The sequence below is a fragment of the Lepidochelys kempii genome, chromosome 1 (assembly GCF_965140285.1).
Source record: "Lepidochelys kempii isolate rLepKem1 chromosome 1, rLepKem1.hap1, whole genome shotgun sequence".
In the NCBI taxonomy this organism is placed as follows: domain Eukaryota; kingdom Metazoa; phylum Chordata; order Testudines; family Cheloniidae; genus Lepidochelys; species Lepidochelys kempii.
In genome coordinates this window covers 337,351,489-338,496,286 of record NC_136380.1, presented here as the reverse complement: position 1 = coordinate 338,496,286, position 1,144,798 = coordinate 337,351,489, and the positions used below count along the sequence as shown (strand labels likewise).

The following is a 1,144,798-nucleotide window of genomic DNA, read 5'->3' as shown; positions in this document are numbered from 1 at the left end:
TCAGCCCATCTTTTCTTACCAGTCACATGTTACCCCAGGCTACTTCTCTCCTCCACCTCCTGCTTCCCCACTTTGCTTACCTATATTAATTTGTTTCAGTCACACATATTTAAAAGCGCCTATCCCTAGCTCTAGGCATTTTTTAAATCACACACAAGAAGAAAGATAAAAATAGAAAGGCAGGTCCAAGCACATCAACCCTTTCCTACCATCTCATCCTATCACATCACAACCTAGAGGTGTCTAGCGGTACATTTTGGTCTCTTCTGGTTAGCAGGACTACTAGGCCCTGGAGAATGTCTCCAAGGCTCTGACTACCACTTCAGCAACAGGATACATCTACCAGGGAGCATTTGGATCTCACACCTCTTACAAGTATTTCCTGAGGCCAATGGCACTGAAGACCACCCAACTCTGTTATAATAATAATTACATTTACTATTACTGCCCTTTATCTGAGGATCTCAAAGGGCCCAAACCTGATCAACTAAAGTTGATAGGAGCCAGGAATTAGGGTTTCCATATTTGAACATTCAAAAATGAGGACACTCCACAGGGCGGGGGCTATTTCCTTGCGCAACCCCCGCCCCTGGCCTGCCCCAACTCCGCCCCTTCCCCGCCCCCATTTCAACCCCTCCCTGCCCCATTGGACTCCTTCCCTAAATCCCCGCCCTGACCCCTCCTTCTCCCCTGAGTGCGCTGCGTTCCCCCTTCTCCCACCTCCCTCCCAGCAGCGCAAAACAGCTGGTTCGTGGCGCAAGCACTGGGAGCTAGGGGGAAAAAGCAGGCACTCTCTCAAATGATCAACATTCACTTTCTTTCTCGAATGATCAACATTCACTCTCTTTCTTGAATGATCAACTTTTCTTTGCGGAAAAATAATAATGGCAAAATCCTGGACGTTTTTAGATATTTAAAAATTCCTCCCAGACGGTGATTTAAGAACCAAAAAGCCAGACATGTCCTGGAGGTATGGTAACCCTACAAGAATAGGCCCAAGGCACCTATAAAAGTCTTGTTAGCAGCTATACATCATGCAAAGTTAGTTAAATAACAGTGGCTCAACTTCTGCTCTCAGTGACACTGGTGTAAATCTGGAGTAACTTCACTAAGATCAGTGGAGTTACTCCAGATTTACACTGACAAAGCTGACAGCGGAATGTGGTCCAGAATGTTAAATAAATGCAATATTCACTTTTCATTAGTAGACAGTTCTCCTATACCTTAGTTCTTCTTCATAAATTTTATGGAAAAACAGCAAAGATCTGCCTAGAAATAGATTTTTTAAAATTTATCCCCCCTCCCCCCTCATTCTAGAGTAAATTTGACTGACAGACTCAAACCTTTTTCAACAGTCTTCAGAATCTGTTTCTTGGAGAGCAACATGTTGATTCATAACTGTCAAGAAAAGCTTGATGGGGAAGCCACAATAATAAGAAATAATAATAAGAAAAATTACACAACAAAGGTCAAGGAATCAACAAACTACATGTGATTTTGAAAATGTAATCTCCCAGGGCAAAGTTCTCTTGTTTTGCAAACTGTGCCAGAGCTGTGATTATTAGGGGATAGTTCACAGGTTTGTTCTACAGATTTTGGGTGCAAATCAGAACTAATGTTCTTATTCAACTCCCACTGAAGTTGAAGATTCGATGTCATTGAGTTCAAAAGGAGCTGAATTGGACCCTACTGTATTGCTGTGCAATGCTGTATGTAACAATTATGAAGGCATCGGTGGTAACCCCTTAGTTAAGTTTGTATTGAAATTTGCACTTAAACAGTACTCAACCCTCTGTCAGACTTCGGTCGTTGGATTTAGGCTCCACTTTTAGCACAGTAACTCTTCCAGGGACCTTTGAATAGTCCATGTAGTTTTTAAAGAGAAATCTTGACTAACATTTGCCAAGGAAACATTTAAAAATACTCCCTCTTTGAAATGTTGCCCTGCTTTTCTCACATTTACTTGGGTTTGGGGATTTCCCTATACCCCCCAATGGAGGTGCTTACCCCCCCTGAATTTCCCCAACGCCCACCCTCCCACACACACACACACACACACGAGTTCTGTGAACTAGTTACATACTGTGTTGCCAATTTAGTGATTGTTTGGAAATGTGAATTGAAATTGAAACATTAATACACACTTTAAAAGCATATACAGTGTATGATAAAATACGTGTATCTGAAAAAGTATAATAGATTTGAAAAGTATGAACATAGACTAGCTTCCTTATACAGCTGTTGTTTTTATGACCATGTCAGTGCATTCATTTAGGTGATGTTGGCCAACCTAATAATTTCAAATTATGATTTGTAAGCAAAGCCTAAATGAGCTCTCCCTGACAGCTAGTGATGAGCTGGGGGCTGGGGGGAAAGGCTTCAGGACCAGATTGTATTTACATTCACACCTAATCTACCTAGGTATCCAGCAAACAGAGCTGTGTTGCCCAAGTGATAGATTTTGGCTGGGGTTGGGTTACAAATCACTTGAAAGCGGGGGGGGGGTAAAGAAATGTTGTTATTCTTACTGTATGAGTAAAGGGCAGTAGAACTGTACTTAGCCTCTGCTGATTAAGGGCATAAAGAGAGAGGGTGGGGACAGGTGTTTTGCTTGATGGTCTGCCTGAGTCAGAAGTACTATTTGACCTGCCCCTCTCCACTGTTTAAAGACAGAGCTGATTAGGCTCCATAGATAGTCTTTTGTTCTTTTAAGTGACCACAACAGCTGAAATCACTGATGATCAGGTCTAAGTGCTTAGACCTGCTGTGGGACAGTGTTTCTGTGGAAGAGACGGCCCAGTCTGCACTAGCAGCAAGGTTCCCCCACTGAGAGCTCAGCTGAAATCACTGAGAGCTGGGTGGAACCTCATGAGACCAACTCACAGAGGTCACAGTGGCAGGTAGCAGCAGAAGGTGACAGCACAGGGCCATTGGCAACAGAGCGATGGAGTGAATGGTGGCACAGCGAACAACAGTGGCCAGAGCGAACAATGAGCAGCTGGAGGAACGAGCAAGGCGCCTTCTTGCCCCCCAGCTGGGAGGTGAACTCATGTGAAAGCAGCTCTGAACTCTGAGTCTCCACTGACCAAGGACAACACCGGTGTGTGTTAATGAGGCTGTTAAGAATGCTGGAGACTCAACACAGTTCATGCGAACAAACATGGCTGTGGCATCCTACTTTCTATTTAACCAAGAGATACCACACTCTACAAACTGGGAGGCCAATGTTAAGTGCATTGTCACTTGTTCATCCTGAAGTTGAACATTGCTTCCAAACAAGACCACCAAATGCTCACTATCTTTCTGCAAGAAACTCAGCTGACTGGCTAGACGCATGCGGTGCAGCAGTGAAGGACTCAACAGTTCAAAAAGTGAAGAACTCTCTCACCACATTCAAAAAATTTGCATTCATGGCTGATGAATGCACCAATGCAAATGGTCATCAAGTATTAAGTCATTGTGTTCGTTATCTTGATGTCAATGGTAGGCCAGTAGATGCATTTCTAGATATTCAAGTTATAAAAGACAGATTGGCTGCATCTGTGACAACCCACATCTTAGAAGAGTTAAATACTTGTCAATGGGACCCCAAACCAATGGCTGCTTGTGCATTTGATGGAGCTGCAAACTTCTCTGGAAGACATGGTGGAGCACAAGCTTTGCTCAGAGAAAAGCGTAACCCTAATCTCTCCTATACACACTGCAGAGGCCATCTACTCCAACTAGTGCTAGTACAAGCTGCAGACTCTTCAAAAAATTTTAAAAATCTATAAATGTAATGTCTTCATTATATTCTTGTTTTCAGCAAGAATCCAAAAAGACTGAATATCTTGGAAAATATAGACGATACACTGGGACTGAAGTTCAAATTAGTTCAACCTGGGAAAGCCCTCTGGCTTTCTCATGAGCGATCCTTGGCTGTTGTCTTAAAATTACTCCAGCCTTTATTACTGGCTTTGGAAAGTGTCTACCAAGATGGGATGGATCTAAGTAGTGAGGCTGGTGGATTACTTTTGCTGCTGCATTCAGAGAAGACTATTGCTATTCTCTCTCTTGTAAGTCTACTGTTGAAGCCACTTGGGTCATTAAACAATGGCATCCAGGCATCTGCTACAACAGTAGTAGATCTTTGTCCAGCAATAGAAGCTACATTTGGATCAATCAGAGAGCTATCTGTTGAAAAAGTACTGGAAGAAGCAAAGACTTCAGTCCAGAAGTTGACTAATGAAGGCATTTATCTTGAATCCTTAAGTGAAGAGGACAAGAAGTGTTTATTAAGACAACTGAAAAAGTACACAGACTTGATTCTTAAAAATCTACAACAGTGACTTCTAGATTCTACTCAATCTCTACGTAGCTTTTACAGATCCCTGTCTTATAAAACACTGACAGTTGAGTGGAGTGAGGCACTACCAGCAATGGGGCTGCCATGTGCTCAGGACAGAATAGAGAATTTCAACACAGAGTGGAATATCCTATGACGAATGAACGAAGATTTGACTTCAACTTCTTTTTTATCATCACTAGTGGCTCGACCTGATCTTTGTGCCATGTTTCCTGGGCTGAAAGAAGTAGGAATTCATCTCTTGCTACTCCCAGTCACAACAGCTACAGTTGAGCATTCTTTTTCGTCATTGAATAGAATTTTGTGTTTTGAAAGAAGTCGCCTTCTGCCTGATCGTGTGAATGAACTAATGAACATATCAATTGAAGGAATGGAAGTACCGGACACACGAGAAGCCACCAAAGATGAATGCATTGCATTCAAGAAGTTCATTAACAGAGTTTGCAAAATTATAACAAGAAACCAAGAAGGATGTAGATGTAATGCTTCATAGAAGGCTTGAGTACCCAACTTTAATTTGTGTGATGATTTTAAAATCTAATAAAATGGTCATGAAACATTTTTCAGTTTTTACTATGGTGCCATACAGCCCACTTTCACCCTCATGGTCTCACCCCTCATCGGCCCTGACCCCCTCCCATAAATTTGAACACCCCCCCTAATTTCAATTCTTGGGGAAAACACAGCTTGGGTTCCTCTAGCTAAACAACCATAATCTCCAAACCTCACCACCCGGGGGCCAAGGCAGCTGTGCTATGGGAAAAAAACCCTCTCCCCCAAATCCTATTTCTCCCATTCAGGGAATCCTATGTCATCCCGTTCCCCCACCCCCCCCCCAGATTGTCCCCGTGGTCTTCCACAGCTCTGTCAACATGCTCTTCCTACCCCACCATGCACCCCTGCTTTCCAATGACATTTAGCTTTGAAATGTTTGGCTGTATTAGCAGTTACATCTGGCAACAGTGGTACTTACAAATGGGGCTACATTATAAATATGGATGTTTGCTAATCTTTAAAAATCTTTAAAACTGCGAAGAGCAAGGAAATAAGCCATTGAGCCTCTCTCCCACTGCCTACAGCCCATATATTTTCATCCAACCAAGGTGCAGCCTTAACTCAAACACAGGTATAATGCACCAGTACACACATGCACATTTATGTTCTGTAATTCCTACATAAAAACTACTAACAAGTTCACAACCAGTAAAAGCATAGATGACCTATTCACATAACTCTTCCTAACCATTATAGAAAATCATATATCACAGCAACCTTTAGCAATCTGACATCATACCATACTTATGCACACCAATGCAAACCCGTGAACAGAACTATGTAGCGTGTTTTTCATCAATGCCACACCCATTCTATTAATAATCTAAACACATAAACTTAAACTCGGCTGGAGTCAAGTCTGTTGTGTTAGTTGTCCTGGACAAGGGTGGAGGTATGTGGTCTGTGAGTGATAGAAGGGAGGCATTTGAGGTTGAGAAAGAGAATGGATGAGTGGATTGTTGTTGCCTCCTTGCTTTGTCTGGTTTGTATTCCTGGGAAATGGAGTCTACCAACTTTAACTCCAAGTTAACTCAGTTTTTTTGTGGAGGAATATATATACAGGTACTTGGTGCAGCATTATTATCCACATGTTCATATATGGGTATTTGGTGCACCATTGGCATAGGACAAAAGTAGCTGATGGAAAGTGTTTATACCTAGATAGATACATGTGTATTTAGAGCAGTTTTATTATACTTGAATAGATATGTAGATACTATTTATTAATCATCTAAATAAGAAATTGGTAGCTTTCTAGATAGAGAACAGTTTCAGTGGAAGGTTCATTGTTCTTTGTTTTGTTTCGTATGTGTTGCAAATACCTAATTGGCGAAGGCTTAACAATGATCAAACCAGTTTTGGGAATATCTCATGTGAGCTGTGACTGATTCCATCACTGCTATTCCTTTCGTTTCATTTAGCCACAATGTTACCGTTGGGTTGTTTGGGGTTTTTTTTTTTCTTTTCTTTTTTGGAGCCCTACTGTAGTGCTGTGTTTTCTTAATGCCACTGTTAATAAAGTGAATAAATATGCTGTGTGACCAGAATATCCGAAACACTGCAGTCCCAAAATGCATGTGTGTGCTGACATATTTGCCTGCATCCTTTGGCTCAGACTGGAGCTGTCTGATTTCCTTTTCTGTGGTGATTACTGCAGTGTAGAAGCAAATAATTACTCTCCTTTGGAATTCTCTCCATGGTCCAGCAGTGGCGATGATGCATACATTGTGGAGACACATCTGGTGAAATCCTGGCCCCACTGAAGTCAATGGCAAAACATCCACGGATGTGAATGGACCCAGGATTTCACTCATTGAGTGCAAATGTTGTCATATCCTTAGTTTTATACAGAACCATGTATATATAAAAATAACAATACCTTTAATTTAAAGACTCATATTTCCTGTATCTATTCCATTTATCCAGTCTAGTTCTAAATGTCCAACACAATGAGGCTTCCTTTTGGAAGGCGTTCCACATTTTGCTAGCTTAATTATTAGAAAGTTTTCCTGATAATCAGCAGTAGGTGACCTTTCATCCCAGAGCCATCACAACCAAACTGGCTCCCCTAGACTGTTTTCTGTTTCAGTTAGGGATTTTATAAACCACTTTTAGATCAGTATTTTAGTAGATATGTTTAGCTCTCTGGACTCAGGACATGACAATTAATGCGATGTTCCTTCTAATTTTTTCACTGCAGCTCTTTTTTTTTTTGTAAGCGGCAGATGTATTGAAATGTAGCGAGACCTTCTAAATTCTTACCAGGGTTCCTCTTCTTCTAGCTCCGGATAACAAGGTTTTAGTGACATAAAGCAAAGATTAAGAAATCCAGCCAGGAGTCTGCATCTTTAAGATCGTGTTTGCTGTTTCTCCTCAGGGACCCTAAGGCTGATCTGAGACATTCTTCAGTGCAGTGTGATTTTTTTTCTGTGAACTCAGAATGGATCTGACAAGCACTGTAGCCAAAACTAACTAATCAAAGTAGCATCAATAGAGCCAATTATAGCTGTGTCCATGCTTTTAACCACTCATGCATGTGCCATGGGTTATTCATTCACTTCCTCCTCTTAGATAGTCTTGTAGACTTTGAAACAGACTTGTGGTTTTCCCAGGCAGGAACTCTCCTTCCTTTTCACACATTTTAATGAACATTAAAGCCAAGGATTTCTCCCTCAGGGCTTTGTCATTTTACTTCCTGTTTCTATGGCAATACAGGTGATTTAGGAATTCTAGTATAAACATAGCTCTGATCTTGCTCTCTTTGTCTCTAAAGCATTGACTGAGTTGAGCGTTAGTCCAGGTACCAAACAAAAGAGCAAAGTATCAGACTCTGGCTGTCTTATGGATGAGTGTAGGTGACCTGAAACCTCAACTCAGCTGTCTTTTATTTATATATCCTCAGCGATTCCTTTGTAGTCTATGGTACAAAATATCAGACCCAGATTTTTTCCCCCCCTTTAAACCGGGTGACCTAGAAAGATGAATATTTGGCTTTCTTAGTTCCCAAAAGGAAGTGGTGTTTTTCCTTACCTTCTTATGACTATGTTTCCGTAATTTGGTTCATTCTTCTTGTGCATTTTAAAATTTGTTCCATTACATTTCACGATTTTTCTACCAACATCTGTTATTTTTTCCCCCATCAAACAAAACATTCTGCTGCCCCAAATTTTCTGTTAGCTTTTTTGTTTCTTTTGGACAATATTTATGACCTGGTGAAATAAGATCTGCCTTTTGGGGATCAGCTGTAATACACTGTTACAATGAACAGCAATGCAAAAAGCCGAGCATGATTTTATAAATGACAATAAACAGACTTTCTCCTAAAACAATTTAGAATTTAATGTAAAAGTGCTCAGGATGGATTAGGGAACTGGCAGTGAATTCCGGACTCTTCAGTTCTACCTATACTTTCCCAGATTGAATCCAGCCTAAGTCAGCAGAGACAGGAGGTTGTTGCAATCAGGTGTCTACTCATTAAGCAAAGTGAGCCAAGTTTGTGTTTCAGCCTAGATGCCAGTGGACAGACATCGACATAACAAAAACCACTTCCACAACTGGCAGCCTTAGCAAGGGGAAACCTATCTGAACATATCATTCCTACAGCTGTGGAGGAATGGAGCCAGATGAAGATCCTTGACTGTCTAAGTCACGCTCCCCCGTAATCCAAGTGAGTTGAGAGAGAAAATACCATTTGCACTGGACTCTTATGATTCATAAATGTTAAGGCCAGAAGAACCATTGTGAACATCTAGTCTGATCTGCATAGCCCAGGCAATAGAATTTTACCCAGTAATTGCTGTATCAAGCGGGTAACTTCTGGTTGATCTAAAACATCTCTCTTAGATTTCAGAGCAGCAGCCGTGTTAGTCGGTATCCGCAAAAAGAAAAGGAGGACTTGTGGCACCTTAGAGACTAACAAATTTATTTGAGCACAAGCTTTCGTGAGCTACAGCCCACTTCCATGTAATGCATTCAGTGGAAAATACAGTGAGGAGATTTATATACACAGAGAACATGAAACAATGGGTGTTACCATACAGACTGCAATGAGAGTGATCAGGTAAGGTAAGCTATTACCAGCAGGAGAGCGGGGGGCAGGGGGTGAACCTTTTGTAGTGATAATCAAGTTGGGCCATTTCCAGCAGTTGACAAGAACTTTCTGAGGAACAACACGGGGCGGGGGGGGGGAATAGTTTTACTTTCTGTAATGACCCATCCACTCCCAGTTTTTATTCAAGCCTAAGTTAATTGTATCCAGTTTGCAAATTAATTCCAATTCAGCAGTCTCTTGTTGGAGTCTGTTTTTGAAGTCTTTTTGTTGTAATATTGTGACTTTTAGGTCACAGATTGAGTGACCAGAGAGATTGAAGTGTTCTGCGACTGGTTTTTGAATGTTATAATTCTTGATGTCTGATTTGTGTCCATTTATTCTTTTATGTAGAGACTGTCCAGTTTGGCCAATGTAAATGGCAGAGGGGCATTGCTGGCATATAATCATATATCACATTGGTAGATGTGCAGGTGAACGAGCCTCTGATAGTGTGGCTGATGTGATTAGGCCCTATGATGGTGTCCCCTGAATAGATATGTGGACACAGTTGGCAACGGGCTTTGTTGCAAGGATAGGTTCCTGGGTTAGTGGTTCTGTTGTGTGGTGTGTGGTTGCTGGTGAGTGTTTGCTTCAGGTTGGGGGGCTGTCTGTACGCAAGGACTGGCCTGTCTCCCAAGATCTGTGAGAGTGATGGGTCGTCCTTCAGGATAGGTTGTAGATCCTTTATGGTGGGTTGGAGAAGATAGCTCACCTTACCTGATCACTCTCGTTACAGTGTGTATGGTAACACCCATTGTTTCATGTTCTCTGTGTATATAAATCTCTGCACTGTATTTTCCACTGAATGCATCCAATGAAGTGAGCTGTAGCTCAAGAAAGCTTATGCTCAAATAAATTTGTTAGTCTCTAAGGTGCCACAAGTCCTCCATATCTCTTAGAAAGACTTTCATTCTTGAGTTAAAGATTTCACAAAGAGGGCAAAGGTGGAGTGAACAACAATGGAGCAGGCAGAGGCATGAGTGATTACAGAACACATTTTGAAAGAGAAAGTAGTTAAGGACATAGAGGTCAACGGTAATTGGGATAAAATACAACATGGGTTTACAAATGGTAGATTATGCCAGACCAACCTGATCACCTTCTTTGAGAAGATAACTGATTTTTTTAGACAAAGGAAATGCAGTAGAGCTAATCTACCTGGATTTCAGTAAGGCATTTGATACCGTTCCACATGGGAAATTATTAGTTAAATTGAAGAAGATAGGGATTAATATGAGAATTGAAAGGTAGATGAGGAATTGGTTAAAGGGGCGACTACAACAGGTCATACTGAAAGGTGACCTGTCAGGCTGGAGGAAGGTTACCAGTGGAGTTCCTCAGGGATTGGTCTTCGGACCAATCTTATTTAACATTTCTATTACTAACCTCGGCACAAAAAATGGTTGTGCGCTAATAAAATTTGTGGATGACACAACGTTGGGAGGTATTGCCAATATGGAGGAGGATCGAAATAACATACAAGAAGATCTGGATGATCTTGTAAACTGGAGTAATAGAAATGGGATGAAATATAATAGTGCAAAGTGCAAGGTCATGCATTTAGGGACTAGCAACAAGAATTTTTGCTATATGCTGAGGACTTATCAGTTGGGAGTGACAGAGGAGGAGAAAGACTTGCGTGTATTGGTTGATCACAGGATGACTATGAGCCATCAATGTGATGTGGCCATGAAAAAGGATAATGCAGACCTAGTACACACCACGCAAGCTACTTCCAATAGAGACAAAGAAGTGTTAATACAATTATACAAGGCACTGGTGACACCTCATCTGCAATACTGTGTGCAATTCTGGCCTCCCATGTTTATGAAAGATAAATTCCAACAGGAACACTTGCTGAAAAAGGTTACTCGGATGATCTGAGAAATGGAAAACCTACCTTATGAAAGGAGGCGCAAAGAGTTTCTTCGCTTGTTTAGCCTAACCAGAAGAAGGCTGAAGGGAGTTATGAGGGATAAATACCAGGGAGGGAGAGGAGTTATTTGAGTTAAATGCCAACGTGAACACAAGAACAAATGGATGTAAACTGACCATCCACAAGTTTAGGCTTGACATTTTCTAACCATCACTATTTTCTATAATAGTGAAGTTCTGGAACAGCCTTTCAAGGGGAACTGTGGGAGTAAAAAACCTAACTAGCTTCAAGACTGAGCTTGGTAAGTTTATGGAGTGGATGGTATGATGAGATTGGCTACAGTGGCATGTGGCCCATTGGCAACTACCAGTAGCAAAAATCCCCAACTGCTGCGGATGGGATGCTAAATGGGATAGTTACTAGAGAGAATTCTTTCCCAGGCGTCTGGCTGGTGGGTCTTGCCCACATGCTCAGGGTCTAACTGATCACTGTATTTGGGGTTGGGAAGGAATTTTCCCCCAAGTCAGATTGGCAGAGACCCTGGGGGGTTTTCACCTTCCTCTGCAGCACGGTCACGGGTCACTTGCAGGTTTAAACTAGTGTAAATGGTGAATTCTCTGTACCTTGAAGTCATTAAACCATGATCTGAGGACTTCAGTAACTCAACCAGAGGCTAGGGGTCTATTACAGGAGTCCGTGGGCGAGGTTCTGTGGCCTGCAATGTGCAGGAGGTCAGACTAGATGATCACAATGGTCCCTTCTGACCTTAAGGTCTATGAGTCTATGCGGTGACGGAGCAGCTGACAGCAGAGCGACTGATGCCTGGGTGAGCGATGCAGAGTGAACGGCAGGGCAGCAGAGATGATGCATTGCTCGACGCCTTCCCCCCTACCCTCCAGTGTGGGAAGTGAGCTCATGCGAATGAACCTCTGAACTCTGGGTTGCTTCTGACCAAGGACAACAACCATGAGTAGGGTGAGGTGGAGGCAGAGGGGAGTGGTGTGTTAAAGAGACCTTTGTTTGTTGGACTTTCACACCACAAGGTAAGAGACTGAGGAAAAGGACATTGCCCAACATATGCTGGGGTGAGTGTTTGGCTCGTGGTCATATGTCTTCTAATCATGTTTGTGATGATTTCCCAAATTAATGCCAGGTTCCTTTCCCCTTTTATTAAAAGTTTTCTTTTTCCTACACAGACTCAGCGGTTGCAAGAGGGGAAGTATTGCCTTCTGGAGGCACCCAGGGTTTTTCCCAGATTACTGAGTTTTATTGAAAAGGTGCCTTTTGCATTTGGACCTGAATCCACTCAAGCTAGGGCAATTCTAACCCCTTCTGGCAAAGAGTTCCAGAGCTGTAGCCCCAGGATCGGATAGTTCTTACTGGTTCTCTTTAGCCACCCCAATTGTCTTGGAGGACAAAGCAGTATCTGAAGTACTTAAGTTGCAATCCATCTATAGTATTGTTGATTGAGTCCACAACCCTGAATTCTGTTCTGAAATGAATGGAGTTCATAAAGCATAGCTGGGTAGTGTTTTGCATTTGTCTTTATTGCTCAAGCTTTTAGTATTTATATCCTGCCATTATCCTATTTTCAAAGAGCTGAAACTGTTATAGTTTTTAGATACCTGCTTGACACGGCTTGTTTTTAAAGTGAATTGAGTGCTTATAAATGGCACCGGATTGACAGTTCTCATTTCTGTATCTTTCCACAGAACAGGAATAGCAAGAACAGCAGCAGAACAAATTGCCCCCCAAATTTCAGTTGGAGGGAGGGACCACCTCTGAAAGGGGACAAGAGAGTAAAGTCTCTGTGCCCATTCCATCTTTGCCTTTGTGCCGAGGCTGTTCGTAGAATGCTGTGCTAGCAAGGATGAAAGATATTTTGCTGTCATTCTGTAGGGAGGGGAATAGGCTATGTATGGTAGGTCTGATAGGCCGGCCTTCCAGTTTACAGGCTAACTAATGGTGTTTCTACAAGAAACCACTCACTTGCCTCCTCCTCCCTCACCAAGAGCCAAATTCTGCTCTCGGGGATCCTTGTGTGGGCCCCTGCACTGAGATTAATTTCCTCCTCAGATATTCATAGAGTTCAACGCAAGAAGGGACCATTGTGATCATCTTGTCTGACATCCTGTATAGCACAGTCCAGAGAACTTTCCCAAATAATTCCTTTTGAACTAGAGCATATCTTTGAAAAAAATCCAAACTTGATTTAAAAATTGCCAGTGATGGAGAATCCACCACAACCTTTGGTAGATTGGAATATGTATGTACAGGCCTCCCATTGAGCTCAGGATAGGTGTCTGTGCACTAACATGAAGTCAGAAAATCAGAGCCTATACCAGGTGAGGCCAAACTACGGCCTGTGGGCTGGATCCAGCCCGTCAGGGCTTTCAATCCGGCCCATGGGATTGCCAGCCCCATGGCACAGCGAGGCTAAAGCAGGCTCCCTGCCTGCCCTGGCCCTGCACTGCTCCTGTAAGCGGATGGCACCACGTCCCTGCGGCCCCCTGAGTGGGGGGCAGAGGGCTCCGTGTGCTGCCCTTGCCTGCAGGCACCACCCACCGCAGCTCCCATTGGCTGGGAACAGGGAACCGCAGCCAATAGGACCTTTGGGGGTGGTACCCACAGGTGAGGGCAGCACATGGTGGAGCCGCCTGCCCCACCCCACCCCCAGGAGACACTGCTGGACATGCTGGCTACTTCCAGGAGCAGCACAGGGCCAGGGCAGGCAGGGTGCCTGCCTTAGCCCCACTGTGCGCCGCTGCCACCCTGGAGCCGCTCGAGGTAAGTGGTGCCGGGCCAGAGTCCACACCCTAAACCCCTTCTGCACCCCACACCCCAACCCCCTGCCTTGAGCCCCCTGACACATCCCTCCTGCACCCCAGCCCCCTGCCCTGATCCCCTAACCCCCTGCCCTGAGCCCCCTCCTGCACACCACACCCCCTCCCACACCCCGCACCCCAACGTCCTGCCCTAGCCCTACATCCATGGCCCTGCATACAGTTTCCCCACCCAGATGTGGCCCTCAGGCCAAAAAGTTTGCCCACCCCTGGCCTATACAAACAAGTATTTTCACTTACTCTCAGACTGGAAAAGATTAAAAATGAGAAGAGGCATCGCTAGAGTGATTTTGGCACAACATATAGTTAATGCAATTGAATTCAAACTGTGCTCAGTTTTCAAAACTAGGGTCTTATGTTGGTGAGCTAATTTCCTTCAATGTCCCTTATATTGTTGCCCGCCTCTGTGCTGAGATTCAAATAACCTAAGTGTCCATCTTGCTTATGGAATTACTGAACTTTTTAAGTGAGCAGCAAATACGCTTGCATCAGGATTAAATCTCTTTTTGTTTATGTTAAATTTTAAAAGTTTTAATTTGTCCACTGCTAGAGTGCAAGTTAATCCCCTTAACTCCACGGAAATGTGCTTTCAAGCACTGCAGAAATGGTTAGCCACAATTATTTCTCATTACAGTTGTTCTTTCCAATAAAGTTGTCCCATAGCATATTATAGTCTACTTATAAAGCTGTGCTTTGAATTTGAAAACACCTTGGAATTTGAAAGCATTTTAATAAAAACATTATGCTTAAAGGTTTTATTAAAATGTTTTCAGATTCCAAGACAGCCTGTGTTTCATACCCAGCAGCAGAGGCTCTTCTATTCTACACAGGTTCTTATGACCGTCTCATTACTATACTATCTGAGCACCTTCCAGCAGTGCATTGAGCAATGTGACTAACATGTGTCATGTGTGTGTATCAGTCAACACACAAAGGGCACTATCCATTGCCTGTGAAGTTAATGGAAGTGCCCTTGACTGGAGTTGGTTCCAGCACAAAGGCCTGTGTGTCCGTGTGTCTGGTCTGTGGATGGCTGAGGAGGGTCAAAAGCCACACAGAATGCAGGGCGAGAAGCATCTCTGTCGGAGAGAGGGGAGTGGTTGTAGTAAAGAGACATAGGCAGGCAGAATTGAAGGAGAGGGAGCACCATGGTGAGTGGGGCAGATGTGCAGTCCACCTCTCACTGTCTATTTCCCCCATAAATCCTGAACATGGCCCTACCATGGCCCTGCTCTCCCCACATTCTGTGGCCTCATAGGCCTCTCTCTATCGTTAGATTTACTCCCATCTCCAGTGTTTGGACCCAGTCTGTTTTTAATAAAAATCCCAAAGGATGGGGGGTTTCCACCAGTTCTCTGGGCTGACTGTTCCACAACCCAATAGATCTCAATGTCAGGAAGCTCCTCTATACTGGTTTTGACAGCATTTGAATATTTTTGGCACTCATTATATTCCGCCTACTCACCCAGCCATCACCACCACTTCCACCTCTGCCACCTGGACTGGGCTGTTATTCAGCCAAGTTACACACATTTAGTTCTTGTAATCATTCCTCATAATCTATCCCTCCAGCCTCCTATCATTCCCACTTCTCTAGACTCCTTCCAATCTGTGAATATCTCTTGCGTGAAGAGATGCACAAAACTAAACCCTGCAAGGCTTAGGACGTTAATATCTCTAAAGGGACTTGAAACTACTGGGTGAAAGATGCTATATGTGAGAGCGGTGTATTATTGTTACTTTGTGTGCCAGGAATACATACCGCTCTTGTGTAGAGCACCTTTAAACAAGGTTCACTGGGTGCTTTACAAAGAAAACATGTTTAAAAAACAGATTGTGGCACAGTGTCCTTGCACTCACTTTATCAATACACTCACCCCGGTTATATTATTATATGTGGTGGGGTTAGTTGTACTTCCATAGTAGCTGCATTGGTCTGTGTAATGGACAATAAATGATGGTTAGCGCGCTGTGCTGACAATCAGGGCTCCAAATGGGGCACTCTTGTAATGCTGCAGCACAAATCTGAGCAGAGGAAACTGAATGCGGTAGGCACTACGTGCGATGTAGCAGAAACAAACATTGCGGAACCGGTCCAGTACTGTTCCGCATATGAATTCTTCATTCTTCCTTTTGAAATCTCCTGGCTAATGCACTGAGCACCACTGCCCTCTGCTGGATGGAATGTCAGAGCTGCTCTAAGTGTGTGATAATTTCTGATATTAGTAGCTGGCCGGCAAGGCTATGAGCCCTAACGCTACTGCTTCCTAACAAAGATTCTCCTTTGGCTCACGCAATGGAGGGCTGTGTGGCTGAAGCAGACAGTCCAGCATTCTGTCTCTGTTGCTGCACATGTGTCTTCACTGGCCGTCACATATGGATTTGTTACTTTTTCCAGAGCCTGGATTGGAACCCAAGATTCCTGAATCTCACCTTTCCTCTACTGTCAGCAAATACCGTTGAAGCCCACGGGCAAAGTGTATCTCATCCCTCTCTCGTGCTGGTCCACATAAAGGACGGCAGCCTACTATTGCTCTCAGTTACTTCGTTAGCACAAGTGGAAGAGGTCTGTGTGGTGGATCTAAAAGTTCCAATCCTGCTGATAATCCATGTGGATGACAATATGAAGCTACATGATGGAATTTCAGGGGGTTTTTCAGTTTGTTTTTACAAATCTAGGAAGTGACACACAGAAAAGCTAGATAAAAGAACGTTATTATGGTTGCAAAATCAAACACGCAAAAATTAGGTAAAAGGGCAAGAACAGCACTGTGGGTCTCTAAAAGTCTTGCATCTTTCCAGGAAATGGTTTCCCCAGCACCGTAACTGCAGAAGATGGCCATAAGCCTGTCTTCGAAGGACCCCTTTGTAAGACCTGGCATGAGGGGCATGTCAGGGGCATGGCTGGGGCAGGAGAAGTGCGGGGTCTTAGCATGTAGCATTGTGGGGGCTTTGAACAGCACTGCCAGCCAGGCAAGGCTTCCATAATTTAGACAGCCCTGAGACACCGTCCAAACTACACCAGAGCAGCCTGGGATCAGGATGGTGCAAAGGTGACTTAACGCCACCTTAAACAACCCCACCGCTGGGACTGCAATTTCTGTGCAATTGCTGCACAGAATCTCACCCCACTGTATATGTGATAACATTATATAGAGAAAAAAAGAGAAGACTCTCTCCTTGGCTGTGATGTGTTTTAATTTCCAATTCTCATTAGATTTATCCCAGCTGCTAGGAACAGCTGTGAAAGATGTTTTTTTTTCTTTGCCTTTCTCAGATCTGATGTATTTCTCGTCAGCGTCTTCTTAAAAGAGTTACTAAGGGTGGGGAAAGAAACACTGGATAAAAGTGTTGCTCGAGGGAGATGCAAACTGAAGCTCTGCATAAATCTGTCACTTTGATACCCCGGAGAACAACTGCAAACTTGAAAAACGGCATGTTGAGCCAGGCACAGGTGTTAACTTTTCTTTTTTTTAAAGGTTGCTGTGAATGGCCATGGATACCCAATTTCCTTCACTCTGCTTTAAGCTTAATTAGCTTCTCTAGGTCTATCACTGTGCTGATAAAAGTCTTATTAATACTCGAGAGAGGAAAGTGTAACAGACAAATTGTACAGTCCTGCTACCTGCTGTGGGAACCATAGTAACTGCTCTTTGATGCGGCAGATGGTTCATTCCCTCGTTAGAGCGATTCGCAAGAGTGTCTTAAAAAAGGCATCGAAAGTTTGGTGTGGGTTTTTAATACAATGGGATTTAGGTGGATCCTTTAGCCTTAGGGTCAGCTTTGTATCCTCTTTTACTATTTGTCCCATTGAAACAAAGAAACATTTGATTGAAGAATATTCCTCATGAACGTAGAAACTTTCATCCCAAAGTGCTTTGGAAACAACTGGCCAGATTTTCAAACGTGCCCAGCTCCCAGCAGCTGAAGCCTCTGGGAGCTGAGCACATTTGAAAATCTTGCCGACTGTCCTCCATTCACTCTGGTTGACACAGCCTTGCCAATGGCTATTCTCACCCCTTTGAGACACCAGGGACTGCTGCACCCCAGGGCAGGAGCTACTCCTGGGAGGAAGTCAGGTGGCTTTGCTACTCCTGCCCTTCACAGGGTAGGTTAACTTTAGGCTGCAGTGAAGCCCTGCAGGCAGGGGCTGCCTGCACGTTCACTGAACTGGCCCACCCTTACCAAGCCCCCTCAACAGCTAGCCACACCCACCTTAGGGGTTGTACTAGCTGCTGCGGTTGTCCAACTACAGCAAGGGCCAGCACAGTCCTCCCATGCAGAATTTACGCTGCTGAGGGCACTGCATCCTGGGTCATAGATATTAAGGTCAGAAGGGACCATTATGATCGTCTAGTCTGACCTCCTGCACAATGCAGGCCACAGAATCTCACCCACCCACTCCTGCAATAAACCTCTCACCTATGTCTGAGCTATTGAAGTCCTCAAATCGTGCTTTAAAGACGTCAAGGTGCAGAGAATCCTCCAGCAAGTGACCCGTGCCCCATGTACAGAGGAAGGTGAAAACCCATCAGGGCCTCTTCCAATCTGCCCTGGAGGAAAATTCCTTCCCAACCCCAAATATGGCAATCAGCTGAACCCTGACCATGTGGGCAAAATTCACCAGCCAGATACCCAGGAAAGAATTCTCTGTCGTAACTCAGATGCCACCCCATCTAACATCCCATCACAGGCCATTGGGCCTATTTACCATGAGTAGTTAAAGATTAATTAATTGCCAAAATCATGTCATGCCAGTAGAAGGCAGAAAAACCTAGGGATGGATCAAGGTCATTTACACACAACTCTAATGAACAGCAGCCACTTCTTGGGTGGAGGGCACCAATGAAGCAGCACAGTCAGCCAGCTACACAGCAGGGGACGGGACCGGCCTGAGTAAACCTCTGTTCTTAGGCAATGGGGTGCTTAACGGCCACATTAAGCAGATGGCGCCTTTGTTTTTAAGTCTCCATCATAAAGGCAGATGTTATTTTTTGTTGCTACAATATCTAATATCCTGCATCTTTTAATGTCATTACACCTCTGTTAGTCTTTATGCTGCTGAAATAACTGTGTGCTAATGGAGAGACATGCTGACTCACACCTGCGGATAAGAACATAAGAATGGCCATACTGGGTCAGACCAAAGGTCCAGCAAGCCCTGTATCCTGTCCTCCGACAGTGGCCAATGGCAGGTGCCCCAGAGGGAATGAACAGACAGGTTATCATCAAGTGAAATAAGGTAAACTAATTTTTAGAAAGTTCAGGCTCAGATCATACATGGGCCAATATTTGTTTTGTTACAAATGAAACTAAAATATTTTGAAAGACAAGGTGGATGAAGTGTAATATCTTTTATCATTGTTTGCAGTGGTGTTGTAGCCATAGAGATTCAAAGATTTTTGAGGGACAAGGTGGTGAGGTAATATTATTTAATGGACCAACTTCTGTTGGTGAAAAAGACAAGCTTTCCAGCTTCTTCTGTGTAAACTCAAGTCAATGGGAGTTGACCATGTGACTCAATAGTATAATCTGACTCGCAGAGTGTATAGGTAATGCTTTGTTCACCTTGTAAAATTTGTATTCAAAAAGTGCAGGTCTGCTTGTGTTAAATCAAAATTAATAACAGGATTTTGGCCAAGTTTTATATAGGTTGAAACTGGCTATATAGGACCAAGGGCCAGTTTTAAAAATTGAGATTTCTCTCCTCTTTTCAGTTGTGTTTTTCTGGTCCCATTCCAGTTAACAATCAGTATTTTGCTTTCAACCACATTTAATTTTGCCTCCTGATAGGCTTCCCTCTGGCTTTGATTAGTTGTGATATTATAGGTAGGATGGAGTGGGGTTCACTTTATTCAGAACTTGGCGAGTTGTACTGTCTCTTGTGTGGAGTTTTTAATCTTAATAATCTGCAAGAGCCTGATTCAACCCCAACTGAAGTCAATGGAAAGACACCCATTGACTTCAAAGTGAGTTGGATCAGCTCTCTGGGCCATACATCCACAACTGAGGTCAGAAGAGGCATTTTGTGTGAAAGACCCTTTGTGTATAATGGAGGGAGCTGCTGACAGACCATTCTCTCTGACGGGTCCTTGATTTTCAAATTTGCTTCCCTTTAGCTCCTCTTTCTTTGCCGGTGCTTGGTGTAGTTTGGAAATTCATAGGCAAAGGGACTGGAGACCATGACTAGGGTGCTAGCCCTAGACTTAGGAGACATGGGTACAATTTCCAGATCTGCCACAGGCTTCCTGTATGACCTTGGACAAGTCACTTAGTCTCTCTGTGCCTTCAGTTCCCCATCTGTAAAATGGGAATATCAGCACTTCCCTACCTCACAGAGATGTTGTGAGGCTAAATATGTTAAAGAATGTGATTTGCTCAGTTACTACTGTAAAGGAGGGCCATAGAAATAACTCAAGGTATGTCTACACTGCAGTAAAACACCTGTGGCTGGTCTGAGTCAGTTGGCTCAGGCTGTGGGGCTATAAAATTGCAGTGTAGTCATTCGGGCTCAGGCTGGAGCCCAGGTTCTGGAACCCTCCCACTTTGTGGGGTCCCGGAGCCTGGGCTCGAGCCTGAGCTCAAACGATTGCAGCACATTGCAATTTTATAGCCCCGGAGCCCAAGCCCCACCAGCCTGAGTCAGAGGACATGGGCCAGCAAGGGTGTTTTATTACAGTGTAGATATACCAATGGGTTACAGAGAGTTTTCCTGGGCTTGTACACACTGCCATCTGGCCATGGGAAGAAAGCTGGAAGAAAATACATTGTGACAGGAGGGGCAGATGGGTTGTGTCTAACAAGACTTTTGTTTTGTGTTTGTTTAAAATCACAGTATCTTCATCTATTCTTGTCTCTATGCAGACAGTAAATAAAGACCACAAAAAGAAAATTAAAGAATCCGATCTGGCTGTTGTTTGAGAGGGGGATGCAAACTTCAACCAGCAGAAGGGCTACACTGATAGTTTACTGAGGTCCCATGAAACTCACCCTAATTGTGTATATCAACTCCACGTATTGTCAACTGAGTTTACAACTTCATTCAATTTTTCCCCTTTCAAGGTGGAATTTAGAGACTCAGGAAGTGGAACTCTTGCATACTCAAATGCAAAAGGTTTTCCAATTCTTATTCCTTCTTGAAATAACACATGATTCTCTATAGACCACACTGACTGTGTACCAGTTGAATTTATGGAAGAATTGCACCAGTACACCACATACCTTACCCCAAAATGCTTGCCTAACTGAAGTCACTAACATCTCTCACAACCAAGCCCTTAGTTTTTCTCTAGAGTGTCTGATGATTCTGCTCATTCATCCCATCTCTCATCAGTGCTTGGACACATTTACTTCCTTGATCACTACAGGTGCAGATCAGGTGCAGGCTAACCACCATCTGTGGCGCTCAGTAACCTCCAATTTGCTGTTCAGTTGTTCTGTTGTCCCTCTCGACTGGTGCCATAAGAAGCTTCTGGCTCTCTCAGCCATTTCTTCCATTGGTCCTGTGGCCCCTTCACCAAAGCTACTTAGAATTCTAAGCACTTTCCACCTAGGCTGTGCAGAAACCCTCCTGGGATTCCCATGAAAGAAAGGTTTCAGAGTGGTAGCCGTGTTAGTCTGTATCAGCAAAAACAACGAGGAGTCCTTGTGCCCCTTGTTGTTTTTCCATGAAAGAAAGAAAATCTTTACTTGGTACTTTTTGTCCTTTAGTTCTGCATCACACATGTCATAGCCATCTTGGCATTAATAGAGAATAATCCATACATGAATCCATACATTCAATAATACATACAATCATCAATAGAGAATAATCCATACATTCCAAATAAATCCTTCATTAAAAATCCAGGCTATTCATTGAATCTCCTGTTTACAACATTTTTATTTAAACGTAGTGTAGTAAATGTCGGTCTCTGTAACCTGATCAACCACAAAACCTTCAGGTTTAGCACCTCCACACTCTCAAGCCATGAGTGAAATATCTACACAAATTGCAAAGGGTATCATGATTAAAATGACCTAACACTCCTTCTGCACTGTGCATCTGTCCCATAGTTTGTTTTGGAGAGGACAGCCTGTTCTCAGACTGTTTTGCATCTTTACAGTGGGATATTAAAGGATTGCTGCATTCCACTCTACAGGTGGCTGCATTTCAGTGTGTGAAGTGACCTCCACCCCATATGCACTGTAAAATTCTACTACCCTGATCAGGGTCATATCTGAGAACCTCCAGAAGTGCATTAAGCAATGTGACTAGATTCTTTTTCCCTTTTTTCCCAATTTCTCTCCAAGTCAAAAATTATGTGAGTGTTGGTTTTGGTTTTCTAATTTACGTTACGCGAACTGTGCTATGCGTGTTTGTTACCGAAGACGAGATCCAAGGAGAGTGCCTGGCACTTGGAACAGAATGTGGTGACATTTGAGATGGTTCTTAAATCCTGTGGGAGATCGTTTCCCCAGCCTAAAATTCTATGGGATCATTTTAAAGAAAAGGAGCTATATAAATAAATATGAGACTGCATTACTATTCACTTCTGCAGCTCTTTTTGTGAGCGCTATGACATCACAGCATGCTCTGACTGCTTTGCAGGGTTTTATGGGGGGGTTAGTGTTGTTTATTGCACCTTAAATCTAGACCTCTTACTGCACTTATTTTTCAGATATGTTAGCTCAAACTATGAGAGTCATGGATCTGATTCTGAATTAGGGAAGTTTTGTATTCAGTTGGCTGGCTGCTACTATCAATAATTAATGCAAGAGTACTATTGATTTCTGCTCTCTGTGCCTGGTAATGAAAAACTGAACAGATATGCAAAGGAGCAAAGAAGTAAGGTCTAGTATCAAAGCGATTCATTTCTACATAGTCCAAGTTGACACTGAATTATTTTACCGTATTAATCTATAAAGTTGTATTCAGTCTTCACACATCTGTTCAACTTCCTCTGTTGCTTTAACTAAATACTGTACATTATTCTTCTTTGCTTCCTGCCCCTAAAATGTGTTGGGTTGCTGGGCCCTTTTATAATGCAGCCCCATTCCCAGCACTCAGAGATGGGGATACATACCTCCAACTCCTGGGTGCCGGCCAAAAATCGGGACTGTCCCTATAAAATTGGGACATCTGGTCACCCTAATGACAGATTAAGAAGAGATATCTGAGAGGGACGCTTCACTTTTAAGTGCAGCCACAGCCTATCCAGGAAACTAGTCAACTATGCCTTGAGAATCCTAATCTGAACTGCTCCAGACTATAAACAAGCAGGAAGGAGAACAGTCATTTGCATTGGCACTTTTGTAGCCGGCACTGCAAGGTATTTATGTGCCAGATATGCTAAACATCCATATGCCTCTTCATGCTTCAGCCACCATTTCAAAAGACATGCTTCCATGTTGATGAAGCTTGTTAAAAAATAATGCATTAATTAAATTTGTTACTGAATTCCTTGGAGGAGAACTGTTTGTCCCCTGCTCTGTTTTACCCACCTTCTGCCATATATTTCATGTTATAACATTCTCGGATGATGACCCAGCACATGTTCATTTTAAGAACACTTCCAGTGCAGATTTCACAAAATGCAAAGAAGGTACCAACATGAAATTTCTAAAGATAGCTACAGCACTTACCAAGGTTTAAGAATCTGAAGTGCCTTCCAAAATCTGAGCGGGACGAGGTATGGAGCATGCTTTCAGAAGTCTTAAAAGAGCAACACTCTGCTGCAGAAACTACAGAACCTGAACCACCAAAAAAGAAAATCAACTTTCTCCTGGTGGCATCTGACTCAGATAATGAAAATGAACATGCGTCAGTCCACACTGCTTTGGATGGTTATTGAGCAGAACCCGTCACCAGCATGGACGCATTTCCCCTGGAATAGTGGCTGAAGCATGAAGGGACATACGAATTTTTAGTGCATCTGGCATGTAAATATCTTGCAACGTGGGCTGCAATAGTGCCATGAGAATGCCTGTTCTCACTTTCAGGTGACACTGTAAACAAGAAGGGGGAGCATTATCTCCTGCAAATGTAAACAAACTTGTTTGTCTGAGCGATTGGCTGAACAAGAAGTAGGACTGAGTGGACTTGCAGGCTCTAAAATTTTATATTTTGAATGCAGTTTTTTTGTACATAATTTTACATTTGTAAGTTCAACTTTCATGATAAAGAAATTGCTCTACAGTACTCGTATTAGGTGAATTGAAAAATACTATTTTTTTACAGTGCAAATACTTGTAATCAAAAATAAGTATAAAGTGAGCACTGTACACTTTGTATTCTGTGTTGTAATTGAAATAAATTATATTTGAAAATGTGGAAATATCCAAAAATATTTAAATAAATGGTATTCTATTGTTGTTTAACAGTGTGATTAATCGCACAATTAATCACAATTATTTTTTTAATTGCACAATTCATTGCAATTAATTTTTTAATCACTTGACAGCCCTAATATATATGTATTTTTCATATATATTATTTTTATAGTTGCCTTCACTTCATTAAAAAATCAGTTTTTTTAAAACCAATACCGCCTCCTTTCCTGATTGTGAAATTGTGGCTTTTTGGGCAACTAGTAAAGTGTTCTTAAACAATTTACAAGTATTATTCACTTTTTTAAATTAAATTCATCCTCCCGGCTGATTTGTCTCATAATTGTTTTCGGCTTCATGAAGCTGGCCCCTTTAAAGCACCAAGTTTATATATTACTCGTTTGGACTTTAGTCTGTTTGCTCATTATAAATGTGACTGAGTCATGATCACTTGTACCTAAGTGACCATTCATTTTAATTATGTGCCCTGTGTAAAGAGGACAAAAGATCCCATAATGAATAAAATGTTTGTCATGATCCCTAACATACCCTCTGGAACCCCAAGTCATTAAAAACATTTACACAGTTTTTCTCTTAAATTAATGCATTGTAATGCTTAAGATTAAGAGCCCCGAAGGCTAAAGTTCTCTATGCACAGAATAGCCCAGGAGTGCTCCATTCCGTGTATATGTAAATAGTTAGGTAATGTGCCAGTAGATTTTGCTTAAGAATATATAGCGTAGTTCCTGGGTTTTGTTGGGCCAATAAAACTTTTTGTTATTGTGCACTATAAAATGGCTACATATGTGCTACTCTTTACATGGAGCTCTTAACTCCCAGACAGAAGTGATTTTCAGAGCCCAGTTTTTATACTTGAACCCCTCGACTGGTTCTGCATTAGGGTACTCAAATTGGTACACAAGTACCTGAAAGAGATAAATGAGTGCCTATTTGATCATTTCTATTCCAGATATGAAACTGGACAGCATTTGAAAATTAAGCCCACAGTCACAATTGACCCAGACTATATTAGAAATGGGGACATTCATTACTTCATTTCCTAAAATAAGTTGTCCCTTGGTGCTGAAACAAGAATAGAAATAATTGCCATTATAATTAGATTAATCCTTCTTCCTGAGGACTCAGAAAGAAATGCCCAGCTAGGCAGATCTTTTAATATTTTAAAATTAATTATTTTACCTCTTTTTTTAAAAAAAAGAAACAAGTATAATTTTAACTTTGTTGTTTATACAGGAAACTGGTGGCAATTGTACAAAGAGAAATAAGATTGATAATAATTTGCACCTCTGTAGCACTGAGGATCCCAAAGTGCCTTACAAGGATTAGTTAACTGAGCATTTTCCAAAGAATATCGATGAATGAAGAAAGATCACAGAGGATTTTTAGCGGTCATAGTAACTTATATAAATGTATGGAAGATAAATTAGGAGCATTGCATTTGCAATGCAAAAAAACCCTTATCTGTGGCCAATGCAAAATTAATTTGGGAGGTATCAGTCTGGATTCCTAATGGTAAGTGTCCATGTCACAAAATCCACCACCATAGCTGGTATTCCAACTTTCTTGGAGACTGGTTTGGCATCTCCAGGACTGATGTACATAGAATCATAGTAATGTAGGGCTGGAGGGGACCTCAAGCGGTCATCAAGTCCACCCCCCTGCACTAAAGCAGAACGAAATAAACCTAGCCCATCTCTGACAGGTGTTTGTCCAACCTATTCTTAAAAAAATGCAATGATGAGGATTGCACGACCTCCCTTGGAAGTCTATTCCAGGTCTTACCTATCCTTATAGTTAGAAAGTGTTTCCTAATATCTAACCTGAATCTTCCTTGCTGCAGTTAAAACCCATTACTTTTTCTCCAAATTACTTGACTTCTTCAGTGGACAAGAACAATGAATCACCACCCTCTTTACAACAGCCCTTAACATATTGGAAGACCGTTATCAGGTCTCCCCTGGGTCTTCTTTTCTCAAGACTAAACATGCCCAGCTTTTTTAACTTTCCTCGTAGGTCACTTTAGATAAGCTATTACCAGCAGGAGAGTGGGGTGGGGGGAGAGAAAACCTGGATTTGTGCTGGAAATGGCCCACCTTGATTATCATACACATTGTAAGGAGAGGTTTCAGAGTAACAGCCGTGTTAGTCTGTATTCGCAAAAAGAAAAGGAGTACTTGTGGCACCTTAGAGACTAACCAATTTATTTGAGCATAAGCTTTCGTGAGCTACAGCTCACTTCATCGGTGATCACTTCACCGATGAAGTGAGCTGTAGCTCACGAAAGCTTATGCTCAAATAAATTGGTTAGTCTCTAAGGTGCCACAAGTACTCCTTTTCTTATTGTAAGGAGAGTGATCACTTTAGATAAGCTATTACCAGCAGGAGAGTGGGGTGGGGGGAGAGAAAACCTTGTGAAGTGATAAACACGCATTTTTTCATGGTCTGTGTGTATAAAAATATCCTCACTGCATTTTCCACTTTTATGCATCCGATGAAGTGAGCTGTAGCTCACGAAAGCTTATGCTCAAATAAATTGGTTAGTCTCTAAGGTGCCACAAGTCCTCCTTTTCTTTTTGCGAATACAGACTAACACAGCTGCTACTCTGAAACCCTCATAAGTCAGGTTTTCTAAACCTTTTCTCATTTTTGCTGCTTCTCCTCGTGGTGATTCCTATTCCAAGAGTGGGTCCCTACACACTTATGCCTAGAGGTGATCCCTAAAGAAGAGAGTTGAAGCACATTGATAGGACATTACAAAGAGACTTACCCTGCCACAGCGCCGGCTACACTTCTTCAGAGTATAAATATCCAGGGGTGTCAATCCGGCAATTTTCTTCAGTGCTAACTTCACACAGAGAGACTCAAAACTGTAAAATTGAAAAAAAGAAAAGAAAAAGAAAGCACTTCTGCTGCTTAAGGGAAGTAAGTGATCAAAGAGTTCTTTTAAAATGGTGTTAAAAATTAAAGTGTTAAATTCACACTGATCCAAGAATGAGATAATAAGCTAAGGCCTTTTACTTCTTAGCTGCATTTGTTGATAGTGTTAGATTCTAATCTCTGGTAGAGGTTTGTGAACCAAGCAGTGTTATCTTTAATTCAAGTCTCAATGTTTTTTTGGTGGTATGTCTCAGGGTCCATGCTTTAATGTGCTGAGAACTGCCCAGAAGTGCTGAGCCCCCTCAACTCCCAGAGAAAGATTTCACAGAAAAATTCTAACTTCTGTATGTTTTGCTACCTTGAAGAAATAGTCTCTGGAAAATCTCCATTTTTCTTTCTTGTAAAGCCTATCATTTCTGATGTGTGCCATTCTCCACATGGGAGGGTAAAGGTAGTTTTTGTCCTTGTACTTGTACCTTGGATTTTTGCTCCAGAGGTGGTAGATGTTATACATTATGAATAGTCCTTTTATTATTATATATTATTTGTACCTAGGGGTACCTAGGAGCCCCAGTCATGGACCAGGACCCCCACTGAGCTAGGTGCTGTACAAACACAGAAGAAAAAGATGGTCTCTGCCCCAAAGATCTTACAGTCTAAGAATACGACACGAGACAATACATGGATACGGACAGACAGATCACTGCAAGGAAAAAATTGGTCAGTATGATGAGCTGTATAGGATAACATTTTCAAAAGTGCCTAAGTGATCTAGAAGTTTTAATCCTATTTGCCAAGTCCAATTTGATCATAATGGTCTCTCCTGGCTTTAAAATCTATGAACTTCAATGGCTCTTAAGTGCTCACTAGGGCACTTTTGAAAACTTTATCCATAATCTGGATCACTAGCTGAGATCAGAAAGTTTTCTTAGTGATTTGCAGGATCTCACACAGTATTTATTATAAAAAGAAAAGGAGTACTAGTGGCACCTTAGAGACTAACCAATTTGGTTAGTCTCTAAGGTGCCACTAGTACTCCTTTTCTTTCTGCGAATACAGACTAACACGGCTGCTACTCTGAAACCAGTATTTATTATGTATACTGGGGATTGGGGCCCCAGTGTTCTAGGGATTGTACATGCATATTAGTGAAAAGATGGTTCCCGCCCCAAAGAGCCGACATTCTAAGTAAAAGCTTACAATCTTTTGCTTGTATTGTAATATAGTTTTCCTGGTGGTTTGCAATCTCTTCTGATATGTGCTTTGCTCTTTTGGTTTCCACTCATTCTATCTAAAATGTTCATACTGCACTCTTCACCATGGTATCATTATTGTCCATTCCCTCTTTTTGTGTGTCTCCCCTCACCATGTAAATAAGGAGTCACCCATGGAAAGTCATGATGACTGCATTTACAACAAATCAGAGGTGACATTTATTCACCCAGCATGTAGTCAGCCTGTGGAATTCACTGACACAGCAGGTTGTTGACCAAATATTGTAGCTGGATTTGTGAAAAGATTGGATACGTTTATGACCAATAACACAGGCTGGAATTTTTCAAAGGGATTTAACTCCAACAAAATTCATTGGGTGCCTAACTCTCTTAGGTTCCTTTTAAACTCCTAGCCATAATGTATAATGTAATGCCTTCTAAGATAAGGTTAATTGCATATTATGCTTCTGGACATAACTTAATCCCCACGCTGGCCAGGAAGGAATTTCTCCACCATCTGCATGTCAACATGGGCTATGGGAGAAGGGGTTCATCTTCCTATGTGCCATGTGATGGTGGTAAAGAATCCCAGAGTTGTTTTCTTCTAACGCTGAACAAGGAACATTAATAGCATAAAGGAAAAACTGCATTAGCCCTAAAGCCATACTTGTTCTCTCTCTCTCTCCCTCTCTCTCTCACTATCTCTGCTTCATTGCAGTTTCTGCCTGTATCTTTTCCCAACCCCACTCTTGCCTGGCTTCCTATTCCTGTTTTAAAGAAACAGTGCATGTATCCTCACACTCTGAAGCATCAACCAGTGGCCACTACCAAAGGCAAAATGCTAGACTTGATGGACAAATGTTCTGATGCAATATGGCAATTTCTTTGTTCCTGCCCTTCCCACATTTCTCTGTCTGGCCTGGAACACTGTTTCCTCATGCTCCTGTACAGATGCCTCTTCACTTCTTCTTAATACATCCCTAAAATATCCCAGCTTTTACCCGGTGATCTTCCCTAGCAAAAAGCCAACTACCCTCCTTCCCCCTGTAATATTAATTAATATTCATTGATTGATCTGTCTTTATTTTCATTACACTGCAGTATTTGGCAATAGTGCTGCATTCCAAAAACTTCATTTTCTCCGTCTGTTGCCTTCTGGGTCCAAATTTCACACTCAGACAGAGCAAAGGGAAAGGACAGATATGTCCTGATTTGTTTTTAAATATTTCCAGTATTTCCAAACTGCTCTATTTGACCGACACTGTTGCAACTGACCTGAAAAGATCACTGGCACCATCTGCTGGAGACCTGCAAACATGAACATATTTTTAGTTTATGTTTAAATGTTATGCCCAACATGAGGAAGTTACTCACCGTGTGCAGTACCGATGGCTCTTCGAGATGTGTGTCCCTATGGGTGCTCCGCTGTAGGTGTGCTTGTGTCCCTGCACTGCTGATTGGAGAACATCAGTAGCAGCGTCTGCTAGCACTGCATATGTGCTGTCTCTCCTTGTGCTGGGCCACGAGCGGGGCCTGTCCTTACCCATAGGCAAAGTCCGCGGCTGCGTAGGGCATCAGGAAACTTGGGGCACCAAATTTCCCGGTTCCCTGTGCAGTGCGTGCTGCTCCAGCTCCTGCCCCACCTCTTCCCCACGGCCCCCGCCCCACCTCTTCCCACCCCTGAGGATTGCAGCGGGGCTGGGCCTGCACTCCCCGCCACCGGTGAGTGCAGGGACCTGGCCCCAGCTGCGCCGCCAGTGAGTGCTGGGGGGTGGTTCCCCCCTGCCCCACAAGCCAGCCCCTCCCCCCCTGTGGAGACCTGGGGCCAGCCCCCTCCAGCCCCATGGAGGCCTGGGCCCCCACACCCTCCCCCGCAGGGGGGCTGCATAGGGTCCCAGAATAGTTAGGGATGGCCCTGGCCACGAGGCTAGCCAGCACACATGGGCTAACTCCCTTCGGTTCCTGCTCTACTGCAGAGTCACTGACAAGAATGCTGAAATAAAGGTTTCAGAGTAACAGCCGTGTTAGTCTGTATTCGCAAAAAAGAAAAGGAGTACTTGTGGCACCTTAGAGACTAACCAATTTATTTGAGCATGAGCTTTCGTGAGCTACAGCTCAAGGTGAGGAGGGTGGGTTGTGGAGAACCCACAGGGACAAACGTCTCAAAGAACCATCGTTACTGCACAAGGTAACTTCTTCTTTGAGTGATGTCCCTATGGGTGCTTCACTGTAGGTGACTCCTGAGCAGTATCCCTTCTGGAGGGCTGGGACTTTGGAATCGTGTAAGTTACAGATGACAGCGCTGTGGAAGCGAGGATGGCATCGGAGGTGGAGTCCCCAGTGATCGCATAATGATCTGCAAAAGTGTGGACTGACACCCATGTCGCTACTCTACAGATCTCTGAGATAGGAACATTCTTGAAGAAGGCAACAGATGAGGAGATTGACCTTGTGGAGTGTGTATGAATAGTATCTGCAAATTTGGTAACAGTGTCAGACACGGTTCGAGACACACTTGGAGGGTCTTTGGGCTGATATTGCTGAATTCTTGGGTCTTTCCACAATGGAGAGGAAAAGCCTGGGGGACTTCCTGAAAACCTTTGTCCTGTCCAGGTAGAAGGCTAGGGCTCTCCTGACATCAATGTATAATTCAGTCCCCCTGTTGTCTTTGTGAGGCTTGGGGTAGAAGGTTGGAAGATGTATCAATTGGTTCATGTGACATGGGCAGGTTACTTTAGGAAGGTATTTTGGATGTGGCCTGAGCATAACCTTGTCCTGAAAGAATACTGTGTTGTGGGGGATGTGCCATCAGAGCCACTATTTATCCTATTCTCCTAGCTGAGGTCACTGCTATCAGGAAGGCTGTTTTCATTGAGAGGTATGTGAGCGAACAGGTGGCTATGGGTTAGAAGGGAGGCCTAGTCAGTCCTTTCGGTATCAGGTTGAGGTCCCATGTGGGAGTAGGAAGTCAAATTTGAGAGAAGAGGTTTACTATACCCTTGGGGAGCCTTTTGGTGGTCAGGTGTGACAGCACTGAGTATCCCTCTACTGGTTGGTGGAAGGCTGTTATATCTGCTAGGTGGATTATGAGAGAGCTTTAGAGACAGCCCTGATCTTTTTAGGGCCAGTGCACAGTCTGAGATATGTGGAAGAGTTGCAGATGTAGGGGAGATTTGTTGTGAAGTACACCAAATCTGAAACCTGAACCATTTTTGCAGGTAAATATGTCATGTCAAGGACTTTCTACTGTGTAATAGTACCTCTTGCACCTCCTTCGAAAAGGAGCTTTCTAGGTGTTTGAACCAAGAAGGAGCCATGCCTTGAGGTGGAGAAACCCCAAGTTGGGTTGTGGGTATGTCCTCTCTCCTGGGAGAGGAGGTACAGAGTGAGTGGGAGAGGGATCAGCGGGAACGTCATGAGCTGTGACAGATAAGGGTACCAGGTCTGTCTCGGCCAAGTAGGAGTGATCAGAATGATGTGCGCTTCATCTCTTTTTATTTTCAGCAGGACCTTCAATAGTAGGGGAAAAGGAGGAAAGGCGTAAAGAAGGTCCGCTCCTCAGGGGAGGAGGAGAGCATTGTCCAGAGAGTGTTGTCCTATCCCTGCTCTGGAGCAGTAGCATGGACATGTCTTGTTCAGGTAGTTGGCAAACGAGTCTGTGGTCGCAAAAAGAAAAGGAGTACTAGTGGCACCTTAGAGACTAACCAATTTATTTGAGCATAAGCTTTCATGAGCTCACTTCATCGGATGCATTCAGTAGAAAATACAGTGAGGAGATTTATATACACACAGAACATGAAAAAATGGGTGTTATCCTACACACTGTAAGGAGAGTGATCACTGAAGATGAGCTATTACCAGCAGGAGAGCGGGGAAGGGGGAGAAAACCTTTTGTAGTGATAATCAAGGTGGGCCATTTCCAGCAGTTAACAGGAACGTCCGAGGAGCAGTGGGGGGTGGGGGAAATAAACATGGGGAAATAGTTTTACTTTGTGTAATGACACATCCATTCCCAGTCTCTATTCAAGCCTAAGTTAATTGTATCCAGTTTGCAAATTAATTCCAAGACTCTCGTTGGAGTCTGTTTTTGAAGTCTTTTTATTCTAATATTGCGACCTTTAGGTCTGAAATCGAGTGACCAGAGAGATTGAAGTGTTCTCCGACTGGTTTATGAATGTTATAATTCTTGACATCTGATTTGTGTCCATTCATTCTTTTACGTAGAGACTGTCCAGTTTGACCAATGTACATGGCAGAGGAGCATTGCTGGCACATGATGGCATATATCACATTGGTAGATGTGCAGGTGAATGAGCCTCTGATAGTGCGGCTGATGTGATTAGGCCCTATGATGGTGTCCCCTGAATAGATATGTGGACACAGTTGGCAACAGGCTTTGTTGCAAGGATAGGTTCCTGGGTTAGTGGTGCTGTTGTGTGGCGTGTGGTTGCTGGTGAGTATTTGCTTCAGGTTGAGGGGCTGTCTGTAGGCAAGGACTGCCATGTCTCCCAAGATTTGTGAGAGTGATGGGTCATCCTTCAGGATAGGTTGTAGATCCTTGATGATGCGTTGAAGAGGTTTTAGTTGGGGGCTGAAGGTGATGTCTAGTGGCATTCTCATATTATCTTTGTTGGGCCTGTCCTGTAGTAGGTGATTTCTGGGTACTCTTCTGGCTCTGTCAATTTGTTTCTTCACTTCAGCAGGTGGGTATTGTAGTTGTAAGAATGCTTGATAGAGATCTTGTAGGTGTTTGTCTCTGTCTGAGGGGTTGGAGCAAATGCAGTTGTATCGTAGAGCTTGGCTGTAGATGATGGATCGTGTGGTGTGGTCTGGGTGAAAGCTGGAGGCATGTAGGTAGGAATAGCGGTCAGTAGGTTTCCGGTATAGGGTGGTGTTTATGTGACCACTGCTTATTAGCACCGTAGTGTCCAGGAAGTGGATCTCTTGTGTGCATTGGTCCAGGCTGAGGTTGATGTTGGGATGGAAAGTGTTGAAATCATGGTGGAATTCCTCAAGGGCTTCTTTTCCATGGGTCCAGATGAGGAAGATGTCATCAATGTAGCACAAGTAGAGTAGGGGCATTAGGGGACGAGAGCTGAGGAAGCATTGTTCTAAGTCAGCCATAAAAATGTTGGCATACTGTGGGGCCATGTGGGTACCCATAGCAGTGCCGCTGATTTGAAGGTATACATTGTCCCCAAATGTGAAATAGTTATGGGTGAGGACAAAGTCACAAAGTTCAGCCACCAGGTTAGCCCTGACATTATCGGGGATACTGTTCCTGATGGCTTGTAGTCCATCTTTGTGTGGAATGTTGGTGTAGAGGGCTTCTACATCCATAGTGGCCAGGATGGTGTTTTCAGGAAGATCACTGATGGATTGTAGTTTCCTCAGAAGTCAGTGGTGTCTCGAAGATAGCTGGGAGTGCTGGTAGCATAGGGCCTGAGGAGGGAGTCTACATAGCAAGACAATCCTGCTGTCAGGGTGCCAATGCCTGAGATGATGGGGCGCCCAGGATTTCCAGGATTATGGATCTTGGGTAGTGGATAGAATGCCCCAGGTCGGGGTTCCAAGGGTGTGTCTGTGCGGATTTGTTCTTGTCCTTTTTCAGGGAGTTTCTTGAGCAAATGCTGTAGTTTCTTTTGGTAACCCTCAGTGGGATCAGAGGGTAATGGCTTGTAGAAAGTGGTGTTGGAGAGCTGCCTAGATTCTGACCTATTCATGATGATGGCAGAACCTCCTTTGTCAGCCTTTTTGACAGTCTGTGGTTGGTGTGCCCCACTGCCTGAATAGATCATGAAGTACTGCTGCATCTATCTCCCATTTGTAGTCATGTGGGAATTTGCAACTGAGACTGTTCACTATGGAATTTTGTGCGCTGAGAGGTAGGCTGCTGACAGTGTGATGTCATGGGAGATACACCAGTTCCATAGTCTCATCACCTCCATGCAGAGGGAGGGTGACCTGGCTCCCCCTTATCCATTTATATAGTACATGCAGGCTATGTTGTCTGTTAGGACTCTTGTGTGAGATCCTTTGAGCAGCGGAAGGAAGCAGGTGCAAGCATTCCTGACCGCCTTTAGCTCTAGGAAGTTGATGTGAAGGAATATCTTCATGGGTGACCATTTGCCTTGTGTTGTAAGGCTGTTTAGATGTGCACCCCACCTTATTGTTATCCGCACACTCTAGTGCACCCACCTTTACCTCATTCCTTGGGCTCAGGGCGTAACCTACTGTGCGTTTGCGGGGTCTTTTACCAGTGAAAGAACCCTACACAGTAATATCCTTAATCTCTATTAACAATCACCAAAACAGAATGCATACGCTAAGCATACAATGCTCACCACTCCCAAAAAAGCAGATGAATTTTCCTGGTGGCTAGTCAGGATCGGGTCATCCAGGGACTCCAGCTTCTGCACGATATAGTAGGCAGAGTGTTGAGATCTGGCAGCTCTGATCTTGGGCTGTGTCTTGGAGTTGGTTCCAAAGAACTTCCTTTTGGACTCCAGTTTATATAGTGAAATTTGAGTCCTGCTTAGCTATACTTTAACCAAGCATTTTACTAAAATATTACAAAATAATTATTTGACCAATCCTAACATATTCTGAAACAATTCTTTACCCAATCATACCCCACCACCTTAATTGATTTAAATCAGGGTTTTCTCAAACTGAGAGTCCTGACCCCTCAGGGGGTCACGAGGTTATTACATGGGGAGTCGCGAGCTGTCAGCCTCCACCCCAAATCCTGCTTTGCCGCCAGCATTTATAATAGTGTTAAATATATTTAAAAGTGTTTTTAATTTATAGGGAGGGGTCACACTCAGAAGCTTGCTATGTGAAAGGGGTCACCAGTACAAAAGTTTGAGAACGACTGATTTAAATCTTGCAAAATTAGTTATGCAACATCAGAAACAATCAAAGAACCAGACAGAGACCATGCAGATAAACAATAGAGAAGTGGGGTCCATAAAGACAAAACAATAAAGAAGTATAGATTTCACAACCACAACTGTTGATAACTGATTCCTTGACAGCAATGCTATTAAACAAAGTTTTCTTTAAACATCTTAAGATCTCTTTCTTTATCTGGCGATGGTGGGTACTGTTAGGACAGGATCGCTTCCTGAACAACCCGATATTACATTGTTTTAATGGAATTTAGATGGAATGTGAGGAAGTGACTTTCTGCTTCTTGGCTCATGGCTGCTGCTCTCCGAATATGGCTGCAGGAAAAGGCCTCAGACCTTACACTATGAGCGATGAGTCGGTGGTGAGAAGCAACGACAGGGGGTTTTGCGAGAAGGGGTATCCCTTTGCAAATGTTGGCTAGGTTTTTCCACCCATCTAAGGAGATTTTGACTTGGTGGGTAGGGAGAGGGGTTTGTCGAGTCTGTCCCTCTTTGGTCTGTAAACCAAGCTGAACCACATCTGTAGACATTGCATATGAAGCCCGGCGTGTGGCATTATCGCTGTGCCCGCTGCCATATGCCTCAAGAGTTGTAGGCAGTGTCTGGCTGATATTTGTGGGCTGTTTTAAACTGTCTATGAGTGTGATCAAAGAGAGGGATCTGTGTTGAGGTATGAGGGTTCTGGCCTGTAAAAAGTCAAGGTCAGAGCGTCTGAATTCCAGGCACTGCATTGAAGTGAGGGTTGATTTCTGGGCGTTGATCTGTAAGCCCAGCTCTGTGAACAAGTACATTGCAGCTTTGGTGACTCAGTGAGCCTCTTGCAGAAACCAGGCTCTGAGGAGGCAATCGTCCAGATAAGGGTAAATCATGATTCCTTGGGAACATAAGTGAAGAGCCACTACTGAGAGAACCTTGGAAAATACGCTTGGAGCCGATGATAGTCCGAAGGGGAGCACTCTGTATTGGTAGTGGTCTTGTCCTAGAGAGAATCTGAGAAATAGTCTGAGAGTCAATAGGATTGAGATATGAAAATATGTGTCTTGAAGGTTGAGGCCAAAAAACAGTCTCCGTGTTCCAACGCTGGAATAAGCGTTGCTAGAGTGACCATCTTGAATTTTTGAGCCTTGACAAACTTGTTGAGAGCTCTGATGTCTAGTATGGGTCTCCCTTCCTCTTGGGCATTAGGAAATAATGAGAGTAGAACCCTTTGCCTCATAGATGTTGAGGTATTGATTCTATGACTTCTAACTGGAGGAGATGATTTACCTCTTGTAGTAACTCTCATAAGAAGGAACCCTGAAGAGGACAGGGAAGGGTGTTGTGGATGGAGTAGGGAGATAAAATGGATAGAGTACCTATTGTTAACGATCTCTAGGATGCATCAGTCTGATGTTATGCATTCCCAGGTACCGCGGAATGGCTGCCAACTGGCGGCCAAATGGGTAAGTAGCAGTGGTCAGTTGTAGCAATTCGGGGGAGTGGTCTATTAGCACTTCTAACAACACGTCAAAATTGGTGCTTGGATGTAGATGGCTGGGACAAGGAAGATTGCCCACAATCCTCTCCAGGGGCCAACATTGCTGACCCTCCTAGGGGCCTGGGTTGGAGCCCAGTAGAGTGGGTGGGCCCAGGCTTCCCTACCACTACCCCCCGGCTGGGGAGGATGCTAGCCCCTGGGCCACCTAGCCCACGAAGGACCCTACTACAGGGGTTTGGTTATTTGACAAAAAATTGAAAGTTTCTATGGACAGCAGACACTTTTGCTAAATTTCATTTAGTCAAAAATCCAATTTTCCAACATAAAACAGATTTGACAGAAAATATTTGATCATCCCTAGGAGGGTTAGCGATTCTTACTCTAAACTGAGCCTGTCCTGTAAGGGGATTGATTAGTTCCTGCTCTCAGTGGAAAGACCCTTATTGACTCTAACGAGCTTTGGATCACACCTTAAGTTCAATAAGTTTTCAATGTTCCTCTTCAACACAATATGTCATCTTGGGGCATTGGTATTCATTGGGGCATTCACCAACAGTTTTCTAGTCCTTATCTATCTTGGGTTTGGTATACGTAAACTTATCATCTGTTGGCTGTTCGGTGGCCTGCGGGAAATGACCTCTGTGAAAATGTTCATTGGCTGTTCTGAGGTTAAGTGAAATGGGGATCTCAATCCAGTTTATAGTGGACCAGGGCCTCCATCACAAAAATCACCCCCACATCTGACATTCCTATTGACCATCTCAATGGACAACATAAGGACTGGAAAAGTACAGAGACTCAACTACATCATCCTTAATGGATTTGAATGAAGAAAGAGAGTAGTGTCTTGGAGAACAAGGGCTGGGAAGGAGTTCCATGCTTCGGGGTGGCATGAGAGAAAGCAATAGGAGTCGTAGGAGAACACAGAAGTCTCTCAGAGGAGCACTCATTTAATAGATGATAATGGCCAAGGCTGTTGTTTTCTATCTGCATCTGGCCAGGATGGCCTTTCTCTTGGATGACACCTTTGCAATCATTATCTATGTGTTTGTCACTTAGAGATGAGTCTGTTGGTATGTACTCAACATGAGACAACATCTTATATTAATTCCAAACAAATGCTAGTGCAGAAAGTGGTGATTTGTGTGAGCACAGGACACAGTTCCCAGAATCTGCACTGGCTACGTGATAGTTTCTTTGGATGGAACTTAAAGTGCTGGTTCTGATCAGAGAGAGAGAGAGCATGAGTGTGTGAGACCCTATCATGATTGGGATATGCAGAGGTGTTTGAGGTGGAGTTCCCTTGGCTTAGATATAAGTTTTGTAGATTTTAAGGCAAGTAGGGACCATTATGATCATATAATTTGACTTCCGGAATAATACTTGCCGTAGGACTTCTAGGAATTAATTCCTACTTCAGGTCCAATAGCTGTGGCTGAATTAGAGCATATCTTTTACAAAAACATCCAATTGTGATTTAAAGATTTCCAGTGAGACCCTTGGCAAATTGATCCAATGGTCAATTATCCTCACTGTTAAACATTTGCACTTTATTTGAATTTGCCTAGCTTCAACTCCCAGCTATTGGATCTTGTTACACCCTTGTCTGCTAGTTTGAAGAGCCCTCTGTTATCAGATTTTTGTTCCCCATGTAGACAGACTCATAGACTTTAAGGTCAGAAGGGACCATTGTGATCATCTAATCTGACCTCCTGCATGTCACAGAACCTCACCCACTCCTGAAATAGACCCCTAACTTCTGGCTGAGTTACGGAACTTCCCAAATCATAGTTTAAAGACTTCAGATTACTGAGAATTCACCATTTATTACACTAGTTGAAATCTGCAAGTGACCCGTGCCCCATGCTGCAGAGGAAGGCAACGTGTCCCGTCCCCCCCCTCAGCAATTTTTACTTATAGCTGGTGATCACATCCCTTAACCTTTGATAAGCTAAATAGATTGAGTGTCTTGAATCTTTCACTATAAGTCATGTGTGCCACTCCTTTAAGAGAATACGAGAGGGGGCTGTTGCAAGACTTTCCCCATGATGGTCTCTTTGCAATTCACTTCCTAACTCAGTCTAAATGACCAAATTTGTTGACCTGTTGCAAAGCCAATCTGTTTGGGGAGGGATGAAATTTGGATGTGGGGGGGGGAGAGAGTTTTGCGGCGGCTGAGGTGAGGAAATTCCACTTTTGTGGACCAATTCCTCTTGTGTGGAGAAAAACTGTTGTTCTAGATTGGATTTTGAATGATCTGCCAAAGGTGCTGTCACAGTGGTCACTGGCCCCTTGAAGAGATAATGGATCCAGCTCCACCTGTGTCTCACTCAGATCTTCTCCACAGGTGGGGAAAGTTATTGCAGTCACATGACAGATCACGTAGCTAAATCAGTCCAAGCCTAGGGATAAACAAGAACCATCCAGAGAGCCAAAGGAAGAAAACAGGCAGACAACTCAGAGAAGAGAATGCCTACCTGGCCTTAGAAGGAGAGCTATGGACCCCTGAACCAAGATGGGGAAGAGGTGCTCTGTGAAGCAGGACTGGAAACTGGCTACTGGGGAAGATGGCTTGAATCACAACACAGGCCCTGAGCAGGAGAGCTGTGGGAGCACTGGGAGTCCTGAAGAAACAGGATGAAGGATTTGAGATTGAGAGGCCAAAGAGTCTGGATTTTGAAAACATTTAATAAAAAAGACCCCATAAGTATTCTGGTCTGGAGAAAATTATTGAAAGAACCCTGAGGGAACTGAGCGCTGGGTGATGGCAGGGCCACACTGTACCACACGGGATTTGCTCTAGCACAGGCCCCTCTTACAGTTGCCTAGTGCCTGTGTTCCTCTTATATGTTGAAATTAAAATAACTAAGGTGGAGCTAAATTGCGCATTTTGCCTTTGAAAATCTCCCCCTCAGTAAAGAGTGTTAGCACAATGGGCTTTTACTGGAGTGTTGTTTATTAAATATATAGCCATTTCCTAGCTGCCCCTCTAACTTTTTAATTAGTTAGCAACTTCCTGTGAGTATTATGGCCCAAAGAGGTCTCAAGGATGGAGTTGCATGAGGAGAGCTTGGCCACCTCAGGACTGGTATTCCAGGCACAGGGGCAGCACAAAAGAAATGAAGTAGAAAGGCTGGTATCGTTAATAGGGTTTGTAAGGCATCCTAGTAGAAAAGGGACCCTGGCGGCTCCAGTCAGCACTGCTGACCAGGCCATTAAAAGTCCGGTTGGCAGTGCAGCAGGGCTAAAGCAGGCTCCCTGCCTGCCCTACCTCTCTGTGGCTCCTGGAAGCGGCCAGTATGTCCCTGTGGCCCCTAGGCGCAGGTGCGGCCTGGGGGCTCCGCGCGCTGCCCCCTGCCCCGAGCACCGTCTCTGCAGCTTCCATTGGCTGGGAACTGCAGCCAATGGGAGCTATGGGGGGTGGCGCCTTTGGGCGAGGGCAGCGCTTGGAGCCTCCTGGCCACCCCTGCACCTAGGGGCTACAGGGACACAGCAGCTTCTTCCAGGAACCGCCTGAGGTAAGCACTGCCCAGCCGGAGCCCACACCCCAACCCCCTGCCTCAGCCCTGAGCCCCCTCCCCCTCCTGGGCCCCAACCCCCTGCCCCAGGTCGAAACCCCCTCTTGTACTCCAAACCCCTCATCCCTGACCCCTCATCCCTGACCGCACCCCCAGGCAGAGCCCTCACCCCCCCCTGCACCCGAACACTCTGCCCCAGCCCAAAGCCCCATCCTGCACCCTGAACTCCTCATTTCTGGCCCCACCCCAGAACTCGCACCCCCTGCTCAAGCCTGGAGCTCTCTCCCACACTCCGAACCCCTCAGCACTCCCCCAGCCCAGAGCTGCTTCCTGCATCCCAAACCCCTCATCCCCAGAGCCCACACCCCCAGCTGGAGCCATCACCCCCCACCCCAACCCCCACCCCAGACCAGTCAAAATGAGCAAGAGACCAAGGGAGGGGGAAAGCGAGCAACAGTAGGAGGGGGGATGGAGTGAGGAGGGGTGGGGCCTCGGGGAAGGGGCAGAGCATGGGTGTTCGATTTTCTGCAATCAGGAAGTTGGAAACCCTAGTCATTAACACAGTGGATTATGGGTGCATAATTCTTTAGTAAAGGAGCGAGGGGTATGGTCTAGTTATCCGAGTTGCAGCAGCCTGGATGCTAGGATCTCCTGACGTCTAGTCCTAGTTCTGCTGCAATGTACTTTGGAGGGGCACAATTGCTCTGTTTCCCCAGCCTCAAGATGGGGCTAAATAAACTATGTACCCTAGCTAACCCTTACTTAGTGCTTCGCACCAGGTTTGTGAGGGTTAGTAGTTGCAACGGGCTTCCCCTCATTTTTCATGCCCTTGCTGAAACAAAACAGAGAACAGAGTTCTGTAACATTGATGCACTGAGGCCTCAGATGTCCTACAGATTCTGGATTTCAGCTAATGAGAATGGGACTGTGAATACCCCAAGTGAGAAGACTGATCTCCCCATGAAGATAAGCTCTTTGATATATTTGCATATTCTCCCCTCTAACACATGTTGTAGCTGTTCCATTTTGTATGAATATTTAACTAATCATTAGGTCAGAGAGAGAGAATGCGAGAATGACTCTGGGTATGTCTACACAGCAACTAGACACCCGTGGCTGGCCCATGGCAGCTGACTTGGGCTCAAGCTGTGGGGCTGTTTCATTGCTGTGTCACTCCTAGGGGAATTCTGTGCCAAAAAATTAAATATTCTCTGCACAATATTTTAAAATTCTGCATATTTTATTTCTCAAAATAACATTATATAATCATGCCAGTTTCAATTATTTTGGTAATTTATTTCAAAATACTTGCCAGCAATTATGTCTATAACAACAGACTCACAAAATAATTCCACCAGAAGTAGAGTTAAAGAAACTGCAATGACAACCCAGTTTCTGTTTCTCTGCCCCCCCCCACCCAGCCCAGACATCTGCACCCCTCCTCCACGGAGTCCAGCCACGGGGCACCCCCCAGCCCAGACATCTGACTCTCTACCCCCCAGAGCCCAGCTGTGGACCCCTCCCCAGCCCAAACACCCCTCCCCGCCAGAGCCCAGCTGCAGGGTGTCCCGTCCCCCCGCCCAGACACCTGCATCCCCTACCCCTGAGAGCCCAGGGATCCAGAGGGAGAAACAGCCTGGTGCTGGGTCCAGTGCTTGCATGGAGATTCCTGCACACTGCCTCCTTCCTTCAAGGCATGCTGAGAACTGCAGCTGCCGGGGTACCTCCAGCTTCCTCCCCCCACCCCCCCGCAGCATATTCTGTTTGTGAGCCGGTCTCTGCTGGGTCCAACGGCCCCTAGTGGCGGCCAGCAGCTCTGCAGCCCATTTCCAGGCGGCGGGAGAAGGAAATTCTGCGCACACAACATTAATTTCTGCGCAAATTCTGCACGCACAGCAGGGCAGAATTCCCTCTGGCTGGGGTACGGTGTAGACTTGACCCGTGGGATCCTGGGCTCCAGTACGAGCCAGGAAGTCCGCGCAGCAATGAAACATCCCTGGAGCCCGAGTTGGCTGGCACAGGCCAGCGGTGGGCATCCAGGTGCTGTGTAGACACAGGCGCTGTAGCCTGGTGGCAGGGGTGCTGGAACAATGTGTGTAGTGGGGGTGCTGAGAGCCATTGAACCAAACTGTGTCTGTAATCCCGGTATATGATGGAAACCACTTCAAGCCAGCGAGTGCAGCAGCACCCCCAGCACCCCTAGTTCCAGCTCCTATGCCTGGTGGTTAAGAAACCCACCTGACAGATGAGAGACCCAGGGTCCCCTTCCTCTGTGCCAACGATTGGATCAATAATTAAAGGGGGACCGCTTCAAGAGGAGTCCGGTGGCACCTTAAAGACTAACAGATTTATTTGGGCATAAGCTTTGGTGGGTAAAAATCCCACTTCCTCAGATGCATGGTGTGAAAATGACAAACGCAGGCATCGTACAAGGACACATGAAGGAGCGTCAAGAGGGGACCCAGCGCCTGACCCGCAGCAGGAGATTGGGGGATGGGAAGGCGGTAAAAGGGGGCTCGCATGGGAGAAACCATTTCAAGGCAGGTTTCAGAGTAACAGCCGTGTTAGTCTGTATTCGCAAAAAGAAAAGGAGGACTTGTGGCACCTTAGAGACTAACCAATTTATTTGAGCATAAGCTTTCGTGAGCTACAGCTCACTTCATCGGATGCATACTGTGGAAAGCACAGAAGATCTTTTTATACACATAAACCATGAAAAAATGGGTGTTTACCACTACAACAGGTTTTCTCTCCCCCCACCCCACTCTCCTGTTGGTAATAGCTTATCTAAAGTGATCACTCTCCTTACAATGTGTATGATAATCAAGGTGGGCCATTTCCAGCACAAATCCAGGGTTTAACAAGAACGTCTGGGGGGGGGCGGGGTAGGAAAAAACAAGGGGAAATAGGTTACCTTGCATAATGACTTAGCCACTCCCAGTCTCTATTAAAGCCTAAGTTAAATGTATCCAATTTGCAAATGAATTCCAATTCAACAGTCTCTCGCTGGAGTCTGGATTTGAAGCTTTTCTGTTGTAATATCACAACTTTCATGTCTGTAATCGCGTGACCAGAGAGATTGAAGTGTTCTCCGACTGGTTTATGAATGTTATAATTCTTGACATCTGATTTGTGTCCATTTATTTTTTTACATAGAGACTGTCCAGTTTGACCAATGTACATGGCAGAGGGGCATTGCTGGCACATGATGGCATATATCAAATTGGTGGATGTGCAGGTGAATGAGCCTCTGATAGTGCGGCTGATGTGATTAGGCCCTATGATGGTGTCCCCTGAATAGATATGTGGACACAGTTGGCAACAGGCTTTGTTGCAAGGATAGGTTCCTGGGCTAGTGGTTCTGTTGTGTGGTATGTGGTTGCTGGTGAGTATTTGTTTCAGGTTGGGGGGCTGTCTGTAGGCAAGGACTGGCCTGTCTCCCAAGATTTGTGAGAGTGTTGGGTCATCCTTCAGGATAGGTTGTAGATCCTTAATAATGCGTTGGAGGGGTTTTAGTTGGGGGCTGAAGGTGACAGCTAGTGGCGTTCTGTTATTTTCTTTGTTAGGCCTGTCCTGTAGTAGGTGACTTCTGGGAACTCTTCTGGCTCTATCAATCTGTTTCTTCACTTCCGCAGGTGGGTACTGTAGTTGTAAGAATGCTTGATAGAGATCTTATAGGTGTTTGTCTCTGTCTGAGGGGTTGGAGTAAATGCGGTTGTATCGCAGAGCTTGGCTGTAGACGATGGATCATGTGGTGTGGTCAGGGTGAAAGCTGGAGGCATGTAGGTAGGAATAGCGGTCAGTAGGTTTCTGGTATAGGGTGGTGTTTATGTGACCATCATTTATTAGCACTGTCGTGTCAAGGAAGTGGATCTCTTGTGTGGACTGGACCAGCCTGAGGTTGATGGTGGGATGGAAACTGTTGAAATCATGTTGGAATTCCTCAAGTGCTTTTCTCCCATGGGTCCAGATGATGTAGATGTCATCAATATAGCACAAGTAGAGTAGGGGCATTAGGGGACGAGAGCTGAGGAAGCGTTGTTCTAAGTCAGCCATAAAAATGTTGGCATACTGTGGGGCCATTGGGAGACAGCCCCCCAACCTGAAGCAAATACTCACCAGCAACCACATACCACACAACAAAGTCATTATGCAAGGTAACCTATTTCCCCTTGTTTTTTCCTACCTCCCCCCCCCCCCCCAGATGTTCTTGTTAAACCCTGGATTTGTGCTGGAAATGGCCCACCTTGATTATCATACACATTGTAAGGAGAGTGATCACTTTAGATAAGCTATTACCAGCAGGAGAGTTGGGTGGGGGGAGTATTTTTTCATGCTTTGTGTGTATAAAAAGATCTTCTGTGCTTTCCACAGTATGCATCTGATGAAGTGAGCTGTAGCTCACCAAAGCTTATGCTCATTTCAAGGCGAATCCCAGACTGAAGCCTGCCCTTCAGCGGCCCCGGTGCAGGCCGCGGGGCAGCGATTTCTCTCTCCCCGGCCCCGGGGGAGGGCAGCGGGGTTGTGAGGGGCAGAGGAGGAGCGGGCTGGGGGAAGCTCACGCCGCTCTTTGGCAGCCCACAGCCGCCCTCCCCCGGGGCGTGAGCTCCAGGCGGGGCGCCTCAGGCTCCGCGCCAAGGCAGGCCCCGCTCCCCGCGGGCGGGGCCCGGGAAAGTCCCGCGGCGGCGGCGGCCGGCGTCACGGGAGTCAGCTGAGCTGGGCAGGGCGGGGAGCTAGGCCCCATAACAAACCCGCCCCCGGCCGTGGGAGCCTGCGGCGGAGCGAGGAGGCGGCGGCGGCGGCGGCCGGGCGCGGCCGAGGCCGAGGGACGGAGCCGTTGGGCGCAGCCAGACGCGCGGGGTCTGGAGCTCAGGTGAGCTTCGCCCTCCAGCGCGCCGCGCCGGGGGCCAGGGAAAGTGAAACTCACCCCCGCAGCGCGGCGGCGGGGAACGGGCTGCCGCAGGTGCCGCTTCCAAAGAGCGACCGCGCCCCGTCCCGCGGCACTGCGCCAGTGCGGGGAGCCGGCCCTGATCCCCAGGGGGCCCCCCCCCGCTCCCTGGGGGAGCCCGGCGCTGCCCTCCTGCCGCCTGGGCATCCCCGCGGAGGGGGAAGTGCGGGGAGCCCGGGGACGTTTGGAGACCCTGCGAGCTGGGAGCATGCTCAGCCTCCTCCTTGCTCACAGGATCCCCGGCCGTTGTGGCCATCTCGTCTGACCCCTGGTAGACCACAGGCCAGATAACTCACCCCCCCCCCCCCCGATAATTCCTATTTGAACTGGAGTATAGTGGGGTGTCTGTCTGTTTTTTACACCACAGCCACTGCGCAGTTGCCACCTTTCACACCCCGACTTTCACAATGAGCCAAAAATCAAGCTAATCCCATTTCAAAACAAGGCAATCCGTAGGAACCCCCACGCTGTATGTGACTAGAGCCCCTGGCATGCAATCTGGGACTGCGGTTGGCCCCCTGTTTCTCCCCTCCCCCACTCTCTCCCCTGCTTGCTCCCCCCCTTACCCCTGTTTGCTGGAAGCTGATTTAAAAAAAGAAGAAGAAGAAGCTACAAGCCAAAAACCACCCAACAAGCAATCACAAGCCAATTAAGCCAAAAACAAGCCCAATTTCTGTGGTGGTGTTTTTTTGGTGGGTTTGGCATGTCTGATTCACTGTTGTATGTCACCGGTCCCCATCGTGCTTCAAAATAGCCATTACTTTAAAAAATGACCGTACTGCACAGTCACAGCTCAGAGCCCTGCAGGCTTAGAGATAAAAAAAGGCACTGAGTGTTGTGGCCTTTGGGTGGAGGCACCAGGAGAATCAGCGGCGTGTTTTGTGGGTTGCTCTGTACCTCTGTAAAGAGAACCTGGTAGCAGGTGGCTGGAGCTGGGAGAGGAGACACAAAAATTACATAGTTCAAAAGTGAGGCTGAAAGACTAAATCAAGAAACAAGATCTCTCCCTGCTGTCATAAAGCTGTGACACACAGGAATGCTGCTAAGAGACTGCGCTCTCCTAGCCTTGACCCATGTCAGGTAACTGGGGCTGTGGAATAAAAGTTAAAAGTCCCATGATAAGAGTCAGTGTCCAGAGATGATTTACATCCACCTCCATGTATTTAAAGAATAAATGATTTTTACCAAACCGAAGGGGCATGAACTACTGCATTGCTAATGACTAAGGCCTACATTTTAGTCACAGGTATTTTTAGTAAAAGTCATGGACAGGTCACGGGCAGTAAACAAAAATTCACAGCCCGTGGTCTGTCCATGACTTGTATTATATACCCCTAACTAAAACTTGGGCCGGGGGCTGTGGGTGCTGGGGGGAGGGAGGGGGCAGCGGCATGCCGTCTGGGACTCCCACTGGTGTTGGGGCGTGGGCGTGAGCAGCAGTGCGTGGCCCAGGACCCCTACTGGGGGGGAGGGTTGGTGGGGCTGGCAGGCTCCCTACCCAGCTTCGCGCATCTCCTTGGAAGAAGCCGGCACATCCCTGCAGCTCCTAGGGGGATTGAAAGCCAGGGGGGCCCCCCGCATGCTGCCTCTGCCATGAGCTCTAGTGCCGCAGCTCCCCTTGGCCGGGAACTGCAGCCAGTGAGAGCTGTGGGGGCAGCACGCAGAGCCCCCTGGACCCTCTGCCTGGGAGCTGAAGAGATGTGCCAGATGCTTCCGGGGGGGTCCTCCCACCCCGAGGTAAGCGACACCCCTGCCCCAGCCCCCACCCAAACTGCTACTGGGGGGAGGGGCACGGTGGCCTGAGACTGCCCCAGCAGCGGCCGGTGTGGCTGGCCCAGGGGTTGCCTGATCTGTTCGGGCAGCCCTGGAGCCAGCTGCACTAGCCGCTGCAGAAGTAATGGAGGTCACAGAAAGTCACAAAATCTGTGACCTCTGTGACAGACACAAAGCCTTACTAATGACACATCTCTTTAGGATTGATCAAGCCCTCCCCTTTACATGACCTCAGGGTTTTGTTTCATGGCCGCCCTTCCCTTGGATGAGAAGGAAGAATTGAGATTCTCACTGGAACCTATTGATAGAACTGTTCATGTTACCTGTTGAACCCAGCACTTACAGCTCCCTACAGACCAGGGACAAGAAACTGGAGGCCTGAATTTTCTTCCCCTTTTTGCTTTTGACACTTGTGTTGCTCCACTGGAGTGACACCAGTGTGGTGAAGCGGAGATTCAGGCCATGTGACTCAAACCTGCACCATGACTGTGGAGAGCAGAAACACATAGGTATCTTTTGCTGAGCAGCTTGCAGCTATTTCTGTTCTGGATGTTTCCATATGAACAATTTCTTATAAATGGGTTGCTATTTGCTTATCTCTATTTATTTATTATTAATAATACATATTAAATATGTATAGTGCAAAAACTTTGTATGGGGCTTTACAGAGTTGAAGGCCAGGTCCCTGCACTGAGAACTTAAAATTTGTATTGGACAAAGCAAATAAAGGTAATCAAAAAAGAAAAGAATTTTAGGAAAGGGAAGGATAAAAGAGAAGGTACTATTTACTGTAAACAAATCCTAAACTCTCATTTTTTAAAATTGAGAATTTTTTGGGGCATCATCATAAGTTTCATTAATTTTGTTGTGATTATGGAGTTAGCTCTAAAATCCCTCCCTCCTTTACAATTAACTTATGTAGGTGAGAGTGAGTCATGCACCGAGCTAGGACTTAGACCCAGTTTGGCAGCCCTAGATTCAATTCCTTACTCTGATGCTGGTTTGCTGAGTGACCCTGAGCAAGTCCCTTTCCTTCCCTTCCCTGTGTCTCCCCACATCTAAAATGGGGATAACACTGGCCTCCTTTGTAAAGAGCTTTGAGATCTACAGGTGAAAAGTGCTATATAAGAAAAGGGCGGTATCTGTCCCTGACAATAGAATTACAGCCACAGGGCCACATTCCTGAGTATTTGGTTTTCTGGATTCAATAATTACATATTGCAAGCCAGCACCACTCTGACAGGGCTGTCTGTCTGTCTCTTGAGCTTGACCTCTGTGGCAACCATCAAATGCTTGGCGGTGCTCCTAATGGAATAGAAATAAATACACTATGAATTATACCATACCAGCCCTTTAACATCCAAATGCTCAGAAACTTATGAGAGGGCCTGATTGAAAAAGGGGTGGAAAGGGACAGGTAGATTAGATAATATAAGGCCAGCTGTGGTGGTTCTATAAATACCTTTTTGGTGTAGGGAGGGAAAGAAAACTTTAAAGTGCTTTTTTTTTTTTTTTAATTTAAAATAAGGTGAAAGAGGACGATATGGAGTTCAGGTGAGTGGAGATATAGATGTGTTCCATGCTATAAGGCCAACCATAGCTGTGAATGAATGAACTTTTAATGTGACATGCCTACACTATTCTATTCTAAATAGTTTTTTGTACCACACTTATCACCATAGTGTCTGAGCACCTTCCAGCAGTGGATTGAGCAATGTAACTAACAGCCGTCATGTTTGGTTCTCTCATGCTGTCCTCAGGGGAAGAAGTGTGGACAGTGGAGTGTGGTGTTTTGGTTTTTTTAAATATATATGTGTGTGTGTGTGTTTGTTGGAGAAGTCAAGTCAAGGAAATGCTCCTTGTTTTTGGAGTGGAAGTTGGTGAGGTTTATGATGGTCGTTAGTTCCTGAGGTAGTTCATTCCAAAGTCTTGGTCTGGCCTCCAAGAAAGCTGTTTCCTGCACAGAGGAGCTTTATCCTTATTGTAGAAAGTTCCATTGCACCGGAGGAGAGAAGCTGTCGACCATGGTTTTCATCCTAGAGCTTTAGCCGCTCTTTTAGATACCCTGGGCCTAGGCCATGGAGCGCCTTCTGGGGAAGGACCAAGACCATGAACTTGATTCAGTATTATATGGGGATTTGGTGTAGGGAGCCAAGAACAGGTTTGATGTGTTCCAGGGTGGATTTGATTTAAATCACTAGTCAGGAAGTCTCGATTTAATCATGGATTTCTACATAAAAGTGTATTCTTATTGGTTGTTATAACCTTAATACGTATTCTTCACAACTCAGAGATAGATATAGGTTTCATTTTTAGAAGGTACACACTATACATTTTTAAAGTGATTTATTTTGAAAACTTTTCAGATTAGTTTTACAGCTATATCAGAAAATGAATGATTGTTTGGTTATTTCATTTACCAAAGGTAATTGAAGCAGATATTTATGAAGTCATTGGGAGGTGAACTATCTACAAATCAACAGTTTAAGCATTAATATTTGGAGAATTTTCCTGCCATGCTGTATTAGGAGGAGAACATCACGAGACAGACATTTAAATTGTTTTGTTTAACTAAAACAACAACATTATGTATTCTAGATTTTTTTTCTTCAACAGCAAACCTATAATAGTTTAACAAAACAAGCATATGAATTTTTGAATTTAGTTAAACATTCAAGTTTTTTAATATCAAGTTAGTTTTTGTTAAAATTGTTTTTAACTAAAATAGTTAAATATATATTTTTTAAAACAAAAATTAAATCGACTATGTCAGCCAGATCAACATGAGAAGCTTAAAATATTGGCTTCTGCAGTTAACTCAGTCGTCTTCACCTTCATTTTCCTCTTTGTTCATAATCTGGAAAAGAAAAACAAGCGTTCCTGGTTTTTCAGGTCCCAAACGATTTCTCAATTTGGAATGAATTAGTCCAAAGGAAGAAAATATTCTTTCTACACCAGAAGAAGAAGCTACTGTTGTTAAAAGTGAGATCATCACTTCAACAGTCTCTGAATCCAAGTGCTTAAGTGACTTCCACCAGTTCACTGGTGTGCCTTTCTTTAAAACATCATCAGCAAACATATATTTCTTGAATGGTTCTTATTCCCAAACTGGGTCTCTTTTATGGCCTGCTGCCATTATAGGCTTTCCCTTCTAGTGAGAGAATGGCATGAAGGCTACACTCAGAAAGACCTCAAAACTTCTTGAATATGCTGCTCAAACAGTTTCACTTTTGTTTCTACTGCCTGTCCCTCCCTGCTCACATTTATCTCCAGACATCTTCTCCTTGTCTAGATCTATCCCGCTTGCAACAATCTTCTATTCACTGAACTTTTTGAAACTTTGCACTTTTAGAGAGAGGTAAGGTATTGACTCTGTATACACAAATTTGCAAAGGGACAATAGGGTTGAGGTCTGTGATTTCTCACCTCTATATATTATTTGTTTGTTTAAAAACATTTTTGCTGTTAACAAGCATGTTATCTCTGGAGACACAAATCCACAGTTTGAGAACTGCAAAATTAAGCATCTCTGATCGTAACTTCTAGATTGAGCACTGAGTCCCATTGGGTAGATAGAAAGATTAACCTAAATAATCTATACAGAAGCCCTTAGAACCCCATAAAATTGGGTCCCTAATCCATGAACTATTGGAACTCATTTACAAAACTTTTCTTAAACATTACATGAATATATTGTCTCATACTACAGAATTAGAATTTATAATCCTATTCCATGATGAGATATCTTTGAGCTATAATGTATCTTAATTAAAACCATCTTTAGATTGCTTTTTTTCCTCAAAAAGCATTTTATCAAAAAAATCCTATTTAAATTTAAAAAATCAGATTTTTAAAAAACATTTAAAAAAAAAAATCATTGATTTTTATCCACCCTGATGTGTTCACAGTAGTTTGTATATTGCTGAGGAGATGTGCTGCAGAGTTCTGTATCAAGGCCCAGAATTGTAGATGAATCTCTTGAACAAAATGTGGATGAAACACCCAAGTGCTGCCTGGTTTCAAGTCAAAGCCATGTGCAACTTGTAGGGGTTTGCCCCAAAATGATGATACAAGCCCACGTTTCCTGAAGGTTAATGAGTCTGGGCTGAGTGTTATGTGAGTAAACTAAATAGCTCAAGGCTCACACAGATCTTTTGCAAAAAGAAAAGGAGTACTTGTGGCACTTTAGAGACTAACAAATTTATTTGAGCATAAGCTTTCGTGAGCTACAACTCACTTCATTGGATGCAACAGCTGTAGCTCACGAAAGCTTATGCTCAAATAAATTAGTCTCTAAGGTGCCACAAGTACTCCTTTTCTTTTTGCAAATACAGTCTAACATGGCTGCTACTCTGAAACAGATCTTTTGGGGATTTATGGGGAATACTCTGTTGTGGTAAGCTCAGTAGCAACACTCCTTTGTCATGGCAGTGCAGAACGATCTAGTGGTGTATCCATGGTATGTCTCGGTTGTTGGCTAGCTGCTGGATTTTTTGGTATGCAACTCTTCATCAAGAAATTAAATTTCTCTTTGTTAATCTTATTATAGTCACTGCAGTGATGTCCAGCAAGCCGCTAAGGCGTCCTGCTGAAAATGGTGAATGTCACAAGAGTGAAACGGGAAATGGACCCCACAATCTGGCTTCTCCTACACTTGGCACGTACACCCCAGAAGAGATGGTGCAGCAGATGAAAGAGCTGATTACAGAGAACAATGAATTAAAAGGTGAATGAGAACCTGCCTTGAAATGTAGAGGCTAGATTCTCCATGGTCTTGTACCTTGTGTTGTCCTTTATACCTGTGCCAAGTGGGTTTAAAAACAGTATCAAATACGAATTCCCCACCCAACCACAGTGGTGTGGTAACATTGCACTGTGCGTAGGTGTAAATGACTACACAAGGTGTAAGGCAATACAGAATCTGCCCCATGCTATATGGTAATATTTAGGGTGATCTTATGAAATTGAATCTGTATGGAAGAATAAGGGGAAACAACCAGACTGAAGTATAACTTGGTTTCTTGAGAATTATAGAAATAGTTAGTACAGGTTTGCAAAATTAGTATGAAAATTTACCAGACCAGGCACAAAATCTGTTTGGCTATGATGATTGATAGAAAAAAAATGACATTTCCTCGTCAAGGAAACAAATGTATTTGCCCTGGTCAAGTAAAGTGTTTTTTCCCTCCTGAAGGCTGGGTTAGTGTGACCCATGGCCAGAGAGTTCCATGAGCCATTAGGCTTTTAAAGTTTATATTTCAAAACAACATTCTGTATTTAAAACTTAGATTATTAATAATTCTTATTGCACTAATCTTGCATTACTAATTACATGGGGTACATGAAGGGATACATTTCAGAGCCTTAAATCAATACTATACATAGGAATTATGTTGAGATAAAATAAGAGAGCTCTCTTGGACAGATCTTAGGGCAAATGGAAAGCTAGAGCAACATATATAATTCATCAGAGGTTAAAAAATGAAGACCAAATATCTGTACACACCTACCATTTGTCTTGCATCTTGTAAGATGTCATCTCTGTAGATGCAACATCACTAATGCTGCTCATTAATTGAGTACCACCTTTTTAGCTGTAAGAGCTCTCGTTTTTACAGCTGTCAGATTTCCAGAGTCATTAGGTCCTCTAGGATGTAAAACCAAGGGTATCTTTCGTGGTCTGGGAAGCAATGTATAGAATAACTTTATTAGTATCTTTTCAATACCAGCTGGGCAGTCCAATACCATATGAAGTAAAGTTTCAGGACCAAACTTTCGGCTCATGTAAACTGGCATAGCTCCATTGTCTTCAGTGGATTTATATCAGAAGAAGAAATAGTCCTCCGTGTATATTACAGCTCCAGCACACTTTACTATTGGAAGCTAAAGAAAAGTACATTGTGTTTGAAATCCAGTAACCCTGAAAGAAGTGAGCCTTTAAAGTGGCTCTGACTTGAAATATTTTAATTGATTTGTCAGAGCCCTTCATAATTGTATATTCTCACAAATTCATGATGTTTATAAAAGTCTTCTCACCAAGGGAAAAAATCACTATGTACAGGACAGCAATGAGGCTGTTTACTTTGTGTGTTTAACAGCACTTCGTATCTAATCAAACAGGGAAATAATATAGCAAACCACTTTCAGCCATAGTAAGCATCGGTATAACTTGTAACACTTTCAGACAGAGATGTGGCTTTCAGATTGACAGCGTGTCTTTTAAATTCAGTGACTTTTTTTTTTTTTTGTGGATGTTAGAATGTATGATCCCTGACTGAGTCTGACATTTTGTGTAGTGGCCCCAAAGCTCTTTAATTTCCTTTAGCTAGATCGCTCTTTATTTAAATAAGGATCAGCACTGGCCTCTACATGTTGTTGTCACTCAAGTCAATGGAAATTGTATGGGTATCTGGGCGCTTAATTGGATCCTAAAATATCTTAGGTTTTGAATATTCAGACTGTATTTATGTAAACGTGTAGCCAGGATTTTCCAGTGAGGCTCAAGAGTATGGTCTGATTCTCCCCTGTCTTGTATCTTGTAAAGTCATTTACACCTGCACAGTATAAAAGGCAGTGGAGAAACAAGTCATGCCTCACTGGTAAGTGGTGATCTAGTGGTAACCCAAGAGATTCAGAGACCATGGACAGGTAATTTAGTGTTATGGCAATACTATTTTTTTAGAGGGCCCCAAACAAGATCAGCACCCCATTGTGCTAGATACAACAAACCTATAGTGAGAAAGTCCTTATCCCAGATAGCTGACCATCTAAATAGAAATACCCTGCTCTTCTGTGCAGAACATTGTCACTGGCCTGGCTCACTTTCCTATTTCTCTGGCAAGGGATTAGTATCTGTTCATATGTTGTTTCTGAACACTCTCTAGAAGCCATGAAGATACATAACCAAGCTATGAAGGATCGGTATGAGGAGCTTTCTGTATGGCGAGAGAAACAGAAGGAGGAGCGGGAGTTTTACGAGTCCAAGTTCAAAGAAGCTAAACATTACTTGCAAGTCAAGTGCCTTGAAAATGAAGAGCTGCAGAAACAACTTCAAAGCTTAAAAGAGAAAGAGGTGGGGTCTGAAATGGTAAATAAAAAGTGGCCCACCAGCTTTTTATTCGTATCTCTTTATTACACTGTATTTTTTAATGTTTTTTTTCCATTTTTTTGTTTTGTTTTTACTTTAGAGGGATTGTATCATAATGGAAATCATTGGACTGATTTTTTTCCAAAGGTAACTGACTTCCAGGAGATTTGAGAAATCAGGCCACAGCTGAGAGAATTAAAACTGAACTTCGGACATCTCATTCACTTTTCATTCTCTGTTCTGTTAGTCGTGTTAGTTCTTTTTCCTAGTTAGTTTTTTCCTTCTTTTTTCCTAGTTTAGTTTAGTGCTCTTGCGTTTGGGCTTCCATTGTTACAGGGGGAAGTTTAAATGCAAAAAACAAAACCCCACCAGAAACCCTTCCCGCTATTTCCATCTAACTTTTTTTTTAAGTCATAAAAATACTCTTGTTCATATTGGGCCAAATGCATCTCTGGTCTGCAGTACCTATATTTTGAGTCCATCTAAACTGCCTGTCTGCATCCCTCTAAGTAATGGGAAAAGTTGCTTTGTAACTGAGTGGTTTGAACCAGGGTAGGAGGTGGTGCTAGCTCATTGGGGTGCCTTAAGCAGGAATATTGTTGCCCCCTCCCCACATACAGGCGGCCCTCTTGAGCTGCTCAGGGTCCTAAGCAATTGCTAGGTCTGCTTATGCCAAGTGCCAGCTCTGCCCCCTGAGGTAGCTATCTAGTAGCTTGGCAACATTGACTTGCATGTATTGTCATGCAGAAGGCCTATATTGAAAAAACCTATTTAAGGTTTGTACTGGGATATGCATGTGGAGATATATTTGCACCTTCAGGTGTAGAACGTTTATTTAAAATTGATACTTCAGGGTTTAAACCAACTGTTAGGGATTAAGATGAGAGCTTCATGGGGGCAGTTTATCGCCCATCTGCCTACTAAGGGGCTTCTTGCACCTTCCTTTGAAGCATCTAGTGCTAGCCAATGTTGCAGGATACTAGTTGTTTATTATTATTAGTTTGTATTAGATGAGCTACAGATCTGATCCAATCTGGCAGTTCTTATGTTCATTCAAATTCAAAGCTGACATCTCACTGGCATTCAAAGATTGATGTCCACAAATTCACTCTGTGACCTGTTTGCCCTCTGAAATATGCTTTTCTGCATTTGACTGGTGGGCAGGACTCTTTCTTTGTCTTCCAACCCCAAAGGAGTGGGGTGTATGGGGAAATGGAGGGAAGAGAGAAATCACTATAGGGTAGAATAGAGGAGGATGATCAAATCAGAAAAGAACAAACCTCTTGTAAAAAGAATGAGAGCATCTTTTAGACAGAAAACACGAAGCGGGAGTTAGGACTCTGGTCTAACATGGGGTCTAAGATTCTGATCCTGCAATGAATTCTACATAGGCAGAAGTTATTGGGGCCCTTGGCAGGCCCAGGTGTTTGTCTGTCTAGACCTTGATGAGCTCTAAGGGAGGAAAAACTGTTCATTTTTTAATTCACAGTATGTTAAACTAGTTTCTCAAAACTCCTCTTTAAAGTGATGCTGTCAGGTCAAACTTTGCGCCAAATTAATTTTTTTTGCAAAGCCTGCCACAGAGAGAGATGTTTTTCTTTTAATATCTTATTTTGTTTCCTGTAAAAACTCTGTTCAAAAAAGCAAACCAACAACCAACTGCAGGATTTGCAAAATAAATCTTGCAGCTTTTGCCAGGGCATGAAAACATCAAAGTGACAAAGAAATTCAAGAAGTAAGACTAGATATTTTTTTTTTTCCAGGGTTAAGAATCTCTTGTGGTGGTGACCTAGGCAAGGACACTTATTACTGTTTGTGATTTCTAGCCTGACAATATCACTTAAACCAAGACTATTTTCCCTTTTCAGGAATTGTCCTGATTGTAACCTAAATTCTCTTCAGAGAGAGAATATGAAACAGTCCCTTATTTAAGATGAACTTTATTTAACTTTAACTTTGAATCCTATCTTTTTACTTTAGCATTTTCTAAAATAAAATACATCATAGCCACTTGCTGCTCATTAGGTGACCTCATGTGCCCACACAGTTTCAACTACTGATGAATCACAGATCCATCCTCTGGCCTTCACAGGCTATAAATACTAGCACTCAGAATGGCTTTGAGAGGAAAAACCCCTACACTTCTGCCTTCTTGCCAGCAAGGGCTGTGATAAGGCTACTTCCCCTCCTGGTCTGAACACAAAATCCGAGGCAACAAGAGGTGGAGGAGATGCTATATGAGGAGTGGCAGCACCAGAGCAGATGCCAGCATGGCAAAACTTTAGGAGCTGGGGAAGGTGTGGGGGGGGGGGGAGGAACTGGGGCAAAGGATGCAGCATAGAAGGGAATGGAGGAGACTGGGGTGGGGGGTTGCCCGGAACTCATAGTGGCAGTGCGGAGGGCAGGAGGGAAAAAGCTGGGGCAGAGGGAGACAAACTCAAGGGGAAGGATTGGGAGTTGAGCAAGTCGCCATAGGGAGGGGTGGAAACTGGAGCTTAATGGTTAAGTAGAAGCCAAAAAAAGGGGTTCTCAAATCCCCCCTCCCCACCCCCAAGGAGGGAGAAGAGACTCTGGGCAAGATGTGGGGAGACTGGGGGGATTTGGAGAGGCTTTCCGAGGAAGAGATAGGAGGGAGAGATTTGGAAGAAGGGATGGGGGAAATTGCAGATGTGAAGAGAGAGCCTTCAGCAAAGGGAAGGGGAACAGGGGGAGAGATTGTAGGGAAAGGGGCAGACAGAGGGGCATTTGGAGAGATTCCAGGAAGAGAGGAGGTAGGATCCCAGATGAGTTGGAGAAAGAGAAGTGAGGAAGAAGGGGGTACACAGGAGAGGGAATAGTTTTAAGTCCAAGGAGAGACTGGTGGGGATTGGGGAATGGGGCTTAGAGTGTTGGAGTCAATGGTGGGGAATGAGGAATAAAGAGAGATTGGATTTAGAGTCTACCTATTTACATGGCCCCCACACTGTATTGTCCACTTATTTAAAATAGTCCTGTCGGCACTCTGGAATTTACCGTATTGAAGGACCTGGTGAAAACACATTTGTCTCCCTGGCATGGTTAACTTAAAATGCAGTTTGTTCTTGCAGTGCAGATAGGGGAGAACTGGGCTTAATGAGCTTGAGTCTCCTCTTGCTTACACCAGTGTAGCTCTGCTGACTTGAGTGGAGTTGCTCCTGGTTTACGGCAGTGTTGAGGAGAATCAGGTGCATGTTTCAAAACTGGGCTCCAGCCTTGCAGGAGATGGTTGCGTTATTTGATAACTTAGTTTAATGCAGTTTGATCAGAGCAAATTTTAATAGTTTATTCACTGACTTTTTCTGTGTATACCTAATGGTGTTGAGGCTGTTTGGGATGCTGTTGTGTTGTTTTTGCCTCAGCACTTCTGCTTGGGTAGCTTTGGATATCTGTTTGGTTGGCTAATATGGTGTGTATTTTACATCTTTCCCAGGGGAACTGCACAGTCGTTAGGGAGGAAATGACCCAGGAAACTAAGCAGCTGAAGACCCAGGTGGTGCGGCTCCAGGCTGAGAAGGCAGATCTGCTTGCCATTGTTTCAGAACTACAGCTCAAACTCAATGTCCCATCGACAGAGGACTCTTTTGTTGAGATCAGAATGAGTGTAAGTTATTGGGAACAAACCATTAACAGCACCATATTTTTGCTTCAAGAAGTATCAGTTGGCCTATTGCAGGAAGAGTATGGAGAGCACAATCTGAAAAGTTTTTGTGGTTCAGACAGGATATTTTTGAGGGCAAATTTCTGTGAGATCCATGAGGGATTTAGCAGTGCAGTTTCCTGTAATGGTAAATGCACAGCTCAGTCCCTGTGCAATGTGTTGAAAAGACTGTATGCCACTTTGAGAGGGGGGCTAACAACCCCAGCCCTAATAGCTGCAACACAGGTTGCACAGAAGTGCATGAGTGAATAACATACTGGTTTGTGGTTTGTTTGGTTTTTTTTTTGAATAACTGACTTTCCTCTGGGGATGATTCTTTAAAGGGATTTTTGTCTACTTTCTCCTATAGTAATGAGGGCCCTTATGCATGTGTGCGTGAGGGCTGGAGAACTAGATGGCGTTTCTGTTCTCCATTCTCTCCTGTTCAGTCTGTGTCTTCCACACTGTGCTGACGCCACTCCAGGCAGATGCCTGGAGCAGGCATTGCATACCACAGGTTCACTTTTGTGCTGTGTTTAGTTCAGGGGAAACTTGTATGTGTGGGTTTTGGGTTTTCTCCCCCCTTCCCCCTTCCTGGTGGCAGGGAAAGGGTTCCATTTTCTGTTGACAGAAATTAGAGATGCTGTCAAACTCAATTTAGCTCAAATTTTAGATTAGCACAGTTACAGCACAGAACTTTTGAATGAGATAGAGAAAGCTACTTCTGCTATCACCATTGAATCTACGGAGGCTTCTTCCTGGACAAAATCAATAGTTTCTTGATCATTTTTATGGTAGTGGATCCATGTCTGGAAGGGCAATCGCTGCGTTAGGCTGAAAGGGTTTAATTCACCCTCACTCACTGGGGAATTCTAGAGTTGCTGGGGAAGCTTCAAGCCGTGAGCTCAAATTATGCCCCATTATGGCTACAAAATTCAATCAGGAAGGCATTGGGCTATATATTGGCAGGGAGAAATTATTCCCTATGGGAGGGCAAGTTGTTGGCTTCCCACAAATGAGTGGTTGTTAGACCTATACTGGAAGTCATCTCTGATATTGATGAGCATGTCAACTGCCTGATCTCTGATTTTTTTGCTAGGGAAAAAATTAGTGGCAAAAGGTTGTAGGGGGAAGGGATGGCTCCTCTGTTGTCCTTCTCATTTGATCTGTACTAATGGGATGGCCAGAGTACACATTAAATATTAACTTTTAAAATTTCCAAATGTGAGATTTATTCCCTGGAATCTTGTGTAGTTGTGTTGTCATGGTGTGATTCTTCCTCAGCTTTCTCTTATTCAAAAAGTAAATGAAATAAAAGCAGATACGCTAGCTAGTGACAACTTGGAAATATCAAAGCTAATATTCTTTTTATCCCCAACAGGAAGGAGAACCAAATGCAGCTTTAAAAGAAAATCAGGATGTTGTTAATGACCAAAGAACCAACAACGCAACTGCCTACATGTATGTGGATTCTGGTGCTGTTTCAAGCTTGAGATATATAATTTTTTTTAAACCAAAATCACAGAATGTATTGCTTAAGACTCCTCCCACAATTCTATCTTCACATGAACTTTATGCCTGAGGCTTGTTTCCTTGCTGAACTTATACTACTTTATAGGTTTAGGCAGCTGATACTATTAAAGTTTCCATTTTGGATGCTGCCCAATTTAGTAGCAAGAACTGTCTTAGATAATCCCATGTGACATGCTAGCTACGTTTCAGTAGCACATAATGTGATTCCTATACATCCTATCACAAAATTTGGGGAGTATGAATGTAATGAATACCCAGACACACACTCCCAAGCCACAAGAAGAGGAAGGTTGTGTCCTATCCCAGGAAAGTCAATTTCCCTATTACTTATAGTGAGGTCTCACATTTGATGTCATGAACTAATATGTTTTCCACTAGCATAATCTGACTTAAAGCACTTTATGGGGGTGAAATACTACAGGATTTATTGGCTCAAAAATAAGGCAATTTTAATGAAAATGTAATTTTATTGGGATTTTGGGGTAGGGGAGGAATTGTTTTGTAGAGAGATGTGAAATTTTGCATGTTTAATTGGAAAAACAGCCATTTTGTGAAGACATCCATCATGAAAAGCAACACTTTTGGTTCCACAAAATGACCCATAATATACTTGTGAATATTTTAAATGTCAGATTTCTGTTTTTACATGGACCTACTCAGTTAAGTGGTTGAATACATCCTCCCTCTTGTTGTGAGCTGTTTTTGAAGTGGTGCTTGAAGCAAGAACTGCACTCATGGTCATGGAGCCAGATCTTGAGGATCATGGGCTGCCACTATTTTAGCCTTTTGGCAAGACTCATTTTTTGGGTGTCCAACTTGAGACACTCTAATGGGGCCTGACTTTCAGAGAGCTGGTTCTCAACAATTTCTGAAAATGTGGTCCCTATAAAGTGTCAAGCTGAGCATCCAGAATCACTAGTCACTTCTGAAAATCTTGGCATTCAGCTGGGCGAATGGTGGACTGTAAAAATTAATTTGTAATCACCTGTACTAATAGCATGTTTGATCAAAGCAGGAGCAGATCTGTGGATGAACCAAAGAATTTGGAATCTGAAGAGCTTACTGTTAGCCAACTTCTTTGTTGCCTTAGAAATGAGACTCAGATGAGAGAGAGCCTTGAAAAGGAACTTCAAGAACACAAGGAGAGGTATAAAATAGATGGTAACAAGTATTTTGAATTGCAACCATTATCCATCAGAGCCATTTCAGCCAAAGCTACCAAACCCGTGGGTAGACAGGGACAAGCTCAAACGTCAATATGATGTTGACAGTAGTATACAGGCTGTAGTACATGCTGCTGTGCATTGACCGATATTTATCTCATAATGACTCCTTTATTGTAGCCATGGGAGTGGTAAATCACAGGTTCTCTTCTTCTATTTTCTACTCCTGTTCTCTTAATTCTCAACACAAAGCAGTTCAGGATCCTTTTCCCGTTGCCCCCTCTGGGCTTGCAGTTTCCCAAAATTGAAGTGAAATGGTGTAATGGATATTTGAGGACATTTTAGCTCATGAATTGCTCATGCACTGTCTCTGCAGTTTTCCAATGAAATATTCTCATGGTGTGATGTCCTTTCTATGGGACCTTGGGCAAGTCAAATTTTATATAGTGTGAATAATAGTTACTTCACAGGGCTTTAATTCTTTAAAGTTTGAGACTCTCAGATACATTATTTTTGAAAGCTCCTTAGAAATGCCTAAAATAAATTTAATTCCAGATACCTAAAGCGAATGTCCCAGATGAGACCTGCATAAGCTCAGTCACATTGGTGTAAATTGGAAGTAACTGTTCAAGTTACTGGAATTTCACTGGTGTGAGCCGAAGCTGCTCCACAATTGCCATTTTGCAAGGACAGCGTGAGATCTGTTTGGAGTAGACACTATACCAGTGCAAATCAGTCACATAATGATTCTAAACGGCCTTCCTAGAAGTGATAACAAGCTTTGCCAATAGCCAAATTACTTTCTAGATATGTCTACACTACAGTTAAACACCATGCAATTAATCACCTCCAGCTTGAGCCCAAATATCCACACCGCAATTAAACAGCTCCATGGCCAAAGCCCCTCAGGCTGACATGGCGAGCCGAGGGTGTTTAATAGCAGTGTCGACATATCCTCAGGATATGTCTACTCAGTAGTTTAAGTTGGTTTTTTTTAGTGTTGGCAGGTGTACCCATGCTGGCTTTAACCTGGCCAGCACAGGTAACAATAGCAGTGAAGACGCAGTTGTCACAGGTTGCCGCATAGGCTAACTGCCCCAGTAAAAGCCTGCCTGGGGCACTATGTACTCAGGTTGTTAGCCCACACTGGAGTCCATGCTGCTATATTAAAGCTAGTATGGGTGTACCTACCCACAGTATAATTTGCACCTTAATTTGCAGTGTAGATGTATCCTCAGAAAAGTGTGAAATTTTCCTTACCATTTGAAAACCTCAAAGGAAAAAATAGATTCAGAATTAATATTTCTGATCGTGTTCCCAACTTCCAAGAGACACAAGGGACAGATGCATCCATACCCATAGAAAAAGATTTTTGGAAAGTAGCTTTCATTTGTACTGTGACATGATCACTATGAACAATGATCACTACAGCTGAATCCCACTTTATTCCTGTACCATGAAAATAAACTTGTATGTCTTTATATATAAAATGAAGTAAGGGCAAGGTATGTAGGAGAATCCAAAAAAATAAATCAGCTTCTGGACATATCTTCATATTTCACTGTGTGCTTATATATTTTTAATTCTGACTTATGCGGGAAATGTTAATGTTAGAGTAATATATACAGCAATAGCATATGGTCTCTGAATGCTCCCACTTTTTAAAATGCTCATTATCTCATACTGAATGTGTGTTGAAACTATCATCATTGACTCCTTATGTTTCTCAGGCTATCGAAGTTGGAGAAGGAAGTGGCTGATTATCTGGAGACTGGAACTCAAACGGAATGGGCAAAAGAAGAGGATGAAAGTGCAAAGAGAGTACGTAGCAGTCATCTGGGGATACGATTTTGAGCAACTACAAAGAACTTGTTGGGGGCAGGCAAGATTAGTGTTAATGATACAAGGGTCCAGCCCTTTGGCTGCACCTGAGAAGAACTGGGCAAAGTTCAAGAGGAAGATACAAAGGTGAACTCCATGCTCCTCTGATCCTGGACTGGTTCTCCTGAAGGGTGTTCTAAATTACACAAACTACCAATAGCCCCAAGAAGCAGTTAGCTGCAGCCAGGAATCAGTAGGACATAGTGGAGTCACACTCATGCCCAACTACCTTGACCATGCCCTCTAAACAGGACACAAAGGAGTGACATAGGATCTTTTATGCCCACAGAGGATCTCTAATTTGGAGTAATCCTCCCATGTCTTGGGCCACAATCCACTGGCAATGTGGTGTAAAACACCGACCCTAGCTGCAGAGTTCAGGCCTGAATCCATGTTTGGATGGGGGTTATTTCTCTCCTAGCATTAATGTATTTTTCCCCCTGATTTTGGTGAGTTCATTGCCATGGAGGAGCACAACTGTCTTGGACATAGATGAAGTTGCAGATATAGCTGGGTCTTAATCCTTTGAATTAAGGCCTTGAACTGACGGTGGGAGCCAATGGAGAACAAAGTAGTAAGCTCACAGTGACTGGCAGTTGTATCTGCATAAGTTGGTTTTTCTGTTGCTCAAATGTTTAGCCACAAGTACAGTGAATTATAGTAATCAAGTCTGAAGGTGACAAACATGGATTATTGGGGCTAGATCTTCAAGGAAGAAGGGGTGGAGAATTGTAGGTGCTGAAGGTGGAAGAAGGTGGTGGTGTGTGTGGTTGGTTTTTCATTTTTTGGGGGGGGCGGGGGGGAGGAGTTTGCTGCCACAAACCACTTGAAGGGGAGTCCCAGCCACTGATACTGCCTGGTCATTTAGGGGATGGTGGGTGTCCCAGGCAAACTACCTCTCCATACCAGTCTGATGAACAGAGTGGGAGATGTCCCAGCAAATTTCTTCAAGTATTTTCCTCTTCTGACTACTTCAGTCTTGTCTGGGTTCAGGTTGAGTCAGATACCCTTGATCCAGATGTAGGCATTGTGACATACTTATGACTGTGCTGGCTGCATCTGTGAAAACATGAAGTGTACAGCTGGGTTTTCTTAATATATTGTTGGCAGCAGAGTTTCTGTTGTTTCACCAACTCTCCAAGCAGCTTCTCGCCAATGCAGATGTTGTAGGGGGCCAGGAGAGCAGGGTGGATCTTTTGGAGACTATGCAGGTGAGAGCCCTTGGGGACCAGGAGCAGTTGCCCATCACCACTGAGTCTGGTGTGAGAGGGAAGACTGCAGCGGTTGCAGTGCTGTACCACCTTCTCCAGCTGTGTCATGTAGATGGGTCAGCAGCAGCTTGGAGATGGCCTTCGTCAACTGTTAGGAGGAGAGTTGTCTTAAAGTGCCACTAAGGTTGTGGCTATGCTGTTCCCTGGTCTTGAAGTTTTCACGAAGTTGAGAGGTCACATGATGCTGGAGTTTGCCTGTCGTTACTTTCCTGTTCGGAGGCAGGTGTTGGAGAGGTAGTCTGCGCTAAGTGTTGGGGTTTTGTTGAGGATTGGGCTATTGCATTTTGCAATGAGGATGGCAGAGTTGCTTCTCAGAAGACTGTGTTGACTGTGCCCAGTGCTAATGGGAGTACTTGATCTTCAATGGTGTTCACCAGTGACAAAGCACCGCATTCAAATGTTTCCAAGGGCTTCCAGCACTTTATTGTGCATGAGTTAGGGCCTAACTGTTTTCTGTAAGGAGTGGTTAATACTGTCTGGGCTGCTTCTCAGTTTGCTGCCATGGGAAGTGCCTCTAGTATTTGATTTTCTGCAAATTAAAAAGAGAGCTCCTTTGGTGGCTGGTGCTTTGGTCTTGGAGTCAGCTGCTGGTAGCTGTTTTGTAGCGGTGATGGCAGAGGAGTAAAATGTTCTTCGCTTTTGTTTTGGAAGTGGGATTGTGCTGCTCATGGATGGATTTGGAGTGGGTCTTACACCGCCTGTGGTCCGGCCTTGTGCTTCATCTGATGTAGCTTGTGAACCATCGTGGTTTCAGTAGGTCCTAGTCAGTGGCAGTCATCAGTAAATGATTAGGGTTCTACTAGCTTGTCAGCACCTTGGATGAAATGAGAGAGCCTTTTAAGACGGCTAAAAACTTAAAGGTGTCTACTCCAAGAATGAAGATCCAATCCAGTATGTGCCAGGCTGATTGCATGGGGCTGGAGTGAGTTAATTTGAATCTCATGGTTCCATGCACCTGAGGATCTGTGATATTATGATGTGTTGGTGTTTGTGGAAGTCACAGTAACTAGAGACAATTAAATTGGGCATTTTTAACTGCTATACTAGGTAGCAGGTCCAGCTCCTCCAGGAAATCTGCAGGGTCTGTGTTTAGAAGTCTGCAGACCAGCAAGAGTCCTAGATTTCTCTTGTCCTTAGCTTCAGAGACCATGTGGAACAATTCTAAGGATTTGGGTCTGGAGTATCTTCTGCTTCTAAAGTTGGAGGGGAACACAACTGCTGCAGCTCTTTCCTTTGTCTTCTAGGATTTTGCTCAGTTTGTGTTATGTTGAGTAGTGTGTGAGGATGAGCTGTATTATGGGGGGGCTGAATCTGGATTTAAATCAGGTATTGGTGCAGCATACACATCTTGTCCAAATGCAGATCCTGAATGGTGCTGGTTTTGTTGGTGACTGACCCATGGATTCATCACCATGAGTTTTTGAAGAAGTTATCTTCTGATACCAGGCACTGAACGTGGCTTGCAATAATGTGGACAGCTGACTAATTCAAATCAGTGTTTTGTTTTAATTATGTGGGATTGCTTCATTTTTGCATATGCGTTTTCATTACAACAAATTTTGGGGGTGGAGGGGAAACAAATTATTTCTCATTAACTTCAGAAATATTTTGTCTAAATAATTTACAAGTGGTTTGAAGCCATAATGAGAGAGTCTGGAGGCAGAGATTCTCATGGTGGGGATAATCTGTTGCAGATGTATGCAGTTTTGCTAGAAATCCTTTTCCTTCTCTTCTGGGTAAAGAACATAACATACGAACGTAAAAGTGGCCATATTGGTTCAGCCCAATAGTCCATCTAGCCGAGTATTCTCTGTTCCAGAAGTGGCCAATGCTAGGTGCTAGAGCTCTGCATAGGACAATTTTTTTAATCCTGCTCCCGTCCTGCCCTGCAATACCTACTCCCACCCACTCCTGCATTGTTTGTTCCATTTTTATCCCACTCCCACCCACAAAAACCTTGGATCCTGCAAGACAGACAGATTTCCCCCATGCTTCTAAAAATAGTCTGTTAATATATTTTATTATACAGAATTCAGATAAAATTTTTACCACTAAAAGAATAAAACAAATCTTGCTTAAACCATGTTAAAAAAAATACTTTAACTCCTGTTATAATAGAAATAAAATCTTTCTATCCCTTGCTTAAATTTAAGTATTAAAACCTTTATTTAAAAAAACAAAACTTGCTTTACATTGCTGAAACTCTTTGACAAACTGACGAGAGATTTAGTGTTTGCCCGCAAATTACTACAATCTGCTTTTTTAGCCCACCCAATCCCACTCACAACAAAATACATTTTACCTGCTCTTGCTATTATGGCAGCAGGTCCTGTGGGATCCCAATCCCACTGTAGGGCTCTACCACATGCTTCAGAGAGAATGAACAGAACAGGCAATCAAGTGATCCATCCCCTGTCCCCTCCCAGCTTCTGGAAATCAGAGGCTATGGACATCCAGATCATGGGGTTGCATCTCTGACCGTCTTGGCTAATAGCCATTGATGGACCTATCCTTCAGGAACTTGTCTAATTCTTTTTTGAACCCTGTTATACTTTTGGCCTTTATGATAACCCTGGCAAGGAGTTCCACAGGTTGACTGTGCGTCATCTGAAGACGCAATTCCTTTTGTTTGTTTTAAACCTGCTGCTTATTAATTTCACTGGGTGACCCCTTGGTTCCTGTGTTATGTGAAGGAGTAAATAACCCATTTCTTCAGATGAATAAAGAAGGGTTATTTACCCATGAAAGCTTATGCCCAAATAAATCTGTTAGTCTTTAAGGTGCCACCGGACTCCTCATTGTTTTTGAGGATACAGACTAACACGGCTACCCCCGGTACCTTTTTTATTCACTTTCTCTACTTGTGCTGCTGCTCCCACGAGAATCCAGAAATAAATATTCATTCCATTCATCCTTTTAAAATGTCAGAACTGAAGGCTTCCTATCGTGGTACAAAGATGTGCCGTATAAGACTGGCTTAGATTGGGGGTTGTTTAGGGTTTTTTAATATAGGTATCTAATAAAATATAAACACTCCCTATATCCTCAGTTTCTGCCCCTACTATGGAAGGAGACATGCTATTTAGTGATTCAGAACTGGTAATTGGGAGGATTGTTGGCACCTAACCTCTCTACATTGAAGTCCCTCCTGATGTTCTGTTTCTGCTGTGATGCCTACATGAAGACATCTGACTGAGGATAGCAAGTTTGAGGTGTACTTGGGAATAACTTTGTTTCAAAGAGATATCTAAACTAACTATCTAATCGCCTTCTATGATGAGATTACTGGTTCTGTGGATGAAGGGAAAGCAGTGGATGTATTGTTTCTTGACTTTAGCAAAGCTTTTGACACGGTCTCCCACAGTATTCTTGTCAGCAAGTTAAAGAAGTATGGGCTGGATGAATGCACTATAAGGTGGGTAGAAAGTTGGCTAGATTGTCGGGCTCAATGGGTAGTGATCAATGGCTCCATGTCTAGTTGGCAGCCGGTGTCAAGTGGAGTGCCCCAGGGGTTGGTCCTGGGGCTGGTTTTGTTCAATATCTTCATAAATGATCTGGAGGATGGTGTGGATTGCACTCAGCAAATTTGCAGATGATACTGAACTGGGAGGAGTGGTAGATACGCTGGAGGGCAGGGATAGGATACAGAGGGACCTAGACAAATTGGAGGATTGGGCCAAAAGAAATCTGATGAGGTTCAATAAGGATAAGTGCAGGGTCCTGCACTTAGGACGGAAGAACCCAATGCACAGCTACAGACTAGGGACCGAATGGCTAGGCAGCAGTTCTGCAGAAAAGGACCTAGGGGTGACAGTGGACGAGAAGTTGGATATGAGTCAGCAGTGTGCCCTTGTTGCCAAGAAGGCCAATGGCATTTTGGGATGTATAAGTAGGGGCATAGCCAGCAGATCGAGGGACGTGATCGTCCCCCTCTATTCGACATTGGTAAGGCCTCATCTGGAGTACTGTGTCCAGTTTTGGGCCCCACACTACAAGAAGGATGTGGATAAATTGGAGAGAGTCCAGCGAAGGGCAACAAAAATGGTTAGGGGTCTGGAACACATGACTTATGAGGAGAGGCTGAGGGAACTGGGATTGTTTAGTCTGCAGAAGAGAAGAATGAGGGGGGATTTGATAGCTGCTTTCAACTACCTGAGAGGTGGTTCCAGAGAGGATGGTTCTAGACTATTCTCAGTGGTAGAAGAGGACAGGACAAGGAGTAATGGTCTCAAGTTGCAATGGGGGAGGTTTAGGTTGGATATTAGGAAAAACTTTTTCACTAGGAGGGTGGTGAAACACTGGAATGCGTTACCTAGGGAGGTGGTAGAATCTCCTTCCTTAGAAGTTTTTAAGGTCAGGCTTGACAAAGCCCTGGCTGGGATGATTTAATTGGCGATTGGTCCTGCTTTGCGCAGGGGGTTGGACTAGATGACCTCCTGAGGTCCCTTCCAACCCTAATATTCTACGATTCTATGAACATTGCATTGTATTTATAAGAGGTGGTCAGTCACTAACTCAAGTCACTTTGCTCTACAAATTGGGGAGAGCCCAGAGGAGAGGCATAAAATGATAAAAAGTTTAGAAAACCTGACTTACGAGGACATGCTTAAAAAAAGGGGTGTGTGCGCTTAGTCTTGAGAAAAGAGGACATGGGTAGGGAGCTGATAAGTCTTCAGATATGTTCAGAGATGTTAAAACGAGGACCGTGATCAGTTGCTCTCTATGTCCCCTGAAGGTTGGCCAGAAGTAGTCTGCAGCAAAAGGTGACTTAGGTTAGATGTTAGGAAAAACCTTATAAGGATAGTTAAGCAGTGGAATAGGCTTTCGAATAAGATTGTGGAATCCCGGTCATTGAAGGATTTTAAGAACAGGTTGGACATCAGGGATGGTGTAGGTTTACTTGGCCTATTTTACATCACAGGGGGCTGGACTAGATGACCCCTTAAGGTCCCTTCCATCCCTACATTTCTATGAGTCTCAATCTTTATTTTTTGATAGTCTTTAAATTGTGAACTCTTCGATATGGTGCCTTTTCTGTCTGAACAGGGCCTAGCATGTTATGGGCACTACTGGAAATTAATAATACTCTTATCTGAGTTATTGCCCATTTCCCCACAATTTTAAAGAAGTTTGGGGTGCCCAAAATTGCAGCTCTGCTTTCTTTAGGAATGCTCAGTAACTGCAAGATCTTTATATTAATCTCACAGTGGAGCAGAGTTTACTGGTGCTGAATGATTTGTGCTATTCTCTTTAGAAAGAGAATGGTTCTTGCCTGATATAGCTGTCTAGTGTTTGCAATTTTCAAATCTTGAATTGTCTGAGTATACTTTCTTTCTCTGTAACAGGTTGGTAGTGAAATAGAAACCCTGAACCTGCAGGTGTCATCCCTCTTCAAAGAGCTTCAGGAGGCACATGCTAAATTGAAAGAAGCGGAGCTGATCCAGAAGAGGCTTCAAGAAAAGTAAGGCTCAGAAAAGGAAATGTTCTGCTGAGATGCTTGATTGTGCTGATGATAATCTTAATGTTCATAACCCCTTCTATCGGGGGAGTTTAACAAGCTTTAAAACATTAACTAGTGCTTTGAGACCTACTTATGAAAAGCACTATATTAAAGCTAGGTATTATTATTGATTAAACCTTAGGATACTTCTGAGAAGTGGATATGTATTAATTTCATTTTACAGGTGGGGAAAGAGGCCCAGCATCCAAAGGTATTTAGGCACCTGACTACTACTAATTTCAGTGGGAGTTAAGTGCCTAAAATACCTTTGAGGATCTAGTCCTCAGTGGCTTTCACAAGATCTGAGATGCCACCACAAGTCAAGCAGAGTTAGAAATAGACCACAGGAATCCTGATTTACTGACTGAGGATTTAATCCTTCCTGGTGTGAAAGGGCATTTTAAAATAAATGAAATCCCTTGAAGGAAGGGTTTTGCAATCTTAAAAAAAGCAATTAAGGGCCCAATTTGAACCATTATTCACAGGAGTTCTCAGCACACTTGAAAATCAGGCCACTTAATTAGGTGCATAAAAAAAGAAGGTAAGAGCCGCACTTTCGGCACCCATTTTAAAAAACTTTTAGCCACTATTCCCATCTTTTTGAGAGCGTATAACCGAAGGAAAACCTATGGTTCAATTTTTTTTATTTATTTATTTAATTTATTTATTTTACAGTTGTGCATGGGTTTTTCCTTCAGTCTCATGAAATAAGCTTTGGGGGTAAATTAATCACAAATGTAGGTTCTTTGTCTGATACCCATCATGATGATTTTCATCAGGAAAGGGAGATAGGAAAGATAACAACTCTTTCCTTTTGGTCAGGTGTCAGATACTTGAAAGAAAAAACTCTGCTACTTCTGCAGATTTGGATGAGAGGCAGCAGCTCCTATATACCATTAAAAAGCTGGAGCTTCAGGTGGAGAGCATGCAGTCAGAGCTCAAACTGGAACAAGCCAAAACAGAGGAAGAAAAGTGAGTGCGACAAGATTTTGAACCTTACAAAGAGATGGGTCAAGTGGGTGAGAATCTATGGTAATGTGTCCAAGGAGTGACTGAATCTCAGATGTGACTGTGTACACACACACACTCCCCCCCCTCCACATTAAATTGAGCTTGTAGAGATTAATCTGAACTGGAACCCTGGATCCAGATAGCCTCAGTTTATCAAAGTTTTGACAGTTCAAACCTCTGTACAATAGGCCCAAAGTGGATCTTCATATTCAAAGAGCCCCAACCTTTGGGGAAATCCCAGCTCTAACCTCTGACTTGTGCCCTTCTCTAGCTGTATACAAGTTGTACTTTGCTGTCTCAGGGACATGTTGCAGATCTAAACTGATCCCTGCCTTCAAATATTGGGTACATTAACTTACTGTGTCTAGCCTGAGGACAAATGTAAACTGGCTTCCCATCTTGGCTTTTTCCCTACAAAAGGGGAAGAAATGGGTAGGCTAGGCAAAGTGTTACTGTATTTTACTAAATTCTTCCTATGGAGCTGCACAAACATTCAAAACTATTGTGGGTAAGACTGTACTTGGCTAGTTACCCATATGCTGTCCCCAGCGTGTAGCATGGAGCCCATCTCCCAATCAGCAGGAATTTCTGCAGGTTGGTAGTTTTGTCCAGCAGCCAGTTAGTAATTTCACTTGCCTGGACTAAGTTTAATTTCCCCAGGTTGTTACACAGTAGGCATTTTCTTCATTTGGCTTACAAAAGAAAGTGGAGAAACAGCTGAATTCTTTTTTAAGGATAAATCTGAGGAACGTTCCCTCTGATGGTTACATCCAAATGATGGCTACATGTGACCAGCCATAAAACTGAACTACTCCAGTCTGACATACATAGATGCAAATTTTAGAATAGGCTGTGAAGGGCCTTGAAAGTCAAGACAAGCAGTTTATGCTTGCAGATACTGACCAAGGTCTACCAGGCATTTCAGTACCAAGGCAGATCAGTTGGATTATAACTGGCTCTCCTGAGCATTTCCTAATTTGTCACTTCCTTGGACCCAAAAGCTGCAATCAGTTATATGTAGGGCTTGAACATAATTACATTAAGGAAAGGCTTGGGAACTGAGCATTACTCTGGTGGGAACAAGACAGTACCCTGGATACTCTCAAATGTTTGTAGACATGTTCACATTGTTACTGGATGCTCTCTGGTCATGAGCACAGTGCTCTAGAGCAGTGGTTCTCAAACTGTGGGTCAGAACCCCCAAGTGGGTCACAGCCCCATTTTAATGGGGTCACCAGGGCTGGCATTAGACTTGCTGGAGCTTGGGGCCAAAGCCCAAGCCCCACTATCCGGGGCCAAAGCTGACAACTGAGGGCTTCAGTCCTGGATGGCAGGGCCCAGGTTACAGGCCTCCTACCTGGGCTGAAGACCCAGGCTTTGCCCCCCTCCCTCAGCCCAGGGCAGCAGGGCTCAGGCTTCCTCCTCCCAGGGTAGCAGGGGCTTGGGCAGGCTTAGGCCCCTTCCTGGGGGTCACAAAGCAATTTTTGTTGTTTGAAGGGGGTCACAGTCCAATAAAGTTTAAGAATCCCTGCTTTAGAGGAAGCAACCCAAATGGCCCAGAGGGCACCAGGAGAATGGATGAAGTCTCCTATACTCTAAGGTCAGAAGGGACCATCACGATCATCTAGTCTGACCTCCTGCACATTGCAGGCCACAGAACCTCACCCACCCATTCCTGTAGTAGACCCCTAAACTCTGGCTGAGTTACTGAAGTCCTCAAATCATGGCTTAAAGACTTCAAGTTATAGAGAATCCACCATTTACACTAGCTTAAACCTACAAATGACCCATGCTGCAGAGGAAGGCGAAAAACCAAGCTGCTCAGAAAGAGAGAGAAAAGGGCATGGGAAACACCAGTGCCTCCAAACTCTACTGGGATCAGTGTTTTGGTGAGACACTCCACAAATAAGAGTCATAAAAGAATTAAAAGCTGTTGAGACACTGATTCAAAAGCTTAGCTCATTCTGTTTTATTTAATGAAGAAATGTTAAAGAAGTGACTGTTCCATGGTCTGTAAGCACCTACCTGGATAGTATATGGCAATTTAATCTAGCAGAAAAAAGCATAATGAGATCCAATGGCCAGAAGCTGAAGCTAGACAAAGTCTGACTGGAAATAAGGGGCACATTTTTAACCATGAGGGTAAGTAGCCACTCTTTACCTAGGGACATGGCAAATTCTCCTTCACTTGAAGCCTTCTAGTCCAGACTAGCTCTCTTTTTTTGAAAAGATATGCTCTCTCTCTCTCTCTGAAGCTGTGGGCTTGATGCTGAAATTATTGGGTGAGAGTCTTTGGCCTGTAATGCAGGAGGCCTGATTTAAGTGATTGGAATGGTCCCTTCTGGACTTGAAATCTGTGAGAAGACTAGCTCCAGAGACCTTGAGAGAGAGAGGGTATGGTGAGGGGTAGAAGGCTACTTTTTATCAGACTGAAATATCATTTGTAAGTTGTTGACTGTTTTTTGCCCCTCCTTTTTTTTCCCCCTCCTGTAAAAGTAAAAAGTCAGACTGAAGAAAATTCTGATAGTTGATATAGTTAGTCCTTCAGCTTTCTGGATTCTGGATCAGTGTGTCTTAAACTCTGGAGATTTGAAAGTTTGATGGGAAGGAGTGATGAAAGAAATCCTAAAGCGGGAGCCAGTGGAACAATTTAACAAAATGGAAGATGATAGAAGGATCATTTCCATGTAATTTTTTTTGTCTTAAACAGGGCAAAGTTTTCTGACTTGCAGCATACCTACAGTAAGCTTCTCCCTGAACTCACTAATGCAATGAAAACCATTGAAGAACTAAAAAACAACGAGGTAAACTGGTTATGAAGAGAAATTGCAATGAATTTTAGGGGAGAGAAATGAATGTGGATTGTAACAATATTTTGGCCGAGGACTTCATGATTTTTCAGCTTTACCATACTAATGACCATTAAATCTATGCAGCTATGGTGTAAGGACAGACCTAGACATCTCCTGCTCCAAGAACACTAATGCCACCTCCCACCTCTTCAACTAAAGAACCACCACATCTCTGCTGTGTTACTACTGATATCCTCTGTAGGCTGCAAGCTACTGCAATGCGACACAGTTGCATACATTTGAGCAATTCTAAGTCTGTCCCAACTCAAGAGCCAGAAGTTAAGCATCTAAATATTAGTGTACTCTTAAGAAAGTAAGGTCTTTGGAGCAAGGATCATCTTTTTAGTTATGTTTTTTACAGTGCCTCACACGATCAGGTCCCAATCTATCACTGGGGTTCCTGGAATACATATAATAAAATACTATACAATGTATGTTGCAAAAGGGTTAATTAAACCTTAACTTTGAACTTGGTTGCTTTTCTCAGTACTTTTAACAGAGACCTTCCCCCCCCACCCCCCCTTTTTTTTTTAATACTGAATAGTAAGATCTCCTTCATAGACTGCATAAAGAGATTCCTTTTGGGCTTGACACAGTGGGGACTGGTGGGAACTGTATATCTGAGAGCTGGAAGTAGCCCTGAGCTGATAGATTTGGGGGTGGGGGGGGGGAGAGGAGAGAAGAAGTCAGGCCATTTAAATGAATTCTTCCTTGCAGTTGGAGAGAGTGGATAAGGCGGTGGTAGAGGACCTGAATAAAAAGCTAGAGCTGGCAGAGAGAGCGTTGGCTACAAAACAGCTACAGATGGATGAAATGAAGCAGACTATTGCTAAGCAGGAGGAAGACCTTGAAACCATGGCTGTCCTCAGAGCTCAGGTATGGGGTGCCCTTCAGAAAAGTCAGGGAGGCTTGGATAGTTCTCCTTCCTACTGTTCAGAAATTGGAAGGAAAACCCTAATGGCTTGAGCAATTGCTCTGATTAGTTTAAAACAGACTTACAAGAATCCAGATATATAATTCCCTTTTTGAGTTTCCCCTACAGATCTTTATAGAATCTGTACTTCTGTGAATTCCCAGCTTCCATTGGCCTTAGTGGATGGGATTTCTGGGAACTAAACGAGTCTGGAATGTGACAGTTTCACACCACCAATAAAAAGTTTGGTAGTTGATTTAGAACAAAAATCTATTTTCAGTGGGCTCCCTTAATGTTAGAGGGGTAGTTTTAGTCAAATTAAGTGAGGTCATGGATGTAAAGTGTGACTAGGAAGAAGGCTGGTCTTGAACTGGAACTCTGGAGTTCTGGGACCAGTTTCTAGCTCTGCTAGAGATTTTCTGTGTGACCTTGAACAAGTCACCTGCTCACTGTCTTTGCATCAGTCCTGCCTGTAAAATGGAGATGATGCCTGATTTCTTCCAGCCTCTCTTTGCTATTAGCTCTTTGGGTCTTGGACTAGGTCTTTCCCTGTGTATGTGCAGCTTCTAGCACAACTCAGGCACTGATTTTGGTTGGGGCTTAGAGGGGCTGTTTCAATACAAACACCACACTGGTTGGCTGTGTTGGCAAATGAGATTAATTTATACACGGATAGTGTTAGATCTGGTCTAAATAGTAATGCTGAACATGATTTTATTTTTTCTGACCAGATGGAGGTTTATTGTTCTGACTTCCACGCGGAGAGAGAAGCAAGAGAGAAGATACATGAGGAAAAAGAACAGCTGGCTGTACAGCTGACTTACCTGCTACAAGAGAAACATACGCTGGACAATCTTGGCAGGTGAGAAACTGATTAAGGGAAATTCCAAACAGGTTTCTGACTGAGCTGTCTGGATTGTCTTGTTGTCACTTGTGTTGGGGAGCTGGCTAGGGACTCGTTAAAATCAACATTGGCTTTAACGAGTGTTTAAAGCCACAACATATCTGTGCTCATCAATAAAGTTAAAAAACCACTCTGCTCTATAGTGAGCTAGCTGATTTAAACAAGAAGTTAGCCAGATGACAGAATAGTGAGCGTGTGTGCGAGATTGATCATCCAAAGAACTCAAAGCACCAAAATTAATTAAGCCATATGACACCCCCCCCAACCCTGTGAATTATGAAAGTATACTTATTTGAGAGATACATTTAAACTCAGTGGGTGAAAACCTGGCCCCACTGATTTCAGTGGGGCCAGGTTTTCACCTAAGGACTCTATAAATTGGCTTCATCTGAAACCCCATTTATTCAATTTTTCAAGTCTCTTCTAAAAATTAAGTCAATAGATACAGTTTATCTTAAAAGAAAACAAACCAACCATTCTGTTCACCACCAAGATGTCTAATATTTAGCTAGAATTAAGAGCAGAAAGGGCTTCACCGAGTTATTTCTGTACATAAAAAAGGCCATACTGGGTCAGACCAAAGATCCATCTAGCCTAGTATCCTGTCTTCTGATGTTGGCCAATGCCCCAGAGGGAGTGACCAGGTAATCATCAAGTGATCCATTCCCTGTAGACTTCTGTTCTTCCTCTTAGGTTAACGTCTCTTAAAAGGAAAAAGCCAAATTGATATCTAAGCTTTTATTTTATGATGATAATAATAATTTGTACTTAAATCATAAGATTGAAATTTGGCCCAGACACAGGAATAAACAATTTGGATAAGTAGACCCAATATTAATTAATTCCCCCTGTGCTTTCATTTGAATAGTTTTTCCTTCCATTTTTGTCCTAAACTATAATGCTGGTTATTCTGTGATTACTGTTATTGTGCTGCTCCTAAGAGACAAGTGCAGATCAGTCAGGGGTGGAGTAATATCTGGGTATATATAATCAATGAAGTATATTTTTTAATAACACCATAATAGAGGCTCAACCTAAATGTATACCCCAAATTAAAAAGAGGACCAAAAAATGCCACTATGGCTAAAAATCATAGTGAAAGAGGCGGTTAGAGGCAAAACGGCATCCTTTAAAAATCAGAAGTCAGATCCTGCTGAAGAAAATAGGGAGGAGCATAAACTTTGGCAAGTAAAGTGTAAAAGTATAATTAGGCATGCCAAAAAGAAGTTTGAAGAGCAACTGGCAAAAGACAAAAAGAGTTTGCTGTTAGTTTTTAATAAGTACATCAGAAGTAGAAAGCCTGCCAAACAATCAGTGGTGCCACTGGACAGTAGAGGTGCTAAAGGAAGATAGGGCCATTGCAGAAAAGCTAAATACGTTCTTTGCATCTTTCTTCACTGCAGGGAATGTGAGGGAGATTCCCACACCTGAACTATTCTTTTTAGGCTACAAATCTGAGGAACTGTCCCAGATTGAGGTGTTGTTAGAGGAAGCTTTGGAACAAATTGATAAATTAAAATAATAAGTCACCAGGAACAGATGGTATTCAGCCAGGAGTTCTGAAGGAACTCAAATGTGAAATTCCAGAACTATTAACTGCAGTATGTAATTTATCACTTAAATCAGCTTCCGTACTAGATGACTGAAGGATAGCTAATGTAATGCCGATTAGTAAAAGGGCTCCAAAGGGGATCCTGGCAATTACAGGCCAGTAAGCCAAACTTCAATGCCAGGCAAACTGAAACTACAGTAAAGAACAATCAGAATGAGGACACATAAATGAACACTATTTGTTTGTGGGGGGGGGGGAATAATCAACATGGCTTTTGTAAAGGGAAGTCATGCTTCATCAATCTACTAGAACTCTTTGAGGGGGTCAACAAACATGTGGACAAGGGTGATCCAGTGGCTATAGGGTACTGGGACTTTCAGAAAGCCATTGACAAGGTGCCTTATCAAAGGCTCATAAGCAAAAAAGCAGTCAGGGGATAAACGAGAAACAAAGGCTAGGAGTAAATGGCCAGTTCTCAGAATGGAGAGAGGTAAACGGTGGTGTCCCCCAAGGATCTGTACTAGGGCCATGTAACGGGCTTGCACTCACTTCTTACGAGCACCCCCTGGTTGAGTGCGTGTGCCTGGACACACTCTCTACCTGTCTCAGCCCTCCGGCCAAGTTATACACAGTGTCTGTGAGATAAAAGCAAACCCCTTTCAGGGTACAAGTCCAGCTCTGTAATGTCTGTTTTGAAATCAAGCAGAGCCTCAGGGCTTCTTCTCTGGAGGCAATGTCTTCACCCTCTTAGGGCCTTTCCAGCCACAACTCTCCAGCTGGGCCACTGCAGTTCAGTCCCCCATGCCCCTCTGCCCCAGGGATGCCTTAATGTCCAGGCCACTCCCCCCTGTGGCTTATGGGGCTTGGAGGGGACCCAGGCCCACCCACTACTCCAGGTCCCAGCCCAGGGACCCTGTAGTTAGCAGCTGTCTGCTGCATCCCTTTATCTAAGTTATGCAACTGCTCTAATTCCCTGGGCCACTTCCCCACTGCCCTGTGCCATCTACACCCTTACCTCAGGGCTTTGTCCTGATAGAGTCCCCGCAACCAGCTCAGGGCTCCTTCTTGCTGTCCCAGTACTACCTTGTCCAAGGTCCTGCAGCTTCCTCAGCCAGCCACACGCCATCCACACTTCTCCAGCTTGGACAAGGAACTGAACTCACTCTTGCTCTGCAGCTCTTCTTGTACTGACCTACTGGGTCCTGATTGGCTGCCTCCCACACAGTCACTCTAGGCAGCTTGGAGGACCTCTGTACTGCCCTTTGCTGGGGCGAGGTGTAGCAGGGGGCCTCAGGGCCTACACCACCCCCTCACACAAGATTGAAGTGGTGCTCTTGCAGGTAATGTCTTTGCTTACCCAGCCTTTTGCCCTAGTTTCACAGGGTATTTACTTTCTCCAACCTTTCTGTCTGAAGAATTCCTTTGCCTGTACCCCCGTTTGTCATGGTTCTCCCTCCCTGGCCTCTCTTATCCAGGGAGCATTAATAGTCCTTGCCCTGGTCTCTCTGGGTTTCCCTGCCAGGCCTCTCTGCCTGGAGAGATTTGGCAGTCTCTCACCCCAGTGAATCAGGGTCTTCTCCCTCAGGCCTTTCTCCCTGTAGAGCTATTTACTTTCTGCCTTGGTTGCTCAAGGTCTTCCCTCCCAGGCCTATCTCTGCCCCTTTTTTGGTCAGGGTTCCCTCCCAGGCCTCTCTGCCTGAAGAGATTTTTCAGATCAGGGTCCTTCCTTAACTAGCTCTGTGGCACACCCGTCAGTTATGCCCTGCTTCTTCAGGGTACTTCACTCCCAGACCTTTCTACCTGGAGAGCTAGTCATGATAATCTCTGCCCTGGTGCCTCAGGGTTTCTCTCCTAGGCCTCTCTACTGGGAGAGCTTTTAACAATTCCTTGCCCCAGTTAGCCTGGGTTCCTCTCAAACCTCTGTCTGGAGAGCTATTCACTGCAGTCTCTGCCATTGTCTATCAGTTTCTCTTCCAGGCCTCTTTACCTGGAGAGCTTTTAATGGTTGCATTGCCCCAGTTAGTCAGGGTTCCTCTGACCCCTTTGTCTGGAGAGGTTTTCGTTGCTCAGTCTCCCTGGGAGCTCCTTTTATTTGGAGCCAACCTATCTCAAAGGTGGGCTCGACCAAAGTTACTCGTTAACCATGTTCTTTAGCCAAGGGGGAACTTCTTGTTTGGCTGACACTAGAAAGTTAACCAGGTCCTTGGCAATACCCCTGTCTTCCTCAGATAAATATGAAGTGACCACAGCCTGGGGTCCCTGTTTTTGTAGGTTACCCATACAGTGAACACAACCCGTCATTCAGTGGCATGTCATAATCTACCACATGCAGGGCATTCAAATCGTCAAAGCCTTTTATCGCCTTTAGGGTGATTAACAGAGCTGGGTTTTCCCCTGAAATAAACTCTTACTGTGGCCTCCTGATCTGGAGAGGAGTCCTTCTGGATGCAACTGCTTGCACACACTTCAGAGTTAAGGATCTCTCTGTTCAGGTTCAGATCCCTTCTAGGGTTTCCAAAGACCAGGGACTGTACTGTTTTGCCCACTGCTTTCAATACTTGGCTTAGCAACACCCACTTTGTTGTTTCCATACCCACACTATTGTATGAATGACATCCAGCATGTTAGGACCACTTTTACCTTCCTTTTTCCTCTGAGAAGTGCTTCTCTTTTTAGCAGAGATCTGCTTGTGGCCTTGCTCTGCCACCACTTCAAGATTCTGCGGTTTTATAGCCACAGTCTGGCAGCTCTCCGCTTCAGTGGGAAGCTGTATATCCCTGTCCAAGCTATCTTCCTTCTGTAGTGACCTCAGACCACATAATTCCAGCTCTTTCTCCTTAGCCAAATTGCACTTTGATCCTGGCTGGACCTTGAGCAGGTTCTGGAGCCTAGTCAGCTCCTTTTGCAGCAGAAAGCACTGCTGTTCCCCCTTCTCCACTCTGAGGTGGGTCTGCTCTTGCTCCCATTTTACTGATTGAAACCACCTCCATTCTATTCTCTGAATCTGGGTCTCATAAGCCTTCAACCTGTTACTTAGTTCATGCCGGAGAGCATTCATCCGGTTTGGCAGGTTGTAGGGGTGCCTGGTGCCCAACCAAGAGTCCTGGCTATCAGTCATTCTTTGAGCTCCCAGGCCCTGTGAAACAGGTTTCCCTCTGTCTGACACCTCCCGTCAGGGAACCCCGCTGTCCTCTCATTGGGCTCTTCTCCACCGGAGTAATTTCAGAGCCCTGGTCCTGTCTCAGTTCCTGCAACACATTAGATACATTCCCCATGCTCTCTTCCCTCATAACAGAGACTAGGTCTTTCCTTCAGCGAAAGCGTTCTTCAAACCCCACAACTGCTTTCTCATTTCTGTCCTGTGGGCCTCAATCCTGCTTCTTTTTCTAGCCCAGGTTTGCCAATTATGGGGAGGCCTGGGTCTATGATAGGACTAGTACTGCCTTCCTGAGTTAGAATTTTTCCTCAGGGCAATACCTACTTGTGTGACTCATTTCCCCCTAATAGAAACCAGTTGTCCCTGGGGTAGCCTTCCAAGCCCTAAACTGAGTCCTGATAGTCCTCTGCTCCACCTTCACTACAGCCTGAGCCTCAGTCATTTGTGGCCAGGTGTCTTGGTCAGCCTGGCCTTCACTGGTCTCAGTGGCTTTCACAGCAACTGGCCTGGCCTTACAAGCCATGGTTGTATCAGGGTAAACCCATCTCACCTGCCCCACTTGCCCATAGTACCTGCAGCTCCACGGTGGGGTCTTCCGACTCTTTCCCTCACAGCATCTGCAGTGGCTGGGCCTGGCTGTCAAGCTCCCTGCCACGCCTGAGACTGGTGATCCTGGAGTTGCTGCTGTTAAAGCCCCTCCAGGGTTTTGCCATGTGGCTGCTGGGCAGCTTGCTGGGACTTTACAGCTGCTGGCCAAGAGCTCTTATTTGCTCTTCCATGATCCCGTTGTTTGCAGGGGCTGGTCTGAATAAATCCAACTTCTGGTTCCAGTGTAACAGGGTTGTACTCACCTCTCACGTGCACCCCCTGACTGAGTGTGGGCCTGCACACTCTCTCTCCCTGTTTTTGGTGGGCCTTTGCTGACTCAGCCCTCCATCCAAGTCATATACAGTCTGTCTGTGAGATAAAAGCAAAGCAAATCCCTTTTGGGGTACAAATCCAACAGGGGTCTCTCTGAGTGCCCTCTATAATATCTCAGTTTGTCCCTGCTCCAGAATAGAACAGTGCCCCAGGGCTCCTTCTCTGGAGGCAATGTCTTCACCCTCTTAGGGCCTTTCCAGCCACAACTCTCCAGCTGGGCCACTGCAGTTCAGTTCCCCCCTTTGGGGGTGCCTCAGTGTCCAGTCTATTCCCACCTTGGGGCTTATGGGGAGTTGGGGGGGGGGGGACCCAGGCCTGCCCACTACTCCGTGTCCCAGCCCAGGGACCCTGTAGATAGCAGCTGTCTGCTGTGTCCCTTTATCTAAGTCGCGCTGCTGCTCTGATTCCCTGGGCCACTTTCCCATGGCCCTGCACCATCTTCACCCTGACCTCAGAGCCTTGTCCTGATGGAGTCCCTACAACCAGCTCAGGGCTCCTTCTCACTCTCCCTTGCTTCTGACAGCTTTACCTCATCTGAGATTCTGCAGCTCCCTCAGCCAGCTACACACCATCGATGCTTCTCCAGTTCTAGCAAGGAACTGAACTCCCTCGTCCCCTACAGCTCTTCTTATTCTGACCTGCTGGGCCCTGATTGGCTGCTCCCCACACAGCCACTCTAGGCAGCTTGGAGGACCTCTCTATTGCCCTTTGCTGGGGTGGAGTGTGGCTGGGCCACAAGGACTCCAGCAGAGGGCCTCAGGGCCTAGTCCACCCCGTCACAGACCAGCACTGTCAACATTCATAAATGATCTGGGAAAAGGTATGAGCAGTGAGGTGGCAAAGTTTGCAGACTATACAAAATTACTCAGGATAGTTAAGTCCAAAGCAGACTACAAAGAGTTACAAAGGTATCTCACAAAACTTGGGTGACTAGGCAACAAAATGGCAAATGAAATTCAATGTTGATCAATGCAAAGTAATGTAGACTGGCAAACATAATCCCAACTATACATAAAAAACGATGGGATCTAAATTAGCTGTTACCACTCAAGAAAGAGATCTTGGAGTCATTGTGGCTAGCTCTCTGAAAATATCCACTCAATGTGCAGCATCAGTCAAAAAAGCTAACAACGTTAGTAACCATTAGGAAAGGTATAGATGATAAGACAGTAAATATGATTATGCCACTAAATAAATCCATGCTACGCCCACATCTTGAAGACTCTGTGCAGTTCTGGTTGCTCCATCTCAAAAAAGATATATTAGAATTGGAAAAAGTATAGAGAAGGGTCATAAAAATGATTAGGGGTATGGAACAGCTTCCTTATAATGACAGATTTAAAAGACTGGGACTGTTCAGCTTGGAAAAGAGACAGGTAAGAGGGGGTTATGATAGAAATCTATAAAACCATGAATGGTGGAGAAAATTAATAGAGAAGTGTTATTTGCCCTTTCACAAAACACAAGAATCAGGGGTCACGTGATGAAATTAATAGGCAGGTTTAAAACAAACAAAAGGAAGTACTTCTTCATACAACACACAATCAACCTGTGGAATTCGTTGCCAGGGGATGTTGTGAAGGCCACAACTATAACTGGATTCAAAAAAGAATTAGATAAATTCATGGAGGATGGGTCATCAATGGTTATTAGCCAAGATGGCCACAGACACAACCCCATGCTCTGGATGTCCCTAAGCCTCTGACTGCCAGAATCTGGGAGTGGACAATGGGATGGATCACTCGATAAATTCCCCCATTCTGTTCATTTCCTTCTGAGGTATCTGGCATCGGCCACTGTCAGAAGACAGAATATGGGGCTAGATGAACCATTCATCTGACCCACTGTGGCCATTCGTATGTTCTTATGCAGTGAGATCTTTGGGATTCCAGTTTTTATTCAAATTAACAATAAAAAATGTAAAACGTTGTTGATAAGTAGGACTGTCGCTTAATCGCAGCGATTAACTCAAAAAAATTATTCGCGATTTTTAAAAATCACAATTAATTGCCGTTTTAATCGCACTGTTAAGCAAAAGAATACCAATTGAAATGTATTAAATATTTTTGGATGTTATTTTACATTTTTATACATATTGTATTCTGTGTTGTAATTGAAATCAAAGTGTATATTTTTTATTACAAATATTTGTACTGTAAAAATTATAAGAAATAGTATTGTTCAGTTCACCTCATACAAGTACTGTAGTGCAAGCTCTTTGTCATGAAATTGCAACTAAAAATTTAGATTTTTATTTTTATTTTTTTACTGTATAACTGCACTCAAAAACAAAACAATGTGAAACTTCAGAGCCTACAAGTCCACTCAGTCCTACTTTTTCTTCAGCCAATCACTAAGCCAAACAAGTTTACATTTACAGGAGATAATGCTGCCCTCTTCTTAATTGACAATGTCACCAGAAAGTGAGAACAGGCTTTTGCATGGCACTTTTGTAGCCGGCATTGCAAGGTATTTATGTGCCAGATATGCTAAGCATTCGTATGCTTCTTCATGCTTCGGACACCATTCCAGAGGACATGCTTCCATGTTGATGACGCTCATTTAAAAAAAAAAAAAGCCTTAATTACGTTTATGACGGAATTGTATGTCCCCGGCTCTGTTTTACCCACCTTCTGCCATATATCTCATGTTATAACATTCTCAGATGATGACCGAGCACATGTTGTTCATTTTAAGAACACTTCCAGTGCAGATTTCACAAAATGCAAAGAAGGTACCAATGTGAGATTTCTAAAGATAGCTACAGCACTTGACCCAAGGTTTAAGAATCTGAAGTGCATTCCAAAATCTGAGCGGGACGAGTTGTGGAACATGCTTTCAGAAGTCTTAAAAGAGCAACACTCTGCTGCAGAAACTACAGAACCTGAACCACCAAAAAAGAAAATCAACCTTCTCCTGGTGGCATCTGACTCAGATAATGAAAATTGAACATGTGTCAGTCCACTCTGCTTTGGATGGTTATTGAGCAGAACCCATCACCAGCATGGAAGCATGTCCCCTGGAATGGTGGTTGAAGCATGAAGGGACATATGAATCTTTAATGCATCTGGCACGTAAATATCTTGCGATGCCGGCTGCAACAGTGCTATGAGAACACCTGTTCTCACTTTCAGGTGATGTTGTAAACAAGAAACAGGCAGCATTATCTCCTGCAAATGTAAACAAACTTGTTTGTCTTGGTAATTGGCTGAACAAGAAGTAGGACTGAATGGACTTGCAGGCTCTAAAATTTTACGTTTTATTTTTGAATGCAGGTTTTTTTGTACATAATTCTACATTTGTAAGTTCAACTTTCATGGTAGAGATTGCACTACGGTACTTGTATGAGGTGAATTGAAAAATACTATTTCTTTTGTTTTTTACAGTGCAAATACTTGTAATCAAAAAAATATAAAGTGAGCACTGTACACTTTGTATTCTGTGTTGTAATTGGAATCAATATATTTGAAAATGTAGAAAATATCTAAAAATATTTAAATAAATGGTATTATTATTGTTTAACAGTGCAGTTAATCACGATTAATTTTTTAGTCGCTTGACAGCCCTACTGATAAATTATACATGCATTTGACAGTATCCATGTGTTGGCAGTACAATCGAAGGGAGTTGAGAATTTGAAACCAAATTGGAACCTTGGAATGCTGTTCCAGAACTTCACTCCTCTGAGAGATAGAAAGTTTTATGTAATTTCAAGCCTAAACTTATTGCTGGCCAATTTATATCCATTTGTTCTTGTGCCAACATTGGACCTTAATTTAAACAACTCCTCTCCCTCTCTGGTGTTTATGCCTCATATGTATTTAGAGAGCAATCGTATCTCCTCTCATCCTTTGGTTAGGCTAAACAAGCCAACGTCCATAAGTCTTCTCTCGTAAGATTCCTCTGATCATACTAGTAGCCCTTCTTCTGCACCTGTTCCAGTTTGAATTCATCTTTCTTCAACATGGGAGACCAGAACTTTACATAGTATTTCAGATGAGGTATCACCAGTGCCAGGTCCAATGTTACTAATGCTTCCCTATCACTCCTGGAAATACCTCACCTTAGGCATCCTAGGATTTCATGAGCCTTTTTCATGGCCACGTTGGTGGTTCATAGTCAGCCTGTGGTAGGCCTTGGTGCATTGGTTGTTCTCCTCCTCTGTTGTTTACAACTTATAAGTCCCCAACTTATAGCAGAAATTCTTGTTAGTCCCTAAGTGAATGATCTTGCACTTTTCACTATTACATTTCGTCCTATTTCTATTACTCCAGTTTTCAAGGTCATCCAAATCTCCTTATATGATATTCTGGTCCTCTCCATATTTACACTATCTCCTAGCGTTGTTCCCCTGCAGACTTTACTGGTACACTTCCACTTTTTGTGCCAGGGTGTAGCAAAGCGATGGCTCACTGCTGCGGCGCCTCCTGCTGGTCATCTCGGGAATTAGCTCTTTCTAGCACACGGAGCACCCTCTGCAGGTTGGTGGCTCGCCTGCTGCTGGCCCCGTGTCCCTCCCAGACCCCGGTGACCTTTACCTCAAAGTTCTGACCCAGCAGTACCCCTTCGCTCTAGGTCTCCTCTAACCCCCAACCCTCTAAACCCACCTTGCCTCAGTGGCTACTGCCAGTCATCATCTAGCCCCCGCTCATTGGGGCAGACTGCAGTGTCATGGCCACTCATCATTGGCAAGGGGTTGGACCAGCTGCCTCTACCTAACCCCAGGCTACACCTCTGTAGCCTCAGTACCTGCTTTGGGCCTTATCCAAGGCCTCATCCTGGGGAGTTGCCAGGCTGGAGCTCCCCAGCTCCTCTTGTCTTTCCCCAGTGCTGCTCTACCTCAGTTACTCTGCACAGCTCCCAGGCAGCCAGCTCCAGGGCTAGAGTCAGACTCTTCTTCAGGTTCTGGCCCACAGCCCTCTTATTAGGGCCAGCTGGGACCTAATTATGCTGGCCACAGCTGTGGCTGCTTCCCCAATCAGCCTAACTTGGCTGCTTTTAACCCCTGTTCTCCAGGAGTGGGGCAGCCACCCCAGTACACAGAGTCATTAATTAAAATATAAAATAAGATTTGTCCCAAGACAGATCCTTCACTGGTAACCTCCCTCCAGCCTGACAGTTCACCTTTCAGCATGACCCATTGTAGTCTTCACATTTTCTTACCCACCTTTCAATTCTCATATTAATCCCCATCATCTCCAAGACATGTAGCCCAAAATATTTTCCTGTATAACTTTGTCTTTTAACACTTACAATTGTGCATTAAATTATTTGCGTCCTGAGAATGTTCCAAAGGACAGAGTTCTAAGCACTTGTCCTAGGGCAGAAGCCTCTGTGTTGATGCCATACTACCTTCATAGAATCATATTTAAGGTCAGAAGGGACCATTACGATCATCTAGTCTGACCTCCTGCACAAAGCAGGCCACAGAATCTCCCACTTTAAAATTCTTCCCTTCAGCAGTTCGTATCAGACAATCCTTCTGCTTTCCCTATTGTTCGAGGTTCGTTTCTCTTCCTAATAGGCTTTGTGTGTGTGCTTGACAACGAACAGCCTCTTAAATTCTTTAATCTCTGCAGAAGCTCTTTGGTGGAAATGCAGAGTCGTCATGGAGCCAGAGCATCAGTGGATCAAGATCATTCACCTCATCTTGTACAACGAGGTAAATTAACAGAAGATAATTGTTATGGCATCAAATCCTGGGCCTGGCCCTGCTGTGCCCAGTATAAGCCAGCTTCGCATTGCTGCCTGGGCCAGTCAAGTGGCACAATACTGAGCACTCTCAGGACTGCCTTGTCTTAGCCCAGCAGCCCGCAGGGCCTTTTTGTAACTGAAGATAGGCCAGCAAATGCAGCTCCCTAGCTACAGTCCACGGGGCTATCAATATGGCATCTTTTGCCAGCACTTAATTCACATTTTCACAAAAGAGTGAAAATCCAGTTTAACATAGTTTTAATTCTCTTTCTCTGCAGGCACTGATCCTCAGGACTGGCGGCAGCACCAGAGGAACATTCCAGTACATTCCTGTCCCAAGTGTGGAGAAATTCTACCTGACATGGACACGCTTCAGATCCACGTTATGGACTGTATCATCTGAATGCTGATCTCCAACTCTTCATAAATGGAAATTTTCACATGCCAAGCAAATGCATTCTTTCCCTCTAGAATAGGGCCTGATCCTACTCCCCATGAAGTTTTACAGGGTTTTTCCACTGATTTCATTGACAACAGGGCAACACCACTTTTTTTTTTTTTTTTTTAAAGCATTTCCATTTGCTTTAGGGAAGAGAGAATTTTCATATTGTAAAATGAGTTGCTAATTTATGGAATTCCACATATATCTGCTGTGGTGGAATCTTTAACCATCCTCTAACAGCAAGCTCGACTTCTCATAGTTTATGATCACTCAGAGCAGAGAATGATTCACAGTATCTGGCTGAATTAATGCAGTCAAAGGAGAAACAAGATAGATATAGCTGTTCAATTTATATATGAGAGATGAAGTGGTTACAGGCTTAATCAGGAAGCTAACTCATGTTTGAGAAGCTTTTAATAAAATGGAATAGTTTTGTATTCATTACACATTTGAAATGAATCCTGCTCTTGCGCTGAATAGCAATTTTATTGAATTCCCTGTAACCAGGCTAATCTGATGTTAGATTCTTGATACTGTAGTTTGTGTACTCTTTGCTTTTACCAGATATGGGCAAAGTGTAAGATTAAACCGGTTGGGTCTGATATATGTAGCTGCTGCTATATTAAAGTCATTTGGTTTTAGAGAACAGTTCACAATTTAAAGAAGTTGTCTTTACTCCTCTCAATTGTAATAAATTCACCTGAACTTGTATAGTAGATCTCAAAATATTTTGCTGGAAACAGGTATGGTGGATGTAACTTAATCATTGAGGAGAGTTAATTGAGTTTCATGTTCACGAGACAAAAATAAATCTGTTGTAAAACACAAGAACCAACTTTGCAATTTGTGCATATTTTAGATCTTTATTATATTCTGGATTGGCTTTTTGTCCATATGTATTTCCAATAGGAAACTGTGTTGGGCTAGGTCTTTTGATGCTCTCAGAGGTGTGTGCATGTATTCTTTGCTTATATAATATCAAGTCTAAAAACTATCACCCTCTTCCTCGGGATTGTGGTGGGATTCCAGCTCAGCCCCTCAATCTGCTGCTTCTGTTGAATTACCATTGAAATCTAGAATGCAAAATCTACTGTGACAGCAACAACAACAAAAAAAAGAAGTGGGCACTGTGCTATTTTTCCAAAGTTGAGGGGAAGGGTAATTGTACACATCAGATGTAGATGGTCAGTGTTTTTCATATGTCACTTTATTAATTATTTCTTGGTTTGCCCTTATATTTTTGAGGTTGACCATTATGTAATAACCATAAATGTTTCAGTCCATTAGTATTGTGCAGCAGTATTAAAGCTTATGTCCTTGTTAGCTGCTGTCATTAGAAAGACTGATTTCACAAGTGCTGAACTTCTATTGCCGTCAGTGGAAGCTGTGAGTACTTGGACCTATGAAAAATCAAGCACACAGGAACATGTACTGCAGTAGGATGACATGCCATCCAGTAGAGAAGGCAGTACTCCTACACAAATGTGAAGAACAATGTGCAAGCAAAGCGTTTTTTTTTTATAGCTGATACTTTGCACTTGGTGTACGTTTTCATCAAAGGATCCTCGGGATACTTTACCAACACTAAGGCCAAGTCTAAACTACAAAGTTTTTCTGACACAAGTTACATCAGCATACAGGTGCCACAGTTAGAATATTGCTTGTCATATGTATATTTGGCTCCTTCTGTCGGCGCAGCACTTACTCACCAGAAGTGCCTGTGTCAATTCACAGTGCGGTGCACCATGGGTTAGTATCCCATTGTGCAACCCACCATCGTTCAGCGTGCTGTCTTTTGGGTGGTTTTGGCAATGCATGGTGGGGCAGAAATGACTTGTGCAGTGGTGACAGGGAGCAAGGGGTCTCATAATGTTCTCCATCTCATAATATTATCTCTATCCCATAATTTTCATGCCTATTTTCAATTTCCCACAAAACCCACGTGGGACTTGTCGCTGTCTACCGTCTCGGATAGGAGTATGGAGACTGCATAGCTCAGCATTATTGTCATAAGTGTTGCAAGCATAGGACGCATTGTCCTCTGGCATTCGCAGAGCCTCAACAAGAATCATGGGGAACATGATGATTTCCTAGTGGTCAGTTTGCTGTGGGACCTAGAACCAATTCAAGGCTGTAGGTGACCTGCACAGAGCAGCTGCAAATGGTGAAGTGCCACTTCTGGGTCCAAGAAATGAGCGCTGACTGATGGGATCACATTGTAATGTAATGCAGATTTGGGATGATGAACGGTGGCCGCAGAACTGTCGTATGCACGAGGCCATATTCCCAGATCTGTGTGCTGAGCTTGCCTCAGCCATTCAATGCAGGGACGCCAAATTGAGAGCTGCGCTGACAGTGGAAAAGCGAGTGATGATCATACTGTGGAAATTTGAAAGCCAGATTGCTACTGGTTAGTGGGAAGTCATTTTGGAGTGGAAAAATCTACTGTGTGGACAGTTGTCATGCAAGTGTGCAACCAGCTCCAGCTACTCAGGACTGAGAATCTTAGCAATGTGCAGGACATAGTGGATGGTTTTGCAGCTGTGGGGTTCCTGAACTGCAGTGGAGTGATAGACAGCATGTACATCTCCATTTGGCCCCAGACCAATGGAAAGGGCTCCTTTTCCATGGTTATGCAAGCGCTGATGGATCACTGGGGTGTTGACTGGTTGGGGAAGGTGATGACACTCACCTCTTTAACAACACAGTGCTCTTTAGAAAGCTGCAAGCAGGGACCTTCTTTTGCAACGGTCAGATTATCATTGGCAATTCTGAAATGCCAATAATGATCTTGGGGGATCCAGCCTACCCCTTACTCGCCTGGTTCGTGAAGCCATACACCAGCCACCTCAACAGCACCAGTGAGAGATGCGACTACAGACTCAGCAGGTGCAGAATGGCAGTTGAATGTGCTTGTGGTAGATTGAAAAGGCGCTGGCGCTGTTTACGCACCTGAATCTCAGTGAGAAAAATATCCCAATGAATATAGCTGCCTGTTGTGTCCTGTATAATGTTTGTGAAGCGAAGAGGGGAAATTTCCTGCAGGGATGCAGGTGGAGCGACTGGGGTTTGAACAGCCAGGCACAAGAACTAGCGGATGTGCTCAATGAGGGGCTACATGGGTTAGGGAGGCTTTGAAAGTACACTTTTAACAGTGAACCACAGTAATGTGGTGTACTGTGCTCAAACTGGGGCAGCAGTTTGGGGGCTTGTTAGGAATTGTGTGGTGCTTTTTACACACTCTGTCACTGATATATGCACAAGTACCTATTAATGTTGTGGGGGTTGTTATACATTTATGACAACTGCCATGTTTAGCACTAATCCGATGGGCTCTGGGGGTACAAGACTGATTTTCACTGCCAGCAGGCATTATATACAATGTGTATACTAATAAACTAATAAAAGATGAATAACTAGCAAAACAAGAGTTTTACTCTGTAACAAAAACAGCATCTAACAAAAAAATCGGAAGGACATAATAGCAAAATTTGGGAACCTTAATAAATAAGGGAAAGAAACACGGATGTCTGTTATAGCTACACATACATCAACTGTAGCTCTCAAAGGTCAGTGTAGGTGACACAGTGGTTGTCCATGCTTTCCCCCGGTGTGGAGTGGTAGAGGTACGTGTGCTAGTCCTGAGGCCATGGGGAATGCTGAGGGGGTGAGTTAGGGAGGCAATGGGAGTTGGGACCAGGATGGTTGACCCTGGAGGTCCACAAAAGTCTGCAGTATCTGAGTGCTGATGGAGAAGCCCCATTACGTCCTGGTGCATCTCCGTCTCCTTTTGCTGTGCCTTTTCACTGCCTGCTCTTTCCTTCTCCATAGTCTTCAATATTCACCCTCCAGGCCCTCTGTTCAAGGTCTGATGCTGCACTGGCTTGAAGGATGTCCCCGAACATGGCCTCCTGCATCCTCTTTTTTCCCCTCCTGCTTATCTAGTCAGTCATTCTGCTGGTGTGGAGAGTGCCCCTTCAGCCACAATGGCTGCAGCTACAGATAAAACACACAAAGGTACCAATGTCAGGATAGTAGGAACAGAAACGAAAACTGATGCTTCAGAACTCTTCCCCGCCACCTTCCCTTGCTCCCCTAAAGTGTTAAACAAGGCAAGCTTATTGACGCTTCTGCTTTGGAGTTCCTGATCCTCATTGCCATTCTCAGCTCAGGCCACGGTGAATATGACCCATCAGGGAAACAGGGAATTGCTCAGTTGCACGTACAGGGCAATGGCACTGAATACTGGCACCGTTGTCCACAGGTGGTAGAGTTAGCTGATATCTCGCTCCTGAGAATAACAAAGGCAGAGAGAGCACAGCAGCTGCTGCTGTCCCAAAGTTGCCTGGGCCGACATGCCACTAGCCTGTTTACTGCAATTGTGTCTACCAAGTTATTGCAGACACAGGCATGCAGGGGTGTAATGAGGAAAGCCAAAGCACAATTGGAGTTGCAGCTAGCAAGAGATGTGAAGGGTAACAAGAAGGGTTTCTACAGGTATGTTAGCAACAAGAAGGTCAGGGAAAGTGTGGGCCCCTTACTGAATGGGGGAGGCAACCTCGTGACAGATGATGTGGAAAAGCTGAAGTACTCAATGCTTTTTTTTTTTTTTTTTTTTTGCCTCGGTCTTCACAGACAAGGTCAGCTCCCAGACTGCTGCACTGGGCAGCACAGTATGGGGAGAAGGTGAGCAGCCCTCAGTGGTGAAAGAACAGGTTAAGAACTATTTAGAAAAGCTGGACATGCACAAGTCCCTGGGGCTGGATCTAATGCAGCTGAGGGAGTTGGCTGATGTGATTGTGGAACCATTAGCCATTATCTTTGAAAACTCGTGGCGATCAGGGGAGGACCCGGATAATTGGAAAAAGGCAAATATAGTGCCCATTTTTTAAAAAGGGAAGAAGGTGAATCTGAGGAACTACACACCGGTCAGCCTCACCTCAGTCCCTGGAAAAATCATGGAGCAGGTCCTCAAGGAATCCATTTTGAAGTGCTTGGAGGAGAGGAAATGTGATCAGGAACAGTCAACATGGATTTACCACGGGCAAGTCATTCCTGACCAACCTGATTGCCTTCTATGATGAGATAACTGGTTTTGCGGATATGGGTAAAGCGGTGGATGTGACATATCTTGACTTTAGCAAAGCTTTTGATATGGTCTCCCACAGTATTCTTGCCAGCAAGTTAAAAAAGTCTGGATTGGATGAATGGACTAGAAGGTGGATAGAAAGCTGGCTAGATCGTCGGGCTCAATGGGTAGTGATCAACGGCTCGATATCTAGTTGGTAGTCAGTATCAAGCGGAGTGCCCCAGGGATCAGTCTTGGGGCTGGTTTTGTTCAACATCTTCATTAATGATCTGGATGGTGGGATGGATTGCACCCTCAGCAAGTTCGCGGATGACACTAAGCTGTGGGGAGAGGTAGTTACACTGGAGAGTACGGATAGGGTCCAGAGTAACCTAGACAAATTGGAGGATTCGGCTAAAAGAAATCTGATGAGGTTCAACAAGGACAAGTGCAGAGTCCTGCACTTAGGACGGAAGAATCCCATGCACTGCTACAGACTAGGGCCCGACTGGATAAGCTGCAGTTCTGCAGAAAAGGACCTAGGGATTGCAGTGGAGGAGAAGCTGGATATGAGTCAACAGTGTGCCCTTGTTGCCAAGAAGGCTAATGGCATATTGGGCTACATTAGTAGAAGCATTGCCAGGGGATCGAGAGAAGTGATTATTTCCCCTCTATTCGGCACTGGTGAGACCACATCTGGAGTATTGCGTCCAGTTTTGGGGCCCCTAGTACAGAAAGGATGTGGACAAATTGGAGAGAGTCCAGCGGAGGGCAATGAAAATTATTAGGGGGCTGAGGCACATGACCTACGAGGAGAGGCGGAGGGAACTGGGCTTATTTAGTCTGCAGAAGAGTGAGGGGGGATTTGATAGCAGCCTTCAACTATCTGAAGGGGAGTTCCAAAGAGGATGGAGCTATGCTGTTCTTAGTGGTGGCAGATGACAGAATAAGGAGCAATGGTCTCAAGTTGCAGTGGGGGAGGTCTAGGTTGGATATTAGGAAAAACTATTTCACTAGGAGGGTGGTGAAGAAATCTCCATCTTTAGAGGTTTTCAAGGCCCTGCTTGACAAAGCCCTGGCTGGGATAATTTAGTTGGGGTAGGTCCTGCTTTGAGCAGAGGGTTGGACTAGATGACCTCCTGAGGTCTCTTCCAACCCTAATCTTCTATGATTCTATGATCACTGCCTGTCGCGGGGGAATGTCTTACCAGAGGAGGAGAAATAAGGCTGCCATCACTAGAAACTTTTGGGAGAGGATTGCAGTGTACCTCTATGGAAGTTCCATTGAGATCTCTCAGGAGGATTCAAGGGATGTCCCTGTGTACATGGATAAACTGCTTTGTGTGCCCTCCCTCCGCCTAACTCTAGATAGAGGGAAATGAAAAGAAGATAACAACTCTACCTCTCTTTGGTGTACCACTCCCGCCACTACAAGTGAAATAATGAAAAGTCAAAAAATACATCCTGCTAATTTGTGGTGCCATCCCTGTAATGGAAAATTGATTTACACATTTACATGAAGTTCCTTCCAATGCATCGGGCTCACCCGTGTTGACTAGCAGGACTGGCTGCATTGCAGTGGAGTTAAAAACAGATCCTGGCTTATGGAACAGCTGGATCTCCAGGCCCCTGTCTTTCATACCCCTCGTCCTCGCTGTTCATGACTCAGGCACCTCAGAAATATCCATGGTGGTGTATGTGGTGGGGGGAGTGGGATCTGCGCCAGGCATGGTACGCAGTTCATTGTAAAAGTGACACATCTGTAGCTTGGCACCAGATTGACTGTTGATGTCCCTGGCCTTCTAGTATGCCTGCCACAGTTCCTTGGCTTTCACGCAGCACTGCTGCTGGTCCTTGTATCCTTTCACATGCATCCCTTGAGCAAACTGCTCGTAGATGTTGATGTTTCTACAGCTGGTTTGGAACTCTGCCTGCGTAGCCTCTTCTCCATGCATGCCCAAGAGATGTAATAACCTCTGTCTACACTAGGCAGAAGTGCAGCTGGAGCGTGTAGCTGGCATGATCAGTTGGGCAGCTACGCATAACAATGGAGAGCCGATAGAGGTGTGCTCACCAATCTGGACAACCAGAAAAAGGAATTTCAAAAATGTGCAGAAGTTTTAAAGGGAGGGTGGTATCTGGTTTACGTGATCCCTGGGCAATGAAGCTCTCAGTTGTGACCAGAGCGGTCAGTGTCAAGCATTGTGGGACAGCTGCTGTTAGGATCGACATGAGTAATGCCGTCTGTGTTTGCGCAGTATCGACCTCTGTACAATGACTGTTGCTCAATGCTGCTTGAGGAGGTAATGTTACTATGTTAGCGTAATGGGGCACTTAAATTTGTCTCCCATCATTGTAAGTGTAGACACATGCACAACTAGGTCGATGCAAAGCAGCTTATGTTGACCTAGCTTTGTAGACCAGGTCTAATTGTCACAAATTTTTTAACTATGAATTACTTTGTGTCTGTTTTGCAAATGAAGAAACCCAGTTGTTAGAGATTCTGCATGTGATAGTAATTTGATAGAAGTACTGTAATTCAGCATTCTTCTGATAGAAGGTTAATGGAGCTGATTTAATAAAAGGAGCATTAGTCCTACTTGGAACATGGAAAATCCGTGCAAAAGGCCATAGTGAGAATTACCTATTCAACAATCAAGCCAATAATAATCATTTGTAAGTGGTTTGAGTTAAGTGGGGAGCTGGGTGTGAAGTGCGTCTGCAACGGCCAATCTACACATGGGGGAGGGATAGCTCAGTGGTTTGAGCATTGGCCCGCTAAACCCAGGGTTGTGAGTTCAATCCTTGAGGGGGCCATTTAGGGATCTGGGGCAAAAATTGGGGATGGTCCTGCTTTGAGCAGAGGGTTGGACCAGATGACCTCTGAGGTCCCTTCCAACCCTGATAGTCTATGATTCTATGATACACTGCAGCAGCATAACTACAGGGCTCTAGCAGTGCTGCTGTAGCACTATAGCATAGCTCAGGGGCCTCAAACCCCATTTACCTCAGGGCCAGCGCCAGTCCTCAAATACTCCCAGCGGGCCAATCATGTCACTGGAGATGGTGTTCGGAAAATAAAATGGTTATACTGTATTTTTTATTTCAAATTTCTTAGAAATAATAAAACTGTCAGACAACTTTATATAATTCTTTGCCTGCCAGAGAGTTTTTAGTGTTTGCCAGACACCTGGCAACGCTTCAGTTCTGTCAGTTTGTTGATGTTTGGCCTCAGTGACTGAGCAGTTGAAACCTCAGGATTGCAGCAAGGTGGGCGTCAGATAGTTGTGTTCGGTATTTTGACTTGTTTATGTTCATTGTGGGGAAAAATGTGGTGCTGCCTCCATGGCTGACTCTGCCCGGCAACTAACAATGGTATCTCTGTCCCTCTCCCCCAGCCAATGGTGGGGGGGCGGCGCCTGCAGCAGACATTGCCGGCAGCATGTCTGCCTGCGTGTCTCCTCCGCAGGCCGCAGCGGGGAGGTTCTAGGGCCACAGATGTTGGATCACCCCTGCATTTATATATAAGAAGTAGTGGTAGGCCGTTTGATATATATATGTTATAAGGATTCTTTCTTTCTTTTCTTTTCTTTTCTTTTCTTTCTTTCTCATTCTGTCCCTGCACAAACTGTATTCCCGTTTTGAGCTTACCTCTGTAAGAATTGCAAGGCCAAAGTGCTAATTATCTCAGGCTGCTACGGGGGACTGAGTTAAAGTTTGTGTTAGAAAGTGATAGGAATGGCCGTTACAAGACAGAGAGTCTGTACCAAGGAGTGATAAGAACTTCGAGAAAACAATGCTGCTCTTTGAAGCAACACACTCTCACCCCTGAGGTGCTTTATCATGTCTATGTAGATTTTTGTATAACAAGAGATGGAAAGGGAATTGGATTGAATTTGTTACACCCTAAAAGTCATGAAATTACATTTGAAATAGAAGAATGATGAGTGTATCAGAGTGAGTGTTTGAAACAGGTAATTGATTGGTTAGTTGATGGTGCCAACCTAAACCTAAGAATTATAACTCCAATATCGATGGGCTGAAGAGAATGCAGAGTGGAGATAACGGGATGACCCCCTGAGGGCAAACCGGAATCCACCCGAGCGCATCAAGGAAGGACAGAAGAACTGAAGATAACACCCAGCCATCATGGAGCCGTCATGAATGTACCATCTGATGATTGAACTGATTAATGGTCATCTCGAGTGTAACATCAGCATGATGAAGCAACCTCCATAGACTTGTACTGGGCCAAAGACCTATAAAGACAGAACCAAGGGATTGGGTTCTTTGAGTCTGGTTCTGCGACCACCCTCCAGGAGCATCAGATGCGTATCTGACCACGACTTGGCTCCACCCTCGTGTCCGGGCCACCTGGCCAGTGACATGGCATGAGCAACCCTTAGGCTGGAAACTATAACAACTCTGCAGAACCTGTGTGAATGTTTGTATGAGTGAATAGTTATAGTGATTGCATTTGCTGATTTTCTGTTGTATTTACAATAAACGCGGCATTTTGCCTTATCCCTCTTATAGGATCCTATTGGTATTATTTTATTAGTGTAACACAGATGGCCTGCGGGCTGGGACTTTGAGACCCTGATGTAGATGCTTCCTACATTGATGGAAAGGGTTTTTCCATCAAGATAGTTGATCTATCTTTCAAAGAGGTAGTGGCTAGGCTGGTAGGTACCTAGCTATGTGTTCACTGGCGATTAGCTCAGCTTAACTATGTTGCAAACAAATAGTTCAACAACCAACTCAGAGATGGACAAATTGCACCAGTCACCAAGTCCCATTATCTTCAAGCAGAGTCTGCAGCTACACTCTCTGTTAGCTGTGTTTTGCTCTTCTCTGAAACAATGACAGGTTTCAGAGTAACAGCCGTGTTAGTCTGTATTCGCAAAAAGAAAAGGAGTACTTGTGGCACCTTAGAGACTAACCAATTTATTTGAGCATAAGCTTTCGTGAGCTACAGCTCACTTCATCAGATGCATACTGTGGAAAGTGTAGAAGATCTTTTTATACACACAAAGCATGAAAAAATACCTCCCCCCACCCCACTCTCCTGCTGGTAATAGCTTATCTAAAGTGATCACTCTCCTTACAATGTGTATGATAACCAAGTTGGGCCATTTCCAGCACAAATCCAGGTTTTCTCTTCTTCCCCCCCCCCCCCCAAACACACACAAACCCACTCTCCTGTTGGTAAAAACCCTGTATTTGTGCTGGAAATGGCCCAACTTGATTATCATACACATTGTAAGGAGAGTGGTCACTTTAGATAAGCTATTACCAATAGGAGAGTGGATTTGTGTGTGTTTTTGGGGGGGGAGACGAGAGAACCTGGATTTGTGCTGGAAATGGCCCAACTTGATTATCATACATGTTGTAAGGAGAAAAGAAAAGGAGTACTTGTGGCACCTTAGAGACTAACCAATTTATTAGAGCATAAGCTTTCGTGAGCTACAGCTCACTTCATCAGATGCATATCGTGGAAACTGCAGCAGACTTTATATATACACAGAGAATATGAACCAATACCTCCTCCCACCCCACTGTCCTGCTGGTAATAGCTTATCTAAAGTGATCATGAGGTGGGCCATTTCCAGCACAAATCCAGGTTTATAGATTTCCACTCCATACGGCTAAATGCAGTGCCTTGCATAATGACAGGTTTCAGAGTAACAGCCGTGTTAATGGCCCACCTGATGATCACTTTAGATAAGCTATTACCAGCAGGACAGTGGGGTGGGAGGAGGTATTGGTTCATATTCTCTGTGTATATATAAAGTCTGCTGCAGTTTCCACGATATGCATCTGATGAAGTGAGCTGTAGCTCACGAAAGCTTATGCTCTAATAAATTGGTTAGTCTCTAAGGTGCCACAAGTACTCCTTTTCTTTTTGCGAATACAGACTAACACGGCTGTTACTCTGAAACCTGTCATTGTAAGGAGAGTGATCACTTTAGATAAGCTATTACCAGCAGGAGAGTGGGGTGGGGGGAGGTATTTTTTCATGCTTTGTGTGTATAAAAAGATCTTCTACACTTTCCACAGTATGCATCCGATGAAGTGAGCTGTAGCTTACGAAAGCTTATGCTCAAATAAATTGGTTAGTCGCTAAGGTGCCACAAGTACTCCTTTTCTTTTTTCTCTGAAACAGTTACCCCAAGTTTCTATATTTGAGTTACTCCCTGCTTGAGCTAGTTTAGCTAAAGTGACAGGCTAAACTGCACTGCAACACTTGAATTACACAGAGTGATTGGATTAGCAGCTAACTCAAAGTCATGATAAAGGGAGATGTTGGGGTGCATTCTCGAGACTCCTGTACCTAGAACATAAGAATGGCCATACTGGGTCAGACCAAAGGTCCATCCAGCCCAGTATCTTGTCTTCCGACAGTGGCCAATGCAGGTGCTCCAGAGGGAATGAACAGAACAGGTAATCATCAAGTGATCCATCCGCTGTTGCCCATTCCCAGCTTCTGGCAAACAGAGGCCAGGAATGTCATCCCTGCCCATCCTGGATAATAGCCATTGATGGACCTATCCTCCATGAATTTATCTAGTTCTTTTTTGATCCCTGTTATAGTCTTGGCCTTCACAACATCCTCTGGCAAAGAGTTCCACAGGTTGACTGTGCATTGTGTGAAGAAATGCTTCCTTTTGTTTGTTTTAAACTTGCTGGCTATTAATTTCATTTGGTGACCCTTAGTTCTTGTGTTATGAGAAGGAATAAATAATACTTCCTTATTTACTTTCTCCACACCAGTCATGATTTTATAGACCTCTATCATATCCCCCATTAGTCATCTCTTTTTCCAAGATAAAAGTCCCAATCTTATTAATCTCTACTCATACAGAAGCTGTTCCATATTGTAAGTAGAGTCAGAATGGCTCTACCCTGACATCTGGTGGTGAGATGTGGAAAGGACTTCAGGGGCTGATCTCGTTTGCCTGGGCACACCCACCCTGTCTAGCATGATGGACTGCTTGCCCAAATGGTCACTTTGGCTGCTGTGGGATCCCCAGTCTCTCTGTTATTGGGGCAGGAGTAATAAAGTGTTGTTATCCTGGTTATGTGAATCAAGGACAGTAGAACTGTACTTGGCATTTTATGACGGAGGGACTCGCCCTCAACTATGTAGCACTCGCTGGGCAAGGGACATGGGTTCCAAAACCCAGTGAATGGAGAGAGGCTGGGGACAGGTATGTGTACCTGGTAGTGTGGGCCTATTCTTATTCTGAGGGCTTTAAATGCTATTTTGACCCCTCCACTGTGTAATAACAGAGCTAATTTTGGCTCCATTAGGAGTCTTGTTACATGCTGCAGAGCTGAAATCACTGTTACCTTGGTCTAAGCATTAGACCTATTTTGGACTAGCACTGAGGTTCCCCTACTACCAGTTAAGAGTCACTGAGAGCTGAAATCACTAAAGAGCTGAAGTTACTAAGAGTTGAGATCACTGAGAGCTGTGTTAAGTCGGGAGTGGGGGGGCCTGAAGACAAGTTGGTGAGCAGACAGCAGGACCCCATGGAGAGGCGTGGCACTTGGCCATCGACCCAGCAGTGGAGCATGTAAGATGACCCCACATACCTCCCTCCACTTCCACACAGGCTGGGAGGTAAATTCTGCAGATGAACTTCTGGACTCTGGGGGGCTGCACTGACCTAGGACAGAAACTGGGGGGGGAGGGGTGACTATTGGGTTGCTGGACTTAAGACCCTGAGGGGAAAAGGACACTGCCAAACTTACTTGGGGGTGGGTCTTTTGCTCATGGTTGGTGTTATGAATCCTGTTTGTGGTATTTCTCCAACATAATGCCACATTGTTTCCCTCCTTTATTAAAAGGCTTTTGCTACACTCAGACTCTGTGCTTGCGAGCAGGGAAGTATTGCCTCTTAAAGATGCCCAGGGGGGTGGTATGTAATTGTCCCAGGTCACTGGGTTGGGGCTTGAGCCGGTTTTGCATTGCGTTATTGAAACGGAACCCCTAGATACTGAACCCAGCCCTTGTTGCTGCCAACTCTGACGGGCAGAAGAGTTACAATATGTTTAATCATTTTTGTTGCCCTTTTCTGAACCTTTTTCAGTTCCAATATATCTTTTTTGAGATGGGGTTACCACATCTGCATGCAGTATTCAAGATGTGGGTGTGGATTTATATAGAGGCAATATGATATTTTCTGTCTTCTTATCTATACCTTTCTTAATGATTTCCAACATTCTGTTTGCTTTTTTGACTGCCGCTGTACATTGAGTGGATGTTTTCAGAGAACTATCCACAATGACTCCAAGATCTCTTTCTTGAGTGGCAACAGCTAATTTAGACCCCATCATTTTGTATGTATAGTTGGGATTATGTTTTGGTATGTGCATTACTTTGCATTCATCAACACTGAATTTAATCTGCCATTTTGTTGCCCAGTCATCCAGTTCTGTGAGATCCCTTTGTAGCAATTTGCAATCTGCTTTGGACTTAACTATCCTGAGTAGTTTTGTATCATCTGCAAATTTTGCCACTTCACTGTTTACCCCCTTTTCCAGATCATTTATGAATATATTGAATAGTACTGGTCTCAGTACAGAGCCCTGGGTCTATTTACCTCTCTCCATTCTGAAAACTCATATTTTTTTCCAACCCTTTGTTTTCTATATTTTAACCAATTACTGATCCATGAGAGGACCTTCCCTCTTATCCCATGACAGCTTACTATGCTTAAGAACTTTTGGTGAGGGTCCTTGTCAAAGGCTTTCTAAATATCTAAGTACACTATATCCACTGGGTCCTGCTTGTCCACATGCATGCTGACCCCCTCAAAGAATTCTAGTAGATTGGTGAGGCATGATTTCCCTTTACAAAAACCATGTGGACTCTTCCCCAACAAATTATGTTCATCTATGTGTCTGACAATTCTGTTTTGTGTGCGTGTGTAATCCGTTGGTTCAACGATGACGTTTTCATGCTATCTCTTTTTGTGGATTCTGGAGTGACTCTGAAGTCCAAAGCGTGACACGCATGCTCGTGAGCAGATTGGGCAGACAAAGTTATTGGTGAGCATCTTGGTAGAAATAGCCATAGTATGACACTTTTCCCTTGCAGCTAACGATTGATTATTTCTGTCCTCTTCAAAGGCTTACACACATTCAGTGGCACTATTCATATGTGTGTTTGCAGGATCATACCTGACTATACATGGGAAATGTTGAAACAGACTGCACACATTTTTTTTTTTTTTTGGCAAATTCACAATGCAAGCAAATTATAAATGAGATTTCTTTTCAATTACAATAATCCCTAGGTGCTACTTTAAATAGGCAGACTGTAATTCTCTCCCTTGGAATTACAATCTGAAGCAGAGCAAACTGCTCCTGGCTGGCTGGCAGCTGAGCTGGTCTGGGTTCCAAAAATTGTACGGAGTTGGGGAATGGTGGCCTGTGTGGATGCAGGGGAGTGGTTTAGGCTAGGTGCCAGCCAGCTCCCCAGGAGCAGGGGGCATCATACTGGGGTGTCCAGCAGTTTTCTCTTGGGACACAGAGATTGGTGTGCTAGAGGGCCATGCAGCTGCCCCTTGGGGCATGGTGATGTCTTGGGATGCTGAGGCATTCCACTGGGAATGGGTTTGACATACATGCGGGATGTCCCATTGCAGTGGGGTAAGAGTGTGGCAATATGGCAGCCCTTTCGTGTAGCACCACCGCTGCACTTGGTGACGTGCAGCAGTCTGTAGGGTGACCTATTGGTCTGATGTCATCACCCTGCTTTCTGTGACATCGGCAGGCAGTTTCCCATGACATCATCATTATGGTGCTTGGTCAGCGGCCAGTGCTTTAGTGGTTTTTGCCCAGCGAGGTTGCGCCAAGGCTTCCAGGCGGAAGAACGAGGAGCTCAAGGCAGGCATTTAACAAACATTAGTCCCAAAGAGGCAGCCCTCGAGCAGGATACATGCCTGCCCCTAAGCAAGATGGCACCACTGGCTTCACAACACTACTCTACCATACGCAGGACTGCGCCGCCCTTAATAAAGATGGCGCAGTTCCCACCGTTCGCCGTTCTGCGGGCCAGAGATGCTGTACGCATGCGCAGCACTCCAGCGTCTGTCCCCTGGCCGGGGAGGCAGTTGCGCCTGCGTGTGACCCGAGAGGCGAGGGGGCGGGGCCTAGTTAGAATTTTGGCGGGTGACCCGGCTGAGGGGAGCGGAGCTGGGCGCGGTAAGTGCGGGGCCTGCCCGGAGCAGGAGATCGGGGGCCGTTAGAGGAGGAGGAAGAGGGGTCGGGGATCTGCGGGAGTCCCGGCGACCGGGGTTGTGGATTCCTGGGCAGGGGTCTCCGAGGGGCGAGAGGGGGACACGGGGTCTGTGCTCGGGGAGGGGGATTCGGGGGCAGGGGTCCCAGGCGGGGAAGGATCGGGGGTCTCAGGGGGGGAGGGATCCCCTTGTCATCTCAGGAGGGTCGCTGAGGGAGGAGCCCCGCGGGGGCAAGGATCGGGTCGGGGGGGACTCCAGGAGGAGAGGAGATCCGGGCTGTGGATTGCCTGGGTGGGAGAAGGGGGCTGGGGATCCCTGGGGGCGGGAGGGGGAGTCCCGTGGGGGGCAGGTTCGGTGCTGGGGGATGTGGAGTCGGGGTGCGGGGATGGCTCTGGCGGCGCCCAGGGAAGGGAAGGGGCGGGGGGAAGAGTCATGGATAGTTCTGGGAGGTGTCTCTGTCTGGATGCTCATGAGGCCGGTCACGGCTGTGAAGCATCTCGCAGGTGATTCAAAGAGATGGGGAATGGGTCAGAAATGAAACCAGCTCCTCCCTGACTGCTCCCCACGCACCCTGCAGGGTAACCGGGGAGCCCCACGCTGCACCCGATCTCCTGATGTACTCCCTTTTCCATGGGGTGATGATTAAAATGTTATGGCTCCAGCTCCCTTTGCCTTGCTGCGTGTGGCTGTGTGCCAGGATGGACCTCAGCATTGTTTGGATGTGGGAGGGGGCAGGAGGTTGAGGCACTAGATGGGGTGAGGCGGGCTCTGGGCGGTGCTTACCTGGTGGGCTTCCCAGAAGTGGTGACATCCCCCTCGCTCAGCTGCTAGGCAGAGGCGTGGCCAGGCAGCTCTGCGGGCTGCCTTTGCCTGCAGACACCTCCCCCGCAGCTCCCGTTGGCGGTGGTTCCTGGCCAATGGGAGCTGTGAAGCCAGTGCTCTGGGTGGGGGCAGCCCGCAGAGCCGAGCGGGGGGGATGTCGCCACTTCCGAAGAGCCCCCTGGGTAAGCACCGCCTAGAGCCTGCCTCACCCTGTCCGGTGCCCCAACCCCCTGCTCCCTGCCACACGGGGATGGGGTGCAGCACGGTGACCCGAGACTGCCCCAGCAGGGGCCAGTGCATCTGGTGTAGGCAGGGGCTGCCTGAGCTGCCCCTGAGCAAGGTGCACCGGCCGCTGCAGAAGTCATGGAAAGTCACGGAATCCGTGACTTCCTTGACAAACTTGCAGCCTTAAACATTATCACTTTGGCTGAAACTTCTCAAGCAGCTTTAGAGTTTACAGCAAACATTTCTTAGGGGTGGTTTACACTAGGAGCTTACATGGGTTTAGCTATGTCTTTCAGGGGTGTGAAAATTCCACCCCCCTGAGAGATGTACATATACCAACCTAACCCCTGGTGTAGACAACACTAGGTCAACAGAAGAATTTTTCCGTCGACCCCTCTCAGGGAGGTGGATGGAGTACCTACACCGGCGAACATAGGTAGTGTCTACACTGAAGCGCTACATAACCATAGATCTCTGTGTGTGTATAAGAAACTGTGCTACTTGATATTAGTAGTTCTTGTTCTGCCATCACCCACTCTATTTTTGCTGTCCCTTGTATCTTATTTTCTGACTTCAGGAGTTAAACTCTTTGGGGTATGGGGCCATATCTGTTTTTCTCAGTAATGCTCCTGGCACACTTTTGGGTGCTGCACCCAATTTCATTTATCCACTTGACTCTTCAGTGCTGACCAAATGATGTTTTCCCCATTAAATAAACTTTCCAGATTATTGTTTGATGATCTCTAAAGCAGTGTTCAATGTCTTTGAAGAAATCTGCTTGTCCAGTAACCTATAATAAGCAATAGGAGAAACTGAGTTCTTCCCACGCACCACCACTTGTTTCCTGTCTAATTAATAATATCAAAGTTTGGTGCTCCAGATTTCTAGGGAAGTGTCCATATGTTTGGATCATCATCCTGAAATATACTGAAATACTCATATACTGAAATAATCATATACTGAAATAAAAACGGGTCCATCTATTTTAATGACTGTGTGTTGAAAGAAGCACAAGAAACCTAGAAATAAAACACAGATTTATAAGAGTGAGAGTGATTAACCATTAGAACAAACTATCAAAGGAAGTGGTGGATTCTCCATCTCTTGAAGCTTTCAAATCAAAACTGGATGCCTTTCTGGAAGATACTCTATAATAAAACACAAGTTATTTGGTTCAATACAGGAGTAAGTGGATGAAACTCTATGGGTTGTGTTACACAGGAGGTCCAAATAGGAGAGCCATTGGTCCCTTCAGGCTTTAAAAATCTATGAATCTATTAACATGTTTGGGTGGTTTGTTTTTTAAATAAGGAACCTAATGTTCTGATGCTGCAAAGAGCTCAGCATGGAGCCCAATTGACTTCAGTTGTTGACCTTGGGCCTGCATGTAGCTCACTGCAGGATCAGAATCTAAATGCAGAAAAATGAAATGCAACATTATAGAGATCTTAAACCAAAAATTAGAGTTCACATAAGATGAGACACAAAAAGTAAGCATAGTAAATAGAGGAACTGGGGAAGAAACACTTGCTAAAGGGAGGTGGGCATGGTTTGTAAGTTACTTCTGAGTTACTTTGGTATAAATGTGAGCCTGTAATTCAGTGTCCCTACAATAAGAAACCAATGATAGTTTATGGACTAAGAAATCATATGTACATGCAAAGTAGAGGAGATAAGCTCACCATGTTGAGGGAGCCTGTGTTGTCTAATGGTTAAATCATGGGACTGGATTCTCATCCCTGCTCTGCCATTAATTTGCTATGTAGTGGTATAGAAGTGTAAACTATTTCAGTTGGAAGTTTTGAGAGGATTATTATCATCTGTGCATAGGGGGTTGGTGAAATAAGGAAGTGGCCAAGACAGCAACAATTGCAGTTCTAAATAGTTAAACACATTAAGAAATCTTTGGATTTGTGTCCCCAGTTTATGCATTGAATCCTTGTTTTATTTGTCATTCAAGTTAACAAGATTGCTGCTTTTCTCTCCCTAACAGCTGAGATTCTTCCTTTGGGGACTCTGCTGAAGAAGTCCTGTTGAAATCATGGATGGTGAGAAATGCAGTTTTCCTTCCCCCCGCTTTCCTTTTACATCTAGGGCCAATAAATGAGTGTAGTTAATGAGTTCAGAGTTAATGAGTTCATGGTTGTAAACTGCATTTAACTAGTGTAAAATTAAATGACAGTAATTGTTTATTAGCAGATGCCTTTGAGGTCCAGAGACTAAGGCTATGTCTACCCTAGCACTTTTATTGTTAAAACTTTTGTCGGTCGGGTGTAGAAAAAACACACCCCTGAATGACAAAAGTTTCACCAACAAAAGTGCCAGTGTGGACAGCACTATGTTGGCGGGAGACACTCTCCCGCCAACATAGCAACTGCCGCTCGTTGGGGGTGGTTTAATTATGCCGGCCGGAGAGCTCTCTCCCGCCAGCATAGAGCAGCTACACAGGAGACCTTATAGTGGCACAGCTCCAACAGTACAGCTGTGCCGCTATAAGGTCTGTAGTGTAGAAGTATCCGAAATCCCCTACCAATCTATACAAAATGCCTCCTTCAATTGGGCTGCTTTGGCACATCTTGTTATATCGATAAAATAAAAACCAGCAGGATCTTACTAAAGGGGAAAAGGCAAAATGCCACATTTATTGTGAATACAGAAAGAATCATAGTAAGCAGTTAGTTATAGCTATAACATTCCATTCAATCTCATATTTATTCACACATTCATTCATACACACACACACACAGAGGTTCTGCGAGGTTGTTATCATAGTTACCAGCCTTGGAGTTGCTCATGCCAAGCCACTTGCCAGGTGGCCTGGACATGAGGAGGGAGCAGGGCCTTGTCAGATGCTCATCTGATGCTCCTGGAAGTTGGTTTGCAGAATCAGACCCCAAAGTTCTCACTTTCTAGAGTCCATTTTTATAGGAATTTCTTCCTATGCCAGTCTATGGGAATTGCTTCATCATGCTGTTGCTGAATCAATCAGCAGATAGCACATTCCTGATGACTCCATGCTGCCGGGTGTTATCTTGTTCTTTGGTTCTCCCATTCTTGAGGCTGTTGGGTGGATTCCAGTCTGCCCTCCGGGGGTCCTCTGGTTATTTCCACTTGACGCCATCTTCAGCCAATGGACGCTGGATTCTTAGGCTGGCACCTCCCTGATCATTCAGTTATTATCCACACCAAACATCCATTCACATACATCCTCTATCTCTATTTTAATCACAATTGTTAACAAAGTGAGATGAATACAACAAAAGGGTGGGGAGTCTCTGGGTGCTGTTTCTGTTGTTACAGAGTATTGCTTTGAGTCTCTCTCTCTGTGAACTGCTTTGAGAACAGACTCTGTCTCAGGATGTACTAACACAATTAGCAGCTTGCAAGTTTCACACAGAGAGGGAGAGAAACAGTACCAAAACCCAAGAGACCTCTTAATTAGTAATACCCTGGAATTTAAACTATGGGGAATCAAACTCATTTGTGATTTTAACACAGAACTTCTTTAATATGATCCAACAATCTTCAGCATCAAAGGCTAAATCACGCGATTGTTCTTTCCTTTGAATTTCATCTCCCCTCAGTCTGTTTCGTTCCTCTCTCTCTACTCATGTTTCTTTACTGCCTGGTCCCTTCTGGCCCTGCACATATTTCCTTGGTGCTTGATCCCCTTCTTCCCCAGACATGCTGCCCAGCTGCTTGGTCCCCAGGCTCTCCTGGATATGCTCCCCTTCTTCTTTGATCCCATTGATATTTCCTGCTGATGACTGGCAGTTCCACCCCCGCTAGTGGCTCTGATCCTTTTGGACAGCTCCTGTTTCTACTTTTTCAGACCTCCAGGCTCTTCTTTGTAATGAGGCTGCCAACAAGGAAATGCTAGCAAATTGGGGCCTGCCAGCTTTCTGCGGGCCATTGATGGACCACAGTTTGGAAGCCTGGGCAATAAACCAAAAATTAATCTAGAACTAAAATAATATAGAGCATACCTAACAAGCTGTAGAAATCTCCTGTCATTCACTGTGTTTCTGCCTGCAGCTCCAATGTACCTTTCTTGATCAACATAGCTGACAATTTCCGCTCCTTGCTTTGTTGTTTCCCATGTAATTTTTTTTATACATAACGAATTTTAAAGAAATAGTGTCTCAGATACATTGTTTTACATTAGACGAAGAGATTGGAAGCTATTCTGTATTGCATTGTTGTCTTCCTTTTTCCAACAGCAGATTTGCTTGGGGCTAACTTATGGTTTTATAAAAAAACCAGTGCTCTAATTACATCTAATTAGCGATCGACTTTTCTTTGTAATTAGATGTGATTGCAATATCTTGGGCACATATTACATTGCAGTTTTCCTTTAATTGGGCTGTGGTGACTCTTGGTTTGATTGGTTTGTTGCAGGTGATGAAGACTTGGAGCTGTTGGCTTCCCTGTTAGAAGAGAATGAGGTAGCTGAGGATGAGAATACTCCTGAAGAGACCACAGCTCACTCAGATGAGGCTGGAGAACCAGATGAGTATGATGAGCTGTTTGACGCAGAGGATGATGCATCCTACACCGAGGAGGTTGATGCTGAGGAGAGTGAAGCCAGTGAGCAGAAGGAAAATGCATCTGCGTTGTTTGGAGATGTGGATGACCTGACAGAAGAAGAGGAAGAAACTGTACAGGAAATACCCTGTTCTCCAGCTCTCAATCAGGAGAAGGAGAAAAACAATCAAGATTTGCAAGGTTTGCTAAACAGCAATTTTTGTCTGATTTGTCATACCCTTCAAGCTCATGACCTTCAAATATATATAGTCTCTTTACAAGCTGCGGGGATCACTAGAGAGCTGATTGGGGTGTACCAGAGGGCTCACGGGATTGGTTAGGGATATAGAGCTCTTCCTCTCAAGTCTCCAGTTCAACTCCAGCCCTGTGGGGAAGTGGTTGAAAGCGCTCATGAAGACTCTTGAGTGGCCTGGGTTAAGTAAGTATATTGGGGTTAGTCCAGTTTTAAATGTCCACATGGCAAAATTTACCATCCCAAATGCCACCTTTGTCAATAGAGAGACCAAGGACTGAATGAGCCCGTTCTATGGACAAAGAGTTCTTCACCCTCTAGGGCTGTCACTCTGGCACCTTTCACCAGTACAAAAAAAATAATCACACACTTAAACTTCAACAACAGGCAGTTCATCAGAACTGCTTCTTGTGTGTTTATTGATCTTTGGGGCTGAATCTGATTGCATTGGTTAAAGTCTTAATATAAAAATGAGCATCAGAGTAACTTAAAGGGGTAGTATCAATGCTATTGTTACTATGCTAAGTTGAGCCATGGAGACACACACCTGTTGCCAATCGCAGCTGTACGGTCCAGTCCTGGTACTTTTGAAGCTGGTACTGAGTACTCTCACTTCATTGCTTGTATTGAGAGGAAATATTAATGCACATGGCATAGCATCACCTAAGTAGTGTTGATTGTATGAAGAAATACCTTTGTTAAAGAAAAATTCAGCTCCAGTGGGGCTGCTGGGAAAGTCTGTGCTCCCTGTGAGCCTTACAGAACTTGAGCTTTCTTTTTATCATGGCGTCAGTCCTTTTTCTCTCTCCCCTTAGAATCACTTCTAAATTCCCATGATTTAGTAAAGCCACTAAGCTTCCAGTAATCTTGTAAATCTTAATCCATGCTGGTTTCCTGCTAGCTTCATTATTTCTTTTCTCTCCTAGACGAGCTGAGGAAATTGCAAGAGCAGATGAAGAAGTTACAGGAGCAGTTACAAATGACTGCAATTGGGCAGCCATCCAGCTCAGGCCCTCAGAAAAAAACCCTTGGTAACTAGGTTAATTAAACACATTTCTCATGTCTCCACATCCAAACTTGTATTTATAGTCAAGTCTTGCAGAAAACTAGGTGTCTAGGCAACTAGGCAAAAGCTGTCAACTAGTAGAAGGGGGCAGCCTGGTTGAGAGAACACAGGCCTGGGTTCTGTTCTTTGCTGCTACAAATTTCTTGTGTCACCTTGGGCAAGTCACTAAATCACTGACCCTCAGTTTCCCCATCTGTAAAATGGGGATGATGCTCTGGAGGGTGTTGTACTGACTCACGTGCATAAAGCTCTTTGAGGTCCTCTGATGGAAGCCGCTACATTGGAGCCCATTGTTGGTAGGTGGTACATTTCACACAATATACAGATCACATTGCTTTGTGGTGTTACTGTGAGTGACACACCTGTGTGGTGAATGTGGTAGGGATAAAAGGGAAGAGGGTCATATTTAGGGCTAGCAAAGTGTGTGTTGCCAGTGCTCCAGCTTAATACAGCCTAATGGTTCATTTGTACCTGCTGTCTTGAGTCACTGGAGGATGAATGGCTGGTTTCTACCCAGCTGTTACATTTCAAATGCAGGCTTCAGGAGCTGGCAGCTATATGGAAAGGTTTCCACGTTGAGACCTGTATTTAATTTATACAAGGATGTGTTTAGTTGGAGCAAGTATTAGAGTTTGTGTCCAGCCAATGAGGTCTCATTAATATTCTTTGTTTTTGTTGACCAGGTAAATCGCCCTGTATTCCCTTCAAAGAAAGGAAAACTCCGAAACTCCAGGAGTCACCATGTTTCTCTGCTCAGCTCAACGGCCCTTTATCAATAACCAAACAGGGAGCCCAGAAACCAAAACATTCACCATCAGGTATAGGTCTTAGTAACTAGGTTCTGGTGCAGTTAAGCTGCCTTAGCGCTATGCTGCTGTCTGGTAAATATTAGCTCTCGTCTGAGAATATGAAAGTTACACTGTAGATCTGAGGCACTGGCTTCGTCTCTTAAAGGAAACTGCGTCACTTGAGTCATTTACAAGTGAGCAGGAGTTAGTCCTTGAGATTCCACTACAGGGAACAATCTTGTACTTAGGAGGCACAGCTGACTAGCAGAATAAGTTTTTCTCCATCGCTACTGTGGGTAATATGGTCTAGGTTGGTGTCTCTTGTTAAGTTTTTAAATTGCTGAATTTTATAACTGAGAATATTGTTTTTCATTCGTTATGCAGATTTTCCTTCTTATTTACAGAGAATAAGAGTCCTCCTCCAAGGCCAATATCAAGTTCATCATTTCAACCACTCAGATCTACTCCTGGGAACAGGCCCAAAATGGCCACCAGAGACCGGACTCCTCAAGTGCAAGGGAGTTCCAGTGTGACTGATCAGCCAGTCTCTGTGGAAACCTTCTCTGGACTCAGATTAAGGTCAGTGACCCAAAGCTGTTCTGGATGTCAAGGGAACATTTTTAAATAACAGGAGAGATGTGATCCTTCTAATGGACTGTCCCAAAGGTTCTTCCTTTGTCAAATGTATTGTGAATGGGGATCTCGGGCTGTCAGACCAGGGTGAAATTTCTGGTTGGCAGTATTTTATAAATAGCTTTCCCATCCCAGAATGAATATTCTCTGATCAGGGTGGAATGTTAATAATCTAGCAGCAGCACTGGTAGGTAGTTCAGTAATTAGACAGCAACATCTCTGCTGGCTTATTTACCATTTTTTGTCCTCTTCTACAGATGCTAACCATGCTGTTTTCACCTAGAGTCCATTTCTAACAATGCAGTAATTTTATTAGACAGTGTGCTTAGAACTGCTTCTGTCACAATATGTTCAGAGATGGTGTGGAGGCAAGGGAGACATGATGGAGCCTGCTCCTGCTTCAATCAAAATGAATGGGTGTCTTGCTATGGACTTCAATGTGAGCAGGAGGGGGCCCTCAGGAGTTGACCCATATTCCCAATGCTTGTTGTGACCACAAAAGGTCTCTTGTTACTTGAAATGGCTTTCCTCATTGGAAAGAGCGGTGAATTTCAAACCCGCACTCATGCTTGGGCAGCAATATTGTTCAGTCCTTGCTGAAATGAATAGAATTAACCACAGATACAAGTTTAACTTGTTGTGTTGGTACTTGGACACAACTAATTACATCAGCAGCCTTCAAATATTTGTATGTTTAACACCAGTAACTGACAGGAATTGTTTCAGGTTTTCTAAGATTGTACAGCTAGGAGGAATGGGATGAAATCGGGTGCAGAACATACTTTTCATTGACTCCTATTAGACTGTGGAGTGATCTACCGGGGGGATGCTGGGCTCTTTAAGAACAGAGCACTACATACTGTACTCCCAAGAACAGTCCTGCAATGATGGTGGTTGGGGATGGGCTAGACAGTCTAATAGGTCTCTTGCTGTAATTTCATGAATGTAAAAGCTATTGATCATCTCCATGTATTGGTGCTAATGTTAGTGGTCTCTATATGCTCTGTTTCTTCATGTAGAAAACCCCGTGTGTCATCAGTGGAAATAGACAGGAAAATGGCTGGACGGAAACTGATCAGACTGTCTCAACTGCAAGGCAAGCTGGCTGGGGGGAATCTGGAGGAAACAGACTGGGTAACATTTGGAGTCATAATAAAGAAAATCACCCCTCAGAGCTCAAATAACGTAAGCAGTTTTGTTCTATTCTCAATTAAATGAGGGTATTTTCACTGACAGGCTAATTAGATTTTGCACATTTTGTCAGCCAACTCCACATTCTTGTTTTAATTAAAACAAGCTACTATATTACGTTTGAATATTCTCGGTAGTCTAGGTTAATTCAATGCTGCTAGTGTCAGCTCTCATATGAGAACCTGGATGCATGGCATAAGATTGTCACCTACAGAATGATGTATAAATCTGCTCATTCTGTTGTGGTACATGCATTCTGTAGGATTATTTCATCTTTATTATGACTTATATTGTTATGAATTGCTAAATTCACTAGTTTTGGCCCCCAGAAGAGCAGCTACCTCTATGAAAGCAGAATATTAAATAGATCACAATATTAAATAGCACCAAAAAAAATAAAACCTCCAAACTTCATTTTTATTCTTTATCCTCCAAATTTCAATCACGTGGTCCTGCAGTCCCAAAAGGTGAGCTGATGTCTAGCTCATGAAATCACAAGATAGAAAAGATCTGTTAGGTCACTCAGTCGTTTTCCCTTCCAATGAAGGCTTGGCAGAATTCAATTGTTATTATTTATAATTTTGAGAGATATCAATATTTATTTTTAAGCATTTTTTTCCCTATATTTATCCATTTAAATTTTCACAGTTGCAGGAAATTATGGAGGGGACAAACAATAACTAATGACAATAGATGTTGAGATTCAAAAAGTTAAAGGGTTATAAGTGTTAAAAAACAAATTGTCAACATCCCATGTCAAAATATACAAATATATACAAATATATACAAAGTACGTAGCTGAAAATCAAACTCTAATAAGTTCCCAAGCAGAATTTTTCTTTCTTTGCGTATTTGTAAATTTCGGTTATCATTATTGGAAATATTTTTTGTTGGTTTGTGTGTAAGGTGAAATAGATGTTTGTTGACATTTACCAATTAAAATTCAATCCTTCCAAGCCTACTTATCATAGACTTACTAGGGCTTTGTTCAATCTTGTTCTAAAAATGCCAAATCATGGGGCTTCTACCAGTTCACTTGTGATCATTCTACAAGCTAGTATTTTGTCATCAGACGACACGGAGCTGAACACAAGGTCTGTGTTCTAGATCCAGCTAGGTAGTCTTAGGCAAAACTCTGCCTCAATTTCATCATCTGTAAAATGGGGTCAACTCATACTGTACGGGATATTGCGGATTAATAAGAGTCTGTGTGAAGTGCTCTATAGCTATTAAGTATTGGTAACAGGAGCAAGAACAGCGGTCACAATTACATGTTTAACAATTACCTTTGTAAGTAAATAATGTTGTCATAGTATTCCCTAGCCTATACTAAATATAGAGAACAAAGGCAAAATAGTAACAAGTTTCGTGCAGATTGCGGTAAGCCTGGGCAATATCAGTGGTTTTCTTATTAAGATCTTAAAGGGAAAACCAATGTCTGTTCCAGGGCAAAACTTTCAGTATCTGGCGGCTGAACGACCTGCGTGATCTGAACAGCTGTGTCTCGTTGTTTTTGTTCGGTGATGTCCACAAAGAACACTGGAAGACAGACCAAGGCATGGTCATTGGGCTGCTCAATGCTAATCCCATGAAACCTAAAGAGGGCTCGGATGAGGTAAGAGTGTTTTTATTCTCTTGGACTCATAATTTTATTGGGCTGTCACTGGGAAATGTTTCAAAACACTTTGCCCAACTGATGTTGTAATTCAGAGTGCCCTCAGAAGGAAAAGTGCTAGGAAATTCATATCCCACCCTGCAATGCATTCTATAAAATACCTCCAGCCCTACCACAGCTCCTTGTCTTGTTTCCCTGGAACCCTGAGCATATAAAGCTGGGATTTCCTTTTCCTCACTTGACAATAAACAGATTATATGTCGAGAGGGTCTCTTAGAATCATAGAATATCAGGGTTGGAAGGGACCCCAGAAGGTCATCTAGTCCAACCCCCTGCTCGAAGCAGGACCAATTCCCAGTTAAATCATCCCAGCCAGGGCTTTGTCAAGCCTGACCTTAAAAACCTCTAAGGAAGGAGATTCTACCACCTCCCTAGGTAACGCATTCCAGTGTTTCACCACCCTCTTAGTGAAAAAGTTTTTCCTAATATCCAATCTAAACCTTCCCCACTGCAACTTGAGACCATTACTCCTCGTTCTGTCATCTGCTACCATTGAGAACAGTCTAGAGCCATCCTCTTTGGAACCCCCTTTCAGGTAGTTGAAAGCAGCTATCAAATCCCCCCTCATTCTTCTCTTCTGCAGGCTAAACAATCCCAGCTCCCTCAGCCTCTCCTCATAAGTCATGTGTTCTAGACCCCTAATCATTTTTGTTGCCCTTCGCTGGACTCTCTCCAATTTATCCACATCCTTCTTGAAGTGTGGGGCCCAAAACTGGACACAGTACTCCAGATGAGGCCTCACCAATGTCGAATAGAGGGGAACGATCACGTTCCTCGATCTGCTCTCTTGTTTTTCCCTTTTCTTTCCTTTTCCAGAAGGCTAGGAGTTTTTACCTCCTCTTTTCCGTTAGAGCCACTGTTTTTCAGTAATTCTCCCTGTACCTGATTTATGGGCATATAGCAGTATTTGACCCCTTGTCACAATGACCGCCAATCCGCTTCTGAGGAAGGCCAATACCCCTTCTGGTACAGGCGGTGCCTTGAACTGCGGTGGACAGTGAGCTAGCCTGAGCCCTTGTGTACAGTGGGCTAGCCTGCTATAAATCTTTCAATTAAAGTGAACTGTAAAAGGTGCTAACTTCCAGTAATGACATATGAAGCCGTCTGTCTATCCACAGAATGCATACAGCATGGTCCATAGCAATGCAGCCTAGTCATACCAATATAGCTAAGCTCTGTTCCAAGGATGACCGTGTTCAGGGCTGAGCAGGTATTTGGTCTCCATGCCTGTTCAGTCTTTGGCTTCTCTGTGGAGACTTCCAGCAGCCGGGCCACTTGATGGTGGCTTTTGTCCTGCGAACACATGTTCACTAGAAATTTGGACTGAGACCATCTACTGGCTCATAATCCATCAATTTGCTGTCCTGTGGTAAATTACATTTGGTCACTACCAACCTAGACAGGAACTGAACCAATGACCTGGAGATCAAGGGCTCTGTTTCATTACCATCCTGTGACCTATCCAGCCCCTCTCCAGAAGTCTGTTTATTGAGCCTTGGGTTTACTCTTTGTGCTGTTTCTTTTTAGATGTGTTTGTCTGTTGATCACCCCCAAAAGATATTACTTTTGGGTGAAGCTCTGGACTTGGGAACCTGCAAAGCTAGGAAGAAGAATGGTGACCCATGTACACAGATTGTTAACCTGGTATGTATCTGTTGTTGCTTTTATGGGTCACTGATGAAGGAAAATCTGGCTGGTGCCTTTGAGCCAGTGCTCTGATTCTGTGCATTACTATTGGGTCGTAATTTATAACTAATGTGTGTGTCATTAGTTGTGTCAATGGGCAGGCCTTCACCTGCATGCCCCCTTGTGGGCTGTTGGTGCTCTACAGGTGGCCTGCCTCGGTTTCCCCATTTTTTTAAGGCTCTCTCAGTCAAATTGCTAAAACTCTTCTCAAGTCCAGAAACGCATCTCCCTGGGGCAGGATTTATTAACAGAATATTCAAAATAAAATTTCTCAAATCCCCATCAAATCTTGACTCCTTGTCTCCCTACTTGGGGTCTCCCAGGCCTTCCCCGCCTCTAGCCTTTTACTCAAAAACTCAGGGTTTCCTGCTGGAGTCTACTTACTCCCTGCAGCCACTCCCTGCTGTCTCAGGCCTCTGCTGAAGCATCTTATGTCCAAAGACTCTGCAGTCTCTCTCTCCCTGAGCATCCCCCCTTGCTGGCAGCTTCCTGCTGCTCTTTATAGGAGAATTATAGAATGGTAAGACTGGAAGAGAGCTCAAGAGATCATCTAGTCCAGTCCCGTGCACTCATGGCAGGACTAAGTATTATCTAGACCATCCCTGACAGGTGTTTGTCTAACCTGCTCTTAACCCAGCTGGTTCTACTAACTAAACCCCACACCCCATCGTCGGTGTGGCAGTCAGGGCTAATGGTATGATACTTGCCTGCTCCAGGCCTGCGGCCTTTAGGGGCAGGCCACTCCATTAAAGGTGGGAAGGTCAAGAAGGAGGAAATGAAATCTTAATCTAATCTAAATATCCTTTGGTCACCATATGCTATGTTAAGATGTGAGCTTTGCCATCTCTGCAAGGGACCCTATGAGAGTGGAGCCCCTCTGATAATCTTTGGGTTCAGTTCTACCCAGATATATACACAAGCAAATGCATCTTGAAAACTGTTCCTTTGTGACTAAGACTCAGTACATGCTCACAGCTCTGATGTCAAGACCATGTATCGAGAGTATAGAGTTGTGAAGAAGGGAGGGTTTGGGTGTGGGGAATATTCTAGTTTCCACTGGCGTCTGAGTTGGTGGTAGTTCATCCAGGCTGAGAGTTCAGACAGATGTGGGGATGAGCAGAGAGGGGAATCATCCCAATAAGAGCAGAGCCGAGCACCCACAGGTAGGTGTAGAAGGAAAAGAATACAGGCTTAGTACAGAACCTTGAAGGATACCAGCAAAATGGGGGAGGATTGGAAGTGGGGTAGAAGCATTTGGAGATGGAGGAGGACGGTAATTGTATAAGACATTTGCAACAACATTGGAACGTGCTTATATGTCAGCACATGGTGACATGGATGTGCAGTATCCTAAACCTCAACTGCATCAATAAACATCTAGAGCCGGCAGTAATGAGCCTTGGGGAGGACATTTTCTGGCGGCTAACCTGGCTGGAGGAGGTGACTGGTTCTTGGCTAACAAGCACAACATGCCTGATCTGGAAGGTATTGCTACTAGAAACCCTGTACATAGAACTACATAGAGAATGACGTTATTTCAACTGTGATGGAAAGTTAATGAACACCATGAGTGGAGGGTGCTGTTCACAGTATTGATCCCTCCCAACAGACAAACTAGGACAATCACTGATTTTAATCTCTATTCTCTCTTGGGTTTATATTGAAACGTGTCTGTAAACTTTTTTAACTGGCTGTAGGAAACTTCTCATTTTTAGTGTTGCTTTTCTTCCATGTCTATGCTTGTAAAGAGGCCGTGTAACTGAAGGTCATGAGCCATGGCCACATACATACTGATGACCCAGATGTCGGTGAGGTGAAACCTTGGACCTGCAGACTTTGAGAATAAGCTATTCTAAGAGGGAATATGTAAGACATTAGTGTGTGGAATCTTGTCTCCCTCTAGTGACTGGTCCCTGCATTATAACAGCCTTCAACCCACAGTGGTAGAGGCCTGTGTGTGTGTTGGTCAAGCTCAATACTTGCTGGTGACTCATCATGTTTGTATGAGCACAGCTTAGTTACAAAAAGATATTGTTGTTTTTCTCAGGGGAAATGTTATCTATCAATCTCCAGTTAGTCTTCAATTACAGAGCTCCCTTATTTCTTTCCTTCAGAATGACTGTGAATATTGCCAGTACCACGTACAATCCCAGTACAAGAGGCTCAGCTCGAAGCGGGCAGATTTGCAGTCTAGCTTCTCCAGTGGCCGTGCTCCAAAAAGGATAGCTTGCAAAAATCCCAGCTTGAAGGAGCGGCTCTGTCAGGATGGGTTTTACTATGGAGGTGTTTCTTCGGCAGCCTACGCAGCCTCAGTGTAAGAGAAACTGCTTAATTTCCTTGCAGCCCTTGGCTCTTTGGCAGAATTCACTTCCTGACTACTTATAAGTGTGCCTGAAGTTACCTTTAAAGAGGCCAGCATTCCTTTGGGTTCACTAAATTAACCAAACAGGAATAAACTGCTCTGAGCCACACCGCATTTGGCAGGGAGCCTGCCTGGCCATCCAAGGTAAGCAGTCAGTGCTTGGATGGAAAACACCTTCCTATCCTTGAGGTGGTGTTGGTGAGTTGGTATGTGATGTTCTTACCTCAGAATCTGTACCACAACAATACCGCATTGTGAGGCTGGGGATGCTGTGCTGCCCTCTTTCAAAGGAGGGGTAAATTTAAGTCCTGAGCACTTAAGGTCATTAAAGATCCCTGGGCACTTTTAACCACTGTGTCCTGGCCAAATGCTATCGTGGGTAATTACATTCTGATGACATATCCCTGGATCTTGTGTTTTTTCACTTCCTAACTTAAATGATATGATGTTGCTGTGTGTTATTAAATACCTACTGCCTCCCACCTGGGAGTGATGGGTGAAGTGAGCTGTATGTATCTGGTCTCTACTTCACATGGGTTCTGAGACTTAATTGGACCCTTTCCAAATCCCAGTGAAGTCAGCAGTGGAAAGACTCCCATTGACTTGAGTGGAAGCTGGATCATGCCCAATACTTGCAAATCACTTTTAGGATTCTCCTAACAATGCTACCTGATTACCTCATTAAATGACATGTGTGGCTGCATGTAGCAATCTCTCCTATCTTTTTCTTGAGCTAAAATTAGCCAGATTTCGTCAAAGTCTCTGTGTCTCCTTAATACTCAGAAATGTGTATCTAAATCTTGGCAGAAATGGGAAGCCCAAGTCTTTGAGATACAAAAGATTACAGCACAATGTCCCTACTTGTGAAGGAAGCACCTGCTCAGAGTGAATGACGGGTAATTGGAGCATTTGGGGAGTTGCTGAGCTGGTACTCAAACTCCAGTACTGCTCCTCACCCTTTACTGCTACATGTCTTGGAGCAGCACTCACTTTTTGTGGGGTTTTGTCTCTGTAGTGCAGCAGCTGCAGCCCCGAAGAAGAAGATACAAACCACTCTCACGAATCTGGTCGTAAAAGGAACTGACGCAATTGTACAGGAAACTAGAGAGAAAATAGGTAACTTTCTTTCTTCCCGTCACATGCTTTCTGCTTGCTGTGTGACATGTCTGTGGAGCCCATGATGTGTGAGCTAGTTTAGAGCCTCTGGGAAATTCTGTAGTTACAAAGATGGCCAGTTTGAATTCACTTCCCCAAATGATGTAAACTACCTCCATCTGGTATCACAGCTGCACAGAGAATGTCCAGCTCTCTTCAGAGTATGTTTTGTACCTCTCTTTTATTATACAACCTCCTGCACGCACATATCTCTGGGATAGAACATTACTGGCCAAAGTGTGGAACTTGCTCCATCCAGTCCTTGGCCAGCATGAAAAAGTTACTGCTAGACTGAGGGAGCACTGGTAATTCTAAGATCTCCAATTGTGAATCACTGGGCTGAAAACAAATGACTTGAACCATTGGAAACAGGGTTTTCACGATTTCTGGGGACATTGAGTATGCCCCGAAGAGAGAGGCATGCTGGGGCGGTCCCAGCACAGTCCTGGGAGGTGGGGATCTCAAGAGTGCTAATCCTGGCTCTGACACATTCCTTCCATGGCATTGAGCAAGTCACTTAACCTCTCTGCCTCCATTTCCCTTTCTGTAAATAGGATAGCCCTTGTTGGGCCTCCCAGGGGAGAGAGGAAGGCTGGTCTAGTGGTTAGGACACTAGTGTGGGACTTGGGAGATTTGGTTCAATTGGTATATTTCTGTGTGATGCTGTACAAGTCACTTAGTATCTCTCTGCTTCAATTCCCCCTTTGTAAAACATGTCCCTACCTCCCAGGGGTGTTGTGAGGATAAATACATTAAAGATAGTGAAGTGCTCAGATACTAGAGTAATGGGGCCATCTAAGTACCAAAATAAAGAGGTGGGATGTTGTGAAGCTAATTTGTGACCTCTGTTAAGATGAGAGTACTATGTGAGCACTGAATATTATGTTTCATAGCCATTCTCATGTTAGAAATGTTTGATGCATTAAGTGTGAGTGCTGAAGCCAGACCTACATTTCCCTTCCTGGTTCTGAGTCTGTTGGGTTTTTTGTACACTGCTCCAGGTATGGTGAAGAGACCCATGCTATGTACTGATGAATTCAAAGAATTGTTGGCAATGCCAACCTTTGGAGCACGAAACCTCTGCAAACACTTGGCCAAAGCAGATGCAGCAGGTATGTCCAGGTACTCCCGTGACACTCCCCTTTGCTGAGCCTTGGCTCATTCCTTGCAAGTCTCAGTGTCTGTATATTTATTTCAGATGCTCGAGGGAAGCAAGGATCTGCGTTCCAGTCTATCTCCGCTTCAGCACTGCTCAAACAACAGAAACAGCAAATGCTGGAGGCCAGAAAAAAGCGATCAGAAGATATACAGAGGCGGTAAAACACGCTCCATCATCTGATGTTTTACAGGCAGACTGTCCTGTTGGGTGGGAGGGTTTAAAGTTTTATGAAACCTATCTAACTAGCAATATCATAAGACTTATTTCAGTGAACAGTCAAATGCTGCATCATTGTGCCTGAGAACCAGAAAGGATAATGTAGGGAGAGTGTTAGAGCAGGAGGCTGGGAACCATGATTCCTGGGATCTGCCTACTCTGTGACTGACTTACCTACCTCACAGGGTTGCGGTGAGCCTTAATGTTTGCAGAGTGGTTTGAGCTCTGATTAAAAGGAAACTGACCGGCCTAACTGCACTATCCAACTGGGTGACATGCAGAATGCTTTAATAGCAATACAGGCAAGGCCTCTCCCATTGAACAATGGCTTACAATATGGCTTCTAAAGTCAATTGTACTATTTTCGAGCTTTTCGATTTGCCAAGATGAATCATGACTGTACTTCAGTGTTTTTGTCCTCTTTTAGGTTTCTTCAGAAGACAACAAAAACCAATAGCCCAGCTTTACCATCCTCCTCAGGGCTCCGCTCTCCAACCCCAGGGGCTGAATTTCCCAAAGCTGCAAAAATGTCAACCCCTCAAGCACCTAGGCTGGGGATAGGCTTCTCTGAGGGCGATGACGTCCTCTTCTTTGATGATTCTCCACCTCCAGTACCAAAACTGAATGGTTTAGTAGAAGCTAAAAAGGTAACAATCCCTTTGAACAGTTGGACTTTGAGCTCCTGACATGGGTCATGTTGCAACATGCAGCCTTTACTTCCGAGATCAACGTGTTAAGCTCTGTTGTACCCCATTGTAAGCTTCTAATTCCGATTAGCTGTTTGTGTCCAAGACACCATGCTACTAGTTTGTCTTTCAGTAAGTATTCAAAGTGGTAGGATATCTGCTAAAGAAAATCTGTGCTATGCAAACTTCTGGCACTGGGATTTGGAGTCTCACCTCTTGCTGGTTGAAATCCTGCCTGAGTCAGTCATGAGTGAGTTATTACTGACTGGCCTATGAGAAATGATTTGCTGTCAGTCTAAATCCTAAGGCACAAGTGTCAGCATCACAGAAGCCATCGTTCTAACTGGCACCCTTGCTGTCAGTCTTAGCCAAGGACATGCTGCACTTTAGTTTCCTTTGATCTGAAGGTGGGATTGACTCCCCCTTCAGCAAGTGGCCATTCTTTGGAGATTGCTTTGAAGGAGACGTATTTGTGTGTTTCTAGGACAGTACACAGCAGGGATTTAAAATGTCAGCACCAGAAAACAAGCTCAGTACATGTACCAGGATGGGGTGCATAAGCACATTCACTCCCAGAGGCCAAAGGCTTTCCCTGAAAGCTCATATTATGCACTGTGCAAACATAAATTCTTGTTTGCCCTGGTTTCTGAGACAAACCTGGGAGATCTGCAGTAGCTGCACAGAAAGCAAGATTGTTATCCGCACTCTGTTTGCTAAAGCCTGTTTTGTTTTCCATTTTGAGAGATGCTTTGAGTTTTAAGCTCCTCAGAGATGTTATAAAAATATCAGTGTTCCCTCTAATTTTTTACGTCCATGTACAGAATGAATTTTGTTATGTGCACCAATATGGAGGTGATGTGTGACACATCACCTTCATATTGGTGCATGTAACAAAATTAATGTGGTGGGGGTGGGGCTGAGGCATTCGGAGTGTGGGAGGGGACAGACGGTTGGGGTGCGGGAGGGAAGTGAGGGCTCTGGGGTGGGGTTGGGGATGAGCGGTTTGGGGTGTGGGAGGGGGCTCAGGGCTGGGGCAGAGGGTTGGGGTTTGGGAGTATGAGGGCTCTGACTGGGGGTGCAGGCTCTGGGGTGGGGCTGGGGATGAGGGCTTCAGGGTGCAGGAGGGGGCTCAGGGCTGGGGGAGAGGGTTGGGGTGCAGGGGGTGTGGGCTCTGGGGTGGGGCCAGGGATGAGGGGTTTGGGCTGTAGGCCTGCGGTGGGGAGAGAGAACTCTCCCCAGCCCTCTCTCGCCGCAGCAGCTCGGGGCCGGGAGAGAGGTGCCTCTCCCCAGCTGCGGCAGCTCTGGCGGGGTTGGGCTGGGCCAAGGGAGGGGCTCCTCTCCCCTGGCCACAGCAGATCTGGGGCAGGTCCATATTGTTGCCGAGGGAAGGGTGCCTCTCCCCCGGCCACTGCAGGTCTGCACTGGGGAGGGGTGCCTCTCCCCTGGCTGCGGCAGGTCCGCCCTGGGGGAGAGGCATCTCTCCCTGGCGCAGCCCTGAGCCCCGGCTCAGGGTTTAATAGGCAGCTGCGTGGCTGTGCAGCTTAGAGGGAACTTAGCTCTTGATCATTTTATTAAATGTAACCCCTTCGTGGCTGGGTCCTTTGCCTCAGTCAGTTAACATCCAAGTGAAATCTTTGGAGTGCTAGGATGTACCTTGTACATTCAGCAGCACAGCGGATTCATTGTAATCTGTATTTTTCCATCCTCACTGCCATGAGCTTTAGTAGTCTGGTTCCCAGCCAGCAGAGAATAGGTACGTCTTTCCTTTGCAGGGGTTTAATTTCTTGTCTGTAAGAGAAAATCGACTCCTCGCTAGTGAGATAGAAGAGAGGAATCTAACATTTTTGGATAGATCTGGAGGATTATCTGCAAGTTTCTTTTAGTGCCCAGTTATTAGAGTGATTTATATAGAAATCTCCAGTGATGTTTCCTTTCTGCCTTGAAAATGCAATTTTCTTTGTTCTAGCTCCTCTCTATCTTGTCCAGCACCTTCGTCTGGATCTCAGACACGTAGCCCCGTAACACACCAGTGAGAATTATCAGCCTCGTTTTACAGATTGGGAAACTGAGTCAGTGGTTGGGTGATTTGGCAAAGGCTACACTACTAGGAAATGCAGAGTTGGGATTAGAATTTGGTTGGGATGCCCATGCTAAGTCTAGAACACCTTATTGCTTCTTCCAGTTGACATTTTCCCATCTGCCTTGGAATTAGGAATGTGTGACCTTGGATACTTGTGTTCAATATTAACATTTAGTTCCCATCTTCTAGTTGGCTGCTATAAAGAAACTGCGAGCAAAAGGCCAAATCCTCAATAAAACCAACCCAAACAGTGTTAAACGGAAACGATCTGATCTTGCCGAAGTTCTGGAGATCATGGAGAGAGTTGAGAAAAACATCCCCTCATCACAAGGTATGAAAACACAGACCTGACTTTAAAAAGTGAGTGCGTTGTACAATACAGTACCCTCCACGTATCACCAGGTGCCTTACGACCAACCATGTTCAGCTCAGCAGCTGCTGATGAATTACAAAAGTACTTTTGTAACTAAAATCACAGGCTGTGTCAAAGAGATTTGGAACTAAAACAGGTTTTCAACCTGATTTTAAAAGGCCTAATTCCATGATGGATCTGGTGACAAAGGTGGGGTATCCTGCTGCTATGGAGACAGACAGACCCTGAAAGCTCTGTCAGAGATCATGCCCAGATTTTTTTTAAAATTGAAAAATAGGATGAGTGCTATTGGATTTTCTGCTGTTGGAAGGAATAGAAACACAAAATCTGTAATTCTGGCTTTAAATCTTTAACCTAGTCATGATCTCTAATCGTGATTTTTTTTTAAAATGTGTATTGTTACTAAGTCCTCCTGGATCATATATGATGCAAGAGCTGAAAGCATGGTAGAAACATCAACGTGTTTATTCATGAACATATCAAGCATGTTGCAACTGTTGGCTGGAAGATGTTCAAGCAGAGCAAAGCATTGTATAATGCCTCACAGTCATCCTGTGAGATAAATATTCTCCCCGTTTCCCTGAAGTGCACACTGCTCCATTTGTCACAATGGATTGTTAACTCTGAAACTAAGAGATGACAATTTTAGGGTGGGAATTCCAATTGTGCCCAACTGATGTAGGAGCAGGAGTCCCACGGACCCTGAGAGGCTTCTTTTCCTAAATCTCCTAATCTTATCCTGAAATGTCATCCTTAATTTTCAGAGTTAACACTTTTATGAATGTGGTATGCACAAATCTCTTTGAAAGGCAATGGGACTTGTGCTCCTAAGTCAGTTAGGCATTGTTGAAAATCTCACCTGTAAATGTCACTATTGCTGACTACTTTGCTGTTGATCATTTTAGCAGAAACATTTTCTGCTGCTTTACTTACCCTACAGCACTTCCCCTGGCTTCTGCAGTATCGTGTGTGTGTGTAAGGCTGCCGAAATCTTCAGCTTGCCCCCAGCTCTCCCCAAACAACTTACCCAATGCTGCTGGTTGTCAGTAGTGCAGCATATTGCAAACCTGGGCTTACCATAAACTAACTGACTATCCCAATAGGTAACGCGGGCTCTGCTATCCTCATTGACCTTCATAGTTAATTGGTTCCAAGCTTCTTCATTTTAATGAGGCTGCTGCAGAATTTCTAGTCTCCAGAATCCAGGGATAATGCTGCAGAATGTAGGTCCAGCTTGCTACAGGATCCACTGGGCTTTGATCCTGCTCTGGCAAGGAACCTCACTCGGTGTGTACGATACCTGCTATTCTAAGCCTGTTTTCCTCCCTTGGCTCAAGGTATTATAGTATTTGTAATTGTACACAAATTACATACTTGGCTAAATCTCATCAAGGAAAGTGATTTAGTGGCTACAGTGCGAGAGTGACTCATAGCTTCTCCTTCCAGCTCTGCTACTGACTTGCCATGTGTATTCTGGTAAGTCACTTAACCTCTGGTTGAGTTTTCCCCTCTGCATGACGGGAATAATACCAATCTCATAAGTGTTGGGAAGCTTAATTGTTTGTAAAGTGCTTTGAGATCTGCAGAAGAGGAAGCTAACATTGTTAGTAGCATTTTATTTTCTCTTGTGATGACTGGATTGGAATTTGACCTAAGGCCTGTAGCTACTGCACTAATTACACACCCTATTCTCACTCACTCCTCCTTTACAAAATATTATTTCATACGACTTGAGACATCGCTTCGAGTGCTTGTTGTTTGTAAAGTACAAAATGATGGTTATGCTTAGAAAGCAGAGCATGATTTTAAACTTACCCAGCGGCATAAACAGCAACCCTGTCTTGTTTCTCTAGGTGCAGATGAACTAGAACCTGCCCAAAAGAAACGTCGAGAACAGCTGGCATATCTGGAGTCTGAAGAGTTCCAGAAAATCCTGAATGCCAAGTCCAAGCACGTGGGCGTCCTTAAGGAGGTAATTGCTTTGTACATATACTTGCACTGAGAGTGAAAGTTCAGGATCATTACAAATAATTAGACACTCTAACATCCAAACCTAGGTGTTGTGTACATGAGCTTTTACAAAATATGCATTCACTAGAAATGTTTCCACAATTTAAAAAAATTCCAGTGAAATTCATTTGTTTGAATTTCCACATTCCCTTGTAGACACTGCAGCATTGTACTAATATTACTTCTGGGGGAATTCTGCGCCACTGCACAATGCAGAATATGTGCAGAAATTAATGTTCTGCACAGAATTTTGTCCGTCCCCCTCCCCCCTTACAGAAACGGGCTGCAGAGCTGATGGCTGCCATTAGGGGGCCGCTTGACCTGGCGGAGCCCAGCTTACATACAGAAGACAATGCCAGGGGGAGGGAGCTGGAGGGATCCCGGCAGCTACAGTTCCTGGCTGAAGGAAGGAGGCTAGCAACGTGTAGGAAACAACCCAGCATCAGGTTGTTTCTCTCTCTGGATCCCTGGGCTCTTGGGGGCGGTGCAAGTGTCTGGCCTGGAGGGCTGGGGCTGGGCCCTGGAGAGTAGTGGGTGAGGGTGTCTGGGCTGGGGGTGGGCCTTGTGGCTGGGCTGTGGGGGAGAAGAGGTGCAGGTGTCTGGGCTGGAGGGTGCCCCGTGGCTGAGCTCTGGGGAGTAGGGGGTGCGAGTTTCTGGGCTGGGGGGTGCCCTGTGTCTGGGCTCTGGGGAAGGGTAGAGTGCAGGTGTCTGGGATGTGACTGGGTTCTTGGGGGGTGGAGCGGGGAAGCTGGGGGCGAACTGCGGCTGGGTTCTGGGGAAGAGCAGGTGTCTGGGGTGGGGGGGAGCACGGCTGGGTTCTGGGGGCAAAGGGATGTGAGTGTCTGGGCTGGCGATGTGCCCTGTGACTGGGCTCTGGGGGGTAGGGGATGAGGGTGTCTGGGCTGGTGGGGGGGTGCAGCTGAGTTCTGGGAGGAGGGGGTGTGAGTGTCTGGGCTTGGGGGGAGGGGGGTGTCACTGCTGGGTTCTGGGAGGAGGGTGTGCAGGTGTCTGGGCTGGGGGGTTGCCCGCGGCTGGGCTATGGAGGGAAGGGAGCTGAGAAACAGGAACTAGGTTGCCCTAGGAGTTTCTTTAACTCTCTACTCCTGGGAGAATGATTTTTTGTGTCTGACATAGTTGCTGACAGGTATTTTGAAATAAATTACCAAAGTAATTGAAACTGATGTGATGATATTGTGTTATTTTGACAAAATATGCAGAATTTTAAAATATTGTGTGCAGAATTTTTAATATTTTGGTGCAGAATTCCCCCAGGAGTATAATATATGAAAACTAGGAGGTGAAACTGACTAGTCTAGCATCATTGTTCAAGGTGCATGAGGTGCAAAGAGCCAGTGAAAACACAGCTATTAAATATCTAAATTATACTGTCAGGTTTAATGTTAGATGGGGTGATAACACCAAGACTTTAGATTTTTAACTTGACAGTGTCCCTTTTAAGACACAGTTGCAACGGTGTGTGGGTGTGCGTAATAAGGGAGATGCTCACATTGGTTATAATTCTTAGCGTATTTATAGCACTTTTCACGGGAGGAGCTCGGAATGCTTTACTTTCTATTTATTTTGTAAAATTAGAACAGATGTCAGAGACCCGTTTAGTCTCAAGGTGAACCTACAAGTCCTGATTTTTTAATTTACTGTTAAAGGCTAGTAACTGCTATGGCACCTAATAAAAGCTTTTTGAATAAGAATTCTCATTTCCCTTTGTTGGCCCGAGCACAATCCTGCAGGTGTTTCTGAGATGCTGAATGTACAGTGCCCCCCTGTAGCATACACACTTAGACACACCCTGAAATGCAGCTTTGCTATGAGGAGTGACTAAAACCAGCGCATTATTATGAAAGACAGAGCAATTGAGGCACCCACTGGAACAAACCATCATGAATCTCTTCCAGGGTGCTGGCCTAGGTGTCGTGGGACAGGTACAATGCCCCTGTGCCCTAAAGCTCCGGCAGGGAGCGTTATAAGTGGCAGTGTGCGTGACACAGAATGGCTAGTATGACCACCGTGCAGTATTGCAGTTTGCACTGGTTCAGTCCCAGCAGTGCTGGTTGCTATTATGTGATTCTCTGGTGTGGCTGACAAGGCTTTTGAGAGCCCAGGTTGACTTTGCATAGTTCCAAATTCTGCTCTGCTACGGGTGTAAATCTGGAATATCTCCGCTGAACTTTGGGTCTACGCTGCTTTTACTGTGGGTGTGTCTCCACTGCAGCTGGAGCTGTAACTTCCAGCTCAGGTAGACATTCCCTCGCTAGCTTTGATCGAGTTAGCATGCTAAAAATAGCAACCCCGCATACAGTCCTGTCTGAGACCCTAGGTATGTACTTGATCAGCTGGCCTATGCTGTGATGGCTGCAGTGCTAGGTTTATTTATATATATATAGATATAGATAGTGCTGGCTTGATCAAAGCTAGTGCAGGAGTGTCTGCCTGAGCTGGAAATCACACCTCTAGCAGCAGTGTAGATTTACCCAGAGAGGAGGATTTGACCCACTCCCTGTCATTTTACTGCTAAACTGATCAAATTTGATCTGAAGTCAGAGCCACAGACTTGAAACACCAAAGCTGGACTAGTTCCTGGTATGAGGGCATTTACACCTTGTCAGTCTCGGTCACTGTTTCCCTCTTCTGCAGTTAGCTGCCGTCTAGCACCCTGTCTGTCCCCTCCTGCCTGACATGCACTCTGTCCTAACAACATCAGCTTGTGGCCCTCCTCCTCTTCCTCCAGGCTGGCTCGCTCCCCACACACGCTGCATCCATGTGGCCTCCATGCTCTCCCTTTCTAGAAACCATAAGGGGATTGAGGTTTCTCTGGAATCTAGTTCTCCCCTGTGCACAACTGAGAGTGCCAGTTATCAGCACCAGGAGTCCCAGTCATGGGCCAGGACCCCATTGTGCTAGATGTTGTTCAAACAGAACAGGACAGTCCCTGTCCCAAAGAGCTTATAATCTAAGCAGTTGTTTTATAGCAGGCCAGCTATTGCAAATATTCATATCTATGGAGTCACTTTGCTCTCCAGAAAATGGACACATGCCTATTTCGTTCCACTTCTGTGTTGTAACCATGGCTGTGGGCAGAGGGGTTGCAGAGTCCAAGCTTTTGACTAAAATGTGGGCAGTGGTACAGGCGATCCAGTAGATGGCGCTCTTCCCCTGGAGTCAGTATCATAGAATCATAGAAGAGTAGGGTTGGAAAAGAACTCAGGAGGTCATTTAGTCCAACCCCCTGCTCAAAGCAGGACCAACACCAACTAAATCATCCCAGCCGGGCCTTAAAAACCTCTAAGGATGGAGATTCTACCACCTCCCTAGGTAACAGTACTGTAACAACTCCCCAGGATGGTGTGGGGCACTGTGCGACTGGAGATGAGATGCGTAAACCTAAGATACTAATCAGTAAAGATCTCACGGCACTTTTCGTAAGAGTCTGAAAGCTGACTATGGGAGCCTGGGCAAATCCCAGTTCAGGTCATCCTGCATGCCTCCCTGCACTTTACACTTCAGTACAGAAGTGAGTGTAACTAAGTCGTGTGTTAGCTGTTAATCAGCATCTGAGATCTGCCTGGGCGAGCGCTACATTTCAGCAGTGGGTGAAGTGCAGCGTGTGCGTTACATACTGTACTCTTTCAAACAAGGAACGCACACGAAATGGATTATTCGGAGCTTCTGAACATTTATCTGTCGTTCAGAGGTTTCAGTCTCTCCGGGGTGGTATGTAGCAGTCCTGGCCAACCCACTAGATGCGGAGCTGCTTGCACTGTTTCTAGGTGTGCTGTTTGCATATCAGACGACAGTGCCTCTCTTGTGCTCTGGCAGGCTGAGGCTGAGCTGCAGGAACGGTACTTTGAACCTCTGGTGAAAAAAGAACAACTGGAAGAGACGATGAGGAACATTAAAGAAGTGAAGTGTCGGATTGTGACGTGTAAAACGGTGAGTGACAATGGAGCAGGCAGGTGTGTGGAGCATGCAGAGTGGTTTGAACTGGATTTGAGTGAGGCCTTCAGCCGCTATCTCTGCTGAAGCCTGGATTGGTGATTAGAAAGAAAACCACTTGATCCTTATGAAGGTTCTTGATTATACCAGCTGGAGCAGTGAGTGATATTGAAGGAGTTAGAGCTTTGGTGAAATAGCACAGATTTTAGTATTGCATTTGAGATTTCCGGAAGCAAAGTTAAGTGCCCCTTTGTGGGTTCCCAGCGCCTAAGTCACTCTGGGGAAGATCTGCTTCCCAGCAACTGATTACCAGGTTGTTTCACTTAGATCAGACTCGATAGTCTCTCATAATTCTTGTCAGTCTGAAACTTTGTACTGGAATCTGGAGTATTCTAGGACTGGGTGAAGAATGAGCTCAGGTACCTTGGAACATAGCAAAAGGCATCCAAACGACTAAATTTTTTTAATCTGCATTTCAGTGGCTCCATTTGGAATGGCAGAGGTGGTGCTTTACCATAATTTAAAATGCCATGGGACAGAAGGAAGTTTCTTCCTGCCTGAATAGTTTGAACCACTGACATACTTTCCCTCCTATCTGTCTATCACTGCACAGAAGACTATCTGTACTCTGCACTTCGCTGGGAATTGGGCCAAACATGACAAAAGGTGGTAGTGAAGAAGAGGGAGGGGCAGAATGGGAAGGGTTTGGAGGCAGTGATCTTATCAAGTGGGCCATTCTCTGGGCATGCAAGAATGGGGGGGAGGGGTGGCATTCTGCTAATCCCGAATGAACACTCAGTTCTCCTTGGACAGCAGAATAACAGTTCTTTCACTTATAGTGTCTCTACTCTCTTAGTGTCCTCTCTCTCTCTCTCCTTGCAGTGTAAATACACGTATTTCAAGCTCCGAGAGACATGTGTGAAGGAGAATCATGAATACCACTGGCATGATGGTGTCAAGCGATTCTTCAAGTGTCCCTGTGGAAACAGAGCCCTATCTTTTGACAGGCTACCAAAAAAGCCCTGCAGGTAGGAGGGGCTCTCAGGAACATGTTGGCAGGTTCAGTTGCACCAACCAAAAATCTGAGGACACTTTATCCCAGTAACATTAGCATGTGCTAATGCCCAAAACTGTCACTCCCTGCTGATAAGCATTATGGAAGGGATTTGGGTTCGCTAGAGATCCTCTGTACAGGGCACCAAGCGAACCCCAAATCTAAGGCCAAGTCTACACTACAAACATATATCAGTATAACTACATCGATCAGGGGTGTGAAAAATCTACAACTCTGAGCAATGCAGTTATCCCCCCACCCAAACCCCTGGTGTAGACAGAGCTGTGTCCACAGGAAGGCTTCTCCCACCGACATAGCTACCGCCTCTCGTGGAGGTGGATTAACTATGCTGACGGGAGACTCTCTCCTGTCGGTGTAGTAGCATTTTCATTAAACAGCAGCACAGCTGCACCGCTGTATGTGAAGACAAACCCTAACGCTCCATCTTCCTCTTTCAGTGCCTGTGGCCTCTTCAAATGGGAACGTGATGGAATGCTCAAGGTAAGCCTGGGCCAAAGCCAACAGTGGGAACTGGGCTGCTTCTGTTAGTGGGTTTCCCCAAACTTTGTTTTGGCACTAATATGAGCTGTCTGAGAAGGGGACAGCTTCTCTATTTAAAAAATAGCCATGGTTAATCAGGGCCCAAACCACCACACGCTACGGTAAGATGTAAAGTCTTCCACTCCTACTGAAGTATCTGTGGTGGAATGATGTGGCGACTGAATTGTCCATATGTTGAATAGTAAAAGGCCTGTGCTGTCACTGTACACCCCCTTATGTCCGGGCGTAGTGCTGCGGATGTGCCTAGCCTTCCTTTCTCCGATTGGCGTCAGTAAATTCATGGGCAAGGGGAAGCCAAACACAAGCTAATAAAATGGATGGAGCACTTGTAACAGCAGATCATACGGCCTACCTCGGGATGCTGGCTCAGAGCTCCCAAACTGCAAGTCCACAAAGCAGTCTCTGAGCCTGGTCAGGCTGGTCTCCTGGACCCTGAGAGAGAGCACGACTACCACCCATTGCAGCCTACAATGCGTCTAGTCCCCTCACCCCTGTTCTGCTTCCTTATCGTGTTTAAAGAGGCCAGCCCAAGGGCAAGCCCCCCTGATTACACCCAGGTTGCTTTGGTTGTGAGCTCCTGCCTGTTTCTACATTCCGTGTAGACATTAATGCAAACTTACAATGACGACTTTGTTTTTCCAGGATGTACCTTAAACCAGTAGTTTTCAACCTTTTGTCATTTGCGGACCCCTAAAACATTTCGAACACTGGTACAGGCCCCTTTGGAAATTCAACCTGTGGTCTACAGGCTCCTACCTTAGAAGTCTTGGACTGAAAACTGACTGAACAGAATTCAGCTACAAATGTTGCATGCACTCAGCACAGCATTTGACGTGTCAGAAAGGGCACTAAACTGTGGGCTTCTATGGTAACAACAACACTTCCAGGTTTTGACCTGTAGGTGGGCTGTTCACATACTTTTGATTGATCAGAAAAATGGAATGCCTTTTCTGGGATCTGAAATTCTTTTTTCGTAGTCACCTTTTATGGATCCCTTAGACATAGTCTGCGGATCCCCAGGGGTCCATGGATCATAGGTTGAAAACCACTGACTTAAACCAACAAGAGCCAGGGAATTCAGACTGCTGTCCTGTTCTGGAAGGGTCACTGACAGTTTAAAAATGATACTGTTGTAAATAAAAAATACATTGCTACCTTACTTACATATAACACATTAGAGTTTTAGATACTTAAGTTTTTTCTGTGGTAACATTTCACTATGCATGCTGTTTGGGAGAAATGTAAGAAGGGAACAGTTCTGATAGTGAAAACAGACTGATCAGTTTCACTTCTGTGTTTCACAGCCAGTTTCTAGTCAATTTCATTTTCCAAATGCATTTTTTCATGAATTAACATGGTGATGTGTTTGGGTTGTAAAAGCAGGGAGAATGTTAACTAGACAGTTTCCCTTTAACTCACCCAGTTTTCGTTAGGCATTGTAGTGTGCATGTGTAAAATTGTGGTATGGGACTGCCTAACCTCCACTTTAACGCCTCAGTATTGTACGTTTCTGTATTTTTTGGCATCCTTAGTTTATTCTTTTCTTTTTGTTGTGTAGGTTCCTTATTTTAACTGGCATGGTGGGAGGTTGCATTTGCAGGATTGCCTGTAGGAACTCTTGAAACATTGTCATGATTTTTATGATTTATGTAGATACGTATTCAGATAATTTAGCCCACCCATGACTCCTTTGATGATGATATATTGCAGCTGCCTTAGCTTGGATTTAAATCTTCCTTTGTATGTTAATATTTCTAGGAGAAGAAAGGCCCGAAGATTGGTGGAGAAACGCTTTTACCAAGAGGGGAAGAGCAACCCAAATTTCTTACTAGCCTTAAGTAATCCACCAGTGATTTTCACAACATACTCCTCATTTTTTGTCTCCGAATGAATCACTTGTTTATCATAAAGCAACTGGGTGCTGGGTTTTGCAACAAACAAGCAGGGCAATCGATTTCTTGGGACAAGGTCGTCCCATAATCTTTCCTCCAGTATGTGGATTGGAATGTCCAGCTTCGAACTTTTTAAACTGATTGAAGGAACCTCATGTGGATTTCTTGTTCATGCCCTTCATTCTTAGGAACGTGGTGTTCACAGTATTTAATTTAGGGAAGAGATATCTAGTATCATGGAATCTGAACCAAGAAGTGGTTTCCTCTGGATCCTGAAGTGTGTATAGAACAGTTCATTAGAACTACCCCACCGGACGCGTAAGACGTAAACAATTATAATCTTGGAGGGACCTTTGAAACAGTCTGCAAGAACTCGTAGCATTTCTGTGGTTCATATAGTGGTCCATCATGGGGAACACATCCATCAAGGTGTCTTAATTCAGCTATTCCAGCCTTAGGATGTATTCCCTCACATTGTTACAGGGTACATAAGCAGCAGCATATAGCAAGTTGAACTTATAGAGGTACATGATGTGGCATGACACTTTCCATTGGTTCCAGAAATCCACAGGGGAAATTTCAAGCTGTTTGTGGAAGTTCTTCATGTGTAAAGTTTTCAAAAGTGCCTGAGTGGCACAGGCATTTGACTTTTATCTAAGCCACTCAGGTGCTTTTGAAAGTGGCACCCCACCTTCCAACTGCCCGGTGCATCTAGGCTGCCCGGGGCCGACTGATGACGTGTTATCTTTACAACCACACACCTAGAACGTGCCACTTATAAAATGGTATTTAAATTCTTTTAATGAATCGGCCAATATTTTGTCAATGGCTTTAATAAGCAGACAAATAACAGATTATTTTAGATAGCTTTTAACCCTTTCTCTAGCGTTTTAATTTTTTTTTAATGATTACAAATACCACAGTCTTTAGGACCCCCTAGGGCCTGAATGTGTGAAGTAGCCATTTTTGGGATATTATCTGCTTCACATTGAGCTGAGTGAGCTGCCAAATGCCAGGTCTCCCACAGAGTTTCCCTAGAAATACTGGCTGTGTTTGGCAAACGTTACCCTATTTGACAATCTCCTTGGAAGCAGCCCTGGTTTGTGGCATCTGGGTCCATCAGGTTCCTAAAACCATGAATATATTTGTAGGCGCTCAGACCAAACTCCCAGAGACCAACATACGGTTTGGTTTACACTTAAAAGTTATGTCAGTGTAACTACGTTGATCAGGGGTCTGAAAAATCCATTCCCAGACAAACACCTGTGTTGCCAAACCCCTGATGCTGATACAGCTACGTTAAAGGAAGAGCGCTTCTGTCTGTGTAGCTGCTGCTGTTCAGGGCGGTGGTGGTCCTTCATCAACAGAAAATCTGTTGATGTAAAAGCTGCATCTATGCTAGGGAGCTGTACTGACATACCTATGCCAACATAGGCTCTGTCATGTAGACGTATCCTAACATGTCCAGTGGACTTCTAGCTCAAAAGCTCTCATGTTACCCTTTTTTGCACAAGCTATGCAGATGAGGAGTAAGTAATTTGAATTGTAAAGACGTATCTGTACACTACGCAACAATTAGTGTCCCCAGTTGGTGCTGTTGCCTTCAGTCTTGCCCATCCTAAGAGATTCAGAATCATTGGCTTTAATCCACTGTGTGGACAGTTGACAAATGGGTACTGCCATTTATTGACTATTGTAAATATTTGGGGTCACTCGGAATTTTGTAAATACTTTGCACAATAAAGAGCTCCAGGGGTTTAAATGTTAATTTGTATTACAATAAATGATAACTCCTGAAGAGCTTTTTTTTCTTTTGATCAGTTCTTTTAGGCAGGTTGACAGAAACAAGGAGCTAAAGTAGGTTGGTTTGCCCAAGTACACACGTGACTGGTGACCGAGAGGAATTGTCTCGCAGCCTCTGGCTAGACAACATTCTCTCTTCTAGACCTGGGCTTAAAATTTAGGTCTACATAGCTATGAGCTCAGGTGTGTGACAAATCCACACCTCTGAGTGCTGTAACTGTGCCAACCTCGCCCCCGCTGTAGACATAGCTATGTCAACAGAAGAATGCTTCCATCAACCTAGCCACAGTTGCTCTGGGATGTGGAGTTCCTACAGCAGTGATGAGCCCTATGTATAGACATGGCCACAGACTGGTAGGAGTTCACTGCCAGTGCACAAAATCTATCACTACAAAAATTAACACTAGGCCGTGGTCTACAAATGTAGATCTGCCTAGCTGTGTTGCTCGGGAGTATGAAAAATTCATATTCCTGAGCCCTGTAGTTAATCCAACCTATCCCCAGGTGTAGATGTGACTAGTCTTTGCAAGAATTCTTCTGTTGACATAACTACTGTCCGTCGGGGAGGTGGATTACCTACAGTGATGGCAAAACCCTGTCCATTGTAGCACCCAATAGTGTAGACATGACCAGATTCATTAATAGCTTCCCTCAGTGTACAGCTAGGGAACTGGAAAGAGCTCTGGGCTTTCATTCGTCAGCCAAGGTAAAGCACTGAAGGAAGAAGAGTTGTCCTTGCAAAAAATGTTTCTAATGAAATTCCAAAACCAGAAAGCTTGTGCACTGGGTTTCTGATGTTAAAGAGCTCTCTGGCTTGTCTGTAAATTCCATCAATAAGGTAGTGATGTGTCATTCCATATTCTTTATGAAAATATGCTTATGATATGAATATGACATAACTGAGATATACTTTATACAAGATGGCTCATGTGAGATGTCATGGGAAAGGTTGTGATTTACTGAATGCGATTATCGTGTTTGTATACCTGTATCATTTCTGTATCTGAAATTAGGAATATTGACTATGTATCTGTATTTCAGCTGTGTTACTTTGGGTGATGCCCACTACTAACATTTCAGGTACAACAATGGAAAAGCCAGACAGGGCGGATGGCCCATCAGCGAGGACAATAGACGGTGAAAAGCTTGGCCTTCCTGTGGACTCTCCATATTGCCACTGACTCATGGACTCTGTGATACTACAGAGTCAGGTGGTCTTGTCACCTGATACTAAACATTACCTGGGACATCTTGTAACTTTCCACTGTAAGGGAAGGGGGGGTAAAGTTTGGGAAACAAAGGATTCCCGTCTTATGTAAATCCTATTTAAGGGTGGGGAGGAAGGCAATAGGACTCCTCCTCTTCATGGCCTGTCTGCCCAAGAAGAAAAACTGAAGGCAAGGGGGGAGTCCAGACTGAGACGGGGTCTAGTTTGAAAAGAAATATAACTGGAACTCTGAACCACAGACCTTTGCAAACTGCCTGCAACAATATCTAGGGTGAGAAATACTATTTGTAACCAATTTCTTTAGTGAAACTAGCTTAGTTTACATGTTTGATTTCATTTGCTTAGTCATCTGCTTTGTTCTGTTTGTTACCCCTTTTACCACTTAAAATCTGCCTTTTATAGCTAATAACATTTGTTTTGTTTATTACTAAATCCAGTTTCTGTAATTTCTAACTAGGGTGGCAAGAACTATGCACTCCTCTCTCCACATTGAGGGAGGGGGTGAATTTCATCTAATTTTGGGTTTGTACTCCAAGGCAGAGGGTGGACATCAGGGTGCTGTGGTACGCCCCATAAGCTGAGCCTTCTCAGAGCGGATCTCAGTCTCTCTGTGCAGCTGGGTATGGCCCTGCCTGTGTGCTTGGCTGGAAAGGCTGGGGAGCTGAGCACAGTAAGACCAGATAAAAGGGGGTCCAGGCTGGCAGAATAGTTTGCCTCAGCAGCGTCCCAGCACACCAGGTGTCATCCCAGGGGGCCCAGCCCATCACAAAGGTGCGTACACTTTTATACGCTTGGGGAAACAGAATTCCCTCTCCAAACTTCTAGTGTTGCTGTCACCATGGTAGGCACATACCTAGGAAGCATTGTTGCAGGAGAGCCAAAAATGAAATATCCCAGACAGGAGCATTTATCCTCAGTGGGGCTCGGAGCACTAATGTTAATTCCCTTTGTGCAAATGTGATAGGTACGTGGCACAGTGCCACGCTTAGGCTGCGGAAGCAATGGACGAGGTGGGGGGCATGAAGGATCAGGTCTTAGGCACTGGTTTCAGGGTTTGGGTGATAACATCCCATGTCTCAAGGAAGGGCATCAGACAAGAGGTGGCCTCGAGTCCCAGAGCTAGAACCAGTTGCCTAGATCCAGTTGGCTTGGAAGCATGTGGGACCCAGCAACTGGGTCCACTCACAACAGGCCATCCACTGGGTTAGTGGATCAGTTCGTAACAACCCAGATCCTGCAATCCTTTGTGGCTGCAAAGGATTGTGGGTCACAGCAAGAAATGACAACTGGCAATTTGGTCTGGGTGAGAAAGGGGTTAGAAAACCTTGCTCTAGTGGAGTGAGTGGGGCCTGGCAGGCATGAACGCCTTGGTTCTAATTCACCTTGCTGTGTGGCTGAGTCCAAGCTGCTTAACCTCTGTCTTCCCCTCTCTATGGAGGATAACATACCTCAGTCCTAGGCGTGTGGCAGGGATTAATTAATATCTGCAAGCACAGAGATTTCTTTGTTCGAACCATGTTATCAGATATTCAACTGATAAGCCCTGTTAAATCTGCTTGGTAATAATTATAAACATTCATCTAGTGGTATCCTTCACGGTAAAAGGACTAAGACTCCCATTGACTTCAACGGCCTTTGGATCAGGCCCTAAACGATCTGCACCAAAAGGGGTAAGAAATGCAATAACTGAGCACTCCGTAGGAAATACTTCTAGGAGATCCTGGTAATTACAGGCTGGTAAGCCCAACTTCAGTACTGGGCAAATTGGGTGAAACTATAGTAAAGAACAGAATTATCAGGCACATAGATGAATGCAGTATGTTGGGGAAGAGTCAACATGGCTTTTGTAAAGGGAAATCAGGCCTCACTAATCCACTAGAATTCTCTGAGGGTGTCAATAAGCATGTGGAGAAGGGTGATCTAGTAGCTGACATAGTGTAGACAAGCCTTTGACAATGCCCATCACTAAAGGCTCTTAAAGAAACTAAGTAGTCATGGGATAAGAGGGAAGGTCCTCTCGTGGATCAATAACTGATTAAAAGATAAGAAACAAAGGGTAGGCACAAAGGATCAGTTTTTATAATGGAGAGAGGTAAACAGCAGTGTTCAAGGATCTTTATTGGGGTCTGTGCTGTTCAACATACTCATTAATGATCTAGAAAAGTGAGTTAACAGTGTAGTGGCAAAGTTTGCACCTGATAAAAAATTACTCAAGATAGTTACGTCCAAAGCTGACTGCGAAGAGTTACAAAGAGGTCTCACAAAACTGGCTGATTGGGCAACAAAATGGCAGATGAACTATGACATTGATAAGTGGAAAATAAAACACATTGGAAAAAATCCCAAGTATACATATACAATGATAGGTTTCAGAGTAGCAGCCGTGTTAGTCTGTATTCGCAAAAAGAAAAGGAGGACTTGTGGCACCTTAGAGACTAACCAATTTATTTGAGCATAAGCTTTTGTGAGCTACAGCTCACTTCATCGGATGCATAAAGTGGAAAATACAGTGAGGATATTTATATACACACAGACCATGAAAAAACACACATTGTAAGGAGAGTGATCACTTAAGATGAGCTATTACCAGCAGGAGAGTGGGGTGGGGGGAAAGAAAACCTTTTGAAGTGATAATCAAGGTGGGCCATTTCCAGCACATTTCCAGGAGTTAACAAGAACATTAGATGACATTAATAGGCAGAGGTTTTAATACAAACAAGAGGAAGTACTTTTTTATACCACACAATTAACCTGTGGAACTCATTGCCAGGGCTGTTGTGAAGGCCAAAAGTATAATTAAGTCAAAAAAAGAACTAGACAAGTTACTGGAGGAGGGGCCTCGTGAGGTCATCTAGTCCAGTCCTCTGAACTCATGGCAGGACTCAGAATTACCTGAACCAGTGGTTCTCAAACTTCATTGCACTATGACCCCCCTTCTGACAACAAAAATTACTACAAGACCTCAGGATGAGGGACCAAAGCCTGAGCCTGCCCAAGCCCCACCACCCCGGGCAGGTGGGCCAAAGCCGAAGCCCAAGGGCTTCAGCTCCAGGCAGGGGGAGGCCTGTAAGTTGGGCCCTGCCACCGAGGACTGAAACAGAAGCCTGAGCCCTGACATCGAATCGTCGAAGTCAACGAATGGCTACGCAGGTGGTGTCGGAGAGAAGGCTTTGGATTCTTTGACCATGGGATGGTGTTCCATGAAGGAGGAGTGCTGGGCAGAGATGGGCTCCATCTTACGAAGAGAGGGAAGAGCATCTTTGCCAGCAGGCTGGCTAACCTAGTGAGGAGGGCTTTAAACTAGGTTCACCGGGGGAAGGAGACCAAAGCCCTGAGGTAAGTGGGAAAGCGGGATACCGGGAGGAAGCACAGGCAGGAATGTCTGTGAGGGGAGGGCTCCTGCCTCATACTGGGAATGAGGGGCGATCAACAGGTTATCTCAAGTGCTTATATACGAATGCACAAAGCCTTGGAAACAAGCAGGGAGAACTGGAGGTCCTGGTGATGTCAAGGAACTATGACGTGATTGGAATAACAGACACTTGGTGGGATAACTCACATGACTGGAGTACTGTCATGGATGGTTATAAACTGTTCAGGAAGGACAGGCAGGGCAGAAAAGGTGGGGGAGTAGCACTGTATGTAAGGGAGCAGTATGACTGCTCAGAGCTCCGGTACGAAACTGTAGAAAAACCTGAGTGTCTCTGGATTAAGTTTAGAAGTGTGTACAACAAGAGTGATGTAGTGGTGGGAGTCTGCTATCGACCACCGGACCAGGGGGATGAGGTAGATGAGGCTTTCTTCCGGCAGCTCACGGAAGCTACTAGATCGCATGTCCTGATTCTCATGGGTGACTTTAATTTTCCTGATATCTGCTGGGAGAGCAATACAGCAGTGCATAGACAATCCAGGAAGTTTTTGGAAAGCGTAGGGGACAATTTCCTGGCGCAAGTGCTAGAGGAGCCAACTAGGGGGGGCGCTTTTCTTGACCTGCTGCTCACAAACCGGGTAGAATTAGTGGGGGAAGCAAAAGTGGATGGGAATCTGGGAGGCAGTGACCATGAGTTGGTTAAGTTTTGTTCAATATCTTCATAAATGATCTGGAGGATGGTGTGGATTGCACTCTCAGCAAATTTGCGGATGATACTAAACTGGGAGGAGTGGTAGAGACGCTGGAGGGGAGGGATAGGATACAGAAGGACCTAGACAAATTGGAGGATTGGGCCAAAAGAAATCTGATGAGGTTCAATAAGGATAAGTGCAGGGTCCTGCACTTAGGACGGAAGAACCCAATGCACAGCTACAGACGAGGAACCGAATGGCTAGGCAGCAGTTCTGCGGAAAAGGACCTAGGGGTGACAGTGGACGAGAAGCTGGATATGAGTCAGCAGTGTGCCCTTGTTGCCAAGAAGGCCAATGGCATTTTGGGATGTATAAGTAGGGGCATAGCCAGCAGATCAAGGGACGTGATCGTTCCCCTCTATTCGACATTGGTGAGGCCTCATCTGGAGTACTGTGTCCAGTTTTGGGCCCCACACTTCAAGAAGGATGTGGATAAATTGGAGAGAGTCCAGCGAAGGGCAACAAAAATGATTAGGGGACTGGAACACATGAGTTATGAGGAGAGGCTGAGGGAGCTGGGATTGTTTAGCCTGCAGAAGAGAAGAATGAGGGGGGATTTGATAGCTGCTTTCAACTACCTGAAAGGGGGTTCCAAAGAGGATGGCTCTAGACAGTTCTCAATGGTAGCAGATGACAGAACGAGGAGTAATGGTCTCAAGTTGCAGTGGGGGAGGTTTAGATTGGATATTAGGAAAAACTTTTTCACTAAGAGGGTGATGAAACACTGGAATGCGTTACCTAGGGAGGTGGTAGAATCTCCTTCCTTAGAGGTTTTTAAGGTCAGGCTTGACAAAGCCCTGGCTGGGATGATTTAACTGGGAATTGGTCCTGCTTCGAGCAGGGGGTTGGACTAGATGACCTTCTGGGGTCCCTTCCAACCCTGATATTCTATGATTCTATGATTCTAAGTTCAGGATCCTGACGCAGGGAAGAAAGGTAAGCAGCAGGATACGGACCCTGGACTTCAGGAAAGCAGACTTCGACTCCCTCAGGGAACGGATGGCCAGGATCCCCTGGGGGACTAACATGAAGGGGAAAGGAGTCCAGGAGAGCTGGCTGTATTTCAAGGAATCCCTGTTGAGGTTACAGGGACAAACCATCCCGATGAGTTGAAAGAATAGTAAATATGGCAGGCAACCAGCTTGGCTTAATGGTGAAATCCTAGCGGATCTTAAACATAAAAAAGAAGCTTACAAGAAGTGGAAGGTTGGACATATGACCAGGGAAGAGTATAAAAATATTGCTTGGGCATGTAGGAATGATATCAGGAGGGCCAAATCGCACCTGGAGCTGCAGCTAGCAAGAGATGTCAAGAGTAACAAGAAGGGTTTCTTCAGGTATGTTGGCAACAAGAAGAAAGCTAAGGAAAGTGTGGGCCCCTTACTGATTGAGGGAGGCAACCTAGTGACAGAGGATGTGGAAAAAGCTAATGTACTCAATGCTTTTTTTGCCTCTGTTTTCACTAACAAGGTCAGCTCCCAGACTGCTGCGTTGGGCATCACAAAATGGGGAAGAGATGGCCAGCCCTCTGTGGAGATAGAGGTGGTTAGGGACTATTTAGAAAAGCTGGACGTGCACAAGTCCATGGGGCCGGACGAGTTGCATCTGAGAGTGCTGAAGGAATTGGCGGCTGTGATTGCAGAGCCATTGGCCATTATCTTTGAAAACTCGTGGCGAATGGGGGAAGTCCCAGATGACTGGAAAAAGGCTAATGTAGTGCCAATCTTTAAAAAAGGGAAGAAGGAGGATCCTGGGAACTACAGGCCAGTCAGCCTCACCTCAATCCCTGGAAAAATCATGGAGCAGGTCCTCAAAGAATCAATCCTGAAGCACTTGCATGAGAGGAAAGTGATCAGGAACAGCCAGCATGGATTCACCAAGGGAAGGTCATGCCTGACTAATCTAATCGCCTTTTATAATGAGATTACTGGTTCTGTGGATGAAGGGAAAGCAGTGGATGTATTGTTTCTTGACTTTAGCAAAGCTTTTGACACGGTCTCCCACAGTATTCTTGTCAGCAAGTTAAGGAAGTATGGGCTGGATGAATGCACTATAAGGTGGGTAGAAAGCTGGCTAGATTGTCGGGCTCAACGGGTAGTGATCAATGGCTCCATTTCTAGTTGGCAGCCGGTGTCAAGTGGAGTGCCCCAGGGGTCGGTCCTGGGGCCGGTTTTGTTCAATATCTTCATAAATGATCTGGAGGATGGTGTAGATTGCACTCTCAGCAAATTTGCGGATGATACTGAACTGGGAGGAGTGGTAGAGACGCTGGAGGGGAGGGATAGGATACAGAAGGACCTAGACAAATTGGAGGATTGGGCCAAAAAAAATCTGACGAGGTTCAATAAGGATAAGTGCAGGGTCCTGCACTTAGGACGGAAGAATCCAATGCACCGCTTCAGACTAGGGGCCCAATGGCTAGGCGGCAGTTCTGCGGAAAAGGACCTAGGGGTGACAGTGGACGAGAAGCTGGATATGAGTCAGCAGTGTGCCCTTGTTGCCAAGAAGGCCAATGGCATTTTGGGATGTATAAGTAGGGGCATAGCGAGCAGATCGAGGGACGTGATCGTTCCCCTCTATTCGACATTGGTGAGGCCTCATCTGGAGTACTGTGTCCAGTTTTGGGCCCCACACTTCAAGAAGGATGTGGATAAATTGGAGAGAGTCCAGCGAAGGGCAACAAAAATGATTAGGGGTCTAGAACACATGACTTATGAGGAGAGGCTGAGGGAGTTGGGATTGTTTAGTCTGCAGAAGAGAAGAATGAGGGGGGATTTGATAGCTGCTTTCAACTACCTGAAAGGGGGTTCCAAAGAGGATGGCTCTAGACTGTTCTCAATGGTAGCAGATGACAGAACGAGGAGTAATGGTCTCAAGTTGCAGTGGGGGAGGTTTAGATTGGATATTAGGAAAAACTTTTTCACTAAGAGGGTGGTGAAACACTGGAATGCGTTACCTAGGGAGGTGGTAGAATCTCCTTCCTTAGAGGTTTTTAAGATCAGGCTTGACAAAGCCCTGGCTGGGATGATTTAACTGGGAATTGGTCCTGCTTTGAGCAGGGGGTTGGACTAGATGACCTTCTGGGGTCCCTTCCAACCCTGATATTCTATGATTCTATGACATTCAGGGTTGAAACCCTTGGGCTTCAGCTTTGGCCCCCGGGCGGTGGGGCTCAGGCTTCGGCTTCAGCCCTGGGCCTTAGCAAGTCTAACTCCAGCCATGGCAACCCCATTAAAATGGGGTTGGGACCCATTTTTGGGTCCCAACCCCTAGTTTGAGAACCCCTGATCTAGACCATCCCTGACAGGTGTTTGTCTAACCTGCTCTTCAAATGCTCCAGTGACGGAGAATCCACAACCTCTCTAGGCAATTTATTCCAGTGCTTACTGCCCTGACAGGAAGTTTTTTCTAATGTCCAACCTAAACCGTCCTTGCTGCAGTTTAAGCCCTTTGCTTCTTGTCCTATGCTCATATGCTAATGAGAACAATTTACCTTCCTCCTCCTTGTAACAACCTTTTATGTACTTGAAAACTGTTATCATGTTCCCTCTCAGTCTTCTCTTCTCCGGACTAAACAAATTCAATCTTCTCTCATAGGTCATGTTTTCTAGACCTTTAATCATTTTTGTTGATCTCCTCGGGACTTTCTCCAATTTGTCCACATCTTTCCTGAAATGTGGTGCCCAGAACTGGACACAATACTTCAGTTGAGGCCTAATCAGTGCCAAGTAGAGTGGAAGAATTACTTCTTGTATCCTGCTTACAACATTGCTGCTAATACATCCCAGAATGATGTTCACTTTTTTTGCAAGTGTTACACTCTTGACTCATATTTAGCTTGTGATCCATTATGACCCCCAGATCCCTTTGCGCAGTACTCCTTCCTAGGCAGTCATTTCCCATTTTGTATGTGTGCAACTGATTACTCCATCCTAAATGAAGTACTTTGCATTTGTCATTATTTAATTTCATCCTATTTATTTCAGACCCATTTCTCCAGTTTGTCCAGATCATTTTGAATTTTAATCCTATCCTCCAAAGCACTTGCAACCCCTCCCAGCTTGGTATCATCCACAAACTTTATAAGTGTACTCTCTATGCCATTATCTAAATCATCGACAATGATATTGAACAGAACTGGACCCAGAACTGATCCCTGCAGGACCTCACCTAATATGCCCTTCCAGCTTGAGTGTGAGCTACTGATAACTACTCTCTGGGAATGGTTTTCCAACAAGTTATGCACCCACCTTTAATAGCTTCATCTCGGTTGTATTTCCCTCGTTTGTTTATGAGAAGGTCGTGCAAGACAGTATCAAAAGCCTTACTAAAGTCAAGATATACCACATCTACCTCTTCCCCCATCCACAAGTCTTGTTACCCTGTCAAATAAAGCTATTAGGTTAGTTTGTCATGATTTATTCCTCACAAATCCATGCTGACTGTTACTTATCACCTTATTGTCTTCTAGGTGTCTGCAAATTGATTGCTTAATTATTTGCTCTATTATCTTTCCAGGTACTGAAGGATTATCATTAGTCCCCTTTTTATAGATTGGCACTATATTTGCCCTTTTCCAGTCCTCTAGAATCTCTCCCATCTTCTGTGACGTTTTGAAGATAATTGCTAAATGCCTCAGATATCTTCTCAGTCACTCCTTGAGTATTCTAGGATGCATTTCATCAGGACCTGGTGACTTGAAGACATTTAACTTGTCTAAGTAATTTTTAACTTGTTCTTTCCCTATTTTAGCCTCTGATCTTACCTCATTTTCACTGGCATTCATTATGTTAGACGGACAATTGCTACTAACCTTTCTGATGAAAACCGAAACAAAAAGAGTCATGTAGCACTTCTGCCATTTCCACATTTTTTGTTATTGTTTTTCCACCTCATTAAGAAACTGGCCTACCCTGTCCTTGGTCTTCCTCTTGCTTGTAATGTATTTGTAGAATGTTTTCTTGTTACCTTTTATGTCTCTAGATAGTTTAATCTCCTTGTGTGTCTTGGCCTTTCTAATTTTGTTCCTACATACTTGCGTTATTTATTTATATTCATCCTTTGTAATTTGATGTGGTTTCCACTTTTTGTAGGACTCTTTTTGAGTTTCAGATAATTGAAGATCTCTTGATTAAGCCAGGGTGGTCTCTTGCCAGACTTCCTATCTTTCCTATGCAGTGTGATAGTTTGCTCTTGTGCCCTTAATAATGTCTCTGAAAAACTGCCAACTCTCTTGAACTGTTTAGACTTGCTTCCCATGGGATCTTATCTACCAACTCCCTGAGTTTGCAAAAGTCTGTCCTCTTGAAATCTACGATCTTCATTCTGCTGTTTTCCCTCCTAGTAGTACTATGGATGACTTTGTCATAAGTCAAGACCAGGAAAAAAGTTTAGAGGAGAACATGGACCTGTATGCAGTTTTTATGTACTTGACCAAAGTTTTTGATATGATCAACAGAGAGTGTCTATGGGCTATTCTACTTAAACTGGGCTGCCCAAGAAGGTTCATACGAATGATCCATCTGTTCCATGACCACATGATGGTGCAAGTAGTCTCCAGTGGTGACTCTTCTGATGCATTTGAAATCTCAAATGGAGCGAAGCAAGGCTGTGTACTTGCTCCAGTGCTGTTCAATTTGTTCTTTGCCTGTGTCCTCAGCCATGCCACAAGGGACTTGGATCAGGGGATACACATCCACTACTGACTCAATGGCTCCCTCTGATCTTCAAAGACTCAATGCTAAGACCAAGATGCTAAGACCAAGACTTCTTATCAAGGCACTTTTTGCAGATGACTGTGCCTTGATGGCCCATATACGTGACGACCTTCAGGTCTTTGTTGATAGGTTTTTTGAAGCATCCCAGCTCTTTGGCCTCACCATCAGTCTCAGGAAGACAGAGGTCTTGTTCCAACCTCATTCCAGTGCCCCAGCATCAGCCATCTCCATCCAAGGCACACAGCTGAAAAATGTGGATCAGTTCAAGTATTTGGTATTTCTAGTGCCAGTTCCCTTGATAAGGAAATCGCCTCCAGAATTAGTAGACAGCTAAGCCCTTGGCCAACTCTGAACAAAAGTCCTTAACCAACACAACATTCATTTCTCCACCAAATTGAAGATCTACAGTGCAGCGGTTCTAACATCTCTCCTGTATGGTTCTGAGATGTGGACTCTATAGCCGGCACATTAAATAGCTTGAGCAATTTCACATGTGCTCCCTTTGCTCAGTAATGAGCATTCGCTGTCAGGCCAGAGTGACCAATATTAAGGTCTTTGAGAGAGCAAACACAACCAGCACTGAGGAAATGTTCCTGAGAGCACAACTTAGGTGGACTGAACATGTCATCAGAATGGAAGACCACTGTCTCCCAAAACAGATCTGGTATGGGGAGCTGAGTCAGGCCAAAGAAAGAAGGGTTGTCCGCATAAGCAGTTCAAAGATAACCTGAAGAGCAGTCTCCAGTGGGCTGACATCAATCTCAAAGAACTCGAGCAAATAGCTCAGAACAGGACTCACTGGCAGTATCTGACCAGATCAGCATCTAACAGGTTTGAGAGGGATTGACAAAATCATCTCCAGGCTGCACATGAAAGGCGCCACAGAGCTGCATCATCAAACATCATAGACCTGGACTTCCCATGCCCTCAGTGCCCTCTGCATCAGGGATCGAACACTGGAACCATATGCATAGCCAGAGATGAGAATTGCAACAATATCGTCATCATCAGTGATGGACTACTAACAGCTGTTTTCCCTCCTACTATTCCTTAGAATCATGAACTCTATCATTTCATAGAATCATAGGACTGGAAGGGATCTCGAGAGGTCATCTAGTCCAGTCCCCTGCACTCATGGCACGACTATGTATTACATGGACCATCCGTGACAGGTGTTTGTCTAACCTGCTCTTAAAAATCTCCAATGATGGAGATTCCACAACCCCCCTAGGCAATTTATTCCAGTGCTTAACCATCCTGACAGTTAGGACGTTTTTCCTAATGTTCAGCCTAAACCTCCCTTGCTGCAATTTAAGCACATTGCTTCTTGTCCTGTCCTCAGAGGTTAAGAAGAACAATTCTTCTCCCTCCTACTTGAAAGCTGTTATCCTGTCCCCCTCAGACTTCTCTTTTCCAGATTTCATGATCCCTTTCACCCAAGCTGCCTTCTACTTTCAAATTCTCAACCAATTCCTCCCTCTTTGTCAAAATCAAATAAAGAACAGCCTCCCCCTAGTGGCTTTCTCCACCTTCTGAAATAAAAAATGGTCTTCAAGACATTCCAAGAACTTACTGATTCATAGATACTAAGGTCAGAAGGGACCATTATGATCATCTAGTCTGACCTCCTGCACAACGCAGGCCACAGAATCTCACCCACCCACTCCTGCGAAAAACCTCACCTATGTCTGAGCTATTGAAGTCCTCAAATTGTGGTTTAAAGACTTCAAGGTGCAGAGAATCCTCCAGCAAGTGACCCATGCCCCATGCTACAGAGGAAGGTGAAAAACCTCCAGGGCCTCTTCCAATCTGCCCTGGAGGAAAATTCCTTCCCGACCCCAAATATAGCAATCAGCTGAACCCTGAGCATATGGAACTTGTTGTATAATCTGTGCCCTGCTGTGTTGTTTTCCCAACCAATGTCTGGGTAGTTGAAGTCCCCCATCACCACCAAGTCCTGCGCTTTGGATGATTTTGTTAGTTGTTTAAAAAAGCCTCATCCACCTCTTCTTCCTGCTTAGGTGGTCTGTAGTAGACCCCTACCCTGACATCACCCTTGTTTTTTACCCCTTTTAGCCTTACCCAGAGACTTTCAACAAGGCTGTCTCTTATTTCCATCTCAACTCCAGTCTAAGTGTATACATTTTTGATATATAAGGCAACACCTCCGCCCTTTTTTCCCTGCATTTTCTTCCTGAGCAAGTTGTACCCTTCTGTATCAATATTCCAGTCATGTGTATTATCCCACAAAGTCTTTGTGCTGCCAACTATGTCATAGTTGTGTTTATTTACTAGCATGTCAAGTTCTTCCTGCTTATTCCCCATACTTCTCACAGTAGTATACAGACATCAAAGATGCTGGTTTGATTTCCCTGCTATGTTCTCTCTTGTCTCTCCCTTATCCCTGCTATAGTGGCCAATGCTCTGCCTAGATTCTGGCCCTTCTCCCAGGTCACGTTTTTGACTTACCTGTGGGCTTTTGTCACCTGCCCCCATTGAACCTAGTCTAAAGTCCTCCTCACTAGGTTAGCCAGTCTGTATCCAAATGCGCTCTTCCCCTTCCTTGATAGGTGGATCCCATCTCTGCTTAGCAGTCCTTCTTCCTGGAACAGCATCCCATGCTCAAGGAAGCTGAAGCCCACCATCCTCACAGCAGCCTCTGACTGCCAGAAGACCGGCAGGGAAGACGGGATGGATCACTGGAACTGCCCCATTTTGTACCCTCCCACTAAAGCTCTGGTACTGGCCACTGTCAGAAACTGGCTAGATGGACCTAGTATGGCAGTTCTTATGTGCTTCTACTCTGATGTATTAATTTTGGCAGTCAAATTCATAATGTCAGTCAAATCATTGGACTAAATAAACTGTACTGGAATTCAATTCTGAATATGAAAAATGTAGTCTATGATGAGGGCATTATTAGGATTTGGAGCACCAGCTAATAGATCAGCTGGTACTGGAATTCCTAGGGAGGAAATGTTTACCTGGCCATAGGATTATTTCTTTTTTCCAGATGCAAACTTCCAAGTATGCATATCCAAAGGGAGGGGAGCGGTTCAAGCCCTTTTATAATACCTCATATCTAATCAAACTTGCTTCAATAGATGGGCTAAACGTGTCTTCCTGTCAAACTTCATCTCCCCTTTGGAGCATTAGTGGAAAAGAAGACCCTGGGCTGCTGAAACAAAGCTTCTTCCCTTGCCCTTCACAAACGCTTTGGAAAAAATGAAACCGTTCCCATTTTAACTTTCTGCTGCAATCAGTTCAGTCTCATTAACTATTCAGTAAAAACAGGTTAATGACAATTGACTACACTTTTGAAAACAGTAGCCATAGCACCTTCATTTTTCTTTGTTTTTAAATTCAAGATGATATGAAACTGACGCAATTATAGCGCAGATTTGTAAGTGCAGCGCCAACTTGGCATTACAGGCACCGAAGCATTCAACCCGCAGCATGTTTCTATAACAGGCTTTCTAGCCGAATGAACAGTATCTCATTTGAGTGCTTGGCTGAGGTTGTTTTAGTGATTCATTTCAATGCAAGGGCTGGAAGGCAGCTCTTTTAACCTTTTTACAGCTTGGTACCCACACAAAACTTTCCTGAAATCATGCTGCTGGAGTAATTTTCTTTATTTTAAAAGCGAGTGCGAGTTTCCACACAAAGGTGTGTGTGCTGGAGGAATGCCCTGGAAAACGCAGACATACTTGTGGAGCAGCAAGTGGCAGTCACGCTGTAGAAACGTGCAATGCCAGATTGCTACCCATCAGTGGGAAGTCATTTTGGAGTGGGAAATTCCACTCTGGGGGCAGTTTTCATGCAAGTGTGCAGGGCCATTTATCATCTCCTGCTATGCAGGACTGTGACTCTTGGCAATGGGTAGGATCTTGTGGATGGCTTTGCAGCTATGGGGTTCCCGAACTGTGGTGGAGTAATAGACATCATGCACATCCCTGTTTTGGTCCCAGAACACCTTGCCATGGAGTACATCAACAAAAAGGGCTAATTTCCCAAGGTTTCTTGTCTCTTCCCCAGAGGCAATGAGAATGCTGGAGCTGAGGAGACTGGTCCCCAGGCTAACAGGGAAATCCTGCTTATGAAATACTATAACCAATTTGCAGTATCCAGTGGGGTGAGTAAAACTGCTTAGTCTAGATATTGCATACCGGTTGAGAATTTAAATTGCATGCTTATCTCTTATTTTCTTTTGGTAACTACTCTGATTTTTGCCTATCACTTATAATCACTTAAAATCTATCTTTTGTAATCAATAAACTTATTCTCATGTTTATTGTTACCCATGAGTTTGACTGAAGTGCTTGGTAAATCTTCTCAGGTTTCAAAGCCTGGTGTCTGTCCACTTTCCACTGATGAAGTGGTGAACCAATTAATAAACGTGCATTGCTCAAGAAAGGGTCTTGAGCAGGGCAAGATGGTATATTCTGGTGGTATGAGGTTAGGAGCTGGGGGGATTTGGCTCGTGTCTTTCTGTGTGTGATTTGTGAGTAGCTGTGGGAGCACTCATGCAATCTAGCTGAGTGTGGGGCTCCACATGTGGTTGTAATAAGTGGTAACAGCACCTGGAGGGATTTGCTGCTTGTCACCAGTAAGACATTGAGTGACAACCCTGATTAGTGAGTTAAAGGGGCAGAGTGGTCCCACAGTCCAGGTTGCACCCCGGGGATCCTGTCACACCTCTGTTTGCCCAGATTGAATGTAATTAGATCATGATCACTGGTCCTTAGGCAGCCGCCAACTTCCAGTCCAGTGATTAATTCATCTTTATCCATCATAATGAAGTGTAAAATGCAATCACTTTGTGATAGAAAATCATCTAGAATTTTTAGAAACTCTAATGATGCTTTACTAATGGCTGTATGAAACCTCCAGCAGTTGTCTCTCAAAATGAAGTCCCTGTAAGAACAGTTTTCTCTCCAGAGTATAGGTTCAAAGAGTAACTCATCCTGTTCTCTCGTTTGATTCGGTCATCTGTAACAGACCCACCACAGTATCCCCTCCAGGGCTTTGTTAGCACATTGATCCATATGCATTTGAGTTCCTGTGGCTCTGAGTTATCAGTTTTAAAACAGGTAATGGTCTGTTTAATGTAGAGTGTCAAACCATCCCCCCCTTTTACCCACACTGTCCTTCCTGACTAGGGTAGGGGGATTTTTAACATTCCCATTGTGACAGGTTGTATCCCCGGGGTGCAGTCTGGGAGCCGTTGGAGCAGCTATGCCCCCTAACAATTCAGTTGGGTTGGCCACTCTCACACTGCTCTGCTGATGACACCCAGCCAGCCTCCCAGGCCCTGTTATCACCCAACAAGACAGCAGATGGCATCACACACCCAACAGATTTCAGAGTAACAGCCGTGTTAGTCTGTATTCGCAAAAAGAAAAGGAGTACTTGTGGCACCTTAGAGACTAACCAATTTATTTGAGCATGAGCTTTCGTGACCTACACCTCACTTCATCGGATGCATACCGTGGAAACTGCAGCAGACTTTATATACACACAGAGAATATGAAACAATACCTCCTCCCACCCCACTGTCCTGCTGGTAAACAATGGTCACATAAACACCACCCTATACCGGAAACCTACTGACCGCTATTCCTACCTGCATGCCTCCAGCTTTCACCCTGACCACACCACACGATCCATCGTCTACAGCCAAGCTCTGCGATACAACCGCATTTGCTCCAACCCCTCAGACAGAGACAAACACCTACAAGATCTCTGTCAAGCTTTCTTACAACTACAATACCCACCTGCGGAAGTGAAGAAACAGATTGACAGAGCCAGAAGAGTTCCCAGAAGTCACCTACTACAGGACAGGCCTAACAAAGAAAATAACAGAACGCCACTAGCCGTCACCTTCAGCCCCCAACTAAAACCCCTCCAACGCATTATTAAGGATCTACAACCTATCCTAAAGGATGACCCAACACTCTCACAAATCTTGGGAGACAGGCCAGTCCTTGCCTACAGACAGCCCCGCAACCTGAAGCAAATACTCACCAACAACCACATACCACACAACAGAACCACTAACCCAGGAACTTATCCTTGCAACAAAGCCCGTTGCCAATTGTGCCCACATATCTATTCAGGGGACACCATCACAGGGCCTAATAACATCAGCCACACTATCAGAGGCTCGTTCACCTGCACATCCACCAATGTGATATATGCCATCATGTGCCAGCAATGCCCCTCTGCCATGTACATTGGTCAAACTGGACAGTCTCTACGTAAAAGAATAAATGGACACAAATCAGATGTCAAGAATTATAACATTCATAAACCAGTCGGAGAACACTTCAATCTCTCTGGTCACGCAATCACAGACATGAAGGTCGCTATCTTAAAACAAAAAAACTTCAAATCCAGACTCCAGCGAGAAACTGCTGAATTGGAATTCATTTGCAAATTGGATACTATTAATTTAGGCTTAAATAGAGACTGGGAGTGGCTAAGTCATTATGCAAGGTAGCCTATTTCCCCTTGTTTTTTCCTACCCCCCCCCCCAGATGTTCTGGTTTAACTTGGATTTAAACTTGGAGAGTGGTCAGTTTGGATGAGCTATTACCAGCAGGAGAGTGAGTTTGTGTGTGTATGGGGGTGGGGGTGTGTGAGAAAACCTGGATTTGTGCTGGAAATGGCCCACCTTGATTATCATGCACATTGTAGGGAGAGTGGTCACTTTGGATGAGCTATTACCAGCAGGATAGTGAGTTTGTGTGTGTGGTTTTTGGGAGGAGGGTGAGGGGGTGAGAGAACCTGGATTTGTGCAGGAAATGGCCCAACTTGATTATCATGCACATTGTGTAAAGAGTTGTCACTTTGGATGGGCTATCACCAGCAGGAGAGTGAATTTGTGTGGGGGGGTGGAGGGTGAGAAAACCTGGATTTGTGCTGGAAATGGCCCAACCTGATGATCACTTTAGATAAGCTATTACCAGCAGGACAGTGGGGTGGGAGGAGGTATTGTTTCATATTCTCTGTGTGTATATAAAGTCTGCTGCAGTTTCCATGGTATGCATCCGATGAAGTGAGCTGTAGCTCACGAAAGCTCATGCTCAAATAAATTGGTTAGTCTCTAAGGTGCCACAAGTACACCCAACAGAGTCACCTTCGTGCTTTCTCTAAGCCACTCATGGACTGGCAATGGAGGCCTCAGCTAATTTCCCAGCTCCCCAGCCTTACACCTTTACTGGAGTATAAACCCAGACTTATGCCATCTTGCAGTGCACAGGGATCTGTATGGTGCAAGCTCATTAATTAATCCACTTTCCCCTCGATGTGGGGAAGATGGGCACCAAGCCTTTGTTAACTGAGCTGATATTTTCCAAACACATCACTCAAAACCACACTGGTTAAGATAAAACATAACACATAAAACAAGTTTATTAACTACAGAAAGATGCATTTTAAGGGATTATAAATTATAACAAACAGAGCAAAGCGGGTTACCTAGGAAATTAAACAAAATCGCAAACTAAGACTTATACAAACTAGACAGGATTTGAATCAGCCATATCTCACCCTGACTGGTGCTAGAATCAGGCTTACAGATTAATGAGGCACAGGCTGCATTTGCTGTGCAGCCCAGGTTCCCCTTTCCCCAGTCCAAGTCCTTTGTCTTCCCGAGGTTCTTTCAGGTGTTGAGTTGTGGGGAAGTGAAGACAAGTCATGATGTCACTCCCCATCTTTTATAGATTCTTCCAGCTTGCTGGAAAGTCCATGCATGTGACATGGGGGATCCAGCCCCCATTGGCCAAACATTCTCCATTGCCTACATGCTCCCTCTGAGGAAACTTGCTTATACAGAGTTCCTGTGTTAGTGGATTCTTCCCTCTATGGGTGTTGATGACAGCAATTCACACTGTCTGGCTACTCCCCTGTCATACCTGGAAGGCTGCTTTTGGGTGTTTCCAGCCTCACATCATACCTTAGGGTATGTCTACACAATGAAATTAGGTCGATTTTATAGAAGTCGATTTTTGGAAACCAATTTTATACAGTTGATTGCGTATGTCCACACTAAGCGCATTAAGTCAGCAGAGTGCATCCTCACTCTCATGGCTACCATCGACTTACAGAGCGGTGCACTGTGGGTAGCTATTCCACAGTTCCCGCAGACTCCACTGCCCATTGGAATTCTGGGTTAAGCTCCCAGTGCCTGATGGGGCAAAAACATTGTCGCAGGTGGTTTTGGGTACATGTCGTCAGCTACCCCCCCCCACCTCCCTCCGTGAAAGCAACGGCAGACAATTGTTTCCCGCCTTTCTTCCTGGGTTACCCGTGGAGACACCATACCACAGCAAGCATGGAGCCCGCTCAGCTCACCGTCACCATATGGCTCCTGGGTGCTGCTGGTAGATGTGGTTCTGCATTGCTACACAGCAGCAGCTCTTTGCCTTTGCGGCAGACTGTGCAGCAGGACTGATAGCCGTCAGTGCTATCAGTGCTACCTGGGTGCTCCTGGCAGACCTTGGTGAAGTCGATCGGGGCGCCTGGACAAACATGGCTATTCTTCTCTGAGAGCACTGAATGGGAGCCAGAGACTCCAGGTCATTCTCTTCTTTAAGTTTCGTCTCATGGAGATTCAGTCCTGCCTGGAATATCATGCGAGCTGGAGGCTTCTGCCTCAGGCTGCTCTCCCAGCTGGCAGCACTGCATGGTCACACCTACCCCAGCGTACCCCTTGCTCCCATGGCTCATGAAGCCTGGAGAGTAGTAAGGAGCTGTTCAACTATAGGCTTAGCAAGTGCAGAATGGTGGTAGAATGTGCCTTTGGACATTTAAAAGCTTGCTGGCGCGGTTTGCTGACTAGGTCAGACCTCAGCACAACCAACATTCCCATTGTTATTGCTGCTTGCTGTATGCTCCATAATATCTGTGCGAGTAAGGGGGAGACGTTTATGGTGGGGTGGGAGGTTGAGGCAAATCACCTGGCATCCGATTTTGAGCAGCCAGACACCAGGGCAATTAGAAGAGCACAGCAAGGTGCGTTGCACATCAGAGAGGCTTTGAAAACCAGTTTAATGACTGGCCAGTCTTCGGTGTGAGAGTTGTGTGTGTTTCTCCTTGATGCAAACCCACCCCACTTTGTTGATTTTAATTCCCTGTAAGCCAACCACCCTCCCCCCTTCGAAATAAAGTAACTATTGTTTTGAAACCACACATTCTTTCTTTACTAATTAAAAAAAATGAGATCACGGACAAGGTAGCCCACGTGTGGTGGGGGAGGAGGGAAGGACAAGGCCACATTGCTTGTTGTAGTCACACTAAAAGTCAAACTGTTTGAAGGACAGCCTTCTGTTGCTTGGGCCATCCTCTGGACTGGAGTGGCTGGGTGCCTGGAGCCTCCCACCCCGTGTTTTTGGGCGTCTGGGTGAGGAGGCTATGGAACATGGGGAGGAGGAGAGGCGGTTTTTCAGTGGATGCAGTGGGGGTCTGTGCTCTTGTTGGCTTTCCTGCAGCTCCAACAGACACTTCATCATGTCCGTTTGCTCCCCCAACAGACACTTTAATCATGTCTGTTTGCTCCCGCATTAGCCTCAGCATTGCGCCCTGCCTCCGCTCTTCACGCTCACTTAATTCTTTCCTGGCCTCTGCCACTGAATGCCTCCATGCATTAAGCTGTGCCCTATCAGTGCAGGAGGACTGCATGAGCTTGGCAAACATGTCATCGCAAGTGTGGTTTTTTTTGTCTTCTAATCTGCGATAACCTAAGGGACGGAGATGATAGGGGGAGCGTAGAAACATTCTACGCTATATGATTCTGGGGGGACTGCATGGTCACCTGTGCTGCTGAGTTCGCCACGCTGACCAAACTGGAAATGAAATTCAAAAGTTCCCGGGGCTTTTCCTGTGTACCTAGCTAGTGCATCGGAGTTCAAAGTGCTGTCCAGAGCGGTCACAATGGAGCACTCTGGGATAGCTCCTAGAGGCCAATACCATTGATTTGCGTCCACACTACCCCAAATTGGACCCAGCAAGGTCGATTTTAGCGCTACTCCCCTCGTCGGGCAGGAGTACAGAAGTCGATTTTAAGAGCCCTTTAAGTTGACGCAATGGGGTTGATTGTGTGGATGCAGTCATTTTTAAATTGACCTAACGCAGCTAAATTCGACCTAACCCCATAGTGTAGACCAGGCCATAACTTACATAGCAAGGTTTCATAACTTCACATGCAATGATAACACATACAATTCAATGAGATATTGATGTTTAGTAGATCAAGACTTTCACAAGGCATGCTTTGTACAAAACATATCATAATTATATAACAGTGGTGAATATGGGGGTGCCAGGGTGTCATACCCATCATGCAGATTGTCCCACTAGGTTTCAGTAATGCCAATTATATCAAATTTCTTCCCATTACTGAGAGTTTCTAATTCCTCTTGCTTGCTACCTAGGCTCCTAGCATTGGTTTATAATCAACTGAAGAATTTCTTCTCTGCGTATTCTGTCTCATACCAGTTTAATTTGTTCGTGACATACTGAGTTGTACTGCATTTGCTTTCTTAGCATCCTCCTCTACTATTCTAGAATGAACAGAAATAGCCGAATAGACTTAACTAACAAGACATCTGCTGGAAAAGTAAGACCGCAAAACCAAAGTTTCCAATAAGTTATTGGAATGTATTGGGGACACCTTTTTGTTCCAGAAAGTGGAGGAAGTAACAAGGGGAACAGCCATTTTAGACTTGATCCTGACTAAAAGGGAAGAATTGGTGGCAAATCTGAAAGTGGAAGGCTGTTATGATGAAAGGGATCATAAAACCATAGATTTCATGATTCTTCTTCGAGTGCTGTTGCTGTGGGTGTTCCACTCCAGGTGATGGTGCGTCCCGGCGCTGTTGATCAGAGATCTTTGGTAGCAGTACCTGGTCGGGACGCACGCGCCCAGCTGCTGTCTCACGGCGTTGTTAGGGTCTGTCTGAGCGTGCGCATCCCGCACCCTCCCTCAGTTCCTTCTCAACCATTGTTGGCTGAAGATGGGACTCAGGGCAGTGCTGAACTTCTTCCCTGGTCACTGAAGGAAATAAGTTAAAATAAATAGAAACAGTTAGACAGAAATATCCCAGTTCTCTCCCTTCCTTTAGAATAGTTTGTTAATTTAAAAAACAAACAAACAAAAACTTTTCTCTCACGTTCGTCTCCCGTTGAGACTCTCCCTCCCAGGCAATCGTAGTTCCACAATATGGGGGTACCCGGGCATCAAGAAATGTGGCTCCTGCAAGGAGCCTATGCCATGGTATGACAGACACTCACTGTGTGTGAAGTGTCTCGGCGAGACACACGGCCCTGCTAAGTGTCTCCACTGTACCATCCTGAAAACCAGGGCTCGTTGTGACAGAGACTTGCGGCTAAAAATGCTCCTGATGTAGAAAGCTCTGCAGCCATCTATGGAGACGGGCACAAGTAGACCCTCTCCCTCATGCTCTCCTGCTAGGTCGGAACCGACTGGGAGCGTGGCTTCAGCCTCTCAAGCGAAGAGGCAGGAAGCTCCAACGTCTCCGCACAGAGACCTTCAAAAGGGTAAAGGGTCTCCTGTGTAATCTCTACCCTTGGTGCTGACAGCGCCAAAAGCCGGCGCCTCCGACCGTCCCAGCACTGCAGCCGCAGCTCACACGGAACACAAAAGCAGGGAACCGACTTCCCACAGTGGGTCCCGTTGGCACCGAAGATGGACCCGGTACCGGCAGCGCGTTCCACCCTGGCGCCGACAAGAATGTCGGCACCGCACCTGACTATCACCCCTGTAGCGGACACGGAACCCCCGCAGGGTGCCTATAAACGGCCCATGGCGCCCACTAAAGCTAAACAAAAATCGCTGCGGACATCAGCTCACACTCTGCGCCCCACAGGACTGCAGCCCACGGAGCACCAACAATTTTTGAATCAAGCTGATAGTTCTGTGGTCCCAGAGCCTGACTCTCTGCTCCTTGACACAGAGCGCTCACTATTTGAACTGCCGCTCAAACTGCCGCTCACCACCCAACCTGGCTACCCTCACTGACAGTGAGAATGACATGCAGCAGCAGGCAGAGTTCTCCCTGCCTGATTCTCCTCCCCCACCGGAGCCATATCTATCTCAAGGCACAGCACCTCACAAGAACCAGCCTCAGTTTCTCTACTTTGTCCCTCCAGAGGCGGGGCCCCACTTTTCCTACCCCATGCCTTGGCCTCAGTAGTACCCTTGGTTGGCCCCTGCTGCCACTCCTCCTTGCGGCCCTTCCACCAGACTACAAGTCTGTTCTGTACCTCTATCTCCAGCTCCTTCTACATCTAGAGCTCCTGAACCCCCTCCTGAAGAGGTGGTTTATGAACCCTTCCCAGATTCACCGGCTCCTAACTCGCCATCAGCTGCGGATGAAGCCCTCATGCCTTGACCTCCACAAAATGTAGACAACTTTAAGCAATTCCAGGAACTTTTCAAGAGGGTGGCACTCAGCCAGGACATTCCTTTGGAGGAAGTCCAGGAGACACAACACAGACTCCTCAAAATCCTCCAACCCTCTTTGCCCTCAAAGAGCACGCTACCCATAAACAAAGCCCTCCTAGAACCAGCTGACACTCTCTGGCAGACCCCTGCCTCCATCCCATCAACATGCAAAAAGGCAGAACATAAGTATTATGTTCCCGCTAAGGACGTAGATTTCTTATTTTCCCATTTCTTATTTACAACCCAACTCTTGTGGATGCAGCAAAGCACAGAACAAAACGGCCACAATACTGACCTGCTTCGCAAGACAAGGACCTCAAACAGCTTGACCTCCTGGGTGCAAGGTTTATACTTCCTCCACTCTGCAATTCAGAATTGCAAATTACTCCACCCTCCTCGCAAGCTATGACTATGACAACTACAACAAGCTATTTGATTTTACCTCCCATATCCCAGAGGGCAGGAGAGCGGACTTTAAATCAGTCCTTGTTGAAGGTCAACTAGTGTCCAGGAGGGTGCTACAAGCATCCCTGGACATGGCGGAAACAGCAGCCCACACTACCTCCACCGTGGTGGTGATGCGCAGGTCTTCCTGGCTGTCTGCATCCGGTATCCCCAAAGATCTGCAGACCAAAGTGGACCTTCCCTTTGATAAAGATAAACTTTTTTCCAAAAAAAACCCGATGAAGTCCTTCACATTATGAAAGACTCTAGGGCCCCTCTGTATACACTGGGGATATACCTGTCCCTCCCCAGGAGAAAATGGTATCAACCTTATCAGAGGCCCCACGCACAACAATATCACTGGGCCCAGTCCAGACCGTATGATAATGGGAGGAACCGCAACAGACCTCCCAGGTGCAGGCAAACTCATGCGCAACCAGCTACCTCCCACCCATCGGGAAATAAACAGCAATTTTGAAGCACTGGTTGGGGGTCTGCACGACCACCCCTTGACTCCACCACCTATTAGCCCATTTGGCCACCGCCTCCAGTTTTTCCACCATGTCTGACAATAGGTCACACAGGACTGCTGGGTCCTGGAAATAGTTCAGTCAGGCTCTCCGTTCACCCCAGAATACAGGCACGCACATGCCTGCAGCTTCTTGGCCACATGGCAGCCACCACATTTGTGGTCAAATATGCCAGACTACACATGAGATGCCTTCAGGGTTGGCTCAGTTCCAACTACAAACCCAGCAGACACAGCTTCTGCATGATGTGAACTCCTCCAGCAAAGGTATTGGCCTCCCTACAAAGGCATTGGCCTCTGGAACTTTGTAGGGCATTTCACAGGAACAGTTGGTGTTGAAGTAGGAAGTGTGATCTAGTGTATAAATTAAGGCAAATAAAGCAAGACAGATAACTAGTCAACTAAATCTTAAGACATCTGAAAACAGTTTTGTAACCCTAGAGTCTGATGCTCTCCCCCTGTCTAGTGAAATCGATAAGTGCCACATCATGCCATTGTTTTTAAGTGGAACCCTCTCCTTGGAAACCACTGGGGATCTGTTGAAAATAATCAGTAACATAGTCTAGCTGTAGCCATTGTCTTTGCTGGGAGTTTAATTAAGATCTTGCCCATTTCTATCCTACTCTTTGCTCCACCTACCCACTTGCTTTGTAATTCCTCTAAAAAAAGCTTTGTTGGTTTAGGGTTAAGATTGTCAAAATCATTAAAAATTAAGAATGTCACCAACCAAACCCTGTAGGGATCCATGTGTGACTAGAACCCAGGTCCACTGAGCTGGGGTCAGCTGACATTCCCATATTGCATGCAAATCCATATCCAGGGAGCGCTGTGGAGATTAGGCACTGAAGGAAGTACCGCCCAAAGTGTCCAGAGTGTCTGCATCCTAGAGCCCTCTGATTGGTCATGCACAGTATTTAACCCTGGAGGGTGCCTCAGGAACTGTTGTCTGAGCAACCACACAGACTTCTGGCCTGCTGTGACTCCAGACCTCACCTTGTTTTCTGATCTCCGGTCTCCGACCCCGGCCCGACTCTGTTGAGACTCTTTCCTCCTGATTCCAGCCCGGTACTACAACTGCTCTCAGCTCTCCAACCCCAGCCTGACTCTGTCCTGGTTCTTGCATATCGCTCCTGGTTCTTCCCCTGTAGGGAAGAAAGCTGCCAGGTTGTCACCTACCCCTTATGTACTGATTATTGCTGTGATGAGTGCAAAGCCTGGCAGCTCGTTTCTGTCAAACCCACAATAAGGGCTAGATTTTCACAAGAACTCAGCTCCTGTTTAGGCACTGGCATAGGTGACCAGATTTAAGACCATTCATCACAGTGGGTGCTGAATGCTTTCGAAAACCTGGCCCCAGTTGTGGGTGCTGAGCACTTGTAATGCACCCCTAAGTGAGCGGCGACTTTTCACTAGTTTAAACATGATCTGTTTTACTTATTTAAAAAGATCCCACTGCCGCCGAGATGTGTACCTCTCTTCAGTGGAGACTGTGAGATTGTATTATTATACCATCTTTCCCTCCACCATTCCTCCCTGCTGCTTGTTACCCCCATGCAGCGTGTGTTACAATTACATTGAGGTTCATAGAATCATAGACTATCAGGGTTGGAAGGGACCTCAGGAGGTCATCTAGTCCAACCCCCTGCTCAAAGCAGGTTGGAAGCTCTCTGGAGCAGGGACCACATCTTCCTAGGACTTCAGCGAAGTGCCTCGTATGGTTTGGAACCCTACAAAATAACTGTGATAACGGCTGGAGACTGGAGCATTTTGCAGTTCCAGGAAGCAAGATTGAGCGCAGAGGGTACAGAAAATGCACAGAGACAAATAACATCTCCAAAACAACTCGCCTGAAGGGGCAAACTGTGTGGACACAGTTTGTGGGAAAGGTGCCAGTCCTGGGGGATGGTAGAGGAGAGTAAGTATTTCTTGGGCACCCACATCACATTCAGCATGGTACAGATTTATAGGAAGACACAAGCCCTGCCCCAAGGGCCCTATTTTAGGTACAGAAAAGTTCTGTAGAATTTAATCAGCATGAAATGTATAGGTTTCTATAGATACTGAATAGAGTTCAGTAAAAAAATTACTCCAAAAATAGCAGTCCTTGTTTAAACATTCTCTAGAAAGGTTTTGAGTCCAAGACTTTCCCATAAGGGAGGCAGTGCCGTCCAGTGGCTAGGACACTGGCTGGGAGTCAGCAGGTCTGAGCGCTAACAAGCCTAACCTTGCTTTATAAAGAGCTTTGAGATCTACAGATGAAAAGCACCAGAGAGAAGCTAAGTATTATGATTAGTAAAAAAACCAACAACAACAACAACAAAACCCACAGAGACACAGCATTTGTGAAGCCAATGCGGTCAGTGTGTCCTTCCCATGCACCTGACAAGACAGACAGGGAGAAAATCTTCAACCCAACCTGCAGATTTAAAACACACTTTCACCCATTCAGCACTGGACACAGGCCCATGTAGGGTGACCAGATGTCCCGATTTTATAGGGACAGTCCTGATATTTGGGGCTTTGTCTTATATAGGCATCTATTACCCTCCCATCCCAGTCCCAATTTTTAACACTTGCTATCTGGTCACCCTAGGCCCACAGCAGGGACTTACAAAGGGACAACATCTCTCCGTGGGAGGGATACACAAGTACCAGAAGGGGGAGAGATTGCTGCTGAGTCCAGAGCTGCCAAGACCTGCCCAGACCTGCCCCGTCTCCCCTAGCCCCTACCCTTGCTCCGCCCCTTCTCCCTGAGCGCCTGCCCTTGCTCCGCCCATTCCCCAAAAGGCCCAGCCCCCTCACCACCCCTTCTCCCCAGCCCCCATGCTGTCACAGCCTCTTTCCCTTAGGCCCCACTCCTGCGCTACCCCTTCCCCCCAAGACCCTGACCCCTCTCACTCCTCTCCGCCCCCTTCTTGTTGCTTGGTCTCATGGCCAGTGAAAAGCCTTCCTACTTATTCGTTGCTATGCATAAAATGTGTGGAGTAAGATGGGGGTTTTTTCTTTGACTAAAGCTTCTCACACACACCCCAGAATATATTCTGCACCCGTTCCCCCCAGGAGGGCCTGCCCCTTCCTCCACCCCCCAGTTTGAGAACCTCTGATTAATCTCTTGGGATAAAATCCTGGCTTAACTGAAGACAATATTAAAACGCCCACTGGATTTCAGTATGACCATCCCCGCATGTTTATTTTTAACTTTGGGAGACACTCAGATACCTGGTGACAAGTACGTTATAAGAACCCAAAGAGATTGGCATGGGAATGAGGCGTGTGTAACCTTTATTTAACTGAATTGATAGTTTTGTATTAAATCACAGTGAATCGAGCTCCTGTATTGCTACAGGTTTAAGATCAACAAGGTTACAATTATCCTTAGCTGTGGAGGCTGCAGGAACGCACGAAGAGACCACACGCATAGTCACAAGTAAGAAGTCTTGTCTGCATTATACATTTTACTAAGCAGATGATTAAGGTTGCAATAACACATAAGTATACAAACCCTGAGAGGCCATCCCAGAACTGCTGCTGTAGTCAAACTCACTCATCCAAAGATGTTATAGAGTCTCTCAACAGGTGGTCGTTGATAGAGGAGTGGTTCCTGCTGGGATCTTTCCAGTGAGGTCTTCCTTCAGGAGCTTCGAACTCGAGCCATACCAAGGAACCCTTTTATCCTGTTATTATGCCCACTCCTAACACCTTGTGTATATGCATGTGGGTTCTAACCTACTTTTCCTTTTCCGTGCTTCCACACCCCATACATTTTGGGGTGTCTTGCTATTCACAGGTTGTTCTTTTCATTCCCTTTATTTTTATTAGCATGTCATTAACATTTATGTAAACATGTTCCCATGGTAACCTGTGGTCAGAGCAGAACTTTCCATAATGTTACAATCAGGTGCCGTGCTGACTGAACAGATACGTTGCTGTCTAGATGAGTCCATGATGACACATTTTCTTCTGAAACACCCCTATTGGCACTTTTTTACCATAATCTTGTAACCTTACTGGTATAGGGTCACTCCTGGGTTATACCTAAGTCAAGCCTCTGTAAACCTGAGGCCTAGTTTGGCTAAGCTGAAATCTTACAGGCCTTAGCCTATAGGCCTTGCATTACTGCCTTGCCTTACTCATATACCTAATACACGCTAATCACTCCTAAATACTTGTCAATTTTATATGCCTGTAATGCTATGCTACTTACATCTCTCCCTATATCTACAACTTAAATCTATGCATCACACAGGAGATAACAAATGAGTTTGCCATGACAATAGATAACTTAATTGAATGATACAATGAACTAGTTGGCTACAATTGTCACCACATCTCAGTCGATAAGATAGATGGGGTCAGCGTCTCTCTATAGCTTATCAGCATCTGCATCACAGGGAAGAGTTCATCAACTCATTTGGAGAGGAAAACTGGTGGTGTTGTTCCCTCAGGCTTCCAGTTGTTACTCCCCTTTCCCTTCAGAATCCAGGCTTGATCCATTAGGAATCCTGGATCGGTGAAGCAGTGTGTAATGCCCTACCCTTACTATGGTGGCCTGTTAACAGACACTGTGGAATAATGTCAGAATCACTTGTCTATACTGACTATGCCCTGTGATGCTTATGATGTCTTACGTCCCTACCTCAGTGCCAACTGTTAGGAGGTCCACGTGAAGAACTGCACACAAGATTTTACTGGCAATGCACAACAAAAACAACTTTTATGGAAATTCCAGGAAGCATCCTACACATTCTTGACCACTGTCTGCTTCCACCTTGTCTACTAATTTACAGTTCACATAAGTACAGCCATCTCTAGTAACACCAACTGCCCAGCTCCTGCCTGTATCTGACACTGTATCCTTCAATCTCTCATTAATGCAAATAGGAATGGGACTAGACAAGCAAAAACGTTGTTCATTCCATCCAGAATGTTATTTCATGCTAATGGCTGAAATAAATTAAAAAAAAAACCCCACAATTTGTTTTAAATGAATAATAATTTCAGTATGGTCGTGTCATAAACTAGAGATGACTGCACCATAGCTGAAATTGCTTTATTTCTCATGTGGGCATTACATGACTTTAAGGGGTAGAGAGGAAGGTTTCCTCCAGCTAATTTTCATATCTAGGTATTAATATTATTATCCAGACAATGGATGCTTATGAATTTTTCTACATATACAACACCCTCCCCCCGTGTGGTAGAAGGAGAAAGCCTGGAGCACAGGGCCTGGTGCAAGGCCTGAGGCCGGAACCAAAGGCCTGGTGAGCGTTGCTAAAACACAGGCATGCCTAGGTACAGGATAGTCATGTCAACTCATTCCTGGGAGATGGTACAGGATCACACCAACCCTGAGAAAGACAAAGATGGGAGGATAGAATGATGGATGGGGATGTTTTGTTAGAACGAGCAGGTACAAGGGTTGGTAACTAACCACGTCAGCAGTGTAATACGTAACTGGTTTGTATCAATGTCTAAAAGAGAAATCATCGGAGGGGCACCTTTGTCCAGCAGAAAGGCCCGCTGCTGATTGAGCTGAGTCCATTGTGATGGGCACACGCGTGTTAGTGTACCTGTCACCATGGAGCCAGGGTGCTAGTAACGTGTTTCGTTGATAGTAAACCTGCAGCCGCAGTAGAACAGCAGCAGCCATGAGCCGAGAAACAGAAAGTCCCATCCTCACATGCCATCTAAATTCCATTAAAACAGTGTAATATCGGGCTGTTCAGGAAGCGATCCTGTCCTAACAGTACCCACCATCGCCAGATAAAGAAAGAGATCTTAAGATGTTTAAAGAAAACTTTGCTAGCATTCTGTCTGGCAAGGAATCACTTATCGACAGTTGTGGTTGTGAAATCTCTACGTCTTTATTGTTTTGCCTTTATGATCCCTACTTCTCTATTATATGCATGGTTTGGGGGGGCCAAAAGGAAGTTCTTTGGAACCAATTCCAGGACACAGCCCGAGATCAGAGCTGCCAGATCTCAACACCCTGCCAACTATATCATGCAGAAGCTGGAGTCCCCAGATGACCTGATTCTGACTGGCCACCAAGAAAAGTTTGTCTGTCTTATTGGGAGTGGTGACCGTTGTATGCTTAGCGTGTGCATTCTGTTTTGGTAACTGTCAATACATAGATGTTCAGGATATTACTGTGTCAGGCTCTTTCACTGCTAAAATGTCCCGTAAGCCCACAGAGGGTTGTGCCCTGAGCCCTAGGTATGGGGTAAGGAGGTGCCTAAATTAACTGCATTATATCTTGAGCCCAGGGAACTGGGTAAAGGCAGGTGCCCTAGCGTGCGTGGGTAACACCAACAGCTTCTCACAGAACCCTTCCAGTCCTCAGATGAGTGAGCGGAGGGGTTAGGCAAGCGCTGATGGGTCACTGGGGATGCTTCACTGACGTCCGTGTTGGCTGGTCAGGGAAGGTGCATGACACGTAGCTCTTCAAGAACACGGGACTGTTCCAGAAAGCTACAAGCAGGGACCGTCTTTCCCAACCGGTGGATTACCACTGGCGATGTTGAAATGCCAGTAGAGATGCTGGGGGATCCTGCCCCCTTAGTCTCCTCATGAAGCCGTACACTGGCCACCTCAACAGCGCCAAGGAGCGGTTCGACTACAGGCTCAGCACGCAGGGGGTGCGTAACAGCAGCAGATACAAGTCTGCCTCCTGCCTTCAGAGGATGGACAGGCCATTCGATCCTGGGAAATTCTGCATTGTGAAAGCTGCACCTGAGGTTTGTCAACCTTTGTTCATTTCATGCTCATGTTGTAATCACGTGATAATTGATCTAACATGGATTAACGGTCCCATTCCAGCTCCCAGTGGATGAATCCACACTCCGTAGCCTACCCTGCTGATAGGCCCCACTGCTCGGTCTCAACGGAAGGAAACTGAATTACTTTCTGATCCCTGCAAGTGATCCTGACTCATCACATTTGCCCTACCTTGGCAGGCGGTACAGCCAAGGTTTTTACAGATCTCCGAGTAGAGAGCTCCAGGTGCCTTTCCCGGTTAAGTGCATGTGAAAAAGAAGCTAATTAGCTCTTAGCACTAGCATTTCTGCAGGGATTCCCCTCCTTTAGTTCATAGCAGGACAATTAGCCAAAGCGTCCAGTGGGGCTGTGCTTTGATGAGCAAGCTAGTAACATAGGCAAGTGTTTGATCCTCCCCATTGTGACATATTACATTTTAAAAATGTGTCCCCTCCCCCCGCCCTTGGTTCTCCACAGAGATATTATTGTGCTGAGGCATCTTTCCATGTGTTCCCTGTGTTCTCTTTCCTTCATTCCTATAAGAGTTGCTGGTGTGAGAAGATTTCCCCATGAGAGAAGTTATTTCTCCACACCTCCTCCCCAGGAACAACCGCCACAGGCTCTGATTAATTTTGCCCCAGTTATCAGAGCTGCTAGTATACAGATAAGAACAGAAGAACGGCCATACTGGGTCAGACTAATGGTCCATCTCACCAGTATCCTGTCTTCTGACAGTGCCCAATGCCAGGTGCTTCAGAGGGAATTACCAGAACAGGTAATCATCAAGCGATCCATCCCCTGTTGAGTGTTCCCAGCCAGGGGTGCTGGAACAATTTTTGTAGTGGGGATGCTGGGAGCTTTAACCAAACTGTAAACCCTGATGAAAACCACTTCAAGCCAGGGGGTGTGCCAGCACCACGAGTTCCAGGACCTATGTCCCCAGCTTCTGGCAAACAGAGGCTAGGGACACCATCCCTGCCCATCCTGGCTAGTAGCATTGCTGGACCTAGGCTCCAGATGGAAGATCCCTAGAGTGATCCTACCTCGTGCTAGAATGATGGTGGAGCACTATTTCACTAGGAGGGTGGTGAAGCACTGGAATGGGCTACCTAGGGAGGAGGTGGAATCTCCTTCCTTAGAGGTTTTTAAGGCCTGGCTTGACAAAGCCTTGGCTGGGATGATTTAGTTGTTGCTGGTCCTGCTTTGAGCAGGGGATTGGACTAGGTGACCTCCTGAGGTCTCTTCCAACCCTAATAGTCTATGATTCTATGGCGCTATGTTTATTGATAAACAGCCATTATAGAAAGTGAAGATAGTTATTTAATGTCTGGCTAGAAAAAGAATAATGTAGAGGAATAATTTCTACTGTATCAGAAGGGTAACCATGTTAGTCTGGATCTGTTAAAGCAGCAAAGAGTCCTGTGGCACCTTATAGACTAACAGACATATTGGAGCATAAGCTTTCGTGGGTGAATACCCACTTCGTCAGATGCATGGAGTGGAAATTTCCAGAGGCAGGTATAAATATGCAAGCAAGAATCAAGCTAGGGATAACGAGGTTAGTTCAGTCAGGGAGGATGAGGCCCTCTTCTAGCACTTGAGGTGTGAACACCAAGGGAGGAGAAACTACTTTTGTAGTTGGCGAGCCATTCACAGTCTGTGTTTAATCCTGAGCTGATGGTATCAAATTTGGAAATGAACTGAAGCTCAGCAGTTTCTCTTTGAAGTCTGGTCCTGAAGATTTTTTTGTTGCAGGATGGCTACCTTTACATCTGCTATTGTGTGACCAGCGAGACTGAAGTGTTCTCCTACAGGTTTTTGTATATTGCCGTTCCTAATATCTGATTTGTGTCCATTTATCCTTTTAGGGACTGTCCAGTTTGGCCCATGTACATAGCAGAGGGGCACTGCTGGCACATGATGGCGTATATTACATTGGTGGACGTGCAGGTGAATGAACCTGTGATGGTGTGGCTGATCTGGTTAGGTCCTGTGCTGGTGTAGATATGTGGGCAGAGTTGGCAGTGAGGTTTGTTGCATGATTTCTACTGTGTAAATGCAAGTATAAGAGTAGTTTCAAACTTTCTTGTTATTATTTTTCCTTCATATAAAACTTACATCACTAGCTGCTTATGCATCTTGAAGGGACTGATGATAGTTAAAAAGGAAGTTATATTCTTTGAAACGTATAGAATTTCCATTATTTATAAGATTAGTAAGGAGGAGTAATATTGAGTGATATTGCAGAAGCTAATACTACTGTTTAATTAAACAACTATTAGAATGTTAATACAGTTCCTTTTTTTTAACTTAAAGTAAAATATTACAGAGACTCTGGGATTACAGCAAACATAGATTTGCTTTTCAGTGATTCCCAAGATACAGTGATTTAAAAAAAAAATTCTTATCTGTTTACATAAGACAAATTCTAAACAGCCTAAACTATCCTGATTTATACATGTCTCAGGGACCTAATTCTGTCTGCATTGTTCCACTTTTGTGTTTTAAATCCAGATTTTGTCACACATCCAGGCACCTCAAAATACAAAGCAAAGCAGCACCCTATGAGAAGCTCTATCCATTAAAACAGAGTCAATGCAATTACTATAGGAGGAGGGCTTGGTGGAGTAGATTCCACAGTGGGATCCATGACATGGCCAAGACTTTGGAAATGTGGTGGCTTCTTTGGTGTCCTGTGAACGGCTTAGTCAGCAAATATTTAACTTTTTTTTTAGTTCACTCTTCTTACATCTAGATGTGGTGACGGTTGTACATGTAAGATGGGTAGAGACCATCGTAGTGATATTGACGCCATTGCTCGATCTGTTCCCGGCTTCTCTCCTGTTGCTCTGTAGATGGGGGTGGGGAGTAGAAATAACAAGAGACAATGTGAACTGTGATTCATTTTCGGACAGCCAACTAATCTAATGCCAAATGTACTAGCAACATTGAAACGGTGGCAAGGACTGTTGGCTCTCAAATCTCCAACTGCGCATCCCTGTCTGTCAAGTTGTGTGTAACATATAAAGGGAGGTTGTGGGGGAGGTTAGGCCGAGCATACTTCCCCAAAGGCTGAGGGTTTGAATGTAGGCGTTTGGCCCATTATAAGGACAGCTGTCACTTGCACTGTTCAGATCTGAATCCTCATTTCGTGACTCAGGTCCACCTCTGATTTGTGAGCTTTCCTCATCCCCAACTTTCAGTTGGAGTTAAAAAAAAGAAAAGAAAAAAACCCCCACAAAATGTCAATGCAAATCTTGGTCAAAAGCACCAACTTGCACCTATTTTCATGCTATGTCCGTGAGATGTGGCACTCACATAGTTTGGTGGTGGGTGCCAATATAAGAACCTAGAGAGAGATTTTTGCAGGATTTCCTTGCAAACCCCAAGCCTGCTCAGTTTTCCTGAAACAGGGTCCGGGTTTGCTCAAAAGTTTAGTGTTCATGAACATTAGCAAACCTTTCAACATGCTGAGTTTCTAGACTGTAACAGGGGGTTGGACTAGATGACCTCCTGAGGTCCCTTCCAACCCTGATATTCTATGATTCTTTGATTCTAAAAAAAGAGGTACATTACATGGGCCTCTGTGTTTTGTTGTGAATATTTTGCACAGCATGACCCTCTTCCTACCTCCAACATATACTGGATCCAGGTTTACTATTTCAGGTTGATCTATCTAGGTACCTACCTGCCCCATCACGACTGTATCTTTGTGATATCCTTGCAAACACACAATTAATGGGAGGATTTTAATGTTCACTATTAGTGATCTTGGGGAAGTGGCGAAAGGTTGTCTTACAATTTATTTATTTCGATGTATGGTTCTTCAAATCATTATCGAATTATTCATTAACCCATCAGCTGCTGGTCTGCCATAGGCCATGGTGCCATCCATTTATATGCTACTGAAGTCACTGGAATGGGTCCTAGCTGACACATTTGGTAGTACAACAGGATGCATCACCTTGGTGATGCTTTGAGTGTTGGGCTTTAGATGAAGTAAGTTACTCTGAATGTCATACAATGGTGTCCCTCACATCTGTCTACTGGCTTTGAGTGTTCTAGGTACGTCCCCCGCATGTCTGGATCACACGGCTGCATGAAGTCCAGATTAACTGTCTGATGAGTAAAGCATGCTCAAGCTATTGTCAAATTAGCCAGCACCTGCTGTGCTGCTGAATGCCACAGGTGTGTCCTGATCACCCATTAACAAGTGTAAACTCTGGACCTTACATAAACCTTGGATAGTGTAATATCCACACTCTCCTAAGCACTTATTTGGTTGGACAATGCCAGCGTTCTAAGGTTAATTTCAATAGTATGGCACAGGCCCACAGCAGCACAGTGTATCCAGTGCCAGGGCTAGCAAGTAAAAGATAAAAATAATCAGGTGTTTAGGCCTCTTAAGCCTACATTTAATTTCCTAAGGGCAGGTCTACACTATGGACCTCCAGTTATGCAACTCCAGCTACGTGAATAATATAGCTGGAGTCGACGTACCTTAGGTCAACTTATTGCAGTGTCTACGCTGGGCTGGATCGACAGGAGAAACTCTCCCATTGACTTACCTTATGCTTCTCATTCTGGTGGAGTATCGGAGTCGACGGGAGAGCGATCGGTGATCAATTTAGCAAGTCTTAACTAGACCCGCTAAGTCGACCCCCAGTGGATCAGTTGCCATAGCATCAATCCACGGTAAGTGGAGACAAGCCCCGAGTCTCTTCTTTTCTCAAAGGCACAAATATAGACATTCTCCAAAGCACCATTTTCAAACAGTGTGGATACAATACTGGACTGGGACTCGGGAGACCTGGGGTCTATTCCTAGCTGTGCTACTGGCCTGCTGGGTGGCCTTGGGCAAGTAATTTCACCATTCTCTGCCTCAGTTTCCCCATCTGTAAAATGGGGATAACGATAGCGACTGTCTCTGTAAAGTCCTTTGAGATCTACTGATGAAAAGTGCTATATAGGAGGTGGGTATTATTTATTTTATCTGGAAAGTCAGACTATTTTGACAATCTTCTCAAAACAATAGACTCTCATATTCTGTACATGTGTCTCCATGACAGTTCTGGCATAAAACCAAAAATGTAATAAAGATGGGGCAATAAAAATAACTAATGCTTTTGGGTGAGTTTTTACCATTAGAATCATTTTCCTCATTTAAAAGGATGTACTGCAGAGCTGCTGAGAATTTGGCTTGGTTAGCCACCTCGATGTGAGGTTTCAGAAATACCTCCATGGATGTCTTTATTATGCCAAGTGAAAACCAGTCCCTTCCGTTGCTGTCTTTACCTTTAACCACTTCACTGAACAGTCATCCCACAAATGGTTTTCACTGCTCATTCTCTGGAGGGAACTAGCTGAAATGTCTGTACGGCCACTTGGTCATTTTTTTTGGGAAGGTCTGTTATGGAATGCTTTCTTACTGCAAGTATAGTCTCCACCATACAGAAAAAGTATGGAGGAGCATCTGAAAGACCGTTGTCATAGGGCCATCCCCACCTCATAGTAATGGGAAGGCATCACACAAGAGCAATGGGTTTACTAACTGAATAACTGCGCTGTTAATGTCCCCCATTCATGTCCTGTCAATGAGGCCTTGCGTCTAAAGTTTGTTATGGGCAAAGTGAGAGAAGTATCAAGTGCAGGAAAAAAATACATGTAGAAAGAAATGCTGCCATTGCTGGAAGAAAGACAACCAAGGAGAAAGAAAACTGTTCATGTTTTATTTAGATGTCTATTTCCAGAAATTTGGAGGAACGATTTAGTTGCATACAACTAGTCTAAAAAGTCTATTTAAAATTTTGCCCTCTTTGTTCTCTTCAAGAACTCCTTCTAGACTCTCTTATTTTTGTTGGATACATGTACAAAGAAATAGGACATCTTTCCACTTATATCAATTCAATGGCTGAGAAGCAAAAATATTTTCATTAGTGACTTGAATAATGGAGTGGAGAGTATGCTTATAATATATGCAGATGACACCAAGCTAGGAGGCGTTGCAAGCACTTTGGAAGAGAAGATTAGAATTCAAAATGATATGGATACATTGGAGAATTGGTCTGAAATCAATAAGATGAAATTCAATAAAGATAAGTGCGAAGTACTACATTTGGGAAGAAAAATGAAATGCACAAAATGGGAACTAACTGGCTAGGCAGCAGCACTGCTGAAGAGGATCTGGACGTAACAATGGATCCCAAATTGAATGTGAATCAACGATATGTTGCTGTTGCGAAAAAGGCTAATATCATACTGGAGTGTATTAACAGAAGTGTTGTATGTAAGACATGGGAGGTAATGCTCCATTTGGCACTAGTGCGGCTTCAGCTGGAGTTTGTGTCCTGTTCTAGGAGCCACACTCTCGGAAAGATGTGGACAAATTGGAGAAAGTCCAGAGGAACGCAACAAAAATGATCAAAGGTTTAGAAAACCTGACTAAGAGGAAAGATGGGAAAAAATTGGCTTGTGTTGGCTTTAGGAAAGAAGTCTGAGGGGGGACCTGATAACAGTCACCAAATATGTGAAGGGGTGTTATAAAGGAGACAGTGATCAATTGTTCTCAATGTCCACTGAAGGTAGAACAGAAGTAATGGGCTTAATCTGCAGCCAGGGCGATGTACGTTAGATATTAGGAAAAACTTTCTAACTCTAAGGGTAATTAAACTCTGGAATAGGCTTCCAAGGGAGGTTGTGGAATCCCCATCACCAGAGGGTTTGAAGGACAGATTGGACAAACACCTGTCAGGGATGGTCTAGGTTTACTTGGCAAGCATGAGGGGCTGGACTTGATGACCTATTGAGGTCCTTTCCAGACCTACATTTCTATGATGTGCTACTTTGCCTTTCTCTTACATTGTTCATTCAGGGATCCAAAAGTGTTTTATTAGCATTAATTAATCAGGCCCCACCATTCCTCTCTGACGTAGCCTAACTTTACAGATGGGTAAACTAGGCAAGTCACTCCTCAGTGTCACACAGCAAGTCATTGGCTCATGTTCTGGGCTTCTGCTCCAATTTTTAGAACATCAGACTGGGAGTCCGATGACCTGGGTTCTATTCCCAGTTCTGCTGTTTGACCTTCATCAAAACACTTACCCCACTGTGTATTGGTTTATCCATGTGCTAATCTTTAAGTGATAAATGCAGGGAAACTGCTAGTTAAAGCTGCTTCTCACCTTGTTACATGACACTGCATACAGCCAGCATTTAAAACTACCCACTCTTCAACCTCCTGGGGTTTTGTATAGTGATTCTATTGCTAAACACAGGGTGCTACCATCATGCACATTCCTCGACGGAAATGTTACCATGCAGGATGCCAGGTTTCAGAGTAACAGCCGTGTTAGTCTGTATTTGCAAAAAGAAAAGGAGTACTTGTGGCACCTTAGAGACTAACCAATTTATTTGAGCATGAGCTTTCGTGAGCTACAGCTCACTTCATTGGATGCATACCGTGGAAACTGCAGCAGACTTTATATATACACAGAGAATATGAAACAATACCTCCTCCCACCCCACTGTCCTGCTGGTAATAGCTTATCTAAAGTGATCATCAGGTGGGCCATTTCCAGCACAAATCCAGGTTTTCTCACCCTCCACTCCCCCACACAAATTCACTCTCCTGCTGGTGATAGCCCATCCAAAGTGACAACTCTTTACACAATGTGCATGACAATCAAGTTGGGCTATTTCCTGCACAAATCCAGGTTTTCTCACATCCCCCCCACCCCCATACACACACAAACTCACTCTCCTGCTGGTAATAGGATGCAAAGCCCAGTTGAAACCAGTGGGGTTTCATATATGTGGGATGTGGAATGATGGCCTCCAGGTACAGTGTGTGGCATGGAGGAGTTGCTGCTTACAGTGGTTAGCAGTGACTTTCTAAGAGCTCTCTGCCGGCTAGATTGTGTGGAAGCAGTAAGGAAATGCAACCCAAGAGACATTCTACATTCCTAAAATCCCATCCCAAAAAACAGAAGCCTCATTCCAGCATCCCCTTTTCACCTTAAGGCAATAAATAAAACCTCATGGAATAGGCTTTCACAGTGGCAGTGTCCTCCAGGCAGGGACAGGGAAGAGACTCCATAGAATCACCCCTAGGAAATGCAAACCTGGAATCCCATTATATAGTCCTATCTAGAATTAGAGCATCACCGGTAGGTGGGGATATAAATCATACGGTATATGACAGAATATTGAGCCTGTGGGAATGAACGATGTGAAACCCCTGTAGAATTTGGCAAGAGTTGCTCTCTTGAGCAAAGAGTTTGATTGTAAGTTCGTTGGAGCAGGGGCTGTCATTTATTATATTTTTGTACAGGACCTAGCCAACAGGGCCCAACCACATTGTGGCCTTTAGGTGCTGCTACCATATCAATGTTAAATAACACTAATAATAATAAATAATAATATCCTACCAGCCTGCAGCTAAAGTTTCAATTTTTGTTGTTTTGCTGTTCTTACCTTTATGTTCTTCCTTGACAAAATTCTCAAACTTGTTCCTTTGCTCTTCAAAGTACTCCCTCCTTTGCTCATCAGCAATCAGCATCTGCCCGGTCTCCGCTGCGTAAGAGATGTTTATTGTATTAGCAGCAAAAAAAATCTTAAGAAGCCAGAGCATAACTTTTGTCCTCAAAACCCAATGAATCTGATTAGCCTTGTATAGCAGCACCTGTATCCTGGGCTTTCACTGGAGGCTTAGCTGCTAAAGTCCTTGTTTACAGTAGGCTTTCTAGACAATCTGTATGTATTTCATCATCCCATTGTGCAGCACAATGAAACAATACATGCAATGATGCTGGTAGAGAAATTGCTAGCTCCCGTGTTTTGCCTTTTAAATTCCATAGGAAAAACACAGGTTGTTCTAATTTAGTTTGGTGGATTACAGTTATCATATTTGTCCAATGATTTAAAACCCTGTGATAAATGCCTACTAGCTAAAACTTCCTAATGAAAAGTTCCCAATGAAAATGAAACCTTATGACATTGGCTGGCTTTGGGGTGTTACTACAATGTCAGAATGCATACCATGTTTGTTGAAAAGTTCGCTATGTATTCAAATAGAGAGGAGCCCAAATTGATACAGTCAACCTTTAATTTCAGGATGTGGATTGGAATCAAATCCTTGGTTCTGAACCTGGCCTCATGGCTTTGGGATTGTGTTCCCAATCTTTGACCCTGCTCTGTGCCCTTTCAGCTGTTCCACAGTGGGACAGAGCAGGGTCAAACAGCTGGCTGGAGAATTGCCCTTGCACAGGGGAATTTCAGGGTGGCAAAGATGGCATAGCAGGCTCTCATGGCATAGTCATCTCCTCTTCTCTGGGGCATGCTGAGGCAGGAAGTGGTATGGGAAGAGTCCCCTGTGCTCTAGCAATCCTGGTTGAAAGAATAGCTCCTTGGGGGCTATAAACAGCCAGCATAATTTAGGGTAGCTGTCAAGTCTCTCTAAATTGCAGTGGGGGCCAAACCAGACCCTGGCTGTCCCCAAGACTGGAGTGGCAACAAGATGACCTAATACTCCTCTGTCTTTACCTTTTGGATCTTGAACCAAGGATCTGGCCCTGGTTTGGATACAGCTCCAGATGGTGGAAATCTTCTGTGACTTTCTTCAGTCACGCTATTTCTGCCCAAGATGGCAGAAAGTGAACAGGAAAAACTAATTTTGTGAGATTTTTGCTATTTTGGGTTGAAATCTCATTAAAACAGCTACGAAGATGACATCATCTAGCCCTGGTTTGGTCATTTACACCTTGCCTGGTGATAATTTAGGGTCCAATCTTAGAAGGTGTAATACCCTTCTAAGATATTGATAATAGGTATTACATCAATTCCCATGTGTATTTTTAAAAGTGGCTGAACACCTGAAAGTTGAGAAACCTGCTTTGTGACATTGGAAAAGAGATGAATGTAAGAACAGCTTTAAGAAAGTGGAATATAAATATATTGGCTTAAAGAAGAAGGTAACATGACCACTGATTAAAGAACTGTAGGAAGGAGATGAGAATGGCTGAGGAAAATGGATGGAAACAAGTATTGAGTTAATCTTCTGTTCCAAGATCTATCATAGCTCTGGATGCGGTATTACTGAATGAGGGAGGCAACCTAGTGACAGAGGATGTGGAAAAAGCTAATGTACTCAATGCTTTTTTTGCCTCTGTTTTCACTAACAAGGTCAGCTCCCAGACTGCTGCGCTGGGCATCACAACATGGGGAAGAGATGGCCAGCCCTCTGTGGAGATAGAGGTGGTTAGGGACTATTTAGAAAAGCTGGACGTGCACAAGTCCATGGGGCCGGACGAGTTGCATCTGAGAGTGCTGAAGGAATTGGCGGCTGTGATTGCAGAGCCATTGGCCATTATCTTTGAAAACTCGTGGCGAACCGGGGAAGTCCCGGATGACTGAAAAAAGGCTAATGTAGTGCCAATCTTTAAAAAAGGGAAGAAGGAGGATCCTGGGAACTACAGGCCAGTCAGCCTCACCTCAGTCCCTGGAAAAATCATGGAGCAGGTCCTCAAAGAATCAATCCTGAAGCACTTGCATGAGAGGAAAGTGATCAGGAACAGCCAGCATGGATTCACCAAGGGAAGGTCATGCCTGACTAATCTAATCGCCTTTTATGATGAGATTACTGGTTCTGTGGATGAAGGGAAAGCAGTGGATGTATTGTTTCTTGACTTTAGCAAAGCTTTTGACACGGTCTCCCACAGTATTCTTGTCAGCAAGTTAAGGAAGTATGGGCTGGATGAATGCACTATAAGGTGGATAGAAAGCTGGCTAGATTGTCGGGCTCAACGGGTAGTGATCAATGGCTCCATGTCTAGTTGGCAGCCGGTAGCAAGTGGAGTGCCCCAAGGGTCAGTCCTGGGGCCGGTTTTGTTCAATATCTTCATAAATGATCTGGAGGATGGTGTGGATTGCACTCTCAGCAAATTTGCGGATGATACTAAACTGGGAGGAGTGGTAGATACGCTGGAGGGGAGGGATAGGATACAGAAGGACCTAGACAAATTGGAGGATTGGGCCAAAAGAAATCTGATGAGGTTCAATAAGGATAAGTGCAGGGTCCTGCACTTAGGACGGAAGAACCCAATGCACAGCTACAGACTAGGGACCGAATGGCTAGGCAGCAGTTCTGCGGAAAAGGACCTAGGGGTGACAGTGGACGAGAAGCTGGATATGAGTCAGCAGTGTGCCCTTGTTGCCAAGAAGGCCAATGGCATTTTGGGATGTATAAGTAGGGGCATAGCGAGCAGATCGAGGCACGTGATCGTTCCCCTCTATTCGACATTGGTGAGGCCTCATCTGGAGTACTGTGTCCAGTTTTGGGCCCCACACTTCAAGAAGGATGTGGATAAATTGGAGAGAGTCCAGTGAAGGGCAACAAAAATGATTAGGGGACTGGAACACATGAGTTATGAGGAGAGGCTGAGGGAGCTGGGATTGTTTAGCCTGCAGAAGAGAAGAATGAGGGGGGATTTGATAGCTGCTTTCAACTACCTGAAAGGGGGTTCCAAAGAGGATGGCTCTAGACTGTTCTCAATGGTAGCAGATGACAGAACGAGGAGTAATGGTCTCAAGTTGCAGTGGGGGAGGTTTAGATTGGATATTAGGAAAAACTTTTTCACTAAGAGGGTGGTGAAACACTGGAATGCGTTACCTAGGGAGGTGGTAGAATCTCCTTCCTTAGAGGTTTTTAAGGTCAGGCTTGACAAAGCCCTGGCTGGGATGATTTAACTGGGAATTGGTCCTGCTTCGAGCAAGGGGTTGGACTAGATGACCTTCTGGGGTCCCTTCCAACCCTGATATTCTATGATTCTATGATTGACCCCAAGGTAGAGCATTGCACAATTAGTTATATTCGGGAGGTGTTGCATGTTCCTCTGAAACATCCAGTAATATCAGCCATTGCTGGGGATAGATGGGCCTGTGGTCTGCTCCAGTCTGCCAACTACTTAAGGTCTCGTGTTTTTGAGCACAGCCTAGAATAAACAATATTTTATGTTCTCCTTCTCATTGGCATCACTTTGAATCTGTACCAATGCTGAGGTACAGGTCTTTGCTGGTTTGGGGAAGGGGAGAACTGCCCTTACATTTAGCATATGATCATCTATGTTGGTACTCAGACTCAGTTCAGATGTGATCTGATTAGACTGGAAGTTTAGCAGAGTCTTCATTTAGGTTTCAGGTTGGGTTTGGGCAACTGAAAATGTCCTTATTTCAGGACAGTGCTGGAGAGGTACAGGCTCCTTGCATCTTTTTTTTTTTTTATGATGAGTGATAGGAAAAAAACTTGATGGGTCAAATTTCTCTTTCACCTACAGCAGCATAAATCCAGTGTAACACCACTCAGAGTAACTGAAAGAAAAATATAGACCAGTGCCTCTTTCTAAAACATCAGGCTACAGAAGAGAGAAGCTTCCCGAATGTGCCTCAATTCTGATCTGCCATGCAAATTGCCAGTCAGATCCAGGACATCTGGACATCTCCAAGGTATAATTTTCTGTTCATGCTAAATATTCCCAGGGGAATAGGACAAAAAGCACCAGGCTCCTCCTAACCCATAACATAAGGATGTGATCGGAATTGTGCATTGATAAAAGGCTGGTAATGTAACCAACTGTGCCATCTGATGCTAGTATTTGACAAGAATGGATACATTCAACCTATCTTGAGTGGGAGGAAATTGTTCTGGTTCCCATCAGCCAAAGCCAGCTGAATCTCTATCTGGATGCAACCCTTTATAGAATAAACCAGTACTTGTTTGATGGAGGGTGACTAACCTATTTTTCTGCCATGGTTCAGAGACACTTCTACATCGCTCACTAGTAAAGGAAGTGACAGAGTTAGCCCTTTGTGTTACAGGATACAAATATCATGAAGCTGTTTAATTTAGTAAGCACTTATTGCCAAGCACATGTGTTCTGCACATGGTGAGAGGGGAGGCCATCAATAGTAAAATCATAACCTGGGCCCAGTGTCCCAGCCAAAGCTCCCCATCACCAGATCACTAATGCATGGAAGGATGCATGGAAATGGGGGTTCTTGGTTAAACTGGATTAAACAGAAAGGATGTACAATGATTCTGTGGACTCTGGCTAGACTTTGTTAGAGAGGGAGTTCTAGAGATCAGACCCGACCACTACGAAGCTCTTGTATCTCAGCCTGATCCCAGTTTGAACATCAGGGGGATGATCATGGACAATCCCGCTGCTCAGTTATTTGGTGGAACATCATCCACAAGTAATGACCATATAATCTGTAGGCCTGTGCATATTTAATAAAACCACTGGGCCAGATTTTGCTCTGAGTCACACCAGTGCAAACCTGTTCACTTCAGTGGAATTGTGTATTGGAATAGTGACTTCAGTGGGTTTACCCTGATGCAAATGAGAATACATTCTGACCCAAAGGCTTTATTAAATGACTGGGAAAATAGGTTATATGGTATATTGCTTCTGGACGATAGCCCATCAAGTAACTGAGATCAGCAATCGAATGGCAGAAGGTTGATCGTGCTCACTTTATATAACCCATTAAAATATTACATTATTGGTTACCTCACTGCAAGCATTGTTTTTATAGACCCTGTTGTAACTTACCTGTAATGGTAATCATCCTCCTCCTATATGTTTATTACCCAATTACATGGACACTACCTGGTAATTACAATGTAATTAAATAGTCAACAGTTAACATACTATTATATAGTAATTACATGATATTTGTGCCCTGTATTTTAAAGTGTTACCAGTTAAATCAGCCCTCCCTTGCACTTTAACTGAGTTAATTTTCAGATTATTACTGAAAGGTTAACATCTCTCCCAATAACCTAGCTGAAGTTTTGTTGAACCAGAGGACAGATCATTTTACTGTTATCCTCTTCAGTGCTTCAGCAAACAAGCCATGTGAATTAAGTTATGTTTTCCATCCCATGTGGAAATAAAACGGTGTTGTGGAAGCCAGGTGCATATTTCTTAATGCTACATTTGCAAATGTTTTCCAAGAAGAGCTGAAAACATTCATTCAGCACCGGGCCTGAAACCTGCTTGTTATTTACCAGCTTTCATCAGATGACGGTGTGAAAGGAGCTGAGGAGAGGAACTAAATAAGCCCCTATATTCACTTCACCGTGCTGTCCTGCACCTCCTACAGCAGCCTGCTGAGCTCTGTCTGCCCTGCTAGATGTCTCAGCCCTTTTGAAAACCAAGGAATTGGCATCCACTTCAGTTCTATTAGCCAACTTCAAGAGATTTTGCAGATGAAAAAATATTTCATTTTCCAAAGTTACCTCTTGTCTCATTTAAAAAGATGCCAATGAACAAACCTCATTTTGGAGAGCTCAGTAATGACTGATCCCTTACACCCACTCAGAAATGATTCGGTATGCCCTAAATCTTCCAAAGTGGAAGCCTGTAAAGTTCAATTTTTTGTCCTTCTCCCATATTATTTTTTATTCAATTCATAAAAATTACATTTCCTCCCTGTCCCCCTCACACACTAATCCCTCTGGCGGCCCCCCCAAATTGCTATTTGTAGGTACATTCCGTAATTTAAAATGTAGATAATTGAGAAGAAACCTGTTCTAATCCAAAAGAAACAACAACTTTGATCGGTGAATAAACCCTTGTAGAGAGTGGCAGGCAACTTAAGACTGTCTCAAGGGAAGCGGGAGATGAAAGAGGAGCAAAGAAAATACAGCTTTCCATAAACACTCCTGAACAGCCTCACCATTGAGCTCATCTCTGGATTTGGTGGCTCGCTTGCCACGCTTTTTGAAGAAGTTAGAGGCATCTGATTCTTGTATAAAAATCTTCTTTTTCACACCTGAAAGCAAAGAGAGAGGACTTGATCAGCCATGGATAGTAAATAGGGGCATCAATGTACATTTAAAAGCCGTAGGAGCAACTTTTCTCCTCTCCCCCCTAAAATTTTCAGCTCCACTTACTTTCCTTGTCCTCTTCCCCAGCTGCCTTCCTGGTGCCCACAGCAGCACTGTTGCTCTTCTCAAGAACTGGATGACAACAGCACAAACATAGTATTGGGTTCAGTGAAGAAATGCAGCATCCCACAGGAAAAACCTCAAGCAGATGTTGAAAGCTGCTACCTGCTAAAACCCTAAAAATCCTGCAGTCCAATAACAACCTGCCTGGGAAATTCACTTTTACACAGCAAGAGCAACAGTACAATCAGCAGCTATGTAGACATATATTTTTGTGCTCCCGGTTTTTATTTTTGTAGAAAGTCTTAAAAATAGCAATTAACAAGACCTATGAGGACATTTAGTCCAGTTTATCCCACTATATTTAAAAAATTGTCTGTATATTCCTAGTATAACTTGATGCCTAAATCCTTTAGAGATTGTGATAGATTACAGTGGATTAGATTAGTTTCTCACATACTCCCTCATGCTCATTTGACTAGCAATGTGGTAAATGACAGTGTTCTTATGTTACCCCAATGACACGAGTTCAGATTTCTATCATTCCTTGCTGAAATTCTATGCTTCCTGCTGGCACTATTATTACTCTGGATCATACATACCAACCAAGAGCACAAAAGTTGCAAGGCAAGAGAGAAAAAGGATTTCTTTCCAGTTCATCTTTGTTGCGCTCCAGTTGACTCCTCAGAAAAATAGTGAATATCACAAGAAGTTTCTTTATATCTGCTTGCAAATTCCTCCTGTTAGCTGGAAAAGGAAGCAGGGAGCTGGGATGTCACTGTGGGAAAGAGGAGGGGCACGGGGTAGCACTTCAGTTGGCTGCTCATTGCCAGATCAAAGGAGGTTTCAGGCAACTTGAAAACATCTATATGAGACATATCCTGTGGTCATCAGCATTTTGATGGAAGTCAGCGTTACAAACTGCCAGGCAGGTGATGGGTGATGATTATTACAAGCAAAAGATTATACAGCATATTATTTTTGGTCGTCTATTGTATATAGTTTAAAATGCAATTAAACTCTGAAAAAAAAAACCACCCCTTTGTACTCAGCAGATCTGCTCTCTGCTGTATCAGAGTCAAATCTAGTGAGTTTAGTGACTATAAGCTTTCAGTGCTTTTTTAACTTCCGTTAGCCCTCCAGAGTCAGCCCAGCTAAGAAAGGAGCCTGATTCTATTGTTTCTAGTGCATTACGAGCAGAATGGTTTACTAGGTTCATTCATTTACACCTGTGCAAGTGCCAATGAAGGCAATGCGGCTGCACGGGTGTCACTGAGGACGTAAACATTAGGGCCTGAATTCTCAGCTGCACTAAGGCCCCTTCACACAGTGCTGGCAGCATAAAGGGGCCTTAAAACTGGGGTATGTTACATAAGTATCTGGAATTATATCCCTCTGATCTTCTGGAAAGCCATTAAGTATGTGCCCAGAGCTGGGGATATGTAACAGCAGCACAATCAAACCGTGTTTATCTTATATCTTTATTTTATGGAATATAAAAATAATTTGGATACGGTTGGGAGGAGTTTGGCTACCTAATGGGTGTGATGCAGGTCAAGAGACATGACCTCATTTTAAATAAGAGGAATTTTTGGACAACTGTGGCTCAGTGAGCTGTAGCTCACGAAAGCTTATGCTCAAATAAATTGGTTAGTCTCTAAGGTGCCACAAGTACTCCTTTTCTTTTTGCAAAGTTTTAGTGTAACAGATAGGTTGATGTTTGGATGGAATTGCCAGACTTCTTGAAGAACTCCAAAAGAATCTGAATATTGCTTAGGGCTACTTTTAAGCTTCTTATATTATCATATTGCAGGACACTCATCTGTGGAAATGGCTTTCAGAAAATGACATTCTGGAAATAAGACTAACAGATTTTAAGGCCAGTAGGAACCATTACAATCACCTCTTGCATAGCACAAGCCATAGAATGTCATCCAGTGATTTCTGCATCAAGTCCAACAACTTTAGGCTGAGCTTCAGCATAGCTCTTAAGAAGACATCCAGTCTTGACTTACAGACTTCAAGCGGTGAAGAATCTATCACATCGCTTGTCGGCTTATTCCACCGGCTAAGTACCCTCACTTTTACATATGTACACCTTATTTCCAGGTTGAATTTGTCTAGCTTCGGCTTCCAGACATTGGATCTTGTCATACTTTGTCTGCTAGATGAAAGAGCTCTCTAGTAACAAATATCTATACTTTCAGCCATATCAGTATATAAATGTGTGTGTATTCGAGGGAAATTGTAAATTCAAGAAAATTAATTCTAGGAAGGTAGAGGGGAAAACTGCAACATGATTTAAAGTCAAGAAAGATAGAAATTTAGTTGGTTGCATCAGTTCACGTTGCCCGCTATATCAGAAGGGAGCACAGAAACAACCCGAGTGAAGGGAAAGAGGTGTTTTACATAGAAAAGGGGGTGATCTCTCTCTTTCAGTGATGATTCACATGCTGGACTGGACATTCCAAGGATCAGAAAAATTGTGTTGGCAGTAGTCAGGTAAAGGAATATACATGAGGGTTTAAAAATAAATAATGGGAATGCTAGAGCTCTGCACTTGGCTTTGTAGCCTGAGAATTCAGTGAATGCGTGGTTTGTATTCTGAATTCCCTGCAGGCCTTGACATTTTGGCACAAATTGGGTGTCACACTTCTTAAGTACAGTATGTGAAATGGGCAAGTCACCAGACCTGTCTGGATCCTGGATCCCGTCTGCTTTTATTAATGATGAATTACCCACCATAAAAAAATAAAAGACAAATATCAGCTTTGTGTTTCCTCCGTTAAAATGATGTGCTTATTAGCCACCTAAACAATTAATCATATAGAATTATTCCATCGGGACATGCTGGCGGAAACACAATAGCACACAGCAGGATTTACCACATTGGATCACACAGAGCCCAGCATCCTGATTCCAGTAGTGGCCAATACCTGAAAAAGATGAAAAGAGCCGACAGTGGAGGCGTGCAAAGTTTGGAAATTCTATCCTCCCACTCCAAAGCATGAGATTTGGTTAAACTTATTATTTCATAAAAGGAGAAGTGATACTAATGAACATAAAGTTAGCCAGACAAGGCTGGTTCCCAGGCAGATGTGCCTGGGAAAAGAACCCTGTGCCATTGTGTAAAGGTGTGTGTGGGCTGTCCCCATGAACCCCCTTGGGAACCCAGTGTGGAGTTGCAGATAGGCTCTGCCTTAATTTCCCCTGAGTGGGGCAGCAATATGTTTGCTATAACAGCCAAGGCAAGGAGAGGCCAACATATACTAACAAAATAGTACATCCCTGTTTCATAAAGCTTCAGAGCAGGGGAAATTACAATAAACCTTTCATCAGGAGCCTGATTTAGTGCTCCCGAATTTAAAGGCTACAACACCAAGGCTGAGTCAGTTTAGGCTAGTCTCTTGTTGGGGGATCCATGAAGGGATTTAGGCATTGCAATGCGCTAAGTGTGACACCACCTAACTTTCAGGCACCTAGAAAATCCAGGAACAGCCCTGCAATCCACCAGGCCAAGTTACACACCTTGGCTCCTTATACAGTGAATGGGGAGAGAATGGCACCGGAGAATGGGCTCCACAACAGCCAGCTTGCAAAGCGGGGAGCAATGGGAGGTGCTGACCGGAGGGTTCTGTGGTAAACCCCACCCCTTTCTCGACGATGGACCCTTATCTCTGCTGCTCATTCACCAACAGACAACGCTTTGGCGCCAAAGGGGTTCCTTGTGGAAACGAGTTAGGCACCTGTCTCACTCCACACAGAGAAGGGGGAGGTGATGGTGGGGCCATTCTCCTTACATTTTCAGCCCAGTGGTTAGAGCAGGCCAGCCAACAGCAATTCTGGGGCCCAGGGCAGAACTGTCAATCGGCCCCCGAGCTGCTGGCTGCACTCTTCCGGCACGGTCAGGGCTTCCACATGCCCACCCGGCTGCCTTCGCCGTCATCGGTGCCACCCCACACGTCCCTAGGAGCATAGGCACCAGCTTCCAGCATAGGCGCTTGACCTGCCACTCCATTCTAGGCCCCTTCCCCCAATGCCCCACCCCCCCGTACCTCTTCCCACCCCTGTTCCACCCTCTCCCCGAGGGCACCCCATATACAACTGGTGCCTCCCCATAGTGGGGGAACCACCCCCAGCACATTCTGCTGCTCTCCCTGGCGGGCAAGAGCCCAGGTGGGGAGCAGGAGGGAGACGCTTTTAATGCTGGCCCCTCCTGGTTGCTGCTCTGAAGCCCTGCCTGGCAGCTGCCTGAAAGAGCCTGGCTGGGGAGGAGGTGGCTTCTGCTCTCCACCCATCTCGGCTGCTGGGGACCCTGGCACCCGAGCAGAGAGTGGGGATGAGCTGATCAGCAGGGGTTCAGTGGGAGTCTTGTGGATCACAGTAGAACCAGAAGTGGGACTTCGGCACTTAAACCCTAAGTCTGGGGTTAAGGCCCCTAAATACTTCTGTAGATCTCACCTTTAAAGCCTGAGAGAGAAAATAGCTCCCACAGGCTTCTTCCTTACTCAGCTTCCTGGTCCTGTTTAAATAGCCCATCCATCCTAAGGCTTCCTTGATTACGCCCAAGTCTGTTCCAGCTGCATGCTCTAGCCTGTCCCTTAAAGGGGTAGTTCACTCCCTTCACATATGGTCTGGCTTGATTAACTTTTACTGACCTTCATGGGCCGCTCCCACCCCAACCCTGCAGGAGGGAGGACTAGCAAATCCACGTAACCCCTGCCTCACCATGTGAATACTGCATGGGAGGTCTCATGGGGGAGTGAAGGGGCGTTCTTGTTGTGACTCCCGAAAAAACCTCCTGCACTTTCACAGCAGAGCCACACCATTTCCTCTGCCTGGGCACTCTCTGCTGCCGTGGGGCAGGGGGCAAGATGAGCCCCTGAAACAACCACGCACGGTTAGTGATGTGTTACTAATATTTTAACAGGACCCTCCCACAAAGGTTTCCTCTTCACCTGTGACAAACCCATGGAGTGGGGGGGCCCATGTACTCAAAGAGAGAGGAGAGGGAATGGGAAACCTATTCATGCACTTCCCTATTTAAACAGGAACCCTTTCCCCTAACCACGACCACAATCAAGGAAGAGGGCAAGAACACTTGGCAAACAAACTGAAGTACTGAGGGAAGGTGTTTTGACAAACATTCCGACTAACCATGTGCCTCTGATTCCCAGCTGTGTCCCAGGGCTACGTTTACCTTTCCAGGAGATCATCTCCTCTCCGCACGCTCGCGGGGTCAGCTTCCACTACATGGGCATTTGCAGCAGCTCCGGCCTCTGCAGGCTTCAGGGAGAGAGTCAGGCCAAGGAACTCTAGAGGCACCAGGAAGGGCTTGTGTCTCCTGCTTCAACAGTTAGTGAGTGTCTCTTGTTGGGAAGCGTAGCTGGCTCTAAGTGCAGAGAGCTGTTTCCCTCCTGGCCCACTCTGGGGGGGGTCACTTCTGTCCCCCTTTCCCAGGCAGGAAAGGGACAGGCAGGATTGAAAATGCTGGCTCTGCTGGGTAAGATGCAGCCCAGGCTGGGGGGGGTCACCTCTGTCCTCTTTTGCCCGGCAGGAAAGAAGCTAAGCAGGAGTGGAAAAGACATGGCTCTGGGGCAAGCACCTCCCACTCCCCCATTTCTGGGAGGGGAGTTATCGCAGAAGGGCAGAGCACCAGATGGAAGATAGTTCCCGAATCCCTACAGTCCGCACAAGCAATTATGCCTCGACTGCGGCGCTTGGGCGCCTCGTCCCCTTTCACTTCCCCGCAAGGTACTAATGGAGGGCACCAGACACAGCATGGACACTGCTGAGGCTGGACAGTGGATAAGGGGCCTTCAGGGCCAGCTCTGTCCTCATGCTGCCTCCTCTATAACAACCCCCTACCCCCAGCGGATCCCTACTCATATCCCAAGCTGACATCTGGCTCATGTGGATCCCTTGCACTAGAGGGGGTAGAGCAGGGGGTGGGAAAACTATGGCCCGCGAGCCAGATCCGGCCCCTCAGGGCTTTGGATCCAGCCCGTGGGATTGCCACCCTGGTGGCACCGTGCGCCCCGTGCCAGTCCGGGAACCGGCCGGCACCACTTCCCTGCGGCCCCTGGGGAAGAGGGGGCAGAGGGCTCTGCGTGCTGCCCTTGCCTGTGGGTACCTCCCCCGAAGCTCCCATTGGCTGGGAAGGGGAACCGCGGCCAATGGGAGCTTCGGGGGAGGTAGCCACAGGCAAGGGCAGCGTGCGGAGCCCTCTGCTCCCTCTCCCCCAGGGGCTGCAGGGACGTGGTGCTGGCCACTTCCTGGACGGGCACAGTGCCGGGGCCAGGGTAGGCAGGCAGGGAGCCTGCCCTGGCCCCGGTGTGCGCCGCTGCCCCCCTGGAGCCACTCCAGGTAAGCAACTCCGGGCCAGAGCCCGAACCCCTCCTGCACCCCGCCCCCCAACTCCCTGCCCTGAGCCCCCTGCCTGCACCCCAACCCCCTTCTCTGAGCTTCCTCCTACACCCCGCACTCCTCCTCTGCCCCAACCACTTGCTCTGAGCCCCTTTCTGCACACCGCACCCCCTCCCATACCCTGCACTCCCTCCCTTCCACACCCCAACCCCCTGCCCCAGCCCTACATTCATGGCCCTGAGAGCAATTTCCCCACCCAGATGTGGCCCTCGGGCCAAAAAGTTTGACCACCCCTTGGGTAGAGTGTCTGGAGATCCCATCCTTGAGGGCCAAGCCAGTACCTTCCTTGAGAGACCCAGAAGGGGCTCATTTGGGGGATGGGAGACATAAGCCCAGCACACCCTCACTCAAGAGGGAATTCTTTCTTCTGAGGGGAGGAAGGCTGCAGTGGATTAAAATTGTAAAATATATTAAGGAAGAAGAAGGAGGTGGAGGGGGAAACTCACCAGAGGAGTGACACTTTCTGGCACAGTCTGGACCAGCACTACAGAAGGATGAGTGGGCTTCACAGACATTTTCTGACAGCAGAGGAATGGTCAGACTCAGGAATCTTGGGTTCCAGTTGAGGTTCAGAAATATTCCCTCGTGGACTGTCATAAATATAAAGGGAAGGGTAAACCCCTTTGAAATCCCTCCTGGCCAGGGGAAAGCTCCTCTCACCTGTAAAGGGTTAAGAAGCTAAAGGTAACCTCGCTGGCACCTGACCAAAATGACCAATGAGGAGACAAGATACTTTCTAAAGCTGGGAGGAGGGAGAGAAACAAAGGGTCTGTGTCTGTCTGTAGTCGTCTTGGCCGGGGATAGACCAGGAATGTAGTCTTAGAACTTTTAGTAAGTAATCTAGCTAGGTATGTGTTAGATTATGATTTCTTTAAATGGCTGAGAAAAGAATAACTATTTCTGTCTGTGTATCTTTTTTGTAATTTAAGGTTTTGCCTAGAGGGGTTCTCTATGTTTTTGAATCTAATTACCCTGTAAGATATCTACCATCCTGATTTTACAGGGGGGATTCCTTTATTTCTATTTACTTCTATTTTTTATTAAAAGTCTTCTTGTAAAACACGGAATGCTTTTTCATTGTTCTCAGATCCAAGGGTTTGGGTCTGTGGTCACCTATGCAAATTGGTGAGGCTTTTTATCCAACATTTCCCAGGAAAGGGGGGGTGCAAGTGTTGGGAGGATTGCTCATTGTTCTTAAGATCCAAGGGTCTGGGTCTGTAGTCACCTAGGCAAATTGGTGAGGCTTTTTACCAAACCTTGTCCAGGAAGTGGAGTGCAAGGTTTTGGGAAGTATTTTGGGGGGAAGGACGCGTCCAAACAGCTCTTCCCCAGTAACCAGTATTAGTTTGGTGATGGTAGCGGCCAGTCCAAGGATAACGGGTGTAATATTTTGTACCTTGGGGAAGTTTTGACCTAAGCTGGTAAAGATAAGCTTAGGAGGTTTTTCATGCAGGTCCCCACATCTGTACCCTAGAGGTCAGAGTGGGGGAGGAACCGTGATATGGTGGCATAGTGGTGGGATTAACCTGAAATCATTTTGAGATCCAGTTGAGATTTTTTGAACTAGAAATACAGATTTTAAAAAGAAATTTTTTTTCCTTTGGAAAGGAAGTCCAGAAAGCAGTTGAAACTGAAAGCAGATTGTTTTTTCTCTGCTTTGTGGCCAAGCAGAGACAAAAGGGGATTATCTTGTGAATTGCAGGTTTTCTTTGCCTGGAGGCAGGGTACTTAACTCCTGCAGGGAAATTCACAGTCTTCCAACCCAGAGGTTTTTTTTTCTTTTCTTCCTAAAAGTAAATAGGGGGTGTGTGTTCTACCCATTTGCTTTTTCTTTGGGCTGGGTAAGCAGGTTTCCAAGTAGTTGGAGGTTTTTTGCTTTAATTTGGGCCCAGAGCAGAGACAAGGGAATTGTCTTTTTCTGTAGGCTGACAGTCACTATCAGAGAATAGGTATTCTATTCCAGCACAGCAAAATTTTACAGCCACGTTTTGTTTGTTTATTTCTAAACCTCGGGTGTAAAGTTAGTTAAAAACAGAGAGGTTAGAATGACCAAATCCTCAGCTCGACTACAGCTGGAATTAGCCAAATTTCAGGCTGAGGAAAAACAAAGGGAACATGAAAGACAGATAGAACTCATGCGGCTGGAGAAGGAGGTACAGGAGGCTGCCCACAAGAGGGAAATGGAGGCAAGGAAGCATGTGGAGGAGGAGAAGGAAAAAGAGAGGAAGCATGTGGAGGAGATGGAGAGGATAAAGGCCCAGCAGAATATACCAACAAACCCTAGCAATCCTTCTCTAGGTACCACTTCCCATCCCAGAAAGTTCCCCACCTACAAGGCAGGTGATGATACTGAGGCCTTCTTAGAAAACTTCGAAAGGGCCTGCCTTGGGTACAACATCTCTACTGACCAATACATGGTAGAGCTGAGGCCGCAGCTCAGTGGACCCTTAGCTGAGGTGGCAGCTGAAATACCTAAAGAACACATGAACAAGTATGAACTGTTTAAATCCAAGGCGAGAGTCAGAATGGGGATAACACCCGAGCAGTCTCGTCGGAGGTTCCGAGCCCTAAGGTGGAAACCAGACATGTCATTTACCCGACATGCCTACCACATTGTGAGACATTGGGATGCCTGGATATCAGGAGCAAGTGTTGAATCTCCAGTAAATTTGCCCTTCCTAATGCAAATGGAACAATTCTTAGAGGGTGTTCCTGAGGAAATAGAAAGATACATCCTAGACGGGAAGCCCAAAACTGTAATCGAGGCAGGAGAGATTGGAGCCAGATGGGTGGAGGTGGCAGAGAAGAAGAAAACTGGTCGCAGTTGGAGCGGAGACCAGAAGGGACCACCCCAGACCACACCCTATTACCGGGGGCCGCCCAAAGCCCCACCTACCTCCCAAAGAACCCTCCAGACCCCTTATCGTCCCACCACCCCGTTCTCCAGCAACCCTCCTCGCCCCAGTGACCCGTCAGCTGGACGATGTTTTAAATGTAACGAGCTGGGGCATGTAAAGGCCAACTGCCCCAAGAACCCCAACAGATTACAGTTCATTGCACCGGAATCACACCAGAGGTCCACAGGCCCAGATACCTCCCAGATACCCTTGGAGCGGAGGGAAACTGTGAGTGTGAGCGGGAAGAAGGTCACCGCGTGGAGGGACACCGGAGCACAAGTGTCAGCTATCCATGCTTCCTTAGTGGACCCCAATTTAATCAACCCAGAGATCCAAGTGACGATTCAACCCTTCAAGTCCAACTCTTTCAATTTGCCTACAGCCAAGTTGCCTGTCCAGTACAAGGGCTGGTCAGGAATGTGGACTTTTGCAGTCTATGATGATTATCCCATCCCCATGCTGTTGGGGGAAGACTTGGCCAAGCATGTGAAGCAGGCCAAGAGGGCGGGAACGGTCACCCGCAGCCAGGCTAAACAAGCCGTGAGGCCTAGCTCTGTTCCGGAAACTTCTATCAGGACCCAGTCAGAGATGATGGACCCGGACCCCAGGCCAATGTCTGCAACAGCAGTAGTGGATCCAGTCCCAGAGACCCAGACGGAACCAGTCCCAGAACCGGAACCAGCTGAACAACCAACACCAGACCCCGTGCCAGCACTGAATCCAGTACTTGCAACCTCAACACCAGAGGGCCCCACTGAACCTGAACTGGCAGCAGCCGATAACCCTACACAAGAGGCTCAGCCGGAGCCTGAAACCCAACATAGTGCACCAGCGGAGAGCGGTTCACAGTCAACAGAAACAGCTCCATCCCCTATATCGCTTCCAGAGGGACCAAGCCTATGTCCCCAATCCAATGAGGAACTGATGTCTCCAGCATCAAGGGAACAGTTCCAGACTGAACAGGAAGCAGATGAAAGCCTCCAGAGAGCTTGGACGGCGGCACGGAGCAACCCACCGCCTCTCAGCTCTTCTAATCGATCCAGGTTTGTTGTAGAAAGAGGACTTTTATACAAGGAAACTCTTTCTGGTGGACACTAGGAAGACTGGCATCCTCAGAGACAGTTGGTAGTTCCAACTAAATACCGGGCCAAGCTCTTGAGCTTAGCCCACGATCACCCTAGTGGCCATGCTGGGGTGAACAGGACCAAAGACTGTTTGGGGGGGTCATTCCACTGGGAGGGAATGGGCAAGGATGTTTCTACCTATGTCCAGTCTTGTGAGGTGTGCCAAAGAGTGGGAAAACCCCAAGACCAGGTCAAAGCCCCTCTCCAGCCACTCCCCATCATTGAAGTTCCATTTCAGCGAGTAGCTGTGGATATTCTGGGTCCTTTTCCGAAAAAGACACCCAGAGGAAAGCAGTACATACTGACTTTCATGGATTTTGCCACCTGATGGCCGGAAGCAGTAGCTCTAAGCAACACCAGGGCTAAAAGTGTGTGCCAGGCACTAGCAGACATTTTTGCCAGGGTAGGTTGGCCCTCCGACATCCTCACAGATGCAGGGACTAATTTCCTGGCAGGAACTATGAAAAACCTTTGGGAAGCTCATGGGGTAAATCACTTGGTTGCCACTCCTTACCACCATCAAACAAATGGCATGGTGGAGAAGTTTAATGGAACTTTAGGGACCATGATACGTAAATTTGTAAATGAGCACTCCAATGATTGGGACCTAGTGTTGCAGCAGTTGCTCTTTGCCTACAGAGCTGTGCCACATCCCAGTTTAGGGTTTTCCCCATTTGAACTTGTATATGGCCGTGAGGTTAAGGGGCCATTGCAGTTGGTGAAGCAGCAATGGGAGGGATTTACACCTTCTCCAGGAACTAATATTCTGGACTTTGTAACCAACCTACAAAACACCCTCCGAACCTCTTTAGCCCTTGCTAAAGAAAACTTACAGGATGCTCAAAAAGAGCAAAAAGCCTGGTATGATAAACATGCCAGAGAGCGTTCCTTCAAAGTAGGGGACCAGGTCATGGTCTTAAAGGCGCTCCAGGCCCATAAAATGGAAGCATCGTGGGAAGGGCCATTCATGGTCCAGGAGCGCCTGGGAGCTGTTAATTATCTCATAGCATTCCCCACCTCCAACCGAAAGCCTAAGGTGTACCATATTAATTCTCTAAAGCTCTTTTATTCCAGAGAATTAAAGGTTTGTCAGTTTACAGCCCAGGGAGGAGACACGCTGAGTGGCCCAAAGGTGTCTACTATGAAGGGAAATGTGCTGGTGGTGTGGAAGAGGTGAACCTCTCCATGACCCTTGGGCGTATGCAGCGACAGCAGATCCAGGAGCTGTGCACTAGCTACGCGCCAACGTTCTCAGCCACCCCAGGACTGACCGGGCATACCACTCCATTGACACAGGTAATGCTCACCCAATTAGGGTTCAACCTTACCGGGTGTCTCCTCAAGCTAAAACTGCTATAGAACGGGAGATCCAGGATATGTTACAGATGGGTGTAATCCGCCCCTCTGAAAGTGCATGGGCATCTCCAGTGGTTCTAGTTCCCAAACCAGATGGGGAAATACGTTTTTGCGTGGACTACCATAAGCTAAATGCTGTAACTCACCCAGACAACTATCCAATGCCACGCACAGATGAACTATTAGAGAAACTGGGACGGGCCCAGTTCATCTCTACCTTGGACTTAACCAAGGGGTACTGGCAGGTACCGCTAGATGAATCTGCCAAGGAAAGTTCAGCCTTCATCACACATCTCGGGCTGTATGAATTTAATGTACTCCCTTTCGGGCTGCGAAATGCACCCGCCACTTTCCAAAGACTTGTAGATGGTCTCCTAGCGGGATTAGGAGAATATGCAGTCGCCTACCTTGACGATGTGGCCATATTTTCGGATTCCTGGGTAGACCACCTGGAACATCTACAAAAAGTCCTTGAGCGCATAAGGGAGGCAGGACTAACTGTTAAGGCTAAGAAGTGTCAAATAGGCCTAAACAGAGTGACTTACCTTGGACACCAGGTGGGTCAAGGAACTATCAGCCCCCTACAGGCCAAAGTGGATGCTATCCAAAAGTGGCCTGTCCCAAAGTCAAAGAAACAGGTTCAATCCTTCTTAGGCTTGGCTGGTTATTACAGACGATTTGTACCGCACTACAGCCAAATCGCTGCCCCACTGACAGACCTAACCAAAAAGAAACAGCCAAATGCTGTTCAGTGGACCGGAAAGTGTCAGAAGGCCTTTAACAAGCTTAAAGCGACACTCATGTCTGACCCTGTACTAAGGGCCCCAGACTTTGACAAACCATTCCTAGTAACCACAGATGCGTCCGAGCGTGGTGTGGGAGCAATTTTAATGCAGAAAGGACCTGATCAAGAATTCCACCCTGTAGTGTTTCTCAGGAAAAAACTGTCTGAGAGGGAAAGCAACTGGTCAGTCACTGAAAAAGAATGTTACGCCATTGTCTACGCTCTGGAAAAGCTACGCCCATATGTTTGGGGACGGCGTTTCCACCTGCAAACCGACCATGCTGCACTGAAGTGGCTTCACACCGTCAAGGAAACTAACAAAAAACTTCTTTGGTGGAGTTTAGCTCTCCAAGATTTTGATTTCGACATCCAACACATCTCAGGAGCTTCTAACAAAGTGGCTGATGCACTCTCCCGTGAAAGTTTCCCAGAATCAACTGGTTAAAATCGTCCTTGAGATGTGGAAAATATTGTTAGTCTTTATGTACTTGGTAGTATATTTAGAGATGCATGTGTCTTATTAACTCTGTTTTTCCTAGAGCTCCAGGAAGAAATCCCAGCCAGTGTTTCACCCTAGCTGAGATTTGGGGGGCGTGTCATAAATATAAAGGGAAGGGTAAACCCCTTTGAAATCCCTCCTGGCCAGGGGAAAGCTCCTCTCACCTGTAAAGGGTTAAGAAGCTAAAGGTAACCTCGCTGGCACCTGACCAAAATGACCAATGAGGAGACAAGATACTTTCAAAAGCTGGGAGGAGGGAGAGAAACAAAGGGTCTGTGTCTGTCTGTATGCTGCTCTTGCCAGGGACAGAACAGGAATGGAGTCTTAGAACTTTTAGTAAGTAATCTAGCTAGGTATGTGTTAGATTATGATTTCTTTAAATGGCTGAGAAAAGAATTGTGCTGAATAGAATAACTATTTCTGTCTGTGTATCTTTTTTGTAACTTAAGGTTTTGCCTAGAGGGGTTCTCTATGTTTTTGAATCTAATTACCCTGTAAGATATCTACCATCCTGATTTTACAGGGGGGATTCCTTTATTTCTATTTACTTCTATTTTTTATTAAAAGTCTTCTTGTAAAACACTGAATGCTTTTTCATTGTTCTCAGATCCAAGGGTTTGGGTCTGTGGTCACCTATGCAAATTGGTGAGGCTTTTTATCCAACATTTCCCAGGAAAGGGGGGTGCAAGTGTTGGGAGGATTGTTCATGGTTCTTAAGATCCAAGGGTCTGGGTCTGTAGTCACCTAGGCAAATTGGTGAGGCTTTTTACCAAACCTTGTCCAGGAACTGGGGTGCAAGGTTTTGGGAAGTATTTTGGGGGGAAGGACGCGTCCAAACAGCTCTTCCCCAGTAACCAGTATTAGTTTGGTGATGGTAGCGGCCAGTCCAAGGATAACGGGTGTAATATTTTGTACCTTGGGGAAGTTTTGACCTAAGCTGGTAAAGATAAGCTTAGGAGGTTTTTCATGCAGGTCCCCACATCTGTACCCTCGAGTTCAGAGTGGGGGAGGAACCTTGACATGGACACAGACTTCTGCCCATTCTCCCCCCACCCCTGCTTGACCCCACTCCTGCCCTTCCAACCTGTCCCTGTCAAATCCTGTCTCTTTCCCACCCCTGGTTCTTATCACTGTCCCATTCTCCTTTCTGATCTAGTCTCAGTCTCTATTTCTCAGGCTTCTCATTGCAATCCCAGTCTCCTTGCCCAGCCAGTCCTATTCTTTCCCTCTGGACTCACTCTCTAACCTCTAATGTCCCCCCCGCTCCCCCATTCTGTCTTTCCTTCTCCTCACCCCCTATCCCAGTCTCCTTGTGCAGCTTGTCGCTCCTTCCTCTATTACTTGGCCGCAATCTCCTTGCCCAGACAGTGCCACTTTCCCTCTCCAGGCTTCTTGTCCAATCTCTCTCCCCTCCCTTCCCCCCCAAACTCATAATCCTAGTCTTACTCCCTAAAACGCTCATCCAGTCTCAATGTCATCCCCCACCTCTTCTCCAGCTCCTTGTCCCAGTCTTTTTGCCCAGCCAGTCCCACCCGAGCTCTCTGCACCCCAGTTCCTTGTCAGATCTGTCTCCCTTCCATCCCACTCCCATTCTGACCCCCAAGCTGGTTTCAATCCCCATTTCTTTGTCCAGCCAGGGTTAGTCTCTTCCCCTGCTTCCAGCTCCTTGTCTGATTTCAGTGTCTCCCGGCATCCCAGTTGCCTGGGTCCCAGTTGCCTCACATTTCCCTCACTGGCTCTGAGGTCTAGTCTCCCCCTTCTGGATCCCAGTCACCTTGTCCAACCAGTCCCAGTCTCCCCTACCCTCCTGCTCCCAGTCAGTCATTCCTCCCTTTCCTTATCTAGTCAATCCCAGTTTCCTTGCCGAGCCAGTCACAGTTTTTCTCCCACCCTCCAGTCCCAGAGTGACTGGAGTCCCAGGGAGCCACACTGGAGTTACTCAATTAGGATGAACTGCAAGAATGGGGCAGACAATCCCCAAAGCTGGTGGATATTCCAATACTTAGATTTACCAAACCAGCACAAACAGCTTCTATAATACCTCACTGGTTACCCAGAAGCCAACAACACAGTTCCATTAAAGCAACCCAACCTTAGGCCTCCACCCAGACAGCCAAGTCAAATACGATGAGGATTACTGAAAATCTTAATCATCATATAAGAAAGTTCTACCAATCCCAAAGGATTGGACACATTACCTCCCAGGTTAATGAATATTCTAGCTCTTACCCAAATACACGCTTACAGCCAATTCTTATTAACTAAACTAAAATTTATTAAAAAAGAAAAGAGAGATTATTGGTTAAAAGATCACTATACATATAGACATGAGTACAGTTTTGAGATTAGATTCATAGTAGAGATGGTGAGCTTTGTAGTTGCAAAGAGTTCTTTTAGAATTAATCCATAGGTTATAGTCCAATGTTCATATTCAGGGTGATCCAGATTAGGTCTGGAGATCTCGGCCTTATGGTTTAAGATTCCCCTGCATGAAGCATTAAGCAGATCTGAGATGAAAAGGATCAGGACTCAAGGTGTTTTTATACAGTTCCAGGCTTTCTTTTGACAGGTCAGAATCCTTAGGTGAACAATAGGCAATTATTGAGACTTTGAAGTAGATCTATTTCCTAAGCATTACCAGTAATTAGCTTCATGGATTAACATAAGACAATTTATCCATTAGGCAGTTTATCACAAACTTTAAAGAGACATATAGACAATGACATTATTTCACCCAGGATTCATTAAACTGTTAATATTCCTTTTTGATCCTTGAATCAATCTTTGAATAGAATCAATCAATAGACAGACAGGAACTAACATCTAACAAGATATAAGTAAATACATACAATTAGTATCACCTCTAATTCTCTAACAATACAGGTATGCACTTCAAAGTTCTAGTCTATCTAACATGGAATGGCCCTAATTACCATTTACATACTTTTCTGACATGTCTCTAAAAGTTGAATCTGGGTCATTTATCCTGCAGAATGCTAAACCCTTTCTAGTCATGTGTCGCACTTTATGTAAGATTTGTTGCAATTATATAGCAGTGGTAGCAACAATGATTTGCATGGTCATACTCTAATCAGATAACGTCACACCCAGTCTCACCACATTCCTTGTCCCAACCTACTCCTTTCACTCCCCTGGTCTGGCTTTTGTTCCATCTGCATTCAAATTGGGTAGTTTCCTCCTCCATGCTGAATGAATTGCAACAGGGGGATCATTGAGGGCACAGAAGAGACAAGCTCCCTGCTCTCATTTCCAGAGCTTGGCCCTACCCCAGTCTGGAGCAGCCATTATGGGGAAAGTCCAGCTTTGCTCCTGTAGCTCTGGGCTGAAGCCTGATTTCTCGCTCTGTGTGGATGGTACATGCACAGTCTAGTCAGCAATCTGACCTATGATAGGTTTCAGAGTAACAGCCGTGTTAGTCTGTATTCGCAAAAAGAAAAGGAGTACTTGTGGCACCTTAGAGACTAACCAATTTATTTGAGCATAAGCTTTCGTGAGCGACAGCTACACCTTCATCTGATGAAGTGAGCTGTAGCTCACGAAAGCTTATGCTCAAATAAATTGGTTAGTCTCTAAGGTGCCACAAGTACTCCTTTTCTTTGAACTATGATAGTTTCAAGCATGCTCTGTGAGGATGTAATCTTCAGAGATCTTAGCTGCTAAAATTGAAGAAATTTCTAATGAGCAAGCACAAATTGCAATTTTTTTTCAAAAGGTTATAACTTGGCTAAATTTGAGCTGATTTTCACAGGGATGGTAAAAGGGCTATCCCTTACACAGGCCACCCCCTGCCAAGTTTCACATCTCTCTGCTTCAAAGCAGAGCTTTTCAAAGACAAGGTCACTAGAATATCTTACCATGGGTAAAACAATGTATTTTACCCTATCCTCATTTTGGCAGAAATTTAATATATGTATTTCAGCCTGAGGTATATAAATATCAGCCCAAATAGTTAGTTTGGCAAAGTTATAAGCAACTGAAAATAGGGCTTTACAGTGAGAAGTGTCAAGTAAACTTATTAATAGGCAGTTCTGTTTGTCCCATGGATGTAAGCAGGGTCTGAACGAATTCTCCCCTGACAGCTAGCTGGGATGGGGAGAGACTTCAGGAGCAAACTGTGTTTACAAGAACACACCTACTCTGCTTAGCTATCCAGCAGATGGAGTGGTGTTGCTCAAAGTAATCAACTTTGGCTGGTGTTGGATGACAAATCACTTTCGTACTGAATGCAGGAGTAGTAAAATGCTGTTACCAATGTTGTTGTCATTATTGTATGAATAAAGGGAAGCAGAACTGCATTTAACCTGTCCCAAATAAGGGGATCACCCTGATCTGAAAGGACCTAGTTAAGCCAGGGGCTTGAATGCCAGAGGCCTAGGAAAGTAAGATGGGGTGAGAACAGATGTCCCAGGCAGGAGGTGTGGATTTTCCCTAAGGATTCCTGGACTGGTTTAACCTATTCCCCCCCACTTTTCAAAGAAAGAGCTAAACAGGCTTTATTAGGAGCCTCTTTGTTATTTTAAATGCTCAATGAGAGCTGAGATCAGTTGAGGTGGGACTGTGTTTCTGCCCAGCCTGCTAAGAGCTAAAAAAATCACTGAGAGCTAAAATCACTTGAGATGGGGCAGTGTTTCTGCCTAGCCTGCAAAGAACTGAAAATTACCAAGAGACTGATGTGCAGCGGTCACAGCAGAGAGGCAGGTGGCAGCAGAAGCTGACTGACAGATGGCTAACAAGTAGCTGGCAAGGCAACAAGCAGCTGGTGAGGCAGGTCTGCGAGGAACCACAGCCAGCAGAGAGGAATTGTGGCTGGCAGGGCAGCCAGGCGCCGAGGAGCAGCGGCTGGCGGGGCAGCCAGCCAGAGCAAGTGCTCAGATGGCAGAGCAAGCAAGGTGCCTTCTTCCCTGGGTGGCAGGTGAACTCACACAGATGCACCTCTGAACCCTGGGTCCTCACTTACAAAGGACAACCACTGTGAGTGGGGTATGGTGAGGGAGCAGAGGGGAGGGCAAAACAAAAAGGGAACTTTTGGTTGTAGAACTCAAGAACATGAGGCAGAAGACGCTGCCCCATGCACTCCGGGGTGGGTGTCCTGCTCACAGTTTTATGATTATGAATCCTGCTTGTGGCATTTTCCCTAATTAATGTTGGGTGATTTCCCTCCTTTCATTAAAAGTTTCTTTTCTACAGTCAGACTCTGTGCTTGTGAGAGGGGAAGTATTCCCCTTCAGAGGCACCCAGGGGTGGTGTGTAATTTTCCCAGGTTACTGGATGGGGGCACGAGCCGGTTCTGTGTTGTATTGTTGAAAAGGAACCCCTAAATATTGAACCCACCCTGCTTGCTGCTGGCTCCACCTGGCAGAAGGGTTACACATACAGTAATAAAACATACCTCGTTTGGAATGTCCACATTTAAAGGATGATCCTGCTTCCCACACTGGAGGCACAATGCTATGAAAATCCTATTGTGCTGGAGCTGTGTGAAGAATAGGAATATTTATCCATGTTTATCTGAAAATTTCCTTTGCGTAATAATGTCCACAGATCTGGGCCACCCTGCAGATCAGTGGTTCTCAACCAGGGGTACACAGAGGTCTTCCAGGGGCTACATCAACTCATCTAGATATTTGCCTAGTTTTACAACAAGCTACACAAAAAGCACTGGCAAAGTCAGTACAAACTAAAATTTCATACAAAGACATGTTTATACTGTTCTATATACTATATTAGGAGTTCTTAAACTGTGGGCGAGTGTTAGACTCACTGGGACCCAGAGCAGAAAGCCGAAGCTCGAGTTTTTAAGTGAGGTGAATCTTACGGTACTCAGACAAATCAGACTCCTGAAAGGGGTATGGTAGTCTAGAAAGATTGAGAATCACTGCTGCAGAAAAATAGATCGCTCAGAATAGAGATGAAAACTGACAATGAAGAATTTGGGTTTGTTGTCACTAGTGGGAATTTCCTATACTCTGCAGTAAGAAAAGTCTGCTGTACTTTTTCCTCAAAGTATAGCTAACACAACCTTTAAGTTAGGAAAATAGATTTGAATTATCTTGGCTGTGGTAGTTATTTCAACTGGAGAGACCTTCAAAAGGTAGGGCATTCCCCTGTTCCCTGTGACTGGCAGGTCTGGCTTTGCCCCTAAACTTCAAGCAAGCTGAAGAACCCTTGTAAGAGTTCTTTGGACCTTATGACTTGAAGAGAGGACATTTTCAAGTAATCACCAACAAATTTCCTATTCCAAAGGTGGAAAATTGCTCATCAGATGCATTGTCATGAGCACCAAGAATGAGACATTTCCGGTAGGATGAGTCAGCAGTACCCCAAGAAGGATTTTTTTAACCCTGGTTTCAAAGTAGTACCCAGCGGCTGCCTCATAATCTACAATCTAGTGCAGGGGTTTTCAAACTTCATTGCACCGTGATCCACTTCTGACAACAAAAATTACTTCATGACTCCAGGAAGGAGGACTGACGCCTGAGCCTGCCCATGCCCCATTTCCCTGAGTTGGGGGTCAAAGCCCAAGCCCCACCGCTCTGGGAAGGGGGGCCAAAGCTGAAGCTCAAGAGCTTCAGCCCCAGGCAGGGGGCCTGCAACCTGAGCCCCACCACCCAGGGCTGAAGCCCTCAGGCTTTGGCCCCGGGCAGTGGGTCTCTGGCTTCAGCCCCACTGCCCCACCAAGTCTAAGCCAGGCCTGGCAACCCCATTCAAAGGGGGTCGTGACCCACTTTGGGGTCCCGGCCCACAGTTTGAGAACCGCTGCTCTAGTGTCTGCGTCAGTCCTCCAGGCCCTTAATTCACACTCCTAAATCCGGAGGCTTTAAGGGAGCTTTTAGCACCTATGCATTTAAAGGATTTAAAATACTTAAAAGCTTGTACTACTTTAAAAATTTAATGGACTTAAAAGTTTAGGATGCCTCAAGGGTTTTCAAACTTTTTCCTCAATTTTAAAGTCTTTTTCTCACTTTTTTTAAATTTAAAAAAAAGAAAATAAATGTGAAAATCTCTGTTAAGGCAATGTTAGGGTTACACTTTTGTGACCAAAAACTGCCTCCCCAAATTTGTGGCTTGGCTTGTACTAAGCATGCTCACATGGATGAAGCTGTCTGCAGGCTTGGGTCATCTCTGCAGGAAATGATAAATTTCAGCTTTCTGCAACAATGAACTCATCCATATTGTACATCGATAATGTTCTCTACTCTTCTCTTATTAATTATGTAGTTTAATATAATACCCTTATTATATTCAATTACATATTTAATACTGTATTGATTAGATAGGAAGGCTGGTCCAGTGGTTGGGGGGTTTAGCCTGGGACTTAGAAGATCTGAGTTCTATTCCCTATTCTGCCACAGACTTCCTGTGTGAGCTTGGGCAAGCCACTTGGTCTGTCTGTGCCTCAGTTTCCCCATCAGTGAAATGGAGATAATAGCAGTTCCCTCCCCCACAGGGCTGTTGTCAGGATAAGTATGTTAAGGATCATGAAGTGTTCAGATACTTATATGGCCCATGTTACAGTACCTTTGAGAGAGAGTAATATTTTGCACTTCTATAGCTGCTTTCTAATTGGAGAACAGAATGCATTTCAGAAATGTTAATTTAGCCATACACACCCTTATTTCCATTGACTCCACCTTGAATTTATGGGTGCTCAGCACTTCTGAAAACCAAGCCCAAGGTGTTCCAGGTTGACGCCCCAAATCAGTCAGCACTCTTGGCTTTCATGGCTGCCCATGGTCACACAGGAAGCCTAGGGCAGATATAGGATTAGAAGTTAGAACCCATGTCTCCATACTTCCAATTCTGTGCCCTAGGCACAGGTGTATTCCTTCTGCCCTACCAATATATAACTGTGTATATTGCTCAACGTATGCCATGACTTAACACAGGATGTGCAATGTGGGCAAGTTAATGTTTCTGTGGGAGCTTCAACTTCTGCATTTCTTGAGAGTTTGGGTTCTAAACCCCACGCTCAGTACTGCAATAATGCAGTAGATAGTTTTATTCAGTCATTTAATAAAGCTTGTAAAGACTTCAGGAACTATCTGATCTAACATCTTTCATCCAATATAGGTTTGTTATTACTATCACTAAATCTAGCCACAGAATTTTTCTCCATGACCTTTGATTAAAGCCAATGGTTAAATACACTCACAATTAAAGATCCACGCCTTATTTCTAGTCAGAATTTGTTTAGCTTCAACTTCCAGCCATTGGATTGTGTTATATCTTTCTCTGCTAGATTGAAGAACTCAAATTAAATATTTGTTCCCTCTCTAGGTACTTATAGCCTGTAATCAAGCCACCCTTTAACCTTCTTTTTGTTAAGCCAAATAGATTGAGCTCCTTGAGTCTGTCATTATAAGTTTTCTAATCCTTGAATCATTCTCATGGCTCTTCTCTGAATCCTCTCCAATTAATCAACATTTGTCTGGACTTGTGGGCACCAGGACTGTACACAGTATTTCAGTAACAGTTGCATCAGTGCCAGTAGAGAAGTAAAATAACCTCTCAACTCCTACTTGGCATTTCCCTGTTCACACATCCCAGGATTGCATAAGCTCCCAGTGTGACACTGGCCAAAAGAACTACTGTTCTGCTGATTATCCACCATAGCCCCCAGATCTCATTCAGGGTCACTGCTTCCCAGGATAGAGTCTCCCATTCTGTAGGTATGGCCTACATTCTTTGTTCCTAGATGTATACATTACATTTAGCTGTATTAAAATGCATATTGTTTGCTTGTGCCCAGTAAACATAATGTCCCAGCACACACACATATATCATATTAAAACCATGCACATAATACCTATTTTCAACTTTTCAAAACATCTCCAATTCCAGCAAAATCACTGAACGGGAAAACGAAAGCGTGGCTCTGGCTACACTACAGAACCGTTACCAACATAGTCTCCGAGTGTACACACAGCGTACACCGACGGAAGCAGTTGTTCTCCCTGTGGAGGAAACCATGTCCCCTAACAATGTTAGCTACACCGACAGAAACACTCTTCCCCCCGCTATATCTGAAGCTACGCTGAGGGGGTTATCTGCACAGGTGGTCGCTAAGGGCCCAGTGATTTCAGTGGGAGTTAGGTGCCTAAATACCTTGGAGGGTCTGGGCCCAACTCTCATTTTCCCTTTGGCCCCTGGGTAACTATTCCAAACATGGAGCCATTCTGAAAAGTTACAGAGCAGAAGTGGGGGGGCAGGGGGGGACCCAGAAAAAGCAGAGGAGAAAAGCAAAAATCCTACCCTGGCCATGGTTTATATTATCACACTCTATGGCAAAAAGGGGGAGGGGGGGAAGAAGAGAAAAAGTTTGAAATTAGAAAAATGGGGGGAGGGAATGGGGAAAATGCAAAACCAAAAATGGGGGAAATAGAAAAAGGGGGGGAAATGCAAAATCAAGCATTCAGCATTTATTTATTTATGATTTAGTTGAGGATTGGTCCTGCTTTGAGCAGGGGGTTGGACTAGATGACCTCCTGAGGTCCCTTCCAACCCTGATATTCTATGATTCAATGATTCTATTAACGAGGTGTATACTGTGCCTAACATATGTAGTGGCTAACATACCATACCTCTAATAAAATCCTGCTCACTTTACTCATGCCAGTAGTGCCAATGAATTCATGGAAGTTCTGTCTACTAAAGTTTTGCAGGACTGGGAGTAAAATGGGTTAAAAGTTGCCGAGAGCCCACAGATGATTGGTGAATGGGCAGCTTGACACTTTGAAAGAAAGAGAGAGAGGGCAGTTCAAAGCTGCCCCTTTGGGCTAGATCTGCAAAGGGGACTTAAACCCATGTTGCAATGCCTAACTCCTGCCGCCTTGTGCCATCCACAGCCCTGAGTAAATACCCAGACTCCCTATACAATGCACAGGGAGAGTTAGTCACCTAAGAGTGAGATTCACAGAAGCCAGCAAGCTGAGTTGGCAGTCACCTAAACTAGCCAACAGGAAATGCTGAGGCAAGGGGTGTGGTCTACGCCCCATCCCTCAAAGGGAATTAGGCACCTAACTCAGGGCTGCTGGGGGTGCTTCTCTCTGTTCAGGACTCACAGCTGTGAGCCCTCTTCTGGAGGTAGGTATCTAAGCCCTTTCTCAAAACATATGAGACGGTGCCTGCTGTTGGCCCACTGATTAGAGTACTTACCCAGGAAGTGCTAGACCTGGGATAATACCTCTTCTGCCTCATGTGGAGTAGGGATTTGACCCCAGGTCTCAGGTGAGTGCCCTAAGCATGGGGCTATGAGATATTTGGGTGCAGGGTCTCTCTGTCTCGCCTGTTGAATCTGTTCCACTTTGCATAAATATAAATCATTAGGCCACAGAAAACATGAGCTGGACTCCATAGTCCTCTGGTAAGGGCATTCGACTGGGCTGTGGGAGATCCAAGTACAAGTTCCCCTTCCACTGACTAATTTTTTATACAAAATTGGGACAAGGGAGTTGGTGCATGGGTGTGGCATTGTAAAAGGCCAGCCATTCTCAATATTCTAATAGTAACCATTCTCATTGCCCTTCTTTGAACCTTTCCCATATCATCCCTCTGGCTCTTGTTAACTCAGGTCACAGTAACCAAAAACACAACTGCATGGCAGATGACGGAGTTTAATATTAGTTATATACCATATCACTAAGATTTTCCATATGACTTTCTTCCCCCTTTATGCATGCACCTATGCACCCTGTTTGCTTTCTTTACTGCTACAGCACACTTGGCAGGTTAGTTAAATTATACGTGTCAGCTCCTTAGGAGTCTGTTTTACCTGCCCCACTTCCAAACCCAATCCATTACAGCAGTGTTGCACCTGCAGCCCTACATTTCAGATTGTTGTAAGACGTTCCTTTATGTAGCTGGGTAGCATTCTCCATCCCAAACAGAGGCACACTGTCACCACCTAAAGCGAAAGGACATGTGAGCAGTGGGGTTTCACTGATTATTGTTTGGTGAGAGAAACAGTAGAAGGGACAGAGAAGGAAGTACCAGATGTAGCAACAGAAACATTAGTAGCATGAGCTTCAGAAAACGCTAAATGACAGAGCTTTTGGGCAGAGTGCTGCCTGGAAGAGGATTGGAGCTGTGAGCAAGAAGGCTTGATGCTCTAAGCAAAGTAACTATTTTCTGTTTAATCCCTCCTGTGTTCAGGGAAAGAGGACTTTGTACACTCTAAAAATCAACAGGGTTGTATCAAAGACAGATGACTTCATCATCAATTTATCCTCCTAATGGAATCAATCTGCATGGCCCCAAACTTTAGTTAACTGCTCCGGGTCAAAAATGAGTAACTATCAGTAATATTTTTGGAGAAGAAAAACAAATTTCCTTTTCAATTGCCTGTTGCATAGTTTTTTACCCCACTATCATTTTCTGTTGTATTGAAATAATCTATCCAGTCACAGCAGGTTTTGCATCTGTTACTCGCCCTCAAAAACCTGCTGTTAGAATGCAAGTTACTTTGTATCCCTAAGCTTAGAACTGGTTCTTAATCTGCTGTTTGTGGAAGTAAACTGATTGCAGGAACCTTTTGTTTTGTTGCTTGGCAAAGCTTCTCATTAAAAAAGCATCAATGGGGGAAAAGTGTGCATAGCCTCTTTCATTACAAGTGAGTTGTCTTTAGCAGTTCAGATTCTATCAAGTGAAATATACAACTGTCTATTGGGGACAGTCTGTTTTCAACGCCGTATTTATTTACATGTATTTAATATGTAATCAGTAAATAAATGGTATGGCCTAACCTCTTAACACTGGTGCAATTGCACTGAAGCCAATGGACTGGTTATGGCATAACTTGAGAGAATTTGGCCTTGTAATTTTACTGACAACCAGAAATGGGACTGTATCCAAACTCCCTATCTGAACATCTCTAGCCCTTGGATAGTTTGATCTGGAAGCCAGCGGGCCTATAATGGCCTGAACCAAAGCCTGTGATCTGAACAGTTCAAGCTATTCGGAAATTCAGCTCCAAACTTTGTGGTTTGGGCTCATTATCTACTGAGAACTGATAAACAATCGTATTCCGTTGTAACCCTTCTGCCCATCAGAGTTGGCAGAAACAAGGGCGGGGTTCAGTAGCTAGGGGCTCCTTTTCAACAATACAACACAAAACCAGCTCGACCTTCAGTGACATGGGACAATTACACACCACCCCCTGGGCACCTTTAAGAGGCAATACCTCCCCTCTCGCAAGCACAGAGTCTGAGTGTAAAAAAAAAAAACTTTTACTAAAAGGAGGGAAGTAACTTGGCATTAATTTGGGAAAACACCACAACTAGGGTTCATAAACATAAACCATGAGCAAAAGACCCACCTCCAAGTAAGTTGGGCAGTGGTCCTTTTCCCCTCAGGTTCTGAAGTCCAGGAACCCAAAAATCCCTTTAATATGCCTGTCCCTTCTCTGTACCCCAGTCACAGTTGCTGTCCTGGGTCAGTGCAGACCCAGAATTCAGAGGTGCATCTGCAGAGTTTACCTCCCACCCTGGGGTGGAGGGTAAGGAGGCACCTTACTCATTCCACTGCTCAGGCGCTCAGGCACTCACTCTCTACGGGGCTCTGCTCTGACCCTCTCCACCAACCACCCTGCTGGCCACTTGCCAAGTCCCTCCTTCAGCCACGCTGCTCACCAAGATGTCTTCAGGGGCTACCGCTTACACAGCTCTCATTGATTTCAGCTGTTAGTTGGGCAGCCTGACTGCTGGTGCACACTGGGCAGCCTCTTGCATCAGAGACACTGTCCCAAAGCAGGTCTAATACTTAGACCTAGATATCAGTGATTTCAGCTCTGTAATGTGTAACAAGACTCTCAGTTGAGTCTAAATTAGCTCTGTTATTACTATTTGACCTTTTTCTCTCCACTGTGTATCTACAACCCTTAAACAGGGCCCTCACCACAAAAAAATATAAGTGCCTGCCAACCCCTATCCCCCAGATTTGGGGCCCATGTCCCCTCCCTGCCTAGCGAGTGCCATTTTAGTTGAGGGTGAGTCCTTCCATCAGGCTATGCCAGGTATAGTTCTGCTACCCTCGATTCACACAACAAGGATAACAACCCCTTATTAATCCTGCCCCAATAACAAGGAGACTGGGGATCCAAAACTGGCCAAAATAGATCATTTGGGCAAGCAATCTGTCATAAATATAAAGGGAAGGGTAAACCCCTTTGAAATCCCTCCTGGCCAGGGGAAAGCTCCTCTCACCTGTAAAGGGTTAAGAAGCTAAAGGTAACCTCACTGGCACCTGACCAAAATGACCAATGAGGAGACAAGATACTTTCAAAAGCTGGGAGGAGGGAGAGAAACAAAGGGTCTGTGTGTCTGTCTATATGCTGGTCTTTACCAGGGATAGACCAGGAATGGAGTCTTAGAACTTTTAGTAAGTAATCTAGCTAGGCATGTGTTAGATTATGATTTCTTTAAATGGCTGAGAAAAGAATTGTGCTGAATAGAATAACTATTTCTGTCTGTGTATCTTTTTTGTAACTTAAGGTTTTGCCTAGAGGGGTTCTCTATGTTTTTGAATCTAATTACCCTGTAAGATATCTACCATCCTGACTTTACAGGGGGGATTTCTTTATTTCTATTTACTTCTATTTTTATTAAAAGTCTTCTTGTAAGAAAACTGAATGCTTTTTCATTGTTCTCAGATCCAAGGGTTTGGGTCTGTAGTCACCTATGCAAATTGGTGAGGCTTTTTATCCAACATTTCCCAGGAAAGGGGGGGTGCAAGTGTTCGGGGGATTGTTCATTGTTCTTAAGATCCAAGGGTCTGGGTCTGTAGTCACCTAGGCAAATTGGTGAGGCTTTTTACCAAACCTTGTCCAGGAACTGGGGTGCAAGGTTTTGGGAAGTATTTTGGGGGGAAAGACGCGTCCAAACAGCTCTTCCCCAGTAACCAGTATTAGTTTGGTGGTGGTAGCAGCCAGTCCAAGGACAACGGGTGGAATATTTTGTACCTTGGGGAAGTTTTGACCTAAGCTGGTAAAGATAAGCTTAGGAGGTTTTTCATGCAGGTCCCCACATCTGTACCCTAGAGTTCAGAGTGGGGGAGGAACCTTGACACAATCCCATCGTGCTGAGCACCTACGCAGGGTGGGTGTGCCCATGCAAACAAGATCAGCTTCTGAAGTCCTCTTCCACAGCTCATCACTAGATGTCAGCAGAGAATTCATTCAGACTCTGCTCCCACTGTCATCATGGCAAAGGTAACCCCGCAAGGCCTTTGATGGCATTTTGCCAGGGCTCTGAAAGTTAGTGATAATGATAATGACTGACATTGACATAACATTTTTTGACTAAAAGCTCCTGAAGAACCCAACAAAGTTTACCAACCAATTAAAAACTCTGTGGAACTACATCTAATTATATTGCCCTGCTGGCCTTGGTTGAGGTGAGGTGACTGTACCCCTGAGCCTGTAGGGGCAGCTGTGCCACATGGCAGATTCACTCCCAAGGATTTCACCAAGCAGAAGCAACTTTAAGTTCCTGGCTGGATTGCTCCAATTTCTGGGCTGCTCTGGCCAGTTCCAGGCCCCCTAGGCAGAGTGAGGGGTTCCAAGTCAACCTTAGCCATTCTACCTTGCCCTCTTCGGCAGAGTTTTTTCACCACCAGGCCTGCATTCACCTGTCTATACACTAATGCTGGGAGCCTGGATAATAAGCAAGAGAAATTGGAATTGTTTGTTTACGAGCATAAACTGGACTTAGTTGGTATTACTGAGCTGTGGTGGGAAGACTGGCATGACTGGAATGTTAACATCACTTGTTATAAGCTATTTAGGAAGGATTGAATAGGCAAAAGGGATGAAGGAGTGGGTACTCTGTCAAAAAAGGGCATTACCTGTTTCTGAGTCACTGACACCTCCTGAATGCTTATGGATCAATGTAAGCGTTGCTTCCAATCCTTGAGGGGGCCATTTAGGGATCTGGGGCAAAAATTGGGGATTGGTCCTGCTTTGAGCAGGGGGTTGGACTAGATGACCTCCTGAGATCCCTTCCAACCCTGATATTCTATGATCTGACTCCACCTCTTCATCAATAACTTCATCCTCTGGGTTCACTCCTCTTTCTGTGGCCTCCAAAAGTATCCATGTGGTTCTTGGCAATGGAGGTGGGGTTGCCACCAAGGATAGTATCCAGCTCCTTATAAAACCGGCAGGTCTTAGGTGAAGCACCTGAGTGGTGGTTTGCCTCCCTTGCCTTTTGGTTCACTTGCCTCAGCTCCTTTATCTTCACTCTGCACTGCTGCGTATCTCAATCATAGCCCTTTTCGCACAAGCCTCGAGATACCTGCCCACAGATATCCCAATTCCTGCGGCTCAAATGCAGCAGGGACTGCACAGCCTCCTCTTCCCATGTACTGAGCAGATCCAACAGCTCTGCAATGGTCCATGCGGGAGAGCGTTTGGTGCAATAAACTACTATGCTCACCTGGGAAGATGTGTTGAGACCTCTCCATGCCAAGCAAACAGGAAATGGAATTTTAAAAATTCCTGGGGCTTCTAACGGGGAGTTGTTTACTTGGCTGCAGGGCAGTGGAGTTCAAACTGCTGACCAGAGTGGACAGGGTGGGCATGGTGGGACATCTCCTGGAGATCAATTAAAGCGATGAAATGAAGCATGGTGTCTACACTTGCACTTTGTCGACAACAATGTGGGGGGGAAAGACGTAAATCCCTCTTGAGGGTGGATGTATTTTGTCGCCAAAACCGGGCATTCTCCCCAACAAAAGTCACCTTGCAGTGTGTATGCACTCACTGTTTGGGTTGACAAACGGCATTTTTGGCGACAAAACTTGGTAGTGTAGACACGGCCATAGTCTTTCAATCTTGCCGAAAACACTGCCTCCCTCCCTGCTCCCAAGTGAGTCCAAATGAAATTCTAGCAAGTCTTGACAATAAGCAATGGTTTATCTAAACTTGCATGCAGTCAGCTCTCTCATTTCTACATACACAGACCCCCTTTTGTTTCCAGCCTCATTTAAAAAGTAAATCCTTTTCCACAATAAGCCAAGAAGACGCCCTTTGTGAAGCAGTTTAGCAAAGCTGTGAGCTCTTAGTCATTAACAACAGATTTAGAGCCATAAAGGGGGGGTGGAGTTGGAGAGGAGAGGGTGTGTGTGAGGGTGAAATAGGCAAGAGGTAAATACATAACAGGAGATGACAAACAGTGGACATGCTGGGAGAACAGAAAATACAGAAACTAATGGATTCAAAGAGGCAGGAAATCTAATCTAGGACAGAAAGATCTAGTGAACAGAAAATCCCATTTGCTAATGAGAGCAAACAATGTGAATGGGAAGAAATCGGTTCTTATTAAATAAGAGCTGGGGAAGTAAATATCCGACAAATCCTATCGAATTTAGTAACAGTCATCCAAGGCCTCCCTTAAGACACCGCTCCCTCCATACACACACACACGCCAGCCTGCTCTGATTTGTACACTAACAACCGTGACATGCACTTGCCCCTGCTCCACATACACACAGCAACTGTCTCCTCCTGCAGCTGGCTCTGCCTATCCAGCCACAGACAAGTGAGAGGACAGGAGCCGTGTGAGCTCGCTGGCACAATCTCACCCCCCTCAGCTTCCAACCTACCCTTCTCCAGGTCCAGCACCATTGTCCTGGGGATCGAGGGGAGCGGCTGTGTTTGCCACTCAGTCTCTGCTGCTCTCTCCCCCTCCAGCAGCCACCTCTGCTTCTTTGCTCCAGGGATGGGAAGGGAAGGAGGACAGGAGTGTTTGCAATGCGATGCCGAGCGAAAAATGCACCCAGACCATCCTCCCTAAGTCCCGCACCTCAGCCAGCTAGCTACAGTTGCTCGACTTTAGTAAGGGGAAGGATTATGAGTCCCTTACTAGTGTGGACCATTGGTGCCATTGTAAACCCGGTCCTGAACCTTTCTAATGTTGTTCCTACATACTTGTGCTATTCTTTTGCACACCTCCTTAGCAATCTGTCCATGTTTTCACTCTCTGTGGGATTCCTTTTTGATTTTCTGGTCATTAAAGAGCTCCTGATGGAGCCATATTGGTCTGTTCCTTTCCTTTGCATTGGGATTGTTTGCAGTTGTGCCTTTAACAGTGTCTCTTGGAGAAACTGACAGCTCTCCTGAACTCCTTTTTCCCTTACATTTTCTTCCCATGGGACCTTACCTAACCAGTTCTCCGAGTTTGTGAAAGTCTGCTTTTGTTTTGAAGTCCATTGTTTTTATTATGCTGCTCTTGCTGCTTCCTTTCCTTAGAATCATGAAATCAATCGTTTCATGATCCCGTTAATCATAACAAGGGCCTCAGACCCCTGGTGGAGAACTGCTGGACTAGGGCAGTAGAACCAGGCTTTTTTGGATCAGTGGAGTAGAGGGAAGCATGTTCCAGAGTGAAGAGCCCCTCACAGAGAATGCTCCATGACCTGCCCCCCTCTCTTTTTAATTAAGGGGAATCTAGTCTGAGTTGGTTAGTCTCTAAGGTGCCACAAGTACTCCTTTTCTTTTTGCGAATACAGACTAACACGGCTGTTACTCTGAAATCTTCCAATTGTAACTCTGGCAGTATTGCCCAGGGGTTGGGGCAGGGGGAGAGGTAGTCCCCGAGGCAATAGCAGTGTTCTGTGAACTCACCTGAGGGAGGTCGCCTACAGCTTGGAGATGGTGGACTGGAAATTTTGAATCAATGCAGTTCAAGAACATGTTCATACAGAATCTTATTTTTTTCCACTTGTGAGCTCTCAATACCTTGTGGACAAAGTCTCCTTCACATAACTTTATCCTCATCCCTGGAGGTATTCCAAGCAATACATAGGATCTGCCACTTAGCTGTGAGCCTCAGACACAGCTAGTTAGTAAACATCAACTCCGAGGTCTACCAAACAAGGACCTCAAGAAAGGCATTTTTACCGAAACTGCTATTTATCTATTTATGATTTTATTGTTACAGATGAGTTCCTGTACGTGATCCACTCACAGGCCAATGATACCAGTCCCAAGTTGTTTCCCCAATGGCTTTCTCTATATTTCTTCAGTGATGGGAGAGGGAACTTGCGCATTAAACCACTTTTCTCTTTCGTCTCAAGTCAAATGATAAAATCATTTTAGAGAAAAATTGTTAGTCCCTGGTACAGTCTGACTTTCAGTGGTTGAGTCAGATTGAGGCTATCTAACAGGCCAATAGGCAGATGGTTAGGATTGCTATTCAGTACTGGGGATCCTGACCCAAAAGAAAACAGAATAGTGCACAACTTTCACACACTCAGACATCGCAGCAGTTCTACTGATTCTAGATTAGTCATTTTTGGAAAGATTAGCCAATTCTGCAGCAATAAGATATTTAGTTAATTATAGAGTTTGTGAACCAATATAAAACAAGAGCAACTCTCATGAAGTCAATCTGATTTATACCATTGTAGGACTGACAGTAAGTGAGAGGTGACTAAGGTCGTGAATGTCTGGTTTTCTCTCTAATGCCCTGAGAAATGGTTTGTTACATTTAGGATTGGGGTGAAATTGTTAAGAAATTGTCACCGTCAGCAAAGAAGCTTTGAACACATATAACTAGAGATGGGCAAACAGTACAAACTATTTCCATGCCCATTCATTTCAAATGGACGTTTAAACACATTTGCGTTGAGTATGGTTCCATCCCTGTTGTGTTCATGTAAGTTTTAGGTGGGCTACAGCAGGGGTTCTCTAACGTTTTCTTTCTGAGGTCCCCCCCTAACATACTATAAAAACTCCAGGGCCCAGTGGGAGGTGGTGGGGGGGATGCTCAGGGTTCCTGGCTTCTGCCACCAGGGGTGGGGAGACTCGAGGCTTTAGCCCCTGTAGGGCTCAGGATTTCAGCTGCAGGGGAGGAGGTTGAGGCTGTGGACTTCACCCACCAGGTGTGGGAGAGCTGGGGCTTCAGCTGCGGGGTCAGGGGGGACTTTGGGCTTCTGCCCTACAGAGGCACCAGGCTCAGGGCTTCAGACCCATGGCTCCGCTCACAGCTTCAGCCCCGCAGGGGTGCCTGGGCTCGGGGCTTCAGCCTGGTGGGGGGCACCAGGACTCAGGGCACAGGGGGCATCCAGGCTCAGAGCTCCCCGCAGCTATGCTCCGGTTTCAGATCCATGGGGGTGCTAGGGCTTGAGGCCCTGCACTTCTGCCACAAGACAGCTCACGGCCCCCCAGGGGGTCTCAGACCCCTGGTTAAGAACTGCTGGGCTAGAGTTTGCTTTACCTCTCCTCTCCTAGCACTTCAACACAATTCCTAGAGAAAAGTCTATGGAGAGCCAGAATTCAGACACTGAGGATTTCCAGCAAGGATTTCACAGGGTCAGCCGCCCCCACAATCAAGCCTGAAAAGAACAAAAGAAACAAATTGAATTCTTAAGCACCAACTTTATAACATTTTATAATAATAACTAATAATTAATAGCAGTTTAATCTCTACTGAATAACAAGGCTACTTCATAATCTACATACCTTATCTTCATTTATACATAAACATAATCAAACAAAACAAATTAAATCTATACCGGTCAGTCCCCACAAAGAGTAGTGCAGGGGTACAAAGGAATGAGGAAGAGGGTAGCTGAGTGGGGTGCAGGAACACATGGGAATGAGGTAGTGCAGGGATGGATGAGGACAGGGGTAGGGGGTGCAGGGACACATGGGGAGGGGGCAGATGTGCCTGACTGAATGGGAGAGGTTAGGGGCCAGCCAGGGTCTGCATAGGGGAGGTTCCTCCACCTCCCTAATAATCCCCCTCCCAAAAAAAAACCCCTTGTTCTGTACTTCCCCTACCCACGTCCAACAGTCCTCCAGGTTCACTCCCAGGCTCTTTCCCAGCAATTACTTCCCTTTCCCTCAGCTCCTCCTGACACCTCCAAGCCTTTGCACTGCTTCTGGGGAGTCCAGGAAACACATTTCTGCAAACGTTGTAGGTTAAGTAAATTATTACTCAAATATCTGCATTAATATGCCTAGTAAGGAATCTCTTTGTCAAAAAACATTTCCTGAATCTTTTTTTTGTCTGTATTGTACATATTTGTTGACAGGTATTTTGAAATAAGTTACCAAAATAATTGAAACGGGCAGGATTATATTGTTATTTTGACAAACAAAATTTGCAGAATTTTAAAATGTTGTGCGCAGAATTCCCCCAGGAGTAATACAATGCACATGGAGAGTTAGGCGCTTGAGGGTACGTCTACACTGCAGTTAAATACTTGTGGTAGGCCCATGTCAGCTGGCTCAGGTTTGCAGGGCTCAGGCTGCAGGACTGCAAAATTGCAGCATAGATGTTTGGAACCTGGACTCTGGGACCTTCCCCCTTTGTGGGTTGCTGGAGCTCAGGCTCCAGCCAAAGCCTGAATGTCTACACTGCAGTTTTACAACCCAGTAGTCCGAGCCCCATAAGCCCAAGTCAGTTGACACAGGTCAGCTACAGATGCTTAATTGCAGTGTAGACATACCCTGGGAAAGGGGCCCCTCAGAAGCCAGCCAGATGAGCAGGGAACCACCTAAGCGAGCCGAGGGCCTGTGATTTTTTTCCCCACACACTCCTAGATGACACAGCTATACTGGCAAAACTTGGTAATGTAGACCAGGCCCTAGTCAACCTGCACTGGACTTGGATGTCATTTACAAGCACGACACTCCCAGGTAAGAGCAGTGGAAACAGCAGCAGCTGTTTCTGAATGGCGACGACCCCCCATGCGGCTGTGCTCTCACACCTTTACTACCTATGCCTATCTGAGGTACTTATATGAGCACCTCACGATCTTTAAAAGACCTATCCCCACATCACCCCTGGGGGAGATGTGCTATTATCCCCATTTTACATAAAGGAACTGAGGCACGAAGGGCTGGATCCTCAAAGATATTTAGGCACCTGACACCACCACGTGGACACTGACAGCTTCAAGGCTGCTGCCTAACCCTATAGGTACCTAAAAATCCCCCGGCCTCTAAGTTTCCACCAGTAAGGTCCTCCAGATGCCTAAATTTCTGCCAGTGGGGATGCACTCAGCCTCTTAAATCCTGTAGTTCAGTGCCTAACTCCTGGGGGGGGGAGTCACATAGTAGGCATTCCCCCAGCTGTCTCATCAGTGGGGCCCCATCCAGTGGATGTGCTCTTAGGTGGCCTCAAAACATGTCTAATGGATCAGGTCCTGCACAAAACACAGCTGGAGGAGGTGGTTCTCCCACTTACGTCCAATAGCCTGCGGGTTATAGCACTCCCCGCAGTGGGCAGTTATGTTACACATTCCTCCTCTGATGTGGAGCAGGGATTTGAACTGAAGTTTCTCTTCTCCCACAAGAGTGCCCTAACCCCTGAGCTATGGGGTATCTCAGTCTTGCCTATCGAAGCTTCTTCACTTTGTATACAATGCTTAATCAGTCATTGGGGATGGGGGTTAGAAAGAGAGAGAGAGAAAAAATATGACCTTATAGCCCAGCCCAGGGGGCACTCACCTGGGAGTGAGTCATTGCTTCAGTGACTAAGTGTGCTTCATCCCCCCACCGCCGAGATGTGCAGACTGGATTGTGCATACACCATCTCCACAGCATGACTGGGCATGCTCCAGTCCACAGCTGCAGAAGCTGAGCAGGACCAACCCTGCAATTGCTGCTCCCGGCTACTGTAGGTCCAAGAACTGGGGCTGAAAGGAGGGAGGCTGTCTATGCTAGGGGTTCTCAAACTGGGGGTTGGGAGCCCTCAGGGGGTCACAAGGCTATTACAGGGGCAGGGTCACAAGCTGTCAACCTCCACCCCAACCCCGCTTTGCCTCCAGCATTTATAATGGTATTAAATATGTAAAAAACTGTTAATTTATAAGGGGGGGTGGTCACCCTCAGAGGCTTGCTTTGTGAAAGGGGTCACCAGTATAAAAGTTTGAGAACCACTGCTCTATGCTGTATTCTCAGTGCTTCCCCCTGCTGGTGCTGAGGCAATGAGGAGGGGAGAATACAGAGGTGCAGGGAGCTGGGTCTTCAGGCACTGAAGGGAACAGAAATTGGGACAAATTGCTAGGGTGTGAAGGGAACTGTACCAGAGCAATGAAGGAGAGGCCTTTTTCCAGGGGATGATTCTGGTTGGCTCCCATAAGACCAACTAACAGCTCAACAACTTGCTTTGCATAATCCATGGCAGCCCTCCAACACTATTTGCCAAAAAGCATTTTCCCACTGGCTTCATTCTGGTATTGTGTACACAGGGAATGACTGTCTCATTTGCTATTTGGATGACCTATGATCTACATCAGATGGGAGTCACAAGGAAACATGGCACCATCTAACTTTTGGGCAACTAGAAAAATCACTGGGATTCACAAAGTCTGAGTTAGGTGCCTTAGCTCCCTGCACAATGAATGGGGAGAAATAAGCACCTGAGGGTGGGATTCACAGAATGGATACTTGCATGGCACAGGTATGGTTTAGATGATATAACTGCATGTTATCCCTGATGAAGGCTAAATTAGCTTAATGAAATGTGTTTATTGTTGCATCCTATAATACCATGTGCGCGCGCACACACAATTCAAGGCTCTGGCTGGGCCCAATCCAGCTCCCACTGAAGTCAATGAACATTTTGTCATTGTTTCTAACTCTGGTGGTTCACAGGTAGTAGAAAGGCTGAGTTTAGGTTATACAGGTGATCTTAACTGTGTCTTTCCATACTCTTTAAGGAACGTGAAAATGTAATTTTGAATTTGCAGCCAAAACGATTTTTACAGAATCCTGTAACATTCGCTTAAGGGGTTTTTCCTGAAGTGATAAATTTAACTCAAACTTAACTCCATCTTTAAAAAAGGTTTGCTGGCTGGGAATTTGAGAAAATCTGCAGCTCTTCCATGGCCACAGCTCCCTCTGCTGTCAGCTAAGTTACATGCACAAAGCCCTAAAGAATCAAGTATGCTAGTGAATCTTGTCTTTAAGGTGTTCCTGTCAGATGTCATCACAAAGATCCCATGAAGGTAGTTAGAAAAGGCCTGATCCAAAGCCTACTGAAGTCACCAGAAAGACTTCAATTAATTGAAGAGGGCTCCGCGAGAGAAATTCAGTGGGCTTTCCATCAGGCACAAAGATGCCACAGAAAAATGATCTCCAGGTTTTCAGGTTAAGCATATTTTAACTATTTATGGAATAGTTTTAAGGCTACCTGTTAAAAGGATCATGAAATTGACAGGATCATCAATCACCACAACCCACAATCTTTCTGTCATAAGGGTTTTCTATAACATCTGTCACCAGACTAATATGTAAAAATACAATGCGCCCATACTTGGTTTTTGCTCTAGTTTAATCTGTATTTCAAAAACATTTTTATTTTTGAAACAAAACAATGATTTAAAAAACTGCATTTCAAAACACCAGATATTATGCCCCATGATAATTATAATGAGTATCCCCATTCTTCCCATTTTTATTTAATATATTTATTTTCTTTCATTCTGTATAATTTTCTTGCACTGGAGTCAACTACCGAGTCTACCCCTACAGATGCCAGAGTCAAAAGAGGAAACCCCTCCTCTGTTTAAAAATGGGAAAGGATGCAAGTAAGGTTAAAGATAAATTACTCAATCCCACACAACTAGTTTCAAATGAATTCACTGTCCACAGAGATAACCACTGTCACAGTGACTACCACACCACAGTTAAAAATACTTTGCTTCTGATCAGAATATTATATGTCTTTAAGGAGTAGAGGACATTTTTCTCCAAATTGTGTTCATTTCAATACAGTACATGATAGTTACTGTGAATTTTACACACACACACACACACACACACTTATTATTTGAAGCATAAGTAAAAAGGAGAGAAGAATTATTTAGGAAGACAGGGAGTAATGGTAGAAAATTAAAGAAGGGGAATATAGGTTAAATATTAGGAAAGACTTCTTGGCAGTGAGATCTATTAGATTCCACAATAGCCTCCCAAAGGAATTGGTAAAAGCACAATCGCTTCAGACATTTAATAAACTGGACAAAGGACTAGAAAATATACAGTCATGCTCCAGCTAAGGTAAAGGGCTAGATGATGCAACTGGTCTTTTCCACCCAGGGTTAGACTCACTATAGCCATGAGTTAGCATAAAAGAGTTACTTTAATAGCAGCCAAAAATTACATCAGGATAGACCTATCTGAATCCAAATTGGTTCTTAAGTAACAGTGTTGAGTATTTAAAGAGCTGATTTGATGGGATTTCTCATCCATTTCATAAGCAGTGGATTTTAAAACAAATGATTTTTAAAATTACAAAAATAGAAGTCTTTACTGTAGTTAACAGGTTAAAAATATGCCAAGTATATATTAGCTAAATTTTGTTAAACTTCAGTACATTCATATTACAATATTTTGTATGACTAATTTGTTGTAAATGAACATTCGGTGCAATATTTGGATAAATTCTAACAAATGCAATGCAAATTTGTGAGGACCATGGTTTCTGATCAGGGAACACAATACTCAGGTACACATTTTTCTAACTCTGCCATTCAAAAACTGTTCTAAAGATTAGTTCTTTCTCCTTTTACAAGCCGCCCTCGTACCATCCAAGTATCCTAAAAAAAAAAGAGCAAAGAAAGAAGAGCTTATTAAATAAACCAAGGCACAATGTTTACTTCTGAATAAAGCAGAAGTTATTTTCTCTTACTTACATATTTTAAAAAACACCAAAGTACAGTATCAACAGAATTATTGATCTTCCCTTCAAATCCATAGGCTCTGAACATGTTAATACATTATAATGCAACAAATGGTAAAGTCAAAGAAAAATATTGAAGATCACCAAAAAGATGAATTCATTTGTAAGATTTATATGAATTGCATGATGCATAAAAGGCAATCAAGAAAGGCAGCAACAGGAAAAGATACATAAACAGCACTACACTGAAATTACTGAACCAAAACCAAAAAGCTGTCATTTAAAAATAATGTGCCTGGCTAGCATCATCCTTATATTGCAAACAGAGCAAGCCAGATGACAGGGAAAAATAAACATTCCTTCTCATTGTCTTGTACACATTATATTATGTCTCCTTAATGCATTTTCAATTGCTCCTATCTTCTCTACAATTCAAGAAGCACACTGGATTTCTCAGAGTCCATCTACAGCTGGCAACGAATATTATGTAGGCATGCAATGCTACTATTTATGCACCACACAGAAAGCAGGGAGGGAACAGATTTAAAACAGAATTCAGTGGACCAATATCAACCACAAATAGGAACTTGCACACTTTTCATTGTTTATCGTGATCGCTTTGTGATAGCAAAGAGTCACAGTGGTGCCAACTGACAAGATAGCATGGGGGATGAGCGATGGGATGAGGCTGAGCACAGAACTGAGCTATTAAGTCAGCTTCAACTGCAGTTCTGATAGCAACTCGCTCTTGCCCTGGGCGAGTCACGCAACCTCTCTACCTCAGCTTCTGTATGGGAATGGAGGGTGCTGCGTGGATTAGTTAGTTCATGCCTGTAAATGCTTTGAAGATTAAAAATAAGTGCTAAGCATTCTTCAGAGAAAGTTTAAAATCTGATTAAAACAGAAAGTATGATGTACTCCTGGGGGAATTCTGTGCCAAAAAATTGCAGAATTTTTATATTTAATTTGTCAAAATAATGCAGTATAATCACCAGTTTCAATTATTTTGGTAATTTATTTAAAACTACAATACAGGAAATAGTCACAATAACTATCCAGTATTTCCTAAACACATGAAAGTTAATTTACGAATACTTGGTAACCCATACCCTGCATTCCAGTTATAATCCTGACTGGCTACTTTGGGAAGCGCTGATTGTCCTGACATGTTACTGACTGCCTGATAAATGTTATTTGCCCTCAGTCTTCTCTTTTTTTTTAAATGGGTAAGTAAAATTGATCCTGAGTTGCAACCAGGGTGACACTGGCACAGGAAAAAAAGCAAGAAAGCACAGAGTCATAGAATATCAGGGGTGGAAGGGACCTCAGGAGGTCATCTAGTCCAACCCCCTGCTCAAAGCAGGACCGATCCCCAACTAAATCATCCCAGCCAGGGCTCTGTGAAGCCTGACCTTAAAAACCTCTAAGGAAGGAGATTCTACCACCTCCCTAGGTAATGCATTCCAGTGTTTCACCACCCTCCTAGTGAAAAAGTTTTTCCTAATATCCAACCTAAACATAGATCTTCCTAGCTGAGGATTCCCTGACGATGTTTACAATAAGGCTCCTTTACACCACTCTGGCAATGTAAAGGAGCCTTAAAACGTTTACATGTGTTTTATGCTCCTGGGGGAATTGAGTAAGAATGGGAACAACTAACTAACAATAGGATCATTAACACCTACGTAGGCAGGCTGCTACATTTCTGCTCTCTCTCAGGGGACAGAGCCTGCCTCAAGCCCAAAAGCCCTATTCCTCCATGCCGGATGCGTGAGAGGGACAGAGTCCGTCTCACTTGCACACACAACCCCACCCCCTGGCACTGATTAATGTTTTCCCACACACGCCCAGTGCACACACATCCCCACGCCCTGCCATTACACCTCTGCCGGCCGCTCCAGGCGCTCAAACAGATGCGCCTGGTTTGCCAGGGAAGGGGCACATGTCACCTGCAGATTTTGTTGCTTCCCCATTTTTCTGTGGGGAAGCAAAGAAATCTGCGGATCATATGAATTCTGTGCCTGCGCAGTGGTGCAGAATTCCCCCAGGAGTAACGGTGAAATGCACAGAGCTAATTTAGATGTAAAGTGTTATCAATGTAAGCAAGCAAACTGTAGAAAATGCTCATTTAAACAAGCAACAGTGCTTACATTAACACTCAAAATATCAGTGTATAACTAGCAATGCAGGAGTCATAGGCAAAGCAGACTTATGTTTTGCTGATAAATATATTTAAAAATCTGTCCTTAGATACTTAGGGGCCTAAAGATGCAGAAAGGCACCTAGTGAGATTTTTAAAAGCACCTTTCTGCCTAAGTCCCATTGATTTCTAATAGGAGTTAGCAGCTTTTGAAAAGTCCACTAGGTGCCTAAATATATTTATTTTAAATCTAACCTCCAGATACTATATTGATTGGTGGTTGAAAAATGCAGTAGATCTGAGTTTGGAAGATTAGGTGGCACCAAAACCCAAGTGACAGTTGGATTTAACCCCCTCCAGTTGTCACCCCACTGTAGAAACCAGATTTTTATGCTGCGGATTTGAGAAGAATTTGCTGCATTCATTATTTTTGGAATGGATCAGAGCACAAAAGGAACACCTCCCATGCATCCACTCCCTCAAAACGCCACAAGTTTAAATGATTACTACTGGATTATATTAAAATGAGTCAATGTTTACTGTTAGGATATAGATATTCAGGCCTGTCTGTAAAGGCCTATACTCTAAGAATTTAGGTGTATTCTTATCACTTGGCTAGTGATACAGGTATAAAAGAAAGAATCAAAATCACTGTCTGCTGGTGTAAGAGCCTTCTCTTACTGTGACAGTCTGAGGCCCTGTTCTTAGGCTAAGGCCTTTGGCTAAGCAGCAGAGGCAGCCATAAGCTGGGAAGCGAACAGTCACATCCTCACATTCCAAACTAGTCACACTGAAATAAGGTGCTATTCGGCTGTTAGGAATACAATCCTGTCCTGATAGTTCCTATCACCTCCAGAGAAAGGGAAGTGCCTAGAAAATGTAAAAGGAAACTTAGTTTGATAGCATCCTGTCTGGCAAGAACTCACTTATCAATAGCTGGGATGTGAAATCCTCACTTCTGTATTGTTTTGTCATTATAGTTCCCACTTTACTGTTGTTTGTCTGTATAATCTCTGTCTGGTTTTGTGATTGTTCCTGTCTGCTGTATAATTAATTTTGCTGGGTGTAAACTAATTAAGGTGGTGGGATATAATTGGTTACATAATCATGTTACAATATGTTAGGATTGGTTAGTTAAATTTCAGGAAAATGATTGGTTAAGGTATAGCTAAGCAGAACTCAAGTTTTACTATATAATCTGTAGTCAATCAGGAAGTGACTGGGTGTGGGTGGGCATGGGCATGTGGGTGAGGGAAATGGGAGCAGGGAATGGGGGTAAGAAAATTGGAATCATGTTTTGCTAAAGGGGGAAATGGGAACAGGGAATGGGAGTAAGGAAGTTGGAATCATGTTTGGCTAAGGGTAGGAATGGGAACAGGGACACAGGTCTAAGGCTCTGTGGTGTCAGAGCTGGGAAGGAGGACACTAAGGAAACTGGAATCATGTTTGCTGGAAGTTCACCCCAATAAACATCGAATTGTTTGCACCTTTGGACTTCGGGTATTGTTGCTCTCTGTTCATGCGAGAAGGACCAAGGAAGTAAGTGGGTGAAGGAACTAAGCTCCCTAACATTTACCATCAGATATATGGGTATAGGTACTGATTTCAAACAGGAGTCGCACCCATTATCTAAAGACAGAATTTTGCCCTAATCCTATAATCATGCCCTAATCTTCTTATTGTTCTGAACATAGTAGCATTCAGCCTATTGCTAACGAGTACAAAAAAATTGCATCTGCAAATTAGGAGGGCAAGTACCTTCCAGCTGCTAATGTCCACTCTGTGCAGTCCACATGTAACTGAGAAAAACTTTTAAGTTTATTTTTAGATATTCACCCACACCATTAATCTTAGAAGGAAGAGTGTGGCTAGCAATATGAAACCTGTATCCACACTGCCATATACTGGGTCATCTCATCAGCACTATCCCTATCATCTCCCAAGGTAGCTCTGCCATTCCACACAAAACAGTTAAACCAGTTAAAGAGAGGTGCTTTAATGAAAGGCGTGATGAAGAACAACTAAATCTGCCAGCCACCATAACAACTGTCTTGCAAAGAAAATCAAGATTTTTTTTCCCCTCAGATAAGTATCTGCTTAGACCCAGGATCAGTCCTACATAAACCCACAGTGTTATATATGATCGGATGGGTTGATGCAATTAAAATTGCTTATGAATTTAATTATAAAAAGCACAAACTCTCACAAGCAGCAGTAAATAGATACTTATAAAAGTAAAATGTAACTAACCTTTTGCTGTGTAAATAGGGTTAGTGTGAAATATACTGTTGCAGGACACTTAAGCTTACCTTCAGCGTGATAGGCGTGCTCACACCATATTTTCTTTGTGCAATTCCTACAACTTCTTTCTCAATGTTTTCTTGACTAGTGCCCTTGACATCAATATAGTGGCAACCTGCACTAGCATAGTGACAAGATATCGCCTGCATGAAGAAAGTCAGGAATAAATCACAATATAGCTGTTGAGTCAAGAATTGTTGATCAGTGACATGTATTAACACGCCACTATCTTAAATGCAAATATCACCATTGTAACCAAATTTGAATATTTTCTGTTTCTCATGCTTTTGGAAATGTTCACTTGGAAAAAATTTTGCCACTGATTCACACAGAAAACTTGCACAATAACGTAAGCTTAATGAATCACTTTCTCCATCTTCTCCTCGCTCATATGGTGAGATCAAAGCACCCATTTTATGATATCGCACATGATAAAGACAGGACTATGATTTCTCTGAAAGTTTAAGTAGAAGGAAAGCTGGACTGGGGGGGAGGGGGAGAGAAAAGACAAACAAGGAAAACACAAAGCACACTGGCAAAGTGAACTGCTTTTTTCCATATAGTTACGCAATCTTGTGTGTTGATCTCATCAGATCTCATAAACTTAAACAGAATTGTGTTGGATGGGTACTTGGATAAGAGACCTCCAAGGAAAACCCAAGTTTCTATGCTGCTGATGGAATTGGAGTAGTGATAGTTTTATGCTCTATGTAAGTTCAAACTTTTCTCTCTCACCCCAACAGAAGTTGGTTCAATAAAAGATACTGCTTCACTCACCATCTCTATTATTATGGGATCAACACAGCTATAACATTGCATATTACTCTTCCTTCTTATTTAGCCCTGTAGGAGGCTACTGGAAGGTGTTAAACAAGAATCCTCATAACACTCTAGGTTTTTATAAAAAACAAATAATTTATAACTATTGCTCCATTTTACTAAAATGGAAGTCAATGGGCCTGATTCTCAGCTAGTGTACATCAGCACAATCCCACTGTCTTTAGTATAGCTATGCTGATGTACACAAGACGAGAATCTAGTACAAGGAGACTACTACCACCAAGTCCAGCAGTGAGAGATGCACGATCAGGCCCCTCTTTGTAAGTTCTTTGTCTGATTCTACTCTCAGTTAGGCCTTGTCTACACTACAGGGGTAAGTCGACCTCAGCTTAAGGTAGCTGGGAGTTGACGTAGGTCAGGTCGACTTACTGCAGCGTCTACACCGCACTGGATCTACAGGAGACGCTCTCCCATCGACTTTGGTACTCCACTGGAATGAGGAGAGAGCGCTCTGTTGTTGATTTAGCGGGTCTTCACTAGACCCACTAAATCAACCCCCGGTGCATTGATCCCTGGTAAGCATCGACATGCCCTTAGAGTGGAGTGCAGTGTAACTCCATTTACTTTTTCTGTAAAGTGCTATGCCATGTATACAGGTAATTCATAATTAAATTATGTTGTTAATAATCAGATTACAGTGGCCTCTGGTGCTCAGAAAAGACAATGACAAATTTCATTCACAGCTAGTCAGAACAGAGGAAGAGACCTTGTGCAGAAGCAAAAAACAAGAATCCAAAACTGTCCAACATGTTTAAGGTCCGATTAAGGAATGCACATGCTTAAACACTTCCCTGAGTCAGAGCTGCAACATACACCTACCAAGAAATCTAACTCAGGGTTATATAATTTTTCCAAAACTAATTATCCAAGATCAAGTATCATTACATCAAAATTACATCAGAAATCTATAAAACCAAAACAAAAAATAAGATTACAAAAATCTATTTCATATGCAAGAGACTATAAAGTCTCCATAAATTTGGAGGGAGTCTTAAGTGTTATGCAATCTGTTTTAAAACATGTTCAATGGCTGTAACTTGAAATGGTTTCCTACCTTCCGGAAGCCTTGAGTTCTGTTCATTCCAGAGCCATGAATCAACAAGGGATGGAAGAATACTGTGTCTCCCTTCTCCATAACAAGGTGAACCCTGGGAAGGTTTTTGTTGTAATCACGCACCCCATGGTACATCTTGTTAACACCACCCTAAAAACACAGAATTTACATCATGGGATAATTATTAAAACTACTGTCTTAATGTAGACAAAAATCTGCACTGTTCAGCTTTCTTTCAGCTAACAATCCAAAGTATGCAATATGCCTGCCTAAGAGTCTGCCTATTTGCCTTTGAGTCTTCTCACCCCTAAAAGCCCAAATCTAGCTCAGCTGCTAAGGGTATGTCTGCACTGCATTTAAAAACCCATGGCTGGCCCATGCCAGCTGACTTGGGCCCCAGAGGCTCGGCCTAACGGGCTGCTTCACTGTGGTGTAGACATCTGAGCTTGGGCTGGAGGCCAGGCTCTAAGACCCTGCAAGGTAGGAGAGTCCCAGCCCAAGTCAGAACATCTACACCACAATTAAACAGCCATGGCTTTTTAATTGCAATGTAGACATAGCCGATGAGTCAGAATGTACCTGCTGCTTTTCAGATTCCAATATCCTAATCTGAATTCCTTGAAAAAAAAACAAACAAGATTCTAGTCTTACATGACATTCACTTTGCACTTTCTTAATTTGCTTTCTTTTGAGCTATAAGCAACATACTAGTCCCTCTGAAATGTTCACTTCATACAACTATATTTGGTTCCATATTGTTTTGTTTTCTGCTTTAAAAGAACAGACTGGAATGAGCGGTCAGTGTGATGGAAAAGGCTCGTACATGCGCACAGTGTGTGTCTGAAATGTAATAATGCACCATGTAATTCAGAGTTCCTGACCCACCACAGAGAACTCTGGTGGATTTGTGTTCAAGTTTCCAAAAAGGGCATTGATCCAGAAATGAATGATGTCCAGTACTAGAGTCTTATACTAAGGTAAGGACACTGTTGTTAAGGGAGCACTCTCCCAGATTTCAAAGGCTATGACTTTGGTTTGAATAGAAGCCATGAAAAATTCCAGCCAAAGGATAGCGTGTGCGCACAACAGGAAAAGTCTGCTAAAGTTCATTTGGTCTCTTTTTATTTATACTAAATGAGAAAACAACTTTTTGCTTTGAGAAAATGTTCTATTCAAGAACATTACTCAGATAAGAAAAAAAGCTTAATTTTCAAACTTCAGCTTGTACATCACCCTAATGAGAGATGCACACTGCTAAGATATAAAAATATTACATGCATATGAAATAGATGTGTGGTCCTGTCATAAATATAAAGGGAAGGGTAAACCCCTTTGAAATCCCTCCTGGCCAGGGGAAAGCTCCTCTCACCTGTAAAGGGTTAAGAAGCTAAAGGTAACCTCGCTGGCACCTGACCAAAATGACCAATGAGGAGACAAGATACTTTCAAAAGCTGGGAGGAGGGAGAGAAACAAAGTGTCCGTGTGTCTGTCTATATGCTGTTTTCTGCCGGGGATAGACCAGGAATGGAGTCTTAGAACTTTTAGTAAGTAATCTAGCTAGGTATGTGTTAGATTATGATTTCTTTAAATGGCTGAGAAAAGAATTGTGCTGAATAGAATAACTATTTCTGTCTGTGTATCTTTTTTGTAACTTAAGGTTTTGCCTAGAGGGGTTCTCTATGTTTTTGAATCTAATTACCCTGTAAGATATCTACCATCCTGATTTTACAGGGGGGATTTCTTTATTTCTATTTACTTCTATTTTTATTAGAAGTCTTCTTGTAAGAAAACTGAATGCTTTTTCATTGTTCTCAGATCCAAGGGTTTGGGACTGTGGTCACCTATGCAAATTGGTGAGGCTTTTTATCCAACATTTCCCAGGAAAGGGGGGGGTGCAAGTGTTGGGAGGATTGTTCATTGTTCTTAAGATCCAAGGGTCTGGGTCTGTAGTCACCTAGGCAAATTGGTGAGGCTTTTTACCAAACCTTGTCCAGGAACTGGGGTGCAAGGTTTTGGGAAGTATTTTGGGGGGGAAAGACGTGTCCAAACAGCTCTTCCCCAGTAACCAGTATTAGTTTGGTGGTAGTAGTGGCAAGGACAAAGGGTGGAATATTTTGTACCTTGGGGAAGTTTTGACCTAAGCTGGTAAAGATAAGCTTAGGAGGTTTTTCATGCAGGTCCCCGCATCTGTACCCTAGAGTTCAGAGTGGGGGAGGAACCTTGACAGGTCCCAATTGCCTGAGGAAGATAAACATGTACTTACAGAGCCTTTTAGGCCCTAGATTCTTTTGTATATGCTAGACAAGGTGGGTGAGGTAATATACTTTATTGGATCAACTTCTGTTGGTGAGAGAAACAAGCTTTTGAGCTTACACTGCTCTGTGTAAGCTCGAAAGCTTGTCTCTTCCACCAGCAGAAGTTGGTCCAATAAAGTATATTACCTCACCCACCTTCTCTCTCTAATATCCTGGGAGCAAACACTGCATCCGTATCTGCTAAACAGCGTGTCATAAATATAAAGGGAAGGGTAACCACTTGTCTGTATACAGTGCTATAAAATCCCTCCTGGCCAGAGGCAAAACCCTTTCACCTGTAAAGGGTTATGCTAAGATAACCTCACTGGCACCTGACCCAAAATGACCAATAAGGGGACAAGATACTTTCATATCTGGAGGGGGGGGGGGAACAAAGGGGTGTGTGTCTGTTTGATGCTTTTGACGGGAACAGATCAGGAATGCAGCCTTACAACTCCTGTAAAGTTAGTAAGTAATCTAGCTAGAACATGCATTAAATTTTCTTTTGTTTAATGGTTAGTAAAATAAACTGTGTCTTTTTGTAGCATAAGGTTTTGCCTAGAGGGATTCTCTGTTTTTAATCTGATTACCCTGTAAGGTATTTACCATCCTGATTTTACAGAGGTGATTCTTTTACTTTTTCTTTAATTAAAATTCTTCTTTTAACAACCTGATTGATTTTTCATTGTTCTTAAGATCCAAGGGTTCAGGTCTGTGTTCACCTGTACCAACTGGTGAGGATTCTTATCGAGCCTTCCCCAGGAAAGGGGGTGTAGGGGCTTGGGGGAAGACATCTCCAAGTGGGCTCTTTCCCTGTTCTTTGTTTAAAACGCTTGGCAGCATATGGTTCAAGGCCAAGGCAAAGTTTGTACCTTGGGGAAGAAGTTTTTAACCTAAGCTGGTACAAATAAGCTCAGGGGGTCTTTCATGCAGGTCCCCACATCTGTACCCTAGAGTTCAGAGTGGGGAAGGAACCTTGACACAGCTTGACAGAGGTTAATGGTCTGTCCAGACGTTGTGACAATGGAGTGCTGGGGAGAATATCCTCAACCCTCCAGATGTAGCTGCATAGCTCATATGTGGCCAAACTCCTCTCTATCCCCAGGGACAGAATCTCTGACACTAACACACCTAAATACCATGAAACATCATCAGGGAGTCACTAAGCAATCACAATGCCTTCTCAATACTTGCATATGGGTAGGCTCCTTCCATTGCTCTACTGTTTGCTGAACTGACCTTGGATAGGTCAGCCTAGTGAACAGCTGGCTTGTGCAGCTGCATACGGTTCATGTGAAGCACACATATTACAATCATTACTACTTTGATTGCAGAAGCACCCACAACAAGCTAGCACTTTCCAGATACAGAGGAAGTCAGTCCCTGCCCGAGTAAGCATACACTGTCATGAGGTTAGACGTGGAAAAACTTCAAAACCTTTTCATGTCTCTGACCAAGAAAAAGAATATTCATAATTGCCTTGTAAAACTTGACTAACTTTCACCAACTCTGTTGTGAGCCAAAAAACAAATCCCCTCGCCTCCCCCAACTCCAAAATGCATACTGCATTAATCCCACATGCAGATCTACCTCCCAATCAGGGTAATCGTGTTGCTTCAGGGAACCCTTGTGTGTTCCTGGCAAAACAACCAAGCAGCCATTGCTGCGATCTATCCGCTCCATGGCAGTCCAGGCACACACAATGTGATCTGCAGGCCGGAATGGAAAGTAGTGCAAATCCTGATGCATGGGATGGCGAGAGCTCTTCTTGCCTGGAATAAAAAGAGAAGAGTCTGAATCAGAAAAAAAAAATTAAATGGTTTTAAACTAAACAGAGATTCAGATTTTAAACTGAACACTGTTCAATTTCACTGAGGGGACAGGGCATGCTGCAAGAATTAGTCTTGCTCTGCATTTGAACATGTATTTAGGGGGCATCAGAACACTGAAATCCATTGCATTTCCAACAGGGTATTCTGCCTTTGCTGCTTATTAATTCTATTAACTTCTTTTAAATTGTAGTTTGTGCTGTTTAAATAATATTCCACATGGACCAAGGCTATCTCCTACTATGTTTCTAAACTCATTTTGTAGCTCTTCTGTATTTTTTAACTGGGGTGCGAGGGTTGATGGTATGCATGAACTAAGTATTTTAATCTTTTGACATAAATCAATGTCTGCTGAAAATACAAAGCAAGATCATTGTGAATAATAAAAGTAGCATATAGCTGAATATGAAACCATCAATGTATCCAGAATAAGAGTATCTTTAGAAACCATTACTTCATCTAAAGTATTACAAACCTCACTATCTCATACGTTTTAATGCCAAGATTTTCAAAAACAGGAGCCAAAAGTTGGACTTCTAAATCCATATTTTGGCACTTAAATAAATGTCCAGATTAAAAAGTTCGAGCACCCAACAGCTTCCACTGAGACGAGTATCTACATGTCCAAACTAAATTTGACATATCTAAACTCTCAGTCCAAAGAGAGTATGTCGTATAGATGAAGGACACACTTCCTCTATTCTGTTCTATTGAGGTCAATGAGAGCTGCTGAGTACTCAGTGCTGTTGAAAGCCAGGCTTCTAAGGGCTCGATCCTACAAATAGCCATGCATTCACCACATGAGACTACTGACATGCTTAAAGTTAGGCATGTGTACATTGCTGAATTGGAGCCTAACAGCCAGAAAACGAAACAGCCTACTTTATTTTCTTTGTCAAAATGAATTTTATTCAATTTTCAAAATAGGGCAACATTTTTAATGTCTTAGAAATTGTTTGTTCTGTGAGGTTTCTTTGTTTTTTAAACTAGACCATGTCCCCTTTATACAAAATCATATTCCTTATTCTTCCTCACACAAGTGCCCCTTACCAGAATCTGGAGGTTTATTTATCAACATCGTGTGCATGGCCATGATGTTTGGCCCTGTGAAGCACTCAACGTATTTTAGGATCTAAGGTGAAGAATATATATTAGAAAAAAAGTTAGATGTTTATGCTGCAATATATATATATTACAATCAAACCAAAACTGATCACCATATCATGCAGGCCAAGTATACACTACAAACTTTTTCCCGCATAACTATGTTGGTCAGGAATATGATGAGGTGTGCTTTATGATCGACATAGCTGAGAAAGAGAGAAGAGTGTTGGAATAATATGTAAAAGAGTTTTGCCACTATAAAATTGCATCTACACTAGGAACACTTTGCTGAGTCTGGCATACCAGTATAGCTATACCAGCAAAGCATTCCTAGTGTAGACCTAGCTGCAGTGTCTGCTGCTATGGGAGTGGCTAAGAAAAAGCGAACTCACATATACCTGACTAGAGCAATGACAGAAGAACTATAACATTCTGCGCATTTATCTGTTCTTTTCCAAATTAGTCAGCAAGATAAATGTCCTTCAGAAGCAACATTTTCTGGTTTTAGGTTGCTATGTGCAATACAATCTGATTACAAAGAGAGGATTTATTTATATAGCAACTGTACTTCAAGCAGACTAATTTATTTTCCAAAAATTACTTCCATACTCCATCATCCATTGCCACGGACATACATGTGAGAGGAATGTGAGGAACAGCAAAAAACCTTCACAAGAATTCCTTCAAGCTATTTGAACATCAACATAAGCTTTCTAAACTGTACAATGCCTTAAATTAAGCTGCATCTAAATATCTAAACATGAAAATTCATTTGGTTATTCCGAGAACTCACACAGATTCCTCTTGTTGTTTTAAGAAAAATTATAGGAAGTGATTTCATTTAGTTTTCATGGGCAATTACTTAAAACATACACCAGGGTTTTCCCTTTTTACCTGAGGCATGGTACAATATCTGAAGAGCTCTTCATCTTCCTGAAAATCCTGTACTTTAGTAACTGCTTTTTGATCCAGAACAAACTCCGATTTAGCAATGGCCACATCCCTCATTATGATTAAACCAGGCACCTGTACCTCCTTTTTACAGATCTTTGCAAACTGATTTCTAGAAAACACAGTTAAAAACCATTTCAAAACACATTCTACCATTTTACTATACCAAAACATTTTGTTTAAATGAAGCAATAAGTTATTTGTTAATAAAATGCTTCCATTTTAGGAGAACCCAAGTTCATACTGTTTCAAAAAGCCTCACAGCATTACTAAATATCAATATGATTGAGTCTAGCCAAACAGCTGTTCTGTACCTGAAACACTCAATGTCTTCACCAGAAACCAGGTTTTTAATGAGCAGGTAACCATTTTCATCATAAAAGTGCCTCTGCTCTGGAGTTAAAAGGTTATTGTCCAGGGTGTAACTACAAAGATAAACAAGAGAAATTATACAAGTACACATTGAGTGGCAGGGGAGAAACAGAAGACTAAACAAAAAGCAATCTGATGAGAATTTTCTCAGCAGTGACCTGAAAGGAAGAGTACGAAGTTAACAGAATTTATTTAATTTTCTTCTGTCAACAATTATCTGCAGACTCTCAGTAGTTAATGTAGATTAGAACAAGCCTCAAAAAAAACAAACAAAAAAAAAACAAACACCCCACACACATTGGTCTTACAATCTGCTCTGTGAACATCAAATAGTCAGAAAAAATAATTTAAAATGGAGAGAATTATTCTCTCAACATGAAGTTTTTATCTCCAGTAGAAAAAATAATTCCTACTGTAATTTTTACTATGAGTTAATATTTGTATACAACTCCAGAGATGTCCATGACAATTTATATTGAATACATAGAAATGGCCCAGCCCTCAGAAATTTGCAGTTTTGGGTGGAACAACATGATGAGCTGTAGGGTAAGATGCACACAATATGCCAGAAGGAGATGTGTAGAGGAAATAAGCTCTTTCACAAGATACACCTGTACTGTAATCCTGTTGAGTACATCCAATGCATTATATGATTCTTCAGCACAATTGTTTTTCCTATTTGTAAATGTAACATATTTTGAGGCAAAAATTATACCTTGTCAAAAGGAGGGAGTGAAAAGGTAGTGTCTGATCTTCAATATTCTTACTCATAGAACCAGTACTTATGTAAACAGACCCTTGAAGTCAAACTATTCACATTTTCAAGATCAAGCTCTAAGTTACTTTATTAAGCCAAATGAAACAGCTCAGAAAGTGTCCTTGCAAGATTTGAAACTATATGAGGACTTCTAATCAACATGTGAATTTTAGAAAACATGGAAATAAGAATGAAGATTATATACAGATGAAAATATCTTCAAATTTAATAGAAGATAGTAAAATGTCACTTACTGAAACTCCACTGGGTGTTTAACAGAAGCAATTTGTGCTGAAGTAGGAAATGCTGTCTACAGTATAAATTAAGGCAAATAATAAAGTACAGTAACTTGAGTATCAGATCTAAAGTTTCAGAGTAGCAGCCGTGTTAGTCTGTATTCGCAAAAAGAAAAGGAGTACTTGTGGCACCTTAGAGGCTAACCAATTTATTTGAGCATAAGCTTTCGTGAGCTACAGCTCACTTCATCGGATGCATTCAGTGGAAAAAAGTTGGTTTGGAATTCCAGACTCTCATACTTTGTTGTAATCCAGGTTCAATCATTAAAAATGTATTTTGCTTTGGATTGTTGTCCATTTTTTCCCTAGAATCCACTCCCCCTTCTGTACTTTGCTGCAAGACTGTCTACTCAAAATAGAGATTACCAAGGGCCTGATCCTGCATATGCTAAAGTAAATGCAAAACTCCCAACAGGAGCCAGATCAGCATCTTAGAGCCCCATCCTGAGGTGCTCAACATCCTCAGCTCCCAATGACTTAAATGAGATGAGGGGGTCTTAGCACTCCACACGATAGGGCCCTCTATGAGCATCCAATGAAGATTAATTAAGGTGAAGTAAATTTGTGATATTTTAACAAGTTTAGCTTTAATTAGTTAAGATAATACTTTGTGATGTATAGTTTAACCTGTAAAACAAGCCTCACATACTACCGAATGAGATACTACAGCTTCATTTCTGCTTATCGGACCACTGCTGAGAGACAGATCATTATATTTTTGTGCATACAGTGAAGTATGGATTTGGGAAGGTCTGCTGTACCTTGGTTAGGTATTTTAATGCCTCAGGGAGCCATTTATGTGCTCAAAATTATTTATCATGATGGTGCAACTATCTATGAACTGAAATACCAAGAGAAGAACAAATCTTAGGTAATTTCAACCTTATGTGTGGCTTTGACAATCCCGTAAAAGACTAATGCAAATAAACCCCAAACCATACCAATTCTAGACCCTGCACATAAACTTCTCAAATACAAAATCAAATGGAACAGAACAAAGAAGCTACAAACGGTATGTTCATCTTTAATTTGAACAGGACCAGGTACATAATACCTTTTTCTCCCCACTTCCCTTCAGGAATATTTTATTCATGGAAAATGCATATGTTAAACTGAATAAACAAATATCTAACACTATAGACTTCAATATTTTTTGTTTGAATCTCTGATAATTGATACCTTCATAAAACCTTCTCATTCCTAGTTTCCCCAAGTGCTCTTCACTGAGAGCAACTTCCTTTAGGTTGCCTAACACTTCCCATTGTTATAAAAAAATCCTTGGAGCTTTGTTTTGGAAGCTTTAACACCTCCATTGTGTGAAGCGGGATTTAGAAATCTGCCAGGGGAAAAGCAAGAGAAGCACCTCTTCTGAAATTCCATTCAGATTAAGCAAAATTATGAACGGTTAAAAATCATCATTTCCCCTTTTCTTGTGGAAGGGATTCAGGAAAATGCTGGCAGCATGTCAAAATAATAACTGAACACAAACAGTCTACAGCCCTGGGCCCACACCACACTATCACCAAAAGAGCAGCACATGCCTTACCTGGAGTAGCTGTTGCAGCAGGGGATGACACAGGCCAGGCTGTCCCTCCCCCACAATCACACTCTCCAGACCAAGCACAAGGCATAAGCATCTGATCCTTCTCTTCACGATCACCTCATGGGGCAGTTCAACCTAGCAAGTGGGTACAGGGCTGGGCTACCCCTAGTAACCATCTCAAATGCTGGATATGGCCCCAGCAGCCCATCCCTACCTCTGAAGGCACCACATGAGGCAGGAGCCCCCCACCTCCTGGGATGGGAAGTCAGATGAGGAGAAAGAGTCAGAACAAGTACGTCTACCTTAAAGGGAAGATGGACTGCAATGGTCTTGTCCTGTTTCTAGAGCTACAGGACTAACAAGTGGTAGATTTCTATGCCACAGCGACAGGTTTCAGAGTAACAGCCGTGTTAGTCTGTATTTGCAAAAAGAAAAGGAATACTTGTGGCACCTTAGAGACTAACCAATTTATTTGAGCATAAGCTTTTGGATGCATCCGATGAAGTGAGCTGTAGCTCACGAAAGCTTATGCTCAAATAAATTGGTTATGCCACAGCGCTGACAGTTCAGGCCTCAAACCCTGCTAATAATGCATGATGGGTTTGGGGGGAGGCGCGGGGCACAGTGGCACAAGAGTTCCAGTTGGACACACGAATTTCTTTTTACTTTTTTCCTTTAATAAAAAAACACCAATGAAATTAGACAAAAAAAGCCTGCATTTGAAGAATGTTATCTGGGTTGCAGAGATGAGCACTCATAAGTTAGAAAAGGCAAATTTAGGCTTCCCCATGCAACCTTACTTCTGCTCCCTTATGTAGTATCATTATGATGCAGTGAATTATATGATTCACATTTTTCCATAGAACCCCTGCCTCAGTCAGTGCAAAGGTTGGACACACAAGCGGACAGAATTAAAGTTGCATGGGCAGTAGTAAGTGGGCATTTCCTAAATAAAATTTTTTGTATACAATATTGTACTCCAGCTTCTTAATTCAGGTGCCCATGAGAACTCTTCTCATGGATCGTCTCTATCCTTGAAAACCTCACTCTGGACACCACCAGGGAAAGTTCAAGGATCACAGTTTGAGAACCACTGTGCTATATAAAACCATTTAGGCACATAGAATGCAACATTCAGTGGGAATTTATCCAGGAGTTTGCCTCTCTATGATGAGAAAAAAATGAAGTGGGATTAATTTTAAACAAACACACCTGGACAGGACCTGAGTTTCACACCCTTTTTTGGGGGGGGTGGGAGGAGGAGTGGGGGAAGAGACAGCACCTCCTGCAGCATTTACTCAGAAAAAGCTCAGACGGAAAAGTGTCACCTTCTAAATCACTAACACCACTTTATGCAGCACCTGCATTTTTCATAGTTGTCTCTGATCCAAGTGCTGACAAAGACCAGCCTTGCTTAGCTTATAAAATTTGGCAAGACCAGAGCCTGAAGTGCTTTGGCACCAGGAGTACAAACTAAAGGATTATTACACAAAAAAAGACACATGTATACATTTGCATGTCCACCAATACCAGCTCAGAATTAGGTTAGATGGTCTCAGGGCTATCTGAATCTTTCATAACCCTGGAGATGTATGATGTCACTATAGAGAGGCTTTGCCATCTTGAAGGGAATAAAAAAAGAATAATGAAGAGTCCTTGTGGCACCTTAGAGACTAACCAATTTATTTGGGCATAAGCTTTCGTGGGTTAGAACCCACTTCATCAGATGCATGGAATGAAAACACAGGAGCAGGTATAAATAAATGAAAGGATGGGGGTTGCTTTACCAAGTGTAATTTGCAAACTGGATACCATCACATTAGGCCTGAATAGAGACTGGGAGTGGTTGGGTCATTACAAAACCTAAACTTAATTTCCCCCTACTGTTACTCACACCTTCAGGTCAACTGTCTGTAATGGCCCTCTCTCTTACCACTTCAAAAGAGATTTTTCCTCCTTTGGTATCCTGCTGTTAATTGATTTCTCTCATTAGACTGACCTCACACTTGGTAAAGCAACCCCCATCCTTTCATGTATTTATACCTGCTCCTGTGTTTTCATTCCATGCATCTGATGAAATGGGTTCTAACCTACAAGAAAGCTTATGCCCAAATAAATTTGTTAGTTTCTAACACAAGGACTCCTCCTTATTTTTGCTGATACAGACTAACACTGCTATCACTCTGAAAAAAGAGAATGCCATTTTCTACAATGAGAAGCAACCTTTTAACCATGTTCAAATCCTCCACAGAAGTTTAAGATGGAAAAGAATTGCACACACAGCCACTCCCATCCTATTTATTTTCATTAGCCTCAACTTCCCCCACCTGTTCATCTATCTAATTCACCTGCTGGGTCATATCTTTTAGATTTTAAACTCTCTGGGGCAGACTGCCATTTGTTATATTTCTGTACAATGCCCAGCACAATAGTACTCAAACCTGATTGAGTCCTCTAGGTGACGCTAAAATATGTAAAATATAATAAAAATAATAATGGAAAATACCTACAGCATTAGGTCACCCCATCTATACTCAGCAGATGCAAAACTGTTCCCTACAGTATGTTTGCATGTCTAGTTTTAGACCTTTCATCAGGAATTTGTTCCTTTCTCACTCTCAGAAAGTTTCTTCTGATATGCAGCTTAAATTTCCCATTCTTAATTTAATCAAATTTTTCATATGCCATCCTAAGTAATTACTATCTACCCTTGGTATTTAGAACCTTCAGATATTTGTAGACTTCTGACCTTCTCTATCACTATCTTTTCACCAGATTATTACTCAAAAGTATGCTTCTGACCTCCCAACTTTTGCTGTGAATTTAACTGCACATTATAGCCAAACTACAGCAAAAACAAAGTATTTGACAATCGCTGAGTTACATGACTCTTCTGTACCTCAATTTCCATACTTGTAAAATAGAGACTACTTAATAGCCTTCATGCAGTCCTTTGAGACAGTAAGTTGAAAGGTAGTACATACAAAAAAAAAAAACACTATAAAAAAGCTCTCTCTTATCCCATTTCTGCTCTATACCTTCTGTTTTTCAACCTTCTAAGTGTCCCATTCACCTCCTGTGAACTTTTAAAATGTTTTTAAAGGAAGTTTTCAGTAGTATAGAACATACATAACCTATAAGCTTTTGTGTTTGTTTCCACATGCTGAGCTCATATATCTCAGCATGGTCTAAGATTCACCATGAAATTTGAATACCACAGAATTTAGCCCCCCACAAACTCTTGGAAATATAGGAGAAAGCTTAACATGTACAAGCCTCTTTCTTCCCCAGACTTGTGTGCATAAACTAGCATATATGTGAGCAAATCAGGTAGCTGTACACAAAAACAGGAACTCCTTTACATGGCTATCCAATTTTTGTGCACAGATAGGTGCAAAGCACCTTTGAAAATCTGACCTTTCATGTCTAGCATTTAAAAAACAATTCCAATTCAATTTCAAACCCATTTCAAACGGGGGAACACACCAAGGAACAGTAAGGCTGCAGTGTGCCCCTTAGGAAAGCATAACAGGAACAAAGGCCAACAGCAGCTACAGGACTGGAGTTTCAGGAAGAAAGCACAGGGAAGGGAGTGTAGGAGGAAGGTAACGAGCACCCCGCTCCCTGTAAAATACTCTCTGAAGCAACAAGCAACTGCTGAGAGATGATTGCAAGGGGTAAGGGCAAAGGTACCAGCCTGCAGTGGGTGGCAGAATCACTGCTATTTACCCAGCCCCTCAGCATGCTCAGCACTGTACATAGAAAGAGACATGATCCGCACCCAGCAGTCTAATACAATCACAGGGCAAAACAGTGACAATGTCTGTAGGGACACACACACAAGGGGAGGCAGCCCGGGCTGAAGAGGGGGTGGGGGGGCAGGGAAGGGAAGGGGGGAGGCAGCCCGCGCTGAAGAGGGGTTGGGGGGGGAAGGGAAGGGGGAAGGCAGCCCGGATGGGGGGGACGGGAAGAGGGGGTAGGGGGAAGGGAAGGAGGAGGCAGCCCGCGCTGAAGAGGGGTTGGGGGGGAAGGGAAGGGGGGAGGCAGCCCGGATGGGGGGGGGACGGAACAGGGGGTAGGGGGAAGGGAAGGGGGGAGGCAGCCCGCGCTGAAGAGGGGTTGGGGGGGGAAGGGAAGGGGGGAGGCAGCCCGCGCTGAAGAGGGGTTGGGGGGGAAGGGAAGGGGAGAGGCAGCCCGGATGGGGGGGGACGGGAAGAGGGGGTAGGGGGAAGGGAAGGAGGAGGCAGCCCGCGCTGAAGAGGGGTTGGGGGGGGAAGGGAAGGGGGGAGGCAGCCCGCGCTGAAGAGGGGTTGGGGGGGGAAGGGAAGGGGGGAGGCAGCCCGCGCTGAAGAGGGGTTGGGGGGGGAAGGGAAGGGGGGAGGCAGCCCGCGCTGAAGAGGGGTTGGGGGGGAAGGGAAGGGGGGAGGCAGCCCGGATGGGGGGGACGGGAAGAGGGGGTAGGGGGAAGGGAGGGAGGAGGCAGCCCGCGCTGAAGAGGGGTTGGGGGGGAAGGGAAGGGGGGAGGCAGCCCGCGCTGAAGAGGGGTTGGGGGGGGAAGGGAAGGGGGGAGGCAGCCCGCGCTGAAGAGGGGTTGGGGGGGGAAGGGAAGGGGGGAGGCAGCCCGCGCTGAAGAGGGGTTGGGGGGGAAGGGAAGGGGGGAGGCAGCCCGGATGGGGGGGACGGGAAGAGGGGGTAGGGGGAAGGGAAGGAGGAGGCAGCCCGCGCTGAAGAGGGGTTGGGGGGGAAGGGAAGGGGGGAGGCAGCCCGGATGGGGGGGGACGGGAAGAGGGGGTAGGGGGAAGGGAAGGAGGAGGCAGCCCGCGCTGAAGAGGGGTTGGGGGGGAAGGGAAGGGGGGAGGCAGCCCGCGCTGAAGAGGGGTTGGGGGGGAAGGGAAGGGGGGAGGCAGCCCGGATGGGGGGGACGGGAAGAGGGGGTAGGGGGAAGGGAAGGAGGAGGCAGCCCGCGCTGAAGAGGGGTTGGGGGGGAAGGGAAGGGGCAGGCAGCCCGATGGAGGGGGGGACGGAAGAGGGGAGGCAGCCCAGAGTCCCCCCCCCCCGAGACACCCCTCCTCCGGGGGCGCGGAGTCCATGAGGGGCGAAGGGAGTAACGGGGCAGCCGAGGCTGCCTGGGCCAGGGCCCGCTCTGCCGCTGCCCCCCGCGGCTCCCCACCCCGCAGCCCGGCTCGGGAAGGATACGAGGGCGGCTGCGCCGGTCCGGGGGCAGAGGTGCCGTAGGATGGTGCCCAGCCGGACTGCGGACGCGGCCTCCTGCATGACGCCGGCGGCCGGAGCGGGGACGAGGACAGGAGCCGACCGGGACACAAGCCAACCCTCGGAGCGCTCCTCCGCGCGGGGCGGGGCGGGGCGGATCCGGGCCCCGCCCACAGAGGGGCGTGGCCCAGCCCGAGCCTCACGCACCAGCTCTTCCCTCAAGGGTAGCGTTACTTACTGTCCGAGCCCGGCGGGGCCGATGGCTGTTCCTGCGCATGCGTGCGCGATCAGCCCATGCTCACTAAGGTCTACTGAAGCCGCTGCCCTCAGTCTGCCTGCCCGCCCTTACTTGTCTCCTTGCTCTGGGGGAGGAAGGGTGGGCGGAGCTTATGCAGAGGCCAGGTTGTGTGTGGGGGAGGAGTCCAGACAGGTGAGGGGAGGGGCAGATGGGCAGAATCAGGGTGAGGATGGAGGAGGCTGGGGTTAGGGACGGGGGAGATGAGCTGCCAGACAGCGGCAGCAGGATCAAAATTATCACCCTTGGGTGAGCCAGCTGCAGGGGTGGCCATATAGGGTGCGGAGACAGCGGGGTGGTTGAAACAGCTCAGCACCCCTTCCACGAGGCTGTTCTTAAAGCAGGCTGTAGCCCACGAATGCCCATCGACAGCTGCTTCGCTGGGTCGGAAATGATGTTTCACACCCACCACCCTGGAACGGTTCATAAATATCACACATGGTTTTGGTGTTAAAGTAATTCCTTGTCAGTTTACATAGGCGTAACATGTAGGGTGACCAGACAGCAAATGTGAAATGTATTACCCTCCACCGCCTGGGACAGGGGGTGGGAGGTAATAGGAGCATATATAAGAAAAAGGCCCAAAAATCAGGAATGTCCCTATAAAATCGGGACATCTGGTCACCCTAGTAAGAGGTCTGCCTATAGCCTCACAGCAGCTTGCAAATTTGTCTTATCTGCCGTTCTGATTGCCTGAATGGTACTCCATTTCCTGTAAGCCATGGCAAATGTAGTTTCACTCCATTTATTTAAAAATGGTATTTTTATGACTCATTGTCCTTAGAATACTATCATTTATCTTTGCAGTGTTGTTGTAGCCGTGTTGGTCCCAGGATATTAGAAGGACAAGATGGGTGAGGCAATAACTTTTATTGGACCAACTTCTGTTGGTGAGAGAGAGACAAGCTTTCAAGCTTACACAGAGTTTCTTCCAGTCAGGGAAAAGGTACTCAGAGTGTCAGCTAACTAGGAGGTGGAACAGGTAGTTTAGCAAAAGTAATTAACACATATTCTAAGGGACCATTCAAACTGAAGTGGCCCGTTCATCCCTTCAGTCATAGATCAAAATAGGGGGGTTCATGGATTACAGATTGTAGTAATAAACTATAAATTCAGAATCTTTATTTAGACCATGATTTTTAGTGCCTAGCAAAGTTATGAATTTCAGCTCCCAGGCTCATCTTTTGAAGGTGTTGTGCAGGTTTCCTTTGAGGATAAGGACTGAGAGATAAGATATGCCGTGCTTGTTTTGTAACAAGCGTTCTTCGACAGGTGTTATGTGTTTGTCTATCATTTTTCTGTGTGAGTTCATTCAAGAGTGTAGTGATTGTTTGGTTTCACCCACCCATAACTGTTATTGGGGCATTTAGTGAACTGGATGAGGTACACCACAGGTGACAGACATGTGAAGGACCATGGATTTTGAAAGGTGTGTTTTGGGGGGTATTGATCATTGCAGCAGTGGGGATAAATCTGGAGGTTTTGTGTCAGTTATTCTGGCAGGGTCTGGTGCCACTTTGAGTTGGTGGATCCTGGTCTACGGGAAGTTTGCTTCTGATGATGAGCTCTGTAAGACTGGGAGGTTGTTTTAAGGCCAGAACAGGGGTTTCACGAAAGATTTCTTTCATGACGTGGTCCCCATCAAATATGGGTTGTAATTGTTTAATGATACCCTGTATAGGTTTCAGTGTGGGGTGGTAGTTGACAACTAGGGGTGTGTGATCAGAGGGTTGTTTTTTTTATGTATTGAAGCAGGTTCTCTCAGAGTACTCAGGTAGCCTGTTCCATGAGCCGATCTGCTTCTCTGCAGAGTGTCCTTGTTTGGTGAAGGCAGTTTTAAGATGTATATCCCAGATTTTCTCCTCGCAGCATATTCTGTGGTGTCTGAGGACCTGGCTGTAGATAACAAATTTCTTGGTATATTTGGGATGTGTAATGGGGTTCACTCACCACTGGGGCACCTCCTAATGGCTGTGTCTAGGGAATCAGCTCTCATCCAGTTTGGCGCCCCCTTCTATCATTCGCTCACTATGACAAAAAGCACCCCTGTATTCACACCCTACATATTATTGTAATAATCTTTGTGCAAAATATCCTATAAAACTAATAAAACTGAGATATCCTTTAAAACTAATAACACACTGATCATTAATATTCTTTTGTAATGTATGTATGAAATGCATATTAAGATGAATATAAACTGAAATTATGACTACAGTGGGTTTACCAGACAAATCTGGAGTGGGTAAACTGGTTTATCAAAGACAAAGGACAAGTTGGTGCCTCTAGCCAGGTGTCATCAAAGTTGATTGGCAATCACCTGTCAAGTAGCCATTCTTTGGCAACAAAGGGGCGCAGAAACAGTTTGATCTGCATTTTAGCAAACAACAGCCTAGAACCTCTTTCACCATGAGATTCCATATCTCCTTCCTCACAACTGGAATGAACTTTATTTAGGGATAACCTTCAGGAAAATGCATTTCAAAGGGTGACTGGGTTATAAAAGTGAGGGGCAAAAACACCCTGATTCATCTCTCTTTCGCCCAAGAAGACAAAGGAACCAGCCCTGAATTTGGTCAGTCATGTTGCTGGGAACATGTAGTAAGGATTTTATCTTGAACCAAGTCTAGCTTGTTAAATTTTATCTTCTAGAAAGCATTTTACCTTTATTTCTCTTATAACCATTCTGACTTTAAATACTTGATACTTGTACTCACTTAAAATCTCTCTCTTTGTAGTTAAATAAGCTTATTTTATTTTTAATCTAAACTAATTCAGTGCTGTGTTTAAACTGAACTGTTTAGTAACTCTAGTTAACGTAGCAGACTGCTGAATATTGATCCTTTACAGGGGCAACAGGACCTTTAAAATCTCAGCTGCCCGGAGAGGGCTGGACAGTGCAGAACCCAGGTTTTTGGGGAAAATTGAGTCTGGGGAGAGTGTGGAGTTATTTTACCAGGGGTTAACCAAGGCTGGTGAAGACCATTGGAAGTCCATGGTGAGGCAGGCAGGCTCCTGAAATCTAGAGCATTTAACTAGGGCTGTATAATACATAGAGACTAAGTTCATACTTGTTGCTGTCTGTGGGTGTTCCAGGCAGAAAACCCTACAGTAGCAAGGCATAATAAGGCATTAAGGGGTACAGGGTAAAAGGTGACAACTCTTCATTAGTCTAAATTGCACCCTAGAACTTCACATTCACCCTGTGGCCTCTCTCTCTCTCTCCATGGCTCAGCTCTCCAGCTAGGTCACTATATAATCCCCTTTTTGGGGGCTGTCAAAGTGCCTCTGGACAAGTCCAGTTGATGTCCCCCGCAATCCTGTGCCACTTCCCCGTGGTTGGTAGTAGAACCCCGCCTGCCTGCTACTCTGGGTTTCAGCTGAGCGACCCTACAATCAGCAGCCAAGGTCTGCACAACCTCTAGTCTTGTTGCTTTTTCACTGAGCTCCTTCCTGCTTCATCTTCCACAGGGTTTCTTCTCCACAACTTCTGAGTAAATCCTTCCCTCAGGGCCAGGATCCCAGGACATCTCTCTGTCCCTAGGGTTTCCTCCTTTTGCCTCTCTAAACCTAGAGCGTGACTACCAGCTTTCACACTTCAACCCCTTTCTGCCCCCAACTTCCTGGCTTTATACCTTAGCCAGTTTCTCCTCCAGCTGGGTTTGATCAGCCATTAGTCATTTTCAGTCAAGCCAGATTCTTGACCAGGTGTGGCCTGTAAGGTTAATTGGCCCTGACTATGCCAGCTTAGTCCCTTCAGGACTGGTGTGGGGTGAACACATTATCACAGGGTGGCTACTGGATCTGTGAAGGTAGGTATGGTGATCCCACAGGTTTCTTGTATATAGTTATCTGTAGGGTTCCATTGTTCAAGCTGATTGTCTCACTGAGCCAGAAAGGGTTAAGCACCTAGCAGGCTTCATCACCCAAATTCAACCTTTAGAGACATATTAAAAAGTATGTAAATGGGTAATTAGGGCCATTCCATGTTAGATAAATTAGAGCTTTGAAATGTAGACTTGCATTGTTAGAGAATTAGAAGAAGATAGTGATTGTTTTTGTGTCTGTTTAACTATATCTTGTTAGAGGTTAACAATGTAACCAGAGAATTCCTGTCTGTCGCTATGTTCTATTACAGTGGTTCTCAAACTTTTGTACAGGTGACCCTTTTCACATAGCAAGCCTCTGAGTGCAACCCCCCTTATAAATTAAAAACACCTTTTTATATACTTAACACCATTATAAATGCTGGAGGCTGACAGCTCACGACCCTCCATGTAATAACCTCGCAATCCCCTGAGGGGTCCCGACCCCCAGTTTGAGAACCCCATTCTATTGATTCAAATATCAAAAGGATATGCCCAAGCTCGCAAGTAGAGAAATATTCCCCTCTGGCCGAAACCTTGAGAACTAAGGGTTACCAGGTCCAGACACACATACTGATCATCGGAGCCTTAGGCACATGGGACCCCAGTACTGAGAGAATGCGGAATCGGTCAATGCTACGCTTGGCTGATGTGTTTCAGAGTAGCAGCCGTGTTAGTCTGTATTCGCAGATAGAAAAGGAGTACTAGTGGCACCTTAGAGACTAACCAATTTATTTGAGCATAAGCTTTTGTGAGCTATAGCTCACTTCATCGGATGCATTCAGTGGAAAATACAGTGAGGAGATTTATATACACCCAGAACATGAAAAAATGGGTGTTATCATACACACTGTAAGGAGAGTGATCACTTAAGATGAGCTATTTCCCCATGTTTATTCCCCCCCCCCCCGCCCCGCCACTGCTCCTCGGAAGTTCCTGTTAACTGCTGGAAATGGCGCACCTTGATTATCACTACAAAAGGTTTTCTCCCCTCCCCCCACTCTCCTGCTGGTAATAGCTCATCTTAAGTCATCACTCTCCTTACAGTGCGTATGATAACACCCATTTTTTCATGTTCTGTGTGTATATAAATCTCCTCACTGTATTTTCCACTGAATGCATCCGATGAAGTGAGCTGTAGCTCACGAAAGCTTACGCTCAAATAAATTGGTTAGTCTCTAAGGTGCCACAAGTCCTCCTTTTCTTTTGGCTGATGTGGCAACTCATGGTGTCGGACACCATCAGGTGGTCGAGAGATATCTACATAGAACACATCACTGGACATCTGCAATATCAGGAGGGATGAGCTGAAGTGCCGATGAGAAGCTGAGTTAGGAAAGTATTTTCTAGATGGGCAACCAACCTAATTCTCAATTACTGAGGGACAATCGCCATTCATTGATATATTTTGCTTTCCACAACCAAATCTCTGTACAACTTTTCATGAGTGATGTACCCGAGTATTTGGATTCTAATTGCTAAACTCTATTGTTAAATCTATTCACCTAAATTGGTTTATTGCCGATTATGTACTCTATGTATTCAATGACTTTTAAAAAACAAATTTTGTATTTGTGGATAATCTAAGCACTATAACCAGATGTACAGACACTCTTTTCCCAACCTATGTACTATATAATTTTTTTTAACATTAGCTTTAATAATATTTTTATACCATTGTCTTTATTTCTCTTTGAAGTTTGTAGTAAACTACCTGTAAAAGGCAGGAGATGGGCAGTTGCCTTATGCTAATCCATGCAGCTAATTACTGGTGGTACTTAGGAAATAGGAGGTCTTCAAAGCCATGATGATCACCTATTATTCACTTACTGTCAAGAGGCTGTCAATAGCCTTCCAGAGATCTATAAAAGAACTTTAGGGCCCTGATCCTGTTATCTCAGATCTGCCTAAGCTTCCTCAGGGCAAGTTTGAGTAGCAAGACTGAGGTCTCCAGCTCCAGTCCGGATCACCCTGATATTGGACATTGGAATTTAACCTATGGAACTAATTCTCAAAGAACTCTTTGCAGCTCTAAAGCTCATCACCTCTACTATGAAGCGGACCTAAGAATTTTATTCATATCTATATTTAAAATATTTTAACCAATATTCTCTCTCTTTTCTTTCTAATAAATCTCAGTTTAGTTAATAAGAATTGGCTGTATTTGAGTAAGATCTGAAATATTCATTGACCTAGTGGGTAAGCAGAACTTTATATATGATTAACAAGATTTTCAGTAATCCTCCTCATATTTGACCTGGCTGTCTGGGTTGGAGCCTAAAACTGGATTGCTTTAAGGGAACTGTGTTTTTGGCTTCTGGGTAACCAGTAAGGTATTGTAAAAGCTGTTTTGTTGCTGGCTTGGTGAATCTAATTATTAGAATAACCACCAGTTTTGGGGATTGTCTGCCCCATTTGTTGCCGTTTGCCCTGATTGAGCAATCTCAGTCTGGCCCTTCCTGAGACCCCGGTCACACTGATCATAGTGGCCAGGAAACTGATGCTGTTGCGGAGGTGTTCTAGAGGGAGTTTGATGGATGAGTGGGGTTGTTGAAAGTGTGGTGGAAATCTAGGAGGGAGTTTAGGTCATCTGTGCAGAGAATGACAATGTCATCCATGTATCTCATGTGTTTCATGGTGCAGTTGTCCAGAAATTCATCCTCAAGGTGGCCTGTGAAGAGGCTGGTGTATTGGGGAGCCATCCTAATAAACATGGCTGTTCCCGTGACTTGAACCAAGTGTTTGTTGTTGAATGTAAAATTGTTATGGCTGAGGATGAAATAGATGGATCTGGGGTGGGTATCTGAGTGTTGTCCATTACCTTGTAGATATTTGAGGCAGACAGCGATGCCGTCATTGTGAGGGATGTTGCTGTACAGGGAGGGGACATCCATGGTGGCAAAGATGGTGTTCTGAGGGAGGTTGTTAATGTTGCAGGACTTCTGGAGGAAGGCGGTTGTGTCCTGGAGGAAGCTTGCCCTTTGTGTGGGGAGTGGTTGGAGGATGGTTTCTATGAATCCCGGTATTCCTTCAGTAAAAGTACTGTCACCAGCTATGATGGGTCTACTACCTTTGGGGGAATTCTGTGCCACTGCGCATGTGCAGAAATTGTCCCCAGCAGATTTCTTTGTTTCCTCGCAGAAAAATGACATCCTGATGGGGAAGCAAAGGGAAGCCACAAGAGCAGCATGCAACCCGCCCTAGCAGTATGTTTTGGGTGCCCAGGTCAGCCAGCAGAGAGGTAAATCTCTGTGGGGCAGGGGATGGGACTGGGGAAGACCTGGCTGGTGGCTCCTACCCTGCACTGGGCTCATCTGTTAGTCCCAGCTACGCTGGGGAGGACGGGACTTCCTTTTCCCCTGCATGGCATCTGGGGCTATGTCAGACTCACCCCCAGATTTCTCCCCTGGCTGTAGGAAGCTGTGCAGACTCTTCCCCCCCAGTACACACACTTCCTGCACACCTTCGCTCCTCAGCTTCAGGGGAAGGGATTGCTGTACAGGGAGCTGCTCCCCCATCCACCCAACCCCTTTGCATCCAGACCCCCTCATACTCAGACCCTCCCTCTGAGCCTCACCCCTTTGCACTCAGAACCCCCCCTTGATGAGCCCCAATCCCCCTGCATCTGGAGCACCCCAATGAGCCACCTGCACCTGGATTCCCACCTTACTGAGCCTCACTCCCACAGTATCTGACCCCCCATACCAAGACCCCCCACCGAGCTCTATTCCCCCTCACACCCAGACACCCCCCACTGAGCCCCGACCACCTTCACCTGGACCCCCCTGCAGAGTCACATTACTATTGCACTCAGAACCCCCCAACAAGCCCCTGTGCATCAAGATCCCCCCCCTGCACCCAGATCTCTCACTTAGCTGTCTGCACCCCGATTGCCCCACACAGAACCCTCTCAACCCGCACCTGTATCCCCCCACACTAAGCCCCTCCACACTTGGATCCTGCCTTGCTGAGCCTGCCTGCCCACACCTGGTGCACCTGGCATGGAGGGCAAGGCCCTTGAGTGTTTCTGGGGCAGGCCCTGTCCTTGTGCTGTGTCAGGGTTGGGTGCAGCCTCATCGCTGAGTCTGTGTCCCAGTGCGGGGAGCTGCACAGTGATCTCCCACCTCTGGGCAGCCAGTAGCATGTGCTCCCCAATGCCATGTTGGAGCCTCCACATGTATTTGACAAATAAAATTTGCAGAATTTTAAAATATTGTGCACAGAATTTTAATTTTTGTTACAGAATTTTTATTTTATTTGCACACAATTCCCTCAGGAGTAGACTACCTGGGTTCCCTTGTTTGTGTATCTTAGGAAGCATGTAGAAGATCCCAGCAGTGGGTTTATGGGTGGTGAGGTTGTAGAGTTTCTCTTGGAGTTGTTTGGGGAAGTATTTGATTATATCCTTAAATTCCTGGGTGACTTGCGGTGAGGAGTCTTCTTTGAGTTCTTTATAGTAGGTGGTGTCAGAGGGTTGGCGGTTGGCTCACCGATGTAGTCATCATGGTTGAGAATTATGATGGTACCTCCTTTGTCCGCTAGTTTGGTCACTATCTGGTGGTTGGATTTCATGGATTGTACAGCTGTCCTCTCAGAGGTGGAGAGGTTGTGGTGGATGGCAGAGATGACTCGTACCTACCGATTGGGCGGGGGGGCAGAGTGAGGGCAGTAGCTTTAGCAGATGTTACTGAGCATACTCCGTGCATATGAGCATACTCAGTACAAGCCAAGCAGCAACTCAGGGGTGGGGGGACGTGACTCCACGTGCCTTCCCACCCATGCATTGTCTCTGGTGGATGGGATGTTTCTTAAGGATTTCATAGTTCATTTTTTTTTTCCTGAAGCAATCGACATAATGATCACATGTGTGGTTTCATCCACTGTGGGGTGTCCAAACAGAAGATTCTTTTTTACTTATGACTGCCAGTGGGACACGGTAGTTTTGAGTGGTGTCGTTGTTGTAAAATTATTTGAGGCAGAGTCGGCAAAAGAATTCTTCTAATTCTCCATATGTTAGTATGGTATCATCAGGTTCTGTGGTGGTGCAGAAGTTTACTTCCTTGGAGAGTACAGATTGTTCTGTGCCGGTTAGAGGTACTTTTGATAAATGGATGATGCTGAGATCCTGTATAGTGCCCGTGTGGTGGGCCCTGGTTTATCCTGGAGGTGAAGTTCTGTGTATTGTGGAGGAGTTGTTGTGCTGTGGAGGAGTTGTTCCACTCGTTTTTGTGTGGGATGTGTCTCATCGGGTTTTTCTGATATTTATTTTGCATTTCTTGCATGATGTCCAGGAAGGTTTCCTGATTTTTTTTTTTTTCTTTCCAGTGCGTGGGAGTGTGTGATGATTTCTTGTTTGAGGTGGTCCCTTCTGGACCATGTGAGGTGCAGGAGATGGTGCCTGAGTTTTTCTGAAGTCCTTTTGTTCCGCTTATTTGAATCTGTATATTGTGGTTAGAGAGTTATAGATGGTGAGACCTCTGGGGATTATACTTTGTTTCTTGCATTTGCTCAGCAAGTAGATGTCACGGTTAAGTTTTGCTTCTTTTTCCTTCATGTTGTGGAGTTTTTGTTTCAGACAGCATAAAATCATAAATTCTAACAAACAGTGATAGCTGCACAGTGTCACTTAAATTGTTTGATTCACCACTGCAAGAGACACATATTTGGCGGGTTGTTTTTTTTTTTTTTTTTTTAAATCGGAAAGCAGTGAAACAATCCTTGTAAATTACCTCCACTCTTCACAGTGCCGTGGAATCAGACAGGGGAACTTGCCTTCACACAGTTCACAATGTCATATTTGTTTTCATCTCCAGCAAAAAGCTCTTCTAGCATTTCCAACAGGCACTCCTTCACAAGCGTGGCAACCAGGAAAGGCCTTTTCTTTTTAGCTAGTACCAACATTATCCAAAGAGAAGTGGCTGTTGCTTTTCCCTGTACAGTCGCTGATGTTGTAAGAATGACATTTGAAATGTGATATGAAGACTTCAGATTTTCAATTTTGTCACGTCTTGCAACACTGCCAGGAGGATAGGCCCCGTTGAAGTTACTGCGCTTTGATTCAAAGTGGCACCTCATGTTGATGACCTTACAGACAGAGAGAGTGATTTTGCATATTAAACACAAAGGATTTGCATTTAAATGAGGTGGCATAATAAAAAGAAAATCCACTGTCCAGTTTGGGTTAAAAGCTGTTTTCACTCTTGACTTCGCAACATTTACTCCTGCTCATTCATTTTTGGCTCCATTTTCATCACTAATGAAAAAATGGGTGATGTCCTAGTGCATTTCGTAGCCAATGAACTTTATACACATTCATCTGTCAGTACCAAAAATATGGTATTGATTCCAAACACTGCAGTAACTTGTAGTGCTCTACACCATTTCTGTAGGATAACTAGCACTTTTGATAGATTCTTGCAGCCAGTGATCTAGTCAGATTCTTTAACTATATGGGAATTTTATAGATTTTTTTCATTTTATAGCAGCTATATTTATATGATAGAAGGTTGGGTGATTAATCATTTCTGACTTTTGAATCGTGGCCTAATAAACAAGACAGGCTGGAGAGAGTTATTTTTATAGCCACGTGACAAGAGATACTGATATACAGTTTGAACATTCTGAACATAGAAAAAGGAATGTAGGAGAGAGGGGGGGGAAAAAATGAAGGCCACCAGAAGCATTCGATCAAAGTTAATGGCATTTACCAGGGACAATGGCTTTGGTAAGTATTTTCCACAGCTATGTCTGTCATTTTTCTGGATTTCTGAACATTTTTATATAGCTGTTTTGCATTTAGCTTTAATGTTTTCTGTTCATTAAATCAAAAAAGTAATAAAAACCAAATGATCAAGATTTCTACAGCAGTGCAGGAATAGACCTAATGTACAGTACTATAATTTAGCAAGCAGCTTGATTGACTATTAAAATCTACATTAAGATCAGAACTGGAATACAGAAGATGTGGTCTCCTGAAAGCTTCATTTACTATAGTGGAGAGGAAGCTGCTGCAACTTGGCAAAATTAATTTTAAAAAATAATAATACAAAACACCCTTGCTCTAAGGTGATAGATCCACACTAAACTAAGCATATGAAGGTTTGTCCTCAACACCAGCGGTTTCAATTTATTTGCCTATTTTATCAGTAACTTGGACAGAGTGAAAATGGCTGGCCTTTTTTGCTTTTTTATGATGTAGCTGCTCAGATAATGGTGATGGGGCCATAGGTAGAGAACTCTAGATGAATAGAGAAGGCCTGATAGAAGGATAAAGACTGGAAGTGGTATGGGTTTTTTATTACTTTAGAAATATTAAATACATTCTTCGTTTCCCTGTTTTGGTCTCTTTGAAGGACCAAAGAACTAGGATGGAAGCATTTTCCCCACACGCACTTGGTGGAAATTTAACAAAGAGGTCATTTTTCCCAGCTGTTTGCTAGATAAGAGTTAAAAAGCAACAAAACAAAATAAAGTATGCAACGATCTGCCTAAACATCCCTTCTCTTTGCAGTTACCCAGGTTTCACTTCCTTGGGGCTCATGACATGATCCTGATAGTTTTCAATTCTTCCAGGAAGAATAGGGTAACAAGACCTGAATCTCTAGGAAACAGCAGCAACAAAGCAGAAAAATTATATTGACAAAACCTTTCAACTTCTTTATACATCATAAAGAAAGAAAAAACTCCCCTCCCATTTGGGGTTCTCTCTACAGCAAAACGCTCTGGAGACATTGAAAATAAGTTTAAAATGCTAGGTTTTTTTAAAAAAATGTAATATACTTTGCCTTCCAACTTAATTGCTTTGGCTTGTGAATTCCCTTTTTATTGCCTAGAAGTTTCCCCCCTTGATTATATTTGTTTGAAGTTTGAACATTTAAACTGAATGCATTTCTCTCTGCTTATGTACATCATGTACAAATAGCATTGTGTACTTGGCTGATGGAATCTGGCTTTCAAAATAATGCATGATCATTCATTATCTTTGGCACCCACATCTGAAAAATTTGGCCTGAAGCAACTTGATAAACGCATAGGAAGTTAGTGCCAGAGCAATGATTAGAACTCAGGAGTTGCCGGCTCTTTGTCCTAGGCACAACACTAGAGCATGCTCTCAGTTTTTTTGTTTTTGTAAATGTCTACAGCCTTCTTGCTTTGTTTGAGTTACAATCTGCATTTACCAAGACAAAACAAAAAAACCTGTGACATACAAATTACATGTTTCTAGCGAGATTAGTTGTAAAGTGCTCTATTATTGTCACCTAAATAATCACCCATTTGGGGTTTAGAATGGTTCAATTAGAAATAATATCCATATCAATTCTGACTACGGATAACACTGCACTTGCACTTCAGAATGTAAATTCAGACAGTTAAAACAACTTGATTGCTTTGTCAGGCACTGCAAAATGAGAGAAGGTTTAGAAGACAAGGCACTAGTAAGAGAAAGTTGCTTCTCTGAAAGGTCAGTAAAAAAAGGTTCTCAATGAGAAAAGTTAATGTGACTGCTTGATTGTTGCAGATTTTCATTCACACGTGGTCTTTTGTTTTTAAATATTCTAACCTTACACGACCTTATCTAAGATGTTGATCTCTTATACCATTCAAGCTATCTTCAGTAAATGTGAAATGTTCCCTTCAGATGACTGGTCAACTAACCAGTGTAACAAGATAGATCCACAAAACAGTGCATTCTTCTGCTCAAGGCCAGTCTCACGTCAATCATTGGTCTGAAATGTGACAGCTCTTTATAACAAGTTTTACACTTCTAGCATCTGAGGAATGCAAAGTGATTTATAAATATTTATTTAGCCTAAATGAGATTCCTGAGACAATTAATTTACAATTGGTTAAAACTGATACAAAAGTAAAATATGAAGGTGTAGTTGTAGCTGTATCATTCCCAGGATATTAGAGAGACAAGGTGGGTGAGGTAACATCTTTTATTGGACCAACTTCTGCTGGCTTGAGAGCTTGCCTCTCTCACCAACAGAAGTTGGTGCAATAAAAGATATTACCTCACCCCCATTGGCTCACAAAAGTGAAGTGTCCAAAATCAAAAAGCAAGTTAATGAAAGCCAGACCCTGAGTTCTGAGTCTCAGTCCCCTAGTGTAGACCACAGGACATACAGAATGGCCAAAGAGATTTAGATCCAATTTTTTTTTTTTTTGCAATGACAACTGGTTTGGGTGCCCCACTTCAGACCCTTAGCCTCAGAACAAATGAGCACCTGCAGTTACCTTTGATTTCAGCTGAAGTTGTGGGTGCTCTGCACTGGAATCTGATTTTGGGTGCCTCGGGTCTGATTCCACAAATGCTGAGCTCCCACAGCTCCCATTTACCTCAACGGAAGTTATGCTAATCTTCAGAGGTTGGGGCAGTGGGGGGAACAAGACCAACATTTTCTAGAGTAGCCACTAAAGGCCTGATCCTGCTACCATTGAAATCAATGGGATTTTTGCTAAAGATTTCAATGGAAACAAGACCAGACCTTTAAGCATCTGCTGGATGAACAAGCCAGGTTCATTTCTAATGATTATGGTAACTCTTATTTAAAATTCTTAATTTACAAGCCTTGTTATTCTTGAGGGTGGCTCCTGGACACATTTCTTGCAGTAACAAAGATTTTCTTCCTTCCCAGTCTGAATTTCAATCCGTTAATGAGACCCAGTGGGTGAGGCAGTACCTTTTGGTCCAATAAAAAAAAAAATTACCTCACCCACCTTGTACTTAGATTCATAGATACTAAGGTCAGAAGGGACCATTATGATCATCTAGTCCGACCTCCTGCACAACGCAGGCCACAGAATTTCACCCACCCACTCCTGCGAAAAACCTCTCACCTATGTCTGAGCTATGTCTCTAATATCCTGGGACCAACATGGCTACAACAACACTCCATACAACAATCTGGCAAACACATTTAAAGCAACTGGTTCAGCAAAATACACTGAATTCTATTCAGTAAGCGAGCTGCATAGGGTGCAAGTCTCACTCTTTAGTCTCCAAGGTGTCACAAGTACTCCTTTTCTTTTTGGAAAGTGATCGAGCACAGCTAAACTAAGCATATGCAGGGCTCTTCCTCCTGGTATGGTTGTTAGTAGCGTTCCTTCCTTACCCTAGGGTACAATTACACAGCTTAACCCATTGTTGGGGAAGGCAGGTAAGCTTTTAGGTAAAGAGCATGATGCATTCCTTCCACTCTTAAATGGAATCTCATTTGGGTGTTTTACAGCACTAGTTAATTGATGATTTATGGATAAAAGGATTAAAAATCATCCCAGAGTTTATGCTTAATAAAAAGCATTAGACACTTTTAGATAATCAACTCATCCCACTACTTTGATATCACAAGAGATGTCAAGCTGGATGGAACAACTTTCACAACCTACCTATTAGGGCAAGAACAAGTTTTAATAATTCCACTTTTAAAAAAAATGCAGGTAGGATTTTTCCATTCCTGTAATTTAAGTACAAATCAAAAAACGTCATGCACTTGTACAAGAGCAATAAAAAAAATTAAATATTTATTTGAATAACAAGCTTAAGTTCAAGCTGCAAAGTTGGCAATGTAGATTTTAAACACAGATCACAGAAGCGTTCACAAAAGGTATTTGAGCAAAGAACAAAAATACTAAAAATATACTAAACAGCTGCTGATTTTAAACAAAAAAAAGGCTTGTAATCACTATACAAAATGTAAAATGTATTAAACACTACCATCCACAGAACAGAGGTTTGTTTTTAAAGTGATTATATTTAAAAATTATTTGTGTAGTTAATTATATAGTGAATTGTAAATGAATATTATACAGAAAAGTCCTTTTGGTTTGCAATTCCTTTGTTGCACTATAGCATATCCAATCACGTTGCAAAACTGAGCAATTATTGTTTTTTCCTTACTATCAATAAAGAAAACAATTATTGATAATACAGTAAATATTGTCAGGTCTACAAATAATGAAATTAAAATTTCTCCTTCAACTGTGAAGTGCTTTCCATGCAAAGTTAGCACTTGATTGTTTAACAGTGTGCGCTACCAAGCAACGTCCAGGGTTGTAGATGCTGTCGAGTAAAACTAAACTTTACAAATCAAAGACTGAATGGAATCATGCAACCCTCTTACTACTTGAGTATACCCACTGTGTCACCTATCAATTTACTGCCTTTCCAGAATATCATTCAAGGCATCCAAAATTAGACAATGATAAATATACATATAATGAAAGGACACACACTGCTATTTGACACTACTACTGGTAATGTCTGTGCTACGTGAAAGCACCTTTAAAAAGAGCCTATGCGGCAAGAGATAAGTGTCTAAAGATTCAAAATGAATCAACAGTATTGGATAACAATATAATTCTCAACTCAGAAGCTGCCTCAAGATTAGGTGCATCTTCAGTTAATGTAACAGGAAAAAAAGGCAATGGATTTTATTTTATTAATTGTATCCACTCAAACTGACCTAAGGCCATCAGATGTGCAGACACATTGAAGTTTTTTTTTTTCTTTTTACAGTTCTTTAAATTGTAGGATGATAAAGGAATAGATCTATTTAAAAACAAAACAAATAGCTATTTTATCTAGATTAAGAAGTGGCACCAGGTGTCGGGTTCACGTTTTGAGTGGCCACTTGTGGTGCAACTTCAATGATTCGTGGTTTATCTATTATTCTGGCAGTACGATTGCCCTTCTCTACAATCCCAATAATCCATGCTTGGTGACCCTCGCCGTATTTCGGAGATTTGATCTCGGCGCAGAAACGTGCTGCCTGTTCACGTGGTAGACAGATAAGGAGACCTCCTGCAAAGAAAAAGGATCAGCATATTAACTTTTGGTTGCATTTCAACATCAAAACATTTAGAACCTGACCCTGCAGCCCCTATTCAGGCAAACTCTTATTGACTTTATAGGTTCTCTGGCAGAATAAGGACAGCAGAAGATGATTTGGTGGAGGTCTTTCTGCTGTCACTGTAAAACATGAAATTTACTGTTAAATTTATGGTTATAAATAATGTAAGTGTAACCAAATACGCACTGCAAAAGTTAGCAACATGCTAAGGACAACAAAAGATATATTGAAACACAAAGGCATTACAAAACAACAACAAATATTGCAACTCACCCCTACTAAAAATTCACATATAATCATTATGATGAATAATGGGCCCTATTCTGATACCCTGACTCCCATGTGCATAGCACCTTAATCCTCAAATAATTCCACTGAGTTCACTGGAACCTCTCACGGAGTAAGGTGCCGTTCAAGGTGAGTAAAGGTGTCAGAATGTGACCCAAAGTACTTTGTGGTCCAGGTATGTGGTCCAGGTATGACCCTACAAGTCTTGCTCAGTCTCTCTGATTTTCGTAGGGTTGCTTATGTGAATAGCGTTTTCAAATATACAGTCTTCTCCACAAAACCCTCTCCCACACGCTCATTATTGATTGAAAATAATATTGTTTGCTAATGAAAGCAGCATATTTAACATTCACTTAGTAAAAATAGGAAAACCGTGGTACTTCAACACCTTTCTTCCAACTATTACTTGCAAGACCATCCTTTTTCAGTGCATTGAAAGGTACTGGAATGGATTTTTGGAGATCTGGGTTCTTCCTGTGAGACCTTGGGCATGGTAATTAATCTCTCTGCACCTCAGTTTCTTATGTGTAAAAAGCTGAAAATACTTCCCACCTCATCGTGCTGTTGTGAAGACAAATCTAATAGTGTATGTGAAGTGATCAGATTTTATGGCAATAAGTGCCATAAAAAGATCTGTAAATAAGTTGATTTTACTAATCAAACCTCACAGCACCTGATGATAGGAAAGAGACATATAGGAATTGATATGTTATTAAAACAACTACCGCATTCAGTACATAGCAATCTCACACAACCCTCTGGTACAGAAAATGGATAGTCCCTGAAGACTTTAGCCAGGGCACTCCTACTCTTATGAAAAGTGCCACAGTATCTTAAAAAGAAAAGGAGGACTTGTGGCACCTTAGAGACCAACAAATTTATTTGAGCATAAGCTTCTGTGAGCTACAGCTCACTTCATCGGATGCATCCAATGTTCAATGCATCCGATGAAGTGAGCTGTAGCTCACGGAAGCTTATGCTCAAATAAATTGGTTAGTCTCTAAGGTGCCACAAGTCCTCCTTTTCTTTTTGCGAATACAGACTAACACGGCTGCTACTCTGAAACAGTATCTTAAGTGACCAGAAATAGTAAAGACTTTGGGTCTCATGTCTAATCTAGGATGGCACATCCAGCAGCACAATGCCCACTATCATCATAGCAGGTCACTGATTTAGAAGAGACCCTGGGAGAAGAGCACCATCTACTGAATCACCCACAAACATTCCAGCAGTACACAGGAGTTTCTTTGAGCTCTTTTAAAAGTGTGCCAATCCTACTTATCTTGTGTGATCTTATGGATCACAGCTTGTAGGGGTATAGCTGCAGGCTAATAGCATGCCATGGACTTTAGATTTTTTTTTTTGTGCATACTGAATATCTTCATGTACAAGATGCTCTTCCGATATATGCACAAAGGGAAAGAAATTACATGAAACAGAAACCATCTTTAATTTAAGGCTGCAGAAGAAGCAGCTTTTCAATAGTAGTGGTAATTAAAAAATAATATATGTAAACATTATTTCTAGGTGCAATGTGGACTCACTATGTCTGCTACACATGAAAACACCTACATCTCCCAGGCATTTGAAGATATTCACTCTTCTGTGCCTATCTTTTAAACAAAAGCAGAAAGGCAAAAAACACCATGATGTTTAAACTACTCCAAACATAATGGGCCAAATTAACCCCTACGGGAAGCAAGTGCTATTCCCATAGAAGTCTCTGGTTCAAATTCAGTTACTTCATTGGTCATGCAAATGGGTCAAAGAATAAGTTTAAATAATAAAACAACATAACTTGCATTTGGCATTCAGTGAACAACTTGCGTACCAATTGAACAAAAGGGAGGAGTGGTGGGAAGTACAGCAGGACAAATGATCAATAAAGGTATAAGGAAGTAACCTGCACTCATCAATTTTCCCCCTCAGCCCCTCCTGTTAGTTGCCTATCCTGCTATCGTATGCCAATGATAAATCTACCTTATGATCTTTAGAAATAGAAATGTCATAAGTTGAGGCTATTTGCAAGTTTCCACTGAAAACAGTTCTCATCTGAACACCCCCCATAATGTGCTGGCCAAGTATACGTCACCAACGCCTATGTGTTATTAAAGTCATGCCACCCTAACACCGGTGTTGGTGGATACTCAAGAAACATCAGTTATGAGTGCTTTCCATCATTTGCTGTACTCTGCTACAAAAATCTGTTTACAAAATATGAAGCTACAGAGGTAATATTTCAGGAAATTTAAGAAAACAACGGGTAACTGCTCCAATTATCCTGCTAGTAAATACAGGAAATGCTACAAATATCCATGAAGTTCAATTCACATGTTCTGTAACACCTGTCAAATCCAAGTCCATAAATACGTGGAAAACTGGCAAGAGGTATTCAAGCAACATCCATCCACATCTACACTGAATGTAAATAATTGTGGAGAAGCCATTTGAAAGGAATTCATGACAGAGTTTAAGAGACAGCTTATGCTCAAATAAATTGGTTAGTCTCTAAGGTGCTACTAGTACTCCTACCTTCCTTATGAATCATCTAATTTGTTTTCCAGGGTTTCATCTTTTCTAGAAAAAGACAGTGCTGGCCCAAGGTGTGGGATGGACGGCGCTGAGACAGAAGTGCTCTATTCACAGAGCAGGGATAGCGCAGGGGCCAGTATTCCACAGCCTCTCACTCATGAGGGAAGCGCATCAAAGAGTAAGGTAGTTCAATTCAGTCTCCATTCCGTGTTTGGTCTCTCTGTAACTGCTAACTAAGGTGGCAATTAGTCCCATTTGAGGTGGTGTTTGTTATGCAGATATCTGTCCACCAAGAAAGGGACTCAGACTAGCAAACACATTCATGTAGATCCCCAGACAGCCACCACATGATATTTTTCATCTGTACTGACTGGGTCTGGTTTTGAACTCTTGAAAGGGATCATATTCCATATCCTAAACATCTGAACCACAAAGTCTCCCCAGGACAGAGCTTCTCTTTAAACACTTATGGCTAAAAAACAATTGAACATATTACAGTAAGTTGCATATTCACTAGGCAGTTTATAGCTCTCATTGGGATACCTCTTTCCAGATCTTCAGACTAAGTTTTTCTTTCAGGGGCCCTCTTTCTGCAGAGAACTTGAATAATACTTTTGGGGGGAGGGAGGGAGGGCGAGAGCGTGTGTAAAGAAACAGAACGGGAGACCAAGAGGAAAAATGACGTAGAGAAACTTCAAGGAGAAGAAAAGAGCTCTTATTCTGAGAGGCTATATGGCCAGGGAATTAACAAGATACAGAGTTGTTTACCTCCTGGTCTCCAGTTCAAATGCACCTCTAGGAGGTAGTGACCAAAAGTTGGTGCCACCTGATGGCTGTTTAGAGGTTTATGTGAAATGAATTTGGTTTTATCAGCCTAATTTCTAATAGATGAATGCAAATAGGACAAAATCATCACTACAATCTGCATCTTACTTGACAGACTCTAGAGAGACCAAGTATTGAATGGCTCTTAGAGATTGAATTCCTTTCTCACTACTAATGATAGTATCTCCAGGTCAGGTTTGTGACACATTCACAGGGCAGTGGGAGAATAAACCTGCACTGTTGATGCTTGTGCTATGTATGGATAGAGTGACAGCTTTAGTCTCTGGGGTTGGCAATCCAGCACTAAAATTCATATACAGATTTATAAAAGAAAAATACAGAATACTTATTTGATTGGCAGTAGCACTGTAGGCAGTATTACTTTTGAGAAAATGCAGTGCTGGCTATGAACAAATTCAAATATTCACTGATCTGTAATTTTAAAAGAAATAAAATTTTAAAGAAATTCAGAACCATCACTAACTGTAAATGCTAAATGTTTCAGATATTCCCCACAAGAGGTTTTTAAAATACAGTATTTCATAAGGGAGAAGAGAGGCACATTCAAAATAGTTTGGTGGTTTGTTCACAGGCTGAAAAAGTTAATTGTGAGCAGCTGTATGGCTAACACTCTTATCAGCCTGGTAACACCATTCAGAACTCAACACATGGTGTTTGTAGCTACACATCTGGAATAATGTGAAATTCTGAAGGGAAAAAATAAGTCACTCACCTGACGTCTCAGGACAAGTCCCATGCATGAGGCCAAACATATTGCCACATGCTTTGCTAACTGCAGCCATCTTGGCTAGGACAGGAAGGTTATGGATAACGAAGGACACCTCATTTCGTTGTTGTTTGGCTAGATTCTGTGCATGCCCCAGGATTCCAAATCCTGTGATATCTGTAGCTGCATGTGCATTGAAAGTGTGCATGAGTCCAGCAGCTTGACAAGAAAAAACAAACAGGGAAAGTAACATTTATACAGTATGACAGAGAATTAAAATGGTGTTACAGACCTTTAAAAATAAATATCTAGCCTCCCTGCTCGAATAAAAACCATCCAGCTTCAAATCTTTCAGTAGAAGAGGCAGTTAAAACATAGGGACAACAGAAATTCACAGGTACTGAGCAGATTCTCTTTAAACATTTGATTTGACTGTTGGTTTTTCAGTGTAATTAAATACAGCAAAAGATCATTTTAAATTGAATTATATTTATGAGCATGTTATATAAAAAGTGCTAATGGTGCCAGATCCAAGTTTCCCCCAGCATTTGGGGATGAGGTGTTGAGTGCCCCGGGTTTTGGCTTGGCCCATTAGCTGTAAAGTTCAGGATTCAGACTGAATTGGTTTGTTGGTTTCAAAATTTACTTCAGAACTTTTAACATGAGACCTGCGTGTTGCATTTCGAGGGCTTAGAGAAGAGAACATGTACAGGTCAGGCAGTACAGACAGACAAGCAGAGCCAACTCCATAATGTTCCAGCCTCCCAATCTAGGCATTCACGGAATCCTTGAGCATTTGTAATTGCCAAGCTCCTGGCCAGTAGAAAGAAACTTCCATGTGCAGGACAATAGCTTTAGTTAAGAGCGGTTTAAATGCTGTTGAAGGTGACCTACAAAGGGGAGCGAGAAAAATGTTTTGCCCTCTAAGAACTTTCTGATGTATGAACAAGATTTGAGAGGGGTTTTTTAACATTAGAAATCCAGGTCATATAGTCTATTTTTTCCTGGAACAGGAGGGCAAGTACCAGGGAAGTAAAATCTGAGAAAATGAGAGGAGAAAAGATTTTTAAGCATCCCAACACCCTCCATTAAAGCTTAAAAAACTCCCATATTCAGTTTTATCCCCCTCCAGAAAGATGTCCAACAAAAAATAGGGCCACACTGCTTGCTATTTCTATGGTAACAATTTTTTTTAAAAAGCCCCAAACACTAAAGGAAAGAATTGACATACCACTTTTCCCAGCAGGAAAAAAGGAGCGGGCGGGGGCGGGGAAGCAAGAAAATGAGATGGGGGGAAGGGGAAGAAGTGGCGCAAGGGGAAAAGATCCTGAAACAAAATTTTGAATTCAAAACAAATGAAAAACATCATTTATTTGAAAAGTTTTTGTGAAAATTAAAATTTAAAGTTTTGACCACCCCTACTGTCAGGGCATCAGAGAAACGCAAAATAAAAAAAAAAGCAAAGCAGCAGCACAGACCCCAATTTCCCTTAAGAGAATATTTTAACTCAGGGGTTCTCAACCTTTTTTCCCCTGAGGCCACCCCAATATTCTATAAAAATTCCAGGGCCCAGCCGATGTGGAGGGGGGTGGAGGGTGCCTTGGGTAGAAGTGTAGTTTGACTTCCATATTGTGGGGGCAGGGCCTGGCGGGGCTTGGGCCAGCTGTGTCTGGCAGGGCCTGGGGAAGAGTGTGCCACCTCCACCCCCTGACTCACCTCAGCAGGCCACCTAGCCTGTCTGGGCTGGGGGGACGGGAATGGGACACAATCAAAAATTATAAACTCAGAGGGGGGAATGCTAGCTCAAAAAGTTTGCAAACTGCTCAGGGTGCAGGCAAGGGGTAGCTAGGGGCCATGTGCAACGAGGGCTGTTGGTAGCTAGGGGCTGTATATAGGCAAGTGGGTAGCTGAGGGTGGAGGGAGAGGGGTAGTTAGGGTCTGTGTGTCAGGAGGGGCCCCCCCTGCATTTGCTGCTCCCCGAGGGCTCTGCCAGCCCCGGAGCCAGGTACCCTCACCTGGGTGGCTCTTACTGTCTGCATGAGCAGTCAAACAGGGCTGGGAGCTGAGGAGCAGCTGCAACCCTGGACCCCAGCAGCAGGAGATGGGAGAACGCCGCAGCTGCCCACTCCATGGCACCAGACAGAGCAGCACCTGCCCTGCCCTGCTCGGCTCCAGCCTCCACTCTGGCCGGGGGACGGGGCCTTGGGGGTGCTGGGGGACAGGGAGGAGGAGGGGGAGCTGACCCCAGGATTGCCCCACTCTGCTTAAGGCACTGCAATTTGTGGGAGCAATCCCCTCCCCCACCATGCTCCCCGCATCTTCGCCCATGGGCTTGGGGCTTCAGCCCTGGCGGGGGCACCAGGACTCCAGGATTCAGCCCTGCACCTCTGGGCTTTAGCCCTGCAGGAAGTGCTGACGCTTGGGGCTCCAGGCTTCAGCCATGGGCCCCATGGACCCCCTGAAACAGCTCACAGCTCCCATGGGACCACAGAACCCCAATTGAGAAACGCTGCTCTAACTCATGTTATTTACTTCACTCACCAGGAAAATGTTCATCTCAAGCACCATTTGTGCCTTTGCTATATAATTAACCAGGGTCTTTTTAATCTTGCTTCATGAACATTGAATAGATTAAAGATGAGAGGCTGAGCTGATGTAGCTTATTTCCCCACAGCAGACAGCTGAAATTAAATGTGGAAAGCAAACCCAAACCCAAACCAAAACAACCTAGACCTCTAGGGCATTCTCATTCTTCATACCTGTTCTGTTGAGCCTTGCCATGTTCATCATTGCCTCCTGGTATGCTAGCTCCACATCTTCTTGAGTTACCACTAGCTTTATTTTATTCCATTTTTCTGGCTATTGGTGGAAGGAGAGGCATGATTTAGTTTATTTTCTTAGTTTTGTGGATGTGTGTTTTAAAATGCATTCAAATTTATGCAACTTTAATCCAGGATGTACTTCCACTTCTTGAATGTTTAAAACGTTAGCCCTTTAAAAATTAAACTAAACTAAAGTCAATGATATTTTACTAATGTCTTTACGTTTGCAGAAATATAAAACAAGTTTCTCCATTTATATTTGGTTACCCTGTTGTGCCTAGATATTGCAGTTCATAGGGCATTGTATTTAAAGATTTATTAGACACAACATTTAAGTGCTGTACACATTTTACACTGCCCTCTGTGGGCAGATGCAGTCGGGTAATCTATCCTCTAAATACCTCCCTCTGAGAGAACTAATGCAGGATTAAAAGAGATGCACCTTACAACATGCCCCAACATCTAGCAAACCAAGGCACTTTTGGACAAAAAGGGAATAATTCCACAGCTGGCAACTCTCCACCAAGAAGGCTGGGCCACCAGTACCCAAGAGGTCAACCCTCAGGACTGACAGCAAGAGTTTCAAATGATCTTTCATTGTTTCCTCAGTTCTGAGCACTGTAGGGGAGAGCATGCTCTCATTGTAGCAAGCTGGGATCATATCATCCTGTAAGGTTCACCTCCATTTTAAAGTTACCTTCCTTTTTCCAAACATTTTCATAGATTTATTCCACATTCCATCCTTTTCTAACATCATGTGTTAACAACAACTTGTATTTATATAGTGCCTTTCATCCCAAACAATCCCAAAACACTTCACGAACGGATACTCAATAAACAGAGAACTTAATTCATTACTGGAAATAATGCCACATCTACATTAACAGTTGATTTAGATCAGAAGGGACCATTATGATCATCTAGTCTGACCTCCTGCACAACGCAGGCCACAGAATTTCACCCACCACTCCTACAAAAAAAAACCTCACACCTATATCTGTGCTATTGAAGTCCTCAAATAGTAGTTTAAAGACTTCAAGGAGCAGAGAATCCTCCAGCAAGTGACCTGTGCCCCATGCTACAGAGGAAGGCGAAAAACCTCCAGGGCCTCTTCCAATCTGCCCTGGAGGAAAATTCCTTCCCAACCCCAAATATGGCGATCAGCTAAACCCTGAGCATATGGGCAAGATTCATCAGCCAGATACTACAGAAAATTCTTTCCTCGGTAACTCAGATCTCACCCCATCTAATAGCCCATCACAGGCCATTGGGCCTATTTCCCATGAATATTTAGTTATCAAAACCATGTTATCCCATCATACCATCTCCTCCATAAACTTATCGAGTTTAATCTTAAAGCCAGATAGATCTTTTGCCCTCACTGCTTCCCTTGGAAGGCTATTCCAAAACTTCACTCCTCTGATGGTTTAAAACCTTCGTCCAATTTCTAGTCTAAATTTCCTAGTGGCCAGTTTATATCCATTTGTTCTTGTGTCCACATTGGTACTGAGCTTAAATAATTCCTCTCCCTCTCTAGTATTTATCCCTTTGTAGTGTTGCTCTGAACTGTTTGAAACAAAACAGGATTAAGACTGGAAGTGAAAAGCATATGTAATGAAAAACCAGGGGAGAGAATTGGAATAGATGAAAATATAATTTTCCAAGCTGGAATCTGGTCAGGACATTGCGATTAACACTCTTATAAGAAGATCTACACAATCATTAATAACCACTAGTGGACACTGGTAGTAACCAATATCTGAAGGAGAGTACTTTTCAGAGCACTGGTTTGGTAATGACTCAAGAGAATTCCACCTACCAATATCATTACCACCACCACTTCCTGTAGCACACAGTTTCATTTGAAAGTTCTCCCAATCAAGGACTGACCTATCTTAGATATCTGCAAGTCAGAGCAATCCCACTCCATGCTCTTCAATCTTTGCTCCACTCCCTGCGACTACACAACTGAGGGAAGAAGATGTGGGCTGCAATCTTCCCTGCATCATTTCCTATCTTCAACTCTCACTCTAAAAATCTTCCTTTTCATTTTTGCCTATGAATGACACAAAGCCCACTCATATTTCCTAATACAGCATCCTTCCATTTCATTATCCCTGTAGCGATACTCTGCAAGAACCTTTCACTACTTCTTTACCACATTTAATGTTTTCGCTCACTTTTTACTCTGTAATCAATCTCCATATTCAAGCTTTCCTTTCTTTCCTGTACAAAAGTTGCTGTACCATACAGTCTCTCTTCAAAGCATTTTCTGGTACTAAAGAATCTATTTATATAAGTAATAATCCTTTAGAAGCTTTATATATAGATAAATATGATGGGTAATCTCTGTTTTCTCTTCTTTTTAAAAAAAGAACAAAAAAGCTGGTGCAATCTCAACAGAATTTTTCTTTTGCTTAAAGATATACACGGATTTCCTTTCTGCCTCTGTTTTTCACAGCAGAAAGTGCTTTGGTTGACAGTCAAGGAAAATTAAAAGTACTTGAAGTATGTGGCACTTCAGAATAGCCTTCATTTGTGAGTCTGTACCTCAGTGAAACAGGTCAATAAGTGAGATTATGGTCAGAAAAGAGACCATAAAAAGGTCATCTTGCTGTTTCATGTTTATTTCCCACCAATGACTTTTACATTAGGTATTTTCTCTGAGGCTCCCCATCCTGAGATTGGATTGGCATGGGTGGGACGCTGCAGCTACGCAGATTGTAAGATCAGACCTTAGATCTTCTTTTACAAATTTAAGAGAGAAAATAAGTGTTTTCTAGCTGCCCATTCTTCAGACTCAATCTAGGCTCTATGGGGGGGGAGGGGGAGGAATCAAGCTAGTTTCCCGCCCCACACTCCCTTTGCTGAAAAGAGATTCTGGAATTAGAATACATCTGGCAATTTAGTGGCTGACACCCCAGGCAAATTAGATATCGGCTCACTTTTCTGCCAGTCTATTGGCTCTGCAGTCCCCATAATAGTAAAAATGCATCTTTTTAAAATGCAAACTAAGCAGTGGTAATTCTGAAGACATACAATGAGAGCCAAATCACAAACAGATGCTCATTTTACAATCACTTTTCAGTTCAGTAGCTACGTTTGCCTTAAGTACATATGGAAATATTTCCACGTACATAGTGCAACTATCGATATTTTCTTAAACTCAAAGTGTAATATATGGACTGTAGAGATATTTCCATGTACCCACATACAGAAAATCCATGAACATTGGGTGAAATCCTGGCCCTACTGAAGTCAACGTGGCCAGTAATTCACCCAGGATGTCAAGTCATTGCTTTGTTCATTGACAGGCATCCAGATCCAGTTTTTTTTTTTGTTATTAATCATGTTATTAATCATGTACAGTAGTGCCTAAGGACCAACCAAAAATGGACCCCATTGTGCTAGGCACTGTACAAACAGAGTAGCAGACAATCCCTGCCTGGAAGAACTTGTAATCTAAACCCAAAAGGCAGACACAGGGTGTGGGGAAAGCGATAAGACAGCAATCCCCTTAAATACTACTTAAACTAGAGAGTGTTCCAATTTAAAAATGTTGTGGCCCTTCATGCAATATCACTGACACTTCATCCCATTCTAAGCAGTTTACTCACAATATCTAGCCATTGGTGGACAGCTACAGCCACTTGCGTTCCCAAGGGTTTAGTCAACACAAGCACATCTCCTGGCACTGCATTGTCTGGCCTGCAAACAAAGTGTTCACATATTAATTACAAAGTGAAGTTTACACTTGAATAGGAGTATTAGGTTGGAAATTATATTTTCACAGTACCATACATTCCATTGCACTTAAAATTGATATTTTTAGAAGACATATACAACTTAAAAAACCCCCATCTAATTACCCTGTGGGTTTTGCTGTCACAGAATATTATCGAGGCAGAGAGCTTATGAATATATTTAAAAGGAGATTATATCTTCATATAAAGGATAGTGCCTGCAGTTGCATAAGATCATGCATTTTTTCCTATTAAGTTGTTGGGTACATTAGGACAGAAGAAACAAAGGACATGTTATCAGTCCTCATAATTCAAGGCATACGTGAATCACCAGCTGGGGGCAGGGGGAAATTCCTTCTTATGGTATAATACTCCACACAGGGAAGGAGTATTATACCTTCCTCCATAGCATTCAACATTGGCCAATGTTGGACACAAGGTAATAGATAGCCTGAAAACTGTAAGCACAGCACTGGTGTGACATTTGTGTTCTTTACTTCAGATACCATTTAAAAAAAAACAAAACACATCAGCATCCTGACCAGTTTTTAAAAGCCAGGCTATCCATCTCCAACTATCATTCAGATATAAAGATTCCAAAGTTTAAATTTTCCTCTTGAAGGAGCATATATGAGCACAACATATCAGAAATGAAACACTCTTTTTGAAAAAGCAAACCAGTGCAAGAAAGATGTTGGCAGCAATCTTAGATATCTCTAAGGTATCCATCACAAGAGTACCCAAGTACTGAGAAAATACATCTTTATTCATCAGGAAAAATTAAAATAAAGAACATGATATGGTATTAAAAAGGAAGATACACTTTTATTTAACCCTTTGATATGGCACCATGCAATTTTGTTCAGTGATTTAACTTACATTATAAATTCATTAGGCTGACAGACTGTAGTGGCCACTCCTCCTAAAACAATCCAAGGATTTAACACTGTTTGGCCACCAGTCACAGATGTTCCTGCCTCTTCCGCTGCATCTTTGAAACCCTGGATAATTAGAGGCATCACTTTGTCCCTTTCCTATAGATCAAAGTACAGAGGTCAGAGTTTCATTTTAGCAGTGTCTACTCATTTCACAACAGGATCAGGGCGTTAGGAACTCAATCCAGCTCCCACTGAAGTCCACAGCAAGATTCTCATTCAGCAGAAGCTGGATCAAGCCCTAAAAAAAAACATTAGTCTCCAGCAACTGACATTCCACACAGTACTGTCATGGATTCACAGTTCCTTGTAAAATGTTGAAGGAACATCCCCAAAAGGTCACACAGGAGCTAAAAAAGCTGGGACATGAACCAAGGATCACATAGATCCAAGTCTCTGCTCCTTATGGACTGAAAAAAGTTCTGCAAATTCAGATCATCCTTCTGTTTAATCTGGTGCAGCCCACAGCATGCTAGTGCCATAGGGGAAAGAGGAATTTGGCCGCTGGTCCCTGAAAAAGATTGCTCTCTATTCTTTGCTTCCCACTATCCCACCCAGCTGAGCAACCACAGGGTCCCAGGTCATTTCTTCCTCCAAGAGGGCAGCTCTTGTTCTGCCCTGCCATCTGCCACAGGTGCTGGTAGTTTCCAAAAATCCACCTCACTTTCTTTGGCACCAGATCAGTAGTGCTTCAAAGGAAGCATCACAACAGCTGGCCCAAAAGACCCCAGAGAGTACCTATACAAGTTCTTATACCACACCTATCAACATGGTATTCAAGAGTTGTCTCAGGCCCCTACCGTACAGGGCTGAGCAGGAACAGGGACACTGTTTGGGAGAAGACAACTAAAGTACTGGCAGAAAATGTGCAGCCAGAGAAGAGCTGTTCAGGACCAGCCTGTTGGCAAGCAGACACAGAAGTCCTATCAATATGCAAGTAACTGATTCTTAGGAGTAGCATTCTATGAAACCACGCACCGAGCCCCTTTTTAAAAAGGCCCAAAACTTTGAGGAAAAAAGCATTAACATGTATACTACAAAGCTAAATGATCATTTAGGGTAACACACTGTGGGAGGTGTAGTTATTTGGGTTCATTTGTTTCACAGTAATCATCATGGACCTTACCCTATCTGTCATTTTATTACTGATTCCAAGGAGCATCAACATGTTGTCACATTCTGTGACCCCCATAGCATAAAGGTCACTTAGGACATTGGCACAGGCTATACGTCCCTGCAAAGAAACAAAGACAAAAAAATCCAGATCAGTATTTCCATATGTTTAGATAACGCTTCACATGAACAGGACAGTTCTAGTCTTTAACACATGGTTATACTCTGAGATTGTAAAACTGGCATGTTCTCACTCCACAGACCTGCTCCCTGCCTCCACTCTAAATCAGAGCTTCTCTCTTTAATAACAATGTGCCCAGTTCCTCCATACCTCCACTGAAGTCAATGGAGCAATAATATGCCAATTTACATCAGCTGAGGATCTAGCCCCATAAGTTTATATTGCTTTCTGATTCTGTTAGCCCTCCAGAACCAGCATAGCTATGAGGCAGTGAGTTGGATTCTAATCCTTATTTTGCATTATCTCAGAATTGTTTACTAAGTTCCCATCAGTTATACCTGTGCAAAACTACAGATGGAAATGCAGAGATATCACTCAGAACATAATGCAGTTATGCAGACGTAACCGAAGGCCTATTTAGCCTACAAAACAGTTTTTGTAAGAATGTAGAGAGCAGAGAGGAGATAGCAAAAACTCCTTGATGAGGAAACAGAGCTGAAGACACTGAGCTCTCTGATGAAGAACATGCCCAGTTGGAAGGGATGTCAAAACAAAACAAGCCTACATCATCAGCCAAATTCTGTTCTCAATTACATTGGTGTAGGTCTGGGATAACTCCACAGGCTTTAATAAAGTACTCCTGGGGGGATTCTGCGCGACTGCGCACCCGCAAAAACAGCTCCCTCCCCGCAGAATTCCTGCAGAAAATGGCAGGCAAACAAAGAGAAATATTGTGCATATAATTTTTAATTTTTGGCACAGAATTTTAAATTTTTTGGCGCAGAATTTCCTCAGGAGTAATAAAATTAATCTGGATTTACAACTATAGAGATGGAACAGAATCTGACCCTATATTTTTAATATCCATTTTTCTGCAATTTCCCCAAAACCTTAATATGATAAAAATAACTGCTCCACATATTTAAACACAACAGTTTGGGCCAAAGGAAAAAAAATCCTAGATAGAAAGCAGAGAAAAAAAATATTTAAACTAAAGTGCAAATCTTCATTGTAAGAGTTATATTAGAATGCAAGCTCTTTAGAGCAAAGACCATGACACTCACTTTGCTAGAAGGTGCCCAGCTCATCTTTTGAGCATACTGTTTTACACCATACAATCTGACCACAATGGACCATCATCCCACTTCAGCTACACACACAGAGCTCCCCACTGAGGTTAGCGGGGCTCTCTGCATATATCTGAAACTGGAATATAATTGAGTATTTTAAATTATTTAAAAGGCTTGCTCACTATGCACACTAAATGGCTCCAAGGAGACCCACTGCTAGTTTTGTAAGAACTAGAACTTGTAAGAGTCCTTGTGGCACCTTAGAGACTAACAAATATATTTGGGCATAAGCTTTTGTAAGGAGGCTCGAACATGTCATTTTCCTTTCTGTACTGGGATTATCAAACTATTAAGCATTATCTTCAGTGTTTACCAAGCAAGCTGCTAGTTTATGCTCTCTTAAGAACAAGAGATAAGGTTTTCAAAACCACAATGACAACAGTTCTCTGGTCTAATGGTAGGAGGTCAATGCAATACCCTGCCAATAGGTAAAACCCCCAGGGAGACACACTCAGGAATTGCAGATCTCAAGTCTGAGAAAACTGAGGTGGAGAAAAACTTGGCAACACACGTACTTTGCCTCCAGTATTGGCAAACACCAGAAGGTTCATAATTGTGGTTAGCCTGGGTACAAGTGTCCAAGCTCTTGGATGTTTATCTGGGGCTTCACCCTGCAAACCTTTAGCCATATGATTAGTCCCACTGAAACAAATGATCTACTTTTAGGAGTAAGGACAACTCATGAAAACAAAGCTCTCTTCTGCTCCTGTACTTAAAACATGCCTCTCTCATATTGCATGAGGGGCTTGTAAAAGACTCCGCCTATTATTTAGGCTCCTCCCAACACTTCCCATTAGAAGAGCTGTTTTCAATTGCTTATAATAGGGGTGGGAAAAATTTTTGGGCTGAGGGCCACTTTAGGCTTGCAAAACTGTACGGAGGGCCGGGTAGGGAAGGCTGTGCCTCCCCAAACAGCCTGGCCCCCTCCCACTTCCCGCCCCCCTCCGAACCTCCGACCCATCCAACCCCCCCTGCTCATTGTCCCCTGACCACCCCTTCCCGGGACCCCGCCCCTAACCGCCCCCCCTCCTAACCGAACCCCCCTATCCAACCCCCGGCTCCAACCCCTATCCACACCCCTGCCCCGACAGGCCCCCCGGGACCCCTGACCCAGTCAACCCCGACCCCTTGTCCCCTGACCGCTCCCTCCCAAGACCCCCATCCCTAACTGCCCGCCCAAGACCCCACCCCCATCCAACCCGCCCTGCTCCCTGCCCCCCCCCGGACCCTGCCCCTCCCGCTCCCTGTCTCCTGACCGCATCCCCTCCCAAACTTTCACCCAATCCAACTGTCCCCTGACTGCCCCCCAGGACCTCCTGCCCCTTATCCAACTCCCCCCACCCCCTTACCATGCCACGTAGAGCAGCAGGACAGGCCTGGGAGGTGGGCAGGCGCAAGCAGCTCTGCTCGCGCAGTGGCATGGCTGCGGGGAGGGGGAAGTGAGGGAGGGGCCGGGGGCTAGCCTCCCCGGCTGGGAGCTCAGGAGCCAGGCAGGACGGTCCCGCGGGCCGGATATGGCCCACGGGCTGTAGTTTGCCCACCTCTGGCTTATAACTTTGTCAAACTATAACCATTTGGACTGAAACTCTGCATGCCTTGTATCTGCCTCAGGCTGAATGTTGGAAAATTTCAGCCAAAATGGTTCAGCCATTTCCAAAAATAAGGCTACAAAAAATGTTGTTTTGTCCACGTTAAAAAATTATTGCAACTCTTACTTCGAAATGATCTAGCATCCCCATGCTTTGAAGCAAGGACTTGAAATTTGGCAGCAGGGGGTGGCCTTTGTGTCAGAGATGAGCCTTTTGCTAACCATATGCTAACCAAAAATCCACCCGAATTTGTCCCCGTTATAAGCCCTTGGAAGAAAAATATATATATAACTGCTTGCACATGCTGAGTAGAGTATTCCTGAAGCTTATCAATTAAAATGTCCAAAGATTCTGTCCTCTATCCCCTCACAGTTCCTAATATTACTCAGACTGCACATCATGTGTTATCCTCACAGAGCAACTGCCCGTGATTCAACTCAGGGCTACGTGGACTCATGAGGCTTTTCCCTGTAATGGTTGCTCCAGGCTGGGGTGAGGCCAATCACCGGAGCTAACACTACGGCACCTATTTCTCCTTTCAGTGCCCCCAAGGAGTCATGGAGGAGTAAGCCATCTGATTCAAATACAGATAGGAGGGAAAGGAGCAAATTCAGACAAGGAATATGGTAAGACTGGAACTGTAGGGTAGGGAGAGGAGGGAGGTGAGACTTTGAGCCAGGTGGCTTGGAGGCAGAGAGAACTTTGAGATTGGAGGGGGAGCTGGGTGGAGGGAGACTGGGGCTACCTGGACAAGAAGACAGACTCGAAACCAGTGTGTGTGGTGGGAGAGGAGATACACATCTTACAAGGAGCTGGGGTTCAGATGGAAAACTGGGAATAGCCAGGCAAAGAGACTGGCACAAGGAGACATGGAGGGGATGGGAGGAGAAACAGACGGATGAGGAGCCAGCAGTGGGAAAACTGGGACTTGCTGGACAAGGATACTGGGACTGGGTGTGGGAAAGGGGAAAGACCGGGAGTCAGGGGGAAACTGGAACTCTGAGGGTGCCCATAGGGGGAGGCTAGGATGGGCTGAACAAGGAGACTGGGGTGAGATGTCTGAGGAGCAGAGACTTAGACTGGAACAAGGAATTAGGAGTTGAGAAGAGATAGAACTGGGACAGGTTGGAAAGGATGAGACAGAAAGGGGTCAAACTTGGGGGAAATGGTCGGAAGAGTCAGCGCCCACACAAGACCCCCCTCTCCAGGGCCTGGAATGGAACCCAAGATTCCGTAGTCTCACTGTTCTTCTGCTGTCAGCAAATACCTAGGAAATCCACTGACAAAGTGTGTCTCATGCCCCTCTAGTGCTGGTCCACACAGAGCTTTGACAACCTACTATTATATCAGTTACTCCATTAGTTCAAGCGGCAGAGATCTGCATGGTGGATCCAAAGGTTCCAACTCTGCTGATAAACCGCAAGGGTGTCATTATGAAGCCACATGATGGAATTTGCTTTTTCATTATATATTTTTTAAAAACCTAGAAAATCACACACAAACTTTGTTTAAAGAACACTAGTAAAGGGGCAATGCGTGTCTTTAAGTACGCTGACCCCACTCTAAGTACATTGCCTTTTTAAGTAGATCAACAAGTTGAGACAGCAGCTGCTGCCAGCAAGCTCCCTCGGTCCTGAGCCCTGTTGTGTCCCCACCCTGCTCTGTGGAGATGGGGTACAGGAGCAGGGGGACAGGGACACCCTGACATCAGCACCCCTCTTCCCTCCCTCTCCCGGACAGCAAGCAGGAGGCTACCAGGAGCAGCTCCAAGGCAACAGGCAGGAGCAGCACAGGGCAGTGAGGGGAGGAACACCTGAACTGACTGAAATTGATAGCCTGCTGGGCAGCTGCCACACAGGGAACTTAGGGGAGCTGTTGGGGGGGCTGCTGGCCCACCCTGGTTCCAATCCCTCCCAGCTAGATCCAACAGGCTGCTCTTCCTGCAAGCAGTGGACAAAGCAGGCGGCTGCCAAACCATGTTATAAAGGAGCATTGTGCAACTTTAAATGAGCATGTTCTCTAATTGATCAGTGATTTAACAATGAAACAACCATAACCGGGCCAACGTTAAGTGAGGAGTTACTGTATGCGATCGTGTTATTAAAGACTGTAGCATAATGCATATGCTCAAGAGAGATGTATTAAGATTGCACAGGCAACCTTAATTCAGGCATTTCCTAACTTTTGAGTGCTTGACTTTCCAACCTTAATAATGGTCTTTAAAAAAATTTTTTGGTGTATAATACGGATCACCACCAGTGCAAATAGCACTGTAAAAACACATGCATCTCTTTTGTCAGAGAAGCAGTAATATAATCTGAGTACAGAACTGGAAACCAGCCGCGAATCCTAATCCAGTTACCGTTCCTGGACTTTAATCCTCACTCTGCCACTGACTTGCTACATAACCTTGGACAAGTCATGTAGGCCCAAATCCTCAAAGCTATTTAGGCACCTAATGTGCCTAAGTACCTGTGAGGATCTGGGCCATAATCTCTCTCAACCTCAATTTCTCCATCTGCAAGGTGGAGACAATAAAAAGAAGTGTTGGGGAGACTAGTGATTTTGCAAAGAGCTCTGAAGTTGAAGAGTGCAATATAATTGCCAAGTATGATTATTTAGGCTCTTCCAGTCCTGCAATTTTATCTAATCATTTCAGAAGCCCAGAAAACATCCTAATTGGAATTTGGTTCCCTGAGTAGGTCAGAGGATAAGAGGGCTTTCTACTTAATCTGAACCAGTTTGCCCAGTGCCTCACAGAGAACCCCATTTCCCTTGACAGCACTTTTCCAACGAAAGTGACTCACTGAATAGCAGTAGGGGGCAGCTTTGTTTTTAATCTTAGCTATTCTCCAGACATTCCCACCTTTAGAAAGCATTGCTGCAACTGCATTGGCAAATATGGGAATGACACGGGAGCGGAAATATGAAAGAGTTTCTTTGTCTCATACATATCTCTGAGAGACACAGAGCATGACAAACCAACCAGTGCAATGGCTGATTGTACAAGACAGCAAGTTCTCACCAGCGTAGACAACTCAGATTAATGAAAGCAAAAACCAAAGCCAGCGATACATGTAATTGCAAATTCAGGCAACTTACCATCATATAAGGGTCATCCACAATGGGATAAATGTAATCTGTTGTCTGGACCAAAGACAAACCACCATGTCTTAAAGGAATGACACAAGTGTCCATCCCAATTCCTGCAAGGACAGGAAACCATCAATCAACTGAATAATTTATTTATCCCTTAGATGACTGAAATTCTCAATAAAAGGGAATTTGTAAAACAGGCCTATGAAACACAAGCCACGGCCAAAGGAGCAACCACCACGATTTTGTTCCTCAGGAGGTATATTGTAAACAAATGAAACAAACTAAGATGAAGAAAAACTTGAGAATGGGACAAGAAACTGAAGTGGGAAAGCTATATATGTAAGAGCTAAACATCCATGAGTTACAATCTAATGCAATTTAATAATGTATGGCAAGTTTAATTATGATGGGGGTTTCTTCTTTTTTGAAGATGTTTGCCCTGTATTATATCATTCTGGGGGGAAACCTGGCAGGTGTTCAAGTTTGCTAGGTGGCTGTTCTCGGACCACCTTGCCAAAACATTATAACAGTAGTTTTAATCTTCAGTAATAATTTACCACAATCATCACGGCAAACCACAAAGGCACGTAGCCTCCTTGCAGATCAAGCACAAAGCTTTTGGTACCCACGAGATCACTGACTGCATAGCAGCATTCCTTGGTAAACAAGCTTTGTAATCCATTGGTCTTCCATCCTAATAAACCCATACCAAGAAAAATGCTGAAACTGAACTACTCTGACGGAAGTGGTTGGCTATATAGCCTCAATATATACTTTCCCCACTTTGAAAAAAAATGCTAAATGTGCTACAGTCCACCTCTTAGGTCCTCATTCGGCAAGCTGATTCATGCACGTGGACCCTCTGTAATTGTGTGAAGCTCTACTGATCTCAGTGCGGTTTCACAGGGGCAAAACATTCTGCCATACATAACAGCTCAGAGGATTAGGGCCTGAGTGTCCAAATCTGCAATCTCCTACTCATGCAAGTATTCCTGACTGCATTTGGGACTACTCTGAGTGAGTCATAACTACTTGTGAGAGTAGGGCCCAATTCTGCAAATCCTATTCCTCCCTAACAGCATCTTAGAAGTACCATCCATACACACGGATAAGGAAGTCACTGGCCTTCTTTTAAAGCACAAAAGATCAAAAGAAATACTGCCAAATGCATTTCTTGATGCATTTGTTAAAGGGATATTCATCTTAAAGCACATTTTAAAAAGACTTAGCAAGTCTATTAATAACACAGGTGAGAAAACTAAGTTTTGAAAATTCCTTCCAGCTTTTAACTTATTTTCCCTCCCCCCATTTATTGTTGCCCATTCATAAGGTTGAACAATAAAAACTAAACTAGCAATTTCAGTGTTGTTTACAGCCAGTTTTGCTTTCTAGCCCTCATGAAACAACAGTCGGTTGAAAAACTGCAGAGGACTAATTAAATCCAATTAAACAAGCACCCTTTTTTTTTTTTTAAAAAAAACTCATGAAAACATTTCTATTATTTAAAAAAAGGTGCCACACAAAAATTAAATTTTGGGCCAAAATGAGATCAGAGCGTCTCTTATCATGGGTCCTCTTAAATTATATTGCCACTGAGCCTCAAACACAATTACTTCATAGATATATTTCATACAAAGATTGCCCTTGTTTAAGTGGGAACATTGGCTTTCTACTGATTTTCACAGATTCTGCCCTCTTTGGGAAAACCATGTTGTGACCTGTTAGTCTAATAAGGGTTATCTAGTTACATTAAAATTGTTTAAAGTGAGCTCACTGTATGCCAGATTAAATAATAGTAAAATATTTAAAAAAAAACACCAAACAACTAAGTTGATAAGCCTGAAGTGGAAGAATTTCTAAAATTTGCACTGTGGAGACGAGGTTAAATACACGGTGCTAAACAAACAGATGAACGGAATTAAAAACCTGTGATTAAACATTTTGTCTTAACTAATTTATCTGTATCAATATTAGGTACTGTAGCTGGTATCAAAATTCCCACACGCACCCTGTTCCCTGTGAAGGTTGCTTCTGCAGGTTACTTTTCTGTTCTCCTTGCATCACTATGCAAATACCAAAGAGAAAGCAAATCTGGCAAGAGCCATATAGGTCTTGTAGAGACAGCCTTTCCCATGAAACCTCTACAGGGAGAACAGAAAAGTTATAAAGAACATGACACAATGAGAGGACTGAAAGACTGATTTCCCCCCCCCCCCAACCGCCCTCCCCCTTTTGGCTCACAACAGTGGATTCAATTTAGAAATGAAGGCAGGCTAAATTTGGGAACTGGATAATTATTTACAATCAATTCTCAGTTTCACTTTGAGTCAGAAAATAAACTGTTCAATATTTTAGGGGGAAAATCCACAACTATAGTCATAGTACTGTTTCAGAATTATCTATTTTGCATTCACCAAGGAAATACTAAAATGGATACAGTTGTTTTTAGAAATCAATTGTTACTATTTTGGTTACTGAACTTCCACATAATTCATGTACAGAATCTATTAGTGAAAAAGACTATTGTTCTTCTCATATTATAAGCTCTCTCTACTTTTAGAGTCATTTCATTGCTCCTTTTTTCCCCTTCATAGTTAAGTGCTTTGCAGAAAGGATATGAATAATTGCAGTACAAAATTATTTTTCTTGTACAGCAAGATGACAACTGCAGGTTTATCCCTCGCATTTCTGGACACAATCCCTATCTTGTTAATGTATATGCATCGGACAACACCTTAATTTTAAATTAAAATAAACTAATAGGCTAACAGCTAACTTGATCTACTGTTTATGAAACAGGGAAATAGCAGTATCGCTTGTTACTAGAGAAACAAATACTCACCCAACCTGGGCATAACTGCTCCCAGAAACTGTTCATCTTCTTGAAAATGGTTTTCTTGTAGGGACTCAAGCAGTTTCTGTAAAACATCCTGAGGCACTTTACAGCCTGTGCCTTTAAGTTCAGTGAATCGAGTCAGACGGAAGCTCTTGTCCAGTTCATAAGTTTCTGGATTAAAGGACTCCCGAACAGACATGGTTCTGAATGCTACCTCCCCCCCCACCTTGAGCAAGCGTATTTGTTGGTTTCTCTGCTGATCAACCTAGTTAGAAAAATTGAGAACATTAGAAAATTCTTAGAACCTACAAGACAACAAGTTAGTGTATGTACTGTAAATAATATCAAAATATTAATGTAGAGGTTTTTGGGAGGGATCTTTTTGTTGTTTCCCCCCCTCCACTTTACTTATTTTAAAAAAAAAAAAAAAAAAGGCAAAACAAAACATCAAGCAGACATCATCTGTTACAATAGGAGGGTATATCCCACAGATAAGCTTCCTGAGGCTACAAGGGAATGGTTCCTCTTCCATCTTCTGACATTTAAACTGCAACATTGTCAGGCCAGTCAGAGGAATTATATGACTTTTCCCCTACAGTTATGCCACACCAGTGTTTAATTAAAAAAAAAAAAAGTCTACAGACCCCATTTAACAGAGAGAGAGAGAGAGAGAGAGAGAAATAAGCGTTACAGTTTTAGTTACTGGGAACAATCCCTAAGAGGAGCCTTAGGCCCTGATCCTGCAACATGCTCAGGCATAGGGGTCTTTGTACACTAAGGCTTTGTATACAATGGAACTTTGTCAGCAAAACTTTTGTCGTTTGGGGTGTTAAAAAAAAACAAAAAAACGAACAAAGCCCAAACGACAAAAGTTTTGCAGACGAAAAGCGCCAGTGTGAACACTGCTTTGTCGACAGGATAAAGCTACCGCCGCTTGTTGGGAGAAGAGCTCTCTCCTGCCGACAAACAGCAGCTACAAAAGGTGTGTAGTGTAGACAAAGCTTAAGCTCATTGCAAGATCAGAACCTTAGGCAATAGCCTCTTTATTTCAAACTCAGTTCTGGTATAAGAGGGCACAACTCATTTAGAGTCAGCAGAAATACACCTGTTCACACCAGCAGTATATTTTCCCTAGAAGACCTATGTGCTCGTAATATAAAGCATTACGAAGGGAAAACATTTAATCAGGATATTTCCTCTAAAAGCATATTTTATGATGTTCATACCCGAAAGCTGTTCAATAGAAACAGAGTTCATGCCTCTCAGGACTTTTTTTGGAACTGAACATACGTAATCAGAGTAAACCGCCCATTAGAAAGTTAATGTAAAAAGAGACTGATGAAATTCATTTAATAAAATTCTTAACAATGCACATCTAATTTTAGAACTCTTTTTCCACTCCGAGTCAGACATACAACACACTCCAAAACTAATAAGAGGCCAAACTGAAGCGTTTAACTTTTACATCAGAATGGTGGGGATATGATGCCATTTATCTTTCTTGGAGAAAAATCTTTCCTGGAATTATTTAAAGTGACCTACATACAGTAGTGTCTTAGAAAGCAAATGTCATGCCTATCAAAAGGGTTCAACAGGCAGTACTGACTGACTGCTGATCATGTTGTTACTGGGTTCAGCTGAAAAGTTCAACACCACTACTGGCCTCTACTCAGTTCGTTTGGTACCATTCAAAAAAAAAAAAAAATCATCTACAGCCTTATGCAACTGGGTCCCCCAGTATACAGCTTATCAGAAGGCTGCTTCCTAAAAAGTTCTACAAACTCTCAGGGATGTTATTTTATTGACTATGGTATAGAATGGCAATTCAAGTTTTAAAGTCCCTGAAAATTTCTGATTAGGAACTGAACTCCTCTTTACAGTGTTTTCCCTCCTTCCCTGGGAGGCGTGTCACTTATTTAAAACAAATCTTCAAAAACCCAAGCTTGGGCAATAATCCAAGCTCTCATTACAAGAACGTGTCTTGGATGAGCAATGCATTTGGGTTGTAACTTTTGTCTTCAATGCAAGACAATAAGGACTAGCAATCAGAGAGGATACTAACTAGAAAACAACCTGTCGAGAGAAGTAGGAGAAAAAACTGGCTTTTAATGGAAAAATATTTTTTGATATTTTCCAGAAAAATTGTAAAAAATAGCGTTTTCCAAGTGGGGAAACATTTCCCTTCACTTACCGGAACACTGGTGTATTCTTAGCACCCCCTATCCACTTCTATAGGAAAGGATTTAGAGGCCAAAGGCAACAAGCAGAACTTTTTGCATAGTCTTGAGCACGAATACACGCACTGATATATATTCCCTGATTTTAAAAATAAACGTTGGACTAGACAAGTGACAAAGTTATTTAGTTAAAAACCTCAATATGGAAAGGAGCACAAAAGACTTTGATGAAGATCTGAATGTGCTGCGTGCAATAATTTCGTACACTGCCATGGAAGCAACCTTACAAGATCCAATTTCATGTGACTTTTGGCACCCTGCACAAACATGCATTTCTAGCATTCAGTGTATTTGTAAAATAAACAACCCTCCCCATTAGAACAAATCCCCCCCATACTCCAGATGTTTGTTACTTTAAAACAATGACAAATATTAAAAGATAGAGTTTAACCCTTGCCACTCTACAACCCTGACCTTAAATAAAAATGTACGTTGGAGGGTGGCAAGGAAAAAAATGACGGCAGAACAGGACCAGATACCTACCCAAAATAAACCCAAGGACAGGGAATAGCAACACAAGTGAGGGGCATCTACAAGGCGAAGAACTGCAACAAGCATTTCTCCATGGAGTGTAGCGCAGAGGGCTGTGGAGAGACATGGCTCTGGGACACCTTAAATTTCAAGCTGCTGCCTTTAAAGGAAAGCAAGGGCCTCTACTGCTGCTCTTTGTGCAGCCGTGTGGGAGCCTTAGCTGGCTGTGCACAGGAAAGAACCGTGCACACAGAAATCCCCTTCTATCCCCCCAAAGGAGGCTCCTACTAACAGAGCTTTGCAAGGGGTGGGGGGAGAGAACGATCTCCCTTACACACGAAATTATTAGCAGCAAAAGTGCGGGGAGAAGGGGGGAGGCAGGTAAAATGTCAGCAGAAGCAGAGTTAACCCTTCGCTGGAAGCAGAACTGCAGGGGCAGCGTTTAAAGGCGAAGAGGCGCAGCCGCCCCCCATTGCCGCCGCAGCCCCGGGGAGGGCGCGGAGGGGATGGAACGTTCCCCGGGCGCGGCGCGCGCCAGGCTCCCCGGCCAGGGGACTCCACGGCGCGGGGCCCCAGCGGCAGCAAAAATGTCGGCGGGTGAAAAATTTAACCCATCGCCTGCCGGCCTCGGCGCCGAGACTTTTTTAAAGCGGCCCCGGCGGCGCCTCGCATCCCCTTCCCCCGCCCCCCCCGCGGCCGGGCTCAGGGGCTGGGGCCAGGCATGCCCCGTGCGCCCCGGCCGGCCGGCCAGCGCAGCGCGGGGAGCCCGCTCCCAGTGCGGGGCCGGGTGTTTAACGGCGGAGGCGGATTCCCCTTTAAATCTCCCCGCTTGCCCCCCCCCCTCCCCAGGTCTCCCTCTTACCGGCTCGCTCCTCGCCCTCCCTCCGCCTCCTCCCGCGAACGGGACTCCCAACCCAGTCCCACAATGCACCGGGCGCGCCGGGCTCCCTCAGCGCCGCCTGAATGAAAATGTCGCCGCCGCCGCCGCCGCCGGGCGCGGGGGATGACACCCGCCCCCCCCACCACGATCCCTCTCCTGGCTCCACGCCCCATGCACCGGGGGTTAAACCCCTCCGCGCCCGCGTGCGCACACACCGGGCCCGGCCCTGCCCCCCCACGGGCTCCGCGCCTCACGGGCGGGGGGGGGGTTAGCCCCTCCTCACACATGCAGTACCTCCCGCCGGCCCCCCCCACGGGCTCCGCGCCTCACGGGCGGGGGGGGGGTTAGCCCCTCCTCACACATGCAGTACCTCCCGCCGGGCCCTGCCCTGCCCCCCCCCACGGGCTCCGCGCCTCACGGGCGGGGGGGGGTTAGCCCCTCCTCACACATGCAGTACCTCCCGCCGGGCCCTGCCCTGCCCCCCCCACGGGCTCCGCGCCTCACGGGCGGGGGGGGTTAGCCCCTCCTCACACATGCAGTACCTCCCGCCGGGCCCTGCCCTGCCCCCCCCCCACGGGCTCCGCGCCTCACGGGCGGGGGGGGGGTTAGCCCCTCCTCACACATGCAGTACCTCCCGCCGGGCCCTGCTCCCCCCCCCACGGGCTCCGCGCGGCGTGAGTCGGGGGTAAATCCCCCCCACACACACACACACACTGCCCCCCCGCCAACGGACACCGCGCGGCACGAGTCGGGGGGTTAACCCCCTTTTCCCCCGCAACGGCCTCAGCGCAGCCCGGGCTGGGGGCTATCCCCCCTCTCTCCCACACCCCGGGCCCTGCCCCCCCACGGGCTCCGCGTGGCACGAGTCGGGGGGTTAACCCCCTCCCCCACGCACTGCTCCGCGCCGCACGCGGGTTAACCCCCTCCCCCACACCGCCCCCTATCGGGCCCTACATCGCCCCCTCCCCGGGCTCCGCGTCCCACTGGGGCCAGAGGCCTTTAACTGCAGCTACCTCCCTTTAAGGGGAGGGAAGAGCAGAGAGGAGCCGAGACTCAGGGCGCCAGAGCGGGAGAGTGAGGGAGAGAGCCCGGGACGAGGGAGGCCTCTAACCCCCGAGGGGAATGGGGGTGAACCCCCTGTGATCCTGGCCCTGCAATCCCTGGGCCTGCAACTCCCGAGGGGAATGGGGGTGAGCCCCCTGCGATCCCCGGCCCTGCAACTCCCGAGGGGAATGGGGGTGAGCCCCCTGCGATCCTGGCCCTGCAATCCCTGGGCCTGCAACTCCCGAGGGGAATGGGGGTGAACTCCCTGTGATCCCTGGCCCTGCTATCCCCGAGAGGAATCGGAGTGAACCCCCTGTGATCTCTGGCCCTGCAATTTCCTAGGGGAATGGGGGTGAACCCCCTGTGATCCCTGGCCTGCTACCCCCGAGAGGAATGGGAGTGAACCCCCTGTGATCCCTGGCCTGCTACCCCCGAGAGGAATGGGAGTGAACCCCCTGTGATCCCCGGCCTTGCTACTCCCTAAGGGAATGGGGGTGAACCCCCTGTGATCCCTGGCCCTGCTACCCCTGAGAGGAATGGGGGTGAACCCCCTGTGATCCCTGGCCCTGCTACCCCCGAGAGGAATGGGAGTGAACCCCCTGTGATCCCTGGCCTGCTACCCCCGAGAGGAATGGGAGTGAACCCCCTGTGATCCCCGGCCTTGCTACTCCCTAAGGGAATGGGGGTGAACCCCCTGTGATCCCTGGCCCTGCTACCCCTGAGAGGAATGGGGGTGAACCCCCTGTGATCCCTGGCCCTGCTACCCCCGAGAGGAATGGGAGTGAACCCCCTGTGACCCCTGGCCCTGCTACCCCCGAGGGGAATGGGGGTGAACCCCCGGGGATCCCCGGCCCTGCAACTCCCTAGAGGAATGGGGGTGAAACCCCCGGGGGATCCCCGGCCCTGCCACGCCGGCGGAGAACGGGTGAATGTAACGCCTGGGGTGGGGGAAATTGTAAACTCCACTGGTTTGCTCACGTATAGTTGTGGGGAGTGGAGTGTTCCACACTCGCTAACTCCAGCCATGCACGCGGCGGGGGATTGAAATGCAAACTTCTGTGGGCCTCCTGTGCGAAGCCGGGAGAGTGGGGAATCCTAAGCATGCAGCGCCGCTGAGTATGCAAACTGCACTATGCTCTTTAGTGAATCGTTTGAAAGAGTTGTAGCACAGACAGTTTTGAGATCAGTCTCTGTCTGGACTACTTCAGTTTCAAAGCATGCTCTTCTCTTTTGGGAGAGAAGTATCATTCACCTTTAGGGCATCAATCGCTTTGTAAAAAAAAATCTTTAGTTCATATTAAGACAGAGGTGTTGAAAAAAATCCAAGTAGGATTTTCCTTGGAAAATGCCATTAACGTCTACAGAATTTAAGCTTTCATTTGAAAAACAAACACCACACAACTAGCCCTTACTTTGCCCAAATAACCCTGTATGGAGAATCACTAATGTGGTGCTGTCTTCCTAAGGGCTTAACGTCTACACAGGGAAACCTACCCACATAATGACACCACTTTTACTCCCTGTGTGGGCATGCTTTTCCAGTACCTGTTCCAGTTTAGTTTATACCAATTATAGTGCAACAAATCTTCAGGGAAACAGCTCTAGTGGTACAGTTAGGAGCAGGGTGTCTTGGATGTGCTGTGCACCCATTTGAGCAGAGAGCCTTTGGGAGGTGTGTCACTAGCTGGAGCATGAACCCTACTACCCCAAAAGAGGTCTCTGCATGCTGAGGGGGAGGCAGTTGATGGTCGTATTCCATTAGTGGGGGTTGGCTCCTGCTGCCACCCAGCAGGGGATTTCAGCTAGAGTGGAGGCTGGTCCTAACACCACTTAGGGTTGCCAATTTTGGTTGGATGTATTTCTGGAGATTTCATCACATGACAATCTTTAATTAAAGATAAATCTTTAATTTCTGGAGCCTCCAGGACAATCCTGGAGGGTTGGCAACCCTAACACCACTCCAGCAGAGAGTTTTGCAAGATATGAGTGTGAACTCCCTATATGGAACCTTCTCTGCTGGCCTGGTAGGAGATCTGACCACCCAAGAGCCTGCTGTTTGGTGGGGTAATGTTGGCAGGGGACCTGTTACCGCTGGTCTTCAGGATGGATGTGGCTTCACTGCTCTTCAGCAGCTTCTTCCTGTTTTAGGACAGGATGGGGGTCAGTCCAGGAGAAGAGAAACATCAGCTCCTACTTCTCACCCCAGAAGAGGACTCTGTATTTGGGGGCTAACACAAATTGATTGGAGGACTCTCCAGGTGGTAACTTATTTGGTATGGGGGGTGGTGAGCAGCAGTAATTGGAAGCCCAGGGTCTTGTGACCCAAGCAGTGGACTGACCGTCAGTAGACAGAGGATAAGGGAGTGTAGCTTGGGAGGTGCATGGCTCTGAATGGTTGTATTTCAGCCTGATGATAAGGCTTAATTCTTGACCTAATAGGTATCAGGAACATTTTTTCAAGCCCTATATATAGGGAAAATATAGGGATATTTGGGTTAAAAATCTATGCTGAAAAATAAGTCATTACCTCTTCTACAAATTATACTTTACATTATTAACATCAAGAGAAAATTTAAAAATATGACTTTCAACCATTTACATTTGTTCACATTTTGCAGACTAGAGACTAGACTAGAGTCAGTTTCAGGTGTTTACAGTAACTTTTTTTGCTTTCATGTGGTTTGCGTGGGCTGCTCCTATGCGCAGTGTTTCGATTGCAAATACTGTAAGGGAGTGTTTAAGTCCAAATCTGAAAAATAAAAATGGTGTTTGGTGTCTCAATAGGTACTTGAGACACACGTTCAGTTCCCTCTCTGCTACACACTTCCTGGGAGACCATGGGTCAATCACTTAATCTCTGTGTCTCAATTTACCATCTGTACAATAGGGATAGTAGCACTTCCCTACCTCAGAGGGGTGCTGTGAGGATAAATGCATTAAAAATTGATAGGTGCTCAGATACTACAGTAATGATGGTCACATAAATGCCCGAATCAGAGAGAGATCTATGTGGAATGGAAGTACATCCAGCTGCGAAATTAGGACAGTTGCAAGATACGCACTTTGCCTTCCCATCATTGTGTGTGTAAGGGGAGAGGGGCGAAACGGGGTAGTAGCACATGTGGATAAGTAAGCACAACTTCCGTAAGGGAAAATTGCACTCTGTACACTGTTACAATAATCTGGGGAAAACGTAATAAAACTGTGTGGATAACAGTGAGCTGGGTGAACATAGGTTACTTGGATTTTCATAGGCCTTTGATAAAGTCCCTCATAAAGAAACTATTAAGTAATTTATCACGGAGTAAGGGCAAAGTCCTTAATGAGTGACAGAAAACAAAATCATAACAAACATCTGCTTGTCTGAGTAAAGAGAAGTAAATATTGAGGCGTATCAGAGGTCAGTACTGGAATCATGGTTATTTAATACTATGTATTAATGATTTGCAGGAGGAAGTGGAAAGTGAATTAGCAAAAGCGGACAATAACGTTTATTAGCAAGAACTAGGGAAGAGTGGGAGAAACCCCAGGGGCCATTTAAATTTAGCATGCAGTTCAAAAATGTCAATCAGATTCAAAAATCACATATTTTGAAAACTCTTTACTAACATAAGAGACTATTTAACATATAAGGCCCCAATCCTGCAAAGACTTGTGCTTAGAGTTTATGCATATGTATGTTCATTTAAGTTAGTGGAACTACTCTGATTGTAAAGCTAAGCACATGAAGGTGTCTTTGCAGGATTGGGGCCTAATATATACTTCTTTATCACTTATCACCATTTGCCACCCCGACACAACCATAATTGCTTTCACGGTTTACTGTTATGATTCCAATCAGTTCTATTTTCTAGTTCTCCCGTGTTAGCAGCCTGTTACAATGTATTAGTTACAAACCCTGCAAGAGGATGCTTATTTGTTTTGTTAAAGAAAAATAATGGAAATATTTCTATTGATAAACAGAGTTACATAACCTAAATTTGGCAGCTAAACTGACCAAGCAACATTGCTTTAATGTAACTTTGCTTTTGCCAAAGAGGATACATAGCCATCTAACTGCGAATAATACTGAATCATCAGAGAAAGAGACCCAAGAAACTCAGTTTTTGCGGATGTTTTAACATGTAGCAAGACTGAGGAGTGCTGCTGCATGCTTAATAAGATACACAGGAGACAGCCCTGATTTGATGAGACTTAGAAGCCATGGAGGTCTTAATGGTTGCAGTGAAGAGACATAGACCAGATCAGTGGCATCTGGCCAAGCAGTTCCAGATCATGGAATTTATACATGCTATGGCCAGGGTTTTTTTTTTTTTTTTTTTTGCAAGCTAGACAGTTCTGAAGTCCTCAAGAAGGAAATCCTCTAAAACACCATAGGCAATGCCACACAAAAATGTATGTATTTCTAAGATTATACTTAAGAACTCTATGATAATGCAGGAAGCAGTTAAATTACATATGCAACCTTAATGTTGGCATTTCCTGACTGCCGGGTGTTTAAACATGCAGTCTTAGTGTTCTCTTAACACATTTTGTGTGGATTATTAGTGCCATGGGGTTTACTCACCACTGGGTGCACCTCCTCATACAGTGGCACTGGAACACTTTTAATAGTGGGGGTGCTGAAAGCCAGCCCCCTTACCCCTGTCCATGCCCCCCTCAAGCAGGATCATGTCTGTGTGTGTGGGAGGGAACAGACCTGGACAGGTATAAGGGGGCCAAGGCTGGGGCCACAGCTGGGGGCTGGCACAGGGCCAGGAGTGGAGTTCTGGGTATAGGGCAAGCAGCAGAGCCCCGGTCGTGGTGCTGGCAGCCGGGACCCCGTGTGGAAGGGCCAGAAGTGCAGCCCCGGGTGAAAGGCTGGGACCCTGTGTGTGGAGCCAGGAGCAGAGCCCAGGTGTGGGGCCAGCAGCCCGGACCCCATGTTCAGGTCAGGAGCGGAGCCCCACGTAAAACCTGGGGGTGGTGCAGCATCCCCCAGGCCCCTAGTTCCGGTGCCTATGTCCTCATAGCTGCATCTGGGGATTAGTTCTGTCCAGACTGATGCCCCCTTCCTTGGACCACAGTCCATCTTGCTCTCTAGGAGACACAGTGGCTCCTCTTCATGGCTTGGCCCTCCATCCAGATCACCAGACAGTCTTCCCCTTCCAGGGGAACAAAGGCTTACTAGATCCACTGGCTGGGTGCCATTCCAGGTAGTCTTCCCAATGAGGTGGTGGGTATGGGAAACTAGGCCCACCCACTACTCCAGGTTCCAGTCCAGGGATCCTACAATCAGCAGCTACGTTCGGCACTATCTCAATCCTTGTTACCATACCCCTCAGCTTCTCCCTATTTCACCCTCTACAGCTAAGCTAATACAGAGAAGCCACACAAGTAAATATGGCAGGTGACCAGCTTAGCTTAACAGTGAAATCCTAGCGGATCTTAAGCATAAAAAAGAAGCTTACAAGAAGTGGAAGGTTGGACATATGACCAGGGAAGAGTATAAAAATATTGCTCGGGCATGTAGGAATGAAATCAGGAGGGCCAAATCGCACCTGGAGCTGCAGCTAGCGAGAGATGTTAAGAGTAACAAGAAGGGTTTCTTCAGGTATGTTGGCAACAAGAAGAAAGCCAAGGAAAGTGTGGGCCCCTTAATGAATGAGGGAGGCAACCTAGTGACAGAGGATGTGGAAAAAGCTAATGTACTCAATGCTTTTTTTGCTTCTGTCTTCACGAACAAGGTTAGTTCCCAAACTGCTGTGCTGGGCATCACAACATGGGGAATAGAAGGCCAGCCCTCTGTGGAGAAAGAGGTGGTTAGGGACTATTTAGAAAAGCTGGACGTGCACAAGTCCATGGGGCCGGACGAGTTGCATCCGAGAGTGCTAAAGGAATTGGCGACTGTGATTGCAGAGCCATTGGCCATTATCTTTGAAAACTCGTGGCAAACGGGGGAAGTCCCGGATGACTGGAAAAAGGCTAATGTAGTGCCAATCTTTAAAAAAAGGGAAGAAGGAGGATCCTGGGAACTACAGGCCAGTCAGCCTCACCTCAGTCCCCGGAAAAATCATGGAGCAGGTCCTCAAAGAATCAATCCTGAAGCACTTACATGAGAGGAAAGTGATCAGGAACAGCCAGCATGGATTCACCAAGGGAAAGTCATGCCTGACTAATCTAATTGCCTTCTATGATGAGATTACTGGTTCTGTGGATGAAGGGAAAGCAGTGGATGTATTGTATCTTGACTTTAGCAAAGCTTTTGACACGGTCTCCCACAGTATTCTTGTCAGCAAGTTAAAGAAGTATGGGCTGGATGAATGCACTATAAGGTGGGTAGAAAGTTGGCTAGATCGTCGGGCTCAACGGGTAGTGATCAATGGCTCCATGTCTAGTTGGCAGCCGGTGTCAAATGGAGTGCCCTAGGGGTCGGTCCTGGGGCCGGTTTTGTTCAATATCTTCATAAATTATCTGGAGGATGGTGTGGATTGCACTCTCAGCAAATTTGCGGATGATACTAAACTGGGAGGAGTGGTAGATACGCTGGAGGGCAGGGATAGGATACAGAGGGACCTAGACAAATTGGAGGATTGGGCCAAAAGAAATCTGATGAGGTTCAATAAGGGTAAGTGCAGGGTCCTGCACTTAGGACGGAAGAACCCAATGCACAGCTACAGACTAGGGACCGAATCGCTAGGCAGCAGTTCTGCGGAAAAGGACCTAGGGGTGACAGTGGACGAGAAGCTGGATATGAGTCAGCAGTGTGCCCTTGTTGCCAAGAAGGCCAATGGCATTTTGGGATGTATAAGTAGGGGCATAGCCAGCAGATCGAGGGACGTGATCGTCCCCCTCTATTCGACATTGGTGAGGCCTCATCTGGAGTACTGTGTCCAGTTTTGGGCCCCACACTACAAGAAGGATGTGGATAAATTGGAGAGTCTCCAGCGAAGGGGAACAAAAATGATTAGGGGTCTGGAACACATGACTTATGAGGAGAGGCTGAGGGAACTGGGATTGTTTAGTCTGCAGAAGAGAAGAATGAGGGGGGATTTGATAGTTGCTTTCAACTACCTGAGAGGTAGTTCCAGAGAGGATGGTTCTAGACTATTCTCGGTGGTGGAAGAGGACAGGACAAGGAGTAATTGTCTCAAGTTGCAGTGGGGGAGGTTTAGGTTGGATATTAGGAAAATCTTTTTCACTAGGAGGGTGGTGAAACACTGGAATGCGCTGCGTAGGGAGGTGGTGGAATCTCCTTCCTTAGAAGTTTTTAAGGTCAGGCTTGACAAAGCCCTGTCTGGGATGATTTAATTGGGGATGGGTCCTGCTTTTGAGCAGGGGGTTGACTAGATGACCTCCTGAGGTCCCTTCCAACCCTGATATTCTATGATTCTATGACTCTAAGAGGTTCTAGCAAACCAAACCTTTAACTTGGTCGGAAACCCCTCTGACTGCACCAACCAGTTGCATTTCCTGGTGTGTGCTCCTATAAGAGGCCAGTCCTCTACACTCAGTCCTTGCAAACCTGCTGAGAACGTAGTGGGAGAAAAACATTAGCCTGAACAACTATGTAGAGAATCTGAAAGAAATCCCATGCACTGATGTGCTTTTCAAGGTTGTAAATAAAGCCATAACACAATAGTTTCAGGCCTCACCAGCCACACTACAGACCCGGTTGTTAGAGGAAGCCTGAACTGACTGAATCACTGTGCTGACTAGCAGCCTAAGTGTACCGTATTGCTATGCTGTCATCCCCAGAAGAGGAAGGAGCCCAGGGAGCAGTATAGCAGCACTGGACCCCATGCAGCTGTTCCTGCCCTCTGCCGTTACCTCGAGATCTATGACTTTTAGGAGGGGGAGATTTTACAAATTCATCCCTGGTGGGAAAATTGGGGGAAATTGCAAGTGGAAACTCCTCCAAGAGAAAACCTGTATAGAGAGCATGCATCTCATCTAATTGTGATGGAGTGTTCACCCCATGCCACCCCTGAAGAGGTTCAGGTGGCTCAGAATGGGTTAATTCCCGAGGGGCAGTATACTGGGGTGAGACTTAGGCTTGATTGTCAAGCACTAATTGAAGATCAAGCCCATCTGGGCAGGAGTAGTTGGGGGGCTTGTATAAAGCCAGGAAGTGAAAGCAGAAGAAGGCTGTTGTGTGGTGGTCTGCCGTTGCTTTCTGGGGCAAGTGACGAGAGGAGGAAACCTGGTGGGGAGAAAGCAAAGTGGGAACCCTAGGATCCTGATCCTGTGGGAAGGGTAAACCCAGAGGAGAGGTGGAAAAGGAAGGAAGTTTATCACAACTCTTGCAATACTTGGTGTTTGGCTTAAAGCCCAGCTCCCAGAGTCGTGAGTAAAGGGTCTAGGACAGGGACAGGCAAACTTTTTGGCCTGAGGGCTGCATCGGGTTTCTGAAATTATATGGAAGGCCGGTTAGGAGAGGCTGTGCCTCCCCAAACAGCCAGGCATGGCCTTGCCCCCGCCCCCTATCTGACGCCCCCCCTGCTTCTTGCCCCCTGACGGCCCCCAGGACTCCTGCCTCATCCAACCCCTCCTGTTCCTTGACAGCCCCCTGGCGACCCCTGCCCCATCCACCACCCCTACTCTCGGTCCCCTGACCGCCCCCAGACCTCCTGCCCATAACTGCCCCCTGCCACCCCATCCAATGGCAATAGTGTGATGGCCAAAAGTTTGAGAACCGCTGGTTAAGAGAACTAGCTTGTCACCTAGGGAGACACTTATGATTTTTTTAGACTTAATTAAAATTGCTGTCAAAACCTTTCGGCACATGTACATATCTTATCAAAACAGATACAACCACACTGACTCAATTTGCACAAAACATCACCTGATCTCCAACTGCCCCTTGCCATAGACCAACCCACCTTCTAAAAATGTCGGTCAGAAGTGAGTATGAGGTTGCTCGTTCTAGTCCCCATTTGTCCACATCATAAAAACCTTCATGCGAATAGACAATCTCCATTCAGGAGAGGCTTAGGACTGGACTAGTTGAAGAACTTGAAGTACATTAACAGATCTATATAGGGAAGTTTGCAAAGCAGCTATATGTTATTAGTCCTGGCCTTTCATGGAGGCTCATCCTATAAGTTGTTGAGCACCTCCGACTCGCAACGACTCAGCATCTTGTAGGATTGGGCCCAGGAGCATTACATTCTCTCACAAATTAAAGATCAATTAAAAACAGAAAAGAAAAGCAACAATTTATTTTCCTCTGTTTCTATTTATTTTTAGACAGGACTTTTTCTAAGACAGTTCCACAAAAAGAGACTCTTTGAATTAGGAGGCAATTACTTAATTAGGTACTTAATTGCACATTACAATATACTAACAGCCTTTCCAATCTATTCTGTAATTACAAAATTGGGTCCTATGCTATCCATAAAATCAAAATATCCACATTTGTGAAGAAAATTTACCAGGCATGTGCAGCCAAACAAGTTTTAAGCTAAAGTGTCTTGGTTTTTTTTTGTTGTTGTTAATGTGGTTTTCTTTTCTTGGAAATGAAATCAATTTTAAAAAAATCCAAACCATTTCTGAGTTATACAATCAAATGAAAAAGACTGAAATCTGGGCCCTTGTTATTATTTTAGATTCCAAGAGGTCAGATTCATTTTTGAAAACATGTTAACAGCACATGCCCTGGAATGAGACTCTGCATTTGTAATGTTTCAGCTTGGTGCATGTTTTAATTTATTGAGTTTGAGCAGTTGCAATTCCCCCTACCCTCCATTCTCCTTAGCTATTACTATACTTGGTATGCTTCATTCCCTTCTCGCTTACATCAGCGTAACCCTACTGGAGTTACATCTGATTTTACACTCATATGAGAGGAGAATCAGGGCTATTATCTTAATAAAACACGATGTGTCTGAAACATATCAAGAGAACATACAACGTGGGCCAGATTCTGCTGTCTGTTACAACTGCACAACCCTACTGATTTCTTTGGGGCATCCAGCAACTTGAGGCTGCAATGACATTAGATTTAGACTCCCTGAACAGTTATTGGGTGAAATACATTTCAGTCCAGAGGGCCATAACAAGACTTACATCCCATGTAGGTGCTGTATTAAGTGGGACATAAGGGGCACAGAGAGGTTTGTGTAAGCTCCCTGAACTAGACTGAATGTCATCTATGTTCCTTATGGCTCTTTAGTTTTTTTAATAGATTTTATCCGAAATTTTCAAATTTAAACATAAGAGCTCTTTTAAAAAGAGAGATGGCAGCAACACTGCCTTAAAAGTAGCAGCAAGAACCCCTGGGTCTTGCACTGACTCACTTTTTGGCTTAGGGCAAGTACATTGGAGATGTTGTCAAGGAGTGGGAGCTTTCAAACTTTGATTTTGTTAATTAAAATAGCCGATGGTAGGTGATTGGTGGGAGGCGCTCTTATAAATGATGACAGAGTTTTATACTGCAACCGAGGGGGAAAAGCCAGTAACAGAAGAAATGTTTGATTTGTAATAACCCAGCAAAGAAATCTTTAAAAGTATGCACCATGATATTCTATTCGATCTAGGTTCTTATACCAGGGTGATCACCACAGTATCTGAGCACCTTATGGTCACATCATGCATTTGAAATGAAATTAAGAGCCCAATCCTACACTTGGGCTAAAACATACCCTGTAATCACACAACTATTGCTGAAGCAAGAAGTTCCACTGAATACTAGTTCAGGGGGCATGTCTACATCAGGTATAAAGAGTGTATTTTCAAAACACATTCAACAGGGCAAGTTATATTTTAACATGCGTTAGCTGGTCAAAGTGAACCATAGGGTCAGGGGAAGCGTAGGCTACAACATGTTAATGTGTTAAAATACTACCTATTATCAAAACATTTTGTTCTGACTAGATTGTTTAAACTTTTACATTGTATTATTGAATATAATATAAAAATCAAAATGATAAAGTTGGAACATTTTGACCAAATCAAAACAAACACTTTCCTAAAGCTGATATATTTCAGAATATTTTGTTTCATGACAAATTTCAAGATTTCTACTCTCTGTCTCAGTCTGGGATGAAACAAAATGTTGAAATATTGGACTTTCCCATGGGACAGAATTCCGTTTTCAACCAGCCCTACATGTTATCTAATACATTCTAAAACAGCACCTCTTATCATACTGTTGGCAAACCCAGTAAGATTTGTAGGTTCAGACCCTAAAGCATCATCTAAATTTCCTAGTGTAGACACAGCCAAAAAAGGCAAACACACACTTGGGGATTAACGTACTCAGAGGCTAGGTGGGCTGGTGCCAGAATTAGAATATGCGTCCCACCTATCGCCCCTCCGCAGTTAGGGAAACCCATTTGTGCAAAGCCAGCCACAATGTCATGCACATTACCCAGAGTCATGGTTCTTTTGAGCAGGATGCGATTTATGGCCCTGCAAACTTGCATCAATGATTCCAACAGTTGACTTTCATACTCCAGACTGGTTAGCAACCAATCGGCAGCTGTCTGGAGTTTCCAGCTTCCAGATTGCAATAGCCATCTGCTTCTCCACCGGCAGGGCAGCTCTCAATCTTGTGTCCTTGTGCTGCAAGGTGGGGGCAAGCTCATCACAGAGTCCCATGAAAGTGGCTTTTCTCATCCAAAAGTTCTGCAACCACTGCTCATCATCCCAGACTTGCATGACGATGTGATCCCACCACTCAGTGCTTGTTTCCCGAGCCCAAAAGTGGCATTCCACTGCGGTAAGCATGTCCGTGAATGCCACAAGCAATCTTGTGTCGTATGTATTATGCAACCGACATCATCATCGGACTCCTCACTGTCAGTTTGTAGCTTAAGGAGTAACTCGACTGCCATTCGTGATGTGCTGGCGAGTCCCATCAGCATATTCCTCAGCACTTTGGGATCCATTCCTGCAGACTGAAAGGGAAGACAGCGCGCGCAGTACAAAAAACATTGAAAGATGGTGCCAAATGTGGACGGAAGCACAGGGATTGCTGGGTGTCTCAAGTCCCAGGTTGGAACCCTAAATGCTGGACTATCTTTCCTTTCTCCCCCTCCTCTCACCAAAACTAACTGTACATGATTTTAACCCCTTTGTTACTGGTTACTGCTGTTATTCCTGTGCCTCAACATTCTCTGAAGTTCTTCAAATGAGATCCATCAACATGGCAGTGTTTAATCCCTTAATGGTATAAGGGCCAGTAGACAGGACAGGGATTTAGGTTCTATTCCTGGCTTGGGCACTGACTTGCTGGATAAGTCACTTCTCTCTGTCCCTTAGTTCCCCATCTGTAAATGGGAACAATAATATTCCATCTCACTTCTTGTGTGTTTAGATTGTGAAGTCCTCAGCACAAGGCTCGTCTCTTATTCTGTAAAAAGAAAGGGAGTACTTGTGGCACCTTAGAGATTAACAAATTTATTTGAGCATAAGTTTTCATGAGCTACAGCTCACTCCATCGGATGCATTCAGTGGAAAATACAGTGGGGAGATTTACATACATAGAGAACATGAAACAATGGGTGTTACCATACACACTGTAATGATAGTGATCACTTAAGGTGAGCTATTACCAGCAGGAGAGCGGGGGTGGGGGGGGAAACCTTTTGTAGAGATAATCAAGGTGGGCCATTTCCAGCAGTTGACAAGAATGTCTGAGGAACAGAGGAGGGTGCAGGGGGGAATAAACATGGGGAAATAATTTTACTTTGTGTAATGACCCATCCACTCCCAGTCTTTATTCAAGCCTAAGTTAACTGTAACCAGTTGCAAATTAATTCCAATTCAGCAGTCTCTCATTGGAGTCTGTTTCTGAAGTTTTTTTTGTTGAAGAATTGCAACTTTTAGGTCTGTAATCGAGTGACCAAAGAGATTGAAGTGTTCTCCGACTGGTTTTTGAATGTTATAATTCTTGACGTCTGATTTGTGTCCATTTTGGCCAATGTACGTGGCAGAGGGGCATTGCTGGCGCATGATGGCATATATCACATTGGTAGATGTGCAGGTGAACGAGCCTCTGATAGTGTGGCTGATGTGATTAGGCCCTGTGATGGTGTCCCCTGAATAGATACGTGGGCACAGTTGGCAACGGGCTTTGTTGCAAGGATAGGTTCCTGGGTTAGTGGTTCTGTTGTGTGGTGTGTGGTTGCTGGTGAGTATTTGCTTCAGGTTGGGGGGACTGTCTGTAAGCAAGGACTGGCCTATCTCCCAAGATCTGTGAGAGTGATGGGGCGTCCTTCAGGATAGGTTGTAGATCCTTGATGATGCGCTGGAGAAATTTTAGTTGGGGGCTGAAGGTGATGGCTAGTGGCATTCTGTTATTTTCTTTGTTGGGCCTGTCCTGTAGTAGGTGACTTCTGGGAACTCTTCTGGCTCTGTCAATCTGTTTCTTCACTTCAGCAGGGGGGTATTGTAGTTGTAAGAATGCTTGATAGAGATCTTGTAGGTGTTTGTCTCTGTCTGAGGGGTTGGAGCAAATGCCAATTGGATGATGCCTCCAGGTGCTAGTGCATTACTAGATAAATGCCAAACCAAGAAACTGAAATTATGCATTTCACCATTACATGTGAATGTATCCCACATAACTTCTGTCTTTCTGCTTTGCTAGTCCTGCTGCATGCCTCGCTTTAGGTCTTTTGTCCTGTGTTTGGGTAGCCTGAAAACAACTATAGACTATTCACTTCTTTGCTTTTATGTATTTATTTCCCCACTCATCCCATTGGTTTAATAATGGCTTGCGGCCACACAACTTTGCATGGATCCTGTTGGATCTCACAAGAAAGTTGGCCAGAGTCAGGGCTTGAATGAGGGAGTGCCAGAGAAAACCCAGCATGCCACAGGATCTGGTGTGGGTAATTCAGTAGGTGGGGCTCTTCCCACAATTCCTCCAGGATGGTGGAGTGAGCTTTGAAGTTCCAGCCCCTAGATGAGAGTTCCTTCACTTGTGATCATTCTCACATGTGCAATTGTTCTTGCATGGTCCTGTTTGCAAGAGGGTGCAGCTGTTAATCCTGGTGTTCTGGTTAAATTCTTGTTAGGGTAATTATAGTCTGCCCACATCACATCAAATTCTCTCTGAAATTTCTGTTTGGTCTGGTATTTCTCGCTCTCCTCCCAATTTCCTGCCCTAACCAGTTGGGTAATGCTGCTGTGCCCGTTCACTTCCCTACTTCCTCTCCTAGAGACACACACAATATTGGGAAAGTCTGTAGTAAACGCATATTTTGACCCCAATCCTGCAACTGCATCCAAATGGGCTGGCCTCTGAACCAGCACAGATCCCATTGACTCTAGTGGGGGCTCTTTGGAGGCTTGGACTGCAAAGATGCGATTGCAAGATTATAAAAAACAGTGGGTGAAATCCTGACCCTACTGATCCAATATCTTACAATTCCCAGGTGACATCCACCCCCAACACACACAACTTTGGTTATTCTGGGAGCTGGGTTAAGCTTTGTTGAAGCTGGTGGATGTAATTGTAACCCTTCATTCAGGATAACATAAGAAACAATCAAGCTTCTTTGTGGAACAGACAGCTGAAATGATCGGAGCCACGGCCTGGAACACAGGCCATATAGGGCCAGTCAGAAACTCAGCGAGGTTGGTAGAAAGGGTTTTCTGGGCATTGTTTGAGGGAGCTGTGTGTGTGAAGATGCAGCCAGAACCACTGCAAACCCACGCAAGAAAGCATTAGACGGACACAGCACCACTAGTAGAATGACCCTGAAAAACAGAGCACTTTTGGATTAAGTGCTGGCCAGAAGGGGGCTTGAAATTGCAGCGGTGTAACAAGGCCCAAGCAGACCCTGATGCAAGAAAAGGTAAGGGGTTCCCTTCCTGAGTTTGAAATCAGCTCCTCCACAGCCCCTATCCAGTCCCAGAGCCAGCTAAAGGCAATCTGCCAGCCTCGGCAACACTTCAGTGTGCCATCCCCCATGCTACTCAAATTTGGCCTGCGTACCCCTCCATCGTGACTGAAAGAGGGAGTGACTGGATCAATCTGAATGAGTGGCATTGCAACCTGGTGCATGGGGTCACAGTGCCAGGACAAAGGGGCAGTTGCCTAGAAATCTGCTGCCCTGAGCAGCTGCCTAGCTTGCTTATAGCTAGATAGAGCAGCACCTGCTGGCCCCTCCCCATTCCAGCTTCCCCCAACCAACCTCACTCCCTTCCAGTCCTCTTCACTCTCCTGCCACCCCCCTGCAGCCTCCTTCAGTCCAGCCCTAAGCTCCTTCAGCCCCAATCGAATCACCCCTCTAGGCACTTAGTTCCCTTCCTGTTACCTCCACTTTCTTCATCTGCCCCACAAGCCCTCCCCCAGCTCCTCTCCAACCTTTCCACCCCTCCATGCCCCCAGCTCTAATCCAGAGCCCCCTGAGCTCCACTCCAACACCCCCCAACTTAACAGCTCCAAGCCAGCCCTCCAGCTTCACCTAGTTCTCTCTACTCCCTGCCCCATGCAAAGAGGCTGCTGCTTTTACCTTGCACGCCATCTCTAGGTTGGTCACATCTCCTACCTTCAGGCACCCCCTTGAACCCCCAAACATCCCCATGAATCACGATTATCCCGCCTTCTCCACACATTCTTACTGGCTGCTTATACCCAAAGCCTTGGAGTGGCCCATCATTCCAGCTGCCCCCCTGCCATGGGGGACCAGCAGGTTCCACTGTCCCCGGCAATGGCAACCTCAGTGGTTGGGCTCCCATAGCTCGTGGACCCTGGTACAACTGTACCACTTGCACCGTTGTAGTTATGCCACCGTGGAATTGGGAACAAACTGTCTCGGTCTGTGTTCAGGGAAACAGGACTTTGCACATTCTTTGTAAATAAACAAGATGTCATCAAAAATACCTGACTAGATCACCAATTTCTCCCCCTAAGGACACAACTCACAAGACCCCAAATTTTGGCAAAGGGGTCATTTTTCATTAAAACGGAGTGACGTTTATTTTAAAAAAGTTTAACTTTTAAATAAAATTGGAAGTTGGAGTTTAAAAAGCAATTTACATGAGTATTTCTACAGCTTCCGGCGTTTAGATATCCTAGTTTCCAGATTTCAATCATAACCACAGCGTTCTAGTTATGTTTGAAACTTATGAATATCTTATTTACAAGACTGACTTCAAGGTTTTATCTAGAAGTTTCCTTAGTGGTTTTTTTAAAATAGAATAAAAAACCCAAACCTTAGAAAAAATATTTTCGATTTATTCCTTACGCAATTTCTAAAAAAAATTGCAAGTCACATTTTGGAGAAGATCGTGGAAAAATCGTATTACCCGTTTAAGTCCCAATTCATCAAAGTACTTAAACATGTGCTTAACATTTCAGTTCTAAGGACAGCAGTAAATCCAGTGCTCAGATTACTTTTTTGGTGTGACTAGGCTATTCTCACTTCAGGAGGTGAGTCCATGCCCCTCCCCGCTACCATTTTCATTGGTTTTCTACCTGTCTCTGAATTCAAGCTAAGATGTTCTTCCTGATTTTCAGAACATCCCATGGACTTTATTTGATATATGCAATGTTCTCATTACCACAGTCTCTGGGGCATGTAAAAAAAAAGACAATTCCTTTTTAAACCAAAAGTCAACTACAATGCTCCCAAAAGAACTACCATCACCATGAGTTTCAAGCCTTATACCTTGTCTAAAATAGCTAGTGCAGCTATACTGGCAAATCCTCCTAGTATAGACACACCTTATGCTGGAAAAGGTTATTTTGCCAGTATAGCTTATACCAGTTTTCAAAACTAGCATCCACACTAGGGCTTATACCAGCATAATTATGTCAGCTTTTTAAAAAAATCATACCCCTAACTGACATAGTTCTGCTGGTATAAGTTAAACAAGGATTTAGCTTCCATCTCAGATCTGGGGGACTGCTCTCACTTCTACTCTTTATCTACCAGGTATGCTGTCCCTTTCCCTTTACAGGGGACTCTAGAGCATTTTTGTGATACTGAATATTAACCATTGTTACTCTTTCATTGGCTCTCTTTTTGAAACGATATAGTACCCAGAAGATACATTCCAAGCCAAAAGACTTTGGCCAGGTCTACACTGGGACCACTAGCATGCTCTACCAACACCCCACTCCTAGTGTGAATGCAACTTATACTTGCGAAAGTGCCGTCTTGCCAGTATAACTGCAACTACGCTAGAGGCTTTTGCTGGCTCTGTCAGTCAGGGATCACACCGCCTCTCATCCCTGACCAACACAGGTATGCAGACAAGAGTTTGTACTGTAGATTTGACCTTTATTTCCTAAATGGCATTGATTGCTGCTTTGCAAACAGGTTCCAGCATAGGAAGGAAGCTTTGATTTGTATATTTTTAATTAGTTGCCCCACTGATGTCAGTCTCATTTTTCATTTAATGCAGCCAGCACACTCTCTATTTTTCTGTATCACCATTCTCTCTGCATCTGGAATCTGAACAGTCTAAAAGCCTCACCTACCAGCGTTACTGCACCACCACCATCCCCCTTTGTTTCAAAAAAGGGGTGCGTAATCATTGTAGCCAGATCTGGAGAGACCCGATACGTGGGCTTAACTCTCTTGGGATGCACACTAAACCCTAACTTCCTGAATTACCATCTCTGCAGTGGGACTGAGCTAGGTATCATATTCCAGCAGCTGGCAGTCACTAAAACATCTGCCCGGCCTGCATTGTGCACAGCTTCTAGTGAGTCATTTGAGACTATGAACTGAGTTCCTGCAAGTTGGAACCACCTGCTTCATTTAATTTTTTTGGCATGTAGTCTTTTTAATAACTCTCAACCCAGGATTTTTTATGTGTGTGCACCAAACCCACAGCAGTAGCTCCTGATTTTAGCAACCTCTGCCCTTAAGTTTAGCTATGCACATAGGGTGATTACTGTGCAGGGGCCCAGTACCAGGCCTATGCACCACTTAAATCCCTTTTAACCCTCAAATAGGACTTGTGTGACACGGAGAGGACTCATACTGGCTTGCTGCACAGGGGCAAACTTCACCTGTAGATCTTTTATCTTCAGAGCATAGGCTTACAAATCAGGAGAGCTGGGTTCTGCTCCCACCTCTGCCACTGCCTTGCTGTACGGGCTTGGGCAAGAAGTCACTTAAGCCTAAGTCGTCAGAAGTGGCCTCTAATTATGGATGCCTGACTTGAGACAGCTTAAAGAGGCTTGCTGTTCAGTGGTGCGGTGTTACTGAAGTCAGTGGGAGCTGAAGGTGCTTGGAACCTCTAAGAAACTCCGATTCTAGGTGTCAAGTTGGGCACCCAAAATTAGAGGCCACTTGGGAAAATTTGGCCCTTCACCTCTGTAGATCCACTACCTTATCTGGGAAATGGGCATAAGGATACAACTCCCCTCTGCACCATGCTTTGAGATCTGAAGATGAAGAGTGTAGTCAAATGGCTTTAGTTATTAAATGCAATTATTTCCATGTGTACTGCTATTAAGTACAGGCGCATTTTTCCTTTCATTGTAGGGACTAAGTCGCTGCCAAACTGTTGCCATAGTAATTTGCTGCAGCGTGGTCTCTATGAACACAAAAATTCCCATTTCCTATCTGTCAGTCCATCTAGTTCTAGGAGAGACAAACATTGCTAAACTGAGGACAACATTAGTAATTTTCCAGGAGCCCCTGATTTGCATAAAATGGAGTGGACTGCAAACATTGTTTAATGGAGACATGTGACCCATGGAGAGGATAGGTCCCAGCATGCAATACTCCATCTAGCTCAGTGGTCCCCAAACTTTCGAAGGTTGTGCCCCTCCTATCCCTGTGATCAGTAGTCCCCAAAATTTTGAGGGTTGTGCCCCCCCACTCCTGCCTGCCCCACAGCCAGAGCCGAGGTTGGGAGCGGGGCTACACCTTGAAAACTGCATCCAGTTCTGGTTGCCCCATCTCAAAAAGGATATAGTGAACTGGTAAAGGTTCAAAGGAGAAAAACGAAGATGATCAAGTGTATGAAACGCTTACTATGAGGTGAGACTAAAACGTTTAGGGCTGGTCAGCTTAGAAAAGAGATGGTTAAGGGGGGATATGATAGGTCTATAAAATCATGAATGGTATGGGGAAAAAATGAACAGAGAAGAGTTATTTACCCATTCCAATAATAAAAAAAGCAAGGGTCACCCAATGACATTAATAGGCAACAGGTTTAGTACAAAGAAGAGGCAGTACTTTTTCGCACAATGCATAATTAACCTGTGAAACTCATTGCCAAGGGATGTTGGGGTGGCCAAAAGGATAAGAGGGTCCAAAAAAAAAACAAAACACCTAGATAAGTTCGTGGAGGATAGGCCCATGAATGGCTATTAGACAAGATGGTCATGGATGCAACCCCATGCTCTGGGCAAACTTAAACTTCTGACTGCCAGAAGCAGGCAGGGAAGACAGGGATGGATTGTTCCAACTGACCTATACACTCACCTGAAGCTCTAGTACTGCACACTGTCAGAGACAGGATACTGAGCTAGATGCACCATTGGTCTGACTCAGTATGGCCATTCATGTGCACTTCATTGGATTCTCTCTGATACGCAGGCTGTAGTTAGTTCCAATTCCACCCAGATTGGTGGTGAGCAAAAGCTATTACTATTGGATAGTAGTGAACCAAATTCATGTCACACAAGCCATTGGTACTTAGCTACTTGGAACTGAACTCAGGCCAATATTATGGATACCATTGCCAGGTATGAACCACCCTCCATCCCTAAAGTTGGCCTTCATTCAGGAAAAGCTAGAAGGATACAGATAGGCCAACACAGAGAGGCTGCATTGGGCAACTTGTTCTGTGGATGTGGTGTGGACCTCAGTCTTCAAGGCCACCTTTCACCAGCACTAACAATCACATGAAAAACAGAAAAGCGCAGTGTACCCCCATTATCTCTTTTCTACTCTCTCCCATCGCTGGGCTCAGTTTCTTTCTTCCTGCACTTCACCCACATCTGGAACCCCTTCCGCTTTCATTATCAAGTTCTGAGTATTTCCTTATGCTGGAACCTAGGCCTGTGACTGCATAATTGCCTGCTATGGGGAATCTACACCTTCCTTTGCAGCACCTAGTGCTGGCCACTGACTAGACTGATCACTGGTCTGGCCCTGGTGTAGCATTTTTTGTGTCTCGAACTGGAGGCAGGGTCCCAGGCACAATGAGCACAGCCTGATCTTCTGGTCCCAGGTGAGCTCTCCGGGCTATTAGCTGGACCAGTGGTTCCCAAACTTGTTCCGCTGCTTGTGCCGGGAAAGCCCCTGGAGGGCCGCGTCCGCAGGTTTGACTGATCGTGGCTCCCGCTGGCCATGGTTCGCCGCTCCTGGCCAATGGGAGCTGCTGGAAGCGGCGGCCAGTACGTCCCTCGGCCCGTGCCGCTTCCTGTGCGGACGCGGCAGGTAAACAAACTGGCCTGGCCCACAAATTGGCCCAGCCCCTAGGGGCTTTCCCTGCACAAGCGGTGGAACGAGTTTGGGAACCACGGAGTTAGAAAAAGCATCTCTTGAGTTGACAGCTGGGTGCAGCTGGTCTAGACTCAGATTATAACTACGGGACTCCACAGTGTTATGCTGATGGAGTCATTTTCCAGAGTGGAGGCCACTGGGGTGGGAAAGGGGAGAAGGCTGCAGCTGCAGAAAATGGCTGCAGCCTCCCAGACATTGTGCAGACATTGCTGGCCAGGAAGGGGCCATGGCCAGCTCAACTAGAGGAAGTGCTGATTCAGCAGCCTCCACTGGCTTGGCTCCTGGGCTGCTACACACATCCTCTGGCTCTCTGCTCTGCAATGGGGGCATGCTGGGTTACTTCAGCATTAGTGATCTCATGGGATGGCTTGGCAGGCACTGGCTAAGGACACCTCCCTCTGGCTACCGAGGAGCCCAGCTACATAGGCTAAAAAACTTGGTCCCATGTGTGCAGCTAATAGCTTAATTTTCCTCTTGGAAGTCAAGTTTCTACTGGGCATGTTCATTCCCACATGTTCAAATCTTCATGACTCGTTTTTTGAGGGACAACATTCCCCCTTGCCCTGCCCCTGCACCCCCTGGGCACAGGCCCCATTGGTTCAGTGGCTAATCTGTCACTGCAACTGGGCCAATGCAGCGTTTTAAGTGTAGACTTGCCCTAGGGAATGACCATGGCGTGCCACCTGCAGGAGACACTGCATTCTCCTGATTTCAAGTTCACTGGGTGCCAGTCCAGTCCCTTGCATAAAATACAGTCTCAAGGCTGCTCTGTTTTATGTCCAGCTGCCCATAGGCCATGCTGGCAGGTAGGAGTTGTCTGAAGATAGCTGCTCCCTGGTCACAACTAAGGCTGGGCAAATAACTGATTTATTTTTTTTCAGTTTGGTGATCCAACCAAAAGCCTGAAAAAAATCACTTAGGATCAACCTGAAACAAAATCTTTCCTTTTCATTTTGGGGCTTTAAACATGTGTTTAATTTTCTTTTTAAATAAAATGTAGGTAAATTCTGAAAGAGAAAAATATCTTTCCAAAATGAAAAGTTGAAGCATCTTGTTTCTGCATTTCTGAAACAAATATTCTAAAATTTCTGAAATTCTTCCCCCCACCCCAAAATTATTTGCCAAATTTGACCTGAATTTGCAAATAGTTTTGGGTCCACTCGAATCTGCGTCTTTTGGCTAGCAACCTATTTGTACAACAAATTTCACCCACTTCTAGTCAGAATTCCATTCTCCTGGCCACACGCACAACCCTGCTCTATACTGAGGACTTCAAAATGGGCATCTAAGCTAGCTGCAAGGCTACTTTGCCCTGTTGCTAGAGCAGCCCTATTGGGTATAGAATTTAATCCCATGTTTGCAGCTCTGAAGCCATGAATGAGCTAACGCTACAGGAATATAAGATGGCCAGAATGCTGTTGATTTTTGAATGGAAAACATGGTGGAGGTTCATGCAAATGAAAGTATTTCCTCTAACTTAAGCTAACAAAAGACAGAAAGTCACCATCTAGCAGACCAGAGACCAAGGAGCAAAGGTGAATGTTGCAGGGAGCTGATAATGCATAAAGACAGGAGGTTTGAATAGAAACTTTTGTACAGCCTTCATTACTGCAGTCACTGCTAGTGGAGCAATGCCAAGTTTTTGGTCTGACACTCCCTCCCTCCCCCCCCCCGCAAAAATAATTTTTTTTCAGATTTGGATTGACCAGAACATTCCAAGAATTCATGTTGATTTCACCAAATTATTTTGGTAGAAAAAACCTAGAACAATTCTGGGGGAAACACCAAGCCTAAATGTTTTGTTTTGGCCTCTTTTAAATGAAACATTTTGATTTTTTTCAATTTACTTCAATTTAAAATGTTATTTCTTAAAAAACAACAACTCAGTGTTTCATTTGATACAAAACAATTTTTTTAACTTTTTGTCTTGCTGAAATTTTCAAAAAAGTTTTCAGGTTGACACCCCTCCCCAATTTTTCAAAATGTCCAGACAAACAAAAATTTCATTATTTGCATAGCACTCACCATGAGTCCGGCCACTCAGACACCCCCCTCCAACCCCTCCCAAAGAAAATATTGAGTGAAAATTCAACATTAAAACAACGCTAGTGTTCTGAGGACAGTAACATCATTTCAAACAAAAACTACTGGCCTAAGCCTGATTCTCTTCTCACTTGTAGTGGTGTGAAGCAAGAGTAAAGTCAATAGAATCATAGGGATGCAACACTGGTGCAACTGATGTCAGACTCTGGCCCTGTATCTTCAACCCACTCTGTTTGGTTTGTAACCCTTCTGCCAGGTGGAGCCAGCAGCAACGGGTTGAGTATGTAGGGGTTCCTTTTCAACAACACAACACAGAACCAGCTCGAGCCCCCACCCAGTGACCTGGGACAATTACACACACACACCCCAGGCACCTCTAAGAGGCAATGCTTCCCCTCTCGCCAGCACAGAGTCTGAGTGTAGCAAAAACGTTTAATAAAAGGAGGGAAAATTAACTCAGCATTGATTTGGGAAAACACCGCAGCTAGGGTTCATAAACACAAACCATGAGGAAAAGACCCACCCCCAAGTAGGTTGGGCAGTGTCCTTTTCCCCTCGGGTTCTTAAGTCCAGCAACCCAAAAGTCCCTTTAACGTGCCTGTCCCTTTTCTGTATTCTACTCACAGTTGCTGTCCTTGGTCAGTGCAGCCCCAGAGTTCACCTCCCACCCTGTGTGGAGGGAGGGGGATAAGAAGGCACTTTATACAGTCCACTGCTCAGGCACTTACTCCTCACCCCAAATGACCAATTAGCACACTTCTGCAGGGCTCTGCTCTGGCCCTCTCTGCCAACTACCTGCTTGCCACACCTCTCTACCAGCTGTCCACTCACCAAGATATCTTCAGGGCCCCCACACTTAACACAGCTCTCAGTGATTTCAGCTATTAGTAGGGGAGCCTCATTGCTGGTACACACTAGGCAGTCTTCTACAATAAAGACACTAAAGTAGGCCTAATACCTAGCCCTAGGTATCAGTGATTTCAAGTCTACAGCATATAACAAGACTTTCAATTAAATTTAAATTAGCTCTTTCATTATACCATAGAGAAAAAAAAGGGTCAGATAGTACCTAGGACACTTAAATAGGACTTGAATCACGCAGCACACATAACTAACCCTGCCCTCTCTCAACTCTTTGGAATCCACATCCCCTGCCTAGAGAGTGCCATTTAGTTGAGGGTGAGTCCCTCCATTGGGGTAGGCCAGGTACAGTTCTGCTGCCCTCGGTTCACACAACAAGGCTAACAACCCTTTATTACTCCTTCCCCAATAACAAGGAGACTGGGGATCTAATACCAGCCACAAGTGATCATTTGGGCAAGCAACCCCATCATGCTGAGCACCTAGGCAGGGTGGGTGTGTCCATGCAAACAAGATCAGCTTCTGAAGTCTTTTCCCACTGTTCACCACTAGGTGTCAGGGGAGAGCTCATTCAGACCCTGCTTACAGGTTTATATATTACAGCTGTTGGGGCCAAATCTTGTTTATCTCATTATCTAGATCTTTAGATATACTTGTATGGCTCCATTACCAAAGTATCTAAACACCTCCCAACCTTATTAATGGATTTATTCTCACATCACCACTGTGAGATTGGGCAGTGCTGTTGTCCCCATTTTACAGATGAGGAACTTGGGCACCGAGGCTTAGATATGGTTGACACACAGTTTTTGTACAGGTGTAACTATGTCAGCTAGGGGTGTGGGTTTTTTTTTAACTAATATAACTATACCAGTGTAAGTGTTCCTTGTGACTTAATCCCCTTCCCATATGGTACAGTTAAAGCAATACAGCTTTTGTGCTTAGACACGGTCTAAGTGACTTGCCTAAGTCACAGGAGTCTGTGGCTGAGCAAAGAACCTAGGTCTGCTGGGTCCCAGGCTAGCACCCTAACAACTGGACCATCTTTCCCTGCCAAGTAGCACTTACTTAGGAATTAATTCCATTAAAGACAATGGGCTAGATTCCCAGGTAGTGTAAATCAGCAGAGTTTATTGATGTCAATGGAACTACTCTAATTTACTCCAGCTAATGATGTGGAGCTGACAAGATTATTCCGATGAGTAAGGTAAGTAGGATTTGGTCCATGGTTTGCATGCTCACCCACTGCTTAGAATCCGCCTGCAATATCCAGGGTGTGTTACATTTTCCTGTGAAGTCTGAACTTCCAGGCTTTCATTGCTATGTGATTTGACTATTATTAGAAGTAATAATATTTTAGAGGCTGTTCCCTTGTGTATGCAATGGTGCGATAGTGTATTATAGGCCAAAGGCAGCAAAGATCAGGATAGAAAATTGCTGATAGGTTCTGTCATTTATGATATCAGAGGTAGTTTTGAGTCTCAGACTTACAGAATGTAAGCAAAACCACCTCATCCACCCACAGTCGCTAAATATTTAGTCATTTTTAACAAGCTAAACAAAGCAAGCCCTTTGATTGGATTTATGCTAATGGCTCTTCTGTTGGCATTTCTAATTCATTTACATTTCATTTTAAAATTGCCTGTGTACATTTCCGATCCTCACTAACACCATTAGCAGATAAAGGAATGAGTAACAGGTCACAGATGCCACAAGATGGCAATAGTTGAAGAGCAATTTGTTTCAGTAAGAAGTGATCTGGATTCCCCAGCAAACTTGTGCCTTATTTAGAAGGGCACCACGCTGTAAAGGTCTCATGCATTAACCTTAGCACTAACATCACATTTTGTCCTCTGAAAACCTGAAAGCAATTTCTACAAGGTGAGTCTCATTCTTTTTCCCACTGCTGATGGGGAAACAGAGGCACAGTGCAGGTAAGTGAGTTACCCAAGATCATTAGCAGAGCTAGGAATGGAAGTCACCTCTCCTCTCCTTGTGTTTTATCCAACAGACCATGCTGCCAAATCTGTGCGGAGGGCTGGTAATTTTGGGACAAGAGCGAGTAACATTCAGATGAGCACAGCCCACTACAGCTACCATCAATGCAGTTACCCAGGGGGTAAATTGTGGGTCCTAATTTTCCTAGTTTAGGCCTAATTTAAGAAACAATGTACGTTTTGGCTTTCCCTGCAGATTATCTGGCTGTAACCTCACGTGTGCTCCTAACAACACTCACTTGGTCTGGCTGTGAGGGTGTGTCACTCGGAAGAGCTGTATCTTGCTGTGCAGGGGCCTACATTGACATCGGAGGAAGGCAACAGAAGGACTCTGCATCTCTGTGCATGGCCTTTGAACCTGACACACCGTTACATCAGCATTCACATTTAAGCAGTGCTTAATCTGGCCAGGCAGGGCCATCCTTAGCATTTATGGGGCCCTATGCAGTATTATGAAACTGGTTTCAGAGTAACAGCCGTGTTAGTCTGTATTCACAAAAAGAAAAGGAGTACTTGTGGCACCTTAGAGACTAACCAATTTATTTGAGCATAAGCTTTCGTGAGCTACAGCTCACTTCATCGGATGCTTATGCTCAAATAAATTGGTTAGTCTCTAAGGTACCACAAGTACTCCTTTTATTATTAAACTGGTGCCCCATGCCCCATGGCAACCTGGGCTCGCATGTGTATTTTAGATAACAGTGGTCTTTTGAAGGATTTATTGATCCAAGCATTTAAGGCTAAAGATGAATACTCAGATTGTTCATCTAAAAATCTCTAAAAAAATCCTTGCATAGATGTGATTTTATAATCTTCAGCAACATATTAATGAAATACTTTTAAAGCAAATTTTCAACTAAGGTCCTGTAGACTAACATGTTCTGAGTAAATATTACAGTCATGCACAGCTGTTTTTGTCAGTAAATTCGGAAACTGACAGTGTATACTGGGGGTTGGCAAATACCTGTTAAATGACTTCATTACCACTTGAATGGCTCGTTAACAGTTTCAATGTTGTGCTAATAGGTCTGGCAGGTTGCAAGGCTTTTTCACTTTTAAGTACTAGATCTGCTGTAGCTCACGAAAGTTTATGCTCAAATAAATTGGTTAGTCTCTAAGGTGCCACAAGTACTCCTTTTCTTTTTAGATCTGCTCTGGAGGAAGACTCACCAGGTTGCAACAGCCAGCTGTGGTGGGAGCCTGCAGGAAGGGTCAGAACAGGGATAGGAAGAGGCGGCAGAGTGAACACTAAGACCCAGGGGTGCCCCAAATGTCTGGATGCCCTATGTAGCCTTGTATACCTAAGGATGGCCCTGGTGCCAGGGCTTGTCACTTCATAGCCCCGGCACCTCTGGGCTTGCTGCATCAGTTATGAATGTAAAAAAAATTGCTTGAGCCCCAACCATAGGTGCTGACTCCATGGATGCTCCAGGGCTGGAGCACCCACAGAAAAAAATTAGCAGGTGCTTAGCACCCACCCTCAGCCAAGGTCTCCCCTCACCTCTCCAGTGCCTCTTGCCTGCCGCGGGCCCTGTTGATCAACTCCTCCCCATCCCTGTTCCGCGGTGTGCAGGAGGCGCTGGGAGGGAGTGGGGACGGGCTGTGCTCTGGGTAGGGGGCAGAACTTGGGGGGGAAGAGGTGAGGTGGGGGTAGGGCCTTGGGCGAAGGGGTGGAACGGTGGCAGGGCTGGGGGCAGGAAGAGGCAGAGCGGGGATGGGAATTTGGGGGAAAGGGTGGTGTGGGGGTGGAGCGGGGGCAGGAAGAGGTGGGGCAGAGGCTTGGGGAAAGGGGTAGATAGGGGCAGGGGCAGGGCCTGGGGCAGAGGGGGGGGGTCGAACCTCCTGGGTAGAGAGGAAGTCGGTGCCTATGGGCCCAGCACCTCTTTCATTACAAATTAGGCATTGCATTTAAGTGACCCAGGTTTGGATCCTTCTGGCTTTTGAGGACCACATAATAGCGTGTGTTAAGCATGGAGATGAAAGGAGTTGGGGGAGGGGGAGCTATTTCTGGAGAGAGGGCATGGGAATCTAATATAACACTTACAATTTGTAGGGAGGTCAGTCCTGTACTGGATATGGGCTAAAGCCTGGTTATAGGACGTGGTAAATCAGTGTTAGGTCCTGAGCAGCCTAAAAGTTGCAATCATGTTGTAGCTGAGGGTCCCTGGACCTAGCTGTGTTTGTGGTGTAGATGGGCCCTTAGTATAAAAGCACTTTAAAGTGCCATGTGCACCAGATCACTAGCTATTTTACTTATTCATTTGTTGATTTTTTTACTGAAATATTACTGTTTCACATACAACCATGAAACTGATGAAGTGAGCTGTAGCTCACGAAAGCTCATGCTCTAATAAATTGGTTAGTCTCTAAGGTGCCACAAGTCCTCCTTTTCTTTTTATCCCAAGCATGCAACTCTTTGGCACAAAAGCTGGGCCTGGAACAAAACACATGGCTGAGGTATCTATTTCATATCTAAGGGAGGAGAATCCCGAATTCCTCCAGCTTGATTAAAGGCAATTTACTGTTTAGTAAACAAAATGGCAGAGTGGATTGAGCAGTGCTCTGGGCCTCGGGAGACCTGTGTGCCGTTCCTGGCTCTGACACTGCCCTGCTGTGTGCCCTTGGGCAGGTTGCTTCCTCCCCAGTGGCTCACGTTCCTGATATCTAAACTGGGGCTATTGACACGGACTCCCTTTGTAAAGTGCTCTGGGATCTATGGAAGGTAAGTGTCCTATAAAAGCTAGGTTTATACCAGTGGTTTTCAAACTTTTTTTCTGGTGACTCAGTTGAAGAAAATGGTTGATGCCCATGACCCAACAGAGCTGGAAAGGAGGGGTATGGCATGTGGGAGAGGCTCAGGACTGGGGCAGAGGGTTGGGGTGAGGGGGTAAGGACTGCGGGGATGAGGGGTTTGGGGTGCAGGAGGGGGCTCCAGGTTTGGGGGGCATCTCAGGGCTGGGGCAGGGAATTGGGGCACGGGGTTGGGGCGTGGGCTTACCTCTGGCAGCTCCCGGTCAGTGGTGATGCGGGGGTGCAGAGGCAGGCTTCCTGCCTGTCCTGGCACCGCAAACTGCACTGTGCCTCGGAAGTGGCCAGAAGCAGGTCCAGCTCCTAGCCGGAGGTGTGCAAGTGGCTCTTGCCCGCAGGTACCTTCCCCCCCAGCTTCCATTGGCCAGGAACCATCCAATGGGAGTGCAAAGCTGGTGCTCGGGGCAGGGGCAGCGCATGGGGCCCTGTGGCCCCCCCAGCCTAGGAGCCAGACCTGCTGCTGGACTCTTCTGGGGCACAGCGCGGTGTCAGAACAGGTAGGGGACTAGCCTGCCTTAGCCGGGCAGCACCACTGATGGGACTTTTAATGGCCCGGCCGGTGGTGGTGATCAGAGCCACTGTGACCCAATGCCTTCCATTCCGTGACCCAGTACTTGGTCGCGACCCACAGTTTGAAAACCACTGGTTTATACATTATAATAGCAAAATTATTTCCTAGCGAGTGCCCTGGAGTTGTCATTGCTGGGCTCTGGCCTTTTGTAGTCTGACTCATTGAATTACTGACACAGTGGCTTGACAGGAAACAGCGAGCTGGTAAATACTAGATTTTTTGCCTGAAAACTTACAGGCAAAAGTTATGGGAAGCCTCAGAAGAGTGCTGCCCAGCTAGGAACAATTCACTAGGGGCCTGACTGTGCAGCCCTTACTCACAATGGTGAGTCTTAGTCACATGGATAATCCCATTGATGGGCAGTCTGGTCTCCTTAGGGAGTACCAGACCAGTCCAGGAAAGGGGGAAGCTGAGAAAAGAAGAGAAGTGGGGACAGGGAAAGCTTCAGGACCCAATCCATCCTCTCTCAGCTGCAACCACGGAGCTCTGCTTCCACTGCTGTGAGTAGTTCCTTGCAAGCTACCCAGCTACCTGCTCCCGCCATAGCCTTTAATGCAGCCAGCCACAGGACTGGCTCAAATGTACCTTGCTGCAGCTTCTCTGCTTGCACAGTGCTCAACTCAGCCATATGTGGCACCAGCCCATGTCCCCCACTCTCATGCTCAGCTGCATGTAACCTGCCGAGCTGGAGGGACGGGAGGGGGGAGCAAAACATATAATGGGAAGAAAGAGATTAAGTGGCAGAAATAAAAAGCCAAAGGGGAGAGGAAAGAGGTGTTGGCAGACAAGCACATAGGAGAAACTGATTCATTCTTTGGCCCCCACTGCGTGGTTTGGGTCAGGGCTTCAAAGGTTAATGCCCCTGCCACCTATGGCCCAGCGACTCACTGAGTCCACCTGCTATTGTTACGGGTGGCGCAGCTGAGGCAGGGGTTGAGTCAGGAATCCTGAGCTGCTAGACAAGACAACTTCCCCGGGGGACTCTGGAGAAGTTAACTGAAAGGTACACTGCTATTGATCGCCTTCAGTAAAGGGCTGACAGTGAGCATAGTACTGCAATAAATGTTCGATGCAAAATCAGTTCGCGCACTAGGGTTAGGCAGAGTTGATGCTATTGAGGTTATGCTGTCAGGAAGGCAATGACTTTAAACACACACAAGCCAGGAAATGAAAATATTCTCATGGTTACATTATTGTATGTAGTTTAGGTAAGTTAATGTGCTGATTAGTTAGGCTGTTACTGCGTATCTTCAGAGAGATTTGCCTGTGCAGTGCAGGTGAGTTACTGTAACTGAGAGAATCATAGTGTTGCATTTTGAGAAACAAGTGTTCTGACATCATAATCAAAAAGGCTGACAAAGGAGGTGCTGTCGTCATCATGAATAGGTCAGAATATGAACAAGAGGCTGCTAGGCAGCTCTCTAACTCCACATTCTACAGGCCATTATCCTCTGATCCCATTGAGGGTTACCAAAAGAAAAGGAGTACTTGTGGCACCTTAGAGACGAACAAATTTATTAGAGCATAAGCTTTTGTGAGCTACAGCTCACTTCATCCATCTACTCAAGAAACTCCCTGAAAAACCACAGGAACAGATCTATGTAGACACATGCCTAGAGCCCTGATCAGGGGTATTCTGCTTCCCAAGATCCATAAACCTGGAAATCCTGGACGCCCCATCATCTCAGGCATTGGCACCCTGTCAGCAGGATTGTCTGGCTATGTGGACTCCCTCCTCAGGCCCTGTGCTACCAGCACTCCCAGCTACTTTCGGGACACCACTGACTTCCCGAGGAAACTACAATCCATCAGTGATCTTCCAGAAAACACCCTCCTGGCCACTATGGATGTAGAAGCCCTCTACACCAACATTCCACACAAAGATGGACTACAAGCTATCAGGAACAGTATCTCCGATAATGTCATGGCAAACCCGGTGGCTGACCTTTGTGACTTTGTCCTCACCCATAACTATTTCACATTTGGGGACAATGTATACCTTCAAGTCAGCGGCACTGCTATGGGTACCCGCATGGCCCCACAGTATGCCAAAATTTTTATGGCTGACTTAGAACAATGCCTCAGCTCTCATCCCCTAATGCCCCTATTCTACTTGTGCTACACTGATGACATCTTCATCATCTGGATCCATGGAAAAGAAGCCCTTGAGGAATTCCACCATGATTTCAACAATTTCCATCCCACCATCAACCTCAGCCTAGACCAATCCACACAAGCAGTCTATTTCCTGGACACTACTCTGCTAATAAGCGATGGTCACATAAACACCGCCCTATACGGGAAACCTACTGACCGCTATACTTACCTACATGCCTCCAGCTTCCATCCAGGACATACCACATGATCCATTGTCTACAGCCAAGCTCTAAAATACAACCGCATTTGCTCCAACCCCTCAGACAGAGACAAACACCTGCAAGATCTCTATCAAGCATTCTTACAACTACAATACCCACCTGCCGAAAGGAAGAAACAGATTGATAGAGCCAGAAGAGTACCCAGAAGTCGCCAACTACAGGACAGGCCCAACAAAGAAAATAACAGAACGCCACTATCTGTCACCTTCAGCCCCCAACTAAAACCTCTCCAGCGCATCATCGAAGATCTACAACCTATCCTGAAAAATGATCTCTCACTCTCACATATCTTGGGAGACAGACCAGTCCTCGCTTACAGACAGCCCCCCAACCTGAAGCAAATACTCTCCAGCAACCACACACCACACAACAAAAACACTAACCCAGGAACCTATCCTTGCAACAAAGCCCGATGCCAACTCTGTCCACATATTTATTCAAGTGACACCATCATAGGACCTAATCACATTAGCCATGCCATCAGGGGCTTGTTCACCTGCACATCCACCAATGTGATATATGCCATCATGTGCCAGCAATGCCCCTCTGCCATGTACTTTAGCCAAACCAGACCATCTCTACACAAAAGAATAAATGGACACAAATCTGACATCAGGAATCATAACATTCAAAAACCAGTAGGAGAACACTTCAACCTCTCTGGCCACGCAGTAAAAGATTTAAGGGTGGCAATTTTGCAACAGAAAAGCTTCAAAAACAGACTCCAATGAGAAACTGCTGAGCTTGAATTAATATGCAAACTAGATACCATTAACTTGGGTTTGAACAGAGACTAGGAGTGGCTAGGTCATTACACATATTGAATTTATTTCCTTAAGTATCCTCACAACTTCTTGTCAACTGTCTAAATGGGCCATCTTGATTATCACTACAAAAGTTTTTTTTCTCTCCTGCTGATAATCATCTTAATTAATTAGCCTCTCACAGTTTGTATGGTAACTTCCAACTTATCTGTATGTGTGTCTATATATATCTTCTTACTATATATTCCATTCTATGCATCTGATGAAGTGGGCTGTAGCCTACAAAAGCTCATGCTCTAATAAATTTGTTCGTCTCTAAGGTGCCACAGGTCCTCCTATTCTTTTTGCGGATACAGACTAACACGCCTGCTACTCTGAAACCTGTTCTTCCTCCATCATGTCTCAGGGATTTCCATTTCAAGCAACTTTTATTTTACATGCAAAAGACACTGAGCCAGATTCTCTGATGGGGTAAATCAGCATAGCTCAGTTGAGCTCAATGAAGCTACCCTAATTTACAATAGCTGAGGATCCAGCTCACTTTTTCTAACTGCCAACCCTGCAAACTGTACCTTGTCCAGGAAACTCGGCATCAAGCCTATCATATCTATCTGAGCATTAGCCTCTCTCTCACTTAGAAAGTCATCCCGTCTTGATTTAAAGATTTCAAAGTGATGGAGAATCCACCACATCCCTGGATAACTAGTTCCTATGGCTTATTACCCTCACTGTAAAAATGTACTCCTTATTTCTAGTCTGAATTTGTGCAACATAGTCAAGCTGATCTAAGCCCTGGTGTTCACACTGCTAGGGCAACAGAAGAATTCTTCAGTCAACCTCGCTACTGCCTTCTGAGTGGTGGATTAACTACAGTGGCTGAAGAACCCCTTTGGTAACGATAGTAAGTGATTTATGCTCCAGTGATGCAGTTGTAGCATTTCTAGTATAGACACTCTACACCGGTTTCAGAGTAGCAGCCGTGTTAGTCTGTATTCGCAAAAAGAAAAGGAGTACTTGTGGCACCTTAGAGACTAACCAATTTATTTGAGCATAAGCTTTCGTGAGCTACTGCTCACTTCATTGGATGCATAAAATGGAAAATACAGTGAGGAGATTTATATACACACAGACCATATTCTACACCTTGCATCATTACTGTCACTTTTTTCTGGACCCTTTCCAATTCGTCAACATCGTTTTTGAAGTGTGAACACCACAACTGGATACAGCATTCCAGCAATGGTCATACTAATGTTGTATATAACGGTAATACCACTCCCTATTCCTGCTTCATAGTCCTCTGTTTAAACATCCATGGATCTCATTCACCCACTTAGCTACACCAGGGGAGCTCCTGTTCATCTCATGATCTACCATGACCCCCAAGTCCTTTCCAGAGTCACTGCTTCTCAGGATATGGTCCCTCCCATCTTCTAAGTGTGGCCCATGTTCTTTGTTCTTGACCCTGCCTTTGGCTGTGTTAAAATGCATATTGCTTAAATGAGCTGACCTTACCAACTAATCTAGCTCAGCCTGCATAACTGACCTGTCCCCATTATTATTTACCATTCTACCTGGTTTTGTGCCAGCTACAGGTTTTACCCATAACTTTCTATTTTCTTAAAGATTATTGATAAAGACATTGAATAGCAGAGGGCCAAGAAGAAATCTGGGCAGTAACCCCCCCCCCCCCAAATGATGATTCCTTATGTACAATCACTTCTGTGATCTATTAGTTACAGTTTTAAACCCATTGAATAAAGGCTACATTTGTGTCATACTAAGCTGAGAGGCAGGCTAGGTTCTTTCTTTCTCATGCAGCCATGCCAGCACTAAATGTTCTGCAGGCCAAATTATGGCCACAATGTTACACATGTGCAACCCCAGCAGTTTTCAAATTGCATCCTCAACACCATTGCCTTGGGTGGGTGGAATATTATAAGCGCCTTTAGCCAATCCCGCTCCTTACATCAAACCTAGAGGTCTTGCATTAAATGTGAGCCCTTTTTTTGTCTTCTGTAAGCCAGGTGTGATCCTTGGCAGGGAGAATGTGCAGTGCTAGTGATGGGAGGTCCTAATGAAACACAGCGGGACACGCCCTTCAGAATGGCTGCATACCTAGAGTGGTGGTCCCTTCTTGCAGTAGTATTAGAATACACAGTGTGCTTCAAATGGGAGCTCTTGCAAATGCCATGAGAAATGTTAGTAAAGAGGCTGCTGAAGATCCAGTTTACTCTCTGACAAAACTCGAGTAGTACTTACTGTGACATCATACTGTCCGTGTGTATTAATTATATCACATACACACACTCTCCCAAAGCTAGAAGGGGCTATCAACTTCCATCAGGGAAACCGCCCTCTTCACAATTTCCCTATGGCCCTATGGTGCAGCTCTGGTGAGCACTTACTGACCCAGATAAACCCATTGACGTAAATGGGAGTAGTCGTATGAGTTAGTGCTCCCCAGCACAAACAAGGGGTGCACAACCTGGCCCTGAAAATAAAAGTTCAACCTCTTATTTAAAGAGAAATAAAGATTAACCAGAAAAAAATACATGCAAATCATCATTGCCTTGTCCACAGCCGGGATCGAACACAGGCAATGGCACTAAAGGTTTGCTTTGTTTTTTACTGACACATAATTTGACATTTGATTTGCCTTCTCTTTATTTAGGGCAAGAGAACATGGGCTATACTTGTATGCTTCTCTCTCAGCACATAGGATGATCCTGTCCATAAGTTCAATATGCTTGCTCAGTTCAGTAGGCCAAGTTCACCTCCAGTGTGACTCCAGGAAAGTCCATGGGGTGTCACCAAGGATAAATTTGGACCATCTTGTTTGCTTCTCTCAGCCAATGTTCTCTTGCTAATGATGGCTAAGGCCCAATTCTGCTTTCTAGAAGAAGACTGATCAAACCCTACTTTGATGTACTCTATTTCATGTATTTCAGAGTTGACCTCCCCTCATGATTGCTGCTGTTGTCTCATTGTACATAGGTGCTGGAACTAGAAGTGCTGTTACCTATCAGTTTTGTGTTCTTGGGGAACCAGGGTGCAGTACCCAGCCTGTCTGATTCACGAAAGACCTTCCCCCCTCAGCCTCTGCTTGAACCAAAGCCAATCAGTAGAAAGACAAAAAGCAATGAAAAGGCAGGGAGAGACACACCTAAACCCCTCCGGACAAGGGTGACAGAATTAAGGAAACTTCCCTAGCCTCATTTGCATCCATTGCCTCATTAACATACAGAATGGAGAACAGAGATTCCAAGGCAAGAACCGCATGGAACTCTGGGACCAGAAAAGCAGGAAAGCACTGCATGATGGGGAATCTCTGCTCCAGACGTAAACGAACCCATGCCTGCACAGTCGTTATCAGACCAATTCTAGTAATAAATCCTTTGTTGGTATCCAAAATACTGAAGTTCCCTAATTGCATTGTGAGCTCCCTCCAAGGAACATGGCCCATAGCCAGGAATGATCAGTTCCTATATGTCTAGCCTGAACAAAACAACTTTGGTATACTCCCTTGAGCCATCAGTTTACCCATAAACAAATCTAGTGTTCTCCCTTGAACCATTGTTGTTTCTCTACAAAAACCCCTACCCATGCTCAAGTAAGTGTTGTGATGCCTCGATCCAAAATCTGTATCAGTTCCATTAGGACTTCATCTTCTCCTGCCTGATCATGCTGGGGGCTCTGCCTGTCTCCAGCACTCCGGACCCACAGCCACCACGACCATCTGGGATCCCCAATCGATTCAAGCTTCAAGGAGTGGTGAGAACCCAGTTCTCTCTCTCTCTCTCACTCTCGGTATAGCCTTCTGACCCTGACTTGTGTGATCAGTTATAGTTTTCTAAACCTGACTTTTATAATCAAATTTAAGTTAGATTTAATATTATCACTGTTTTGTTTGTTTGGCTCCCCTTGTATGGTTATTACCTGGCAATAAATAACTTTCATGGTTAAGCTGGTTGCTTCTCTCTCTCTCCCGCCTCCTCCGGTGGGTGTTTTTTGGCTTCCCTATTCGCTCTGCAGCAATGCTCCTCGTATTTAAGCTAAAGATCCCTGCAGAACCAAAAAATCCTGTGGGGTTTGCTAACGAAGTGGGTTACTACCAGAACAACTGTAACGTGAAAGTGGGGTAGGGACATGCTGAGTCTAGGGGTATATGAGAGTGGCAGACTGAAAGTGCTGCTTGATCCAGCCTGCTCAGACATACTCTATTCCAGTGCGGTGCCCACGGCATACAAGGGTGACAGCTTGGAGGTGCTGTTCGACCCAGCCTGCTGAGCCCAGGGTCATATAAAGGGTCAGCTTGGGATTGCTGATTAACCTGGTCCTCTCCGATGCGATGCGGGGGGTGTGTGTGCGTGTGTTTGTTTGTTCGATCCTGGGGCTGGAAGAACACAGCCCTGGGGAACCTAGGTCCTGCAGGATCGCTCCACTGGGAGGGAACTTTCAGCAGGGAGAAGTAGAGCTCCGTATGAGAACACAAGTGACACAAGCAGCACATTGATAGAATTACAGAACCCCCCTCCCTAGAAGAGTAACCCTAATAAATGACAGGTTTCAGAGTAGCAGCCGTGTTAGTCTGTATTCGCAAAAAGAAAAGGAGGACTTGTGGCACCTTAGAGACTAACCAATTTATTTGAGCATGAGCTTTCGTGAGCTACAGCTCACTTCATCGGATGCATCGGTTCTTTTTCCTAATAAATGAGCATACCCCAAAGTAATGGGCAAACCTGGTAACAGTGCTGGGGGTGCTGCTGCGCATAGGTGCTGGAACTAGGGGTGCTGCTACACCCTGTAGCTTGAAGTGGTTTCCATCATGTTCAAGGTATACAGTGTGGTTCAATGGCTCTCAGCATCCCCACTATAAAGATTGTTCCAGTATTCCTGTCACTGTACGTTGTCAACTATGAAAATCTCAAGAAAGGCAGTTCTGAAAAAAAAGAAAAACTCTTTCCAGTGCTGGTGTTAAAGGCAGAATGTAAATCATAGGCCAGAGATGGTCGTCTCATGCTTGAAAGCTTGTTCATTTCCTTCTTTGCCTGAGGGTGTTCTTTTCCCATTCCTTTTCCTTACAGAAGAAAATTCATCCTGTCTTGCATCCCTTGCTGCATCCTATCTTGTTGTAGGGTAAATCAGTAAATCCCACCACAGACACAGGCGTCAGTACTGGTTCAGGCTCTGTGTCTGGTGATCTCAGCTCCTTGCTTTAGTAATAAGCCTCTTTGCTGTCTCTGGGCATCACTGCGGTCTGCCTGCCATTCAAACATGCTTGTTCTTACCAACTATGAAGCTAGAGGCTGCTCTAAACCCATTTTGGGATCTACACTACAAAGTGTGTTTGAACAAGGACAACAGATTAGAATATGGCAGGGAATAGCTGGGACAGCTGAGATCTTAGTGTGGTAAAGTGCTCGAGCTGACCGAAAAGTTTGAGAATCACACATCCTGCAAAAGCCCTTACTCATGTGAGTAAAGCTAAACATGTGCATAAGGAGCTGCAGGATCTGGGCCGAGGATGGCAAATATTGTGCAGGCCTGATAATAATCTAGTTGCTGGTCTTTGTGTGTACACACACACACACACAGCCCCAAACACCACCCCCGTTGTGTGTGTGTGTGAATAAACAGACAACACATATGCCAAATCATTTCTCATCCTATTAGGAACCTTTAATTGTGCCTCTGTACCATTTTGGTGACATTCTGCTACTGTTTTACTCTAGATTCTGTTTTCTCTTCAACATCCTTTATGCTGCTGTTTTTAACACGACTGTTTCGCATCTCCAGGTGAATGCAAAGTTTTCCCCTCAATTGCTTGGATTTAACATCCTTCCTAACTCCACTACTGATAACTCTGCTGTCTTTACACGTGGTCATCTCTGTTTTCTTTAATCTTGCAAAAAACGTTGATCTGGTCCTTTCCAGCTTTGGCTGTTGACACTCAGAGTGTGGCAGTCCATTGCCACTCATTGGATCTTTACAACGGAGCTGGGAAGCGCGGTGCACGGCGGTGTAAACTGCTTTCGCAGGACTGTGCTGGAAATTAAGAGTCAGATCCGAGGCAGTTGTAAATGGTAAATTGACATAGCTCCAGCAACATCAACGGAGCCACGCTCCAGGCACCAGCTGAAAATATGGCCTCATGTTAAATGCCTGATTCTCCACCACCTCGTGTTACAGGAGGTACCCTTCTGGATCAGAGCCAAGGTCTCTCTAGTCCAGCAGCCTGTCTGTAAATAAATCATAATTTATATTTGTGTAACATGGAAGAGAGAATGGAATGGAAATACAGGTAAAAACACGGGCAGTTTATGCTCACTCTGCACAGCTACACATGAAGACATGAGATAAATGAGAGTGGAGAATCAAGTCCTAAAACTCTCTTGGGCTCAGTTTCACAAGTATTAAATCAATCTCTTTTTCTATTCCTTTGCTATTAGAAATATCCATATATGGGATCAGTTGCACATTCTTCCAAGGTACTTTTATTACAAGCTGATGATTTTGTACTTGATTGAACAGCATTGATGTGTTCAGACAAACATAAAAATCATTATTTATGATCATTTTAACCAAATGCCTGACAAACAGGGGGGGAGAGCAGTCACATGCACCAGGGAAACACGGAACAATATCTCAGCATTAAAAGAGACACAACAATGCAAGTTCTTTGAAACAGGGGCTTCTTTTTGATGTGGGGATGTATATTGCCTAGCACAATAGGGCTGTGGTCCATGCTTGGGGCTCCTGTGTGGTATGGTAATACAAATGAATAATAATAAAAAATTTCTCTGTGTCGAGTCCACTGGAGAAGTTATTTCACTAAGGTCCATGGGATCGTTTGGACACTGTAGCCAATGCATGTGGTTTTTCATTTAAACATTGAGTACCTATTCCCCAGATTCCTGCTCCAACTAGCAGAACTTCTTTGTTACTACCAGGGAGCTGCACCCACATAAAATGGTGTCACCGCAGGTCCCCGGCCTTCTGATGCTCTCCCCGGGTCAGGCAGACTCAGCCCTTGCAAGGTCCTAGAGCCCGGGCTCCAGCTCGAGCCCGAACACTTACACCTCAGTTAACCAGCCCCTAGGCTTGAGCCCCAGCGTCAGCTGGCACGGGCCAGCCGTGGGTTTTTCATGGCAGTATAGACATACTCTCAGGAGCACAGGCAGAGGAACAGACCATTTAACATTGTTTCTAGCCGAGATTTCCAAGTCATGTTATTACTGCTATTTGAAAGTGGGGATTGTAAGAGTTGGCATAAGGAATCATTTGAGGGGGATGTGGGGTGAATTCTCTTCAATTGCTGCCCTTCTATTTTTTCAGTTAAGTCTTGGGGGCTGAGAACATGTATCTCTGCCCCCTTTTTAGTATGTCTAGGCAATTGAAGAAATGAAACATTATTTATTAGTATCAGAGGGGTAGCTGTGTTAGTCTGGATCTGGAAAAGCAGTGAAGAGTCCTGTGGCACCTTATAGACTAACAGACGTATTGGAGCATAAGCTTTCGTGGGTGAATACCCACTTCGTCGGATGCATGGATGCTCCAATATGTCTGTTAGTCTATAGGGTGCCACAGGACTCTTTGCCACTTTTATTTCTTAGTGTAACTCTTCTACCGGGTTCCCAGTAGCAAAAACGGTGGGGTTCAATATCTAGGGCAGAGGTGGGCAAACTATGGCCCGTGGCACTGCCCTGCCCCTGAGCTCCCGGCCAAAGAGGCTAGCCCCCTCCCTTCCCCTGCTGTTCCCCCTCCCCCACAGCCTCACCTCATGGCGGCACATGGGCAGCGCGGCTGACTCTGGATGGGCAGCGCAGCTGTGAGCTCCTGCCGCTCTGAACGGCATGGTAAGGGGGCGGGGGTTGGATAAGGTGCAGGGGGTCCCGGGCTGCAGGCAGGGGGCTGTTGGATGGGGGGTGGCAGTGAAGAGACGGGGAGCAGGGGCGGTTGGATTGGGGGTGGTGGTCAGGGGACAGAGGGGTTGGATAGGGGCTGGGGTTTCAAGGGGGCAGTTAGGGGCGGGGGGGGTCCCGGAAGGGGGCAGTTAGGGGACAAGGAACAGGGTGGGTTGGATGGGTTGAGGGTTCTGAGGGGGGGCAGTCAAGGGGCGGGAGCCAGGCTGTTTGGGGAGGCACAGCCTTCCCTACCCAGCCCTCCACATAGTTTCGCAACCCAGATGTGGCCCTCGGGCCAAAGAGTTTGCCCACCACTGATATAGGGATTCCTCTTAAAATTAACAATGTACCACTGGAAAATTGTATTAAGGGGACAGAGCATTAATTTGGGACAACCACAGCAACAATAAATCAACATGTTTATATGAATGAGTAAAACACCCACCTCAGTTTCCCCATATGATGCGGTAACCATCTGATGAATAGATGTGCTTTTAATGTACCATTTTCCCTTTTTCCCCTCAGCTGCATCCCACTGATGGGATGTTGTGAGTGGTTAGCAAAGTCCAAAAGTGCACTCAGGCAGGTCCGGCTCCAGCTCCTAGGAAGAAGTGCTACTTCGCTTCTGTGGGGTGCTTGGCTGCTACCTCTAGCTGCAATACTATCTCTGCAACAATTCAGCCCAATGGCTCCACCTCCTAACACAGGTAGAGAGGTTACAGCTCTAGTGGTACTGGGTTGGAAATGCCTTACCACTCTCTGCATCATCTCTTGCCATGCTGCTACCCCTCACTGCAATGTAGCCTCCACACCATCTCTCATCACACTACTATGTCTTATCACAACGCCAAGCCTGGGTCCTCAGGCTCTTTCACTTGATATAGCTATCGTGAATTCACTTCTCGGCTCCTCAGAGCTTAGATCAAGTGTAAGTAGTCTCTCGGCCTATCAAAGGCAGTGATCAAGTGTCTTGATGTTTTTGGTCTTTTGGCCCCAAGATGAAAACCTCGTCTGTGTCTCTTGGACTGTGAAGTACAAACATTATCTCTTAAGTTATACCTGTTCTTATCAGTTTAATATCATTACCAGAGTACAGCAACATATACAACCTCAAAGCAGAGTCCTTTCTACAAAACTGGAATATCTTCCTTGCCTAGCCAAACTCCAATAGCCAGCCATGCAAGACCAAGAATTTAGTTATGGTGACTCCCCACTCAGGACATATTAATTACAGCTCTATTCCCCTTGTGTCACATAATCAGAACAACAATATTTCATTACCCCATAGCCAAAACTTTAATCACTTTTAAACAAAATGACCAGGATGGTAAGTAACCAACATGCAAATAAGGCCTGCTCATTCTGTCTCTTACTCTGGTTCACCAATAGATGGGCAGAGAGTGCCTTCCCTCCAAAACTCTCGAATGAGGCAGGTGGTTGCCTAATTCCTATTGATTTTCACACTGATTGCCTTGCCCTTTGTGCTTTTGAAAACTTCCTGTGATATCAGTTCTTTGCCAGTGACTCATTATGAAACTGAGATGCCTGTCCCTCTCCTATCAGGCACCTTGCCTGAGCTCTATTCCCAAAAACTGTGCAAGGAATGGGAGTACGCTAAGCTTCTTATTTGCGAGAAGAAAAACAATCGTATCCATGGGATCTAGTGGCGAATGCATCCAATGCACTTTCACTTGTGTGGGAAGTTTTGTCTGCCTGCTGCCTTTGGCTCTAGTCCCTTAGACAGCCTATGGGGATTGGTGAAAATGTTAATTTCTACTCTTCGATGAAGTGGGACCAGGGGCAACATTTTTAGTCCCAGGCCAGAGCACCAAAAAAGATGAATGTATCAATCTATCCAACAGTCTGAAAAGGGCAGTCAGGACCAAGGGTTGGAGCAGGGTCAAACCTGAGACTGAGAGTAGCAGAGAAGTTTGTAGTCAAGTTCCAGGCTGGGGTGGATATCAAGGATCAGAGTCCAAGTCAAATTTTAAGGTCTGGGTCAGAAGGCGAGATTCAAATCAAGCCAAGGTTGAAGCCAGGGGGTGAAGTGCAGGATTGGTCAGAGTAGCTACAGGAGACACATGTTTTTGCCTGGACGCTTCCTGGAACAGCCCTTGGGATTATAGAGGGCAAGGAGCCAATCAACAGCCATGAGGCTGCTGCCTGTTAGACTCCTTGGGACAGGACTTCCCCTGGTCTGTGTCTACAGTGTGTCATGGGTAGCGGAGTGCAAGCGGGTTGCAGGTGCTGCTGAGTGGCAGCCTGGAGGTATTTGCTGCTTAGCAGCTCTACAAGCCTGGGTCTGAGACCCCCTGGGCCCTACAACCACTTGAGAGTCTTTCAGTGCATTTACCCTCACAACACCGCTGTGAGGTGGGCAAGTGCTGTTAAACTCGCTAGGGTATGAATTGTCTATTTAGCACAGTGTCAGTGATTAGATAACATCAATACATGACTCTGTTGTGACCGTTCCCCATGCCACAGGATGCTGGGGGCAGCTCCTGGCCAGGCCAAAGCTGCCCACACTGAATCGAGCCTGTGGAGAAATACAGGGCTGCAGCCTCCAGGGCTGTCAAGCTGGCTCCTCTCACTGGTATTACATTATCTTTAAACCCCAGACAGACTCGGGCACTCATCTTGGCCATGCACGGTCTGCGACGAGGAGCGCAGCCTGAGCTCTGGAGAGCATCAGTCTCCAGGCCTAGGAGCACTGGACACTTTTGCTGAATGACATGAGACGCTCCCTATCCTGAGGGGCTGAGGTAGCATGGTTCCTCTGAAGAATCCCAGCTCCCACTGGCTCAAAGCCCAGTGGTGGGACCTCATCCTAGGGCTCCTGCACAGCACTGTGGAGAACGAGACTGTTTAACAGTCTCCATTCAGGGCTGCAGAAAGAGTTAATCTGTCACGGACACAGGCTGGGGCACAGGACGCTGGGAAATGCCATCCCTTGGTGCAGTAAATGCATCTGCAAGTGCTGGGCCAAGGGCATGGAAGACAAATCTCACAGACTTATCCTGCATCTGTCATGAAAATGATGCAGGACGTTAGCTATACAAGGGGACTGCTAGTACGTAAACCCTTTAAGACAAAGTTACAATAGGACGAGGCAGAGGGAAGGGCAAAATGACCATTCAGTGATGCAACAAAGAGCAGGCTAACTTGATGTTCACTTTGTTGTTTTTCTATTTGATTATTTCGAGTTTGCATTTTCTTCTTTGCTTTGCCTTGGCACCTAGGGCTGTGATCATTACGCCATCCTGCCCCTTTGGATTGCCATGGCATCTCTACACGCATGCAGTTAAGTCTCTCAATGCCCCACTTTTGGCTTCACTGGATGCCGACAGCAGGCTCTGCCATGTACAGCGCCCTCATGGAGCTCACAATTTCAGTGCAAGGCTCTGCCCCCCCAGCTGAGGCGAGGAAGGGCCATGTTGCGAATGGAGCTTGTCCAGCGGAATGTCTCCTACAGGACCCCGGTAGGTTACAGTACAGTGATAACTCCCACATGTAGATGAGAGACCCTATTTGTTACACCAACTAGCTCCATGGGCTGAGGTAGTGGCCTTATCTGCAGCAGCCATCTCCCTCCCCAAACATTGATCATTGTACTTTCAAAAGCACTCAGCACTGGCTAACTCTGCTTCTACTGACATCAATGGAAAACTCCCAATGAACTCATGAAAACACTAGAAGTAAGCAGGGACCATCCCCCCAAAGAAGTTCCCGCTAGTTTCTTCTAACTAACCGTGCACCTCAGATCCAACAAGGCCAGATGCTGAGAGAAATAGGTAGAAGTCAGGCAATTACAAATCAAGCTGTTTCTACAGCTCTTGGAAACACACAAAGCACCTGTGCCGCCGTGTGGGTTTCAGACTGACAAAGCCGCTAAGGCCTCCACAAAGAAAGGAACTAGAATAGAAACACAACAGGTTTGTTGCCGAGGTTTCTCAGTCTTCCTTAGTGCTGACCATTTTTATAAACAGTCCCTGTTTGCACTGGCGCACAATAACACCTCCACAGAGAGAAAGGCAGTGAAATTATTTCATTTCTTAAAGCACAGAATCAATGTTTACACAGCTTAGCTAAATTATTTATACCTATAATGTTATAGGTTTCACATCAGTGGCATTTATTAACATTCAGTGTATGAGAAATCAGACCTGACCTATTTATGAAAAATGATCTAGTCTCTCTCTACAAAGATAGGATACACAGGGAAGGGGCTAGTGATGAACCTTCATTCTCTAGCCACGAGAGACAACCCATACCCAAGGCTAGATTTAGGGGCAGGCGACCCAGGCAATCACCTGGGGTGCCAGGCGTGGGGGGCTCTGGGCTTGAGGGGCTGTTTTTGTTGTTAGTGACAAAAGGGAAAATAGAATGTTTGAAGTAACAAGTTTCAGGTATTCTGTATGTGGATTCATTTTTCATTAACCTCCTAGAATGTTCTGGACCTTTGTAGAATCTCGTGGAACCTTCTAGACTTTCTGAAAACGACATTTTCCTCGAACCTCCTAGGATGTTGTCAGTCATGCCCTTGTGGGTATATAAGGGGTGGGGTGTCGACAGTTAGTCAGTGAGATATAAGAATGAACTGAAGTGAAGTGAGAGGACAGCCCAGCTGCAATGCTGTGAACCTTGTTTTATTGTGCCATTGTGAAAATGTACTTGTGTTTTAGACTTGAAGTGTGTAAGTAGTGACTAATAAAGGACATATATTAATGAAATGCCAGATATATCTATTGAACCCCTATCTACGCAACAATATAAAAGAAATACTGTCACATCTTCTGCCATGCTTAACATGTAATGTGTGACTTTCTAAGACTTAGGGAGAGCAAAAGTCTACGTTCCACATACTGTCTATTTTCCCCCGCAGAAAATAAAAGATACTCCTGAAGAAGCCTTCAGGAGCTCAGTATAGGACGCGAAAAGCTCAATTACAATCTACTTTGCAGCAAGAGGCAAATTTGATGGGAAAATATCTGAAACAGAACAACTTAGACCAGGCTTTAGGCAGTAGCGATTGTCCCAGTGCAGAAGAAATTGAGGAGAAAAGTGTAAATGATGGAAGTCCTATTACTAAGGAATTAGCAGATTTACCTGAAGATAAGGAATGGAAATGCAAGGAAAGTGATGGAGAATTGTCCAGTTTTCCTGGTGGTGTAAAGGGGAGTGATGATAAAGAAAAATCTGGCTTACATGAAAAGGAGAGAAATGATGAAGAAGAATGAGACTCGCATAATGACAGAAACAGCAGTGAGAAAAATTGCACACCACAAATCGATACACCAGATCCTGTTTTATGGCCAGTAATCCTAAAGTCTGCCGATATTGATTGTGTAATTTTGAATGGGTTGGGAAAAATCGAGGATATGACGTTTCCAGTAAATGAGCTGAAGAGACACTTCTCAAAGTCACACTGCAAAAGAGTCATTGAAAATAGTGAGAAACTGAATTGGCAAAGACTAGTTTATTGAAATCAACTGACAAAGTGTTCTGTTTTTGTAGCAAAATATTTGACAAGAATGCCAAATCGTTGCTTGCGCTGTCTGGGTACAATTACTGGCATAATTCTAGCTGATGCTCTGAAGCAATATGAAAAGTCACTTGGCCATTTTATGACCTACTCCAAATGGATGGAGGTTGAGTCCATGCTCAAGCTGAATAAATGCATAGATGCAGAAAACCAGTGCATTAGTAATGTAGAAACCTAGCACTGGAAGAACGTGCTCAAGTGTCTGATCTCAATCACCCTCTTCCTCGCAAAGAATAATTTGGTTTTCTGGGACGCGTTGCATAAATTGTTCACTGAGCAGAACGGTAATTTCCTCAGTTTGGTAGAGCTCCTTGGGAAATACGAGGATGCCATGCGTGAGCACCTACATTAAATTCATAAAGAAGCTATGGACCGTTACTGCACCAAAACAATTAAAAACAAATGTACTGTCCTTATGGTAAGGAACGTGCTTGATAACACATTGATGTGGCTCAGAAAAATGAAGTACTACTCCTTAATAATGGACTGCACTCCCGACATTGATCACAGTGAAAAAGATGTTGTTTTCAGTAAGATTTGTTGACGATGAGGATGGTTGTATACAAGTAATCTACTGGAAAAGGCCTAACAGATTGTTTATGAACATTTTGAATGAGAATAAAATAAAGCTTCACGACTGCAGCGGCCAAGGCTACGACAACGGCGTGAACACGAAGGGAAGAAAAAGTGGCATCCAGGCAAGGATTCTTGCACCGAATCCAAGAGCTTTCTCTGTGCCTTGTGGTTGCCATTGTGCCTAGTAAACAGGAGACCACAAACAGGGGAGTTTGAGAGGGAGATGCAATACAGTTGTTATGGTTAGGAAAGGCCACATCGCTAGTGCCAATGCTGCTCCTGTCTCCTCCACTTGTGCCTTTATCCAGACAGACAACCTGACCATGATGCCTCTACCCAGATCTTGGTGTGGATTTGCAGAGACTGTGGCCTGCATTTCCCACTCACAGAAAGCCAAGCTGGGGGGCGGGGTGGTGGTTGTGGTGGGGGGGACCATCCAGTGCGAAAGGTGCCTGCTGGTGGAATCTCTCAGGAAGCAGGTGGGGAGCTACAGGAGGAAGTGGCTAAGCTGAGGAGCATCCGTGCCCACGAGGAATTCCTCAAGAGTATGCATATGGAGACATCCAAGGCTGAGGAAGCTATCCAGCTACAGAGGATTGCTGTCACTTCACCAGGGGAATAGGACATGGCTCTGTCACAAGGAGGATACTGGCTGCTGGTGCTGCAGGCAGTGCTCCACCCCTACTCCCAATGTACCCATCATGGTGATAGAAAACCAATATGCTGCCCTGGCAACGAGCGATGAGGAATCACCCCCAAAGGAGGAGGAGGAGAAGCCATGTACCCCCAAGGCTAGGAGGATCACAGCCACCACTCCCAGGAGGAAACGTAGGGGAGTGGTGGTTGGTGACTCTCTTCTGAGGGGGACGGAGGCACCCATCTGTCACCAGGACATGGCATCCCAGGATGTATGCTGCCTCCCAAGGGCCCGTATCCGAGATGTTATGGAGGGATTGTTGAGGATCATTTGGCCCTCTGACTACTACCCCATGCTACTCATCCATGTGGACATTAATGATACATTAATGACCCTCAGCAGATCAGAAGTGACTACAGGGCTCTGGGAGTACGGGTGAATGAGTTCGGAGTGCAGGTAGTGTACTCTTCGATGCTTCCGGTCAAAGGTAGGAGCCCAGGCAGAGACAGATGCATCCTGGAGGTGAATGCCTGGCTGCGAAGATGGTGTCACCAGGAGGGCTTTGGCTTTCTTGACTACGGGATGCTGTTTTAGGAAGAAGGACTGCTAAGCAGAGATGGGGTCCATCTATCGAGGAAGGGGAAGAGCATATTTGCATACAGACTGGTTAAACTAGTGAGGAGGGTTTTAAACTAGGTTTGAAGGTGGCAGGTGACCAAAGCCCATGGGTAAGTCAAAAACATGGAGACCTGGGAGAAGGGTCGTAATGTGGGGGGAGCATGGGCTGTTATAGCAGGGATAAAGGAGAGACAAGACAGAACTGGGCGGAGAGGGTGGAGGAGAAATCAAATCAGTATCTTAGATGTCTGTATACTAATCTGAGAAGTATGGGGAATAAGCAGGAAGAACTCGAAATGCTAGTAAATAAACACAACTAAGACATAGTTGGTACCACAGAGACTTGGTGGGATAATACGTATGATTGGAATATTGGAATAGAAGGGTACAGCTTGCTCAGGAAGGACATGCAGGGAAAAAAAGGGAGGAGGTGTTGCCTTGTATATTAAAAGGTATACACTTAGACTGAGATTGAGATGGAAATAGGAGACAGACTTGTTGAAAGTCTCTGGGTAAGGATAAAAGGGGTAAAAAACAAGGGTGATGTCATTGTAGGGATCTACTACAGACCACCTAACCAGGAAGAAGAGGTGGATGAGACTTTCTTTAAACAACTAAAAAAATCATCCAAAGCACAGGACTTGGTGGTGATGGGGGACTTCAATTATTCAGACGTCTGTTAGGAAAATAACATAGCAGGGCACAGATTATCCAACAAGTTCTTGGAATGTATTGGAGACCATTTTTTATTTCAGAAGGTGGAGACAACTACTAGGGGAGAGGCTATTCTAGATTTGATTTTGACAAATAGGGAGGAACTGGTTGAGAATTTGAAAGTGGAAGGCAACTTGGGTGAAAATGATCATGAAATGGTAGAGTTCATGATTCTAAGGAATGGTAGGAAGGAGAACAGCAAAATAAAGACAATGGATTTCAAGAAGGCAGACTTTAGCAAACTCAGGTAGTTGGTAGGTAAGATCCCATGGGGGAAAACAATAGAAGATAGCTGGCAATTTTTCAAAGAGACACTATTAAGGGCACAAGAGTAAACTATCCCACTGTGTAGGAAAGACAGAAAGTCTGGCAAGAGACCACTATGGCTTAATCAGGAGATCTTCAATGATCTAAAAATAGGAAGAGTCCTACAAAAAGTAGAAACTAGGTCAAATCATGAAGGATGAATATAAACGAACAACACAAGTATGTAGGGATAAAAATTAGAAAGGCCAAGGCACAAAATGAAAATCAAACTAGCTAGAGATATAAACAAGAAAACATTCTACAAATACATTAGAAGCAATAGGAAGACCAAACACAGAGTAGGCCCGTTACTCAATGGAAGGGGGGGGGAGGAGAACAACAACAGAAAATGTGGAAATGGCAAAGGTGCTTGATATCTTTGTTTCAGTTTTCACCAAGAAGGTTGGTGGTGACTGTATGTCTAACATAGTGAACGCCAGTGAAAATGAGGCAGGATCAGAGGCTAAAATAGGAAAAAAACAAGTTAAAAATTATTTAGACAAATTAGATGTCTTCAAGTCACCAGGGCCTGATGAAATGCATCCTCGAATACTCAAGGAGCTGACTGAGGAGATATGAGTCCTTAGTGATTATCTTTGAAAAGTCATGGAAGATGGGGGAGATTCAGAAGACGAGAAAAAGTCAAATATAGTGCCAAACTATAAAAAGGGAAATAAGGAGACCCTGGGGAATTACAGACCAGTCAGCTTAACTTCTGTACCCGGAAAGATAATGGAGCAAATAATTAAGCAATTTGCAAACATCTAGAAGATAATAAAGTGATAAGTAACAGTCGGCATGGATTTGTCAAGAACAAATCATGTCAAACCAACCTGGTAACTTTCTTGAACAGGTTAACCATCCTTGTGGATAGGGGGGAAGCGGTAGACGTGGTATATCTTGACTTTAGTAAGGCTTTTGATACTGTCTCACATGACCTTCTCATAAAGAAACTAGGGAAATGCAACCTAGATGGAGCTACTATAAGGTGGGTGCAAAACTGGTTTGAAAACCATTCCCAGAGAGTAGTTATCAGTGGTTCACAGTCATGCTGGAAGGGCATAACGAGTGGGGTCCTGCAGGGATCAGTTCTGGGTCTGGTTCTGTTCAATATCTTCATCAATGATTTAGATATTGGCATAGAGAGTACACTTATAAAGTTTGCAGACGATACCAACCTGGGAGGGGTTGCAAGTGCTTTGGAGGATACGATTAAAATTCAAAATAAACTGGACAAAGTGGAGAAATGGTCTGAAGTAAATAGGATGAAAATCAATGAGGACAAATGCAAAGTAATTCATTTAGGAAGGAACAATTAGCTGTATACATACAAAATGGGAAATGACTGCCTAGGAAGGAGTACTGCAGAAAGGGATCTGGGGGTCATAGTGGACCACAAGCTTAATAAGAGTCAACAGTGTAACACCGTTGCAAAAAAAGCCAACATCATTCTGGGATGTATTAGCAGCAGTGTTGTAAGCAAGACATGAGAAGGAATTCTTCTACTCTACTCCATGCTGATTAGGCCTCAACTGGAGTATTGCGTCCAGTTCTGGGCACCACATTTCAGGAAAGATATAGACAAATCGAAGAAAGTCCAGAGAAGAGCAACAAAAATGATTAAAGGTCTAGAAAACATGACCTATGAGGGGAGACTGAAAAAACTGGGTTTATTTAGTCTGGAAAAGAGAAGACAGCGGGGACATGATAACAGTTTTTAAGTATATAAAAGGTTGTTACAAGGAGGAAAGAGAAGAATTGTTCTTAACCTCTGAGGATAGGACAAGCAGCAATGGGCTTAAATTGCAGCAAAGGAGGTTGGGGCTGGACATTAGGAAAAACTTCCTAACTGTCAGGGTGGTGAAGCCCTGGAATAAATTGCCTAGGGAGGTTATGGAATCTCCATTATTGGAGATTTTTAAGAGCAGGGTAGACAAACACCTGTCAGGAATGGTCTAGAACAGGGGTCGGCAACCTTTGGCACACGACCCGTCAGGGTAATCTGCTGGTGGGTCATGAGATGTTTTGTTAACGTTGACCATCCGCAGGCATGGCCCCCTTCAGCTCCAGGTGGCTGTGGTTTGCCATTCCCAGCCAACCTGATCTGTGGGAAGCGGCAGGCAGCACATCCCTGTGGCCCGTGGTTTCCCACAGCTCCCATTGGTCGGGAACGGCTAACCACAACCCCTGGGAGCTGCAGTTAGCTGTGCCTGTGGAGGGTCAATGTAAACAAAATGTCCCGCGGCCCGCCAGTGGATTATGCTGATGGGCCGGGTGCTGAGCATAAGCTTCCGTGAACTACAGCTCACTTCATCGGATGCATTTTATTATCCGATGAAGTGAGCTGTAGCTCACGAAAGCTTATGCTCAAATAAATTTGTTAGTCTCTAAAGTGCCACAAGTACTCCTTTTCTTTTTGCTCATACTCAGGCTCATTAAAACACATCTTCGATCTACGATGGCCAACAAGGGACTGACGTCACTCACTATTTTATCACATGAAAATGCCATTGGCCAGTCTTTGGATCTCTCGGATGCTGTGCTTCAGTTTGCCAAGGCAAAGGTGAGAAAAATGACCTTTTGAATTTAAGGACTAGGGTTAACATATTAACGCTGTCACCTACTGTAGCACTATTTAATATTGGTCCACCCAATGTCGGGACACAGTCCAATATCTTGATGTTAATACATTTCAGTTATTCTTAAAATTAAAAAGTTTCTATAAGCTTAGAGGAAACATTTTTTTTTATTTGCTTATACATGGCATGAATAAAATACAGATGTACAGATCCTAGCGTCCAAATTTATCCTCTTATACGACAGGGATAAATCACGCATGCGAATCGGGCATCAAAGTTGTGAAATGAGCTACAAATGCAGTTAAAAATAATCAATTCAAAAGTTTAATGAATTCGGGGGGGAGGGTGCCAAAGACGCTCCTCCCCTGGGCTGCCGTTTGGTCCTGGGCTGGCCCTGCCCGTACCTGCAGGTAGTTGGGGAGCAGAATGAGGGCAGCAGCTTCAGCATTTGTTACCGAGCATGCTCAGTTGGTGTGAGCATGCTCAGTACAAGCCAAGCAGCAACTGCGGGGGGTGGGGGTGGGGCACGTGACTTCGCATGCACCTCCCCCCCATGTATTGCCTCTGCTAGCCAGGCTGTGAAAGATTCCCTGGGTGGCATGTAAAAAGGAACACCAGGCCAAACGCAAGCCCCCATTCTTTGCAGACATGTCCCCAGAGTGTGAACCGCCATTTGTCTGGGTTTTGGTGAGCATCTGTGTGGCCAGACTTTGTTTGCGCACCCAGTCTCAGCTGCGACAAAACCATCCATTTCCTCGAATAGCTAAGGCTTTGCACAGGGTCGGGGCTGACAGAGCAGGAGTTCATCGTTGCTACAGCTTTGGAATTGGCTTGCTCTGGAGTGTTTCACGAAAGGGGGTCTCTCCAGTGGCCACCCTACTGACTGACAGCTCTGCCTTTGTTCCAGTGAGTGAAGGAATCTCCTCACCGTCAGGTCTGGTTCTATGGCAATAATCACTAGTTCTTATAACAACAGCAACATCACCACCACTTAATGTTCCTGTTTAGTGCTTTCCAACCGGAGATCTCACAGCAGTCTGCAAAAGGAAGATAATTATGATGATACCAGGCTGTTCTAGCTAGTGCACTTCTTCGGTAGATCTCAAAGCATTTTACAAAAGAAGTCAGTATCATTATCCCCCCCCCCTTTTTTTTTTTTTTAAACAAATGGGGAACTGAGGCACAGAGCAGAAAATAACTTGCCCAATGTTGCCAGCAAAGGAGTGGCAGAGCTGGAACTTGAACCCATTGTACCAGATGTGGCAATTTCCTGCAATATCCTTGAAAAACCCTTATTGAGTTAAGTTGAAACATTTTAGGGGTCCGTTGTATTTATTGATTATTGATTTATTGAACCTCAAAGGACTGTCCTGAACAATGGGCCAGACAAGAATGGAGTTTTGGGACACTGTCAAGTGATTTGCCTGGGGAACCTCTAGAGGGAGGTGAATGCAAATTCCCCACCTCCTGTTAAGCAAACCCAGCCCCTTTCGGAGCTAGGCCTGGAGAAGAGGACCATAGTCTGATGATTACTTGTTCCCAAAGGCTCAATATCAGAGGCCAACCTGTATAAAGGAAAAACTGAGCTATTCATTGAGGTGCTAGTTCTGAGCTAAAGCTGGCATGAACTGACCACAGAGAAACCCCTTTGTGGGGTTTGAAGGACTGACTCCTATCAGAGCCCTTGTTGGAGATGGGGTGATCTCATTAGCATACTTTTAGGTTCTTTTGTTTTGATATATTTTCTCTGTAATGCTTTCACCTTAGGAATAAATTGCTTGCTTAGAAAGAGCTGTGAGATAACCTGTGACTGTTGGCAATTACACTGTTCAGAGCCTTCCGAGAGAAAGCAAAGCACAGACGCTGGCCTCTCCAGCAGTCTGGCTTGGTGGGAATATCACACTGTAGGCAGAGAACTGCAGCCTGGAAAATACTCCAGTCAGGAGGGAGAGAGAAACAGGTTTCACCCAAGAGAGGTGATAGCTGGGGAGTCTGAAGCCTACAGTGGGTGCCCTTGCTGGACCATGGAGAGAAAATGCAGGTGCAGATGACCTAATCTATGACACCCAGATCTCCTGAATTCCAGTGCAGTGCTTTATCCCCTGGACCTCATCACCTCCTTTTCCCAGCTAAGAAGAAATTCCTTTTCCAATATGAAATCATCAGATTCTGGTAGAGCTGGTGGGAAGTTTTGAACCCTCCTGCCCCCCACACAAATTAATTCTATGAAATTTACGACTGATGTGTTTTCTTTGTCCAGCTCTTGAATTGTTCTCAGGTGCTGTGGAGTAGATCCGAAGAGTGTGAAAGTTTATCTTCATACAGTTTTTCTAATATCCCAAAGGCTCAGACAGCCTTTTCCTCTGAACCAACACGCCAAAGGCATTTACACTTCAGATGGTTTTCTTCTGGTCTTGCAATTAATACATTTTTTATAAAGCTCAGGCTCGAGTTTCCTTTTATGTTACAGAGAGGATATCCTTTTCCTGTTAAGCTGCACAAGGATTTCCCCCCAAAGTAATAATCTCTAGTGTCCTGTAAATAGCTTAGATGAACATATTAGTCAAATGACAAGGCATTGGTCGCTGACGTTTTAATTGAAGCACAGGTGGCTAGCTTGTTTGCTAGTACTTACATAGCTGTCTCAACTGTGTGAAATGGCAGCCCTACAATAACATTTGATATTTATTTGTATAGTAGATAGCAAGATTGACCATGCATTGGGTTTTGATGGTATAATGACAACACTGGTCATGTAGCTTAAGCTCCAATTTAGGTTTTGTAAAAATATTTTTAGAAGTTTACATTTCATATTTAGATACATTTAAAAACAAAAGATGACAAAATTAAAACAAACTCAAATCACACTGAGACAACCTAAGTAGTACAGCACAGGGCAGTTCAGCAAAGTTACTAATGTGTTTGTGATTTGTTCCATCAAGCTCGATGAGCATTCATGGTAGGAGTTATGAAATACATTTGGATCGGAAACCAATTTAATTACCTGGAAGACCGAAGTGAACACAGCTAAACAATTTTTAAAAAGATATTCTACAATTAAAAGTCATTTAACGGATTCAAGCTCTGTACAGACATGCAAGATTTCAGAAGCTCAATGCAACCTCTGAGATCTATAATGGAATGACCATGAGACGTTTTACTATACAATTCCTCACAGGTGCTACTATATAAAATAGACAAGGTGTGGCTGGCTGCACATTCATTTCAATAGGCCATTGTAATTGATTGATTATTACTAATGAACATGTTTTCACAGGAAATATTTTCTATGGCTAAACAATGTTTGATGAGGTGTGATACAGTAGAACCTCAGAGTTACGAACACCTCGGGAATGGAGGTTGTTCGTAACTCTGAACAAAATGTTAGGGTTGTTCTTTCAAAAGTTTACAACTGAACATTGACTTAATGCAGCTTTGAAACGTCTATGCAGAAGAAAAATGCTGCTTTTAACCATCTTAATTTAAATGAAACAAGACAGAAACAGTTTCCTTACCTTGTCACATTTTTTTTTAAACTTTCCCTTTATTTTTTTAGAAGTTGACATTTAACACAGTACTTGCTTTTTTTTTGGGTGGGGGTGGGGTCTTGGCTGCCTGATTGCATACTTTCAGTTCCAAATGAGGTGTGTGGTTGACCGGTCAGTTCATAACTCTGGTGTTCTACTGTAATAAGTTATGAAGACATATGTTGTAGCCGCTACTTTTGCATTACGAATACTGGTTTGTCTTTCCTATGTGTTGTTTCCATAGAAGCGGAGCTTAACCTTTTAAGTGAAGATTATAAAGGCGACTAATTCAATTAAAATTAGACTTCAAGCATATCAGCACTTAATACTTATGAGATTTCATATAGCCATTTTTCTGATTGGCAGGCGAAATAGTTCAAAATTCAGGTAGTTGGGAAAATCTTATTGCTATGGGTTTTTCCATAAGCTTCCCTGCAAATGCCATTTTTTTGTACAAGGCTGTTAACATATTAATAAAGATCTTTGAATTAACAGGTACCCCCTTCTGAAATACGGACATCTAGTACATAACACAGAAGACACATGTTCAATTAAAGTAATTTATTGTGGGTTTTTCTTTTCTGAACTGACAAAGAGGGTTTTCCCAGAGATTGGTAACACAACACAACATTATACACCATTTCACAACTAGCCCCTTGTTGTTTTATTAAGAACATAGTAATTTAAAAATATCTAAATATTTACATATTAATAAAACATATATACAGAAGATTGAGATGCTTTACCTAAACATGGAATGATTTTTCTAATAAACCCCATAAAAAGATTGCTGAAGAAAGTCTGAACAGTAGTCACAGTAAGTAAACACAAAATGCAATTTTTTAAAATTTACAAAATGTTGATTCCATCAGCTAAGGGTTGTGACATGTACCTGGCAGATTTGCTGCCCAGGCTGTAGATTGCCACAGCCCTGCTCAGAAATCCAGGCCAGGAGGGAAGCAGTCACATCAGCCTTTGAAGGAAATGCTCTTTAAGGTCTGCAGTGCACATTCGATATAGTCCACAGTTTTAAAGAGAACATCATCACCTTTAATCGTACATTTTTTTAAATGGGAGGGGAAAGATCAAAAGCCTGGTTTTCAATGGTGCTGAGAATCAGTAGCTCCTGTTGGCTTCAGTGTTATTTGCAGGCATTCAGCAGTTGTGACAATCAGGCCGCCTGTCTTTATGCTAGCTAATGATCATGACAAGTATTTCCTTGCGAAAAGCAGCAGAAAACTTTAAATATTTTGAAAACAGTCCCACTCTCTGTAATAGCACTTCTGTTAACACACTCGATAAAAAAGACCAAATAGTTTCAAGGAGCAAGCATCATGATGGGCTGAAAATATACAAAGGAAAACGAAACACGAAGGCAAAGGCTACTGCACTCTGTAGCGTTCCAGGAAAACGCACGCTATTAGTTAACTGGCTGGTGATCAATCTATCTGTGGGATAAGATAAGTTCTATATTTTTTCTATTTTTTTTTTAAAGTGAATTTAGTGCTGGTGAAGGTGCAGAGTTAAAGGTGCAGAGGGCAGCAGGAGATGTTGCATAAGAAGCAGCAGTGCAATTTTCCCCACCCTGCCACATCAGTAAGCCTCAGTCCTGACCTAAAGGGGCCGCTTATAGGGTGAGAGGGTAGTTCAATCACTTGGTCAATTCACTCATCCTAACTGCTGAGACTGACAATAGAGTGCCAGTAAATGGCGGTGGTTTGTACAGGTTTTCAAACCCTGGTCTGTGGATGAGTAGACTCCATGAACCCTTTTCCTGGTGGTCTACAAAATAAAATGTTTTGAGAACCAGGCAGTGGGGGATTCGGAGAGGCTGGAGAGGAGGTGGGGCAGGAAGATTTTATGAAGTGAAAATGCTGGAGAACCACTGCACCAGAAACTGGCTGGGAACTCCAACTCCTTTCACAAACACATTCTGTATACTATCCAATAGAACGGACATTATCAGCATGTACCCTGCTCTAGTCTCCCTGTGGTCAAATACAGTGTGAGCATTGTTATTTAGACAGTGTAGGACAGGCAGTTTGTACCATCTCTCTTCAAACATAGTCAAATGGTGAGCAAAAAGGAAAAGTGGGTCTTCCGAACAATAGAGGACTAACCAATCCCCCTAACCAAACATTCTTATTAGCTTCCTGGACCCATGAAGGGGGGAGATTCCATCACAGCTCCCTGAACTGTTTTATTTTACTTCTGTATAATTGAAGATGAAATACAGTTAGCATGCATACAATCATGTGGGAAAATACAATCATGAAGAAAAACAAAGGCAAGGGAATTTATTCAGTTGCAGTGGATACCACACTAATTAGACAATGTACTGGATATTGAAAAAAAATCATTTCTAATTATGATGGAAAATCTTGAAACAATTTGGTGGCTTTATTATCCCATGTTTCATTAAAAATAGGTGAAAACGCAAACTTGAAGGGAAAACTGCACGGAACATCTCACACCTTGAAGTATGCTGAAATGCCTACACGGATCTTGCAGGAATGCCATTCAAACTGAAGGATGTTTATATCTGCTAATGAAACATTGAGGCAGAAAGTAAAATTTAAGCAGAAAAATCTGGTTTTGAGTCGACCAGCTTATCTGTTGTGATCTCAAGAATGCTACCTGAAGAAAGAGAGGATTTAAATAAATTAGAAAAAATTATACCAATTCAGTTATTTCCTAAAATTGTGTTCCAAATTAACCTACATGAGTTAAGTAGTCAGAGACTCAAATATAGTACTTGTGAGGTTGCTGAATTATCTGTGTGTTTAGATGGCCATTGTTGGGTATCAGTTTAGTTGTCTAAAAAAAGATCCTATTATATATTGAATTTGTGAATAGAGGTTTTGCTAGCAAAATGCAGAACACATGAAGTGAGGTGTAAAGTGTTAGAATATCGTACAAATTGCACTACAGTGCTTAGATCTTTGAAGTTATATGGCTCTAAAGAGGTGAACAAAGCACCACATGAATTTTAAGCCTACAGTATGTACTCTGGGTTATTCTTTGGAAAACTTGAAAAATCATGATACTGTAAATGCATATGGTAGAATAAAAACCAGAGATAAGTTGCATGATTATATCACATCTTTTTTTAAACCACATTAAAGTATATTTTTAAACAGAACAATGGAAGATGGACAGAAGAATTACAACTATAGAAGTAAGAACACAGCGTATATACGAGACAGACATCAATCAGTGTAAGAGCCAAATACAACAAGATGAAAAGGGAGGACTTGTAGAATCATGCACTGAAAGGATAAAGAATTATATTACAATAAAGGGATTTATATTTAAGGGTTTGAAGAGGTTTCTAAGCATTTTCTTCACATTGTATTCCAAGAGAAAAGGAGGCAGACCATACAGGATTGGCTCATAGTTATTTTCTTATCTGTTTCTTTAGCAAGAGATTGTTCCCATCTTTTCACAAAGCTGTATCTCCCTGGGACCCAAAGACTGGGATTTGTACTCCTATTAGTGGTCTCAAATTCTTTCACAGCTTGAAATTCACTCCAGTGCAGAGTGCTGGGGCTTAAAGAGGACCTTGTAGCATCCCTGGACATACACATCCTTAGTGTGTAATGTTTTGGCTAAAGATATATAACCACCAGTGCTGAGGTTGGCTTAGATTTGTTCCCGTTTGATATTTTAGGAAAGTGAGTCAGACTGGCGTTAATCCTCACTAATTCCAAATATGCAGTGTAAATCATATGACAGGATCAAAACTCTTTTGTCATAGCCACTATTCCTTAAGTAGGAAAGTTAAAGATCCTAATGGGGTGCCCTATATTCACTCTGCTCAATGTTTATCCAACATCTGTCATGGTCTCCACACCACCAAGATACCAATCAGGGTCACTGGCTGCCTGGTCTCCCTCAATACAGGTCCCTACAGTTTGGATTTTGGCAGGTCCTAGGCAGTCTTTGCCTATGCTGAAGCGAATATGTAACTCTACCAATATTTTCTAGGGGACCCTAATCACAAAGTTTGAAACAAAACCCAAGTTTTTGATAAGTTAAAATTTAACAGCCATAATTCTTCTGGTTCACTTTCAAGGTCTCCCAATTAATTAAATCCTTTAAGCAGAAGGGAATAATTAGCATCAAAGATACTTTTTAACCACAACACGATTTGTGCTCCTAAACACAGAAATATGGCTAGGCAAAAAATCCTTCCTTGGTTTTAGGATTTAAAAATAATGAAAAATAATGAAACCTTTGGATGTCATATTATCTTAACACAGGAAATCATACGTCCAGGATTTCCCTAACTGTATGCACAAAGGCTAAGGGATCTAAACCCCTCTGTATACTGGGATTCCTCAGCCTGTATCCCCCATGTTCAGATTTTTTTTATTTTTTCCGCAGGGACAAAGAAAGGGGTGAATGGGCACCTCTGAGTCATCCCTCTATGCAGCTTAAAGACATCTGATTTGTCCATGTTTATCCAAACCTTATTCAATTCACTTGCTCTGGACTCTCTTGTGTCCCAATTTTGTCTAGTTCTTGGATACCCAGGTAATAAACGTTTTAAATATACACACCATAAATAGATTCAGCATCCCATTCTTGCTCCCAGTCCCACTTCCTGCAGCACTCCCTTCAAGTAATCCTATTCAAACTCTGTGTCAAAGGTTTTCTCTATATCATGGAAGACTAACATAATCAGTTTGCCCTTGACCATTATTGATTTATTATTTGTCTTATGGTACTGCCTTGAGGCCCCTCCAGAGATCAAGGCCCCATTGTGCAGGGCACTGAACAAACACACAGTACGAGAGCACCTCTTCCCCAGAGAGCTTGCAATTTAAACACACAAGCCAGCTGAAAAGATCACATCCGAGACTCTCCTTAAATGATCCGCCAGTGACATCCCTGCTGAAAACCAGCTATTGTACAAGGGAATCTAATCTACAGGTGAGGATCGCTATAAAGGTTATATCGACCTCCTTTACCAGCCTCCTCGATGGAAGGCATCTATTTTGGCTCCCTACTTCAGTAACCTTTATTATAACTACCATAATTATATTGGCTGTATATCACTTAAACTGATTTAGTCCCAAGAATGGTATAATATTAACTACTGATACATTATATAAAGAACAGGAGTACTTGTGGCACCTTAGAGACTAACGAATTTATTAGAGCATAAGCTTTCTTGGGCTACAGCCCACTTCATCAGATGCATAGAATGGAACATATAGTAAGATTATATATATATATACACACACACACAGAGATAAAAGAAAAGGAGTTCTTGTGGCACCTTAGAGACTAACCAATTTATCTGAGCATAAGCTTTCGTGAGCTACAGCTCACTTAATCGAAAACCTGGATTTGTGCTGGAAATGGCCTGCCTTGATTATCATACACATTGTAAGGAGAGTGATCACTTTAGATAAGCTATTACCAGCAGGAGAGTGGGGTGGGGGGGAGAGAAAACCTTTTGTAGTGATAAACACCCATTTTTTCATGGTTTGTGTGTATAAAAACATCTTCTGTATTTTCCACGGTATGCATCCGATGGAGTGAGCTGTAGCTCACGAAAGCTTATGCTCAAATAAATTGGTTAGTCTCTAAGGTGCCACAAGTCCTCCTTTTCTTTTTGCGAATACAGACTAACACGGCTGTTACTCTGAAACCTGACATAAAGATACGTTCAAAGTTATCATACAAACTGTGAGAGGCTAATTAGTTAAGATGAGCTATTATCAGCAGGAGAAAAAAAATCTATATCTTACTATATGTTCCATTCTATGCATCCGACGAACTAGGCTGTAGCTCATGAAAGCTTATGCTCTAATAAATTTGTTAGTCTCTAAGGTGCCACAAGTACTCCTGTTCTTTTTGCAGATACAGACTAACACGGCTGCTACTCTGAAACCTGTCATTCTATAAAAGTCACTTGTACATATATAATAATGTGTGAAATTCAAATGCTTGGCTGAAAGCCTTTGGAGTTCACCTTTTTTCCTTCCACACACACAATCTGAAAAAGAAAATGACTATTCCACTGTCAATTTAGGCATCCTCCCACAGATCCCAGGGATATATATATACTGCAAGACAAATATTAAGCCTTAGAATTGTGCACACATGCATATTCAAAGGTATATGGGCATGCAGTCTGCACACATTCAAAAATACACACTGGAAATCTTGCAGAAAAGAGAATATAAGATCCCCAGGATGGAAATCTTCTCTCTTTACTAATGTGGCTGTCTCAGTGCATCACATTCATTTTCACTAATAATGTAAGATGTGAAATACTGTAGAAACCACATTAGGCTCCAATAAAATAATTCTGGTACTGAATAAATTTACCAGAGCAATGAAAAGATAACACTGTATAATAACATAACATTTATTAGGGTTCTCCTTTACTAGAATTGCTTCCATCCCTGATAACAGAAACAAACAGGATGTCACTTGGAAGAGACCTTTAAAACCAGAGCTTCCTGCATCTGTTATCAAACTAGTACCATGAAATGCTCAGTGGGTAGCTAAGAAAGCAGCACTGCAGCTCCGATCAGGTAGCATGTGCTCCCAGCCCCCCATGAACAAGACTATAGCTGCTTGGTCCTGGTCCCCTTGGTCCTGGTCCTGCTCCTGAATAATTCCACATGGTCTGACAACAGGATTTCAACCACCAGTGCCTCACTGCTAGCAGTTCATGCTCCAACCCATAGCACCTCAGCACTGAGGATGTCTGAAGACCCATCACAAGCCTTATGTAGAGTTATTGGGAAGATAGTGGGCTGGGTCAAGTGTCGCAATACTGCTCTCATGACCACCACAGAGTGTTTGTAGGGTACATTACAGCACTGTGGGGAGCTGCTGTTAAAGTTCTGCCCTGGATATAGCAATTGCTAGCAGTAAACAGTCTACACTTACTCTTTACAGACATTGCGTGACTAATTTCCAAGGAGTCTTTTTCATTAGTATTCACTATATTGTATTAATCTGAGGGAGAAACTGTAAACCCAAGGTCTTGATCATTCAAGACTTTTACCACATTTTTCTCGGGTCTAGCGGTATTAAGCTGCATCTTGGTGAAATTTTAAAACACAGGTAATTACCATCTATATAGTCAAGATTTTCAAAAATGATTAGTTATTCTGAATGCCCAACTTGGAACACCTGATTTTCGGAGGATATGTGCTCAGCATTTTCTAACAGTCAGGTCCTGGTAGGGTATCTCAAGTGCAGCACTCAAAAAAAATCACCAAAAAAAATCTTGGCCTACCTACTTAAATTCCAACTAGAAGTTTCAATGGCACATGGAAATCTTCATCAGTTCCTGCCCTAGACTGTTGCATAGTACTGCTGTTTGCTGTTAAACAACTGTCATGTTTGACTCAAGGGGTGGGTGCATTTTGAGGGAATGGGGTGGGGTTAAAAGTGATCCTTCCATATCAGATAAAGAGCTTTGCAATCCCTTTGTAAACCCAAGATATTATTGCTAGTAGTACACCAATGCAGAACTGAAATACACTATGATACAAATTACTTTGCCAGTCCTTGGAAGTAATGTTGTGTCAAGAATTTTGAAAGTACCCAGAAATATCATGAATGAGCACAAGTTGCCATCTGGAGTCATGAAGATCACTTACTGGTTTGTGTCACTTAGCCGTTACTGTCAAACTGGAGGTTTTATGAATAGGAAATCAAGGGAAAAATAGTGAAATTCTGGTGCATGTTCTCTCTCTCTCTCTTTTTTTTTTTTCAACCACTAGGCATTCAAATCTTAGACATCTGGGCCTTGTATGCAGATTACCCAGACTGTATATGCCATACCTAGAATATTGAAAACTGCTTTATGCAAAATAAATAAATAAAGAAGTGGAACCTGATAAAAAACTTAATGCATTTTACCTGTTTGCAGTAGAGAAATGTCCAGTTTCTCATCGCAGTCAGTCGTCTCTGCTGATTACAAATATAAACAAGAAATCTCATTACTTTTACTGAATAAAGGAATATGATTAAAAAGCTACATAGAGTGCTTTTGCATTTTCTATCTACACTTCTCATGTGCAATTTGCTAGCATCCAGTTAAACAGTCACTGCTTGTGTGAAAATGTCATATAATAAAAATGCAAACTTAGGAAAGGTAGTCTGGGTATTAATTTGCAGTTGTGCTGGCCATTGGATGGGAGTAATACACTGCCCCCTTGAAGAACTCAAACTCCTGCTGATATAGGAAGCTTACAATAATTTTGTAAATTTAACGTAACAATTGCCATCCCAGATCAGACCAGTGGTAATACTGACCCTGGTATTCAGTCTCCAGTGGTGGCCAGTATCAGATGCTTCACAGGAAGGTGCAAGAATCCCCGAATGTGACCACTATGTAATAGCCTGCCCAAAGTGATTTTTTTCCTAACCCTAATCAGTTTGGGCCAGATTTACAAAAAGATTTAGGCACCTAAAGATGCAGACTGGAACCTACTTGGGTAGATTAGGCCCCTAATTCCCATTGAAAGTCAATGGGAGTTAGGTGTCAAATTCACTTGGGCACTTTTGTAAAACCCAGTAGGTTTTATCAGCATCTTTAGGCACCTAAATCCCTTTGTAAATCTGGCCCTTAGTTGCTGGCTTATGTCCTGAAGCATGAGAATTTACAAGACTGATCAAAAGCCCACTGAAGCCAAAGAGAGTCTTGTCAGTGACTGCAGTGGGCTTTGGATCAGGCTCTACACCCCATCTAATGTAACTTCAGATGTTCTCATTACACACACAAATTTCTACATCTTTTTTGAACACTGCTAAGATTTTAATCTCTAGTGGCAAGAAGAGTAAGCAGGAGCTCCAATACACCATCTCTGTACTATTATTTCATGTACCACTCCTTATATATTGATATTTATATTTTTTTTCCCCCACGAGGATCATGGTCATAAAGCAATGGGTACATTCCCACTGTAGTGTGCCCCCGACTTCGCAGATATCAAAAACTGGCCAAAGTAATACAGATATATTGAACAACCAAATTCAGTGCATGTCCTTAACTGGGTCGTTTGTGCTGATTACCCTTAACAGTAGGTTGATCAGATAGCAACTGTGAAAAAATGGGACGGGGTGGAGGGTAATAGGTGCCTATATAAGAAGAAGTCCCAAAAACCGGGACTGTCCCTATAAAAATGGGACATCTGGTCACCCTACTTAACAGTGTTGTCAAACAGCACCAAACTCACTGAAAACAAGAATTAGTTTACTTTTTAAATAGCTGAAGGTATTAAAGCACTATGACTTGCTCAGAGCCAACATTAAACAGCCTATTTCAGAGCCCTCATCCAGTGAGCTCCCTTGGCTCCCAACAGAAGATGTTTCAGATGACTATCGGGGAAGCATGTCAAGCTAAGTTCAAGTTCACAAATTAGTAATGAACACCTTGACCCTACAAATGCTGAGGCAGATCACCTTTCCACATTCCATTCTAAACAGGAAGATGTGGTTTGCCTTCAAACACCACATCCATTGGCCATGAGCCAAATCATACTTGTCTTGACTTCAATGAGCCTACCTGCATGACAAGGCAAGCAGGATTAGACCCTCTCATTGGAATTTTGAAACTCTCTTATATTCTTTGTTTAGAAATAGTTTGGTAACTGCTGTAAACACTCCTGTAGCCATGTCCTTCAGACCTTTTTCCAAAATCACTTTGCTAGCTGCGGAATGTACCTGTCTGGTAAATGTGCACCTGCTATTTTGCTGCTTGCACAGAAGCATGTATGTGCAGGAATGAAGAGGTTAATACAGAGGTTGCCCTTATTAGTTCTGCTGTCTTTATTTTACTTAATCTAGATAAAATACTGGCCGGGAATGCATAATGTTACTCCTGTGATTCCCATCCAACATACTATCTGCCCTTGTGTCTGCTGCTAAACATAAATCAGCACTAGCAAGAATCTGCTATCTCACAAGACACAGATGCCTTGTGTATTAATTATATCATGAAGAGAGGACCAGAGAAAGCAGAGGACTGAGAGGAGGGGCAAAGACACAAACAGAAGGGGAGAAGAATACCACACAAGACATAGGAAGATGCGGTAATGATGGAGTGGAGGTCTCAACACATGGGTGGGAGAGACAGCACAGTCCAGCATGGATTTAATATTGTTAAAAAAATTTCTCCTCTCGCCCCCAGCATTTTCCATTGTAATCAGGCAATGTTTAAAATAAACAATAGTACAATGATGCAACTACTACCATCATGTCAGGTGACTACTTCACACCAATCACACCTGAAAAGTTTGAGCAGATTTCATAGCGCCGCTTCATTTTCCTTTATTATGTACAGTATTTAAAGGTTTTTGAGTTAATCAGTAAAATCATATTGCATGAAGAGCTCTTACTCACGCTGTGCTTTAGGAGCATTTAGTCATACTGTACCAGCATTCCTGTCTATATGGAGGCTTTTAGCAACATACTGCCATTAAATAATGGCTCAGATCCTTTTCAAGGCATGAAAAGGGAGAGAGGACTTATCACAAGAGATGTGTGGCTCATGCCCCATTTTTTTTATTATTGGAGATAGAGTGGAATAGCCAGAAGGTTTCAATGCAGAGATGATGAGAACAGCAGGGCTGTTTCCTGCTGAGACTAGCCCATTCATGGCCCTCCTTAAATCTCTGCGCCAACAGCTGCGTCTCTGGCTGTGTTGTCGCTGGCTGGTCCACTAACCACCTAGCCATATTCCCCTTTTGTAGCATGGCAAGACTACACGATGGGAGCTACTGCTGGTCAGGGCAGCTGTAAATCACAATGCAATTTGCATTGTAATTTATCCTGTTCTAAAAAGGGAAATGTATACATCTGATTTTCCCTCAACTTCATGTCCCTCTTTCCCTGGCCAATAGCCCTTCTTCTCCAGCAGCTGCAGAGAGCTGAGCCTAGATGTTGTGGAGGGGATAAAACTGGCAATATGATCCAGTGCCCCAGAATGCATACAAACATGTGGATTTTTTTTGGCCATGCCAATTGTATGAAGTGGGACCAATAGTCAAAGGTGAAGAATATTATCATGCTATTTTATTTTAATTATAACTTCTATTTGTAACATTAACCTCAAAGTCTTTTTTCCTCCCTTGTGACAGCCAACTTGTGAAATTTGAAAAGACTGAACAAGGCCAATAAAAATTTAATGGCAATGACAGCTTTATTCTCAGATCTAGCAAATTAAAAGAAAAACCCCAAGTCTCAGATCTAAGGCAATAATCTAATGGGACTGAGAAAAATCCAAAGCAAAATAAGACTACTTCCAGTTATGAAAAAATGTTATAGCGGATGCTAACCTTAAATTAATTTCTATTTGTATTAGGATAACAACCTTTCAAAACCTATCCAGGAGAAGTTTTTTCTAGAGAGAGAACAGGGGTTTTTAAAAAACAGTTTGTTGATTAGCCTTCCCAGTCAGAGACTATTCTGTACCTAATTCTAGGAAATGAGCCAAATTTGATAAATAAGGTTGAAGCTGGACAACATCTATGATCCTGTGATCAGAATATCGTTTAATTTGAAAATACTCAAGAGGGTAAATACTAAAGAAAGCAGCACTAAAGCAGGTCCTCCCCATCCATTTGCTGGAGTTCTCAAGGTATTACTGCCACAGACAGCTAGGGGAATACACTGGTGTTTACATCATTATCTTATCAAATTATTAAACCACAGGATTGAGCATGGAAGATTACACATGAACATAATTTGTCATCATTTGGACATGCAAATAGCTACTTGGCCTAAATAGAAAACCCAGTCAGAGGGTGGACTGAATGCATCAGAGGATTGGTAATGGAATAGAGAGCCTTTCCCTTTCAAGTCAGCAGTTCAAATTCAGCCCAACTCAGAAGGGGCCAAACGGCTTTTGGTGGCATTTGTGAAAAAAAAACAGTGGTCTCAAGCCTGTCCACACACAGTTTGTGCACCAGCTTAGCTAGAAATTGAATTAGTTAAATTGGTGCAACCCACCAATGTGGACACTCTTATATCAGTTTAACAAAATCTTAAACCAGTTTAGCTTAACTCAATTGCAAATAAGATCTTTAGGCACCTTGGAACTTAGGGCTTGGCTACACTTGCAAGTTAGAGCACATTAAAGCAGCCCCAGGTGCCCTAACTCCCAACCCGTCCACACTGGCAAGGCATGTAGAGCACCTGGACTCTGCAGCTGGAGGGCTCCTGGTAATCCACCTCCATGAGAAGCATGTTTGCTGCACCTTGGCTGAAAGGCCTGGGAGTCAGTGTGAACGAGGTGTTGCATTACTGCACTCTGATCTGCCTCCGGAAACATCCCATAATCCCCTTAAGTCAAGTGGCCACTCTTGTCATTGTTTTGAATTCGGCTATAGGAATGAGGCTATCCTCTTTCAAAGCTCTGTTTCTGACAGCCGGCTGCTTATCTGCTCCAGGACAAAGCAACCATTACTGTGGAATGCTGCTTGCTGTGAGTGTGAGAGAGAGAGAGAGGCAAGGGGGACGGGGGTCTGCTGCTCTCTGAACTTACAAGACAGCATGCTGACACACTCTCAGCACCCCAAAAACCAACTCTCTCTCCCCCCACATACACACAACACACTCCCTGTCACACTCCACCACCTCCCCCCCATTTGAAAAGCACGTTGCAGCCATTTGAATGCTGGGATAACTACCACAATGCACTGCTCTCTGTGGCGTTGCAAGAGCTGCTGATGTGGCCATGCCAGTGTGCTTCCAGCTGACAGTGTAAATACAAGGCAGCACTTTTGCTGCTGTGGTCTCGGAAGGCTAGTTTAACTCCCAGCGCTCTACATCTGCAAGTGTAGCCATGCCCTTAGGATACGTCTGGGGAGTTATACATGGGGAGTTATTCCAGAATCAGAGCACCCACACACAGAGTTAATCAGGAATAGTCGTTCTTTAATTAATTACACACACTACCTCAATTTGAATAAATTTTTCTATGTAGACAACCCCTCTGATTTGGACTACACTGTTTATGGACTGATCCAACTATTTCAGTAGGGGGTGTGATTTTGTATGGAAACAGTTACATCGGTGGACACAGTTATACCAATAAAAAAGGTGTCTTACAGTTTATTCCTACACATGTATACAGCTATAACTATAGGGTTGTACTAGTGTAACTAAATCTGTTTCTATACCAGTATAGTTAAAGCACTACAAAAACTGTGTGGACCAGAGCTTAAACTGATTTAAGAGTGTCTGCACTAGAAGTTGCATAAATCAACTTAAAAATCAGGTGGGTGAGGTAATATCTTTTATTGGACCAATTTCTGTTGGTGAAAGAACACATGTTGCAAGAAACCAGGGTTTCCTGAACTCCCATTTCTGGCCTTCAAACAACACCCGCAGCCTCACTAAGCTTACCATCAGAAGTAAGCTACCCACAAGACCAGGACACACCAATTCAAAGTCAAGCCTGCCAGAGCAATAGATGCAAAACCTGCAGCCATATCTCCACTGCTGTGATGATCAATACTTCCCACAACATGCCTTTCACGATCCATAGTCCTACACATGACTATCACAAGGTGGTGTACTTCAGCCAGTGCATCAAATGCAAGAACAACAACTATGTGGGTGAATCTAGACAATCACTACACTCTTGAATGAACTCACAGAGAAAAATGATAAAAGACAAAAACACCCTATCCCGCCCCCGGGCGAACACTTTGTAGAAAATGATCACTCTACATCTGATCTCTCAGTCCTTGTCCTCAAAGGAAAGCTGCATAACACCTTCAAAACACAAGCCTGGGAGTTTAAATTCATAACTCTGCTAGACACCAAAAATCATGGACTCAATAGAGACACTGTCTCATGACAACAGTTTGTAACCCACTCTCTCTCCTTTGTCCTATGCCACAAAGATCTTAATTGCCAACTTCATTTTGAACAGTTTCTTGCAACTTGTGTAAACTCCTTATGCTTAACATCTGTTCCACCTTATATTGAACTGTGACACTCTGATTACCTTTCCCAGTACTGAAGAATAGCTCTGAGGAGCTCGAAAGCGTGTCTCTTTCACCAACTGAAGTTGGTCCAATAAAAGATGTTACCTTGTTCACTTTGTCATTCTACTATCCTGGGGCCAACATGGCTACAACAACACTGTACATTTAAAAATCACACATTTAAGTAAACTGGTGCAACTGAGGCACACTGAAGTCAATGGGAATGAATCACCTAAATACCTTTGTGGATATGGGCCTGAGAATTCAGACCAAACTCCAGTTTGTGTTCTAATGGCAAAGCATCCCCATCACAAAGCATTGCCTTTGGTACTAGGTTAGCAGCCTATACTCTCACTCCTGGAGAGTACAGACTGCTAACCTTGGTCTCTCCACGGCAGGTGGAGTGTGGGGGAAGCTTGCACGGCCAACACCAGCTGCATATCTGTGCTCCCTAATAATGAATGTCAGTCTCTGGGACCGCCAAATAGACCAGCACTTTTCCCAGGCACTACGTTCATTATGCAAAGTTTTAAAGCGAGAATAAAGGGATCTGGTTTTAAAACATGAAGCAGCATTTTGGAAGCAAGAAAGAAATTAGCCCCAAGGTGCTACAGCTCTGCTCTGAGAACTCTTTTGTTAGCATGTTGTGCTAGGAAGATTATTACATAGTTCTGTGATGATGTCAGAACTGAGGATGAAGTAAACAAGGAAGAAAAAAAAGCAACCACATATGGAAGATGAAATCCTGGCCTCACTGAAGTCAATGGAAGTTTTGTCATTAACTTGAAAAGGCCAGAATTTCACCTCCTGGCCTAGCTCTCCTCTCACTTACTCTACTTCTACTCCATTGACTTCAGTGGAATTACTCCCGATTTACAAGTTTAGAGATCTACAGACAGTTTTTAGTTTTAGTGCCAGTGTATGTCAATTAAGGGTGTAATTTTTTTTTTAAAAATTGTTTTACCAGCACACTTTCCATATGGGAATAGCAAAAAACTCGTATAAAGCATCGTTATACCAATATAACTGCATCCACTCTGGGGAGATAGTGCCACTTTAACTATACTGGTACAACCTGTGTATAGACAAGGCCTAAGCGAGAGGACAACCAGACCCAGAGAGATTGGGATGTAGGTGAAGGGCCAGTAGAAAAAAAATACAGTAGAATATAAGAAACAATGTAAAATAAAGAGCCTTTACAACAATTCAGCTTCCGTATAGTAACTGGAAAATGGGACTAATGGGTTACTGTATTTCTTTTCATTGTCCAGCCACACACTGGGTTGATTGGTTCTCATCTCTTGGCAGGCATAGTTAGTATCCCACTTAGTTTAGTATACTGGCCTCAGTTTCACTCATCTTTTCATAGGAAGCCTATTACCGCTAAGGCTGAGATGCAGCATTCTCCACTTAGGCTCCCCAATACTGGGGAAAGAGCATAGGTGGGGGCGGTTCCTGGTGGCCCCTCTTTAAAAGAAAACCTGTACAGTCACTGCTAACTCCCACGGTAGAGCTGCAGCCCTAGCTAACATCCTGGAGAGGCACACGAAAAAAAGCAAACAAGAATGTAGAAAATATATTCAAAACAAACTAAATCAAATTAGGTCAATGGAGTTATTCACAAAGTTCTGTATCTCTGCAGACACCCCAAGGGCCCCCAGTCTCTCTCCCTGCCTGCCTCCTTCACTGCACATATGAATCTATGAATCTTCATGTCACTGAAGAACTGCACCATAGTATATTTCTTCCAGTCGAGGAGGAATAGGTAGCCTTCTGAAGCCTCCATCAATGGTAGGAAAGGATGCTGCTGTGCAACAACAAGCAATCTGATGATTCTCACTAGCAAGCTCACCTCATAACCTCATGTTCAAGGGCAGAGAGTCGGCTTGATAGTCTAGGGGATTTGGTAAACTCACCTTTTTTGAAGAGGGGCATTATTTTATGCTAGCAAATGATCTGCACTTCTTTCCTCCTTTTTGTTTCTATTTCACCTCCTCCTTTCTTTTACACCCTTACACTTTTCTGTGTACTTCCCATGGTGTTGACAGAACTGTGTGATAAAAGAATGCCTCAGCTTTTGCACAGTTACCTCAGATACTTGCCTAACCGAATGCTACAGACAAAGCTCAGGACTGAAAATGTTGGCTCTTTGGTGCATGGATCCAGCAAACGGCAACAGTTCATTCATCTGCCATGATCTATCTCATTCTCTTTGGCCAGCTGAATATTCAACCTTTAGAATTCACTATGGAATTTTTTTAAAAAAAGGGTAATACATAAACACACACAATTTCAACAGGTTAGAATAACTCCAGTTGGCCCAGAAGCCTAGAGCTTTATATTGTCATATCGGACACTTGGGTTCAGTGTCTCATCTTGTTCCTTAAACCAGCAGAAACAACGCACTTATTTGCAGCGAGGAGCAGGAAGAGAGAAAAAAAGAAAGCAAACTAAGGGCTTGGCTACACTTACGTTTTATAGCGCTCTAACTTGCTGGCTCAGGGGTGTGAAAAATCACCCCCCTGAGCGCAGCAAGTCAGAGTGCTTTAAAGCGCTAGTGTAGACAGGCTCCGAGCGCAGGGAGCCGCGCTCCCAGCGCTCGGAGCTGATCCCCTTGTGGAGGTGGATTACCAGGAGCTCTGGGAGACCTCTCTCCCGGCGCTCGCACTTCAAAGCGCTGCCGCGGGAGTGCTCCCGCGACAGCACTTTGAAGTTTCCAGTGTAGCCATGTCCTAAGAAAGGTGGCTGTAAGGAAGGGTTATTGGTGTGATGCAAATGATGTGCCTCACACAATGGGGGTCAGGTGCTAAGACTTCTGGGGACATATCCTATGCAGTGACGGATTAGCCACTAAGCCAATGACGCCCATGCCCAGGCCAATTGGGCACCCCCGTGTCACAACCCCCTCCGCCAGGCGCTTCTGCCAGCGAGCGGGTATGTGGCATGGAGGCTTGCCCCGCTCTGCCCACCCGGACCTCCTGCCGGGGAGTGGGGGAAGCTTGCGCCCTCCGACCCTGCTCCCCGGCAGGAGCACCAGGCGGGCGGAGCGGGGCAAGCCCCCGTGCCCCAATCCCCGTGCTGGGTGGGGCAAACCCCACACCCATTTCCCCAGCAGGAGTGCCATTGGGAGGGGGGACTGCAAGTGGAAGGGGTCCCCACTTGCCCTGGCCCAGGGCCCCATAAAACAGTAATCCACCTCTGATCCTATGATTCTTTGGGCTGCAGTAAACTGAGCTCTATGATTCTCTCAGTGAATTGTGGGAGAACTTGTCTGTCCCTTTGGGCGCATGGGGGAGAATTGTGGAAAGGTACTGGAGGACTCTCAGCATTTGAGAAATTTAGCCTGTGTCCTCACTGAGAAATGGGCAGGTTATCAGCACGAGTGAAAGCAGCCCCTAACCTCTAGTAGTCTATAGCCCCAGCTGGGAAGCTAGCTTAAAGCACCACTAAACTCAGGTGAGATGGCTGTGTGTATGGTGGACAGGAAGGGCTTAGAGGCAACTCCTGAGAAAGAGTCTGACTTAACTCTAGAGTGAAGACATACTTTAAGACTATTACCATTCAAAACACCACATCTTGCATTCTAGCGGTAACATGCCAAAAGTGTACAGGCTTCATTTTCAGAGGTACTGAGCCCTCACAACGACAATTAAAGTCAAGGGGAGCAGTGGGTGCTCAGCTGACCTCTGAAAAACATCAGGCTCTATGACTTTAGTCTTATGCTAAGTTGCTATTTCGGACATTGTCATGCTCACCTGAGCCTCTTTTTAACCGTCTTCTTGCCAGTTTAATTTGATCCTGTAGAATCTGCACCCAGTCTCTGGGGCCAGGAAGTTTATCCACGTGGTTAGCAGTGCAATATTTTTCTGTGAAGACTAAAATAAAAGGTACCATTTTTTTAAAGTGTCTTATCAAAATTGAGAAGGAGGGGGGAAAGAGGAGGAGGAGAATGAAAACAACAACAACAAAAAACTGAAGTTAAAGTGGCCAAAACTGGGAAAGCAAGGCCAGAGGTCAATTCAATGTTCTGTGTGTTTATCTTTAAAAATATTATTTTGTGCCTAGATACTATATTGATTAACTGCCTAAAAAAACCTGAGAAAGAGAGAGAATGTCTACATCTCATTTATGTCACATACAGAAAATCTGTAGTACAATAAATGGTGAACTTTGAACTAAGCCTCATGAGTGGTAGATATTTATAACTGCCGGTTCACCATATTCATTTTGGCATTAGTGGAGAACTGCAGGTCTCCTCCTGGGCCTTCTGGTCTCATGATCTTGTCTGTCAGGCTGCTAGCAAACAGGAGATATGAAGAAGTCCTAAACCTTCAGTGGGCATTTATCATATTGGCAAAATAGAAGAGGACCCTGAACTTTTATAAACATATATAAAAACAAACTGCTTTAAAGGGGACAATGTCAATCAGGTCCAAAACTTCGATTTTGTAAAAAAACAAGCTTTTACAGAGCCTAAAATACTAGATATATTTTCAAAAATTGTAATTCCAATGACAAACAGATAAAACATTCCCCTGCTGTGTCTGCAAACCCTAACACATTGAACATTGAAAGCAAGAAATGAAACTGAGTATCAACAAAGGTGAAACTGACAAATTGTTTTCATTGTCCATCTGAGACAAAAGTAAATCAGAACATAAATAGTCAAAGTATTACTATGATTAACAATACTATTGCAGTAGTGGCCAGATCTCTCAAAATCTGGAGCATCAATATGTTAGGGCAATACACAGGAAGACATGGTCTCTGGCTCACAGTGCTTACAATCCAAGAGGATAAGTGATATATGAAGGATTTTATATATATATATATATATAAATAAAATACACACACACACACTCTTCAAAATATTAATAAATAAGTATAAAGGGTCAAAAATAATGTATTTTAAAAATTATTTCAGTTTTAATAATGTAAGGCACTATTCACAATATACAGCTGTTTGTTTACAATCTATGGCCCCAATCCTGCAGTCTGATCAATGTGGGCATGGGGTAGCCCAACTGGAATCCACAGATGTCAGCAGGGTCTCACATAGATGCGGTGGTCAGCTTTGCATGAATTGAAAGCTTTTTGGATCAGGGACTGTCTTTTTGTTCTGTGTTTGTACAGTGCCTAGAACAATGGGGTCGTGGTCCATGCCTGTGGATCCCTAGGTACTACCATAATACAAATAATACAAGTAATAATAATCAACTGATTACAATATCAGAGAGTCTATGAGGTGAAAGATTACACTGTCCTTTGAAACAGGCATCAACTTGAATTCTAGTAAATTTAAAAAAAGTTGATAGTAGTTTCAGCTTCTACTCCTCTGCCAATTTTTGTGATTTTACGATCACGTTTGCTTATTTTTAAACAAGATTTCTCTATGTTGTGTGAAAGACAAAGACACACACACACACACACAAACAACAGGAGGAAATGACTACACAGGGAAAACAGTGAAATTGTCGCTACACGAACTGTGGACAAAGTAGAAAGAGAGAATTTCTCCTCTAATCATTTTCAGGTATAGAAATCTTATATATAACTTGTAATGATGGTAGGTAAAATGTTTTCAGACAGAAGAATGATTTTCAAGTTGACAGTGTGCCCTTAAGTTCTCAGCTAATTTCTCCAATGAATGTAGCTTTTTCTCCATTTCTGTATCTATGTCATGGAAAAGGACAAAACTCATCACTAAACAATATCTGTGAGTTTGGTAGAGTAATGTCTCAATGATAATGCAAACAACGTGATGTTGTTCTTGTGGAGATTTCATACTGGCTCAGTCGTTACTTGGAATAAATGAAACCACAGTGTCTTAGAGCATAGCTCCTCCGGGGAAACCAGTGCTATTGGAGCCAGGCTGAGTAAAGTTCCATGCTGTGTCAACCCTTGGCAACTCGCTGCATTAGCCCCTAGGAAAGAACTCCCCTAATGAAACATGACAAAGGTCATGCACTATCATTTGGTTGATACTCTAAATGCAGTGAATGCAATCCTCTTATTATACCAGTACCTAGTAGTACCACCACAGACACATTTCTATTTCCATTACAAATTCTATTTTTGAGGGGTTTATAACACAGGCTTTTCAACTGAAATGTGGTCATTTTTGTTTAACTGCTTGTGACCGCTGCTTTCTACAGTGGGGCGAGTTTTGCTATTTCAATGGTGCTGCCCCACCTACTGGAAATATCTGTCCCCTGCTCCCTTTCCTCCATGTCAGCAGATTTTAAAATTCATATTCAAACCTTACTGTTCTCTCGAGTTTATGACCAACTTGCCCTGTAAAGCTTTTTGGGACTTGTATGAAGGATACCATGTAAAAAAATAAGTTTTCCTTGTATGCCAATGTTTATCAGCAATACAGTATTCTCTACGGGACCTTTCAAAGCTAATATATTGTCAATGCATTGGGACAAAAGAATCAATAAGATGTGAATGGAGGCACTGAGTCAATGAACATTATATAGAAACTGCCATTACAGATCAGATCAGTGGTCCATCTAGTCCAGTATTCTGTCTCTTGCAGAGGGGCCAGTACCAGATTCTTCAGAGGAGAGTGTGTAAGAAACCCCTCACTGGACAAATCATGAAATAACCAATTTTTTCCCCTGAGTTAGGCAATCTAAAATCAACCTTCTAATCGAAACCTAGTAAAACCACAACCAGGTTCAGAGTCAATACCAGAGATTCCATCAGAAATATAAGTCAGGACTTAGACATGGTCACAATCAGAATCAGAGAAGGGTAGGACTGGAAGAGACCTCAAGTGGTCCTCTAGTCCAGTCCCCTGCACTCAAGGCAGGACTATGTAATAACTAGACCATTCCTGACAGGTGTTTGTCTAATGTGTTATTAAAAACCTCCAATGACGGAGATTCCACAACCTCCGAAGGAAATTCGTTCCAGTGCTTCCAACTATCAATTCGTTCCAGCTACCCTGACAGTTAGGAAGTTTTTCCTAATGTCCAACCTAAACCACCCTTGCTGCAATTTAAGCGCATTGATTCTGGTCCTATCCTCAGAGAGCACAGAGGATACTTTGTCTGCCTCCTCCTTTTAACAACTTTTTATGTACTTGAAAACTGTTATGTCCCTCCTTAGTCTTCACTTCTCCAGACTAAACGAACCCAATTCTTTCAATCTTTCCTCATAGCTCATGTCTTTTTAGACCTTCAATTACTTTTGTTGCTTTCCTCTGGACTTTCTCCAGTATGTCCACGTCTTTCCTGAAATGTGGCACCCAGAACTGGACACAATACTCCAGTAGAGGCCTTATCAGCGCAGAGTAGAGTGGAAGAATGACTTCTCGTGTCTTGCTTACAACACTCCTGCTAATACATCCCAGAATGATATTTGCTTTTTTTGCAACAGTGTTACACTGTTGACTCATATTTAGCTTGCGATTCTCTATAACCTCCAGAGCCCTTTTGCAGTACTTCTTCTTAGGTGGTCATTTCCTATTTTGTATGTGCAATTGATTGTTCCTCTTAAGTAGAGTACTTTGCGTTTCTTCTTATTGAAGTTCATCCTATTTATTTCAGACCATTTCTCCAGTTTGTTCAGATCCTCCAAAGCACTTGCAACCCCTCCCAGCTTGCTACTGTTTGCAAATTTTATAAGTGTAGTCTCTATGCCATTATTTAAATCAATGATGAAGATATTGACCAGAACCGGACCAAGGACCGATCCCTGTAGGACCCCACTCGATATGCCCTTCAAGCTTTACTGTGAACCGCTGATTTACGTTCTGGAAATGGTTTGCCAACCATTTATGCACCCACCTTATAGTATCTCCACCTAGGCTGCATTTCCCTAGTTTATTTATGAGAAGGTCATGCGAGACAGTATCAAAAGCCTTACTAAAGTCAAGATATAACATCTACTTCTACTGCTTCCCCCATCCACAAAGCTTGTTACTCTGTCTAAGAAAGCTATTAGGTTGGTTTGACATGTTTTTTCTTCACAAATCTATGTTGACTGTTACTTAGCACTTTATTATCTTCTAGATGTTTGCAAATTGATTACTTAAATTATTTGCTCCATTATCTTTCTGGGTACTGAAGTTAAGATGACTGGTCTGTAATTCCCCCGGTTGTCCGTATTCCCCTTTTTATAGATTTGGCACTATATTTGCCCTCTTCCAGTCCTCTGGAGTCTCTCCTGTCTTCCATGAGTTTTCGAAGATAAATCGCTAATGGCTCAGATATCTCCTCAGTCAGCTCCTTGAGTATTCTAGGACGTATTTCATCAGGCCCTGGTGAAATGACAACATCTAACTTGTCTAAGTAATTTTTAACTTGTTCTTTCCTTATTTTAGCCCTCAGATCCTACCTCATTTTCCCTCGCATTCACTATGTTTGACTGCCAATCACTCCTATACTTTTTGGTGAAAACTGAAACAAAAAAAAGTAATTTAACACTTCTGCCCTATTTACATTTTCTGTTATTGTCCGTTCCCCCTCACTGAGTAATGGACCTACCCTGTCCTTGGTCTTCCTCTTGTTTCGAATGTATTTGTAGAATATTTTCTTGTTACCCATTAGGTCTACAGCTAGTTTAATCTAGTTTTGTGCCCTGACCTGTCTAATTTTGTCCCTACATACTTGTGTTATTTGTTTATATTCATCCTTTGTAATTTGACCTAGTTGCCACTTTTTGTAGGACTCTTTTTTGAGTTTCAGATCATTGAAGATCTCCTGGCTAAACCAGGGTGGTCTCTCTCCAGACTTCCTATCTTTCCTACACAGTAAGATAGTTTGCTCATGTGCCCTTAATAATATCTCTTTGAAAAACTGCCAGCTCTCTCAAACTATTTTTCCCCTTAGACTTGCTTCCCATGGAAACTTACCTACCAAATCTCTGAGTTTGCTCAAGTCTGCCTTTTTGAAATCCATTGTGTTTATTGTGCTGTTTTCCCTCCTACCATGCCTTGGAATCATGAACTCTATCATTTCATGATCACTTTCATCCAGGCTGCCTTCCACTTTCAAATTCTCAACCAGTTCCTCTTTATTTGTCAAAATCAAATCTGGAACAGGCTTTCCCATAGCTGCTTTCTCCACCTTCTGAAATAAAAAATTGTCTGCAATGCATTCCAAGAACTTGTTGAATAATCTGTGCCTTACTGTGTTATTTTCCCAACAGATGTCTGGGTAGCTGAAGTCCCCCATCACCACCAAGTCCTGTGCTTTGGATGATTTTGTTAATTGTTTAAAAAAAGCTTCATCCAGCTTCTTCTTCCTGGTTAGACGGTCTGTAGTAGATCTCTACCATGACATCACCCTTGGTTTTTACCCCTTTTATCCTTACCCAGAAACTTTCCACAAGTCTGTCTCCTACTTCCATCTCCGCCTCAGTTCAAATGCATACATCTTTGATATACAAGGCAACACCTTCTCCCCTGCCTGTCCTTCCTGAGCAAACTGTACCTTTCTATACCAATATTCCTGTCATGTGTATTATCCCACCAAGTCTCTGTGATGCAACTGTCATAGTCGTGTTTATTCACTAGCATTTCTAGTTCTTCTTGTTTATTCCCCATCCTTCTTGCATTAGTATATAGATATCTAAGACGCTGATTTGATTTCCCCTCTATGTTTCCTCTTGTCTCTCCCTTGTCCCTGCTATAATGGCCCAGATTCTGACCCTTCTCCCAGGTCTCCATAGTCCATATATTCTTAACTTCCAGATTAGCTAATAGCCACTCATAACTAGGAATGAATCACATGTACTTTAAAAGCTCCAGATGGTACAAAATGTAGCAGCCTGTCCACTTACCACAGATCACCCCTTTCTGCACTAGATCCCTGATTAAGTTGAATACAGAGTCTCTGTCCTAATACTCAAAGCCCTGGACCATAATTTCCTCTTGCAGCTATATTCTACTGATTGTCAATGGGGGAAGACAACTCAGAGGTGGACAGAACATTCACAGTAGCTTGACCTAGACTATGGAACTCACTCTCACAAGACAAGCAGGACCACAACCTCACTGACATCAGAATTAGATACAAAACTCATTTCCTTTACTAGATTTTCCTCAATAAGATCTTTCCCACCTCACTGCCAGCCACAAACTACTAATCCAGTTATTCATAGACCAGATATGACACTGTCAGGTGCACAGCAAGCTTTTCCATTCTACCCTGCCAATGTGCCTCTACCCTGATCTGGAAGGACCAAGGCAGAATTATGGCAATCCAGGACCCAAGGTAAAACTCAGGAGAGTTCTCCCATGACCCCACATCTCCATGTAGTGGCAGCAGGCTTCAATCTAATGAATGAGCAGTGCATTTCTCTAGTTGGAGCAATTGTTTCAGGCTGTCTTCTGACTCAAAATGGATATCAAGTGTTTTTCTTTACATCCATGAAGGCCAGAAAAAAAAATTTTAAATTGAGATTCTTATCTCATCACATGTCTTCAGGGGCTGGGGACCTAGGCATGAGCCTCTAGCTTAATCAGAAATAATGGAAAAATTATAAAAAGAAGAATGCACATTTTTCTGACCCAAATGTCAAGGATTCTAAGGTCCTGGCATTACTCAATGACTAGAGCATATTCTCAGCTAAGGATGGAGATATGTATATACAGGAAACAAAGCAGAAATATACCTTTTATTGCACCCACAATATTTTGGTCTAGTCCTTTTCGGTTGTCATTGAGTCCTCTTTTCCTCTTGCCATTGGGTAAAGAGTTAGCCAAGGTCTTGTCATCAAAAAATGCACACACCAGCTTTCTAAACAGCAGGCTTCCTGAGCGAGTATAGTTTGACAATATAGAGTCCAGCTGAGATTTGGGCATAAAGACATCAAAGCCTTCAGCAAGTTGCACTTCTGGCTACCAAAGGAAAACAAATATTTTAATTAAAATAGTGTTCACACATGTTGTGCTACGTGCACATCCAGCAAGCTTCATTGTCACTTAGTGATCACGTCCATGAAGCTTACCCAGGAGTCATGATAAAAAACGGTTACTCACCTTCTCGTAACTGTTGTTCTTCGAGATGTGTTGCTCATATCCATTCCAATCAGGTGTGTGTGTGCCGCGTGCACAGTCGTAGGGAAGTTTTCCCCCTAGCAGCACCCGTTGGGTTGGCTGTGGAACCCCCTAGAGTGGTGCCTTCATGGCACTCAATATATGACCCTGCTGACCCGGCACCTCCTCAGTTTCTTCTTGCTGGTTACTCTGACAGAGGGGAAGGCGGGTGGGTTTGGGATGGATATGAGCAGCACATCTTGAAGAACAACAGTTACGAGAAGGTGAGTAACCGTTTTTTCTTCTTCGAGTGATTGCTCATATCGATTCCAATTAGGTGACTCCCAAGCCTTACCTAGGCGGTGGGGTCAGAGTTATGGAATCGCAGATTGGAGCACCGCTCTGACAAAAGCGGCATCATCTCTGGCATGCTGGACAATAGCGTAATGAGAGGTACCGTATGAACGGAGGACCAAGTTGCTGCCCTGCAGATTTCTTGGATTGGGACCTGGGCCAGGAATGCCACCGATGAGGCCTGTGCCCTTGTGGAGTGTGCAGTAAGTGCCTGGGCTGGTGTCTTGGCCAGCTTGTAGCATGTGTGGATGCAGGACGTGATCCAGGAAGATATTCTTTGAGATGAGACTGGTAGGCCTTTCATGCGGTCAGCCACTGCTATGAACAACTGGTTCAATTTCCTGAATGGCTTGGTGCATTCAATATAGAAGGCTAATGCTTGTCAAACATCCAAGGAGTGCAGCCTCTGCTCATGGCTCCTGGTATGAGGCTTCGGACAAAAGAACAAGCAGGAATAGGTCTTGGCTAGTATGGAAATGTGATGCCATTTTAGGCAGAGAGGGCCGGGTGAGGGCTGAGCTGCACCATGTTCTTGTGGAAAACTGTGTAAGGTAGGTTGGAGGTAAGGGCCTTTAACTCAGACACACTTTTTGCTGATGTGATGGCAATTAGGAAGGCCACCTTCTACGATAGGTAGAGAAGGGACCAAGTCACCAACGGAGCAGACCAAATTAAGGTCCCACGCAGGAACAGGCTGTCTAATCTGGGGATGTAGCTGGTCCAGACCCTTGAGGAACCATCCAACCATGGGGTTGGCGAAGACGGAGCGTCCAGAGGCTCCGGGGTGGAAAGCCGAGAAAGCCACTAGGTATATCTTTATGGATGACACTCCGAGGCCTTGCTATTTCAGATGCAGAATGTACTCCAGAATAAGAGGTAATGGTGCCTGAAGTGGGGGCATATGACGCTGGTCACACCGGCAAGTGAACCTCTTCCACTTCGCCTGATATGTGGTCCTCGTGGAGGGCTTTCTGCTGCAGAGTAAGACCTCCCTTACCTGCTCCGAGCACAGGAGCTCCATAGGATTCAGCCATGAAGCTTCCAGGCCACAAGGAGGAGGGACCGGAGGTCTGGGTGACGAAGATGACCGTGGTCCTGAGTGATCAAGTCGGGGAGGAGCGGCAACGTGATCGGAGTGTCGACCGACAGATCCAGAAGCGTGGTGTGCCGGTGTTGTTGAGGCTATACTGGTGCCATGCTGGTGCCACCACACCCTGGTTCTCATGGGCGACTTCAATCACCCTGATATCTGCTGGGAGAGCACTACAGCGGTGCACAGACAATCCAGGAAGTTTTTGGAAAATGTAGGGGACAATTTCCTGGTGCAAGTGCTGGAGGAACCAACTAGGGGGAGAGCTTTTCTTCTTGACCTGCTGCTCACAAACGGGGAAGAATTAGTAGGGGAAGCAAAAGTGGATGGGAATCTGGGAGGCAGTGACCATGAGTTGGTCGAGTTCAGGATCCTGACACAGGGAAGAAAGGTAAGCAGCAGAATACGGACCCTGGACTTCAGGAAAGCAGACTTTGACTCCCTCAGGGAACTGATGCGTAGGATCCCCTGGGGGAATAACATGAGGGGGAAAGGAGTCCAGGAGAGCTGGCTGTATTTCAAAGAATCCCTATTGAGGTTACAGGGACAAACCATCCCGATGTGTCGAAAGAATAGTAAATATGGCAGGCGACCAGCTTGGCTTAACAGTGAAATCCTTGCGGATCTTAAACATAGAGAAGAAGCTTACAAGATGTGGAAGACTGGACAAATGACCAGCGAAGAGTATAAAAATGTTGCTCGGGCATGTAGGAATGAAATCAGGAGGGCCAAATCGCACCTGGAGCTGCAGCTAGCAAGAGATGTTAAGAGTAACAAGAAAGGTTTCTTCAGGTATGTTGGCAACAAGAAGAAAGCCAAGGAAAGTGTGGGCCCCTTACTGAATGAGGGAGGCAACCTAGTGACAGAGGATGTGGAAAAAGCTAATGTACTCAATGCTTTTTTTGCCTCTGTCTTCACGAACAAGGTCAGCTCCCAGACTACTGCGCTGGGCAACACAGCATGGGGAGTACATGGCCAGCCCTCTGTGGAGAAAGAAGTGGTTCGGGACTATTTAGAAAAGCTGGATGTGCACAAGTCCATGGGGCCGGATGCGTTGCATCCGAGAGTGCTAAAGGAGTTGGCAGCTGTGATTGCAGAGCCATTGGCCATTATCTTTGAAAACTCATGGCAATAGGGGGAAGTCCCGGACGACTGGAAAAAGCCTAATGTAGTGCCAATCTTTAAAAAAGGGAAGAAGGAGGATCCTGGGAACTACAGGCCAGTCACCCTCACCTCAGTCCCTGGAAAAATTATGGAGCAGGTCCTCAAGGAATCAATCCTGAAGCACTTACATGAGAGGAAAGTGATCAGGAACAGTCAGCATGGATTCATCAAAGGAAGGTCATGCCTGACTAATCTAATCGCCTTCTATGATGAGATTACTGGTTCTGTGGATGAAGGGAAAGCAGTGGATATATTGTTTTTTGACTTTAGCAAAGCTTTTGACACAGTATTTCTCCCACAGTATTCTTGTCAGCAAGTTAAAGAAGTATGGGCTGGATACTACTACCACTATAAGGTGGGTAGAAAGTTGGCTAGATTGTCGGGCTCAATGGGTAGTGATCAATGGCTCCATGTCTGGATGGCAGCCGGTATCAAGTGGAGTGCCCCAAGGGTCTGTCCTGGGGCCGGTTTTGTTCATATAGCTTCATAAATGATCTGGAGGATGGTGTGGATTGCACTCTCAGCAAATTTGCGGATGATACTAAACTAGGAGGAGTGGTAGATACGGTGGCAGGTAGGGACAGGATACAGAGGGACCTAGACAAATTGGAGGATTGGGCCAAAAGAAATCTGATGAGGTTCAACAAAGATAAGTGCAGGGTCCTGCACTTAGGACGGAAGAATCCAATGCACCGCTACAGACTAGGGACCGAATGGCTAGGCAGCAGTTCTGCGGAAAAGGACCTGGGGTGACAGTGGACGAGAAGCTGGATGAGTCAGCAGTGTGTCTTTGTTGCCAAGAAGGCCAATGGCATTTTGGGATGTATAAGTAGGGGCATAGCCAGCAGATCGAGGGACGTGATCGTCCCCCTCTATTCGACATTAGTGAGGCCTCATCTGGAGTACTGTGTCCAGTTTTGGGCCCCACACTACAAGAAGGATGTGGATAAATTGGAGAGAGTCCAGCGGAGTGCAACAAAAATGATTAGGGGTCTGGAACACATGACTTATGAGGAGAGGCTGAGGGAACTGGGATTGTTTAGTCTGCAGAAGAGAAGAATGAGGGGGGATTTGATAGTTGCTTTCAACTACCTGAGAGGTGGTTCCAAAGAGGATGGTTCTAGACTATTCTCAGTGGTAGAAGAGGACAGGACAAAGTGTAATGGTCTCAAGTTGCAGTGGGGGAGGTTTAGGTTGGATATTAGGAAAAACTTTTTCACCAGGAGGGTGGTGAAACACTGGAATGCGTTACCTAGGGAGGTGGTAAAATCTCCTTCCTTAGAAGTTTTTAAGGTCAGGCTTGACAAAGCCCTGGCTGGGATGATTTAATTGGGGATTGGTCCTGCTTTGAGCAGGGGCTTGGACTAGATGACCTCCTGAGGTCCCTTCCAACCCTGATATTCTATGATTCTATGATCTTTGCCCCGTTTCTGCGGACCTTGAGCAGGACCTTGTGCACAAGAGTGATCGGGGGAAAGGCGTAGCGCAGACGGCCTCCCCAGGGTAGCAGGAATGTGTCTGCGATTGAGCCCGGGCTGCTTTTCTGGAAGGAAAAAAAACTGGGCACTTCCTGTTGCTCTGAGTGGTGAAAAGGTCGACCTGGGGAAACCCGCACCTCTGGAAGATGGAGTAAAGTCTAGCCAGATAGACTGGCTGTGGAAGGACCTGCTGAGGTGGTCTGCCAGTAAGTTCTGGGCTCCTGGCAGATATGATGCTTCCAGGTGAATGGAGTGGGCTATACAGAATTCCCACAGACTGAGAGCCTCCTGACAGAGGGCGAGGACCAGGTTCCACCACGCTTGTTGATTTAAAACATTGCAGTGGTATTGTCGGTCATGACGGCCATGTGGCTGGACTTGCAGACAAGACTGAAAGGCCTGGCATGTGAATCACACTGCTCTGAGCTCCTTGATATTGATATGGATAAAAAGCTCATCCTGTGACCAGAGGCCCTGCATTCGCAGATATCCCAGATGTGCACCCCAACCTATTGCTGATGCATCCTTAACTAGAGACAAGGACAGCTGAGGGCTGCTGAAGGGGACTCCTTTACAGACTATTTGAGCATCAAGCCACCACTGGAGTGACTCTAGCACCTGCTATGTCACTGTGACCACTAGTCCCAGGCTGTCGCACCCCGGGCGATATGTCGAAGTGAGCCACGTCTGCAGAGATCTGAGTCTCAGCCTGGCATGTTGGACCACGTGTGTGCAGGCCGCCATGTGACCAAGGAGACTGAGGCAATTCCTTGCTGTAGCGGTCAGGTATTCTCTCATGCATGGAATGATGCTTGCCATGGCTTGGAATTGGGGCTCCGACAAACTCTATCCTCTGGGTCGGAGACAAGGTGGACTTGTTCATGTTGAGGAGGAAACCCAGTCTCTCGAACGTGGATATGGCCAGACAGACCTGTGACTCCACCTGTTCTCTGGTATGCTCCCTGAGCACCCAATCTTCAAAGTAAGGGTATACCTGCATCTGCCTCCTTCAGAAGAAGGTTGCTACCACTGACGTGCACTTGGTGAACACTTGTGGGGCTGTCAACGGGCCGAAGGGAAGGACTGTGAACTGATAATGTTTTTGGTCAATCAGAAACCTGAAAAAATGTCTGTGAGCAGGGAGAATCACTATGTGAAAGTATGCATCTTTCATGTTGAGGGTGGAGAATCAGTCTCCTGGATCCAGAGAAGGGATAATTATATTGAGGGAAACTATGCAGAATTTCAACTTTACCATGAACTTGAGTCCTTGCAGGCCTAGAATGAGTCTGAGACCCCCTTTGGCTTTGGGGATTAGGAAATAGCAGGAATAGAATTCCTTGCCAGTGAGGAACCTCCTCCACCACTCCTATGGCAAGGAGCGCCTGCATCTCCTGGATAAGGAGATGCTCATGAGACGGGTCCCTGAAGAGGGATGGGGGAGGGGGGAGGACTGGGTCCTGCCGTGCCGATGTGGGTTGTGGTCTAAGTGCTGCCTTCATAAGGAGCTGTTTCAAACTAAAGTCCCACTCCTCCTTGGTTCGGGGACAAAAGCCCTCACAAATCCTGCACTCTTCTGACTGATGTGCTTCCCCAGACACTTTAAACAAGCGTCATGAGGGTCGCCCGTTGGCATGGGCTTGTTACAGGACTTGCAGGGCTTGAACCCCTGGGACTTAGGCATGTAAGTCCCACAAAGAGAACACAGTCAGGGTGAAGGGTAAACCCTCCAGCCCAACAGCTAACTAACTACTAACTAGAACTACAATAGCTAAGAACAAACTAAGAACTGAACTACTACACAATACAGTCTGAAAGAGAAGCTAGGGAAACATGGAGAGCTTGCAAAGCAAGATGCCACAGTTCTAACGACCATCACTGGCGGTAAGAAGGAACTGAGGAGGCACCGGGTCGACAGGGTCATATATTGAGCGCCATGAAGACATCATGCCCGGGGGCTCCACAGCCAACCCGACGGGTGCTGCTACGGGAAAAAACATTCCGACGACTGTGCACGTGGCGTGGACACACCTAATTGGAATCTATACAAGCAATCACTCTAAGAACAGTTTATTTTACTGAAATAAAAGTAACCAGTGAATGAGCACATTAAAAGGCAAGTCAAATAATTATACAGATTGTCATCTTTATGTGCCATTGCAGCTACTCAACACTTACTATGCTACTTCTTTGTACACAGCAAAAAACTAAACCAAACAAAAACCCAAAGGGCAAGGATACCTTGCAATACGGTAGGGCCCAGAAGGTCACCACCAGAACAATGTCATTTGGAAAAGGCCAAATAGCCTTTTAAAATAGGGTTTATATGACCTTTTAGTGGATCTGATTCACTCCCCTGAGCACAGGGAGTACAATCTGCATCTTTCTGCACTAATGGAGCAGTTCACTCATTGGGCACCACAGAAGGGATATGTTCCCAGGGAGGACAGGTGGTTGTACGGCAACCATCTTCCAGTAGGGTACTGGCTTTAAGTTCTATTCAAAGCTCCACAGGAAGTCAAGTCAGTAGGACCTTGCAGTGCAAGGACAACTCGTGTGTGTGAAAGACGGCAGAAACTGAGTAAATGATTGCTCCCAAATCTTGTGTTGGCTTGCGAATCACTCTCCTTCTTGTTAGCATGTAGCCTGAGTGCATCCTTAGAATATGACGACATTAAATTAACATCTTATTATAGCAAAAAGAAATTGTGGTAAATCATACAGCTAAATGACACCGCCAGAAGAAAAGGAGGAAAATATCACTGCCTTGTATTTCCTACACAGCTAGACTCTTTTATTAAGCACTTTTAGGTCTAACATTTCCCAAAGGTCTCGGAGAGGATTCCCACCTCACAATACACATTGGGCATGAACAATGTGTATTTTTGTGCAATTACACATTTTGGGCAGGTTTGCTCAAGCAACATTTTATTAATGCAAACGTCCACCTGCAAATACTATGGATATGTTTTCAAAGATGCATGCATAGGCATAAGTGGTAGTATGTACGGCGCTATGCTGCAGAAGAGCTTCTCTCACCCACATAGCTACTGCTGCTTGTTGTGGGTGGTTTATGTTGACGAGAGAGCTCTCTCTCATCAGCGTAGAGGGCTACAGAAGAGATCTGACAGCAGCGCAAGTGCATCAGTACAGCTATGCCACTGTAAGCTTTCTAGTGTAGACATAGCCTTAGAAATCTAAGGCCATGTCTACACGTACAAGCTTACAGCGGCATATGTTATGCCGTGTTATGCCGATGGGTCAGAGCTCTCCTGTCGACATAATAAAAGCAGCTCATCAATCAGCAGTAGCTATAGCACTGTGCATACAATCGCTTAGGCCAGCAAAACTTATGTCGCTGAGGGGGGTGATTTTTTTCAAACCCATGAGCGACAAAAGTTTTGCCAACGTAAGTGCTCGTGTAGATATCGTCTAACAAGATCCCAGTGATGCAAGGAGGAAATGCCATAAACAAATCTAATTAATACTGCTGTGAATTACCTGTGAAAAACACCTGTGCATCGGAGGAGGGGGAAGGGAGAGAACAGAGTCAATGTAATGTTAATTTAGGCTTTTTAAAATAAATTAATCAATTTGTACCTCAGACACATAAATTGAAGGTAAAATGCTGATTTATCACTGCATTCCTTTAGTAGCAAATTATTCTTCAATCAAAGGCAATCAGTACTTAATTGAGATTTCATGGACAATTTTGAATGTGATTTATCAAATGGAATAGCTCTTGTTAGCAGATAATAATCAGGGTATAAAGAACTGGTGGGTAACTATTCATGTACAGTGTAATATAAATTATCTGCATTAACAGTAAAGCAAAGACAAGAAAGTTTAACTATAAGTAAGTGATCATTACATTTAAAAAGGGCTAATCTGGTTCATGGGCCAGATTCTGAGCTCTGATCCACTGATGTGACTCCAGGGTACCTCAACTGAAACCTTAACTTTGGTTTCAGTGAAGTTATCCTTGATTTACTGAAGTCGAATGGGGATCGCTTTCTAGGCAAAGATGTAGTGAAAATAATATTGGCATTGGTTAGTAATTGTATTAATCAGTACATACAAGGCGCAATTTGTACAATTTTCCAGTGAGAGTATTTATATACTGTACTTCAAAACTGCCTTTCGGTTTTCATAGGCGCTCAGACACGATGGCCATGAGTGCAATAGAAATGCCTATAAATAAATAGAAGGAAAAGATAAAACAATGTCCTTATTCATTCTTTTTAAAAAGTGATATTATTTAATCCATTCAAAATGTTTAGAGATTTCATTTTATTTCCACTGGTAAATATATCCACCCCCAAACCTCAGCTTTCTTCTTTTGAAAATAAAACCCATATGGTTTAAATAATAATAAAAAAATCTTGCTTATTTTCAGAACTGTCCGAAGCTGCTTTGGTGGTGGGGAAGGTTCAGATGCTGGAAACATACTGAACCAACAAGCGTGGCAGATAGCGTTTGGTCGTTCCAAACAACGGAAGCAAGATGAGGCCCAATTTTTAAGCCAAGCTTCCATTTTCAGGGTGCAAAACTGCCATCTACAAGGAACTGCGGCCAGATTGAATCACCACAGAACTAGTGTGAATGAAACGAACCCATGAAACTGTGGATAAAATTCCATTGCACACACAAAGCTTCCTGAAAAACTGGAGATCCAACCTAAAAATCAAGCCACAAGCACAGAAGTCTTATAAATGTAAATTGCATATTTGAGTCAGAAGTTACCCAATATCTACTGTTTCAGAGTCTACGATCTACTGTCGCTTCAAACATTTCAAACATTTCTAATCACAATACTGCAACAAAAGAACCTTTGAAAAGCATTAAACTACTGTAGTTGCTATATATCGTTACACAGACTCTCTTGCATGACACTGTAATCTAATTAGTGGTGTAGCTTGCATCTATATAACTGAATTATCATGACTGCTCTTTTTTATTATTAGTTTGCACTTCTAGAAAGGTACAACATTATCTACAGGATTCTTTTCATTTACGCTCATTGATACAAAATTTAATTATGTTCTTCTAGCTCACTGTACTTAGGAAATTGGAAACTGCCTTCTCAAAATTAAAAATATATTAAAGAAATTAATGATCAGCTTATTCATCAGTGAACTTTTCAGACATCACCCATCTGCTCATTAAACAAAGCCAATCAGACACCCCTATGGTCACCAGATAGACACTTCATTAATCAAAATATACATATTAACTGAAGTAAGGAGACAATGCCACCTGCAACCTTCCAATGACCAAGTCATATACTCTAATAGCTGCTAATTCTAATCCTGCAACTGGATCTGCCTGGGCAGCCTCTTGCACTCATACAGAGCCCCACTGACTTCAACAGCAGGATCAAGGTCTTTACTTGGATACAACATACCCCTCCATAGACTTATCAAGCTCAGTCTGGAAAGTTCAGTCAGGTTTTTTGCCCCCACTGCTTCCCTTGGAAGACTGTCCCAGAACTTCACTCCTCTGATGGTTAGAAACCATAGTCTAATTTCAAGCCTAAACATGTTGATGACCAGTTTATATCCATTTGTTCTTGGGCCAACATTGGCCCTTTAAGGAAACAACTCCTCACCCTCCCTGGTGTTTACCCCTCTGATGTCTTTAGGGGGGAGGGATAGCTCAGTGGTTTGAGCATTGGCCTGCTAAACCCAGGGTTGTGAGTTCAATCCTTGAGGGGGCCACTTAGAGATCTGGGGCAAAAATTGGAGATTAGGCCTGCTTTGAGCAGGGGGTTGGACTAGATGACCTCCTGAGGTCCCTTCCAACCCTGATACTCTATGATTCTCTACTCTATGACTCTAACACAGATAAAAGTTAAATACCCGAATCTTGCAAACACATACTTAAACTTTATTCATGTGAGCAGTCCCTCTGAAACCAATAGAATTACTCAAGTGTGTAAAATTAAGTAAATAAATATGTTTTTTCAGGAGCAAAGCTTAGGTGTGGAATAATTACATTAGTCAAGAAAGGCTAGGGTTGTGAATTCCTTACACTGCTCCTTGCAGGGGCTCCTGGACTTACTTTGGCCCAGGGTAGCATGGCAGATGGGGACAGCAAGTTTATCTTGCAGGGGCAAACAGAGCTCCTGATCCCTACAGAGCACCTACAGCGTGGTTTCTATGGGGTCAGGGAAAGAGAATACAAGGCTTTGGAAGCACACTCCCTTTTCATGACTCCAAATCCAAATCCTCACTTTTTTTGAGGTAGAGGGAACAATATAGCCTCAAGTAGACTTCATCATTGATCCCTAAGTAATAGTGCTGTAAAGTTCTCTGGCATTTTATGCAACTGAAATATCAACTTACATCTGAGGAAGATGATTCAAGAATGATACCAAATCCTGAAACATGGGTCTCTGGCTTTAGAGTATGTTCAGCTGCTTGCAAGCTGGATCTTTCAGAGTTTGCTGACAGCTTCTTTTCCTTCTCTACAGTGCTGGGCTTCTTATTCATAGTAATGGGCTCAAGAGTCTTTTGGGGCAATTTTTTCTTTTTATTTCTCTTTCTTGATATTGTTGACTTCTGTGCACAGATCAGGGGAATCGGAGGCTGCTGTCTGTTTTGGGTGCCAACTGAAGGGAAAACAGCTGTGAATATATTTATAGAAACACGTACACCACTGCAGGTTAAACCAAGTTATTGACTTGCTGTATTCATCCTGTGACTAAGCAGCACTGTTTACAATACAGTTTGTGCATATGAAGCATTTCTATTTTCTCAGGTTTGCATAATTAACCCTTAATATTGAAAAAAGTACTTGAACAATGATTACAGTTGTGTGAAATTGTATATCCTCTGGCATTATCAAAGATCTTATGGTCTTTCAACATTTTTTACTGACATAAATAAGAAAACTCTAGATGCATTAGTAATCACGCTCTTTTCTAAAGAAAATTGGCTCAAAAAGAACATTTAAAAAACTATTTTATCAAGAATTAGTAAAAAATATTTAACAGTTTAATTTCTACATTCTGGGAAACAGTTACCTGGACTTCATACCAGTTGGCTTTTTTTGAAGCCTAATGGTTCTTCTTTCTGACATGTATTAATATTTTATATTTATACAGCATTTTTCAAGGACACATACGTGCCTTACAAATTAAAGCCCTACTCCTGCAATCGGATCTGTCTGGATTGACTTTGTGCAGATGTAAAGGTCCAGCCATGTGGATCAGATTGCAGAATCAGGGCTAAATAATCAGTATCAAGCAACTCAGGGCTTGTCTACACTTGAAACACTATAGCAGCACAGCTGCAGCAGCACCTCAGTGTATACACTACCTATTCCAATGGGAGGGGTTCTCCCATCTCATAGACTTTAAGGCCAGAAGGGACCATTGTGATCATCTAGGCTGACTTCCTGCACATCACAGGGCACAGAACCTCACCCACTCTCTCCTATAATAAACCCAAATCTCTGGCTGACTTTCTGAAGACTTCAAATCATGATTTAAAGACTTCAAGTTACAGATAATTCACCATTTACTCTATGAACAAGTGACCCCTGCCGCACGCTGCAAAGGAAGGTGAAAACCCCCCAGAGTCTCTGCCAATCTGACCTGGGGGAAAAATCCTTCCCAACCCCAAATATAGTGATCAGTTAGACCCCAAGCACGTCGGTGAGACCCACCAGCTGGACACCTGGGAAAGAATTCTCTATAGTAATCCAGAGCCCTCCCCATCTAGTGTCCCATCTCCAATCACTGAAGATACTTACTACTAGCAGCTGCAGATGGGCCACATGCCATTGTAGGCAATCTCATATCACCATCCCCTCCATAGACTTATCAAGCTCAGTCTGGAAAGTTCAGTCAGGTTTTTTGCCCCCACTGCTTCCCTTGGAAGACTGTCCCAGAACTTCACTCCTCTGATGGTTAGAAACCATAGTCTAATTTCAAGCCTAAACACGTTGATGACCAGTTTATATCCATTTGTTCTTGGGCCAACATTGGCCCTTTAAGGAAACAACTCCTCACCCTCCCTGGTGTTTACCCCTCTGATATCTTTATAGAGATCAATCATATCTCCTGTCAGCATAGGTAATCCACCTCCCTGAGAGGTGGTAGCTAGGTTGACAGAAGAATTCTTCCATTGATCTAGCACTGTCTACACTGGGGGTTAGATTAGTTTAACTACCTAGGGAGGTGGTAGAATCTCCTTCCTTAGAGGTTTTTAAGGTCAGGCTTGACAAAGCCCTGGCTGGGATGATTTAACTGGGAATTGGTCCTGCTTCGAGCAGGGGGTTGGACTAGATGACCTTCTGGGGTCCCTTCCAACCCTGATATTCTATGATTCTATGAACTACATCACTCAAGGGTGTGGATTTTTCACACTCCAGAGCGACTGTAGCTGGGTCAATGTAACTTTTTAATGTAGAACAGGCCTTATTTTTATCCATGGGCAATTGAAAGCCCCATTGAAAATGCTACAGCTTCCAGTGAACAGCAAACTGCCATCCTCTGCAAAGGTTTCTTAATAGGAACCCCATTCACAGTGGTATTTACTTAATGGATTTTGGAGAGGTTTCTGGCAACTATTACAAGGGCTGCAATTTGTACTTCGTCATTTAAATAGGAAGGTGCTTAACTATCAGAATAAATCATTATACTTTCATGTACACGTTTGTATTTTAGGTGTTAATTCTTTTTTTTAATAACAAGAGTGCCAAACAAGTGTCTACATACCACAAACTATAAACTATTTCCCAAAGCTTTTCATCAAGAGGTCCATTAACTTACCAACTTATTTACATTACAGATACACAGCATGGAAAGAAAAACACTCCTATTATCCTGGATTCCAGTTTTTATTGAAGAAGGTCTAGTCCTGCATTTTTTATCCACAAGTCATCCTTACTGATGCACATAATCCCCCTGAAGTCAATGTAACTACTTGTGTAAAGGCTGAGGACCCTCACACTTCTTTGAAACCCGAACACCTTTACTCGCGATAGCTGACATTTCAATACTCATCTCATCTATCCTTAGTTCATAGTAACATTATTTCAAGTATGATACTGTATGCATACAATCACCTTCTTTGTCCTTTCAACTTCACCACATTTCAATTAAAAGAATTCCTCTCCCCTCCAAATTCTAACTGAGGGCTGTCATATTTCAGATGACTGCTCCTGTGTTTCCCCCTCATAGTTCACCAAGGGCACCCACTTTCAGACTTCTGGCTTCCCAGCTGTCACCTCTCTTGGACTGAGACCTGCATTTCTCCTCCTCCTGACTGGGGTATTTCCAGGCTGCACAGTTCCCTGCCTACATTGTGAATTCTCCAGCATGATAGATGGCCTAAACAGGCCTGTTTTGCCTTCTCCTCAGAGACTATGAACAGCATAACTCGTCAGAGGTGGGGAACCCATTTAAATCCCTTCTCCCCATGAGGCAGAGTGGGGAACTGAACCAGGGTCTCCCACATCCCAGGTGAATATCCCAACCACTGAGCTAAAAGTTACAAAGGAGCTGCGACTCCTCCTCCTTCTCCCCTTGCTCCCAGGCCATGTTATCTGGAGTTAGGTAGCTGCCTAATTTATTCCTATAAGAAATAACTCGGGGTGCCTAAGAGGGGTTCCCATTAGTGGACCACAAGCAGAGAGAGGCCTTTCTGCAGCCCAGATTTAGGAGCATCTCTCCATGAGAGAGGCAGGGTTTAAGACACAAGCAGCTGGTTGTCATCTCCCCACTTAGCATGCTGGCTTCTGTGAACTGCAGTCTAAGGTACCTATCTCTCCCCATTTGTTGTACAGAGAGCCTAGGTGCCTAACTCAGGCTTTGTGGATCACACTGTTGTTCAAGTGATTTTCCAGGCATCTAAAAGTTAGGCATTGTGATGCTTAGCATAGCAACACTTAAGTCTCTTTGTGGATCCAAACCTTGGGGTCATAAAGGCCTTAATGGGCTGAGTGGACTCCTATGGCACCTAGGCACTTTTGAAAAATTGATCCCCAAGAAGCAGGGACTTGAACCCTGGTCTACTAAGCTAGATTCTCTAACCCTGACTATTCTTCATAGTGAAAACACTTTAGAAATATCCTGACTAAAGATATCAGACACAGATTAAAGGAGAAAGAGAGAGAGAGAGAGAGAGATCATGGTACCTGCTTGAATCTGCATTAACTTTCTCATTGTCTTCAGCTCTTGGAGAATGGCCTGCAAAGTTGACTGGCAATTACAGGTACAACAGTTTGGTCCAACTGATGAACTGACCCCTGGAAGTTCTCCTGAAGAAGAAGTGAAATAAAATAAGGATACAATCAAAAGAGCTAGACAGGATTTTGAAGCTAACAATGTACACTATTGTGAAACTGGACCCAAGGAAAGCACAGCCAATAATTACCAAAACATTCATTTTTGGGAGAAGGGGGCCATTGGGTTTTATCCAGTTACCAGTATATGAGCTTACATATTCAGGGGGACATGGTATTACAGGGGTTGATGAGAACTGCACAAAACTGTGAACACAATGCACTCTCACAGCAGGGCTCTCTATTGTCAGGCTAGTTCATCTTAGATAACAATAGCTCCAAATCTCATTATAAACATACTCACTTTATCATGGACAAAAAAACCCCATCTCCTAGAACAGCCCTACAAAGAATGGGTAGCGTCTGTGTAATAAAGGTTTATATTAAGAATTAAATAGGGCCTACCAATTCTAAAATTTCTTGGATGCTACCTACACATGTTGCTTTATAACATGAAGAGCAGAGAATGAAAATCACATCCTCTGGTCACAGAATCACAGAAATTACTGATGGGAAAGAACCATCGGCAAGAAAACCTACATAATCTGCTCCATCCTTCTGCCAGTACTGGTTTGTTTCCTACAGCACGTTCTCTCATGCTGTGTCCCAGGAGATTGTGTTCTCACAACTCCCCTTGGGAGATTATTCAACAATCCAATAGATTGCTTTGTCCAGAATTTCTTACGGATATTTCAGCCTCATTTTCCTTTTCTTAATTTCATTCTTTCACTTCTAGTTCTACCCCGCCCTGTAAAACCCTTAACACTGCCTCAGTCTCCAGACTATTTTCACATACTTGCAGGTCTTGAAATGGGGTGGCTCCCAAAAGCTCAGAGAGCTGGTACTTTCCTCTGCTAGCTGTATCTTGTGCTGGAGAATCTAAAGTTTTTGTTAAAAAAGAATTAAGTTTCTAGCCTTTCAAGGTGCAAAGAAAACCTTCAAAATACAAATAGAATGTCAAGAGCTGCAAAGACATCTGTCTGAACCTGCAACCAGACATGAACTGCCCCTATTCATTTCAATGACCATTAATACTGAAGACTAACGATGATTATTTAAATTGGTAACTATTTTACTGTTTTGCAAAGCACAAAAGAAGAAGGATGATCATCTTATGAAGATCTGAACAACCTAATACAAGTCATTTCATTTTTGTATCACAGGTGTGCGGACACTGGGAGAGTACCATTGTTTATTTTTTCTCTAATCTGACTAGTAGAGTTATCATGTGCCCTTTAGTTCTCATTTAGCAAACTCTAAGGATGTCTACACTAGAGAGCTTACAGTGGCACAGCTGTACTGACGCACCTGTGGCACTGTAAGACCTCTCGTGTAGCTGCTCTACACCGACGGGAGAAACCTCTCCTGTTGACATAATTAAACCACCCGCAAGGAGCGGCAGTAGCTATGTCAGCGAGAGAAGCTCCCCTGCTGACATACCGCTGTCCACACTGGCAATTATGTCAGCGCAACTTATGTTGCTCAGGGGAATGTCTTTTCTTCACGCCCCTGAGCAACAAGTTTTGCCAAGTGGAAGTACAGACAAGTAATTAACTCATTTAATCTTCTCTCAGAAGTCCCTCCAGCCTCAATTACTTTTGTTGCTCTTCTCAGAACTCCCTCCTATTTGTTAATAACTTTCTAGTTTCAGCTCGTACCTTCTGGATCAGATCCTCAGCAAGTGTAAACTGGCACAGCTCCACTGGCTTCAATGGAGTCACCTTATTTATAGTGAATGAGCATCTTCCACAATTCACCAAACCCCTGGAAAATCATGCCTGATGTGGCTCACCACGTTTTACCCCTCTCTTCCTTCACATCTCTCCTAAGAGTGTCTTCTTCCAAAAGTCCTGTAAGCACTAGTCCTTCCAAAAGAGAAGTACTGGCAAAACTAAACAACTGAATCTCCCACCAAAAAAATCAAAACAAAGACTGGGAATCAAAGATTAATGGAAAATTTAATTCTTCAATCACACTGCTTTGTGTGACATCCCCATAGATCAGACTGGGGAGGGAAATAAGCAGTGGTAATTCTCCCAAGAGCCTCCCGATTGTGGTACCAAAGTGAAATGTCATTCACAGTAGCTTGCACAGAACTTCACAATATGACCCTTCCTCTCCTTTTTTACATATTTTGATTGCCTTCGGCAAAGTAATTAAGAATGCCACCATTTAAAATTCTCTCCCTGAGAATTTACTGTTAACACCACATTGCGATGAATGGGGAACCTCACACTTCCGAGAACTGCTGTTTCAGGCTCTCTGTGAATTTAGCAAACACAACTGCACCAGTTAACTTGAGTCACGTTTTATGGTTTTGTTTGCAATCTTAAAAGGTAGCAACTTGTTTTTGCTTTTTTCAAATAAAAAAATAACACCACCTTCCTGAGTGGCAGTGTCAAAATTGATGTAATTAGGTCAATGCAATGTCAGTGTAGACACTGTGTTGCTTATGTCGACTGTTACTGGCTTTCAGGAGCTGTCCACAATGCCCCACACTGACAATACAATTGACACAAGTGCTCCTAATGAGGAAGCATACCACCGACACAAGGAGCCAACTGTGCACTCACAAGCAATTTAATAACTGCGGTGGCTGTATACTGACATAAGTTAGGTCGATATAATTTTGTGATGTAGACATGGCCTTAAGGTTCTTTAAAGGGAGGAATGGGACTTTGTCTTCCCAATTGTTCACAAAATGCTCAGGACAGTGTTAGAGCTACACAAACACCACATGAGGAAGATTTTTATTTTTAGTCTTGTGGCAGATTGCTCCGGGTATGCCTACACTTAAATAGCTAGAGTGGCACACAGCAACCTTAGTGCTTCAGGGCTTGTCTACACCTGAAATGCTATAGCAGCACAGCTGAACCGCTGCAGCTGAGCTTCTGTGTAGACACTGCCTATACCAAAAGGAGGGGATCCCTGTCAGCGTAGGTAATCCACCTCCCTGAAAGGCAGTAGCTAGGCATATGGAAGAATTCTTCTGTCAACCTAGAATGGTTTACATGGGGGCTAGGTTGATGTAGCTACGTCTCTCAGGGGTGTCCATTTTTCTCATCCCTAAGACATACCTACGCCTATATAAATTCCCAGTGCAGACCAGCCCTCCAAGTCCCTGAAGAGACTTCCACCAACACCCAATCAAACGACAAAACTTTTGTCATTCACAGGTACTTAAAAAAGCTCCCCCCCCCCAAGACAAAAGTTTTGCCACGGCAAGAGGCAGTGTAAACAGCTCGTTGTCGGCAGGAGTGCTCTCCTGTTGAGAACACGAGCTCCACTCAGAGGGGGTGGAATTATTTTGTCTGCAAAAGTGCTGACAAACAGTGTTCACACTGCCTGAGATTTAGCGACACAGCCATGTCGCTAGAAGCTGTGTAGCGTGGACAAAGCCTTAAGGTCAGTAGAAAATTAGGTTCAAGGCAGCTTCCAAATGTGTACGTGCTTGGTATAAAAATTCAGCAACACCACCACCACTCCCTGTCACCTCTAGTAAGGTAAACAGCTATACTAGGTGTCCAAAAAAAGTGAGTCAGTTATATGATCAACAATAACAAAAAAAATCCCAGTCACCCCACATCTGGGCTTCTCGAGGTCATCCTATCTACTCTATCTTCTTTGAACAATAAGCTCCTTGGGACAGGCCCAGTCTTACTTTCTCGCTTGTATGGCATCCAGCATATTGCAGGGGCTTAGCAAATAAAATAAATAATATTTGAAAGTAGATATTTTCAGATTTTGCATATTTGTCTCTAGAACATAGATACTTTGACTAAACAAATACTGCCAGTAAATACCTGTTCTTCTTTCCTGGTACAAATGTAATACATTCCTAATGAAGGTACAGAGGCCTTGACTGAAAACCAAAAGGTCTGTTTTCCCATTGAGGCATGTGGGATTTACATTATAATTCCCATTAGCATTGATAGAAATTACCCATGTAAATCTACCATATGTATTGTAAATGGGAAGAGAGACCACCAGTATTTCAAATCAAAGCAGACTTTTGCCAACTTCATACATATTCATGAAGAGTTTTTATTTTTCTTCCATCATCTCTCTTCCAATCAGTTACAATAGTGGAGTAAGAAACATCTTGTAGAATGGTCTCAATCATTGTTCCAAGCACTACCTTTATCATTTTTAGAGGACAAAAGCAACTCTTTTTTACTGGTTATAAATCAATTTTTAATTTTAAAAAGAGAGCAGACTTTTTATTTTTATGGAGGAGTCTTTAAAGACCCATCTCCCTCCATTCTGCAGGCAAGCCAGCATGTGAATTTGATGACTTATTTGAATTTGATGACTGACTTATATGACAGAAGAGACACAAATACATTGCTTGGTGGTTCTCTCTGCATAATCAGCAAGTACCCCAGAATGGTTCTCTACAAATGGATCCGCTGAGAGTAAATCATGTTGGTGTAACAACATTACTACTTTAACATATTTATTCTTGAAAAGCACTTAGTACAATTCATCAAAAACAATCTGAGTGTAACCAAAAAGCAATTAAGATGGCATATTGCTGCCAGATCCTCTAAAGAATCAGAGAAATAAAATAAAAAAAAATCTAAAAAAATAATTTTGGCCCAGATTCTATAAATACTTCACTAACATGCATGAGCGTTTGCAGGATTGGGATGTTAACCCAGATCCCTGTGCCAGACAGACCTCCACTAAAATCGGTGGGCATTAAATGAGCAAAGGAATCTGCCCATCCTGGTCAGCTTGTAGGATTAGTGTCTTAAGGCCTGACCGAATCAAAGCACCCACTGCCTTCAGTGGTGCAGGATCAGGCCCTTGCTTTGTAATTATGCTTGTTATTTCTTTCCTTTGGTTACAATAATCCCTGCTCCCCCTTCATCTTCTTCCTCCACTCGTCTCTGTTGTCTTCTACACTTGGAACTCCCACCCTATCCCCTTGTGCAGGGCACTCATCCTCCATTCATTCAAATGTCTCCTTAATAAACAAAACCCTGTGAGGCCCATAAACCCTAAAAACAGACTAACACGGCTGATACATAAACCCTGCTGATACAGACTAACACAGCTGCTACTCTGAAACCTAAATTACTGTAGCTCTAAAATATACTGTCACACTAAAACAAAAATCCACAAAACATGAGTTACTGTCGCACCATCCTCTGGATTTCCCAATATATGTTTCAGAGTGGCAGCCGTGTTAGTCTGTATCCACAAAAAGAAAAGGAGTACTTGTGGCACCTTAGAGACTAACAAATTTATTTGAACATAAGCTTTCGTGAGCTACAGCTTCAATCTCTCTGGTCACTCGATTACAGACCTAAAAGTCGCAATTCTTCAACAAAAAAAACTTCAAAAACAGACTCCAACGAGAGACTGCTGAATTGGAATGAATTTGCAAACTGGACACCATTAAATTAGGCTTGAATAAAGACTGGAAGTGGATGTGTCATTACACAAAGTAAAACTATTTCCCCATGTTTATTTCCCCCCTCCCCCCCTCACTGTTCCTCACACGTTCTTGTCAACTGCTGGAAATGGCCCACCTTGATTATCACTACAAAAGGTGTGCAGTTTTTTTTCCCCCTCTCCTGCTGGTAATAGTTCACCTTACCTGATCACTCTCTTTACAGTGTGTACGGTAACACCCACTGTTTCATGTTCTCTGTGTATATAAAATCTCCCCACTGTATTTTCCACTGCATGCATCCGATGAAGTGAGCTGTAGCTCACGAAACCTTATGCTCAAATACATTTGTTAGTCTCTAAGGTGCCACAAGTCCTCCTTTTCTTTTTGCCAATACATGTGAGACCAATCATTGTCTATACAGGGATGCAGTCAATCCAGGAGGACTGAAACCTAAGCTTCTGAGTACATGGATAGTACTTTCTCTTGCACAGCATAGGGAATAACAACAGTCATCATTTTTGCATCCGCTACAAATGATGAATACATGTGTGTCCTTATAAGACACACAACAGATATCGTTCTATGCAATTATTAATATCTCTGGGGACAACTACAATTTAGTTGACAATGTTTTTGGATAGAAGCTCACAATTGCCATTTAAAATTTTGATAAACAAGATATCAGAATTGAGGCAGGTTTTATATTAGAAATTCGGAATTTAGGTTGAATGTCAGGGAAATTTCTTGGACAGAAAGAAAGATCTAGCAGATTACGGAAGAATCTCCCAAGGGAGTAGAGAAAGCTCATTTGTGACATTTACAGCACTAAGAAAAAATACATTTAAAAGCACTGGAACATCCACCTCAGAGAACAAGCCTACATTGGAAGCGGGATGGACAACATGCTCCGGATTCCAGCACAATTTATCCCTAACGGTCCCATAAGAACAAAAGCCTACATGTGCATGTGCCCTGTGTTGAAAAAACTGGCATTTTAGATCATGGCTACAATGGTATTTCATATCTGGAGGTAAAAAGTAATTTAAGACCGATTCTGCCACCCTTACTCACACAGAGTTGGATTTTATTCCACAAGCAGTCCTCTGATCTCATTGTGCTACTGACTTCATTGTGCTACTCAGTGTGAGTATGAGTGACAGAATCTGGCCCTTAGGGAGCTATGAATTCAGTAACAATGGTTTTAATAAGTACAGAAATAAAGTTTATAGAATAAAATATTAATATTATGCCCTACCACTAGGAATCCACTTTAAAACTTAAGACCTATGGGAGCAGCATGCACCAGGTCCACACCCACAGTCTTTCAAAGTGATAACTGTATTTAATGTTGTTAATTATGAAGTATCATTTATAATTTATTTATACATACTATAATTATCTGAACATAGGTAGATATTTAGTATAGTAAAAATGGTATTTGGAATATCTAATCTAGATCATACCATTGGATCCTACAGTTCTTGTTTCATTTTGGAAGCTTTTAGACCGAGTCCCATATTGCCCTGAAAAATGGCTAGTTTGAGGTGACACTTCATTCCATGCACCATTCTGAGAAGGATGGAGGCTCGCCTGGGAGTCTGCCAGGGCAGTCAGGCGCTGGGCCCATGCTATATCTAAATCCTGGGGTTCTTCCTTCAGTTTTTCTCCTTCTTTGCCAACTCGCTGATAGATTCTTCCAGTGCTGTCATTCAGTAATCTTCTCATCCCTGTAATTTGTTTTTTAATTTCCCGGCTTTCATCTCCTAATGAAAACAGAGCCACAGTTATCAGTGTAAATTAGCAAAAATGGTAATGGATAGAGATTAGTGATTTAGGTGCCAATAAGAGTTTCTAGCTGCTGGACTACAAAGCAACAAATAAATAAAAATAAAAGACATACTCGAGTGGTAGTTATGTATTGTGCCATGCTTTAATACACAGCAGTATTAAAACAGTAGTTGGGATATCCATGGTTAAAAAACCCTCTCATCTTGGCTTTCCTAATACTGTTTTTAAAGCTCTTACATATACCATACCATGGTTTTTAAAGCTCTTACGTATACCATACAATGGTATTTGGTTTGCTGTTTTCTGCTGAAGGAAACAACAATGGGTATAGCTGTTTCAAATACTTTTATGAGCCTAATCCTATTCAGACATTGACCTCAATGGGAGTTTCATCTGAGTTGAAGGGTGCAGGATCAGACTGTAAAGAGAGAAGCCAGATACCTATTAAGGGATAGACCCATCTCCCGTTGACATCAACAACATAGCTGCCATTGACTTTAATGGGAAAAGGATCAGTCCCCTGGTCCACAGAATTTCATAATAATGGGATACATAGAAATAAATGAAAAAACAGCTAATATCTATACAACCTTATATAGCCAAACTTCTGGACGCCTTAAAATGCAGATTATATGAGAAAAAAGAAAATATGTACAAGAAAAATGTAACTGTTTCAAATAAATTCAGCACATTTAAATAATAACAATTACATACTTTAATGCTCTCAGCACCGCTTAAGTATTAATTTTATGTATGAAACTACTGATTGCACAATGAATATATATGTTTGGGGCAGATAGTAGCTATTTTGCTCATTAAAGTAGGCATTACATTTCATTAGTAATAAGGAAATATTCATAACTACTGAAATATGAAGCTTCTATTTTTTACTGGTAATAGGGGAAAAAAAATCAAACAGCATAAGCAAGAGGAATAATGAAGATCAAGGAACTGATCAAATCAATCCTCCTCTTAGAATACATTTAAGACGGTGCTACTTGGCATCATCTGTTCTTTAGAAAAGATTTCAATTTCCATTCTTACATACCACCCCCAAACTAAAACATTTTCAGGAAAAATAGCTGTACAAAACAGATTTTGAGAAAAAAATGTGTAATGGCTCCACTTCAGCAAGGTCCTTAAACACATGCACAACTTCAGGAATGTAAATAGCCAGTCTCATCAACTTCAATGAGACTATCCATGAAAATTCGGCTGTTGTGATGCCTAAAATAACTTGATAACAGTTAGACAGTTGAGAACACAGCACATCATGTTGACCAACATGGTCTCATTGTTTCCTTGTACTCCCGCATCTGTATGTCTGTATCCATTTGCTGTCTCTTGTCTTATAGATTGAAAGATCTTTGGGGGTAGGGACTGTCTTTTTGTTGTTTCTACACAACATATTCTGGGGTGAATTCTACGCCACTGCACAATGCAGAATTTTGCAGAAATTAACATTGTGCATGCAGAATTTCCTTTCCCCCACAGAAATGGGATGCAGTGCTGCTAGCCACTACTAGAGGCTACTGGACTCGACAGAGCCCAGCTTGCACATAGAATACACTGCTGGGGGGAGGGAGAGGGAGCTAAAGGGTTCCTAGCAGCTGTAGTTTCCAGCGTATCCTGAGGGAAGGAGAGGGTGGCATGCAGGAAACTCTGTGCAAGCCTGGGACTGAGCATCAGGCTGTTTCTCCCTCTTGGATCCGGGGCTCTGTGGAGGGGAGGGGGACGGGTGTCTGGGTAAGGGGGGCGCCGGAGCTGGGCTCTGGGGAGGAGGGGGTTCGGGTGTATTGGCTGGCGGGGGGAGGAGGCAGCAACAGGTGGGCTCTGGAAGGGAGGGGTTGTGGGTGTCTGGCCCCCTGGGTGGGCTCGGAGGGACAGATGGGAATGTGGCAGAGAAACAGGAACTGGGTTGTCACATGGGGTTTCTTTGACTCTCTACTCCCGGGGGAATTTTTGTGTGTGTCTGTATTGTTGATAGGTATTCTGAAATAAATTACCAAAATAATTGACACTGGCACGATTATGTAGTGTTATTTTGACAAATAAAATGTGCAGAATTTTAAAATATTGTGTGCAGAACTTTTAAATTTTTGGTGCAGAAACTTAAATTTTTTGGCACAGATTGCCCCCAGGAGTAACAATACTCAGCGCAGTGGGGTCCTGCTCCATGACTGGGGCTCCTGGGTGATACAACAATACAAATAATAGCAGCTGTGCGCTTCGGTACCTTGCTGAACTGGAGCCTTTTTTTTTTTTTTTTAACTAATACACACTATAGGTCTGTAATTGTGCATCCTGCAACCCCAGTGTGCCCATGGGGCCAGCTATGTTGAAGGAGAGCTCTGGTCTTGAGTGGGGAATAAACATGGGAGGACAGCTGCAAAATCTATCTCCAGAGAATCAATGCATCTCCCATCTGACCTGGCTTCAACATTGCTATGGCTGGCTCTGCTCCACTGCAGAGCTGTGAGTAAAAGTGGCAAAATCTAGCTCTATTTTAATATATCACACGCATTTTTCAAGAGAAATGCTCATAACCAAGGTGTATGACAAAATATACTTATTATTTCTAGTTCAACTATAACTCTTTTATGCCAAAGTGTAACTAATTTGTAATTTTCAAGTGGCCTAACTTCAAGCTGTCTTAATAAAGTTCAGATACTACTTATTCTGAGGAACGGATGTGCTCTCTTTAAAATAATGTTGAACTGTGTCTTTAATGAGTGAGAATTTGTGTACAGAATTTACAATACTGCTTTGAGAATCATCAAAATACTTCAAATTAAAACAGGTACAAACTGAATTCTCCCACTGACAAATGCATGTGTGCTTCCAGGTGCTAAATATTTAACTGTATTAAGTAACAACAGTGTATTTATAGCAACTTGGATTAATGAAACACCACTGGTAATGTTGTAACGTAATGCCTAAACCCCTACTTCACCAGTATGTTGTCACTATTTTTCTTTATTGTTATACTTTACCTGTATGTACTATGTTATCTAAATGCAGGTCACTGTGTACTTTTCATATAGATTAATTTCATGGGCTGTCTTTATCACAGTGTTACATAGAACTATGTAATTTTGCTACCCCACATTGTGAAAAAAAATTATATGACTATACTGTAGTAGCTAAGAAATGGTATGTTATCATGAAATGAAAATCTCTACTGAGATTACACGTTCATCCTTTGCTTTGGCATTTCCTGACAAAGTGCATAAATTAAACAAATAAACTTAATGTTCTCTTAGCACAGCTTTTTAAATTTAACTTCCCATTTTTTATTTTAAATAAAAAGTAGGAAATATTTTAAAAATATAGTCAGTTTTACCTTTTACTTTACACAGCTTCAAAGTTTTGCTGAATTACAAATAATTGCAAAACAGCATTTAAGTTCTTCCATTCAGAACATCACCAGAATGCTGCCTTCCTGGACAAAGGCCAGCAAAACTCAGCTGCCGTATTTGAAGAATTTACACGGACCAATTCAAAGCACTTCAGGGGACCAGGGGGTTTAAAGCACACAACTACACACACGTGCATGCACAGTGCATCCTCTCTTACATTCATCGGTAATGAACCAGCCAAAACTCTCATACTCAGGCTATATGATTTACAAACACTTGGTCAAAAGAAAGTGAATTTCTCCTGGCACAAAAGCATGCAACCCTCCTCTGCAAGGACTATTTCCATACCAAAACATAACTTTCAAACTCCAGCTGTTTCTGCTGTAATCCTCTTCAGACATCACCAAATTAGGGTTTTGAAGTACAGGCAATTATGAAGGCCAGTAAGTAGAAAAAGTGGGAATAGGACTGCCAACCTCATGCCTCCCTGATCTGTGCACATTTCCCTAGATTAAGGAAGTATTTTGGCTGAGAAAGCAGAGGCAGGAGGGGGACCCTTTTCATCACATCATAGGTTTTCCAAAATAACTGAAAAGTTGTCCTGGCTGTTTTGTAGCTATCTCGAATTAGCCATTTCACTTTATAGCTAAATTATGCACATCTGGTATAACAACATTCCTTCCTTGTACTCTTTGGCCCCAGTCCTGCAAGGACATGGGCCAACCCCTCAGCCCAGGTGGAACCCCAGTGAAGTTAACAAAAGGTCCACATGGGTGCAGACATGCAGCTCAGCAGAGCAATTTACAGGATCAGGTTCTTAGGGTCAGATCCTCCATCAGTGGGAGTTTTGCTATTGACTTCAACAGGAGCAGGAGTTAGCCCTGGATGAGCTTAGCAAAGGGGGAAAAAAGCACCCTTTACTGTGTGTGCTTCGTGTAAGATTTCCAAAAGATTATAATCAGTCAGATCAAAAACATTTTCCTCTGGAGCAGGGCTACTGTACTTTCATGCTACATTACAATGAATTTTTTAAAATGAAAAAGTGTACTTCAAATCTACCCCCCACTAGGAATGCTAGGAACGATTAAGACAAGGATAGATAATAAGACAGCAAATATAATATTTCCTCTATATAAATCCATGGTACATCCACACCTTGAATACTGCGTGAAGATGTGGTCGCCTCATCTCAAAAAAAGATATATTGGAATTGGAAAAGGTTCAGAAAAGGGCAACAAAAATTATTAGGGGTATGGAACAGCTTCCGTATGAAGAGAGATTAATAAGACTGGGACTTTCATCTTAGAAAAGAGATGACTAAGGAGTAATATGATTGAGGTCTATAAAATCATGACTGGTGTGGAGAAAGTAAATAAGGACATGTTATTATAGCACAAGAACTAGGGGGTCACCAAATGAAATAAATAGGCAGCAGGTTTAAAACAAACAAAAGGAAGTATTTTTTCCCACACACCGCACATTCAGTCTATGGAACTCTTTGCCAGAGGATGTTGTGAAGGCCAAGACGATAACAGTTCAAAAAAAGAACTAGGTAAATTCATAGGGGATAGGTCTATCAATGGCTATTAGCCAGGATGGGCAGCGATGGTGTCCCTAGCCTCTGTTTGCCACAAGCTGGGAACTGGTGTCAGGGAATGGATGACTTGATGATTACCTGTTCTGTTCACTCCCTCTGGGGCACCTGGCATTGGCCACTGTCAGAAGACAGGATACTGGGCTAGGTGGACCTCTGGTCTGACCCAGTATGGTCATTCTTATGTTCTTATTTGAAAACACAGCTATATAAAAGAAACCCTTTTTCACGTTTAACTATACAGTAATAGCTGCTGACAAAAAAATCATACTTGGATATAATTCTATTAAAACTAACAAATAACTTCATAGACTTATGTAAAGTCAACTTTTTCTGTATGAATAAATTGTGGAAGATATTATTCCAGGAACAGAATATATTCTTGGAATTACTGAGTAATTTATGCACTGTTCCACCGTTCCAAGCACACATTATTTATTTTATCATGACAAAATAAAGTTATTAATCTGCTGACTTCCATTTTAACAATGTGAAATGCTGTAAAATGCACAGACACCTGCATTACAGTACATTTCAGTTCCACTTTATATCAGCCATAAACATCTCTGTTTTGGACACCTCTTCAAAACAAATGCACACAGCATACTGTATGTGGCATTCGATTTTATGAAACTATAAAAGTTCTTCACTGTTAATTACACAGACAAATGTCTCATCACACATTTGGCTACCAGGATAATAATTAGTTTTCCACATTAACCTTTCAAACTAGAGCATGAATTTCAAGTCAAAAGCACTGTAAAAAAACTCAGATAGGAGGTATCTTACATTATACTTTAACATTTTTGTGAAGATAATAAAATACAAAGACTGAAGAAAGGAAATTATGTATGCAATCAACTTTTAAAAAGCCATTGTGTCTATATGTAACAGTACTGTCTGCATGATACAGTAGTACAATCCTCTCAAGGACTTGCGTGCTCATCTCTGAGCTAACATTTTTGTGCTAAAACAGACATGCTGTCAGTATCTGCCAGACAGTTATGGGGCTTTACTGATTCAAACATCAGACCCAGAGCCTGAGCCTGACAACCTTCACTTATATGAATTTAATGGGACTATTCATGATCAGAGATATTGGATTTGCTTTCAAATCCACCTCTCATTGATGTCAACTGAAAGATTCATATTGACTTCACTGGGAGGTGGATCAGGCCTTTAATGAGGTGATGTCTTGAGTATCTTCAAGTCCTGCTGAAGTCCATTGGTTAAGACACTTAGCTCTTTGCTGCAGAGGCTCAGAACCTCTCAAGATCAGGCTCTAGATAAGACAGGAGTGGAAATGTAAAAGGAAGAGTACACAGCCACAAAAATGATGAGCAGTTCAGTGATAACCAGTTCTATCAAGCTGTAGTTAAGGAAGACTATATATTACATCTCTGTTTTCTTTACACATTTTTGACTGTTGATTTAATTCAATTTTGCGATGGCAGTGTTAGCAGCCAAGCTACAGAGGTGAAAGGACATTACATTAAGACATTACATTAATCCTCTGTCCCACCCACAGCAGAAGCAACACCAAACAAATAGCAGCTTCCTGGAAATTGAATTTCTGTTATCCAGATGTCAAAGATGTAATACCCCAATCACACAAACTATTGCCAGTGAAGCATGCCAGTGAATATGCAATGTAAATGGGGTGAACAGAGAGCTGCAAAACTGCCCAGTCAGCATCTGGCCCTGAGAGCGAATGATAATTAGCACTCTGTGTAGACTCTAATAAACATTTATGTCTGAAACTACAACTTTTAGCAATGTTAATAAAGGATATATTGGCAATCTGTAAAATAAAAACGTCTTGAAGAGAATGTCCATATTAAACAATGGCATACAACTCCTGTCTTTACACTGCCCCCTAATTGAAAATGGTTACGCTGTGTTGCTCATAAATTAATCGACACAAGAACATACCTAAAAAAACCGACTGTGTTTCTTTGGTCTCCCCATTAACATCATTGCTGTAGTCAGAGATCTTATATACCTCATGATGATAATCTGGAATGAAAAAGTATAAAAAAAATTAGAACTCAAGTGATCTGGAAAAAATGAACACTGAACACATTGCTACAGTTTTATTAATCATTTATCAATATATCTGCAGTTTATTCCATGTACATCAAATTAACCACAGAAAATGTGCTCTGTATCAGCACTCCCTAAAAAACTTTGCTCAAACTGAAGAGAACTGAAATATTTCACACATTTTAGGGACAAGCTACGCCTGGCTTATATTACTATGTTCATTTTCACAGTAAATTATTTCACCAGATGCCTATTATCTGGATTCTTGCCTTACAGATGGAAAGCAAATGTATAATGTAAATGAAAACTTTACCCTCTTATAGGCCAAGGGAAACTTTCACACTTTATCTCAAAACAAAATTAGTGATATATATTATGGGATAAATTTTTAGTTCTGTGGCCTGATCCTGTGCTGCTGCTGTCATTTGGCCATTGAATTCCTATGGGACCAGATTTGGGCACTATATATGGATATTGACTGATGGCAATTGATTTCCACAGCTATCATAAAAGCACTGATTTTCTATTTCAAATGAAATGCAACTTGGATAAACAGTCTGAGCTCTGACCACAAGAGTGCATTTAGTAAAAACAACTACACTCTTTACATGCACACAAGAAGAGAGTAGCATTTACAACAGGGAATACTGGAGACAGCAAGCCAGGATTCTATTTCTAACTCTGCTACTGACAAACCTGACAGTGACCGTGACCTCGTGACTGTATGACCTGCGAAAATCACTTTGGACTGAATAATAAGGTACTAAGTAGCTCTTGTGAGATGTTGTGCACACTCAGTTCCTACTGACTTTAATGAGACTTGAGCATACTCAGCACCTCACCAAGACTGGGTTCTTTAATTCCAGATGTCTCAGTTTCTCCCTTTGTAAAGTGGTGTTTATAACATTCACTTGCTTCAAAAAGGTGTTGTGAGGCTTCCTTAATCAATGTGTGGGAAAGTGCTTTGAGATATTCAGAAAAATGGCACAACAGAAGCTAGGAGTATTATGTTCACTCTTTTTATGAGAAAGGCACCTGCCTCTCTGACAAAATAATCAGGTCCAGAATTCAAAGATCCCCTAACATACGAACTCTATTGTTACTTATTATTTGTAAAGCACTACTAGTGTGACTACCTCAAAAAAAAATAATAAAAAAAGACTCTCTCCTGCAGCAAACCAAAATCACACATAATACAGCAACATGACAGACAGAAGGGCTATAAGGGAAGGATGAGGACTATGAATGTAAGGAAGGAAAGGTGAAGAAGTGAGTGATGATAGGTAAGTCAGAAGAAATGGGGTTTAGTTTTGGTTTTTTTGGATGGGGGCAGGCAGATGGATGAAGGAGAATTAAGTTGCACAGCACGTGGAACCACAGATAAAGTTCCAGGTACACAGGTGGGAAAAGCTAGAGTCTCTTTTGTGAGAATTATAAAAAAAAAGAGGACTTACCAGAATCTGATACATTATTCATTTTTTCCTATATTTTTATACCTCCTGATGAAGATTGTCAAAATCTGGCTGTAATAGCGCTTAAGAACTATAGTGAGGGGCAGATTCATAATGCTCAGAGAAACAGATTGCATGCTATCTCTCTAAAATGTTCCCTATGTCTTCAGTTAGATATGGTACCCTTCACTGTTCCTTAACTGTTGTATGACAGGTTTCAGAGTAGCAAATAAATTTGTTGAATGACAGTTTCTGCATTTCACCTAGAGGTGGCTGCATTGGAGGTATACACAATTTTATGTACACAGTAGTCTGAATTAGTTCGTTATGATGATAAAGTGCTTTGAGATTTCTTGGGATGAGAGAGGCTACAGTATACAGTAAACATGACAATAGTTTACATAATATAAGTCAATATAACAGTGGGTGTCTCCCTTAGTCCTTTCTTCTGCCTGCGATGTCGTAGACCAGGGCCTATGAAATCCCTATCAATTTCCTCACAGTAAACACTAAACTATGACATTACTGAATGACTTAAGCAGGAAGCACCAGCTGAGTAGCAGAGACACCTATTTATACAAAATTATCTTGGTAATCAACTTGCATAGGAAATGGGGAAGGGGGTGGAGGGGGGTACATGAAAGCTGAATCTTACTTTGTTAAAATACAATTTTTATCTTCTCCATTCTCCCAGAATCAAAATACAACTTTTTCAGAAATCGTGTTTAGTGTGGTTGTTCTCTTTAAATTTCTATAACCAGAGGGGTTCTCAGACAAACCAAAAATGGCTAAGAATTCACTAGTGAAAATTAGTTCTCTCTGAATTAAAGTTAAAAGTATTATTCAAAAAATTATTAATCTACATTACAAATGACATCTTAAGACTGAATGTTTATAAAATATTAATTTACTTTTGACTATTTGTGTTATTCTTCACATCTTACAGTTTTCTCAACTTGGAAATACGAACAACTAATCAGTTTCATTTTCAGATCCTCATACTAGCACAATTCAGCAAGGCTTATATTATAAGCAATGCAAGAGAATATATCATTGTAAAAAAAACCAAACCTGTTTCTTTTGGAACGTTAAACCCCAGATACATTTTTACTGGCAACATGTTTGGAACTGCTTGTTTTTACAAAACCTACAGTAATTTTTTGGCCAATTTTGACCTGACAGTATTCCTTTAGATTAAAAAATGTTATGTGCAATGCTCAAGATTCTACTGCAATGGTAAAATGAAAATATTTAATTGTTCAGTATTTCCTCAAAGTGAGGTTATTTTCATTGTTTAATTCCTTTGCTTCCCGTTTGTTTTCATCTAACGTTGACTGAAAAGGGATGCCTAAATACACTAAGTGCAGAACCGTCACATAAAAAAAAAAGTGTGACATTACACCAAAGAAGTCACTTGCCTTGAACTTAGCATGCAGGACACACACAGCATTCCATGGAGATATTTCAGCTCAATACTTTAAAACACGGAAGTCAAATCAATGAGAGTAAAAGATCTAATCAGCTGGAGTAGCAGTACATACCCCCACCAAAATAAAACGCTAAGGCTGGAAAGTCCACCTGTTAAAATGACCACCAGCGACTCTGTCTTATTTTTTAAAAGATCGAAATTGAGCTGTCTGGTTTTTTTCCGACAAAAATCCAAGCATTTTCTTCACCATCCCTTTTAAAACATCCTCTTCTTTTCGTAAAGCGAACACACACCGAGCGAACAAGTTACATGCCAGGAATTCTTCCTTACCCATGCACAATTAATTAGCTGCGTTTATTTTATTTGAAAGGCAACCTCTATTAGGCTTTTCTTTGACATACGTGTATGTACGCAATCAACAGGAGGGGGAAAAAAAACAACCCAGAGGACTTGAATACCGAAAGGGTTCTCTCTTCCCCAAGTACCCATTATTTTGATAATTTCCTGACTCGCTTTTTTGTTTGTTTGTTTGTTTGACTGGGCTTACAAGGAAATTGCGATTCAACTTTATTTTGGATCGCATCTGCTTTGAAAACCATGCCCTCACTGGGGAGAGGGTTTTTAAAACAGATCCAAGGAGTTAAATAATAAATAGCAGAAGGCAGAAAGACGCTGAAGGAGACAGAGGGAAGGGAGAAGCCCACATTTCATAACACCCTGCTCTTCTCCTTTGAGACACGTTGAGCCGAAAGTCCCTTCGAGGGACAAATAAACAAAAAGTCACGCACCCAGCCGCCCCCCACCAGCGCCACTTTACCTTGGTTGATCAGTTTAAAGCTTTGGGATTTCCTGCTCCTCTTCCTCTCAGTAAACTCCATGGTGTGGGCAGAAGGGAGGAGGAGGAAGAAAGGAAGGAGAAAGGGGATGGCACAGAGCGAGTTGGAGGCTGAACAGCCACCCAGCCGCAGGACCAAGGTCCGTCCCTTTAATCAGCAAAAATAAACCGGGGCTGGGAGATTTCAGTTCCAACTGCGGGTCGGCGGCGAGCCGGGACAAGTTGACTCTGGGCTCCCTCCTTGCCCCGCGGATCCAACCCCAAACTTTGCGGGGGGCTGCTCGCCCGGCGCGGGGGAAGCCCTCGCTGTGTGCGGGGAGCCGGCCGGGCCGCCTCCGGGAAGCCGCCGCCGCCGCCGAGGGAAGCGCTCCGCGGCTGGCGTGTGTCGCTACCTCAGCGGCGCCTGGGACCCCCGCTGCCACCTGCTGGGGGAAGCCTGCGCGCACCACAGCGCGCCCCGTGGTGGCTGAGGGAGCCTGGCCCGCAGGCCGCCACCCCGAGGCCGGCCCGCAGCCCCACGCCACGCCGAGGCGGCGGCGGCGGCGGCGGGCCCCAAGGGAGCGGGGGGGCAGTGGTTTCAGCCTCATGCTAGTGAAGGGAGAGGGCGGCGAGGTGATTCTGCGCCTCCCCCCTCCCCTGCCGGCCCGGGAATGGGGGGCGGTTGGTCTCGGGGGCGGGGGGGGGGGAGGAACGGATCGGGGTCTGGTTGTCGGAGGGGGAGGGGAACGCAGGGGCGGCGCCATTTTGTGCCCCGGTCCCCGGTGCAGTTCCCCTCACGCGCACGGGGCTGGCTCCCGCTACTGCCTCCTAGAGCCGCGGGCTGCGCCCCGAGGGAGGCAGGGGCGGGGGGGCCCCGCAGGGCGCTCGGGGGCGAGCCAGCGCCTCTGTTGATCCCGAATTGGGTGACATCAAGGCAGGCAGGTGGCATCGCCCCCCGGGGCTGCATTCCCCCCGCCGGGCCTGGAGCCCGCTTCTCTGCACGGCCTGGCGCGCTGCTTGCTGGGCACACCCGGGGCCAAATCCCACCCTCCTGCCCCGCAAACTTTGCTCGGGAGAGGGCGAGCAATGGCCTGCAGTGGAGCTTCCCTGGGGAGCAACGCAAAGGGGGTTGGGCCCAGAGAGGAAGAGGCAGACTCTGCCCTCAAGCAGCCTCCATGGGGGTCGGATCCTGCCTCTCTCCCCCCATGGCCACAGCTCTGCTCAAGGAAGGATTTGTCATACAAGCAAAGGTCAGGCCCTGGATCAGAAAAAGGCATCACCTTTAAGACTAGCGGCATACACCTTGACACCAGGCTTTAATTAAAAGCAAGGAAAAAAGGTGGATGATTCTGCCTGATTTTCATTTAGGCCTGGTCTGCATGCAGTGTTTGTACCAGGACAACTATTTCGGTTAGGGGTGGGATTTTTAACCAGAATAAAGAACGAGGAGTACTTGTGGCATCTTAAAGACCAAGAAATTTATTTTGGCATAAGCTTTCATGGGCATCTTTCTTTAACCAGAATAGTTATGCTGCTACCACTCCTAGTGTGGATACAACTATGCCAGTATAGAGGTGCCTTATGATGACATAGCTGGATCCACACTGGGGGTTAAACCACTTTTAAGTGCATGAGACCTGGTCTACACTACAGGGTTAGGTTGATGTAAGCTGCCTTGCATCAAACTAGCTGTGTAAGTGTTCTTCACTTGAATTTGGCTTCTGCTGATGTAAATGCCTCTCTAACAACGAGGAGTCTGGTGGCACCTTAAAGACTAAGAAATTTATTTGGGCATACGCTTTCATGAGTAAAGTAATGTGTCACTGAGTCACCGGGCTGATGCTCTGGAACTACTCCCTACAAAGCCAGTCAGGACTCTGGGGGAGCATGCCTCCTTTCTCTGAGCAGACTGTCTCCAGGGCAAGAAGCTTATACAGCTTCGACCTTCCTGGGTCTGACCTCGGAGCATTCAGCATCTCCTTCCACACCATGCGCTTCCCGCAGCGAGTCCACCTGGGCGGGGCTCCTGGGGAAGCTAGAGGGCCCTGCCCCCCAACTCCACAGTCAGCAGTGACTCTGAGCCGGCCGGTAAAACCGAAGGTTTATTAGTTGACAGGAACACAGCACAGGGAAGAACTTGTTAGCACAGAAGTCAGTGACTTTCAGCCAAGTCCATCCTGGGGGGAGGGGAGCCCAGAGCCAGGGCTCTGGCCCTCCTCCTGTGCCCTAAGCCAGCCAAGACTGCCTCGCTTCCAGCTGCCTGGCCCCTGCCCTACCCGTTGCTCCTTCTCTGATGTTTGTCTTGCTTCCCGGGCCAGAATCACCTGGTCGCATTTCACTCCTGGATCTCAGATTACGAAGGGGCAGCTAAAGCAGCCTATGCAAAAGTCACACACAGCATTCATGCAAAACAAGGGAAAATCCTCACTTTGTCACATGATGTAATTATGTCAACACGTTGCTTATGATAACTGTTACTGGCTTTCAGGAGCTGCCCCACAATGCCCCACACTGACTGTACAATCGATACATACATTCTTGGTGAGGACACGCATTGCTGACACAAGGAGCCAAGTATGCGCACACACAAGTGATTTAGTATCTGCAGTGGCTGTATGCCAACATAAGTTAGGTCAACATAATTTTGGAGTATAGACATGACCTTACAGAGACAAGGTTGGTGAGGTAGTATCTTTGATTGGACCAACCTCTGATGGAGAGAGACAAGTTTTTGAGCTTACACAGAGCTTTTCTTCAGAAGAGAAGCTCTGCCCTGGTCTACACTACAAATTTATGTTGGTATAATTATATCGTTCAGCAGTGTGGAAAATGCACATCCTTGAGCAACGTAGTTATAGCAACCTAACTCCAGGTGCAGACAGCATTATGTTGATGGGAGGGCTTCTCCCTTTGACATAGGTACTGCCTATCGAGGAGGTGGAGTACCTACACTGATGGGAGAAACTGTCCTATCGGCATAAGTAATGTCTTCACTAAGCGCTACAGCTCTCTTCCTACGTTCGAAACTTGCCTCTCGCCAACAGAAGTTGGTCCAATAAAAGATACTATCTCACCTACTTTGTCTCTCTAATATTCTAGGACCAACATGGCTACAACACTGCATTTAACTATGTAGGTATATGTTAAAGTAGTACAACTTCTGTGTGTAGACAAACTCCATTTCTGGGTTCGCTGAAACTTAAAACTAAAAGCTAAATGTTTATTTTATCATATTTTTACAATGTGCATATTTAAATTACCCATCAGAATAGTATCAAATTTTGGGGGGATGCAAACCAAGATCAAAAAAAGTTTTGCACAAGCCTTTGTGAATTAAGGCTGACAAATTTCATGCAGCTTAGTTTAACGTGAATACCCAAAGTAAGAGAAAGAGTCTCCTCCAGTGAAGGAACATGTCTTGGCATAGCTGGCAATTTGTGTAATGAATTACAGAAGGCCCAGTTTAATGTTTACATAACCGACAGTTGAAATTAATGCTTTAATTTATTCACCAATTGACACCTTCACACATTGGTATTTTACATCGCATGCTGTCTGCTAAAGTAGAAGGGCTAAACTGTTCCCTGGTGTAACTTCTTTGCAGTTGATATGTTAGGGATGCATTTAGCATAAGTGTATTGTCTGCAGAGAACAGCCTGGACATACAATCCTGGACCCAAAAACTCCCAAATTTTGGGGAAGGGCAGATCAGAATTTTGTGGGTCAGACCCACTCTCAGTCACTTGGTGAAATAACAACAAAAGGGCACACAACTTGCCTACAAATAGGGTTGCCACCTTTCTAATTGCTGGTAACCAGACCCTCAAGGCCCTGCCCCGTCTCTTTCCCCAAGGCCCTGGCCCTGTTGCTTGCTCCTCTCCCCCATTACTTGCCTCCACCTCCACCTCCCCTGCTCTGCGGCTGGGACGGGAGCTGCTGCAGCCTGACAAGGAGGCTTCCTGCAGGTAGGAGGTGGCCTCGGCTGAGCTGGGGCTGGCATGGGTTAATGACTCAGCACCTCCCACTGCCCTGCAGTAACTGGGCTTTTGGTATCTGGTCAGTACATGTGACCAGACACTGCCATGTCCCATTTCCAACTGGACTTTCCGGTTGAAAACTGGGCACCTGGCAAACCTAAATGGTACCCAGACACAGAAGCCAAAAAATGGACTGTCTGGGTAAAAGCCGGACGAGTGGCAACCCTATCTACATGTATTTGAAGAAATACGTTCTTTGCTCCCATCAAAGTCCATAGGAAAATTCCTGTTGATTTCAGTGGTACAGATCAAACCCATATTTAAGAGTTATGATGTGAAATGAAAAAAAGAAAAACAGCCTGAATATTACCATTATTATTTTTTATTACAGTTGTGCCCAGAGACTCCAATCAGGTTCCTGTTGTGCTAGGCGATGTACAAACACAAAGTAAAAGACAGTGCCAGGCTCAAATCACAATATCAGGAAATATGCCTAATGGTGAGCTTTAAATCTAGAATATTAGACTCCTAAGGGAAGTGATGGAAACCTCATAGCTGGGCAGGGTTGTCATTTCATATTACATTGCTATGGGGACAATTCCAAAAGGCAATCAGTATGCTACTTTGGGGAATTTTCTAAACTTCAGTGCTAGACTTTGTCAGAGAAAGTTGAACTTACATACCATCTTAAGTCCTACATCATATTTCAGATGTGGATGCTGAAGCAATGGTGGTAGGTTGATGTTGTAAACTGCGAGCTAAATTAAATGGGCCAAAGTAATACCCACTGTAACTTCACTGAAGTCAGGTCTCAAACTCTGCAGTGCTGTACCTTAATTTTGTTTGCAAAAATCAGGTTAACTGTTTAATAACTACTGCTGATTCTATTCTGCTAACCTGACAAAAGATTTAAAACATTTGGGACTGCTATGATTAGCACTCATCATTAATGAGGACAACAGAGGAATTTTATGAAGCATAAGTCCCTCATTCACTGCTATTCTAATCACATGGTAGGATCCTGCAGTGGCCCAGGGGATGTGGCACAGACCAAAGAGATCTTTTCTAGTATTTCTGTGGTTCTATGTCTTGTGTTTTTCATTTCTGTGAAGCATTTGGGGATACAATTTGTGAAAGAGATACGCAAGATAAAGTTGTATTGGCTGTTGTCTTCCTTTTTTGTTCTTTCCCTTTGTTATATTTTTTCCTTGAAAGGAAACTGTCAATTTGAAATTTTCTGTCTGAAAATTGTGTACACACTAGTTACAAGTAACACCTAAGGCTGTTGTCACAGAAAGTTATTATAAACTGATTTCATTTTTCAGTTTGTTGTAGGGTTGCCAACTCTGACTGAAACTATTCTGGGAGATTTTTTTCCCCCAACGTGACGTAATGTCACTTTCTTAAAATATCCTATTAAAATCTTCTGGATTGCTTTCAATAGTCACCAGGAGATTGATGCTGATTCCGGGAGACTCTAGGCCAGGGGTGGCCAACCTGCGCCAGAGAAGGAGCCAGAATTTACCAATGTACATTGCCAAAGAGCCACAGTAATATGTTAAAAGAAAAGGAGTACTTGTGGCACCTTACAGACTAACAAATTTATTTGAGCATAAGCTTTTGTGAGCTACAGCTCACTTCATCGGATGCATGCAGTGGAAAATACCACATTAGCAGCCCGCATCAGCTCCCCGCAGCCCCTGCCGGCAGCCCCACTGATCAGCACCTCCCCCTCACTCCCCGTGCCTCCCACAGTGTGCAGGAGGCTCTGAGTGGGAGTGGGAGGAGGAAGGGCATGAAAGGCTCAGGGGAGGGGGCGGGAAGGGACAGGGCCTTGGAGGAAGGGGTGGAGTGGGGGCAGGGCCTGTGGCAGAGCCAGGCGTTGAGCAGTGAGCGCCCCCCAGCACATTGGAAAGTTGGCACCTATAGCTCCAGCCCCGGAGCTGGCGCCTATACAAGGAGCCGCATACTAACTTCTGAAGAGCCGCATGCGGCTCCAGAGCCACAGGTTGGCTACCCCTGCTCTAGGCCAATCCTAGAGGGTTGGCAGTCGTAGTTTGTTGCCTTTGTGCATATGACAGAACTTAGGGTACAGTCAGTTTCACTCTTTCCCCTGTATAGTCAGAGCCTGATTGTGCAAACATAAACACCACACACATGAATTTACTCATGTACTCATACACTTAGGCCCTGATTCTGCAATCTGTGCTGCATGGAAATGAATTAAATCTAGAAAATTGGACAGCCCTTTAGATCAGAGTCCTTTAGTTATTCATAGAACAGATATGACATGGGTAGCTGCTGAGCACTTGTCCTTACTACACTGACAATAAGAAAAGGAGGACTTGTGGCACCTTAGAGACTAACCAATTTATTTGAGCATGAGCTTTCGTGAGCTACAGCTCACTTCATCGGATGCATTCAGTGGAAACTGCAGCAGACTTTATATACACACAGAGAATATGAAACAATACCTCCTCCCACCCCACTGTCCTGCTGGTAATAGCTTATCTAAAGTGATCATCAAGTTGGGCCATTTCCAGCACAAATCCAGGTTTTCTCACCCTCCACCCCCCTCACACAAATTCACTCTCCTGTTGGTGATAGCCCATCCAAAGTGACAACTCTCTACACAATGTGCATGATAATCAAGTTGGGCCATTTCCTGCACAAATCCAGGTTCTCTCACCCCCCTCCCAAAAACCACACACACAAACTCACTATCCTGCTGGTAATAGCTCATCCAAAGTGACCATTCTCCCTACAATGTGCATGATAATCAAGGTGGGCCATTTCCAGCACAAATTCAGGTTTTCTTACCCCCCCACCCCATACACACACAAACTCACTCTCCTGCTGGTAATAGCTCATCCAAAGTGACCAAAGTGAATTTGTGTGGGGGGGTGGAGGGTGAGAAAACCTGGATTTGTGCTGGAAATGGCCCAACTTGATGATCACTTTAGATAAGCTATTACCAGCAGGACAGTGGGGTGGGAGGAGGTATTGTTTCATATTCTCTGTGTGTATATAAAGTCTGCTGCAGTTTCCACGGTATGCATCCGATGAAGTGAGCTGTAGCTCACGAAAGCTTATGCTCAAATAAATTGGTTAGTCTCTAAGGTGCCACAAGTACTCCTTTTCTTTTTGCGAATACAGACTAACACGGCTGTTTCTCTGGTACACTGACAATGTGCCTCAACCATGACCTGATGGGACCTCCTTGAGAGATCACAGGGTGGTTTGGTCTCCATGTACCTTCATTCCTGGGTCTATGGGTTGGGACTGGGTTGGTATTTTTATGCTCTGGACAACTAGGCCTCATCTACACTTAGAATTTATGTGGAAATAGCTATGGCGCACAGGGTTGAGAAAAATCCACACCCCAGAGCGCTGTAGCTATGCCATCCTAACCCCAGTGTAGACAGAGCTAGCTCGACGGAAGAATGCTTCTGTTGACCTAGCTACTATCATTCAGGGAGGCGGTTTTACCTACGGTGATGGAAAAACCCTTTCTGTTGCTGGCCTAGTTATGGCACATAGCTAGAACTGGACTCAGACAATCAGCTCATTTGTCACAGGCCGCTATCAGATTATTCTAACTAGAGACCCACAGATAAAAGTCTTCTTTATTCTGTTACCATGGCTGCCATGTTCTACCCTACATACCCTTGCTCTTCCATGGTGGGCAAGTGACTGTAATAAAGGGAACTGGATCGAAGGGGTAGAAAGCTTTTAATTTCACCTTTTAATTCAATTTAAATCTTAGGGCTGCATGAATATTACATTTTAAGAAAATATCGTTCCTCTTTGGTGGAAACATGGGAGTATTATTTATCCAGTTCTAGTCAAGGTTTATTTGGGAATGTTTTATTTCAAAATAACACTTGAAATTTGTATATATTCACAAACAGTCAAAATTATTTGCTCAGTTAAAATATTCATTAAATAATTTGTTTTTTTTAAAAAGTCATTACATTAAAATAAAGCCAAGGCCATATCTCACAATAAGCTCCATATGGAGGCAGGATCAGTGCTGACATTGATCAGTTCTATCCCTGACCCAGTCTCTCTCCTTCCTACTTACTATGTTCTGAGTTACTCTGACTTCAAAACCAACTTCCCGAATCAATACTCGTCCTTCCGGGTCTGATACACTCACACACTCTCTCTCTCTCACTCACTCCTGTAAATAGGGATAATGATACGGGTCTCTTTTGTAAGGGACTTTGAGGTCAACTGATCAAAAATGCTGTATAAAAGCTAGGTATTATTACTCCAGTACTAAATAATAATGCTTTCTACATCAGGATGTTCTAGACACTCAGTGCTTCTTTGCTCTAAGGCTTATCCTAAAAACGGGAACGTTCAGCTATTTAAAATATGTCGCTGTGTGCAAACAATTATTATGAAGGCAGGATAGCTCAGGGCAGACAGGAGGAAAGGAGAGTGATGGTACAGGAGCACTAGGTTCCCTCGGCCATTTAGTTTGAAAATTGTATGTTAAAAAAAGCCTTGACTTACAAATCTCCAGACTCAGTTCAAAGTATTACAATCACATGTATAAAGGAATCTGCCAGGTTTGTGCAAGCAGAAGTGGCTGTCAGTTGCAATATTAATATTACTTTTCTTGGAGATGGGAAAAGTTCACTGTGAAATGAAAGACCAAGAGACAGTTGAAGAGGCCAGTGAGAGCATCCGGAGTTGCATAGGTGACTAGTTAGTGGGTTAGCAATTCAATTTCAGCTATTTGTTTTTAGTTAAATGTATTCGATTATTTATAAGCTGTGGAGTACTGATTCAATAGGGACTCAGATGACAAGAGTTCCACTAATTGAATCACCAATACCATTTCCTAAAGCAAGCAGGTTTTACTTAGCCCTGGTCTACACTAGGACTTTAGGTCGAATTTAGCAGCGTTAAATCGATTTAAACCTGCACCCGTCCACACAATGAAGCCCTTTATTTCGACTTAAAGGGCTCTTAAAATCGATTTCCTTACTCCACCCCTGACAAGTGGATTAGCGCTTAAATCGACGTTGCCGGCTCGAATTTGGGGTACTGTGGACACAATTCGATGGTATTAGCCTCCGGGAGCTATCCCAGAGTGCTCCATTCTGACCGCTCTGGACAGCACTCTCAACTCAGATGCACTGGCCAGGTAGACAGGAAAAGAACCGCGAACTTTTGAATCTCATTTCCTGTTTGGCCAGCGTGGCAAGCTGCAGGTGACCATGCAGAGCTCATCAGCACAGGTGACCATGATGGAGTCCCAGAATCGCAAAAGAGCTCCAGCATGGACCGAACGGGAGGTACGGGATCTGATCGCTGTATGGGGAGAGGAATCCGTGCTATCAGAACTCCGTTCCAGTTTTCGAAATGCCAAAACCTTTGTGAAAATCTCCCAGGGCATGAAGGACAGAGGCCATAACAGGGACCCGAAGCAGTGCCGCGTGAAACTGAAGGAGCTGAGGCAAGCCTACCAGAAAACCAGAGAGGCGAACAGCCGCTCTGGGTCAGAGCCCCAAACATGCCGCTTCTATGATGAGCTGCATGCCATTTTAGGGGGTTCAGCCACCACTACCCCAGCCGTGTTGTTTGACTCCTTCAATGGAGATGGAGGCAATACGGAAGTAGGTTTTGGGGACGAAGAAGATGATGAGGAGGAGGAGGTTGTAGATAGCTCACAGCAAGCAAGCGGAGAAACCGGTTTTCCCGACAGCCAGGAACTGTTTCTCACCCTAGACCTGGAGCCAGTACCCCCCGAACCCACCCAAGGCTGCCTCCTGGACCCAGCAGGCGGAGAAGGGACCTCTGGTGAGTGTACCTTTTAAAATGCTATACATGGTTTAAAAGCAAGCATGTGAAAGGATTACTTTGCCCTGGCATTTGCGGTTCTCCTAGATGTAGTCCTAAAGCCTTTGCAAAAGGTTTCTGGGGAGGGCAGCCTTATTTCGTCCTTCATGGTAGGACACTTTACCACTCCAGGCCAGTAACACGTACTCGGGAATCACTGTAGAACAAAACATTGCGGTGTATGTTTGCTGGCATTCAACCAAAATCCGTTCTTTATCTCTCTGTGTTATCCTCAGGAGAGTGAGATATAATTCATGGTCACCTGGTTGAAATAGAGTGGTTTTCTTCAGGGGACACTCAGAGGAGCCCATTCCTGCTGGGCTGTTTGCCTGTGGCTAAACAGAAATGTTCCCCGTTGTTAGCCACAGGGAGGGGGGAAGGTTGAGGGGGTAGTCACGCGGTGGGAGGAGGCAAAATGCGACCTTGTAACGAAAGCACATGTGCTATGTATGTAATGTTAACAGCAAGGTTTACCCTGAAAGAGTGTAGCGACTGTTTTATAAAATGTGTCTTTTTAAATACCGCTGTCCCTTTTTTTTTCTCCACCAGCTGCATGTGTTTCAATGATCACAGGATCTTCTCCTTCCCAGAGGCTAGTGAAGCTTAGAAAGAAAAAAAAACGCACTCGCGATGAAATGTTCTCCGAGCTCATGCTGTCCTCCCACACTGACAGAGCACAGACGAATGCGTGGAGGCAAATAATGTCAGAGTGCAGGAAAGCACAAAATGACCGGGAGGAGAGGTGGAGGGCTGAAGAGAGTAAGTGGCGGGCTGAAGAGAGTAAGTGGTGGGCTGAAGACAGGGCTGAAGCTCAAATGTGGCGGCAGCGTGATGAGAGGAGGCAGGATTCAATGCTGAGGCTGCTGCAGGACCAAACCAGTATGCTCCAGTGTATGGTTGAGCTGCAGCAAAGGCAGCTGGAGCACAGACTGCCACTGCTGCCCCTCTGTAACCAACCGCCCTCCTCCCCAAGTTCCATAGCCTCCACACCCAGACGCCCAAGAATGCGGTGGGGGGGCCTCCGGCCAACCAGCCACTCCACCACAGAGGATTGCCCAAAAAAAAGAAGGCTGTCATTCAATAAATTTTAAAGTTGTAAACTTTTAAAGTGCTGTGCTTAAAGTGCTGTGTGGCATTTTCCTTCCCTCCTCCACCACCCCTCCTGGGCTACCTTGGTAGTCATCTCCCTATTTGTGTGATGAATGAATAACGAATGCATGACTGTGAAGCAGCAATGACTTTATTGCCTCTGCAAGCAATGATTAAAGGGAGGTGGGGAGGGTGGTTAGCTTACAGGGAAGTAGAGTGAACCAAGGGGCGGGGGGTTTCATCAAGGAGAAACAAACAGAACTTTCACACCGTAGCCTGGCCAGTCATGAAACTGGTTTTCAAAGCTTCTCTGATGCGTACCGCGCCCTCCTGTGCTCTTCTAACCGCCCTGGTGTCTGGCTGCGCGTAACCAGCAGCTAGGCGATTTGCCTCAACCTCCCACCCCGCCATAAACGTCTCCCCCTTACTCTCACAGATATTGTGGAGCACACAGCAAGCAGTAATAACAGTGGGAATATTGGTTTCACTGAGGTCTAAGCGAGTCAGTAAACTGCGCCAGCGCGCCTTTAAACGTCCAAATGCACATTCTACCACCATTCTGCACTTGCTCAGCCTGTAGTTGAACAGCTCCTGACTACTGTCCAGGCTGCCTGTGTACGGCTTCATGAGCCATGGCATTAAGGGGTAGGCTGGGTCCCCAAGGATACATATAGGCATTTCAACATCCCCAACAGTTATTTTCTGGTCTGGGAATAAAGTCCCTTCCTGCAGCTTTTGAAACAGACCAGAGTTCCTGAAGATGCGAGCATCATGCACCTTTCCCGGCCATCCCACGTTGATGTTGGTGAAACGTCCCTTGTGATCCACCAGAGCTTGCAGCACTATCGAAAAGTACCCCTTGCAGTTTATGTACTCGGCGGCTTGGTGCTCCGGTGCCAAGATAGGGATATGGGTTCCGTCTATAGCCCCACCACAGTTAGGGAATCCCATTGCAGCAAAGCCATCCACTATGACCTGCACATTTCCCAGGGTCACTACCCTTGATATCAGCAGATCTTTGATTGCGTGAGCTACTTGCATCACAGCAGCCCCCACAGTAGATTTGCCCACTCCAAATTGATTCCCAACTGACCGGTAGCTGTCTGGCGTTGCAAGCTTCCACAGGGCTATCGCCACTCGCTTCTCAACTGTGAGGGCTGCTCTCATCTTGGTATTCATGCGCTTCAGGGCAGGGGAAAGCAAGTCACAAAGTTCCATGAAAGTGCCCCTACGCATGCGAAAGTTTCGCAGCCACTGGGAATCGTCCCAGACCTGCAACACTATGCGGTCCCACCAGTCTGTGCTTGTTTCCCGAGCCCAGAATCGGCGTTCCACAGCATGAACCTGCCCCATTAGCACCATGATGCATGCATTGTCAGGGCCCATGCTTTCAGAGAAATCTGTGTCCATGTCCTGATCACTCACGGGACCGCGCTGACGTCGCCTCCTCGCCCGGTATCGCGTTGCCATGTTCTGGTGCTGCATATACTGCTGGATAATGCGTGTGGTGGTTAATGTGCTCCTAATTGCCAAAGTGAGCTGAGCGGCCTCCATGCTTGCCTTGGTATGGCGTCCGCACAGAAAAAAGGCGCGGAACGATTGTCTGCCGTTGCTCTGACGGAGGGAGGGGCGACTGACGACACGGCTTACAGGGTTGGCTTCAGGGAGCTAAAATCAACAAAGGGTGTGCCTGTACATCAAGGAGTATTTCAGGCAGGACTGCACGGAGGGTTCCAATAAGAAATGGTGCACCTAAGTTATCGTTGTTATTGGAACAAGGAGGTTAGCCTGGCCTCTGATTGATACATGGCTAGATTTACCTCGCTGCACCTTCTCTGTGAGTGACTGCAGTGTGATCTAGACAGGGGAGGAGGCAAATGAGTACAAAACAAATCTGGTCTATTTCTTGTTCTGACCCACTCCATCTATCTTTTACATCTTTGGCTGGCAGCAGACGGTGCAGAAGGACTGCATGCCATCCACATCTCATGGCTGCTCGGCAGAAGATGGTGCAGTACGACTGCTAGCCATCTTCATCTCTTGCCTGCCTGGCATAAGATGGTACAATACGACTGCTAGCAATCCTCATCTCTTGCCTGCCTGGCAGAAGATGGTACAGTACGACTGCTAGCAGTCCGTATCGCCTGCCTGCTCACCATAAGACGGTTCAATAGGACTGCAGGACTAAAGAGAATGACCTGGTCAAGTCGCTCCAAATTTAGTCCCTGCGCCCATGTCTGCCCAGGCGCTCCCAGCCGACGTGGCCAGGAGCACCTCGGACACGACGAGGACGACTACCAGTCGTATTGCACCGTCTGCTGCCAGAAGGCAATGGGTTGCTGCTACTGTGCAGCAAAGCCATACCGCGTCTGCCAGCACCCAGGAGACATAGGGTGATGGTTACCTGAGCGGGCTCCATGCTTGCCGTGGTATGGCGTCTGCACAGGTAACTCATGAAAAAAGGCGCGAAATGATTGTCTGCCCTTGCTTTCACGGAGGGAGGGAGGGAACGGGGGCCTGACGACACGTACCCAGAACCACCCGCGACAATGTTTTAGCCCCATCAGAGTGCTCCATTGTGACTGCTCTGGACAGCACTCTCAGATGCCCGATTGTTTGCCATTGCTCTGACGCTGGGAGGGGCGCTTACAGGGTTGGCTTCAGGGAGCTAAAATCAACAAAGGGGGTGGCTATACATCAAGGAGTATTTCAGGCAGGACTTCACGGAGGGTTCCAATAAGAAATGGTGCACCTAAGTTATTGTCCTTATTGGAACAAGAAGGTTAGCCTGGCCTCTGATTGATACATGGCTAGATTTACCTCGCTGCACCTTCTCTGTAAGTGACTGCAGTGTGATCTAGAAGAATGAGTCCCCTAGACAGGGGAGGGGGGGAAGCAAATGAGTACAAAACAAATCTGGTCTATTTCTTGTTTTGATCCACTCCATCTATCTTTTACATCTTTGGCTGGCAGCAGACGGTGCAGAAGGACTGCATGCCATCCACATCTCATGGCTGCTCGGCAGAAGATGGTACAGTACGACTGCTAGCAGTCCGTATCGCCTGCCCGCTCACCATAAGACGGTTCAATAGGACTGACTGCAGGACTAAAGAGAATGACCTGCTCAAGTCACTCCAAATTTAGTCCCTGCGCCCATGTCTGCCCAGGCGCTCCTGATCGACCTCACATAGGCGACCAGGAGCACCTCAGACATGACGATGACGGCTACCAGTCGTACTGTACCGTCTGCTGCCACAAGGCAAGGGGTTGCTGCTACTGTGTAGCAATGCCGTACCGCGTCTGCCAGCACCCAGGAGACATAGGGTGACGGTTACCTGAGCGGGCTCCATGCTTGCCGTGGTATGGCGTCTGCACAGGTAACTCAGGAAAAAAGGCGCGAAATGATTGTCTGCCCTTGCTTTCACGGGGGGAGGGAGGGAACGGGGGCCTGACGATATGTACCCAGAACCACCCGCGACAATGTTTTAGCCCCATCAGGCATTGGGATCTCAACCCAGAATTCCAATGGGCAGCGGAGACTGCGGGAACTGTGGGATAGCTACCCACAGTGCAACACTCCGGAAGTCGACTCTAGCCTCGGTACTGTGGAAGCGCTCCGCCGAGTTAATGCACTTAGAGCATTTTCTGTGGGGACACACACACTCGAATATATAAAACCGATTTCTAAAAAAACGACTTCTATAAATTCGACCTAATTTCGTAGTGTAGACATAGCCTTAGAGATCTTCTGTCCCTCCTAAGTAACATTCATCTGAAGAAGTAGGGTTTTTTACTCATGAAAGCTTATGCCCAAATAAATCTCTAAGTCTTTAAGGTGCCACCGGACTCCTGATTGTTTCTAAGTAACAGTAATACTTAGCACTTCATATATTTAGAGCACTTTATAGACATTAATGAGTCCTCACAACACTCCTGTAAGTTTGGTAGGTGTTACAGCTCTGTGACGTTACCCAGCATATGGTTTTTCTGGACCAATGAACATCTGTGTCCCCTCAGTTGTCCCACCTGGGGTGCCTTTTACACTGCTTTATTGTTGGAGTTACCACTCCTGGTCTCCTCACACAGCTTCCAGTTCCTCCCAATTATAGCATATGAGTGCTATGGCTAGTCACTCTTCGATCGAACTGCAGAGCAACACCAGCAAATACCCAGTCCCAAACTTTCCCCCAGAAATTTACGTCTTGTACTGCCCAGCTCTGTCCTGTACAATACAAGCTCATATAAAGTCTGTCATTTTGTTAATAGAAAATGATATGCACAAATCCTCTTATCCCAAATGGAGTTTCAAACACACTGCAGTCCAAACAGATTGGTTTAGATAAATCAGTAAAACCAGTTTATTAACTACAGATTTTAAGTCAGAATTGGTTACTAGAAAATAAAAGTTACATGCAACTAATGCCTAATTTAACAAGCTAAGTGAATTCAAGGCAAAGTCTCTCTCACGACATGTTTTAGCAGTCTTACTGGCTGAATCACCTTCAGTCAGGATCCCTCCTTCAGTCCAATGCTGCTTCACTCACCGTACACCTTCCAAGTTCTGTAACAAGTGAGGGGTCTTACAGACAACAGCTTTAACTACTTTGGCAAGATAGATGTATTCAAGTCAGCAAAGCCTGATGAAATGCATCCTAGTCATGGATGGTGGGTATAATAGACCAGGGAAGGCTTAGTCTGGCCTGGCACTGCCACCCATCCGCCGCCGGACACCTGGACCATGGTGGCCCTGCCCCGTCCCTTCCTCGAGGCCCCCCACCACCTGCTGCTGCTGCCTGCCTGCCATGTCTCCTCCACTCCATCCACCCTCTGGAGGTCCCCACTGCTCACAGCATCCCTCCTCCTTGGGGACGGGGGTGTGAGGAGGGACGCAGAGAGTCAGCGATGAGTGGGGGAGTGAGGAGGCTTGGCCAGGCACTGGGGCCGGCGGTTGTGCCCAAGGGGGCCGGCATTTGGGGGGCCGGACCGACACTGGGGATGGGGACTGCGGGAAGCAGCGCGGGCCAAGGGACATGCTGGCCACCCTTTCTGCAGCCCCCATTGGCCTGGAGTGGCAAACCGCGGCCAGTGGGAGCCACAATCGGCCAAACCTGTGAATGCGGCAGGTAAACAAACTGGTCCAGCCCGCCAGGGGCTTTCCCTGAACAAGCGGCGGACCGGCTTTGAGAACCACTGCTTTAGAGGACGGGATTAGAATTCAAAATGATCTTGACAAACTGGAGAAATGGTCTGAAATAAATAGGATGAACTTCAATAAGGACAAATACAAAGTTCTGCACTTAGGAAGGAATAATGAATTGCACAAATACAAAATGGGAAATGACTGGCTAGGAAGGAATACTGCAGAAAAGGATCTGTGGGATCCCAAACTAAATGTCAGCAATGTTACACTGTTGCAAAAAATGCAAATATCATTCTGGGATGTATTAGCAAGAGAGTTGGAAGCAAGACACGAGAAGTAATTCTTCTACTCTACTCAGCATTGATAAGGTCTCAGCTGGAGTACTGTGTCCAGTTATGGGCACCACACTTTAGTAAAGATGTGGACAAACTGGAGAAAGTCCAGAGGAGAGCAACATAAATGATTAAAGGTCTAGAAAACAGGTCTTATGAGGAAAGATTGAAAAAATTGGGTTTGTTTAGTCTGGAAAAGAGAAGACTGATGGAGGACATGATAACAGTCTTTGAGTACATAGTGACCCCAGACTTGGGTTGCCAGCAGGGCTTTAGATACACAGCACAGATGTCTACTCTGGGAACTAGTAGAGTAAATAAGTCACAGTTTTTTAAACAGTGAGGGTGACTGGCTAAGCATTAGAACAAACTACCAAGGGAAGTGGATCCCTTTCTAGAGAATAGGCTTTAGTCAAACAAATTATTGGGATCAATCCATGCGTAACTGGGTGAAATTTTGTGGTCTGGTTATACGGGAGGTCAGACTAGATGATTCATTCTAATGGTCCCATCTGGCCTTAACATTTATGAATAAATAGTAGCAGTAGTAGGCTGTTATCCTCTAGGGGGACCAGAGAGTGGAGGGGGGATGAGACACACAGTGGGTTTCTCAGCTGAGTGCCAGTGGGTTTCTCAGCTATTTGCTGATAATAGAGGAATGTAGAGGACTCCTGGTTCAATTCCAGGTTCTGCATAGAATTGTGCTCTAGTGGTTATTGTCCCCTGCACCTTTATTTTTGTGCCCCTTCTGCTCTATCAACACTCTCCCACCCAGGCTTCTGCCCCCTATCACTCTGCTCCCATGCAACTCCTCATCTACCCAGCTCCTTCCCCTCTCTCCTACTGGACCCTGGGCTTCTGTCCTCCTACTTCAGCATCCTCCCACTCTCTGGCTTCTACAATTCCTCTTCCTGTATCCCCATCATCATTTCTCACCCTCTGCATTCCAGGCACGTTGCTTCTTCTTTCTCCTCCTCACTGCCTGGCTCCCAGCAGGGGAACCTTGAGGGCACAAGAGAGACAGCCCCCTTGTTCTCATTTATGGTGCCCTCCTGGCAGCCAGGTGGAGCGATTCCAGGGAAAGTCCCACTCAGCCTCTGCAGCCCTGGGATGGAGCATGCTCATTCACTCTGTGCAGATCAGACATGTTCAGTCCAGTCACATAAAGGTGCTATGAGGGGATGGAGCATGCTCAGTGCAGATGGAATATTAGATAATTTAGCTATCAAACTGTAACAAGTCTCTAATGAGCATATGAAACAGATTTTTCATGGGGACAGTAAAAAGCACATCCCTGACACCAGAGTGTCTCCTCCATCTCCCCCCACCCCACCAAATTTAAACTCATTGCTCCCAAGCATGCAAAAAATTTTTAACGTGGGCAGAACAATGTATTTTCCCCTAATCTTATTTTCAGAAACAACTGAACTGTTTTAGCTGAAATTTTAAAAAATTCAGCCCAAAGCAGACACAGCATAGGAAATTTCAGCCTAAATTGTTAATCTGGCAAAGTTATATGCAAGTGAAAATAGGGTCTTGTAACAGGAAGTGCTGGGGCACCCTAACTACAGGCACCACTAACAGCACCACCTCTAATAAATGAAGACACACCTGCCATCTCCCTGATTAGTTTCAAACAGATACCATTTAAAAAAATTAAAAGGAAAGAAATTGTGACAGGTTGTCACTCCTGCGGTGCAGTCTGGGAGCTGTGGGAACTGCTGGGGTCCTCTAACCACTCAGTTGTGTTGGCCCTGCTCACAATGCTCGGGAGCACAGCCAGTCTTACCCAGGCCCTGTTATCACCCAACATGACAGAAGGGGGCGCAACACACCCAAACTGAGCTATCTGAGAGAGTAGCTTCACCCAAGCCACTCAAATACATGCAGCAGACAGCTTTCCAGACTCACTGGACTATGAACCCAAAATTATACTGTCTTGTGCTGCACAGCGAACTGTACAGTGTAAGCTCATAAAATTCACCCCCCCCCCAATGTGGAGAGAAATATGCAACAGTCTTTGCCCCTGAGTTATTATTCCCACACACTTCACTCCAACTCACTGGTTTAGATAAAGCAAAAACAAGTTTATTAACTACAAAAGATAGATTTTAAGTGATAGCAAACAGATCAAAGCAGATTACCTAGCAAATAAACTAAAAACGCAAACTAAGCTTAATATACTGCATAGATTGGATATGAATAGCAGACTCTCATCCTAAGAGATGATACAAGCAGGCTGCAGATTCTTAAGGGGAAAGCTGCACTTGCTTTACAGCTTGGAATCCCCAGCTGTTTCATTCACTGGCTAGAAATGCTTTTAGCCTGGGTCCAGAACTTCCCCCAGTTCAGTCTTTTTTCCACAGGTGTTTCCAGGAGTCTTCTTGGGTGGGGAGTGAAGAACACCAGATGATATATAGCTTTTGTATATGGCAGGAACCCTTTGTTTCAAAGCTTGGTTCCCAGACCAGTCTGTGGAAAAATACTGGCATCCCAAGATGGAGTCCAGCATCATATGGTCTGATCACATGTCCTTGTAGAGTCATAGCAGCCATTACTCAGAGTTCTAGTGTTCTCAGGAAGGCTTCCCAGGTAGGAAATAAGCTTCTCCTAAGGCCTATTTTTTTTCCTAATGACCCATTGCCCTAAATACCGTTCCCCACTCACTATCTCTACTGAAAGCATCTTGTCTAGTCAGCGTTACCCAGGTGTAACTACATTTGAAATACAGACACATAGTCAATATTCATAACTTTAGATACACAAATGATACATGCAGAGAAATAGGATAATCCTATTAAGCAAATCATAACTTTTCCGATGACACCTCACATGACTTTTCTTGCATAAAATATGTTATAATTATGTCATCATCATATCATCAGATCACTGCGAAGAACATGGGGTGCAGTGTCACAGAAACCTGCTATAGAAATGTTTCTTCCTTCTCCCAAAGATGCGAAATCTCATCCAATTCATTATCATAGGGTAGACAAAATTCAGTCATTAACCAATTATAGTGTTTCTGTACATAAAAATGTTATGCCTTCATCATGGCCCCGCTGAACTTGAATGAGAGGTTTATCCCATTGGAAATAGGAGATTCCAGGCTTTTCATTGGAACCCAGCGCTCACTTCTACTCCGCTGAACTTCAAATTATAGATATCTTTGATGGATGAGATTATTATGGAGAAAGAGAGTTCTTCTAAGCCCTGATAGAAGAGCTAATTATTATGATTATATCTATCAGCATCTGATTGAATCTTGCAGCTAGGGTCAGCTCTAACCAACTGCTCTTCATCTGGGTGCAGCTTTCTGACAGATATTGAGAAAGCTGGGAAAAGGAGCGATTACATAGGATGTATGCTGTTACATGTGATGAGGCTGTGAATGTCATCTGTGCATTGCTGTCATTTTCTGTTCTCTTTATAGGCATGAATATTACTGTGGGGGGGAAATGAGTTTGAGGGATCATCAAGTGAGGGCTTTGGAGGTAAAGGAACAACCTTCTGGGTTCAGTCTGAGCAGAAGGACCTGAGCCAGTTTAGGGCAAAGAGGTTCAACAGGCTGAGTATGGATGTACGCCAATGTTTGTGGGCTATCCATCAGAGCAATGAGTGCTTTTTAATGTGCCCTAGCCTGAAGCCTGACTGAGAGGGATCCAGGTTACTGGCAGCTAACAGACGGGGTTGGAAACTGAAGGATTGGGACCATAGTTTGCAAAGCACTTTGGGATTTTAGGGGTTGAGATTTTTGAGACAAAGTCAGGCATCATGACATTTTGGTGGCATAACACAGCATTGCCATGTGTTAACGTTTCTTGACATCACAAAAGTGAAATCAGAATTGCGGATGCGAGACTGTCCTGGGGAAACTGGTATTGTCCTGAAAGTGCTGGGAGGAGTGGAGTATGAGTGCCTAATCTCATCAATTGCAGGAAGAGTTCCTCATCTTAGATGGATTTTCAAAACAAGAATATTCTTAAAAAGGGACACCATTAGCTTCAAATCTAGTCAAAACTGTTTTACTAAGGCATAGTCACCTCGCCCACTTTCCATGTTTGTTATACCTTTTTCCCCTAGCCTTGTCTATTTGTTTGCCCTTTTTTTTTTACATTGGGAGATCTTTGGGGAAGGTACCATCCACATTTTCTTTTTTGTTTGTCCAGCAGTCAGTATGTTGTGGGTGTGACATTTTACAATTTCAGTTTCCTATGTTTTCTCCCCCTGCTGCTGTGTGAAAGACCCATACAGTTAGGAGAAACTGACTAGCTCAGGCCCTGCTCCCAGAACCTGCCCACAGGATGGGAGCCCTGTGCTTGTGCAGAACAGCTTGCAGCATCAGGCTTAATACGGGTGGGGAGACTCTGAAACTGTCTATGAACAATGTTACATCTGCAACTCCATATAAGCCAATCATGCCTTTTTCATTTGTAACCCTTCTGCCCGTCAGAGTTGGCAGCAACAAGGGCCAGGTTCAATATCTAGGGGTTCCATTCCAATAACACAATGCAAACTGGCTCGAGCCCCCACCCAGTGACCTGGGACAAATATATACCACCCCCGCTGGGCGCCTCCAAGAGGCAATACTTCCCCTCTCGCAAGCACATAGTCTGAGTGTAGCAAAAGCCTTTTAATAACAGAGAGAAACAATGTGGCATTATGTTGGGGAAACACCACCAACAGGATTCATAACACAACCCATGAGCAACAAAAAAACCCACCCCAGGCAAATTGGGGCATGCCCTTTTCCCTTTGGTTCTTGAGTCCAGCAACCCCAAATCACCCAAAGTCCCAAAAGTCCAATGCCCCAAAAGTCTCTGTCCCTGGTCAGGGCAGCCCCAGAGTTCGAAAGTTTATCTGCGGAGCTTTACCTCCCAACCTGGGTGGAAATGGGACGGGGGTAAGAGGCACCTTACGTGATCTGAAGCTGACCGCCCCATGGCTCCATAGCTCCGCTCTGCCAGCCGCCCCACAAACTCCTTCGCTCAGCTGCGCTCCGCTCCGCCAGCCACCCCACGAACTCCTTCGCTCAGCTGCGCTCCGCTCCGCCAGCCGCCCCACGAACTCCTTCGCTCAGCTCCACGGCCCACAAGCAGCTCCTGCCATCCACACACTGCTCCGCGTCGAACTGCTCCACAATATATCTTCAGGCTCCCCCACTACTTAACACAACACTCAGTGATTTCAGCTCTTAGGTGAATTCAGCTTGTAGTAGGGGAGCCCCAGTGCTGGTGCACTGTCAGCCCAAAGTGAGCTCAGCAGCCTATAACTAGACTTCTAATGAAATCAAAATTAGCTCTGATATTCCACAGTGGAGAGAGGAGGAAGTGCAATTAGCATGTAAGGCCCTCACCAAGGGGCCCATGCCACCAAGTATTAATACTTGTCCCCAGCCTCTCTCTATTCACACAGTTTTGGAACCCATGACCCTTGCCTAGCGAGTGCTACTTAGTTGATGGTGAATCCCTCCATCATAACAAAAGGCCACGTACAGTTCCAAGCACAGTTCCCATAATCAGGGTAATAACAATTTATTCTTCCTGCCCCAATAACAGAGACACTGGGGATCCCACAGCAGCCAAAGTGACCATTTGGGCAGCTATGGTCTCATTCTAGGCGTGGTGGGTGTGCCTATGCAAATGAGATCGGCCCCTGAAGTTCTTTTCCACAACTTGCCACACCTCATCACCAGATGTCAGGGTGGAGCTCATCCTGACACTGCTTACACATTTATGAAACTTTAACTGAATCAAGACAATAAGAAAATAAAATCACAAAAATGAATCAAGCTAACATAGTGAGTGGATCCTTATTTACAAGGTGTATTGGGCACACCTCATTTTGGAGTTCAGTTTCTGAGTCCATCTGCAGTTGTCGCTACAGGACCCATCAAATGTTCCATACCTTCATGATGTAGTAACCATTTACACCTGGGAGAATTCTTTGGAAAAAAATTAAAAATTCTGCACACAATATTTTAAAATTCTGCAAATTGTATTTGTCAAAATAAATACAAAATAATCATGCCAGTTTCAATTATATTGATAATTTATTTCAAAATACCAGTCAGGAAGTATGCCTGTAACAATATAGACAACAAAAAAGATTCCACCCGGAGTAGAATTAAAGAAACCCCTGTGCCCACATGGATCCTCACTGCAGGATCAAGGTATAAGTTACCTTAAAGTAAGAGAGATGGGAAGGAAGGCAGACAGCAGATTAGTCAGTTGAAAAAATGCATTAGCTTAGTGGGGTCTATCCCCGGTCTCTTCCCAGGGAGAGGTGAGGGTCAGTATTTTCCCTAGAAATTGGAATGGGGGTGGGGGAGTGGTTCAAATGTATAGGGAGGTGAGGGTGAGACCATGAGGGTGAAGGTGGGCTGTATGGCACCACAGTAAAAACTAAAACATGTTTCACCACCATTTTATTAGATTTAACTCATGTTTTAAAATTATCACACAAATTAAAGTTGGCTATTCAAGCCTTCTGTGAAGCACTAAATCTACATCCTTCTTGGTTTCTTGTTGTAATTTTGCACAATTCTGTTAATGAACTTCTCAAATGCAGTGTGCTCATCTTTGGTAGCTTCTCATGTGTCCGATATGCCGGAAGGGCATTGTCATAAATATAAAGGGAAGGCTAACCACCTTTAAATCCCTCCTGGCCAGAGGAAAAACCCTTTCACCTGTAAAGGGTTAAGAAGCTAAAGATAACCTCGCTGGCACTTGACCAAAATGACCAATGAGGAGACAAGATACTTTCAAAGCTGGAGGGGGGAAATGGTTCTCTCTGTGTGTGTTGCTTTTGCAGGGACCAGAGCAGGAATGCAGGTCAGAACTCCTGCAAAGGGTTAATAAGCAATCTAGTTAGATATGCGTTAGATTCTGTTTTGTTTAAATGGCTGATAAAATAAGTTGTGCTGGATGGAATGTATATTCCTGTTTTTGTGTCTTTTTGTAACTTAAGGTTTAGCCTAGAGGGATTCTCTATGTTTTGAATCTGATTACCCTGTAAGGTATTTACCATCCTGATTTTACAGAGGTGATTCTTTTCCTTTTTCTTTAATTAAACTTCTTCTTTTAAGAACCTGATTGCTTTTTCATTGTTCTTAAGATCCAAGGGTTTGGGTCTGTGTTCACCTATGCAAATTGGTGAGGATTTTTATCAAGCCTTCCCCAGGAAAGGGGGTGTAGGGCTTGGGGGGATTTTGTGGGGAAAGACGTTTTGTTAGACGCTTGCTGGTGGCAGCAATAAAGTCCAGGGGCAAAAGGTAAAATACTTTGTACCTTGGGGAAGTTTTAACCTACGCTGGTAAAAATAAGCTTAGGGGGTTTTTCATGCAAGTCCCCACATCTGTACCCTAGAGTTCAGAGTTGGGAAGGAACCTTGACATGGTGGCAGAGCGGTGGGATTAACTTGAAATCATTTTGAGATCAATTTGAGATGTTTTGAACCAGAAGCACAGATTTTAAAAAGGAATTTTTTTCCTTTGGGCTGCTGGAAAGCAGGTTTTAAGCTGAAAGCAGTTAGAGTTTTTTTGTCTCTGCTTGGGGGCCACAGCAGAGACAAAAGGGAATTGTCTTTTGTGAGCTGGAGTTTTCTCTACCTAAAGGCAGGGTAGTTAGCCTCCTGCAGAGAAATTCACAAGTCTTCACAGACCTGAAGAGGTTGTTTTTTTTACCTAAGAGCAACTAGAGGGGTTTTCTGTCTATTTGCCTGGAGACAAGTTTTTTTTTAAGGAGTTTTCTGTAGGCTGACAATCACTATCAGAGAACATAGGTATCCGGTTACAGCACAACCTATATATATATATTTTTGACAAGTCAAGTTTTTGTTTGTTTGTTTTGTTTTATTTCTAACTCTTGGGTGTAAAGTTAGTTAAAAACAGAGAGGCTAATATGACAGAAACCAAGGCACAACACAAATTGGAGTTAACCAGACTGGAGGCAGTGAAAGAGGCAGAAAAAGCCCTATAGGCTGCCCACAGGAGAGCTATGGAGGCAAGGGAAAAAGAACTAGAAGAGAAGGAAAAAGAGAGGAAGCCAACCACTGGAGATGGAGAAGGTAAGGGCTGAGCGGAATCTATTGGATAACCCTAACCAACCTTCCCCAACAATCCACAAATGGGAGCGAGTATGTCCACAGTATGATGAATATTTTCTCACCTTTGAGAGACTGTGCACTCTCCATAAAATTCCTGAAGCTCACAAGATGACCACATTAGTCACAAAATTGACTGGAAGAGCTCTGGACATATTCAATAAGATGCCTATTGAGAAGGCTTCTGAGTATAATAAGTTCAAGGATTTGGTTTTAAAGCAATTTCAAATTACATCTGAAATGTACAGAGTAAAATTTCAAACCCTTAAGAGAGGGCCTGGACTAAGTAATGTGGCTTATCTAAACCAGATGAAGGATCTGTTAGATAAATGGGTCCAAGGAAGGGGTGTCACTAGCTTTAATGGCATGTGTGATTTGATAGCTCAGGAGCAATTCCTGAATATGTCCAAGGAGGAAATAAAACAGTGTTTACGGGATAAGGAAATGGACTCAGCAGAAAGTCTTGCTTCTTATGCTGATGGATACGAGCAGTCCCAGACTGCCAGAGAGGCAGGGCAAGCCAGAACAAAACGGGTGGAGGGAGGAGAGAGGAACAACCCTGGTCGCAGTTGGAGTGGTTACCTGAAGGGACATCCTCAGACCACACCCTACTACCAGGGGCAGCCCAAGGCCCCAACTACACACCAAGGAATACTCCAGACACCTTATCATCCTGCCACACCGTTCTCCAGCAACCCACCTCGCCCCAGTGACCTGTCAGCTGGACGATGTTTTAAATGTAACGAGCCGGGGCATGTGAAGGCCAACTGCCCCAAGAACCCCAACAGATTACAGTTCATTGCATTGGAATCACACCAGAGGTCCTCAGGCCCAGATACCTCCCAGATACCCTTGGAGCGCAGGGAAAATGCGAGTGTGGGCGGGGAAGAAGGTCACCGCGTGGAGGGACACCGGAGCACAAGTGTTGGCTATCCATGCTTCCTTAGTAGACCCCAATTTAATCAACCCAGAGATCCAAGTGACAATTCAACCCTTCAAGTCCAACCCTTTCAATTTGCCTACAGCCAAGTTGCCTGTCCAGTACAAGGGCTGGTCAGGAACTTGGACTTTTGCAGTCTATGATGATTATCCCATGCCCATGCTGTTGGGGGAAGACTTGGCCAATCATGTGAAGCTAGCCAAGAGGATGGGAATGGTCACCCGCAGCCAGGCTAAGCAAGCCATCATGCCTAGCTCTGTTCCAGAAACTTCTACCAGGACACGGTCAGAGGTGATGGAACCAGACCCCATGCCAATGTCAGCAACAGCAGTAGTGAATCCAGTCCCAGAGACCCAGACAGAGCTAGTCCCAGAACCGGAACCGGCAGAACAACCAGCACCAGACCCATTGCCAGCACTGAATCCAGTACTTGCAACCCCAACCCGAGAGGGCCCCACCAAACCTGAACTGGTAGCAGCTGATAACCCTACACAAGAGACTCAGCCGGAGCCTGAAACCCAACATATTGCACCAGTGGATAGTAGTTCACAGTCAACAGAAACAGCCCCACCCCCTATATCGCTTCCAGAGGGCCACACCTAGGTCCACACTCCAATGAGGAACTGATGTCTCCAGCATCAAGGGAACAGTCCAGACTGAACAGGAAGCAGATGAATGCCTCCAGAGAGCTTGGACGGCAGCACGGAGCAACCCACCGCCTCTCAGGTCTTCTAATCGATCTAATCCAGATTTGTTGTAGAAAGAGGACTTTTATACAAGAAAACTCTTTCTGGTGGACACTAGGAAGACTGGCATCCTCAGAGACAGTTGGTAGTTCCAACTAAATACCGGGCCAAGCTCTTGAGCTTAGCCCACGATCATCCTAGTGGCCATGCTGGGGTGAACAGGACCAAAGACCGTTTTGGGAGGTCATTCCACTGGGAGGGAATGGGCAAGGATGTTTCTACTTATGTCCGGTCTTGTGAGGTATGCCAAAGAGTGGGAAAACCCCAAGACCGGGTCAAAGCCCCTCTCCAGCCACGCCCCATCATTGAAGTTCCATTTCAGCGAGTAGCTGTAGATATTCTGGGTCCTTTTCCGAAAAAGACACCCAGAGGAAAGCAGTACATACTGACTTTCAAGGATTTTGCCACCTGATGGTCGGAAGAAGTAGCTCTAAGCAACACCAGCGCTAAAAGTGTGTGCCAGGCACTAGCAGACATTTTTGCCAGGGTAGGATGGTCCTCCAACATCCTCACAGATGCAGGAACTAATTTCCTGGCAGGAATTATGGAAAGCCTTTGGGAAGCTCATGGGGTAAATCACGTGATTGCCACCCCTTACCATCATCAAACAAATGGCTGGTGGAAAATTTAATGGGACTTTGGGGGCCATGATATGTAAATACGTAAATGAGCACTCCAATGATTGGGACCTAGTGTTGCAGCAGTTGCTGTTTACCTACAGAGCTGTACCACATCCCAGTTTAGGGTTTTCACCATTTGAACTTGTATATGGTCGCGAGGTTAAGGGGCCATTACAGTTGGTGAAGCAGCAATGGGAGGGGTTTACACCTTCCCCAGGAACTAACATTCTGGACTTTGTAACCAACCTACAAAACACCCTCTGAACCTCTTTAGCCCTTGCTAACGAAAACCTAAAGGATGCTCAAAAAGAGCAAAAAGCCTGGTATGATAAATATGCCAGAGAGTGTTCCTTCAAAGTAGGGGACCAGGTTATGGTCTGAAAGGCGCTCCAGGCCCATAAAATGGAAGCGTTGTGGGAAGGGCCATTCACGGTCCAGGAGCGCCTGGGAGCTGTTAATTATCTCATAGCATTGCCACCTCCAACCGAAAGCCTAAGGTATATCATATTAATTCTCTAAAGCCCTTTTATTCCAGAGAATTAAAGGTTTGTCAGTTTACAGCCCAGGGAGGGGATGACGCTGAGTGGCCTGAAGGTGTCTACTACGAAGGGAAAAGAGATGGTGGCATGGAAGAGGTGAACCTCTCCATGACCCTTGGGCGTATGCAGTGACAGTAGATCCAGGAGCTGTGCACTAGCTACGCGCCGACGTTCTCAGCCACTCCAGGACTGACTGAACTGGCATACCACTCCATTGACACAGAAAATGCTCACCCAATTAAAGTCCAACCTTTCTGGGTGTCTCCTCAAGCTAAAACTGCTATAGAACGGGAGATCCAGGATATGCTACAAATGGGGGTAATCTGCCCCCTGGCAGTGCATGGGCATCTCCAGTGGTTCTAGTTCCCAAACCAGATGGGGAGATATGTTTTTGCATGGACTACCCTACGCTAAATGCTGTGACTCGCCCAGACAACTATCCAATGCCATGCACAGATGAACTATTAGAGAAACTGGGACGGGCCCAGTTCATCTCTACCTTGGACTTAACCAAGGGGTACTGGCAGGTAACACTAGATGAATCCGCCAAGGAAAGGTCAGCCTTTATCACACATGTTGGGCTGTATGAATTTAATCTACTCCCTTTCGGACTGCGGAATGCACCCGCCACCTTCCAAAGACTTGTAGATGGTCTCCTAGCGGGATTAGGAGACTATGCAGTCGCTTACCTTGACGTTGTGGCCATATTTTCGGATTCCTGGGCAGAACACCTGGAACATCTACAAAAAGTCTTTGAGTGCATAAGGGAGGCAGGACTAACAGTTAAGGCTAAGAAGTGTCAAATAGGCCTCAACAGAGTGACTTACCTTGGATTCCAGGTGGGTCAAGGAACTATCAACCCCCTACAGGCCAAAGTGGATGCTACCCAACAGTGGCCTGTCCCAAAGTCAAAGAAACAGGTCCAATCCTTCTTAGGCTTGGCCGGATATTACAGGCGATTCGTACCGCAATACAGCCAAATCGCCGCCCCACTGACAGACCTAACCACAAAGAAACAGCCAAATGCCGTTCAGTGGACCGAAGAGTGTCAGAAGGCCTTTAACCAGCTTAAAGCGACACTCATCTCTGACCCTGTGCTAAGGGCCCCAGACTTTGACAAACCATTCCTAGTAACCACAGATGCGTCCGAGCGTGGTGTGGGAGCAAGAATTCCAGCCTGTAGTGTTTCTCAGCAAGAAGCTGTTTGAGAGGGAAAGCAACTGGTCAGTCAGTGAAAAAGAATGTTACGCCTAGAAAAGCTACGCCCATATGTTTGAGAACAGCGTTTCTACCTGCAAACTGACCATGCTGCGATACAGTGGCTTCATACCGCTATGGGAAATTGCAAAAAACTTATTTGGTGAAGTTTAGCTCTCCAAGATTTTGATTTCGATATACAACACATCTCAGGAGCTTCTAACAAAGTGGCTGATGCACTCTCCTGTGAAAGTTTCCCAGACTCAACTGGTTAAAATCATCCTTGAGATATGGAAAATATTGTTAGTCTTTATATACTTGGTAGTATATTTAGAGGTGCATGTATCTAATTAACACTGTGTTCTCCAAGAGCTCCAGAAAGAAATCACAGCCAGTGTTTCATCCTATCTGTGATTTGGGGGGCATGTCATGAATATAAAGGGAAGGCTAACCACCTTTAAATCCCTCCTGGCCAGAGGAAAAACCCTTTCACCTGTAAAGGGTTAAGAAGCTAAAGATAACCTCGCTGGCACCTGACCAAAATGACCAATGAGGAGACAAGATACTTTCAAAGCTGGAGGGGGGGGGAGGGGGAGAGTGGTTCTCTCTGTGTATGTTGCTTTTGTCGGGACCAGAGCAGGAATGCAGGCCAGAACTTCTGTAAAGGGTTAATAAGCTATCTTGTTAGATATGCGTTAGATTCTGTTTTGTTTAAATGGCTGATAAAATAAGTTGTGCTGGATGGAATGTATATTCCTGTTTTTGTGTCTTTTTGTAACTTAAGGTTTAGCCTAGAGGGATTCTCTATGTTTTGAATCTGATTACCCTGTAAGGTATTTACCATCCTGATTTTACGGAGGTGATTCTTTTACTTTTTCTTTAATAAACTTCTTCTTTTAAGAACCTGATTGCTTTTTCATTGTTCTTAAGATCCAAGGGTTTGGGTCTGTGTTCACCTATGCACATTGGTGAGGATTTTTATCAAGCCTTCCCCAGGAAAGGGGGTGTAGGGCTTGGGAGGATTTTGGGCGGGAAAGACGTTTCCAAGTCGGCTCTTTCCCAGTTATATTTTGTTAGACGCTTGGTGGTAACAGCAATAAAGTCAAGGGGCAAAAGGTAAAATACTTTGTACCTTGGGGAAGTTTTAATCTAAATTGGTAAAAATAAGCTTAGGGGGTTTTTCATGCAGGTCCCCACATCTGTACCCTAGAGTTCAGAGTGGGGAAGGAACCTTGACACATAACAAGAGGGGTCCTGCAGGGATCGGTTCTGGGTCCGGTTCTATTCAATATCTTCATCAATGATTTAGATAATGGTATAGAGAGTACACTTATAAAGTTTGTGTACAATACCAACCTGGGAGGGGTTGTAAGTGCTTTGGAGGATAGCATTAAAATTCAAGATGAGCTGGACAAACTGGAGAAATGGTCTGAAGTAAAGAGGATGAAATTCAATAAGGACAAATACAAAGTATTCCACTTAGGAAGGAACAATCAGTTGCACACATACAAAATGGGAAATGACTGCCTAGGAAGGAGTACTGCAGAAAGGAATCTGGGGGTCATAGTGGACCATCAGCTAAATATGAGTCAACAGGGTAACACTGTTGTAAAAAAAGTGAACATCATTCTGGGATATATTAGCAGGAGTGTTGTAAGCAAAACATGAGAAGTCATTCTTTCGCTCTACTGCGCGCTGATTAGGCCTCAGCTGGAGTATTGTCTCCAGTTCTGGGCACCACATTTCAGGAAAGATGTGGACAAATTGGAGAAAGTCCAGAGAAGAGCAACAAAAATGATTAAAGGTCTAGAAAACACAACCTACGAATGAAGATTGAAAAAATTGGGTTTGTTTAGTCTGGAGAAGAGAAGACTGAGCGGGGACATGACAACAGTTTTCAAGTACATAAAAGGTTGTTACAAGGAGGAGGGAGAAAAAATGTTCTTTTTAACCTCTGAGGATAGGACAAGAAGCAATGGGCTTAAATTGCAGCAAGGGAGATTTAGGCTGGACATTAGGAAAAACTTCCTAACTGTCAGGGTGGTTAGGCACTGGAATAAATTGCCTAGGGAGATGGTGGAATCTCCATCATTGGAGATTTTTAAGAGCAGGTTTGACAAACACCTGTCAGGGATGGTCTAGATAATACTTAGTCCTGCCATGAGTGCAGGGGACTGGACTAGATGACCTCTTGAGGTCCTTCGAGTTCTATGATTCTATACTTCTAGTCTTTCAACTGATATACTCATTAGTTCATACACATGATCAGGGAGGAGACAACGTCTTTTCGAGCACAAAATTCTATTCAATGACTAAAAAGAACATGCAACTGTAGCTGTTGTGACTGGGAGTAGCAAGGGATGAATTCCTACTTCTTTCATGCTAGGAAACATAGCACCAAGATTGGGCTGAACCATTAGTGATGATAAAGAAGTTGAAGTCAAATCTTCATTCGTCATATGACTCTCCACTCATTGTTCAAATTCTCTATTCTGTCCTGATCACATGGCAGCCCCTTTGCTGGTAGTGCCTCACTCCACTCAACTGTCAGTGTTTTATAAGACAGGCCTCTATAAAAGCTACATAGAGTTGAGTAGAATCCAGAAGTCACTGTTGTACATTTGTAAGAATCAAGTCTGTGTACTTTTTCAGCTGGCTTAACAAACACTTCTTGTCTTCTTCACTTAAGGATTCAATATTAGTGCCTTCATTAGTCAACTTCTGAAATACAATCTTTGCTTCTTCCAGTACATTTTCAATGGACATCTCTCTGATTGATCCAAGTGTAGCGTCTATTGCTGAAGTAAGATCTACTACTGTTGCAGCAGATGCCTGGATGGCATTGTTTTATGACCCAAAAGGTTTCTTGCCAGAGATTGTGTTAGTTTGTCTAAGTGTGAATGCATGTTATTGTGCCAGGGTGTGTGTGTTAGTGTATCTGCATGCATGTGTGCCAGGGTGTGTGTCAGTTTGTCTGAATGTGAGTGCATGTGATTATGCATCAGTATGTCTGAGGATGAGTGTGGGTGCGTGTTCCAGGGGGTGCCTTAGTGTGTCGGAGTATAAGTATGTGTGAGTGTGCAGGGGGTTAGTTAGTGTATCTGATGGTGAGTGTGCATGGATGTGGTTGATTGTGACAAGGGTGGGATAGTGTTCAAGAGTGTGACAGCAGAGGTGACTGCAAGATCCTCCAGCACAAGTCAAAGATATGCTAAAGTGACAGTGGCAAATTAGAAGCCTCCTGGATTCAGCTGAAGGATGTGAATCTCAAACACCTCATTAATATCCCAATATTTTTTTACACAGCAGTTGAAAAAGTGAAGAACTGTCTCATCACATTCAAAAAATTTTCATACTTGGCTGATGAATGCACGGATGCAAATGGGTGTCAAGTTTAAGTCATTGTATATGTTATCTTCATGTCAGTGATAGGCCAGTATATGCATTTCTAGATGTTCAAGTTATAGGAGACACATTGGATGCATCTGTGACAACTCACATCTTAGAAAAGTTAAATGCTTGTAAATTGGACCCCAAACAGATGGCTGCTTGTGCATTTGATGGAGCTACAAACTTCTCTGGAAGACCTGGTGGAGTACTCAGAAAAGTGTAACCCTAATCTCTCCTATACACACTGCAGAGGCCATCTTAACTTCAGTGCCTGGAAAGATAATGGAGCAAATAATTAATCAATCAATTTGCAAACACCTAGAAGATAATAAGTAGATAAGTAACAGTAGCACGGATTTGTCAAGAACAAATCATGTCAAACCAATCTAATGGCTTTCTTTGACAGGGTAACAAGGCTTGTGGATGGGGGGAAGCAGTAGATGTGGTATATCTTAACTTTAGTGAGGCTTTTGATACTGTCCCACATGATCTTTTTTCACACAAACTAGGAAAATACAACCTAGATGGAGCTACTATAAGGTGGGTGCGTAACTGGTTGGAAAACTGTTCCTAGAGAGTAGTTATCAGAGGTTCATAGTCAAGCTGGAAGGGGATATCGAGTGGGGTTCCACAGGGATCAGTCCTGGTTCTGGGTTCTGTTCAGTACCTTCATCAATGATTTAGCTAATGGCAGAGAGAGAACACTTATGAAGTTTGCAGACAATACCAAGCTGGAAAGGGTTGCGGGTGCTTTGGAGGATAGGATTAAAATTCAAAATGATCTGGACAAACTGGAGAAATGGTCTGAAATAAAGAGGGTGAAATTCAATAAAGATAATGCAAAATACTGCGCTTAGGAAGGAATAATCAGTTGCATGCATACAAAATGGGAATGACTGCCTAGGAAGGAGTATGGCGGAAAGGGATATAGGGATCATAGTGGATCACAAGCTAAATATGAGTCAACAGTGTAACACTGTTGTAAAAAAAGTAAACATAATTCTGGGATGTATTAGCAGGAGTGTTGTAAGCACAGGAAGTAATTCTTCTACTCTACTCTGTGCTGATTAGGCCTCAGCTAGAATATTGTGTCCAGTTCTGGGCACCACATTTCAGGAAAGATGTGGACATATTGGAAAAAGTCCAGAGGACAGCAACCAAAATAGTTGAAGGCCAAAAAAACATGAGCTATGAGGAAAGACTGAAATAATTGGGTTTGTTTAGTCTGGAGAAAAGATGACTAAGGAGTAGGGTGACCAAATGTCCCGATTTTATAGGGACAGTCTTGATTTTTGGGTCTCTTTCTTATATAGGCTCCTATTGCCCCTCACCCCCTGTCCCGATTTTTCACATTTGCTGTCTGGTCACCCCACTAAGGAGGGATAGTAACTAAAACAACTAAAAAGTTGTTACAAGGAGGAGGCAGCAAAATTATTCTCCTTATTCTCTGAGGATAGAAGAAGAAGCAATGGGCTTAAATTGCAGCAAGGGGGGTTTAGGTTGGCCATCAGAAAAAACTTCCTGTCAGGGTAGTTAAGCACTGCAGTAAATTGCCTAGGAGGTTGTGGAATCTCTGTCATCAAAGATTTTTAAGAGCAGGTTAGACAAACACCTGTCAGGGATGGTCTAGGTCAGCGGTTCTCAAATTTTAGGAACCCGAGAACCCCCGTTTTGATTTAAAAAAATGTCGCGGACCCCCAAGCCCCACTCAAGCCCCAACCACTCAGCCCCAGGCCCCACTCCCAATTCCTCCCCCAAGGCCCCGCCCCCACCTCACCTCTTCCCACCCCTGCTCCAGAGTGCACCCTGTCCCCGCTCCTACCCCTCCTGCATGCCAGGGAAGCGGGAGGGAGGGGGAGGAGTTGATCAGTGGGGCCCGGGGATCCCCTAGAGTATCCTCACGGACCCCCAGGGGTCTGCGGACCCCAGTTTGAGAAACGCCGGTCTAGATAATACTTAGTCCCGCTATGAGCGCAGGAGCCTGGACGGGAAGACCTATGAAGGTCCCCTCCAGTTCTAGGATTCTGTGGTTCTACGCTCTCCTCCATCAGCATTAGTACGAGCCGCAGAACCTTCACTAGACATTTTAAAAAGCCATAAATTGAACGTCTTCATTATACTCTTTTTTTCCACGGGAGTCAAAAGGAATAGAAAAAATGGGAAAAACAGATGCTCGGGGACGGACGCTCAAATCAGTTCACGAGCGATCCTTGCCTGTTGCCTTGCCATGACTGCAACCGTGACTACTGGTTTTGAAAAGTAGCTACCCTGACGGGGTGGCTCTAAGTCGTGAGGCTGGTGGACTACTTTTGCTACTACACTGAACTGGCGCACGCACTCACGGCCTGGCACACGCACTCACACCCAGGCACACACATCCACCGGCTCCCACAATCACTGCTCCGACCAAGCACAGGGCCCACGCTCTCCCCTCCCCCGCTTGGTGGGGCTCGGCAGGGGGCGCTGCAGGCCCTCGGCTCCAGGCGCTCTCTCCCTTGGCCCCACTTCCGCCTAGCGCCCAGCGTGCCCGGAACTGACGTCACCGTGTGGCGGCGGCGCTTCCGGCGGCGGTGTTGGGGCGGGGGCCCGGCTGCGGAGCTCGGCGCGGGACATGGACATTCTCAAGGCGGAGATCAGCAGGAAGCGGCAGCTGCTGGAGGAGAAGGAGCTAGTGGGGGTGCGGGCCGGCGCCGGCAGCGCGGAGGGGGCCCGGGATCGGGGCCGGCAGCGCGGTGGGGGCCGGGATCGTTGGCAGGTGGAGGGGTTGGGTCGCGGTGGGGGCCCGGGAGTGTGCGATGGACCCTGGTTCTTGCGGGACCGTGGGGGTGGATTTAGTTCCTTTAGCCGTTGCCAGGTCAGGGCGCAGAGCCAGCTCCTGCCAGTGACCCGCCCCTCGCCTCTTCCTCTAGCGATACCCCGACAGCCCTTCCCATGATAGAGACACACGAGATCCCTTGTTCCCATCATATTTATCCCCCCTCCCCACCCCCCGCTCGATGCACCTTGGACTGCAGGAAAATCCGTGTCCCCTTCAGTGAGGGGCACAAAACCTCGCCCCCCCCCCCATCCTCAAGCTGTCTGATATATTCTGCATCCGGGCAGGGGGAGCAGTGAAGTGGCAACACTTGCAGTTGACCCAAAATGATTTCCCAGCACACTGTATGACCGGTGCTGACAATGTAACCGGGGGATCTGGCAGCCGTGTAAAGTTTGGGGTTGCTTCCCAAGAAATGGAGACGAAGAGAATCGCTCCAGGTTCTTTTCTCTTTGCCTCCCCAGGCTTTTGCGTTTACATTAGGGAGTTAAACCCACTTCCGTGTTCATCAGTATATGGGTGACTAGAAAACAACAAAGCTCTGTGGGTTGTTTTTTTTTTACAGTAGCTGACGTAACAAACCTGGAAAAGAAGCTAAAGTTTGCTGCTCAGTTTATTGCAAATGGTCTCGGGGGAAGTTGTTTTGGTGAACTCTGCATGAAGCTATAAACTAAAGTCTCTGAGGAGTGATCATGTAGTCCTGAGACTGGCAAAAATCCTCCTTAAAGTCAGTGTGGAGTCTGGCCAGAGTGAGGACAGCAAGATCAGGAACTTTTAATCAAACTTGTTCTGTCTCACATACCCATGCAAATGCGTGGTTACATCACTTCCACCCTGATCTGGGAATTTTATTTAGCTGTTGCATGAACCACAGCACCCCAACTTTGCAGGCCATCTGATTTATTTAGTTCTTTAGATGATGATAAGCTTTTATGCTGAAAAATCCAGACTTTCATGTTGTTGTTGTTAGAAGAGCTGAGATTATATAGTAGCTGAGGATACTTTATTTTAAGTATTGAGATAAGTACACCATAATATCAATTGCCATCACGGATAGGACATAGCTTACTTCAGAGGATTTACTGCCTTTTTGTAGGCAGGGAGAGAGACTTTTGAGCTGGGTTCTATGCAGTGGGTATTCCAGGCATCCTAGAAAGCACTTGTACAATCACGGTTGCAAGCTGAGCTGTATTTGGACATGTCTACATGGTCCTGTCAAAAAACAGTGTTTCTTTGTGGATGCACTAAACTGTTTTTAGGAAGAAATACAACAGCTAGCTATTACAGACAAATGATATCCCTGAACAATGTCCTTGTTTAACGTAGATACGCTCACTGTCTCAAATGGTTTCAGAAACTTTTAAAAAGTTAGGCCTTCTCCTCAGTAGTGACCCAGCTACACTAGTTGAAACTGATTAAAATGGTTTCTTACACATTCAGTTTTGTAGTATAGCTATGGCCTCATCATGTACAGTAAAGTGTGTGGGGGGGGGGGGGGGGGAAAGAGAAGTTATATAAACCAGTTTCAAGTCCTGATAATATGAAAGCAATAATAGATAGATCAGCTTGTTCAAACCACTGGGTGTTTTGGAGAGATTGTAGTATCCATTGAACTTACCAGCCAACCAGATGGTATGATTCTTATTAATATTACTCTGATGTAGTCACTGGCATGAAAGGAAAGTAAATTGGGAGTGCCTTTGAGAATATTTTCCCCTCTGTAAGGAAATCTAGTTGGACTGGTCAAATCTTTGAGGCATTAGTGAACGGAGATTGAAATCAAGTTGTATAAAACTGTAAAACATTGTTTTCCTCCTCTCTAGGGAAACAGAAAATATTTCAAGCGCAGTGAACTAGCCAAGAAAGAAGAGGCAGCGTACTTTGAAAGATGTGGCTACAAGGTACTGTAATTACTCCTTCAGTGGTTTGTGTGCTCACTTTGTCTATATTTAATATCAACGTTCCAAATATTGTTGATGATAATTGTTGTTCTTTGTTCAATTTGTCAATGTTATACATTAGCCTGTAAATGAGAAGCCACCTGGAGAGGTATGAGTTTCCTAAAACATTTTTAATGCAGGAAAAAAATGCATGATATATAGCTATTTAAGTTTGTGTTATGGTTTGGCTTTTTTTCTTGTGGAAAGCATGAAATGGCTTGGGATCAAAGCTTGCCTTTTTCTTTTTAAATTGTGTTTTAGGCATGAACGCTGAATCTGGTATAGCCACCTTCCGTTTTAAAAAAAAAAAAAAAAAAGGCCAGCTTGTAAACTAAGAACAAGTTTAAGGTCTTCCTGTTGAAATATCCCAGAGAGATCAGCAGAGATAACATTGAGTGGGTGCTTTGGAAAAACGTAGCCAACTTGTTTCGTATGCGAATCGTATATTGTTCTTCTTGGCCCAAACGATCCAGTGCTTGAAAGAGTTCAACACAGCACTTACTTTCTTTCAGGCAAAAATACTAGAAAGCAATCTTAAACTCAGGGTGCATTTTGAAACAAATGAGTGATCTGGAAGGCTTTGTTTATTTCCTCTTTAACGGCATCGGTTTAGCTAGTTTGCTGGAATTGACAGCATGGTGGTTTATTTCAGGTGTGTGTGTATGAATACATAGGGAGGTGCTCACTTCACTCTAAAGTTGGATGCTTTAATATACTCTTGTTTAATGTTTGCTAGTCAGAAATAAAAAGCCTTGTTTTTAGTAGAGCTTTACCCAGTTGGTCAGTCAGTCCAACACCCTGCTCAGATATAATGTTTGGCCTTAATAGATATAGACATACAGTTGTGACCACTATATGTGCATCAGAAATGGTTCTCAGAATCTAGTTACTGTACAGCTCGGAAGAGAGTTACGCTTTGTATTAGTTGTTTGAAGAACCATAAGTAAAAATTGTGCTAGGGCTAGTGGTTTATAGACTCACAGAATATCAGGGTTGGAAGGGACCTCAGGAGGTCATCTAGTCCAACCCCCTGCTCAAAGCAGGACCAATCCCCAATTAAATCATCACAGCCAGGGCTTTGTCAAGCCTGACCTTAAAAACTTCTAAGGAAGGAGATTCCACCACCTCCCTAGGTAACGCATTCCAGTGTTTCACCACCCTCCTAGTGAAAAAGTTTTTCCTAATATCCAACCTAAACCTCCCCCACTGCAACTTGAGACCATTACTCCTTGTCCTGTCCTCTTCCACCACTGAGAATAGTCTAGAACCATCCTCTCTGGAACCACCTCTCAGGTAGTTGAAAGCAGCTATCAAATCCCCCCTCATTCTTCTCTTCTGCAGACTAAACAATCCCAGTTCCCTCAGCCTCTCCTCATAAGTCATGTGTTCCAGACCCCTAACCATTTTTGTTGCCCTTCACTGGACTCTCTCCAATTTATCCACATCCTTCTTGTAGTGTGGGGCCCAAAACTGGACACAGTACTCCAGATGAGGCCTCACTAATGTCGAATAGAGGGGGACGATCACGTCCCTCGATCTGCTGGCTATGCCCCTACTTATACATCCCAAAATGCCATTGGCCTTCTTGGCAACAAAGACACACTGCTGACTCATATCCAGCTTCTCGTCCACTGTCACCCCAGGTCCTTTTCCGCAGAACTGCTGCCTAGCCATTCGGTCCCTAGTCTGCAGCGGTGCATTGGGATCTTCCGTCCTAAGTGCGGGACCCTGCACTTATCCTTATTGAACCTCCTCAGATTTCTTTTGGCCCAATCCTCCAATTTGTCTAGGTCCCTCTGTATCCTATCCCTCCCCTCCAGCGTATCTACCACTCCTGCTAGTTTAGTATCATCCACAAATTTGCTGAGAGTGCAATCCACACCATCCTCCAGATCATTTATGAAGATATTGAACAAAACCGGCCCCAGGACCGACCCCTGGGGCACTCCACTTGACACCAGCTGCCAACTAGACATGGAGCCATTGATTGGTTGTAGCATAATTTCAGTCCCTCGGGATAAGAAGGCCCCATATATGTGAAGGGGGGGGGGGGCTTGCAGATTTTTAGGTAACCTGTAAAGGTTTTATTAACTCCTTAAACTGCAGGTGTTTCCAGCACACATGTGTCATTTGAATCCAGTCCTGCATGTTTCAGATTTGTTGTTTAAATGCAGGATGTGGCTGATAGGAGACACAAACAAAAGTTAAGTTACCCAGGACTGGAGTTGGAATATCTATTTAGCTACAGGAATCTTCTTGAATTAAAACGTGATCTATAGAGAGGCTTTAAATGAGCTTTCTGGTTAACTTAGTGCTTTTCTAGAGCCTCCCAGATTTCTGCATTTGAACTTTTAAAATTTATTACTAAGGGGTAGAAAGCAGACTGATTCTTTTTTTAAGCGGGTGCTTTGCTTTGCTTATACTGCATTAGTAACATGTAAGCATTTGATTCACTTATAAAGAGAAAGCACTAAAGCAAAAATAATTGCAGCAAAGTTATTGCTTGTAACTTTGAGCCCAGCTGACCGAATGGCTTAAATCTTCCCTCATGTGCTGCTAACTGTTTGTTATAAACATAAAATAAATGATTGTAGAGAGTGTAGAAATTTTTCTGACATTGAGGTGTATTTCTCTTTATGTGCTTCAACTAGTTTCTATTTCCCCCCCTTGCAGTGATGAGTTTTATTTTCAGTAAGTATACTGTCCCCCATCTGCCTTTTAGATGCTAACCATTGGCTTGATTCTCCATTGCTTGCTGACCCAAAACTCCCATTGATATCAGTGGGTATTTTGGGTGAATCAGTAATGCAAGATTGGTCCCTGGATTTGCTAGTGTAGCACTAAATACAGATTTGTGCCCTGGTCGTGTAGGTCCAAATAGGTAGACCCTTATGGTCCTTCTAATTTCTCATTGCAGGATTGGGGTCTTGGCCAGCAACAATATAAAAGCTTCATTTCTAGTCTGTCTAGGACATCCATCAAATAATTGTTTTAGAGAAAACTAGAAACTGGAACTGGCTTAACATACAGTCAAGATGCAGAGATGCCAACAAAATGTAATATACTGTCGAATGAAATGGAAAATAAAAGTACCTTTTTAAAACCTAAGAAAGCATCTAGAAAGTTTCTACACTGCTCACCCGCATCCTCTGATTTTTTTCCCCTTTGTTCCAGAAAATTACCAGCATCAATCTGCCCATCTGATTTTCATTTATTTTCAGCAGCTTCACAGGTGTAACTTATAGCAGGGCTTTTAAAGGACTCTGCATTGACATGAGTGCTGTCTGTCTTTAAATATCTTTAATCATAAAAGTTTACAGCACTATGAAAACACCAAGTCTTACAAATAAGAGGTGGTTCCACTTAATTCAAGAACCTCCTTTTCTGATGGAGGGGAACTGCCGATACAATGCTACAGCTATGATGAAGGCATGGCGTGTTTTTATGTTTTTGCAATGAACTATGTTCATTTGACAGGTTCTTCTGAAAGAAGCGTTTCCAAAAAACAAGAAGTCATTTTGCTGTTTGTATTCAAAATCCACTGTGTCTTTGTATTGCCTTAAAGAGGTCTCCTTCCCCATCCCTTAGAAGTGCACTTAGGGAAACACTGATATTTGTCATAAGCTTAACCATACTTCCATAGAAGTGTATACTGACCTAGGATTCTATCTGTATCATTTTACTAGTGTTGTGGGTATGCCTAGAAGCCTGATCACAATCAGGACCCATTGTGCTATACAATTGCATAGTAAGAAGCAGCCCCTGTTCCAGAGAGTTTACAGTCTGTCTATGTATACCTTTGACACTATAGGTTTACTTCCCTGGATTTGTTATAATAGATATTATTATTATTATTATTTATTATGTAGGTACAGCAGGAGGAGGAGGAGGAGAAACCAGTGACTTCATCAAATCCAGGGTTGGAGCTAGAACTGGCAGAAGAGAAGTTACCCATGACACTTTCCAGACAAGAGGTAAAATCAAATATCACAAACTAACCTGAGACTACAGCAAATGGATCTAAATTTCCCCATTAGGGCTACATTTCCTAATGATCTGTAGCGCTCTATTTCAGGTTGTATCTGTCCTGCTACAGAATAATAGTTTTTAATTAAATAATTGTAATCTCAGTGCTTACTACAGTGGTTCTATTTAGTTCTCATACAAGGGCCTTCTTTTGTCATTGCGCAAAACACTAATGAGAGAGAGCAGTAGCAGGTAAATGCACAGGGACGTTGTTTGGTGGAGAGCCTCTCTTTTCCCCCAAATCACTGCATGAATTCTTGCTTCTACTACCCTTCCAGATGACCTTTTGAACTATCTGATGAATATGGGATTAAAGGATTGAAGGCTGCAGGCTGAATTTTTTCAAGTTCTGTTTTTCCAGCTTGTGCGTCTGTGACTTGTGAGTCCAAATCCAAATCAAGACACAAACTAGGTTTTAAAAAATGTTTCTACATCCTCCCCAAAAAGTTAAGCTAAAGTTACTGATATGCTCTTTCATCTTTTTGAGAGTAAAAGTCTTACAAGATCATCGTTAGTAAAACAAAACCCCTCCCCAAAAAACAGTTGGGAAATTCAGAATTAAGTTAAATTTACAATAAACTTAACCATGTGGAAGTGTGGAAATTCACAGTTAAGATACCCAGAGCATCTTAGCTGTGCCCTCTTAGCATTGCCAGACACCTGTCTTCTCTTTCTGTAGTGAAGTATCAAAAATGTGCATCGTAGGCCGTTGGTCTCATGTTTGGTTTCATCCATGCAGTCTGGTATGAAATGTGGTGTCCCATCACCATGCATGAGAGCTCCCCTCGTAAGAACTGTAACTTCATCTGAGAGGAGTTTGAGTGTCCACATGCCAGCTCTGTAACCACTAATGTTTGACTAGCTGTATGCCACGTGGAACCATAGGGCCTGATTTTGCAATATGTACTGAAAGTTCAGTGCCTGTCCGAATACAGGAGTCTGTGCAAAGAACTGTGTTACAGAATGAATATCTCAAACTCTTCAGACTGCTGCTTTTCCAGACAGTCCGTTGCTATCCTAAAGTGATGGCACTGCCAAATGTCGCATGTCCTGTCAATGAGTGAGAGTGCTGCTTTGCCTATATTAAATGTACGCTACCAATGGGCCTGAACGTGAATGTGATGAGGGAGGTTGTGTGATTTAGCAGGTAGTGCATGGACCTGGGATTGTAGTCTTGACACTACCTGTCACTTGGTATGTGAGCTTGGGTAAGTTAATTTCTGTGCCTCGGTATACCCTCCTTTAAAATGAGGATATGTAAGTACCACATCAGAATATTGAGACTTAGTATATTAATGTTTGTCAAGTGCTCTGAGATCCATGGATGGAAAGGCTTCATGTAAGTCAGCCTTGCAAACACATCATGACATCTTAACAGCCCAAGCACCAAATCTACTCACCCACACTCATGTTGATGAAAAAGGTTTTTCTTTCCCCAGTCAAATGGCTGAGTAGAATTTTGCAAAGTTTAAAAAACTGGATGGAATTTTCTCAAGCACCAAAATGATTTAGATGCACAGGTACCATGGACAGCCAATGAGATTTGGGCTCTTAAGTCGCTTGGGCGCTTTTAAAAATCCCGCTCTCCAATCAAAGGTTTATATTCTTGCATATTAGTTCAAAATAAGTCAGTAAGAAACTCCAGGAGTCTGTTTGAGATTCTAAACAGAATTTAGATCAGTAATATTTGAATTGAAATGACCTTTAACTGAAATGCTGTGGGAATTTTATATTTAAACCACAAAGTGGAACATTTTACTGCTGCTGCTTAGAATATAGTGTTTCCCTTCCCTCCTGGCTTAGGTTGCTATTTTATGCTAAGTAAATGAAGTGATTTTTATTTTTCTCTCTCTCTCTCTCTCCAATTTTGCATAAGGGAATACTTTGTTGACTCTTTGCAGGTGATTAGGAGGTTACGAGAGAGAGGTGAACCAATCAGATTGTTTGGAGAAACAGATTATGATGCATTTCAGCGTTTGAGGAAGATAGAAATTCTTGCACCTGAAGTTAACAAGGTAAGGCCAGATAAGTAACAGCTGTATGTGTAACTAGCTTTCTCTGAGCACTTACTGCACCTGAGGCGTTTCATAGGGATGAAAAATCATAGAACAATGAAAATTACCTTCAGTTCTCACCTATAAAGTCTCTGGGAGGATAATTTAAATATGATTTACTTTCTCTTGCCCTATTAAAATGGTCAAACTGGGCATGTTAATTTGAAGAAAGTTTTCAGGGCTTTGAGTTGGAAAAGAGATCTCTGGAAGGCAGTGACGTCAGAAGCTGCGCTGTTGGTTGCATTCCAACTATGGGGTGGGGAAGCAGTGTAGTCTTTTGCTCTGAAACTTTAGCCTACTATAGGCATCCCTGTTTGGAGAAGAGTATTTTGAATAGCTTGCCTCTGAGCAGCGACAGATTATTAATAGGAGGGATGCACTGTTTCTGGTATGCAGTTATAGTTTTTTCAAATTCCTTACTTCTAGATTTAAAAATCGAAACTTTTTTCCAATGTAAAGTACAGTTCAGCTCTGAAAAGTGACTTACGATAGCATCTTAATTAACAGATATGTTCCTTCTGTGTTAGGGTAGGTCTACACCAGGGATCGGCAACCTTTGGCACATGGGCTGTCAGGGAAATCTGCTGGTGGGCTGGGCCGGTTTGTTTACCTTCAGCATCTGCAGGTTCGGCCGATAGCAGCTCCCACTGGCCGTGGTTCGCCGCTCCAGGCCAATGGGGGCTGCGGGAAGCAGCGTGGACTGAGGGATGTGCTGGCCATCGCTTCCCGCAGCCCCCATTGGCCTGGAATGGTGATCGGCCGAACCTGCAGACTGTGCAGGTAGACAAACCGTCCCGGCTCGCCACCGGATTTCCCTGACGGGCTGCGTGCCAAAGGTTGCCGATCCCTGGTCTACACGTACGGTGGCATGCAAAGTACAGATAATGCACGCCCAGCTAGCTCTAGTATAAATGTCCGTGTAGATGGCGAGACATGTCTTAGGCAGGTTGAGCAGAGCAGAGTGCCTTTTATGCCCAAAGCTCCAGGGTATATTCCCTACATGGGCTCTCTACATGCCCAAGCAGTGCTTCCCACCTCTACGGCGCTATTTGTAGTAGTGCGAAGTTCCCTGCCACAGTCTTTCCCTGCTGCAGTGAAAAGCTCCAGCAGAAGGGGAAAGGCTCTGGCAGTGGGGAGGCCGCAGGAAAATCCACCAGCACCCTGCTGCCGGAGCTTTCCCCATTCTCTCCCCCTGCCAGTGCCTTTCACTGCCGTGTGTAACTATCTACCACAGTGACACGTATGGATGCAGCCTGCCTTTTACTCTGGCGTGTAGCTACATGTGCAGTGCCTGTATTCTGTATGTTGCTGTAAGTGCATACATAGCCTTAATCAGACATGATCTTTCAAGGAAGGAGATGTGTTTAGAGCCTGTCTGCTTGGGAGTGTGTCAATGTACACTGCAGAACTTTTAGTGCATGATAGCAAGGTGCACACATTGAGTTAGTGTGTGGCAGGTTTGTGCACTATAGATTCACATCCCAGCTTGCAGCACACTAACTCACCGTGTAGACAAGCCCTGAATATTTCCCAGTGTACCCTGTTGGTATCTGCAACACAACTAGAAAGAGTGAGCTGGATTCTGTTCTCTCTCATTCATCATCAGCATTGTTTAGTTAGGTGTCACTGGTTTGAAAACCCTCTCAAGCCTGTCTCAGGTCTCCATCAGGCTGCTAAACAGGGGTCTGCCCAGTCACTCTGGAACCCGTTGGTTTTGTGCAGTACCCCTGTCTGTCTTTTCCTTTCTAAAGGCTTGAAGCAGGATAAACAAGACAAATGTTTGAAAGAAGTCTTGCTGACAAAGGACTCATCCCATTGAAGTCAATGACAACGCTGCCATTGCCGTTAATGGAAGCAGGACTGGCTATAAGACAGTAAATAAAATTCCTTCAGGAATTTTTGAACACGTTTCAAGCCCGTGTAGTTGTTTAGCTCCACTTCAATAGGGTTAAAAGTAGGCTGATGATTAATCACAGTTAACTCATGTGATTAACTCAAAAAAATGAATCGTGATTAATCGCACTGTTAAACAATAGAATGCCAATTGAAATGTATTAAATATTTTTGGATGTTTTTCTACATTTTCAATATATTGATTTTAATTACAACACAGAATACCAAGTGCACGGTGCTCACTTTATATATTTTGATTACAAATATTTGCACTGTAAAAGTGATAAACAAAAGAAATAGTATTTTTCAATTCATCTCATACAAATTCTGTAGTGCAATCTCTATCATGAAAGTTTCAGAGTAACAGTCGTGTTAGTCTGTATTCGCAAAAAGAAAAGGAGTACTTGTGGCACCTTAGAGACTAAATTGGTTAGTCTCGGAGGTGCCACAAGTACTCCTTTTCTTTTATCATGAAAGTGCAACTTACAAATGTAGGGTTTTATTGTTACATAACTGCACTCAAAAGTAATACAATGTAAAACTTTAAGAACATACAAGTCCACTTAGTCCTACTTCTTGTTCAACCAATCGCTAAGAGAAACAAGTTTGTTTACACTTACAAATGCTGCCCGCTTCTTAATTACAATGTCACCTGAAAGTGAGAACAGGCATTCACATGGCACTGTTGTAGCTAGTGTCACAAGATATTTACATGCCAGATGCGCTAAAGATTCATATGCCTCTTCATGCTTCGACCATTGTTCCAGAGGACATGCTTCCATGCTGATGACACTCGTTAAAAAAAGAATGCGTTAATTAAATTTGTGACTGAACTCCTTGGGGGAGAATTGTATGTCCCCTGCTGCTTTACCCACATTCTGCCATATATTTCATGTTATTGCAGTCTCGGATGATGACCTAGCACATGTTGTTCATTTTAAGAACACTTTCACTGCAAATTTGACAAAATGGAAAGAAGATACCAGTGTGAAATTTCTTGAGATAGCTACAGCACTCAACCCAAGATTTAAGAATCTGAAGTGCCTTCCAAAATCTGAGAGGGACGAGGTGTGGAGTATACTTTCAGAAGTCTTAAAAGAGCAACACGCTGATGCAGAAACTACAGAACCCAAACCACCAAAAAAGAAAATCAACCTTCTGCTGGTGGCATCTGACTCAGATGATGAAAATGAACATGCGTTGGTCCAGACTGCTTTGGATCGTTATCGAGCAGAACCCGTCAGAAGCATGGACGCATGTCCTCTGGAATGGTAGATGAAGCATCTAGGGACATATGAATCTTCAGTGCCTCTGGCATGTAAGTAACTTGCAACGCTGGCTACAACAGTGCCATGCAAATGCCTGTTCTCACTTTCAGGTGACACTGTAAATAAGAAGTAGACAGCATTATCCTCTGCAAATGTAAACAAACTTGTTTGTCTGAGCGATTGGCTGAACAAAAAGTAGGATTGATTGGACTTGTAGGCTCTAAAGTTTTACATTATTTTATTTTTGAATGCAGGTTTTTTTGTACATAATTCTACATTTGTAAATTCAACTTTCATGATAAATTTCAGAGTAACAGCCATGTTAGTCTGTATTCGCAAAAAGAAAAGCAGTACTTGTGGCACCTTAGAGACTAATTTATTTATTTGAGCATATTAATTTATTTATTTAATTTATTTGAGCATAAGCTTTCGTGAGCTACAGCTCACTTCATCGGATGCATACTGTGGAAAGTGTAGAAGATCTTTTTATACACACAAAGCATGAAAAAATACCTCCCCTCACCCCACTCTCCTGCTGGTAATAGCTTATCTAAAGTGATCACTCTCCTTACAATGTGTATGAAAATCAAGTTGGGCCATTTCCAGCACAAATCCAGGTTTTCTCACCCTCCGCTCCCCCCACCCCCCACAAACTCACTCTCCTGCTGGTAATAGCCCATCCAAAGTGACCACTCTCTTTACAATGTGTATGATAATCAAGGTGGGCCATTTCCAGCACAAATCCAGGTTTTCTCACCCCCCACCCCCATACACACACAAACTCACTCTCCTGCTGGTAATAGCTCATCCAAACCTGACCACTCTCCTTACAATGTGTATGATAATCAAGGTGGGCCATTTCCAGCATAAATCCAAGTTTAACCAGAACGTCTGGGGGGGGCGTAGGAAAAAAACAAGGGGAAATAGGCTACCTTGCATAATGACTTAGCCACTCCCAGTCTCTATTTAAGCCTAAATTAATAATATCCAATTTGCAAATGAATTCCAATTCAGCAGTTTCTCGCTGGAGTCTGGATTTGAAGTTTTTTTGTTTTAAGATAGCGACCTTCATGTCTGTAATTGCGTGACCAGAGAGATTGAAGTGTTTTCCGACTGGTTTATGAATGTTATAATTCTTGACATCTGATTTGTGTCCATTTATTCTTTTACGTAGAGACTGTCCAGTTTGACCAATGTACATGGCAGAGGGGCATTGCTGGCACATGATGGCATAGATCACATTGGTGGATGTGCAGGTGAACGAGCCTCTGATAGTGTGGCTGATGTTATTAGGCCTTGTGATGGTGTCCCCTGAATAGATATGTGGGCACAGTTGGCAACGGGCTTTGTTGCAAGGATAGGTTCCTGGGTTAGTGGTTCTGTTGTGTGGTATGTGGTTGTTGGTGAGTATTTGCTTCAGGTTGGGGGGCTGTCTGTAGGCAAGGACTGGCCTGTCTCCCAAGATTTGTGAGAGTGTTGGGTCATCCTTCAGGATAGGTTGTAGATCCTTAATAATGCGTTGGAGGGGTTTTAGTTGGGGGCTGAAGATGACGGCTAGTGGCGTTCTGTTATTTTCTTTGTTAGGCCTGTCCTGTAGTAGGTGACTTCTGGGAACTCTTCTGGCTCTATCAATCTGTTTCTTCACTTCTGCAGGTGGGTATTGTAGTTGTAAGAATACGTGATAGAGATCTTGCAGGTGTTTGTCTCTGTCTGAGGGGTTGGAGCAAATGCGGTTGTATTGCAGAGCTTGGGTGTAGACGATGGATCGTGTGGTGTGGTCAGGGTGAAAGCTGGAGGCATGTAGGTAGGAATAGCGGTCAGTAGGTTTCCGGTATAGGGTGGTGTTTATGTGACCATTGTTTATTAGCACTGTAGTGTCCAGGAAGTGGATCTCTTGTGTGGACTGGACCAGGCTGAGGTTGATGGTGGGATGGAAATTGTTGAAATCATGGTGGAATTCCTCAAGGGCTTCTTTTCTATGGGTCCAGATGATGAAGATGTCATCAATATAGCGCAAGTAGAGTAGGGGCGTTAGGGGACGAGAGCTGAGGAAGCGTTGTTCTAAATCAGCCATAAAAATGTTGGCATACTGTGGGTACCCATAGCAGTGCCGCTGATCTGAAGGTATACATTGTCCCCAAATGTAAAATAGTCATGGGTAAGGACAAAGTCACAAAGTTCAGCCACCAGGTTAGCCGTGACATTATCGGGGATAGTGTTCTTGACGGCTTGTAGTCCATCTTTGTGTGGAATGTTGGTGTAGAGGGCTTCTACATCCACAGTGGCCAGGATGGTGTTATCAGGAAGATCACCGATGGATTGTAGTTTCCTCAGGAAGTCAGTGGTGTCTCGAAGGTAGCTGGGAGTGCTGGTAGCGTAGGGCCTGAGGAGGGAGTCTACATAGCCACACAATCCTGCTGTCAGGGTGCCAATGCCTGAGATGATGGGGCGCCCAGGATTTCCAGGTTTATGGATCTTAGGTAGTAGATAGAATATCCCAGGTCGGGGTTCCAGGGGTGTGTCTGTGCGGATTTGATCTTGTGCTTTTTCAGGAAGTTTCTTGAGCAAATGCTGTAGTTGCTTTTGGTAACTCTCAGTGGGATCATAGGGTCATGGCTTGTAGAAAGTGGTGTTGGAGAGCTGCCGAGCAGCCTCTTGTTCATATTCCAACCTATTCATGATGACAACAGCACCTCCTTTGTCAGCCTTTTTGATTATGATGTCAGGGTTGTTTCTGAGGCTGTGGATGGCATTGTGTTCTGCACGGATGAACTATTACTAGCAGGAGAGTGAGTTTGTGTGTGTATGGGGGTGGGGGGTGAGAAAACCTGGATTTGTGCTGGAAATGGCCCACCTTGATTATCATACACATTGTAGGGAGAGTGGTCACTTTGGATGAGCTATTACCAGCAGGAGAGTGAGTTTGTGTGTGGTTTTTTTCTGTTTTTGTTTTTTGGAGGGGTGGGGGGGTGAGAAAACCTGGATTTGTGCTGGAAATGGCCCAACTTGATTATCATACACATTGTAAGGAGAGTGATCACTTTAGATAAGCTGTTACCAGCAGGAGAGTGGGGTGGGAGGAAGTATTGTTTCATGGTCTCTGTGTATATAATGTCTTCTGCAGTTTCCACAGTATGCATCCGATGAAGTGAGCTGTAGCTCACGAAAGCTTATGCTCAAATAAATTGGTTAGTCTCTGAGGTGCCACAAGTACTCCTTTTCTTTTTGCGAATACAGACTAACATGACTGTTACTCTATAGCCTATTGTATTAGTTAAAGACCTGTGCTATTTAGGGGGATGGTGCACAGATGTTCGGAGTCACTGTAAATAAATGTCAGTGTTTGTTCAGGGCAGAGCAGACAGCTGGATGAGGCCTCACTGATGTATTTTTTGTGTTTGTGAGTTTATTGCTCATGAAAGGTACCATACTGATAACCCTGAAAGCTGAGTCAGTTCTCCATGTTTTTTTTTCCTGAAAATATCCGCGTCCGCTGGTTGGTTTTTTTCTTAGTCTGTGATCCTGTGGAGACTTATCTAGATGGTTAATTTTTAAACATGCAAGTGATCCCACTGAGTGCATCCAGTGGAACTATTCATGTGCTTAAAGTTAAGCCGTTTAATAAGTCGGCTTGGCATAATTTGATTTTAATTGAGAACTGTCAGTAAATGTTGATTTCAGCTGACACTGAAATCGATAGGGGAAAAAAATATCCATCAGTAACAGCTGGCATGTCTGCAGGGATCTGGTGCCATCAGCCGTTTGGCCATGAAGGGGAACCCTCTGCAGCTCTGCTGTCACAACCCTGTTCGCTCAGTCACCAGCCAGGAGTCTGGGAGCCATCCGCAGGCAGGAGCTCTTCAGCAGCAGTGTGACTTCTCCCGCAGCTGGGGGTCATCATTCTCTTTACAGTTCTGGCCAGGGATCTCTGCTCCACTGGCCTGGGACAACCTCTGCTTCCCTCATACCCTGGTGTCTTGGAGCTCCCGGCAGCACTGTTCTCAGCACTGCCCTAACCTCAATCCCAGTCCTACCCCCCACAACTGTAAATGTAAAAATGGTTAACAATAGAAAAAGATCTTAAAATAAAAAATTAAAATAACCAAAATTAGAAAAAAATAACAATTGAATTCTGCCAAGCCTATATTTGTCTCGGCAGGATTTGGCCCTTAATGAACAAATGTGGTAAGCTTCCTTTGATTATCAAAAATAAAATAAGATCGTGATTATCTAGTAACTATTTCTTCTCCCTTTCCTAGGGCTTGAGAAATGACCTGAAAGCAGCTTTGGATAAGATTGACCAGCAGTATCTGAATGAAATTGTAGGTGGTCAGGAACCAGGAGAAGAAGACACCCAGAATGATCTGAAAGTCCATGAAGAAAATACTACTATTGAAGAATTGGAGGTATGCAGTGAGGGGGTTTTAACTCTGTTTTTCAATACAGTTCTATGTCCTTGTACTGTTATAGAGAAATTTAAGGGCTGGTTTTAAACACAGGTGCTTCCCTAGGGCACCAACACCAAAGGGTACCTTTGTGATAAGGGTACCTTTCTCTTCCACCAAGAATCACATTAATACTCAGATTCCTCCTTGTACCAAAGGACCAGTCACCTACCCCAGTCAGTTGCACATTGGATCTCACAAAAAAGACCATATTTTTAGCCAATCCTATCATAAACTATCTAAAGATTTATTAAATAGGAAAAAAAAATGAGTTATCTACAAGATTAAAGCAGATAAACATATATACACAAATGAGTTACAATCTTAAATTTCAAAAGGTAATAGACGCTTCTGTAATAAGCAAGCTGGGGATCCCTTGCTTATGCTTAGAAAACCTTGCCTCTGAGTCCAAACAGCATAGAGATACAGTTCCTTCTTGTTAGGGGTATAAAGCCCCTTCCTCACTAGAAACTCAGCTGACAGGAGGAATTCACTTGGTTGGCTCATCTTCACAGGCTGGTGAAGGGCAAAACAACAAACATTTTTTGGACTCTTTAATGTTCCATGATAGTCTGGTGTTGATGGACCTTCCCTCTGGGTCAGGACATAACTTTTATTGGAGACCAGCACTTCACGTAGGTGAATGACTCTCTCCTGTCCCTTACACAGTCAGAGGCTTACAATACAAATGCTCAAATATTGCCTTACAATATGGGATATAGATGTTACAAGTGAGATTAGTGCAGGCAGCAAGCAACTCACAAGCATTCAATAAAGTCTGTACACATACTTATAATCGTAATACCTATTTTAACAAAACTAGCACACAGGTGAGCCAGACTGACTCCAGCTATGTATTTGTCATTCAATTGAGTGTAGCCATAGCCTAAGGGCTGGTCTGTGCTACAGGAGGGAATCAATCTAAGTTACGCAACTTCAGCTACGTGAATAACGTAGCTGAAGTTGACGTACTTAGATCTACTTACTGTGGTGTCTTCATTGCGGTGTGTTGACGGGGGACGCTCTCCCGTCGATTCCCCTTGCATTTCTCCTTGAGGTGGAGTACCGGAGTTGACGCTAGAGTGATCGGTGGTTGATTTATCGCGTCTATACTAGACATGATAAATCAACCCCTGCTGGATCAATCGCTGCCTGTCGATCTGGCCGATAGTGTAGACTTATTCCCTTAATTGTCAAACTGTTTTCAGAAGTTAATCCTTTTAACATCCCTTGAAAGGTCTATTAAAGAGAAATACCCTGATTTATAACTTGGAGCTCATTCATCGATTGCAAGGCCAGAAGGGGCCATTGTGACCTCCTGTATAACACAGGTCAGAGAACTTCCCCAGAATGATTCCTAGAGCAAATCTTTAGAAAAGTATCCAATCTTGATTTAAAAATTGTGGAGGAGAATCCACCACAACCCATAATAAGTTGTTCCAATGGTTAATTACTTTCACTGTTAAAAATGTACGCCTGATTTCCAGTCTGAATTTGGTTAACTTCAATTTACAGCCATTAGATCACGGTACACCTTTCTCTGCTAGATTGAAAAGTCCATTATTAAATATTTGTTCCCCATGTAGATACTTATAGACTGTGAGCAAGTCACCCGTTAACCTTCCCTTTGTTAAGCGAAATAGATTGAGCTTCTTGAGGTATGTTTTCCAAATGTTCTGTTAAGATAATTTTGCAAGGCGTACAGTTACTGGCCTAAACACTCGTGTAACTAGTTTTTTCTCTTTCCAATAGGAGTTCTAATAATCACTAATTGTGATAGAAGAGATGGGGCTAATGTTGTAAAACCTTAATTGTTTAACTTTGTCAAATATGACCTTTTGGGTCTGTATTTGTACCAGCTTGGTCTGGGCTAAGAAGTGAATATTTTTGGGAAGTTTTTATATTTGTTTGGCCATTTTAGCGGTATCTGAACACACATCCACAGTTTTATGCCTTTAAATTGAGTTGAGGTTGAACAATAAAATGTTGTTTAAAGGGACATGACAGGTTAGGTTCTAAATTTGGGTTTTGTTTTAAAAATTTTAGGAAATTGATGAAAATTAAATTCATGAAATTAAAAATATATAACCGGGAAAGGGTCATTTTAAGAATTTCTGTGAAAGTGAAGTTGACTATTAAAATAAAAAACAAAATGAAAAACTGACCCTGTTAAGAGAAATGTAAAGTAAACAGACGCTAAATAGTATAAACAGTGGAATAACTTCAGGGTGATTGTAAATTCCCATTGAAATCCTTTTGAGCTATGGGTGCTGAACATCTTTGCAAATCAGGCCAATTATTAATAGTCAAGGGATGCTTTTAGATTAAAAATCATGATTTAGGTTTCTGAAATGTAAAACTGGTTCTTCATCACTCGATATCATTCATAGTTTCATGGATGTTGATGACATGTGCTGGATTATTGTCACTGTTCCCAAAATGTTTGAGACTACTGGCTGTAAAAATTGCATTTCTAAACACTGGTGATGCACCTGATAGCTTTCCTTTTTTGACAAATATGTATCACAGAAGGATGAGGAATTGCTTTGGCTTTCCCCCCCCCTCTTTCAGGCTTTGGGAGAATCCTTAGGACAAGGTGATGATCACAAAGACATGGACATCATAACCAAATTTTTGAAGGTAAAGAACTTTAACTTGGTTAATTAGTTATATTTGAGCCGTAGCAAAGATTCAAATGTGGCTGAATATACTCAGGATAGAAATGCCAGTTGTGGTTATTCTGCATGTCAGTTTTTATTTCCACACTTAGGGTGGGATTCTCAAAAGTGCTCAGTGCCTGGGAGCTCTCATTATTTCCAGCAGGAGCTGGTGGGTGCTTAGCACTTCTGAAGAATAGGTCCTTATTTTCCAGTCTTCATTAACATGGTTTTGGTTATGCCTTGTTCTGTGACAATGAATTCAGTAGCAATTGTTCTTAAATTTAGAGAGATTAAGCAGGATTATGGTCACTATGTACTAATATGGTGCATACAAAAAACTCCATTTTTTAAAAAGAAAAGCAGTGCATATTGGAGAAAATGAAATTCCATCTGTTTTCACCAGATTTAGTAAGTGAATTAAAGAGAATTCCACTGGCCTCCACCTATGGCTTCACTGAAGAAACTCATGTTTAGGCAACTAGGGTAAAGTAAACTGCTTTCCTGGCTAGAAACCCACCTGGTGATTCAGTCATATATCTTGGTCCTCAGGTAACTAATTAGAGTATCAAAAGTCCCATGACTTTTGAGCTGTAACTAGTCATGTGAGTTGGTATATTGAGTGTTTTTTGATGGTAACCAGACGTAAGAATTTTAAGATAAGCCTGGCTCTCTCTGACAGTTCAGGTATTAAAGTGAGGGCAAGTTGGATGTGTTGGCTGAGCTTTTGAGGCCCTACGTTCAATTTGATGGTGTTTTTATGTTTGTCTGGTATGCATTAATGCTGCATCTGATCATCTTTAAAATTTCAGGGAATGCTGTTTGCAGGTGTAAGGGGAAATGAGGGCATACAGAGCTCCTACCATGGGGAGAAAGGGTGGAACTGGGATGGGGGCACACAGAACCCCTGGTGATGGGGAGAGGAAAGGGTGGCACACAGCTTCTGGCATTGGAAGAGATTTCGAGGAGTCCCAGAAATAGAGGCGGAAAAAAGGGGGGCACATAGGGAGGTGTGTGTGTTGAGGGAAATAGGCAGCCCCTGGTGTGTCAGTGAGTTTGACCTGCACAAGCTATGAAGTGTGGTGCCCCTAGTCATGTATTTGGCTTCACATACAATGTGTTAGACATTCTGTGGGCCGTGGTCTGAAGGGAGTGCTGGGCGCGTGTCCATTCTAAGTGAGCCTGAGGCTGTTGGCATCTCATACCTACATCTCTGCTTTCATTTTATAGTCCAACTTGCCTCCATCACTGATGTCCACCTCAGCATCTCCCTAGTTTCCTTCTTCCTCTCCTCTTTGTACCTGCCACCTCTTATGGCATGTCCGGTTCCTTGCCTCTTTTCATTCAAGTCCCTCCTGAAACCCTGCTTTTTTTAGTTTTGACATTTATGCTGCACTTTTATGCAGACATTTTACTGGTGTAGCCACTAGGTGGCACCGTGGCATAAACTTACTCCTTCCTTTTCCAGTTTCTTCTGGGTGTCTGGGCGAAGGAGTTGAATGCCAGAGAGGATTACGTGAAACGCGGTGTGCAGGGGAAACTGAACAGTGCCACACAAAAGCAGACAGAATCCTATCTGAGACCTCTCTTCAGAAAACTGCGGAAAAGGGTGAGGGATCTTCAAAATGACAGGGTCCAGCTGGACTTCTCTTCACCTCTGCTTCCTAACTGCGTAGTGCTCCTTATTGATTGTCTCCATTGTACAGATGGGGAAGTGGAGTCAGAGAGGCTAAGTGACTTGCTCAAGGTCATTCAGTGACGCAGTTGGGAACAGAAACCCAGTCTCTGATTCGCACTCCTGTTTAACCACTGAATCCTAGTGCCTGCCTAAAATAGATGCCTTCCCAAATGTCATAATGTGTATCAGTGATCCAATGGGTTGCTTATGTTTTATTCACAACTCTGGCACAAGTTACATAACCTGTGTGTGCCTCAGTTACTTCATTTGTACCAGTGGTTTTCAAACATTTTAGGCTGCGTACCCATTTCCAAATAATGCATGCCGCATATCCCTGTCTGAGATAGGGTCACAATATACCTACGATTAGATTGCCAAGTGTTACTAAACAAAGTGCGTTGTCCGCCAATACAGGATTTTCCTTGCGTGCCCCCTGAGGAGAACTTGCTTACCCCACTTTGAAAACCCCTGATTTATACAATGGAGATATTTATCCTCTTTAAAGTGCTTGAGATTTGTGGCCGCAAAGCTCTGTGTAAGTGCAAAATACTATCGCTTTCAAAAGCTATGTATTTCTCAGAAGTAAAACTAATGTTTTTTCCTCTTTCAGACTCTCCCTGCAGACATCAAAGAATCAATAACAGATATTATTAAATTCATGTTGCAAAGGGAGTACGTGAAGGTATGCTTACTTATAAGCTTCTAAAGTGTTCAAGCCATGTAGCATTAATTGGATGATATACTGTGAATGTTTCATTTTGGCTTCTCAGAGGCATGTCGTTAGAGAGAACACATGTTCAAACAAAACTGACATCAGCCTCTGCTGGTTAGGCACCAGGTAAAGGGATGTGGGGAATTCACTGATTGTATAGTTCCTGGAACTGAATGACAAGTTTCCAGGTTCTGGTATGGTATTTAATTCTCAGGAAAAGAGGGCAGCTTGGAAGTGTCTTGGATACATCTCCTGCTTTATGGTCAAACCCTGCTTGATTTACAACCTGAGAGACTGTTGAAGTCCGTGCAGTTGCAAGTCCAGGCAGAATCTTGCTGTAAATGATTATATTAACTTAAAGAGGAAACTTGAATGGAAATTTCAACATTATCTCTCAATTAATACCACATTATGTGTTTGACTGCTGTATGTAAAATATCAAACACACATAAGACCTTGTCCCTCCCTACATCCTGTATTGGACGTACCCACATCAATAGTCCTGTACAAGCTTAAAGAGGGGGTGATGTTGAGGGTAAATTATTAAAAAGTTTAGTGAACACAGTGTGCTTAAAGGAGGAGTGAGAGGTTTGGCATACAAGAACAATCAGTGTTACATTTTACTTTGAGCGTTCTGTAGCCACCTCCAGAAATGAAACTGGAATGCCAATGGTAGTTCTATGGTAGCTTGTGTGGGTGGCAGGAGAAATGGAGCCTTGTAATTCCCCTCACTTTCCCAGCAGTATGATAAGACTTGTGAGGATTTGGGGTAGTCTGCCTAATAACCAAGTCTGATTTTTGTTTCTGACTTTTCTTAAAATTTGCTGGCCTAGGACAAGTTTAATTCAAGTCACTTTAAGGCCAAAGTGTATTTTTCAATTATGCTTTGTGTAGTCTAAAAGATCCCCTTCCAGCTCTTTGCAAGGAGAGCAATAGGGCTATAGTATATTATGTTGGTGGATCAGCTGTGCCTATCTGTTTCACAGGTGCTTGATTTTATACTCATTAAGTCGACTGAACTGGGCACTTTGAGTTCACACGTGGAAGCTTTTGTGAGGCTTGGAACTTTAAAAAACACATTGTCTCCTTCTTTATTTCCCCATCTCAATTCCTAGCAAGAGTTGTCCTTTGTCACAGTCTGCTGTCTTGGATACTCTTTGGTTTGTACAGAATGGTGTACATTATGCATGCTATGTATTTAATTACATCCAAATGTATTAAAAGGTAGCAAAATCAAGCACTTGAAAATAGGGAAATGCCAGAATTAAGGCAAACCATTAACCTCTGCATCACATACCACGCTGTGTCAAAGCAGGAACAGATGCCAGTTCTCCAGAGTGGCATTCAACTTTCTTAACCAGGAAGCCATCCTTTCTCTTCCTACAATCCCCTGCCTCATTTGCTGCACATCTTCCAGCTTCCTCCTACAAACAGCATCCTTCACTACACAACCCTGACTCATGCTAGCCTGTACACTGCATGAGGCAGGAGTCCTGTGGAAAATATAGTATGCGATCATGTAATTCTGGCATTTCCCAACTTTTGATTGTTACAATTGCAAAATTAAGCATTCTTTGAACATTTTGTAGACTATTTCCTAATTTAAAAAAAGCCCTCAAAAAACAAATTTCATTATGTCGAACCATACTGACCCCCCCAGCATGAGCTGGATATAGATCTTTTGATCTACAACACAAACCTCTGTTACTCTGCTAATTGAGCAACTGGTAGCAGTAGTAGGCTGCTATCCTCTGGACCAGTCACTAGAGCCGGGGATAAGACTCAAACTTTGCCAGGGGGTTTCACAGCTAGTTGCTGACTGCTGGGGAATGTAGATTTCCAGGTTCTGCAGGCCAGTGCTGTATGGATTCTAGACCCTGAGCTTTTAGCCTATCTGTGTCTCTCTCTGCTTTTCTAAGTATTTATAAACTTTTTTTTCAGGCTAATGATGCCTACCTTCAAATGGCCATTGGAAATGCTCCCTGGCCTATTGGTGTCACTATGGTTGGCATCCATGCCCGAACTGGCCGGGAAAAGATTTTCTCTAAGCATGTGGCCCATGTTTTGAACGATGAGACTCAGAGGAAATATATTCAGGTAAGGGCTTAAGGAGTGTTAGACTCGGGATTCCAGAGGCTACACATTAAAAGTTAGGAAGACCTTTGAATAGTGCAAATTTTATAAGCACAAATGATAAGGCAAAAATAAAAGGTGGTAGGTACGGGCTGTTGCCTTTTGGCTCTGACTGAATGCAGTATCCGTTTAATAACCAAGGCATCCTGGACCCGTTGGGGCTCTCCTGCTGTGGTTTAGGGATGGAGTCTAATAAGTCTTTTTCCATCACCTATCATGATTCTACATTACGGCTGAAATAGCTATAAACCCATGCTTCAGTCTCCTGGGCTCCATCATTTTCTAACCTCTAGCATTAACGTCACATATTGTCTGGAGTTTATGATACTGTTGTTGAATTGACTGAACAATGAAACAAGTTTCCAACTTGGTCTTGTATTTCTGCAGCCAGACAGACATGGTGGTTCTCTTAGTGTAACTCTCCTTAAAGGGACTCCAACTCAAAATGGGTACAACATTCCAGGTTCAGATAGAGCCCGCTGTTAAATTACATCCTGAACTGAAAAAAATGATTCCTTTAAGAATTGGTGTACAAGCTTTTCTGATGATGTATGGTAGGGTCCCTCAGCAGAGGGGAGCAGGTGGGTCTGAGAGGATTACCCCTCTCCTTATCCCATATAAATACATGTTTGGCTGTAGCAGCAGCAGCTCTCAAGTAAAGCCCTCCTACCTTCTCTATGGGACCTGCAGAAATAGTTCCATGGGGCAGGGAACTTCCCTACTAGCCAGTGGCCTCTACCCCGGGCCCTTTTGAGCGGTCCTTCCTGCTGCAATACCAAGACTCCCATGGCTTCCAGCTCCTGCTATGAACCATGATGCCATCTCTGCTGTCACATTACCGTGGGGGAAAAGGAGAGTATCTTTTATTTTGCTGATCATCTGAGGAAATGTCTTCCTCACATTGCCCCCCGTTTCGGACATTCACAGAAGCCAGTGGTGGCCCTGTAACTAGGGGATGTCACTTAGAGGAAAAGGAAGTGTCACTCAGATTGCTTTTGGGGCCCCTGACTGAGACATGTTTGAAGCTGTGTATTTTCTGAAATACCTCAAGTTAAGTTTCAGCATCTTCATGCCGTTCTCTCTGAAAATACTGTACTTAGGGGCCTTTAGGCACTTAAGTCAGAGGAGGGTTTCAGCCCTGGGGGCTAAAAACTGAGCTCTATGGGGGCTTTAATATAAATTTCATCTGTAGCCTTGGGAAGTCCCTTCATTTATGTTCCTTCTTCTCTAACATGGGGATAATCCTTACCCCAGAGGGCTATGTGATATCTTTTTCGAGTAGCCTTCTCAAGTTGCAGTGTATTTGACTGTCCTGCAGGGGTTTCTCTTCCCATTATCTCTAATACGGGCTAAATTTGCCTGTCCAGGGGATCCTTGTGTTCATCTCCCAACTGTGCAGATTTCTGTACAAATCCGTCCCAATCCTCCTTCACTGTGGGAAGAATTTTCAGGTCTATGCTGCTCAACCACAAGGCTAATTGTACAATCATATGCAGGGTTAACGTTTACGCATGTGTGTGCTTTGTCTTCACTACAAACACACATAATAGTCTTTAGTAGATACTGTTTGTATTTGGGTTATGCAGGATCTTTGCTGCTCAGCCCAACAGTGTCAGGTGCACTTTGATTTGTTTGCTAGAAGTCCACGGTTACAGCATCCAAAGCAAAGGGTGATCATTTAGGGCTTCTGATTTTTGGTTTTAACCGATAAACACCAGTAAAATGCCTCTGCTTTAAAATAGAATAAAATAAATGGTGTTTAACCATAAGCACTGAGAAAACACCAGAAATGGTTACTTGTCTCTAAGCCCTTGTCTATGTGGAGCAGCAATGTGTCCTACGGGGGCATGGCTTTTAAAGCGCTTTAACATATTACACGTTAATTGGACCATGCAAACCCTGCTGGTGCTCAGTAAAGGTTTCCTAGTGCGCTTTAACCTAGTGCTGTTTGAAACTGTACTACATTAAAGTGCAGTGGTTCTCAACCAGCAGTCCAGGGCCCCTTGGGGGCCCATGAGTAGGTTTCAGGGGGCCACTAAGCAGGGCCAGTGTTAGACTCACTGGAGCCCACAGTAGAAAGCCGCAGCCCCCCTGGCATGGGGCTGAAGCCCAGGGCCCTGAGCCCTGCCACCCTGAAGCCTGAGCAGTGTAGCTTCATGGGGGGGCCTTGTGGCCTGGAGCCCCAGGCAATTGCCCTGCTTGCTACCCTGCCTTTTATATGCAGAAACCCAGTTACTGTGACACAGGTGGGCCGTGGAGTTTTTATAGCATGTTGGGGAGGCCTCAGAAAGAAAAAGGTAGAGATCCGCTGCACTAGCCCCCCTTCCCCCCCCAAATTAATGAACCCTGAAATTAATGAACCCTGAAAACCTAAATCTAAAGCCGCAGGGGTTGCAGAATTCATGGCAAGCATGTGTCACACCTGCCAGCTAGTGGTATCTTGCCATTGCAGCCTAGCACACCACAGCCGAAGCTGGGGTCACTTTATTCTTCACTCTGTGTGCTGTTTACATGTCATTTTTTTTTTTTTTTAGAGAGTCCGAATGATATTGTCAGATAGCTTAGGCAGTAGTAGTGTACCCAGGATAAGAGAGAGACAAGGTGGGTGAGGTAATATCTTGTATTGGACCAACTTCTGTTGGTGAGAGAGAGAAGCTTTCGAGCTTACACAGAGCTCTTCTTCAGTCTTTTAATTTTAAACCTGAGTATAGTATAAGAAGCAAAAAGTACAAATGGTGAAAGTATTTATCACAGTTAACCTGATAGTGCCAGTTTCCTCTCCCGGAGGAGGTAACCAGTTTCCTAAGGTCTAAACAGCTAGTGACAGTTAGTGATACGTGTTGTCCCATGAATCTGTTTGAACGACGGACTAAATTAATAGATTATGCCCCACTATTCCCTCTGCTGTTTGGAGCATTCAGCAAATCCTTTCCTTGCAATTACCCTGTCCAAGAGACGTGTGTCTTCTGGAAGGTGCCTAACTTTTTGAAAAACCTGGTTACACTGGGGTGGGTCGCTTCTGTGCCCGAAACTCAAAGTTGACCAGGATATAGTTAAGTTGGTTTGATTGCTGCTGGTTTATTACAGACCTCTCCTTGTTTTCTTGACTTTCTAGGGGTTGAAGAGGCTCATGACCATTTGCCAGAAACACTTCCCAACAGACCCATCCAAATGCGTGGAGTACAATGCCTTGTGAGTCTCTCAGCTGCCCAAGGCGTAAATCATTTTCTGCTCTCCAAGACCCAGAGAGAGAGGAGAGAACAGCCCAGACTTTGCTTGAAATCGACTAAAAACTTGGGGTGTGTCTGGAGCAATAGCATAAAGCCAAGGGCTTTGTCTAGAGCTTGATTTCTACAAACCACCTCTATTTATGTTTCTTTTAAGCTCTGTGTACATTACACTCAACTGATCCTGAACCCATTTGGGATTTTGGGGGGGGGTCTTTATTTTAATTATTCTGGAAATCATAGGGACCGAACATTATTTCTTTTCCCACAGCTCAGAAGCTTAGATCGCGGTCATCTGTTGCTTTTATTGGACTCTTTCCCATTGAGGTTGGCATGGGCAGATGATTAGAAGGAAACAGTTGAAACTGAATTCTAATTATTTCTGTAAATATGAACATTTCAGTGTCTAATCTTTCATGTGGTATTTATCAGAAAAAAGACTCACATATTTCTCAGCTGAAAAGTACAGCCAAACTGGTAAAAGTTTTTGATCTTGAATGGATCTGTTGTTTTTTTTTTTTTAGTGGAGCTTTTAATATGAACCTTGTGAGCTTGGAGTAAGGAATCTTTGGGCTCTTTAGGTTTTAGAGTTCTAGTTTACACATCTGGAGAAGATTGCAGCCTGCTGGGCATTGCAGTTAGAATAATTAGTGGTGGAAACAAGACCTCCCATGGCCAGGTATAGTATTTCAAGTGGGCACTGACCTTTGCTATCATGCACCCTGATTAGGGAGGAGTGGGAATGATGCTCCCTCATTTACGTGTACTACAGAAACAGTGAAATATTGAATGGTTGTTGAAGTCGTAGCAGTAGTGATTCCTGTGTGCTCAGCAGCCAGGCTGTTCTTCTAATATGCCTTGGCCTGTCCTGGAGAGACATTTCCAGGGTTTGGAGGGTCGCTCACTTTTCTTGCTTATTTAAATCTTTGACCTCTCTGCAGAGGATGCTAATTACTGCCAGTGATGGGAGTGGTTTTTGTGGTAATGGACATTGTCCCAGTAGGAACTGGAGTTAGATCACTCACACACAACACAGGCCTCCAGAAGGCTCTGACATGACGACAACTTTTAGTCGCAGCTGACCTGGGCTGGGTTCAAACTGTTGTTAGCAATGAGAGAGGCTTTCTCTCCCAATACCAGTCCCATCAGTCATCAGATCTTCTGAACAGTGACACTTTTATGATGTGGACTTGTGTGTGCTCAGACTCCATAGTGATAATCTGAATCATTCACAATCCATCCCTTACAAACCCTTGAAGTACCACCAAGTTTCATTTAGCAGGTTGGTGCTTATTTGAGTCCTGATCCTAACTGTGAAGGGGGCAAGGGAAATGTGTTATTAGAAGACAGTTGTTTCCTCCTAATTCATTGTGCTGTGAGGCGCTGATCCTTTGTGTCTAGTTCTGCTTTTGGAAAACTTAGCAGAGTCTCTAGAGGAATCTCCTGGCCCTGCTGGAGTCTCTGGAGTTTTAAGTGCATCTTTGGTCAGAGTAATTGTTCAGTCTGAAGTATGGGAACCCAAGAGAAAACACAGAGAGCTGGTCTCTAAAGTGCCACAAGTACTCCTTTTCTTTTTACAGAGAGCTTCATGGGTTTAGAAGCAATAAAAGCAAGAGCCAGTGAAAAGAGCTTAGGGAAAGGGCTTTAGAGAACAGACTGGTTTTTGTGGGGAGGAGTTGGGCAGTTGTCAAGAGAGCACACTAGGAAGCCTGGTTAATAACTGAGCCTGATGGGTTTTGTACACACACACACCGCCCCTGGAGAGGGTTTAGTGCAACAGGAAATATTTATAACACCACAACTTTATCCTCCCAGATGGTTTGTTGATCTGTTCCTACCTCTTTAGCTTGACCTTAGTTTTGAACCCTCTAAATAATTTAGGCACATTACAGGCCCTGATTGAAAAGAACTGTACTTTGCCTGGAAAGGTACAGTAAGTAAATAGCCCTGGAATGATTTAAGGCAGAATGATGGTATTTGCATTAGTGGGAACCAGATTCCCTTGGAGATTTATAACACCATTAGCTAACTCTCCTGTTCCATTCAGGAACAACCAGGATTGTTTTAATGTTGCAGTGGCTAATAGTTTAAATGGGGATGTTCCTCCTGGAGGGACCTGGGTTTTGTATGTGAATGTTCCTTTAATCTAATCAGATTTCAGCAGGAATGTAATTTAAGCAATGTCTCCTTGCTGACAGCCCCAAAAATATGGCCCTCCCAGTCAAACGGATCCCAAGACAGAATAACTTGAGTCCCTTGCAGTTTATGGAATGGCACCGTATTGAGAGCCTAGATACTGAAAAATACTTTCTCAAGGCATTTTTATGTAAGAGCTTCCAGCTGTCCCGAGTGTGTGAGCCAGCTTCAGTCCCTGGAGTGTCACTATGGGAACGCTGTTATGGCAACAGCTTTTATCACAGATTTGAGGCTCCTCGCATCTGGACTGGCCCAAATCACAGCTTCCAGACTGTGTTGAAATAGTTAACGGTATCTCTCTGAAAAATCCAGGGTAAATAGTTTGAGAGGGTGGATGTAGCCAACAAGAATCAGCAGCTGTTAAGCTGTTCTACAGGTTGGAAGGACACAGTATGTTCAGAGTTAGAGGTCTGGGGTTTTCCTCTGGATTTCACCAGATGCCTGTATATTTTTAAGATCTTTTTGACCGTTTTTGCATTAGCAGGAAACTGTCTTACTCAGAGGAGGCCTTGATCCTGTAGCCTTAGAGTAGAAAGATGGTCTTGTAGCAAAAGCTCTAGACTGGAGCTCAGATCTGGGTTCAAATCCTGACTCTGCTACCAGGCGTCTTGTGTGACTTTGGGCAGATCACTTAATCTCTGTGCCTCAGTTCCTCCTCTACTGTTGGTCAGTCCTGCCTCTTGATTTTAGGAACGGCAGTGACACTCTCACTGTGTTTGTCCAGTGCCTAGCACACTGGGGTTCTCATTTTGTTTGAGGCTTCCAGGCACTACCATAATGTATATAAAGTGTAGCCCTTACTCATACACAAGAAACCTGATTGCTCCGACTTAAGACAACCTGTTAATCATGGGAGTGAGGGTTGCAGGATGGGGCCTTTAATGTAGCCAGGGTATTTTCGTACCAATGACTGTGGTCTCTAGGAGCAGGAGGACTAATGACGAGTCAAGATTCATAACACCAACAGCAAACCTCCACCAGGCCATAGGTGACTTTCCCTCTCCATTGGTTTCTCTCTGCGGACAGAGATGTAGGCAGTGCTTTTGGGTGGTAAGAAAAATAACCGTAAGGGCTTAGGGGCAGGGGCATCTGTTCCTGGGTTTGGACAGCCACCAGCACAGCAGCAGGTCATGCATCTCTGCCTCAGTTTTCACTCCGCTCTGAAGAGGCCTCGTGCCAGTTGGGTAATTCAGGCCTCTGTTTTCCTACTGGTAGCTTGACTCTCTGAGTCCAAGTGCAGAACTGTCCTTCAACCCTTCCTGGCCTTAGTAGTCTTTCTGACATAGAATTGCGTATTAATCCTTCATCCCATCCTGGCTACAGCTATCACCTCTGAGCGGCTTCCTTCTCAGGTCCTTGTCTGTCTTGGCTGTCTCTAAACCTCCTCCCCAACCCCTTATTCTCAATGGCCTTGAGCACCTTTCCCTTCCCTGAAGCTTTCCTGCCTCTTTACGGGCTCTTTTTCATAGCCCCTCCTGGCTTGCTTGCTTCCCCTGCTCTCTGGGGCAGAACCCCTCTCTGAATCTTGCCTTGTCCTTAGTCTCGCTAGGCTTAGTGAGATTCTAGCCTTATATCGTCCCAGCCTCCAGTCACATGGTTCAGATTATACCTTCCATCAGCTCACAGGGCCACATCCCAGAGAATGCCTGAACCTGGACTGGAGCCAAGCGTCCCTTAAAGGACCAGAGCACATCCTGTTACAGCCCCCAGTTCTGAATGGGACCTCTTCCTGCTACCAGAATACAAACTATACATGAATGGTTAATTGATATTCAGAGATGAAAATCTAATCAGTCCAAATCTAAGGGTAGTTTACTAAAACCAACAGAATGCAGTCCTGCCAACCCCAAGTGTTCAAGTATTGTGAGCTAGGCTCCAAAAAATAATGAGATTTTCAAAAATAATAAATTGTGGGTCTTTTACATTCTTTTGAGTCTTAAGGATTCAGATTTTCAAGCTTTTCCCTGCAGCCAAGAGGACTAGAAACTTTTTTTTTAAACGAACGCTGAGCAGCTCACATAGTCACTTACCACCAGGAGCTGGGGCTCAAGAAAAAATACCAAATAGTGTGATAAAAATGGTGAGAGCTGGCAATACTTCAGTGTGCGTCTCACTTTTTCATACTTTGGCTACTGTCTAAAGTAAGTTGGGAAAAGTTTGCTCTGTTTAACTCTTCCTACTTCCTGTTAAGACTAAGCACCATCTTTGGAATCTGTCTTCCTGCTCCAAGAACATGACCTAATATAATTCAACCTTGTGTGCATAGACCAGGGGAGGGAAAACTACGGCCTACGGGCCACATCCAGCCCATCAGGGCTTTCAATCCAGCCCCATGGCGCAGCGGAGGTAAGGCAGGCTCCTTGCCTGCCCTGGACCCGTGCTGCTCCCGGAAGCGGCCGGCACCACGTCCCTGCGGTCCGTGTGGGGGCAGGGCAGAGGAAAGGGCTCTGTGCACTGCCCTTACCTACAGGGACCGCCCGCCGCAGCTCCCATTGGCCAGGAGCAGGGAACCATAGCCAATGGGAGCTTTGGGGGTAGTACCCGCAGGCAAGGGCAGCACAAGGCAGAGCCGCCTGCCCCACCCCACCCCACTCCACTCCCAGGAGCCACTGCCAGACATGCTGGCCACTTCCAGGAGCAGCACGGCGCCAGGACAGGCAGGGAGCCTGCCTTAGACCCGCTGCGCACTGCTGCCACCCTGGCGCTGCTTGAGGTAAGTGGCACTGAGCTGGAGCCCGCATCCCGAACCGCTCCTGCGCCCCGCACCCAACCCCCTTCCCTGAGTCCCCTAACCCTCTGCCCTGACCCCCCTCCTGCTCTCTGCACCTCAACCCCCTGCCCCAGTCCTACAGTGATGGCCCTGCAAACAATTTCTGCACCCAGATGTGTACCTTGGGCCAAAAAGTTTGCCCATCCCTGGCATAGACTCTCTGCTATTTAGTAATGCACAGTAATTGTGCTCCTTCATGTCTATGACATATGTTATGCAAGAATGATCATACCGGTCCCTTTTGTCCTCAACAAGGTATGACATTTACTGATATAAATGTATTCTATAACAAGGGCGTGTGCATCAATTATGTAGGAAAAATAAACCAAAACGTCATTTTGCTGCAGCCCCCAAAGCAAGCAGGCTGTAAATTGGCAATGAATTGATGGAGGGTAAATGGAGCATTTTATGCCACCACCAGAATCCCCCTCCCCCCGTTTGTTTACATAGCTAAGGAGTGGCTTCCTGAGCCTAATCTGCTGCCTTTATTGAGGGTGATCATGGTGGGCTCTTCCCCTCCCTCTCTCAAGTTACTGTTCCTCTGGCTACAGTCGGAGGCTGGAAGTTGAAGGACAAGCTAGGCAGGTTTATTTTCAGGGTGCATGGGCACTATTGGTTTTTGACTGTAGTGAGACGATTGCTGTAGTAAGAGGAGGCCCTGAAACATTAATTCTTGTATCAGAGGCCTAGTCTGAGGCCTGAAGCCTGAACCAAAGTAAAGCCTGAACCAAAGCACTTCCAGGCAGTGTTAAGTAAATCTGGGCTGTGAGCCAGAGGCAGGTCCCACTCTCAGACAGTGGCAAGAAAAGGTTGTTAGAAGCACACGCGCACACACACATATGTGCTAATGAGGGGAACTTGCGCCAAGACGGCAGCAAGACACTCCACAGACAAAAGAAGGAACAGGCAGGTGCATCTTAAAGACAGGGTCAAAAGGAGAACATGATGGATAGATTCGTTTGAACTATGATGAGTAATCTGTCCTGCAACGGTATAAAAGCAGGTCCGGGAGCGCACATCTTTGTCCAGCCAGGGGGGCAGTGGAGTGTCCTGCCACTGACTAAGCTGTGTCCATTGCCAAAGAGCGCAAATTCGTCGTATGCCCTGTGTAGTCTATAGGGAACTATTACTGTGCTTCGTTTGACAATAAACCTGGCTCGGGTTCCTTCGTACCTTACTAGAGTCTGTGGTTTTGGGGGGTTCTCTCGGGGTCTGCTGTGTCAGCTATCTGCGCAGAGCTGGGGCAGCACACAGAGGGAACACGCACGCAGCTGACTGTTATCATCATCGAACCAGAGCGGAGCACCTCGCCGGTAGCTACGGACAACAATTGCCATGGACAACACTAGACACGTGGCTGACTTGTGCTATAAGGTACTTTATGTGGTGCCCATTGCCACGATATCTGAGGGTACCGCTTCACTGTGTTTTAAACCCTGCAGCCTTGGGCTTGCGAGGCTCACGCTATTGGTGCTAAAACCAGGTGTGTAGACGCACAGGCACTGAATCCCACTCCACTCGCCAGGCTTCAGTGCCTGAGCCCAAAAGGCTCTGCAACTATTCTTAGCACCGTCGTGCAACCCCAGCTCCAGAGACTGTGTAGACCTGGTCTCCAAGCTGCTGTTGTGGGTTTTTAAAATGCAGTGTAGACATGAGGCTGAGTGACACTGGGTTTGGTGCATTTAGCTCGCACCGTGCTCACGTTCCCAACCTGCGGAGCAGGGAAATGGTGTACAGATGGGGAGCTGAGGCCCAGTGAGACGAAGGGACTCGCCTGAGGTCACACAGGAACAAGGCTAGTGCTGTAATCTAGGCCTACTTGAGGGTGTTGCTGCACGACTGGCTAACCTTGGTATTTTTGTGTGCCACACCAAAAGGGCAGCTTTTAAAGAACACTCTTAGCCTAAAGGCATTGAAGTAGCATCCAGAGGCCCTGGCTAGCAGAGGAAATCCCATTGTGCCCATTGCTATTGTACAAACACAAAGGTAGGCCGGTCACCCTCCTGAGGGCCTTAGAGTGTGAAGAAATGAGGTGCTTTGTTTTTAATGCTATTGAAAAACCGATTTAAAGTTATTCCAATTTTAGACCTACGCTGCTAGACAGATGTTTAAGAGGGTAAAGTAATACGCCAAAGAGCACACCATATTCAGGCTCTTGGAGGGCTAGAGCTGCACTCCCAGAAAACCCACTGCCCGGGAGGGGGGGTAGCAGAAAACTTTGCCACGTGCAGTTTGGCCAACCCCTAACTTAGGGCTCTTGTTGCCGTAGCCTCTGCCCAGTAAGGAGCACCTCACCAGTATCTGCAGTCGGAGCCAGCTTGTGTGCTGTCAAATATAAAGGGAAGGGTAACCACCTTTCTGTATACAGTGCTATAAAATCCCTCCTGGCCAGAGGCAACATCCTGTTACCTGTAAAGGGTTAAGAAGCTCAGCTAACCTGGCTGGCACCTGACCCAAAGGACCAATAAGGGGACAAGATACTTTCAAATCTTGGAAGGGGGGGGGGGAGGGAGGCTTTTGTTTGTGCTCTTTGTTTACCTGGTTGTTCTCTCTTGGGCCTGAGCGAGGCCAGACAGAAATCCATCTTCTCCAACCCATCCTAATCCAAGTCTCCAATATTGCAACCAGTATAGGTAAGCCAGGCAAAGCGGATTAGTTTATCTTTTGTTTTATGTGAATTTTACCTGTGTTAAGAGGGAGGTTTATTCCTGTTTTCTGTAACTTTAAGGTTTTGCTCAGAGGGGGATCCTCTGTGTTTTGAATCTGAATCCCCTGTAAAGTATTTTCCATCCTGATTTTACAGAAATAATTTTTACCTTTCTTTTTTTTTTAATAAAATCCTTCTTTTAAGAACCTAACTGATTTTTCCATTGTTCCAAGATCCAAGGGTTTGGGTCTTTGATGATTTTGTAACCAATTGGTTAGGATATTATTCTCAAGCCTCCCCAGGAAAGGGGGTGTAGGGTTTGGGGGGATATTTTGGGGAAAGATGTCTCCAAGTGGGCTCTTTCCCTGTTTGTTTAAAAAGCTTGGTGGTGGCAGCAGCATACTGTTCAAGGACAAGGCAAAGTTTGTACCTCGGGGAAGTTGTTACCCTAAGCTGGTAAGAGTAAGCTTCGGGGGGTCTTTCATGCAGGTCCCCACATCTGTACCCTAGAGTTCAGAGCGGGGAAGGAACCCTGGCATGTGCTGAGCTAGTTTAACGCAAACGACTTGACCGCTGGCTCAGTTTTCCTATCTGCAAACTGGGCTAATAAAACTTTCCTACCCTGGCTGAAAGCTGTTATTGGTGCTAAGTAGTATGGCTACAAAGATGCTTATTTCAAATCTGGCTATAAAAAGCCTTCTGACTCAGCCCCCTGGGTGAAGGGTAAAGTCATACAGCTTACTACTCAGTAGGGCCAGCATAGTGCTATTCCACGTAGCTGGCACTGGCTACAGTTTCTGCTGGCCAGTGGCTGAGCTGTGGCAAACAAGAAACTGGTCCCTGACCCAAGAGCTTGCACTCTGTAGTCAGCGTGGCTACAAGACACCGTGTCACTTTGGACTAAAACCCCATGGTGTACAGGCTGTGTAAACAGCACCCGGGCTTTCTAGGAGTGTCTGTTGGGGACATGGCACCTATTGCCCGGGAGGCTATTTCTGGTGTACGGAGAGGTGTGAATAAATTCTTGGAGTGGGTGAAGAAGACGAAAGGAACCATTAGGGAAGACGCCCTTATCGGAGCTCAGAGAGGGGGAGTCTAGGTACTAGAGGAAGGCAGAGTGGGAGGTTGTAATGGCTACTGATTTGTAGTTGTATTTGGCCTCCAGGGTGTTAGTGGGCAGCTTTCTTTAAGCCAGCCCTATCCCAAGTGCTGGTCTGGACTTTCAGGCTGTGAGCAGAGCTGTGTTTTCCGCATCACAGAAACACCTCATGATTGTAAATGTGGCAGACTCTTCCGCAGCGCTCCTGGTGGTTCTTTCCCACATTGCGGTGGGAGGCACTAGGTGCTAGTAGCAAGGCTTCTTTATTGGCGCCTTAATGGCACGCGTGATGTTGTTCCCGGTGTAGCAGGTGTTTGCAGGGGTGGTTTGGGTGGCCATACGATTTCCATAAGGAGACCAGCTGCAAGGTCCTGGCCCAGAGAACACCCATAAATCTGAGACAGGTACTGCTACTTCTGGGTGTTTTATTTAATATTTATACAGGGCCATGGGTCTGAGGGGCACTTCACAGAAATGCACAGAGACGAGATCTCTGCCTAGAGGATTTTGCAATCATGTTAGATCTTGTCTGGGAGCTGGTGAAAATTTCTGGTACTTGTAGTGGTTGCTTGCCAATTTCCCACACAGCGCAGAGCCGGACAACCCCTAAACTGGTCCTAAGCCCCTCTGCAAAGAGTGTCCCATCCCCCCATCAAGGGGGAAATCTGCCTGTGAAAGGTTCTAAGTTGCAGTGACTCAGTACAACTCCCATCCACCCCCAGGCGTAGGCAGTGGGGGGACGTTTCTTTCAGGAACAATGCGTTTAATCTCAAATCAGCGTATGTTAACATGGGCATAAAAGAGTAACAGAAAACTCTTCCAAGCTGGCATTCAGTCCAGACCCTCTGACCTTGGGAGAGGAGCCTCCCCCAGGCCATCTCCTCTGACTCCCAAGCACCCAATTCATAGTCCTCCCCACGAGGGAGGGAAACAGCTGAAGTTAACCCCTTCTTCTCTGGGAACCAGATAATGCCCTTGCACCATGTTAGAAGCCCCATTGGTTTGATTATTTTTATGTATTAAGAATGGAATATTGTTGCCACCAGGTCCTAGGTACTGTCCTTAAAATGAGCAACGTAATTTCCCACCACCCAAGATAGCCCCAGAGCGACACTTACGTTGTCCTTCCTTACGACAACAGGTTGCAGATATTGGGCAAAACTACAAACGAAAAGAGTTTTCCAAGCACTTTCCCACTAAAGGTCTCGAGGTAGGCACATAAAATCACAGGTTACTTTCGAATCTCTCGGCTGCAGTGTCTACAGGCTTCTGCTATGGCTGTAGCCAGACAATGAACGTACCCAGAGAGGAGAGCGTTGTTCAGCCTCGTTTAATATCTCAAAGAGCCGCTGCAACGTTTCATTTTGAAAATGCTTTAATAAGGAAGTGTTGACAACACTGTTCTGCAAAATGTAAAGGTAACTATACAAATTCTTAATACAAAAAGAATAAATTAAAAGCAGATTTTTTTTTTTTAAATTCTGCAACTTTTTCTACACCATACATATTTGTCCCTTGATTACAGGTGAACAGAATCCAGTAAAATCATTTTACATGCTCTAAAGTCAGTTTCAGAGAGAGACCTAATTTTTTCCTTTTTTAAACTAGAGAGTCCATTTTACACAACTTGTAATAAAACTATTGACATTAATATATATGTAAAACTTTACATCTAGTTAACTAAGCAGTAACTGGTCATCTGATAGCACCTGAATGGGGTTTGCTATGTCCAAAACTAAAACTAATACAGAGGGAAAACAAATGTGACCTTTTCAACACTCGACTGCATATAGTATCATTTAAAAATAAACCCTGCCTCACAATATGGCCTGGTGTATGCATACACCATGCTTCTGGCTAAACCAAGGGAGTTTCATATGTAGAGACTAAGACGGTAAGAGTGGCTTTATATCCAAAAAGGGCCTTTATTTAAAAAAAAAAAAAAAAAAAAAGAGAGAGAGAGGCTGGTAAGTTGGTAGTCAAGTGCTTGTATATAACAGTTCTGTTTTACCCCTCCATGTTATACTTAACCATGTTAATCTAATTTGATTAACACTGTATGTACATTTGTGTAGAATTGAATTGAGCTAAACAGTAAAACCTGTTTTACTTAATCTGTCTTTACTACCAGACTGGCTCACGTGTGCCTTGATTGCAAACCAGAAAAGCAGACCACAACGCAAAACCCAATCCGTTTCTCAAAAGATTTTTCTCACCTCAAGCCTGTTGGCAATGCAGGCTGACCAAATTGTTTGCAATGTGACTTACAACATCATGCACTTCAGGGCTGCCACCTCTTTGCCCTTGTGCAAAACTGCAGGCCTGCTCGGATTCTGGAGCAATTAATTTTGATTAGTAATTTGTATTACAGTAGTGTCCAGAGGCCCTGTTGTGCTGCTGGGCGTGAATCCTTTTAAATAAAAAAGGCTACACAGAAAAATTATTTACCAGGGAAATGAAAATATAAACAGTTGCTCAAAGCCCGTGAACTTCTTGGGCTAATTCCTGCCTGGTGATTAACTTGGGCCCTCTGTTTGTAGTTAGACTTGGAAGGATTAGAGTTTAATCAGCAACGTATATTAATCAATGATGTCTTCTCTCCATCCAAAAACAGAAGAGGGCCTATAAGAACAAGCCGCTCGTTAACAATTCATATTTAGAGAGAGGGAAAATTTAAACACATTTGTTATACTTGCACTTTTAGATGAACAGGTGCACTCTCCTGGTTGTCAGATCCGCCTAGTGCTGGGTTAGCAAGATTGATTATTATTGCCAACTATGTTTTTTATTTCTGAATATCTAATGATTCTTGACTTCCGCAGACATTAGGTTTGGAATGATTAGTACATAAGAACGGCCATACTGGGTCAGACCAAAGGTCCATCTAGCCCAGTGTCCTGTCTTCCAACAGTGGCCAATGCCAGATGCTCCAAAGGGAACGAACAGAACAGGTCATCACCAAGTGATCCATCCCGTCACTCATTCCCAGCTTTTGGCAAACAGAGGCTTTAGTGTTTTAAATTTAAATTTCTTGCCAGTGCAAAAATTTGTCAGCTCTATGGAGAGGTAATTTTTATAGCTAACGGCACAGAAGTTAGATCTGAGTTCTATTTCTTCCTACGTGCTCTTGGGCAAGTCAGATAACCGCCCCGTGCCTCACTTGCCCCCAGCCACAGCTCCTACAGTGCCTCCCAGGAGTATTGGGAGACTGCAAGGTAGCAGATAAGTGCAGAGTATTAAAATAAGTCAATACGTGTAGAAACAAGCACTCGTAGTAACTGCTAACATTCATTTTTAAACACTCTCCCTACCCCTAATCTTTCTAAGCCTAGTTATTGGGAATCTGTGCTCTTGCAAGCTTCTGGTAAAACAGTTTTCCAGCGATACTATTACAAGAAAAAGGTGTGGCAGCCCGCAAGTTTGGTTTTAAATTTCCTGCCCTCCTTGTCTGGTAGACTAGCATTATTCTTCCAACACACGCACGCAAGCAGACTTTATTTCTTCAAACTAAAGCTAACATCAGTTTCTGCTTTTCACAAAGTAACCCCCTCCAGCCATTTCTTTAATTGCCTTTCCCATAGGAAATCATCATCCGCATGCACAAATGGGGCGAGAACCCCGCCCCATCTAGCGGCAATAAAACGCCGTAGCGGAGACAAGATGCGCCAGCTTCAACCCCCCACCTAGCTTGCGTGCTAGCTCACTACAAAAGTGTCTTTGAGGCCGCTGGATGGCTCCACGTGTGTAAAGCGTTGCTCCAAAGTGCATGTAAACCTGCCGCGACTCTCTCCGATGTTTCCTTTTGGTAGCTGTGGACAACTAGAGTCTGCGTCGAGTGCATCAAGGTTACCAATTAATTAGCTTTGATTTATTATGGTCCCTTCTTGCAATCTGAAAATTTGCCTGGTCTGCTGGTTAGTAGACAACAAGACGGAACCCTTCCGCTGTATGACATAGTGGGGTCCCTTGGACAGCAATACTTTGGTGAGGAGCCCTTTGCTACACTGGCGCTACCAAGAGCGTAATAATCGGAACTATTAGGCTAATGTGGCTTTACCATGTCGATTAGCTTGTAATGTGCTTTCCTTTGATTTCATGTGAAACACTTTGTGCATAAATAGGATATCCTTTATTGGTTATTTCTATTCACAGAACGGCTCTTGGCAATTTTCACCTTAATTTATCATAAGTGTTACAAAAAAAACCCAAACCAAAACTCTCTGTGGTGGTGGTTAGCCAGAGATGCTAAGAGTAGCCGTACATGCCTCTGCTTTAGATAATACCTTTGTAAACCTTTGTGTCTGTCCAGCTTAAACAGTAGCTTTTCAAGACTGATTTTACGCTCCCAGCCCAGAGTTCTGGTGTGTCTTCATCCCAGTGGGTGGTGGTGGTTGTTGTTTTATTTTTTGGAAGGGCTTGAAGTGAGGAAGGAAGTAAAAACAGTTTCCAAATTGTAGGCGGTCATTACAGAGATGCTGCCCATGCTCTTGTCTCGTAGGAATTCTGTGATCTTGGCAGCACTGAACTGATTGCGATATTCTGATACATCTCTGAAGCAAGAGGAGCTTTTCTTTACTCCAAATAAATACTTCAGGAGTAAGGAATATATTTCACAACCACTGTTTCTCGCCCTCTTAACTAATGTTCTGTTGGCTTCAGACTGCAAGCTGTAGAAATCTTACTATTTTCCCATGCCATAGACCAGTAAGATTGTATTTATACCTTGAAAGGCTTTCAGTATTTTAAAGAAAAAAAACCCTGCCATCTGGCTGCTAACATAGTTATTCATATATGTTGTCCCCACCCCCCGGCCCTTTGAGCTAGCGGAGTTGTATCTCAGTCCATGGCAATCTGCTTTGAAACACTGCTATCCGTTGGTGGCTGCGGAAGCATCCTGGGGGCCAGTATCGGTAATGGCGTCTTGAATCGCATTTCGGGAAAAGTGCTTAGCACTGAAGCTGGTGCCGGGCGACAGTGCATCTGGGTAAGGCAAATGAGAGGCAGTGAGGTGATCTCAGAATGGCATTGATGTGATCCGATTGAGGTCAGGGGTTCACACTAGAGTCCCAGGCTTGGCTTTTTCCTGTCCATACCACTGGACATCTGCTAGTTCTGGATAGAGGGGAGAATCCAGGAAACAGCTATCGGTGTAGTTCCTACAGAGGAAAGGAGACTGCCATTAGAACGAATGCTATGGCAAGAGGTCATGCAAAAATTCAACCATAGGCACTCCGCCATGTGGCAAGAGTGGGAAAGGAAAGACAATGCAGCATGCTCATTGGCACTTTGGGTTGGTGCTGGTTCTGCAGGCAACCATGGAGCAGGCAACTGGGGCGGATTCAGCGAGGAGGGGCCACCCGGGAGTCCTCTCCAGAACAGCTCACCTTAGCAGAAGCAGTGCTGGGTGAACAGTTCTCACTCGGATCTCTCCATGCCAATTTGGGTTAAGCTAATTTCTCTAGACAAAACCGAGTTCAAATGACATTTCACGGCCCCTCCTCACAAAGGAATGCACAGAATTGTGTATCTGTCTTATTTTCGCCATTTAGAGGCCAAGAGAAGCCTCTAGCAGGTAGCACCTGTTCTCATGGGCGCTTTTGATACGACTGATGGGTGAAAAGACAGGGGTCATGTCTAGTGCAAAAGTACATGCACCATTACTTGCTTCTACATGCATTTGTCCCTAAATGAGATGGTGGCTGAGTAGCTAGAGGAAGAACCCTCTCTACCAGAGCATAAAGTGTGGGTATATTTGCTCATCTGTATATATGCATGCAACTTGATATGTGCACTGGTTCTCTCTCACATTCTAGCAGCAGCCACTGATGTCTCATCCTTCATAAGTAGGAGGTTTTTTCCCTGGAGTGATTCTCTGTAGGGTGCTCTTCTCTCCTCTGCCTAGGGGCCAGGGTTGGAGGATTGTGCGCTTGGTCATTGAGATGGGGGAATAAAACCTTGCTTCTTTTATTGACTGACTTAAAGGGGAGTGGAAGGACTTGTGCTGTCATCTCAGTGCTTCTCTGCAGCACCTCTCACACATAGCTGCCAACATGTGAAAACCTTTGTCAGGGCTGAATCTCTGACTAGGACGAGTGGACCTTGGAAATCATTCGAACAGGATAGGCCAGGAAACTAGTGGCCAGACCTCCGGATGGCTTTTTTCCATCAGTGACTTCATAAACAAGAGGCTCACGCTATCATATAGGATTAAAGACATTAACGTTGTTGTGTGACGACAGTGACTTTTGGTGACCAGAGGAGGTTCTGATGGAGCATGGTGCTGTGGCATCTTGGTGTTGTGGTGTTACACAGTGATGGATGATGCATCGCAACATGCTGACATAATGCCACCACCGCCTCACAATATAAAGGTCTCATGGTGACACACAGGGATTGCCTCATCAGACAGACTTTCAAAAGCTTCATAGCGTGTTTCTGCTCAGTTAGCGAATGTCTTATATTTGGGGCACCTCTACACCAGACAAGGAAACTGTTGCTGGTGTACTCACGGCATGACTAGTTCATTGCTTTGCTAAGTCCCCTGTTGCCCATTCCCAGCTTTTGGCAAACAGAGGCTAATAGCCATGGATGGACCTATCCTCCATGAATTTATCTAGCTCTTCTTTGAACTCTGTTATAGTCTTGGCCTTCACAACATCCTCTGGCAAGGAGTTCCACAGGTTGACTGTGCATTGTGTGCAGAAATACTTCCTTTTCTTTGTTTTAAACCTGCTGCCTATTGATTTCATTTGGTAACCCCTAGTTCTTGTGTTATGAAAAGGAGTAAATAACACTTCCTTATTTACTTTCTCCAAACCAGTCGTGATTTTATAGACCTCTATCAGATCCCCCCTTAGTTGTCTCTTTTCCAAGCTGAAAAGTCCCAGTTTTATTAATCTCTCCTCATATGGAGGCTGTTCCGTACCCCTAAACATTTTTGTTGCCCTTTTCTGAACTTTTTCCAATTCCTGTGTGTGTGTGTGTGTATATATATATATATATATATATATTTTTGAGATCGGATAACCACATCTGCACGCAGTATTCAAGATGTGGGCGAACCATGGATTTATACAGAAGCAATATGATATTTTCTGTCTTATTATCTATCCCTTTCTTAATGATTCCCAACACTCTGTTCGCTTTTTTGACTGCTGCTGCACATTAGTGGATGTTTTCAGAGAACTATCCACAGCGACTCCGAGATCTCTTTCTTGAGTGGTAACAGCTAACTTAGACCACATGATTTTATATTTATAGTTGGGATGATGTTTTCCAATGTGCATTACTTTGAATTTATCAACATTGAATTTCATCTGTCATTTTGTTGCCTTGTCACCCAGTTTTGTGAGATCCCTTTGTAACTCTTTGCAGTCTGCTTTGGACTTAACTATCTTGAGTAGTTTTGTATCATCTGCAAATTTTGCCACCTCATTGTTTATCCCCTTTTCCAGATAATTTATGAATATGTTGAACAGTACTGGTCCCACTGCAGACCCTTGGGGGACACCGCTATTTATTTCTCTCCATTCTGAAAACTGACCAGTTATGCCTATGCTTTGTTTCCTATCTTTTAAAGGTTAACCAGTCCATGAGAGCTTATCCCATGACAACTTACTTTGCTTAAGAGCCTTTGGTGAGGGACCTTGTCAAAGGCTTTCTGAAAATCTAAGTACACTGTATCCACTGGATCCCTCTTGTCCACATGCCTGTTGACCCCCTCAAAGAATTCTAGTAGATTGCTGATGTAAGATTTCCCTTTACAAAAACCATGGTGACTCTCTTCTCCAACAAATCATGTTAGCCTATGTGTCTGATAATTTGGTTCTTTACTATAGTTTCAACCAGTTTGCCTGGTACTGAAGTTAGGCTTACTGGCCTGTAATTGCTGGGATCACCTCTGGAGCCTTTTTTTAAAAATTGATGTCAATTAACTATCCTCCAATCATCTGGTACAGAGTCTGATTTAAATTATAGGTTACATCCCACAGTTAGTAGTTCTGCAATTTCACATCTGAGTTCCTTCAGAACTCTGGGGTGAATACCATCTGGTCCTCATGACTTATTACTATTTAGTTTATCAATTTGTTCCAAAACCTTTTAGATTTTATCTTTTAGATTTTATCAGCACTCCTGTGAGCTAGGAAAGAATTATCCCCATTTTACTTATGAGGAATGGAGGTACAGGGCAGATTACGACTTCCCTAAGACTGCATTGGAAGCCTGTGGCTGAGTTGGGAATTGAACCCAAGTCTCCGGAGACTTAAGCCACCCTTCATCTCAATAGAAACACTCCCCAGCACTTTGTCCAGACTGCTTTGAAATGTCTCAAGCAAAGGGGCTTCCCTTGCTACCCTTGGCTAGCCATGCTTATCCACTTGCATTCCCACCCCAACTGGCGTGAAGCCTGCCTTCATAGGGAAAACTAAGAGCTACAGACTTGCTGAAAGGACCACCCACATATGCCGACGAGGTTTACAAATGCTTCCAACTTGCTCTTCCAGGAGCTGAGCAAAGCCTTGCTGTCACTATCCAAACGCCCACACAACCCAAACGTCTGCTTCTCATGGATACTGGGATGTCAAAAATCATTTGCAGAGCACACGTTACAGGGAAGAAGGATGAAAGAACAAAACATTCCCTTACTATACCTCTATTCATCAGTACTTTGGTGAGTTGGAGACTGAGACTCATCCATAGTGGGTGAGTTGTCTGTTGCTTCTCTGAACAAAGGAGAGCGCCCAGGGAGGAAACAGTAAAGAGGAAATGTTAAAGAAAAGAAGTGACACACATTGTTAAGAGCTTATTAATACAGTGGGAAAACAAGTTGATGAGTCGCCTTAAGACAAAAGAGTTAGTGACATAAGAAGACATGTCAGGCAGAATTTCAAGCCTTTGATTCATGTTGGGGAAATAACAAAATGTGTTGCTGTGATGGCCAAGTCTGGTAACAAATTGTACTTGCTTCTGTTTAAAATTTGTTTCCCTAATGGTTTTGTCATTTTACCCAGGCATGCAACCAATAATGGATTCATCTATTTGATTCCTTTTTGCACAGGATGTTGGTCCAGATCCTCAGATGATGTAAATCTACATAGCTCCGTTTCTACCAGCTGAGGATCTGGCCTGGTTTTTTTGTTGCGTGAAGCCTGGAGGAGGCATTCTGGTGCATGGAAAATGGAGAGAATAATCAGAGTTCTTAAGTTTTTTGCTACCTTCAACTAGGAGACTTCTCAGCTGGTTTCAGATCATATTGCTTGTATCCATGATAGGGATGTGCTGAGGAAGATGATTACAATGGGGGCTGAGGCAGAATCAAGGCTACGGCTTGGACTCGGATCCATACCTTGAAGGGGGCAAATCTCAGCTGTTCACCCAAGATTTCTGCCATTTTGGAGTCTTACAATACTTTGGCTGCCTCTGAACTGGAACCAATAAAAATACCCACTCCAGTGTTGGACCTGACCCAAACCCACAACTGTTAGTATGGGTTTGGGGGCCAAGAATTTGAATTTGAGCATGCTGAAATGCAGATGAACTTGTTTAGGGATTTGAGGTTCTGTTTTTATCCCCCATCTTTGTTTTAAAGCTCAATTTTCTCTTAATATCTTCTGGGTTATTGTTGCCATGAAACTAAATGGCATGTGTGGACGTCTGTTTATACTGGAGCATCTACAAGTGTAGTGACTTGATTTAAAAAAAAAAAAATTTTTTTTCTCTTGTAAAATCAAGTATTTGGGTACAACAGAGTGACACAGAAGTAGACTAGAGTAAGAACTTCAAGACCCACCAGTGTTTGTCCCCTGGAATGACCACCACATCTTAGTTCACTGCTCCTAGAGGACCATTACAAATGGCTCAAGGTCTCTGCAACCCTAGGGCGGCAGTTCTCAAACTGTGTTCCCTGAAGACTCTCTTGGTGGGTTCACAGAACACAACATTCTGAGAATCAAACACTGGGATATGGGGCACTGCGTAGATCCAGGAAAGGGCCCTTGTTTTACCTAGCTTACAACGTAGGCAGCAGAATGAAAATTCTGGAGAACCAGTGCCCTTGGGGAAGCTTCCTTTCTGATCCTTGAACCATGCGCCTCTGAGCAACCTTCCGGATGTGTGCAAGAATTACCATAGACAAGCGTCTCGCATTTATACCGTAAGATTCCATTGATGTCTGAGAACTTGGACAACCGCAATGGCATTCATGAAGAAAATTCAGCGTCAGTGCTCCATACAGCATGGGTGGTGTCTACGCAGCTTTTACAGACGTTCTCCCACCACTGCTCTGACGCTGATGCTAGCACTGGTAGCAGATTGTATGCGGACGACAGACGGATGCAAATGCCTGAACCAGGCTAAATTAGGGGTTTCCCCATTGCTAGAACTGCACTAATGCTAGACCACTGGTGAGCGAATATCTAAAAATGTTCTGCGTAGATTAGGCCATTGAATACCTGAGCGTGTTCCTGTGCCCAGACCGATCCTCTTTCGCCAGTGTCCTCTCCTTGCACTGTATAGCAAAGCACTGTACTAGAACTTGTTTTCTGCCTCAAGTGCCTGAACTATTGCGATCATCTACCTAAAGATTAAATCAAATCTACATTCCATGTTTTAAGGCAACTCCGGCATGCCAAAGCCTGGAACCTGCTTCAGCAGCCAGGATGGTGGTTTTGGAGTGGCTAGAGAAAACTGTGGAAGACCAAGGAATGCTAATCCTCTAACCCTGCCTCCCGAGACTCACCCAGTCTGCCATGCTACGATGTGGTGGGGACTGCTTGGTGGTGTAGCTGCTAGTTCACTAGATGGTGTTGAACTCCTCTGGCTGTGAGGTAAGGCAGCTAAAAGTGAGCGAAAAAAATAACCAGTTAGACAAGGAGAACAGGGTTAAGGAATTCCAGCACGGTCAACTCATCGGAGCAGAAGAAACACAACAAGTTGTGACTAAACACAGTCCAGGAGTTGGAACATCCCATTTACAAATGGATCTCGGCATGTACTCCCTGAGCAGCACAGCCGCTGCGAGAATGGCCAGTCAGCATACTCCTGACTCCCTCTGCTGCATGCACATGTGCCTGGCTCTGCGTTCAGATGCATGGGGAAAATCTTGTCCCAACCCAGCCTCTGACTGCGTGTGATCATATGGGCTGAAGATCCTTCCCCATCTTCCAAACTCACTGCAATCCAGAGTGGGAAATACCCAGTCCCTCAAAACATGAAAACAAATCAATGTTTTATTGCTATTTGAACCCACAGCACCCTTGTGCCATAGCAGTGGCTCGGCACCTGTCCCTCCATATGATCTGAAATGAAGGCGCAAAGCCAGCCTTGCACCTTGGTGGTCTCATTTCAGAGGCTTCACAGGCAGCTCGGGGACCATGGGAGGAGTTCTGTGCTGGTAGCTGTTGGGCTGCTAGCTGGGAGCTTCCAGGCATATACACCACTTGCTGTGCAAAAACCAGCTCCATAGATTTCAAAGACCAAAGATGTTTTTGACCATGCACTAGTAGTAAGATTCATGGGGCTACAGTGAACTTACTAGCATGAGCCAAAAGTGGGCTGATCTTTGTTTAATTTTATGTTAATGACAGCAGCTACAAACTCTAGACAAATACTGTAATGTAGCAGTACGGTTTTTTTCAAGGCATTTCTGCTTTAAGGATCTAGTCAAGAAACCCCTCCTTTGGTCGTTCTGTCCCAATGCTCAGATCACTGAAACAGTGACCTCTCCAAATCAGACAAGCTCAGGAGCGTAGTCGTCTTTGAAGGACACTGTGGGGTCTGGTAGACATTTTAGAGCCATGGCTGATCCGTCAAATGATTCTAACTAACACTCTCCCACAAGCTGTTAAATTCTTTACCTGCAGTTAAATAACACTCAAAAAGAAGAAAGAGGCAAAGTCTAATCTGTTCCTTACAAGTGAAGGCCCCATTGGCCACTATTATCACAATGGGGACTGGCTTTTAGAACATGACTAGGTCCATATTGGCATGGTCAGTGAAAGCGATTTACAGCTGGGGCAACTAACAAATGAGACAACAATTTTTGTTTTCACTACTAGCATTTTCCTTCTTAGATGCCCCAACTACCTGAAACTATAGGATTTCCAAGATGGGTCTCTACAGCTCAGGAGGATAAGCGGGTTAATTAAATTTTAGGTACTTCCTGCTTCTGTTTGGGGCAGAAATGCCAAAACGTCCCTGAACTTCCTGTCAAAAAAGGGATAAAAGAATGTTTGCAGAGCAAAGAGGGCTGGGGTGGCTCAGGTGAATGGTAATGGACTGTAAAGCCTTTCACCATTAAATCTTCGGCTCAGATAAATCCAGCCTAGGGTCTCTAGTGAATGAACATACCCAGCTGATGGCTGTTCAGTGGTCTCTGGGATAGGCTCTGTTCAGCTCTCAATAGGCAAATAGCAACATTTTACAAGCGTCACCACTATTAATTGGCATCCTGGCTGGCAATCTCAACAGAGGCTCCCAGGGCTGAGCAGGCCTAGGAAATGGGACCTTTAGAGGTGGTGTCCTCAGGGCAAGGTTGAGGCACATGGGTAGGAGTGAAATGAGAGAAGCTTGCCAAGATGCTGCCCAGGCTGTACCAGTTCTGTCAATAGAAGCCGTCAATGCATCAACCTTCGCTCCCTCGCTCTCACCGAGTTGGGTTAGATTCAAGTTTTTTGGCAAAGCCTCGGGTTAGTCCGTATTGCATGCACCCTGGATTGCCCAGCCTTATTCGAAACAGAGAGTGATGGCAAACAGGTATCGAATCTTAAACTAGTTCATCTCATGTCAGGGAAATGTAGCACAATCTCTGCAATGTACGAACTGCTGCAAGGTCCTGCTATTATTTAATACGAATATTAGAGGAGTGACCAGAGGCCCAAACAGGATGGGGCTCCACCATGTTAGGTATGATATGGCCCTATTTTATAGAGCTTACAAGATTCCCCCAGGGGTAAGGAAGCACCTCTCGTAGTTGTGCTGAAGGTACTGTATGAATCGAGGGTCTCAGCCTTCAACCGCTCACCGAAGTCTTTTTTAGTGGGGTCGCTTGCTCTTTATTATAAGTAACTGTGCTTTTTTTTGCCATACCAGATAGTCTTATGTTCCTAATGTAACACTGTTTAAATGCCTTACTCCTCTATTTATTTATTGGGGGAAATCTTGAGTTTTGCTATGTTTTTCCTCACTGCTCACTTCAGTGGACCCTGCCCACAGCGATAAACCTAACGTGATGCTCAGGATCAACCCCCCACTAATGGGCTTTTTCTCTGCTACTACTCTAAAGGCCTGTCCAAAGCCTACTGAAGTCAATGGAAACATTCCCATAGACTTCCAGAGGCTTTGGCTCAGGCTCTCCTCGCCCTCCGAAGAAGTCATTCATGATGGATGAGCTCCAGGGGAAAACCTGCAGCCAATGGCACTCTCTGATAAAGTTCACTCACTGCTAATCCACCCATCCCACATGCCTGTGCTTCGCATTGTGCTATGTTCACAAAAGGACAGGGGATGCAGGCTGGTCTGGTTTCATTCATAAATTACCAAAGCGCAATGCAGGCATTAGACAGCCAAGAGCAAACTTGGATCTGCTTCCCCTGGGGCCGGCTCTCACCTGATGTTGCTTTACACATTTGAGGCATCCTCGTTACCCTGCTATGTGCCACAAAGGTGCTTTGAGAAGATGTGCTGTATTGGGAGCTGCTGTCCGAGGAGGTGGAGCTCGTGTGCGACAGGCGGCTGTGCTCCTTGTGGGAGGCTGTGGACCGCTGGTACCACAGTCGGAGTTCGTCTGATACTGCAGTCCTGCCCGAGCCCTTCTCATGGCCTTCTCTGCCCAGAGACGGAGTCCTTATGATCTGAGAACGGGAGGGGGTCAGTCTTACTGAGTCCACTTCGTCCCCATGCCAGTTCTCTTTAAACATCCCCCCTGCCGTGTAGGAGTTGGAGGTTTTAAATTGTGCTTTCACGCTGTAGTGTCCCTCCTGGTCGTTCTCCAGGCTGCGCACCACCACCGGTGTGGAGCTGCCTTCGATGTACAGGGGGTACTCTTTGATCCTGTACTGAGAGGAAGGCTGGCTCTGGCTGTGCAGATAGACTCCGGGGTGCCCAGTTCCGTTCCTTGCCGCCAGGTTGGGCATGCTCCCTGAATTAGAAGAGACCAGGTTTCCCGCAGATTTGTGCCTTTGCCTCTGCCGCTCTCTGGCTTTTGAGGGGGAATCCTCAGCCAGAGTGGAGTAGTTGGGGTTCATCTGAGCAGGGTAGTAGTGCTCAGAGCTGGAATGGCTGGTGCAGGAAGAGCAGTCGTCCATGGGGTCAGAGCCATTACTGCTTCGAGTCCTTGGGGTGTAGAAATCGGGGCTCCCCGTCTCGTTCTCTGACCCAAGGAGCTTGCCTTGTGACTCTAAGCTGGAGCTTCTGTGTCTAAAGTGCTGAGCTAAGCTGTGCAGTCTGGTCGGGCTGATGTCTACTGACCTGCAGGTGTCAGGAAGACAGGTTTTGAGTCGGCTTGTTTAACAAAACACGCGGGGTCTTTTTCTAGCATTTAATGCCAAAACAGCACGCGCCAATCAGCGCAAATACACGGAGCTAAGCCTGAGAGGTGCTGAGTGCTCACAACTCCCCCCACCTCCATCAGCCCCGGCAGAACACGGGGCATACCACGCGGGCATGATAATGCAGGAAGTGAAGTAGATGTACCCATCTGAGGTGAACTTCCCACCTCCCTGCCCAAAGCAAGAGCAAGGGGGCTTTGTGAAGGGGAACTAAGCAGAGTTATGGGATTGGACTCCAGAGGCAGCTTGTGGGGCTTCAGTCCCTCTGATTGCTGTGGGTTGAAAAAGGAGCCAACTCCACCTCCCCATTCCTTGTGTGGGGATTTGGGGCCACTAGGGGAGCACAGAAGCCTCCCAGCATGGTTACCCCACTAGCCACCTCCCTGGGCACAAGTGGTGCAGAGGGCACTGCCCCAGGGGGAGTTTCACCAGTACAGTGGCAGGGAACACAGAGTGCTGTGGATCTGTGCAAACCTTTCCTTTGGTTTCTGTTCTTGGGATTCCATGCCCCCTCCCGGCTGCTTTGCAATGTGAGGGTCCAATGACACACAAAGCGCAGCCCCAGGGTAAGGTGCACTTCCTTTGCTGTCAGGTAGCTTGTGAAAGCTTTGCAGGCCTTTCCTCACGTTTACAGTGAAACAGGGTAGTCAAGGCCAGTTCATGCAGCACCATCCCACAGGGAATGAATGTTTTTCTCCTCCCCTCTCAGAAGAGCCGCCTCTATTAAGCAGCTATGTTTTGCTGGTCTCTTGAGTGGCTTTAGGTCTCAAGACAGTCACAGTGTGACTGTCTTTCATGCGAACGCCCAGATTTGCATGTGTAGAAAGGTGTTGATTCACATCCAAATCTGAGTGGTCTTTATTCATGCTGCATGGGCTCATCCCCTGTTTATAAAGTTTCAATCAGTCACTCAAGGAACAGAAATGATACCATGTGACCAATCAGACCCACCTTTACTTGGTTCCTCGGATGGTCACTTTAGACAGGCTTTTCGGTATGCCCCGTTCACTGTAGCAGTGGTTTAACATTACCCAACCTTTCGTGTCCAAAAGGAAAGGGTAATTACCTAACCTTAATTTGAGCATTGATATTAACACCTTGTCACTTTCAAAGAGTGGCTTGGAGGTTGCAATGCCCATGAAGAGTCAGAACCGTCGGTTAAGATCTCACTTGGTCCATTTTAGTTTTTATTTATTTGAAGTAAGTTGAGGATTCAAGCCCTGATTCAGGAATGAATCCCCACCGAGGACACCACTTCCTTCCTGAATTGAGGCCTCTTGTCTTCAAAGTGTGAAAACAAAAAATACTTTTGCATAAATGAAGGGAGGCGAATTGTTTTGGGAGCGGCAGAACTTACCTCGTGGAATGGACAGAATGCGGACTGCGTACCCGTAGATCTGGTGTGGATGGCATGCTGGACTGGGAATTCCAATGTGGGAGGCTCCTGATGGGGCTATTTTGCAGAGAGCTGCTCCCTCCAGGCTCTGCACAGCTTCCTGTGCTGGGGAACCGCTTATGACTGCTGCAAAGCAAACGCTGCATTTCAAACTTCAGACAGAAACACTCTACAGCTAGGACCTTGAGTCAAGGGGCCAAATTCAGTTCTCAGTGACACACATCCTGCTGAAGCGAATGGCATTCCACACACGTAACTGATCTGAATTGTTTTTTACAGTAAGAAAAGTTCAAGCACAAGCTGTTACAAAGATTCAGCAGAAGTTTGAGTGAGAGGCTGTCGTCTGTCCTCTCCAACTGCCTTTTAAAATAACGATCAGATACTGACCAGCACTTTGTGTGATTATAGCTGTTACGATCTTCTAGGGCACGATTATTTACCAAAACAGCTAAATATCATTCAAGTGAGCGATGTTTCTGCCATGAGATTTGGGAAGAGCTTTCATTATATAGGCTCAGTTCAAAGACAGTGTCTCTCTCTCTCTCTCTCACACGACATTACCAGAAAACACCTGTCATTACCATACCAAATGGGTATCTACGGAAAGGAGCATGTTTACGTAGTGGGCAATCTCCGACTGCCTGACTCACCTGGAATGACTGTGTGAGGAGCGTTTCTTGACCTTCTCGTAGGGTTCATCCAGGGATGACTCGCTCCACATCTTGGGCTTGATAGGGGACTTGTCATAATCATTCCGGTGGTAGTGCATTTGTCTGAGTCCTTCCAATGACTGTGGAGGAGGCGGTCGGTTATGTAGGGGCGGTCGGGGAGGGAGTCCTTTGTGAGGTGACTGTAAGGGGGATATTGTGCTGGTAACCTGAGAATCCTCTGCAAAGAGAAACGAGGAGAGCAGCTGATGCTTTTGAAGGACACTAGGCTGCAGTGTGGCTTTCACCCAGCATGCCCGAGATTACCACTTGGATACAGTGCCGCAGACAGAGATGCTTCTTCCGAGCATGAATTATATGGTAATGAACAAAGGGCCTGATTTTAAGAAGTGTTCCAGTTGATGCTCTAGTTCAGTGTTTCTCAACTGATGGTGGAAGGGTGGTGGTCATGAAAGGCAATCGGGGGGATAATAAACTTTTCAATCTAAAGCACAGAAAATAAAACTCTTCTAGACCCGTGTGCACCATAGTTCTGCTGCTTTCATGTTTGTGCCGGCAACCATCTCCGATTTTCCCTTCCCCCCTCTCTGCACACACCTTTCCCCTTCAAGGTCAAGTATTCACTGTCAACCTCTTGAAAAACATACCCCAATTAAATAGGCTTAGCACTGTTCTCATGAACACATTTACTGTAAAAGAGTAAAAAATGTAAGAGGGGGTGCAAATAGTTTTGGACTTGACTTAGGGATCACCAACCTGGAAAGGATGAGCTACATTCCACTAGTTCAAACACAAGTTATTGGACTTGATATAGGAATCACTGGGTGATCTTCTCCAGCCCGTGTTATGTAGGAGGTCAAACTCGAGCATCCGAATGGTCCCCCTTCTGGGGGAGCTATGGATGCTCAAAGCCCCTGAAAATCAGGCCTTTAGTGTGAGTCATATCCCCTATTCCACCACGTAGGAGGTCTTAAGCGGTTGTGGATTTGTTACAATATGTATGAGCCTTTTCCTACAGAATACATTTCTACTTCTGTACGTTGTACTTTTTACACATAATTGATAAAACCTTCAGGGGGGTTTGATGGAAGGTGGCTGTTTGAAATTATCTGCTCTCAAATGGCAAGGACAGTGTTGTTGTAGCCATGTTGGTCCCAGGATATTAGACAAACATGGTGGGTGAGGCAGTATCTTTCACTAGACCATCTTCTGGTGGTGAGAGAGACAAGCCTCCGAGTGTATGTAGAAGAGCTCTGAGTAAGCAGGAAAGCTTGTCTCCCTCGCCAACAGAAGTTGGGCCAATAAAATATATCTCCCACCTCGTCTCTGTGAAATGACACCGGCATACAGGGGATTTCCTCCATTTTCAGGAGGATGCAGTCATCCTTCCCTTTACTGTGCTAGATTTCTAGGGTCTGAGATGGACAACATACCGTCCTCAAGAACAAGGGCATCTGAGAGGGAGCTATCTTCACTGGCGATGTTTCCTTCTGAGGAGAAGAAAAAAAAAATAATCAAAAGGCCATTAATATCACTGTGATTTAACATTGAATCGCAACAGAATCTTCCCCCCTAATCATAAAACACAGTTGTCCCTTGTTCTCCACACTACCAAGAAGCAGTACGATTTCTATTAATAGAGACCAGCTTACTCAGTTCTTACTCAGGCAGAACGCAGGGCAAAAAGCCTGAGTAAAAACTCCAGGCCAGCTCCCTTGACATGCTGAGCTCCCTCCTGGGAGTTGCTGAGTGCCTTCAACTCCCACTCGTTTCAGTCGGCATTAGGACTGAGTCAAAACTGAGAGCCCAGATCCCCAGAGGGTGTAATGGAGCTACACCAATTTATACCAGCTGAGGATCAGGCCCTATAGAGTTCAGGATTAGACCCGCCCCTACCCTTATGAAGTTACCATTGCGTTGCCAATTAAAAACAAACACAAGGTGCTATGATTGTAGGACTTTCAACAATGCTTCCGAGTGCCCTCTGAAGCAACAAAAGGAATAGCACCCCAGTCCTTTTGCCAGAAGTGTTCTGACGTACATATCTCCCTGGCGTTTGTGTTTGTTGCTCTGACATATGCAGTGTTACTAAGCAGAGAGGAACTCAAAATGCTTTAAGGGCAGCAGAACACAGCTAGGTTACAAATAAGGAAGCAAGAGAAGCGGTGATAATTTCAGCTCTGTTTATAAACAGGAAGAGCAAAATCTCTGCTTGTCATGTGGAAAGGGACAAAATCAGCAAGAAAAAGCTGTTATTTTCAAGCTTTGAAGGAGGTCAATAGAAATGACTTTAAAAAACAGTGTAAATCATAAAAAGTATCCTGAGGATTATGCTTTTGTAAACAATTGTGATGATGATGATACTTGGATTTTATATGATGCCTCTCACCCAAGGTTTACTAATATTAATTAAGCAACATTCCTCTGAAGGAAGTATTACTATACCCATTTTACAGGTGGGTACACTGACTCACAGACAGGTTAAGTGCCTTGCTTAAGCTCAAATAGCCTGAAATTTACCCATGTTTTCTGAGCCAGCACATTATCTCGGCACCACTCGAGCCCCATGTCAGCTCTCCAACCACGACAAGGAAGGGATAGAACAATTCACAGAGAAACAAAGACTCAGAGTCCATTAGAGGGAGAGGGGCACTACTGGGCTACAAGTTAGAGAAGGGCTTTGGGCACCAGGGCTCCTGGGTTCAGTTCCTAGCTCTGGCTCAGTGTGAGTGAAATTCACTCCCTGTGCCAAGGCCTCTATTCGAGGCCTATACACCACTCAAGGCCCACTTCAGCCCTTAAAGATATACCCCAGGCCCTGAACCGCACTTACCGTCTATGATTAGGGAGGCTCTCTGCGTTGGCTTCTTTCCAGATTTGATGCGGTACTCGTTGATGGCGTTTTCGATCTCCTGCAGTTTCTTTAGGGCATTAAGGTAGGAGGTTTTCCTTTGTTTCTTCAGCTTTTTGCTGACATTGGGGTCACTGGCCAGGCGCCGAGCAGCCTCAGTGATCTGTGACTGAATTGCAAATTCCCTCTCCAGGCGCTCCAGCTCGGCTTCCTGTCAAATTGGGAAGAGATTCTGGCTGTTCTGGCTGCAAGCTGTCGTGGCCAGATCCTCAGCTGGTGTAGCTGCATGGCAAAGCTCCCCTGACTTCAATAGGTCTATGCTGCTTTACACCGGCTGAGGATCTGGCCCTAAATGGCATTTAACGAGAGACGAATCCATCTACCAACCTGCCCCTAGCTCGACCACGAGTGCATTGTTAGGGCCAGCCTGTGCGACTGCTCCTCAAGTTTGTGAGCACTTGCTCACGTGAGAGAACTCATGACGTCAAAGGGCTGCACAAGGTTGCACAATCTAGCCCAGTGGTTCTCAACCTGCAGCCCGCGGGCCGCGTGTGCCCCAATCAGCACAGAGCTGCGGCCCCTGTGACATCCTCAGGGCATACGCAGCCCACAACTGTAAATAGGTTGAGAACCACTGAACTAGCCCTTATTTTGTGAGGATCGTCAATACTAAACTCAATCGATTCCGGCTGCTGGCCCAATATGGCTGTGTCTGCTATCTGTCTTGCAGAACAAACTCATGTATCCCTATGTGGGGGGTGTTTGAATCCCAACCTCTCTCCCACGATTATTTCTAAGGTGTCTGTCACCATGGTGACCGAGTGCTGTATGAAAATGAAACGTCAGGATGTCACACTAAGTCCCAATGCAAAGTCATGGCATTTCCACATAATGTTACTGGTTAGCACTTGTGTAGTGCTGATCACCCGTTGAACTAATGTGTCAAATTCATCCCGGTTACAGTCCAATCCTGCCAAACGTCATTAACGTGAGGTGATCCATAAATGCACTGTGACAGAATGTTAGCATGAGACATCACAGAGGTGTGATATAACGAGGCCATGCACAAGATAGGGATGTGTAATGGTTTTAATAGAAGGCTTTGGCCATGCCAGAGAGCCAAAAAGATACATCCTGTTTGGCCATGGCGGAGTTAAAATGTGCTTAAGCAGGGTTAACACAGTTAGGGCCAAGTTCTCAGCTGGTGTAATTGGCAGTGATACTTTGACATTAAGCCGGTGGAGCTATGGCAGTTTACACCAGCAGAGAATCTGACTCTTTGCTTGTAGCCCGTGAAGATGAGCACATGGGTTGGAATTTTCAAAGGGGTCTGGCTCTCTTACGCACCCAAGTCCTGTTAACTTCCAGTGGGATTTGAGCTGCAAATTAAAACATTAGCTTTGCTAAATGCTCAGTGCTCAGATTGCAGCACTTTTAGTCACATATTCAGTGAAACCCTATCGTTAGCCATATTCAGTGAAACCCTATCGTTAGCCATATTCAGAACCTCTCCATTTACTAACAGGCATACACAGAGCGGTCGATGCTATAGGAATAACCCCTTCTCAGACCGGAATGGCTCTGTGAAGTTTTCAGTTTGGGCATCTTAGCTTCAAAATCCCTCTACTGTCAGTGGTGAGTCAACATTGCTTTAAATCTATAATTATAGCTTCTCTCACATTACTGCCAGCTGAAGGCCTGGTTTTGTTTTGTACAGTGAGTTTTACTTTGAAGATTTTATAAGCTCTGTCAACACTAAACTTATTAACAGTGCATTCGACACAATGGAGGTTTAAGACAGAGAGCCCGATCTGCCTTATTCTGGCAAAACGCCCACTGAAAGTAAGCAAGGGTGGATTAAAAATAAATCCAGCTAGGGCTCAGGCCTCCAGTCCTTACTCAGACAACACTCCCAGTGAAGATACTGAGAGCTTGGCTTCAATTGCAGCTTCTGACCTTAACGGTTTTTTTCTAAATCACCCTTAACATCGTAAACAGCTGTCTTCATTTGCCTCTCCTCCCTTAATCTCTTTTTTTGATGGATGCCTTTATGGATACTGCCTTGGAGCACCAGGGCGGTCATTTGCCTTCAGATGGAACCCTGCCTTGTTGCCAACTCTCATGACATTTGATGTTTTACTTAAAGCCCCAGCTCCTAGAATCATGTGATCCTGAGAGAATCTCAACTTTCATTTAAAAAAAACCCCAAAGTTTGTAGCCCTCATGGTTGCAGATCAAAGCTTGAAAACATGAACCCTAAAGGCTCAAAAATCAGAAGACAAATAAACAGATCCCAACATTTACCTTTTTTTAAAAAGCTCATGATATTTAAGACAATCTCATGATTTTGGGGGGCCAGAGTCAGCATTTTTGAATGCTTGAGGTTGGCAATCCTGTTTTACTGAAATGTACATCACCTGCAAAGGTGGAGAGTGGCTTTATCCTCTTTCCCTATAGAGGAGAATCATTCTCTTGCACGCACGGACCGTGCATCACTATTAATCGAAGGATCGAGAGGAAAACAGACTCCATCCAGCGTCCCTGGCCTGGAAGCCATCTCTTAACACTAAGGCTAGGTTTACACTGGCAGCGGCGTGTAGCATACGTGTAGTTACATGCTGCACTGAGAGGCAGGCTGTGTCCACACTGCAGTGTGTAGCTACACGTGTTAGGGAAAAGCTTTGGCAAGGGGAGACAGTGAGAAAGGCTTCATCAACTCCTTGCTGTCAGAGTCTTTCGCTCAGTCTACACTGCCATATACCTGTGCTGGGAGGGGGGCCTACATGCATATGTACACTATACGCCGCCGAAAAAGGTGTGCATTGTAGACGCACCCCAGGACGAGACATGGGAATTTGAAGATCAGTTTATAACACTGCAGCAAACAGAGTGCAAAGCTTTTAGGAGTCAGGGCTTTCCTTGTAAAAGCTAAACAAAATGTGCAAGCTCATGAGTATTTTACTTCAGTGGAATTCCTCTCACTGGCTCCGTCAAACACAAACCCTAACGGCTTTGGTTGTTCATGTTTTAAGCAGAAAGAAAATGCTAACAATAAAGGGTTAATTCTCCAGTTGACTCCGACCTTAAACCACAGATTCATTCTCTTCTATTATAAAAATAAAAGGAAACTCAAAACTAGAATATCCACAAGTGTCTTGAGACCAAGCTCCACAGACAATGGCTTTTCTGTGAATTCCGGTCCCGCCTTACAGCTGCTCCAGGGCTGTTTTCACAGCCATGATTCAGGGCACTGACCCAGCCAATTGTGAGAGAGAGAGCACAGAACAAACACTCCCAGGCAAACTTACACAAACACAAGTCAAGCTGCCCAGAGGCAGGGAGGATGGCTCCTTCGTTTAGCAGTAGGAGGTAAAGTGCGTTTGTCTTGCAATCACAGGACCAGTGCGGAAGAATTGATCCGACACTTTATTAAAGGACTTTGGCGGAAACAGTACCAATTTTAGTACTGAGTAAGGACTATTGCAGGAAGGGAGGGAGAACAGCTTGAAACACTCAGAATGATACCAGAAGTGGTTTGAAAGACCAGAGCAACTCAGAACCCAATCCTGCTACCCATAGTCACATGAATAATCTAGACCTGCACCAGCAATGTCATTCAGCTACTGGTGCGATTAAGGGCAGCTTGCATAGTTAACAGGATCAGAGCCATAAGTGACTCACCCAAAGCTACTTCTCTTTGCCTGTGTCAGAGCTGGGCCTGGAATTCAGGAGTTCCTGGCTCCCAGTCCTATGCTCAGACCAGCATGTTCTCTCACCCTTTCCTTGCCCCAAATACAAGCAAAGATGAGTAAACGAATAAAAAGATAAATAAGTTAAATTAAAAATTGTGGTTTCCGAGTAATACGCTGAGAGATGTCCTAGGCATAAGATAGATAGATAGGACTGGACTGGAAGGCAAGTCCTCACCTCTCCTTTAGGCAGTATTTTCTGTTCATCCAGTTTAAAGGCAGTCCCTATTCTTCTCCTTACAATAGGTGGCTCCTCCCCTGGATCTAGGGGGTATTCCCTGGGCAGCTTTCCTGTGAGCTCCTGAAAACATAAGATGCTATTAGTGAGGAGGGGAATATGCAAAAGCAAACCCATCCCATGTATATTTTTAAAGTGCAGCAACACTCTGAAAAATGATTGTAAAAATGGCACTGCCAGGGTTCCATTGTTTATCATCTTTCATATCAAATATGATCAGTTGATAAATATACAGAAGGTTTTTCTAACTTCCAGGCCTGTGAGCTCAGCCTGTGGTCTGAAAGTCAAGCTGAGTTCTTTTTTGGCTTGTGCATCATCAACACGAATATATATTCCACAACTAGAAGAAAAATTAACATGATCTGTCCGTCTAGGGTCTTAGGTGCTGCTCATCAGCAGGATGTCAGCGCATGATGCATGAGCCAGGACAGTTGCCAACTCACATTCCTTCAGCAGTGTTGTTTCTATAGAGAAAACAGTAAGGAAACCAGTTATTTTTGATGGAGAAGCCAGCAGAGCTGACTCTGAATTCACTCAGGGAGCAGAGCTGTCGAGTGCCACTTTTACAATCATTTTTCTGATCGCAACTGCATGTTAAACTACTACAATCTAATTCATGACCTGTCTGAGACAGCTGCAGTGAAAATGGTGATTTAAAGCAGTGCCTGGTACCGATATGATAATGTTTTATGAATTGAAATCCTTGCCAAACTCCAAGCTATGTCACGAGCAGTTTTGGAGCAATATCAGACTGAAAGGGTCATTTGCAAAGATTAGTTTCAAGTGTGAAGCAGCAGACCCTGCAAACTTTCACAGCCAGGGGATGTACACTGGAATAGATTTGAAGCAGGCAAAGGAGCAAGTGCCAGGATTGATGCTAACTCTGTGTTTTTTCTGGTACGTACAATACATCTACACTGATCTGAATTAAAGACATTCAAATGCCTGCAGAGAAAGGCGAGAGTATTGCTACAAGAAACAACCCAGCTTCTTGAGCTGAACAGTCTCTGCACTGAGGACAAAAGGCTTTTGTGTTCTGCATCACCAGCCTTGAGAGGATCCAGCTGGCAGAAAACCCTAAATCATCTGAATCCCATATAACAGTGGCTGACCTTAATGTGCAGCGTGTAGCTCGGCTCTCTGCCTTCCTCATGCCCCCACGACCCACTCCCTAATGGGGGCTTTCTTTCTGCTGTTTTCAGGTCACTGGGAAATGAGGCCCTGGCCATTTCAGCCCCTAGCTTAAGTAGTTCCCAACACAATGAATTCCTAACCCAGCACTGCAGTGAAGTGTACAATGCCCTTTTTCAAGGTTGTTTAAATGCTTCCCTCTCCAGAGTGGCTGTTTTAGCTCCTTTTCTGTAACATGTTTATCCTGTTGCACAAAATGGCTGGCTACAAATAGTGCATCAAGATACAGATTCTGGGTCTTTCTACTGAGCATCACCAGGATCCTTTATAACCCCAATCTTAACATGAAGCGCAGGTGTGGGGAACGAGTTACATCTTTAATGGCTTCTTTGCCAAGACTCCAGAACGCCCAAGGTTTTGTAAGAACAAAAGCAAAGCGGGCTACTGTGCTGGTGCCATAAACTGGAACGGATTTACAGGCAGGGACCTGAAATTAATCTGAATTAATAAGTGAATCAACATGATGCCACTGTTGTGAATGGTTTGGGCCATGCTAGTTTGATTAAGCCCAGGCGTGAACCCTTTTTTCTTCTCCTTGCCTGTCTCTGCCTCATTTTAACTCAGCAAGTCCCACAGCAAACAAACCGAATCAGGATCGCCCAAGAGGAAACGTTTAAAATAAAAGAGCCAGTGAAACTTTTGACCACTTTCTGCAGCTGATCCAAGCTAAATGGTTTATGGACACTTGGTCTGACCTGATCCTGCAAACCTTACGCAAGAGAGTAGGCCTGTCGAAGCCAATTGAGACTTCATACATCAGGACTGCTCATGCAAGGAAGAGTTGTAGGATGAGGCCTGCACATATTTCCTCTGACATTCTGTGTTGAAAAGCTGTTTTCCTCCCGCTTATCCCAGCTGGTGTTCAAGTCAGAGCCAAGTCTAAACAAAGCGCAATGAGATTTTTAAAAAATGGGCAATGGTCTTTTTTCTGTTTGTTTTTTAAAGTGATACGCACTTTAAATATAAACAGCAACTTAAAGATCTCAGTACCGCTGCCCAGAGCCAACTCTCCCATTCTCTATTCCTGGCAGTGATCTTTGTTAAATCTGGATTTTTCCAGGCCTGGGAAACAGGAGTTATGTATGCATGTGTGATCGAAGTGTAAACTTCATATAAGCTGCTGCTAATATTTATTATGTTTCCAGGCACAAACGCAGCAAGGATCCTAACTTCTCCAGCATTTGAAATGGTTTGATGTTCACGATGACCTGCTTTAAAACAAACCAGTTTAAATCAACCCCAACGGTAATTAAACAGACACATGCCAAGTACAATATGACCTCATCATATGGCACCCCATTTGTCCCATGGTGATATTTAAGGCAGAAAGGTGATTTTCTCTTGACAATGTTACCTAACATTCTCTTCTACTAGTGATACCGATGATGTAGCCAAGGGACCTCCTCAGCATTTGTCATGTTACATACAGCTCAGTGAAGGGAAGACCCCACCATGCTGCACACAAGTTCACCCCAAACTGTGCTATTTGTATTTGGGGGGCCCCAAACGGTGGTGATTTAACCCCCATGCCAGGCAAAGGGACTGTGCTGTGAAATAGCTGGGAGTTGGAAGAGCATGCTGGGAAATGAACATAGAAAGAGTGCACCTGAGGCCATGTCTACTCTAGGAAAAGAGGTGAGTTAGCTCACATGTTACAAACACACCTTTCTCCTACTGAAGATGAGGACCAAGGGGCATATACCAGGCCAGGTGACCAAACAATGGCTAGACAAGATGTGCCATCTACAGGCACTAGCCTATTCCCATTGAAGGCAATGGCAAACTGCCCATTAGGAGCCCTGTTGAAGGACGCTAAGTATCTACTAAGCATCCACCACTCATGATGACTTCAATAGGAGCTGCAGATGCTCAGCACCTTGCTGGATCAGGCCTTACGGGTGCACAACTGGTTTGGTGTGAGTCCAGCTTCTCTAGTGTAAAGAAGGCCTTGTGCCACACTAGACATGAAATGCCTTGGGATCACTCAGTCCTTAGGCACCACACACTTTGTGAGATAGGATTTAGGAAGGCTTTACTTCTCCTTCCAGCCTCCATCCATTTTCAAACGAGGCTGTGAGTATATAAAAATACAAGCCACAATGTTTTCCGGGGTTATAAAATTTCTATTGCCTACCGCTTCTCGGATACACAGTTTCTTTAGTTCCTCCAGTCGCTGGCGCAGTGTCTCTTCCAGAGCTTCCTGCCTGGATTTCAATGCAGCCAGCATGTCTTTCTTGGCAGACTGAGAACTATCCGACTCTTGGGAACCTGTCAATAAACAATGATTTCACTAGGCCAGCTGACAGCAGGACACACATCTGGAGCATTAATGAATTTCACCAAAGCCTACCCTTTGGACGAGAGCTTTCCAAAAAAGAATCAGACTATGAAATGAAGCAGGGTGTTACACAGTCATGTTTGTTTATGACAAGTTCTTCATTCTTAAACTAACAGAATGGGGTCAGACATCTGAGCATAAAGAGATTTGTAATTCTCTTCTCTGTAAATAAAAACAATCAGGTAATTTTTTTAAGCTCCTCTTGAAAATACTACATACAGTTCTTACGAAAGCTCCCAACAGCAAACGGAATTTACAACGCATCGGAAACACATGTTCATCGCTTAAAGGCCAGAAGAGACCATCACAATCATCTAGTCTGACCTCCTGTATAGAATTTCACCCAATGATTGCTGCATCTAGCCCACTTACTTGTGGTTAATTCTAACTACGCAGAAGAAATGTAGTAACTGAAGCTAGATTTTTGCAAAATAGAAACAAAGTTAAAAACCCGCAATAGCTAACAGAAGGTCTTTTCATGGCAGTTGTTGTTTCCCATGGATTTATATGCCATGATGTTCAGAGCTGGATGCATAAATCCATATTTAGATGCCTAAATAAGGGGCCTGATTTTCAAGTGACAAGAACCACTGAAGTCAGTGATGTTACATTGTTGTAAATCCAGAATTAACTGACATCAGAATCTGGCCTTGAGATTTTGTGTTAATCTTTGTACTTCGTTTCTTTTAAAAAGAGGTATTGATTGATCTCCTTATTTAATTTCACCACTGAATGGGGCACACATCTTTGTTCAGGGGCTCCCTGCTCAAGTGAGTTGTGATTTTGGTTGCATCCATTTTCGGGTGCCCAACTTGAGGCATCTTAAAGGGGGCTTGCTTTTCAGAAAGTGCTGAGCATCCAGCCTCTGAAAATCCTGGCCCTTTAAGGTGTCTCAAGTTGAGCCCCACTTTCCAATCTAGTCCTGTATACACTATGGGACTTATCTGCCATTCTCCTTCACCAGTTTCCTGATGCTGCCTCGGCCTCTGCAAAGCAATGGAGTGCAGAATCAGGCTCTTATTGTCTACCTTAGTCAGATTTTCCAAGAGGCCTTAACCAAGCCTCAGCTAGCATGCCTGTGAACATCAGGATGAAGCTTAGCACGCCTGTGAGTATAAGGACCTACAGGTGCACTTTCAGGACTGACGCTGAAGCGTGCAGTCAGTATTCTCAGTCCGAGTTTGTCGAAAGCTTTGCTGAGGTTCTGCAAACCTTTGGAGTGACCCTAGGGGCAAATTTATGGCTTTGCATCAAAACCTGATGAAACTCATGTTTTCAGCTACGTTTTGCTTTGAGTTTCTTTGCTCCTACTCTCCTCTCAGACACGGAAAGTGGGAAAAGGGACTACGAAATATACTGGAGGGAAACACCTCACACCAGCCCAAAGGGGATGGACTAGAGCTAATGGAGCTTCTCCAGCGCTACTTTCTGTGACCTGCACACCACAAAACAACTTGCGCTTGTTCTGCACAATGACCCCCTCCTGTGCAACATGCGTGTGTCTACAGTGTTTACTGGGATGTGTTGGAAGTGCAAAACCAGACTGGAGTTCTCTAGAGATCGGCTGGACTCTAGGACAGGACGGGTGCCATTTTACAATGCGTCACCAGCAAAAATCAAGACAACTCTATGGGAACGCGGAGCACATTTATCCAGACATAAAATTAAGAGCATCAAATGGATTTCATTCGGGTCTTTTTATAGCCTTAACCACAAGTAAGGCCCAAAGTAACACAAGTTCAAGCCAGGGAATGCTCAGCACTGCAAGAGTGCAATGGGATTTTCCTAAAGGAATTTCCATTTTGCATTCAAGCTGGCCGGGTAAATCCTCTCTAGCACCTCCCTAATAATAACGGCAGTGAGCACTCACTGGCAGCGAGTGAACTGCTGAACTCTTCTACGCAACTGCTGATGAACTGCTGACCTCCAACAACAAGCTGCTCATGATTCCTGCAGATGTTTCGCTCCTTTCTTTTTCTTTTAGAGTAACTGGCTGGAGCGCTTTTTCCTTTCTCTGTTTTCCTTTCTCCTTCCTCTCTTCTCCCCACCCGAATGTAATTTATTTTTAAATTTTATATATATATAAAACCACCTATCACCACAGCATCTAGACGGATGCTTCTGTTGCAACATTTAAAAACACATAAATTATATGCACCACACCCGGCAGTTGGATGCTTGACTTGACACCTCTAATTATGGGCATGTCTACACTAGAGAATTAAACAGTTTGTGTAGTTGAACTGGTTGTGCTAAACTGATTTAAGCACAGTGCATTGCATCTAGCTGTGTCAGCTGTGCTGTGTCAGTTTAAGAGCCATACTAGCCTTGTTCAAGGCCTTTCAGTTGCAATGCTTTCTGGGTACCCATCTCACAGTTCCTGGTACAGTTCCTAGAAGCAATGGATTCTGGGAGATTTCAAAAGGCCACCAATACACTGTTGGATAAGTAGGGGGAGGACTAGCGGAATTATTTCAGCTTGTCCACATTCACATTGGCATTAAACCAGTTCAGAATGTAGTGGGTTATTAGACTAATCTACTCCAACTGGGTCTTCAAATGATAAAGTTGTGCAGTGTAGACAAGACTCGTATGACTGAGGACAGGAACTTCTCAGTTCAGGGCCCTCAATGCTAGACTTTGCTTGGTCTGACAGAGTCCGTCTGTTAACCATGGAGGCATTTTGCAAGATCTATCTGTTACCACAGCCCTTTTCTGAAGAGATAGGATGAGCTGGGCTTTCTGTTTGAGTTCTCTTTCATAACCCCCCCTTTTTTCTTAATGAACGTTTGGATTATTTTTGCATTTCCTAGGATTTTGTGGGCCTGATTCTCACCTCACTTGCACTGGTGTAAACCAAGAGCAAACTCCATCAAAGCCAATTGAGTCACACTAGCGTGAGATGGCTGCCAGGGAGAGAACTCAGCTCTGTATTTTTGTGCGCCTCGAGTGCCCATGAGAAGCTCTGTATATACTGAGAAAATTACTGACACTAGCAGACCTGTGACCACAGCCCCAAATGTCAGACCAAACGCAAATGAAGAACCAAAAATCAGAACAAAGCAAGAGACCATAAAACAAACAAACACTAAACCAAACCAACCAACTACATGCTACACAAAATAAATACATCAGCCTTACTTAATGCCATTGAATTCAGGCCCATCAAGGCCTTCCAAACAGCACTATTAGCCGAGAAAAGATCACTGATTTCCACCATACAAACCATGAGAAGCTGCTTTCTATTGATCTTACCTGCCACGAGGAGCTATACCTTTATGGAACAGTCATATTGAAATTCAATAGAAAACCATACATTTTCTGTATGGTTTTTGGACCGTCCTATGGAATTTATTGGAAAATTATACAGAATGGTTCAAAAGACCTTTTGAAGGTTAGGACTCACCAAATTCTATAAGGTTTCTACAGTAATTCCTTTAGAATCCTGTTAAGGCCCTGATTCTGCAAGAGATGTAATCATCTAGTATTCAGCATGGGAATAGCTCCATTGATATGATTAAATCCTTTGCAGAATGGGACCTCCATTTATATACAGACCTATGGTTTAATTCCTATTGAATCCTACATGCCTTTTCTCCCAATTATATGGTGACAGGTATAAGTCATGCCATTTAGACACACAAGGAATGCCAGATTGGTTCATGTTATGTCTCTTACATCCAACTTTGGGTCAAATTTCTGCTCTCAGTGACCTGATTACTTCTTGTCTCACGGACATCAACGGGAATTACAGCTGTGAAGCTGGGAGGAGAGTTTGGTCCTTTCTGAACAATTTACACCCAATGTGTAAATTACACAACCGCTTACATCACTGCTGAACGTTTCCTGTAGCGATTAATGGCCTGATTCAGTTCTTGCTTAGGCTGGGGCAAATCAGGAGTAACTCCAATGGCGTCACACTAGTATAAAACCATTGTGAGAGCTGGGACTGTCAGACCCCAAGTGAATTGACCAAGGGTCGTGGTGGAGTCTCCATTACTGGCAATTTTTATATCAAGCGGAATTTCTTCTAAAAGATCTACTCTGGGTATTATTTTGGGGAAGTTCTCTGGTCTGTGTGGTACAGGAGGTCAGACTAGATTATCACAATGGTCCCTTCTGGCCTTGGAATCTGATCAACGCAACACAATGAGTCAGAGGACGATTTGTCATCAGAATTCGGGAGCTCCTAGTTCCCAGCCCTGTGCATGTGCCTCGAGCGTAGACCCTGCTGCCTCTAAGACAGGGCACGTTTTGGTAGTTTGAATAGGTATGTTTACTGCTTTCAATATATTATTAATTATTATTATTATTATTTGTATTCCAGTAGCTTCTAGAGGGCCCAACCACGATCAGTGCCTCACTGAGCCAGAGACCATCCCTGGTCTGAGGAACTTACAGTCAGGACAGACATCACAGTCAAAGGTGGGGGAAGAAAGGAGTTTAATATAAACCAAAGTGATGGTTTATAAATGTCATGTTATGTCTATGATTTTTCTGAGGACGGCTAGGGGGTTCGTTTATTTTTATTTATTCATTCTCTGCATTAAATATCTTCTAGGCGAGGAGTGCGGACAGGAGGGAAGGCAGGAAGGGATAAGCTGAAAGGAAAGACAAAGGAAGTGAGAGGGACATTGAGGGGAAAGAGAGAAGGAAGGAGAGGATCACAGAGAGCAAGAGGAGTGAGACTGGTTTAGTGACTGTCAGCGATAGGGCTGGAGCAGAGAGGGAAGAAAATCCAGAGTAAAAAGCCACATTTTCATGGGCCAGTGACATCACCTGTGGTCCAGATGTGTGATTCTGGATGGCTCTTTGATGCATTTTTTTCTTGCTTTTCACAAGCAAAACACAATGTAAACGCGGCAATGATTCATGCTGTATCCTGTGGCCTGGCTGCCATCTCTAGTCTCCTGGCCTAAAGCAGGCATTTCATCCAAGTCCACGTGGAGCTGGGACTGACATTGCACAGTACACTCCTCACGCCACACCACGGTATGATTCATGGCTGCAGGATGTTGGGGAATGATTGAAAGTGACCACAAACAGCCACTATCTCCCAGCTCTGACTAACAAATAGGATATCCTCCTTAGCGATGGCCAGAGACCCGCTCCTGGCTTTTCAGTGTCCATCTGGAATTATTCAGAACAGGATGCACACAGATATCCTGCAGAGCGACTGCTCTTCATTAGTCACTTTGCTCATCTGCCGTTCCATAGACTGGCCTAGTTGCTGATTACCAATGAAAACACTCAGTGTAGAGTAGTAGGAAATTCACCTCTACGGATGTAGCGGAAGTGAGGGGTGAATTGCCATGCTGGGAAGGAAAAATCTATCTGCAGGACTAAGACATTTTTGAAATATAAGCAGGCATATTTACAGGAAACCTACAGTTGCAGAAGTGACTGTGTCTATGCCATGCCGTGGGGGAAGGGGATGGATTATTTTAACACTTACATGTGCAGAGATAAAGCAAAAGTATGGCTCTTCTCTACAAAGAAATCCTACAAGCTCTCCTCTGCTCACCAACCTCCTATTGAAATGAATGGGACTTCTACAGGCAGAGGGGACTGCAAAATAAGGCCCCCACAGATGCATGGTAGCCCACTGACAGGGAGACATGGTCAGAGCAGTGCAAACCTTCACTAGAAACCCCAGAATCATTCCACGCTCAGCTGGGTTTGTGTTAAATTGCAAACCGTTGAGTTAAACCAGTGATAGGCCCAAATCAAAATGCTTGATTTGAAAGTCAGGGGACTTGTCTGATCTCATTTACATGGCTGTATCTCTGTTGACTTCAATACTTCAGTGCATTTACTCCTGCTTTAAACCACAATGAGATCAGAACCAGACCTCACATCTCTACCATCGACAAAACTAACACTTCATATCCAAACAGCCCTAAACGTTAGGTTCCAAATCCAGGTCAGACCCTAGCCCAAACTTTAGGGTATTCTGATTCAGCACAACGCTCTGAAGAGAGAGGTTCGAGCCCTGAACTCGGCTCTGCTCACTTGTTGGTCCAGGATTTTGGTTGAGGCCTTTCTCTGCTCAAAAGACGGGCCAAGGTTCATGGGAGAGATTCTAAAGGTGCATTACAGTTTGCAGCAAAGACACATAAGGAGAGAGGTAGCATGATGTAGTGGATGGGGCACTGGCTAGGGAGTCAGGAGACCTGGGTTCTATTCCTGGCTCTGCTGCTGACTTGCCCTCAGTTTTGCCACTCATCCTTTGTCCGTCCTGTTTATTGTGACTGTCAGCTCTTCAGGGCAGGGAACGTCTCTCACAACGTCTTTAGATGGCACCTAGCACAATGGCGCCCCATTTCAGTTGGGACTTTTACGTGTTGCTATAATAAATAATAATAATTTGTGGTTTCATGTGTCATCTACACAAAACAAGGGGACACTTGGCAGTTTCAATCTGAGCTCCTCACCGTGGTTTTTGGTTTGTTCCTTTAGGGGAAGACATGAAGAAACTCCACGAAAAAGAGGAGAGAAAAACAGGGAGCGGGAAAGAGGGCCCAGCAGTGAAAAAGGGAAACATTTTCTATTTTCCCGTGGTGATTCATGATAACTCCATGTATTTATAGTCTGGAAATTTACAGTGGCCTCTTAATCACTCAACTCTCATTCTCTCGAGATCCATAAATGGTAGCCCTCTGCTACAAACAATAACACACCATTGTTATGATCATGTATTAATAATCGTCAGCACAAAGGGAGGAAATGCAAACGTTTGGAGGGAGCCTGGGGAATGTGCTAGCTGTTCACCAGGATCTGGAATGCGGTGCATCCATGACCGTTACACTCTCCACTTCTGGTCTGCTCACATTAAGCAACGTTTAGGGGCTTGATCAGTTTGACTCTAAGGAGAGATGAACCCAGCAAAGTTTCTGTGTTTATCAGAAAGTTGAGTAAACCCAAACTTCAGCTCTCGTTAATGAATTGGCTCTCTGGTCACAGGGTTCTTGTGGGCAAGAAGGAAGCAACCAGGGGTCTGATCCAGAGCCTGCTGAGGTCAGTGGTGTCTTCCACTCACTACATTGGGTTTTGGATGCAGCCTCAAGCTGCCTCCTCTTCCCTGCAGAGAAGAATGAGCTCCTGCAGCATGGTGCTTGTACAGGACCTAGCACAATGGGGCCAGAGTCCATGACTAGGTGCTACAGTAATACAAATAATTCTCATGGGTCAGCCATAAGCAGCCAACCTGCTCCTCCTCCTCAGGCGGCAGTTATAGCTTCCCAGTGTGCACATGGGATCAGTGTTGCGTTCTTAGGAACCCTGGGCTAGATCACTCTTGGGGACTGTAGCAGGGTGGCTGCCCTACTCCTGCAGAACAGGGGTTAAAAGCAGCCCTGGAGAAAAGGAGTGAAAAGCAGCTGAGGGAGTGGCTGACCGCAGGTGTGGCCATCTCACTTAGGGCCCAGCTGGCCCTGATAAGAGGGCAGGGGGCCAGGAGCTGTCAGAATCCCTTTCTAGCTCTGGAGTGGGAAGGGCTAGCTGTCTGGGAGCAAGGTACCTGAAGCAGAGCAGTGGTGGGGAAGGGCAAAGGGAGCTAGGGAACTCCCGCCTGGTAAACCCCCAGGCTGCAGGCCTTGGTGAAGGCCTACAAAAGGTCCTGGGGCTGCAGAGAGGCAGCCCAGGGATAGGCAAAGGCAGCAGGTCCTACCCCCTTGCCAATTATGAGTGGCCATTACAGACTGCTGTTTGCCCCAGTGAGCAGGGGCTAGATGACGACTGGCAGTAGCCACTGAGGCAAGGTGGGCTTAGAGGGTTGGGGGTTCCCCTGGAAGGGGAGACCCAGAGTGTGGGGGTACTGCTGGGGCAGAGCCCTGAGGTAAAGGGGCACCGGGGTCCATGAGGGACATGGGACCTAAGGCAGGTGAGACACCAGCCAGAAGGAGGTGCTCCGGAGCTGAAAAAGAGCTAATTCCCAAGATGACCAGTAGGAGGCGCCACACCGGTGAGTCGTCGCTTCACTACAGGGACCCAAGTTCCTCTAAAGTGCTCCTCCTTCCTACAGATCCCCTTTGTGTGTCCCCTCTTTCATTAGCTAAGACATCACAGCTGCAGCCACCAGACAGTAGCAAGCTCCAGAGCCCTCTGTTAAATCTGAGACAGTCCTGCAAATGTCCTTGACCATAGGTTTGGTGGACCCCAAAATCTGGCTCTGAGTATGGGTCTCTAACAGTGCAGCTGGAAGCTGACGTTCCACCTTGTCACACCAGGAGCACAGCATAAACCAGAGCAATTTCACATACTCCTGGGTTTTAGGTGTGCAGACACAACTGCAGCTGGATCCATCTGAACCACCTGCCCAGCTCCAGGTCAGTTAACTCCACATGCTCTCCGTCAATGTGGCAAGCCTGCTGGACATGTAAACCCAGCACTCTGAACTTATCCAGGTTGGCTGGGTTTTAAGCAGGGAGCAAAAAATAACGGGCAAAGATCTGCTGTCAGTGGGGTTGCTCTGGGTTACACTGGTGTAATCGAGATCAGGATTTGACCTAAAGACGTTTAGGAGCCGGATTTTCTCCTGACTTCCGCCTGTGACCATCAGGGCTAACCCAGTGAAGTCAACAGAGTCAGACTGGTGTGAGCACAGAATCCGGCACTCTGAATTCCTTGGTATGCAGGGGGTTGAAAGTCAACGTACTAACACAGACGCCGCATTGGCGGCAAATAGCTTTTGAGGATGGGAATGCTGCCAGCAAGGCTGGGATCTCTGGAGGGGCTCTTGATGTTATTTGCTTTCAGCAGTGGGAGAGCCAAACTCACAAAGAACGCCAACAACCCAACACCACACCAGAAACTGCACCACCACTGCAATTCCCTGAACAGATACTTGGCACAAACAGTGGATTGTGTGCTGCCTCCTGAGGGACAGGAGAAACAGAAAGGTGTCTCTGTTCACGGGCTAGGAAGAGAATTCCAAAACAACTTGCTCTCGACTGCAGCCAGCTTAAAGCGTAACTCTTATTGCCTGTTTTTGAGGAATTTCAAGTTAGCCACAAAGGACGTTCTGCAGCACAGTTGATGTACAGAGTCAGTATGGATTTGGTTTTGTAGCCAGTGGTTCTCAGAGGGTACATTTCTCTCTGTAATTATGAAAAGATCCTTCTCCCATGTCACGTTTCCATTCTTGTGGATTTTAATGAGTCTAAGTGATGTCTTCTACACTTCACTTAAATGACCCATCATTGTGATAATAATGCTTTACACTTCCGGTGGCTTTTCACCCGAGGAGTTTGCAGCCCTTCACAAACCATGAGTCCTCACACTGATCCTAGGAGGTACGTGATCACTGTTGTACAGATGGTAAAGTTGAGGCACAGCGTGGTTAAGAGATTTACCCAGTTATGGAAGAAGCCATCTCGCAGGCAGGAAGTGTTGGAACCAGGAATAGACCCATAGGCGGTTAGGGCTAGAGCGGGCTCAACCCTCCAAAATCTATTTTTGAGCCACCCTGCTACCCATGTGCATGCCCAGATCAGCTGGGGAAGCCCCATGTCTAGTGGGGCCAGAGGCAGGGTAGGGTGTCATGGGGTGTGGGTCCTGGTCGCTCGCTGGATTCCTGGAAGGTGGAACTAGATTCCTCAGTCCCCAGGGGGTGATGGCTCCTGACTGGTGCCTCCCAGGAAGGTTTGATGAGACGGGGCGAGAGTCCCAGGCATGGGGAAGGGATCCTGAGGTGACTGGTGGGGAGAGTCCCAGACCAAAGGAGAGGGATACTGAGGAGATGAGGATGGGGAAGGGGAATTCCAGGAGATGGGGGGGGGAGGCCCTGAAGGGATGGGGGGGAAAGGGGCATCCCAGGCAGTGGCGCTGGAGCAATTTTTATAGTGGGGGTGCTGAAGGTGGAAACCATGTATTTGGTTGTTGTTACTACTTGTAGCCGGGGGTGCAGCCGTACCCCTAGTTTCAGCACCTCTGGTCCCAGGAGAAGGGGGAGATCCTGAGGGAAATGGGGGGGAAAGGAGTGTCCCAGGAGAAGGGAGGAGATCCTAAAGGGAATGGGGCGGGGGGAAGGAGTGTCCCAGGAGAAGGGGGGAAATCCTGACGGGAATGGGGGAAAGGAGTGTCTCAGGAAGAAGGGGGAGATCCTATGGGGATGTGCTAAAAGGAGAATCCTGAGGAGGGGGGAGATCCTCAAGGGATGGGGAGGGGATGCAGAGTCCCCAGGGACAGGGGGGAGATACTGAGGGGATGAGGAGAGGGGGAGTCCCAGGATAGGGGGCAGACCTTGAGTTGCTGGTGTGGGAGAAGGAGAGACCATGAGGTGATGTGGGGGGTGGGGGGGGAGGGTGAGAAGGGGAGTCCCAGAGAAAGGGTGAGATCTGTGGTTATGCGGAGGAGAAGGGGAGCCCAAGGATAGGGGGCAGACCCTGAGGTGATGGAGGGTAGAAGGGGAGTCCCGGGGGACGGTAGAGATCTTGAAGCCCTGTGTCTGTGTGGCAGGGCCAGGAAGGGGTCAGAGTGGGGCATCACAGGTGGAGGATTTTGCCTGACGGTGGATACATGCCTCAGATGACACTGTGGTGAGCTCCTCTGAATTGCCAAGCAGCGAGGGCCAATGGGCCGGAGCAGGGAGCTGCGGGGAGACTGCAGGGTGGGCTCTGCTGCCTGCAAAGAATATTTTCACCAGTCACCTATGAATAGACCTCGGGCTCCTGACTCCCAGTCCTCAGTGGTGCAATCCCTTTGACAGGGATCCCTGTTTGGCTTCTTCCATAACTACTGACGATTCCACTTTATAAAGAAGCCAAACTAAGGGGTGTCTAATCCCTCCTGCCACTCATGCTGCTACACTCCTATTTTGAGCCTGCTAGCTCGATCAGAGCTAGCACAGGTATGTCTACTTGAGCTGGAAATGACAGCTTCCAGTTCCCCTTAGCTCTGCAGCCTAATACACACTGAACATCTTGACAGAAGCATCTAAGCATTTTCCACAGGAAAAAACCTTATAAAACTTGGGGCTCTAGGCAGTTTCTAGGTGAACGGTACCTGGAAACTGGCTCATTGGGGAGCTGAGAGGCCAGATGAGCAGGGGGCACTAGCTGGAAGATGAAGAATGAATTTCAGCAGCTAAGAGACAAGGCAGATCAGTGCAGAATCTCTAGAGGAGATTCTGTCTTTCTACTACCAGGCGCCCTCTTCAATCCCCCAGCATGTGCTTCCCAAATGAGCCACAACGACTGATGGCCACCAACCCAGTCATGGGGAGGAGATGGCTGCATAGGCCGGAGGTCGTGAGAGACAGGCTGGGTAGCATCAGGGAGATGAGTGCGTGAGGGATTTGGAGGAGCAGGGTGTGGGGATAGGTCAGGTAGCAGCAGGGAGCTGAGAAGACTGGAGATGACATCCTGGGGAGAAAGAGGAAACTAGCAGTGAGGATAGGAACGGGGTCACATTGGAGCCTGGGTCTCTTGTTGGGTGTGGGGGTTTTGGGTGAGGGAGGAGGAGGAGATGAGAGACAGATATTACATACCCAGAGAGACCGAAGCTGAAAGGAAGAATCTTGTTACTGTCAGATTCATTTCTGAAGGGCCCATCTTTCACCTCACCTGGCAGCTCTTGCATAATACAAAGCTACATCTTCCTCTTTTCTCCAGCCGAGGGGCAGGAACCCATATTTCCCATGTAGTTACAAGGTAAAGGACTTACCGGATGACAAAAGACTGCCACTGCTTCCGCTGATAATTTTGCCTTTGCTTCCCATGTTGGCTAGTTTTGAAGTCTTCAGCGTTCCAGTTTCAGTCAGATCAATAGCGATTTCACTTAGGCTTCTCGCAGCATGAATCTTGGACTGGGAATAGACACAGAGCTGTGTTTTACACTCTGGCGTTGCTTTAAGAGTCACAGAAGCAAAGAATCATTTCACCGTGGCAGGAAACAGGCCCTCAAAAGCCAACTCAGCCAACTCACTTTCCCAAGAATGGAAGGAAACTGGCACTCGAATGTCCACGTTGTCTACTGCCCTTGTTGTGTTTAGAATCTGGGGGCAATTCTGCCATTGCTTCTTTGTTCGTTAATATCTCTCATTTGCCAGGGACTCCTTTCCCCTCTTCCCTGCCCTTAAATCAGAGAACCACATCCAGAAAATCTGAATGTTAAGAGCTACAGTAAGAAACCACCAAAAATGCCAACATAATTAGCACCCTTCTCGCTGGGTAGCCTCAGTGCAGAAGCCATCCAGTGCCCACTAAAGTCAACAGGACTCTTTCCATTGGCTACAGTCAGCTTTGTATCTGGGCCTGAATGAGCACAAAGATTTACTTAGGCCCCCGCACGGTCCCTTCATAATAAGGGCTGGGAACCCTGGTAGGAAAACGTGGCGCCCATGACGTATCTGTTAAGAACAGAGGACTTCACTCTGCAGGGCTGTATAAAGCTCTACAACAGAAAGCAATGCCAGGCTTCAGTCCTTTACTATGGCTGTGCAGACTGCAGGCTTGTCTTCACTGCAGCGGCTAGCTCTAGGGTCAGCAGCGCTAGAGCTTCGACCCACCCACACCCCGGATGGGCCAGCTAGCTCGAGTGGAAAGCACCACTTAGCTCAAGCTAGAGATATCTGCATGTGGACAGGAGCTGGGTTGGGGCCAACACTTGAAGTATTCCATGAGCGATGCTGCTGTGAAAACAAGCCCTAGATATTAGCAGTGTTTTGTATGTACATGACAATTTTAGTCAATTCTTGTGTCTGGATTACACACCTCATCTACTTTACAATAGGAATTGCCAGATTGTCAATGGTCAGTCTAGCCCCGTATCCTGTCTCTGATAGGGCCCAGCTCCAGATGCTTTAGAGCAGCGGTTCTCAAACTTTAGCAATCCGAGGACCCCCATTTTGATTTAAAATTTTTCACGGACCACCCCAAGCCGGCTTCTAATTTTCCCTGGGGGTGCTCAACCCCTACTCAGCCCCAGGCCTCGCTCCCACTCCACCCTTTCCCCCAAGGCCCCACACCCGCCCCACCTCTTCCTGCCCCATCACTGCCCTGCCTCTTTCTGCTCCCTGCCCTGAGCACACCCTGTCCCCGCTCCTCCCCCTCCTTCCCAGCACCTCCTGCACGCCGCGGAACGGCTGTTCCGCGGCGTGCAGGAGGTGCTGGGTGGGAGAGGGAGGAGTTGATCAGCAGGGCTGGTGGTCCTGGACATAACTCGTGGACTCCCTGGAGTACCCTTGTGGATCCCCCAGGGGTCTGTGGACCCCCGTTTGAGAACCTATGCTTTAGAGAAATGTGCAAGAAACCCTGTACTAGGCAGTTATGGAAGAATCAGCCCATGTGGAAAGTTTCTTCCCCCCCCCCCTTCAATTAATTAAGAACTGGCTTATGCAAGGCCAGATTAATCTTTTGTGGGCCCTGGTGCCTGGAGAGTGGCCCTGTCCCACGCTCCATCCTGAGGCCCTGCCCCTGTTTAGCTCTTCCCCCCCCCTCCCCCGCAAGGTCCTGCTTGCCACTCACATGGGAAGGAGGGGGCGGAGTAGAGTGAGCAGGAGGCTGGAGGAAGAAGGGGGTGGAGAGGAGTGAGTGGGGCCTCGGGGGGAAGAGGCCGAGCAGGGGCGGGGTCTCATGGGCAGGGTGCGGGGTGCAAGGCCATCGTCTGGGCGCCAGGGCTCCTTATGAGTGTGGGCACAGTACCATTGTAAACCCAGTATCCTGTACATTGTAAACCCTATTCTGTACATTGGTTATTAAATCCACTAAATAAACTAAAAAGCCAGGCTAAGCAAACAGAAATTCCTCCACCAAAAAGAACCCAATTGGATGTGATTTGAGCATGCTGGACATGGATCTGAGAGCTGACTGTCATTCAGCCTCTGCTATGGAAATTGGTTTTTCTTTCAGACTAGTTTTGAACCTAAAATGCTTTTAACAACTAAAACCCCCAGTTTTATAGAGGTCTCAGGGAAGGCTTCCCATCTGAACACTTTGTAAAATCCTGGATTCAGACAGCTGGGTGCCCAGGCCCAGCTCATAAGAACCTGAACCTCCACTGCTGTGTGGAGCTTCAATTAATGCAACCCTAAGGATATGCTGACCTTTGGTTAACCTGGAGTTTCTATTAACTCAGAGAACTGGTGTCACACTGTGCCGAACGATCCGGGATTTGCCAGTGGCCTGAAAATCTTCATTTCATGTTTAATTTTTGGGCCCAGTTGTGGAACCCGTCTCTCCATTGGTGGGCATTTACATTAGCAGTCCCATTTGATGCAGTAGGACTACTTGGGTAAGTAATTCCTCCCCCAGGCTAGGAGAGGTACTATAGCCTTAATGTTTTCAAGTGGCAAATGTTCACAATGTTTGGAAGTCTGATTTGGGCAGGCACCCAAAAACTAGGCTGCGTATGCCCATTGGAATGAAAACGGAATCCTAGAAATCTTGCAAGAAAACCTGGTTCTAGGAGATATCCAGCCTTACTTTGTGCTCTGAAAAAGTTCGGATAGTTTAGATAGGTTAAGGAAGGCAGAATGGTCTAGCACTGGGAAAGGAGAGTTCTATGCTCCATTCTTGGTTCTTACTAATTTGCCATGTGATCTTGGGCAAGTCACTTAACCTCTCTGCCTCAGTTTCCACATCTGTGGAATAATAAAGGGGATAAAATGGATCCCTACTTCACAGGGGGGTTTAGGCTTAATTTGTGACTATATGTAAACATAGTGCTTTGAGATCCTCAGATGGAAGGTGCTAGAGAAGTATTACTAGTCACACATCCTCTATTTATCTTAGGTAATTATGTGACATTCATTACTGTAATATCTGAGCACCTCACAATTTTTAACGTATTTATCCCCACAACACCCCTGTGAGATAGGGAACTGTTATTAACCCCATTTTACAGATGGGGACCTGAGGCACAGAGATTAAGGGCTGCATGCCGAGCCTCCTAGCCATTCAGCCTGCCTCTCCAATAGTACCTGCATCACCTCAGGTCAGAAACATTGGAGGAACAGTCTTTCAGCCTCTTGGCCTTGCTGTTTCTGGTCAAAACTGAGAAGTGCTGAGGCACGTGAACGGAACAATATTTTTAAAAGACATTCCCTTCACAACTTTTGAAGGTTCAATCTCAGTTCTAGCTGGTGGGTCAGGTTGCTTCATATTTTGTCTGAACTGACTATCCATAGAATCATAGGGTTAGAAGGGACCTCAGGAGATCATCTAGTCCAAAGCAGGACCAATCCCCAATTTTTGCCCCAGATGGCTCCCTCAAGGACTGAACTTACAACCCTGGGTTTAGCAGGCCAATGCTCAAACCACTGAGCTGTCCCTCCCCCACTTGCTGACCAGGAGCCTGCACATGACCTGCTTGATATTTGGCCATCTACTATCTATCTACTTGGCTAGTCTGATTTTCAGGGGTGACAAGTCTTTGAGCTATTCACACATTAGTGATTTCTTATCCTCATGCAGCATGTGCTGCATGTATTTGTATTACAACTTCAGGGAGACGCCCTGTGGTTCAACCCCACTGATCTCCAGGGTGTAAATCGGAGCAGAAATTGGGCCCATCTATCAGACTGCGCATTGGCTAACGTCCTTATAGAACAATGCTGAGCAGAGGTAGTAATACTAGATGGTATTACTACAGTCCCTTACTGGCATGCAGACCCTGCTAATTGCTGGAAACATGCCCTCCTTTGTGTGTGCGTGTGTAAAGTTAGTGCTGATAAAGATCCTGGCCAGAAGTTCCTGGAGCCTGAAGTCCGCTACTCATTCAGACAAAAGCAAGGAGAAGTACAACTAAGAACAGGCAGTGCAGGCTTCCCCAGTAAAAGCCTGACCCAAAACCCACTGAAGTCAGAGGAAAGACTCCTCTTAACTTTAACAGGCTTTGGATAGGACTCAGGTCCACAGTCTCACTAACGTACATAGAGGGAATACTTCTATAAAGGAGAAGGGTTTAGTTTCTACACTGCTTCTACCCTTGGCCTCTCAGTTGCCTTACAATGATGATGATTAACTTATGGGGTTTTTGTACGTTGGAGGGAACAGGACTCATATCAATTAACTCATTTCACAGAGGCCACTGAACAGCTAGTTATGCGGCCTGGGCTGGATTTGTATAGGCAGCTCAGCAGTTAAAGGCTAGACTATATCCCATTACCGCTCCCCTGGGCCATTCAGTCCCCAATTCTGAAAATTTTGAATGAATCATTGCACAGACCTGGTAAGTCTCATTTATTTGGAGGGAAACTTGCTCATTTGGGATTAATTTCAAAGCAGTTTTTAAGATCAGTGGTGCCATTCCAATGAGGTCAGATGGTCTACGGAACCTGCAGTCGCACAAGGGATGGATTGACACCATGGATCAGTTTGGCCTTTTCACTTGTGCTGAAGGATTTTGTGCTGTGTGTGTTTCAGCGGGACATTTAGACTCTCTCTCATCTTTTCTGACAATTTAACTCATTTAAGCTCCATGCAACTGGAGAGTCCTGCTGCATTCAAGAGCATCTGTGTTATCAGAAAGTCCCACAAAAACAAGTCTCTTGAGACCAATATGGCAAACGTTTGACTGACTTGGTGTAGTCACCAATGCATAGACATGGCTCTTTGCCTTGCTGACTTTGTCTGCTCTGTGCAGAAAAAAGGGGAACTGACAAGAATTTTGCACCATGAAGAGTTCATTCAGAGAGCTGGAAGTCTTGTAAATTTCCACATTCTGCTTGAATTCCAGAACAGAGCAGATAGAAACAGTAGCAGTAAGAGTTCAGGGTCTCCAGGGTCTGGCAAAATGCTCAATTGTGCATACGATTGTGAACAAAAGCTGTGGATCGGTTTTCCTGCAAGCGGGTCAAAACCAATGCATATTATTTATTTTGTTTTTTAAATCCAGTAGATTGGCTTTGCAAGCAGAGCTGTGCCAAATGTCACAGCAACATCTGAAAAGATGCAGGACTTGCTTGGTTTCAGGTTTTGTTATGAACTCAGAATTCAAGCCCGGTTTGTCAGAATGTATTGTGTCATACAGTGCTGCATCTAATCTCATCTCAATTGCTAGAACCAATCTGGGCCCAGTTTTGAGCAAGTTTCAGCAGGTTTATTGTCTTTTGTCAAAACCATGTGAAATGACAAGTTTTGTTGCAAAACCAGGGAATCCTGTATGTTTTGCTTTCAAGTTGGGATTAATCTAAAGGTGCAACTGAGGGCTTGTCTCCACTGCGAAGTTGTCGACAAAACTTTTCTTTCACGGGTACTTTAAAAAGGTCCCCCGCGAAAGACAAAATGTTTTGCCGACGCAAGTGGCAGTGTGGACGCGGCGCTCCTCCTAACGCCGCTCGCGGGGCTAGAAGTATTTTGTTGGCAAAAGGGCTGACAAAGTACTGAAAAAGAGCTTTGTCGCTAAAATCTGCATGGTGTAGACAAGCCCTCAGAGTGAAATTTTAAAGGGGTGCAAACCCAAGTGAACTGAAAAAATATTTGCACAAACCTCTAAGAACTGAAGCCATCAAGTATCTCACAGCTTCACTTTGGAGTGTCCATTGCTGGTTTTATAAAACAAACACATCTAGGAACAACACTTTGATCTGCTTGATTAGCCCTGCTGAGCTATTAAACTTACTTACATTTCATAGTGCTCTAATTTTCTGGCTCAGGGGTGGGAAAAATCACTCCCCTGAGCGCAGCAAGTCAGAGAGCTTTAAAGCGCTAGTGTAGACAGGCTCCCAGCGCTCGGAGCTAATCCCCTGGTGGAGGTGGATTACCAGGAGCGCTGGGAGAGCTCTTCCCTGTGCTTGCACGCGACCACACTCACACTTCAAAGCACTGCCCTGGGAGCATTCCCGCGGCAGCGCTTTGTAGTTTCCAGTGTAGACGTACCCTTAAATGAGCCCAGCTGAGACGTTTATCCATCAGTCTTGGCAATGTCCCTTAAAGATGGGGACAACAGACTAAAATCCCAACCCTTTCAGAGAAAGGGACAAAAATATTTGTGTGTATTAACATCAAAGCAATAGCATGACAGTGGGATTATTGCGACAAAGCATTCTGACAGGGTCACAAACATGACTGATTGACTGATGATGGCTGGTGGGTGGTGTTGCCTGTGGGCGTGAGAGAGAGATCAGATGCGCACTCACAATCTGAAACACAATCTGCTGGCAACAAAAGAAGCTAGCCATGAGAAGTTCCGGACACTCAAAACCCACCCTCCCACCAAGAGGAGGGGAATCTGCTTTTGTTTGTTGGTAGCTTCTGATTTTGAAAAAGAGCTAGGCACTTTGAAAGTCCCCACAGGCTCTAATGTTCCAGGCTACATACAGATTTCTCCTATTCACAGCTGCGTAGGGAGGCGAGGAAAGTGCAGCTGCCCATGATGTCTAGTGGGGCGCAAAGGGTATGAATATTTGGAACTTCCTGAGGAACGAGGGGAGAGCAGATGAGGGTTCAAGAATCTGGTGGCCCCACTAGACAATTCCTACAGTGCCTCTAAGCTTTGTTACACCAGCAATGTTCATATTTAAAGGGACATCACCTGTTTCAAAATCATACGTCTGTCTGAAAATTATCTCCCTGCTGCTCTTCCAGGGTGGGTACACCTAAAATTATAACTGAACAGGATTAGAGAGAGGGGAAAAATACATTCCTCTCTATTTTTTGAGGTTGTTTCCATTGTGCATTCGACAGCACTTTGTATATAACCAGATTAATGCTATGTCTACACTATAAAGATAAGTCGACCCATGTTAGGTCAACTTACAGCCACTGCATTAATTACTGCGGTGGCTGATGTCCTCACCAACTGAAGAGAGGCGGGTAAACCCTCGAAAGCTTATGCCCAAATAAATCTGTTAGTCTTTAAGGTGCCACCGGACTCCTTGTTGGTTTTTATCAGCAGGAGGAGCATTTCAGTGTGTACACTTCCACTGTTTTGTCGACAAAAACTGTGTAGTGTAGAAAAGACCTAAATATTTCAGTTGTATGGTCAATTAGTCAGCTTGTCCTTCACACCACAAAAAGGGGGAGAAAAACTATTCCCCTAGGGAAGTGTGATTATAACACCACAGAATGGTGCGGGGGGGACGGAACGGGACGGATGGACACGAGACTCAGAGGCAGATGTAGAACCTGAAAGTACTTTTAACGGATTTATTTGAAACGGATCTGACTTCACAGTGGTATCTCTTTGAGAACTGGAGAATATGCTGAAACAATATGGAGAGGAACGCAATCACGTTTGGCTATTCTGGTTTGTTCCACCTAAGCCCTCAGATCCCCCCCTCCCCCCCCAGGCCTCTGGGGAAATCAAACTCCCTTGTTCTGGCACAAAACCAACAATATTTTAAGCCATTTCGTTAGAAGCATAAAATGAGGCAGTCCAGGAACCACGCTGTGGACTGGAACCCGCAGCTCGGAGATGTGGTGAGTGAGCGGGAGCCATCTACAGCGCGCTCCCCTTCCAATGAGCGTCTTACCTTACTCTGCTTTCTGTCCAGGTAGAACTGGTGCTGGCTAATGGCCATAGCCCAGATGGACTTGATCAATGCAGGACAGGCGTACCATGTATGCACGGCAATGCCACTGTGCCCAAACGTTCTCCTGGTCACAGACGCCCTAGACAGGAGGATAGAATGAGCTGTGTTTGTGCCAGGGTTTCCTCTGACTCTAAACAGAGAACGAAAAAAATGATCAAACAGCAGGTTGGCCTGCAGAATAAAACCAAGGACCGTGCTGAAAAAGCTGCTCCCCTTATTGTTCTGGGCTAAGGGAAAAATCACAGAAGGGAAACGGCGGCCACCTACACCAATTGAGCCTTTATTTTACATTGCACGTTGACGTGCAAGCTGCCGAACCTGAAAAGCACTAACAGTGATTGCAACAATATCTCGGGGTAATATGGTCTAGTGGACAGAGTTTGGATTGGAGTCAGGACTCCTGGGTTCTCTTCCCAGCTGTGCTTCTGATGCCCTGCGCGTCCTTGAGAAGTCACGGAGTCCAAAACTGCTAAAAGTATGCATCTCCAGCTTCCCTGGACATGGGATTGGGATCAAGCCACTAGACTATGAAGTCCAGCACTCTCCCTGACAAAAAACCCCAACCTGGTCAGGTAAAGGGGCCTCTTTATGTGACCCTGGCTGGGCGTAGCAGAGGAGGCCAGTATGGAAAAGGCTGAGAACACTGCAATATAGGATAACACAGAAACCTGATACCAATTGTCATGGACTTTTGTCTGTGGGGTGTGGCCACGCAACACAGGGTGGTAGTCAGGTGGTGCAGTGGTGGGGGGTGTCTTTGCACAGTGCGGGAAGTAGTGAGGTGGTATCGCTGTGATGGTGAGGGGGTGCATCTGTGGTGTGCAGGTGTAGTTAGGGGGTGCAGCTGTGCAATGGACGAGGGTGAGCAAGGGAATCTTTCTCCAATGCCCAGAGGTGATAAGATTCCCTGCTGAAGCCCAGATTCCCCCACACACACACTCTGACCCCCCCCCCCACCATCTCTTGGCTACAGCTTTAACTGGCTCGTCAGCATCCTAACTTTCACTTCCAATTCCATGCTATATCTGTAGGTGTTCGCGTGCTCCTGATTTAATTTCTTTTTGTGGAAGTGGGAGCTTGAGAAATCGACGCAGGAAAAAAAAAAAAGCCAAATTGCAGAGGAAAACTGAAACTAAGCTAAGAACAACTACAGAAAAAACAAACAAACCCCAAATCCCAAACCCTGCGGATCCAGAACTGAAACTGCCAGCCCAGGCTTGGCTTTGCAGACCATGGCCACTGTTGTGTCTGGGACCATTTCAATGGCACATTTTTATCACAGAACCAAATCGGAAGCACCAAACAATGTAGGGTTAAAAGTTTTCCAGCTGAATGTGCAGATGAACAGGCAGATGGTCACTGCTCAGAATCCAGCGAGCGGTAATGGGGGGTGAGGGCTGGAAGACTCAGAGTGCTGAGAAACAGCATGATCCAGGAGCCAGGTGAAAGGCTGTCACTGTTGGTATCATGTTTTGGTGTTATCCTATCGTCCAGTGCTCTCGGCCTTTTCCATACTGCCACTGCTTACCCCTCCCCCCTGCACAGAGCCGGGAGTTCGCTGGAAATGCCCTCCCACTGAGCACTATGGTCACAAACCTCTCCCACCAGTTCTCGATTCCCTGGGAGTTGAAACATCCAGAGTTGAGAGCCCCTCCTCTATTGTTAGGAGCTTTATATTTAAGCACCTTGGCCCAGACACACTGGCACACTCCGGAGGCTTTGTGCTGGTCAAGTAATGCAAAGCAGCCACAGCGTACTGGTGAATTGAGCTCCTTATATATCCAGGGCCAAAGGCACAGTTCAGCAAGGTACTTAAGCATGTGCCTAACTCTAAGCACTGAGTAGTTCTACTGAGGTCAGATTTAATTACTAGCTTTGACCTCTTGGAAATGTCTTCCTCAGATGATTCTCCTAATGTCTTCCTCCTCTTACTGTAGAGAGTAACAGTTTACATTTCTGTAGTGACTTCCACCCAAGGATCTCAAAGCACTCTACAATTATGAATGAATTAATCCTTTCAATGCTGCTCTTCTTCCCCAATAGGTATTATCCCCAATCAACAGATGAGGAAACTGAGGCTATGACTACACTACCACTGGATCTACGCTCCGGTGATCGATGCACCAGGGGTCGACTTAGCGGGTCTACTGAAGACCTACAGATCGCTCTCTGGTTGATCCCGGTACTCGACCCCGAATGAGAAAAGTAAGGTAAGTTGACGAGAGAGTGTCTCCCGTTGACCCAGCATGGTGTAGACACTGCAGTAAATCGACCTAAGCTACATCAACTCCAGCTACATTATTCACATAGCTGGAGTGGAGTAACTGAGGTCGACTTACTGTGGTAGTGTAGACATAGCCTAAGACACAGTTAAATGACTTGCCCAAAGGAGGAGGTCATTTGCAGCGCAAGGACTATAACTCATGCCTTCTGACTTCCAGCCTTGTGCATTAACCACTCACCCACACCCCTCCTTCCTTACTATTCTGCTTGTGAGCGTGGGGAAGCTGACTCAGACTCTGGTTTGGGCTGACTCAAAAGAAATGCTGAGAGCGCGCTGTTCTGGCCATGTCCCCACCCCACAGACTACGCAATTTAGCATGAAAAAGTCCACGCCCCTCCACCCCCACCCTCCCCGGCCAGGAGACCAGAATCTGAAATATGTTCCTTCAGGACTCCCAGCTGATAGTGCAGCGTGGGTTACTGTTTTACACTAGAAGCGGCAGTCTGGCATTACAAGGCATTAGAATTAAACATGTGCTGTCTGGCTTTTACATTCAACACGCTTCTATTCTACACAGTGAAAAATTAACAGAGTAAAAATCATTTGCACAATATAGTGCCTAGTCCACATGGAATTCAGGATATGGCATTTATGCAACTCAGTAAAGGTTACAGGGAAAGGAATGGGGAGGTTTTCCATGTCAGGGATCCAAACCACCTAAATTCAGATTGCAAGCAGTTTGGGATAGGAGCGGTTCAACTGTGCACAGATATAATGGGTGACCATATTTTCTCGCGTGCTATTGAGTTGCGAATTTAATATTGTCTTCACATCTCATAACTACTTGCCTTCCTTTCTGGAGTGCTCTTTTAGTAACTCTGATTAGTCCCAACTTAAATGACACATTCTGCCTTAGGGTCGAGAGTGTCTGTGGGTCTCTGGTTTGTTTGTGGTATGGGCTTCTGCAGGACTGACTGCGGACCAAGGGTCTGACTGGGTAAGGGAATGTAGGACTCCTGATTCAGCAGGGTACCTAAGCATGTGCCTAACTTTAAACATATTCATAGCTCTGTTGGCTTCAATGGGACTACCCATGTTCCTAAAGTTAGGCATGTGCTTAAGTATCTAGCTGAACCGGGGCCAGGAACAGGACCAATGGGACCGGACGGCCTGGTTTACACACCGTTTTTGTACTGCTTTAACAAATGTACGGAAAGAAGCCATACTGATATAAGTCCCTTTAGAAGGGTGGGTGGTTGTACAGATATGCTGAGGCACAAAAACTGTATGTAGGCTAGCCCTAAGAGAAATACACCAGAGCTGCCATGGCTGGACTGCCCACACCTCTGGCTCAGAGACTGTTGCCTCTGATCTGGAACCATTTGTCAAAGCAAAGGTGACAGACCCGGCACTTTCCTGCAAAATCTTTGGGAGATCTCACTGTACTGTTTATGTAGCATTGTGGCCCAGGGCTTGTATGTCACTCCATGGGGGAGGGTGACCATAGCTCCTCAAGGAATTGATAACAGTCTGGGGGGTGATTAGGCAATTTCACAGAGGTTGTGAACAACAGCCAAAGAAAAGACTTTTGGATCAACAACCTGAGTTTAAACTGACTCAGGGCCCGTGGTGTGATCCAGCAAACGGACAGGACCTTCTGTCCAAGGGGGGAGCCCCAATCCTGGGAAGGGTTGGAAAGTTTTGGCCTACTGAGGCCCCATAAGACTGCCGGGTGACCTCTGGTCAGTGTTTAGCAGGCATGCATTCAGGAACTTCTGTTGGTTTTTGTTTTCTTTGTAATACTTTCATCTTAAGAATCAATGGGCTTGCTTAGGAAGGGCTGAGTGGTAACAATCATGCTGTTCACAGCATTCAAAGAGAAAGCGAAGCACAGACACTGGGCTGGCTTGCCGGGAATACCACAGTGTAGGAACTGTGCAGCCTGGAAAACCCCCTGGTCAGGACGCAGAGAGACATGGGTCTCTGCCCAAGAGAGGTCATGGCTGGGAGCCTGAAAGTGGGTGCCCTTGGTGGACCATGGAGGTGGAATACAGGTACAGTTGCCCTTAACTGTGACCCCTGCCAAACCACATAAATGGCACAACAGACAGTGATCTTTGTTGTAACATGAACTAGGATTGCAGGCTAAGGAGCTGCAAAACATGTCACAGGGCAGCACCTAAATTAAATCTGAGCTGGAAAGACAGGACCAGCTTCTTCTACCCTGGCTCTTGCTGAGTAATACCTTGCTTTGCAAGTTGATTTTAACAGGGACTACTTGTGGAGTCATGTACTACGCACAATGGGAACCTTTCTGCTCATTTCAATGGGCTTTGGATCAGGCTTAATATGGGCAAGACTCTGACCCAAAGTGATTAAAAGTGTTACAGACATCTTAACTTGCAAGCCGTCTCCCAAATTAGAGTAAGCAACAAAGAAACGTTTCAGAGTAACAGCCCTGTTAGCAACAAAGAAACGTATCTCATTCAGGAAACCAGGCTTAGATCCAGCTCTCACTTCTACCTGCATTCCCTTCAGTGAATTACTCCGGAGTCACACGGGGGTACTCCAGTTCTGAATATGCCCCTCAGTCTCTGAAGTTGTAAGTACACTGAGATCCTCTAGCTAAGAGCTTCACATTAGCACATGGACTGCCAGGAAGATTCTCAAAGGCATAAATGAGATCTGCAGATAGCTAGTTTTTGCGAGCAATTTGCAAGAGGGCGTTAGCTCCCCAGCAGGTTAGAAGAAAAGAAAAGGGGGAAAACAAAACAAAACAAAACCAGACCGTACGGCTAAACGATCGCGCTGAATGTGAAGCACATGCTGGAAACTGACAGCAATCACCGGCCATAAAAATCGCATCCACTTTCATTCACCGCCGCAACCGACCCCGTACAGAGCCCAGGCGCCGGTTTCATTCAATTCCCTCCGTGTCCCCCTAGAACAGTTGCTGTCCATCACACACATGGAACGAGCCGCTCCCCTCCCTCCCGTGCGAACGGGCACGAATCCGGATTACAACCCCGCGCGCGTGGAAACCCGCCTCAGGCAGGCTGGCTGTCGGCGGCCGGCTTACCTGCGTGGGTCGTGAACTTCCACGGAAAACTTCTTCTCTCGGAAGTACAGGTTCTCTAGCTGCCTCCATTGGAAGATCTGCCGGGGAAAAGCCTCGGGTGAAATGCAGAGCTCATTGCCGCGGCGCGGTACCTCCCCCCGCGCGGCTCCCTCCTCGCTCCAAGAGGCGCAAAGCAGAACTCTCTTTAGCCAGGCAGGGCGCGGCGTGGGTGCGGATTTCCCTGCCCTCCCCCTCCCCAGCAAGAAACAAACCAGCCCCCCCCGCCGCCGCCAGCCCTTTGTTCGCTTTGCACAACCCCCCCCCCCCCCGCCCCGCCCCGCCCCGGGAGTAAGCAGCCGCCAGCCACCACTGGTGCTGAACTGAGTTTCCTCCCGCGCCCGGTGCTGAAACCGGGGGGTTGAGCGCCGGCCCTTCCTGCCCGCCAACGCGCGGCAGCCCCGGACTCGGGCCTGGGAGCCGCCCGCCTGCCCGGGGCGCGGGCGGCGGGGTGACCCGAAAGCCACGGAGCGAGCAGCCTCGGCTGGGCTCGCAGGCAACGAGGCCGGCCCTTGACATATGCAGACAAAGCTTCAGCCACATGCCGGGCGGGAGGGAAAGGCCGGGGTCTGGGCGCCCGTGCACCTCGCCCGGCTCCCGCCACGCCGTTTCATCCCCCCCTCCCCGCGGGCCCGGTTGCATTCGGCTACGCTTCGAGCTTGGGCAGGGCCCGGGAGGGTCTTTCGGCTCTGAAGGGGAAAGCCGCAAGGGGGGAAGCAAAGAGGGAATCTTGGTGGAGGAGCTCAATTCCTTCGGCAGCTACAGAATTCCCAGCTCGCTCTCTTTTTTTAACAGGGCTTAATAAGATATAAAGCCACAAAAGCCACCAAAGGACAAGCAGGAGGCCTTCCCTTTTATCTGCAAAGAATGCGCGCTTGGCATGCCTGGTAGCAAACCATGGAGCACTCCAGCTTGACACGCTTTCCTAGGGAAGAAGAGATTTAGAGGAGCCCAGGAGATATTTTGTGGGCCAGATCCCCAGCTAATGTAAATTGCCTCTGCTGAGGATTGACAGGTGAGCTCCTATTTAGAGATGAGCTTTCATCTGTGATTAACTGCCAGCTTTTACAAACATGAACTAACCTTTGCAATGTATTGTTTCTGTTTATTATGGTGGTAGGGTGGCCAGAGAGCAGGTGTGAAAAATCAGGACCGGGTGGGGGATAATTGATGCCTATATAAGACAAAGCCCCAAATATCGGAACTGTCCCTATAAAATCAGGACCTCTGGTCACCCTATAGGGTAGTCCCCATTGTGCTAGGCACTGTACAAACACAGAATGACAGAGGCTGGACCCCTAAAGAGCTTATAATCTACATGCACAAGACAGAGCAAAGACAGAAGAGAAGGACAGAACATACAGCAGAAAGAACACCACAATGGCTGCAAATGTCATGATGTTTCCGAGGCATCCTCTGATTATGATTATTACAACCATCCTACAGAGAGGTTCATTGACTTGCCCGAGGTCACATTCTGAGTCTGTGACAGCGCCAAGAATAAAACCGAGTTCCGGACACTCAGGCTACTTGTTTCAGCCACTAAACAACACTCTTTCTCCCCTTTGATTGAGAAAAGGCAGCAATCACCCGCAGCATGAATGGATATCTTGGATTCCTTCATCTCTGCCCCAGATTAATCATGGACAAATTGCAAGGCTGCAAGCCCTGCAATGGTTATGTATCTGCTGCTGAACAGAAGCACCAGATCCCACCCTGTCTAAGCAAACGCTCATAATAAAAGCAGCTCCAGTGGAATTCCTATCGTAAGGAAGAAGCAGTAGCTTGTTACTCTGAGATAAACCAAAACCACCCACCCCTCAATATCGAAGTTACAAAGATAACTCAGTTAAACAGAAAATGTGCTTTGATCTTCATTGATTGATCAGCCATGGGGGAGGAGGAGGGTGGAGATCTAAAAACTAAAGCTATCTACAGCATAGATACAGGTTTCAGAGTAGCAGCCGTGTTAGTCTGTATACGCAAAAAGAAGAGGAGTACTTGTGGCACCTTAGAGACCAACAAATTTATTTGAGCATGAGCTTTCATGAGCTACAGCTCACTTCATCGGATCCCTTAGCATAGATACAAGTATTCTCCCCTGTCACTACTGCAGTGGCACTGGAATTCAAAACCCGCCAGATGTTTGTGTTGTGAAAGTTTCCAACCAAGAGATGTTTTTTTAATATGGTGGGTGTAGAGAAGGAGGTGGAGGGTGGAGAACACACGCCAGCACCTCGTGACCCCTCGGCACACAATCATGCTCTGCCGATAAAACTCCAGATGCCCGGAATAGCTGCTGGGGACTTGTCTCACTTTCAGTGCAGCAAAAGCTGCTCAGTTACACTGCGTTCTGCAGTTGTCCCTGTGATCGAGCTGAGGCTGGCAAAATAATAATAAATAATAATAATAATAAAAACCCCCAAAAAAACCCAGAAGTGCAACATTATCATTATGGAGCTAATTTGTTTCCCAGGTGGAAAAATTAATCACTACACAGAAATGAACTAGCCACTTCTGAGACATTTTCCTCTCATTAAAATAACCCACAAATAACAAGGGCGCATGGAAGCATCCATGACCTTATGCAGAGGGGAAAGATGGCCTTGTGGTGAAAGCACTGGGAGTCACGTGATCCGAGTTCAATTCCCCACTCTGCCAAGGGCTTCCTGTGTGACCTCGGTCAAGTCACATAAGAGGCGGATTTCCAAGGTCACCAATGGTAGCTAGCCATTTGTGCCTTGGAAAATTTCCCTCAGTCTCTTTGTGCTTCCAGTTGTCTATCTGTAACATGGGGATACAGTAACCCTACCCAAGTACCCATTCTCACAGGGCAGGGGAGATGTTTGTAAATGTTTGGGAGGCGCTCACAGCGGGACACATCAATACCTTGATAAGCAGAAGCTCACAGCTTTCCAGTGTTTCTCCCACTGTTGACTTATGTGGATAAACAACAGATCCTTCCCTCAGTGCAAATGGGACTTTAAAGCCTCATCTGAGTGTCTGGCAGCAACTGCTCCCTAAGTATGTTCATATACAGTCACAGAACCAAACTGGCTAGAGACAGAAACGTGCGTCCGATTAAATCATCCAGGCCATCTTCCTTGACCAGTGCTGAACTGTTCCCTACCACCTATTCCCTTGATGCTTTCTCCAGTCCATTATTGAACTGCTCAAGCAAGGGGGCACAAGTCCATTTGCTATAGTTAAATTGCACTATATCTCTCATGTGATTAAGTCTAACCTGTACCATGCTGAATCATTGCACTGTGTTTCTATTTTCTCTACTTCCTTTTGGCTGTGCACAGAAAGAGACAAGTCCGGGTGCTTAGGAGGAAGAGGATGAAAGTGATGCTACATTCTGATTTTTAGGGTCTTGTCTTTGTGTAAAATGCTCGTTTCCTGAACTTGTACATATTTTTCCGTTGCTATGACTCTGCGCTCCTTTAAATTCCTAGATGCTATTCAGTTGCCTCCCACTTAGGGCTCAGTGATGATCTGAGAGGTTTCACCCTTCTGATAGGGAATGCAATATGCAAAAACCTTAATCCTCAGAACTTTCCTGTTGGCTGATCACATCCCCAGCAGGAGAAACTATGTCTAATTTCTTTCTTCAGCTGGACCCAATGTAATGTAACCAAGATGTTTCCTTCACTTGTTCCCCAGTTTATTATTGTTTCAAATCGATATTGGTTATTCAGTGACATATGCACAGGGTGTCATTAGCCTGACCTTTTAATAGAGGGCATAGCTTTAACCCCTCAAGAGCCATTTATCATGCTGCTGTTTAAATCTTCACAGGGGAAGGGGAAACAGTAAGAAACTGACCATGTGCTTAATCATGCATAATCATGCAGAAATCCAGTCATAACAGCCAGGACTGTTTATTTTTCTCGATATGATTTTTGGGACAAGCATAAATGGGTGCACTGACTTCACTTATGTGTTTGCCTCGTTTTACACTGTGACAGAATTTGGTTCATCCTTTAACTAGGTTATTTATAGGGTCAGATCCAATATTCATTGAAGTCAATGAAAAGACTCCCATTGACATCTGTGGAAGTCGGATTGGGCCCACAGTATACAGTAGGCTTGTGAAACTGACAGCCCTGGAGACTGAAAACCTGCATCTATCCATAAACTAGGTACTGCTGGGATCGAGGCCGCAACACCACACCAATATAGCTCAGCAGGAGGGTCATTCTGAAACGTGAGAGGACAGATCAATTTCAATGCCCATTTAACCACGGGGATCACTCTTGAGACCGCCTGCAAGGGTGCCAATTAGTGGTTATTGTGGCAGTGATTTCTCTGATATGGAAACATGTCCATTGGGAACTATGTGGAGGTCACCAGCCTGTTCCACCTAGCACAGCACTCAGCTGCTTTCAGATGGGAACAATTTTTGGTGAGCACTGAATGTAATGAGATCATCTAGTCTTCCAATGGATACGGAAGGAGGCTCACCAAGTCTGGCTTTTCAGCACAGCTTCAATTACGTGGTTAAAAGAGACAGAAAGAAAAGTGGCTATTAAAAAACACCCCCCCCCCCGAAAACAAAAGAAAACAATAACCTCCCCCCAAAAATCCCAACCAAAACACACACCCCCCTCCACCCCCGTATTTATCCTAGTAACCTCTGACACACATTGGGACCTCTGGCTCATTGCTCCAAGACAAGCTGAAACAAAGCAATCAGCCTAATTTGCAAGATTGTGTGTAAATGTGTTTACCCTTTAAGAAGAAGCATTTGCATGGCAATAATAAATTCACTTCAGGCAGCATGTGCAGTTTAAACTGGCTAGTGCCTTATTAACTGGTCCATACTCGGGGGTGGGGGTGGTGATTCTGGTAAGAAGCTGGGGTCGGAAATGGTACAATGCTTTTCTGCAAAAGTTGGCAGCTTGGAAAAGGAGCTGGGAGAGGGATTTCAACGGTCGCACAGCACGCCATGGAGAGTTCAGGTGCAAGCTAGGAGATTTTCTCATTGGAAATTGTTTCAAGGAGCAGTCTAACTAGCCAGGCACCAGATGTTTGTGACTCGGGACAAAGAGCTGCAGTCAGAGCCTTTCAGTCTCCAGCCCCTTTTGTGAGAACATTTGTGGCTAGGGCTACTCCCTAATTAAGTTGAGCCTGGTGGAGAAGAGGCCGGGCGATCTGCATCCCTTTCAGCAGTCTGAGTCTGAGCAAATCACTTGACTATGGGCCCGATCCTGGGCGAATCAAAGGGAGTTTTGAATGACTCAGGAGCGGCAGGCTGGCTTTACAGAATGGAAAGAATGCTGGACTCTCATGATACGGAAGGAAGGATGGTTTTTGCAGCTAACGCACAGGACTGTGCGAAAAGACAGGGGTTCCACTCCTGGCTCTTCCACACACTCTCTGTGTGGCCTTGAGTGATACACTAAAAGCCAAGCTTTCAGGAGTTTGGGCCCACATGGTGTGACAGACAGCGTGTGAGTCTGCTGAACATGTTCCCACAATCCATCATGCCGGTGCATGCAGCATAATTACACACAGACACACAGTTAGACTTGCTGTGCATGCAACTGTGCCTCCGGTGTCCTGAAAATCTGGCTCTTTGTGCTTCTGATTCGTCATCTGCATCCTGGGGAGAATGCCTCCTTCTCAGGACTGTCATGAGGCTGAATTAGTTAGGGCTGAATGCTTGCCCGGCTCGGCTTCCTTTGTGCCGCTCAGAATGGGAGAGGAAACCTCCTGCAAGTCCCCAGCTGAGGACTCCCTTGTGTCCCTGCAAGGGGAGGTCCCCAGCAGGTGCAGAGACATCATCTGGCTCCTATGCCTCCCTCCCTGCAGACCCCAGTAGAGGGTGCGTGTTGGTGGTGGCAGGACTAGTATGTGGAGCCCCATGCACTCTGGCAATCCCCAGGCAGATTATGGTCCTGAGGGAAACAGTCATCTGATGCAGTTTAGAGCAGTCCCCAGATTGCTTCCCCTTGAGCCCAAGACTAGATGGTGAATCAGGAGTTCCCTGACAGCCCCTTAGCCCTGGGCACAGCAGAGAATCTGGACTTGACATTTGTAAAGCGTGTTGTGATCCTTTGATGGAAGACACTGTGCTCTCACAGTATTAATTACCTTGCGGTAGCGTCTATTAACTGCGGTGTCGAGACACAGCGGAGTTTGGATGGCACTGCTGTCATACCCAGTAAACACATGGCTAGAACTTCCCATGGCTGGGAAACCCCACTTCATTCTCAGGCAGTTAAAGTCACTGTCTGAAATCACAGCACTTGCGGGGAGCGATAATGCCCCCAAATGCACCGACTGCCATAACTGACTGCCTAATGACAGGGATCCACTCCACATACTTCTGACCCACTCAGTTGAGTCTAGCTGAAAGCTTCAATGTCTTCTAAAGACCTTTTAAAAACCATGATGCAGAAGTGTAATTCGTCACGGGGTGAAATTTTATGGCCTATGTTGTGAAGGAGGCCAGAGCAGAGGTTATCAATATGGTCACTTCTGGCCTTAAAAATTAATGGGTGAAATCCCGGCTCCAGTGAAGTCAATGGGAGTTTGGCACCTAAATACTTGTGAGGATCTGGGCCACAGTATCTAGCAAATGGGGCTCTGCTCCCAAAGGAAGGCTCTACATCCTACCAAGACACCAATCAATAATAAGTCTCTTGATGTGACAGTGATGGTCCTGGTTAGACGGGAATGAATAGAGAGATAACTCTTTTCCCTGATCCTTATATCTCTATTTTTCCTCTTCTTTTAAACCTCTTAAACCAGAAGCAGCTTATTTCTACACAGAAATTCTCTCCTTGCCACTTGAACTCCCTTCCCCAAACCCTGACATGACCATACATTAGGGGTCTCCTTTTCAGAGCTGCTATGCACACACAACTCCCACTGGCTTCAAAGCATGCTCTATGGCCATGCCACCCTGAACGTGCCTGATCACCTCTGATTTCAAAGGCTAAGCAGGGTCAGGCCTGGTTAGTAGTTGGTGGGGAGCCCTCTCTTGGGAATACTAGAGGCTGTAGCTCTGAAAATCAGGCCACGGGGAGTTGTAGGTCTGTGTTTTGGGTAGAGGAGGGGCTCACAGGGAATCCACTCGGCTTTAGTGCCAAACCACAAATGCCTGTGGAGGAAATCCTACCCCATGTCTCCACCCGAACTCCAAGGCTCTTGTCAAGGTTCCTTCCCCACTCTGAACTCTAGGGTACAGAGGTGGGGACCTGCATGAAAGACCCGCTAAGCTTATTCTTACCCAGCTTAGGTTAAAAAATTCCTCAACGTACAAACTTTGCCTTGTCCTTGAACCCTATGCTGCCACCACCAAGTGTGTTAAACAAACAGGGAAAGAGCCCACTTGGAAACGTCTTCCCCCCAAAATATCCCCCCAAGCCCTACACCCCCTTTCCTGGGGAAGGCTTGATAAAAATCCTCACCAATTTGCATAGGTGAACACAGACCCAAACCCTTGGATCTTAAGAACAACGAAAAATCAATCAGGATCTTAAAAGAAGAATTTTAATTAAAGAAAAAGTAAAAGAATCACCTCTGTAAAATCAGGATGGTAAATACCTTACAGGGTAATCAGATTCAAAACATAGAGAATTCCTCTAGGCAAAACCTTAAGTTAAAAAAAGACACAAAAACAGGAATATACATTCCATTCAGCACAGCTTATTTACCAGCCATTTAAACAAAAGGAAATCTAACGCATTTCTAGCTAGATTACTTACTAACGTAACAGAAGTTCTGAAGAGCATTCCTGACCTGGTCCCGGCAAAAGCATCACACAGACAGTCATACCCTTTGTTTCCCCCCCTCCAGCTTTGAAAGTATCTTGTCTCCTCATTGGTCATTTTGGTCAGGTGCCAGTGAGGTTATCTTAGCTTCTTAACCCTTTACAGGTGAAAGGGTTTTGCCTCTGGCCAGGAGGGATTTTATAGTTCTGTACACAGAAAGGTGGTTACCCTTCCCTTTATATTTTTGACAGCTCTGATGCCCCATTTCTTGTCAAAGTGCTTTTCATCTGTATCTTACTGAGGTTGATACTATGCACCACAGAATCCTTTATGGCGTGGTTATTCCATTTGTATATATGGCTACCCTTTAAGACCTGGATCCAGCAAAGCACATAAGCATGTGAGTATTCCTCTTTACTTCAATGGGGTTGCTCATGTGCTTAAAGTTAACCATGTGGTTACGTGCTTCACTGGTTCAGTGCATCATAGGACAGCAATGCTCTGCTCTGTGTGACTGCTGAGCTCCTGGAGGATGTTATATTAACAGCTCTGGAGACTGAATCCCTGGAAACCCTTTATGCACAGATCAGGGGCACAGCACAGCTGGCTGGCAATGCCAGCTTCCCCAGTGTTCCAGCAATACGCCCCAGATTCTGAGCAGCTTTAGGATCTACTCATGTTCTGGATGATCTGGCTGTGCATTTGTCGAGGCTAGGACAAGTGGCTCTGGTTAGGCTGGGGTTAGCGAACACATTTTAGAGACCTTTTCCCTAGGCTAGACACATATTAACACATTTCACCTTGATTTAGCTGGTGGGAGGAGCCTAGGGTTAATTTTTTTTAGCTAATCAAGGTGAAGGACTGGGGTGACCAATCCATTAACACATTAACTAATCCTGACCTATACTCAACTTCTTTTCCTAATCCAGACAACCCCTAAAAGAGGGGCCAAGCTCTACCTACTACTCAAACTAAACGTGATCGGAACCTTGTCACAGGGCTGAAAGGTTGGCTTTGCTTTTTGAACAGCTGTTCTCATGGAATTTCTGGCCAGATCAGAAGGAGAAAGTCCTGGGTCTCTCCAGACAAAAACCCATTCTCAGGGGATTCCCAGCCTAAATTGAAGAGGTCATGACAGGAATTATTCTGACCTGGCTGCTCATAACTGAACTAAACAAGGGCAGCCAATGACACTGTGGCTGCCATCCTGATTATCACTACAAAAGGTTTTTTTTCTCCTGCTGACAATAGCCCACCTTAATTAATTGGTCTCATTACAGTTGGTATGGTAACACCCATTTTTTCATGTTCTCTGTGTATATATATCTTCCTACTGTATTTTCCACTGCATGCATCTGATGAAATGGATTTTAGCCCATGAAAGCTTATGCCCAAATAAATTTGTTAGTCTCTAAGGTGCCACAAGTACTCTTTGTTTTTTTCTTTTTTTTACTAACCTAGAGGGATCTTCCACCTACATTTTGGTGTGTGTGTGTGAGAGGTTTAATGTGTTGAAGAGGGTGGGTCTGGGATACGCCAAAAGGATAAAAAGAACGACATTGCCAGGAAAACCTGGCTTTACGCCTGGTCTATCTCCTCTCTCCAACACTGAATGTTTTCAGAATTAAAACAAGCAGTGAAAAATCTGGTGCACTTTACTAGGCAAAACCTGCCATAGCTTGAAAATCAGACCATGCTATCGCCAAGCCCATCGTCCAAAAAGCATAAAGGTTCAGCAATGGGAAAAGAAATAAGCACATCTAAGCACAAGAAGTCAGCAGGTAGCCCTTAATAGAGAGTTAAGAGCAATGAATAATTTACTAGAGTAATGCCACTGAGACTTTGCTAGCCTTTCAAAGCCATATTTCCTGAAAATGTTCCCTCCCACTCCTCCATCACTTGTATACTGGAAAATTTTAATTCCTTCTTGTAATATAAAGATGTTTGCAATGATCTCAGGAAACACTGCTATTCCAAGAACAGACCAATTACCCACTGAGGCCAGTATCCTGTCTCTCGGAGATGCAGCCAGTGTTGGATGCTTTGGAGGAAAAGTACCTAACTGTGCAATGTTAGGGCTTGTCTCCACTTACTGGGGGATCGACACGTGGCGATCGATCCACCAGGGGTCAATTTAGTGGGTCTAGTGAAGACCCGCTAAATCGACCGCTGATCGCTCTCCTGTCGACTCCAGTACTCCACCCAAACGAGAAGTATAAGGTAAGTCAATGGGAGAGTTTCTCCCGTCCACCCTGCATGGTGCAGACACCACAGTAAGTTGACCTAAGATACGTCAACTCCAGCTACATTATTCACGTAGCTGGAGTTGTGTAACTTAGGTCGACTTAGCCCCGTAGTCTAGACCTGCTCCTATACAGTGGAGAATTTTGCATATTCCATACCCCTGAAGGTATAATATAGCCTGTCTCCAGAGAAATTTCCTCCTGACCTTCAAGAGCTAGAGGTTGAAGCATGACAGTTTACATCCCTTCCCAAACTCGTTTATTCTTTCAATATTCACTATAGTAAATATGGATGTTCTGTAATCCATATAAATGTTTAATTCTTTATTCAATCTTGCTTAGTTCTTGGCCTCAGTGACATAGATGAGATGACCCTTCCCGCCCTATATTTCTATGATTCTGTATCATGTGGCAATGAGTTCCACAGTCTAACCAGACATTGAGTGAAACAGTGTTTTATTGTTTCAGAGTAGCAGCCGTGTTAGTCTGTATTCGCAAAAAGAAAAGGAGGACTTGTGGCACCTTAGGAGTACTTGTGGCACTTGTGGCATTCAGTGGAAATGCATCCGATGAAGTGAGCTGTAGCTCACGAAAGCTTATGCTCAAATAAATTGGTTAGTCTCTATAGTGTTTTATTGTATCTATTTAGAATTTGCCACCTTTCAGTTCCATTGACTGTCTCCTAGTTCTTGTATTTTGAGACAGAGTGAACAGAAGCTCCTGATCTGCCTTCGCATACCATTCAGTATTTTGTATACTTTTAGCAGTATTTTACACTTTGTGTTTGTTTATTCTGAGGGGCTGTCATTCCATCACCACAGGAAACTCAAGTTTTACCACTTAGTCAATGAACCTACCAACTTGACAATGCCTCTTTATGCCCTAAAGCAAAGAGGATCTCTATTTGTTCTGCAGTAAAAGAGCTCTTAATTAGGCTGTTGTTCCACGCCTGTTAATACCCCATTTTCTATCTGGATCTAGGGAAGTTCACTCTGCTCCTTGCTGTTCAGATAAGGCCAAGTGAGATCACACAGCAAGGTTGCTCCTTCTAAACAAAGTCTATTTATTGATTACTAGGATCATACTCTCAGTACACAGGCTATTTCTCTCTTAGGATACTGGCCAGACTTGACTATTTTGTGACATTCAGAACTACTGATTTCACATTTGCTATATGCTGTTAGGCACTAGGGATCAAATTCTGTTCTCAGTTACACTCGTGTAAATGTAGAATAAGTCTGTTGCAGTTACTCTGGGTTTGCACTGGTGCTACTGGTATCAGAATTCGACCCAGTGTGGGGAAAAATCCAGTAAAATACAGAGAGCTTTGTGGATACCATATGCCAGGAAATGGCAATATTTTGGCAAAATATCTTATTGCTCGACTTCAGAGAACGGACACAACTGGAAACACTTTTCTGGCTGTCACAAGGAGAAGCTTTGTGCCACTACAAACTCAGCTGGGGCTTGGAGAGTTTCCTTTGCGATACTCCACATCTCTACCTTTTATTCTGTCCTCAGCGTCCTTCAAAGCCTGTTTCGCAACTACATTCCCTCTGGCTGAAGAAAGATTTTGGAGTGGACACATCCAATGTTTTGTTGCCAGAGACTATCGAGCTAATCCAGAATAGTGCTGTCTCCCATTTAGCTACAGCAAAGCTACACAAAGTACATGTCATTCCTTCAAGGCCATTCTGTTTCCAGCTAGCAGTGGCTGTTATTGGGCCATATGGAAACACTTTGGCTGACTTTGTTAATCATTCACTCCCAAGCCTTTTCTGAGTTAATTGTTTGCTAAAACTATTAAAATGTATGTATTGAAGGACGCCTTTGGACTCTTAAAACAGTGGGAGCATCTCACCAGAACCACAGAGAGATGCCTATTGTTACTACAGTCACTCCAGCATGCACTATTCATTATCACACAGCCACAGGCTATGCACTTCTGCTTGATCAAATGCCGTTGGGAGTTCTTAGAACACACTGGAGATACAGCTGACTAAACTGAACAAATGCCACTCACAGACACGACGGTTTCCAAGTGGCGCTGTGGTTACCATGCTCTTCATATTCCAACTGCTATTCAACTTCAGAAAAATGCATAAAACAAAGAACCCCTTCCTCATAACTGGTATAAGTCACTGTAGCTCCATGGACTCCAACACAACTAGGCTAATTTATACCAGCTGAAGAACGGGCTCAAAATATTTTCTTAGTTCTATCATGAATTCAATGCCAGGGAAAAGTGCCAGCCTATTTAAATCCTGAGATGGTGGGCGAGGCCCATCAAAGCAATGAAAGACCCGCCCCCTCAGAAGAGGGAGGAGCCAAAGGACCTAAAATGGGTGACAGGAAATGAACCAGCAGGGACGGGGTGCATGCAACGCTAGAGACTGAAGTCTTCTGTTTACACATGGAACAGGTACAGCATTGGTTTTGGAAGTGGAAGCTTGTCCAGAGCTGGAAGAACAACCTTAAGGTGCGACAAGGGCGTGAAATTTCCATGTCTATTGTGCCCTTGCCCTCTCTGCTGGAAATGCAAACAAGGGTACCAATTAGGGAGAATAGCAGGGAGGGCAGTTGTGATGTAAACACGTGTCAATCAGGAACTGTCTGAGATCATGACATTCACTTCATGCAGATCACTCAACAGTCATCAGGTAACGATTTTCAGTCCTTGCAGACCAGATCTGCATTTGAGCATGTAATTGGGAAGAGCATGGGAACTGGAGCATTGCCAGGAGTGGTGGCAGTGCCCTAAAAGCGGGGGGACCACAGGCAGCCGAATTGTGGCCCCGTCCCCATGCCATGCCAGTCCCAAGGCCCCACCCCACCCCTTCTCTCCGAACCCCCACCCTCATGCCGTACATTCCCTGCCGAGGCCCCGGCCTTGCACTGCCCCTTCCCCAAAGACACTGCCCCAGCAGCACCTCTTCCCCTGAGGCCCCACCCCCCTGAGGCCCTCACCCCATCGCTCACCCATACTTGTTCTGGAGCTCCTGGACATTGTCGGTGCTTAATTTGTGCCAGGGCTTGCCAAGGCTGAGCCCCGGCACCTCTGGGCTTGGTAGTTCAGAGCCCCGGCACCTCTGGGGTTGCCACGTCAGTTATGAAAGTAAAAACATGGCTTGAGCCCCAGCACTTATTTCATTACAAATGAAGCACTGCCCATTGCCAACCCTCCAAGCCAACTACTTACTCCAAATGTCAGTCAGAAAAACAGAGCGGGGTGGGAGGAAAAATAAGATTCAGAGTGAATGCTAGTGTAACTGCACTTTGGCATTTCCAGTGATTCAAAGCATAAACAGGACGGGTTTAAAAGCACAGCCATATAGTCATATACAGTTCCATAGTGCACTAAGAGCTGCATTCCTATTTAACATCCCTGCACCCCGTCCCCACCCCGCACCCTAATCCATTTGATTCTCTGGGCCAGAGACTGAGCTCTGTTGCAACCCCAGTGATGTCAATGGAGTTACTCCAGATTTAAAATTGTGCAAATGATATCATCCTCTGCATGAATTTGCCTCTCTGACATCATCAGACCTGCTGACAAACCTAGTTAGGATTCCACAGACATCTCGCCGATGTACCCCAGCCATTCACTAGAAAGCTGGTTTTGACTGAATGCTAACGGACTCACGTGAGATCGGCTAGCGAGTGTGGATTACAGTTCCACTTGCGCACACAATAAGCATGGAAAACTCTCGCAGGTGACATAATAGGAAACCATTACAGTCTCTCTTATACGACGAGCGAGGTTTTTATATGCATTTAATACACATTTCTTGGTTTCAGCTGGTTCCTCGCCACAATTTGCTGCCTGTGCATTTTCCGGAGAGATTTTTTTTCCCCATTGCAATTTTTCAATTTGTTCTTGGTCTTGGCATCACAGAGAAACTGAATGAGAAAGATCAAAAAAGCCATAAAGCTGCAGCCTTTCCTCCCTACATACTTTGCTTTACATTTACAGCTTCTCTGCAAAAAGTCCTACAAAGTGTTTCCCCCACTCCTCCTGCACTTGGAAAGCTTGAGACAACTTCTGCTCGCATGGAGAGGTGAATCAGATACCACAAGAGACTCCCAGGTGCCATGGTGGTGGCTGCAATGTGAAAAACCTAACTAGGCAGAACAAAAGTTGTGCCACATTGAATCAACAGGGATCGCTCTAACCAGAGAGGTTTTCTGGCTTGGGCTTTTTACTGTGCCAGGGAAAGAGAGCTTTAAATAGCATTTGGGCATCCACAGTGCATCCTTGGCCCACCTAACTCATGCCTTCCTCCTGCCACGCTGCTCATATTAGGGGCAACACTAGCTGTCTGCATTCCCCCCAGTGGATGGGGTTTGCAAGCACTTTGCACCTCAGCAGCACTGAGGAGGGTGACCAGATGTCCCGATTTTATAGGGACAGTCTCGATATTTGGGGCTTTGTCTTATATAGGTGCCTATTACCCTGCACCCCCATCCCGATTTTTCACGCTTGCTCTCTGGTCACCCGAACTCTGGGTTACGTCTGACAGACTCCACCGAGGAATCATCTAGCTTGCCCATTCCAGACCCCAAGATTTGTGATCCCTCCCACTAAGCCACAGAACTTCTCCCTCATGTTTCTAAGTCAGGCGGTATTACTGTCATGGTCATCATGGCTTTCACACAACACACAAAACTGCCCATTTGCCAAAGTAAAAACAACAATCTCAGCAAAAGCAATGCGAACTCCAAACTCTCAGCCAGTTTTCCTTGCTTACTGCCACTGCTCCGAGGAAAGGCTGGGAGGTACATGCGACTCAGCTTGCTGCCGTAGGGACGAGAGGACAGGAGGCAAGAAGGGTGAGGGCCGTGGCTGTAGCCAGCGCTAGCCTACTTTGGGGCTGAGTGGCAGACAAGACCACTCAGAGCCGCAGCAGGGAGAGAAGGGAAGACAAAACATGAGAGAACGAAGGCCTGACTCTCCCAAAGAGAACAAAAAGAAAAGAAGTATTTGTGGCACCTTAGAGACTAACAAATTAACAAACTAGTGCCACAAGTCCTCCTTTTCTTTTTGCGAATACAGACTAACACGGCTGCTACTCTGAAACCAAAGAGAACAGCACTGTTGCCTCAAGGTGCCAGGGTGTAGTCTCCTTTCTCTTGGATTCCTCAGGTTGATTCTCCCTCTCTATCATCCTTGCTTTTGCTTCAATCCTATCATAGGAAGCAGGCTGTGGCAGGGAGGTGCCCTGGAGGAGCAGTTTCTGCGGCTGACCTTGACCTTTGGAAGCAGATTCTAAGGACATGTCTCTATTGGGGGTTTGGCACCGATGTAGCTGTGTGAGTGCAAACCCCCTAATGTAGACGCACTGTAAACCATCACTTGCATGAATGTGGCTTACTCTGCACGTAACGATTTACCCCAGTGCAATGCATCTGCACTAGGAGTTCATAGGTGCATCTTTGGTGGCGTGGTCACTCCCTGTGTAAAACCCCCCCAACTGAGACAAGGGCTTGGTTAACTAATATATATTCTGATCTCCACAGCATGAGTTCTGTTTTCCTACTGTGGACAACATTTCAGTTTATCATAACTAAAGAACTACTTGTGATCATCACCTACAAACTAATTTGCATGAAGAGGAGGAAGGTTGATTCTGCTGAAGCAGAGTGCATGGACAAATGGGGACTGAGAAATAGCTATCTGGCACAGAAACAACGCAGTAAGAAATGCAGAGCTCTTAATTTAGTGGAAGCATTTACATCTGCTAATGTGCTATTCAGTGTTCTGGGAGCTCAGCTGTGCATTGCCCCCTGGAAGCCAGGCTAGAATCTGCCCCTTTCTGATAGCTCACTGGTTCCCAGGTCGGAGGAATATTGTTAGCTGATGTTGCGGACCAGTCTGCAGAGCAGTGCTGAAAGGTGTTCCTTTCTGCATTAGGTTGCACTGCTAAGGAATAAAGGCTGGGGGCATAACACCAGAAAATGGGAGTCTATATCGGAGAATGAGCTCAGGTGACCCAAACATTCCTTCCGAAGAAGTTCCAGGATGTTTAAGCTGATTTTATTAAAATTTCTTTGCCTAAATTATCAATGTGACTAGTCATTTTGGGTGCCCCCAGCTTTGGGTGTCCAATTTGAGACACCTCAGTGGGGCCTGATTTTCAGAAAGCGCTGAGCACCTCTTCCCTCCAAACCAGTCCCCTCTAAGGTGTCTCAAGTTGGGCACTCAAAGAGGAGGTGCCCAGCTTGGCTCGTCACTTTTGAAAATGTAGGCCAAGCTTGTGCTTTAGAATAAAGCTGCCTGCAGGTAATGCCTTGACTTGCGGGGTTTTTCACAGCAGAGTTCCCTAACAAGTTACAGCGCAAGTGGGAATGCTTTCCTTCCCTTTCTTCAGGTGTGTGACGAAGCATTTTTACCATTGTTTGATTGATACGGGCCCTTAACCATTAAAATATCCACTCATCAAAGTTAATCTGGCTCCCTTAAATTTGCCATTTTGCTCCCTGAAACATGATGCTTTTTGTCCTGAGGGGGAGAAAGAAAATCCAAAACTCTACCAACCCCTTCCACTCTCACCCTTATTTATATGTCTCCAGCTCTCTTTACTTCTCTGATCATTTATGGCCTGAGCCAAAGTGCCACCAGATCAGGCCTTAGGGATGACTCCTGTGAACTACTGAGCATCCTCAACTCCAACTGAAGCCAATGGGGTTGAAGGTGCTCAGCATCTTGCAGGATCAGGCCATACGTTCCCACTTACGATGCTTTTGGAGGAACTGGGCCAAGCCAAGATGAATACAATATCTTAAGCTGCAGTATTTAACAGTGCTCAATTTTTCCCAGCACTATAGCACTTCAATAAAGTAGGGGCGAGTTCTGCATGTCAACTTTCTGTAGACATTCAGGCAGTGTTGGGAGAAACTCCTTATATCCTCCCCCACCATCCTTATACATCAGTGATATGATTCAGTGCCAGTGTTCAGCACCTTTTATGCTGCCCCTCAATCCGTAACACGAGAGGTGAGCACATCTCTTAGCAGCCTGGGAAAGAAGACACTTACCTTTCTTGGTTTCACTTTGTCATGGTAGTCGTACTGAAAAATGCCCTTGTAGCTAAGTCCTAACCACCAAGGAATTCCCTGCTTGTCCTAGGAGATAAAATAGAGGGAATGACATTGTATGGGAGGGGGATGCTCCGGACACTCCCTGGCAGGAGCTGCGGAAGCTACCTCAAAGTGTGTGTGTGGGGGGCACTGGGGCCCAAACCCTGGCCCCACCCCCGCACCGCCCCTTCCTCACAGGCCCCACCTCCATGTCGTCCCTTCTCCCCAGGTCCCCACCCTTGTACTGCCCCTTCCCCTAAGACTCCGCCCCAACGCTGCCTCTTCCCCCAAGGCTCCAACCCCATGCCACCTCTTCCCCCCCAAGACCCCGTCCCCACTCACCTCTTCCCTTCAAGACCCCACCCCTGCTCGCTCCTCTCTTCTCCCTCTCTCCCGTTGCTTGCCCTTACAGCTGGTAAAAGGTGGGGGGGGCTGTGGCCCCCGGTCCCCTCTGTTCAGGTGCCCCTGCTCCCTGGCCCAATATTCAAGGGAAGGATTCCTCTGTGTGTGAAAGGGATCATCCCGTACCATGCCAGAGGATCCGTGGGTCACAAAAAGCCCATGAACATGGAGAAGATCCCTGGCACTTTTATCTTGGGCATATAATAGTTTATGGAATGCACCAAATCGCATCTAATTACTAAAAAAACATCCCCATGGAAGGATCTCCTTGGGTCCCCCTTGCAATGATTCATCCTCTCTGCTGCCCCCCTTCCTGCAAATGTCTCAGTCTGAACACTGCTCTGTCTGGCCTTGGAGATTGGAGGGGGTGAAACCCAATAGCCCAGCTGACTTGGATTATGTGTGGGAACCCTGACATCAGTCGATAAAATGCAGCGCTAATGGGATCCGATGGCTACCAAGCGATAAGGTCTGACAGACTTGGACTCAAATGCTTTCCATCTGAGTGTGCCAGAAAACTATTTTATGGAGTAATGAGTGATATTTGATACAAGCTCTGTTTAGATTTAGTGAACTGCAACCCTCAGTGAAACGATTCCAATTTGCCAAGATGCTGAAGAAGGGCAGGGGGAAAAGATAGCAAAAACAAAAAACAAATTATGCGGCAAGGTGGAAAATGACTATACTAAGCAGCAACAAGGGAATCACGCCTCCTAACTGCAGTGTAGCCGTACCCTAGGTCTGATTCACAGGCCACCCAGTGTAATAGTTGCTAGCTGACAACTGACACACACTCACCAATCGAGAGGAGTTCACTGGAACAACCCTCAGTAGTACGCACTGTGCATAGCAGCAAGCATTTGCAGGTTTAGGCACCAAAACCCAAATCATTCCCTGCAACTTCCACCCACTGAAGTCAATGGAAGCTGGGTGTGCAGGAGACCCTGCCCTGTGACAAGGGATGGGCAAACCATTTCAGGTCAGCAAGATGTAGCCAACAGAGTCCTACTATCTGACTTGTGGCTGCCCTTCTCTGAATACAGGGTGTGGGAAGGTGGACGGGCCAGGGAGATCATATTTAGGGTATTTATTGTCAAACTGTATCTATTATATCATAAGTGTGCAAGAGACTTTGTAGATGTACAAGAAAGTAATGTCCTTGTACCTAAAACCAGGTAGGTCAGTACAGATAATGATGCGAGCCTTCAAAACTCCGTGGGTGCTGAACAAGGGGAAATGCTCCGGGGACAGCAAACGTAGCTTCCTTTTTTATGTTTATTGATATCACTTGTTAAAAACCTCCACTGCTGGGCAGGCCTGGAAGTGGTAGAGGCGAGATCATGAGTCCACCTTGGTGGCGGATTGCTAAACAAATGGGGTGAGCCTGGAAGAGGGATTTAATGAGGGAGAATCCCAGCATGAAATCCAGTCAGAAGACTGCAAGCTGGAGTCAATTGCTCCAGCCCTAGTGGAGGGGATGCTGGAATTTTATCTTGAAGAACAGGATTTTCCTCTACTGAACTGTATTTACCAAACAGTCACTGAATAGTTGAAACAAAGTTTATCTTAACAAAGGAAGTGAAACAGTACTTTCAGGAAAGTGCAGTGTAAACAGAGGCCAGAATTTTTGTCACCATCATCAGTTTAATTCAGTAAATGCCCTTTGTCGGTGGCACATACCTTTACTGCATAATAATGGACTCCATACGTTGGGAGGGATTCTACAATGCTCATGTAACTGCAGAATGAAACATAAGAAGAATAACAAGACTGAGGAGTGGGGTTCTCCCGAAAAAGCATCTGCTTAAAAAAAAGAAGTTACTAGACAGTAGACATAGTTATGTGCAGAATTTACAGCCCAGTGTAGACTATCTCCCAGCAAACAAAGGTCGCTCCCCAGCATTGTCCTTCCAACTTACTTTACAATTGCTTGGCCTCTTGTCTGACCACTCAGTTTCTTGTAATGCTCGATGACTCTGTCCTCGCTGCAAAGGGAGACATAGAATCTTGTTATTTTTATCTCAGCTCAATAAACAGAAAAGATTTCAACAGGGGAACAGGCATTTCTGTTACCTACGGCTACCAGCCTGGGAAACTAAGAGGGTGTGTAACAGAGACTACCCAGAATGGGACTGTATTCAGCCCCAGAGAAAAGGAAGCCAATGTAGAATACAAGATGGGATTGCAAAGAGAAAGGTTTCTGGATGGTGCTAGTTTTGTTAAGGGAAATGGGATCGACTCCCACAGACTTTCTTCTCTGTGCCTCAGTCTCCTCCTCGTTGGGTTTTGTTTTGTTTACAAGAATGCAAGTTTTGTCTTGAGACAAACTGTGGCCCTGTGTTCCCCTTGCAGGCCTGAAGGAGGCCTCTTGGCCTCTTGAGCTACTGACACTCACAGCAGGCTGGGTCCCGAGCCTTCAGGAGCACACCTCAGTCCTCATTGCTACCGTACAGAGGACAAAACCATGTATGGGAGTCAGCTTCACTACAGAGAGCAGGCTTGAGGCTTGTTATTACTCAGGGCCAATCTCTTAGCATCCACAGAGCTACAGAGTAAGCCAGACTTGTAACTCCATCCTTAACTGCCTGTATTGTCCCCCACTAGTGAAGCGGATATGGATCACAGAAGGTCATAGAACCAGGGTGATGTGAGCTTTAGTATGAGTATGAGCGGCACTCTCAAGGGCAAATTATAGACCACATTTGGATCTCAGTGACATGGGTCTCCTTTGATTTCAATGAAAAGTCACTCCTGATTTACACCCATGTAACAGAACAGCCCAGCCCGATTACCCTCTCAAACTGGTTTTATATTGGTGTAGCTCCAGTGGGCCAGCCTGATTCTCTCACCTGCATCAGTGTAAATCAGGAATAATGTCAAAGAAGTCACTTGAATTACACCAGTGTAAACCGGTCTGAGAGGAGAATCAGGTCCTCAGGTGTAAATTGGAACCTCCTGGCCTTTGTGCCTTTTCACTGAGGGGAAGATTCTCTGCTGTGCTTTTGGTATGTCTACACTGCAGTTAGACACCCACAGCTGTGGGCTGCAGATCCACCTCGCAGGGTCCCAGAGCCCGCGCTCCACCTGAGCCTGAATGGCTATACCACAATTAAACAGCCCTGCAAGCCAGAGTCAGCTGGCACGGGCCAGAGGTGGGGTTTCAATTGCAATGTAGACATACCCTCAGACGCACAGCACAGAACTCATAGCCCAGGAGGAGGCTAACGTGTCTTTCAGTCAACTTTGTGCCCTCCCAGTCCTGGGCTGCTCTAGGGGCTACATAAGCCTCTGGCATAACTCAGCCAGTCTTGGAGGCCTGTCTTAAGTTATGGCAGCCTCCCTGCAAGCCACAGCACTGTCTGGAAATTCTGCAGAGCTGCATGCTGCGGCCCTGTCCCCAGCACACACCCCTATTCAGAGTTTGCAATAGAGTTATCAGTATGCAGCCCTATGGCTGTGCACCAGTGAGTAGGGTTGCCACCTTTCTAATTGCTGGTAACCGGACCCCCCATGGCCCTGCCCCCAAGGACCCGCCTCTTCCCCCAAGGCCTGGCTCCAGGCCCCACCCCTGACTGCCTTCCCCCCAAACGCTGTCCCTATTGCTCGCTTCTCTCCCTCCCTCTCCCACATTGCTCGCTGCAAGTTGGAGGCAGCCTCAGCTGAGCATGGGCTGGCTTAGGTTAATGACCCAATGGCAGTGCCTCCCCCTTCCCTGCGGTAACTGGACTTTTGGTTCAGTTCCCATTTAGGGTTGCCGGGTCCCCTTTTTGACTAGACTTTCCGGTCAAAAACCTGGCACCTAGCAACCCTAAACGGCACCCGGACACAGAAGCCAAAAACCAGACTGTCTGGGTAAAACCTGGATAGGTGGCAACCCCACAGTGCCTGCCCTGAGGGAATCCTCCCCCCAGCAGGAACTGAATCTTTTGAGGCCCCTTTATGCTTCTCCTGTCCTTTTATGTGGTGTAAACGGCCAGGTTGGGGTGAAGTGGGGTGGGGTGGGTGATGAACTCACCCCAAGTGCTTAGAGACCCCGGCCCTGGAGGCTTTGTGGAAATCTTTGCAAAACATTTCACTTAGCAACAGTTCTGCTTGCATAACAGTGTCTTCTCCTCTCCGTATTTCTTTCCCCTTGTGTTTATTATTGCGCCAGAACCATGCGCGTGGAGACAGGATCTTTGTTGCAAAGGCGCTCACCTACCCCTGCAGTGCAGAGCTCAGCTGAAATCATAACCCCCTGTCTGTGACATCACAATGGCAGTGACCATGAGATGGTCAAGTTCAGGATCCTGACACAGGGAAGAAAGGAGAGCAGCAGAATACGGATCCTGGACTTCAGAAAAGCAGACTTTGACTCCCTCAGGGAGCTGATGGGCAAGATCCCCTGGGAGAATAACATGAGGGGGAAAGGAGTCCAGGAGAGCTGGCTGTATTTTAAAGAATCCTTATTGAGGTTACAGAGACAAACCATCCCGATGTGTAGAAAGAATAGTAAATATGGCAGGCGACTGGCTTGGCTTAATAGTGAAATCCTTGCTGATCTTAAATACAAAAAAGAAGCTTACAGGAAGTAGAAGATTTGACAAATGACCAGGGATGAGTATAAAAATATTGCTCGGGCATGCAGGAGTGAAATCAGGAAGGCCAAATCACATCTGGAGTTGCAGCTAGCAAGAGATGTTAAGAGTAACAAGAAGGGTTTCTTCAGGTATGTTAGCAATAAGAAGAAAGTCAAGGAAAGTGTGGGGCCCTTACTGAATGAGGGAGGCAACCTCGTGACAGAGGATGTGGAAAAAGCTAATGTACTCAATGCTTTTTTTGCCTCTGTCTTCACGAACAAGGTCAGCTCCCAGACTACTGCACTGGGCAGCACAGCATGGGGAGGAGGTGACCAGCCCTCTGTAAAGAAAGAAGTGGTTCGGACTATTTAGAAAAGCTGGACGTGCACAAGTCCATGGGGCCGGATGCGCTGCATCTGAGAGTGCTAAAGGAGTTGGCAGATGTGATTGCAGAGCCACTGGCCATTATCTTTGAAAACTCATGGCGATCGGGGGAGGTCCCGGACGACTGGAAAAAGGCTAATGTAGTGCCCATCTTTAAAAAAGAGAAGAAGGAGGATCCTGGGAACTATAGGCCAGTCAGCCTCACCTCAGTCCCTGGAAAAATCATGGAGCAGGTCCTCAAGGAATCAATTCTGAAGCACTTAGAGGAGAGGAAAGTGATCAGGAACAGTCAGCATGGATTCACCAATGGCAAGTCATGCCTGACTAATCTAATTGCCTTCTATGACGAGATAACTGGCTCTGTGGATGAAGGGAAAGCAGTGGACGTGTTGTTCCTTGACTTTAGCAAAGCTTTTGACACGGTTTCCCACAGTATTCTTGCCAGCAAGTTAAAGAAGTATGGGCTGGATGAATGGACTATAAGGTGGATAGAAAGCTGGCTAGATCGTCGGGCTCAACGGCTAGTGATCCATGGCTCCATGTCTAGTTGGCAGCCGGTATCAAGTGGAGTGCCCAAGGGTCGGTCCTGGGGCCGGTTTTGTTCAATATCTTCATAAATGATCGGGAGGATGGTGTGGATTGCACCCTCAGCAAGTTTGCAGATGACACTAAACGGGGAGGAGAGGTAGATATGCTGGAGGGTAGGGATAGGATACAGAGGGACCTAGACAAATTGGAGGATTGGGCCAAAAGAAATCTGATGAGGTTCAACAAGGACAAGTGCAGAGTCCTGCACTTAGGACAAAAGAATCCCATGCACCGCTACAGACTAGGGACCGAATGGCTTGGCAGCAGTTCTGCAGAAAAGGACCTAGGGGTTACAGTGGACGAGAAGCTGGATATGAGTTAACAGTGTGCCCTTGTTACCAAGAAGACCAATGACATTTTGGAATGTATAAGTAGAGGCATTGCCAGCAGATCGAGGGACGTGATTGTTCCCTTCTATTCGACATTGGTGAGGCCTCATCTGGAGTACTGTGTCCAGTTTTGGGCCCCACACTACAAGAAGGATGTGGAAAAACTGGAAAGAGTCCAGCGGAGGGCAACAAAAATGATTAGGGGACTGGAACACATGAGTTATGAGGAGAGGCTGAGGGAACTGGGGATGTTTAGTCTATGGAAGAGGAGAATAAGGGGGGATTTGATAGCTGCTTTCAACTACCTGAAAGGGGGTTCCAAAGAGGATGGCTCTAGACTGTTCTCAGTAGTAGCAGATGAGAGAACAAGGAGTAATGGTCTCAAGTTGCAGTGGGGGAGATTTGGGTTGGATATTAGGTAAAACTTTTTCACTAGGAGGGTGGTGAAACACTGGAATGCGTTACCTAGGGAGGTGGTGGAATCTCCTTCCTTAGAAGTTTTTAAGGTCAGGCTTGACAAAGCCCTGGCTGGGATGATTTAATTGGGGATCGATCCTGCTTTGAGTAGGGAGTTGGACTAGATGACCTTCTGAGGTCCCTTCCAACCCTGATATTCTATGATTCTGTGATTCAATTAGCTGCCATGCAGAGGACAGATCACTGTGACACCTTAAACAGGTGGGGAATCAGAAGCTTGAACGAAGGAGGTGAAGACCCTGTTTTCATATAAATCATCCCTAATTTGGTCACCCAAGGAGGGCTCCCCCAGCCAGCAAGCCCAGAATCCTTAGGCAGGCTCCCAAACCAGTAATCCGGATGGCTGATGTAATATGGGAGCATGTTACTGGCACTTTGCCGTCACAGAACATTTCAAAAAATAACACAAAGGGAAGGCGGAAAAACAAAGACAAACAAGCAGACAATGGGGGAAAAGGGGTAGGATCATTTCTAAGGAGAAGATTTTTCAATTCCGCTGCTCTTTAACATCCCTGCCATTGGTTTGTGTGCAAGTGACTTACTTTCCTCATTTATTCCCTCAGGCTATGTCTACATAGGCACTTTTGTCGCTAAATTTGTCGCTCAGAAGTGTGAAAAAACACCCTCCTGAACAGCAAACGTTTTAGTGATGAAAAGCGCCAGTGTGGACTTTGTCGGCAGGAGCCGTGCTCCGGTTGATGAAGCTACCGTCCCGCGTTGGGGGTGGTCTTATTTTGGGGCTGGGAAAGCTCTCTCCCGGCGATGAAGAGCAGCCACAGAGCGCACCTGACAATGGTGTGTCTGCAGTGGCACAGCTGTGCTGTTGTAAGGGGCGCTGTGTCGATGTAGCCTTAGGTGTGATTCCCCCTCTAATCCTGCCGAAATAACGTAAATAAAAAAAGCCTGTAAACATCAGTCAGCAATGGGCATGAGGGGGGTGGGTCTCAGAGCCCGGGCTCCTTCCCCATCCCAAACCTCTACAATGCTACTTTTAGCCCCGCAGCCCCAGCCCCTGCTAGCCCAAGTCAGCAGACCTGGGCCCTGAGACTTGGTGCTGCGGGTTTTTTTATTGCAGTGTAGACATACCCAACGTGCACTGCAGTGAGGTCGCCTGCAAAGGGTGCTGCTGTTTGGGCAGGGAAAGGAGTGCGTTCGCTCTCCTGACAAATGTCGGAGAGTAAATTTCACATACAGAAAGTGATAGCCTTAGCTTCAATAGCCTAAGAGCCAAATTCTGGCCTTGCATTCGTGCAGGTGGCTCCCACTGAAATCACGTGTGTCATCTGAAGGCAGAATCTGGCCCTTACCATGTAATAGTCACAGACAAGATTAACGTCTGGAACAATCATTGAGTTACATGACTACACAAATGCTGGACGGTCTCCAGGCTACATCATTCCCACTGATAAAGAAGAACAAAGAGGACTTATAGTTCTTTGAAATGTCCTTGTAAGCCCGGTATTACTTAGGGGCCTGATTTGCCTCTGCTTCAGATAGATCAGGAGTGACTACACAGAAATCAATGGAGTTACCCCAGTGTGTCGCATGAGAGCAGAACCAGCCTGGTGCGTGCTGCTTTGCTTTGGTTTTTGTTCTTTGTAGTTCAAATCCATCCCTGATGTTAACTTCATTCACTTCACTCCCACGGCTGGACATATCCTCCTATCTGTGTATTGCCCTGTGCAATGCCTCTGAGTTTTGTTTGCTTTTGTTACAAATTATTAAAATACATAAAATAACGGAATGTTTCTTACATCATTTCCCCCTGGGCGTGGAAGCTAATCAATGGCACATTTTCCTGAAAAGCAAAGTCCTGTCTTTAGAGAGCCTCCTCAAAAGGCAGTATGGTCCCTGGCTGAGGCACTAGAGTAGGAGTCAGAAGGCCTGCATTCTATTCCTGGCTCTGACTCAGCCTGCTGGTTGAACTCTGCCAAATCACGTCATCTCCCCGTGCCTCAGTTTCCCCAGCAGTAAAATGCTTGGCGATCTACAGAAGAAATGTGATATATAAGAGTATTATTCCTCCTTCCTTCAGTTCTCTCTCTTTTGCACCAGATAATAAAACCTGGATTACACTGATGCCATGAAAGTATACTGCCTTACAGACTCCTCTTTCACATAACGTATTTTTTGCATCTTCTTTTTCATTACCACTGCCACATGCAAGATATAATCAGACACAGGGGCTAATTTCTGTCTCCAGTTTTGCTACAAGGGGGTCACCTCAACATGTGCCAGTGAAAACAAACAAAGTCATTCACTCAACAGGACAAGCCTTAGCAGGGTTAACACAAATTCTCATCTATCCTTTCAGCTGCTCATCTTTTAGCTAACTGTTACTGACAGCTAGGCAAGCGCTGGGGCATTGGCTGGGAACACCTGCTGGTATCACGGTTACAGCACTGACTCCAGATTGTCGCCATGTCAGTGACATATAAGCTCAGACATAGCACATGACAGTGACAAGCAGCCACTTAACAAAGTGACTAATGCTTTGGTATTGATGAAATAACATGAAGCTGAAGTCTGCTTGTCAGCTACTAAACATCTCCTATGAATGCTACAGAAGAACGATTTATGTGAATGATATCCTGCAGGAAAGATCTTATAAGCATGAAGATCAAGAATTCCCTTGGCCCTCGCAGCTTATAGAAATAGAAAGTAGGCAACTTGTAAGCAAGCATCGGGCCAGAATTCCAAAAGAGCTCGGGGCCAGATTTCCAAGTGCTAAGCTCCCAAAATCAGGGCCAGACTTTCAAAAGTATTCAGCTCCCATCATGCTGAGCTGTTCTTAATAGCTGATCGCTTCTTTCTGGTGCCTCACTGAAAATCTGGCCCATAGTTCTTCCATTGCTATCAGTGCTTTATAGATTTCAACTCTATATCCTGCTGAATACCTACATTCAGGGATGGATTAAGGTGGAGGAACTATAAACCCATGTTTAGGGCTCCAGCTTCTGTGGTTGCATGGTGAGACCAGAATCTCCACATTCATTTTAAAAAATCATTGCGCTAGCCCTCATGAATGCAAAGAAAAGCTTGCAAATCTAACCCACAACTGATGCCTGCCTGAGTCTGCAGAGAGCCTGAAACAACAGCTCCAAGAGATGTGAATTGCCCCATTCATCTTTACTCTGAAGTCTGCTGCCACCACAAGGAGGGGTGGGGCCATGGTGTGGGGGCAGGGCAACAGCATGGGGACAGTGCCATGAAAGTCTGTGTAGATTATGCCTAAGATCCCAGACTAACTTAATTCAGTCCTGCCTACACTTAAATGTCCAGCACTTGTCACACTTGTGTCTCTATACCTATTCCAATTTAAATTCAGTGAGAGCTGTAGGGGGTTTGCTGCCACTACAGCTGAGAGGTGTGACACCCAGTGCTGGCAGACAAATTCACCTTAGCTCAGCTAAAATAGCAACATGGATGTTGAGGCACAGCTGATGGCTCGGGCTACCCACCCAAGCCCACTTGACTCCCTGGGTCTGAGCTCGGGGGGTTAGCCCCAGCCAATGCCACAACACCCACACTGCTATTTGCAGTGCGCTAGCTCAAGCTGACTTAGTGCAATTCTGTCTACCTGTGCTGGGAATCACACCTCCGAAATACAGTGCAAACACACCCAAGGTGATCGGCACTTCTCAAGGTTTGGCCCAGAGGAAGAATATACATGGGCACAACTACTAAAGTAGTGGCAGCTATGTAAAGGTGCCAAACTTTTAGTTTCTGTTCATACTGAGTTCACATGTAGCTGCATTATTATCTACGGGTGAAGCTAGAAGTGGTCATATAAAAATCTGCAGTGGGTGAATATACACATACAACCAACATAGCTCTTTTGAGTCTTACCAATGCGGTTATAACTTTATAATCATTTTAGTTCGTTTTTAGGACATGAAAAATAAGTCAACAAAAGCAATTGAAAGAGCACTTTCAACATTGCCTTGTAATGCTGGAAACGCACACAGCATAGCCCTGTGCTAACGCAGGAGAACCCAAGCATGAAACTGATTGCAAATGGCAAAGAGAAGTGTGAAATCTGCTTTCTCCGTAAAATCTCAGTCAGAAACCAAAAGCAGGGGCACAGCAGAAATGTCAAAAAGTAAATTGGAGTTAAAAATTCTTTCCGTTTAGATCATCTGCTGTTTGACCAATATTTCAGAGAAGTGACTGTGGGCCTGATTTCCCGTCAGAGGTTACAGTAGGTGGGTGAACATTTGGAGGACAAAAAACTGTCATTAAAAATAATGAACAGTACATGTGATAAAGTTGTGTAAGTACTTGGTCAGTGAAGTGAAACCAGGATCACAAGGGATTCTAATGGCTAAAATCACTTGGTTTATTACCCTATCGAAAAAAATGAACTTTTTAAACCTGGAACCTGTTCCTACATCCCTTTAACCTGGAGCCTGTTCTTGTATCCCTTATTCCTATGACTTTAACTTACTTGTGCGAGGACTCCCATTAACTTACATTTGACTGTGAGGAAGGATTTGTCTTTTGCTAATTGCTGTAAATCATAGTATTTTAAACAGATTATCTGGCTTGACCAGCGTGACTCAATCTAAATTCCAGACCAAGGGAGTGTGCATAGGAGGAAATAGGTTACCAGGCCTTTGTTGTTAAAGTCTCTGCTCTTGCACTGAGCCAGGAGTTTGGCAAGATCGGGGTGCGGGGTGGGGGAGAGAAGAGAGCTCAGTGACTGGCTGTGTGTGTACAGGGGAAAAAGCAAAATCCATGGCTGGACCAAAATCCAATGGACTGGGGAAAGCTGGGACCCAGGGCTCTGAGCTGGTGGATTGATGAACGATGATGATCAGGCTTGGCGAGGATGGGCAATGGACTCTGGAGTGGTGAATAAGCTGTCCAGTTTCCTCTGGGAAAGGAAAGAGACCCGACCAAGAGGCAGAATGTGTGGGTGTATTGGAGGGTAGGTCAGGTCTCACCCTGAAGAGGAGACCAAACTCTTGGCCAAAGGAAACAGTAGGCTCCTCAGCTGTTCCCTCCCCCACGCTTCACACATGAGCCCAGCCAGCCCGTGAAAGAAGCAGTGGGTGGTGGGCATCTTCGGCTACATGTTTCAGGTTTTCAAAAAGGTTCAGTGTGCTGAGTCAGACACAGAAGTACTGGCAATCTGCCAGTGCCCCAGCCTACGTTTCTGAATTACAGCCTGGGACTCTTCCAACCTCTTCCGAAGAGCTCAGAAAGTGCTTAGCAGCTTTGCAGATTAGCTCTTGTTCTGCTGTGCACCAGTTGCAGCTAATTCCGGTGATGTAGCCCCGCTAAGAGAAATGGATAGGATCTCCCGGGGATCATAGATCAGAAAACGAAATCCGAATTCCCTGCCATCATCAAATGACCAGGCTGCAGAAACTAAAGGAGTAGCAGATAAGAGAACTATCCTCCCACCGCCAGGCTTGGGGAGCCCGATTCTTTAAGGACAAACATGAAAGAATCACAAACAGAAAAGTAAATCAATCCATCGCCCCATGCTCAAACGGCCTTTCCTCAAACTAATCCCTATCTGCACTGCTGAAAAGGCTGGGAGAGGCAGACAAAGAAGCTTTGGTGGTGGTGGGGTGAGCGGTAGATGGGGTGCTGTGTCTACCGCTCGCCCCATGCCAACAGATTTTGTTTTCAATGCAATAACAGGAGGAGGAAAACGTAATGCAGCACTTAGCACCTACATAGTGCTTAATATGTCCCGAGCGCTGGATCTGAATGCAGCCTTCCACAAATGGACAGCCCCTGCCTATACAGGAGGAGAATCAGACCCTTTGGAGTTGGTTAGTCCATGCAAACAGGATTTGCAGAATCAGGCCCAACGATTCCTTCTTGCTTCTGGGTTCAATCCTGCTCACCTTCCCCACACCAGCAGTCCCCCAGGGCCCCACTCTCCACTGCTTTGCACCCTGTGTAGCCATTTACACTTGTGCAAAAAGAGCGTAAGGTGGGTATAAGATGCTACCGTACCAAACTGGAGCACTCTACAGCCACGTTGCACAGGTGCAAATAGCTGCATAAGGTACATGTGGAGAATCAGGCCTACTGACTTCAGTGGTAAGGCACTGCATGACTTGCATGAGTAAAGCAAGCAGCATTTGGGTCTCAAATCTCTCCCTTCAGGCTGGGGAGTAGTATTGTACCTATCTGACAGATGCGGAAACTGAGGCACAGAGCGGTTAAAGTGACTTGCCCAAGATCACACTGTAAGTTAATGGCAGAGCCAGGACTAGAGCTCAGGAGGTCCTGGATTTCAGATCTGTTCGCTGGTAGCTAGCCGGGGCTGACTCACAATGGGTGAGACAATTACATGGATAGATAGGTTACCAGTAAGCAAGGGAAGGGTGCTCCTTCAGGGCTTGCGTTGGAAGGGCTGGAAGCTTCTTCAAGTCGGTCTTTACAATTTCATTGCTGAAAGAGAGAGAGTTGAAAAGGGGGATCAGACTACAAGAAACCACCACAATATCTGATATGACCCAACCCAGCTGGCTGGCTGCTATGGCTCTGCATCTGTTCCTCCTTAACGAAATGCACTGGGCTCTCCTTTCTTCCCTTCAAAGGCAGCGTAGTAATTTTTTCCTCCAGTACCACACTCGGAGCAGAGCTGTCCCAGCTGGCTACATTTGTTCATCTCATATAATCGCCTCAAAATATAAATACCCCCCAATGGTACAATTTCACTGAGCAGCACTGTGGGTAAATGCATATGGAAAGAGGAGCAGGGGGGAGAAATGGCTGCACAAGGCACCTTTGTTAAAATAATTCCCGTCTGGTGCAAAATGTTGCATTTTGTTGTCATAGCAACACAGGTTGCTTGTTAGCACATCACCACGGTGATCCACTCTTTGCACTGGTTCCTCACTGAGCAGGGGCCCATTTGCGGCCTATGTCCTATTATTCAAAACCCTCCCTGGGATTGGACCCAGCCACCTGAGAGAGTGGCTCCCCCTCCACGACCTCCTCTGGTGGCTGTGTCCCACGGAAACAATGAAACTGCAGACCAATAGGGGGAAGCGGGTGAGCACGGGTGATGAAGGGATTGCAAGAACTGGAGCTCAGCTGTGCAACTTACTTTTATAGAATCACAGCAATCCCTCCCCCCAAATAAATAAGCATGTTAAAAATATTCTATAAACCAATCAGGCTGCTTCCGCTTCTCCTACAGGCTGGGAAGGAAAAACAGAGAGCGAGAGCGCAAACACTTGTTATTTTGATTTCTATTTTTATATGTAAAAGCCACTCAGATACAATGGCACCAGGGGCAATATAAGACAGTCTGCGTGATGTGAAACGCCAGAGTTAAAACACTCACCGACTTCCCTCTTAACAGCAATTTTTCCTTCCTCAATAAAATGTGAGTTTGCCATACCCTCTCCTCCCCAAATATCATTTTCTGTATGATTATTTAAAGTTGCTCCTCCTTCTGTTGTGGGTTCTTGATACTCATAGAAGCCTCTAATGCACAGACACAAACACTTTTCTTTGAAGTTAATTGGCGTGCTGTTGAAAGGTGTCGGGCCGACAGCCTTGGAGACCGAAACCCTCTACCCCCCTGCAAAACAGGTACAGAGTAGGCAACAATAGCACAGCCAATGTCATTCACACCCTGTGGCCCATTCAGTCTTCGGCCTCATTGCTGAATTATGTGGATGCTTCTCCATTGAGATATGGACTGAAACCACATTTCACTGAAGCTCATTTCACACAGGCTAAATCATAGCCATTTTGTTGAGGACTTTCAGTCCCTATGAAGATGGGCTGGGCTCACATCCATGACACAGAAGGGGGAAAAAAGAACAAACACTAGGACACTAATCGATGGTAAGATAGCAAGAAACCTCCCCTTGAGTAATAATCTTACCCTTTGTCACGCTGGTGTAAGTCTGGAGTCTATTTAAGTCAATAGAGTTACACTGGTGTAAAACCAGTGTAAATGAGATCAGAATTGGCTAGAAGAAAGTTGTTAAGTTAATATACAGTAATAATTTGTGATTAGTTAGTAAGGAAAAATGATGGTGGTATTTAGAAGCCATTCAGAACAGGTAAGAAACTTCATTCTGGAGCTTGGTGACCATCACAGGTGAAGTGATTTGCTAATGAACTATCTCTGGTGAAAGAAGAGATTGTGATGCAACTGACACCACTTTAGACATGTTTCAGAGTAACAGCCGTGTTAGTCGGTATCCGCAAAAAGAAAAGGAGGGCTTGTGGCACCTTAGAGACTAACAAACTCAAATTGAGCATAAGCTTTTGTGAGTTACAGCTCACTTCATCGGATGCATCGGATGCAAGCATTTTGCCACAGCATTTCTCCACTCACATACCACAATGATAGACACTGTTTAAGAACCTAGATGGATATGTCCAGACTATAGTTTGTGGTCATGTTTTAACTCATGTTAATCTCAGATACCAATGTCAGATGACTTTTGGCAAATGCAGACCTTTTACGGGCTACCATTGTCTTCTACCCCATCATTCAGTTGTCAATCCTTCTTAAGAACAAATGTTCAAAAATCATTCTGGTGTTTTACTTCTGCAGGACACACATATCTGCACAAGTTTGAGATGTTGCTCTATTCAGCATTATCCGCTGATCTGACCTCTATGCTCTGTGGCGGACAGAAGAGTCAACCCAGGTAATACCACCTTACCATGTACATAATTCATTGTACTTGCTCAGACAGGTCAGTCTCCTCTACAGCAACTGTGCACGCGACCCTTGCCAACCTTTTTTAACATTGCGAAAGGCTTGAAAAAGTCAATTCTCCAAGAAGCAGCCAGCACCCACATTGTACCTCTGCTCAGGCAGGTTCCATATAAGAAATTTGTCTGAATTCTACTGTGACGTTGCACCCCATAATGCTTTATAGAAATATGCTTATGAGTGTAAATATGACATAACTGAAATATATTTTATGCTAGATGTGCCATGTAACATATCTTTGCAAAGGTTATGTTCGACTGAATGTATTCATCCTATTCGTATGCATGTATCATTTTTATATCTGAAGTTATGAGCGTTGGCTCTATGCTTGTATTTAAAGTGTTTGCTGTAGGAAGCACCTAAGGCAGATTTGGCCAACATGGTGTGAAAGGGTTATTCAAGTAATTGGGAGTACTTAGCTAACAACTGACCTTGGGAGATGCCAATCCACATCTGAGCTTTCCTGGGAACGTTCAGGCTAACAGGTGGGCAACGGTGTTGGCCTGTAGAGAACTGAGATATGCATGGACATGTGACTTGCCCATGTGACTCCAAAACGCCATCTTGTAGCTGTGATTCTACACAGGGGGGGAGAGGGGTTTCCACCCACAAGAGAGAGACTATATAAACCCCTGGAAACCCCTCTATTTTGTCTTCAGCTGGCTCAAGAGATAGCCTCTCCACCCCAAAGAGATGCCTGAAAGAAACTGGAACAAAGGACAGCAACTACAGGGTAAGTGAGTAATCGCTGGACCCAGACTAGGAGGAAGTCTAGTCTGTAAAAGAAGCTTATTGGAACATCTCTGAGGGTGAGATTTACCTGCATTCAGTTTCTTACTGTATTAGGCTTAGACTTGTGTGTTTTATTTTATTTTGCTTGGTAATTTACTTTGTTCTGTCTGTTATTACTTGGAACCACTTAAATCCTACTTTTTATATTTAATAAAATCACTTTTTACTTATTAATTAACCCAGAGCAAGTATTAATACCTGGGGGGAGCAAACAGCTGTGCATATCTCTCTATCAGTGTTATAGAGGGCGAACAATTTATGAGTTTACCCTGTATAGCTTTAGACAGAGTAAAGCGGATTTATTTGGGGTTTGGATCCCATTAGGAACTGGGTATCTGAGTGTTAAAGACAGGAACACTTCTTAAGCTGTTTTCAATTAAGCCTGCAGCTTTTGGGGGATGTGGTTCAGACCTGGTCTGTGTTTGTAGCAGGCTAGTGTGTCTGGCACAACCAGGCAGGACAGTGAAGTCCCAAGCTGCCAGGGAAAACGGACTTAGATGTAGGCTCAGCACATCAGGTGGCAGTCCCAAGGGGGTTTCTGTGATCCAACCCGTCTCATCTGCCAACAACAAAGGGAAGTCTGAGAAGTTTCCAAAACACATCTGGGAAACAAAGGGAAGTGATTTCTAAAATGGGCTGTTCCAAGCCCCAAACCAGAAAGTTGTCAAACAGATGACAAGTCTAATGATGATGAACTGCCCTTGAGCGGCTGGAGAAATCCCAGAACTGGTATTGACAGCCTGTGAAAGGATGAACTAATCCTGTGAACTCTGATGCTTCCCTTGGTGAGGGATATAATTGAACCATGGCAAAAAGTCTTCTAAGGATCAGAGGAAAAGTAAAAGTCATTAATAGTGGGATTGGATGGGGTGGCCTTCATGGACAGCATCAACACAGTGTGAATCACAGAATCATAGAATATCAGGGTTAGAAGGGACCTCAGGAGGTCATCTAGTCCAACCCCCTGCTCAGAACAGGACCAATCCCCAACTAAATCATCCCAGCCAGGGCTTTGTCAAGCCTGACCTTAAAAACCTCTAAGGATGGAGATTCCACTGCCTCCCTAGGTAACCCATTCCAGTGTCTCACCACCCTCCTAGTGAAAAAGGTTTTCCTAATATCCAGCCTTTAAATGTTTTAAATGTAAATGTTACTTTGGGTGGCAGAGTGTTCCTGTTCCACAGAATGGGTCCATCACCAGCGGAGATAGTTCAAGCTCATACCACCCTGCCAAGTATAGCTCAGAGGATCACCTCCCGGGCTGAGACAGCAGTTTAGATTCCATGGCCCATTCAATCTCTAGGTTTCTGCTGAGTCTGCCATGATACTGCTTTTTATTGTGAGGACCCTGGTCTCACGAGAAATAAACTGAGAATCCCAAACAGCCATCACGACCAATACCTGACTTTGGGTGGATTTGAACTGGTGATCTATAGGTGCAAGGCTGCCTTATATATAATTACCAAGTCTCTCAAGCAATTTGGTCACCTAGATATGATGACAGGTTTCAGAGTAACAGCCGTGTTAGTTTGTATTTGCAAAAAGAAAAGGAGTACTTGTGCCACCTTAGAAACTAACCAATTTATTTGAGCATCCGATGAAGTGAGCTGTAGCTCACGAAAGCTTATGCTCAAATAAATTGGTTAGTCTCTAAGGTGCCACAAATACTCCTTTTCTTTTTGCTAGTTATGATGATTAATGATAATTATACTATATTAAGGAAAAGATTGAACAACAATATGAACATAGATTATAAAAAAATCCATCTATAGGTCAGTTAAGCCATTTTAAAGGGGAGGGGGTAAGAGAAAGAGAATATGGTATGGCTGACTGATCTAAGCACAGGCTTGGAGCCCGGAACTCCGCAGCTCTAATCTTGGTTCCGATACTGACTCCCTCCTTAGGCAAGTCAATTAACCCCTCAACCTCCCCACTGGTACATTAAAATAACAGTATCTATCTACCTCAGGGTGGCTTTGCAAAAATTAGACGTTTACAAGTTGCTTAGCAAATGAAACATGTTACATACTGTTATTCCTGCAAGTAATTTTAAGCTAGGTTACTTGTGCCATCTGCTCTCAGCAAATTCAGAAACTTTCTGCTACATGTAATATCAACCATCAATTACAGAAGAAACTGTAGGCTAACTCTCCCTATTCTTATCAGTCTAATAATTATCTCCATTGAATAAAAGGGGAGGAATGTGCTCTGAGACTCTGGCAGAAAAGGTGCCGTTGCAGGAGCAAGGTTTTATGATCACTATTGTTATGGTGCAGTATGAATGGCTGCATGTTGGCTCCTGTAATTCTTAAACCCTAATTGCATAAATGCTGTTTTATTACACGGGATTAAAACTAAGCATATAATTGTTTTCGAGATTACAACAGGCACCAACATGTATATTATTTTAAAATGTCATTTAGTTGCAAATTAGCCCTCTGCCTTCCTTCCCTGGCTGTTGTCACTATTCAACATTTTGTGAGGGGATACTCGCGTAGCTTTCTCCCAATGCATCGTGATTCCTGACTCAAAAGGACTAACAAAGATGGACTGTTTGGGGAGCTATTTAAAAAGAGTGGTTTATTTATTTATTTATTTACTTACTTATTTTAAATCAAGCTGGGGGACAAGTACTCTATGTGACGGGTGGCTAGCTTTCTTGGCATTGTTGTTTAAGATCTAAAATCCTAACCCTCCATTAAACCAAAGGCAACATGAGCTTTCCCACTGACTTCAACAGGTGCTGGATCAGGCCCCGAAATCAGGGAGGATTAAATTGGGGGGGAAAGTTCAAACACTAGCAATATGCTCTGCTCTGCCAGGGCAAGGGCTCCATAGCAGTGCAATATGTTTCAGATGAAGTATTCAAAACTTTCATAGATTCCAAGTCCAGAAGGGATGACAGGCCATAGAACTTCCCCAGAATAATTCAGAGAGCAGATTCTTTAGAAAAATATCCACATTTTGATTTTAAAATGTCCAATGATGGAAAACCCATGACGACCCTTGGTAAACTGTTCCAGTGGTCAATTATCCTCAGTGTACCCTTTAATTCCAGCTTGAATTTGTCTAGTTTCAACTTTCAGTCATTGGATCATGTTACACCTTTCTCCGCTAGATTGAAGAGCCCATTATCAAATATTTGTTCCCCATGTTGGTATTTACAGACTGTGACCAAGTCATTCCTTAATCTTCTCTTTGTTAAATTAAATAGATTGAGTTCCTTGAGTCTACCACTGTAAGACACGTTTTCTAATCCTTTAATCATTTCCATGGGTGTTCTCTGAATCTTCTCCAGTTTATCAACATCCTTCGTAAATTGTGGCCATCAGAATCATAGAATATCAGGGTTGGAAGGGACCTCAGGAGGTCATCTAGTCCAACCCCCTGCTCAAAGCAGGACCATCCAAAATTAAATCATCCCAGCCAGGGCTTTGTCAAGGAGAACAATCACGTCCCTCGATCTGCTGGCAACGGCCCTACTTATACATTCCAAAATGCCATTGGCTTTCTTGGCAACAAGGGCACACTGTTGACTCATATCCAGCTTCTCGTCCACTGTAACCCCTAGGTCCTTTTCTGCAGAACTACTGCCGAGCCATTCGGTCCCTAGTCTGTAGCGGTGCATTGGATTCTTCCATCCTAAGTGCAGGACTCTGCACTTGTCCTTGTTGAACCTCATCAGATTTCTTTTGGCCCAATCCTCCAATTTGTCTAGGTCCCTCTGTATCCTATCCCTACCCTCCAGCATATCTACCTCTTCTCCCAGTTTAGTGTCATCTGCAAACTTGCTGAGGGTGCAATCCACACCATCCTCCCGATCATTTATGAAGATATTGAACAAAACCGGCCACAGGACCGACCCTTGGGGCACTCCACTTGATACGGCTGCCAACTAGACATGGAGCCATGGATCACTACCCGTTGAGCCCGACAACCTAGCCAGCTTTCTATCCACCTTATAGTCCATACATTATTCCAGCAGACTTTGCATTAGTGCCAAATATAGAGGTAAAATAACATCTCCACTCCTATTTGAGATTCCCCCGTTTATACATTCCAGGATTGCATTAGCCCTTTTGCCCCAATGTCAGACTGGGAGTTTATCCACCACGGCCCTCATATCTTTTTCAGAGTCACTTTTTCCCAGGATAGAGTCTCCCATCCTGTAAAAATTGGCCTGTGTTCTTTGTTCCCAGATGAATACATTTACATTTAGCCGTATTAAAATGCATGTTGTTTGCCTGCACCCAGCTTACCAACCGAGCCACATCACTCTTGTATCATTGACCTATCTTCTTCATTATTTACCACTCCCCCAATTTTTGGATCATCTGCAAATATTATCAGTGATGATTTCTTGTTTTCTTCCAGGTTGTCAAAATAGCGTAGCGCCGAGAACTGATCCCTGTGGAACACCACTGGAAACACACCTGCCTGATGATGATTCCTCGTTTACAGTTATATTTTGAGACTGCTTAGCCATATTTTAATGCATTTAATATGTCTCATGTTACTGTCATAATATTCTAGTTTTTTAATCAAAATGTCATGCATACCAAGTCAAACACCCTACAGAAGTCTATTACTTCAACACTTTTCCTTTATCAACCAAATTTGTAATCTCGGAAAAAAGATATCAGACTAGTTTGACAAGATTAATTTTTCATAAACTCATGTTGATTGGCATTAATTATATTACCTTCCTTTAATTCTTTATTAATCAAGTCCAATACCATCTGCACCAGTATTTTGCCTGGAATCAGTGTCAGGGTTATAATTACTCAGGTCACATCATTTACCCTTTTAAAATATTGGCACAGCATTAACTTTCTTCCAGTCTTCTGGAACTACCCCAGCATTTCCCAGTGTCTTACCTAGAGGCGCCAGGAGGGAGGCAGTCTGTGAGATTTAGGACTGGGTGTATCAAAGGAGTCTAAGCATAGGTGCCAAGTTTCTAATCTGTTGGGGGGTGCTCCCCCTGGCTCTGCCCAGGCCCTGCCCCCACTCCACCCCTTCAACAAGGCCCCACGTCGCTTCTTCCCACCCCCACTCGGCCCCTTCCCCACCGTGTTCCCTCCCCTCCCCCGAGTATGCTTTGCGCTCACTCCTCCCCCTCATCCCCCCAGTGCCTCCTGATGCTGCAAAACAGGTGATCCAGGGCAGGTGGTAGGTGCTGATAGGGAGGGAAAGGCACTGATTGGCGGGGCCTGCTGGTGGGTGGGAGGCGCTGGAAGGGGAGGTTCTGATGGGGGGCTGAACACCCACCATTTTTTCCCCATGGATGCTCCAGCCCCGGAGCACCCCTGGAGTCAGTGCCGATGAGTCTAAGAGAATTCAAGGCCTGAAGTCAATAGGAATTTTGCCACTGAATTCAAAAAGTACAGAATCAAGAGCTAAGTGTCCATCTCTTATTGAAAGTCAATAGGATTTGAGCACCTCATTCCCATAGGCTCCTTTAGAAATCTGAGCCTGAATATGTAATTTTTCAGTCTAAACAACTATATCCTTTGGTAACTCCTCCAAAACAAAGGTGACACGTCCATTTCCCTTAACATACGAAGGGCTTTAACTTGTCTTTAAAAACCTAGCTGAGTAGTACATCCTCTGCCGTTTTGCCTCTCAAGCCATGTGAACTTGTTGGGAAATTCTTGAAACCCAGTCGGCAGTAGCCAGAAAAACTCCATCTGAAGAGATAGTCAGGAAAATGACCCAATCATGCTTCTGTTGACTCCAGAGCCCTTGATAATTACTGTAGAACTCTGCTTGGAATCTAAAGAATTGGAGAGGACTGATGATAACAAACACTGGGCCTTATATGGCTTATTTTTTTCTGTCTCTCCCACACCAGGGGTTTCCATCCCAGGGTTGCTGATGCACTGTGTTTTCGCTATGGCTACACTGGAGAGCTCACAGCACGGCACACAAGCGTCCTTGTGTGTTTCTAATGTGGGAAAATAGGCACATTTGGTGATAACCTTTTCTGTTCTACATTTATAGTCAGGGGAAAGTTCAGAAGGAGAGTCGGGGAAGCCAGAGTCCAAGGGAATGCGCTGAGGGGTGGCGCTGCAGCGTGGCTGCTGTCTTTTGTATAGCCCTGGTGCTAGCAGACAGACTTACGCTGAATGGCAGCTTTTGGTGTATGATATTCTGCTACTGAATAGCCACTGAGCAAGCCCTTGCCCCCAAGCCACACAGACGTGTAGGCTGGCAGAGGGGCAGAGCTTCCTGTCCTTTGAAATTCTTAACAGTTAGGTCACAAAGGCTGTCTGTCAGCAAACTCACTATAGCACCAACATTTCCTTCAGTGAAGGAACTCTTACCCATTGTAGACACCGGCTATCTGGCCTGCCCATCAAAGGACAAAGCAGAGTGCATCTCTGCCCCTGGAACCAATTTCCACCCAAGGTTTCAATTGGTTCCAGACTCACGTAGCCATCTGCTTTGCTTTGAATGGTGATGGTCGCACATCACCTGTAACTCATTCAGAATGCATCTCAGTCACACACGGCTACTGCCGCCTGAATCGAAGGCTGTGTCTATTCTACCACTTATGTCAGTATAACTTATGTCACTCCGGGCACAGGTGCTGACTCGCCTTTCTCCGGGTGGGTGAGGCTGCGCTGCCCGAGGCCCCACCCCCACTCCAGCCCTTCCCACCCCCGCTCTGAGGCCCCGCCCTTGCTCCGCCCCCTCCCATGAGCATACCCTGCCCTCGCTCCACGTCTTCCTACCCCTGCTCCACCCCTTCCCCACAGTGCCTTCCACCTGCTGCAAAACAGCTGATCAGCAGGGCCTGCCAAACAGCTGATCGGCTGGTGGATGCTAAGCACCCACTATTTTTTCCCTGTGAGCGATCCAGCCCCAGAGCACCCATGGAGTCGGTGCCTATGGCCCCGGGATCTGAATAAGCCACCCCCCTGATCGACATAAGTTACACCGACTTAAGCGCCGGTGTGGACAGTGCTATGCCAGACGGAGAGCTACTTCCACCAACATAGCACCTGAAGAGTTGGGTTTTTTACTCACGAAAGCTTATGCTCAAATAAATCTGTTAGTCTTTAAGGTGCCACTGGACTCCTTGTTGTTTTTAAACATAGCTACTGCCGCTCATTGGGGGTGGATTAATTAAGTCAACGGGAGAGCTCTCTCCCATGGGCTTAGAGCAGCTACAGCAGAGAGCTTACTGTGGTGCTGTGTGTCTGAAATGGTACATGATCCCCTTTTGGGACAGGCAGGGAGAGTCCAATAAAGGATGGCTAGCATGCCCCAGCACTGGACAACTCATCTTCCCCAAGACCTGCAGCAGGAGCAGCCGTCATGTAACAGGTGACAACTGATCAGGTAAGAATGGCAGAAAGTTGCCACCTGGATTCTGTGAGGTCGCCTCTGATTTCCATGAGGGTTTGCACATTCCCAAATCACTTTCAGAATGCACGAACCCTCATCACCATGAGACGTCACCTCGCAGGGTGATGATGTTTTGATGTCATCATGCCTATATCGCACTGTGCTGATGCCAAGCTGTGATGTAAAGATCACAGCACCATAGGGTTAGATATCAAACCACGCTAGTCCCCACAGGCAGGAATTCTGCAACAAGTGCTTTCGTGGGAATTTTCCCTTCCTTAAAGTTAAGCACCCGCTTAAGTGCTTTGCTGGATTGGGGCCAAAGAGAGACCATTAGTCTCCTGAGCGGTAAATCTGACACTGCTTTCAGGCAGTAAGTTTGTTGAAATTTTCCATTTTCATTCTAAACATGCATCTCTTAGATAGCTTTGTTTCTGCAGAAAGCAGAGTTCAATAGTGCAGCCTTCATGAAATTTATGCTGTCATTTACAAGATATAATCTTTAAATCTCAGTAACAAAGACTCTCTGTAACTGCAAAGCTTCTCCATATCAGACAATAACAAATTCTATTAGTAACAACATTTCAACAATGATTTACCTCAAACACAGATATGTAACAACAGGAGCCACCTTCAGCCCTCGCATACATATGTACAACTCCTATTGTCTATAAACAAAATTACCCCTGCTTGCATCTGGCTGAATTTATCCCTAAGACTTCAAGTTCATACACTGCTGTGTTGGTGAAACCCATAAGCACAGATCTCAGTGGGTGAAATCCTGGCCCCAATGAAGTCAAAGGCAAAACTCTCATTGACTGCAGTAAGGTCAGGATTTCACCCAATAAGTAAACCCTCTCTAGTGAATTTGAAGTGCTCATGAAAGGTGCTGGATGGATGTCCCTGGAGAAAGGGCATAAAGCAGTGCAAGCTTCTCCTATGTTGCTCCTACAACATGCCTCAAACCCAGCCTACAGGCATGGAGGTCAGTCTCCAAGGCCCATTCATATCTTGGCCTCTGTATCATGAGACCGCCAACAGGGTGCCAGTTATAATGGTGGGGTTTGGAAAGCAGACATTACACCGAGACCATCAGACTCACAGAGACCACGACACAATGAAGACTTTCATTCACTATCAAAATTAGTTGGCTACACAGGGAGCATACCTTGCAGCAGTGTGGCCTACTGGATTGTGCATCAGAAGTAGGCTCAGGAGACCTGGGTTCTACTCCTAGCTGTGGCCTACTGGGTGACCTTGGGCAAGTCATTGCCACACTCTGTGCCTCAGTTTTCCCATCTGTAAAATGGGGATACTGAGACCCTTTTTAAAATGCTTTGAGATCTACAGATGAAGAGCACCATGTAAAAACTAGGTACTACCTTCACCCTCACATGGAGGACCATTTAGCCCCACCTAGGGTGAGGTTTTCTGTGATGTTGAAACTTGACCAATTCATTTGACACAGAGCAATGAACAGCCTTCAGTTGGTGAAAACTTTCCACTGCTACTTCCAGCTCTGCACTGGATTGGAATCGGACACCTAAAAGTGAAAGGTTCTACATCCAATCCTCTGAACCACCTCACCCAAACTGCTCAGTCCTCAACCTTATTCAAGTCCAGCCTGTGCATGTTTTTTTATGTACAGGACACTCTGCTGTTCATAACCCTGTGTGTGCTATGGAGGACGTGGTTATCATGGGGTTTGATTGAACTGGGAAAGCATCCCTTACTTGACAATGTGTTTTAAATCAGCCTGCATGATAAAATAGCTGAATGTCTCTCCTAGCTACCTAACTAAATGGCACTGCTGATAATCACACTGCTCTGAAATGGTTGGAATTGAGAAATGAAGCAAGATCAGGCTTGTGTCTCCTTGTCACAAACATGTCAGGATTTCGCAAGCCGACTGGGACTCTGAAAAATGATAGGGCAGAACCAAAGTTCCTTTTTGTTGAGTGTCATCTCACATTCCTGGTTGTTGCAGGGCGAGGTTACAGTATTTGTAATGCACGTTCCATCTTTCCAGTTTTTAAAAAAAATTAAGTTTATGTTAGTGCTGCTTAAAGATCCTAGCCTGCCAGAGCCAGAGAATGAAGTCTCGTTTTATCTGGTCCTCTGTTTAGTCACAATCTTCTGTTCATCCCAGTAGCACTGTGAGCATTCTGCCAATGCATCTCAGCCTTGACTGGAGGGACCTTCTCTAGGGGATGCCTCCCTGCCCAACCATTTGCTGGCTTTCCTTCTGAGATCAGCCGCAAGGATGATTGATGGTGACTCCAGGTGCAGTCAGTTTGAGAGTAGTACAGCGTAATCTATGGTGGGGTTTGTTTTTGTAACATGGACCTAGGTCTGCTCAGTATCAGAGTGAGAGCATCCACAGATTTTACACAGGGCACTGAACAGCCATCAGATGATAATGACTTTCAGTCACTACTGACCTGGACCTGATCTGTGCTGGTAACTCAGATGCTGTACGTTTCATTAACAATCCCCCGAGTCATCTAACCCCAGCCACAGGGGAAATTTTTCAGCATTTCTGAAAATCAGGCTCAAACTAAGAGGTCCCCCCATGCAGAGGCCACCTAATACCAGTTAGTGAGAGACTTTTAACATCAAGTCCCGCTGGACATGTGATATTACAACACGGACTGTGGGGGAGTCATTTCCTCAGTAATTTCCTTCTGCAGGCTACCCTGTTTCCTGAACTTCACGAACACATCAAGAAATTCATAAACAATGTAATCACAAACAATGCTGTTTTCAATATGTGGTCTGGGCCAGGGCAGCATTTTGGACCTAAGTTATTACAGGAAATATAATGTCTAGGCTAACAGTGTGAAGAGTTCCCCATTGCAATACAGTTATAAACTGTCACATCAGTCCTCCAGCAGATGTAATCAATTTCACTGTCAGAACAAATAATGGCACTGAGAGAACTTTCAACAAACTTACCTTGCAAAATCTCCTTTCGCCTCCTGTAAAAAGATGGAAAAAACCCAATAGTTGTCACTAAAATAGCAACATTTAATTCAGAAAAGATACATTTCTAGATTTGTCACTTACAAATATCAGTCAACAATAGTTTCCTTACTTAACAAATTTCAGTGGTAATGTCAGTATCAACCCTTTAAACTAAGCGGGCTTGCCATACCACTTTGGGCTGCAATCTGCACAGATCTTACAAATCAAATAGGGTTAGGCATAGCAAGTACTAGGGCTGATGACTCTACACTGTTAGTGGATACCTATGCTAAGTGCTGTAGGAAGTAGAGCTGGTGAATTAGTAAGTGTGTTCTTAGTACTAAACCATTACTTCTGTGTGGTTAAGGGGAAGTGCATTGCTACAAGATCTCCAAAGCCCAAGTGACTTGTGGTCACTGAAAACCCCATGAGACCTTTTGCAAGTATTAGCCCCATTGCTTGGATCAGTTTCCAGTCTGAGTAATTACATTCTGCATATCTAAATTTCCCATTCTGCTTTTTGTTAGACACAGTGTTTTTCTTAAACTGCTGTCCTTCCTACCTAATTAAGTACTTTGGGAAACACTGAGTATATATTTTATGTTTCGTCCATGAAAGCATTGTGATCTATCAATCAACATCAGAGTCCAATCCTATACTGGTGTGTGGCGCTCCACTCCAGTGATGGCATCAGTACCAGAATTTGGTATCTGCTCGAGTCTTGTAGCCATATTTTGATATCTGAAGCATCCCCAAAATTGGTTGTGTCACATTCCCAATATACACAGTGGCTGCCATTAGAAAGTCAACATTTACCAAGAGTTACACACTTTGCTTTAACATGATTAAATTTATAGTGTAGACAGAGCATTGTAATCATTTAGTTTGCAACTGGCCAGTAATGGAGCCTCCACAATGGGCATGTCTTCACTGTAGAGCTAACCTGAACTCTTACTTGGGTGTTGCCTGTAATTCCCCTCCGGTCCATGCACAAAATCCTCTCACACAAGTTTAGTGGTGCTTTAAACCAGGGCTAGTTAGCCTGGCTGGGTGTGCAGGCTAGACCTCAGCTGCTGCTTTCATTTGGGTATCCCACTTACATTGCAGGGAGGACACAAGCTGAACCACTTGAGCGCTGACAGTCCTCCAATGCCTTCCCACACGTCCCCTTGTGTGCACAGAACACACAAATTCTCTCAAAATTCACTAAGAATGAATCATAGAGTTGCTCAGGCTACTGCAGTACAAAGAAGCCTGGGATATGCCCCCAGAAGTCCTAGCGACACACAAGGGTGAGTGCAGAATCAGTGAGGACACAGTAACTTGGGTTTGACTTTGCAGCATGGCTAACCCAAGCTGACTCTGCATTGCAGGTACTGAATCAAAACAGATAGCTGAACGATCCACCTTGTTCTCTACTGGAGCGTATCACACACAAAGGTTGTAATAATTACAACTTGGTCACATATAAAAGTACAGTTATGTTGCTTAATTTCATTAAGTCTGACTTCAAACTACAACCCCAATGTGTGTAATATCCTGTGTTTGTTTGTGATGGTAAATACTTCAGATCACAGCAGTCAGGCATACAGTGGCATACTGGCTGGGGCTTACATCTATAGTTGCTAATTGCTCAAGTTATCCATTAGGATGCAGGGACAAACAATAGATTCCTATCCCTAGCACTAATTCTCACAATGAGCCTGCAGTCTGAGATGTGTATTCACCCAGCAGGCCAATACGCAATTGCTATAATGTGCTTTTAATTGTTTCTCTCCCTCTCTCTCTCTCTCTCTCTCTCTCTCATTTTTGCTATATTACTCTAAAATTGATCTTAATGAAGAATGAAACTCCCCAGCACTAATTGCTTCTGTAACACAGTGCAATGATTACTATTTATTAACGTATGCTGATGAGATGGCTTGGCTGTTCCACACAGATCCTTTAGGATCAGAGTCTCATGGTTGACTGGAAAGAGACTAAAAACTGCTCTGAGAAGAGGAGAAAAAGAAGAAATCTGCTGACCATTATCTCTGATCTTCTCCCATGATAATTACCGCCCATAAAGAATGACATGCCCCCAAACCCCCCACCCTCTGCCTTTATGAATTATTCCTGCCAGGTCACTTGTACTGAACTACAAACACTACTAAACACTCTTGATAATTGGTGCATCATCCCCCCCTTCTTCATGAATAAAGAGGTGGTCTCAGTAAAATCATAGGCCCAACTTCAATCTTGGTGTAAGCAGGTGTAACTTCACTGAAGCCAGTGGAGTTGCACTCAACAGGTCTGGATTTGGCCCACTTCAGTTTACCCTGATCTCTAGGTTGTAGGTTACATTCCAGAGTCTTGCACCTTGCCAGTCATCTACATTTGGGCAGTCAGTGCAAAATGCTGGCCATTTACATCTGTGTGAGGGAATGGAGGATTTTGATTTGGTAACATTCTGCATAGGTGCAAATGGTACAGGGCAGATAGGGAATCAGTGCTGTTTGAGACAACTTTGCTGCTCATCTGCTGAAGGATTAGGGCTTGTCTTAATTGCAGAGTAAACCTGAGTTAAAAGAGAGCACGAAAAACCATGGGTTGTGCCATACATGAGCAAGTATAGCACCAGTGTGGACGCAGCTGTTTTCATAAGAACGCTGCTAACTCGAGAGGAGTAACTTGAACATAGCTAACTCGAGCTAATTGCAGTGAAGACATACTTATAGACATATTAAATCCTCATCCCCAGTTGAACTGGAAGCCTTGGGAGAATTTTGTGTTTCCTGTTGGGCTGTATAAAGCTGCCTCTCAACTGCTTTTCTTTTTGTGTGGACAAGGGAATCCCGCCATGCCATGTAACTTCCCATCCCCTTTCCAGCTTGTTGAAGTGCCCAGGAATAAGTGATTCATTTTGAACTGGAGATTGACTTGAACTACGAAGTTCAGATCTGGTTCCAGATCCAAATTTTCCAGGGTTTTAGTTTGGGCCAGTCTTTTAATTTGGATAAAATAAGACCTGACAAATCTTTTCTGAAGCCAAATCCTAAGGTGGAAATTTAAGGCTTCATTTTCAGAGGTGCTGATACTTGCAGCTCCCACTGACTTCAAGTGGAGTTGTGGGTCCTCAACACATCTCAAAATCAGGCACAACCGTGGGCCTGATTCTCCTCCCACACCAGTGTCCACCAGAAGCAACTCCACTAATTTAGTGCAGTTACACCACTGTAGAATTGGTGACAGAGCAGAACCTGGCCTTGCTTTTCAAAACTGGATTTAATATTTTCACTTTAGGTTTCCTTTAGATACTGGGTTGGCTCTGACACAGGGTAGTCAGCGAATTTGGAAACTTATGTCTCATATGAAAGTAGGGTGACCAGATAGCAAATGTGAAAAATCGGGACGGGGGGAGGAGGGTAATAGGCACCTATATAAGAAAAAGCCCTGAATATTGGGACTGTCCCTATAAAATCGGAACATCTGGTCACCCTATATGAAAGGAAAGAATCATGGTCTAACGGTTGAGCACAGCCCTGTCTGGGGCATCAGGAGATCTGGCTTGTATTCTGGGTTCTTACCTGCTGATGTGGTGAGGGTTAATTCATGACGAATGTGCGCAAAGCCCTTTGAGATTCTCAGATGAACGGTGCTATAGACGTGCAAAGTATCACTAGATATGGATGCAAATTAGGTTCACTGTACACTTCAGTACAGGGGAATGATGGGGTGCAACGAACCCCCTTACATCCCTGTGTGGATGGCACACATCGCTGGAATCTCCAAGGAGGAGGACAGCATATGCTGCTGGGCTGCTATTCCCCTCCTCACATAGGGTGGGAGTGAGTAGAACCATGGCTCCAGCCCCAGCGTGCCAGCCAGCACACTGGAGCTGAAGTGGATGGGGAAGTAATCTGTGCCGGGTAGCTCACTTCCACATCCACTTCCAGCTGGTTCCCGTCCTGCTCCTGGGGCAGCGCAGCAAATCAATGCCCCTCGCTCGGCTGGGACAGCAGGGTTACAATCCAGCACTAAAGCGTTCCAGCTTTTCCCCACTAGCTTGGCAAAATACACCCTATCTTCTCTGTTCCTGTATGCTTGGTGTAACCCACTCTGAGGGTCTGTGATTTCTGAACCCCCAACAACAGATTTAAGCATCGCAGATACAGAAGGAACAAGAGACAGCTGCTACCCCTACCTGCAAGATGTACGCAGCCAATTCAAACACCACCTCGCTGTCAACCTCAATGAGTTCCTAGGAAGAAAAGAGAAGGGAAAAAAAGCAGAGTTCACTAAATTTCAGCTCCCCCAAGACGAACTTGCTCGTTCCTGCACAGTGAAATGTGCCTTCTCCTCTGGCTTGGCTTCAAAGGGTTCCCATTACTCCCAGGGACCAACTGGACCTGCTCACAGCGATGTGGAGAAAGCAAAATACACAGAACTCTGTTCTGGTAAATGAAGCGTGACATCAGAGCTCAACCAGGGTGGATTGGAGGAGTTGCAGGGGAGGGGGCGCGGGAGGAGGAGAAATCATTCTTTCCCATGTGCTTTTAGGAGAAGGTAGTATGTAATATTTTTCTAGTCCCAAAATACCACTCAGGCTTCATGGGAACATGGCTTTTCCCCCCCAGTGTGCTATGTTTGCAATAAAATCCAGAGCCCCACAAAACTGACCGGGCCTCAGATTTCCCAGCCAGTGCTATGCTGAGCCCATGCTAATGCTGGATTCCAATCTGAGCTCCCGGAGGAAGGTTTTAGACCCAGTGGGCTGATTACAACCATCTCTCTCCCACAACTGCCTGGACTGATTTATGGTTTTGCACTGAAATCGTATTCCTGACATTGCATGGTAGTCAAATGTGATCTGTTCTAAGCACTTCCTTACAATGCTCATCACTGTGGGATCCAGGCACCAAGAAAAGCAGCAAAGGGAAACTGCGATTTTGGCTTCAGCCACAAGTTCAACTTCCCCTCCCCACAACACACATATCTGGACTCCCCAAGCAACAGGTCTCAGGAAACAGATGTAAGGAGTTAACACATGTTGCAAGAAATATTCAAAACGAAGTGGGCAATTAACACGCTCTGCAAGCATAGGAGAAAGGAGAGTGAGCAGGTTAGAGGTTGTAATGACACGTCAAACCAGCATCTCTAACAATCTCTTCCACCTTGTATTTAGCCGTGGCACTCCGATTACCTTTCCCAAACCCGAAGAAGAGCTCCGTAAAGTTTGAAAGCTTCTCGCTCTCACCAACGGAAGTTGTCCAATAAAGGATATCGCCTCACCCACCTTGTCTCCCTCAGCTTTCGGGGAAGTCATATAAACTGTGCTTCTTTCTGCTGCCACATGATGTAGGCCCTGATCTAGCAATTGCATCTGCATGGGCAGTGCCCTTAACTCACGCACAACTCCACTGAGGTCAATAGGGCTCTGCTGGGGCACCTGGGTCAGAGCCTTACTTTGTCCAAATCGCCTTACGGCGGATTCCAACTCTGGACGTTCCTGCAGGGCTCTCGGAATTTAAGTTCATGTTTGAATTGCTTTACTGTCTCTGGAAAGAAAGGTGCATCCGGGACCTGAGATCTAAATTTAGATGATACACTCCATGCAGGTAATGGACACAGCTCATTTCACAAGTTGTAAAACAAAGGTCTCGAATCTGAGGGGTGTGCCCCCCTACTGAGGCACCAAGGAATGTTCAGGGGGGCGTGGCTGGGGCTTGGGCCAGCCCCCAGAGAGGTCGGGGAGGGAGCGCCACCCAAGCCAGCCCTGTGCTTAGGGCTCCACTCCTGGCCCCACTCCAGGGATCCTGGCTGCCAGCCCTGCGCCCGGGGCTCCATGCCCGCCCCTAGTTGTGGCCCCAGCCTCAGCCCCCTTACTCCTGTCCGCACTCCCTCAGCCCCCTGGCGCTGGGGCTGCAGCTCCAGGAGGGGGGACGCAGACAGAGGTAAGGGGGGGTGCGAGATACAAAGTTTGGGGACCACTGCCATAAGAGCTGTGCTGGCTCTGTCCCTGGCAAACAGAGGTACTCTTGTGTAAGCATTGTGGTTCAGCAAAGCCAGCTTTCTAGAAAAGCAGCTTACCTCACCGCCTCTCTGATGATCCACTGGGGGTTGCATTGAGGTGGGAGCAAAGAAAGGCTCTGTAGTTTGCAGTGAAGAGGTTCCTCTTGCTTCCCCCGGATTCTGCTGCTGCTTCAGTGTTTGATGAACTTGGGGTGATTTCACGAATGACGAGTATGCACCAAGGGAACGCGGTGGGGGGTGCAAGTTACATCAGCACAAAGGCAGGGCCCAGTTAGGCACAGCCCATGATAAGGGGTGGTGTGGGGCTGCAGAATCCCAAGAGCCTGTCTGCGCTGCATCTGACAGCATGTCTCCCGGCCCGGGCAGACAGACACCCGCTAGTCTGCTCCAGCGAGTGGGTGTCTATCCAGGCTGGGAGGCACGTTCCCAGCTGCAGTGCAGACATACCCCAAGAGAAGCAGAGGGAGACACACAGCATCAGGAGCCAAAAGGCCTCCCAGAGGCAATACATTCTCTCCTACACCTCTTTCAGGGTACAGCTTATGCCCTGCTCTGCAGCCAGCCAGCTCTACCCGTGTCTCCCCCTCCTTTTGGGGCACTGCGCAGCCCCAGGGAACGCAGAAATGGCACTGTCCTGGCACTCCACTGAGTGCAGAGATTCTGATTCTGCCTGACCCAGCCATAAGGACCATGCAGATGGGGGACAGCGCCTCATGCTTGCTCCCTCTCCGCATAGCCATGGCCGGTGCCAGGCATGACCTGGCCCCAAATGAACATATTTCCTCACCCCAGTTTTCCAGGAGCCATCCGTGGTGATGGCTAGGTGAGCAGTAGAAGCCCTGCAGTGTAAGGAAGGATCTCAAGCTAATGGGAATGATTATTGCCTATTATTCTGGACAATTGGTATAGGATTGACATGCCCAGACACGTACCAAATCCCCAGGGAGCTCACCTTCTAAGCAGGCACTTACTAACTAAACCCGCTACGCTCTATAGAAAGCCCTCAGTATAGCTAAGCCCCACAGGCCAGTGGGAGTACAGCCCCGTTCCTCAGTACCCAGAAGGCCTCTGGGAATTCCATGCATGGACTGAGTGACAGAGGGGCCCTCCTTAGCGCAGTTCCATGGCTGTTTGGTGGCCTCTGCCCAGTTCCCATCCACCATCGCACAGCAGTGTGGCCAAGCACTGTCTACGCACGGAGACTGAACTCCCTTCTGGCTCCCTGGCCGATCTCTCCACAGCATCGCCCCGGCCTGGCCTCCGACTGAGAAGAGCAACTCGCTTTTCCCCAGCATCTTTCACAGGCACTAAAATTCAAACACATGTTGTAAAACAAACCAAAACCTGAGGGAGGCAGGAAGTCAGACTGGGAAGGCCCCGGGAGGGAATCTTGCCGTCAGAGAGGGCTATTTTTGTATTCGGATGACAGTAGGTTTGAATGTGCAAAGTAATGGTTTCAGGAGAGGTCAGACGGAAATAGATCGACCCAGATTTCTAGACTCCCCCCACCCCCTCCGCTTTCTGTTATTAAGCCTCCTCCAGAATAAGAACAGCAGCATAAGCTTTTCCTGGCAATATTCCCAAAGGACGGTCCCTGGGCACCAAAGTGCATTGCGTACAGAGCCGGTGGCGGCTGGAGCCGCCAGTGGGCTGAGTAAGCATTTCGAACCGTGGCCTCTTTGAAAAGCGGAGCTCTGCAAAGTTACTGCTGGGCTAGGTTCATGGGACCCTGCCCCGCTGCCATCCCTGCAGAGTCCCCGCCATCGCATCACAGATGCAGATAATGGTCTGTCGGCCCAGGGCCCAATCCCGCTCCCACTGATGTCAGTGAGGCCTTTGCCAGGGGCAGCAGGATGGGGCCATCGGTTAGCAACCCTGACAGACACTGTATTCTTTGTGTGCGAAGGTTCCTGTGGGGTTGGGGTGTGGGGAACCCAGACCTTCCCACCAGGAACCCTCATTCTCATTCCTGCCTGGGATCTAGGAAATCCTGAAGACACATGTTAGCATGCGGCAGGTTGTTTCGCTTTTTTAATTAAAAAATAACACAGCCGGAAGCTTTTGAGACGGTGCTAGATGGATTCAAATTTCAGCCAAGGGACCACGCGGCTGTCCAAAAACCCCACGGGCAACATCCCCAAACCCCATGGGCCTTGTCTCTAACGGGCTTTGACAGCGTTAGTTGTTGGGGGGTTTCAAAAGCAGCCAGGATTTGGAGTCAGGAGCCAGGATTTCCCACACCTAAGTGAAAGCAATGATACAAACGAAGGGCATTTCGGTTGGCATTGTCTATCGGCCCCCTGGATTCCATCTGCCTTTGGGGAATGGCAGCTGGGCTGTGCTTTGTGACCCCAGAGCATCCAGCTTCGATGGAAGGTTGCATTACTTGTATTGCGGTCCCACCTAGAGGCCCCAGCCAACATCGGGATCTCATTGTGCCACGTGCCGCAAGCAAGAGGCAGCTCCAGCTAGAAAGAGCTTACACCCTAACTGACAAGGCAGACAAAGGGTGGGAAGAAGGATGGTTATTCTCCCCAGTTCACAGGGGGAAGGACTGAGGCACAGACATGGTCACACTGGAAGCTGTGACAAAGGCAGGATTTGAACCCAGATCTCCAGACTCCCAGGCTAGTGCCTTCACCACAAAACAACCCTCTCTCAATGATATTACTCAGCTTTGCTTCTACATTTGCGCAGTTGAGCACGTAAATGTGCAGGTGTGCCTAGAGTCAGGGAGTTGGCAGCTAAGCACCTGCTCTGCACACACAAAATCTGAGCGACCAATTGTGATCCTATTGAAGTCAAAGGGACTGCTGCTAGTGAGGATTAGGACATGGCACTGTGGGGTACACTGATGTCAACTGGAGCCAAAAGCCTGTGTAACGTTTCTTACTGAGCAAGTCCCTTCCCTGCTTGGAGCGCTGGGACAAGCATAATACCCTTGTTCTCAGATCATAGAATCATAGAATATCAGGGTTGGAAGGGACCTCAGGAGGTCATCTAGTCCAACCCCCTGCTCAAAGCAGGACCAATCCCCAATTAAATCATCCCAGCTAGGGCTTTGTCAAGCCTGACCTTAAAAACTTCTAAGGAAGGAGATTCTACCACCTCCCTAGGTAACGCATTCCAGTGTTTCACCACCTTCCTAGTGAAAAAGTTTTTCCTAATATCCAACCTAAACCTCCCCCACTGCAACTTGAGACCATTACTCCTTGTCCTGTCCTCTTCCACCACTGAGAATAGTCTAGAACCATCCTCTCTGGAACCACCTCTCAGGTAGTTGAAAGCAGCTATCAAATCCCCCCTCATTCTTCTCTTAATCCCTCTCAACTTTCTCCAGCTGCTGCTCCCTCACTGGCAGATGAGTCACTAGGGATGGTTTCTGCCAGCGAAGAGGTAAGGTGGACAGGGAATAGTTCTGGACAAGGGCCCAGCTTCCCAGCGATTCCCAGACTAGAGACACCCACCAGGGCCCCCCTCACAGCCTCCTAGAACAACCAGCTTCCAAGCAGGGCTCTCTAGGTTCAGCTCAAGCTGCCAAGGCAGCACAGATGCAATGGGGGTGAAGGGTGTATGATGGAGCTCCAGGAGCTGTGTGGAGGAACAAGGTCTCTGCACAGATGGCCCTGATCCCCCAAGATCTGCATAGATCCCTGGGAACCAGCAAATCCAGCCCCCAGCCACTCCAAGCACGTATTACACCAGGACTTTCAGGGTAATCAGATGACTCAGAGCTGCCCCCTTTTCTTTTTCACAAGACAATTTTCTTGGCCACATAGGAGAAAGCAACTGTGTGGCCCATTGCCTCTGGGCAGCGCTTAACTCATCTCAACACATTTGAGTTCTGAGCCAGGAAGCTCCTTATCTATTTCACACTAAATTCTGCGCAAGGGCTAGTTTTGTTTTCAGTAACTAGTGACAACAGGCTGGTGTTTTTTCAACAGCTCACAAGGCCAGATTATTTTTGGCACAAAAACATTTCACCATGTACTGGTTTCACTCCTCTCCTCCCTCCCCCCAAATGGGTAGGGGAAGCCATTCCGGATCCTGACATTTACGTTAGCTACAAGGGCACCCTCTTCTGGTGGATTCCTCTCACTACCACTGCTAGGGTAACCTGCAACAATCACTCGTTTCTATTCTTTATGCAAAAGCAGAACTTTTTTTTAAAAACACTGGCTGGGTTATATACTTTCAGTTTCAAGCTCACATCTACCTCTGGCACAATGTGATTCAATTTATTTTCAGGGTTCTTTTTTACCTCTAACAGATTCTGTGGAAGAGAAAATGGCAAGTTGGCTAGGCCATAAAAATGTAGGTATGCTGAGAAAAAGAAAGGCAGGGGGCATTGCGGGGACGGAAGACTGAAGTGATAGGTTGGGGATTGAAGTGGAAATTAAATGTCACAGTGGAAATGTTTTACAATTTTTCGTTTTCAGTCCAAGACGTTTTTGTTTGGATGCAAACACTCCCACATTGTCTGCGAAAGTGAAACAGCAGCATCTTCAAAGCACTTTACAAACAGAATTATTTAGCATCCCAGCACTCTTGTGAGAGGCACTCGGACAGATATAAAAGGAATGGATGGGCTGCAAGAACTAGCACTATCTAGATTAGATGTAGGTATGTCTGATCACGTATTACCCCTATTTTATAGCTGTCAAGAAGAAGGCAGAGGGGCAAGGTGACTTGTCCATGGCTACAGACACAGTCATTGTCAGAGCGGTGATTACAACTCAAGAGGAATTCTTGGCCTCCAATCACCTGTTCAAGCCCTCATCTGTCTCGTATGGCTTGTGCTCAGTGCATCTAGTCTGCCACACACTTCCTATGTGACCCTGGGCAAGTTACTCGATCTCTCTGTGCCTCGGTTCCCCACTCATAAATTGAAGATGATAATCTACTTCTGAGATAATTAATAGTTATAAAGCACCTTGACAACCTCACATGAAAGCTGCTGTACAAATGGGGCAGTCACTATTTGTTCCAACGCCAGGGACCTTGGAGAGCTAAAAGCATCAGCCTCCAAAGTTTGAACTAAAGATCCAGGCTCTTCAAGCCAAGAGCTGTAATACACCCATCACCTCTGTGGATTGGGCACAGAGGGTGATGTGTAACACATACTGACTGTGAAGTACAGAGAGCCTGATGGTGTGCTCTAGGTTCAGTATTGAAGGTGTCTTCTTCATGGGCCAGGCTAGTCAGCCGCCTCTGCCTCAGGAACACATAGAGAACTCCAAAGGCTAGAAAAGATTGCAGGAGGGGAGATGGGGGGCCAGGACAGGAGTGTGCAGGACAGATAGCCTATGTGCACCATCACCCCACTGGCTGTACAGAGCTCACAACAGAAATGTGAGCTTTGTGCATGATGTACCTGCAGCATGATGCACCTGCACAGCTGTGTTCATGATATAGCTGCACCATTCAATTTGTGCTAGGGTTACTCTTTTAAAGGGCTCTTTTGTTCCCCAGGGACACGGGGCTTGATTTAGCTTTCACACTGGTGTAACTCCGTTCAAGGAAGTTACTTATTTTCTGCCCTGTAAGAATCATACATACAATCAATCCTTCAGTTTACGACAGATACTGTAGCAACCTGTATGGAACATGGAGCAAGGAGCACAGGTTGTAAGAGGGAAGAGTTTGGAGGAGGCACCAGGAATGGAAGTCAGTCTGTGTGCACAGGGCTGGAATGCTAACGGCTGCTGCAGCGCCTCTGTAATAGTTCCCTGAATAAAGTGCCAGTTTAGTTTTACAAGCATGGAGTCCTCTCTTGTTATTACCCAGCATGCAGTACACAAAACAGATAAAACAAATGGCATATCATAGACAAAAGATCACATATGAGGATGCTCTGAAAAGAGCTGGGATACGGCAGAAGCAGGGTGAGACAATCCATAGAAGGGAGAGTAAATAGATCAGGAGACTGTTGGAAGGCTAGTAATGCAAGGTCACCCCGGTCCAGCCTCTCTTATTCACATGAACTCTCTTATTTCTTTAGAAGTGCTGTGGGCATTTTATTTCATTACAACCAGAATCACCGGTAGTGGAAGCGGATTATCTATAGCAGTATCCCTACTTATGGGCAAATGGAAAACCCCATGTCCAGATGAGTACCCCATTTTTTTGAATCCCCCAGTTCATTCCTTAATTCAAAGGAGTCCTTACCTTGTAAATACAGGACTTTGCATTCAAGAAAAACAACTCAATGGTGGCATTATCCTTTAAATAAGATATGCTCTCAATGTAGAACCTGAAAAGGAAAGGGACAGATAGATGAGCTACACAGGAAACTTACCACTAGACTTTGATTACATGAAAAATGTGATCAATAAAGACATGAGGACTAAGGAAGTTCCTTTGTTTATAATGAGGATTCTGTGGTTTGGTGAGAGATTTGTGTCTCCTTTAAGACCCGATCATTCATCTTAACTGTATGTATAAATCCTGACCGTGCTGAAAGGCAAAGGATTGCCAAGTGGATTATTTTATTTCTGTGTTGGATTTATACCTATCTATATTTATACCTATCTAAACTTTCTCTGCAGTCTTTGTTGGTACATCTTTTTCACTCCCTGCCCTAAGACACTGGGTAGCATTGCTGGGCGCTGTTAAGAAATGGCTTCATTCTAACCCAGAAGAGGTTGCAGTTTAGTAATGGGTGAAATGATTCCTGAATATATAGAAGAAATTTGTTTAGCCAAATCCTTATCGCTAAAAACCCAGTCAAAATACACTCAAACAGATTTTATTTGTAGAGACCTGCAAATCCATAGGTATTCGCTTTATATCCACGGACCATGTTTGTGGATCGCATATTGGATGCGGATACAAATTTTGTATCCGCGCGGGGCTCTGTTTACTTGCCATAAATGGAATTCTCTTCTCTTTATTGTTTTGGTGCCTGAATTCTGTACTACTGAAATCCACAGGAGCTTTTCCATTGGTTTCAATGGGCACAGGATCTGGCCCTTAATAAGTTGTGTGAAATAAATGCAAGATGCAGTTAAAACCCAAAGCTATTTTTATATAATTATTCTTGTACCTTATGTGCTTCTAACATTACTATAGGGAGAGAAAAAATATATACTCTGGATTCAAATAATGATTAAAGCACATTCTGTATTTTCATTGAAAGGGAAAAAATCAAATCATACTTCTGTCCACTCTGGTTCATGCTGATTTTTAAGTTGCAGTACAATGGCAGATACAGCCCCCATCTAAACTACACTACAAACTGCACCAGAGGCAATTACAAGTGGGAAAGTGCCAGGGAAGTGCTGTCTGTATAATCAGGGTCCATCAGAAAAAGAAAGACCCTTTAAAAATGCAGGCTTAAATTGAGTGCTGGTTTAAGCTGGTCCAGTTTCAGTGAAGTCTTAAACTCTGACCCTCCCAGCTGATCTATGCCCGTGAGGAGCCCCGCTGAAGTCCAGGGGGCTACACACAGGGTCTGCCCATATTAAGTAGTTAGCAGGATTGGAGGCCTTACTTTGTAAGCTCTTTGCATGTGCTTATACAGTGCCACTCTAATCCTGAGTGGGACCTTGGTACAGTGGAGCTCTGACCTTGACTAGGGTGATGGGTACGACTGCAATATGCACACTGAATAACTGTAATCCCCAATCCTGAGTCTCCCCTGAAGACCCTTCAAAACTGCTTCTCTCTTGCCATATTATCCAAACTGTTTTACACGTTCAGTTATGTCCTGAAAAGGAACTGTGTAAAACAGGCACCTTCTCGGTATGTCTGCTCTCTGCATGCATCTGAACCCTCAGCTGCTGAAATCTCTGACAAAATGATTACTGTTGCTTGCGCCCGAGAGCCCATACCGCACTGGAATGGAGACCTAAATTCTACCCCACACATCGCAGCTAAATGCTGGCTGTGTGATCTTTCTTACTGGTGCTGAGGTAAGGAGAGAGAAGGGTTTGATTTTCAGATCCCAAGTGGAGTTTGCAGCACTGCCAGAGATCTTTGTTAGCGTCAGCTCAAAAAACAATAACCTCCTGCTCAACGCTAGGGGGCAGTGTTGCATTTCTTGAAGCTGCATTTCTTGAAGTTGCATTTCTTGAAGTGGGCACATACAAACCCCTTTGCTGTGTAAAAGTGAGTCCCAGCATAACTGAGAGCTCGCACACGATACTTCAGATGCACAAAGAAAACCCAGTTCTCAAGTGACCTGCCTGGTGTAATGTATTCTGGGAAGGCGCTGGAGCAGATGCACCCCTCGAGAATACAGTACATGTACCCAGGGAAACTGCTGTTTTTATTTAAAAGAAAATCGGTCTGTGCAGAGAACTCTTGTGCTCAGAATACCAGAACTGCAGCTCAGTCCCTTGAATTCACAGCCAGCACTGGAACAGGTAGGGGGGTGGGAGAAGGCACTTTTATTTTTTTGTGCACACTGGTTATAAACCCTTCCTCCACCATCCATAGTTCCAAATGCATGGAAGGAGAATACACTTCACAATGACCAAATCGCTCTGATGAAGCAGGGAGGAAAAATGGCCCTGTGGTTAATGCACTGAACTAAAACTCAGGTGATCTGGATTCAATTCCTGACTCTGCCACAGGCTTTCTGTATGACCCTGAGCAACTCTCTTTCGCTCTGTGCTGCTAGTCCCAGGCTTTAGAACAGGGATTATATTACTTCTTTCCCACACCCCTTGTCTATTTAGATTGTAATCTCTTCTGGGCAGGGACTTTTACAATGTGTTCATATATTCATCCATTTTAAATCAGAAGGGACCATTCAGATCATCTAGTCGGACTTCCTGCATCACACAGGCCAAGCATATCACCCAGTATAACCCCAGTATCAAGCCCATAACTTCTGGCTGACCTTGAGCATAGCTTTTAGAAAGGCATATCTTTTTGGACAATGCCTAGCACAATCGGGCCCACATCTCAGTTGGGGATATACATGCTACTGTAATACAAACAATAAATAATACTACATAGACAGCTAATTCCCGTGTTTCCATTAGCCAGTAAGTGTTTCAAGGACAGCGTCGTTCCCCACTCTCAGACCAGGAGGCATGAAATCTCCAAAGGGCTTTTGGGGAGGGTTTTGACTTCACAATCTACATTAAAAAGATCACGTTAATTACAAACCTGATTCTCCCTGTCCCCATCCCCTTGTCACATCACCAAATACATTTTCTAAGCATTAATTAAATGGACCACTGAATATTTCACTGTGTAATGAACACAAAGAGCTTGTCTTGACTGCTACCTTTCAGTGGCAGGAAGATTATAGTGAGTAATGTAATAGATGTTGGAGGATTTCTGAATCCACTACATCTGAACCATTTAAAATTTCAACAGCACTAAAATCTATTAATTGGGAGTGCACGTCTGGCTCGGATCAGACCATGCTCATGTTAAATATTAGCAACTCACTCTTAAACAGCAAAGCCTCAGACATGCCATGCAGTGATCAATGGCAATTCGTATCTCAACCAGCCAAAACATATTGCTGCTATAGTGTTTATTACAAGCAACTGTAGAAATCCCAGATCTTCAGCTGATGGACACTGGCATAGCTGCATGGGCTTCACCGGAGTTATGCAGATTTATAAGAGCTGAGGATGGGAGGGTGGGAGTGGGAGAGGGGAGAAGACAGTCAAAGGCATGAATGGCAATTAGGTGCCTAACTCCCATTGACTTTCAAGAGGAGTTAGGTGCCTAACTGCCATTTGGACCTTTGAAAATCTGCCCCCTGTTCCATTATCTCATCATTAAGGTGCCTGATTCTGAGAGAGCCCCTCGTCCCTAGTCTCCATTGCCCCTGATTATTATTTAATATATGTGTGTCTCAGTTTGCCCAAAGGTAGCATGTGTTTAATAATAACACTTCCCTACGTCTCCTGGTTGTTGTGAAGCTTAATTCATGCTTATGTACAGAGGTGGTCAAAAAGGGTTTATGGAATGAAACTTGGCTTTTTGGACAAAACTGGTACAGCTTTTTCCTTTTTTAGTCAACATTTTTCATTTGCAAGAAAATTTGAAAATAATTTTTTTGGAAAATGATTGAATAGTTTTCAAACACTTTCAAAAGTACTCTGTTCGCTTTGGTGGGGAAAAATAACCCACTTAGTTTTTTTACTTCTTTCCTCCCTTTTTATATTCTTTAATCAGAGGTGGGGGGAGAAATACAGTTGGAGAGAGAGTGCATTCTCATCCCCACTGAAGCAAACAAACAAAAAATTAGTAAAACTGAAAAAAAAAATCCTGTGAAAAGTTCCAAACAAAAGAACATTGTTTTTGTTTCTTTCTAACCTATATATTTTCCTTTTTCCCCATCAGCTCTATTGTGCAGTACATTCAGCTCCTAGGATAGAAGGCACAGGACAAGGGCAAAACATGCCCTGCTGCCTGAAAAATCTATGAACATTTCTCTTCTCAGTGGGATGCAGTGCAAAGCTCTCAAAGAAGCAGAGACGCTCAGGTTTATCAACAAAGTAATGGGTAAAACTGGATTCAGTGTCCACTTCCCTGAATGGGGAGAGCTATCCATCTGCAGTGCTTTGGATCCGGCCTGTAGTTTCCCTGCCATGTCATTTAAAACCTCAGTGGATAATATGGAGCGAATGGGATGATTTGCTCTCTGCAAAAATAAATTATATGTATGAGCACATCAGATGGAGATGCTGTTACACCTAGCATCCTGTGGCAAATGATTATCTTAGACAGCTCGAAGGGCTGGGCTGCTTTTATGTTCAAACCCCATGTGTTAATGTTCATGGATGCACACTTTAAGCGTTGACATTTAAAGCACGCAATGTTCCTTGGGAGGGAAAAATGACCCTGCTGCTATCTGCTAAGTAATCAGATAGAAACAAATATGAAAATCCAAAGCAGTGACAGCCCCTTCCATCTCCCCTCTCTGGTGGAACCCTCACATCCATTTTAGCACTGAACGCCTCCCTCCTTTGAAGACTGGGAAAGTGGGGTTCCACCCCCTCACTTGGTGCTATTCTCTTTCCATACCAGATACCAGCAATCAAAGCTAATGACGGGCAATTTAGTACATGGGAGATGGGGCCTGGGAAGAGGGAGCGTTGTCTGCTTTCATTTGGTCACATGGTGGCTGCAACATTTAGTTTTACTCGGAAGGTGAATGCAATCCTACTAAGAGAGGGCTTTGAGCCTAGAAAGCCAGGGCTATTATTTGACCAGAGCCAACGTGTTTTTCCCCTCCCTATCCTCTTCCTGCATCACATGCTATCAAGCCACTGCACATTTTCCATCCTTACACCATCTCTGGAGCACTGACAAAAAATCCATCGAGCGGCTGGGGCAGACCATGCTGGGAACTGGGAGCCTTGGGTCTCAGGTTTGTTCCTGACATGCGGGGTGGCTTGGGAAGATCTCTTAATCTTTCTGTGCCACAGTTTAACTGTCTAAAATGGGTAGATTAATACAAACTGACAGGCAGGGGCCTACTTCACAGGGGCAGTGTGAGGTCTGATTACTTAGGGCCAGATACCCTTCTGAACTGCATGTTGAGGGGGACTTACATAGTCCCAATCCAAAAGCCACTGAAGCCAATTGAAAGACCCCCATTGCTTCAGTGAGCCATATCCACATTTTCCCCTCACCTTATGGAAGTGTGTGTGTGGGGAGGGTGGGGTGGCCAGCCACCTCAGGAGCATAGCCTTCCATCGGACCTGGGGAAGGGGTTCTTTGGGCCCAGAAACCACAATGGGAGGGGATGGTCTGGGAGGAAAGAACAAGTGGACCGAGTACCTGTATGGGGGCACGTACATTGTTGCTTCCAGCACTCAGTGGTGAGAGGAGAGGAAAGTTAGATAGAGCCTCTGGCTGCATATTTCCCCAATGGAGCCTCCTCCCAGTTGGGGAACCCCCCCTTAAAGGAGCAGGGCAGAGATGACGAGAAGTTCTAGATAAATGTACCGTTGTAAAAGCTGCACGTTCCATGGGCAGGCAAGAAGGGAGGACTTGGGAGGTGTTTCAGGCAGGTGCTCATTCCACTACAATGTTTAGGTGGGACATCAAGCAGCCTGTGCGCGGGTGCTTAGTGTGTCCCCCAGCTGTGCTGAGCATAGACCTGCCAGAATCACCTGATGGAAAACAACGGAGCAGCACAACGTAGCGAGGTGTGTTCTGGCCAGAGGGGGTTGTCCCTGAAAGGCATCCTGGAACCCTGACTCTGCACCTGACTCTGGTGCTGGGGAGTCCCCACAGGCACAGACACGTTGGTGGAGGGAGCGATTGGCTGAGCAGGTACTGAGAACTAGAAGGCAGCGCTAGTGCAAACGATCACCTCCCCCATCTCCTCTCCAACAGCCAATTTGCAGCAGAATCCAAGTGGAAAAGGAGGGTCTGAATGGGAATTTCCCATGCTGTGTCTTAAACTCCATGGCCCATTGTTCGCCTTCCAAGTCAGGTAGTCTTAGTTTTTCCACCAACAGTCACTTCCCAACCACAGAGGAACCTGAGAGGGTGCCCTGTACTTCATAACACTACTGCTTTGCACCTATGGAGCACCTTTCATTCGAAGATCTCAAAGCATTTTAGAAGTTTAATCACTTAAGCTTCAGAACATCCCTTTGATGTAATTCATGTATCCATTTTACAGATGAGCACACTGACCAGAAATCTTCTGGGCGAAATCCTGGTCCCACTGAAGCCAATGTCAGCTTTGCCATTTATCTCAACAGGGATTTGAAGCTCGTCTGGTTTAGAGCTCAGAATGTCTGGTTTCTATTCCTAGCTGTTACTGACTCATGGGATCAGTGTCTCCAGTGCCTGGCATCTCGTGTAACATGCCATGAATGAAACACTCTCAAAGAAGATCTACCCACTTGCTTATACAGGTGGTAGCATTGCATACCCACTCTGTACAGACATAACTGCACAAGGTGAAGGACAGTGGAGGTGGTGACAATGTGATTTTAACCAAGTCTCTGTATTAATGCATTAGCTTAAGTATTAATTAGATAAAACAATAGGTACAAATCTCATACTGACAGCTTGCCCATCTATTGTTTTTGTATAGTGCCTCTCACTACATTAACTAAGAGCTTCATAAATGCCACACAATCTTGCCAACACTTGAAACTTCAAAATGTGGCTTATAGTTTGAGTTTTTATATTACTTTTTTTTTTTTGCTGAAAGACTCACTGTAAAGGAAAAAGTGAAAACTACTTATCCTGTTCTCTAACCACTGCTCACTTATATAAATGTATTCTCAGTTAAGCAAAAGGCAGAAATTACATTATGGGACTCCAGAGTGAAACTGCTTTTAAGATATGTGTTTAATGGATGGCTAGGTCCAGAACACAGAGATGTGTGTTAAGTAGCAAAGTCTCCATTAGTTCCTTTGCTCAAGCAAAGGTCAGTCCTCACACAAGTAAATCTTCTGGACGGAAGTTTCTCAAGCCTTAAAACAGACTCAGAGGAGTGGAGCTTTCCCACAGGCCATTTATTACACCTTCCCCATGGTGACTAAAACGTGGGGCCATCCTGGGAAGGCAGTGATAAATTGTCTGCAGGGTCTTTTTGCTTTCAGCAAGATGCAAACAAAGTCTGAGTTACTGTATTTATACACGGTGGCTAGACAAGCTACGTATTCACTCGGGTGAGTGCCAAGCTTTTTCCCTGAGCACAGACAGGCCTGGTGCACACTGTACAAAGAACCCTGTTTACATGCAGCTGTGGAAAATCTGGTTTATGGCACAGCTTAGCCAGCGTCTGTGGAAGAGGCAGGTCCAATCATGGGGAACCTGGGTTGGCAGCTAGATTGGACCTGGTCATGAAGACAGATTTAACAAAGTTTTATTGTTACTGTTATTTATATAGCATCATAGCCATGCATGGTATTGTACAGACATAACGAGATATGGGGGTAGAGTCTATGCCCCCTCCCCCCATGCCCCACCAACCTGAGCAGAAACTGGCTACAGGTCTGGTGCTGTGGATTCCCCATAGGCACAGAGCTGATTAAACTAGCTCCAACACCTTCCTCCCCACAGCTCCAGGTGCAGATGGGATGTTGGGGTGTATAGGGACAGAGAGGGGTCACCTCACAGCTCCAGCACAGGGACAGGGAATGCCTCCCGTGCCCAGTCTGGTGGCTGGTCCCTTAGAGATCTTGCCTGCTGGTGTCAAACATTCCCTTTGTTCTGTCTATTTAGACTGTAAGCAATCTGGAGTAGGGACTGGTTCTTCCTCTGTATATGGCCAGAGCCTAGCACAAGGGGTCCTCTGGGTTCTACTGTCATAGGTGCAACGGCAGGTGAAGAGTATCTGCTGTGTTTCCATTAAAATACAATGGGAAAGCACTGCTCCCTGGATTGTGAAACTTATTTTGAGTGCCCTGTTTTAATATCTCATCATTAGTCCTTTGGCTCCGATCTCTGTGAATGCTGCTTCTATTCCTACCTCAGTGGGCATAAGAGAGAGAGACAGGCCCTGAGGGGAGAAGGAACTTCTGGCAATGCAATGGAATGAGGCATTACCCTATAAACCGTCCGCTCTCACCTAAGCATCAGTTTCCTGCCTCCCTTTCTCCAGCCTTACAGCCTGGTCCAGAAATGTATTCAGTGGCCATCATCGCTAATCCCCCTCCCCTCACCCAAAAAAGGAAAAACCTCTGAATGTTACATTCAATTCTTTCCGGTGGCGAACACTGTAGATGGACAAATGGAACCCGTTACATGCGAGATGAATACATTGCTTTGGTTAATTTAGTGCGGTTACATTCACATCTCTGTATTCACAACACAGCAGGCTGCCGTCAGCACCACCCTCAATCTAATTTCTCAAAGACAAGAGAAAGCCAGCAGAAGTGAATGACACAAATAACAATGATGCGTTGTGATCGCTGCGTAAGTGACTCAAGCAAGGTTGAGGACTCAGAGCTCCAGGGAACAATGTCCCATATTTGTCCTCTAGCCGGCCCTGGGAGTGATGGGGCATTTCGGCAACAAGAGGAAAGGTCTATCTAGCCCCACGGACATTGCATTCATTAGCAGTTCATTCTCACCTTCCCACAGTGACAGCCATGCCCCGATGGTTTTGATTTTTTTGATATCAGCCCTTTTCTAATGGTGGAATATTGTTTTAAACACTGGATTTGGCAAAGATTGAAAAACTAAAGCAGCTGAAGGCCTTGTCTGGTCTGGACATTTACCCTGGTGCCAGACATTCATGGCCAGCCATCCATGCAAGACCCCAGCGTTGACTGGCAAAGCCACTGTTAGTACTGGTGGAGCTAAGCTGTGTTGAAAGCAGCACAAGTGTAAACAGCAGCTTGTAGTCGTCTGTCCTGCGTTCACTAGGGGTCACACCGGGACAGCTACACTGAGCCACCAATGGCTGGAGTCAGGGCAAATCTCCAGTGCGGACAGAATACAAGGTAAAGCTAAATTACAAACAGCAGCACATCTGAACCTTGTGCTATTGATTTCATTGAGGCATCTTACAGTACACTTGAAGCCATTTTGTTCTACAGCAGCTCTGGTTGCCCAGGAGTGCAACCCTCACTTGCTATGTTTAGGGTTTCTGACCTCCCATCCCATGATGAATTAACTCAGCTGGTAACAATCAACCTACATTGTAGGCTTAATCTGAAATGGACATTCCTTTGGGGGACCAAAGCTCTGCCATAGATACAAGCTATTGGCTTCCATGGGGCTGGAGTGTTACCGATTCCTTCACAGCACCCCAGGTCCTCCCCCAGCCACAGGATGAATACTCTGATTTAGCACAGCTACTTCTGCAGAGAAGGATTAATGGCTGCAGTGCAACGAGTGGAGGGACCCCTGGGATGGATATCCTCACCAAAGGGACATTGCACTAGAGAAAGGAATGAGTTCTACTGACTGTTTCTTCATGTCAATTAATAAAATGGAAATGAATCTCCAAAAGATAAACCATTCACACACTATCTATTCCCTGCTCACATATTCCCTGAATAGGAATTACTAACCTCCCATGACATCCAGACCATTGTTTCAGGCTGGAGATTGCAAATCAAGGCAAAATTCACTTTCTAATGGTCCACTTATCTGGGCCCTGGTCCTCTCTCACCCAGAATACGGTGACCTACTCATCTCCGGGGGCCCGAGGTCTGAACTCTTCCTCCTGCATCTCGAAGAGAGACCACAGTGCTGCTACATCTTCCTTTCCCTTTGCATACATAACATCACCCCCTACACTTTTCGAATCCCTCCGCTGATTCACTGTGTCTTGCATCTTAATGCCCTCACCCATCTGATGTTGCACTCTTTCTTTCCTAATCTTAGCTTCATGGCTTCTGACATGCTGCTCTCTGTGTGCGGTACAGTTTCTCTGTCCTCATCTGCCCACCTATGGCTCTCAAATACCTCCCTAAAATCTACCTCTGCAACCAGTCCCTCCTGCCTCTCTCTCTTTTTTAGTCCTCTCCATACACTCCCTGGATCTTTGTCCTAAATCTCGGTTTCACTGCCTTATTTGCATTGTAAGCTCTTTGGGACTGGGAAACGGTTTTACCTGTTTGCAAAAAAAGCATGTGGGCTTACGATGCATATTAACACACAGCACCATAACATAATATCATGGGGCAGTTCACATCTGACCAACCAGTTCCGCCCTCTCCGGGCACCTCCCATTCGAAACCTTACCAAGAAGTACTGTATAAAAACCTAAGACAGAGAGAGACACTGATGTCAGTGGGAATCGCCTAAGTGGGTCTGAGGACAAAATTGGGCCCTTGGGAACAAATACTACCACGACTAACTCCTGTGCCGCCCCACTGATTTCCATAGGGAGGCACATCAGAGTAGATTATTGGTAATGTAATCAGATGAAAGTGCAAGAACACAAGGCAGGTTTTACTGAGAAATGCTGTGCTGTGTAGTGAGGGTGGGGGCTGTGGCATTATTCCAGAGAGTTCAGATTAACTAAAAGGTAGAGAAATTCTCCCTGACAAAGACATTACTATTTTCATACTCTCAGTCTGCAGGGTATCTTTTCTTCTTCGCCCAAAACTTTTCTTTTTTAAATCTAAATTTGGAGCAATTTAGACAGTGACGTGCCTCAGGTGGGCACTTGACCCGTCAGAACTGCTACAGGCATTTTAAGGATAAAAAAACCCGACGATTTTCACATGAAATACAAGAGTTCTATCTTAGTTTCACCTTCCTGCAAATTACTATTTAACCGCTCTTTATCCAGGTCTTTACTGGATACCTGTGCAAATGACACATTTAAAATATCAGAGGAATAAACACATGATCCTTAAATACCAGTAAACAGAATTCTCTGTAATGAAGATCTGGTGCACTGAATTAGTCATGTTGATATCCCGGATTAGGGTCCGCATGTTAAGCCAGGCTCTGTCCATTGTAAGTATACAGCAGCGATAATACAAGAGACATATTTGCAAGCACATTCAATCTTCTTCAATGACGGCGTCACTAACACCAGAGTAGGTGATGTGCCGTATACACTAAAGAAGAACAAAGCTGCAGACACCTAGGGCAGGGGCTCTCAATCTGGGGGTTGGGACCCTTCAGGGAGTCACGAGGTTATTACATGGGGGGGGGGTGTCACGAGCTGAAACCTCCACCCCAAACCCCACTTTGCCTCCAGCATTTATAACGGTGTTAAATATATTAAAAAGTGTTTTTAATTTATAAGGAGGGAGAGTTGCACTCAGAGGCTTGCTATGTGAAAGGGGTCACCAGTACAAAAATTTGAGAATCACTGACCTAGGGGAAACATCATGGTTGTCTCTGTACGGCATCCCATGACCAACTGGGACGTGTCAGTGACAGAGGGGATAGAACACAGATCCCAACCACTTGATTAAGGAAGGATCTCCTTTAGCTACTAGCAGTAGAGGGCCAGGTAAACCAACATGCATTCATTAGATGGGGAAGGAAAAATAAAGTCCCCAGCTACAGGACTCTCCACACCCCTTTCTTCAGGGCTCAAAACCAGACAAACCAACCCAAATTACTGGGTAACCAATGCCTGGGGCCTTTCCAGCTTCCACCGGCTGGCAGGGGAGAGGACAAACCCTTCTGTCTATTGCTTCCTTTGCAGCAGCCACCCTTTTCTTCGGCCGAGATCAGCCATGGGATAACCTTTGCGTGCTAGAGAGCCTTTACACCTTGCCATAGACCTCTGATGCACCGATGGGATGCAGCTAGATAGTAAACTGAAGGTAAGTAATCCATTGCTGTCTCTTGAGCCTGCTGGTATCCCACTACCTTTCATGTTATAGCACAAAGTACTCATTATTACCACAGGGGATAGTGGAGCCCACTGCTCAGCGTACATCTCTGACTTCTGAACACGGACTTTTCGCCAGTGGTCACAGAAATACCTGGGGTCCTTCATTTAATGCTGAACTACTGTACTGATCCACAGCTCTAAGGATGTTTCTTTCCTCACCCACAGTGGAATGGTCTCTTGGTTACAATATGCTGCCCTATGACATCAGATGAGGGTTTTCACAAGATCTATAGAGTAACACTTGTGTTTTTTTAACATCAGAACAGCTATTCTGGGTCAGATCAAAGGTCCATCTAGCCCAGTATCCTGTCTTCTGACAGCGGCCAATGCCAGATACCCCAGAGGGAAAGAAGAGAACAGGCAATCACCAAGTGATCCATCTCCTGCCACCCAATCCCAGCTTCTGGCAAACAGAGGCTAGGGACAACATCCCTGCCCATCTTGGCTAATAGCCATTGATGGACCTATCCTCCATGAATTTATCTAGCTGTTTTTTGAACTAACTCTCACAACAAAATTAATGCTACAGTAGTTCTATGGTGCTTATTATTATTTATTTGTAGTAATGGGTCCAATACACCATGGGTCCAAAATCCTGAAGTCCTTATTCAGCGTTTGCTGAGGCAAAATTCCCAATTTCTTCAGTGGGATTTTTGCCAAGTAAGAACTTCTGAATTTGGGCCTACAGTAATACTCTTGAAAGTTGTAGTTGGACCATTATTACTATCTATCATATGTATTTTTATTAGATTTTCTATAGGAATTCATTTGTGCATTTACGCTGAGCACCTTTATAGAAACTGCCTAACTGACTGATTTAGTTCTAAACAGAGGTGGCTCTGCTCATACTTGGGGTTTATGGATCTGGGCCCATCTCTAGTTCTAAACAGCCAAAGCTGCCACATGTAAAGTAACCTACAAACATAAGAGCTCCCTGAACCACTGGCAGTTGTAGCCGTTATCGGACCTAGCACAGTTCTAACATTGAACCTACAACATCAGACATCAAAGATACAGAACAAAGTCTGCCTTCTCTCCTCTTTCCCTATAATCCAAGTTTCACGAATGGCAGTGAGTGCACTGAAAAGACAACTTACGGGGAGGAGTTACATTTTTCTTGGGCATGGTGGAATGATTTTTTATTTTTGAGTGGGACGATGGATTTAATGCAATACTGAAATGGAAAGTCCATCGAACACAGCACATTATAATTTCACATATTAGTTATAAACATGAGTGATCCATTATAAAAGTAAGTGGAAAAATATCTTCCTCAGAGACAGAAAAGTTCTGTACAGCAGGAGCACTTCAACTGTTCTAATGGTTTGAAAAACTCTACCGATTCTCACAGAATCCCCCAGAATGGGGAAATCTCTCCAGAACCAGTACCGTCGTTCAAGCTGGTGGAATTTAAGAGCTCCCTAATTCTATATAGGTTCTTATACCCCGCTCATTACTGCGGCAGCTGAGTGCCTCCCCTGGTCTGCTGGCAGGAGGGATGCTTGGTATTTGGAATATTATATACATTCATTGGCCCATCTGCTGCCAAAATATGCCGAGAATTTACCACCAAAGATGTGCCATTGAATATCTGGTATAGGGAGCCTTCAGTGGAGTTATATCAGGGATGAACTTGGTTACTGACAGAGTTAGTGCCATTAGACAGAGCAAATGGATAGCTCAGTGAAGTGGAAATGGGTATTTTTCCTCCAGGTGGCTGGTTCAAATCCAGCCAGGGTGGATAAGGACCAAAAGCTGTGACTGTTTAGTGGCTCAGGTGTGACAAGCTGGTGGTCTTGATATAGTTTTCAATACAAAAGTGTCCAAATTAAGAAAAACAAACAACAAAAACAAATGACCAAGACAATTGGCACTAATTAATGCTCTTGTCAACAATCTGAACAGGAATGCACTGGTCATTCTAACTCAGGCCTGAGCCCTGTTAGGCCACTGCAGGAGAAGCTAACGTTTGTGTTGTACCTGATCTATGGATAACAAGAGGATTTCACTTTGCAGAGATGCCAATCCAGCACCTTCCATTTGTGCTCAATTAACACCCAGAGAAATCTTTAGGCCTGGTCTGAGCTACAGAGTTAGGTCAATGTAAGGCAGCTTATGCTGACCTAACTCTGTAAGCGTCTAAGCTAAAATGTAGCTCCCACTGATGTAACTTGCCCACTACACCAACTTAATAACTCCACCACCACCTTAGCAAGAGGCGTAGCGCGTAAGTTGATGTAGTTAGGTTGATGCAGTGTCAGTGTAGACACTGCATTGCTTACATCGACTGCTGCTGCCTTTCAGAAACCATCCCACGACGCCTTACACAGGTAAATCGGTGCAAACGCTCCTGGTGAGGATGTGCACCTCCGACACAAGGAGTGTAGTGTGGACGTATAAAACCAATTTAATTACTGCAGTGGCTGTATGGTGGTGTAACTTAGGTTGACTTAATTTTGTAGTGTAGACTGACTTGCCCTTAACTTACAAAAGATATAGGGCCTGATTTCCCCTCACACTGGGGATTTCTCTCTGTGTAACTCCACTGACTACAGTGGGGTTACTCCTAATTGACACTGGTGTGAACAAAAGAAGAATGACACCCAGATAAAAAAGCGCCTCAGTAAACAATTATTGTTATTTTTACATGCATCTTTGCGGAGCCTTATGAAAAGCAAAACAAGAACAGAAAGGCCCACTTTGTTGACTTCTAGGAAATGTGTCATTTTAATTGTGTGCCATGGGGCCTGCTGGCAATCACACACTTACCTGACACAGAAGTACAAAACAACCGGTCCTGACTTTTTGGGGAAGTCATGTTCTAGCACTCTACGGTCCAGCTGAAGCCAGTTTAAATGTCCCCTGACAAGAGAAGAAAAGAGGTACTTACTTAGTTTATATTAGCAACAAGAGACTGCTTGCTACTCACTGTAATGAGGGCTGAGGTGTTAAAACACACACACAAGAACTATAATGCATGCTATTTGCCTTAGGCTATATTGTACGATATTTGAGAAACTCACATAAAATGTGCGGAGAAAAGAGGTGATATCATCTTGGCAACATTTCAGTCTAAATATTTAACACATAAAGTTCAATCTGTCAGGGTGAAAGCTGGTAGCACGGAACAAAAGCACAAATGACCAAAAAGATAAGAACTTCATCTTTTATTACAGTGCCCCTGGTGTGGCGTCATAATTAAAAGTCTGTCAGGATTTCCATTAAAAATCCTTATTGCTAAGAGTCTGTACAATGCCAGTAATATTTCACTCATGGCTAAACCCAGCCGTACAAAGTCTCAGACATTTTATTTGCCACCCCGTTGGCTTGGAATAGCCTCTGAATAATGCCTGCCAAGCTCTTCTTTTTCCTCCTTCAAAGAGCTCCTGAAAAACACAGCTGTTCCATGGAGCCTCCTAGCTCCAATTACCACATGCTGCTCGCTTGTGTCTGGATCATACCTGCCTCTATTGTTTTCACCTCTAATTCATCCATTTATGCCTTTATGTAACAAGCTTTCCTAGGCTGGAGTACTGTTCTTCGTCACGTTCTACACACTGTGAAGTGCCATGTACACGTACAGTGTTATAGAAAAATCATTATTTATATTACAAAAAGAACAGGAGTACTTGTGGCACCTTAGCAGATACCGACTAACACGGCTGCTACTCTGAAACCTATTTATATTACAGTACCACCAAATGAGAGCAAGGCCTCACTAAGTTAGGCACTGCACAAACACATAAGATGAAATGCTGGCCCCAATGAAGTCAATGAGCCCTGATTTCAACTATAGGAATATTGCTATTGATTTCAGTGGGGATAGGATTTCACTTGTGGTGAGAAAGCATCCCTGCCCTGAAGAACTTACAGTCTAAACACACAAGAAGAAAGAGAGATGCAGTGACTTGTTCAAGATCACACACCAAGTCATCAACAGAACTAGGAATAGAGCCCAGGTCTCTTGAGTCCCAGGCCACTGCACCACAGGGTCTCTTGGTGCTAATTATTCTTCACAAAACTATTTGCATTTTACAGATGGGAAAGGCAGACACAGAGGGCCAGATTTATAAAAGTATTTAGGCACCTAAAGATACAGATCAGCACCCAGTTGGATTTACAAGGCACCTAAGAAGGTTAGGCACTTACCTCCTAGTGAAGTCCACTGCACTATCCTTCCTCGGTATCAAATATAGAAAATCATTGCTGTAGACTATAGCAATGAAAGAGGATCCATGGAGGTCAATGATTTACCTCTTCAAAGTCCAGAAATGGGTAGGGTGATACAGCATAGCCAGAGGGCAGCAGGAGAGGGGTTTTTTTTTTGAAGCAAAAAAGGTGTTTTTATTTGCATAACATACTTACAAAGCAAAAACAACAGCATATGCAATGTGTAACACAGCAACCAATCACAATTGTTTCCTCTTTAGCTTCAGGGGAGGGAAGTGTTCAAGCTTGCCTGGGCCCAGGGTGGGGGGCTTCCTCGACTCTCGTGGTCTTCCACCCTTCCGAGTTACCTGGTGGCCCAGAGCGAGGGGGCTTCATCGACTCTCAAGGTCTGCCACCCCCTCGAGTTACCTGGTGCCACGCCCAGTGTCACCAACAATTCCCTCCTTTGAAAGCACCCAACAAGAGGGGCAGGCTATGGGGTGGACAATTGGGGGGAGGGGCACGTGCACCCATGTGTGAAAGGACCCCATTAAGGTGGTGGTGTCCGCAGCAGCAATGGCGGGGGCTGGGGTCCCTTACTCTCTCCCCCAATCAAAGGGTCAAACAAAGGGAACCAGATGGGGACACCGAGCAGAGAACCTCGGACAGTGCCCACCGCTCCTCAAAAGCGTCAAGGGAGTCGGTGGACGCCGCCCAGAGGAACTCCGCCCGGATACGTGAATGGACTGAGGATCAGAAAACGGCTCCACAGTCACAGGAAACTCCATCGGCCAACCTCCTCTCTCTGGTTTTATAGATGGCCGTTTTAGCCAGGGCCAGGAAGAGGTTAACTAGGAGATCCCGCGACTTTGTGAGGCCACGGATGGGGAGTGCATAAATAAAAAGATGAGGGGAAAAATGCAACCAAAAACGTAATAGAAGATTTGTGAGGAGCAGGAACAGGGGCTGCAGCTTGGCGCACTCCAAATATATGTGCGCCAGGGTTTCCCTCACACCGCAAACGGGACAAGTATCTGGGATTAGGGTGAGCCGCGCCAAGTGCGTGCCCGTGCTCACAGCTCCGTGAAGGAGCCGCCAACTGATGTCCCCGATGGGCCTCAGAACCAAGGTGGAATACAGGCTGGCCCACCGAGGCTGCTCACCCTCCAAAGGTGGCAGAAGGTCTCGCCACTTTGTGTTGGGGCGGGACACAAGGGTGAGGGCGTGAAGGGTGTGGAGCACGAGCGTGTATAGATGTTTCCTTGGCGTGGTTTGGAAGCATACCGGCTGCAGTTCATGAAGCCGGCTCGCAGTAAAGGGGTGAGGGGGTCGATTGGGACTACGGGGCAGGGGTCCAATTAAAAGGTTTGGTGGGCCTGGGGTAGAGGGTGGGCGGGGCGTGCCCTCGAGCAGGACCCGGTCGAGGTAAGCTCAAGCAGCGGGCGGCAAAGCGGCCTTCACCTCCTGAAGTACACACTGAGGGGTGCGAGGTCTGGAGAGCCCCATGCGCCGAGCGAGCGTCAGGGGATCCAGCCAGTCTTCCTGGTCGTAGTCCAGGAGGTCTCTGACTCTCGTGACTTCTGCCAGGATCAAGCTCTGGCGCACCGAGCGGGACTCCGCCACCTGCACATGGAGCTGGGGGTTGTGTAGCAGGGGTCCGTGAGGAGATCTACCCCCTCGGTGGCCGCCATGGACCTGGTCATTAAAAACAGTTTCCAAGTCTGGAGGAGGTCCTGATAGAAGACCGGCAGCCCGGAGAGGTCTCGCGGAAGAACTCCTGGACGGAGATTAAAGAGCTGCCGGTCATATTGGAGCCCTCGGACACGGCGCAGGATGGCGTGCACCAGTGTGCTCCATCCTGAACTGCCTGCACCATAGAGGAGCCTCTGCAGGGCCTGGAGGCGGAAGACGCGGACCTGAGTGTGCAGACACTTTAGGCCCTGTCCTCCTTCCTTCAGGGGTAGATGAAGAACCCCTACAGGGGCCCATTGCATTCCTGATCAAAAGAATCCCAGAATCGATGTCCGGAGGTTGGTCAGGAAACCCGGGGCCGGGACCAGGGTGTAGAGCCGGTACCAGAGCATGGACAGGACTAGTTGATTAAACACCAGCACTCTCCCTCGGAGGGAGAGACATCGGAGTAGTCCCGTCCATTTATCACCCCGCCCTCTAAATTTTCCCAGTTCTCCAGCGGAGAGGGATGTGTGGCAAAAGGTAAACGCCGAGGTAGAGCAGCGGACCCGCGCTCCACCGGATGGTCTGAAGCTCGGGTGGGAGGGAGCTTGCCTGCCGCCAGTCTCCTACCACCTAGCCTGAGCTCTTGACCCAGTTGACCCGGGCGGAGGAGGCTGCCGAATAGATGGCCTGGCAGGCCTCCACCCGCGCCAAGTCGCCCGGGTCTTGGACCACGAGGAGCACGTCATCGGTGTACGCCAACAGGACCAGCCGCAGCTCCGGCTCCCACAGCACCAACCCTGTCAACCTCCTGTGGAGGAGACAGAGGAAGTGCTCGATCGCCAGAGCGTACAGCTGGCCCGAGAGGGGGCACCCCTGCCGCACTCCTTGCCCGAAGCTGACCGGTTCGGTCAGGGTCCAGTTGAGCTTAACCAGACACTCTGCGGAAGCGTACAGCACCCGAAGAAAACCCACAAACTGGGGTCTGAAGCCAAATTCCTGCAGAGTGCTCAGGAGGTACCCGTGGTCCACCCTATCGAATGCCTTCTACTGATCTAGGGACAGGAGGGTGAACAACAGGCCGTCTCTACACCCGAGTTCCAAAAGGTCCCAAACCAGAAATAGGTTATCAAAGATACTGCAGTCCGGGACAGTGTAGGTCTGGTCGGATCACGTCCGCCAGCACAGACCCTAGCCGCAGCGAGATTGTTTTCGCTACGATTTTGTAGTCCGTTCTGAGGAGCGAGATGGGATGCAATTTCGTAAATCGCAGAGGACCCCCTTCTTCGGCAATAAGGCGAGCACAGCTCGCCTGCATGAAAGAGGGAGGACCCCACTCTGCAGAGACTTGGCCCAGACCATGACTAGGTCTGGGCTGAGGACGTCCCAAAACACGCAGTAGAATTCCACGGTCAGCCCGTCCATGCCTGGAGACTTATTAGTGGGCATACGACGGAGGGCTTCTGAGAACTTGGCCAGAGTGAGAGGCAACTCTAGCCAGTCTCGGTCTCTCGTGCTGACCGTAGGGAGCTCCTCCCAGAGAACTCTGCAAGCGCTAGGGTCGGTTGGATCCGCGGAGAAAAGTCTTGTGTAGAAGGCTCGGGCCCTCCCGCACATCTGGTTTCTTGAGGGGGGTGCCGTCTTCTCCCAGGAGGCAGGTGACGTGTTTCTTGGCCCCTCTCATTTTCTCCAGGGCATAGAAGAAGCGGGAGCCGCGATCCATCTCCTGAAGGAGGCGGATGCGGGATCGAACAAAGACGCCCCGGGCCAGATGGTCCTCGAGGGCCCGGAGCTCCTCCTGCTTCTCCCGGCACGCATTGCAGAGGAGCGGGTCCTCGGGGCTGGCGGCCAGACGCCTCGCCAGCTCTAAGACCTCCTGTTCCAACTGCTCTATCGCCGCATTTCTCCATCGGCTGGTGCCCCGGGTGTAGTCGCGGCAGAAAAGCCGGGCGTGCACCTTCCCCAGGTCCCACCATCGCCGCGCCGAGGGAAAGGCACGCCACTGCCCTCGCCAGGCCAGCCAGAATTCCCGGAAGGACGTCACGAAGCCCTCATCCTCCAACAGGCTGTTGTTAAAATGCCAATAGCCCGGCCCCAGCCTCTCCGCACAGAGGGAGGCTGTCGCGGTGGCTTGGTGATGGTCAGAAAATGGGGCCAGCTGAATGCTGGAGGAGTGGGCTCGTGAGAGATGGAAGTGTGATAAATAAATGCGGTCAACCGGGATTGGCACGACCAATGGGCCTCCACCCGGACAAAGGTGAACGTGGAAGTGTCATCCAGGTGGTGGTCACGCCAGATGTCCACTAGGGAGGGATGTTTGACTATCTCCCGAAGGGTGTTTGTGGTGGCTGGGCTCTGCTCAGTCCCCGAGTGGTCTCGCTCCTCGAGGGTGATATTAAAATCCCCTCCCAGGACCAGGCACTCGTGAGAATCTAAGGTGCCGAGGAAGGCGGACGCCTGTTGATAGAATTGCAGCCGCTCCGGGCCCAATGTCGGGGCATTGACATTAACGAGGTTAATCACGAGCCCCTCCATACGGACCCAGAGATGCAGCAGGCCACCCGGCACGGCCTCGGCGACCTCTAGCACCTCGGGTCGTAGGTCGGGGGAGAACAGGGTCGCCACTCCAGCCTGTCGAACCGTGGAATGGCTAAATCCCCCACTCCAGCCGCCAACTGTCTTCAGCGGTCGGATCCGTATGGGTCTCCTGCAGGAAAACCACAGAGTACCCTCCCTCCCGAAGGAAGGAGAGCACCTGGGACCTGCGGAGAGCCATCCTACAACCCTGGGTGTTCAACGTTGCGATGGTGAGAGGTGTCATGGGGAGGGCCGGGGGGAATCCTCACTGGCAGGGACGCTCGCATCCCCCAGCGCGCCGCGCAACAATCCTCAATCCATCCCGTAGGTGAGTAATTGTTCACGGAAGACGCGGATCCGCCAGTAGGCCGCAGCACCCTGCTTCCCTGTCCCTTTACCTTCCCCCATGAGGGCCCTTGTGGCCCGGAGGATTTGAGAAAAGTCCCCCCATCGCTGGAGAGCAAGCTGTACCTTGTTGCGGGAGCCACGGACATCTTCTAAAAACTTCCGCAGCGCTCCTCGCAGCTCATGGAGGGATGGGGTTACGGTTTCCCAATTGTTCCCCGGTGGAGCCCTTGGTGCAGCCCCGTGGCCCACTAAAACGGGCAAGCAGGGTGCGGACCCCCGATGGGGTGCCTGATGGGCTGGAGCTTCTAGGCCCGCCTCAAACGCTGGGGCAATAGGGGGCAGTGGAGGGAAAATAGCAGCCCCTAATGGGTCGGGGCAGGAGAACACAAATGCCGCTCCCTGGGGGTCATCAGTTGGAAAAGGGAAGGAGACAGCCCTGGGGGCGGCAATAACATTGCATGAGGTAAACTGGATAGGGGTAGGGGAAGGAGCAGGGGCAAAGGTGAGGTTCTGGGTTTCGGGAGGCAAGCAGCTGGATGTTGGCACCTCCCGATCTGGCTAGAGGGTTAAGGGGGTGGGGAGGGACCTCTCAGTGATACCGGGCATGGGCTCTATGGTGGATTTAGCGGCCACAGCATCAGGAGGTGGATTATCTTCTGTAGGGCCCCCGCCCGGGAAGGAAATTGATTGCTCCGCACCAACGGGGGGTGCCCCTGGCGACTTGTGTCCCGGCCGCGTGGTGCTGGCTGTCACCTGAGCAGGCTTGGTGGTCGTCAGCAGGGTGCCATCAGCAGCCGGGTTGATGGAGGAGTCCAGGGGCTCCTCGGAGGTGGGAGCAGAAGCAGCAGTTAGGGGGAGGGAGCATGGGGAAAAGAGGGGTGTAGTGAGGTCGCCCAGATCGAGGTTTGCTGGCAAAAAGTCGTCCTTCCCCTGGGCGACCGGGTCAGATCTAGGGCCTCGATCTCCTCGAACATGGAGGAGAGGACACTTTCCGCCACCCCGAGGTTCTCCCCGCTGGCACCCACCACGACGGTTGCCTCAAGGTTCACGGGGGCATTGGGTAGTGTCAGGACAGAAGGGGCTTCCTCGAGGGTCTCGGCGGGGATGGTCTCCCTTGGAGGGGAGACACTACCTTCCGGTGCTGCCATGTCTTTCCCGGCTGACACCAGTGGATGGGACGCACTCATTGGCAAAGCGGAAGGCTCGGCATTGCTGCCCCCCTTCCTGGTCTTCTGGGGGGCCTCCGCTTCGGGTGGATGAGGCAGAGCTCGAGCCTTCTGCTTGCCTCGCTTCCCCTGGACTAGGGTCCAGCCCTCCATGGCATCATCTGGGGGCTCGTTAGCAGGGGTCATGTCAGGGGGTAGAGGCGATGGCTCAGGGACTTGGGGGGGGGGGGGAACGGTGGGGCAGCATAAGGGAGGGAGGATTCTCCCTGGGGCAGGCTCTCTCCCATGCCTGGTGGTATCTCTGCCACACCCTCCTCCATAGGCCCCGCCAGATTATCAGCAGCGAGGGCAGGGCTCTCCCGCTCGTCTGGGCATTGTAGGGGAGGTGCCCCTTGGGTCTGAGTGGGAGTAGTGGTGGTCCGAAGAGGAGGTGGGGCGGGTTCGGGTACCGGGAGGCCAGGGGCGTCGGCAATGACGGGGCTGATGTCCTGCCAGGTCTCGGGGATCCCAGGTGCCCCTCCTTGCCGGGCTAAGGGGCAGTCCCTCCGGACATTCCCCGACGCCCAGCAGAGGTAGCACCGGGCTTCCCCCGTGGAGAAGTACACCCGGTAACGGGCCCTCTGGTGGGAGACTAGGAAGGACCCCTCGAGCGCCTCTCTGTCATGCGCTGCTGACGGCAGTAGAAGCTGCACTTGCCGGCGGAAGGAAAAGATGTGACGGAGGGTGTGGTCCTTGCAGCCCAGCGGGAGAGGGATGAAAACAGAAACAGGTTTCCCCAGGGTGGAAAGGGTGGGTAACAGGGCAGCATTGGGGAGAAAAGGAAGGACAGAGGTCAGGACCAGGAGGACGCCCAGGTCCTCCAGCGGCTCTAGGGGGACAAACAGCCCCCCACCGCCAGGCCCCTCTCCACCGCTTCCTGGGCAGCAGCCTCCGATGCTAAGAAGAAAACGACCTTCCCATATATTTTGGAGGCCGCCACAATGGCCAAGGGCCCCACCACCCTCACCAATGCCCGCACGTAGGTCTCCACGTGGGGCGAGGTGGGCACCAGGAGGCATCGGACACCGTGCTTCCTTGTCATGGTGGGAAAGGGGCCCCGGCCGCTATTGATGGTGGCAGAGCCGGTGGGCGGGAGAGATGACGAGGCGGCAGGCGGGGGGGGGCCGCCACCGCCCGGGCATACGTCCTGGGGGCTGAGGGAGGGACACCCGCAGAGCTGGTGGAGGAGGCAGCGGGGAAGGACGCCATGGTCGGTGGTGGGGCCGCAGCAGTGGGGGTGGCCTCTGCCATGGAGGGCCTGGTGGTTTTAGCGGGGCTCTTGCCCTGGCCTTTCCCGCCGGCTGGGGGGCTCCCCTAGAGTCTGGGGAGGCGATGGGGCATGGCAGCGGCGGAGGTCACCCCGGTGCCCTCCATTGCCGATGCCCCGGCGGGGGTGGTGGCAGGTGGTTAACAGGAGTTGGGGTCAGGTAAAAAGGGACAAGCTGTGGGGTGGATAATTCGGGGGGGGGGCACATGAACTACCGTATGCTTGTACAGAGAGTCCTGTTTGGTTGGCTGGTGCTTCTGGCCCACACGGTGGAATCAGGGCGAGCAGCTGAGTCCAGAGGCAGATGTTAAACAGCCAGCTAAGACGGTGGAGGGGGGCAGTGGTGAAGATCGTAGTGTGGGGGTTGGGAGGACACAGATGGATCGGGGGGCAGCTCCGTGCCACACCCCCTGTGTCCCTACAAACACAATCAAGACACAGTCAAGGCCTCCCCGCACACGAGAGCACAGTTCGAAAGTTACTCAGTCTTAAGGCCCCCTCCATGGCGATTTGTAGATTCCCCGGGCGGTGTTCCTCTGGTAGACGGCTTTTTCCCTTTCTTTTCCGGGCTTTCTTTGCAGCTGTAGCATTCCAGGGATGCCGGAACAGATGATAAGAGTCTCTCTTGGCCAGATACAGGTCCACAAACAAACAGCAAGTGGCTGGGTCCGGGGGCTGGGTCTCTCCACTCCTCCCCTCCGGGGAGCGGGCCAGCAGGCCCCCCCTCTCTCAGGGGGACTCAGCTGGAGCGGCAGCAGCGTCCAAGGGCAGGCGGGGGGAGGGGGGTACCACAGCCAGCCGGCAGCCAACCAGCACCCAAGCAACAGCAGAAAAACAAAAAAAAAAGGGGGGGGGGAGGAGAAGGAGGGAGAGCATCTGGCCTGGTCGTGGGGGAAGCCGAAAGCAGGGGCAAGAAGCAAGGAAAGCCCAGGTCAGAGGGCAGCAGCAGAGTGCCAGAAGGGAGCCTTCTTCCCTGTAGAGGGAAGAAAGTTTGCTATAGATTAATTAAAGCACCTGAAGCCAAGTAGAGCACCTGAAGCCAGTCACCTGATAAAACCCCCCTGCTTCAATCAGACAAGGGAAGGAGTTGAGGCAGAGTAGACTGGTGTTGGAGCAGTTTGGAGAAGTGCTGTGGTGGGTGAAGAAGACCAAAACCCTAGGTAAAGGGACACCTGGTTTGTGCAGAGGGAGGGCAGAAAGCCCCGCAAGCTGATGGGCAGGAGAGGGTAGTAGTCCAGGAGAAGGAACTGCTAGTTTAAGCAGTTTACTGCTATCCCTAGGGCCCCTGGGCTGGGGCCCGGAGTAGAGGGCAGGCCCGGGTCCCTCCCTCTCCACTCCCCTCCTCTAGGACACTAGTGGGGCAGTTAATACCCCAGTTCAGGGGCAAGAAACTGCCCTGAACCCTCCCCAAGAAGAGAAAGTGTGAGACCCATCAAAGTAGTGCCGGCAATTTGCCACAGTAGTTACAATCCATGAGGAACTAAGGCAATTATAATCTTTTTGTGCCAATTTCCTTAGAGTTCTACCATTGCTCTCTCTGCCTGTCTCAACTAGGGACAGTCTCCAAATTCTGTGAGGTTCACCTTTCTGAACCTTCCCTCTCAAAATATTTTGGTTTGACCTACAAACCCAGTTTGAGTACCCAAAGCTTTCTCCTTGTGATTTCAGCCTGTGTGGTTTTTTTTTTTTCAAAGTTTGTTCAATGTTTTTTTTTCCAGCTAATGGAAGCTTGTGAGGGGTGCTAGGGATTGAAACACTCACCCAGCCCCTGCCTAGCACAAGTGGGTGCCCTATATACAGTGTAAACACTATGGCCAAGATTTTCAAAAGTGACTAGTAATTGTGTGTGCCCAGCTTAAGAGCCCTTAAAGAGGTCTGATTTTCAGATGGTGGGGGGTCAGCACCTTCTGAAAAATCAGGCCCCTTTAAGGTGTCTCAAGTTAAGTACTGAAAGCCTGAGGCACCCAAAATCATGAGTCACTTCTAAACATTTTGGACCTTTTTTTATGCACATTTCTCCCCCCTGCCCCAATTCTCTGTTCCTTTTATCTATAGTATCCTTAAGTGGAACATGAACCCAGTGATGCTAAAACTTAGACTGGACTTTAGAAGCCACATTATATGAGGAGGTTGAAATGGGACAAGCGTATCCATTACTACTTAAACAACTGTTAAAAAGCAAGCATTCAATAAACTAGGGCCCATGTACAAAACACTGTCAAAAGCAAGGAAGAGCAACCCTAAGGCCACCACTCTGTCCGCAGCCTCTCCTTTTGCCTCTGTGTTACTAGGTTGGTCATAGTAGCTGATGGCATTACACACCAGGAGCCAATCTCCCATTGAAGTCAATATGTTGATGAAGGACTTGCTGTGTAAGTCCTATGGGTTTATTCAAGGGGAAGATCCAAGTTTGCCTTACATGTGCAATGATCCCCAACCACAGTCAAAAATACTGAGGGCCGAGAACAGCCATACACTTTAGGTGGTTGCTTCTTTTGGAAAGAATCATTCTATCTGCATTTTAGCCTAAGGAACTCGGTTAATCGGTGCAAAAGAATATATGTATATAATATTGCCTGTGTCTTGCTTCCTATATTGCACAAGTAGCAAAGAGGTGGCAAGAAGAAGAGGCAGGAAAGCCAGCCACAAAGCTAATGCATTGAGCTATTTTTAACATGCTTATTTCCCTTGTACCTGAGTGCAAAGAAAACTCTGTTGCTCCTTTCACAAGGGAAATGATATCCACAGTTACTACTTAAAATGTTTAGCAAGGACTGCCTTATAGCAGATCACCACTTACCCTCTGCCTTTTCAAGCACACACATGCACCCTCTGACAAGTATAAAACAGCTGCCAGAATCTGCTGCCAGCTACCAAGGGGCCAGATTCTGATATGCCACACAGCACTTTACTGCGCAAGTGGTCTCATTGTCGTACTCCTGGAGAAAGATGCTATTCAACACAATTAAGGGCATCAGAATCTGGCCTAGATATCTAGTAGTCTTGATGTTTTTTAGGTACCCACTAGGAAGCTTGCACAAAGAACCCCCTAATATGCTCCAGCATGAAGACACATGACAGCTTTTGTGTTTATTATCTGCATTGGTTTTTGCACTTAAGAATTTACATCAGTGGAATCACCAGTAATAGTCCAAACTGCACAGGCTCTACCCTGTCACAGAGGGGCTTGTATATTATTATTTAGTTGATCCTTTCTGAAACCTAGGTCATTTTTTGTTGTCTATGGAAGCTGTCAGGGTTCCTTCCCCACTCTGAACTCTAGGGTACAGATGTGGGGACCTGCATGAAAGACTCCTTGAACTTATTCTTACCAGCTTAGGTTAAAAACTTCCCCAAGGTACAAACTTTGCCTTGTCCTTGAAACAATATGCTGCTACCACCAAGCGTTTTAAACAAACAACAGGGAAAGAGACCACTTGGAGACATCTCCCAAAATGTCCCCCCAAGCCCTATACCCCCTTTCCTGGGGAAGGCTTGATAATAATCCTCACCAATTTGTACAGGTGAACCTCCAAACCCTTGGATCTTAAGAACAATGAAAAATCCATCAGGTTCTTAAAAGAAGAATTTTAATTAAAGAAAAGGTAAAAGAATCACCTCTGTAAAATCAGGATGGAAAATACTTTACAGGGTATTCAGATTCAAAACACAGAGGATCCCCCCTCTGGGCAAAACCTTAAAGTTACAGAAAACAGGAATAAACCTCCCTCTTAACACAGGGAAAATTCACATAAAACAAAAGATAAACTAATCCGCCTTGCCTGGTTTACCTATACTGGTTGCAATATTGGAGACTTGGATTAGGATGGGTTGGAGAAGATGGATTTCTGTCTGGCCTCTCTCAGGCCCAAGAGAGAACAACCAGGTAAACAAAGAGCACAAACAAAAGCCTTTCCCCCCCTCCCAAGATTTGAAAGTATCTTGTTCCCTTATTGGTCCTTTGGCTCAAGTGCCAGCCAAGTTAGCTGAGTGTCTTAACCCTTTACAGGTAACAGTATGTTGTCTCTGGCCAGGACGGATTTTATAGCACTGTATACAGAAAGGTGGTTACCCTTCCCTTTATATTTATGACAGAAGCACTGGAGTTAAATTGTTGCTCCAACAACAAATAGAGGTGCTGGAGTTAAATTGCTGTGTCAATAACAAATATGTAATTGCATTTAGCAAACAGAAATGGAGCACATTTATTTTATGGACTGAGTATAGATTTTGGCATGTGGGCTGGGCACTTGCAATTGCATAGAGTAGTTTCCATTTTCTCCCATCAGGGTTTTCCATGGAAAGCAGCATGTCAATGAACACTTTGCCTCAAGGTGGATTCAGTTATACTGGCTAGTGTCCAGTTTTATAGCAAGTGGATCTACATCTATTAGTGTGCATAAAGCACTTTGAGATCTGTGGATTAATAGCTTGACCTACCTCCCTTTCAAGTCAAACTTCCATTCATTCCAGCGGGGCAGGATTAAGGCCTGACTGCACTATAGAAATCCTACAGATTATTATTATTATTGTTATTACAATTGCCATCAACTACTACAGCAGAACCCTATTAAATTAAGTCCCTGATTTCCCAGAGTTAGGGCTATATCCTTGTCTTTGATGGAAAACTCTTGGGAAGGAAAAGGAGGGTCTAGGAAACTGCACGGGATTCATGGTGCAGATTCAGCACAACAGTGGAGTCCGTAACATAGAAACTGCCATAATGACTCAGACTAGTAGCCCATTTCAGAAAGGCTGCATGGTCTATTGGCTGGGCCACTGAATGAGGTATCAAGACATCTGGGGCCTCTTCCAGGCTCAGCTGCTGATTCCCTACGTGACCTTCAGCAAGTCACTTTCTCTCTGTGCCTGTGTTTCCCCTCCCATCTTTGATCTGTCTCCTCTAATTAGACTTCAAGCTCTTTGAGGCAGGGACAGTTTGTACTGTGTTTGTACAGTGCCTGGCACAGCCTCCAACACTACTGAAATACAAATAATAATCCTAGCGCTGACAGGGGTCGGTACCAGATGCTTCAGAGGAAATTTCTTCTTCATCCAGGCCAGTTGTTCTCAACCTATTCATCACTGTGGGCTGTATATGTGGCCCACAATGTGCTACGTGGGCTGCAGGTTGAGAACCACAGTGCCCCCCGCTAAACTACCCCACAAACCCCTATGCCCAGCGTCCCCCACCCGGAGACCTCTCCACAGAGTGGGGCCAGGAAGCTGGGACCCGGACCCCGCCGAGCACGGGGACGGGCAGCCAGGACCTGGACCCTGCTGAGCATGGGGCTGAGCATGGTGGGCTGGAGCCGGTTCGCACCGGTTTGCTAGAACCGGTTGTTAAATTTAGAAGCCCTTTTAGAACCGGTTGTTCCGCGCGGGACAACTTGTTCTAAAAGGGCTTCTAAATTTAACCGGCCAAAAGTGGCACCTTAGGCGCCGACTCCATGGGTGCTCCAGCCCTGGAGCACCCAAGGGGAAAATTTAGTGGGTGCCGAGCACCCACAGGCAGCTCCCTGCCCCACCCCCGGCCTCAGCTCATCTCCGCTCCACCTCCGCCTCCTCCCCTGAATGCACCGCCCCGCTCTGCTTCTCCGCCGCGCCCCCTCACTCCCCCCCACCCCGGCTTCCCACGATTCAGCTGCTCACGCGGGAAGCCAGGGCGGGCTGAGAAGCAGGTGGCGGCTTTGCACTCCTGCCCAGGGAGTGGAGGTAAGCTGGGGCGGGGGGGGGGAGCGAGGAGGGCTGCCCGCGCCGCAGCAGGTAACCCGGGGGGCGCGCAAGGGAACCGCTCCCCTCCCAGCTCACCTCCGCCACCCTTGGCCTGAGCGGGAAGCTGCCACCTGCTTCTCAGCCCTCCCCGGCTTCCTGCCGAACAGCTGATTCGCGGGAAGCCGGGGGGAGGTAGGAGGCGTGGAGAAGCAGAGCGGGGTGGTGCGTTCAGGGGCGGAGGTAGAGCGGAGATGAGGTGAGCTGGGGCTGGACATGGGGCGGGGAGCTGCCTGTGGGTGCTCTGCACCCACCAAATTTTCCCCATGGGTGCTCCAGCCCCGGAGCACCCAGGGAGTTGGCGCCTAAGGCGCCACTTTTGATGTGATCAGTGTGGGGAGCGGCTGCTCCCCCTGCTCTCCCCCAGCTACGCTTCCCCGCCCCTAGGAGCCAGAGGGACCTGCCGGATGCTTCCTGGGAGCTGCCCCAGGTAAGCACTGCCAGGCTCCCCACCTCGCCCCCTGGCAGGTCCTTCTGGCTCATAGGGATGGGGTGGGCACCCACTACGGTGGCCCACGAGACCCTCCTGCCCAGTTCTGGGAGCAGTCAGGGGACAGGGGATAGGGGTGGATGGGGCAGGGATCCTGGGGTGGGGTCATCAAGGAACTTGGGGGGTTGGATGGGACAGGAGTCCCAGGGGGCGGGGGTGAGCAAGGACCCCCTCGTGGGGTGAGGAGGGAACTGGTTGTTAAGATTTCGGCAGCTCATCACTGCTCCCCTTGCTCAGCTGGACCTACTCTGGTAAGAGGTTAGGGGCCTGCTTCAAAACCCAATGACTTCAGTGGGCTTGGGATCAGGCCCTGCAATAGGAAATAGGGAACAGCATGCCGTGGGGAATAACCTGCGGTTTTGTAGGGGCTGAACAACCCCTGATGCAGAACAGGCAGCTTGGCAGACCTGCACCCAGCTCTAAGGCTTGACTGTTCCTCGAGAGAAGTTGAATTTTGGTCATTGCAAAGATGATTTTACTTTAATGAATTTTGGAAATGTTGATGTTAAAGGAAAGAGGGTTAGTGGAGAGTCACAATCTCAGGAGTTCAAAAAAATGCCATTTTCCCCCACGTCCAGTGCCTTCAGCACAAGACTATCCTTCCTATCCAATCAGCCAAATCATAACTCCACTGGCTTTATATCAGGGTTGGTATTTGGCCCCAGGTGTCTGACCTGCCATAAAGATGCCATCGTTTTGACCTTGCTGATCTTCAGCTAATGGTTAATACTGTAAAGCATTTCTATGACCGTTAAAATACAAGGCGTACGTCTTTCTCCCATAATAGCCTGACAATCTAATTTCAAAGTCATGCTGAATGCGGTAATGACCCTATATTATCAGAAGAAACTATTAAGTCACGAGCACAAAGGTTGTTCCTATTGATTTTCTTCTCAGGTTGTCATAATATTCCCAGTCCAAATCATTTCTAAATAACTTACTCTCGTAGAGCTTTATACTCTTAAATTAAAGAATTGCTGTAATACTTCATTGCTTTTTTCCCTTTCTAAAACTGCAGCTAAGCCAACCTCAGAGGATATTTATGAACCAGAACCTATTTTGCCTCAGCCACCATAAGCATGGTGCACTTCATGCAAGGAAGTGAACTCCTAGATTCAGAGAAATTATATGTCAGGGAGGAAAACCAGGGACAGCTCCTGGAATCGATGTTGCAGAAATGTTCAGAATTAAATGATTCCTGGTTGTATTACAGTAGCTGAACAGGAGCCCCGACCAATACCAGGGCCCCGTTGTGCTAGGTGTTGCCCCAACGTGTAGCGAGAGACTGTCTCTTCCCCTAAGCGTTTACAATCTAAACAGACAGAGGGTGGGTGAAGGGATCTAAAAAAATTATCCCCATTTTACAGCTGGAGGAACTGAAGCACAGGGAGATTAAGTGACTTGCCCACAGTCACTCACAGGAAGCCTGTGGCAGAGCAAGGAATGAAACCCAAATCTCCCAAGTCTCAGCCCAGTGCCTTAATGACATGACTACCTTTTTGGGTGTGTTTGGCCAAATAAAATCATTATTACATTTCACTGGCTGTGTGACTGATCGGCAAAAGTCTACTAATATTGAGGGGGAAAACAATGCATACACTAGTTAAAAAGAAAAGTAATTATTTCCCCAGTAGGCAAGAAGCCTTGCTGAAATGGGTTAGCACTCACTGAGGGGCAGTGACGGTCTGCAGACCAGGCTTTGGCTAAGCTAGGATTTAAGGGTGTATCACTAGATTGTGTTAGCTCGCTTGATCTAGGAAAGCCCCCAGGCCTTAACTCGGTCAGTGTAGCACCTGTTACAGTACATCTTGCTTTATCTTGACTAGCTTTTTAGAAGGTGTTAGTACCATTGAGCTAGCAACCAGGATCTAGCATCCCACCTTGAAATCCTAGTCTAGACAGTGATCATCCAGACAGCATCGTTTCCATCTCAGATGCTCTCCAAAGCTCTGAGCGCTTTGCTTGACAACATTTGTCAGTCTCTTGCACTTTCCCCTTCTGTAACCTAGACCTTTACTCCCACTGGACTTTTTTAAAGTCTAGTTTTCCCAGGTGAGTCTGAGATGTCTGCCTGTATATCTAGTTGATACACCACCTCCTCTTTAGTATTTGCCCATGCTCCCAGGGGAATCCCACCCCCACATCACAGTGGGTGTAGACAGTGACCCCACTTTCCCCAGTTAGTACCTATGAGACTGGTTAAACATTTTCAATCCCTGTCTGTCTTGCCATGTGTTTTCCCTTTTTAAATAGTGCCTCTACCTTTATCCTGAGAATAACGGCATCAGCTGGTCCTCTCTGACTCTATTTCCCCCTGGGGCAATTCACATGGAGTGGCTCACCAGCTCTGGTAAAGGGATTGATTCCCACTCAGAACAACACACGGAGCAAACAGTAAGGGAACACCATCTCCTGCTTCTCTTCTTTTAAGCACAAACTCTGTCAACCTGCCCAAGGCTGAAAAGATCTTCACCAGCTGTGAAATCAGTGCCTGAGTGGGGCAGGATTCTGGACCTACAAACAGGTGATCCTTATTCAGGCTCCAATCCAGCATGTGTATAACTTTGAGCATGAGTATCCCATTGCTACTCACTCACATGACTGAAGCTACCCCTGTGAATTAGGGCTTTGCTGGATCACGGCTCCTTTACAGACTACAGACCTGTACTCCATAGAGTCTCCATAAGCCACTTGGGCATGGGAACAGGATAACAACGGTAGATCTGTAGTGTACAACACCCCCTTAATATAGCTCCCTGCTGCATGTGCATTATTATCTTTCCACAGGACCCCTACCTCATTTCATACACCATCTATTCTGCTTGCCATTCATCCAGGAAAGTGAAATTGGATTGGCTAGTTGCATTTACTAGTGATAGCAGCATTCCCAACCCCAAATGCTCAAAAACCATGAGACTGACTTAAAAATCACAACATTTTAAAAATAATACCTATGGGATCCTTTTTATTAATTATTATTTGTACTCTGACAAAACTTAGGGGGCCCAATCATAGACCAGAGTCCTGCAGTGCTAGGTGCTGTGCAAACATAGAACAAAAGGATAGACCCTGCCCTGAGGACCTTACAATCTAAGTATAAGACAAGAACCAACAGGTGGCTACCAAACAGAGAGGGAGCACACTAAGACAGTACTAGTCAGCATGCTAAATAGTGGCCACAGCACACTAGCAGTCTACCCACTGAGTATTTATTTGCCTTCTTGCTTTTGAGCTGCTAGAGCTCATGTTTTCAAGCTTTTTTCTAAAACCGTAAGGGCCAGAGATGTCCTTTTTTAAAATGAAAGCTGCAGTTCTGATATCATCACATTCCTCCAGGAGCTTGAGCTTCATGAAAAGCACCAAGAGAGGACAACACTGTGATCTTCAACTTTGTTTTCTGATTCTCTGGCACGTTCACAGGTGTGTTTGTATTTGGGTTTCATCATAGCTCAGGGAGTTCAAATCTCCAAAGCCCTGTTTTCACTGTAATTCTTTACTTTAAACACTCATGAAAACATCTCTATTTAATATTAAAGTTTGCAACCCCTTCATTTCCTCCTCCACCTACTCCCCCTTTCTTTTTTAACAAACATTGATGTGGGCCCTAAAATGACTGGGACAGTGTGATTTAAAAGGATTTTTTCTCTGTCCCTCAAATCATTTATCATTACTGTTGAACCTGCCTGACTGCATAATCCTGTTAACATGTTAATTATACAGTTCCGTTGTACTGATAAAGATTGTGAAGAAGCAACTGGATTTTAAATCCAAGACTGCTTAAACTGACCTTTTGCCAATGCCAAATGACAAGAGCTCATTTAACATTTGACTAGGATGGGATCGTTAATGTCTTCATGCATCGCAGACAATGATTGATTCACAATAAATGACATTATCCCCCCGGCCCGGTGCAGTACGAGGCTTATGTACCTCTTAAGGCCCATGTAAGTCCCTAGCCCTATAGGCTTTGTGCTAAGGGCTTACGTGGTAAATAGACCTTCATGCTGCCCCTTGTGTATGGTGTGGAGAGACGACATTTAACTTTCTCATGATTTAAGAGTTGCTTCCCGGCATTTCTATTGTGGCACTTACGTTTCATCCGTGAAGGCAATTCCAAAGTATTCTTTCTCCTTCAGGTTGAAATGAGACGCCACCAGGTCAAGCAGCTCCTTGGCCAAAAGCTTTGGCTGGAAGGAAGGAAAGAAAGTGATCCATGAGGTTAGGTTTGATATACTCCCTTGATGCTCCCTAGCACAAGCAATGAAATCTCTTATACCCTCACACAGGGACTCGCTAAGGGACAGTCCTGTAGAGGGGCTGGAATGGAATGCAAGTGTCACCCATTGGTGAGTGTGTCACGGGTCTTCCTATGTGTCTGATCCACGTAGAATAGGAATCTGGTCTAGGGATAGCTAGGGAGCGTTGGCTCTTTAGCTGTAGCCATTCATGCTTTTAGCTCTGGAAGCTCCTGCTTCAATCCCCAGTGTGTCTACCAAGATGGCAGACATGACACAAGATCCTCATATCTGGAGCCAGTAATGAAAATCCTTCTTCAAAGGGTTCTATGAGGTAATTTACCTCCCAAAAGATTCTGAGCACCCTCAACTTCTGCTGACCTCATGAAGTGAATGAGAGTCAGTGGGAGTTGTGAGTGGCCAGCACTCACCACACCATGCCTCTGTAGCACTGGAAGTCAAAATCAAGTAGTCATTTAAAGAAAAAATAATTATTGTTTGTGTTGCAGTAGCAACTAGAGGCCCCAAGCAGGGATCAGAGTCTCATTGCACTAAGCAACGTACACATGCATAACAAAAATCTCCCAAAGAGATGACAAGTTAAGTATATGAGAAGGCGACACAATGAACAAATGCAGTGTTGCAATGACGGGTCTGAAGACTAACATCCTCTGTTTACTTGAAAGTGGGCCCCTTTTGCAAACCTTTGAGTAACTCTGTCTGAGTGTCAGTAGCAAAACCTTAAATCAGGTGACTCACATCCAGTTTTCAGTGGGCACTGCTCTGCTAACAACCTCTGCTCATGATTCTACACTGGAGCTAGCAAAGCTTAGGAACTCTTTGTAGACATTTACAGAATCAGTAAGGGTGGATAGGATCTCTTGCTGGGTCTTTGACTATATCCAGCAGCATTGTAGGGATGCTGTATCTATCACTGCTGCCAAACTATCCCGTTACATAGGTGTGAAGTTTAAACCAGAATATCGATTCCATAGCCTCCCTATGGGATTGTTCCACCCCATTATTTAAGCGAAGTCTTCTAATTGCAGCAGCTCTTTTAAGCAAGATTTTCTCCTTGTGGACTAATGAAAATAGTTGGTCCCTGTCTTCTTTAAACCTTCTCTTCATTTATTTGTAGACAGATAACATGCCTTCAATTGGTTGTCTTTACTTCAGACTCACCATGCCCAGCTTTCTTATCTTAGTTTCCAGAGCTTTTTTATTGAGTAACCTTTAAAAGCACTTTTCTGACAATCTGATTTATTTGGGCTTAAGCTTTCGTGGGTAAAAAAACACTTCATCTGAAGAAGTAGTTTTTTACCCATGAAAGCGTATGCTCAAATAAATCTGTTAGTCTTTAAGGTGCCACCAGACTCCTTGTTGTTTTTGTGGATACAGATTAACTTGGCTACCCCTCTTATTTCTGACACTGTCACATTATCTAGGCTTATGACATTAATAAAAAATGTAGCATCAGGAGATCAGATGTGTGGGACCAAATGAAAAGCACATCAGTTGTGATGACAGAACAAAACGGTTGCCTGTTAGGTCCTCTCATTGTTTGTAGGTGAGATTGTCATGGGATTTAGGGTCTTGGGAGAAAAGAGCAGAAACAAAGGCATGTTTGCAAACTATCTTTCACAGGAGCATCAAATCCAGATTTACCACTGAGGTTCACCAAAGGAGGTGTACCTAGCACTCCTGAAGCAATGTGAGGAGACCCTTTTGCATTGTATGCTTTATTTGCCCAGTTTATGTCTACAATTAGTCCTTTCCTCCTAAAATTTCCTACAATAGCAGCTCCAGTGGTGGCAGGCGCTCTAGTGTAGACAAGGCACTGGAAGCCACTAGTGTTTACCACCATGTCACTGTGGTCTTACCTAGACTAAAGCTCCTACCGTTGATAGCACTGGGGGAGCTATGCCAATGTTAACAATAGTTGGGAAATTTTGGGGAAAAAAGACTACTGTAGACAAGACCTGTGGGACCAAAGTTCTGTTAGTGACAGCAGCATTAAAACATGGTTATGGCCAGTGGCTACTAGCACAGTTTCCCTGACCACTGTTGATACGGATTGTGGCCCTGTCTACGCTGCAAATCCTACTGTCTTGGAGGACCCAGTTACAGTGCAGCAATTGGCAGGCTTCGTTAACACAACTCAAGTCAGCTAAGTGTTGGAGTCAATAGAGTTACACCAGGGATGAATCGAGCCTGGAGAGATTGACCGTGATTGTATAGGAAATATGTGGCAAAGCTGGGAGAACCGTGGTGTCCCAATGCCTAGTCCTATGCCTTACTCACAAGAACCTCTCCCATACCCTCCTGCAGCCCACACTAAACAGAGTCCAGTTATTGCTGCACTCATAGAGCCATTTCCTTATCCTCTGAAATACTTCCTTAAAACTTACCTCTGCCACGAAGCCCATAGCTCACTGGCATTGGTGAGGCAAGTGGCAGCCTAAGACATCTGCTGGTGTGTTTATTTAATTGTTACCTCATCCTACAACAATTCATCTGTTTTGTCCACCCGTTACATCCTGGCACCTGGAGTAGAGATTACTTATCTGTACAGCGACTAGCACAGTGGGGCCCTGATCTTTGCCTGTGGTTTTTAGGTCCCACCACAACAGAAATAATGAAACAGCAGCAGCCATGTTCAGACGCGGCTGTAGCTAAAACAGTTTGTTCCCCACGTATAGAGAGGGCCTGAGTTACCGGACAGGAAGGATGGCCTAGTTGATAAGGAAGTGGAATGGGTCTCCAGGGACCTGACTTCAGTTCTTGACTCAGAACTTCTTATGCCTGATCTTGGCCAAGTCACTTCATCTCTCTGCTCCACCTCTATAAAATGGGGGTGATATTTTCCTAATGCAGAGGGGTGTTGTGAGGACAAAATCCATTAATTATTGTCTGATGCTTGGACACTATGGTGCTGGGGGCTATACGAGTACCTAGATAGATACACAGAGACAGCTCAATACTTCATCACACTCACCTCAGATTAGGAGGATCAGTGGCAGGACAGAGTAGTAAAAATGGTCATTTCATTTAAATTTGAATGCCGATAACCTCTCCCCCCCACGCCTGCCTCACCTAAATGGAACCTCCCTTGGGTCCTTTTCCATCCACCTCCCTGCACAGGGGCACACGCAGCAGTCCTCAGAGTCATATGCAGCCAGCCGGCAGCAGCGGAAGAGGAGAAAGGCTTTTCTGTTTTCCTCCGATTCAATGACGACTTGACAAAGCACGTGCGTTGTGACGGCACTGTCTGTGCAGCCAAGGCCATTGATGGAGGCCAGGTGAAGCAGGCTCCCCACAATGGCATAGATTGCAGCCCTGAGCTCTGCCCCTGGCACCGCCTGGCAGCTGCCGCTCTGCTACCACGCAGATATTCGATAAAGGAGCCATTATGTGGCCGAGCAGAGAAGCCAGACGTCAGCCTCAGCAGCCCTGCTACCTGCCAGGGCGGAACCAAGCTGGAGATGTGGTGACATGACACCTCCCTACTCCCTAGGGCGGGAAGTAGTGGGAAGATCAGATTTCTCTCTCTGGGCAGAGAAAATAAAAGGAGTGCTAAATAAATGACCTGAAACAGGCATTCCTGGTCCTGCGGGGCACCAAGCGCCTCCTGCTTTGTGTGGCAGCACAACCATTCACCCGTCATCCTCAGGGAGCTCCACTAATCTGAATAAATGCAAAGTGTTTGCTCATTATTTCCGCAGAGTGGAAGCATCCGACTGATACAACTCATGATGTCGTCCAGCGAGCGGTACACTGGGGTTTCCGCCTCCCTCGCTTGCTCCCAGGTTGGTCGCTCTGTATTCTTCTGACCCAACACCCTTGACAAAACCAAAATGTCCTTCTTGGCCCTTTGCTGCAGTGGGTCTGGAGGGGAAAGGCGGGAGGGGGGGGGAATAGAGGGGTGGGGAGAGAGAAGTAGAGGGGAGACTGCTTCCAGGTATTGGGTGAGTCTCTTTAAAAAACTGCTGTATCAGATAAGATGGGATAACCCTTGTCTTGGCAGATAAGGGAAAGAACAATAGATGCAGAGATGGCTTTGGCTCCGAGCCAGGTTAGTTACTGGCTCAGCATCCCCGCAGAGGCTTAAGACTGAAGTTAAGCCCTGCTAGTCCTCTCCAAGATTACTTTCCTCAGTCATCCTAAGCCTTGTCACAGCTGTGCAAGGTTATTGGCCTTTTTAGTGCAATGGAATGAGCCCCTTCCTTCCCTGCAGAGAGCCCTGGAAGGGATGAGTGTCAGTGACTCTGATTCTTGGTGGCAGGAACTCACTGATACTAAGGGGACGGCCCACCTGGCTGGGACCCAGGGCAGGAAAATTGTGGCCGAGACAAGTGAAGTCGCAGCCTGGATCCCCATCTCAAGACAGACCTGGGTGCTGAAAGTTAACAGTTAAGCTGACTGCAGTTCAGGATGAGAACGGATGAGCCATGACCTCCTTTCGTGTGAGCTACATAGACAAAGAGCTCATTAGCCATGTCCATGGCATGTTTTAATTCATTATTAATTTCTGGACTTAACCTTCCAGAGGATGCTTGTTTTGCATTAATAAAACCTCCACCTTAGACACAACGAAGAAAAGCAGGTTAGCCCAATGGAGCAGAGGGGTCTGCGGTATGACTGGGCATTATTGGGACATTAGGACTTCTCTGCATTAAAATATATCATCCAGACAAGGTCTGCAGGTTGGATCCTGATGTCACTCCTGTAGGTGTAAATGGGGAATACTGGAGTTATTCCTGATTTACAATCATGTAAACGCGATCAAAACGTGTCCTCAAGTGTGCAAAATTGCAGGGTCAGACCGAAGTGCATTAGTGCCCTACTAGGCTAGTATCTGGCACCCCTCTGCCTCAGCCAGTCTCTGTTTCCTTCCCATCCAGCCTACTCTGCAACCCACACTCTGCCCTGTCCTCAGTTATCTCCATTTCTGCTCAGTTGACCGCAACAGCGCCCAGAATCTCTTGTGCTGGCTGTGGCATCATTTCTAAGGGCAGGAAAGGGTTATGAGAAATATCCAACGCACAGCAGCAGCAGGCTGCTGGGCCAAAACTGGGACAGGGCAGGTGATCAGAAACTCGCATCTGGAGTAGTGAGGGCTGAAAGCCGGTTTGTTGGTGAGGGATATGGTACCAGGGCTATTCTTCCAGTATTTTCTTCCACAGGGTGCCCTAGTTGGCTGCTTATTTAGCCTACGTCAAAGGCCACCTCTACCAAACCGCAAACTAAGAAACAATAATGCAATGGAATGTCTTTCTATTTCTAGCACAGAAATCACTGCAGCCCAGATCCTGGTTCTACTGCACAGCACAAGCTGGAGGAAAAGAGAAGGGAGAAGGAATCCTTTCTCTAAGCTGCAGCCTCAGGGATGGAACAGCTTGCCCTGGCAACTGGGCTCCCACTCTCTTGGAGGAAAGGTTGGTGGACCCACGTGCTGGTGTTGTGGAGCCCTTTCCTTGGCTGGCACGTGCCCTGTCCCCACGCCCCTGCTGCATGGCAGCGTGTGGGGGAGAGCCCTTCAAGAGCTGGATTCCCACCTGGCCTCCTCAATTCCTGCTTGGTCACATTGCACAGCAGAACTGCCAGGGCTGCATGGCAGGCCGGGCCCTCTGTGCCTGTGACAGTCAGGGCAGCATCACCTCTGAATTATACAAGAAGCAAAGCTTTGGTGCCTAGACACAATGGTGATGGGCTCGTTAGGAATGGATTGACATGACTGTCTGAGTGGGTGACTTTTGACAGGCTAATAGTCTGGATATTGAAACCAGATCTGGCAGCTCTGAACAACTGAGGCATTCCTCCTGCCCCCTTGGGAAGGAAGATGAGCAGATGGGTATTCGTTAGAGGCTGCCTCCTTACAAATACAGCAACCCAAACACCCTGCAGCACGCTCTGGGCAGTGTCAGAGAGGTATTTATCTGACATGGTGTTCGATGCACAGCAGCAGCTCGGCGTTTCTGCCTTGATAGCGAGGAACAAAATCAACACAGAGCTGGGGCTTGGTTTCTGCAGCCTAGAAGCAATCAGCTCCCTACCCAGCGTGGGTCCTGTGGAACAGCTGCTGGGAGCCAACTTAGTGAATGAAGGCAGAGAGCGTAACAACACATGGCTTACAAGAGGACTAAGCAATAGACTGGCAGTGGTAGGGGCCTGGATGATCCAACAGTGTTGGTGTTGGTCCTGCTTTGAGCAGGGGGTTGGACTAGATGACCTCCTGAGGTCTCTTCCAACCCAGATAGTCTACGCTTCTAACAGGCCTTTCTCAGCTCCTTGCACTGATTGGTAGCAGTTTGGTACTGATGGGTAGCAGCAGACTGATGAGCCACCGGAGGTTTCATATGCTCAACTGGAGTCATGGGTGCTCAGCATTTCTGAAAAGCAAGTCTCCTGATGTCTGTGTGCCAAATCCTAAAGTCTTTGCTCAGACAACATTCCCATTGGGCCAGACCCTGAGGGCTGAGTAAAAATTGAGCAGGGACCTAAGGATTTGGCCCCAGGATTACAAAGGAGGCTGTTTTTAATTAAAAACAGGAGCAGATTGCTCCAAAATTTGAGATGGCCTGTACCAACCTCTGAAAGGCCTGTGTGTGCTTTGAAGGGCTAGTGAACACAATGTATATTGATCACAGAACTGTCAGTGCAGGCTTGGATCTATTCACAGAGCTGGCTTGGCCACACCACTTTCCTTTGCAGCACATGAAAAGAATGCAAATTTGGCTGACAGAGAACCCATCATAATATCCCTGATGCCGTGGCTGAAGCTGACACATGCTAGTGACAACCCCGGAGAATTGCATGAATAGATCTTTCGTGCATGGCAAATGCTATCTACATTTTCTTAGGTTCATTTTAAGGAGCATTCAAAAGTGACAAATTAACATCAGCACGTTGTTCATTCCTCTGTGCGCTGCCCTTATCTGTGGACTGATAATATTTTACAGGTGTCTCTTTTTAATTGGACTTGCAGGCAACTCACGGATGTAACATTGGCTGTGGAGGAACATGACAAATAGTAAAAGCAGATTGAAAGAGGAGAAGCAGCTCCGGCACACGTTGAGGAGGAGGGGAGATGGGGGAACACACGCCTTCCCCAGGAAAGGAAGAGGAGGGATATGCCTTCTAGATGAAGGGAATCTATGCCCCCTCTGCTTGCCCTAACTTGAACCCCTGGGAACTCAAGGTCAATTAAAAAAAGGGGAGGGGACTGCAAAGGCTGAAGTCATTTTTGTTCCACAGGTTTCAAAGGGGAACCATTTTACACGTTTTCCATGTTGCCACTGAAAGGCGAGGGGGTGGGGGAGAGGATATTTGATAAAAGCTACATCTTCCACTTCTGTAGGAAATGTGGACATTGTTGGGGGGTGGGGGGGAAATTCCTTCATGAAAGTTTCCCAGTTTGTTAAAAGGCTACTTTTGAATGGAAGAAAAGAGCTTTGCCTGATAAAACTTCAGCCAGTTCTAGTGGTAACACGTGTGTAAGAGTGAATGTGGTGCTCACAAGAGATAGCAGCAGTTCAACAGGCCTGGAGACCAAAGTGCTCTGTCCTCAGAACAGATATTGTTCGGAATGGAGCAGTGCAAACTACCCGTACCCCAGCAACATGCCTCACTTCTGACTTGGAGGAATCTCATCCAACAGCAAGGGAGCAATATCATTACCTGCTCAGTCTCGCACCCCTTACCTCCTCCCACACCCCAATCCCATGCCCCAGCCCTGAGCCCCCTCCTGCACCCAAACTCCCTCCCAGAGCTTGCACCCCGGAGCTCCTCCTGTACCCCAACCCCCTGCCCCAGGCTCATCCCAGAGCCCCTCACACACTCTGAACCCCTCGACCCCAGCCCATAGTCCGCACTCCTCCCGCAACCAACCCCCTTCCCTGTGAAAGTGAGTGAGGGTGGGGGAGAGTGAGCAATGGAGGGAGGGGGGAGGGAGTGGGCGGGGCCTTGGAGAAGGGGCAGGGCAGGGGTGTTTGGGTTTGTATGATTAGACAGTTGGCAACTCGTAGGTGTGATGCTGGCAGACCAGGTGCCAGTTCATGCCAAGGTCCCCAAGTCTCAGCTGGACACTGACAAATACATTGCTGGTATCGGTCTGGCTCATCTCTGTGTTAGTCTTGTTAAAGCAAACATTAGGATTATAAGAATGTGTTTAGTGTTTTAAACTTTATTGAATGCTTGGGGGTTGCTGCCTGCATTAACCTCTCTTATAGCATCCGTATCCCATATTCTCAGGTAATATTAAAGCATTTGTACTGTAAGACTATCGGACTCTGTAAATTACCAGACAGGAGAGAGACATTAACTAGTATAACGTCCTGGCCAACAAGGAAGGCCCATGGACACCAGACAGACTATTGTGGAACATTAAAGAGAACAATACATTTTGTTGTTCTGCTCTACCTGGCCTCACACCCCATGATGAGGAGCCACGCCAGTGAATTACTCCCATTAGCTGAGTTCACAGCTCAGAGCACAAGGGAGCTGGGAGAGTGGGTGGAAAGGGAATAATAACTGTTAACAAGAAGGAATTGTATCTCTTGGCTGTTTGGACTCTGGAGGGCAAGGCTTTCTAGGCATAAGTAAGAGAACGCCAGCTGCTTAGCCTGGGTTAGCCCTAAAGGATATATAGAGCTTGCTTACTATAGATGCTTCTATTACCTGTTGAAACTTAAGACTGTAACTGATTTGTCTACATACGTTTACCTGCTTTAGCCTTGTAAATAACTCGTTTCCTTTTGAACAAATCTACCTATAATTTATTATAGGATTGGCTACAAGCATTGTTTTTGGTGTGAGGTCTAAGGTGCACTTGACCTGGGGTAAGTGACTGGTCCTGGAGTGGGAGTAACATGAATATTGCTGTGGTTGGTAGGCCAAGGCAATGTTTCTCAACCTTTTTGATACCAGGGACCAGCCTGCTGCCTTCCTAAATTGTGTCAGGGAGATCTCCAGGATCTGCCCCAGTCCACAGACTGGTCATGGAGAAACTCTGGTCTAAGGGACCATCTATTACAAAGGCACGCTCACCTGGATGGTGAAATAGATTGGAATACCCACAGGGACTGTCTGTTATGTTTAGGCTATTAAAGTTCCAGAGGACTTTACACTTGATTGGTGAAATCCAAGTATAGACCTCACAACCCATTTGGGGTTTGTGCCCTGGTTCTTAGCCGTCTACCCTGAGGTTGATACTCATGCTCTTCAGCCACTGCAAGCAGCTTGACAGCTAAGACAAATGATTTCCTCCTGGCACCACTGGTCTGGTTTTGTAAGGTGCTCAGAAAGATTTGGTTGTTAGGTGGACATCCTAATATTAGAGCTATGCTATGTTCAGTGTAATTAGATCAGATCTCACGTACACTAGTGTAACTTCAGAGTAAAGCCATTGGGATGAATCCTCTAAGCCACCTGGCAAACAGGATTTCATTGCAATTTAGAGCAGCCAAAGGGCTGTTCTAATTTACTGTTGCTACAGTGGTCCCTTAGGGGCCATTTGGCTAGACTACATCACGCTCTGGCTCTGCCCACTTCCACTCCTGACATGTCTCTCGATGCCCTCTCCAAGCCTCAAGGTGTGTGAAGGTGGTGAATAGTCATCCATGCCAAGGCTAGTTTAAAGGATCCTTTGTGCCATGGGAGCATTGCGAAGGGACCTTAGCTAGGGCCAGGGATTTGGACTATTGACTTCAATGGAGTCACTCCAGATTTACATGAGTGAGAGCTCAGAATCTGACTCAGTAAACCAGATTCATAGAGATTAAGGCCAGAAGGAACTACTAGATCTTCTACCTTGGCCTCCAGTATATTACAAGCTATTCAGTTTCACCCAGTTATTCCTGGATTGAGCCCAATAACTTGTGTTTGACTAAAGAATATCTTCTTGAAAGGCATCCACTTTTGACTTGAAGATGTCAAGATATGGAGAACCCACCACTTTTCCATTGGCAATTACACGCTGTAATCAAGTCATTTCTCAATCTTCTTTCTGATAAATGAAAGAGATGAAGCTCTTTACCTTTCTCAGTGTAATTTCTCCAGTCCTTGAATAATGTTTGTGGCTCTTTTCTGCGCCCTCTCTAGTTTTTCAACAACCTTTATAAAACGTGGACATCAGAAGTGTATATAGTATTCCAATATTGGTTTCATGAATGCTATATACAGAGGTAAAATCACCTCCCTCCTCCTACTCCTGTTTATTCACCCAAGATCATATTAGCCATTTTTACCACAGCATTGCACTAGAAGCTCATGTTGTGTTGTTTGTCCACGATGAGACCCCTAGATCCTTTGCAGAATCACTGCTTTCCAGGATACAGTGCCACATTCTGTAAGTAAAAAGTATGTAGGGTAAAATCAGAGATGGGCTTGAGTCAAATAGTTCAGATCAGGATCTGAACTCTCCCCGGACTTCACAAAAGGGGTTTAGATCTGATTTGTGTTTTGTCCCATGACAGAGAAGCGGCTGGATTCTCCACTTTGTTACACCAATTTTATGCTGGTGTTCTTCCATTGGTATGTGGGTAGAGAATCAGGTCCAAAGTTTGCTTCTGAGTCTGGACTAAAATTTCCCAAAAGCTGGGGTCTGAGCAGATCCATGTGACGGTGGCTGTGCCTGTCTCTAAACAAGTTTCAAACATTGATAGAATGATCAAAAGAGACACAAAACACCAAATGGATGGATCAAATGGACCAAAAAACAGGCTCCAAAATCCTGCTAACCATCCTAGTGGTGACTGATTTTAGATTGTCCTAAATGAAAGTCCCCATCATGAGTGCATATTTCCCAAAAAGCAAAGGCTCAGATATCACAGTCGGACTCACCCATCCATTATGGACTTAGTGACCACTGCATGGACCCTCTATCACCCTTTGACTCCCTAAACAAGTTTAGCCACTGCTGGAAGGACTTCAAAGTTAACCCAAAGCTGAACTCGTCTTATTCTATGAGTGGGTTCAACTTCCCAAGTATTAGGTGGGTCACTGCTTGTAAAATACCTCTCCAGTTGTTCATCTGAGATGCAAGAAATTTACAGTCTGGGAGTGCTGTGCAATTGATCCTTCATATACTGGGGAGGTGAGGCAGAAGAGAGGAAGCAATTTGCATTAATACAAAATACATAATGTATCCAAAGCAACACTGACAGACTCATGAGCTAACAACTTCCAGGGCTCCTTGGCTGGAGGGAGGCTCACTGCTCCACTAGATCTTGGAGAGTGTTACAGAATAGAAGGAAATGAGAAAAATGGGAGTTCCACTCCTCCCTCTCTCCATTTCTCTAACGAAGTGGAGCTGTGCCTCTCTACTGTAAAAACGGTGTGGCTGTTTGTATGGCATTATAGGCATAGCGATCATCAGCAAAGCCATAAACACTATGCCCATGTAGCGTGGTGATGAGTGCATTAAAAATGCCTAGATAGATAGAAATGGAAATAGAACACAGGACCTTTGTGCTCCCAGCATATAGGCTAAAGGAACACATTATTCAGAGAAAGGGCTTTTATCTACTAAAAGTCAGCAGTGCACACATATACCCACATGCATTAGTCAGTACATTACACTCCGATTGCTTATGTACTATAATTTTTCTTGCTTCCATAGCCCTTGTGCATGAAATACAGAAATCCTTCACTGAGGGGCCATTTAGCTGTCAGTCATTCACCATTCTTTCCTGGTCATATTGCTGCTACCAAGGCACAGGCACCCAATTGTTTAACCCACTTTGTGCACTTAAAAGAAAAAAAAAATTAAGTCGATCAGGACAAATGTTTTGTAAATACAAAATCACAGTCCTTTCAGCTATCTGTGCATCTCAATGCAATGTAATAACATTGTACAAATCCACTCATGCTGAAGATTTGAGGCCTCAGGGTTTGGAGCTTTGAAATTCCTCTGATGGGCTAGATTTCCCATTCTTTAATTCCATATTAATGTGTTAACATACGGAGGGTGCATAATCTAAACAGGCTGAGATGTATTTGTGTGAAAAAATATTCATCAAAATGCAAGATGTCTGCAGAGGGAAGGTCTTATTTTTTTTATCACGGAACAGTCGAACTATGTCACGGTTGTGGACAAATGATGGGGGTATTATTCACAGTGGTACTTTCAGCGCCTCTTTCAATGAGTCAGTGTTTGACTCTGAAACCTCTGGCCCCAATTTACATAGGAAAATGAAACAATTTGCCTCCAGCAACCTCCTCAAAAATAGAGGGTGTGTGCTTGTGGGGGGGGGAGGGGGGGAGTGTAATTGCCTTCTTTCTTGAAAAGTGAGCAACTGCAGGATGTGTTTCAGAGTAACAGCTGTGTTAGTCTGTATTCGCAAAAAGAAAAGGAGTACTTGTGGCACCTTAGAGACTAACCAATTTATTTGAGCATGAGCTTTCGTGAGCTACAGCTCACTTCATCGGATGCTCAAATAAATTGGTTAGTCTCTAAGGTGCCACAAGTACTCCTTTTCTTTTTGCAGGATGTGTGTAACCATTAAGATTTATTAATGCCAGAAAAAAAAGGGACAGAATGCTTAATAGTTAGAAAAGCTACCTTTGGAGAAAGGATTGGATATACCACACTGACAAGGCATCTTAAAATAAACCCCAGGTAACTGAGTTATGGAGTTATGTTAATACTGAATATTTAACATCTTCAGAAATCTTTAAAGGCATTAACTAATTCTTCTTCGCAGTAACACTGACAGGGAGGTAAGTATTATTTTAGCTAGAGAAACCGAGGATCAAGTCTGTGCCTCGAATCAGTGTCGGAGCCAAGATTAAGACGCAGCACTGCTTGATTCCCACGTCAGAGCTTGCTTTCCTAGCTCACCTTAGTTCTGTGTTGACAGCAAGGGGTTCAGGTAACGCATAAAGCACAAGAGCAAAGCCAGTGTGGTTTGCTTAATCGCCAGCAGTCAGGGATGGGATAACTGTCCCGAAATGCAAAAACCTTTCCTCCATGCAAGACACAGATCCGCAATACAAGCCACAGATCCACAACTTTTCCCCCTTCCCTCTTTACTTCCCCTTCAAATTCCTCTCTTTTCCTCTCTGGCCCACCTACTCCCCACTTCTCCTCTTGGTACTTGCTGCTGGAGCAACTGCATTGCAAATACCTCTTGGAGTAGTTCGGCTTCCCCAGCACTGCTGATGGCTTGGGATAGAAGGAGAAGCTGCTTCTTGTGCATTTTCGCACTGCGTTTATTCTCAGGCCTTAAGCATGAAGCAAATTACGTGGCGACTTAGAGCACCACATCCTGTGTGGGACTCTGCAAACCCTGGGCCACCTCTCTGGCAGTGAGATCTGAAGAGGAAAGGACATTTTGCCAAGCACACACAGACTGCTTTCCCATATCGCAGGAGCCTGGGCTACTACTTGTGCTTGGGGCCCCATGAGTCATAGGCGTGATGCTACTTCTGAGAAGGCTCTATGTGGATTGGGATAATTCACTGGGCTACCCTTTCCCTTACATTGCTTCAGGGCAGGGTATTTTTTGTGTAATGGCTTAGACAGTGAAGTTCTAATTCACACACACACACACTCTCACCCTCTCGCTCTCTCTCTCTCATTTCAACCTCTGCTCTCCGAATTCATACCACTCACTGGATTGCTAATATTTCTAAAGAACCCCATGCTAACATCTCCCTGCTCCGATCCTCTGTTCTCCTGCAGACCTTTCCTCCTTTTCTGCAGCCCTTTCCACTGGATCTGGATCTTCAGCAGAGCCAAGCAGCATCAGCTGCACATCCTCAAAAGCCTCCAAAATAATGGGTTGTTCTTGCACAGGCAGGCAGAAAGGATCTGGATGGCCATAGACTCTATCACAGACTATGAGGAGCACAGGGATGGCTCCCTTCTTTTTTAGGTGACTTGATAAAGGAAGTGTGGAAGTCCTAATGCCAACTGATGTAAAAATTGCTTTTGCAGTGAGGCCAAGGTCGCTGTTAGCTCAGCTAATCAGCTGTGTAAATGCCAGTGAAGCAGGTTTAAAAGTTGCCCTGAGTCAACCTGAGCATACAACTTTAGTATTTGTCTTTATTTCGACTTGCTAGGTTTGGCAAGTGGGAGCGTGGGAACTTGTACCTTCCCATTGTTTCTCTTTGCACAGCCTCTCCCCTTTGAAAAGCAGGTCTCATCTAGAACAGCAAGAAACTTTCATTGTGAAACCCAACATCACCTCAAACTCACCCCGTTCTTTTCACTGCAGACTTGAAACCGAGCCCTGGTTTGCTGATTGGTTTTGCTAAGCTTTTAAGTGAACCCATGCCACGTTTACATCAAATCTCCTCTCCCCTCCATGGCGGGATGAGTGGTTTTGACAGACACCACGTAATGCAGATTCAGATGACTTTGATAAAATAAACCAGCCCACATGTGGCAGTTTTGGCTGAGTTTTGCTTTGAATTTCCAAAGAACTTGAAGGTATGAACCCAGAAAGACTGATACACCCACCTTTGTGAACTGAAACAATCAAGTCTCATATGAACATGGGCCCATCAAAACAAAAAAAAACAACTCCAAAGTCCTGGGCTACATTTTCCCTTCAGATCTGTACTCTGGAGCTCCTAGCCACATTAAAGATCTATTGCATACCCTCCACCTCATTCTGCACAGGGAGCTCTCCGTGACGTCTACAGAATTTGCACAAGCCAATAAGAGCAGAATATACAGCTTGCTGGCAGTTCTGAGAAAAGATCCACAGGAGGGCAGATAGACATTGCCCTAGTTTGGAGAATAACAGCTTCAAGTAAGTTAGAGAGAGGAGCTTTGTTACAAAGCAATAATATACAGCCAAAGTCATTCCACCCTTTAAGCTACCCATCTCATTTGATCTTCGAAGCCACACAAAGTTGGCCATGGTTAGTACTTGGATAGGAGACTGCTTGAGAATAATAGGTTATATAACCAGAAAATACATAAAGAAAGAAAGAAAGAGAATCTGGGCCCAAATTAGCTTGCAGTGTCTGTTTTCAACAAACATAGCTTGAATTTCAGTCTTGAAACAAAACCCCAACCAGGTGACCTATCATGGATGTTTCATGTTTTGTAACAAAAGTTTCCCACAGCTCCAGGTACATGATACAGTTTAGATCCTGAGTGAGACTGAAGCCCTTCCTGGCTATGCCCTAAAAATACAGCGTAACCCACAGGCAGTGACCTCAGTACAACACATTCTTGACTGTAACATTGGCAGGCAGAGTGTGGGTCTCTGTTCTCCTCTAGCGGCTAGACCACACAAAGAGGTATACAAGTCTACTTCTGCCTCGAGGCTAATGGCTTGGATCCCTTCGGTCAAGCAGTAGAGCCTGGCATGGCTAGAATCAGAGGTTCAGTCTCTACAGATGACTCTTCCAAGGGTCTGTGACATTGCACTCTATATGATTTGATGAAAATATGCTAATGAGTGTAAATATAATGTAACTGGGATATGCTTCATGCAAAAGGTCTCTTGTAAGGTATCATTACAAAGCTTATAATCTACTGAGTGTGGTCATCCTATTTGTATAAATGTATCACTCTTGTATCTGAAACTAGAAATATGAAATATAACTGAGGGCCTATTGTAATTATGCAAAGTGTGGGCCGTTAATGGTGTCTTGGAATCTTGATGGCTCCCATCAACCAGGACAATTGACCGTGGATGGCTCTGTTTGCAGGCAGGCCTCCCTGTGAGTCAGGCTGGGAGAAATGAAGGCTTGAAGTCTTACAGTGACATATTATCATGTCGCCTGACCTGGAATCCATTTTTAACCTGGTGCTTCTCCATTTAGAAGGAGAGGTGGGAACCCAGAGAGGGACAAAGGATTTCCACCTTATGCAAAAGATATATAAAGGGGTGGAACAGAACAAAGGGGGCTGCAATCATGAGGAATCCCCTATCTACCACCTGAGCTGGAACAAGGGCTGTACCAGGGGAAAGGATTGTGCCCAGACTAGGAAGGTGTCCAGTCTGTGAACGAAACTTATTGAAACATCTCTAAGGGTGAGATTTGATCTATACTCAGTTTTCCTACTGTGTTAGGCTTAGACTTGCATGTTTTATTTTATTTTGCTTGGTAATTCACTTTGTTCTGTCTGTTATTACTTGGAACCACTGAAATCCTACTTTTTGTATTTAATAAAATCATTTTTTACTTATTAATATCTGGGGAGGCAAACAGCTGTGCATATCTCTCTATCAGTGTTATAGAGGGCGAACAATTTATGAGTTTACCCTGTGTAAGCTTTATACAGGGTAAAATGGATTTATTTGGGGATTTATTTACACTGGGAGTTGGGCATTGAGTGTTAAAGACAGGCACACTTCTTAAGCTGTTTTCAGTTAAGCCTGCAGCTTTTGCGGGACGTGGTTCAGACCTGGGTCTGGGTCTGCAGCAGGCTAAGTGTGTCTGGCTCAAACCAGGTAGGCCCCTGAAGTCCCAAGCTGCCAGGGCAAACAGGCTCAAGGATAGTCTCAGCACATCAGTTGGCAGTTCCCAAGGGGTTTTCTGTGATCCAGCCCGTCACAGGGTGTCATTACAAACACAGACTATTTACGACCCATTGTCTCTTTCACCTAGTTTGTTTCTATTCTTCATTCCTTTACTAACAGCAGTAGTACTTCACTAGAACCTCAGAGTTACGAACACCCCAGGAATGGAGGTTGTTCGTAACTCTGAAATGTTCATAACTCTGAACAAAACATTATGGCTGTTCTTTCAATAATGTACAACTGAATATTAACTTAATACACCTTTGAAACTTTACCATGCAGAAGAAAAATGCTGCTTTTCCTTTATTTTGTGACTAGTTTACGTTTAACACGGTACTGTACTGTATTTGCCTTTTTTTTTTTTTTGGTCTCTGCTGCTGCCTGGTTGTGTACGTCCGGTTCCAAATGAGGTGTGTGGTTGACTGGTGAGTTTGTAACTCTGGTATTGTAACCCTGAGGTTCTAGTGTATCTAGTATCAAAAGTAATGAATATAACCCTGGTTTAGTCCATTGGGGAATAGGGCCTTGATTCACTTCTCACATAGGTATAACTCTACTGACTTTAATGAAGCTACACCTGATTTACACCAGCACAGTGAAAGAAGGATCAGACCCTTGGATTGCATGCTCCCATGCATTAACATTTTTAGGTGCCAGGTGCTATGTATGTACCCCAGCCATTTTTTTAAACCACGCCTTTAAAAAGCCAAACAGGTAAAATTCTCTAATTATGGCTGAGCTGACATTCAAAGACATCCAACCTGTGGAATTCACTGCTGCAACAGACTGAGAAGAAAACAGTGCCTGGATTTTTTTTTTTAAGGAACATAATTTTAACACAGTTAATAACATTTTGTAATCAATTTAAGCGAACTAAGATTTTGATGAGAATAACCAAATCTATTTCTTCAGGTCATGGAACTGATTACTAGAGTGAGTCACATGGGACTTTTCACCTTCCTCTGAACATCTGGCATAGCTAGCAATGGATACAAGGTACTGGGTTAGATGGAAGAATAGACTTACACAGTGCAGCAAAGCTAATGTTCCTATTCGGCTAGGACCTAGTGGTAAAATAAGATAAGTAAAAATGGCTCAAGGAGTAAAGTTCAAATCTGGATTTCAAATGTCCCAAATTTCAGAATTTTTGGATTCAAGTTTTTGGTGCAGGCTCTTCTCTAAATCAAATAAAAACAACATAGTAGCACATGATAGTTCTTTGGAACATACTGTGGTCTGTAGTTAAAATGATCCAGGTTAAAAAACACTTTTAAAACATGACAAATTTATAAAAGTCATTTATATTCCAGACGGATTGCCTAAAATATTCTGGGTAGAACAGTCTTCCCATTTACTTGCTTCAGGGTTTTTTGAAGATACGTATAATTACCAAGAGGTTAGTCAACTGCTTCAAGAAAATCAATTGTCTTTTAAAACCATACAACTGAATCATGCACGGCAAATCAAACTTTGAGCATCAAGTTAGTTTCGGAGCCAACTTCACTTGGCAGGAATACATTCTGACACACATTCTTGGAACAGGGCATGGTGGATGCAAGTAACCAACGGCCACGCACAAAAATTTTGCTTTCTCTTGCATCTGTTGGAGTTTTGCAGCATAAGTAGATTTTTGTTTTGTTTTTTAATTAAATCTGTGCCGACAAGGTCACCAACAGTAAGAGGTCAGCATTTTTATTTTGAAATATTCCATCATAATTCTACCAGCCATTAAAGAATGGGTTGCTTGGGGCAAATAATTGAATCGGACAGCTCACACAACCCATTTATCTCTTCATCTGTGAACCTCCGAAGCTCTCCAGTTCATTCAGTTTCAAATCAATTGTAGAAATGTCCATCTCCCTTCATCCCAGACTAAAGAAATTACTACTTGGAAATGCTCTTGATCTCTTATCGCTGATGGGAAAACAAAAAAATCATTTTTTCAGGAGATATTACTCTGGCACCATTTTTATATTATATTTACTTTTAACAATGTAGCCTGCATACAGATATTTATTTCTGTCTCAAATCAAAGCCACCTCTTCATTGCTGGATATGCTCAAATAGGAACGGTATATTCATTTTGGTAGCATGTACTGGTAGGTTTCCTAAACCCATTAAAACCATTTACAAAAACGTATCTACATGACCAGTTTATGTGCAAAGCTAAACCTGTTCAAATTTTAGTACATTTAATGGCAATAAATATAAAAGTCAATAAAATCAATAGCAGCATCAAGTCTAATGTGTAGAATTACATCCTCCCATTATATCTCACCATTTGGATACGATTTGCGAGTGCAGAGAGACTAATTAAGTTGAATAATTAGAGTCACAGACTGATGTGCTGAGATTCAGCAGCTACGGCGGAAACCTAACAGACACAAAACCCCATATGTATTACTTATTATGATTAATTATTTGTATGGTGGTAGTGCCTAGGAGCCCCAGTCATGGACCAGGCCTCCCTTGTGCTAGGCGCTGTACAAACACAGGACAAAAAGCAAGTCCCGGTGCCAAAGAGTCTAAGCAGTCTAAACATGCACTGCTTCATATGTGTACTAATTATTAGTTGAATTATTTGCGAAGATATACTACAGTATTCTCGAGCTACTGGCCCCAAACAGGTATTGGGGAAAAAAAACCACCCAAAACCACCATTACACACTGTACATGCAATTCTCCCTCTGGGGAGGGGATGAGAAAAAACCATAGGTGACAGACGTTAGTCATAGCGCTTATGCGCTATTGGAAGGTGCTTAGATACTATGGTAATGAGGGCGGAATAACAACAAATAGGGAACAGAATAGTAAGCGATTTTTAACCTCAACCCCATAATGACCCAACAACCTACTTAGAGCCAGATCCTCAGCGGGTGTCAATCACTGCAGCTGCACTAACACTAGCAGAAGATCTGGCCCCAAATTTCCTCAGCCTGGCGTTGCGCCCAGAGCCCACTGAAGTCAATGGAAGGACTTCTCTTGCCTTCAGCAGGCTTTGGATTGGGATCCTGCAACATGCTGACTCCTTCGACTCTCAATGCCTTCAACAGGAGGACATGCACCAGCGCACAGAAGGTGCTCCGCCCTAGACAGGATCAGGCCATCTGCAACTGCTCGAAGATCAGAGAGCAAAAACCTCTCCACGCTGGAAATGGATAAACACAAGTACCTTGTCTACATCTCTAAGACCTTTTACGGCTTAGTACTGTCCTAGCCAGATGCTCTGTTAACTCATCGTGGTGTTGACCACTGCTTTCAGTAATACAAATGTTATTAATTTATGATAGGGCCTACTATGTGCTAGACAATTTCAAGAAATTCACTAAGGAACAGTCTCTGAGCATCTCTTGCACAAACTAGAGACAGACAGATGAATGGATGGAACTTAGGAGAAATGAGATATATACATATTGTTTCTTTTTACTTAATGTACATAGCAACAAGACTCACTACAGGCAGCAACATTCCCAGCCTTTACCACCCCACCACTCAGATTCTCCACCAAGCACCTTTGGGCTTTCACCCAAACTGCCCTTTGTGCATGGGAAAACTTCCTTGGGGGGGAAAAAATCTGCAAAGCTGCCTTCTTAGCCTTCAAATCCTTAATTCTCACCACTGCAGTGATGCCTGCTGCCACCTACATGCTGATCAGTGCAGTAATGTCTCCAGTTTGGTACCACTCATGGTGGTAGGCAATGCTGAGGCACAACCCAGGAGGGTTCAAACCAAATAGACCTCCTTTACTGCTGCATCTCAGAGATCCCACTGTCTGCAGCCCAAATGGATCCAGGTGGTTCCATTCCCAAGTGTGCCCTGTTACCAACTCTCTGCAAGACACAGTCCACTACAATGGTGTGGCAAGCTGCGAGTGCGGCTTACTGTGCAAAACTTGTTCATTTCACTGTTACCACTTCCTCTTCCCCCCTTTATTGCCTTCACCTGTTTTGTCCAAACCAAGCCTATAAACTCTTTGGGGCAGACACTATCTTTTTAGTGCATGTCCATCCAGTGCACGGCACAATTGGGCTTTACTCCCTGAGGGGAGACTCTAGCTGTTACTAGCCCACATGTTACCCACAGTTACAATAAATCGTGATGGAAGCTAACAAGATACTGAAAATCAGCCATGGCTCATAGGGAAACAGAGAAAAAACAGCAGAAATACTTCCAACTCATGCTTCCATCCCAAACGGATGAAGGGGAATAAGAAAGACCTATATCCACTGGTATTTGAGAAAGCACTATCAGTGAAAAAGTAGGCCTGTTAATAAAGGAGGAGGAGGAGGAAATGAATGACGTCTGTAAAACAGCTGAGATGCTGACTTAAAAAAAAATCTATCTCCCATATGAAAAATGAAGAAAATAAGTCTAGTCGATTAGGAGGGAATCCAGGCAGCATCAAAACTGTTAGTGATAAACAGCCAGCCAGGAAATAATTGGAAAACGTAAATGCATACCAATCTGGATGATGGGCTGTATGCTAGGGTGATCGAGGAATCAGCCAATGAATTTAATGAGCCACGGAGAGATAGATTTGAAGACTTTATTGAGGATGGGGGATGGGGAGCAATTTCTGCAGAAGAGAGGAGGAATGACCCTGGCAAGCACCATCCTGTAAGTAGCACTTCAGCCCAGAGCCAAATATGAGAAGAAATATTCAAAGACAAAGAGGAAAACATCCACAGGAGCAGCTTGGTTTATCCTACCAGAGAAGCCTGACTGGGGTTTGGGGAGACAAAATTACAACAGTAGTTGAAGAAAAGAGCACAGTAGCTGTGTTCACTTTGCTCCACCCCCTCCCACCACCCACCCAGGAATGTCCTCTAGGCTCAGGAGCAGGGGTGGATGACCTACTTGGTTCTGCCAGCTTTCCATCACCCAGGCATTTGCTCTAGGTCCAGGGAATCTCTGGCTGCCCCATTAGGGCAGTTTCTGTCTCCTTTGTTGGGTGGAGCTGGGGATCATGTATCTGGCTCTGGGTGTTTCTAACCACTGAGTATGGAACAGACTTGCAAAGCTGATCAAGCTTCTCAGCTAAAGGTCAGCCACTTCTTTTAAGAGGTATTATGTGCCCACCACAAGACTACGGGCACCTGGAATTCTGGATGCTGACAGAGGAGCTCTGAAATAGGTCAAGTGAGCCTAGTGATAGGACAGGAGCGGGTTCTGAAGGCAAATGGCTGACCTAACCAGGCATTTGGGAACTGGCCAAAAGAGACAACGTACCACCACCACCAGTAAGGGTTTTAAGTTAAGGGGACCTTGGGGAAATCCTGCAAAGCTCATCTTCCACCCCAGGAGTTTTATAAATACATTGGGGGTGGGGGGGCGGGACTTGTAAAGCTGGAACTGGGGAGGACATTTTTGAATTCCCAGTTTGCTGGTCCTGGGTTAAGTTGCCTGATGCTGATGTAACTTTTGGTTGTAAAATGTCCAGGGTGCCCAGAGCATATGGACAGGTACCCTTTTTTGTGTTCACTCCAAGTCCAAATACACAGAAACATTCTGCTGACCATGCCACGGATACAGGTTAAATCAATGGGCACTGCATTCTGGTGTAGGGACTGGCCCTAGCTCCAACCGTTCAAAAGGCTTCCTTCAGCTCTGAGAGAAAATGGAACTGATGGGGAAGATGGCTTTGTGCAACTTAAAGCTGAGCCCAGCAAAAGCAGGCTGTTTCAGCCTGCACCTCTTCGCATTAGGAGACTGCCTGCCCATCTTACACGGAGCTGGGGGAAGGAGCTCCTTCACCACAGCTGGGTCTTGCTATGCTTCCTTCATGGACAGGTTTCCTGACCAAGCAGCCCAGCTGCCTGCCCTCAAGGGAAGTTGTGGTCTTTCCTCTACTCAGGGACAGAATTAACTCTCTCCTTGCTGACTCCCAGGTAGCCTCAGTTATGCACTTTAAAAAAAAAAAACAGGATAGGGGCTGTATTGCCTCCTACGTGGCAAATTAAGTTCATTGGGAAAGCTCTCACTGGCCTTAATGGGAGCAGGACTGAGCTCTAGGGTAGCAATGGAAGGCAGTACAATTACAGAGAGGAACTTCCTTGTTCCACTTCCCAGGCTGATAGAGCAAACATTTGAAAAGCTGAGCCAGGTAGGAGATCAGAATCCCTGTAAAGCTACCTACAGATGATGAAACCCTCTGAGCATCTGGGAGAATCAAGGGACCCAGAAGAGATCTTGACAAGGACCCTCAGGGCATTGTCATGCCCCCCAATGACCAGCTGATGATCACATTGTACAAGTGTTGGACTCACCTCCTGGCATTCTACCAAACTGGTGCTTCATTACATAACACTGGGAAACCAAGAAAAGTTCACTAAGCAATGAAAACTGCCTGCCTGAGAACTTTTCAGATGAAGAAATATTATGACTTTTAAAATGGCTGCACTTTATACATCAGGGTGAACAAAACAATGATATTAATGTGGCATGTGAAATTTGAGGTGCATTGATAACTTTTCCTTTGGTGAAGTTAGGGAGCAGAGGATAGACGATTGCTTTATAATAGGGAGTTAATTCTAACCATTGAAGGATTAGTGACCCCCAGTAGTTCAAATTCTCTCATGCCTCCTTATCGCCTATACAATCTGACTGTGTCTTTCTTTCCTCCCTCACATTTAAAGCACAGCCTGGATTGAATGGACATCTGCCCCTGACAAATGTTCATTATTTAAGCGGATGGAACTGCATTTCTATTGATTCTTTTTTTTCCCAAATAACTTAAATACTTGCAGATTAAGTGAAAGCTTTAAAAATCAGGTAAACAACTGTCTCTAGCACATGCCCGCAGTCTCTTTGGAAGCCAGCGGAAAGGGGGCAAGTCAGAAGCCCTACTGCTCTGATTTAAGGCTACAGGAGAAAAAAAAAAAAGACCCAGACAGCACAATGGAGCCAAAAGATGGGCTCAGAGGAGCCCAGAAAATCATTGCTTGCTGCTCAGGCAAGAAGCATTTGGGCTATTGGCATTATTCAGCCTTGGGTTTTGTGCCTCCCAATGCAAGCAAAGCAAGTATAACCGATCCAATGCACACCATACCACAGTGGGTGTCCTCTCATGATGGAGGGCCCGATCCTGCACCCACTAAAGTCAGTGGGATTTTTGCTACCAACTGAAATGGAAAACCTCAAATTCAATGTTCTGCTCTACAAAACAATATCTCAAAATGAAAACAGTTTAAGATGTGATACAGATTTATGCCCCTGTGAATGGATGGATGGTCAGACTTGAACTTGACCTAGATTACCAGGGGCTGATGGAAGTATCTTGAAAAGACATTTTCTGCTAGACTTTCAGCAAGGACTTGTAGCAGTGACTCTGGCCTAGTCTCCACTAGAAGGTGCGTGCCTGTATGGTTACACTGCGATAACTATACCAGCAACCCCCCCCACTGTCGACACTGCTTATACGGGCAAAAAAATAAGGGGCGGCTTTTGCCAGTATAATTTACACACGTTCCCCAAGCAAAATAAACTATACCAGCAAAAGCACATTTATACTGGTATAGCTGCATCTACAGTAGGGCTTTTGCTGGTGTAGAAATGTTATCAAATATTGCACCCATAACTGACATTGCTATCGCAGCAAAGCTTTCTAGTGTAGATCTGGCCTGAGATGGACTGGGAATGATGATCTCCAGGCACGTTAACATATAGACAGGTACTATACAAACAAAGTAATGTATACTAGGGCCAGATCCTCACCAGTATAAATGGCTGTGCGTCCATTGACATCAATGGGGGTGCACCCATTTACTCCAGCTGAGGCTTTGGCCCACAATACTTTTGCAGATTTGCCAGAATTTTATTATACATAGAAGAATAGACATGGACACTTTAATATTGGAGCCTAATTTATTTACACTGAACGTACCCATTCTTTGAACAAGAAGCCCCAGTAATGTGAATTATAATGGACAGGTGACTTAGGGCTTGATTTAAAGCTTATTGAAGCCAACAGAAAGACTTCCATTGACTTCAATGGGCTTATTAAGACACTATAAAAATGAGCCAGCTGGTTAGATTAAAAAAAAAAAAAAGAAATGGTTTGGATTCTACAGTAAACAGAGAGAGACAATAATCTCAGCTGAACCTAAACCTCTCTCTGCTGACAAGGCAGTCACACATTTCTGAGTTGCTGAAGTTGAACTTGAAAACTAGGAGATTAAAAAAAAATGCCTTAAGAGGAATCCCAAAAGGAAAACCTCTGGTGGTTTGAAACACAGCTCATTTCCTCTTGGCATGAATCAGGAGATAAGTGTCATGTATGTGTCATTTGGAGGCAGCATATGCTGTTCCTTCATGTATACTCAAGTCCTGTTTCAACTATTTTTCCAGCTGACAGCGCAGACGGCATGCACCTACATTTACTTTCCCTCAGCTGTCCTTGAATAAATCACATCAGTTACATGACATGTATGGCCATTGTGATAATCAACCTGAAATTCCCACAGAGCTCCATGTGGTATAGCCCTAAGAGGGGTACACACATTCTCTTCTATGAATGCAACTTACTTGTAATCCTCGTTGGCCTTAGACACTTAGACTGGACCCAACCCGGCAGTCCACAGTAAAAACTCTGATGGGTATCAATGGGAATTTTGCCTAAGCAATGACTGCAAGATTGGACCATTATCTACATTCTGAGTCAAGTTTTTTTCTTTGACTTTTTTTTTCTTTTTTGGTTTGGGAAATGTTTGTTGATTATCAATTTCACTGTTACATATTGTCTTTTCAAGACACATAAAAACACTTATTAAATCATTCTCTTGAGTCAAACATTTTAAGGACCGTATGTTATTTCAATTTTTAAGTAATCAAATGAAAAACTAAAACTGATACATCAGCTTCCATTTCTGCTGAAGACACAATGTGTCTTTTCAGTATATTGTTTAATAGCAAAATGTAACTCAACCCAAATGTAAATTCCTGGAGAATCTATTACCTAATTTTCATTATTTCTATTTGCTTAATACTATTTGAAGCATCTGTCACTACTCAATTCTCCACACACTGAAAATAAATAATTCATGCTTTGACCCTGCTTTACAAACATTAATTAAGCAGCAGAGCTGGAGCTGTTCAAAATGTTTGCAACAAAATCAGAATAATGGAAAACTCCCCTGACTTTGAGTTTCATTACAAACTTGAAACCTAAACTTGTCTGCTGAACAATGTGAAAAAGATGCATGAAACTTACAAGTGATGGAGTTGAATACCCTGGAACTTTGGCAAAGCCTGGGTCTGGATTAACCACCTCGTCTGATAGATGATTTCCTGCTGAAACCAGGAAAAACTCCTGTGGTTTACATAAAAACCCATTGAAACACACTGGTTCTGATAGAACTTTGGTCGCTTGTACTTTTGGTGTCACTCAGGGAGTGCAAATTCATGATGACCTGGGAACCAAAACTGCTGAGTTACCCATAACTGTATTCACAACATTCCCATGAAGTGGCAGGTTCTCCACAGGCCTTCGCCCCACAAGTGCACCCCTTCTTCATCTTTGCACCATAAGTGCTGACTCCGTGGGTGCTCCAGGTGCTGAGCATCCACCGGCAGCCCCCCTATCAGTGCATTCCCCTCCCCCCAGCACCTCTCGCCTGCCAGTGGCCTCACCGATTCGCACTTCCCCCCGCCAATGCCTCCCCCCACTGTGGATCAGCTCTTCTGCAGCATGCAGGAGGCGCTGGGGGGAGGGGGAAGGAGCGAGGGCAGAGCATGCTTAGGGGAGGAGGCAGAACCGGGTGGGAAGGTGGGTGGGAAGAGACAAGGTCGGGGTGGGGCCTGGGGAGAGCACCCCCACACCCCCGGCACATTAGGAAGTCAGTCAGCACCTATGCTTTGCACATTTTAATTCTGAAAAGGACACCAGGTTCTAGGCCAGGGGTCGGCAACCTATGGCACACATGCCAAAGACAGCACGCGAGCCGATTTTCAATGGCGCGCTGCTGCCTGCCGAGTCCCAGCCACCGGCCCCGCACAGCCCGCTGCTGAACCCAGGCCAGGACCCCGGCAGGCAGCAGAGTGCCATTAAAAATCCTGCCCGCCCCCCTGTGGTAGGGTGAAGAAGCTTGGTCCTGCCGGCTGCTGCTGCAGGGCAGACAAGTTCCCCCCTCCCCAGCCTCTTCCCCCAGCATGCGGGGTTCCTGCCCCTCCTCCTCTTCCTCCCTGCCACCGATCAGCTGATGGCCCTTGCGCGGGAGGGGGAGAAGCGGAGCCTCCCCCGGGGCTGAGTGGGCCGGCGGCGTAAGATCAGCATTTTAATTTAGTTTTAAATGAAGCTTCTTAAACATTTTGAAAACCTTGTTTAGTTTACATACGACAATAGTTTAGTTATATAATGTACAGACTTATAGAGAGAGACCTTCTAAAAAACGTTAAAATGTATGACTGGCACGCGAAACCTTAAATTAAAGTGAATAAATGAAGACTCGGCACACCGCTTCTGAAAGGTTGCCGACCCCTGTTCTAGGCATATAGGCCCCAGCCTCACTGAGAGATGGAAGGTGTCATGGTGACCTAAATTACACTTATAATATTTTTAAAGGCAATGAACACATTTGACTCAATTGTATAAGCTCCCTAGGCTCTGTGGACAGGAATAATAATGGGGCTGGATCCACAGCTAAGAAAGTAAGGAGAGAGTTTAGGCAAAAAGATATTAACATGAGGCATAGTAGCAAAACAGCCACTGAAAGTAAGCATCATAAATTAGCCCAAGAAACAGCTACATGGTTTTGCTAAGCACAGAGGAAAACATTCTTTCTAGTTACCATGAGGACCCCCCATTCTCACCTTCAGAGCATTCCATTTTTTGTCCCTTCAGCTGTTCCACAGCCCTACCTTTTAAAATCTATTCCTGTACAACAGCCTGGCTTTTACACATGGCTGAAGAGCGAGTAGAGAAGATGAAATAATAGTTGTCCTTAACAAAGATCAAATAGTACTCCTGAGGGAATTCTGCGCCAAAAAATTAAAAATTCTGTGTACAATATTTTGAAATTCTGCATCTTTTGTCAATAATCACACCATTTTCAATAATTTGCTGACAAGTATTTTGAAATAAATTACCAAAATAATTGAAAATGGTGTAATTATATTGGTATTGTGTTACTGTGTTATTTTGACAAATAAAATTTGCAGAATTTTAAAATTTGTAATTTTTTGGCACAGAATTCCCTCAAGAGTACCAGGTTCTGTGTGGAGCAATCTGGGTGTGAGGGTGAATCTGGATGCACAGGGGCTTGGTACGGGGTTCTGGATGCAGGGGGAATGGGACTCTGCAGGGGAGTCCAGGTGAAGGTGGTTAGGGCTGGGGGGGGGAGAGCTGGGGAAATGGGGCTTGGTGGGGGGTCAGGGTGCAGCTGGTTGGGGCTCAGTGGGGTGTGGGTTCAGAGGCTTGTGGGGGGTTCAGAGTGCAGGGGGATCCTATGCGGGGGCTCCCAATGTAGGGTGAAGCTCGGGGGGGAGTTTGGGTGAAGGGGGGCTCAATGTGGGGTTCTGGGGGCGGGGAGGTCTGAGTGCTCCCCTCCCACCAGTGATTTACCTCTCCCCAGCTGCCCAAACAGACCCATCAGAGCTGCCGGGGAGGGGTGAGTGAGCACTGGTGTAGCTTCTCTTTGCTTCCCCACAGAAACCATTTTCTGTGGAAAGTAAAGAGAATCTGCGAAGGGGGGAGCATTTTTCTACTGTGCCACAGTAGCACAGAATTCCCTGAGGAGTAAAATAGGCATGAGAATCATTTGCAACCCCACTCCTAGGCTGCATCACGAGTCAGACAGAGAATATGCTAGAATGGCTATAATAATAATACCTAGCTCTTATTTAGCAAGTTCTAGCCAAAGACCTAAAGCACTTTACAAAGGTGGTCACCCCATTTTACAGGTGGGGAAACTAAGGCACAAAGAAGAAGTAACTTGCCCAAACTCAGCCAGCAGCAGAGCTGGGACTAAAACACAGATCTCATCAGTCCCAGTTTCCTAGGCCACACTGCCTATGGCTGTTCTCTACAGTGCCTGTGATGGGGGAACTATCTCTGACTGGCTAAGAGAATGTTACAGCAGTATATAAGGACTGCAGTGGAGGGGAGAATGGGGCTGAACTGCAAAGTTCAGATCTAGATGAGGGCGAGGCTCTACCTTTCCCAAAATTGAAGGATGCTTGGAGATGATGGTTTTGGAGCATCTACCTACAAGTGCTTGGGTTGATCCATTACAGAGATAGTGGCCAGCTGCAAAGTTGTGCTCAAGATCCAAACTTCCTCCTAATGCTTGCACATCTCAGGGTTTATCCATGAGCCTCTCTCTGGTTAAATATGGCCACTTTAATGGCAGAGGTGATTGCATGAGGGATATTGACAGGTGCACAGACATTAGAGTGACAAGCAGAGTCTGAATACAGATATTAGAGAAAGAGATTAGATCCATCCGTGGGTTCCAGCATGCCTTTCATCTGAACAACTCTCTTATACAGGAGAGGTCAGGGAAGGAATTTGAGAGCAGGATGAACACAGGTCCTGTTTCTCAGAATGAGGTCATGCAAGATTTTTTTTTTTTAAAGATGACCCAATTCTGAGCCAACAGTCAGCTCCTCTGTCCTGAAAATGAGGAGAGCTATCTTTGGGCATAAAAGCATCATGACATCCCACATCATAGCAAACAGAAAAAAATGCCACGGGGTTTTTTTCTGTACTTCTAGCAGGAAAGCATGAGGCTGGAAACTGTGTCTGCCCTGCTTGTTCTCTAGGCAGTGAGATGGCTGCAGTCAGCAAGCTAACATGCCCTTGGAGGAAAGGGGAGATTTGGAAAAATACATCACAAAAGAGAAAGACAAATTCATTTAGGCAACAGAACTTCTGAAGTCCTCCTAGTCAACTGTCATGAACAGGCAATTCCCCAAAATGAAGACAAAAGAACGGACAGGCAGCAGGCTAGAAATATTGCATGGGTCCGGGGAATGGATATTTATGTTGTTAGAGAGACTGTGTTTCGCTTCGCTTCCTAATAAAATACACCATATCTTGAGAGAAGCCTTTGATACACACTCTTGGGTAAACTCAAAGGGTAATTTTCCACCAATTGAAAACAGGGATCATTCAGAGGCAGGAAATATGAAGGAATAGAGGGGTTGCTGATCAGATACAGAACCTTTCCTTTATTGGTTCGAATGCAGTTACATTCAGTGATGATCTGTAGTTGGATTACTCTTCTTAAGTCTATGCAAAATTAGTTAGTTGATAGTGTACTAGTGCTCACATCTCCAGAAAAACCCCCACCATCCCACACAACTGACATCCTTGTTTTTCAATGCCAGGAGTGGTTCTAGCATTAAATAGACACAAAGGGCCTAATTTCTCCATTGTCTTGCCCTCATCTCATCATTTACACCTGAGCAAACTAAACAACTCAGAATGGAAGCGTTTTCCATCCAATCTGCATAGGTGTAGATATGATACAAGATGAAAAGCAATGGAGAAGCAGACCCAGAGACTGAAATAACCTTTCCCTTCTGGACCTAAGTCTCTCCACTTCATGGTTAAAACATTTTGGGCCTTGTTTGCCCTGATTTAGTTAAACTGGAGCAAACTCCTGTTAGGATACTTATTTCAGTTTAACTTTAGCCTGTTCCCAGTTGCCATAAGTAGGCAGTGATAAGCCACTTTTAAACTGAAATAAATGTCCATGCAGGGAGGGGTATGCATTGGTTTAACTAAACTGGTTTAAATGCACACCTTTAGGTAAATCAGTCAACATTACATGTAGATAAGCCCCAATTCTCCACTGCCCTGAACCTTGTAGAAACATTTCCACCAGCATAAAGCAAGGGCACAAAGTTATTTGACAGTGTTTGACAACCACTTTTTTATTTATTATTTGTATTGTGGTAGCACGTAGGAGTCCTAGTCATGGACCAAGTCCCCATTGTACTAGGCACTGTACAAAGGTAGAACAAAGAGATAGTCTCTGCCCCACAGAGTTTACAATCTGGCTTTCACATTGCACGGGCGTAAATGACTATTCCAGATGCAGCGCAATCCAGAACCTGCCCCATTCTCCGTCTATGCAGGCACTATACGTGCCAAGTCATGCCGCGTGGAGGATGCCATTTTGTAGCACAGGTGTGAGGTTGCGCCTCCTGGGAGGATGCCATTTTGTTTCTGTATGTTGCCCGTGGAGGTGCTGCACAACTACGCAGGCTGCCCACGTCACTGACAGGGTTGGACTACTCTGGGAATTTCTCTGTGCTGGTGCTGCCCGTGCTGTTTCTGCACTGTGGACAAACAGAAAGCTGCAGTCCTCAGAGCTGTCAAACTGGCACCTTTTGTCTAAACCATATTCCCTAGAATTAAAAAAGAGAGAGAGAGCAAGCACGCGCACAGAAAACTTTTTTCTTTACACTGGGTAATGTAGTCAGTCTGGCACCTGTCAGTCACACGTAACCTACTATTTCCACCTGTGCAAAAAGAAGGATGTAGTAATAGGAAATTCTCCAACATGAAAGACTGACTCAGATTGGAAGCACAATTTCTATACTTTAGATTGAAACCTAATCTACCATGCTAGTTGATGTCAATTTCATCTGCCTTTCTACAGAGCTGCCCTTTCCTATATTATCCTGTATCTATTGAAAACACTAGCTAATATTTTTTAACTCAGTCCTACAGAACGTGCCACAGAAAATTTGCTATTTCCACTTTCATTGACTCCCAGCAGGCAGGTTCCCAAGCTGTTGTCCTGTGCTACATTTCCTCACTATTTTTAAATATATTTTTATCTGATTTTCCTTCAGGGAAGCATTGCCTAGTGGTTGCAACAGGAAACAGAGTCAGGAAACCCGGTGTCTAGTCTTGTGTCTGCCACGGACTGTGTGGCTGTGGATAAGTCACTTAATCTCTGTGTGCTTCAGCTTCTCTGTTTCTTAAAAAGAGATATGATTTGCCCTTTGTAAAATACAGCAAGATGAAGATGAAAGATCTTCAGATGAAAAGCACTGAGTAGGTACAAAGCATTATTGTTATTTAAAAATAATAAGCAGATCCTGACTTCTGTTGAGGGGAATATGAAGAGTTATTGAACAGACAATTGAATATTGCACCACTCAGTATTTACCTTGAGAGATGATAAATCCTGAAGTTCACTGAAAACATGCAGTCAATATGCTCTGTGTGTTTTTAATTGTACATACCTTCTGAATGGCTCCATCCAGAATACTTGGAAATCTCTCCATTACAGCTAGAAATTTCTAAAGGGTAATAACCAACATTCTAAAGGGAGATGAAGTTAGAAACTTACTTTGATTGGAAGCTATTTGGGGGCAAAGATTTTTAAAAATAAGTGCCTAATGTTAAGGCTCCTAAGGCCATACTTAGACAATAAGGCTAATATTTTCAAAACCACCTAAGTGACTTAGGAATGCAAGCCCCATTTTCAAAAGTGACTATAAGAGCCAGATTTTGAAAGGTATTTAGGTGTCTAAAGGTACAGACAGGTATTTCTGGGATTTTTTAAAGTAAAATTTGTGCAAGTTAGGTATACATGAACTTTTGAAAATCTCACTATCCACCTCCCTTTATCTTTCTCCACTGAAATATCTTTTCAAATCTTGACTTGAGAGTTTAAATGGGACTTTTAGATTCCTAAGTCACTTTTGAGAATTTTACCCTAAGTTTATATTTTGACTTCAATGGGAGATGCTGGATGCTTAGAACTTCAGTCATTTGGGGGCCTAAATACAAACTTTGGAGCCTAATTTTAGACACTCATTTTTGAAAATGTTGGCGTTTCTTTTTATTAAAAGTCTCTTAGTGCCTCTAAGCCAGTGATTTTCAATCTTTTTTCATTTGCGGACCCCTAAAACATTTCAAATGGAGGTACGGACCCCTTTAAAAATCTTAGACATAGTCTACAGACCCCCAGGGGTTCAGGGACCACAGGTTGAAAACCCCCAATCTAAGAACTATGGCTGTACAAATAATAATAATAGGAAAACCTATTATTCAGCTCTGGTAAGTCAATCAAACAGGGATTGGCATGTCAGTAGTTCAGACACTGTAGTCTGTGAAGGGGCTGCTATCACAACTGTGAAGCATTTGGGTCTTCAGGCAGTGACAAGTCCTGCTAATTGTACCATCTTCCTTGAGCCTTTTAGGGTTTCAGCAGCTTTTTTGAATAACTAAAGTAGAAACAATCCTTCATCTCTCTGCTCCCTGCAGACTGTGTCTTCTGTGTCAGGAATTTCTTCTGTGTAAATTCAACTGTGATCCCACCTACAAACCATTTTCAATTGGAGGGGCAGCAAACACTCCAGAGGGCTGACCTGCAAAGTGACTGAGTTGGACAAGTACTGGGGCCTGAAGGCAAAGCAGGCAGAGCTAGTACTCAGACCTGTAAAGCCCTATAGCCCGGAAGTAGAAATAGATAGAGAGCAAAATGAGGGGTTATAAGCAAACCAACCACAGCCTCACACTTTACTGAGTTTGTTTTCATCTTGTCCCCTTTGTACTGTCCTGTTAGTCACTGTAGTTGCTCCAGAAAAGGGTCAGAATTGTGGTCAGGAGTGGAGATGGCCCTCAGGTGCCCTGTATCTTCAAAAGCATTCAGCCCATAACAATAAAATATTTAAGAGCCATTGTCATATACTATCAAGTTAGCTCAGGCATGAACAACAGTTTCAATGAGCTCATCTGCAGCTGAGCCGGAGAGCAACAATAGAAAATTCCTGACTCATCATATGAGTGATTCCAACCAATCATGAGCCAAGCTGTTTTCTCTCCTATGTAACAGCATCCGTTAGGTGTTGGGCAGGTAATTATTAAAGTCAACTTTGTATGTGCATATGGGCGTGCCTCGACCATGGTATGTTAATTAGCTGAAACACAACATGATTTTGGGAGCTAAACTCATCAACAGATGAATAGCAAATCCTCTGCTTTCCCCTCTCACCAACGCTGTGACTTTGGGATAAAATGGTGTCTTATTACCAAACCACCCCATGCTTTTAGTTTTGCAAATCAGAAACACAACCAGGTTAGGGAAATCCCAGAGCCCTCCATTTTTGCCCAATAGTAAAGCTGGTTGGAAAATTTCAACAATAAACAACAAAATCCACAGAATTTTTTTCTCCATTATTTGACCAGCTCCAAATCATATCCCATCCCTCACATATTTGGCATGAATAAAAAAATATGCCTCCAGTTTATCTGCCTTCCAACAGCTCACAGATAGCTCCAAGGCCTATATTATTTAGAATGCAATTCATTGTGGACAATTAATAATGGGGATATTGATTATGAGGGACCTTTGAAACTGCATCTTCATTTTCTTCCCAAGGAACAGAAGGATTGTTGTCCCCTGACATATTTATTGTTATGAAACTCAGCGGTTATCTATATGGGACCACTCTCCAAAGCTCCTAAACCTTATAGAATTATGATCATGTCATCCGAAATGCATGCAGTGCTCACTTATAGCAGATATATGTCAAAACAGGACAAGGCTGACGCACACAGGGACTTGTTCTCCATCTCGGTTTAAGTAGCTGCTGTGTTAAAAAAAGCCTACAGCTTGGAAAATTGGGAATGTATAATACTGAAATGCAGGGAAAGTCTGGACCCTATACATCTGACCCCCTCCAGTTAACGTCCTAAGACACAAACTGGTCTTTGTTGTCCATTTCTCTCTGCTGCAAGGTCAGCCATAAACTAGTGGGCTCATTTATCAGGGTCAATTGGCCCCCGAAGGGTTATTGCCCCCTGCCACCAGTAATTCCTCCTTCTGCTAATTCTCCTCCCCTCCCCATGTCCTCCCCCGGCAGTTCAGCAACAAGTCTGGAGCAATCAAGTTATCCCTGCTGGGTTTCATTAATTACTAGCTTAACATTTCTTAGTCGTAGTGGGTTTCATTTTTCTACAGCTGCCTGCCTGGCATGACCTTTGTAAGCACACAGATAGTTTGCATGGCTCTTTGATAGCTCGCCACTCATTTATGTCCCCAGCTCATCTACTGCCCTGGCTCTGTGCCTCACATTTTACACCCTTTTCTAATCTGCCTGTCCACATTTACGTCCCTCTTATTCATTTCTGCCGTGCTGCTTACAGCAAACCCGGACAGCTGGAACAAAAAGGCCCATCTTGTTCACCTTCCCCTAACCTCAGTTTACTTGTCTGTTTCTGGACTCAGAGTGTGTGCTCTCTGAGGCAAGGAGGGTCCCTTCTGGAGTGTCTGCAAAAGACTTCGCCCACAGAGGGCCCTACTATAGACAAACAAGCAACAGCCACTACCCACAGAAATGCTAGCATGGGAGCCTGAGAAGCAACCTGCAGCCCCACTGCTGGCGGTCCGGCCTGCGGCACTCTGAAGATCAAGCCTGATCAGGTTTGCTGCCCTATGAATTTCTTACAGAAGTTCCAGGCCTGATCCTCAGATGAGGAAAGTCAGCCTAGTTCCACTGACTTCACTGGAATGAGTCCAGTTCACACCAGCTGAGGATGTGGCCCAGAGTCCCTGAGCCCTGTCAGAGATTTCGCCCAAGAGGTTCTCTTTTCTAGTCCCTCCTCGCCCTGACCACCCTGTCAGCTTTATCTTTGCAACCGCTTCATTTCTCTCTGAATGGCTGCGCTTGCCTGTCTCCTTGCCACACGCACTTCAAGCTGCCTTTGTATCCTCCCAGCCACTTATCATCTGAATTGCTCGGTCCCATTTTTCACTTCTGCCCTTGCTTCAGTCCTTGGCGCCCTATTTCGCCTTCCTCATTGCTTTGGTTTCCCTTTGAATCCTTCCATTCCAGCTGCAGCTTCATTCTGCCCTCACATTATTCCACTTCATTTGCCCTTCAGTCACTCTTCTCCCCTCTATGCCGACCCACCCAGTGCAGGGTCCCCTGCTGTCTGTGCCCCTATTTCAGCACTCAGCAGTCTCGGTCTTTGTATAGCTTTTGTATTCTAACATTCTGTCATGTGGCTTAATTTCTCTCCTTTTAAGATAACTCTGACCCTCTTTCTGTTCATACTGCTGCATTTCAAAATCCTCCAGAGCTTTCTCTTTAGATTTTCAAAGCTCGACTTCAAAATACCAGCAAGATCCTAAAGTTCAGCCATTTCATGGCTGTCCTTCTGCCTTTTGGGTTTTCTCCAAATATTTTACACATTAAACCATCTTAGGAAACCAGCACTGATGTTCTTGCTGCTTCTCCTGAACTGAATACTGGCCCTGCACTGGTACAAAAGGGAAGCAAGAGGGTGCAAAGATTCCTCACCCTTCCCTGGTGCTAATAATGCCATTAAAGGGATTAGTCCCTGCTAACACCCCCGCATCATGAAGGTGTCTGAAAGGAAAGAAGGGGCAGGGCAGTGGCATGGGGTGGCTAGGTGCAAAGCCAGGAGTATTCTGCAAGATCGTCAAAGGTAGTAGAGACTGCTCTGATGCAGGGACCCTGGGATCTCCCAAGAAGAATTGTGTCTAACTCAGTTGGTGGGGAGCAGGGCTCCAGTGGCCAAGAAGCCCCTTTGAACACCTCTCCAGATAGCTTGAAGGATGCAGAGCAGAATCTTGTCCCCCAGTTTGGTTTCAAAACAGAGTCATGCAAAATATTCCACAACGAAACTCAAAATCACATGAAACTCGTCCAGTTTGCATTTCATTACAGATCTGAGCCTCAGTGTAGGGTGACGGCACAGATCTGTGACTCCACACTGATGTATGGTTTCATAGTAGATTGGAATGAACCAAAGCGATGGACTCCCAACAACCCTTAATGTGGTGTGTGTTCAGCAATCTAGCTCAAATTTTTCAAATGTCCACTGGGCCTGATTCTGGTCTCACTGATGTGACGGCCAGAAGCTGGGACTGGATGACAGGGGATGGATCACCCAATAATTGCCCTGTTCTGTTCATTCTCTGAAGCATCTGGCATTGGCCACTGTTGGCAGACAGGATACTGGGCTAGATGGACAACTTGTCTGATCCAATACTGCCGTTCTTATGGTGTGAACCTCGACTCATTACTGATATCAGCAGAGCTACACCACATCCAAGTGGTGTAGGTGAGCATAGAATCAGGCTCCTTTTAGCTCTAAAATGGGCCAAAGCAAAACCCCAGATTGTCGTTCTGTCCTTTGGGTTTTCTGAGAAGATTTTACACATTAAACCAACATAGGGAACTGGCATTCATGTTCTGGCTCCTTCTCCAGAGCTGAATACTGTACCAATGCAGGGCCTGGCCAGAAGTTCAGGTGGTCTAGATCCTGAACCAAATTCAAATTTGGCAGTTTGAGTAATTTCTGCTAAGTGCAAGGATTTCCAAGCAGGTCAGTCCACCTTGGACCAGCGTGCCCTCTGTTTTTCCACCAGCTCTTCCTCTTGTGGGAGATTTTTTGGTCCAGTTTGTTTGCACACTGGACACTGAGCTCAATTTGTTTTAACTGTGATTTATCCTGCACAGCAACCCCACTGCTGCTGTGAGATGGGTGGGATAGAAACAAATAACCTATAAACCACTGCTAAAGAGTAACTAGAGCTTCTGCACACATGGTGCCTGCGTTAACAGCTAGGGACACATTCTGGTCACCATTGTGCAGGTGTCCTGGGGCGGGGGTTGGAAGACAGATTGCAGGGAGCCTCTTTCTACCACAACGCAGCTGTGCAGGAGGATGTTGATGCTATTGGGCCATGTGTGTGAGAGGGAGCGGCACACCTAGCAGAGCTCCCTGGACCTGAGGATGTGGCCAGAGGGTTTGGGCTGTAATCCGGGTTGCATCCCCTGTGCAACTGCTACCACCTAAAAGCGGCCCCAGGAGAAGCACACACTACGGCAGTAGTGAAGAGCAGTGATGTCGTGGTAAAAAAAAAAAAAAAAAGAGATGGCGAAACTAAAGTAACATAAATACCCTATTCCCCAAATGAGAAGTGGGTAAGCGCTGTTTACCCAGGTTCACCCTTGATTCCCTACTGGTCCGGGGGGTTTGTCAATACACGTCCCCGCGGCAATTCACATGCCACTGCCCTTGCCAGCGAGGCCACTCACAGCGTCACGTCTTGGGGACTATGTGCCTTGTTCTCCTTCCCCGTACCCCCTCATCACTTCAGCAGAGCCACTCCCGATTTACACCGGCTTGAGAGAGAGGAGACTCAGGCCTTGCCTCTCAGCCCCCACCAGCCAGCTGACCTGGCTGTAACACAGAGTCAGAATTTAGCCCTATATACCATTGCTCTAGGAGAGCACTGTGCGAACATCAGGGCAGTGATAGTAGCCGCCATGGGCTGGGGAGGGGCATTCCATACTCACATTTGCGCTGTCAGATTTCTCAGCTCACACCCCCGTGCTTGGGCCCGGGTAGCCGACTTCTGGGACGTTTAAATCACTGGCTTAGGAACACTGTAGGGAATCGTGGAGACTGCTTCGCTGCGTGAGGACAGTTACTGTGATTCATCCTTCCCATTTGTGGTCAAGGCAGTGGGGTGCTGAAGCTGTAGCAGCCTCGAAGCCGGTTCCTTTAAAGGGCCACTGACAACTTTGACTCGGAACGTAGAATAACACCATAAAATGGGAAAATAAGTGGGTGTGCATGGGCAAACGCATGAAACTCAATTTAAAGAGAGGAACTGTGGCCCAGGAGACTAGGAACCACTTCTGTTTTATCTGTGAGACTTTGGACAAGTCACTTAACCCATTCCGTGACTCAGCTGACCCCTCTGTGAGGCTAAACGGATGTTTGCAAAGCTCTTAGTGCTCACATGAAAGCCTCTATATACAGTGAGGCACATTCTGCCCTGATTAAGGCAGGTGTCATCCTCAGGGACTTAGTGGGTTTGTGCAGTCCGAACTCATACCAGTCTGATTAAAGACTGTGCCAATTTCCCCCCTACAGACCCAGACAAAACTGTTGAGAAATTAAACACAATGCTACAGTCTATCATGAGCTCACACTGGCAAATCCCATTTAATTGGAACTCCATGGCCAGGAGGCAATGCTGAAAGGATTACAGGCAACACAAACATCCTTTGGGAGAAGTTTCATTTGCTGGACATTTTTTTCTCTCTCTTATCACTGTGAGTGAAGTTAGTGCTCGCAGAAGATGCCAGACCCACAGCCCTGGATATTTAAGCCCTCTGTTTATCCATAGAACAAGAAAAGTATTGCACAGCCAACACGCCTGGCTGAGTCTACTTCTGGAGGAACTGTCTGGTGAAGTGAAAAGTCAGCTCAGTTTCGCCTTCTCGACCATGGGCCCCTCTCTGCTAGAACTACCAAATGTGGAGGTAGCTTGGTGATGTGAACATTCATCCCATGGAAATAAGCTCTAACCACCTCTCACATCAGAGGGCTCAAACACTCATCCATTGGCTCACAACTTTTAGCCTTTTACAACTTGGGCTGGCTTTGAATGGGTACCTAGAAAGTAGCTGTTGTTTATCTAGCACCAAAACACGCTGGGCACTTCATAGACAAGCCCACCAAGCCAGAAGATTCCAAATCTAAAGTCAGTGCACAGATGGACAAGAGCAAAGGTGCTGAGTGGGAAGTTTTGCACACACTTTGTTCACTTTGAGAGTGCGCGCATGTGTGTGTCTGTGTCGTTAACACTTCTGTGGGTGGAGTTTAGAAATGAAATGCACCATATATCCCATTATCAAATCTATGAGCCTTCCAGTCCCTGTAGTTTGCGTCTGCTGTAAACACTGGCTGAGCTCTGCATCTGGAAACTACTCTTCCAAAGAGAAAGAATTAGTGCCTTAACACTTTAAGATGACAATTCTTTGAGCTGAAGTCAGATAGTGGGAACAGACATCCATGGCTGAAGTGAAGACAACAGCAGTCAGTACTTGTGATTCAACTCTCATACAAAAAGCTGTATTTATGAACCCAACATGAAAAGAAGCAAAATGTCAATTACGTAAAACCTTAAATAAAGGAACGCAAATAAAATTTGTGAGGCAAACCTTTCATGTGCAATGGGCAAAGGGTACACAGCAGAATGGAAATAGTAAATAACTAATGCAAAACAAGGCCGAGAAAGGGGAATGATTTGTATAAACCCATTATCCACAAGTAAGAAAGAAGATTCACTCACTGAAAAGGATTAACTGGATAAAGCCAAACATTTCCCTAAAAAACTTGCATTATAAACCTCAACACACTTCAAACAGAAATGGAACTGTGAAAGAATTTAAATGTAAGGAAGATTCAAGGAGCCAGGCTCTGTTGCTTCTCAGAAAGAAAACGCGGTAAAAAAAAATCTTATGTAAACTCACCGCACGCAACAGAACATCAACAGGCATTTATCAAATGAAAGACATACCAAATGTAACTCCTTTCCATAATCCCAAATCCAGCAGGCTTTGGATTTCAGAGCCCCAGGAAGAGATTTTCATGCGATGATACTCTGCCTGGTTTATGATTAGAGCTTCTCAATTTTGCTACTTATCTGTCAAAACACTTTTTTGGTTTCTTTATTCCTAAAGCCCATGTTTCTGCTTTTTCTTTGTGCTGCTGTAAATAAAGCTCTGTGGCCATTAAAGTTGGGAGAAAACTGCAAAAACAACACAAAAGTACCTCAGGGTCACTAGTTTAAATAAAAACAGCACATTTGGCATGGTGGTATTTACAACCTTACTTTGCTTAAGAGCCTTCTTCACACAACGCATAGTCCACCTGTGGAACTCATTGCCAGGGGATGTTGTGAAGGCCAAAAGTATAACTGGGTTCAAAAAAGAATTGGATAAATTCATGGAGGATAGGTGCATCAATGGCTATTAGTCAAGATGGTCAGGGACGCAACCCCATGTACTGGGTGTCCCTAAACCTCTGACTGCTAGAACCTGGAACTAGATGACAGAGGATTGATCACTCGATAAATTGCCCTGTTGTGTTCACTCCCTCTGAAGCATCTGGTACCGGCCACTGTCGAAAGACAGAATACTGGGCTAGATGGACCACTGGTCTGACCCAGTTTGGCTATTCCTATCTTCTTATGTTCTTAACCTCTTGATTCATTTTCTGCCAACATTGACAGGATTCAATTTTAGTTCACAGGAATGTTTGCAGAATATGTTGTGAACATTCTCTTTGGGGAAGGCACGATCTTTGTGTTCTGGGTAACATAGATAATAAATAATAATAATAATCTGTATCTGCATACATTCTCCCATTGGAGATGATCGCGGGACCAGCTTGAGAATTATTTGAGGCTTTGGCAGTCCAATCAGGGTTCTGAAACATCACCACATGACTTTGGTGAGCTATCACACACAGCCAAGGTCAAATACTCAAAGCAACAGTTGTGGCAAATTTCTCCCCTCCCTCCTTGGGCTGAGGTATAGGCCCATAAACCATGTGTTGACAGACTTTGGACAACTAATTCATAAGACTCCAAGTCAGATCACAACTAATTCACAGACATAAAAAGAGGATACATTTGTCCAGTAAATTCCTTTTAACAAATCATTCACCCTGTTCTATCTGCAGCCCGCAAATCTCCCCAACGTGGCCCACAGGGCTCCAGCAGTTTTGGGGCCGGGTCTCTCCCTTGGCCCCACCTGCGGCCCCAGGCACTCCCACGACAGGTGGTTTAAAATGGCCCGGGGCCCCGGCAGCACAGCAGAGCTGAGCGACATCTGCCTGCTCGCTCCAGTGGCTGCCAGCCCCTCCCTGCAGCCCCGGGGCAGGGTGGGGCTGTGTCTCCGCCCCAAGCGCCCCTGCGGTCAATGGGAATCTGCGGGGATGGTGCCTGGGGGCAGCAGCGTGTGGAGGCCCCCTGGCCCGCCCCACCTTGGAGCCCCAGGTAAGCGCCCCACCACCCGACCGCCTCCCAGAGCCTGCACTCCCACCCCCTTCCTGCTCCCAAACTCCCTCCCAGAGCCTGCAGCCCCTCCTCACACACCCCCTCCCACCCCCAAACTCCCTCACAGAGCCTGCACCCCCTTCCCACACACTCCAGCCCACAAAATCCCTCCCAGAGCCTGCAATCCCACCCCCTCCTCCTGCATCCCTACCCCCTGCCCCAGCCCAGAGCCTGCACCCAGCACCCAAACTCCATCCCAAAGCTTGCACCCCCAGACCCTCTCCCCACCCAAACGCCCTCCCAAAGCCCAACCTCTCACCCCTTCTTCACCCAAACTCCCTCCCAGAGCCTGCACCCCAATCCCCTACTCCAGACCTCCTACTCCAGACCTCCTCCCCCACCCAAACTCCCTCCCAGAGCCTGCCCCCCCCATCCCCTACTCCAGACCTCCTACTCCAGACCTCCTCCCCCACCCAAACTCCCTCCCAGAGCCTTAGGCAGGTGGGGGGGTGGAGTTATTTTGGGGGGGGGCGGAGTTTTGGGGGGTGGATTCTGGGTGGCCTGGGTGACATTATTGACCCACTGGGAGGATTTGAGGACTGGCACTGGCCCCAGGGTAAAATTTCCAGAAGCACCTGAGGGTACGTCCACACAGCCTGCCCAGGTTGAAAGACCTGGGTTTGTGGGGCTTGTGTTAGTGCTCTAAAACTAGCTGTGCGGACAGCACTTCAAAGATGTGGACTGGGCTAGAGCTCAGGCTCTGAAGCCCGCCCCCGCCCCCGCCCCCTCCCCCTCCCTAGGCTTCAGAGCCCGAGCTGAAGCCTGAATTGCAACGTCAAAGTGCTGCCTACAAAGCTCTCTCTAGACCACTCGCACAAGCCCACAAATCCACGCCTGTCAATGCAGGCTCGGAGACTTGCTGTCATGGGCTGCCTGCCGCAGGCTGTGTAGATGTACCCCTAAGTGATTTAGGAACCCAAGACCCAATTTCACAAGTGACTTAGCTGCTTAGGAGCCTAACGCTCACCGAAAGACAATGGGATATAAGCTCCTTAGGTGCGTTTGAAAATTTTACCCTTTATTTTTTGTTCCCTACAATTTTTGAACAACCGTCCAGAGTCACTTACAAATCAGTGCTGAAATGCATTTCCTGTGATTCAAACTGGTTTGAAAAGTCCCCATTCATCTTCTCCCTGTTTGCTATAGCGAAGCAAACACTCATCCTGCCCACCCCAAGCTTATCAGCTGCCGGACATTAATTTGAGTGCTATGGGAAGTTTCATTTCCTGTTTCTAGTGCCACTTGTAACGAGGCTAGCAGCATTTGTAAGAAGAAAGTCATTTTTCTAATTCTTATCATTAATGCTCTGGAGAGCTCAAGGACAGGCCAGAATTTCCAGAGGGCTCAGAAGCTGCAATCAGGTCCCGATTTTCAAGAAAGCTCAGGTCCCGATTTAGGCAGCTAAATAAGTAGCCAGATTTTTCACAAGAACTTAGCACCCAGCAGCTTGCATTGGGAACATTTTTGTCAGACTCTTCCAGTTTGGGGATTAAAAAACAGAAAACATTTATTAAAAAAACACCACCACCAAAATGGTTTTGAAAAAAAACAAACTTTTTTTTTGGTTTCTGGTTTTTCGATGGGAAACTAATGTTTTCATGGGAAATTTTGATGAAAGAAATCATGTTTTTAAAAATTTCCTGTGGAAAATAACTTGCCTTTTTCTACCAGTTTGATTCTTTCGAAAGAGCTACCCCTAACTGTGGGTGTTGAACATTTTTGAAAGTCTGGTTCAGTTTCTGTCTCTCTGTAGCTATAGAGTGGTATAGCTTCCTGTCCAAGAAATGGGCATATTAGTGGAAATACGTTACATTTTAAAATGAATCCATTCTAGTCAATGAATGAATTCTACAAACTGAGCTAGTGGATCTATGTAAATTAGGGAAATCCTAGCAGGGCCTACACATCATATACCTGTATGCCTGGATATTAAGAGTGTGGAGATGAAGAACATCTTGTCGGGTATCAATTTGTTGTGTGTGCTACTGTACCTTAAAGAGATGATGCGTTTAGGCACTGATCCTACCCAGTGTAGGTGGAGAGCATTACACATGTAAGTGAAAGGTAAAATAGTGCTAAACAGGAAAGGAAGAGCAGGGGAACCCAGCCCTGTATTAATGAGAGCTGTGCTAAATGGCTACCAAATTATTCCTGCTGAGTAGCGAGTGCATGGCCTGTACCTCAGCCATTCATTGCATGAGGAGGATCAAAGGTACGCACAGATTTCCTCAGACATTCCTGCCACTCTCTGCCCACCCCTGGCCAATTTCATTACTCTGGGTAAGAGGACAGGTGTATGAGGGGGTGGGGCTGGAAGCTTATTCCCATTCAGTGTGGAGGCCATGTGCCCACATGTCACCTCCTCCACTCACACGACTGCTATAGGCCGATCACCTCACCCAGCCTCCCGTGACCTGCTCAAGGACTTGCGGGACCAGGACCTTAGTCAGTGAGCAGTGAGGAGAAGGACCCGGAGAGTTCCTAGCAGGCGCAGTAATCACTGCAGCAAGTGGGTGCACACATGCTCTGTTAGTAACATCACACCACTTCATTAGCATTAGGATCTAGACCCTAGAGGCTGCTGGCCTGTCCCCTCAGCCCAGCAAGGAGTGACACCATGCCCAGGGTCTGGGTCAGGCCCCTTTCCCAGGATTTCAGCTGTACTTCTTCCACATCAAACTAACACAGCGCATCAATCATCCCTTCCCCCAGCCTGGGGTCTTTTACAGAGGCGTCCGTCTGTCTATTCCAGTCTGTCTATTCTACTCCACAGGCTGTCTGCCTGAGAGTCATGCCGTGCTCCAGGGCCTCCTGCAGGAGCCAGCCTGCTTCAGTAGCAGTCTCCCCTTGACCTGAAGGGCCAGCCACCCTGTGACAGGTCAAACCTGGGACCTTACTGTGACTGGCAAGAAACGCTCCCTTTCCTAGGACATGTGGCATGGACCGTCAGCTCCTGCTTTTCTAGGAGGAGCTCAATCCTGACTGACGATGTACCTTCAGAATCCCCAAGCATACAGAGTGAAGTATCTGTACTAAGAACCTACCTCCCACGGGCCCTCACAGGTCTTACGCAGTTATGGCAAGCTATCCCAGAGATTTCCAACCCACTGCTGAGTGACCTCTCATCAAGCTGCAGGGGTTAGTTTGGGGGTCAGATTATACATTTTGAGGGGCAGGGGTGATGCTTCGTATGGTGCCGTGTACAATAAAACTCTGATCCTGATTGGGACCTCAGAGTGATTACTCTACCACAGTACAAATAGAACAGAGGAAGGAGAAAAAGCAGCCACAGATTTAAAACAGACACATATCCAGGAGACGTAAGTTCAAATCCCAGCAATCAAAAGAATGAAATAGCTACAGTTGGACTGCACACATGTTCAAGGCATATTCATTAATCCTACTAGGTAGGTACATTCTGAAATATCGCCAAAGATAAATCACCTCTTACATTTCCATATGTTGCCTTTTATCCTGAAGCATGTACTATAAACCCACACTGACATGCAAACTACATATGTGCGGGTCACTTCACCCATGACTGAAGCACCGCCGTCTCCGACAGCAGTTTAACATCACCCAGCGATGATTTCAGAATCGAAGAACAGCGTGTGTGCAACTGACATTGCAGAGAGAATTTTAGGTAGGCAGAATGTTGTTCCTGGAGCTGAAATTTGGCCAGGACATGATGGTTAATGCCTCAGAAGGTGTCATGGGATTATTAAGGACCACAAGCAACCCTGACAGTGTGGCCCCAGCTCCATTTTGGAGCACTGGTCCTGCTCTGACACAGAGTGAGGAGTGCCAGCTAATGAATCACTGCCAGCACTTCCTGCAGCACCCTGGAGGTCTCCCATTCTCTAAAGTCTTGACCCAGGTTGATGCTGCTTAGCTTGCAAGATCCAAGAGGATCCCAGCACAAAGTACCTGAATAGCAGAGAGCTTGCTACAAGCCCGATTTACTTCATATGGCGCAGAATTCAGAGTTGTGGCAAATGCTGCCATCAGTGGATATTACCTGCACAAGAAGTTCCAGCTTCCTGTCATCGAGGAGGTGCACTTGACATCGGCGGCCCTCCGTCATCTGCAAGAGAGAAGCAAACTATGTTTCAGGGTGCTTCATTTACAGGCTTGGCAAACATCGAGAGCTGCCGCTAAAGCACTGCAGGCATGCTCCCTTGAAGCCCTGTCCCAGCAAAGGGTTTCATTCCTTGTTTTCCCTTCCCTGGCACCAGGAAAAGAAAAGGTTGCATGAGACAAAGAAATAACACCCTTCCAACTTTCACTGCACAGCGCGGCTTTGACTCAGCTACAGAGAGCGGATCGCTCCAGTGTTGAAAATGAGGCCAAGGTGTGGAGTGAACGAGACCGCTAGTCCTGCACTGAGTACGAGAAACAGCCCAGACGTTTCATACGTCTGCCCCCGTCTTCGGTGCTTTGCTTGGCCAATAGGCAGTGCCAGGGGAAACTTCTGTACAAGTTACAAGGAAGTGGTTGATGCATCATAGCAAAGATTCAACCATTGCTGAAATAGTTTAAAGGCTGGCAGGTCAAGTTCTTCCATGGTGTAACTCTACTGAATTCACTGGCGTTACATCAGGGATAAATTTGGCCCTGGATCTTTCCCACCTGCGCTCGTCCACACTAGAAAGTTGCACCAGTTTACCTACACCGGTGTATAATTAAACTGGTACCACACGCCCAACATGGACACAGCTATATTGATTTAAAGGTGCTTTATACAAGTACAGCTATTCCAGCTATTCACAGACATAATTATACCACTAAAATTTAAGTTTCAGAGTGGTAGCCGTATTAGTCTGTATCAGCAAAAACAACGAGGAGTCCTTGTGGCACCTTAGAGATGAACAAATGTATTTGGGCATAAGCTTTCATGGGCTATAACCCACTTCATCAGATGCATGGAGGGAAAAATACAGGAAGCAGGTATATATTTTACAGCACATGAAAAGATGGAAGTTGCCTTACGAAGTGGGGGGGTCAGTGCTAACGAGGCTAATTCAATTAAGGGGGAAGTGGCCTATTCTCAACAGTTGACAAGAAGGGGTGAATATCAAAGGAGGAAAATTACTATTGTAGTGCTAACGAGGCCAATGCAATCAAGGTGGATGTCGCCCATTTCCACCAGTTGACAAGAAGGTGTGCATATCAGCAGAGGGAAAATTTACTTTTTGTAGTGACCCATTTAAAACGTAAATGTAGACCAGGCCTCTTCCAAACTCATGTAGACTGTGGTTGCACTGAAATGCATGAGAGTACTTCCATGGAGTCAGGGAAGTTTCTCCATGGCCAGCCGGGAGTTTTACAGAGTGCCCCTATGGACAAGTCACTATGACCAAAAGTGTGAGATTTCTATGCACTGTTAGGCATTCAGAATCTGATTCAGCGAAGCACTGAAATAAATGCATAACTTTAAACATGTGAATAATCCTATTGGCTGTCAGGGGGATTTGTGCCTAAGTCATGTAGGAGCTTTTGAAACTTCCAGTCCTGTATTATACAGACACTCTCAGGGAGTAAGGCAGTAGCTTTGTTACTCCCTTTAAAGTCAATGCAAGTCATACAGGGAAAGCCCCATAGCAGCACTTTCAAAGTTGACTTTTTAAGGGTAATGCAGAATTAAGAATATTCTTATCTGAAGGCCAAGGCAGATTTCTGTGTATTGAGAGGATTCTATACACAATTCAATAACATTTCGTGCCCTGACAAGCTCTGTAGGTGTTGCTGAAACAGAATCCTCAAATATCTGCCAGAGTGAGCTACAATCTCCCCAGGATGCATTCTTCATAGTGCATCTGGGGTCTTATACCTGGAAAGCAGATACTTCCTCCAGGACTAGCTCAGCTCTACGTATGGGAGATAGCAGAGCTGACTCTAAGTTCAGAGGCCTTCTTTTAGAGAACCAGAGCAACCAGGATACTTGAGTCCAATGGGTTAAGCAAGGACAGCTTTGCCTTTAGATCTGAGTTATCAGGATTCAATGGGTTTAAAACCACACCCTACTCCAATTTCACAGAGCACTCTGCGACATTAAACTCCTAAAGGTGAGCTTTATAATCGGCAATATTAATCAAAGGCACCTTTTCTTTTCAGTTACCACCAACCCATGAGATTTATCACCCCGGGCATGTACAAACATCACTCAAAACCCTGCAGGCTTTGTCTGTGTTGCTAGTTATACCAGAACATCTTTTGAATACCAACAATGCTAACTAATTCCGGTTTCTTAGGCACAATTGGAGCTCTGGCATCCAACCCAAAGAAAATCCTTTGTAAAACAAGACTTCTCATAAATGTTAATTGGTTACCGCCATGGCTACAAACGGTCTTGCTACAAGATATATCTCTGGTAAGTAATGGCATGCAAAATATTGCTCTACATTGGTTATGTTGCTTGGTGAGTGAGATGTGCACTATAAACCTTGTTGGTATTTAAATGGTTTTCAACGCAGCGGTAAAGATGTACTCTAGGCTTGCCATCTAAGGCCTCAGAAAAGAAGGAAAAGTGTGTTTCCCCACTTTCCCCATAGATCTCAGAGTGCCTTATGTAGTATTCCTGAGCAAGCAGGGACTCTCAGGTTTTACTAAAAGGCTTTCATTTAACTGTTCCATCAGCAACTTAATGGGGGAGACTGGATTCAATGTCTTACTTGGAGAACTTCAAAATAGTCTGTCTCCATGTCTCTCTCTAGCCTATTTCCTGTCCGACACCTGCAGGGTCCACAAGATGGTGCTATACCACACCTAAAAAAGGTGGAGAAGCATGTATATCCCACTTTTACCTGTTCAATTAATTGCGGCAGAAAACTGGTAAGGGACTTGCTCAGGGCCACATCTTGAAGCAGTGGCAGAGATAAAAATATAATCCAATGCCCCTGACTCTCAGTGCTGTGCATAATCCACTAGATCACAGCAGCGCTTTTTAAAATAACAACATAAACATAAGAGTGGCCATACTGGGTCAGACCAAAGGTCCATCAAGCCCAGTGTTCTGACAGTGGCTAATGCCAGGTGCCCCAAACGGAATGAACAGACAGGTTATCATAAAGTGATCCATGCCCTGTTACCCAATCCCAACTTCTGGCAAACAGAGGCTAGGGACACCATTCCTGCCCATCCTGGCTAATAGCCATTGATGGACCTATCTTCCATGAATCTATCTAGCTCCCTTTTGAATCCGGTTATAGTATTTGCCTTCATAAGAGGGTTTTTTTGTTTTTTAAATGTGCAGATATTTTTGGTTTTGCACTATCATGGCTCAAAAAAGGCTCAGTTTTCAACTGGAACTTTATAGCTTCCTGCTCCTTAATTTTGTAACCTCCTAGTTAAGTTTTGTTAGTAAAAGACTTCCCAATGCAAACAGATGGTATCCTGGAATTCAAAAATAAGTTACAGATATCGTGCATGACACAGAATCTCAATTAGGTGCGAAGTGTTGTGCATATTTTGATCACCTGCAGAGATGAGAAACTGTCGGAAAAGTTAATGTATCTTTGGTTTTTGCAATATTGCTTATCACCAGAGCATCTGAGTGGCTTTCATGTTAGACTGGCAATTGCAAACTACCTAGCAGACTTGAAGGGATATGTAATAGTTTATATATAGTATGATCACATAGTATATATATCAGGGTGGACTGATTTTAAATGAAGGCAATACAAATCACAACTTTAATCATGATTTAAATTACCTCATGAAAAGCCATGATTTAATGAATTGATTTTAATCAAGTTTTCCTTTTGCACTTCCATTCTTTTCTAAAGAAAGGTGCATTCTCATTAGTTGATATCATCATTAAAACTTGTTGATTTACAACAAAATAGAGCATTTACACTAGATCTGGCACATAATTTTGCTACATAGGAACTATAACTATATACATTTATATAAGCAATTATGTAGCTTAATATTCTCAGATGCTTATTAAGTGTCCATTTTTAGTATGTTAGAAAATGATGAATGGTATATTGCTTATTTACTAGATAATCAACTTTTTGCTCCTGCTTTGTGTCAAACTACTGCATTAAGGTGGTAACTGGAATTTAATTGAACACACAAAACAGCATATACAATTTATTTTTATTAAAGAAAACAACCTAAAGTGTTTTGGATATATAAACTTTTCTTATGAAAACATGTTTCACATTACAACTAAATGATTTATTAAAAAGAGGGATTAACTGTAGTCAGTGAATTACACTGATTATTTCAGGTCAGCCTGGGAAAATTTTCAAATATGCCTAAGTGAAAGTGGCTGGAGCTTAACTTCCTATTTGCCGAAATCTCTTGAAAATGAGACAGTCTCCTAAGTTACTCAGGCTGACCTACTGTGCACTATTTATAAAGCTTGACCTCAAAAGTTAGATGATTTCCCCCTTGATTCTTTCTTTATATACAAAAAGCAGATTTTAACTCAAAATGTTTGATAGGGGCTCCTGGATTCAGCATCTTTATATTTCATTGAAATGTTTTAAAGGGATTGTAATAAGTTTAGGACTTCACATATTTTGTATTAAATTCAGATTTTAAATATAAACCTGTTTAAAATTAAAAGAAAAAATATAATTTAAATAAAACCAAAAAAATCTGATTTAAATAAAAAATTTGATTTATTTTGATTTTGTCAAAAAAATTCTCAATTTTTATCCACCCTGATATACATGTGAAGAGCAGGGCGGGTTCCTTCACAGTTCATGCCCAAGTTTTATAGTATCAGTAGATTCCTATGCTTCATATTGTTTCTGAGATTGGAATCACAATGTAATGAACTGGCTAATGGGCATGGGTACTGTTGTTCTCTACTGGGCAGAACCAGAACTTTTTAGCTGACTGTCATAGGCCTTTTACTGTGACCACAAATGGAGATTTTCCTTGAGCTTATAAGGAAAGGAGAATTTGGAGCAGGAGGAGCTGAGTTCTAGTCCTGCTGTTGTCTTCAAATTCAGTGTGGCTGAGATGTGCAGCACTGTGATAGCTGGGAAGCTGCTACATGCCCAGAGATTTCTTACAGACTTTTCCCTGAGATCAGGACCCCAGGCTAAGTGTATTATGTGTTTTTTCTTTCCTCTGAAGCAACAGGTACTAACCAGTGAAAAAGGCAGGACTACCAGACCAGTTATGAGCTAAGACATTATGGCAATGCCCATATTCCTGCTGGTTTCCAATTCCACAAGGGCACCTGCTCACACTGAAAGCTATTGTCCAGCAACAAAGTAAAACAAGCTCTATTAGTGTGTTGGAGTGAGAAGCAGGAGTGTTTCATGGCACTGAAAGAGAGAACTGATCCAGCACATTCTGGCTGCACTGAGGCTGCTGCGTCTGACCCTCCGCAAAGTTGCAATTCCCCAGTGTCTGCTCCTCTGGGCCGGTACCTCCATTGGTCTCTCAGGAGATGAACCAAGGAGCAGCTTTGGATTGTCACATAACAAGAGAAGAGAAATCAATGCCAATGCTCAACAGATGGAACCAGGGAGCAGGAGGTCACTAACCATTAACAATTGCTCAGTGGCAGAGGCGTTTGATGGGGGAGCCTGCAAAGAGTGGCACAAGGTCTTTAAGCTCCATCAATAAGATCTTGCTACTATGAGAGGGGCACAGGGGGAGCTCAAAGCAGAAAGGGAGGCTGGGGACTCACTTTCCCTTAGCTACTAAAAGCATTTGGAGTATTCTGGGGGGGGGGAGGGGGAAGAAGATTAAGAAAGGGAGGATTATGGGTAGAAGACAAGTATGCTTGATGGTGAAGGGAAACATGTTTGAGCATAAGAGATTCTTCATGAACAGGGATCCTAGAAATCCGTTTGCCATGGAAAAATACAGAATTTGCATTTTTAGTTTTTACATTTTGTGAAAAAATAAAAACATATACAGTAGAACCCCATATATCCGAGCTTCCGTTATCCAGCTCTCTGGATTAACCGAACTGGGGCTGACAGCCCAAGCCCTGGGCAGCAGGGCTTGGGCTTCAGCTGAATTGCAATTCTATTAATTTTATTTTATTATAATGATTGATGGCACCAATAGGCTTTGAACTTGCTTAAAAATTATAAATACATCAATAAAATGTTATGGTCAACTGATACCTATATATATTGTGGCTAGGATAACTAAAGTTCAGCATTTCATTTTAATCACAGAAAAACACGAATTCTTATGTTTTTTTATCAGAGAATGTTGGTTTTTTTTATAATGAAAAACTAGGATCCCTGTTCATGAATACTTCAAAGCTGGACTTTGTTCGGAGTTGGGCAGGAAATTATGCACCGGAGTGTCATTGTAATACTGCAGGATTTATTACTTTCACATTCAGTTCAAGAGCTGTACCTGCTGCTTGCCAGGGAGAGCATCTGTCTGGATTTCATTAATTTGTGGCAAGGCTTTAGGCTCAGATCCTCTGAGGTATTTAGGCTTCTAACTTCCAATGGATGTTGGGAGCCTAAATACTTTGAGGATCTGAGCTTTTAGTGCCTATGTATTAGCAGGAGTGTTGTAAGCAAGATCTGAGAAATAATTCTTCCATTCTACTCAGCACTGATAAGACCTCAGCTGCAATACACTCCAATTAAAAAACTGTCCAATTCTGGGCACCACATTTCAGGAAAGATGTGGACAAATTGGAGAAAGACCAGAGGAGAGCAACAAAAATGATTGAAGGTCTAGAAAACATGACTTATGACGGAAAATTGAAAAACTTGGGTTTGTTTAGTCTGGAGAAGAGAAGACTGAGGGGGAGACATGATAACAGTCTTCAAGTACATAAAAGGTTGTTAGAAAAAGGAGGGTGATAAATCATTCTCATTATTCACTGAGGACAGGATGAGAAGTAATGGGCTTAAATTGCAGCAAGTGAGATTTAGGTTGGGCATTAGGAAAATCTTCCTGTCAGGGTGGTTAAGCACTGGAACAAACTACCTAAGGAGGTTGTGGAATTTCCATCATTGGAGGTTTTTAAGAAAAGGTTAGACATACACCTGTCAGGGATGGTCTCTCTTTCTCTCTCTCTCTCTCTCCCTCTCCATGTGTATGTGTGTGCGCGTGTGTGTGTGCGTATATATGTATAAAAAATCTCTGAGGCAGTGTGGTCTAGTGGGTAAAGTACTAGACCGATACCTAGGTTCAATTCCTGGCCCTACTGCTGGCATGCGAGGTGACCACAGACAAGTTACCTCACCTCTCTGCCCCAGTTTTTCCATTTGTATAAAGTCTGCTGCAGTTTCCACGGCATGCATCCGATGAAGTGAGCTGTAGCTCACGAAAGCTCATGCTCAAATAAATTGGTTAGTCTCTAAGGTGCCACAAGTCCTCCTTTTCTTTATACTGACCTCCTTTGCCAAGTGCTTTGAGATCTAGGGATGAAAAGTGCTATGTGAGAACTACGTACACATTTGTTCATCCCAGAGTATTTCACCACAGCAGAAAGTAAATTCCTCTTAAAAGTTACTTGCTGACTCTCTTAGATCTTTGCCTTTTGCATTAAGGAAAGATTTTCTAACTACCTTTGTTTGACATCAACATAAAGCTTTAAATCTCATTTGGCGACGGCTGCCCAAATATTTACGTAGTGCGTTTCTGAGGAAAGTATTACGTAGAGAGGCTGGCAGTTGTTTTGCACTGTTATGTGAACTATTTCAGCAGCTCACCTCTTCTCCATTCATCTGGACTCTAACGCCCAACACTGGCTCAGAGAGTCCTACAGACTGTCCCCAACATACCCTGGAAACACACCAGAACACTCAGTTAAATTCTGGTCACAGGTCAGCCTGCCAGTAAATTACCATGAGTGTGCACTGCTCACAGAATGGTTGGATTCAACACAAATAATGTTCTTTAAAAAAAAGAAACAGTTGCAACGTGATTCCTTTTCAGCTGCTCTTCAAAAAAAAATAAAAAATCCTGTAGGTGAAAACTGCCACACTAAATAACTCAAAGGCACAAAATGCAAATGCTATCTTCAGTGACAGTTCTATAAATATCCCTGGCACATTTCATTAGAAGTTGACTGCAGAAATAAAGAGGATACAGTGTATTCTTCCATGACTCAAATAAAATATTATAATTGGAAGCAGAATATTTCCTAAATGCTTGCTGCATGTACAGGAGGTAATTACTGTACTGAATACACAAAACCTGTGTCACCGGAGCCTGTTGTTTGGACAGGAGGAAGGAGAGATTGATTCCTTGATTAAAGGGATACTATTGGCTTAAAAATCATGCTCCTGTCTGAAAACTTTTAACTGACTTGTGGTACAGGAACTCCTACATTGCTCAATCTGGAAGAGATGAGAGAGAAAAAATATTTTGGTTTACTTTGTGCTTTTACCAGCACTTTGTCCCTCATTCAAGAAAGCACCTCTGCGACAAGATGGACAGGTGCTTCACAAGCCCCAGCGTACAAGGGGTTAACCCAGACCCCTGCTTGTTGGCTGACTGGCGTAAGGATACAAAAGTAGAAGGGAAGTGACTACCTTGGCGAACAGTGCGACCTTCCCCTCCCAGCTGGCTAAGAAGCCAGAAAAGTCCCAGGCCTTTGAGATCTATTGTTCTGAGTGACTTGTTTACTTTTGGAATCCTTTGTTTTGTGACTTATTAAAAGGAAGCGCCGAGAAAAAGGACTGAGAGTCATTCATCTTCCCCAGCCATCAGGTTGGCCCACTGGCCCACAATCCCTATTAGGGAAAATACTTATGCATGTGTTTAAAGTGAGGCACGTGTTTACATGCTTTTGAGAATCAGGGCCTTTGTGCACAGTCATTTTCACTGCTTTCCTTTGCACAGTCTGTTAGTCAGGCATTTGCCCCTGTTGTCTGTATGGGTCTTTTATGAAGGACCAGGGGAGAGAAGAAATGTTTTCAAAAGAGGAAAAAAGTGATTGTAGAACTACAAAAATTGGCACAACTGGAAATACTTCTATCACTTAGGGCTTAACGGACTACGGTCCAAGTTGACAGCATCTCTGATGTTTGTAAACTGCTCTGAGATCCCCAGATAGAAAGCAATACAGAAATGCAACACAGAAAGCAATACAGAAATGTTCTCATATTTGTTCTATTATTATAAAATACCTAGGATCTTTGGTAGAAGAGGCTAATGATGTTTAGGAACCAGGGACCTAAATAATATTTTAGCAGCAAGTCCTACAAAGTCCCGGTGCCATTTTGGAGTCAGAACACACTAAACCCAGGGGCACTCTGTGGATTAATCTTCTTTCATTCACAGCTATTCATGCTGTTCTTCTTTACCAAGAATACTATTCAGCAGTCTGTGCTAGAAGAGGTTAATTGTAAGCCTGGTGGTTCTTCCCTAGGAAGGATGTTGATCTTTGTTCTCTAAGCCCTGTCCTCAAGCATTGGCCATCTACTAAAAGTCTTTCTGTAGTGGAACTGACTAGGATCTATGGCACCCCTTTAAAGCAATGGCAGCAACAGGCAGCATCCCTTTTAAAGTTAATGACAACCTTAGTGGTGATAGTAGACGTAAAATTAGATATGAGCTCATAAAACACGACAGTGTTGAACGTTCCTCGTGTCCTCTAAAGCTGAATATAGGTAAACAGTTAGTTGGGAAGGTGCCAGCAGATGGCACTGAAAAATATGTAGTATTGTTCCTGGGTTTTGTAGGCTATCTGCAACTTATGTGTAATGCAGACGGCTTCCTTTGCGCTGCGTTTTACAGCAGTTCTTAGTGGTAAGAAAAAAACCCACAGTGAGACTGTGGGTTTCATACACTGAGACCATTACATCCCAGACCAGGGGAGTGACATGACATTGGTGCAGTGCCAGTTACAGTCCTGGCCCTTTAAAATTCCTCCTCTCCTGCAGGAAGGGCATGGCGGTGGTGTGGCTATAAACAGGCCTTCAGCGTTATTCAATGGACTTCACCTGGCAGGGCAGGGCATCCTCGGCACAACAGACAGTATTTTAAAGGGCCGGGAATGCGGAATAGTGCAGACATTTATGGGACTGTCAATGCCAAGAAGATAGCAACAAATAAGATGGAATTTAAGAGACCTATAACAAAAATGAGTAAGTGGGTGGTTAGGAGGATTGACTTCTTGGGAGGAAAGATTAAACACAAAATATGTATAGCCTAAGGGGAATAACTTAACTATCTGCAGGATGGGAACAGCAACAAGGGGAGAAATTATTATGGGCTATCGGTGGAGTTAAATAGGAATAACGGGATGAAATTAAACAAAGAGCAAATTTAGATTGAATACCTGGAGTAACATGTTCCCTCGCCTGAGGGTGCGAGTGTCCTCTGTCCCCAGCACTTCCGCTCTATGCCTCTCCTTACATTTTGAGCAATACTGCCCCAGGAGCTGCTGAGTTCACTATTTTACCTTGACAGCTGCCAAAAGAACTCTTGGCCTACAGCGGGATCCTTTTCTTCCTAACGCGGGGAGGATACCATTCATGCCTATGTAACTCAGGGTATGTCTCCACAGCAACTGCAAGGCGTGACTGGGCACCCCCAAGCTAGCTTTGACTGAGCTAGCTCATTGGCAATAGCACCGTAGCCGTGGCAGCACGAGTGGCAGGATGAGCTAGCTGCCCAAATACAATACTGCCTGGCACAGTGGGTACGGAGTCGGGAGGTTACTCCACGCTGCTGCGGCTACACTGCTGTTTTTAGCAACTAGTTGGATCAAAGACACCCAGCGGCTCCCAAGGCACTTACACACTTTTGAAAATCTTCCCCAAGTGATTTTCTCCACAGGTTGTTTCTTCCACAAACACCAAGGGATGTAAAGGCCCAGATTCAACAAAGCATGTGCTTACACCCTTTTGTTTATGATAGGCCTTGCTGAATCAGGTCCAAGTGAACATTCTCCGACTGTCTCCTTATACCCTTATGTCCGTTTACAGTACAAAGCCGAGATTCTCAAATGTGAAGACCTAGCACGCCACATCTAAAACTGAAACTACTTAGTATTTGACCTTGTAGTTAGAATGGATTCTTAGTCTGACACTGTACTTTAAGCCAATCAGCATTCTACCCAACAGACTTCTGAATCGGCTCATCAGTGGTATATGTTTGAGAAACGCTGGCCTCAAGGGCCTACTTTCAACAGTATCCTGAGATAAGGAATTTCTTTCCTGGACATGCCGGTTTCCTCACCAGAATGATTGCTATGTTGTTTTATGTCACCGATCGCTTTCCTCTCTGAAAATAATATGTGTCTATATTCTTTTGAAAAACAAAGGAAACCTGGACATTCCACTCCCCTTTCTTCCTTTCACAAACCTGACATTGTTTCAAAGCATCGGGGTATTTTCAATATTTATGTTTTGCCGTTTCAATTATTTCACCCACCCACCGTTCAAACAGACCCTGCCTAGGAAAACAGGTTGTGTGGGCTAACGCATTTTAACAACACCCATTTCCAAACACTAGTATAGCGAGAGTTTAATTCCTTTAAGGCATGTTATTCAGCCTAGGTTCCAGGGCTAGGGTGGACCACGAACAGCTAGCATGTTTTTCATCATGACCTATTTTCTTAGTCTGAGACACAGCCAAAGATTCATTGGTCACAGGGTCAGACCTCTCAAATGCTGCTCTGTTTGCAAAATACTCTGCATTTGGGTGCAGACCCTGAAAATGCTTCTTCCTTCCCACGTGCATGGCTCCTTACCATATAGGCTTCCATTCAGCAAGGCAGTTAAGCACATGCTTAACTTTAAGCACCTGTTCAAGTCCATCTTGCAAAGTTAAGCATGTGCTTAAGTGTTTATCTGGATCTGGGCCGTGCTGCCCATCCAGCCTTTCCTTATGGTTGGATCTGGGAAGTGTTCGTTGCTCCTGTCTGACATCTGTACTTTTAATGTAATTGTTACAAACACCTCAAGATGATAAGAGCTATAGAAATGGAATAAATAATAAATAAATGAATGATCTATCCTGTCAGGACACCTGCTCCACCCTCTGCCAGCTCAGGATTGTTCCCAGCATTACATTTTCCTCATGCTTTGTCCAGACTAGGTTAAAATGAGTCAAGTGATGGGGCTTCCATCACTTCCCTTGGGAGACTATTGCACAGGCTAATAGATCTAATAGATCAGTTTCTGCCTAGAGCTGACTGCAACTGCTGCTAATAGAGGGAACCCTGAAGTCACTCAGAAATGTTCTGCTCAGTTGCTTGTGACTCCTGACTGCGAAGTTGATATGCTGTGCGTACCGAACACCGGGAAGTGGCTTTAGGTGTCTTGGAAGACACTTGATCAATGTGCCAGCTTAACACGGAAATGTAAACAGCAAATGCTAGCAATGCTCTGCTTTCTGCGAGCATTGCAAAAGGGTTGGGGGGGGAAAGCAGCTACTAGCCAATGGAAATGACATGAATGGACTTGACAGTGATATACTGTCCTTACTGCATATGTATGGGCTTCATGATGAATTATTATTTGTATGACAGTAGCGCCCAGAGACTGTAATGAGGGTGTGAGGTGCCATTGTGCTAGGCACTGGACAAACATGTAGTAAAAGAGACCTGAAGAGCTTACAATTTATGTTAATGACAAGACATAACAGATGGATGAAAGAAACACACACTTACGTATATTGTAAGCTTCTTTGTTTCCTGTGTTTGTACAGCACCTAGCAATGGGGTTCCTAGACACTTCAGCAGTACAAGTAAATAGGAAGAAGAAAGAGGTGAGGGGTTGGTTGGGAGGGAGGATGAAGAGTCTGAGAAAGGAGTATGTTTTTGCATAGATTTGCAGAGCATCCAACATTAGGGTGGTTGGCTGATGGGAGTTTCGAGCATATCTCTTGGTGTTTTGATACCTGGGGCCAGACATCACTTCCCCTCCCACACTCCCATATTAGTCCCAATTTTTAGTGTGGAAATCCCCACTGACCAAGAGACAGTGTGGTCTAGGGAACAGGACTGGGAGCCAGAGTTCTAACCTCTGTTTCACAACTGATCTGCTGCATGATCTTGGACGTTATGATTAGTTTGTTATCTGTATTACCATAGAAGCCCTAGTTATGGACCAGGACCTCACTGTGCTGGGGGCTGTACAAACAGAACATGCGGTGCCTGCCCCAAAGAGCTACAGTTTAAGTATAAGACAAGAGACAACAGCTGGATACAGACAGATGGGGAAGCACAAGGAGTCACCATGATAGGCAGTAGTCTCACAACACCAGTTGTCAAGTCACTTCACTTCTTTATGGCCTTTACTACCCTTTTTCTGACTTGTCTACTTACATTGTAAGCTCTGTGAGTTTGTACAGTGCTTGGGACAGCGGGCCCTGACCTTGCTTAGGACATCTGGATACTAATGTAATATAATTAATAATAAATTATTTCCCCCCAAGGTGTTTGAGTAGCTGTTGACTCTTCTACGGCTGACTTTTAATTCTTTTTAACAAATCATCAAAAAAAAATCAAATCTTTTTGATGTCACCAGCCTTTTACCTCATCATGTTTTCCACAAATGTCTCCTGGTCTAATTCCTTTGTGGATGTGGACTGGGTGGTAATTTTTACAAGAAAACAAACCAGCCATGAGAAAACATTTGCAGAAAGTTTGGCTTAACTATATAGGAGAACAGGACAATTTCTTTGTGGTTGAAATTAATGTGATCTGCTGGAAAAAAAAAATCAATGTGGGTTCCTAGGAGACTGACCAAACTGACCTAGATGCTGGAAGCAACAGAATGTGTGAAATATTCTTGAAGGGCAAATCAGGACTTAATTCTTAAAATACCCATTTTAGTGCCATCTGTTGTGTTTATTGTACTGCTTCACATTCACACATTTAGGTGGTGTAGTTGCTTTTATTAGCTGAGTAGGCTGTTTGGGGTTACGCACAACACAGACTTTCAGTAACTGTACCATATATTTAATTCACAGGGCCAGATCTTCAGCTGGCATAAGTGGATGCTGCTTCATGGAAGTCAATGGATCGACACCAGATGATGGTATGCACCATAGCCCTGAAGCTGTGTATCAAACTGTATTTACAAGGAGGATGGGGAAGCACACAGAGTGTATTGGGCTTAAGGATGGGGGACTTACTGCCAAAGTCCTGCATGCTTTATTAGAGGCAGGGCCAACCTGCAAACTTTGGCTACAGATTGGAATTTCTACCTGCAAGGATATTGGAACAAATGATTAAACAATCAATTTGTAAGCACTTGGAGGATAACAGGATTATAAGGAAAAACCAGCATAGATTTGTCAAGAATAAATCATGCCAAACCAAACTAATTTCCTTCTTACACAGGGTTACTGGCCTAGTGGATAGTGGGGAAGCAGTAGACGTGATCTATCTCGATTTTAGTATGGTTTTTCTCACAGCCCCACTTGACATTCTCATAAGCAAACTAAGGAGCTGTGGTCTAGATTAAATTACTATAAGGTGCGTGCACAACTGGTTGAAAGAACATCCTCAAAGAGTAGTTAGCAGTCATGGTTCACTGTCAAACTGGGAGAGTCTAACTAGTAGGGTTATGCAGGGATCAATCCTGGGTCCAGTACTATTCAATATTTTCATTAATGACTTGGATAATGGAATGAAGAGTATGCTTATAAAATTTGCAGATGACACCAAACTGGGAGGGGTTGCAAGCATTTTGGAGGACAGGATTAGAATTAAAATGACTTTGAGAAACTAGAGAATTAGTCTGCATTCAACAAGTTGAAATTCAATAAAGACAAGTGCAAGGTACTACACTTAGGAAGGAAAAATCAAATGCACATCTACAAAATGGAGAATAACTGGCTAGGTGGTTGCACTGCAGAAAAGGATCTGGAGATTACAGTAGATCACAAATTGAATATGAGTGAACAATGTGATGTAGTCGCAAAAAAAGGCAACTATCATTGTGGGGTATTTTAACAGGAATGTCTTATGGAAGACCAGGGAGCTCATTTTCCTGCTCTACTTGGCACTGCTGAGGCCTCAGCTGGAGTACTGTGACCAATTCTGGTCATCACACTTTAAGAACTTGATGATTACCTGTTCTGTTCATTCTCTCTGGCATTGGTCACTGTCGAAAGACACGATTCTGGGCTAGATGGATCTTTGATCTGACCCTGTATGGCCATTCTTACGTAAGAAAGATGGGGACAAATTGGAGAGTCCAGGGGAGAGCAACAAAAGTGAGAAAAGGTTTAGACAACCTGACTTATGAGGAAAGGTTTAAAAAACTGGGCACATTTAGTCTTGTGAAAAGAAGACTGGGGGAGCGGGGAGGGGGACCTGATAACAGTCTTCAAATATGTTAGGGGCTGTTATATAGAGGTCTGACTGTGCTCAATTGTTCTCCAGGTCCACTGAAGGTAGAACAAGAAGTAATGGACTTAATCTTCAGCAAGAGAGATTTAGGTTAGATATGAGGAAAAACTTTCAAACAATAAAGGTAGTTAAGCCCTGGAACAGGCTTCCGAAGGAGGCTGTGGAATCCCCGTCACTGGAGGTTTTTAAGAATAGGTTGGACAAACGCCTGTCAGGGCTGGTCTAGGTTCACTTGATTCTGCCTCAGCACAGGGGGCTGGACTAGGTGACCTCCTGAGGTCCCTTCCAGCCCTATATTACATGATTTTATGCAGTTTTGGTCTGGGCCTGTCTCCGTACTGTGGGCTGGACTGTGCCGCTCAGGCTCAGCTCAGAGCTGGGATTGTGGCAGAGCTGCCCTGCCCCAGGGGGAGCTCCTGAGAGGCATTATGACTCTTATATGGGCACAATACCTCCCCGAGGGGACGGTTCAGGATGTGCTGCCCCTCTGCATACACACAGCGCTCCTGGCTGGGGAGTGCAGGCTGTGAGGTATGGTCCTGCCTTCTCCCCACCCTCCCTTGTGAGGCCCAGCTCCCACAGATGCGCTAGTCCTGAGCAGCCTTTGCATTAAGGGAAGCGTAGGAGCCACAGGCAAAGCTAGGAGTGGAAATTTGGGTGGGCTCTGACTTTCGGGTGGCCAGGCAATGACAGACTGTGCTATCCACCGGCCATGCCGGCTGGCTGTGCAGCCTGGCGGGGGCAGGGAGTGCTGGTCCCCTCGGCTGTGCAGCAGGGGAAGAGAGGGAGCCGTTGCCCCACTGCAGGGTATGGGCTGCTCGCCTTCAGCTGGGGACTCGCGTCTTCTGTGAGCTGTACGGCCCCTGTGCGGGGTCGGCTCCAGCTGTGCTGCAGGGGCATGAACAGGGGGCGCAACTTGGCCCGGACTCTGTATTGAGTTGCCCAGCACAGTGCATCCTCTCCTAAGAGCTCTGCAGAGAGACTGGCCTCGCTGCTGCCTCCCGCCATGCAGGGGATGAGCTGTGTGGAGAGAGCCACGGGCAGCTCCCGAGCACCTGCTAGTTCAGCTTCTACCCCGATGCCACACCCTCCTCCTGGCCCTGGTGCTCCCAGACATGGGGCTTCACCTGCCGAGCTGGGCACGAGCATGGGCTGGCTCAGAAAATGGCAAGGCAGAGCTGAAGGGCAGGCCCATAGCTCCATCCTGGAGTTCAGGTGCCTGAGTGACGCTCCAGGGCACTGTGGCAGCACTAGATCCCTGCTCAGATTTGGCTGGGCCTGGAACCAAGGCCATCCGTGGCTATGTCCCGGTAGGAGCTGCAAGTGTGGCCAGCCCTTTAGCAGAGATGGGGAGGGGAAGACAGTTTGCTGGACACACAGCCAGTACCGCTACAGTCCCTGCTTCCTGCCCCCAGCAATGACAGGATCTTGTACTCGCAACAGCAATCACTTTACCCACCAGTGACATGCACCCACTTCTGGAGTGAACCACAGCGGCTATATAACAGCACACAGCAACACTACACCAGAGTTTGGGACAGGAATTGAAAAATACTAAACATGGTTTGCAACTGACTCGTGCCTAACTTCTGCCACACTGATCCATTCCGTGCCTAAGCGGAGAGAGGCAGCACAAGGGGCTGCCCCAGAATCTCTAAAACTAAAGAAAGACCATTTCAAGGAGTTTCCTCCTGTTCTCATGCAGCATGTTTGATGCAGGCCGAACTTTCTAATGCTTCCCAGATGCTTCTGGATGGCCTCCAAATCTCCACAGTCTCACTCAGGTATACATCTCCCCTCCCCCCATCCAATTTCATCTTGCTGCATGAGTCCAAGTGGAAGCCTTCTGTTGCCATGTTACCGTTTCCTAAATGGCTATAGAATTTCCCATGGCAAATTTCCCATCCCAAACCTCTCCAGAGTTTTTTTTTAAAAATCCCAACAAGTTTAACATCACAAGGGGCTATAGGAAGAGCCTTAGCAATTTGCTTTTCTCCAGCCTGCTTCATCATTGCGCTGTGCATGTGCGTATATAAACCAGGCACCATATCTTATTACAAATCCCCTAAGACACCCTCGTCCTCTACAGCAAATATTTCATTTGAAAATGAAGGGGTCCAATCTCCCCCTTGATACAAAAGCATACATGGCAGTTGGGTACCATGGTGACAGGCACCCTAGAGAAACCCAACATAGAGTTTCAGCGATGCTAATAAGAGTTACCATTCATGTATATATCAAGGGCAAAATAGACCTTTAAAAACAGTGTGATCTACAGTCTCTCGCTGTCGGGAGTAAAGTTTCAGTAACAAATGAATATGGTAAAAACTGAAGAGATTCTCTGTGACATTGCATAGGGCAGGCACATGCTGATAATAAAGGGGATGGAGTGGTTGTTTGGTTTGGGGATTTAGGAAGCTTAATTGAAAGTGCTGTTATGAAGATTTTTGACTACAGGATATTGTGCTGATTCCGAAGGCCATTTGCTTGATACAGCAGTTTTCACAGTAGACTTGTCCTATGCAAATGCTGTCTAACAGCATGAGGTTCATATGTTTTGCTGCTCTGCCATTGGCAGAGTTGTTCCTGACTATACTGGTGCTTTCAGCACAGAAGGAGAGGATACCGATGATAGTTCAGTGTGTGTGGTATGGCTGTAGCCACACTGGAACCCATGTGGCTAGGAAACTAAAACAAGAGTGGATTTATTTTGATTGAGGGATTTTGAACTTCTAAGAAGGAAAACTCTAAACACAGGATCAAAGCCTTGCACATTTGCCAGCACAGCATTCATTGTCTAAAAGCACTCACACATTCCTACAATAATCACATCGCGTAAGGACTTATATGGGACGAAATGGGTTAGAAATTGTTTTGAATAATTTCCAGCGTGTTTTATTTTTACAAATACTGCAGCTCGCCTTCTAGACTGGGTGTGAAGCATTGTAATAGTAATACTTCGTTTTTATATAAAGTTCTTTGTTTGGTGATTTCAGTGAACTTTACAAACTTCGCTTGATTAAGTCATACAACACCCTGGTGAAGCAGGTAAAGGACAAAAGGGTCACTTAGCCACCCAGCACGTAAAAGGTAGCCACCTCTGGGATGGAACGCAGCAACCAGCATGAGGCAACATTCCACAAGAGCAAAGACGCAAAGAAGCAAGCCATATCCAATTGAAAACTGCAGTGGGAATATAAAGCAGAAAGTGACTAGTTGCCTGAAATGGAATTTGGAACATTCCTACTCTTATGAAAGTGCAATGGGCTCTTTAAGTACCAAAAGAGGCCAAGACCCTGGGTTCAGTTCTATCTTGTGTTTTAAATTCCTCCAGGGATTTAAAGAGGAGCCCCCTGGGAATACACTCATTGTACAGGGATACTTCATGGAGCTGCCAGCCCTGGAATAGGGGGTGTAGCAGGGAAGTGATCATGACCAGAGCACACCATGCTCCAGTGACTCGTCTGGTGGATGGCCCTGAGGGGGCTGTTGTAGCCAAAGAAGTAGGTCATCAGTCCCCCAGCTGCCCCATAAGGAGCCGGAACGCAGAGGTGGCTTGGAACAGAGGAAAAGAGACTCAAACCCCTTGAGTTTGTATTTCATCAACATGACAGCATCCCCCCACCCACCACACGGGAGCCTCTATTCAGTATTGAATCAGAGAGAAGAGCGCTGTGGCAGTCAGTTGTGGTCTCTAATGGATAGATCTCAATACCAGGAAGCCAGGACACCTAGTCTCCACTATAAGGCCACAGAGAATCATTTCTCTTCTTCCATTTTTCCCTTCTGTAAAGTGGGTAATATTGATACTCATGGACCTCACTTGGAAGGGGGCTTGGGAGGACTAAGCAACTAGTGCTCATACTTTGCAAAATGCATGTGCCAAGAGGTTGTTAGGTACCCAGTCCCCACCACCACCTCCTGAAGCACCAAGGCATTGCCTGGTGGATTGCAATCCACATTTGATCCAGTCCAGCCCTTCTTAGCCCTGGTGAAAGATCACTGTGCCACCAGGCAACATCTTCAGGAGACGCTGTTGAACAGTGAACCTGTCTAACTCTTACTTTCCTTTCATATAAACCAAGACTCTTCCCTCATCACCCCACTCCTCATCAACCTTGTTCTCTGTCCTCTCCATGGCTGTCTGTCTATCACTGGCCTCTTTTCACATCACACCTTGCTTGGTGCGATAGCCTCCTCCACTCCAGCTCCTGCCACAGCTGTAGCATCCACTGCAGTGACTCACCATCTTTTCTCTCCTGTCTATACCCTGTGGTTTTACTCTTCCTCTGCTGTTATTTAAGCCCCCAGGACTCTCCTAGTATTATACAAATGCTAACCAACAGCAATAATCATCATCCTATTTCTCCTCCTCGCTGCAGTCTTTAGGTCTGTAAAATATGTTGAGGTACTGTTTGTATGGAAGATGCTGTACATCTAAAGTTGTGCTGTCATGTGTCATATCACCCGTAAAGGCTTGATCCAATGGTCACTGAAATCAATGGCAAGGCTCTCACTGATTTCAATGGATGTTGGTGGAGGCCCTATATGATTTGACAGTCAGCTCACAGGATGCAGTAGCTGAAAATTTTCACTCTCCATTAATAAATTCAGAGTGCCTGGGGAGGAGAGCACTAGAAGATGGCTATCAGATCAAGAGTCGGTAGAATCATAGAATCATAGAATATCAGGGTTGGAAGGGACCTCAGGAGGTCATCTAGTCCAACCCCCTGCTCAAAGCAGGACCATCCCCAATTAAATCATCCCAGCCAGGGCTTTGTCAAGCCTGACCTTAAAAACTTCTAAGGAAGGAGATTCCACCACCTCCCTAGGTAACGCATTCCAGTGTTTCACCACCCTCCTAGTGAAAAAGTTTTACCTAATATCCAACCTAAACCTCCCCCACTGCAACTTGAGACCATTACTCCTTGTTCTGTCATGCAAAAATGTGGGTAATACTTCCTCACTAAACCAGTAATCACTCTTGTACCTAGCTTCATTTTCATAATGGCACAGGTACCACATTCCTAGCATGTGTCTTAAAAACAACTTTATCTAGAGCACAAGGGTTTATTTTACCTTCTCACAGGGCTAGATCCAGCCAGCCTTACTCCTGCTGAGTTGACTCCTCACTTGTAGACTAAGGTCAGGTCTACACTACAAACTTATAAATCGGTATAACTACGTCACTCCAGGGTGTGAAAAAAAATCCCGGTGTCAACAGTGCTAGGTCGACAGGAGAGCTTCTCCTGTCAACATAGCTACCGCCTCGTGGGGAGATGGATTAACTACACGGACGGAGAAGTTCTCCCATCGGTGCAGTAGCGTCTTCACTAAGGCATGACAGCGGTGCTGCTGCAGCACTGTACATGAAGACAAGCCCCCTGGAACTACTAATAGCAATTTCTACCATTTCCCTCCCCTCCTGATTGATCCCCCACTTTGCAGAAAATACAGTTCCCATTCGCAGCTCAGGTTGGTGTTGATTCCCAGGCATTTCAAAATATTGTATCTAATTAAAGGAAGCAACAGGTATTTAGCTACCACGGACTTCTGCCACAGTGCCCGCCGCACGCTTTGTGCTTAAATAAACTCCATGTTCCATGGCAGAAAATGATCAGACTTGTCTGCTGCTGAAACTCTACACCACCAGCGGCTTTTCCTCCTACAGCACAAGGCAATTTGGGTTTATTCCTGCACCAGTGAAATCAATGGAAGATTTGAACGGGAACAGTAGCAGGCCCCCATATGCTGCTGTGGATGGGCTGATTGTACTGTTCCTAAAGGTTAAATCCCAAACCAAGCTCCCATTAAAGGCTGCTTCAAAGAATTGCTTTGCCACCGAACCTTAGTGGTATTAAAAAAAATTATGAATGGACTCCAGGTTATTGAGAAAGGACAAACCCTAAATAGTTCTGACGCATTGGGACCAGATCCTCAGCTGGTATAAATCAGCATGGCCCTATTGTGTCTCTCTTCTAAAATATTACTTGCTGTACATTTTCAGCAGAGGTTAAGCTTCTGGTAACTTGTGCCAGAAAGGTTAGAACAAGTAGCTCTGAGCAGCCATCCTGAGCCAAAGCACAATAACATTGCCAGGGTCAGCAGCAAGCAATGGGTTCAAACAGTGTGCAGTCATCTATTCATGCAGCAGCCCTCCTTGTGGGCCCTCTGCCATCCCCAGAACGTGAACAAGACTCAATCTTCTAGTTTAGCACCATCAAGATCTCTCTGGGGCGAGGGATTCAGTTTTCAGCAGGGAAAACGGCACGGCCACACAAACCAGAGCTCCCAATTCCTTGCACTACACACATCCTCGGGGCTGTTCACAAAATCCGAGTCGTGTGAAACCAGAAGAAGTGAGCTGAAGCCGGTGGAGTTACTCTGATATAAAACTGGCACAAGGGGATGCTGAATAAGGCACCGTTGCTTTAGAAAAAGGCATGTGCAGTTTAACTGTAAGCTCCATGGCGAGCTATTAAGTGCCATACAGAACACACACACACACAGAGTACCCCCCATTCCATTTAAAAGAAAACTAAGTGCAGCTATTTTTACTTTGCTCAAGACAATGTTTTAAAGGCTGTGGTTCACATTTCTCCACAACCTGGGTTGTCTCCGAGCAAGTATTGCTGGATCACTCACGCGCCTGGATGTGCCTTACTAAACCAGTGCCAGAGCTATTATTAGAAACAATTGTCTCTCCTGGAAATTTTGCATTAGATGCTCAAATCTACTTTTCTAATTCTCCCCCAGCAGCAAACAGGCTAACAATGCAGTGGAGAAAACAATCTTACGTGTACCCATTTGCAGTGCGTATAGATATATATGCACAGAGAGGTTAGAAACAGGGCCATTTATTTGCCATTTCTAGACTTTATATGTAACAACTTTTCTGCTGCAATCTAGGAAGAGAAGCACGCCTGAAGTGAAAATATTTCCAGGGCTTTGCTTTTTCAATCCCCAGCTCTGCATTTAACTTGCTGCAGCCATTTGGAATGTAGAAAGAACAGTCCATCTTAGCAGTCAATGGAAGCATGCATCCAGATTTGTCTGAATTCAAACATCTCCACCTCCCAAATCCCCGCTCCCCGCTCCCAATGAATTCATACTGCTAGCACCTCTGCTTCTTGAACACAACATGTATTCATTTTTTAAAATCCCTCCCACACACATTTCTGTCTCCTCATTTAAAATCCGTGGGGGAGGGGAAACCCTTGCATCTTGTAGAGAGATTTGTTTTTAATTGCACATGATAAGAGATAAAAGATCTATTTTGAGCTGTTCTTCCAACAGCATTTTAAATATGCAGCCCAAGCCATGGCCCCACCGAAGTCCCTATCTGAAAACAAAGGCACACGTTACCTTTCTTTTTTTCACCTCAGCGGCAGCCGCAGCACTTCAGATTTCAACCAGATTGTCCACAGAAAAAAGCATCCCATTAAATCCAGATTAAGCAGGCCTTTGGCCTAACAAGCAGCATCCATTTCCCTGTCCCTCCTCCTCTGTGTGGTTCGCTAGGAGGCAGGCACAGCCCTTTTCTCCTCTTCTCTCCCCTCCCTCTGTGTGTGTGTCTGCAAGGAGTTCCACAATGCTACCACATCCCATCTCCCAGCTAACGGTCTCTTAGATAGACACTGGCGGCGATCCAGAGTGAACCACAGCAATCTCCATCCTCAGCGCGCGAGAGAGAGAGAGAGAGTGGGGGAGAAAAAACAACAACAAACCAAAACCTGCTTGCAACACTGCAAGATTTCACACATGCAGAACATGCCACCAGAAAAGCCTGGGAGCAGATTCAAACCAATAGCTCTTCTGCAGGCTTTGCTTTGAGAGCTTTTCCTATTAGTGGCTCACGTGCAGGCAAAAACACACTTTAAATGAAAGGAGGCTGGCTCTGTGTGTGTGTGCGTGTGTGTGTGTGTGGGGGAAGAGAGGTGGGGGCAAGCATCAGCCACTGACGCTGGGTCATGTGAAATATATGAACCCTTGGAGCAGCGTGCAAGTATATTCATTTGGTGATCTGCTGAGCTCTGCCTTCTAACATCTGGGTTTATGACTAATGCCAAACCTGGGAAGGGAGATGAAAGATAGGCAGTATGGCGGGGTTTGTGTGTATGTGGATTTCCCTACAATGCCTAATACACACACACCCACCTTTAAATAATAATAATAGTAATCATGAGAAGAAGTGGCGGGCGAGGGGGTGGGGGAAGCAGCCTGGACTTGTTAATCTTTCAATTTCCTTTCCGGCATATGCAGTCAGGGCAAAGTTATGTCTTGAATTATGCTAGCAGCAGGAAGGAGCTATGCTGAGTCGGTGAAAATATTCCTAAGGAAAAGGAAGAGGAGGGAACAAATCAGCACAAGCCCCAAAGAAATCCTTCACTCAGGAGGTCCCGAGTCTGTTGGAAAAACAGCACGAGCCTGATTCAAAGATGCAGCAGTCTGGGGCTGTATCCTGTATACACACAGTTTTTGTACCACTTTAACTATCCTGGTATAAAAAGGTACAAGCCCCCTAGTGTGGCTACAGTGCTTAGACCAGTCTAGCTATTCTTGTATGGGAAGGGGACTAAACTATAATGGGAAAAGGCACCTTTATGCCAGTATAACTGTGCCCACACTAGGGGTTGTACCGGTATAACTATACCAGTATAAAATCACACCCCTAAGTGAAACAGTTAAATCAGTGCAAACACTGTACAAACCAGATCTAAGCTAGGGTGACCAGGTAGCAAGTATGAACAATCAGGATGGGGGGGGAGGGGGAGGAAGCGGGCTATAGGGTCCTATATAAGACAAAGCCCCTAGTATTGGGATGTCTGATTACCTTAATCTAAGCCCATGTGAAAAGTGGTCCAAACCACTACAGTTTACCTGTAGCATTTGGGGTGACTGCTATAAAACACTGGAGGGTGTTTTTCCTTTTCTTAGTAAGGGAGCTTCCACATTTGCTTCTCACCATTTCCCTTTGAGGACTGGAGTTTCTCCTGCAAGGTAACCGCTGAGCATTAGCTGTTGACGAGGATTTCACAGAAACTCTAGTGGGAAATGCTTTCCAGAAATAGCACTGGTTTGATGTGAGGAAAATATGAGAATCAGGCTTTTACAGAAATTGTCTGTATTAATTTTATATTACAGAGGTGCTGCTTGCAGCTCAGGCTGAGTTCAGTTTTGCAGTTAGAGTAGAGATTCAATTTTTGTTCTGTAGGAGAAAATAGTGTCTCCTCCCCAGCAATGACAGCCCTGGTCCTTTGAATAGTGACTGGGTTTGAACAAAGATTGATTACTATAGAATCATTCTGATTCCTATAGTGGGACTAGCCAGGAGAACTCGGTTCTATTCCCGTCTCTACTGGGTGACCATGGTCAAGTCATTTCACCACTCTGTGCCTCAGTTTCCCCATCTGTCCAATGGCAAGAAGAGTGCTGGCTTCCTTTGTTAAGCACCGATAGATCAATGGCTACAAGTACAAGCTACGTACTAGTATTATCAGAGATAACCCATTTTCACGCTCAGAAGTTGCAGCTCAGCATGGCCAGAATGGTCCCTGTTTCCAGGGCTTTGTGGTCTGGGCTTTGTGAAATGGCATAGCACATCTAGACGCAACCATGCTCGCCCTGTGGTCTCCAAATCCAAATCTCTCTGCCCCAGGCTGCTGCTGGCACTGTTTAAATAAGTAGAAACATGATTATGCCCTCTGAGCGCTTAGGGCCAACGTGGGGAGGAGGTGGGGGTGCGGAGCCAAAAGCCGGGCATGTGACTGACCTTCCTGCTTTGGACATGGCTCCAGAGGGCAGAGCCCAGAGTAGCAGAGACAGATCAGGCAGGCACGCTCAGCCTGGCCCCTTAACACTGCAGTGTGCGAGAGAGAGTCTGTGGCTTCCATTTCTTCCTTTCCACATCCTCCCCCACAAACTTCCAAGCCAGGAGACAGGAAAAGGGGGACACTGCAAGAAAGCGGAAAGCCACCCCCGACAAGAGGTAGGAGACGACAGGCTCGCAGGGGCCAGTTCTTTCCCAGTTCGGCGTGTCCTATCTGAACACTTCTCAGCCAAGTGCACCCGTGTGCGTCGGACCTGCCCACCCATGGGAATAGAAGCTGTTGCTGAGCTCCTCAGGGAGATGGAGCGGTCCCGAAGGAGGCTGCTCCGATCACGCTGTTGAGCAGACTGAGAGGAGCAGCTGCAGTGCTTGTGGAACCATGCACGCTGGTGTGCAAAGAGCCAACGAGGCAGAGTCCGAGGTGGAGCACCCACAGCAGCACTGGCCACGTGTGGGCAAGAGGAGCGGCATTTTCAGGAGTGGTCGCCGCCTGTTTTATAAGCAGTGCAGCACCTGACCTGCTGGTGGCAGCATGCTTTCTTGCTAGACGAGATGGACCTAAATGGTGATGCCGATTAATACACCGCAGCAGTTCTCAAACTTCACTGCACTTCTAAGAACAAAAATTACTACATGACCCTGGGTGGGGGAAGAATAGGCAGAGCCCGAGCCCCGCTGCCCCAGGCGAAAGCACTCAAGGTTTGGCTTCAGCTGTGGGTCCCAGCGAGTCTAATACCGGCCCTGGCAACCTCATTAAAATGGGGTCGCGATGCACTTTGGGGTCTCGACCCAGAGTTTGAGAACCACTGATACAGCATATAACCCTGCTTTCTGTTTATGTGGCAACAGCACAAACGCCAGCTGATTTGGTCCCTTGTGCAATTGCTTTGGAAATGGATCTTCCCCGTTTTATAGTATTGTCTCCAAATTTAGCTGAAGCTGGGCCACAACGTTAAACCCATCATTTCAGGGACAGGTCAGATTCATACCCATCCTTCCACAGTTTTCACCCAGGTAGGATGAAAGGGAAGGTCCTATTTTATGGATTCTCATTGGCTGCAGCCCAAGATGGCTGAAATCTCACTAGAAAGCTGATCTCAAGACATTTTTGGCATTTGTGGTGATCGGCGGGGAACAGAAACACAGGTGCTGGAAGTAGGGGTGCTGCTGCACCCCCAGGCTTGAAGTTGTTTCAATCATATGCAGGGTTTACAGTTTGGTTCAATGGCTCTCAGCACCCCCACTACACAAACTGTTCCAGCACCCCTGACCAGAAATCTTGCCAGAATAGCTCAGGACCTGAACCGCAGCCCTCACTGGCCTTGAATCTGAATGCCATGCTAAATCTAGTTGAGCACAGAATGGGAACAAAGCATTCCCAGTCCATCTCTCCTCAAAAATCACTGGTAAGAAAGATGAATTTGTCTCAGGACATCACTCACCATGCAAGTGTCTGCTCAGGCTTGTTCCAGCACAGGAATGTGCCAGTCCAATGGACTTCACTCTCAGTTAGGCAGCTACTTCAATTAGAAAAGCCCCAAAGTAATATTGCTCACCCATTTCCCTGCATCTCAGACCAGCCTTTGACTGAAAGCCATCCCTCCACGTACATAACGAACCACACCCTGGCGGTGCATTATTCTGTTCACAGTGGGAAAGCACGGCTTTTATGTTAAAGAAACGGCAAGAGACAGTGGAAGCCTCTAATTGAAAAATGACTCAGTTCATGTACAGTAACAAAGCTTCACTGGAAGGTGAGGTTCAGTCTGCTCAGAAGTGCAATTTGCCCATTTCAGTGCAGCATGGGGGATTTTCATTATCCTGGGCTACAAAGGCCAACTCACAATGGCCCAAATCCTCTCCCCTCTGCACAGGGCTCCAAGTAAATGGGCTGGGCACTGGCCAGGCATTAAGATGGGATGCTTTCCCCCTGGCCCACACCAGAAGCGCTTATCGCTAATGCAGGGCCATCTATCTAGCTTAGGTACTTACATGGCCCCCATCACCACAGTACTTGAGCACCTCCCAGACATTAACATCTCGATCCCCACACCGCCCCTCTGAGGTAGGACAGTGCTATTACTGCCATTCTACAGATGCGGAACTAAGGCATGGAGAGACCAAGTGACTTGTCCAAGGAAGTCTGAAGCAGAGCAAGAAATTGAACCCAGGTCTTCTGAAACCCAGGCTAACAGCATAACCACTGGACCATCCTTCTTCTCTGAAATACTCCTGCATCATTCCATGCAAGTGCAACGGCTAGCTAGTGCATCCACGTAGACGTGAATCTACCGGCCATGTTGCTGCTACAGCCTCAGCCCACCATCCCCTTACGTAGACATAACACCTTCCCACAATCTGCTGAAGCCCAAATATGCGGGAAAATCACCAAAAAGACGGACATAGGAAACACAAATGCAGGAAACTTTAAGCAATGTGGGACTCACTTCTGAGCCATTTTCTGCATCTTCACTGTCATGATTCAGCATCTGTGCTTTAAATAACTGTATAGTCAGAGCAGAGATAACATCAGGTTTGTGCACAAAGGAGCAAACTTCGGGCCTAGAAATGGAGGCTGCTTCTTGCACGGCTGCCAAGGAAGAACATTCATTGCCTCTGCCTTGTGGCAAAGAGGAAGGGGGGCAGACCCAGTTGCTTTTTCTGCTAACAATGGACATGGAACTCTCTTAGCCTAAGGAGAGAGGCATTATCCCCAAACTTGCCCTACTTCACTGCAGAGCTGCTGCCTAGAACCTTCCCCAGCCTGGTCCCAACTGGCTTCCCGCTTCAGATCTAAAGAAACAGTACATGTAACCTCACAGACTGCAGGAGAGAAGTTAGGTTCCCAAGGAAGAACCAGGACCAACATTTTCACTGATTCTGTTGGCCACTGATTTTGGGTGACTTGATATTGGGGTGTTATAGAACCCAGAAACCAAGGATTCAGTTCTCTGGAAGAACAATGTTGCGGGGACAACAGTAAGTGGGAAAGGTGGGGCACACAGAAAACAGTAAAGCAGAAGGAAATAATTTGTTTTGAGGGTCAGTGTTCTTTCCCATTTCCCAGTCTCAGACAAATCAATCAGAAGGGATAGTAGAGAATAATATATAGAGTCCCCCACATAAACAGAAACAAGAGTTTTCATTTATGTAGTTCCTTTAATCCAAACATCAGCACAATATCGATTAACTGTGCTTTGCAATACCCCTGAGAGGCAGGGAAGTGTTATTCCTATGGGCAGACACAGAGAGGCCTAGTAACTTGCCCAACATTATCCCCTGAGTTAGCAGCACAGCCAAGAATTAAGCCAGGATTCATGACCCTTTATCCCAATGCTGAAACCACTAGTCTCCACCTCTTCTAATGGACATATGTATTCAAATGCAGAGTTACCCAACAATAATTCTTCCAAGTGTGACTATTCACCTTATGCTCAAACCTCTTTAAATGGCCTAGTATAATTCAAAAGCAACAGCCACAATATTTTTCTTCAAGAAGTTTCCATAGCTTCACAAGGTCTCTGGGGGCTGTCAATACCCAAACAATGAAACTACGTAACAACCGTTTAGTCTGGACTCGTCTAAGCTACAGTCACCAGGATGATTAGAAGCAGGCCGTAGCTCGTTCTTGCTCCAGCCAGTTTGTATCATGGCAGGACCTGAAAAGGGAACAGCAACCCAAATATTTAACTTTAAAATATGCAGAGGGAAGCATCTAGCAAGCAGATTCCCAGACTCAAAAACAACAACACACCCGTTGCTTGTTATTGCTTTCCGATAATAATGTTACAAAAACACACAATGGCCTCATGAGAAAGAAAAAAATGTTGACAATCATCTCCATTCTCGTTAGCAAAGATTAAAGCATCGACATGCTTTACATGGAATGTGGTGCTAGGCCTGTGGGTGCTATCCAAATGTGAGAGCCGTTATATGAGCATTCCTAGTGTTTTCAGAAGTGTAATTCCAGCCTTATAGATATTGCATATGCCAGAACTTCATTAATTAGTACGAAGGAGGTTCGACAAAATGTCACATAATGAAATAATACTTAGAGTGCTTTGCATCCATAGACTTTAAAGGACTTTGCTAAAGAGAATGTCATTATCCCTGTGTGACAGATGGTGACACTGAGGCACAAGGAGGTGAAGTGTAACTAAGTGATTTAGGAGTCTGTCACATTTTAAAAAGTGACGTAGGCATTTAGGAGCCTAAATCTCATTGAAAGTTAATGGTACTTATGCTCCCATGACCCATATCCTCTCAGCTATTTAAGTGCCTAACTCCCATTGAAATCAATGAGTTAGGCACCTAAATACCTTTGAGGCTCTAAGTCACTTTTGAAAATTGGATTTTGATGCTTTTTGAAAATGTTACACTAAGCAACTTGTCCAAGGCCAAGAGTAAGCCAGTGACAGAGGTAGGAATGGAACTGGTTTCTGCACTGCCAGGTGTCCACTGGACAATGCTGGTGCTTTCCATTAATGAATGGAATCAGACAGACAGCCCTGGAGAGCAAGGACCACTTTCAGCCCTGCTGTAAGTGGAAGCAGCTCCCACTGAAGTCAATGGACATTGCGTACGGTTACAGCCGGGCTCACTGTGCTCCTCAGCGCTCAGTTCAGTAATGACAGAAGTGTCACTGTCGCTACGTGGCAAACAAACCTCTACACTAGGAAACTAGGAACTGGACTGAGATGACCCAGTCATTACACATATGCCACCAAGGAGTTCTCAGGTCTGAACTTCCGTCAGCCGTTACTCTCGTGGGCCTGGATTTGAGCCAGCGACCAAGAGGTGAAAAGTTCCATACTCTGTAACCAAGCCAGTCCTCTCCTATCTCATTTGTGTTCAGTAATAGCCTGGAATGAATTGTCTTTCTGACATTGTTAGATACCGAGAGCCCAAAACAACCATGCAGAAACCACAGATGACTCATTCAGAAACGTGAAATGGAATCCGTCATAAACGGCACCTCATTCATGGAGCTGGATATGGACTGGATGGCCTGTAAACGATTCAGGAGTTAGAAGCTATAAAATACTGAGTGCCACAGAGCAGTGCATTTCAGGCTGGGACTATCTCCAAATTGGCTGCATTGCCCACAAGATGTTTCCAGTTAACTCTTACCCAGAAATGTTAAACTGCTGAGAAAACTATGCCTCTTTACTTCCATCCCATTCTTCCACTAGTTTCCAGGGCAATCCCTTAAGTCCTGGGAGTGCAAAGGAGGTAAGTGAGGGGAAGAGGGAGAGTTTGGCTTTGGACAAATATGCCTGCAGGGCATCAGATCAGTTTTCACAGAGACTATACAGAACGGATCCTGGGAAGCTAGAGGAGGAAGAAAGCAGACCTTGATGTTTCCAGAGAGTCAGTGTAATAAACTCTTGGTTCATTGGACTACAAAAGTGTATGCCAGCAGGATGCTGAGCGATTATCCAGGCAAATAAAGCCGAGCTGGGGTAGTGTCCATAACTTAGCTCTCTGTGAGGTAATGAGAGATGGAATATGGGCACAAGCTGGAATACTAGCTGCTCAGCACTGGGGCTTAAGACTCTAGCCCTGGGCTGCGGCCCTATGGGGTGCCCAGACCTCATGGTGGCTGGCTGTGACCCAGATTGACCTACTCAGGACCTACTACAGGTGTGCCTGGGCATCCAGGGGGACATAAAAGCAAAGAGCCCTGCAGCACAGGGGCACTAACAGAGCAGCATGGGGGATGTGGAGCCCACGCCAAAAAACTTCCCACCCTCCCGTTGGGACACAAGGGCAGTGGGAATCACAGCAGTCCTGTGGGAAGGGATGGATGCTTGCTTATTTTGAAACTTGATGTGAAGGGCTTGGACCTGCTCCATCTCATTGGGAAAGAGCAGCGGATGGCAAGCTTTGGCCCTGGCTTCCACTCTCCATGATTGCTGTGGGGTGGAAGGAGTTTGTTGGCCTCTAAATGTCCCTTCTTCATGCTGAGCAAAGCTCAGGAGTACTCCTTCATGGAGAATTGTTCATAGGCCTCACAGCTCCATTAAAGACCTTTGCCAGTCAGCCAGGGTAGCACCAGCCCCGCTCTCCTCCCGCCCCCCCAACCCATCCCCCAGTCAGGATGCTGAGAGAAGCAAGGAGCATTCTGTGTACTTCCTCCACCCTTAGAATTGGATTGCCTCTATGGCAGGGGTGGGGCAATATCACTGACTCCACCCTGCGGGGGATGGGAAGGGCACAGAATCATAGTAAAGTAGGGCTGGAAGGGACCTCCAGAGGTCTTCTACTCCAGCCCCCTGTGCTGAGGCAGGACCAAGTAAACCATAGACTATCCCTGACATGTATTTGTCTAACCTAGTCTCCAAAGCCTCCACTGATGGGGATTCCACAACCTCCCCCTGGAGGCCTAGTCCAGAGTTTAACTATACTTAGAGTTTGAAAGTTTTTCCTAATATCTAACCTAAATCTCCCTGGTTGCAAATTAATCCCATTACTTCTTGATCTACCTTCAGTGGACATAGAGAACAATCAGTCGCCATCCTCTTTATAACAGCCTTTAATATAGTTGAAGACTGGTATCAGGTCCCCCCTGGGTCTTCTTTTCTCAAGGCTAAAGTGCTCAGTTTTTTAAGCCTTTCCTCATAGGTCAGCTTTTCTAAACCTTTTCTCGTTTTTGTTGTTCTCCTCTGGGCTTGCTCCAGCTTGTCCACATCTCTCCAAAAGTGTGGTACCCAGAATAGAACACAGTACTCCAGGAAGAACTCAAAAGGAAGAACTTCCCATTCAGCATACAGCTACCTCCGTGGCAGAGGGGCACCTTAAGGCTGAATAAAGCCTTTGGAGGGGGCTTTAAATGACTCTTGATAGTTCATTGGTAGGCTGGGCACTTGTCTCCTTTGCTACAGAAAAACTGTGTAGGTAGCAAAGGCCTGAGGACAAGCTTTAGGCAACTGAGATTGTTGACCTCTTTATGAAGAACGTCAGGGATTAGAATTAACCAGTCCCAGTATAGACCACTGAATAGTCTTCTCTGTTAAGGAAAGACAGTTGTGAATGAAATAAAATTAACTAGTTGACTGCTCTTGGGTATAGAGTATTCTTCCTCCTAAGTGACACTCATATGGCACCAAACTGGTACCTGTAATCTGTAGGACTTGCCGCTACATTATTACTTAGGTCAGCAGTGACTAGCGTCACTATAATGATAATCATTTTTGTTTACTTTGCTTCTTTCTTCCAAAGTGCCCTATGTATTTTATAAGAAACCAGACAGAACAACAGTATTTTGTGTTTAAACAGTGCCTTCTATCTCAAAATTAATGTTGATCAAAAAGCTTTTCCTGCCAAAAATGGTGTGATTTTAAAAACATATTTTTTCCACAAACAGCTCTGTGCCTTTCTTTTGATATTTTAAAAAAAATCTTGAAAACATAAAATGATATTGAAATGGTAATTGAAACTTTTTCTGGTAAATAAAAAAAAATCTCAAAAGCCATTTTGATAATGTTTTAGACAATGTTTCAAAATACAAAGGTTTAAAGCAACTTTTAAAATTAAAAAAAGTTTTATGGCCCCAAGCAAGCAAACAACAGGTGAGTGTGAAACACTTGGAAATGAAAACAACATCAGCAGTTCATATATTTTTTCAAAAGTAAGTTATTTTTCAACCAAACCTACTCAAAACAGGTTACAAACACTAAACGGGTGCAATCAGTTTAAAATCTGGTCAGTTTAAAAAATGAGTTATATTCAGGCTCAACTGTTGTGGTACTCTCTAAGCCATCTCACAAATTTCTGTTATTTTACAATCACGTTTTTTCTATTGTTATATTTTTTCTCTGCCCTGTTGCAGTGTGAAAAACACACACAAACAATAGGGGAAACTGGCTGCAATGATACAGGCCAAATAGATTTATGTTTTTTAAATTGATGTTGTCCTTTTAATTAAGACTCAGACTACCTCTGTGAGGTGAGATTATTATCCAGGTTGAACAGATGGGGAAAACTGAGGCACAAAAAGATTAATTTACCTGACTAAGGTCATGTACCAAATCAAAGGCAGATTGGGGAATAGAACCCATATCTCATGACTACTAGTCCTTTGTTTTAACTCCAAAACCATTCTACCTTCTAATTAATCAATCAGTATTTAACAAAGGCTATTTAACTTCTGATAGTTTAATCTCCAATTTCTATTTCACATCTGGTTTGTTTTTTGGAGTCTTACCAGGCAATGCTTGCACACAAAGCAAGTAAACAGCAAATAAACCTTCACATAATGGAAAGTTCAAGGGAAAGATCTCTTTTGCTAGAAGATACTTTTCTGACTGATCATGTTTGCATTTAGGCCCAGTCAATCGCTTTAATAAGAAACACCCAAATTACACTTAATCCAAAAGCATTTAAAGTGGGTTTGGTATCTTATAAACAAACATTGCAACCATCATAATACCGCACTGCCAAAGCCAAGGGCTGAATGTTACTCAATTTGTTGTATAACTTGAATTTAATTGTTGTGTGTCTTACATCTCCATGAGCATGTGCTGCTCTGAATACAATTTCCTTTTCATTAATAAAGCATGTATTTGGGGGGGAAAAACAGATGACAACGATGATGATGCTCTTTCCATTCCTCTGCTATCTCTGTCGGATGTTAAACAGCAGCTAGTAAAGTTAGTCCGTCTTTAAAAATCAGCAGGTCCAGATAACTTGTAGCCAAGAGTTTAAAAAAAGAGCTGGCTGAGCAGCTCGCTCGACTGTTCATGTCGATTTTCAATAAGTCTTGGAGCACTGGGGAAGTTCCAGAAGACAGAATAGAAAGCTAATGTTGTGCTAATATTTAAAAAGGGTGAATGGGATGTCATGGGCAATTATAGGCCTGCCGGTCTGACAGGCAAGATAATGGAACGGCTTATACAGGATTTGTTTAATAAAGAATTAAAGGAGGGTAACATAATTAATGGCAATCGGCCTGAGTTTATGAAAAATAGATCCTGTCAAACTAACTTGATATCTTTTTTTGATTAGATTACAAGTTTGGTTGATAAAGATAATAGCGTTGATGTAATGTACTTTGACTTGGTACCACACAACATTTTGGTTAAAAATCTAAAATGATAGAAAATTAACATGGCACAGATTAAATGAGTTAAACGCTCATTAACATGGATCTCAAAAAGTAACTGTAAGCAGGGCACCATCATCAAGTGGATCTGTTTCCAGTGGGGTCCTGCAGGGATCAGTGGTTGGCCCTACGCTATTTAACATTTTTATCAATGGCCTAGAAGAAAACACAAAAATCATCCCTGATGAAGTCTGCAGATGACACAAAAACTGGAGGAGTGGGAAATAATTAAAAGGCCTGGTCACTAGTGCAGCACAATCTGGATCTCCTGGAAAATTGGTTGCAAGCAATTACTATGTGTTTTGATATAGCTAAATGTAAATGTAGATACTTAGGAATAAAGAATGTAGGCTGTATTTTCAGGAAGGGAGACTCTATCCTGCAAAGCAGTGACACTGAAAAAAGATTTGGGTGATGGTCGTTGGTGATCAGCTGAACATGTGCTCCCAGGGCAACACTGTAAAGGGCTAATGCAATCCTGGGATGCATAAACAGGGGAATCTCAAGCAACAGCAGCAGTGAGGTTATTTTACTTCTGTATTTGGCACTCGTGTGACCACTGTTGGAATAGTGTGTGTCCAGTTCTGGTGTCCATAGTTCAAGAAGGATGTTGATAAATTGGAGAGAGAGTTCAGAAAAGAGCCATGAGAATGATTAAAGGGTTAGAAAACATGCCTTAGAGTGACCAACTCAAAGAGCTCAATCCTATGAGCTTAACAAAGAGAAAGTTAAGGGGTTACTTGATTACAGTGCATAAGTACCTACATGGGGAACAAATATTTGATAATGGGCTCTTCAATCTAGTAGAGAAAGGTGTAACACAATCTAATGGCTGGAAGTTAAAGCTAGACAAATTCAGACTGGACATAAGGTGTACATTTTTGACAGTGAGGATAATTAACCATTGGATGGGGGAGGAGCCGGGGCTCAGGGCTTCAGTCCTGTGGGTGTGCTGGGGCTCAGGGCTTCAGCTGCAGGGCGGGAGGGGCTCAGGGCTTTAGTCCCATGGGTGGATGTGTACGTGAACTGGGGTTTTAGCCATGCAGGGCATGGCACCTGGGCTTGGGGCTTCAGCCCCGTGGCAGGTGCTGGGGCTCCTGCAGGTTTGAAAATATTTACTGAAGGGCTCCAGCTGAATGTAAGCCCTCCTTTTAGGAATGAAGGGGTATTTTACTTTCTAAGACCTAACCTGCTTGGATTGCCAACAAGGGTGCCACTTAAGGTATCTTTGCACTGCAATTACACACCTCCGTCTGGCCCATATCAGCTGTCTTGGGCTTGGGGGGTGTTTAATTGTGGCGTAGATGCTTGGGCTAGATCCTGGGCTGTAGGCCACTGCAAGGTGGAAGGGTCCCAGAGCTTGGGCTGCAGCCCAAGGCCGAACATCTGCACCACAATTAATCAGCCCCTTAGCCTGAGCCCCGTGAGCCTGAGTCAGCTGGCATGGGTCTAACTGCAGCATAGACATACTCTTAGTGGCTCTTACAGGGGTAGTTTCTTTGATCCGGACAGTTGTTCACTCAGAGCAGGCTGAGACACTAGGACATTTTTCAGATCACCAAGCCACCATCCGATAATAATAGCTTGTGACCATTACCAACCTGAGCTTCGTTCACAGATGTCATCGTTGAGTGAAATGCTCCATTATCCCATAACCAGTCCCTGAGCCATCCAGTCCCACCAATGATAAAACTCTTGACACTGAGTGGATTGACTAGAAAGTTGACCCAGTTGGATTCATAAAGTCTGATAACAGGGCAGACATTCATCACCAGATTTTAAAAATTAGGGATTAAATTCTGCCCTGAGTCACCCTCGTGTCACTCCAGAGGAAATGTGCATTGTTCGTTCAGCAGATTAATAGGAAGACTTCAGCTTTCATGCCCGAGGAAAGAGGGTCTGTGGTTGATGTTGGAGATCTGAGTTCTGTCCCCAGTTCTGCTACTATGCCTTGTATGGCCTTGGGAAGTTATACAATTGCGCATTGTTCTACAGATGGGGAAACTGAGACAGACAGAACAGTACTTCGCTACCTCCCATGTGTGTTGTGAAGCTTCATTCATTAAAGTTTGAGTGGGGAGCAAATACTTCAGTTACAATAAATAAACAAATCACCACTTGCTAGTCTGACACTTTCCACTAATCAATTTACAAAAATGGAAATTAAATTCAGACAAGCAATAACAGCCCATGCTAATGGAGATGTAAGATACACAGCAATTAAACTAAAGCTATACACACATCAAGTAATGTTCGGCCTTTGGCAGAGCAGTATTATGACTGTTGCAATGTTTATTTATAAGATTCTGAGCACATTTAAAATGTTTTCAGAGTAAGTGTAATTTGGGTGTTTGTTATTAAAGCAATTAATTGGGCCTAAATGTACATATTGTTGGTCAGAAGAACATTTTCCAGAAAACAGATTTTTTCACTGAACTTGTAATGGAATGCTGCATGGGAGTAAGTGAGGGTGGGAAAAAAATTGGTCCCTAATTTTTAACATGTAAACTGCCTGGGTGCACCTCCAGAATCCATATGCACCCATGCAAACAGCTAATTACATGCACACATTATCTTTTGTACTCACACAGATTGTAACCGAACAAACCAGTGCCATTTGGATCAACAACTCTCTCCTTTATATATATATAGAATGCACATTTGAGCCACTCCCATGGATTTCAAGGGCTTTGGATTGGCTCCACTATAAGATTCAAACTGGAAATTACACTATTTTGTGAGTGCAGTTTAGGCTTCTGTTTTTGAAAATGGGGCTCCTAATTTTTAAAACAGCAGGTCATTCCCAGCCAGTCACATCCCTCTCTTCCTCAACATACCAATCGTTTATTCCCTTCCACGACAGTGACCTTGTGCTTTGAAAATGCAGTGTTGCTAACTCTCACAATTTTATTGCAAGTCTTAGGATATTTTAGGTTTTTCTTAAAGTCACAGCTCCTGGAATCATACCAGAATGTGAGAATCTCAACTTTCATTTTAAAAAAGAAAGTTTCTTGCATTCCTGGTTGCGGATAAAAAAATTGAAAAAAGTGAAACCTAAAGACTCAAACACCAGCTGGCAAATAAGAAGAAACCTAAAATCTATTATTTTTTAAAAGCAATTGCATAATTTTGAACACCTGGAATTTTCAATAATCGCAGACTCATGGAATTGTAGAATCGTAGGACTGGAAGGGACTTTGAGAAGTAATCTAGTCCAGTCCCCTGCACTCATGGCAGAACTAAGTATTATCTAGACCATCTCTGATAGGTGTTTGTCTAACCTGCTCTTAAACATCTCCAATGATGGAGATTCCACAACCTCCCTGGGCAATTTATTCCAGTGCTTAATTACCCTGGCAGTTAGGAAGCTTTTCCTAATGTCCAACCTAAACCACCCTTGCTGCAACATAAGCCCATTGCTTCTTATCCTGTCCTCAGAGAACAATTTTTCTCCCTCCTTCTTGTAACAACCTTTTATGTACTTGAAGACTGTTATCATGTCCCCTCTCAGACTTCTCTTTTCCAGACTAAACAAACCCAATTTTTCCAATCTTTCCTCACTGGATATGTTTTCTAGACTTTTAATAATTTTTGTTGCTCTTCTCTGGACTTTCTCCAAATTGTCCACATCTTTCCTGAAATGGGGCACCCAGAACTGGACACAATACGCTAGTTGAGGCCTAATCAGCGCAGAGTGGAGCAGAAGAATTACTTCTTGTGTCTTGCTGACAACACTCCTGCTAATACATCCCAGAATGATGTTTGTTTTTTGCAACAGTGTTACTGTACACTGTAATGAAAATGGAGCATGTTTTCCTTTGTCACAGATACTTTAAGGTTGTTTATCATATTGTTTTTTTAAGCACCTTATTACCTAGTGTATAATAATCCAATTTAGAAAGCCCCATGCCAGTGTTCAGCATTTTCAAAAGACCATTTTATACTAATAGCAATCAGTGGTCAGGTGATCTTCACAAGTCATAGTTTCATGATGCACTAGTAGGTTCAGAAAGTTCAGAGGCCTGACTTTATTTAAAGTGGAGACTGAAAGAAATGGGAAACAAACAAAAGGGAGGTTGACAAAGTCAGCAGTTAATGAGGTGAAAGAGACAGTGGTTGCTTCTCTGCCAGCGAAAAGAGTTGTTAAGTAATGCTCTCTCTCCAGATTTTGCCTTGTAAACACAGAAAAAACTATTTCCAGATTGAGAAGCTGACCTGGGTGGTCCAGTTTCGAAGTGGGGCAGCAATGCTGCAGAAGAAAGATATGTGTTTTTTGCAGGGGGTTTGAAGGAGGAAGAGATGAGGATTGTTCCAGACATAGGGGGTGGCATGGAATGAAGTATGAAAACCAGTGGTAGGAGACAAAGGGGCGGCTAGGCAGAGCAACAGAAACATGAAGTGTATTCTCTATAGCTTTGCTTTACAAATCAGCAGTACTAATGTCAATTAATTACAGTGAGAAAAAGTGGAAAGGCAGCAGGTACGCGTGGTATGGAGGCAAATTTGGATCTAAAGTGACGGGCAATCCTAATGAAGGACAGTGGAGAGGTATGTGTCTCCGATGCTAACGATCCAACACAGGGGCTGAGATCAGTAACAGCACTGTTGTCTGTTGATTACATTTATAGCGTAAGTGCCTTTTTGCAGCGTTTTGAACAGCAGCAGCAACATATTACACTATTCATGCCAAGCGTCCCAAAGCACTTCACCAACTAATATAATTACAACACCAATAAATTAATGGGATCAGCCGGGGGATAAGATGAGAGCAGCGGCGGTTTGCAGTTCATATTCTGGCACTCTCTGGCCATTAGAACTGGATAACAAAGTATGTGTTGGGTCCCACCAGCATCGAGGCTCCCAGTCCAGAGAACAAGCCACCCATAAAAATAAACACAACCCAAGCTGAGATATAAAAAAAAAGGTAATTTCCCAGAGTAACACAGCCAGGGAGCTCCAGATTGAAGGACTTCAGCAATAGCTCTTCCCCCAGAGCAGTGATTCAGATTAGAGAATTAAGGGTACCTGGCTGTACAGCGACATAGCTTTGAGGTGAACTGAACTGAGTAAACACTTTGTGCATTAAAATAAAAGTGTTTTAAACACAAGGCAAAATTTAAAGGCCCCGATAACTTGGGACATCCTATTTACATACAATTCTTCCTGTAAATCACAACTGCTGTTTTTCCCCAGTTTCATCATCAGATGGCAGCATAGCTTATTGCACACTCGGTGTTTGTCTACACTTCAGTTCTGGGTCATGTTGTGGCTCTAGGTAATTGATTTCCAATTCAGTGGAGTTAATTAACATGACTGTAAATCTAATGCAGGCATACAGTGGTCACCATTAAAAAGTCACCTTCCAAAAGATGCCACATTGTTATTATGAGGGAAACGCAGAGTTGCCCTAGACTTAAAGCAGGGAATAGCTGCAGTGTCTCCAGTGCCCGGGGAGGAGAACTATTGACTAATGACTACTTTTTAAATGGCGAGCACTGTACATGGTGTCTGTGCATGTTTATTCCCAGCCATCGGGATTCCAGGCACAACAAGCTGTTCTGTAAAGCTTTGTCCGCTTCCTCCCTCTGAGATCTTACTCCTGTTTGTGTCCCGTGGAAGTTATGTCACAAACAAAACATCCACTAAAAGCAAATGGGGCCAGATTCTCAGTTGTATATCGGTGGAGGAAGTCAGTGGAGCTCCATTTAAGTCAATGGAGTTATGCTGATTTACACCAGCTGAGAATCTGACCCTTTCTGTTTTTATTCATCAGCAGAGATGCTCTTCCTCTATGACTTGAACTCTCAAGGCACAGTTAAGAATCATACTTACTGCTCATACCGGTATATGGTACTTTCCATCCATCTCAAACTACTTTGTACATTGATAACTTAAACCTTACCCCACTCCCTGAGGGGCTGTAAAGCATTAAAGTCCCTATTTTATAAAGGGGAAAGGTGAGGCACTGAGAGATAAGTGACTTGCCCAAGATCATACAAGAAGTTAATGGGGTTGCTTGGACTAGAATCCAGCTCTCCTGACCCCCATTCACCTGCTTTAACCCTAAGCCATCCATATGGCATATGCCACTAGTAATGCAGAAGCAGGTGAAGTGAAAGACAGATCCTAAGAGTTTCTGCAGAGCAGCAATGGGTTTTTATTTGGGGATCAAATAGACTGTAGAATAGATATCAGCGAAGAATTCACTGTGCCGTGGTACATCCCGTCAGTGGGCCAGCATGCAGCAATGCAGCCTTCCTGGATCCTGCTCCAGAAGCACTGGAGGCCAGGCCACACTCAGTGCCAGCCAGGTGATTTGGGAAGAGGACCCGGCCTATTGGCTGCACCTGCCCCTGCTCCTCAGAAACCCACACTGGAAGGGGAGTACATCTTTCGCTCATTTCCTAGAGATGCAGAAGAGGGACAGAAGGCTGCTGGGATCCACCTTTGGAGGCCATAAAAGACAAGGTGGGAAGCTAGGTTTTTGAGAGGGGAGCAGAGGAACAGAGGATTGCAGAGCTGGAGGTTGAAAGCTCTAGATATTTCAGATGAGCCTCAGATGAGCATCCAGTGCTGACCAGCATGCAATGAACAGCCCTAAAATAATAAACTGCTATATCCATATGATGGAGGGTAAACTATGTACCAAGGAAACAGATTTCAATGTCAGGCTTCCAAGAGACTATTTGTTAGGGCTGTGCTGTGAAATTTGAACATCTAGGAATTCAGGTTGATGCATTTTTGTAGCTAATTTTTCAGGAAAATGAACAAAACTAACCAACCAACAACGCCCCTCTGCCCCCCCCCTCTACCTCAAACCCTGTGAAACATCCCCCAGTGTGTTGGGCCCAATTTCCAGACACTTTTTATTCACTTCTACACAAAATGATGGATGAAGATCAACTTTGTAAAAAGCAGAAATGTGACTGTTCCACAGAGAGTGGTGCAAAATGGGTTATTCTAGAAAGCTACTGAAGAAAACTCATTTCTGAGCTGCCAAGTGACTCAGCACAAAGTTATATAAATCGTGGTGAAATGTTTTAAATATCCATTTTACTCACTTACTAGCAGTAGCAGCAAATAAGAAGGGTGTTTAACAAAAGATTCATTTAACCCTCCATTGATTGCTACAAGAGCATCATATTAGCTCAGAGTGCCACATATACAGATCTGACTGTGTACGTTATTTTTGTTGGGACCGGAGAACCAGCTTGCTGGAGTGCATGCCGAGAGTGACAGCTGTTTGCATGCTAATGCTAAGGGAGACGTTATACATTTGTGTACGCAGAACTTATTCCTAGAACAATTATAATGTCCGCTGGACATTTAAAAATGATCTTAATGAGCAGTCCTGTTTCAAAATGTTCTTTAAAGTAGAAATGAAAGAGAGCCAGCCAGCCAGCTGTAGGAGAATACATTTTCAATGAGTTGGTTTACTAGTGACTTTGTTTCTATTACAGCAGAGTATCATTTTACTCTTGTGGCTGTTCATACATCCTTGTGCTAATGAGGTAATGAGTAACTGGGTGCCTGTATATTATAAGATGCAGGCCCTGCTTTATTTCCTGACAATGCAATCCAAACAAATTGAAAAGCAGGTTCTAAAAATAAACATCAACAAACAGGAGCTGGGGTGGAAATAGCGGTAGGTGAATAAGGCTGGGCACCAGGAAAGATGCTGCAAACTTTGCTAGATTAAACCTCTCAGCACCCCTATGTTAGGAGGTCAGCATCGCTGTGCCCACAAAGGAACAGACACAGAGAAAGCGTGGCAAGGGCCTGACTTTCCAATTTAGGGTTGCCAGGTGTCCGGCTTTCAACTGGGAAATCTGATTGAAAAGGGGACCTGACAGTGTCTGGTCAGATCTACTGACTGGACACGCAAAGTCCGGTTACTGTGGGCAAGGGGAGGAGGGCAGGTGCCGAGTCATCACCCACGGCAGCCCCTACTCAGCTGGGGCCACCTTCTACCTGTGTCAGGCAGCTGCAGCTCCCAGCCCCGGCTCCACAGGTGAGTTCCCGGTGGGGGCAGGAGAGGGGAAAAGAAGTAAGTGATGGTGAGAGGAGTGAACGGGGGTGAGGTCCTGGGGAGGGGAAGACGGGGGGCGGGGGAGGTTCCAGCACTCCTGCTGGAATGTCCAGTTCTTAAATATTACGAAGTTGGCAACCCTAAATGTGCTGGATGCCTGCAACTCTGGCTGTCTTCAGATGATTTGTGGGTGTTCAGCCCTTCTGAAAATCAGGCTGTAAGTTCAATAAGTGAACAACAGAAGCAGAAAGAGAACTGGGAAGTCCTGAATGCCATTCTTTGACCACTAACCCATGCTGCGTCCCTCTGGAAATGAAAGCAAGTAACCTACATTTACCCCTATTGTCTGCACCTGCCCAAAGCCCCAGAGACTGCAGAGGCACACCTGCAGCATTGGGGCTAAAAAACCACCAAGCCCCAATGATTGAGAGTAGGCTCAATCCACAAACAGTGCATGGTTTGAGGGGACGGGTCTGGTTTGGTACAGTGGGTGTGAAATGTAAATACTTCCAGCACACTCATTTGTTTTTGACTTCATCAGTCTAGAGTAATGACTAGCAATAAATGGATTGCACTCTGCATAGCAGGATTGATTTGCTATTTAATAATAAGGCTAATGCTGAGCAGGTCCTTCACTGGTAATGGCATGCCTAGATATGAGCAGGCCTGATGAAAAATGCACTCAGACTACAACGATAACCGAGAGTAGTCACTCCAGAGGTCCCCATAAGGAATCTAACCCTCATCAGATGCAAATTTTGTGCTAGCAAATATTAAAACACACGTTCCATGGTATTTTGGGCCTCAAACACAGTATTTACCATACTTGGCAGGGCTATTACTTAACATGATGACAAAGCATAGAGAATGTCTCTATTTTTCCACACACGCTGTTTTTCTGAAGGTCGCGGCTAACCCGCAGTACAGTCTGAAAAGGCCTTTGGTTGCCTGCAAGTGAAGTGTGGCATTTATATTTAATTACAGTTCAGTGCTGGGAAGCAAGGAAACGCAAACTCCCGTCCTCTACTGAAGACAGAAGAGCCCAAAGCAATCGAAATACCACAAATATAAAACATCCCCCGTGAAACACTCTGCAGCCATTCACATAGATGGGTCTGTTTCTCCAAGTTACCTCTTGCCTGAGATACAAGGCATCTTGCAAGCCGCTCAGGCTGCAAGTTGAGGCTCATTTACTCTTACCCTGATGCTCAGACACTGAGCAAGGCACCCTGATCCTAGCAGTAGCATTTCAAGACATCAGCCTGTGGGCTGGAACGGTGGCCACAAGCCCCTCTGTTCCACTTGAACAAGGGAGTAGGGCCCCTGGACATACATAATTGTAGATCCCATGGCTCTGCCCCATGACTGTTCTCCACATAGGGCTCTGCCTCCGTTTGGCTAACTCTGAGGGGCGTGCCGTGGACTGCTGACGCTGTGGAGAGCCTCTGCTGGTGGAGCCCTGCACAGTGCCAGCATGCTTCAGTGGCTGTTGAGACAATACAGACCCCTGGGCATCTTGCACTGGGCAGCAGGGCCTTGGACACTTTCACCCTGGAGCAGAATTTCAGACCAAGGCTTGGCGGTGAGGTGTGTTCGACTGTGGAATGATAGCCCAGCATTGGAGTCATCTAACAAAGCACAAACGGCTGAAGAGAATCCCGCACTGGCAAGGGGTAGTAGGGATAACCCCCGGGCCTCTGATTCTGTGAGTAATACTGAGGCAACACACACACATATTAAAGGCAAGTCCACTTGAGCTCTATAGCGAGCAGCCAGCAGCAGAGCACCGTTCAGATGCAGGGCCGAAACCATGCACTCTGTAAGGAACCCCCAGCCACTTCATTCAGAGCTTTAAAACAAAAGGCTCAAACCCTTGCAGTCGAACGCGGGATGTGGCTCACTGAGATGCTCCTTCTCCTCTCTACTTATCCACCTTTCTTCCCTTGCAAATCTGTGTGGTTCCTGGACCATGCAGAAAAAGTGGGCGGAGCCAGAAGGAGGAAAGAAACCACACTAAGCGGTGCTCCCTACCAAAAACTACAGAATGTTCCGTAGGGGGCGATGTCCACAGAGGCAGCATTAGCTCTCTGCTCACAGAGCACAGCATGGGGCAGCCATCCAAAGGCTACTGGGGCACTGCATGGAAGGCAGGGGCCGAAAACCAGCTCAGAACAGGAAGTACTTCTGCAGGAGTCCCTCAGTTTGCGTCCCCTGTTTTTTTACCTCTCCCCACACATCCAGTCCACTGCTCTGTCTGCCCCATAGACTCTTTCAACCTGCACAGAGCTTGGAAGGAAGGAACACAGGTTGCAGGATGGAAGCGTTTGGGGAGGCGGTCTGTGTGCACATGGCTGGAATGCTAGCTGCAGTTGCAGCATCTCTGTAAGTTGTCCTCTTGATGAAGAGCCAGTTTAGTTTTACAAACACAGAGTCCTCATTCTATTACCCAGCATGCGGTACATGAAACACAGACCAAGAGGTGGAGCTGGTGCGGGGGAGGTGTCCTCTGTGAGCGATTCATAGGATGGGATCTGATAGGCCAATATCAGGCAACACATGTCAGGTGTTGAAAGAGCTGCGAGCAGCATGCAGTTTGCTACACACGAAGGTCGTTAACAAAGTTTGCTTTGAGAGGCCACCTCCCCTTGAAGGATTGTCTGACTTGGATATACAAATAAGAAAAAAGCCCAGCAGTTGGGGGTTTGCATGCTAAGCCAGCCACAGCAGGCTGGGAATGAGAACACTGCCTACCTCACTGTCTCTCTGTCACTAGTTTTTATAGCAGCAGCCTGCTGCTCTGGGAAGAGTAAAGCGAGAGTCAGCATAAGAGCCCTCTCCTCTGAAATCTGCAGTGTGTTTACTACACTCCATCGTTTCTCACCCAAAGAATACACTGAGCTGACCCAATTCCCTTCATAATGCATCGGCCTCACGGGAGGGGAAAATACCGTCGCATTGTTTACCCCGTTAGTCACGTTTAAATCAAACTATTTCAAAGCATCTGTTATCAAATAATGTGCCGGCGGCCAACAGTAATGGTCCAAACATTACGGCTTATAGGAGGGTTTGTTACTACAGTGTTCAGAGCTTTTGCTGTTGGACACGGTTGGCATAAGGGATGCAGTCAGAATAATACTGCAGAAGTGGCAGTTAATGGAACATTGACACATTGTTTCTATGATGCTTTTTTTTTTAAGGCACCGCTGCACCAGACTCTAGAGACTAGAGATTTATAATTATCCACAGAACAGCCAGCGAGAGTGTAAAGACAGACTCCCACTATCTTAGCGGGGCTTTGCATCAGACTGTAAGGAAGGAAGCCCAATATGCCCTCATTGTAGATTCACTTCTCGGAGTACTCACACATCTTAAGAGCCGTATTGAATATGTACTGGGTCTAATCCTACAGTCAGTTACACTGGTATATTGACCAGCAACCATGTTTACAGGTTCTAACTGTTTGATTCACTCTTAAAACCTGGAATTTTGTGTCTATCCCTTCTGAATGAAATCAAAATCCGTAATAATTCCGAATCTAAAGATGACTGGCTGTGTGACCTTTGCTTGCCTGGCTCTGTTGCAATGTGCCAGCAAACTATAAATCCCCGTCAATGAGAAATCAACCCCTTTAGTTCAAATATTTGAATTGGCACCTTTTCCACTAGGAAAGGGAATTTGCTTCTTGGCACAAAACCAAATGTCCTATATAACAACATTTCTCTCCCCTGAACCCTCCCACCCCCTGACATATCAAATAAAAGTAAAGTCTACTGCAAGGAGATTGGCAGTTAGTTCCTCGTTTTATAGATACCTTTTTATTTTTTTGTTTTGTGGGTTTTTTTAAATAGCACATATGGCTAGGGAACATAGTTTCCTCTAATGGTGCATGTGATTTCAACAAGAACTGGTGCACTGAGGTTGTTTTGAAGTACCTTTTTTTAGGTAATCTTGAAGCTGCGATGTATCACGCTCCATTACGATTTAACTGGAGCTGATGCTTATGGAACAACTGGAGTTATTCAGCTGACACAGATTGTTTTCCCTTTATTTGAAGTCATGGTTTTTCCTACCCTCGCCTCGCCCACAGAGTTATATGTAAGAGAATAATGAAAAGCATGAATGAATAGGGTAGAAATAGTTCCTGTCTAGTACCATGTGGAATTTGTAATTAAGGACATTTACATCAAAATGAAATGAAGCAGCCCAAGTATCAGAATGTAGTTCCAAAGAGAATTTAGCAAGCCACATAGAGCCTGATTCTACTCTCACACCAGTTTCAATCTGGAGTTATGCCACTGGCTTTGATGGAATTACACTAGTGAGAGAAGAGACGGTGGCCAGACTCTGATCTCTCTTATACCAGTGTGACTCCATTAGATTCAGCCGAGTTATTCTTGATTGACACCAGAATAAGTGCCAGTGGATTCTTGTCCCTGGACTGCATTCTGGTCTCGGATATGCTGGGGTATATATAGAGAAACCCCTGTTTAAATCAGTTATGCTAGATGCACACCAGTGTAACAGAGTTCAGAGGCTTCGATTCAGGACTGCATTATTCCAGCTCTCCACTAGTGGAGCCTCACTGATTTCAGTGCCGTCACACTGATGTAAAACTGAAGTAACACAGTAGTGAATCAGGCCCAGAATCCAGCTTATAGGTTTCTCTCTAAAGGCCTGACCCAAGACTCATTGACCATCCCCTCCCTCCTCCCCGAACCCCTTATCATACTATCCTCAGCAGGATTTGGATCAGGTCCTACATGCCAGCCCCTGACTCTTTGGGTCACATTGTCCATTCACTTACGTTCATGTAACTACTGAAATCAATGGAGTCCCACCAACATCACACAGGTCTACCGGAGCAGTCCATCAGGCCCTGTGTTTTACTTGATTAGGGAGAGAGGCGGCTGAGAGGAAAACTACAAATTATTCACAGAGTGACAGCTTGTAGCCAAATAAATAAATAACTACAGGAAAACCAGGTACTGCCTAATGCAAATCCCCCTCCAGCACTGACAGACCTCATGTTTCACAATTTGCTCCATCAGTTCACTTTCCATATGGAATAATTAGCAGGCAGTCTGGAAAACTTTCTACTAGGCTGCCTTGTCTGTGCTCTCCCCCTAAGGTTACCCTGCACACCAATTACAGGCATCCTGTCTGCACTCGGTGGGAACCTCGCAAGGGGAAGGGTAACCCTAATGACTCAGAGATAGGCTGCAGAGGATCGTGTTTCCCAGCTCCCTTATTTTGGAGGAGGTGGATCATCTGTGCACAATGTGTAAATGCAGGAAGACAATAATGGCAGAAGCAGGGTTAAGACTGCTCCCCAAGGAAAGGGATCCTTCCTTTGAAGGGATGGGCAACGAGTAGCAAGGCATCCAGGAATCTAGTGTGCCAGGAGAGAGGCCCTCAGCACTTTTTGATGGTTAGCTCACCAGTATCCAGGCCCCTGGAAACACTGAATACCCACTGAGCATCCAAAGGTGCCAGCATACTCACACCCATATTAACATTACATAATCTTGTTTGCAGAGGCATTCCCATGCAAGTCACACAATAAGACTCTGACATCTCGCTAGCTAGGGTCCCTTCAACACAGTGTGTGGTACTCACAATCTTTTTTATCCTGGGAGGTAGGGGAAGCCTTATTGCCCATATTTTAAGGTGGGGGAACTGAAGCACAGAGACACAAAAGTTCCAAAGGAAGCGGGTGGCAGTGCTGAGGATTGAACCCATGTCTCCTGAATCCTGGCTCCGCCTACTTCCCTTCTTTGCGCAAACTCATTAGAGTGAAGGATTCAGATTTATGACTGAGACACCATCCTTAGCTCACAGCTTTGAAACCACAGGCCTTTCGCTTTAAAAAAACGAGACGTTCAGCCACGCAAAGAGCAAGCTCCCACACAGAGATGAAGAAACTCATTTGTGTGAATCTAATCTAATCTCTTTATATGGGGATATTTAATACGTCCGGCATTGGGGTAAAAGATTCACCCCCAAGTTTTCCCCTCCCTGATCAACAGTTATATTTAAGGTTGTCAATATGGCCAGCTGTTGTGAGGAGCCATTATTGGAGCTGCAAAATCTCCAGATGAACAGCTTTCCGTCAGAAAATGCCTTCATTTGAAATCAAAACACGTCCTGAAACTGGGTTGATTTTGTGAACATTTTGTTTCGGGGATGTCATAAATATAAAGGGAAGGGTAAACCCCTTTGAAATCCCTCCTGGCCAGGGGAAAGCTCCTCTCACCTGTAAAGGGTTAAGAAGCTAAAGGTAACCTCGCTGGCACCTGACCAAAATGACCAATGAGGAGACAAGATACTTTCAAAAGCTGGGAGGAGGGAGAGAAACAAAGGGTCTGTGTGTCTGTCTATATGCTGGTCTTTACCGGGGATAGACCAGGAATGGAGTCTTAGAACTTTTAGTAAGTAATCTAGCTAGGTATGTGTTAGATTATGATTTCTTTAAATGGCTGAGAAAAGAATTGTGCTGAATAGAATAACTATTTCTGTCTGTGTATCTTTTTTGTAACTTAAGGTTTTGCCTAGAGGGGTTCTCTATGTTTTTGAATCTAATTACCCTGTAAGATATCTACCATCCTGATTTTACAGGGGGGATTTCTTTATTTCTATTTACTTCTATTTTTTATTAAAAGTCTTCTTGTAAAACACTGAATGCTTTTTCATTGTTCTCAGATCCAAGGGTTTGGGTCTGTGGTCACCTATGCAAATTGGTGAGGCTTTTTATCCAACATTTCCCAGGAAAGGGGGGGTGCAAGTGTTGGGAGGATTGTTCATTGTTCTTAAGATCCAAGGGTCTGGGTCTGTAGTCACCTAGGCAAATTGGTGAGGCTTTTTACCAAACCTTGTCCAGGAAGTGGGGTGCAAGGTTTTGGGAAGTATTTTGGGGGGAAGGACGCGTCCAAACAGCTCTTCCCCAGTAACCAGTATTAGTTTGGTGATGGTAGCGGCCAGTCCAAGGATAACGGGTGTAATATTTTGTACCTTGGGGAAGTTTTGACCTAAGCTGGTAAAGATAAGCTTAGGAGGCTTTTCATGCAGGTCCCCACATCTGTACCCTAGAGTTCAGAGTGGGGGAGGAACCTTGACAGGGGAGGGGGGGAAGGGAACAAGGTTCCACTGGTGTTGAATTGCCCTGGTGGAGCTGATTGGAAAAATCCCAAAGAAACATTTCTCCTTGGAATTGACCGATTCCTCAGAATAGAAACATTTCCCAGCAACAGTTCGATCCTGACAAAGTTCCGATGGATTACAGGTAGTGTTCTGGTTGGTTTCCTGACAGCTCAGCTCCTCGACAGCTTGCCTGGGGCGCTGCTGGGGAGACCAGAGTTCAAGGCTCCTTGCAGCCCACATGTGCTGACGGGGAGCCTGAGTCGGGGGGGGGGGAGGGGTGTCTACACTGCAGCTGGGAGCCAGCCTCCCACCCTGGGTACACAGACAGGCACTCGCTCCGCTCAAAAGAGCAGCGTGGACCTTGTGGCCCAGGAGGTGGCTCAAGCTAGCTGCCTGGGTCCATACCTGCCTGGCCCCCTGCATTCGAGCTCAAGTGGCGAAGCCTGTGTGGCCACTCATACTGCAATGTCCACACTGCTACTGCTAAAAGAAAAGGAGGACTAGTGGCACCTTAGAGACTAACCAATTTATTTGAGCATAAGCTTTCGTGACCTACAGCTCACTTCATCATCCGAATGCTAGGATGTGCTAGAGTGCTAGGTCAAGCGGAGCTAGGGCATGTCTATCAACCTTGGCTGGGAGGCTCGCTCCCAGCAGCAGTGTAGACGTACTGGGCAAGCCCTGGGGAGTCCCCGCTCCCAATCTGTCAGGGTCATGGCTCCTCAGCATGGGCTCCTAGAGTCCATGGCTCGCTGCCTCAGAGTCAGTGATCCCAGGACTGCCAGCCTCCACAGCTCTGGGGCAGCCTGCCAGATTTATAATTATCCACAGAACAGCCAGCGAGAGTGTAAAGACAGACTCCCACTATCTTAGCGGGGCTTTGCATTAGACTGTAAGGAAGGAAGCCCAATATGCCCTCATTGTAGATTCACTTCTCGGAGTACTCACACATCTTAAGAGCCGTATTGAATATGTACAGGGTCTAATCCTACAGCTAGTTACACTGGTATATTGACCGGCAACCATGTTTACAGGTTCTAACAGCCGGGGCTCCATTCCTTCTCGCAGAGTTTGGAAAAATATTGGTTTTCATTCCAAATCAGAACTAAACCCAAGGGTGAATGATCCAAGTCCTCTTGGGAACAGAATTTTCAGATCCAATCATTGGGGTGGATTTGCTGGAGAAGTCACGAGGGTTACATGCATCTCTTGAAGTTTTGGAGAGAACTTGCTCTCTGCTATTTTGGAAATCAGCCTGCAGATTCTTTGCAAAGCATGGACACAGACCGTGCTATCTAGACCAAGTCCAGCCACCATGTTCACACAAACATAGACCTGAGAGATGGAAAAGACCTTTCAGATTACCTACAACCTTTGAAGGATTATTATTTATAACAGGGGTCCTCAAACTTCATTGCACCATGACTACCTTCTGACAACACAAATGACTAGACGACCCCAGGAGTGGGGCGCGAAGCCTGAACCCATCTGAGCCCCAGTGCCCTGGGCAGGAAGGGCCAAAGCCAAAACCAGAACCCCATCACCCAGGCAATGGGGCTTGAGCTTTGACTTCGGCCCTGGGCCCCAACAAGTCTAATGCCGGCCCCACTTTGGGGTCCCGACCTACAGTTTGAGAACCGGTGATTTGTAATCTAGTTTCCAAGGATTTGTCTGCTCTAACTTTAAATGTCTCAAAGACTGAGGCGTCCATAGTCTAATTGCTCTCACTTTGAAGCTGCTGACTTCATATCTCTTTGTACCATGCTCAATAATTTCCCTCCTTCCTTAGAGTTTACTTCCTTCAAAGATTTAGAGACAGTTAATGTTCTCTCTCTCAGTTCAGCAACATATGTCCAGGGCCAAATTCTGCTCTCATTTAACTCCACTACCTCAGTGGAGTCATTCTGGATTCATATTGGTGTAACTCAGAGCAGAATTTAGTCTTCAGATCTTTCCTCAAGCTAATCCCTGCATCCCTCCTCTGAGCTGACTTCACTTTGCTTCTATCTTTCTGCTAGCATGGATGCAAGCAGGTTGGCAACCCCACACTGCTCTGTATACACATACTGGGTCTGGTCCACACTTAGCACCTTCCCAAGGTTTCCTTTCATTTTTAATGTAACAACAAAAACAGAAAATAAACCTCAGGCCTCTATTGAGGTTGGCTCTTCCTAGGTTTTTCCCTGCAGCACCTCTCAGTCTTTGACCAGAGTTTCCTCTGCCTGAGAGACTGACGCTCAAATGCTTGGGTGGAAGAATCCAGGGCACACAAAGTTGGTTCTGTTCCTCTGAAAAATGCAGAAGTGGAGGAACTATGAGTTGGGGCCACTATGGGTAAGGGAGTTTAAACTGGTGTAACTCACACGCCAAAGGTCCAGAAGAGAGGAATGTAGCAGGGAGAGCAACTAGCAGGAGGGTGTATAAAAGTGTAAGTTAAAGTAAATCACATTCTACTTCAAACATTCATGTTGAGTGGTCAGGAGAGTATATGTTACACAAGTACAGGGAGAGTTAGATTCTCTCATCCCTATTTATCACCCCCAGTCAATGTCTAACTCCTGCAAGCTCCTAACAAAGGTGCAGGTGGCTGGCCTGATTGTCCTCTCACTCCAGTGTAAATCAGGAGCAATTCCACATGTGATTCACTGGAGTATCACCAGTGTCAAACTAGTGACTAGAACTGGAACATTCAGCCTATGCTGAACAATCATGAGAAGGGAATGCTTAATGTCTCTCAGTAGACTATGCGCTCTCCCAAGATGATTAAACAACAGAGTGGATGGTTCCCAAAGAGAGTCCTCTTCAGTCCTCTTTGCCAGGAAAGATACCAGCTGCTATGGTGAAGTCTTGAGCTTTGGGGTGGCAGTATAACAGAAAAAAAGTAAGAGGAGATTCTTCTGAGCTCCATCTAGGAGACTGAAGGCCTGTCTATTGGGAACACTATTCTTCAGTGCCCTTTTATGAAACGGCCCTTTGTTATGCCACATTCAAGCGGTACTTTTCTAGTACTAGAGAGGGACACGCCTGGTAAAGATATTATTGTGTCCATTCTCAATAGTTGGCCTTTATCTTGTTTAGATTTTCTTGTAACTGTATTGCAAGAGTCCTATTCAGTAAAGCTGTGTTTACCCAGCTGTCTGAACTTCTCATGGACAGGTGCACAGCGTAGATAGGATGCAGCACCAGGGACTGTGGGAAATATGAAAGGAGTACGACATTTTTTTTTAAAATAGAGGGAGATGTAGTAAATTGAATGGATGAAGGGAAAGCAGTAAATGGATCATATCTGGGCCTGATTCTAGCTGGCATAAATTGGAGTAGCTTCACTGAAGTCTGGGGAACTAAGCCAATTTATAATAGCGGGGAAACGCTCCAGAGTGGCTGGGATACAAACATTGCCACAACTATCCAATATGACCTTGTAATAATAAATGCAAGGTATCAGTTTGAGAGATGTTAAAGCCGCACAGGAAGCATTGCACAGATATCCTGTAGCAAAGGAGACCAGGCACTGGATAGGGTATAGGTAGGGTGACCAGACAGCAAATATGAAAAATCGGGACTGGGGTGGGGGGTAATAGGTGCCTATGTAAGAAAAAGACCCCAAAATCGGGACCGTTCCTATAAAATCAGGACATCTGGTCACCCTAGGTATAGGTTAAGTAGGCATTTATAACAAGATACAGTAAAAAAGGCCAGTGCAGATTTCTGCTTCATCTATTGAGATAACACAGTGTGGGAAGGGAGGGAAAACTGTGGGAGGCAATCTGGATAAGACACAGTCTTAGGAGACCTGGGTTCTATGCCTGGTTTTGCCATTGACCTACGGTGCGGCCTTGCTCAAATCATTTCACCTTTCTGTGCCTCTGTTTCCCTGGCCCCTTTTGTCTGTTTGCTCTAGTTAGGGTATAAGCTGTCTGTGGCAGGAACTGTCTCTTTCTATGCATTTGTACAGTGTGTAGCACAACTGGGCCCTGGTCTGTTGGGGCCTCTAAAGGCTACAATATTAATAATGTACGCAGTGTTGTTGTAGCCATGTTGGTCCCAGGATATGACAGAGACAAGGCGAAGAGCTCTGTGTAGCTCGAAAGCTTGTCTCTCTCCCTAGCAGAAGTTGGCCCAATAAACGATATTGCCTCCCCCACAACTTTAATGAGGCTGTGTGAGACTCCATGCAGAATACTACATTCAGCTTGGCTTGTCTCTTTAGAAGGTTGTCAGGTTCCAGGCCCGGCAGAGAGAAGCAGAATTATTTCTACACACTCTCCCCCATAGCCAGACAAGGTGAGTCGTCTGAACTCCAACCCAAGAGTTTGCCAGAGTAGCATAAAGCAGCCTTACTGCAAGGAACAGTCAAACCCAGATAGTGCCCACATTGGGAAGTGTGGTGTGAGGGGGTGCTAATGGTTGTGCTGGAATATGGTAGAAATCACATACAGATTCCTTCCGTTTGAACTCTTAGGGCTTGTCTATCCGTAGAACGCTACCGTGGCCCCGCTGCAGCTGTGCTGTTTTAGCGCTTCAGTGTTGACATTGCCTATGCCAACGGGAGGGGTTCTCCTGTCGGCGTAGGCAATCCACCTCCCCGAGAGGCAGTAGCCAGGTCAACAGGAGAATTCTTCCATCCACCTACTGCTGTCCATACAGGGACTTAGGTTGGCTTAACTACGCCACTCAGGGGGGTGGATTTTTTGTACCCTTCACCAACATAGTTAAACTGACCTAATTTTTTAGTGTAGACCAGGCCTCAGCTTAAAGACACTTCACTTAACCTCACCTTCAGCCAGAGGTTTGACTAGAATCCAGCCTGAATCCCCCACATCAGTGCGAACTGCTACTTGGCCAAACCAAAAATGTGTCCTTTGTATGGCACCCATTCTCTCTTTAAAAAGTCAAAAAGAAAGGCACAGTGAAAATAATAATAAAAAGGACAAAGACACACACTCAGCTTCCAGCGCATATAAATGCACAATTTAGTTTTCAACAGGCAGTTCTTTGGAAAGGAATTAGTGGTAAAGGTTACAAGCTTTCACTTGAACAGAGCCCCATCAGAATGCTCCTTGGCATTATTCACACAAATGGAACATGCCCATGGTATTTCGTTTCACTTAAGATGCCCTCTGAGGGTATATTACTCACTGGACTTTGTGTTTTTCCTTTTCCTTTCTGCACAATGCACTGAGAAATTCCAGGCATATGACTCAGTGGGTGGTTTGTGCAGGAAGCAACCTGCAGTCGGAGTGTAATAAACACAATGCTGCAGAAATACACCCATCATCAGATGTTCCTTCTGCTTTGGCACGACTCAACAATAAAACTACGTATCTCGACTTGAGCACGGAAGAGAAAATACAGCCAGAGAAAGAGCCAGTACTTGTAAGATTACACCGTTGCCGAACACGCTAGTCAAATATAGTACTACACACGATACAGCTGGGAACTAGCATTGTAGATCACACAGGCAAACAGTCACCACTAATGAGTACTAATGACTTCTTAAGGTGGAATTGCCCACCCTACTGTAGCTGCACTCTGTCACTAGGTGGTACTGTGTATTACATCTTCATGTCTTGGAAATCTGCTTTATTCTAATCCTTCACTTCTTCTTAAGTGAGTTTGTTGATCACAATGATTTCTGTATTTCGTTTGTTGTGGGATATTTTACTTCTACATAAAGAATATAGCCCCCAGCTCAACAAGGTACTTAAGCACATGCCTAACTTTAAGCATGTGAGGAACCAAGGCCATAAAATCCTTCTCAACTAACTGCGGCTGAGCACTGGTGCTTGATTTATATCCCTGATGTTAAAATATAAAAAGTATGAAATAGTGGTTAGCTGAGGGAACTGGTTGTAGTCTTTTGACGTGAGACAATAGAGATGGTAAAGAAAAAAATGGTTAAAACTTTCACAGGAATTTTTTTTTCCTTTTTTTTTTTTTTTTAGAAAAAAGCTTTTGATCGTCAAATAGTTTCAACCAGTTCTATAGGGGGTTGTGAAATTTTTACAAAAAATTCCAAGCTTTTCAGGGGTTTCTGGGGTGTGTGTTTGTTTGTGTTATAGAAATCAAATGTTGGATGCAAAATTTGATCAAAAGTCAACATCTGGGTAATTTTGATCAGCTCTACTAGACAGCTAGTATGAAATCGATCAGTTCATTTGTCATCAAATTTATTACCGGACAAGATCTGTTTGGTGGCTTACGTTGGTCATTGTAGGTCCTGAGGCTATGTCCATTGAACTCAGTGCCAAACCTTCTGTCCATTTCTCTGGTTCAAGATCAGGTCCTTAGTCAGGTCACAGTGCCTGGCCTGTACCCATCCCGCTCAATGACACTTTTGCCATTGAGTTCAAAGGTTGCAGGATCGATCCCTAACCATGCAGATGTCTGCACCACTGAAAACCATTACAGATGGACCCCTCATCTTAGCACAGAGGCAAAGGATTGAATGAGCATGAAGATTAAGCTACCCTCTCAACCCAGGGGGAAAGCTTTTGCTGTCAGTGCTCACGTTGTACATGTTTTATGTATGAAAAATGTCAGTCTTCAAGCCTGATAATCCAGCCTGATACCTGGGCATCACAGTCACTTAACAAAGACACACAAACTAACCCCTCTGCAGCAACTTCACTTTTCTTCACAAGATAAAAAGCCTATGACATAGACAGTGCAATTATTCTGCATAAATTAGTGGACTGCACAATGTCCCATTCAGAAATCTACTCAGTACACATATTACAGAAACACCTAGAGACTCTTACTGAGATCAGCTCCCTATTGTGCTAGGCACGTTGCACTTTTCAACTGCATAGACAAGAATCAATACTCTCAAAAAGAGCTTTCAGTCTAAATAGACAAAAAATGGCAGGGGAAACAGAGGCAGAGAAAGGTGAAGTGACTTGCCCTAGGTCACATAGCAGGTCAGTGGCAAGGCTGGAAACAGACCTCAGATCTCCTGACCCCCCAATCTGTGCACCACCCTCTGGCCTACACTACTCCTCTTATGCAAAAACCAGTATTGTTGATTTCCCCCCACAAGCACCAATATGAAATATCTTGCCCAGCATCTCACTGAGCTAAACTATAGTACGAAGTGTTCAGGCTATGAACATCAACTTCAGAATAGAATATGCTGACATCGGTGATCCATTCAGAGGTCTATCTTTGTCCCACTATGTCCAAATCATATGCTATTGCTATTCAACTTAGTATTTTAAAACTATGTTTTCTTTACAATTATAAAACTGTCGAGCCCATCAGTGGCCCATGGATTGCTCAAACTTACAAACAGCAAATCAAGTAATTTCTGGTTTTTTAAATGCAGAGCTCCCAGGCAGTTTAATGCAAAGAGAGAGACACAGACTGGTGGGCAATCAAAGTTAAATTTGTGGTGGTGACTAAGATAGGAGGCTTCTCCAAATAAATGGCTTCCCACTACCCAGCTGCCAAAGTATAATACTCAATCAGTCCTCAGTCATTCACTCCCTGTGTGCATGGACATGCACTGTGCTTCCGAATTCTAAACAGCATTTGGGTTTTGCTTCAGATGAGTTAGAAGCGGAATCATCTGCAAGCACTTTAAAAATGAAATTTGCTTTTGAACGGAAGACAGCATGGAGCCGAGTGCAATTCACAGCCTGTGAAGGAGAGAGAAGAATCCCAGGCAAAATGCAGGAAAATCAAGAGAACAAAGAGCAAATGTGGGGGAGGAATGTTTCTGCACATGCTATGCTGAATCTGCAAGAGAAAGAGACCCTAATCGTACAATATTATTCACTTTTTAAATAGCACCATTCATAAAAGAGTATCCTAGCACAGGCGTTGAGTTGTTCGTACGGGTATCCTGGCCAAGTTCCAATGTGATTAATCACTTTCTGTCCACCTCAATTTCCCCCTGCAGTTTGCATTGGATATGGTCATATTCTTCACTTCCTGTCCTAAGTTGTTCTGTGGTGTTGCTAGAACTTGATCTATTGGAAAGGCAGCGCTGGACAGGCAGTGGTGTGGAGAACACTCGCACAATAAGAACAACACAGGTTGAACATGCCCTGCGAAAAGAGGTCTGACGGTAGCAGACAACTTTTGAGGCAACCTTTCCTTTGAAAACCTTTTGGGGAAAAATCTCTAGAAAGCATCCACACAAACACATACAAAATTCCACAGAATGCAGGAAACTTTCAGAACACACCAAAGCAAATGCTCCATTGAGAAATACTGTGTGTATCGCATATTAACGACAATTAATTTCTAGGGAACAACAAGGTGTTTGTAGTGTTATTACAGGAGGGGTCTCGTGGACTGCTTCTGATGTAATTAGTTCTACTGAGAATATGGTTTAAGAAATAAAAAGCAGTAACGTAAACCAGCAATTAACAGGTAGGGTAAAAATTAGCTTCCATACCCCTCTGGGAATACTGAACTCATTTCAACAGCGTGGCATACATATTCCCTCCTGCATTTGGATGATCAGGTTTCATCTACCTCCCAGTCTCTCCAAGCTGATTAAAGCGGTACAGCAAGTTTTAGGAGTTACCCACTGGACTTTCATTGGGGTGGTGTGCTAACACAGGAGGCATGGCACCATTAAGTGATTTAACTGAGTCCGATCCAAAGCCCTTTCAAGTCAATGGGAGTCTTTCAATCCACTTCAGTGGGCTTCCAACCAGGCCCCTAGAGCAGTAGAGAGGGACCCACCAAAATTCACATGTGAATTTTGAACCTCCAAAGTTTGGCGTTGGTCAGATGTGGGATTTGGGTTGGGTCAAGAGACAGTGCTGCATGAAAGCAGACAATAGTACTTTTAGAAGGCAGCGGAGAGAGACTGGGACCTCAAGCAATGGGCTGCTCCTGCAATCCTGAGTGCATATAAGCAATCCTTACCCATGTGAGAGGTCCCAGGGAAGACAATGAGGCTACTTGTGTTTGAAGGGGTTAACAGGATCAGGCCTCAAGAAACAATGGCTGAAATCTTGGCTCCATTGAAGTCAATGGGAGTTTTGCCGTTGACTTCAGTAGGGTCAGGATTTCACCCAACAGCTCTTTCACATTTTACCCTTACGTAAACCCCTTCACTGGATGTTGGGAGGATGAATTAGTTAGCTTGTGTTAAGTACTTTGAGTTTAACAAGTGATCAGTTTTACTGTCACTGTTATAAAATGTGAAGCAAGGGCCTTCTCTGTAGAGCCCATAATGAGAATGCTACTCCTTGGATAGCACAGTTCATCTGTGGCATCCTTCAAGTCAAGGTTTATTACTTCTTTTTAGTGAGAGGTTTTGTGAGTTATATTTACTTATGCTGCATTATTGGGTGATGCAGTGTTCAATTAAAGCACTCAGCAAGGTTTGCTTCTATGACCTTCTATACCAAAGTGCAGACTGCTACCACTTGAGCTCAAGGACCCAGGCACTGAGCCAAAAGTGCACTGAAGTCACTGGAAAGGCTTGCAGTGCCTTTACTGGGTTTTGGATGAGGTCAAAGATCCATTAGCTGGAAGAAGGAGCGGTTGGTGGTCCTCTATGGAGCAACCACAAAGAGAGAATGCTTAACACATTTGCCAAAGGGATTACAATGGGATAGGACATTTCATAAGCTGCATGAGCATCTCACCACTTTCTGTTCCATTGCTTCACCCTAGTCATCACTTACAGAAACACATATCACTTCATAACAATTAAAACAAATCCATATACTATTTTTCCTGCTCAGAAGACAAGAAGATTCATTAGAGCACCCTACATGACAGATGCCAGGAAAGCATTCACATACAGTAGTGATAGGCATGGTATAAGAATCTAAATAAAACAAACAAAAATATCACCACCTATGGTATTTTAACTTCAAGATTCTATTAACAATTGATTGAGAGAGAGATTCTTGCTCTAAATTATTTTAACAAAGGTATTTTTACAGGGAAACATAGTGGACTGGCTAATGTGTTTGTGTACTATTGTCCTCTAGTGGACAGAATCAGAACTACACCAGTGTGTCCTAGCCCCCAAACTGGTAACCTCTAAGGAGGGTCTCCTTTAGCTGAAGTAGTAGGGACCTTGCAGCTTTTGAAGTGGGAGGAGAATTGCTAGCACCAGGATGGTCCCATTGGCCATTGTATGCACAGTACTGAGAACATTACATCTTAGGTGGCCCTTTAATTGTTACAACAGACAGCTTTACTTTGCTTCCTTCTCCCACTCTCTCTTCTTGCCACCACATTAGACCTTGGCTTTGTGACGTGGGAAATCAGTTCAGTGGGGGAATTCAATGGTGGTGTTTTCTAAGCAAGGAGGTGAGGTAACAGAGGCACCTCTTCTATTCAGATGGAGATAGATCTGACTATAGCACATCACTTCCCACAGCCAGGTGGCAGCGTGCGCTACTGAATAAGATGCTGCATCTGGAGTCAGAAGACCTGTGCTCTAGTCCCAACTCTGCCACTGACTTACTTGTGTGAGTTTGGGCAAGTCACCTCATCTCTGTTTTCCCTCCCCCTTACCTATTTAGGGCCAGCTGGTGAACCCATCATTGGTGAGCAGTTACACAGCAGTCAGTAGGACTCCCGCAAATAATGGCTCAGCAGTGGGAGGGAGGATTTTAAAATGTAGCCTTTAGATTGCAAGCTCATTGGGTCAGGGACCATTTCTCTCTCAGTGTGTTTGCATAGTACCTAGTACAAGGGGGACTCCAATCTCAGCTGAGGGTCTATGAGCTTCTGTAGCAGAAATAATTAATAAAAGATCTCAAGCGGCAAAATCCCCCTCTTCAGTTCCATAGAATATTGTTTACATTAGCTCCCTTTCAGGAATTCAAGATTTTGGCTGGGCACTATATTTAGCCTGATAAACTGCAGATATTTTTAGGTCATTTGCTCTTTGACACACCAGTATATTTCTCTGAGGAGAAAATTTCAGCTCTCTCATAAATGATGGGAAAATACAATTCCCAGAAACTCTAATGGTTCTAAAATTGGAACCAGGAGTTCAGAACCGACAAGGATAGTTTACAGTATAAATATATTGTGTGTGTTATGCCAAATGCTTAAGGCATAGTGTCAGGGACCCTCCAGTTAAGCTTGCTGAGCTCAAATGTTTTCTGACAGTTAAGACCTCCCACTTATTTACAGTTTAGCTTTTACCATAAGAGGAAAAGCAGTTGCTGAGAACGGATCATCTCAAACAGAACATGCTGAAAATATCACATACTTACTTACTGAAACATTTGCTGAAAAGCAACATCCAGAGTGTTGTGTGTTTTTTTAAAGCTCCTTAAGTTTCCATATCTGAGTCAAGTTACAGGGCTATAATCCAAAGGGAGAATATTTCTCCAAAAAGGGTTTTACATGAAAAAAAAAATCACTTTTTAAGAGGATATGATTGAGGAATTACTGAAATATTTATGAATGAGATAATGGTGGCAATTAAGGAACTTTTCAACTGAGGAATGCTTGACAATATGATGAACTGCTCTAGACCTCTCTCTTCCAGTGTGAATAGATTCCCAGAATGACCCTTTTCTGACTTGAATTCAAGGCCAGCCCAAGCCGCGCTATTTATCCAAATCCCTTATTATCTCCAAATTGCAATGGCTGATCTGATATAGTGGCACCTGGACCCAAAGCATCCCTGGTTTGGTTTTGTGACACCTCAGCTTGACTAAGGTTTTGCAGAACCAAACCTCACCACCAGTCCTGTCTATACTCTATGTTGTTATGTCAGCTGTGGTTTTATAAAGGATGCCTGAAAGCCTCTCAGAATTCTTACATCACTATTACAAAAATAAGTCCGTCAATCCAAGTACAGTAACACGCTTATAAAAATTCCAAGTACCAGCAAACAATCCCTACCCCAACAAGACAGCTATCATGGTACTAGCATGGGACTGACCATACAAATATATTAAGCCTTTGGGTGTACATGGTTTGAACTAGGCGTTTCCACAGGCCTGAGCAGACCTCATGCAAGTTAAGCAATGTTGGCTTATAGTTGCAATAGATGGTATATTTGCCACAACCCAGGCTTTTACAAGATCTGCCAACCTGGCCTATGAAACTCACAGTGGTCATCAGCTCTGATGGAATAACCACCACAGGGTTGCATTTGCTAACTCTTTGCAAACTCAGCTTTGCAGGGGTTATACGTTTATTGTTTGTGACAGAGTTTACAAGTTAAGCAACCAAACAGACATCTTGTAACTTTTGCCAGGTGTCTGCCAGAAGTTAATCCCCCACTGGGGTACCAGATGGGCGTTTACAGCATGACATAATTTGACCTTGGAGAACTTTTCAAATTTGAAATGAAGCATTGTGAAATTGGCCTGATGCATCAGTTCTCCTTGAGGGCTGGTTACCAAGACCAGCTTGCACTATGTACAGCCAGCTGTTTTGGAGTTACAAGTGGACAAAATGCAGTTAACAGACTTCTCCAAAACAGAAGAAACAACTAACCCCCTCACTGAAAAACCCAAAAGCAAATGTTAAAATCCTACGACAAAAACAATTTTTTTTGCCTAAGAATTTTCAAACTCAGAAAAAATAAACTTTTCTGCCTTGAATCTCATCATGAGAAATTTCAGAGTGTCCAGTGGATGTGTTAAAAAATGAGACGAAGGTCAAAAACTATAACTTTAATCACTAATGAAATGTAGGCAGGACTCACAGAAGTGCCGGTAAAGGACTGAGCTGTATTTCTGGTCACAGTCACATTGCATGGGTCAGGGTTACAAAGGGTTAACTCCCTTGTCACATGACAGTAGGTCAGTATTCCTCAACTGTAGTGGCTATTGTTATAACTACCAGGACTGCCACCCCAACCCAAGTCCCCACTCTCTCCTTTCACTCCCTCTATCAGAAGACAGTGATTTTTAAGTGTCTAATTCAGGCTTGTTTTTCCCAAACACGCCCAGTACCCCAGAGCAAGATATTTTTCTCCTAACAGTTGAGTGCCATCTTTTGAAAGTGAAGAGTGTTTCTGCATAAGTGCGGATGATTCATCCTAACATTTCAGATCTAGCCACAAATAAAATTAGGGAAGGATCTCACTAAAGACACTAATCAGCTCCACGCCAAGGAGTGCCTCTTCGCTGCAGTACAGCATTGGATGGCTTCTTTCACAGAGAGGAAAGCACATTTTCCCATGGACGTTGTCTTTTACGAGGCAAAAGAAGCTGATGAGTGCACTCCCAGTTTGGAGGCATCTCGAACCATAGCATTAGCCTATAGATTAGTGTACACTTCTCTCTTGTGAAGAGGAAACCCACCAAGGGCCAAATCACACAATACTTACTCAGGCAAAATTCCCCACTGGGTTCAAAAACTTCCAGAATACTGTGCCTCATACAAGAACACTACTGGGGAAAGGGACAGTTTCTTTACCAGGAATGGGCTGCTGGGTAAAGCCACTGATCTTTTTATTACAGACCAAGTTATGTGAATTTGAACAGTTGAAGTGAGTTGGTGTTTTGTCTGAATATGGATTGCAGGATCTGGTCCTAGGTAGTCTAGCTATGGGGGAGCTTGGCGTTGGTTTCCACCAATCATGGGGTTTAACAGTATTCCCCTTGGGGTTGAGTGACTATTATGCACAGGCCAGAACCCTGGGTGTTTGTCATTTTTTAGGTGGATTTTATTTGTCATTGGGATTGTCCCATGTGAGCAGAAGCAAAGAGCAGGCGTTAGACAGCCCAGGGGAGGGGCAACGGGATTCAGAACCTTTACATTTTGTCATTATTCCAAATTCATTCCAGGCCAGTGTCAACTGAAAGTTATTAGTATCTGCTGTCTGGTTGGTGGCCCAAGCTGATGTTCTCACTTGACTTCCTACTGGTCAGGAGTTGACAATGTAAGAGACTAACTCCTCACACAAAGTCTGTACTGGCCATCTCTACTCCCAAGGAAAGAATGGACCTGAAGGATCCTTTTACCCACAGAGGAGGTCCCTGCAAATCTAGGTTGTAACAGGGCAGTGTGGGGGAAGCTTCCACTGCTGTAGACCATGCTTTGTTTCTTCTGTAGATAAACCCTGCAAAGGAACTCAGTCTCCACACCGTGCCATCCGATCCCTTTCCACCAGCACTAAAAATGAACTTAAAATGGTACAGGTAGGATGATGTGGTTTTTGTTTTTGTTTTCCATGAGAGTTGGACAATTTGTGACATGACTGTGTGAGTCCTGCAAGGCTGGGTTTGCAAGGAGTTAGTGAACGCAGCCCTGCAGTCCTACGTGTTTCTTTATTGGCTCACTTGAGCCTCCAAATGGAGTCCCCCAAGACAGTCTATTCTCCTCCACTTCCCCCCTCCCTACTACTGGCAAGCCCCTAAGCCTCTTCTCCCATCCCAAAGCCTCCTGAAGGTAAGAGGGGTTGATGGTGTTTTGGGGCCAGTGAGGGAGCCATCTGATTGTAGGGAGATTCCCTTCTCTCTCAGCTGTGCAAACAACCTCTGCTCATATTCACTGAACTTCAACAACTGTGGGCACTTTGTCACATTGAAACTCGAAACCAGGGTTCAGTCCCAGCTGGTCTGGGTTGCGGCCTAATATTCCCCATAGCTCTCTTGTGCTACTGGTCACTGGAAAGAGTCACTATTCCCCCATGGAGAGGCTCAGCTGCATGGCAAGGGAGGCCAACAAGATGCAGTCTGTGCCAATGTTCCCTCTGATTTTTAACAGGCCGTGTGTGCAAAAAATTTCTTCTGTGCCACTGCCAAAAAAAAAAAAAAAGCCGAAGCCGGAGTGCGCACGGTGTTTCGCCATGTGCGTGGGGTTTAAGATCTGTGTGCGCACGCACATGTGCACAGCTTAGAGGGAACAGTGGACTGCGCGTGCCAATTTGGCATCCTGTGCGGGACGATTAGCACTTGACTTTATTTGAATATTTCATGTTATTAAAGTTTCAGCTTCTTTCCTGCTGGTACCACTCCGCGGCCGCGTTATGGAGGAAGCAGACTGCGGTGGTGGTGGGGACTTGCCAAACTGCTGACGACCTTGACAGCTCTAGAAAGGCAGGGAAAGTGATCAGGGAAACTGGGCTGTGAGGAGGGAATATCATACAGAGTGAACTTTCTTTTTAAAATGTCTCGTGAAAATACCTCAGGCCAGGAACTTATTGAACACCTCATGTACTGTCTCCAACCGAGCTGTGAACAGGCAGCCAGGTGCAGTTACTGCTCTTTCCCAGACTGGTTTTATTGCCCACTCAGATTAGTTTTCTGGCAAGGATGAATTTGTAACATGTTTGCTTTTTCTCCCCTCCCTTTCCCACCTCTAACGAGAAGGGGGAGTGAAGCTTAAAAACCAGAAATGTCTTGAATACTTTATGAAACATGTGGGGATAATTATCCCTTTCTGGGATTCTAGTGTTTTAAGGAAAGCAGTTCAAGTCTCATAAATGCTTAAATATGTAGCAATAAAGGTCTCAGGGGCGGGTAGAGAGTCTGCAGATTTGCTGGGCGAAAGCGCTGGGGAAAAAGCACCGCGAGTGCCTCAAAGCTGGGAGTTATATGAGCTGCCTCCCTCTGAAGTGCCTGACCCATTTACAATACCACAGGAGACAGCTCCTCTAGGGCCTGATCCTGGGCACCTTCAATTCCCACCGATGTCAGCACCTTACAGGACTGGGCCCTGGCTGAAGATAGGTTTGTTCATAGAGCCATTGCACAAAGTCTAGGGGCCTGACTCTGATCCCTCTGACACCGGAATCAGATAACATTTAAATCACAAAACAAAAGGAACAAATACTGTAGCAATGTCATGATGCTGGCTGCCATGATATTGTTCATTCCCCCCACCGCATCTGGCGTGTCTGTTTAGACTGTAAGTCTTCTGGGGCCAGGACTGTCCCTCATTCTGTGTTTTTGCTGTGCTTGACACAATGGGGCCCCATTCTCAGTTGGCCCCTGTGCGCTACTGTAATAAACACAGTAAGTAAATGTTGCACAAGTGAAACTCATTAGTGGACAGATTCCCCCCTCACACCATTGCAAATCAGGAGTATCAATGCAGTTAAACAGGCACAAAACCGAGCATCAGAGCAGCATTAGGCTCATTGACTTCAGAGGAGTCACTCCTGATTTACACTGCTCTGAGAGATCTAAATTAGGCCCCTGCTCTCTCTTCAGCTAGTTAAATGATGAATTTATCTGGCTCTTTTCTTGCCCACCCCACACTCCCACACCCCTAATCCCTTGTTTCCTCAGACCGCCTAGCTTCAGAGCTGACTAGATTAATGTGAAATGCTAATACGCCAGACGAGAAAAGAAAGCAAAGAGCTGGCTTGCTTGAATTCCACATTAATCTAGTCAGCTACGAAACTTTAAATCAAGAGCCCAAAGTTTTACCAGTTTGAAATGATAGGTTTAACATTTCAGCCCTCTCCTTCCTCCCTGCCGCATGCGCCCTGGCTCATTCGGCTTTGTAGAGCCGTATGGCAGGCCCATGAAAGGCAGATCGCCTCGTTGTGGTTACACATAATAAAATGTTTTCAGAGAGACTGGAATGAGAAATGACAAAGATGAGGATGGATCTTTCCCATATGCCTCCTGGGGGGTGAAATCCATGTTACCCACATATAGTGCCTGAATGCCTGGCAGTCATGTGTAGGAATGCCAAGTCCCTGTCTCCCTCAGGCTGAGGACAGGGAGTTGGGTGGAGACACAGCCTTCCATAGCTGGTTTCCAAGTCAAAAGCTGCAGCGGTGGCTGCAGTCCCACTGCCACGTGTGAAGGGTGTTAGGGCCAATGCGATCGATGGGCTTGTGGGCCCAGCATCTCCTCCTACGGGCCATCCCCAGTGGTCACCCCTCATTGTTCAGTGAACAGAGTCTGGCTGCTTTGCTCTTGCCTGCTTAAGTGGCTCGCAGAGCTCTATGTGAGCCTTCTACACAAAGGTGCTGGAACTCAGGGTGCTGGGGGGGGGGAGGGGAGGGGGCTGCCACACGCCCTGGCTTGAAGTTGTTTCTATTATATACAGGGTTCACAGTTTGGTTCAATGGCTCTCAGCAGCACCCTCACTGTACAAATTGTTCCAGCACCCCTGCTTCTACATCTGGATAAATGTCACCCAAAGCCCAGAAATCCTTGACTCTCACAGCACACAGATATGTGGGCACCATGCCTTCCCTTTGCAGGTGGGGTAACTGGGTCACGGAGAGGTGGAGTGGCAAGAAAGGGCCTCCAAGCTCTTTGCCAGTGCCATGACACTCATTGTAAGAATTAACCTATATGAACAAAAATCAACTACTTTCTACACACGGAAGACAGATTCCTGCCCTAAAGGCCGTACAATTTTAGTGCTGCACTTGACAGACAAACGAGGATACAACATACACAAAGGGGTAAAGGAGGACGAGGGTTACAGAGAGAATATTATTTGGTTACTCAGTTGAGCACATTCATCTAGGGAAGCTGCAGATTTTATTTTCTCTTGTCAAAATGGAACACATTCAGATGGTGTCGGTAGTGACGCAGAGGCAGCGTGCTTGTTAGGACATGCCTATGAGGTACGTAAGTATTACACCCATTTCACAAGTGGTTAACGGAGGCACAGAAAAGTCAAGTGACTTGTTCAGGAGTCCTGGCTCATGGAAGCTTTGAAAGACAGAAGCCATGAATCAGTCTTGTGGTTAAAACACAGGACTACACTTTCTCTCAACCCAGCTGTAGTCTGTTCTAAGACTACATATTGCAAGACAGATTTCAGCCTGCATGCAGAAAGGGAACACTGTTTCCAGAGTGAAACTTTCTCTGCTAGTAAACATGGTTAGGTGATGAGTTGAGCTCTTGGTTTCATCAACGGAGAGCTCTGTGGAATAAAGGAAAAGTCCTGATGTTATTTTTGAAGCCTTTCAAATGGATCTAGAAGACTATGGGCTGGATCAGGGAAGGCCATCCAGGAGTCAATGTAGCTTCTTACAAGCTATGTTAAGCATTTTCAAGTACAAGGATGTGCTGAGACTTAGGGCTCGATCCTGCCCCACACGTGTCAATGGGAGTTTTGCCTTTGACTTTAATGGGAGCAGGATCAGACCCGAACTGCGGTCTGGAGTCACCAAAACCACAGAACCCTACAGAAATCATTGAAGCCTGCCTGCAGAAATTCTTCCTCCTAGCTCACATTGCCTTTATCCTCCTCCTGCAGTTTCTCAAGAGAACTCTTCCTCCTTGTTCATCCCCCTCCTTGAACTCCATTCCCCTCATCTTACCCCTCTTTCTCGATTTTTGTTTTCACAACCCGTCGTCTTCTCCTTCCTCTCCTCTGGATTTCCTTCATCCCCCTGTTTCCTCTTTCCTGGCCTGCCAACTGGACAGAGTCAAAGGGCCAAATTCAGCCCTGGGCAACTCCTTCCTTTTCAAAGGGAACTGAAATTCATTCACACAAGGTTAGCCTTTGACCCTTGGAGTCTCACAGGCTATAGCCTGGGTCCTTCCCCATGTGTTCATACGTAGACAGAGCTGGATTAAGGAACAGTGAGATCCAGTAAATAGGGTATTAGACAGAATACTGAGACCTTGTTTTTATTCCTGGCTCTGCCACTGACTCACTCTGTGGCTTTGTACAAGTTACGTCACCTTTTTGTGCCTCAGTTTCCCCAGCAGTAAAATAGAGACAATGGTAATCTCCTTTGTAAAGTGTTTTGTGATCTAGGGACAAAAAGCACTGTGTAAATGCTAACTACGGCTGCTATATATTGTCTGTGAGCAATTAAATGTCTTCAAGGTTTGATAGTACAGCTCCACAGAAAAGTGTTCTCTGTCCAATCTCCAGCTTCAGACATGCTAAGAACAGTCGGTAGGATTTTAAACAGACTGTAACCCAAACCGACTGTTACTAACATTATCCCCCTGTCTGCTGAACATTCTGACACTGCACAGACATGGCGAGGAAACTAAAAAAATTTGCCTATGGACTCTGAGCTTGAATAAATAGTGAAGGAACTTTGAGAGGTCAATGTATATGCTAGAGTGTTTAGAACTGTATTTACCAAAATCCCGTTTAATTGCTGGTCAACCTCCCTCTCCCCCACACCCAGATCCTTGATTTGTGAATAGTTCCATAAATAAATGCACTGTGTTTATTTCAGTATGGTTCATGGGGGTCACATTAGCTATTCATGGTATTCAGACAGCTTCTGGGCGCTGGTGAAAATGCCCCAGATCCCGACAGTTCCATGAATTCTAGCACAAGCAAATGTTTGTCTCGAAGTTCCAGAAGTATATTATTTGCTGTTTTCCTTTTTAAATGTGTTTCTGCCATCCAGTCTGGGTGCTTACCATGTAATTTAGGTGACCAGCTACAGGATATGAACACAGCATAGAAAACAGTAGAAGTGAACAGTTTGCAAACAACTCACGGGCAAAAAAGTTATTTCATAGACTCGTAGAACTGGAAGGGACCTCGAGAGGTCATCTAGTAGCCCAGTTCCCTGCAAACTATTGTCCAACCTATTTAGTAAACTACGTTCCAGCAATTGGCTCCCAAAATGATTCCCTGAGGAAAAAAGGGACTGAGGTCTATGATTTCAAGGGTGCCCTCTGAATCTGGGAGCATTTCATTTTGAGGTGCCTATCTTCCCAATGAGCGCCCATGGGCCACTTGAAGTCAATTGGTGCGGCAGGTGCTCAGCACCACCGATGACTGGTCCAGTTTCGACACTCAAAATCAGAGGGCACTTTCAATAATTTCAGCCTAAATTTGTAACAAATATTACTTGTAACAAAGAGCCTGAACCACTCCAGCCACATTTGCTTGCTAGTTTAGTTCCAGCTTTAAAGCTAGAGACTGCAATATCTAACGGAAAGGATGCAATTCCTAGCTCAGTCCAGAGGGCCCAGAATAATTCTGTAGAAACGCTGCTATTCCATCTGGGCTTGGCTAATTCACTGATGTTATTATAAACACGAGGCTGATGGTGTGAGATCTGAGAAAGCAAATAAAATACCAATTGTCGAAAATAAAAAGGAGGATGCATTGATTATATTGAGGCCTGCAGTGCCTTTGCTTTGGGCAAACCCATAAAGCTGGCCTTCGCTAGCGTTCTTACATCAATCTTGGAACGATGCCCTTCAGCATAGTGTCAGCTGCAATTCAGCATATCCGGGCTTAGCAGAAAATAGAACTAGGGGTTGCACTTCGTGGCTGTGCAGACAATATTTAGATGTGGCTTAAGAAGAAAAAAAACCCAAACCTGAAGATTATTTGGCCAAGCCCCACAAATTGTTTTCAGGGTTTGTGTGTTGGAAACAGCACAGTAACCTCTAAGAAAAAAAAAATCAAAAACTTGCCCTGACCTAACAAAACCAGAGCAAATGCACATTAGTGTTTGCAGGCAAGACTGCCCAAACATTTGGCTATTGCATGCACAGTGCAAAGAGTTAGACAGAGAAGTACCAGTTGGACTGTTGCATTGCGACACACACATTTTTATTCATCCTTGGCGTCAGGAATCAGATGGTAACACAGTTCACTCACTGTTAGATTCAACTGTGATCTAGAGGTGAAAGATCTACTCTATTGCCAGTCCCCTGAGCCATTCAGTCCCCACAGAACTACATCCTCTGAACAAACAGAAAATCCCTGCCCTAATGTTTTCCTCCCCATCAGATGAGTTGTTGCTCTGACACTAGATAGGAAGATCCATAGAGCAATGGATCCTTCAGCTCCATGCACAGCCTGCCCCAGTCCTGCATGCGGCCATGCAAGAGCTGCCCAGAGCCCATAGCTCCATTTCACGCAGGGGTCTGCATTGCACACACCGCTCTCGGAGACCCTACACTCCCCTTACCTTGCACAGTGGAGCTGCATTGCTTCTGCTGAGGCAGGGGCAGCCTGAAACCCCATAATGCACTACCAATGTTCCTAAGGAAATAAGGAGAAAAGAACTCTGCTTTTTTCCAAATTCCCCTGGATGTGCTGCAGAGATGGGGCATTTCTAAGCCTACCCCCACTCTGGCATAACAATTTGGAAATGTTCTTACATAACCCCATGTAGGACTCTCCCCTCACTCCTGAGCACCCCGTATGAACACAAGGAATGTCATGCCAGGGAAGAACGGTCCCTCAAATCCAGTATCCTGACTCCAGCAGCAGCTAATGCTGGATGCTTTGGAGGAAGATGTAAGAACTCCAGCCTAATGCACTCATTGCGCCATATTAGATCATGGAGGGGCGATTTCTTTCACATCCCTCTTTAAAACTCCCCTTCTCATAATATCTTTAAAAATCTGGACAGTGGGTAGCAGTTGGTTGTGCTCACCATAATCACCTCATGGTTTCCTTGTGCTTCCTGGTCCACTGTCTCAGACATAGATAGTCCCTGTCCCACAGAGCTTACTGTCTTTTTCTTCTGTGCTTGGACAGTGCAATCACTCTGCACACTGCTATAATTCAAATAATACATTTCATCCTGACCTCAGCTGGTATTCACCTTATGCCCTGCAGCATGAGGACTGATAGACCTGAGGACTGGGGCCTGCAGTTTGAAGGGGCCCTACTGTAGCTGTGAACCACGGAGCAGCAAGCAGGATGCCGCACAGATGGCTGCTTCTTGCTGCTGGGTCAGGACAGAGGGAGAACCACCATTTGGGCCCAGCCAGTGGCTGGGAGGAACAAGACGGATTCCTTTCATGAAGCTGGGTGGTAGCACTCCGGAGACACCAAGCCCACTGTAACCTTATTTCACCCTGATAGTCCTTTATGGTTTTATAAATGATCTGTACATGCCACATCTGTTGTAATCACCATCATAAAGCGCTAGATGGGTGCAGAGATTGCAGGCAGTAGCCCTTAGAATCATAGAATATCAGGGTTGGAAGGGACCTCAGGAGGTCATCTAGTCCAACCCCCTGCTCAAAGCAGGACCAATCCCCAATTAAATCATCCCAGCCAGGGCTTTGTCAAGCCTGACCTTAAAAACTTCTAAGGAAGGAGATTCCACCACCTCCCTAGGTAACGCATTCCAGTGTTTCACCACCCTCCTAGTGAAAAAGTTTTTCCTAATATCCAACCTAAACCTCCCCCACTGCAACTTGAGACCATTACTCCTTGTCCTGTCCTCTTCCACCACTGAGAATAGTCTAGAACCATCCTCTCTGGAACCACCTCTCAGGTAGTTGAAAGCAGCTATCAAATCCCTCCCCATTCTTCTCTTCCGCAGACTAAACAATCCCAGTTCCCTCAGCCTCTCCTCATAGCTCATGTGTTCCAGTTCCCTAATCATTTTTGTTGCCCTTTGCTGGACTCTCTCCAATTTATCCACATCCTTCTTGTAGTGTGGGGCCCAAAACTGGACACAGTACTCCAGATGAGGCCTCACCACTGTCGAATAGAGGGGGACAATCACATCCCTCGATCTGCTCACTATGCCCCTACTTATACATCCCAAAATGCCATTGGCCTTCTTGGCAACAAGGGCACACTGCTGACTCACATACAGCTTCTCGTCCACTGTCACCCCTAGGTCCTCTTCCGCAGAACTGCTGCCTAGCCATTCGGTCCCTAGTCTGTAGCTGTGCATTGGGTTCTTCCGTCCTAAGTGCAGGACCCTGCACTTCTCCTTATTGAACCTCATCAGATTTCTTTTGGCCCAATCCTCCAATTTGTCTAGATCCCTCTGTATCCTATCCCTGCCCTCCAGCGTATCTACCACTCCTCCCAGTTTAGTATCATCCGCAAATTTGCTGAGAGTGCAATCCACACCATCCTCCAGATCATTTATGAAGATATTGAACAAAACCGGCCCCAGGACCGACCCCTGGGGCACTCCACTTGATACCGGCTGCCAACTAGACATGGAGCCATTGATCACTACCCGTTGAGCCCGACAATCTAGTCAACTTTCTACCCACCTTATAGTGCATTCATCCAGCCCATACTTCTTTAACTTGCTGACAAGAATACTGTGGGAGACCATGTCAAAAGCTTTGCTAAAGTCAAGAAACAATACATCCACTGCTTTCCCTTCATCCACAGAACCAGTAATCTCATCATAGAAGGCGATTAGATTAGTCAGGCATGACCTTCCCTTGGTGAATCCATGCTGACTGTTCCTGATCACTTTCCTCTCATGTAAGTGCTTCAGGATTGATTCTTTGAGGACCTGCTCCATGATTTTTCCGGGGACTGAGGTGAGGCTGACTGGCCTGTAGTTCCCAGGATCCTCCTTCCCTTTTTTAAAGATAGGCACTACATTAGCCTTTTTCCAGTCATCCGGGACTTCCCCCGTTCGCCACGAGTTTTCAAAGTAATGGCCAATGGCTCTGCAATCACAGCCACCAATTCCTTTAGCACTCTCGGATGCAACTCGTCCGGCCCCATGGACTTGTGCACGTCCAGCTTTTCTAAATAGTCCCTAACCACCTCTTTCTCCACAGAGGGCTGGCCATCTATTCCCCATATTGTGATGCCCAGCGCAGCAGTCTGGGAGCTGACCTTGTTAGTGAAGACAGAGGCAAAAAAAGCATTGAGTACATTAGCTTTTTCCACATCCTCTGTCACTAGGTTGCCCCGAGAGCACAGCTCACCAGTGAAATAGTTTAGGTGGTTTCCCACCAGTACATCTCAAAGCCACCCACATACAGTAATTCGGCAGCATTGGCACGCTGTACTCAGCAGACAGCTGCTACTTGAATGTATTGAGCTGCAGATCAGGACTGTGTGGGACGACGGTGCACTGACAGAGCCATATCTGGAAACGTAGGGTATGTCTACACTACAAAATACCACTTGCGGCTGGCCCGGTTCAGCTGTCTCGAGTTTGTGGGGCTTGGGCTGCGGGGTAGTTTCATTGCCGCGTAGTTTCATTCCAGGCTTGCTCTGGGACCCTCCCAAACCGCAACAGTTACCTAAGCTTAGCCCGGTGCTATCAATCTGCGACTGCCCTAGACATTGAAATCCAGTCCCCAGAAATCACGCATATATTTTCCTTCTCCTCTTCCGTTCCCACCCACTCTCCAAAACATGACATGACTCAAGCAGGAAATGCTTCAAACTCTGGCACCCTCAAGCCAATCTCATGATAGGTGAACCAGTAAGTCTCCCACAGCAAATGCAGTTGTGCCCCTGGGTTATTAGCTCTGTTTTGTAACAGTAAAGCTGAAGCTCTAAGAAACAGCACAAAAGGAAGGGAGATTTGAGTGCTGGGCAGAATGTTGTCCCTAATTTGCACAGAGCTGTATAATTCTTTTTAAGGACAGTTTAGTCCTGTGACTGATGTGCAGAATGCTTTCAAGATGAACTAGCATCAGGGAATCAATATGCTCCAGGCAGACAAAACTAGGGTAATTGAGGCATTATTTAGATCAGCTCAGTAACAAGCAGCTGAAAAAGTCTCAGTTTCAAAGTAGGAAATGATTATGCAGGCAAGCTCTCTGGCTAGTCACAATGTTATTAAAATATCATGTCAATGTTTAGAGATGGTCAGATATCGGGGGAAATTATTCACAGAATACATAAAAGCACTGTGTTGTGTGTCAGTAAAGGTCAGTCTGTTGTAATATAGCTTAACAGAAAACCTAAGAAGCAAGACAATCAGTATTACGTACCCACTACTCCTCCACCCAGGTAGCTTATCTACCACCATCACAACCACAGAGAACACCCCACAACCTTAACTCTGGCCAAGGATGGATGCGTGCCTTTCAGCACCTCTTTTCCTCAGATTCCAATATTCTCCCCAACCAAAACACACCAGATTTGCCCCCCACTCCTTCTGCAAAGTTCTTGGAATCTACACACTCAGGTTTAGGGAAGATCAAGTGGTTTTGTGGCCATTTTATAGATGGGGAAATTGAGGCACTAAAGCGCAGTCACTTTCCCAAAGTGAAGCGACTTTCCCAAGGCTACAGAATGTGTCATTGCCAGGATTGGGACTGGCCATGAGGCCTGTCTCCTAAAAATCACACATTTATCCATACCTGACTTGAGCCCTTGGCTGTGAAACTAGGCTAGAAATCCCACAAGAACAGACTACTTACGAGATTTCTGCTACTACCAGCTCCAGAAATCTTGAGGGCCCAATTCTGTGAAATGCTGAGCTCCCTCAAGCTTCCCCTTGAAGTCAGTGGAGTTGAGGATGCTCAGCACCTCACCAAATCAGCCTCCCCCACTGCAGTCTCTCTGTCAGCATTTTGGCACTTATGCTTCCATTCCTTTCTCCAACCAGGCAGCGCAGAAGAGCTTGAAAGTAAGACGTGATCGACAGCAACAAAATAAGGAGGTGTGGATTGTATCGAAGCTCCAGAAAGGTTCACAGGTTCTATCTGAAGAATGGGCAAAGGTCCAGGTCGGTTCTAAATCTATCCAGCCCTGGGCAGTCATTCCTAATGGATGTCAGTTTTTAGAATGCATGCACCGATGTTTGGCCATGTGATTTCTCTGGCTGTTCTGATGAATGAATGGGGTCCCTGCAATCATTGTACAGCAGAGTTACTGCTTGTGCACATTGTAGAAGAAGCAATTTAGTTAAACAGGGTGAGCCAGGTTCACCTCTGACTGCAGGGCAAATCCTGCAGTAAAACCGTTGACTTCAAAGGATTCAGAGTAACAGCCGTGTTAGTCTGTATTCGCAAAAAGAAAAGGAGTACTTGTGGCACCTTAGAGACTAACCAAGCTCATGCTCAAATAAATTGGTTAGTCTCTAAGGTGCCACAAGTACTCCTTTTCTTTTTGTGACTTCAAAGGAGTTACACTGGGGTTAGATTGGTGGCTTGGATTAGGGACCCACGCAGGGGCATAAAGGAACTATCATAGCTGAGTCAGCATGAAGGGGGAACATAATTTGCTGCTGGTATAGGCCAGCAGCTAATTACTAGTAACTCCCACTTCCAGGGCCAGGGGTAAGCAAGAAGGGAACTATGCCTCTCAGAAGCACAATTCCTTTCTTGTGTTCCTCTGGGGTGCTGCAGCCACATTCTACCCCGTACACAGAGCATGTGTCAGACTCCATTCAGGAACTGGGGATTTATACTGGTTTAAGGGAGACCAGAGCACAGCCAGAGTGTTTGGCTTTATTCACATGGAGCATGCATCAGTTCATTGCACTAACTTCCATGCAGCTTTCAGAAGCAGTCTCTGACACAAATACAATCAGCATCTACCAGGGGGCAAAAAAAGAGGGACTGGGGATTCATTCTGTTATGACTATTCATTGATACCTTCCAGGGCAAACTGGTATTTTAAAAAACCAGCTGCCTGTGCCTGCTGAATTCCAAACAATACTGCAAATCTGTGGATAAAGTTAGGGGGACCAAAGCATTCAAGATTGGTCATAGTGGGAATGAACCAAAGGTTGCTGAAATCCATGGAAAGAATTCCAGTGATTTCAATGGGCTTTGAATCAGGTCTATTATGCACAACTGTGCTGAACATGGTGACTCCCAATGAGCAGAGAAGGCACACACTAAGCAAACGAGTGTAGCGAAAAATGCCTTTTCCAAACACAGATGTGGATCCATCAATACAAGGTCTGATGTTATCTCAGTTATACAGTCCAATCTGTGACCACCCTAAATGTCCCGACTCAGTTGGTTAGCATTTCCCTTCATTAATGAGTAAAACCTTGCAAAATTGCCAGGAAAAATCTATTTGCCCACTCTTACCATAACGATAAGAAAAAAACCACAAACAGTATTTTACACACCAATCCAATTAAAACCAATATTATTTCAGATCAGCAGGTGAATAGAGTTTTGCAAGGCTGGATTAGTACATAGGACTTCCACTGTTTAATTTTGTTACATTTTAAGCCAACTTTTAATCATTTTCTGCATGCAAATGATAGTTCTTCAGGGCTAGATTCAGCAGTTTTATTCATACTGAGTGGCACCCTACTCCTTGTGGAGCCAGTGGGAATACTCAAGGAGTAAGGTGCTACTCAGCATGAGTAAGGGTGGCAGAGTCCAGCCCCTGGTGAATAGAGAAAGTTTCATGAGGAGAATTTATGCAGTCGAATGCAGTCCTGTGATCCCTACTCCAGGCCAGAATTTGCCTACCTTATGTATACACTAGGGTATCTTCGAGCTTGCAGAACCTGGCCCTTAGTTTTGACTCAGGCACAACTCCCCTGGATCGCAAACTGTTTTTGTCTGTCCCCACATCTCTTCCTATTTGTGCTGAGTAGCCTCAATTCCCATTGACTTTAATGGGGAGCTCACAGTGGTCAGCATTTTGCAGGACTGGGTCTTGCCTGACTCCAAGCAGGGACTGAGTCAAGGCCTTGGGATTTGGCCCAGGGTTTTAAAACCATTGCTCCCTACCTGGTAAACTGCTCTGGAAATGCACCATGGCTTCAGCATCAGCTGCAGGACCCGCAGATTTCCAAACCGGCAAGTCCTCAGAGCCCGTGAAGTCAAGTTCCACACCAGGCTGTCCCAACTGTAGAGCAGATCTTCAAAGCCAAAGAGTACGGCAGCCATGCCAGCTAGTCTCATGAAAGACCCAGCACCCCCTATCAAAGGCAGTTAGCTAATTCCTAGACTCCTTATGAAATGCAAGGTTCAAGTGTCACAACGATTTCCATCAAAGGAGAAACAGCTGCAGCCAAAATAAGCCAGTTGGGATGTTTCTTTCCCCTCCTTAAGGAAATTATTTCTTCCATGGATCCATATGTATCTTCTCAAATCAAATTCCGCTGCCCCCAGGAATCACTAGGGACAAGGTAAAAATATCTGTCCTGGGACAGGCAGGGAATCAGACATCCCTCGCAAAGGGCTTCTCGGTTACTTTGCATCTCACTTCCCAGCTCTCTGCAGTGGAACCAAGAAACATACTTAGATCCAAAGTCATCACTTAGCTTTCAAAGTGCTGGGATTCCATCCAGGGGAAAAAAAATAAAAGCAGCTCTGGCTCCTCTCTGCCAACATTCCCAAGACATTCCGGTTTTAGGCTTAACTCTTTCAAATGCTACAAAAAACAGCCGAGAGGATGGCTTTGTAACATGCAAAATCTTATCCTTTATTTTAACACACTGAATAACCACTGAATATTGACATCAGGGTCTTTTTACTACAGTGCTGGAATCTTTACGGTTTTGGGACACATAATGGTACTTAGCACTTACATAACACTTCTCACGTTCAGAGTGGCATTGTCATTAGCTGAGGGCTTGTGACTCCATTAGAAAAGTGGCATGGGTTAAACCAAATTGTTTTAAAATCAGTCTAGTTAAACTTGTGTAAACCCTTAATGTAGACACATTTAACCAGTTTGGGAGAGGATTAGCCTGGGTCCGTGTATTACATAATTAAGCGAGGGTGAAACTGACTTAAGTACGTTTACATTAGCAGTCTCCACTGGTTTAACTAAAACCAGTTAATTCTACTGGTGCACCTAATATAGAACCTGTCTAACTAAACCTCCTAACACCTCTGGGAGGTAGATAGGTAAGTATTAATATCCACATTTTACAGATAGGGATGTTAAGGCAGCATTAAAGTCATTTGCCCAAGGCTACACAGCAAACCAGGGGCAAAGTTAGGATTAGAATTCAGCCCACCTGTCTCTCTCTCCATGCTGCTTTCACCCTTCCATTCCACACTGCCTCCTGTAAGAAAAACCTGTCAGAAGCAAACTAACATGTACAGGGCCTGATCTTGCAGCTAAAGGGTGTTGATAGGTGAGCACCTGATAGGATCAGGCCCAGGGGCAGTTGAGCCCATAGGAGACAATCAGACACTGGGACCTTGCAGGACTGACCCACAAGACGATGAAACCTGAGTATTCAGAGGTTCTAGAAGAAGACTTGACACCTCAGATGGTATTAAGAGAGCAAGCGAGAAAGTGCGGAGGGAATGTTAATTGTTCGCTGATCTTCCACAGTTTATAGAACAGTTACTCTGATCTTTGAGGACTGGAAAGACTAATACAACTGGCACATAATAACAATACCACAACCAGCTCTGTACCCGCTCATTCACTAGTTCGGTGTAATGCTAGGAAAATACAGCTGCAAAATTTATGTTCTCAGCCTAATTGCGTCTTCAGGTTTTATAGCAGCATCATAAAAATCATAATATTTCCTTCTGACTTATTAGATGCAGTTCATTCAGTAGCACATCATTTTTTCTCTCTCTTTCTGTGGGTCTTTTCCTCCTCTCTGTCTCTGAATCGGTCTGCCCATTTCTGAACCTTCCCATCCCTCCTTTCGTCAACTTATGTACCTGTCTCGGGGTCTCTCTCTCTCTCGGTAACACTGTCCTTGTTCTGTCCAGCAATACAGAGAGAGCACAAGCAGCAGTTCCATTAGAAAGCCCCATTTGGAGGAGGTTTTTATAACTTGACTAGAAAACGTTTGCTCCGGGCTACAGTTGGCATATAAGATCTCTGTCTGGGAGCACTAAAGAGAAAGAAAAAGAAATGTGTTTGATTAAACAAAAACGAGGAGGAAAGAATTGGAGAAACCGATTGCTCCATAATGTGAGCTAACTGCTTTGGTATTCTGAAAAATGGGGGAGAGAAAAACAGATATGCTGCCATTTTTAAAATTAGCTACTACACATGGGCATTGAGTCTGTCCATATGGCTCTGAACAGTTCCATCCCAAGTATATAATTACACAATAGATGGGAATGGTGCTAAAGGAACCCTTCCATGTATTGATTACATAATACGACTTTCCAAAAACAGTTTAGCTCTGTATTTATTTAACGGATAGACGGGGACAGACTCTGCAGCGGGCATTAGAATCTACTGGCTATGTAACGAGCATTTTAACTCGTAGATTTATCTGCTCAATTAGAACAACCTGTTCAATCTCCTATGGACTCTTCCTGGCCAATTAGACGCAGAATGTTATTTTTGGTCGGGGTGGGACATTTCCTGAATACAGATTTACCAGAGGAAACCAGCTTACAATGAAATTCAAACCATGTGCATTGCTCAGGCGAATATAAGGCAGATCAGGGGTTCTCCACCTTTTTCTTTCCGAGTCCCCCCGCTGCCCCGCCCAACTTGCTATAAAAACCCCACGGCCCACCTGTGTCACAACAAATATTTTTCTACATATAAAAGCCAGGCCAGCATTAGAGGGCACCAAGCAGGACAATTGCCCATGGCCCCAAGACACAGGGCCCCCCGCAAAGCTACATTGCTCAGGCTTCGGCTTCCACCCTGGGTGACAGAGCTCAGGGTCCCATGCTTCAGCCCCATGTCGGGGGGCTTCGGCTTTCTGCCCTGAGCCCCAGCGAGTCTAATGCTGGCCCTGCTTGGCGGACCCCCTAAAACCTGCTTGCGGCCCTCCCGGAGGCCCCGGGCAGAGAACCCTTGAGTAGATCATGCTCTCCTAGCTCTGAGTCTGGTCCTTCTGTGCATGGATCTTCCCCTTCCTGCATGGGCAGCCACTTCTGTGGTACCACACCCCCTTTTCATGGATTCACACTGGACTCCTTACATGGGGTGGGAGCACACAAGTCCTACAGGAGACCTGTACAATAGTTAGCGCCGCCTGCGGCTGTATTAACTTCCTGTCACACCCCACCCACTCTGGCTGTCCACTTCTCAGGTTGTTGTGCTTGGGGTCCACCCCTGTAGCATAAACGCCCTGCAGGTGCTCTGGGTTTACTGTCTGCCTTTTCAGGGCCACATGATAGTGAAAGTCAACAGACACGCAGACAGACTTGGCACAGGGTTCTAAACCTTTGCTTGGCAGCGTGAGAACTATACAGATTGAGATGAAATACTGAATGCACCTTTCCACATTTCCCTGCCTCAGTTTCCTCACCACTCTGGAGAGTTCTTTGGGGTTGGGCAGAGCCCTCTGTGGTACGCAGGACCCTTCCCCTTTCAGCATGTGGCATTGCTTCAGAATCATGGAGCTGCTTTAGATCAGCTAGCTTTCTCGGACCTTGGCTGGTCTCCCCTACCGTTAAACTGGACCCCCTTGCTGTGAAAGCCTGCCCAAAGCTTCTTGAGTGTCTATAGAGTTTCTATGTTCCGCTGCTGATGATTTCCCACTCTCCAAAGTCACATGCCCTCTGCAGAGAACTTAGTCTCCTCGCTCAGGCAATCTCCTTAGTGTAACCGTTGTTTGGTCAGAGCGCAGTTGTTAATGTTAATGACGGACTATTATCCCTGGTCTGGTAGAGACATACTACAACCCTGTCAGCAGTGGTGGATTCCACATCCACATAGTGGCATTCCATCCATGAAACAACTCTTTCATAACAATTCCATAACGTCAACCAGAAATTCATATGTTGTACATGGACAGACACCCCGCCCCTCCCAAATTGTCACACCCCCATAACTCACACCAACAGATTATTTGCTCATTGTCCCACTCTAGTGGACAGACTTTGTCTGGAAGTTTATACTCCCTCTGAGCTAATGGAGCTGGTCCTTTAGCTCAAGCAGCAGACACTCATGCTTTTAGATCCAGAGGTACCGGGGATGGTCCCATCAGAGGACCCCTCCCAGTGTGTTGTTACAGATCTGAAAAGGCCAGCAGACTGAGCTCTGGCAGAGAGCTGGAGGAGGAGAGGAGACTTTGCAGTGGTAGAGCAGGACAGATTCCCTTCGCAAGTAAATGTAAAATAGTTCTTCCTGAAAGAACCCTATTAAAATCTATACGAAACAAGGCCATTCACACTGTATATAAATCTATCGATATTCACAGATCTGTCCAAAAGAGCCTCTCTAATTATTGTGCTGATTATTTCCTGCCACCTCTGAAAAAAGGTCAGGCAAAACATTTACTATAAAGCCTCCCACATTTTACGGGCAGGCCAAAGGTTGTCACTAGGATATAAAAATAGCCAGTCACAAAAAAACAAACAAACAAAAGAAACCAAAACAAACCCATCCATTGTGCCACTACCCTTGCTTCATTTGAATGTCAACGAGCACTGAAGGTGAAGGGCAGGCTTTCAAACCTGAGCTAAAACAGCAATAAAAGTCAGTCCTGTTCAGCACGATGCTGGGAAAGCTGAATTGACAATGCTCTGAACTGCGCTAAGGTAAGCAGATATTGTCTGCATTCAGGAACTAGAAGTGATGGGGCATCTTTTCATGTTTTCAGAGGGGTTGTGTGTGTGTGTGTGTGTGTGTGTGTGTGTGTGTGTGTGTGTGATTTTGGGTGAAAGGTAGCAGATTTCCTTTGAGTTTACTGTGATGTACCAGACATCCTGTGTCTGCTCTCCATATGGTCCCAATGGTCTTTCAATTTAAAGCCACTGATCTGTTTAAAACCTACACTTTATTGCACATCTCTCACTCTTCTTGATCTTCATTTTTCTATAATGTCAACAGAATGAATGTTATTAGATCTTTATATCTAATGGTTCCTTTCATGCTGTAGCTTCATGCGTTGCTCTTTTGGAAAGGACTGCCCGAGATAATTCACTTTTCTTATCTCCCCCCCCCCACACACACACACACAAACACTCACACTTGCTTTAACAGCCTTTCCTTGTTTAGGCTGACCACATTACGAAGGGGACACAGATTTTGAAGGAGTTGCTACAGATTTGTATATTCTTTGTCCCTCTTGATAAGGGCCAGTGATGCATTTTTTGTGCACATATGGAATATGGAATCCATGGCACCAAAAAGCAGAAGCCTCGATTCACAAAGAGATGTAGGCATTGCAACACTCAACAATGCAATGCCTACCTTTTAAGCCACCTGAAAAAAAGTCACAGGACTCTACAAAGCCTGGGTTAGGCATCTAGGCTCCCTAAACAATGCATGGGGAGAGATGGACATCTGAGAATGAGATCCACAAAAGCCAGCATGCTAGGTGGGAAACTATCCAAGCTAGCCAATGGGAGATGCCAATGAGAGAGGTGTCCTCCTCACAGAACTGGGCACCCATCTCTGCTGGCAACCCATAGCTGGGGATCCCTCTCTTATGTCTTGGGAGGCTGGCTTAGGAAACTGCCTAACTCCACACAGAATGCTTGGGTGGTAGGGGAGGAGGACCTCCCTTATAACCTTTGGCTCTGTGGTCAGGGAACTCACCTAGGAGACTCTGGGAGTGCCTCCCTCTGCCTGAGGAGAGGGGATTTGAACAGAGGCTCACCAACTCTCGAGTGAATGCCTGCGCCACTGGACCACAGAGTGATTCTCACACTCCGACCCAATTCATATTTAATACAAAGGGGAATGGCTTCAGCGAAAGAGCCCCACATCAGAATATCCCGTCATCCCGTGGTTAGGGCATTCACCTGTAAAGTGGGAAACCCTGTTCAAATCCCTTCTCATCCTGCAGAAGGGTCTCCCACATCCTGGGTAAGTATGCTAACCTGGACTAACGGTTATAAGGGAGGCCTCCTCTGCCATCTTGTGTAGCGTTAAGCAGGGTCCACAGGCCAGATAGGTGGAGGAACACTGATCTCCAGATGCCTGATCTGTGTCCAGATGCCTGTGTGAGGCAGCAGTGTGCATGCCAGGAAGCACAAGCGTAGGTGTAGCACCTGTGGAATTTTACAGAGAACATTCAGGCACCAAGTCAGGTGACAGCCGACTGGGGGATTTGTGGATCCCAGCAGTGCCTAAAACTGGGATATATGCAATTGAAAGCCCAGATTTAGGAGACTAAGTCCCTTTGTGAATCTGGCCCTGAGTTCCTTTACTCAGTCTACATGTACCTACATGGGGAAGAGGGTTCTCTATGAAGATGGCTCTTCAATTTAGGAGAAGGAATCACAGTGGGATCCAATAGATAGAAAAGACGTAAGGCTAGAAGTATGATGCAAATTTTGACCAGTGAATGTAATTAACCATTGGAACCATTTGCCAGGGATGTGGTGGAATCTTTAAATCATGACTGGCTGGGCTTCTAAAAGGTGTGCAGTTGCTCAAACAGAAGTTACAGACATGATGCATGAATTACCATGGGAGGTTCTACAGACTTTTATGCAGGAATTCAAATGAGAGGATCATAATGGAGCCTTCTGGCTCTAAAATATATCATTATGAACCATCTTTTCTGCACAATGCCCCCAGAAAGTATCAGGTACCAGAATGTGATGATCTCTCCCTCTGGTTTCCATTTCAGTGTCCAGGGGCATAATGTACAGAAACAATATTGGACAAGCAAAGTGTGTCCTGACCAAATGCTTTGAGAAGGAGCCAGCCCACCTGTCTTTCTGTTTTACACACACTCAGTCTCAGACCTCAGAAGGTGCCCTGGAGCCTGGATCTGATCCAGAACATGAAAAGTTGTTGCTCAGTTCATTGAAATAAATTGGAACTTAAACATTGCGTTAAATCCTGAGGGGAGCTTCCTCAGGGCTGGGTCTTTCATCCTGTGGTAGAAACTGCTGGATGAGGCAGAGTGGGAGGAAGTTTCCAGAAGGATCCTCTCTTAGGTTGCTCCCCAGTTGTCATCAGGGGAGGGGGTTGCTCTGTGAGCAGGCCCAGTCTCAAAACCTGATAGAGCCCCCAAAAGGTTGACGTGTTACCCCAGTGGATCAGCAGGAAGCTAGAGCTTTTTGCCCCACCACCTCTTCCCTCCTGGAAGTGCACCTCCAATGGAGCCAGGTTACCAAAGACTTGCTTCCTCCCAGCTACCCAAGGTGACCACCATAAAGGGGTGTGTGTGTCAATCATGGAGGGATAGCCCAGGGAAAGATAATAGTGCTCCAGGCTGCGTTACCTTTCCTGGGGACTCTGCACAGGGCCATTGGAGAGGACTATGTGAATATACCTGTTCCTGCCCAGCGTAGGACAACCCAGTCCCCCAAATGCAGCCTATTCTGCCTTCTTCTCCTACTCCCTCCAATGGGTCTTGGGAAGGGAGAAATACGGATATGGAGGTGACTGACCTCCCCTTCAGTTTTGGAGGGGGATAATACATACATGGATGGTCCCATGTGTATGCAGATCTTGGGAGAACAATATGGAGGTTAATAGGAATTTGCCAGAGTACAAGAACTGAGTAAGGCCCAAATAAATTCCTCAGGATTTGGCCCATGGAGAGTTTTTATCAAGTAAGGTCCGAGGGCCAGTTTCTGATCTCCATTACACCAATGTAAATCCAGAGTAACTCTGCTGACATCAGTGGAATTACTCCAGAATTATACTAGCGCAAGATCAAAATCTAGCTGGGCATAATGGCCACAGGATCTGGCTCATAACCCTTACTTTTGTCTTAGTGGAGCCAGAATATTTGGAAATATTCTTGTATTACTGTGTATAAAAATATTTTGGGACCCTGAAAAAGTACAAAGCAGGCACTGACCCTTCTGATTAATCTCTCCAGAATAACAGGCAAAACCACCATTCCAAGAAACATTTCCCCAAAGATCTGCCAGCATTATGCAAACTACCCATAATCGCTTAACTATTATGCTATAGATTTTAACTCAGAATTCCTGGTCAATTTCATGGAGGAGTTCTTTAAAATGGATGGCACAACATGGCCCAATATATTCCATAATGGCCTGACATACCACATTACAATAATATTGAGTGAAAATGTATTACTATTTGTGTCCTCTATATTGATCAACCTTGAAAAATGCAAAATACTACAGAAGTGCTCTGTATTATCATAGTTATGTGAACGTCAGCTATTTGTGTGCAGGTTTATAAATGCTCATAACTCTTCCTCTTCTACAGGGACATTTGTCTTGTTCTTTGGGACAATACATCATATCCTTAAACTGTATTTTGTTTGCTGAATTAAGCTGTGTTAGTAAGTTAGTATGATTTAAAGCTGGGTGGAATGCAAAGCGAGGTGAATCCTGAAAAGATATTTCTGTATTGGTTCAACTGTCCTAACTGTTCACGTGAATGTGCTTCCACTATGTAGGTTTGGTATAAAAAAGAAAGTTTTGATGGTGACTTTCCAGTAAACTCTACTTGCCTGTGAACATTTTAATGAAGGTGGCTACTGTCAGGGATCTAGCTTGGAACAGCACATCTGAAGTGTCAATTGGAGAATATTAATGGAAAATGAATGGCGAGTTCTTAATTGCAAGTATTCACTTTGGAAACCTGATGTTGAGTTACGCCTATCCAGTCCGGGAATGGAAACAAGGTCATGTGACAAGGATGTCCAGTAAAAAAAAACAAACAAAAAAACAAAAACAAAAAACAAACACTTTTTCAAATATCTCAGATGAACATTCTACACAAAAATTATTTGCGAAATTATCTGGCAAATAATCTTGAATGACAAATGAAACAGAAATTCATGATCTGCTCGCAGGTTATTTGTGAACAGAAAGAGAGGCAAACTTAATGCAATAAATTCTTCCCTACATAATATTCACCCACTTCCTGTAGCTGCTCTCTGGCCACACTCAGCGTTGTTATCGCTAGGCTACAAACCTGTGTTTGGACCTCACCAGGCAGGTGGGCTGAAACGGCACACTTCTGCCTGATGGCTGAGCATATCGGACTTTGGCAAAAGCTTCCGCATGGAATAGAAAGTCACTGCCTAGTCCTTTATCGACTTAGAAGGCAGTCATGTAGTTCTTATGCTTACAAGTCGTCCCACTAAAATCTACCCACTTATGTATTTATACTGTGCTCATCCCCATACTAGAGTGTCTTACATAAACCATCAAAAAAATCAATGGAGCTACCCACGTAAATAAGGGTTGTAGGATTGATTCTGCATTTATATTGCAGTGTAAGGGAACTCCGCCAGAGCTCGTCCCTCGGTGGGGTGGTGGGGCACCACACCGCCTCACTACACCCTCTCTGCTGGGTTGGGGAATACCCAGTCTATGGCCCAGACCTTCAGGCAGGGCCCCGCAAGCAGTTCAATATAAGCCTGGGCCCTGGGTCAGGGCAGGGCAGCAAACAAACAGTGAAGCTCAGGCCCTCAGGCAGGCGCTGAGCGAATAATTCAATGTAAGCCCAGGCTCCTGGCTTTAGTGACCAGGGAAAGGGGGAGACTGCCACCCGCAAGGTGGGTGGCAGGGGGGACGCAGGCCCACCCAATCCACTGCGTCCCAGCCTGGGGCCCTAGCAGCAGCAGAAGACCCGCTGCTGTGTCAGTGGGGATCCTGGCCATAACACACTGACATTTGCTCTGGCAGCATTGCAGCCAGACTAGGGTCGGCTGCCCCCGGGCTACTTCTGGACTCCCCCTCGTAGGGTACCTGGGTCAGGGTGGTGTCCTCGGAGGGTTCCAGTACCATCAGTACCAGCGATGGGTAGGCTTGGCAATTCTCCGGGTAGGTGGCAATGGGTAGGCGGCAATGGGTAGGCTTGGCAGCTCTTCTGTGCCACGGTGGGCATCAGGCATTGGCCGGTCCGGCCGGTCCGGCCAGTCCTCTGGTCGGCCACAGATTGCCGGGGTCTCCCAAGCCAGAGCCAGGCCACAGGCGTCTGGTCTCTCCGGCGGCTGCTGCCCAAGTGAGCTCTGGGGTTGGGTTTTTATACTTCCTGTCCTGCGCCTTGACCTCTGTGGGGCGGGTGCAGGATCTGCTGGCTCCACCCACTTTTCATAGATACTAAGGTCAGAAGGGACCATTATGATCATCTAGTCTGACCTCCTGCACAACACAGGCCACAGAATTTCACCCACCCACTCCTGCAATAAACCTCTCACCTATGTCTGAGCTATTGAAGTCCTCAAATCGTGGTTTAAAGACTTCAAGGTGCAGAGAATCCTCCAGCAAGTGACCCATGCCCCATGCTACAGAGGAAGGCGAAAAACCTCCAGGGCCTCTTCCAATCTGCCCTGGAGGAAAATTCCTTCCCAACCCCAAATATGGCCATCAGCTAAACCCTGAGCAGATGGGCAAGATTCACCTGCCAGATACTACAGAAAATTCTTTCCTGGGTAACTCAGATCCCACCCCATCTAACATCCCATCACAGGCCACAGGTCTGGGGAGGTTCTTCCCTTGGCAGGGTGGGGGGCACCCCACCGCCTCGCTACATACAGGTATCTTTGAGCTGACACTACCATATGGTATGGAAAACAAATCTGCTAGCTCATAAAAAAAAGTCTACATTTTTGCCCCATGGCAGGATGGGTAATTTAGTGAACAGCTTTCTAGAAGTCTAGATAACACAAGCTTGCATACAGCTTGAAGAGCCTGCTTCAGTACAGATATTTCTTGTAACTCATCCTACAGCTATTTTAAGTGTTTTGACAGAATGTGACCCACTCATAACAGTCATTGCATTCAGGGACCAACACAAAGTTCCTTCTGTTCCCAGAAGGGGATTGAGCAGTACATGAAAAGATATTTTAGAAAATCAACTGATCGTATTTCTCATGTGTTTGATCTTGTTCATGTGTTAGCCCTGTTGGAAAGTCCATTCTTACTTATGCAAAGTTGACACATTTCATGTTTATGAGGTTCTTTATAAACGATCATTAAAAATATCCTCATTGTGCCGATCAGGACTTACATTTTCACTGCAAAGAATGAAGGATAGGGGTGGCTCAAATTTCCCCGTTGTCATAGAAAGGAAGGAGGGACTTATTGTAATGACATGGGATAGAAAGTCAGGGGATCCGAGTTCTATTCCCAGTTGTACCACAGGTTTCTGGAGTGACCTTGGGATAAGTCACAAAGTTTCTGTGCCTCAATTTTCCCATCTAGAAAACACAGATAATGATATTTACCTACCTGACTGGATTAATTCATTACTGTTTGTGGAGTGCTATGAAATCCTTGATGCAAAGACTTTAGAGTGGTGGGGATATTAAATGGAGGATACATTTAAGTGCTCATCATGGTAAAAGCCTACAATGTAATTGCAATTAGCATTAAATGGGTGTGTTTCTAGAGGGGTCCCATAGGGATCGGTTCTTGGCCTTATGCTATTTAACATTGTTATTGATGGCTTTGAAGAAAACAAAGTCATCACAGATAAAGTTTGCAGGTGACACAAAATTTGGAGTGGTAAATAATGAAGAGGACAGGATCCTGCTACAGACCAATCTGGATTGCTTGGTAAATTGGGCGCAAGCAAACAATATGCATATTAACATATAGATAAATATAAACATATCTCTAGGAATAAAAAAAATGTCAACCATACTTCCAGAATGGGGGACTCTGTCATGGGAAGCAGCGACTCTGAAAGCGATTTGGGAGTTGTGGTGGACAGTCAGCTGAACATGAGCTCCCAGTGCAACGCTGTGGCCAAAAGGGCTAACAAGATCCTTAGATGTATAAACAGAGGAATCTCAAGTAGGAGAAGAGAGGTTATTTTACCCCTGCATTTGGATTCAATAAGGATGCTGATAAATTGGAGACGGGTCAGAGAAGAGCCATGAGAATGATGAAAGGTAGAAAACATACCTTATAGTGATAGACTGAAGGAGCATAATCTATTTGGCTTAACAAAGAGAAGGTTAAGGGGTGACTTTATTACAGCTTTTAAATACCTACATGTGGAAAAAGTATTTAATAACAGGCTCTTCAATCTAGCAGAGAAAGGCATAACACAATCCAATGGCTGGAAGCTGCAGCTAGACAAATTCAGACTGACCACAAGGCATATATTTTTAATAGTGAGAGTAACTAACCAGTGGACCAATTTACCAAGGGTCATGGTGGGTTCTCCATCACTGACAATTTTTAAATAAAGATTGAATGTTTTTCTAAAGATCTGCTCTAGGAATTATTTTTGGGAAGTTCTCTGGCTCGTGTTATAAAGCAGGTCAGACTAGACTACGGTCCCTTCTGGCCTTGAAATCCATTAATTGCTCTCCTACAATTATACAGTAAACAGCGGCAGTACTAAATATAGCTCACATTGACACAGATTCTTTAAACCATTGGTTCTCAAACTAGGGCTGCTGCTTGTTCAGGGACAGCCGCTGGTGGGCTGGGCCAGTTTGTTTACCTGCCGTGTCCGCAGACGTGGCAGGTAAACAAACCGGCCCGACCCGCCAAGGGCTTTCCTTGAACAATTGGCGGCCCTAGTTTGAGAAACACTGCTTTAAATTGAAGGATCCCAAACTAAGGGCAGGTTTACGCTACAGCCGGGATTGACGCTCTGAGTTTGATCCACCGTCGTCGATTTAGCGGGTCTAGTAAAGACCTGCCAAATCAACAGATTGCTCTCCAGTCAACCCTTGTACTCTACCCCCGACGAGAAGAGTAAGGTAAATTGATGGGAGATTTTCTCCTGTTGACCCCCCGTGGTAACTCGACCTAAGGTATGTTGACTCCAGCTATGTTATTCATGTCACTGGAGTTGCGTAGCGTAGGTCGACTTACCACGGTAGCGTAGACATAGCCTGATTTACAAACTGTATACGTAGGGCCCTACAGAATTTATGTTCCATTTTGGTAAATTTCACAGTCATAGGATTAAAAAAAAAAATCTTAAATTTCATGGATTCGGATATTTAAATCTGAAATTTCACAGTGTTGTAACTGTGGGGGTCCCAACCCAAAAGCGAGTCATGGGAGGTTGCAATGCTATTTTAGAGGGGGTCATGGTATTGCCACCCTTACTTCTGCACTGCTGTTGACTCCCCCTCCATCCCATAATATTTGCACAATGTATTGAGTTTCGAGAAGTAGTATAAATAGCAGCAAAGAATCAATTGTGGAGGTGGAGTGAAGTTACTAAACTCCCTTGTGCTCAGCCTTAGAACCTGCTGATTTGCAATGTGATTCTGCAGTGAAACTCAAAGTCATTTTCTAGGTTGGCTGTTAATAAATTCTGAAAAGAGGGGAAAACAAATTGAAAGCAGCCAGACTGAACCCATGATTCAGTCGCTTCATTGTCTTCACAGACAGCAGATGGAAGTTGTTCAGAGGGTTAAAACCCATCGCCAACAGACAGGATTTATGCCCATGATTTAGAAATTTATGACTCATCCCCATTTTGGTCGTTGTCTCAAAACGGCTGCCATTTCCCTTCCCCCAACACCATCCATACCATTCACTCTCCTTTTATCTTGATGCACAAAGAATTCAAATGTTTGCTGCTGTTATCTGGAACCTGACTTCCTGCTATTAAGGACATCCTCATATTTAGCAGCACACAACTTTTTTTTCTTTTCCTTTTTTCAAACCAAGCAGAATGTCTAATGATTCTGGGGTTCGCTTCCTGCATGCAATTAAGTAGGTCACAGCTGTGAAACAAGAGAACAAGAAAATATTCAGATCACACAAAGCCAAGAGTGATCAAATCATTTGCAGCTGAAGGATATGGCAGTGTTTTAAAAGTACTGCAGGAGTCGAAGAAAAACAAATGTTGGAAAATTGGAGAGTTTCAATTCTGCCCAAACACAGGGGTAATATGAAAAGAAGAGTGATCACGCGCTGGCTAACCGTTAGCCAATTGAACAGCTTTGCATAACACAAATCAGTTGAAATAAAAAACCTTCCTCATTTGTTGCTTCGGGGCCATATACTCCATCCATGCAATTCCTACTGCGCCATGAAGAGTATTGCCCTTGCACCTCCATCCATGCAATTCCCATCTGCCATACATGGCACTACCCTCACTACCCTCTTCTGTAGGACACATACTGCTTCAGTCCAGGAGCACAAATCCCTTTTAACCATATCTTTATCTGACTTCACATGCCTGACTCCAGTAAGGTCACAGCACAGCCTCGTTCTAAGCATGGAACTCCCACTGGGCCACATACGTCATTGATCCATGCTTGTAACTCAGTTTTACGTTGTCACTATTCTACTATGAAAACATTTCCCAATGGGCCATAGGCAGCTCTTGATTACATACAACTGTCTTCAATACACACAGGGAACTCCCCTGGACATCAGCATACAGATCTTGGCAGTGCATGGTCCACTGATCTTAACAAGGGACATGCACACAGGTTGAGGGCATCACGCTGAACAGCCCAACAAGTGCGGTTTTAACTAGTGATGGGAGAACCTCAAGAGATCAGAGTTTGGGTCTGGTTCAACAGTGCACTGCCATCAGCAAATGAATCTATTCAACAACCTTGTGAGCTGTGGAAAGCTGCCATCAGGGAAAGTGAAGCACCGAGGTTAGTTGGCTTGACCAAGGCTACACTGAAGTCTCCTGGTTCCCAGCCCTATGCTCAGTTACTAGAGCAAGCTCTCCCAATTAGCTAAGACTAATTGACTTTCTTCTGCTATAGAGATTTACCCACATTATCCCATTAGTTAACACTTCTGTCCCAAAATGCCTTGTGTCAGAGTGACCTTCCTTCAAGCACAGAAGAGCTAGATGGATTCCCTGGGAACCCACCAACACTCTTGTTAGATTGTCCAGAATGGTGAACTGCAGAGCCACACAAAGCACTCCCTTCCCAACTCCTACCATCAGGAGGGCATGCAGCCTGCATGCTATTCTTGGCATGGGAAATAAAAACCTGCATTGGTAGGTCAAACTCATGCCTCTCACAGGTTAGTGCAGAGCTCTGAGCACAAGGGTGGCTCCTATCTGTACATCTGACTACACCAAAAAGATATAGTGCTTTTCTACCAGAGACTTCTTTGTTATAAGCTCTGTTCTAGAATATGATCTGCAGAACTTAAAACACTCTGAATTTCAAGTGTCTGGGGTAGGATATAATCTATATGTGGCAGGTTGGGTGCGATGCACAGGCTGCATGGGCTGTCAATGCCTATTGTCGGCATTCTGGCTCAGTGGTAAAACTCCTGTAACAAAAGCAGGACATACCTGCAGGTCCTCTCATTTTAGGAATCACTACAAACCTGCACCACAACCTGAGTTTCTCTGGGGACCATGAACCCTCTGCTGGCCTGAGCTCTGTTTTGTGAGAACCTGGGATGACTTATGGTTTCAGGTGGCAAACTTGGTAATGTTGGTTAAATTTGCCTAATGTTTTGGGGTTCATAAACCAGAAACCCAAAGAGGTGTGAACCAAAACAAGATCACTACATTTGTTATTTGTAGGGTGGCAGTGGCCCAGAGCTCAAGTCCCAGAACAAGGCCCAACTATGCTAGGTGTTGTACAATCACAGAACAAGATGGTGATCTCTCTGCCCCAAATAGCTTACAATCGAATATCAGTTTGTACCAACCCCGTGAATAAAACCACACAGATTTTGACACAGCTGCAATTTATCACATTGTCCCTGATTCAATGTCCTGCCCCAGTTCCACTTAAGGCAGGAATGGAGGGATGGGAGCAAAGGTGGCTTTCTGCTGTCTTTGTGTCTCCTTGTATTCTGGGATGTGAGGGAGCTTGCCTGGCTCTGGGCATAAATTACAGCAGTAACAGTTCCCCTAAGGGCCACTGCATCAGCCAAGAATAGCTGGAGCACAATGGCACTCTGGCCACCCCTAATCTCATAGGCTTGGTCTCCATGCCAGCTCCGTGCCATCTAGGAAAGCCCATAGACTAGGCTGATTAGCAGATCTCCTCTCCACGGAGTACTTTACAGGTCCTTCACACTGCTGAAGTGGCCTAAGGGATTGTAGGGCAACTGAAATCCAACGCAAAGGGTTTCTAACTGTGGCTATAGGATATCTTGCCCCTTTTTTGCATGGCGTGAGCCAGCGTTATGTTTTCCATTGTTGAGTAGATCTACATGTAGAGTACGGAAAACCTGATGTCATCCAGGACAGGCATCCAGTTGGACAAGGGACATTGTTCTGATGGGCAAGTTCCCCTGGGAACCCAGTTGATTGCACAACTGGCTCCATGCTTGGGCTGTCAGCACAGTGGTTAAAATGCACACAGAATAAAAACACTGGAATTCTCAAAAAAAATTCTGATTAGAGAAGAGATTATTTTAAATTATTATATATCGGTAGTGACTTCATGTTCACTTGAGCTCTGCTTGGGAAAGTGTCATGGGAAAAAAATGCAAGTACATTACATTTTGCTCTTCGTCCTGATCTGACCAGGCTCGATTAGTTCATTCCAGGACAAGAGGTTAAGGACAAGAGACCTCTCTATGCTAGGGCTTCTTGGCCTCCCCTGCCAGCAATCAGGAAAAGCACACACTACATGAACAGTCAGTAAGGAACCAGAGCAACAAAGGATCTTCCCAGCGTAGCATGACTTCGGGGCTAATCCTGCAGTCCCGGATTGGGCAAAACTCCCACTGACCTCGGTCAGCGTTTAAGCATATGTCTACATGGGAGTTGGAAGGTGTCATTTCCAGCTCAAACAGACTTATTCATGCTGGCTTTGATTGAGCTAGCGCGCTTAAAATACACATTTTGCTGCAGTGACGCGAGCGGTGGGACAGCCTAATTGCCTATGTACATACTTACGGTCTTGGGCAGAATTGCACTTGGGGCGCCTAGCCTGACCACAGCCGCGCATCTCGTTTTAGCAAGCTAGCGTGGGTATGTCTTCTCCAACTGGAAACGACATCTTCCAGCTCCAATGTTAGACATACCCAAACTAAAGATTGCAGGCTGAGGACCTGTGGCCTAATGTGGTTGCCCCATCTCAAAAAAGATGAATTGGAAAAGATTCAGAAGAGGGCAACAAAAATGATTAGGGGTATGGAAGACTTCCATAGGAGGAGAGATTAATAAGACTGGGGCTTTTCAGCTTGGAAAAGAGACGACTAAGGGGGATATGATAGAGGTCTATAAAATCATGACTGGTGCGGAGAAAGTAAATAAGGAAGTGTTATTTACTCCTTCTAATAACACAAGAACTAGGGATCACCAAATGAAATAAATAGGCAGCAGGTTTAAAACAAAAGGAAATATTTCTTCACACAACTCACAGTCAGTCTGTGGAACTCCTTTCCAGAGCATGTTGTGAAGACCAAGACTATAACAAGGTTCAAATAAGAACTAGATACATTCATGGAGGATAGGTCCATCAATGGCTATTAGCCAGGATGGGCAGGGTTGGTGTCCCTAGCCTCTGTTTGCCAGAAGCTGGGAATGGGTGACAGGGCATGGATCACTTGATGATTCCCTGTTCCGTTAATTTCGTCTGGGGTACCTGGCATTGGCCACTGTCAGAAGACAGGATACTGGGCTAGTTGGACCTTTGGTCTGACCCAGTAAGGACCTTCTTATGTTCTTATGACTAGTGATTTGGGATACCTCTATTTCTGGGTGCTCACCTTGAGTTACCTGAACAGGTCCTGATTTTTTCAGAAAGGGCTGAGCACTCCTCTTCTCAAAACAAGGTATGCTGGGGGCATCTCAGGCAGGCTACCCAAAATTATGCCTATGGATTTGGACTTTGCTCACAGAATTCTGGGGGGAGGGAAAGCAGTTGCAGCGGACGCTTTTTAGATAGCATAGAAATAATAGGCGCTGTAGGGAGAGTTCAGAGGGCTCATTAGATTCTCTCCCCCTCTCTTTCTTTACAGGTAAAATGGATACAGCCTGTCTACATCACTGGTTTTAATTTTTCTGCTCTTTCCCTTCAGACTAAACATCAGAAAATAGGCCACAGTAAATGTCTTAGATTATTATTAGCATAATAAAAAAGAAGTTCAAGATGCTTGGGAATGAAAAGGATTCAGAGGTTAGTGCTGGCTGCAACACAATGCCTGGCCAGCAGATCTCACTGTGATGCTTTAAGGAGGCAGGGTCAGATCTGCTGCTGGCGCGCCAATCAGTTTCTCCTTCCACTGACTTCAACGGAGTGACGCCAGTTTAGGATCCGGCTCAAGACAGTTTAAAAAGCTCACTCGAACACAATTGACTGAAACCACGGGAACCGGGCCTTGGATCCAAATTAAGGTCTTTAAAAATAAAAGAAATAAGTGAAAAAGAAATCAACGTCCTCTGTCTTTATTGCTGTTCTTGGCAAGGATCCCCCCACTTGCAACAGCGGTGAATCATTTCCCCAGGAAGCTGCTGTCATTGGTACATTGGAAAGTTTACAGGAGGACACAGGATTACAGCAGAGCCCCCTGGGAAAAGGGGAGGTTTCCAACCATTCTGGTGGAAATACTGAAAAACAGAGACCCTCCCAATCCCGAGTGTGGTTTCCATCAGGAGCCGGGTGGGGAGGTATTCAAAGGGAGGCACTGTGGGGTAGGAGCCCTGAATTTTAATCCTGGCTCTGACATGCCTACGCTGTGTGGCCATGGGCAGCTCTCCACGGGACTATCCCCGGCCTGCCAAATGGGAATGATGATATTTCCTGACTGTCCTTCCCAGGAGTGCGGTGAGGATTAGTGTCTGCAGAGCGCCTCAAATGCAGGAAACTTGATATATTATGAGGAACCATTTTCAATTGTGACCTAGAATTGAAAAGCCTCCCTCCTGCAATGGCCTGTCAATCATTAGGCCAAGAGAGATTTTCTTTCAAAAATTGTTCACTCCAGTCCCTGCCTGCTAACACCAGAAGTTGCTCTAAGCCAGGGTGCTCAATAGGTCTGGTAAGAAGAGGCTGCTTTTGAAATGCTTGCAACTTGATTTCCCTTATGGAAAAAAAACGCATTACACTTTCAAGTGGTGCAAATGCACAATGATATGGGCCCTCCTGATCAATCTGGGTTGTTTTACCCCCCCACCTTGGGATGCATCAAGATCCATTAATGGAAGACTGGGGAGAAAGCAGCTTGTGATTCTTCTCATCTAACTTCCCAAGTCTTCGCAATGCATGTGTGTATAATACTGTGAGCCTCCGCAACTCTCACAGGGACAACATGCAACCACTCGGTTAGAGTCGAGACAACATGGCTAAGAAATGTGCAGAAGGAAGGCCAGCCAATGAAAGATGTTGGGGAGTTTGCTCAGAAAGGAGAAGCAAATCTGCCAGCTTCTCATGGATCATTCCAAAGGGAACATTCTGAACTTGTGCTCTTTGTCTGAGCCACTCAAAACACTTACAGTGAATCAAATCCCACAACATCCATTTGAGGTGGGAGGCGGTAGGGAATTGTTATGTCTATAATATATGCAGAGAGGTTGCGGCTCCAACAGTCACTAATTTGGGGGGCCCAATTCAGGACAGGTCTTGTCCTGATTTTCAGAGGGGCTGAGCACCCAGATCTCCAATGGCATCAATGGGACCTGCAAGCTCTCAGCACCTCTAAAAATCAGGCACCCAAAAGTGGAGGCATCCCAAAGTAGTGGCCACTTTATAGAAACGTTGGCCCAAGATCACATAGTGGAAAATAGGACACAGGTTCCTTACCCACAGGGCCTGATTCTCTATTGCTCCATTCCTTGCACAGTTCTTGTCATCAGTACAAAAGGAGGGCAATACACTCGACACTGATCTGGCAGCCTTCGACATTCACTTTGCATGAATGCAAACAGGGCCGGCACTAGGGTTTTTGCTGCCCCAAGCAAAAAAAATGTTTGGCCGTGCCCCTTTTTGGCCAGAATGCTGTCCCTGGAAATGTGCCGCCTCCGGAAATGTGCCTATAGGCGCCCACTCTGCGGGTGCTCCGGGGATGGAGCACCCCTGGGGAAAAATTGGTGGGTGCTCTGCACCCACTGGCAGCTCCCCGCCCTGCCCCGCACCCCAACTCACCTCCGCTCCGCCTCCTCTCCTCAGCACACTGCTGCAGCTCCGCTTCTCCTTCCTCCCAGGCTTGCCGCGAAACAGCTGTTTTGCATGACAAGCCTGGGAGGGAGGGGGAAGAAGCGGAGCAGCAGCGCACACAGGGGAGGAGGCGGAACGGAGGTGAGCTGGGGCAGGGAGCGGTTCCTCTGCCCCCCCCCCCCCGAGGGTTACTTCCTGCAGGCCTCCCATGTCCCTCCCCCACAGCTCATCTCTGCTCCGCCTCCTCCCCTGAGCGCAGTGCCACTCTGCTTCTCCCCCCTCCAGGCTTGCTGTGCGAAACAAGCCTGGGAGGGAGGAGTGGAAATGCGGCACGCCCAGGGGAGGAGGCGGGGCCGGGGATTTGGGGAAGGGGCAGAGTTGGGGCAGGGCCGGCGGGGGAGGGGGCGAGCACCCACTGGTGCCAGGTAAAGTTGGCGCCTATGAATGTGCTGCCCCTGGAAATGTGCCACCCCAAGCATGTGCTTGCTCTGCTGGTGCCTAGAGCCGGTCCTGAATGTAAATGCCATGACAAGGTGCGAGGCAATCTAAAATTAGGCTCCTTGCGCCCTGCTCTCACCACTAGACACACATTCTCAATGCTGTGCTACATTTTACTAGCCTGATAAGCTATAACCTATACAGGATGGGGTACAGACCCCAGCAGGGGTGGTCAGAGAGCTGAACAACTGCTGCATTCACTCCCTTGGTTAAAATGATTTTTAGTCCGAGAATAAATAAAGCCCTGTTGCTGTTAAATCAAGAAACGACACTACAAGGTCACCTTTTGCAGCCATGTGGATTGAGTGGTTCTGAAAGGAGGACCTCTACTAAGGTGTTAATATGAGGTACTGCTTTGGGAAATGCTGACCTAGCAAGGATGTAAACTACAACACCCTTCCTAGAAGAGTTTCTCTTTGCAAAAAAGTGTAGCTTGTTCTCTACCCCATCAGTGGGCTGGAGGCAGGGAGGGCATTCCCAAACACTGCGGTTGAGCTGACAAGAGACAAGAACGTACTTACTTAGCAACCACCTGTTCTAAAGAAGATCATAACTGGTACTTGTGTTGTATGGAAATCTCAAAAGGTCAGACCCTTCCTCCATACCATAACTGCATGAATTGCAGGGTCCCTGTCCTTATTTATTGTTTCACAAGGAGTTTACCTAATATTCGACGACGCAAAAATCTGCTGAGAAAATAGATACAGCTTTTCCGGTCCCACTGAAGCCCGAGTTTGCTTTTACAGAACGGCTGTTGGAAACTTAGACAAGGTTAAACTTCATTTAAGAGACTTGCTTACTTATTTCAAATCGTGCACAACCCTAATTACACCTTCTAAATATACTCCAAAAGTACAGCTGGGTTGCAGAGTGCGTTCGCGTGACTAAACAACATCGTTTGTAGCCCATTATCTTTTCAAAAGCTTTTCATCCAATATCTTTGGGATGCGGAGACTAATTGCATTCTTTGCCTTGTGTAAATTAGAGAGTTTGATACATGTAGAGGCGGTACAAGCAAGACAAAATATGGTACAAAAGTTGCACATTTCCATCTGCCAGTGCACTGTAAAGACCACCACCATTTCAGTGATTATCTATATGGTCAGGCATGTAGGGTCAGATCCAGTGCCCATTACAGAAGTTTAGAATAGCACATGACAGGATGGGTGCATTGATTGCATGGTATTATATTTTTGAACATCCAAAATTTATCACTTGGGGGCTTATTTAAATGTATTTCAAGGTAAATTTCAGTCACAGACATCGAATTTCTTAAAACCAACAAGCAAAACAACAAAAAAACCCCCCAACCAACCAAAAAAAACAGATGAAAGAAGAGGCCAAATCTCTGATACCAATGGAAATTGATGAGCTATCTAGCCAGCATAGCCTCTCTCAAGGCATCGCTTCTGCTTCTGAGGCCAAAACCGGAGTTGGTGCAAACATCACTAATATAATGGAAGTGCCTCCACTTGGCCACCGATGCATAAAGATGAAAAATAATGGAGGGGGAAATAATTAGTCATATGTTTTTATACCCCCCCCCCCGCAAAAAAAAAAAAAGGCTGAGTGAAGTTTTGGATTCAGTTCTTATTTTATCCAAACCTGTGTGCCCCTCCTTGGATGCTCATTAAAAAAAGACGGGCTGTACAGTATCCCAGCATGAAGGAAGAAGGAGTATCTAAGAAAATAAGAAGTAGAAAAAAACACATAATCACACTTAATAACACTCAAAGGTCAGTGGGAACTAGAGTGATCCAGGTGGGGGCTTTCAAAACCAGTTGTGGGTTTATGTAATGCATGCACCGCAGATGGACCAGGCCTGGTTCTGAATTTGGACTAAAATATAGAGCAGTCTGGAGGCTTGTGAGTAAGTCCAATCTTTTAAATACACAACCCAAAGCACCTCTGTACTGATCTTCACAATCAATCACTATCCCTACAGGAAGTAGTCTTCATATGAAAGAGGACCTCTGGGTGACTTCCCTGACATGTTAGTTTATGTCTCTGGGACTCAGGGTGGTACTTGATGGTAGCCAGGTAACATGCTACCCAACTGTAATGCAAGAGCTTTGTGCTGGTATTGGAGATGTATAAGGAACGTGCATGGTAGTATCATATTGATAGCTAGCACTATGAGCCTTTTAATTAGGCTTATTAGCAGGGATGAGCAAATAAGTGCATAAAAAGTAAGAGCCATCCCCTGGCTCCTTCCTCCAAGCCTTTGCCCTTTTTTAGAATTGAATTTTTACCAAATCTCTTTTCAGGACATGAAGTATTCAGATAATTTTTCACCCCAACCCCTACTTTGCTACATGTCTTTGTACTTCTGGATTCCAGCCAAGGTTTGGACTAGAAGTACCAAATTGCAATGAGAAAGGCTTTTCATTTTCTGATCAATATGAGATGCTGAAGTCCCAGAAATTGCACAGAAAAGCTTCTTGTCATGAGTTCTCCAGCCTTGAAAGATTTGGATAATTCAGTTAAACTTCATTGTGGGGAGGCCTATCTGAGTAGAACCCCAAAACTGATCTCTATGCGGTTCGCCCATCACTATTTATTTAGCTGATGCTGCTCTCTAACCTCTTGTGTTATTAACTTGCCTACCTTTTAGGAGGAATAAATCAGGAACAGTTCCTGATCTCTTTCACAGAGAAGCCTATTTTGATTTGTTACAGCTCTTGGAAGTATCACAAAATAGAATGTTTTTCAACTAACCATTGGTGATCCACTCATTTGGATATCTAGGCATAGGTCGAATTAAACCAGTTGCTCTAAAATTCTCATGCACAAGTCAGAAAAAATAAACATCAGATTAAACAGATACAACTGATGCTTCAGCAACCGTAAGTGGTGTTCATATCAGAGCACTATACTGGTGGCAGTTTTAATCGGCTAATCCTCCCCCTCAGTTTCCTTCGATACACAATTATTTGTCACCTAATGCTAGTGAATAATTCATTGCAAATAATGCATGTCACAAAATACTGCATTTTTTCATCTACCCAGGTATATATACACCATACTCCTCACCTTCAGATCCGAGCACCTTGCAAGAAAAGACTACTGAAGTTCATAGCCACCAGATTCTCTCTCTTGTTCCAGGCAGCTCCTCCACTGAATTACCCCAAAAATCATTAGTTCTCCCCATTATTTGAACAGCTCTATTGCAAAGAGGTATCACTGTCACCCAGGCAGTCTATTGGACTGGTGAAAATCACAAGAGGCACATTTTCAACACATTTCACAGGAGACGCTCAGGCAAAGCCCTCTAAATACGCAAAGGGCTTGATGCGTGATGTTTTGAAAATTTGCGTTTAAGTGACTTCAGCTATGATCTGGAAGGATCAGCTTCTCTCTAGGGGAATTTGCTTTGTAGTGGGTCCTGCTCAGTTGCTGACACCATTACTCACCTATACTGTATGAAAGAGTTTTACAACCGAGCAGCACGGCCCCGCAAGAATTCCACAAAAACCATCCCATCTTTTACACTTGGGTAGGCTCCTACTGCAGCTCCTGGTACCAAAGTTTGTGTGATGCGGTATCCACCGTACACAAGGCCTGAAGGGGTAAATCAGGCCAATTAACCTTAGGCTGCACCTGGAGGAAACCCAGGGAGTGCTAGGACTTACTGCTAATGAAGTTCAGCTGGGCGGGATCTATAAAGAGAGGAAGTTAGTAGGCTGCAAGGGGGGAAACCTGCAGTCATACTCCCAGATACAAGGGGGAAGAATAGGAAGCGGTCCAGGGAAGGAGCAGTTGAGGTCTGGGAGAGTAAAAGCCCACAGTTGCTGGGTTGAGGGTCCCTGGACCGGAACCCAGTGTAGATGGTGGGCCCGGGTTCCCCTACAAGTCACTGCTGGAGTGACACACTAGGGATAAAAAGAAAAGGCGTACTTGTGCCACAAGTACTCCTTTTCTTTTTGCGAATACAGACTAACACGGCTGTTACTCTGAAACACTAGGGATAGGCCATTTTGGGCCGGCTGGAAGCAGTCTGGAAGCAGACTTTGATGATACCCTGGAAGGGGGGAGAACTTTAATGTTATTTAGCTGGAGGGCTAAGCCATGAAGAGGAAAGAGCTGCAGCTCCCGGTGCATGAGAGACCACAGAATAACTGAGGGAAATGACGGGCTGGGTAACAGCAGGAAGGCGTGTCGGACCAGGCAACAGAGCTAAGTCCCCAGATGAGCCACAAGGAGGCACCACTGAGCGGTTAGTAGAGCAGAACCCATCCTAGGTTACCTTCTGCTTTGCTCCAGAATCCATGCTGGAAGACGTTTAAATAACAAAACAAGTGTTGTGAATTATGTTTTGTCTAGCAGAAAAAAGAAAGAACCAGTCAGTGGACCAGGAGAGTAATATTTCCAGCAGATTGTACAAGAGCAGCATATATTGGGGACAAGAGTGTATGGCTGCAATCACTTAAAGGAAAATGAGTAATAAATACAATATTCTTTCTCCAAAAGCAAAGGTCACAATAAGCTAGTGGAATAGCGTGGGAAAAACTGTCATGGAGTTAGCCTGTGACGCGAAGGCTGAATCTCATCTGCCCCGAGAGCTCTCTCTTCTCAAGAGAAATTTATTTATAGAAGGAACGAGGCCTCCTCCAGCATTCTAATGTATTTGAAGTTTGTGATAACGTGGGAGCTTATGCTGACTTGTCTCTGCAGTTTCATTGCTGTCTGCTTTTAATAGTAATAAATATCCACTTAAGGATTTATCTTTGTGTGGTTATGTTTTAACGACTACGCATGGATGTACATTTGGAATGGATGCATCATAGACATTGCACCAAATCCTGCAGTTGGTTACAGGGATGTAAATCTGGAAGGACATCAGTGGAGTTGCTGCTGATTTACATCTGTGTTATCAACAACAGAGTTCTGGCCTGTGGCTCAGCGGCACCTTGCTGCAGTCTAAATTCTTAGCTTATCCTTCTCAGCAGCTGCAAAATGGAAAGGGTCAAGAAATCAGGCTGATAATAGGCTGACCAGAATAAAATGCCAATAGGGCTAGATCCTCAACTGGCATAATTCAGCATAGCACTCTTGACTTCCACTGAAATCTGTGGAACTACATTGATTTACACCAGCTGAGGACCAGGAGTTAAGAAGCATGGATGCAAACTGTCGCATCTCATTTAAAATCACTTTTCCAGCAACGTCTGTTTGATTGACTTCATTTCTTACAGTCTTGAAGTATTTCATATATGAAACCCTTCATTTAACCTTGAGTCTGCCTTTCCTTTTTTTCCCCACAGCCTCTGTAGTGCCACCCCTTCAAGGTCTGAACGAATAGGAGGTGGCAGACTTTGCTATGGTTGCGTGCATTGCTTTCTTCGCTGGCTTTCTGTCTTAAGGCTTGTGCATGTGTTGAGCAAGATTCCAGCAACTGGAAAACAGCTGATGAAGCCTTGAAATGAGGAATCAACATGTGCTCTTAAACAGCTCCTTGCAACGATGGAAACAGAAACTTCATTGCAACAGGCATGTCTGTTTAGACATTAACAACACTCCACAGATCTTCCTCTCGCACCCGGCCAATGTACATAATCTTATATGAATAGTATCCTCTGCCATTAACTATGTATATTATGTTGTTAACCACTAGATATAAGGCTTGTGGGGAAAACAAAATGTCCAAGAGAGAAGGAGTAAGGCACTGGATTTGATTCAGGAGATCTGGTCTCATCTCCCAGCTCAGACACAGACTTCTGCATGACCCGAGGCAAGGTGCTTAGTCTCTCTGTCTCAGCTCCCCATTAGTAAAATAGGGCACCTTTCTCCCAACCTTAATCTGTTTAATCTATTTGGAGTGTAAACTCTTTGAGGCAGGATCCATCTCTTCCTATGTGTCTGTGCAACACGTAGCAGAATGGTGCCTTAATTTTGGTTGTTGGCCTCTGAGAATTATTGTAACACAGACAACAATGCTGACTTGAGATGCAGACAGTAGATGAAAGAAGAGGTATGAGCTGTTGCAAACATGTTCCTTCTCAGAATATTCATTTTATTTATGCTCTACCTGATCACTAACCTGTATTATGGGTGCGGCTACATCCTTTGATTGAAAAAAAAAACCAAACCAACCAATCTCGGATTACACAGTGGGGATGAGCGAAATAAACCGTTTTCATTCATTTGAAAATACCTACAGCTGAGGCTGATCCTAAGCTTGTACACGTAAAGAGAGCCATCAGAAGTCGTATTCCACACTACCACCAGTGCTCACTCTTCCTTTATATAAATACATGATGTGGTTTCAGAGAGCTCCTCGAAGCCAGCAGACAACCTAAGAAGCGGTATTAGCATTGATGTTGCCTCGTACATTCATATTAGTGTCGCTACAGAGAACAGTGAAAAGTGAGCTAGGAGAGGCGCTTAAATAAGTCACGTTGAGCTGTGCTGCAGATGAGTTATGACCCTCAGCCTCACTTGTGGACAGTTATGATTTATGCACTACAGAATGTCTCACTCCCGACCATTATGTATATTCTCTCGTCATGTATGTACACCCATGTGCGAGATATACTATGGACACATACATGTGTGTACTGTACCCTATAAGGTGAATAGTATGTTCCAGTTGTTACCACGTAATTAGCTATTATTAAGCTCCTTACACTTACTTTCAAGGCTCCTCACCTCTCTGCCCCCTCTACTTGTCCGCTTTTGTTGCTCCCAGACCCTTCCGCTCGACCAGCAATGCCGACCTTGTCCACCTGTTTGCCAGCTTCTCATGAAGACATCTCTGCATCTTCTTCCACAATGCCCTTCCACCCAGAGTCCCTGCACTGATCTGTAAGGCCATATCCTTCTTCAGATCCTTCCCCAAGACACAACATGGCCACAAAGCCTAGGAGTCATTAGCCAAGTAATGAGGCTGGGTTCCATGTTTATATATTTAAATGGCACGGGCATGTAGATAAACGGTCCATATCTATTGTATCCCTCTCCCCTCCACCTTCTTGCCTAAGGCCTTGTCTGTCATAGCCCTTTCTCTGCCACACTGGGGCTGCTTAGATCGTGACTCAGGCTATAGTGAGAAGAGCAATGGCTACTTGCCCAATACTCTACTTGTGCTTTAGAGTAAGTGCTCAATGCTCCCTACTGTGAGTAGGTAAGGAGGAGGTGGAGTGGGAGAAGCCCTGGCTGATGATAGTGTTGGAGAGAGGAGCCAGGCGACTCTCCCATCTGGCAAGAGGTTTCTGCTGAGAAATCTCTAGGCTCAGAAGTCTCTATGAGCATAAAGACTTCAGCACAATAAAAAGTCCCAAAGGATAATGAAACAAACAGGCTCAGATACTCTCCTGCACTCAGCCCCAGACCTGCACTGCTACGAACTGCAGTGCTCACGAGAGCAGCCCAGGGGCTGCTCTAACTTTTGGCAGCTGTGGGGCCCATATGCCACCTGAGCATAGCTGGAGCATACCACACTCTGGCCACACCTCCTCCCTGCCCCAGGACTGAGTGTGGCAGTTGGTGCAGGGCTGAGTATGTCAGCTGAGAGCTCACCTGTGCTGGGAGAATTAGCAATTATTTCAAGTGGAAGAGAATTTTAAAGCAGTGCCTGAGTTTTTGGCTTCAGGCAATGCACACATTCTTGTAATCCCGACCATGAAGTCACTAGACACTTCATGTGTCATGTGACTGGGTTCAGGAAATAAAGTTCATGCTCCTGCGAGTCACACCCCCCTTATTACAAATCTCAGGAGCTGGAGGATAGGTCTGGTCTGCAAAAAAACCCTCTGTGGCAGCAATCTCAGGTGTCTACAGACATGGGCTTGCATGGCTCAAAATAGCAGTCAAGACGATCCATGGGACTAGCGAGGGGGGTGGGTCTCAGAGCCCAAGCAGGAATGTCTACCCTGCTACTCTAGCCTCATAGCACAAGCCTGAGTCTATCGACCCAGGCTCTAAGACTTGCTGCTGTGGTTGTTGGGTTTCTTTGCTGTGTAGATGGTATTTATCTCTGGGAATCTTTCCCTGCTGTTGCTGCAAGATGATCCATGTAGGTGGACTCTTACCACCGTGCAGAGCCCTAATGAAACCAAAGGGGGCTGACGAATGCACAAGGATCACATTGCAGAATCAGGGCCTATTTCTATGAGTGTACATATGTAGACAGGAATACTCTACATTTTATCCTATGTAACTACTATATATAAAGAGGTTATTGGTTTTTATTATGTATTTATTAATTATTACTATTATTAGTAGTATTAGGATAGCAATGGCTTGTAGGAGCCCCAATCCTGGTGCAGAACCTCTCTGTGCTAGGTGCTGTACAAACACAGAACAAAAAGACAGTCCCTGCCCCAAAGACCGAGACGACCTGACCCAGTAATTCTTAAGTGAGTAGTCCTTACTCACACACGTAGGCCCATTGACTCCATTAGGAATCGAGGGTCTTTCAGCAATTCCCAGCATCAGGACTTTAATTTGTCAAAGCCCAAATTTAACTAGGGTGACATCTTTGAATACATTATAAGCAAACAGGACCAGCTTATCAGGGGAGCTTTTCACCTTCCGATCATATAGACAAGGCAGACTTATAAAGGTGTCACAATTCATTAATCAGTTACGAATTATGTTCCTCTAGTCTTAATCATGCTCTGCAAGAGCCAAGCCACAAAAAAGCCACGAGTATGCAAAGTGTGCTTGCGTACGTTAACTGAGGGAGATCTAAGTGCTGTAAGATGTATTGGCCTGGGTAGGTATTGTGCACACACCAAGAGTAGTCTCTATCTCCCTCAGGCAACACAGCACTTCCATCTGAACTCCCAAGTCTTCTGGGTTTTGGACAGTTCACAGTGGGGTTAATCCATGATTTAAAGGCAGCCTTTAGCTTTCATTAGCTCACACACATATCTGTCCTCTTTGGTTTCCACAAGTGCGATGTTATCAGTCAGCCAAGAGGCTTGTTTTTACTACAGCCATTTTATCATCTCTGTGATTCCTCAAAGCTAAGGGGATCTCATTCCCCTGGCTCAAAGCACCACAGCTGTCCTTTCAGGAAATTAGCAATGCAATTATGATGCTGGCCCTATTGTATTAAAAAAATCAAATGATAGCCAGTGTCTTCAGAGCCATTGAGGCATGCTGTTAAAACCACTAAAAACACCTTCACTTTTCCATCTTCTGTCACTTTGTTGTGCACGGTCACAGAGTGCCAGGTTTCAGAGTAACAGCCGTGTTAGTCTGTATTCGCAAAAAGAAAAGGAGTACTTGTGGCACCTTAGAGACTAACCAATTTATTTGAGCATGAGCTTTCGTGAGCTACAGCTCACTTCATCGGATGCATACCGTGGAAACTGCAGCAGACTTTATATACACACACAGAATATGAAACAATACCTCCTCCCACCCCACTGTCCTGCTGGTCACAGAGTGAAACCTCTTTCCTGAAGCTAAGAGCACAGGGAGGCTCCAAGAAACAACTTTGGATGCCTTCCTTAACAAGCACTTGCATACCTGACACTTTCGCAGTGACCTGCTCCCTCTGTTCCTCACCGCCACACATTGGAAACAGGAAACTTCCCACCCTCGCCATCTGATTTACCCAGGGATGTTTATGTGTGTGTTATCACATCGCCATCACTAGTACCGATTACTGCAATGCCATCATTGTATAGTGCACATTAATGCAGTTTACTAGTGTGCATCATATAACCCCCATGAGTGCTAATTAACTTTTATACATCACTGCTAGTGCTGGTTATTATGCTGCATTATCATATAGCATCTACTCGTATTGATTCCTGCTATACATCATCATACAGCTCCAGCTAATATGGATTACCAGACATCCTATAGACCTCACTAGTACGGATTACTATCCTGCATTCTCACAGTCTCTGACCAGTACTGAGTACTAGGAATTATCCTATAGATGCCATTAGCATGGATTACTACCATGAATTACCATGAAGTCTGACTAGTATTGATTACTACACATTATCCTATAGCTCCTACTAGCACTGATTACTATCATACATTAACATATAGTCTCTGACTTGTACTAATTACTATACATCATCAAATAGGTCTCACTACTACTGACTTCTACACATTATCACACAGCCCCCACTGGTACTGATTACTAATAGTTAAAAGATTATACAATGGGACCATCTCCATTTTCTGGGGCATTTACTTAGTACAAAGAAATCATAGCTTACCCTTTCCACACTGTGTCTTCTCAGTGATCCATATGGTATTTTGAACAAAAGTCTTCGGGTCCTACCGGGAGTCACAGCTGTCTGCACTACCATAGTGCAGAGCTCAGAGAGTGAGTGAGTGAGTGTGTGTTCAGAGCAGAGAGAAGCTTCCTTTGAAATAACTTACAGTCTCCTGCAGATTTCCCAAATATCAAATAGCTGAGTGGGTTTTTATTTTAGACCATGTGAGTCAAGATGTGGCTTGTTTTGAAGGAAGGAAAAAAAAAATCCCTGCAACCTTAACATGTTTTAAGCAGCATATCTTTAGCTTCCTTCTGTTTCACTCAGTGTAGTTTGCTCAGCTGGATTGCTGTGCCAGAGAGGTGGAAGAATTAAGCTTCTGGGGAGAATGTTCTAAAAATGTCAACCTCGCTTCTTGTAGCTACAGATGGTAACCAGGTCAGTTGTCTAATCAAAGCTCTATCAGACTTCTTATACATTTCATCACGTGATGGCAGACCCCTCTGGTTTGCTGTACAGTAGATCACATGTTCACCTTAAAAAGAATATCTGGTGTATCACCATCTGGTGCAGAGATTAACGTTAAATCCTACATTCTGATATTACTCTCTTCTAGACATAGGGGAGCACATACAGAGTAATTGGACTTTAAAGGATTCTCCAATCTGCTCAGTTAATACCCCACCCCCCGACTGTATATTATATCTAGCACGTATATATTATGTGTATGAATACAGTGCACATTTATATACACACACTCTATAACTATACATGCACACATATACCAGTGGAAACATATAAAGTTATATGCCTATTTTTAGAAGTGTCTGCTACTTTCACCAGTACTAAAACAATAAGTTAACTGGACTTTACTGTAACACATTCTGTACAGAAGCAGAGTCTTAGTGTGTACTTCTGCTTTCTCTTGGAATCCAACTGTACAGTAGAAGAGGATCACATTTTCTTTTACAGAAGATAAAAGAGGTTTGAGGATTACCCGTTCTTTTCATTCCCTCTGAGGCACCTGGCATTGGCCACTGTCAGAAGACAGGATACTGGGCTAGATGGACCTTTGTTCTGACCCCGTATGGCCACTCTTATGTTGAAAGAATATCCATCATTTTACTGGTACAGAGGTGATTTGAGCTTTGGCAAATTTCTTTCAATTTCTGCAAACACCATGAAATGCCCCAAAGCAAATATATGTGATTTAACAATTGCTTTTAAGGTCTATTCTGTTATTTTCACGTTCTGTTACAGGTACTGGGATGGATCTGCTTCTGAGTTAACCTGTGCAAATTGAGAGTCACTCCACCAACTCCACGCTGGTTTTTTTATTTCACGTGGTCTACTACAGCAGAATTTGGCTCACTGTTCTTTCTTTAAGATCAGTCCAGTTTTGGCCAGATCTCTGATAAGCTTCAGAGATTAATCTCTTCTCCTACAGATAGTGCTCAATTGAATGTCTTACTTCTTTTGTTTGTGTTTTTGGTTCACGTCTAAAAGCCCAAAAGAAGGTATTGGGAATGTGGCCTTCAGCACACCATTTATAACAGAGAAAAGAATGTATCTGTCCAGCATATGTGCATGCATTATAAGGCAGTAAAAAAAGAAAAAGCAGCAGCTTAATGTGGGAAATTCCAAATATTAAAAACAATCAGCCTTTGTTCCTAATTAGTTCCATATGTGTGTTGCCAAATAGAGAGAGAGAGACAGGAAAAGATGGAAATGTCTTAAGCATGGCTGACTGATATAGATTCTTTCTAGAGACTAGGGATAGGGTTACAGGTTATGACTCAATTTTTTTTTTTTAAGTATTTTTTTCATGACAATTAAAAATCTCTCTCCAATGCTAACCACTCCCTGTTTGAACCAAACATTAAAGGCCAGATGCTGTTCTTGTTGACACCAAAAACTGGGGAGTCACTCCCCTGACATCAATAGTATTTCTTCCGATTTACACCAGTCTAATAGGACTGGCAATCTGGCCCACTGGAAATTTTGTCTGACTAGGGATGAGTCATGTCTGAGCCAGAACCTCAGGCATTAGACCATAAAATGTACAGCAGGGCTAGCAGAGATCTCTCCAGTAATCTAATTTAAGGACCTGGGTTCTCAGGGTTCCGGCCTACATCATTTCCATTATGCCTTCCCCAATTTCTTCTCACATTTCTGCAGCGAGGGTGTAACGATATCCCTGGATGAGTCATTGCAAGTGACTGGACCCAAGGGCTACTCTACAAGCAAGAGTCTTTATGACCTGAGCTGGTGGACCAGCTCCATTAACTCAGTAGCAGCAGACTCAGACTCTCAATAGGGTCTAGCCACTAGGGTCAAAGAGTCCCACTCAGAGCTGGCAGTATGGGTGGGCAACCGCCCAGGGCGCCATGGTCAGGAGGCAAGGAGTGGGGCGGGCCAGGAACTGAGGCCATGGAAGGGAGCTTGGAACAATGGCAAGGGGCAGGTAGCGGGGGTCAGGGGCAGTGATAGATGACACCCACCGCCCTGTAAGCTACTGCAGGGCTGGCACAAGCAGGCACCCTGTATGCCCAATGACCACAATGGGCCTGATTCTTCTCTCACTTACAATGCTGCAAATCAGGAGCAGTTCCACTGGTGTCAATGGAGTTACGCTAAATGGGAGGAGAATCTGGCCATCTGCCTTAATTCTCTTAATTTCTCTCTCCTCCTTTCCCCACCGCCCCTCCCTTCCCCATGTCCATGTTCACGTTGCGCCGTCGAACCCACAACAGCAAAGTGGCTTTGAAATTGGGAAAAATGGGTTCCCCTCCTACCATGGGTCAGATCCCCCCCCATAGAACAGCCCAGAGCAGATGGCCAGGTGGGAGGAGAACTCCATGGGCTCCTTCCCCACACAGGGGGTGGGGGTTTGTTGCCTAAACGTTGTGGATTTAGGGGAATTTGCCCTAGATGCAGCGCCTTCAGCATGTCCCGTCCCATCCCATCCACCTCCCTGGCAGTGGGGTTTTGTGAGCGTGTGCGGGTAATGTGCTGCATAAGAGACTCTGTTGACAAGCTAAGGCACTCTCAGTAGAGTTGGTGAGATGGAACTATGTCTCCTCAACCCACCCCCTTCTTCCCCATTGGTTGGGGGATGGTTGACTAGCAGCAGCTGACATCCCCATAAGGGGAGATCCCCATTCGGAAGCTCCCTCTGATCCCAGATCCGCGGGTCAGTCAGATACCTCGTCTACCACACGGGTAAAGTTGTTCTAACTGTTAAGAACCTTTTCCTTCATGTCTAGCCTAAAACTTAGAGAGAAACAGAGTGGTAAAACAGAGTGGGACAATCAAATCAAATCCAAACTCTGCTCCAACGGAGCATCTTGACCTGGCTCACCACAAGACCCACAACAGAGACACGAGGTATTTACTAACTGCTGAAAGGGGAAACTGTTTAATCAGACAGAGGCTCTCCAGCGCTAATTGCACGCTGCCAGGAAACAGTGGTTTGTGGTAATGACGCATCACAGAGAATTACATTCTTATCTATTACTAGATCAGACTTGACATCTTTTTGTCCTTAATGAAAAGGGGAAAGAAAATAATTTACTGATGCAAAATGCATGGGTGTGTGTTATATCTGAAACACGAGAGTCACATTTCAGGTCAATAAATGCCCAGTGGAGATGAGGAAATGGACAGTAGCAAAGGCACTGGCATAAATTGAAACATAATGTGCTGTGTTGGTGCACTGTCAGTAACAGCTCCATTTGGTAAAACTATCCCGAGTAAAATAATTAAAAGGCCTGATTTTCAGAAGTGTTACGCACGTGATGGGGTGTTTACCTCAGGTGGGTTATGAAAGGCTTAATACGGGCCTGAAATTATAAAGGGGACTGTCGCAGGGCCAGTACACCCTGTCCTCCTGGGGGTGGGGAAAGGGTGGGATAGGCCCACAGTTAAAGACAATAGGACTCCCCTGGACCGCAGGGAAGTGCAGCCCAATGGCCAAAGTCAGTAGGGCTTCCCTTGCTGCAGGGAAGCATGGTCTAATAGTCAGAGTTAGTGGGGCTCTCCTGGCTGCAGGGAAGCACAGCCTAATCACCAGAGTCAACAGGACTCTCCTGAACTGCCGGGAAATGTAGGCCAATGGCCAGGGTCAGTAGGGGCCCCCCTGGCTGCAGGGAAACATGACCTAATGGCCAAAGTCAGTAGGGCTCCCCTTGGCTCTGGGAAGCACAACCTAATGGCCAGAGCCAGTAAGAGGTGGTTCAGTGGGCCACCCCCACAAAGGGGGCAGCCAGGTAGGGGGACCTGGACCTTCCATGCTCCACCAGGTCCCAACCCAGGGCCCTGGTAGTGGCAAATGGGTTCACCACTAAGTTGCCAGGCAAGCCGCCCGCATCATGCTGACTGCTGCCGGGGCACTGGCTAGTCCCTCTCTGGGCTACTTCCTACCATGACTTAAGTTCTGCAGTTGAAGTTGGGGTGCCTTCGGAGTCTCTGGACTCCTCAGAAGTTGAGTGCAATCTCCCAGGAGCATCCACAAGTACATGAGCCCCTGCCTGAGCCTGTGTCTCATGCAGTCTGGAATCTTGGCTGGAGCTGGTGAGATGCATCCTTCCTACTGACTGAGCTGGGCTGCTCCCTTTTATACTGCAGCAGCAGCTGGAGCGTGCCCAGCAGGGTTGGGCCAGGGGCGTGGCTTCTGCTGCTAAGAGCGCCACTTTAACCCCTTCCGCTCCAGTGTGGGGCCAGTACACCCCATCACAAGGATTCTTAGCCCAGGAGCAAAATCAGCAAGGATCTTATGGAAAATCATACTTCTAACTTGGGCTTAGCAGGGGGAAAGAAAGTAACTCCCATGCACTTAGCTTTGCCAGTCTTTTATAAGGGGAACGTACAACGGTTGCTGTAATGTGGGTGTGGAGGGGGGGAAAGGAGGGAGGGAGCCCCCTTTGCCATTTAAATCTCCTGCACAGGAGGCAGCCATGAGTTGACTGTCGAGATTGCATGAGTGTAGGGGAGGGGCCTCTGGCTGTGCCAGCAGTGCTGAATGACCAGAAGGAGGCACTGCTGGGTGGAGTCAGTGTCCTGGCCCCGCCCATCTTGGTGAGAACATGTCACACGTAGCATGTGTTGTGAGGAGGTGTATAAACTCCCCATAGCACATTCAGTGATATGCCTGCTCCTGCTCTGGGTAAACACGATGCTGCTGGCCTATGTGGCTCAGCTCTAGGAGCCTGGTTTTAGCTTTCCATAGGCAAACAAGTACTGTGGAACCAGCCTTCATTGATTTGCATGCTAAGGGAAGAAATTCAGCACGGGAGAATTTTGAAGCCTCGGTTTCCATTTACCTTTCCATCCAACTTGAAAAGCAGAGAGGAAAAGCAGTGCAATACAACGTACCTGCCTGACCTGTACTAATATGCAGAGAAAATTCTCCCTTCACCATCCATTTACCCCACCCCTCCCTCGGCTAACCTGGGCAGTCCATATCCTTTGCTATTAAACTAAACAGCAAGTTAGGGTGTACAAACACACCAGCTGTAACAGCCTGGTTAAGTGGCTGCAGGTCAGAGTTACCATGAAGCCCCGTACAGGACATGAATGAAGGCTTTTACTCTGTTCACCATACAGCTTGTGTAGTGTATCCACTGGGCATGCTGATTGCTGTTATTGATGATTTACATTTCTAATGGCAGCTCTATGTTGCACAACACAACATTAACTTTTACTGGCTGAAGTTCACTGGCACATAGGCAAGGCTGGTAGACATGGGCCCAATCCAACCATCTGAAATCAAGGATCTCTGAAATCTGGGGAAGTTCAGATCCAAACCTGAAACTCCCTGGATTGAACCAAAGGCTAGTGCTGCACACTCGAACATCCAGGCTCATCTGTACTCTAAAGCATTAAGCAGAGGCCCAGATGGGACACAGGACTGGAAGGACCAATGTTAGGACACAGAAGAAAGGGGAAGCAGGTTCTTCTTTACACAAAACACCACAGGACTGTGCTGTTATCTGCCATATGCAGGAAGAGAGAAAGGATGGTCCAGTGGTTAGGGGACTAGCTGGTGACCTGGGTTCAAGTCCCTGCTCTGTCACAGGCTTCCTGCGTGACCCTTGCCAAGTCACTTGGCCTCTTTGTGCCCCAGTTTCCCACCGGTAACATGAGGGATAACGGCACCTCCCTCCCCCGCAGGGTTGTGGTGGTGATAAATGTATTTAAGATTGTAAAGTGCTCAGGTACTAGGGGGATGGGGCCTGAATGAGTATGTCAGATAGCTCAACAGTATAGAGCAGGAGAGGTCTGTTGTGCCATGTGCAAGGCAAACTAAGGATGGATACTTTCAGGATCTTTTAGTTGAGTGCTTGAGAGTTTGCAGCTGGGCTGACAAGGTTTCAGTTGCTTTGATTTGCTGAGAAAGGGGAGGGTAAAAAAAAGCATAATCCCAAAATGGAGCCCTAAACTGAACCTCTCCTTCCTGCTGGCCCAATCCTGCAAGGTGTGACTTCAGTGGAGGTGAGTGCCCGCAAGAGGCATTCACAATGGTACAGGAATAGATCCTACGGAAGTGAGCACGGGAAATTCCCCAGAGTGCCTAACAAGCTAGCCAGAGGCTGTGTTTTGGTGAGAGGCCATGGGCCAAACTTCTTGACAGCAATAGGAGTTAGTGGTTGTGTGTGTTCTAGCTGAAGAATTTTTCTTGTGTATATATAGTAGTTTTCCTTCTGTTTTACAGTCTGTAGGTCAATCTCGGTTCCCCAATACCCTAGAGCTTTCTTGTACATACTTAACCCCTGGTTTGTATAATAAAAGTTAAGAATAATTTAGTTTTATTAACTTTCCCACGTACGTCAGAGAGCCAGTAATGAATCAGGGAGGGAAGTTGTCTGACACAAGTGCCCGGGAGACATGCCATTGCCACAGCATCAAGGGAACAGGGAGTGGCCTTTGGCCTTTACATAGATTAAAGATGAGATATTTGGCAGCAATGCTATGTTCCCACATCATGGCCAGGCTGCAGAAGCTGGATGCGGCACTTACAGGCGTAGTAATAAGAAAAGGAGTACTTGTGGCACCTTAGAGACTAACCAATTTATTTGAGCATGAGCTTTCTTGCATTACCTAGGACATTACCAGAGTGTAGTTTTTGTCAGTGGCCAGATGCTGAGCACCCATGACTCCAAGGAGAGATGCAGGTGCTCAGCATTGGGTCCAAAGGTATTAGGAGGTTGATTCTGCATGGTGCTGAGAATGCTCAACTCTCATTGACTTCAGTATGAGCTATGAGATGCTGAGCATCCATAGGAGGTACTCAGAATTTATCAGGTTTGGGCTCTAAATAGGACTGTATAACGGCTAAGTGACATATGGACTATGTCAAACAACACTGAATATTTATTTTCTTTCATCCTTCATATGCTTTGTAAGTTTCTTTCTTTCTTCAATTAAAGTAACACTTGTTAAAAAAAAATCTTAAACTGCAGGAAAGTAGGGGAGTGACGTTGCTCAAGAGAAGCCACGTGGTCAGAAGGAAGGCAGCCATGACAGAAGGTCATTTGAGAGAGCAGAGAAATAGAGGCATCCTGAGAGTTTTTAGGAGAATTTAAAAGGGCCCTACCACCCCCACAAAAATGAGGCTATTAAATGAGATAGCATTTTACTGTTGGGAGCCTGTAAGTAGAGGATGATGGGTACCTTTCTCCTAATAAAGTAAAAACTTCATTTGTACAAATTTGGAGGGGCATTGTCAACACTGTCAAAATAAAATGAAGACGGGTATCTAATTATGCTTTAACCTTCATAGCTTTTAAGGCCAGAAGAGACCACCATACTCATCTAGTCTGATCTCCCGCATCACAACCCAAAGAACCTCCCCTAGTAATTTTTGTAAGCCCATAACTTCTGTTTGAGCTACAGCATCTCTATTGGGAATGATATCCAGTCTTCATTCCAGTAGACGTCAAGTGCTGGAGAATCCACCACATCTCTAGTAAGTTCCAGTGGTTAATTACTCTCACTGTTCCTTGTGCTACTAATAACACCTTAAATCATTAAATACTTTAATCTAATTCACAGTGCTACCGTCACACTTTCTACTTTGCGCCTTTCACTCGGCTCAGACAAGTCATCCAACACTGCACAGTTTCACTTTCTGGTTTTCCTGCAGTAGCACAAGGCTAGTGGTAGGTCAAATTCTGCCCCCCATAGCGTAACCTCTCCCAGTGACACCCAGTTTGAGCTTGGTCAAACATGGGACTCCCTAAATGGTCAGATCCAAACTGGCTGAAGGGGAGAAGAATACACTGGAGAACTGGCCCCTGTTTTGGAGTTTCCATCACTGTAGGAAATTTATAAAATAAATCCACACTCCTTTCTCCCCAGCTCTTTTCTGGCATTTTCTATTTGGCTCTTAAAATATATATATTTTTTATTCATAACAGGTTTTATAAAAGCTCCTTTAAATAATACTTTCTCCTCTGTCCCCCGCCCCCAAATCTACTTAATAGTATCCCTGAGAACCCAATCCTGCAAGCTGCTCCGAAGTGCTGAGCAATCTCAACTCCCACAGCAATTCAACAACTAAGGGCCTGTTTCTGCTCCCATTCTGTCCAATGATAAAACTCCCATTGACTTCAATGGTGCTAGGTCAGACCTTAAATGAGTCCTTATTCTGTTGCTTAAAAAACGGGCAGTGGATGCTGAGGGTGAACTGGAGGATGCTGTTAATGCCAAAGGGAATCTCATTAGGGGCTGCTTCAAAGATCTGATTCCACTGATAAACAAAGAAATGAGAATATCAGCTATTCTATAGGGGGTGACGTTAGCAGTTGCTCTCTTACATTATGCATGATTTGTGACTGCTCAAAGTACAAACTAGCTGCTCACTCTTCCATTAGCAAGTCCCGGCAGCTCAGCTAAACCAGGCGATTTACTGCTGCTACCTAGGTTAATCACTTTACATTTTGATAATGCCTTATTATTGCATTTGTTATTAAGAGCAATGTAATCTCCAGGTAACAGAGGCTTAATAGCAGGTAAGAGAAGGTTTGCGTGACTAAAGCAGGGAAGGAGCCCACCACGCCTGGGGTTTGCTTTGTGGATTTGTTTTCTAGGCACTTCCATCACAATCTTCTTCCGGCAGCCTTCCCCTTCGTGTGCTGTCACCGAGTACGGATTTTGATAACGGGTATTGATCGCCTGTGTTTATGAAGTGGCAGAGTACAATATAAACCATGTAATTGCACCAACAATGAGAAAATAAACACTCTTATTTATAGTATTGATTGCAAACACTATCTACTTGATACACTTTGCTGCTGGAACACGGGCTCTATGTGACATGTTGGGGATGCTTTTGGGTATGCCCAGGCCAAGAATAGTGGCCTAGCGAATACAGCACTGGCGTAGGACTCAGGAGACTTGTGTTTTATGCCTGGCTCAGCCACCGGCCTGTTGGGTGACCTGGGGCATATTTCTTCCTCGCTTTGTGCCTCAGTTTCCCCATCTGTAAAGTGGTACTGACCTCCTTTGTAAAGCGCTTTGAGATCTGCCAGTGAAAAGCACTGTAGAAGAGATAGGTATCAGTGTTATGGTTGCCTTGCGTTGACATCTCTATTTTATTAATGAAGTGCCTATTATATGAATTCGTTAAGCTTGCTCATTGCTGTACAAGACACAAAAGAGACACTGTCTCTGTCTTGGTACTCCAGACTGCAAAGGCCAAAGCATGTAGGTCATGGTGCTGGAACAATTTTTATATTCAGGGTGCTGGGAGCCATTGAACAAAACTGCAAACCCTGTATAGTATGGAAACCACTTTAAGCCAGGAGGTGCTGCCGCACTCCCAGCACCTCTGCATGTAGGCATGGTCTACAATTGTGTCAGAGTGGCACAGTCCTTTCCTGAGCAGTGCAGCCTGCTCCCCCCAGTACTATCCAGCTCACTCCAAGGGACTGTATAATAGGGAATCCTACCCCCCCCACAACCCTTTGGTGTATGTATCCCCCAGGGCAGATGGAGGGAGATCCCACAGTCCTTCATGGGGGATTGCAGTTGTGAGCAGCCCTTGCATGGACTGGGGGGATATTTTCCAAGTGTTTCAGATCAGCAATAGTGACTGTAAGAAACAATCAGCAGAGAGCGATTTCCCCCCCACCCCACACATACACTAAAAGCTCAGCACAGCTCCTGTCAGTGTAACCAGAGTCAGGCTTCCTTTGGGCTCACTTGGTGCAGTTGCTGCTGATGGACCGCAGAGGTACTGGTCCGAAATGGGCCTGACCTCAAATTCTAGATCTTGGTTTGTATCTCTGCAATGGACCGATTCCAAACAGCAAATCGGCATTTCCTGAAGATTTGGGCTTCAGATGTTGATTTATGGGACCCCCAATATGTTCGGCTGTCTTCCGATTTGGGGGTTGCGTCCTGCCTACTATAAAGACAGCAACTGGAGACCTAATTGGGTGTGAGAGTTTGGCTTAGACCCTTTTCTACTTGCTGCACATTACCTGGAAGAAGAGTGAATAATAAGGAACGTAGCCATTCGGCCATAACAGGTAGCCAAGCCTTTGTTTTCCCCTACATAAATGCTGGTATTAATAAAGTACATGAAATTTCTTTTCCTTGTTATTATGTTAACTGTGTTGGGACCTGGGTATATGGAACTCTGGAATTAGGCACGTGCCAGCAGCCCCATCACTTCCAGCAGAAGGTCCCATTTTATCTTGGGAGAGGCTGGCTTGCATCTAGACACAGGGGTCATCATTATTCCCCACCTCAACCCTGGTCTTTCTGGTATACTTGGTGTACAGGGAGGGAGCATTAGGGCTGGTGATTTTGGAAAGGTTGGCAGTTAGGAAGGGAAATGCACTATAGATTGGGTATTCGGCTTTGTGCTTGGTTGATGACTGAGTCCCCCACAAGGCAACAGGAATCAGTCAGGTGTTTTTTTGATCCACTCTGAGGTTCTATCTGGATTGGGATGGGAATTCAACATTCTTAGCTCAAGGATCCTTGCTCAGAATATACCCATCAGAATTCTGCTACACTGCCTTCCAGGCTCGGTACAAAGCCTTATTTCTCAGGCCATTGCATTGCTGACTCTTTTGAACTCCCTTTTTCATCTGGGTTATTCCCTCTTTACCTTTTTTGCTTCTGGTTTTGTTGGAGAAGTTGACATTCTGGGGCAATGGCTCCAGTACTGGTGACCAACAGTTAAACACGCACAGCCCCCCAGATACCTAGCGATGACCCCCTTAACATGCATGTGTGTCCTGGATAAGTTGTGTCACACCACCAGTACTTCTCCCCTGGTCCCCAGACTTCCTGGATCTATTATTAAAGCCTTCTGAAATAGCCAATGACCTAGTCTCAGATGTGTGTCCTTAGTTTTGGCCCGTTCCTGTCTGTGAATCGTTGGTTTGGGCTTGCAAACACAGCAGAGTCTCCTCTCAACAAGCAGCTCCTAGGAAGCCCACTAGTGCTGACAGCTAATTAGGAAATGTCATGTCTGATGTTTCCCTTTCATCTCCTCTCACAGAAGCCACAGAAGCCAACAAAGCTCTCCAGTGCCCTTTAGTAAGAAGGGAAAGGAAGTGTCAATATGGGAACAGCTGCTTTTGAGATAGTAGAATGACAACATAACAAGTACATTATGTGCTGGGAGGAAGCTGTGGCAAATGTGAGGCGGATGCAAATTTTTAGCCTCTCAAAAATCATATTCAAGTGGAATATTAGCTTTACGGGGGAAGTACGAAACACAACTTGTGCCAAATCCCACCCTAACTTCTATCCTGCAAAACTCCGTTAAGCCACTCATGTGGAGTTCCTCCAGATTTACGCTGAGGTGACCCAAAAGACCCCAATTCCTGTTATTCAGGACTTTTATTCTGGTGTCCTCTAACTGATAGGCCAGTATTAATAGCATAAAGAGTACTTAAGTGAGAAGAACATGCTTCAGGCTGAGCTGAACCGCCAGGACCAGTAAGTGACAATGGGCCAAATCCTGTAGTCTTTGCTGAAGTCAATCACAGTCAATGGGGAGTTTGCCTGAGCAAGGACTGGACTCATGTTTAGATCCCCACAGACTGCTTCTTATTTTCTGTCTGCTGTTTCCTTGTTCCACCCTATGATAAAATTGGAATGAGCGCTCATTTGTGCGATGAGATATGCATTCCTGGAGCTTTCAAATTCCACTTGCCTGGGAGGGTACGTTTTGTTGAAATGACACTAAGCTCCAGAAAAGGAAAGAAAAAGAAACAAGGACAATCCTTTGACATAGGGAAGGTGGAATTTTAACACTCCAGCATCATACGCTACAGTTACCCAGTCTTGTAAGCAACCTCTTGGTTTGGAGCAATGGAGGGCACAAGAGGATTGAAACAGCAGCAGGGATAAAACACCTCGCGCTTGAAGCTATAAAACTGATGTTGATAAAGATGTATGGTTTGGAACGTTCTTTCGGATCATTCCCAAGTGGTTCTTTTTACCTGATGGTGGAACTGTCTGCCTACAGCTCACTTCAGTTACTCTGGTAACTGTGTTACTCAGTGCTAAGCTGAATATTAATTTTCCTGGTAATGGTAAAGTGCTAGGTAATATGCAAATGACTCTATATCAACTTGGCCACTAGAATGGTCTATTACAACGGGATGTGCTTCATGTTCTGTCCATGCTTCATTTTGAATTTCACGTCAGCTTTTCTGTCTCCTGTCTCAGAGGCTCTTCATCAGCCCTAATGAAAAGATAATTTAAAGCAAACGATGACAAGCACAGCCACAGTGCATGGCAAGCCAACATACAAGATGCAAGTAGCACTTCACTGGAGTTTGGTTAGAAGATTGTGCCTGACCCTATCAGGCAAAATGACTCCACATTTGTAACATCTAGGCTTAATTATGGCAAGTCGCTATGTCTAGAGATGAAGCTTACAACTAGTTCAGAACACAACAGCTTTGCTGCTTAATGGGATGACACTGTCCTGATTTGCCATTCTATGCAGTGGTTCTCCACTGAGCACAGAGTCTAGGTCAGGGTCACCATCCTGACTTTCAAAGCAATGTGTTACACTGGGTAGGTCATCGGCCACAAGGATTGAACCTAGGCCCCCCACTACAGAAGGGATGTGGACAAGTTGGAGAGAGAGTCCAGCGGAGGACAACGAAAATGATTAGGGGGCTGGGGCATGTGACTTACGAGGAGAGGCTGAGGGAACTGGGCTTATTTAGTCTGCAGACAAGAAGAGTGAGGGGGGATTTGATAGCAGCCTTCAACTACCTGAAGGGGGGTTCCAAAGAGGATGGAGGTAGGCTGTTCTCAGTGGCTGCAGATGACAGAACAAGGAGCAATAGTCTCAAGTTGCAGATGGGGAGGTCTTGGTTGGATATTAGGAAAAACTATTTCACTAGGAGGGTGGTGAAGCAATGGAATGAGTTACCTAGGGAGGTGGTGGAATCTCCATCCTTCGAGTTTTTAAGGCCTGGCTTGACAAAGCCCAGCTGGATGATTTAGTTGGGGTTGCTCCCGCTTTGAGTAGGGGGTTGGACTGGATGACCTCCTGAGGCCTCTTCCAACTCTAATCTTCTATGATTATATGACCTCAGCATTTTAAAGCACAAGCCTTTTATGCCTGAGTTAGGGTATCCACCTTTCTTAGCCAGGCCTGGGCTCATTATTTTCTATATGGGGCCAATCTACCACCAGAGGGAGAGAGAGCACCATACTGAGCTGGTGTGGGTTACACATACATAGGATTGGTCCTAAATCTACTTGACAAACCAGCTCTTTGCATCTCCATCTGACAGCTACCTTCTACTGGGAGAATGAAAATGTTGATCAGTGCGGGGGAGGGGGATTCATGGGTATGGAATATGGATTCTTCAGAGAGGCCAGACTAAGACTATAGAATTTACCACCAGAAGGAATAAGAATGAGCACTAATCTCATCACACCCAGAGCTAAATACAAAACCACTTATTCACCCAACCTCTCCCCCAGTGCTACCCTTACTTGCACCAATATTCCTACTCCTTCTAGTCAATAAAAAGAAAAACAAACAAATCAGAGCCTCTCTTTTGCTGACAGGGCAGATGATAGACAGATGATGTCACCAGCAAAAGACAAGTGACATTATCAGGTGCCAGTAGAGGTCAACATGAGAATGTCGATAGACTGATGTCTAGAAAGATGATAATCTGGCACTGACTGGTGCTGAGGAACCTTTTGATTTCTAATTTGGAAATGGTTCCCAACCAACCCCCCATATCAGAACACAAGGGCATTTAGATCCAGATCTGAACTTTGTGGCTAAGACCATCTGTCCATTCTAGGGATCTTTACCCAGAGCAGCATCCACTATTACAGTGATTCTGAAAGACAAGTGGAAAATGACTATAAAAAGACTTGGACCCAGCATGCCCTTAGGGCCCAGTCCTGCAAGGTGCCAAATGTTGGTGAGCTTTCTTGACTCCCATTGAGTTCAAGAGGACTGAGGATACTTAGCACCTAACTTGGAAAGTTGGCACTTAGGCACAATCCAAAAAGCTCCATCCCCAATTCTGTTAATGTAGTTGGGGATTTTGTTTTGTGTATGTAAGGGGCTATGCCAATTTACACTTACTGAGAATCTGACCTGTATTTTATTTGGACTATTTTAACTTTTCCCCCACACGTTGTCATAATAATGCTGCAGAAAGAGACTGAATGGTCAAGTGGGTAGAAAATAAAAACGGACTTGGTTCAAACTGAAAAAGCTGTCACTACCCAGCCACAAGATTAGGACTGAATGGGAACAGAGAGTGGATTGCTCTCAGTGCCAGAGGCAATCGGTTGAGTTCGGGGTGAAGCATGGTTGCAGGGCGGCGTAGGAAACTTGCACTGTTGCTCAGGTGTGACTGGACAAACATGGGATTAAAAACTGGACATTCTTGGCAACTGTTAAATTGACCATAGTATTTCCCATTCTAATGACAGGAAATACTGCAAGTACCACAATGTAAAGTACCTCGGTACAGTAAATATCCATAGAATCACAGGACTTGAAGGGATCTCGAGAGGTCACCTCGTCCAGTCCCCTGCATTGTTTAATTAAATCTGCTGATCAGGGACTTCAGTCTCCAGGTCAGTCAATCCAGAACCTTTCAGTAGCACTAGAACTAACCTGATGAAATGATTCAGAATTATGAGTATGCTGAAATGTATTGTGCCCCCAAATATTTAAAGTGACTGCAACATTCCAAGGAAAACTGACTTGTCCACAACCCCTTCTGGTGCACAGAGATTCCTTCTGATTGCTGTTTGCGTGAGAGATGAAAGCAGAATCCTCTCCTTTGAACAGTGTTTTACAATCTTAATACACAACAGCCAGAAATGTTATACTTTGCACATTACTCAAAATATGTTGCTATTCAAGAAAAGTCGTGAGAAATCTTGTTTAAAATGTTTTGTTATTTTTAAAAACAAATTCTTTAAAATGATTATGGGATTTTAATGTCAGCTGCTCTAGTGCAGTGGTTTTCAACCTTTTGTCATTTGCGGACCCCTAATAAATTTCAAGTGAAGGCACAGAGCCCTTTGGAAATGTTAGCTATAGCCTGCGGACCCCCAGGGTCTGTGGACCACAGGTTGAAAACCACTGCCCTAGAGTAAATCCAAAGTAGCTCCATTACTTTTAGAATAGGAGCCTTGATGATTGCAAGGGAGAAACTCCAGATTTACACCAGTGTACAGTAGCAGAGATCAGACACAGGTATGATTTTCTTGAAAACCTAACGTACTTTGTTGGCTCGTTCATCTATTTTAAAAGCAAAACAAAAACCCAAGATCAAGGTCTATGATTTAACAGTTATCAAAATGCTAAAGACAATGGCACTTGATGCTGAGGGGTACATTGTCTAAATGCTCTGTCACTGTACAAAATATTCCTAGAGCTATTAAGTCCAAAGCCATCTCTCAATTGTGCATATTTTACAAAACAAGTGCAAAATATATCCTGCCTCCGGGTCAGACTTTTCTTGTTTTATATATTATCACTTGGAACAAAAGACATTGCTGTTCCATAGCATTCAGGATATTGCTGGACATACCGTTGATCAGGAAACCTAAAGGGGGAAGAGGTCAATGAAACACTTTAATGTACTATTAAATTTGATGTCTCTTTTCGGATTATTAGCATCTCACTTTGAATAGGAAATTGTGGTTTACTTACAAACACATCCATTAGCAGGTGTTCCAGCGTAACTTCAATGTCTTCTAGTTTAGCTGCTAAAGTCATTGTGAAGGCAAATGTTAGTTCAGGTCCAGCAAGCAGAAGAATCCTCAAGAGCCCCAGTACAAATTGTCTGTCACTGAAGCTATTTCTTTAATTGTAACAAACGTGTTATTTACAGGTAAAGAAAAACCAGTGAAATAAAACATAACATCTGAGCCTGGGTAATTCTCAGACTCAGGGCTGCCAAACCTAAAACCGGCTCTCACGCTGCTGACAGAGGGTCCAAGGGTTATTCCATATGTGGAAAGCTAAAGTCCAAGCCGAAGTATACGCGCTGTTCTTTTAGAACTTCACAGTCAGAAGCACAGTGTCGCATCTGGGAGAGCACAACCGAGCAAGACGTACACACCCACACCCACAGAGCAAGAGACAGGGAGCAAGTGGAATAAACTGCCTTTGACTATGACTGATATTTATAGGACTACATGGTTTTGACTCCAGTCCATTTCTCTGTTCATTTCTGACCTTTCACAAATGGCTTAGGACACTGGAGCGTATTGTAAAGCGGGGGCAGTAGGTCTCACAGAAGTTGGCTGTGACCAGCGCCGGGCCAATTCACACAAGCACGCTATCAATAGTTCTTTGTCAGAGCATATCAAGCTCTTCACTGTAGCTGGGGACAGAGGGGAGCACAGATGTGTAAAAAACAAGGAAACGAAAGTTTTTGGATACTAGTTTTTTCCTAGGAATATCATTAGATCCCCTTACCCACTCCTAAAAGAATCAAAATAGAGGCAAATCCGTGGCCCTTGTTCAGGGTTGGGATGACCAGGAATAACCTAAAATGATCTCCAAGGGTTCAAGCCTGCAACATGCTGACCACCCTCAACTCCTTCTGCAGCCAGTTTGGATCCTGACAGGTTTTGAGGGCCTTCTGTAGCGGTCAAAATCCCTCAAGTCCCATGGACTTCATTGGGGAGCTGAGCGCTCAGGGTCTTGCAATACTTGGGCCTGACAGGATTCCAGGGCACTGAGCCCTTTCCAAGATCAGAGGCTCATTTTTTATTTTATTTAAAAAACAGAACCAAGCCTGGAGCATGAGCTGAATGACTTGCTACCTCCCTGTTTCTCTGAGAGTTTGCTCTTGCTCCCATTTTGGTCAGTGGTGAAATAATCATAGTTGGTCTCACGTAGCACTTTTCACCTGTAGCTCTCACGTTGCTCTTCAAAGGAAGGGAAGTATCAGTGGGCCTGATCCAATGTGCATTCAAGCCAATGGGAGTAGTTCTAGGGATTTCAGGGGGCATCGGATTGGACACATTACCCCTATTTTACAGATGAGGAAACTGAGGCACATACAGATGACATGACCTGCCCAGGGTCACTGGTAGAGCCAGGAACAGAACTCAGGTCTCTCAACTCCCAGCCGGTGTCCTATTTGCTGAACTATGTTGTCTCCCATTGGCATCAATGGGAGCACGTTCAGCCTATGTATTACTGTACGAAATGCTTTTTTGTATTAAATCTACTCAGACTCGCTAATATCTTTTGAGTGGTTTTGCACACGATGTATTTCAGAATAAAAAAATAAAATAAGGGACTTGACCAAAGAATTCAGGAAAGGAGGCTCAATATTATTTATAAAGGTGGGAGATGGAGTCAGTCAATGCAGCTCAGCGGGGCATTAAATCATAAATTCCGTCTAAATGTTCTCAGAGTTATAGCTGAAATCACATTTGCAGACATCTGGGACAGGCATCTGAACAGGACCTGTCTCCGATGGGAGACTTTTACTAGACAACAGCATGATAGACCATTTGGGGCATGCTGTGATGGATGGTTTCAATAGCAAAGAAGGGTGTGTAATATATTTTCCTGATGGACAAACTCTGATACACACAAGCTTCCATAGTCAGATAATAGGTTAGCCACTCCAGAAATAGACTCTGTGTTGGAGGGAGAATCTTTAGCACAGCAGCTGCCTTCAACAGCCTGTTCATCATGTACCTGCCACCCTTTTGTTAAAACTTAGATGAAGTATGTAACTTCACTGAACTGGACAGAGTAGGTTTCTTAATAAGCACAATTTAAAAAAAAAAATAAAAAATTGCAAGGAACAAACTCTGGAGGGTTATGCACTGAAGACTGCAAAAACTCAAGGAACCACAATCCAAAGTACAGACTGCTCACTCAGCCCAGATCTGGCCAGAACCAGCAATCTCATAAAAGCTGAATTTTGCAAGCAAAGAGCCCAATCTTACAAATGCTAATGAGCATACTGCTTGCTACCATGAGGAGTCATGTTCACGTTAGTCTGACCACAGTCAAAAGCACTATGCTCAGTAGAAAGTATTTGTAGTATTGGGTCCTAATGGCCTGATTTTGTGAACTGCTGGGACCCCTCTACTCCCGGTGAGGTCAATGGGAGCTGAAGGTGCCCAGCATCTCACAGCTTTGCCACCTTGCAAGATCAGGCCCTAAACTCATTGGATAGTCATTTGAATCAAAAGCAAATGCCAACCCTTTTGCAGCTCACCCATCACTACTCAAGAGCTAATAATTGTGGGGCAGTGGACCTACAGAGGAACTGAGTCAGCGCCAAGTCAGAAAATGAACATTGATTTGGTCCAATATGGCAATCCTTATAGTCTTACTCATCAGTTTCCCCCCCTCAAAGCTCTTCTGCAAACACTGACCAATTAATGGCAGTTAGACTGACGTGGGGTTAAAGTCATCCTTGGTGTAATGTCCCTGGAAACCAGTGGCCACCAGGAGTGAATTATACGTTTGTTCACCTTCAAACTAATGTGAGTATCTGACTAGACTGGCTAAAAAGAACTTTCATTGCAGTAAAACTAGTGATTTCTTCTATATTTAGCACACAATAGCTATCTGTTAAATACAGAAGTACTAATTTATAGGTTCTTTTCTATAGGACGCCTTGACGCACTGGTACAGCATTTTGTTCAGAGCAAAATTAGATAGAACATGTAAACAGTGTCTTTTCACTCTTCCTATAGCTGTATTATAATATCAGCCAGAGAGATTAAACAACCAGAGATGTCTTTCAGGGCTCAAAATGATTTTCCTATCTGATGAATCACTAAGACAAACACAGACTCCTTTTTCTATTCACAAAGATGAATTTCAAGATTTCAAAACTGATAGACAGTGTCAGGCACAAATAAGGGGAAAAAAAGGATGATGGGAACCCATAATGACTTCTCTGATTCTCCCTCTGTAGCCATTTGTCACTAACATGGCCACGTGCTCCACTGGTCAGAGCAAGGCAGGGGTGCTGGAGCAATGTTTAAAGTGGGGATGCTGAGAGCCATTGAAGCAAACTGTAAACCCTGGATATAATGGAACCCACTTCAAGCCAGGGGGTGCATCAGCACCTCCAGTTCCAGCATCTATGCAGCAAAGAGGTATTTAAGGGTGAGCTGACTGATTTCTGTGGCCTGTGTGCCCCATTATCACATTCAGAGATACTATATATAACCTTTGTAATTAAAAATATGCATTAACCCGTAACTGGTTGTATAGCCGATATACTGGTTGTATACAGAAGCTCACAAAGCTAGTCCCTTTCCCCAACAGAAGTTGGTCCAATAAAAGATATTTCCTCACCCTCCCCGTCTCTCTCATATCCTGGGACCAAAATGGCTACAACAACACTGAAATATACATAGATATTCATTATAACTGGATCTGGCATTCTGGTTTCACCCACAATAAAAATATGCCAACTTCTCTGCAAAAAATTGTGTCTGATTTCAGGTTCAGATTCTGAACATTCCCATAGTTTAGGAAGGTTTGGACTGACCTCAGTAATAATGAAGGACTTTAACTATCCAGACATCTGTTGGAAATGTAATATGGCAAAACACAAGATTTTCAGTAAGTTCTTGGAATGTGATGGGGACAACTTTTTATTTCAGAAAATGAAGGAAGTAAACAAGGGGAATGCCATTTTAGACTTGATTTGGCAATTTGAGTCAAAGTGATCATGAAATTACAGATTCCATGCTTCTGAGGAAAGCAAGGAATGAGACAGCAGAATAAGAACAATTATGGAGACTTTAACAAACTCAGAGAAGTGATAGGTAAGGTCCCACGGGAAGAAAATCTAAGGGAAACAGGCATTCAGGACAACGGGCAGTTTCCTAAGGAGGCAATATTAAAGATACAACTGCACATTATCCCGATGCATAGGAAAGATGGAAAGAATAGAAAGAGGCCAATATGGCGCGATCAGCTCTTTAATGACCTGAAATTCAAAAAGGAGTCCTACCAAAAGTGGAAAAAATGGATGAATTGCTAAGGAGTACAAAAGAGTAATACAAGTATGTAGGGACAAAATCAGAAAGGCTAAGGCACAAAGTGAATTACACCTAACAAGGGACGTAAAAGGGAATAAGAAAAGGTTTTTTTAAATACATTAGGAGCAAGAAAAAGATAAAGGAAAATTCCAGTCCTCTACTTAGCGGGGAAGGAGAGCTAATAATTGATGACATCAAGAAGGATGAGGTATTTAATGCCTATTTTGCTTCAGTAAAAAGGTTAATGATGACTCAACACAATTAATATTAACACTAAGGGGGAAGAAGTGCAAGCCAAAATAGGGAAAGAACAGGTTAAAGAATATTTAGATAAATTACATGTATTCAAGTTGGCAAGGTCTGATGAAATTCATCCTAGGGTACTTAAGGAACTAGCTGAGGCAATCTCAGAACCGTTAGCAATTATCTTTAAGAACTCACGAAGAATGGGTGAGGTCCCAGAAGACTGGAGAAGAGCAAACATAGTACCATACCTATGTTTAAAAAGGAGAACAAATAGGACCTGGGAATTATAGACTAGTCAGCCTAACTTCAATTCCTGGAAAGACACTGGAAGAAATTATTAAATAATCAATTTGTAAGCACTTAGAGGATAATAGGGTTATAAAGGAATAGCCAGCATGGATTTTTTCAAGAACAAATTATGCCAAACCACCCTAATTTCCTTCTTTGACAGGATTACTGGCCTCGGGGTTAGGGGAGAAGCAGCAGATGGGATATATCTTGATTTTTGTAAGGCTTTTAACACAGTCTCACATGACAGTCTCATAAACAAACTAGGGAAATGCTATCTAGAGGAAATTACTATAAGGTGAGTGCGCAACTTGCTGAAGAGAAGTTATCAATGGGTCTCTGTCAAACTGGGAGGGTGTATCTAATGGGGTCTCAAAGGAATCTGTCCTGGGTTCAGTACTATTGAATATTTTCCACTAATGACTTGAATAATGGAGTTGGGAGTATACTAATACACATTTGAAGATGATACCACGCTGGGACGGGTTCCAAGCACTTTGGAGGACAGGATTTGAATTCAAAAGGATCTTGACAAATTGGAGAAATGGTCTGAATTCAACACGATGAAATTAAGTAAAGACAAGTGCAAAGTACTTCACTTAGGAAGGAAAAAAAATCAAACGCACAGCTACAATATGAGGACTAATCATAGTACTGCTGAAAAGGGTCTGGGGGTTATAGTGGAACACAAACGGAGTATGAGTCAACAATGTGATGCAGTTGTGAAAAAGGCTAATCTTCTGGGATGTATTAACAAGAGTGTTGTATCTAAGACACAGAGAAAACTGGGGAGGCTTCGGCTGGAGTATTGTGTCCAGTTCTGGGAGGTACGCTTTAGAAAAGAGGTGGACAAATTGGAGACAGTTCAGAAGACAGCAACAAAAATTATACATCGTTCAGAAAACCTGACCTAGAAGGAAAGATTAAAATTCTGGGCACATTTACTCTTGAAAAAAGAAGACTAAGCGGGGACCTGGTAACAGTCTTCAGCTATGTTAAGGCTGTGATCAATTGCTCTGGAAAGTAATGGGCTTAATCTGCAGTAAGGGAGATTTAGGTTATATAGCAGAGAAAAAGCTTTCTAACTACCAAGTGAGTTCTGGTATAGATTTCCAAGGGAGGTTGTGGAATTTCCATCACTGGAAGTTCAAATAGGAATTATTTCAGGGAAGTTCCATGCCCTGTCTTGTACAGGAGATCAAACTAGGTGATCACAATGGTCCTGTATGGCCTTGGAGTCTATGAATCCCTGTTTAGATGTTATGAGCCTGACAGAACACAGATCAGCTCCCACTGTTCTCCACAGGGTAAGAAAGAGGAGCCTTGTCCTCAGTCACTCTCAGTGGAAGGTGCTTAGCACATTTGAAGAGCTGGCCCTGGCCTTCAAAGAGTGACCTCTTCCCAGGAGTAGAGTCTCAACATCTCTCCACCTCATTTGATATGCATGTTAGTCAGGCTACTATGGTCTTTGACTATGGTGTGAGTGACTTGTTCTTCCCTGGCTGACTGAATGGGCTGTAGCTCAGTGTGAAGATGTCTGCTTACTTGGGTGGTGGGGTGAAATGAAGGAGCCTTCCCACGGAGAGAGAAAGGAGTGCTCCAACACAGTGGTGGTTGTGACGGGTTTCTCCCGGGGTGCTGCTTGCAACTGGGGTACGGCTAAGCCCTTTGACCCACCAGCCTGGGCTCCCTCTCATACTGTGCTGCTGTGACAAGCTGCAGCCCCGCTCCTGGTCTTATGCTTTCACCAGCATATACACAGGTAGGGACACACCCAGCTGCAGTTACATGCAGGCTCTCTGACCAGCCATTGCATGTGAACCAACAATAGAGAGGATACAGCCAAAATAACCACCAGCTCCCCAGCCTAGGACCCCAGAGCTGTACCGTCCTGCCCTGGTCAAATTTGGCCAGCATATGGGTTTAATACCCAGTGCGCCTCTCCCTCAATGCGAAGAGGATATGCACAGATTGTGTTGACCAAGTTGGGATTTTTCCCCAGATACTTCATTCGAAATGCACTGGTTTAGATAAAACATAAAACAAAGTTTATTAACTATAAAAAGATAGATTTTAAGTGATAGCAAACAAATCAAAGCAGATTACCTAGTAAATAAATGAAACCTCAAACTAAGCCTAAGATACTAGAAAGATTGGATATGAATAGCCATTTCTCACTCCGACTGGCCAATTCTTAAGGGACAATCTGCATTTGCTTTGCAGCTTGGGATCCTCACAACTGTTCCAAGTTCTTTTTCCTCAGAAGCTTCTCTCCGATGTTGAGTTGTGGGGGAGTGAAGAACACCAGATGATGTTACTCCCTGACTTATATAGCTTGAGCATGTGGCAGGAACCCTTTGTTTCAAAAACAGTTCCCAGCCCAGTTTGTGGAAAAATACAGGCATCCAAAATGGAGTCCAGAGTCATGTGATCTGGTCTCATGCCCTTGCAGAGTCATAGCAGCCATTTCTTACAGGCTGGCCAAAACATCCAGAGGAAGGCTGAGCTATTCCACAGCCCATTGTCTTTGCTGATGAGCCATCAGAACTGTCTGGCTTCTTCGTTGTTGTGTCTGAAAGGCTGGCTGTGGGTGTTTTCCGGAGTAAGCTTATTTGAAATACAGACCCATAGTCAATATTCATAACTTCAGATACAAAAATGATATATGCACACAAATAGGATAACCATGTTCAGCAAATCACAACTTTTCCAATGACACCTCACAAGACATATCCTGTACAAGATGTATCACAATGATATCATAATCATATCATAATAATATTACTATGACAACTCTGGGGTGTAGTTCACAGTGCTGTGAAGTGGTGCAAAGCTTTGGGTCCTGTTTGACTTCCCACTAATCTTGGATGATGGGTAGTATCAGTTTCCAAAACTACATTCTTTCACCTTCCTAAGAAACTTCATACCTCCCTCAAGGGCAAGGACCTGGCCACAGTAATCCTTGAACATATCACTTCCAGGCTGGATTATTGTAACTTGTATTTGAAACTGAGCGTGAAGATAATACAAAAGTTCCAGCTTGTGCGGAATGCAGCTGTCTGCCTTATCCGTGGCTCAGGCTGCTGTGAACACCTCAAGCCATTCTCAAGTCCCTCCACTGGCTCCCACTCAGCCTCTGATGCCTGTCTAAGGCCTCGGTCCTAATTTTCAAAGCAATTAATGGATTAAACGTTGATCTTTGAACCATCACAACAGCAGCAATTCCCTGTGAGAATGCCCAGGAACAAGGGTATGAGAGCTGGGGACAAAGCATTCTCTAGCAAGGTGATCTGACTACAGAAGAGTCTTCCAGAGGAGATCTGGTCAATTCAGTGTTGTCTGACCATCTTTATGTTGAAAACCTTCCTTGCGGAGAAAGCCTTTCCACCATAAGTGGACATTCACAATTCAAACACCCAATTTATTCTCAAACCTCTACCGACTCCTCCCACACTCAACCCCTCCCCACCAAACGACAAAAACCCACGCCAGAGTTTGACCCTGACAAAGGGAGCAGTGCCAGAGACCCCATGAAGTCCACTAGGTACTACACTATTGCTATTAGTTTTACATAAAAGGCACTTAGGCACTATAGTGATAGAGTTTCCAAGACCTTTGTCAACCAGTCAAGAGCAGAAACCCAATAGGGAACTCTTGCCTAGAGACCATGAGTTGGAAAGGATGGCCTTCTGGAAGGGTATTTGTTTATTTAAAAAAAAAATTTGGGGTTAGGGAGGTGAGAAATAAAGACACATCAGGGATCAGCACTGAGCTCTTTGTTTATCCTTGTCCTGTGTACCTCCCAAGGAACATATAGCAGGGGGCACCTTGATGCATGCTGATTGCAGTTGAGGAGAAAGATAGCCTAGAAGAGGATCTTGATGAATGGAGAGAGATGCTGGAGACACATGGGCTCAAAATAAGTAGAGGAAAAGCAGAGCATATGCTATGTAATTTTAATTATGTGAACACCGAAGAATTATCCTTGAAACTAGATGGGCCGACAAAACCGGAACTGCAAAGTTTCAGGCATCTGGGTTCCAGAAATCAGGAAAATAGGGAAATTCAGGATGAAATTAGAGTGAGGATAAGAAATGCTTGACTCAAATAGAGAGAGATCAGTATGTGACAGTAAGGTTAAAAGGGAAAGTCTATAAAAGAGTGGTCTGTCCAGTTTTAGTGTATGGTGCTGAATGCTGGGCAATGAAGAAGAAATAGGTCTAACTGAAATCTGAATAGTTGAGATGGATGACTGGTGTAAACAAGAAAGATCACATGAAGAAACGTGTATGTTCAAGACATGCTCAAAGTAACACCCGTACATGAAAAATGAGGGAGTGGAGAATCAGATGGATTGGCCATGTAAAGTGTAGTCCTAACAACTATGCTAGTAAGAGAGTCCAATGGATCAAGACTGAAAGAGAAATACAGAGGGTAGGTCTACACAGCCATTAGGCACCTGTGGCTGGCCATGCCAGCCAACTTGGGCTCACGGGGCTTGGACTGCAGGGCTGTTTCATTGCTGTGTAGACTTCCTGGCTTGGGCTGGAGCCTGAGCTCTGGGACCCTCCCACCTTGCAGAGTCCTAGAGCCCCAGGCTCCAGCCCGAGCCCGGAAATCTACACTGTGATAAAACAGCCCCATAGCCCGAGCCCAGATCAGCAGGCATAAGCCAGTCCAAGGTTTTTCACTGCAGTATAGACATACCCAGAAGGGCTAGCCCAAGACGTGGTGGGCTGTTATAAAGAAAGACATGTTAGTGTGTGGCATGATAGAGGATATGGCACTGAACAGAGTGCTTTGGAGGGAGAGGACTTGTGGAATGGACCCCATTTGATAGGATTAATGCAAGAAAGAAGAAGAAGAAGAAGAAGATGAAGAAAGACCCATTTGTCTCCCACACCTCCTGATGGACCATGCAGAGGGAAAGTTGCTCTGACCCTAGGAGCATGTCACCTTAGCTCCCATTGGCTGCATCACCACAGGCCTGAGAGATGAGAGGGGGGACAGAAACAGTGATAATAAGGTTTGGGAGGGGATAAAATTAGTTACATGAGCTCTTCTGCCCATAGGCAGAAGCCAAAACCCTCCCTCCCACATGGCACAAAAAAGGCTGCAGATACAATGTGTTGTGCTGGACAGGACCTGAAGTCTGTGCTGCATTTGAATTGTACCGGTAGAAAACCCAGTGAAAAAGCCATACAGTTATCAGTCACCACTCCTGCTGCAGAATGGCATAAGTCTTATTTCACATGCTGCTTGGGTTCACCACGATTGGGATGGCCATTCACAGTACAGTAAATTGAAGAATGAGCATGGGAGTCCCTCTTCTGACCTCTCGCCAGCAGTGGGATTGACATAAATCCACAACAGTGAAAAATGCAGCTTCCACATGACAAGATAAATGTTTTTATAAGAATCTTTCCAAATGAGAAGCACTGGCAGGCCTGAGGCATTACAACAAAGAAAAGCAATGACCCAAGCGGAGTTACCCTGTCAAGTTTAGCCACTCAAGCTTTTTATAGCCTTGAAATATATATTTCTCTTCTCTCTCTTATGAGTTTAGAGCTGGAGAATCTGAGCTCCTGTGCACACCCAAAAAACCGCTCTCTCATAGACACTGCACCCCATCCCACCAGTGTGTTTCATCACTGACTTGGAGAGGCCATCTTTAGGCCTGAGGGGAACATTCCATCTCCATGTCTTTGGTAAGACTGCCAAAGGGTGTGCTAATTGTGAGGGTAATTGTTTTGAGATCTGGATATCTGTCTGTCTGGGTGGAGGCCTGGCTGTCTGTGTAGATGGGGAGGCCACCAGTTCATTTCACATATAGTACGTCACTGAGCCTGGCTGCCCTCAGTGGTTAACCTGTTTTAAAAGCAGTAATGAAAACACCACTCCACTGGCACCATCTGCTATTTTGACCCATCCACTTCATCAACACCATCCTTTGCCAAGGTACTTTTGGTTGGCTCAACCTTTCAGGACTAAAATGCCCCACAGTAACTAGCAATATTTAGTGACACTATACCAGCGGCTCCATCTGTGGGAACAGGCAACTCTGATTGACTTTGATGGACGCTGGGGGAGCTCAGAACCTTTGAAAACCAAGTCACTTCTCCTAAGGTGTCTAAGTAAGGTCTAAGGTGCCTAATGGTACCAATCTCAAGTTTGAAAGTGGTGGTCATAATTTCTACTTTATTTTGGCTGGACTCATATGTCCCCTCACCTCATGCTCTAACATAGGTGCTACTGTCTCTCTTCTCTTCTGTATCTGTTCTTTTTTCTTCTTGTTTTCCTCTACCCTATTTTTCCTCCCTCTCTCTCTGCTTCCCTTTTGCTTTTTTTCTTGCTTCCTATCCCTGGGGAAGCTCCCCTTCATATTCTCATGGACTCATAGATTTTAAGGCCAGAAGGGACCATCATGATCGTCTAGTAGTCTGATCTCCTCCACATTGCAGGCCACAGAACCTCATCCACCCACTCCTGTTGTAGACTTCTGACTGAGTTACTGAAGTCCTCAAATCATGGTTTAAAAACTTAATTCCTTAAAAGACTAAATGCTGTTCAGGATGGAAGATTGCAAGAGGCTGCAGTGGTGATTGTGTTATCAAGCCATTGATGCTTTCATGGCTAAACTGAGTGTTGCAGGAGCAGCAGATTTCTGGATTACAAGGCTGTTGTCTTTTGCCTTTTACAGTTGCACTCTGAATTCAGAGCCACCACAGGAACAGTGAAAGAAGGTGGTAGGGCTTTCAAGAAACCAACCACAGCTTTACTCTCTACCAAACGTGGGCTTGGTGTAGATAGAGTTGCCAATTTTGAACCTAAGAATGACCATACTGGGTCAGACCAAAGGTCCATCTGGCCCAGCATCCTGTCTTCCGACAGTGGCCAATGCCAGTCTCCCACTGTAGTATACTGACATTAGTGGCAGGTGGATCATGTCCATAATTTCAACTGAGTGTTGCTCAAGCGAAATTCCCAGGTGTAATAATGTTGAGTTAAACATTGAAAAGCTGCAGTGCAGTGATGCAAAGACAAAGCCACTGCAATGTGCAAATTAATGGGATGTTAATTTGTTCAGGAGGAGATCATCAATAGGAGGCACAGAGTAGGCTTGTGGGCTGGAATTTGGTGGGGAAATTTGGAGCTCTGTAGGAAGGACAGTCTGAACTTTGTTTCTATGGGTTGTAGTGGTACACAAAGTCTCCTCTGTGTAGGGTGACCAGATAGCAAGTGTGAAAAATCAGGACAGGGGTGGGGGTTAATAGGTGCCTATATAAGACAAAAACCATGAATATTGGGACTGTCCCTATAAAATTGGGACATCTGGTCACCCTACTTCTGTAGAACAACAAAATACAATATTTCTAATTAACTAGCTATTTTATAGAGGAGATTTGTGTACCAGTACAACACTGAAATATTACTGTCACAGGTCAGGGTATCTGCACCTGTGTTACCTCTCCACGATCCACCAAGGACACAGACTCTAGGATCCCAGGTCCCCAGCCACACCTCTCTTGAGTAGAGACCTGCATCTCTTTCTCTCCTGACCAGGGGCTTTTCCAGGCTGCACAGTTCTCTGCCTAGACTGTGGTATTCCCAGGAAGCCAGACTGTCTAATTAGCCCAGCATCTGTGCTTTGCTTTCTCGCTGAAGACTATGAACAGTGTGATTGCTTGCAGCTTTCAGTTACCACACAGACATTTCCGAGCAAGCACATTTATTCTTAAATGAAAACATTACAGAGAAAAACATAAAAAACCAACAGAAGTTCCTGTACACCTGCTAAAGCTGACCAGAGGGCACCTGTCAGTCTTATGGGGCCTCAGTAGCCCAAAGCCCTTCCAATCCTTCCCAGGAAGGAGGCCCTCCTTGGACAGAAGGTCCTGTCCATTTTCTGGATCACAAAGCAGGCCCTGAGTCAGTTTAAACTTAAAGACTGTTTATCCAAAAGTCTTTTCTCTGTCTGTTGGTCTCTGGGGAATCCAGTTTGTTTGAACCAGTATAAGTGAGCCTCTACAGGTGGTGGTATCTCTCTTGAGGTGTTGAAACCTGAGGGAGATTGCCTAATCACCCCCACTGTTCTTAGTTCCTGGAGGAGCTGCGGTCACCCTCCCCTATGGAGTGACATAAAATCCCTGGCCCACAGTGATACCTACACTTAATACAGTAAAATCTCCCAGGAAATTTCCGTATCTGTCACAATTACCACCCCTATTTACAGATAGAGATACTGAGGTGACGAAGGGGCTTAATTCCTCAAGACCATAAAGCAAATCAATGTCATAGCCTCATCTCCAGACTCTAACTTCTGAGCTTTAACCACTAGACATCACTTCCTCCCCCAGACCATGCTTCCTCCCTTGTTATCCCTTCTGTTTTAGTTTACTTTGAAAGCTAATCACCCTAATGTGAAGGCTGTTCTTGAGGTAGGAAGATTTCCCCCCGCGATTGGTCTCATAAGACTGTGTGTTTGTACTGGTTGGTTCTCTCAGTGACACAATGGATTTTTAGCATATGGGGCTTACTAGCTTTTCCAAAAGGGCTGCCATGATGGGTTGAATTTTAAATCTATGTATAAAATAACTTTTGAGGAAAACAGTTACCAAGCTCGAGTTTTCTATCTCTTATTCTAGTTTCACACTGGATCAGCTCTATTATATTTAGTGGAGTTATTCCCGGCTTAATCTGGAGTAAGAAAGATCAGAATAAAGGTTCAAGAGACGAACTTCTCTCTTCCAACCTCTCACTCGGTTGTGTGCACTGAAATTCTGTGAGAAACTACTGCAGAACACTTCCGCTTTATCCAAACAAAACAGAGCTCTTACTGTCCCCCAAAATTCTTCAGAGGGTTTTGTTTATGACAATCTCCTCACACACTGTAGTTCAGAAGTCTGGCTTTGACACAGGATTTTATTTGCATGCTTGGAAAAATCACAGCCCAAATTCTGCTCCATTCCTATGCCACTGTAAATCCTGAGCTGCTCCATTGATTTCAGTGGAGTCACTTAGGGTTTACATTGGAGTACTGAGAGCAGAATCTGGTCTTTTGTCTCCAAGATTATTTAGATGCCCCAGAATTTTGGCTAAGGATAAAGCTCCTTTTATAATTTGGAACCAGATGTTGACAGCAGCTATTCAGATATATTCATTTATTAATTCCTGGCTAGATAAGTATAATTCCATCCCAGCCAGTCTTGAAAAGTCTCGTAAAAACTAGTCTCAGCTACTTAAATTTTAATTTGAAATAACATTACATATATATGGCCCCAATCCTGCTATGACTGGAGTCAGGAATAGACTGCCCTCTGATGCTGCAATATCAATTCCTATATTTCCTTCCCTCCATTATATTCATTCTTTACTGGACTTCTGATCAGTTAGAAAGGACAAATAACAACAAGAAAGAGGAGAGCAAAAAGAAACCCACAGTATTTTTGGATGTATATATTCCCATTCTGTGCATGAACACAAACCAGAACAAACAACAAGGAGTCTTTGTGGCACCTTAGAGACTAACAAATTTATCTGGGTATAAGCTTTCTGGGGCTAGAACCCACTTCACTAGCTCATGAAAGCTTAGGCCCAAATTCATTTGTTAGTCTCTAAGGTGCCACAAGGACTCCTCCTTGTTTTTGCTGATACAGACTAACATGGCTACCACTCTGAAACAAACCAGAATAAAGACATTGCAGTATTGCCTACCCTAAGCATTCAAAATATCACAAATCAGGTCTCAAAAAACAGTAATTTTACTTAAAAACATGGGATTTTTAAAAAATAATAAATGTGGGTGTTTTTCTTTGCCTTTTGGTCTCTGAACCTTTAGGTTACTCTTGGGTCAAGTTTTCAACGTTTTCTCCCTAATCAGGAGAGCTAGATGCTTACCACCCCCCCCCCCCTTTCTTTTAATGAAAGCTGAGAGTCTCACATATTCACCTGGCTCCAGGAGCTGGGGTTTTAAGAAAAACAACAAGTAGTGTGAGCCCCATGATAAACTCATGATAGTTGGCAACAGTGAAGCATCCCAGAGCCAGAAAATGAATTGACCAAGAAATGGACTAGAAACAAAAATGAAAGTGACCAGACTATTTTCACTGACCAAAACTGATATTCAAAGTTTAAAGATATGGCAAAAGTGTAAAGAAATGGTGCACGGACATGGATGCACAGGACTTGTCTCTGACTTGGGTTTTACCCCAGACATGTTCTTGAAACGTTCCCTTTACAAGCCATATGGTAGACCAGCCCACAACTGGTTTTCACTTTGTTTTTTAAAAGCATTTTAAGTACCACCAATGGCCATCCTTCTCTGAAAATTGCAAGTAGCTTGTGCAGAAAAAGGTAAGGTCTTTCAAAAAGTCATTGTGCATTAGGAAGGCAAGAGAAGGTGTTTCCCCTAGGAATAGCTCATACAGATCACAGGGAGAACAAAGGTTTTGCGGAGCTCCTGATTTTGATCTTTTCCAATCTGAACCCTACTGTAGTGGGGCAATTGCCCCACTCCTGGAAAAAAGGGTTAAAAGCAGCCCAGGAGAGGGCTGCTGCTGGGGAAAAGCTGATTGGCCAAGCAGCCTCAGCTGTGGCCAGGTTAATTAAGGCCCAGCTGGCCCTTATAAGAGGGCAGTGGGCCAGAAGCCAGAGGAGGACTCTCCCTGTTGAGGGAGAAGGGCCTGGCTCTCTGGAAGCTGAGGGAATACTGAAGGTGGAGCAGGGCTGGGGGAAGGCCAGAGGAGCTGGGGAGCTCCGGCCTCGAAACCTCTGCAGGCCTAGAGTAAGGCCAACTAGGTACTGGGGTTGCAAGGGGCAGCCCATGGGTAGGCAAAGGCAGCAGGTCCAAACCCCTCTTGCCTGTGATGAGTGGCAATTATACTGCCAGTCACCATCTAGCCCCAGTTCACTCCTCTTCCTCGCTGCAGCCCTCTCTAGGGCTGCTTTAACCCCTTCAGGACCAGAGCGGGGTAACCACCCTGCTACGCCTACATAGATGCAAAGCCTTAGAAGACATGTGGAAAAAGTGAGGGGCCAGTCCTGCTCACCGAACACATGGAAGCAGTCCCCTTGACTATAGTGGGAATGCACACCTGAGAAGACTAAAGAGGATTTGGCCCCATCATTCCTATTAAGGATCCTTCTGCAAACACTGAGCCAAGTAGATTGATACAACAGAAGGGCCCATTCCTGTGACGTGTGAGTACCTAATGAGAAATTTACGGCAGTGGAGGGAGTTCAGCACCTTGCAGGATTGAATCCAGAATTAGAAGCACCTTTTTAGCAAGTTGCAGAGAATCCAAGTGGGTAGTATTGGTCAGTTTCCATTGCAAAGAGCATTTGTGGGTGCCGGCTATGTGAAGATTCCACTACACGGCTAATCGGTGCTAGAAAGCTTAGTAGTAATAGGAAGAAATTCAATTTTTAGGCTTTGCAAATAATAATAAAATAATAATAACAACCCTAAATAAATGCGTTTCCTCTTAATTGCAACCACAACAAAATCCCAGTGTTTATTCCTCCCTCCTGGCTTGTCATTTCATCCGGTCATTCAGAGTTTAACAGGTTGGATATCACAAGCCTGTAAGCTACTTTCTATCTCCCCTTCCACCCTGCATCCCATGTGAAAATACTCAGCCATCTGGTACTGTATATTCATGTGCTCGGATACATTTGCCCAGGCTTTCTGTCCCAATGCTGTGTGCATGCATCCCTGCTTCTTGCCTCATCTTTGTTCTCTTTGAGAGCAAAGTAGTCATGCAAGAAGAGCCTTTGTCCTTTCCTCTCTCTCCCTCTATGAATTCAATAGGAAAAAAGGAAGGTGCTTGCAGGGATTCTAGAAATAAAAACAATGTTCCCTGTACAGAGTGACAGGGCATTTTATGCTCCCAGGTAGCCTTGACAGATCCATCAAGAAGCACTTAGTTATAAAACCCTCAAGCCTCTGTAAGTGAACCCATGTCTCACTACTACATTTATGCTGTTCTGAAAAATCTAGTTGCTGGGAGTAACAAAGAGCAAAAGGTAATGAGCCTCTTTGGAGAGGTTTTAGGCATTTACTGGAAGAGTTGGAAGCAGAGGCCTTGAACACTATGACATCTTTTTCTATAGATCAGACTGGTTATAATTCTGTATTATAGTCAATGTTCAGATGCAAGTCCCACAGCAATTTATATTGCAGCTGAGGCAGCAGGTGCAAGCCAAGAGAACCTGAATTTCTTCAGCAATGAAATACCAGTGAAAGGTCTACATGTTCTTAAGGAAGGGAAAGTCCAGTAGAAGTTGGTGATCAGACATCTTTCCCAACGTCTCTACAAACAAACTCCATCTGCTGCATACAGTCAAACTCAAAACTCTGACCGAGTCACCAAAGCGAGAAGTATCAGGGATTCGAGCACAACCCACTTAACTCTTTCCAGCGAGGTGAACACCAGCTAACAGGATAGCTTCCATGATCGAATGGGGCATCTGGGAGTAGAGCGACTGGAGGCCCCCATTAAAGCAAGATTCTATTGGCACCGGATTGGGGGGGGGAATGACATCGCCCACCCATGTTCACACCTGCACCAGATGTATCCGACGAAAGACTCTGCTTAAGCAGGCAGTGCCTCTTGTCAGCATCACAAGTTCAGTACCCAGGGAGCTTGTCTTTATGGACTTTCTGTCATTAGAGTCTGACCGCCGGGATACTGCAAATATCTTGGTGGTCACTGAACATTTTACTTGTTACACCCAGGCTTATCCCACCAAAGACCAAAAAGCTTCCACGGTTGCTAAGATCCAGTGGGAAAAGCTCTTCATTCACTATGGGTTGCCTGCGAGACTACACTGAGACCAGGGACGGGATTTTGAAAGTTGATTAATAAAAGCTTTGCAAGATCATGGGGATAAAAAAAAAAAATCACACTCCACCCCTTATCAACCACAAGGGGACCCACTGCCAGAACAATTCAACTGCACTCTACTCAACATGATGGGAACCCTGGAGCCTCAACAGAAGAAATACTGGAGCCAGCATGTGCAGCACTTGGTACATGCCTATAACTGCACTCGACACGATACAACTGGGTACACACCATATGTGCTACTGCTCAGTAGAGAAGCCCACTTGCCGGTTGATCTTGGTTTCAAAGTGTCTTCAGATGGGGCACTACTGGAAACGTTTTTGGGGTATGTGACTCGCCTAAGGGATCAACTGAAGGAGGCATATCGGGTAGCAACGCAAGCATCTGGTCACCAGAATCAAAAGAATAAATTCCGATATGAATGAGGCAATGGAAGCTTCAGATCGGTGATCGAGTTTTGGCCTGAAATCTCGGATTACAGGGAAAGCACAAAATTGCAGATTGTTGGAGTCAGACCCTGTCATAAATATAAAGGGAAGGGTAAACCCCTTTGAAATCCCTCCTGGCCAGGGGAAAGCTCCTCTCACCTGTAAAGGGTTAAGAAGCTAAAGGTAACCTCGCTGGCACCTGACCAAAATGACCAATGAGGAGACAAGATACTTTCAAAAGCTGGGAGGAGGGAGAGAAACAAAGGGTCTGTGTGTCTGTCTATATGCTGGTCTTTACCGGGGATAGACCAGGAATGGAGCCTTAGAACTTTTAGTAAGTAATCTAGCTAGGTATGTGTTAGATTATGATTTCTTTAAATGGCTGAGAAAAGAATTGTGCTGAATAGAATAACTATTTCTGTCTGTGTATCTTTTTTGTAACTTAAGGTTTTGCCTAGAGGGGTTCTCTATGTTTTTGAATCTAATTACCCTGTAAGATATCTACCATCCTGATTTTACAGGGGGGATTTCTTTATTTCTATTTACTTCTATTTTTTATTAAAAGTCGTCTTGTAAAAAACTGAATGCTTTTTCATTGTTCTCAGATCCAAGGGTTTGGGTCTGTGGTCACCTATGCAAATTGGTGAGGCTTTTTATCCAACATTTCCCAGGAAAGGGGGGGTGCAAGTGTTGGGAGGATTGTTCATGGTTCTTAAGATCCAAGGGTCTGGGTCTGTAGTCACCTAGGCAAATTGGTGAGGCTTTTTACCAAACCTTGTCCAGGAAGTGGGGTGCAAGGTTTTGGGAAGTATTTTTGGGGGAAGGACGCGTCCAAACAGCTCTTCCCCAGTAACCAGTATTAGTTTGGTGGTGGTAGCGGCCAGTCCAAGGACAACGGGTGTAATATTTTGTACCTTGGGGAAGTTTTGACCTAAGCTGGTAAAGATAAGCTTAGGAGGTTTTTCATGCAGGTCCCCACATCTGTACCCTAGAGTTCAGAGTGGGGGAGGAACCTTGACAGACCCATACATTATAAAGGAAAAACTGGGGGATCTACCAGTATATCGCATACATCCGGAGGGCAGTCATGGCCACACCAAAACTCTTCACCAGAGTCATCTGTTACCTGTGGGACAAGTATTGTTTCCCCATGAGGCTGTTTCCACAGATTCTGAGCCCCCCAGCCCTGCGGGTCCCAATAACGGAGATATACCCTGCCTCTGTGAACATCCAGCTCCTCGGAGAGTGAGGATAAAGTGGGGTTTGGCAAACATCCTGTTTGGGAGGCTCTGACCACAGTCGATCTGTTTATATTAGTAAGAGCAAGAGATGTTAAGAATAACAAGAAGGGTTTCTTCAGGTATGTTAGCAACAAGAAGAAAGTCAAGGAAAGTGTGGGCCCCTTACTGAATGAGGGAGGCAACCTAGTGACAGAGGATGTGGAAAAAGCTAATGTACTCAATGCTTTTTTTGCCTCTGTCTTCACGAACAAGGTCAGCTCCCAGACTACTGCACTGGGCAGCACAGCATGGGGAGGAGGTGATGAGCCCTCAGTGGAGAAAGAAGTGGTTTGGGACTATTTAGAAAAGCTGGACAAGCACAAGTCCATGGGGCCTGATGCGCTGCATCTGAGAGTGCTAAAGGAGTTGGCGGATGTGATTGCAGAGCCATTGGCTATTACCTTTGAAAACTCATGGCGATCAGGGGAGGTCCCGGACGACTGGAAAAAGGCTAATGTAGTGCTGTCTTTAAAAAAGGGAAGGAGGAGGATCCTGGGAACTACAGGCCAGTCAGCCTCACCTCAGTCCCTGGAAAAATCATGGAGCAGGTCCTCAAGGAATCAATTCTGAAGCACTTAGAGGAGAGGAAAGTGATCAGGAACAGTCAGCATGGATTCACCAAGGGCAAGTCATGCCTGACTAATCTAACTGCCTTCTATGACGAGATAACTGGCTCTGTGGATGAGGGGAAAGCAGTGGACGTGTTGTTCCTTGACTTTAGCAAAGCTTTTGACACGGTCTCCCTCAGTATTCTTGCCAGCAAGTTAAAGAAGTATGGGCTGGATGAATAGACTGTAAGGTGGATAGAAAGCTGGCTAGATTGTCGGGCTCAACGGCTAGTGATTCATGGCTCCATGTCTAGTTGGCAGCCGGTATCAAGTGGAGTGCCCCAAGGGTCGGTCCTTGGGCCGGTTTTGTTCAATATCTTCATAAATGATCTGGAGGATGACATGGATTGCACCCTCAGCAAGTTTGCAGATGACACTAAATGGGGAGGAGAGGTAGATACTCTAGAGGGTAGGGATAGGATACAGAGGGCCCTAGACAAATTAGAGGATTGGGCCAAAAGAAATCTGATGAGGTTCAACAAGGACAAGTGCAGAGTCCTGCACTTAGGACAGAAGAATCCCATGCACTGTTACAGACTAGGGACTGAATTGCTAGGCAGCAGTTCTGCAGAAAAGGACCTAGGGGTTACAGTGGACGAGAAGCTGGATATGAGTCAACAGTGTGCCCTTGTTGCCAAGAAGGCCAAATGGCATTTTGGGATGTATAAGCAGGGGCATTGCCAGCAGATCGAGGGACGTGATCATTGCCCTCTATTCGACATTGGTGAGGCCTCATCTGGAGTACTGTGTCCACTTTTGGGCTCCACGCTACAAGAAGGATGTGGAAAAATTGGAAAGAGTCCAGTGGAGGGCAATAAAAATGATTAGGGGACTGGAACATATGACTTACGAGGAGAAGCTGAGGGAACTGGGATTGTTTAGTCTGCAGAAGAGAAGAATGAGGGGAGATTTGATAGCTGCTTTCAACTACCTGAAAGGGGATTCCAAAGAGCATGGATCTGGACTGTTCTCAGTGGTAGCAGATGACAGAACGAGGAGTAATGGTCTCAAGTTGCAGTGGGAGAGGTTTAGGTTGGATATTAGGAAAAACTTTTTCACTATGAGGGTGGTGAAACATGGAATGCGTCACCTAGGGAGGTGGTGGAATCTCCTTCCTTAGAAGTTTTTAAGGTCAGGCTTGACAAAGCCCTGGCTGTGATGATTTAATTGGGGATTGGTCCTGCTTTGAGCAGGGGGTTGGACTAGATGACCTCCTGAGGTCCCTTCCAACCCTGATATTCTATGATCCTCTTGTCGTTGCACAAACAGATGGTGAAGGGGAAGAACCCACGGTGAGCATCCCAGAGGCCCCATTGTCCGAAGCTGTGGTGATCACCCAAGAGCCTGATGAGGAAGGTACAGTGCAGGCAGAGAACCCTGTACCACAAATAGCCACTTTAAACCCAGATGCCCTCGATTTCATGCCTCAAGGACCCATCATCTTGCCTCCATGTTCAGTTGTGTCACCCCAGCTGATGCCAGCCAGCCAGCCTAGATGTTCCTCCAGGGAAGGGAAGCCCAGGTGTGTGCTCATATATGATCCTTTGGGGGAACCCAGTGACCTACAGATCTCTGGGGTGCCACAGTGGGCAAGTTGTCTCATGGGAAACCTGTTTCCCCCTCGGACTCCTGTGGGTTGGATGATGGGGACACTCTTGACCAATGGAGGCCCTGGGTCTCTTGCCGGGGATCCATGGCCTAGAGTTGCCCACTCTACTGAGGACATCAAGGATTATTTCTTTTTTGGGGGGGAGAGTGTAGCCCCTTTGGGGTTCAGAGAACATGGCCCCTTTAAATATTTTTCCTGAGGGGAGAAGTGCTGATTGTTCAGGGCGGAAGTGCTATTGGTGGAAGGGGGAGAGAGCAACAGGGTGTGTGTGTCTGGAGCTCCAGACAAGAGGGCCTGCACAGAGTGAAGCAGCCAAGAACCTGCCTGAAGCCTGGAAGGGCTAGAGTGGCCAATCGGGGACACCCCAGGACAGGAGCCAGGAGGAGCACTGTGCCAGGGAGGCATTGCCCAAGAAGGACAGACTGGAGCTGGACCCAGTATCACTGCTGCCCAGTGCTGCATGGGGCTGTGAGTACTGGGGATTATGACTTTGCATTGGGAATAAGGAGGGAAGCTGTTAGCTAGCTAAGTGGGGAGGTTGTCGCTCTGTGTGGCTTTGCAGAGAGCGGCAGAAGAAGGCACCGAAGGGGTTTGTTGGGGGAAGTTTACTGGTGCCGAAGATGACCAGGAGCACCCAAAACTCACCACCAGACTGGAACTTTGCCCAGGACTCCTGGTCTCTGTGTACAGACACATTGCTCGGTGTCTGCCCTTTCAGACTGTGCTACCACTGGGCCTGTGGGGCCTTGAGCTGAATGCAACCCTGTTTAACCACTCCCCCTATCTTTCCACCTGTTTTTTTCCTTTCACTCCTCTGTAAATAAACGTTTCCCTTTCCTATATTCATTGTACTTTTCCAGTTTGTGTGTGTTCACTCTGGCGGGGGGAAGGGGGGGTTGGAACAGGTGCCCCTGGGGAGGAAGGGGCTATCCCTGCTGTTCCTGCGAGTGCCTTCTCTTGGCCAGAGCTGCCTGCAGAGCAGGCTCCATCTTGGCCACAAGGGCACTAAAGTTATGTGTGTAACAGGACTGGGGCCTATCTTATCACACCCTCCTCCTTCCAGAGCAGGTTTTGCTCTTGCTGAGTCCGCTCGCTTCTGGGGTAATTCTGTCCGAGCACGCTCAAGGAATCCAGGCAAGCAGTTCCCAGCAGGGGTAATTGTTTTATTGTAAGACTTCTCAACACACCTTGCAAATTCTTTTCTCAAACGTTTGTGTAGACTGAGTAGACCCTTCCCCAAATCTGTCCCTCACGCCAGTAACGTCAGTAACCCAAAATTTCCTGGCTCTTACCTCAGAGCCTCATCAATAGAGGACTTCACGCAGCCATCCTTCTGTCACTTTGGTTTCTGGAGCAATTCCTCTGTGCAGTAGCTCCACTGGGAACCCAGCCTCTGCCCCCAGATTTCTGGAAAGTGTTGAAGTGCCCTCCTCCATTTCCAGCTGCCCTCTTTAATAAGGATCAGCTAATGAAGTCCCAGCTCTTTCTCAGGTGCAGAAGGTGGGGCCAGCGAGCCAGCTGCGGGCCCCTGACTCCAGAGGAATGGTGTCCCTCAGATCTTCCCAGCATGGTGGGAGAATTCTGACAGAACGAGAACGTACCAAGCACCAAAGGTATTACCTGGGCAAGTGATTGAGAGAAAGAGACAAGGAGAAATGGAATGATGGATAGGACCAACTCCTGGGGCATCCCCTGCTCCTTTTGAATCATGTCACATGAGCCTGAGATTGTAGCTGAACAATCATCTGAAGAACTGGAAAGGACCTCAATTAAATGTCCTCTGCCAAGGATTATACCTGCCATGGTAAAGCAACTTCACCTTTCTCACAGCCACGCTGGATTAAATACTACCCTTCTACCCTGAATTGCTGGCAAGATTGACACTTGGGAAGCTGCCACTGTTGTCTAATAGCTACAACATGGGACGGAGTCAGAATGTACTATTCCCACTTCCGCTACTGCCTCACCGTTTGAGCTGAGACCAGTCTTCTCTGGGCCTCAATCTCTCTGTACAATATAGACATTATGGCGGAGACTTTCAAAAGCCAAAGGGCAGTTAAACCTCCCAACTCCCATAGAAAGGCACCCATCTGTGCCTTTGCAAATCATACCTAATGTCTCATTCCTTGGGATACTGCAATGCTTTGTCCACACATTTTCTAAAAAGAGTACTTTGAGATTCTCAGAAGTAAAACACCATAGAGATGCAAAATATTAGTTACTGATCAATGCCCCAGTCATCTGTCACCAGCGAGACATGAATGACCCATTCTAGCTTTTTTTCAAGTAGGTTAGCAGTAATGACGACTGGGCGTGCTGGTTCAAGGGAAATGAAAAGACCCCTTACATGTTCACAGGGCTCCTTTCACTAGGACAGGTGGAAACAAATCCCCTTTTTTGAGGTTTTGAAATATATATATTCTCACCCCACTTTCTGGCTGAGATGACAAGTGGATATGCAGCAGATCCCACATGAAAGCCTTTTCTTCGGAGTTTAGACTGCACGGATCTGCAGTATCTGAACTTTTGGATGCACATCGGAAGCAAACAAAGTGTGAACCTGGTTGCCCATCCTTAGCTATTATGGCTGTAACTCTTATAACGGGCCTCATTGTAAGATGGGCTGAGAACCAACATCTCCCAAGGATGTCGGTGGAGGTGCTCAGCACAGCACCGAATCAGGCCTTAGCTGCGTAGAGTTGCTACTGGATGCGAGGCTGCTGAGAAACACCTAAGCGGCTAGTACAGTAAATAGTGCTGGAGATTTAGTAGGTGGCACTCTTCCCTCTGAGTCATCAGCGAACCAGTCCACCCGCAGGACACCAAGAGGCTTTGTGGTGCCATCTTTCAGATGAGACATAAAACTGAGGCTATGCCCACCTGTGGTCATTAAAAATCTCATGACACTTTCTGAAAGTGCCGGAGAGTTAACCTGGGCATCCTGGCCAAGTTCTAAATTGGGCCAATTATATTCTGCCTGCCCACATTTCCCCTGCAGTGATAACTGTATATGGTGCTTCTCTTTCCTTTCACACCTAACATTTGCCACGGCCTGATGCTATGTACTCTTAAACATCTTATGTTGCACCTCAGAGGTGGCTGCATTTCAATAGTGGGCAAGGGGCCTGATTCTCAAAGGTATTTAGGTGCCTAATGATACAGCTAGTGATCGCTTATCTTTTATAGGAGCGTTGTGAGGCTTCGTTACCATTTATCAAATGCTTTGAGATCCATGGACAAAAGCTAATATTTATTAAGCACTTTGTGACCATTATTACTACTGAGGATTTTAGGGTCAAGTATCACAGACTATGGAACACGTAGATTTGTCCCAGTTTGCAAAAGGAATGCCATGAATATCCTTTCCCTGGATCAGAGAAAATTGAATCTACAGTAACACACACAATGGACTGCATGGCACACACATCACTTTCATCAATTTCTTATTTTTAAAATTGCCCCCATCCTAACCTTTCAAACCCCACCACACGAAAAAGTCAAGAAGAGGGGCATGCCAAGCTTGACCGAACACCTCCTGTGTAACCATGCCAGACTCAGAAAAGAATCATATGCCTCTATAAATATAAATCAGATCTGTAACCTCAGCCTGCTAGAGGACAAGTGTATTTTATGTACTTGACCTGTAGGCAGGGTTCACTTCAATGTGGCCCTGGTGTAATTCTGCTTTATCAGCTGGAAAGACAAGTTCGACGACTCTACGTTATGCTCACGCTCCAAACCCCCTGTGAAAAAGGTCTCAGTGCAGAAATACAAGAACAGAGATTCCAAAAAATCCTGTGCTGAAATAATTGTTCTTCCCCCAAACACTCCCCACGCCCCAATCTTTTAGAAAGGTCTTTTTTGAATGTCTTTTTTAAGGGTGACGTACTGGTGGGAGGAGAGGTGTAGGCCAGGGTGTTCTTTGTACAATATCCAGGTATTCTTAAATCTTGCCTGCTTCCATTTCTCTGGTTTTAATCTCCTTGGGAAAGCAAGGCAATTCAGCCACTCTTATTTCTGAGTCTGCATGACCGTTTGTGGAACCATGTTCAGGAATATGTTGTACTCTCAGAGGATACTCACACACTTTGCATACAGATATACCCATTTGCATTGACCTTGAGATAGGAGTAGCCGAAGCACAGGTCAGGAACATCGGAATGGCCAGATCAGACAATGGCTCATCTAGTTCAGTATCCTGTCTGACAGTGGCTTTTAACAGATGGTTGAGAGACTGGTACAAGAAGCCCTAAAGTGAGCAAGTATAGGATAGCTTGTACACAAGGGCAGTGTCTTCCTAACCCTCATTAGTGAGAGGTTGGCTGATGCACGAGGGTTTATATCCCTTCTACAATTTTCTTTTTACATCTAAAAAAGAAAAAAACCAATGCACAAGGACTGAGATTACATTGCTATTTTTAATTCATTTTGTGCTCTTGCAGGGAGCTTAACTGCCAGATTTGGAGCGAAGTCCTCTGTTTGGCTACAAAATAGGTACAACTCAGGCAGTGACACATCACACATCTGCTGCCTTGCCAATGCATCTTGACCCAGCCTTGTAGAGGTAGGATGAAAGATCTGTCTCTGTGGCCCATTCAGTCCTTGCTCTCTCTCTTTTGAGGCTACCCACAAGGGGCCCAAGTGTGTTGGTGCTTTTAGAGGTGCAGACACAATTGTGCATGGAACTGGCCTAACAGTTTCACAGGAGGTGGACTGGGTCCACCAATGCATTTAATGCAGGCCACTGAACAGACAGGGATTCGTGGACCAGATTCACTGAGGCATTCCCTTTGCTTTACGTCACTCTAGCCATTTAGCTGACCAGAGTCTGCTGCTTCTTTTATGTTGCTGGAGTGGGGCAAAAACGGACTAATCGTAAAGGCAAATTTGGTTACTACCATCTGGGATAGGGTTCACATTGGCTACCTAAACAGTGAAAACCTCTCTTGTTCCGTTATTGATGTCATAAGTCATCATGTCCCCCAGGATGTCTATAAGAACATACGTGTACCTGAGAACCTAGGCACCATATCATGACCATGGGGATACCTGGGGAGGGCTTAGGGCTCAATCCTACAGGATAATTAAAGTTAAGTCAGCGTACTCAGCATGCGATTATGTCATTTGCAGCATCAAGGCCAGAGGGCTCAGCCCCATGCAGGATCAAGCTGTTAGAGAATGCAGTAATGCATGCTACAGAAACCCCATAGAAAGAAAGAACCTATATTAGGTGAGGTTCTTTGACCTTTGTTATGCAGGGGATCAGACTAGATGATCAGAATGGTCCCTTGTGTATGAATCGACATAGAAGTGTTAAGGTAACAGCGACACAGAAGGTGATATACTGAACTATCTAACTATAAACTATACTGAAAAGCAGTTTGCTCTGACCTCTGCTTCCAAAGTCACTGCCCTCCATATAGCGGTTTAACAAAGCCCAGTGCCTTTTGCTCAACAGGCATAAGATTTGTGACGGGAATAGTCCTTTAAGCACCCCAGCAGCAGCAGCGAGGTCCTGTTAAATTAAAGGCAAACACTCAAAGCTTCTGGGATGCAGAGATGTGACACTCACCCAGGAGCCTTGCAGAGCTCACAATCCCTAACCTGATTTCATACGTTCATCTGAAAGCCGAAAGAGACACAAAGTGGCTGTTTGGCAGCAGCAATACAAAGAACGTTCTCTCTGGGAGTGGGGAGTTTTCTTTACTGTGTGAGGGAAACAAAGTCAATACACCGTTTATCTGAGCTTTTTCCCCCTACTGAGAGACTGTATTACTTTGTCCCAGTCTGCTAAATGCTTAGCCTCCAGGTAAAATGGATTGAGGTATTCGCCAGTTCAGGTCATACAATATACATAAAAAAAATCCCCCTTCCCCTCCCCCCCAATGGATTCTGTCATATTTAACATCAGCAGGCAGTTGAGTTCATCTCATAGGCAGATTCCAAAGTCCTTGATTATTTTTCCCTGTTGAACCCTTGATAGGAAAACAAGGGGTCTAGTTAAAAAACAAACCTCTATACATAATTCCATCTCTATAAAATTATGACAAACAATGTCATCTCTCAATAGATCATCGGAAGGCTGGCTTGTTAGGAACACATGGAACTGCCTCAGATACTTGATGCTTTCCAACTACCAGATGCAATTCAGTTCCCTACGTGTCTCTGAACACCAGAACCATTCCATCACAAACTACAGCAGAAGATAAGACCGGACCTTCTGAGAGAGGCGAGTGAGCAGTCCTTGAATTGCAACATCCACAAGAACTAGAGGAAACAGCACAACCTAGTGTTACCTTTGCTTCCATCCAGCTCTTAAGGAAGAGAGACAGAAAACCGGCACTTGATTCAAAACGCTCCGATCACAGCACTCATTAAGAAACAAAGGTTTGATCTACAGCACCACCTCCTGCATTTGAAACTCCTGATATTTTTAACCTCCCTGTAGATTTGCATTTTGATCTGCTTCAGAGTCTTTCCTGCACCTCCTTTGCTTTTGTATTCCAACAAGTAGGATCTTGTGCCCAGAAGGAAATATTTTATTCAACAGGCTCTGCAGAAGGCAAAGTCTCTCACTTAGATGCTTAATTCCAGTGATCCAGGCTTCCATGCTTGATTTCAAACCAGTCACTGCATGTGAATTTGGGAAAGCATCTCCCTCTAGGGCACATTGGAAGGGACTTCACTAGATTTTCATTTTCCTCTGGAGCACCAAGCATGAGCAGAGGTCAACTGGGAGTCTGCTGTAATCAGTCTCCTGTGATTGTAGGGGGGCTGGGGGCATTGAAGGACCCTGGTTCTATCCTCTCTCTGTTTGATTCATGATGTCCATGCATTTTGACACTGCCAATTCATTCCCCCTCTGACATACAATACCAACATAGCATCATACATTGCGAGGCGATAATAAAAACTGATTCCATACAATGCCCCCCTGGCCAAGCCAGTATAGCTTGGAATAGTCTATATGCATGCCCAGCAGCACCTGCAAACCCCTCTTGTGTACTATCTGAGTGATCGACACATCCACGACCACATGAGTTCCCCCCCACCCTTTCCTGCTGTGTTCAAGAGACCCCAAAGGGAAAGACACCAGCCCTAAGGATCTATACTGTACTGTAGTGGTGCACTGTAATGGTGTGTACTATAATGATAGGTTTCAGAGTAACAGCCTTCTTAGTCTGTATTCGCAAAAAGAAAAGGAGTACTTGTGGCACCTTAGAGACTAACCAATTTATTTGAGCATAAGCTTTTGTGAGCTACAGCTCACTTCATTGGATGCATACTGTGGAAACTGCAGAAGACATTATATACACAGAGACCATGAAACAATACCTCCTCCCATCCCACTCTCCTGCTGGTAATAGCTTATCTAAAGTGATCACTCTCTTTACAATGTGTATGAAAATCAAGGTGGGCCATTTCCAGCACAAATCCAGGTTTTCTCACCCTCCCACCCCCATACACACACAAACTCACTCTCCTGCTGGTAACAGCCCATCCAAAGGGACCACTCTCCCCACAATGTGCACGATAATCAAGGTGGGCCATTTCCAGCACAAATCCAGGTCTTCTCACCCCCCCCACACACACACACAAACTCTCTCTCCTGCTGGTAATAGCTCATCCAAACTGACCACTCTCCTTACAATGTGTATGATAATCAAGGTGGGCCATTTCCAGCATAAATCCAAGTTTAACCAGAACGTCTGAGGGGGCGGGGTAGGAAAAAACAAGGGGAAATAGGCTACCTTGCATAATGACTTAGCCACTCCCAGTCTCTATTTAAGCCTAAATTAATAGTATCCAATTTGCAAATGAATTCCAATTCAGCAGTTTCTCGCTGGAGTCTGGATTTGAAGTTTTTTTTGTTGTAAGATAGCGACCTTCATGTCTGTAATCGCGTGACCAGAGAGATTGAAGTGTTCTCCGACTGGTTTATGAATGTTATAATTCTTGACATCTGATTTGTGTCCATTTATTCTTTTACATAGAGACTGTCCAGTTTGACCAATGTACATGGCAGAGGGGCATTGCTGGCACATGATGGCATATATCACATTGGTGGATGTGCAGGTGAGCGAGCCTCTGATAGTGTGGCTGATGTTATTAGGCCCTGTGATGGTGTCCCCTGAATAGATATGTGGGCACAGTTGGCAATGGGCTTTGTTGCAAGGATAGGTTCCTGGGTTAGTGGTTCTGTTGTGTGGTATGTGGTTGTTGGTGAGTATTTGCTTCAGGTTGGGGGGCTGTCTGTAGGCAAGGACTGGCCTGTCTCCCAAGATTTGTGAGAGTGTTGGGTCATCCTTTAGGATAGGTTGTAGATCCTTAATAATGCGTTGGAGGGGTTTTAGTTGGGGGCTGAAGGTGACGGCTAGTGGCGTTCTGTTATTTTCTTTGTTAAGCCTGTCCTGTAGTAGGTGACTTCTGGGAACTCTTCTGGCTCTATCAATCTGTTTCTTCACATCCGCAGGTGGGTATTGTAGTTGTAAGAATGCGTGATAGAGATCTTGCAGGTGTTTGTCTCTGTCTGAGGGGTTGGAGCAAATGCGGTTGTATCGCAGAGCTTGGCTGTAGACGATGGATCGTGTGGTGTGGTCAGGGTGAAAGCTGGAGGCATGTAGGTAGGAATAGTGGTCAGTAGGTTTCCGGTATAGGGTGGTGTTTATGTGACCATTGTTTATTAGCACTGTAGTGTCCAGGAAGTGGATCTCTTGTGTGGACTGGACCAGGCTGAGGTTGATGGTGGGATGGAAATTGTTGAAATCATGGTGGAATTCCTCAAGGGCTTCTTTTCTATGGGTCCAGATGATGAAGATGTCATCAATATAGCGCAAGTAGAGTAGGGGCGTTAGGGGACGAGAGCTGAGGAAGCGTTGTTCTAAATCAGCCATAAAAATGTTGGCATACTGTGGGGCCATGCGTGTACCCATAGCAGTGCCGCTGATCTGAAGGTATACATTGTCCCCAAATGTAAAATAGTTATGGGACCGCTATTCCTACCTACATGCCTCCAGCTTTCACTCTGACCACACCACACGATCCATCGTCTACAGCCAAGCTCTGCGATACAACCGCATTTGCTCCAACCCCTCAGACAGAGACAAACACCTGCAAGATCTCTATCACGCATTCTTACAACTACAATACCCACCTGCGGAAGTGAAGAAACAGATTGATAGAGCCAGAAGAGTTCCCAGAAGTCACCTACTACAGGACAGGCCTAACAAAGAAAATAACAGAACGCCATTAGCCGTCACCTTCAGCACCCAACTAAAACCCCTCCAACGCATTATTAAGGATCTACAACCTATCCTGAAGGATGACCCAACACTCTCACAAATCTTGGGAGACAGGCCAGTCCTTGCCTACAGACAGCCCCCCAACCTGAAGCAAATACTCACCAACAACCACATACCACACAACAGAACCACTAACCCAGGAACCTATCCTTGCAACAAAGCCCGTTGCCAACTGTGCCCACATACCTATTCAGGGGACACCATCACAGGGCCTAATAACATCAGCCACACTATCAGAGGCTCGCTCACCTGCGCATCCACCAATGTGATATATGCCATCATGTGCCAGCAATGCCCCTCTGCCATGTACATTAGTCAAACTGGACAGTCTTAACGTAAAAGAATAAATTATAACATTCATAAACCAGTCGGAGAACACTTCAATCTCTCTGGTCACGCGATTACAGACATGAAGGTCGCTATCTTACAACAAAAAAAACTTCAAATCCAGACTCCAGCGAGAAACTGCTGAATTGGAATTCATTTGCAAATTGGATACTATTAATTTAGGCTTAAATAGAGACTGGGAGTGGCTAAGTCATTATGCAAGGTAGCCTATTTCCCCTTGTTTTTTCCTACCCCGCCCCCTCAGACGTTCTGGTTAAACTTGGATTTATGCTGGAAATGGCCCACCTTGATTATCATACACATTGTAAGGAGAGTGGTCAGTTTGGATGAGCTATTACCAGCAGGAGAGAGAGTTTGTGTGTGTGTGGGGGGGGGGTGAGAAGACCTGGATTTGTGCTGGAAATGGCCCACCTTGATTATCGTGCACATTGTGGGGAGAGTGGTCCCTTTGGATGAGCTATTACCAGCAGGAGAGTGAGTTTGTGTGTGTATGGGGGTGGGAGGGTGAGAAAACCTGGATTTGTGCTGGAAATGGCCCACCTTGATTTTCATACACATTGTAAAGAGAGTGATCACTTTAGATAAGCTATTACCAGCAGGAGAGTGGGGTGGGAGGAGGTATTGTTTCATGGTCTCTGTGTATATAATGTCTTCTGCAGTTTCCACAGTATGCATCCAATGAAGTGAGCTGTAGCTCACGAAAGTTTATGCTCAAATAAATTGGTTAGTCTCTAAGGTGCCACAAGTACTCCTTTTCTTTTTACTATAATGATGTAACTTCTGGGACTCATATCTGCTCTTCTGTCTGGTCACCAGGGATGGACCATCTGAATGTGCTCACACACTAACCGCGGATGACAGCTTTATAGTGGAGTTCATTATACATACATACTATTTGCCCAGCACTGTTAATCATCTAGTCTGGCATTCGAAGGGGACCATAGTCCCCTTAAAGACATATTTGCCATGCTGACCCAACACAACAGTCCATCCAGACTAGTTTCCTGATTCTGATGAAGGCCAATGCTGGACACCTTAAAGGAAGGCATAAAAACCTCATTATGAAAGGAACTGTGCAATACAGTTGGTATCTAACAATGTGATTCAGTTACAAGAATGGCTAATGTCATTCTGGGATGTATTAAAAGGAGTGTTCTATGTAAGACACTGAAGGTAGCTGTCCCACTCTATTTGGCACTTGAGGCCTCAGCTGACATACTGTATCTAATTCTGGGTGCTACACTTTACGAAAGACATGGATAAATTGGAGAGAGTCCAGAGGACAACAACAATAGAAGGCTTAGAAAACCTGACCTACAAGGAAAGATTGAAAATCTGGGCATGTTTAGTCTTGCAAAAAGAAGACTAAGGTGAGCCTGATAATGGTCTTCAAATATGTTAAGGGCTGTTACAATGAGGATAATAATTAATTGTTCTCCATGACCACTGAAGGTAGGACAAGAAATTATGGGCTTAACCTGCAGAAAGATAAATTTAAGTTGGATGTATTAGGAAAAACTTTCTATCAAGGTAGTTAAGCTCTGAAGTAAGCATTCAAGGAGGTTGTGGAATCCCCATCATTGGAGGTTTGTAAGAACAGGTTGGACAAACATCTGTCAGGGATGGTCTAGGTTTACTTGATCCTGCCTCAGCACAAGAGGCTAGACTTGATGACCTCTTGAGGTCCCTTCCATTCCCATGATTCTATGACTATGACTATACTGTAGGATAAGATTTCTTCCTGACCTCAGCTGGTGATTAGTTTTTGCCCTGAAGTACGAGGTTAACCCTGGTAATTTTATTGTAGCCATTGTAACCGTGGATGTCACTAGTGACTGACTTACAATATCCTGAACAAACCTTATGGAATTAAGATAATTCAATAAATTTAAACCTTATAGAATTAAAGTTAAGTGTAATTTATTGAAGTACAATGTATGAAAATGTAATTATGTATGTGTTATTGTGGTATCACATCTACCCTCTCTAGCAGGGAGGGGGATTAACGTAGTTCCTCTGTTGTAAGCCCTTTGAAGCCGCTCCCTTGAAAGGTGCACATATACTAGTTCAAACTGGATTCTCCAGGGACCAATGGATAAAGAAAGGGGTTTTGGATTAATAGCCTGGCTTTACACAGGCTAGGGCCTTCCTCCTGATCCAGAAAATGAATAGGGCTGACCTTGTAACTACAAGGAAGCTTCTTGGATGGGGAGTTGAAGGACTTCTACTGCCAGAATCCATGTTAGGATGAACTCTGGTGAGGTTATTAGCATGTGTGTAGGTTCTTTTATTGTTTTTAATATGTTTTCTGTGTAATGCTTTTTACCTTAAGAATAAAGTAGGCTTGCATAAGACGTGCTGTGTGGTACCTTATATCTTTTGCACTTACACCTATTATCTCTCTCTGAAGAGAAAGCAAGCAGGTGTCCTTGGGCAACTTGTTTATGCTGGGAATAACACACTGAAGGCAGGGAACAGTGCTGCCTAGAAATGCCCTGGTCAGAAGAGAGAGAGACATGGGTTTGCTCCCAGAGGGGAAACAGCTGGGGAGATGGAAGCCTGAGAGTGGGTGCCCTTGCTGGACCACTGAGGGGAAATACAAGTGTGGTTGCCCTGAACTGTGACACTACTACAGTTATTCATATAAATGTAGGAACAGAAATTCCTCATCCTATAGGCTCCCTAGACAACGACTGGCATCTACTGGACCATATACCAGAGCCAGAACCAGCTTTTGCACAAAGTAATACATGTGGGTGGTACCTTAAGATAACCTTGGTAGGTTCCTAAGTATCTTTGAAGATCTGGGCTTCATGACTTCCTCAATGCATTCAGGGGAAGGGTTTGGGAGCTGGGTAGACTAGAGAATCAAGGTACTCATCATGGGGAAGAAAGCGTATGTCACTGTGAGGTCACAGAGGGCTGACTCCTATGTTCATTATTCAAAGGAGGGGAGAAAAAGTGGGGTTACAGCTGTGTACAATAAAGACAGAGCAGGGTTCTCCCAAGCCTTCTTCATGGCCACAAATGTTGCACATGGCTAAAGTTTCCCTTTATTTAAGGCTATGTCTACATTACCATGGTGAGTCAACCTATGCTACGCAACTCCAGCTATGTGAATAACACAGCTGGAGTCAACGTACCTTAGGTCGAGTTACTGCGGGGTCTACACTGCGGAGGGTCGATGGGAGAAACTCTTCTGTTGACTTACCTTACTCTTCTCGTGGGGGTAGAATACAGGGGTCAACTGGAGAGCGATCTGCTGTCGATTTGGCTGGTCTTCACTAGACCCGCTAAATCGACCGCCGGTGGATCGATCTCAGAGCATCGATCCCAGCTGTAGTGTAGATGTAGCCTGAGATTGAGATGTACGTATGACATTTCTGAGTTAACCCACCTACACCAGCCAACTGCTTTTCCTCCTGAAGAGGGCGTTAACCAACCAAACATTTCCACTGGCAAAACTTCTCTCTTCTCAAACTCTGCATATAAACAAAACCCACAAACAACATTACAATGAGCCAGCCCTGCAAGCGTGCCACATCTTGCCTAGCCCTTGCTCCATGCTGAAAATGGTGGCAGTGTAAACACTTCCTAGTCTCTCTCACACACACACACACACACACACACACTTCCCTCGCCCCCCCACACCATGTGTTGAAGGAGAGATCTTAGTCTTCTACTAAATCATATGGATGGATGCCCTGGCAACCCATGAAAAGCTGATTCTTTTACAGTTGCCCACATCATCTGGGAACCTCTCTCCCTGCCCTCCCAACCTCTATTATTTTCACTGCTTAATCTAGAGAGATGCTCAGTTCAGAGTCGGCATAACCCATAACTGACCACGCCCAACACTGTTGTCCCCTAGCTGGCTGCTGACCTCCCAGTGCCATATTTTTTTTATTTCTTTGCTCGGGCACCAACTAAGTGCTCATGTGATCCCAGCATATTTTCCCTCCTTATTTCACCCCCAGACTTTGGACCTTCCTATTTTCAGGGGATTATGTGCAAAACAGAAAACCCGGCAGCCCATGTTCTAACACTTTCTCCCAGTCTCCAGTTCCTTGGGGAAGCTTCATCTGATCTCAGGTTACAATGTATAGAAATCAGCAATTTAATATATGGCCTTTTTTGTGTGCCCACTAATTTCAGATGCTGATTCTTGTTTGATCCTATTACACTGCAACTCACTGGAAAAGAATGAAATCACTCCCAATTTAGGATGCCAATTACTCACTAAAGCAGATGGTATTTCTTTGCCTGCCCATCCCTTATTTCCAGCAAGGTTTTTTGAATAGGCAATCTAGAGGCCCGGCCCCAGTGCAATAAATATTTCATGCTAACTTATGTACTTATTCACCTAACCATACAAGAACATGCTTAACTTCAAGCACATGCTTCAATTTCACTGACAGACTTCAATCTAAGAGAAAATTAAGAGGAGACTTGATCACATTCTAGAGCTGCCTACATGAGGAAGAGATTTCTGAGAGCAGAGAGTTCTTTAATCTGTTGATGCAAGAATTACTGGGTGAAGTTCTGGGGTTTGTGTTACACAGAAGGGTCAGCCTAGGTGATCATAGTGGTCTGCTCTGGCCTTAAAATTGATGAAGGAGCACTTACCCAAGAGCTTTGCTACACGAGAGCCATAGTACTGAAGAAAAAAGCAAGTTTGTTAATTACTATTATTAATGGCAAAGCTCTAACTGAATTGAAAATAATACAGCAGACACTTTATTTTATATGCAGATTGTATCAGTGCTAATGAGATCCAAAAATAGCCACTGAAATGGTAGAGTTAAACCAGTAAAATGACATTGCACAGACATTTTATACTGAAAATCTTTTTTATTATGAAATGTCCAGGAGAGTTTAATGTAGCTATACATTACTTAGCCTAATGGACCAATTTTTGTACCACAGTATTCTTGCCTGGAAGATACTTGTGACCTGATTCTCCTCTTGCACTAGTAAATCAGGAATATCTTCAGTGAAGTCAGAAGAGTTATGCAGACATGCAAGGTTGATTTGAATCAGGCCCTTACTGTTATCTTGATTAAGGAGCTGGATTGGATCTCAGAATATGTAGGATCAATTCCTAGCTCTGCCACACTGAAATCTCTGTCACTGGAGGTTTTTGAGAATGGGTTGGACAAACACCTGTCAGGGATGGTCTAGATACTTAGTCCTGCCTCAGTGCAGGGGACTGGACTATATGGTCTATTCAGGTCCCTTCCACTCCTTCATTTCTATGAGGCTTCCCCTTTCTGACCCTGGGCAAGTCATGTAATTTCTCGGTTCTCAGTTCTCCACTGTAATAGGCTGTATTGTTATCCCCATTTCTCCCGGCTTTTGTCTAATCTGTTGAGTCTGTAAATTCTTTGATGCACTGACTGACTCACTATGTGTCCTTACAGCCCCTGGCACCACTGGGTCCTGATCTGGGGTGTCTAGACACTATTGTATTAAAAATAATTAATAATAGCTAGGGTCTTATACTAGGACTGTCAGCATGGAATCTGAGTGCCTCTGTACCACAGCGTGGCGATATCAGGAACTATCATGATAATGATCAGGAGATATTTCTCAGATCTTGAAGGGCTGCTGTTACCTGCGTAATTCAAAGTCCTGCTTACGTAGGACCACAAAAGTGTTTATATGATATAACCTACTAGTGAAGAACAAGAGCAAGGAGAGATGACTGGTGCCTATTACAAATTACAGCTATTGGAGATCCCTCGTTAGATTAAGTGGGAGGAGATTGCTTTTCTGTCTGCTGGTGGAGGTCCCCGGTGGTCCAAACCTCAGCTTGTTGGAAGGATTCTTCATCAATTGAAAAAAGACACTTCTGAGATCAAAGAGACGGAAGAATGTTTCCAAATCAACCAGTCATGTGCAGCAAGGTGACTGTCACAGTATTTCCTGGGGGATCACTGGGGAAGATCCAAGAGCTGCTGCATGCAGACTATGAAGTTGCTTTCCCCAGAGGGTTGTGGGTGATTTCTGGATGTGCCATCCCCTTGCAGCTTCATTAATATAATTGATACCAGACTTATTTAGCATTGCTTGAGTCATTGCAAAGAGACTGATTATTCACTACTCTCCTGAGGCACTATTTCAGTCTGGGACTTGACAGGGGAGTATAAATAGGTCTGCAGCTGCTCCACAGAGGTACTCCTAAGTTAAAGCCCAGGTTGAGGAATAACGAATTGCTCAAATTATTGCTAGTCTTAACAGGGCAGCCAATTACATCAAGGAACCTTTCAATAGCTCCACTAGTTCTAGACACAAATGATCTATGTCCACCGCGTTAACGCTAACAATTATACAGGGCAAACATTAATGAAACCTGAAAAGTGGGGATAAATGTCAAATGAAAACCAACCACGCCTGCCATATTGGTTTTGGCAAAATAAAGGGATGCTAAATGAAAAAGGGAAACTTTTTATAGGGGAGTGGAGCAAGCACAGAATTCTGCTCAGAGCAGTTTTGAACCATGATTTTGAAATAGAACTGAACATGTCTTCTCCCTGGCTAGTTGCAGTGAAGCTCTGGGCCAGCCCCAGTTCAGCTGCATCTCTGGCAGACACCTTTGTCATAAATATAAAGGGAAGGGTAAACCCCTTTGAAATCCCTCCTGGCCAGGGGAAAGCTCCTCTCACCTGTAAAGGGTTAAGAAGCTAAAGGTAACCTCGCTGGCACCTGACCAAAATGACCAATGAGGAGACAAGATACTTTCAAAAGCTGGGAGGAGGGAGAGAAACAAAGGGTCCGTGTGTCTGTCTACATACTGTTTTCTGCCGGGGATAGACCAGGAATGGAGTCTTAGAACTTTTAGTAAGTAATCTAGCTAGGTATGTGTTAGATTATGATTTCTTTAAATGGCTGAGAAAAGAATTGTGCTGAATAGAATACCTATTTCTGTCTGTGTATCTTTTTTGTAACTTAAGGTTTTGCCTAGAGGGGTTCTCTATGTTTTTGAATCTAATTACCCTGTAAGATATCTACCATCCTGATTTTACAGGGGGGATTTCTTTATTTCTATTTACTTCTATTTTTTATTAAAAGTCTTCTTGTAAAACACTGAATGCTTTTTCATTGTTCTCCGATCCAAGGGTTTGGGTCTGTGGTCACCTATGCAAATTGGTGAGGCTTTTTATCCAACATTTCCCAGGAAAGGGGGGGTGCAAGTGTTGGGAGGATTGTTCATTGTTCTTAAGATCCAAGGGTCTGGGTCTGTAGTCACCTAGGCAAATTGGTGAGGCTTTTTACCAAACCTTGTCCAGGAAGTGGGGTGCAGGGTTTTGGGAAGTATTTTGGGGGGAAAGATGCGTCCAAACAGCTCTTCCCCAGTAACCAGTATTAGTTTGGTGGTGGTAGCGGCCAGTCCAAGGACAACGGGGGGAATATTTTGTACCTTGGGGAAGTTTTGACCTAAGCTGGTAAAGATAAGCTTAGGAGGTTTTTTCATGCAGGTCCCCACATCTGTACCCTAGAGTTCAGAGTGGGGGAGGAACCTTGACATGGTGGCATAGTGGTGGGATTAACCTGAAATCATTTTGAGATCCAGTTGAGATTTTTTGAACTAGAAATACAGATTTTAAAAAGAAATTTTTTTTCCTTTGGAAAGAAAGTCCAGAAAGCAGTTGAAACTGAAAGCAGATTGTTTTTTCTCTGCTTTGTGGCCAAGCAGAGACAAAAGGGGATTATCTTGTGAATTGCAGGTTTTCTTTGCCTGGAGGCAGGGTACTTAACTCCTGCAGGGAAATTCACAGTCTTCCAACCCAGAGGTTTTTTTTTCTTTTCTTCCTAAAAGTAAATAGGGGGTGTGTGTTCTACCCATTTGCTTTTTCTTTGGGCTGGGTAAGCAGGTTTCCAAGTAGTTGGAGGTTTTTTGCTTTAATTTGGGCCCAGAGCAGAGACAAGGGAATTGTCTTTTTCTGTAGGCTGACAGTCGCTATCAGAGAATAGGTATTCTATTCCAGCACAGCAAAATTTTACAGCCACGTTTTGTTTGTTTATTTCTAAACCTCGGGTGTAAAGTTAGTTAAAAACAGAGAGGTTAGAATGACCAAATCCTCAGCTCGACTACAGCTGGAATTAGCCAAATTTCAGGCTGAGGAAAAACAAAGGGAACATGAAAGACAGATAGAACTCATGCGGCTGGAGAAGGAGGTACAGGAGGCTGCCCACAAGAGGGAAATGGAGGCAAGGAAGCATGTGGAGGAGATGGAGAGGATAAAGGCCCAGCAGAATATACCAACAAACCCTAGCAATCCTTCTCCAAGTACCACTTCCCATCCCAGAAAGTTCCCCACCTACAAGGCAGGTGATGATACTGAGGCCTTCTTAGAAAACTTCGAAAGGGCCTGCCTTGGGTACAACATCTCTACTGACCAATACATGGTAGAGCTGAGGCCGCAGCTCAGTGGACCCTTAGCTGAGGTGGCAGCTGAAATGCCTAAAGAACACATGAACAAGTATGAACTGTTTAAATCCAAGGCGAGAGTCAGAATGGGGATAACACCCGAGCAGTCTCGTCGGAGGTTCCGAGCCCTAAGGTGGAAACCAGACATGTCATTTACCCGACATGCCTACCACATTGGGAAACATTGGGATGCCTGGATATCAGGAGCAAGTGTTGAATCTCCAGTAAATTTGCCCTTCCTAATGCAAATGGAACAATTCTTAGAGGGTGTTCCTGAGGAAATAGAAAGATACATCCTAGATGGGAAACTCAAAACTGTAATCGAGGCAGGAGAGATTGGAGCCAGATGGGTGGAGGTGGCAGAGAAGAAGAAAACTGGTCGCAGTTGGAGCGGAGACCAGAAGGGACCACCCCAGACCACACCCTATTCCCGGGGGCCGCCCAAAGCCCCACCTACCTCCCAAAGAACCCTCCAGACCCCTTATCGTCCCACCACCCCGTTCTCCAGCAACCCACCTCGCCCCAGTGACCCGTCAGCTGGACGATGTTTTAAATGTAACGAGCTGGGGCATGTAAAGGCCAACTGCCCCAAGAACCCCAACAGATTACAGTTCATTGCACCGGAATCACACCAGAGGTCCACAGGCCCAGATACCTCCCAGATACCCTTGGAGCGGAGGGAAACTGTGAGTGTGGGCGGGAAGAAGGTCACCGCGTGGAGGGACACCGGAGCACAAGTGTCAGCTATCCATGCTTCCTTAGTGGACCCCAATTTAACCCAGAGATCCAAGTGACGATTCAACCCTTCAAGTCCAACTCTTTCAATTTGCCTACAGCCAAGTTGCCTGTCCAGTACAAGGGCTGGTCAGGAATGTGGACTTTTGCAGTCTATGATGATTATCCCATCCCCATGCTGTTGGGGGAAGACTTGGCCAAGCATGTGAAGCAGGCCAAGAGGGTGGGAATGGTCACCCGCAGCCAGGCTAAACAAGCCATGAGGCCTAGCTCTGTTCCGGAAACTTCTATCAGGACCCAGTCAGAGGTGATGGACCCGGACCCCAGGCCAATGTCTGCAACAGCAGTAGTGGATCCAGTCCCAGAGACCCAGACGGAACCAGTCCCAGAACCGGAACCAGCCAAACAACCAACACCAGACCCCGTGCCAGCACTGAATCCAGTACTTGCAACCTCAACACCAGAGGGCCCCACCGAACCTGAACTGGCAGCAGCCGATAACCCTACACAAGAGGCTCAGCCGGAGCCTGAATCCCAACATAGTGCACCAGCGGAGAGCGGTTCACAGTCAACAGAAACAGCTCCATCCCCTATATCGCTTCCAGAGGGACCAAGCCTAGGTCCACAATCCCATGAGGAACTGATGTCTCCAGCATCAAGGGAACAGTTCCAGACCGAACAGGAAGCAGATGAAAGCCTCCAGAGAGCTTGGACGGCGGCACAGAGCAACCCACCGCCTCTCAGCTCTTCTAATCGATCCAGGTTTGTTGTAGAAAGAGGACTTTTATACAAGGAAACTCTTTCTGGTGGACACCAGGAAGACTGGCATCCTCAGAGACAGTTGGTAGTTCCAACTAAATACCGGGCCAAGCTCTTGAGCTTAGCCCATGATCACCCTAGTGGCCATGCTGGGGTGAACAGGACCAAAGACCGTTTGGGGGGGTCATTCCACTGGGAGGGAATGGGCAAGGATGTTTCTACCTATGTCCAGTCTTGTGAGGTGTGCCAAAGAGTGGGAAAACCCCAAGACCAGGTCAAAGCCCCTCTCCAGCCACTCCCCATCATTGAAGTTCCATTTCAGCGAGTAGCTGTGGATATTCTGGGTCCTTTTCCGAAAAAGACACCCAGAGGAAAGCAGTACATACTGACTTTCATGGATTTTGCCACCCGATGGCCGGAAGCAGTAGCTCTAAGCAACACCAGGGCTAAAAGTGTGTGCCAGGCACTAGCAGACATTTTTGCCAGGGTAGGTTGGCCCTCCGACATCCTCACAGATGCAGGGACTAATTTCCTGGCAGGAACTATGAAAAACCTTTGGGAAGCTCATGGGGTAAATCACTTGGTTGCCACTCCTTACCACCATTAAACAAATGGCATGGTGGAGAAGTTTAATGGAACTTTGGGGGCCATGATACGTAAATTTGTAAATGAGCACTCCAATGATTGGGACCTAGTGTTGCAGCAGTTGCTCTTTGCCTACAGAGCTGTACCACATCCCAGTTTAGGGTTTTCCCCATTTGAACTTGTATATGGCCGTGAGGTTAAGGGGCCATTGCAGTTGGTGAAGCAGCAATGGGAGGGATTTACACCTTCTCCAGGAACTAATATTCTGGACTTTGTAACCAACCTACAAAACACCCTCCGAACCTCTTTAGCCCTTGCTAAAGAAAACTTACAGGATGCTCAAAAAGAGCAAAAAGCCTGGTATGATAAACATGCCAGAGAGCGTTCCTTCAAAGTAGGGGACCAGGTCATGGTCTTAAAGGCGCTCCAGGCCCATAAAATGGAAGCATCGTGGGAAGGGCCATTCATGGTCCAGGAGCGCCTGGGAGCTGTTAATTATCTCATAGCATTCCCCACCTCCAACCGAAAGCCTAAGGTGTACCATATTAATTCTCTAAAGCCCTTTTATTCCAGAGAATTAAAGGTTTGTCAGTTTACAGCCCAGGGAGGAGACGACGCTGAGTGGCCTGAAGGTGTTTACTACGAAGGGAAATGTGCTGGTGGTGTGGAAGAGGTGAACCTCTCCATGACCCTTGGGCGTATGCAGCGACAGCAGATCCAGGAGCTGTGCACTAGCTACGCGCCAACGTTCTCAGCCACCCCAGGACTGACTGAACGGGCATACCACTCCATTGACACAGGTAATGCTCACCCAATTAGGGTCCACCCTTACCGGGTATCTCCTCAAGCTAAAACTGCTATAGAACGGGAGATCCAGGATTTGTTACAGATGGGTGTAATCCGCCCCTCTGAAAGTGCATGGGCATCTCCAGTGGTTCTAGTTCCCAAACCAGATGGGGAAATACGTTTTTGCGTGGACTACCGTAAGCTAAATGCTGTAACTCGCCCAGACAACTATCCAATGCCACGCACAGATGAACTATTAGAGAAACTGGGACGGGCCCAGTTCATCTCTACCTTGGACTTAACCAAGGGGTACTGGCAGGTACCGCTAGATGAATCTGCCAAGGAAAGGTCAGCCTTCATCACACATCTCGGGCTGTATGAATTTAATGTACTCCCTTTCGGGCTGCGAAATGCACCCGCCACTTTCCAAAGACTTGTAGATGGTCTCCTAGCGGGATTAGGAGAATATGCAGTCACCTACCTTGACGATGTGGCCATATTTTCGGATTCCTGGGCAGACCATCTGGAACATCTACAAAAAGTCCTTGAGCGCATAAGGGAGGCAGGACTAACTGTTAAGGCTAAGAAGTGTCAAATAGGCCTAAACAGAGTGACTTACCTTGGACACCAGGTGGGTCAAGGAACTATCAGCCCCCTACAGGCCAAAGTGGATGCTATCCAAAAGTGGCCTGTCCCAAAGTCAAAGAAACAGGTTCAATCCTTCTTAGGCTTGGCTGGTTATTACAGACGATTTGTACCGCTCTACAGCCAAATCGCTGCCCCACTGACAGACCTAACCAAAAAGAAACAGCCAAATGCTGTTCAGTGGACCGGGAAGTGTCAGAAGGCCTTTAACAAGCTTAAAGCGACACTCATGTCTGACCCTGTACTAAGGGCCCCAGACTTTGACAAACCGTTCCTAGTAACCACAGATGCGTCCGAGCGTGGTGTGGGAGCAGTTTTAATGCAGAAAGGACCTGATCAAGAATTCCACCCTGTAGTGTTTCTCAGCAAAAAACTGTCTGAGAGGGAAAGCAACTGGTCAGTCACTGAAAAAGAATGTTACACCATTGTCTATGCTCTGGAAAAGCTACGCCCATATGTTTGGGGACGGCGTTTCCACCTGCAAACCGACCATGCTGCACTGAAGTGGCTTCACACCGTCAAGGAAACTAACAAAAAACTTCTTCGGTGGAGTTTAGCTCTCCAAGATTTTGATTTCGACATCCAACACATCTCAGGAGCTTCTAACAAAGTGGCTGATGCACTCTCCCGTGAAAGTTTCCCAGAATCAACTGGTTAAAATCGTCCTTGAGATGTGGAAAATATTGTTAGTCTTTATGTACTTGGTAGTATATTTAGAGATGCATGTGTCTTATTAACTCTGTTTTTCCTAGAGCTCCAGGAAGAAATCCCAGCCAGTGTTTCACCCTAGCTGAGATTTGGGGGGCGTGTCATAAATATAAAGGGAAGGGTAAACCCCTTTGAAATCCCTCCTGGCCAGGGGAAAGCTCCTCTCACCTTTAAAGGGTTAAGAAGCTAAAGGTAACCTCGCTGGCACCTGACCAAAATGACCAATGAGGAGACAAGATACTTTCAAAAGCTGGGAGGAGGGAGAGAAACAAAGGGTCTGTGTCTGTCTGTAGTCGTCTTGGCCGGGGATAGACCAGGAATGGAGTCTTAGAACTTTTAGTAAGTAATCTAGCTAGGTATGTGTTAGATTATGATTTCTTTAAATGGCTGAGAAAAGAATTGTGCTGAATAGAATAACTATTTCTGTCTGTGTATCTTTTTTGTAACTTAAGGTTTTGCCTAGAGGGGTTCTCTATGTTTTTGAATCTAATTACCCTGTAAGATATCTACCATCCTGATTTTACAGGGGGGATTTCTTTATTTCTATTTACTTCTATTTTTTATTAAAAGTCTTCTTGTAAAACACTGAATGCTTTTTCATTGTTCTCAGATCCAAGGGTTTGGGTCTGTGGTCACCTATGCAAATTGGTGAGGCTTTTTATCCAACATTTCCCAGGAAAGGGGGGGTGCAAGTGTTGGGAGGATTGTTCATTGTTCTTAAGATCCAAGGGTCTGGGTCTGTAGTCACCTAGGCAAATTGGTGAGGCTTTTTACCAAACCTTGTCCAGGAAGTGGGGTGCAGGGTTTTGGGAAGTATTTTGGGGGGAAAGATGCGTCCAAACAGCTCTTCCCCAGTAACCAGTATTAGTTTGGTGGTGGTAGCGGCCAGTCCAAGGACAATGGGGGGAATATTTTGTACCTTGGGGAAGTTTTGACCTAAGCTGGTAAAGATAAGCTTAGGAGGTTTTTTCATGCAGGTCCCCACATCTGTACCCTAGAGTTCAGAGTTGACAACCTTGTTATGCCATGGCTTATTTTTCTAGGATAGTCAAGACTTATGGCTTCTGGAGAGGTAGAGTCTGAATTATGACCCCAAGATTTCAGTGGAGGAGGCATCCCTAATGGCACAGTGAATGCCACTCTCCACTCCTTTTTGGAGGCATTGCATCAAATTCACCCTTGTTGTAATTTCACTGGACCCAAAAGACAAATGATAATACTTAGCTCTCACACACAGCTTGTCAGCAGGTGATCTCAAAGTACTTTACAAAAGGAGACCAGTATCATCATGTGCATTTTACAGATGGGGAAACTGAGGTACAGAGAGGTGAAGTGACTTGGCCTAGGTCACCCAGTAGGCCAGTGGCAGAACCAGGAAGAGAACCTTGCTCTACTGAGTCCCACTATCCATCAGGCCACATTGCCTCTCACAGTTACACAAGTGATACATTTGGCCCAGTATGTCCCATATAGACATAAACCCAATGGAATTACAGTGGCTTTACAACAGTGTAAATGAGGCCCAATGCCTCCAGCTTTCATAGATTTTAAGGCCAGACGGGACCATTAGATCATCTAACCTGACTTCAAGAAGTCTGACTTGACTGATGCATCCTGTGCTCCAACTTCTAATACATCCTAGGCTCCATGAACCATGAAAGAGCTCCTGGTTTGCGAGCCAGGAAAAGGAGTGGCTAAGGCTGTAAGAAGATCACAGACTGTGATTTTGTTTCAGAACCTGCAACCTGGAACACACACCACAACTTTTGACAGTTGGCCCAAATCTGAGTGGTGTTGAGACCCTGTGTGCCAAGTCGCAATGCCACTCACTCAGAATATGCTGGGGCTTACGTGTGGGTGCACCACCCGTTTCTGGTGTTCTGTTCGCCGGGTGTTTTATGGTATTGGAACTGACCACACCAAAACCACACCATTAACAAAACGGTTGCCACAACTTTTGAAGCCCCTTCTCCCCCACAAAAGAATCACAACGTTCTGTCAGCCTTAGGGATGGCATGATTTCTGCAAACACGGAGGTTTCGGAACTGGATTATGATGCCTCAGTTAGAACAAATGATTCTGTTAGTGAAACACCATGTTAAATTCAAGTTACACCCCATCTTCCTCTTGACATTGGTGCCCTTTCTTTTTTCTTATACTTAACCAGTGAACTTTAATGTAAAACTGTGAAGGCTGAATCCCCACTCTGGCACTTCGAGTACAGAAGGTGGGGGCCCACAAGGATTCTAAAAACATTAATACTTGTCACTCCAGGCTTGTAATAAACTTCCAAGGTTACAGCTTTTCTCTGACCTTGACTTGGTAAATGCTGCCACCACCCAAATGCAAAAAAAACCCCTTGGATCCAGGAAGGAGCACTTGGGAATTCCTCCCTATGGGGTACCCTCAAGCCCTTTTACCCCGCTTCCCCCTGGGGAAGAGCTGAGAAAGAAAACAAAGGAAATTAGCTGTTGCCACCAGCTAATCAAACAGCATAGGCACAAACCTCTTAGGACACAAAAATCCAAATCCTGTTCTTAAAAAAAGGTAAATTTTATTAAAAACAAAAAGGAAGAAAATACATCTGGAACTTAGGCTTTTGCTAGATTTTAAAAGAGCAATTCCAAAAATTAAGCACCCAAAATAGCTTTCGTGGGAGTTCATCTTAAAGATTACAAGCAAACAAAAGCATCTGGGGTTAGCACAAAGGAATCCACAAGCCAAAATAAAAAAATAAACCTGATCGCATCTACCTAAACATTCCCTGCGCAAATGATTCCTTCTAGGTATGGAAGACAATTTTTCATACCTGGTTCAAACCTTACAGGTTTCAGAGTAGCAGCCGTGTTAGTCTGTATCCGCAAAAAGAAAAGGAGTATTTGTGCCACCTTAGAGACTAACAAATTTATTAGAGCATAAGCTTTCGTGGGCTACAGCTCACTTCATCGGATGCATTCCTGCTTATAGCATTGCTGCTCTGTGTCCCTGCAGCCCAGAGAGAACAACAGACAACAAAGGGAAGTTTTTTCCCAATTTTAAAAAGTTCTAGCCCTCCCATTGGCTCTTTTGGTCAGGTGCCCACTTCCCTTTTTTCTTTTTCTTAACCTAGGCAGGGAGGCTTTTTAACCCTTTACAGGTAAAGCAAGCAGAGAACAGCTTCCAAGAGGGATTTTACAGGTAACTGGCTGGCTGGGTCCATAAAAGGGAGCTACCCCCCCTTCATTTATCACAAAAGCAATCCTTACTTTTCTTCCGATTTTTCTAACAAACACTGATTTTCGATGTAAGGGAAACTGCTCCGAAATGATGTGGGCTGCACGCCTCACTGCGCTCCTGCTCACTGTTATAAACTTTCCCCCATCACTGCACTGCCCATGCAGGCTATCATTCCAGCTGCAGGAGTCAGCATTCTGGTGTCAGACCGGAGGCCTTGATGAAGATGTTTTTTAAGAGGGACTTATCTGAAGAGACTTGGGAGCAGGGGTTTCTTGTTTATCTAAAAAAACATGCTTGCACTATATAAAAACAGATGAATGCCCATTGGGCATCTGCTACCCTAAATCATTCCGCAGAATGATGTCAATGCAAGGGAGGAGGGCAGAATAATACTACACTCTAGAGTGTTCACCATTCACAAGTCAGCTAGCAATATTCCGCTATGCACAGAATAGGATAGACCTGTGTTAGTTCACGTACCACTGTGTGGTTTCGCTGGGTAAGAGCGGATTTTTAATGATCATCCTTGTATATTCTATACGCTCTACAGAGCGGGGATTTTTGGTCTCTCTGGTGAGCATTAGATCCAGTAATCTCATTAACAAATAACAGGACTGATGCATGCTTCCTCCCACGCAGCAATCTGAACATTTACCTCTGTAAACCTTTGGAAAACAGGTCCTTGTAAGGGCTGCACCAACATATGGGATGGAACTTCTGAGATAATCCAAGTCTGTGTAGTGTTTTGATTTTGCATGGATATTTCCCTTTACGTTTTACATGCTCACAGTACAGCAGGGAAGAAAATCCAGCAACCAAAGCTAGTGTTTGTTTGTTTAACTGGTGCATTAAAATGTACTGCATGTACCTCTGCTTCCCTAACCACTGCAATCAAGAGCTGAAACATTGATCACAGCAAAGACCGGTGGCTTCAAGATAATTAACAGCAGCATGTCTTGCAGGAAAACGCAAGAGTCATCGCTTGCAGTAACCTAGCCTTAATTTATTTAATCTCCTTAGCGAAGCGTAGATTACTTCACCCCAAACCAGCCTGGAAAGCTCCAGATCAGCTACATCAATAACGTGAGCGTTGCGAGCATTTCAACACGTTGGTCCTGCTAAGCTCTGTAGCAGCAAATTAACATTGCACAGCCGGTGCTTTCAAAAGCTTCGCATTCAAAGTAATCAATACGGATTTCTGGAGCCCCACTGGGCAGTGGTCATGAGATGGCTGTTCGTGCCCAGTGCAGGAGAGCCTGATATTATCAGCGTCGGTGTTATTGCTGAAAGTTCATTTCACTTCTTATGTTAAACAAACTGCAGTGCTGGCCTCGCATCGCTTATTTGCGGTAATGTTACGAGATTTAACAGCAATGAGATTGAAAGATTGCTAGAGGACTCTTGGGACAACGTCTCATGATCTAACAAGTGCTGTGTGTACAGAATTACTGGGAATTATAGCAACTTCACACTGAGTGGGTGAAGGGGGGAAAAACATCTTTCATTTCCACCTCTCAATGCTTGTCCTGTGAAAGTCAACAGGAGTTTTACCATCAACTTCAATGGGACCAAGATTTATACTTTAAAAGGGCCCCCAGCCCTGCAAGGCTTCCTCACGTTAGCTGTTCCATTGAAGTAAGGCCGAGTTTGCCTAGACAAGGACTGAAGATCTTCTTGTGCTATTCATCTGTATGCAATTTGGTCCAATGGGTCTATTTGGGTGAGTGAGGGTTATAGGATCAGGCCCTGGCCAGCAGAATGCGTACAAGTGCTGTGCAACTTGCAGCTCCAGGGGACCAAACCTGCATTTCCAGATCACAACAGCCTCATGCCATCAGGGTTGGATTAAAATACAGGTAGAATGCATAGTGCTCTATCCTCTAGCCCTGCTTGGTGTAGAGTACAAGGTGCTTCATGCTGGCTGAGAGCTCTGCAGTGATAATAACTTGATTAATCAGGATCTCTGTCTCTATCTCTATCAGACTTGGCTGCATCTCATAGGTTGCTCCTGGTTAACAGGATGTCTCCATCCATTATCCTCCTACTGCCCTAGACACATGAGTTCTATTACTGTCTCTTTGGCCTGAAGTTCAGGGCCTTGCAGGGCAGTTTCTGTTAGCAGGAGAGATCGATGATATTAAATAGGAGTAATCTTGGCGTACTCTTGTTTATTTATAGAAGAAAGAAACACCGTAAAGACAAACGGCCGGCAGTTTCCTTGTTCTGAAACCCTCAAATCTGCCACATCAGTGAAGTCTGTGCTCAAGAAGTTTGGTCTCTGCTTTCTCTCAGGTGCATAACACCTCCGGCTTTTTTGTTGCACCCAACATACACAACCTGAAACGTGTACCATAGCCCCTGCATTTGCAACCAAGAAAACCCTGCAGCCTACTTGGCTTAGCCCTGACCTGCCATGTGGCTTAATATCTTGGGTGTGAGCTCCCCTACAGCCTCTGGCTGTTTTCACTACCTCATGGGGTTCATTGTTCCTTCTGTGGAGCCCGGAGAGCGCTTGGCACTCCCACGGGCATTAACAAGGTCTTTAAGAGTAACACAGCAGCTAGACACTCGTGGCTGGCCCATGCCAGCTGACTTGAGGTCATGGGGATCTGGCTGCAGGGCTATTTCATTGCTATGTAGACTTCTGGGCTCAACTTGGAGCCCAGGCTCTGGGACCCGATTAGGTGGGAGGATCCCAGAGCTCAGGCTCCAAGTTGAGCCTGAAATTCTGAACAGCAGTGAAATCAGCCCCACATCCTGAGCCCCGTGACCTTGAGTCAGTGGGTGTCTACACAGCAAACCCTGTGTACACAAACCCCTGATTGTCTTCAGATCAATAAGTCACCTGCTGGCAGTCATAATGCCGTTCAGCATTATGCTATTTGTAGTGGTTTTATTAATCTAAGATACATGGGCACTTAATTTAATGTAGTATTCAGACAAGTCCAAAATGATGTACAGAGCTAAATAATGCAGGGACGAGACTACGTGGATGGAACCCTGTTGGCGTTAACAGAGTTGCAAGTGAATGCGGGGTAGACCAGAATTTAGCTCACAGTCACCACCGTAAAACAAAAGTGATTGTGAAGGGCCAAACCCTCACAAACTTACTCACTTTTATTAAGTCAATGAGAGCTTGGGATTAAGAACTAGTGGGCAGATGCAGAGCCCCTTATACGTGTTTAGTAGCACCTTACTCCCACTGAAGCCAGTGAGGCTACCTGTGGAGTAAGGAACTACTCATTGTTGGCAAGAGTGGTAGAATCTGGCCCTGGATGAAAAGAGAGAGTAAGGGCCTGAGGGTTTGAACCAGGGGAATAGAGAAAAAGTTAAGAAGTATGGCCTCATCAAATTCCCATTTACATCCTTATATAGGAAAGGCAGAAGAGAGGTGTTTAGATGAGATTTCAAAACAGAGCGTGCGCCTTATGATAGAGATTTCATAAAAGTTCAGTTGAGGCTGAATACGAATATAAAATTCCAAACCTCCTTTTTAGCCCCGCCTTTTCAGAAGTAGCCATTTTCTTTGGGTGGCTCTTCCATTCTGAGATGCCCAACTCAAGCTACCAAAATTAAAGGCATCTTCTTAAAATTCAGATTTTAAGTCATTTGGCTACTGTTCACTGCCATCTAGTGAACGTGCCCGGGAGGACAATTACAGAAACAAGATAAAAAGGATGAGAGTTTTATTTTAAAGTAATGACTGTTCATGGAAATGTTTATATGGAGGCAGGGGGAGACTGATATTATGGAAGGAGCAGCTATGTACTTGCTGATCTCATTTCTGAAGGGTTTAATGACTCAGCAGACAAAGATTCCAGACCAAAAGCAAACCTAGGTACCAATCCTGCAAACACTTATGCACATGCTCAACTCATGTAGTTAGTCCTATGGAAGTCAATGGAACTACACATATTAGCTATGATTATAAATCAAACCAGAAGGGGGAGCTCTCACTATAGTAGCCAAGAGAAGACGTGAGGAAGGGAGCCCTATTCTCCCAAAAGAGAGGGAGGATGGGGGAGTTGGGCTCTCCTCATCCCTTTGCTTCAATCCCTGAAGTTAAGCAGGTGCATGAGTGTGTTGGCCACCATTTTGGCTAGCACCCTGGGGATTGAACCCAGGACCTCCAGAGCTGAAAGCATGAGTTGCTACAGCCAGGGCTCTCTAGCTGGAGTTGTAACAAACTCATATTCTCTGCAGACCAACAGTAAGGGGAACCTGTAAACACACTCTCACCAGTGGGTTGCACAAGTGTTTGTGCAACAGCCATTATCTTGGCTAACATCAGAAACTGAACCAGGGATTTCCATAGTTGAAAGTAAAAGTCCCTACCGCTGGACCTAAAGAGACAGGCTCTCAAATTGAGAGCTACAGAACTCTATCCTCTGTGGAGCTGGCCCAGAGAAGGACAATACACACTGACCCTGACCAGTGAGCTACATTTGCAGGATCAAGGACCTGATGACCTCCTCTAAATTAATTAATCGGCAACCTGTTCTAATTATAAGTGAGATTTTTTTTTAAAAAAAATTGTATATTTGGGTGGGTTTTATTCATGATACCAAATTAGAACAATTAGCTCCTTATAAGAGATTTGCAGGCACTTATGATCCGATTTCCAGGAGGAGGATTATGCCTTCAGCTCTTGTTGAAGTCAATGAAGCTCTGAAATTCAATCCTAGAGCGTCCTGTTCTCCCTGCTGTTCAATCCCTTTGAATTGCACTCTGGCTTTGTCTGGTTTGGGTATGCAGTATACATAGAAAGGGACAAATTCCACCCTTTCTAGAGATGAGAAAATATATCTGTTGCATAATTTAGCTGAAAAAATATATAGAAATATGTCCAATTATTCAATAAATATTATACAAGCTGCCCTTATGACTCACAAAGCAACTCCACTGAGCTCAATATGGTCACCTGGCATGTCTCTTAGTACACACATGATTAGAAAATACTGGGATAAGTAAACTTCATGTAGTCTGAATAGCAGCAACTGCACTATGGCCTGTCTCTGTAAGGTCAAAAGGAGTTCCAGGCATTTGACATCTTTCAGGAGGCGCTTAGCACTTCATAGGATCAAGCCCAAACTATTCCGATAGCCCAGGAATACCTAGATATGAGGCGTGAGATAAGGAAAATGGTTGAGGGTTCTCCAGGAGAAGCCCTCAGATTAGAACCGGCTCCCAGCTCTGAAATAGTTCAGGATTAGTGAGCTTCAAGGCACATATCAAGGCTCCTCTGGGGAACTGAAAAGGGTGGGGAAGACAGTTTTGGTGGGGGAAGTCCTGCCTAGTGGCTTGGGTGGGGCTAGAGTTCTGGAAATTTGCTGCTGGGTTTGTTTTGGTTGTACTGTTATCTTAAATAACACCAAAAGCCCTTCGAATAGAAGAAAGGAGCTTTATAAATCAAAGTAGGCAATACATATATATAAAGGAGGACATTGCAGACTAACTTTTTATTCCGCTGCTGAGCTTCTGCAAACAGGAAAGTCAATACACCTCTAAACCTTGTGTCAAAAACAGAACTAGGGTAGACTGCCTTGAATTATTTTTATTGCTGTACCAATTGTTTTGCAATTTGTCTTTATGTCGACACAACAAGAGAAGAGCTTGCAACATAGAATCATAGAATCATAGAATATCAGGGTTGGAAGGGACCCCAGAAGGTCATCTAGTCCAACCCCCTGCTCGAAGCAGGACCAATTCCCAATTAAATCATCCCAGCCAGGGCTTTGTCAAGCCTGACCTTAAAAACCTCTAAGGAAGGAGATTCCACCACCTCCCTAGGTAACGCATTCCAGTGTTTCACCACCCTCTTAGTGAAAAAGTTTTTCCTAATATCCAATCTAAACCTCCCCCACTGCAACTTGAGACCATTACTCCTCGTTCTGTCATCTGCTACCATTGAGAACAGTCTAGAGCCATCCTCTTTGGAACCCCCTTTCAGGTAGTTGAAAGCAGCTATCAAATCCCCCCTCATTCTTCTCTTCTGCAGGCTAAACAATCCCAGCTCCCTCAGCCTCTCCTCATAACTCATGTGTTCCAGTCCCCTAATCATTTTTGTTGCCCTTCGCTGGACTCTTTCCAATTTATCCACATCCTTCTTGTAGTGTGGGGCCCAAAACTGGACACAGTACTCCAGATGAGGCCTCACCAATGTCAAATAGAGGGGAACGATCACGTCCCTCGATCTGCTCGCTATGCCCCTACTTATACATCCCAAAATGCCATTGGCCTTCTTGGCAACAAGGGCACACTGCTGACTCATATCCAGCTTCTCGTCCACTGTCACCCCTAGGTCCTTTTCCGCAGAACTGCTGCCTAGCCATTCGGTCCCTAGTCTGTAGCTGTGCATTGGGTTCTTCCGTCCTAAGTGCAGGACCCTGCACTTATCCTTATTGAACCTCATCAGATTTCTTTTGGCCCAATCCTCCAATTTGTCTAGGTCCTTCTGTATCCTATCCCTCCCCTCCAGCGTATCTACCACTCCTCCCAGTTTAGTATCATCCGCAAATTTGCTGAGAGTGCAATCCACACCATCCTCCAGATCATTTATGAAGATATTGAACAAAACCGGCCCCAGGACCGACCCTTGGGGCACTCCACTTGATACCGGCTGCCAACTAGACATGGAGCCATTGATCACTACCCGTTGAGCCCGACAATCTAGCCAGCTTTCTACCCACCTTATAGTGCATTCATCCAGCCCATACTTCCTTAACTTGCTGACAAGAATACTGTGGGAGACCGTGTCAAAAGCTTTGCTAAAGTCAAGAAACAATACATCCACTGCTTTCCCTTCATCCACAGAACCAGTAATCTCATCATAAAAGGCGATTAGATTAGTCAGGCATGACCTTCCCTTGGTGAATCCATGCTGGCTGTTCCTGATCACTTTCCTCTCATGCAAGTGCTTCAGGATTGATTCTTTGAGGACCTGCTCCATGATTTTTCCAGGGACATGCTCCAGTAATGACAAGATGTATGCAATGGCAGTCTGCTCTGCAAGGTGCTCTCAGTACAGGCACTAGCTTAGCATGATGTTGAAATGCTCATATCCTGTGAGGTGCTATTTATTCATTTGCCAAGACACCACAGTCCTGTGTGCCACTAGAAACCCTGAGAGAGATACAAGCAGTAGTTCCCAGTTGTGGAGCTTTGTTTTGGTAGCCATCTGAACATTTATGATCCAATTCTGCATTAAGATAAACCATTCAATGTGCATGCATACAGAATGTGGTATACAATTAAGTGTATGTAATGCAGTCTTCAGCATGTTAACCAGTGCTTCAAGACCTTAATTACACCAGGCTGTCTATCTGTGGTTTAAGATATTGCCCTTTGGCAAGCACTAAGAGCACCAAAGGGAGCTGCAGTAGCCTTTATGTCCCCACCAATCAATAGAGAGGGGAAGGATAACAAGATTAAATTGAAGACAATGGAAATATAATGATGTATTGGGAATTTGGAGCATTTCATCATGAGAAAGAGCCGGGGAAAACTAATGCAGGAAAATCATTGTAGAGAATGGCTGCATCCTTTTTATTAGCTTTTAAGGATGTTTTTCACAGATTTTTAAGTCCAAAATGGGCCATTCTGATCATCTAGTTGGGCCTATTGCGTAACACAGGTCATAGAATTCTACCCAGTAATTCCTGTATCAAGCCAAGTCACTTGTGTTTGAACTGGAGCATAACTTTTAGAAAGGGTAAGATCCTAACCCTACTGAAGTCAATTGCAAGACTCCTGTGGACTACAAAGGGGCCAGGATGACACCTAGTATTCAAGAGAGGGAGCCCATCACTTTCCCTTTCCTATTCTCAGATAGCAATTTGCAAGTTTCCTACAGGCACTCTCTTCCAGAAGCTTTCCATACTGTTTTACCTTCTAAAACTATGAAAGATAAAGCTTTAATGTCCTAACACTATCTCTTGATAATCAATTAAAAATTACATGAATTGAAGGATGAGGACACCAATGGAGCCAACACCACCTAGGAACGTAACATAAATGTTTCAAGAACTTTACAAAAGGCTTGTCTGCATGGGATGTTCATGCATGGCAAGCCAGCGCATGAATCTACAGTATAGGAGTTTGCCAAGCAGTAACGTCCTGCATGGACATGCCATGGCACACTAAATGTTCTGTATGTGCTTTGACATACCACTGTTTGAAATGGGAGTACCTTAAAGTGCACTACGGAACTTTTAGACTCTGTAGCAGGGTCCACATAGGACATTACATAGCAAGGTACTGTGCTGTGGATTCACACCCGGGCTTGCAACACCCCATGTAGACAAGCCTAAGAAGCAGTCACTGTATTCATCACTTGCTTCTTGCATTAAGTCTAGCCCTGAAGAAAATCCATCATTATTCCAAACATGTCTTTGGAAAAGTAAAGCATTTTCGATACAGTGGACTAACCCCACATAATTCTTGTAGAGCCATTGGCCGTGAGGAAGGACAGGGTGGTGTGGAAGGGTGTCATCAGTGCCATTCTTCCTTTCTACCCTTAGCCAATGGAAACCGCTCTGGGGGAAGTTACCATTGGTGGTGAGGAGGCTGAAGGTGAGGTGGATCATGGCACCACTCATTGTGGCACATGCCTCCACAGCATCTTACTTGATCAATATTCTGTGTGGAGATTCCTCATCTATGTTAACGTTAAAAAATTTGGCCAGCAAACCCTCAGCCTTCCAATCAAGAACATTCCAAAGAAAGACAAAAATCAGTTTGCATTGGCTCTTGTTTTTGTGCCTTGTGAGCAACCCTAAAACAATCTATCCCCCTCTCCTTTTGCTATAACCCAGGGATTTTCAAACTTCACTGCGCTGCGAGCCTCTTCTGACTACAAAATTGACTGCATGACCCCAGGAGGGAGGACTGAAGCCTGAGCTTGCCCAAGCCCTGCCACCCCGGGCTGGGGCGGAAAGACTGAGCCTGACCACCCCGGGCAGGGGAGCCAAAGCCGAAGCCCAAGGGCTTCAGCCCCAGGCGGAGGGCCTGTAACCTACGCCCTGCCACCCAGGGCTGAATCCCTTGTGCTTTGCCTTTGGCCCCAGGCCGTGGAGCTCAGGCTTCGCCTTTGGCCCTGGGCCCCAGGACCCAGCAGGTGTAACCCCAGCCCTGTCAACCCCATTAAAACGGGGTCCCAACCCACAGCTTGAGAACCGCTGCTGTAACACGATCCACTTATAAAAACAACTGAACAGCTCTATATTCCCTGACAGCTAATATTTCTGTTAAACAATATTAATGCATCCTAAGTCTGACCCTATATAGGGCTGAACACTTGCTGCAAGTTGCTGATACCAACTCACCCTGATGTCAATGGGAGTGATGGTACCCAACATGTAACAGGATTAGATCCCACAACCCCAGTAGCACCAAATTTGCAACACAAAATAGAAGAAAGATGCTTAAATTTCTCTATCTTGAAGATTGATTCACATTTTCACGGGAACTAAACCCCATTAAATGAGAATCTTGCAACCAACAATTCCTCTGGATTCCTCTCTGTAAAGAGTTACATTCTTTTCTGCTGCTTTGTACAGAAGACTTTGTATTGATCATTGGCAAGCTCTGTACAGTGGATAGCTTTAGTCTGTCTCAACATTTATCTATGCACATTATGGTCATGAAACCAAATATTTCCTGTGTCTTTCTTTTTTACACAAAACTTATTTTTATGCTAACTGTTGCATATGTAAGAGGCACATTCTTAAATAACGACAATGTTTTCCTAGGACATGAAGGCTGCCGTGATATATGGAATCACAATCCATCTTGAATCAGGAGGCATTTATTAAAAAGACAACTATTAGTACAAATATAAATAAATAAGTTTCCACATCTTGCATTCCAGCTTTGTCTTTTGTTTACCAGGAGCCACCTTCTGTCTGGAATCCTATCCCTCACATAGATGTCTAGTGGTAGACTTCAAAAAATATATTACAGATTACTTGACAAATTCATACACTATCTCCATCAGAATCCTTTTTAACTTTGATTATTCAACAGCAGGAGCTGAAGAATGAAGTCTCTCTTACACACCCCTCCCAAAGCTGGATCGTTCTGACATTTTACTCCCTTTCTCACCTCCTCTATCACTTGAAAAAAAAAAACAACCCACCATACAGTTCCCTGAAGACTTGGTTATCCCTAGCAGTTAGGAGCATATCTCAGCAGGCAAGTCTTTCCTCTTCAGTACAGGCCATGGGTTGAGTTGCTCCCAGTCATCCTTGCCATCCTCTGTGACTCTGTTCTATTTCATGGAATGTTTTTGTGATCATTCACCTGTGGGTTCAGCAATAGTACAGAATGGCTCAAATCTCTATTTCTTCTTTGTCCTATGATCTGTCTGCATTTCTGTTTGATCTTGTCATCATATATCTAGTCTCTCAAGCATTCAGATCCTGAAAATCATGAATGGAGTGGAGAAAGTGTTATTTACCCCTTCATATAAACATAAGAACCAGGCTTCACCCAATTAAATTAATAGACATCAGGTTTAACAAACATAAGGAAATACTTCTTCACACAACACACAGTCATCCTGTGGAACTCATTGCCAGGGGATGTTATGAAGCTCAAAAGTATAATTGGGTTCAAAAAAATAATTAGATAAGTCCATGGAGGTTAGGTTCATCAAAGGCTATTAGCCAAGATGGTCAGGGATGCAATCTCATAGTCTGGGTGTCCCTAAGCCTCGGACTGCCACAAGCTGGAACTGGACAACCGGGGATGTATCACTTGATAATTGCCCTGTTCTGTTCATTCCCTCTGAAGCATCAGCCAGTGTTAGACGACAGGATACTGGGCTAGTATCTGGTCTGACCAATAGTCAGACCCAGTATTTCCATTCTTATGTTCTTATCCTTCAGAACTTTGGTTCTGTTCCACTACACGGTCTCTCTCCAGACCTTACTTCTGGTTCTACACGTATGCCTCAATACTTGTATAAGCTTGTTACAGAAACAACACTCTATACTCTGGTTGCCTGTAAAAATTTAGTACTCCCATACTATTCTGTTCTTGGCTGAGCAGCATAGAAGTGTCAAGTGTCTTGCTAGATCAGTGTGGTTGGGGTCTTAGTGCTGTGCAATTGGAGGGAAGAAATTAATTTCAGTAATAAAACTATGAAGCTCACTTGGCTTCACTGGTTTGACATGCAAAACAAGGCCCCAAGTCTCAGTACCGATGATCCCGTGCTTGTAGGAGCAAAAGGTGACAAGAGTGCCTTTAAGCACTTCTTATATTCATAAATTCCAAGGCCACTCTGATAATCTAATCTGACCTCCTGTGTAACACAGACAACAGAATTTCCCCAAAGTAATTCCTTTTCAACTACAGCATATCTTTAAAAAAAAAAATCCAATCTTGTTTTAAAATTGCCAGTGATGGAGAATCCACCACAACCCTTTGTTAACTACCTTCACTGTTAAGAATGTACACTTTATTTCTAATCTGAACTTGTCTAACTGCATCTTCCAGCCATTGGATCATCTTACACTTTTGTCTGCTAGACTGGAAGATCTCATCATCAAATATTTGTTCCCCATGTGGGTACTTATAGACTGATCAACTCACCCCTTAGCTTAGCAAAGAGAAGGTTAAATAGATTGCGCTCTTTGAGTCTATGACTAGTAAAGCTCATTTTCTAATCCTTTAATCATTCTTAGGCTCTTCTCCTCTCCAGTTTATCTACATCCATCCTGACTTGTGATACCAGAACTGGACAGAGTATTCTAGCAGTGGTCGCACCAGTGTCAAATACAGAGGTAAAACAACATCTGTACTCCTACTTGAGATTCCCATTTATGCATCCAAGGATCACGTTAGCTATTTTGGCCTCAGCACCACACTGAGTGCTTGTGTTCAGCTGGTTATCCAAATCCTTTTCAGAGTCACTGCTTCCCAGGATAGAGTCCCCCACCTTGTAAGTATGGCTTGCATTCTTTGTTCCTGGATGAATACATTTAGCTGTATTAAAAACAGAGTCTGCTTCCTTGTGCTCATCTTACCAAGTGATCCAGATTGCTCTGTATCTGTCCTCTTCATTATTTACCACTCCACTGGGTGCCTGCCTATCCCCATTGTAAGCTACAGTAGCATCAGGTCTCCTCAACTTACACCTCTGCTTGCCATGGACCCTGGTGAGCAGAGAATAGCCAGAGCTCAGTGCACTCTGGCTATGACCCCACTTTCACATTGGCCTACCCTCTCTCTTTGCCACGTTTTGGGAGCAGGCTTGTGTACAGCCCTTATGTCAGTTCTGGCTTTTCTTGAGCAACTATCATGCAATAACTCTATTGGTATCTTCCCACAGACACTTCCCTGTTTTGTTGCTGTTACGTAGGCGCAAGGCGTTCATTAATGTACACACACTCTTCATGGAGAGGATTTCTCATTCTCTGCAGTGTGGCCTCAAAGAGGTTCATGTGTTTCATAGATTCACAGATATTAAGGTCAGAAGGGACCATTATGATCATCTAGTCTGACCTCCTGCACAATGCAGGCCACAGAATCTCACCCACCCACTCCTGCGAAAAACCTCTCACCTATGTCTGAGCTATTGAAGTCCTCAAATCGTGGTTTAAAGACTTCAAGGAGCAGAGAATCATCCAGCAAGTGGCCCGTGCCCCATGCTACAGAGGAAGGCGAAAAACTTCCAGGGCCTCTTCCAATCTGTCCTGGAGGAAAATTCCTTCCCAACCCCAAATATGGTGATCAGCTGAACCCTGAGCATATGGGCAAGATTCACCAGCCAGATACCCAGGAAAGAATTCTCTGTAGTAACTCAGATCCCACCCCATCTAGCATCCCATCACAGACCATTGGGCCTATTAACCATGAATAGTTGAAGATCAATTAATTGCCAAAATCATGTTATCCCATCATACCATCTCCTCCATAAACTTATCGAGTTTAATCTTAAAGCCAGATAGGTCTTTTGCCCCCACGGCTTCCCTTGGAAGGCTATTCCAAAACTTCACTCCTCTGATGGTTAGAAACCCTCATCTAATTTCAAGTCTAAAACTTCCCAATGACCAGTTTGAATCCATTTGTTCTTGTGTCCACATTGGTGCTTGTTAGGATATAGATATTCAGGCCTGCCTGCAAAGGCCTGTACTCTAAGAATTTAGGTGTATTCTTATCACTTGGCTAGTGATAGAGGTATAAAAGAAAGAATCAAAATCACTATCTGCTGGTGTAAGGGTCTTCTCTTACTGTGACAGTCTGAGGCCCTGTTCTTAGGCTAAGGCCTTTGGCTAAGCAGCAGAGGCAGCCATAAGCTGGGAAGCGAACAGTCACATCCTCACATTCCAAACTAGTCACATTGAAATAAGGTGCTATTGGGCTATTAGGCACTATCAGGACAGGATTGTATTCCTATCACCTCCAGAGAAAGGGAAGTGCCTAGAAAATGTAAAAGGAAACTTAGTTTGATAGCATCCTGTCTGGCAAGAACTCACTTATCAATAGCTGGGATGTGAAATCCTCACTTCTGTATTGTTTTGTCATTATAGTTCCCACTTTGCTGTTGTTTGTCTGTATAATCTCTGTCTGGTTCTGTGATTGTTCCTGTCTGCTGTATAATTAATTTTGCTGGGTGTAAACTAATTAAGGTGGTGGGATATAATTGGTTACATAATCATGTTACAATATGTTAGGATTGGTTAGTTAAATTTCAGGAAAATGATTGGTTAAGGTATAGCTAAGCAGAACTCAAGTTTTACTATATAATCTGTAGTCAATGAGGAAGTGGGGTGGGGTGGGGGTGGGCATGGGCATGGGCACGTGGGTGAGGGAGATGGGAACAGGGAATGGGGGTAAGAAAATTGGAATCATGTTTTGCTAAAGGGGGAAATGGGAACAGGGAATGGGAGTAAGGAAGTTGGAATCATGTTTGGCTAAGGGTAGGAATGGGAACAGGGACACAGGTCTAAGGCTCTGTGGTGTCAGAGCTGGGAAGAAGGACACTAAGGAAGGAAACTGGAATCATGCTTGCTGGAAGTTCACCCCAATAAACATCGAATTGTTTGCACCTTTGGACTTCGGGTATTGTTGCTCTCTGTTCATGTGAGAAGGACCAGGGAAGTAAGTGGGTGAAGGAATAAGCCCTCTAACAGTGCTGAGCTTCAATAATTCCTCTCCCTCCCTAGTTTTTATCCCTCTGATATATTTAGAGAGAGAATCATATCTCCCCTCAACCTTCTTTTAGTTAGGCTAAACACGCCAAGCTCCTGGAGTCTCCTTTCATAAGATAGGTTTTCCATTCCTCAGAGCCAGAGGTGAGCAGGAGACCCACAGTCCCCTTCCAATCTCCTCAGCAAAACAATCTGAAGATCCTCATGGCCAGTAGTAATTCTAGCCCCAGATTCAACAGCTGGCATCTCCTATGATAGGAATAAGGAGTGAAAGGGAGTCTGCCAAAGTGGCACAGGCTCTGGGACGCAGCTCTCCCAGCAGACACCTTAGTCAGTCATTAACTCCACAAGGCAGTCTTCAACTCCGCCTATTTATAACCTCTCTTTGCTGAGCTTCAAATGGTTCAGCTCTCGGTGGGTGTGTGGAACGTACTATACTGCTTGCCCTTAATGGAATCCTGAACAGCTTCCAAGACAGCTACTGAGCATACTCAGCACCTACAGCATTCCCCTCCTCTAGATACCTCTGGGCCCTTCTAACTCAGGGCTTGTCTACACTACAGACCCTACAACAACACAGCTATGGCACTGCAGCTTTGCCTCTGTAGCGACTTAGAGCAGACACATGCTATAGTGACAGAGGAGGTTTTTCCATCACTGTAGTTAATCCACCTCTTCAAGAGCTGGTAGCTAAGTCGACGGAAGAATTTTTCCATCAACCTAATAATGTCTATACTGGGGCTGCGGTCAGCTTAACTACATCTCTCAGGAGTGTGAATTTTCGGGGTTGGGAAGGAATTTTCCTCCAGGGCAGATTGGAAGAGGCCCTGGAGGTTTTTCGCCTTCCTCTGTAGCATGGGGCACGGGTCACTTGCTGGAGGATTCTCTGCTCCTTGAAGTCTTTAAAGTACGATTTGAGGACTTCAATAGCACAGATATAGGTGTGAGGTTTTTTTGTAGGAGTGGTGGTGAAATTCTGTGGCCTGCGTTGTGCAGGAGGTCAGACTAGATGATCATAATGGTCCCTTCTGACCTAAATATCTATGAATCATTTCACACCCGAGACACACTGCCAGGTCAGCCTAACTTTTAGGTGTAGACCAGGCCTAAATGCCATGCCCTGCTCTCTGCACATGTGCAGAGACACAGAGTGTTCAACAAAAATCCATGTCTCCTACACATTGCCTCTTTCCCATTTTTAGGCAGGTGTATAATTTATTAGGGCTGTCAAGCAATTAAAAAATTTAATCTCGATTAATCGCACTGTTAAACAATAACATAATACCATTTATTTAAATATTTTTTGGATGTTTTCTACATTTTCAAATATATTGATTTCAATTACAATACCAGAATACAATGTGTACTGTGCTACCTTTGTATTTATTTTTGATTACCAGTATTTGCACTGTAAAAAAAAAGAAATAGTATTTTTCAATTCACCTAATACAAGGACTGCAAGTAGTGCAATCTCTTTATCATGAAAGTTGAACTTACAAATGTAGAATTGTGTGCAAAAAGAACTGCATTCAAAAATAAAACAATGTAAAATTTTACAGCCTGCAAGTCCACTCAGTCCTACTTCTTGTTCAGCCAATCGCTCATTTGTTTACATTTGCAGGAGATAATGCTGCCCTCTTCTTGTTTACAGTGTCACCTGAAAGTGAGAACAGGCATTTTCATGGCACTGTTGTAGCCGGCATCACAAGATATTTATGTGCCAGATGCACTAAAGATTTATATGTCCCTTCATTCTTCAACCGCCATTCCAAGGGACATGTATCCATGCTGATGATGGGTTCTGCTTGGTAAGTGCCATGCAAATGCCTGTTCTCTCTTTCTGGTGACACTGTAAATAAGAAAAGGGCAGCATTATCTTCTGTAAATGTAAACAAACTTGTTTGTCTTAGCAATTGGCTGAACAAGAAGCAGAACTGAGTGGACTTGTCGGCTCTGAAGTTTTACATTGTTTTGTTCTTGAGTGCAATCATGTAACAAAAAAATCTACATTTGTAAATTGCACTTTCACGACAAAGATTGCATTACAGTACTTGTATGAGGTGAACTGAAAAAATACTTTTTTTGTTTATAATTTTTACAGTGCAGATATTTGTAATAAAAATATACACTTTGATTTCAATTACAACACAGAGTACAATATATATGAAAATATAGAAAAACATCAAAAATATTTAATAAATTTCAATTGGTATTCTATTGTTTAACAGTGTGAGAAACTGCGATTAATCATGATTAATTTTTTTAATCGCGATTAATTTTTTTGAGTTAATTGTGTGAGTTAACTGCAATGAATGACAGCCCTCATATTTATATATTAAAAAATTGCTGTCGTACCAACATGTGAGTTACATTAACACTGTCAGAGTGGTATAAAGTGTCTTCAGGCCTTCATGGTGTTCAGTATGGTCTAATAAAATAGGAATGACAACCTATGCCAAATAATCAGTACAGATTTCAAGTCTGTGCCTTATACCAGGAGGGCTTGCCCTGCTCTGTTTTCTGCAAAGCTGACTGGCTGATCTTAACTGCCATCTCTGGCTGGGAAACTAAAGTTCAGACTTTCGTGAACTAGCAGACCAGCTCTCCCATTGGTCCCACACCCTGTCCCACTGAAGCTTTTGTTTGCATCCCAAACTCGGCAGATGAACAGGCTTACGATAGCAATTAAAAATTGCATCTGGTACAACAAGCTGCTTGGGTTTTTTTTTTCCTGTCATTTCACATTTGATGTAACAAAAATTAGATCCCTAGAGAACGCATTAAAAATGCTATACTACAGCCAGAGTTTGACACACTTAGTTACTTTGGGGAACTCATGGATTAACTCCCAGTTAGAAGTACTCTAAAATTCTTCCTTCGTGATCTGTAAAGTGAAGTGATTCTCGGAAATGAAGCATGACTAGCAAGTTTAAAAACCCCAGAAACCCAACGGGAATCTTTAACACACAGCAACAAGACTTTTCGCACACACAGCATTTGGCAGTTGAAGATTTCAAAGCTGTGCACAAACAGTAATGAGTTAAGCAACACCTGGAGGTTAAGATAAGAGGTGACTACAGGAGGGCCTATAAGTACCTATATGGAAAGAAGATTTCACAGTAGAGGGCACTTTTCAACTCGCAGATAAAGGTATAACAAGATCTAACAGTTGGAAGTTGAACTTAAGCAAATTTCTGACTATAAATAAGGCACTAATTTTTAACAGTGAGCAATTAACCATTGGAACAGCTTGTCTGGAGATATGGTGGACTCTCCGTCACTTGAAGTCTTTAAATCAAGACAGGATGTCTTTCTAAGGGTATGTCTACACTACGAAATTAGGTTGAATTTATAAAAGTCGATTTTTTAGAAAGCGATTTTATACAATCGTGTGTGTCCCCACGAAGTGCATTAAGTCGGCGGAGTGCGTCCACAGTACCGAGGCTAGCGTTGACTTTTGGAGCGTTGCATTCTGGGTAGCTATCCCACAGTTCCCACAGTCTCCGCTGCCCATTGGAATTCTGGGTTGAGCTCCCAATGCCTGATGGGGCAAAAACATTGTCACAGGTGGTTTTGGGTACATGTCGTCAGTCACCCCTCCCTCCGTGAAAGCAACGGTAGACAATCGTTTTGTGCCTTTTTCTGTGTAGGCGCCATACAGCTTTCAGCAGACGGTGCAGTAGGGCTGCTAACCATTGTCATCGAATGACCACTTCCACTGCCACTCTGCTCTGCTTTCCTGGTCGTCTCACAGGTCCTCTATATGACCATCGTCATCCGCCGCTTCCACTGCCACTCTGCTCTCCTGCTTTTCTCTTGCCATACCACGACAAGCCTGCAGCCCGCTCAGCTGTTGTGTCCTGGCAGCAGAAGGTGCAGTAGGTCTGCAAAACTGGTCATCCAACCACTGCTTCCCCTGCAACTCTGCTCTCCTGCAGACGCCATGCCACGGCAAGCGTGCAGCCCGCTCAGATCACTACGACAGTTATGAGCATTGTAAACACCTCACACATTATCATGCAGGAAATGCAGAACCAGAACCTGCAAAAGCAGGCAAGGAGGTGACAGCAGCATGGTGACAAGAGTGATGAGGACATGGACACAGACTTCTCTCAAAGCACAGGCCCTGGCAATTTGGACATCATGGTGGTAATGGGGCAGGTTCATGCCATGGAACACTGATTCTGGGCCCGGGAAACAAGCACAGACTGGTGGGACCGCATAGTGTTGTGGATTTGGGATGATTCCCAGTGCCTGTGAAACTTTCAGATGCATAAGGGCACTTTCATGGAACTTTGTGACTTGCTTTCCCCTGCCTCGAAGCGCAAGAATACCAAAATGAGAGCAGCCCTCACAGTTCAGAAGCGAGTGGCAATAGCCCTCTGGAAGCTTGCAACACGAGACAGCTACCAGTCAGTCAGGAATCAATTTGGAGTGGGCAAATCTACTGTGGGGGCTGCTGTGATCCAAGTAGCCAACGCAATCACTGAGCTTCTGCTATCAAGGGTAGTGACTCTGGGAAATGTGCAGGTCATAGTGGATGGCTTTGCTGCAATGGGATTCCCTAACTGTGGTGGGGCAATAGACGGAACGCATATCCCTATCTTGGGACTGGAGCACCAAGGCAGCCAGTACATAAACCGAAAGGGGTACTTTTTAATAGTGAGGCAAGCACTGGTGGATCACAAAGGATGTTTCACCAACATCAACGTGGGATGGCCGGGAAAGGTACATGACGCTCGCATCTTCAGGAACTCTGGTCTGTCTGAAGAGCTGCAGCAAGGGACTTACTTTTCAGACCAGAAAATAACCGTTGGGGATGTTGAAATGCCTATAGTCATCCTTGGGGACCCAGCTCACCCCTTAATGCCATGGCTCATGAAGACATACACAGGCAGCCTGGACAGTAGTCAGGAGCTGTTCAACTACAGGCTGAGCAAGTGCAGAATGGTGGTAGGATGTGCATTTGGAAGTTTAAAAGTGCGCTGGCGCAATTTACTGACTCTGTTAGACCTCAGCAAAACCAATATTTCCACTGTTATTACTGCTTGCTGTGTGCTCCACAATATCTGTGAGAGTAAGGAGGAGACGTTTATGGCAGGGTGGGAAGTTGAGGCAAATTGCCTGGCTGCTGATTATGTGCGGCCAGACACCAGGGTGGTTAGAAGAGCACAGCAGGGCACGGTACGCATCAGAGAAGCTTTTAAAACCATGGCTGGCCAGGCTACGGTGTGACAGTTCTGTTTGTTTCTCCTTGATGAAAACTTGCCCCCTTGGTTCACTCTACTTCCCTGTAAGCCAACCGCCCTCCCCCCCACCCTTCGATCACTGCTTGCAGAGGCAATAAAGTCATTGTTGTTTCAAATTCATGCATTCTTTATTAATTCATCACTACTATCACACAATAGGTGGATAACTGCCAAGGTAGCCGGGGAGGGGGTGGTGGAGGAGGGAAGAACAAGGCCACACTGCATTTCAAAACTTATTGAATGCCAGCCTTCTGTTGCTTGGGCAGTCCTCTGGGGTAGGGTGGTTGGGTGCCGTGTTCTTGGGCATCTGGGTGAGGAGGCTATGGAACTTGGGGAGGAGGGCGGTTGATTACACAAAGGCTGCATTGGCAGTCTGTGCCTTTCCTGTACCTCAACCACATGCCGGAGCATATCAGTTTGATCCTCCAGTAGCCTCAGCATTGCATCCTGCCTCCTCATCAAGCTGCCGCCACCGCTCCTGTTGCTTCATTTTGTGCTTTCCTGGCCTCTGACATTGTCTGCCTTCAAGCATTCTGCTGGGCTCTTTCAGTGCAGGAGTACTGCATAAGCTCAGAGAACATTTCATCGTGACTGCGTTTTTTTCACCTTATCTGCACTAGCCTCTGGGACAGAGATGATAGTGGCAGCGTTGAAACGTTTGCAGCTGCGGGAGGAAAAAAGGGAGACTACTATTTAAAAAGAAAACATTGGCCATTTAAAAGGAGGGGCTGATGTTTTCAGGTTAATGTGAAGCACAAACCCAACTAACCCCCTCCCCCCCAGTTCTCTGGGATGATCGCTTCACACCTCCCCACACCGTGTGGCTACCAGCGGGAATGATTTCTTTTCAGCCACAGGCAAACAGCCCAGCAGGAATGGCCACCTCCAAATGTCCCCTTAATAAAATTCCCCTATTTCAACCAGGTGACCATGAATGAGATCACTCTCCTGAGGATAACACAGAGAGATAAAGAACGGATGTTGCTTGAATGCCAGCAAACACCAGGACCATATGTTGCCATGGTTTCTTATGCAATGATTCCATACTATGTGCTACTGGCCTGGCGTGGTAAAGTGTCCTACCATGGAAGATGCAATAAGGCTGTCCTCCCTAGAAACCTTTTGCAAAGGCTTGGGAGTACCTCCAAGAGAGCTTCCTTGAGATGTCCCTGGAGGATTTCTGCTCCAACCCCAGACACGTTAACAGACTTTCCCAGTAGCTGTACTGGCCTCATATGCATCCCAAGTCTTCTGGGCAAATTAAACCATGTATTATATTTACAAAGGTACACTCACCAGAGGTGCTTTCTCTGCCTTCAAGGTCCGGGAGCCTGGGTTGGGCGGGTACTGTCTCCAGGGTGATCAACAGTTCCTGGCTGTGGGGAGAACAATTTCTCTGCTTGCCTGGTGTGCGCTATCTTCCTCGTCCCCAAAATCCTCATCCCTGTTGCATGAGACTCCCTTGCAAGAGTCCACAAACGGGGTGGGGTAGTTGTAGGGGCACCCCCTAGAATTGTATGCAGCTCATCCTAGAAGCGGCATGTCTGGGGGGTCTGACCCCGAGTGGGCGTTTGCCTCTTTGGTAGGCTTTCCTGAGCTCCTTAAGTTTCACACAGCACTAATGCGGGTCCCTGTTATACCCTATATCCTTCATGCCCTTGGAGATTTTTTCAAATATTTTGCATTTTGTCTTCTGGAATGGAGTTCTGATAGCATGGATTCTTCTCCCCATACAGCGATCAGTTCCAGTACCTCCCATTTGGTCCATGCTGGAGCTCTTTTGCTATTCTGGGACTCCATGGTCACCTCTGCTGATGAGATCTGCATGGTCACCTGTGCTGATCAGCTTGCCACGCTGACCAAACAGGAAATGAATTTCAAAAGTTCGCAGGTCTTTTCCTGTCTACCTGGCCAGTGCATCTGAGTTGAGAGTGCTATCCAGAGCAGTCACAATGGAGCACTGTAGGATAGTTCCTGGAGGCCAATACTGTTGAATTGCATCCACACTACCCTACATTCGACCCAGCGATGTTGATTTAAGCGCTAATCCTCTCATCGGGGAGGGGTATAGAAATCGATTTTAAGAGCCCATTAAGTAGACAAAAATGGCTTTGTTGTGTGGACGGGTGCAGGGTTAAATCAATCTAACGCTGCTAAATTTGACCGAAACTCGTAGTGTAGACCTGGGCTAAGCAATATGCTCTTGCTCAACCAGAAGTTAAGGGCTTGATGCAGGAATTGTGGGATGAAATTCAAGGACCTGTGTTATGCAGATCAGTCGAGATGATCATAATGGTTCTTTCTGGCCTCAAAAATCTATTTAAGTCTCTGAGGTAAAACTGAGGTAAGTCTCTCCTCTTACAGGCAGGGAGATAGATACAGAGAGGGTAAAACGAACATTTTCAAGACATAAGTGGCCAAAATTAGTCGTATATCCATGTTTAAACCCTTAAATAAAAAGTGGCCTGATTTTCAGAGGTTCTGAGTAGCCATGATTCAGCCTAAACATGGAAAAACATTGTCAAAAGCAGCTAGTGATTCTGGAGGACAGCTTAAAAGGATCCACACTCTGAAAATCAAGCTCCATTAATCTCTCTCAAAATAACTTCTGAAAATCTTAGGCCAGGTGCCAAGTTTTGAACATTCTGACCTCTATGGCTTACCCAAGGTCACACACCAAGTCAGTGGCAGAGTCATTCAACTTGTCTACCTGCAGAATGGGGACAGTCACACTTGCCTACTTCACTGGGTGAACTGACGCTTGTAAAACTAAAAGGACTTTTAATGTGAAGAGCCTTACAGAAATGCTAAGAATTATTAAAAAGAAAAGGAGTACTTGTGGCACCTTAGAGACTAACCAATTTATTTGAGCATGAGCTTTTGTGAGCTACAGCTCACTTCGATGAAGTGAGCTGTAGCTCACAAAAGCTCATGCTCAAATAAATTGGTTAGTCTCTAAGGTGCCACAAGTACTCCTTTTCTTTTTGCAAAGACAGACTAACACGGCTGTTACTCTGAAACCTAAGACTTATTAATCATTCTATAGATGGACAGGCTTTAGCATTCTGCTCTTTAAGCAGCCTTGTTAGTGGAAAGTGAAAAGCTCAGACACTATGATGATTTGATGGGCATGGAATAGGAATCTAAACAAATAATCCACTAAATTCTAGTGAGTGCCCTGGATTATGTTGTCTGGATTCTACTGAAGCATGACCGAGTGAGACGGTATCTCTGCTCTCCCCTGGGACCCTCTTGTGAGATGTGACTCTCAGTACACTAACCCAGCAAGTACGATTTTAAGTTCTAGAACAGGTGTAGATCAGGGTAGCTGTTTTGACTTAAGTGGAGTTATGCTGATTTGTATCCAGTCCTAGTTGTATAAAAAATGAAGGGAAGGAGTGTTTATGGTTAAGGCACAGGAGTTGGAGCCAAGAGATGTGGATTCAATCCTGGTCTCTTCCACTAACTTCCTGTGTGACCTTGGGCAAATCACTTAATCTCTCTGTCTCTGTTCTCTTCTCTAGGAACTGGAGATGATAATACTGGCTCACCTATACCAGTGTTATGAAACCAAGTTACTTTAGGTTTGTAAAAAAATCTGAAAATTGAAGGCACTATAGTATTCAGGGTCTGATACTCATTTACACCAGAGCCCATTTACATCACTCTGGGAGTGCAAAGGGCCATGAAAGTTGGTGTAAATAAAATAATGTAACTGAGAATTCAGGCCCTGAAGTACCACACCGAAGGGTACCTAAAATCCACACTTAGACGTTAGTCCAATAACAATGTATTCTAGGCATTCTGTCTGTAGCTTTACCCTCGGATTTCTGAGCATGCAGCTTATGAAAACAGAATAAAAAAGGAAACTAAAGAACAATGGAAGTTAGAGATGTCATATCTTGTTATCAGGTTTCAGAGAAGCAGCCGTGTTAGTCTGTATCCGCAAAAAGAAAAGGAGTACTTGTGGCACCTTAGAGACTAACAAATTTATTTGAGCATAAGCTTTCGTGAGCTACAGCTCACTTCATCGGATGCATATCTTGTTATGGACAACATGCCAAACCATGAAACACATTTGCTTTATTCCATCAGAAAACACATTTTAACAGATCCCTTCTGTTGTGTGCTTACATAAAATATTTTCATTGATAAGGCAAAATTCAGCTAGTTAAGTTCTGAGTGACTTGGAGAGGTCACAGTTTAAAGATATTGAAAGATCCACAAACTCCAAAAGACAGCAAGGCCCCAAAACAAATCTGCATCTCAGGATATCCAATATGTCACAAAAACTATTTGAAAAGAGCCCCCTATCCTTTGCATCATGTTAGACTGAGCTATGTTAACTCAGTGCAACTCAATATTAAGATGAGTTGGATTCATTTATACTAGATACAATAAGCATATATCCCATTTAGTGATTATACATGTGCACAATTATATCATAAAGACATATGATGCAAAAATACAGACATAAGTGTTTTGTAACATTGATGGTGGAAGTCTCAAAAACACCTACCTGATTTAGGAGCATAATTCCATCACAAGGCAATGGAACGTGTGCTCTTAAGTCAGGCTTTAAAAAAAAAACAATCTCACCATAGCTATTTATACAGGACACACAATGCCTTAGCCTCTAGATGTTTCACACTAGTTAAAAGACAGCCAGCAGTTCAGCTGCCCAAAAACACATCATCTCAACATATTTAGGTACAGTACTAGACATGTTATGTGGGGCTTAATGGGTCTGGGGACTGGTACTGGACAACACTGGAAATAATTTACCTTGACACAAGGACTAAGCCTGCTCACCAGGGTGAAAAATGCCTGCCCCCCTCCCCTTCCTGCCTATTGGTATGTCCCTCTAAACCATGCCCTTGAAGCTTAATGGAATTAAATAGTTGTGCACCATGGACTGTGTATCCCACCAATCATAACATTGACAATCAACTTTCTATTGAATACATTTAAGATGTAGGGCCAAATCTTCAGCAGGTGCAAGTCATTGTGGCGCCACTAAAGATTTGCACCAGCTCTCTTCTCCTTTTTCTACACTGAAATCAATGAAGCTATGTCGATTTCCACCAGCTGAGAATGTGGTCCATTGTTCTCTTCTTCCCTATTATTTTTGTCTCCTTTCTTCTCAGAAGACTTCCCGCCCCTGCCATTACTTTTCCAACTTATCCTATTGATCTTTCCCTTTCTCTCTTCAAACTCCTTGCAGTCATGTGCATCCACATCCTCTCAATTCCAGACACCTAGCAGCCAGAGAACTAAAGCAGGTCCTCAAAGAATCAATCCTGAAGCACTTGCATGAGAGGAAAGTGATCAGGAACAGCCAGCATGGATTCACCAAGGGAAGGTCATGCCTGACTAATCTAATCGCCTTTTATGATGAGATTACTGGTTCTGTGGATGAAGGGAAAGCAGTGGATGTATTGTTTCTTGACTTTAGCAAAGCTTTTGACACGGTCTCCCATAGTATTCTTGTCAGCAAGTTAAGGAAGTATGGGCTGGATGAATGCACTATAAGGTGGGTAGAAAGCTGGCTAGATTGTCGGGCTCAACGGGTAGTGATCAATGGCTCCATGTCTAGTTGGCAGCCGGTATCAAGTGGAGTGCCCCAAGGGTCGGTCCTGGGGCCGGTTTTATTCAATATCTTCATAAATGATCTGGAGGATGGTGTGGATTGCACTCTCAGCAAATTTGCGGATGATACTAAACTGGGAGGAGTGGTAGATATGCTGGAGGGGAGGGATAGGATACAGAAGGACCTAGACCAATTGGAAGATTGGGCCAAAAGGAATCTGATGAGGTTCAATAAGGATAAGTGCAGGGTCCTGCACTTAGGACGGAAGAACCCAATGCACAGCTACAGACTAGGGACCGAATGGCTAGGCAGCAGTTCTGCGGAAAAGGACCTAGGGGTGACAGTGGACGAGAAGCTGGATATGAGTCAGCAGTGTGCCCTTGTTGCCAAGAAGGCCAATGGCATTTTGGGATGTATAAGTAGGGGCATAGCGAGCAGATCGAGGGACGTGATCGTTCCCCTCTATTCAACATTGGTGAGGCCTCATCTGGAGTACTGTGTCCAGTTTTGGGCCCCACACTTCAAGAAGGATGTGGATAAATTGGAGAGAGTCCAGTGAAGGGCAACAAAAATGATTAGGGGACTGGAACACATGAGTTATGAGAAGAGGCTGAGGGAGCTGGGATTGTTTAGCCTGCAGAAGAGAAGAATGAGGGGGGATTTGATAGCTGCTTTCAACTACCTGAAAGGGGGTTCCAAAGAGGATGGCTCTAGACTGTTCTCAATGGTAGCAGATGACAGAACGAGGAGTAATGGTCTCAAGTTGCAGTGGGGGAGGTTTAGATTGGATATTAGGAAAAACTTTTTCACTAGGAGGGTGGTGAAACACTGGAATGCGTTACCTAGGGAGGTGGTAGAATCTCCTTCCTTAGAGGTTTTTAAGGTCAGGCTTGACAAAGCCCTGGCTGGGATTATTTAACTGGGAATTGGTCCTGCTTTGAGCAGGGGGTTGGACTAGATGACCTTCTGGGGTCCCTTCCAACCCTGATATTCTATGATTCTATGATTCTAAACCTGCTTGCCAAAGAATACAAAAGATCAAACCTCAACAGCATGCAGAAAAAAGTCCAGTAAGCAGTGCAGCAGGGCTAAGGCAGGCGCCCTGCCTGCCGTGGCTCTGCACAGCTCCTGGAAGCCGTGGCATGTCCCCCCTCCAGCTCTTACACATAGGGGCAGCCAGGGGGCTTTGCATGCTGCCCCCACCCCAAGCGCTAGCTCTGCAGCTCCCATTGGCTGGGAACTATGGCCAATGGGACCAGCGCCTGTGGAGGGGGCGGCGTGCAGAGCTGCATGGCTGCACCTCCGCATAGGAGCTGAAAAGGAGTCATGCTGCTGCTTCTGGGAGCTGCGTGAGGTAAGCGCCGCCCAGAGCCTGCACCCCTCCCCCGCCCCAACCCTGATCCCTCTCCTGCGCTCCGAACCTCTCAGTCCCAGCCCAGAGCACCCACCTGCATCCCAAACCCCTCATCCCCCCCCAGAGTCTGAACCCCCCCCCCCGACACACACACTTCAACCCCCTGCCCCAGCCTGAAGTCCCATCCTGCACCCTAAATCCCTCATTTCTGACCCCACCCTGGAACCCACGCCCCCAGCCCAGAGCCCATATCCACTCCCACACCCCAACCCCCTGCCTCAGCCCAAAGCCCCCTCCCATACTCTGATCCCCTCAGCTCCATGCCCCAGCCTGGAGCCCCCTCCTGCACACCAAAGCCCTCATCCCTGGCCCCACCCCAGAGCCCATACCCCCAGCCGGAGCCCTTACACCCTCTCGCATCCCAACTTACTGCCTCAGTCTGGACCCCCCTCCTGCACCCTAAACTTCTCATGTCTGGCTCCACCCCAGAGCCTGCACCCCCAGCTGGAGCCCTCACCCCCTCCCACACCTCAGCCCCCTGAGCCAGCCCCGTGAAAATGAGAGTGTGAGTGATGGTGGGGGGAGCGAGTGACAGAGGGGGTGTGGCCTCGGAGGAGGGGCAGGGCAGAGGTGGGGCAAGGGTGTTCAGTTTTGTGCAAGTAGAAAGTTGGCCATCCTACCCAGCTGCTGGGAAGGAGAAGGAACAGTTTCTCTCAATGTCTCTCCTCCACTCCAGGGCATCCTGGCTGGTACAGGGGGTGTGGGTTTCTGCTAATCTCTCCCCTCCCTTCTCTGAAGGGTTCTCTGAGCCTACCCCTTCTTCAGCTTTCTAGCAACTGCGAGGGGGGAAAGTCTTCAATATTTTACTCCTTGACAGTCATCCTCCCCCATGGATTTGTACCATCTATCATGCACGGACCAGTCTTCTTGCACTTCTCTGTTAAACATCCTAGAACTCATCTATGCAAGCCACCCTTCTTCTCTTCATAGAAGATCCTCTCATACCCCTTTATTGTCCTGGGCCTAGTCATACTTAATCTAATGGGGCAAGGGATGGGGGTTTATTTAGGTCTCTACAGCACTTCATAAATTTACAGCACTATAAATACTTTTATAATAATGGGCAGGGAGCATCATCGGTCCTTCCTTCCATAGAGGAGATCCTTCCAGTGTAGGGCTGACGCACTCTGGCAAACTCGTAATGCTGCTGCCAGCACTGTCCATTTCCTGTGGCTATCACCTTTCACAAGCACCGAAGGCCAGAGGGGTAAAGCATCTAAGCACCAAAAGATGCAGGAAAAAAAAATCCCACTCAGTGCCTATCTGTATCATAGAATCTCACGGTTGGAAGGGACCTCAGGAGGTCATCTAGTCCAACCCCCTGCTCAAAGCAGGACCAATCCCCAACTAAATCATCCCAGCCAGGGCTTTGTCAAGCCTGGCCTTAAAAACTTCTAAGAAAGGAGATTCCACCACCTCCCTAGGCATCTTTAGGCACCTTTACAAATCTGGCCCTTGGGCACCAATTTAATACTCAGGGAAGTCAAGGGGAGTCTTCCCATTGATTGCAAGAGGCCCTAATTCCATATGAAAAAGAATGATACATTTTGTCAGTGTATCACACTAACTCAGCTCACTCAAAGGCCTGCAGGTATTATTTTATTTCAGCTCAGGACCCTCAATTAAAAACAAACACCTCGAGCCCTATTTATCATTCCAAGAAGATCAGAGAAAATATTAACACCAGCCTCTTCTCTCTTCATCAGGAAGTTAATTAAATTAGGTGATCCAAGGTTGTCAGTGAAGCACTTGAAAGAGATGGAGGCTAGGAGAAAATGTTTATGCCTAAAGTAAGCTGCAGAGCTGAGCGGATAACACAAAGAAGTGATTGCACAGGTTTTTGTGGCTAAAAGCAAGGCATTCAGGCTGCAGGTTATTGGCTAGGGTCAGATTACTTATTGTCTGAGTGCATTTCAATAGTTGACAGCTATTCATGAATGTCCAGGAAATGTGAGCATTTTCATGAATTTTAGCGTGACTGACTCCACAGTATTTGTTAATCGGTCTTTATTATTCTCCCATTTAAAAGGAAGAAGTAAAGAGTATTATGTGGCTTGGGTGGCTAATTACATACATAGAATGAATTGTGTACAGTCAATGGACCAGATCCTCCAATGGTGTAAACTGATATAGTTCCATTGGTGACAATGTAGCCAACTCCAGTTTACACCAGCCAACTCCAATTGGCCGGAGGTGTGTAACTTGGGAAGAATCCCTTGACTAAAGTTTGTTGGCTTCAACTATTTGGCGAATACTTATGCATTAAGTAATGCGTTGCTATTGTGATTCCCAAACTGTGGTGCATGGATCACTAGTGATCCACAGAGAACTTGCTGGTGCTCCACAAAGAGACGATTGATCACATGGGATAGGCTCCTCCTCCTCCTCATTTCCATCTGCTAAGATACATTAAAAGAAACTGAAAATATAAGGATGGGATTTTCAGAAGTGCTCTGCGTTGGCCTCATTCTGCTCCTTGAAGTCAATGGAGTTTGACAATGGACTTCAACGGGAGCACAGCTAGGGCCAACCCTTTTGAAAACCTATCCTAAATACTTTTTGATGTCACTTTTCCATGGAACCAACTACTGTAGCTGCCACAGGACTGGTACACAAATGTTCTATTAAGAAGTTGTCCAACACCATGTTGGAGAACTCTTCATTAATAGAAAGCCAGGATCAGCCCACACACAGCTTGTAAATAGGGAACGAAGGCAACTAAATTTTCCAGCACATTCCTGAAATGAGGACTTTGCCTAGCTCTAGGAAGTTGTGAACTTGATTTGTCAAAGTTTTTTTTTTTTTAAACATACAAAACTATTCTTGAGAGAAAACCATCTTTTTATATACTTCTGCTGCCCTCTTTTTTTTAATGCCTCCGAGATATCTCCTGTAGCAAGACTTGCAGAAAAGTCCATAATGAATTGGAGGCAGAGAAGGCTAATTTTTTATGCCTCTAGGCACGAGATATATGCACTCTAGACTTTTACCCTTATCCATAATTGTTTGAGGAGTTCTCTGTGCCAGAATATATTTACAATATGCTGATATGTGAGCAGTTCATAAAAACAGAAAAAACCCACATATTAAAACAAATTCTTTTTACAACACTGACATCATAATTTGACCTCTACAAGTACAAAGAAGAAAATTCAGTATACAGTCTATTCTTATAGGCCTGATGCAGAGTCCATTGATGTAAATGTGAATCTTCCCATCACCAGAGCCTAGGTTTAATTCCTTACATGTAAACTGTGGTGTGATCGTGAAGACAGTGCTCAATGTCGCATGGTGCTGAGCACTCCTGTGACTCCATTTCCCCTCTGGTTGATTTCCAGAGGTGGTGAAAGCTCTCAATAGATTACAAGATTGCTCAGCACCTTCTAGTATTGAGTTGTTAGGGTCTAATTGTGTCCCACATATTGTGATTTATCACTGGCAGAGCAGCATTCACTTTATTGGAGTTGCTTCCGATTTACACCTCCGTCAGTGAGACAAAAATCAGGCCTATTTTATTTGAAAGGTTTTATAAAGAATTAGATTTCCCTCTGGGTGTAAACACAAAATGACTGAAATTAGAACCATGACTCCCCATACCTGGAATTCTTTGCAGTTTCAGCCCCAGATTACAGTACGAAACTATTAAAATCGGTCCCATTCTAAGACGCAAGGACATCCTGTTATATACTCTGTTTCTGTGTTCAGTCACTGGCTATAATTATGATCATTATGTGAAACACACAAAGGGGTTATTAAATAGTTGCACTGGTTAAGTGTGCACTAATTATATAATAGACAGTACAAGGACAGTGCAGAATGACTCCTAATAAGAATAGCCTGCATGTCTGGCTTCTATCTAAATTAAAAACCTTCTCAAAATGATAACCTTAAGTAACTGTGCACTTTAGAGGCTGCTGCAAGAGTGTTAGAACTAAATCAGCTAAATTAGGTGTAAATGGCTATTTTTATTAGCAGTCTCAAATGTATACAAATTTCAGAAGCAACCACAACAAATGATTAGCCCATTACACATTAACAGTTTCCTCTGTGTCAAAACATTTTCCAACCCAAAGATTGACTCGGGGGAAAAAAAAAAGCCTGCTTGAAATTCTGCCACAGAAATGGCTTTTGAAGATAAAAGATGCACTCTGTATTAAGAGACGTTTATAAATGCTTTGAAAAAAAAAAGTCATTTTACAAAAAGCACGTTGGAATACTCTGTACAGTTTGAATTAGATTTGTAAATATAACAGGGCTTGAATGAAAAATATTAAACAAGACAAAAATCCCTCCTCCTCTCCTTTTAAATAGGAGCTGTGTGTCTGCCACTTGCCTCTCTAGGTTAATACCTAGCCACCCACAAGGTGGGTGAGGTAATATCCTTTATTGGACCAACTTTCTGTTGGCGAGAGAAACAAGCTTCAAAGCTTACATAGAGCTCTTCTTCAGGTCTTCACTTCCAGTGTCACAGCTAAATGCAAAAAGTGTAAGGGCTAGTCTACACTAGAAGCACATCATCAACACAGCTGCACCGATGCAGCTGCACCTCTGTAGCATGTCTGGTGAAGACGCTCTATGCTGCCAGGAGAGAGCTCTCCCATCGGCATAAAAAACCCACCACCGCGAGAGGCGGTAGCTATGTCGGTAGGAGTTCTCCCACCGACATGACACTGTCCACACCGGCACTTCTGTCGGTGTAACTTATGTCGCTCAAGGCTGTGTTTTTTCACACTCCTGAGTGACAAGTTCTGCCCACAAAAGTGGTTCTGTAGACATGGCCTTTGAGTGTCATCACAGTCTAGACTCAAACCAGTGATCCTTAGGGTCAATAAAGGCAGGAGCTTTACTAACTGAGCCAAATTGACCGACTCCTCCTATAGACAGTAGGAACTGTGCAACGCTGGACATTGCTCTTTTCAGGTCTCATGCACTAAAGTCCAAGTTCAGTCCTTGGAGCTCTGAGTGTCTCCCACAAAGAAAGGGAGACAAATGTGGATTCAACAGCAGAATTTGGCTCCTAATTGCTTGATTGTTATAAGGAATGCTCATTCCAGATGCCAGGGTGATGAGCACGTGACAGAAAGAGATCTCAGTCCTGCTCCCAAGACACAGGTGGGGGTATGACTGAATAAACCCAAATTAGTTGGCAATCACTTTGCTAGTCTCACAAAAGATGCCGGAGATAGAATATGCCATTGATGTTGAACTACTCTTTGTCCGTGCTGCCCCCGCTTGATGACTTTCCTGCTCTCATTCCAGGAGCCTTCAATCAGCACTACATTCGCATGCACAAAAATCAACGCAAAGCAGCTTCTCCCCACAGCTTTCATTGCCCACTAACGCCAACAGGCTGAAGTTTTAGATCCAACCGGACAGAGAAGAGCCAAAAGGAAATAATAAAGAATAAGAATAAAAAGCTATAATTAAATCTTCTAACCTCAGTGGGCTTGGCATATTACATCACATACAGACTAAATCCTTCTTATGTACTATTTGTAGGACAGCAATCCTACTGAGATCAATACCCCATTGTTGTAGGCGCTCTACGAACACAAAGTAAGAGAGGCCCTACCTCAAAGATCCTACAATCTAAATAAACAAGACAGAGAAACGGGTGGGGGAAAAGGAACGTTATTAATATTCCCACTTTACAGATAGGGAACAGAAGGGCAGAGATGAAATGACTTGCTCCTCAAGGACACAAAGGTGGTTTGTGGCAGGGCCAGGAACTGGACCCACCTCTAAAGCCAATCCTATACCTTAAATCACCAGCCATCTTTTCCTATTAAATGTACAGACTAAATATGGTGGCTTTGAATAGAAACGGTCAGAAAGGGATTTCAGTTGTTAAGAGGCATGGTTTGTAGTCAGAAGGGTTATGTGGTCAGTATTAGGGTTGTTTAATCGGAATAGCCTTATTGTTGTTGTAGTTCCAATATTGATTTAACAGTGAATCTCGTTGTGTATAATCGGTGATTGGAGTTAAATTCAGATGTTTTAAGGGTTTATCAAAAGAATGACTGAACTATCAGGTTTAGAAACAACGCTGGGCTGGAAATTTCGTGAACACAGCTCACTTGCAGATACGTGGTACTTCTGGCTACCTGCTGGGCTGAAAACACAGCAAGGGAAATTCTCCCCCCCCCCCAAATATCCCATTGCTTTATTTTTCTACACCCTGACAAAACCTAAAAGTGACAAGTCAGGCAAAAACAGCAAGTAACAGAGAAAAAATAAACCTTACAAACCAGTTTGTTTGACATGGGGGAAGTGGGTGATCTTTATGCTTTCCAACCTAATTCACCCATTCTTTAATGTAACGAAATACAAACTACCGTCTAAGGTTATGCTGTGAATGCTTTGTGCAAAGAACACTCATTGATTTTACTGGGAGTTCCACATGCAGAGAACATAAGAGAAAGTTTGGGCACTAAACACACACACACTCATTACCTTATCGGAAGGGAACCTCGTCTAATGGCTAGGACACATCTGTGAGAAGTAGAGATTCTGACTGTCATTACTGGCTCTGCCAATGACTCATTATGTAGCCTCAGATTTGACCTCTGTGCTCTAGACTCCCCACAGGTAAAATGGGATAATACTGCTCATGGGATTGTTGCAATGCTTAATGAATGCATTTAGAAATCGTTTCAAGAGAGGCATTCTATAAATGTTAAGTGATACTATTCCATATTTCTCCCTTGCTTCCCAGCAATTGTTCTATTGATCTAGACCCCATTATAGGTTCCGAAAAATGTTTATTACAATGATAGCTCCAAGCTGGTACATTTCTCTGCTCTCCGCTGGAACCAAGATTGCTCTCATCCATTTTTTTCCTTCAATCAAAAGTTCTGATTCAAATCTACAGAGAGGGGTGTATATATGTAAATAAATAAGAGCAAATGTCATTACCCCACCATGTAAGAGCTTTTTTCCCAAATCAAGATCTTTCAATTACAACGGACACATTCATTAGCTTGTCAGTTTCCATTGGGCCTTTCAAGCCAAAGAATGTCAATACAAGATAAATGCTGTTCAGTAAAGGTCTCATCCAAGAACTCAAAATCAATGGGAGCCTTTCCATTTATTACAGTGGGCTTTGGATCAGATACTTAATGTTCTGGGCCTGATCCTGCCACACCTATATTCACAAAAACTCCTGACTGATTCCAGTGGGAATTCTGCATGCAAAGGTATTTACAAGATCTGACTCCCTGTGTTGAAACACTTTTAGAAGAGGCAAATTGATACAATTGTAAGGGAATGATTTGCATCTGCAGAGAATTTGGTTTAAAGTTAAGGCCAAAATATAAATATGAATCTACCTTAGAAGTGAAATCATCCAGCCTTCCTCACTGCATTGCACATGCATGCACTCTATATTTTCTCCATCTATTATTCAGATAAAATTCTCATTGGTGCCAGAGTCTCCCCACCCCTCCTACCCCCTTATTACTACATGAGATTATAGAATCTGGAAGGCTCTTACACACTTGTGTTATTCAAAAAGGATGGGTTTTTTTTAAAATCCATTCTACATTTTAAGTAGTAGGTAGAGACACGAGAGGATATATTCAAGAGGAAATTGAACAAAACATGATTTTTTTTATATGTCATACTCCCTTTCCATAAGGTGGTCTACAGAGACACCAGTATTGTCACAAGGAATCAAATAAATGTCAACTTGTAATTAGAGTTTTATTGTGAAAAGAAGATTTCTTGTTTAAAAAAACCCCAACATTAACCCAGAAGTATGTTGCATAAACATAAAAGGAAGATGCATGGCACCAAATAGCCAGGGACCACAAAAAATACACTGATGCACTGCAGCAGGTTGAGGGACTAACTGAGAACTAGCGCCGTTATGCCAGATATTGTACACACACAAGCAGAGAGAGAACCTGCTCCAAAGAGCTTAAAATTTCAATAGATAAGCCAGACAAGAGAGGTGAGAGCATCATGCTCATCAGGGAACTTGAGGCACAGAGAGATTAAGAAGCCTGTGGAAAGATATAGCCAGGAACTGAGCTCACATATCCGAGTCTAGTGCCTTAGCTACAAGGTTTCCTTTCCTTTTACCTTCTTGTTCTTATTTGTAGGAAATGTGTCTGTATGTTCTGGATGGGGCCTGGTGCACCGTGGATGCAATGAAGAAACAAATCAAACATCAGTAAGGTAGGCTGTGACTAGCATCTATTCATTCTTAAATGTCAAAATATGATTTAAAAAAAAATCTGTGAGAGAGGAGAAAGATAAGGGTAGAAGTGCCACAGAACTAATTTATTTTACAAGAGTCTGTGGTTTATCAGTGTCATTTCCTGACATGAACCAACCATTCTTTGATCATTACTGATCAGAGGACACCCAATAATCTGGAGCTGGACTAATTAAAAGTGTGATTTCTAACCTGTGTAAGAACTGAAAGTCGTCTCTGCTTTTACTGATAATCAGAGCGCAGCTTCTTAGCTACCAGAGTCAAGCTTGTCTTACAGATGTGTATACATACAGTAAGAGGCTGTTACTTTGGCACAGGAGAGGAGGAATTTTGTCTTTTTCTATCCTAAAACCCTTTGCAAAAGAAAAATTCCACTTTAGAGGCTTCTGCACATTGCTACTCAGAGGAAACTTGTTGAAACCTTATCAGCCACAATCTCCCCTTCTAAAATTAAAAATAAAATAAATAAAAATATCTATTCCAAACTTACTAGCCATTCAGCTACACATTTTATAATCTGAAATTGCAATGAAAGAAACTGGCACAAGGTTGCCTTCAGGGCAGCACAGGAACCAAACAAATGTGCCACTCTGCTTCACCACCCTTTGAATGCCTGTAGCAGAATGACTACTAAAGTTTTACAACACTGTCAAGCCTTAGGATGAGTCAGGCCTTCCAAAGGCATGAAATTGGCTTTAAAAACGCATGCGATTTACAAAATAAAATGGTTTCGGAGTGGTAGCCATGTTAGTCTGTATCAGTAAAAATGAGGAGTCCTTGTGGCACCTTAGAGACTAACTAAATTTGTACATCTCTAAGGTGCCACAAGTACTCCTTGTTTTTACAAAACAATATGTGAGTTCTTTTTATTTGCCATCTGGCTCTTGAGACTTTAGATTATGCTTGGGTCACCCTCTGCAACCACAAGGGCTAGGGTTTACCTTTAAAAAAAAATGAGATTCAGCATTAGTCACATGACTCCAGGAGCTGGGGCTTGAGTAAAAATACCAAATACCAGGGGGCTTGTGATAAAAATCATGAAAGTTAGCAATCGTGGCTTGGTATACTGAGATTTTCCAAGTTCAGTTTAAGCAGGAAGTTGAGAGTATACAGCAGAGAAATGATTTTGGGCCTGATTTAAAAAGGGATTGAGACAAAGTGGCACCCTTTCTGCACCCCACAGCTCCAGGGAGGGAGTGAGCAAGCAGATAGCCCTGCTTATGCCTGTACCCCTGAGCCAAGGTCTATGGCAGCCTGCACAGGGATATGAAGGATGTTCTTCGTCCTTTGCTTGAATGGTATAATCCAAGTCACCATCTAGCCCTTAGTAACTTTAACATTGAAACATGGTCAGTTTATGAATTTCTCTCTTTATCACAGTGTGTAGGGAAGTAGCCCATTCCTGCATTTCTGTAACACACTATGGGAGTTTTGTGTAGCAAAAGAACAAAGGATTGGGTCCTAAGTTGGCCAAAATACACATAGTTCATTTGAAGATGGGCAATTTCTGGTGGTTCCCTTCCAGGAGTTTCATCTCTAAATCAAACCTTGCGCTTTGACAGTGATATGCTCAGTGATAGATTGTCCGGGATCCAGAGCAGGTCAGCATATACAGGAGAGGTTACCACAATGCAACACTTTAAATCAACCTGTCTGCCTTCACATTTAAAACTTCCATTGATTAATGGTGCGGAAAGCCTGATAAATGAGAGAGGAAGCTGCGTTGTGCATACAGATATCTGAGCAGATGAAATAATTAATCATCTGGTAATTAAAGACTGATACTTTTTACCTTTTTTTTTTTCTTACCACACACACACACAACCCTTCAGAAGATTTTTTAGACAAACATTTCTAGAGACACCAGCAGATAATGTTACTATGTGGGGGAGGAGGGACCTGCTGCTTTGCTAATGTAGAAAAATCTGCATATATATATTTGAGCAGTAATGAGATCTCCAGGGCAAAATAGGACATCTGCTCCATAACTATAAAATATGGGTTGACACCTCCAAAACCCCTTTAGAAGCCAAGCAGTTTGATTTCCACTTGTGGACTTAATGCAGTGATGGGCAACAACCATCCAAGCCAAAAGAGCCTTGTCATTAACTCTCTCCTTTCCAAAGAGCATAACAAAGCACTTTACAAATGATAGAACCAAATTCACCCCTATACAGAAGGCCAGCACAAGATTTATGCACCACTTAATTGATTAATAGCCCTTCAGCCAGCTTTGTGCACAGGGGTGAATTTCATTCTTTAAGGAATGAATCTGAGCTGGATAAAGCATTGATTTTTCACTTTGATGGCAGTGCTGAAAAACTGAAAACAAAATTTCTGTTCAGGTCAAAGGAAATCTGAAATTTTTCTGAATTTTTGGTGAATTGAAAGAGTCCACTTTGGTTCTGATCCAGACCATGGATTCAAACTGGGTTCCCTGTATCCCAAATGAGTGCCCGCACCACTCGACTAAAGATTATGGAGGAAGTGGGTAAAGGGGTTGAAGCAACACCATCCCCTCCTCCGACCGTTTTGGAAATGGCTAAAGTTATTTGTGTCAAATTTGCAAATCCTTTAAGGTCAACCAAAGCTGCATTTTTTTGGTCAAATAGAATGTGTCCAAATTTTTTTTTTCCCCAGATCTAGAATTAAGCACTATCATGTATTAGTTCCATTACAGAGATGGAGAAACAGAGGCACAAGGAAATTACAATTGAAAGGCTTGGTAAGATTATACAGGAAGGATCTAAACGGAGTTGGGAATAGAACTGAGGGGTAAAATTTGGGTTTCATTGGAAGTCAATAGCAAAACTCCAGAGGTTTCAATGGAACCAGGATTTCACCCATGATCTCCCAGCTCCCAGTCCTCTGCCTTGAATCCAACACCATCCTGCATCTATATACCACACCAGGATTTCACCCATGATCTCCCAGTCCTCTGCCTTGAGTACAACACCATCCTGCATCTATATACCACACCAGTTTCATGCTGGAATTAGTTTGTACATTTCTCCACGAAACATTTTAGCATATCTGAGGCAGGCCACAATGCCTGCTCCTCACTTTCATAACAAGTACAAGCACTGTCTTGCCTTTCTTTTTTTAAAACGGAAGACAAGAAAGCAAAAAGCTTTAACACAGCATTTTGCACTGTAATTTTACAGAAATTGTTTGAATTTCATTGAGAGAGGACTGAACTGAAAAACTGGGATCTGAAAATGACTAAATTTGGGGAAAGGCGGTGGATCCGGGATTTTGATTCAGCTACAAAGACATGCACCATTGGCAAATTTCACATCTGAATCTGAGGTTGGATTCCCCCTCCGCCCCCTTTACCCCACTACTCGTAATTTCAGGGTGTTCTGATTGGGGGATTGGTCTGAAGTCCATCTCACACTAGAACTGGGCCTTGAAAACAGTGATGAGTGAAATGCAATCATTCCACAATTAGGGTCTTACTCTGAGAAGCAGCCAGACCACTGTGTTGTAGCCTGGTGGAAACCAGCACAACAACACAGCCATCTAACACATTTGTTTGCATCTTAATGGGTCTTTTCAACTGTGCTAAGCTAATTTAGCTTATCGAAGGGAAAAAGAAGAAGTGACTTGATCATGGTCCACAAGCCCATACATGGAGGAAGAGATTTTTGATAGTAGGCAGCTCTGTAATCTAGCAGAAAGAGGCAGAATAAGATCTAATGGTGGGAAGCTGAAGCTAAACAAATTCAGACTAGAAATAAGAAGTTGCACTTATTTTTAAACAGGAAAGGTAATTAACCATTGAAAAAAGCCAAACGAACATTTTACCTAAGAATGGTTTCAGAGTAACAGCCGTGTTAGTCTGTATTCGCAAAAAGAAAAGGAGTACTTGTGGCACCTTAGAGACTAACCAATTTATCTGAGCATAAGCTTTCATGAGCTACAGCTCACTTCATCTGATCCGATGAAGTGAGCTGTAGCTCATGAAAGCTCATGCTCAAATAAATTGGTTAGTCTCTAAGGTGCCACAAGTACTCCTTTTCTTTTTACCTAAGGATGTGGTAGATTCTCCATCACTTCTAGCCTTGGCTTAGACTACATCTTTTTCCAAAAGCTATGCTATAGCTCAAACCAAAGTTATGGCCTTGCTGCAAAAGGCATTGGGTGAGATTTTTTGGCTTGTGTTATGCAGAAGGACAGACTGGGTAATCACAATGGTGATTTGACCCTAAAAATCCATGAACTCAACTGACCTAACATGACTGAAAGATGATACACCAATTTTGTCAAAGCTATAAGGCCTAGATTTTGGCATAAGTGACTTGTCTGAGATTTGACAGTGCCACAAATAAAACCCAGGTTTCCTCATTCCTAGCCCTGGGTATTCACCACAACAGCATACGTCTTCATAATAAGGGGCTATGTAGGTCCTAATCCAACAAAGCACTTGCCTAACTTTAAGCATGTGAGTGGTCCCATGAGTGTTGCCAACTTTTGTGATTTTTTGTCATAGGCCTTGTGATATCTATTTGTTTCCCTTTCAAGTCCTGGCAGCTGGAGCCCTACAAATCACGTCAATCTGAGGTTTCATAAGTTTTTTAACCCTCATGGCTCTGGATGTAAGCTTGCAAAATGTGAACCCCAAAAGCAGAAGGCAAAAAAGTGAAACAGGTTTAAAAAGTAATCAGGATTTTGCAGGGCCTGATTCATGGCAACTGGCAATACTATCCTATTGACATTTGTGGTTAAAGTTATTTACACGCTTAGTATTTTGCTAGACTAGAGCCTAAACAATTGTCATCAAGATCAATTACTTCTCCTTGTCTGAAAGCCATGACAACAGATTATTCCTTTGCTGTTGATGGGGTGGGTGATCTTCAAAATATCTATAGCAGAAATGTCTCATTGTAAACATCCATACATAATTCCAAAATTCACATTCCAAAAAATATAGGAAGGAATGCTACATGCTTTCATAGGATCCTCACAGGCTACATAACAGCTATGCACACAGTGCAGTGTTGTACACACTGCAGTTCTTTTGGCTTATATCAAATTTCAGAAAGGATGCATGAGTAAATATATGTTGCATGTTTTGCATAACTTATAAAAAATGAGATTTTAAAAAGTTAAATTAATAGAGCAACACAGCCACAATCAGGAATGTAGAATGAAGCAATCAAGTACGAAATTGTCGCTCATGGGACGGTTGCCATGACATTCAAAAGCACTTACTAGGATCAAACTATGAATACTCTGTGAGCTGATTGATAGTCTGTTGCTTTACTTTTCTTGTAAGCAAATGTGATGACACTATTGAGCAATTACTGATAATGTCACCCAGCTGCTTCTCTGCTGCCTGTGTGATAATATTCGGAACGGCCAAAGTAATAGCCAATGTATTAAAGTATGGTATGTTCTCTCTCCTCTCACTAGCATTATGCTTTTGACGGGTGGCAGCCCAGCAGACTGAAGAAACATCCTCAGTGAATGTTATTGTGCCAAACACCATAGGGCTTATTTAGCTTTGATTAGATCGATGAGATAGTCTAAACACAACAATTAAAAATACAATTGGTGGCAATGTAGTCTGTAATGGAACGTGTGTGTGTCTGTAGGGTTAATGTAGGAATGAACTTTTCCATCTAGGATTCCAAGTTAGTTAATACATAGTCAAACTTTCTGAATTCACATTGTACATTAGTTTTGGTCAAACATTGTCTAACGGCTGCATGACAAAAGCCAAAGGGCTGCGCTTAATTCACATGTAACTAAGCAGATTGCAGCCACCTTCTTCTTTACTAGCCATGTGTATCCTGCAGGGACTACAGGTCCCAGCATACGTTTCATCTTGAAGCAAGATGCAGGTTGCTTGGTTCAAGGCAGAACAGTGCATGTTAGGACCTGTAGTCTCCAAGGGCTACAGAGCCATATTAAGGATTTTGGAGGCTGCAGACCAGGGGTAGGCTTGTGGGCTGTACTTTGGCCACTCATACTGTACACATGTCCAGTGGTCATCATTAAAATGTCACTGACAGCGATCCAGATCGCTTGGTAACTGGCCATAAGCGAAGAATATGCATTTCAATATGGCTAAATGTAAACGTATAATCTAGGGAACAAAGAACATAGGTCATACTTACAGAATGGGGGGCTTTTATCTTGGGAAACAGGGACTCTGAAACCGATTTGTGGGTTGTGGTGGATAATCAGCTGAGCTCCCAGTGCAATGTTGCGGCCAAAAGGGCTAATGCGATCCTTGAATGCATAAGCTCTGGAATCTCAAGTAGGAGTAAAGAGGTTATTTTACTTCTGAATTTGGCACTGATGCAATTCTGTTGGAATACTGTGTCCAGTTCTGGTGCCCACAATTTAAGAAGGGTGGTGAAATATTGGAGAGAGTTCAGAGAAGAGCCAAGAGAAAGAGTAAAGAATTAAAAAATATGCCTTATAGTGACTGAGTTCCTTAAGTCTATCTATGTAGCTTAACAAAGAAAAGGTTAAGGGGTGATTTGATTACAATCTATAAGTATTTACATGGGGAACAAAAAGTTAATAATGGGATTTTCAGTCTAGGTGAGAAAACTTCCAGCCATTGGATTATATTAAAGTAGAAAAATTCAGACTGGAAATAAGGCGTACATTTTTAGTAGAGAATAATTAGTCATTGGAACAAGTTAAAGGGTCATGGTGTAGTCTCCACCACTGACAGTTTTGAAAACCAAGAGTGGATGTTTTGTAAAAGCTCTGCTCTAGGAATTATTCTGGGGATGCTGTATGGCCTGTGTTACACAGGAGGTCAGCCTATATGATCACAATGGTCCCTTCTGGCCTTGGAACTTATGACTTTCTCCAGTTCTTAATGGGCACATTGCTATAAAGCATTTCCATCACAAAACTATCAGTACAACAGCAGCAGGGACTGGCAGGCTCAGAGAAGCCAATAACTGAATTGGCCATGAACTACCTTCTCAGTCTTAGAGGTGGAGTCCCTCCAGATCAGGGTAGAATCATGCTGGTGAGAGATTGAGGGAGTGATATTTGCACTGCCCGACTAAGGCATACTTCTTCCAGAGATGTGTTCCTTTTAGAAGAATATTTGGAGAGATGCATTAAAACCCTCTTAGCCAGTTTAGAATTCCAGCTTAAAAAGGAAAAGAAAAATCCCTTCTGAACTCAATCAAGTCTTGTCCAGCATTAGGATAAAGTCTGGGCTAGCCCTTAGAGAGAGTTTTCTGTGTGACTCGTTCCAAGTGCAATTCAAAGCGCAGTGCCCTTTTCATACAGGTGCATTCTGAATGGTAAGCAGAGTTTTTAAAAGGATCAGCTTTCAGCTATGGAAAGCATGTCCCTGGCCCCCAGACAGTTTCTCCCAGAGCCTCAACAAACCCATTACAAAGCAGACCATTCCCATATGAAAACAGTGAGCACAAAGACAAGGACACTTTTATTTGCCCCCCACACACACACACTTTTATTCATGTATATGATTTTTATTCATTTTCTTAAAGATATCCTAGACACTTGGATATTTGTTTGTGCTTTGGTAAGAAGCATTTTTATTATACTACTGCCACCTCAGCTTTCTCACAAGCCCCAATATCCCCATTCAGCAAAACAATCCTTTGCCCCTTTTTTCCTTTCTGCAAAAATTGTGTAATACTTTCACATCGTGCTATTAATTAATCCCTTGGAACAGGCAGGTCTAGAGAGCCCATCATTAGCACTGTGCATTAGCATGTCAAGCCAGAAAATCCTGGTACCAGAGGGTTAATTCCAAATCACAGTGGATTTTCCTATGGAATTACATGTTATATCCACGCTAATACCAACTAAGTTCCTGATTAATATTTTCGGCACATATACCAGCAATTGCATTTGATTTGTCAGTGCACTTATATTGGACAGGAGCCGTATAATTAAGGGAAGGCCCTCAACGCTTTTAATTTTTCATTTTATAGAAAATGCTGTGGGAGACTTCAGCAGAAGTGTATAGTGCATTATCCTTTGGAGTGTATTACTTCCACAGTATTTCCCTTGCAATCCTATGTTCTCTGTGTGCGGGTGAGAAGACCATTAGCATTTCATCAAGGAATTATTTTAACCAGGAAGACCATTCCTCACTTACGCACATGGACAAGATTCAGAGCAGGGCTTCATCAACTTCTTAACCCTGATGAAAGCAAAGTGTTGACCAAAAGGTCAACTTTTAGGAGCTAATGCATGTCACCATTGCTCATGGGCTTAAAGGGAGTATGGCAATTTTCAACAGCTGTGGATCTACTGCTTAATATTCTGCAGGCATTTGTGCATTTTTAAGTGATTAGAAGCTACTACTAGGAGTACGGGGTTCCTTGGTTGAAGCTCTGAGTAGTCACAGAGGTTCTTCTTCCTCTTCCCCTCCATGTAACTACATGTTTTGGAGCAGATCCTCAGCTGGTGTAAATCAGCGTAGCCCCATGGAGGTCAACCATTATTCCCTGTATGACAGAGGGCTCAGCTATGCCTCGGTTGAGGCTGAGGTGCATCTGGAATGAGGTGGTGGCATAGGGTGGGGAATGCTGGTGGGAAGAGGCATTACATCCCCATGGTGCTTCTGGGGGATGCAGGGCAAGGTGTACTTTATTAGATCTGAGGCACCACTGTGGCACGCAAGAAACAAACAGACATCGTCCCACCTACACCCTGCCCAGATGCTCCCCACACTAGCGATGCTAATGGCTTCCACCTCCATTGTGCAGGTGGAAGGCAGGTTATGCCTCTAGCCGCTGCCTGACTTTACTACAGGGTGTCGGAAGGAAAGCTTGCTCCCTCCTGCTCTCTCTCACTCCCCCCCATACAAAACACCCAAATAGGGGCATAATTTCACCCGAGGACCAGATCCTCAACTGGTGTAAAAATCAGGGTCACTCCATTGAGTCATGGAACTACATCCATTTAGAACAGCGGAGGGGTTTGTGCCAAAGCGAGACAGTGATCGCTGTAAGGGCTTCAGTACCAGTGGTTACATTAGGAGGGTTGCCATCATCATAACAGGTTGAATGCTGAATCAAATGAAAGGCCCACAACTAGTTACGATCTTGTTCAAATTAGGCAAAAATCCGGCCTATGTGAAGGTGAAGTGAGGGTGACAGAGAACCCTCAGGTGAGTGGCAAGATGTGAGAGGTCTGATATTTGTATAATAATGCTCCTCCTCCCGGTAGCACTACACCTACTCCACTTCTTTCTGCCTTCCAGCTGCATATGTCTCTAAGTATTGCCTGTCTCTGGGAAGCAGCACACATGCCAGACATTTCTGGAGTTGGAGGATAAGTACTGAATTTATCTTTTATGGAGCAGAAGAACAGATAAATTCCATCCAACATATGTAAATGACCAGAGTTCAGATTTGCTTCTGGGGAGGTTTAACTGGTAACTCAGTCTTTCGCCAAACATTTTTAAGATTTATAGTTTTTAATGTATAATCTTTACCCCCCCCCCCACCCACAGACATGGCACTTTGGGGTATTCACTACTGTGTCAGGAACTCAGCAGCCTGTTGTACTCACTACACCTAAAACACTGTCGTTGTGGTATATACCCTATACGGGGCATGTCATACATCACTGGCAAACTAAATTCAGTGATCATTAATATTCTTGTATGATGTATGTACCATGTGTACAAAGTTATTGATATGGGCTAGAGTTATGCATTGCTTGCCAAATACATTAAGAACATAAGCACAGTCTGCCTAAGACAAATGAATGTGTATTTGCTTTTCTGTGCAACCTGGTCATCAGATAGAGACAATGAAGGGCCATTTATGATTCTACCTACTTTTCTGTGGCTTCCACCACAGTGTTTTAAGGCCACAAATGATCAACAGAATCAATTCTATCCTTCCTTTGATTCAGCCAGTCTCTGGCCAAGTTTCTGCTAGTATAACTCCACTGACTTTAATGGAGTTAAACCAGCAGAGTATCTGCCCATGTGGTGTAATCTCAGACGTTCTGTTGTTTTTACCTCCACTTCCTCCTTCCCTTTATCCTTTGTATCCATGAGAAACACTGCCATACCTTGAATAATTCTTAGTTAATTAGTGGTGCTTCTGCTGGTTGTCTCTGAAGCACCGGAACAGAGTTACTATCCGGTCAAGAATGCCTTTAAAAAAAACCCAACCTGTTCCTCTGGGATAAAGCTGTAGACTAAGCAAAAAAATATATTTAGAACGCCAGAAGAGCTCATCATAGATTATAGAACAATGAATAAAGGTCACATTTTCTGCTTAATCTCCTTGACATTTTACCTTGGTAGCAAAATTGTGCATGCTACTTAGAAAACTAGCACTCAAGGTAGTGAATACCACCAGAAAATGTGTGTGATTCAATAAAGACAGAATAACCACTATTGTAGAAAGATTAAAACGTCTTTTTAAAAAACTAATATACAAAATAAGTCGGGTTAGTTTTAGAAAGATTTGTCTACTGTCCCACCAAGTTACTGTAAACAAACTAGTCCACTGAATGCATCCGATGAAGTGAGCTGTAGCTCACGAAAGCTTATGCTCAAATAAATTGGTTAGTCTCTAAGGTGCCACAAGTACTCCTTTTCTTTTTGCGAATACAGACTAACACGGCTGCTACTCTGAAACTAGTCAGATATAGGCTTTTGTATGGAATACTATAGTTTACAAAGAAGTTACTTCAAAGATGGAAGGCCACATATGCAAACTCCACCATAATCACTTCAGCCATAGGAAAAACAAAACAACAACTATTTACTTATACTTTGGAAGAACTAGGACATTTTTTTCCCTTGATAAAACTATTAACATCTGCTCACACATCACTATCAGGTAGGGGGTACTCCCAAATACAGCTGGGCAAATAATGGCTGTTTTGGTTTACTGGCAGTTCCAAATCGAAATAAAAAAAACGTTTGATTTCAGGTCAAACAGAAAATGAACGATTTTCTAAATTTCTGGCAAATCAAGAAGTTGAAAAAAACTTTTTGAATCATTTTGTAACTTGACATTTGTATTGATCTGGGGCATTTTTGGCAAAAGCGAAGGTGGACACAATTTGTGAAACGCAGGAAGAGGAGTAGCTTGCCTGTAGCCCAGAGGTTAAGGTACTCTCTTGGCAGGCAAGAGCAGGGGTTCACTTCCTGCCTCTATCTGATGTGGAGAAGGTGTTTAGAGCTGGGTCTCCTACGTTGCAGGAGAGTGCCCTACCTACTGGGCTATCATTCAACCTCTCCTACTGAAGCTGTTCCTGCTCCACTGGCTATTTAGATATAGAAAGTGGAACTTGAACTTGGGACTTCTACATCTGAGGTGCATGTAGCCTGACCAGACAGCAAGTGTCAAAAATCGGGACAGGAGGTGGGGGTAAGAGGTGCCTATGTGAGAAAAAGACCCCAAAATCGGGGCTGTCTCTATAAAAATTGGGACATCTGGTCACCCTAGGTGCATGCCCTTTGTCTCTATGGCCTGGTGGTCCTCTCTCTTGTCCTGGCCCAATGATTATTCATGGTTATTCACATTGGCCATTCACGTGCAATCTTAATTCGGTGCCCTTGTGCATACATATTATGATGCAGTCTTTCATTACAATCACAATCTCATACTAGCTTTCCATTTTGGGTTGAAAATTTTCCAAGGGTAACACTTCCTGTTTTCTAATCACCACAATCCACCACCAACTTCTACTTGCTAAGGGGCCTGGAGCTGGCTGGAGAAGATGCAAAACTGGACAGAGCTGGCAGGAACAGGAGTGAGATTCGGGCATTGGGGAGAAATATCCCTTTATCACATCTCTTGGGGAGCTCATGCCTCCTCTGGAACTCCTAATCTCCACCCTAAACACCAGGTTGATTCCCCATTTGAGTCTATTTCCCCTACCAGCATGAGGGGACAAAATTGTACTAACAGATTTTCTTGTACTGATGGGATGTCTTAATTAAAGCCCTGATCCTGATGCCACTGGGGTTGATAGCAAAACTCCCACTGACTTCTGTGGGAGCAAGGTCGGGCCTAAGAGATAATAAATTGTGTGCAACTCTGCTTTGAAACAGTTGTATTGTGGGAAACCACATAGTCCAAGACTATCCCCCCCCCCCAATAGATGTACACATGTCAACCACTGAGAAGGAAAAACAGCAGTGGAAAAAGTATTGTGCTTAAATCACCCGTACATTCACAAAGGAGGGTGTGGTGGGACAGTGCCCCACCCCCATGCCAGATTGGGCTACAACAAGCCAGAGCATCTGCGCAAGGCGGCAGCCAATCAGGGAGGGCCTGTTAGAGAGCCAATCAGGGCCAGTATTACAACTAGCCAATCAGGGCTAGGCTAGGCCCTATATAAAGGCCGCCCAGGAAAGCAGTAGGCAGTCTCTCCCAGGCCTTCAGAGGGTGAAGATCTGTCTCCTGTGTGAGGAGACTAGCACCAGGGACAGTGCAGGGGACTCCTGTTGGGTACCTGCTGGGCTGGGGGCTCTGAGAAAAAGGGACTAGCCGGTGCAAAGGGGCCAAAGGGGAAATGGCCCAGGGAGAGAGATGGACAAAGGGAGAGAAGGAGGGCAGGCAGGAAGGCTGCCGCCAAAGGGTCCCTGGGTCAGGACCCAGAGTAGAGGGCGGGCCTGGGTCCCCCCCCTTGTACTTCCACTTGGCTGTTAGGAGTGGCCATCATGGACTGCACCAGACCCCTGCCAAAAGGGGTTAGACTTTGGGGTGTAGTTGGCTACTGTGGCTGGGGCAAAGAGAAGGACTACTGATAACACCAAACCCGGGGGTGAGACCAGAGCAGTGGGCACTGCCAGAGGGCAGTGTCCTGAAGAGGATGCTACAAGCTGGGAGCAACGCAGGTAGAGATGCCAATCTAGGGTGAGAGCTGGATGGGACACCACTGGCAGAGGGACCTCCACATGAACTGAGCTAATTCCCAGAGTGAACAGCAGGAGGTGCTGTGCTGCTGAGTCCCCACCCCGTCACAGAGGGTCACCCCCAACGTATTAATTTTATACTTATAGTTGCAGTCCATGTGTAGGAAGGATTATCTAGTGGATAGAAGATGGGACTAGGACTTGAGACCTAGGTTTAATTCCTGGCTCAGTTACAAACTTAACCAAATACTTTAGTTCCCCATTTGTAAAATGGGGATAAGATACCGCTTTTGTACTTGATAGTCATGTGAGGATTATTATTACTACTAAGGTGCTAGGGTCCATCTCTGCCCCCATGCACCTCCTTGCAGCACAGAGCCCTGCCATAGCTACTCTGCCTCAGTTTATCAGGTGTGGTTTCCAGCCAGGCTTCTCTTCTCAACGGAGAGCAGTTTATCTGTTCTCCTTCCTGGTCAGCTACAACTGCACCAGCTCTCCCCTTTTCATCCCCCTTCCTACAGGCCTGCCACCCACAGGTGTAGCAGGCAGGGCTGATTGCAGTGAGCACAATTCATTAACCTTTTCAGCCTATGTGGGGTTTATATAGCTCCATCAGAGGGTGATGTAATAAGGAGATAGATAAAATTCAGTGAACTTCTAGTGCTTGTTAACTTTCCATCTCACCCAATCCATTTCCAAGGACCACAAAACATTACAGGCAAGACTGCGCCATCCTTACTTATGCAGAGTATACCTCAGATATTCCTAGTGGATCAGATCGCAGAGCCCTTACTCACCTGAGTAGTCCCACTGGAACCACTGGCAGGGAATTTCTATGGCATCAGACAGGATTCCCCTTATCCAACCTGAATTAATCTCTTCTTAATAAAGTCTGCTTTTTTAAAAAACTCACTTCTACAATCTTACTCCAAACCCAGCAATTCAGAGATCCAGCCTTAGATGAAACACTAATGTTTTCCCTTTTAATTAGCTCACTGCTTTAAATCACCGGGATTGACTGAGCATGTAATTAGGGAAGATCTACCTGAGAGACTGCCTCTACCTTTGTGCAATGCTGTGGCAGATGCAATCCTCCCAAACACTTGAGCTAACAGCCCATGGTATAGAAGAGGGGCTGAGATCTGGACACTCTCAGTGAGAAGACCATGGCTAAAGATCTAGCTTCTTGCCTTGGTTCATTGGAGCTGGGATTTGCTAGTTTATGACCTGCTGCAAAAGCAATCTGTTTTCTCATGCTTTTCCTGTACAGGAAGACTGAGGGGAAGGACATTCAGTAGAAATAGAGGGTGATTATGCTGGAAGCTATGAAGTGAAGTAGTCTTTCATGGCAGCTGGATGATGTGATTATGCCTGGGCTATGAAGGTGATTATGCTGGGTCTGGCAAGACTTTTGGAAGTTTGGTTTTTTAAGAAGATATTTTAATTGCAGTTTGTTAAAATGTGGGCCTTAAAATTGTAACATGCTTAGAGATTGTGATAAATGCAATGGACGTTCAAGTTTACTGATATACACAGACATGCTTTGGGATTAAAGCCTATATAACACACAAAATTAGGGTGACCAGATGTCCTGATTTTATAGGGACAATCCCAATTTTTGGGTCTCTCTCTTACATAGGCACCTATTACCCCCACCTCCTGTCCTGATTTGACGCTTGCTATCTGGTCAGCCTACACAAAATCCTAGAAATGTTGGGCTGCTAGAGACCTCAAGAGGTCAGCTAGTGTTCCCGTCCCCGTCCTCGGGCCTGCATGCTGAAGCAGGATTAAGTATACCTACACCTTCCTTGACCAGTGTTTGTCTGTGTGCGCACACACTCAAAAAGCCAGTGAAACTATTATGAGGCACATGCTCAGATAGCATAAATCTGTTGAGTACCCTTGAAATCCCTGGAGCTAAACCAGGGGTCTCAAACTCAAATGACCACAAGGCCACATGAGGACTAGTATATCGGCACGAGGGCCGCACCACTGACCTCCTCCCCACTGCTGCCCTGGCTCCACCCCCACTCCACCCCTTCCATGAGGCCCCGCCCCTGCCCCACCTCTTCCCAGCCCCCATTCCAACCCCTTCCCTGAAATCCGCACCCCAACTCTGCCCCCTCCCTGCCCCCAGGGGGTGGAGGAGGGGTGCAGGGTGCAGCAGGGGGCTCAGAGCAGGGGGTTGGGGTGCAGGAGGGGTGCAGCAGGGGGTCCAGGTGCAGGAGGGGTTCAGGGGGCAGGCTCCAGCCTGGCATGTACGAGGGGCAGGGCAGACTCCCTGCCTTCCTGCCCTGCCCCCACAACACTCTGGGAAGCGGCTGGGACCTTGCGAGGAGGGGGGGCACAGGGGTCTGTGTGTTGCCCTGGCTGCGCCTCCAGGCACCACCTCCCGCAGCTCCCATTGGCCAGGAATGGGGCACTGTGGCCAATGGGAGCTTCGGGGGAGGTACCTGGGCCGTGTGTTTGAGACCCCTGAGCTAAACTGATTTGCACTAGCAAAGGATCAGGCCCAGTGTTTGTGAAACCTGCATTATGCAAGTACTTTAGTGCATGCCAAGTATTCACAAACAACTGGCTTAAGCACACAGCACTGTGACCTGCCAAGAATTTCCTTCAGCATGACCTTACAGCCCAGAGAGCTGTGCAGTCAGTTTTCCTCCATAGATCAGTGCTTTACTATCATCATGAACGGACCATCATTTTTCCCGGCATAATCTTCCTCTTAGTTGTGAATGGTCTTAAAGTCAGTACTGCTGTAAAACGGAAAGCTGATACCTATGTAACCTTATGATTCATGTCTCACAGTGGGAAGAATTTTAATTCTTTATTCGCAGACAGGCAAACATGGTAAACTGCTTACTGAAATGACTAGGGTAGGTAGCCGTTCAGCGAGATCCTTCACCACTTATTGAAAAGCCTTGAAGCCTCTACATTGTACAGTAAGCTAACTGGATATGCAACCATGTGTCCTACCCTTGTCGCTCTTCCTCTTTTGTGTGTTCCATACCCTCTTATTACATCTTGTTCTTATTTAGGGCTAGATTAGATTACTCTTGCTTTAGCTTCACAGTACCTGAATCTAGTCCTAGTGACTTCAATAGGACTATTAGTTGAGTGAGGTGCTAGTCAAAGCCAGTAAGGTATCAGATTCGGTGGGGAAATCTGTTCCCATAGAAACCAATGTCAAAATTCCAGGGGCCAAGATTTCACCCTGTTTTTTAGCTAGAAAGCTCTTTGAGAAAGGGATTGGTTTGTCATGGGTTTGTCCCGCCCCACACAACTGGGATCTTTTTCAATATAAACAACCATCTCTACCAGCAGTACAGCGGCCCAGTTCCCACCCAAGATATGCAGCAGTGGTTTACTATATATTCTAAACAATGCACGCTTGCTGACATTGTGCCCAAGTGCAGTAGCAGTTCAGACATTCAGATACAATACCATGCTGCACTGATACAAAGCAGGATTGGGGAAGGAAAAGAAAAACCCACCTTGTAATTTGATTTTTTTCCATTTTTTAAAACGTGAAGCAAAACCAATTAGGTAACACTATATTGACTGAAGAAATGTTATGAAATAGACACCACCTCCCCTTTTTATATTCTACTCTTACTTTAAAATGCACCCTAACTTTTCTATAGGAAAGATCTATTCAAATATGAAGCTAAATTTTGCTTTTGGTAACACCCATACAACACCTACATGTGTAACACTATGATTAATAAAGACAGACCTAGCTCTTCATTATTTTTTTGAATTATACTTTACTATCTACCATGTCAGCACATCTCACACACAGCATCATTAACCCCACAGTGAGAGACAGAGGCATCCTTCTAAGTTGTTATACAGAATATTGTACTACCCTCAGATATTACTGACACTTTGCAGATCACCTACTATATCTTATATATGGATAACATACCTGGTGGCAGGGGGAGGAGTTTAGAGCTTTGGATGCTCAATGCCCATTAGAAGTTAGTGGAAGCTAGATACTCAAATCCCTTAGGTGACTGAGAAAATTCCACCCTCTGTACACTAGCAGTGCCCAATTTTCATAGGTAGATAGCTAAATAGGTCACCCAAATTTAGATGTACAAGTGCCCCTTTATTATGTGATTTGAGTTTCCAATGGAGCGATGTGCATGTTCTGTCGGAAAACTGGGCCCACATGGTGACCCGTCAATGTTAATACGTCATGCAGAAGTTACGTGAAGGATTCCCATATATTGTATTACAACATTCATGTAATTCTTAAAGATAGAATAAAAATGCTTAACCCCGATTCACCAGGGCACTTATGCACATGCTTAACTTTAAACACATGGGCAGTCCCACTGAGGTTAAAGTTAAGAACACACTCAAGTGATTTGATGGATTGGAGCTTTATAGAAAATTTGTTAGGACAAAAAAAAATGCACACCAGAGCTTCTCTATTGTTTCTGAAAACTTCATTTTTCAGTTCACATCAAGAGGAGACAATAAAAAAAAAATACAGTTATCAGACACCCAAGACCTCTAACTACTGAGTAGAGCTGGCTGGGCATTTTCTACTCCAGAAGTCCCCCTCCCATTTCCCTCCATCAATCTCAATGGCCCAGTGACTCCACCATCCAATGGCTGTCAAAGTAAGGCAGAACATGGGCGCAATATCTTCCAGGGCTTATCAACATTGCTTCATAAGGAATGAACTTATCTATAGAATACACAAGGGGTAATTCAACCACTCAGAAGGAGTGATCTAGTGGTTGAAAAATAAAGAGTCTTTAATGTAGCCCCAAGAAAGGTTCAACAAAAAACAGTAACACCATGGGAATTTGCTAATCCCAAGAACCTATAATAAACAGATAAAGTTAATAAGATTCAATAATAGAGACCAGCCCCATTGAGAGCTCTATCTAAACATTGCACACAGTATTTATTGAGTTCCCTAGCTGAATTCTCTGTATACAAAACACTAAAAATTCATTATCTCTAGATGCAATGCTTAGTCAATTCAATGGTAATTAATCTCCATTTACCCTCTGCATACATTTGTGAACAGATGAAAAGTTCACTCAAAAGTTCTTTCAGTCAGTCCAAAGAAAACATATTGTTTTGATAATTCCCCCTCCCCCTTTGCAAACCCATGCTTCCCCAGGAGAAAAATAATACAGTTAGCCAATTTTGCATGGTTCAAGCCAGGTGCTCATTGCAAATTCAGTAGCATACATTGGCATGTGTTAGTTGCACAGAAACTGAAATTCTTATGCCAGTATAATTCACTGAAGGCAGTGCATTGAGGATTAAGGAGAACTGTTGAGTGCTTGAGGATTATAAAACAAATCAAAAGGGAGTGTCTAGTTATATTTATACATTTCTTCCTTCTTTTAAAGACCAGCTTTATTCCATCAACTTCCTAATCTTTTAAGGTGGTATGTTGCATCACCATTGTATGTGTTCATTTGTTAAGATTTCTATTAATAGTATTGTATATGTTAAAGAAAGGCAAACCATGCTAGGCAGAACAAAGAATCCAATTGATATGTGCTGGTAATATTTAAAGTCATAATTAAGTCTGATTATCCTAGAGTGGTAGTGTATCACTCCCTTATTTTAAGTCATGTGAAATATAACCAAACACAAAAATGCAGTCAAGGTGCATAGGTGCATTCCACTTAGCTGCCTTAATTTTAATTTACCATCACACTACTCTACTTTGCCTTAACCTTACTCATATTTATGTGCCATTTAGGCAAATTTTAAGGTATAAATGCATTAAGCATCCATGATTTACCCTGGTGAAGTCTATTACATGGTATACTGCAATTACTGTTTGATGTCCAAATTACCGCAAATATTTTTAAGTGTTGCTAAGTTATTAAGTAACCACGCTATACAGAAACCTAGCATGCTTCAGTGACCAAATGGATCAACATTTTATGGAATCTGAAACTCAGATATAACTTCCATGCAAAATAATAGACTGAAGTGTCACGTAGGAGCATAGCATTAGAAGAGAAAAGGAGGACTTGTGGCACCTTAGAGACTAACAAATTTGAGCATAAGCTTTCGTGAGCTTCAGCTGTAGCTCATGAAAGCTTATGCTCAAATAAATTTGTTAGTCTCTAAGGTGCCACAAGTCCTCCTTTTCTTTTACGGATACAGACTAACACGGCTGCTGCTCTTTGAAACCTGTCACTGGAAGAGTGTTTCTAATCTTCAAATTAACAGAATCTCATTCACAGTAAGGCCCCTTTACTCTTTTCTAACAGCATAAAGAAAGGTGTGAATGCAGTTTACATCACTTTTTGGCCCCTTCACCCTGCCAAAGTACTGTAAAAGGGACTTAGTGTACCTAAGAAGCAGGCCTATTGCTTTTAATTATCCATGTGGACAAATGAGTGTTCTGTGTGGGTTTGTTTTAAAATGCGCTCTCTAGATTTGAGCATTTGAAATAGATCTGCACGTGACTTCAGGAAATGGAAAGTTAAATTTTTAAAGCAAATGTTCATTTGCACCTCATCATAATGCAATGGAAAAATTCTAGTTATCTGCATTTACTGTCAGATTTTATTTTGTGAGGTAATTGTATTTATATTCAATTCTCTATTAGGCAAGGACTTTGGAGAGAACATAAGTGAATTAAAAATATATCTTGAAGTAATTTTTACATTGCTTTTGCACACAAACCTAAATATAGACTCTGACCTTTGTTACATGGTGTTACTCTGGAGTAATTGCATCTTGGAGCTTCCATGGAGAAACTCCAAATTTACTCCAATTTAACCAAGTTCAGAATCTGGCCTTATACCTTCAGTGCAGTTACTCTGGCACCAATATAAACAAAACAGCGATCTGTCTTTAAAGGGGTTACTCTGGATTTACACCAAGATAATTGAGATCTGAGTCTGACCCTTAGTATTCTATCAGAACACAACAGGACCGAGAGGTCTGGGTCTAAATTCCCACAGATTCCTCTGAAGGAGCAATAAATAACCTTGAAGACATAATTGTCACAATGAAGTCTTATTAACAGTATTACTATTAAATTCCAGGTTTCAGAATAGTATATATATCTACTCTATGTTCCATTCTATGCATCCGATGAAGTGAGCTGTAGCCCAGGAAAGCTCATGCTCTAAAAATTTGTTAGTCTCTAAGGTGCCACAAGTCCTCCTCGTTCTTTTTATTAAATTCCAGCTGCATTTATGATGCAAGTTAGATTGACAAGCCGAATATATGGCTAGGGGGCCAGCCCACTGGCATTAAATTTCCAGCTCTTTTACTCTATCATTTTTATAGCTGTGTGTGCATTTACCATAAATGATACTGCAGGTGTGGATATTAGTCAAATCCAAATGTAATTCCAACCTTAGCCTGATAACGCACCAATACCATGGTGCCTTGCCTAAGGCGAGAATTTCAAAAGGGTGGATACAGGAACACACAATGGAAACATCACCCCAAACGTTACCGACTTTCCCTCTGTGCAAAGGAAGATGCGGTTGTCAGTCTTTGAAATCTTGTTGCAAATACGTCTGATTAAAAAACACGTTAGAAGAACTAAGTGAAATGGACATATCCACCTTTAATCATAGTAAGTGCAGATGTCTGACCCTAAATTACCATGTGAATCTTTCGTTTTCTCAAATGCCGTCAGCAACATTGTTTTATCACGCCCAGCAGAGGGGATACACTAACGCGAACAAGGAATGGGGATGCCCCGATTGGTTTCCCCATTCCCAAGTTACCATGCAAAACAAAAAAGGAGCGAGACAGTGATACAAACCATCACTCGGATACAGGGTTATGATGTAGCCCTTTGTTGGCAGTACAGTGTTTTTAATAGTAAAAGCTTGGAAACAGAGGTTTAAAAGTACCCAGTAATGAAGGTAAGAGTATCCGTGCAGAACTCCGGGTAGCAGAAATGGGGGAGCGGGTTTACATCTCTACCCAATCCAATAGTTCGTTCTCTCCCCCGCTCCACACAAACCCTTAAATGGTTTGCACGGGAGACAGTCTGGCTGCTGCCGAGAACTCTCATTCTGTACCAGGTCTCTCAATGCTAAGCTACGGCAGACTGGAGCCGTCTGTGTCGGTAGCGACTGGGTAATGTAGGATCGGGATCCACCACCCCCGTCTTGAAATCTTGAAGGAGAGAGTCCTCCGTCCCCCCTCGTACCCTTTAATCCCACAACAGGGACCAGAGAACACCTTTCTGGCACACCAGATTTTGCAGAACCAACCCCACCCACTGGGCTTTGCCGCCCCCGACTGAATGTCCTTTGGGAGCTCAAAGTCCCCGAGTGGAAGGCGGCCCCGCTAAGGAGAGCGGAGAAGCCGGGGGACCCGCCGGGCAAACCGCGCCTGGAACCCGCAACACTTTCACTTTCTCTTGCAGAGCGTGGAGGCAAATGCCCCGGTCCGTTCCGCACCCGGGCCAAGAGCACGCGCCGGTCCCTGCCTAGGTGGGCGCTTTTCCTCGCCTGGAAAGTGTCGCCCCCCCACCCCCCCGCCCCGCGGGTGGTCATTCAATGGACCAGCGCCCTGGGTGTCTGTACACGCACCCCCCCCCCCCCCCCCCGTACGCGAGAGGCTCAGGTGGGCAACTCCAGTCAAGAGCGGACTGTCTCCCCCGAAAGGAAAACTCGTGGGCAAAGGTCCTCTCCGGCGAGAAAGAGCGACGGGGCCAGGGCTGATCTCCCTTTGCGGCGGCTCGGCTCGCGTCTCCATCGAGTCGCCTTCCCAAGGGCAGTTTTGCAAGAGCCGGGAGACAAAAGCGGAGCGAGTCTCCTGTTCGCCCAGACCGCCCCGCGCCTCCCAGGGTGACAGCAGCTTCCCAAGGCATTAACCAGCCTCCGCCCCTCTCCCCGCGCCTACCTTGGTTCTCATCGGAGACAGGAGCCCTTCCATTGGGGCTGGATCCTCATGCCAATCCGTCCTCCCGTTTAGTTCCTCTTCCCGTCCTCGGTCATTCCCCCATGACCAACAGGGACGCGTCCCTCCCAGCCGATGAGCCGCCCAGCCAACCTGGCGAACTTGAAACCGGCAGCACCGTGGACACTGTTCCTGGTGGCGCTCTCCTCTCGCCAGCCTCCTCTCTGCATAAGCTGCCTGCAGCCAGATTTGTACCGGAGTCGCTGACAAACGCTCCCGGTCTTACGTAATGCGTTCAGCACGGGACAAGTGATCTTAGCCCAAGCCCAGGGATCAGGTCACACGGGACAAGCCTGGAGGGTCCGGGACTCTGCATTGCCTGTGGTAGCATGAGGAGGGTTATTAATAAGCTGAATTTTCTCGCCCCCTTTTGTGTGGCTGACAAGTAACCACGCTCTGGAGTCGCTAAAAAGACGGACAAATGTCACAATTACAGGTGTGGCGAGACAGAAGATTTTCTGGGGTTATTATTTAAACACCATATTCCAGATCCACAGCTTTAAGCAACATGCTCTTCTCAAATACCCTATTCACCACCGCAGGCAGTTCCCCAACAGCTGAGTGCAGCATCAGCTCCGGAGGATGCTGAATACACCCGCCCCTGTCTGTTTGACTCCAGGGTGCTGCTTGTAAATGAAAGACCCAGAGGAAAGAGGATGGGATGAAAGGAACCCAGGGCTCTAAGATTGGAGAGCAGCAGGCCAGCTGCACTTGACGTTTCCCTGTCCTCACTCCATGGGATCATGTCCTCATTAGGGAAAGGCAGGATGATTTCGTGGCTAAGGCGCTGGATTGAGATCCAGCTGATGCGGGTGAAAGCCCTGACTCTGCCACACACGCTTCCTGTGCGACCTCGGTCAGATCACTCTCTCTCTCTGTACCTGCGTTCCCTGTCTGTAAAACATCTCTCTCCTTATTTTCTTTGTGTATTGGAGCTATGAGCTCTTTGGGGCAGGGAATCTCTGTGTGGATCTTCAGTGCTTAGTTCCTCTAGAAGCAACTACAAAAAAAAAAAAAGCAGACACTAAACATAACCCATGCTATTTACTAATATTAGAGAAGCACTAGGAGGTCTAATTGCAATGAGCTCCCTACAAACACATGGTAATACACAATCTATGCACTGAACAGCCCTACTAGAAATCCACCAACAGTGTCACAGGACAAAAGCACCCCAGATCATGCTTCAGGGTCCTATGAACAGAGGACGGGAACGGACCTCCTGCATCAAGTCCAGTGTCTATCACAGGCAATTTAGTCATATAATCCAGTTTATAAATTTATTATAGAGTCTAAGGCCAAAAGGGACCATTGTCATCACCTGACTTCCTGTATAACACAGACCATAGAACTTCCCCAAAATAGTTCTTAGAGCAGATCTTTTAGAGAAAAAAAACCCAATCCTGATTTTAAAATGGTCAGTGATGAGAATTCACCATGACCCTTGGTAAAATGCTCCAATGACTAATTACTCCCATTGTTAAAAATTTACAGCTGATTTCCAGTCTGAATTGGTCTAGCTTCAACTTCCAGCCATTGGATCATGTTATAGCACTCTTTGGTAGAATGAAGAGCCCATTATTAAATATTTCTTCCCCACATAGGTACATATAGACTGTAATCAAGTCACCCATTAGTCTTCTCTTTGTTAAGCTAAATAGATTGGGCTCCATGAATCTACCACTATAATGTATATTTTCTAACCCTTTAGTCATTCTTGTGGCTCTTCTCTGAACCCTCTCCAATATATCAACATCCTTCCTGAATTGTGGACACCAGAATGGGACACAGTATTCCAGCAGCAGTCACACTAGTGCCAAATATAGGGTAAAGTAACCTCTTTTGGCCACAGTGTCACACTGGGAGCTTATGTTCAACTGCTTATACACTACGACCCTCAAATCTTTTCAGAGTCACTGCTTCCCAGGATAGAGTTCCCCATTCCATCAGTATGGCCTACATTCTTTGTTCCTAGATGTATACATTTACATTTAGCCACATTAAAATGCATATTGTTTGCTTGTGCCCAGTTTACCAAGCTATCCTGATCGCTGAGTCAGTGACCTGTCCTCTTCATTATTTACCACACCCCCAATTTTGGGGTCTTCTGCAAATTTTATCAGTGATTTTGTGTTTTCTTTCAGGTTATTGATAAAAGTGTTAAATGGTGTAGGGCCAAGAGCCATTCCCTGCAGGACTCGCTGGAAACACACCCACTCGATGATTCCCCCCCAATTACAACAACTTTTTGAGACCTATCAGCTAGCCAGTTTTCAATCCACTTAATGTGTGCCATGTTAATTTTATATTTTTCTAGTTTTCAAAGTGTCATGTGGTACCAGTCAAACACCTTATAGAGTCCAAGTATATTATGCCAATACTACCACCATTATCAACCAAACTTGTAATCTCATCAACAGAAGATATCAGGTTAGTTTGGCAGGATCTATTTTCCAATCATAGAAGCATCTCAACTTTGATGCTTCTTTGAATATCCAGTAATTTTTTTAGGTTTACTCACCATTACCAGAGTTAGGCCTGAATGAAGCCCCCCCGAATGAAGCTGAACACCCGTAAACTTTGGGAAAGATAGGATGTGAATCCACATACTGACCCAAGCTTTGAAGTTGACCCCTGACAATAGATGAATCAAATCCTCAAACTCCAAAACACCCACAAAGGCTGGGAAAGTTTAGATCATCTGGATCCAAACTCTGTGGTACTGTTTGGTCCTTAAGGACAGCTTGGTCTTGAAATATGCTGAAAGCTCTCAATCCCCTTTGAGGTCAGTGGAAGATAGAAATGCACTCTACACAGGAATACTTAGCATGTTGCAGGACAAAGTCCTAAATCACCATCATACCCTTACATAGAATTAATATGATCAAAGAATACCTTTCTGGTACACCAGTCTTTGCTAGGGGTGTTTAATCAAGAAGTGTATGGTGATCCAGCTGTCTTTATACACCCGTACACTGTGATAAAAGAAGAGTCATTCACAATACAGTAACATTTCAGAGAAGTGGCAACCAGTGATCCTGTCATGCCTGAAATAAATCCCTGTAAAATTTCCTTATGGTGACCTGTATATTCACTATGTCACTAAACAGGACAATAAGATCAGCTGCTGTGTTACATTTTGTGTGCGCGCTGCTCGGGGATCATGTGACCAGCCAGATCATCAGCTGAACAAAAGGTAGTATCAAGGTGTTGCCACGGTGACTTCCCAGCAGTCTGAATTGCTATGGCATTGTAAGAGGAGGGGGGAAAATCCCAGTCACCTACTGTAGCAATGTTGAAACATACCTTATTTTTAGAATGTGCAGCATGTAGAAAACTAATGAATATTTAACGCTGTAAGCGTCTTTCCTGCTTGCTTTTCTTTTCGTGGCTTGTTTGCTATAAATGCAACGTTTGCCTTTAAAAGAGTATGAATTACATTGCGATTATGCTTTTTCTTTCACAGCTTCTTCAGCTTCTCCTGCATTTTGTTAGACTCTTATTAAATAGCACATGCTAACAAATGGAGGCCAAAGCACTACACCCATAGTATCAGCAAAACAAATCCCACATTAGAAGGGAGCAACGTAGTCCTGGGAATACGTTAACAGAACAGGAGACATGGATCTGGAATATATTCCAGGCTCTGCTACTGACTTCCTGCATGACATTAATCAAGTTACTTGGGGCCAAGTTGTGATTTTGAATACAAGTCCATGTAAAAGAGTAAGAGCAGCCCAGATACTCCTGCAGGCCCAACATCCAGGTAGCCTGCGAAAGGGTAAGTGGGAGCTGTGTGCACCTGCTTACTCCTAACTAGAGCTGGCCAACATCTTTTCATTATAAAAAGGGCCATGAAAAAATATTTTGAAACAAATTCAGACAAAAACGAAAAATGTACAGATTTTCTTTCCTCCCCACTCCCTTCTCCCATGCCCCCCTTTTTCAATGGCCAAATGGGAAAGAGTACAGAACCCAAAACCAAAAGCCTGAAAATTCCTATATTTTCATGATACTTTTGAATAATGGGGACAGCAGATGGACATAGATAATGTTGGCTCCACCCCAATACTCACTGGCCAGTGTAGCCAACCTTGTGCATGGGGTGGTAGAATGTGCTACTGATATAGGCCAGCAAACTACCATCTCCCCATCAAACAAGGAAGTAGTGGGGGGCAGTGGGGAACACTGCAACTCAGAGAGGGGTCTTTGAGGTCCAGTGCTACTGGGGATACTCCTAGGGTGACGCAGCTCATGTACTACCCTCTTGGTGAGGACTGGGCCTAAAGTCACAATCGAACCCATAACCTCTGTGCCTCAGTTTCCCTATCTTTAATACTTTGGATAGGGAGTTCTAGTCCTGTGCATTACCCACAAAACTACTGAAGATAGGTTAGACTGACATACAGAAGGTGGTGATATTTTGAGTTCCAGTTTCAGCAGAGGATTCATTTTAAGGTGAAGTTATAAATCCCTCCCCCCACCCTCCAAGTGGCTAGCTGATTCCTTTCTGAACGCCTCTATTAATACAGGTAAAAAAGGATTTTTTGATCAGAAAGGTAAGTCTGTAACAATGTTGTGTTTTGGTCTGTGTTTATTCTAGCCTGTCACTTTCATATAGTCAAATGTGCTTTGTTTACAAGTCATTTGCAGGGTTGTGGCTTTAGTTGTTTTGAGACTGCCAGCACTACAGATGCAACCTGGGGTGCCTTAAAACTAAAGTCAGGTCTACCCTACCGACCTACACAGACATAACTACATTGCCGAGGGGTGTGAAAAACCCACCTGGGCTCGCTCACTACTCTGGATTCCAGTCCAGGGACCCTATGTCTAGGAACTGCAGTCGGCTTGCTCCAGACCACGTGGCTATTTCCCTGGACTCCTTACTTCCTTATTCTATCCTCTGCCCCCTTGGGGTTTACTGGTCCAAACACTCTCCTTTCAGGGAGTAACTATAGGCTACTTCCCTGTAACTTCTTGGCAGACTGTCACCCCAAACTCCCCCATCCCTCTCCCAGGGAGTGACTGTAGACTACTTCCTCTGGAGCTCCTGTCTCTTCTCAGCTTGCTGCTTTCACAGGCTCAACCTGCCCCTGCCCAGCTGGGGTTCCTCACCAATTGGCCTTTGAATCCCTGGTTCTTCCCCAGGTGCTGCCTATCAGGTTAATTTAACCTGCTCTGCCTTGTGTGGGGGTGGACAGCCTGTCCCACATGGCACTGATTTTATGGCAGTCAAAAAATAAAAAACCAACACAACTCTCTTTTTTTGATTGCACCCTTAAGATCTAAATGACCCATTCCTCAGAGTTGTTCCATTCCACCCACAAAGCAATATTACGACTGTTAAAGTCACTGCTAAGATTTTTTTTTTAAAGTGACAGGTCATTTTGGGTGCCCACGTTGGGATGCCAAGCACTTTCTGACAAGCATGACTTTTTAAGTAGGGTTGCCAACCCTCCAGGATTGGCCCGGAGTCTCCTGGACTCGGCATCGTCTTCCTGGTGACTATTGAAAGCAATCCAGGAGATTTTAATAGGATACTTAAGAAAATGACATTACATCGGGGGGGGGGGGATCTCCTGGAATAGCTTCAGTCAGAGTTGGTAACCCTAATTTTAAGAGATCTATAAGTTAGGCACTTAAAAATCACTAGGGACTTTGGAAAAATCTTAGATTAGATGTAAAGATCCAGGCCAACAAATAAAGTAGCTTAAACCAAAGTCATCTTAGTAGTTAAAACTTTTGGCACAAAGGCAGCATAAGAATTATTGGCTCTTTTATCCATTGCCCTCAAAGCAGTTTGATAAAATTAGTCTCCCAACACACCAGTGAGGTAGGCAAGCATGATCATCCCCATTTAATAGATGGGGAAACGGACGCAGAAAAGATTGTCCCATGGCCATGCAATCTGGAGCAGAGAATAAACGGTGGGAGTCATCCACATTCTAGAGCAGGGGTAAGCAGCATTGCCCAGTGGATAGGGCACTGACTGGGAATCAGGACACTTTGGTTCTATTTCAGCTCTGCTACTGGCCTGCTTTGTGATCTGGGTGAGTCTCCTAACCTTTGTCTCAGCTGCTTCTTTTGTAAGATGGGGCTAATGAGACTTACCAGTGTTTTGAGATCTATAATTGAAAAGTGCTAGATAAGAGAGTCAGTTTTCACTATAGCAGAGGAGATGGGCCTCAGGTCTCCTAATTCCCAGTAGGGTGACCAGATGTCCTGATTTTATAGGGACAGTCCCGATTTTTGGGTCTTTTTCTTATATAGGCTCCTATTCCCCCCCCATCCCGATTTTTCATATTTGCTGTCTGGTTACCCTAATTCCCAGCTAGGTGCTATAACCACAAGGCTACCTTCCTGCCTTGTCTCCTGATGAAAAGGTTGCATTGTAAATATGAGTAAAGGTAGATCATAAATGGTAAGTCTCTAAGGTACCACAAGGACTCCTCATTGTTTTTGCTGATACAGACTAACACGGCTACCACTCTGAAACCTGTCACCATGCAAGGCACTGACTTTAGCCTTATGAAGTGGAAATCCATCAACTTCATGAAAAAACTTACATAGTTACAGACATAGGCATCTGATGAAGTGGGTTTTAGCCCATGAAAGCTTATGCTCAGATAAATTTGTCAGTCTTTAAGGTGTCACAAGTACTCCTTTTCTTTTTTCTAAGTACTAGTATAGTTGTGGTCCTGGATGTTATCAAGACATGTATGAAGCCTTTTATTAGCATACAAATTGTATGAATATATATTTTCAGCAGTAAAACGGAGGACTCATTCATGCACTTTGTAATCATCCAGACAGGGCACAGTGTTCAGTGCTATGTATATAGCAACAGACACTAAGTGTGTTTGCATTGCGCGAATGAATCAACACAATGGGATAAAAGAAACTGTTTTTGCAGATAGCAATGTCAAGGACTCCACATCCTTGTCAAGATTTAGGTTAAATTAAATGCCGGTTTTTAAAGCTACATCTCAGGCAAACCACAGCTATTATGCGCTCTGTGAAAACGCTACCTCTGACTATTATGTTCTCTGTAAGAACAGTCTCTGATGTGACTTCCCGCCTATCCTGTAAGTGACAATAAATACTCTCACTGCCCCATGCACAATGCTCAGACAGGAGAGAAAACCTTAGCTCTATATAAGGCAGGCAAGGCATCAAAGAGGAAACCATCAGTATTATATGAGGTATTTGCATGAAAGGAACCTCTCACTGAAATGCTCAATTGTACAGGTAGACTCCTTTCCACCATGGTCGTCAGTGGAAACAGCTTCTTTCACTGGCTGCCTCACCCTGATTTTTAGAAAGACCAAGAAGCTTCCCACACAACATAAACACCTCCACTTTGTGCTTGTTAGGAAAGCCACCCCCCCCCCCGTTCTGTTGCTTTCAACGGTTCTTTAGAGAGGCACTGCACGTAGAATGGATTAAAACCTATGAGCAGATCCCTTCTCTTAAACTTCCCTCTCACGCATTTGCCCTGACAGAATCAGCTGCTCAATACAAATCAGAACTGAGCAGCAGACTAAGCTTTTAAAGTGTGACTGTACCTGGAAGAGTGACTCTAACAATGCCACAGAGAACCCAGGATTTATTCCATCACAGCTCCAACTGTGAGCCCTGCTGTGCAGCCAGATGGTCACTCTTAACAAGTCCTGCGCCTCTTTCAGCCTCCACACCCTTCAAATACTTGAAGAATCATGGCATCACCCTGTGTGACCCTAAGAACTGCTCAATGCCAACTAGGAAAGCGGGTTACAAGGATAGCCGGATCGTGGTACATACATTCTGGTTCAACAACGACTGTAATGTAAGATCTTAAATGAAAGCCAGGATCACACTGTTCATTAATATTGTTGTGAAATGTACATACAGATGCTATGTAAAAAAAGTTATGTATGTCTAGTGACACTGTTCCTAAAGTCTGAATCAAGGCAGGGCTGATAAACAGGTTTCTGCCAGACAAACGTTGTCTATTCACCTGTGAGTGTTCAATGGATAAGAGGCTGAATACTACATGGGGATGCCTCAAAGCAGCTTGGGGACTGGGGTGCACCTACTGTTTACCTGCAAGGCAAAGTAAGAGCTGGCATAGCCCAGAACAGATTGTTTGCGTGGCTAACAGACTAGAGGTTTAAGGGAGCTAACATGCAGTAAAGCACAAACAAATCTTCCTGTTGCTGGAGGCGAGATGGGATAAATAAGGTGACTCATGGTCCTGGGCACCCTGAGAACCATCACACCCTGGCACTGGTTAGTCAAACAAAACATTTTGTTTTTTTCCAATTTTTTCTCCAGCCCCTTGGTCATTTGTAGCTCTTCTCTGAATTTCCTCTGCTACCTTCGTGATCTCCTTCTCATAACAAAGAGCCCAGAACAATACAAGGTATTCTAAGCATGGTTTCATTCCTTACTCTGTGATGTGATCCATCTATCTATACACTCCTGCTGCTTTATTGCCATCTTGCACCACAAATTCAGATCTACTTTACTGTGCTCCAAGAGCTCCAAACCTTTCCAAGTAATTCCCTTTTAGGGACGCTCTGCAGCCCAGTTTATTATTTTCCAGATTTTTTTTTGCACTTTTGTAGTTTGAATTTCATTGTATTTAGGGAGAGAGAGTGCAGCTAAGGCAATAGACGGAGACTCAAGAGACCTAGCTTCTATCCCAGGCTCTCCCACAGACTTGCTTCATGAACACGAGCAGAATATTTCAACTCTCCATGCCTGTGTTTCTGGTCTCACCCCTTCACTATCCAAATCGGAAGTTATTGGGACAGGGACCATCTGGGACTATGGGTTTGTACAGTTCCTAGCCTGGTGGCATCCCGATTTCATTAGGAGCCCTCTCTGTGCTACTCTAATACAAAGGCATTTCTGCACATCTTTCTGACCTTCTTAGATCCCTTCTGTCTTTATTGGTGCAATGGGTTGTTTACCAACCTCCCCATTCCTTCCAGGATATTAATCAAGATGGAAAATACTGATCTCTCCAATGCCCCACTAGACACCACCCCAACTAGATGCATTGATGTTTATATTCATAGACTTCATGTCTATCTCAGATGGTTTCAGTCTACACAACTATCCTTACTTTCTTCAAAGCGAATGAGTGAATATTTTAAGTAGGATTTCATGAGGAATTATTATCAAATGCTTTGTTAAAATTTAAGTGCCTGATCTCCTTCCACTGAAGTCAATGGCAAAGCTCACAGAGCAGGATTAGACACTATCTTACATCTACTGCATTCCTTGCATTCACTGAGTCTGTAATTCTATCGGACACAAGGATTAAGGCTGTATACCATGATTTTCATTCGTTATCATAAAAGTGTGCTGATTACTGGTTATTGTTCCTCTTGGTGATAGGAGAACGTTGTGATTTACCAGGGTACAATCCAGACCAACGAGTAGCTGCATCACCCCTATCCTATAATCTTGGGTACCCTTTACAATGCCTTCCTAGTGTAGCCTCCAACCTGGACTGCTCACAAATAGCCTTCAGCATGTAAATCACTCCCAGCTACGTCTGTATATGTGCAGCAGCCAGCCAGCCATACTTGGGCATTTACAAGCCTTAAAGACTACCACAGGGTGACCCCAGCACACTCTCGGATTTCCCCTTAGAAACTTTCATCTTGTACTGCTCCCAGACACTACAAATATATTAAGGCAGTTATTTCTTTAAGGGAATAATATGCACACAACTTGTTACCCCAAATGGAGTTACCCAGACACTTCAACTGGATTAGATAAAACAATAAAACACATCTATTAACTACATAGAGACAGATTTCAAGGGAGTACAAGTAACAAGGCATAAAAATCAGAAATGGTCATAAGAAAAATAGAGGTAAAATACTTACTGGTGCCTAACAAACTATATTAGATGCAAAGCACAGTTTTCTCACCCAATGCTTTCAGCAGTTTTACTGACCAATGTGTTTAGTCAGGACCCATCCCCTATAGTCCAAGAACTGCTTCCTGTCTCTTCAGGTGCAATGAATGCAATAGACAGGGGTGGGGGAGGGGGGTTGTCCCTCTGTTTTATAGTTTCAGTCCCCCTCTTGAAAAACATTTCCAGCTGAGACCCAGGAGACAAGGAGTCTATATCCAAGGGTATTCCCTGCTTTTTTCCCCACCTGTTTCAACTTCCTTTGTTTTCATTCCCTGCTTGTGAGTCTGTTTACTGTTTAAATGCAAATTTAGGCAAGCCCACATTCCTTCTTTTGTTTTGGACAAACCTGACTTCTTCCTGGGCAGGGCTGTGTGGTTTGAAAGATGTGTTATCATCATCATACAAGGGAATCTTATAACTTCAGTTACAGTGTTGCCATAAGAAAAGGAGGACTTGTGGCACCTTAGAGACTAACCAATTTATTAGAGCATAAGCTTTCGTGAGCTACAGCTCACTTCCTCAGATGCATATCGTGGAAACTGCAGGACAATACTGACAAGCAAATGATGAGTTTTCAAATTATGCCTTACAAGGCACACTTTGCAAAGATCATGACAATAGTGTGCAGGGTATGAATAGAGGGGTGTATTCCAAATGTATCTGATCGAGATACTTTCACTTAATATCCATTCCCTGTTTTACTTGGGACAAGGTTCAATTAACAAGAAAATCATTGTTAAATTTATTTGTCCTGTTTTGAAAGTTGGAACCATGCCAGTTTTTCTCCTCCCCTCTCAGTCCTTTGAAAACTTTTCAGCTGTCCTTTATTTTGCAAAGATAATAGCTAGTGGTTCAATAAGTTAATTAGCTAATTCACTTTACAGTGTTAAGTCCATGTACCACCTGTATGTGGGGACTGGTGGAATCCAATCTCCCGAAGCATTTCCATACCTGCTTTTAATCTACAGTTACATGTACAAGTTCTTCATTACTTCTTGACTGTCCATCCCTCTTTCCCTTACTTAGCTTATTAAAAACAATTTCAAAGCAGTGGATCATCACCCCCCTAACACACAATTCTGAGCCTAAAATGGGATTAAATAGAATCAAAGTAAGAACATATGTAAGTAGTTTTCTCTCCTATTGATTGAGGGAGGATTTATAGGTTTGCCTTCCACTAGTGCTAAAAGGAGTTATGCAACTGTTTTCCGTAGTTTAGTGCATGTTACATAGAGAATAAGAGCCTGCAATAGCTGCTGTATAGAGGGGCTACTCCTGTAGGACAAGCACTAGAGATTCTGCTTTGATACTGGCAGTCCTAGCTTTGCTTTCCACTGAGGAGCCATGATAGAGGATTGTTACACACATGGATTTTTTTAAAGCATTCATAGGAGCCTGGGTCTAATATAACAGTGTTGCCATACAGTTACCAAAGCTACAATGAGTAAAACTAGGAGGTAACCAGATGCAGGTGGTTAGGGGATTTATTTGTGAGCATTTTATCACTGGTATCCCAGTCTGGTTCACCCAAATACCACTCAAAGCAGTACTTTGAGTCATAGAGAATCAAGACACACCGTGACCAAGCCCATGGCGAACTTTATATTTTCTTTGATCAACTCTACTGATTTATGGGCATGGAATAGTTTGAACATCGTGCTGGCTCAGTGGCATGACTTCCTGAGGGAGGGACTGGTTGAGGTTTGCTTTCTTCACAATCCCTAAATGCATCAAGGTGCATTATGAAGAAAGGAAGGTCAGTCTGGTGGTTGAGAAGTAGCAATCAGAAGGTGCAGGTTCTATTCCCATATCTACCACATACTTCCTGGGTGATCCTGAATAAGTCACATGGCAAATCCTTCTATGCTGAGTTCCATCTCTCTGAAAGAGGGGATGTTACATACCTCAAAGGGACATTGTGAGGCTAGATTAAGTAATAGAGCTCCTCACATGGAAGGTGTTACAGAAATATAAAGTATTGTTTATAGAGAGAAATCATTCCAGACCCAAAAGATACTTTTTCTCCACACTAAAATCAGTCAAGCAAACAGCTCATTGCATTTTAAAAAAGAAAAAGTGTTTGGCACAAATACCAACAGCTCCTGTAGCCAATTATACAAAAACTGAGCTGGGCACAACAGCAGAACAGCTCACTTAAAATGCAATCCTGCAGTCCCAATCCAAGTAAGAGTCATATTGAAGTAGTACGGAGTTGATCTCGATGGACAAAGTATTGCAGGTTTGAGACCAGAACAAGCACTTCCATTCTGTATGGGTAAGGAAATACAACTGTGGTCAGAGAGTCAAGAAGCTACAAAGGAAAATTGCAATCCAGGAAGTTCGAAGTCAGGATGCCAAGAGGTAGTGTGAATATAAAACCCTCAGAATATATGATCTTGTGCCCAAGTGTAAAAACTGGATACAAGCAGGGTCTTACGAGAAACCACATGCTGCACTTGAATTAAAGTCACCGGAGCAGATAAATTACAAAAAAACAACCTGTCAGAAATAAGCTATATGGTGATCAATTAGCAATGCACTAGCACTGGTTCTAATTCTAAGAGAGTTGTGGTTGGCTAACAATTTATCAACAGCCCTCCTAATCTAAACTAGCCACACTGAATGATGTTTGTGTCGTGCTTAAATTTAAACTTATGTGATTATGTTTGGGATTGTTTTGCATTGTGTACCGGTGATCTCTGTGAAGGTCACCTACTATATTAAAGTATCATCTCCCTATTTGGTTCTGTCCCATCGTTATTACTAATCACTTCAATATTCACATTCTCAAATGGATCTGCACTATTGGAGCCAGAACTGTGCTTGCATTCCTGCCCTTTCCTGACTCTTCTGCGTGATTAATCTCTCTCCCTGCTTCCCTGGAGATGCCCTTCACTATTTCTACATCCTTACAAAGCAATCATTCTGCCCTGCACCAAGAGAGCACCACATCTGGTCACAAGGAACCACCATAAGCTTGGCTCAAAGGCATCGCCTGGATGCATCACACAGTGTCATTCATCCTCTTGATCATGATGTATTTGTCTATCAGAGTTTGACCAGTTGTGACTTACTATGCTATATCTTGGAGGTTTCTTTATCTCCTGCAAGGTCTCTCCTAAGAGATCCAAAAACATTTGAAGGAAGTGTCATTTCGCATGCTTTGCTTGCATCTGAGACTCTCAGAAACACTTTGCTATCATTAACGAATTTGTTCTACATCAGTGGATTCATAATTAAGTGGACTTAATTTACAAGTCATTTACAAGGTAGTTTACAAACATTAATGGATTTATTGTCCACCAGTGACAACCAGCGGCTGAAGAAGGTGCTGTAAGTACTATCTCCATTTCCCACAGGGGGAGTTGTGGCACAGACTGATTAAATGACTTGCCAAAGGTCACATAGGAAGAGGAACTTCATTTTAAAGCTACATTTTAACATACAACAGCTAGTCTCAGTATCACCTTATCCTCTGAAACAGTGGGGCTGAATGCTCAGCCACCAGAATAGCTTTAAGACTCTGCAGGATTTCAACTTTTGTTGCGGGGGAAATACCACTGTGAATTTCTAGCCCTTTTAATTTCAAAAAAAGTCTCCCTGAAGTGAACAGAATGTAACTGATGAGCAACCTGAGGCTGACTTGTCTTCTTGAGTTTATTGACAGCCTAAAACAACAACTCTAAAAAATGGAGCAGTTCACAACTTCTAAAGTGCGACAATAAAGTGTGCTCCTTGGGCTGGAAGTAAAGGCTTGTCCACACATTGCTCTAGTCCACACCAGAGGGGAGTAAATGCTACTGTGCACTAGTGTATCATGCACTGACTGGTCCACACGAGCCCTGCTGGCATGCACGAGAAGTTCCCTCATGCTCATACTGAAGTCCTTTTTCAAACAACACTACATTAACATGCACTAAAGAACTTCTCGTGCATGCCAGCGGGGTCCACGTGGAGCAGTTAGTGCACAACATGCTTGCGGTAGCATTTACTTCCCTCAGGTGTGGACTAAAGCACGGTGTAGACAAATCATAAGATCCAGATTTTCAATTCATTTTGGTGTAAACTGGGCACCTGGTTTGCATAAATACCACATCTGGGTGGTCAAAATTACGTAACTGCTCAACAGAAGGCAGTAATCATGGTGGTCCCAAGAGCACCCCTGTCATAAATATACAGGGAAGGGTAAACCCCTTTGAAATCCCTCCTGGCCAGGGGAAAGCTCCTCTCACCTGTAAAGGGTTAAGAAGCTAAAGGTAACCTCGCTGGCACCTGACCAAAATGACCAATGAAGAGACAAGATACTTTCAAAAGCTGGGAGGAGGGAGAGAAACAAAGGGTCTGTGTCTGTCTGTAGTCGTCTTGGCCAGGGACAGAACAGGAATCTTAGAACTTTTAGTAAGTAATCTAGCTAGGTATGTGTTAGATTATGATTTCTTTAAATGGCTGAGAAAAGAATTGTGCTGAATAGAATACCTATTTCTGTCTGTGTATCTTTTTTGTAACTTAAGGTTTTGCCTAGAGGGGTTAAATATGTTTTTGAATCTAATTACCCTGTAAGATATCTACCATCCTGATTTTACAGGGGGGATTTCTTTATTTCTATTTACTTCTATTTTTTATTAAAAGTCTTCTTGTAAAACACTGAATGCTTTTTCATTGTTCTCAGATCCAAGGGTTTGGGTCTGTGGTCACCTATGCAAATTGGTGAGGCTTTTTATCCACTATTTCCCAGGAAAGGGGGGGTGCAAGTGTTGGGAGGATTGTTCATTGTTCTTAAGATCCAAGGGTCTGGGTCTGTAGTCACCTAGGCAAATTGGTGAGGCTTTTTACCAAACCTTGTCCAGGAAGTGGGGTGCAAGGTTTTGGGAAGTATTTTGGGGGGAAGGACGCGTCCAAACAGCTCTTCCCCAGTAACCAGTATTAGTTTGGTGGTGGTAGCGGCCAGTCCAAGGACAACGCGGGGGGAATATTTTGTACCTTGGAAGTTTTGACCTAAGCTGGTAAAGATAAGCTTAGGAGGTTTTTTCATGCAGGTCCCCACATCTGTACCCTAGAGTTCAGAGTGGGGGAGGAACCTTGACAACCCCCTGTCATTTTTCTCACTGAGTTACATCAAATACATCAGTAGCTTTACAAACTAAAAGCTTAGTTGCTATACAGGGACCATATTCTACTACAGATTCATCAACGTTAAGACCAGAAGGGACAATTCCGGTCTAGTCTGACTTCCTGCATAACACAGGCCAGAGGCTTCCCTCTCCCAAACCCCCATTTTATATCCCCATTTTGGTGCACACCTTCCCACAGCACAAGCTTTTATCAGCACAAGATTCCCTGTGGCTCAGGGCATGGGTGACAGGTATCATAGGCAGGGGGAGGCTGTGCCTAGCCTCGCCCATGCTCCGCTCCCAGATCAGGCTCCTGCAGTTTCCAGCACTCTGCCCTGGCTGGCCAAGCTGGCTGGGGCTGGCCGGCCTGCCTCCTGCAGGGACTCAGGGCAGCTGGTGCTGGGGCCGCTCTGCCAGCCTGGGGCTCAGACCGCGCCGCCCTGTGCACCGGGGCCGGGGGCACAGCAGCCATGCTGCTGAGGCCACGGTGGGGGTGCTCTGGGCCCCTGAGGAGGAGAAGGGCAGAAGAGGAGGGTCTTGGGGGAGCAGACAGAGAGGGGAGGGGCCTGGGCACAAGAGGAGGGGCTGAGGGCTAGCTTCCCTTGCGGCCGGGTCACCGGCTGTCCATGGATCAAAATTGATATATAGCTACAGCTTTATAGACCTCACCCACCATAATTTAAAATGCTTGGCCCTCTTCAGAAAACAACTCAACATAGCTTCTTTAGCAAGGTCAGGATGAAATGCTTCCTTCACTGGAAGCGTGGGTCCAAGCAAAACCACAAGACTCGCTGCATTCAGAACATGCTGAAGACTAACACACAGCGCTGTCTGTTCCTTTCCAGACCCAAACCCCGTAGAATAGTTGTGGATCCAGCATTATTTTCAAGCATTTCTAGTTTCCCTTTTTAAGCAGTTTCCTGTAATTGAGACTTTCCCCCTACCCAGTTTACAGCCTTAAGGTACAGCCCCAGCCTCAAGAGCAGCACAGGTAATAGGCATATTTTCTTGATATGAATTCATTGTACCTTCAATTTGATCCCTCTAGGATACAGAGTATTAAAAAAAAATGCAGTTTCAGTTCTCACCCCTCGAGAGTTTTCAAAGCACAAAGAATCTTTCATTGAGATATTATCCCACCATCAGAGTCCCTTTACATTCGACACCTTCTAAGCCCTTTATGTCACTGCCCCTACCTCATTTCTTATTGTTTGTACTACAGCAGCACTTACAGGTCCTCACCAAGATCTGGGCCCCATGGTGGTAGGCACTGTACATACACATAGGCTATGTCTCCACCAAAAGTGTGATTTTACATTGGCTTAGCTATCTCAATGCAAAATCCTAGTGGAGGCAAGATACGGATAGTTTTTACCTCAGTGTAGCTAGTCGAGGTCAATGCTGTGAAGGAAAAATCTAGTAGGCCTAAACTAATAGGCCTAAAACTTTGGTCAAGCTAACTGTGTATATGAAGCATAAGAAGATAGTGAGGGAAATTCCATTGAGGGGCAATTGCAACAGCACAGCTTAAGAAATGTAACCATAACCGCTAGAAGTTAGAAAAGACCGTTAATCGCAAAGGAAACACCTGTCAATAACAGGTAAAGCTTGTTTTGCTAAACTCCAAGTAAGGCAAAGCTACTGTTGAAGCTTGCACTATATGCCAAATAAGGAAAATGCTGTTGAAGGAAGTGGGTTTGACAAATTGTGGTTTTCAGCAATATAAGCTCCTGTATTTCTAGTTACACCAGAGCAGCTCCAGCTGACTTCCCCTGTATGCGCATGCTTGAATAAAGGAGCCTCAGGTTTGTTCTGAACACGACGTGTGGTTAATTTTCCACCACAATCTTGGTGCCGTGACTCGGATAGACAGCGACCCCTGAGAGCTGGAGGACCACGAGCTGTTCCCCACCAGACCCTGGGCCCATCCGAAAATGTAAGAGACCTTTTGAAATCTCTAAATTGGGTTTCTGGTGGAGGACTGCCCGTAGGCTCTGGGCTTGGGTGAGTTGTACACTCTATCCGGACTTTTGCTGCCAGAGACTCCTGACACCCTTGGGGTGGGTTAGAGTCCCATCCAGGTTTGGTTTCCCCAGGAAGAGCCACTGAGTGTGGCTGGGCAGGTCGTGGATAGACCTGGTCCCGTGTGCCAGTGTAAAAGTGAAGGTCGGTAGACTGGTGTGAGTGTGAATCACAGGAAAACGCCCAGAGCGCCCTGCGAAGCCGTGGGCCCATGACCAGTGAGGGGCCTGTCTGGGTCTAGGAGTGTGTGATCCCATCCCTTCCATCCTCGGATGATCTGTTTCCATATGCTCTTTCCTCCCCTATCTCTGGTTCCTCCCTGAATGCGGTTTAATAAGCCACTGACTGGTCTGATCACCTCGCCTGAAGCGACAGAGTATGCGGCGCCAGCCGACGCTCTTTGCTGAAAGGGGACTGTAAGACAGTCGTGGAGGCCCTAAACAAAACCTTCCCTGTGTGAGTGTGACGAGTGAATTGAGTCGGGCACTGGGGGCCGGAGGGTCCAAGAGGATCTCCACCTCGCCAGGAAAAGGCCCAGGGTACTGCGGGCTGGAGGGTCCAAGAGGATCCCCTCCTTGCCAGGTAAAAAATGGGGGCCGGTGAGTCAAAAAGGATCACCGTCCTGCCAAAAGGCACACCGGCGTACTACACATACGCAAATTATAGTCCTTTTACTTGCAAGTTTTTTTAAAAAATGGAATTGGTATACCAGGGATGATCTGAAATTACAGTTTCCCTTAGAGGGAAGCTTCAACCTTGACAAGATTGTGCACCTCAAAAGGTGCACTTCAGGCCAAGGCAGTAGGGCAAAGTCAGTTTGATGCATATTTCGATTGGTGTCGGGAAACAGAAAAACGGTGCTGTGAATCTCAATTAAGGAGTCTCAAAGACTCCAAGGAGAAACTTACAACACAATTAAAAGAGATAAAGAGAAAATTGGCGAAGAATTTAAATCCAACTAAGCCGGCAAGAAATATTAAGTAACAGAAGCACCTTACGTTCACCCCTCAGACAGTGTCTCCCCGTACTGAGGAAATGTTCCCCTTGCGCCAACTCCCGGGCATTGGTGCTTCAGGTCTTGAGACCTCAGTGTCTGTACATGCACCTTGGTCTCCTAAGAAATTGTATAATTTACTTAAAAATTTTCCAGAAATAAGAGAGGACCCAGTTAAATTCAAAAATGAATTGCAAATTGTTATACACTGTTAAATCTGCCCATGTAGGGTTATAAACCAGCTTCTATGAGGGGTCATGCCGAGGGAAACACTGAATCGCCTTTGTGAAGAAGCTCAGTGGCCCAAGGAAAATCCAGGCCATGACCAGAAAAAGTTAAATAAAATCAGGGAGAAGCTGTTAGATAAAATTCTCACAGTCTGCCCAAAGAAAGCTGACTGGAGCAAAAATTAGCACCTGTAAACAAAGTAAAAATAAGAATTTGAATAAAACCCAACTACTCTCACTGCCACATTAAAACTATGTTAATGACCTTCCAGCTCCAGAAGATACAGGGACCCCGTAATAGCTGCCCATTGTGGGGGGAGAAGTGGAAGGCCAAACATAGCACTGTATGTAAGGGAGCAGTATGACTGCTCAGAGCTCCGGTACGAAACTGCAGAAAAACCTGAGTGTCTCTGGATTAAGTTTAGAAGTGTGTGCAACAAGAGTGATGTAGTGGTGGGAGTCTGCTATAGACCACCGGACCAGGGGGATGAGGTGGATGAGGCTTTCTTCCGGCAGCTCACGGAAGCTACTAGATCGCATGCCCTGATTCTCATGGGTGACTTTAATTTTCCTGATATCTGCTGGGAGAGCAATACAGCGGTGCATAGACAATCCAGGAAGTTTTTGGAAAGCGTAGGGGACAATTTCCTGGCGCAAGTGCTAGAGGAGCCAACTAGGGGGGGTGCTTTTCTTGACCTGCTGCTCACAAACCGGGTAGAATTAGTGGGGGAAGCAAAAGTGGATGGGAATCTGGGAGGCAGTGACCATGAGTTGGTTGAGTTCAGGATCCTGACGCAGGGAACAAAGGTAAGCAGCAGGATACCGACCCTGGACTTCAGGAAAGCAGACTTCGACTCCCTCAGGGAACGGATGGCCAGGATCCCCTGGGGGACTAACTTGAAGGGGAAAGGAGTCCAGGAGAGCTGGCTGTATTTCAAGGAATCCCTGTTGAGGTTACAGGGACAAACCATCCCGATGAGTCGAAAGAATAGTAAATATGGCAGGCGACCAACTTGGCTTAATGGTGAAATCCTAGCGGATCTTAAACATAAAAAAGAAGCTTACAAGAAGTGGAAGGTTGGACATATGACCAGGGAAGAGTATAAAAATATTGCTCGGGCATGTAGGAATGTTATCAGGAGGGCCAAATCGCACCTGGAGCTGCAGCTAGCCAGAGATGTCAAGAGTAACAAGAAGGGTTTCTTCAGGTATGTTGGCAACAAGAAGAAAGCCAAGGAATGTGTGGGCCCCTTACTGAATGAGGGAGGCAACCTAGTGACAGAGGATGTGGAAAAAGCTAATGTACTCAATGCTTTTTTTGCCTCTGTTTTCACTAACAAGGTCAGCTCCCAGACTGCTGCGCTGGGCATCACAAAATGCGGAAGAGATGGCCAGCCCTCTGTGGAGATAGAGGCGGTTAGGGACTATTTAGAAAAGCTGGACGTGCACAAGTCCATGGGGCCGGACGAGTTGCATCCGAGAGTGCTGAAGGAATTGGCGGCTGTGATTGCAGAGCCACTGGCCATTATCTTTGAAAACTCGTGGCGAACCGGGGAAGTCCCGGATGACTGGAAAAAGGCTAATGTAGTGCCAATCTTTAAAAAAGGGAAGAAGGAAGATCCTGGGAACTACAGGCCAGTCAGCCTCACCTCAGTCCCTGGAAAAATCATGGAGCAGGTCCTCAAAGAATCAATCCTGAAGCACTTGCATGAGAGGAAAGTGATCAGGAACAGCCAGCATGGATTCACCAAGGGAAGGTCATGCCTGACTAATCTAATCGCCTTTTATGATGAGATTACTGGTTCTGTGGATGAAGGGAAAGCAGTGGATGTATTGTTTCTTGACTTTAGCAAAGCTTTTGACACGGTCTCCCATAGTATTCTTGTCACCAAGTTAAGGAAGTATGGGCTGGATGAATGCACTATAAGGTGGGTAGAAAGCTGGCTAGATTGTCGGGCTCAACGGGTAGTGATCAATGGCTCCATGTCTAGTTGGCAGCCGGTATCAAGTGGAGTGCCCCAAGGGTCGGTCCTGGGGCCGGTTTTGTTCAATATCTTCATAAATGATCTGGAGGATGGTGTGGATTGCACTCTCAGCAAATTTGCGGATGATACTAAACTGGGAGGAGTGGTAGATACGCTGGAGGGGAGGGATAGGATACAGAAGGACCTAGACCAATTGGAAGATTGGGCCAAAAGGAATCTGATGAGGTTCAATAAGGATAAGTGCAGGGTCCTGCACTTAGGACGGAAGAACCCAATGCACAGCTACAGACTGGGGACCGAATGGCTAGGCAGCAGTTCTGCAGAAAAGGACCTAGGGGTGACAGTGGACGAGAAGCTGGATATGAGTCAGCAGTGTGCCCTTGTTGCCAAGAAGGCCAATGGCATTTTGGGATGTATAAGTAGGGGCATAGCGAGCAGATCGAGGGATGTGATCGTTCCCCTCTATTCGACATTGGTGAGGCCTCATCTGGAGTACTGTGTCCAGTTTTGGGCCCCACACTTCAAGAAGGATGTGGATAAATTGGAGAGAGTCCAGCGAAGGGCAACAAAAATGATTAGGGGACTGGAACACATGAGTTATGAGGAGAGGCTGAGGGAGCTGGGATTGTTTAGCCTGCAGAAGAGAAGAATGAGGGGGGATTTGATAGCTGCTTTCAACTACCTGAAAGGGGGTTCCAAAGAGGATGGCTCTAGACTGTTCTCAATGGTAGCAGATGACAGAACGAGGAGTAATGGTCTCAAGTTGCAGTGGGGGAGGTTTAAATTGGATATTAGGAAAAACTTTTTCACTAAGAGGGTGGTGAAACACTGGAATGCGTTACCTAGGGAGGTGGTAGAATCTCCTTCCTTAGAGGTTTTTAAGGTCAGGCTTGACAAAGCCCTGGCTGGGATGATTTAACTGGGAATTGGTCCTGCTTTGAGCAGGGGGTTGGACTAGATGACCTTCTGGGGTCCCTTCCAACCCTGATATTCTATGATTCTATGATTCTATGAAACCAAGGTCCCTACCGTCCAACTTCCCTAGGGACCCAGTGATGGCGCGTATTACTATTGCAAGCAAATGGGCCATTGGATACAGTAAATGTCCCTACTGCCCTGGTCTATCCAAAAGCAGTAGGGGTGGGCAATACTCTTATTCCCCACCCTGTCTCTTCACCTCAATCTGTTTCTATCGGTCCTTTGTTTGACCGTCATGCTTTCCTCCTAAACCCTTGTTGACCTGCTAACCTTTTGGGAAAAGTCTTGCTGTGTAAATTAAATTGTATAATCTGCGGTATCCCAAATGGTGTGTATCTGGACGTGCCTGATCCCACTCACAATGAGGTCCTGGCAGTTTACAGGAGAAGACCGACCCCAGCCCTTCCTCATTGCAACAGGAACTGCTGGCTAAGGTCTTTCCCTCCTTGTAAGCCTTGTGAGCAGATCATGCCAACCAGGTTGGGTGCACTGGGTCTGCCCATCCCGTTAAGATTCACCTAATGCCAGCAAGACCCCTTCCCAAGGTGCAGCAGTACTCTCTATCAAAACAGGCCAAGGGAAAATCCAACTTGTTCTTACCTCCTACATTCAGCAAGGAGTCATTATTCTTACGGTCAGTGAGTATAACTCCCCCATTTTACCGTGCTGTTAATACTGCTGTTCTTCCTATCTTTCCCATTGTCCTTAGCCCTGCTACTATCCTTTCCTGCAAAGCACCGGTGCTGAGGGGTTGTTACTGCCGCAAATAAGGGAAAGGTTGTATTAAGTCCGTTCATAAAGGTTTAAAGTTATTGTTAAATAAGATGCATCTAGAGATGAGGAATGAATGTGTGTATAAATAAATAAAAGGGGGGTTAGTCAAAAAGCCCACCCTCCTTGCTAAATTGATAGTGAAACAATGCCTGTGTCTATGGAAAGAAATAATGCAACAAGGAAAAAGAAAAAAAAGAGGGGGGTGGGAAATTGGGCCCAGACAAGCAGGCAACCACAATAGAGGAAGTTAAAAGAAATAAAATGAGAGGTTAACTCTGTAGTTACTGGAGGAAATTAAGCAGTGAAACTTTGTACAAATGCTAAGAGAAGGTGTTATAAAAATAAAATTCTTGGTTTCTTGGTTTTATTTGGAGAAAGGGCACATTTCTCTGGAGGAATTTCTGTAAATAATCCAGGCAAAACGTTATTTAAGTGAAATCATTTAACTATGAACAAGTTAGTCAAATTTGCTAAAACAACACTCCTGGTGTGTACAATCTTTGTTTTATAAGTTTAAGATGAATTGGTGTTGTTTTAAAATTGTAAAACCAAAAAATACTTTTGCCAGACAAAAGAAACTAGTATTGTTTAATTTTGGTATTTAGCATTTAATCCTTAAGGTGACTTAATGCTTTACAATATTTAAAATGTTTTTGAATAAAGACCAAAGTTGTGGCTGCAGCAGGGCAGTCAAAGCCAGGAAAATGGGAAAAGATTTTGAATCTGTTTTGGTAACAAATAGCAGATAAAAGCTGTAGTCAATGCCCCACACTAAGTCTTAAGGTGGCTCTGTGTAATCAATGGTCACTTTGCCAAAGGGGAGCCAAAATGGGTTGTGTTTTCCTTTTCAAATCAATGTGTGTTTAAAAGCAGAAGTTAAAAGTTAGAAGTTAATTGTGTCCTTTTGAGACAAAGTCTCTAAGCGGCTGATAACTTTGAATCCAAAAGCAAGCCGAAAATGTCTGTGTTAATGCAAATCACCTAAATAATAAAGATAGAAGCCATTGAAACCTGACCTGCCTATAAAACAAATACAGGAAAATATGGGGAGTAATTCCTCAGTTTTGCCTGCAATCTGCAATCAGCAAGGGTATTTTAAGCAATACTGCCAACAGTGTTGCCAGCAACATAATGTTGGTAAAGCTGTTGAGGTTAGGCAGGCAGCACATCCCCCTTCCTGGGGACCTTTTGTAAATATTCAGATGGATTTTATTTAAATGTCTAAATGTTGTAATTATGAGTGTGTTAGTTTTAGTTAATGTATTTTCCAACTGGGTTAAGGCCTTTCCCTGTAAAAAGGCAGATGCCAAAACTGTTGTAAAACTTTGTTTAAGGATTTTGTACCATGCTTTGGCATACCTGTGAGTAGGAACAGTGATAATGGACCTAATGTTATTGGACACATTATAACAAGTTATGTGCAGCTTTACAGATCCAACACAATCTCCACTGCCCCCACCACCTGCAGTCTGCCGGGACAGTAAAACGTCAAAATGGGATTTTGAAAAATAAACTGGCCAAGATCTGTGCTAAAACAAATGTAAAGTGGCCAAATGCCCTCCCATTAGCATTAATGAATACGAGGGCCACTCCCAATTGAAAGACTGGACTCATCCCTCATGAAATTCTAACAGGGCACCTGATGCGACTACTGGCTGCGCCCCCACTGGCCTGGCTCAAATGGACAGTCCTTTAATGGCTAACACAATGCTTAATTATTGTCAGGCACTAACAAAATGTGTTAGGTCTTTTTATATACAGCAGCCCTGTCACTCACTGAAATCAGGAGACTGGATCTACATAGAGGTCCATCAGCAAGGAACCGCCCTGGCCCCATGCTGAAAGACCCTTATCAAGTCCTGTTAATTATCAACACTGCTGTGAAGTGCCGAGAATTGACTACCTGCCCATGTTTCTCACTGTAATGGCTCTCTGACTGATGATCGGTCTATCTTTCCTTCTGGTATTGTTGCTCCTTCTGGACAGCAGGAGTGAAGAACAAGGTGAAAAGTCGGTAACCTCTCCTTTGTCCACTGACAGACCCACCGTGCCTTTGAAGGAACAACCTCTCCACCTGAGAACATAATAAAGCCTCCAACCAAGCAAGGTGATTGTGCTAGTAACCCCTACCTTGCTGCCTCATTGCTGGACAGCTAAGTGAATTAAGACTACGAAATCTTGAAGGATAGCTTGCGAAAGCTAGCCAAAATTACCTGAAGATAAAACTTTTAATATTCCTCAGCCTCTCCTTCTTAACAAACTTAGGGTGGGAATGGGAAAGTAATATTTTTCTAGATCTTGACCAATCAGTAGCCTCACTAGTAAATAATCAAATGTATACCCAAAAAGTTTGTTCTGCCACCGGAAATTTTGCCTGTATTGAAATTATCCCAGTAACTGATTATTTGACCTGTACCCTATTGTAATATACCCCTTCTTATGCCATTGATGCTGAAGACTCTCAGCCGTTTTGTGAAGGTGTTTAGCCAACAGATGTGGTACAATACTTCATCAAAGAAAGATGGGTTGAAGTTTCAATGGACTGTAATTAATGCTACACTAGGGACTGTAAAATTTACACTACCCTTATCTAGTTTTCAGATTACCTCTATATATCCTAATTGTTCAAAAGGAGCTGCCATTTGATTGGCACAACAGACCTGGGTTTCTGCTAGAAAAAAGAGGAACTTGGCTGGACACCTATGGAATGGTACAAATAGCATAGCTGCAATCTGGAATATCCATAAAGGTCAGCAACATGAGGAAAAATTGGGACAGTTGGAAAAAGCCATGGGCCTTATTACTGGAGCACAGCTAGCCCAGGTTCAGGCTGGTGTTGGTGAATTATATGTTATATCCGCCCTTAGTTCAATGACCCAAAAACTGTTAACAAAGATGGTACTAGGTATCATGAACACTGGAAAGGTATTGCAGTGGGATCAGGCTTGTTCAGAGGTTCAGGATTTTCTGAATGACCAGCTTACAGCCATTCAGAAGGATCTTGAACATCAGGCATGGCCTACTGCCCTTACAAATACCTTAGAAGTTCCATGTAATCTGTGGCCATGGCGACATGCTTGGAGATTTTCTAAATGGAGATGCAGACGTTCACAGTGCTCCTTCCAAGCATATGGGCCAGTCGGAGGGGTGTGGGCTCCCACCTACTGAATCCTGCCGGGTCTGTGGGGAGGATGCATGTGGGATTGGATAATTCACCGAGACATCTGGAAACTTAAACTACCTGGTATGCCCAACCGATTCGTAGTCAGTGCTCCTGGAGTAAAGCCCGACATTTGGGTAGGGATTGGAAGCCAATGGACACTCTGGCCATTAGAACCCCCTCAACTTCAGTGTATACGTAAACTAAAACCAGGAGAGGTTGTCACTGTCCATGACAACATTTGCTGGGAGTGTATGGGACATGGGACTACCCTGACAGGACGCCCACTTTTCCAAGCTAATAATAGCTGTGTGCATGTTGAGACCACCACCTTGAATGACATACATTTTAATCTCACCACAGCCGCAGGCAATCTTATAATTTGCTGGCTTGCAGATAAAACTCTACAATTATCCCTTAGGTTCCAGATACCCTTTAACTGGACTGCTTTAGTACCTGACTGATTTCAAAATTTGCTTTCAATCCTGCCAGAGGTTCAGAAAATTTCCGAATTTCAGGACAAATTCACATGCTCCAAAATATATATCAAGCTGAAAAGAATGCCTTTTATACTGCCTATAGTATGTCTACTTTGTGTATCCAGATTAATGTACGGTGTTTTGTGACTAAAGCTCACAACCGATTCACAACAATCTCAACCGCATCCTATTATCACCATGGAAATGCTGTTGCTTTTACTGCTGTTTAGCATAGGGTTATGTTATTGTTGCTGTAAGAAATGTATTTAGCATTGCCAATCCAGCCCTAGACCTACCAACCTCAGCGCAAGGAAGCAGGTGGCACTAATGATTGTAAATGAAATGTGTGTCACAGTTTGGGCAGAAGAACAGGAGGACGAAAAGGAGGAAATTAACAGGCTCCTGGCTATAGAAGTTTAGGCCCAATTAGCGGTGCCAAAAAGGCACCAAATGGGGGACCGTGCAGGAAAAATCTAGTAGGCCTAAACTAATAGGCCTAAAACTTTGGTCAAGTTAACTGTGTATATGAAGCATAAGAAGAGAGTGAGGAAAATTCCATTGAGGGAAAATTGCAACAGCACAGCTTAAGAAATGTAACCATAACCGGTAGAAGTTAGAAAAAACCATTAACCGCAAAGAAAACACCTGTCAATAACTTGGAGTTTTGCTAAACTCCAAGTAAGGCAAAGCTACTGTTGAAGCTGAAGTGTAGATGTAAGCACTCAGCCTATTGGCACTATATGCCAAATAAGAAAAATGCTGTTGAAGGAAGTGGGTTTGACAAATTGTGGTTTTCAGCAGTATAAGCACCTGTATTTCTGTTTACGCCAGAGCAGCTTCGGCTGACTCCCCCTGTATGCACATGCTTGAATAAAGGAGCTTCAGGTTTGTTCTGATCCAAACACAGCACATGGTTAATTTTCCACCACAATCCTATACCACCATGACTAGTAAAAAATTACCTGGGCCTCATTTCCACTAGGAATTTACATCAAGTGAACCAACAACATAAAAACCACACCTGTTTTGCAGTGAAGACACAGGTCTTTGCTTCACTCCAAAAATATGTCCATTCTTATCTTTAGTCAGCTTATTTGAGTGAACACATTTTTTCTTTTTCTGGGGTAAAGACAAGGCCGTAGCCATAGTGAGAGGCAGTCTCTGTCCTGCATAGCTTGCAATCTAAATTGACAGGGCAGAGAGAGCAAGCATCGTCATCTACATATAACAGATGGGGCACCAAGACACAAAAAAGGTTAAGTAACTTGCCCAAGGTCCCATTGGAAGCCCATAACCTTAGCCACAAGACCAGCCTTCCTCTCGCCACATCTTTGCTTGACTCCTCCACCAAAGTATTGTTAACCCCACATGTTTCCTTCTTCCACAGTATCTGTGCACTTTTCCGCTGGGCCCCCATGCACGCAGTGCCCTCCCCCTCCCTTACCAAGCCACTGCCAGCTCTAGCTCAGTGCCTCTTAAAACCCCACTTTGTCTGACAGACCCACAAGTAGTGAATTTACAGTTCAAGAGAATGCTCTTCACCTCGATTTTCCAGCGTGCTTCATCTTTCATGCGATTTGCTTGTAGGGTACGTCTACGCAGCAAGAAAAGAATGTTTTTTTTTTACCTCACAGTAGCTAACCCATGTTACAATAGCAGTGAAGACATGGCAACTCTGTTTTTAACTCAGCTTAGCAGAACATGTTCAACCCCAGTTTCTCCCACACAGGCTTTAGCTGAAGCTGGTAACCAGAGTTAAAAGTAGCATCATCACTGCTATTTTAATGGGAGTTAGCTAGCCTCAGTGAAGAACACACTTAAAAAAAAAAAAGTGTAGATGTAAGCACTCAGCCTATAAGCAATCCGGGAAAGGAGCTGTCTGTGAGCTGTACGGTATGGAATACACTGTTTGAGCTAAACAAACAAAAACCGTAAGTGCTGTGATGGAGATTGAAAAAGCCTCCATGAACTCTCTTGAGCCAGTCTCTTTCCGGATTAGATCTCAGATAAAGAACCAGCGCAGCTGTGGCCTTTTCTCCTTTGGTGGTGGGGAACCACAAATAAGCAGCAGCAGCTGCCGCCACACCACCACAGGTGCATGAACCCTGTACCAAGATTCGCACAGATTTGGGGAGCGACAGTAAAAGTAGATTTCACAGCATCACTATCTTGCTCTGCAACTTGTAAAACACACATGGATGCTGCCACAGAAAGAGGCCTACAAGATTTTACAATCAATGCTTACAAACCTGGGTGCCTAGACTCCTACATCCAGACTGTAGGTATTTAAAAAGAAGCAACTTGTTTTTCAGAGGTGTCGTTTACTTTAACGGGAGCTGGGCCTGCTCAGCACTTCTGAGAGTCAGGCTGCTTCATTTAGGTGCTTAATTATAGATTTAAGAGCCTGACTTTAGACTCCCAGGTCTGAAAGTCTCCTGGACTCCAAAATTGCCATAGTGAGAGTCAAACCCTGTCCTGAAGAGCTTGCAATCTAGATGGGCAGTGTAGAGAAGGCATTTGTGGTTAAGTCCCTGGTACTCAGGAAAATGGGGGTGTATTCCCAGCTGCACCACAGGCAGCTTCCTGTACGAACATGGTCTTGTCAATTAGGCATCTAACTCCCACTGATTTCAATGAAAGGTAGAAGTCTAAATACCACTCTTTTTGCCTTGGGTACTCATCTGTGGATGGAGATATTGGTTGGACTTCCCTACCTCATAGAGATGTTGAAATACATTAAAGATTGATAGCTGCTCAGATGCTTCCCTAATGGGGGCAATATATGTATCTAGATATCTAGAAAGATAGCTCCCTTTCTAGGAACATTCAGAGGAAGAAAATGCAGTGATTTCAGTTTCATAGTCTGCCCACATCTCAGATGTTGATGTGATCTTATGCAATGTTCTCATTTTCTAGTGTTCATATGTTCCGAGAAAAACTTTTCTTAAGTGAATAATCAGAAGTCTAATCTGTCAAAACTCATTTAGCTAAACCCTATTATCAGAAAAACTCATTAGCCCAAAATGAGGTCATCCCCCCACCCCCGGGGCCAAATACTTTGAAATGCCCCCACTCATCTGAATTGTTCTATATTTGAACTTCTTCCCTGCTCTTCGATCTCATCTAAATAAATAAGGTTTGACCACAATCACATTTTATAATGGTTTGGAAAAGTCATCTTTCCAAGAAAATACATCATTAGTGTGTTCACAGCAGGGTTTTATTTTCCCTTGTAATTTAGAGGCAGTATCTTCCCCACCCCCATGATTTTCCTCTACTAGATTTTTTTTAACAAATTAAAATCTGCATTTTTTAATATACTGATATTGTAGAAACTGTCACACCTAATAAGAACAAGAAAAAGAAAGATGAAAGCTTTCTGCTCATTTCTGAGCAGCTGGGAATGGCACTGAGAAAAGCAGAGAAATTGAGATTAGTACAGAGCTTTCACAGGGTAAGAAAACCCAGCTGCTTGGAGAAAAAAAAATCAGATCTATTGAACATAAAGACTTCATGCAGCAAAAACCGTCTTGCTGATAAAGGAAAGTAACAATGTACATGCAGGCTATATAGTCTTGAATTATATTGGAAAATAAAGGGGCAGCTCTATATATTTTTTTCTCTTTAGAAAATACATGAGCTATTCCAAATTATGCACACTCATTGCCTCTTTCCCCATCTCTAAACAATCAACTCCAAGATTTTCAATCTCCAATAATTTACCCCATGGTTCAGCAGACAGGGCACTGCATTAAGAATTAGCAAACCTAGGTTCCATTCCCAGCTGTGCTATTGACTTTGTATAAGCCATTTCACTGCTGTGTCTCAGTTTCCCCATTTCTAGGGACATCACTACCTTTGTGAAGTGCTTTGACATCTCTAGATGTAAAAGCACCATTCAAGCACTATGCATTAGTTACCAATATCTTTGTACTGCTGACTAACCAGAGTTCAGCATTCAGGACCTGTACAGAATACAGAGAGCTGGTCCTTTCATGGAAAACTGGTATTTTATTTAAAAAAAACCCAAAGATTCAATTGAAAACAAGGTTTTCAGCCTGAAAGCTTGTGGTTTTCGATGAAAATGCAACATTTTCTGAAGAAAGCAGATGCTTTCGAGGGAAAAATTAGTTCAGCTGAATACCCAGTTTTCCATCCAAAAACAGCTTCCATGAAAAAGCTTCAACCACTTGAGCACAGTATACTGCTTTATTATGAGGTAAGGTTTCAGTGAAATCCAGCTCTCTCTCAAGTACAATAGATTTTCCTTACAAAAATATCTGGAAGGTCCAAAGACTAAAATGCCTGGAAGCAAGGGAGCCTCCAGAAATCCCCCCCTCCCGGTACGCACGTTCAATCCCTGTGGAGCTAGCCCTGCTGCAGCTGCTGGTCTCAGTCCCTTGTCCACCAAGTCTGCCACACTCAGCTCCCATCTTCTAGCCCTGCCTGCCCAGGTGCAGTGTCACTCCCGATCTCTGAGAAGGGACATGGGTGGCTGGAAGTGGGGTAAGGCCAGGTAGGCTCCCCAAGTGCAGGAGCCAGCCCCATGGCAGTGGAGAGGAGGAGCAGGGCTGACCACCCCACTGTCCACTCGGGTTTGGCCCCACAGCCCCGCTGGAGGGCCAAAATTGAGTGAGTGGTGTTGCAACCCCGGTGCACGCGTGCCCCCCCCCCCCCGCCCATCATGGCAGAGGGCCAGCACGGCCAAACCTGAGTGAGCAGTAGGGTAGCCAATGCTGTCCCTTCTCACCCCTGCCAAATGCGGTGCACTTTGTGTGTGAACAGCTGTGGTTGCCGCTGCCGGGAAGTGAAGAACTTAGGGATTTAGCCATTTCTCCATCGCCTTTGTTATACACTGTGGCCATGATAATCACACTAGTAAATGTTTACAAGATCCAAGCACCTCATCCCATCCCAACACTATTCTGCCCCCCTTCCCCTCCAACTTACACTGCTCATACAAACTTAAATTTTCTCCCCAAAATAGGTAAAAAAAAATCCCACGATAAAATCCGGTTATAAAATCCCATGCCTGTTTAAGAAAACCACTTCCAGTAAGGTCCAAGTAACCTGACTCTTTTTTAGAAAAGTGCAGTATTTTAGAACAAAGTAACACTTTTTGGATATTAGCCGGATGCCAGAGAAACAATAACAATCTCAGTTCTTTCTAACAAAGTCCTTTGTCTCTGAATAGGTCTATTAAGCAAAAGAGGCCTAGTACCATTTCCTTTTGACACCCCACTGTTAACCTTCCATGTGAATAACTGACCAGCAATTCCTACTTCTTTTTGTAGAATTTCTGCAGCTTTCTAATCCATGACACAGTACTTTACTTCTCACCAAACACCTCTAGGGTCTTATTAACAGCCTCATACAAGGGATTTTGTCCAAGGCTTTTGCTAGGTTCAAATAAGCTGTGTTAACCCATTCTCCTGCACTTTTTCTGGTGATGCAGAAAGGATTCTTGTAGATTGGAGAGACATGGTTTTTCTCTACAGGAACCATGCTGGTTGGTCCTCAATGCATCATACTCTAGCAGAGAGGGCTGTCTAGTTGACAAGTCTATGTACTGTGTTTCCAATGGTGAGCAATAAGGGGAGTTTACCTTCACAGAAAGCTGGTGTGTACAACTGCAGTCAATCAAGTGCACTCTGCTTCTCTTTAGATAGGCAGTAATGGGTGCATTATGTGGCCCTCAAATCACCCTATTGGAATACACCCTTGCCAGCTTGAGTCCCTCTGCAGAGGATGCAACAGGAAAGGTCTCGGCTCCACCACCGTCTGCTAGCATGCCCTGAACTGAGCCCTTTATTACTTTACCTCAGTCTCATCTAACCCAAGAGGATATGATATAAGTGTTGCCATTAAAATGAGAGTAAACAGTCACATAAAATCCACATAATTGAGCCTCCTCTGAAATAAGTGAAAGCTTTCCTTTTAACGCTTGAATACGCATGAGAGGTAGACTGCCCTCTTTTTGGCTGACTCCTAAGGCATAAAGCAAATCCTTACTAACACAGAGAGAAAGCAATCAGTGGATTGTGAGAAAGTTTTCCCACACCCCACTTTTTTTTTCTGAATAATTTCTTGGAAGGAATCTTAAATATTTATTTTTGTTCAAGGGGGTCCATTTCTGCTACTGTAGGTTTTTCTAGTGCACTGCTCACTGTGGCATTTAGGAAATGAGAGGTGGCAAGGCTCTCTCATTTTAAAGATTCCTGAGCTTATAATTTTCAATTGAGAATCATTCTATTTAACTCTAGAGCTTCAGAGTAAGATGCAAAACCCATGGCTCAGGAATAACGGGTCTGATCCAAAACCTCTTGACATTCCCGGGAGTCTTTCCATTGATGTCAATAGACTTTGGAGCTGGTCCTGAACGGGAATGAAGCACCATGAGATAAGGCCAAGCAAGATCTCAGCCAAGATGATGTGACTGCACCTCCTGCAGGCTGATGGGGTTTAGTGCTCTTGGTTATCTTCTTTTCCAGTGGGCACTACGGTAGCCTGGGGAATGCATCCTAGTGCAAGATGGTACGTGACAGACATGGAGCAGGAGTTTTCCCTTTGACAAGGGCAAGATTTCCAGTCCTTTCCCTTCATAGTAGAGCTTCACTTTAATAGAAGCAGTGATAGTTGACCTATTAGGCACAATTCACATTGAAATCAGCTTGTCAATTCCCATCAAAGTCAACAGGTGGTTGGATCAAGTAAAAATCACAGGATCAGACCCCTTAACTGGAGACTTTGCCCTATTTTCTTTAGGGATTCAGTCACAAAGAAAATGTGAAGGGTTAAATTCTGCCTTCCAACGTGCACACACCTATCCCACTGATTTCTGCTGCAACCAAAGGCAGCATTTGGGTCGACGTTAAAGTCATAATTTGGACCTATGTTGGCATCTACACATCAGTGCTGGAACTAGGGGTGCTGATGTGACAGAAGATTTTGCCTCAGTTGTTCGAATTACCTTAAATTGAAGGTTTGCAGAAAAACCTCTGAAGGGGGGTTAAAATCGGGAAAATTAGAACTTGCTTAATTAGACATCAAAAGAGTGGTGATAGTGTCAGGAGCCTTTGGGGTGCTTAGACTAGTAATTAGTTTTAAGACTAAATGATTAATTAGATAGAAATTAATAGTAGTTTAAATTAGAAAATCCAGTAATGGCGGCTATAGGGTGATATAGTGGAAGATTCCATTTCTAAGGCACATAAGGGTCCATTACCTCTGACATAATTATTTCACTTCCTGTAAAGCAATGGCAAATTCCACTTCCGGTGGGGAATGACTCAGGAAGATGCCGTAGAGATATATTATAGCCCACAGGAATACATGGGGCTTCCAAACAGGAAGTAGCTGGGGTCATCCACAGGTCAGCTGAAAACCCCCCATAGGAATACATTATAGCCCATAGGAATACATGGGACTTCCAGTGAGGAGGAGGAGCTAATAGTTACATGTTCGCACATGTGACTTAATTAGCATACACCAATCTGAACTTAGCATATGCTTATCCCAGGAAGCTGATTGGCTGAGCCTGAGTGCCATGTGTTGGTACACATGACATAAATTAGCATATGCTAATCTCTGAAAGCTGATTGGCTGAATCGGTGAGAGAATTATGTTCATAAGCTGACCAAATGGTACATAAGGATGACAGCCAGGTGGCTAAACCCTGTAGTGGGATCTTGAAGACAGAAGAAGCTGCAGGACACCTAGAAAGAAGATGACATGCAATAAGAGCGGCAATAGCATCGGCAGATCCCTGCAAAGCAGAAGCTGCCTGAAAAGCAGTTACTACAGCAGCAGCCGCAGCCATTCCGAGCTTGCCCCGGCCGACGGCTGTTTCTGCTACCCAGCCGGCAGGGGGCCACAGCAGCAGCTACCAAGCTGGCTTCCATCGCTCCTGCAGCTCAGCACAGCAGCTGCTGGAGACCACCATCAGCAAACAGCCATTGCTCACATACTGACCAAGCAGAAGGACCTTTTGAGACGGATCAGAGGGATTCTATAAGAAAAACCCTTGTAAGTTCACCTTCTTCTGTTCATTATCCTAGAGCATATGGGTTCTGCTTGGAAATAAAGTTGGGTGTCTGTGATGTGAATGAGATCTTCCCCTACCCATCTAGTAACCACCTGGCCAGCGCTTACTGGATGTCCAGCTTTAAGTATTGAGTAGTGAATATTTAATTGATATATCTTTATGTATATTATTATCAACTGAAATTGTTATTACAGCGTTGTGTCTTCATTTGCCGGGTCACTTCATTCCCTTTTTAACTGTAACCCCTATTATCTTGCTCTCTCTATTCTTGTATTATAACCACTCATTTCTAAACAAATATTATTTTTGTTTTTGAAGACTTACTGCTTACTTGTCTGTTCCTGATTGGAGGGCTGTCTCCATGTCCTTTCAAGGGCCAGCAAGGCTAGCTTGCTTCCCTGGCAATTCCTTTAGGGCGGGCCACAACCTTGGTTAACAGTTTAGATAATTATAGAATAAAGGTTTTAAATTAAAAGCAGCATCTTAGGCAACATCACCGGTATAGTACAATTGAATTAAAGCTTCCGGTAACACTGCGGGTACTGCCGCATACCCAGGCTTGAAACAGTTTCCATCATATACAGGGTTTACAGTCTGCTTTAATGGCTTTCAGCACCCCACTATAAAGACTGTTCCAGCACCCCTGCCTCTTCAGTGTTGTTGTAGCCATGTTGGTCCTAGGGTATCAGAGAAACAAGGTGGGTGAATTAATATTTTTTACTGGACCAACTTCTGTTGATGAGAGTGACAAGCTTTTGAGCTTACCGTGGGGTTTTTAAATTGCAGTGTAGACATAGCCAGAGACCTTAGTCTGCTTAGAACCATGGCAAACACACCATTAAAAATCCTTTAAACCTTTTATTACAAATATAGGAAGAGAAGGGCAGGCAGTTAAAGCATTTAAAATGTAAAGTATTACATAGGGCTTTCATTTTAACAGCATTCCTTGTTCCCTTCCCTTTAGCTGAAGAGAGTTTTTAGGGAGACAAAACCTTGTTTGATAATTGTCCTTTTTTGGGAAAAGAGAAGAAGATAGTATAAAGGGGCTGGAACTGTCATTGTTGCTGTTGTTGTTCAGTCTGATCCAGTTTCCTAGAAGACAAGACAAGACAAACATGCACAAGAGGGAGGTAAGAGTAGCAAAGACAGAAAATGCAGCTTTTGTCTCTGGTGTTGACTTTTACATGCAACCTTATTGCTGGAAAAACCCAGGCACGGCACATGGTCTGATCAGTCATTCTGAGACCTGCAAACTTGTATTGGTGTTGAGCTTTTTTAGGGCATTGCTTTTAATTGCCTCTCTGGTGGCAGGCTCACAGCAGTGTTGCAAAATATTCAGTCTTGGCCAGCTAAGCCAGGCTCTTATTGGACAGATGGCAAAAGGAGGGGGATTGGGGAGAGAAGAAATAAGGTGGGGAAGGAAAAGGACACATTAAGGAGGGGTGTGTGACAATCTCACATCCCACATGGTGCTTGGGATTCAGTTGGAGCTGGCGGAGGTGATGATATCAACTGGCTCCATCTCTCTGGTCCAATCTGGTCAGGACATCTCTCAGAATTAGTGTGAAGAAGATCTGGGGTCCCAGGAGATGGTGGGGGTGGCAGCCATGATGGTGAAGCTCGCTCAAGTAGCCAATTTTTCTCCCAAGGTTATTGGGACATTCCATGAACTTTCACTCACTTCTTACTGTTAAGCTTACAATTAGGGTAAATTTGTAGGCCTAAATATCACAACACTACCCTTTGAACGTTAGGATGTCTCCCTTAACTGACTTTAGCAGAAGGTCTCTGTAGGCATCTTATTGAATATGTCCAGAGCTCTTCCAGTCAATTTTGCGACAAATGTGGTCATCCTGTGAGCGTTAGGAATTTTATGGAGTGTGCACAGGCTCTCAAAGGTAAGAAAATATTCAGCAATATCACTGGATTCATCATACTGTGGACATAGTCGCTCCCATTTGTGGATTGTTGGGAAAGGATTGTTAGGGTTATTCGGTATATTCTGCTGAGCCCTTGCCTTCTCTATCTCCAGTGGATGCTTCCTCTCTTTTTCTCTCTCCTCCATTTCTTTTTCTTTTGCCTCCATAGCTCTCTTGTGGGCAGCTTCTCCTGCCTCCACCCTGGCTTTTTCTTTGGCCGCTTGTGCATCTCCATCTGTCTGAGTTCTACCCGTCTTTCATGTTCCTTCTATCTTTCCTCAGCTTCCAATCTGGCTAATTCCAGTTTCTGTTGGACATTGCATTCTGTCATCCTAGCCTCTCTGTGTTTAACCTAGCTATACCCCAGAGTTAGAAAGAAAAAAAAACCTGGCTTGTAAAATTTGCTGTGCTATAACTTGAAACCTTTGTCTCTGACAGCTGTTCCTAGGCTACAGAACAATGCTTTTGTTAAAACCACTAACACCTCTGCCTCCAGGCAAAGGGACAGAAAAAACTCTAACTGCTTTCAATTTAAAAAAAAACAACCTCTTCAGGTCTGTGCTTTTGGTTCAAAATGATTTCTGGTTCAAAATGATCCCACCTCTCTGCCACCATGTCAAGGTTCCTTCCCCACTCTGAACTCCAGGGTACAGATGTGGGGACCTGCATGAAAGACCCCTTGAGCTTATTCTTACCAGCTTAGGTTAAAACTTCCCCAACGCACAGATTTCTTTCTTGCCTTGGGAACCAGTTTAGGTTAAAACCTGGTACACTGCCACCACCAAGCGATTTAACAAAGAATCTGGGAAGAGACCACTTGGAGACATCTTCCCCCAGAATATCCCCCCAAGCCCTTACACCTCCTTTCCTGGGGAGGCTTGAGAATAAACAAGATGAGCACAAACCAGCCTTGGCTTTTTAAGACCCAAAAACACTAATCAGATTCTTCAAAAACAGAACTTTATTAGAAGAACAAAACAAAGATAAAAGAAACACTGTAAGATTAGAATGGAAGCTAATCTCACAGGCAGTCAGATTCAAAACATAGAGAATCCCTCTAGGCAAAACCTTAAGTTACAAAAAGACACAAAAACAGGAATACACATTTCCTCCATCACAGCGAATTTACAAGCCAAACAAAGAACACCTAACACATTTTCTAGCTAGATTACTTACTAACTTTCCAGGAGTTGGAGGGCTTGCATCCTTGATCTGTTCCCGGCAAAGGTATCACACAGACAGACAAAAGCCTTTCCCCCCACCTCCAGATTCTGAAGTATCTTGTCCCCTCATTGGTCATTTTAGGTCAGGTGCCAGCAAGGTTACCTTAGCTTCTTAACCCTTTACAGGTGAAAGGATTTTGCTTCTGGCCAGGAGGGATTTTATAGCACTGTGTACATAAAGGTGGTTACCCTTCCCTTTATATTTATAACAGTCTCTTACCCTCTTTTGGGCCAGCTACTGCTGGTCATTCACCCAGACATGCAATACTGTACATCATAACCTCTGCAATCATCTCTTACCTAAGGATGTTTCTGCCATAGTTAGCTCATACCCTTCAGAGACAGATCCTGAATCTTACTGTGAAATGATCAACTTTCAAGACCGAAAAAGAGAGCTCTTGAAGTCAGACAGAAATTGAGACTGGCTGCTGGTGATTTCATGTTAGACTGTTTGCCAGGAACACCAGAGCTCTATTCCTGAGTCTAACTCTGACTCTCTGAACATAGAGCCAGAAAGACAGGTGTTCAGAAACTTTCAGATCTGCCCCTTTCTCCCCCTACTTCTGTTTCCCCACCTGTCAAATGGGAGTGATAACACTTACCTAGTTCCCAGGTCAACATGAGGATCAGCTGGTGTTTGGGTACAGCACTATATAAACAGTAAATAATATTCATATTTTTAGGGCTTGATGCTGCCCCTGTTGAAACAGACGGAAAGACTTGCACTGACTATAATGAGGCCATTAAAAACACAGCGGAGTACCTGCAATATGCAACAGCCATTTTGTTCTATTTGCAGCTCTCACGCTGTTCCAGCCTTCCTATTCCTAGCCCAGCTTTTGTTATTTCATCTTAGTGTATTGGAATACAGGGCTCCCCTGTACGAGTCTGGGGAAATAACAGGACAGTACTCTTTAACTGCTGCCACTGCTTGTGGGAGAATATAGTGGCCACTCAAAATTTCAGCTACTTTAACATCATAGCCATGCTTACAACCGTGTGCGTGAGTCTGAACTGTCAGCCAGATCATCAGCTGTGAAATACACAGCCTATGGATATTTTACAGTGCACAGTCATTACATTTTACCAAATGGATGAAACACCAATTCATGAGTACATCTCTGTTACTGCCTGACATGTTGGGTAAATGTGCCATAGGACTCTGGTTCCTATAAGAGCATTGGTAATCTTGAATGTAAGGTGCTATGGATGTGCAATTATATATGGCACAGCACAAAAATATGTAGGTATAAACCACCTGTGATGGAAAAGTAAAATAGAGCTACTCTGATGTCAGTGGGGTTACACTAATTTACATCAGCTGAGGATCTGGCCCTTGATGTATAGCTAGTGGCTCCCGTTATTTTAAATTGGGATTGTAATTATTGTGGGAATATATAAATAGGTGCTGGACTTTGCAGTGAGTTGCACTGTACTGCAGTAAAGTGCAATACGATACACTTTGTAAACCTTTACTCGTCACTATTGCTCTCAAAACTAGGGTGCTATTTATACACTTTATGGTATATAACTTGTCACATGCATGATAAATTCCACATCCAACACCTTATCAATGATGTGGAACCTCAAATGAAGTGGAGGTTAGGTGGTGTAGTAGTTTAAAACCATAGCCTTTGACCTCGAGGTCAAATTCTGCTTCAATTAGAAGTGGAAACAAGTTTGGTGTGCACAAGCCAGTACCGAGTGTACAGTACAGTGGAGTCTCTGCTCAGGAGAGATCCATAATTTTTGTGGAGGTGAGGCCAGGGATTGGATTGAGGTGTTAGGTTGGGATTGAAAAGAAAGTAATTAAGGAAACTAACCATAGAGCTGCTGCGACTAGAGTGCCTGGAGCTAGCCTTTGCTAATAGTTCGATGAGCTTTTAACCTTCCTGGGAAGGCACATACCTCCAACTTAGCACTAACAGGAGTTTTGTGGGGAAAATACACTTCTCTGGCTTTCAGACACACCGAGAGGAAGATATATGATGAGCAGAGATCTCATCAAGCATGGCGAGCTGCTATGGAACCATTTGTTGATCACGTTGCAGTAGTTTGGCTTCACCATGGTTATTATGGTACACTGGGCAATGAATAACCCTGGGATAAATCACTTCAACATTCTTTCTGTCTGAATTTTACTATTAGTGAAATGCTCTTGATTACCAAGGGGCGGGAGAGACTGTTTTCAGACTAACAGAAGTTCGGCCTTTTTTTTCCCCCAGAAGACCTTGCCTCTTATTTATTTTTATTGACCCAGTCTGCCTTTCCCATTTGATTTACAATGCCACGATTACCACTAACTGCACGTTTAGCCATTTTCCTGGTTGCTTGCAACCTTTTAAAGCAAAGCATTCAGAACCCATTCAAAATCCTTACAATTTCCCACCCTGTGGCCTTGTTTTTCCCCCTTCCCACTCTGCCAACTTACTAGTCCTTGGTCAAGTATGTTCACTCAGACTTTCTGCAGTTCATAGAAAATGATTTACACACTAAGGCAAAGCTGTGGCTCCTACCACGCAAGGGCTGGGGTCGGCAGGACAAGGTACAAAAAGATTGTTCTTCCCTCATACCCATACCGTCTCCAGCACAGCACCTAGGGTCACCTAGCTAAAAGGGCTGGAGGTTCTCTCCACCACACAAATCCTACAGAGTGCTAGGGACTTGACTGCTTCCTGAGGCATCACAGACTGAATGCACCTGCTCCACTAATGTGCTCATATAACTAATCTGGTTTTTGGATTGCACTCTCCTTGGGGGCATTGATCTTGTCATTTTGCTTGCCCACGAAACACCATGCCTACCTCGTCTACTATATCAAAATGACTAATAGTGTGCAATGTGTATTAATTCTCTAGGATTTATTCACCCACAGTCACATCTTCTGTTGGAAGCAGCAGTCAGCTACAGCTGCAGCCTAATCTAGATTGTCATCTCTCCTTATCAGATAGGAAGTACACTGCCTCAGATGATGGCCCAGGGCTCCTAGCAAACTGCATTTTCATTAATAGTGAAATTGATCTACAGTCCTGATATGGCAAATCATTTACTCTAATCTAAAACCATCAGTACATTAAGCCATCCACCTCTGCAGAAGAAGGGCTAGATTATTTCTCTGGGTGCAGTGGGGCACCAGCGAAGGGGTGCACCTCCAACGTCCAAACTACAATGGAAAGAGGACTTTATTATGAAAGTCACACTGCCTCCGGGGTAAGTGGGGAGGTGCAGTGAGAGGTGAGTCTTGCTGGGCTGGCAGGCCATCACTCAGCGTGACCCTTGTGGGTCTGCAGTGAGAAGCGGGCCTTCGACCCGCCTCTGTTCATCTCCCTCTAGACTTGTTAGCATTGCAACAGCAGCAACCCACCTCTTCCTTGTGCTTCCTGTGGGTGCAAACTGTGTCAAAAAGGAAAAGAGTTCCTGAGCCCTCTCCCCACTCTAGCACATCGCCAAGGGTTCTCTGCACCCCCAAAACATCTCCAATAACCTGAAGCAAACAGACATCTCCTGTGATCCCAAAAGCATTATCTGCAATGTTGCTAACAAGACACCCAGGTTTGCTGCCTTACCAAGACCCTTTTGGAGGCACAGTGACATAATTAACTCCAGCTGATTATAAAGAGACCCCCTCACCTTGACATTGCTTATAATTTATTTCTCTCTGGGATCTAAACCAGATCATGAAGAATTCCTGAAGCACCCCATTTTTGTGGAGTACAGCTGAGCATTGTGACACGCAGACTGAATCTGGAGTCAAAGCAACTTGGGTTCCCAGAGAGGCATGTTCACCTAATCACTTCCAGTTAATTATTTCAGCGAGATCATAGCAAATGTGATGGGTTTGGGTCATAGACTATCAGAATTGGAAGGGACCTCAGGAGGCCATCTAGTCCAACCCCCCTGCTCAAAGCAGGACCAATCCCCAATTTTTGCCCCAGATCCCTAAATGGCCCCCTCAAGGATTGAACTCACAACCCTGGGTTTAGCAGGCCAATGCTCAAACCACTGAGCTATCCCTCTCCCTCTGTCTAACTTAAGCCGGTTAGACTGGAGATCGAGTAGATGTGTAAATAAAGGGGATTAAGTTTGACTGTTTTATTGACCCATAATGGCAATCAATCAAGGTGGAGAATAGCAGTTTATACCATCAGCGCTTCTTGGCATTAATGTGTCTAAGGAAAGTAAGTGCATCCCAGTGGCACCATGCATATAATAGTACTTGGCACAGGAGTGCTGGAGGACAGAAACAGGGCGATGAAATAATTAACACCATCAATATGCACCCCTTTAAAACCAGAGACTATTTCTCTCTTGTGGAAAAAGACAGGGTTTGATTCTCCTCAAGGGCAACACCATTGGGTTCAATGTAAATTTCATGCATGTGAGATCAAAATTAGAACCACATGGCCAGATCCTAAAAAGATGTAAATCAGCATAGCCACACAGAATTCAATGGAGCTATGATGACGGAGAAGAGCTAAGGATCTGGTCCTCAGTGTGCACAGTTCAGTTATATCTGCCTTATGCTATTTGTGTTGAACTGTGCATGGTTATAATTACAATTTAACACCTGAGTTCAAAAGATTTTGATCATTATGACTGCATGCAACACAACACTCAGCATGAAACATCAGACGAGTATTTTCATTTAGATGATGCAAATTCTGCAGGCAGAGGAGGGAGTGTTTGGGTTTTTTAAAATTATTATTATTATTCTTTCATAAAATAATCCCCCTCTGGATAAAGGCAACAAGAAACAAGTGTTGGGAGAAAAGTACCATTTCATGGCAGCTTAGAAAACAAGGTGAGTAATGTAATAAATGAAATTCATTGTTTTCTGATTAGTAATTAGAGAGGACCTAACAGTGAGCCTGCAAACTTTTATCACAAATGAGTTACTGCTACTTTGGTGCCTGCACTGGCAAATACAGATGTGTCGAGATTCAGTGCCCTGCGAGCTTTACATTGATTAAGCAGACATCAAAGGGAGTCTTCAAGTAGGTTGTGGGGGTGGCGATTTCTTTTTCTTGGTAAGTCTTCTATTTCAAGAACAGGAGAATACAGGGAAAGGATACCCTGTTTGCTGACTGCAGACATTAAGCTGTCATGGTCAGTAAATTCAACCATGCCCAAAAATGTGAACAGCAAAAGCCTATTGTCAGAAGAAAATCTAAGGGAAAAAGTTATTCAGGAGAGCTGGCAATTTCTCAAGCAGACAATAACTGCTCAGGTGGTAGTACTACTGAAAAGGATCTGGGGGTTATAGTGGATGACACACTGAATATGAGTCGTCAATGTGATGCATCTGCAAAAAAGGTTAATATGATTCTAGCGTGTATTAACAGGAGTGTTGTATGTAAGACACAGGGGGTAATTGTTCTGCTCTACTCGGCACTGTGAGGCCCCACTTGGAGTACTGTGTCCAATTGTGGGGTCCCCACCATACTTGATGAGGACCTCACCCTGAAAGAAATCTTTCTTGAACCCCATCTTCTGACCTTCAGACAACCCTCTCTCAACCCCTCCAAGCTCATCATCAGAAGCAACTCAACACCAATGAAAGCAGCACCAGACCCTGCCAGAACAGATACAAAACCTGCAGACATATTTCCACTGTTACACTGACCAACAGCCCCCCACAACACATCTTTCAAGATCCATGGGTCCTACACATGCCTATCACAACACATGGTATACCTCATCTAGTGCGCTAAATGCCCCAATAACAACTCTGTGGATGGATGCAGACAATCACTACGCTCTCGAATGAACTCACACAGGAAAATGATAAAACACAAAAACACCATATCATCTGTGGGTGAACACTTTTCACAAAGCAATCACTCTATATATGATCTATCAGTCCTCATCAGAAACCTGCACAACACAAGACGAGCCTGTGAGCTTAAATTCATAACTCTGCTAGTCACTAAAAATCATGGACTGAAGAGAGACACTAGATTTATGGCTTATTACAACAATCTGACACCCATTAACAACTCCTCCCAGATGCTTCCTTCTCTTCCTTTCCTCCCTATGACTGGAGGTGTATTAACAGACCACTTCACTTTGAATGGTCCCTTAAAATATGCATTAACTACTTATGCTAAACAATCTGTTTCACCTTGTATTTAGCTGTATTACACTTGTATTTACACTCCAATTATGTTTCCCAGACCTGAAGAAGATCTCTGTGTAAGATCCTATAAGCTTGTAAGCTTGTCTCTCTCACCAACAGAAGTTGGTCCCATAAAAGATATTACCTCACCCTCCTTGTCTCTCTAATATCCTGGAACCAACACAGCTATAACAATTGATTTCAGTAAGGCTTTTGCCACAGTCCCACTTGACATTCTCATAAGAAAATTAGGGAAATGTTGTCTAGATAAAATTACTATAAGGTGGGTGCACAACTGGTTGGAAGACCATCCTCAAAGAGTAGTTATAAATGGTTCTCTGTCATACTGGGAGGGTGTATCTAATGGGATTCCGCCGGGGTCAGTCCTGTGTCTGGTACTATTCAATATTTTCATTAACGACTTGGATAATGGAGTGGAGAGTATGTGTATAAAATTTGCAGATGACATCAAGATGGGAGGGGTTGCAAGTACTTTGGAGGACAGGGTCAGACTTCAAAAGGACCTTGACAAATTTGAGAAATGGTCTGAATTTAACAAGATGAAATTCCATAAAGACAAGTGCAAAGCACTTCACTTAGGAAGGAAAAATCAAACACACAACTACAAAATGGAAATAACTGGCTAGGTGATCTCGGGGTTATAGTGGATCCCAAATTGAATGTGAGTCAACAATGCGATGCAGCTGCAAAAAAAGACTAATATCATTCCATGGCATATTACTAGGAGTGTTGTATGTGAGACACAAGGCACAATTTTCCCCACTCTATTTGGCACTGATGAGGCCTCCAGCTGGAGTACTGTGTCCAATTCTGGAAGCCACACTTTAGAAAAGACATGGACAAATTGGAGGCACTTCAGAAGACAGCAACAAAAATGATAAAAGTTTTAGGAAACCTGACCTATAAGGAGAGGTTAAAAAGAACTCGGTATATTTTTTCTTGAGAAAGACTACTGGCAGGAGACCTGATAACAGTCTTCAATTATATCGAAGAGGATGGTGATCAATTGTTCTCCAGACACACAAAAGACAGGACAAATAGTAACTGGTTTAATCTGCAGCAAGGGAGATTCAAATCAGATATTAGGAAAACCTAACTATAAGGGTAGCTGAGATCTGAAATGGATTTCCAAGGGAGTTTATGGAATCCTCATCATTGGAGGTTTTTAAGACCTCTGGAGGCCCTTCCAGCCCTACTTCTCAAAAGAGAGGGTGTGACTGGGGGAAAGGGGAGTGACCAGAAAGGCCCTGCACTCCAGTCATCCCAGCTGGCAGAATAGTGCCTGTGGATCATTGGCAGCTGGTGGAATTGACAGCAACCCCCTGAGGCTGATCCATGTTATTCCTCAGGACAGGCCGCAGAAGGACCTGGCCCTTCAGGTCAGATTCTCCTGATATATGCTTGACGTCAATGGGAGTACCCAAACTTTAAGTGAGGGGAGAACTTCGCCTTCTCTCTGTCTCTGGATCACTCATCCCCCCGTTAAATGCAACCAGCTCTGGGGTAGTAGGTAGCAGCCACCTGTATAATCAACACCATGCAGAAGGGGCATAAAGAACAGGTTTTCCAGTTGAAACCCCAGGTATGACTGTAGGTAGGCAGAACACACAGTAATATAACACCTAACGACTATTTCTTGTGGGAAATTTCAAAGAAAACACAAACAGATATGACATATGACAATTCTCACTCCCCTGTACACCACAGACTTGCTATAATATTCTAGTGACTAGTTGTAAATAGTGATGGATGAACATCGAATTGTTCAGAAGGTTTGGTTTGGCGAGACAACCAGAAATCTGGCTGCTTATACAAATCCTGTTAAAAAAATCTGAATTTACTGATTTTACTTAGAGCTACTTTTTTACTTTTTTACTTTTACTTAGAGCTAAGTTTTGATTTGCATTTGCAACACCGAGAACAAAAAAGAATCAAATGCAAAGCTGGAAAGGCTCAGATCCTCATCACAGATCAGGCTTCGCTCAAACGGAGAGTGCACTAGGATGAATTATAAGGAAGATGGAACGGAACGAAACTAGAATCAGTTCCTCCAGTGTCGCCAACGCTCATGATTTTATCATGAGTCCGGTAGCATGTGGTGTTGTCTTAAAGATCCAGCAGCTCCTGGACTCATCTGATTAAATGTGAATCAAAATTCTCATGTGAAACAAAAAAGTTTCTAGCCCGCATTGCTGTGGGGAAAAAAACATTGAAATGTGCAGCTAAAGACTCAAACACCTGAAGGCAAACAAAAAAAGCCCCCAAATGTATTATTATTTTTTAAAAAGTATCATGATTTCAAACATTTGGAATTGGCAGGTTAAAATATATACCAGTGAGTTAGAATACTTGCCTAGGACTCTGTGGAAAGAGTTTGGATTTTTGTCAAACGAAAGAATTTAAGCCTTTTAATGATACAGAAGGAACAATGTTTGAGACAATGTTTTGTTAGCCTGGCTAAGATGCCAAAGAATACAAGAAAAACCAATTGACTGAAGTCCAGCTCTTCAGCCATAAACGAGACAAGCCCTAAAACAGCCAAAACAAAGAAACCGAACCATTTTTTATTAAAAAAAACCAAACCATTACATATAAACACAGACAGAAATATTTTCATGATACTCAACACTATGCTAGGATTCAGGCTGAAATGTTATTGAAAATGCTGCATATCAGTATGTTGGACACGTAAGGTGGGTGAGATAATATCTATCTTTGACTGGACCAGCTTCTGTTGGTGAGAGAGATGAGCTTATGAGCTGACACAGAGCTCTCCCCCTCATTGCTCTAATATACTGGGACCAACCACATCACCAACAGCAGTCAGAGTAGTTCATTAATTTTGGGTGCAGAACTTCAGACACCCAGAACCTGATTTCCAGGAGGTGCTGAAAATACTTGTCTCTAGCTCCCAAATAAACCCACAGCCTCAAAACTGCTGGATTCTTCCCCCTAAAAGACGGACAGCACTATAGTTAAAAGTGTCACTAGGCTTCAGAGTTAAAACCCCATTGTGTTGAAAGGGCTCAGCCCACCCCCCTTTCTCTTTCTTCAGATGCAGTAACACAACATTAAGTCATGCTCAGAACGCTTTCTTCACAAGGGACAGAAATCATTTTTTTTAATAGGTTAAGTTCCTCAGAAACTGATGAGGTCACCAGAGAAATGCTGACAGAGTGTTACCAAAAGCTAGTTCAATCTGACCCAAACGCTAGTTCAGTCTGACCCTGGATTATATTTAGACTACCGTGGAATTGTTTTGTAAATATGGGCTAAGGAGGTCATGATCCATAGCCTTCATGCTGGTAAGGTCTGTGAATCTATGGGGCTGCATGGATCACTTGTGATGGGTGGTGAAAGTCATCATTTGTGAGTAAATATATATCTCCAATGGGAACCTCAGACAACAAAACAACTACTGGGTAAAACTTAAGAAAATCAACTCAAGATGGAGCTTTTCTTTTGTTTCGCTCTGGCAGGGCTCATGCAAAGCTGAAGCTTATATTGTGACCAACAATATTTCATTTCTTTTTTTGTCTTTTTTTTCCTGCAGAAGCGATGACTGGGCTAAAGTGGAGTATATTGGCTTGCTCTCATTTATGTTGCTTGGAGCAGTTTTGCTGCAGAGGTGGCAAGACTGTAGCTGGACTATACCTTTGTGGCTGTCTTAGTTTAATCAGCCTAGGAGCTAGATATGTTGAGCACCTGCCTTGAAGTCTAAAGGCCCAGTTTGTAAATTTCAGGGCCTAAAATTAAGTGCCCATTAGCTGCTCAGGTGCCTAGCTTCACTCATAAAATACTTATCAATTATATTAGGCTTCTCACCTCCTGAGTGCCTTACACACATGAAAACTGGGCCCATACAATGACGTCATATTTAGGGTGACCAAATGTCCCAATTTTATAGGGACAGTCCCAATATTTGGGATTTTTTTCTTATATGGGCACCCATTACCCCCACCCCAGTCCCAATTTTTCACACTTTCAATCTGGTCACCCTAATCATATTCCTCAGTGGGAATCTGGCCATGATTTTCATAGATGAGGATCCAGCTCTGATTGACCTTGACCCCTTCCTCAGGGAGAATTACTGCAGAATTTTTCAATGTTTATTTCACATTACCCTAAGCTTTGCTTGCTATCTTGCACCATACTGGAACAGGTACAGAGAAGGGCTACTAGGATGATCCGAGGAATGGAAAACCTGTCTTATGAAAGGAGACTCAAAGAGCTTGGTTTGTTTAGCCTAACCAAAAGAAGGCTATCTATAAATATATCAGAGGGATAAATACCATGGAGGGAGAAGAATTATTTTAAGCTCAGTACCAATGTGGACACAAGAACAAATGGATATAAACTGGCCATCAGGAAGTTTAGACTTGAAATTAGACAAAGGTTTCTAACCATCACAGGAGTGAAGTTCTGGAACAGCCTTCCAAGGGAAGCAGTGAGGGCAAAAGACGTATCTGGCTTCAAGACTAAGCTTGATAAGTTTATGGAGGAGATGATATGATGGGATAGCCTAATTTTGGCAATTAATTGATCTTCGACTACTAGCGGTAGATATGCTCAATGGCCTGTGATGGGATGTTAGATGGGGTGGGATCTGAGTTACTACAGAGAATTCTTTCCTGGGTGTCTGGCTGGTGAGTCTTGCCCACATGCTCAGAGTTTAGCTGATCACCATATTTGGGGTCGGGAAGGAATTTTCCTCCAGGGAAGATTGGCAGAAGCCATGGGGGGGTTTCGCCTTCCTCTGCAGCATGGGTCACTTGCTGGAGGATTCTTTGCCCCCTGAAGTCTTTAAACCACGAGTTGAGGACTTCAATAGCTCAGACATAACATGTCCTACCAGGTGTAATTCATAGCATTTGTGTGTGTGTCCTACCAGGTATAATTTGCAGCAGTTGTGTGCGTGTCCTCTCAGGTGTAATTCGTAACAGGGTTTGTTACAGGAGTTGGTGGGTGAGATTCTGTGGCCTGCGTTGTGCAGGAGGTCAGACTAGATGATCATAATGGTCCCTTCTGACCTTAAAATCTATGATCTATGATTCAACATCTGAATTAGTCTGCAAGCTACGATTATTGTACGACAGCCTTTGAAATTTGTATTTTTAAATAGAATGCAGACAAAGCACTTTCATGGTTCAGTTATAGCGTGGTCAGGAGAAATAGCATTGGAAACAGACCACTGTTTTTGTGGGCAAGTTCATAAACACACTTACTTCCCCCAGCCCCACCAGGTGCATATGACACAAGTGCAAAAATAAAGAAAACCTCATGCCCCACAACACGTCTCCCTCTCTAAAAAAGTACTCATAGTGATTGTCACTCCTGCAGAAACCAGTATACTGAGCCACAGAGGAATCAATCCAGGTGTGTCTTCTGCAATCTTCCCATTTCTCTATACAGCTATTCTTGTTTCCCTGCCATTACACATTCTTCCAAATATAGTCCTTGCAAACATCAGTTCAACAATTGCATTCTAACTGAAATCTACACGGCTCCCTGTGTGTATGCGAAGAGCCACAACTTGGATACACAAATGCATGAACACCCCAGCTGGCTCAGAGAAAAATTTCAGTCTCTAAAATCAACTTGGTGACACAACAATGGAGGGACTGCCAAATGAAATGAACACATTTAGGCAGATCTTCCTCAGTGCACAGACATATAACCACCCTTCTCTGCCAATATCCAACCACTATGTTCCCTGCATTAAGGCATCAAATCCTTTGGCTGCGTACTATGAAACCAGTAATCTGTCTTGAGCTAATATAATGGACTGCACTATGTATTCAGCAGTTTAGTTCCTGCAGAGATATGGGAGCCATACTCCTGGTTCTAAACATTCAGATCAAAGTTCTCAAGGACTCCACACTAATTTTGGATGCCCTTAAGCTTTAGGTGGCCAACTTTAGACAATTAAACAACTCAGGTTGGTCACCCCAAAACTGAAGCACTGGACACTTTTGAAAGCACTGGCCTCAGTAACTTTGCAACCAGGGAGCACTTAGTATTACACAGAGGAAGGCAGGCTTGCTGATTAAGGGACTGAACTGGGACTCACTGGTGAGAAGTGCAGTGCTTGCATCAGAGCACCCTACACGGATATTCCAGCTCCATATGCCCTTGTATGGCACACCACAGAAAGCAAGGACAGAATGTGGCATTTCAATCTGTGTATGGGTCAAAGTGCCTTCACTGCCACACTGTATGTACTGCAATATGATATCATGTGCCGTTGTGTTACACACCCTTCCCCCTGCCCAGGGGGAGCTCACCACCTTTTCAAGCAGGACTTTCAGCTTTGTAGCACTTGCTTATCTTTTTTTCTTAGAGCCTCAGCTTCTGGAGTCATGGGATTATAGGAGAAGCTCAGTTTTCATTAAAAAAACCCCTAAAGTTTCTAGCCTTCTTGGTTAGAGAGAAAGGTTTGAAAAGGTGAACTCTAAAGGCTGAGAAACCAGACAGAAAGATAAAAAAGTAAAACATTTGTAAATACCTCATGATTTTTAAGCCAATCTCATGATTTGGGGGTGGGGGCGACCCATCAGAATGTGTGGGGTTGGCAATTCTGTAACACATTAAACAGGCCCTTTTTTAAATTGTATTTCATCCACATCTAAACAGAAGTGTATATATTGGGCATCCTATGTTAAATCTTGCTTCCATTTAGTAACATCAAGACTAATGCACAATAAAGATCTGCCAAGAGAGGGGGAGTTCAAAGAATAAATTCAATTTCACTTGTTGGCTGTGGTTGAAATCTGACCCAAGGTGTAAACCAGGCTACATAACAAAAACCCACTACAGTACATGAGAAATTCTCTAGCCAGAGGGAAGCCCACAGCAGAGACAGACTGGAAAATTAATTCCATTTCACCTCTAAAAAGGGGCTGATGTCACCAGGTTAAGAATAGCATTTCATAAACACAAAAGAGGTCATGAATTGAAGTCTGCTTACACAATGCCTGACCAATGCACAAGACACGGCTCAGACATGAAAGCACCCCAGACCTTTCCCAATTATCCCTTTGCATAAGGAAAAAAATAGAATAAAAATTTTAACAGCACCTTGCATATATTATAGGCCTATCGTTAAGGTTGCCCAACACTTCCCATTACAAGCCTCTCTTTTCAGTTGGTTATAGCTGCCAGACTCCAAGAAGTCTATTGACCATGTTCAAACTGAGACTTTTCACAGACTTATAACTTGGCCAAATTTTCACAGCAACAGCGAAAGGTACAGCCCTGACACCAGGGCAGCCCAAGCCCTCTGCGAAATTTCAAGCCCTTGCTTTGGGATGAAATTGTCAATGCTAGCCGTCTGCTTCAGTTTAATTTTTTTTAAAAAGCTTCAACAAAAAACATTCAGCCATTTCACAGAACAAGGTTAAGAAAAAAAACCGCTGTCTTACTATGTTAAAAAAAAATCTTATAACTGTTTAGCTGAGAAGCTGTAGCGCCTCCATGCTTTGGAGCAAGGGCTTGAAAGTTCGCAGAGCCTGGGGTGCCCTGGAATCAGGGCTGTCCCTTTTGTCTTCCTTTTGTGAAAATCTGGCTAAGTCTGTGAAAAGTCTCAGTTGTAACGTGGTCAGTAGAGACTTCCTGGAGTCTGGCAGCTGAAGATTCTGTCTGTAATGGGCATGCTCCATTCACTCACAGCTCCTGGACTGTGCAGAGGCCACTGGGCACAGGAACAGAGAGCAGGGAGACTGTCTTTCGTGTGCTCATATTGGTCCCCAGGCAGCATGGAGGAGAAAGTTGCCTGAAACTAATGCAGAGGGGACAAGAGCTGGACCTGGGTGGAGGGGGAGTGAAAGGATTGGATTGGAGCAAAGAGTCTAGAGAGGAGATTGAGACTAGAAGCTGGGATGGGGGAGAGAAGAGCTGAGTTTGGACATGGAAACTAGGGCTGGCTGGGTAAGGAGACTGGAATGAAGAGGCATGGTGGGGAAGTCCGGGACACAGAGAGAGAGCCCCGGGCGGGGGGCAAAAGGGCATGAGATGGGGAGTTATACAGCACATGGTCAGGCTGGAAGGGACTGAGGAAGAAGAAGTGATCAGGGCTTGAGGATGAAGAAGGGGAACAGAGAAAGAAGTGCCGACTAGAGTACACTCCCTTCCAGAGCCTGGAATGGACCCAAAAATCCCAAGTCTTGCCACTCCTCTGCTGTCAGCAAATATCTCTGAAAACCACTGGCCAAGTGTCCCTTCCCCTCTAGTGCTGCTCACAAAAGAGGATGATAACCTACTACTGCTATCAGCTACTCCATTAGCTAAAGTGCCAGACACTGCAATGGACGTAAAGGTAACAATCGTTAACAACAAGATAACACATAATTAGGGCTTCTGATTTTAGGTTTTAACAGACAAACACCCCTGTTACAAACAAACAAAGTGTTCATTCATAAATGCTTACTTGTATTTAGGGGCTTATCTACACAGCGCAAGAAATGAGGATTACAGGGGTATAAATTCTACAGCACTCTAATGTGCTGCCCATTAATTGGTCCGTGCAGACCCTGCTGGTGTGCACTAAAGGTTCCCCAGTGCGCTTTAACATAGTGCTGAAACAGCACTACATTATAGCATACTAGGGACCATTACAAAGAGAACACTCATTGCAGTATAGACCAAGCGAAAGCCCTAAAACCCCCATATTTTTGGACATCTACACAGACCGCAAACATTGGTAAAAATAAACCTTGAAAAACAGACGCCCAACACATAATGAACTTTAGTGGTTTGTTTGTTTTAAACAAAGCAAGTTATACACAAAAATACATTGAACGAATGGTAAGGTTGCAAAGCCAAGTCAAATGTCAGGAAAGGCCAGAATTAATGTTGCCTGTGCAGCCATAAATTGGCCCCCCTGGCGCGTTTGCAGTGTAGTGTAGTCTTTACTTACGTGAAGAAATGCTATTTTTCCCCACAGGAACCCTGCCTCGTTCAGTGCACAGGATGGAGGAGGGCTACATGATGAAGGAGACCGTTGTCCGTAGGACTCAGGCTTCATCTATTGCTCAAGTTGGAAGGTTTAAAGTGCATGAGATAAGGGACTGTAGGAAGAGCAAGTCCAGTTTCACAGTTAGGGCACTTAGATGCATGGGAAATAGTGTTTCTATCCCATGAGAGTTGAAATTTTGAAATGATTCCCATCCTGAACAAGCATGAAAAGTCAAAAATCTTCACAAACTAATAATGCAAAAAGGTTAAAGAGACAAGGTGGGGAGGTAAAATTGTGGATGAAAGAAACAAGTTTTCAAGCTGCAGAGAGCTCTTCTTTGGGTCAGCTGAAATGTTTCCTTTATTTAAAAATGTTTTGTTTCAATTTTGTATAGTTTAAAAATGAATTTAAAAATGAAGATTCATTTTGAACCAGAAAACAGAACTGTTTTGAAAATGTTACAATGAGATAACTGAACACAAAAATGTTCGAATTGGAAGATTAAAGACAACTATTTCCCAAAATTGGTTTCAATTTTTCTGACCAAAAAAAAAAAAAAAGTTTAGTCAGAAAATTCCCTACCAGCTCTAGTTAAATGCCACCCTGGAGAATTGGTTTCTATTGCTGCCTTAGCTTCATGGTTCCTATGTGATGCTGGACAAGTCATTTGAACCAAACTTTTCACAGGAGGTCACTAACTGCAGTTTTCAGAGTGGTAGCAGTGTTAGTCTGTATCAACAAAAATAACGAGGAGTCCTTGTGGCACTCCTCGTTATTTTTACTAATTGCAGTGTTCCTCATTTTCTGGATGTCCAACTTGAGATCCTGGAATCTGATATGCAGAAGTGCCAAGCACCCACATCTGCAATTGAAGTCAATAGAATCTGTGCTTTAAACGTAAGTGCTATATAATGCTAAGTACTCTGAAAAAATAGGCCATTGGCGTTTCAAATAGAGCACTCAAAAATAGTGGACACTTCTGACCTTAATCTCTTTGTGCCTCCAGCTCCTCATCTGTAAAATGGGGAAAATCTGACCCTTCCCTCCAACAAGGGTGTTGTGAAATAAATTAGTGCTTACCATAGCAGTGGGCATAATAAAAATACCTATGAGGAAATAAATAATTCTGTATTCAGAAGAGGGTTTGAATAGTGAACAGAAATAGTGAGAGATTCTTTTAACATATTTTTTGGGATATAATTTAAATACAGTATTTCAGTCAACCAGCAAAGTTTTTTTTAAAATGACATTTTTCAATATTCAAATGAGAATCAATCTGGCAAGGAAAATTACATGATGCTAATTATGCTTTCTGCATATAAATCAGCTGTGAAATCATTTGAAACTCTTGTGTGTTTGGGATCTTTATCAATGAGGCAGAATAATCATCAACAAACCTCAGTTAAGCAGCACTTTAAAAAGATCTCATTATTGAATATGAACACAGTTCTGCACTTCAAAGTCAAAGCTGTTCCCCAATGGACCAGGCAGATATCTAAGCTTCCATGCACCATTGTGCATATCTCAAAAAATTAAATTATAATTATTTTTATGTTAAAAATAGGAATCCGCCCCCTTCTTCTCCCCTTATCCTTTTATTATGGCAGCTACTGGCGCCTATTGTGACCTAGAAACAAAGTGAAGCTTGGTCAAATGTAACGCTGCTGTGCTGAATAACCAATCTAAATGCATGCTAATTCCTAATCTAAATGCATGCTAATACACATACAACAAGCATTGATACAATTTCCAGTAATGGAGAGCACCTTAATAAGCACGGAGCATTTTTGTATTCTAAAGTACCAATTCATGTACAGACCAAGCTATAAAAAGCATCGGTTTCAATCTCAGATCAGGTCTACTAAAGATAATAATAGATTTCTGTAAGACAGCCTCAAAAATGAAGTTTGTTATTTAACCTGAGTAACAAAATATTAAAATAAAAGTTCCTATAAACAGCCCCCAATGTAAACATATACAACACCCAGTTTTGACATAGTGTTTCATCAGTAGAGCTCAAAGCGCTTTACAGAGGAGGTCAGTATCATTTTATAAATGTGGAAACTGAGGCACTGAGTTGTCATGTGACTTACCCAAAGTCACCCAGCAGCAGAACCAGGACTAGAAAGTAGGTTGCCTGAGTCCCAGGCTAGTGGTCTGGCCACTAGGTCACACTGCTTCCCAGATAGTTTGCTGCATTCAGTAAAATTGTTCTGCAGAGTCAACCCACACTGCTCTGCTCTTTAAGGCAGTGTAACGAGAGTGTGTGTTACCTCCTGGGAGGAGGGGAGAAAGACAGACTACCTGACAGTGCCCTAGACTAGGAAAGGGTGCAGTGGATTATCAGCAAAGAACCTATGAGTTCTAAATTCCAGCTCTGCTACAGATGTCTTAATATTCCTGTGTATTTCACAATCCTTGATTAGCCAAAGCCTCATACCCCTACTTTAGGGTGAAATTCATCAGTTTTAACAGAGATTGCACAAGGTAACTCCAGGCAGAGCTGTGCATAGAACCCAGGCCTCTAGGTGACAACCCAAGTCTCAGCCACTTTATCACACTGCCTTTTGGAAATGGTGGCCATATCTCCTTGTGTAACCCACACTAATAGTGGGGCTTCGTCCTTCTGCACTGGACAAATCACATGGAGGTTTATTAGTCTGCATGATGAGGTGTACGAGCCCCTCGCTGGTAGACTAAGGGTTAAATAGCAGCTCTGGGCCCAGAAGGCCCTGCCCAGCTGCACCTGCTCGGGATGCTCACATTGGTGGCTGGGCTCAGAAGGGTGCAGCTCAGCTCAGTCAAGGTGGACAGAGAAGCAGAGCAGGTGTGTGCTGCAGAGAAGCTCCTGGGGCTTCATGTGGCTGAGACCTGGTTCCACTGTCAAGCTGCCACAGGCCCTTCATCTCAATGAGGCTAGTAACAAGGGGTCACGGGGGAAAGAGGAAGGCCCTCCGGAGTGTGATTAGAGGGAATCCAGAAACTGTCCAGTGGCACCAACGGAGGAACCAAAGCCGGGGTAGGAAGTGGCCCAAGGAGTACGCGAAAGGGTGCCTGTCCATGGGCCACACATTTAAGCTATTATTCACAGGCTCCTGAGTTGGAACTCAGTGGAGCAGGGAGGGCCTGGGTTCCCCTATGCCCGGATCACTGCCACTAGGTAACACTACCTGGTTTGGGCTTCAACCCCCCAACACAGGGTAGAGAATGCAGGCAGTTAAAAGGACAGCAAGTGTAATAGTCAACCCAACCCAAAAGAAGCGATGCATACTGAAAAGTTATTGAAATGGATGGTGGAGAGCTAGCGACAGCCAAGAGCTGCTTTGTTCAATTGCATCACAACAAACTGATGGGCCCGTGGTAGTGGGGACTCCCACTGACAAACAGGAAGTAGGGAGGGGTGGAGCACAGTTTCATCCCCTTATACTCTGGGTAACTCAGTTAACCCCATGATGACCCCTTTGCTACTGTTTCTAGCCGTTTCTTCAGGCATCCAGCCCTTTCTTTGCAATGAAGAGTCTGGTCTGGATGCCTGTAGGAAGAGATGGGCAGATGTGTAGGAGGGGCCATCATCACGTGCCTGGCCAGCTGTCTCTGACCATCAGCAAGTGCTTTGTAGTTGAGATTTCGAGAACCACTGATCTAGAGCAATTGGGAAAAGCAGCAGGATAGAAAGCAGCAGTCTAGCAGCATGTATGCTTTGTATCTGATGTGGAAAGTGCTTAAGAAGCTGTCCTCAGAGCATTCAGAAGAGTTAAGTCTTCAGCTTAGGGTGGCCACTTGTGCATTCGCAGAACATCAGACATTCCAGCACTTCTGGAAATAGCATGAGCCCTCCCCGCATCTGTGTGAATAGCATGAGCCCTCCCCCCAACTCCACTGGCGTGAGCTCTTACCCACCAGGCATGCAAAGTCACATCGCATGGAAAATGCTATTTTGAAGAGTGCACTGCCCTGCCCCCATTGGCAGAGCAAGTGAGGTCATGTTGGTGGGGACACGGTGGAGGAGTGTGCTCTTCAAAATGACATCCCCACATCCAGTGCCAGACAAAATCACGTATGGTTTTGTCTCAGTACCAGACAGGGGACAAACCTTAGAAAAGGAGGACTGCCTGGCTTAAAACCAGATGAATGGCCTGCCTACTTCAGTTCATCTTATTTTTTAAAAGAAACTGGTAAAAAAAAAAAAGCATTCAGTCTTTAAAAGCAATGCTGTAGTTCAAACAGAAGTGATGGGATTGATTCAGAAGTTATTGTCTTGTGTTCTGCACAGGGTCAGATTACACGACCATACTGGTCCCTTCTGGCCCTTATGCAGCACAGCTGCCTTTCACCAACACTAAATCCACACCCTAGTTCTCAAAGTTTACCTGTATATGCAAATTAATTGTAGATATTGAAATTAGATCACTAAATAATCTGCATGAAATGCCACACATGGAGCAGCACAGAACTTGGCAGGTGTGAATTGCTCCAAAACAAATAATTAAAAGCATAGAGTCTCACTGGTTGCAGTCTCTGGCAGAAGTACCATCCTCCTTAGAATCATAGAATCATAGAATATCAGGGTTGGAAGGGACCCCAGAAGGTCATCTAGTCCAACCCCCTGCTTGAAGCAGGACCAATTCCCAGTTAAATCATCCCAGCCAGGGCTTTGTCAAGCCTGACCTTAAAAACCTCTAAGGAAGGAGATTCTACCACCTCCCTAGGTAACGCATTCCAGTGTTTCACCACCCTCTTAGTGAAAAAGTTTTTCCTAATATCCAATCTAAACCTCCCCCACTGCAACTTGAGACCATTACTCCTCGTTCTGTCATCTGCTACCATTGAGAACAGTCTAGAGCCATCCTCTTTGGAACCCCCTTTCAGGTAGTTGAAAGCAGCTATCAAATCCCCCCTCATTCTTCTCTTCTGCAGGCTAAACAATCCCAGCTCCCTCAGCCTCTCCTCATAAGTCATGTGTTCCAGACCCCTAATCATTTTTGTTGCCCTTCACTGGACTCTCTCCAATTTATCCACATCCTTCTTGTAGTGTGGGGCCCAAAACTGGACACAGTACTCCAGATGAGGCCTCACCAATGTCGAATAGAGGGGAACGATCACGTCCCTCGATCTGCTGGCTATGCCCCTACTTATACATCCCAAAATGCCATTGGCCTTCTTGGCAACAAGGGCACACTGCTGACTCATATCCAGCTTCTCGTCCACTGTCACCCCTAGGTCCTTTTCCGCAGAACTGCTGCCTAGCCATTCGGTCCCCAGTCTGTAGCTGTGCATTGGGTTCTTCCGTTCTAAGTGCAGGACCCTGCACTTATCCTTATTGAACCTCATCAGATTTCTTTTGGCCCAATCCTCCAATTTGTCTAGGTCCTTCTGTATCCCATCCCTCCCCTCCAGCGTATCTACCACTCCTCCCAGTTTAGTATCATCCGCAAATTTGCTGAGAGTGCAATCCACACCATCCTCCAGATCATTTATGAAGACATTGAACAAAACCGGCCCCAGGACCGACCCTTGGGGCACTCCACTTGATACCGGCTGCCAACTAGACATGGAGCCATTGATCATTACCCGTTGAGCCCGACAATCTAGCCAGCTTTCTACCCACCTTATAGTGCATTCATCCAGCCCATACTTCCTTAACTTGCTGACAAGAATACTGTGGGAGACCGTGTCAAAAGCTTTGCTAAAGTCAAGAAACAATACATCCACTGCTTTCCCTTCATCCACAGAACCAGTAATCTCATCATAAAAGGCGATTAGATTAGTCAGGCATGACCTTCCCTTGGTGAATCCATGCTGGCTGTTCCTGATCACTTTCCTCTCATGCAAGTGCTTCAGGATTGATTCTTTGAGGACCTGCTCCATGATTTTTCCAGGGACTGAGGTGAGGCTGACTGGCCTGTAGTTCCCAGGATCCTCCTTCTTCCCTTTTTTAAAGATTGGCACTACATTAGCCTTTTTCCAGTCATCCGGGACTTCCCCCGTTCGCCACGAGTTTTCAAAGATAATGGCCAATGGCTCTTCAATCACAGCCGCCAATTCCTTCAGCATTCTCAGATGCAACTCGTCTGGCCCCATGGACTTGTGCACGTCCAGCTTTTCTAAATAGTCCCTAACCACCTCTATCTCCACAGAGGGCTGGCCATCTCTTCCCCATTTTGTGATGCCCAGTGCAGCAGTCTGGGAGCTGACCTTGTTAGTGAAAACAGAGGCAAAAAAAGCATTGAGTACATTAGCTTTTTCCACATCCTCTGTCACTAGGTTGCCTCCCTCATTCAGTAAGGGGCCCACACTTTCCTTGGCTTTCTTCTTGTTGCCAACATACCTGAAGAAACCCTTCTTGTTACTCGTAACATCTCTTGCTAGCTGCAGCTCCAGGTGCGATTTGGCCCTCCTGATATCATTCCTACATGCCCAAGCAATATTTTTATACTCTTCCCTGGTCATATGTCCAACCTTCCACTTCTTGTAAGCTTCTTTTTTATGTTTAAGATCCGCTAGGATTTCACCATTAAGCCAAGCTGGTCGCCTGCCATATTTACTATTCTTTCGACTCATTGGGATGGTTTGTCCCTGTAACCTCAACAGGGATTCCTTGAAATACAGCCAGCTCTCCTGGACTCCTTTCCCCTTCAAGTTAGTCCCCCAGGGGATCCTGGCCATCCGTTCCCTCAGGGAGTCGAAGTCTGCTTTCCTGAAGTCCAGGGTCCGTATCCTGCTGCTTACCTTTCTTCCCTGCGTCAGGATCCTGAACTCAACCAACTCATGGTCACTGCCTCCCAGATTCCCATCCACTTTTGCTTCCCCCACTAATTCTACCCGGTTTGTGAGCAGCAGGTCAAGAAAAGCGCCCCCCCTAGTTGGCTCCTCTAGCACTTGTGCCAGGAAATTGTCCCCTACGCTTTCCAAAAACTTCCTGGATTGTCTATGCACTGCTGTATTGCTCTCCCAGCAGATATCAGGAAAATTAAAGTCACCCATGAGAATCAGGGCATGCGATCTAGTAGCTTCCGTGAGCTGCCGGAAGAAAGCCTCATCTACCTCATCCCCTTAGTTCAGAGCAGTCAGTTAATTCCTCCAGTTACTCCTTCCCCCTATCCTGAGTTTGGATCAGGAGCTTTTGAGGTTAGGGGGAACAGGACAGCAGCTCCGCTCCTCTCCTATGAGCTCCCTTTCGTTTCCTAGCTTTCCCAGCCTCCCCCCACTTCCTTTTTTTGGTGTCCCTTCAATGAGGTGGCAGAGCAGTCAAATCCACCTCCAGCAGCTTAATGAGCTGCAGGCTGCAGCTGCCAGCATTTTCCACCAGGCCTGGCAGTTCAGGCAGTCTCTAAGGATCAGCTCCTCCCTTCTGATAGGTGAATAGGCTTAACCCCTTTCTGGTTTATACATGCAGGGGCACATAAGCCCCCCTCACAGGAAGCCCTAATGAAACTCACGTCCCAGTGCAAGGAGCCCCATCAAAAAGATATGGAACCGCGCCAATAGTTAGGAATCTGTCAGACATTACTGCATGCCACAGCAAAAGGGAACACAGAGCTTATTAATCACATTGTGTTGTAACCGTATTCTTCCCTCCTTTTCTCTCTGATTATCTCTTACCCTTACTCCTTGCAGTGTGCCTATAATTAGGCCCTAATCCTGCAACTGACAGCACACAGACACACCGTCAATAGCAAGATCTGGGCCTTGGATTGTAAACTCTTTGGGGACGGAGACGGTCTTTTTGTATTTGTGCTGTAAGGTGCCTAGCACACCTTAGAGCACAGTATAAACATTACTACTGCTTACTGGTCAGTTGGAAATGGCCACCGTGAAGGCAGTTCCTGACTAGAACTGGTTGGAAATTGCAGTTGTGGGGGAGTGGCTCGACTGTGAACATTTGAATCCAAATTGGAGTTTTTTTTAACTGAACCTTTCTGAGCAGTTCAGTTTCTGGCAATGCAACTGTCATGGAATTTCCGGACAGAGAACAATCCTTACACAAAACTCCCATTGCTGTAGAAAATATTACTTCACTAAAGGAGGAAGAAGAATAGAAGTCGTGACAAATGCATGTAGGTTTGGCTGAAACTATGCTTTATTAGCCATGTTCTTTTAGCATTTGTAAAGGATAATTAACTGGTTTTAAACCCCAGAGGACGAGTTACTTATTTGTTTTGCAGTAGCATCTGGATGAGATTGGGGCGACACTGAACTAGATATTGTGCGAACATGTGGTAAGAGACAGTCCCAGGCTGAAGAGTTTACCATGTGAAAAGAAAGGGGAATAATACCCTCTTTTTATCGATGGGGAAATTGAGGTACAGAGACTAAGTGACTTGCCCAAGGTCACATAGGAAGTCTGTGGCAGACCATGTGATTTGAACTTGGAGTTCTTGAGTCCCATTCCAGTGCCTTAACTGCAAAAAATTGTTAAATTCACTTTTAAAATAGCTAGCTCCTCTTGGAAGAAGTCAGACACAGCTGGGTAGTTAAATGATATTTTTGGCCAGATTCATAGGGATAAAAAGCACTCGGGTCCTCCCCAACTTGCCCATTGTGTTTAACCCAGGATTTTTTAAAACTAATATTTTATTGAAATGTACCAGAAGCACATACAAAAGGAGGTCAGCTGTGCAAAAGAGGATGTCAGCAACAATCTGCTAACAGTCCAAGAGAGTTAAAGCACCATGAAAAAACTCTAAGCTAGTACATCCACTCTGCCTCGCTGCATAGCTCAACAGTTCTAGGTGTCTAAGCCTCATGCTATGAAGAATGCTATGAATTATATCATGTCCTGGAATAGGCAGGTGGATGAATGAAATTAGTATCTTTGTTGTTTGGACTCTAGAGACCAAGGCTCAGAAGACAAGGGCCTAATGTTTTGTTTCTCTATTCTGTAGGACCTCAGGGAAAAGACCTGGTAATGACTTTATCAACACATTACTTTAGTGTCCCGCAATCTATTTCTGGATTGTGATTTTGACTTTTAAAAGGGGAAAAAATCATACATTCTTAACTTGCTTTTGAGAGTCTCTCCAAAGAAAGGTATGTAAACCTTATGTACTCAGGAACACTGCAAAATGGATGGGGTCAAATTCTTCCAGCCATCTCCTATCAACATTTATTATTAATTATTATTATTATTATTATAAATTATTTGTATTACCATAGTGCCCAGGAACCCTAGTCAAGGGGCAGGACCTCATTGTGCTAGGAGTTGTACAAACACAGATCGGTGTTCCAGTATTACTGTAAGCAACAAGAGCAGAATATGGCTCATCATCTTTAGATCTGCTTAGTAATACCTGTATTAAGGGAGTCCAAATTTTATCATGATCTCCTTAGAAGCATTGGTCAGTTATGGTACCCACTGATGTTTAGACAAAGTCTCTTTCCTTCTATGTTCATTTTCAAAGAGCTAAATTTGTTACATCTCCTTCTTTCCCATAATAATAATGTTTAGCATTTATGTAGTCCTTGTTCACCAATTCATTCTTGCAAGACCCCTGAGTAGATAGATAAGTAAAGAGTGTCATTCTCCTTTTACAGATGGAGAAACTGAAGCAGAAACTGTAAGTATCTGCCCAGGTTCACACAACAAATCATTGTCAGAGTCAGGATTAGAGCTCAGGGTAGGTAAACTCAGACCTGTGCACAGACTTTTAGACTCTGATGTCTCGATGACAACAGACTGAGGAGATTTGTTTTAGTTTTTTTAAAAAAACAACCCAACTCCATCAAAACTCTTTTTTGACACAAAATGCCTGTTTGACCACAATGAAAATGTTCACCAAAAAGTTTTCATTTCAGTAAAATTTTTCAACAAAATTTTTTGAAATGGACAACTTTGTTTCATTTCAATAGGGCAAAACACTTTTAAAAAATCCCTTCCTGAACATTTCATTGGTTTTTTTTAAAAAAAGTTTTTTTAAAAAAGCATTTTTCCTTCACCAAAATGTTTTTTTAATCAAAGTAACAGTTCACAGAAAATCTTGAATGAAACAAAAACTGATTTTTTTAATAATTTTTCACAAATCTTTTCCCAAGATCTGGATTCTAATTTTAACTCTATTGTAGACTCACCATATGATCTTGGACCACATGCTATTCTTAATATCTTCCTGCCTCACTTCTACCCTTTAGTATAAAGAGAGGAATTACATTTGCTCACCCCACATCCTGCTGGATGAGGCTAACTGAATGTTTGCAAAGCACATTGAGGAAGGTGCTAGCCAAGTGTAAGATATTATTATTTAAAACTGGAGTTTCATTTTCACTGAAGGATCAAGCAGAGGCAACTCTGGGAAGAGAACAAAGTTTATGGGTAACAATTTAAATAGATTCATAGATTCCAAGGCCAGAAGGGACTTTTGTGATCATCCAGTCAGATCTCCTGTATAACAAAGACCATAGAACTTCCCCAAAGTAATTCTTAGAGAACATCTTTTATAAAACATCCGATCTTGATTTTAAAATAGTCAGTGATGGAGAATCCATCATGGATCCTTGGTGAATTGTTACAACGGGTAACTACACTTGTTAAAAATTACACCTTATTTCCAGTCTGAATTTGTCTAGCTTCAACTTCCAGCCATTGGACTGTATTATACCTCTCTCTGCTAGATTGAAGAGCCCATTATCAAATATTTGTTCCCCATGTAGGTACTTACAGACTGTAATCAAATCACTCCTTAACTTTCTCTTTGTTAAGCTAAATAAATTGAGGTCTCGGGGTCTGTCACTTTCAGACATGTTTTCTAATCCTTTAATCATTCTCATGGATCTTCTCTGAACCCTCTCCAATTTTTCAACTAATAGCAGCAGAAGACAGAAAATGATTAGCAACATTTTGTGTGTGTGTGTGTGAAATGTTCTACATTATTCTAATTTTCCCCCAGTGTTCCTGCTTAAAGCCAATTTACAAAGAAAATTACTATTAAAAGGAGGGAATTAACTACCCTTTGTAGTTAATTATTATCATTATTCACATTACCGTAGCACTTAGGAGTAACGTGACCATATTTCCCAAAGTAAAAATGGACACTGCTCGCCCAAATCACCTGGCGTCGCCACTCGTCAGAGCCGCCTGGCATCACCTGGGGCTGGGGCTGACCGCCCAAGCCCCATGTTGTCCAGGGCTGACAGCCCGAGCCCCACCACCCATTGCCTCATAGCCACTCACCCCCCAGAACATTCCCTTTTTTTTTTTGGCAGCACTGGGCATTTGTTTCATTTGCCATTTGCCAACTGATGATCAGTTGGCAAGAGCAAATGGGACAAATGCCCAGTTTTGCACACCCACAAAAAAGAAGTCTGGGACAGGGCTTAAAAGAGAGACAGTCTGGCCAAAACAGGATGTATGGTCACCCTACCTGGGAGGTCCAGTTCCAGATGAAGACCCCATTGTGTTAGGTGCTGTACAAGTACAGGTAAGGCACTAGAATGGGACTCAGGAGATCTGGGTTCAATTGCCAGCTTTGCCACAAACTCCCTGTGTGACCCTGGGCAAGTCACTCTGTGCCTCACATCCGTACAAGGATAATAATGCTTCCCAGCTTTTCAGGGGTGTGTATACTATGGAGACCTGGACTGTACAAGTTTCCTGATGTGGAGAAAAACACAGGGGACTCAAATTTCAGAAGTGACTTTTGGGTGCCCAATTTAAGTGCTCAGCACTCTCTGAAACTCATGGCCCTTTAAAATGTCACAGATTGGGCACCCAAAATCAGTAGTCACTTTTAAAATCTGAGGCTGGGGTAACTAAAAAACCCCAAGGGAGATGTAGTAAATTTACTGGCAATGGCTAAAAGTGCAAGGACTGTCCATTCGTCTATTTCGTCTAAGATCAGGGCTAAGCAGCTGAAGCACCACTCTTGATTTGTATTACATTCCTGATTTACAAATTGTTCTCCTATTTCTTCCACCTACTTTCTGCTGCGGCTTTCCTTTTGCTTTTCTGGGTACTAACTGGTGCCACACACTAAGGTGGATACTGGAGACTCACCAAGTAAGCCAGCTCTATTGTTCTGAATTGCTGGTGCCCTCGTTCCACCCACGAAAAGCCCCAGTGTGATAGAGACTGATCATGCTCTCACATCATTATCATCAGCTTGACGATGCCGCTGAATCGGGCGCTTCTCAGTGCTGCTGCCGAAACCTATAACTATCATTCACACATTACAAGCATGAATGGTACAAGAAAAACATACTGAGAAATTATTTGGTAAATGGTTATAGGATTCTAGCCAGACAGAACATTTATTACACCAGGAAGACTGTTGAGGCCAAGGAAGAGGATAAAACATTTCTGCTTTGTTAGCCCACTTCTGGCAAATGCAGACACAATGTCATAGAATCATAGAATATCAGGGTTGGAAGGGACCTCAGGAGATCATCTAGTCCAACCCCCTGCTCAAAGCAGGACCAATCCCCAATTTTTGCCCCAGATCCCTAAATGGCCCCCTCAAGGATTGAACTCACAACCCTGGGTTTAGCAAACCACTGAGCTATCCCTCCCCCCAGTCTCATAATCGTTCCCCAAGACTGTGGCTATGAATGGGCCCTGCAGAGCCTTTCCACCGCTAGTCTCCCAAGCGAGAGGCTGGAGGTACCCAGAGACTCCAAGGAGGGGGTGAGAGAAGCAATAAGGAGCCTGTCCCCCACAGACACTTATGCTCCAAGACTCTTGCAACTCTTAGGCTAAGTCTACACTTACAGCGGCATGGAGAGGAAAGGTACTACATGAGTAGTGACACGCTGCAGGGAAAGGCTCCGGCAGTGGGGAGAGGCTCTGGCAGGCAGAGGGACGCTACGCTGCTAAAAGCAGCAGGGTAGGCGTGGAAGGCACTGCTTGGGTGTGTAGAAAGGCATGTGGGGTATATCACCTGGTGGTTCATTTATGTAGTGGACTCTACTCACTGAAGCTGCGCCTCACCATCTACACTGATTTATAACCCTGCTAGCTGGGCGCATCATGTCTGTACTCTGCACATCATGGTAAGTGTAGATGTAGTCTGAGAGGCACGTCCTTATTGGCTAGTTCCTGTATGACTGAATCCCCTTATATTGCTATCTTCTCACACTACGGAGAAGAGAGGGGAAAGGGGAACAGAGGAACAGAAAAAGGGCATTCTTGTAGACCAGAAGCAAAAGCCATTGTAATCAATGGAAAGCTGCCTGCTGACTTCACTGGGCTTTGGACCAGGTCCTTAGAGAGGAGGGGGGGGGGTCATGAGAAAAATAATAATGGAACTAATGAGATGCACCCCAGACTTCCCCTCAGTCATTCCACTGGCACATTATATCCCTTTCGCTGCCTGTTTAAACGGTAAGAGCTTGATCCACAAAGGGATTTAGGCACCTGACAACTACTTTAGGTGCCTAATTCCAAAATTTAGATTTCTGAAATACCTGCTTGGCTGTTGCCTAACCCTGTGGATGCCTGCCATCCCTAGGTGCCTATGTTTCTGCCAATAAAGTTCCCTTGGTGCCTAAAAATTGCCAGTGGGCATGAGTGTAGCCTCCTAAGTCCTTCATTCAGGCCCCTAGCTCCAGGCTAAGCCCCAGTGGGATTCCCAAATTAGGCATTTCCCTGCCTGTCTCACCTGTGGGACCCAATCCAGTAGCATTCTCAGAGGCTGCCATAGAGCAGGTCCACTGGATCAGGCCCTGCACAAAATGGTAGTAGTGGTGGTGGCATGACTTCCCTCCCTTATAACCTTTAGCCCAGAAGTTAAAGTACTCACCCAGTATGTGGTAGACCCAGATTCCATCCCTGCTCTGCCTGATTTGGAGCCACATCTGTCCCTTCTCAGGAGGGGAGCCCTAACCATGAGGCTTTGGGATGTTCTTGGGTGGGTCTTTTTTTGCCTCCCATTGAAGCTGTCCCACTTCGTATAAGTAACTAAATTGTCCTTGGGTTAGAGAGTGAGAATGACTTTATAGTGGTTAGGGTCCTCCCCTGGGATGTAGACTCAAGTTCCTGTTCTAGTGACTTAGGAGTTTTGCCATTTACTTCAATGAGCAAGGATTTCACCCCTTCTGTGCAAAAATTGCATTCTTTTTATTCAAACATTATAAACAGCAGGGAAGTCAGAAACTGCTGATCCCTGGTCTGCCCTAAATTTCAAGGCCGCACCTTCCAATGTGGAGTGATCTCTACAGCCACACCCCAAATCCTTTCACGACAACATCTGTTCCACCCAGAGCCATTGGCCCAGAGCGCCAAACCTAAGTTATACTGGCTCCTGGATCAGGGGAGCAGAAAAGTAGTTTAGAACCAACTTCCCTGTCCCTGCTCTCCACAGCTACTCGATCCACTTTTCCCCAGCTCGCTCAGCTACTCCAAGTCCTCCACGAAGCACTTTCAGCCGCAGCAAGGATGTGGTGCTCAGTAAGGCAAGACTCCAATTCAGCCTCCTCTCTGCTTATCAGAGTGTTTCACAGCCCCAGGAGTGCTGTCTCTTGGCCTGAAAGAGTTCCCTCATCTGAACATAGCGGACATTTAAAGGAGCCCATCCTGGGAAATTGAGTTCTTTATGGGTTTTTCTTTTTAATTTAATTTTATTTAACACACAACTCAAACGTCTTTATAGCTGCCTGCTAACTTACAAAAATGTGACAAATGCATCCTTGCCATGAAGAAAATGGTGAGGCAGGTATGCCATTTCACCCTGAAGCAGCTAATGTAGCTTTAATTATCTTAGCTACAGGAAAAATTGCCCTGAGATACCTAGTCACTACTTAATTTACTCACAACTGGCCACGAACACCACCACCCCTCCAAAAAAAACCAAACAAAAAAACCCAGAAAAAAACCCCATCACTTGGCACTCAGTCCCTGAAACCCAAAGACTGTTGGAGGTGCTTAATGGCTGCACTAGCAACAATCATAAGAGAATTAATAGATTAATTAGGTTGCACTGTCTTCTCCATTGAGCAGGCATTTTTAACCAAGAAGGCTCCTTACCCAAAAAATATAAAAAACTAAACAAATGGTCAATAATGTTTTTCTGATCTTGTATTAACCTGCGATCTAAAATGCCATATGACTGCTGAGATTATATTGATTAGCCAAATTGGAAAGGGTAATGGGGAGAGAGAATTTAATGTTCAAGCAGTAGCTAAAGGAAAGGAGCAATAGGAGAAAGCAGAGATGTACACTTCCCCTCCCTCTCTAATTACATTTTGCTAATCCGTTCAATTAACATTGATGAATTTTATGATGAAAAGCATAATGAATCCATTAAACAAAAAACAAGTATTGGCATAAACTCTTTTCACCCCAGGAAGTGAATTATTCAGAAAGGCTGTGGTAATTTACTAATAACGTGATCTAATGAAAAGAAGTCATTCATTCTTTGGCCAGTTAGAGACAGATTTGAGGAGGTTAGATTCTGCTCTCAGTTACACCAGGGTAAAGCCTTAGTAAATGCACTGAAATTAACAGGAATCACTCCTTCTTTATACCACTGTAACTGAGAGTAGAATTAGGCCCAGATCATATGTAGTTTGTTACTACCTAATAATAATATGTAACACTGATGTCAGTATTTCTCTCCCCCACCCCCAAAAGGTACTTCCATGAAAAGTAGATTTGTTAAGCAGTTAATCGCTGTCTTAGAATTCATAGACTCTTCTGGAAGTTTTAACCAGAAACCACAAAAGCAGTGACAGTTAAGTACAAATTGAGACAACTATTTATGATTCACAAATATTCCTCCTATAATGCAATCTCCTCTCGCAATGTATGCATGACATTTCTATCATGTGCACACTAAATTTATATGTCATGCATTTCCTTAACAAGACTATTCACACAACTATGATAAATAGTGCCATAATCTGCAGCAATTTCAATCCTTCTGCATGCCAGCAAATGTCGCTTAGCAACGGTTGTTATGGGCAACACCAGCATCTTTCGCCGAATTCAGTGGCAACCAAGCTTCTACAGGCTTACAATTGAGGCTTATACCTTAGAGAATATAGAGCCCCTTCCCCCCACAAATCCATATTAGTTATAATCACCCTTTGCACAATGTATAAGGCTTAGAATTATTAATAATTATCAATTTAGTAAGATCAAAACTGCCATCCTGGAGATGATGCACGTACCTCTTTCTATTGCATTGAAGAGCCATTAACTGATATTGCAACAATGTGACAGCTTGCCCTCTCCCCAGGCTACTTAACATTCACAACATCATCTTTAAAATGAGTTGGGGACCTATGTAGAGAGGTATAAAGAAACCCCTTTACTAGCCTCCTGCTGAGATGCCTAGCTTTAATGCACTTCCAGACTTTTAAAACAATGTGCACATCAGTATATTACAGGCATGCTCTTGATGCTCCTTTATTTCTGGGTCCTGACTATCACCTAATGATTACTTCTCCTAATTGTTTAGTGTTTCACATAGAAGGAGCTGTTACACACTTATCCTCTGAGAACTAACTCCGGATGCCATTTTTTTCAATGAGAACTCTGTCTTGTGCTAAGATCCAGAGCTCTCCAGATCCTGTAAACCATCTGAAGAACCTTTCGAGCTAGAGAAAAAATTCAGTCTGGAAAAATCCAACCAGAAAAGTGACAGATGATCCTGTGCCATTCAAAACCTAAGTGCACATTAAGCAATGCTGGCTTTAATGATGACAGCTGTGCTATGGGTTAAGAAAGGCATCACGCTACCTGATCACAGGGGAATATGAATATTTTATCTCAAATCAATTACACAGTTGCTATTCCCACTGCTGTCCTTAAGGCTATCAGCCTGCCCACTAGAAAATCCCTGTTCAGAGCGGGTTGACATCTTGTCCTTAAAAAACACCATAGTGGGAGCTGAAACTTGGCATCAGTGGGCTTAATCTGGAATCATTTAAAAAATATGTTTAGCTAAATTGCAAGTTTTCTTTCTATGTTTTAAGCAGCAATTTTCACATACCTTTATATAATTTGCATTTAAATTACCTCATTAGCTGGCATAGCATATTATCTGAATCCCATTTGTCCCCTGTGAAAGACTCCCCTCTTTAAAGAAGTGAAAACTGAAAGTTAAACCCAAGCTCTGTGTTTGAGTTATTATTAAGATTGTAACCAACAAGAGCAAGACATGTCAAAGTTATGGGTGACAGTCCATTGTAAGCAATTACCAGGCTGTCAGATCAGTACATGAGATGAAGTATTATTTGCCGTAATACCTTGGTACTGCTAGTTGATTTATGGATTGTGTGTCAGACTTTGATTTGAATTTCCTTGTTTATCCTACGGTTGAGCCCTTCCACGAGTGCTAAGAGGGTACTCTGAGTACAGCTACTGTTTGCCAAAGAGGGTCCCACCCTATTCTCTCTGAAGTAAAACTTTCAGAATGGAACAATGAACCTAATGTCGTCAGTTCCTCTTCAAAACCTTTGGGCTCTTTACAGTCGAGAGGAAGTATAGTCTTCTGGTTAGGCCCCTTGACTGGACCTCAAAGAATCTGCATTCAGATCCATTTTTTCCACAGTCTTCTTCCGTGACCTTGAGCAAATGACTTTATATTACAACCTAAGAACGGCCATACTGGGTCAGACCAAAGGTCCATCAAGCCCAGTATCCTGTTCTCTGACAGTGGCCAATGCCAGGTGCCCCAAAGGAAATGAACAGACAGGTTATCATCAAGTGATCCATACCCTGTCACCCAATCCCAGCTTCAGACAAACAGAGGCTAGGGACACCATTCCTGGCTAATAGCCATTGATGGACCTATCGTCCCTGAATCTATCTAGCTCCCTTTTGAACCCCGTTATAGTATTGGCCTTCACAACACCGTCTATGTTCACAACATAGTCCTATGTTGCCCATTCAAAAATGGGGACAAAACTTCATTTCTCTCTGACTTGTCCATTTAGATGGAAAACTCTTCAGGGAAGGGACTATTCTCTTACTGATGTATATATTTGTACAATGACTAGCACAATGGAGTCTCAGTTTCAGTTGGGACATCTAGGAGTTATAGTAATATAAATAATAATAATAATAATAATATCACTATGTTTAACCCCATACTCTCCTTGATTCATAGGGTTTAAGGCCCTAGGGACCACTATATTATCTAATCTGACCTCTTGCATATCACAGGCCATTACATTACATTACAATACCAAGCTATTGAGCCCAACAACTTGTGTTTAGTTAAAGCATATTTTCTAGAAAGGTATCCAGTCTGGATGGGAAGACATCAAGAGATGGAGAATCCACCACCTCTCTTGGTAGTTTGTTCCAATGGTTAATCACCTTCATGGTTAAAAGTTTGAACCTTATGTCTAATTTAAATTTGTCTGATTTCAGCTTCCAGTCATTGGTTTTTGTTATTCCTTGATAAGCTAATCAGACTGTGCTCTTGAAGTATCTCACTGGCAGGCATTTTCTCCAACCCCTGGGGCATTTTTGTGGCTCTTTTCTGTACCCTCTCCAGTAGACCTGTTCTTCAGTATGCGTGGCTGAGTGAGTATAAGATTGGGACTGAAATCCTGGGAAAACTCCAAATTTTTGCTGCCCTTGCTGGAGACCCATGCTTGACTCCTGTGGAGTCATCAAAGGTGGTCCCTTGAGAGGGAAGCCCTCTATGGGGCTGCCTCATTGGTCTTTGACCCAGCGGCGATCACTGTTGTGTCACCGGTTGCTGGCTCCGCAGCAATGTTCCCTGTCATCACAGCACCAGTTATTGGTCTCCCAATCACCAATTCCCCAGCACTGCACCTCTGGCACCAAGTCAACAATCACCGGCTCTGCGCCATTACTCTCCAGTGTGGCACCACTCTCCAGCTTCCCATCACAGCCGACTGTGGATTTTTATACATTGGTTGATGTAATGTCTGTGGACTGCTCCATGACTTCAACTGTCTCAAAATACCCATGGACCTGCTACCTGTATATATTTTTGGATATGTGGACTTTCCATGCCCAACATTACTGAAGTGGGGAAGTTCTTTAATGTCATAAAAGTGACCCATTTGGACCCCACTGGGTGATGCCATCGATCACAGAGTCTAGTACAGGGAAAGGGAAGAGGACTCATCCAAGAGCAATTAACATCGAATTTCTGCCATATCATATTTTTATAATCCAATCACAAAAATCACTGAATGATCAGATGCCATTGTGGTAGAGATTCTATATGAACCTGTGCAAAATACCACTTTTTGCTACATGTTACAGGCATTGGAGCAGGAAAAGGCAAAAATCCAATTGATTTCAATGGTGATGGATTGAGCTCTCATTTATATGGTCCTCAAGTGTGAACAATTTACAGAACAGTTAAAAACAGGCAAAGAAATGTGGAAGGAATGTAATGGAATTGTAACAGGAAGGTGAAGAGAAATAGAATAAAAGGAGAAAATGGATGCTGGACTGTATGGTTCATGAAACAGTTTAGCTCTATCACTACATCACAACTGGCATCCATAGTGGCAATCTTGGTACAGGAGCCAAGGACTGAATGGACCTCCCTGTCACCACCTGAAGGAGTTCTCTCTGGGACTTGGTTGAGGCATGTTGGTAGGAGAGAATGGGGAAAGGTTTCTTGTACCTCTTCTGTGGAAAGAGAGCTTCAGTCTCCAGAGGTGTCAGTCTGACACCGTTCACTCCACAACCTGCCAGGGACATCACTTGGTAGGTTCTTCATGGATGTTGTGTTGGCACTGTTCACTAACGTGGCTGACACATACCCCCTCTGCTGTGAGACGGAGACCCTGGCACACTCTTGTCCACAGTGCACTGGGCTGCAGCCCCTTTCCTACCTCCTCCAGAACCTCTTTAGGTTCTGGCTGCACTTTTCCCCTCATATTTTAATTTATGGTTAGCCTGTCCAAGACCCCACTAAGTCCAAAGACCTCCTCCTCATCAACCTTATCCTGGCAAAAATGGCTGTGAATCAGTCCCAGATGAAGAAGGTTGACTGTGAGGAGGACCTCTGTGATTGTGGGGTCTTCTTCCTGCCACTCATTTGAGCAGACCTCTGGGCAGGCTTCCTTGGGGCACCATCCATTGACTCCCTGAAAATGCTCTTGAAGCAGTGGGTTCTCTGCTTCATTTTCCTTTGCACTGTTCCTCTCACTTCACTCCTATCCTCGATTCTCTTTTGGTTGTCCCTGTACTTAGCTGACCTCTGTGTCTTTTTTGGCCCCTCCTCTCTCCTGAGGGGTGGCCATTAAGAACATAAGAATGGCCATACTGGGTCAGACCAATGATCCATCTAGCCCAGTATCCTGTCTTCCATCAGTGGCCAGTGCCAGACACTTGAGAGGGCATGAACAGAACAGAGCCATTATTGAATGATCCAGCCTCTGTCATCCAGTCCGATGACAGTCAGAGGTTTAGGGAGACCGAGAGGCAGGGTCCCTGACCATCTTGGCTCATAGCTATTAATGGACCTATCCTCCAGGAAATTATCCTAATTCTTTTTTTGAATACACTTATACTTTTGGCCTTCACAACATCCCCTGGCAACAAGTTCCACAGGTTGACTGTGCGTTGTGTGAAGAAGTACTTCCTTATGTTAGTTTTAAATCTGCTGCCTATTTGCTTTATTGGGTGATCGCTGGTTCTTGTGTTATGTGAAGGGGTAAATAACACTTTCCTATTCACTTTCTCCACACCATTCATGATTTTATAGACCTCTCTCATATCCCCCTCAGTCATCTATTTTCTAAACTGAACAGTCCCAGTTTTTTTAATCTTTACTCATACGGAAGACATTCCATACCCATAACCATTTGTGTTGCCCTTCTCTGTACCTTTTCCCATTCTAATATATCTTTTTTGAGATGGGATGACCAGAACTGCACGCAGTATTCAAGATGTGTGCATACCTTGGGTTTATATAGGGGCATTATGATATTTTCTGTCTTATTAGCTATCCTTTTCTTAATGGTTCCCAACATTGTTAGTTTTTTTGACTGCAGCTGCACACTGAGTGGATGTTTCCAGAGAACTATCCACAATGACTCCAGAACCTCTTTCCTGCATGGTAACAGCTAATTTAGACCGCCATAATTTACATGTATAGTTGGGATTATGTTTTCCAATGTGCATTACATTACATTTATCAACATTGAATTTCATCTGCCACTTTGTTGCCCCGCCATGCATCTTAGTGAGATCCTTTTGAAACTCTTTGTGGTCAGCTTTGGACTTAACTATCTTGAGTAATTTTGTATTGTCTGCAAACTTTGCCACCCCCCCGTTTACCCTCTTTTCCCGATTATTTATGAAGATGTTGAACAGCACAGGTCCCAGTATGGATTATTAGGGGACCCTGCTATTTACCTCTCTCCATTGTGAAAACTGACCATTTGGTCCCACCCTTTGTTTCCCATCTTTTTAACCAGTTACTGATCCATGAGAGAACCTTCCCTCTTATCCCATGACTGCACAGCTTGCTTAAGAACCTTTGGTGAGGGACCTTGTCAAAGACTTTCTGAAAGTCCAAGTACACCATATCTACTGGCTCTCCCTTGTCCACATGCTTGTTGACTCCCTGAAAGAATTCTAATGTATTGGTCAGGCCAGATTTCCCTTTCCAAAAGCCATGTTGACTCTTCACCAACGTATTGTTTTCCTCTATGAGTCTGATAATTCTGCTCCTTACCATAGTGTCAAACAAACAATTTGCCTAGTACTGAATTTAGGCTTACTGGCCTGTAATTGCTAGGATTGCCTCTGGAGCCTTTTCAAAAATTGGCATTACATTAAGTATCCTCCTGTTGTTTGATACAGAGGCTGATGTAAGTGATAGGTTACATACAACAGTAAGTACTTCTGCAATTTCATATTTTGAGTTCCTTCTGAACTCTTGGATGAATGCCATCTGGTCCTGGTGACTTATTACTGTTTAATTTATCAATTTATTTCAAAACCTTCTCTATTGACACCTCAATCTAGGACAGTTCCTCAGCTGTGTCACCGAAAAAGAATGGCTCACATGTGAGAATCTCCCTCACATCCTTTGCTGTGAATACCAATGCAAAGAATACATTTAGCTTTTCCACAATGGCCTTGTCTTCTTTGAATGCTCCTTTAACATCTTGATCATCCAGTGATCCCACCAATTGTTTGGCAGGCTTTTTGCTTCTGATATACTTAAAAAAATTTCTGTTACTTTGTGTGTCTTTTGCTAGTTGCTCTTCAAATTCTTTTTTGGCCTTCTTAGTTATATTTTTACACTTGACCTGCCAGAGTTTATGTTCCTTTCTATTTTCCTCAGTAGGATTTGACTTCCAGTTTTTAAAGGACACCTTTTTGCTTCTAACCACCTTTTTTACTTTGATGTTTAGCTGTGGTGTTATTTTTTTGGCCCTCTTACTGTTGGTTTTTTGTTTTTGTTTTTGCTTTGGGGTATACATTTAGTTTGAGCATCTATGGTGGTGTTTTTAAATAGCTTTCAGGCAGCTTGCAGGCATTTCACTTTTGCCACTATTACTTTACTTGCCATTTAACTGGCTTCCTTGTTTTTTGTGTAGTTCCCTTTTTTAAAGTTAAGTGCTAATGTGGTGGGTTTCTTTGGCATTTTCATCCCTACGGGGATGTTTACATTTACATTGCTATTATTGAGCAGTTCAGCAATATTCACCTCTAGGACCAGATCCAGTGCTCCACTTAGGACTAAATCAAGAATTGCCATTGTCATTCCTATGGTGGGACTTCAGAGGTGAAATAGCCTGGCACCCAGAACTATCCCTTGGGAAAGGAAAATCGGGGCAAACTGCTCCTGCACTTTGCGGGGGCCCGCAGGCCGGTGTGATTGGCCAGCGTAGTCAGTCCTGGAAGACGAATCCATCACTTCCACAGGGCCCGCCATCATGTGGGCAGTCAGTGGAGACAGCGCCCAGCTCGGCTGCCCATGTTTTGGTGCAGTGAGTCCCCTGCCCTGGCCGGAGCCGTGAGCCACTGTGGCGCTATGGTCAACAATAGTCCTGTGGTAGGCCCTGGCAACTGCCAGCAGTAGCAGATGGCCCAGCACCAGGCTGGATCTGTCCTGCCAGCCCAGCCGCCGATGCAGAGTGGGGCCCCCAAGCTGGCGGAGGCTGATTTGTCCCAGCCCCTGCACGCCCCTGCTGGCACCTTTCACTAGCACCTCACTCACTTAGAAAACCTGAAAAAAAACATACATTGCAAAGAAACAGTTGCACTGAAAAGCATGGTCAGACCGTGAAGACATTAATGACCAGATCCTCGGCTGGCATCCTTGACCTCAGTGGAGCGATGCTGATTTACACCTGCTGAAGATCTGTCCCTCAGTTCTTTGCACCTATAGACTAGACAGGGGACCGTTGCCTTTTTAAGCAAACACCAGAGCTCCAGGTTTCTGGGGAACTAAAAATCTGCCTAATGAAAGGAAGGCTCTGTTAGACTTCAGTGATGTAGTTTTGCCACATTTCCCGATTTGAAATTGCCGGCTCCTGGGTTAGTTTGAGGGGAGAGAAGTAACAGTGGCATTTACTAATATCATCAGGGCTGACTGGTGCAGCGTCTGTGATATCTATAAAAGAGGAGTATGTGTGAAATACTCAGGGTGCTCCCAGAAGTATTTGAGTGTCTGCATTTTACAGGAACACCAGTCTGCAGGGAAACGTTTGCTGTAGGTTTGCATTAGTCATATAGGAGATACAGTTTCTTTGTGACTGGAACTAATGCAATCTGTAAGAAAATCAATGCAGGTTCACATGAAATTCACACATATTTCTGGGAGTGCAGTGCAGCCTAACAGAACCATGCTCTGCTAACACAGAAAAATGGTCAATAGCCATGCATTTGATCTCGCTTCTTCCACATTACCTCAAGCCTTCCAGACCACAAAGGACACATCTTCACTCAGCTTCCTTCTGCTTCACAATATATTTCAGTCTGGGACACCGTCTGCTCTGATCTTGCATTAAAAAGACCAGCTTGATTATGTCGAAGCTGGGTCCAGAGGCTCAAAGGCTCTTTCCACAGCTGTGGCATAACCAGGCTGCGGGGGTGGGGGGCGGCGGGAATCCTTCATTCTCCAGCCATCTTGTGAATCTGGTCCTTTAAAAATGGCCCAGGAATAAAACATTTTGGTTTGAACTATGTGTTTTGTTCGACCCTAAAATGGATTCTTTTGAATTGCCAAAAAGTTTTTTGGAATTTTTTTTATTTGATTTGACCTGAACTGAGAATTATTTATTTATTTTTTTTTTTGGAACGGCCAGCAAACCAAAAAAATCAGTTATTTGCCTAGCTTTAATTCCTAGACACGGTGACAGTATGAGAAGTCAACAACAGCAGAGGCAGTGCCAGGCATGTGCTGTTTTGTATGATCTGATCTGGATTTCAAACCTGATGAGTTTTATCCAGATATTACAGTTTTTACTTAAATTAGAAACAAAATGATTATATAGTCTGATTCATAGCCTCAGGCCAAATGTAAAGACAGAACTAAACACTAGACCAAGGAAAGGGGGGCGGGGTAGGTGGAGGGGGAGAGAGTCACTAAAACCAGAAGAATAAAGAGAGAAACCCTGGCATAATAGTCAAAAACCGAGCAGAGAGAATCAGCAATATTTCAGTTTAATTTATTTGGGAGGCTTAAACCACAGACTGAAAACTGGGACAACCACTTTGTTTGTTTGCTTCTTTCTCCAGAACAACCAGATCTTAAGGCTTTGTCCACAAACAGCAAAAAGATCAGATTTTTTTCTTTCAGCCTGTGATCCAGCATCTCCACACCTGCACTGAGAGATGTGCTTGGGTATCATACTTTAGTGGAGTGACTTCTTAGATGGTGAAGCTGTGGAGAAGCCCCCAAGTGGCTTCAGTGACACCCTGGTCCTCTATCCTGTGTCTGTCTTGTCTGTTTAGATTGTAAACTCTTTTCCGTGTCCATTACTTATCAAAGCATCTGAGGTCTTCTGTCAAAAGAACTAAAAGCCACTATTGCAATTCAAGGTGATTTGCATCCCTGATTAAATGACGAGGGTTGTAAGGGGAAGTGCAGAAATTAGCCCTGAAGTTATTTAATTAAAGCACAGACATATTACAACAAGGCTCCACGGGTCCCTTCTGTTGAGGCTTATAACCAGGGTTCCATTTAGTGCCAACTGAAGTGGTGGCTTGCATGTCATGGATGATTGTCCATTAGGAACTGTATAGAGACCACCAGCTTACTTCACACAGACTCATCACAACTAGTTCACAACTTTTCAAGGGAGGGCAGAACCTTTTAGATATGTTAGGTGGTGTTTTCTGTACGATGGACTTTAATTAAACCCGTTGTGTGTGGCTCACCAGTTTGACCAGCTGGAAGAACTGATTTCAAAAAGCAAGCCACCCTAGTAGAAGATTTTTTTATCCAGCACACAAAGTTGTAACAAGATCTAATAGCTGGAAGTTGAAGTCCACCACAGTTCAAATAGGAAATAAGATGCAAATAAGTGAGTGTATCTAATTGCTGGAACTGATTACCAAAGGATGCGGTAAATTGTGTCACTTGGAGTATTTAAATAAAGACTGGATGTCTTTCTAAAAGTTATTCTCTAGGTCAGCTTCAAATTGTTGAACTAGATGTAGGAATCACTGGGTGAAATGTATGGCTTGTGCTAGGCAGGAGGTCAGACTAGATCACAATGGTCCCTTCTGCTCTAAGAATCTATTCAACATAGGTGGTGTTTCTCCCAAGCTCTTCCAATTCCTAGCTTTTATAGTCTGAGTTCCAAAACCCCATATTCCAGTCCCCTGGTTTTTGCAAACGAAGCTGCTTTTATCATGATTTAAATGAAAGGGATACCATGAATGGATACCATGCAAGATACTCACAGCTGTGTAAACTGACTGAAGAAGAAGATGAAGATGTGTATTAGCAGGAAAACATAAGCTATGTGAGCGTGGCTTATACTTCCATCACTTTGTTCTTTTGTCGTAACTCATGTAGGACCCCTAGTATACAAGGTAATTAGGCAGATAGCGTATTACAGGCAAATAAATGCCAATGGTTCCCTTGTTTGTGGGCAGGTTGTAACTTGTTTATTTCATTATTATAACACAAGTCCTCCTACAATGGCTGCAAGGCTATGATAAAGCTATTATAGGGACATTAAAAAACAAAGCTCCTTTTGAGAAGACCTTTGGAAGAAATCTCTGTTTAAAATACAAGGTTGTTTTACATTCAGAATTTTAGATACTGGCAAATCAAGAAAAACAAAACCTGAAATAAAAAAACAGACTAACTCGACTGTCATTAATGCATGTTCATCTTTTTCTAGGATATTGCTGTCAATTAAAAAGCAACAGAAAAAATATCCACAGCAGGCCACGATGTTTAAAAAGAGTCAGATCTAGTAATTACACTTACAAAGAATGTTTCAAATCTGGATCCAGTATCCTGGGATAAACTCTGCCCTATATTATGTCACTGAAATTACATCGCAGTCACCGGGTTGCACAGCCATTGCTGATGGCAGAATTGAGATGAATATCTTAAAATTGGTTTTATTCTAAAATCTTTAAACCACTACTCAGGAGATCAATAAATGCCAGGAAGTGAGGCCCTGGCCCTGCAATGAGCTCTGTGGGGACAGAGTACCATTGACTTCACTGAGGGTCCACATACGTTAATGGATTTTAGTGCCAGAAGGGACTGTTATGATCATCTAGTCTGGCCTCCTGCATCCCACAGGTCAGAGAATTTCACCCAGTGATATCTGCATCAAGCCCCTGACTGCTGGTTGAGCTAGAGCCTCTCTCTTAGGGCTTGTCTACATTACCTGCAGGATTGATGGGCAGCGATTGATCCAGTGGGGGTCGATTTATCTCATCTAGTCTAGACACGATAAATCGAGCTCTGAGCGCTCTCCCGTTGACTCCGGTACTCCACTGGAGCGAGAGGTGCAGGTGGAGTCGACGGGGGAGTGTCAGTACGTTATTCATGTAGCTGAAGTTGCGTAACTTAGATCGATTTCCGCCCGCCCCCCAAGTGTAGACCAGGCCTTAGAAAGACAGTCAGTCTTGACTTAAAGTCTTCAGGTAAAAAAAGCATCTACCACATCTCTAGGTGAGTTGTTCCCATGATTAACTAACCTCCCTGATAACAGTTTGCACTTCCTATGGAGGCCATTGAAGGATCAGAACCTAAATGGTCTCTCCAGCCCATCAGTGACTGTGATACAAGTATACCATCCACTTTCAGAGCTCCCTTCATTCCAGGAGCTCAACATGCCTTAAAATAGAAACAGCCTCACAATATCCTTGTTAAAGGCAGAAGTATTATCCCCCATATATTTTTTACATATACAGATACGGAAACAAAGGGAGATTTAAGGGGTATATTTTCAAAGGGCTGAATCCAGGATTTCCTTCTGGGGGGAGCAGCTTGTGCTCACATTTTGTTGCATTACGGGTGCAAAATTCAGGTGTAAGTTTTGTAGGTGAAGTTGCACCCCCCAAGAGGAGATCACCGTTTCGAAATGCGATGCCAAGTGACTTCTCTAAGGTCTCACAAGGAGTCAGTCGCACTCCTATTCAACCTTCACCACCACACCATTCGTCCTTCCTTCTTAGAGTCACTCATTCTACAATATACTGATCTCTGTTACACAGGGGTTGGCAACCTTTGACACGCGGCCCGCTAGGGAAACCCGCTGGCGGGCTGGGATGGTTTGTGTACCTGCAGCATCCGCAGGTTCAGCTGATTGCAGCTCCCACTAGCTGTGGTTCACCATTCCAGGCCAATGGGGGCTGCAGGAAGCAGTGGCCAGCACATCCCATGGTCCACGCCACTTCCCGCAGCCCCCATTGGCCTGCAATGGCGGACTGCGGCCAGTGGGAGCTGCGATTGGTCGAACCCACAGACACTGCAGGTAAACAAACCGTCCCAGCCTACCAGCGGATTTCCCTGACGGGCCGCGTGCCAGAGGTTGCCAATCCCTGCAACTACAGTATTGTCTCCTCACAGTAAAAAAGACCCATTATTTGTGCTCCTTTACTTCTTATAATTGTTTTGGTTTAAGACAACCAAGGCTTAAGACCAGGGGCGTGCACACGTTGGGGGCAAGTAGGGGCACAGCCCCGCCCCCCGTAATCATCAGGGGCACAGCATTTCTCTAGCCCCGGGGCCACGGAGGCAGAAAAGAGCGAGCTCTTGAGGCGGGGGGGGGGGTAGGGAAAAGCAAGCTCCTGTTGGGGCAGGGGCAGTGGGGGCAGTGAGCTTCTCCCAGGGCCCAGTGGGAAGGGGGCAGAGCGAGCTCCTGGAGGGGGGAGCACAGAATGTATGCCTCCAAAAGGTGTCACATTTAAATTTCTGCACACACCCCTGCTTAAGACAGACAAACCATTTTTGCTCTCATTTGTAGTCATTAAAATCCACAATGATTCCAGACTTCAGTCACTCCATTTATTAATTATTATTATTATTAACTTGCCTTATGGTGTGGCCTAGGACACAATGACCCCATTGTGCTACGTACAAACACAAAATAAAAAGACAGTCCCTACCCCAAAGAGCTTACAGTCTAAGTATAGGACAAGAGGTGGATGCAGACAGAGTGGGGAGCACAGGGGAACAATGAAACCAAAATACTCCATATTTACAACAGTGTACCCTAAAGTAGAATTCGGCCAGCAACCTTCTCATGCAGGAAGGACACACTCTCCATTTAAGACAGCACTTTTGAGCAAGAAACCTAAGGATGTAAGTGTTTCAAGGTGCAAAAGGTAAGCCAATAGAAAAGCTGCATTGCCTGTGTACTGATTCTCTTTCAACCAGACCTAATTATTCATTTACTACTAAATAATGTACAAATACCTATGACTTTTCACAACAAATTAGAACATATGAAATGTGCCAGATTGATAGCCCTAAAGACCTTAGTTTCTCCAATCAAGAGGTTCGGAACAGGGAGTGGTGTTGTTCAAGATTATCCATGCTGCCCTGCCATTGTGCTTCAAACCTGACCTCTCAGGGTATGTCTACACTGCAATTAAACACCTGAGGCTGATCTGTGTCAGATGATTCAGGCTTGCAAGACTCAGGCTGCAGGGATGTAAAATTGTGGTGTAGACATTCAGGCTTGGGCTGTGAGCTGTGGGACCTTCTCCCATCACCTAAAGGTATGTTTACACTGCAGTGTGAGCCTAGGATTAGGAGAACTTGTGTTAGCGGACCCAGGATTTGTTAACCTAGAACTTGAGTGTCTACACTCATTTGTAACTCCGGGTTATGAATTGTTGAACCCTGAGTCCTAGCCTGGGGCTCCAGGGTCTACACTGCATTATAATGAGTCCAAGCACCCATATCTCAAACTTCCTAGCGCCCTCTCAAAATTTTCTAGCCCTTTGTCTGCGGTGCAGTGTGGGAAAACTTGACCAACCACCAAACTTGACTGTTCAGAGGACAAAGAAAGTGAGCCGCTGGGATTGTGGGATACTTTTGGCTGACTCCCAGAGCACAAGTCCAGTAGGACGGCATCTACATTGCAAAGCAATAGTGCTTGAACCCTGGGTCCTGGCTTGTCTCAGGCTTGGACCTTCCACCTCTGTGGGATCCTGGGACTGAGCCCTGGGTTAGCATGATTTGTGTGTAAACAGAGGGGGGTTAGGCCTGAGCCTGAGTTCCAACCCTAGGCTTACACTGCAGTGTAGACATATCCTCAGGGCATGTGGACTCTGCAAAAAGCCCCTATAATGGCAGCAAGTCTCAGAGCCTGGGTAAACTGACTCCGGCTCATGGAGCATGTACTACAGGGCTCAAAATAGGAGTGTAGATGATTGGGCTAGGGCTGGAGCCCAGGCTCTGAGACCCATGAGGGGGTGGATCTCAGAGCCCAGGCTTCTGTCCAGTGGGAATGTCCACACTGCTATTTTTAGCTCCATAACGTGAGCCCAGATCAGTTGATTGGGGCACTAAGACTCACTGCTGGGTCTTTTTTTTCTTTTGCTGTGCAGGCTTATGCAAAGGGACCACCAGTTGTCAGAGCATAGTCCAGTTTCTGTGGCCCATTCACTGCATGGCCCATTCGCTCTTTAAGTTGTGTGGAAAGACTACCCAAAAGAGGGTCAACACACGCCAGCATGGTGGGTATTTTGTATTGTGGACTATCTGAAGAGTTGATTTTAATATCTCTTTTCTTCCTGCCTTAGGGATACAGGGATCCCTTTTATTGGTGCACCAAATACATTATCACATACAAGCTCAGGGGCCAAAGAGATTTGGGTAATTATAACAGTTGGTTGAATAAAGAGCCATCACACACGGCTCTATTAAGCTTATTCTTTACAACAAAGAATCTTGGCCATAGCAAGGTATTTTCATTTTCAAAGCCTTGCCATTGCAGAATTGCTAATCATTTTCCTGATCGATAAAAACTGCAGCTGCAATTTACTCCATACGCTATCATTGTCAACTTCATTATCCATTATTTTTGCATATAGGAAGTCAAACAGTGAAAACACCCTTTCTTTAAAAGTATCGGGGGTAGCCGTGTTAGCCTGTATCCACAAAAACAACAAGGAGTCCGGTGGCACCTTAAAGACTAACAGATTTATTTGGGCATAAGCTTTTGTGAGTAAAAAACCCACTTGTTTTTCTTTAAAAGAACACCATGTAAAGGGCCTGACTGAAAGCCCAATTGAGTCAATGGGAGGCTTTGGATAAGGCCCATACGTGGACAACTAGATCGCAATTTCATCAATATTTCCAGGATGGTAAGGCAGTTTCATTTCAATGATTTCTTCTACTTTCCCTTCTGAGTCACATCAACCTGAGTTCTCAACCGAGTTGTATTTGGGGCCCTGAGTCAACTAATAAGGAAGGGTTTTAGTCTGTATAACAGAGCAATTTGGCAGCAGGAGGAGACTGTCCAGGTTTTGCTGACAGATGCAAATATTTACAGCAGACAGTGAACGTGTCATGAGGTCAAGCAGCAGAGCAGCTGCAGTAACAGTGTAAAGCCACATAATGTTCTCTTTGGCTCCGTGTTCACATAATTGATTGAATCAGTAGGTAACCAGTTATACTAAACACCCGTTAAAGTATCTTGTTGCCAGTAAGGAAGCCACTTCTTTTATAGAAAGACATCAAATAGACGAGCTAAGGTCATTTTTAACACCCCACGCAGAGTAGAACAATGGGTATCTAAGGTTTGCAATGTGAGCCTTTATACTTGCCACCCTGGCCTGCAACTTTTTCTACCCCCAGTGAAATGTAAATACACACAGCACAGCTTGGTTTTCTTCTTTAGTTGCCAGGTATAATATTACATAGGCTAAGGAAAACTTCTGTGCAATATCAGAGTAGGACAGATCAGGGACATCTCAAAGGGAACACACCCTTCAAATTAAAGATTTGCAAAGTGATAGCAAAAAAATAAAAATGACATGAAGAATCATTTGGCTCTGAGTTTTATTATGAATATAAAGACTTTGTCTATATAAATCCCTTCCTCCTTACTTATCCTCCTCGTCAAACTTCATGTCACCCTCCACCCTGTCAAATTTTGTACCCTCATCCATTCACCTGTCAGTTTCTGAAACAATTGCCTCTGTGACTTCTCCCATGTAGTCTCCTGTGCATGATATGGCCTCCCTGAATTCATTTGAAAGACACTTACCCTCTCCACTTAGGCCTCTTTTAAAACACCACTTTTCTTGTTGATTTGTATAGAAAATCACTTTTCTTTGTTCCTCTTTCTTGATCTTTGCCTACTTGTCTGTCCTTAAACTGTGACTTTCTTGGATGTCTGGAAGACAACTTTCACCCCAGGTGTGCTATGCGTCACACCAATAATAACTAGGGCTAAGTTTATTGTAATGTTCAAGATCCTGGGCCAAAGTACGGTTGAACGGCGTAGCCACTTGAAATTCACAGTTTCAATGTGAGACTCAATGGTTTAGTTTCGCTTTCGTTTGGGGGCTTAGCTCTGGGGTGTTCACCGAGTCAAATGTCCATGGGAAACTCTGAGAAGCAAAGCTGCTATGTTTGTGATGGCTGTCAGGGACATGCAGTATTCACCGCTGATTAGTGCGCAAAGTTATTTTTTCTCTCTTGGATTTCTCAAGAGAAACCACTGCTCTAACCTGATCATTATAAAATGCAGCACAAAAAAGTAATATAAAATGAATAGACGTAGTTTGTTTCTGGGATGGAAAGGCAGAGGGGAGAGACATCATGGGTTTCCATTCATTGCATTCAAGCCAAGTTATGGGAGATCCAGCCCGTACTTTGATTTTGCCTAAGGATCAAAGCACTTCCATACATGTAAACCACCTGTTTATACTTAATAGCTTCTCTTTCCACTCTCATGTCTTCCTTTCTTTTTCCCCTTTCCAACTTCAGTTGGGTCAGTTGAGCAAAGCCTGCCTCAGTACAGACACGTTATTTCCTGAAACTGATATCAAAATCACGACCCATGCGGAGTGGTGGTGGAAGGGGGTGAGCAAAAGCAGAGGCTGAGAGTTTCCCCCATTACCAGTTGAGAGGGAACAGGCGTCCTCAGGTTGCTTTTGAACCCAGATTTGCCTCTTTTGTATTAACTGCTAACTCCACCTTGGCACCGATGAATAAATTCCAACGTCAGCTCAGAGCTTTTCGATGATGTGGGGATGGACTGATTTGCCGAGACATCCAAGGAGTGCTTTGCAGGATGCTGTTTTCCTTTACTGTATGAGAGCCTGGCTATTATCGAAGAATGTACATTTCCTTGATAGTATAAGGAAAAAAGGAAACCCAAACCCTATAGCCTCTTTATCACATGCCACAGGATTGGGGGCAGGGCTGAGGTTACCATACATCTGGGTTTTCCCAGACACTGCCTCTTTTTTGATGTTCTGCCTTCTGTCTGGGCAGATTTTTCAAAAACAGGCGATGTCCAGGATTTTTGCAGAGCAATCGTTGCAGCTCAGAAAACATCGACTGGTCCGCTTCCCGATTGGTCCCTCCACAGCTGATTAGTCCATTCCTCTGCAGTCACAGCTGCTGGATCTTGCCCACCCAAGCCTCGGCTCCCAGCCCACACAGGAAGGCGCTGACTGACGGCTGGTGCTGCATCCTGGGCTTGTGGCTGCTGCCTTGCCACAGTGACAAGGAACAACACTGCCCCCCACCTTTAGGGAGTACCCCCGCTGCAGGTACCCCCTCCAGTGCCTCTAAATTCCCCTCCTAGTACACACACATGCCTCCTGCACCCCTCAGATACCCTCTTCAGTACCCCCAACTGTACCCAGCCCCACCCCCCAGTAGTGTCCTCTTTTTGGGAACCTGAAATATGGCAACCGTAGCTGGGAGTTCTCATATGATAATGCCCCACAGCATTTTCCCTCTGCTAGCAAATCATTTGGACATCTGCTCCAGGAACAACAGTGTTTGGGGGCATAATGTTAAAAAACACCCACAAAACTCGAGAGTTTAAATATGTGGCCCAGCATAAATAAGTCATGAGCAGGGCAACGTGTTTAAAATTCGTACTGACACAAATGAAAGCAAAAAAGAAAAGAAAGATGTTCCATTTGAATAAGCTCCGTGGGACCCCTATTGACTTCAGTGGAATTACACCAGGGATGGAGTTGATTCCAGTGCTTTTGCTTTGAAGGTTTTATCTGCCCCAAAAGCCATGGGCTTGCTCTGAAAAAATGATCATTCAAGTGCTCTTCCGGGGTGGGGAGGGAGGGGACTTCTGCTGTTTGAATTTAATACAAAAAAATACAATTACTAGCAAACAGCTGCATATTACAGCAGCGGGACAGAGATACATTGTATGGGCCTGATTTCCAGAAACATCCTCCCATTTTGTGAGAGCAGTTTTGTACTTGCAATTAGCTGTGGCCACATAGTATACAATTTGGACATTAAGCAGGCACAGGCCCCGGGGGAGAGATGGTGGAGTCAGGAAGTAACCCTTGCGAGACAGGGCTGGCAGAGGTGGCAAACCTGCCAGGGGGAGGAAAGCTGCCGCACCTGAAATTGGGAGGGGAATCTGACAGAGCATTGCTACATTCTCTGGTTCATGTCTCTGTCACCGTTCATCTGTTCTCCTTTTCTGTCTCACCCTATCGATCTAACATACTTATATGGCCCCCATCTCCACAGTGTCTCAGCACTTCGCAGTCTTTCATGTCTTTTTCCCCACAACACCCCTGGGAAGTAGGCAAGTACTATTATCCACATTTTACAGATGCAGAGAGTGCACAAAGTGATGCACAAAGTGATTTGCCCAAGGCCGCGAAGGAAACCTGTAGCAAAGAATCAAATCCAGGACTCATGTCCTAGGCTTGCATTCTACCCACTGGTCCATCCTTCCTCTCTCTACTGGCTCTGTACAAACTAGGGCTCCATCCTGCCTATTCTGGAACTGAGTCTATGTCTTCTTCCACTACAGAAACAGTTTAGACAGGAAGGTAATTTCTAGAGCCGTGCAAAGCTCAGCAGTTTTGCTTCTCAGGGTTTCAGGAGAACTTTGACTTCAGCTTCAATCCATGGGGGCTTGGAGTTTCAGGTGCAAATGACCAAAACACTCACAGTGAAACAATAATAATTTTACAAAAAGAAAAGGAGTACTTGTGGCACCTTAGAGACTAACCAATTTTATTTGAGCATAAGCTTTCGTGAGCTACAGCTTATGCTCAAATAAATTGGTTAGTCTCTAAGGTGCCACAAGTACTCCTTTTCTTTTTGCGAATACAGACTAACATGGCTGTTACTCTGAAACCAATAATAATTTTAACTTTATTAATTGTATTCTGGTAATGCCCAGAGGAGTTTAAGGTTCCACTGTATGTACACATATGCACACACACACCATTCTCCAAAGAGCTCACAATCTGCATAAACAATGACAGACAAGAGGAGAGAGAAAGGAAGTAACTGGGGTACAGCGCGATTATGTGAGTTGCCAAAGGTCACAGGTAGTCTGTGGCAGAGCTGGGAATGAATTCTCCCAAGTCCCAGCCTAGTGCTTTAGCCACAAGACCTTTATCTCCCTGGAAGGACTGTCAGACAACATATAAGGGATTTTAGCTAACAGCTGAAATCCTGTCAATTACTGGGGTTTTGACCTGACACCAAGTGGGTTTGAACAGGTGTTTGGCTCTGAGAAAATCTTCCAATGACCCTAGGCCTAAATTGCTATCTAACAACAGTAGATCAAACCAAGCAAGAGTTGCATGGCTTTGGTTTCATAACAAAAGCTTTACACCACTCTCAAAAATCTCCTCTGACGATCTCAGACAGTAGACACATCTTTCCTCCTGGGGAAGCTATTATTAAACCTGGACACTGTGGATAAATCCATAGCTACTGCATTTCAAAGAGAAGTCTTACACACCAAACTAAGAAGTTGACTGCAGGGCCTTGTGTGGGTAGAAACTAAGCAGAGTAAAGTTAAGTGCCTGGTCGACGGTCTAACTCAGCTTGTCTTATTTTACTTGACCTGTTATGATACAATATGCTCACATTTAAAAGAATGTCAGACCTTGAACTTAGCACAAAGCCATGGGCTAGAGAGAAAAAGGGCTGGAAATCTACAGGGTGCCAACTCCTTCAGCACAGGATGAGCTGATGGAAATATAGCAGCTTGAATGGACTCTAGCATTGCAACTCTAAAGAACACTTTCTATACACACAAAAGTCGTACCTCTTTAACTACACCAGTATAATTCAAGCAGTGCAATCCTCCTAGTTTGGATGAGGTTATATTGGTATACAGCTGCTTTGTACCAGACCAGCTCTTCCCTATGGGAAGGGGAATAATCCATACTGGTATCAGGCACCTTTTACACCAGTACAGTTGTGTCCATGCTAGAGGTTGTATTGGTCTATTTAGGTGAAAGTATCATACTCCTAAAATGAAGTCGTTATATTGGTACAAAAGCTCTATATAGACCAGGCCTCTCCTAATACAAAATAGGGGTCACCAAATGAAATTAATAGGCAACAGGTTTAAAACAAACAAAAGGAAGTATTTCTTCCCACAACGCACAGTCAACCTGTGGAACTCTTTGCCAGAAGATGTTGTGAAGGCCAAGACTATAACAGAGTTCAAAAAAGAACTAGATAAATTAATGGACTAGATAAATTAATAAATTATTAGCCAGGATGGGCAGTGATGGTGTCCTTAGCCTCTGTTTGCCAAAAGCTGGGAATGGGCAACAGGGGATGGATCACTGGATGATTACCTGTTATGTTTATTCCCTCTGATGCACCTGGCCACTGTCAGAACACAGGATACTGGGCTAGATGGACCTTTGGTCTGACCCAGTATGGCCATTCTTATGTTCTAGGCCTAAGGCAATGATTTTTTAGAAGTTTCTAGTGATTGACTGTCTCAGTTTCTAGATGCCCAGCTTCAGACTCCTTCAAGAGTTTGATTTTAAGAGGGTGGATGCTCTGTCCCTTTCAGGTGTATGAAGTTGAACATCCAAAATCATTTGTCACTTTTAAAAAATCTTATTCATATGGCCCTATCCTGCAACCCTTTCTCATGTAACTGCAATGTGACTTCTTGCATAAGTGTGACAGAGACCCCAGGATAAAGTGTCTCCTTTCCTTGCAAACATCTCTCTGACAAACTCTGTCTCCATGACAAACTCACTATGTCAGTGGTTCTCAACCTTTCCAGACTACTGTACCCCTTTCAGAAGTCTGATTTGTCCTGCGTACCCCAAGTTTCATCTCATTCTAAAACTATTTGCACTACTTGTAGATGGTATAGTGCTTAGAAAAGCTTTTTTCATTTTAAGCTGGCAAGTCTGAAACTCAGAAAGCTTTCTCTGAAAAAATTCTACTGGCTTACCCACATGTGCAGGGATTTTTTGTCTTCAAACGTTGTTGCATATGTGCCAGCTTCATACTGTTATTTGATAGCTTCTCCACAAAGGAAACACAAAGCTCGAGGTGGATCACTGTGTGCAGAAGTGAATACAAAAGAAATATATTCCTCGCGGAACTGACGATGGGGGTTTTTTTTCAGTCATTTTCAATTTCTTGCAATTTTCACTGTCACCACTACCACTGCTTGGAGCTCCTCATTTTAAAAATGTATCCATTTTTGCATCACATCCGCATGCAGACCATGACAACTTCAATCTCATTAATGTGCTGCACGCATCAGTAAATGACATAAAATGCATGTTTAATACAGTGTGTTATGTTAGCATATAATACAGGATATAAAGCACTAGAAACAAGTCATTGTGTGTATGAAAATTTTAGTTTGTACTGACTTCCCTAGTGCTTTTTATGTAGCCTGTTGTAAAACTAGATACATACCTAGATGTCTTTAAGGTGCCACAAGTACTCCTTTTCTTTTTGCAAAGACAGACTAACACGGCCGTTACTCTGAAACATACCTAGATGAGTTGACATACCCCTGGGAAGACCTGTGTGTACCCCCAGGGGTATGCGCACCCCTGGTTGAGAACCACTGCACTACACCATATACGTGTTATGGGATAATGAAGAGTAACATGTAAGGCATCTACAGAAAGCTCATAACTTGTCAAGATTCATAATCCCTGTGAGACGTATTTATGGGTAACATTTAGGGAATAATGTATTTATACTGAAAGCATGGCTTATGGATTTGTAGTAAAAATTAGTCACCAGGAGGCAATACATCTCTGTGATGAGCCATTCGGGCAAGAGGGAATTGTCACCCTGCCCTGTTTGGCTGGTGATGCAATGCCAGGCTCAGTTGTTCAGCCTTGCTCAGTCCCAAGACTTTCAATGGGAAACCATCAGAGACAACAACAATCAAAACCATTTAAAGATTTTAAAAAAAGAGAGAGAAACTTTACAACAAGGCAGGGGTTCACTCTGTCTGTAAATAGGAACAAAAGGCTGTTTTCAGTGTAACGCAGAGGAGGGAGAACCACTGAGGAAAACCCATTATGAAGCGGGGATGCTTTATTGAACATATGGAACCTAGTTCTTGAGAAACCAGCCAGCTCTGCAACAGTTTGAACTTTGGTGGGAAAATCTACTTTATGGGCTAGGAAAGGTAACTCTTGATCAGAGTGGACCCATGCTCACTTTTTATGATTCTGTTTTGTATTGTAACCATTTGTTTCCAGTTGAATCCTTATTTTTTCTGAAATAATTTTTTCTTTTGTGTCTTAGTATAAGTGCTCTCAGGTGCTGCGTGGTGGCTTAAGGTTAAACTGGGGTTCACAGCATCTTTGGGGGCAGAGGAGCAGGAATTTCTGTGGTGAGCCTAGCATCAGAAGCTGGATATCATAGGGGAACGCTTCACAAGGATTCGGGGAGTGGGTGTGCCTATTGTTAACTGGCAAGGTGAAGACAGGGCCAGCATAGCTTAGAGGAGAGTGCGTGAGTGGCTGAAAGGCGGGGAGGGCTAGGGAGCCTACACCCAGCTACAAGACAGACTCCCTCTTGCTGGAAGCAGGGGGTAACAAGGTGCCCAAGAACCGTCCCAATCAGTAAAAGCTAGTTGCATGAGTAAGGTCTGCGGAACCAGGCCTTTGGCCATTTACCTGTTGAGATTAGTGCTTAATGCATCAAATGATCTTTGAGACTTGAAGACACAGAATTAATAACATATCTCTGTACCAAATTGTTACGTGCAGCCCATGAACCACTAATTTCATAAGACACTCAATAAGATTATACCAAGCCTGGCTCAGAAGAGTCCCAGGGACTCTTCTTTACACATAAATGAATCAGACAATCTTGTCATGCCACACTTCAATTCAGAATGGGGACCAGGGGACAGACTGTAAAAACAGAAGGAAATTGCAGAAAGGTAAATGAAACCCAATTCTGATCTCATGCCGCCAACCGCACTAGCAACTGGGAAAAATAAAGTCACATGATTCTTCCACATTTATGATTCCTTCTTATCATTGCTTGGCTCTCCCCAGAACAAACACAAGAAATGGGGAACCATATGGTTGAGAGTCGGTTCAGTTGTGGAAGCCAGGAAATTAATCCGCAGATTTATTAGAGCTGGCAAAAGTAACCCAAGTGGCATTGCTTCTTTCGTTTTCTGCCAACAAATCCTCTGTGATGTGGAGCTTTACCTTGAACAGCAATCGCTTGGTAGACATATGGGCTTTATTCCTGGAAAGGGCAATGGAGGTTAGTATTTGCAAATCAAATTGGAGCTCTCTTCCTCCTGCAGCCCTAGTTTCCTAGGCAGACTTCACTCCTGTTAGGAGGAGCCTGGATTTCCACCCCCTCTCTCTAATGTACTTGGTCTGTTGATTTAAGATACCTTTCTGGTGCGGCACTGTAGCAGAAAGAACAAGATGACCATTTAAATGTCACCAGCCAAATAAAGGTTATTCCAATAAAGTGCTTCAACTAATGGCTCAATGCATAAGCCTGGATCCACAAAGAGACTTAGACCCAAATCCTCATTCGGTCACTGGTCCAATTCATATTTAAGTAAAATGGAATGGCTTCAACAAGAGAGACTCAGAGAGACCCACATCAGAATATCTGCTAGCCCAGTGGCTGGGGCATTTGCCTGAGGGGCCCCTCTTCAAATCCCTACTCTTCATCAGGCAGGAGGGGGAACTGAACCAGGGTCTCCCACAACTCAGGTGAGAGTGCTCAAGCAGTGGCTCTCAACCTGTTTACCATGGTAGGCCGCATATGCGGCTCTCTGTGTGTTATGTGGGCCGCACCCACACAATATACATACTACCTGCATGGCCCTGAGGATGTCACACTGGTTGCAACTGTGTGCTGATTGGGCAGCAAGCAGCCATGGGTTGAGAACCACTGCTTTAACTACTGTGCTAAAGATGATAAGGGAAGCTGCTGCCGCTTCTTCCCTACAGCCATTCTGTGTGAAGTTCTGTTCTTTGAGCATGCCTGCCAGATCTGGCCTCTCAAGGAAAATAGGTGAAGGGATGCCTATCCTCACCTGGTGTGAGGATCACACTGGGGCTCAGCCATAGGTCAGGCATCCAGACGCTTGCCTGAGGCAGTATTGTGGATGCTTTGAGGCAGAAACTTAGGAACCTAATGAGCTTTTACGGTGAAAATTTGGATGCTGAGTGAGTTTAGGCACCTATAAGGTTAGGTGATAGCCAAGCAGGGGGGTTTATGGATCAGAGCGTTGCCTCGAATGGGGGCTTAGATGCCTAAAACTGGGCTTCAGACACCTAAATCCCTTTGTGGATCTGGCTCATTGTGCCCAATTGCTAGGAGACCTTCAAGAGTCATTATCATGAGATGCTTGGTATTCTTATTTTTCCTGAAAAGGTTCTCCCAGCATGGACAATGGCACATTAGGGTCTGTAATCTATTTAGGGCACAAAATCAGCTGCTAAGCTAAAGCTCTTTTTCTTTTCTGGTGGAATCAACATTCCCAACACTCCTTTAGGCATACTCAGAGAGAGGTATCAAAGGGTTGTCTTCTAAAGAGAGAGAGGTCGAGGAAGAGTCTTAGAAGCGCAAATGCAAACATGATTAGAATTTGGAAGCAGCCCAGTGCAGCTGTAGAACATACAACACCAGCATAGGGGGCCTTCAGGCAGGCACTGGAAACCTCAGGAAGAGAATTGCTAAAATAACACTAACTTTATTTCAAAGGTTTCTCCTGAGTTAATGATACACAACTCTGAGGAGAAGACTCAGTAGCAATAGCAGAAGACACCATGTGACTAATAGCACTTCTCAAGGGAGTTACTACTGAAATGAACATGTATGTTATCGTACCATAATATGAATCACTACTGTCCTTTCTACAGCAAAAGTAGGAGTATAATATAGGCACATCAGAAATAATAGGAATACCTAACTCTTATATAATGTTTTTCATCAGTAGATCGCAAAGGACTTCACATAGTCTGTAATATATTTATCCTCACAACACCCTTGTGGCGTAAGAAAGTGCTGTTATCCCCATTTTTACAGATGGGGAACTGAGGCACAGAGAGGCAAAGGCCTAGATTTTTAAAGGTATTTAGATGTTCCTGCACTCGGCATTGCAACGCCTAACTTGATTTAGGAGCCTAGATCTCATTTTCATAAGGGATCATGGCACTTGGTAGTCTAAGTCCCATCGACAGCCAACAGGATTTAGACTCTTAAATGGGCCTGGTCTACATGGGGCTGGGGGTGGGGGGAAAATCGATCTAAGTTACGCAATTTCAGCTACGTGAATAACGTAGCTGAAGCCGACGTACTTAGATCTACTCACCGCTGTGTCTTCACTGCGGTGAGTCGACGGCAGACACTCTCCTGTCGACTCTGCCTGCGCCTCTCGCGCCGGTAGAGTACAGGAGTCGATGGGAGAGCGCTCGGGGGGGGGGGGGGGAGAGGGGTTGATTTATCATGTCTAGACTAGAAGCGATAAATCGACCCCAGCTGGATTGATCGCTGCCCGCCTATCCAGCGGGTAATATAGGCAAGCCCTTAAATGCCTAAATCCCTTTTGAAAATGAGATAGGCTCCTAAATCAGTTCACCATTGTGACGTAGTGCACCAATGCCTAGATACCTTAGCGACTTATCTAGGCTCACAGAGAAAGTCTGGGGCAGAATAAGGAACTGAACCTAGATATCTCAGGTCTCAGGCTAGTGCCCAAACTACTGGATCATTCACGCTGTAGCTCTACCTACTTAGCCCAATGATCCACCTAGTCCAGTTTCATGTCTTCAAACGTGGTCAGCGCCAGATGCTTTAGAGAAAGATGCCAAGTATGGACAATTTTGTAACATGTCTGTGACCCCCTGCTGCCCATTTTCCAAGCTGGTAAGTCAAGGAACTGAAGTAGCTTGTGGAATAAGGCAATTCCATCAAATCTTGTTGTAGATCTAAAAGAGGTTATGATGAATAAGGGGAACAAGTCTGCGTGTGTTTAAAAGCTAATATTTTAATATTCTATAAAATTTAGGGCTTGTCTACAGTTAGTGCATGGCAAGCCAGGTGTAAATCTGCAGCACACTAGCTTGCCATGCACTAGCTGGCTGCGCGGACCCTGCTACTGAGCACTAAAAGTTCCATAGTGCACTTTGATCTATTGCTGTTTCAAACTTCTCCCACAGCTGGTTTCAAACTGTAGCAGGTTAAAGCACTCTATGGAACTTTTAGCACCTGGTTAGCAAGGTCCACATGGGAACTTCGTGTGGCAGCAGGCCATAGTGCTGTACATTCACCCCCTAGCTTGCGGCCCACTAACTCTCTGGGAGGACAAGCCCTTAGTAAAGCTATGACCAGAAAATTATTGTTGAAAAATTACATATCTCCCAAAGAATGTGTTAAAACTGGAGACTAAATTCAAATAATTAAAGCCTTAAATAGGGAGACTGTAGTCCCACTTTAAGCGCAAGTCTCAACACAGCCTAAAACTCTGGGTCCTCTATAATGAGAAGTTTAATAATGAGGTTACATCTATGTTGTAACCTTACTGTGACTGCTGTACTGCATGGGCCTGGTAAGCAGTGTCTCCATCTCTTCCACAAATAACTACAGCATTCACAATCTCCTCCCCCACACCTCCAAGCCTCTCTTATTTACCATAGGAAAGAGAATAAAAATGGTTTGTTAAAAGTAAACACAAAGGAATGAAAAATACAAAGGAGCCTGAACCAGGAAGCTGGACTAAAGCAACCCAAAACGTCAGGGATTAATTGGGAACGAAGGGGCGAATAGCCTATTTGGCCGGCCGCACAGGGGTGAATTTCATGCAATGTCTGTAACTATACATGCGCTGGGCCAGTTTTAGTTACCAGAAAACCTCATTTTAATGAAGCGGCGTTACATGTGGGTAGCCAAGAGCAGTATCAAAGCTTCATGTTTCAGTGAATATTGAACTAAATAGTGGCCATCAGGTTAAAAGTTGTTGATATTCACTTACCCAGACACCAATTCCTGCACAGATTGTGAAAGGGAATGTGTGAGGGTGTACCCGCATTTTCATATCTGAAAAATCCCATTAATTGTATGGACATACACATCAGTTTAACTGTTTTTTCTGCTGCCTACAGGAAGAGACAATAGCGTACATGCGCAAAATTTAATTACATAGGAATAATTTCATATTTTACTACTTTAACTTATCACTCTAATACAGGAGGCAGTAAAATGCTTCATTTTGAAAGAAGTATCTACACGAGCACACACAAATGCATTAGTCCACGTATTTGCATCACTGAACTAAAATATAATAAAGAAACATTTGAATCATCCACATCATGAAATTAATGCTTCCTGTTATCATATAAATCCATTGTCTCGGCAGAGGTGATTTTTAGAACCAACTAACCTTTAAAATATTAAACAGTGTAAATCTGTGAGATTGCCTCTGGCCATTTGGAGGAAAATGATCTAGTTTAAATATAACCCTGTGTATTTGTTTGTAATGGAAAAGATTCATTTACATCTGAACCACGGAACCTTAAAGCAGCACATGGGCCAAGTCTGGCCCACAGAATCCCAAAATGTCACCTGTGTTCACACTGACCCCATAACTGGAGGATAAGGACAGAGTTTGATCTGCTGGGGAACTCTCCCAATGAGGAACATCCATTCACCAGCCAAAGAAGATACAAATGCAAACAGATATCAGGGTTGGGTGCCTCAAATTTTTTATTTAAGAGATGATGTAAATGGACATTCAATCTTCAGGTTCCTGACCAGTCGTTAATGTGAATTGCCCTATCAAACCATGATGCAAAGAAAGGTGTATTTAGAGATCAAAATGAGACCTAATGTGCAGGGCTGTGTCAGAGACAGGATTTTATTCTGTGTTTGTACAGCACCTAGCACAATAGGATGCTGGCCCATGATTAGGACTCCTAGTTGCTATGGTAACACAAAAAATAATAAAATAACAACAACAACACTGGACTACATGGACAGGACAAATTTCAGACCAGATTAAAATAGATCAAAATTTTTATTTAGGGTCAAGTTCCACCACCTTTACTCACACTGAGTCATTGATTTTAATGGGACTACTTGCAAAGTGAGGTGCTACTCAAGTGATTCAGTGTGGCAGAATCAGGCCCTTAGACTTACACACATAAACATACCTACCCTGGGCTCTGTGTGTCTTTGCAATCATAAAAGTAACAGATCAGCCGTAAATAATACCAAGTCAGCATGAGAATAAAGTGTCCCGAGCCTCTCACCCAACCCCTCCTGCAAATACAGACCCTAATCTCATGAAGGCTTTAGTGAGACAAATGGGTGAGTAAACTGCTCTGATGGATCATGCCCACAGCACTTCCTTAAAATGGATGCTGTGTGTCACATGTGCTGGTCCAGAAACGTAACATGTCTGACAGGCAGCACACTCCAGGGGACAGGACAAATTCAGGTGATGTGAATCGCTTTCCTGGTTCAGCCACTGACCTGCTGTGTGACCTGGGACTTTGGGGCAAAGGTTGTCTCTTACTATGCATATGTCAGTGCATAGCATAGATGTGCATAGATCTCAGCTGGAACCTCTAAATGCCACCACAAGAATAATGAATCTGTTCTCATCGGCAATGTGACCCCTGTGGATTTCAGTATGGAATGTTGAGTAATGCTGAATGATGACCATACATGTTATGTAGGTTGCCATGACAGGGCATCACATAGTGTAATGTATTGCAAATGGCATAGCGTAACAATCAGAGCCTCTAGAATGGCTATAATTAAAAGTGTATGTTCCCTTTTCAGTTAGAAACACAAGGTATATCTATTGCAGGTATTATAGTACTCAGTCAGCTTTGAAGTATAAAACAGGAAAGTTTAGAGATATCATAAAAAGAAAAGGAGTACTTGTGGCACCTTAGAGACTAACCAATTTATTTGAGCATGAGCTTTCGTGAGCTACAGCTCACGAAAGCTCATGCTCAAATAAATTGGTTAGTCTCTAAGGTGCCACAAGTACTCCTTTTCTTTTTGCGAATACAGACTAACACGGCTGTTACTCTGAAACTAGAGATATCATGTAACCTGAAGCTGTTTAAAACAAAAAGTTTGCTTCAAATTGAAAATTACTCCTCCCATCTACTTCCTCTGTGCTTAGAAACAAGCAGCTTAGCTCAGTCTACAAATCATCAGTAAAAAAGGCCATTCCTTGCAGTACCCTCCAAAGACTCCTTCCACTGCTGCCTGGTAATCCATAATCAAAATGAATGACAGATCACACGGTGCGATTTCTGTTTGTAGATCTCTGAAGTCGAATCAATGAACACATCTTAACGCCCCTCATCTAGACTACTTGAGCCCTAGATCTATTTATTTTCCACAAATAGGTCTGAACGCTCCAATTTAATAGATTGCTGGGCCCTCCTGTCCATTTCTTTGTTCATTAATCTTCATAAAGAAATATGGCAATGCTGTTGCCCCCTCTGCACTACCTGCTTCTCTGTGGGCTCCAGTGAATAAATGAACAGTCATATGTGGAGAGACAGCTGTAAGTCTGGACTTTTTTTTTTTTTTTTTTTACATTTTCCGCTCCCTATGGAAATGTAAAGCTTTGTATAGATTAATGTGTTATGCTGTGCACACACAATAAGGCAGTCTGAACTGTTGTTCTAAGAAGAGTTAAAACAATATAGTAAGTTGCAGGCAACTTGGTGCTTCCTGGTATGGATCAGTCAGCTTAGGCCCCGCAATGAAATTTTAATTTTTCTTGGCAATGGTCACATTTAATACCTTTTCTGAAATTCTTCTGAAGGTGAAAATTATTTAAAGCATGTTCATACAATAAAGCAAACATATTAGTTTTCAAATAGCAAGGGAAAATTTTTTGAAATGGCCACTCTGCCTGCAAAATCTGTGTGCACCCACGTTTGCACATGCAGAGGGGGCAGCTAAATGCTTTAGGGGCTACATCCATAGATTTTTAAGGCCAGAATGAACCATTAGGTCATGTAGAGCCTCCTCATATATAATACAGGGCAAAACATCCAGGAGGAGTCACTAATGAATGCAGACAGAGCACAACTAATGCAAACAGAACATTCACAGAAAGCTGCAAGGACAGGACTTGAAGACCCAGTAGGTAGTGCTCACATTTAGTGGCCCAAGCATGTCACAATGAGCCCAGGGGCAGTCAATTATTTTTTGACAAGGTCCAATTCTCTTGGTCAAGCTATAGTCAAGGTCCAGACCCCAGAGAAAATAATAAAAAACCCAACAATAATGACAATGAGAAGTAAATAAAAAGATCTGTTCAAAAGAGTCTGGTGTTCTGGATTTGGCCCACAGTCTGCCTATTGACTACACCTGCCTTAAATCATGTTAAGTAATATCTTGCCCCATGAAGAGTCCCATTGAAGACAATGTGACTATTTGTGGAGTAAGAGACTCCTCACCCTGAGTAAACAGTCCACTCCTCAGCTCATGTCATACAACGTAGCTGCATTGGCTTCAATGGAGCTATGCCAATTGACACAAGATGAGGAGCAGGCCCAGTAATTTCCTCTGTAGATATGTAGTTACCTATTTTGGGCCTGATCCTACACAGCACAGTTGCATGTAGAAATGCAAGGTTCAAAGAGAGTGGGTGCAGGCAATTGGATTCTGCATTAAAGCAAGTGCTATATCATGGCCCCCAAGTTCCTGTGGCTAGCTTCAAGCCTGAGAGCGGGAATAGCTAAGCACCTCATTAGGATGAGGATCACCACATTCAAATCTGTCTCTGTTCAGCGTGCCCATTCTCCATCCTCAAGTCCACCACACTTGTGAGTAAGGCAGCAGGTGCACAAGAAGTATGAAACTCACTACTTGGGAACGGTTATGCATAGGCTTGAGCCTTACTTGTACCTATGCATAACCTAGCCAGGAGCCCAGAAGTGCTGTCCACTGTGCAGAGTCTTAGAATCATAGAATCATAGAATATCAGGGTTGGAAGGGACCCCAGAAGGTCATCTAGTCCAACCCCCTGCTTGAAGCAGGACCAATTCCCAGTTAAATCATCCCAGCCAGGGCTTTGTCAAGCCTGACCTTAAAAACCTCTAAGGAAGGAGATTCTACCACCTCCCTAGGTAACGCATTCCAGTGTTTCACCACCCTCTTAGTGAAAAAGTTTTTCCTAATATCCAATCTAAACCTCCCCCTTGATCTTGGAGGATCAAGGCTGAAATATGGGCTTTGCCTACTAGCTTTCTGCAGAATTTCCCCTGTGTTACTCTATGCTTGATAGGACAGGAACAACCAATCTTCCACTTTATTTGCCCCCACCCAGCTCCAACATGGAGTTGCTCGGCACTTTCCTCAGGAGACGCAAGGCTTGTTTGAATAAATTTAGTTAGCAAATGTCCATAAATAAGCATCCCCTCACTGAAACAACACATATGTGGTTGCCATGCAGCATCTCCGTGCTAGAGATGGGAGGGAGGAAAACCACATTTTCTCAGTAGAATGAATATTAACAATGTTTGTCAGCTGAGTAATGCTGGCTGCATTTGGATGACAGACTATTTGAGTGATTGTCCCTTTAGCCTGCAGTGCTGCTGCCAGTAGCAAGAAGTCCACAAAGAGGGGTATGAGAGTTCTGCCTGGTTGCTGCATTTGAAATGCATCAGCTAGCCAGGCATTCCTGTCCATATCTTCACCCACATAAGTAGAATGAAAGGAAGAGCCACTCTTTCAGCATCCTCTGCCCTTCACCTCTTTGGGGGAGAACCTCCATGTTTTTCCCCTACACCATCCCATCCCTAGACTTTCCTGAGAGGAGGGAAAAGAATATCTAGCTCTGCCGATGCTCCTTGAGGCAGAGACCAACGATAGCCACACCCCATAGGCAATCCAGTGCTTCTTACATCCTCACCATCATGCACTCAGCTTCGTTTCCCAGAATGGTTAAGGAAATTTCCAGAAGCACTAGGCAGCCCATGGGATGGGTAGGTTTGGATTCAACTCATCTGATTAAATCCAGGTATTATCCAGGTCCGAATATGTTATTTGACCAGATCTCTCCATCATGCTGAGGATTTGAACCTACATATTTGCATTGATCTCATTTAAAAATATTGCAGATCATAGCACAATAAATAGACAGCAAAGACAGGATTAGAGAGAGAGGCTAGGTGGGCTGAATATAGGCCTAAAGAGTCTTCAGTGTTGTATGGTGAGTAGCATGCTACAGAGTTTTTGCAAAAGTATAGTACTCCAGATAATCACTTTTCCTCTTCAGAAACAATGTCACTTTGTGCGAAGTGCCCTGTGATCTGTTGCATGGGCAACAAAGTCTTTGATAAACAAAAACCATTAGTCCCGTCCGTGTAGGTTTGCGCTGCTCTGATATCCAATAGCTACGTAGATACTTGTTACTGAGAAGCAGTGAGAATGAAATACATGGAGCTGAAGCCCCAAGAGACAGAGCTTCAGATCATGTGGAAGGAGGATCTGAGCCTCTTTTTGTTTAAGGGTTTGAACTAGCTAATGTTTGATACATTTTCCTACAGACGAGAAAGCATTGGCCTGTCTCAAAGGTGAACTTGACATTTGTCAGTAACCTTTAATTTCATCCGTACTCCCCGAGACAGTAGCTGTAGACTGAAGCAGCAGGAGTAGAACTTCCTCTTCCCAATAATCATGCTGCCTCATTCTGCATTAGCTCCACATCCCAGATCAGCCGTTTAGTTAGAGGTGGATTTACACTGCAAAAATTCAGCTCAAGATTTCACACTCTCCCCTCCCCAACCTCTGTTTTCAGATCTTGGATTTAGGGCCAGTGAGGGATAAAGGCCAACTGCAAATTTCAGATCTGGATCCAGATTTGGGTTATAAATACCCCTGGCCCTCAGGACTCAGGAGTGTTAAAATCGAAAGTGTGGGGCCCAAGCCCCTCTTTGGGAAACAGCCCACTGATGCTTCATTACTTAAAATGTCTCAGACTCTGCAGACATGGCAACCAAGGGGTGTCATCTGCAGTTCGTGTAGGCAGACCTGTGCTGGTGTTAATCTAGCCAGCTTGCTAGAAAGAGCAGTGAAGACAGAGTAGCACGGGTTTCAGTGAAGGCTGCACAACCCAACTGGCCGGCTGGAGCACACAGGCCATGTTGCTAGCCTGCACTAAAGCCCATGTTGCCTCCTCCTCACTGCTATTATTAGTGAGCTGGCTAGATTAGAGCTAGTGAGTGTCTGTCTACACAAACTGCAAATTACACCCCCAGATGCAGTGTAAACATAGTCAGAGACAAGCAGGATATGCCCATCCATGGTGTGAGAGGAAGGGATAGGGCTCAGAGGGTGAAAATCTGCTTTGATTGTGCCTGACAACCCATCCTCTAATGTCAGGCCTACTCAGTGGCCACATTCAACCTATATTTGCAGTGCAGCAGTTCCCTTTGTTAATGAAAATGCTTTTTTAAATTCTTCCCAGCTGTTATATGCTGTTGTCGATTTCCACACCTGGAACCGCCTTTCATAACAGCCAGGGGCGCAGATCAAGTGTTAGTCATGTCATGCGACAGTGGGCCAACAAACTTTGTGAGACTACGAAAACAGCATCAACTTCAGTCTGCTTTCTCTCTTTTTCCCCCTTCATTGTTCAGCTTCCCACATCTCCTCCCTGTTTGACATCTTCATCCAGATTTAAAGAAACAGTATATATATCTTCACCATATATATCCCTTCAAAAAACGAAACAAAACAAAACAACGAAAATATCATGGTAACTTGAAAATGCTTTTCCAGTCTGGGTGATCCGAAATAAGTATAAAACAGGAATAGCCAAATAATGTATTATGTCCTGGATGATACCTGGAACACAGTAATACCAGGGTACAAAATATATCGGAAGGACAGAACAGGTCATACTGGTGGGGAAATGGCACTCTATGTGAAAGAAAATGTAGAGTCAAATGAATTAAAAATCTTAAATGAACCAAACTGCACCACATAGAAATCTCTATGGATAGTAATTCCATGCTTGAATAATAAGAATATAGCAGTAGGGACATACTACCAACCACCTGACCTGGAGTGTGATGGCGACACTGAAATGCTCAGGGAGATTGAGAGGCTATAAAAATAAAAAACTCAATAATAATGGGGGATTGCAACTATTCCCATATTGACAGGGTACATGTCACCTCAGAATGAGATGCAGAGATAAAGTTTCCAGCTAGTCCTGGAACCCACAAGAGGAGAGGCAATTCTGGATTTACTCCTAAGTGGAGCACAGGATCTGGTCAAAGAGGTGAATATAGCTGAACCACTTGACCATAACATAATAAAATTTCAAGTATCAGAGGGGTAGCCATGTTAGTCTGGATCTGTAAAAGCGTCAAAGAGTCCTGTGGTACCTTATAGATTAACAGACGTATTGGAGCATAAGCTTTCGTGGGTGAATACCCACTTTGTCAGATTCATGTAGTCCGATGAAGTGGGTATTCACCCACGAAAGCTTATGCTCCAATATGTCTGTTAGTCTATAAGGTGCCATAGGACTCTTTGCCGATAATAAAAGTTAACATCCCTGTGGGGGAGGGGAGCACCAAAGAAGCCCACCACAATAACCTTTAATTTCAGAAAGGGGAACTAAACAAAAATGAGGGTGTTAGTTAAACAGAAATTAAAAGGTACAGTGCCAAAAGTAAAATCTCTGCAAGCTGCATGGAAACTTTTTAAAGACATCATAATAGAGGCTCAATTTAAATGTATATCCCAAATTAAAAAACATAGTAAGATGACCAAAAAAGTGCCACCATGGCTAAACAACAAAGTAAAAGAAGAATTCAGAGGCAAAAAGGCATCCTTTAAAAAGTGGAAGTTAATTCCTCATGAGGAAAATAGAAAGGAGCATAAACTCTGGAAAGTGAAGTGTAAAAATATAATTAGGAAGGCCAAAAAGAATTTGAAGAACAACTAGCCAAAGACTCAAAAAGTAACAGCAAAATATTTTTAAGTCCATCGGAAGCAGGAACCCTGCTAAACAATCAGTGGGGCCACTGGATGATCGAGATGCTAAAGGAGCACTTAAGGAAGATAAGGCCATTGCAGAGAAACCAAATGAATTCTTTGCATTGGCCTTCACAGCTGAGGATGTGAGGGAGATTCCCAAACTTGAGTCATTCTTTTTAGGTGACAAATCTGAGGAACTGTTCCAGATTGAGGTGTTATTACAGGAGGTTTTGGAACAAACTGATAAATGAAATAGTAATAAGTCACCAGGACCAGATGGTATTCACCGAAGAGTTCTGAAGAAACTCAAATGTGGAACTGCAGAACTACTAACTTCAGTACAAGGCAAATTGGTTGAAACTATAATAAAGAACAGAATGATCAGACACACAGATGAACACAATTTGTTGGGGAAGAGTCAACAGGGTTTTTGTAAAGGGAACTCATGCATCATCAATCTACTAGAATTCTTTGAGGGGGTCAACAAACATGTGGACAAGGCTGATCCAGTGGATATAGTGTACTTGGACTTTCAGAAAGCCTTTGACTAGATCCCTCACCAAAGGCTCTTAAGCAAAGTAAGCCATCATGGGATAAGAGGAAAGGTCTTCTCATGGATTGGTAACTGTTTAAAAGATAGGAAACAAAGGGTAGGAATAAATGCCCAATTCTCGGAATGGAGAGAGGTAAATAGTGGTGTCCCCAGGGGTCGGTACTGGGATCAGTACTGTTCAACATATCTATAAATGATCTGGAAAAAGGGGTAAACGGTGAGGTGGCAAAGTTTGCACATGATACAAAACTACTCAAGATAGTTAAGTCCAAAGCAGATTGAGACGAATTACAAAATGAATGGGGAAGTGTTATATACTCCTACACATAACACAAGAACCAGGGCTCACACAATGAAATTAATAGGCAGCAGGTTTAAAGCAAACATAAGGAAGTACTTCTTCACATAATGCACAGTCAACCTATGGAACTCATTGGCAGTGGCAGTTTTGAAAGCCAAAGTATAACTGGGTTCAAAAAGGAATTAGATAAGTTCCTGGAGGATAGGTCCATCAATGCCAATTAGCCAAGATGGTCAAGGATGCAAACCCATGTTCTGGATTTCCCTAATCCTCTGACTGCCAGAAGTTGGAACTGGACAACAGGGGATGGATCACTTGATAACTGCCCTGTTCTGTTCATACCCTCTGAAGCATCTGGCACTGGCCACTGTTGGAACACAGGACACTGAGCAAAATGGACTATTGGTTTGACCCAGTATGGCCATTCTTATGACCCCACTGGAAACACACCCCCTCAGTGACAATTCTGCATTTACAATGACATTTTGAGGCCTATCAGTTAGTCAGTTTTTAATCCATTTAATGTATGCCATGTTGATTTTATATCATTGTAATTTTTTAATCAAACTGTCTTATGTCCCCAAGTTAAATGCCTTATAGAAGTCTACGAATATTATGTCAACACTGTAACCTTTATCAACCATAAAAAAAGAAACCAAGTTAGTCTGATAGGCTCTATTCTCCATAAACCCATGTTGATTTCATTAATTACATTACCCTCCTTTAGTTTTTATTAATTGAGTCCTGTATCAGCTGCTCCATTATCTTGCTTGGGAACAATATCAGGCTCACAGGTCTATAATTAGAGAGATAAGGTGGGTGAGGTAATATCTTGTATTGGACCAACTTCTGTTGGTGAGAGAGACAAGCTTTTGAGCTTACACTGAGCTCTTCTTCTGTGTACTCTGAAAAGCTTGTCTGGCTCATGACTGATTCAATAAAAGACATTACATCACCCACTTTGTCTTTTTAATATCTTAGGACCAACACAGCTATAACGCTGCATACAGGCCTATAATTACTTTGGTCATTTGGTTTACCCTTTTTAAACATTGGCACATTAGCTTTCTTCTAGGCTTCTGGAACTTCTGCAGTGGTCCAAGCATATTGAACATTAATTTTGTTATGTTCCTTATCTAAATTGCATAAGAACCCATGACATTTCTCTCTAAATTTCCACATCCTTTATTGGTAATAATTTCAATATTTTATCCCAAGCAAAATGTGTATGTTTTACAAGAACTGAGCTCTGAACATGAGAACCAAATAAGTAGGTTCAGATATCATAGCCAAATGAAACGATTTTACTAGGGCTGGCTGAACAGTTTTTGTTAGAACTTTGATACAAAATTGTGTTTTTGTCGAAATTAAATTTTTCACAAAATGTATGCTTTCTTTGGAAAAGGTTGACTTTTTGTTGAAAAACTAAACGCTCCTAAACCAAAAACTGCAAATTATATTTTGATTAGTTTTTTAAAGGATTTTTAAACAAAAAATTCATTAAAAATTTTAGTGGAAAAATATTTTCTAATCAGCTCTAAATTTTATGCACACTGGGCCTGATCATCAGGTAATGTAAATCAGCATAGCTCCATGCAAGTCAATGGACTTTTGTTGATTTACTCCTTCTGAGAACATGCTCAGATTCCTTAAGGTAACCTCACTTTAAATTACTACAGACCATTTTCAAACCTCCAGTAAATTATTATTGTGACATTCCCCAGGGTACAATCTGGACTCTTGTACAGCTGTGTCCCCTCATTTCTCAATCTGGGGTGCCTTTTACACTGCTTTGCTATGAGAGCAGCTACTCCTGGCCTCTCTAGCATGCAAAATCACTCTCAGCTGAATGATATGAGTGCTTCTAGCCAGCCACTCCTGAATTATATTGCAGAGTGACACCAGCAAATTCTCAGTCCCAGATCTGTTCCCAGAAATGTGCATCTTATACTGTCCAGCTCTTTCCTTCTGCGCAGTACAAGCTCATGGAAAGTCTGTCATTTTATTAATAGTAAATTATATGCACAAATGCTGTTATCCCAAATGGAGGTTCCCAAATACTTCAATCCAAACACACACTGGTTTAGATAAAACAATAAAACAAGTTTATTAAGTAAAAAAAGATAGATTTTAAGTAATTACAATTAATGAGGCATAAATGTCAGAATTGGTTGCAAAGAAATAAAAGATAAAACTACAAACTAATACCTCACTTAACTAGCTAAATGTATTCAAAGCAAAGGTTTTTCCCACCACATGCTTTTACTGGCTGAACTCCTTCAGTCAGAACCCCTCCTCCAGTTCAGTGTTTCTTCAGGTGTCATTGATACCGTGAGCAGAGAGAAAGGGAGAAGTGTTTTGGGGCTTCTCTTCTCATTTCTTATAGGTCTCTTTTCCCTTTGAAGCTCATCTCCAGCTGGGGTTCAGGTAACAGTAAGTCTGTCTGTCAAGATGTATATTTCTCACTTACACTGCTCTTTCCTGCTAAAGAATGGCTGCTTAACCTGGTAATCGTCCACTTGATTATGTTAACACTCGACTGAGGTGCTGGCTAACCTTTTGTCTCTGAGGAGCTGGTTTGGATGCTTTTCTAAACTTGGAGCATGTGCCAGCAATGTCGTACAGTAGAACTTTATAACCTTACATACAATGTTGCTATACACATTTTACCAGAACAATAATATTCAGTAGATGATGAGTTTTCAAATGATGCCCCACAAGGCATACTTTGTACAAAATGTACCACGGTCTTGTGAAAGTGGTGAACATAAGAGCACAGTGGGTCACAGTGATTTTTTCCATTAATCACTAACAGAACTGACCATTTAACAAATGTTAACAATTGGGGGAGAAGAACACCAGAGGTGTGAAGGTAGATGCATCAGGCCACTGCTGAACCAGGAATCTCTTTTTTAGCCCTAACTCACAGATACTTCTGAAGAGCAATTTCCCCCTCTCCCCCCCCCCGGCCTTTAGAATTGAACAGATTGCTCCAAATAATACTTGGGGTGAAGGGTGGAAGAGGAACAGTTCCCCCACAAGGGAGTTTAGCCCAAATCCCTATATAAAAGGCAAATTCCTGGCTCCATTGAAGTCAATGGCAAAACTCCCATTGACTTAAGTGGAACTAGGATTGCATCCAAAATTATTCAGTTGTATTTAATGGCTTTTTACAACAGACACTTGCTAAATCCATTAGACCGGACACTAAACAGATTTTTAAAGTGGCACATCAATCCTCCAGTGTTGAATAATTTAGAAAAACAAGGGGAATGTGCTCTGTTACCCCAGTTCAGACTCCTCAGGGTAGGCTCTCCATATCTCTTCTAGAGTATGACCTTTGCACCTTCTTGTAAATAGATTGTGCACACATTGCTGTTTGTCTGCTTGGCCTAGATATCACTGCTTTGCCGTTTCTCACACCAGCGCATGCCCATGGACCATCTGTTACTATAACACACCATTACTGGAGCCAGATAAAGTTCTGCATTTACAACTGAGGGTTTGTCTACATGGGGATGCTCGGGAAAGTTAGTCCAAATTAATTTTTAAAGTGGTTTAGTTAAACCACATTAAACCCTGGTATGAATGTTTTTATTCAGAGCTAAATTGGCCTTAATTTGGATTAAAGATTAAAAAATTAAACTGGATTAAGGCTACTTTAATTCTGAATAAGAGTGTTCTGTGGAGATTTAATGCTGTTGAACTAATCCACTTTAAATTCACACCTTTAGTTAATTCAGATTAATTTTCCTGTGTGTCCTTATGTAGACAAACCCTTAGACAATGGATTTGAGTTAGTGGGCCACATCACTCTGATTTTAAAACCAGAAGGGATCAATATGATCATCTTGTCTGATCTATATAACAGGCCTTAGAATTCCACCCAGTGATTCCTGCACTGAAGGGAAATATTCATCCCTTCTACATAAGTGAAGACTATGCAAGTCCAAGCATCAGTGCAGAAATGCCCACATACTAACTTTAACTGTTCAGAGGAACCTAACCACTTCTCACCTAATACAGCTAGGCAATGGTGTAATACTGAACTTGGAGGGGGAAATTTTTCCTGACCACTGTGGAGACAGCCATTTATAGGTTACATCATTGCCATCAAGGACTTAATAGTGGCTTTTTAAAACCCAGTGTGCCATCCTATAGAAATGGCAAATCTATAGAAGGATCATCTCGTGTCTTCAGGCTAGCTAAGTTACCAACAGTGCATTGAGCCTATGTCCCCTATTACCATAGTATCTGACCATTTCATACTCTTTAACGTTATCACAAAACTCCTGTGACATAGGGAAATGCTATTATCTTCATATTACAGATGGGGAACTGAGGCCCAGAGGCTCAGATTTTAAAGGTATTTAGGCATTGCTGCATTCAGCATTGCAATGCCTGATGTAGCTTGCTGATGGGATTTAGACTCCTAAGTACCTAAACCCCTTTTGAAACTCATAAAATCATAGAATTGTAGGACTGGAAGGAACCTCGAGAGATCATCCAGTCCAGCCCCCTGCAGTAATAGAGTCCTAATTCAGTTAGGCATTATGACACAATGCAGCAGTGCCTAAATACCTTTAAAGATGTGACTTATCTAAGAGTCAAAATACCATTGACAGTCGATAGGATTTAGGTGCTTGAGTGCCTAAGCCCTTTAAGGCTCCTAAATCAGTTAGGAATTGCAATGCTGAGTTCAGGAACAGCTAAATACATTTACAAATCTGGGCCTAAGAGACTTGCCAAAGGACACACAAGAAATCTGTAGCAGAGAAGGGAACTGAATACAGGTTTCCCAAGCCAAAGACTAGTGCCATAACCACAAGCTTGCTTTCCACAAATTCCTGGAAATTAGATCAGACCCAGTCTTGCAGCTGTGACTCAAGTTAGAAGCCCTTAACCACATGATTAGCGCCCCCCCATCAGAGTGATGCATGCAACGTAAAGACATGTAACCTGGAAACTCATATGCACATGCACAGTCTATGGAAAAACCCTGAAATCTGTATAGAAACCCACAAAAGATAAGGGCACAGCACTAAGTGTTACTTGAACACTCTTTAAGATCAGCTCATCAAAGCCTTTCACACTCTCAATATGACAGGCCGAGGGGTTTGTTTGGTTTGCGCTCCTGACAAATACAGTTTTTGTGAAAGATAACAAGAGATGTAGAAAGCTAATAAAAAGCCATGAATAAAGCACATCTTGTAAAAGTGATCATGATCTTATTTGAAAGGGGGCACAGTATTTTTACAGATGTGCTTTTAATTCCATCCCTCAGCCAAAGAGCACTCATTTTTCTGTCAATGTTATTGATTTTAATCTATTTTGAAACCACTAGAGGAAAAAGAAGAAAAAAAATCAGAAAGTATCCAGACACCTCTTCAAGTGTCCTCAGAGGTAAGGTTATAATCTTTCTCTCTTGAGTGTGAATGCTGTGGCCACAACGGTTAATGCAATTCTGGGATGCATAAACAGTAGGAATAGAGAGGTCATTTTCTTTCTATATTTGCCACTGGTGCAAACACTTCTGGAGTCCTGTGTCCAGTTCTGGTGCCCATAATTCAAGAAGGACGTTGGAAAAAATTGGAGAGGTTTCAGAGAACGGCCATGAGAATGATTAAAGGGCTAGAAAACCTGTCTTATAGTGATAGACGCAAGGAGCTCAATCTACTTAGCTTAACAAAGAGACGGTTAAGGGGTGACTTAACTCTACATGGGGAGCAAAATATTTAATAATGGGCTCTTCAATCTAGCACAGAAAGGTATAACATGGTTGCAAGTTGAAGCTAGACAAATTCCAACTGGAAATAAGGCATACATTTTTGACAGTGAGAATAATTAACCGTTGGAACATTTTAGCAAGGGTCACGGTGGATTCTCTATCACTGACAATCTTAAAATCACGACTGGATGTTTTTCTACAAGATTTGCTTTAGGAATTATTTAGGAAAGTTCTGTGGCCTGTGCTACACGGGACGTCAGATTAGACAATCACAATGGTCCCTTCTGGCTTTGGAATCTATGAGTCTACGAAAAGTAATGAATTGTATTGACCCAATCCTCTGACATCCGTCATACATCAGTGTGACTCTGTTGACTTCAGTGGAGCTATTCCTGATTCACACCAGGGTAAGTAAAAGGAGATTCGGGCCTCAAGTCTTTTCATGGTGTAAAATTTTCAAAGGTTCCTTTCAGAGTTGCTTAGGCACTTGAGTCCCATTGTCAAAAGTGACTTAGGTCGTTACAAACTTAAGTCTCATTGAAAGTCAATGGGATTTAGGCTCCTAAGTGCCTAAAGCACTTTTGAAAAGGGGATTTAGGCACTTCTGAAATTTTTTCCCTTTATTTTTTTGTTATTCTTTTGAAAGGGAGAATGGGGCAAAAAGCTGATGGCCCAAGTTCTGGCTACTCCAAGATCTGGCAGGTAGTACAACAGGGCACGAGTGAGCAATCAGGGGGCATGGTCTGCATACTTATGCATTCTGTGACCTAGCAGTGGCCTTTGCAAGCAGGATAAGGATTAGGAGACTGGTTGTCCATCACAGCAGATACAGCCCCAACCACCAACCGATTACTCCTAATTCCAACAGGTACCGAATGGGTAAGGGGCTGGTCTCTGCAAGAATGCAGACACATAATCATGGCAAACTGGCTCAGTGGTTGAGTGGGAGAATTCCAATGAGCATATAAGGCTCTCCCTATGGTCACTATGCTTCCCTGGTAGTTTCAGTGGGCTAGGTTACTGCTCACCTCCTATCCTGACCTGCTGGATACCTCTGCTCTGCAGCTAAGCAGCTACCATGCTTCATCCCACATATGGAAGAAAAGATGCCAATAAGCAATTCTGCTTGTGGTAGGGCCATGGTCTAAGTAGCTCGAGACAGTTCAGAAGTGGCTCAGTTTGAAACCTTCCCCCCCGCCCCTGCTCGCTCCAGTCCTTCCTTGAGTTTTCCATTCTGGCGAAAACAAAATAATACAAATGGGTAGGTCCCTGATCACATGCCTTCCATGCAGCACAACACTCTGTAAATGCCTAAGACAACAAAGAGTCAAAGCAACAACATAACCAAAACAGAGCAGCCTTCCAGTTTCCCCATACTTTCCTATCCTGGTCTCTATTCAACAAGCCCCTGACTCTCCCTAATTGGAGTCACCTGAGTTTTCTTTAAGGCGCTGAGTTTAATTAGATTTAGCTGCACCTAATTAGTTCCTAATTAGTTGAGAATGCCTCCCTGAGGTGGCTCCAAAGCCTTGCTGGGAGTTGAGCCACCCAAAGAAACAGAAAAGGAGTACTTGTGGCACCTTAGAGACTAACCAATTTATTTGAGCATGAGCTTTCGTGAGCTACAGCTCACTTCATCCGATGAAGCTCATGCTCAAATAAATTGGTTAGTCTCTAAGGTGCCACAAGTACTCCTTTTCTTTTTGCCAAAGAAACAGGTCTAGCTGTTGTCAGGAAAGCTGGAGGGCAATTGAAAGATCCCTACACCCTGTCACAGTATTTCATAAATGGAAGATGTTTAAATGGGATGGGCAAGAGATCAAGGTTTACAGTCTTACCAAGTATCTCAAAGATCTACAGCCTGATGTATTGGTGTAAATCAGGAATAAGTCTAATTAAGTCTGTAATGGGGTATACTGGCCCTTTGAGAGCAGGGGCAGGGGGCAGAAGACCGACTCCCAGGGTGTTGGAATGAACAAAGGAGCAGGAAATGGCCTGGTAGTGGAAGAGAGGAAGTGGTCCTGGGAAATTAGGAGTTGGATAGGGGAAAACCTAAGGGCATCATTCCTTTAAGGGACAGGGATCAGAGCCCCGTAGACTAAGGTGGGGCAGAGTTCCCTTCTCTTCTAGCCAGTTGTGAGGAGCTCTCTGGAAGAGGGCAGTACATAGACTGTCCTCACCCTCAGAACAGGGGAGACACTGACCAGAGAAAGAAGCCAGAGCCAAAAGGCTAAATTCTAGGGAGAGAGATGTGACACTGGGAAAAGCAGGCTGTGGCAGGAGAAGATCTCTGCGGAGCTGGCAGAAGAGCCAGAGATAAATGTAAACCTTTGGATTGCACTCATGGACTTCATTGGTGGGACTGTTTGGAATGGTTTACAGAGGGATGATAGGTCCATGGCGAGCCATAAGGGGCCCTGAAGAGGGAGAACAGAGGGAGGCCACTCAAAGGAAATCTGGCCATAAGGAACGGCTCAGGAAGCAGCAGCCCTGTTACAAAGCAATGGAGTTGGTATTAAATCAGTGGGAGATGAAAATTAGGCCTCTAGGCCTCATATGCAGAAGCACAATACCTTGGATCTTGGAAAATCCATCATTTCACTTGCACTCACATGCCTAGCAGAGAGTTTGCTGGTAAATGCTGGTAAATGAAGAAAAGCTCCGTAAATGAAGAAAAGAAAAGCTTCGTGGGGCTTGAAAGCTTCTCTCTCACCAACAGAAGTTGGTCCAATAAAACATATTACTTCACCCTCCGTGCACACAGACTGGTATTTGTGAGGTGAAAATTGAGTCCCGTTTGCTGGAGGTATCTATTCTCTCTAAATCAGGCACAGTATACTTTCTGGTTGATACTCTATACTTGACCAGATGTCGAATTCAAGTTGATTCGCTTAGCAGCCATATCTAGGCGAGCGAGAAGTAGCCTGGCTGAGTAAGTGGCGATCATAAAATTAATGACCTGTTGGTGCCAGCTCTACTGCCTTAAAATTGCATTAGCAATTACCCTACTGAAATATTAAAGAAAGCAGTTACCGTTCTAACACAAGATACCATTATAAGATGATTCAGAGGATGAAAGCATCACTAATTATAGACCGAATTTTGCAGGAGATGTGTTGTTAGGACTGCAGACAATGTTTAAAGGCATGTGTGGGCAGTTACAAAGTACTTCCAGAAACCCGAACACAGCCATTTGCTGATTATAAAATTGGTAAGTCTTTGAAGAGCAGAAGGAACACATTAGCCATGTCCTTTCCTTCAGTGACATTACTACACTGTCACTCGTAGCTGCTAATAGGATTCCAGATACAAAGCACTTTAATCCATCGCTAACACCCAACATAATATACATTCTGGGTCTTGGAGCAGCTGTAGTGAAGCGGTGCCCTGCTAGATCGGCTGTTGTGGGGGGCTGTTTGCAGTTCGTGCCCTTTGATCTGTCTCTAGCTATAGAGATATATACTAGAGAGAATTATAATGTCTATAAAATGACTGTTTCCCCACTCCAAGCACACGCCTTTTTTTAAGGGTATAAAATTCTGTTGTTACAGATCATGTTAATGGCTTTTCCTATAACCAACCATTTTTGTTTACAAAGCTAATAAAAAGCAAACCTTATGTTAATTAAGCCAAAGAGATGACAGTGGAGATCGTTTGCATTCATTAGCAGGGGACAGAATGAGCTGTTAGGACCAGTTCTGCATGTGGACTGGCATGTAGCCACATTACTCTAGGAGGAGCCCTAGAGGGAATTGTGGCTCAGTGTATGTCTACACTGCAATTAAAAACCCGCAGCTGGCCTGTGCCAGCTGACTCAGGCTTGTGGGGCTAAGGCTAAGGAACTGTTTAAGTGCAGTGTAGACATTCGGGCTTGGGCTGCAGCCTGAGCCCTGGGAACTTCCCGCTAAACAGGGTCCTAAAACCCAGGCTCCAGCCTGTGCCCAAGCGTCTACACTACAATTGAACAGCCCCTTAGCCCAAGCCCTAGTCAGCTGGCATGGGCCAGCCATGGTTGCCTGATTACAATATAGACATACCCTCAGAGTCACCATACCTACACTGCTTCCCCCTCTTGAATGTAAGTTACAACACTTGACTTCTCCAGATCTGGCCAGTTCTGCCCATCCCTGCCTGCCCATTTGCCCCTGGAGGAAGGTGATGGGATGGGAGGGCACATCAGGCAACCCTACAGCTCCTGCCTCCCTCCGCACCTGAGCTGGGATGCAGATCCCGTGTGACTGCATAGGATCAGGACATAATCTTGTCCTCTGTTATGATTAACACAAAGCCATAGATGTAGAGCTAGACAAAATTTTGCAACCAAAGCTCATTTTTAGTGAAAAATGAAGAGTTGGCGATAGTGAAACTTTCAACAAATTTGTGCCAATTTCATGGAATTGTTTGTCAAAAAAACAAAAAACAAATTAACCCCCCTCATAACATTTCATTTCAACATTTTTGAAACAAAATGTTTCTATTTGAAACTATTTTTTTTTTCAAAATTTCTTTTTTTTTTTTAAATAAATGTTTAAAAATGCTCAGAATCAAAATGAAACATTTCCTTTCAGGTCAAACAAAATGTTTTGTTTAACCCAAAAGATTTTTTTTTTTTTTTACTTTTCAATATACTAAAAAATTCTAAAAGTGTTTCAGGTCAAATTAAAAACAAAAAATTGTTCATTTTTTCCAGAATTCCCAGCAGACCAAAAAAAAAATAAATAAATCTGTTATTTGTACAGCTCTACACAGATGTGCACGATGCTTATCTGATCAGTGATATGGCTATTTAGAAGTGATAAAGTACACACCATTTCTGTTTTTTCAGAGTTTGTTTTAATTTTGATTTTGGGAGTCTATTTTTAGACAGGTTTCAGAGTAACAGCCGTGTTAGTGAAAGCTCATGCTCAAATAAATTGGTTAGTCTCTAAGGTGCCACAAGTACTCCTTTTATTTTTAGACAAATTTTATGCCTTACTGATTAAATATTTTTCACACTGTATGCAGTCTCTCTCTCTGCCCTGGGCTCCTGGAGGTTAAGAACTCATCTAATGTGACCACTGCTAACCTCCCTTTCCAAACAAACATTCAACATGACAATGCTTGTTAATTTCAGAGATTTTCCACTGGCAAAACTAGACTTTTCCTACTAAGTATGTCACCTGTTGTAAAATACAAATAAGGTTTCAACTCCTTCCGGAAGTGGCCATGATTTCCGCTTTTTAACCATATGTATGCAACTTGTATTTATAAACAAACAAAAATTCACCTGCAGTTCAGTAAAGGCCTGGTCCAAAGCCCATTGAAGCCAATTGAAAGACTGCCATTGCCTCAGTAGGCTATGGATCAGGCCTCTATTGCAGAGAGAATTCTTACTGGTCAACTACTTTTGGTAATATGTCTCTTAGGTTATTTTCCCTGTAATCGACTGACTCTCTGCATGCTCAGTGATGCTGAACACAATTACCGACAATGTGAAGACAAGATCGCCTGATATGAAATATTAGAAAAGACTTTTTGATTGTGCTGCAGATTCATAGGTTAAATTTTTCATTATTCATCCCAAAGGTGAGTACTTTAGTCTTATTCAAAGCTTATCTTAATTTACCTAAATGCCTTTGGAGTCTAGAAATCCATTTGGATGCCTCCAGAAAAGAGGCTCGTGTGAGATTTTTTTTTTTTAAAGACTTCCTTTGTTTTTAGGCCATGACGGTGATACAAGAAGAATAACTTTTCTCATGGTATTTCCAGTTGTTACTTACAGCTTCCCCTAACACCACTAAATCTAATGTAATTTGCTTCTAAGGCATCTATTAGTATAATAGCTACGCATGCAAGATAGAAAATCATACTTGTGGAAAGGACTTTCAAGGGAACTGTGAACTTTTTGTGCTCCAGGGTTCAAGAGTGCAAATCAGGGGCCATGCTGTGATTTCAGATTCTCACTTGCAGTTCCTGTTGGCCCTTATCTAACCCCACAACATAGCCCTAAGATGCAGCTACCATCCTGAGCTCCACGGGCTCACAGGTCCCTTTGGCACTTCTGAACCAGTGTAGGTCCTCTGAACAAGTCAGCAGGATGGAATAAAGATTTAAGATGCACAGTGTGGGGGTATGGCAGCATACCGCAGTATTTTGGAGCAGGTGTTGTGTCTGGATATTGCGCTAAACCACTGGTTTCTCCAGGTCCAGGAAATTTGCAATTTGCCATGACAACAACAAGAACTTTCCTGTGGCCTAAACAGACAGCTTGGTGACTCATAGACTAATCTGGAAGCTTAACACAGCTGCCTTTGAAGCAAGACTTTTAGCATTTTTAAAATAGGGATTTTGCTTCAGCCAACTGAGAAATGCAATTATGAATGCCTTGTTTACATTTTCTGTATTATTTATTTGTTCTCTCTATATTTGGCAGAATAGGTTTAAAAATATCAAATCAAATCTCTCCTTCTGGTATTCTCTTTCAACAGTCACCTACATTGCTGTTTAATTCTGGTCAGAAGAAATTTTAAGAGGCACATTTCTCAGTGGCATTGTCTAAGATTCAAAGCAAGCAATCCCTCCGTTAGTTGGCTGTTTGCCACGGCAACTTCTCTGATCCAGATTGCATTTATTAATATTCACTGCAGTGGTTCTCAGGCCTCTGCTTGGGGAAAAAAAAGTGTTAAAGAGAGGTAGAAAGTGTTATGAGAGACAAAAGCTACATAGTGACGGGCAAAACTGCTCAAAACTACCAGCCAAATGTTCTATATAATAGCAAAGGACTGACACAGTTGTATTTCACACGGAATACCTTCAGTACTCACAGCCTCAAGTACTATCATTTCATTTCAGCTGCAGCAAGTGGTTAGTAGAAACTACAGGACAAAGCTTTCGCTTTGTCTGGTAGTATAAATTTTGACAAATAGGGTAAGAGGCTCTGAGATGAACCACTAAAGTCTGCCTTCTCATTAGAATTTCCACTGCCAAGCACATTCAGAGAAGACTTAGGTGTTACACAGGGTGAAAGTAACTTAAAGGACTTACCAGTGAACGGAGTCCTGAGTGGGGGTGTGGCCTCAACTGGAAGAGGCGGGACCTTTAAATCAAGATTTAAAGGCCCCGAGGCTCCGGCAGTGGCCACGCTGCTAGAGCCCCGGGGTAGCAGCGGCAGGGCTCCGGCAGTGATTTAAAGGGCCAGGGGCTACGGCCACTGCAGGGAGCCCCAGGCCCTTTAAATCACCACCCGAACCTGGCTGCCAGAGCCCCGGGGTAGCAGCGGCAGGGCTCCAGCGGTGACTTAAAGGGCCCGGGGCTCCTTGCAGCGGCTGGAGCCCCGGGCCTTTTAAATCACCACCGGACCCCTGCCGCCACTACTCCAGGGCTCCAGCAGTGGGCCTCAGGAGGCTCCGACCGCTGCAGTGAGCCCCAGGCCCTTTAAATCGCCAACCTGGGGAAGCTGGTCCGGTCTGGCATGCCGTACCGGACCAGACCGGTTTACTTTCACTTCTGGTGTTACACATTCAGAAGCTATTTTATTTCTTCATGTTCTATCATTCACACGATTGATCTTACTCAAATGTCTTCCCTTTCCCTCAACTCACGGTCACCATCATCTTTGGATCCAAGGGCATGTGTACCTTGATAGGCCAGGTTTCCAGAAGATCATAGATCAAATCAAGATTGGATGTATTTCTAGAAGATATCTGTTGCTCAAGCAGAAGTTAATAGGCATGAAGCAGGAATTATTGGGTAAAGTTCTTTAGCATGGGTTATGCAGGAGGTCAGACGATCATAATGGTGTCTTCTGGTCTTAAAATCTAGGAATAGATATTGGAGGTGGGTCTTATAGTCATGTAATCTTGCTGCTAACATAAGATTATTCCCCTTGCCAATACAAGAGTATTACTCTCCAGTGCTTCTGTCCATTAAAGGCTAGGCAGCGTACCCAGAAGTACCCTGGTGCATCTAGGACACATGCTCTACCAAAAAGGAACCATGGTGATATTTACAACAAATTTTTGTTCAGCCAGCTAGTTTTGTTCCCTGCTTCCCTATGAACCTTGGTACCAATGGCGAGATTTTCAAAAGACCCCCGCTCCTAGTTAGATACCTCAATGAAATGGGATGGTTTTCAAAAGCAGAGAGCACCCAACAATTCTCACAGAGAACAGGAGCAGCCGGAAACTGAGCTCTTTTAAAAATCTGGCCATCAGTGGCAATGTTACAAGGATAAGTCACAGCAGGCAGGATACATCTTATAATGTATTTCACACTAAAAGAGTCCACAGGCAAATCCTTTGCAGAGGTTCTTTTGCTACAAACATGAATATTCCCATTAGAGGTGCAATGAATAATCTTAAAAACCCAAACCTGATTGCATTGGGAGTCTGGGACAATCTTTAAGAGGAGTCTGGGGCAGAAGTCCTGGCCTACAGACCTGTGTGTAAGAGGGAGGAGAAAGAGTTTACATAGACTTTTAACTCATTTCAAAACCCAAACAGTCTCAAATAGCTGAAAAAAGTCATTCTCTAAACTATCCCAGTTGTTGAGCCCTAACACATTTAGACGGGGGCACCATCCAAAATCACAGGCCTTTATCATCATAATGGTATTTAATATGATTCATGAAATATTCTCTGTGCCCTTTCATTTTCCAGCCAGATTAGCTAACGAAGAGGTTCCAGTAAGAAGCAGCTTTAAGCATCCTACCCAAAGCTCTGAATTTTGAAGATTTGCACATCATCAATAAGAAGCCTGGCAGATTTTGGCCTTGTCTACATGAGACCTTTATTTTTAGACTTTTGCACCATCGCTACCAGGTTGCCGCTCCACTGGTTGTAGCAATGGTAGGAATTTCAGTGTACACTAAGTGCCAGCAGTCACTGGGATTTTAGTCACTGTGTTGCCTGAGGCCTGCTCTGAGCAAGGTTAGATGACATGGTTAAAAAGCCAAGCAACTGGTTTGTACTATCTGTGTAGCTACTTATGGTATCTATATGGTCCCCCATTACTGTAGTCCCTGAGTGCCTCACTATCTTTAATGTACTTATTCTTATTCTCAAAAAAACCCGATGAGATAGGGCAGTGCTATGATCTCCATTTTACAGACAGGGAAATCTGGCAAAGAGAGGCTAAGTGACTTGCCCAAAATTACACAGAAAGTCTGTGGCAGAGCAAGGACTTAAAGCCAGGTGTCCGAAGTCTAAGGTTAGCACCCTAACTACTAAAAAAACCCTCTTCTCTCTTAGCAGAGTCATTGTTGCTGCTACAGGCAGATTAAAATGGTGGTAGCAACAGTGGGAAATTTTAAGAAAAATAGTGCTATGTAGACACAATCTTTGAGAACTTCAGGCACCAAATCAAACAAACCCAGCTTACTAACCTACACGGGTTTCCCCTGTTCTCTTTCAGCTCTAAATTTCACGAGGCGCATGATTATTCCCTTCATGTCAATGTGTTGCAATAATCCAGAGGGTGACATGAAGGAAACTGACAAGTGAGGAAAAAACCTGGAACCATTTGATTAAAAACAATCAATAATACAGTCAGACAGAACCTAGTAGGTGAGACGCATAGACAGCTTAACGTGGAATAATGAAAAAGACCAGATAAACAAAAGCAGAATAGTCATTTTTCTCCTCTCACATGGCTGGAGGCAGATAGAATAATCAGGACATGATTGTGGTTTCAAAGTAAATGCAATAACTCTGCCGAATATTGCAATCCATAGCTCGCTGACCCCTGACTCTATAATGATTACCATGCTCCTCTCCTGTGTATAGTAATCTTCTGCCCCTGATTCAGAGGGATTCAAACAGGCAATGCAATGAAACTGAACCCCTTAGCACAGCTCAGAAAAACTAATAAAGAGGTGAAAATCTTTTTTTTTTTTTTACAGGAGTAAATGCATTCTGCCTCACGTTAACCTGCTGACACCTTTTGTTAGGGGATAGCAAGGTCAGGGTATCCTAAATCTTCTCACATGATTTTTCTCTGCAAGTCATCTTGAAAATACTGGGGCTATATTGCATTACTGTCTCACAGACCCCTGACTGGTTAGGTGCAAAAATGCACATGCCAAGGATATTGAGCAATCGCACCCATAATTTAATATACACGAGGCTGATTCTTAAATCCTAGTTCTTATCTAGCTCTCAGAGTAGCCACCTCCCTAATTCACTAGCTCTGAAATGTCCATTCAGGAACATGTAGTTAATATCTTAGGCCTTGTCTACACTAAAAAGTAGCTTTTAACTATACTGACCTGAGGAAGAGCTCTGTCGACCTCAAAAGCTTGTGTCTCTCACCAAGAGAAGTTTGTCCAATAAAAGATATTACCTCACCCTCCTTGTCTCCTTAACTATATTGGTATAGGCGGCAAAGAGTCCTGTGGCACCTTATAGACTGGCATTCACCCACAAAGGCTTATGCTCCAATACTTCTGTTAGTCGATAAGGTGCCACAGGACACTTTGCTGCTTTTACAGATCCAGACTAACACAGCTACCCCTCTGATACTATACTGGTATAGTTAAGTGATACAGCCCCCACCCCAGGTGTGGACGCAGTCCTATCCGTTAAAAGATGCTTTCTACTGGAATAGCTATTCCCAGTATAAGGGTATGTCTACACTACGAAATTAGGTCGAATTTATAGAAGTTGGTTTTTTAGAAAGCGTTTTTATACAGTCGATTGTGTGTGTCCCCACACAAATGCTCTAAGTACATGTAGTCGGCAGAGTGTGTCCACAGTACTGAGGCAACCGTCAACTTCTGGAGTGTTGCACTGTGGGTAGCTTTCCCACAGTTCCCGCAGTCTCCGCTGCCCATTTGAATTCTGGTTGAAATCCCAATGCCTGATGGGGCAAAAACATTGTCGCAGGTGGTTCTGGGTACATATCGTCAGGCCCCCGTTCCCTCCCTCCCTCCATGAAAGCAACGGCAGGCAATCGTTTCGCGCCTTTTTTCCTGAGTTACCTGTGCAGATGCCATACCACGGCAAGCATGGAGCCCGCTCAGGTAACCGTCACCGTATGTCTCCTGGGTGCTGGCAGACGTGGTACTGCATTGCTACACAGCAGCAGCTCATTGCCTTTTGGCAGCAGACGGTGCAGTATGACTGGTAGCTGTCGTCGTCGTACTTCTGGGTGCTCTTTTAGCCAACCTTGGTGAAGACGGTCAGGGGTGCCTGGGCAGACATGGGAGTGACTCAGCCAGGTCATTTCCCTTTTTAAGTTTCATCTCATGGAGATTCAGTCCTGCTGGCAGTCCTACTGCACTGTCTTCTGGTGAGCAGCCAGGAGATGACGATGGGCAACAGTCGTACTACTCCGTCTTCTGGCAAGCACCCAGGAGATGATGATGGCTAGCAGTCGTACTGCACCGTCTGCTGCCAGCCTAAGATGTATAAAGATAGATGAAGTGGATCAAATCAAGAAATAGACCAGATTTGTTTTGTATTCATTTGTATTCATTTTCTCCCCCCTCCCTCCAAGAAATCAATGGCCTGCTAAACCTAAGGTTTTGAGTTCTATCCTTGAGGGGGCCATTCTGTTTCTCCTTGATGCAAAGCCACCCCTTTTCTTGATTTTAATTCCCTGTAAGCCAACCCTGTAAGCCATGTCGTCAGTCGCCCCTCCCTCTGTCAGAGCAACGGCAGACAATCGCTTTGCGCTGTTTTTTCAGCCCAGATGCCACAGCGCTGGGAACACGGAGCCCGCTCAGATCACCGTGGCAATTATGAGCACTATAAACACCACACGCATTATCTAGCAGAATATGCAGAACCAGAACCTGCAAGAAAAGTGAAACCAGGTGAGGAGGCGACTGCACCGCAGTGACTAGAGTGATGAGGACATGGACACAGACTTCTCACAAAGTATGGGCCCTTGCAATGTGCACATCATGGTGTCAGTTGGGCAGGTTCATGCGGTGGAAGGCTGATTCTGGGCCCAGGAAACAAGCACAGACTGGTGGGACCGCATAGTGTTGCAGGTCTGGGACGATTCCCAGTGGCTGCGAAACTTTTGTATGCATAAGGGCACTTTCATGGAACTTTGTGACTTGCTTTCCCCTGCCCTGAGGCACAAGAATACCAAGATGAGAGCAGCCCTCACAGTTGAGAAGCGAGTGGCGATAGCCCTGTGGGAGCTTGCAACACCAGACAGCTACCGGTCAGTTGGGAATCAATTTGGAGTGGGCAAATCTACTGTGGGGGCTGCTGCGATGCAAGTATCCCACGCAATCAAAGATCTGCTGATATCAAGGGTAGTGACTCTGGGAAATGTATAGGTCATAGTGGATGGCTTTGCTGCAATGGGATTCCCTAACTGTGGTGGGGCCATAGACGGAACCCATATCCCTATCTTGGCACCGGAGCACCAAGCCTAAACCGCATAGGTAAACCGCAAGGGGTACTTTTCAGTGGTGCTGCAAGCTCTGGTGGATCACAAGGGACGTTTCACCAACATCAACGTGGGATGGCCGGGAAAGGTACTTGACGCTCGCATCTTCAGGAACTCTGGTTTGTTTCAACAGCTTCAGCAAGGGACTTTCTTCCCACACCAGAAAATAACCATTGGGGATGTTGAAATGCCTATAGTTATCCTTGGGGACCCAGCCTACCCCTTAACGCCATGGCTCATGAAGCCGTACACAGGCAGCCTGGACAGTCATCAGGAGCTGTTCAACTACAGGCTGAGCAAGTGCAGAATGGTGGTAGAATGTGCATTTGGGCATTTAAAAGTGCGCTGGTGCAATTTACTGACTCGGTTAGACCTCAGCAAAACCAATATTTCCACTGTTATTACTGCTTGCTGTGTGCTCCACAATATCTGTGAGAGTAAGGGGGAGACGTTTATGGCGGGGTGGGAGGTTGAGGCAAATCGCCTGGCCACTGATTACGCGCAGCCAGACACCAGGGTGATTAGAAGAGCACAGGAGGGTGCAGTGCGCATCAGAGAAGCTTTGAAAACCAGTTTCATGACTGGTCAGGCTACGGTGTGAAAGTTCTGTTTGTTTCTCCTTGATGGAACCCCCCCTCCCGCACCGCGGGTTCACTCTACTTTCCTGTAAGCTAAGCACCCTCCCCTCCCCTCCCCCCTTCGATCACTGCTTGCAGAGGCAATAAAGTCATTGTTGCTTCACATTCATGCATTCTTTATTTATTCATCACACAAACAGGGAGATAACTGCCAAGGTAGCCTGGGAGGGGTGATGGAGGAGGAAAGCACTGGGTGGGGTGGTGGAGGAGGGAAGGACAAGGCCACACAGCACTTTAAAAACTTTAAAACTTATTGAATGCCAGCCTTCTGTTGCTTGGGCAATCCTCTGGGGTGGAGTGGCCGGGTGGCCAGAGGCCCTGCACCGTGTTCTTGGGCGTCTGGGTGAGGAGGCTATGGAACTTGGGGAGGAGGGCGGTTGGTTACACAGGGGCTGTAGCGGCGGTCTGTGCTCCTGCTGCCTTTCCTGCAACTCAACCATACGCTGGAGCATATGAGTTTGGTCGTCCAGCAGCCTGAGCATTGACTCCTGCCTTCTGTCAGCAAGCTGATGCCACCTACCATCTTCAGCCTGCCACCTCTCCTCGCGTTCATATTGTGCTTTCCTGCACTCTGAGATTGTCTGCCTCCATGTATTTTGCTGTGCTCTGTCAGTGTGGGAGGACAGCATGAGGTCAGAGAACATTTCATCGTGAGTGCATTTTTTTTGCCTTCTAATCTTCGCTAGCCTCTGGGAAGGAGAAACATATGCAGCTGGTGGAGGGGGGAAAAAAGGGAGAGTGGTAGTTAAAAAGACACATTTTATAGAACAATGGGTAGACTCTTTCACGGTAAACCTTGCTGTTAACATTATGTAGCACATGTGCTTTCATTACAAGGTCGCATTTTGCCTCTTATTGAGGGTATGTCAGTTTGGTGTGAGAGATCACTCATACAGGGCCGGGCAGCAGAATTCGGCTTGCAGGCAGCCATGGTAAGCCACAGTCTTTTGGCTTCTTTAACCTTCATAACATGTGGGAATGGTTTCAAAAAGCAGCGCCCTCATTTCGCATACGAAGTAGCTGTTGGGTTGGCCATTTAAAATGGGTTGGCAATTTAAAAGGAGGGGCTGCGGTTTCCGGATTAACGTGCAGCAGAAACCCAACTACCCCCCACACCCAATTCTCTGGGATGATGGCTTCACCCTTCCCTGCACCGCGTGGCTAACAATGGGGAAGATTTCTGTTCAGCCATAGGCAAACATCCCAGCAGGAACGGCCACCTCTGAATATCTGGTTACTAAAACCACCCTATTTCAACCAGGTGACCATGAATGATATCACTCTCCTGCGGGTAACACAGAGAAATAAAGAACGGATGTTGTTTGAATGCCAGCAAACACCGGGACCGTACGCTGCAATGCTTTGTTCTGCAATGATTCCCGACTACATGCTACTGGCCTGGCATGATAAAGTGTCCTACCATGGATAACAGAATAAGGCTGCCCTCTCCAGAAACCTTTTGCAAAGGCTTTGGGAGTACATCCAGGAGAGCTTTATGGAGATGTCCCTGGATGATATCTGCTCCATCCCCAGACACACGAACAGACTTTTCCAGCAGCTGTACTGGCCGTGAATGCCAGGACAAATTAATCATTAAACACGCTTGCTTTTAAACCATGTATAATATTTACAAACGTACACTCACCAGAGGTCCCTTCTCCGCCTTAAGGGTCCGGGAGCCCGCCTTGGGTGGGTTCGGAGGGGTACTGGCTCCAGGTCCGGGGTGATAAACAGATCCCGGCTGTTGGGGAAACCGGTTTCTCCACTTCCTTGCTGTGAGCTATCTACAACCTCCTCCCGCTCATCTTCCTCGCCCCCAAAACCCACTTCCGTGTTGCCTCCCACTCCTTGGATGGAGTCAAAGCACAGGGTTGGGGTAGTGGTGGCTGCACCCCCTAGAATGGCATGCAGCTCATCATAGAAGTGGCATGTCTGGGGCTCTGAACCAGAGCGGCTGTTTGCGTCTCTGGTTTTTTGGTAGGCTTGCCTGAGCTCCTTAATTTTCACACGGCACTGCTGTGGGTCCCTGTTATAGCCTCTGTCCTTCATGCCATTGGAGATTTTTTCAAATGTTTTGGCATTTTGTTTTTTTGAACAGAGTTCTGCCAAATAAATTCGTCTCCCCATAAAGCGATCAGATCCTGTACCTCCTGTTCGGTCCATGCTGGAGCTCTTCTGCAATTCTGGGACTGTATGGTTTCCTGTGCTGATGGGCTCTGCATGGTGACCTGTGCAGTTGAGCTTGTCATGCTGGCCAAACAGGAAATGAGATTCAAAAGTTCACGGGCCTTTTCCTGTATACCTGGCCAGTGCATCTGAGTTGAGAGCGCTGTCCAGAGCGGTCACAACTGAGCACTCTGGGATAGCTCCCGGAGGCCAATATCGTCAAATTGTGTCCACACTACCCCAAATTCGACCTGGCAAGGCCGATTTCAGCGCTAATCCCCTCGTCGGGGGTGGAGTAAAGAAACTGATTTTAAGAGCCCTATAAGTCAAAAAAAAAGGCTTCGTCGTGTGGACAGGTGCAGGGTTAAATCGAGGTAACGCTGCTAAATTCGACCTAAACTCATAGTGGAGACCAGGCCTAAGAGAAAAAAGCTACAAAGGTACATGGCACATTTATACTGGTATAACCATGCCTGCACCGGGGTTTGTACGGATACCTATATTGGCAAAAAAATCACACCCCTCACTGACATAATTGTACTGATACAACTTTCAAGGGGTGTTGGCTATATCTATTTGAAGGATAGGTCTGGCTGCTTTAAGACATTGGCTTAGTTCTGCTTTAACCATTTGATTGAGGGGTTTAAGGGATTCAGCAAGGTAACAAACACATGCCTAACTTTAAGCACATGAATAGTTCTTCAAACTTATTAGGCATGTGCCTAAGTACCTTGCTGAATAGGGGCCTAAATGAGAATGTGGAATAAAGCTAACTGCTTGCTGGTTTTTCTAGACAGTATAGTTATACCAGCAAACCCTCCTACTGGAGACATGGCTTATGCCCGCAGAAAAATGGTTTTGCTGGTAAAGCTTATACCAATTGCCTGAGCAAAATAAACTATACCAGCAAAAGCACTTTTATGCCAGTATGACTGCGGCTACACTAGGGCTTTTGCTGGTACAGAAATGGCGTAAAACAAAAATCACACCCCTAACCGACATTACTAGACCAGCAAAAGTTTCTACAGTGTAGACCTGGCCTAACTTCTCCTTGACCACACTGCGCTAGAAATAGATACACAAACAATGCCCAACATCAAATTGCCATGTGAGAAATTTCTACAGGCAACAAAGCAGCAATCCGTCAACTGGTCAGGTCCTATCCACATCAGTCCCACAAATCAAATCTTCCCACATCCATAGGATGCAGCCGATGAACTGAGCTGTAGCTCACGAAAGCTTATGCTCAAATAAATTTGTTAGTCTCTAAGGTGCCACAGTACTCCTTTTCTTATAGCAGCTAGAGACATACTTAAAAAACAAAGAGAAAGCTGATACCTTGGAGAACAATGAAGAGATCTATACATGTCCACTATCTTCCACCCCTCTGTAAGTCCTTCATCCTTTCCAGGGGGAGGCACATTGGGAAACACTGCATTGGGCTGTGGAAGTGGAACATCTCCCAGCAAAAGTAATGGAACCCCAGATCTCAGTTCATTTAGTATTAGATGATAGACTAGACTATAAAAGTTACCATAGAGAACATTTCCTTCTTGCTAACTTCTCTTGTATGACAGAATCCTCAGATCAGCAATATGGGATACAGAAAAGTTGATATAACTTATGTGCCAATAAGACCCCTTTATATATTTTAATGCTGGCAATAGCATAACACATTTTCTAATCAAGGTTGCCTTGTGTACCAGATGTTCCATTCTGGAGTGCACTCTGTGGTTTCTTGCACTCTGGTGCCTACATAAATACTGCAGCTCATAACCGCCACGTATGGATCTACACAATAAAAATTAAGACACTTTATGTGAAACTTTGAAAGCTTTTCCTAGGGGGAATTTTATTCTTATTTAGACTGGCAGAACTAGAATTAAAACTAGCAAAGCTCAAGTAGAATGAGAGACGGAGTTAAGCGAAGAGGAGAGGAAAAATCACCTTTTACAACAGAGAGGCCTGTCTGATCTGCTGTCAAGGGGAAAGGGAGAAAAAAGGGTGCTGGGTCATTAGGATTCTTCTGGCCACATCTTCTTGGAGATCAAATGGGGATCACAGTTGTCCTTCATTAATGTACAAAATAAAGTGAGCAGCACTGCAAACAGAGAAGTGAAAAGGAGGACTAACATGGCTTGAAAATAGATAAAAGAAGCTACTTCATGGCTGTTCCCTGAATGTGATGAGTGTATAACTAGAACTGGGTGAAATGTTGTTCGGTGAAAAATGCAGATTCACCGACACTGAACTGCTTCGCAGATTCATGCTACTTGCACTGAATTATTCGAGTTGAAAACAATAAAAATTTAATAATCAACATTTCATTTAGAATTTTTTGAAACTAAAGGTTGCAATTTTTTGGTTTGAAACAACTTTTTGGTTTCAAATTTTACTTTAACTCTGTTTTTTTTTAAAAAATTCAAAAATATTGAAAAATGGATGAAATCAAAATATATCATTCAACCCGAAATGAAATTTTTTTAAATTCACTTGGCTTGCGTTTGTGAAAACTATCATTTTTGGTCTTACCAAAGACAATTTTTTTGTTTTGCTTATCAAAACAGCCAAAGAACCAAAAAAAACCCAGCTATTCGCATAGCTCTATATATAACCACCTGTGTACTGCACCTTTAAAATATTGAGGCATTTCCTGCTTGCTGCAAGTGCAGCTGTAGGGCAACTGCCATTTCTTGTTTCATTTCACAGACACAGCATTGCGGAGTAAACCACTCTCTCCAGTGAGACTTTATATTCGTTCTTTCTTTCTTTGTTGTTTTCCTTAAATTGAAATAAGAATAACCTGGATTAAGAAGCATATGGTAAATTGGAAACTGTGTTAAAATTACAAGCTATCACTGTAAATTAAAAGGGCATTCCTAGTCCCGCTTGCCTGCTAGCGGGGGAAGTAGAGAAGTGTGCAATCTAAGGGCATATCTTCACTAGAAATGCTACTGCTGCAGTGCTGTATTGAAAACACTACAGCAATGGAAGGGGTTTTTCTGTCACAGCAGGAAATCTGCACCTCTCCGAGAGTTGGTACCTAGGTGTGGTGTTTAGATGCTGCTTGTAATTATTAGAACTGGGAGCACTGGCTGTTGGGAGTCTGAAAGGACAGGAAACAGGAAGGAGGGGGTGGGAAGTTGAGGAGGCAGAGTGAGAGCTACCAAGCGTGCAGCAGCTTGGTAAAGAGATTTCCACTTTAAAACTAAAGTCCTGTTGAAGTTTGTTAGTACCTTGCCTGGTTGCTACAACTTTTTGGCAATGAGGGTTGGATCTTCTGCCTCTGAACCCACCTGTACCCTTTCTGCAAAGCCCAGGTGAGCCTCCATTACTGTCTGGATCCACAGGTTTCAGACTTATCTGCTTGCAATCACTGCTACAGAGATTTCTGAAGTAAGAAAGCGTGCTCTGCTAATCCACTGCCTTGGAGCAGAAGGGCGGAGTATATTTTACACTTTTCCCCTTGCAGATGATAATTATGAGACTGCACTCGCTGCATTAAAAAACTTTTTTGTGCCAAAAGTGAATATAGTAGATAATCGCTACAGATTTCACCGGCGTGAGCAGAAAACGGGAGACTATAATGCAGTATATTGCTTCCCTGAGGAGTCTGATTGTAACTTGTGACTTTGGAAATATGGCAGATGAGATGATTAGAGACCAGCTCATTGAGAAAACAACCATGCTTCGTGTAAGAGAACACTTACTTCTAGAACCACAACTTACACTAGAAAAAGCAATAACCATTGCTACTCAGATTGAGTCAGCTATAGCTGAAGCCAAAATAATGAGCATGGATACAGGAGGCACAGTCCAGGCTGTGACTCCTTTGCAGAAAAGTTCACTATCGCTGCAGACAAATCATTACAAAAGGAAAACTAATGGAAAACCACCGGCTCAGCAAATTCAAACTACAGTAAAAGCATGCTTTTGCTGTGGCTCCCCACAACACCTTGCAAGCTACACAGGATGTCCGGCAAAAGTAGCTCGGTGCAATCATTGCAAAAAGTTTGGGCATTTTGCTAAAGTATGTCCCAGCAGACAGTTCAATCAATAGGTGCATGCAGTTACAATACCAGAGGTTACTGTGCTGAGCATGGACAAAATCACTACTGCACATATTCCAGAACAAATAAAGTGCACTGTAAACATTTCCACCATACCCTCAGGCAAACCACACTCTATTCCGCTAACGTTGGACATTGGCTCAGTAGTATCTGTACTACCTGATTCCATCTATTTGCATTACTTTAAAGATGTACCTCTTACTGAACCCAAACTTCACTTGGTGTGATATTTGAAAAAACATATTCCAGTACATGACTGCAAGGCAGCAATAGTTATTTTTGGTGATTGATGTGTAACTGCAGAGTTCTACATTGTCCACAAAGGCACTCCTATCTTTGGCAGAGATTTATTGGCTGCTTTAAATTGCAGGGTAGTTAATGGATTACTTGATCTTCCTCAGCAAAGCATTCTTTCGGTACACACACCAGTTTCAGCTGGGACTCAACACCAGGTTGAGGAGAAACTCAGCTGTGCTTATGGGTTTCTGCATAAAGTTAAAATTCAGAGTAAAGTGATGCCTGTGCGACAGACGTTACGGCGCTTACCATTTTCAGTCAGGAAAGCTTAGAAAACTTGTTCAAAAGGACATTATTGAAGAGATCGACTCCTCGGAATGGGTTTCACCTATAGTAGTGATGCAGAAGAAGGGTGGAGGCATTCACCTTTGTGTGGACTTAAGGGAGCCAAATAAAGCTATTGTGATTGACAGCCATCCTCTTCCTCACATAGAAGAAGTATTTGCAGAATTCCATGGAGCAAAGATGTTTTCTGCTCTTGATTTGCAGAGTGCATACTACCAGGTTATGTTGCATGAAGATAGCAGAGACCTCACAGCATTTATTACACGAGGGACTATTTCGTTTTAAACGTGTTCCATACGGTCTCGCATCTGCCTCAAGTGCCTTCCAAAAAATGATGCAATTGATTCTGAAGAATCAACATGAAGTTCAGTACTATCTGGCTGATATTATCATGTTTGGAAATACTTCTGAGGAGCATGACAATAACCTGCAGTCTGTACTAAACTGTATCAGCAAAGCAGGCTTCAAAGTTCAATAGGTCCAAATGCCAATTTGTACAAACTGAACTCTCTTTTCTGGGGCATACAATTTCACAGGTTGGACTAAAATCTGATCCAGATCATATCCTGGCAATTTCAAATGCTCCTCCTCCAACAGATTTGCAAATCTTACGTTCTTTCTTGGTCTTACCTCCTAGTATGCAAAATTCATTCCCAATTATGCTTCTGTCATTGAACCGTTACGAGAATTACTACGGAGAAGTTCAACCTTAGTGTGGACCGTGGATGCACAATCTAGTTTTGAAACGGTAAAAGACTTGATTGTACATAGTCCAGGACTTGCACTATTCACTCCTGCATTGCCCACAATTGTAACTACTGATGCTTCTGATTATGGACTTGGGGCTGTCCTCACACAACTGCATGAGAACAACACAGAGAGGACTGTTGCATTTGCTTCAAGGACACTAAGTAATGTTGAGTGGAAATATTCAGTCAAAAAAGAAGCACTTGCTTGTGTCTGCGCTACTGAAAAATGGAGAACTTACCTGTGGGGCCATATGTTCAAGTTGCACACGGACCACAGCCCTTTGACGACGTTGCTCATCATGAAAGGACTGGAAAGAGCAGGACATTGTATTGCTCGATGGTCTGCAAGACTACTCTCTTTCAATTATGAACTGGAATATAAGCCTGGAAATGAAAATGTGGTCGCTGATTGCCTTTCTCGCCTGCCTTTGCCTTCACCAGATGGTCCACTGGAGGATGAGGATGTAGTAGTTGCACTTATTACAAGCACTCTTACTGCAGTTACAAGAGAACAATTTCAAGCTGCTTGTTCAGCGTGTCCAATTCAACAAAAACTACGGGAATTTCTGACAGATGGACCAGTAACCCTAAAAACCTGGACCCAGTTTTGCTGCTTATTTTAGAGTTCAGGATGAACTTTCTTTGCTTGATGGCTGTGTGCTACGAGGTACACACTGGCTACTTTGTTCCAGAAGAATTACAGTCAAAACTCATACACCTGGCACATGATACTCATCAAGGAATTGTCAGAACCAAACAATGACTATGGGATCTGTATTGGTGGCCAGGGATGGACTCTCCAACTGAAGCACTCAGAATCCTGTGTCACTTGCCAAATGCATGATAAGACAGCAGTGACATGTACCCCTCCATTACAGCCTGTTCCTCTTCCTGAATCTGCATGGGGAAAAGTGGCAATTGACATTGTAGGACCCTTTGATACTGCTCCAAGTGACTGCCATTATGCCATCACTTTAATAGACTATTTCAGTAAATGGCCTGAGGTAGCGTTTACATCGCAAATCTCTTCTGCTACAGTAATTAAGTTCCTCTCTTCAGTTTTTAGCAGGGAAGGTAACCCCAAAGAACTGGTTTCAGATAATGGTAGTCAATTTACTTTCCTGGAGTTTGAAACTTTTCTAGCAGAGAGGAACAGTTTACACAGAAGGTCATCCCTATATTATCCTCAAGCCAATGGGGAAATGGAACGGTTTAACAGAAGTTTGAAAGAGAGTTTGTAAATGGCTAAACTGGAAGGGCGATTGTGGATAACCTTCACTACTGATTTCTTGCAAACATACTAGACTACACAACATGCCACAATGCAAAGATCACCCACAGAGTTACTGCATGGGAAACAGATGAATACTAAACTGAACATTGCTGGATTGTTAAAGGCATGACCTGAGGCCCCAACCAAGGATGATGTGAGAAAAACAGTTGAACAGAACCAAGCAAAGTATAAGGCTTTCACAGACAAGTGGCAGGGTGCTAAGGAACCAAAGTTTGAGTGTGGTTCCTTCGTTAGAATACGAAAACCTGGAATTTTACACAAAGGGGACCATAAATTCACAGCTCCTCTTACAATCATAGAGAAGAAGGGACCTTACACCTATCGACTTTCTGATGGGTGAGTATGGAATGCTTCTTATCTTGCACCTGCCTATGCACCACGAGGAGATTATGCCAACACCCAGTCTGCATTGGACGACTTCACCGTAGTATCAACACAACAAGACATTGCACTGGAACCGGGGCTTGAGAGACGGCTTGTCAGACCCAGACGACCACCTGTCTGGACTAGAAACTATGTTATGTAGTATCCACAGTGTTTTCACTGTAATATTTCTGCCAACAGTATAGTATCTTGTTTCATATTTGTTCCTTGATTAGAACAACAGTGTTTATTTTAAGTGGGAGCGTTTCTTAAGAGAGGAGGGAATGTGGTGTTTAGATGCCGCTTGTAATTATTAGAACTGGGAGCACTGGCTGTTGGGAGTCTGAAAGGACAGGAAACAGAAAGTGGGGGGGGGGAAGTTGAGGACGCGGAGTGAGAGCTACCGAGGGTGCAGCAGCAGCTTGGTAAAGAGGTTTCCACTTTAAAAATAAAGTGCTGTTGAACTTTGTTAGTACCTTGCCTGGTTGCTACAACACTAGGTCACAGAAGAATTCTTCCAGCAACCTAGTGGTGTCTACATTGGGGCTTAGGTTGGCTTAATTACATCACACAGGGCATGACATTTTTCACAGCCCTAAGCGATGTAGTTAAGCTCTCCCAACTTTGTAGTGTAGACTAGCCTTAGGTCTTGAGCATCACTTTGGAGCGACGTGAGTTGAAATATGCCTCTCTGCTGTAGGGGGCAGTTTGCTCTCTCTTCCTCTGCAATTGGCTGTTGTGTGCTAGATTTCTGGGTTCCAGGAAATAAAGTATTTTTATGTTTGTTTTGTTTCTAACTTTCTGTGTGTATGCTGGGATTATAAAGTGCATCTCTTGCTCTTAAAATTTTGGAATAAACAACACTCCAGGATAATATAATTGTCATAAATATAAAGCACTGTATACAGTGCTATAAAATCCCTCCTGACCAGAGGCAAAATCCTTTCACCTGTAAAGGGTTAAGAAGCTAGGATAACCTCGTTGGCACTTGACCAAAATGACCAATGAGGAGACAAGTTACTTTCAAAGCTGGAGGGGGGAGGGAAAGAAAGGGACTGTCTGTGTGTGTGATGCTTTTGCTAGGACCAGAGCAGGAATGCAGGTCAGAACTCCTGTAAAGGGCTAATAAGCAATCTAGTTAGATATGCGTTAGATTCTGTTTTGTTTAAATGGCTGATAAAATAAGTTGTGCTGAATGAAATGTATATTTCTATTTTTGTGTCTTTTTGTAACTTAAGGTTTTGCCTAGAGGGATTCTCTATGTTTTGAATCTGACTACTCTGTAAGGTAGTTACCATTCTGATTTTACAGAGGTTTTTCTTTTACTTTTTCTTTAATTAAAATTCTCTTTTAAGAACCTGATTGCTTTTTCATTGTTCTTAAGATCCAAGGGTTTGGGTCTGTGTTCACCTATGCAAATGGGTGAGGATTTTTATCAAGCCTTCCCCAGGAAAGGGGATGTAGGGCTTGGGGGGATATTTGGGGGGGAAGACATTTCCAAGTGGGCAGTTTCCCTGTTCTTTGTTTAACATGCTTGGTGTTGGCAGCATAAGGTCCAAGGACAAAAGATAAAAGTTTGTACCTTGGGGAAGTTTTAACCTAAGCTGGTAAGAATAAGCTTAGGGGGTCTTTCATGCAGGTCCCCACATCTGTACCCTAGAGTTCAGAGTGGGGAAGGAACCTTGACAATAATTAATTAATTAATATTGGTCAATAACTTGGCAGCACCTACAGGCCTCAGTCATGATCAGGCCCCCACAGTACTGGCTCCTGTACAGAGGACCAGCCGCTACCCGGAAGAGCTCACAATCTAACGGACTATCATGTTATTAGAAGGACAGTGATAGCTAATGATCACAAGAAGTCATTTGCTTCCTGCGTGCTGTGTTATTTTTTCAGGTTTTTTTTTTAAATCTCTTGATATTTTCAAAGGCTGAGATTTGTTTATTACTGAAGAGCTACATGTTCTAATACATCCATTTACACTGATGGAAAAAGTGAGTGCTGCACACAATCCTCAAGGCAGCATTCAAAATCTGAGCACAGGGAAGTTATGTTAACAGCCAATTTAAGAGCAAGGAAAATGTCAGAGAGAGTCTGGTGATATTCAGTTAGCTGATGTGCCCTATAGGCAGACAGCATCTGGTCTACTCCTTCCTCCTACGAAGCACCCCCAGTTCCAAGACCTGGGATCGCAACTCCATGCCTTCCCTATGTCTGTGCTGGTGTCTACTCCCTCCCCATATCCTCTTTCCATACCCATTTCAAGTCTCCATCTCCTCTGCATTTCTCTCCGCACCCCATCACTCTCCCACTGTCCTCATCCACGCATGCCTTCCGCTCCCAACACACTTCTGGCTTAGCTCTGCTGCTAAAACACCACACCCTGGAGCTTGAGCGTGTTAGAGTTGGTGTACGCTGACTTCAGAATGATTCCTTACCCTAGAAAGGGAAGCAAAAGCTCGCTACAGGCCCAAGAAGATTAGAGCTCTCCTTTGCCACAAAGCCTACAAACCATTTGACAAAGGCTGTTCTGATGACCAATATTGTCTCATTGTTTCTTTGTATTCCCCCATCTGTCAGTATCCATCTGTTGCCCCTTTCCTCATCTTTGATTGCCAGCTCTTTTGTGAACGTGCTGTTTTTTCTGTTCTGTGTTTGTACAGTGCTTAGCACAATGGGGTCCTTGTCCATGACCAGGGCGACAGGAATAAAAAAATACAGAATATTTTGCACGTATAGATTCCCTTTCATCCAAAGATGTCAAAGCACTGTAAAAAATGTTATAAAACCAAGTAGGACCCTCCAAAGAGAAATTATATGGTTACCTTAAAAAAAAATCACACTTGCGTCTACACTGAAAACAGGATATGTGATTGCAGCATATTTAGACATACACGAGCTAGCTGATGTAGTTAGTTTGATCAAAGTTAGTTTGAGTAACAATAGCAACTGCAGCAGTTTGGGCGTCTTCACTGACTAGCCCCACCTGGACCCTGGCTATATACTTAAGCAGCTGCCACCCATCCAGCCATGGCTTCACTGCTATTGTTACTCAAGCTGGCTTTGATCTAGATAAATAGATCAAAACTAGCTCGGACATGTCTACACATGCTGCAGCCACACCTCCACATTCAGTGTAAACAAACCCTTAGAGCTAGTCTACACTGGCAACGTTAAAGCGCTCTACAGCAGGCTTTAATGTGGCTTGTGTAGTCGCAGCGGAGCTCTAAGAGAGAGCTCTCCCAGCACTCTAAAAAACCCACCTCCGTAGCTCCCAGCGCTGGTGCACTGTCTACCCTGGAGCTTTACAGCACTGAAACTTGCTGCACTCAGGGGGGCGTTTTTTCACCCCCCTGAGCAAGAAAATTGCAGTGCTGTAAAGTGCCCGTCTAGACAAGCCCTTACTGTTGTTACGTGTAACATCTAGCATGACTGTAAGAGAGAGATTAAAGAAAAAACATTTTCTCTGTTTACTTTGTATATTTGACAGCACTAGTAGCTAGTCAGCTCCAGTTTCCCATGTCCTGCCAGTAGGGCTGGCCAGAAAAGAAGATTTCCATTTCATGAAAAATGTCAAAGTTTCAGAATTAGTTTTTGTTCCTTATTGGGACAAAACTGAGACCTTTCCAAAAAAACCCCAAAACGTTGCCCAAAAAATAGAAGTGATCTTTTCAGGCAGGAACAGGGAAGAGAAAAAAACATCTACAAGAAACATAAGGAAATGTGATTTTAAAACTACAAAATTAGAAGGAGGACTCGAGTACTGAAACTCGAGGCTATACCTGAAACTTTTAATTCTTTGTTTTAAAATTGACTAGATTTCAAGTTGAGGGAGGTGTCTTTTTAAAGCAAAACAGTCAATAATTTGGTTAAAAAACAAAACAAAACAGTAGGTGGGTTTTATTTTCAGGAAGAATTAAAACAGATTAGAGATGTTTCCAGTCCCTCTCGCAGTTTTATCTGAAGGCTCATGATATTTGATGCTTTTATTAAGGCCCAAGTTCCAGTTATGAAATTACCAGAGAATCTCAGCTTTCAATTAAATAAATAGATAAATAAAACAAACCAAATCAACAACATAAAAAATATATGCTTCTTTATAGCTATGGAGACAAGCTTGAAAATGTGATTTGAGTGGAATGTAAAGGCTGAAAAACCCATGCCTTCCTCCCCAGTACCAATCTAGCAGTTACTCAGGTCTTTACTTAACCCTTACATACCCCAACAACCTGCTATGGGTTTCAATCCGATTATCATCTGTGCAGTTCTTCCAGTGAAGAAAGCTTGCCTTTCATTTTACAGTTGGTCTTCTGATTTCCCAAAACCTAAACATTTCTGCTGCTGGAATGTTCATATTTTCAAATGGGAGATCTACATTTCCACGTAAAAGCAAAAACCTCTCCCTCTTTCTAATCCGAGTTATAAGGCATGGATCCTCATTAGTGCAGAAGATTTGTTTATTTCTGGGAGTAACATTTTAATTTTTCTAACAAGCATTTCGGCCTAAAATTGTGATTTTACAGGAGTGAACGGCGCTCTTTGAAATTTTTAAAATGTCAGGCAGCTTCTTATCTATTTACATCCTCGTGCTGTAACATTTTGGCTTGGTTTATTGCAAATTATCTTTTACTGCTTCTACTTTCTGAGCGCTAGGAAAGATAGTTATACTTCTGGTAGGGAACAAGTGCAGAGGAGAATTCTCACATGGGTATTTAGAATCCCACTGTATAAACTATTATAGCATTGAATGTCTTCAAAAATCAAGTGGCAAATCAGCAGTGAATATCAATTATACATCTGCTGCATTTCAGAGGCAGATGGTACTTTAATTATATATCTAAAATGTTATGGACAATTTTCACCACCCCAGCTTCATTGAAATGGTGGCTTTAGCACCTAAAAATATCAACGCAAAGTACACATTTGATGACACATCACTACTAAGAAGTCACCCTTTTTTGAACAGGAATATTCAATAAGCCAATAATAACCCCAAAGTCAAACAACGCACATGCCCACAGTCCTGTTACCCTCATCCATATGAGAAATTTTTACTGATTGAAACCATAGGACTACAGTGCGAAGAAGGGTTGGACTGAGCTTTGTGTGTTGTAGTTTCTGACAACTATATTAGGCACTAAGAGAAGGGCCGACGTTTGCTCTTTTTTATATTAGTTTAAATCAGAATTAACCTTACCGGGGAAAATGAAGTTACTCTGAATCTACACTCATGTCGCCAAAACCAGAATTTATCCCCAAGAGAATTAGGATCCAAGCATGTTCCCATTGAAGTATATGGCAAAAATTCCATTGAAATCAACAGGCCTAGCACTGCAACCATCAATCAAAGAGTGGTCAATTGATATGGGACTACTTGTGTAAGTAAATACTGCTCAGGTCGATTAAAGGCTGCAGGAATGGGGCCATTGATGGCAAGATGACTCCCTCACTGTCTCTAAGAAACAAATTCTCAAAATTCTCTACATATACATTTTACTCACAAATAATAGAATTTGAGCACTGCTTGGAAAATATCCACCTGATTGCCCTCTTAGCAAGAGGTTAGTCATTAAATAAGACAGAAAGTATGTATTTTACATATATTGACTTTGGCAATAAAGTTATTATTGCCCATCAATGAGTCAATAATTCAAACACATCTAGGACTGAATCATATTCTTCAGTTCCATTATATTATATTCCAAAAAACCCGTTTTCAGTCAGGCACACTTTGGCACATGTCCAAACTAGGTCTCAAAAGTGTCCAGTGTGCACATTATGGGTGTGCAGCTTGGCAGGGCTTAACTACACAGACATTTTTTACAAATAAACCTGAGGCTATACATGAAAAATGTCATGTGAAAGTATGTGTGCGGGCACAGGTGTGTGAGCACACAGGTGTAGAAAGTTCAAAACTGCAACTTGTATTTGAAAGTGGCTTCTTCAAACTTAACCACAGGACCACTGTCAAAAATGCTGTAATGAGTGGCAACCCAAAGTTGGAGTGTTTGGAAGTGGATCCAAATCCAAACTTCCCCAGTGTTCAGAGATGTCAGGATCTGGGGCTTGGTTTTGGGCCATCTCTAATTAACGTTCTTTTGCTGATCTTCCCTACCGCGTTGATTCACAACGTGCTAAATAATGAGTGGTCCCTAATGGAATTTAAATACTGCATCCAAAGGCAAGAAGCCTCTTATTCTAACCGAAAACTATTTCCCAGGAAAAAGCTGAATGTACATCCATCTAGGCTGACAAGAAGCTATTAAAAATGTGTTCACGCTATAAGCATAGGCCTTCCAAAACAGAGACACAATTAATGAAATTACATGCATGTCCCATCGCAAGGCATGGGAAAGCAAACAGAAAGCATCAGCTACTGGATATACAAAGAAAATGAGAGATAAAGATGAGAGACCTTTACCTTCACTGAATCAGTGAGCATACATACAGGTGTTTGCAAAGTCTGCTTTGATACGGATGCAAAAAGTGATATTGGCTCCATGCAACGTGAAATCAACTTATGCTATTTGATTAAGCTGCCTTTCTTGATCAGCACCTGACTCAAAAAAAAAATAACTTAAGAGGGGAAAAAATCTTAGCACTAATAAGTTGTACATCACATTTCAGTGCAATCATTGCTTGTGTGCTCTGTTGCTTTCCCCATCCTGGTCCCTATTTTGGCTTTTTAGGGATCATTGTAATCCACGAGTGCCCCCGTGCAGTCCCATTGCAAGAGCGGGGCCTTAGAGTAAGACAACTCTCTACCCTGAAGAGCTCAGCGCTAGGTTTTTAAAGGTATTTAGGTGCCTAACTTCCATGGGGCTATGCTCTTTTGAGCAGGAAGCCATCTTATGCAATGGGAGTTGCCTAGCACACTTCTGGACACTTGATGAACACAACCAAACAAGATACACCATCATTATTGTGCTGTGTTTAATGTAACAAATATGTAAAACCTTGGCCACCAGTGAACATGACTATCACCATTTTTAAAAGAAAGATGTTACTGTAATATGTTATCCTTACTCGATAGTTCTTACTGTAATTCTTTTCAATTTAAAAAAAAGAAGTCTTAGTTATTTCAGTGACTCTCAGGTTTCTTTTCAAGATATTATTTATCATCCTTCTTTCGGTGAGTTTAGGTTTGGTGAGAACCAGCTGGACAATTCTGGGTATTGTTTTATCCTCAAAACAGGTGGAACATGAGAAACAGTAGGACACGCTCCCCCAAAGCATTAATGTGCCTCAGCTCTGAGCTGGCAGGAAAATTTGTAGTGATTGTAGGATGATAGTTGGAACTGGAGAAAGGGTCAGGTTGCATGAGGGATCCTGTTTTGTGTGACACCAAGGGGTCTCAGGAATGCAAGCTGAGGCCAGGCTGCTAACACACACACACACTAAATTTTCAGCATATAAGACTGGCCAGTCAGAATGCTTAATAAAGAATTCTTTCCTACAAAACTGTCTGCTGGATGCAGTGTTTACTGCTAATGAAACAGAGATGAGATAACAGTTCAGTCTCCAGGAGCCACTCATTCCTCAGCCTACTGCTGAAACGCCTAACAAGAGTATGCCTTGTTGTAGTTGTTTTCGGGTTGTGGACACTTATCCACTAAGAATTGGAGTGAGATCAGACACAAAGAACATTTGCTTCTATCTACAATGGGCAGTGGCATCAGATGGAATAACGCAATTATTTAATTTAAATGTTTAAGACAACATGCCAAATTCTGCTCAGATTGATACCTGTATAAATGCTGAGTAAATCCATTAAAGTCATTATAAATCCAGAGTAATTGTGGGCACTATTTGCCCTGTATCGCTGAAGAGAGAAGAGAGTGGGGAAACAGGTTTTAATACAGCTAATTTTCATGCTTTCCTATTACAGTAGCCTATACCATGGTAGAAATAATGACCTTGACTAGGCATGTCCCTGGCTACTACTGACCTACGGTTAATGGCCCAAGGTATAATTTTAGGTTATCAACTATCATGGCCAATAATTAATTACCTGGAAATACATTGTCCTTTGACCATTAAGTTTCAATTATGTTCAGATTATTCAGAATGAAAAACATTTCAACCACATTTATTGCAAAGCTGTGTCTCTGGCTTTACTTTAATACATTAGTTGCAAAAATCAAACGTATATTAGTCTGAACATTTGTTATACAACATTTCTCCATTAATGTTACCCAAGTTACTGGTAACTAAACCGGAGAGGCTTCAAGTCTCAGGATCACAGGCTGCCCAGAGATGAGAAATATGCTCAAAATGGATTTTGATATCTATATTACTGGAGCACCCCATAAAGGAGTTACTTTTTAGATATTTAACGGTTTAAAACTGGTTAGATGAGTTGGGATGGGAGCAAGGGAGAACTCATTGTAGGGAACAATCCTGCACTGACAGAGAGAGAGAGTATTTTAGTTTTGGTAGCTCTAGCTGAGCACCAGATAAGGTAATTAAGAATTGTACAATTGTCCTTAGTGGATTCCGCTCTTTGCCTTTCCTACATTTGGCCGCTTTGTACCGTCTTGGCCATTGCAATTCTTTGTCTTCAGTTATCAAAGGAAAGCTTTTGCAAACAGGTGGGTTTTGTAACACACTCTGAACAGAATTAAGCTTGGGCTCAATCTTATCTTCTCTGGTTGGCTGTTGGCATCATTCAAGGAAGCTTTGTCCCCAGCTCTTCTAGGGCCTTAAAGATTAGGACCAAGGACTGGAACTGGCACTGGAAGTGATCTACAGTCCTTTCACCACTGCCTTTTATTTCTTTGAACTGTAGCCAAATTGCCAGTTCTCATAACCTCATCAGCTCCTTGGGCTTCATTACTGAATGCCCCACCTTAATACCTTACACTTCAAACATCTTTCAGCAGTGCTTAAGGAATATTAGTTGTGTGCATTCATATCTGAGCCTCTTGGAGCATGAGATGCCCGTCCATATTGCTCAGCACAAGTGCATGCTATTATTTAACAGTTGGTTTGCCCCAAAAGGCCATGCTGACACCACAACATGTGCAGGAAGCATCTGCTCAATGTCAAGTGACAAGGGAATGGTATGAACATCTCATTTTACCTATTCTGAAAGAACAAACCATGCACTGATTTTTAAATTCATTCTTCTTTCTTAAAAAAAACCCCAAATAACTTTGATCCGGTGCTTCTTAATGACCCTTTAAAGCATGTTCTGTGCCATATACTGAGATCTGTTTATTCACATTTGTCTATTTCAAGGGTCAGTACAATCTTGATGGAGCAAGAGGTTTCAACGTGCAAAACTCTTCTTCTGGGAAATATATACAGCTTAGTCACTCTGTTAACATGCTATGGGATAGTAAAAAAGATCATTTAAAAAGAGAAATAAGTTTAAACTTTTATTATGATTTCTTTTTTGGTATTATTTTATTGTCTTGTACTTTGAAGCTTCTTCGAAGCTGAGGCAGCCATTTTTGTTGCTGGCTAACTGCTCTAAAATGAAACTCAGGGGTGGATTGATTTAAATCAATGTGATTTAAATCACCTCGTGAACTGAGTCAATTTAATTCATTGATTGTAATCAACTTGTCCATTTGTACTACAGCTGTTTTCCCATTGGTTGATATAACCATTACAACATGTTGATTTACAACCAAATAGAGCCTTTTACATCAGATTTAGTATATTTTTTTCTACCCTGGAGGATGCAACTATAATTATATATGTTTATTTAACCCATTATATAGCTTAATATTTTCAGATTCTAATGAATTAATTGTACATTTTAGTAAGTTAGAAAATGGTGAATGGTATATTGCTTATCTATTAGATAATTAATGTTTTGCTCACAATTTATGTCAAGTTGCTTTAGGATTGTTAGGATGGTAACTGGAATTTAATTAAACACACAAAAACAGAATATAAAATGTATTTTTATTCAACAAAACAAGTCTTTAATACAATACATGATCTATCGTGCCACATTTATAAAGCTTGACCTCAAAAGTTAGATTTTTTTTTTATATAGAAAAGCAGCCTTTAACTCAAAGATTTTGATGGAGGATCATGGATTCAGCATTGTTATTTTTTTATATAGGTGTTTTAAGAGATTAGAATAAATTTAGGCCTTAACATATTTTGTATTAAATTCAGATTTCATTTTAATTAGTTTTATTTTTAAAAAAGAAAAACATACTGTAATTTACATAATAAAATCAAAATAATCTGATTTAAATTTTAAAAATCTGTTTATTTTTTCAAAAAATATACATTTTTATTGACCCTAAAGCTAATATAAGTGGCTGAAATATAGTTGCCAGATTACAGAGACTTGCACATTCACTGTATTTATTGAGAAGTAACCATACAGAAATTTTGGAACTCCCTATACTGTGACTGGTTCATATCATTAGCCAATTGGAATAAACGCTTTTCATTGTATTGAGAAATAAGTGTAGAGTTACTATGGAAATAAGGGCTTGTCTACACTTACCGGAGGATCGACGCTGTGGTGATCGATGGATCGGCAGTTGATTTAGTGGATCTAGAGAAGACCCGCCAGATCGACCACCAATCGCTCTCCTGTTGACTCCTGTACTCCATTTGGTCGAGAACAGTAAGGGGAGTCGATGGGAGAGTGTCTCCCATTGACGTTGCATAGTGCGGACTCCGCGGTAAGTAGATCTAAGCTACATCGATTTGAGTTACTCTATTCACGTAACTCAAATTGTGTAGCTTAGATCGACTTTTCCCTTTAGCGTAGACAAGCCCTAAGACTTGCATAGCCAGAGTTCAGGGAATTGAATAACTACAGTAAGTAAAGACTGGACTGTTACACACGTGAAACTGAAATATTTTGGGTGAAATAATATATTATTAATTATGTCTTGGGGATAAATCAACACTGTCAAATTAACAAATAATCAATTTTTGTTTAAAAAAATATACTCTGAGAACTTTCATTGTCAATACACCAAGTGATCCATCCATGCTGCTAATTGACCACTTGTCTCTTAATTGTATAGAACCTCACATTAATCATACTGAAAGCCTACTCAAATGCCCACTAACTCATTCCCAGAAACATCCAATTTCTATAATCTCATACAAAATTGATGACTATGTCTTGGACAAAAAATAAATAATAATTAAAAAAAAATCTTCCCAGTCATTCTGAATGAGTGGTTGAAAAATGTTCCTGAAATGAAAACCACCACCTTATCCTTAGTAAACATCATCAAATTAGCATTCTGTTTTGTGCCTGGATTTGAGCATGGTAATAAAGGGGAAAAGTCAGGCATGGAAACATTGCCATCTGCTCATTCACACTTTAAAAACCATGTGTGCAAAAAAGAAAGAAAAGGAAATCAGTCACATGTGCTGTAACAGAATTACAATGGTAATAATTTCATCATTCTCCAGCTAAAATAGCACAGGTATCACATAACAGATCCCATCACAAAGAGGTTAATTGCAATCCAAGGATTCAACCTGACTGAGTTGAATTAAGTGGCTTCTGTATTTGTAATATTAACATCCTGGCCTCTTTCTCTCACCAGTTTACACTGCGAATGGAGCCTCGATATCGTTGTGGTGAGCGTTCCAGAATTACACAAAAATAAATGAGGGCCAGAGTCCAGGCCTGGAGGGGTAATTAGGAGCAAGCATTATAGAGTTTAAGGCCAGAACGGACTACCAGATCATCTCATCTGGCTTCCAGTTTATCACAGGCCATCCACACAACCCAGCGCCTGCACACTAAACCCAACAACCAAAATTAGACCAAAGTGTTATATAAAATGCTGGGCGTCGGCCACTCCCCCTCTCCCCCCCCGAGCAGCTACTTGACTCCTCCGCCCCCATCCTCCAACACATCAACCAGCAGAGCTGGCCTGTAGGGAGGGTGATCTTGGAACTGTGCAGCTACACGTCAGCTCATGCCCAAGGCTTGTGGTAAAACCACAAATTAGTATATTTAGTAAAAGTCCCTGCAAGAAGAGGGGTCCTGGTGCATGACTGGGACTCTTAGGTGCTATGATTATAATAAGCACTATGTGATCACCTGGTCTGGTGATTTCATTTCACCCTTTCAGATTTGAATTTGAAACAGTGGCACGAGAGGGTGAAAAGGCAGCTGCTGGCCTGATTCTAGGCAATATTGCACTATCCATTTCTAAGCAACAGAATGTTCTCCTTACAAACTGATGACACGGTGTTGTCCTCCAACAGGTGCTGAAGACCCCCTGAAGTCAAATGAGGACTGCAGGTGCTTCTGCATTAAGCCCTGTGTAGAAACAGCTGTGTGCTTTTCGCTTGCTTGAAAGGAATGAGGCAGCTCAGATCTACATCCGAGGGGCTGAGGTCACTTAATTGGTAGGTAGAGGTCAGAGCCACAAGGTTAAAATGTCCTGTGCTTGTTACATATACTGAGTGAGGGTAGTAAACAGTGAGATAATTTCAGCCTGAGAAGTGACACTTACAGTTAGATAGTGAATGAGCTCACCCTTCTTTTGTAACACTGCTTCTCCCAAAGGCATTAATATGATCCTCCAAACCAAGCTGTCTTGCCATAGATGTAACGGGCACAGCCTGAATAGTATAGAACACATTTCCTTCAGTTCAGGGATCTAAATTTGGGCTCTCTGGTCCAGCATCTACTTGCCCAAAACTTGCATTGCACATGGAAGCTGGGTAGGCTGCTAACTACCCAATTTGCACTCACGAGGATGGGTTTAGTGGATGTAAATTTAGCCGTCCCTCTGTGCCCTATGTTTATGAAGAGTCAAAGCTGTTATCAAGACCAATACCTCTAAAGCCAGCAAAAGCAGGCATTGCATTTTATATGTTTGGTAGCAATAATAAGCACTACTACTCCTGTATAAAGGCCTTTCAGCACAAGGGCCAGCCCTTGAGGTTTGTGCCTTTCACTTCAACAGAAGTAAGATCAGGGCCAAACATTCTGAAGTGTTTGAGAGACTCTGAAGAGTTAAGTCTAACTTCTGAGAGGGAAGTATTATTCCCTTTTTAAAAAGGGAGAAGTCGAGGCACAGAGAAACAGGCCCTGGGATTTTCAAAGGAACCTAAAGGAGTTGGAACTGAGTGCCCATTGATTTAGTGCAATTCAGGACCTGACTGCATTCAGCTCCTTTGAAATAGCCTATCTTAAGTAGGAAATTCACAAAGATACTGGAGTGGAACCCAGGTATCCTGAATCCCACCTTGTGCCTCAGCATCCTCCATTTATAATGTAACTGGATATTATAGATAGGTGTTGTCAGTGTTATTTTTATTTCATAGTGTTAGTGATGTTTTAAACTTTACAAAGCTCTTTGGGACCAAAGATGCCTCTATAAACACAAGCGATTGTCGTTACTATTGTACTAAGATATACATGATTTCTAAATGGAACATTATTTAGGGAGGGCTGACATTTATTATTGATCATTTATGTAGCCCTAGAAGGTATTGGAAGGTTAAGTCCAACAGTGACCATGAGGGGCTCAGATACTATGGTAATGGGGGCCAAATAAGCACCTCAGTGTAACCATCAGGGGGCTTACCTAGGTTCCTGGGTCTCTGTGCGCTAACAACTCAGGGGGATGCACTGTCCTGGGGAGGAAAGGGGGGCCAAGGGCAGATTCAGAGTCTGCTAGGCACCCAAGTAAGTGAGACACTATTTCGAGGGACAGGGGCCCTGCCTGCGTGGGGAGTTTTCCCAACAAAGCTCTTTAAACCGGGAGCCACCTTGAAGAGGGAAAGGACCAAGCTGAGGGCTGTTGCCTCCAGATACCCAGAGGCCAGTTCTCAGGGGGATCCCTGCATGCACCCTGAGACTCATGAGCTGTCCCACAGTAAGTCCTACCCTTTCTGGGCTTCACCCTCTCAATGCTCCTAGCATAGGCATCAACTCCAAGGGTGCTCCAGGACTGGAGCACCCATGGGAAAAAATGGTGGGTGCTTAGCACCCACTGGCAGCCCCCCATCAGAACCTCTGCCTCCCCCCAGTGCCTCCTGCCCGGCGGTGTGCCCTGCCAATCAGTGCCTCCCCCTCCCTCCCAGTGCCTATCACCTGCCACGGATCAGTTGTTTCGCGATGTCTGGAGGCACTGGGAGGGCGGAGGGGAGGAGCGAGTGTGCAGCGTGCTCAGGGGAGAGGGCGGGACAGGAAGAGACGGGGCAGAGATGGAGCAGGGGTGGGAAGAAGCAGGGCGGAGTTGGGGCATTGAGGGAAGGGGTGGCGCCGGGGGGGAGCACCCCTTGGCAGATTAGAAACTCGGCACCTATGGCTCCCAGAGGGCACATCTCACTTCCTATTGGCCAGGCTAGCTCTGAGGCTTTTACTTGTCAATCATTTGACTCTACCCCCTCCTTTCCTTCAGACACTACCCCTCCCCTGATGAGGTGCACTGGTGGCCATCCAGCCACACCTGCTATCCTCCCCCAAGCTGGCAGGGCCCCTGTCCCTGAGTTAGTGCTTCTGTGCCTTAGGTAAAATCAGCCTCTCCTGCTCTGGCAGCTAGCTTAGGGCTGCCCGACCACTGTGAGTTTGTCTGAGCTCTAGGGGAGTGAGGATGTTTAGTGGAGTTTTGTATCTGCACCTGACCCCTGCATCCCTTTGTGGTGAGGGGAAATCTTGGGACAAGAAGCAGCCTCATTCTTGCATGAAGAGGATCCCTGCCAGCTGTGATCATCACTTATTCAGCAGTGGTCGGCAGTGGCTGAGGAGTCAAGATCCATCTCTGAACTGAAGAATCATTGATGGACTTGTGAATGGACCATCTTTTAGATGGTCAGGGAAATGGTCTGGGAGACTCCCTGATCTGTGTCCTCAAGCCAGGGGCTGAAGGTTTGGGGATTTTATTACCTGCAGCCTATTAAATCCATGGAAGGACTTACCATTTTATCCCACGTGAGAATCTTTTGGGCTGTACTGAATGAAGTCAGCTAGGTTGCTTATTGCTGTTACGGAAGATATTGTTGTCACGAGTTATCAAGGGCCCCTACAAAATACATGTACGAACAGGAGACTAATTGTTTGGTTTGCAATATCAGGTCATGTGACAGGGGAAATTCACGGGTATTAACGGCATGGCCACCAGTGAGCGTGAGAGTAGTGGTTTACCCTGTTATGTTATATTTACTTCCTGTTTAGTATAATGACTGTGTTGCATATATTGTATGTGGTTGTGTTATTGTAATTTTCCTTCCAAGCTGCCCTGGTGACCCTGCCTGGAAGGAGCGAGGCGGCTGGAGGCACCACCAACTAAATTCATATGGGAAGAAACTAAAGAAGTTACACCCTGCTGGGCTGGAGGTGGTATCCAGAAGAACCAGGTCTGTCCATCAAAGCCTGTAAGGAGATTGGCGCTAAAAGAGATATCCAGGCAGATAGGGATGCTACATTAGCTAGATAGGAGGCAGTGAAGACAACACGAGGGGAAGCAGGAGACGAAAGCTCAGATGTGAACGGAAGTAGGGCCTACCACGCCCTTGCTGAGGAGAAAGAGAAGCTTCATCGTGAGATACAGGGGAAGCAGAGCCAATGGAAAGATGAGTGACATGACAGGAGGAGATCACTTTGTGCAGCAGCATTTTGGCTTAACTGCTGAGGACAGCTGTGGTTGATGCCTTCCCATTCTGAACCTCTGCAGTCAATCAGTGCATATTAAAAGGTGTTTTAACCTATGGTACTCTAAAAGGTCACATCCCTGAGAACTAATTGGATGAAATGCTGTGATGCTGTCTCAACAGAAACCAGGTAACATAACTTACTATGTCATTAAACCCCCCATGATCAATACCTGTCTGCTGCTTTAAAACATTGCAGCAGACTGATCAGATGAACATAAAATTTGTACTGTTGTTGCATCAGTGCTAAAGAGCCTGACACAGAAAATGCAATGGCTTGTCTGGGATGAAGATACACTTGCTCTTACACCCTTATAATGCTCACTCCTCCTGGAACACAGAGGCTGATGCAACCTGGACACTAGTGATCAGGTGATCCTACAGATAAAACTGCTGATGCTCTGTAGCAGGCTACTTCCTCGGTTCCAGAGGAAGTGACACTGCTTGTCTGTTGCAATCTGTGCAGCTTGGTAACATGAATTCTGCAAAGCAAGGCACTGCCCAGGCTCAAGTCATTTCTAATAATGAAGGATCATTGCCAAGAAATAAGGGATTCACATTTAAACTTTTCAGTCCGTTCCTATTTGTATTAAATGTAACAACTCTACAGCAGGAAAAACCCAATTTGGATTTGTGTAAAAAAGCCCTTTCACTGGGCCTCTTCCCTGACTTCTGTCTATAGGGGAAAGTTGGACCAGTTGAACTTGAATCTGTTTTTAAACCAGTTTATTTAAGCTAGTTCTAGCCTGTGTGGACATGATTATTTTGATGTAAAAGCAGACAAAAAGACAGCCCCTGTGGGGCAAGGACTGTCTTTTTGTTCTGTGTTTGTACAGGTCCTAGCACAATGGGAGTCCTGGGTGTATCACTGGGGCTGCTAGGCACTAGTGCTACACAAATAAATAAATAAAAATAATAATAAACTGAAATAAGACTGTCCACACAAGGTTTGCACTGATTTAACTAGATCACACCATTAGTTAAACCTTGTGCAGACCAAGCCTGCCTGCCTGTCTTTCCTTAATCTGTGAGCCCCTTGCGGCATACTCAGCTGGTACCTATGGGAAGTGCCTAGCATGCCGTCGGCATGACCACAAATTATAATTTTCCATGACAATTGCCAGTGGCATTTGGGAAAGCAGTATGGTCCAGTGTTTGGGTCATCTACATTCCCATATCTGCCACTGACTTACTGTGTGTATGAGCTTGGGCAAGCCCATTAACTGCCTTGATTTCCCTATCTGTAAAATAGAGATCACATCACCACCTTAGGTAAATGCCTGGAGATCTCCAGTTGGAAGAACCATTTAAAGGCTAAGTAGTAGTAGTCTTGTAGCATGCACAGAGAAGTAACCCCTCTCCAACAGCACTGCTTTTGTGCCTGAAAAAAAAAAAGGATGATGGAACCCTTGAGGCACACATTACTGATGGGAAAGTGTGGTACTGAAAATGTTTAGAAAAGGTTCCCTTGATGTGGATAGCCCACCACAGCATTAAGAGCTATTTCCTGAAGGTGAAGGGTTTAATCCTTTTAGTGTAGGGGAATTCGGAGAAAAGGTTTCATTACAGCAGGATGATGTAAGTAGTTGTTACTGACCCAAGGGCAGGCTGCTCAAGCATGCATTTTAAATAGAGGCAAAGGCGGGGATTCTGATTGGTGGCTATATCTCGTCATACACCAGAAAACAAAACAAAACAAAACAAAACAAAACAGCAGAGGCAAAAGGGCAGTGGAATTTTTTTAGCTACAAATCTTCATCCCATTCAGAATACGCCAGAACAACACCCCTTTGCACAGAAGCCCCAGAGAGACATTTGAACCTAGAAGCTTGGGGCATTTGTTACTGAGTTTCAATGCATATTTCCCTGTCCCAGCACTATATCAACCCTCTAAAGAGATTGTCAGAAGGGTTAGAAACCAAGACTTTCAGATCCATGGCACACAACCCTACCACTTGAGCTAAAGGAGTAGCTCCAATAGCTGGTAGCAGTATTGGGCAGTTATGCACTAGCGAAGTAGCCACTAAAGGGATCTACACCACAAAATTTGCCGCTATGTTACATACAGGTGCATGAGAATTGAGATAACAGAAGCTGCAGGATATTTAGAGATTAGATGCACAGTAAACTTCAGAAAATAGTACTGCAAGGTAGAATACAGGATACATATACATGTGGGCATGCCTTGTTGTGCACAGAGCTGTAGAAACTCAGATTTTTGGGTGCACATTTTTCAGGCAGCTTTGCACAGTGACAGAATTTCACCCAACATACAGAACTGGCTAAAAGAAATAAAACAAGGTGGGGGGTAAATTGGAAAGATAAAAATACAGGCTGAGAATTAAGACAGAAGTAAAACAAAATAAATAATTCCTCCTACAACTATTTGCACTGACTGCTTTAGAAGCTGGGGACCTTTTAGTATACCTGTGAAAGGTCAGAGGCAGGGAAAAGGAAGAGACCATTTAAAAAGCCTGGGAGAGATGGAAGAAAGAAAGGGCAGCCTGTATAGCACATTAGTCTCCAACAAATATAAAAACAAATCATCAGTACATTTAATAGCGTATTTAGGGTTTCAAGCAACAGACATAAGATTTGCCCTTCTCAGCTTGACCTTTGTTAACAACTCAAGACGCTACAGACCTATTATCCTGCAGCATCCCCTTGATAAACTCATCATGTCTGCAAATGCTATGTTCCAGGAGACATTCCCTTTCTCAGTCAGAAAGCAAAGATCAATATATATATATACACATATATTGCACTTGCTCTTTGCTTGTAAAAAGCCTCTTGTGGAAATGGTACGGAGACATTTGGACACAAACAAATCCAGCAGAGATCTTACACTAAAATTCCTTCTTATGCTGCAGCATAGAAAATGGCAACACAAATGATTTTTAAAAGAGAGAGAGAGAGATTGAAACAAAAATAAAGCTTAATATCCATCTCTGATGCCACCAAAGGTTTATTTTAATTGCAGCAAGATACCATTATTTTCCTGGACTCAGCCGCCACGTTTTATGCTAAATAATCTTCTTTGAAATATTATAAATCTGCAGAACTTTGAAAAGTAGGTCAGTAGCGCAACATGTAGTAAATGTCTCATATAAACACTAGCCATTTCTCTCTACAGGTTGTCGTCAATATCACATCCAGCATACTCATTAGCTAGTCAAGTGACTATTCACTGGTTTACCAGATGATGATAACAGCATCATCTCTAAGCATCCATTCATTGTTAAAGACATATGTACATGGATTGATGGGGGGAAAGACTCCTTGGCATTTAGCTGTCTTGCAATTAGCAAGGAAAAAATGAGAGAAAGCAGAAGGAAGAAAAGACAGATTTTAGATTCTCATATGATGAACTATGTGGAAGTCTCTACAGGTTGGGATAAACCAAGATGCAAATATACCTGTATATTAAAGGCATTTCAAAATATGAACATTATTAGTGGTCAATATGCTTAAAACCACCATCAGAGGAATGTTTCTATGTATGTTCCAAATGAACTCATTTTCAAAGTTCTCCAGGACCTATTAAAGAAAAGCATGTAGTCAACATGGTCTCTCAATGATTTTCTGCTCAGGATCCATGCAATCTCCCCACCAGCCCCTCAATAAGCTCCACATTTCAGCAAGCACTTACCATCAACAAGCTAAGGGCAGATTCTGGAGCACGCTGAACAGCCATAACCTTCTCTTCCTACATACAAATCCTCCCTCGGATTTGGTCAGCCTTTGGCCTTGTATCACAGCAAAGCATCCAGCAGCACCTACAGCAAATTACAAAAATAGAAATCCAGAATCAGGGTCAGATAGCATTTTCCTAGAGATGGAGTAGGAAAAAAACAAACAAACAACAACCACCCCTTCTCAATCCAGGAAAAAAGCTGAAGCTAGGCCAAATTTTACACTAGGGGGAGGAGAGAAATGGAATGGAGAGCCTGCTGGAAGAATGAGATATCGGAAGCTGCAGGATATTTAAAGATTAGATGTACAAAGCTACAGTAAGCTGCAGAAACACAAGACTCATATCAAACACCTACATGAGAGGTTAGAATACAGGATACAACCCTCTCCCTCCCCCCCACACCCACCATATTGAATACGATTAATTGATTTAATTGTCATTATCTTTATTGTGGATAAAGCAGCAATATCCCAGACTCTCTGCTCCTTCCCCCCGCAGTACTGATGCAGAAACAATGCTAATAAATATCACAACATACCGCTTCCAAAATGGGCAATTTTCTTCTCTCTTCTCATAAAAACCTGCTCCTCTCTTTGGAAAGCAGACGTCTGCATAATACAGACATGAGCAATGAACGAGAGGAGCAGAACCAGGAAGCGCCAGGCATTCACTTGAGAGCAACAATTACCTTTATCATATTCGAGTGAGAACTGGGTTATGCACTCACCCTTTTCACCTTACCCCAAAAAAATAAAATCTATTTCTCCTCCTCTCCAAATGGACTCAGCTCCCTGTGGAGCTAACACACTTACTAGAGACATGTAATTACATAGCCTGCTCTGTTAGCGCTCTGATCACACTGGCTGTACCACATGCAAACAGCAGAGCCAGGAATCTTCTCCCCCCGCACTCCCCTCCATAAGGCTACATATTAGGATCCCCTGTGGAGCGTCTATAGCTCAGACAGACGTCGAAGGCTAATTGTGGGGATGGGAGACTGTTAAGACACAAGACAAATTAGCCTGAGAAGAAGCCACTTGTTTAAATATTGGATTTAAGTGAAAGAGATTGGTTTTCACAGAACTTTAGAAAATAAAGCATTCTATTGTGAAGGCCACCAGTTTAAAGTGTCAGCATATCAAGGTAATTAGCAGAACTTCCCCTATGGAATACTCTATCTAAGGCACTCGTAAGGCACCCAAGTCCATCGTACCTGAGCTCCTCTTTAATGTTTTTATCCTCACAACCCACCTCAAGGTATCATTCCCACTTTTTTTAAAGCAGGTGGGAAACTGAGGCACAGAATGGTCACACAGAAAGTCTATGGATGGAGCAGGAAATTGAAGTAAAATCTCCCCACCCCAAGGATCTCACCCTAACCGTCAGGCTACTGTCTCTTTCTCCACTGGGTTATTCTCCCTCTCCTTCCGGCATGGGATGTTACAAGTTGTTATACCCCCGGACTGCACCAAAAATAAGCAAACAAAACACTCTTCTCTGAGGAGAAGCAGGAGGTTGACAATATTCTAAGGAAGACAGAGACAAATTCCTTAAATAACTCAAGACAGGGGAATTGGGGGGGGGAGATGAAAGCAACCTTTTAAAAAATGTCTAAGGGCATCAAAATATAAAATATGTAACAGAAGATTTTAAACATCAACAGCAAATACCCACAGGCTACAGCTGTTCAAGTTTTCCCTGTACTAACCCACATGTGGAACTGTACAGCTCTGTATTTGTGTGATTACAAGGATAACACAGCCGCGTAAACAGCCAGCTCTGCAACTCTAGAGTCTGCCTGACAAATGTGAGATACTTTCACAGTTCCCAGGCAAGTGCCTTTAGGGTTGGTGGGTTGTTTGGTTTTTGGAGCCACTCGTTATAATTTTCCAGAGATGGGTGGGACCAATGTAAAGTCAACAGTCCCGCAATGGCAAGATAATAAATTGATCACAGAGGTCTCTTCAATCTCCAGCTTCTATAAAGAGTACAGTTGTAGGGTGAACTCCTAACCAAAGACTGGGAGCTAGTTCTGGTTTGTGGTGCCTGCGGCTTGCTGCTCTCCTCCCCCCCCAAGTGCCTCCCACCAGCCACCAAACAGCTGATCGGCAGCACCACCAAACAGCTGAGGCTGGTCGGTGCTTGAGCCCCGGAGCACCCACGGCATCAGCACATATGGCTTGGGTACAAAGTCATAGGCAAGGAAGAGACTGTGGTCTTCCCCCCGATAAATAAATGCCAGAGAAGGGCTGGTGAGACCCATTGTGGGGATGGTCGGAAAGTACAACCAGATACATTAGCAATGCTCCAGATACAGATTCTACCACTAGAGTTGGTTGCCATTTTTTGATGAAACATTTTTTGTTGGAAAATGCCTATTCATTGAAACTGAAACTTTTTGTGGAAATGTTCCAACAAAAATTTCCTTAGGATCAGGATGGACTTTCTGGTTACACAGAGAAAGAGAGAGATCCCAGGATAGCCTATAGTCCACTAGATCAATGGTTCTCAAACTTTTGTACTGGTGACCCCTTTCACACTGCAAGCCTCTGAGTGCAACCCCTTTTAATATATTTAACACCATTATGAATGCTGGAGGCAAAGCAGGGTTTGGGGTGGAGGCTGACAGCTCGCGACCCCCCACCTAATAACCTTTCAACCCCTTGAGGGGTCACAACCTCCAGTTTCAGAACCCCTGCACTAGATAAACCACATACACGGGAAATGGGAGACCCAGTTCAGACTCAGCCAGAGCAGGGACTTAAACCTGCATCTACCATATTCTATGTGAGTGCCCTAACCACCAGGCTATTGGCTTTCTAGGGTGGCTTGCTCTTCCCCTCCCCACTCCCCAATTTTTTAAAAAAGTCTTGCTTTCTTCCCAGTGTGGAACAGGAAAACTCCTAAATTTTAATGGAATGAGTAAATTGTTTCCTACCCAGCTTTATTCACCATCCCTAAGTCACTGGTAGTATGTCGTGGGGCTGAGGGGAAAATGTTTTCCTATCTGGAAACTAGGCAAACAGTTTAACCCTCGACTTGAGCACAAACCAGGCTGTGTTTAGAAGGATTTGTACCCATGCAGTTATTGCTGCTGAATACTGAGCACTTCTTGAAACCTGATCCTTATTTAGGTACCTAACTGGTATTTGATATATGGAAAATCTTACCTCTAATGGTCAGAATTTTAATCCTCTAGGACATTAACAAGAACTGAAAACAAAAGAGAATATAACAGTTACCTTCCCCCCATACATACAAACACACAAATTTCAGATCCAACTTTATCAAAGGAAACCTCAGCAGGACACAAGCCATGCTGCCAGAAAATCATAGCTTTTAAGGCCGGAAAGGACCATAAGAACATAAGAAGGGCCATACTGGGTCAGACCAAAGGTCCATCCAGCCCAGTATCCTGTCTCCCAACAGTGGCCAATGTCAGGTACCCCAGAGGGAGTTAACCTAACAGGTAATGATCTAGTGATCTCTCTTCTGCCATCCATCTCCACATTCTGACAAACAGAGGCTAGGGACACCATTCCTTACCCATCCTGGCTAATAGCCATTAATGGACTTAATCTCCATGAATTTATCCAGTTCTCTTTTAAACCCCGTTATAGTCCTAGCCATCACAATCTCCTCAGGCAAGGAGATCCACAGGTTGACTGTGCGCTGAGTGAAGAAGAACTTCCTTTTATTTGTTTTAAACCTGCTACCCATTAATTTCATTTGGTGGCCCCTAGTTCTTATATTATGGGAACAAGTAAATAACTTTTCCTTATTCACTTTCTCCATACCACTCATGTTTTTATATACCTCTATCATATCCCCCCTTAGTCTCCTCTTTTCCAAGCTGAAAAGTCCGAGCCTCTTTAATCTCTCCTCATATGGGACCTGTTCCAAACTACTAATCATTTTAGTTGATCTTTTCTGAATCTTTTCTAATGCCAGTAGATCTTTTTTGAGATGAGGGGACCACATCTGTACACAGTATTCAAGATGTGGGCATACTATGGATTAATATAAGGGCAATAAAATATTCTCCATCTTATTCTCTATCCCTTTTTTAATGATTCCCAACATCCTGTTTGCTTTTTTGACTGCCGCTGCACACTGCGTGGATGTCTTCAGAGAACTATCCACGATGACTCCAAGATCTTTCTCCTGATTAGTTGTACCTAAATTAGCCCCCACCATTTTGTATGTATAGTTGGGGTTATTTTTTCCAATGTGCATTACCTTACATTTATCCACATTAAATTTCATTTGCCATTTTGTTGCCCAATCACTTAGTTTTGTGAGATCTTTTTGAAGTTCTTCACAGCCTGCTTTGGTCTTAACTATCTTGAGCAGTTTAGTATCATCTGCAAACTTTGCCACCTCACTGTTTGCCCCTTTCTCCAGATCATTTATGAATAAGTTGAATAGAATTTGTCCACATGTGTGCTGACCCCCTCAAAGAACTCTAATAGATTGATAAGACACGCTTTCCCTTTACAGAAGCCATGTTGACTTTTGTGCAACAATTTATGTTCTTCTATGTGTCTGACAATTTTATTCTTTACTATTGTCTCAACTCATTTGCCCGGTACTGACGTTAGACTTACCGGTCTGTAATTGCCAGGATCACCTCTAAAGCCCTTCTTAAATATTGGCGTTACATTAGCTATCTTCCAGTCATAGGGTACAGTTGCTGATTTAAAGGACAGGTTACAAATCATAGTTAATAGTTCCACAATTTCATATTTGAGTTCTTTCAGAACTCTTGGGTGAATTCCATCTGGTCCTGGTGACTTGTTACTGTTAAGTTTCTCAATTAATTCCAAAACCTCCTCTAGTGACACTTCAATCTGTGAAAATTCCTCAGATTTGTCACTTACAAAAGACGGCTCATATTTGGGAATCTTCCTAACATCCTCAGCCATGAAGACTGAAGCAAAGAATTCATTTAGTTTCTCCTCAATGACTTTATCGTCTTTAAGAGCTCCTTTTGTATCTCGATTGTCCAGGGGCCCCACTGGTTGTTTAGCAGGCTTCCTCCTTCTGATGTACTTAAAAACATTTTGTTATTACCTTTTGACTTTTTGGCTAGCTGTTCTTCAAACTCCTTTTTGGTTTTTCTTATTTCATTTTTACATTTAATTTGGCAGTGTTTATGCTCCTTTCTATTTACCTCACTAGGATTTGACTTCCACTTTTTAAAAGATGCCTTTTTATCTCTCACTGCTTCTTTTACATGGTTGTTATGCCACGGTGGATGAGGGGCTTGGTGTGTAGAATGGAGCTCAGGGCTGGGGCAAGGGGTTGAAATATCGGTGTGGGGTACGGGATCTACAGGCACCACCCCTTCAGCTTCCATTGGTCGTGGTTCATAGAATCATAGAATATCAGGGTTGGAAGGGACCCCAGAAGGTCATCTAGTCCAACCCCCTGCTCGAAGCAGGACCAATTCCCAGTTAAATCATCCCAGCCAGGGCTTTGTCAAGCCTGACCTTAAAAACCTCTAAGGAAGGAGATTCTACCACCTCCCTAGGTAACGCATTCCAGTGTTTCACCAACCTCTTAGTGAAAAAGTTTTTCCTAATATCCAATCTAAACCTCCCCCACTGCAACTTGAGACCATTACTCCTCGTTCTGTCATCTGCTACCATTGAGAACAGTCTAGAGCCATCCTCTTTGGAACCCCCTTTCAGGTAGTTGAAAGCAGCTATTGGCAGTTCCTGGCCAATGGGAGCTGTGGAGCGGGCACTTGGGGCAGGGGAAGCGCACAGAGCCTCCCTGGCTGCTCATGTGCCTAGGGGCCGCAGGGACCTGGCAGCCACTTCTGGGAGACATGCAGAGCTAGGGCAGGCAGGGAGCCTGCCTTAGCCCCAGGCCCCTGCTGTGCCTCCAACTGGACTTTTAACGGCCCAGTCAGCGGTACCAACTGGAGCCGCCAGGGATCCTGTTCGACCGGGCGTTCCGGTCAAAAACTGGATGCCTGGCAACCCTATCCCACTGTATAGATAAGCCCTAAATCTATGCTACAATGATCCCTTATGGGCAAAGAAGAGCAGCGAGAAACCTTCTCTCCTGTCTATCATAGAATGACTTTTAGAGGTATCAACAGTGTTGAATAGGAAATAGTGCAGTGTGTGAGCCTGTAGAACTGGGAATGAATATAGTACTTAAGGGGCTATTATTCAGGTAGTAGGGAAATAATTCCCTATATTAGTCAGTAATAATATCATTATTACTTTAATTATTAAAAAGCAGTAGGAAACAAAGGGTAGGAATAAATGGTCAGTTTTCAGAATTGAGAGGGTAAATAGTGGTGTCCCCCAGGGGTTGGTACTGGGACCAGTGCTATTCAATAGATTCATAAATGATGGAAAAGGGGGTAAACAGTGAGGTGGCAAAGTTTGCAGATGATAAAAAGCTTCTCAAGATTGTTAAATCCTGAGCAGACTGCAAAGGGCTACAAAGGGATCACTCAAAACTTGGTTACTGGGCAACAAAATGGTAGATTAAATTCAATGTTGATAAATGCAAAATAATGCACATTGGAAAACATAATCCCAACTATTCATATAGAATGATGGGATCTAAATTAGCTGTTACCATTCAAGAAAGAAATCTTAGAGTTGTTTTGGATAGTTCTCTGAAAATATTCACTCAATGTGCAGTGGGAGTCAAAAATGCAAACAGAATATTGGAAATCATAAAGAAAGGGATAGATAATAAGATAGAAATATCATTTGCCCCTATATAAATCCATGGTAACTCCCACATCTTGATTACTGCATGCAGATGTGGTTGCCCCATCTCAAAAAAGATATATTGGAATTAGAAAAGGTTCAGAAAAGGTCGATAAAAATGATTAGGCGTATGGAACGGCTTCCATATGAGACGAGATTAATAAATATTGGGACTTTTCAGCCTGGAAAAGAGATGACTAAGGGGGGGATATGATTTAGGTCTATAAAATCATGGCTGGTTTGGAGAAAGTAAATAAGGAAGTGTTATTTACTCCTTCTCATAACACAAGAACTAGGGGTCACCAAATGAAATTAATAGGCAGCAGGTTTAAAACAAACAAAAGGAAGTACTGCTTCACAAAATGCACAGTCAGCCTGTGGAACTCTTTGCCAGAGGATGTTGTGAAGGCCAAGGCTATAACAGGGTTCAAAAAAGAACTAGATAAATCCATGGATGATAGGCCATCAATAGCTATTAGCCAGGATGGGCAGAGATGGTGTCCCTAGCTGTTGTTTGCCAGAAGCTGGGAATGGGAGATGGGATGGATCACCTGATGATTACCTGTTCTGTTCATTCCTCTGGGGCACCTGCCATTGGCCCCTTTCAGAAGACAGGATCCTGGGCAAGATGGACCTTTGGTCTGACCCAGTATGGCCGCTCTTCTGTTCTTAAAAGGCAGTATTATCCAACCCTTACCAATGTTGAGCAGTACTTATGCACATGTGTAGTACTATTTACATTGAATGAGTAAGTGTTACTCAAAGTGAGTAAGGATTATGGGATCAGGCACCCATTGGGATCTGATCCAACTCCCCATGAATCAATGATAATCTTATTATTTTTAGTTTAGCATTGAAAGACAGGCCCAAACCCAAGCCCCACATCCAAATATCTGCAAATCATTGTGGTGTTCAGAATTCAGATCTGACTGTTGCCATTTAAACTCAGCTCCAGTGTCAATGATACAGGCTAGAATGACGTTCTGTTCACTAATGTTTGCACTCTTGTATGTGTTTTCTTCCTACCTATATTCAAGTGATCGAGTTCAACTGGACGTTCATTCTCAAAAACCAAATTCTATGATTTGCATGTGCCAATACACATACCAGAAGTGCATCTGCATTCATCCAGTCAGAGTACAGAAATCATTCCATGGGACAATCTGACAAATTGCAACAAAGTGATGCCACTTGAATTTCTAACAGTCATAACCAAGCTGCAGAGAAATACATTTAAAATCACATAAACTTGAACAGGCAAATCTGAGGACTTCTTGACTTACTCATAGAATATCCTCAAGCAGGGAAAGAGGATGACTTTGTGAATTATTCATTCCACTGTAATAAAGCCATAGAAAGAGATTTATCCCATTATGTCTTCTCCTTCCTACACTCCCCTCCACAAACCCAATTGCTCAAAAATCATTAATCATGGCCTCTGAACAGATCCCACTAGATCCTAACTGTTTCTTTCCAGAATCTTATCAGAAGCTCCTGGCAAATATAGTTATGGGTCAGAAGATTCTCCTACCAAATTTAGAGAGAATTGGATGGTGCTGGGGCCAGTAGGCTGTCAACAGAAGAGACAACACTGGAGCCCTGAGGGAGAAGGGAAGTCTGTGGTTACTCCATCATTCTTTCCTGCTAGTTGGCCTGGAACACTGGAGGCAGCTGAAGAGGCAGCATTTGTTGTCCCACGTGAGGACGTAACATGGAAAAATATCATTAGAAAATCAGCCAAACTCAATATAGGGCCAATTTTAGACACGGGACAACCACATTTAAGGGGTGCTGTGAAGAAAGCCAATGGCTTGGTCCTAATTTGAAGCAGGGTACTTGCTATGGGGCCATTTTTTTTCTCCCTTGCTCACTTTCAGTTACACCTTATCTGGTGAATGGTCCCTGTGACATTCTATACCTGTAACCCCCATATTCATCATTGATATACAATTGTGATATTTCATATAAAGCAGGCCGTGTGAGGTATCGGGAAAGGTTATGATCCGCTGAAAACCATCGTTCTATCTAAATATGTATATCATTAGGGTATATGAAGTTATGAGAATTGTTTCGTATGGCTGTCGCTAAAATATGCTGAGAGTTTGGGAAACGCCCAGATACTAGCTCTCCAGAGACAATGACAAGGGAGGTAACCAATGGCCAGGTGGGTGCTGAACAGACATCACCAGCCATTGTTCAGCAGAGGAGTTACAATTCAATGACTCACTCAAAGGAGATACACCAGGGGTATTGCTTCATCTTGTGAATCAGCAATACCCACCGCACATGCCTGGACTCGTGTTCTCCAAGCACATGGACTAAGGGTATAAAACAGAACACAGTGCTCACATGCTAGGCCTTTCTACTTCCCCCACCTATGCTGCAAACAACAAGGACATTCAGAAGACTGAAGACTCCAACAGAGGAGACTGGCCTAGGTTTCAAGGGTGAAACCCATACTATGAACTGCAATTTCCAGTGGGCTGAGAAAACTGCTTAATCTAGATGTTGTCCAGTCTAATAGGGTTGAGAGTTTAGACTGTGTGCTTATATTTCATTTTCTTTTGGTAACCACTCTTTTTGCCTATCACTTATAATCACTTAAAATCTATCTTTTGTAGTCAATAAATTTGTTTAATTGTTTATCTTTACCGGTGAGTTTTCCTGAAGTGTTTGGTAATGGTGTTTGCTCAGGTTTACAAAGGCTAGTGTATATCTACTTTCCATCGATTAATGGAAAATAAATTTTCACTGCTCATCTTGAGCAGTGCAAGATGGTATATTCTTGAGGTACAAGGCTGGAAGCAGGGGGCATTTGGCTGGTGCCTTTCTCTGTGTGATTCATGAGTGGCTCTGGAAGCATTCATGCAATCTAGCTGGGTATGGGGCTCCACATGCAGTTGTGCTGAGTGATGATAGCTCCTGGAGGGGTTTGCTGGTTGTCACTAGCAAAGCTTTGTGAGAGACAGCCCAGGCTGGAGAGTTAAGGGGGCACAGCAGTCCCATGGTCCCAGGCTGCACCCTGGGGATCCTGTCACAGTTCCATTCACTTCAGTGGGACAATTAGATAAGTAAGGTTTCAGAGTAACAGCCGTGTTAGTCTGTATTTGCAAAAAGAAAAGGAGTACTTGTGGCACCTTAGAGACTAACCAATTTATTTGAGCATAAGCTTTCATCCGATGAAGTGAGCTGTAGCTCACAAAAGCTTATGCTCAAATAAATTGGTTAGTCTCTAAGGTGCCACAAGTACTCCTTTTCTTTTAGATAAGTAAGTTTCTCCCCAGACTGAATGAGGGTACCTGGCTTCATGTGCTATCTAGCCAGTTGACATTCGTCTCGTCACCAAACTCCAAAGCTGTGGCTACAACCACCAAGACGTCTGTGGCTGGCCAGGAGAGTGGGGTCCCCAGAGAAAAATTCTTCTTAAGGGACCAAGAGACAGACGGCCCTGGGTAACTAAAATCACAGGAAACCTATTCTAAACTCACTTATACCAAGTTTACCCTGGTGTAACTTCACTGATTTCAGTGAAGTTATTTCAGATTAAGGGTTTGTCTGCATAGGATATTTTTCCAGTTGTACCCGTATAATTAAACTGATATGGCTAAATACTCCATGTGGATATTCTTAGGGCTTTTTTGGGGGGCTTATTTTATACTACTTCCAAAGTGACATAAGCAAACCTGGAAAAGGCATTCATTCTTATACCAGAATAAGAGTGGCCACACAGAGTTATACTGGTGTAACTGTAGTGGCTTAAATTCACAGCCTACCCTATACCTGTGAAGACAAGGTTTTAATCTGGTGTAAGGGCCTGATTCAAAGTCCAGTTAAGTCAGTGGGAGTCTCTCCATTGACTTCAACAGGCTTTGCATCAGACACTATGTAAGGTCAGTAAACACAGTGGATATTGACACCAATGATGCTACAGAGGAATAACTTATTGTAACCTTTACTATGAAGTCAGAAATAAAGCCCAGCCTCTCGCTAGTACTCCTATGGGTGTCACACCTTTGTTATTGATAGTCATCAGGCTAAGGTTCTCAAGAGCACAGTTAAATTAAATAGAATAATTACTGCATGTTGATGCAATACTAAAATATTTTAATTATTATTTGAGGTTAATGACTGGGCAATAAACATATTATATAGCAGTTAATCACAAAGACTGTCTTAATGATGACATGATAATTAATTAACAGTCTATAACGGTGTTACTCAATTAAAAGCCTCAGATTTTATATGATGGCTGGTTTGTACTGATAGGAGGTTTATAAGATAATAACCCAGACAGGCTCATTCAGTGTTAATTAAAAAAGGCTGGATTTATTAAGGCCCCACATAGGGCTTGGAGGGCCTTTAAAATACAGTACCTACACAAACTTAATGTAAGCGTCCTGAAAAGCCTAATCACTAACATTTTAAGTGACCTGTTAGGCTACATGTGTGCGGACTGACCTACTTTTCAGAGGCATAAGAGCACCTGTAATCCCCAAGAGCTCTCAAAAATATTTTAAAAACAACAGCAGCTCCTCTTCCAGACACAACTGCATACAAGTTAAATGCCCACCAGCCTTCCCCACAGTTAGATTTGAATATTGGGTCATGCAAGAATTTTACTTCCAGTAGCATTACTAAGAAAAAGTAAAAGGTAGAGGCAAGGAACTTTGCACCATAGAATCATTTGGTTCCAGTGGGACCTTGTTTTCCAACTCTCTGCATTAAGGAAGGACCAGTTTCACAATTTTTAATCCATTCTTAGTAGTCGGATGTCTATTTTAGTGCTAGATTGAGACTTTACTCCCAGCCCTGAGTGAGGGGCATATCTGCTTCATCCCATTAGCAGCCTAAGGAAGGACAGAGTCTCAGAAATCTCACCCTTGCAACAGGAAGGAAGTTCTTCAGTCTGTGAACATGAAATTAGTGCAATCTACTTCCATCCACCTCACAACTGGTTGGCTATTCTGGTCAGCTAGTGGAGGGGTGTAGCAAGGAAGCATAGCCTCCCTCAGAGGCGGACTAGAAGGGAATGCCGCAAGCCACCTGGTGGGCAGAACTAGGAGGGCCGTGCCCCACAGACTGGAAGCAGAGGTGTGGGACAGGAAAAGGAAGTATAAAAGGCCGGCCCAGCAGGTTAGTTGAGAAAGAGCTGCCAAGGGAGACAAATGCTCCTTCCCCGCTGCTGGAGCAGGATGCCAAGGTGAACCACTGTTGCCCTGAGGACCGGCACAAGCTTCCAGAGAGCCCTGACCCTGAGGAGCTGCTACCACTACCCTTGGCGGTGTATCCAGGAAGACTGAGGATGATCCCTGGATGCAGGTACACCCGAGGGGGAGAGTAGGAAGCAGTCCAGGGGAACCAGACTACCGTCTGGCTGGGATACCACCGGAAACACAGTCAGTGTTGCGGGGTGATTCCCCGCTGACCCAGTGGCAGACCACTCTGCCACTGTTAGGGCCCTGGGCTGGGACACAGTAGAGTTGGGTAGGCCCGTGTCCCCCTGCCACCTCGTCCCTGGGGTGGCAGTACTCCCCCTCTGTAGGCCAAGAGCCCCTACGTTTGTCTGTCACCCACCAGAGCCAGGACAACCTGTGCTTGGTGCTACAGGTCTGCCTGACTGCAGGCCAGAACCCTGACTGTTTGCTGCTCCATCCTACTAGAAGCCTGGGCATATAAACTGCTGCAGCTCTGCCTGACTGCAGGCCAGAATCCTGATAGTTTGCTGCCCCGCCCTACTTGAAGGCCAGGGCCTACTGAGTACTGTTAATTCCCCCTATCCTTGGTTGTGAGCATACTCTAACAGACCAGACTGCAAAGAGGCACGACCTTCCGCAGAGGCGGACTCGGCGGGGCGGCCACGCCACCTTACAAGGGAATGGAGCCAAGGCCACTCCCTGCCCCTTGTCACCAACTTGCAGCAAGGGGGAGTATCTGGAGATGAGGGGCTGTGCTCTATACCAGATCCAGACCCAAAGATATGGGGATGGTGAGCAAAGAGGTTGGGCGAAAGGTCTTCGGGCTTGTCTACACTGGCAAGTTTCTGTGCCGTAAAGCAGCTTTTTGTGCTCAAACTGCAGCCGTGTACACACTGCCAAGCCACTTTGTGCGCAGAAACTGCTCAGTTGCAGCACTGCAAAAAAACCACCTTGACGAAAGTTGTGAGTCTATTTGCACGGAGGCTCCGGCGCTCTATTGCCAGTGTAGATACTTGATTGCTTTCTGCGCTGTAATTGCCCTCCAGAGCTGTCCAATAACGCCTGAAGTGACAGCTCTGCTCATTGTTGTGAACTCGGCTACCCTGGAGACATGGCCCCTCCACTTTCAAAGCACCGTTTCTGACAGCCCTTGCGTGCTGTGCTGGTCTGCTCCGGGACATAAAGCAAACCATTAATGTGGAATGTTTGTGCTGGCGAACACAGAGGCAGGGATGTGTGTGTGCGTGTGTGAGAGGGAGGCAGGGGCTGATGTTGGGGTTTCCCCCTATCCCTGCCTCAGGACTGGTTACTTCCTGCCACTGTCTGAACTTACAAGATAACATGCTGACACGCTGTCTGTCCCTCAAAACACACAGTCTCTCTCTTCTCCCCCGCCCATACACAGACACACACTCCCATCACACACTCTTCTCCCACCCCTTTCAGTTGAAAAGCAGGTGGCAATGTAGTAGGATGCCCATGGAACAATGGGATTGGGAAACCTGCATCATGTGACCCTGTGCCTGCCCCATGAGGCATTGCAAACCCTGCGGCCAGTTGCACAGTGGGATAGCTACCACAATGCACTGTCTTTGCCATTGCAAGAGCTGCTAATGTGGATGCACTTCAGCGTCACAAGGAGCACAGAGTGGACATGCAACAGCGGTTTAATTCCAGCGGTTTAATAAAAATGGTATAACTGGTGGCGCAGAAACTTGTCAGTGTAGACATACCCTTAGATTCCTACCTCAGTGAGTAAGACAAGGGCTCAGACTGGTTCTTAGTCTTGCACATCTGCGGTGATGGCAAACCTAAATCATACTCAAAGTTTTCTTAGCCCTTTTCTCTGCTGCAGTTTATGTACATTACACCTTTGTTTTGTCCTTACTGAGCAGCCACAATATTTGATCCCTCTCCTTTTAAAATATTTCCTATTGGCTATTTGTAAATAGCAGCTGTCAGGTCACCTGCTCACTTATCTCAACTCCTTCTCCTAATTTCTCCAGTCACTTTAACCTTTCCTCTTATGTACATTTCCAAAGCTTTTCCCTATCTCTGTTACTCTCCAACCAGCTCTTTCCAGTTTTATCTCTTTGTAACACAATGCTCAGAAGCAAAAGCAACACTCCAGCTGAGGCCTAGCAGGAGTCAATCAGAGCAAAATTACCAGCTTGACTGGTTTAAACATGAGATCTGGGTTTCTCTGTTGTACCCAGCACCATGGGAGGGGGATGGTGCCTCCTATCATTATGAAGTGAAATTGTAAAGATGACCTCTGTCTCTAGGAAGGTGAGGTGGAAATGGGTTTTGCATTTTGCTCTGAAGGGCTGAGGTTCGAGGTGGTGCTGATCAGATTTGCACGTCGTGGACAAGAGTTTGGTCTGTCTTACAAAGGAGCCTTCTCCTGGAGGCTGACAGTTCCACTGTTCCAGTGGAACACAGCTGTTGTGGGCAGGGTCACACTCACACAGGGCGAGGCACTTCCCTCAGATAACTTGGGCCAGTCTGGTGGAGAGCTGGGAAGATGAGGAATGGAACCTTGCACATGGCCTGCTATTCAGTGAGATGGCTGCAGAGCAGGGCACTGAGGAGCAGTGTTCACAGCACGTCTTTCTGAGCAAACTCTCTGAGCCGTATTCTGAACCAACTGTAGCCTGACGGTTGGCGATTTCATACCTACATTCAGTGTTACAGTAATCAGACCTGGGATTCACGTGCCTGTGAAGCTATGTCTTGGCTGAGTCTGAATTCAGTAAAAGGGGATGCAGTTGTCTACCAGCCAGAGATGGGAAAAGGACATTATTTGCTACTGTCACTATTTGACTGGGAGACCACTGAGGCTGAAGACTGCCTTGATGATGTGAAGGCAGATGCCCTCAGTGGGGGGTGAAATTAGTGATGAGGTGAATTCTTCGGAGTGCTTCCCCTTCCTCAACCACCATCACCCAGAACAAAGTGCACACAGACAACGGGCTCTGGCTACAGAATGAATCACCAGAGTTGCTCAAACTAATATGGAGCTTAAGAACTTCTGGGACATCTCTATATTAACATTACGATACTATCTAAGTGCCTCACAATCTTGATTAGTATGTATTATTTGTTCAGTCATGGCCTGAACCCCATTGTGCTAAGCACTGTACAGCCACAGAACTAAAAGTCAGTGTACCCTCGCCACACCACTGTGAGGCAGGGAATTACTGTTATGCCCATTTTACAGATAGGCACTGAAGAGACAGAGAGACACTAAAATCAATGACAGTTAGACATCCAAATACCTCTAAAGATGTGGTCCTAAGTGACTTGTCCGAGGTCACACAGGAAGTCTGTGGTGGGACAAGGAACTGATTTCCAGTTTCTGGAAGTAGCTCTCTAACCACTGGTCCCTTAGGAAGTTACATACACCAGGAGCTCCCTCTTTAAGAATGTCACCACAACAAGAGACAGAACTTCAAAAAATAACAATAAATAGTGGTTTAAATAATATTTAAATGTTTATATAGATGTTCAATGAAGAGCAGACTGCTATATCCACTAAGGAACTCACTATGCAGATTTAGTTTACATGGGAAGTGTCTGGAGTACTTAAGTGACTAGTGCTATACCATACCCTAAGACACATGGGAGTTAGGATGAACAATGTTCATTATTATGTTCATCTCTCCCCTTAGAATACCTTATTAATTGTACTATAGTAATGCCTAGAGACTCCAACTGATATACAGTCCCTATTGTGCTGGGCACTTCCAAACACTGTACCAGACAGTCCCTGCTTTGAAGAGCTTCAAATCTGCATAGCCAAGCCGAAGGATGTGAGAATGCTGGTGTAAAAGGAAAAGCGGTTCCACTGTTGAAATTAATAGCCATAACAGTAAGATGTGCAGATATTTCTGGTGAAATCATTCAGAATGTATATAGCAATGAATATGTTGATAATAGCGCGGTTTGCCAAAGCAAGTTACCAAAGCTTTAAAAAATTCACACTTAATTGTGGTTTCAAAATATACTTAGGATAGTGGTGTCATACTTAACATAGAAATCTATTTAAAAATGGAAAAATTTAATTCATGTAGCTATTTATAACAATTCATAGTTTAAAGTAGTAGTAATAAAACATCATTGTTAGCAAGGCATCATCTACGGTTATGGAAACATTTGTGAATATTAAATACTTTAAAAATGAATGTGCTATTTTAATTCCTCTATTTTATTTTAGTAATATGTTCTATGGAAAACTCACACAAAAGGATGAGAGAGCCAGCAGTTCAGTGTAGGTTTGCACTGGTAATTGGCCTAAATATTGTGGCTGGTAATTTGCAAATTTCATTATAAAACTCACTGAATATAAACTGATGCTACGATTAATTGCCTTTGCATTCTCAGCAAGTAATTTGCAAGACAATTACCGTATTTTATATATTAATTGTACTAGACATTTAACAGTGATTTCACACTAATGCACTTTCATAGTGAATATTATTCTTTATGAATCTGAAGTCCAGTCATTAAATTCTCATTAATATTTATTCTGAAATATGCTTATAGATGATACAGATCAAGTTATTTGAGTAGCAGTTATCCAGTCAGAGCCCTATCCAGCTCCCACTGAAGTTACAAACCATAAGCCCCAATCTTGCAAAGCAACCCACGTACATTGATCCTGGCATTTATGTGAAATCCCACTAATTTCAATGTCTAAAGATGCTCATATGGTCGTCTCACTGTAGCATCTGAGCACCTCATATAGCATCTAACATATTTATCCTCACAATGCTTCATTTTATAGTTGGGAAACTGATGCACAGAGAAATTAAATGACTTCCTCAGAGTCACACAGGAAATCTGGGGAAGAACAGGGAATCAAACCCTGGTCTCCCTCTAGTTAGCACCCAAACCCCTGGACCATCTTTCCTCCTGATGGGATTCCATCCAACCATAAGGTCCAACTGGATGAATTGTTTGCAGGATCAGGGTCAAACAATAATATTTTAATTCGGCTAGCAATTATTATTATATTTAAATTAAGTGGGCCAGACCCTTACCTGGTTTAAATCAGAGTACGCTTATTTACACTGGCTGAGGAACTGACTCACTGTCTATATTATCTTGGGAACTGTTGTAGTCTGCACGCATCTGTCCCAGATGGCAAACCTCACCATGGAGTTTATAGGAATGACTTTGAAATAGCAGCAGAATACAGAAGACAGAGTTGTTTCACCCCTGAAAAGGATTACTGGACTGTGAAATGCATGATTCAGAGAGAGAGGAGATATCTGTATACACTGCAGTTGAAGATATTGGATACAAATTCCTCTACAATATTACCCGAACAGCTCTACACAGTTACACTTCAGTGACATTTAATATGGGTGGTTCTGATGTCATTCTTCTTTTCCTATTTTTTTCTGATTTTTAACTAGCCATTACAGATTGGCATTTTTCAGCATGACAGTTCTTTGCACACCTGGGTTTACAGTACAATGATTTGCATCAGCAGTAAAGGCATGCAACTTAAACCATACAAGTGAAGTGGGCTGTTAACACCACTGCAGTCATAGGACAAAATGGTCCTAAGACTTCACCTTGAATGGTCTCTTAGAATGTGTGTTAACTACTTATGCTAAACAATATCTTCCACCTTGTATTTGGCTGTGACACGCTGAGTACCTTTCCCTGAAGAAGAGCTCTGTTTAAGCTTGGAAGCTTGTTTCTCTCACCAACGAAAAGTTGCAATGAAAGATATTACCGAACCCACTGTGTCTCTTTAATATCCTGGTAGCAACACTGTAAATATAAATGTATTGCACTTTTGAATGGATAAAGGACAGAACCAGTGTGTTTTTATTGCTTTACTAATTAACATGAATTTTGGTTTAGGAATCTAACATTTCACAAGAGGGTCAAGAATTTCCACAGCAGAAGAGCCTATGGGTTTCCCTTATAGAAAAATCCTAGCCAGCATAATAGAGAATGAGATCCTTTCTACAGAATTACATATAATTGTCTATTTAATTCTACAGAGTTCTATGAAATTCTTCTACAGAATTTAATGGATAATCATGTCACTGCTATAGAACTTCATTGGTTGGCTTAGAAATTCTGTAGAAATTATCTCAATTCTCTATTAAATTCTGTAGGTTTTTAGAGTAATTGCAATTAAATGCTATGCTTTCATCCCTATGTATTTCTATATGGCTTCTTCACCTGGGGCTCTGCACCCAGGGAATGAGTCTATCAAAATCCAACTTGACCAAGCCACTGAAGTTGCATTTCTTATGTTCCCCATGAAAGATGAACAGTGAGGACACAACGAGTCTGCCTGATCTTGAGAGGTGATGAGCTCCCTCTGAGATCTATCTAGGCACTAACATGTCCTCCATATCCATAGTAACCAAGCACCTCCCAAGTATTTAAAAATAGAAATGACAACCACCACCTGCCGATGACAGAGATTGATTAGTTTATAATGGGGGAGGCTGTTTAGTTTGGGCTATGCTTGTGTGGTGGAGGCGAAGGGCTGTACATGCTATAATTAATGAAGGAAAGGCCAAGTTGAATAAAGGAGTTTTCCATTTGGTTTGAAGGTGATGAGGATCATGGTCACTCTTAGCTCTTCTGGGAGTCAGTCCCAAAGTCTAGAACCAGTACTTGTGAATTTTCACATCTCCTGCACTCCCAAACCACTCCTCATTGGGCAACCATTTCATTGTTCAGGTGGGACACAGCTCTTATTGGGAGTCACAGAGGAAGAGGTAATCTCTGAGCTTGAGAGGGCCAGTCCCATGAACAGTTTTGAATATCAGGACAGAGAACTTGAACTGGAGCTTGCATGCAAGGGGGAACCAGTGCAGATAGCAGAACACCACAGTGATATGTTCACAGTGACAATGTTCCTAACTCAATGGGCTGATGCATCTTGTACCAGCTAGAGCTTTTTCAGGGTGACATTCAAAGACATAGGTATGCAACTTTGGCAGGGTTTGGACATTTATCTTGCACAGAATACTGATAAAAGAACAGAAGAATGAGAAAAAAAAAGTAAAGTGAAGAAGTGGAACCCCTCTCCCAAAATTCCCCCATTCTAAACTTCATTTATTTTATTGCTGATAGTGGGAGAAAAGGGGGGCGGGATTAAAAAAGAGAAATGTTTAAAAAAATTTAGTGAAAAAATGTTGTTTTGAACCCTGCACAATGGAAGCAACTTCAATAGTTTCAATTTCTCACTATTTTCCAATCAGTTCAACTTATAATTGATTGTGGCACAAATCTGCTTTAGATTTAGTGGACAGTAGTCAACTTTTGAGTGGCATTATAATAATTTATGTTTATGCACCTATATATGCCGTGATACGGGCACTTAGCAAACAAAGATGGTAGGAAATCAGCAATGTGTGATGTACCTACATGACCCTAACAGGTGATCCCCAGGGGAAGCTGAAAAATCACCAAATTCAGCCTGGTCCATATATTTTTGTTGCTGCTTCCCTTTCCACCACACATGTGGCAATCAGTTATAGCCTGCGTCTGTGAGCAAGTGTCATCACTGGCTAAGCATCAAGTTCCATTTATAACCCAGCTTGATCTACTTCCAAATTTACATATGCTGCCATTATAGGAAAAAACCCTGATGGGTATTAAAACCTGTTTTGATAAAATTATAATTTATACTGGAAAGTTACAGTTTTAAAAGCTTACCTCAGGAAAACAGAAGGCACCATTTCCTGTGCTAAAAAAAATAAGTTAATAAAATGGAGCAGATGGAGTAAATTTTCAAAGCTGCATGTGGGAGTCACACATTCAAATCCCATTAACGAACAGTGGAATTTGTGGACCTGACTCCCATACACAGTGCTTTGAAAACTACAGACTTCACAGTTCAATGGATTCATTCCTTTCTTGTGTCAGTGAAGTCACTTAAACTTCTTTCTAAGGGCTTGTCTACACAGTGCTTTAGTCCACAGCAAAGGGGTGTAAATAATAGTGTGTCAGTGTGTCATGCATTAACTGGCCAATGGGATCCTGACTAGTACACGCTAAAAATTCCCTAGTCCACATTAAGGTCGTTTGTGTCAAACAATATTACACTAATGTGCACTAGGGAATTTTTAGCGTGCACCAGCAAAGTCCACATGGGGCAGTTAGCATGCAACATGCTACTGTGCATGAGAATTTACACCCCTCTGGTGCAGATTAATGCACCATGTAGAGAAGACCCAGTGTGCAGATGTTTAAGCAATGGGTAAAAGGAAAGTACATTTTTATAGGCAGGTCAGGGCTCTTTATCCACTGAACAGGACTAATCAGAAGACATGAAGATATAAAGTATAGTAACGGCTTTCTGGGATGTTATGAAGCACAGAAGCCTGTTCAATATTTTACTCATACGGTCAAATCCTGCAAATGCTCAATCATGTGAATAGTCCTACTTTGGTTAATGGGATTGTGAGGAAGTGTCTGCAGGATCAGTCTCCTAGACATCAGAACAAATGTGGACCACTGTGATCATTAAGTCAGACCTCCCTCAGTTTTGAAGAACTGTTAAAGACAGGCACTCCCGTGCAAAAGCTTATTCACATGAGTTAGCTCAACCACCTCATTTGGGAGCCTTGTCCTCTACCTCACTATAAAGGACAGTTTTCTAATATGTTGCCAAAACATGCCCTTCTAAAATTTCAGGCAGTTGCTCCTTGGTCCCTAACATTTTTGTCTCAGTGAGAAATGGTGGCTTTCACTGCCTATTATTTGACTGTGGGCCCGAGTAACTTTAGTTTTGGTTGACATTTGTCAGCCAGTTATTAAGAAATAAAAAAAATGTACATCTTATCATTGGAGATTAAATAATTCCCAATCATAAAAGTCACATATCTACCTTGGGTATAAAGTACCTATGGGCTGATCATATTATGTATTGTTTGCATTGTGTTAACTCCCAGGAGCCCAAGTCATGGACCAGGACCCTTTTGCGCTAGGTGATGTACAAACAAGAAAAAGACCGTCCCTGCTCCAAAGACTTTATAATCACATTCCCTCCAAATCTTCTCTTTTCTGGACCTACTTCGTTCTCTTCTAAAGCTTTGCAATGAGTATGATGCACTGTATGGTGCTTATTCCACTTCCAGTCTGAAATACTGTTCCTTTAAAGCACCCTTTAAACTGAGACCCATTCATTAATTTCATTTAGTTTGTTTAGAACACTGAAACTAGGAACCGGTTGACAGGACCAGGTGGAATTCTGAGCTGTCCTTGACTGAGTCCAACTAACCCACCCAAACGTTGCAGGTCCTGTCATCAGACAGCATGTTGCAAACATCAGATTTTAAGCCCAGAAGAAGCCAGGATCTCTAAACCCATTCCTGGAGCATGGATGCCAGGAGATGGTGCAAGCAGAGTAAACAGCTAGACAAGAACAGTTCTGAGAGCCCAGCTCTGGAGTAAGGAAGAATGCTGCTTCTCCATGTGGCTTCCATACTTCCTCCCTGCCCCCGCTGGGGACGGGCTCTTTTAGACTGAAGTGATGATGCAAAAACATTTGCACACCCATACAAGCACCAGCACATTGTAATGTAGCTCCAGTCCCAGGTGACAAACTTTATGGCTATATAACTTCTGCCTTGCTCACTCCAGTCACAACCAAGAGGACATGATGGTTTCCGTGAGCAGATTTATCTGTCTTCTCTTAACTAGATGATCAGTGCCTGCTAGCAAACCTGCCAATTTCAACCAGCATCAATTACCTCCTTCACAGTACAGCAACTCTTTCTGTGTCACACTTTCTATTAGAGGGAACAGAAGCCCTTTGAAATCTAGCTCAGATGACATGGCTCAAACCAAACCAAGGAAGCTCAACGTTGTCCCAATTTATTGACAAATCTGTGTAGTGTGAGGTCATAAACATAAAGAACCATGCTTTAAGCAGCAATTAGAGACCTCCCTAACCAGGAAGTTGCTACGTTTATTAATCACCCTGCTACAACACATCCTGGTCCACTCTGGTAACTCAGGAACTCTATAACTGCTCCATATCTCCCTTTCTTTATAATAAAAAAGAGTAAAAAACTTAAATTATAAACAAATGTATATACACAAACAGTTCAAACTAACCTTCAGATTCCTTAAAACGATTTACACTGCTGCGTCCCTTTATCAATTGCATTTAAATAGTCCTGAGCAGTATTCTAAAGATCAAGTCTTTCAATGGGCCTGATCAGTCTTCCAGACCATGTTCTCACTTCTGTTGAGTTTGTGCATGGAGATCCCTGGAGAGGTGGCTCACTTCCTGACAGAGTACCTGCAGGTCCCAGATACACTCTTCATTGTGTTGGAAATATTGAAGATGAACCCGATTCCTCTGGAGACGTCTTTCTTGTAGTCTCCTCCAGTTGGGATCTGGGCGTTTCTGTCAAATTCTGACCAGTTCCAAATGTCTGGGAGCTTTTGAGCCAAACTTTGCTCCCTGGTCTCAGTCCAGGAAGTGATTTTGTTCTTGTAATGGAGAGAGGGCAGGGGAGGGTCTTTAGCAGTCAGCTCCTCCTTGTGGTGAGGCAGGGAGATACACAGATTCAGCTCATCTGCCCATGTCTTGTCACACCCGACTCTGCTTTGTTAAGTCCTGGTCGAGGATTGGGCCCTGCTGGGTTAGTCCTCAGTAGTCTGTTTCCCTTTGAGGCAATGGGGAAATGAAAGATCTGGACCTGTCAGAGGTTAATTGGCCCTAATTCCTTTCTTTTCTGAGAGTCGCTGGCTGGGGAACTGAGGCCCACTCACTCTGCTGTGTTCCAGCTCAGGACCCTTGCTGGGGAACAGCCAGAAATCAATCCTCCAGAGTTGTTCACTCTTTGCTCAGCTACTTCCTAACCTGGGAGTCTTCCTCAGCTTCTCACACTGCTTTTCCCTCTTCATTGAGTTGCTATCTTTGGTGACTCCTCCCCAGTCTGCTGGAGGGATGCTCTGGCTAAGATCCCTCAGTCTGTTTCGTTGTCACCTCACCCTCCTGCCTCTCAGCTGCTGGGAGGCTGAGAATCAGCCTTGGCTAGGTCTGCAGGCAGTTGCTTTGTTTAACCCTTTGGCTGCTCAGCTACTATGGGGTATGTGGACCCCATGCCAGTTCTGTGCTGAACACTGAAGTTTTGTTGTTGCCAAATTTATATTTCGGCATCCCATTTTCAAAATTCCTTCAGGTTGAGCTATTTAGGTTTAAGTTAAAAAGAAAAGGAGAACTTGTGACACCTTAGAGACTAACAAATTTATTAGAACATAATAAATGAAGTGAGCTGTAGCTCACGAAAGCTTATGCTCTAATGAATTTGTTAGTCTGTAAGGTGCCACAAGTACTCCTTTTCTTTTTATGGATACAGACTAACACGCTGCTACTCTGAAACCTTAAGTTTAAGTTGTATTAGTGCCACTGGTAAAGGCATCCTTTATTCATCTTCCCATCAGAAGTTCTTATGGAGATAGTCCAGGCATAAGCATTGTTGACCAATATGCCAGGAGTGCTTTATATGGGTTCATTTTCAGATGTCTGTTTAAAGTTTGCCCTGCTCTCTCCACCTCACCGTTGCTCTGGGGATAAGGCAATGTTCAAAATCAAAGTCCTGTGCAAATGCTAGGATGTTCAGAAGTAAATTGAGGTCCATTATCAGTTATTAGGACTTCAGGAACACCAGGTCTTGCAAATACTCACTTCAGTTTCTGGATAACTTGTGCCAATGAGGTCGGTGTAAGAATAGCCAAGTCAATACATCTGGAGAAGTAGCTGACTACAATAATGTATGTGTGTCCTTTCCAGAAAAACAAATCTGTGACTTCCTGCTGCCGAGGTCCATCAGGTAACTTTGCAGAGATTTTTTTTTCTTGTTACATATCCCGTAGCTCTCTACTAAGCTCTGCTCAGACCATACAGATTGTTGTGCTTATACCCCATATTTGTTTATACCTTGGTGTGCCTAATGGATTTTGAAAAGCATCTCTTTCTGAAGTACTGTCGGATAAGAATATGCCTTCTTGTCAGAAGCAGGCCATCAGCCCAGTGGGCATGTGAAGGTCATTTTTGTTCTGCCACGATGGTAATAGGTCTATTGGAAGTTGACTCCTTTGATCCCACCCTTTTTGACAGAGCTGAGTCAGTTTCTGGCAAGTCTCATCTTTTAGTAGGCTCATCTCCAGTTTGCTGAAGTCATCTGGCAGATGCTGGAATTGCTGCCAGAACAAGGTCAATGAAGACAATGATATCTTTCTCTAAGGCCTTTTCGTCTTCCATTGGTGGCTGCTCAGTTGGGGCTCTAGAAAGAGTGTCTGCCACTATGAGTGCTTTCCTGGTATGTGTTCAGTATTGAAAGGAAACTGTATCAGCTGTAGTTAAAATCTTTGAATTCTAAGTGGAAGGTCATCCAGAGGTTTTGAAACTGATAATGCCACTAAGGGCTTGTGTTCTGTTTCTCTGTTAAAATTCAAGCCAAACAGATGTGCACTGAGCCAGTCACAGGCTCAAGTGATTGCTTTCTTTTCCATTTGAGAATATTGCTGTTCAGTTTCAGTGAGGCTTCTTAATATGAAAGTAACAGTTCTCTGGTCTCCTTCTGGCGGCTTTTGGGTGAGCACTGCTCCTAAACCCCATGAAGATGTGTCCATTGCTACTGTTGTTGGGTAGTTTTATTGAGTATTGTGCCAAAACAGGTGGGATCATGTCAGTAGCTCTTTTATTTTTGTTAAATCCACATATTGTGACCATTCAGGAGATCTCTTAAGGGTTTGTTAGATGAGTTAAATTTGGCAAGAATTTCCCAACATGATGTGTCATGCTCAGGACTCTTCTTACAGCAGAAACATCTTTGAGTTCAGATAAGGCGAGTAATGCCTTCAGTTTGTCTGAATCCAGTTGAATTCCCTGTTTGCTAATTATGTGCCCTACGCATTTTGTCTGCTCCTTGCCAAATTCACATTTCTCATTCGGAGTTAGGTCAGCTCATTGAAAGTGTCTCAAGACTGCACATATTCACTCATAGTGTTCATTTTTTATCTCTGACATGTCACCAACGTATGGCACAGGTCACTAGGCATAATCAACATGATCTGAGAGATGCTCTTTGGGACATGTTCTGGTGCTGAAGATATGTTGAATGGAAGGTGATAGAAACAGTACCTTCCAAACAGAATGATGAATGTAGTTAATGGTACAGATTATTTAGCAAGGAGGATTTTCCAGAAGCCTGCTGTAGCATCTAACTTTAAGACTTTGGCTTCTGATAACTGAGCTAATGTCTGGTCAACTGCAGGAAGCATGTTTTTCTTTGCACACACTTTTATTAATTTGTGTAAGGGCCACATAAATCTGGATTTTGCTGTTGGGCTTTGGTATAACTATCCCCACACGCCAGTCGTTGGTTTTTTTTATATCTGGGAAATAACCCCCATATCTTCCATTTTCTTTAATTCTTCTTTGCCTTTCCCTAGCAAGGGTATAGGGATGCAGAGTGAAGCTGTGAAAGCAAAGGGAGTTACTGATGGCACCAGTTTTATTTTGTACTCCCCCTTTCCCAGTCCTGTGAAGACATGTGGATACATCTGCTAGATAGTTAGTTTTTGCTAGTTTCTCTATTAGGTGCAATCCTTGTATTGGAGGCAGACTTGATAGGCATAGTCCTTGTATTTATATATATAGAGAGAGAGTCAATATAATCGATCCTGGGATGGAGATCTGCAAAGACCAAATAAGATTCTACGTGGGACTAGTAACACCACATTGGATGTTTGTGGCTAAATCCTGGAGAAAGTTCTTCCGCCCACCCACCGCAATCAGCCATTCTGTGGTGGGAAGGAGGGGGGAGAAGCGAGGACACGGTGTGCTCTGGGGAGGGGGCAGAATTGGGTGGGAAGAGGCGGGGGTGGAGTGGGGATGGGAAGAGGCGGGGCAGGGGCAGGGCGGGAAGAGGTGAGGCGTGAGTGGGACCTTGGGGGAAAGGCTGGAGTGGGGGCAGGGCCTGGGGCAGAGCACCCCCCGGCACTTTGGAAAGTTGGTGCCTGTGCCTGATCCAGCAAGGGCTGCTGCCTGAGTGCCAAAATCAAACTTCTCCAACAGAGGGATTTGTGCTATGGGCTCCATTGCTGTATAGAGACAGGGCTGTGCCTCCTTCCTGCTGCAGCTTTCACAGGTGCTCTCCGATTTTCCACTTTCCATGCTCACCACTTCTGGAAATTTGGGGGTCTCTTTCCTTTCCTTTCCTTTCCTTTCCTCCTTCTTTGGCTGTGTCTACACTACAAGTGAAGGGTGTGAACCCGCTGCTCATAATCACATGCTCACGCTAGCTCTCATCAAGCTAGTGGAGGTATAAATAGAGGTGTAGATGCGGTAGCATAGGTCGCAGGAGAGGAGGCCTGATGGTTTATCTGTGCCAGGTGCAACCCCCCCTGAAACCAGCGGGCACGTACTCAGCCCAGCTAAACTGAGACCATGTAGTGGGAGGGGAAAATCAACCAACCGTGTTTTAAGCAGCAACTAGAGAACTCCCTCACCAGGAATTTCCTACTGCAACACATTCTGGTCCTCTCTGGTGACCGTGGAGGACTGGGAATTCCATAACCACTCCACAGTCTCTGAGGCTCTTGGTGAGGAAATATATCATGCAATTATGAAATAAACAAGAGGCTCTACTGACACTGGAATTCTTCCCCATGCATCTGGTGTGCAGGTGATTGGAAGGTTCTTCTCAGAAACAGAATGCGGGAAGCCATGTAATTTTTTCCCCTCGTGTTCCCGCCTAACTTTGCTCGGCTTCTAGGACTGTTTTCTCTCAGAGAGTCTGGGGAGTAAACAAAACCTTTATAAAATGATGATGGTGAAGCAAAAAATATCAGCGAATATAAAATAAGCCCTGGAGAATTGCAAAAATTCACCCCACCATGAGGGAGAAGGGCCAGCAGCTCCCCATGTTACCTGCCAGAATCTTAATACTCCCAAAAACTACCCCTGTAGCTTGGGAAGAATAGAACTAGCTCATCCTGTGAGCACAAGCAAGACAGAGCCTTGGGTTTCAGGACCTGATTCTTGGAATATAAGACGACGGGGCAGTTCTATCCTATGCACCTGCCCAAAAGGCAGCCTGTCCTCAGACCACTGGATGACAGGACTTGCACCTTCCTAATCTCCCCACTTAGCAAAACCCATCTTCTGCATACAACAGGAAAGGGACAATGTTTTCCCACACACTTTAGGTGGACGGAGTTTTCCTGAAAAAGAAGGCCAACCACTTGCCAGGCAGCCAGTCACAGGAAGCCGTGCATTCCAGAATCATATCCCCGGAGCAAAGAAGAGAGGCCAGTCTAGGAGCAGTGTGTTCCATGAAGTAGAGGGAGAAAGAAGGACTGGCTGTCTCCAATCCCAGAACATAGGAGAGTGAATCTGCCATTTCCCATGTACTGCCAGCTCCTGGTGGACCAGCATCTACATAACAAAAACCCACCACAGCGGCTACTAACCTCATTGGCAGCCCCAGCACAGATGCCAAGTCTGAGCAGATAAAGACAGACAAATTACCCTTTTCACCCCTAATGGTGGTGTCTCTAGATCAGAGGTACGGCACATTGGCAGGGGTAGTTTCTGCTCCGTGGATATCCAGAGGGGTTCATACTATCAGGCTGGCAAACACTGCTTACATAAAAAAATTAAAAAGAAAACAAAGTCTTATTCAGGAGTTCATCTGTTGGATAGAGCACTAGACTGGGACTCAAGAGACCTGGTTTCTATCTGCCACTGACATTCTGAGTGACCTTGGGCACATCATTTCACCTCTTCATGCCTCAGTTTCACCTCCGTAAAATAGGGACAATGATACTGAGTCTCCTTTTGTAAATATCTTTGCCATCTTCTGATGAAAAAAACTATACAGCAGTTAGGTATTATTATAATTCCTCCTCTGAAGTCCTAATCTATGCAGATCCTGCCTTCATTCAATTATCTTTCATAATAAAGAAAATATCTTAATCATCAAATATAATTGCATAGAAAAGCATTTCATGATAGGATATCAAAGTTGGCTATGAAGCATCACTGGCTCTTTAACAAACAGTTTTCCTGCTCATTAATTTCCTTCTTTGAGTGTTTGTGGGTTCTTCATGATAGTAGCAATGGCTATGTTTTTCCACATACAGCCATGAGCTACCAGGTACTTTCTATCAAAATAGCCTTTAATTTCATATTAAGAGAACAACAATATAAAAATGAAGCAAAAGTGAAGTCTGCACAAGACTGCTTAGAATGTGTATCTTTGATAACATGCTGCTTCTGTCCTGGGTTCAAAACAACAGCTGCCTCCAACACAACAGTTGACTCCTAGAAATTTAAAGGTACAGTGCCCCAAAATAGATGCATTGCTTGTATGCTAATCAAACAATGATTGACATGACATCAGGATATAATTTCATGCAAAAAATACAGGTCTTCACTGTTCAGGTAATAAAAGGTATAAATCAGAAATAATTCAAAATCACATCAATCCCCAGAGAGGTGAATGCTCTTCTTAGTTACATAAAACTAAATCAAAACCTGAGCTCCATATACCCACCAGATTTTGGGGTGTTCAAAAGCCAAATCCCAGCCTGGTGTTGGAATTTGCACAAGGCACTGTGACAGGTTTCCTGAAATAGCATTGAAAAACCTTACTGAATTAAGTTTAAGTATCTTTGGGGTCCATTGTATTAAATGCTAAATGTATGTATTATTGTGGACTGGGATTGTACATAACCTCTCTAGGGGGGTGATATGAGGCCTGGGAGTTCAAAGAACTATGTTGAAAATGTGCCAGGCAAGAATGGAATTTTGAGACAATAAGTGTGAAGTGAATTTCCTGGGGAATACATAAGGTGAGTTTAATGCAAATTCCCCACCTCTCGTTATGCAGAAATCCTGCCTGTTGAAGCTACAGCCTGGTTGGAGGTGTGGGGAGTGACCTCTGGTAAGCTTTTTAACAGGTGTGTGGGATCTTTTGTTGTTTTTAATATATTTTCTCTGTAATGCTTCCACCTTAAGAATAAATGTGCTTGCTTAAAAAGGTCTGGGTGGTGACTTGTAACTATTGGCAATTGCACTGTTCAGAGCCTGTGGAGAGAAAGTGAAGTGCAAATGCTGGCCTGTTTAGGCAGAATGGTTTCCTGGGAATATTACAGTGTAAGGCAGGGAACTGTGCACTCTTAAAAACCCCCAGTTGGCAGAGGGAGAGGAGAGACAGAGAGAGATGGATGGGAGCTGGAAACTTAAGTGGGTACCATTGGTGGAGTGCCAAGGGGGACTACACATGCAGTTACCCAGAAACTGTGGCAGATACTATCTTTATAAATGTGCGGATTCAAAACCCAAGAGTCAAACAACCCCATACTTTGGAAGGTCTGAATTCTGAGGCGTTAGACCATCTCTCATTACATGATATCTCTTCCTGCTTTAGGAGATTACAAAGAAGTGACTCTCATGTTTATAGTCAATGTCTTCTGCTTTGTACAGAGCAAAGGGGTACCACCTGACTGACAAACCACCAAGCCAGCTCTCCATTCTCCATTTAAAATTAATATATCTGTAATATTATTCTGCATGTCAACAGTTCAGCCAAATTGATGGATTCTAGTTTAACTAGTTAGCTCTGCCAGGGGTAATATGTTCAATCATGCATTAAATTAAAAATGACACTTGAAAATATGTATATTATGGACCAAACAGCACACAAATCAAGAGAAAGATTTAAAAGGCTGTCTAGTGGAGGATTACCAGTGAATCCCATTACCCAGAATCACACTGAGTACACTCACAAAGCCCTTTGCATTTAGATGCTTTTCCAGTGGCCAAACGAGTGCTATCCGTTTGGACAAACATTTCTATTTATTTTTCCATCATAAAAGGGCTTGCTGTTGCCTGAGTTAAAAGATCTGTCAAGCGCTGCATTAGGTTGGACGAACTTTTGCGAAGTCAAGCTATGTATGCATTCCTAAAAACAATTTAGGCCAGATATCAACTACACGCCCTATCAATTTTGCATTGCTGCATGATCCATTTGGGACACCATCCTTCCCTCGCTACTCCTGCACCACAGCCTGAAAAAGAGCAGTGTGTCTCTGGAACCAGTCATTTCAAGATGATAGCAGATGCAATAATAATGATATAGGTGCACTTTACATTTACTATTATGTCTTTCATCCAGAAGGATCCCAATTTTCTTTACAAACTATGGGTTAGAAACAGCCCTGAGTTATGCCAACTTCTGCCATCATAACCCAGGATCTCCATGTAATATATCCACCTAGCATGCGGTCTCAGTAGTTGTACACGTTTTCTTCACTTCAGTCTTCTTTTCTGCCCTTCCCATCGATGGTTTGTTTTTGCAACAGCAGCAGCTGCATAACCACCACCCACATGGGCACAGCCTATGTAAGAGATATTTAGGTTTGACAGCCAGTCATGCTGAAGAATAGTTTCCATTGCTAAACTACAATCCATTGCTAGGTATTTGTTTAGTTATTCCTTGGAGTGAAAAGACCCCTCCAGTGGCAGGCATTTGAGGATGGTTGTGAGTAGGAAGAGCAATTTGAGTTTGGTGGCAGTTCTGTTGAGGGTGGCTGTGGCTGTGCCTGTCTGTGAAAAGATGGCAATAAAATAACGCAGTACAAGCTGTTCACTCTTCTTGGAGTTGCTGCTAGCTTCATAACTGCACTCTCTTCCCTTATGGGAAAGTCCTAAGCAGGATAAACTCTTTACACATTTTTACTCAAACCGCTATAGGAATTGCCTATTAAATTCCATACATTGGTTTAAAAATTCTCTGGAAAGGATCTCTGCTAATAAATACGGGCAGTTTTAGGACAAGACCTACTGGTTTCATCCCCATTAAATTCTGTCGGACATTGCCATAACGGTTGCACTGAAGAAAGGGCACCTTAGTAAAAGCAGCCGTTAACTATAATAATCTCATTGATGCCACAAGGAGACATCGGATCCATCTTGTAGCCATTGATCCAAAGGCCAGTGAAGTTAATGGAAAGCCTCCCATTGACTTCAGTGAGTTTAATGATCAAATCCCTAATCCCAAACAGCTGTGCCAGAATGATCACAGCATTCATCTCTAGGGAGAGCAAAGACACTCTTATGCATTAGTAGAAAGAGCTTGTCAAACCAAATCTGAACCTCTGGCCATTATAATTAGCATGAAGCTCAAAAGGTTTGGAAATTCAGTTCAGACAAACAGCCAAAAGTTGGGATTGTTTCTCCAGATCTCTTGGGGTCTACACACTGGAGCCTGAATTACCTTTAATGAGACTACCCCCCATAAGACCAGAAAGTGATGGAACACTTGAAAGGAGAACACTTGGAGGGAAAAAACAACAAAATAAAGTTAACCATCCATATTCAAACCTCCAAGAAGGTTCAGTTCAGGCTTGGTTTTATTCACACTGGTTCATCCAAATCCTACTAATAATGGATGAAACCAGTAAAGAGAGAGAGGGGAAGAGTAAGAGAAATGCCTAATTGACCCTGTTCATTTTGAACAATGATTCCTTTCACTCAGAGACAGAGGAATGTTTGCCCAATAGGTGGCTCCCACTATCAATGTTTGGATGATTTCAAATTCACTAGGCTGATTCCCAAATATTCACAGTGCACATCTGCCATGTGCGTGGTTTAGGGACCAATTGTGCAAACACTTGTGCAAATGTCCTACTGAACTACTCACTGGCGTAATGTTATCCATGTGTTTCAGTGCTGGCTGCCATCTTGGCTAACACAAGGAAGAATTAAGCACATGAGCGGCTACAAACTGAGCCAATGATCCGTAGCTGGGGCTGTAACAGACTCGTACCCTCTGAGGGTCTGGGTGGGCTGGGGGACGACCTGGAGCACACGCCAATGGGTTATGCTTTCCGGACCAGAGGTCTTAAAATGGCTTCCCTAAAATCCGGGGTGACAAATTGAAAAGGAGGGTGGGTCTATTTCACTCCTTTGAGGTCTTTTAATGGGCACTGTAACAGAAGAGACTGAAGTCAGTGGACACTGACCCCTACCACGTGACAGGGCAATAAATGTTTTGAACCCTAACCAATGTCATGTGACTGAGGCCAAGAAATAAAAAAAATCACTCTTCCAAGCACTCCTGCGTGGCATGTCTTGGTTTACTGCTGCCAAGCTGGGCTTCCCCGAGAACAATGCCCGACGTAGAAACTAAAGTCTCAGAAATCCTTTACTGGAGTTCTCATGAATCCTTCATATTCATTAGGGTTTATCAGCATGCACCCCAGTCCACATTAATTAATCCTTTTTTGGCATTTGGGAATTGAGGTTTTGTGTTTTTTTATAAAGGAATAAACTTACTTTACATAACTTACTTTAAGACCTTTACCTGAGTGCTTCTGAGAAAGTCGTGCCCAGGAGCCAGTATTGCAAGATAAAGAGAAAAAGAGCACAGGAATCACAACTGAATCAGCTCACAAAATTCCTAGCAGCACTGTGCAAACATTAATTATTAAAGGGGGCAAAAAGGAGAAATAGAAAAATATTTCCTCCCTTACTGGTTTTCTTTTAAGTAATAATTCCCCACCTGAATCAAAATCAATCGCCTTCATTACCAGATTAACGCATCTATTTCCAGTCTTCAAAATCTATTCATTTACAACATTAACACCTGCAAAAATTAACAGCCTTACAGTTAAGGATATAACTCTACATATATATTCTATAGACATATAGTAGACAGAGACAGACAAATCTAAAAGCTCCTCTCACCTAGTTGTGAGTAATTACGATACCTAGTGGCTTAAATGGAGAAAGTCACTAAGTGAAGTAAAAAGAAAAGGAGGACTTGTGGCACCTTAGAGACTAACCAATTTGTTTGAGCATAAGCTTTCGTGAGCTACAGCTCACTTCATCGGATGCATCATCACATTCATCAGATGAGCTACTACTCTGATAAGTGAGGAAGTGGGTGATGGGGTGGGAGGTGGACATTGCAAACATGGAAGGAATCGTCACCGGACTTAGAACAAGACAAGTGAGGAGTGAAGGTGGGAGGCAGAAACCACAGTTCTGTTAAGAATTTGAATAAAGAACAATGAGATCAACAGAACTATGACTTTCAACTAAGGCAACTACCTGTCTCTCTATCAAGTCATCATCGAGAATGTTTTTGTGCCATGTTTCAGTATTCATCCTGCAAGGATTGGAGATGGGCAATTTTTTTAAAAACTGGCAAATGTTATTTGAAAATTGTTGTAAAATTAATTTACATTCTTGAACATTAATGGTTTGTTTGTTCATGAAAATCAACTGTCATAGAATCATAGAATATCAGGGTTGGAAGGGACCTCAGGAGGTCATCTAGTTCAACCCCCTGCTCAAAGCAGGACCAATCCCCAATTAAATCATCCCAGCCAGGGCTTTGTCAAGCCTGACCTTAAAAACTTCTAAGGAAGGAGATTCTACCACCTCCCTAGGTAACGCATTCCAGTGTTTCACCACCCTCCTAGTGAAAAAGTTTTTCCTAATATCCAACCTAAACCTCCCCCACTGCAACTTGAGACCATTACTCCTTGTCCTGTCCTCTTCAACCACTGAGAATAGTCTAGAACCATCCTCTCTGGAACCACCTCTCAGGTAGTTGAAAGCAGCTATCAAATCCCCCCTTATTCTTCTCTTCTGCAGACTAAACAATCCCAGTTCCCTCAGCCTCTCCTCATAAGTCATGTGTTCCAGACCCCTGATCATTTTTGTTGCCCTTCGCTGGACTCTCTCCAATTTATCCACATCCTTCTTGTAGTGTGGGGCCCAAAACTGGACACAGTACTCCAGATGAGGCCTCACCAATCTTGAATAGAGGGGGACAATCACATCCCTCAATCTGCTCGCTATGCCCCTACTTATACATCCCAAAATGCCATTGGCCTTCTTGGCAACAAGGGCACACTGCTGACTCATATCCAGCTTCTCGTCCACTGTCACCCCTAGGTCCTTTTCCGCAGAACTGCTGCCTAGCCATTTGGTCCCTAGTCTGTAGCTGTGCATTGGGTTCTTCCGTCCTAAGTGCAGGACCCTGCACTTATTCTTATTGAACCTCATCAGATTTCTTTTGGCCCAATCCTCCAATTTGTCTAGGTCCCGCTGTATCCTATCCCTGCCCTCCAACGTATCTACCACTCCTCCCAGTTTAGTATCATCCGCAAATTTGCTGAGAGTGCAATCCACACCATCCTCCAGATCATTTATGAAGATATTGAACAAAACCGGCCCCAGGACCGACCCCTGGGGCACTCCACTTGATACCGGCTGCCAACTAGACATGGAGCCATTGATCACTACCTGTTGAGCCCGACAATCTAGCCAACTTTCTACCCACCTTATAGTGCATTCATCCAGCCCATACTTCCTTAACTTGCTGACAAGAATACTGTGGGAGACCGTGTCAAAAGCTTTGCTAAAGACAAGAAACAATATATCCACTGCTTTCCCTTTATCCACAGAACCAGTAATCTCATCATAGAAGGCGATTAGATTAGTCAGGCATGACCTTCCCTTGGTGAATCCATGCTGACTGTTCCTGATCACTTTCCTCTCATGTAAGTGCTTCAGGATTGATTCTTTGAGGACCTGCTCCATGATTTTTCCAGGGACTGAGGTGAGGCTGACTGGCCTGTAGTTCCCAGGATCCTCCTTCTTCCCTTTTTTAAAGATTGGCACTACATTAGCCTTTTTCCAGTCATCCGGGACTTCCCCCGTTCGCCACGAGTTTTCAAAGTAATGGCCAATGGCTCTGCAATCAGAGCCGCCAATTCCTTTAGCACTCTCGGATGCAACTCGTCCGGCCCCATGGACTTGTGCACGTCCAGCTTTTCTAAATAGTCCCTAACCACCTCTTTCTCCACAGAGGGCTGGCCATCTATTCCCCATGTTGTGATGCCCAGCGCAGCAGTCTGGGAGCTGTCCTTGTTCGTGAAGACAGAGGCAAAAAAAGCATTGAGTACATTAGCTTTTTCCACATCCTCTGTCACTAGATTGCCTCCCTCATTCATTAAGGGGCCCACACTTTCCTTGGCTTTCTTCTTGTTGCCAACATACCTGAAGAAACCCTTCTTCTTACTCTTGACATCACTCGCTAGGCTGCAGCTCCAGGTGCTATTTGGCCCTCCTGATTTCATTCCTACATGCCCGAGCAATATTTTTATACTCTTCCCTGATCATATGTCCAACCTTCCACTTCTTGTAAGCTTCTTTTTTATATTTAAGATCCGCTAGGATTTCACCGTTAAGCCAAGCTGGTCACCTGCCATATTTACTATTCTTTTGACACATCGGGATGGTTTGTCCCTGTTACCTCAACAGGGATTCCTTGAAATACAGCCAGATCTCCTGGACTCCTTTCCCCTTCATGTTAATCCCCCAGGAGATCCTACCCATCTGTTCCCTGAGGGAGTCGAAGTCTGCTTTCCTGAAGTCCAGGGTCCGTATCCTGCTGCTTACCTTTCTTCCCTGTGTCAGGATCCTGAACTCAACCATCCCACGGTCACTGCCTCCCAGATTCCCATCCACTTTTGCTTCCCCCACTAATTCTTCCCGGTTTGTGAGCAGCAGGTCAAGAAAAGCTCCCCCCCTAGTTGGCTCCTCTAGCACTTGCACCAGGAAATTGTCCCCTATGCTTTCCAAAAACTTCCTGGATTGTCTATGCACCACTGTATTGCTCTCCCAGCAGATATCAGGAAAATTAAAGTCACCCATGAAAACCAGGGTGTGCGATCTAGTAGCTTCTGCGAGCTGCCAGAAGAAAGCCTCATCCACCTCATCCCCCTGGTCCGGTGGTCTAGAGCAGACTCCCACCACTACATCACTCTTGTTGCTCACACTTCTAAACTTAATCCAGAGACACTCAGGTTTTTCTGCAGTATCGTACCGGAGTTCTGAGCAGTCATACTGCTCCCTTACAGACAGTGCTACTCCCCCACCTTTTCTGCCCTGCCTGTCCTTCCTGAACAGTTTATAACCATCCATGACAGTACTCCAGTCATGTGAGTTATCCCACCAAGTCTCTGTTATTCCAATCACGTCATAATTCCTTGACATCACCAGGACCTCCAGTTCACCCTGCTTGTTTCCAAGGCTTTGTGCATTCGTATATAAGCACTTGAGATAACCTGCTGATCGCCCCTCATTCTCAGTATGAGGCAGGAGCCCTCCCCTCACAGACATTCCTGCCTGTGCTTCCTCCCGGTATCCCACTTACCTCAGAGCTTTGGTCTCCTTACCCCGGTGAACCTAGTTTAAAGCCCTCCTCACTAGGTTAGCCAGCCTGCTCACAAAGATGCTCTTCCCTCTCTTCGTAAGGTGGAGCCTGTCTCTGCCCAGCACTCCTCCTTCATGGAACACCATCCCATTGTCATTTGAAAAAACTGCAAAATTTGTAAATTTTGTTAATTAATTAATATTACTTAATCAGCTCCAGAAAGGAGGATGCACAGTGATAACGTATGTATCATTATGTACTGGGTACAACATTGTACCACAAATAGAATGTTAAGGGGTGCTTCCCCCTAAACATAAGCCTCATCCCATATTTACCAGTTCTCTCAACCATGAGCTCTTTAAATCTCTCACCCTAGTCAATGCTAGGTCTCTGCATACAAGGAAGAGGCTGAGATAGGAGACTGATGATTTGAGATATGGTTTGAGGCTAATGGCTGAAATTACAAGATAACATTAAAAAGGTTTCCAACTGTTACTGGGCAGAGCATTCATGCTGTATCTTATGACAGATGAAGAAGCTGGATGGGAGAGAACTAAAGGCTACTAGATTTCTTCATTCCAACGGAGAGGAACTGTGGGTATGTGGGTCAGGAATTGGTCCTTGGGCCATTACAACTTTTTTCTTAGCCTTTCCATTCATGTCCATGACTTTTAATTGAGCTGTGATTGAACCCACAAGACTGACTTATGAATAGACATGATTCCTGAATCACACATGTGAACACTAATCTGAGTTAATACTAATAGCAGACGTGGCACTCAGGACAATCAAGCTGCTAGCTCAGTCTCTAAAAGGCTTTGCATTCAAGAATGTGAGCCATTATTTACACCATGAGATACATAAGGTTTAGACGCACATTCATAATGAGCCAAATCCTGCAAGAAAATTTGCAAGAGTATAGAGTGACTAAAAACTAGAAGATCTGGCCCTAGCACATGCAAATTTTTCTTAAATATATATAGATTAAACCTACAGTGGGAGCATGGAGCACAATACACAATACATTTTGTGCTAACTATGTAATGATTATCCAGTGGATTCACTCAAAACAATAGTAACTGCATGGTAACACTATTGCTGTTTAATTATTCTAGAATTATTCTATAATAGAGTCATGTCTGTGTAATGGGCAGTGATGCTCCAAATGTACAGTATTTGAATCCGATTAGGGTCCCTTTGTTCTGAGTGGGAGGCAAGTAGCTTGAAAACATGCTTCTCCCTGGTAACTTGAATCACTAATTGTTTGCAGAAATTTCCATTAGGAATTAACCAAACCCAGTGAAAAGCAAGTTGGGAAAATGGAATAATGATTTTTTTTTCAGGTGAGTCATGGCCTTCTCTTTTGATTATTTTTCTAATCCAGTGAAAATGGTGACACAAACCTTTTCTGGTTTTGACATGCGTGTCCTTGTAATTCAGGTGAGAAGAAGTGTGATACTGTATAAAAAGGAAGGTAACCATATTTACATTATTATCATCATCACCGCTGTTGCACAATTGCAATAAATCTTGTACAAAGTATGCCTTGCAAGGTATAATTGGAAAAGTTATAATCTGCTAATTATTATTATCCTGTTGAAATGTGTATATACAATATCACCATTGGGTATGAAGTTGTGAAATTTTACTGCATGCTTGTTACTAAACATGCTGTGTTCTTGGGTAACACTCCCAAAGACCGATTTATGTCAAGACAAGCCAGCCATCTGGTGATGGGTCCTTAAGGAGAATCAACTCTTCCAGTAGGCTCCTCCTAAGGATGCCTCAGAGAGCATACAGACTATGGATGCCCATGATTCAGCAGGGTACGCAGAACATGTGATGCATAGCTCAATGTTTTAGCTAGTATTTTTCCATGCACGTGGACTGGGGGTATAAAGTGGAGACTGTGACATCTCCTTGCCTCATTCCTGCCCTAAGTCTCTGGGCTGTGATTTCTAACAAGGGGAGCTTTGAACAATGGACAGAGGACTTTCAATCTTTTGGGTGAACGAGAAAGACTTACTGGAAGCTAGCAGATTTAATATCACTGCTATTATTCTGATCTACAGACTCTGAAGTCAACTGTAATGTATCTGATTCACTTTAACCATTTAATAACTCTCTTCCTTTATTTATATGTTAATAAACCCTTAGGTTTAGATTACTAAAGGATTGGCTACCAGCATGAGTTTTGGGTGATATCCTGAAGTATATTTTGACCTGGGGTAAATGGCTGCCTCTCTGGAGCTGGAAGAACCTAATATACATGATTTCTGGTTTTAATCATTTATCAGAGAAGTCTGGTTTGTCTGGGTGGTGCCTGAGTGGCTAGAAGGCCTGAAGGGGATTGTCTGTGGCTCCATAATAACTAGCACTGTATTTCAGAAGCACATATCTGTTACTGGTTTGGTGAAGCCTTTTGATAGAATACACCACCAGCCTGGGGTATATGCCCTGTATTCTGGCACTCTGACCTGAAATGGGCACTCTCAGCTGTGACCTACTCTAGGAAGCATGATGGAGTAGCTTATTCAGAATGTCTCATGTATGTACAAGAAGTTCAGCAGATTACTGTAGACATACATTCTGGGCGCACAAGTCCTTGCAAAATGTAACTGAACAAAACATCTTTCATGCAAGTTTTAATATTCTGTTGTAAATTTCACGAGTTTTAACAGGGTGAAAAGGGCAAGTAAACTTATCTGTCCAAATAAGAGATAGTAATCACAAATAATAATATAAAGTATATTTTCCTGATAGAGCTTTCAAATTCATCTCTCAATGAGAGTACCTAAAGAAATTTTACAAATACTATAATCAGTATGATTCAGCCTTTACTATAAGTTGATTGCTTCATGAAAGGATTAATTTATCAAAATTACAAGGTCCTATAACAGACCACAGGGAAAGTTGCTTCCCTCTGTAGAGATCAGAAATGGTAATAAAAAACTCAGAAGTAGGTACATTTCCAGGTGAGGACAGCATGGCAGACCCATTACATAAATCTTATGGTGACGGTTTGGTATTGTGGTGGTGGTAGCTCCTAGAAGCTGAGTAAAGTGCTCAAGAAAAGTAGGGACGTGCTAGTGTGTAGGTACTAAAACTACCAACTAAAACATCAAAACTAAATGTAGAGGTAAAGATCTAGGTCAAAGTCTTAGTGTCAGGATTGGACAGATAGAGCCAGATTGGTGTAGCTCAACTGAAACCAAGTTATACCAGCTGAGCAGAGGATCTGGGTTGGTGAGGAGAAAAATCAATGTATCATCTGAGGACTTAATTAAAATTAATATGGGGCATTCATGGGTCATCTCACCTACTTATTACCATGTCTCTGAGAGCAGACAAGGCATTTGACAGGATGGAATGGGAAATTTATTGTATAAGGTCCTGTTAACTAGGTTTCAGTCTCTTTTAAATGGGTTTATCCTCCTTCACTAAGCCTGTAGTATGATATAAGGTCATGTGGCAATTCTACATCTATAATTTTGGCTCTGAAACAATGAAGAGGACAAGATTATTATATTAAAGGCCAACTGCATTTCTCATGTAATGGAATAGCGTCAGAGTCCTTTAAACTTGGCAAACATACGAGACACAACGTAGCTGTGTTCCAGCACCTGTAACCAGCAGTCAGCTCTATGCATGTACCTCACTAAGGCTGTGGTGTGATTGTAATTTTTACCACAGTCAGAGCCACTGGAAGTGTTTTCTGGAAACATATGAAGAAAGGACATTAGGGGTGTCTGTCAAAGCAGACCATTTTTGCCAAACACTCATTGATGTCAATAGGACTACTTACATGCTTAATGTTAAACACATGCTTAAGTGCTTTTCTAGATCAGGGCCAGACTGATCAGCCTCTTGCAAGATTGAGCTCTGGTATCTATCAAAATGTTCCTTCAATGGGCTTATCACACCAAAAGTCTTGTGGTGGACTGAACATAGTAATTTTTCCCTCCTATTTATGTCAGTTCAAAATGAGACAGCCTTTTGGCTGCTCTGATGATGTGCTCCCTACACATCCCTAAAATTGATAGATTGATGCAAGCAGTGTGTTTTGTTTGATAACAGTTTCTTATAGCTGATTGGCAGCTTTGAAAGAGTAATGAGGTTGTTTTGTATTGTTTTATCACATGGTATATCACATACTGTGACACACTGTACCTCAAAGCAGCACCCTGGAACCCCCATATCTATCCCTGTTGTAAAATTATGATATATTTCCTACAAATCATGTCATTTAAGATATCATATGAAAGATCACGATCTGCTGAAACCCATTGTTCTATCCAAATATGTATATCAATAGTGTGTATGAAGTTATGAGATTTTGCTATATGGTTGCTAGTGACATACAAAGACCCCTGCCCAGGAAGGTGTTCAACAACCATTAATCAGAAGGGGAGTTGTAATCAAGGGATTTATAATTCAATAAGGGCTGCCCAACTCTATGACTCAGTTGCACAAGACCCGCCAGAGGGGTTGCTCAACCCAGTGACTCAGCAAAGCCCACCAGGACATGTCTGGGCAAGTGTCTTCTAGGCACATGGACAAAGGATACAAAATAGGGAACAGTGGCCACATGCCTTTGCCTTTCTCCTCCCCCACCTATACGGGAAGCAGTAAGAACACTGAGAAGACAAAAACTTCAGGTGAGGAGACTGGTCCAGGTTTAAGAGGGAAGCCTGTGTCTTATGAACTGTAACATCCAGCGGGATGAGAAAATTGCTTGATCTAAATACTGCTGAGTGTAATAAGATTTAGATTTGTGCGTTTCTCTTTCATTTTCTTTGGTAACTATCCCTGATATTTTATGCCTACCACTTATAATCACTTAAAATCTATCTTTCTGTAGTTAATAAATCTGTTTTATACTTTACTTAAACAGTGCATTTTGGTTGAAGTGCTTGGGAAATCTCAGCTCAGTTTACAAAAGCTGGCACATGACCTCTCCACATGGAGGGAGGGGTGGACCGGGTAATAAACATACACTGGTCAGGCTTCTGACCAGGGCAAAATGGAACAGCTCTGGGTTATAAGGCTGGGGAGCTGGGGGGAATTGGGTGACACCTTTCTCTGGGTGATTCATGAGTGGCTTTGGGAGCATTCATGCAATCTAGCTGGAAGTGGTTGTGCTGAGTGATAGCCGTGCCTGGAGGGGGTTGCTACTTGTCACTAGCAAAGCAATATGAGAGACAGCCGAGGCTGAAGAGTTAAGGGGGCAAAGTGGTACCCCAGTTCCAGGTTGCATCCAGGGATCCTGTCACACTTACCATGTATAGTATTGTTTTATCACATACATACTAGGCAAAGGATACCTTTCACATGCTTAATTTTAAGCACATGCTAAAGTGCTTTGCTGAATCAGGACCTTAGAGAATCTGAACTACTTTTACAACCTCTCAGGTGAAAGGGTGTGAAAGTAGTTCAGGGTTGAAATACATTGGCAGCACCATGTTGGGGTGAGCTTACATGGTCACTGACAATCCTGTACCTATTCTGTAGATAAAAAGAGGACTTCAGACATGTGTGAGTGCAAATGAGTCCCTTTCTCAAACCCTATTTTTTAAAGACGTTTAAATGTGACTAGTCATTCACTGCCTGTAGCTTAAATAAAAATGGGCTTTATTTTTTTTCTAACCTTAAAATACAGTCCTTTAATTTGTAAACCCTTAAATGGTAAATTACACTGGGGATTTGGATAGGGGCCACCTGATCCAGAAGATAAGGAAGGATCTGATGACCTTCCTGCACAGTTTGTAGAGTCTGCTTTATTGTCAAGCTGAGTGCCATGTGAACTCAATAAACCTTGCACCTATTGATCAAGCTGGAAAGGACATTAATACAGAGAGCTTGTTTTTGCAATATGATAGGTATGTCTGTACACCATCACCTGACAGCCTTCTTTTTCTTTCTTTTTTTGGCTTCGATATAATGCAACTGTCTGAAGTCAGGATACATAACAAAATCAGAGGTGAGCTTCAAGAAACTTCAGAGCTTTGATGGTTACTTGGGGGTGAGCAACGCATCCAAGAAGTTACATCCTTCATTCTTTTGCCCAAAATGGCAATATTCATGCATTATAGCTCGCACTACAAGAAATACTGCAGATACAGGTTATTTGCTCAGGCAATGCCGATGAGAATCCCCAAAGTGCCCGAATACCCGCAGAGATGTTTACTGTCCAATTCCTTGCTGCTTGCAGGGAAGCCCCTACGTAGGCAGTCCTCTGACTAAAATCTGTGGAAGGGGACAGCACCATGGCATTACTCACAGTTGCACTCTGAAACAAGTTACTTTAAGAATGGATGTAGCCAGCACCAGCCAATCATGATACGGCACTGTCAGGAGAGCACCAATATCACGGGCGATACTTTCAAGTTGTTCCATCTGGGAAAATGGCCGAACTCCACTGTGTGGAGTACAGCCGGCTCACTTATATCGATGGCTTCTCAGATGATGCTCTCCCTGTGGTTGTTTCCTAATTCCGCACCTGAGGCCTACCTCCTGATTCACATCAGGGAGTCTGAGTTGGAGAACAATCTATTTAGACAGATGTAAAAGAGAAACATTTTGTTTCAGCTCCATATCTTGAAAATCTCTATATATTTTTTGGTTTTGTTTTATGTTTTGCAAATTAATCTGTGCATGTTTTGATTCTATATTCCTAGCCTTAAGCCAGAAGAATTTGTATTTTGTTAATTTCATGTTTGTATTATTCATGGTGTTTAAATTAGTAGATTATAGCAGACGGCCAATCCTGCAACCATTTACATGCATGATTAATTTTATTCCCATAAACAGTCCAAGTGAAATCAAAGTTACTCAGGTGTGCACATGTTGACAAGGCTGATCTATTTTGTTAGTTTCAATTTTCTATTATGAATAGTATATACATTATAATAAGGTTACTGTGCAATTTTTATATATTATTATACTTCTCCAATAATCCAGCACTGGACATGTCAAGGAAGATCCTACATAACAACCAAGTTAGGGGTGCTTTTTGCAAAAACCTTACCACTGAGCATTAATGAATTATGAATTTTACAGTCCTGGTAGATCTGTAGACTGATTTGAGAAGTGAGTGAGGAGCAGCTTCTTTGGAGTTGCATGGCAGGATGAAAGCATTAAAAAACATTCAGATGGCCTGCTGAGTATATATTGTTGCTCCTCTGCATCTCTCCATCTAGTCATGAATAAGGCTACATTTTACCCATGGGTATTTTTAGTAAAACTCATGGACAGGCCTGGGACCTGTCTATGACTTGTACTGTATACCCCGATTAAATATTGGTGTGGGGCGCAGCCCAGGGGTGCCACGGGTGCTTGGGGGGTATCCCAGGGGGCACAGTGGGTGTTCAATGGGGGTGGCCCAGGGGGCGCTGCAGGTGCTGGGGGGCATCCCCAGGGTCCCACGAGTGCTTGCGGGGGGGCAGGCGGTATTCTGTGGACTGGGACCTCTGCTATTGTTGGGGGGGGGGCAGGGTTGGCGGGGCTTGCACCTGCCTCCGTGTCTCCCTGGAAGCGGCGACATCCCTCAGCTTCTAGGCAGAGGCGCGGCCAGGCAGTTCTGCACACTGTCTCCTCCCTGAGCACTGGCTCCACAGCTCCCATTGGCTGGGAACCATGGCCAGTGGGAGCTCTGGGGGTGGTGCCTGCAGGAGGAGGCAGCACTCAAACCCCTGTCCATGCCTCCACCTAGAAGCTATGGGATGTTGCCGCTTCCAGGGAGCCCCTGCCAGGTAAGCGCCGCCCAGAGCTCTCACCCCTTTCTGCGCCCCAACCCCCTCCCACATCCAAACTCCTGCTGCTGCTGGAGGAGGGGGGTGCGGTGGCCCGAGACTGCCCCAGTAGTGGCCTGTGTGGCTGGCCCATGGGCTGCCTGAGCTGCTCTGGCAGCCTCCGGGCAAGCTACACTAGCCACTGCAGAAGTCACAGACTCCATTACTAACATGACAAACTTGCAGCCTTAGTCATGAACTATCATCAAGTTTCTTTAGTAACCTCATAAGGTATTAAGCTGGTGTCAAGGTTCCTTCCCCGCTCTGAACTCTAGGGTACAGATGTGGGGACCTGCATAAAAGACCCCCTAAGCTTATTCTTACCAGCTTAGGTTAAAACTTCCCCAAGGTACAAACTTTTACCTTTTGTCCTTGGACCTTATGCTGCCACCACCAAGCATGTTAAACAAAGAACAGGGAAAGAGCCCACTTGGAGACGTCTTCCCTCCCAAAAATTCCCCCAAGCCCTACATCCCCTTTCCTGGGGAAGGCTTGATAAAAATCTTCACCAATTTGCATAGGTGAACACAGACCCCAACCCTTGGATCTTAAGAACAATGAAAAAGCAATCAGGTTCTTAAAAGAGAATTTTAATTAAAGAAAAAGTAAAAGAAAAACCTCTGTAAAATCAGAATGGTAACTACCTTACAGAGTAGTCAGATTCAAAACATAGAGAATCCCTCTAGGCAAAACCTTAAGTTACAAAAAGACACAAAAACAGGAATATACATTCCATTCAGCAGAACTTATTTTATCAGCCATTTAAACAAAACAGAATCTAACGCATATCTAACTAGATTGCTTATTAGCCCTTTACAGGAGTTCTGACCTGCATTCCTGCTCTGGTCCCAGCGAAAGCATCACACACACAGACAGACCCTTTGTCCCCCCCACCCGCCTTCCAGCTTTGAAAGTAACTTGTCTCCTCATTGGTCATTTTGGTCAGGTGCAGCGAGTTTGTCCTAGCTTCTTAGCCCTTTACAGGTGAAAGGGTTTTGCCTCTGGCCAGGAGGGATTTTTTAGTTCTGTAAACAGAAAGGTGGTTACCCTTCCCTTTATATTTATGACAGCTGGGAAGGACACTTTGAATACCACTGGGCAGAAAAATCCAAAAGCTCTACACATAATTTTGGGACTTTAGGTTGATAACCCAGCTGCAAACAATTTTTTATAATATATTAGTCTCCAATACCTTCATTTCTGGATGCTATCAGACACCCCAAAAAATAATAGTGAAAAAACGCAATAAAAAGCAGCTCTTGCACCGGTACTACTTTTACGTTTTGTTGTGTCTTGACTTTTGCGAGCTTGCATTTAAAGTTGTGAAAGAGACAAGGTGAGTCCAACATCTTCTATTGCATCAACATCTGTTGGTAAGAGAGACAAGCTTTCAAGCGACACAGCTCTCATCTTCTGGACCTACTGCAATAGGTGCTTCCGGACCTGAAGAAGAGTGCTGTGTAGCTTGAAAGCTTCTCTCTTCCAGTAACAGAAGGCTGTCCAGTCAAAGATATTACCTCACCCACCTTGTCTCTCTAATATCTTGGGACCAACATGGCTACAACACGGCCAACAACGGTTTAAAGCTGTGAAATACTATGTGCTAAACAGAGCTGGTAGTAGGTACACCCAATCAAGGGTGAGCACGTCGGGCACCATCCAAGGAGAAGTACGACAAGGAAGGAATTCTGACTCAGAGGCACAATTCCTTCCATGCTCCCCTTTTGCTGTATAGAGAAAGAGCTCTTGAAAGTGCGCAGTTTATGTCTACCCAAGGATCTGCCCAATCCCAGTTCCTCTCCACCGCCTTCTTGCCATGGGGAGAACCTGGTGGAAGCATTTTACACTCACTTTACAGAGGATTACACTAGGGTTACCCCCAGTGGGTATTTGACTGGTCTGCCTGTTTTTTTAATGGATTTCCCAGTTGCCAGAAAAATAATTCAATCTACTGGGGGGTTTTCTCATGTGGGTCTAAAGACTAGCATCATCACAATACACTGCGATATCTAATGTTAAAAGTTTGCGACCAGCTAAAGATGCTACGATGTTACCATTAAAAATAAGAAACTGCTGAAAAAGGCACAATCAAAAGGCAAACACAAATTCAAGAAACAGACTCAATGGATGTTATTAAGGTATAAAATTCCAAAACGTTCACATTCAAGCATAGTTAAAATGTAGACCCAATGCAGTTTGGGAAAAAATAATCTCAGTGAAGACGGACACAAACAAAGCAGCTTGGAGAAACACAACCGTGGTAAGAAAATGAGGTTATCAATCTTATCTATGTGTGTTCTCTCTCTAGGTACTATATGTGACTGTTGAAGGGGGAGAGTTGCGGAGTTGCCTTGTGATTCAGGTTGTGGCTGGCTTGGCTTGTGGGGGAAGTTCTGAGTTTTTGGGTTTTTTGCATTTCTAGACTCTAGACTCTACAAAGTGAAGGATCAAGGCCTGAATCATTCTGTGCTGGTCATTCCTAGTCACATCATTTGTTTCAAACTTTAATATTTTCTGAACAGCTTTTAATGGCTCCAGAAGGACACATCTGTATGACCTTAATAGGCTGTCCCTGTTTCTCTAATGTTGGCTGGTGACAGTGAGAGTTGAATGTCTGAATCATGGACAAGGCCCTAATTCCACTTCTAATTACTATTGTCAGGCAGACAGCAGCCCTGATTCACCTCACACGCCAGTGTATCTCATTCAGTGTGGTTATTCCTGATGTAAGCAAGGAGGGGATGAGGCCCAGTGATTTGATTACCTATAAACCTTTGCTAGACAGTGAACTACCAATTCATTCCTTTGAGAATAGTGGATGCCTGACTGTGCCTTGTTTTTCAAATCCCGATGTCTCAGAACACAAAGCTCCCATTAGCTTCAATTGTATTCTGGATGAAATCACATTTGGGAGCAATGCATGTATTATATCACGTACAGCATGCCACAGAGACACATCCTTTACTAGCAAACATACACAGTAAATATCATGTAATTAAAGGCCAGGTTTCATTAGTAATAAGCGATGCAGCAGACAAGCAGAACTGTAGAACACAGAGCTTCCTTAGGCACACTGAGTGGCTAGTGTTACATGCGGCGGCTCCACCATGTGAGAGCACGCAGCTGGGCCCCTCCTTGCAGTAGAGGTCCCCCCTGAAACCTGATCCTTCTTCTCTAGTTCCAATCATACTGCAGCCATTATCTGGAGCTAAGTGAATAATTTTTAAAAAAAGAAAAGGAGTACCTGTGGCACCTTAGAGACTAACCAATTTATTTGAGCGTGAGCTTTCATGAAAGCTCATGCTCAAATAAATTGGTTAGTCTCTAAGGTGCCACAAGTCCTCCTTTTCTTTTTGCGAATACAGACTAACATGGCTGTTACTCTGAAACCTGAATAATTTTTGTTTGTTTGGGGGCCAAACTGAAAAATCCCAAAGAATCCAATTCAATTCAAACCAAAACACATTTAAAATTTTTTTTTTCTGTCAAATCAAAACTCAAAACAAAAACAAAAAATCATTTCAAATCAACTAGAATTTTTTTGTTGACTTGAAACAACTTTTTTCAGCTGTTCCAGGTGTTTTTCACCTTTGTGTGTGCTTTTTTTAAAAAAAAAAAACAATTGGCCAAATTTGAAATGGAAATGAAATGTTTCTAAAAAAATATTTCGAAACAAGAAAGTCTAAACAAAACATTTTGATTCTTTTGTAAAACAGTTATCTCCAACCAAAATTATTTGTTGCATTCAGCCTAAATTTGTTGCATTCAGCCTAAGTTTTGGGCCTCAAAACAATGCATTTTTTTCTAAGAAAAAATTTTTTAAAAAACCCATGCTGCTCCACCATTATACACTTACTAGAGATTTTTGACCAATATTCTATTTGGTTGTTATTTTGGTTGTGTACAAGTTTCTGCATTTGGCTCAGTCCTTAGGCACCAGCACTGTCTGGCATTAGGAAACTCTGAAACACTTCCAAGTCCATCTACCATTTCAAAATGTATTGAGGCCCTGATCCTGTAAAGAGCTTATGCACATTTTTAACCCTAAGCATTCCAGTAGTCCCATTACTGAAATCATGACTGCTCTGGTTTCTGAGATTGAGTGTCTGAGATTTTGTCTGGTATCCGAGACTGAGTGTTCTGCAATAGAGATGGGCACAAAGCCTGCATCCCAAATTTTCAAGGTGGGGAACGTGTTCAGAAACCAAACCCAGATACACACTTGAATTTACAATCTGTCCCTATATCAGTAACAGGGTAAAACAAAGTCCCAAATCTTAACACCCCAGACTATAGGGCTCTGATGTTGAAAAGCAAATCCAGAATAGGACCCATATTTTCAAAACTCAAGAATGCCTCTAAATTATATTGGGTCAGATCATTCCTGAAGTGGGGTATTCTTGGAAATTCGTCTCACACTTTCCAGATGATATTTGCCTTGGGATGGGAAATTGGGAGTTTTGCACATTATAAAATAGGGGATTCTGCTCAAGGAAGCTGTCGATGTACTGAGATCTATCAAGTAGTACTATGCATTCAGACTATTTTCACCCACTAGCTCCATGGCAGATGACCCTGCAATTTTAACTCACACCCTTTGACTTCATAGTTTTTAACTGTACATCCTAAATGGTATTTATATGGTAGCTCATAAAATGATCAAATTTTCTTTAATATATTGTGTAACACAAAGCATGTGTCACTACAGAATGCATTTTCACCATAAAATATATGCGTTTCATTATATGGTCTACATGATGTTTCGTCCCACTGTGGAATCTCACCTTAGATTAAATTTCTCATGAGACTAATTTGCCTTTCACATGACTTTTATGGTATGTTTTAATTTAAGTGGCCTTAAAAGACATACATGTATTTGTTACAAGTCTGAAAAAGAAGTACAGATCCTACATTGCAGGCTTTTGTTTATTAGAGTATACATTGCAGTCATTATTCACAGAGAAACATTATTTGTTATTTTTAAGATGATCCTTAATATTGTCAATGGACAAATTCCTGTTGTCCCTGAACCAAAATTTTGATTTTGGGTGGGGGGATTTTCAATAATAATATGGGAAAACTGTAGAGGAAAAAGGGCCTGATTCTCCATTGCACAGGGTAGTCATTTACACCAGTTCAAAGAGTGTAAAACATTACCAAAGCAGATTTCTCCTCTTGCTTGCACTGGTGGTAGCATTATACATGCACTAATCGAGATCCTCAGCTGGTGAAAATTAGCATAGCTCAGATGATGTAAGCAAGCTGAGGATCTGATCCACTTTAATTAACCTTCCTTGGAACACTGTGCTAATGACGTATAGACAGTGCTTTGAAGGTACAGGGCCTTATTCGCAACTGCTTCATCCACTTTTACATGGCTGTAAATTAACTCCATTGAAATAAACACCACCCAAAAAAGGTAGTGCAGCGATGAACCATATTCACAAAGGGCTTAGTTTTAGAACTAAGGGGAATGCGCCCAATTGTCTTTGATTGTAAACAGAAGAGTGAATTTCTTCCTTCACATCAGGGATCGGCAACCTTTGGTACACGGCCTGTCAGGGAAATCCGCTGATGGGCCAGGATGGTTTGTTTACCTGCAGCGTCTGCAGGTTTGGCCGATTGCAGCTCCTACTGGCCGTGGTTCGCCGTTCCAGGCCATGGGGGGGCTGTAGGAAGTGGTGTGGGCTGAGGGATGTGCTGGCCACTGCTTCCCACAGCCCCCATTGGCCTGGAATGGCAAACTGCAGCCAGCGTGAGCTGCGATTGGCTGAACTTGCGGACGCTGCAGGTAAACAAACTCTCCCGGCCCACCAGTGGATTTCCCTGACAGGTCGTGTACCAAAGGTTGTCGGTCCCTGCTTCACATACATCAGCAAGATTACATGGGTGCATGTGGAGACAGAATACTAACCACAATTTTAATTCCCGTTAGTGATTTATTAATTATGACACAATTTACCAATGCCTGTTATTAAGGGTGCCCAAGAATTTTTGTACTAAGGGGTCTTTTTAAGTTGCTTGTAACTTTTGCAGTCTTTTTTCTTTCTGGCTGAAATTTGGCAAGTTTGTTTCCAGTTTAGGAAGGAATGTTTCTGGAAAGCTTGAGTCAAAATAGTACATTTACTTTCAAGAACTAAGATATAAAAAAATACACTTTTCCCATTATAAAAATATGGTGGTGGGTTTATTTTAAGAAAAAAAACAGTTCTGGCAGATCAGTGGTACAAATTTGAAATTGTGCAGAAAGATGGGCCCAAAGTCACAGCTGGCTCTTTTGGGAGTCTGGTGAAAATTGGTTGTTACTTGCTTAAGTCATAAGGGTTTAAATAATATACTTTGCACATGCACATTGGATTTTGTTATACTTTCAGTTAATGGTCTGCCACTGTTCTGCTGATCCCATCCATGCATATGGAGCTTAAGAAAGTTTGTTGGCAGCGAGTACCTTTTTCTGATATGTGAGTTTATGTATGGAAGGAAGAGTCTCTTTCATTCAGTGAGTGAGGCTGCATATGGAAGGAGGAGGGGCTGCCGGAACTCATGTCAATCCTTTGTGCCTATGCAGTATGACACAGGATGATATTATTCTATTACGATAATGCCCCAGAGGTCTCAGCCATGGTCAGGGCCCCAGTGTGAGAAGCACTGTACATAGTAAGAGACAGCTCCTGCCATGAAGAGTTATACAAGACAAAACTATGGGAAAATAAAGTTATAACCCCACTTTACAGAGAGATCAAGTGACTGGCCCAAGATCACACTGGCAATGTGGGACAGAGGTAAGAATTGAACCCAGCTCTGATGAATCCTAGTCCAGACTTGAATCATAAAATAATCCTCTCTCAATACGAGAACTGCTTCTTCCTTAGGAGTCCTACTTTATTCAGTATGCAGCATGGCCAGAGAATAAAGCAGACTTGTGTCACAAATTGGTCTATTCTATTGTATGGTATGTATTCTTTGCCTCAGTCTTCATAGCTGAGAATGTGAGGGAGATTCCCAAACCTGAGCCATTCTTTTTAGGTGACAAATCTGAGGAACTGTCCCAGATTGAGGTGTCATTAGAGGTTTTGGAATAAACTGATAAATTAAACAGTAATAAGTCACCAGGACCAGATGAAATTCACCCAAGAGTTCTGAAGGAATTCAAATGTGAAATTGCAGAACTATTAACTGTGGTATGTAACCTATCATTTTAATCAATTTCTGTCCAGATGACTGGAGGATAGCTAATGTGATGCCAGTTTCAAAAAAGATACATTGGAATTGGAAAAGGGCAACAAAAATGAGTAGGGGTATGGAACAGCTTCCATCTGAGGAGAGATTAATAAGACTGGGACTCTTCTGGTTGGAAATGAGATGACTAAGTGAGGATATAATAGAGATCCATAAAATCATGACTGGTGTGGAGAAAGTAAACAAGGAAGTGTAAACACCAAATGAAGTTATAGGCAGCAGGTTTAAAAACAAACTAAAGGAAGTATTTCTTCACACAACGCACAGTCAAACTGTGGAACACTTTGCCAGAGGATGTTGTGAAGGCAAGACTATAACAGGATTTAAAAAAGAACTAGATTTAATCATGGAGGATAGGGCCATCCCTGGTGATTAGCCAGGATGGGCTTGTGCTACAGGGCTAAAAAGAGCCGTGTAGACATTTGGGCACAGGCAAGAGCCCAGGCTCTGAAACTTGGTAAGGGAGGAGGGTCGCAGAGCCCAAGCTTAGCCTGAGCAGAATTGTCTACAGTGCTATTTTTAGCCCCATAGCATTTCAAGCCCCACAGCCCCTAGATTTGAAGACTTGGGACTCTGTTTTACCCAGTTATTGATCTAGGGACAGGTTGTAAATTCACAGTTAATCAGATAGAATGAGGAAAGACCAAGTCCCTCAAGTCTATGAATTAACCTAATTCCAATAGGAGACGACTTCACCTCAAAGCAGAAGCAATGACAAGAAAATGTGCCGTGCCCACGTTACTTCAAAGCTTTTTCTGCAAAGTCAGGAACAAAAGAGTTGTGCAAGTGTTACCCAGGGTTTTCAGAACCCACAGCAGTGCTAACTTAACTGTTTTTCCCCAGGCGCTGTCAGGAATAAATCAGTGGGGGCATAGCTCATCCGTCTGATAAATAATTGATACAAACCAGAGTGCTTTCACCTAAATCTTCTTTTATATTATCAAGCACACACACAAACACACACACACGCTGTCGCAATAGGGTTAGAGTATTTCAAAACATTTATATTTACCTAAAGTCAACAAATGGTTTCAAGAGATCAGTGGCAGGCTTCAGAGGGGCCCTGCCTTCCGTCTAGCTGCTGGGGACCTTAGCTGTCAGTTCCTTGCCCAAAGAAAGCTTCCTTGGACTGCTCTAAAGCAAATTCTTTCACCTCATCTTTTATAGCTAACTTCAAACAAAGCACAGAAGCTATAGTGACTCCTAGTGGGTCACCATAACCACCCCAATGGGTCACCAATTCTCCTAATTTCACCAAAATTACTCATTATCTCTTATCAAAACATTTCTAGTTGTAACAATAATTAAACTTACATATTAATGGTGCCAGAGGTGCTCAAGACCAAGGTCAGCCACCCAAACATTCCTTCTATTCTCACAGTACATTCACTTCTTATCCTATCCTCCCATTCTGATAGCAAACATGCAGTTATTTGGCCTGGCCACTCAGAGCCTAAGATTTTCCTAGCTATGTGATTGTTTGGTCTTCAGCTGGCAGCGGCTGAACATACAAAATTGCTCACTGCAGTACCATCAAATTCTGCGGTACATGCAGGAATGTCAAAGTCTGGGGTAACAAAAAGAGCAACTTAGAATTTAGGCTCTGATAAAGCAATTAAACGTATGCTTAACATTAAGCATATGCTCAAGTCCATCTCTAAGGCCATGTCTATATGTACAGCTGCAGCATGTGTGGTGAAGAGGCTTGAAGCTGATGGGAGTAAGCTCTCCAGTCTGCATACAAAAGCCACCTCTGCGAGCGGCATAAGCTATGTCGGCGGGAGAAGCTTCCCTGCTGACATAGCGCTGTGTATATGAACGCTTAAGTTGGTGTAACTTATGTCGTTCTGGATGTGTGTGTGTGTGTGTGTGTGTGTGTGTGTGTAATATTCACACCCCTGAGCAACATACATTTTGCCAGCATAAGTTATAGTGTAGACGTAGCCTCAGGTGAATTCTGAGAAGTTGATTCTCACTCTCCATGTCTTTTTTTCCCTCCCAGACTTTGGAGAAATATGCCAAAATTGTTTGCTGTGACTTGAGTGCACATCGCCATGTGCTTAAATGCTTTGTGGAATTGGAGCATTAGGGTGTGACGGGTTGGATCACAGAAACCTCCTTTGGAACTGCCACCTGATGTGCCGAGACTACCTCTGAGCCCATTTTCCCTGGCAGCTTGGGACTTCAATGCCCTGCCTGGGTTTGAGCCAGACACGCTAGCCTGTTACAAACACAGACCCAGTTCTGAACAACATCCCCCAAAAGCTGCAGGCTTAACCGAAAACAGCTTAAGAAGTGCTCCTGTCTCCAACACACAGATGCCCAGTTCCCAATGGGGTCCAAACCCCAAATAAATCCGTTTTACCCTGTATAAAGCTTATACAGGGTAAACTCATAAATTGTTTGCCCTATATAACACTGATAGAGAGATATGCACAGCTGTTTGCCGCCCCAGGTATTAATACATACTCTGGGTTAATTAATATGTAAAAAGAGATTTTATTAAATACAAAAAGTAGGATTTAAGTGGTTCCCAGTAATAACAGACAGAACAAAGTAAATTACCAAGCAAAATAAAATAAAACATGCAAGTCTAAGCCTAGTACTGTTGCCGTTCAAATACAAGACAGAACAAGGCTTTAAGCAAGCAAGCAGGCTGGTCTGCCGATGGGCTGGTCCCCTGTCAGCTTTCCACCCTCTCTTTTATTTCTCTCCCTCCTCCTGCGCATTACATACTCCAACAGATAAAAGGAATACACTGGCTTTGTTCAATATTCTTATTTACCAATATCTATCTACCGCATTCCTTGCTCTCGGGCCTTGAGCCCAGTCCTGGGAGGCTTCCCACGGTTCACGTCATCTGGCGAGATTCCATGGTTCATGCCCTTGAGAGGAGCCGTGTGTGCACTGCTCCTACACAACACTCCGGGTGTGCCCTGAATGTTGCCAAGTGCATGAACCTTGCATGAGTGCTACATAGAACAATAAGAACATGGAATACAGATAAAGTCTCACCCTCAGAGATGTTTCAATAAGCTTCTATCACAGACTGGACACCTTTCCAGTCTGGGCACAATCCTTTCCCCTGGTACAATCCTTGTTCCAGCTCAGGTGGTAGCTAGGGGATTCCTCATGACTGCAACCCCCTTTGTTCTGTTCCACCCCCTTATATATCTTTTGCACAAGGCGGGAATCCTTTGTCCCTCTCTGGGTTCCCACCCCTCCTTCTAAATGGAAAAGCACCGGGTTAAAGATGGATCCCAATTCAGGTGACATGATCACAGGTCACTGTAACACTTCATTACCCACTTGCTGGTACACAGGTATACAGGAAGAGTTGCAAGTAAACAGAGCCATCTACAATCAATTGTCCTGATTAATGGGAGCCATCAAGATTCCAAACCACCATCAATGGCCCTCACTTTGTATAATTACAATAGGCCCTCAGAGTTATATTTCATATTTCTAGTTTCAGACACAAGAGTGATACATTTATACAAATAGGATGACCACACTTAGTAGATTATAAGCTTTGTAAAGATAACTTACAAGAGACCTTTTGTAGGAAGCATATTCCAGTTACATTATATTCACACTCATTAGCATATTTTCATAAAATCACAGAGTGCAATGTGACATGACATAGGACTGAACAGGGCTGGGCTTGATCAGTACTTGGCTAGGGAACCCACAAAGAAAATCCAAATACCTCAGAGTGCTGGTGATTCAGTAAACAGCACTCTCCCCTTTGAGTCTCTATTGAACCAGCACCCCAGCATGGTGCTAGAACATTGGAGGAAAGCTAAAACCAAGTCCTGATCGCTAGTGGGTTATTCAAAATCCTGTAGCTCTTTTTGGAAAGTTGAGGCTTGGGAGGGCATGGGTGGAAGAGGGGTGTAATTCCAATGTCTGTTAAATGCTTACAAAGATAATAAATAGCTTTCTTTCCTTCTTCCCCATCCAGTCTCAAATGAATAAGGTAGATTTCATTTTCTGTTCCAAACTGGTGTGAAATGGCGGTCTGCTCTGAGAAACACGTGCCATGTTTAACCCCACAAGTGGTAGTATTTCAGTGGTGGATTAAATGGTCCCTATATAGACTGATTATCAGTTTGTTAACCTTAAGTGCCATGGGATCATTACACACTATGACACAACATTTTGGGCTACGTGAGCATCTTCCACTGATGGATCTCAAAGCACTATGCAAACACTGAAGCTGATTAAGACCAAAATTGCTAAGTTTGGAAAAGCAGAATTCAGCACTTAAATTTATATTTAGGCACCTAAATAAAAGTACCCACCCTACTCATGGAACCAAAGTTTTAACCCAAAGGACTTGGCTAAGGTCACCCATGAAGTATTTGTCTAGAAAGAATTGCAGGTCCCCTAACGCCTAGTCCTATGCTATAAATACAAAATTATGGTGACCCTCACAAAAACACAACTTATAAAGGGCCTGACTTTCCGTTGCCTTGCCCCTTGGGTAGCCATTTATACCTGTGCAAACAGGGTATAAAACACTGTCATTCCTGTGGAATTTTACACTCAGTTTGCACCCTCTTTACACAGGTGCAAATGACTAGAAAGGTGGAGAATCGGGCCCATAATTCTTATAATATAAGGGCAGAAGACAGAGCTGCTGGAAGGTGCTTGCACCAAGTCTGAATTTAGCCCTAAATATCATTTGTAAGCAAAAACTGAAAGCACAATGAAGTTCAGGGCTATGCTGCTGAAGAGGCATTTGAGCCTGTTAGGTATTTACAGTCACCCTGACCCTGCTGGATAGTGTTTGTCTGTAACAGATTACAAAGTAGAGTAATAGTGTTTCATTATTAATTGTAATACATTCCCAAGCTGTTAAATCTCATGGTCCGATAATCATGCTTGACCCACATATGGAGGTGTATATATATATATATATATATATATATATATATATATACACACACACACTTTATAGTTATAGCAGGGGAGGGGGGAAATACACTCAAGAGGGCAGATTTTCAAAGGAACTCAACATATTGAGTACTGACCTTTATTGAAAATCTTATTTAGGGTGCCTAAATAGGACTTGAGCTCTTCTTTCAAAATATAGCACTGACTTTTGGGTGCTGAATACATGGAAAATTTGACGCAAGGTGTCTGAGCACAGATTTATCCTTTGCTCCGCCTTGAACAGAGTGATTCTCTTTGGTATCACTGAGCCTGTTATTGTAGAATCAATATCCACTGAAAACAGAGACAACGAAACTCTAATTGCAACAATGCAGCATGAACATCTCCACCTAATGCATTGTAATGTGCAGTTGCAACTCAAACTGCCAGTGTGAAGCTGTTCTGTGAATTAAGTGACTCACTATAAAAACATTCCACTGTACTTGGGAAATAATAGGGCAAATTCTCCACCCCAGGCCTTCCCGTGGCAAGCTGTCCCCAGACCTTTAACACTGCTCTGAACTGGAAGCTGAATCCTGACTCAGAGTAATGAGCAATGCAGATTTCATCCTCCCTCCACCTTCCCTCTCTCCCACCCCTGCCCCACCCCCCAAAAAAGATGTTAGCATCTTATCTTCCCTGATGCTGCCAGGAGGTGATGGAACCCAGCTATCCATGTGGCCAGGCAACACTCTAGCCGTCGAACCATCAAATGATTATTGCTTGTGATAAGTGTCAATAGTGTGGTTTTATACTCTTAGCAAGTGCCATGCATAAAGTCAGTGCTAATTTTTATAGCTGCACTAGGACAAAGGAGGGGCCTCCATGATTTTCTTTTTTCTTATAATGTGCCAGATCCTTAGCTGGGGTAAATCAGGCAGCTCCTCTGCAGTGAAACCCTGACAATTTACACTCTCTAAGGGTCTGTCCCTATATCCTGTCTCTTTTCAGATTGTTCAGCCTAGTATTTGATCAAAAGAACAGACATATTTCCCCCTCTTGATGTTGTCTGTCTCCCCAGCCCCGCACTGATTAAACACTGTGGGCTCAATTCCACCCTTCTCCAGCCCCACTGATTTCAACATAGCTGCACAAGTGTAGCACAGGGCAACAACTGGCGCAATTAACAATCCTAAGTGTTGCATCCTAATACAGTATTTTACAGCACAGAAGCAAAATTTCCCCAAGTCGTTAGGAAGTGGGCTAAGGAATAACTTGAACTGCTCACATCAAAAGTCATTCCATCAATCTACACCGAGTCCTATTGGCACCACCACTGTAACATATCCGAGCACTTTGATGGTCTACCAGCCTTCAGTCAGCAAGTCTTGGTTATGCTGCCTATGCCACAGATGTGTGCATAGAAATACACTTGTACCTGCATGCTGTGTTCATACAAACATTGAGTGAAATGAACTGCCTACACTCTGGGACTTTAAAAGGCTTTAGTTTAGATTAAAATGGGGTTTTTTTCCCCCCCATCACACTCTTTTCCCTGCCATATGCATTTCTAACTGAGCGATGATTTAGCAAACATCAGTTTTATCCATTGTTACCTTTCTCAGTTTAATAAATCTCTGTGTGTCACATTCCCTGGGATAATATTATTAGGAAATGTTTGTTGTGGCTGAAAGAATAGTGATTGTGTGGACACATGACTAATTTACCAGGCATGAGAGAGTATATTGAATGAGGCTAACTAGCAGGATTTACACTCCACATAAATTTATATGGTGCCCTAAATTTATATGGCACCTGACCAAAAGGACCAATGGGGAAAGAAGATACTTTCAAATCATGGGGTGGGGGAGGCTTTGTTGTGTGTGCTCTCTTCTGATGCTTCTAGTCAGAAAACTCCTTCTCCTATAAACCATCCTACAAGTCTCTCATATTACAAAAATTGTAAATAAAAGCCAGGCAATGCATGTTTGTTTTGCTTGTGAATTTTTCCTTTGCTGAAGAGAGGTTTATTCCTTTTTTTTTTGTTTTTGTAACTTTGAAACTAAGCCTAGAGGAAGTTCTGCTGTGTTTTTGAATCTTTTGTTACCCTGTAAAGTTATTTTCCATCCTGATTTTACAGAGGTGATTTTTACCTTTTTTTTAAATAAAATCCTTCTTTTAAGAACCTGACTGATTTCTCTATTGTCCTAAGACCCAGGGGTTTGGGTCTGTGATCACTTTGTAACCAATTGGTTAGGATATTATTCTCAAGCCTCCCCAGGAAAGGGGATGTAAGGACTTGGGGGTATATTTGGGGGGAATAGGAACTCCAAGTGGTCCTTTTCCTGATACTTTATTAAAACACTTGGTGGTGACAGCATACCCTCCAAGGGCAAAGAATTTGTGCCTTAGGGAAGTTTTAACCTAAGCTGGTAGAAATAAGCTTAGGGGGTCTTTCATGCAGGTCCCCACATCTCTACCCTAGAGTTCAGAGTGGGGAGGGAACCCTAACAGAGCTATTTGTTGGTGGGGGCAGGAACCTGTTGTTCTCTGCTTGCCTAAGTAGCCCACCATTGACCCTGCTTATTTCCTTGTTTCCACTCTATCTAGGTACTGACTTGACCCCATCACTGAGCTGTCTGATTTCCTTAGACATATATTTTTAAGACTCAAAAACCCAGGCAAAGGGCAGAAGGATTATTTTCCCCCATTTTTATAAATACAGAATGGCAGAAATTAAGGGCCAGATTTTTAAAGGTGCAGACAGACAGGTGCCTATCAGGATTTTGGATAGTTTAAATACTTGACTCCTATTGATTTCAATGGGATTTAGGCACCCACCAGGCACACCTACTTATCTGCACCTTTCAGAGCCTAACTACCTTTGAAAATCCAGACCAATGTAACCAATGTCACATGCAAATTGTGTGGCAGAGCTATGATTTGAACCTAGAGCTCCTGAATGCCAATCCCCCACCGCGGTGCCCAGCCCTCAAGTTCCAGGCTAGTTTCCAACAGAATTTTCTTAATGTCACTTGAAACGACAGGACAAAAATACAGTTTTACTTGAGAAAGGTCTCATACCAGATAGGATAAATGCAGATTAGCAAAATATATATGAGAGAACTAACACATTCCCCCTTCTGGGCATATGCAATTTCCTCAGCAACAAGAAAGGGAAAACATACCAGTTATTTATCAGCTTGAATAGAAATGGATGAAGCCACACAGCTACCAATTACAAAACAGCTTCTTAAGGGCTGCAGCTTTTCAGTTTTGCCATATTTAAAGTGCCTGTCACAACAAGGCATGCTGGGAAATGTTCCTATCATAGGGCAATTCTGTACCAGAGTTAATTAGAGTCAGGAGGTTGCTATCACCATGGTATCACACCACCGGCCTCAGTAGCCATATGTGATCCTGTTAATAAATTGCAAAGCCATGTGATCAATTATGTATAGTTTGACTTCTTCACTTGCGCTTTGCCCACAAATCCATGTGACTGCATTTAACATTCCGAACCTCTGAGCGGCTACAAATAGCCATTGCTCTATTTGTTGTCAGTTTCCCAAAAAATATGAATTTCCCAACACTGGGTTGAAAAAGTGAGGGAGAGGCAATACTCATCAATAGCTCAATCATGGGGTGGGGCAGGCTGGTCTAGCAGTTAGGGGCACCAGTCTTAGGTGTAGATAAACCGGTGTTCAAGTCCCTGTTCTAATACAGACTTTCAGTGTGACCTTGGCCCAGATCCTCAGAACTATTTAGGCTCCAAACTTCTATTGATTTTAATGGGAATTTGGTGCCTCAAGAACTTTGACGATCAGCATATGCAAGGAAAGTGGTGAGGGATAGCTCAGTGGTTTGAGCATTGGCCTGCTAAACCCCAGGTTGTGAGCTCAATCCTAGAGGCGGCCATTTAGGAATCTGGGGCGAAAATTGGGGATTTTTTTTTTTTTTGCTTTGAGCAGGGGGTTGGACTAGATGACCTCCTGAGGTCCCTTCCAACTCTGAGATTCTATGATTCTATTATCTTAATTTCAATTTCTCAGTGCTTCCATTCCCCATGCGTGAAATGAGGATAACAGAACTTCCCTACCTCACAGGGGTGTTGGGAACTGTGTGAAATATTGGGAGATACTCACATACTAGGGTAATGGGAGTCATATCTGTACCTTAGCACTTACAACCCTTCAGAACTAGAAACAGGAGCATTATACCTCGGATAAGGCGAGATCTCAAACTTACCACAAAATACAAGGTGTCTAGCCCTGCTCAAGCAATCAGACTTCAGCACTTCCAGATGGTTATACATGGCAAACCTTGTTTAGGTGATTTTTATAGGTTCTAAAATGTACATGTTGTGTATTTTCCTCTTTCAAGCTCCTTAATTCATGTTAACTAACAACACCTGGCTTAACAGTTGGATGAATGCTAAAAATAGCCCCAATATATTGGTTTATTCATTTGCCAAATAGTTTTTCTATAAAACTTTGGTGGAGACTGATTATCGTTATTTGTGTTATGGTATTTGAGTTAAGGTTCCCAATGAGACTGACGCCCTATTGTGATAGGTGCTGTGCATATACACAGGAAGAAACAATCCCTGATCCAAAGAACAAACAATCTAAACGGATACAACAGACAGAGGTTAGGAGGAGAAACAGAGAAGTGATTTGCCCCACAGAGCAACAGAAAAGCCAAAAATCAAACCAAACTTAGAGCTTCTGAGTTTTAGTTTGGTGCTCTATCCTCTGGATAACACTGCTTCCTAACCACGTCTGCTTGCACGCTGTTGTATAAAGATTATGTTTTTGGGTTTTTTTGGGGTTTTTTGTGGGCAACCCCGTATAACTGACTTCAGACTTCATCAGCCTCATGAAAAAACTCATATCAATAAAACCTTTATACCACATCTCATGGCTGTATATTCTCTCCCACTATTGTACATATGTTTGCACATATATTGATTGCCTGGCCATACATTATGCTGTATCATCATGCTGTATGAGGTATGCTATCCCTGTTTCATACATTTGCTTTTGGATTCATCCCATGTGTTGAAAGAAGGAAATTTGCTGACTCTCAAAATGGAGCTTTTCCTTGTTAGGGTGAAAGGGACTTGAGGATTCAACAAACAAATATTAGCACCAAAGCCCATAAAGTTGCTGGAGACTTTTCTGCTTCTCTCTTTAGCAGTTATATATTCTGCAGCAAAGTTAAACAAAGCAAGGAGTACAAGAAGGAGTGTAGACTGGATGTGCAGAATCTCTGGGTGCAAATAATGACTCTTTCAGTGGCTCTCCCGTGAGCGTATATAAATGATAAATCATTCGGGTTTTCCTGTGGCATTTTCAAGAAGCCTGCTATTTGTAGTGCAATATTCCCCCCTGTCCCATTAAAACCTTCCACCTCCCAAAAAGGTCTGACAGTCCTTCTAATGAAACTGCAAATTATCGCTGCAATTTTTTCCTTATGTAGGAGGCATCAAAATTTGGTTCATATTTATATCACCCGCTGCTCTTCCAAGTATTGTGCGCTAGTGCTTTTCTTTTATCTCCTCATCAGTCCCTGCCATTCAGACTCCAGATATACTCCAGTGCGTTGCAATCTCGGTGCATAGAGCGTTGGAAGGTCATGTTTGCCCATTGAGGGCTAATTGCCAGGCACCGGCATAATGCGAACCCTGAAATAATTTGGGAAGTAGTTTCAGACCTACCACACTACACTTAACAGTTCCCTTAAATAACTGACAGGCCGGGAGCAGTTTGGTATATTTAATGTCACTTTTCAATCTGTGGGTCTTGAGCTTGAAGCACAACTATTTTAAAGGAAACATGAGCCCCGGGGAGAGCAAGTGGGGACCAACGAAACAAATCTTGTTAATACACAAAAAAAGCTTTTGACATTGCGAAGCCAAATGGATTATCCTGTAGAATGTGCTGAAAGAAAGCAAGCTGCTTCCCATCCAATATTTATGTGTCCCTAGCTAATACCCTTCACTGAGATGAGTTGGTCAGAGTTAGAGAGCTCAATGTCCTTTTAGGGTTAGTTTCTCTTTTATTATGTCTAACAATAAACTGTGCTGATGCTATACATTAGAACATACACAGTAGCTGGATTCCACGTGAAGCCCAGAATACAGGTGAGTGACATCCTGATTCCAAAAATGCCTATAATTTACAGGATTTTGACAAACTATGTAAAGGTAACAAGAAAATATTGATTCTTTCCACTCTTTCTTTACAGATTTGACACCTGCACTTACAGCTCCATATAAATGAATCATAACAATCATAACGATGACAGGTTTCAGAGTAGCGGCTGTGTTAGTCTGTATCTGCAAAAAGAAAAGGAGGACTTGTGGCACCTTAGAGACTAACCAATTTATTTGAGCATAAACTTTCGTGAGCTACAGCTCACTTCATCAGATGCATGCAGTGGAAAATACAGTGGGGAGATTTTATATACACAGAGAACGTGAAACAATGGGTGTTATCATACACACTGTAACCAGAGTGATCAGGTAAGGTGAGCTATTACCAGCAGGAGAGAAAAAAAAAAAAAAAAAAAACCTTTTGTAGTGATAACCAAGGTGCAGTTCCCATGCAGCTTTCTGTCCTCACCTTCAAGGCTCTGCACACTCATCCAACCCCCAACTCTGTTCTAATTCCCTCATGCTTCCCCTTGCAGTAGCTCCAGAGGTACCCATCAGGAGTACGGCCCAATTGTGAAGATCAGGGGTCCCTTTGTGCTGGGACAATCACCCAGGAAGAAATAATCCCTACCCTGAAAAGTTTACAATAGAATTTGCACTATGACACGGGTAGCGAGTGCACCAGATGCAACAAGGGAACATCTCCTACTGCCTCATGTAAATGCCCTGCCTCTCCCACTCTTGTTTCCTTGCCTGGCTTGGAATATTCTCCCCCTCCCAATTCGAATGCCTCCTTAAAAAAAACACATTTCTCCTGCAAAGCTCTGTGGCTATAATCCATCCACAGAAGAACTCATGCATACAAGTGACTTAAGACCAAGATTTGGAATTCTGTTCTTTAGTAAACATGGAGCCAGTGAAGGTCAGGAGGGAGGGGATTGCACCTACCTTTGTTGCTACATCAGTTTCAGCCTGATGTGATGGTTTTGTTCAGGCACAGATTCATTTGCTCAGCAAACATAACTAATACTGACTAGTAATGTAGGTAAGATGGACCATATAGCATCCTGCTTCTTCAAAAAGTTTGGGGCAGGTGAGCAACTGTAAAAGTTCAGTGGTGCCAACTTTCACGAGTCTTATGATGTTTGCTGTTTTTCTTAAAGCCACTGCACTGGGAAGGCCTGCGATTAGCCGAGAATCTCAGTTTTCATTTTAAAAAGAGTAATTTTCAAGCCCTCATGGTTGCAGAGGAAAGCTTGAAAATGCAACTTGAGTGTGACTTAAGAGTCAAAAACCAGAAGAAAAAGGAAAAGCCCCCCCAAAGATGTTTTTTTTTTAATCTCATGATTTTGGAGGGGCCTGGCTCGTGATTTTTTTTAAATGCTTTGGTTTGGCAATACAATGTTCAGATGCTTGGTGAAACTTCCTTGGGCTGGAAACTGGGACGGGCTTCTTACAAGACAAAGCTTCCTCGTGCTTCATGTTAGGCCAGAGGTTGCATAAAAACAATCACTATTGTGGTATTTCTGTGCTCCCTATTACATCTGCCATGTGGGAAAACCACCGAAATCCTAACTCTTGTTTTTAAAAGGCATTCACCAAACTCTTTCAAACCATATATACATGCAAACAAGCTCAGGGAGTTTGTAATAAAGATTTGGGACTTTTTATGCCAAAAATTAGTCTTGCATTTTTAAAGAGAGATTTGTAGTGAGTGGGAAGTTAACAGGGTTTTGAAATCAGAGGCACCATGCTAGCGAAGCTTGGATGAACAGGAAAGTGATTTTATTCAGGCTTTTTAAAACTCTGTGTGTGAAATCCTGACCCCATTGAAAGCAATGGAAGCTTTGTCATTGGCTTCAGTGGGGCGAGGATTTCTTGTTAATCCAAAGTCCATAACTCAAATACCTGTGAAAGGCTTGGGAGAAAATATGTCCTTGTTTGCATTCAGCCTCTCCCAAAGTTTTCAAATACAGGCTGGCAAAAGTTTATAATCCACATACGACACCTTTTGAGTCCTCCACCAAAACCAAAGACGACCAGGAATACATTCCTGATATACTTAAGATAAAAAAACAAAACAAAGCAGGTATTTTAAAGAAAAAAACATACAACAACTTTTGTACATTGCAAAGAAGCAAAAAGGGCAGAACCCCAATTATTTTTTATTTTAACTCATTTTTAACTATTGCGAATTAGAATTACTGGGCCTTGAAGGTGCTCTTTCTGTTGTTATTCGATGATCCTCAGAGCTTTTGATGGTCCTCAAAGCTGATGCTAGGACTTCCCTAGTAGTAATCTCTTAGCAAGGAAGAAAAAAGCAGCGTCTCATGATAATAGTATGTCCCCAATAGCAGAGCCAGCTCTAGGCACCAGAAAAACCAAGCATGTGCTTGGGGTGGCATTTTTCAAGGGGCAGCATTCCGCACCCCCCCCCCTTTTTTTTCAGCACTTTGGCAGCACTCCACTTGAGGCGGTAAAATACCTAGAGCCAACCCTGCTGTGAAGGGGTTGGGACTCACCACCGCAGCGCCTCCTGCTGGCACATATGGGAATTAGCTCAGTCCATGTGGCGCACCCTCCGTTGGTGGTGTCCCATCCATCTTTCACCCTCTGTTGGCATCTGGGCCCGCATTGCTCCCTTCTCTCGCAGCATCCTCTTCAGGACAGTGCCCTCCAGCAGTGCCCCCTAGTCCACCCACCTTCCAGGGCGGTGGGGTTAACAGCAGTCCTTCCACTTTGCCCCAGCCACCGTGGCCAACCACACCCCCAGAGTCTAACCCCTTCTGTCAGGGGTCAGGTGCAGTCCGCTATGGCCGCTTCTAATGGCTGGGCGTAAGTGCAAGGGGGGTGGGACCCAGGCCTGCCCTCTACTCTGGGTCCCGACCCAGGGACCCTTTGGCGGCAGCCTTCCTGCCCTCCTTCCCTCCCCTTGTCCATCTCTCTCCCTGGGCCATTACCCCTTTGGCCCCTTTGCACAGGCTAGGTCCTTTTCTCAGGGCCCGCAGCCTGGCAGATAGCAGGCTGGAGTTCCCTTCTGCTCCTGCCACCTGCCCAGTACTGCGCTGTCCCTGGTGCTAGTCTCCTCACACAGGAGACAGACCTTCACCCTCTGAAGGTCTGGGAAGCCTTTATATAGCGCCTAGCCTGGCCCTGATTTGCTGCCTCTTGCTCAGCCCTGATTGGCTCCCTGCAGGCCCTCTCTGATTGGCTGGCTGTCCGCGCAGCCACTCTGGCCTGCTGTAGCCCAATCTGCCCTGGGGGTGGGGCACTGCCCCACCACACCTGCCCAGTAGTCACCCAGTTTAGGTTCTATTCTTGGTTCTGTCACTGACATACTGGAGCCCAGATCCTCAAAGGCAGTTAGGGACCTAACTCCCTTTGAGGATCTGAGCCTGGATGTCTTTGGGCCTTAAATTGTGCCTCGCTTTCCTCTTCAGTAATAAAGGATGAATGATTTTTATCAGTTTCACCCAGAGGCTGGGAAGACTATTTGTAAAGTACCTTGAGTGCTTCTGATGCTAGGTGCTAGAAATGCATAATATTATTGGATTATCTTTTTCTGGGGACAGCTGAGAATGTCTCTAATTTTAAATTATAGTTTTTGAAGAGAGAGTGTGTGTGTTAAAGACAAGGAAACTGACCGACGTGTGAATAACACAACTTGCAGCAACAGACTTCATCCTGTTCCTTTTAATACATCAAACTGTTTTGGACATTTCTGATGGATCAGCTCTATCCACTGGCACTTTGGAAGAGTTCTAACTGAATTCAACTTCTGTTCCCTCTGTCAACACATATTTCAACAACTTTTTAGCATGCCTGACATATTAGAAATACTTGGCTGTGGAATCAAAACACATCAGAGCTAAGAAGCTTCTGACACTAGCTATTTAGACTGAAGGGTTTTATTTCTTATCCTCAGAGGAATCCCAGCCTTGTTTTTTTTAGAAATGATGGTAAAAAAAATCCAGTATTTTCCTTTGTTGCCTTTTTATCACTATTAAACTAAAGTACATATTTAATCTTCTTACCAGGCCTTTAGATGTTTTGATGTCCTGTTCAAAAACTTTCCATCAAAAATGTTTTTCAGTGGAAAATTGGGTTTTCATCTAGACAAACATTCTCTGCTTTTTGTGGAGAATTTTGACAAAAAAGTGAAAAACAAATACTTTTTGGCCCCAAACCAAAATCTTTTCAACAGAAAACCAGAAAGTTTTCAGGTTTTTGATTTTTCAGAAAACACTTTAAATTTTCCTTGGAACTCTCACTCTCTCTCTCCTCCACACCTCCCCCCGCCCCCCCTCCCATTTTCTGACCAGCTCTCTAAAATATGTTTGGTTTTCTCATAATGCCCATACTGCATTAAAAGTACTTTTTCTTTGTAACATGAGCTGTTGTGAATAGAGCTGGCAATCACACACTGTTCTAACAGAGAACTCTTCAGTTTGATATCTTACAAGACTGCCCAGCATTTACCTGTGGGGATATCTGTACTCAGTATCCTAAGCTCAGGTCAGGAAAAAGATCTTGTACAGCCTCATCCTTACTTTAGTCCTCATCAAGTCCAAGTGCTGTTTACTAAGTGCTCAGGAGGGAGGTCGGCAGGAGAGAAGGCACAGCACTTGAAATTAACTACACTACATAGTTTTGTTGACAAAACAGTGGAGGTGTACACACTACAATACTCTTCCCGCCGATGAAACTCCCCTGCTATGACAACATAATAAAACCACCTGAACGAGCGGCATTGGGCTTTTTGCAACATAGTTAGAGCAATGCAGCATCACTGCAATTGCTTATGGTGCTCTAATTGGCCTCCAGGAGCTGTCCCATAATGCCCATCCTAACCATTCTGATCAGCAGTTTGAACCCTCGCTTCCACCGCCCAGTGAATGTTTGCAGAGTGACCTCAACACTCTCCCCCATCCTGAATTTCCCCAAAGCTGTGTCCCTGCAGTGTCCTGCCCTCTCCTGGAACACGCACAGAAGTTATTACATTCATTGCTGAGTGTCTGTTGTGGGGATAGTTTGTTGGTTTGACCATGTGTTTGATTGTTTGTTTGAAAAGTGTGAATTGGGAGTGCTTTGTTCCAGGTGAGCCTTGAGTGGGCTTGACTGTTATAAAAAGCCAGTCAGCGGCGAACAGCAGAGCGGCTAACAGAGGGAATTTGCCTGGGAGTTTGCCGAGGGAGAGCCCACTGAGGCTTACATCTTGCAGGCTTCTCTGAGTAGTTACTACAACTCCTGAGGAAGCTCATAGAAGGAAGGTAATATAGATGGTGAGCATTCAGCTGTTGTGACCTGCACAGGATGTGCCATGTTTGTCTTTCTTCCACAGGACAGAAGCGACTTTGCCTGTACAAAGTGCAAGCTGGTCTCCATATTGGAAGAGAAGGTCCAAGATCTGAAGAAACAAGTATCGACCCTGCATTGCATAAGAGAAACTGAAGATTTCCTGGACAGATTTCAGGATATGCTTCTACGGACACAACATTCTGAAGATTCAGAGCATGCTGTGCAGCGGGGACAGAAGAACGGTGAAGAAATTTGGCAGCATGTGACCTCCAGAAGAAGAAAGGGGAGTGTCCATGTACCAGCAATGCAGATACAGGTAAGCAACCATTTTCATGTTCTCCCCACAGGTACAAATGCGGAGAGTGGACTAGATGATACATCTGAGGGAAGGGAGCAGAAGGAGACTCAGCCGATTGGAAGGCATGAGATGCACTGTCCTAGGGATGGGGGTTACATGACCACCACTCCCAAGAGAAGGAGGTGGGTGGTGGTGGTCGGCGACTCTCTCCTCAGGGGGACTGAGTCGTCTATCTGCCTCCCTGACCGGGAAAACGGAGAAGTCTGCTGCTTGCCAGGAGCTAGGATTCACGATGTGACGGAGAGACTGCCGAGACTCATCAAGCCCTCGGATCGCTACCCCTTCCTGCTTCTCCACAGGGGCACCAATGATACTGCCAAGAATGACCTTGAGCGGATCACTGCAGACTACGTGGCTCTGGGAAGGATAAAGGAGTTTGAGGCGCAAGTGGTGTTCTCGTCCATCCTCCCTGTGGAAGGAAAAGGCCTGGGTAGAGACAGTCAAATCGTGGAAATCAACGAATGGCTACACAGGTGGTGTCAGAGAGAAGGCTTTGGATTCTTTGACAATGGGATGGTGTTCCAAGAAGGAGGAGTGCTAGGCAGAGATGGGCTCCACCTAATGAAGAGAGGGAAGAGCATCTTCGCAAGCAGGCTGGCTAACCTAGTGAGGAGGGCTTTAAACTAGGTTCACTGGGGGAAGGAGACCAAAGCCCTGAGGTAAGTGGGGAAGTGGGATACCGGGAGGAAGCACGAGCAGGAGAGCATGAGAGGCGAGGGCTCCTGCCTCATACTGGGAAACAGGGACGATCAGTGAGTTATCTCAAGTCCCTATACACAAATGCAAGAAGTCTGGGAAACAAGCAAGGAGAACTGGAAGTCCTGGCACAGTCAAGGAATTATTATGTGATTGGAATAACAGAGACTTGGTGGGATAACTCACATGACTGGAGTACTGTCATGGATGGATATAAACTGTTCAGGAAGGACAGGCAGGGCAAAAAAGATGGGGGAGTTGCATTGTATGTAAGAGAGCAGTATGACTGCTCAGAGCTCAAGTATGAAACTGCAGAAAAACCTGAGAGTCTCTGGATTAAGTTTAGAAGTGTGAGCAACAAGGGTGATGTCATGGTGGGAGTCTGCTATAGACCACTGGACCAGGGGGATGACGTGGACAAGGCTTTCTTCCGGCAACTAATGGAAGTTACTAGATTGCAGGCCCTGGTTCTCATGGGAGACTTCAATCACCCTGATATCTGCTGGGAGAGCAATACAGCGGTGCACAGACAATCCAGGAAGATTTTGGAAAGTGTAGGGGACAATTTCCTGGTGCAAGTGCTGGAGGAACCAACTAGAGGCAGAGGTCTTCTTGACCTGCTGTTCACAAACCGGGAAGAATTAGTAGGGGAAGCAAAAGTGGATGGGAACCTGGGAGGCAGTGACCGTGGGATGGTTGAGTTCAGGATCCTGACACAAGGAAGAAAGGAGAGCAGCAGAATACGGACCCAGGACTTCAGAAAAGCAGACTTTGACTCCCTCCGGGAACCGATGGGCAGGATCCCCTGGGAGAATAACATGAGGGGGAAAGGAGTCCAGGAGAGCTGGCTGAATTTTAAAGAATCCTTATTGCGGTTACAGGGACAAACCATCCCAATGTGTAGAAAGAATAGCAAATATGGCAGGTGACCAGCTTGGCTTAACAGTGAAATCCTTGCAGATCTTAAACACAAAAAAGAAGCTTACAAGAAGTGGAAGATTGGACAAATGACCAGGGAGGAGTATAAAAATATTGCTCAGGCATGCAGGAGTGAAATCAGGAAGGCCAAATCACACTTGGAGTTGCAGCTAGCAAGAGATGTTAAGAGTAACAAGAAGGGTTTCTTCAGGTATGTTAGCATCAAGAAAAATGTCAAGGAAAGCATGGGCCCCTTACTGAATGTGGGAGGCAACCTAGTGACAGAGGATGTGGAAAAAGCTAATGTACTCAATGCTTTTTTTTGCCTCTGTCTTCACGAACAAGTTCAGCTCCCAGACTACTGCACTGGGCAGCACAGCATGGGGGGGAGGTGACTAGCCCTCTGTGGAAAAAGAAGTGGTTTGGGACTATTTAGAAAAGCTGGACGAGCACAAGTCCATAGAATCATAGAATATCAGGGTTGGAAGGGACCTCAGGAGGTCATCTAGTCCAACCCCCTGCTCAAAGCAGGACCGATCCCCAATTAAATCATCCCAGCTAGGGCTTTGTCAAGCCTGACCTTAAAAACTTCTAAGGAAGGAGATTCCACCACCTCCCTAGCTAACGCATTCCAGTGCTTCACCACCCTCCTAGTAAAAAGTTTTTCCTACTATCCAACCTAAAACTCCCCCACTGCAACTTGAGACCATTACTCCTTGTTCTGTCACCTGCTACCACTGAGAACAGTCTAGAGCCATCCTCTTTGGAACCCCCTTTCAGGTAGTTGAAAGCAGCTATCAAATCCCCCCTCATTCTTCTCTTCCGTAGACTAAACATCCCCAGTTCCCTCAGCCTCTCCTCATAAGTCCATAGGGCCAGATGCACCACATCTGAGAGTGCTAAAGGAGTTGGTGGATGTGATTGGAGAGCCATTGGCCATTATCTTTGAAAACTCATGGCAATCGGGGGAGGTCCCAGACAACTGGAAAAAGGCTAATGTAGTGCTATCTTTAAAAAAGGGAAGGAGGAGGATCCGGGGAACTACAGGCCAGTCAGCCTCACCTCAGTCCCTGGAAAAATCATAAAAAGAAAAGGAGTACTTGTGGCACCTTAGAGACTAACCAATTTATTTGAGCATGCTCGGGGGTCGGGAGCAGGTCCTCAAGGAATCAATTCTGAAGCACTTAGAGGAGAGGAAAGTGATCAGGAACAGTCAGCATGGATTCACCAAGGGCAAGTCATGCCTGACTAATCCAATTGCCTTCTATGACAAGATAACTGGCTCTGTGGATGAGGGGAAAGCAGTGGACATGTTGTTCCTTGACTTAGGAAAGCTTTTGACACGGTCTCCCACAGTATTCTTGCCAGCAAGTTAAAGAAGTATGGGCTGGATGAATGGACTATAAGGTGGATAGAAAGCTGGCTAGATTGTCGGGCTCAAAGGGTATTGATCAATTGCTCCATGTCCAGTTGGCAGCCAGTATCAAGTGGAGTGCCCCAAGGGTTGGTCCTGGGGCCGGTTTTGTTCAATATCTTCATTAATGATCTGGAGGATGGCGTGGATTGCACTCTCAGCAAGTTTGCAGATGACACTAAACTGGGAGGAGAGGTAGATATGCTGGAGGGTAGGGATAGGATATAGAGGGACCTAGACAAATTGGAGGATTGGGCCAAAAGAAATCCGATGAGGTTCAACAAGGACAAGTGCAGAGTCCTGCTCTTAGGCTAGAATCCCATGCACCGTTACAGACTAGGGACCAAATGGCTAGGCAGCAGTTCTGTAGAAAAGGACCTAGGGGTTACAGTGGATGAGAAGCTGGATATGAGTAAACAGTGTGCCTTTGTTGCCAAGAAGGCCAATGGCATTTTGGGATGTATATGTAGGGGCATTGCCAGCAGATCGAGGGACGTGATCGTTCCCCTCTATTCAACATTGGTTAGGCCTCATCTGGAGTGTCCAGTTTTGGGCCCCACACTACAAGAAGGATGTGAAAAAATTGGAAAGCATCCAGCGGAGGGCAACAAAAATGATTAGGAGACTGGAACACATGACTTATGAGGAGAGGCTGAGGGAACTGGGATTGTTTAGTCTGTGGAAGAGAAGAGTGAAGGGGCATTTGATAGCTGCTTTCAACTACCTGAAAGGGGGTTCCAAAGAATATGGATCTAGACTGTTCTCAGTGATAGCAGATGACAGAACAAGGAGTAATGGTCTCAAGTTGCAGCGCGGGGAGGTGTAGGTTGGATTTAGGAAAATTTTTTTCACTAGGAGGGTGGTGAAGCACTGGAATGCGTTACCTAGGGAGGTGGTGGAATCTCCTTTCTTTGAGGTTTTTAAGATCAGGCTTGACAAAGCCCTGGCTGGAATGATTTATTTGGGGATTGGTCCTGCTTTGAGCAGTGGATTGGACTAGATGACCTCCTGAGATCCCTTCCAACCCTGATATTCTATGATTCTATGATTCTAACTCCGCTGCCCTGCACCCAAGTACACATGTATGTTCCCCACCTCCATTTAAAAGCCTGGGAATTTTTGAAATTTGTCTTCCTGTTTGCTCAGCATGCACAATTCACACAGCATCTTCCCAGCTGACCATGCCAGCTCTACACTTTGAGGCAGGTCTACACTTAAAACACTGCAGTGGTGCAACTGCACCACTGGACCACTTCAGTGAAGAGGCTACTATGCCATGGGACAGCTTCTCCAGTCAGCATAGTTAATCCACCTCTGCGAGAGGCGGTCGCTGTGTCGGTGGGAGAAACCCTCCCATCAACATAGCGCTGTCCACACCGGGGGTTAGGTCTGTATAACGGCACTGCTTGCGGGGTGTCGATTTTTCACACCAGTGGGCGACATAGTTATATTTATGTGAGTTTGCAGTGGAGACCTGGCCAAATGGTCCAGCTCCTCAAAGATATTTAAGCCATGTCTCCACTAGCACTTATGTCGGTGAAAAAAACACACACCCCTGAGCGACATCAGTGGCTACACAAGCGCTCTTACAGTGGCACAGCTGTATTGGTACAGCTGTGACGCTGTAAACACGTAAGTGTAGCCATGGCCTTAGACACTTATGGGAGTTAGGGGCCTAAATATCTTTGAGGATCTGGGCCATAGGAGCCTTTCTCCTTCCCTTTGTTTATTTAGATTGCAGGTGTTATGAGACAGGGCTGTCTCTTACAATGTGGGGTGTTGATGTTGCAATCTGTAGGCACTACTGTAATAATATTACTACGGGAAAGTGTTGAAGAAAGGGTTCCTGACTCTCCAGGGAACTTCAGCTTTTGTATTTAATAGTCTATCTGACAAATGAATGGAACGGAATCTTAAGCCTCAATCCTGCACTGAGCTTTCTGGGTCAATGGGGCTCTTGTGAGCATCAACCTTGTGCCTGTATGGAGCTCAGTACAGGATTGGGGGCTTATTGTGCTGCTCTGTGTATTGATTTTGCTGCTGCTTTTATGGCTTGGGAAGACATAATTAATCTCTGAATGAGACTTTTTCAGAATTCCCCCAAAAGCAAACTACAAGAAGGAACAGCTTTAAAGGTCATGACTGTGGGGCAGAAGAGAAGGAATCTCTGACATAACATCCCTAAGCAGCAGGGTTAGGTACGGTCCGTTACTAAGGCTGAAGCATTATGTTTTTACCAAGCTAAATTGTGTCTGTTTTTACCAGCTGTCCCGGAGATGGTTATCAAAGAAGAATGAAATCATTTGTGCTGGGTGTTGTTAATATTCTCCAGTGCAAACATCTGGATCTTCTTATTTTGTTTTTTCTCTTTATTCACAAAGGGACTTTCTTCTGTTGCTCTGTACGAGAAGGAGTGAGAGCAGGACAGCTGCAGAGGAAAGGCAAGAATGCAATAGTTGTGCTGTTTAAAGTGTACTGCTCTCATTGCTGCATTAATCAAATAGTTTTTGAAAGAAAGAAATTGAAAAAAAAAGAGGGTAATTCTTGCAGAAACCTGTCTCTAGGAGTCAGGAGAACCCTTTCTCTTCCCAGCTCTGCTGTTGATCCACTCGGTAACCTTGGGCAAGTCGTTTCACCTCTCTGTCACTGTATTTCTCCCATCCTTTGACTGTTTAGAAGTTAAGCTCTTCAGGCAGACATGGATGTTTATAGCCAGTGCTTGGCACAAAAGAGCTCCAGTCTTGGCTTGGCGCCTCTAAGTGGTACCATAATACAAATGATAAAAAACAATAGGGTAAATTCCTCCAGAGCATTACAGTGGAATAGATTAAGCAAAGCAGTAGATTAGAAGAAGGGCCTGATTCCCCTCCCACTTGTATTTGTTCTAAATCTGTGTAAATTCATTAACTTCAGTTGAGTTCCTCCTGATCTACATCCATGTAAGAATAGTTCTTGAAATGCAGAGTCTTACTTATTGAAATTGATGGGAGTCTTTCCATTGATTTCAGTGGGCTTTGGATCAGGCCTACTGTAAATATCCCTTACATACAGTGCAGCTCAGTTAAAATATAATTGTCACGGTGGCCTAATAATCTCCACTAAGATTCTACCTAAGGTACTAGGCAGATAAGGGTGTACAATAGAGAAAATCTTCCTCTTCCATCCACACCTGTTTTAGAGACTGTGCCTTGCCTCTTCAGACTTGAATCTGGTGAAACTGCTCCACACATTTGTGACCTGCAGCAGACATGCCAACTCTCGTCAATTCGTCGCCAGTGACGCAATTTCTCCTTGTCTACGCTACACACTTTTGCCAACAAAAGTCAGTTTTCATCGACAGATCAGTGAAAGATGCACATACTACAGTGCTCCTCCTGCTGATCTAACTCTCCTGTTAGACTGACAGAATAAAACCACCTCGATGAGAGGCGTAGTGCTTTTTGCGACAAAGTTAGATCGATGCAGTGTCAGTGTAGACACTGTGTTTGCTTATGTCGCTGTAAATGGCCTCCAGGAGGTGTCCCACAATGCTCATTCTGACCGCTCTGGTCAGCAATTCAAACTCCTCTGTCCTGCACCCAGGTACAGGCATCCACTCATTCCCCCTTTAAAGGCCCAGGAATTTTTGAAATGCCACTTCCTGTTTGCTCAGCTGGAGAGCTCCATCACATCTTCCCAGTTGACCATGCCGGCTCCATGCAGCAAACACACTATTGCTTGGAGTACACTGGAGTTATTGGATCTGCTATGTCTGTGGGGAGAGGAAGCTGTGCAGTCCCAGCTCTGTGCCAGATGTAGGAACTTCAATACCTATGGGCAGATTTCTCCTGGCATGTTGGAGAAGGGCCATGAACGCAACATGCTTCAGTGCCATGCGAAGATCAAGGAGCTGAAGGCCAACCATCTCTCGGGTGCTGCACCAAAGACCTGCCACTTCTACAAGGAGCTGGATGCCATCCTCAGCAGCGACCCCATCTCCACCACCAAGAGCCTCGGGGATACTTTGGTGGTGCTGAAGACAGTGGCCAGTGGACTCAACCCTGAGGATGAAGTGACAGATGATGAAGTGGAGTTGGAGGTTGGGGTGGGACAGGCGACAGGGTCTGGTAGTGTGGCAAGCCAGGACTTCTTCTCAACTCTGGAGGATTCAAGCAAGTCCCAGCAGCCCAGCTCTGGCGCTCATGATGCAGGAGAGTGGAGCTCTCATTTTGATTTGCTACAGCTCAGTGACATAAGGTAGTGCTGTCCTTTGTTTCATTATATGTTAGAAGAGGGTTAAGGGATAGAAATGTACAAGACTAGCAGTGTTTGCATCTGCTTTCCATTCCCCTGTGCAGCTATGCAGTAGGGGCTCTGTGGAAAGGTTTGTTAATGCACACTGAGATTTCACAGAGATCTCTAGGATCTAGAGATCTCTAGGAAACTTTCCTGGAGGTACTCGGCATCCTCTGCCAAAAGTTCCTTGGCAGAGCTGCTTTGTTTCTTCCCCCACTGTAGGAAACTTTGCCATGCTAATTGGCAATCACTTCTGCAGAGACCAAAGCGGCACACAGATGAGCAGCATATGGACCCACTGTGAAGGCTCATGCATGCAGGAGATGCACCCTTGCATCTTCGGTTGCTCTCCGCTTCAATCACCCCCTCCGGTGGAAAATGGTGGCAGAATTTACAATAGTGTACCTAGGTGCTTGCAGTGATCCCCTTAAAAAAACACCTAGGCCCTTTGTGCCATCTTGGATTTCCCCCCACCCCACCCCATGCTGAACTCACCATGTTTAGGGAACTCGCCAAGCTGTCTGCTTGCCAAGGGAGAGTGAGAAAGAGGTGTATTTAACTATTATTCAATGCTGTGAGTGCACTCACAATGCTCCCTCTGTTTATTGTTTTTTGTGCTTCTGCAGCTGTGCCCTTGAAGGGAATCCCCTGCACATCAGTGGAGTGCCTCCATCAGATAAGGAGGCAAACCCGGAGGAGTAAGGAGCACATGTTTAGGGAGGAGCTCCAATTGTCTAATGCCAAAGAACATGATGACAGGGCATGGGGAGAGACAATAATGAAAAATTGAAAATATCAGGGCCAGGAGTAGATGATAAAACTGATGGAGGACCAAACAGAGATTCTGAAGTCCCTGATTGCGCTGCAGTCAGAACACATGGGTGCTTGGCTCCCCTTGCAGCCCATATAGAACTGCATGCCATGCCCTCCCCAAACTCCCCCTACACATTCCTTGCATATTCCTGGCCCGTCGCAGTGCCCCTTTCACTCTGTCCCTTCGGACAGGTCCCCTAATAACAGCTGGACTTACACAGAGCTATGAGAGCCTCCATTAAGAATGTGCTCCTCAGTGTCATGTCCCTTGCAAGAAATCAAATTCTGTGTATTGGTTATTTCTGTTTAATAAAAATGTAGTCAGAAATAATATAAATCTTTATTTTTCTCCTAGACATGGTAGTTGCTGCTGGAATTCATACACAGTAGCAATTGGCACCGTTTCAGACTACAAGTTACGCTCAGGAAGCAATCATTACAAAGGTCCTTTCAGGTAGCAAGTAAACAAAGCCAGGCTGAATGCATTACAGAAACACACATTACTGGAACTCATTGTGCTTCAAAACCTCCCTGATTTAAATAGCCCTCCATTGAGCCCTTTTAATAGCCCTGATATCTGGCTGCTCAAAATCAGCCACTAGTCAATCTATTTCAACCCTCCACCCCCAGGGAAACTTTTCCATCTTGGCTTCACAAATGTTATGCAGAGCACAGCAGGCTGCTATGACCATAGGAATATTTTCCTCACTGAGGTCTAACCTGTCAAAAAGGCATCACCAGCAAGCCTTTATTTTGCCACATGCATATTCAACAATCATTCTGCACCTGCTGAGCCTGTTGTTGAAGTGCTCCTTGCTGCTGTCATGTTTCCAGTGTAAGGTTCATGAGCCACAGGAGGAAGAGGTAGGCTGGATCATTGTGGGCATTTTAACATCCGCCATTGGAATCTTTTGGTCTGGAAAGAAAGTCTCTGTTCTCAGCTTTCTGTACACACCAGTGGTCCTGAAGATGCATGCATTGTGCACTTTCCCTGACTACCCCATGTTGATATCAGTGAAATGACCCCAGTGATCCACCAGCACCTGCAATACCATAGAGAAGTAGCCCTTTCTACTGAGGTACTCTGTCGCAAGGTGTTCCGGGGCCAAAATTGCAATATGTGTGCCATCTATCACCCCGCCGCAATTAGGGAATTCCATTGCCTCAAAGCCATCCAGTATTTCATGCACGTTTCCAAGAGTCACGGTCCTTCATAGCAGGATGCGATTAATGATCCTGCACACTTGAATTGAGGGGAGTTGGGTGGGGAGAGAACTGATGGGGCACTGGGGGACAGGATTAATTGCTGGGCAGGAGATAGGCCAATGCGGGGGTAAAAGGTCATGCAGCAGAGGCCAAAAAAATCCCCTTATTCAGTACATGCGGGAGAGTGGGCAACACCAATTGTCCCATGCACATGCTCTGGGGGTGGGGAGGAGGAGTTCAAAAGTCAAGAGCCTGACCTAAAAAACACATCATCTTTTTTTAAAATGTCATTCATGGGACTGGCCCATGTTACTTTCTAGACCACCTCAATCACCATTACCATGATCTCTCAGGACATCTCTCAGGCTCTCCCTATGTTTCTCTGGAACTACAGAAATGTCATCATTAGGGACCAGGCTTTCCCAACAACTGCGCCAAAACTCTGGAACTTGTTTCTAGGGAAGATTAGACATATCATGAATCTTGCTACCTCCAGGGCAAAATGCAAATCCCATTTCTTTGACTTACTTTTCCCACTGGAGTACTTATTAAAAAAAATCCCCCTAGGTGTGGAGGAAAGGGAGAGAGATCATATTAATATAATGTTTTAAATGGCTTGCTAGGTACTCAGCGATGAGTGAAGCATCAAAACCTAGAGAGATGAGTGAAGCATCAAAACCTAGAGAGATACAGTTAATATAGGCAGATAGAATGGATTTACAGATGAAGCAAAGCATTTTTTGAGGAATATGGATGCACAGATGAAGAAGGATCAAGGTTTTGGGTTTTCTAATTCTGCATGCATAGAAAGCAGGGAGAATTAGCCAGATAAAGGACACACTAACCTATGAGATGTGGTGGATGCTACAATAAGTTGTCATCCAAAAGGGGCATTCAAGCTGTGATGATGTTTTGTAGTTGTGGAGCTGTGTAGAGCCCTTCCCCCAAAAGTCATTGTTGACCTGGGGCAGGGAGGGCACCACCCTTCTCAGTTCTTGCCTCCTGGGAGGAGGTGACCTGGGGACAAGAGATCAGCCAAGAGGCCCCTGACTTTAATTTGAGGGAGGAGTTTCCCTCCGTAACGAAAACAGGCAATTGATTGTTTGCACTGGTGGGAAGGGATGTCCTTGCAAAACAAAGGGTATGTCTACACTATGAAATTAGGTCGAATTTATAGAAGTCGGTTTTTTAGAAATCGGTTTTATATATTCGAGTGTGTGTGTCCCCACAGAAAATGCTCTAATTGCATTAAGTGCATTAACTCGGTGGAGTGCTTCCACAGTACCAAGGCTAGAGTCGACTTCTGGAGCGTTGCACTGTGGGTAGCTATCCCACAGTTCCCGCAGTCTCAGCTGCCCATTGGAATTCTGGGTTGAGATCCCAATGCCTGATGGAGCTAAAACATTGTCACGGGTGGTTCTGGGTACATATCGTCAGGCCCCCGTTCCCTCCCTCCCTCCATGAACGCAAGGGCAGACAATCGTTTCGCGCCTTTTTTCCTGAGTTACCTGTGCAGACGCCATACCATGGCAAGCATGGAGCCCGCTCAGGTAACCGTCACCGTATGTCTCTTGGGTGCTAGCAGACGTGGTACTGCATTGCTACACAATAGCAGCAACCCATTGCCTTGTGGCAGCAGACAGTACAATAGACTGGTAGCCATCATCGTCATGTCCGAGGTGGTCCTGGCCATATCGGCCAGGAGCGCCTGGGCAGACATGGGCGCAGGGACTAAATTTGGAGTGACTTGACCAGGTCATTCTCTTTAGTCCTGCAGTCAGGCCTATTGAACCATCTTATGGTGAGCAGGCAGGCGATACGGGTTGCTAGCAGTCGTACTGTACCATCTTCTACCAGGCAGGCAAGAGATGAGGATGCTAGCAGTCCTACTGCACCATCTTCTGCCGAACAGCCATGAGATGTGGATGGCATGCAGTCCTTCTGCACCGTCTGCTGCCAGCCAAAGATGTAAAAGATAGATGGAGTGTATCAAAACAAGAAATAGACCAGATTTGTTTTGTACTCATTTGCTTCCCCTCCTCCCCCGTCTAGGGGACTCATTCCTCTAGGTCACACTGCAGTCATTCACAGAGAAGATGCAGCGAGGTAAATCTAGCCATGTATCAATCAGAGGCCAGACTAACCTCCTTCTTCCAAAAAGAACAATAACTTAGGTGCACCATTTCTTATTGGAACCCTCCGTGAAGTCCTGCCTGAAATACTCCTTGATGTAAGCCACCCCCCTTTGTGATTTTAGCTCCCTGAAGCCAACCCTGTAAGCCGTGTCGTCAGTCGCCCCTCCCTCCGTCAGAGCAACGGCAGACAATTGTTCCGCGCCTTTTTTCTGTGCAGACGCCGTACCAAGGCAAGCATGGAGGCCGCTCAGCTCACTTTGGCAATTAGGAGCACATTAAACACCACATGCATTATCCAGCAGTATATGCAGCACCAGAACCTGGCAGAGTGATACCGGGCGAGTAGGTGACGTCAGCGCGGTCGCGTGAGTGATCAGGACATGGACACAGATTTCTCTGAAAGCATGGGCCCTGCCAATGCATGCATCATGGTGCTAATGGGGCAGGTTCATGCTGTGGAATGCCGATTCTGGGCTCGGGAAACAAGCACAGACTGGTGGGACCGCATAGTGTTGCAGGTTTGGGATGATTCCCAGTGGCTGCGAAACTTTCGCATGCGTAAGGGCACTTTCATGGAACTTTGTGGCTTGCTTTCCCCTGCCCTGAAGCGCATGAATACCAAGATGAGAGCAGCCCTCACAGTTGAGAAGCGAGTGGCGATAGCCCTGTGGAAGCTTGCAATGCCAGACTGCTACCGGTCAGTTGGGAATCAATTTGGAGTGGGCAAATCTACTGTGGGGGCTGCTGTGATGCAAGTAGCCCATGCAATCAAAGATCTGCTGATATCAAGGGTAGTGACCCTGGGAAATGTGCAGGTCATAGTGGATGGCTTTGCTGCAATGGGATTCCCTAACTGTGGTGGGGCCATAGACGGAACCCATATCCCTATCTTGGCACCGGAGCACCAAGCCTGCGAGTACATAAACCACAAGGGGTACTTTTCAATAGTGCTGCAAGCTCTGGTGGATCACAAGGGACGTTTCACCAACATCAACGTGGGATGGCCGGGAAAGGTACATGACGCTCGCATCTTCAGGAACTCTGGTCTGTTTCAAAAGCTGCAGGAAGGGACTTTATTCCCAGACCAGAAAATAACTGTTGGGGATGTTGAAATGCCTGTAGTTATCCTTGGGGACCCAGCCTACCCCTTAATGCCATGGCTCATGAAGCCGTACACAGGCAGCCTGGACAGTAGTCAGGAGCTGTTCAACTACAGGCTGAGCAAGTGCAGAATGGTGGTAGAATGTGCATTTGGATGTTTAAAGGCACGCTGGCGCAGTTTACTGACTCACTTAGACCTCAGCGAAACCAATATTCCCACTGTTATTACTGCTTGCTGTGTGCTCCACAATATCTGTGAGAGTAAGGGGGAGACATTTATGGCGGGGTGGGAGGTTGAGGCAAATAGCCTGGCTGCTGGTTACACGCAGCCAGACACCAGGGTGGTTAGAAGAGCACAGGAGGGTGCGGTAGGCTTCAGAGAACCTTTGAAAACCAGTTTCATGACTGGCCAGGCTACGGTGTGAAAGTTCTCTTTGTTTCTCCTTGATGAAACCCCCCGCCCCTTGGTTCACTCTACTTCCCTGTAAGCTAACCACCCTCCCCTCCTCCCTTTGATCACTGCTTGCAGAGGCAATAAAGTCATTGATGCTTCACATTCATGCATTCTTTATTCATTCATCACACAAATAGGGGGATGACTACCAAGGTAGCCCAGGAGGGGTGGTGGAGGAGGGAGGAAAATGCCACACAGCGCTTTAAAAGTTTACAACTTTAAAATTTATTGAATGCCAGCCTTCTTTTTTTTGGGCAATCCTCTGTGGCGGAGTGGCTGGTTGGCCAGTGGCCCCCCCACCGCGTTCTTGGGCATCTGGGTGTGGAGGCTATGGAACTTGGGGAGGAGGGCAGTTGGTTACACGGGACTGTAGTGGCAGTCTGTGCTCCAGCTGCCTTTGCTGCAGCTCAACCATACACTGGAGCATACTGGTTTGATCCTCCAGCAGCCTCAGCATTGAATCCTGCCTCCTCTCATCACGCTGCTGCCACATTTGAGCTTCAGCCCTGTCTTCAGCCCGCCACTTACTCTCTTCAGCCCGCCACTTACTCTCTTCAGCCCGCCACCTCTCCTCCCGGTCATTTTGTGCTTTCCTGCACTCTGACATTATTTACCTCCATGCATTCATCTGTGCTCTGTCAGTGTGGGAGGACAGCATGAGCTCAGAGAACATTTCATCACGAGTGTGGTTTTTTTTCTTTCTAATCTTCACTAGCCTCTGGGAAGGAGAAGATCCTGTGATCATTGAAACGCATGCAGCTGATGGAGAAAAAAAAAGGGACAGCGGTATTTAAAAAAAAACATATTTTATAAAACAATGGCTACACTCTTTCAGGGTAAACCTTGCTGTTAACATTACATACATAGTACATGTGCTTTCGTTACAAGGTCGCATTTTGCCTCCCCTCACCGCGTGGCTACCCCCTCAACCCTCCCCCCTCCCCGTGGCTAACAGCGGGGAACATTTCTGTTCAGCCACAGGCAAACAGCCCAGCAGGAACGGGCTCCTCTGAGTGTTCCCTGAAGAAAAGCACCCTATTTCAACCAGGTGACCATGAATGATATCTCACTCTCCTGAGGATAACACAGAAAGATGAAGAACGGATGTTGTTTGAATGCCAGCAAACATACACTGCAATGTTTTGTTGTACAATGATTCCCGAGTATATGTTACTGGCCTGGAGTGGTAAAGTGTCCTACCATGAAGGACGCCATAAGGCTGCCCTCCCCAAAAACCTTTTGCAAAGACTTTGGGAGTACATCCAGGAGAGCCGCGAATGCCAGGGCAAATTAATCCTTTCATATGCTTGCTTTTAAACCATGTATAGTATTTTAAAAGGTACACTCACCAGAGGTCCCTTCTCCACCTGCCGGGTCCAGGAGGCAGTCTTGGGTGGGTTCGAGGGGTACTGGCTCCATGTCCAGGGTGAGAAACAGTTCCTGGCTGTCGGGAAAACTGGCTTCTCTGCTTGCTTGCTGTGAGCTATCTACAACCTCCTCCTCATCATCATCATGTTCTTTGTTCCCAAAATCTGCTTCCGTGTTGCCTCCATCTCCATTGAAGGAGTCAAACAACACGGCTGGGGTAGTGGTGGCTGCACCCGCTAAAATGGCATGCAGCTCATCATAGAAGCGGCATGTTTGGGGCTCTGACCCGGAGCGGCCGTTCGCCTCTCTGGTTTTCTGGTAGGCTTGTCTCAGCTCCTTAAGTTTCACGCGGCACTGCTTCGGGTCCCTGTTATGGCCTCTGTCCTTCATGCCCTGGGAGATTTTGACAAAGGTTTTGGCATTTCGAAAACTGGAACAGAGTTATGATAGCACGGATTCCTCTCCCCATACAGCGATCAGATCCCGTACCTCCCGTTCAGTTCATGCTGGAGCTCTTTTGTGATTCTGGGACTCCATCATGGTCACCTGTGCTGATGAGCTCTGCATGGTCACCTGCAGCTTGCCACGCTTGCCAAACAGGAAATGAGATTCAAAAGTTCGTGGTTCTTTTCATGTCTACCTGGCCAGTGCATCTGAGTTGAGAGTGCTGTCCAGAGCGGTCACAATGGAGCACTCTGGGATAGCTCCCGGAGGCCAATACCGTCGAATTGTGTCCACAGTACCCCAAATTCGAGCCGGCAAGGCCGATTTAAGCGCTAATCCACTTGTCGGAGGTGGATTAAGGAAATCAATTTTAAGAGCCCTTTAAGTCAAAATAAAGGGCTTCATCGTGTGGACGGGTGCAGGTTTACATCGATTTAACGCTGCTAAATTCGACCTAAAGTCCTAGTGTAGACCAGGGCAAAGAGTGGTTGGCTATGGGGCATCTCCTTGATGCTGGGCCACTCAGTTGGCCCGAGGCTCAGAGGCAGGAAAAAAGCTACTGTGGCTGCCTCCGTTTTCACTTTGTGCTGGGAGAGTAGAGAGAAGGAGAGTAGAGAGAAGTGCAGCTGTAATGGGGCTGTTGATCCCATATTGAAACTTAGTGGGGTTTTGGTTTTCCCTCTCCCAATAGCAGGAGAAAGGGGGAGGGCAGTAGAGGAATCAGGATCCTGAAACTGACAGTCCCCAGGGTGAATGGGGAGAGACCAGAGCTCCAAGTCAGCTGGCTAGACAGGGCAGGCAGGCCAATGAGGGAGTCAAGAGCCCAGGGCCCATCCTCCATGTGAGCTGGAGCTGCCTGGGCAGAGTAAGGGAGAGCCAAGGAGAGAGCAGCAGCCAGAGCCAGACCTGCCGGAGCAGCAGCCAAGCAGCAGAGCTGAGCTGGAATAGTGGAAATGAGCCCTACCAACGAGAAGCCAGGGCCGAGCTGCAGTGGGAGCCAGAGCCAGGGTAGCGGATGCTGGCAATGCCACACATAACACTGGAGCTGAGTGTGGCAAGCGGCTGGGGAAAGCAAGGTGGGGCCCTGGGCAGAGATGGGCTGGGAGGCATCGCCAGACGATGGCCTTGCAGACTGGGCGCGAGGTTGGGATGCAAATCTGACGGGAGGGCTGATACTGGGAAGAAGGGTCCCACCACCGAGAGCCTGCGGGTGTGTTGCTGCCACCAGAGTAGGTGTCTCACCTGGGAAATCACCGCAGCGCAGCAAGGCCCTGGGACGTGTGAGGAATAGACTATGAATTTTCCTGAGTCTCAGAGACGACTGGTTACGGTGTTCCCATGCCCATCGTGTGGGTTCCCGGATCCTTTAATCTTTTCCATTTTTCCCTTATTTGTTGACAATGGCTGTTTAATAAATTGTATGTGGTTTAAACTCAATGTAGCAATCCCTGAGGACAGAGCACCCTGGAGTGGAGACACCCTAGCCCCTGTCCTGAGTGACCATGATGAGCCTGGGGATTAAGCCTCCCGGGGGATCCTGGGCCCAGCCTGATTGGGGTTATGAGGACTGCTGCACAGGAAAGTGGAATAGGAGCCCTCGAGGTCAGGCAGGCATCCAGGTACATTGAATTGGGGCGGGGACTTGAATCCTTAATTGGCCAATTCCACCAGGGTAGTATAGAAGCCAGGAAAATTCCCCACAATAGTGGGACCATTTCCCCGCTTATACAGTGGTGGAGGTGTTGAGCCAGGAGAGCAGAGAACATCACAGCTGGGAGCAGCAGGCTGCAGCTGAGAAGCAGAGACCAAGCCAGCAGCAAGGAGGCCAGAGTCAGCCTATGCCACAGGAACAAGGTCTCATCCCTCTGAGCTCACAGTGCCCTCTAGAGAGCACCACAAAGGGAACTAACCATACCTTTTTCCAGCACTGAGAGGCTGGCTATTGGACTGTATGGACACTGGATCAGGTCGGAGAGCAATAATCTGTATATTCAGGCACTGGGGACTGGGCAGGCTGCCCTCTTGCTGGTGAAAGTATATATATAACTCCCTTTGGAGTCTCCGCCGGGGATCACCCCTGGTACTGACTAAAGGCTTGCCCCTACTTACCGAACGGTATTGCTCCTATGATTGCGTGCAGTCTGTGCCTAGGGGTTAGTCCCCTGCCACACCAGAAAGGATTGGGGTTTAATTAGACACATGTAACCGAGGACTTGGGAACGGGAACTATTCTGCCAACCCTACCCGCACCCAGCAGTGGTATGGCCACAGCATGGGAGAAAGGTCTAAGCTGCTCGTCCATGAGCGTACATTTATTCTTTTTGAAGGCAGACACTAAATCTAATCTTCATTCTGAGATTTCACTCATGTCTCTTTGGATTTTCTTGTTTCTTGCTGGTGCCACTATTTGGACATGTGCCAAATCAAGTACAACAGAACTAGAAGGTGAGGATGACAGATATCCCTACATTTCAATTCACTTTTCCTGGCTCATTTGGCTAAAGAAACTCAAGTCAGAGGCAAGAAGGACTGAGCTTACATGCAATTGAATGATTGTTCACAAAAAGCGATCGTGAAATGGACACTGACAATCCCTGGGTTTAAATGGTGAGGGCATAGTCACAGAAAGCTTTTCCAGAGTTCACCCTGGTCTAATATACTTATGACAGTGTTTGTATTACATGCAGAAAGCTATGTTAAAAGAACACTGCTAAGGTTGCAAAGTCAAGCACTCAAAATTTAGGAAATGCCAGAATTAAGATCGCCTGTGTAACCTTAATTTGGCTCTCTGGTGTGCATGAATTATGATATAGTCTTTAATTATATGATTACAAACCACTTTTTCCACAGAACCCCTGTCTCGTTCAGTGTACATGATGGCTGGTGTTCAGTGACTGAGCAGCTATTCAATATTTTGTTTTATGCTCACTGTTTAAAGTGTCCCTAGACTATATTGACTGCATGCCAGTCAAATCCTGTTATGAAGACATAATTATTAATTCCCCCCTGGGCTTTTCTATGATGCTCATCATTAGAGTTATCTGAGTGCTTTACAAACCTTAATTTATACTCAACAAATGTATGAGAGAAGGGGCTGGTATTATCCTCATTTTACAGATGGGGAGCTGAAGCACAGAGAGATTAGTCTCAAAAGTGTCTACTAATTCTGGGTGCCCAATTTGAAACCCTTCTGGTCTGACTTTTCAGAGTGCTTAACATTATATAGCACTTTGTATGTTCAAAGTGCCGCTCCTGTTGACTTCAGTTGCAGCTGTGAGTGTTCAGCACTTCCACAAATCAGACCACGGTTTCGGGTTGGGCACACAGAAAATGAGGCACCCATAATTGGGGACCACATTTGGCGTAAGTGATTTGCCCAGCATCACATAAGAACTCTGTGGCAGGGGCAGGGATCGAAGCCAGTTCCCTAGGGCAGCACTCAACTGCCTTAATCCTGAGGTTATCCTGGTCTCTTCCAGCCACCAGCCTCCCTCATTCACTGCACACATTCCAACTTCTGCAGCACTTGAGGCAGGAGACCTAGAGCCGTCAGCCTCTTTCACTACAGAGCCCAGATTCATTTCCAGAGCACGTCTCTTCTGTGCACTGAATGAGATATGGAAAAAATAAGTATGTGGTCATGCAATTAAAGACTGTATCATAATGTATATGCACAAGGGGGATGGATTAAGGTTTCACAGGCAACCTTAATTCTGGCATTTCCTAACAGCTGAGTACTTGACTTTGCAACTTTAATAATGTTCTTTTAATCTAGCTTTTTATATGTAAGATGTATTGGGTGCATGCATACGTATTGTGTGTATGGCTGTATAAAACATACACACACTCCATACATCTATCACGTATGTGTGTGTTCTCAGCACAAGCCACACACATAAATCAGTTATAGATTAAAAAGATGCAGCACACAGAGTCCTACCCTCCTCCCTTTGGGGAAATCTGCCACTCAGTGCCCAGCGACGGATCATGGGGGAATTAGCTAAAGCTGAGAAGTGGTGTGCAGTCAGACACTGAGACAGATCTGACAACACTTCTCGAGAGTAAGAAGCTTGTGGATGTTGAATGAAGAAAACTGCAACCTTTGTACCCGCTTCACTCACCCTTGCCCCTTTCATTCCTCAGACAAATGAGATCTCCCTCCATGGCATTCTGTGTTGTCTCACTTCCTCAGTTATTAGTGGGGCCTTTTACTTAACGCGGAGGTTTCGATTACCTGATTCACCTAGGCCTCTTTTTTTAAGCTTCCTTCCCCCGCCTCTCACTCTTTGGCTATCTTTCTTCCCTCTGAAAATTCCACATGCATGTTGCTACCTTCCACTACACGGCATCTAGCCTGTTTTTGCTAACACTGGCTCAGGTGAGCGAGGCAGGCATGAGATTTATTCAGCTGGAGCCTCTTGTAAAGGAGAAAAGTGAGGCTTGCTAGAAAATAATTAGATCATCAGACCTGCCAGCTCTCAAGCTCAGAAACATACACCTCTTTTATCTCTGTAATTGACTTTTTTCACTCCCATCAATTGGGGCTTTTTTTTCTGCCCCCACCACTCTTCAGTATTTTTATTATCAGAGAGTGCAGCATGGACAAATTTGGCTGGATCTTAAGGGATGCTGCCAGGTAGCTTAGGTGCAACAATGTACAGCTGAGGGGTTGTAGGGGATTACAGGAGCCCTTTGTTAAAACTCCACTGTGAATTTGGTAGGAGGATTGGGGTGATGTCCCAGATGCTAAAGGAGTCCAGCCTTTTCCCAGATGCTGCTTGGTCATTCCCACCAGAGATGACTTTTCCCTGGGGCTTATGAAAATAGGAGCTTGTATTTTTATTTTTTGCCTTAGGAATGCATCAGATTCCTCTTAGTGTTAGGTAGCTTTGAAAATACCCCTGCACATAGTACAAGGCCTTCCTCTATTTCCACTTCCAGTTTCACAGGCTGGCCCTAGCAAAATACTGAATGGGCCGGAGTCTTTTAGTTACACTAAGGCCCCTTTATGCCATTCCAGCAGTGTAAAGAGGCCTTAAAGTGAGCGGAAATAAATCTATGAGAATGGCCCTGAGCAGGAGACCTTCCCAATTCATGTCAATTTGGCTTAGGCCTTTATCCTGGCTCTGTTCCCAACCTGTGGTGCTAGGGGCAGTTGGTGGTGTGGCTGGGGTACCCTGCGCTACTTCTAGTCTCTGCTTCCTAGGCTAATGAAAGTGAAGCATAATGTATTCATAGCTGCTCTATAATCTGGGCACATTTTATAAATATTACTCTATGCTAGAATTTTTAAACAAATTAACTGTACCTGCATGTATCCCTATTTCATGAACATTCACACAACTGAGTTTTTAATAACCCAAATGCTCCCAAGTTTTCACCTTTACTCTCAAAGGTCAAATATCCACAAGAGCTGTTTTAAATTAAGAAAGCTGACTAGAGTAACTAATGCACTCAGTGAAGAGGAATAATACCATGCAACTTATGTGGCCAGTGGCAAACAAGCAATCCATTTCAAACTGGAGAATGTAGAGTAAATTCATAAACGACTCTGTAGAATAATTGAAAACAAACCCTTCAATGACATGCAGAAATAGCAAACGGAAAAAGCACCAAAGTTCGTCAAATCAATTAAATTGTTTAACTAATTTCATTTTAAATGAAAATCTGTACATAATTTTAAAATTATTTATAAAACGTTACTTGCAAATTTTTTTGTCAAAAAAGAGAAGAAACAAGAAAATTCCTGTCGTCACCTAATTTTGTTGTTTTCACTTAAAATCTAAAACAATTTTTTTTAAAAAAACAAACAAACAAACAATGGACAACCAGTGCTTGGAGGGGTTTAATTTCTCTCTTTCTTTCTTTCTTTTTGCACAAAGAACTGTGTTGCTTTATCAGTTCTATTATTCACTGAGCTGTAGCATAAGGGATGCATTGCATACACCCATTTCATTCTGTATTTGAACTGGTCGTGTCTAAATTATATGGTAAACTCGCCGGAGCAGAGACCATGTCTTTTCTATTTGTACAATTCCAAGCCTGCCCTCAACATAACATAAGGGATGCCGGTCCTCCAGAGAGCAGATGTTATGTTGTAAGCAAAATTATCCTCTCCAGCCTGCAGTGCAGGTCTCCATATTCTGCATTTATGCCCCACGTGCCTCTCTCATTCATGTTCAAAGGAGAACAGATTTTGTCACACCTGAGCTGCCAGTTTGTCTATCAACTCCTGTATCCTGACTCCATCAATGTCCAGTAATAGATGGAAGTTACAAATATAAGAAGGGTCTCAATGAGTTCTCCCCTGACAGTTAGCTGGGAGGGGGAGAGACTTCAGGAGCAAATTGTATTTACATGAACACTCCTACTCTGCCAAAATATCCAGCAGATGGAGCTGTGTTGCTCAAAGTGATCAACTTTGGCTGATGTTGGGTTACAACAGGGGCCATTCTCCTCTTGGTCTGCTGCTTACAAACAGGGAAGAATTGGTAGGGGAAGTAGAAGTGGGTGGCAGCCTGGGCAGCAGTGACCACGAGATGGTTGAGTTTAGGATCCCCACAAAAGGAAGAAAGGAGAGTAGCAAAATACGGACCCTGGACTTCAGAGAAGCAGACTTAGACTCCCTTAGGGAACTGATGGGCAGGATCCCCTGGGAGGTGAATATGAGGGGGAAAAGGAGACCAGGAAAGCTGGCTGTATTTTAAAGAAGCCTTATTGTGGGCACAGGAACAAACCATCCCGATGTACAGAAAGAATAGCAAATATGGCAGACGACCAGCTTGGCTTAACAGTGAAATCTTCGGTGAATTTAAACACAAAAAGGAAGCTTACAAGAAGTGGAAACTTGGACAGATGACTAGGGAGCAGTATAAAAATAGTGTTTGAGCATGCAGGGGTGTAATCAGGAAGGCCAAAACACAACTGGAGTTACAGCTAGCAAGGGATGTAAAGGGTAACAAGAACGGTTTCTACAGGTATGTTAGCATCAAGAAAAATGTCAGGGAAAGTGTGAGACCCTTAATGAATTTGGGAGGCAACTTAGTGACAGATGATGTGGAAAAAGCTGAAGTACTCAATGCTTTTTTTGCCTCAGTCTTCACAGACAAGGTCAGCTCCCACACTGCTGTCCTGGGCAACACAGTATGGGGAGGAGGTGAGCAGCCCTCAGTGGTGAAAGAACAGATTAAGGACTATTTAGAAAAGCTGGACATGCACAAGTCCATGGGTCCAGACCTAATGCATCTGAGGGTGCTGAGGGAATTGGCTGATGTGATTGCAGAGCCATTGGCCATTATTTCTGAAAACTCATGGTGATTAGGGGACTTCCTGGATGACTGGAAAAAGGCAAATATAGTTCCCATCTTTAAAAAAGGAAAGAAGGAGAACCCGGGGAACTACAGACTGGTCAGCCTCACCTCAGTCCCTGGAAAAATCATGGAGCAGCTCCTGAAGGAAATCATTTTGAAACACTTGAAGGAGAGCAAGGTGATCAGGAACAGTCAACATTGATTCACCAAGGACAAGTCATAGAATAATAGAATATCAGGGTTGGAAGGAACCTCAGCAGGTCATCTAGTCCAACCCCCTGCTCAAAGCAGGACCAATCCCCAATTTTTGCCCCAGATCCCTAAATGGCCCCCTCAAGGATTGAACTCACAACCCTGAGTTTAGCAGGCCAATGCTCAAACCAGTGAGCTATCCCTCCCCCCACAACCTTACCAACCTGATTGCCTACTATGATGAGATAACTGGCTCTGTAGATATAGGGAAAGCAGTGGACGTGATATATCTTGACTTTAGCAAAGCTTTTGATACGGTCTCCCACAGTATTCTTGCCAGCAAGTTAAAAAAATATGGATTGGATGAATGGACTATAAGGTGGATAGAAAGCTGGCTAGATTGTTGGGCTCAAAGGGTAGTGATCAATGGCTCCATGTCTAGATGGCAGCAGGTATCAAGTGGAGTGCCCCAGGGGTCGGTCCTGGGCTGGTTTTGTTCAACATCTTTATTAATGATCAGGATGATGGGATGGATTGCACCCTCAGCAAGTTTGAAGATGACACTAAGCTGGGGGGAGAGATAGATATGCTGGAGGGTAGGGACAAGGTCCAGAGTGATCTAGACAAATTGGAGGGTTGGGCCAAAAGAAATCTGATGAGGTTCAACAAGTACAAATGCAGAGTCCTGCGCTTAGGACAGAAGAATCCCATGCACCGCTACAGGCTGGGGACTGACTGGCTAAGCAGCAGTTCTGCAGAAAAGGACCTGGGGATTACAGTGGATGAGAGGCTGGATAGGAGTCAGCAGTGTGCCCTTGTTGCCAAGAAGGCTAATGGCATATTGGACTGCATTAGTAGGAGCATTGCCAGCAGATCGAGGGAAGTGATTATTCCCCTCTATTCGGCACTGGTGAGGCCACATCTGGAGTATTGCGTCCAGTTTTGGGCCCCTCACTACAGAAAGGATGTAGACAAATTGGAGAGAGTCCAGCGGAGAGCAACAAAAATGATTAGGGGGCTGGGGCACATGACTTATGAGGAGAGGCTGAAGGAACTGGGCTTGTTTAGTCTGCAGAAGAGAAGAGTGTGGGGGGATTTGATAGCAGCCTTCAACTACCTGAAAGGGGGTCCCAAAGAGGATGGAGCTCGGCTGTTCTCAGTGGTGACAGATGACTGAACAAGGAGCAATGGTCTCAAGTTGCAGTGGGGGAGGTCTAGGTTGGATATTAGGAAACACTATTTCATTAGGAGGGTGGTGAAGTACTGGACTGGGTTACCTAGGGAGGTGGTAGAATCTCCATCTTTAGAGGTTTTTAAGGCCCGGCTTGACAAAGCCCTGACTGGGATGATTTAATTGGGGATTGCTCCTGCTTTGAGCAGGGGGTTGGACTAGATGACCTCCTGAGGTCTCTTTCAACCCTAATCTTCTATGATTCTATGGTGGGTCAGCCAGCCAGCACACGTGCTCAGATGGTGGCACAAGCAAGGTGCCTTCTTCCCCGGGTGGGAGGTGAACGCCTATAGCTGCATCTCTGAACCCTGGGTCCTCACTAACCAAGGACAACCACTTTGAGTGGGGTATGGTGAGGGAGCAGAAAGGAATACAGAAAATGAAGTTTTGGTTGTAGAACTCAAGAACATGAGGCAGAAGACCCTGCCCCATGCATTCTGGGGTGGGTGTCCTGCTCACAGTTTTATGATTATGAATCCTACTTGTGGCATTTTCTCTAGTGAATGTTGGGTGATTAACTTTCATTAAAAGTTTCTTTTCTACACTCAGACTCTATGCTTGCTAGAGGGGAAGTATTCCCCTTCAGAGGCACCAAGGGACTGGTGTGTAATTTTCCCAGGTTACGGGGTTGGGGCTTGAGCTAGTTCTGTGTTGTATTGTTGAAAAGGACCCCTAGATATTGAACCCAGCCCTGCTTGCTAAGTCAATGGAAAAGCTCTCACTGACAATGGAGCAGGAGCCAGATGTGCTTTGCATAATATATAACAAAGTTTGCCACCTATGCCTTTATGAAACACATATGAGCTACAAGTGTGAGTGAGGAGAGGTAGATAGGCACATAGACTTATACTGTATCAGTTCTTAATGAGGCAAAACACTTAAATAACGGAGCTAGTAATATTGTCTTTTACACATTGCTGATATTTGTACCAGAAAATAGGTTTCCTAAGTAACCAGCAGCATTCCAGAGATCTGACAGCCCACTAGAGATAGCTGTAGACCAACTGAACTGTAAAACTCAGCTGGGATCAGGACCCAAAAATTATTTAACAGACCTTTGACACCAAGCAAACTCTTGTTTCATCTTCAAGTATCATAAGGACTTAACATGGAAAACAAGAAATCTGAACCTGCATGGTTCACTTCCTGTCTACATAAATGACTTTTTCCAAAAGCTTCTAATTTTCACAAGCAGCAGGGGTTATAAGTCAGCAGAGCAACATAATTATATTCCAAGGATATACTGAACGCGCTTTTCTGAAAACTGTGGGACTCTTCTTGCTGATTTTTTCAGGAGTTCATTAAACATTTTCCGGAAGCCAATTCTCACTTAATCGTTTGCTTTCATGGGAATTGTGAATAGAAGGTATAATTTGTAGGTGATGAAAAAGGTGCTTTGTGGAATCCCCCACTGTTCTAATCAAGGGTTTTGAAGAATAAACTCTGAGGATTTGGGGATTGGAACGGGAGAAGCTCTGATATGTATTTATTTAGTCATGGCAGATAGCATAACAGATCCACACAGATTTTGTATTATAAAGAATATTTGCCCAATTCCTCTCTTAGGTATTCTGAATGTAACCCAGTATAACTCCATTGACTTCAGTGGAGTTACTCCAGATCAGAAACCCAATACTGTACTTCAGCATGCTGAGCACTGCTTGTGAGGTTCTGAATCCTCAACTCCCAGGAGGCTCTCATCGTCTCCCAGGAACAGGCCCTTGCACCCATCAGAATGAGATTAGACTTTGATATGGTGGGTCAGATCCTCAGCTAGTGTAAATCAATGTTGTTCCACTGACGTCAATGAAGTTATGTCAGCATAGACCAGCTAAGGATCTGGCCTTATATCCAGCATTGCCAACCTCAAGAGCTCAAAAATCATGATTCAGATCCCCCGAAGTCATGAGATTGTCCCCACAAATCATGAGATTTTAAAATCGATGTTTTTTTAGACTGACTTTTGACTTTTTAACTCCCCTCTATTCCTCTGGCTATGCAAGTGTGATCCTTTCAGGTTGAAAAATAAACTTTCAGTGCACAAAAATGCATACCTCTCCCTGGCTGCTCAGATGAAGATTCCACTTCCCCTATTTTAGGGGAGAGGAGAGGGTTGCCATTCCTGCCCGTGCACTGCCTTACTACCCCCTGCAATTCTCCCCCTTTCTTTGGACCTTTCAGCACCAACTCCCTGACTCCTCCTGCAGCTTCTCCTTTGCTCAGATCCCAACTGGAGAGATCCCAAGGCATCAAGAGGAGGGAATTGTTTCTCTGGGCTCAGGGCCCTGGTCTGTGTCCTCAGCCCCAAGGCTCTCACACAGAGCTGTGCCCAGCCCTGAAAATCATGGGATCGGAGGAGCTTCTTGCAGAATCATGACAGCTCCTCCTGCAGGTGCAAAATCCCATGATTTGAGAGAGTTGACATTACTGCAACACTGCCTTCCCTTGGCTGCTAGAATGGGGCACCCCGACCCACCACCACCACCTTCAAGATTGAGGAGCTGCCATTTTATCCCTTCCATCTCCTGCCCCGTCATCAACCTCGCCTGTCCCCACATCCCCCTACAGCCCTCAGGTCCCCCTTAGCCCCCTAGCCTCCAGCTCCCACCAGTGCCTTGCTCCCCCTTCCCCTCCACTTTTCATAATGTGTCTGCTGCTCCTCACAGTCCGAGTGTCCTGTCCAGCCCCCTGAACCATAGAGTGGCAGCCATGTTGCTTGTGAGCTGAAGACAGTGGGAGGTGGCAGCCACATTTATTAAGGGTAGCCTCACTCCCACATGCAGATAGACTATAGGGAAATGGCAACTGTACTTGCTTTAGGAACATTTAAAGGAACACGTCAGATGCGATTTTCAAAGCCGCCTAAGAGAGTTGGGTGCTAAAATCCCAGCTGTAATTTTCAGTCACTTGCTGTCCCTAGTCACTAACATCTGTCTCACCTGAATTGAGGCTCACCAGCCAGCTCATTCAACCAGCTTTCACCCATACCCCAATCTCCACCCAGCACTGGGGAAGGCACTCACCTTTGCCAGCTGAATCAGGAGAGACAAAGACATAATTCTGGGGGTCATTCTACTAATGAAGACACATAATCCAGGTTTCCATACTAATCCAGCCAGCAGTCTCACATGCAGATTGAACAAAGGGGTGAACTAGACAGAACTCTGTAGAACTCCACATAAGCGTCCTGGCATAGAGATCACCATCCTCTGGGATCAGGATAAAAACTAAGCTCAGTAGCACCCCATTCACATCAAACCCCTCTTTGTCTTCATGCGCACCAACATAAAGGGCATCTAGCAGATTTAATCCTATCAGCACAGATATTTAGGTGAAATCCTGACCCCACTGAAGTCAATGGGGGTTTTGCCATTGACTTCAGTGAGTCCAGAATTTCACTCTTGGTTTTCTTCCACCACTATTAAGAAATCATCAGTTGCTATGACTGCTGCAGTAGCTCCTGCATAGACAGATTGGTATCCAGATTGAGAAAGACCAAGGAACTCCAAAACATCTCAATATGGTGAGTGTTGTCTCTCCTCAACAAACCGGGGATAGCAGACACAGGATAATAGTTGGCCAGTTTGTTAGTGTCACTTGCTAGTTACTTGTCTTTTCCTTCAGGGAGGCAATGACAATTCACTAGCCAGGAAGAATGTGGCTCCAGACTACAAAGATCCTCCATCATCTCCAGTACCTCAGAGAATGTGCGGCCATGCTAAAGGGATGCAACTGCAAATAAGGACCCCCACATAGCAAGCTACAACAGTAGTCACTCCAACCCAGAACTGACCCTAATGCCTGCATCCCCTATGAAAACATCTCACTTCAAAACAATGTAAATAGGAGCTCCCTGAAGTCAGATCCCATGAGCCTTCTGTATCCAGAGGGACCGACCTAAAATAAACTTTTTGTTAGTGTAATTCTGTGACACTCTGTACCTCAAAGTAGCACCCTGGAACCCCTATATTCCCCATTGTCATATAATTATTATATGTTTTGTATGAAATATGCCTTGTGAGGCATCATTTTAAAAGTCTTTAAAGGACCAGCCAGATGCACTGATGGCCCATTAAAGGGAGTCCACTCCCAACAGCCATCCCAGAAGTCTTCTCAGAGAGAACACGTGGACAATGGAGATTGCTTGACCAATGGGGACTGCCTGATCCCCATATCAAAAGAGCTTTCCAACAAGCTGAAAGAAACTATAAAAAAGTGATGTGGTCTCACTCCCCCTGTACGGGGAGACTTTGGCAAACCAGTAAAGTGTCTGAAACCACTATGGCTTATTGCTAAAAGCAGCCAAGTCAGCAGGCTGTAAATTAGCCAAGTCAGCACTCTCAGTTTGACCAAGGCATGGGGGGGGGAGTTTTGGGTGCCACAGAAAGGGCAGCTTGACCCCCATCCTTCCTGATTAGAATCGTGTTGAAGTGGCTGATACATACATTTTCAAAGAGCAGAATGTGCCCCAGGAATGTCTATTGGGGCCTCAAGGCTGCAAACTCTGGAAAAACCCACATCTGGTTAATCGATAATCAGAAGGAACCTCTTGCTTGACTATTGAAACTGCTTACTTAAGTTTTCTTTAAGGGACATGCCATTCTATTACTCATGTATAAATAAGGGGGAAAAGTTTGAGGTAGTTGGACTCTTTTTGGACTCTCCCTCTGGATACCTCTTGCAGTCCCCACCGGCAGACGGAAGATTTGGCCACCGGAAGCCTGCCGCTGTGCCACTCAAGAGCCACACTCAGCTTTGGTAATTATCAAGGGTTAGGGGTGTTTTACTAACCTTTTGCGGACATGTGTTAGTGCTTGAGACTAAGTAAAGTTTAGCTTTAAGTGAAAACACTCGTGTTGTCCTGTTTGTGCCAGCCATCTATCGGTCAGATGGCCGTGTCTCCCCTGATTTATTTCCTGACACCACCTTGCACAGAGTAAAAGTTACCAAGAGCTTTGGGTTGAAAGAACCCCGGGTTACACCCCCACAACTCAACACCTACAAACGCATTGGGAGGACAAAGACTTTTAACTGAGAAGGGTAGTCCAAGGCTGGAAAAGAGTCCCAGCGTGTGTACTGAGGAACTATACCATCTGTCAGGGTGAGAGACTGCTTGATTCAAATCCGATTTAGTTTGCAGAACTCAGACTGCGACTTTACTTTTATTTCTTAGGTAACCAACTTTGACCTCTATGCTTGCAACTTACAATCACTTAAAATCTATCTTTCTTTAGTGAATAAATCTATTTTATATTTTACCTAAAACAGTGAGTTTTGGTTGAAGTGCTTAGGAAATCTCAGCTCAGTTTATAAAGGCTAGTGTGTGTCCTCTCCACAGCTCAGCGGCTCTCGCCCACAGGCACCTACCCCCCAACTCCCATTGTCCAGGAACTGGCCAATGAGAGTGTAGAGCCACTGCTCAGGGCAGGGGCAGCACATAGAGCCCTGTGGTCCCCCCGCCTAGGAGCCAAACCTGCTGCTGGCAACTTCCAGAGCACAGTGCGGTGTCAGAATAGATAGGGACAAGCCTGCCTGAGCCGGGCAGCATTGCCAATGGGACTTGTAACAGCCTGTCAGTGGTACTGAGCAGTCGCCGCAATCCAGTGTCTTACATTCTGCGACCCAATACTGGGTCACGACTCACAGTTTGAAAACCACTGTTGAAAACCAAACTAACAGGCTCCCAAGTCCCTGGCTACTACCTAATCACTGGATCCTCTCTTGAAGTCTATAGAGAGAATTTGGCCCTACGTTTTTCTTAGGAATTCTCTTCCATGAATCAGTGTTCCATCATAACCTTGCAATAAGAAACGGTTTAGCTACTGATCGCAATGTTCATTGAAGTAACTCAGTACTTCCATTTTAGTAAGATCAATGGGCTTTAGTAAAACCATTATCAAACCAATGCAATGTCTACTTTGTCACTTCCGCCATAAATACATAAGCCACAGACCTGATCCTGACAGGAGCCGAGTAATCTCAGCATCATGCTAACTGGATGAGTGCTCAGAATAAGTAATGAAATTAGTCACAGCAATGTGCACATAGTGAGAGCATTTTACCAGACTTGCTCAGTTATATAAACAGTGATTATGTCATGAAACCACTGCTAACAGGTATCATGATGCACAACAGGGAAAATAGAGAATACAAACACTATGCAAAACACATCCAAGATTTAACTCAGAATCCCCCTTCTGGTATTTGATCCCTGTGGTGATATCAGTGTAAGACTTGATCTCCCATCATCCCTTCTTTGAGATACAGGTGCATTTTTACCATCCAGAATAATTGCTTGAAGGTCATGCTTTGCTAGTGGGCATAAAGTTAATAAAGCATTGGCATTTCATAACTATGAAATGCTTTTAATAGCAGCCAGCCAGGAAGAAATAGTTTTGAAGTTTAGCTACCTTGGATTTTTCCTTCTATTTCTCCTTCTGGTTCTTGTTATTCCTAGTTTTGCTTTTTTTTTTTAAATGATTGCATAAATAAATGAGGAGGAGCTGGGAAAGGGTTCACCACAACATGGGAAGATTTGCCTTGTTGGGGTTGATACGGCAAGCGACACAGCAAACGAGGCAGTTCATAACAACATTTCACATTTGCACAGAGTGCCTTACACTGTTAGTCACTCAATGAACCATCATTTATAATAAAGAAGGGTCTGAGCGGTTACATTTACTGCTCGGGCCATGTATCTGTGCTGAGCAATCCATTATTCGCTGTTTAGCTTGGCATTTAGATCTTTTCTGATTGGGACTCTCCTGAAGATCGGGGGCCACAAGGAGGAATTTAAAAAAAAAAAAAGACAGAAAAGGATCACAGTTATTGGAGATGTAAATTAGATCTTCAAGGGCCTGATCCAAAGCTCACTGAAGTTAATGGGAGTCTTTCTTTTGACTTCAATGAGTTTTGGATTAGGCACCAAATTTATCCTCCCCCAAGATCCGGTGTCCCTCTGGTTGATGCTCTGCAGTAGCTTGTGAGCCATCAAAAAGAAGAGGGAATACAAGTGCTGAGAGAGAAGGGATGCCTGCTCTACTTGTAAGCAATGTGTTATTTCTGCAGCTAACAGAATTTAAAGGGGAGAATGATTTTTAAATAGTCTTCAAGAGCATTTTATTCAATCACAGCAAGCTCTGAAGATAAGTTCATAGTGGAACTATCGACAAAATACAGTAAAAGGGAAGTGACATTGCAATAACCACATGTGACAGATGCTAGCCATGTCGCTTAAGGTCCCCTTGGAAGGTGCTCAGATACCCCTGGCATGGATGCAGTGTGGGGAACGGAATAGAATAGAATAGAATAGAATACTGTATGCTCTTTGGGACGATCTCTCTCTCTCTCTGTACAGCATCTGGCACAAATGAGCCTTAAGCCAACGGAGTGCTCTGAACTACTGCTGTCCTTTCCCTGATCAGCTGCTCCCCTGCTGGCTGCTCAATTAATTGCTGGGGAGAGAAGAGAATAACATTAGTTGTTCCATTGCCTTCTCCCCTGCTAGCTTAGGGGAGTCCCAGGGAGAGTTCAATGTTGTCAGCTCATAGTCACAGAATTTTTAATTTTTTGGCATAGAATTGCCCCAGGAGTAACCATCATATCTATGCATTTCTTCTGCATGTACATACAATGATGCAGAACATTATCCACAGACAGCAGTTTGAATCTTGTCCTTTTTAAATTGGACTCTACAGCAACATGCCTTATTTATTGTGACACCATTTTGACTCTGGGCTTTGGTTTGGTTTTAAACCAGGCTTCAGTTAGAATCCTTGAGCTGCGAACACATCACAGCTGGTCACAACCTACATCTGCTACACATCTTTCCATGGAGCTCACTAACTGTCAAGGGCATGTGCCTTCCTATAGCTCTTTCAAATGTAATAAGATGACAACAAGGAGTTTATGTTGAGTCTAAACACATCCTGTCTTAGTGCTTACAGTGCTGTAGGATTTAGCAGAGCTAAGCATTCTGGGCTTTCTTGGCTCATCTGGTATTGTCCTCCCTTCTCTTCTTATTTACATCAGAAGTAACCAGAAAATAGGTCAGAAGTTTTAAGTGACTTTAGAAAAGATCAGCCTTTTGTACATGTATATTCGGCATCCTCCTATACTGAAGATCCCAAATCACTCTAGCAACTGGGAGCTCAATCCTGCAATTGCTTATGTAAGCCATCCCACTGACATGAACGGAGCAGACTACTCATGAGCATAGGGGTTTGCAGGAGTGAACCCCAAATTTCTCAAAGTTCTGTGTCCACATAGCAGCATTGATCACGCACTGTATATTTTTGGAGGAAGTTTTCATTGACTGGGTCTCCTAAAACTGGACATTCAAGGATCTGTCTGTAGGAAGCAAGCTAAACAAAATGCCGTTGCCATCTTACGTTGCCAATGAGCAAAGAGTGTGGGCAGGAGACTTGGATACTAAAGACAGGTCCTAAGTACCATTCTATCCAGTTAAGTCCAGTATTGTCAAAGTACAGTAGAAGTCAAAGTTGACTAATCTGGCACAGGGCTGCCAATCAGTTGCTCGTGGGACAGCCATCACCTCACTCTATCCAACTACTCACAGAGACTCATTGGTGGTCACTGGCAACTCCATTGACTCCATTACCGCAGAGAAATATAGGGTGGGATTTTTGAAAGCACTCAGCATGTCAGGAGTACAAACAGGAGTTTGATTTCAGTGGGACCATGAGTTACACCAATACTGAGCACTTACAAAAATCCCACTCGGAGTGATTCCTGCTGGTTCTCTCTGCCATAGAGAAGGAGAGTAAAAACTAGTTTCAGGTATCCCTGTTTTCACCACAGACACCACATTGCAGGTCAAGAAATTGCACCTGAGGAATGAGGAAAAGTTATCAGAGCTTTTTAAAAAAACGTGCTGCCCAGCTAGACTGAGAGACGTTGACTCCCTATCTTAATAGTTAAAACAATTTTCACTTCACCTAGGTTCACAGTTCTTTTGTCTTGCTTTCTATAGCTTTTGTAGCAAATGAGTCTACAGACCAGAATGTTCACGGAAGTAAAAAAAAAAAAAATTGAGCAAATATTGCAGAATATTCACCAACAGTGAATTTCAGGTTTGTAATGACAAGTATTAGTATTCGCGCCTGGAAGCTAAGAATTGTAGGCGTCCGATCAAGAATCGACTTTCCATACGATCAAGCAAAACAGCGCAAATTTTGCATAGGAACTGCTTGCAATCAGGCTGCTGGCAAAGAATTGTTTCCAAAAGCTCCTTAGCAAATAATTTCACATAGTTCAAGAAAACCAGGATGTGTTTGTAGACTCTTTACAAACTGAGAAGTACATAAGTGATTCCATTCAATTAATTATTGGTTATGGATCTTTCATGCAACTCTAGTTGCAATGTTTCTTAAGGAAAACATAAAAAGAAATATTTAAATAACTTGTTGGACTTTTTATTGCCTGAAAAACTTATTGCTGCTTATCTATACAGCCCAATTGTGTAAATGCAGCCAAGAAATAAAGTTGACTAATAGAGATGCATGTTGCTTTTTGTGATGTTTTGTTGTCGAATATCTTTGTTATAAGGCCAAAGACACTGCAAATGGTAGGACCTTGTAGATATGGAGAGGGACTCTAATGGAACAAAGGACTTCTTGTGTTCAGCTAGTTTGCTCTCATATTGGAATTAAGTCATTATTTTTCAGTCTTTTCTTTCTGGAGAGAACTATATTTAAAATTCTGTTTGTATATTTCTTTTCTTTAGTGCCTCTGGGGCTTCAGAACTTTGGAAGCTTAAAAATGAAAACTCTAATGAGCATATTTAGAAAATCTTCAATATACTAGAGCCCCTTTGAAGACCCAGGTGCAGCATGGTGTCTTTGATTATTGATACAACCCATTCAATCAGTGTGTCTGTTACACCTTTTCATTTGCACACTACAGGGTGAAAGATTCCCTACCCAGCTGCTGCCTTAAGAAGCATAAAAATGTTTGAGCCTGCTGAATCCTCAGTTCTGTCAACTCGCTATTGCACTAATATGTTGGTGTCTCTATGGAGCTGAATCTTTAGTATTATCAAAATCCTTTCTTCATTTAAAGCACATAGGAAACAGACCACCGCCTTCATCTTATCATTCCACAGGGTGTGGCTGGAGATGCCACCTTTCAGATGATCTGTAAATCCAATACCCTGTCGTAGAAAATAGTGGGCATATAAAATTCCTAGCACTGTTTGTAAGAGTAAGTTAGTTATTCCTGACCTGGTCAAATTACATTCTGTCTAGTTAAATGCCTCACAATTTCAGTTCCATACAGTGGGCCAGACCTTGCACTGGTAACAATCGGCATAGCTCCATTAATGGAGCCATGCCAATTTATGCCACTTGAGGACTGGGCAGAGTCTTTGGCACATCCTCTTCTAAACTACTGAGGGCACTAAGCTGTGTGCTCATCAGCAGGCACAGTAAAGAGCATGGAAGTGAGAGTTACTCTCTCTTCAGTCTCACATGTAATAAACTAGGGCTGGTCAAAAATGTTCCACCACCTTTTTTTTAAAATAGTAAATTGGGTTTTCAGCTGAATGAAAATTTCCACGGAAAGTGATTGCTGTCCTCAAAAAATTAAATTTTTCATAGAAAAAACTAAGAAAACCCAAACTTTTCTGTTTTCAGCCATAAACATTTCCACTTTAGGCTTTTAGTTTTTTTAATGAAAAGTTGAAATTTTCCACTCAATTTCTACAAAACTATATTGTTTCATCTACATTTTCCATGGGAATTTTTTATCCCAGCCAGCTCTATAATAAAGTATCAAAAAGTGACTAGTGATTTTAGGTGCTCGAGCCAGGACACCTTTCAACAGCCTCTTTTTCTGAGTGTAGATCCACTCTGAAAATTAGACCCTTTTATGATATTTCAGGGTGGGCACTCAAACACTGAGGTTCCCAAAGTTGCTAGTCACTTTTGAAAACCTTGGCCAGAATTATTAACTAAGTTCCAATGGCAGAATCTGGATTGTAATACTCGGGGTAATGCATAAACCAAAAAAACCTGAGCTCAACTTTCAGATTCCAGGGTAAATTGGCTGGGCTTGAAGTTAGAAAAATGATCCATCAACCAAGCAAACTGAATCTGGAACATGGAACCCTATAGTGCCATTTTTATAGATAAAATGCAGTTACACTCTGAAAATTAAGAACATGAATATTTATTGGATTTTCCTTGGTTAGGGCATATAAATAATCCACATCACCTATACAGTCTTCTTCCTTTTAAAGTGTGAATTATATTTCTCTGAAAGCATTCTCTGAAACTTGGAAATATATCAAGGCAACCTCCCAAATATAAGAGCTCAGAAACATTGAGCACCATTTGCTTTATACCAGCTTATCTAGTCAACTGTAATCATGAGGAGGTACATTTTCAAAGTAGCACTCAGAATTTAGATGCACACAAATCCTGTTGAATTTTAATAGGATTTCTGTCTCTAAATCCCTATGCACAACTTTGAATTGTTGCCTTGAGAGGCCCCAGTTTTCTGCCTAGGCCTAAATCCAAGATCCTAAGCAAGGTACAACCCTGAGAGAGTAGGTCCATGAGAGAAGGAGCTAGTCTGCAGTTTTCTACTTAGGGAACCAACTTTCTTTGCATGTGTTTAGGAAATATCATAGACTTTTGAAGATATAAGAGGACTTAATAATAATACCTATCCTAGCCAGAAGCTGGGAATGAACAACATGGGATGGATCACTTGATGATTACCTGTTCTGTTCATTCCCTCTGGGGCACCTGGCACTGGCCACTGTCAGAAGACAGGATACTGGACTAGATGGACCTTTGGTCTGACCCAGTAGGGCCATTTTTATGTTCTAATGTTCTTAATTAGCACTTTTCATCAGTAGATCTCAAAGCACTTTACAAAAGAAGGTCAGTATTGTTATCCCTATTATACAGATGGGGAAACTAAGGCACAGAGACATGTGGTGACTTGCGCAAGGCCTCCCAGCAGGCCGATGGTGCAGCTGGGAATAGAAGCCAGATCTCCAGGTCCTAATCTGGTGCACTGTCCATGAGGTCACACAGTCTCCTCTGTCATGCTCAGTGCTTCATGAAGGATGTTCACCTGTGCCCGCAGGGCCAGCACAAGGTCTGTGTGTAACCCACCAGTGAGTATGTGTTACAAGTTTCCCCACTGTGCCAATCCAAAGAGCATGAGTTGTTACAGCTCGCAGCTACACGGTCTTTAACTCAAGCTGTAGCAGCTCCTGCTTTTAACTCTGCAGGTCCCCATGAGTCACGCGCCACATTGAATCTATTTCCCTAAGTTAAGTATCCTCACACCTTCTTGTCAACTGTCTAAATGGACCATCTTGATTATCACTACAAAAGTGTTTTTCTCCTGCTGATAATAGCTCATTTAATTAATTAGCCTTTCACAGTTTGTATGGCAACTTCCAATTTATCTGTACGTGTACATATATCTTCTTACTCTATGTTCCATTCTATGCATCCGATGAAGTGAGCTGTAGCCCACGAAAGCTTATGCTCTAATAAATGTGTTAGTCTCTAAGGTGCCACAAGTACTCCTGTTCTTTTTGCGGATAGAGACTAACACGGCTGCTACTCCGAAACCATGCACCATCTAAGTTTTCAAAACAAGATGGCAGCTTAACTCATGCCCAGGCCTTGTCCTGAGCCTCTGCACAGGGCTGAACTGAATCCAACCTTTTCAAAGCACTGTGAAAAATAATGAAATAAGCCCCACAGCACTCATGAAAGGTAGGTAAATTCTTAAACCCATTCTAAAGAGCGGGAAATTCTATGTCCCATTAGGGAGATGCGTGATGCTTCACATCAGGCTTTTGCCCTGACACTTACTGTAAGAAGGCGACCACCCCTGGAGTGCCCTCCTGCAGCAGGCCATGACATAAAAGGCCCCACTGCCTCAGTTTCCCCTTTCAGAGTCCCCAGACACTCCACATCAGGCTCTCTTGGTTAAACAATTCCCCTCCTTGGGACTGGTTATTCCCAAATCACAGTTCATTGAATCCCCTACAAAAGTCCCAAACATTGTCCATTTCCCACACCCAGTGTGCATAGTCCTTAAAACCCCGCTCTTCCCAGCAGGCATCCCTACCAGCCTCTCTGCTAGGGGCCCTTCCATACCATACTCCCTTCCATACCACACGTGGGCTCTTTGTTGGTCCTCTTTCATCTCTCTGCCAGCACATCTAGAATTCAATCCCATTCTTCCCCCTCTGCTGGGAGATCATCGTTACCATGGCAGTATCCTCCACTCTCCCTGGCTCCTCACTGTTCCCCTGGGCCCAGTGTGGAGATGTCAGCAGGTAAGCCCCTCCTCTACTTCCCTGCCTTCAGCCCTCTCTAACCCTTAGCTCCAGCTCTCTGGCTTAAAGACAGCAGTCAACTTCCTCTTCAGCCTTCTCCCAGGAACCACTGCTCTAAAGCAACCCTCGCTCACTGCATCTCTGCCCTCTCCAGGACTCAGGTGCCCCCTTTTAATCTCAAATTGGACTGAACTCATGAGGCACAGGTGCTGTCCCTGCTCCCTCTTAAAGGGCAATAATCACCCAGTGACACTTACTCTTTTTGGGGGGGGGACATTGACAATAGGAGGAGAAATAGAGTGATGGGCTCGGTTTCTGCAGACAACAAAGATGATCATTCTTGACCTCAACATTGTTCAAGTTCTTTTGCAGTGGGGGTTATTGTATTTACTGGATTTAGCCGCATTAATCCCTTTGAACCAATTTTCTGTTGCAAAAGGTGAAGAAGAACAGGAAAATCTCAGGCTTTTCATTGCAGGCAGATCTGAATTCAAGCCAATATTGAGTACAGTACTAAACTTAAATGCCTAGGCCAATATGTTAGAATTAGAGCCACAATTAAAACGCAGGAGTTTTGGGTTCCTAGAAACTCATTCAGTCCACAAGGCCAGGCTGTCTCTCTCTCCCTCACCCCATGATTGCACATAAGAGCAGTAAATAAAACTAGGGGGAAATATGGGGTGGGGGTTCAGCGAGGCTACCATTTTTGTAGGCACATTTTTGCACTCACAATAAATTTTGTCTCCTACAAGCTGTACATGCAAATATTTCTCTTGGGCACTAAACTGTGAATGCAATTCATTCCAAGCAAAAATTTGTGCTTTATGAACAGAAGCCCAGATCGAAAATTAAGCTCTAAAAATTGCAAAATATATAATTGCAATACAGTTTGGAAGGGTGAGGGGGGCAGCATGCCATTAACTGGAATCACAGAGACTTGATGAGTTAGGTTGCATGACTGGAATATCAATACAGGTGGGATAGCTTGGGAGGAGGGGTTGAATTTTACATCCATAATATGTATTTTTGTTCTGAGGTCCAGAACAAGGTGGGAAGCAGACCAGTTGAGAGTCTGTGGACAAAGATAAGATGGGTAAAAAATAGAGGTAACATCATGGCAGGGTCTACTTTAGATCACTAAATCAGGAAGAGAAAGTGGATGAGGCATCTCTATAACAAATAACAAAAATATCCAAGCTTCAGAGTGGTAGCCATGTTAGTCTGTATCAGCAAAAACAACGAGGAGTCCTTATGGCACCTTACAGACTAACACATTTATTTACGGCATAAGCTTTCGTGGGCTAAAACCCATTTCATCAGATGCATGGAGTGAAAAATACAGTAAGTAGTGTATATATATTACAGCACATGAAAAGATGGGAGTTGCCTTACCAAGTGGGTGGTCAGTGCTAACAAGGCCAATTCAATTAAGGTGGAAGTGGCCTATTCTTAACAGTTGACAAGAAGGGGTGAATATCAACAGAGGAAAAATTACTTTGGCCAAACTGGACAGTCTCTATGCAAGAGAATAAATGGACACAAATCTGTCATCAAGAATTGTAACATTCAAAAATCAGTAGGAGAACACTTCAATCTCCCTAGACAACTCAATAACAGACTTAAACGTGGCAATTCTTCAACAAAAATCTTCAAAACAGACTTCAATGAGAAACTGCAGAACTGGAATTAATTTGCAAACTGGACACCATCAAATTAGGCCTGAATGAAGACTGGGAGTGGATGGCTCACTACAAAAAGTAATTTTCCCTCTGTTGATACTCCCACCTTCTTGTCAACTGTTGGGAATGGGCCACAGCCACCCTGATTGAATTTGCCTCATTAGCCTTAAGCAGATGTTCTATGGAGGGCTCCCATTCTAGGGCTAACCCTGTTTTACCCAGCTTTGCTTGTGAGCGCTGGGTTCTAGGTGCCACAGTTGTAGGAAGAATAAACTCAATGCATGGTGGTCAGTAGCCAAGCTGAGTTAAGGGAAGACATTGTGGGCCAGATTCTCTGCTGGTGCAAATAAGCCTTGCTCCACTGACTTAGATGGTACTACACTGATTCATTTACACCAGTGGAGGATCTGGCTTTATGGTTTATTTCACTCGATCTGCTGCAAAAATCTGACTCTATCTCCATTCTGTTGGGTCTTTAATACTAGTGTTGCATGAGAATACGACCACTCCACCCTAAATATAACAGCACAATCTCTTTATGGTCAGCAAGATAGAGCTCAAAGTGGAATATTTTAATTACCATGAAATATCACCAGTGCAGCAACCTGCATGGAACTTGGAGGGAGGACCATAGGTTGCAGGTAGGAAGAGTTTGGAGGTAGCACTAGGAAGTCAGTCCGTGTGCACATGTCTAGAATATTAGCTGTTGTTGCAGCACCTCTTTTACTAAAAAGCCAGTTTAGTTTTAATAACACAAGTGGCCTCCATGTTCCCACCCTGCACATGGTCCATGAAACAACGAGTATTTGAAGTTCTGGCTTGTCGGCAAAGAGTTTAGCAACTTTTGGAAGGTTGCTGGTATGAGAACAAAAAGCCCAGAGGCTGCAGTTGCTAAAACAATCTTAGGAGGGTTTTTTTGTTTGTTTGTTTTAAATCTGTGGGTTTAGAATATTTGTTAATTGAAAAATGATAGCTGTTGCTGCAAGATTAAGGTCCTAATTCTTTTTGTCTGTACCGGAAAGTCTGATACATCATCTAAGAATTGTCTTCTGTGATCACATTCAATCTTCTGTAGTCCACATAGAATCCTGACTGAACAGGATTTTTTTCTGCAGCAGGACCGCTGGGGCAAACAAATTGCCTATAGGGGCTTCATTATTTCCACCTCAGCATTATTGAAATGTTCTCCTTCAGGTTATGAAAGCTTTTACAGCCTGATGGCTGTTTGGTGGCCTGTATTTAAAGATTTGTCCATCACATAGGTAGTAGATAGATGCCTACAAAACAATAGTTAGTTTGTTAGCAGTGGTCACAGCACATAAAACTTATCATAATTGTCTCACTATTCCTTTGTGTACCTTTTCCCCAGCCCAAACCCCCACACCTGCTGTATTTTGCCTTATACGTAGATTGTAAGCTCTTTGGGGCGGCTGTAATCCCCAACTGGGGCCTCTCAGTGATACTGCAATACACCAGATTGATCAGATAGCTAGGTTAGATAGATTTTAGTACTGACGGTGCAGGGCTTTGTTTTAAACAATGGAACTGAAATACACTGAAGCAATGTGCCTAACTGAGAGCATAGCGGTTATATTTGGACACAGCTGTGTTTAAATCAGCCCCCTATGTGTCTGTCTGCTGTGGTGACTTTATTGTTCCAGCAACAAACTGGAACCAATGGAAGTGAGGCTCTGCACTGCGTACAGAACGCCCAACCATTTAAAGGGGCAGGCTATCACAACAACAAAACATGAAACCTAAATAAAATACATCTGACATACACCAACAAAATCCCCCTAGAATATTCAGACTCAGTAGTGGAATACCTACTCTAGCTTTAAATTTACAGTTTTTCGTCACTAATGAAATATTGTCTTAATTTAAATAAACAATGTCAGTAAGCTGGTCAAAAATAGGAAATTTTAGTCAGTCCAATAAATTAGCTTTCATTGGAATAACAAAGATCTTGTTTCTAATTACTTATAAAAATATCCACCTATGACTGGCTGAAAATCAGCATTGATACGGCAGTTACGAACGTTACACAAACCACAATCAGTCAGACTGTGTGTGTGTGTACCAAAAATACACTCTAAATAGGGACAGACTTTTGAAAGAACTCAGCATGGAGGGCAGTGAGCCATTTTGAAAATCTGGCCCAGTGTCCGTCATCTCAAAATGTTCCACAAACCAACTACACTAGTGTCTGCAGTCATCACTTCTTCCCCCACCTAAAAACAGGCAATTCAGGGAGCACTTGTTTTGGGACAGCAGCAGCACACAGCAGCTTAGGACAGGAAGCGTGGACTACTGTATTCAGTTGAAAGTCCAGAGGGAGGGGTTTTTTTGTTTTTTTTAAAGAGGTGAAATAGGATTACCTCCATGCAGCCGGTCCTAAAGCAGCAATTCCAAGCCTTCCCTCCCCATCTGACAGGATTCGGGGCAGCTTGCATCTTCCTAACTTGGAACGCAAGAATCCTGAGTAATGACAGTGCAATTCTTATTATCCCTTATTATTTGTTTAAAGCAGTGGCTACAAACCCCAATCAGTATTGGGGGGTCCATTGTATAACACGCTGTATAAACACAGGAATATCCATGCTGGTAGTGCACACTGAACGATGTTAATACAGAGCTGCATGGCTAAAGCTCCCATCTGGCTTTTTAAAATCTCAACCCATGCTTGCAGTGCAAGGTTTAAATCTCTTTTTCCACTCTTTATGCTGTTTAATTCCCTGAATTTCAGTTAGCTTGGACACTAAAACTACACCAGTCAGTGCCTTAGCACCATGCTGTTGAGTTTGGGTTCCCAATGCTGCAGGTAGAAAATGTTTTCTACGGAGATTTTCCCTCATTTTTATTACATGAAAATATTCCTGTTCACTGGAATGGGTTACCTAGGGAAGCGGTGGAAGTTCCTTCCTTAGAGGTTTTTACGGTCAGGCTTGGCAAAGCCCTGGCTGGGATGATTTAGTTGGGGTTGGTCCTGCTTTGAGCAGGGGATTGGACTAGATGACCTCCTGAGGGCTCTTCCAACCCTGATATTCTATGATTCTATTATTAGATTTTTTGTAATTAATAAAAAACAACGTCCCCTACATTTTGTGGTTTAAACTACTTGACAGGCTCAATTTGACTATTTTAACTCTAGCAGAGGAAGACAAAGGCAGCCTAGGTGCAAGGGGGTGTGAAAGGAAAACACAATCAAAGAGGAAAGCATATCCACAGCCTATAAAGAAGTGGCTGATCTCTGATGCTTAGGTGTGATTTTCCTAACATTCATCAAGGCTGAATTGTTGACAAATGGATACGGATCTATAGCAGAAGTGGTAGTTTCCCTGGTCAGTCGAGCTGGGAGGAAAGAGATTGACCTTCTGGTCGTGGAAAGCTCTGGGTTAGAATAGCAGCGGATGCAGGGGTCCTATCACAGGTTTTGCTTTAATGCCCATCACTGAAACATCCCCAAGCACTGAAAAGTCACATTACATTACACAGCAGCAACAAATCTCCAAAAGTCTCATTTTTCAACATTTTCTCCCCATTTTATTTACTGCTACGTGAAATTGTGAGAGGAGCAGCTTTGTCTAGTAGATTGAGCAAGAGTCTCAGAGCCAAGAACTCCTGAATCCTAGTCTTGCCTCCATAGGTTTGCACAGTGCCTTGCACAATGGGGCCCACCCTTGTTGTGGTCTTTAGGTGTAAACATTAAATAAACAAGAACTGTACCCAGGGCCCAATCCTGCACTTCCAAACAGGTGCTGAGTACCTTCAATTCCCATTAAATTTAATAGGAGCTGAGCACCCAGCTCTTGGCAGGATCGGCCCCTAAATTCTATACTAAGGAAAAACATACTGCCCATGAAAATCCTTGTTCCAAAATTCTGCTCCTGGCCTTGTATTAATAAAATAAGTACCCGTGCTGGAAAATGCCTGTTTTGGTATCGCTTTCAACCACTAGATGGCAGCATTATGTACAAGTTGAAATGAATTATCATTTTTAAAGACAAAAACCCAGCCACAAGCATAGCTGAGGGTAGGCCAGCTAGAAGCCTCCATAGACACTCAAAGCCTCAGGGGAAGGTATTAGTGTTATTTTTTTTTAAATTTCAAATACTACTAATCAAAAACATTTATTCTGGATTCTATTACAAGTATATTATGTCGATAATAAAAAGGAGAAAATACACCTTTTATAGCTTAAACAGGGAAACATAATAGCAAGGCGTGAATTTGTCATATGATCAATTTTCTTTGTGTATTTTAGTGCCCATAGTCTCTGGCCACCTCACAGTCTTTAATGCATTTACTCTCATGCCACCTGTCAGGCCAGGAAGTATTATTGCTCCCATTGTACAGCTTGGGATCAGCAGAACAGAGAGACGGAGTGACTTGCACATAGATTTGTACAGTCTAAGGCCAGAAATTGGGATCATAGAATCATAGAATATCAGGGTTGGAAGGGACCTCAGGAGGTCATCTAGTCCAACCCCCTGCTCAAAGGGATCATCTAGTCTGATCTCCTGTATATAACACAGGCCATAGAACTTCCCCAAAATAATTCCTAGGGCAGATCTTTTAGAAAAACATCCAATTTTGCTTTAACAATTGCCAGTGACGAAGAATTCACCATGACCTTGGTAATTTGTTCCAATGGTTAATTATCCTCCATGTCAAAAACGTACACCTTATTTCCAGTCTGAACTCGTCTAGCTCTTAGAGATTGAGTGACTTGTGCATGATCACATAGAATATCTGCAGCAGAGCATGGAAAAGAATTCCGAATTCCTGAGTGCGGTGCTTTGCCTATCCATTCTGTCCCTAGTAGGGCTCTTTGCAGTTATAATTGACATTTTTCCCTGTGTATAAGTCTCTTTCTTTCTTTTTCCTCTCTCCCTATAAGTAGTGAGATGGGGTTTCTTTTTAGGATGAATAGCAAGGCAGTTTGCAGTCCAAAATACTCATTTTACAATTGAGCCATAGGGCTCATGTCTAGTAAGTGTCCTTCATTACAAACTGGTCCTGAGAAATCAGCAATGTAAAGGAAGAATTCTCCTGTTGACCTAGCACTATCCACACTGGGAATTAGGTCCACTTAGCTAAGCCACTAAGGGATGTGGATTTTTCATGTCACTGAATGATGTCGCTGGGTTGACCTATATTTTTTTAATGTAGACCAGGCCTGAGGTGGTCCTGAAAATTTGACCCTAAATCCCACTGCTGCAGATGTAGGGAAACTGATCTATTAACAGATTTTAAACAATGAAATCCTGTTGATCACAGACCAAATCCTGAAGTAACTGATCAGGAAAAACAGAGATGGACTTTAATTAAAATTTTCCCCAATGAAAGCCTGAATAAGGACTTCAGGGTCTGGCAGTTTAAAGAAAGTCTCTTGCCTCCTCTGTTACTAATGAGAAAGCTAATTCCTGTTCAACTTTCCATCAGTAAATGATCTTTTTGTCCCGACACCATTCGCCAAAGGACGTCTCTCTGTGGACTCTGTGACACGGTGTACCAATTCTGCATGGGGCCAACAGGCCCGGACCAAACACTGTGAGCCCAGGAGACCACGCTACCTTGTCCCTGCTGTGCATGCTCCAGGTGGAAGGGAGAGATAAAAGGAGGCAGATCAGCTCAGTCTGGGCTAGCTGAGGAGGCGGAAGGACGTATGTTGCAGGCTTCTGCAGAGAGCTGCCTACAACTCTCCAAGTGATGCGAACCGTGGACCCAGACTATGCTGCAGATGACCAACTGGCTGTGGAGACTGACCGGGATGCCGAGCCGCTGCCAGCCAAGGAGATACTCGAGATGAGCTTTGCAGTAGGAAGTGACCGAGGGAATGTATTAGAAGCCAATTCTTGAACCCTTAAAGGGGAATTTCTTGGCTTCAGAGGGCCCTGGGTAGGAACTTGGTGGAGTAGGGTTGGGCCCAGGTTCCCTACCCCCCCCCACTTGCCACTAGGGGTGGCTACTGAGGACTCCAGCTACAGACTGCTCTGCCCTGCCCAGAGGGCCAGAGTCCCCCCAACTGCTATTGTGTGTCCCAGCCAGGAGGCTCAGGAGACTAGAGACTGGGTATTTGCTTTGCCCTGCCCAGGGTCTGAAGACTATTGGTTTTACCCTGCCCAGAGGGTCAAAGCCCAGCTATGATTGTTTGCCCCAGCTGGGACGCATGGATGGAGTGTTTACTGGGCCCTATCAGGAGCCCTGAGTCCTCCTAATTGAAATTGCTTGATCCAACAGGGAGTCCCAGCAGCTGTGTGACTGGGCGTACCAACCCTGCACTGAGCCAAGGGGGCGGCCCCGTTCAACACAAGGCCCCTGTGACAGACGCCACCGTTACACACCGTATCAAACCCACCCCTGCCCAGCCCTTCCTCCTTTTTCCAAATGGGCAAGAGCAGGCAGGCTGATTTGCTAACATACCCCCACTTACGGTTTGTGATTCACCTGGAACATCTTTATCTTTACACAAGGTGATCTAAGCTGTCACAGTTGTACCACATAAGGGGCTTGGGTTTGTTGGACACTCCTTGATATTCCAGCACCATGAAAAGTGCTCAGAACTCCAGTTGTTGTAGGAAGCGTTCACCTCTCTACATGTGAAGAAGAGAAAACTGGCAGGAGATACATTTCTTCTTGTTGTAGAGTCAGATGCTGGGGGTTCCTCCACACCACACTCAATCTTTGAGCTATGGTGCTTGGACCATCAGCTGGGGATATTACACTCTGCTTATATAGTAAATAGCACCCAGAAGGAAAAGTTACTACTATTTGTATTATTGTAGCATCCAGAGACCTCAGCTTAGAGTAGGTCACCACTGCAGTAAGTACTGCACCCACTACAAGACAGTCCCTGACCAAGACAGACAAAGGTGGGACATAGGAAGCATTATTAACCCTGTTTAACTGAAGCACAGAGAGAGATTAAGGCCTAGATTGTCAAAGGCTTTTAGGCTCCTAATTTACTTAAATCAATGGATATTAGGAGCCTAAATATCTTTGTAGATCTAGGCCTACGTGACTTGCCCAAGATTACATATAGTAAGCAGCAGAGCCGGGAAATAAAACCCAGATGTTCCGTTTGTTGTCAAAGTGTGTAAGCCTTCAAATGGTGCATGTGCAGACCCCGAGCACGGAGATGTTCTGCTATGCTCTGAACACAGCTCTGCTAGAGTGACTTTTCAATGACAAGTAGACACTCTTGTCCTGTAAGCAAATAGGAAACTGCAGATTTCCTATACACCTGAATCTTGTAGCGGTCATGCCTTTGTTCTCCAGTCAGGTGCATCTTTAATTAATCTTGCATGCATGCTGCCTCCTTGTTGATAGAGCGAGCAGTACCAGCTGGGACACCAAAGACAGCAGAGTGTTCTAGGGAATTCCTGAAAGGGAATGGTACCAGAGAAGCCTGCAGCAGCAAAGTTTACACACTTCCTAGGCCTTCTCCGCTGCACTCCAAGTCATGGTGGTTGGAGGGCAGATGAAGGCTTTTCTGCCTTAGATATTTAGGCTGGGATTTTCAAAGGAGTTGAATTTCAGTCAGTTAGGCACCTGACTCCCTTAGGCTCCTCTAAAGATTACAGTGCCAATCACTGTATAGGTACCTAGACACCTAATGATCCAAGCATAGGACTGGGGGCCAGGACCGCAAGTCTAATCCTGGCTCTGACACCAAACTATTCTGTGGCCTGGGGCAAGCTGCTCTGCCTAGCTACTCCCATCTGTGAAATGTGCATAATACATACATGGTACAGTGTCTGAGAGCAGTTCTGTGATCATTAATATTCATGCTTTGATGTGCATTGATGTACGGCACTAGGTAAAGACTTAATATTATTGTGTGTCTGTCTGTGTGTATTTATCAAAGTGCTTGAGCTTACCATTCGAAGGCAAGGAAATTAATATTAATAAAGAAGTTGATCACTCAGAACACTGTATTAAATGAAAAAGTGGGGATTTAAAAATCCCACCAGTTCTGCCAATACTTACTTTATTAGAGTCACAGAAAATAAACCTAGACCATCCCTGACAAGTGTTTGTCCAACCTGTTCTTAAAAACCTTCAATGACAGGGATTCCACAACCTCCCTAGATAGTGACCCCCTCTGACCAAACAAACTGTGAGGAGACATGGAGACACTGGGCAACACATTCACAATCACTCACCTACACTAAGGAACCAGCCCCCAAACAGCAGCACTAATGAACATGTCAGCAAAGGACTATACATACTCCTGCTCAAAGCTTCTGCATGCTAGGCCACCTCTGTTCGGGTCCCTGCTTTTCCTACGGTTGTAGTCAGAGCACCTCTCTCCAGTGCAGACTCATGGCTGAAAGGAAGCTTCTCACTGGGTGGTTGGCCTCTGTCAATGAAGCAGGTTCAGCCTCTGGTGCCAGAACAGGAGCTCCCAGTTTGGTTAATTAAGGGGATGGGGCAGCCTGGTGTGGAGGGTTATAAAAGTCCAGGGAGAATTTGAGAGGAAGAGAGGCCCAGTGAGTTAGGGCTGACTGTCACAGGGAGGTATCTTGGACAAGCTGCAGAAAACAATCTGCAAAGGAAAGGAAAGAGGGGGACTTTGCAGGAAGCCAGCGGAGGTGCTAGCCTGCTGAGCTTCCAGAGGGTGTACATTTTTAACAGTGAGAGCAGTTAACCATTGGAACAATTTACCAAGGGGTCATGGTGGGTTCTTTATCACTGACTATTTTTAAATCAAAAGCGGATGTTTTTTCTGAAAGATCTGCCCTAGGAGTTATTCTGTGGCAGTTCTATGGCCCGTGCTATACAGGAGGTCAGACCAGCTGATCACAATGGTCCCTTCTGGCCTAGGAATCTATGAAAGAGCCAAAGCCAACACCAGGAAGCTAAGAAGGGCTTACGGCTAGGAAACCAGTGGAGGAGACAGCTAGCTATCCTTCCTAAGACAGAAAGCCATGGCCAGAGAAGGCTAGAGAGGGCTGAAGGCTGAGAGAGGAGCAGGGGGAGCTGCCTGCTGGTTCTTGGGAGCTGGGAGAGACAGGGCAGGCCTGCAAGGGCTTTATTTGATGTACTGTATAGGTTATGGCTGTGGGGCTTGGTACTGGGACTTGTTTTCTTATGGTTTATGTGCAGGGGATGTTTATAATGAACCCCACAAGGGCTATATTTGTACTCAGACTGTTTGGACTATTCCTGAGGACTCTGAAGGAGGGAACCAGAGATAGGCCCACTTGCTGTGCCCCTGCCAGCCATAGAAGTGTGCTCCAGGCATGCCTGCCCTATGACAAAGCCACTGTCCCTAAACTCACATGTCAAGGTGACACATCTACTTGACATGGCTTCTGGTTAGAACTGCTCCCGACTGGCGCTCCCAGAACCAACTCTAATAAGGCCAAAGCAAGGCTGATGCTGGACAGTTTGAGGTGCCAGGCTGCTGCTGCCAGCCGGTGCAGTGGAGAGGCTCCCCACTCTAATGCTGTCCCACCTGGTGGTGGGTTAGTCTGGCTGGAGCTTCTCCTACCACATCAGCCCCCAAGATGGCCTATATAGTCTGCCCCTCAGGCTGGCTCCGAAAGCTGCTTGTAAACTAGTCAGTCTGTGAGGCAATGTCATACTGAAAGGCTTTTAAGGGCTTGATCTTGCTGCTATTGATTTTAATGGAGCAGATGAAGCCCATCTATAGGCTTGGGGAGTCCTCCTCCCTGTCACTCACATACAAGTGTCACAGGCAGCATAGTTTCCTATCTACCTACGCCCAGGTTCTTAGAATGACCCATCGCTAATGTATGCGAGTTCAATCCCTGACGGTTTCTAAAGCATGGCCAGCCCTGTGACACTGCACACCATATTCTTCGCAGTGATATGATGATGATATGATTATGGAATAATTATGTTGCATTTTATGCAAGATGGGTTGTGTAAGGGGTCATTGGAAAGATTATGATTTGCTGAATAGGATTATCCTATTGGTATGCGTGTATTATTTTTGTATCTAAAGTTATAAATGCTGACTTTGTATCTGTACTTTAAATGTAGTCGCACCAGGGTAACGCCCACTAGACAAGATGCTTTCCGTCTAGATAGTGGGTGTGGAAGGGCCTATTCAGGGTAATGGGCCATTAGGAAAAATAGTAGGCCATAGAAGTGAACCTTCCTGAGAATGCTACAGACAGCCTGTAAATAATGGCTGCTATGACACTACAAGGACATGTGACCAGGCCACATGACGCTGGACTCCACCTTGAGATGCCAGTATTTCTCCACAAACTGGTCTGAGAACCAAGCTTTGAAACAAAGGGTTTCCACCATATGCTAAAGCTCTATGGGGCACGGAGTGCCATCATACGGGATTCTTCACTCCCCACACAAAAAGACTCCTGGAAACACCTGAGGAACAAAGACTGAAAGGGGGGGCTAAAGGGATTTCTAGCCTGTGTATGGAAGACCTGGAGATTCCAAGCTGTAAAGCAAGTGTAGCTTTCCCCTTAAGAATCTGCTTGTATCATTTCTCAGGGTGAGAATCTGCCTATTCAGATCTAATCTATTTAGTTTATTAAGCTTAGTTTGCATTTGTTGTTTATTAGCTAGGTAATCTGCTTTGATCTGTTTGCTATCACTTAATCTATTTTTTATAGTTAATAAACTTGTTTTGTTTTAATCTAAACCAGTGAGCTTTGACTGGAGTGCTTGGGGAAAATCTCTGCTTGGTTACAAGTGTGCATTGTTCTCTTCACTTCGAAGGAGAGGCAGACTGGGTATTAAACCCATATACTGGCCAGATTTGACCAGGGCAGGACGGTACTGCTCTGGGGTCCTAGACTGGGAAGCTGCTAGTTAAAGAGCCTGTGTGTAACTTTAGCTGGGTGTGTCCCTGTGTTAACGCTGGTGAAAGTGCACGCTGGAGGGCTTTGCAGCTTGTCACAGCAGCACCGTGTGAGCTCAGGCTAGTGGGTTAGAGGGCTTAGTGGCACCCCTGGGGGAACCCATCACAAACCCCACCAGTGGTTTATTGTCTACTCTTTGCATTCCCATCCCTGTAAGACACCCCTGGCTTTTAACTTGGCCTAAAGCAATGGCAAAAATTTGGGGAAGGGAGCATGGTCCAGTGGCTGGACCATGGTAATGGAGATCATGAGTTCCCTGTTTTGTTAGCATTGCTCCTACATACTTTTGCGTGACCTCAGACAATTCTCTCCCCTTCTCTGTGCCACAGTTCCCCCACATTCCCCCTACCTGCATCACGGGGGGCTGACAAGTCTTGATCTCCTCAGATGAAAGGCTGTTAAAGTGAAAAGAACTTAAAGCAAACAATCTTCAGGTTTCCAGATTTTGTCCATTATCTGGGCATACTGACTTTCTACTAATAGGACACATCTTGCCTTTGAGGATCCTCAGTAGTAAGACTGCTTGGGAATCGCACCTAATCTGACGCCCTCCCATTACCAACCTTGATTATACTGGTTTTGACCCATCGAAAGTTGCACTGCCTAGTCTGCTTCCTCCCCACTCCAGGTCAGCAATCATTACATCAGTTGGATTTATGGCATCAAGTCTAATGAAGTAATTTTTAATCAGGGATGAAAATCTATGGTCTGCTCAACCTTTGCAGTGACCACGCTGTCTCCCCACACAGTATGTCATGCCATCACCAGTTTGCACACGACAGCAGGAGCAAAGCTGAAGGGGCTTTCACCCTGTAGTGAGCTTACAACCGATATGTAAGTGTAAAGCCATTTAACATGGTGCAATCTACATACATACAAAGGAGGATAATTTTGTTTTTGTTTTTGCTGGACTTGATACAAAAGCAGATCAAACATCCCACGCTCTTTGTTTTATTTCTTTCTGAAAATGGAATGAAATATCTAGAAGATAATTTGAAACACATTTCTATATGTTTGGGGTTGGGGGGATGGGAAGTGGCAATGCTTCTAACGGGCCATAGAAACTTATCCCTTTTTAAAGA

At 44.5% G+C, this 1,144,798-nt stretch overlaps 9 protein-coding genes and 3 long non-coding RNA genes across 45 annotated transcripts; 6 read left to right on the top strand and 6 right to left on the bottom strand.

Moving 5' to 3' along the window:
• Window positions 1–44,668: 44,668 nt before the first annotated feature.
• On the top strand, window positions 44,669–87,123 carry OPTN (optineurin). 5 transcript variants are annotated; one of them, XM_073328742.2, is made up of 14 exons: window positions 44,671–44,908; window positions 51,306–51,482; window positions 53,641–53,843; window positions 57,292–57,462; window positions 58,880–58,959; window positions 60,044–60,178; window positions 61,925–62,015; window positions 68,692–68,807; window positions 69,669–69,818; window positions 72,568–72,661; window positions 73,427–73,585; window positions 74,354–74,484; window positions 85,736–85,818; window positions 86,129–87,123. In XM_073328742.2, the coding sequence occupies exons 2-14, from the start codon at window positions 51,317–51,319 to the stop codon at window positions 86,251–86,253; spliced, it is 1,704 nt and encodes a 567-aa protein (XP_073184843.1). In that variant the 5' UTR covers window positions 44,671–44,908; window positions 51,306–51,316; the 3' UTR covers window positions 86,254–87,123. The 5 variants fall into 5 exon arrangements, with proteins under 5 accessions (XP_073184847.1, XP_073184846.1, XP_073184843.1 ...); XM_073328744.2 differs by having other exon boundaries at window positions 44,672–44,908; window positions 53,641–53,828; XM_073328743.2 differs by having other exon boundaries at window positions 44,674–44,908; window positions 60,047–60,178.
• A 14,378-nt stretch (window positions 87,124–101,501) lies between these two features.
• MCM10 (minichromosome maintenance 10 replication initiation factor) lies at window positions 101,502–135,417 on the top strand. The gene is made up of 20 exons (XM_073328741.2): window positions 101,502–101,575; window positions 104,651–104,705; window positions 107,056–107,382; window positions 108,361–108,465; window positions 109,184–109,318; window positions 109,693–109,867; window positions 110,941–111,106; window positions 112,560–112,727; window positions 114,315–114,431; window positions 116,588–116,787; window positions 117,851–117,951; window positions 118,992–119,102; window positions 119,189–119,306; window positions 119,793–120,012; window positions 122,321–122,462; window positions 124,358–124,476; window positions 128,349–128,462; window positions 129,348–129,493; window positions 129,978–130,020; window positions 131,839–135,417. Exons 2-20 carry the CDS (start codon window positions 104,699–104,701, stop codon window positions 131,920–131,922), a joined length of 2,598 nt encoding a protein of 865 aa, XP_073184842.2. The 5' UTR covers window positions 101,502–101,575; window positions 104,651–104,698; the 3' UTR covers window positions 131,923–135,417.
• A 32,009-nt stretch (window positions 135,418–167,426) lies between these two features.
• On the bottom strand, window positions 167,427–187,026 carry UCMA (upper zone of growth plate and cartilage matrix associated). Of its 2 annotated transcripts, XM_073328736.2 has the most exons (7): window positions 186,857–187,026; window positions 182,870–182,920; window positions 180,587–180,762; window positions 179,991–180,056; window positions 179,774–179,869; window positions 173,510–173,608; window positions 167,427–167,886 (listed from the first exon to the last, which is right to left on the bottom strand). In XM_073328736.2, the coding sequence occupies exons 3-7, from the start codon at window positions 180,642–180,644 to the stop codon at window positions 167,789–167,791; spliced, it is 417 nt and encodes a 138-aa protein (XP_073184837.1). In that variant the 5' UTR covers window positions 180,645–180,762; window positions 182,870–182,920; window positions 186,857–187,026; the 3' UTR covers window positions 167,427–167,788. The 2 variants fall into 2 exon arrangements, with proteins under 2 accessions (XP_073184837.1, XP_078707857.1); XM_078851731.1 differs by lacking the exons at window positions 182,870–182,920; window positions 186,857–187,026 and having other exon boundaries at window positions 180,587–180,811.
• An 8,351-nt stretch (window positions 187,027–195,377) lies between these two features.
• Window positions 195,378–212,405, bottom strand: LOC144930229 (uncharacterized). The gene is made up of 4 exons (XR_013635382.1): window positions 212,303–212,405; window positions 200,702–200,838; window positions 198,481–198,564; window positions 195,378–195,648 (listed from the first exon to the last, which is right to left on the bottom strand). It is a non-coding gene; the product is annotated as an uncharacterized LOC144930229 (long non-coding RNA).
• A 3,942-nt stretch (window positions 212,406–216,347) lies between these two features.
• Window positions 216,348–238,656, bottom strand: PHYH (phytanoyl-CoA 2-hydroxylase). 2 transcript variants are annotated; one of them, XM_073328734.2, is made up of 9 exons: window positions 238,395–238,656; window positions 231,614–231,669; window positions 230,545–230,655; window positions 230,174–230,342; window positions 229,226–229,307; window positions 227,937–228,118; window positions 224,053–224,202; window positions 222,167–222,301; window positions 216,348–217,634 (listed from the first exon to the last, which is right to left on the bottom strand). In XM_073328734.2, exons 1-9 carry the CDS (start codon window positions 238,470–238,472, stop codon window positions 217,581–217,583), a joined length of 1,017 nt encoding a protein of 338 aa, XP_073184835.2. In that variant the 5' UTR covers window positions 238,473–238,656; the 3' UTR covers window positions 216,348–217,580. The 2 variants fall into 2 exon arrangements, with proteins under 2 accessions (XP_073184835.2, XP_073184836.1); XM_073328735.2 differs by lacking the exons at window positions 231,614–231,669; window positions 238,395–238,656 and adding an exon at window positions 233,202–234,865 and having other exon boundaries at window positions 216,349–217,634.
• Window positions 238,657–253,124: 14,468 nt separating this feature from the next.
• Window positions 253,125–279,916, bottom strand: SEPHS1 (selenophosphate synthetase 1). 3 transcript variants are annotated; one of them, XM_073328733.2, is made up of 9 exons: window positions 279,813–279,916; window positions 276,249–276,507; window positions 273,410–273,513; window positions 267,421–267,528; window positions 266,239–266,393; window positions 265,234–265,324; window positions 261,554–261,653; window positions 258,801–259,013; window positions 253,125–254,373 (listed from the first exon to the last, which is right to left on the bottom strand). In XM_073328733.2, the coding sequence occupies exons 2-9, from the start codon at window positions 276,439–276,441 to the stop codon at window positions 254,159–254,161; spliced, it is 1,179 nt and encodes a 392-aa protein (XP_073184834.1). In that variant the 5' UTR covers window positions 276,442–276,507; window positions 279,813–279,916; the 3' UTR covers window positions 253,125–254,158. The 3 variants fall into 3 exon arrangements, with proteins under 3 accessions (XP_073184834.1, XP_078707309.1, XP_073184830.1); XM_078851183.1 differs by lacking the exon at window positions 279,813–279,916 and adding an exon at window positions 278,963–279,583 and having other exon boundaries at window positions 258,801–258,977; XM_073328729.2 differs by lacking the exon at window positions 279,813–279,916 and adding an exon at window positions 278,963–279,581.
• Window positions 279,917–292,225: 12,309 nt separating this feature from the next.
• Window positions 292,226–392,832, bottom strand: BEND7 (BEN domain containing 7). 12 transcript variants are annotated; one of them, XM_078851173.1, is made up of 9 exons: window positions 392,326–392,822; window positions 388,518–388,601; window positions 381,308–381,607; window positions 374,297–374,419; window positions 370,498–370,778; window positions 359,704–359,929; window positions 352,833–352,952; window positions 343,001–343,051; window positions 292,653–292,753 (listed from the first exon to the last, which is right to left on the bottom strand). In XM_078851173.1, exons 1-9 carry the CDS (start codon window positions 392,384–392,386, stop codon window positions 292,668–292,670), a joined length of 1,332 nt encoding a protein of 443 aa, XP_078707299.1. In that variant the 5' UTR covers window positions 392,387–392,822; the 3' UTR covers window positions 292,653–292,667. The 12 variants fall into 12 exon arrangements, with proteins under 12 accessions (XP_078707307.1, XP_078707299.1, XP_078707300.1 ...); XM_078851174.1 differs by having other exon boundaries at window positions 343,001–343,048; XM_073328731.2 differs by having other exon boundaries at window positions 343,001–343,048; window positions 370,498–370,763; window positions 392,326–392,819.
• An 8,698-nt stretch (window positions 392,833–401,530) lies between these two features.
• Window positions 401,531–403,312, top strand: MSANTD7 (Myb/SANT DNA binding domain containing 7). The gene is made up of 2 exons (XM_078852751.1): window positions 401,531–402,113; window positions 402,702–403,312. Exons 1-2 carry the CDS (start codon window positions 401,531–401,533, stop codon window positions 403,241–403,243), a joined length of 1,125 nt encoding a protein of 374 aa, XP_078708877.1. The 3' UTR covers window positions 403,244–403,312.
• A 23,469-nt stretch (window positions 403,313–426,781) lies between these two features.
• Window positions 426,782–453,594, top strand: PRPF18 (pre-mRNA processing factor 18). Of its 3 annotated transcripts, none has more exons than XM_073328724.2 (10): window positions 426,782–426,925; window positions 428,887–428,964; window positions 432,873–432,977; window positions 434,931–435,044; window positions 442,504–442,650; window positions 445,261–445,329; window positions 446,815–446,955; window positions 447,635–447,706; window positions 449,678–449,833; window positions 452,985–453,594. In XM_073328724.2, exons 1-10 carry the CDS (start codon window positions 426,860–426,862, stop codon window positions 453,063–453,065), a joined length of 1,029 nt encoding a protein of 342 aa, XP_073184825.1. In that variant the 5' UTR covers window positions 426,782–426,859; the 3' UTR covers window positions 453,066–453,594. The 3 variants fall into 3 exon arrangements, with proteins under 3 accessions (XP_073184825.1, XP_073184824.1, XP_073184826.1); XM_073328723.2 differs by having other exon boundaries at window positions 445,219–445,329; XM_073328725.2 differs by lacking the exon at window positions 445,261–445,329.
• Window positions 453,595–463,742: 10,148 nt separating this feature from the next.
• On the bottom strand, window positions 463,743–1,027,245 carry FRMD4A (FERM domain containing 4A). 13 transcript variants are annotated; one of them, XM_073328715.2, is made up of 24 exons: window positions 1,026,939–1,027,245; window positions 1,026,356–1,026,482; window positions 648,530–648,595; window positions 603,040–603,134; window positions 584,235–584,327; window positions 569,378–569,462; window positions 561,381–561,437; window positions 557,189–557,211; window positions 543,712–543,795; window positions 532,964–533,029; window positions 532,725–532,782; window positions 530,601–530,687; window positions 513,563–513,639; window positions 508,200–508,389; window positions 500,450–500,591; window positions 488,582–488,715; window positions 485,197–485,319; window positions 481,252–481,480; window positions 479,852–479,908; window positions 478,401–478,638; window positions 477,712–477,876; window positions 475,415–476,274; window positions 472,547–472,643; window positions 463,743–466,964 (listed from the first exon to the last, which is right to left on the bottom strand). In XM_073328715.2, the coding sequence occupies exons 2-24, from the start codon at window positions 1,026,398–1,026,400 to the stop codon at window positions 466,862–466,864; spliced, it is 3,174 nt and encodes a 1,057-aa protein (XP_073184816.1). In that variant the 5' UTR covers window positions 1,026,401–1,026,482; window positions 1,026,939–1,027,245; the 3' UTR covers window positions 463,743–466,861. The 13 variants fall into 13 exon arrangements, with proteins under 13 accessions (XP_073184816.1, XP_073184821.1, XP_073184809.2 ...); XM_078851172.1 differs by lacking the exons at window positions 1,026,356–1,026,482; window positions 1,026,939–1,027,245 and adding exons at window positions 470,460–470,531; window positions 755,852–756,036 and having other exon boundaries at window positions 466,876–466,964; window positions 477,712–477,873; window positions 508,200–508,338; XM_073328709.2 differs by lacking the exons at window positions 1,026,356–1,026,482; window positions 1,026,939–1,027,245 and adding exons at window positions 470,460–470,531; window positions 755,852–756,035 and having other exon boundaries at window positions 466,876–466,964.
• On the top strand, window positions 509,988–513,515 carry LOC140905414 (uncharacterized). The gene is made up of 3 exons (XR_012156846.2): window positions 509,988–510,067; window positions 510,303–510,469; window positions 513,429–513,515. It is a non-coding gene; the product is annotated as an uncharacterized LOC140905414 (long non-coding RNA).
• On the top strand, window positions 545,932–551,396 carry LOC140905413 (uncharacterized). Its single transcript, XR_012156845.2, has 3 exons — window positions 545,932–546,071; window positions 546,751–546,900; window positions 551,258–551,396. It is a non-coding gene; the product is annotated as an uncharacterized LOC140905413 (long non-coding RNA).
• Window positions 1,027,246–1,144,798: the final 117,553 nt, after the last annotated feature.

Bases quoted from the DNA above. Each gene is read 5' to 3' on its own strand.
- FRMD4A (XM_073328712.2), bottom strand. From the start codon at position 755,944: ATGGTAGTGCAGACAGCTGTGACTCCCGGTAGGACCCGAAGACTTTTG. The intron at 532,783-532,963 runs GTAAGTTGGAAG...TTCATTCTGCAG, and splicing joins AGAGGCCAAGCAATTGTAAA to TTACATGAGCATTGTAGAAT. The intron at 530,688-532,724 runs GTATGTGCCACC...TTTATCTCCTAG, and splicing joins TCCATTATTATGCAGTAAAG to GACAAGCAGGGAATTCCTTG.
- BEND7 (XM_078851173.1), bottom strand. From the start codon at position 392,386: ATGGAGTTTACTGAGAGGAAGAGGAGCAGGAAATCCCAAAGCTTTAAA. The intron at 374,420-381,307 runs GTATGATCTAGA...CTTCTTCTTCAG, and splicing joins AAGAACTGTAGGATCCAATG to GAGAACTTCCAGGGGTCAGT. The intron at 359,930-370,497 runs GTAAGTTGATAT...TTCCTTTGGTAG, and splicing joins TTGAATCATCTTCCTCAGAT to CCAGAAGTGCAACTTGCTGA.
- PRPF18 (XM_073328723.2), top strand. From the start codon at position 426,860: ATGGACATTCTCAAGGCGGAGATCAGCAGGAAGCGGCAGCTGCTGGAG. The intron at 442,651-445,218 runs GTATGCAGTGAG...TATGTATCACAG, and splicing joins CTACTATTGAAGAATTGGAG to AAGGATGAGGAATTGCTTTG. The intron at 445,330-446,814 runs GTAAAGAACTTT...TTCCTTTTCCAG, and splicing joins TCATAACCAAATTTTTGAAG to TTTCTTCTGGGTGTCTGGGC.
- PHYH (XM_073328734.2), bottom strand. From the start codon at position 238,472: ATGCAGGAGGCCGCGTCCGCAGTCCGGCTGGGCACCATCCTACGGCAC. The intron at 229,308-230,173 runs GTAAAAAGGGAA...TCTTCACCTTAG, and splicing joins GATATTGTACCATGCCTCAG to ATCCTAAAATACGTTGAGTG. The intron at 224,203-227,936 runs GTAGATCTGCAT...CTGTGTTTTTAG, and splicing joins ACGATTACCCTGATTGGGAG to GGTGGTGTTAACAAGATGTA.
- MSANTD7 (XM_078852751.1), top strand. From the start codon at position 401,531: ATGCAGAGCTCATCAGCACAGGTGACCATGATGGAGTCCCAGAATCGC. The intron at 402,114-402,701 runs GTGAGTGTACCT...TTTCTCCACCAG, and splicing joins AGGCGGAGAAGGGACCTCTG to CTGCATGTGTTTCAATGATC.
- MCM10 (XM_073328741.2), top strand. The intron at 119,307-119,792 runs GTAAAACACGCT...GTCCTCTTTTAG, and splicing joins TCAGAAGATATACAGAGGCG to GTTTCTTCAGAAGACAACAA. The intron at 130,021-131,838 runs GTAAGCCTGGGC...TAATATTTCTAG, and splicing joins AACGTGATGGAATGCTCAAG to GAGAAGAAAGGCCCGAAGAT.
- UCMA (XM_073328736.2), bottom strand. From the start codon at position 180,644: ATGAACTGGAAAGAAATCCTTTTTCTCTCTTGCCTTGCAACTTTTGTG. The intron at 180,057-180,586 runs GTATGTATGATC...GTTGTCATCCAG, and splicing joins AACTTTTGTGCTCTTGGTTG to TTCTTGAGAAGAGCAACAGT. The intron at 179,870-179,990 runs GTAAGTGGAGCT...CTTTGCTTTCAG, and splicing joins TGGGGAAGAGGACAAGGAAA to GTGTGAAAAAGAAGATTTTT.
- OPTN (XM_073328742.2), top strand. From the start codon at position 51,317: ATGTCCAGCAAGCCGCTAAGGCGTCCTGCTGAAAATGGTGAATGTCAC. The intron at 53,844-57,291 runs GTAAATAAAAAG...CATCTTTCCCAG, and splicing joins AAGAGGTGGGGTCTGAAATG to GGGAACTGCACAGTCGTTAG. The intron at 73,586-74,353 runs GTATGGGGTGCC...TTTTCTGACCAG, and splicing joins TGGCTGTCCTCAGAGCTCAG to ATGGAGGTTTATTGTTCTGA.
- SEPHS1 (XM_073328729.2), bottom strand. From the start codon at position 279,037: ATGCTTGTTGCAGTTCTTCGCCTTGTAGATGCCCCTCACTTGTGTTGC. The intron at 276,508-278,962 runs GTAGGTATCTGG...TTTTCTAACTAG, and splicing joins TGTCCTTGGGTTTATTTTGG to GTTGATCAGCAGAGAAACCA. The intron at 265,325-266,238 runs GTAAGTTAAATC...CTTTGTTTGCAG, and splicing joins CAGCCTAATGAATTTATAAT to GCCAGACAATGCAGTGCCAG.